This window comes from Hippopotamus amphibius, chromosome 14 (assembly GCF_030028045.1).
Source record: "Hippopotamus amphibius kiboko isolate mHipAmp2 chromosome 14, mHipAmp2.hap2, whole genome shotgun sequence".
Classification (NCBI taxonomy): domain Eukaryota; kingdom Metazoa; phylum Chordata; class Mammalia; order Artiodactyla; family Hippopotamidae; genus Hippopotamus; species Hippopotamus amphibius.
Genome location: NC_080199.1, coordinates 4008481 through 5161913, shown reverse-complemented (window position 1 = coordinate 5161913; position 1153433 = coordinate 4008481). Strand labels below are relative to the sequence as shown.

Sequence of the window (1153433 nt, the reverse complement as noted above, 5' to 3'; positions counted from 1 at the left end):
CATTTTCAAGCCTTTCTTGACTTAAACAATATCACAAGCCTACCTTTATTTTTACCCTGCTATGCTTTTATACTCAGATTCTAATTTTTTCCTTTAACAAGATACACAGACTTCTTGGAAAATAACTAGTAAATAATTACTAAATATATATTTGTATTGATAAATAGAGAGGATAACTAGTATATTTTATTAAGCAAATAGCAAAAGATTTCACGAACATCCATTTTCTGAGCATTTTCTTCTTAATGCCTATTTTCTACATTCACAATTTCAATGAAATATTTTACCCCAAACTATCAAGGTCTAAGTGGAAAATCCAACAGCATTTTGTGGGGTTTTCTCCCACTTACCTTCTTAGGCACACAGGTCTACTGATCAGTTGTAAACGAAAACCTCCTCTTCCTAGGATCACTCCATCGTGTTCTTGGTCTAACCCAGGGACTGGCAAACTTTTTCTGTCAAGGGCCAGATAGTAAATATTTTCAGCTTTGAGGACCATATGGTTACTGTCTCAACTACTCAATTTTGCCCTTGTAGCAGGAAAGCAGCCAGAGACGATGTGTAAACAAATTGGCATGGCTGTGCGCCCGTAAAACTTTGTTTACAGAAACTGGCACTGGCCTGCAGGCTGTAGTTTGCAGAGCCCTGGTCGAACAGAATTCTAGCACTTTTCTAGGAGCCCTGCTGCCACATCTACTTTACCATTTGCAGTAGACGGAACAAAGGTACCCAAGATATAGCCACATCCTAATCTCTAGATCCTGTGATGTTACCTTACATGGACAGAGAGAGGAGAAGGAGGAGGAGGAGGAGGTGGGGGGGAGGGGTCTTTGCAGATGTGATTAGAGATCTTGAGATGGTAAGATTATTCTGAATAATCCAGGTGGACCCCAAATGCAATCACATTTATCCTTATAAAGGAGAGGCAGAAGGGCATTTGATGACAGATCCAGAGAGAAAAAGAGAAGGTGATGTGACCACAGAGGTAGAGATTATAGTTAGGAGGCCACCAAACAAGGGATGCCAGTGGCCACCAGAAATGGGAAACAAGCTAGGGGAATCTGCCCTGGGGCCTCCAGGGGCCAAGCTCTGCCCACTCCTGGACCGTAGCCCCAAAGGCTTATTTTGAAATTCTGGCCTCCAGAACTGTAACGGAATAAATTTTTCTGTTGTTTGAAGCCACTAAATTTGCAGTGATTTGTTATAGCATCCCTAAAAAATGAACACAACGCCGTAACTATGTTGGCTGTTACCTCACTTTCAAAACATCTTCTTCCTTTGTGGTTCCTGCTCTCAGGTTTATACCTTCTGTACGTTTTCTTTTCGTTTTCGATGACCAAACTCTTGAACATGCCCTCGAATTATTATGGGCTTCAGCTCCTGACACATATTTTTTATCCCGAACCTAGTCATTGTCTTATCACTTTAATACCCATGAGAATATCCAGTCCAATACCCAGCATCCTAGGTCCTCAGCCCACTGGACTCCAACAATTTTTTTTTTCACTTTACTTCACCAATACCATATCCCTGCTTTATTGTCTGTTGTGAACCGAATGTCTGTGTCTCCCCCCAAATTCATATATTGAAGTCTTAACCCCAACGGCATGAGAAAGTGGGGCCTTTGGGAGCTGATTAGGTCATGAGGGTGGAGCCTTCATGCACAGGATTTGTGCCTTTATGAAAGAGACCCCAGGGAGCTCCCTGCCCCTTCCAGCCAGTGAGGGCACAGCAAGAAGACAGCCACCTACAAACCCAAAAGCAGGCTCTTACCAGACACTACATCTGCCGGCTCTTTGATCTTAGACCTTCCAGAACTGTGAGAAATACATTTCTGTTGCTTATGAGCCTCCCAGACTATGGCATTTCTGTTACAGCAGCACGCATGGACTAGGACAGACACAAGATATTCCACATGTGGAATCTTGAACTGGAGCAGAAATCTCACCCTTGCCCTGCCTCACCCCCTCCCTCCCCCTCCGTCCTCCCTCCCGTGATGCCTGGTCCTGGACTCAGCCAGGGGTCCATTGCCTGGGTTCTTCCCCCTCCTCCTGGCCTCGCTTCCTTCAAGATAAACCACAGAGGAAGCACTCTGGCCGGTTTTCTGTGAGTAGTCCGTATGTCCTCTTGTCCCCTTGTCCTTCCACAGCACTTGGAGTGAAAATTCCCAGCCTCAGGTCAGTGGGTGAGACACCTCCTTCATCCCCCAAACCCACCGCCCGCTGCCTCCAGTGCACGGGGGCCCCTCAGCAGTCCTCGTGCTGTTCCCGCTCAGGGCATCCCTTCCCCACCTCCTGCCGCCCTTGCCGCTCTTCTCCGGTTGAGTTCCAGCTGGTCCGAGTCCAAGGAAGAGTTTGGTGATTCCCCCGCCGCGTTCGGTACCCAGGCCTTCTCTTCTTACCTGTCAGCATTGCCTGTTGTCATTTTCTGTCTTGGCTTATTTTTTTGGCCACAGCACACTGCAGACCACCAATTCAGCTCACCGTCACTAAAATTTCCCTCTTCTTGTGTCTAGCTGTAAAGCTATACTTCTTTATTATTATTAATGTTATACTATTTGCTTTGCATCCAAGTATGGGGCTTCCAGCTGAACTTATTTATTCATATTTAGTTAATGATTTTATGTTAGTGTTTTCCCAAGTATAAGACACTAGTTCCCCAAGCAGTTATTAAGGTACCACAGGACAACAAGCTTCTGTATTAGATTTTTTTTTTACAACCATATTACACTTTTGAAAAAAATTGAATTAAAATGAAAATTTTTTTAAACCTAGTTACTATAGATTTAATTCATATTTCACTTGTCCCTTTCCTTTGTATCATATTCGTTTTCCCCAATCGTTATAAACTGCACAAATTATATTGTCTCTCATTATGACATAAAAAACCCTTTTTTTAAAAAATTGAAGTTTAGTTGATTTACAATGTTCTGCTAGCTTCAGGAGTACAGCAATGTGATTCAGATGTGTGTATATATATATATATATGTATTATTTTTCAGATTTTTTGCAGTATAGGTTATTACAATATATTGAATATAGTTCCCTGTGCTATACAGTAGGTGCTTGTTGTTTATCTATTTTATATATAGTAGTGTGTAATTGTTAATCCCAACCTCCTAATTTATCTCTCCCCTCCTTTCCCCTTTGTTAATCATGAGATTGCTTTCTATGTCTGTGAATCTCGTTCTCTTTTGTAAATAAATTCATTTATATCCCCTTTTTTTTTTAGATTCTACAAATAAGTGGTATCATATATTTGTCTTTCTGTGTCTGACTTACTTCACTGAGTATGATAATCTCTAGGTCCATCCGTGGTTTTGCAAATGGCATTGTTTCATTCTTTTTTATGGCTGAATAATATTCCTGTGTGTGTGTGTGTGTGTGTGTGTGTGTGTGTGTGTGTGTGTGTGTATACACATCTTCTTTGTCAATTCACCTGTCAGTGGACACTTAGGTTGCTTCCATGTCATGGCTATTGTAAATAGTGCTGCTGTGAACATTGAGGTGCGTGTGTCTTTTTGAATTAGAGTTTTTTCATGTTTTCTGGATATGTGCCCAGGAGTGGGATTATTGGATCATATGGTAGCTCCATTTTTAGTTTTTTAAGGAACCTCCATACTGTTCTGCATAGTGGCTGCACCAATTTACATTCCCACCAACAGCGCATGAGGGTTCCCTTTCTCCACACCCCCCTCAGTGTTTATTATTTGACGACTCTTTGATGCTGGCCATTCTGACTGGGGTGAGGCGATTCCTCGTTGTAGTTTTGATTTGTGTTTCTCAGATAATTAGCGATGTTGAGTATCTTTTCCTGTGCCTGTTGGCCGTCTGTATATCTTTTTCGGAGAAATGTCTATTTAGATCTTCTTTTGGATGGTTGTTTTTTGTTTGTTTTCTAATTTAGCTGTAGTAGCTGTTTGTATATTTGGAAATTAAACCCTTGTTGGTCACATTGTTTGCAACTATTTTCTCCCATTCCATAGGTTGTCTTTTTGTTTAGTTCATGGCTTCCTTTGCTGTGCAAAAGCCTGTGAGTTTGATTAGGTCCCATTTGTTTATTTTTGCTTTTATTTTTTTTGCCTGGGGAGACTGACCTAAGAAAACATTACTAAATACATCTTTCTATATGCTTAAAATGCATTTATAGATGGTTCATATTTCAAATGTTCTCTGCGTTGTTATGTGTACAATTTTCTAGCAAGTGCAATAATTTGAAATGAGGCAGCAAAATGTAAGCTAGTTAATTACAGGATTAAAATAATGCTATCTTCATTGCAATTGCACACTTTCAATGCTGTAGGCGGGCTTAAAGACATTTAGTGATACGTCCTAAAGGAAATTGCTGAGCACCTCTGCGGGTTCTAGTGGAGAATGCATCTGGCAAAAGTTAGAAGTCAGAAGCATCAGGAACTGAAATTCACCTTTGATTCGGCTTCCCAGCGAGGGGCGGTCCAGTAGGGGCGCCTATGCTTCGTGGAGCCATTGGCGGACAGTGGTACTGGTTTGGTTACTCTCCAGTCAGCATTGCCTCAGTGGAACAAAGAGAAATCTCTCCCAAGTAAAGTAAATGCTTTTATAAAAACTCTTGTACAAATATTTCAAGACACTTAACTTTATTTCTTTATTTGAGTGTTTAGAGGAGGGGACTGAACTCTCAGCAAATTGGGATGTGGGGAAAAAACATGTCATAGTTTGTTATTTATCCGCTGCTGACCCAAACTTCCATCCCTACTGGATAGTGAAGCGAAAACATGCAAAACAGCCAATGAAGGTGAACCTTGTCTCGATTTTGAATTAGCTTCGTCTTGGTCAGCTCAGTCCTTTTTGTCCAAATGCTTAGATCTGTCTTTCTAATTTAAAAATTTATTATTATTTTAGTGTATCTACATGATCCTTCTCACCAAGACAACATCTGGGTAGAGAGAGCATCTGTGTGTCCTCATGGGTGTGAAATGAGCCTCAGGTCCGGGCAGGAGCTCTCTGCATCCCTGAATATTCCATGCCACGCCCAGACTGTCCCCCGCCATGGCTGGTCACTCATAAGCCTGTTGCGCCCCTTCTGGTCAACCTGTTCCTCTCGGCATCCAGGCATCCACCGTGACCAGGGTTTTCAATCCCCACGTTGATTAGTCTCTTGCTCTTGCTGGTGGTTTTCATCTGTGGACCCTCCAACTGGCCTCAGGGTTGGGCATTCCATCCTTTGGCTTCTGGGGGCAACCTCATCCCTTCCTTATAGACCTTCTGACTCTGGACTCAGTTACTCTCCTGTCCCGCCTGGGAATGTCAGTCACCTCGAGGTCCCCGCAGGATGCTCTCCCCTTGTTGTGGTGCCAGTGCTGGACAGCGGGTACGACAGCCTCCCCCTGGAGTCCAGAATGGGAAGCAGGGCAGGAGACCTTGGCATTCAGCGGCCATCCGGACAGGCGTGGGGTTTCTACCTCACTCCCTCTGATTGTGGCTCCGCGAAGCCCTCACTCGGGCTTCTTGCTTCTTCCTCTGTTTCCCCTGCTCCTCTGCCTCTCACACGGCCCCCTGCCTGCCCCACCCTGTGTACTGTCTTGGTTTTAGGTGGTTCCTTTCCTTTTCTTTTCTTTCCTGGGGAACTAACCTTCGGAGATTCGCCTCAGTGGTTCAGGAAACGACTTAAAAGGAGAATGAAAATACACAGGTTTCATATTCTCCGACTCTAATCTGGGCCACACTCTGCAGCCACGGGTTTAGTGGCCTCTGTCCGTGCTCCTCACACCGGAGGATGAGCGAGCGCCTCTGGCCAGTCTGTGACGTTCGCGAACGCCTGCGTGCCCGGGTCCAGAGGGGACGTCTTCTTAGCACAGCCTTCCTGAGAGCATCCCGTGCTCTGCCTCCTTATTCGCTTTCCAGGCAAGCGCCTTCCCATTGTGGACTCACCTCTGTCACGTGATTGCGGGATGCAAAAGGAAAGACTGGGCTCGGAAAGAAAATCTCCTGGTATCAAGCTCTCATTCACGGCAGGAGCTAAAGCACACCATTCAGTGTCTCTGTGCCTCAGTTACCTTGTCTTTAATCGTGGGTGTAACACTAGTTGTTGTGACAGTGAACTGAGGTAGTACATGTAAAATGCTTAGGCCGGGCCATGGCAAGTGGTTAAAGCTCTGTATGTACGTTTTAGCTGTTATTATGGTAGAGTCAAAGAATCTCGGGTGTGAAAAATGCTAAATTCAACCTTGCAGCATTTGAAATCTCCTATAGTCTTCCTGTTAAATATTTATGCAACTTCTTGAATGCCTCCAAGTGAAAGGAGACTCAGTACCTTCTCAGGTCGTTCATTTTATCCCTGGAAAGTTCTGGGTATTGTACTGCTCTCCTTCATCTTAAGCACATACTCATCTCCCTGAAATATCTAATTATTATTCCTAGAAAGTCTTCTTGGGAGTAATAATTGAAATAGTCCAATTCCTCTTGCAGCAGAGCACCTTTTTAATATATATTTTTTTTATTTTATTTTTTGTGGATACACCAAGTTCAATCATCTGTTTTTATACACATATCCCCATATTCCCTCCCTCCTTCAACTCCCCCCCCTTGAGCCCCCCCCCCTCCCCGTCCCAGTCCTCTAAGGCATCTTCCCTCCTCGAGTTGGACTCCCTTTGTTATACAACAACTTCCCACTGGCTATCTATTTTACAGTTGGTACTATATATATGTCTGTGCTACTCTCTCACTTCGTCTCAGCTTCCCCTTCACCCCCCGCCCCCCCCAAACCTCGAGTTCTCCAGTCCATTCTCTGCACCTGCGTCCTTGTTCTTCTCACTGAGTTCATCAGTACCATTTTTAGATTCCGTACATGTCCTGCACTCTCCTTTTTCATATTTGAAGATGGCTAGGTTGCCTATTTCTTTTTCAGGTGATATTCTCCTATGAGCTCAGCAGCACTCTAACTGGTCCTTCTACAGCCTGGCCATCTGGCTGCACAACATCATAGAAACTGTCATCACTCCAGCAAGAGCCCGTTATCGTGACAACAAACGGATTAGGAACACCTATTGATGTTGCTTGAAATCTGAGAGTGGGAAACTTCTTTTTTAGCTCTTTGGAAATCACAGTCCACGTGTGAGAATGGTAATTCTCTCTTTGTCCATTGGTGTGCAGGAATGAGGTGTTTCACGTTTTTAGAATTTTCCAAATACCTCAAGATTAACCCTTTAAAGGGTACCATCATTTGGGGGGATAATCATTCATTTTGAAAGTGTGACCTGAATGCCTCCCAGGTTCTAAAATGTTACAGCAGGTGTTGCCAGTGCGTAAAAAGGTATAGGATACATAGTCCTTATCACCTGGCAATTTAAAAATAGGAAAGTCAGAGGTGATGCATCCGTATAAATCATCGTCGGGCTTGGCAGGAGTGATCTGGGCCAGTCGGAGCAACCCAGGGACGGCCCCACTCTGCAGAGGAGAGGAAGACCGCGCCAGGCTGGAGTGAACAGGGGGCACCTCGTGGTCAAGGTGGGGAGAGAGAGTGACCTTCCAATATGGCTAGGCTTTTAACAGGTGGAAATGTGAAGTGTCATATTACAGAAGAAATGGCACTGAAGTGATCAAGGGTGGGGTTTGCACAAGAAATGAGGGAGTCACAAAGTCAAGTCAGGAACCAGGGGGAGAGAATGTTTGCTTTGCATAATAAAGATTAAAGTGCATGTGTTACTGCCCAGGCCTTGTTGGTTCCAAGTATGTGGTGTTGAGTAACAGCAACATGCGTCAGGCCTGGTGGGGCTTAAGAATTATTGGGACAGAGAGGAAGAAAGCAATATTGCACAAATACATAAATTAGGTATAATTCTGATAGGACAATGAAGGAAAAATACAAGTTGCTGTGAGAATGTATAACAGCAAATCCTGGGGGACCAGGGAAGGCTTCTTGCTTAACCCAGGCAGCAGTAGGAGGAGTGAGCTGGCTGATACAGGAAGGTGGAGAGGAAGAAACTTTGTAAGCACTGGGGATGTCATGGATAACGGGCCAGGGGCGGAATGGAGTGGATCTTTTTGGGGAAACTGAGGTAGATGGAGTTCAGAGAGTGAAGAGGAGAAAAGCTGAGCTGGGGTGAGGCGATCGGATTTTGAAGATTCATCCCAGCAGCTTAGAGTACAGGCTCTGAGCAGGTACTGTCAGGATCAGATTCCCATCTTTTTAAATGTTGCATTGGGCAAAATTGGAGGAACATGATGGATTTTCCATCAGAGTAGATGAGCTTGCCCGGGGAATGAGTGTTACGCCAAGAAAAGACAGCCTAACACTGAACCCTTAAAAATGCCAATGTTTAAAAGTCAGAGAAGTGGAAGAGGGGCCAATTAAGGAGATCCTGAAAGACTGGGGGCCGTGGGGACTATGAACTTAATCAACAGAGTCAAGACATCTCTTTAGCATCTTCTTCCAACTCAACTACAACCTTCCTAACAATGACTTTTAGGTCTGTGAACCTACAGGTCACCTCTCCATCTGCTAAAACTCTCACAATACTTATTTTTTCCTTTTCCTTCCTAATCTCTTTCTAGCCTGAAGTATAGGCTATTTTTTTTTTTTTTACAAACCTGTCATTTCTATAGACTACAAGCGCCTAATGTCAAAATCTATTTCTTAATTCATCTTTGAGTCACCAAATCACCTAAATGAGAGATTTGCACATAATGAGTACTCAGTTTTTATTGAATAAAAGAACGATCTAATTTATGTAAGAGGAAGATAAATTGTATAATTATGAACAAGAAGGACTGCTAAGGAGAGAGACCACACACTGGGTGTAGAAGTACTGCAGTGGGGCTTCTGGGAAAAAAAGATTAATGGCAGTAGAAATAAGCGGAAGAGATTAATTTGAGGGACTTCCTAAGAGAAATTAATAGAGTCAGATGATCTCATGCCGTCACTTCTCTATGCTGAAGACTCCCTTATTTACATTTCTGGCCTTGGCTTCTCCTTTGAGCTCCAAATTCACACATTCAGCTGTGGACTCAGCATCTCCACGTGATTCTCCCACCCTCCCTCCACTCTTCCTTTAATGGCATGGCAACCATGACTTGCTTAGGAATCACATTTGATTCACCTGATCTCTCCTCACCTGGCCCACAAGCAAGTCTGGCTGTACATTAAAATGATGTTCTAAACTTGACTTTTCTCATCATCTCCCACTGCAGCTATCTTCGCCTTGTCATCTTTCACGTGGAATAAGTGCCTTTGCTCTTGACCTTCTGTAGTCCATTCTCCAAATAGCAGCCAGAGAGCTTTTACAAAAGGAAGTCAGGATGTACCATTCCATCGCTATTCCATACACAGAATAAAACCCAGAATCCTTACTTGGCCATCACCCACCTTGCTGACTCCATCTAAGTCTCTCCCCAACATCCCACCCTTCAGCCAGCCCTTCTCGATTGAGGTTCTATGAGAGAATTAGCCATAGTGCCTGAAGCATGCACCGTACATAGTGATTTCTCTCCTGTACATCTAGAATGGCCCCAAACTTGGGAGAACTGACAAGGTGTCTCTCAAGTCACTTCCTATAGGGCTTAATTCTCTTGGTGACCCTGGTTGAGAAAGGCTTCAGGCCTCATAGATGTAGAGATATTCTTCCTGTCACTTGAACACGAATACCTGCCCCTAGGCCTTTGCATTTGCTCTTTCCTTTGCCAAGATGTCACTTTCTCCAGAATCTCAAAGAGCTGACTCCCTTTCATCATCAGGAATCAGCTCAAAAATTTAAAAAGTGACAAACGGCCTTACAGAGCCACTCTTCATAAGGTAGCTCCATCTCCCTAGACTCCTCTCTCCTGTTGCCCTGTTGCTGTCCGCTTGTGATCTCTTACACTATGCGTGTGTACGCTTTTTGTTTCCTTTACTAAGTTTGAAAAATCATAGCACAAATCAGTGCACAAATGTAGCTTTCCACATTTCTCTTTGACATGACCATGAGCCTTAATTTTGCACCTATAGTAGAGAACAGCAATGGGTCTAATTCAAGGTAATATAGTCAATTGTAGTTTAACTCCAGCAATTCTGATTTTGGTGTAAATCCACAGTCTTTCTTGTTGCCTCCGTTCCTCCTTTTCTATTCTTTCTTCCAAGATGGCCCCTGGGTTCACACCTTCATGACACCAATAGGAAAGTGTCTCACCCATGTCTTTGGCATGGTTCTTTGGCATGGTTCTGCCATGCTTGGTCTTTTGAGACTCACATATATACATTAGCTGCAGTTACCTGTTATCCCTGCTTTGACCTATGGTCATTAGAACCACAATTTTTAAAATATTTGAATGTGAAATCTACCTCTTCCAGTTTACTTGTCTTCTCTGTTCATCTCCTGTCCTTTTTTTTTTCCTTGGGAAGCCCAAGGATACTCTATTTTATGTTGGTGATGACACTGTGCCTGAGATGTATGTAGCGGCATCAGCCACATTGGTGGGATGCTCTGAGAAGTAACACATGGTCTATGGACATCTTGCATCAACCAGGATAGGCCAGTTTATGTCATGGTAACAAGCAACTCCCAAAGATCAATGGATTAAAGAAGTAGTGGTTCATTTTTGTTCATGTAATACATCTTTCAAGGGTCAGCTGTGGCTTTGCTCCACATCACACCAGAACTCAGCCGATGTTACAGCTGTCATCTTGAACGGGAAACGCGGTATTCCATTCACATTTTATTGGCCGAAACAGATCACATGGCCACACCTAACTTTTAGGATAAAGTAAATATAATCCCACTGCAGGCCCAGGGAGAGAACAAGGAATATTTGGGAAACAGTGCTAATTACTGATGACATCTATAGCCATCTTTGTTATTGTACATCCACAATAGTGGAGCTGGAGCGGGTGTCGGACCCACCGACAAGGATTGTTAAACAGACTGCTGAGCCTCACCCCAGAGTTTCTGATTTGGGAGGCTCAGGTTGGGTCCCCAAATCTGTATTTCACAGGTGAAGATGATGCTGTTGGGGTGGGACCTCCCTTGGAGAGAGCCGCTACTCTAGAGCTCAGAAACTGTTGGTCGTGAGGTTTCTCTAAGAAGCTGCAGCCTCTTGAGACTCCACTGGGAAAAAGAGCATACACCCCTGCGTTCCCTTAGAGAAATCTGGGGTTTCCCTCGGAGCTTCCTCTCTCCTGGTGCTTCCACCATGGGCTGATGCTCCAGGGATGAAGCACTGGTTGCTTTTCTAAGTCCAGGCAATAGACCTTGGTTATATCCAATCTTCTTTTCAATATGCTTTGTTTCTTTAAAACACAAATATTGACAGTTAGTTTCTATCATATAAAGTACACATTCAGAGGCTTGGTTCCCTTCGCTGGTGATCTTTAAAGAGGGCTAGATAGCAACTGACATCTCTTTCAATCCTTTATATGGTCGTACTCTGATTCTAATGTGAAGGTTTTACATAAATTACTGACTATTAAAAATTATATTATGTTTGAATGGAAAAACACAGTTTATTACTGCAAAGTACATATAATTTAAGTCACATCAAGAAAGAATTCCATAAGGAATTTGCTTTAATAAATTAGAATGTGGTGTTTGAAAAGGTTTTCGTGAATTTTAAACACGAGCCCTGTAATTCATTCGTAACGTGGAGAAAGATTTCCTAAGGTGAAAATTTGGCTCGTTCTTTGTCCAAACTTTCACAAACGGCACATTATGGGAGTACTCATCAGTCATGTTCAGCTATAGCACAAGGCACATTGGATACATTTGAGTTTGGGTGTAGAGGCATAATTTTCGTGAGGGCAGCTCTATTTCATCAGAGTAAGTTTCCACCCAAATGATTCATCATACTCTAAAATGCCAGGCTATTTCTGCAACATTTGGTTTAGTAGGCTGATATTTTTAAACAGATGTTATCACCTCTCCTCTCTGTCAACATGAACATACTTGCCTCCACCCAGGCTGGAGGAGAGGTCTAGGGGATGAAAGGGTGCCCATTAGACTCATCATGTAGCGTTTTCTGCTCCACCATAGCATTTTCTTTTTGAGAATGTTAATCTGTTCCTCACCATTGAAACACAATGTTCTTTATTTTATTTTATTTTATTTTTTTGTTTTTTTTGTTTTTTTGTTTTTGTTTTTTTGGCACACGGGCTTAGTTGCTCCGTGGCATGTGGGATCTTCCTGGAGCAGGGATCAAACCTGTGTCCCCTGCATTGGCAGGCAGATTCTTAACCACTGCGCCACCTAGGAAGCCCTGTTCTTTATTTTTATAATAGATTTTGCTTCTCATTACAAAATAATACATGTTCATCATAGAAAGTTTAGAAACCACAAGAAAGAAAGAGAACAGGAAAGCCACCTTTAATTCTTTCACTGAGAAATTCTGCCAATATACTAGTTAATATTCTTTTATTCCTGTATTTTTCTTGTGCTTATAAATATGTCTTTGAAATTTTTTAAATAACTTACATAGTTAGTGATCTATTTTTTTTAAGACCAATATGTCACAAACTTTCCCCCAACCCATTAAATATTATTCTACACAATATTCATCACTGCATTGAATTCTATTTTAATAAACCTTTTATCTTAACAAAAGAAGACAATGAACTAGAGCTTTCTTGTTTAAGTTACTCATTGGGAAAGCACTTTCCGTGTAGTTCATGATTTATGGTGCAGGACATGTGATAAATTAATGGTTGTAATAGAATTTTTAGATAATTTTTCTATGGCTAGTCTCTGTGATATCCACCAAATTATTTTATAGTAGTGACTTCCTGCACAGAAAGTAGCTGTAAAACATAGCTGCAATACTTGACTTTGGAATCAGTTTCCTAAAATTTGCAGAAAGTTTGACATGTTTGACTTTCTCAATATTTGCATTTTTTAAATCTTTAAATAGTTGCAGTATATTAGGATAAAAACAATCTTAAAGAGTCCTAGTTCATCCAGTTCACCCTAATCTGTTCACTTTAATCCATATATCTTTTTAAAAATTATTTATTTATTTATTGGCTGCATTGGACCTCTGATGCTGCACACAGGCTTTCTGCAGTTGCAGGAGTAGGGGGGCTACTCTTCATTGTGGTGTGCAGGCTCCTCATTGTGGTGGCTTCTCTTGTTTGCAGAGCATGGGCTCTAGACACGTGGACTTCAGTAGTTGTGGCACACAGGCTCAATAGCTGTGGCTCACAGGCTCTAGAGCACAGGCTCAAAAGTTGTGGCGCACGGGCTTAGTTGCTCTGTGGCATGTGGGATCTTCCCGGACTAGGGCTCGAACCAGTGTCCCCTGCATTGGTAGGTGGATTCTTAAACACTGCACCACCTAGGAAGTCCCTAATCTGTATATCTTAATTTGAAGCACCAGTGTACCTGAAGCTGCCAAGATTATGTCTGTGATTTTTTAATATCTTTAAAGAAGATCCTACAATTGTCTTTGCTGGCACCTGCCTGTGTTTAATATCTCCCCTGTCCCTGAGTTCATTGTAGCTCCCGTACAATTTAAATCCCTCCCATTGCATTCTGGTTACATTTCTCCCTCTCATTTTAATGTAGAGGAAGGACAGCTGGTCACTAATTCTCTCTTTCCAGAACACTTCTCAACATGTCGATGAGGATAACCCGCTGGGTAGAATAGACACCCAGTTGGGTTTCCATGCATTCCAGCTGAGATGACTGTCAGCACCTCAGACACACGATCCCTTCGGTGTGGGTATCATTTCATTTAATATTTATTCTCTCCCACTGAGTGTATGGCACTCTAAACAAAGTGTTTACTGTGAAAGTGATCTTCAGATTCGGTGAGACCAGTGTCACCTAACGTGCTACTTAAGTCTTAATTGTAGTGTATCTGACACCACTGAAAGTGATAAAATGAAAAACCACTTAGAAGTGGCTACTTCCTCGTTTGTGTTTACTCAGCCAGTGAGGACTAATTGTTGTGTTGACAACCCATGGCTTCTACTTCATTGGCTAATTCTGTGGTCATTTGAAAAGTTAATTATAGTTTCCATGAGGCCATCGTTTCTCCTTCCTTAGTTTTACATGAGATGATGTCTACCTTAACTTTATCTTTTTTGAATGGCTTGACCATACTGAAAATAATTGTTTTTGGCTTATTTGCTTCCAGATTGTTTACCTCCAAGAGAGCAACCCTTTGTCTAGGACACATGCAAGGTTTCCCCCCCAAATCTCACAATACCGTTAGCTACTGTTATTGAAGCAGATAGAGCATAACTGACATTTCCATTCTTGGCATCTCACTACAGTTCTTCATTTCAACCATCCTGTTATTGGGCTTAGAATGACTTTTGTAAGTTTAGGAACTAACTATTTGTTTTTATCTTGGAAATTGAGTTTTTTCCTCCTATTGTTTTTCTTCCCCTCCCCATTCATGCTGTTAATAAGTTGATAACTGACATCAGAGTCTCACTATGTGCCAGGCATAGTTATAAATGTTTACACAGATAAGCTCAGCTAATTTAACTCCCCTTCTCTAAATCCTATGAAGTGGAAACTGTCTTTATCCCCTTTATAGGGAATAATGAGAACAGTCTTTATTTTTATTTTTTATTGGAGTATAATTGTTTTATAATGCTGTGTTAGTTTTCTGTCACACAGCGAAGGAAGACAGTCTTTAATTAGAATGAATAACCTGTCCAAAGTGACACAGCTATGCTGTCCACCTTGTGTTAATTGTCTTACACCGGGGATCTACCTGTAAAAAATCTTCAAGGAAACTTAGAAAAGTCAAGGCTTAGACAAAATGATTGGGAGCATACTCAAGACAGAGACCACCCCCCCCCCCAAAAAAAGGAAAGATTTTCCTGGGCTGAGTGGATTTGATGAAAAGTGCCCAGTCCTGGAAAGATAGGATAAAATAAGGAGTACTAGGTAAGTGTTGTAAACGGGGAGGAACTTAACGAGTCCCGTTCATTAGGATTCTTCTCTGTGTCCTTCCTTCTTGGAGACAGGATGCTCATTTCCTCTAGGTGTAGGGAGGGCACCTCTCACACGAAGGTCTTAGGTCTTGTTTCAGAGGGAAAGGGTCAGGGTGGGGGTGGGGGAGTCAGTGTCTCGGACTCTCCTTCACCTTGAAATAGTCAACATGTCCCGGTATCATATTTGGGGGTAGTGTGTTCTGAACCCTGTCGCTTCTCTCCCAGAGTAATTGCATAATAATTTTATGATAGCCTGATTTTAAAAACTCTACTGTGTATGTCACTGATTGCTAATCAGTGGACCCGGTTCAGAGACTCTTGAGCAAGTAGTAACATTTGGAACCCACCTTCAATAATCATATCACAGCGCAAAGAGTTGAGATGTATTATTAAATAAAGCTCAACAGGCAAATCTAGGCTGTCATAAGGTCAGAATAGTGGTCACCGGCCTGGGGGAGGAGGAGGGTTGGTGACTAGAAGGGAGGATGAGAGGGTGCCTGGAACAGAGATGCTTGTGGATTGAATAATGCCCACCCCCCAAAAAGTCATGTTGAAATCCCCACTCTGGTACCCATGAACGTGATCTAGTTTGGAAGTCGGGTCTTTGCAGTGGTCATCAGGCTATGGCCCATCATTAGACTCATATGCAGGGTAAGGCCACGTGAAGACAGAGGCAGCGGCTGGAGTCACACGTCCGCCAGCCCCAAGGATTGCTGGCCATCGCCTGGAGCGAGGGGAGGGGCCCAGAAGAGAGATTCCCTCCCAGCCCCCAGAAGGAACCAACCCCGCCAACACCTTGCTCTCTGACTTCTGGCCTCCGCACCTGTGAGAGAACCGATTTCTGCTGTGTGAATCCCCCAGTTTGTTTCGGCAGCCTTAGGAAACGGACGTGCCGGTCGTGTTGTTAGTCTGAGCGCTGGTTATCTGGGAGTTTTCAGTGTGTGACAATTCAGCTGTGCCCTTATGAATTGTGCACGTCTCCCTTGTATACAGTAGGCCAACAGAAAAGGAAAAAAAAAAAAAAACACGCAAAGCGTTATGCTTGGATGAAGGCAAGGAAAAGACCCTTTCTTGTGCTCAGGGACAGAAAGAATTTCCCTCTCTGTGGCCCCTTCCTTGATGTGCTTCAGAAGAAACCGTGTGGAAAAATGATATAAGAAAATGGTCAAAATAGAAGCATGCAGAGAAAGTGAGCGCAACTGAGAGGCTTCCCATCACAGCAGAGAAAGACCCCTTTTGAGAGGGTAAATAAAAGGAAACAATAGTTTGCAAATTTAAAGGAAATTTGATTTCTCCCTTAAGAGCTCATCTGCTCACGTGAGCATCCCTGTTAAGTCAGCTGTAATTACAGCTAGTTCTCGGCCAGGCCCTTCGCTAATGAGGCCGCGAACGCTTCTATCAGCGTGGGTTTTGTTTCCTAATAGGTGCCCCTGGTTTGTCATGGAAGCTTCCATAGATAAGAGAAAAAGGAGAGTGGAGGGGAAGGAATAGAGTCAGAGCTGCGGGGAGCCTCTCTGGGCGCTGGAGACTCTGGTAACTTTTCTTAGAACTGTCATTGGTATTAGCTTCTAACTCATTAAACTCGCTTACAGGAGAGCTTTAGTCAGTGAAGCAGGATATGGCCTTTTCTTGGCCTCTCCATTTCCAATTCCAGCAAAATGAATGAAACACAAAAAGTTCACAGGGGAAACGGCTGGGGAGGCCGGATTGGGAGCTGGTGTCGGAAAGAGCTTTTAACTTGTCTTAATATTACTGTCCTTTTCCATTTCAACTTTTATCTGCCCATTAACTCCTTAAAGTTTGCTCATCCATCCATCAAAAAGAAAAGAAAAAAAAAACACAACAACCAAATGATGTGTGAAAAGATCTTCTTGGTGTTGCTAGGTCTAGATGTCTTCTCCTGAATTTGTCTAAACACGATTTGCTTCTCATCAGGATATACGGGCTCCTTTTTAGAAATGGTTACATTGTCATTTGTGATTTTTAAAGGCACTTATCTTTGGAATGCCTTTAGAAGTATTTCAGATCATTTCTGTTTCTGACAGAAGGAAGAGGTAACTATGCCAAAATGTTACAGGGTCAGCTTTTTACAAAGGATGAAGCATGTTTAAGATTCGTTTTTAGTGATTTGCAGAGTAAAGATGTCACAAATCATGAAATATCACTTATCCAATTTCACATAGCTTTTCTATGGAAAAAATCCAGTTAATTATTTTATAGCCTGAGAACAAAATATTTCATAAAAGATCTGGAGCTTTGATTATAAAATAATGCAGGTTTCTTGGTCTTGGGAATATGTATCTACTAAATTTACATAAATCCTTTCTCAGACTTTTACAAACTTAATTCTGTTAACTTCCAAAAAGAAACTTAATTCTTCAGAGGGAAATGGGTCCTACTGATTGGATAGATTTTCTTCCATCTGACTAATAGGATCGAAGTAAAGAAAATGTTAGGACGAAGGCATTCAAGTAGAGCCGGCACTCAATCCAGATCAATGATATGAGTTACTGATTCATTCAGATAAGTCAATGAGGATACTCACGTGAGCCGTAAACGGTGAAGTCTGCACACCAAAATCTTCACAGTCTTGTAAAAGATAAGAACATAAGATTAAGGCAACTTAAATACACTTCAAGGCGGAACATGAAGCTGTTTGTAATCTGCAAATATTAATTGCTGGGATGGTGGGGGTGTAAATAAAATCCCCAAACACCTGAGCCAGATGCATTTACTCCATCATGACATGCAGACTACGTGGAACTCTCCAGCTTTGCCCTCATTAACCCTGCCCACCACCTGTCTGAGCTCAGTGTTACCTGGCATATAACATGGAGATCGGACGACTAGATCATCTCTTTCCATCTTTTATCTACTTTATGACTACGATTGTGATTATTTTTTGGAAACCGAGAACACATTCCAGTATGGAAACTGAACCACTGCTAGCTCACATATCTTCAGGGCAGCATGATTTATTAGAACGATGCTGATTTGTTTACATAGATCCTCTGTTTTCAGTGCTAGTAAATGGACCAGCCAGAGCAATGGCCACATATTACATGACCAGCAGGAAGTGGACAAGAGTCCGAATCTAAATTCTACTTTAGACACAAGCACTTTGTTCATTTCATTTAGTAAACGTAGTTCTTGCTACGTGCCAAGCTCCGTGCCGAGTGTTGGGACCACAGAGACAAAAAGCCCGGCTGCTTGACCTGTCCATGAAACCTGGTATCTCCCACACGTAATTCTACATCCCCAAGTTTGCTTATAATTGCTGCCGGTGTCTAGCTCACCGACTTAACCGCAGTCTCCTCATAGCAGAGCCGGTGACGCTGTTGGAATAAGTGAGTGAATAGGGAGTGATGCCGGGCCCCTGCCTGGAAGAGTCTCAGCCTTACAGGCGAGACCAGTGATACACACCTGTGATGGAGACAGAGTCCATGGATGGGTGTAAAACAACAGGTCCCTGGGGGCCAGAGACGGATTACCTCATTCTGACTCTAGGAGAAGGCTGGATGTGGAGGGGAAGGATCTTCAGTTTTTGTTTTTGTTTAATATTTATGTATTTATTTGGCTGCGCCAGGTCTTCCTTGCAGCACGTGGGATCTTCATTGCCATGTGTGGGATCTTTCGTTGCAGCAGGCATGTGGGATCTAGTTCCCAGACCAGGGATCGAACTCAGGCTCGCTGCATTGGGAGTGTGAAGTCTTAGCCACTGGACCATCAGGGAAGTGCCAGGATCTTCAGTTTTAAGTGGGGAAAAAAAAAAACCCTCTTGTGTAGAAAATTATGGTAAACAGATGCTTCCTGGCCCAAGTCATTACTTCAGCAGCTCTTGAAATTGTGCAGTCACCCACCCCCGTCCCAGCAACCCACATGTTCACGGCTGCCCTTTCAAGTAACAAAGTAACTTCGTGCTCCTGGTGAGGCAGTGGCAGGAAACTCTGAACCCTCTGTTCCAGAGTTTACAGAAGGCACAGTTCATCACTTGCTCCAAATGGTCTCTTCTGCTGGTTTGCAATGGCAGCATGCCTTTCTAGAAACAGGCGTCGCATTCCCCCTAGGGAACTCCTATCTCTGGATTGTACGCTAAGAGCTTGGTCCATAAGAACCCCCAGAAGGATTTTCCTTTTGCTGCCAACCTGCATGGGCTTATCTGCTGAGCTCACCTGGAGAGCATGCGGAGCCTGAGTTTGAGAGGAAAAGCAGAAGGAGATGCCAGCGTCCAATAGGAGCTTGAGGATGCTAAGGCAGGAAGTGGTCCAGGTGGATGACACCATTCCCGGAAGGGGAAAGCAGAGAAAGCCTCCCCTTGTGTAAAATGTTGTCTACAGCACAACCATATTGGATTGGAAGATCCTCATATAAAGCCAGGATCTGTTATTTAACTCCTAACCAGACAGATTTTTTTTTTTTAATTTAAATTGTTCAGAGAGACTCCTTTTCCCCTTACTCTGCTAATTCCTGGGAAATTGGTTGGCTCAGGATGGCTGATAACATCTACAGTAAGCAAGATCCTTTTTTGAAAAAAAAAGTTGAAATGTTATTTTGTGTCTTTTCTTTCCTGGGTGTTTTTGCCTTCCTGGGATTCCAGCAGGTGGCCATGGCTTAGGAGATTTTGCCTGAGGAATTTCTGCTGGGCTGGAAAGTAGAAACTGTTTCCCCTTGAGGATGGGTCTCCTTTGGCAGAAGAGAAAGCGCAGGCAGGAGGCTGCACCTGCTGTGCTGTGTGGGGTGCAGGTAGGGAAAGAGTGAGTTCAGGATTTAGAAGGGGAACGAGGCCTTGCGTCCCTCCCCCAGCAGGAACCTGAGCCCTGAAGAAGCCTGGCTGAACCTGCCACATGGGAACCAGGGTGGTGGCTTCCGGAAGGTTCCCCACAGACTCTGGGGACAGGGATGATCCTGTCACATCTGTGATTGCATTTCCCATCATAATGCTGGAACCAGGGGACAGGGAGAGACTGAGTGGCCTGGTTACAGGAAATAAAGCAACTTTCCTGCCCACTTCATTCCGTGGCTAAAAGGCATTCCTTCTACAATAATTATATTTATTGTTTTATATAAAACACACTGAGTTCAGTTGATCAATTTCCAGTTTGTCAATGTATCAAAATAAACACGCTTGTGAACTGATTTTAATTGAAACCTTGTTATTTTGGGAAGTAGAAAGATACACACATGCACCTAGATGTCTATTTCTCCCTTCATTATTTTATATATTTTGTATTTAACAATGTTAATTTATATTTCACAATAGAACAAGGGAGAAAAACCCAAACATTTTTTTAATACAGGAAGTCATAGTTTTAAATGTGAGAATCTTTTGAAAAAAATTTTCTTGTAATCTATTTTATATTTTGATAATAAAGCCTTCTATGACAAGAGCATGGTACATAGAAGGGCTTCTTTAAGTATTTTTGTTGAATGGCTGAGCTAGTTAACTAAAGGTCTTTCCAGACACTCTCCAAGTTAGTTTATTGGAATGTACAGTGGCACAAATTTTGGACAGTGGTTTGGCAACATGTGCAGACATCTTAAAATTATTCATAGCTTTTGACTCACCCCATTTCTAGGTATTTATGCTAAGGAAATAATTATAGACATTTGCAACAATTACTAGAAAGAATGCTTGGCTGAGTGAGGTTTATAAAAGTAACATTAAAAAATTGTAAAGAATGTTAATGTCTCAAAATAATGCACTGGCCAAATAAGAATGATCTATTACATAATGAAATGTGATGCAACAGTTACACATTACTTGTGTATTAATTGTCTGTTCTTTGTATATTTTCAAGATAAATTCAAGCATTCAAACTTACAAAGTATCCTTCACTACTAGATCTATCTCAATATGTATTTATGTGATTTTGATTTTCTCCTTTTTACCATCTTAATTTTCTACAGTGACCAATCATTTCTCTTAAATTAAGGGAGAAAAAACAATAAAATTAGTTAAGACCATACATTTAAAAAGAAAAAGGATGTGAATATAGATCATTGCTTTTTTCCTATTCTATGAAAAGAGAAACATTTTTAACGAATAATGATTAGCTTGTATCAAGTAAAGTTGTTTATCTTGCTTAAGCTTTAGTAACAGACTTTAATCTCAATAATTGTGTTTGTTAGTTTTAAATAGACTTTGTGTTTTAGAAAAATTCTGGATATACAGAAAAATTAGGAAGATAGCTCAGCGAGTTCCCACATGTCCCTTACCATCTCCCCCTGTTATTAGCATCTTATGACAATTATGAACCAGTCTTGATACACTAATTTATTGAGTCCATAGTTTATTTGGAGTTCTGTAGTTTTCACCTGGTGTCCCTTTTCTGTTCTGGAATCTCATCCGGGACACACCTGACATTCAGCCACCAGGACTTAGTCTCCCGGTGTGACAGTATCTCGGACCTTCCTTGTTGTGGTGCCCTCGACAATTTTGAGGAAGACAGGTTAGGAACCTGGTAGGCTGCCCCTCTATTGGAATTTGTCTGATGGTTTCTCATGATTAGACTAGGGTTTCAATGATACATTAAAAAAAAAAAAATCTTGGGACTTCCCTGGTGGCACAGTGGTTAAGAATCTTCCTGCCAATGCAGGGGACATGGGTTCGAGCCCTGGTCTGGGGAGATCTGACATGCCGTGGAGCAACAAAGCCCATGCACCACAACTACTGAGCCTGCGCTCTAGAGACTGTGAGCCACAACTATTGAGCCTGTGTGCCGCAACTACTGAAGCCCATGAATCTAGAGCCAGTGCTCCACAAACAAGAGGATCCACTGCAATGAGGAGCCCGCACACCACAATGAAGAGCAGCCCCCACTCGCCACAACTAGAGAAAGCCCGTGCTTGGCAGTGAAGACCCAACACAGCCAATAAATAAATATATAAATAAATGAATTTTTAAAAACTTTTTTTAAAAATTAAAAAAAATCTTTTCCTCCAGCTTCCCCTTCAAAAAAATAATTGGTACCCTCACACATCATAGAATCCCCAAGTCTAAGCCCTGAGTGATGTCTTGTGTCTTCTCATTCATTGACAAATATGCAAAATGACACTAAAACTCCAGCTGTGGGCCTCTCCACTAGTAACCTAACCCCTGGGTGCAAATAAACATCCCATTTAATGCAAGTCCCATCGGGGGAGGAGCCTGCTCTCTGGCCTCCTGTGTTAGAGGACACTCTTGTCATCTCGCTGCCCAGCTCCTCCAGGGTCTGAATTTTAACGAGGCTGTGAAACTGGCAGGTTCGAAGTGTATTGTTGCAGTTTCCTGTTTCCGTTTCAATTAGCCTCCCAGCTTTCTGATTTTGACAGGCGTTTCAGGCTTGAATGGAATGTAAACACTTGGAGACAAATACCTAATTATTTTTTTCTTCCTTAATATTGTCACTTGTAAAAGAAGGTACAGTTTTTTAAGTGGGAAATATTATCACATAATCAGGAAGAAAACTTTTCATGAAAGTTGTCCAGATCCCATGACTCTAGCGTGTTGGTGAACGCTCAGCGGGAAGCTCCTCTCGGGGACCTGCAAGCTCACCCTTTAGCAGATGAGAGTGGACTCCTTTTTCTGCTTCACAGATGTCTTGTGTCCTTTGGAAAACTCCTGATCTCTTAACAGAGATCCAGAACAACCTTTTAGTTAGAAGACAAAAAAAAAAAAGTTTTGCCATTTAAAATAGACATTGATGCTTTCTTTCTAGCAGCTTTGTCAGCCCTGTAGGCTGAGCTCAGAGGCATGCTTGAATCGCAGCTGCAGGCCAGTGGGGAGAAATCCTGGGATGGAGAGAAAATGAATAGAGCTGACTTCTAAACGAGGGTGTCTGTAACAGAATTTGTATGAGAAGGGAAACTAGACTGGGCCAGTCCTATTTCAAAAGATGGTTTGGGGAGACGGAGCCTGCACTCTGGGGGATGTGGTGGGGTCCAGGCTGGGGGAGGGGTATGGTAAGAATTCCATTGGGTATTAGGACCAAGGCCAGGCAGTTGAATGTTGCGGAGAAATTCCGAAATCATTATAATTCCTTGGGAGCACATCAGAACACTTAGGCGATGATTCAGACACAGGAAAAAAAGCAGCCAGTGCAAGACTGGTTATAACCTGATAGCAGGGTGAGCTTGCAAGAGGGCTCAGAGTCCTATAGAGTAGTAAGGGGAATTGTAGGTTGCTGACTTCGTATATTTATTTCAGATATTTTTCCTGATTTGTTATTTTAATATTTTGTCTCACACACGTATTAATGTTGAGTTAATATCATCCTACAATCTTCTTTAGTTTTTCCCTGAGCTTTTGCATTTGGAAAGTTCTACAATCAAATCAGAGAATTATTCACTTATAGTTTGTATTTGTTAGTTTTTACATTTAATTATTTGACATCTAAAATTGGATTTTAATATACGGTGCAAGGTGAGAATCTAGCTATATTCCCCATCCTTACATAGTTCACCAAGTTCCCCAGCATCAACCACTGAAGAAAGACTTTAATTCCAGGAAGTACCTGACCTCACCTAACTTTGACTCACAAACGCCTAGTGTGGGGTCTGGTCTGTAGTAGTTGCTCAGTTAAACATCTGTCGCGTGAGTGAACACTTCTGAACCTATCACTGTCCCCAGCGCCCTAGGAGCCCCTCCCCTCCTCAAGCTGTTTAGTCACATTTTACAGATAAAGCATTTGCTCTAATAACAATTTCTTTTGGAGTTGGACCTACAGGTTGATGGCGTGCAATGATTCTAATTAAGTAGGAGAGGAGAGCTAACATCTGAACAGTGATCAGATGCTGGGAATGAATGCCAACCATCTAGGCTGCTTCCCAGAGGCAAGAGCTTCTCAAGCACAGCTGCCTGAGCACCTGCGCGTCGGGGTCTGCCCTCCAAAGCCACTCCGTCGAGTGAGTCCCTGGCCTGCTTGCCTCGATGGCTGTGCGGAGGGGAGGATATTTCTACCCTTTTCTCTAACAACACTTGTCGGTCACCTCCGGTTGGTCTCTCTTCTGGGAATAACACATTTTTATATTCTATATTTTAGGGCATCCTTCCATACTGTTGAAGAATAACTTCGCATTCAACACCTGTGATGTGGATTCCCTAAACCTCAGTTTTCTCCTCTGCAAAATGAGGGCAATGCTAGCTAATGTTTACTTACCATCTACTCTGTGCCCGGCACTGTTACAAGTGCCTTATATTTAGTAATTATTTAGTGCTCATAAAAACCTCTATGAGGTAAGCGCTATTTTTATCCTTTTTTACAGTTGAGGAACTGGGGCCATACAGAGGGAATTGACTTACCTTAGGCTAAGCAGTTACTAATGGCAAAGCCACTATTTGGAGCCACTTCTGACTCCAAAGTTTGAAATCTTAACCAAGTGCTATACTGTTTCGCAGGCAGGACAAATAGTATGTACCTTAGAGAACTGACATCGGGCTTCCCTGGTGGTGCAGTGGTTAAGAATCCGCCTGCCAATGCAGGGGACACAGGTTCGATCCCTGCTCCGGAAAGATCCCACATGCTGCGGAGCAACTAAGCCCATGTGCCACAACTACTGAGCCTGCGCTCTAGAGCCCGTGAGTCACAACTACTGAAGCCTGTGTGCCACAACTACTGAAGCCCATGTGCCTAGAGCCCATGCTCCACAACAAGAGACGCCACTGCAGTGAGGAGCCCGTGCACCACAATGAAGAGTAGCCCCTGCTCACTGCAACTAGAGAAAGCCTGTGTGCAGCAACGAAGACCCAACCCAGCCAATCAATCAATCAATCAATCAATCAATAAAATCACGTGAGACACTGTATGCAAACTGCACAGTGAACACTGGATAAATGTTAGCCTTGTAACAGGAAAGCAAGCCACCTTGCATACTGCTCTTCCTTTCCGTGGGGAACACAGATGTTCAAATGGTCACTTCCCACACAATAGTGTTGGGAAAGACTGAAGCACAGGAGGCTGGGACCACATCATGGGGTCCCCAGTCAGATTTGGAGGACTAGGAAAGGCTTTCCAGGGGGCAGGGGGAACATTATTTGTATCTGCTATTATTTGAGGAGGGAAAAAAAAGCCAAAATAAAAATCTGCTTCTCTTTTCCCTCCCAAAACTCAGGGGTGATTTTCCCTCAAAAGCCTCTGGCTGTGCTGCTTTCTCTTCTCCCATCCTCTCTACCACCACCCTGCCTGTCATCTTCTTCAGAATTCTCTGGAAGGGACAGGACATACCCAGACACCCAACCTTTATATCCGTCTGTTCCACAGACATTGGCGGATGGGGGAGCTCCTGAGAGTTTAGCTGTGTTACATCATATGATGCAGAGAGAGGGAGAGATGACTGAAGGGGATGAAGATGATATGTTTTTAGGAACATTCAGACTTTTCACATTTTAAAGATGATAATATTTAAATAGTTATCTCTAGTATTAGACTGGGTGGGTCTCATCATGATTTTCCAAGAGAAACCCAACATGGGCATTGTTCCTGAAGTGAAATGAATCCCAGGTAAATACATACACACATATGAAATGATAACCTCTTGACTCACTCGTAATATTTGTAAAATGTAACATTATACCGAGACAGCCCTTATGAGCTCTTCAGTACAACTGCCAGCTCATAAGAACTTATCTTTTGCCAGAAAGATTTTTTCCCTTGGTTTTCTGTGTTCTCTTAAATAATTGCAGTGATCTGAAGCTTACCATGCCTCAGAGCAGCCAATGTGAATGTTCTGCAGCTATAATTTCAAATGTCTTGACTTACAGTGACCTAAAGTCTACCTGTGATTGTAATTTCCAACAAGTGGAGGTCCTTGTTCTGCCCTCCAGAGAGCAAAAGAAAGTATATGTTTGGTTTTTTTTTTTTTTTTGCTTGTAACTTTCGTGGTTTCTCTCTTTTCTTTGGATGAACTAAGGCTAATTGTTGAGGATCTTATTTACATTCCAGTAGGCAAGTTATGCTAAGTGTGATAACAAAGCACGCATTTTTATATTTCAATCTATTTTGCTTATTTTAGGCATGTTGTTATCTAGAAACTTTTGAGTAATCTTGAGAAAGGTGAGCAGGTGACATTACAAATTATTTTTTAAAAGCAGAGTTACACAGTAACATTGTTTTACTGTTGCTTCCCGATTTGTGTTCAACTTAACAATATAAGATGATATCCTAGAAAATAGTTTAAATAACAAGATCAAGTGTGACCTCACTAATGGAATTCAAAAGGAATCTTTTATAAACATATTTACTTTTCCAGTGCATTTATGAATATGTAAAAAATTGTATATCCTTTGGACCAAAAGGTGTCTCAGTTGCTTTCAAACTTATTATGTTAAGTATTAGAAATAGCAATAATAAATACATTTTCAAATAGCACTGACACTTTATCATAATTTTTATTTTACTCCTTTAGGTTAAATATTTTTTTAAATTTTATTTATTTATTTATTATTTTTTGGGGGGTACATCAACTTCAATCATCTGTTTTTATACACATATCCCCGTATTCCCTCCTTCCCTCGACTCCCCCCCACCATCCCCGTCCCAGTCCTCTAAGGCATCAACCATCCTTGAGTTGAACTCCCTTTGTTATACAGCAACTTCCCACTGGCTATCTATTTTACAGTTGGTAGTAAGATATACTTTTTAAAATTGCAGGTAAATTTAATAATCTTTTGTAAGAACTTTGTTTGCATAGTTCATAAAATATTTTTCCATGTTAACATTTCAGCTTAGGAAATGGAAATGAAAATTGCCATGAAGATAAGATCTTTCTCTTAGAAATATGAAAGGTACCGTGAAAACACTTTGTTGACTTTAGGAAAATTCTGACAACATTCTGGCAGTAATGCTCTCCCCTTGGAGACCTACCCAAGGGCTTGGATACCTACCTATCCAAACGACTGTGATGTTGCTTTTATTTGGTCTTCTTTACTTTGTTTTTAGATTTTCCCATTCCTTCAAATGGGACACATGGTGTAATTGTTGACAGTTTATGTGATATAGTCTCAGATCTAATTCGTAGGGCTTTTCATATAAGTGCTTAATGATACATGTGAAGAGATGCTATTGAATTCAAAGAACAGGGTTAGTTCTCGGAAACATTAATTTGATTTTAATGTAACTTTCCTCCTCAGGTTATAGTTGATTCCTTACCTTGGGAAAATCCTAAGTGAGTTTAATTCACTCACATTTTGAAAGTTTTTGCATTTAGCTTCACGAGGCTGAGATTTTGCAAATATATGCAAAGCAGAGCCATACTCTTAAATTTAACCCTTTTGGACATAACCTTATTTATCTGACTTTTTATGTCCGAGATAATAATGCAGAATCTGCAATTTTGAAACAAATGTTGAAAAGCACTTTCTTTAAGTGATCATTAATCACATGTGTAAATTTTATCTCAACCTTTGGAACATTAAAATAACAGCATTTCTTCTCTGTTTTTCAAAATAATGTTATTGTGCATCTGTTAAACATACAGTTTGGCTTTCAGGGACTTTTTGATCTTGGGTCAAATGCTGTGTCCTCTTAAGTATCTGTATTGTTGTACTCCTTTTGTTTTGTTGCTTGAGAAGAAAATGAAGATCTCTGACATCATTTATTCTGAAGACAAGTACCCAAGTGCGTTTAACAAGAAACATCAAGGACACACCTTCTGCCCCGCTGGTTTGAAAATCCAAAATCTTCTTTGCAAATAGAGTCATTCACTGGTTACAACTGGATCAAAAAGTAACAAGTCTTGTCTAAGTCTGTAGCCTAAACTCTCCCCCAGGGTCTCCCAGATTAACTCCCTTGAGGGATTAAGGTCTCAGAACCCCAGCATTGTTTCTGCTCATTACATTTACGCCAGTGTCTCCTATTGTCTTTGCTTTTCATTAGCAGGAATAATCAGAAGAGGGTTTAAGCCACCATAAGCTTCTCCAGCTTGGAGTATCTCTTTGAGCTTCATATTTGACACTTGTTTCCCATGTCAATGTAAACCTTCATTTGGCATCCAATAACCTTGTCCATAGACATCCTTAGCGTGGAGTGTGAGCCGGCTGTGTGAGTAAATACCAGTGAAGTCTCATTAGCTGTACAAAAACCTAAAGCCAGAGATGACAGGCTTGCAAGGGAATTAATGGTCCGCTGACCCATTTTGTTATAAACAAATTGCAAAGAGTATTAGCGTGTGAGGACCATATCCGTTTTCATACGATGAATTTAGAAAAGTACAGTATGTCCTGGGAGCCTGTCAACAGACAGTTATTCAGAATATATTCGAGTCTTTCATTTTATACCAAATCTTTTAAACAGATTGGGATATTACATGCATTTAACATAAATTTGTTGGCAGGGCACTGGATTGAAAAAGACAAAGTAAACATGACTTTCTGCTGGCTGTGGAGAGAAATCACTTCCTTCTGATCTCCAGTTACTGTTTCAGTTACGACAGCTCTTCCTAACCTTGTCCCAAAGGAAATTCGACATTGATTAGAAAGGCCATGAGCGTAGGTCTCTGGGCTAAATCCGGGGAAGGACGAGAGTGATGTTATTTTTCTTAGAAATGGCATGACCAGGAATCAATACTGGGAGACTTCTGTGATGTCATAATTTGATTTACTGGCTGGCCTGCCTGCTAGTCAGTGACTGGTTAAGATCCAAGGGAGCCTTGCTGCACTCATCCTACAAGCCTCGCTTCCTATTTACGTGTGAATTTAATCTTGACATAAACTTAGAACCTCCCAAAGATTAGTCACCTCGTCATGACGAAGGGAAAATACTTACAAAACCGAGAACTTGAGGTCATGGGTGATCTATGGTTTTCCCTTGTTTCATAGCTTTTTCTGTTCCCTTCTTTCGATAACAGTGCAGAGAGCCCGGGGTTTTTTTACTTCACCTCTGAAAATGATGCTCAAGTGCAAATTTATGGTTAGGTGCAAAAGGTAAGGACGCGTGAGGCTTTCTGGGAAAGGAAGTCGGCTCTTACTATTATTTGTATTAACAGGCAATCCAAAGGGAAAGCAATACTCCTGTGTTCTCTTCCCCAATATACGAGATGTGTTTATCTACATGTGAATTTTGACTTTGCCACTTTCATCAGGAAGAGCATCCAGGGTTTGGAGCTGGGGCTAGAACCAGCTCCATAATGTGTGGGGCCCAGCAAATAATTGCAGATTTCAAGGCTGGCAACAGCAGAGCATCAACCCCAGGCAGAGCCATTCTCAGGTTCGTGGTGCCAGTCCTGGTTGGGACAAACATCTTAATATTATTCAATGGCATTTGCTTAGGGGACTGAGGAATGCCTGACTCCTACTTCAAATCCCAGCCACCCCTGCTTTAGGAGGCTCTTGAGGGAGTTACAGGCATAAGTGACAAAGGGAGAAAAATAAAACTCAATATACCATCCTCTTACTTGCTGGGCTTTTGCACAAAATCTGCAGAGCGCTTTGGTAAACAGGGCTGGAGAATGCTGCCTAATTTAAAGCCACGCTCTCCTTGTCACGACATTCAGCCCAAACCCAGTTTTAGAATCTCACCGTTCTCCCCCCAGGCTGACTGATTCGGAGAGTGGAGATGAAAAAACCCAAACACGAACAACAGAGCAGGAGGACACAGAGAGAAAGCGAGCTGGCCTTAAGGCATGGGAGGCAGCCTTGGCTCAGGGGGCCATTTGGGCCCAAAAGAAGCAATAAGACACCACACTTATGAGCATGATCTTTGTTTTGTTTTGCCTTTTAATTTTTATTGGAGTACAGTTGATTTATAATGTGTTAGTTTCAGGTGTACAGCAAAGTGAATCAGTTGTACATATACATATATCCACTCTCTTTTGGATTCTTTTCCCATATAGGTCATTACAGAGTATTGAGTAGGGTCCCCTGTGCTATACTGTAGGTCCTTGCTGTTTACCTATTTTGTATATAGTAGTGTGTATATGTCCATCCCAATCTCCCAGTTTATCCCTCCCCCCTTTTCTCCCTGGTTACCATAGGTTTGTTTTTCACATATGTGACTCTGTTTTGTAAATAAGTTCATTTGTACTATTTTTTTTAGATTCCACATATAGGCAATATTGTATATTTGTCTTCTCTGACTAACTTCACTCAATATGATAATCTCTAGGTCCATCCATGTTGCTGCAAATGGCATTCTTTCTTTCTTTTTTTATGGCTGAGTAATATTCCATTGTATATATGTACCACATCTTCTTTATCCATTCCTCTGTTGATGGACATTTAGGTTGCTTCCATGTCCTGGTATTGTAAATAGTGCTGCAGTGAACATTGGGGTGCATGCGTCTTTCTGAATTATGGTTTTCTCTGGATATATGGCCAGGAGTGGGATTGCTGGATCATATGGTAGCTCTAATTTTAGTTTTTTAAGGAACCTCCATACTGTTCTCCATAGTGGCTGTTCCCATTTACATTCCCATGTACAGCATAGGAGGGTTCCCTCTCCTCCACACCCTCTCCAGCATTTTTTGTTTGTAGATTTTTTGATGATGGCCATTCTGACTGGTGTGAGGTGATACCTCATTGTAGTTTTGATTTGCGTTTCTCTAATAATTAATGATGTTGAGCATCTTTTCATGTGCCTCTTGGCCATGAGCATGATACTTGGATGTACAGCAGCCTCACCCATGATGCAGTTGGTCATGGAGTTTGACCAAGCAGATGTGCTAATACTTCTGGACAAGGTTGAGCAGGGTAGCAGGGAGGAGAGGATGAGAGAGAGCATCGTCCCTACCTCCTTGAAGCAGTCAGGAAAAAATGGAGAAAAAAATAAGTAATCTCTATTAGGCATTTTTCCAATGAAAGGCTATTAAACTCTCTTAACTCTTTGAAAATAACAGATGTTCTCTGAAGAAAATATAAAAAATAAATTATTAAAAGCAAAAGCCAAGGATAATAACAAAGAAAAACCATACTGAATCTCCTGTTGCCTCACAAGTCAAATATAAGTGATACTCGAATTTGGGGCTTATTCTCTTCTTACCTTTGTTTCATACCTTACTATCATACACATAAATTAATAACAATTGGCACTATGTTATATTTAGTCTGCTCCTTTTGCTTAACAATATATCATGAATGTCTTTATGCCAACGAATGTCTCCCCACACCTTTATTTTAAATGGCTACCTGGTATTCTTTCATAGATATTTCCTTAAATCCATTTTCGGAGTATTTATGCTGCTTAAAAACTTCAGTTATCGTAAAATGATTCAACATGAATGTCCTTGTACGTATGACCTCCACATTTCTGGGTATTTCCGTAAATTTGATTCCTAAAAATAAAATTACTACATCAGATGGTATGCATATTTTAAAGACTCTTCCAACATTAGTGAGAGCTTGGCGAGTGGCAGTTCCACCAGCTGGGTTAGAGAGGCATGCTTTGGCCAGTACTGGGCATAGTCATCCCTTTTCCATTTTTGCCAGTCTGTTAGGAGAACAATAATTTACCAGGCCCCACAAGTGTTATCTCTTCATTTTAATAGCATTTTCAAACATTCTTGGTGAGGTTGTTCCCCTTCTGCAATTCTTAAATAGACAATAATCACAAAAATATCAATTATCTTCCAATTTTTAAAATGAATTTTGTGACCATGATGCCTACATTTCAAAAGAAAATTTTCACCCACTGAGTTTCTGAAATAAAATGTTTTTATTTTAAGAAGTTCCGTTGTGTATGTCAACTTAAAAAAAGTGTTTAAAATACATCAGGGCTTCAATTACAAATATATCTGTTTTAGAAACTATGAAAGATCGAATAAAAGTATGGTATTAGGCTGAACGGAAGTTGGGGGTTTACTTTGACATGAAAGTGTAGCATGAAAGTAGAAATTAAGCCAAGCTAAATCAATGTCCGTAATACATATTGAAGACATATTCAAGTAAAATAGGTTAGGAGATACATTTAAAAGTTAATCAAATTAATAACTCCTGAATACTTACAGACATTCAATTAAATCTAAATTAAAGATAATGAATCCTTATGAACATACATTCTACAAATAAATATACTGAATGCAAATTTACCTGTCATATTCTTATTTAAACTCAAGAAAAGAGGTACTCAGTAGCCATGCAGTGGAGCTAACATGTCTTCTCATTAGTTTTAACCCCGTCGTAACCCTGAAAAAAGGAATTCTTTCTCTTTCCTCTTGAAAATACCATTTTTTTTCAATTACTCTTTCAATTTTTAGAATCTTTTGAAAGATCGATGCAGGGGAAAGATTGACACGTTGCAAGTGAAAAACCTTCCTTTTTAGACGCAGAGGGGTCTGATGAGTGTGTCTGTAACTTATTCACGGGGTGTCACTGAGACCCATTTTCAGGACTCGCAACCCTTTGAACAAGATCTATTAATACTTTTTTCCCCTCTGAGCATGAGCTTCTGCAGTCTGGGAGATGTGAAATGTTCATGGTTTTCTGCTCTCATTGTTATGATCTGGTGTTTGTATCTCCAAAGGCACTGATGAGTGAACCGTGAATCTGAAACAGAAGAAAGAAAGTGAGGAGTACACTGAGTACGCCGTGTGGATAAGTCGTCCTGTAACCTAAGAGTCTACCTCTGGACACAGGTCAGTTACCATCATTATATTTAGTGTTGAGTGTGTGCACTAGTCAGTGACTGCTGCTTTCAACACAGGGCTCTGTGAAGGGAACTGGCTAGGATGCAATCAGGAGGAAATTTGGGGGTGGGAAGGGACTAAAATAGGATTAAGAAATATTTAAAGCAACTTGGCAGTGCACTTTATAACCGGCTTCTCTCTCTCTCTCTCTGTGTGTGTGTGTGTGTGTGTGTGTGTGTGTGTGGCTGTAAGACTATTTTGTGTGTTATAGTGCATTGGTAGAAATAGAACGTGTTGATAATGTAATTAGGATGGTACACTTCACTCAGCAGGACACTTGGAGAGGCAGGAAGGATGCAGGTGTGCAAAGAAGGGTCTGTGCTGCTCTTGACTTCCTGTGACCACAGAATGCTCTAGAGTGGAACTGGGGAGCTTTGTGCATAGAACAGTGTTGCAAAGACCTTGTCATGTGAAGAGGAAACACCATTCCTGAGAAACCTTGGCCGTGGGTTGGCCTGTCATTTCTTTTTTCAGAATAACATTCAAAGGAAATTTTAGAATGTTTGTGAATACATGCTCCTTTCCTTTCCTTCAGCTCACCAGGGCTTCATAGAAATAAATCTGGAAGGAGTCAAGGAAGGGGAGACAACATTTAGGTTATTACCTCTCATCCCTCTTTAAACCCTGGGACATTTTCCATTTCTCTTTGGAAACGTTAAAATCTCCGCCTAGCATGTCAAAAGTGGTAGAAAGAGCAGTTTAACCTAATCAGCCTCATTTTGCACAATAAAGAAAGCTTAAAAGAGAATGTTTAATGTATTGCCTTTGTGGAAAACAAAGCTCTGAATTATAGATTATAATTATTTTTTATGTGATTCCTTTCTGAAAGTCTTAAAGATCTATTCTCTTTGTGGCTCCTTATCCAGAAAATAGTTAAAGATAAAATTAAGGTGTTTTTATTAAATTAAGTATAGAACTTTATAGCTTAGACAGGTATACAGAGAATGTTCTAGTGCGGTGTTGATATATTTACAAATTATATATTTTTGTATATAGAGACATCTACAGACAGTACATAATGCTTTGGAATTGGAATTATGAGGAATTACAGACCAGTTATAAATGCAAGGATACTAGTCCGAGAGACCCCTGATTGATGAGTTTCAAGGCCATCAAGGGTTGAGGTTTGGTTTGTACCACTAACTTGGAAAGCCTCCCCTTACACCAAACATAGCAAGGTGGCTACACAAAGCAGATCACACAGCTGTGACCATCAGAGATATACAGTCAGTCCCCCAAATTTGAAACTGCTTAAGGCAAACAAGGAACAAACACATTTCTACACTACTAACAGCTAAGATGAAAATCAGTTAATTTGGAAGAATCATTATAGAAAGTGCGCATTAAACTTTCCTTACCCACACTTAAAAATACTTATACCTCCATCATCTATATATCATCTATCTATCTACCTACATGTCTATATGTGTATAAATAGGTATATAGACATGTGTATCTGTACATCATTTCTATATATTACACATGTATGATATTTCTACATGCACAGGCATATTTCTATATATTTGTTTCTATCAACATGTAGAAAGAGATTTTGATTTTTGTTGTCAGGGATGAAATGACCACTGTATACATTGTCTCCTCTCAAACATGTGTCACTTTTGAATGTCTACAACTAAGGCCAACCTCTCTACGATGGATTTTTCCCTACAGAAAAAGAGAAAAGCTAAGTGGATAAACATAGAGATATAAATATATATCCTTCTTTCTCCTATTCCATCCTGAAACCTGAAGAAAGAAGGCAAAGAATCCCATGGGAGGGACTTCCCTGGTGGTCCAGTGGTTAAGACTCCACACTCCCAATGCAGGGGATGCGGGTTCAATCCCTGGTTGGGGAGCTAGATTCCCACATGCCACAACTAAGACCCAGTGCAGACAAATAAATAAATATTAAAAAAAGAAAAAGAAAAAAAAAAAAAGAATCCTGTGGGATATACAGATCTGGGAGAGGAATAGTCTCCCCAAGAAATTTCAGAAATAAAGCCAAAGCTGGTTAAGAGGTATATCACATGCTACTTAAAGTTCCACCCACACACAGAGGAAGTAGCCAGGTCCGGAAGTACACGTTTCATTCTGGGGACGGGACAGTGTTTTAGAGTTGACGTGAGTGTGACCTCAGGAATAGGTGTTGTCTGGATAGAACTGGATAGAATAGTCACTGGGATCTGGATGGAACTGAAGAGACAGTAACTGGCTGGAATCCCGCTCTACCAACTGCATGACCTTGGGCTACCTCCTAATCTGCCTCTGCCTCGGCTTCCTCATCTGTGAAATGCCAGTACTAAGTGGTTCCTGTAATAGGCTCAAGCAGCGTCTGGCACACAGTAGCCCTCAATAATGGTTAGCTGTTATTTACTAGGAGGTGAGAGTAGGGATGCTGTATTGTGTCCCTCCGCTGCTCCTCTTCTGGCTTCTAAATTAAATGGGAGCAGTGGGGAAGCGGGGAGTATGCCTGAGAATGTTTTGTTCACGTTTTAAAAATTTCTCCAAAATACTTATGTTCTCCCCCGTTTTTCTCATGGCATCTTGAAATCTAAAATTCTTTGTTTCTTGTCTAGGTCACTTGTTATTAGAGACATTTTAGAATATGTAACAATACCTGGAAAAATATTACGTATGTTCTTTATTTAACCCAATCCTGACCTTAAGACTTGTTTCTGTCGTGCTCTGCTCCAGCATTTTAGCAAGGCTCGCACAGGAAGGTCCCCGCTTATGGACCATGGAATCACACACTCACCAATTCTAACTTCTCTCCCTTACTCTTCAATTAAATAGATTTGGGCAGATAACAACTCCTAGACCTCAAGTATCATCAGTACAATATGGGGAAAATAATATCTACCTCATAAAATTATTAGGAGAATTTTTGTGCTGGTAGGAGAAAAAATACTTAACAGAGTGCCTAAAAAGGTGTTTACTAAGTGTTAGTGATTATTGAGAGTAGGGTTAGAAAATATCCATTTTCCTTTCTCTAAATTCAGCAGTAAGCTATTACACTGAAATTATTGAACTATAGCATATGCATTAACAACCTGAAATTACATTTGTAACTTGCAGTGGGCATCCTTAGGGAGAGGTGCCTTAGACTACTCTATCTTTATATGTGCTGAATTTTTTTATGACATCGTATTCTGTGTATTTTTTCGTTATCTTTGCATTGCCCCTGAACAAGGCAGAAAATTCCTTTAGAGTAGGACCTTCTTCATTTTCACACTGCCTCTTTAACTGTCTTTGATGGAAAACTCTCCAAGCTTAAGGGCTGCGGCTATGCCTCCTATAACTTCCTAGGGAGTCTATCTAGTGCCCTGTAGGCTGCAAACAATTGCTTTATTTTATTTGCGGACCGAATTAGAGGATTAGGCCGTGTATTTGAATGGTCCACACCAGATGGTTTACTATCCCAGCTGTACAGAGGTAATGTTAAATTCAAGAGAAACATGTATTTTCAGTGTTTATTTAACTGAGTCACGGCGATGTACGATGACCCACGCCAGGAAATCTTTGATTACTTAGGCAACTCTTAGGAGACATATAGCATTATACAGATTGATTATTCCTATATGTATGTTTCTGTTGCCTTTACATACAGATCATTAGGCAGAAATAGCTCTTGTTTCAGACCTATGTAAATCTTTCCATGGAAGGCTAAGGCACTCTGGTTTAAAATGTTACACTACTATATTTAATGGGATTACCTTCTAGAGTATGAAGTGAGAAATAAATTATTTGGGGAAATTTAATCAATGATGCTATAAAATTAATTGCAAAAGACTGGACTCATTTAACTTCTGTTCTATAAAAACGGTCAATGAAGAAAAATACGGTTAGTGCTAGTGTAGGGTAAATCTGTCAACAATTGTCAGGCACTATATAATACTGAGTTTCAAAGGACTAAAGGAAACTTGCTTAGGTTTACTTTTATGGAAAACATACAAGTGTGAAATGGTTTTGCATAATGATAATTTCAATATATATTTTTGTAAGACATCTTTTGTATTTTTCTCAATATTTCATTACGAAAATGTTCAGATACAGCAAAGTTGAAGGCATTTTTAGGTGAATATCAATGTGTTTGCCAGCCGGATTCTGCCATTAACATTTAACTAAGTTCTCTTATCACATGTCTGCCCATTTTTCCATTCCTCTATCCATCAATTAATCATCCTACATTTTGGATGCATTTCAAAGTAAATTACAGATATCATTGTATGTATTTGATACATTTAAAGTAAATTGCAGATAGGGCAATTCCTCCTAAGTACTTAAGAGTGCATATCGTAAATTAGAATTTAATATTCATTTATATTCTTTTGATGTAAGATTGACATAAAATCATAAATGCACAGATTCTAAGTGTACATTCTCTGACTTTTGGCAAGTGTTTACAGCTGTGTAACCCAATGACCAAGCCAATGCTGTCAGGATACAAAACATCACCTTCACCCCAGAACATCTCTCTGCCTCTTGCTAGTCAACCCTCACCCACTTTCCCTGAGGCAAGCATTCTTCTTGCTTCCTTCCATCACAGGTGATTTTTTTCCTCCTCTAGAATTTCATGTCAATACAGGCTGTTTTCCTTTGTGGAGCATGTCTTTCACTCAGCATAACACCTTTGAAACTCAACCTTGTTGTTGCTTGTATCCAGGGTTCCTTCCTCCCCATGGCTCGGTACTCATAGTATTCCAGTGTGTGGATGCAGCACGGCTGTGGATGGGCTCTCCTCCTGATGGGTATCTGGGGCTGTCGTGAGTAAAGCTGGTATGAATGTTTGGTACCAGTTTTTTTGTGAACTTAGGTTTTTATCTTTTTGGAAAATCCCTAGGGATGGATTTGCTAGATCACATTGTAGGTGATTATTGAGCTGTTTTTCTTTTTTTCCCTAGTTTTTTCAAAACACAGTCGATGAGGTGGACATTATTATTATCGCCGTTCTACAAAGGAAACAATGTGGAAATGTTATGGACACACAGGTCACGTGATAAAGCCCGGATTTGAACTGGGTAATTTAGCTCCAGAATTCACATTTCTAGCACCTGATGGGCAAAGTAGTAGGAAACAAACCTGGAGGTATACCCGGGAGGCAGGGCATCAAAAGCCTGGTAAACCAGTTTAAGGGATTTAGGTTTTATTTAGCCTTTATCTTATGTCGGGAACCTCCTAAGTTATTCATTTCTCTGTTTGCTGTTGAAGATTTTCAAACAAGGGAGTGACATGCTCACATCTGTGCCCTGGGAAGATGACCACATTCTCAGTTGTGTGGAGGGAGGCAGGAAAGCCCAAGCTTAGCGGAGCTTCATTCAATTATTCAGCAAATATTTCTTGAGAACCTACTATGTGTAAAAGGTATTCCAGGGCTCGAGTCTGCACTGAACAGAAGATTTCCTGTGGAGCTTACGTTTTACTGGGTAGAGAGAAACAATAAAGAAATAAAAATACATAGTCTGCCAGCTGGTGACAAATATTTGGAGAACAACAAAGTAGGTTAAGAGGGAGGGGTCTTTGCAGAAGGTGGGAACAGTTGTGACTTTATCGAGGGACTAAGGAAAGCTTCTCATCAGGGAGGCGAATGCAGGACCTGAGTTGCCGAGAAAGTGAGTTACACAGGTGTCTAGAGAGAGAGTGTTCTATTCAGAGGAAATAGCATGTGCAAAGGTCCTGTGTCGGGAGTTGCTTGGCATGTGGAAGGAACAGCCTGAGAAAGAGAAAGTAGGAGATAAAGACAGCCACTCTCAAAATGCAGTACCTTATCCATTTCAAAGCTTCAAACTAATTCGGAGCAGGTATTTGGTCATATCATATCATATTGCAGGTTTTGCCAGTACTATATTCAAATCACTGTATCTTCTCCACATTCGGCCTTTCCTTATGAAATCAACACTAAGCACTATTTCTGCACTCGAAGTTGCTTTTAAAATCCAATGAAATAGAAAATACTCTCTAGCCAGCTTCCATTCGTAAGGCTGGAGGATACCTCCTAAGATCTGGTGTACCAATGTAATTCTCAAATGTACTTCTTAGTGTTTGGTTGTGCCTTGCTTGTCCTGTGCCACCAGGTGGTGGGGAGAACGGTCTGGGAGAAATCAGTTCAGATTCCATAGTTGAATCCCGCCACACTCTACTTTGGAGAAGATGACCCTCATATGTAGTGGCTTTAAAAGGTAAACAGTGCTATTTTTCTCCTTGTGGACTGAAAATATTTGCAATACATCTTCTATAATTGTTGTTTCTTCCTATTAGCTGATCTCCAAATCAGCTAAACCTGCTTTCACTCCTATTTCATTCTGGGCTCTGGTGGTTTCTCTCACACCCTGCAGTTTTCCCCAGGCTCTCTTCCTCATTTGCTTTCCCATCTACCTTTCCACTGGAAGCGATGGCTCGAAACACCACCATCTGTTTTTTTTTTCCGTGAGAGAACTCCCACCGTAGGCGTGCAGAGGCAAAGACGTGGAAGCTGGGATGCCAGCCGGCTCCCTGGGCACGTTCCAGAATGGAAAGCACTGGAGTGAGGGACTCAGGTGTCAGGCTAGTGACAGTTTACAGGTGGGCAGGGACAGAGCTCCGTGTCTGTTAAATGTTTTTCTCCTGCTCTCTCCCAGAAGGCTGTGGATCACCCCCGAAGAAATTAGCTAAATGCCCCACCGGCCTCCAGGGGCCTCTTGTCTTGTCACAAAAGGCTGGGCTGGGAGGGGCATGATTTAGTGAGCACAGCAGCTCCGCGTCCTCATGTCCTTCCTGAGAGCCTTACCGAAGACGGTCTAAAGATGTTGACGTCATCCCCCCAGAGACAACTCTATCAGAGATAAGGAAAGTGTCCCCCAGAGATATAAGAGGGAACAGCCCGGAGCTCGCATAGCACAGGTGCCTTTGTCCCCTTTTGTCCTCATATGAAATCCTCTCTGGGAGTGAAAAAAAAGGATCCTCTATTTGTAAAGGTCCCTTTTGTTGCAATAATCAACACAGCCCAGAGGCCACGGAAAAATGTGTGATTTCATATTCCTTAATTCTCTGGCCTATTTTTCCCCCATTCTTAAGCTCCTTTTTCAGCAGACATCTCTCATCCAGCGTCAGGAGAAGCAAGACAGATTCTAGTTTCTGGTACATTATTTTTCCTCCCATAGAAGTCTTAACTCATATATATGCGTAAGGACACAAAGATGCAGACTTGTGAAGTGGCAGAGGAAGTGATTTAAAAATCTAAATTTTTGCCTTTCTAGACATTTTAAAGTTTAAATTTAACCCACGGTAATTTTTATTTTAAAAGTTTTATTTACTGTTACTAATGCATAATTGACTAAAGCTTGAGGCAGAGAATGCAGAAAGGATATTATTTCATTACATTTTAAACACCACATCCACAGTTTGTATCTAATTTCAATTAAGAAAACAGATGGCAATGTTTAGAAAGAAAAATAATTTGTTATGCTTTTCCCTGCTTTATTTCTAGATTTTGTTTCCCAATCTACATTTCGACCAGAGTGTATTAAAACAGTAATTAAAAAAATAAAGGGGTAATTCTCCCACTTTGCATCTTATTTGTAATCAATATAGGCTACAACATATCCTGTCATTGACTCTGTTCCTTAAACCAATATCTTTTTTTCTGTCTTTGAGAAGTTTTTTCTTTTTCTAGAAATGCTAGTCTGCTTTCCAGACAGATGTGATTCTGTCCTCTTCCTTCATCTGCTAATTTTAGCTGCATTACCTTCCACCTCTGAGCTCTTCTGGGTAACCTCCCACACCCAACCATTAATCATTCAACAACAAATATCTGGGGAATGCTGGTTGAAAAATGAGTTGGATCCTGGAGTTTTCTGCTTCGTGTTCTAAGCGAGCTTGAATAAAAAAACACTTTTTGATAATTTTTTTTTAAAAAAATCAAGCCCTACAAGAAAAAAATAAATTTGAAAGGGCAGCATTGAAAGAAGGAGGCTCTTTGCCTGCCCCTTTGAGCTCCAGCATCTTAGACTCTGAAAAAGCCTTCCCTCCATCCCACACTGGGCAGCAGCCTGCTGTCCCATTGGGGAAGCTTGAAGAACCTGATTCACTCGGGTCCTGGTCCAGGAGAAAAAGAACGCTCAAAGCAGGAAATGTGAGAAATTCATTTTTGTTTTTCTGACATATTTTCGTTGACCAACGTATGTTAATACTGCTGTAAATCTCTGAAGAAGGGCAGTGAACTCTTTAAAGAGAGAATCATGAAAGACCCTTCAGAAAAAGCTGTTCTGCTATTGTTTTAGAATGGGAAGCCATGATCATTTTCTTCTTTACATACTATGTGTGGATTCTTTGTTGTTGTTTTTATTGTTATGGAAATGAAGTGGAAGGATTTAAAGAGTTCTCACACTTGTAAGCATTTCGAAACATTTCTCTTCATTATGTTTTCACCAAAGCTATTCTAGGCCTTGGCTTATTCTTTAATTCTCACGTATTAGTATGCTAAGTTCTCCCAGCCAATCCAGGAGATGTTAATTTGCTCCTAAGATCAATAAAGTTACACAAAGAATATGAAAATGGAGAAAAAACAATTAATAGTGGTTCATGAAACACAGACCTAATGGTGTCATTTCCCTCCTCAAAGTCACCATTCCTCATCGCCTTCCACAGAGCCCAGGTTGGTTAGTCAGGCCTTCAGACTCCCCCCTCTGACTCCCACCCCAAATCTAGTCTCAGCCTAACTCAGGCCTCACCCCTCACCGTGTCTGCTTCATCCATGTCCCATCCCAGTCCTGTGGGCCCTTGCACTTTGTAAAGCTGATCTTGAACTCACAGTCGCATCCAAACCTTTTTCTCAATTTCTTCCCTTCACTTCAACTATCCTTCTCTCTCTTCTCCTCTTGAAAGAAAATGTTATTTATCTCACAAGATGGAGTTTTCCGAGAAATATCCCCATCCAATTGGTCGATATGAATATTACCCTGTCTCAGACTTTCATAGCACTTGATTAGTCCCTCTGCTATGAATGTGATGGTAATTAGCGTTGTATTACAGGCTGCTGCACATACTCCGTGAGACTGACTCTTTGAGGACGACATTCAACGTGTATGGAGTTGAAATAGCTGTTATCACGTGTGTATGCGTATTGCCCTGTTTATGGATGTTTCCAGTGTTCATGTTGATTGTAAATATGTTATAAAACACTGAACTCCAACTTCTGTCCTTCTGACTCATAAAAACAAGCACCTCTCAAATATCAAATTACCCAGTAATCCACCATGACTGTATCAAAAGAAATACTGTGTATTAACATAAGAATATGTGTGAAAATGCTCTGGAAATTACAAAAGACAATACTGAAAGTAGCGGGTATCCCACAGAAAACTTTAAGTATTGAGCCCATAAGACTGTACTTACTTCTGTCTCTTCTCCAGCCAGGGAAATGGTCTTATTTCCTGAGCATTTACAAACCATATTTCCTTCGTGGGTCAGCATACTATCTTAGTGCCTTCGAGATCAGGCCACTGGTCAGAGAAGCAAGCACCCTTGACTCCTCTGGGACAAGACACCGGCTCCGGTCAGTCTGCTGCGAGGCTGAGAGGCAAAACCCGGACCCTTGTCCAAATTTGCAGGCTGAACCTGCAAGCCCTTTCTCTACTGACTTGCTCTTTAGGTTAACTTGGACCTGAAATAGGCCCAATGCCTTCTTTTTTTCTAAGGATACTGGTCTTGTTCATCTTGAGGATGTTGGAGGACTTCTGGACAGTTCTGGAGGTATTTCTGATTTATTTGGGGTTTCAGAGGCTGCCTGTAGTTCTTATAAAATATGTCCACAGATTGCCATATATACATTACTAATAAGAAAAAAATATATAAAATTGTACACTTTGGATATGTGCAGTTTATTGCATGTCAATTGTATGTCAATAAAAGTTCTTAAAGAAAAAAAAAATATGTCTCCAAATCTTTGGCACTTCCCCTTTCAAAAGTGGAGATTAGCTCTTCTCCCCTCGAATACGGGCCTGAGTTAGTGCTTTGATCCTAATACACAGAATGTGGCAGAAGTGATGATGGGTAACTTCGGAAGCTGGGTCCTAAAAGACAGCATTGCTTCTGCCTTGACCTCTCTCTTTTGGGTCACCAGCCAGGTCACAAGGGTAACCTCTTAGCTCTTGGAGAGGTTATCACAGAATGGAACTGCAGTCTCTTGCTGATGACCAGCACCAACTTGCCATCCGTGCAAGTGAACCATCTTGGAAGTGGGTTCCCCAGCTGCAGTCAAGCCCCCAGAGGACTGCAGCCGCGGCCGACATCGTGTTGATGGCCACTTGAGAGACCCTGGCTGAGCAGAGCCAGAACCTCTGCACGGATCGTCTCTCCAATTCTTGATCCACAGAAAAGCTAAGACCATAGATGATCATTTTTATTTTTAAGCCACTAAGTTTGGGGATGGTTTATTATCTAGGCACAGTTAAAGTAACGCAGAATTTGGTGTCTGGAAGTGGGGTCCTGCCATAACACAAAACTAAAAATGTGGCCTTGGCTTTGGAGTTGCTCAGTCAGTAGAAGCTAGATGGACTTTGAGGAGAGTTTTCATGAAAGCTGCAAGTGCTTGGAAGAGATTATTAACAGAGGCCGGATGGTTTTTGACACGACTGCAAGTGAGGGCTTAAAGGAAAGCGAGGAGAATATTAGAAACTGGAAGTGACTATTCTTATTTTGTAGTAGCATAACATTTAGCAACACTGTTGAAAGAAACATGGAAAGTAAAAAATGGAGCTAATGAATTGGAGAATCTAGCTAATTTCTAGGCAGGTTATTAAAGGGGTTCCCTGTCTTCTACTTGCTGTTTACAGTAAAATGCAAGCAAAAAAGAGATAAACTAAAGGAAGGTCTATGAGACTGAAAGGAGACAGGAATTGTTCGTTTTAGAAGTCCCAGATGCTCTAGAAAGCCAATGATGCTAAAGTTGAAAATGGCTTTAGGGCTAAGATCAGATCCAGACCACTCTCAGGAAAACGTGATACGAAGTGGTAGCCAACGATGTGACTGTAAACTCCTTTGTTAAGACTGCAGAGATACCAAATACGTATCTCAGGACGGTTTGGAAAGCAAATTTCTGAGAAGCTTAGAATTGTTGTTTCTCATCAGTCTCAGAAGACGCCTGCGGTAGAGACAGGCTTCTCTCACAAGGCATCTGTGGTCATGGCTTTTTTCTAATGGAGTGCGTGCTAACAGGAATCATAGGAGACCCACAAAGTTTTTTGTTTTTTTGTTTTTTTAAGAACTTTTATTGAGATATAATTGACATACAATAAACTGCATATATTTAAAGTGTACAATTTGATATTTTTTTTCTTATTGGTAATGTATATATAGCAATCCCAATCTCCCATTTCATCCCTCCCGCACTTTCCCCGCTTGGTGTCCATAGGTTTCTTCTCTACATCTGTGTCTCTATTTCTACCTGGCAAACCGGTTGATCTGTACCATTTTTCTGGATTCCACATATATGCGTTAATATACAATATTTGTTTTTCTCTTTCTGACTCACTTCACTCTGTATGACAGTCTCTAGGTACATCCATGCCTCTACAAGTGTCCCAATTTCGTTCCTTTTTATGGGTGAGTAATACTCCATTGTCTATAAGTAGCACATCTTTTTATCCATTCATCTGTTGATGGACATCTAGGTTGCTTCCATGTCCTGGCTATTGTAAACAGTGCTGCAATGAACATTGGGGTGCATGTGTCTTTTTGAATTATGGTTTTCTTTGGGTATATGCCTGGGAGTGGGATTACTGGAAAGTTTTTAAAGGAATTTTATTAGCAAAAACATTGTTTGAACTATAAGGGACAGAAAGAGTAGAATTAAAAAGAGGCCTTTGGAACCCAAAGTTTCTACAAACAAAAAATAGAAAACAATTCTGTTGAAAACACAAGCTACCTTTTATGGAAAATAGAGAATTATTCAGAGGAAAAACCTAGAGGGCTGGAGGGCAGAGCCATGAGCTGTGGAGAGCCATTCCCAGGCCTCGACTCCTAATCAGGGAACTGTCAGCACGTGCTCCTCTAGACTTCAGAATTTCCATGGACCAGTGACTCCCGTGCATCCTCTGTTTTACCATTTTTTTATACTGAATACCCAATCTTGTCTCATGATTTTATGCAGGTGTGGGGCACAGATAATCGTCTCTTTAGTTGACAGGCTTCAGGTAGGGAAGAACTGTACTCAAGGAACCACATCTGGGGAGCTTCATTTGCAACAAGATTTGATTTAGCTGCCAATACTGGAGTCCAGTTGCTGCTGTAACAAATGAGATGTGTGGGCAGTTTTGGAAGGGGTGTGTGCATTTTGGGAGGACAGTTAATTCTTTGTTGCTGGAGGGTGGACTCTGGCGGTTTGATAATACATTTGGCGTTCCTCCTTTCAGATGGTAGAGCCCAAATTTTCACCCCTGGTATGTGGTTCAGACTTGGCAACTTCGTTCTTACAAATAGAATGTCACAGAAGTGATAACATGCGCCTTTTAGTGCTAGAACATAAAGGGCATTGTTACTTCCTCCTGGATCTCTTTCTCAGACCACTTGCTGTGGGAGAGGCCAGGCATTATGTGGGGAGGACACCCAGGCAGACAGGGTGGGAGGTCTGCAAGCAGAGAAACCGAGGCTTCTTCCCATCAGCCAGCCCCACCAGCTCGCCAGCCGGAGCCTTCCCAGAAGCAGATCCTTCAGACCTTTAAATAACTGCACCGCTGGCCAACACTTATCTTGTAACCTTGCAGGAAGCCCTGAGTCAGAACCACTCAGATAAGCCCCTCCCAGATTCCCAGCCCACAGAAGTAGTTATTTATTGAATTGCATAACCAGTTTCCCCCAAACTGAGTGGCCTTGAGAATTAAACATTTATTTTCTCAGTTTGCTTGAAGCAGGGATCCGTGAGGGGATTAACGGGATGCTTCTGGCCCAGGGTCTCTCAGAAGGTCACAGTCAAGGTGTTGACTGGGCTGGAAGGTTTGCTTCCAAGATGGTTCCCTCACGTGGCTGTTGGGGAGGCCTCACTGCCTCGCTGGCCATCGGCAAGAAGCCCCCAGGCTTCCTCCTATGGACCTCTCCACGGGCAGCTTGAGTGTCCTTGCAACATGGCAGCTGGCTTGCTTGAAATCGGGTGATTCATGAGAGAGGGCAGTGCAGGAACCACAGTGTCCTTTACGACCTGGCCTTGGATGTCACACACTGTCCTTTACACAATATCCTATTGGTTGCACAGGTAACCATCCAGGACTATACAAGGACATGAAAACCAAGATGTGGGAATCCCTGTGGAAGCAGGCTGCCACGGGGAGGTAGCAAGTGGTTGCTATTGATTTCACTGTGTTTTGGGGGTAATTTTTTATGCAGCAAGAGGCAAACATACAAACAGACCAATATGGAATGTGTTGGTTACTCATGGTGATTCTCAGAGAAGGGTGTCAGTGCTGCCTGTCTCCTCTGTCCGTGAAGTACAGGAGCTGTCACGGACCAGGAGACACACACGTGCTCCTGTCTTCATAAAGCTCTCTGGTTGGAGTGGTGTCCTAGAGACCTCAGAATCTCCGGAATCAGCTTGGCATCCCAGCAGCTGGTGCAGGGGCAATAAATCTTGGCAATTTCTTAGTCAGTTTTATCTACTTTCTAATTTTGTGAAAGTCAGATCTTACCTAAGTTCTGATCTTGGGTTCTAAAACCTTTGTATTCCTTCTGGTCAACAAATGTCATATGCCTTTAGAACAAGCTTTTTACCCCATGCCTTTTCAAATATAAAAGATCCTGAGTTTGTTTCCTAGCCAGGCTTTCTTTGGAACACTATAATATAAATCAGTCTCCCCAGATAGAATGCAGAAATAGAGAAGATCAGGGAAGTACAGCACGTGGTTTCCAACAAGGTGGAAAATTCATCTGAAATGACAGAAATCCTGGGTAATGATGAATCTCTGAGGATTCATGTGTCACAGCAAACTAGCTGATTGGTGTGTGCAATTGAACTATGGCTTAATATCAATACTTACACTCCCTTTTGAATTGAAAATGAGGCAATTAAAAGTTACTAAATCCCTTGTTTTGAAATGCTTCTGGTCCCTTCGGGTTTGCCATAGCCCAGTTTTGTGGCTTTTATTTTGAGAAGCCTTGTCTTGCAAATTTAAAAGTTCATAGACTCTATTTTGAAATGGGCTTCATTCCAGAAGTATGTTTTACTTTATTATTTTCCACTCCCTCTGGGGATGTCTTGACAAACATGGCAAAAACCAAAGACTTCCTGAAGGCTAATCTTTTTTCTGGGTCATATGATTCTTTTCAGTTTTCATCTGGAGAGGGTTTTCTGATAACAACAGGTTTGGCTGGCAGTGAACTGGAGAAAATCCTGTTGCCTTAGCATTGACAATGAGTGGAATTTCACTGCACTGTGGTTATTTGCTTAACACAATAGAAGTTGGTGCAGACTGAACTTGCAAGTGTCAAACAGACTGTGTGGGAAAATCTTTATTACTGCAACTGAATCAACAAACACTTCTGAATGCAGACCGCTGACAAGACTGTAGCAAACAATTTGGCCAACTTCAATTGGTATCCAGAGATTAAACTGGATGAAAAAGATCCCTATGAAGAAATGGTTAAATATTGAAAACAGCTGAGATCTGCAAACTAAGAAGTAGAAGAAGAAAAAAAAAAACAAACCAGAAGAATCAGTGAAATGAAACATTAGGAACACAAAACAATATGCAGTTAATAATACCTGTCTCAGAGGCAGGTTTGTTACAAGGTGGAAACCACAAAAGAACAAATGATCAAAGGAGATGCTCAAGTCCTCAAACTCATTACTCACACGCATCCTGAAGTGTAAAGCAAACAGTGATTAGATTACACAGGGATGCTCTGTCTTCCCATATTTTTAAGCTTTTGGCTCTGTTGGGTAAACAGTTTCCAAGTGGATATGAATTTTGTTGAGCCTGAACTGTCTGAGTTTATTGGGTAGACTTAGTTCTTCAGAGAAAACTTGACTAAATCACCACTTTACATCATGCCGGGTTCTGACCCAGGAAGGCTTATGAGGTTACGGAGTCAGGAGAAGCCAGGACGCATAGGGTCTGGGCTGCCCCACCGATGTGGGACCAGTCCATTTAATACCATGAGTTTCCATTTCCTTATTGATAAAACCCAAGTCTCAGTTCTTTATCTGGCTGCTTCACAAGGTTGTTGAGAGGTGTGGATGGTAATTAGACACCCACCCCACCCCACCCCCCCCACACAAGCACTTTAGAATCCATCTGATTTTTACTACTCCAGTCAACAAAGGGAAACTTTATGGAGCTCCCAGGGTCGTGGGGCTTGGGCAGGAGAAGGAGGAGTCGGTGGAAGGGACAGCACACTGTAATTGATCAAAATGAAAGCAGACAAAATAAATTCCAATACTTAAGATAAATACTATTATTGTCCTCATTACTGAAATGACATCATGATGTCATTATGTCCTATGATGTCACTTGCCTTCAGGCAAGCAGGGAGAAAGGCTGAATCCCAAGTCTACGAGTCATATTCCCAAGAACTCCTGAAAAACTCATTGATTCCTTACATCTTGATCAGGCCCATGTGAATCTTTATTTTGGCTAGTCCATCTGTGACCAGAGCGTAATGAATATTCTGCATGGAGAAGGGACAGAGTATTTTTTAAGCGTTAAGAAACAGAACTGTCTTCTAAACACAGGATGTCCTGGTTATTTTTGAAGATGGTGCTAGTATCTGCCGACTGCCATTGGAGCCACATGTTTGCATTGAAGACACGATAGGACAACCTTGTTGGGAAGGTCATATCTTTGACCTCAAGGGGTTTACTCTCTAGTTCAGTAGTTTTGGCTGACAGCGATGAAGAACAGAGAATCACCAAGCTCTCTGTGACGTGTTCTGCTCCAGACATGCAACACTAGTTAAGGGAAAATCAGTTCCCTGGGTTAAAATAGTTAGGGAAGCCTCAACCCGAAGGGAAGAAAGGTGTGCATTTGAAGTCCTGTAATGGAGGGACAGGTGAAAGACTGACCAAAGTAGCATGTGTTCAGTGGAAGACCTGGAAGTAAAGAAGAAAGGAGTGTATAAAAGACTCAGAACAGTTGGATTCAGAGTTGATCACAAGGTATCAGAGACTAGCAGGAAACTCGGGGTCTTTGGAGTCAGGTGGAGCTGCATTCAGACACTCTTCCTGATTCTTTGCTCTGGGTAGGAGACATCAGATCAGTAAGCCTTGGGTTTCACGTCTATAGCAAAGCATGCTGTGTGGGCTTTCTGTTTGACTTGGCATATGAGGGGCACTCCCACTGGAGGAGGCAAGGACTGTTGGGGTAGCTCCTGCTGCATGAGCTGCATGACAACATCCCCCCCCCCCCCCCATTTTGCAAGTGAGAGAAATAAATCCCAAAAAACATTTGTCATGAAATCCAGTGGCAATCTGTTCAACCAACTGTCTTTAAATTGATGGCTTGAAAGTCCCAGATGTGTGATGTGTGATAAGCTTTCTTCTGGTAATGCCAAGCTGACTTTGCATCAGAAAGAGCATTTATGAAAATCCCAGCTAGCTGTTTGTATTTTGAGAGACTCAATTTGGACTTAGAGAATAGGAGGAAAATGTCACAAATTTTTAGTTTATAAAGTAATATTCTCTTTGAAAGTATTTGTGATCTTTAGAAAATGAAATTTAATGCTTATGTGTTTATTCTTTTGACAACTGGCAGTAAACTCTAGTTAAAATAATGAAATTTGAAATCATGATTTATTGCCATTTTCTAGTGTCCAGAAATTGGAAGAAAATTCCAGAAGGATAAAAAGTAAAAACAAAAAAAAAGTAAAATAAATAAAAGGTCTTTTATTGCCCTGGTCCTTATTGATATTGAAGAGAGTTCAGCTACAAAGCAGAATCACCTTAACTTCTTATAAAAATGTAGATATATATATTTAAAGCTCTGACTTCAATAGAGCTACAGATAACCCAGCCAGCATTTTGAAACATGACAGATATAGTGCAAACATCAAAATACATTGGGTCAAATTAGATTAAATCCCATTATCTGATCTTTGTCGATAAAAATACATTAAAAAAAGACATTCAAAAATTTTACACGAGTAAAATACATTTACTAGCACTATCTAGTAAAAAAAAAAAAAAAAAACAGTGTTGTAGCAATGAAATGTTTTCGAATAAGAGACTCCCTGTCTCTTTGAAAACAGATTTTTTAAAAAACCAAATTGCTTATTTTTAGCGCAAAGTTTATTTTTGATGAGCACACTTGTCTTGAAACTAAAGGAAGGTCCTCAAGGAAGCAGAGATGCTGTTGCACTTCACAAGGGGAAAATCCAAGCTCATTTCTTTCCTCTTTCCCCCATTAAAAAAAAAAAAATTTTCTTAACTAGCTTATTTTTTGGCACACGGACAACAACCTCAGTTTCATCCCTTTTCGGTGTGTTGGTTAGTTGACAGGACCTCCAGGTAAAAGAAATGTTTTTAATAAAATGTATCCTCTCACCCGGTGTGGCGTGGAAGGTAGCTGAGCAAGAATAAAGACGTTCGTGCTGACTCCGGGGAGACATATAAGACGCTCCCTTTCATCTATCTGATAGTCCCTGAATTGCTGACTGCGTCTCTTTTCTCTCCCAGGCACAAAAGGGGAGCTTAATAGATATATATATATATATTTTTTTTGAGCTTAATATATTTATATATGTACATACGCGGAATACACAGCCTGTATTAGGCATGCTCATTTGCGCTCTTTTTTACCTCTCTCTGTTTCTGCCTTTCATCTCACTGTGAGCTGAAAAATGGAAGCAATTTGCCAAAGCTATTCCTAAAGCTCAGCTATCCAGCATCCTGAGTTTTATAATTGCTGTGATATTTTACCCGCACCAGCTGAGATGAGTGAAAACTGTTAGTGTGCTGTAGTGGGGGTGCTGATAGGCTGATATGTCTGGGGCAGCAACCTATAAATATTTGTGTCGCATTTTCCCTCGCACACAGAGCAGCTACTCCTGCGGTCACGAGGGAGCTCGTGGGTTTGATGATAGGATCCCCTGCCTCCTCTGAGACCTGAGACATGAGTGGTCACTGCTGAAATTCCTCTTGAGACAAAGCGAGCATCTTAGGGAAAAACCCCTCTCCCACTCCGTACAGAAATCCACACTGTATATGTGAAGATACTTGGCCCCAGTTATAAAAGTTACGGTCCAAATAGGCCATCGATTTTAGGATAACACGTTGGGGGGCGTGGTGTTTAATACTATAGTTTAAGTCCCTTCTCTCTTAGAGCAATGTCTGAATTGGTGGTTACATGGGAATTCCATGGTCTTTCTTGTGCCTGCCCCGACCGTGGTGGTTCCACAGCCCATGACATGCCTTTCCCAGGACAAATTTATTTCCTTCTAACTTCCAGATGGATGATTCCCTTCACTGTTTAATTAATACATTGACAACTTCCCCTCGACTGCATTTTACTCCATAGATCCATCACTGCCCCACTGTCACTCTGTCGTATGTAAATGTATTTAATCAAAAGAGATAGAATTACCTCTCCATCATTTATAGTGTTGATCACACAAAAGCTGGAATCAAAAGTGACAGAGCATGTGATGTTCATTTATCAGCCCCTAACCTAAATCAATCCCCAGGTCTCCCTTTCTGGCTCCTGGCCTTTTGTCGTACTTTGTGTCTCTAGGGCTCAAGAAAGTTGTGGATGCCTTCATCCACTGTTGTATGTTGCACATTCTTTGGTCAGGTAATGAAGAACTGACAGTAACTACAAAAGCATGAAGCCCGAGGTTCACCTGCACTTTCAAGTCATTTGTACCAGTGTGATGTCAGATAGTTCCATTCATCCACCTCTCCCAGCACAGGTGCCTTGTTGGGACAAAGAGGACAAGGCAGAGATGAGTAAGATATGGCTCCTGCTTCTAGAAGCTCAGAGTCTGAGAGAGAACCAGGAGACGCAACCCCTGTGCTGCTGGCTTATTGGACAGCAGTCTCCTCAGTTCTGCTAGGAGTTCCTGGGCTATCGCTGGGCTCGAGGGGATACTCCCATGCTCCCCTCCGCCCTGTGTTATCACAGCATCTTCTCTTCCTGGTCTCTGGTCTGCAGACCGGATGCTCAGGGCTCAGGTGTTAGTGGAAGCCCTGATGGAACAGACCTTAACAAAATGAGGTCATTCATTTCTGCATCGAAATGTGGGGGTGTAGGTGTGGTCATTTGTGCAACAAACAAAAAGGCCAAAAGAACAGCTCACATATGCAAGTGCCCTGCAGGAAAAGCTTATGCATTATTACACTTCAAACTGTGCTCAGAAGTGTAATAAATTTATAATAATACTAATAAGAGCTTGAAGAGACATTTTGTATATGTGTATATATAAAATGTGTATATCTATATTTGATCTTTATTACCATAAAATGTCAGTTCTTTGATATTTTTATAATCTAGGATAAAAGAGATACTATTTGAAAAGAATATTTTATGTCTTTTGTAATTTACATAATATAGGCAGCATAATGCATGAATTAGAAGACAGAGCAAAAGCCAAACAGCAGCAGATAAAAACTGGGACGTAACCAGTGGTAATTATTATTATCGTTGATTAACTGAGTACAGACTCTTTACTCTTTGGTCCAGAATGAAGTACAGATGTTGCTTACGGGCCTGGAATGAGAAGAATTGGAAGTATCTTAAATGGGAAGGATCTCCACCCCCACAAAGTGGGCCACACTCTGACCACTCTTAGATCTAAGCCTATTAGACATGCTTGAGATAAGGACACACATTTCTCTGATAAGTAGTGTGCTTCTTCCCTGTATATGGGATGACCTTAACCACGATTCAGGAGGGATTAGCGTCTACATGGTGGTGCAGAGAAGGAAGACGCGGGAGAAGAGAATCCCATTCAAAATGGAACCTATATAGGATGATGGAGTGAAAGAGACAGAAATTAGAAATGGACGATGTTATAACAGAGAGGTTCTTCGGCAAATGTCATACTTTTTATAGCTTTTATTTCGAGGGTTTTCTTCTAGCTCTAACTCTATTAGGAGGGGATTGCTGCCAATTTCTTTGCTTTGACTCAAAGTTAGAATAAAAAATATTTATTAATGAAATATTATGGGAGAGGATTGTGTGTCATGTAGAGGAGAAACATTTTCAGTGACGCCACTTTGGTACTGACTTACTGATTGTATTTCTCAGGACTGTGGTTTTTTTTAAATGGTATTTTTCTCTTCTAGAGTTGAAATATGGTAATAGTTCTTGTTGATTTTGTAAGTAATATATTCTCACTTAAAAACTATAAGCAATACAGAAGCCCATATATAAATAATAGCAAGTGGAAGTTCTATTCCCTGGTAATATTGCTAACAATTTGAGTTATATTTTCCTGCTTTTTTACACACATATTTATTATTGTCATAAAAGTGTATCATATATATTGCGATAGGACCAGATATTTATACTTAATATAGTGCAGACATCTCTCCACGTTTGTCCACAGAGCTTCACCTTACTCTTTCTACTAGCTTCACTGTGCTTCCCTGGATAGACATTGTAATCACAGATGACCCTTGAACTACGCTGGGGGGAGTATAATCTGTAATCACCTCTCCTTGTCTGCAATTTGTCTGCACCTGAGGACTCAACCAACCACAGATCATGTAGTTCTGTAGCACCTACTATTGAAAAATATCCTCGTAGAAGTGGACCCAAGCACTTCAAACCTGCCTTGTTCAAGGGTCAGCTGTATTTGCCCAAATCCGTTGGTGGACATTAAGGTAGTTTCTTCATTTTAGCGTTGGGGTCATTTCCAAGGACTGTCATCATAAGGTAACCGAACTGGGTGGCTCAAAACAACGGAAATTTATTGTATCTCAGTTCAGGAGGCCTGAGTCCAAAATCAAGGCGTTGGCAGGGCTGTGCTCTCTCTGAAGTCTTTAAAAAGGGATCCTTCCTTGCCTTTTCCTGTCTTCTGGTGGTTGTGGCAGTTCTTAGTGTTCCTTTGCTTGTGGACACCTCACTCCAATCTCTGTCTTCCTGTATCTCTATCTTTGTGTTTCTTCTGCTTTTCTTATACAGACACCAATTTTCCAGGATTAAGGGCCCACCCTACTCTCGATGACCTCATCTTAACTGATTGCATCTGTAATGGCCCTATTTCCATTCTCAGGTTCTGGAGGAGACATGAATGTGGGAGGAGCATGGGGAGGACAGTGTGAGTATTACAAATAAAGCTCCACGGACAGAGAATATACAAACTTATCTGATTAACTCCTAAACATGGAATTGATAACTTGAAGTGTATGACATTTTCAAGGCTTGTATTCCTTCTTTCCAGATTGTTCTCCTGAAAGTTTACATTCCCAGAGTGTTCTGCCTGGCTTTCCCACCAGGCAACACTGGGTGCTGTTACCTCTGCTAAGATATTAGGTTAAAAAAAGATGTTTTATTGCTTTATTTTGAATTCTCTTGATCGTTAGTAGGTTGAGTGTTAATACAAAACAAAACAGCTTTACGGTCACTTAAATCCTTTTACGACTGACTTACCATTTTGGTTCTTGGTCACTATTGGACTGTTTATTCATTGTTTTTTTAGTATTTTAAAAAACTTTTTCCTGTATTACAAGTGTCGAGCCTTTATCTGTCTTTTATGTTGCAAAAATAGTTCCCATTCATTATAATTATTGTTGTTTGTATTTGTAGTTTTTAATAACTTTATTTTGCGTCACAGTTTTTATGTTCTGTCCAGTCAAGTGTGCTGGTCTTTCCTTCCCAGCTCCCTTTCTCTAAAATTATAAGACCGCCCTCTCCACAAGACTTTATGGGAGATTCTCTGAGTTTCGTCGATAAAAACATCCAGCTCCCTTCAGGCCCTGCTTTCCCCACCTTGTTTTGATGCTCAAATGACTGGAACATTCCACACTGATTGAGCTTCTTTCTTTTAAATTCCAGATGCCCTGTATCAGAAATTCTTCAAAATTTCTGGCCCAACAATGGGCCTATACTCTGCTTTCAGGATGCTGAATTTTTTTCTTTCTTGTGTCCTTATGTCTTCTGTCATTGCCACGGAATTTGGGGAAAGATTTGAACCGTATCATAGGCTCAGTTTGCCATCTGATAAACTGAGGCCAGTACCCTTTAAATTATAGATATTTAAGAAAATGCTTGTTGACTAGGAAAATGGACACATATGGGAGTTGTAGATTTCACCCACGCCAAAGGAATTAAGTAAACGTATGTCTTTCCATTTGTATAGTTTTGGAATGGCTTGGTGAGGCTTTGCAAGTCTGGACTCATCTTTAAAAATAAATCATAAACTTAATAAACAAATGAGGGCACTATTACAGATTTTCCGTGGGGAAATAGAAGCACTCCTTTAGTACTTCACATAATAGTTGGTTTTTCATAAAGCATGCTAGTTCTGTCTGCACCAGCCTCTACTAAATTAGTTAGCTGTCTACCAAAATGCTGCTGTCATGTGCTTTCAACATTAACCAGCTTAACTGCTCTGCGGCTCCTAGTCAGAGGGTTCGTAGACTAAGCTAAGCAATTTCTGCTTTTACTTTTATTGTCAATCTGATTATGTCATACCCTGCTTTCCTGCCTATTTCTTCTGGCTTCCAAAGCTGCCAGGCCACTGAGCTTCCTTTGGTTCTCCTGAGTTCTTGGGCCTCAAAGCCTTCAAGCGTGTGGTTCCCTGCACTTGGAAATGGGCTTCATCCAGCTGACTCTTCTGCATCCTCTACATCTGAGGGCTCTTTCCAGGGAACCCTCCCAGGAAACCTTGCCGGATGCTCCCAGGCTATGCTAGATAGTTCATTACTCACCATCATGCATTTTCCTCTTTGCCTCCATAGCAATTATCAAACATGTGAAGAAATAAAAACTGGAATACCAGTATATGAGCTCCAGGAAAACAGAACATTCAGTACTATATTTTCAGCCTCTCAGAAAATGCCTAGTGGGTCATGGAAATACAGTAAATATTTTTTGAATGAGTGAGAGTAATCTAAGCAATCGAGAGGACAGCTGTAAGTTTCCTGTGTGTATGTTGCACTCGAGAGTGGAGGAGGTGAGCACGGTGACAGTCAAGTGTGTCTTCTGCCCGCTAAAGCTCACCTGGCCGACCAGGCCTCTGCCCAGTGCAGTGGCCGTCAGGATGTCTTCCTCTTCTCACACTCAAAGCACTCTTTTCCAACTCCAAGAAGACTTGGAATGTTCCATATATCCCAACACACATAATAAAAATAAACACTATGAAGCCAGTCCTTTTCCCCAACATCCATGCTGTGGTTTTCTCCAAGGATTCGTCGTCACTTCAGTATGAGTAACACAATTAAAACACTTTAAACAAATTGCAACTTCTTCAGAAAACCTTCAAGCCTATAGAGGGCATGTCTGGGAGACCCCCCAGCTGGAATTCCTCCTGTCTGTGCCCTGTGGCCGCTCTTCTTTCTGTATAAATGTGGACCATTTACCAGATGAGCAAGAAAAAAATCAAATTTCAAAACTGTCATGCGTGATTTAGTGCTCTAGAAAGCATTCACTGGTGACGTGTATCAACCCCACCACGAGGGGCTGCTCTTATGCATTTTCTCCTTTATTTTACTCAACTATCACATGCACGATTATAACGCCTGCTGGGAAACCTTCCCACCTAGTTTTTATTTTCTCACTTTAAAAAATAGGATGCCATGGTCATCGTAATGATAATTCCTTGGTGTCCTGGGGTCTGCTCAGACCTGTTCAAGAACCAATTGTTAATTTTTAATATATTTGAGAGCCTGCTGACATCGTGTTGGTTGCTCTACATCACCTGCAGCAAGAATCTCACCATGAAAATCGGCAAATGCTTCAGATCAAGGCTCCCCTAAGCCCCCTCGGGAAGCCAGTTATTAGGCTCCTACCAGCACCTCGCTGAATGAGGTACAAAAGCCTCCCCTCTTCAGAGAGCCACAGGCTCTTCCACGCTGTGTTCTCAAAAAGCCATGTCAGTGCCTGCGTTGCCTCTTGGCCCAAACTGCAGCTATTCTAGCTGAGTTTGCATCTCAACTGTGTCTTCCAATTTTTGGTGATCTGGGAACCTAAATTATCTCTTGAGCGTGTACCTTTAATACCCTGAAGGACCATAATTAACCTGATTCTTATTAAAAGTGAGAAAGAAACCTGGGGGGAGCTTCAGAAGACTCTTGAAGCTTGTGTCCTGACCCTGGTCCTGGCACTTTCCGGGTCTAGGGCCTGGAGCAAATCACAGACCTCTTGTGCCTCCGTTTCTTCATCTGTGCAATGAGGATAACATTCCTTGTCTTTCAGACTTTGCAAGGATTAAATTACAGGGGTGTGTGTGTGTGTATGGTTATAGGTATAGGCGAGTTAGAATAGTGTCGAGCATATAGTGATTACTAAAGAATAATTATTATTCTTTTTCTTTTGAAATAAGTTTAGACCTACAGAAAAGCTGCAAAAATAATATAGTCTCTGTGAACCTTTCAGTCAGCTTTCCCTAAGGTCAACAGCTTATATAACCAGAGCACATTTTTTAATACTGGGACACAAACATTGTTATATTGCTGGAAACTAATCTGCACACCTTTTCTAAATTTTGGCAGTTTTCCTGATCTAGTTCTTTGTCTGCTCCCTGAGCCCAAGCTGCATTTATTGTCCTACCGCCTTTGTCCCTTCTGACGTGTTAGACACAAAAGCCTAGAGAAAAGTTAGACAAACTCTGGCAGCCTTTTCCCACAGGGGCCGTGAGAGATGGATTACACACAAAGGGAGGGAGGGCAGAGGACCTCTCCTGAGCGTAGAAATGTGGATTTCCTCTGGCCTGAGTAAGTATGCTTATAAAGATCTAGATACCAGTGTGCCAAGCGGTTGATCAGAGATGGGGTCCGAGATGTTGGTGCCTGGAAATCCTAGCTGAGCTGCACCTTCCTTCAGAAACAGCCAAGGGAGGAGTGTTAGCAAGAGATTCTCAGCTGGATCAGACATCCGTGTCCAGGATTGAAGGAGAGCGTTTGTATCACCCTGGGGAGGTGAGTTTGGTGTGTTCCCTCCCGGCTCCCCCGGCCCGGGTGGGTGAGTTGGCCTTCTTCAGCGTTTCATGGCTGTGCGAACCTGCTTGTTAAGTAACCTCTGGTTTCTTGGGCCCAATGGGCGTAAGTAAAGCCACCAATAAAATCTTTAATGAATGGTTCATAAAATTCATGTGTGACATCTACAAAGGACAATGATGTGAGTGTTTGGGGCCAATGAGTGTGTAACATATATTACTGAAAATAATCATCTATGCATCTATTTATTGCTTACAATTTCTTTTTGACATAATCTAAATCCATCAGGCTCTACTTCAACTTTCTAGTTCACCTGAAAATAAACCAAGATGGCATCAGCTCAGTCAGTGGTCCTGCAATCCCCTGCTCCAATGGTTTGGTGAGTTCCACTGTCTTTCCCCCTGCAATTAGATAAGTGAAAAACACTCCCATTTAAATGCTAGTGGACAGATCCGTACATATTAGCTTCTGGACACCACAGTAATTAAGACACCATGTGTGTTTCTGTGTGATTTGTATACAGAAAACCCTGGAATTATCAGCTCTTCTTTTAGACATAAAGACTGGGTTCGATACATTTATGCCAAAACGAAACATCAATGTCCAAAAGGAACAAAATATTTTGCGAAAATATGAGCCATCCTATGTCCAGTTCAGGTTGAACTCTTACCCATTATACTTTTTCAAGGTAGGGGAAAGCAGTCTAGCTAATGCTGGGATAGCTTTAAATTCAAGGCCCTGGAAGAAGTGCTAGGAGTGAAGTGTTTACCAGAAGAACAGAAATAACCAGGGGATACACTCGCCATCGCATCGTGCTTCTAGCCTAGCATCTCAAGGCAATACTGAAACGGAACTAAGGAATCCTTTTCATCCTCTTTATTAATCATTTTCGTCCACAGGCAGGCATGCACACACGTACACACTGCAGGTGAATTCTGGCAAACGGAGGAGCAGGGTGAGGACTGAGCAGGTAAAGCAAGAATTCCCCAGCTTCAGTTCATCCTTATGTACGTCCAAGGTTTCCGGCCAAATTCTGCAGCTTGGAAGGGTTAGAATGTCTGGAGAAGACTCCAGAAAACACGTCAGATTGAATCTTTTATTTGTTCTGTACCTCCTAACTTCCTGTCCCTGACAGGCCCCCTCCATCGCTAAGCAGGACAGGGAGGTTTCCCTTCTGGCCCCGCAGTCTTCCCATTACCAGCTCCCCAATTAAAAGTGAAAAATTGTGCTTCAACTGTGAAAAGGTTCCAGCTTCTAAAGCAGATAAACTGGAACCAAAGGCCCTCTTTGTTCATTTTTCTTTTCTCTGGGAAAGCTACCTTTAAGAGTTGCAAGAATATAGCGAGCAATTATTCTAAAAGGATGTGCTTTGAGATTTTTAATTCATTTTAATCTTCCTTGTATTATGAAAGCTATACTTCTATTTAAGGCTTTCAGACAACCAGCTTAATTTTCATATTGATTCATTCGGGGACAAAACAAAACTTAGTAGAAACTGAATGGAAAATGACTCTTTTGTGGTGAAGAATCTGTGCTTGCATTTAATTATAATGCATAGAAGTGTTCCTTCCTAATTAAACATTTAAATGAAGGAGTATAAATAGAAATTTTAAAAAGCGAGTGAGCACGACATAGTTCATCCCAAGATGAAGCTTCTCATCAGTCCTTATTTTTCACTCTACCCAAAGCAGATATGATTGTCCAGAGTTTTAAGGGTGTGTTTGCACATTTTAGGGGGAAAGTTTTCAGTGCATGTGATGATTACTGAATTAGCAATATTCTTCACTTGCACAGACTTACCAAGGAGGGGCCTCGAAGTGCTTTATTATCTAATTAAACCTCACAACATGCTATGATTTTATTAATATAGAAAGTGAGATACAGTAGAGTTGAGTGTCTGACTTTCTTGTGTGAGATGGAAAAAGGGATGAGAATATAAAGGAGTTTGGAAATAAAACACATTTTAGCCACTGGGTCATCCAGACCTCTCAGGAAGACGCATTTCTGTTTATTAGAAAATTTGGGAAAACACAAGGCTGTTTACACAGGGATACTCAGTTTTCACACTGGTACCATTAAAAACTAACAGCCTATTTAGTCATTAGATTAGGTCCTTACTACAAGACCTGATGTTTCCCTTTTTCTTCTCCTGATACTTTTATTCCCCAGAGAGGGTGCTCCTCTGCCTCTGGTTATCAGAGTGATTTTTGCGTTGCTCTAGGACAGGTCATAAACATTAAAATTGTTTTTTTCTTTGGTACAAAGTTATCCAGTATGTGAAGCACTGTGAGGCCCTGCTATCCCAGGATGCCAGTGTCAGGCATGCCGAAGGTGTTGGATAGATACTTACAAAAGGAAAAGCCTTCCCCAGAGCACTTAGGGGATGTGGAAGAGTGTATGACATCCCAAACAGAAGATCGTTATTCGTTATATCTCACACTGGACGTGGCTGAGAACTTGGCAGAAAATCCCCAGTAGAACGGTGATATGGAAATACACACTCTAGGAACATGCCAGGAATCGATGGAAACGTCAAGTCCAGAAAAACTGCGTGTGTGGATAAGAACTGAGTGTGTGTATCCGTTAGCACTGCTGTTTAATAAAATCTCAGTGGTCTAAACTAAGAGGTGTTTGTTACTGTTCATGAGTCCACAAGCCAACTAGGCAGTTCTTCTGGGCTGGGCTGGGCTCTCCTGCTTGTTGGAAGGTTGGCTGGCTAGAAACTGGCTCCAAATCGCCTGGGCTGAGGAATGCGAGCTCTTCCCTCCGTGGCCCCTCAGCCTCTAACAGGCACATCCAGACTGTTGAGACAGAGAAAGAGAGAGCAGAAGCACGCATAGCCCTTTGGCACTGACACCTCATCACTTGGGCTACACCGCTCTGGCCAAAGCAGCAAGGCGGGCCCAGGTGAAAGGTGGAGAAAGAGAGTTCAGCTCTTTATAGGAGGTGAAGGGCCTGGTGCAGGGAAGCCATTAATTTAATTAGGGACACCGGTGGAATCACTTTCCCACAGCAAGTGACAGTCCAGCTGGCGTTTCAAGTCAGTGCAGAGAGACCTGTACGTGTAGTGGGAAAAACAACTAAATATCTAGACTTAAATAAATAAAAACTGGGAAAACAACAAAAAAAGGAATTCCCTGACAATCCAGTGGTTAGGACCCTGAGCTTCCACTGCAGGGGGCTCAGGTTCAATCCCTGGTCAGGAACTAAGATCCTGCATGCTGCAAAATGTGGAAAAAAAAACCTAAAAGAGAAAACAAACCAAAAAAAAACCCCACAAACTATAAGGAGAGCAGGAAAAAAAGAGAATATTATCTTTATAAACTTGAGATAGAGAAGCCCTTCTTAAGAAAGATACAAATCTTAGATTTTTTACCAGAGAAGATAGAATTGTTACATAGGAAGTTAAAGCTTCTGTAAAAAATACATGACAGGGACTTTCCTGGTGGCACAGTGGTTACAGATCTGCCTGCCAATGCAGGGGACACGGGTTCAATCCCTGGCCTGGGAAGATCCCACATGCTGTGGAGCAACAAAGCCCGTGTGCCACAACTACTGAGCCTGTGCTCTAGAGCCCGGGAGCCACAACTGCCAAGCCCACGTGCCACAACTACTGAAGCCAGCACGCCTAGAGCCCGTGCTCCGCAACAAGAGAAGCCACTGCATTGAGAAGCCCGTGCACTGCACCCCGCTTGCCACAACTAGAGAAAGACCCGCACAGCAACAAAGACCCAACACAGCCAAAAAAATAAATAAATAAATTTATTAAAAAATAATACACGACAGCATAAAAAAGTTAAAAGATAAACTTCAAAACTGGCAAAAATATACCCAAACTATAACCATAAAATATATTTAATATTTAAAGAACTTTTAAAATCAGGTTTGGTTTTTTTTTAGAGACTACCAGTATTATAGAAAAAAATTATAAGGGCTATCCAGAAGAAACATGTTGAAGAAGAAATAGAAATGGCCAGTTAACACCTGAAAAGAGAAGTGACAAAGAAAACAGTAATGAGACTCAAGATTTTAACCATTGCCCTGCCAAAACTTCAACATTTCCAAAGGTTATAGGATAGTCACTCTCAGGCACTATTGGTGGAAATGTAAAATGAAACAGACTTTTTCATCCTTAAATCATATAGATGGATTATTTAGTAATATAGTTCTATTCAGTAGTATAGTTACTCACGACTGGAATCTTGTAATTAATGAAATCTTATTACCCTTTTGTTCGTTTGCTCAACCATTGCATTATCCCTATATGCTACTTTGTAGATGGTAAAGTGAAAATAAATTAAATTTCTTCCAAAACGGTGGTTATAAGTTGTGCCTGTCAGTTATGTGCCTGCTCTTAGAGACTTGTATTGCCTTGTAAAAGGCACTTGAACTTTTTTAGCCTATTTTAATCGTGAAATAAGAAAATACAATTTTGCCATCTTTCTCCTCTAAAAGTTAAAGGTGGGTTAGTTTATTCGCATTAATGAAATCTGATTATCTTCTGGGCTTGGTGGTTGTTTACTAGTGGTGGATGTCCATGTATTGGTCCAAAAGTGATGGGGAAAAATTAATACATCCTTCTAATCATGGCTATTGTTATTTATTCTTTTTTCTTTTTTTTGAGAGTTATGTTTCAGACACAGCCTCTGGTAATTAGCAGTTACTCAATACCTTTTGATCGATAGATTGTTTCATTGACCGGTTACCTCGTTTGATTCCCATCAGCTACGTTTTATAAACGCTGCCTTTTCTGGGAGAGAACTGAAACTCAGAAGGTAAACAACTCGCTTGCGGTGTCTTACCTAGAAAATGGCAGGGTTCACACCAAGGCTCCCCTCCTCTGTGGCTTCTGCTTGTAGCCGTGTTCAAACCGAGTTCAAATGCTGATTTCATGTCTTGCGTCCATGCACACTTTGTCATACACATAGGAACTGAGAACTCTTTTCAAACAAAAATATAACTTTTTAATGAAACTACATGTAATAAAACTTCTGCGCTGTCCTCTAGAACTTCAGTGATTAAGTTGCACTAACTAAAAATTGGCACTAGCCATCTGTCTCTGCGAGGATGAAGTCCCTGGCCACTGTAGTCGCTGACCTTCCACACGCCCTGAGATTTGGGGGTGGGGGTGGATTGGGAGATTGGCGTTGACATATACACACTAATATGTGTAAAATAGATGAGTAATAAGAAACAAAATATCAAATTGTACACTTTAAAAAAACCCACAAAAAACCCTGAAAGGAGTTTGGGGTGGAGATCAGGAATGAGGCACTCTGTGCTCTGGGAAAAACTGGCCGAACAGGTCTTCCGCTAGTTAGATATTTTCAGGAGAAGACTTTATGAGCCCAGTGCTTGCATCTCCTCGTATCTAGAAAAGCACTAAACTTCTTCACAGTGACGTCTGCACCTCATGACTAGTCGTGATCTGCAGGAGACTAGCAGAAACCTCCTGCAAAAGATAGGTGCTCAACTGCATGTTTTCCCCCTTCACCAAAATCACATATATACTGACCTCCCCTCTGAAACCTCTTTGGAGTGGTTTCTCAGAGCTATCTAAAAGGCTCTCTCCCAGGCGATAGTCCTCATTTTGCCCCAAACAAAACTTAACTCACAGCTCTCAAGTTGTCCATTTTTTTCGGTCGAAATTTTGTACAAAGCTATTATGAATTTAGATAACTATGAAAGTCTTGGGGGTATTTTTCAAAGTGTGAAATGAAAGAAATTTGAGTATGAGAGTCAAGTAAACCTTTCCCTAGGCTTACCTGGAGCAACCTAGTCAAATGAAAAAAGTAGAAGTAAAATTATTTTCCCATCATTCATATATATTTAAATGATTACTTGAGATGCTACAAAACAACTTGTTCCTTGAATGATATTACATCTGCTTCTGACACTCTATGAAATTAGAAAACATATTTCTTGTGTTGTTGAGCTTAAGTCGGAAGTCATTATAATTTTTGATACTTCTTTGCTGGTTTTCTAGTCCATCTGGGGTTGGTTCTCCCCTGGTCTGCTTCCTCTGTGTTGGACAGGGTTCCAGCATCTTTTCCAACAAACTGGCGTCAGGAACTTTCAACAGTGAGAGGGATCTCCAGGTGCTAAACCTTTTCTGTGAGCAGAAACCTTTCCAGGGCTTTCTCCTGTTAATATTTCAAGTAAATGAATACTACAGCTGCATGAGCCTTTCTTTTTCTTTTTTTTCTTTTTTCCTTTTTACCTTCTTTCTTCCTTTCTTTCTCTCTTTCTTTCTCCCTTCCTTCCTTCCTTCTTTTTCTGAGATGTCCCTGCTTACTTTGAAGATAAATTTGGAAGAAACACTGAGGACCTGTAATTTTTAAATCCACTGAGTACTGTTAGGTGCATATAATAATTTTGAAATACCGGATTACACTCGGCTTCTTTGTTTGAGTGGAAGTGTGACTACTCTGAGGACTCAGTTCTACTACAGTCACAAATAATATAGTTATTTATTTTCCAAAGCTTGGTGTAGTAGGATATCAAAGTAGTTTATAATCATGCAAACAAATATCCTTTTGGAGACGTCCCCACTAGGAGGGCTGAAATGTTTTCATGCGGCGGAAGGGGTTCATTCATCGTTAAATCTGTTTCCAGATAGTGAAAAATCTGAGCATTTGCATAAATCACCAGTGAAGAAATGTAAATGACAGAGGAGGATTTCATTATCACAAACCTCTCAGACTACCTGAAGGGCTTGGAATGCCAGCAGGTCTGGTTTCAAGTACCTTCTTACTTTTAGAAGACAATTATCTTAGGCATTTCTGGAGAGTGCAAGAATGCTGCCATGTTTCTTGGCAACAGTCCTCACGTATTCACTAGCTGGATCCTCAAAATAAAACGCAGCTGAACAGCTTCTCTTGACTGTTTGTATGTTAAATATCTATCTGCGAAATCCTCCTGTGTTTCATCATGCACGTGGGAATTAGGTTGCGTTGAGAACATTTCCTGAATGACTCCTGGAAAACCAATGATTATAGCAGGACAAGGCTAATCAGAAAGCTCTCTCCGTAGCAGGGTACATTTTATTTTGCAAATCACTAGCACACAGATTTCAATTTGCTCCCATCATGGAAAAGGAAACTCCTGTGGATTGAAAAGGGAGGATGTCGGACCCATGATGGCAGCTCTGACTGATGCAGAACATCTGCCCCAGAAGGTTGAAAACGAGAGGCATTTGCTTTCCACGCTGTGTGTACAGGCACTAGGTGTTTAGCAAATACAGAATTTGCAAAGAGTAAGATCCTGCAGCTGATGAGCAGGCTAGGATTTCAGCCCTGGGCTCTGCCACTGGGCTGGCTCAAATTTCCAGGGCTGGGGGTCTGTGCTTCAGCCGACCTGCTTCAGGAGATGAGTTCATTTTAGAAAGGACCATGGAAATTCTCAGCCCGACGGCATAAGTGTGTGTAAGGGCGTGCACACGGGAGGATTCAAGTGCTGCATGTATGTTATTGTATTTACCTCCCAGGTCAGGCCTCTCTCTTCTATTAAATTTCCAAGAATCTCCCCCTCCCCCCACCAAACACTTCCATGGCTCTGCCCAATGCCTGCTGTGGTTTCTAAGCTCAGTCACCGATTTAATTCTCATCTCACTCCATGTACATGCCTTTCCCCCCTTCACTTCAATCTCAGCATCAGCACCGGGATGTCTAGGAAAAAATAATAAGGCCTTTCCATTCTGGTTGACGCAGAGAAAGCATACATGCACATTGTCTCCCCATGAGAAGTTGAAAGATAGAGTGAAATGTTCAAAAAGTCAGGTGTCGTTAAGCCAGAAAATTACTCAGCTCTGGAATTCTCATTTAATCACATTGCTTCTGGAATCTCATAAATGTTGGTCTTGTTTTTTCTCACTGCATGAGGTGTCAAGGGTTGGAAAGTTTTATAGTTTTGGATGGGGCAGCCACAAGCCTGCATTTCACTTTCTATTCCTTAAATCAAAAATCAGAAATGACACAATACAAATATTGAGAATTATGACATTATGGCAAGATTCATTATTTATCTGACTCATAATAAATAATAACAACACTAATAGATGACATTTTAGGGGTCTAAATACTAGATATTATACTAAGCTATATATATATATATATTATCTTATTAAATTCTCCACTCCACTCTTCGATGTAATTTGATGATTGTCCCTAATTTGTGGAAAAATATGAAGCCTACCTAAAAAGTTTGAACGATTTCCCCAAAGTCTCACATTAAATGGTGGAGCAGGTGAGCATCTATTTGATGCACATCCATCATTTGAAGGTACCAGATTACCTGATAGCTGCAAAAGTAAAGTAGTAGTAGAAGGCAGGATTGTATACCTAGCAAGTAGTCCAGGCATCTGTGAGTCTTACAAACTGGTGTGGGATGATTTGGGAGGAGATGGTATGATCTCAGGGGACAGGAATGTAAGAATGGTTAGAGGAGATCGTCTTATTAACAAACAGTATTGACAAGCTGTGTACCAGATGGCACAAGAAAGCCAGTATGTTTCTTCTCTGATTCTCCCCCAAGTAGTCCAAGGTCTGCCCTGGGAGAGGGACACTTACTGATGGGTATACTGCGATGTTGTTAGTGCTATGACAGGTGAACACACTGTGCCTGGCATTGGCTAAGCCACATCCTTGGACAAGGAGAAGGATGGGACAGACACTTCTCATTTCTGTCTTCAGCAGCCAGGCCACCATGTGTTACTCTCCTGAGACACAGTGGCCTATGTCACCCTGGGTAGGTCAGGTTGTCAGAGTTCTTGGATGTCTTTTTTGTTAGTCATACTTTTTGTCTGCACTCTATGTACACCTGTGTCCACTGTCCTAACTTCTCTTTTAAGACAGGTAGACTGGGCAATTTGGCCTAGGGAAATAAGCAAGACTTAAGAGTTACACAGATGTGAGATGGAATCCTGGCCCAAGCCCTTCATAGTTGTATAGTTTCAAGCAAATTACTCTAATTTCTTTGAGTCTCTGATTCATTCGCTAACAAGTATGGTTGACTTATTATGAAGCCTCGTTAGATAATGTATGTAAACTATGAAGGCTCAAATTACTTAATCCCTTTTGAGTCTCTGTTTCCTCAACTAATACATGGGGTGAAGCTATTTTAAGGACTGGATTAGATAATATATATAAATTGTAGGAACTCGATTAGATAATGTATGTAAATGGTCTTATACGATGCCTGGCATATAGGTGATACTTGATAAACACTGTCCCCTCTGCTTCACATCATTATTACTGTTGCTTATTTTGTTTTGTCAGGAAAAATTGTCAGAGAGTTGGAAATGGGCAGGGAGGTGACCGGGTACCCTTTCAGCTGAGTTCCAGTCATTGTGCAGCTCTGTTTGGTGGTACTTTCTATCATCACCTGAATGTTCTGCATCTGCCCTGGGCAGTATGGTAGCCACCAGCCACCTGTGGCTATTGAACACTTGACATGTGGTTCCTGCTTAAATTTTATGTCATTTTAATTAGTTTAATTTTAAATAGCCACAGGAGCCTAGTGGCAATGGTCCTGAACAGTGTAGGTCTAGCCAGTTCTCTGGGAACAGATTTTATAGGAGTTTAACCTTTAATTGCCTTTCTGTTGACTGGGCTGTTTTAAAAGTCTTTAGGGGTAGAAGTTAAGTTGTAGAAAACTGGTATGAATGCGAGCGATTCTTGTCTACAGCAAAGCAAATGAACTTGGTTTAGTCTATACAGCTGACTTCTTCCTTACAGAAAAGACGATCCAAAATATTGCATTTTATTTCCCTGTTGGATATTTAGCAGTCTTGAATCAATTAGTAAATTCATTTCAGCAGTCCTGTTTGCCTACACCTACATTTAATCTTTAAATTCTTTTTCAAACTGATTTTAATGCCTTACTCATTCCCTCTTTTATTAATGAGTTAAAATCTTTACGTGTGTTCATTTTATTTTTACATGAAAGTGGTGGTTTTACCTTGAAAAATCAAGTGTCCTCACCCATTTATTTCCAATAATGCTTTCACTTCAGAGAAGTTAAATGGGGAAATGGGAAAGATTTTCAACGTAACCTGTATTTGTGGTAGCTTATATTCTTGTATCTACTTTTTCACTGAGGGTGGAGATCGTAGGAAATTACTTAATGTAATTATTGCAGGGTTAAGGGATATATTGGGACATGAAAACAAAACAAAAAAACAACAACCAAAAGAAATCAATTCTAAACTTAGTGCATGAATTAGCTACTCGTACACCCTCTAGAAACCTGCCTTCATGGATTGCAGATTGCAGGGCTTAACTGCAATGTCACTGCTCATTTTGTTAGTTTATATTTCATGGCCATAAGAATGGAACAGCTTGTGTCTCGAGTTTATTCATAATATCAGCTGAAACTTGAGAGTATTATTAGATAGCGTGGCATGGCACTTGGAAACACAGGAAATATTGGTCCACGATGAGAGGAGAAAATAGAAGGCTTATCACAAGGCTCAGTTTCTTCTTCTTTGGCCTTCTGTTTCTAGGTAAGTTGTACAAATAAATATACAGTTGCACTCCACTGAGAAGATGACTTGAGAATTAGAAACAGAAGCATTCCGCAGATCAAGAAAAAGCTTGAGTTGAATTACGTTGGGAGAGTTCTGCAAGTGGAGCGAAAGTCTGAGTAAGGACAAAGGCTTTTAAGATAACTGACATAACACATACACAACCCACGTTTTATATATCAGACAAGGTATAATGAACCATAGCTTTTATCTGCCTCTGCCTGGAAATGTGTTGTCGAGGAGAAATAGTAACCTGCAGGCTCGCAAAGTGTTTCAGGTGGAGATAGTACCGGCTTTATGTTTGCCGGTACCGATGCTCCTTAAACGCTCTCCCAAAAGCTTGTGAATAGAAGTAGGTGAATTCGAAGTTGGTTAAAACCAGCTATAAAACACAACTATGTGAGCGTTACGCCAGCCTTTTCCACCACCTGATGCTGTGACCAATGTAATGCCCAGCTGTAACCGAGACGGTTAAAGCAGAGATTCTTGCGTGTGCAGGAAAGGAGGCAAGAAAAAAACAAGAGGCATAGTGACAGAACAGAATATCACCTAATTATTACATCTCTGTAATAACCTTATGGGAAAGGGAAAAGCAGTCACACAAGAATATTGAGTATAAAAGTTAGAAGGCAATCTTACGGAGAGTTTACAGACCCCGTGATGACTGAAGATGTAAAATGGGTGTATTTCTATGGCTTTAAAATCAGAAGAAACCCTAAAAGTCATATTTCTTTTAAGTTAAAGTGTTTTCTTTTATCATCCTTTAAACTTGATTTCACAATACATTATTTATGTTTGAAAACAAAGTGAGAAATGTGAAAAAAGGAAAAAGGGAGGAGGGAAAAGATGAAAAGGAGACACTCAAAGAATAAGGGAGACAAAAGTGAAAAGAAGAAAGCTTAAATTAGAAACAAAAGGCAGGCCATCCAGCAGGAAGGAGGCCCGGAGTCACAGAGCTGCGCTGCTTTCTTTGAAGGCTGGGGCTGCCACGTCGCCCAGTGTGTGACCGGGGAGGGTCCGGTCCTGTTTCCCTCCCCTGCTCACTTGAAACGCAGGCCTCCCGGACCTCGAGGGTCTGGCGGAGTTGCTGGGTTTTGTTTTCGCCTCTCCCAGCGGCGGTGACACAAAACCCTTTCGCCTGGAGCAGGGAAAGGGAGTTAGCGTTCCTCAGGTAACCTTTGTCTTAGTAAATTAAACTGTCCGAGCAGATGCCTGGAGCACTGTGCCCTGCGGGCGCGCTCTTTACAGGCCAAGCCATCAAAGGCGATGCGGAAACAGGCCCTGCTAAGGCAGGAGCTTAGACTCTTTTATACGGAGGAAGTTCCCATAAAACTGTGACTCTCTATCTGCAGTTGGGTGGCAAAGATCTCCCTTGTGAAGTTTCCAAGCACAGTTTTTAAAAAAAGTGTTAGACAAACTTAAGTCCAAAGGGAGATACTGATTGCAGGCTCCATCTGACAGGCAGCAGGCAGAGATGAGCAGGTACCTGCAGGAAGCTGGTGATGCACCCAGGCAGGCAGATGCCCGCATGCGCAGACGGAAATAGTCCGGCTCCCTCCAGAACCCTTGGAAAGAACATCAAATGATTTCTATGATAGTTTATAATGTAATGTTTTCGGTTCTTAAATACAACTGTCATACTACCGATTTGGATTACATCTTGGCAGAGCTAATTCTTCACTTTTTTGTGTTTCTTTAGGGCAGTAGTCAAAACTCCAATCCACGTAACACTTGTGATTTGCATGGAAATGTTTTTGCAAGTTGTAGATGCTCGGATGGGAAACCGCGTCATGGAATGATGTCTTTGGGGTTAGAAAAGCTCAGCTCTAGGGAATTCCCTGGTAGCGCAGTGGTTGAGAATCCTCCTGCCAATGAGCCCTGGTCCTGGAAGATCCCACATGCCAGTGGAGCAACTAGGCCATGAGTCACAACTACTGAGCCGGTGCTCCGCAACAAGAGAAGCCACCGCAAAAAAGCCCACCACTGCAATGAGGAGTAGCCCCAGCTCTCCACAACTACAGAACGTCCCCTCACAGCAACAAAGACCTAGCGCAGCCAATAAAAATAAATAAACAATAAAATTATCTTAAAAAAAAGAAAAATTCAGCTCTAAGCTCTGCCCCTCACCAGTTTATGACCTTGGATGAGTGACTTACTCTCTAACACTTGGTTTCTTCACCTGTAAATGGGAGATTTAGTGAAGATTCAGAGAGTGGACCTGCCAAGCTGGATGTCCAATCCATAGCAAGGACTGAGTTATCTTGTGAAGACATTTTAACAGTGGGGTGTTCGAGTGGGGCTTTTTCCTAACATTTTGTAGCCCAGGTTTTAAAGGTCATGTATCAGTTACATGTCTCTTTAACCTGGCATCAGTGCATAGAATGGAGTATAACAAGATTAGGCACTAATAGAAGAAATATGAATCTCTTTTTTACCTACATAAAAAAGAGAAAATAATATTTAACAAGGGTGTTGAGAGCCCAAACTTCAAGGAGGGTGAATTTTATAAAAAATAGGATAACATTGTAAAGAGCTTGGGCTAAGAAATTAACATGCATTATCTCATTTAATCCTCATATCAACTCTAGGAGAAAAAGTACCATTATCTTCTCCTTTTGCCTGAATTGAAACTGAATTAATGAGATAAATTGCCGAGATGACACACCACTGAGAAAGTGAAATGATTCTGGGACTAGGATTTCAACTGTCTGAGTATAGACGCCAAGGTTTCACCAATAATAGACTTTCTGGAATTGTAAAGGGAAGAGATATGAGGCATGTACATTAATCATGCACAGCCCCAAACTTGGAAATGGAGAAATAATGTTGTTCTAGAATTCATTAATGCAGAACATTGATAGTGGATCAGAGCCCATAAAGAGAGCACTCTTCAGCATGAAGAAAGGGGGTTGGAAAGAGGTAGAAAAGAGGACATTAGAAACAGAAAAGGGAGTGACCAGGAGGCCAACTTTGGCGGTGAACCTTCAGCAGCGTACCAGGGTACCAGGTTAGAGACTTGAATAAAGGCACTGTATGCGAAGATGTGCAAAGAGAACAGGAAGACCACAGAGGCAGTGCAGAGCCCCGGCAAGGAGGGCAGTCAGATGGGACAAAGGGAAGATCTCCAGGGACAGATCATGGAGAGCCTCCTAGAGGGTGTCAGGAGTTGGGATGCTGTCCTAGAGGCGACTGGAAGACATTTAAAGTTTGAGAGAGACTGCTCATCAGTGCCGTATGGGGATGCAGTGGGCACTTTCACCTGCTGTTTCCCCTAAAACAACAAAACCTGAAAACAGTTCAACCCTTTCTCCCACCCTCCTGCCCCCACCTCTGGCAAAGACCCAATTTTGTGACCACACAACCAGCTCCCCTCACTCTGATTCAGGGGACTGTGGTTTTGAAGAAGATGGAGTTAAGAGGGCAAAGTTGGAGATGACGGTGCAGTGAGAAAGCCAGTGCAGTGATCAACAGGATGAGAGCCCGAACAAGGGCAGTGTTGCTGGGCATGTAAAGGAGAGGATGGATTTAACAAATATTTTGATGGTAAGATGTGGAGGTTGAGGTGGAGAAGTCAAGGAGGAGGCTAAGTTTACTGCAGGAGAATAGGAGTTGATAGATGTACTGCCGATGAGATAGAGAATGGAGGCTTAGAAGGTGAGGGATGAAAATAGTCAATTTTATCAATTTAAATGTGTACAACACGATTATAAGAGTCTTACACAAACTTAAAGCCGTCTTGATCTTAATCAACATCGAGACTTATAATTGTTCTACTTCAAGATCATTCGTGATCTGATCTTTATCTTCCCCACTAGGAAGGTGTCTAAAATTATAGTCTTTGAAGAATATTGCAAGTATTATAACTTTTTTTGTTTCATGGCTTTTTTTCCCTCTAATTAACCCACATTCCATATTTTTATGGTTGGAGAGTAGTTCAAATTTGATTGCAAAGTTTTGGCTACAGATAATTTTAATTAAATCACAAAATAATATATATTAAGTTTATTGTAAATATTATCCAGATAAATTTAGAAAATTAATAGTCTAGCACTCCTGGAGTTTTGTTTCTGGAACTGTTATTATGAGTGCCTTAAGCAAGGTATTTCTCACTCAGTTTCAATAACCTATAGCTACTTGCAGTGTTAGAAGCAAGTTTTCACAAAACACTCCCTTATTGGCAAAATAGAAATAAAAATACTTCTCAAAATTGAGGTCATAAGTATTAATTATTTCATATCCTGAACAAGGATGCAGCAGACATTTTGTTTCTAGGATAGAATGGTAGTTTGCTGCAATGCTTTGTTCTCCTGTGTAATTATAGGTCACTTAAAAAGTATATTTAAAATATGACTTTATGTTTAAATCTTCCAAATAACATGTTCAAAAGATAACAATTTCATTATAGAGACATGCTTTCTTTATTATCTTTATTATCCTCTTGTATAAATACTGGATTGTGAGTGCCTTAAATTCTTACATGAATGTAACTATTCAACATTCATTCTTGCTTTGCTCTACTGGTGATTTTGTCATTTCATATAATAAGGTTTTATTTGCAAGGCATACCCTCTAGGAGGTGCTTATTTGTGTATTTATTTATTTACTTATTTTGAGCCCTATTTTAGTAATTGCAATAGCTTCCACATTAGTCATATCTATTAAAATAACTCTGTGCTTTCAATTAAGCTAACTCACCAGTCAGGGAGAGTTTACAGTATTTATTGGCTGAGTCATCTAATGTTATCTTAAATTTTTTAAACATATCTTTACTAACTAGTACTATTTGTGCAGAATCAATTTCTTAGCAACGTGATTTCTTTTTTTTACTATATAAAGGTAAATGCTTAAAACAAAAAGTACCTCGATGGATGTAAGGACCTTCTTGCTCTACAATCAGCCATTGTGGTCACGACTTTGGAAGAGGTGGTTGTTTAGCTTTTGCAAGCTCACTGTCTGCCTTCTCCTGAGACCTCTCCTTGTTACTGCCACTGCATTGGTTGTACACTGGGACTCGGAAAAATGCTCTGAAAGGCAATGACTCCTTTACCTCTGGAGAGAAATCCTTTAATTGGATGTTTAGCCCATTAACCCAAATAGAACTTAACATCGTCTTGGTAGTCGTACGGGTCTAAACCCCTCCTAGGGCCTGGCAAATCCTTCCACAATCTCTTGCTTCCTGTCCTATCTTATCTTGTCACTCAGTAAGTCCATGAGGAACAACACAGAGTCACACCAAGATCCTCCAAAGACGACTTTTCCCCTAATCAGCAAGGTTTTACATAGTTGCTCTGCTAATATGCCACCTTCAACATTTCTGCAGGTAGTTTGAGTTTTATGCAGGTAGTTGAAGAGTTAGGCTTTTGCCAAAGACCTTTAGAGAATGGCCGTCAGAATGGAAAAGGCTCTAGCATTTTTTTATCAATTGCATTTCTTAATTGAAGTATGGTTGATTTATGATGTGTTAGTTTCAGGTGTACACCTGAAATATTATATATTATATATATAATCTTTTTCAGATTCTTTTCCCTTGTAGGTTATTACGAAATATTGAGTATAGTTCCCAGTGCTGGCAATAGCATTTTGAATTGTTACTGTACTATCCAGATATTTTTCTGGCAAATAGTGTATTACATAAAAGTAGTACAGTGTTCTACATAAGAAAGTATAGAAGATAATACTTTCCTTATTGCCATGCTTTAGAGAGTACAGCCTAGTCACTGGAGGCATGTGTATGCCTGGCCAGTTTATATGCCTGACAAAATACAGCTATTTTCTTCTTGCAAGACTGCAGTTTGTGATTACAAGTGAGGCGGAACATAAGGAATTCTAGCTTCCAGACAATCCTATCTCTTGTGTGGAGGAATGATCTACAAAGGTATAATTAAGTCTACTTTTAATGAACTCTCCTAGGAAAAAAAATCAAAAGCCCAACAAACTCCTATTGAACGAGGCACAAGCTTGTCTTCAGAGTTTGGCTGGAAACAGAGTTGGAAGTCTCATTTATTAAAATAGCCCTTGATGTCTTATCTTTGGAGACACGGATCTGCTTAACCATAGTTTTACTAATAGCTAATTTAAAACGTGTTTCAGTAAATTGATTATGATTTTGGTTACGGACTGAATGTGTCCCCGCAAAATTCCTATGCTGAGGCCCTAAATGCCAGTGTGATGGTGTATGAAGGTGGGGGGTTGGGGAAATTAGGTTTAGATGAGGTCATGATGGCGAAGCCTCAGTGATGGGGCTTAATGTCCTTATAAGAAGAGGAAGAGCCACCAGAGAGCTCTCTCTCCATCTCATGGGTCTCCATCTACAGACCAGGAAGTGGGCCCTCTCCAAGAACCATGTCTGCCAGCACCTTGATCTTGGACTTCCAGCCTCCAGAACTGTGAGAAATAAACATCTGTTGTTTACACCGCCCAGACTTACAGCAGCCTGAGTTGATGAAGACAAGTTCTCTGTTTTATCTACTTGAAAAGAGACTTAAAAAATCCAGAACTGTGAGTGTGTTGAGTTGGATCTGTCCTCCATTGCCGTCTTCTGTTGTGATATAGTTTATTCCTAAACTGATTCAGTGGCAGGCACCTGCAAAAACTGAAATCAAACACACACTTTTTATGAAAAGTTTGGACAGTCTGAGGAGCAATCAGACAATATTACCATCGCAGCTCAGCTGATGTCTTTGGCAATGATTTCATCATCATTTGGTTTTGGAGGGAGTGAGAAAGTGGAAAAACGGTGAAATCTGATATACACATCTTCTGCATTACTCAGGTCAATTGATCTTTGCAGAAATATCCTGCATCTCCTTGCGTTTTGATTTTTTGCTTCAATAACTAAACTCAGAAGGGACTGGAAGGACATAAAAGAGCACAGGCAAGAGTCTTTGAATTAGGAGAAGCATGATGGGACACCAGAGCCACCAGGGCTCTCTACTCTCCTCGCCCAAAGGATAGTGACCTTGGACTGATACCTCTGGAATCCTTTCCTCCCCAGCCCTCAAACCAGGAGTCCCAGAAAGACAGAGCTGATTGGTCCAAGTTTCCACATCCTCCCACACCTCCCCTCCACCTCGCACTGTGCTCCCCATCCTCCCCCACCCACCAGCTCCAAATAAGAACAAGCCAGTCTGTAGACCTTCCATTCAAGAGATGCCAAAATTCCTTATCGAAGCTTAGTCTACACTTTTTCCCCAAGTACTGCAATTTTAAGCCTGACTGTTTTGGCGACACCCTTAGAAGAATCAGAGAACTGTGGAAGAACGATTTGGATCTGAGAGAGCAGTCCTTGAGCCTACTTCTAGTTTAAGGCATTTGGGGGACCAGGTTACTCCTTTCAGTGGAGGAATGGGGGAAAGGGGGTGATTGTTCTGCTCTGTTTACAGGGCCGTCTCTTTACTGCCTTAAAGGCCAATTAAAAACAGCCAGAGGAGGCTTCCAGTCATGCTGCTTTAATTTCAGGCTGTTTTTAATTTTAGGAGAATAAAAATTCTCTACTTGGTAATTTCCTTTCTTGCTCAAGGATTGTACTTTTACAAGGTTTCCCCTTCTTATCAGCTTGGCCACTGTTGCAGCTATTGTAACTCGAATGTTGACAAAGGGTAAAAAAAAAAAAAGAAAACAAATCTCCCTCCCCCAACCTCCATCAAAATAAAACCACAAAAACAAATTAAAAAATATATTTTTTGGCACGTTGCCTTCAAAGGGTGCAGTTCTGGGTAACAAAGAATACAAGTCTCAGGAGTATAAGTGAAAGGAGCGAACTTAATCTTTTGGAAAACAAATAATTTGAAGTTAACTCAAAATATTTTCAAAGGGACTACGGACGCCCTTAGGTCCTTAAATCCTGGAAGAGTGAGGTATTTACTCACCACTGTTTAAAACCTTTACTTCAAACGTTTTTAGATGTATTTCTTAGCCATCTATCAGTATGCCTCAAAGTGACCCGAGCGAGCACGGACTTACAGCACATACGACGTACATGACCACATCCCGTGGTCTCTGTTACAGATCAAGGTGTATCATTATAGAATCTGAAACAGATATGAGAAAAAACCTCAGTCAGAGATCCAGATGGCTTTTCCTGTGAAACACGATTCATTTTGCAGACGTATCACCTTTGCCTAATGGTAATTTCGTATCTTGCCATGTGTCAGGAACAAGGCTGGGCTGTGACAATACAGAAATGAATGGGACACAGCCTCTGTGCTTAGACTGTAGAGGAGAGACAGGGAAACGGGGTGACATCTTCGCTGAAAGACAGGGACACAAAATGAGTGCTTGATGTGTGCACGGAGAGTCACTCAGCTGGTCCGTGGGGAGGGTGTGGGTTTGGTCTGTATGTCTATCAAATTGCCCAAAGCCCAGGCTCTGAGACGTCTGGGGGGAATGGGGGTTTCTCCCTGAAACAACCTCAGTGGCTGTGAGGAGTGGATGCCGTCCCCAGGCTTTCCACGGCCCGCCCACAGCACCACCTGGCAAGCTCCAAGGAACCTGAATTCTCGTGTCTCACCCTGAAAATTGATGGAGAATTTCTATCCTCTTCTCTAATATTAGATCCTAGCAGATAAAACTGTTGATACTTCAAAACCACTTCCCCTTTTTTTAAACTTTTTATTTTATATCGGTGTATAGCGGATTTACAATGTTGTGTTAGTTTCAGGTGTACTGCAAAGTGATTCAGTGTTACATATACATATGTCTATTCTTTTTCAAATTCTTTTCCCAGTTAGGTTGTTACAGAATATTGAGCAGAGTTGCCTGTGCGGTACAGTAGGTCCCTGTAGGTTATCCATTTTAAATTTAGCAGCGTGTACGTGTGAATCCCAAACCCCCTAACTATCCCCCCCACCACTCCCCCCTGGAAACCATAAGTTCATTCTCTATGTCTGTGAGTCTGTTTCTGTTTTGTAAATAGTGGTTATTTCCTAGAGTGGGGACATATGAAAAGAGTGCTTTGCATGATTTGCCCTTTGTATCTTATCCTGCTGTTTCACGCCCGTGTGGCACTGCCGCTCTGGCGGACGGGCTTGTGTCAGCACCTGGGGGTACACAGGACCCACTGGGCGCTGCGATTATTTGGAAGGGCTGGGGCGAGTGTCCATGCAGGGGGGCTGCACCCCCAGGTAGACAGCTTAGCGTGGGGCAGAGCGCCGGGGGCAGAGTCTCCCCTGAGCTGTGCTAATAGCGTAGGTGAGAGGCAGCCCTGGAGGGTGGGGCGGGGATATGACCTAGTTATACCTAAATCAGGGGAGAACTGAAGATGGACTTGAAAGCCAGAGCCGGGGTAAAAGGAGCAGTTAGGAGATGAAAACTGACACAAGATGAGAGAGAGCGTAAAAAGGAGGGGAGATGTTTAGAGTTTTGTAAGGGTTGAAAGCAACAAGGCTTAGTAAGGATCAATAATTAGAAATGGGAGCTGAGCAGGAGGAAGAGTCCAGGATACAGAATAGCAGCTGGTTATCTTTACTGAGTGTTTGCGACCTGCCAGGCCTTGCATGATGCATTCTTCTTGGGTTTCCACCAAATCCATGTAGAAATCTCCGTAATGCTCATTTCCCAAATGAGAAAATTGAGGCTAAGAGGGTATGTCACTTGCCCAGAGTCACCAAGCTGGTAAGCGGTTGGTCCAAGAGTTGAATCCAGGTTTATGCTTAAATCACTGGGCAAATCCTGGTGCCATTCATTGAAACAGAGAAGGAGGAGGAGGAGGAGGGGAAGAAGACGTGTCAGGACAAGGGAATATGACATCTGTTGAGTTTTCACTATGTGTCAGATAGCATTCTAGGTCGTTTTCAGACATGGACTTAATTTTTAAATCACTCTCTGACAGCGATTATTTCCCCCATTTTACAGATGAAGAAAATAAGGCACACAGAGAGGACAGGTACTTTGAGCAAGGTCACACAGCTTGTAAAGCAGAAGAGTCAGGACTGGAATCCAGGCAGTCTGGCTCTGGAGTCTGTGCTTTTAAGGACTTCCTCACACAGTCGGCCCTCCGAATCCGCGGGTTCCACATCTGCGAATTCAACCACCATGACTCAAAAAGATTTATTAAAAAGTCCCAGAAAGTTCCAAAAAGCAAAACTGGAATTTGTCATGCTCCAGCAACTATTTACATAGCATTTACACTGTATTAGGTATTATAAGTCATCTAGAGCTGATTTAAAGTACACAGCAGGACATGTGTAGGTTACATGCAAATACCACACCATCTTATATAAGGGACTTGAGTATCCACAAATTTTGGTATCCGTGGAAGGAAAGGCTCCTGCTGAAACTGCCGCACTGCTGTACGAGACGTTTGGAAACGTGGCACAAGGTACCCGTCCACATCCAAGGAGCAAGGTCCTCCAGTGAGTCAGGTTCATTGGTTGGAGCTCAGAATAGTGATCTGGTCTAGGGACACAGATCTGGGGGTCATTGCCTTATAGGAGAAATTCAAAATCTTGGAAGTATACGAGACCACCCCCTGACCGCCGTAAGCTGCACGTGTTACACTGATGGAATGGTTGTATCCGTGATTACGGGGCTTCTTAAACCTCGTCAGGCAGACAGTGCACCATTTAAATATCTGTTCCAGGGCTTCCCTGGTGGCCCAGTGGTTAAGAATCCACCTGCCAATGCAGGGGACATAAGTTTGAGCCCTGGGCTGGGAAGATGCCACATGCAGCGGAGCAACTAAGCCCGTGCGCCACAACTACTGAAGCCCTCGCACCTAGAGCCTGTGCTCCACAACAAGAAAAAGCCCATGTGCAGCTACAAAGACCCAACACAGCCAGCAAATAAATAAATAAATTTATAAATAAATAAATACCTGTTCCACAGCGTGAAGCACTACGAACCACTCCGCCGTCTCGGAGAAGCTGTCACCGCCACCACTCGCGTGTTGGTCTCCTATACGTGGATGCTTGTTATGTCATCACAGATTTTATTTTATCTGCCTCCCTAGTTTTTGGTGGATGGAAAATCCCAGTGACTTACTTTCTGAGCCTGTGGTGCTCCACAGTGTTTCAGGGTGAAATGAAGCACCGAGGCAATTAATTACAGAGTGAAGAGAAAAGTATCATTTGAGATGGGGCAACAGTGGAGGGAAGAGTAATTACTTTTCATCTTGAATGATCTCTGAGTTGTCTCAATTCTCCAGTCTGTGTCACTATGCCCGTAGTATCTGTATAACCATTCGGGCCGAAACGTAACCATTTGCTGAACTGTGCCGCTAGAGCGGGGATGGAGTCCATGTAAATGCTTTCCAAAGTCAGTCTTTTTCTCAGAAGGGAACATTCAAGAACATGTTGAAAATAACGAAAATACTGTTAGAGGATGTTTCCGAAGTTTAAAGGGAAACACTTGTTTTGTTTTGTTTTTTAATTTATCTATTGGCTGTGTTGGTTCTTCGTTGCTGCGGGTGGGCTTTTCTCTAGTTGTGGTGAGCCGGGACGAGTCTTTGTTGTGGTGCGTGGGCTTCTCATTGCGGTGGCTTCCTCCTGTTTTGGAGCGCAGGGTTTAGGCACGCGGGCTTTAGTAGTTGTGGCACGTGGGCTCCGTACCTGTGGCTCGAGGGCTCTAGAGCGCAGGCTCCGTAGTTCTGGCACACGGGCTTAGATGCTTCTCAGCACGTGGGATCATCCCAGACAAGGGATCAAACCTGCATTGGCAGGTGGATTCTTAACCATTGCACCACCAAGGAAGTAAACACTTGTGCTTTGGGTTCTTCATGATTGTGTCTAAACAATGCCAGAATAATTAGTTAGGAAGATATGCATCCAGTGAAATAGTTATTTAGCTTGTGGGAAGTTGCATCTGGTAAGTCGACTGCATCCCATTCTGTCTTCTTTCTCTTGTGGGATCATTTAAATTGTTTGTAGTGTGTAGAAACTGTCCATGAAAGTGAGAATCTCAAAATTTGATGTAGGGCTTCCCTGACATTTTACAACAGCCATCCCCCCCCACCCCACCCCAGACTGTAATTTCTTTGTTTAAACTCACAGAATGTGTGGAGCCACCGGGTGGAAGAGACGTTATTATTATTCTCACTATGAAGAAGAGACACCAGGCTTCTGAATGTTGAGGTGACTTTTCCAAGATCAAGCAGCCCTCAGGGACACAGACCGGGTTTTCAGCAACGTCTTCCATAAGAAATCCAACTTTCTTTTCTATATCAGATGCTTCTAGGTAAACACTTTCTAAATCGTAGTCCACATCTGATAATATGTTTTCTACTTTTAGTTGTTGGTGATTTAGTGGCATAAGCGGGAAATTGTGAATTTGATGTCATTTGTTAACTGCTAAGATAAATGCCCTGTATTCACACCCAGGCAGCATGCAGTGCTTCTAAAAATAAGCACCACCCTCACTGAGAAGGATTCACCCTGTGCTCAGGCTGTAATAGAAGAAGAAAAATCTTTTTTGTTTTTGGTGGTTTTTTTTTTTCTTGGTCTGTCATTTAAATCGGAAAGCTTACCAACCTCCTTTTGAAGTAGGCTATTTAGAAAATAGTGATTCCTGAGATGGTAACACAGTAAATGGCACACCACATCTGTGGCAGTGTGAGGACCAGCCTTCAGGACTTCTGAGAAGCTCCTTGATGTAGCAGCCTGTATCCTCGGAGGACCTAGTCCTTTAAGTCTGTTTAGCTATCATCTGTGACAGGTGTCCACAATGTTGAAACCTGTGTTGATATTTCCTGTTGATTTTCCTTTTATTCCTCCCATTGAATGAGTATTTTTAAAAAGCAGAAAAAGATGTATCTCGGGTAAGCAAACAGCCTTAAACCAAGCTCAGTTTACATTTAGAATTGGTCTCATGAAATGATACTAATGAGAACTACACTGCTGATAATATAGACAGAAGCTTTTCCATCAATGAATTCACTGCCGCGTGTATACAGATCAACTCAGGGCACGTGATGAGGATGATACACCGTTTCCTCCACGCTCTGACATGTTCTGAAAAATCACAGAAGGAAAAATACAAACATGTCCAAGTTATGGTTGAAGACTTTGTTCTGATTGAGAAAAACAGATTGTCTTCCAAATTGTCTTTCAAATTCTTCCACACGGAATAATTTCTTTGTTGTTTTTTAAATTAATTAATCAATTAATTTATTGGCTGTGTTGGGTCTTCGTTGCTGCATGCGGGCTTTCTCTAGTTGTGGCGAGCAAGGGCTACTCTTCGTTGTGGTGCTCGGGCTCTAGGCATGCGGGCTTCAGTAGTTGTGGCACACAGGCTTAGTTGCTCCGCAGCATGTGGGATCTTCCTGGGCCAGGGATTGAACTCGTGTCCCCTGCATTGGCAGGCAGATTCTTAACCACTGAGCCACCAGGGAAGTCCCCCAAATAGATAATTGAAAATTATTCTATTTTCTGCTTAACGAAGTCCTCATTGCCTGAACTGTGATCCCTTTTCCTTCTTATTTCTGAATTCCTTTCTCCACCGGTTCTTGTCTCTAGGAGAGCGTCATGGGCTCTTCTGTCACAGATTTGCGCACACGCTGTCACAACTGGACAGGGACCGATGCTTGTTAATGTCTCTTCTTCAGTGGGAAAATGCATCAATGAATTAGCATTCAGGAAATTTTTTTTTAAAAGCGTGATTTTCCTGATTCTGTGACAATGACGTTTTTGCATCTCACTTGGCATAGACAGTATCGATTTTATTGTAGTCGGGGTTGTGGAAGTGAAGAACAGAAGCCAAGTCTCCTTCAGGACTCTCATGCCCTGTCTTGTCTGAAATACCAGGAGCTCTAGATTCTCATAATATGAAATATAATGTGAATGGTAAGAGACCCAAAGGTTTATGTTCATTTTTAAAAAATTGGGGGGTCGCTAACATATACACACATCTCACTAAACCCGGGCCACAGAATCCACATCTGCTTGAATGTGTGCAGACAGGTCATTTCCTAGATTCATTCTTATTCTTCCTCCATCAACTATATTATAAAATATGCCAGGAAAAAAAATCTAATTATGTTGGTTTTCAAATCAAAACTATTTAGGCTTTGCCATATCTCGAGATTGTTGAGAATATTTTAAGATCATATAAATAATCCCAAGGTTTCCAAGAATAAATGCTGGGAACTACTCAGCAAACCCAGCTATTTTAGTTCTCATCCATCCACACTTCTCTTTGTCTATTTCTGTTTCTATTTCCAAACCATGCTCTTTTTATTTCCTCTCTTATTAAAGATAGCTAGGATTATTCTTGAGTAGGCACACCTCGAAAAAAGGCTATGCTTTTTATTTGAAGAAGTTTATGACTCTGTAAATGAAGAAAAGAATGGGATGTGAGAACAGCGGTATTGCTATAGCCTATCCTAACATTGGCTACATTGAAGTTAAAGCTAAAACCTTGGCTCAAATCCTGGAGACCATTAGCAAGCACAAACAAGGGTGGCTTAGGAGTCCGTGTATTCACTCCAGTGCCAGTTGTCTGTTTACAAAACATACTTATTCCTTAAGACGACTTCCTGGAGCCTTTGCGCTGGTGTTGGGTTTCTAAGCCAGCGCACACAACGCCCTGGAATTTAAAGAGTCCAGGATTATGCAGTCAGCCAAGGAAAAGGGGACGAGGGAAAACAAAGCAGAAAGAAAAAGGATTTCTAGGAGGACCCGTTGGTTATCTCTGCCTCCACCATGCCTGAAGGACTGCACGATGGACTCCATTATTTGGAGAGGCCAAAGGTCACATGCTTGGTTTTTCAAGGCAATGCAAATACTGAAGACATGCCCTTGCCTCTGGTTTCAAAACTGGCTTTTAGTTTCAACCTCTGGTTTGCTGTCAAGGGGCTGCAGGTCCCAGCATGGCTCGGCTCTGACTTTCGTCAGCTTTCCCTCACCAGGTGGAAATCCGTAGATAATGCCTCACACTGATGATTCAAGGCAGCAACGTGGTCACATTGTTTAGTGATGCGAAGATAACCAGAAGAAAAGTAGAGACACCAAGGGTCTAATAGTGGTCCACGGCTCGGGGAGCGCGGCTCTGGGGAGCACGGCTCCGGGGGGCAGGACGGATCAAGGAACTCTTGCTTTTCTTTGTAAGCCCTGAAGTATCTGCTTTTTGTTTGTTTGTTTTCCTTATTAAAGACGTTGGAGGTGTTACTTCCACTAAAAACAAATCCAGTTTTGGGATTAGCAGATACACACTACTCCGTATAGAATACACAACAAGGACCTACTGTATAAGCACAGGGAACTGTATTCAATATCTTGTAATTACCTACAATGAAAAAGAATCTGAAAAAGAAAATATATACATAAAACCGGATCACTTCGCTGTACATCAAAAACCAGCACAACATTCTAAATTAACTCTACTTCCATTTGAAAACATCCATTTTAAATAAAAAGTTTGGGTTTGTTTCTAAAATAATTTCCATGAGACTCATTCCATTTTTTGAATGTAATATAAAAATACCCAGATTAAGGTATTTTTTTCCCATTAATAAATATTTAGTATCTGGGCCCCAGGGGAGGAAAAAACAGTCAAAAGCACTTTGTTATCATACATTTTGTAGCAAAATAATAGTTGAATGAAGGAGAAAAGGCAGTTTGTGATAAGAAACAAAACAGAGCTTTTTAAGCTTTTTCTGTTTGTTTTTGTTTTTTTCATGCTATAGAAAGATTTCAGAATACAGCTTAATAGAGTTATTGGGAGATATTCCCCATCCCACCTCCCCCTTTTATTGTTTCTTTAAAGCACTGCAATATTCTTTGGCTGCACCTAGGTTATATCGTAAACCTGATTAAGAGTATGCACTTTGAAGACCAACTTGGATTTAAACCCTGACTCTGCCACTCTGCTCTCTCCGTTCACGAGCCCCTCCCCCCCCATCAACCTTGCCTGAAATGCATCTCATCATAGCACCAAGCTTGCAGGGTTGGCACAAGAATGAATGCATGACCTATTTAAGGCGGTTGGCACATCATAAACAGGCAATACACTTTTTATTACTGATAAGGAAAGCAAATAATTCAGTAATGATGTGGCACAGCACAGAGCAAGGATCCAAAAGTCACGCGGCAGCACTGCTGTAACGTGAGTCAGATCCATTTCCGAGTATTGCCCGGTGTCCTGGAATCAAGCTCACATTTGATCCCTGCCGGATGGATGCCGTCCTCACAAATCCCAGGCTCGTATCAATAGTTGAAACCAGTAAAGCAAAATGGTTCAATAAAGGATGTTCGTTTCTATCCAAGGAACATCGTGAAAGAGTTCTCTCCTGCTTTCTAGTTTTACATGGCTGATTTTATTTTCTCACAAAATTGGGCATCATTGGTGGTTGTCCAAATAAATGCCCAGTAAATTGTTGAGCAATTATGTCCCTAAGGACAAAAAAAACTTCCAAAAATTAGGACCCAAGGGAAGATCATTTTCTCTCTCACTTACTTTTTTTATTCTTGTTTCTTGGGAAAGAGCCCTGGGTTCCCTGCAGCCAGAGAGACAGAAGGGGAAGGAAAACTGTTTCCCTTGGATCCTCGACACCTTCTGTTCAAACTCCTTCATGACTTGGCTGTCCGCTTGCCACCTCAGGGAAAGCCACATGATGCTTTCAGATGTGTTCGCTGCCCAGCTTCAGGGAACTGGGCTCAGTATGGGGCAGCGACTGTCTCTGTGCCCCTCCACCCCTCACACTTGTAACAGTAAAGTATACGTGTGTTGGTTCTCAACCCTGAAACGAGAAGTCTCATTTTGGCATTTTCTGATTTTGCCTTTAGCTTTTCAAGAAATAGATGTTTTATATGTTTATTTATTAGAAGAAAACGAAAGCAAATAGAAAAATCAGGGGAAAGAACAGTGGGTGTGTGTTCAAGGAAATGGAAACCATGCATCCATGCATTTCTTAGGTCTTCTTAGTATGTAAACAGTTATTTCCAGTAAGTCGGTGGTGGAAAGTGGATCGCATCTTTACCTGTTTACCTACCAATGATGCTTTAAGAATTTGAGCACCTAATCAGTAATAGAGATGATAACTTTCACATCTGAAGACAGGAAATACTACTATTATTTCCCCAAAGCTGATTTCAAATCCGGAGGTGTTCAGGAAGTTTTCGTGTCTTCTGGCCTCTTGTCTTCCGGCCCCTCTCTCTGCTGTGGCATGCCTCCCTCCATCCCCCTTGGCCTGGGCCCCCACACCCCCCATCATCCAGGCTCCCCCTCGCCCCCTCCACACCAGTCCTCAAGCCTAGATCACTCTCATGATCCACCCCCTATTTTTTGAAAGTCGAGAGTGAATATAAGAAGTTTTAATACTTTTCTGAATGAGGCCAGCTATGTTATTTGTGGGGTCCTAAAGCAAAATGAAAATCTGGGCCCTCGGGAGGGAGCGGAGAAGTCAATCTCCCCTTCCCTTAGGACTCCGAGGGTCCCAGAGAATGACTCAGGGCTCCTCAGCTGTCTTTATCCAAAGTGCTCTTGCACAGTTCTCTGCAAGGTCCCTCTGTCATCTACCCAAATGCTACTGAGAAACCTAAGGGGCTGAGAACCATGTAAGGGACTGTTTCCTTTTCATTGAATTGGGTTCAAGGCTGCCCATTAGCCTCCAGGTTTTCCACTGTAAAATGGTACCACATCTACATAGATACCAGTTACACAATCAACCTATAGTAACCTAAGCGGGAGCTTGAAGGCACTTGCAGGCAGGTTGGGATGTATCCTGCACTCCAGAGGTTATGCATCTGTGCTTCTCTGCCTTTACAGTTGCATGAACTGAAAGGCTGAGAAGCATAGTTACAGAGTCCCCTCAGGGGTCCTTACCTGGAAACCAACCCTGATGAGAAAGGCATCCAGAGCCCTGACACAGCCAAGATGGATGTTATCGTGAGATTTCTTCTGAATATGCAGACTTCGGGGGGTGGAAGTAGAACAGAGCCAAGAAGGGAAGAGAAGCATGGGTGCCAGGAGAGGTTGATGGACATGTTGTTGAAGGAGTAAGGCTGAGGGGAGATGTACACAGGCAGGGAAGCTGAGAGAGGAGTCAGCAACCGAAGTCTTCAAGTATGTTTTCAGGTGGCTGGATGCTCCTATTGTATAAGCCCTCTGCTTTGGGAGGGTTGGTTCCTTAGTGGAGCTGGGTGGGACGACACTCCATAAGGATGCACATTCTTTGCAGGAGAACAAAGAAGCTAAAACATCCCAAGGGAGTTAGGATAAGAAGCTCTTAACAACTGCAATTGGCTGTCCACGGGAAACCTCAACCCAACTGACTGAATCGCGATTCATTAATATTCTTTCAATTTACTGTATTTGTTTCATTAGAACTTTTTCCAAATGTACCATAAATGTTGAGACCGACGTATAGGCTAAATTTAAAAGTTTCAAATCTGACATTTCAACCCCTTTTCCCTTTCAGTTTGAGAATACATATTCTATATACATTACCTGTTATCTATTAAGAAACAGGTAAAGAACCATTTCCTGGAAACCACAGAGCTCCCCAACATTCATAAGCACAATCTCGGAAATCTTATCCCTGAAGAAAAAACTGTGACAACCTACAAGTATCTTAAAATTGAGACTTGAAACTGAAAGTGTTTTTGTGTCCTTAAATACAGCATTTTTCTGCCCTGCCTGCCTCCTGGGTAGGGTTAGTCTCTACACACATTGTTATGGAAATTTGTTTCTTCCCTCACATCTTGTTCTCAGTTATGTTCTTTTTGTTCAACCATCTAAATTTGAGCTAGATTGGGAAAGGAGAGAATTATTATTTCTGACAAATCTTATTTGGGAAGAATGATTTCTTTTTTTCCCCAAGTGTATGTAGGAAGTAAATTTATTTTTAAGAAAAGGCACAAAGGCACCCCTAGGCTTAGCAAATAGGAATATTTAAATATTTTTAACATCTATTTATAGTTTATTATTTAAACTTACTTCTCCTCTTAGTAGCCCAGAGGGATAAGGAATACGTATATGCCCAGGAGGAAATATCCACAGGTGATATATATATATTCACATCTGGATTTTAAAATGTTTCTCACAGAGTGACCGTAAGTCCTTTTGCTACAGTATCACCAGGATGGTTATTTCAGATGCAGATTCTTGGTCTTTGACACAGATTTACACCATCAGAACCCCGGAAACGGAGTCCCTGCTCAGCAACAATTTTTCAGTTGAGTATAATTTAGACTTTGTTTACCTGCTTATTTTGTAACAATTATTTTCACATAGATTATACCCATATCATTAATTCCACGTCAGAAATCACAGAAATTTTGTCAATTGTGAGTAGAGCGCTTGACTTCAATTATTGAAGAGAAAAAATAACATTTATGCAACAAGGCTTAGTAATATGGAAAGCAAGAATAAGCGATAGATTCTTACCTGCTTCTTACACTTCAGTGACACTGAGTACCACTATGAGGCACGACTGAGAAAAGGAAGAGTAAGTAATTGATGTTTAGTTGAGACAGTAGCCTCTCTGCAATGCAGATAGAGTATGAGATTACCGTCCACATGAAACACAGGTGAAGCTGACCAAATGGTAAATTATTTAAAAAGCAATTGGACCGCAGGAATCTTCTTCCATTTTGTTTGATCACATTGGCAGTCGCTCTGCCACATTTGCTCATGTTTGACTGTGGGGAAATGACATTTGATCTAGAGGGACCGGTAAGGGCAGGGTTGAGTTCGTTGGTGTGATAGATAAATTGTACTGATTGAGTTATTCCTGAGTCTTCTCCACAGAACATACCTTGAATTATAAGGTATAATAATTTACCACCTTCCTTTTCCACCTTCTGAAATATAAGGCCATGAAGAAGTCCAAACTGCCTTCCCATGAATTCGTAGCGTGTTCGTTGCGACAACACGAGAATGGGTTTGCAGGTACGCGGGCGAGGCGGATTCAGTCAGTAGATGATGCATGAGGGCTGGCGAGGGGTGCCCTGCAGGACCCTGGGCCCTCTACCGCTCAGCCGTGTTCCCCACATTCTAGACTTGGCTCCCCTCTTACTATCTGTGTGATCCTTAACACAACAGGGCATTGAATTTCTGAGTTTTCGCAGTATAATTTTAAGCTACACCAGTGGTTTCCAAATCTGGCTTTTGAAAGGAAGCTCTTAGAAAACACGGATTCTCTGTCTGAATCCCCCAGATTTGTATTCAGTGTGTAGTGAAGAATGAACTGTACCCGAAGAGAGGTCTGGCCTTTGCCCTTGGCGGCGAGGAGGTGCTCTCCAGCCTCCTGAAATGTCCTGCCTGATAAGAGTGTCTTTATTTGCCTGGGATTTTAGCCACTGGACAGTCTAACAAGGTGACTTATGATGGGGGCTTTGGGCGAATACTCAGGTTGATTTCAATCTTTGGAGTAGCCAGAGCGAAAGGGTATTAAGCCCAGACCTCCAGGAGGGGCTGGGAGTGCAGGTCAGCCGTCCGGGCGGGATGGGATGGAGCCCTTGAAGAATCCTGGGCACCAGAAATCTGGGCAGGCTTCCCCGGGGGGCGATGCTCTGTGCCCATCCTCCACGTGGATGCGGGGATGGCGACATGTCCCGACTCCACCTTGGGTGTCTCTTCCTCCACCTGGATCTCATTTGTACCTTTTGCCTGCGATAAACTTGACCATGAGTGTAAGCGCCTTCCGGGAGTTCTGTGAGTCTTTCTAGTGAAGCACTGAACCTGGGAGTGGGTGTGGAGACCCTCCAATTTGTAGTCAGCTGGTGTGAAGTGCAGGTGGTCCCTGAACCTGCAGCTGATATCTGAAGTCAGGACGGTCTTGTGGGGTTGTTTCTTCAGACTTTTCAATTCATGTAACTCATTCAATGTACAGTCATAGCGTGTGTTAGTGCAATGCGTTTTACTGCGTTTGTGGATATTGTATTTTTGACAAGTTGAAGGTCTGAGGCAACCCTGCCTCTAGCAAGTCGACCGGAGCCATTTTTCCAAGAGCATTTGCTCACTTTGTGTCTCTGCATCACATTTTGGTAATTCTTGTAATATTTCCAACCCTCCACCAGCAAAAAAGATTGTGACTCGCTGAAGTCCTGGATGATGGCTAGTAATCTTTAGCAATCAAGTATTTTTTAGTTAACGTATTTACGTTATTTTAGACATCATGCACACTTAATAGACTACCGGATAATGTAAACATCACTTTTATATATGCCCTGGGAAAGCAAAAGATTCATGTGACTCACTTTATTGCAATATTGCTACATTGCAATGGTCTGGAACGGAACCTGCAATATCTCTGAGGTCTGCCTCTATTTGCAAGACGCTGGAAACTGTTAAAAACAAGAACTGGAGAGGTACTGCCGGACTCTGTTATGTCGGAAGGTCGTCTCCAGGTCTCACTTTATTTCTTTACATATTTTGTCTTTTTGGCGTATGCATTTGTTTTTTATTTAGACTTCAAGTGCAGAAGGTTGAGTGATTCGTGTTCCTTCACTCGTGGAACATTATCATTCTTGGTTTTGTTGTAATTCTCTATTTCACTGATTTATCCTCATACCTACACGATTTCTTTTCATCTTGTTTCTTTGAATTTATTCTCTTGTTCTTTTTTTCAGCTTCTTAAGTTGAACGCTTAGCTGTTTTTTCCCCAACTTTCTTGTTCACCGAATAATTCATCATGCGCTACCTGCTGCCGGAGCTGCGGTGCACACATTTTGGCCAGTCGCACTTTATGCTCAGTTTAAATATTCCATAATGTCTCGTGGAATTTACTCTTTAACTCAAAATTCATTTAGTGATCACCCATTTAGTTTCTGAATAGCTGGCATTTTGGTTAGTTCTCCTTTTGTTATTGATTTCTAATTTTACTAAACAAAGTCAGAGGTCCTTGGGTCAGTGTTGCCTGCATTTATTATTTCATTAGAAATGGCAAAATAGTGATTTTAGAATTCTTTTATTCCTCCTGCATGTATTAGCCGGAATTCTTCCATAAAGAAGAAAGATCCCTCAGCAACCATCTTCTTACCCTGAAATAGGGTCGATGAAAGAACTTCAAGATGAATGTTTAATTATCTTGCCTGTATCAATTTTCACAATCATGGGCTGGTATCTTAGCAACCTCAGTGGCGACCCATGTGTGTATTTTAATATCGGGAACCTGTGAGCTTTCCTGTGCTTGAAGTGTTTCCATTTATCATGTATCATTATTCTTTTTCATGCTTATCCCCTCTACCCAACCCCCCCCCCCAATATTAGGCCAATGAATGTACCTTTAGGTGAGTCCCTGTGTCCTTTTAATAGGATTCTGTTAGTCTTTGGTAACTTCCTTACCTGCTGGCCAAACACGAAGTTTATGCCAGAAAGACTTACTTTATGAACTTCCTACCTCAGACCCAGCATCAGCTATATCTGTATGTGCCCAGGCTTTAATGGGAATTCTTTTTAGAGACCCCAGGTTAGGTGCTGTGTCTCTAAGCCCAGTGCGTCTAGCCTGCAAAATACATATAGTTTTTTAAAGCAAAACACATCATAAAATTGTCCTGATATTTCCAAGTCAAATTTAATATGACAAGACTTCTAACTTACCTACTTTCTTTTATTTGCTCGGAAAATGTGCTTTTCTCCTCCTCCTATGGAGAAGGATTTATTATTTATCCTTACATTGTCTCTTTTGAAAAAAATTTTCCCTTCCCCTTATTTACCCAAGAGTTTAAGTAACCACTATCTCTACTTTGCTTCTTTTTAAAAACCACAAAGGCCAGAGATCTATGTCGTGATACGGAGTCTCTCTTTAGTCATTTTATAGTCAGCTGTGTGCACCCCAGCTTGCGGATGGTACCAAAGATTTTCAACTGGTCTCCTGTTGGTGGTCATTTAGGTTGTTCCTGATCTTTTGCTGTTGGAAACAAATGGTGAAAAAGTACCCTGTGTAAATTTCATTTTGTATTTTTGTCCGCATATCTTTGAGATACATTTTAGGATGTAGAACTGCTGGGTCAAAAGAGTTAATTCATAGGGAACTTTTCTACATAGAACCAGACTCCTCTCCCGGAGTGCTGAATACCTTTGCCTTCCCACCAGCAGTGGTGAACCTATGCATTTCCCCATGGTCTCACCGATACGTTATGTTGTCAAATATTTGGATTTTTACTGGGCTTATAAATAATGCAAGTATCCCAATGAAGCTTAATATACTTTCCTTTCCTCATGAGCAGGACTAATTTTTTAAATCCTTTCCTTCTTCTTGTGGTTATGTCAGTTGGCCCCTTTTTGCTGTGAGGCAGTACTGTTAAGTCAGTAAATGTTTATAAAAATAAACTTCTAAGAGCTCCTGTTATTTCATTATATCATGTCAGCTACAGAATTTTCACCTTGAATTTTTATTTTGTGTGATATTAAAATCACTAACTTGGCTTTCTTTGGCTTACGTTTGTGTGGAGTATTTTTCTCAATCCCTTAATTTGCAAACTTCCTGGATCTTTTGGGTTTAATGGTGTCTCTTGTAGACAGCAATTCACTCAACTATTTCATTTGAAGATCACAAGTCTGAGACTGTCTTGATCATTCAACATAATCTATTTACATATTTCCGCAGTCAGATTTATTGTGCCATTATTTTACATTTTTTGAACCACGCATTTTAAGTTTTCTCCTTTTCTGCTTTTTAAAAAATAGATTAATATTTTCTTCTTTTGATTTAAAAATCATACCATTTATTTTTGTGCTTATGGTGAGTGTCCCAATTTTTTAAAATTTAAAGAAATAGGCCCATAATGTTTTATATTTTCTTCATTGATTTGTAAGCTTATCGGTATCTATATCTTCAACCCTAAACAAAACAAAACAGAACCAAACACGATTAAAAAACAAATGAACTAACCCAAGCCAGATTTTCTTCTTCACTTTCTCCCCCAAACAAGCTCACCCTTTCCCATGATGTCTGTTTCTGTCTTTTTCCAAAACAGCAAACAACAGTAAGTTACTTACTCTCCTGTGAGCATATATAGATTTCAGAGAACCTAAATCTATTTTTCTTACTTCTGAGCTGTTTTTTTAAGAGAGTTCTGTCTCCTAAAATGACTGCAGATGTATTTGAGACTATAACGAAGTGGGAAAATTCGTGTTTCAAAGTTATAATCAACGCTGGAAATAATGACTCCATTGTCTCCCAGCATCTTGCGTTGCTAATGACAAGTCTGATGTCTACCTGATTCTTACCCTCTGGTAGGTGATCTGCTCTTTCCTCCTGGAGGGCGGCATCATCTGCCCTGGATTATGTCTAAAAAAGAAAATATTGCAAAGAAAATGCTCTCCCTCAAGCCACCCCTGTTCACACTCCTGGCAACGTCTGCTCGGGGCCATCATTTTCCCACATTCCGCAGGAAACACCACCTTTTCTCTCCCCAGTGCCGTCAGATGGCTCTAATGTCAGTTTCTCACACCCATGGACGTCTCATTTCTCTGTATCTCCAGAGTGAAGTACTGGGGGAGAGCTGGCAGTCCCCCACTAGTTTGTCATCCTGACAGGAACTGGAACAGCCCCAATTTCATTTAAAACTAAAGCAAATCGTCCAGTTTGTGCACATGGCTTTCAACCCAAGTTATGCAACTTCCCAGTCATTTGCTGTTCTTGACACTGTTATTTGATTCTTTCATTATTCCCCCAAACCTGCTTCTGTTTCCTTGATACCTGATAATTGCATGATTGTAACAGATGACCATGTCTTTGTTATTATTAAAAGTATTTTCATCCGTTTGGCTGTTTTCTTTCTCATCGTGCTAGATAATAAGCTACATTCAGTATGATGAATCTGATTTTGAAGAAATTATACCTCTGGTTATCTGATCTGGATATAGAGTCCTGTTTTGTTTTCAATAAGCAGAGGAAAGCCTTTCGGAGGTTTCGGTGAAAGGAGAATTTATTTCCTCTTCATCCAGATCAGAATGGTTCTCCTCGAAGCTATGCATACACGCCCAAATATTTTCCCCCGGCGAGCCAAAGGCTGGAACATCACCCTCTATGATTTTCTTGGTAAAGTGCTGACAGAGATAGAGGTTTCGTAAGCTGAAATCCTAAAGAGAGGATCTGGTCTGAAATCCAGCCTGGGGTAGAAAATGTTGGAAGTCACAGACCTTCTACTCGCCCCCGCTATATGTAGGGAACTTAAATGTGGGAGGAAAGAGGGAGACTGTACTGATAGAAGATTATTGGGGTCAGTTGCTAGTTTTTGAAATTGATTTAAATTTCCCTTATTTTGAGCCCTCTTTCTTATACTTTCTGTCCAGCTGTTCATCTCTAATTAGAAACACAATTTTGGCAAAAGAGAACTTAAGATGAGAGAGCAAAGCCTCCTGACAGAGGGAGCCGTGGTCCCCTAAGGAGAATAGTAAATATAGTGAGAAAAATACTGGAATCAAAACATCTGCTTCGGAATAGGCAGATGATGCAACTGTGAGAACAGGGGTGTGTGTGAAGCAGGCAGGCTAAAATGATGAACTAATCGAGTTCTCTGCAAAAACAGAGCAAAATTCTTTCCTCTGTGACATCTTTACACCTTTTTAGTGCGTGTGTGTATGTGTGTGTGTATGCATGTGTGCCTTACCAAGACTTGAATACAGTCTTGGGTTTCCCACTAAATCGGATTGTACTGATAGATACAATCACAAAAAGACTGAGGGCACCAGAAGCCAGTCCAGAAGCATCCCGCATGGTCACGGCAGGCGCTGGCCAGTTCTGATCCACGGCAGGACCCATGGGCACGCGGGTCACCAGGGGCTCATCACAGAAAGTGTGCAGCTCCCATGCTCAATGCCGTGTGAGCTCCAGGGGGGTGGGGGGCATTCCACGACTTTAATATCAAAATATTGCCAGTATTTAACAGGCGAGGAATCACTAAAGCAATTGATTTCATTTTTCATAAATCATTTTCAGTGTACAAATAATACATCACAGCTGTAGAAATTTAGACAAAAATCCCCTATAACTCCACAACTTAGAGATAAATATCGTTTAGGATTTGTGGACGCTTTCCCCAATATTTTTCCTGTGTGTTTTATAAATCAGATACATATGGAATTCTCTATCCTGCTTTTATGGATTCTATATCATTTTTCCCATTCATTAATTACTTTAAAACATAATTTTCAGTGTCTGTATAATATTCCATTTTATGAATGTGTTATAATTTGCTTTTCCTGATCCCTTTTAATTTCGAGACATTATTGTTTGGGGAATTTTAACTAGGAATGCAGTTAGAACGTATAATTAATTTAACTGCTTTTTGATGTATCATTTAAAATATTTTGTTTTTTTCACTTTTTAAAAGGGGGTTAGTAACACACATATGACATCTGTTAAGATACCAAAGGCTACTCAGGAGAAATAGAGAAGATAATTATTACAACCAGGTGAAACGGCTTTAGTTATTGTATTCAACTTTGAACTAAATTATAGTTTATTTAAAAAATTTTTAATATTCCTAAGGCTTGTTGAGAGGTGGCCCCAATTCTTACATTTTGCTCTGCTCTGCGTGTTTATGCTTGTGTGCTCATGTGTGATTTTTGTGTAATGGATGGAGGAAATAAGGTATTAAGAATACAAGGCGTTAGGAGCCCTTTTTATGGGTCCATACTAAATGTCCTTGACTCTTTCCAAAACTTTGCTTTAACCCAAGGTATTCAAACATTTATTTTTAGGATCTAATGATTCATTATATTTGGAATTTCATTTGTAATCCAATTGAAAACCATTTGCAAGTTCCTCCATTTTGAGTAGTGATATCCTAAAAAACATTGGTAAATTATGTCATCTACAATGGTAGCAAAATTAAACAGCTGTTTTCCTTTATGCATTATGGTTTCAAAGTAAAACTATGTTATTTAGGATACATTCTTCTACCTATGAAAATCCAACAACCCACATGCATGTTTATTGAAAAATATAGTGTATTAGTCAGGGTTCGATCAGAGAAGCAGAATCAATAAGAGAGACAAAGAGAGAAACAGATATTTCCATCATTGCAGAGAATCAGCCCACGGCCTTGTGGGAGCTGCCTAAGCAAGCCCAAAGTCAGGAGTCAGAAGGGAGGACGGTGAGCAGACTGCTACCCATGAGAGGCAGAGTCTTCAGGCTCAGTGAAACCCTAAGCCCACCTTTAAGGGATTCACTGGATTAGGTCAGGCCCGTCCAGGATAATCTCCCTTTGATTAACTTAAAGTCAACTGATGAGGTGGGAATTCCCCACTGGTCCAGTGGCTAGGACTCCAAGATTTCACTGCCAAGGGCGAGGGTTCCATCCCTGGCTGGGGAGCCAAGATCCCACAGCCAAAAAAAAAAAAAAAAAAACAAAAGTCAACTGGTTAGGGATTCTAATCACACCCACAAACATCCCTAGATTCGTGTTTGATTGAACAACTGAGAACCGTGTTTTAGCCTAGCCAAGTTGCCACATCAAAAAGCCAGAACCTATGGAAATAAAGTAAATTGAGTTTAAGTCCAATTTTCAATGCTGATGGGAAAACATTTGACAACCCTGGTTTTTCACTTTAATTTTTTTGAGCCGAAAGAGTGAAAGATGAACAGCACGTCTCCGACAGTTCATCATCCGTCCTCCGTTTGTTGGCTTTGCGCGGTACGCATAGTTAGAAACACCCGAGCTTTGCGTACCTTTACTCCATGTATTATCGACGTCTACAGTTTTTCTTTAAAGCTCTTAGCCACCATTTGCATTAATATTAATATTTAATACAAGTTCGGCTAATATTATCCTCTGAATGCTTTTCTATAATAATAGCTTTGCATTTGCACGACACTGCTCTTCCAAGGGCTGTGAGTGCTTTGTGGACAGTGAGCCAGATTTCTTCTCCTGCGTAGGCTGTTCTCCATCCACCCCTGGAGGGATGTTAACACGTTAGAACAGGACCTCGATTTGTGCTTGTGGCAGAAATAAAGTCATCAGTGTTCTTACAGCATAAGATCCTTCCCCAGCCGGTCCTAGGAGGATTATACAGGTTTTAAGCACTTCACAAAGTCTCATATGGAATAAGTTATTCCTTACAAAGTTGTGAAACTGAACATAGGATATTGGACATTAAGAAAGTCGGTGTTTTTGAATAATGGATCAGTTGTGGCTAGAGCAATACATCGTTCAGGTCACTGGGGTCTTTCAGGGGTTTTAGGAAGGGAGCTGGTGGAGTTTGGTTAGGGCAGCAGCCTTCTTATTATGCAGGGGACGCTCATAACTGGAAAAGGGGTGTTCTCAGCTGTAAAGACTGGGGTAACGTAAATACTCTCTCTTTGTCTGGAAAAATAAGAACCGTCTACTGTGTTAGAACTAAGATACTATCAGTGATATGTCCCAGGGAACGACATCATCACATTAAACAATAAGCCAAGCTGATGACATGGGAGAGAAGACACTCAGCTGGGGGGTCATGCAATCTCTTGCTGGATTTAGACCTAAATAGCTTTGTCGTTTGAGCAAATCACTTAACTTCTCTGTTTCTGCTTCTTCATTGTTAGGGCTGGAAAATTGGCTTAAATGACATTTCTCAACACTTTTGTGTCTAAAACTCTTTAAAAAAGGGATGAAATGTGTGAGGGTAGCAAACGTTACCTAGAGAAAGGGTATGGGTGTTCCCATTTGATATTAGAATGCTTCAAATTTCTATCCTTAATGCCAAATATTTTCTATACTTTACAGTTGCCAAGACGTAGAGTGTAATATAGTACACATTGACAAATTTAATATTTATTATGAAAAATATGGTGGCTTTAGTTGGTTTTACATATTCTAATATTATTTTCAAACTTGGTAAAAATTATCTTTTCACTTTCAACTTAAAATTACAAGTCTACATCAATTACTTAATTACATTAAAAATTGTAATTCCATGGCTAATCTTCTGGACTCTCTAGGATGCTAAATTCTCTTAAACATTAATAAGCAGGCTATATATGAAATATACAAATTATTATCCTCAAACTTAACACAAAAGTCTTCATACAATGCATCTGATTTATGTCATCAATATACTTGATTCTAAACCTTTTCTGGGTTATTTATAGTCACCTATTTATCTTTTATGGAAACAATTTCCTATTCCAGGTAAGTTGGGTTACATCATGTACAGGCTGAGCCTGTGTATTCAGAGGTTTTGGCTGCAGTATGAGATCTGGAACGGAGGACATTCAGGGCAGTTTTTCTCAAAACGACAAGACAGATGGAACTTTCTTTTCCCGTCTTTTGATCAAACTGGGCTTCAAGTCCAAGCCCTGCAAGGGGATAGATTACCCTGGGATGTGAATCGGTAGCTCCTCTCGTTCTCAGCTCCCATCTGAGTCTGCAAACTCCGCCTGGGCTCTGTGGCTCCCAGTTTGAAATCAATTAATGACATGCTAAACAGCGTTTACTCTTTGGTATTATTCTGAATTTTCCCCCACACTCATCTTAGAGCTGTTTAAAATTTACGGAATAAGACTCTACCCAACTGTTGTGCGTGTGTCTGACTGTGGCATGGCCGTGGCTCCTTGGTCCATCTGATGACAGCACAGATTTTCACTTTCAAATTTCCTATCTCGTGTGAGCCTCCCGGTGGGGAGGACGGATGTGTTAATGCTATTACCATTTCTATTGTGATTATGCGTAACCGACTGTGCTGAGTTTAAAGGATATCCTTATAGACTAACAGAGTAGCTCTGAGGTACGTGGCGGGTCTGGTGCAACTTTTGTTAAATGAAGACCAGTTAGCTCTGAATTTTTATTATACGGTATGTGCACTGTATAACAAACAGCTTGATTTCTTTATTTCTATAACTCAAAAAAATCTGCTCCAGGGTCCTTCTGCGCTGGTAGAAATGTGAATTCTAACCACGTGAAGTGGAGTGTGGACCTCGAGGTGGTGAGTTCTGCTGCTCCGGTCACGGACTGGACAGGCGCCCCAGGCCCAGACTCGCAGGGGTCCCCTCACTGGCCTCCATCCTACAGGTCGGGCCTGTTCCTTGCAGGGTTGAGGCGTAACGTTGTGAACGCTGCTTCCAGACAGCCTTACACAAACCTGGGAGGAATTGTGTCACTACGCTGCCCTTCATCCAAACTTAAATCTCTTTTTGCTAATTCTGGGCACCTGGTTCTCAGCCCTCTTCCTCCCACGTCTGCGGAAATCACGTCTGAGTGTCCTCACTCCTGACTCCAGGCCCCCCAGGGGGCTCAGCTTTTCCAAATAGCGTGGGTTGGAAAAGCTTCTTCTTCCTGGAAACTTCTGTTTTGTCCCTAAAAAACACACACATGTGCACACAAAGCAGAGAGACACAAAGTCCTTACTCACTTGCTGAGATGGGCAGGAAAATAGCAACAGAATAAAGAATGGGCAGGAGTGAATAAGCCAACAAATAATCTTGAATTATTAATGATTATAAAATACTTTAAATTTAGTGATGTGTATTTTACAAAGTGCTTTCATATATATACCATATTTAATCTTCCTAGTACCTTGTCAAGTAAGAAATCACAAGCCCCCTTCTGCAAGTGGAAAACCAGAAACTCAAAGAAATTAAGCACTTGCCTTGAAGACTCACAGGTGTGTGTGTGTGTGTTCTCAGTGGTGGTGACACGTTAGAATAGTCAGGGAAGCCATTAAGTAACGCCTGTGCCCAGGACTCACCCGAGATGAACGAAGTTAAAAATCTCTGGAAGTCGCCTGGCACTGATATTCCTTTTTAGGTTTCCAGATGATGCTAACATGCCAGCAGGTTGAGTACCAGCACTGAATTTAAAATACAGGTTTTCTGATTTCAAACGCCATGTTTTCAGTGTCACATCAGAGTAACCGTTTGAATGGGGTTACTGAGGATGTCAATCTTGCCTGCTCTGGGAGGTGGAGGCGAGGTGGTTTCCTCGGGCATTTCCCAGAGCGCCCAGCCATCCAGGGAGAGGGTCTGCGGGAAATAGCTCTGCAGCCAGCCGAAGGGGGTGGTAGGCAGGGGATCGGGGTGGGGGTGGAGGAGGCAGGGGCCAAACTGAGTACCAGGCACTCCCGAGAGGCCCGCAGGTCCGCTTTCTTTTGACTGGAGTTAGCATTCCTAAGTGGTGTGATATCATTAAGTCCAGGACATTTAGAGTCCACGGGGCATAACCATCGCTCACAAAATTCCAGTGTTTTGGGACTGGGTCCTGGAGAAGGAGTAGAGGCCCTAAGAAGATGATAATAGAGGCCGTAGCTCTTTTGTGGCGGGAACTGGCATGCGTGCTCTCGTGATGGATAACGTCCTGTGACGACAGGCAGTTCCCTCTGCGCTTAGGCTGGTTTGTCATCATCGCCTTTGTGCCACCAGCATCTATTTTCTACATGGGGAGGGACAGAAGGAAAAAAAGATAAGCTGTGATTTCTTGCTGTGCTCTCGCTGCGTTATTTACGATGCAGATTCTTAGGCAAGACTGAGATCCCTGTTCCCGTGATGCACTAGCAGCTTTCTAATAAAAACAGCCTGCCCATCTTAGGGCTCTGGGCTCTTCACTTGAGTGATACTAACTTCCTGCTATCAGCTGGGAAACTATATTTAGAAATGCCGTTGAATTCATTTGAAATATATCTGCTTTATCGGGTGAAAGATGGGAATCTTATTTAGCAAAGAGAGAGGTCAGATGATTAGGAGAAAACCCCATGTAAGATATGTGTTTTCAGACCTTTGTTAGGTTTGGTTTTAAAAACTTAGGTTCTCTGTAAAATGACACAGTCCTTTTCACTGAGGATGTAAAAACTGAGGATTATAAGGGAGCTAATAAGAAAAGTCTTCGTTTGTAGAATAAAGACTTAATCAGAAAAGAATAAAACTCGGAGAGAGTGGTTTCAAAAACAAAAAGAAAGAAAGAAGCAGCAGTTAAAGAAAATCCCTGGAGGCAGTCAGGTGTGGAGGGTCTTCTAGGCTCAGAGGTAAAAAGCAGACAGCTTTCTTATTACCTTAACGCTTCCTGTCTGCTTGGGTCCTGGGTAAAGAGCGGAGTCGAGATCAGAGGGAAGAGAAAACATTTTCTAGAATGAGAAGGACAGGCACACTGTGAGACCTACATTTAATTAGCATAAGTGGCCTCAGTAGCTGTGTGGATGGAGATGGGTGATGTGGGCGAAACCTTGGCAGATGTAAGAAGCAGGAGTGGCCTGGGGTGACAGGTTGGCTTCATGTCCCATGGCTGAGGTTCCTGAAATGCACAGGGGCCCTAGAAAGGGTACGACCCAAAAATTCAACGTCACGACCAGCAAGGAAGACACTTTCTAAGAAAGGAATGGGGGAAGCAGCAATGATTACATTAAGCTGTATGATTAAGTCGAGGCTGAACAATCAACATTTTTCTTAAGCATCAAAATATATCTTCGTCCTTAAATGCATTTTATGTAGCATTCTTTGACTTACAGAGTATTTAAAGATTAAACTATGTACAAAAAATAACGAGTAGAGCTCTGTACTAGTTTATTTCTCTCATTCACTAGTTAAAAGCTTGGTCGTCAGGCCAAGCCAAGGAAGGACGCACCTGTGTGATGCTCTAGGGAAAGCCTGCCTTTTGAAGAGGGGACATTAAGTCCTGACAGTTAAAATCACCACCTGAGCTATAACATGGCCATTACAAGCGTCCTATTTACAGGGCTGAAAGGCCACTCAGACAAGATTCCTTCATTCATTCAACCAATAATTGAGTCTACTGTGTGTGGGCACTTGCTGAGACCTGGGGCCAAAAGATTCAGGACACCTCACCTTCAGAAGCTCGAGCCTAGAGGAGAAATGTGTGCAAACTCGGTTACATGTGCTGCAGAAAAGGTCAACTCAAGACACTGGGAAAAATGTAGTTTGTAGCCTGGTCTGAGACACCAGATGGAAGTTATGGGAAGACGCATGGCTACTTTCCTCACGGAGTAAATTTGTTTGCAGATTTTCAGGTTTATAGTTTTGCAGATTTTTAGGGAGAAAAATTCTCTTAAGCACACATGGTATTAAGAAGGTGAGTTTTGGAGCTGCTCTGGGGTAAAGACCCATAGGGGTCTGGCAGGTTGTTTACCTTTCCTGAGCTGCAGGGAGAATTCCACACCTGTAGCAGGGAGACATTTGAGGGTTACAAGGATTCAAGGAGAGGACTTTGCAGCGAAAGCCGCTGGCCCGCGGGAAGCGATGGGCAGTCTGTAGCTGCTCTTATGACAAGGTCGGGAGAGAGGAACTCTGAAAGAACTTCGTACTCCAGGTCTCCACCGTCCCCATCTGGTGACGGAAGCTTCGCCACCTTCCGTCTTGCCTCTGTCCGATCTGCCCACCATTCCACCACCAGAGCCAGCCCACTGAGACTCAGAGGGCCCCCAGTGCTTCCCAGTGCAACCCTGACTGACTGCACTGCCCGAAGACAAAGTCCCTTTGCCCTGCTTGACACACGAGGTCACCCAGGACCGCCCAGGACCTCCTCTTCCCATCTTATCTCCCCTCCACTCCTGCCCCTCTGAACCTGCTCCTCCGCCTGGACCAGACACCGAGCAGGACCCTGATCCCGGTATGTCATGCATCCCCCGACCCTCCTCCTTTGCACCTGCCCCTTCTTCCCTGTGATGCCTCGTCCCCTCATCTCTCCGTAAACATCTTGTAAAATCCCAAGCATTCATGGAACAGCTCCCCGCCATAACCCTCCCAGGATGACGTGTCCATGCTCCGGACGAGATGCACACAAGTGCTCGTGTATGAGGTAACGCAGCCTGGTCCTGGTTCCCTCTCCCTGTCTGTATACAAACTCCTCAGGGTCTCATATTTGCCTTTGAATTCCCAGCCCAGTGCCTGGCGCGTCTCTGGCCTTCAGTTATGTTTATTGAATTATATATGTAATTTTTTTTTACTGATTTGGTTTAATGTATATTACAGATTCTTGTTTTCCTTAAGATGAAGTCCTGACGAGCGCTACAGTTTGTTGTTAGCTTAGCCAATAATTACACAGTTTATCCCCATCACTGCGAAACTCGGAATCGATTCGCTCTGCGTCACAATTTGAGTCCCCTCTGCCCTGTGTCCTTGTATTGTCTGCAGTGACCTATGCGCGTCTCTGAAGCGGTGCTGTCATCCCTCTCTGCCCTGGTCCTGCTGAACCCACGCGCACCCCGTGCCCTCTGACACCTTGGACCATTCGCTTTAACTACACTCCATCTTTCTTCTGATTTTCTCTGTATCGCTTTGAGGTCCCGTCTCCAATGTCATCTGGTGTCCCCTGATGATATATTCTGGACCCAATTCAGCGTGTCTGGAATCTGCGTCTATTCATCAGAATAACCTGTGTTCATCGCCTCCACTGTCAGGCTCATAGCACTGGGGGATATTTATGGGGCTTTGCAGCTACCACAATGGCCTCTGTGCCTCTGCTGATTGTTTTTCTGATACTAATGTTTGGATGTTGGCTAATTTTCTTAAGCATAATGCTGATAAAATAGTGCTATTATAGTAGAGTTCTCTGCAGAGATACCTATTGGCAACTTCATCCTGCATGGTTTCTTGAGTCTGTTTTTTTTTTTTTTTTCCCCACAGACTTTCTAATCTTCGAATCACCTTTGACTTTGAGTTTCTTCGTAGGGCATATTTGAAACAAATCATTGTTTCCATGATTATCTTTATGTCCCTGTCTTAAATTTAAATCACTGATACCATTGGATGCGTATTGAAATGGAATAAACACCGTGGGCTAACGTTATCACCTCTCACACCCCCAAGCAGGAGGCGGGTTGATACTCTGATCGTTATCCTTGACTTTCCCGTTAGTTTTCTGCCCACATTTAAAGTAATAACATACTTCCTGCTCTCGGTTTAACAGGCAGCCTGTATTCTTCTCTTGAATACTAGAATTTTGATGTCACCCCTTTCCTTTTGCTTGGACAATTTGAATCACTAATTTCTTTGACTGACTGTTTTTTTTCCATGTGAGCCTTTTCTGTGTCCTTTTTCTCCATGACTATTTTACCTAATCTTGTATTATTATTATTTAACCCTCATGGGAGGGATAAATTAGGAGTGTGGGATTAACATATGCACACTACTGTATATAAAATAATCAACAAGGACCTACTGTGTAGCACAGGGAACTCTACTCAATATTCTCTAATAACCTGTTTGAGCAAAGAATCTGGAAAAGAATGGATATATGTAAATGTATAATCGAATCATTTTGCTGTACACCTGAAACTAACACAACACTGTAAATCAATGATACTATAATATAAAAAATAAAAATTAAATGAAAAAAATACATTACTTAGCACTCCACAAATTTGGAAGCTGTGCTAATTCAGAGCATTGTAGGTAGAAATATGTCTTTTATTTTTCTGTGACTTAAAGACACACTAAGCCCAGAATCCACTTCAATCAGAGTCTGTTGAGACAAAGCACTGTCCTCTCACGTGATGTCATCCGTCAGGCCTCAGGGGAAGGCTGGACCACCGTCCTTCTTCCCTAATAATCGCCACCTCCTTGGTGTCCAGCTTTCCCCCTCCCATCCCTCCCAAAGTTTTCTTTAAAGCAAACAGCCGGTGTCCGCAGACTCTTCCCGTGTTCCCTCTGGCTCCCTGCCTTATTACCTGGCTCTCATCTGGGACCACAATCTCCCCTGCAGCCCACCTGTTGTTTCTGTATATTTTCTCGCACTTCATGTGTTTCAAGGACAGCGCATGGCACTGGCTTTCTTCTGGCTTCTCATTGCTGCTCTCAGATGACAACTCCTCCCCTTCTCCATCTATAAAACGAAAACAAAGCAACAATGACAAACCCTGGATCTCTGAGACTCAAGACATTTCACACTAATCGCCGTTTCTTCCTCCCCATTGAGATTATCCGCCTTCTAAATCTCAAAAAAATCACAGATTTTGCACGTGGCTTAGTCTTTTTCTCCAAGGTCTGTCATCTGTGTGGGTGACTCCTGTACCTGTGGGCACCTGTGCACCTGTGACTTCCTCACCTCTGCAGACCGCCACTCACTTCAGCTTGTCACTCTCATAGCACACTGGCAGGCTTGTGAGGAAACCCAACTGGGAACACCCCCGAAGTCGTTATTCGAGCAGTGATGCGGGATCACAGATTTTCTCCATCTTCTGCTAACTTGTTAAGTGATTCCCACCAGGTCATCTCTTGCATCCGGCTAAGACCTCCACCCATTGGTCTTTCTATTTTTTTCTCCATCAGCCTCTTCCTTGGTCACCCAGCTTACCCTGAATGCTCCATCTTGTTAATAACTCTTGTCAGTGCTCGAAGCCCTCTTGCCTTTCGGTTGCTATTGTTGATGGCGTTTTTTTCCAACTCATCTGACAAAAACCCCACCTTTGTGCTTTCTCCAGGCAGCCAGCTCATTCTTCTCTGCCTGGAGAAAGTGCATTCAGGGGAAAGTGGCTTTACTGCAAATTCGTGGTCACTAACCTGCAATGCTGCCTGGAAATCCGACTGGATTTTTTTGGTCAACGTGACTCCATTCTGCACAAGAGTGATTTCAAACTCTTTCCAGTTTCCGTAAATCTCAAGGACTTACCTGGTCCCGCACTCCTGGTTGGTGACCTCATTTCTTATTTTACAAAGGAAAAACTAGCCATCAGAGAGAGATACCACCATCTTCTGAAAAACACAAAAGAACCACCTTCCGTTCTGCCCACCTTTCCTTACTGTCCTCATGCCATAATAAAGCAAAGGCATCCAATTTAATCTCTCAACTCTACCTTCTATCATCGTATTCTTTCTCTCTGGAATGCCTTTAATTCCTTTTTCTCCAGAATCATTTTCACTGGCTCTTTAATATATTTATATTCTATAGACATTATTATTTAGTGTAAGCACCTATAATATAGAGGCGTCATCTAGTTTAGAAAGGCAGTAGGAAGGTATGGTTAAGAGCATAAACTCTAGAGCCATATGGCCTGGGGCCAAGGCCCAGCCTTGCTACTCTTTAGCTCTGGGACTTGGCGAGTTACTTAAACTGTTTATGCTTCAGTCTATCTATAAAGTATGGGTGATGACCATATAGTTTGGAAAGATAAAGAATCAATAAAGCAAAAATGCTTAAAAATGTGTCTGACATATTGTAAGCTTTACACAAGTATTTTCTATTATTATTAATTTGTTTCCTAATTGGATCACAGATTTACTTAGAGTTTTTTGCTTGTCCTGTAGTTTATAATTACATGTCTTTCCCTTAATGGCCCACGCTGGACCAATTTCTTTCTAGATCTGCTCTACACCTGTTCTGCTCTCATCCTGGGACTTGACTTTACCTTCTCTTGGTTTGCATCCATTGTTTCCTGAATCCCACGGTTTATCCTTTGGTGTTTTTTTTCCCATTTGCTTTTGCTGGCTTATATTTTCGAGAAGTTTTGGAGAAGGGTCAACGAGAGGTACAATTCATGGATCTCTGAAGGTCTGGAAAGATGGTTAGTGGCCCACACTGGATTTGTAATTTGAGTCCCAAAGCATTTTCCGCCAGGTTTTAAAGGAATGTCTCCACTGTCTTCTTTCCCAGGTTTGCTGATAAGGTATCTGATAGCACTTTCATTCCTGCTCATTGATAGGTTACCCTCCCACCCCCTGTACAGAAGCATCTAAGGCTTGTAACTTGGCCCTTGTGAAAAGACACGAGGCTATTTTTTGCATCCATTTTGCTTTATATTCATCGAATTCTTTTGATCCAAAGATAGGTGACTTTTTCTAGGATTGGGATTCTTTTCCTATTATGTCTTCATAATCTCTCCTCCACTTCTTTTCCTTCTCTCAGTTTACGAGATGTAGTATTCACATGTTATGTCTCCTGGGTGTGTCCCCTCTGCCGCCTGAGTTCCTTCATATTTCCTATTTCTAGGAGATTGCCTAGATTTTATTTTCTGTCCCTTTTATTGATGTACTTTTAAAAATTTCATCAATCATACATAATTCCTCACCTGTTCTTGTAAATTTTTTTCATAGAATTCTGTTACTATTTTAAAATAGAACATTTTCCTGAAACCTTTCTCATCGGGAAGTTTTCGTTTCGTTTTTCTCTTTTATAAGGTCTCAATTGTCTGAATCATGTGTGTCTTTCTGGGTTCAGTTTAAAACCACTGTTAGCTTTTTCTCTGTCTCAGTTTTCCAAGCTGACCACGTTCCTCTCTGGTGGTCGGCTCCCTTTTAAGACGGAAGGGCTGGGAACAGGGTGGGGTTCTCTGCTGCTGTGCGAGGAAGTCCCCCTCCACGGACACATTCAGGCTTCTCCTCTTCATGGGGAGGACTAGCTGGGGCCCCTGGAACGTGGCTACAGCCTGTTTCCTGGCTTCTCTTTGGCCTGACGGGCAGAGAGCCAGCTGTCAGCTGCAAGCTCCTCCTTGCATCTCAGAGGAAACGTCAGAAGGAGCAGAGCCGCGCTCTGGTGGGCAGACAACCACATTATTTATCCTTTGGTTGCTGTTTTCCTGAGGATCACCCCTTGGTTCCCTATGCAGGTTGGATCTTCAGCGAAAGTACATATTCGTGTGGTTCTCTGTTGTTAGCCACACTGTTCTTGTTTTTGTTTTTTTTCTCATTCTCCCCTGTACCTGCCAATTTTCTCCTGTATCACATCCTCTTGGTGTAGATGCACAGAATCGTGCCACTTCCCGGGCCCTTCACTGAGGGGTGTATTCCCTGCTGCTCTCTCGTTTCTGTTCATGTGCCCAGAGGCTTGGCTTTCTCTTCTCCAGTGACTCGTTGGTAACGTATATCTGATGATGACTTCCCCTCCTTTTGTTTGCTTTTTTAAAAAATTGAAGTATAGTCGACTTACAACGTTGTGTTAATTTCTACTGTCCAGCAAAGTGATTCAATTATACATATACATTCTTTTTCATATTCTTTTCCATGGTTTATCAGAGGATATTGAATATAGTTCCTTGAGCTACACAGTAGGATCTTGTTATTTGCCCATTCTATATATAATAGTTTGCATTTATTAACCTCAATCTCCCCCCTCTTTTTTCTTTATAGCTACAGATTTATTTCTTTTTATACTTCCGATGGACTTTAAGACAAATGGGAAGTGATCCACGCACTTACTTCTGCCAGTTTGAACTTGACGCTCTCATAACTAGTTAAAAAATTCATGAATGAAGAATTATTTTTAAGGAATTATTAATTATTAAGCACAAGGCTTGAGTCTTTCCTTTGCATCAGCTCATTGACTTCTCATAATCACCCTAAGTAGCCCCGTTTACAAGTGAGGAACTTGAGGTTCAGAGAAGTCTGTTAATAGCCTGAAGCTGCACAGCTCTTAAGTGGCAGAGGCAGTATTGGAACTCAAGCCTTCTGATTCTAAGTCGAGTGTGCTTTTACTTACGGTAGAGCTGGAAACAAACTAGTCATTTTGGACTTGGGGGAAGGTTGGAGATGATGAAGAAGAATGGATATTTGTACTTAATCCTTGTGTGAAATGGATCTTTTTTTTAACAACTGGGAGCAGACATCAACTCTAAGCCTGTCCCTGGGAATTCACATAAATAGGGTGAGTAACTCGACGACCAGAAACAGGAGAATATTTTTGAGAAGTAAAAACTTTTGAGGACAGAATTAGGTCCAAAATAGTCACAAAGGGGGTGGCTAGAAAAAAAAAATCGAACCAGAGTAAGTTTCATAAGATTAGGGTTATCAGATTTAGTAAACAAAACTACAGGACACTCAGTTAAATTTGAATTTCAGATAGACAATGAATAATCTTTTAGTGTATATCCCAATAAGAAATGATTTGTTGTTTATCTGAAATTCAAACCTAACCAGGCTTCCTGTGTTTTATTTGGAACACTACATAGGGATAAATGCTTTTTTATGAATTGCAGCCTTAAAAAGTATACAGTTGTAGGGCAGGGACTCTGATAGGGGTTCTTATAGAAGACACTGTTTAGGTTGATTATAATATCAATATGAATCTGTAGTGTCCTTAAAAAAAAGAATAAGATCTGAGGCCAGATTTCTAAAAAGTATACCCCCTAAGGAAATATTTCTCAGTATATGGGCTGAAGAATACCTGCTCATCAAATGCCACTTTCTAGGCCCCTAGAAACCTGAATGTATAAGAAAAGGGCTTAGAAATGTCCATTTTTAACAAGTTCCCTAGGTAATGCTTGGACATACAAATTTGAAAATTACTGATAAAAAAAGAGATGTGTCATTAAGTGCTGGTCAGGCCACACCCAGCTGACTATGTTCAGTTCCCAGAGCTGCATGTTACAAACACAGAGCCTGAGAAATGAGACCGAGGGGCTGAAAAGCTTTGCTAGGATGCTCTGTGCAAAACATCAGAAGGAGCCAATGCTGTTTAGAATTTTCAAGAAACATGAGAGCTTTACTCAAATATCACTGCAGAAGAATATTTGCACTTTTTCCCAGTGTGTGCCAGAAGTTAGAATTAAGATCAATGAATAGAATTTATAAGCAAAATTGGGCTTAATATAAGGATGAATTATCACCCCATTATTCTACCTAAACATGGAATGGACCTCCTTTCAAGAGACTGCTTCTCCACCAGCGGAGTGTTTTGAAAATGAAGGATGAAGGCTTGCCAGAGCTTCTGTTGATGGGATTCTCTCAGAGGCTGGCCTTCGGGTCAGTTCTCTGAGTGCGCGTCAGACACTTCCCAAGGCCCCTGCCCAGACATCTCAGACTCGGTGTTGAGAACCAGCATGTCTTCACTGAGATGGATAAAAGTCATTAAAGGGCTGAAATTTCTTAAAAAATTAGAGTAACCAGCCTTCTGAATTTTGATCAGAGGAGAAACTGTTGATAATGATATATTGATTTTCAAAATCACGTTGGACTCAGGTGAACGTGAATTTAAAGCCCTTCATTGTTACGATGAGAGAAGCAATGCCACTGTCCACAGATAATTTTCTTTCAAAAGGTTGGGTTTCTTCGGCAGACTGCGGGATCTCCTTTTCCACAGTGAAATCTTTCAGGTAAGACTGAGTCAAGTTCAGCCGACTTGCGATGTGGACAACAGAATAGAGGGAAGTGTCGAGGTTCCGTATTACCCTTGGAAATCATACGATCCTTATTTAACTTATGAAAGTATTCCTTTAAAATTAAATGCAAATAACCCAGAAGTCAACACGTATTTCTTCGAAAACTATAAAACCCTATACCTTTTCTTTTCCAATCTGAAATATTTGAAAGTACTGGGTGTATTTCACGCCACTCAGCAAACTCATGTTCCATATTTGAAGTGAAATGTGAAATGTGATAGATTATCTTTGAGAGGGAAGGAAACACCTTTGTGTTAAGTGCTTAAGTTCATGTCGATGTCAGCTGGAGATGCAGCCGCTTAAGAACTATGCTTTTTGGTTTTGTTTTGTTTTTTCCTTTTTCATAATATGATGAATTTAAAAAAGGAGCCCACTCATTACTCAAATTATCAAGGTCTTAACTCAGCTAGGTGAGCTGACTAACCAGAGTTCTGGGGGTTCTCTAACCCCTGTGCTGACTTTGGTTCAGACCCTGAGTAGCCTGTTCATCTTTCTTATTGTTGTTATTTTAATAGTCAGCTTTTGTCTTGTTCTGCACTCTGCTTTCCTAAGGAAAAGACAAAAAAAAAAAAAAAAAAAGAGTTTAGCAATAAGAAGTTTGAATAGGAGAGTAAGCAGCTTGGGAGTGAGGGTTAGGTCACAGGAGAAGGTAGGAAACATCGGTGCCCAGGAGGCTACTACGATTATTAGTTCAACTCCAGGGTCTGCAGGCTGGGAAGGTGGAAGAGAGTGGGGGTAGTGGTGATGGTGGGGGTGAGGAGAGGTCGAAGGAAGGGTGGGGCCCGTGAGGGAGGGGAACCCAGAAACTCTGGCCTTGGCCCCAGCGGAGGAGACAGGAGAGCCAACGCCTGGGCTGTAAAGGAAAGCATGCTATTTTTAATTTCAATGACTCTATTAAAAGTTGTAGAAGACCCAGAGGACCAAACTGGAGATGCGGCTTTGTCTGAGGCTGGGGCTTTCCTTGGAAGCTCCGCCCACCACTCAGAATGGGAGAGATGCCGGGTCCAGGGATGGAGCTGTAAAACCTAAGATGGGGGGGAAGGATGAAGGTGGAGGGAAGAAGAGGAGGATGCGCACGGGGGCCGAGCTGGAGGGACCACCTGGACACCCATCCGGGAGCTTCCCGTGGGGGTGAGGCTGCGGGGCTGCGAGCCAGGCCCCTGCCCTCTTAACGTTCATTGAAGCCCCTCTGGGTTCTCTCCTGAACACAGTCCTGCACATTTTTTTGCTGCTCAGTGGGATTAAACTGAGCAAAACGCGGAGGCGAAGAAGTCAATGATTATTTTTGGCCTTGCACACAAAATGGAGCGGGGAGTGTGCTGGGCCTGCTTCGGGGGAGGCCGCCCAAACACAGCGGAGTTTCCCAGGAGCCTTCAGGGCTTCCGACTGCATTTTGGTATCTATTTGATGCCAGAGCGTTTGTTTCTTTGGTCCGAAACCACTCCATGTAAAACTGTATTTTTATGTCTTTTCTTGTGGTCTGTGGAACTAATAGGATTGACCTTCCAGATAAACAGACTGTTTCTGCTGTTATCTATTGCCCTCTGCTGGTCACTGCCTTTGTGTTTGACCAGCTGCTGAAGTCTGTGTTGAAGAGTGAGGTTGGATTAATTTAAACAGATAAATTTGACCTTTTTTTCTCCTCCTTCTGGGCAAACCTGAAAAAAGAGAGAGAACAAAAAAATACTAGGTTGTTATCACGTTTTTAAAATAATAAAGATATCGAAGGATGTTATTTCTTAATCTTCCTACATCCTCCTAAAATCATAATCCAACTTTTAAGGTGAAACAAGAGTCGGCGCTCTGATATTATCTTTCTGCTTTAACGTGCTGAAGAGTATGCTCAGGAGACTGGGAATTCGTGAGTTAGTTTTTCTTTATTAAAGACCAAATCATACAACTTTCCAAAATATTGCCCCCTATCAGCCATCCTTGGTGTGTAAAGAAACCATCTCGGTCCAAAACCCAAGGGTGAGACAAACAGTGCAGCAAAATATCTTCGAAACCCAAACCAGACTTTGTAAGACACGCTGGAGGTATGGCTTCTAAATATTAGGGGATGTGGAAGAGCTCACCGGCAACCGTCACCAGGCATTTCATGCTTTGTAATAACTTAAAACAAAAGTTCATAAACTATGGATTCAGGCTTAATTGTCAAACGGACTGAGATGGCGTGAGTTAGCCAAGCCTGGGTTAGAATTAATTGTCTCAAAATCCTCAGCCTATTGCTTTGTCTACTGAACAAAGCTCTGTCTTTAACAGTAATTAGGAGAAAGAATTTGGTGTGTCAAACACTTTCTTGCAAAACCAGGGTGAATTCTAATTAAAGTCATTTTCGTATTAAAAGAAAGCCAAACAAACTTTAAAGACATCTTTAAAGAGGGAAGCCACCGCGGCATGGAAGAGGATGGATCATTGTTTGTGGAGCTGAAGTCTGTTTTGGGGTTAGCTGTGTTCTGTTGTTTATCATTTTGGGGGGGTTTGGAGGAGTCCCGTGCGGCTTTTTCCCGGGTTCTTTAAGTTAAATAGCACAGTGGTGCCTCTCCATTCCGTTCTGGTTGAGTAAACTTCTTCAGGGTGTCGGGGTGTCACATCTCTTCCTGGATAAACAGTTGGTTGCTGAGAGCAGGTTTATTGAAAGCAAGAAACTCGATTAAATAAGTCTTTGGTCACGCTGTCGAGGGGGCTGTTGGGGCCCCGTGAGCCACGGCTGTACATGCAGGGGGACCTTCCTAAAAGAAGCTGCTTTTCTGACCGTGTAGGTCTTAACGAAACCTTTTCTGTACATCTCAGACTTTATGTTCATTTTATTGTACAGAGTCTTAATTTGAGTCTGAAAAGGGCAGCTCCAGGGCAGACATAAAATTAACTTCTCTTTCAACGTCCTAACCTTTGGGTTTTAATTTATTCACTTGTCAATCCTGTGAATGCCTCATGAACTTCAGCCATTGATTTCCGTGGCCGATGCTATTTTTCCTGTTTATTATAATATATTGTCCCATTGTTGCCGGCCGTTTGCACTCCGTTAGATTTCCCACACAGCGGACAGGAAACTGCTGTGCGGCCTCAGACTTCCTTGGATTGATTCTCACAGAGGCCGGGAGGGACCTGCCCACTTCTGGGTCCTTTGTGCCTGGCCTGCCTTGGCCCCTTCAGCCACCCTGGGGACACTTCCTTCCGTCCCACGCAGCCCCTGGGAAAAGCTCCCTTATCAGCACCGCGTGTTATGTCATTTCTTTTTACATACGATGTTTATTGTCTTTAGAGCCCGCTCTGTAGGAACGTTCTTTTCAAGGGCAACAATGAGGAACCGCAGAACAAACCTGGTGAAATCACTCAGGCCCGGTGCGTCAGGCCTTCCAGGGCCTCGTCATTAGAAAACAAAACCCTCAGCCACAATACCAGCGCCGTCTCTGTGCTCTCTGGCTGCCAAGTTACTTATTAATGAAGAGCTTTATCCCCTAAATGCAGCTTATGAAAAACACTGAAAAACTTCTGGGATGAACCAGGAAACCTAAAGGGCTCTTTTTTTTTTTTTAAAATAAGTTGACGTTGGGATTTCCCTGGTGGCGCAGTGGTTAAGAATCCGCCTGCCAATGCAGGGGACACAGGTTCAAGCCCTGGTCCGGGAAGATCCCGCATGTGGCGGAGCAACTAAGCCCATGTGCCACAACTACTGGGCCTGTGTGCTGCAACTACTGAAGCCTGTGCACCTAGAGCCCGTGCTCCACAACAAGAGAAGCCACTGCAATGAGAAGCCCATGCACGACAACAAAGAGTAGCTCCCGCTCACCATAACTAGAGAAAGACTGTGCACAGCAATGGAGACCCAACACAGCCAAATAAATAAATAACTAAATAAAATTTTTTTAAAAAGTCAACGTTGATGTTACTATTTTGGGTTTCACTAAACACTTTCCTAAGCTTTTCCAGGCAAAGTCAGCATCTATGAGTTGGGATTTAAGAGACACCTGCCCTACACATACTCTGACCTTAGTGTGAAATACTTTTAAACTCAACAAGTTGCCTTAGACAACACAGATGGTGTTTTGTATTTTTTAAAACGTAGGGTCACCACAATTGTTGATTTGCTTACTTATGTGTGTATCATCAAACTCAAAACATTTTCTTTTCTTTTTGTAAATTTGCCTTTTTAGGACAAGTTTATTAGAAACGATAACGCACGAGGTAGCAGATAACGTATTAGAAGTCAGATGCCATCCTTTGAAAATGATTATTAATTTACACTCTGAAGTCATGTTCCCCTAAGGAGCTCATTATCAATTAGAAAACCTCCTGCAGGAGGTGGGTGACAGATGAAGTCAGTTCCACAACCACAGCTACCATCCCACAGAGGCACCGGTATGTAAAGGACACTTTGGGATGTGGGGGTTCTTTTTTTCAAGTGTAAAAGATTTCAGGGGTTGTGGAGAAAGATGTAAATTTTATGGAGATTTTATAACTCAGTCATAGCTGTCAAACAGATGGATCTGTGAGGAGGAAACTCACTTTCTGTTTCAGAGTTGTGATGGTACAGTGTGAGTCATTCCCCCTGTGAAAATCAATGGCCAATTTATAGATTTAAGGAGGTAATTCATGAGTTTGATCAGTTGAATACTAAATCGTGTTCATTTGCATCAGCAATGGGCAGTATTCATAGAGTTTGACTGGGTTTCATTAAATCATTTCCAAGGTTTTGACTTGGTTGAATAGGCCAAATCACAAATAAGTTCTCAGACAGGGCATTACAGGACAAGGTTTTTTTTTTCCCGTCTCACTTTGAGGTCCTCCTCTGCATACCCTTAAAATTGGTGTTTCCTGGGGTTTTTTCCTTGGCCCCCAGATGCTCTCATCTCCCTGGGTGATCTGTTTTACTCTTCTGGAAACTGAAAGTCACAAGTATTAGGTCGGCATTTGAACCCTATTTCTATCCCTGGAACAAGTCACCTGGATGGGAGACAAACTCTTCATTTTACTCTCTAAAATTTTGTTCAACTGTACTCTTTTTTTGAGGGGAGAAAGGGGGGCCTTTTATAGTGAATATAGGTGAGGCATCAAAATGAGATGACCAGATAATTGAACTTGACATGTACGGATATTGGGAAATGTCCCAGATAGGTCTTCAGGTGACATATTGGTAAACGGAATAAATACTGGGAGTATTTTTGTCTCCCTAGTAAAGTGATTGATATTGTAGTTTACATATTTGATCAGATTAATAGTAGAGCCATGTAGAAGGCAAGCTACTATCTTCATTATGGATTTCAGCCTTCATTCTCTAATGGATGTTCTTGCTGTCATAATTCTCACTTGTCTTCTTAGGCCATAGTTTTAATATAAGTCTTGGCCAATATCAGCAGATTATGTGTATCAGATCCAAGGACTTTTGTTCACAAATTTCCTTACATAGTGACTGAAAATAATCCCAGATATAAGGGCACAAAAATGCTGTGTCAACTACCATTGAGAAAATGCGCACGGTTCTCCTGGGGGAGTGAACAGGACAGCGGTCTCAGGTGGTCATCTGGCCATCTGACTTTAGGCTGATCCAGAGGAGAGTGGAAATTTAAACTTCTGAGGAAGGAAGGCTACTGGGGAGCTGGACTAAGGATTCGAGTGCAGTCAACTGAGTGTTTATTTGGGGAGATGATCTAGGAATACTCTAGAATGTCTGGCATGAGTGACTGACTCCTTGATAGTACTATTATCTATGATTGGAAAAGTGTTGAGAGGCACCAGTCTTGGTTGGGAAGATGAGTAGCTCCAAGCTCGGCTGAGGACTTGTTGAGTGTGGGATGACAAGTCTGTGGTACATCCAGACTCCATGTCCCGAGGGCGATGGCTCTGAGCAGGGAGAAGGGATGGGGACCAGGCAGGATTGTGAATCTCCCATCCCTGATGTCATCAAAATGTTGAGGGCACAAGATCACCCAGGGAGATGAGAGAGAGGAAACTAGCAGGCCAAGGAAAAACCCAGGAAACACCAATTTTAAGGGTACGAAGAGGAGGACCTCACAGTGAGATGGGACAAAAATGATGCAGAAGAAGAGGATAGTGTCATAGAATCATAAGAGGATAGTGTCATAGAAATTGTGTCAGTCAGTCCTCATTACAACCTTTACTCAGAGCCATTGGTCATTGGACAATGTCTCTTTATCTGGAAACTTCATCAGGAGATGATAAACTCTGGCGAGGGGAGCATGGGGTTATAAGGCTTGATCCATTTTTTTCTCCATAGATAATTTATATAAATTGTATAGTAAGAAGGAGCTATAAACATAGGGATGTTCTTCACTTTGTACTTACAGGTCTGGTCTTGAGAATTTTTTGCATGCTTGTTTCTTCATACTGTTTTCGATAAAATATGGAAGAACAACACCCCCTCCCTTTTAGGGTCTCACAGGACACAAAAAAGAGTCCAACACCATCACATTATTGTCAGTCATCTCAAAAATGAAAGAGGGAGGCAGGTTACCCCATGAGGGGAGAGCATTTTTTAGGCTATGTTCCCGGAGATTGACTTTGGATGAATTTCTTTTCTTAGGTAGATTTTTCTCTGCCTAAATTATGAAACAGTTCAAGGAAATGGACATCACCAGCAAAGGGCAGGGAAGATGGTAGGTGTTTAAGTTTCTAGGAAATACATGAAATTTACTAAAAATCAATCAATCAAACAAAAACTCTTCTGATTAAGGTCTCTCTTTGTAGCTTTAACATCCATCCATCACTGTTTTAATTAAAAGATAAATACTAATTAATACATTTCCACTTTAGAAAACAGAAGGGACTCCCCCTTGACATTTGGCCCAGGAAAGTTTGACAATACTGAGTGATAAGAGAAATCCAGGAGGATAAATGCTGAACAGAGTCTAGGAGCTCTGATGATAAAGACATCTTTGCTACCCTTTGCCAGAGTCATTTCTGTGGAGTCCTGGAGGCAGAGAGCAGATGGCAGTCGGAAGAAAAATGCATGGGAGGTGAGGAAGGGAAGGAAGATGTCACTTTCATCGCTTTCAAGCAGCTTGGCTGAGATGAGAAAGAAAGCTCAAAGGGTGGGAGCTAGAAAGCAACATAGAGTCAGAGAGACTTCTGTTTATTTATTTCAGTTTGGGAAATAAATGGGGATGCTTGGAAGTTGAGAAGAGAGAGAGAGCACGGGAGGGGGAGGGAGGGAAAGGGAGAGAGAGAGGGAGATGGAGATGGAGAGAGGGAGGGAGAGAGAGAGACAGAGGAGGGGGAGAGAGAGGGAGGGACGGGGGGGAAGGGAGAGAGAGAGAGGGAGAGAAGGAGAGGCAGGGAGGGGGGATAGAAAAAGAGAGAGGGAGGGAGGGAGAGGGAAAGAGAGAGAGAGAGCAAGAGAGAGAACAGGAGCATGTACAAATGGGAGCAAAGAGGAGCCTCCTCTCCTCCCAGTCCTAAGTGATCTTAATAACCACAGCCACCAACCCTCCATGGAAACTATTCTGTTTCCTGCCCAGACCTCTCACCTGAGTTCCAAGTGGCACCAGGATGTCCCCACCTGAAGTTATGTCTCCCAGGTCCTCATTGACTCTACAAGGGAGATGACTGGGCTTGATTCCCCCGGACCTGCATCCTCTGGACTTCTCCATTGCAACTGCTCTCCAGTTTCTCACCCGCCTTTGATCCAATCTACGTGTGTTGCCAGAACAATCTTTCTAAAGCACATTTAATTCTTTTGGTTTAAAATTCTTTAATGGTTCTCCATCAGCTACATTTGGATAAACTCCAAATTCCTTAGCTTGGAAGATGAGACAGAGCATACAAGTCTCTTTATGAATCTGGTTGTACCCTTTCTCTGTACATAGCTAATTTCCAGGCATGCCAACTTGTAGCTCCTTAAACATATTGTATGGGCCCTGGAGAGTGTCAGCTTGTCTTTTCGAGATTCAGTCTAAATGTTAATGCTTGTATCAAACTTTCCCAAATGTTTTCAAGCAGTAAGCCTGGTCCATTTTTGTTTTCTATGTTCTACTTTTCTTCCTTGTTTTCTCTTGTTTATCTTTCAGCACATGCAGGGATCTCCCCGTGATAGCTTTGCTTCAGTAGCACTGCCCGATGTCATGTCTGCCTCCTCCAGGGTATTATAAAACCTTCACAAGAGCAAAGGTCAGGTAGTATTCACCATCATACACCCAGTACTTTATAAAAGTGATAGCTTCTCATTAAACTTAATAAAATGCAAATAATATCCTTCCATGGTTAATGTATGTGTGTTCCAGATACACAGTATTAGATAGACAAGTCAGATATCAGACTAACCAAGGAAATCATCTTAATTTTGCTGGGCAAAATTATAAAAATTTTTTATTTAATAATTAATTTAATAAAATTCTGTCTAAAGCAGAATTTTAGACACTTTGATGGAACCAAAACAAAACAAATAGTGAATTCTAAAGACCAATAGCATCGCTGATAAGAGAAAAAAAAATTGGGATCAGAGAGGTCCAAGACTGAGTCTTCAGTTAACTTCTATAAAGTAAAAGTGTCTCATCTTGAAACAGCATTGTGTCTGGAATGTGTAGAACATTTAATAATTAAGGTTATAACTAGATGTTTCTAACTCTCAGTGTCTAGCTGGGAGAAGTTGAGGTAACCAGCTCCTCATACTGATTTTTACTAACTTGTACTATAGGCATGTCACTAACCTGTTGCCTTTTAACAAGCTGATCTGACTCTATCATTTCCATCCAAACATTCAGACATTGCGGCCTCATTTTCCTTGCCTCAAAATATTAAGATTTTACCTTCACTCTTTGGTGTACAAATGAGACATTTTGTACATGGGGTAAAACTCAGCCAGCTGGGTGAGCCCTTGGGGGTGGCGTGTGTCAGACACGGTCAAGGTATTTGCAGCCCTGCGGCTGCTTTTCCTACTAGATTTGGTGAGGTGACAGACAACCTGCACTGTGCTTTAAATTAGTGCATAGAAACATGCTCTCACCCAGAGAAGATTCTGGAGCTTTTCCTTGCTCAGGGATTTTACACTCCTATTTTTCTCACAGGTGATTCTACTGTGGAGACAGTACTTCACTCTGCCACCTGGGGTCTCAATGTAACCTGCTTTACTCTCAGATATTTCAGTCCCAGAAAGGGATCTCACCACTGTGTTTTCCCTCCATCTTTTCTTCTCTCGCCTCTCACTCCTTGTCCTGCATTATTGGCAAGAGAAGAAAGGTTTCCTCCAAACATTTTTTTGCATTAAGGTATATAATAATATTATTTCTCTGTGGCTAACTTGGTCCTTCCAAATGTGTCCTGCAATCCACTTTTTCTTGCCATCCTCATATCTCCCAAAGAACTTAGAGAAAGTTCCCACAGGATTGAATGAGAAGGTTTGGAGTATAACCAACATTCTGTGCGTTCTTGGAATACACAGAATCAGTCTCCAAGGAGGGGTTCTACCCATCTCCGTTATCTTCGGGCTCATGGTCTATGTGGGGGCAGTCCACACATCCATTTGCTCACCCTTCTCTGGTCTCCTGTGCAGTTTTATGGCAGCTTCGTCCTACTCTCAGTTCTTGAGTCTAGAATTCTCAACTTCCATAATTCTGGGATATGTCATTTTCAAAGTGTGTTCTCTGTTTCTCTCAGGAAGTCAATGGAATCAGTTTGCAGATAGGACTCTGGCAACTTTTTCATGGATAATTTATCCCAGGAGGCTTTGCCACCCCAACACTTTTGCCTGCAACTGACTGTATGTCTGTGTCAGAGAGGATTGTAGGATATACTCATGTCATTATGTTTGCCTATGTTCTGTCCAGGGTAAAATTGTAGAAATATAGATTGAATCCGTTTCCCCTTATAGTTCTTTTTAATCTTTTGAGTTATTTGTGAATCTAATGAAAAAATTTTGCAGCAAATGTACATGAATTGCAGATTTTACCGTCCACTTTAGGGGCTCCAGAGACCCTGAAGTCCTCTGGTCCAGGTACCTTCTGCTTTAGAGATGTTATTCATGTAAACAGTGTGCCTCCTATTGTTGAAACATGGAAACTTTTTTTCTTCTGTCTCTCCCTGGATTCATTCAGAATTGTTCACAGTGAACTTCACCTTTCTGCCCAGGGATAACAGGTTTGAGGAAGTGAAGGGCTTCAATGGTGATGGCCACTCCAAATGTGTAACATATATATTCATATGGTTACCTGTTCAAAATTGGCCATTGTATTAAGAAAGGAATCATGGAGGGGCAGCATATTAGAAAACGGAGAGGAATAAACTGTAAGAAGTCAGACCCTGCATGGCTACAACTATAATTATAACTACAGAAACATCAAGGAAGAAAAATGAATAGAAAAGGTCAACAGGGGTGGTAATGACTAATTTCCAGCAAAATAAGTAAGTTTAGTAAATTTTACATTTACAATGAGGTGAACTTGTCTTACAGGAAAGTACTTCACTCAGTTTTAATTCAAAATACCTACTACCCAGCTTCAGTCTAGAAGCTTCGTTTCTCCCCCAAAGGGTTAGGCTTCTCACTTAAAAAAATAAGTTCCTTATGCTCTGTCCATAAAAGCATCTCTTATTTGGCTGAAGAGTAAGAGTCACAATAGCGTGCTGATCTATTTCATACTACACACCCAGGGAAGGTTGGAAAGGGAAATTCTATCAAGACACTATTCTTCAATCCATCACAAGATTGTTTCTTTTCCATCGCACACAGTAAGACACAGCTGTGCACTTAACTATTTAACAAGCCAAGGCTAAAACAATCAGGCTCCTCTTTTTTTTGATGTCCTAGAAGAGATGGCTGGATGAATCTCAGCTGCCCTGTGGTGATGGAAATGCAGTTCCAGCTGACTGCAGATGTTTTTACAGTTGGTCCCCACTTCGTTTGAAATTCTCCAAACAAATAAAGCTTGGTCTTGCAGCTTTTTTTTTTTTTTAATTTATCCTCAGACTAGAAATCGTGTTAGTTGGTTCTGTTTAATGCACTCTACTGATTAATCCATTTCCTTAACTCGATTTGAGCACTTTAAAACCACATTACAGATGCAATACCTATTTCTAAAGATTTCTTTTTTTTTAAATTACTTTCCAAGTCTTTAAATTTGCTTTTAAATCTCTTCAGTATCTAACTGATTAGTTTCCTTGAAGCAGACTCTCCTTTTTACCATAATTTCCTTTTCTTCCTGGAAGTGATTGAAGGAGTGAAGAGTCCTTGAGATGTTGTGAGGATATTAGCTACACAGGATGAGAAAATGGGAACTGAGCTATAAATTTAGAAAAGAATTCGTGATACGTGGAGATATGCCAGAATGAGACTGTCAGAGGAAGTCAGGTAATTGCAATGCTAAATTACATTTTCCCCTTTGCTATTGGTTTAAGAGAACTTTCCCTCTCATGAAGGGAACTTGCTACCAGTAGCTGTTTATTAGCTGAGTGGTGATTTCTTTCTTGGTGAAGGTCAAAGACTGAACCAAATGTTCATTGAGAAATATGTGTAAGGTGGGGAGGGGAGAGAGAGGAAGAGACAGAGACAGAGAGGAGGAGAGGGAGAGAAAGGGAGAGAGAGGAAGAGACAGGGACAGAGAGGAAGAGGGGGAGAGAAAGGGAGAGAGAGGAAGAGACAGAGACAAAGAGGAGGCGAGGGAGAGAAAGGGAGAGAGAGGAAGAAGAGAGAATACATTGTGTTGGTCTGATCGTTAGCATCAAGGATCTGTTGAAATTGGCAAAAATTGTTTCTTCATAATTTTTTTTGCCAGTAGCACTGAGTGCTATTTTTTGATGCAATAGAGAGAATTTTTTTTCTTCAGTTGAACAATGCAGAGATAGATGAAGTTACAGATAATGTAACTACCAATGCCAGACCATCTGTGAAAGTAACCACTGAATAAATGCGAAGGGAACTAGGCTAGCCATGGCTGGACAAATCAAGTGATGGAGAAGTACCCACATGCTCTTCTAAACATGGCCCTGTGCCTCTGTGCGGCTCCGTTTTACAGCACTGGGGGGCAAATCTATCCACTGGCATGTTATCCTTCTTGGCCACTCATTTTTAAATGCCTTTACCCATGGATCGTTTGCTGTTGGTTCCACAATTATTATGGGGTCAGATGTCATGAGTTTTGATGACTTTATTTGATTTTTGTGAATTTATCAAAAATGTTCTGAATCTCAGTAATTTACACAGAGTTCCACTTTAAAGAAGTCAAGCTAAAATATGAGAAGACATCAAAGGCAGGAAAACCAGGACAGTTTATAGTCTCTTAATTTTTTTTAATTAAAATTCCAGGATTTTGATGGCAATTTCTTGACATCTTTCCCCAAAAAACAGATCTATTCATTCACCTTCACGTCCTTAGCACCACTTTCCAGGAAAACGAAGGGGAGACTAAGAACACTTCATCTATCAACTCACCTTTTATGTATTTTTAAAAGGCCTCCATTTTTTTAATCTTTCAGAAACTTTTCTTCATAGTCAAGACATCTTGAAAATGATTATATTGAATAAGAAACATCATTTTTCTCTCAAGTCTCAAGTAAAAATTGGCAGAATGCCCTTTCTCATCAGTTCCTAAAGATGCTATTTAAGTAATTGAGTTTGTCTCATTCTTCATCTGTCTAAGAGTTCTCTACATTCCCACAGGCTCTTTTTTCTTAGGCCATTGTGAAAACCTCTTTACACAGTTTTGATTTCACCTTCACCTTTCCTGCTAATTGGCCATTACATACTCTTGAATCAAGGAAATCTGAAATCTGTTTCTGAGTTAAAAAAAAATAAAGCAAATTAAGGACATCAGACTATTGATCTTTCCAAAGGTTGAAAGTGGTCCTAACCATGTTGATCCGCACGTAGGGACTGCCGGAAGTGCCCTCCTTTAATTTCCCATCTTAAATAACTTCCTGTTTCCAAGAGACTCTTTCACCTCCCACATATGCTACTTTAAGACATACCATCCTAATCAAGTGTCAATCTGGGTACAGGAAACTTTCCCAGTTGTCTTTTGAAATATTTCCAGATTGTCCCCTTGGCTCCGTGAACATGTGGGTACCAGGGTCATCTTTAAGTCATCTCCTTGATTCCAGGAAGTCCTCACCATATAGAAACCACAAAACTAAAGGCTGAATGATCCCCCTCTCTGTCAGAACTTGAGTTCTTCTGGGTCAGCCAGTCTGATGTGGAGCAAGGAGACTCACATAAGGTGAGTGATTTGGAAGATCCCTCACTGCCTCGAAGGGTGAGAGAGGAAAGCTTTAGATACGACAGATTTCTGATAGGAGGTATTTCTTGAAGTGGAAAGTAAGTGAGAGGGATGAAGTGGAAATTGAGCATAAAAATAAAGGAATGTATGATCCAATTTTTATCTTCTGAGAAGCTCTAAATATAGCTTAAAAAGTGTTTTAAAGCCACATGGGCCATGCCAGTACATGACAGGGGATTGGAGCAAAGCTTGCTGGCTGGCTGGCATAGCTGAGACCTTCCCATGGCAACTTTCATGACCTGTTAAGAGAGCAAAAATATTTTATTTTTCACAGACATAACATAGAAAGTATGAGTGCTCTGAAAATCCACCTCAAAAGTATTTCTCTACCTGCTATGGAAAGTTAGCTTAGCAGTAGTAGATTCTTGCAGCATCTACAGAGAATCAGGTAGGAAGGAAGTTTACCTTCATCCCAACCTTCAAGCTAACTCAAGGACTAAAATAATTAGATCCACACACATAGGAAACAAAATTATGGTACCAAAGGGGAAAAGGGAGAAGTGATAAATTAGGAGATTGGCATTAACGTATACACACTACTATACATAAAATAGATAACCAACAAGGACCTACTGTATAGCACTGGGAACTCTACTCAATATTTAGTAATAACCTATAAGGGAAAAGAATCTGAAAGTGTGTGTGTATGTATATGTATATACACACTGAATCACTGTGCTACACACCTGAAAGTAACATGATATTGTAAGTCAACTATACTTCAATTAAAAAAAAAACTAAAATAATATTTTGCTTTATTGATGCATGACCTATTTCAGCATACTGACCCTGCTCCGTCTGTGTTCCCAGCACTGTCAGGCTGGATACAACAGGATACAAATTTACAGACACTTTCTACCCTCTTCTGTATCCTTCATGTTCATCTTCGGGGTGGTTAATTGTATGTGTCAACTTGGCTGGCCACTGCCCACCTGTACACTCAAACACTATTCTCATGTCTCTCTGAGGGTGTTTTTGGATGAGAGTAGCATTGACGTCAGCGGACTTTGAGTAAAGCAGATGAGCCTCCATAAAGTGGGAGGGCCTCGTGCAATCAGCTAAAGGCCTGAGTGGAATGAAAGACTGGCCTCCCCTGAGCCGGAGGGAAATTCTCCAGTGATGGCCTTTGAACCCGGATTACAACATTGGGTCTTCCAGGGTCTCCAGCCTGTGGGCAATCCTGCAGAATTTGGACAAGCCAGCCCTCATTGACTGTGAGCCAGTTCCTTAGAATAAATCTCTTTCTGTGCAGACACATATCATTAGTTCGTTTCTCTGGAGAAATCTGACCAATACACTGCTTTTTCCTCTTCGCTCTTTTCCCCAACTCACGTTGCAGCCCTAAACTGCTTTCCGTTGACCTCAGGTTGTGTTGATGGGAGAATCTGTCAGGTCAAATATTTTCTCATCCTACAAGGAGGGATGAAAACCTAGTACTGAACACAAAAATAGAATATGTCCCCAATTGACACTAAAATCAATGAAATCTTGTCAAGATATTTATGATATTTATGTGCCAATTATTATCAATTCATTTCCAAAGGGTATTTAAATAGAATAAAACATGTGCTTTGTTTTATTTCATCTTGTTTAAATAAAAGGTAGTTCTCGAAAAGTATATCATTGAAGGGATAATAGAAGAAAAAAAAATCAGGATTAAGTTTCAGAGCTATATGGCCTGAGGAAAGGGTGGGAAACCTTGCCGGGCATCTGGTATACCAGAAACAGTGTCACCACCCAGCAGCCCCCTTCTCTTACAGCACCAGTTCAGAGTGACCTTGTAATACCTCCTAATTTCAAAATCCTTCATGGGCCCCCTTTTGTCAGGTGGGTCAACTCCAGTGCCCGTAACTGAGCTGGCAAAGTTTTTCACCATCTGGATAGGAGGCCAGTTTCTGTCTTCCTCTTCCTTCCTGATTCCACTTTATTTCAGTCCCCACCAGGTCACTGAACTTCTCCCAAAGTTCATGTTGGTCTACACCTCTGCCTGTGTGGACACTTCCATCTACCTGGATGCCTGCTCCTCCCCCTATCACCCCCCCCCCAGATGCCTACTTACCTGAAACATCTCAGCACAGACATTTCATCTGACTGTAGACTTTCTCTGAAAGCTACATTCAATTTTTCTCTAATCCTGTATTACACATTTTAATAAAAATATTTTTGACAAAAGTGCATTTGTTTACATGTATGTCTATCTCTCCACCACTAGATTCTGAAACTTTTCAAGAAAGTGACCATTCCTTATACATCTTTGCACCCAGCAATGCCTGACAATAAGTAAGTGCTCTGTTAAAAGTAAAAAGGAACATGTACCCGGCTCTAACAGCATCAGCTTGATAATAGTATTAACAAGTAGTCCTTTTAGTACTTTCAAATGTCTCCCACTTGTATGAGGATAATGGAAGTCTTTTCAACAGAAATACCAAAAAAAAAGAAAGAAAGAAAAGTACAAACCAATAACAGAGTTCCTTATTGTGTAGAAAATGTGAAAACCTTTATACTCATTACCTTTTTAGAAGGAATTAGAACAAGCATTAGAAGAGACATTAAGAAATGAGAACTGAAATTATCACTAAGAATGGAGAAACACAGAGGGCTGATCTTTCCGCATCTCCGAAAAGAGGAAAGCAGGAAGAAATGAGAGAATGGGAGGCCTCCAGGAAAGAACCAATCCATCACGACCAACAGCAAAAGGTGAAGAGAATTTCAGGCAGGCAGATCCTCGAGTCTGAAACTCTTCTTAAATCACTCCTACAGACAAGGTTTGGAAGAACACACTCCAAGTCTGCTTCAGTGTTTGAATTCCAGGGTCGTTCTCTTTCTGTACCCAAACATGTTCTTAACATCTTATTTTGAGACTCAGTTAGTATCAGCTTTAAATTGTTAAACTGAATAAAATAATTAGATTGTGTTTTGAGATTCCTTTTTTCAGTTATTAACATAGAGTGCTTGATGTGGAATAAAGCTCGCAAGTGGTTAAAGTGAAAAGCTGACTTCTTAATCAGTGTAACAGTAAACACTCTCGCTTTCCGAGGTGTGAGCAAGAATTTGTGTTGGCATCCTCCCGTTTTACTCGGAGAGGAGATGCTTTGTGGGCTTTGGAATCTAGCAGATATGAAACATGGACCTACGGAGAGTTGCTGGGGAAACTTGCTTTACACCAGTACTCTAAGTGTTCTCTTTCTTAAAATATAAATTGACTGGCATGGAAGTTCTCACCTTCTGTACTTAGAGGAATATTATTTTTCTTACAAATGGAGTTGGACTGTACTGCTTTTGGAAAATGACCGTTTGTCCCAGGAAGGGTTGTGTGTGTGTATGTGTGCCCTCACACAGGTGCATGTGGTGGACTTTCTGTCCAGGAGATGATCACAGGAGAGCAGGAGAGTCTCTGAGCAGCAGGAAAGGATGAGGAAGCCATTTTTTACCACTGGCCACAAAGAAGACAAAGTACTGCCGGCTGTCCCGCCAACCTGCTGAAGACCTACGTGGCCTTGCTCCGCACCATGTCACTCACACTTGGCCAATCTTCCTTGGACGTGAGGATTGGATGAACAGTCACTCACCTGTTCACTTGGATGTCTGGTCTTGAACGTAATGACCTGACTGACTTCAAGTCTACTTCCTCTTTCTTCTTCCACATCACAGACAAAGGCAAATTCATCTTCTAGGCTGCTCAGGTCAGGGAAACCTTGGGTTCATCTTTAACTTTTCTCTTTCTCTCAGTCTGCATTCAATCCATCAGTAAAATTTGAATCTACCTTCAAAATACCGCTCCTCCACTGCAAATTTCAAGGGCTAATTTACTATCATCTCTTCCGTGCATTATTTCAAAGACTTTCTAGTAGGTCTCCCGCTTCTGTCATTGCCCCTACAGTATGTTTAGAACACAGCAGCCTAAGTTGTATCCCTTTAGTCAGATCCTTCAGTGTCTTCCCATTTCACTCTGAGTAAAAGGCAGTCTTGGCGGTGGTCTTAATGACCCTATAGGTCTACACCGTCTAACAGCATTTTGATCAAGATTCCCCCTCTCCTTCACTCTATTTCCAGATACTTCCACCTCAATGCTGTCCCCCCCACCCCCAAGGAAGCCCTACCTCAGGGCCTTTGCATATGCTGTGCTTTCTGCCTGAACACTCATTTCCTAATTAGCTGCATGTAAACTCTCCTCCATCTCAGAGGTCTTTGTTCAGTTCTGTGTGCTGAGTCCTTCCCTGACAAATTCTGTTGAAAACGGTAAACACTCCTAAATACCTATTCTCTGTCTTTGCTTTAGTTTAGTGATTTACTTGATATTTTAGTTGTGTATTTTTAATACACTACACTCCAAAAAATATATAAACCCTATAGGGGCACATATTTTTGGTCATTTAAAATTTATTACTATATCTCAGTGTCTAAATATTTTTCCTGGCACTAATACTTATTTGGTAAATAATTCTGAGCCAAAATAATGTTTTTATATTTTTGTCTTTCAGAGCTGTACTCACAGTAGGGAAACTTTAAGCTAGAATGATAGAAGAAATAAAAAAATTTCCCTCCATTTTAGCATGCATAATATGAGAGATTTATAGGTATGTTCTGGACTTTCTTGAAAAAGAGCAGAATGTCATGAACTATTGAAATTCTGCAGATTGGAATGTTGTATTCTAGAGCAGGCATAGAGGATTTGTCTTGGAAAATATGGGTGTTTAGGTGGGGGTGGGGGTGGGGAATGGTTAAAGCTGGCTGGGCTGTGTAGACCAGTGGTTAGATGCCCTACACCCTCAGACTTAGGGGTAAGCAAACCTTGTAGATGGTGATGGTATAGAAACAGGGAGGTTGGGGTTCCCTCTATAGACCCCAGAAAAGAGATCAGTTAAGACCCCCAAGCAAGCAAAACAAACCACAGCAATGGCATTTCATAATGTTTGATGTATTTTAAAGTAAGGAATACAGCCTGATACACCCTCTATTAAAACATGATAATGACACTTGCACTCTTATGAAATAGCAAGTAGTAAAAATTATATGAGGTTGAGTCAAAAAATTATCTGTACTCTGGCTGTAGAATTTATTTTAATTAACTTTTAGAAAAGACAAATACATCATTTTTTGACATAATCTCCTTGCTTTTCAATACACTTTGTCCATCTGTCAAAAAAGCTATCATATTCCCTCATTAAAAAATGTCTTAAGGGGAGGAAGGGAATACGGGGATATGTGTATAAAAACAGATGATTGAACTTGGTGTACCCCCCCAAAATAATAAATAAATAAATAAAATTAAAAAAAAAAAGTCTTAGGCTGAGCTGCAAGCCACAAACGCACCGCTGTCTTCACTTCTTCAACACAAGTGAATCTTCGTCCTTGTAGGGCTTTTTCAAGGGACTGAACAGGTGAACGTCTGATGGAGCAAGATCAGGACCATAGAAAGGATGCTTTAACACCTCAAAATGAAGTTTTTGCAGAGTGTGGACAGTGTGGGCAGACGTGTGCGGACGTGCACACCCTCAGACCACAAAACACAGCGCAATGCTGTTCTTTTGTGCAAATCACAAGTGGGGCACCCATTTTTGCTCGCACGGCAGCTACACATGAACTGATGTAACACATTCACGCCTGCACAGCAGCAGCTGGGGAGACAGTAGCCTTGAACGGAAAGCTCTGATAAGACAGTGCGGCCAACAGGCGTTTTAATAATAACCAGAGCGCGGATAATTTTTGACTCACCCTTGTGTGTGTGTGTGTGTGTGTGTGTGTGTGTGTGTGTGTGTGTAATAGTCAGCAATGTGGGGGAGGAAAGAGCCTGGGCAAAGAGGAGAGCAAATGGGTAGAAGGGGTTGGAAATTAAACAGAAGAGCCTCGAGGGGAACAGCCCCGCAGTTTCCGACCTCCTCGTGTCTGTGGACTGGCATCTCCCACAGCAGATTTGCAGCTCAGGAGCACCTAAATTCCAGGTAATTCTGGCTACATGCAGTCACCTTAGAAAACCATGTTGGGCTTTCAGATAAGTCACAAGAAATCCAGCATGTCCCAAACAGGACTTCACCCTCTTCTCCACTTACAGGTGCTAAAATTTCCCGTATCTTAATGTCACGTCCTTTCAGACATAGAACCTCAGGCTGATGTTTTACACCTCCCTCCGCACTGATTTAATTGTTGAATCTTGTTGAACTCACCATGAAAACTGGTTTTCTTTTCTAATCTTCAAGTTTGCCCTCCCCCTGCTAGAACTTCATAACTTCACTGGGTCTCTCACAGCTAACATCTTTGCTTCCTGTCTATTTCTTTTCTTCCTGGGTTCAGAGGTATCGTTCCACGCCAAAAGTTCTCCATCTTTCATGTGCTGTGACTTTCATGTAAAGCAACACACTCACATGGACAAAACCAAATAGTCACCCTCCCTCCCCACAATTATATGCAGAAGTAAAGCAAATATTGCTTTATTTTTTGGTGTGATAGTCTTTAAAATATTTTAAAAGCATGAAAGTAATGAAATCAGCCATTTAAAGATATAAAAAATGTCATTTAACTGGAAAAATAAATACATTGGCAATTTTGATTTTAAACATTTTTGTTTTTATAGCAAATAAGTCAAACATGCTGAAAAGCAATGAAAATAATATAACAGATATCCATGTATCGACCACCCAGATTTACCAGATGTTAACATTTTGTTACCCTGGCTCCAGAGTTCTCCTCCTTGTTTTAAAGAGGAAAAAAAAAGAGACACAGCTAAAACTGGGCTTCCTTCCATACTCTTCTCTTCCTCTCTAGAGTCTACAGTTTTGTATATCATTACTGTGCATATGTTTGTACCCCTATTATGTTTATATTACAAGCAATTTATGTGATTATCCTGCTTAAATTTTTACTTAAATTGTATCACACTATATTTACCCTTTTGCACCCTACTTTTTGCCATCAACATATGTTAGTACAGGTTGATACAGTTCATTTAATCATTGGCCTTATGGGATTCCAATATCTGAATAAACCCATCTATTTATGTATCCCCCTAGTGGGGGGATAGTAACTTTGTTCCAATTATCTCATGATTTCACTGCTACAAGCACTGCTGCAGCAAAAACTCTTGTGAATATCCTCCTGAGCATATGGTAGGCCTTCCAATCTATAGTAGAGAAAGTTTCCAATCCAGAGGAACTCCTTCCTTTAGTGAATACACCTCATCAGCCCTCCAGATAATACTGCTCTCCAGATGGTTGTATCAAACCACTCCCTAGCATTGTATCAGAGTTCCTTCCCTCCTCGTTGTCACATACAGAGTGATTAACAGTTTTTCCAGTCTGATGAATTGAAATCGAATTTCCTCATTGGTTTCATTGCATTTCCCTGATCCCCAGTAATGTTGCAGGAATATATTCATGTGTTTACCAGCTATTCTCATTTTCTTTTCTCTGCATGGCAGGATGTTCACAAGCTTTGCCCACTCTTTTATTGGGTTGTTTGTTTCGTTATCTTGTAACATATTCTACATCCTAAAGTCTTATAGGTGTATGTGTTATACAGATTACAAATATTCTCTTCCAGTCTATAGTTTGTTTTCACTTTATTTGTGTTGTTGGTTGATAGCAGTTTGTTTGAATTTCTAATTTTAATTAGGCTGACTTTATCAGTCTTTTCATTTTGTATGTGTATGAGCTTTACTTAATAAAAGCTGTTCAACAACGTCATATAATCCTATATTTTCTTCTATTCTTAAACTTTATTTAGTATTAAAAATCCTAATCCAAATGAAAGCTTGTGTATGTGTGTGTGCACATGTGGTTGAGATAAAGATCTAGTTTCATCATTAGCATTTGCACAACAATCTTTGTAGGTATTTTGAGGGGTTTATCATATTTCTACTGAGTTGAAATGCCACATTTATCACATATCATGTTCCCTTGTGAATGTGGGCCTGTCTTTTGATCAAATATATATTTTTAACAAAGTAATTTTATGTAAAAACTAATTCTAAAATATCCATTTATGCTTTATGTGCCTTTTTGTATTTATATTTTACAATAAAAAAGATTTAAAACACAGTTTTGAGCTTTTTCCAGATCTCAATAACATGTATTATACAGATTTTTAAAACTCGAGTTTATACTATTAAACAGTAACTCTACAAATCCTTATTTAATTTAAAAGATATATAATTAAATTTACACACTTTTACATGTGATCTGTAATATAAATACAATATTGCCAATTTCACATACATAATGACTTTGTTTACTTTTGACTTTGTTAAAGTGAATGATATAGAATTAATCTAACCCAGGTACAGTGCAGAAGTGAATGCCCTTTGAATGGACCCCTTTGTCTTCCTAAATTTTCTATAGTTTAAAATTAGAAGATAAGGTAAGAAATTAACCTTAGCATTAGTACTGTTAGATAATAGTCTTAGCCCTGGTCCCATAATAGTGAAGGTTTTTACTGTAGCTGCATCATGGCTAAGCTGACTATGACCAAGCCCAATTGTGTAAGAGCTCCCTGTAATTTCTTTTTCTTTGTTTTTCGTTTTCTTTTTGGCTGCACCCCGTGGCATGCTGAACTTCCCTGACTAGGGATCAAACCCTTGTCCCTTGCAGTGGAAGCAGAGTGTTAACTGCTGGACCACCAGGGAAGTCCCAAAGGATTCACTCTTTTTTTAAAAAAAATTAATTAATTTGTTTATTTATTGGCTGCCTTGGGTCTTCGCTGCTGCACATGGGCTCTCTAGCTGTGGCGAGTGGGGGCTAGTAGTCGTTGGGATGCCCGGGCTTCTCATTGCCGTGGCTTCTCTTGTTTCGGAGCACGCAGGCTCTAGGGGCCCGGGCATCAGTAGTTGCAGCGTGTGGGCTCAGTAGTTGTGGCACACGGGCTTAGTTGTTCCGTCACACGTGGGATCTTCCCGGAGCAGGGGTCGAGTCCATGTCCCCTACATTGGCAAGCGGATTCTTAACCACTGTGCCACCAGGGAAGTCCCTCCCCGCACTCCCTGCTGTTCCTCTCTCACATAAAATTATCTAAATGCAAGTAACTGAGAGAGCCACTGCTATAAGTTACTATTTTGGCAGAGGTATTTACTGCTCCCTTAATGTCCATGAGCTCCCCTCAAACTTCCCAGACTTCCTGCAGTTATGCGGGACCAGGTGGCTAGTTCTAGAAAGTACACAGGTTATGAGAGTTGCAGGTGGTACTGTACTGAGAAGTAAACCTGGCCCCCTGAGCTTGGGGAGCTGCTGTTGCAGAGAGACCATTGAGCATGCTTTAATTCAGAGGCAGTGGTCTTGGAGTGTAAAGGAAGTGCATTTGTATATGTTATGCACTGACATGCCAGAGTTACTGGCTAACACGGCATCACATACCCATCCCAACCAAGGCAAGTGTTACTACACACACATGGATGTATTTCTCAGGGTGATGTGAAAGCTGCATAAACCCACTAAAGGAGTTTTAAAATATTTCTATCGTGATATAAAAAAATTTAAAATAAGCACATTCCAGGTGGGTCAGATAGAACCCCCTTTTTTTTTTTTTTTTTTTTTTTTCTCCAAACCATGGTCCAGCAATGTTGGTTATCTAAGTGGGAACTTGCTAGGCTCTCGGACCCCACCCAGTCCTGTGAATCTGCATTTGAACAAGATACTTAGGGATTTGTTCCTGCATTCTGACATTTAAGCAGCCCTGAGTTAGATGATCACCTACAAATATTACTGACTTCCAACTTCAGTGCCCAAAATTGGCTTCTAGGTTTACCCTTTCGTTGTTGCCAATTGGTGCTATTAGAATTTCAAAGGCTAGGGAAAGAAGGACAAAGACAGACTATAAATATGAAAAATAATTAACCCAGTGAGTTTCTGTGAAGTTTTTCACTAGTTCAACTGGAGAAAATTGGTGGGAGATTTAAGTAAGCACATCGTACCTGGTAGTTTAGGCAGGTAAAGCTTAGAACTTGGACCGTGAATGTCAGAGCTGTATTCATGTTGCAAACGGTGGCTTAATTTTTGTAATCATCATACATGTTACAGTCCTGCTGTTATTGAGTTGTAGTAGTTATACAGCTTTCTTTCTATTTAATTTATAAATTAGTTGGGATTTTGCTGATGGAGTAGAGGCATAAGAATAAAGAATTTATAAATTTTTTTATGTTTGTACATCAATTTTTTTTCTTTAAGAACTTTTATTGAGATAGAATTGACATACAATAAACTACATATATTTAAAGTGTACAATTTGATTTTTTTTTCTTATTAGTAACGTATATATGGCAATCCCAATCTTGCAATTCATTCCCTCCCAACCCCCCCACCCCCGGCCTCGCTTTCCCCACTTGGTGTTCATATGTTTGTTCTCTACATCTGTGTCTCTATTTCTGCCTTGCAAACTGGTTGGTTTGTACCATTTTTCTATATTCTGCATATATGTGTTAATATATGATATTTGTTTTTCTCTTTCTGACTCACTTTGCTCTGTATGACAGTCTCTAAGTCCATCCATATCTCTACAAATGTCCCAATTTTGTTCCTTTTTATAGCTGAGTAATATTCCATTGTATATAATTTCATCAATTTTTAAATAAAATGATTGGTAACTGTATTAGTTTCCTAAGGCTGCTGTAACAAATTTCCATAAACTTGGTAATTTAGGACAAAAGGAATGAAATTGAGTTATTTGTAGTGAGGTGGATGGACCTAGAGATTGTCATACAGAGCAAAGTAAGCCAGAAAGAGAGAAACAAATACCGTATGCTAACTCATATATACGGAATCTAAAAAAAAAAAATGGTACTGATGAACCCAGTGACAGGGCAAGAATAAAAATGCAGATGTAGAGAACAGACTTGAGGACATGGGGTGGGTAGAGGGGCGAAGGAGAAGCTGGGACGAAGTGAGAGAGTAGCATTGACATATATACACTACCAAGTGTAAAAGAGAGAGCTACTGGGGAGCTGCTGCATAACACAGGGACATCAACTCGATGATGGGTGATGGCTTAGAGGGCTGGAATGGGGAAGGTGGGAGGGCGTCACGGGAGGGAGGAGATATGGGGATATATATATAAATACAGCTGATTCACTTTGGTATACAGCAAAAACTGGCACAACAGTGTAAAGCAATTGTATTCCAACAAAGAGCTTAAAAAAAAAAAAAAACACAAGAAATTTACTCTTTCATAGCTCTGGAGATCTGAAGTCCCAGATCAGTATCCCTGGACCTAAATCAAAACATCACCAGGGCCAGCCTCTCTTCAGAGACTCCAGGGGAGAACCTATTCCTTACCCCTTCCAGCTGCTGGTGGTGGCCAGTATGCCTTGGCTTGTGGTCATATCTTCAAGTCCTTCTGTTTTTCTGTCTTCACATCACATTTGTCTTCTGCATGTGGGTCACATCAGCCTGTGCCTCCTTCCTGTAAGGATACATGTGACTGCATTTAGGGCCCACGAAGATAATATAGGATGGTTACCTCCACCTAAAATCCTCAATGCAATCACATCTCCAAACCACCATCCCCCTTTTTTGTCATATAAAGTAACACTTACAGGTTCCAGGAAATAGAAAGTGGCTATCTTTGGTGGTGGTGCTGGTAGGGATTGTTAGGATGTAACATTTTTCAACCTGCTGTAGTAACTTGATAGTGAAAATGATTGGTCAACGCTGGAGAGTCCTTAGAAATTTGTTTGCTCTTTATAAAAAATTTCATTTCTACTCAAATTTGAGAAAGGCTATTATTATAGGAATAATATTGATTGCACTTTAACTTATATAGCAAATAATTACTTTGCAAAATCTGATACCTGTGACATTCTGCCACAGAAATGGGGGCAGGTATCAGAATGTTAGCAGTGTCTTGGAGTAATTGTTTTAAAAGGAAGATCTAATCAAATTATTCTTATTTGACATACAACGTCTTTTACAGCTTGTCTCTTAGCTAATTTTCTAGTTTCACTTTTTACTGCATTTCCCTATTTTCTCCTCCTTCCCCACCCAGGCAGACACGAAGGGGCCACATGCAGGTAGAAATAGTGGAGGATAATAGTCTGAAATTTAGTTCAAAGCAGGGCTCAACAAACCGATGCTGACCCAGTGGAGGATTTGGATGAGAGCAGGGGAGGTGATTCTGTTCGTCAGCCTCACCTTTGACTGCGTACGGCAATGTTGAAAGCACACCTGATTTAGGAGCGATTGCTGTACAGTGATTGACACCTAACCATTTAGTGGTTCCACAGAAAGAGTTAATCCTGATATGCACATCTCGAAGAGGTCTCAGAGGCGGGTCTATAGCTGGGGCAGAAGCTGACTTTATTTTGGATTTATTGATATGTATTTATCAACATACATACCTGTATAATTGGTGAAGTTTGATAAGATAAGGGATGGTATTTATTTTGCTTTTGTATCTAGAACCATGAAGACTATTTTGTATACAGTAGGAGCTCATTAAATGCATTGATTGTGAATACCTTTGTTTGGGTCAGAGGCCATTTCACACATCGAATGCTTTTCATCAGAAGATTAAAATTTTGCTAGAAAGAGAGGCTTCCAACAAAAGAAAAGATTAAATCTGAAAACTGACTAATTATAGGATCCAGAGGCCAAGATGTGATTCTTTTTTTTTTTTTTTTGGACAGGAAATCACGAGTTTTTTTTGGCTAAGTTCAAAGACAGCTATTGTAACAGCTTTGAGATGATTCTAGGTCAGTTGTGTTGGTGTCTCTATTGCACTGAAGTTATCCTTGAAATCTTCCGCTCATAAATGAAGTGTTATTTTATCCTTAGCGACAAATTGGAATAGAATATGGTCCAAAACTAGAAATTTACTATGGAGGAAAAAGAATGCTGCCTAAGGATTACGTGAACAACATTTTACAGGTAAAACAAATCCAATGCACTTTGTCTTGGGGGACCAACTCCAGTTTTCTATGTGTTCAGTTTTGGAGGCTCTTTCTGAATTGATGGTTTCTTGATGTAAAATATTCGCAGCTCGATTCCATTTTTTTACTGACAGTTGTGGGGAAATCTAATCAATAACTCCCTATATATTCAGTTGGATCTCAGATAAAGTATTGTGATGAATAGCATTCCATTCATAGTTGTTATATCATCATACATCACATGGTTCAGTACCAGACATGAGATGATTTGATCCCTGAGTTTAAATCTTCTTTCTGAATTTGAGTCTGTGGGCTGATTACAAAAGACCGTTTACTATGTCTTCTTTAGAGGGTCAATGAAAACTGTTCAGCATGTGGGCAGGGCAGGCAGTAAAGTAAAAAATGACAAAGATATGGAGATGCGCCTTCCGAGAGGGTAGGCTTGTGTATCAGTTTCCTAGGGTGGCTGTAGCACACATTGGGTAGATGAAAACAACAGGCACTTATCTTTTTTATAGCTCTGGAAGCTAGCAGTCCAAATCAAGGTGTTGGCAGAGTTGGTTTCTCCTGAAGGCTCTGAGTAGGATCCTTTGTTGCCTCTTCATAGCTTCTGGTGACTGCTGTCAATCCTTGGCCTTCTTCGACTTGCAGTCACGTCGCTCCAATCCCTGCTCTGTCCTCACGTGGCATCCTCCCTGAATATCTTTGTCTTCACGTGGACGCATCTCTCTGTGTCTTATAGGGACACTAGTCATGTGGGATTAGGGACTCACCGTACTGCAGTAGGACCTCATCAACTAATTCCACCTGCAATGACCCAACTTCCAAATCAGGTCACATTCTGAGGTACTGGGGGACATGTCTTTTTAGGGGGACACACTTCCACCCATAAGGACTTCTGATGGAACGTTCCTTTCTAGAAACAACTCTTGATTTTTAGAGCAGCACTTTTCACAAAGAATTTTTTTTTGATATATGCTAATATTGGAAAAGAAGGGAGATTAACTCATAGGCTACAGGAAACAAAATCACAGAAACAGAGCTGAAAGTTACCTTAGAAAGCCTTGTCTGGTGATTTCCTTTCATTTAAAATGACAAAAATAGCACATGTTTATGGTATAAAAAAAAATCACCTGTATTAAAGAATGAAATTCTTCATGCACTATTCCTGGTCTTTGGAGGAAATCAATGCTAATTTTTACATTTGTTCTTTCTGAAATATTCTATGAGCATTTAAGAATATACACACACACACACACATATGTATATATTCATGAGTGTGTATATATATATGCATAAATGCAGTTATACTAAATATACTCCTGTGCAATTTGCCTTTTTTATTTTATAATAAAGCTTGTAGCCCAAAGGTATAGCACACTAGCTTTCAAAATGAGTTCTATACAGCCCTGGGCTACACACAGGTGTTTCTGGGGCTATAAAAATTAAATATATATTTTTGCCAAACAATTAAGATGTATGCTGCCCGAGGGTCCTTTTTATTACTTTCATCTATTTTTTTTTTATATTGTGGGTTCCCTAATAAGATTTCATTGGAAAATAAGAGTTTTATGGCAAAAAGGGAGGATAGAGAGCGGTAGATAGAACAGATGAGGAAGGATTAATTTATTTCAATTCTCTGATTTCAATGCTGAGGACACAAAGGTGCAGAAAACGGTGTTACAGGGTACTGGGAAGCAGCGTGTGTCCTGCTTTTCCCACATTCTGCGCCGTAGCTGGTTCACTCGCAGTCAGTGAGCACCTCATGCCTTATTGGTGGGGTCGTCCTTGTTCTTGCTTTTGTGTCTCAACCCGTGGATCACTTACTTGGCTCTAGACTCCTTGCTTCAGGATTCTGGAATGAAGAGGATTGGCATTCTGTTGGAGGGTGGTGTGGATAGAAGTGGGTGTTCAAGGAAACTATTCTAAGCATTCTGGTGAAAGGTAGTTCCGGTGGTCACACAGAGAGACTAAACCAGGTGGAGAGAAGGTGAAGCCGTGAAGATGGAAATAATGAGGGGAAAATGCAGGAATGGAGAACGTGGAGTCTTAGGAGAAGACAGAGTGGGTACCCAGGGGTAGAAACTGCCATCTATTGATCAGAGATTGAAACACAGAGTTGAGAATATGATGGAGAGAAGTTCTGGGTGGTGAGATGCAGCAGTCTCTGGGTGTGAGTGAGTGAGAATGAGTGAACATTGAAGGTCGTTGTACGGGAGCCCGTGGAAATTCCACATGGGTATCGAAGACCGTCCTGATGCTGGTGGGGGTTGGCGTGTAGAGTAACAGTATCACCCTTAGGACAAAGCCCTCAATGAAGAGAGAGCCAACCAGGAGCTTTGGCAATGAAAATGACACGGCAGGACTCCAGGACGTTCAAGTGGGAAACGTTACATAAGGAGTGAGGAGGAGTATGGAGGCAACGGGAGGGAAAACACGTCATCGCTTGATTCCTTGGTGCTGAGGCTTTGGGAGACAGCTTCTGAAGAGGGCTCCGAGCTACACAGTTTCTGGATAGGGCCAGGAAGAGGAAGAAGATGGGGAAGTACATTTCAGAGAAGGTGAGGAAGACTCTAGGCGGGAGGTCGTCTGTGAGAGGGAACCAGCAAAGGGAGAGCACAGAGGAGCACAGAGGGACAGTTTAAGTGACTGTCCCCTGGAGAGAACTAATGAGCGGTGACATCACATTTTGGTAGGTGGGAAAGGATAAGAAGGATGCGAGACACAGTTTGTTGGCCTTCAGTTTCGTGATGGAATCCGGGATGGAGGGTGACCCCTCCCAGCCTGCTCCATCGGACGCATGTGGGCCCAGAGAGTAAGGAGCCTCAGCTCAGAAAGGCCCCTTATCAGCATCCCTGAGGGCCAGCTGAGCGCCTGCCTCTGTGACAACCTAGGGGCACCGTTCCAGGCTGCGCAGGAGCGGAGTCTGCTGTGGGGTCACGGAGGGGAACATGAAGTGAAAAACGCCTCAGAACCAGGGAAGCACAACATCATAGGCGTGTGTAGAAGGGACACTGACTCATCCCAGTCCCGCCCAGGAAGTCTGGTGATGGAGTCAGAGCCAAGGCATCCAGCAGGTTGGAGGGCGGAGAAGATTTCCGGCTCCTGGGTGGACTGGGGGCGGGGTGATTTGGATGTTACGGTCTTACAACCCCAGGGCCCTTGAATGCTGGGCTGCAGAGGTGGGTAAGTCTTCAGGTCGTGAGCCTTTGAGGTGGAATTGACTCACCCCCTCTGAAACAGTTGGGCAGGAGTCGAGCCCTCATGAAATGAGGTCTTGGCTTCTTGCTTAGGAGACGGTTCTGTTCTTTGCATGGTCAGAACTACATAATTGCTCTGTGGATGGTCCGTGAGAAACTCTCCAAGACTGGTCCTAACGGAGGAGAGGGGAAGTCTAAGAACAGAGCTATAAAGAAGGTCCAGCCATCCCCATGGTTGGCTTAGATTGGTAGGTGTATGTGCATTTCAATTAGCATTACCAGCATAGTTTCCACGTTCACTCACTATTGTTAATGCACCCCCTTGTCATTCCCTGAGAATGTCAAAGGACAGAGTGTAATGAAAATAGTAGATAGAAAAGATGAGATGAACTTCTACCCACCAGGCTATTACCCTTTGGATTTCTTTTTTTTCTTCATAGTTCTTCTTATTGTCTTTAGCATGTGGGAAACCTTCCCTTAGGTATTACTGATAAGTGCTCTATAGAAGATGTGGTTTTGATGAAAAGTGCCCCCTTGGTAGATAGAAGAGGATGCCCATCAGGCCTAAACCGAGAGAAATAGGTGTGAAGGATCACACGGGGCCCTCTGTCACATTCTTAACTGTGCTCCACAGTGGAGTGATGGGGGTGGAGATGGGGAAAATGAAGACACAGTCCATGTGGACTTAGGGCTTTTGATCACGGATGGCACCCAGCAACTGATGCTGCACTGACCTTACAAGGAAACAATGCGGTACCGGAACTGCTTGATAGTTTAATAAATAGTCTCTTCAAATGAAGAAGGAGAAAGGCATTATTAGCATGACCGCGGGCACTGAAATAAATATGCTTGCTTTAAGTGTTCTGGAAGAGAAGTCACTTTAAAATGATCCTGAAGGATTAGAAAGATTATATCACAAAGCAGAAAGATATTTAAAGAGACCATTTTACGACCATAGAGTTATAATTCACCGATTGGTCTTATTACTTACATATGAACCACATTCATAACCCTGAATCTTTTTGATATTTTTCCAAATATTGCAGTCTGTTTTCTGGAAATGGTCTTAAATAAACCAAGCCAGTGTTAAGATAATGAAAGAATGTACTTTTCCCCATTTTTCTATGTGCTGAACATCATTTTTTCTCAAACTACCTGTGGTGAGAAGCCAGATTTTTAAATTTTCAACTCATTGCAAAACCATATATTTGTAAAATACAAAAGAAGTAAAGTGCTAGGAAAATGACAAGAAAAGGTGTAAAAATCAAGCCTTAATTTTTAAAAATTTATTTTATTGAAGTGTAGTTGATTTACAACATTGTGTTAGTTTCTGCTGTACAGCAAAGTGACTCAATTACACACACACACACGCACATATATATATACACATATATATTATTTCTCATATTCTTTTCCATTATGGTTTATCACAGGGTATTTAATATAATTCCCTGTGTTACACAGTAGGACCTTGTTGTTTATCCATTCTGTATATAATAGTTGGCATGTGCTAATCCCAAACTCCCAATCTAGCTCTCTCCCACCCCTCTCTTCCTCTTGGCGACCACAAGTCTATTCTCTATGCCTGTGAGTCTGTTTCTGTTCTGTAAATAAAGCTCGTTTGTATCATAGTTTAGATTCCACATGCATATGTGGTATCTTGTGATATTTGTCTTTCTCTGTCTGACTTGCTTCACTTAGTATGATCATCACTAGGTCCATCCGTGTTGCTGCCAAAGGCATTATCTCATTCCTTTTTATGGCTGAGTAGTATTCCATTGTGTGTATGTACCACATCTTCTTTATCCATTCATCTGTCGTCGGACATTTAGGTTGTTTGCATGTCTTGACTATTGTGAGTAGTGCGGCTACGATCGTAGGGGTGCATGTATCTTTTTTGAATTAGAGTTTTGTTGGGATATATGCCCAGGAGTGGGATTGCTGTATCATATGGAAACTCTGTTTTTAGTTTTTTGAGGAACCTCTGTACTGTTTTACACAGTGGCTGCACCAACTTACATTCCCAACAACAGTGTAAGAAAGCCTCATTTTTTTTTTTTTTTTATTACTGGATTCAGCATACATAAAGTCACTCTGTCAAAATAGTTCCTCTCAGTTTCAGTACCTGTCTAGCCCAGGACAGGTAGCAGCTTTGGACCAGCATCTTTGTACTTTATCTGTAAGTGTAAATTTATCTGTTTCTACTTATCCGTATAAACTCTCTGAGCAAGGAGGCCTCCAGTCCAACCAAGCCACATCCACCCAGTTCCTGCTAAAAAAACAACCCATTGTCCCTGGTGTGGATTTCAAGATGAGTAAGTCCCACTTCCCATCCCTAAAGGGTTCACAGTTCAATGCTGAATTTCTGATGAATCAGACACTCTATAACTCAATCTTACATAATTTTGTTGGACTCTTTTGTTGAAAATTATTTTTAAATGTAAAATAATGAATTCAATCATTTAAGGCTGTCCTTTTCCCCCAAATCTATTTCTATAATGAATTTTTGTTATTAAATAATTATCCACAGTATTTCAGTGCATTTCAGTGCACATCCTATATATTTTTTCTTTTTAGTATATACTTGGAAATTCCATCATGGTCCTTTCTTTGCAGATTTCCTTTCCTGTTCAACAAGAAAAATATCCTTGTATCTTTTCCTAAGCTGCTAAACTTCATTCCATATATTATTTCAGTGTTATTTTGATTTCTAATACTATCGCTAAAGGTGATAATTGTATGTCTCAGATGATCCTTGCTTCATTTAATGAGTATAGTTTATTTTTTTTAATGTGGTAAAGTTGAAAATATCAAATAGTCCTAGATCCCCAGGGACGGCTTACAAAATCTCACTTTATTAAGCTATAAAATTGAAATGTAATTATTCATTGATGAATATTTCAGTGAAACCCCACCATTATGTCTGTGCTCAGGTCACCTTCTTTTGACCTCTAATCCTAGTTCACATATACTCAGATGATATGGGAATGTTACAAGGGACAATAAACTTTATTAGTGAAGAAATACGATGCCACTTCTGCCCTCTAATTTACCAGGCTATCACCGGCGTAGGAAGAAATTATAAAACTTTGACAGCCTTTTGCTTCACGACGGTCTGTGAATTATTATCCGGTACTATGCGCTCTCCTCAGTGCTTGCAAATTGATTTTTGGATGATTTGTTCCGGTTTTTCCAGGTAAGGAAAATAAGCTGACGCTTGTAAGTTCCAGGGTCATCGTTCATCCCATTTTTAAATCTAGACACTGCATTTGCCCTTTTCAAGTCCTCTAGTGCTTCGCCAGTGTCCTCCATGAGTCCTTAAAAATAATGGCCGGTCATCTGATGGCTGAATATTTTGGCCAAGTCCTCTGACATAATAAGCTGTTCATCCTATGCATGTGAACCAAAAAATGGGATGGGCCCAAATCAGTAAAATCAGACATGAAAAAGCAGAAGTTACAACTGACACCACAGAAATACAAAGCACCATAAGAAACTACTGCAAGCAACTATATGCCCATAAAATGGACAACCTAGAAGAAATGGACAAATTCTTCTAAAGGTACCATCTCCCAAGACTAAACCAGGAAGAAACAGAAAATAAGAACAGATCAATTACGAGTATTGAAATTGAATCTGCGATTAAAAAACTCCCAACAAACAAAAGTCAAGGACCAGAGGGCCTCACTGGCAAATTCTACCAAACATTTAGAAAGGCGATAATACCAATCCTTCTGAACAAATGTATTCTTTTAAAATGTTTTTTAAGCAGAAGGTAGCAGGAGAATGGCATCGCTAACGGGATAAAGGTAGAAAACCATTTACTCACAGGAGTCTATTTGGTTCTGATAAGAGAACACCTACCAAGTTTTAATAGCAAAGCTCTATTAGGTATGATTGCTATTTTTTCTCACATAAACCCTATGTTTTATTCATAGTGGCATGCTAATGGTGTGCCCCTCCCACAACAGATTAAAAAAGTGAGCAACCCTTGTCACTCTCACCAGGATTTTAACCAGAATTGTAAATCCATGTGGCCCGTAGGGAGGACCAGGCTCTTGGCAAAAATGGACTCAGTGCATCAGGAGAAAACGGATATTCAGATGCCGGGAAAGTGACCGTGTGCTCTGTGAGGGCAGAGACCCCGGTTTCCGTAAGAGCCCCAGGACATTCAGTAGATGCTGAATGAGTGACCATACAGCTCTGGAGGTCAGCTCTGCTCGGGGTCAACCCAGGTGACCTTATGGCCTGATCTGGACCCTGGGAGGTGCAGGTTCTTTTCCAGCTTTTGTGAGGATGCTCTCAGATGCTCCCTGCCCAAATCAGCACTGTGTCCTCACCCACTGAGGGGAGGGGATTTACTGCAGAGCTCTTCTTCCATCTCCATTCACCTCTCCGGATCAACCCAATGAACGGCTTGGACCTCCAGGGAGGCCTGTGTCTTCCCATGTCCTTTCTAGGGCGTTCACAACCACCACAGCGACAAGAACCTGAAGGATGGAGTCTTCACACCCATTTTCTGTGTCTGTGTCTTCTGGGACCCAGTCCTGAAAACTAGATGTTGAACTAGGCATCTGGCAAGCTCAGCTAATGGGTTAATTTGCTTATAAAATATTGAAGAAAAGGATATCTGCTTCCTGAAGCAGACAGACATTGACATACATAAATCTGGCTACTTGGAGCGGACACTGTTGCAAGACTCCTCCTAACTTTACATTTCTAGGAGAAATAAAATGCACGTTTCCTGGGCTTTCCAAACCATCCGGAGTGGGGAGGTGGGGTGGGGAAACGCATTTACTGAATGAAACTCTCAGTCTCTCTGCTGAAGCCAATCCCCCACCCCATCCCAGCAAAGAGTGGTAGATAGAGCAGAGGTGTAATCTCCATCTTTATCTTTAAATGCCAACACCACTAGAAGTACAATGCCTAGGTGAGTATATCATTGGCCATCTCCTTCCTATTCAGATCTCAAAGAGGGGCATTTAACACATGGGGACACAGCAGTCATACCTAATGATCAATGAACAGACACTCAGATGTTGAGCATACTTGGACCACAGCTCTATGTGGATAGTGTGAGAAAGTTAAGATAACTGTGGTTAATATGCTTTTTTCTTCACATGATCACCGGCCCCAAACTTCCTTCCATTAGCAGGAACAAGGAAGTACAGTTGGCCCCACGTGAAAAAAAAAAGTATTTATTTTGTCTATATTGATGGCCATTCAGTGTTTAACTTCAGGTATTATTGTTAAAATACTATATATACATTTTTGGTAAAACCTGTGTGTTATGGAAAGCATGTAATTACAATTGGCAGAACTTGTATTAAGAGTTTAGTTGCAGCTACTGGGGCATCTACAGTTACAAGTTTTGTGACATCAAGGGAATTGAAGTCTTGAACCAGAGAAAAAAGAGAAATGAAAGAAGAAAAGGAGAAGCAGGGAGAGAGAGAGAGAGACTTGTTTCATTTTTTACCTAATTGCGAGAAAAGAAATGGGCACTTGGCATGCCTTGAACTGGAGGTGACCTGGCAGGGCCCGTCGCAAGCAGCATTTTGTTATATAATTTAATGACCCTCACATACTTCTATCAAGGTGTCTGAGGCTTTTTCCCCCTTTCATACAAATCTCATGGTAACCTTTGCTCCCCAGTGGTTTAAATCACATTCTTAAGGGATTAAACTGTTATGACAAAAGAGGAATGTTTAGATACTGTGCTCTGCAGCTCAAAATTTGTCAGATTAGAAACTGTGTATTTTATAATCTTTAGATCAAAGAAGCTCTCCATCAAAGCTTTATGTCTACTACAATATTTTCCCAACCTTTGTTGAACCTGAATTGTTTTGGATTATCTCACATTGGGTTCACTGAGTACGCCTAGACTAATGTGCAGGGGAAAGCTTTCTTCCAAATATTTTAAACACTTCGCGTCCTAAGCTCCAGGTATTCACTGACGGAGCCGGGCAGCCTGCCTTGACCGTTTTTGTATCTCCAGTCTCATAGGGGATGCTTTTTGAGATTAGTATGACAGATAGAACCCTGTAGGGCAACCATTTACCTTGCATTTGGAACACAGCTCACTTTCTTTAACCAGCTGACCGGAGTGCTCCGTAAAGAGGCCTTTTTATAGAGTTTTTACATCTCGATGGATTAGGTATCATTACCCCGTTGGAAAAAGAACAGTTCAATTTTCTCAGAAGAATGGTTTGTCAGAGCAGGGCAGTTTGTCGTTATCCATCTCTAAATCCAGCAATCATGTTTCCCAAACAGGCACAAAGCAATGATCATTCAAAGTTCAAACTGCCAATTAATTTAGAATCTGCTCCCTGAATTCCTTTTTGATTGTACATCCATGAACCCAGAAAGGCAAGCATGAGGTCAGCTCGATGGTATCTGTTATAAATATCTTTGTACGTTAAAGGAACGAAAAAAATTGATGCCATCTTTCTTTCGACGGAAGATATTTTCAAAATCATATCTGTTGATGGATAGAATGTTTTGAAGGGGAACCAAAATCAAGATTAAGTGCTTTAAAAATCGCTTTTTTGGTATAATGAAAAGGACAATGCAAGGATGTAGCATGTGGTAGATATAAGTCGATTGCATTTATTTCTGCACGTACGATGTCTTTTATTCATTTATCATAGAGTGTAACATGCATTGTCGAAGAGATGAATGACTTATTATATTCCAGAAAAGCACCAGACTATAAATATGAATGCTGTTTTCTCTTTTAGACCGTCACCTTTATTGTAACATGCTGGTGTATTTCTCAAATGAGTTATGAGGACCAGTTTTGAAAGGGTGCCGTCCTGAAATTTATTGTTACTCCTAGAATTATGTTCATCATATAAAATCCACAGGAGAAATGTCTCCTGATTTTTGGTATTAGGAAGAGTTGTGGGGTTTTTTAAGTAACCGACTTGCTCATAACTTAGGAACACGACATCTCTTGCATCTGGTTGTTCCCTCCCAGCTTTCTGACTGCCGGAAAATTTCAATCTAGGTTGTGATCTGGCTTCAGCAGAGTGTAGAGAAGTTTGGGGCCTCCCTTTGCAACCTAACTTCACTCTTGATCCCATTTTACTTTTCAACCTTTCGCATTACCTATAGATTATTTTTATTACCTATCTTAATTTTGTTGTATGGTACACATCTTTGTAAGTGAACATGCTCTTGGGAACAAGGAAAGGGTAAAGCAGAGGAAAATAGGGCTTTTTTTTTTTTCAAATAATCATGTGAAATAAAAGGCAAAAGTTGAAAATGTGCAGATATATGACGTCAGTAGAATATGACATTGCTCTGATCTAGAGTGGCTCTCAGGAAACTCTCCTGTTTTAGCAGGAGCTGCTTACATCCATGTAAGCCTGCCCAGAGTCCCCCAGCAGTACTGAGGACCTTGCCTCGTCCTCCAAACCAGCCAGCTAGGCAGCCACAAAACTTCCCCTACAAAGGTCGGTACTATAAGAAGTGTCAGGAAATATCCTCCTTGTTCTCAAGGATGCAGTGCTTTGCTGAGGGAGACAGTGAATATACAAAAGTAGCATTTCTTTCGATACAACAACGCTGGTGTCACTCTAGACATAACTGACCGGTATTGCAGCGGTTTCTTTGTGTCTGCAGGAAAAGGAGCTTCTGGGATGGTTGAAGAGAAAGAAACTGGGGAATGCTGGGGAAACTGTTGGAGTCAACTCAGGGGTCAAGGAGAACGTAGGAAGCAGTCAATAGGGTACCGGCTACGGCTGGAGCCCAGACAACACAGTGAGATTTAGAATATCTGCCTTTTCCCCAAGTCAGCATGATTGGAAGGCTTAGCTGACTCAGTTTGGGAAAATGTTGTTGTTGTTTCCCGAATAAAAAATGGAAGAGAGGTTTACAGTTATGGCATATAGGAAATAACCACGGACTAATTTGAAAAGTAACATCCTTAACAGCTATGATTTATTAAATGGCATGCTGTTCTTGTTTTTCTTTTTGTAGCCCCCATTACACGTAACGCTTATGGCCATGGTGAGATGTAGTCATCAATATTCCCAATGTATAGATGAGACAAGCACACAGACGCACTGACGTATGGTCCTTCAGCAAAGCGCACGACAAGAGCAAGGCTGGAGCCCAGGTCTATCTGATTACAAAAACCAGCCTCTTAACCACCCTGAGACGTATTTCATGGGGTGTTTTATGTTGACTCCCGTGAATAAATGCCATCGTCACGTGGTAGCATCATATTTTCATGCTGTTTTTTAAGCTTTGTTGAAATTTGCCAATTCTGGATATTTCGCATAAATTAATCATATAATATATAGTCTTTTGTGACTGGTTCCTTCCATAATGATTTCACGGTTCATTCACAGAGTAATGTGTGTCAATACCTTATTCCTTTTTATTGACTAATAATGTTATAATGTGTGGATTTACCACATTTACTTATCCATCCATCAGTTGGTAGACGTTGCTTCTACTTTTTGGCTATTTTGAGTAAGGCTGCTCTGAACCTGTGCACAGATTTTTACGTGGATATACATTTTCATTTCTCTTGGCTAAATACCTAGGAGTGGAAAAGCTTGATAATGTGGAATTCTGTGTTTAATGTTTGGATGAGCTACCCCACTCTTTCTGGAATGGCTTCATCATTTTCTCCACAACCTTGTCATCGCCTGTCTTTTTGATCATAGCCATTCTAGCCTGTGTGAAGTGGCGTTTCATTGTGGTCTTGACTTGCATTTCCGTAATGGCTAATGATAGATGTCGAGCCTCTTTTCATGTGCTTATTGGCCATTTGTACATCTTTGCAGCCTGCCTCTCCCAAGAAGGTACCAGAGCCCTAGACTGGGGCGTGGGGAGAGGAGGCCTGCCTGCCCCCACCTGGAGGGGCACTTCCATGGCAGTGAGCAGAAAGTTGGGGAGGGAGTGGGTCATGGCTCAAATGCCACAGACTCCTGGTGCTCTTACTGAGATTTAGTAGATATTCTTGAGTAATGTTTCCCTCTTTTTTTTTTTTTTTTTTTTATGCTGTAGGTCCTTAGGACACTTCCCAGAATTTTGGTATGTGTGTGTGTCTATTAATTTCTCCCATTTATGATTATTTTACTAGGAAAATTATTCATTGAGCTCTTCACCCTGCCATCTAGGAAGTGTCACCTCTGATTTTTTTTTTTTAATGCTAGCTTTGTTGATGACTCATTTAGCTTGAGGCCAGTCATAACTGTTACTGGAGCCTTCTGCTGCATATTGGATTTCCTTGCTGTCTAACCGATTTTACATTTACGTTGCAATGACATGCACTTCTGATTTTCCTTTGTCATTCAGCCTCGAATTTACTCACATTGCTTTATAAAATCACATTTCCAATTGCTATGGTGATTTTTCATTTTACATCTGTATTTTATAAAGTATTAGGAATTCTGCCCAGCATAGTATGTAAGGAATCGTAACAAGTAATCCTTTCAGCAACCAACAGAATCTTGCAGTAGCTTCTAAATATATCTCGACATTTGATGGTCGGGTTCTCTGTTCTTTCACGTAGACCATTGATATATAAGTCTAACAGCTTGGGTTCTACAGTTATTTTTAGGGTACAATCCAAATTCACATTGGGCTCCTAGCTGACTGTCTTTAGAACAGGACACTTCAGAAAAAGGCTTAACTACACTATCTCAGTACATAGAAACCATCAACCAGCAAGCTCATCATGATAACACTGCAGAGGTCAGCCCCCAAAGCCTTATCAATGTTGACTGTCCACGACTATTGTTTTCCTTTTGCTGATGGGGCTCCCAGGCTATCAGAGAAAGAAAATGTACCATCCTGCCTCATTGGCTTTTTCAAAGCCGTTCTGAATGTTTCGTGGTGGCATGCCCCTGCGGTGCTTACAGACTAAGGATTTCCGTGCATATGTCCCCATGCGTGTGTGCTGAGGATGTGCCGCGGTGATCAGAGGGGAGAGAACTTCGGGGGGACCGTAGCCCCGCTACTAACCTGTGTCTGCGGCTACATTTTGTATCTGTGGCTCTTTTCATTTCTAGATGTGTCTAGAATGTGTAGGTATTCAGTATATTTGTGGAATAAGTTAATAGACCCTTACATCCAATTTTCAAAAATAGTTTATTCATACTTACATTATATCATTCCTATGTATATTATTAACTTACTTTCATCAAATTTATCATGTATTAGCATATTTTAAGCACTTGCTAAATTACATATACAGTATTGATCTTATAAGTTTCATTTCAATATTTCCTCTTTTGCCTTCTCCACCTTATAAGATTTTACTGCTGCCTGAGACATCCTTTTACAAGTTCCTTCCCTTTACACACACACACACACACATACACACACGCACACTGGTCTCTACTCTCCCCTTTTATTTAATGATAGTATGGGTATGTACATTGCCTACAAAGACCCTCAGCAAAGTAAACCTCCAGGGTCTTCCCTCTTCCCACTGCCAGCAGTGCTTCTGGTGCTTCTCCAGCTTTGATCTTGAATGTCAGTCCAGAGGTACAAAGCAATACCAATGAAGTTCACCTTCACAAGGAAGTAAAGGATGAATAAGAACACTGTAGATGGTCAAAAAAACCTCATAAAAGGCATTGAAATTTGTGTTTGTGGCAAAATTATGAATGGTGGGCTGTCTTGTGCCTTTAGAGCATTGGCTGGAAAGACTCAGTGGACCTCATTTGTAAGAAGTCTTGAATGCCATTGTCGGGGTTATGTATTTAATTTGTAAGGGGGCAATAGGGAAAGCCATTTTTGTAGCAGTTGGTGATGTTATCTCAGCCTGTTTTATATGGGTAACACTAACACCAAGCAAAGATGGGTAGCAGACCAGAGAGGGAAAAGCTGGGGACAGGAAAATAAACGAGAAGTTTGCTGCTGTAGATAATACGGATCCCTGATTAAGCAGTACCAGCAGAGATGGGGGTGAATTATTGGCCTGAAAGTTCCCCAGAGTTGGGGAAACTTAGAGGTACCTTATTGGGTTTCTGTGCAGCAGAGGAATTGAGGCTGGCCCTGCACTTTCTATTTTGGGTGACCAGGTTTGTGGTGACACCACTAACTGACACGTGGAAGGTATGAGCTCCTTTGACACGGAGTTTGAGATCTCTGTAGTGCAGCTGTGAGGAAGAGTCTAATGGGAACTTTAAAATATGATCCTCAAAGACCAAGAGAGAGTAAGTGGCTGGAGAAATAAATAGAGAATCAGCACAAAGTTGGAAATTGAAGACACAAGATGGAATCAGATTTACTTAGTCATCTGGTCTTCAGCTTTCTCATGTGAAAGGTGGGTTCTAGTTAAGATTTCATGTGTAATCTGTAAAGACATCTAACTCTTTATAGATCACTGGCAGTTGACTATGAACTAGATGCCCAAACTGTCCTTTTGTAAGCTCCCTATCGCGTGGAGTGAGAACTGGAGAAAGCTGGAGCTTGTTATCTACGGATGAATTGGGCATCAATGACCTTTTCCCTGATACACACCGCCAGCCCCCGGATCCCGGTTCTTCCACTGCTCCCCACCCCTTTGTTGGCAAGCTCGCTCTCGCCATGTCACCACCCCACTGAGGCTCTTTCTAACTCCTCTCAGCAACTGTCGACTGTCAAATGAAGCAGATACCAAGTCCTCTGAATGGCTTTTATCATCACCCACACCCAGATCCCAAACAACTTTCCCTAGTTTCTTTCTCCCCTTTTCCTCTACGTGTCCTATGGGATAGGTCAGTGCTCAAGCCCTTCCTATCTTTGCTCCATCTAAGTTCTCCTCCCCAAATTTTCACTGCAGAGCCCATCTCACCTGCTGCCTTCTTCACACCCAGGCTTCACTCACCCTTCACCCCCAGATACTCTGTCCTCCTCACTTGAACTCCCTGGATCTCACGGACATCTCTTCTGGCACTTATGGCCTGTATTCTAGGTGTTTGTTTATGATCCTTAATAGGCCACAAGGTCAAGAGCATTTTTCCCCCTTCTTTCCCATCATTGCCAAGCCCAGGACATTGGTCTGCCCAGAATGACTGCTTGGAAACAGGTTTAGTGAATTAAACAGGAGCAGAGTTCTCAGGCTTGTAAATTTGGTTCAGTAGGAGAACTGGGGTTCTAGGGGTGCTCAGGTCCACTGTCTCCCATGCCTAGATTTCCTAGTCTTCTCGAATATTGCTATTTCTCCTGCAAACACATCTCTTCCTGCTACCCTGGCATATTAACTTTAAAAAGGGAGAGCTTGGTCCCTTTGATCATTTTTCATTCCCATTTCTTTGAAAGCCTGCGATGGGATGATTTACATCTTCATTTCATAGCATTGCATGCCACATTTTATACCTGGAGATTCAATGTTTTGCTTGGCCTTTCATATTCAAACTATTATTTCTTAAACAAAAATAAAGTGGCTCACCATCTAAACGTATTTAGCCATGTAAATAGAAGAACTTAATCACATGAGCATTTTTAACCAAACTGTCTCTGTAGTCTGTGAACATTGGTTACACAAACAGGGCTACGAGAAAACCTATAGAAACCCTATATTATCAGAGAAATGCATTGTGTGCTTTTAAGTTTCATTTAGTAAGAAATAGCAATTACACCATCTGAACATTTCAATGGAGGGACTTCTTAAACATGAATCTAATATTAGGATTACTACTGCAATGATTCCATTTTTTATGGCTCTTTCTCTAGTTTTATGGTAGTTTTATTTCTTCCCTGGAAGCATTTTTAGGTCTAACAAATTTTTGCAAATATTGGAGCATTTATTTAATAAAATAAAGTAAGTTCCTTTGCTTTGATGTTACCTACAGAAGCATATCTTGACTTGTTGGACCATAAAACATATTAATGAGTTTGTGATTTGTCGTGAAATCTTTGGGACCCAAAGAAATGAGTTTTAAGAAACAAATATGTCTTAAACCTTCTAGAATACCTTCTCCTTCTTGGCTTTAGAAAAGAGAGTATTGTATTTATAATCGAGGGAATTTGGAGACCTCTCCTTGAGGGGAGCTGAAATAAGATTTCAGAACAGTGTTGGGCTCTTTATGCTTGAGTAGCACAAAGATAATTATTTGTGATAACTGTTGTTGCCTAAGGGAATGATAGAATTAGGGAACTGTGCTTTCAAATAGATATAGTTTATTACTTTCTGGATTATTTTAAGCTTACATCAGTGTATGAATATAGGGAAGTGTTTTGTTTTCTATTTAATTTTTTTTTTTTTTTTGAGTGAAGGTAACAGGTTAGCCACTATTCTACTTTTTGAACTTTCCAAATTTCACAGTAAGGTTAGCCGAAACACCTCTTAGTGTTAACAGGTATATCAGCACCTGGTAGCCTACTTCAGGCCTTTGTGGCTGACTGTCATCTCCTTGGTCATCTGTTCCGCTAACCAAATTTTCGTTGTGTATCCACATTCTTAAAGACACTGGGTCTGATAAGATTTGCAGCATTTTGGTGAGGACTCAGTCTGTCCTGGAGAAATTTACAAATTCTGGGAGAACTGACCATTGTTTAAATTTGTTATTTCCCCATCTGTCAAGGGTGAATGCCATGCCCATCAGGCTTTAGTTCGAGAGTATGTATGGAAAATTGGTTAGTGACTCCAATTGTGTTGGGGGACGTTTTGTCATCTCATTTTTGGTAAAAGTTTTCATTGTGTGTGAATTTCTCATCCTGCAGTTAGAATCCTCTGAGTGTTTCTCGTCTGGGTCACGTAAGTTTCCTTCTCATCCACCTGCTTGAGAGTTTCTGGGTCTGCAGCCAGTGTCTTCCCTGAGCGGCTCTACGTGGCCGTCGTATAGGCTTTGGGTAAAAACGAGCACATCATCTGCATGGCTTCTAATCTTGGTCGCATGTTGAGAGATGTGCTATCTATGAAATATGTATATTCACACATGCGCATTACAAGTACAGTCATACACATCTGTGTTCATTAGTCTTCATAGGCGTGATGCCTCTTTATAAACACTTAATGAAACATTTAATCAGACCTCTTCAAATGAACATATAATATATTGGAAAGGGGGACAACTACATTGTACATAAACAGTACTTATTTTTACATTTAGAACCTAAAAGAGAAAACTCAAAAAGAAATAAATGACCAAGGTTAATAGTATAAAGTTGATTTATATTTATTTCTTTATTTAAAAATCAAATACAGCACATGCTTATTTGATCCAAAACCTTAGACCATGCCAAAATTTTGAATAAATAAGAAGATATAAGAAACTGTGGATCTCAGCTAGGTGATAACTTTTTAATCAGATGATATCATTCTAATTTAATATCATTAGGATGCATGGAATATACATGTTAAGCCCGTGGATATGTAATTCCCTATTAATGTAATGAATATAAAATGGTGTCTAACCAAACTCTCCCAAAATGAAAACACTCTTAAGACTGTAGTTCACAGATCATTCGGAGCTTTAGAAGTTCTTTGTTACATTGTCTCTTTGTTTACATCTTGGATCCAAACTTCTCTGTGAAAAGCAAAAGCATTAGAGCCTGCATTTCACCCGGCAGCTTCAAAATGTTCATTACCTGATATTACTTAGAAACCATTATAAGGAATTGTTTAGATAAGGTGGCACTGTTATCTGCAGAATTGACCTTACCATGCAGCTGCTTTGATTAAACAGCCTTAGGTTGTAGTCAATAAATAATCTTGGTGCTAAGGAAACTATCTTAGGCCAGCCCTTGGAAGGAGGGCTGCATCAAATAACATGTCAAAACCTTACTCTCTCTTTGCCCCGCCCCCACCCCATAGCCACATCCTCACTGTCTAATTAAGAGAGGACGCAAACGCTCCACGTCTGTAATATAAAGTAAAACCAAAGCCAACAACTTTCAAAAGCCGGGTCCTTGAGCGTATAGGCGTGCTCTGGTTGGTTTTAGATGTGAATGCAAGTAGGACAGTCCCCTCGTCAGTGGATCTCAAACTTGCATGTGTATCAGAATCTGTGTTGAAACAGAGATTCAGCGTTTCTGACTCAGTGGTCTTGGGGGGACCCAAGAGTTTCCCGTTCTAACCACGTGCAGGCGACACGGGCGCTGCAGATCCCAGGCCCACGTTTGAGAACCGCTGCTCTGATTACTTGCTGCATCTGGGTTCTGCTTGGAAACAGTCAGTTTTGTCTACTGTTTTAAAAAGAGTAGCCCCAGGAGATACACTGATTGTCAGAGACCCTGAGCCAGAGGAACCAACGGAGCTGTACCTGGACTCCTGACCCAGAGAACTGTGAGATCATAAATGTTGTTCTAAGCCACTAAATCTCAGGGTAATGAGTTACTCAGCAGTAGAAACTAACACTCCATGATGAAGCGGTCAGATGCTTGCATCTGTTTCTAGGGAATCATTTGGATTTAAGAGAAGTCAGATCAGAAGTTGTTCTAAATAGAAAGTTCAGGGCAGAGATGTGAGTAGACACTGATTAAAAACCAATGTTAGATAGGGATTGCCATATATACATTACTAATAAGAAAAAAAATCAAACTGTATGCTTTAAATATGTGCAGTTTATTGTAAAAAAAAAATAATAACACACCAAACCAAAAAAACTGTAGTCGGGAACTATACTCAATATTATGTAATAACCTATAAGGGAGAGGACTCTGAAAAAGAAGGATCTGAACTGCTGTCCTATACACCTGAAACTTACACGATATGGTAAATCAACTATACTTCAATTAAAAAAATTTAAATAGAAAAAATTAAAAAATAGAAACAGTTGTGTTATCTTAAAGGAAGGTTTTTCCTTTCTTCATCTCAAAATGGAATCACATAAATGCTGTTCATGCATTTTGTTTACTTTTGAGGTGCTGGTCTAGGTTGCCAGGTAAAATACAGGAACACCCAGTTAAATTTGACTTGAAGATAAACAGCGAAGAGCTTTTCAGTGTAAGTATATCCCATGGGTAAATTTGCTAAATTTGGAAATCCTACACTGAATTATAAAAAGTTAGATCCTATCCTATCGTGTTGTCCTGAAATATAATCTTTCCAATTAAGCAGATTACCATCCGCACAGAAAAAATATGTATACTCTATGACGATATTCAAGTTGCCTTGATATCTGAAGCTGTGGATAAAATCTGAACTCATTTTATATGTTAAATAATAATGCTGCACATTTGAGATGATCACTTTCAGTTAAATTATGAGGTTTCATTTTATTCCTTTAATGCCTTTTAAAAATGGTCCTTCCCAAATTAAAGCAAGTGCTACAGTGGTAAATTAGCAAACTGATTCCACTTAAAGAGGTTTAGAAAACACTACAGCCTTGTAGAATGAGAAAAGCAGTAGCAACTGTGGAAAGTCACTGTGGGACTTCGAGGAAGCCAGTGGTCTCCGTTTTCTAACTCGTAAAGAGGATTGCAAGAGATCAAGGCTGCACATTTGGTAAATATTAGGCTTCAGAAACTCAATGTTGAATTGGGGCCCCTTGATCACCGTCGAGCTGATGGATGACAATCCAAGTACAAAGGTGCTGCCCATGTGGATTTCAAATGATGACTGAGTAGACGGCCCTGTTTCAGACGGATGCTTAACTTCTAACAACAGTGGCTGGCGTTTTAGGAGTTAACCAGCATCAGAGCTGTGATTTCTTAAACGTATCAAAATTCTCTGGCAAAGCTCATGTTTTCATCTTCCCTTCCGTGCAAAAGAACCTTTCTAGTAGTCAGAAATTGATTGCAGTACACTCTGGCAGGCACCCATGTGCTTCTTATTCATTGAAAAGAGAAAGAGTTATTATTAGAAAGCCAAGTGGTGGCCATGGATTTGAGAGATTTCATTAATATTTCTTACTGCAGTATGATTCCTTTAATTGTCTGACATGACAAAGACATGTCCTTCCATCTTTCCAGGAGAGAGTCCAAAGTATGTTATGTTCCTTTTGGCACAAAAGCTAATAGTTGAGCCCAGTATCCACTACTTTCAAATATATCTTCTGACTTTTTCCTCTATAGTGCTTAAGGTTGATATAGCTTTTATTTTTACAGAGTGCAAATTTGAGTTGCTCCCAGGTTGAGAAATATTTTCCACGAAGGGCGATGGAAACTAAAAGAAAAAAGATGTTGACTTTGGTATTTTGGTACTTATACATGAGAAAAAGGTTTTAGGAGATTAGTCCTTAAAAAAAAAAATGCCAGCTTTCCAGGATTTCTTAGTAATCATACTCTAGTCTGCAATTTTCAAGAAAAAAAATGCCTGTAGCTTTTTGGACTGAAAGCCAACTCGAGTGTGGTTTTGGAACATCCCTATTGAAGGAACTTTGCCACTAGGATTGCTGTAAATGAGGCAGCGTTTGCCAAGCTGCTCAAGTAACACCTCAGCTAAACAAGTGTTCCTGTGTCTTTCAAACATTTTTACAAGAAAACAACCATTTATTTCCTTGGTTAAAAAAAAAGGTTCTTATTGCCAATCCACTCAATAAAGAAAGCTTTGGAGGAAAGCTCCTGATACATGAAAAGCCAATTTCTTTCTTCCTTGTCTCCCTGAGTTCACTGCAATTTGGTCTCTGCCACTACCATCCACCCCAAAGTCATCACTGGCCTCCAGGTTGCAACTCCAGTGGCCTTTTGAGTCCTTGTGTTAATTTTCCCTCAGTAGCAGTTGACAGAGATGATACTCTGCTTTTTTTTTTTTTCTTTTAATATTTATTTATTTGGCTGCTCCGGGTCTTAGTTGCAGCACACGAGATCTTCATAGCAGCATGTGGGCTCTTAGTTACGGCATGCAGGATCCCTGACCAGGGATTGAACCCAGGCCCCCTGCGTTGGGAGCACAGAGTCTTAACCACTGGACCACGAGGGAAGTCCCCAGCTGATACTCTGCTTGAAGACGTTCTCTTTTCTTGGTTTCTGGGTTGCCATCTCGTCTGGGTTTCCTCCTGTCTTCCCAGCTGCCCCACCCCAGGCTCCTCTGCCAATTTCTCCGTCTCCCTGACCCCTGCAAGACTCAGAACATGTACCTTCCCCCTTCCTCTCCAAGCCCCAGGTGATCTTACGGCTTTAACTCTCATCTAGATTTGTTTCCCAGGTTTGTATCTCTAATCCAGACATCTCTCTCTAGACCCGAGAGTCCAGCTAACTTCTCGATATTCCCTCTTGACTCTCATATTGAATATAGGTAATAGGCCCCTGATATTACCGGATATTTGACGCCACTCTCAACCCAACCCCTTTCAGGTAATGGACCCTATTCCTCCAGTTACTCAGACCATATACCACGGCGTCATCCTTGACTCCCCTCTTCTTATTTTTCCTCAATCCTTTGTGCATCCTATCTAAAGGATCATCTCATCCCCCGTCCTGGTCTTTTCTATTCATTTTTATTCCTTAGCATTTAGGAGCACCTAGTATGTTACATATTTGCTTTTCATCTTATTGCCTGTCTCCCTCCAACCAAATAGTTCTGTCAAAGCAGAGACATTTGTTTAGGTCACTACTCTATCCCTAGACCAGGGACAGTGCCTGTTGCAGAGTAGTTGCCAAAGAAATTTTTTTTTGAAAGAAAACAAGTGATCGAACAATAAATTACTTTGAAGATAGCCTTTACTAAATGTAAGTGAGATTATCACAGTTAAATAGGTAAATCCCACTGAAGTAGCAGAATTATCTCTTTTAACCTCAGATGCTGCAGTGGGAGAAAGAGATTGTTAAAGTTGGCAGGGAGGCAGAAAACCACCATCACAAACATAGACTAAAATATTGATACTTCAGTTAGGAAATTCTAGGTCATCTCTACCCAGGAATTATTCTATCTTTACCCAAACCAGAGAATTCCACAAAATTTCTCTTACATGTTTTATTTTGTCACCATCTTTTTACAACAGGCATTTTTCCAGAGGGCATTAATATTAGAGAAGATTAGTTTTTCTGGCACTTCAAGGCTATGTGGAACAGCAATTAGGAGGAGAAAGTGCTGAAATGACAGAAATTCAGTAGACGAAATCAATAAAATTTAGAGACAACTTTGAAATGGAAGATGGATTGAGTACCATCTGCAATTAACACATCCACCCTTATTAAGAAATTTGGCCAAGTCACAAGACCACCAGGAGAACTAACAGAAGAACCAAAACAAGAAGAAGGACATTCTTAAGGCTGAGGATTTCTTTAGTGGCTGGTCATTCCTTATGGCTAATTCCCATGTAATTGTTCTTCAGTATTCTGCTTAATACCCTTCATCATAGTGTTCCAGTAGTCTCAACTTTCTTGTCATATAAAGAGGCTCAACTCAAAAGAGCATGTGAGGTATTATTAAAGAGAGGATCTTGAACTGGGTATGCAGTTACTATCCCACACACGTTTGGGAAAGAAGGGGAAAAGCACTTTATTACACAGAATGGCAACCCAATAAGATGCATGGCAAAATGCTCATCTTAATTGATAGCTAGATATGAGTACCAGAACTAGTGGCTGGAGCCATGATGTTCAATCTCACCTAATGCTCATCCCAGGACGTCGTAGGCAGTTGGCACCAGTGAGCATTGAAGGTAGAGATGCTGGCCGTGAGTGACTCTGAAGACTAACGATTAGCTTTAGTTAGCAGGAAGAATTTGTTTTTCAAAGCAAGGGAGATTAGGTTTGGAAAGGAAGGTGGGTTTACCATGGCAACAGGCACTGTCTACAACTCATATTTCCCTGATGCCCAGAAGATTATTTGGGTCTCCCTTCTACTTATATTTCCAAGGTCTCCTACATTATAAGATTTCTTTCCAGGAGCACTGTTCTTGAATAAGAGCATGGCAAATTGTTCCCGGGTTTCAGCAGTAGAGAAAGAGAAGCTACCAAAACACATCATAAGGGGAGGGGCATTTCGCCTGTGAAGGCAGGAGGTTAATTGCTGAACTGTGATTCTCTGTCATCATCCTCAGCTCCACCAACGTAATCAGGATAAACAATCTGGTCCAATGACTTGTACCCATTTGAACCTTGTTTGCATGAGAACGAATATCTTAGGACCAGATAACTCAATTTTTGGAATAGTTCTATAGAAGACCCAGGACTTTTTTCCTATCAGTAAAATAATGACATGCCTGTTTCTTCCAATGTTTTCATAAATTTACCAACAAATAGCTTACTTCTTCCCATGTTTCTGCCTTCTTTACTCCTCTTTAGCTCAGCCTTTCTGTTCTGACAGACTTAATGGGGGTTACTCCCCCCGATCCCCCCTCAAAAAACCTTCACTTCATTCAACAGTTTCTTTGAAAGAATCTGGCTCATGGAGATTATCAACAGTAGAAATTCTACTCTTAAACCAGACTTCTTTTCCTTCTCTTTCTTCTTTCTCCCACCACCATCCCAACCCTGCCACATTGCCTTGTGTAGACCTCTGCACACAGAAGGCACTTAACATATGCATTTTTTGAGTATTTAGTAGCATCCATGAGGTATGTGGTTGCTATTATTGCTGCCAACAGAGGGGGAAAAATGAGACAGTGTTTTACAGTAACGTAGAGGCATCACAAAGTTCACAGATACATTTTCCTGTTGAAATATTTTTAAATTAATGTGTGACACTTCACTAGATGTCAATGTGAACACAGCTATAACTTCTGAAGAAAATAAATCACCGAATCAGACAATGTTTATTAGCCAATGTGCTCTTATTTCCTAAAGCACTGCTTCCACTCGTGATAAAATTGGCAGCCAGGGAGAGTATTTGGAAGTGTTTTTGTCCCTGGGTCCCAGATGAATTGCAGAAATACAGGGTATGTTACATGAGAAATGCTGTTCTTTAATTTCACTGTGAAAAGTACTGTTTTAAAAATATTCATTATCTTTCCTCCAGCTCTGTTTAATTACAGCGTTTCATGATTAGGATAGTAGGAGGGAAAGCAGTGTTCATTCATTTATTCTCCTCCTTCCTTTCAACAACGGGCTCCTGGCATCTGCAAAGCATTCATTTGTTTCTCCTGTTTTCCTTTCTGTGTTCTATAATAATTATGCTACTGGTCACTCTGCCTTCTCCCCCATCATGGGCAGCATATCTAAGTTTTACGATAGCTTTCCTTGGCCCTTGGGGAAAGATAAAAGAGCCTAAGGTGGGGCTAAGGCGTCACCACGTAGCCGTGAAGCAGCTCGGAAAGGTGCTGTCCAGTGGGGATCTGCACATTCTCTGTGAGGCAGACCTCCTACCTCGCTGCCACGTTCCACCTGAACTTGCTCAAGACCCCATGGGGCTTTGGCTTTGCCGTGCGTGTTGGGCTTGGGAGATCCAACAGCACGTGTCTCAGAAGCATCAATAGGGAGCAAATAAGAGCTTTGCCTCGTGGCCTGTGCCTTTCCTGTTCACGCCTTTCCTCCTCCCAGAAGCCAACACGTCACTTCACCACAGGTCCCCGCAGCCCCTCAGACCCATCCTTGAGAATCGTGCAAGCATCCGATTTTCTGGTCCATTATTCCCCTTCTCCCTTTTTCCTCCCTACCGCATAAAACTGCTGGGATCAGCAAAGAGGAAGAAAAATACTCAGCGATGCAAGAGATGATCCATGGTTCAAGGTCGGAGGGCGAGAAGGTATCTGGTGAGTTTCGGGTTATCATGGGGGAGGGGAGCAGACCACTTTCTCCTCCAGTGACCACTCAAAGTGAGACTCTTAAATCACCCTTGAGAAGGAAAGTGTGAATACAGAACATTAAGTATTTACAAACACAATGCATTCATCTTCAACAAGAAAACATAAAATGCCGCAACGCCTAGCTCACATATGATCACATATCTCACGTCACAAAGGTGACGTGAATTTTGCACTTTCAAAGAGAAAGGGCGATGACTTCCCCGGAAAACTTGATCCGTCAACTCCTTTCCCCGCTCCTCTAGCCTCCCAGGTAGGACTTGCTCTTGCAACACCGTCAGTTTTTTGTGGGTTTCATTTCAAATTCAAAGCTCTCTCTCTTTTTTAAACTATTTCTCATGAGTATTGTTTGGTGCATCTTTTGTCAGAAACACGCGACTGAGTGAGGTGATCTCCTCGTGTGGGGTCTTCCGCACACCTCTACGGGGAGATGAGTTTCCCGCCCGCCAGTCTGCATGGGCTGGGTGGGGTGCTGGTGGCACCCGGGAAGCGCCATGAATGCCCCGCAACCCCCCTGGACAGAGGCTTTTCCTTTATTTATTATTCAGGGCTTCCTGCAAAGAGCACTTCCGCCATCTCCTAATCTCATCCACATGTAAGTTCGCAGTCACCATTCCACGTAAGGTGGACAAAGTGTCCTGTGCCGCAAGGAGTTGGCCTCTGGGGACGTTGTTATTGTCGGGATTGAGCTGAAGCTAAGATGGCTTAGAAGGAAAATTGGTGAATAACAACATTTCTCTACTTTCTTTTGCATCACAGCTGGGAGGAATCAGCTCGTGCTACAAGCCCAGGCTGCTGCCGGCCAGCTGGCAGGGAGCACCACGGAGCAAGAGTGCCAGACCCTTAACAGCTGTATTAGTGCTTTATCCATCTGTAGCGAAAACCATATGCCAGGCCCCAAAGTAAGTGGGGAGGGGACCCCTTGAAAAAGAGACTTTCCAAGCCGTGGAGAAAAAGCATTTTCTCCTATAGCGTACAGGCTTTGATCTCATATTCTCCTGCACCTTTCTCTCTTCTTCACCCACGCTGGACACCCCACGTCCTTTACAACTGATGCAAAATAGTAACGGGGCATTTTGCTTGGTCAGCTTCAGGAAATCATTTTTCAGGTAACTTGTAAAGAAGCTTAACACCTGTATGCATTTTCTTTTAAAGAATCATATAGTCATTTAATTTCGACAAAGCTCTCGTGATGTTTAAAACTCTTTATCTTAATGTTTCATTGTAACACCCCGTTTGGAACTGTCTTTGAAAAGCACAGAATAAGTACCTTTAGGAAATATTCCAAGATTGTCTCCATCATAGTAATTTTAGAAGCTCATAAGCAACAATTAAAGAACACCATATCCCAATAAGACCATCTAGTCCCTTTCTTCCCTTCCAAGGTCATGGGGGATCGTGAGAATTGAACTTCTGAGACAGCCTGATCAGATATTTCATTTTATAAAAGGAGAGCCCTGTCTAAGTAAATGTGAAGTCTAGAATGAGGCCTGTTTAGAGTAAGTCAATCACTTACAGAAGTTATTTTCTGCTGGAAATGAGAAGGAAATATTTTCCCACTCTTTTATGAACATCTCAAAGTACAGATGACAAGGGGCCAGTGGCCAGGAGAATACGGAAAGGCCCCCCCGGGGTCGCAGAGAGATGGCGGAGCTGCCCTCTGGCTCAGAACCCAGCTGCCTTTGGAGCCGGCGGTGGGTCTCCTGTGACGCCCTTGCTGTCCTCAGCTCTCGTGGCAGTCCTGGTGGAGGCCATGGAAGAGGTAAATCTTCATCCTAATTTTCCCTCTTCATCTACTTTCCACTTTGATTTTTCAGTTTTCCTCCACTACTCTTCAGAGCAGTATTTCACACCTATGTACTGCTTGACTGTTGAAAAAATGTCTATTCATAAAATAGTTCATTTAAAGAGACACCCGGTGCAGAAAACCATGATGCCCTTTGGGAAGTGACATGCACTGGGTGGACCTGGCCAGGTCAGCAATATTCGGTGAAGTAATTTTTTATTACCCTAAGTCTACGCCAAGGAGCCACATGGTACCAGCTTGTGTGGAGCGGCAGTCGAGAGAGAGGCCGGCTGTCACGCCGCAAATAAAGAAGAACCTAATGTTTACATTCATTTTCCAAATAACATCGAAGGGAATCCATTTTCCAATTTTCAGCAACACTTCTCAAGAGCTCTCTTTTCCAGTTCAAGTTGTTTATCCATTCTCAAGTCTGCAGATTCTGAATCACAAAGAATCTAGGTTGGCAGGATCTTTGGCTGACGTCATAGATGTTATGTGTGTGTACAGTGTATACAGCATGTGTTTATATATATACAATACACATAATACACATGCAGATATATTGCTCATAGGCATGTGTGATACACCCATGCAAATGTACATATCCACTACATACACAGATATAATACTCGTGAATATAGAACATACATACACACACACACGTAAACATATGCACATTAGTGCTTCATTTTAAGCATATATATGCATGTTATAAAGCCTAGAAGTAATCTTAGCAACACACACTTGTTATTTATCTTAGGGTTGGTGTCATTGTAGACAATATATTAATTTCCATTGCATTTGTTCTTCAAAAAGTCTATTAATGGGTATGCTAAAAACATGCCCCACATAGCATGATTCATATGGCAATCATCTTTGTGCTCTTCAGGAGTTGCCAGAATTTAGAGTCAAGAGGAACAGCTCAACATGGTCAGTCTGGTCAAGAGGGCCCCAGTGAAGGCGGGGCCCCAGCCATGTGTCTAGAAGAGGTTTATGGGGTGCACAGAGGGTCACCCATGAAAAATGTGCAACAAGGCTGTCTTGCTAATCTGCTGGGGATGCCACAAGAAAATATCAAGGATGACAGAGGCTCAGACCATCGAAACTGATTTTCTCACCGTCTGGGGACTGGAGGTACAAGATCAAGGTGGGGTTCTGGTGAAGGCTTGCTTCCTGGCTGACACACGGCTGCCTTCTTGCCATGTCCTCGCGATAGTGGAGATAGAGAGAAAGGGAGACAGAGCTCTGGTGCCTCTTCTTATGAGGATGCTAATCCGATGGTGAGGGCTCCACCCTCTGACCTCACCTCACCTTAGTGACTTCCCTGAGACCCCATCTCGTTGTGGGTAATTAAGGCTTGAAGGTATGAATCTGGGGGAGACATTCAGCCCACAGCAGTGGCCATCATCGTTCTACTTCAATAAGAATTCCAGGCTTCTGAAATAGCTCAGGGGGAGGTTTTCAGGGATGCACATCTTTGTTTCGGTCCCCTGACACCGAGGTGGCTGCATGGCAATGGCCACGTGTTCCGTGAAGAGGTAGCACAAGTTCCCTTTTGGAGTCCCCTGGGGTGAAAGGGAATATTATCCCAGAAATCGCCAAAAAACCTTTCAACTCAACATGCTATTTTCAATTGAGTGCAGTTGATAGGAAAAAGGCATACACAGAAATGAAAAGAAAAACAAATTCAAAACAGATGTCAGGAAATACTTTGCTCCCCAGAGGAGGAGAAAAAAAAATAGATGAGAAGAATATTTAAACAAGGCAGTTTACTGAGCTTGGAATCATCATTTAAAAATAGAGACTGGGTGCTGGGCAGCAGGAGAGGTAGTAGATGCTAAACTTAGGGTGAGAAGCGTGACCTCCCGCAGATGAAAACAAACCCGGTTGCGCGCCGGCGGGTGGACCATGCCCCGCTGCCCCACGCCTTGGTCTCTCCTTGGGTGTTTGGAAGGTGTATTCACATTGTGCTTATGAGACAGGAAATACATGTTTTAGCAGGAAATAAATCTGTCCCTCCACACACAGAGGGCTGTGTATTTCATTAAGTTGGGAGCCAATGGTGCTCCTTTCACCTGTGTTTCTACTTGTGATTCCAACACATTGACGAAACTTTCCAGACCAAGGCCTCATAGCTGGTTTTCTGAATAACTCCAGGTCACGTTTACAGACCAAAATTTCCTGAGCGATCATCGGTGGGTAACGTCCTCACTCAGCTGCGTGTTTAACACTCTCTCATTTCGAGGGTGAGAGTAATAGAGGCTGAGAAGCTGAGGGGGAGTTTGGGGCCAAGAACATTTCGGTTTATTTTAGAAATGGGAGTCCGAAGAAAGGCCAGACAATTTCAAGCTCCTCAGACACATCACTGTGGGTTTCTTCATCTCTACATCATTGAGTCCCTCCTCAAAGTGGCGCAAGAAATTAGACAGCCATAAAAAAGAAGGAAATAATGCCATTTGCAGCAACATGGATGGACCTAGAGATTGTCATACTAAGTGAAGTAAGTTGGACAGAGAAAGACATATATCCGATGATATCACTTACGTATGGAATCTAAAATATGACACAGATGAACTTATCTATGAAACAGACACAGACTCACAGACATAAAGAACAGATTTGTAGTTGCCAGTGGGGAGAGGAGTGAGGGAGGGATGGAGTGGGAGTCCGGGATGAGCAGATGCAAACTTTTATATAGGATGGATAAATAACAAGGTCCTACTGTAGAGCACAGGGAACTCTATTCACTACCCTGTAATACACCATAATGAAAAAGAATATATACATGTATAAATGAATCCCTTTGCTGTACACCGGAAACTAACACAACATTGTAAATCAACTCGACTTCAATAAAAAATAAATTAAAAAAAAAGAAAGAAATTAGGCTACCTGATAATGAAGTTTAAATAGAGGAAAATTCAGACAGGCAAGATTTTGATAAATTTCAGTATGAAACTAAAAGAAAAAAAGCGAGACAAGAAAATGTAGTCCCTGATGTCAAGAGCTTCACAGTGTAGTGGCAAGTCGGTGACGTCCTGATAAAATGTCACACAAGATGCTGTCTCCTTCACGGACCCGTTCCCAGAGCCTAGCAGAAAGCTTGCGGTGTCATACAAGCTCAGTAACTCATGTTGTAGGAATAAATAGTCCATGGTTTCCATCTTTGTTCAGATCACTCCCGCTTTTCTTTGTTTTTCACGCAGCACACTGTTACTGGATACATCTAGCATCAGTTTACACCCCTCTTCTGGAAGCATCCTGGGACAGATGCCTTGCTCCCACAGCCCCCATCACACAAAAATGTGTTTTTCCCTCCTCTGCGCTCTCATAAACTGCTGGGAATGCTGTTATTATAGCAATTATAATATTCTATTGTGATGACATGTCTACTTGCCTATTTCCCTCAGGAAAGGCTACCCGTCCTGGAGTCTGGAGAATGTGTGACTGTACCGTGTATCTTAAACCTGGCACATTTTCTAGCATAGAGTTCATGCCCAATAAAGGTTTATTAAACTGAATAATACATCATCTTAATCTGGATTCACTCCCTTCCCCCTCAAAAAAAGAGCTTGACGTGAGATCTTGGGTGCGGGTGGTCTATTTGGAGGATGATTCTAGGAGTGAAGGCATTGCGGGGAGTGGGGGGAGGTGAGATAGGGAAAGAAAAGGGCAAAGGAAAAATAATGCACTAACAAAGTGTGCGTCTGCTGTGAGCAACTGGGGCTCAAGCCCTCCTAGGACCCCCTGGAAAATGGCATCGTGTGTAGCACAGAACTCTTCTCCAAAGGGAGAGACACCGGGGCATTTATGTACCCATCTGTCCACCCATTGGTAATGCCTGCCCTGGGGACAGCAGTCCACCACTCCTTGGCTGCACTGGCCGTCCAGGTGGGGCTGCTCTCACTGGCAGTGGCCTCTTTAGACGGCTATAGCTTAAGAAAATGCAGAACTAGAAGCAGATTTACAACTGCAGATGCATGCATTATAGAGCGAGAAGGGAACAGACATCTTTCCTGTTGCCTCAAACCACGCATGCTGGCATGGTTTTACATTTTCACAGGCTTTTTTAAAATTGAAGTATAGTTGTTGTACAATACTATATGTTACAATATAGTGATGCACAATTTTTAAAAGTTATGCTCCATTTATAGTTATTATAAAATATTGGCTATACTCCCCTTGTTGTACAGTATGTCCTTGTAGATTGTTTTATACCTAATAATTTGTACCTCTTAATCCCCCACCCCTGTTTTTTTCCCCCACCTTCCCTCTCCCTTCTGGCAACCAGTTTGCTCTCTGTATCTGTGTGTCTGCTGCTTTTCTTGTTATTTTCACTAGTTTGTTGTAGTTTTTAGATTCCACTTGTAAGTGATATCCTACCGTATTTGTCTTTCTCTGTCTGACTTATTTCACTAAACATAATACCCTCCAACTCCATCCACGTTGTTGCAAATGGCAAAATTTCATTCTTTTCATGGCCGAGGAGTATTCCATTGTGTATAAATATATGTACCACATCTTCTTTATCCATTCAAGTGTTGATGAACACTTAGGTGGCTGCCATGTCTTGGCTGTTGTAAACAGTGCTGCAGTGAACATTGGGGTGCATGTGTCTTTTCGAATTAGTGTTCTTGTTTATTTCAGCTACATGCCCTGAAGTGGGATTGCTGGGTCATATGATAGTTCTATGTTTAGTTTCTTTGAGGAATCTCCACACTGTTTTCCACAGTGGCGGCACTGATTTACACTCTCACCTACAGCGCATGAGGGCTCCCTGCTCTCCACAGGCTTTTACCAGCTCCCACATTTATAACCATAGACCTTTAGGGCCTCGTGTTAAGTTGTAGAAGCTATATAAAAAAATCTGTGTCTCTCTAAATATATGCAGTTTATTGTATGTTAACTGTATCTCAGTAAAAACTCTTAAAAAAAAAATCTGTCTGATGTCTTTGAAAACCCTCACATATTTTTTGGCGAATCCTAATCATGTCCTCTCTTGGGCCAGAAAGTTCATTTTACAGGTAGGGAACATCAGATGCAGAAACGAAAGGATTCACAATTAGCGATGGCGAGAGAAACATATTTCCTGACTTTTAACTTCAGTGCCATCTCAACTCAGCAACAGTGTGGAAGCAGGCAGGCAGTCCTTTCCTATCAGACAAAGGGAAGGAACTTGCTGAAAAGGACCAATGGAAATGATCACAGCCATGGAACCCATCTAAAAAATGGATGATGCCCCTTTGCAGCAGACTTTTATCAGATTAGTTTATTTGTAGAAGTTTTTTTGCCCTCAAATTATATTTGACTTCGGAGTGAGATGAAACTTGGTATTTTACTTGGTAGAGAATTAACCTGATTTGAAATGTAAAGGTTGAGATAACATAAAAGAGCAGCGGTGATAGTTACACAAAAGAGAGGATTTCAAAGATTTGGAAAGTTGTCTAATTGGAGATACAATGTTAGATTTTAAAAATAAAAGAGCTCTGTGTTTTCTGTGAGAAATATTACGCCTAGTGCATGTTGGCCGTCTTCAGGTTGAAACGGAAACAAGTAAAAAGTTACATTTTAAGTAAGGACACATCATATTATTCTGGAGAAGAGGATACCGTATAATAGGGGCTCAATGATGCCATGACATTAAGTCACTTTGGGATCACAAGTGAATTGAATCTAATATTTGAGAAATAAGTGAATAAGAAGCCCCCATTTATGAATAGGTTGTCTCAAGAAATAAGGAATGCAAGTGCGAGAAGGCAGTTCTGGAAGTTTGTCTTTGAAGGTGTCTTCACAAGTCAGCTGAATCACAACCGCTTTCCTGGTGGGAAACGTCAGTCCTATCTAATCGCACTCCAAGTGGTGACCTTCTCGTGGATAAACCCAAGCTGCACAAATAATGATGTGGTAGGTAACAAAGATTAAAGCTCTTTAGGAAAGATAAATTCCATGGTATCGGGGCAGAATAGTCAATAAGTTATTTGGTCTGAGACACATTCTGCATATCTGCAGAAGCCAAGCAGGGGAAACCAGGAGGGGTTGATATTTATCCTGTTCTTAAGAGAGTAGGATCCCGGGAAGACGTCTGCAAAGCAGTATTGAGTTATTAGGGAGCACATGGAGTCTAAATAGAAGACGCAGGTCTGGTTCATCCTCCCCTGGAGGCTGGGAAGACCCATCTCCCCACCCTCCCAGTCCTGGTCTTAAATGGGCCAGAGAGAGAAAATGACATCATTTTTAAGGAATCACAGCCTCTCAGGATTAGAAGTGGCATCCGTAGTCAAGTTTAATTGCTCGTATGGAACTTGAGGCTTTTCTATACTATCCTTAGCAATGGGGTATATGCTTGAGTTTTAACATCACTGAAGCACCTCAGGCCTCCTCAGACAGTTTATTCTGTAGTGAGATGCATGATTTCCCCGATAGGTTACAATTCCTTGAGTGTTTCCCAGTACATACCTAGATATTCTTAAAATGTAGCCTCAGGACATTGCAAAAATGATCTTAAAGTACAGAACATGGAATTCATCGCTTAATAAGTTATGCAGCTCTTCATGCAGCTGAAGATCAAACTGGCTTTGTTTTGGCAGCTGTTCACACTACACTTGTTGATTTATAAAAAGCTTAATCCACCTGGGACCTCAGACAGCTCCTTTATACCGGCTACCACCAGGGCATACATTCTCGGTTGTCTCCTTGCAGAAGAGGTTTTGAAAATCAAAGGTGGCCTAATAATTTTGAATCCAGTGGATAATTTCATGAGATCCTACGTAGTCTCTCTGGCCTGTCCATACCGCTTCCTGACCTCCCTGGCCCAGGACACCAAGGTCGTACGGCAGGAGCGTGTTGGGGGCTGCATCCCTTTCCTGCTGCGGTTGCCTTTACAGCCCCTGCACCTGTATGTATGTGGAGTAGTGGTTTTCAAGCAGGGGCCGTTTTGAGCCCCCAGGGACACCGAGCAATATCCGAAGACATGTTTAGTTGCCACAAACGGGAGAAAGTGACCTGACATCAGGAGGACAGAGGCCGGGGATGCTGCTAACATCCTACAAAGCAGAGGACAACCTCAAAGAACCACTCAGCCCCAAGTGTCAGTGGTGCCGAGGTTAGAATTCCTGACGGTGACTGTCACCATTACCAACAGTGTCAGTGGAGTGCCCTCCTGTGCACATGGCTGTACACGAGAGTTAGATTTAGTTCTTGCGTTAGGCTCTAAGACAACCAGTCCCCATCGGTGGCGTGCAGAATGGACTGAGGAAAAACACCATAATAAATACAAACATGTTTTCGCTGCATTTCCAGACACATTTAGAAAGAAGAGCTGCTATAATTTCTTCTGAGAGATTAGGTGTCAGCAGTGCATTAGATTAGAGTCACAGTTAAACCCACACAAGTGAGAAAATGTGAGCCCAAAAGTGAGTCTTGAGTGTTGGTGTCTACAATGTGGACTAAAGGTATTAGGACCTAGATTATTCAAGTTGGTACCAGTTGTAATCCTTTCAGTCAGGTCCCATTAATTGCAATCCCAGGGAGATTAAGATTTTGTATGGCTCTGCTGCATCTTTTTTAATATATCTCAAATTTCAGACTGTGTGACTTAAACCTCAGGTAGCCCCTATAGAAATGTATGCTTTCTATGAAAATACTAGTTAATTATTCAATGCAGGAATGGATTGTCCTGATTGATTTGTAAATAACGTGATGTACTCTATCTTTTCCACGTGATAGCTGTTTTTATTGCAATGTGTCTTCCCTCCAATTTAAAATTTTGAGATAAATGCTTAGATTGACCCATCAGTCTCTGACCTGACACCTTTTAGAAGCCCTACCGCCCCGCGGGTCTCCGTAAGAATTCACGTCACGATTTTCCTACCTAGCATTTCCTACATTGTATTAAAGTGAGGGGGGCTGGGACATTGTGCTGTTGATCCTGTGTCCTCCACCTCTCACAGTCTACTTGAGTAAATATCAGTTAAGTTAAAAATATTAACACTCCCTATTTATAGGTTCTTGTCCATATAAGGGAATATTGAGCCAAGTTGAATCCTAGGGCTGGAAGTTCCTCTGATCAGAACAATTACTTGCCCTTTCATCACATCACGATCGCTAACTTTTACTGAGCATGGACTATGAGCCAGGGGCTATTCCAAGTGCATTCCAGGTAGGAGTTCACTCAATTCTCAGGACAGCCAAGGAGGTGGGTACCATGATATTCCCGTTTTAGAGTTCAGGCACATAATATATAACTTTCCCTTCCGCTAGGGGGTAAGCACTGAACCCAGCACTAAGAATATGCAGTTTATACAGTACAATCTTTGTCCTGTCCTCAAGGCATTCATAGTCTACAAATAAGCAAATAGGGAACACAGTACACTATGGTAATAAACATCAAGAAAGGCTGTAAAGGATGCTCTAGGGACGATGCTAACCAACTCAGGCTTCGGAGTTCATTGACAACTTGCTGCTAATCTGAGCCCCGAGGATATGGAAGCGCTCCTGAGAAGGGGCTGGGCAGCACAGGGAGTGACCTGGAGTGTCTCAGGCACATAAAGAGGTCAGCACGGCTGCACCACAATGTGGGGGAGAGTGATGGGGAGGGAGGCTGGGGAGGTGGTGGCAGGAGCGAGGCATTATTGCCTCATTAGACATGTTAAGTAGTTTGCACTTGACTCTAATAGCAATGGAGGGCTGTCGTAAGGTTTTGGTGTTGTCATTTCCCATTGTAAGATTTTAATCAGAAGAATGACATGATCATTCTTCAGTGCATTGAAGGGGGATTATAGTGCAATATGAAGAATGTATTAGAAGCAAACAATGCCAGGACCAGAGAGAGAAACTGGAATCGTTCAGGATACTGGGTGAGAGGTCACAGTGGGCAGTGGGGCAGTGACAGTGGACATGGGGAGAAAAGACAAGTTCAAAAAGTATTTAGGTGGTATGACTGATGGGAGTTTGATTAGATATGGGAAGCAAGGGAGGTGAGCAAAGCAGAAGGGTTCTTGCTTGAACATCTTGGTAGATGGTGATGACTGCCGTGAAAATTTGGGTTGGGGAGAAAGCGGGTTTGGTGGGAATGGAATTTATTTACAGGCATTGGTTTTAGGCCTTACTGGGAGATATTCAAGTGGCAGTCTCCACTAGTTAGAGGGATATATTCCTCTAAATCTTAGGATAAAGATCTTGGCAAAGAATCTGAATTTATGAATCAGAACCCATCATTGGTAATTAAAGCCAGGAATGATGGAGCGTATTATACGGAAAGGTGTATAAGGTTAAAAGAGCAGAGGAGCGGATCCGGGTGAAAAAAAAAAAAAGCTCACAAAATAGACTGAGAAAGAGGAATCAGAGAGTCAGGAGGAAAATCAGGTGTAAGGTGTCCCTTAGAAAGCCCACGTAACTGAGATGTCCGTTAACTGGGTAGGTGGTGACAAGAGCTATTTCAACTGAATATTGGAAATTCGGTAGAACGCTGATGTCTGGTGGCAGAGAACAAAGAGACAGCTGATGTAGGCGCTGCTTCAGGGAATCTGGAATTGAAGCGGTCGGGAGAACCAGTGAGGGCAGAATGGTTTCAATGGTGGAAAAGACAATCGGATGGTGGGATGTTGACATGAAAGTGTCTGTAGCGACGGTGATGCCGAACATTCAATAAAAAGAGAAGAAAGGACGGAATGGCATCCGGATCACGGGTGGACACATAAGGGCTGAGCTTGGATTCAGAGGAGGGCTTTCCTTGCATTGTAACAGGAATGAAAGATTAAAAATGGGTTCGGATGCCAGCAAGTTTATAGGCTTGGTCTTTTTGCCATGTGCGGGATCTTAGTTCTACAACCAGGGATCTGACCCATGCCCCCTGCACTGGGAGCACCAAGTCTTAACCAGTGGACAGCTAGGGAAGTCCCAGGCTTGGTCTTATGGATGTTTAAAGATGTTTTTCACCTCTTCCTTAATATTTCTTCATTTTCCTTCTTGGAGACGGGCAAGTTATCTGCTGAGATTCCAAAGCTAATTATAGTGGAAAACAGATTCGAGTAATTGAGGAGGGGGGGAACATAAGACAGCATTTGGCCTTGAAAAGCTCTGTATTTCTATCCAAATTCAGGAAACAGCCGAAAGGGCATTTGGTGAAGTCAAATAAGATTATGTTTTAAAGAATCAATCAACTTGATCATCACAGCCTAGACCCGTGTGAGATGCTGAGGACACAGAGATGGGAGTGAATTCAAGAGTCGTTGCTCAGGTAGAATCCATCATCCCCGGGGACTGATTGGAAAGGAGTGTAGTGAAAATAGAGGAGGCTGGAGTTGATTTCTCTGGGTCTGAGCTGAGTGACTGCATCACTGGAAGAGCCGTTCACTAGGTATTGAGGAGATGATCAGGACTCGGATTTGGATATTGCCGGCATGAAAAACCTGTGTGTGACTTTAAAAAGCTCCAATTGTATGGTTGGGTCTAGAACCCAGAGGAGAGGTCTGGGTGGAAAGCAGGTCAGGGAGTTTGTATGAGTCGTGGGATTAAGTCAGAACCTCCCTTTAAGACACACAAATTGAGGAAGTGAAGGCAGCCCAGAAGACAGACAGATGGAAATCCATGCAAGAGGGGGTGCGGACACGGAGACGAAAAGGACAGGCCGCCAAGTCGTGTGTGATAGAGCAGCCATGGAGACTGAGCTGCGGGGTGTCCGTGGGAGCAGCTTGCGTGACTCTCCGTAGGCTCTGATCTATGAACAGACTGAACTTGAGTCTCCCATAGAGAGACGGAGCTTCTGCACAGGGTTGCATTGAAGCCAGGACCCAACCAACCTCTCCTCGCACTGTGAGCTGTGCGAGTGGCCGGTGGGATCAGAACGCCAACACTGAAGGTGGATGGACTGGACCACGCCAGCTACACGTCCTTGACGACGAAGTGTCCCCGAGATGTGTTAATCACTGTGCAGCTCACGAGATGAAGCTTCTGGCTCTCTGTCTGGCACCGGACCTCTTCAGGGCCCTAGATGGGCCCTAGCAATAGATACTCGTTATTTTGTATTCTTTTTGTAAAATGAGGTATGAAAGATGGTTAAGCTTCAATCTCTACAAAACCTGGACCAGGCCTTGATCTTTACCGTTACTCATGTGAAAAGACATTGACAGAGGGATCCACTGGGAGTTTGGGATTAACGTAAACACAGCACTATATATAAATTAGATAAACAACAAGGACCTCCTATATAGCACAGGGAACCATGCTCAGTATTTTGTAATAACCTATAAAGGCAAAGAATCTGAGAAAAAAATAGATATATATGTTTGTATAACTGAATCACTTTGCTGTACACCTGGAACTAACATATTGTAAATTAACCACACTTCAATTAAAAAAAAAACAGATGGATGGATACTTTTGTTTACAGTTAAGGAAACTGCTACGGAGACCTTTGTTATGTAATAATATAGTGTACATTTAATTCTATCCAATGAATTGTTTTCTAATCTTTTCAAAAAATCAAATAAAAAAAAGCATGGGTTTTACATTTTAAGAAGAAGAAGCACTAGATAAATCCAACTGTCCTAATATTGCCACTCTCATGGGGTCAAGATTGTGAATGTAAGGTAAAACATTCATTCAATTTATCACAGAGGGATGTATCTGTTTCCCTTGGCCTCTCTCCTTTAGCTTAACACAAGCAATATGTTTGGATTGTGACTAGGTTAAAATGTAAACTTCTAAAAGTAAAGCTGCCTAGGTTGGCAGCAAAATATTGGAGGATAAAGACACGAGCTACATTTGTTTTTTGAGAATGGCACTTGGAAGTTAATCCTTAGAGCTACACATTCACAGATTAGAACACATGGTAAAAATGAAGATTGAATAGGGAGATTTGTTTGAGAGAAACTAATTACTACGTATTCCAAGTAGCAACACAGAATATGAAGAATGTTCACTGTATGGTTAGTTTCAGGACACCACTGCAAAGACTGGTAAACTAACAACCTATTGTTTGACATTTGCAGGAAGGATGTCGGATGGAATAGCTCTCCTCGGCCTCCTTGCCTTGGATCCGAGGCCTTATTTGGGCACGTTGCTCTGTGCTAGAAGAGCAGATGCACCACGAGTGTAAATAAAACTCACTCCTCCCGGTGTCTGGGTCCGGATACTCTGAGGTCAGGATGCGGCCCTTTTAACCTTCACACACACAGCACAGCAAGCGCTGAGCACAGTGGAGCAGGCCTTCAGGTAAGATTACAGGAGCGATTCGGAGTGCAAAGGGGCAGAGAAAAGTATCTTAGTCAACTCGGGCTGCCATAACAAAATACCATAGACTGGGGGGCTTAAACAGAGATGTTTATTTCTCACAGTCTGGAAGCTGGAAGTCTGAGATCAGGGTGCCACAGGTCAGGTTCCAGGGAGGGTCCTCTTGCAGGCTTTTAGATGGCCAGCTTTTCACCTTGGCTTGCACGGTGGAGAGAGAGCACTGGTCTCTGGTCCTCTTCTTATAAGGGCATGACTTCCTTCACGGGGGCCCCACCCTCATGACCTCACCTAAACCTCGTCTCCTCCCAAAGGTCCCACCTCCAAACACCATCATAGATAAAGCGGATAAAGCTTCAACAAATGGATGTGGGGGGGACACAGATATCCAGACCATAACAGCAAACAAGTTCAAAGCAAGAAACAAATACTACGGAACTTGGGACTATCTGTCCACCTACAGGATCACTGCATTTTGAGAGGAAAACGATGCTATTGTTTTGATTTCTTTTTTTTCTCTCTAGTTTTTTTCTTTCTTTCTAATTTTATTCTTTCTCTCCTCCCTCCCTCGCTCCCTCCCTCCCTTCCTTCTTTCCTTCCTTCCTGTTGCTGGCGTCAACAATTTGCAATTAATGGACTAAAAGTTGTTCTATTTTTGTTTTTCCTGAGGTCAAACCCATTAATGGCAAATGGGCTTTCGGCAGCCCTTCATCCAACTGTAACTTAATTTGTAATTTTCTATTTCTAATTTAGAAAAGAGCCCTATATGCAGAAAATTGAATAGGAATTACACAATCATTTCCTATTAAAAGATGAAAGTTTAAGGAATAAAAGAATCCAGTGTGTCAAATTAGAAATGAGAGTATATAATATTTTAAATGTGCTGTTTCAGCTGTTTAATAGAACCCACTTGAGGGTACATGAGACATAGGTGATAATAGTTACTATAGCACTAATAATTAAACTCTCCAAAATGTAAGTTTTAATTGCATCCTTTAAAAATTTGACCATCAAATATTGTAAAGATTTTTTTGAGAAAACACACGTGCACATTTTTCTTTATGTAAGTTTGACACTGGCCAAATAATAGATCAGTAATTAGATGGTTGGCCATTTATAAAATTGAAAAAAGGGCATTTCAAATCATTTCGTGTGCCTTAGCCCAGGAAGTATGATATAAGGTTTTGCTTCTCAGATTCCTACATATTCGGCCAATTATTTCACTTATTCTCAGTTATTGATATTGATGGGACACTCTTTATTATAATATGTCTGGTTATTAAATCTTAAGGCCACCCATCATAATTTATGTTGCCATAGTTTGAAATACCAGAATCAGAATCAGTACTTAAGATATTCTTGTGTGTGGGACAGAGAGGAATGAATAGCTTCTTTCTTCTCATTAAAAGGCCTCCTCCTTTCTTCTTCTGTTTAGGAGAGCTCTGGTGACACAGGAGCTTAACGGGGCATTTTGTCTCTTTCAACATCTTTGGAAACTCCTCTGATTGCTTTGGCTTTGTGGAATTACCTTAGCCTGGTTTGTCGAAATAATTTATCTTTACATATACACCCACCTCTGTTTCCTGTTTTAATCACGTCTATGTCCTGGTAAAGAGAAAACATCCAAAATAAAAGACAATAATTAACCCTGGCAATGTTGGGTTCTTTAAAGAACTAAAGCTCCTTAACTATCAGCTCCTGAAATAGTCTTATTTTGTAGGTTTGTGTGACTTTATCCCACTATAAAAAGCATAATTATTAAGCATAATAAATATGGATAAATAAGGAATTACTAATAAGAGCCAACTAGGCATTAAAATAGCTGTATTCCTGATCACTCCCCCCAGAAACCTGCTCCCCTTGTAGTCTTCCTACTGAGATGAATGACAATGTCTTCTTTTCAGTTGCTTAGGTCACAAATGGAGTTATCTTTGGTGTCTCTTCCTCTCACAGTGAATCCTGTTGACTTTACCTTCAAAGTATCCACAACCCAAGTCTTTTCACCACTTCTGTTCATCCAACACTGGTCCCAGCCACCATGACACTGGCTGGACATCCCGTAGCACCCAGGCTCTTCCCTTGCCTTCCCCCTTTGCCCCCTAGAATCCACACTCAGTAGATGAGCAAGTGCTTCTCTTATCTGGGCAGACTGATCCCCTCTGCTCAATCCTAAGACTTTTCACACCAATTCATGTAAAAGCCAGAGCCTCAAAATGGCAGCCTGACCTTTCGGACCACACCCCCTCCCCCTCCAGCTCTTGCTCTCTCCTCTCCAGCTACCCTGGTCCCCTCGCTGATCTTCCCAACTCAGGGCCTTTGCACATGCTGTTCTTTCCACTGGGAATGTCTTTCCCTCCTTTACCACTAGGGCTGCTACTTCACCTCTTGCTGGTTGGCTGTTACTCAAATACCACTTCAGCGAGGCCATCCTGACCACTTTAACTTCAGCCCTCCTATAACATGCTATGTACACATATAACATATTGATACCTTGTATATTTATTGGGTGCCTATGTCCCCCTCCCCCCACAACCACCATAGACTGTAAACTCTGTGAAGGCAAAGATGTGTTTGTGTTTTATCCAGTGTTGTACTACCAGTGGGGAGAAAAGGGACCGGCACATACATGGAACCCAACCCCCGCCCAAAAAAGATTGCTGGCAAAATGAATGATCCATGACAAATATTTCTAAAATCTGTTCTTTTTTTTTTTTTTTTTCAGCTTTAGTATTGTGGGGGGTTTTGTTTTTATTTAATTTTTATTGGAGTATAATTGTTTTACAATGTTGTGTTAGTTCTGCTGTACAATAAAGTGAATCAGCTATACGTATACTCCTCCCTCTTGGATCTCCTTCTCATCCCAGCCCCCATCCCACCCATCTAGGTCATCACAGAGCACCGAGATGAGCTCTCTGTGCTATACTGCAGGTTCCCACTAGCTGACCGGTTTATGCATGGAAGTGTACTTATGTCAAACTTAATCTCCCAGTTCGTCCCACCCTCCCCTTCCCATCCTATGTCCACATGTCCGTTCTCCACATCTACGTCTCTATTCCTGCCCTGTGTATATGTTCATCTCTACCATTTTTCTAGATTCCACATATATGCATTAATATACAATATTTGTTTTTCTCTTTCTGGCTTACTTCACTCTGTATAGCAGACTCTGGGTCCAACCACACCTCTACAAATGACTCAATTTCATTCCTTTTTATGACTGAGTAATATTCTGGTGTATAAACGTATGACATCTTCTTTATCCACTCAACTGTCATTGAACATTTAGGTTGTTTCCATGACCTGGCTATTGTAAATAGTGCTGCAATAAACATTATGGTATATGTTTCTTTTCAGATTATGGTTTTCTCTGGGTATATGCCCAGGAGTGGGATTACTGGATCATATGGTAGTTCTATGTTTAGTTTTATAAGGAACCTCCAAACTGTTTTCCATAGTGGCTGTACCAACTTACATTCCCACTAACAGTGCAGAAGAGTTCCCTTTTCTCCACACCCTCTCCAACATTTGTTGTTTCCAGATTTTGTGATGATGGCCATTCTGATTGGTGTGAGGTGATACTTCATTGTGGCTTTGACTTGCATTTCTCTGATAATTAGGGATGTTGAACATCTTTTCATGTGTTTGTTGGCCATCTGTATGTCTTCTTTGGAGGAATGTCTATTTAGGTCTTCTGCCCATATGTGGATTGGGTTATTTGCTTTTTTGGCATTAAGCTGCATGAGCTGTTTGTATATTTTGGAGGTTAACCCTTTGTCCGTTGTTTCGTTGGCAACTATTTTTTCCCATTCTGAGGGTTGCCTCCTTGTCTTGTTTATGGTTTCTTTCACTGTTCAAAGCTTTTAAATTTCATTAGGTCCCATTTATTTATTCTTGATTTTATTTCTGTGATTCTAGGAGGTGGGTCAAAAAGGATCTTGCTTTGATGGATGTCATAGAGTGTTCTGCCTATGTTTTCCTCTAGGAGTTTTATAGTGTCTGGCCTTCCATGTAGGTCTTTAATCCATTTGGAGTTTATTTTTGTGTATGGTGTTAGGAAGTGTTCTAATTTCATTCTTTTACATGTAGCTGTCCAATTTTTGCAGCACCACTTATTGAAGAGGCTGTCTTTTTTCCATTGTATATTCTTGCCTCCTTTGTCAAAGAGAAGTTGCCCATATGTGTTTGGGCTTACCTCTGAGTTCTCTATTCTATTCCATTGGTCTTCTTTTCTATTTTTATGCCAGTACCATACTGTCTTGATCACTATAGCCTTGTAGTATAGTTTGAAGTCAGAAAGGCTGATTCCACCAACTCCATTTTTCCTTCTCAAGATTGCTTTGGCTATTCAAGGTCTTTTGCGTTTCCATACAAATCGTAAGATTTCTTGTTCTAGTTCTGTGGAAAATGCCATTGGTAATTTGATAGGGATTGCGTTGAATCTAAATTGCTTTGGGTAGTACAGTCATTTTCCTTATGTTGATTCTTCCAGTCCAGGAATATGGTATGTCCCCCCATCTGTTTGTGTCGTCTTTGATTTCTTTCATCAGTGTCTTAAAGTTTTCTGCATACAGATCTTTTGTTTCCTTAGGCAGGTTTATTCCTAGATATTTTATTCTTTTTGCTGCAATGGTAAATGGGAGAGTTTCCTTAATTTCTCTTTCTGCTCTTTCATTGTTAGTGTATAGGAATGTAAGAGATTTCTGCACATTAATTTTGTATCCTGCTACTTTACTAAATTCATTGATTAGTGCTAGCAGTTTTCTGGTAGATTCTTTAGGGTTTTCTATGTATAATATCATGTTATCTGCAAAGAGCAACAATTATACTTCTTCTTTTCCAATTTGGATTCCTTTTATTTCTTTTTCTTCTCTGATTGCTGTGGCTAAAACTTCCAAAACTATGTTGAATAATAATGGTGAGAGTGGACACCCTTGTCTTGTTCCTGTTCTAAGAGGGAATTCTTTCAGTTTTTCCCCATTTAGAACGATGTTGGTTTTTGGTTTGTCATATATGGCTTTTATTATGTTGAGGTAATTTCCTTCTATGCCCATTTTCTGGAGAGCTTTTATCATAAATGGATGCTGAACTTTGTCAAAAGCTTTTTCTGAATCTATTGAGATGATCATACAGTTTTTATCCTTCAATTTGTTGATATGATGTATCACATTGATTGATTTGCATATATTGAAAAATCCTTGCGTCCCAGGGATAAACACCACTTGATCATGGTGGATGATTTTTTTAATGTGCTGTTGCAGTCTGTTAGCTAGTAGTTTGTTGAGGATTTTTGCATCTATATTCATCAGTAATATTGGTCTGTAATTTTCTTTTTTTGTGACATCTTTGCCTGGTTTTGGTATCAGGGTGATGTTGGCCTCGTAGAATTAATTTGGGAGTGTTCCTCCTACTGCTATATTTTGGAAGAGTTTGAGAAGGATAGGTGTTAGCTCTTCTCGAAATGTTTGATAGAATTCACCCGTGAATCCATCTGGCCCTGGGCTTTTGTTTGTTGGGAGATTTTTAATCACTTCCTCAATTTCTGTCCTTGTGATTGGTCTGTTCATAGTTTCTATTTCTTCCTGGTTCAGTCTTGGAAGATTGTATTTTTCTACGAATGTATCCATTTCTTCCAGGTTATCCAATTGATTGGCATATAGTTGCTTGTAGTAGTCTCTCATGATCTTTTGTATTTCTGAGGAGTCTGTTGTTACTTCTCCTTTTTCATTTCTAATTCTGTTGATCTGCATCTTCTCCCTTTTTTTCCTGATGAGTCTGGCTAATGGTTTATCAATTCTGTGTATCTTCTCAAAGAACCAGCTTTTAGTTTTATTAATTTTTGCTATTGCTTCCTTCCTTTCTTTTTCATTTATTTCTGCTCTGATCTTTATGATTTCTTTCCTTCTGCTCACTTTGGGATATCTTTGTTCTTCTTTTTCTAACTGTTTTAGGTGTAAGGTTAGGTAGTTTATTCAATATTTTTCTTGTTTCTTAAGGTAGGACTGTATTGCTATAATCTTCCCTCTTAGAACTGCTTTTGCTGCGTCCCATAGGTTTTGGGTTGTTGTGTTTTCATTGTCATTTGTTTCTAGATATGTTTTGATTTCCTCTTTGATTTCTTTAATGATTTCTTGGTTGTTTAATAGTGTATTGTTTAGCCTCCATGTGTTTGTATTTTTTGCAGCTTTCTTCCTGTAATTGATATCTAGTCTCATGGCATTGTGGTCTGAGAAGATGCTTGATATGATTTCAGTTTTCTTGAATTTGCCAAGGTTTGATTTGTGACCCAAGATGTGACCTATCCTGGAAAATGTTCCATGTGCACTTGAGAAGAGAGTGTATTCTGTTGTTTTTGGGTGGAATGTCCTATAAATATCAATTAAGTCGAGATGGTCTAATGTGTCATTTAAAGCTTGTGTGTCTTTATTTTCTGTTTGGATGATCTGTCCATTGATGTAAGTGGGGTGTTCAAGTCTCCCACTATTATTGTGTTACTGTCAATTTCCGCTTTGATGGCTGTTAGCATTTGCCTTATGTATTCAGGTGCTCCTATGTTGGGTGCATAGATATTTACCATTGTGATATGTTCTTCTTGGATGGATCTCTTCATCATTATGTAGTGTCCTTCCTTGTCTCTTGTAATAGTCTTTACTTTCAAGTCTAATTTGTCTGATATGAGTATTGCTACTCCAGCTTTCTTTTGACTTCCATTTGCATGGAATATCTTTTTCCATCCCTTCACTTTCAGTCTATATGTATCCTTTGGTCTGAAGTGGGTTTCTTGTAGGCAGCATATAGAAGGGTCTTGTTTTTGTATCCGTTCAGCCAGTCTGTGTCTTTTGGTTGGAGCATTGAATCCATTTACATTTAAGGTGATTATTGACATGTGTGTTCCAATTACCATTTTCTTAATTGTTTTGGGTTTGTATTTGTAGGTGTTTTCCTTTTCTTTTGTTTCCTACTTAGAGAAGTTCCTTTAGCATTTGTTGTAAGGCTGGTTTGGTGGTGCTGAATTCTCTTAACTTCTGCTTGTCTGTAAAGCTTTTGATTTCTCCCTCAAATCTGAATGAGATTCTTGCTGGGTAGAGTATTCTTGGCTGTAGGTTTCTCTCTTTCAGGACTTTCAGTATATCCTGCCATTCCCTTCTGGCCTGCAGAGTTTCTATAGAAAGATCAGCTGTTATCCTTATGGGCTTTCCCTTATATGTTATTTGTTGCTTTTCTCTTGCTGCTTTTCATATTTTTTCTTTGTGTTTAATTTTCATTAGTTTGATTAATATGTGTCTTGCTGTATTTCTCCTTGGGTTTATTCTGTATGGGACTCTCTGTGCTTCTTGGACTTGGTTAATTATTTCCTTTCCCATGTTGGGGAAGTTTTCCACTAGAACCTCTTCAAATATTTTCTCAGACCCTTTCTTGTTTTCTTCTTCTTCTGGGGTGCCTATAATTCAAATGTTTGTATGCTTAATGTTATCACTGAGGTCTCTGAGACTGTCCTCAATTCTTTTTATTCTTTTTTCTTTTTCCTGCCCTGTGGCAGTTATTTCCCCCATCCTATCTTCCAACTCACTTATTCTTTCTTCTACCTCAGTCATTCTGCTGGTGATACCATCTAGAGTATTTTTAATTTCACTTATTTTGTTATCCATTGCTGTTTGTTTGTTCTTTAGTTCTGAGTTCTTATGAACTGTTTCTTGTACTTTCTCTATTTTGTTATTGAGATTTAGTATCATTTTTACTATCATTACTCTGAATTCTTTTTCAGGCTTTTTTCCTATTTCCTCTTCATTTATTTGGTCTTGTGGGTTTTTTTCCTGCTTCTTTGCCAGCATGGTGTTTCTTTGTTTCCTCATGGTAGCCCAGACTTCTGGGGTTGCTTGTCCCAGCGATAGAGGGGTTTATAGAAGACTATCCAAGCCCCAGACTAATGTCCCAGTGTTGGGTTAAACAAATACTAAGTCTAGGAAACACATACATGTATAAGACACACAATTACTGAATCCATTAGAATGTAAGGCTCTGGAAAGACCTGACAGAAGAACCCCAGTATGCTATCAGATATTCAAAGAGAAATCCAACAGAAATTGAAAACCAAACCAAAACAAAACAAAACAGAAACAAAGCAAAAACAAACAAACAAACAAATAACACCTTACACATACAAACACTAATCCAGGGAGATATTGTAAGCTAGGATCAAATATAAAAAAGAGCTAGAGTACCACCAGACAGAATGGAGATTCTCAGAATGAAATTAGACAATTGTACTAAAAACTAAGATAAAGACAAAGACCTAATATTAAATACCAAGGCACTGTGTCATCTGGAGAATAGAGTAAGGAGTCTCAAGAGAACGTTAGTGTTGCTTATAAGCATGTTAAGATAAAATAAACCAAAAATGGATGGAAAACAGGGGAATGGAAGAGCGTAGTGTGACTGGACATGTGCAAATAAAAAGAAGGGAATAGAAATGTGTAAAAGATAGAGATGAAAGAGATATATAGTCCATATTACCAAAAACTTAGCTAGAAATAGAAGTATATAAAAGGGCTAAAAATAAAAATAGAATAAAAAATATGTTATAAAACTTGTAGATCCCTTAGGAGTAAGATCGCAATTAATAAAGAAAAGAAAAGAAAAAAAAAAAAAAAAAAAAACTAGAACTGATCCCAGAATGGACAAGTTCAATAGAATTGATACTAATATTTCTTTTTCCTTAGTCTCAGCTGTAAGTGTCCTTGTACTTGCCTTGGGTTTTTTATATTATTCTGTGACCAGCAGAGCTTCATTTATTGTTCATCTGTAAGTGTTAGTGTGTGGGGAGGGAGAGGGTACAATAGTGGCTCCTTCCCCTGGGAGTGAGTGAGCAGTGTCACACTGTGGTTTCAGTCGGGCTTGGAGGTGCCTATTGCAGAGGGACGCTGGTGGCTCAGGTGTAAACAGAATGTCTCAGAGTTGGGCCTCTCTCCGGGTTTTTCTTTTTTTTTTCTTCTTTTTTTTTCTCTCTCTTTTTTTTTCTCGGCAGCCTCCCTGCTGCCAGCTTCCAAGCCTGCTTTCAGCTGCCTGCTGGGTCTTTAAGCTGGCCCCGCCCGAGAGCCTGAGGGTACTTGTTATCCCTGAGCACCTTAGGTGGCCCACAGGGCATCTCTCCACTGCCTGTTGCAGAGGTGTGGAAAGAGAGAGAGAGGCTATGCCCGCGGCTCCTCCCTGCCGCCCGCGAGCCTGCAGCATCCAGCCACCATCATGGCCAGGCAGCTCTCAGGGGCAGGCACTCCTCGCTGCAGATCTCTTCCCTCCTGTCCTCTCCATCCATCACCTTACTGGCAACGATTTTTCTCACCCTGAACCAGCTCTCCAGTTCCCACGCTCCTGCTCCCGGACCCTCTGTTCAGCTGTGAATCGACATCTCGGTCCGGGAAGTTGAGCTGCGGTGTGGACCCTCCATGTGTTTCTCAATCCCTCCCGTCTGCCACAGCTCAGCCGCTTCACCCTCTTTGAGCCCTCGTAGATGCCTCCTTACCGGTTATGTCGGGATCCTTGCGGTCCTTTCTGGTGTCTGAGTTCATCTGCTGGTGCTCAGTTGGTTCTCTGTGGGAATTATTGTGTCTTTTGATGCATTCCCAATGCATCTGTGGAGAGGGATGCATTCCACATCCCTCTACTTCGCTGCCATCTTTTCTCTCCCTGAATCACATTTTAAAGATGAAATTTCTTCCTTCCCCCACCCCAATAATGATTCTTTTTTTCCTGTTGGAAGTTAACTTTTATTTATTACTTTTGATTTTATTATCTTTAATTATCTTCAGTCTAAGTAAACTAAACCTGAAGAAGATTTCTAAACAAAGCCCAAACTGTTGTCACATAGTTCTGAAGGGGAATATATTTTTTTACATGTTAATTCAGGTGCTTGTTACACATTTTATTTTTGATATAATTTAATGAAGGAAATTTATGTAACATAATTAGACTACTCCAAAAAATAGAATAACACTTAAGCTTTAATAATAGCAGAGTTTTTGTTCTTCAGTAAAGATTACTACACAAATTCCAACTGGGGAAACTCTTTCTAATGGATTTTTTTTTGAAGTTATGTGTATGTGAGTTTGTGTAAATTTATTGTGTGGGTGTGTTTGTCTATCTGTGTTTACACATAAAATATCTGTTTAAATGATATATTTATATGGAATCAGTCCATGTCAAAAAAAAAAAAGAAGCAGCTTGATGTGCTGGAATGAATTCTCCCCTAGAAGTCAATAGACATTAGTTCTTAAATAGTAACATTTACGTAACTGCAACTGTGTATTGAATGTCTGTTTTGTGCTCAGTACTCTGCATTCATACCTCATTAATCCTTCCAATAAATGTGTGAAACAAGTATTATTATCTTATTTTGAAGATTAGGAAATGGAGGCACAAAGAAAATAAGTGATGACTGTGATAGTGCAGGACCAAAGCCATTCAGCTGCGAAAGGCCTGTGTGAATCTAATGCCCACGTACTGAAGCTTTGCCAACAAGATCCAGCTCTCTCATCAACCAGCTTTGGTACCTTAAGAAGGTCAGTTGATGGGTACAATGTAAATAGTGCCCTTTAGAATTACCCAATAGAGCTGCCATGCTTCCATGAGCCTCAGTGTCTTTACCTGTAAAATGGGTACAGTAATAGCTGTTCTGTTATCTCGCAGTTGATTTATGGTAGCATTTTCACACCGTTCAATGAATAACACCAGTGTAAATGGTAGCACTATGGTTGCATTTTAAAGTTTATAAATAGGAGTTTCTGGGTTCTGTAGAGGTTCTGGGAGAGTGGAGTGCCTGCAGAGGACACGGCAGCTTTGCACCCTCACTCCATGCCTTGCCCTGTGCACCTCTTCCCTCTGGCTGTTCCCAAGTTATAGCCTTTTGTAATAAACCAGTAATCTGTTAAGAAGAAAAAAAGATATAAATATACTAATGCCAGTATTCAAATTTGAATTATCTCACATAACTATTAAGTATTAGTAGCACAGATACAATTATCTTCAGATCAAACAAGTGATGACTAATTTTTTTCTTTCCATTATATTACCTACGCACATTAGTTTTTCCCATCCTAGATTGTTTGCTTCTTTGAGGGAAGGAACTACATGTTTCTTCCGATTCCAAGTCTTCCTGGGATGTTCAGCTCTAAGATTCATCTAAGTAATTTATTTCCAGACCTGGAATAGATTGATCTCAAACGTTTCCTTGGTTTATGTTTTAGGAATTCGCTTAATTCCTTTGATTTTCAAGTTGACCCCGCTGCAGTCTTGTTACTTCAGACTCTTTCAGATTTCTTAGCTAAGTGCATACAGGGTCATAAACAAATCTTTTAATCATATACTTTTCCTGTTCCTGTTTTTATAAGACATGATTAAAAATTGTTTAAAAATACGGGATTTAGCTATTTTTATTTCAACTGACAAGGATTGAAGGTAAGATTTCATTTTTATTAAGTCAATATTTTTGACCTCTTTTAAATACATTCACAATATGTAGGCTTAAAAAAATTTATTTTGGAAGTAACATTGCATACCGTTGCGTGGAAGAATTCCTGGTGAAAAATGGATACTTTAGATGTACACGGGATGGTATTTGTTATGCAGCCACCTGGTGTGGAGGGAAGAGTTCAACCTCTGAAATTTGTTCCCAGCCTTCCCCTCACCTCACCCATGAGGAAGGGTAGGACTCAGCTCTGGATGGGTAGGAAGCCAGGTGCTTTCCCAGCTGTGGCCCAGCTGCATGTGTTCTCAGCCTGAGCCAATGGGGAAGTGATAGCCATCTTTTATTAATCACGCTTTTACCTTGTTGGAGGGACCTCCGCAGCTGCACTGACACTTGACCTTGGACTGAGTCCTTCTTAATGGCTGTCACGCATGGACAGAGATGGGGTATGCTAACGCAAAATTGCGGTGACAACGCTTATCCTCAGCTGCGACACAGGATGGAGAGGATGGGCTTTGTTAAGGTCTAACCAGGGATGGAAAGCAGAAACCAGCCTCACATTTGTTTTTTCTCTATTTCTCCACATTTAGTTTAGAACTGACAGTGGACTCTCAGACATGTCAGCTCATGAGATGTTAATGCTGTAGAGCCACTCACTGATTTTGTTTCTTGAGAAGCCATGACATCTTTGCTTTGGGTACCATCCACCCAGAGTACCATACAGCACCTACCTACCCTGTGCCTGGCATAAGTGTGACAGTTCTGGATCCTTTGTGGGATAAAAGTGACCTATTTTCTACCTCAGCCTCTGAGGTCTATGTTAGCTTAATTGGGTAATAGTTAATAAGTTATCAGGAAGAATTTACCCACATATATTTTAATGGTCTTTTATCATATCCCCACAAACTATAAAGCAATAAAGCACAATACAGTCATTCTAATCTTAGTTTAAATGATTTTAGAAACCATAGAATTCACTGGCCAACTGTGTCTGAAAACTTTTGGTAAAAGCCAAAGATACCCTTATCTTGACTTTTTTCAGTTCATCTTTTTTGAAGCTTAGGTGTTTTATGAATGTATATTGAAATGTAACTAAAGAATTCCGTTGCAATTAGAAGACTTACTTCGGTGGGTGCCCATATAAATAACCTGCAGTGAAGACATACTTTGCATTCTACATGGAATGCTAGGTACAGAAGTAACTTTATGGAAACACTAACTCCTGTGGCCAATATGAACTTACATCCTTTCTACGAAGGCCTGAAAAGTAGATACTAGCAAGTCAAACAAACATACCCATCCCAGTACGTTAGTTTATGGGCAAAATGTAAATTCTGTCCTATGAGGCTGATGCATTTGCTTTGACAAAAATGTGTACTCTCTCAGACCAAAAAACTAGGGAACAGATTTCTCAACACAGATTATATCACCAGGTAGAATTCTATAATAGGCACAACACATGAATCAGATGTAGAAAGAGTTAAACTAAACATAACAATTCAAAAGTATTTTTGCTTTAGATCTGGAAGAAAAAGAAATCAACCTGAATGATTTGTGTTTTAGAAAGTATATGCTTTCAGCAAACATGGAATACACACAGACACACGCACATACTTGCAAACAGACACACATATACAGGCACACGCACACGAAGACACATGCACACAACACGCATGTACACACCAACATAAATTACTATTACGTTCACTCTTGGTCAATAAGAAATTGCAAACCAATTGTTTCTTTCTCTTGAATCGCTTGTATGTTTGCTCCATAGGCCCAAGCATGTGCCCAGCTCACATGAGGGACACTCAGTAAATGTTTGTTAACTTTGACTTAACTGAATTGAATGGCTTCAGGACTGTGCAACAGAATCCATGATCTAGGGAAAGCCATTTACATTGCCAGGAGGGGACTGAACTAAGGAAACATTTTTAGTGTCAAATGCTCTCCGTGTTTTCCATGGTACGTGCAACACTTACATAGATGTGGGCACAGGGGTCAGAATATTCTAAGTTTCTACAAGTGTGTTGATCGTTGGCTTCTAAAGTAACACCTTTAAAAAAACAAAAACAAGTGACTATTTTGACTCCCTTTGTCTTGTTCTATTTTTAGCTTCTCTGACACAGTATCGGTTTCTCTAATAAATCTCCAGCACAGAGAGGAAACATGCCCAGCCTTCTGGAAGTGGGACAACTAAACGACGAAGTGAAGTGCCTCATTTTGCCAAACCTGGGGAAGAGTTAACATGAAAAGAGGACAAGCTAAAACACCTCTTATGATTTCGTTCTGTAAATTTCCAAATTTGGCCTTCATTTCCATATAAAGACCTTTGTAGAGTCTGAATCTCTTTCAAAGTGTTCTTTTTTTTTTCCTTCCCCCCGCCCCGCCATTGAAGAATAAACAAACTACAGAGAGGGCTTCCATTTTTGCTCTTTAGGTTACACTGGCAGAAGCAAAGGGTCTCTATTTTCCTGATGTGACACCTCCTGCATGGACATGCAGACGGGACATACTGGGGCATCTGAATTGACCTATTCCAGGTGGATGTGGAAGCGTGATTGGTCTCCTTAAGCAAGAACTTCCAAAGTGCCTAATCTATGGTAAATAATGTTCCAGTATCCTCAGGTGGAGAGCCCACATTCCTGAAAGCTTTCTTGGGCAAGGAGAAGGTCAGCAAAAATAACAAAAATAAAACAACAAACCAGATAAGATTATCACACGACAGACCTGAGAACTGCTGGGTGGTAACGGTCAGTCTCTGCAGAAATGTTGGGTCAACAAGGAAGCCATAAAGGAGCCAGGGGTGCACGTAGTTTATTGGTCTCGTGGAAACAAAATATTGATCGGAAAGGTTAGTGCCACTTGATAATTTTCAAACGCTGGTCAAATAATTGGTTACTGATTTGAAGAATACAGCAGATAATTTTAAAATAATTTCTTCAGTATGAAAAAAATCACCATTTCAGTATATTGAGCCCCGAACAATGAGAAGAATTGTGAACTCCTAATTCAAATGATTTTATGGTAGAGTCATAATTCCCTTTTAAGATCGAAACCTTTATCAGAAAGATGTTCAGTATTGGGTCTTTCTTTGCCTTTTGAAACTATAAAAACAGATGAAGAGCAGGGCAGCTGTAAAGTGAGTTACATGTACACAAATGCCCCCCAAAACAGATATATTCATGTAGTCTCACAGGCTTTTCCTGCAATTTTGCATTTATCATAAAAGAATGGGGAGTCTTGAGTTCTAACCATGTAGTAGATTTGACTCTACTTAGATTTCAGGCACAAAAACAAATTTTCCTGCACATGTAACACTTTCTCAAAGGGAAGTTCTTTTGAAGTCTAGGGGAAAAGAAGAGACTCGGGTGAATAGTTTTTCTCTGGGGACCGATCTTACAGTCTGGCTCATTGAATAATATGAGCCAGGTAAGGCATTTTCGTAAAACGGGGGGGTCATGATGACTTTCAGCTTGCTTTTTAGAATAAAGAAAATCAACAATGTTATTTTCTGACAAACCAAGACCATCTCTTTTCCCACCACTAAACTGTCTGATTTTAGAATCCATTCGGTATTTACCAGACACCAAAATGCCTTAAGACAGTCTCCTTCACTCTGTGTATCTCTAACCCACTCGCAGTTTACTTTGCGTCCAGAATTTGTGTAGAACTGCCAATTGCATGATAAAAAAAGAAAAAATGGAAAGAGTTTGTTTTTGCTTCTTTGGTTTCAATTAACATCTGCCATCTTCCTGACCTGAATTCTGACAACACAATTGCTATGAAATATTGGTTTGAACTTAAAACCAGAAATCCCGAGTGCAGGTTTCTGTTTCTGCCAAATAGGTGCTAGTTAGAACCAGCTGCCTGAAGCGGAACTACTAAATGCTTGAAGGTTGCCTCTGATCTGAGCTGGTCTCCGGCAGAGCCCTTTCAAAGGAGAAACTGCCAGTGCAGATACGTCCAGGATGGATGAAGACGTATCCATAGCCCAATCAGTGTGTCATTTCTCTTCTTGTTTAATTTATCATTGGTTAGATCCCAAACTTAAGCAGAAATAATGAACCATAGCTATATTTAGAAACTTAGAGCAATTATCTGGGGATTTAGATGGTGGTGGGAAGGTGTGTGAATTTGAGGGTGTGAAAGGGAAGAAGTGGAATATCGATAAATCCGCAGGCTATAGTCATGAAACACACATTTGGGAAAGTGGCCTTAATTGTGGATGTGTGATGGAAATTGCGAGTCAAAGCAGGCTCAAATCACTCCTCCACGTAAGTGGGCCACAGGTGACCCTGGATCATCAAAAACCGATCAAAAGCTTAACGAATAGAAAAGATTCTCTGTGGGTAGAATTGGCCATGGTCATCTCATTAAGCACACAGCTCTGTTTTCAGCGTAATTAGTCATCTAATTACTCATCCAAAACTAGTGCATTCATGTGCCTAATTAATTATAATTTCATTCAAAACACCCTGTTGGTGCTGCTTTTGTTCTCTATTCCAACAAATCAAATTACAGAGGCACAGATTTGATTTGGAAATTGGTTTGGGTTGAGTCTCATCATAAACATGTTAAAATATTAATGAATAAAACAGTGAGAGCATTAATTTCCATAATAAAGATCCCCCTCCCCAAATGTTAACCATTTCCAAGGAACACCGGTTTTAAACATTAGAGCAGCGGCCCCCAACCTTTTTGGCACCAGGGACCAGTTTCGTGGAAGATTGTTTTTCCACACACCAGGGGCGGGAGGGGAGATGCTTCAGGTGGTGATGGGAGCGACGGGGAGCCATGGGAGCAGCAGATGAAGCTTCACTCTCCTGCCGCTCACCTACCGCTGCGTGGCCCCGGGACTGGGGACCCCTGCATTGGAGCCGTGGACAAGAAAGAGCAAGATCTGAGTTCAGAGACACCTGTTACTAGGGATGGGGTTCTGTGTGCATGGGAATGAAAATCAGCGTATAGCGCAGAAAAGCTGGGGGTGGAAGGCTGTCGGGTTTCTTATGAAAAATACAGACTATTTACTATTGTTGGTCCATTGTTCATGGCTAACCAGGTAATTTTATTCTAAAAAGATCATCTAAAAGTTGTTTTATAGTTAATCTACAACTTTTCCCAGGAAAATAGTAAAGAGCTGTTTTGGGGGACCAGGGACTAACCTTAGGGTTTTGAATTTTGACTCATTTAAACCTCATGACTGGCCTTTGAGGTGGGGACTGTTGTTGGCCTCATTTCACAGAAGAGGAAACCGAGGCACAGAAAGATTAGATCATGTGCTTGAAGCCACCAAAGGGACTCAATAAAAGCTATTCTCTTAGAAAATCAACCTTGTGCAATCTTTTATGGGTTCTGTCAGGGAAGCATCACAGAAATAAAACACCTCTATGAAGATAGCTTATGAAGAATATTAATAAGGATTGGCTCTTCTTTCTTTTTCTGTTTTGACCATACTTGAGATTTGCATCTTTCATGCTGGACCATGGAAAAGGTATCAGACAGATGCCCATGGCCTGCCTCAAAGTCTGTGAGTCCTAAAGGGACAGTGGATGAGACTGGGATCTTATCTTTTAGAAAATATAAAGGATAATTATTGAGGTGCCCTCCTTTGAAGTAAATCCAAATTCTACTAGGGAGTGAGAGGATGAAATGAAGAAGAGAGTGCTAGTTGCATTCAGCTAGTTGCTGTCAGAAAGACAGGAGTGATGGGACCAACTTTGAGATCATTTACCCGTTATCTGTTACTAATTGCTATCATGACAAATTGTCCCAATTCCAGAAATACTGGGGTGCTGTCGTATGGCTTAGGGCTGGCCTTGAATTACCACCTCTACCTTACCCTTGTAATTTTTGATGTCTCTGGGATAGCCAACACCCTCCAAGTAACTGGTATACAAAAGTTTGCTGCTTCACGACCTAGTTAAAAAGAATGCAAACGTATAAAATCTCTGTGTTTCCATGCCGGTTGGATCACAGTGGGGCAGCGTGATCCAGTGGCCAGAGCGCTCTAGGGGGCTTGACTTCTAGTCCCAAATTTGCTCCCAGTTAGCAATGCGATCTGCGCGAGGCACGTCATTTCCCTGCACCTCTATTTGTCTTTTGTAAGATGAAGGGATTGATCTTTTCAGGGCTAAAAATACATGACATGAAAGACCTGGCAACAATGACTTAACTTCAACTGCTTTATGCACATAATAGGAATAAAAATAGAAATAATAATGAACACATCATCATCATAATGTATAATAATAACGAGCAACGGGGATTGCTGCAGGGCAATAGGTGGAATGATGGTCTTGATAACGCAAATGACGTGATGAACGAAATGGCTTTGAGGTGTAAGCATGTAGTTACCTTTTTCCTTCTTCTTTGAAAATTAGCTGTTAAATGCATTCCCTGGATGATTTATGCTGAAGAGAAGACCCTTCATTTCTAACTATACTGTAAACTATGTTAAAAAATCTACTTAAAAAACTGGGCCGCTGACTCCTCTTTGTATTATAGTTATAAACGGAAAAATTTTTAACTCCTCAAGGGAAAGAGACAAAGCCACAGAACCCAGCTGAAACTGTACAAATATCAGCTTGCACACGCAGCCTCAGAACAATAGGTATTGTGATGAATTACCTTTTTCCATGAAAGGCCTCTGTTTCTATCCGCTGGTTTGCTATTTTCTCCTAAGGTTGCCATCCCGTCTGAGCTATAAAGACATGATGCGTCGGTTCCTTTCCTCGCCTCCACCTTTTGAATTCGGTACAAAAATTAAACCATTCATTTTCATCTTTCTCATGAGTTTTCTTGCCTTAATGAATGTTTTTATGAGGAGGAAGGAAAGAAAAGAGTGAAGATGAAATATACAAAGAGACTAGAGAAAATCTTAAAGGGGACAAAAAATGTGAGAGAATAAAGGGGAGAAGAAAAGTAAAAACAAAGAGAACAAGAAAATTAAAAGAGAAGGGAGGAGGCTACGGCACAGGACTGTGTGCCCGTCTTTCTTCATTTGTTAGTTTTCCACCTCCCTCTCTTCCCCACTTTAATCTTCTTTTCCTCCTCTGTTTCTGCTTATGCCCTTCAGAACTCAACCGGACTAGAAAGGCTCCTGGTCTTTCTTCCCAGATCCTCTCTGAATGATGAAATAAAATCAAGTCTCTGCGTAATTGCTCTGTGCTGTTCAAAAAAAGCATTTTCCTGAAGGGAGCGTTATACTTTATTCATTTCAGCTATTAACATGTGTATAATATGCCTTCATTCCTAATTATTTTGTCACCAGTTTGTTAAGTGTCCGGGATCTGCATTTGAACTAAGACACTTTAATTATCAAATTAACACAATATCTTCGTTGATATGCTCAATTTCTCACCACTGGACTTCTTGATTTTCTTTTTTCTATTAACTGGCTCCTTTCCGGTCCTTTCCCTTAATCATACAAAGAGGGGAATAATACCCTTGTATTACATTCATGAAATACCCTTGTATTACACTCATGAACACGTCCCATAAATATCAAGACATTAAGGGTTGCTAAAGAGTGCCTGTTCTTGCAACAATGTTTTCCTTGTAGTCTGTCTTCATTGATTTCTAACCCATCAGTGACATTTATTTATTCACAGGTTAGGGTCTTCAGTTCAGCTGGAGACAGAAAAATGTTCATAGCTTTTTCTACAACTAATCGCTTAAACTCAGCAGTCTCAGGTACAAACAGAAAGGAACTTTGCGTTAACGAAAAGAAAAGGGACATCTAAAATTCTAGCTGACATTAAACTATGAAAAGAAGAAAGGTTATTTTTTTTAAGTTGTCAAACAGAAGTGATAGAAATGAAGGAGTAATGGTGGAATAAAAGAGAGAGTAATTACAAGATCCAGAATAACTAATTTCTTAAATTCTATGTAGAGCTTATTCATTGTGAAGTACTTTGCACAGTTTCTATCATGGGTTAAGGGCCCTGAACACATGTGTTCCTACACAGGAGGATGGCAATTTGCCTCCTGGGTTCAGTGCTGCCTCGGAGCAGATTCAGGGGCAACGTAACCATGATAATTCTCAAGTTTAGAAATTCACCTTGATGGCACCAAACTGGCTGAGTTGATCTACGTGCACTGCCATCTTGATAAGTGTCATTTCAAAAGCAGCTTCGTGGAGGTATAATTTACATACCATAAAATGTACCCTTTTAAGTATACGATTCAATGAATTTTCGTAAATTGACAGAATTATGAGAACTTTACCATAATCCAGATTTAGAACATTTCCATCAACCCCAAAAGATCCTCTATATTCATTTGCAGTCAAACCCCATTCTTGCCCCCTGGCCCCAGGCATCACTAATCTTTCTTTATATATTTGCCTTTACAGACACTTCATGTAAACAGAATCACGCACTGTGTGGTCTTCTGTGTCTGATTTCCGGCACTTACCCTCAATTTTACCGTTACGGCAGTTTTTCCAACAGGTTTGGGCTAAAGCATGGTTCCTCGTCCAATCAGTGGTGCCAGTTCTGCTCTGTTCTGTGGTACCTTCACTGGCTATAAAGATGAGTAAATACCACATCATGCTGTGGCGAAGGGATGACTTTTTAAATGATCCAAAGAATATTACCAAGAGGGGGAAGTGAGAAGGGGTACAACTGCAAGAATGGGTTGGGTATATGTATAAAATATTTATTTATTTACTTATTTATTAAATCTATCTAGGTGTTTTCTTTAATTAATTAATTTGTTTATTTATTGGCTGTGTTGGGTCTTTGTTGCTGTGTGTGGGTTTTCTCTAGTTGCGGCAAGCGGGGGCTACTCTTTGTTGCCGTGTGTGGGCTTCTCATTGCGGTAGCTTTTCTTGTGGAGCATGGGCTTTAGGTGCATGGGCTTCAGTAGTTGTGGTACGTGAGCTCAGTAGTTGTGGCTCGTGGGCTTAGTTGCTTCGAGGTGTGTGGGATGTTCCCAGACCAGGGATCGAACCCATTTCCCCTGTGTTGGCAGGTGAATTCTTTACCACCGCGCCACCAGGGAAGTCCTAAGATGTTTATTTAGAGGAGAAAAAAGGCATAGCATTTAAAAAAAAAAACTGCAAAGATGAACATTGATACATTTGACTTTTTCTGAAGATATTTTTAATAGTGTGTTATTATTTTTAATTTTTAAAATAAGATTACCAGCAATGTTTCCAAAGTGTTATTTTGTAGTTATTGAATCTAAAATTGGCACGTCTCTGTAAATGATGTTTGATCTTGTTTTTTAAACAAAGTTTTCATTTATTGAGGTGTTTTGACTGCTCAAAATCATAGAATACTGTAGTATTTTTACAGATTCAGGATTGTTTCTGGGGAAAAACCCTGCCTGAAATTCAGTGAAAACACATCTACAGTCTTGAAATAAATGTACAAAATGTTGGGACCTTCTGTTCAAATGAGGTGGGGACAGAGCCAGTGACAGCCGAGCATATTGGAGCCCAAAGGGAAAGGTAAAGTATGTGTCCTTGTACCCATGCTTTTATTGTTTTTTAAATAAATTTTATTTTATTTTGTTTTTAAAATAAATTTATTTATTTATTTATTGGCTGCATTGGGTCTTCGTTGCTGCATATGGGCTTTCTCTAGTTGTGGCGAGCCGGGGCTATTTTCATTGCAGTGCTCGGGCTTCTCATTGAGGTGGCTTCTCTTGTTGCAGAGCATGGGTTTTAGGCACGTGGACTTCAGTAGTTGTGGCACGTGGGCTCAATAGTTGTGGCTTGTAGGCTTAGTTGCTCTGCAGTATGTGGGATCTTCCAGGACCAGAGCTCGAACCTGTGTCCTCTGCAATGGCAGGCGGATTTTTAACCACTGAACCACCAGGGAAGTCTCTAAATTTTCTTTTTAAAAACAGTTTTAGAATTACAGGAAAACTGAAAATGTAGTCCAGAGAGTTCCCATATACCTCCTCACCCAGTCTCCTGTGTTATTCATATCTTATATTAGCATGGTACGTTTGTAAGAATTCATAAACCAAGCGTAGTACATTATTACTAACTAAAGTCCATAGCTTATTCAGATAGGCTTAGTTTTAACCAAATGTTTTTTTCCTAGTCAAGGATCCTGTCCAGAGAGCCACATAACACTTCATCCTCATGTCTCCCTGGGATCTTCTTGGTAGTTTCTTAGACTTGTTTTTGGTGCCTTTGACAGCCTTGAGAAGGACTGGTCAAAAATTGTGCAGGACTCCCCGCTGTTGGAATTTGCCCAGTAGTTCTTTCCCAAGATTTGACTGGGATAATGTGTTTTGGGGAGGAAGACTACAGAGGTAAAGTCCCTTTCCTGCATCATATCAAGGGTACATACCGGCAACATGAACTGTCACTGTTGAAGCCAACCTTGACCACGGGGCTGAGGTCAGGTCTATCAGGTTTCTCCACTGGAAAGTTACTTTTCCCCCTATATCCATACCATCCTTTTCGAGAGAAGTCACTCTTCACATCCCATATTTAAACACAGGGAGGTTACACTCCACCTCCTTGAGGGTAGAATATCCACATAAATTATCTGGACATTTGCCTATTCTCTCCTATTTATTTATTTACTTATTTAGTCATTTGTTTATATTAGCATGAGCTCATAGCTGTTTGGATGCTTATTTTATACTTTGGGTTACATCCAATCTACGTTGATGTTCGGATTGTTGCAGTTTGGGCCACTGAGAGCTCCTTTTGTTGGCTCCTGTGTCCCTCCGGCACCCCCATCGATGTGGGGTTTGGGGGTTTTTTGCACTTTTTTGTTTTCTGGCTCCTCGAGACACTACAGGCTCATCGTGCATATTTCCTGCCCCTGTCATACACTCAGCCAGTTCTCCTGGGGGCCTGATTCCTTTTCCTAGATGATGGTATTAGACACCAGGATCTGGGCATGAGACATGTTTGTTGTTTCTGGAGTGTCATGGCTTCTATCTTCTTCAGCTGTCAGAGCAGGGAAATATAGGTATGCCCCTGGTATTTTGAAATGAGAAAATATAATTTTTATAGGAGCTGAGGTAGCTGGTAATCTGAAAGTAAAATCTTCTACATGAATAATATACTCATTTCTGATTTGTTTTCATATTGAAATATATAAACATTTCAGATTAAACATTTTCCCAGGTAATTCCTTTAGGATACTTTCATTCAACAGATATTTTCATAAGATTCTTTTGAATATTTTTTAGGGGAATTAAATTTAGATGCTGCAAATTTATATCCCTTCTCAGTTTACTTTAATTTGCTACAAGGTATTCATTTACTCAATTAAACATAGGAGCTCCATCAAATAATATTTATGGTAAATCAATTTATTTCAAAATGTAATTATAGAATATCACATTTAAACCTTAAAAACCTTTCTACTTCTCACCATTTAATGTGTTTGGTTCATCCCTGCTGTTATAGGAACAATGTACAACATCTTCCAATTCAGAAGCATTGTTTTGAATTATCACGATTTGCTGAAAGCATCACAAGCTGACTTTCTCTGTGGGGGGGGAGGAGGTACTCGATTTATCAAATAATGTGATTAAAGATTTTCAAGTGATTCTGAACAAAATTGCAACCAAAATATAAAAGATCCTGTTACTAAAGTTCAATACCATTCTAGGTATTAAATTGGGATTCTTCAAAGGCTCAGACATTTCAAAACCTCAATGATGATGTGTAACAAATGAACTGCCATGCCAAAATATTTTTTGTGTTCCCATCAGCTTTCTTCAAAAATTTTGGAGTTGTGCTTCTAAGGATGAATATATCAAAATTGTTATCATTCTGTGTTCGAACTATTGAACTTATTTGGATGCCAATTATGAATTATTGTACATTACAACCTAGTTTACAGATGTCTTAGTTTAGTAAAAACATAGTTTTACCACAATGTTGTGCCTGACCAAAATTTATACAGTGTTATCATTGGAAGCAAAGAAAGAAAAAAACAAGATAAATGCATTATCTTATCTTCAATGTTGAACTTTTTTTTTGGATTACATAATTGTGTTTGCAATCATGTTCCACTTTTGACTGAATTAATTTCCAAAAGTCTTACTTTGATTCTGTGAACTGGATGAAAAATCGGAGCCCTTATTGAAATGAACTCTCTGTCCCTCTGCAACATCTGATGGCACTGACACGAAACCAGCACCATTTAACTCTTTGACCCATTCTTCTGCCAATGCAGCCAACGCAGATCCTGCTTCTTTCTTTGTAGGTGCAAACAGGAACTTGGAACTAAAGAAAAACGAGTGAGGACTCCCCTGGTGGTGCAGTGGTTAAGAATCCTCCCGCCAATGCAGGGGACACGGGTTCGAGCCCTGGTCCAGGAGGATCCCACATGCCACAAAGCAACTAAGCCCATGCACCACAACTACTGAGCCTGTGTGCCACAACTACTGACACTGTGCGCTAGAGCACTCAAGCCACAATTATGGAAGCCCACATGCCTAGAGCCTGTGCTCCGCAACAGGAGAAGCCACCGCAATGATGAGCCCGCACACCACAATGAAGAGTAGCCCCCACTCACCACAACTAGAGAAAAGCCCACCTGCAGCAACGAAGTCCCAATGCAGCCAATCAATCAATCAATCAATCAATCAATCAATGTTAAAAAAAGCAAAAGAAATTAGTGAAATTAACTGAAACAGGGGTCGCTGAACTAAATGAAACATTATGCTTCTCTGAATAATACAAAACGGACCTTCCCTAAAGCCTTTAAATAATATTTGGGTCAAGCCTCAAAAGCAGAAATAACGTTGGATGTAGACGCTGATGCTAGCCCGAGAGCTGCTGGGGGCAGCACAGAGCCCTGCGGCTCCTCTTCTGTGGGTGGTAAACGCGGAAGAAGAATCCAATCATGCAAGTGCGGCATCCACGTTCTTACAAAATGGAAACCCAGAGCCCTGTTTTCATTGAAAACGAACTTTTTTTTTTCAGTTGCCCAAAATACTTATTGAAAAATAAGAAACCAGGGACTTCTCTGGTGGTCCAGCAGTTAAGACTCTGAGCTCCCAATGCAGGGCAGGGGCCTGGGTTCCATGCCTGGTCAGGCAGGGATCTACATCCCGCATGCCACACCTAAGACCCAGAGCAGCCAAATAAATATAAATATTTTTTTAGAAAAAGAAAGAAAAGAAAAATAAGAAGCAGCATTGTAAGACAATTAAAAAAATAGTTTTTTCTTTTTTTTCCCGTACATTGAAGAGGGCACAGAGTCCTCTCTATCTGTTGGATGTCGTGACAGCTCAGCCCCTACCTCCCACCCATATTTTCACATCATCTCACCTAGAACTTTTCACATTTCCCATTGAGCCAGATCCCATGGGTTTCATGCCTCTCACAGCACAAGGCAGTGGCGGCTGTTTGGGGTTGGCGGGCTGACGCAGTAGTGCCAAATACTTCCCTACTGCTCTGGAGACTGGGAGGTGTTAGCTGACTCAATCTGCTGGAGTTTGAGTCCACTTGTTTGTAATGAACATCCTACATGCTGCCCTGAAAGGAAAACCAAGATATACGGTAGTCCTGGTGGTCTCACGCATGCGCTTCAGCCATAGAGCATCAGGACCAAGAGCTCCCACCTTTCGGGTCATGGACCACTGGGGACCTATGGGTGGGTTTCAGGGCGCTCATAAGCCTCCTGAAATAGTGAACATACTGCTGCGAGTGAGTGGCCCACAGCTTCCATCGAGGTCTCAGAGAGGATAACCAAGACTAAGGAAAACTATTTGAAACTTGGAAGTAAAGAAAAATGGCGAGTGGCGTACCCTTTCTATATCATAGTGGGTTATTGTTCATCAAGCCCACCCAGTGTTTATGTAACATGTTTGACTTGGTTGTTTGGTCCTCTTTGATTACAATGGAGGCACTGTGAAGTGGCACATTAACTATAGATTTCTGTTCAGTACTAACATTAACCCAGAAGACTGCTGTTTTATTGCCCCGTGGGACATTAATCATTTTGTACTTAACTTACCCATATCCCGTTCTAATATGCTGCTTTTTTCATGCATTTCCTGAGCATGTATTCAAACTCCTCTCCCTCAAATGGTTTTGAATCCAGTTTCACCATCTTCCTGGCTCCCTACTAATCAAGGAGTTGAATAAAATCCTTGAACATCTTCCTCTATGTGGGTACAGGTACATATTTTTAACTTTCTGGAAATTATACATTGACACTTCAAAGTACAGAGAACTTGTGATGCAGAGGGCCACGTGAGAGAAACGTGAGGTGAGCTTCTCCTGCAGCTTCTACCCCCGCCATGGAGATGATCACACAAGGATAAGGATTGTGGCCTAATGTAAATGTTGTTTAGGAAGGAAGGAAGGGAAACTGGCTTTTCTTCAAAAATCAGTGACAAGCAGGAACCTCTGTGTGCCGGTGGGCTGGCTCTGCAGCCCATGGTCCCCAAGGGCCTCGGACGACTCAGTCTGCACCATCCTCTGTTGTGAAACCAAAGTCACAGCTGCAAGAGCTTGTGCTCAAGAGGGATGTTTTTAAGGATGGGGCCCAACGAACAACTCTTCCTTCCATATGCAAAGCATGTCTACACGGAGAGGCACACACGCTGGGGCTGGCAGATCAATCCCAGTGGAGAGCGAAGTGCAGTAACATCCATGGTGGGCTCAGAGCTTCACTCATTTATAACTTTATCTGCTCACACATACATCAGTTCATTACAGCATTCTGCCGGGTGTTTGTGAGTGCTTTCTTTTTTCCATAAAATATTATTTTATGTAATAGTGTAGTTTATTTTCAAAAATTTTTTGTTTTATGCTGGAGCATAGTTGATTGACAATGCTGCGTTAGTTTCAGTGAGTGCTTTCTTCATGTCACGTGCCAGTCTGGGTTCTTGGGTTGCCAGGCAGATGTGGGTGGGGGATGAAGTAAGTACAGAGACAGGATACAGTGGATTCAGGGATAAAATGCAGGCCAGGTGAGGAGGATCCTTACCCACATTCTGGAGGAGGCAAGAGCCCTGGTGATTTGTCAAAAAGAATGAAGACATAGTTGGAGAATGTCTGAGGCAAAATGAAAAGTACATGAAAAGTGCATGCAAAGAGCACAAGTGGGGCCCCCGTGGTGCTGGAAGAGGCTGGGTGTGGGGGGAGCACAGCATGTCACAGAGCTGGTGGGAGAAAGGATGCTGAAGCACAGCGAGCAGGGCTACATCGCAAAAGGTCTTGAAAACTATCTTGAAAGCTTTGTTTTGATACCTTCTAAATAGCGCTGTTAGCTAGACTTCAGTGATTGTCACACCGTCTGGCAGTGCTCTGGGGAAAAACTTGGGCATGTTTTGCTCCGAAAGAGAGAGAAACCTTCCTCCATCTACCTTCCCCTTCATACGTGAACTTCAGACTTCAATTGCAAACAGAGGCATGACCTTGACCCTCAAGCCTGGGCAACCCTATCCACATCCCTGAAATAACTCTGTGGTGACAGACCCAGATATTGGTCAAACCACAGATTGCTTGGCATGGGAAGTAAGGCAGCCGGGAGATAATACCTCGAAGGAGAGGTTAGAGGTGCGCAGAAACCACGGACCACGTGTTTACCTGTTGAAGGGAAGAGGAGGATGTGTTCAGGGAAAGATTTTTAAAACATATTTTAAAGAGTTTTAAAAAGCAATTTCAAAAACATGTTAACATTTCAAAATGCCAGTGTTTTCATTTGTATCTAAGCAGCAGGAAACGAGTGATCGCAAACTAATTTACCACATGTATCGAGGTGCACTTGATCATTGGCCAAAAATGGTGCTTTACTTTAGAATATCTCTCCCCCAGAATAGAACCTTTATAAATATTTTCAGTGCAAACTTTTCAGGAACAAATATACTTCAAAGAAATGTAGAAAAGTACCAGAGGCTAATTTATCACATGTTTAATTATAAATGTGTAACTCTAAATGTGTTAGTTTTATGACATCATTTTTTCAGACTATATTTTAGGGTCATTCTCTATATATTTTTTAATTTTAGGTTTTTAAAAAAATTTTTGTACTTTTTTTTAGCAGTTGGATTAATTGCAATTGATTTCTTTGCACACTCTTTGGTTGTTAGGTCATCACTGAGCCTTTCTCAATATAAATCCCTTAGGCCTTTTAATCACAACATTTGTTATATTCTGCACACCCTAAGGAGAAATAATCTCCTTACCAGTGCTGCCTCCATCTGCCCAGCAGGCACTGTAAACGCAGCGAAATGAAGGAGAAAACGTTCTAGGTTTCCCTTAATTAATTCCCTAATCTACTGCTGTTTGTGTTGAGAAACATCAATGAGAAACTAGCTCTGGGGAAAAAAAAATATTTCAGTGTGGAATTTCGGTGAATTTAAAAACTGAGCTAACTACTACAGGAACCAGAGACCATCTTGATTCGGGAGTTGTAGATTTCTTTAGAGTCCTATCTGTTATGTGCACAGCTCAGCTATTGTGGTAGCATGTTGAAGACTATAGAAGCAAATCATTTTTACTTAGATCTTACAAGCAATTATTTACATGCAAACATGATACTGATGCTGAATCCAGTCTCTGTACCTGACACCGAATTAAATCTTAGAGACAGAGCTCTGGGTGACGTAGAAAAGAATAGCTTTATTGCTTTGCCAGGCAAAGGGGGCCACAGCGGGCTAATGTCCTCAACACTGTGTCCCAACCTGGAGCGGGCAGTGAGGAGTTTTATCCTCATGGATTGAAGAGGGTGTGGTCGGCTCGTGGACAATCTTCTGATTGGCTGGTGGTGAGGTAATCGGGCTTCAGCATCATCAACCTTCTGGCTCCAACCCTCCAACCCACATGCCTGTGGGCAACACATCATTGTTAACTTCTCCTACCTGGTAGGGGTTTCAGTATCTGCAAAACAGCTCAAAGGTATTGTTTTGTAGATTCCCTGAGGGGGAACCAGGACCCTGCCCCGAGGCTGCGCTATTGTTTCCTGACTGTTCCTCCCCTGTCTCCCGCATCCCCTCCCTTCCCTGATTAGCAGCCCTTTGAATCTGCCCATTAGAACTCAGGGAAGGTTAAGGAGGCTGAATGAAGCCTATTTCCTGCAAACAGGAAATGGGGGACACGGAAGAACTTTTGTGCCCAGGAGCCCCACAGGGTCCTGCTCAGCATCAATACTACATGATACAAAATTTCCAAATTATATTGTGCTTTTTATATAAGCAAGATGATGCTCTGAATTCCATCTTTCAGTACAAATTTATACATGCTTGGAGAGAGGGTGAGAGATGAAGAGGTGAAACATTGAACCATCTACTCAGAATTTTGCAGAGATGCTAAGGAAAATAACTGCTCTTCCAACTTTAAAACCTGCTAATTGATAAGTGAGAACATTCTGAGATGTTCTTCCCAAGAAATACAGGTTAGGAGAATGAGTGAGTGTTTCAGCCCCTGGCTAAGAATGCTCTATTAAGGCTTTAGAGAAAAGAAGGTAGTAGAGCTTGTTTTAAAGATGGGCAGTTTTTAGGAGTGGAGAAAAGGATGTTCCTCTATGATTTGGGAGTTGAGGGAAGAGATTTGAGCCAAAGAAAATGAATAAAAAAGCCCGTTGTGAACCAGGATAAGAGAGTTACAAAGATCTGTGTTGGAGACTGGAAAGGTGGTGTGGGGCCATGATAGAGGGCTAAGGAGTCTATGCCTACTGCTAGAGGAGAGGAAACATCTGGAAATTCTGTGCAAGGATGTGGCTGTGAGGTACCAGTCAGGCAGGAGTGTGGAGGATGCACTGAAATGTGGAAAAGCTTGATTTAACTACTGCTGCACTTGAGGGCTTGAGCTAGGGTGATGGCCAAGGAAGGTAAAAGGGAGGTTGAGCTGACAGAGGCAGAGTGGAGAAAACAGGGAAGAAGATGGGGTTTGAATGTCTGGGCTATTGGTTGCTGGGTGTCTCCTCTGTGCCAACATGGGCCTGACAGTGTGGAAAATCAGCAGGTGTGGACCGAAGGGCGAAGGAGGAAACTGAAGGTGACATCAGTGTTTTGACCTTAGGCAACTGCAAAGGATAATTCAATCATTAAGAGGAGAAGAAGCTGGTTTGGGGTAAATACAGTCATTTAAACAGACTGAGTGGGATGTGAGGGTATTCTACCCAAGAGAAAATAGTCAGCAAGCAAGGCAGCTCAGGAGAGAAGTCAGGACTGTCAGTAGAGGATTTCGTGGAAGACAATAGGTACAGTCCCAAGACTGGATGATACAGTCAAGAAACAGAAAACAGGAAGAACAAGTTCAGACTGAAATTTAAGGCAACGACCATTTACATTCATCTGCACACTGAGATTTACACGCTCTTGTGTAATCAGCACTATAATCTAGTGAGATGGGCACTAAAACCTCACACGGAGTGGAGGAGGGGCTTGAGGATGGGGAAGGTAAGGTGGCAGTTGAGGGTCACAGGGTTTGTGATGACCATGTGCAGGTCTCTGTCCCCTAGGGCACAGCAGCCTCAGAGCCCAGGCCCAACTGGGGAGATGTTGGAAACTGACACAGAATCTACAGTCGTCGAGAATTTCAAATGTAGTTTGGTTTGGCTGGTTTTGACTTTGAAAAGCAAGTAAAAAAGCAGACCATGCTTTGTACCTATTCTCATTGCTTGTTCATTTCCTGCTAGGTTTTCCAGTTCTGGTAGGAACTTTTTCTGTGTATTTTTAGTCACCAGTTTAGAGATCTCACATCTCAGTTCAAGCATGAGCCATTGAAATGACATAGAAGGGAAAACGTAAATCTTTTCCCAGAAAGAGGCCTATTTATAAAGTTTTTTTCCTTGAAAATAATTAAGGGCTTATTTATGCTTTTGGATTTCTTTCTTCTGATGTGCATTTTTATACCACTATTAGCAAATGGTATCAGAGGCCGGACAATCTCTTTCTCCAGCTGTCCCCAGGAGGAAAGCAAATAGGTACTGAATCACACTTGAAAGTTATCTACACCTTGGCTTTCTTAAGTCTTTTACTCATTACTATTATTTAACAATGAGGAGATGCGATAAACCCTCATCCAAGAGCGTAGCTGTGTGTGCGCACTAAGATTAACAGAGTGGACTTCTCAAGTTATCAAATCCTCAAACGCACAGAGCATCGCAGAGAAGAATCTCTAATTGTTCCTCCAGGGAGGCAAGACACTGAAACCAAGAAGGAGTCAGTGTTTTGCAGGAATCCTTGACTAGTTCAGGGGCAGGGAGAATAAAGTTAAGCTCAAATCACAAATGTAGTGCAACTACTGGGACTAGAGACTTATTTTTCTACCAGGTAGAATTTTAGATCTGTTACATTTCTTATAAGAGTTCATTGCACTGAGAGAGCAGTTTAACTCAAATCTGGAAACCTAGACAGTAGGTTGATTTTTTCGAAATAATTACTTTATAATTTTTCCCACATCTTCTTTGTTCCCAGATGATAAATGTGTTTACGGCAGAAACTTGTATTTCATCTTTGAATCTCCAATTGCCTGGTACAGAACTTGACAGACAGTAAGTACTACACAAGGTTTGCTGAGTGCATGCATGAAAGAGGCAAATATCAAGGTAAAATTCCGAGAATGTGAAGCCAGGTGACCCTAAAGTCTCATTTACCATCTATACTTCCCAAAGGTTATCTTTTATCCAAGACAAGCCTCATGTGGTCTATAGTCCTGCTTTTCTCTCCATCACTCCCCCTACAACACACACAGAACAAAATCAGAAGAAGTTGAAAGATAAAATTTACTAAGGCAAGATAAAAAATTCTTAAATTTAACTGAATTGATCAGCTAGATTAAATAAAATAGACAAAATAGAAAAAACTAATACAACAGGGAAACAGCAGTTTACTCTCTAGACTATAATTTTACTGCTTCCACAGTGTTGTAAAATGATGTTTCTCAAACTGTCACTGAGACCATCAATGACTAAAGACATCAGTGTAAGGGTTGCAGGGGGCTTTCAAAAAATTAATAGAGTAGAATAGCAGTGAAGTGAAGTCCAAAGGTAAAAGAAGATTGGGAGTTTGGAACTGACACAGACATACTGCTATATTTGAAATGGATAACCAACAAGGACCTACTGTACAGCACAGGGAACTCTGCTCAACATTCTGTAATAACCTAAATACAAAAAGAATTTGAAAAAGAGTAGATACATGTATATGTGTAACTGAATCGCTTTGCTGTACACCTGAAACTAACACAACATTGTTAATCAACTATGCTCCAATATAAAATAAAAATTTTTTAAAAAAGAGGTAAAGGGAAAATTCACGAAACTCGATACTTTTCTATACTTGGAAGTGACTAGGTCATGATCACATGGACGCATGTTAAAAAGGTTTGAAAAACTTGGATGTGGAGGAATGTTAAAATAAATGATGCTTTTACAGTTAGGAAACACACTTTTCTAGGAAAAAGGCACAGGAGCTTTCTGCCTCATCATCTCCGGCAGACCATAGCTCAGCTCTGACAAGTTACTAGCAGACCCATGCCGTGAAATCACTGACGTGGTGTGATTATTGGCAGAGCCTCACCGTATAAAAGTCACTGCCTTTCGGGTGGCATTTTCTTTTTTTTAAATACTGTAAAACATCACTAGTTGCAGGAAGGTCAGGCTGATTCAATCCTTTCATAGAAAAGCCTGTTCTATTAAAAGATCACACGAAAAGAAAAGCACCTTCCTTCTATTCTCACCCCGTGGCTCTCAGCTGACAGGGAGAGGCTTGGTGCATCTGTTAAGTGCTTCACAGAATCACTTGGAAACGACTGTGAGAAGCACGCTCCTGGTCTGAATGCAACTTGTGGCTGGAATGGTTTAACAAAAATTTACTGACCTTCGCTGCCAAAAATGTTCATTCATTACCCCTCATTTTCTTGGAAGACTCATTTTCACATAACTTGCTATTAAATATGCTCTTTCCATGCTTCCTTTATGATTCTGTTGTTTATATTAATAGCATTTAGTCAGTACACATGTACACACATGTACTTATTCATTCATTCACCTTCGCTGAATTTTTTTTTTTAATTTTATTGATTGATTGATTGGCTGCGTTGGGTCTTCGTTGCTGCACACGGGCTTTTCTGTAGCTATGTAGAGAGGGGGCTGCTCTTCATTTCAGTGTGCAGGCTTCTCATTGCAGTGGCTTCTCTTGTGGAGCACGGACTCTAGGGGCTTGGGCTTCAGCGGCGCGTGGACTCAGCAGTTGTGGCTTGTGGGCTCTAGGGCACAGGCTCAGTAGTTGTGGTGCACGGGCTAAGTTGCTCCGTGGCATGTGGGCTCTTCCTGGACCAGGGCTTGAAACCGTGTCCCCTGCATTGGTGGGCAGATTCTTAACCACTGCGCCATCAGGGTAGCCCCACCTTCACTGAATTTTGACAATGTTTCAAGTTATATGCTTAGATGCCAGGGAATAAGGAGGCATGGTTTCTGCCTGTTGGGAATTTTGCAGTTTAGCGGGGGAGAAAGACAAGTGGAGGAGTCGTCAGAGTAGAGTGTGATGAGTTTCTTGATAGGGTGCTACGACAATATTGAGGAGGGATGTTAAGATGAGACCAGGTGTCAGGGAAAGCTACCCTGAACAGATGATACCTGTGTTGAGAATTGAAGGATGAAGAGTTTCTAGCCATGTGAAGAAGGGGTTAATTGATGGGGTTGAAGGTGGTGGAGTGACGGAAGACCAGAGGGTCAGACCATTTAGAATATACCCCACCCACGAAGTCACCCTCACGCCACCTTCTGACAATGGCTGCTAACTCGTTTCCTTGGCTCTAGTTTCCCTACAGTTTATCCTGCACTCTACGAGCAATTTAAGATCCCAAAGGTTCTGTTTTCATCTAATCATTTCCCTCAGGGATGGAACATAAATGTTATTCTAGCAGCTAAGATCCCGCCTGACCGGCCCATGTCTCTTTCTAACCTGTCTCCTCCTATTCTCACATATGAATTTTAACTTCCCTTATTTCTAGTCTTTCCTCACATTCAATTAGTCTAACACCTGCATCGGAGAACGTAGAGATAATTAAATATGTCAATTCTTTACCCTCTTCCTAGCTAAAATTTTGGCTGTGTGTGTACTCATATTCTCTCCTTCACCTTCCTGACCTCCCTCTCTCTCTCTCTCTCTATGTGTGTGTGTGTGTTCTACTGTGTGATTTCATCTGCATGTGTGGCTTCAATTCGTACTACATGAGTGATGACCCCAGAAGCAATGTCTAGCTAAGACTTACCACCCAGGATCCTAATCTGCATGTCCAGTTTCCCACCAGACCCACAACCTTATTCTAGGAAACACTGAGACTGGAATTAGTCCTGCTCTTCAGCCTGAAGGAAATTGTTTTAATTACATGAGAATCCATTCATCGACTCTTACTCACGCAATAAGAAGTGGTCATCAATGCCAGTGGAGTCCTGAGACCCAGGGATACGTGTGAAACACGCTTTTCAATGTCAGATAATCCTGGTGTCATCTCTGCATGGTGATGCGCTTGTTACCTTCATCTGACAGGTAAGTCATTAGCACTTGAGAGGTTGAGTTATAATTTCCTCCAGGCCAAATACCTCCTATTTAACAAATCCGGTCACAAACAGAGGTCTAACTATACTTCAGCATCCTCGCTTTTAAACACCTCATATGCTGCTTTCAAGTGTATAGAAGTGCTTTCTTTTTCTTTTTTTTTTCTAAAGCATTCTGCGGTAGCCCGTGTTCATCTCATTAAAACTCCTGCGGGTAAATATGTTGTTTATCCTTCTGTTTTGCCAACTAGAAACTAGAAGGCAAGGAACATGAGGAGCAGCTCTCACATTAAATGCGTTCACACAGTGAATAGCAAACCCAGGAATTAACTTCAAATGTTGTAACACATGTTATAGCCCATAGTGAAACAGCACAGGTGACGAAAGTAAAATTGTAAAAGTTGGACTCTTGCTTCTTAATACGTACGTCAACTTTTAATAAAGCCTGAAGACTTTTTACAATACTGATATTAAAATATTATTTACTATAGTTTTTCTAAACTCATATAAAAGCAAGAACTAGTAATTCTCCAAGTCACTAATTAAGCTTGCCTTTCTCTTTTCAGTACTATTTTTAAATGAGCATCCTTAGGGATGACGGTCTTTTTGTACATTATGAAGCTACCACTCATTCGTGATCTGTTATCTGTGATGACAAAATGAAATATTACTGCCTGGTTTCTTTTTTGCCCTGAAATGAGAGCTAACTGCTAAGACAGCTCCCACGAACAGGCAGATAACACAGGCTTCAAATGACAGAAAAAGCAAAACCCAACATATCAAATGACTTACAAACTTAAGCAAAGAAAGATAATTTTGTTCCTGAATTCTCAGAAGGTCAGGAAAAGAAACAGTATTATGCTGATCGCTTAAGGTCAATCTAGAGAACTGGGATTTTGTTCTTGCGGACAGAGATCTCTACCCTGATCCCATGAACTCTCTCACTAAGTCATAGAGAAGAAAGGTCTTATTCCATGTTGTTGGCAAATTAGAAAGTCTCTAAAGAAGTAATGGTAAGTGACAAAGTAAACAGGAAGAAGATAAAGTGATAAATGTTAAAGTTGAATAAACTCTTGCAGTGATGGATGTTAAAATCATTTATGGAAAAGTTCCTAGTTATTTTCAAAGACCAGTGCGAAGTAGTATGGTTTCTCACAAATTTTCCCCCAGAAGTGATAGACTTAAGAAACATAGGTAGTAGCAAATATAAGCTTTCATCAGTATTTGTATCACTTTTGTTCCCAAAGAAAATACTATTCAAATTCCCTAATTTATACCCTCTCCTAGCCATTGTTTCCAGAACATTCCAGACAAGTCCTGGTTGACCCTCCTGTGCTTGTTTCTTGGATTTCAGCAAATGTCCCATTGCTGGTTGCTGCGGTCACAACATTGTAAGTTCGGACTGAGAGTCTCTGGGTGACTTCACCCTTGGCTGGCGATTCAGACTGCCACCGGCCAATCGCTCCTGACAGCCAACTTCTGCTCTTGAAGGAAAGACCCCTGGCACAGAGATGGACTTCTGATTGGTTCTCACGAACACATTTCAGTACAGCTTCTCTGGTTTTGTCTACATCGTGTAACCAAATTTTCCTTAGATAGGAGGTTCTGTGCTCCTGTCTTTCTCATTTAAAAGTCATGTCTCCCTGTCCTGACGGTTGATCACGGGGTCTCACTGTGCTGCATTCAATACCATGTTAGCAATTTGAAATGTGATTTAGAGAAAGGTGACAAAATCTTCCTTGAAAGCTGTTCTTGAGTCTCTTCCTGGAAATATTGAATTTAGATACTGATTGATAAATAAGAAAGTCCCAATGTCCTAGCTGAAGTAGTTTGAGACCTAGAATGAGCAGAAAGAAAATTTGTGAAAAATGTTATAGTATGAACTTAGGTTACAATTGATTGAAATATATCTTTCTAAAACTGTTATCACATCAAATTAAATGTGAAATGTAAGCATTCAATTTCACAAAAGCTTGTTTTTCCTTTTAAAAATTATATCTAATAATTTATTGTGACTTCATATCCAAAATGTCATTCTTGCTGATATGCCTTTGAAATCTCTAATACTTGCATTTAGAAAACAATTCGCTGCTCAACACTTACGGTCTTTAGAAAAAATGTGAGCCATCACATATAAAAAAATTATCCCACAATGCCAGTGTACCTTAGGTTAGTGAGTATTACTTTTTTAAGAAATGTAATTCATTGGGGAATCTGGTCATTGGGATGAACCTATCTTTAGAAAGATTCTCCTGTGTATTCCTACGTTATTCATTCTTAAGTCAAGTTCCATGGGCTAATCAGCAGTTTAAACCATTTTCTCCCCATCCTTTGGTCCTTCAGTTGTGGTTCTGCTAACCAGCTGTTGCTCTTACCAGCCATGGAGAGCCATCCTTTAAAAGGTGTCTCTTGAGTGCCTCAGAATGAAGGAAGCTGACTGAAGTCTGGAGCCTGTATGGCAACATTGCAACAAAAGTAACCTTAAAATATGGAGCACACAGTCAATTTCTAGCCAAGAAAGATGAATTCATTTGAGAAGTACAGACTAGATTTGCTGTTAGCTACTAGCACAGCTAGTAATAGGATTTATTCACGTTTCGTTCATCAAAGTAAAATGGTGGCTACTATTTATTGAGAACCATTTATGTTATGAGTGCCTTGTGTATATTATCTGGGATCTCTAAGACATTCCATTAGGGTAGTTGGTATTATACCTGTTTCATAGATGGGGAGCTCGTCTCTGAATGGTTTGAGTAACTTGCTCAAAAATCACAGTTAGTAACTTGTGAAGATAGGATTCAATACCAGGACCATGATGTTATAAAGGCCAATCTCACAAACCCTTCTGATCACTTGACAATATTTGAGAGGTGGCTAAATCATTGTATTAGGCAGGGTTTTCCATGCAGTTATGGAAGATGGCAAGTCCAAAATCTACAGAGTAGGCAACAGTCTGGAAACCCAAGGAAAAAATGTTTCAGTCTTGAATCCAAACGCAGTCCGGAGACAGAATTCCTTCTTCTCTAGGGGACCTCAGTCTCTCTTAAGACCTTTAACTGGATGAAGCCCACCCAAATTATAAAGAGTAATTTGCTTTATTCAAAATCAACCAATTTAAAGTTGATTTCAATTAAAAACTACCTTCATGGTAACATCTAGACTGGTGTTTAACAAAAAACTGGGCACTGTTGTCTATTCAAGTTACCATGTAAAATTCACCACCACAAGGATCATTAGACAGGAATGTGGTAAAGTATCAAGGGTCTGATAGGTGACTGACAGTCTCAGGGCCTTTCTGAGGTTCCATGATTTTGTTATTCTATCCATGAGGCAAAATACAGGTAGTGTGAATATTTACAACCAAGCCAGGAGATATGTCCTCCAGGAGTTCACCATCAAATAAGAGAATCAGCAGGAACATAGAAAAACCCCATTAAAGGTGAAGTTCATGAAATGGCTTTCTTGATTCTTATAAATAGATGATGGAAACTCGCCAATGTTTTTTGGTCTTGACCTCTTTCCTGAGCCGCAGTGGCTGACCAGTTCTCAGGATAAGGAAGCAGAGATCAGAAAGGTCAATATCATAAGTCAGCAGGACTGGGACTGCACTGAGGTGTGTTATCGCACTCCCAGTCCTCTTCCTGCTGTCTTGGCTTCTGCTTTATCAGTCCAGTGCAGTTAGGTTAACTGAATGATTCTGGGCACAAAATCAAAATCTGTGTATCAGTCTGCCCTGGACTTCGAGTGCGGTTGCAGAGCTATTTAAACATTCTTGACCAAGTAGCAACCCTCTTGTTTTAGGCCGTGTGCTTTTATTGCATGTTCAGTCTCAGGAGAATAGCATGGGGACTGGATAGTGAGGAGGGAAGACCTTGCGAAGAGGAGGTCGGCTGTATGGACTCTGGTGTGACAGATGCTTTAGTAGGATGACCTTCAAGTCCATGATCTAACCTTGACTTGTGATGCACCCATGGAAGAGGGTTTTGCTTGTTGCCAGGAACCCCTTGATGAAACCCAAATCTAGGAGTAACCCTGCATCCATTTCAAGTATCAAGTAAGTTTTCAGCAAATATGATTAATATGCTCCCCCATCCTTGCCTGATCCAAAATTATTCTTCCAAGAAAACTCAGCAATGGCTGGAAAATAAACGATCCTTTTATTCCACACCAGATTTATTGTGCCACCTGGTTTACAGTCCCTTCATCTTGCTAAAGGTCCCAAAGCATGACCTGAAGAACAGCAACAAAATTTTATTAGTTAGACTTTTAATAAGCATTTTAAATTTACTTTTGAAATGAATAAGACATTAAAAATCAAACCAGTCTTCTGAAAAATAAATCAGCCCCCAGCACCTTAGAATTTCCAATGTAAAGATAAGATTTCAAAAACCAACTTACTTAAAAATCTGAACAGAAACTTCACACCTGCAGATCATCTTAGAAATGTGCAAAATGCAGACACATTTTTAACAAATATAGAAATAACATCCACACATTAGAAATAGAAACTGAGAAACATGAAATCTTACAAACTTGCAATAAACTTTAGAGATGAAAAAAGTAAATGGCCCCCAAGAGAACAGATCGGTGACTTTTGATCATTCTAATGCTAAGATGAGAAGACATTTACTACATTTTCTAACACATTAATTTTTACACGAAGACATTTCAAAAATCGCTTGACTGAAAATACAAATTTAAAACACTAAAGATTTCTCTTAGAAGGGAGGTTTTGCTTTTGCAAAACTTGGATGCTGAGATTAATTGCATTAGTTTCATGCCATTATCCTATCTGACATTAACCCACTCCTAACCTTTCACCTCATAACCATCATGGCGATTATAAGAGAGTTGTTGGGTACCTAAGAGTAGCTAGCAAGAAATCATTAGAAAGCAATACATGATCAAGTATTAAGTAGTAAGTTAAAATCTCTGAATGCGGCAACTGTCTAGTTGAAGAGAGGCCAGTGGGAACAGCCAGGGGGAAATCATGTTAAATTCAAAGTCTCAACGAAGGGAATGAAGTGTGCATTGGGTTCAAGCGGCATGTGTAGATACAGCGACAAACTTCATCTTTATTAGACTTTTGGTAAATAACAAGCGAAAAAAATGCTTTTTCAGGTTCTCAACATGATACGTGTATTCTATGGTTTGATAATGCCAACCTAAGAATTAATACTGTGGTCACTCAAATGAAATTGAAGGGAAAGCTGTAAATAATTTTCAGTACTTCTTCATTAGCCAGAAACTTTAAAAAACCCAACAAGTCAGCAAGTCCAATCTGTTTTGATTACCCAGATATCTTTTATCTTGCTCCCATTTTTCTTGCCCGTTGTCCTTGCCATAAGTCACCCCAAGTCTGGCCTACTGCACAACTCCAGGGGGCACTGTTCACATGTGTCCCAGGGTATGGTTCCCTTGGACTCCCTTGAGTGGAGCCCCCGGAGAATGCTGGGGCTCTGATTTTCTTCCTAATCTTTCCCTTCCGGGGCTCTTGTTCCTTTTTTATCTGGTCACCTCCTTTCTGGTGTTTTTCCATTTAAGTCTACCTTCTAAACTGATGCAATAATTATTCTCTAAAATTCTGATCTGACTGTTCTAATCCCTTACATCATTCATTCCTTCCTTCATTTATTCATTCATCAAAAAACTACCAAATTTCCCAATACTCACAGTTTTTTAATAAGAACTTCCATAGCTCTCAAAATTTAAACTGCATGTCATAGCTTTTTTACTTCATTTCAACAAATATTTAATTATTATGTGTAGGAACCATGGCCAACCCAGGAACACTCAGAGCCTTCTTGATGGGTCTGCCCCATCCCTCCAGACACCCAGGTATTCCTCACTTGCTAAGTTACCTTCCAGCACTTTCTAAGAATTTGCAGCTATTTCTTTTAACCTTCTAGGCTGTTTTCTGACTCTCGGCTTTAGCATCTGCTATTACTTCTGCTTGAATTTTCTTTCCTGTTTTTTCATCCTTCATGACTCACTAGAATATCTATGAAGCCAAGCTGCAGGAAGGCAGGCGTTCTTTTTTTAATTTTTTTAATCAAAAATTTTTAATTAAAATTTTTTTTGTTTTTATTTTTTAAATTTTTTAGTTAAAATTTTTTTTAATTAAAAACAATTTTAAGGAGTTCTTGTTCTTTGTTCCCTGAGATAGTAAAAGCACCTAGAACAGTGCTCAGCATGTAGTAGACACTCAATAAATCTTTGTTAAAAGTGTGAATGAATGAATGAAGGTCTAGCTTATATAGCTTCTCCTGGGCAGCACTGGGAGTTTTTTTTAAAGCAAATACTCCAGCAACTAATGATGTCGGGGAGGTGTTTAGGGGACACTGGGGGCTTCCCGTGATGGACTTTCCCAGGAAATCTTGCCAGAGGAGTCACTCCCGACAGAAGAAGGAAGTGGCAAACGTTGGGAAATGGGGTCTGGAAAGTTGTGCCAATCCTGTAAGAATTTTCCCTTTTTATGTTCACTTGGTTTTACTCCTCTGTGACACAACTTCTGATGAATCACACAAGGCATGTTTATCTCCTGTAAGTGGGATGTACACATGCGAAATTAAATGGACACATGAGGAGAGCATAAGAGGAACCTGTAAGAACAATGTCAGGAAAGGCTCACACCCATGACAAATGAAATTCATGAGAAATGCTAGGAAAAAAATAGAGGTTTTTTTGTTTGAAGCTACAAGAACAAAGAAGTCATGGGCCTTTGGGAAATACAATGTCATGTTGACCAAAAGCAGAATGGTGCGATTCCCATGGGGCTTTGGTGCCTTCAACTCAGAGGGTGGTTCCAAAGTGCAAAGGGTGAGGCAGCTCTGATGGGGAAAAAACAAAGTGCAAGTCAGCTGCAAAGTATATTTAAACAAAACTGACCAGTTTCAACACATCCAAATCTCTCTGTGCACGAGCTTTACATCTGAATGGGTTCAATAAATGTGTGTAACTCAGAAAAACTTTATAATTTTAAAAAAACATATTGACTGACTTTTGTTGTTGTTGTTGTTGTTTTGTTTTTGACTGGAGAATGGCAATAGTGCAAATCTTCTGGAATTTCCAGAAACCATAGACTTTTGTGAATTGTGGCCAAAGCATACAATTAACTCTTTTCAGTGGATTGTCTGCTAGTATTTAGAAAAGAATCTGGTGATTGTGCGTTCACTAAAAACATGTCCCGCTAGACCAGAACAATTTCACATTTTTGGTAGGGTTACTAGGCATGTGTTTCAGATGTGCCAGATGCAGTCGACAATTACTCTCGGGTCATCGTGACTGTGAAACTGAAATGTTGAAGGAGCGGGAGATTTGGGGACTAACCCAGAGTTATAACATCAGGATGCCATCTGCTGTTTAATTATCTGAGGCCGCCACGGAGTTCAGAAGTTCAACATGCCCTTGTCTTGAGATCCATCTTTCTCAAGATGTTTATTAGTAACTAAAATGAAGGCATAAAAGACCAGCAAATCTATTTCAGGAAGACAAATATATTGGAGGGATATTTGATATACTGTCCTGCATGCACTGGGATGCTTATTGTTTCTTTTGGAGTGTCTGGGATGAGGACTAAAGACATGTTTTGGGGATTCCATACAATTAACCCTGCTAGGTGACATGTGACATCTAAGATTTCTGAGTATTTGAAATACTTCCATTATGATATAGCTCTTCAGCTATTAATCAGATTTTTCCTTATATCGTGACAGTTCATGGACTAGATTATGATCTATCAATGAGAGACCATCTTTATGGCCGTTGCAACCATGATAAGAACTGCTAAACCTTTGCACACCTGTCTCTCGGTGGGCTCCGCTAGATCTGTTAGATGCTATGTAAAATTGGTTTACTCACTCTTGCTCTCTGGGTCTTTATCCTGTGTCACAGTCAAGCTTTGGTAAGAATTTCATGAAAAGGAAACTTACCAGTACAGAAATAGTATTCAAATATTGACTCAGGGGAAACTTTTTCTTTTTTCTTTTTAGTGTTTACTTCCTATTAGTGAAAGACATGCTGTGGGACTCAGTAAGGATGCACGATGGGGGTTGCAGGTTTGGGAGAAATGAACCATCAAGATAGAAGGAAAAATAATTGACTCTAGGGGCTTCCCTGGTGACACAGTGGTTAAGAATCTGCCTGCCAGTGAAGGGGACATTGGTTCGATCCCTGCCCCAGGAAGATCCCACATGCCACAGAGCAACCAAGCCTGCGCACCACAACTACTGAGCCCACGTGCTGCAACAACTGAAGCCCGTGTGCCTAGAGCCCATGCTCCACAAGGAGAAGCCACGGCAATGAGGAGCCCGCGCACCGCAATGAGAAGCCCATGCACCACAACGAAGAATAGCCCCTGCTCACCACAACTAGAGAAAGCCTGCACACAGCAGTGAAGAGACAATGCAGCCAAAAATAAAATACACAAATAATAAAATAAATCTTTAAAAAAAAATTGACTCTACTCAGCAAGACAGGAATGTGATTTTGAAGTAAAATTTCAGCAGTAAGGAAAGCATATACACTGGAAATGAGACACAATTCTGGAATCACCTCCTGTTAATTCACAACCCTAGGCCCCAGCTTTCTCATCAGGTCCACAGAGAACACTGTGTAACATCATGGTAAGAATAATAACATAATTGGTTAGCATTTACATTGGTTTAGAAGGGGCCGCCACATGCATTACCAATTTGATACAATAAGCACATGAAAGATTATTATAAATCCTTGTTTTGCAGATGAGGAAATAGTTGCTCAGGGAATGTGAGGGCCTCACCAGGGACTGGCACCAAGCTGCTCTCATTGTTGGCATCAGGATTGAGGCCCAGGAGCGCTGAGAAGCCCAGGCCTCTCTCTCCAACCCTTGCTCGACCACCAGCAAATCAGGTGCTTGACAAGACAGGTGACTTCCCAAACCATCAAGCTCCTTCTTTCTGAAAAGAGGGTTTGAGGAGGTTGACATTCCTACAGTCAAGTCATGCAATCATTTTGTATCAAAAATTATGTTTATCTAAACGATTTCACTTATTCACGTTGGTACGAAGTGTTAATAATTCTGAAATATCATAGCATCACAGAAGATGAACTATCGGTGCTGACCCGTGTGCCTTCATTTTTCTACCTGAACCCAATTTAAAGGCAGTTTTCTAAGAACATTTTAAGAGGAATCCCTGGCAGCTGGTTGCTGTTCTCGTCCATTTCTATACGACCTAGCTCTTCTAATTTCTGACCCGCATCTAATTTCCATCTCAAAAAAAGTGAGCTCCGGTACATGATGGGTCCCTCATATTTTTTTTTCCACTTTAAAAATCTACTTCAGTTTCAGAAAAAAATGAGTGCAGGCTGTTCAATTTTATCTAAAGCAGCAAATGGGTCCCTAGGAAGTTCAAATAGAGGCTAGCCTCTACAGGAACAACTTTTAAATAAACTTAAAAACCGAACTATTTAGACTTTCCATTCTTGGCATATAATACTTTTATTTTAGCAAAGAAAGGAGGACGAGAGCGTTTCAGGGAGGTCAGAAGTTGCGTTCCCTACTCTAACTTGATTTGCCCCAACTGGAGGGCATTTCCAACACAACGTGAACAGTTTTCAGCAAACACATTCCTAAAGATCTTTTCAGCTCCCTGGTTTCAATGGACAGTGACTGGACACATAGGTTAATGAAGTGTGTTTACTACCAAAGCTGATGCTGAAATAAAACTATGGGCTAGTCTGCCACGTCCATGTCTACTTACGTTGTTGCTACAGCCGACTGATTTTCCTTGTAGGTTTTTCTATGTACTTTTCCCCTCCTCCTTTCTTTTTCTGCCCCAAGGAGGTAGTTCACACTGACATTACATTTGCCCAGCCTGGCTCTGCCTCCTGGGATGTACCTCATGCTCCAAATCACAGCTCATGTTGTAGAAATTTTCCCTTTCAGGTCCCACCCCCTCAGTTCCTAATTTCCAGTTTTTAAAAAAATGTATTTATTTGTTTATTTATTGGCTGCATTGGGTCTTTGTTGCTATGTGAGGGTTTTCTCTAGTTGCAGCGAGGGGGGTGGTATTCTTTGTTGCAGTTCCAGGGGCTTCTCATTGCAGTGGTTTCTCTTGTTGCGGAGCACAGGCTTCCAGACGCTCAGGCTTCAGTAGTTGCGGCACATGGGCTCAGTGGTTGTGGCACACAGGCTTAGTTGCTCTGCGGCATGTGATATCTTCCAGGACCAGGGCTCGAATCTGTGTCCCCTGCATGGGAGGCGGATTCTTAACCACTGCACCACCAAGGAAGCCCCTAATTTCCAAATTTCACATTTTGCCGCAGCATTCTTTGCCTGTGGTCTCAGTCAAATGTCCCTTAATGTTGCTAGGAAAATTGAAAAAGGTAATATCTTTCATTTTGTTTCTTTACTTATTCTAAAATTTCCTGCATCTAAAAATAAAACTTTTAGGGACAATCCTTTGGCCTCAATACGAGAACAGGTTTTTTAGCTTTAACTATTTTGGAGGAAGGGGAGGTGCCCTCGTTCCTCCCAATAGTTTTATCTCCACCCAAAAGGCTGAGGTCAGTTCAGTAGGAGTTTTGAGTAGGTCACATTTTGCTACATTTTGTGGTTGTATTCCATTGTTGGCAGAAACCTTGGGGGGAAAGCCAGGTTTTTTGTTTGTTTGTTTGTTTGTTTTGTTTTAAATAGAAAATTATACTAGTTTCATTGCAAGTGTGCATACAGTGTCCTTAAAACATGGAAAAGATTTTACCGTCCTTTCCTATATTTTATGGCCAATACGTGGGAGCAAAACTCCATCTCCAGCCAGTATTTTTCCATCAGACGGGAGCAGAGGGAATGCCCAGCAGGGCGCTGGTAAGAGGAGCGTTCTGCAGTGTGGTGGACACACACCTGAACTTCAAATTCATTGTTCAGGCAGGAAATCACCCAATTTCCCTGCATTTTGCATTTTCTCTCTTTAAATTGTATATTTAAAGTGTGCTTTTATAAACGGGTATCGCAGGATCTCACTTTCACAGATGACAAAGGCTTGGGGGAAGTTAATGCTTTCCTATTATTAACTTATCAAGCAGTCACAGTCCCCAGGCATTCTTTCAGGCAATAAACCATATGCCTTTTGTTGTTGGCTCACCCTTTATTTTTATGGTCCATTAATCGGTACTGAATTAAAATCAAATTTATATAAATGATCTAATGCCCATATAAATAGTTTTGCAAACTAGTCAGTCATCTGAATACCCAGCACATGGCAATGCCAGAATAAGGTTATGAATCTAGTCCAAGCATAGATTTTTAAATGATTAATGATTAAAATATTCCTTTCTAAAAACTGATAGCCAAAAATGGGAGAGAAAATGTTAAAAAAAAAAAAAAAAAGATAAATTTGGCACAAACTTTAGCAAACGTTCTGTTTGCAAACAGAGCGGGGTTTGTGACTGAAAGAAATCCATGCTTCGTGTTGGCGAAAGTGCAGGTTACAGCTTCCTACTTCCTGTTCTTTCCTGTCACTTCGTATTGGCGTTTGGAGGAGTGGAAGTTTTCTGGACTAATTTCTCCATTTCTCAACACTAATACCATCAAAGTGTACTAAAGCTTTACTTTGTGAATCCTTTTACCATCCTAGAAAAATAAGAATGAAACAGAAGTTTTAAATGGGAAAACTTTTGTGATTCTAATGAGAGGTCTGGAGTTCTCTGAACCTCTAATTATAATGATTTGATTCTAATTTTTCTTCCTGAAATAATAACCAGCTCTTATTTTCAGGAGAAGAATTTAACTAATAATTAACTTCTTCCTAAATAAAAGAGGTGAGTCTTTTGGAGCCTATGAGACTTTCCATGGAGATATCCCCTCTGGCCTGGCCCAACTGTGGCCATGTGACCCTTGGGCAAGGTGGGGAATGTCACTTGAGATCATGTATTCATGTGACAATGTCATCACTAAGCAGAGGACTTTCTCAGGGTGGTTGCTATGGTACTGTGATGCATTCTGCTTCCAAATGTTGCTCTCACGGTGCATAAAATATGTCATTTCACTGTGTGCTTCTGCAAGAAATTTTACCAAGCAGACATCGATTGGCATTGAGGTGCTACACCTTGAAAAGGGAAGAGGTTGTATGGTAGAAAGACAGGGCCTTTGAGTTGAATGAACTTGGCTTTAATACCGACTTCACCATTTAAGGTACAGGCTCACTGAACTTTCTTGTAAAATAAAGATGAAGCTACCTACCACTGGGGTTCCAATAGGGTGGGGATTAAATGAGATAATATGTGGAATGTACTTTGATGCTTGGACATCATTAGAAGCTCAAGGATAGAGATTACTATTAATAAAATAAAAACAATCTTTTGCCCAGAGAAGAGCAAAAGATTAAAGTAATCCAACTGAAGATTCAAATACCCAAGGCTCGACTAAGGCACACTACTGTAAAAAATTACTCGGATCCTCTCCCCTATGTGTAGACTCTCCATGACTGTGGTAGAGAGAAATGCAGACTAATTCAGATGTTTCCTGGTGGTGATGTAAATGCCAAGGACAGCATCATAGTTTTTTCTAAAATGATGAATAATCCTTGGGAAAGTTCAGGGGAAAAAATCCTCCCCCAATTGACATATAGTAGCATTCTTGGAAAAGACTGTTTATATTAAAATTGTACAAAAAATTGGCTTGCAAGCCTTTAGGAAGAAACATCATCAACAAGTTTCTCCTCTTCACATGAAAGTCCTCTGGGACACAGGAAGGTGTGAGGGACCAGGGACCATTCTACATTCTTCCTGGTGGAAGCCAGCCGCACTTTGCAGGAGGGAGCCTTCCAGTTTCCTATTTGCTAACTTGTAGTAGAGGAGCTAGTTTCTTAGAAACGGAAAAACCGGGTCCACGGGTTTTCAAAATCTCCCCTTGGGTCGGTTCTTCTCTCTCGAAGAGGACATTCCTTTGGGAGAAGAAGCTCTGTGGGGAGCAGCAGACCAGATGAAACTATCAGGAAGAGGCCAGAAGGTGGTCCCAGACATGGGGGCAGGGAAAAGCCTTGAGGGAAAGTGCTGACAAGAAAGGAGACGTCGTCAAAGGAAGCTATCTGAGCACTTGAGAACTGGCCCAGGAGCAGGGGAGCTGTAACTGGGAATAGATGACTCAGCACGCATGGGTCACTGCCCAAGGGACCAAGTGGGGCAGCGTTTCAGAAACCATCATTGAGTTGCATCTGACCAAGGAGCAGGTGGCCCCAGTGGGGGAAGCACAGACGGTCGCTATAGTCGCCTGCTGAGAAGACCACAGCCCGCGCTTCCCCTCTTCTACACCAATCCTGTGTCCTAGCCCAGCCCTATTCTCCACTGGCAACAAGAAATATCTCAACACCAACCACGAGACTCGTCCTCTATGCACACAACTTGGACGCGGAGGTGGGTAATCTCCCCAGTTCACCCACTTGCCAATGAGTCTACTTTGAAGACCCAGAAAAACAGCGAGATCGTTTTTGCCTTTCTTACCTAAATATCTTTGACTTTGCCGCTTTTAGTATTAGTCTATTAAGCCATTCTATCAATGGCTGAATTGGGAACCCAAGAGGTTACATTTGTTAGTATAATGTTTTATAAATAGCGTATAGTATTTTTTTCTATTGTTAAAGGAATAAACCAGAAAAACAGACCACAGAATATTGGTTTCTGCCGTTTAACATGCCTCCGTGACGACTATAACTGAGTTTTACATGAGAAGTTTCATAAGTGAAACATTTAAAACTCAAGTTTATTTCTTTATAACTAGGGCTTAATATCCTCTTATTATAAGATTAATGTCATTTACCATTATAGTTAAAAGAAAAGCCAGAAAGTTTATCCAGATTATGTGTTCTGTTTTGTCCAAAGGCCAGAACATTGGTCGTGTTTATCAGTAAGAATGTGCTTTCCAGTTCATCTCCACGCACCAGGAGTACAGTCAAATTCAGCCTTGACTGACCTCCGCTTTCTCACTTGTACTTTATCGTGTGTGGCCTCTTTATTTTGCATTTCTGTGTATCTTCACACCTTAATGGAAACTCTGGGAGGACGTATGTCAGGCACGTGTAATCTGCTACCATCCAGACCACGTGTTTTCTCCTGTTCGTGGCCTCAGGATTGCAGGGAACTTACCTGTCTTGTTCATCCCTGCATCCAGAGCATCTAGAATAGTTCCAGATACGGATTAAGCACCTATAAAATAGTTGTTAAATAAACGAAGGACAGGAATGAGTGGATGATAAGTTGCCCAGCCTTATGTTTTATATAAATGCATCAATTTTTTTCAAAAGTCTTGACCCACTAGATTCAGGCTGGCTAAGGGAGGCCATGATAAGTCTCACTTAACCACTCTTCCTATAGAACATGCCCATATAAACACACACACTACCCTAGCCTATGATTTATAAATCCTCATTAAATAATCAGTCTTCACCAACAACTCTACAATATGAATCTCCTTTTTTCCAAGCAAGGAAGATGATCACTGTGGAGAACATGGTGAAAATGGGACCAATCTGCAATGTCTATCAGAAGACAAAAAAAAAAAGTACTATGAGGTAGATCCAGAATTACGAGGTAACTAGGAAATTTACAATATCACAAATAACTGAGGTGTTGCCCTAGAGACTGGTGGACACATAAGATTTGACTTAAATATTAAACGCACTACCATTTTGGGTGCTGTTATTGGATATTTAGGTATATTTCCCCTATGGGTAAAGTTAGGACTCTGAAAGTATAAGGTAGCTGAGAAGTAGATAACTTGATGGTTAAATATTTACAAAGGTGTAAGAGGTAGTGAGTTCCTTATCACTGGCATGTTCAGTATGGACGGAGTATACACTTGGTGGAGATCTGTGGAGGAAGTGCATACCTCACACCAGGTCAGTATTTGAACCACTTGGCCTTCAGTATCCTTCCAAACCTTATGATTTTGTGGACAAAATCCCAAGCATTGTTAAGCTGTAAAACTGATCGTGGTACTGGGTCTAAGAAGCAAATTTCAAGGAAGCTGAGAAGCTTTAGGGCAACTCTGAGCTGAATATTTGTAGAGGACTTGGGCAGATATTTAGGATTGGGAGAATGTCCTGAGGAAATCTGCAGTGGAGGGAAAAATCGTCAAACACACTCAGAGGTCCGTTTGACTAAAATGAAGACTCATGTAGAATTGCATTAAAATCGGGCTCAGTGAGGTACAGAGTGATATCATCTGTGGGAAGAGACACAGTTTTGCTAATTGAGAAATACCGCACAAGTGTTACGTATTATTCTGTTTTCACTGAGAGACCTGAACTGCCAGGTCGAGTGTCAGGAAATGTGGCAGGAGATAATGCCCAGGTCCAAGTTTGGCCAAAAGTATGAGTCCCAGAGGAAGCAGAGAGCGGGGAAAACTATCTAAGATTCTCGGAAATAGGCAGCTGTGCAAGCAGTTGGCAGCAAGGGAAAAGACTGTCATCTGAAGAGACTATTAAGGGAAAGGGAACACCCAAATCCCAAAGAAAAGATGTATCCTCAGCAAGTGACCAAGATATAAACTCGGATATGGTGTCATATATAAAGGATCCCAAGGAATAAGTCAAAAGTCCAGTGATAGCACTAAGACGCAAGATCGGAGTGGTATCAGTAAAGAGGCTGGCTTGAGTCTGAGTCCCTAAAATACTAGCTTGAGGTTCCTTAAACTTTTATCCTTACGAGAAGCTTGACCTCAGAATCTGGGGTAAGCCTGAGCTAGAGATGGAAGTTAAGAGGTCTTAGCCACAAGCATTGGAAAATAAGGGGAGAAAGAAGCCACCAAGAACAGCACCATTTAAACCTGATGCCCACTCTGATCAATGGTCCAAGTCACTTCCTGGACACGGTACTGAGAAGGTTTCAGAAGATATGTTACTACATAGTCTGAAAAAAGATGCTACAACCAAGTGATGGTGCCTTCTATGGGCATAGGACAGAGGTCAACACAGGCATCACGTGTTCAGCATTCATGTCCAGGAACATTCCAAATTAGGGATAAGGCTTTGGAACGCATTAGAGTCAGAGGGTCGCAGACCTTGATTACCAGATTGAAGTACCGTGATTTTGTCTGAGAGCCGAGGGACTTCACTGAAAGATCATGGCCAACATCACTGTGCACTTCTCGTGTTGGATCAGAACAGGTGTGCAGAGAAGCTGTATTGATCAGGAGAGCAGAGACTTCAACATCGGTGTTTGTGGCTCTCAGTTTCCACGCTAGTGTGAGAAATGAAATTGTGTGCCCTCAAGTTAAATTTTCTGTGTGGTGAATTGTAAAAGCCATTGCCAATAAGAATTATTTCATGTACACGCAATCCCATGTGCAGTCTGCTGCAAACTTATTCACAATCTTCTCCAGCTAATATGAGGAAACTCAGCTCGGTGCCAAAATGACAGGATAATTTACATATAAAACTGAAATCCACATTCAAATTCTTCAACTTGATCTCCTGCTCTGGAATTTGAAGCGGAATACAAGGAATATTTGTTTTTAAAAAAAGCTTTCCTGGGTTCACAAATAATTTAGAGGATTATTCCACTGTTCTCTGATTCTTACCATGCTTTTAAAAAATAAAAATAAATAACCCTTCCTAAGGTGAGATGTGCAGGTAGAAGATTAGCATCATTGACCATATGAAGTAGAATTTATGTGTTGCTTATGAATGTATGGGATAAAGATACTGAAGAAATGACACAAAAACTAATGTGTAAACTAAGTAAAATTATAGAAGTTTAATCTGAAATGTTAAATATATCTGTGTATACGTATATATACATACATATATATGTAAACACACACACACACACACACACAAACACATATATACATATCTCCTACTGCAAACACTTTTTATAGGTGAGGAAAATGAGACCCAGAGATGCTAGAGCCTCACCAAAGGCTCCCTAACAGTTAGAGGCAGAAACAGGACTTGATTAGACCTGCCATGTGCAGAACCTTTGTGATTTCCTCCCCGTGACGATGTATTTTGAGTTGTCTGTTTGTTAGAGTACCATCGTTATCCTCCAGTTCTAGGATTAAAAATCTCAGTTTTCATTAATCGCACTCACTCCCATGCCCTCCTTCCTGACCCCTTGCTACCTTACTCTCAGGTGCCAGTACCTGCCCATCCTGCTGCTCTACCTTTGCATTTGCCTCTTCCTTCTTCATTTACTCCTGAATTTCTCAAAGGGACTTCCCTAAGAGCGCTCTCATTGGCTTGATGGCTTTTGAAATTATTTTTTTGTTATTTTTTTTACCATTTGTTACAGTCCGTAAACCACTGTCAGATGTAGATTTATTACACGTTTCCCATCATCTTTCCCAGGCACAAAAGCCTTCAATGGCATCAGTTTCCTACTGATTCAGGTCCAATATCTTTTTTTTTTTTTCCTTTTAAAAAGAGTTTTATGGAGACATGATTGACATACAATAAGGTCCAATGTTTTTAAAGCCTCCCATTTGATGACACCCCACATTCTTTTTTTAAAAATTATTTATTTATTTATTTATTATTTTATTGGCTGTGTTGGGTCTTTTTTTGCTGTGTGCCGGCTTTCTTTTTAGTTGCGGTTAGTGGGGGCTGCTCTTCCTTGTGGTGCGCGGGTTCCTCATTGCCGTGGCTTCTCTTGTTGTGGAGCACAGGCTCTAGGTGCGTGGGCTTCAGTAGTTGCAGCACATGGGCTCAATAGTTGTGGCTCACGGGCTCTAAAGCGCAGGCTCAATGGTTGTGGCACACAGGCTTAGTTGCTCCACAGCATGTGGGATCTTCCTGAAGCAGGGATCTAACCCTGTGTCCCCTGCATTGGCAGGCGGATTCTCAACCACTCCACCACCTAGGAAACCCCGACACCCCACATTCTAGCCCCAACTCCTAACCCACTCTTGCCAAGAAAATAACTCCTTTTATGCCCCATAAATATCTATAATTTAAATTTTATACATATACAAATGTGTATCAGTTTATAAACTTGTCCATGTTTATCAAATTTCATTTACTCCACTAAATTCCCCAGAAGCGTTGAAATCAGAGACCAAGTCCAGCCTGATTCCCCTGTGCTGGGTTTGCTGACTGTTTCATCACAGCTGCTCAGGCCTTTGGTGGGTAAGTGAAACTTGCCTCGCAATTTACACATCCTGTCAATTCCTGACACAAGAGCTTCCTTTCCAACTGCATCAGTCTGGTCTCTGCCCCCAAGAATACCTATGGCACTCTTCCTTGTCTACTCCCACTTCCCCACCAATCTCTTTCCCTTCCTCCCTTCCTGGCCATCCAGACTGGATTCTTTCTTTCCTACTGCTTCAACTCATGCTTATTCTACACAAATGCTCTGTTTTCCTTATGCAGTCTTTCTTGATTACTACAACTGGAAGAGATTTTTCTCACTTCAGACGTCCTATCACTTAAGAATTGCAGTACAAGACATTTAATGAGCAGTGTCCTAAAAGTCTTATACTGCAATTATTTGTTTGCATGTTTTATTTCCTTATGGATGAAGGTGGTCTTACCAATATTTGTGTTTGCTAAAGTAGTTAGCACCAAATGAAAGAGCAAATATGAAATGCTAGTTCAAGATGGGGCACTGACCGCATGACTCACTATTAATAATAACAGAGACAGAACTGATGGTAAAAAGGAAGGGATTTTTAGTAAATCAAAACTTGGAAGAATTTCTGAAAGGTAGAAAAACAACTTACATATAAGCATTTCAGAACTCTGCAGAGAAAGATTCTAAACCTTCTTTTAAAAAAATAGAAGCAAGTATTAAACAAGCATTAGACTTCTCATGAGCAAAATCTAATGTTTAACAACAACAGGGTAACAGTAGTATGAGGGAAACCACATTAACATTCAAGTGTGTGGGCAAAATTAGGTGCTTTCCAACACAGAAAGACTCAGAAAGTTTATTTGGTCATGTACCTTAAAAAGAAGAAAAACTATAAACAATCAAAACACATAAATTCAGAATACAAATCCAAAAAGAAATCTGAGAACAAAGAGGATATGAGTTTTAAGGTGGAACAAATGTATCTCTGGAAAGAAAAGATAAATCTCAGAATGACTCATTTACTGCTGGTATAGAAATAATCGTTCCAAATTAGAATATGAAGTCTGAGGGCTACATGAAAATGTCTTTAAGAAGAAAATAGATAATGCCATACAAAATGAATGATTATCTTTCCTGTCAAGAAAAAAGAAAGGCAATTACAAAGTGAGGTTAAAAAAAAAGAAAACAAGATGAAAATAAATCATGGTCCCCAAATGAAATTTTGACATAATTTTTTAGCAATTGATGGAGTTTCAATAACAGTGCCTTTTGAAATAACAAAGTCAAACAAACACTCTCCAAGTAATTGACAGGAAAAGACAAGGCTGACAGACATTCTCAACTCAGGTATAATCGCTGTGGACTTAGGATAGCCACAACCACAATTACTTTACCATGATTTTCTTTTCTAGAGAGTGATTTATTGCTTTTCATCTACTGACCCACTTTCTAAAGTTTTTGAAAAATTTTAAACTTTATCGGGATTTTTAAGAATTTATACATAGTGCTGAGAAGAAACTTCTAAGTTTAGCAAGTTCTTCAGTTTTGTTTCTTTTTCCCAATAAATTTTTAAAAATGAAGTATAGTACTTTGAAATATTAGTGCTTTTCTCATGATTATTCTTTTCTCTACTTTTCCAAATTTTATAGCACGAGTATGTATAACTTTTAAAACAAAAATGTAACATATCATTTTAAGCAAATTAGTGTATTAAAAGTACCAAAAATATTTTAATGATTATACTAATGATATTGTAACCCAATTCTAGAAGGAGCTCAGAACTGATGAGAGAGATGAAGTGGTTTTTCAGCCTATTGTGCTGTTTATTTTTTTCACTTTTTTTAAAATAAAAAATAAAATTGCCCTATTTACTTTGATTTTAGAATTGCAATTCTTCTAAGTGTAATTACTACTATTAATAATATTTAATCCAAAATTATTTTTCCTCTTATTTTAAGGAAAATAAATCTCAACACTTTTTAATGAAATTCATCATGATTCACTAGGAGAAAATCTTGTTCCAAAGGCAAGAAGACAATTATTTATTAGGCTTTTTTAATTTTATTGATCAAGCATAAAGATCAATGAAATAAAGATCAACTTACAGTGAAATGTTCTTATAATCATGAAGAAGAGACTCCAAGCTGTAAAAAGGTCAGAGGAGACTGGGCTGGTCAGTGGTGATAAGAATAGAAGATGGCATGTGGACCTGGCCCCTGTTATAACTCAGCTGGTGATGGGATGGGATCCAGGAACATCATCCAGTAGGAAGAAAGAGGCCGATGGAAGTGGCTGGAGCTGGGTGGGGCCAGGACGGCAGAAATGGCCCCTCTCAAGAGAAGTTAGATCCAAATTTGAGGAGACAGAGCTGCCTGTTAGTGGCTAAAAGGGTCAAAGGTAGACTTTGGAGTCAGACAAGACTTTGATGAAATCTAGCACTGCAATAACACGAGCAAATGATCGAACCTCTTCAAGCTTTCCTTTTCTTGTCTTCAATATGGTGATGATAATTCTCACCTTAATTCTCACCTCATTTTTGCCATGAGGATGGTCAAGTCTGGACAGGAGACGTCACCATGATTCTAGGGGATCCTTTCTATACAGCAGAGGAATTGGAAGTGAGGAGGGGTTCAGGGATGAGCTTTGGTCCTGATGGACAAGGCTGGAGTGCTGACAAGATGTTCCTACAGAAAACAATTTGTGCAAAATGGATGAGCACAGAAAGTGCTGGAGAAAGCCTGGAGCTGGTCGAGCCCCAGGGCCCCTGGTTCACTCTAGGCACACTGGCTCCTGGGTGCATGACATGGCCAACCTTCTTCAGCCCTTAGCCTGCTCACGGTGGGTCTGGGTACCCTAATGCCCTCCAAGCTTCACTGGGTTTCGGCTGAACTGAACATACAAACAATGTTTCACAACTGTACATTTGAATCATAGATAACACTTAAAAATATATTTATAGCTGGGTCCTACTTCCTACCATTTTTATTTAGTTGGTCCAATGAGTACCGGGATTGAGAAGCACTGATGAAAATTCGTTTGTGTCCACAACTAAATGGAGTTGAGAACCTTGGGATTGCAAATTGATTCCTCAGTTATAAAAAGATGCTACCACCCACCTGTTCTTGTCTCTAGTTCCAGAAAAGGCGATTGTCAAGTTCTGACTTAATTTAGGTACTGTGAATGCACTCCACACTTTAAAGGCTCTGAGATAGTGTTTTAAGGTACGTAACTCCCTGTAATAAGGCTTCTTGAATAAATCTTGGAGTAACAGTGTACAAGGCTGCTGGGAACGTGTCATTCCATGGGAACGTGTCATTCCTTGGGAACATGACATTAAGATCTCAGCCCTCCTGGCCAAGCGTTCAAGTGAACTTTATACATATTTAGATCAAAACATTCTCCCTCGGAGATTTGCCTGTCTGTATGAGGCTTCCCAAAACACAGGGAGACAGTATTCAAACCTTGTTCATGGATGTTTTGCCTTAGTTTTCAAACTGACAAATAAAGACGAAATTTTCCCTCCTGACCCCGTACTCCTGGGGCCAGTGTTTGTGACATCGGCAGATCTCTGTGTGTAGATTGTTTATAGTTCCATTCTAATGAATACACATTTATAAGTTAATTGATGGACTTCTTTACAGGTTTATTGACTTGTTTATTCCATTCACCTTTCCAGTAAAGTTTTTTTTTAATTTTAATTTTAAAAAAAATTTTATTGGCGTATAGTTGATTTACAATGTCGTGTTAGTTTCAGGTATACAGCAAAGTGAATGAGTTGTACATATACACGTAACCGCTCCTTTTTTTAGCTTCTTTCCCCATATAGGTCATATCAGAGTATTGAGTAGAGTTCCCTGTGCTGTCCAGTAGGTCCTTATTCATTATCTGTTTTATGTATAGTAGTGTGTATATGTCAATTCCAGTCTCCCAATTGTCCAGTAAAGATTTAAGACGAGATGGCTTCTAACGTGTAACCACAACCCCGCTTCCCTCATCTTCTCTTGTAGAACGAAATCTGATGGCTCCATCCTGGACTGGAGCGGCTAGGGAAAGGTTGGGTTGCCTGGGAAGCTCCCTGCGTCCGGGCTGTGGTCTGTCATTTCCCCATCATTCCATATGGCCATTGACAGCCGATAGCAATTTTGCCCATCACTGCAGTTGGGGGGTTGACAGATGACAGATGTCACTTGGAGATTGCTCTCTCACCCACGGCCAGCCAATCACCAGGCACCCCACCAAAGGTGGGGACAAGATCCCAGCCAACAGATGGCTTGGCCTGTCTTGATGAGGCGGTAATTAAACATTTTGGCTAGAGATCTCCTTTTTTAGGTTTCCCTTAAGAAGTTGTCACTCAGTCCCATATGCACTGATTTTCTCCTTCTGCAAACATTTTTTCACACTGTCATTCAGGCGCTTGACAGAAGTTCCCACAAGTACATTTTCAGAGATTCTGATCAAACCAACTCCAGAAAACTGAAAGATGAAACCCGTCATGTTTAATACATTGAGAAGAAACAATTGAATTACAGATAGTAGCTTTATGAAAGTCAGAGGTGGTTTTAGTAGAAGACTCATTGCTTCCTTTAAAAAAAGGATGTTCTCAAAGGCAACTATTTTTCTAACAGCTTTCTTCATATTCTTGTTGATGTTTATGTTGCAAGAAGATTGTTCTTTTTTCCAACTGGGATTCACCATCTGATAATTTGTGTAAAAAGTCCTGTGTATTTTGGCCAAAGGCATGCTATTTCAGATCATGTCCTACAAGCTCATGGCAGAGCACAGGCCTGTGATTGGAAACAAAAACTTCCTTCCTGGGAAGAGGAAGCAGCTCTGTCTGTGGTCCTGTTCATCTGAGCACTTCATTCAGACCCACTTCTGGGGATTCTCCGCTTTGTGATTCTTTTCTCCATTTCATAGTATTCTTCTTGTGAAAGATGCCTGTTTCGCCAATATAAAAAGTCCTTGAAAAATACCATATACGTATCTAATGAAGGAATATAATCCCCAGTTTAAAAGGCTACAAAATATTTTGACACAAAACTGTGAAAAGTGCTACTCGAGGGAAAAGTTGTTTTGTTTCGTTCCTGTTCACTTCAGGCAACAAACTTTTCCTTACAAATGGTAAGTTTTTTTTTAAAAAAGTCATGTAGAGTAGAGGCTTTCCTAAAAGAAAGAAAAATATCTCTTCCAAAATCTGAATATCTTTGTCTCAGTGAGGACTCTAGAGAAAAAAATATGTATTTAAAATAAACTCATATCCATGATTTATTGAAGGAAAACGCTGCTGCATATTAAATTATGATGATCAACATGCTTGATTTCATCAAACGCTGTGTCTTACAGAACTTTAATCCAATTTAAGTATTTTTTTTTCTTAAAGGAAAACACACGGAACCATGATCCACAGACACACACCGTTGGAATTGATTTGTATATTTGCTGTTTTTCCTTGCTATTATCACACTTCTCATATCTGCAGTGACTACAGTTCATTGATCACTGACACAGTGCAGCTTCGTGGCTTCCACACATCATCACCAAATGTGACAAAGGCGAGAAGCTCTCCAGCTGTGGACCAGGGATGGGACAAGCAGAGACACACCTTCAAAAACCCACATCATACCAAGCCAGAGAAGACTGCTAGGGCTTTTTGTGTTTTTTGTTTGTTTGTTTCTGTTTTTTTAAATAATTGTTTTATTAATGTATTGGCTGTGTTGGGTCTCCATTGCTGCACATGGGCTTTCTCTAGTTGCGGAGACTGCGGACTACTCTTCGTTGCGGTGCACGGGTGGCTTCTCTTGTTGCAGAGCACAGGTTCTAGGCGTGCAGGCTTCGGTAGTTGTGTCACACTGGCTCACTAGTTGTGGCTCACTGACTTAACTGCTCCACGGCATGTGGGATCCTCCCAGACCAGGGATCAAACCCATGTCCCCTGCATTGGCAGGCGGATTCTTAACCAATGTGCCATCAGGGAAGTCCCTGCTGGGGCTTTCTGGTTGTGCATTATTGGTACAATTTCTTATCCTATTCCATTTAGAGTTGCTCTCATTCCTCATTGAAGCTGACTTGAGTTCTTGCCTTTAGGCTAGTATTAGAAATGTTTGGGAGTTCATGCAACTTGTCTTAGTAATGGTCTATGTAATCTCCAAATCTGTAATCCACACACCTGCAAACCAAGTCATTAGAAATCATACTGAAAAATAATACACAATAACCCACGCTGTTAGTTTTCCCTCCCAATATTTTTATTTAATACCTTTCCCACTTGTGAGAGTCCAGAGAATTAGTGTGCCAACATGAAGCTATATGTCAATAATTCCTTTTTAGATGCTTTTCTTTACAGTTCTGTAGCTGTTGGCTATTGGGATGTAAGGAAGAGAGCAAAAGCTGATCAAACCCGGGCTCTGTGTCCTTTCAGTCCTGCCGCTGGTGTGACTGGCTAAGTCTGGGTTCTCCCAAGAGCAGAGCCTAAGCCAAGGATCCAGATGAGAGTAATTTATTAGCAAGTGCTCCATGGGGCTGGGAAAGCAGGACAGGGAAGGGGCGAAGCTGGGCCAAGGTGGGACTGGAGATGAAGACCAGACTCTGCAGGTTCTGCAGGAGCTCTGGAGGGGTGTCCAGGCTGCAGACCAAGTCCCGGGCGTTGGTCCTTCTGATACCGACTAGAGCGTTGGTCCTTCTGATACCAACTAGATAGAAATTGACTAGAGGCCAGACAGAAAATTCAGGCAAGGCTTTATTGGGGCCCCTGCGGCCGCAGGAGGCAGCGAGAACAAGTAACAGGTTCCCCTGCTCCCTCGCTCCCTGGCTGGGTGGGGAGGGGGCGGCGAGCTGGTTCTTCACATGCCACGAGGGTGGGGGTGTGTCCAGGCGGCAGGCAGAAGGTGGCTTAGGTGGTGGCATGCACAGTAACTGCTTTGCTGCTTCAAAAGTGGCAACTGGGTGTTTTGGTCTCTTTGTATCTTTTGTTCAGAATTTGCCCTAGCTGGTAATGAAGGCAGTTATTTTTAGTCCCATACAGTTTCTTTGTAGTTTGTAGCTCAAGGAGCCATTTGTCCAGGGGCAAGCACTGCAGCAAAGGGTCCCAGGTCCCAGCCTCTCTCACTTCCACACCAGCCATTGACCTTGAAGTTGTGGTGGTGGTCGGGGGAATTCCTGGCTCTCTTCGTTGGGCAGTGAACACACTGGCCGAGACCTGTCTCTGAAGGTGGCCGATATGAGTTCCAGCAGGCAGTTCATGGAAGCCGGGAGAGGGACTCACCCGGCAGTTGAGGGCACAGGGTCTACGTTACCTGGGGAGGGGGTGGCTGGGGGCAAACTCTGTCTGCGGTGCCACTGACCTTGGGAACATTACACCTGGTCTCAGGTGACCAGCTTCCTCACCTGTGAGAAAAAAGACAGGAAGTAGGGTTACATGAAAAGCAATGCTATTGGGAGGATTCAATAACATAATATTATGTGAAAGTGCCTGACACAGCTCCTCAGACACGATAATCAGTTAGCACTTGCTACTGTCTTTCTGTGCTTCTTAAAGTAAACTGATTTCCATGTCATTTCCAGCTTAGGAATGTTCAGTGTTTCTTGTTTCTTACAGAGAGCTCCCAACTTTGGCATTTGAAGTTATTTATCAGTGTGAATCCAGCATTTCCACCAGCCACCCCATAGATCAAAATTATTCAACCCAAGGTCACTGACAGTCGACCGTGAAGTCCACTGAACCTTCTGACATTGTTTGGAAGTGCGGAGCCCACCTTTTTCTAGGAAAAAAGCCTATTGCTTGGAGAGGCAGGGTGACATTGAGCCCAAATTCCAGGTCACCCATGTCTCACTGCGTGACCTCTGAACTGTTCACACTTCAGTTTTGTCATCTAGTAAGGGGAGAACTTGATCATGAGACCTCATGGGGCTGCGAGGGTTAAATTAGTAAAACTTGCTTATGTGAAAACCACTGAAGGCACATTGAAATTACGTGTGTGCTACCACTTATATTACTGCTAGCATTAATATAGCATTGTTACTCTTACTGTTATCAATATCATATCATGATATGCTTAAAGGGGCCTGCAGCCAAAAAATGTTTGGGAACTACTGCCCTGAGGTACTGTAACCTTGCTGTTCTCTAAAAGCCACCCCCCACATTCCTGCACCTGTGTCTCTGCTCCAGTGCTGACCTCCCCTGAAGGGTCCTCTCCTCGTAACACAATGGTACCCAGTCAAGAGCTGCCTCCTGCATCCAGCGACTGTGTCTCTGGCCCCAGCAGTCTGACTCTCTCTCCTCTGAATCCCTATCTTACTGACAGTTCACTCAGCCAGTCAGCTGCAATCCAACACTTCTGAGGCTACCATCAAAGTTCCCAATTGTTATGTCTCTTCCCAGTAAATCCTAAGCATGCAGAGTAGATGCTCCAATACTAGGTGTTCAATGCATCGTTTTATTTTATTTTTTATTGGAATATAGTTGATTTACAATGTTGTGTAAGTTTCCAGTGTACTGCAAAGTGACTCAGTGATACATATCTATGTAAATACATGTATTCTTTTCCATATTATCTTCCATTATAGGTTATTATAAGATATTGCATATAGTTCCCTGTGCTATACAGTAAGTGCTTGTTGGTTATATATTTTATACGTAGTAGCATGTATATTTTAATTCCATACTCCTAATTTATCCCTCCCCTCCTTGCCCATTTGATAACCATAAGTTTGTTTTCTATGTCTGTGAGTGTCTTTCTGTTTTGTAAATAAGTTCATTTGTATCAGTTTTTTTCAGATTCCATATATAAGTGATTATATTTGTCTTTCTCTCTCTGGCTTTTTCACTTAGTATGATAATCTCTAGGTCCATCCATGTTGCTGCAAATGGCATTATTTCATTCTTTTTATGATTGAGAACTATTCCATTGTATACATGTACCACATCTTCTTTTATCCATTCATCTGTCCATGGTTGCTTCCATGTCTTGGCTATTGTAAATAGGGTTGCAATGAACATTGGGGTGCATGTATCTTTTCGAATTACGGTTTTCTCTGGATATATGCCCAGGAGGAGGATTGCAGGATGGTGTGGATATAAATTGGCACAGCCGTTGGAGGTTCCTTAAAAAACTAAAAATAGAGCTATCCATGCATCATTTTAATGGAGCGCATGCCTGTTGCCAAGGTAAATATCAAAGAGGGAGTTAGCCCTTGAGGAAGGGATGTTAATGTTATGAGTGCCTCACGGAATGCCTGACACGTACTATGTGCTCAATAAATATTACTGAGTGGATAATAAAATAATCAATAGTCAGGTTTTACTTAAATGACTATACTTGGAGTAGGTACCAACACTGATGAATTTTATGCCATCCTTTCTTGTTAACATTTATTAAATAAGGGAGGGAAGATATTATTTCCATCACGGTCATGAGGAAGGTAAAGGATTACAGCAGAGCTGGAAGCAAGAGAGTAGACTTTTCCACACGCAACCATTTCTGAAGTAGAAGGTGTCACTAACCATAGCAAGCTATTGCCTGCCGCTAAAATAGCTGCTGCTGTGACGCTGGTTAATGATACCTCGTTAGTGATGGCAGATAATGAGATGATAAGGGCAAGATTCATTGACCTTTCAAAGGCTTTTGATTTACTAAATGACACTATTGGATAAGCTAATTAAATTTGGCTTTTCTCCTGCAGTGATGGCTGAGTTCTGATCTCATTTGATTAGTAAGAAAAATGCAGGGCTGTTTGAAGGCTATCAGCCTGATTTATTACGTTACGATTCCTATCTGATGGTGCCTCAGGGCTCAATAACTGATTGGCTTTATTTTATTTATTTTAAAATTATCTTTCTGATGCTACGGATAAGACAGGAATTCACTTATAGAGCAAGGATAATACCACTTCAAATACTGTTTCCCTTGTGTCCCAGCACTTAATACGCTTTGCCTTCTCAGTCACAACATGCGCCAACAAGGAAGCTTCTGAGAGATAAGCTTACTGATCTGATTGTGAAAACCTTGTTTGGTGAAACGCCCCTAATACTGAGGAAGGCAAACAAAACCAAATGAATCTAAGAAAAGCAGAAAGGCGAACAGTTTGGTATAATTTAGTAATTCGGCAAGTCTATGTAATTGTCAGTTCCAAGTAGTTTGCTGCCTGTTTACACAACTCTTAATGGTAAAAGCCTCAGTAAATATTGGTTTGGTTGGTTAAACCAAGTCCTACATTGAACCATAGACTACATAGTAATCGGAAAAAATAACTACACTTGTTTTTCAGACTGAGGCATATATTCAAAATGCTCAACACCTAATAAAGCTTGTAATTCTACTCTATTGAATTGAATTCTCTTCTTCACTGACTATAGTTAAAAGTAAGGCGTATAAAGCAACCCTCTTTTTAACTAAAATGAGGTTGTTTTTTAGAACTGAGAGCTGAGATTTATTTCTATTAGGCTTTCAAAGATACACCTGTAAATAGTCATTCAAAAAGTTGAGCTGAACTCTAGAATGAAATAAATCATAATTCATAGCTAGGATTTATAGGAGAATGACACATTGGGCTCTTGGCCTCTCTGCTATATAATAGAGAGCACCACAGAGTTAAAAGCCTATTAGCAGCATACAACTACCATGCGACCCCACAGCCATTCTGCCCCCTGAGACCTTTACCCAAGAGGAATGAAAGCATGTTTCCGTACAAAGACTTACACACACATGTTCATAGGAGTTTTTTTGTAAAAGCCCCAAACTGGAAACTGCTCCAACTTCCAGCAACAGGTGAATAGATAAAAAAAAATTTGGCATATCCATACTATGTTCCATGGCTCAGCAATAAAAAGATAAATTACCGCTATATGCCCCAACACCGGTGAATCTCAAAACAAGCGCGAAGAGTGAAAGAAGCCAGGCGATAAAACAGTACGTTACAGCATTATTTCATTTGTATACATTTCCCTAAAATCCAAACGAACCTATAGTGACAGGAAGCAGACCAGTGTTTGCCGGGGACTAGGGTAGAAAGTGGGGTGGGACTGGTAAGGGATTGGGGAGGATGCTATTAGTCAGGGTTCTTCAGAGAAACAGACCAACAGGATGTGCACAGACAGAGCTAGAGATAGCTTTATGTTAAGGAACCAGCTCCCCAGATCTGGAGGGGCCAACTGAGGTTGCGGCTCAAGTGCAAAGGGCATCTGTTGGCAGAACTCCTGTCCGCTTGGAGGGGCTCGTTCTCTTCTCTCAAGGCTGTCAACTGATTGGGCGAGGTCCACCCCCACTAAAGTGGGCCATCTTCTTTACTCAACGTTCACCAATTTAAGTGTTCCTCATCCAAAAAGCATCCTCACAGAAACATCCAGAATGATGTTTGATCAAATATCCGAGCACTGTGGCCCAGAGAAGTTGACACATAAAATTAACCATCACGGGGAGGGCCAGGAGTGAGGATTACGAAAGGCCGTGAGGGAATTTGGGGGGCTCCATATATATGCTGGTTGTCTTGATTGTGGTGATAGTCTTATGAGTGCTGACATCAGTTAAAGTTTATCTGTCTGTGCGCTTTACCTACACACAGTTTATGGTGTGTCCATTACAGTTCAATAAAGTGGTTAAAAAGACAAAGTCAGACTGACTCAAAAGATAACAGCTGGGCTGGCTGGCCGGAGCTGCGGAGGCAGAGCCCTGACCTGTGTGCCTTCAATGACTTTGGAAAAAATGCCCATCATCAGAGAAAGGAAATCTTAACACATGAAAATAATCTGCAGACAACAACAGCTGTACCACAGGTTCCACTTTTTAGAAATTAGATGCTGAAAAAAAATAGATATGGGATAAAGAGTACTTTTGACCCTCCTCTGGGCATAATTGAAGACTTCACATTTCTAGTATTAACTATTTGCTTCAAATAAAGTAGTTTTTTAAAAAAGGGCCCATGCTTTGGTATGCGGTTTTCTGGTGCGGTGGTACGGATACAGCACCAGATGGAGACCGGCGTGTCATGGCCTGGTATACAAATTCATGTTGACAGGGGCACTTTGTGCCAATGGCTTCTCGCAAGATAATTAAGTCTTAAATGGAATGCATGTTCATCTTTTCCTTCCTCCCCCACCGCACACCCACTGCCCCACTAGTAATTGGTAAATAATTATTTTAGTAGCAACACAAACCTTCAAATTTTACACTCTTTCTGGTGGAAAAAAAAAAATGAACTACATTCATTTCATGGTTGTAAATGCAAATGAGACTCTGAGAGATGTGTTAGTGAAAGTCCAAATAGCAAATTCATATTATTTAGGTCCAGGAGACTCAAGGCCTTCAGAAAGAAGGATGAGTCACTCTCAATAGTAAACGGAGACCTTAAAATAATAACTGAGTTGGATTTTTTAAAACTTTGTCATCTTTCTAATCTTCGACTTCCACACCTGAAGTTGCTACAAGTCCCTACCTGTGGAATCAATAGAAGGCTTCTTCTCATGGCCGCCTCTCTCATTGATCTTTCCCTCTTAAAATGGAGCCCCAGAGTTGCCCAGGTGAAAGTACCCCTCAGAATTTGCCTAGCCCAGCAGAACCAAGACTAGGAGTCTTTCAGAGCTCACTCGGACTCAGCATCCTCCCCAACACAGTGTCCCGGAAGTGCTGGCAATTCATTGTAGGATGCAAGGGAACTGAAACCAGTTGACCGTCATCACTACGGATGACACGGTAAAAGTGGAAGGATCGACTCTGAAGACGTACAGTCGAGTCAGAGATATAAAGTGTCATCATACAAAATGCTTCTCCTGCATCTTCCAATCACACCCCTGTCTTAGCCTACACGCACAGGAAGGCTCTATTCCAGCCATGGCTACCAAGCTGAGGTCGCAGGAGGGAGGACTGATTATGGGAGAGCGTTCTCATTTTTCTGAGTGGAGAACAAGATGATTTAGCCTAGACTTCTGCTCGAGGTGTGTGTATTTCCGGGAGATGCGCGGTGGGCGGAGATGCCTCATTAGTATTCGCCGTTGGACGGTGGCCTCACTTTCATTAGTAACTCCAAGGGGATAGTCACTTGTGAATCTTAAACACCTTTACAGTTGTTGAATAATGTATGTTTTTTCATAACACTCTTGTAGAAGAGTAAGGAGTGGTCAAGTTTATTACTCCCATTTTACCTGCAAGGGAGCCCAGCGAGAAAACAGGCCGTGACTGGGGGAGGTGCAGGCTAGTCTAGGCAGAGGGAGAGCCAAGCATTCCTTTTTATTGTTGCAAATTAGTTTATTTCTCCTGGGAAGTCTAATTCCCTTATACTCTCCCATACACCTTCTAGCTTCTTATTACATAAGAAAACCAATGCTTCTCCCATAAATATTTGTTTTCCCTCCTGTAGCACTGTAACTAGGATTTAGAGGAATGGTACGCAGCCTCTCTTTTTTTTTTCCTGAGGCAACCCATTTATCAACTGCTGTTTCTCCAGCAACACTAATAACCGCAGTAGGGCTGGACTGTCTTTTAAGTGTAGGCGTAGGTCTTCTGCGTTTTCCAACAGCTGGGAGGGGAGCCATCTGCATCATATCCACGTACTTTGCATCACGACAGGGCAGAGGGGTCCTTTCTAAAATGCTCATGTCTGGGCTTCCTAGGTGGCGCAGTGGTTGGGAATCTGCCTGCCAATGCAGAGGACATGAGTTCGATCCCTGCTCCAGGAAGATCCCACATGCCGCGGAGCAACTAAGCCCGTGTGCCAAAAAATAAAATAAAATAAAATAAAATAAAATACTCATGTCTGATGTCCCCCAAAGGACAACCTGTGTTTCTGAGCAAGCTTTCCCCCTTTCACCCCGTATATGTCTCCTGTGATCCCTTCATATCCAGGCGGGAGAAAGCAACCTCAGTAATTGCCGGCGTAATTGGCAAGCATGGACCTCCAGGCTGCACTTACGTGTCACGTCAGGCCGCGCCAGAATCACATTGTTCCCAGGATGGCACTGTGCACGCCTTGCCTTTTCCAGTCACCGTGTTAAAAATCCCACCGGCCACTCCCGGCGGATTTCAATGACCTAGACAGTGAGGTGGAAGAGAGGGGGGCACGCCTGCAACCACTTTGCTGTCACAAGGAGGCGTCTGGGTGTGTGTATGCGTGTTTATTTGCAAACCCTCTTGGTGGAATTCACCCACTGGTGGCCCTCAGCCGGCCGAGAGTGAGGCGTCCTTGGGGGTCTTCATAGCACACAGACCCCACAGTGTTGTTCAGGGGAACACGGCGTAGAATTTCTCAGCAGGCTGAGGCTGAAATCGCTTATTGAAACTGGAAATAAAAATAATGAAACCACAAGATCACAGAAATCCAAGGATTTGAGAGTTGAAAGGGACCCTAAAGAATATCTAACTTAATTCCCTCTTCGTGGATAAAACGCAGTCTGAGTCCCAGTGAGGTTAAAAGCTTTTAAAGAGGATAATTTCGTGTTCCTCTTTGTTTTCTTCCTTAAGGGCTTTCAATATTTTGTGTTTGTTTTGTCTGTATGATGTCTTCTTTGAGAATCAGCTCTTAATTACACTTGCTATTGGGATGGGAAAGGCAGAGAAAATGAAGGTCATTTTATCTTTACTTTTGGACTTTACATGTGACTGCTTCATGTCCAGGAAATTCACAGTGTTGAATGAGGATGTATCCCGAAGACCATTCTGCTGTCAGAATGTAAACTTATACTAGAAGAGGTCCAGATTTCTTGTTTAAATATGTCCAAATTTAAGTCCAATCTCCTATTTCCTATCCCCCTGCACCCTAACTTAGACTATGTCAAATTAAGCCATGAGGAATGAGTCAATTGTCTCCTTAACTTTCTGAAATAACTATACATGTCTGCTCATTTAAAAATTAGATATTTAAAAAAAAAAAAAAAAAAAAAAAAAAAAAAAAAAAAATTAGATATTTATATATTGTCACCAAAGCAGGACACGTCCATGAACACAGAAGGTAAAAAAGAAAATCAATAGAAAATTCAAAAATCTTGGACCTTTCCTGCTTCTGATCCTGGTTCAGCACCTATTTCTAGAGTATTCACGATTCTTTTGGAATCATAGACCTTTTGGATAATCTGATACAGATATGGTCCTTTAGCCAGAAAAATAATATATCTACACACACAGAATTCTATTTGCAACTTCTAGGGAATACAAAGATCTCAGGTCAAAAACCCCCATCATGGATCATCTATAAGAAACTTAGTCCATTTTTTAGAGTGATTTAACAGCTGAACTGGTGTTTGGAGTCAAGCTGAACTAACGGTAGGTCAACTGATTTTAAGAATAAGATTTTAGCCAGAACGGATGACTGAGTCTAGGGAAAAAGCCAGCCTAAGATATTTGTAATAACTGAGACTTCTTTCACATTGGCATATAGAGACTCTTCAGTGGAGGATTTTGAGAAATTTAAGGTGGATACACATAAAATTATGAATGGGATGAAAAGCTGTTAATGCAATGTTTTAATAAACTTTATTATTTCCATAGACCCAAAAGTATGGGATGCAGATGTGGTTAAAATAAAAAGAGTTTTCTGAAACAGCACTCCCATCAAAGGTGAACTGAAGGTCAAAATAAGATTATCCATGTAAAATGAGGCTATTTCAAGAAAGGCAGAATTATGTGATAAAGTTGCAATGCACACAGAGTTTAAAGAAAATAAATGTGGTGCACTGAACCTTGACAGTTCTTAAGTTTACTCTTTGATGTAATTCCAGAAAGAGTTTAGAGTTAGGATCCTGAAGAGGAGAATCTATCAGTCAGATGGATTTTAGGAATTCTAGAAATTTCACTTAGGAATTGACAAAAACATAGAGAATGCATATTTCATTGAAGGACACACATACTTTAGTAATTTTACAGCACAAGGACAAACTCTAAGTTATGCATTTAGAGTCATCACTTAACCCAATAATTTACTGAATAATTACCTTTTTTTGGCATAAGGCTAGACGAGATGGGGAGGACAGCAACCCAAGTTAAATATAAATCATGATTTGTACCATCCAGAGGATTACTGAGAAGAAATAATATGCATAAAACTGTTAAGTAATTACACAAGGCAGCATTTGAGTTTTGGCCCAAAGAGCAATTTTAAAAATAGAACAAGACATGTGAAGGAAGAAAGAGATCAATGAAGATGTATTTGGGGGACATTGTTTTGGAGGAGCTGGGAATTAACTTGGATTGGAGATGCGGAAAGAATTTGGAAAACGGGGTAGAGTCGGATGAAGGGCGTGCTGTTTTTAGTTTTACCTCGTGCTGTATTAAAATCATTTCCTGCACGTTCAGTTGAGGCTGAAGGAGATATTCTGCTCCGTTACCAGTTACTGAGCAGCCCTAGGGGATAGAGGATTTCACAGCCCACCTTCCAACGTGATAACCCTAAAGGGGGACCAGCCTGCCCACACCCACCTCCCTCAAGGCTGCATGCGGGGCTGTGTTGCAAAATCAGGGTGCGCCTGACATTTTGTAACAGGTGTGACCAATTAACTCAGCGAAACTATGAGCCAACAGGGCTGTTTGGTGTCATGTAGACAAAACAACAGCATGGAGGGGCCAGATCTGTCATTTTTATTGAGCTATTCTTTTGAGGACAAGTAAGTACGGGTCTCATTTCTTGAGGCAGACTTTGAGGTTGTCTCTTAATGAGAGTACAGGAGTCAGGTGTTCCCGGGGTGGGGGTGAGGGGGAAGATAATATATTCCTGCAGGGAAAACAATCGCCTTCTTCAGTGGAAATTCTTACATGGTAATTTCCAAGGAAGGAGACGTGAACTAGGAAAGGTTGATTATTTCTGAGAGGGGGGATTTACAAAGTGAGTGGTTTACAGGATGTATCCCAGAGTGTATAAGCTCTGGATTTACCCAAACAATGTCAAACAGAGAAATGCCATTGATTAGTGAGAACAGTGGAAGACAATCACCATGGGATGGGGTCCAGGATGTCAGTGACTTCAAGGGACGGAAAGGGGTCCTCCTGGCCCGTGTGACCTCTGTAGGTCTGCGTGAAAGATCGTGGTGTAATGTTGCCTTTGCTCTGATGAGAATACATCTGCATGTTCTAGGGAAGCCTGTGCCGTGATCCCCCAGTCTGTCCCGAGATGGAAAATCCTTGAACAAAGTGTGTTTCCTGGAAGGTGTCTAAGAGGCACACATCGTAGTCAAACAATTGTCCCCTGTCATTCATTTCCATTCCTCCTAACTCATCCACTTCCCTTGTCGCCCAGTCGCACCCTTCCTTGGTGTTCACATGTGTGTGTGCTTGGTTACTTGGAACTCAGAGCCCCTTGGTGTGCACACTCTCCATTTTCAAAATGTGCTCGTGTCGCCTGTGACAGTTGGTTTGTTCATGAATGTGGCTATGTTAATTTCCCAGGGTTGTTGAAATAAAGTGCCACAAACTGGGTGCCTTAAAATTCTTTGTCTCAGAAATTTATTGCCTCACAATTCTGGAGGCTAAAAGTATGAAATCAAGGTGTCAGCAGGGCCATGTTCCCTTGAGACTCTGGGTAGAATCTCTCCTTGCCTCTTCCTAGCGTCTGGGGCTGCCATGACATTAGTTGGGTATTTCTTGGCTTGTAGAATCACCACCTCCATCTCTGCCTTCATTTTCCTACGGCATTCTCCTTGTGTGCACATTTCCGTTCCAAAATTCCTCTTTTTATAAGGATACTGGTCATGTTAGGTTAGGGTCCACCCTAACGATCTCATTTGCCTCTGTCAAAACCCATCTCCAAATAAGGTTACATTCTGAGATACTGAGGGTTCTGACTCCAATCTATCTTTCTGGGGAACACAGTTCAATCTATAAACGGGTATTCAAGACCCTTGGATTGGCTCAAATATTTTTGAGTTATTCCTATTCTTGTATGAGTGGGTTCTAAGAATCCAGCAAAACCTCCACCCAATAACCTGAGGGGTGACATTCCAGACAGGAAACCTGGAACTGTCCTCTGTCCTGTCCCTGGTTAGAAGGTTCACTGTACCTGGACTCCAGCAGTTGGTCCAGCAGTTGGTCGTGTGAAGCCTGCTCCCACCTGTCTCCACTTGGCCATCTAAAGCCACTGAAACACTGTGGTGTTTGCCCAATGACTCTTTAGTGCCGGGTTTTTCAAATCACCAAAAGGAAAGAGCTGGGATAACACCACTCACCGAACAGGTTTTTGTCCATTTCATTTGCCTTCGAATGTGTGCGAGTGTGGCCAAGTTTTGCTGAGCTCAATTACCCTCATAAGGAGGGGGACCATAAGACCTGATTTACCTGTACAGTCTTGCTTGTCCAGGTGTAATGACTAAGAGCTCTCCCCTTCCAGTCCTCAAGGGACTTGACTTGGTAGAAATGTTCGAAAGACAACTCTAACCCCTGTCTACCTCTAAACCATTGGCAGATGTGAAGCTTGTGCTTCATCCAATTGTCTTAGGGGCATCAGGGTACCAGGAGGATTCTGGTGGATAGAATCCCCAGAGCAGGCATATTGAGCTTCAGCAGAACAATTCTGCATCCTTGCTACCTATGGAGAGACAGACGTTGCCAGTCTTGAAGGAAGACTCATGCTTGAACAGAGAATAGCTGGATTTACGTGCTGTCTTAAAGGCTAGAGGTGCCTTTCTCCAAGTTTCTGAGCCCAGCAGCGGCTCCTCATGATGACAGATATCGGGCATATATGTCTCAAGGCTTCAATCCAGATTCAATATAATATAGAAATTTCCGATGCTTCCGGTTCCCATATTCAGTGATGTCATTATGTCTATTACAGTACCCTTAAAAGGAAATAATTGCTGGAATCATCCTAGGTCGTTGATGTACAATAATATTGAATCAAAACGGAAAGACTCAGTTATCTTTGGCCTACTGTCAGGTTGCCCGACACAAATATCAGTTTAACCCAGTGTAGGCTCCCTGACTTACGAAAAAAAAAAAAAAAAGATGAAGATATTCTCAATCACTCTGCCCTTCAAGATATATTTTAACTAAGTTTTTTACTAACTTAATTATAATAAATAGTTACACAGTCTTTAATACTCCATGAGGCACACAATTATTCTGTTCCTTTTGTTGTTGTTGTTATGGAAACTTCAACATCATTTAGTTTACTTATTGACATGTAGTAGATATCAGATATTCGCTAGGTTAAATTTAAGCCTCAGTGTCTGTCGATGAACATTTAGGTTAAATGTTGGTATCTATTATCCTGTTAAATTACTAACGCCTAGTAGGTGTTGAACACCAGGCTAGTATAGGTTATCCGCTCTTAGGCAGGCTAAAGATTTCCTCTTGTGTTTCTCACTAACTGTCTCAGTACTAACATATAATCTTCGTGTGGATAACCTCTGAAGCCTAGGATAGTAACTACGTACTGCTGCATGACAAATTACCGCACACTCAGCACTTACACATCAGACAGTTATCTTCTCGCAGTTTCCATGGGTCTGACACGCGGACACGGTTACCTGGGTCCCCATCTCTAGTTCTCATCAGGGAGAGTGTCAGGGTGTTGGCTGAGCCTGCGATCTCATCAGAGGCTCACAGGCCTCACTCAAGCCCACTGGTTGTCAGAATTCCTGTGGTTGTGGGACTGTGGTCCTCAGCTCCTATAGGCTCCCTGACATTCTCTGCCTTGTGCCCTCTCCAGCTATGGCAGTTTCCTTCTGCTGAGGCCTTGAGTCTCTCTGACTTCTTCATTCTCTGATCTCTAGCCTCTCTTTTGCAGTGCTCACCTGATTTGGTCAGGTGCGTTCAAAATAATCTTTCCTTTGATTAACTTAAAGTCAACCGATTAGGGACCTAATGACATCTTGCAAATCTCTTCCCTTTTACCATATGTTGTAACCTAATAATGGGAGTGAGATTTCATCATATTCACAGGTCCTGGTCATGCTCAAGGGAATCAGATTACGTAGCGTGTGTACATGAGGGGGCAGGAATCCTGGAGCCTTCTTGGAATAGGGATGCCATCCCATGTTCCTTATAAGAGAGGCAGAACTATTGTACTCATCTATAAAATGGGCATTATGATACCTTAATGGATCTGATTAAGTGACATAAAGCATGCACTTATCAAAATACCTGGGAATGCGGTCATGATCATGCAGCCGCTTAATAAAACAGAAAAACACTGAGCCTATAGGGGCCTTGGTATTGCTTCACATTCCTGCTGCACCAAAGCTTAACGTGTTTAAGGTTTTGATGGTGCCCTGCCTTCCACTTTCCCTCCCGGCACTGTCTGGGTAGATGGGTGCCTACATAGAGAGTGAAAAGATGCCCTGGGGTTCCTGCAGCCCACAGATGGCACCTGCCCTCTACTATTGCAGGTAAAATTCAAGCATTTACATTTTGGGGATGAATTGAGGCAACCAGAAGTCATACTCCAAACATTTAACAGCCAGAAGTCACGAGAAATTTCTGATAAAAACAGAGGCCATGGACTCCCCTGGTGGCACAGTGGTTAAGAATCCATCTGCCAATGCAGGGCACACAGGTTTGAGCCGTGATCGGGGAAGATCCCACATGCTGCAGAGCAACTAAGCCTGTGAGCTACAACTACTGAGCCTGCGCTCTAGAGCCCACGGCCACAACTAATGAGCCCATGTGCTGCAACTACTGAAGCCTGCATGCCTAGAGCCCATGCTCCACAACAAGAGAAGCCACCTCAATGAGAAGCCTGTGCACTGCAATGAAGAGTAGCCTATGCTCACTGCAACTAGAGAAAGCCCAAGCACAGCAACGAAGACCCAACATAGCCAATGAATAAATTAATTAATTAAATTAAAAAAAACCAAAAAACAGAGGCCAGGGTGATATCTGGACCTAAAGACTCTTGGTGGACATTAACTGTTTAGTTACTTAGTAGTGATGAGCTTCCACGATCTAAGGGTAAGATGTAGGGTTTATGAGCAATTGCTGTTTACCAAAAGGTGTGGAGATGTTTGGATATTTTATCAATTGATATGCAGCATGTATAGAGTAGCCCTAGACTGGTCCTATTTTTAGTTTAAGAATATCTATCTCCCAAGAAAATCCCCAGGAGAGGTAACCTGTTAAACCACTGTCAGTAAATGCTAGAGATTAAATTATCAACCTTTGGGGGAAAGGCTGTTTTATGCAAATGAATCAACAGGATCCAGGTCTTTGTGACGGTGAAGGGAGAGGAGATACTCAGAGATAAAAAGGGGTTGAGACCAGCCAGCTCTCCTCCCTGTGGCTGTTCTTTTTTCAGGACTACCTCTACGATCTGTTCTGTGCACCAGTTACACGGACACAGAGCCCTGGTCCTCTCTCACACACAAGAAACCGTGGAAAACTGGCTTCATTAAGTAGGGCACTAGCCCAATAGAACTATTTGCATCCATTCATAGTTCCTTGACATCCTTGCAAAACAAATATTGGGGTATTCACGCATCCCAAGCAATTACCTAAACAAAGCTACATCCATCACAAGGGTTCATAAACTGGGAGACGAGTATAAAAAATTCTAATTAAAGGAAGCCTACTTTTAATAGCAAATGCCCCCATTCTCATTCATATGTGTTAAGTACTTACCAGCCTGGAAATGAGATGCCAGCTAACATGATACCTTAGGGTACAGCAGCAGGCCCTCTCTGCTGTGTGGGCATTACAGTGGAACATTCAGAAAGTTTCCTTCGCCCATTTGAAGTTCTGAGTGGTCACTCTGGGCACCTTCATCCGCCTGTTTGCACCAGGATTGGGGGAGAACAAGCCCGGGGCTCTGGGCCTCGGCCCTCTTGTCTGTGTTAGAGGTGAGTTCAAGGAGGCTGTGACCTGCTCATGCCACCTGGACATCCAGCAGATGCCAGGCTGCTCTCAACATTCAGTAAAAGTCAGGCAAAGTTGAAAATCAGAACCCACATGTGTTTCCTGATATCGGGGTCAGAGGGTCTTCATGGGAGATTTCTGCCTCCTTCCAGCTTTCAGTCTTGAAGGACCAGTGCCTGCCCCGTTCCATCTTTCTGTAATGCAAAATATACACACTCCTATATATAAAAGAGATAACCAACAAGGACCTACTGTATAGCACAGGGAACTCTCCTCAGTATCTTGTAATAACCTATAATGGAAAAGAATCTGAAAAAGAATATACCTATCTAAACAGACAGATACAGATAGATAGATGATAGATAGATAGATAGATGATAGATAGATATAACTGAGTCACTTTGCTGTACACCTGAAACTAACACAACATTGTAAATCAACTATATTTCAATAAAAATTTTAAAATCGATAAATACGTAAATGGCAAATCATTGCCTGGGCCTGTGTCAGCTCCTAAGTTAAATAAATCATGCATGGAAGCAAGCGTTTCCTGCTGCACTTAACCTTCTCACGTGATCACAGGAGCCTTCTCCTGTGAGGTAGGTGCCTTTTCCCATATTGTAACAAAATCCTCCTGTTGACTTTTTTTTTTAATTTTTATTTATTTATTTATTGGCTGGGTTGGGTCTTCGTTGCTGTGCATAGGCTTTCTCTAGTTGTGGCGAGTGGGGGCTACCCTTCGTTGTGGTGCGCGGGCTTCTCGTTGTTGCGGAGCACGGGCTCTAGGCACGTGGGCTTCAGTAATTGTGGCATGTGGGCGCAATAGTTGTGGCTCACGGGCTCTAGAGCACAGACTTAGTAGTTGTGGCACATGGGCTCAATTGCTCCAAGGCATGTGGGATCTTCCCGGACCAGGGATTGAACCCGTGTCCCCTGCATTGGCAGGTGGGTTCTTAACCACTGTGCCACCAGGGAAGCCCCCTCCTGTTGACTTTTGAGTTTGACATGGAGACTTGGGCAACCATTCAAATGGGTTCTTTCTTTGGCCCCATCTCTTCCCTGGCTTTCATCCCTATGGAAAACGGCCTCCTTAGCATTATCCTCAAAAACATTATTGCTGCTGCCACTGGGTTATGCACACCTATGGGTGCCACCGTCAGTTCGGGAAACTGCTTTAAAAACAGCTTCCCGCAGAAACGTCGTCACCTCTGGTTCCAGCATTCGTTCACTCGTGGAGTGATACAACATACACAGTTAAGTCCTGATGCCCCTGAAGACGCCTTGTGCCACCTACAGCCTCACCTTCTACCAAACATTCATGGTGGTGGGGAAATGAGGAATGATCATTTCATTTTCTTAAACATAGGATAAAACAGCAGTGCAGGATTTTGTTTTAAAGATTTCACAGAATGATACGCAACTGAAAGCAAGTTAACTTCTGTTTCCTAGTCCAAGTCTTTTTGAACTTTTGGGGGCCAGATCTTTCAGAGGCAGGGGACGATGCCTACGTTAGAAGTTTCTGAAAATAAATTTTAATAATGATGATTTAAAGAGGCAGAACCATTCTAAGGAAATTGTGTAAAGGGTTTTCAGAATAGAAGTTGACACGCAAGCACCAGGTGACTATCATTACTAGTCTATTATTAGCTCCATATCTGAAGGTCTCAGGCTTTTTGTTTCCCCGTCGTGAATAGTAATACAATATTGTCAGCCTGCCACCTGGTTGTAATGACTAATGCAAGAACACTTGCTCGGCATTTGGAGTTTTTTGTATCAGATTCATTCTAAGTATTTATGTATTTTATTTGTTTAAAATAATGTGGAATGGAAAACATCAGTTCTTGGGATTTTTTTTTTCCAACAGTTGCACCCTACGGTCTAGTGTCAGTCAAATTAATACTAGTTAAGAAATGATTATTGAATCTTTTCTGATACATTGCATTGTGTAGAACAGCAGTGTTGCATGTCTAAATGACAAAACAGCAATTCTCTTTTGTAAACATGAAGTATTATGCAATTACTCTTCATTCTGAGAGCAACTATCAAATCCTCCGAAGGCTTTTTCTATAGAAAATAGCAAATCAAGCCTGTGTAAAGGTCTCTGTCAGTTCCCAGAATTTCAAACGGCATCTTTCAAAGAAAGAAATATAACATATGATGATTTTTTTTTCAGAAGTGTAAATTTTTCAGAAAATATGTCTTTTAGATTTCCAAAGATGGCTTCTTGCTTTGTGAGGAGACATTGCAAGGTGTCAGTTGTTTGCATAACACGATTCAAGGCAATAGAAGCAAAATTAAATAATTATCATGGTACTTATATAATATTTATTCTGAAAATATGTATAGAATTATGTAATCTCATTTAGTTGTAAAACCTCTGAAAGTTAGCAGAATGTTGTATTCTTAAAGGCAGTGTTACAAAGAAATTCTATGTAATTCAAATTTGGTAGTAAGTTGAAGGTAGATCCATGCTTCCTATCTCCTATAAAATAATTTTATATTCATAATTGTTTATATAATACTTGGGGAAAATGACAAACAAGTTCTTGTGAGGCTGTCTTGGTTCTTTCTCTCCCTTCTTCCTTTTATTCTTTCTCTATCTTTCATTTCATTTCCACAGTCATTTATTCAGTCAACAAGCATTTGTTGAGAACCTACCGCATTTCTCTAGGTGTTAGAGACACAGCAGTAAAACAAAGAGAAGAAATTCCAACCATTATTGAGCTGGTATTGTGGTGGGTTATTTTTGTTTGTTTTTGTTGGTTAGTTTGTTTTTCTTTTGGGCTGCATTGGGTCTTCGCTGCTGCATAGACTTTCTCTAGTTCCAGCGAGCGGGGGCTCTTTATTTCAGTGCATGGGCTTCTCATTGTGGTGCCTTCTCTTGTTGTGAAGCACAGGCTCTAGGCGTGCGGGCTTCAGTAGTTGCAGCACTCAGGCTCAGTAGTTGTGGCTCATGGGCTCCAGAGCGCAGGCTCAATAACTGTGGCACACGGGCTTAGTTGCTCCACGGCATGCGGGATCTTGCCGGACCAGAGATTGAACCCATGTCCCCTGCACTGGATTCTTAACCACTGCACCACCAGGGAAGTCCCTTGAGCTGGTATTACAGTGGGTGTGGAAGATGAATTCTCTCTCTCTCTCTCTCTCTATATATATATATATAAAGATAAACAACATATATGTATGAAAAATAACCTTATTTTCCAACACGTAAGAAAATGAGAAGCGTGACGTTGTTATACAGGTTGCAAATCTCTTTAACATCAGGCTGAATAGAAGACAGCTGGAGTCCCACATCTGCTTTTCCATTCAGTCTACCGTGATCCAGTGTTTTGGTTTAAGTATAGGGGAAAAAAACCTGGCCTCACACAGAACCGAGGTTTAAGAAGAAAGGAGGACTGTGGTGGCCTTTTGAGATCATTCTGGATGTTCTTCTTTGACACTTCAACAAAACTCAACAGATGATTGTTCTGGAAAGGTCAGGTGAAACACGGAACCTGAAATCATACCACTAAACTCTCCATGTGCTGTTACTTTGAAAGCCTTTGGACTAGCTTGTACTTTGGCTGGATTTTTACCGGTGCACAATTTGATAACTTATGCATTTAACACATATTCCTTTTGATATTTAAAAAATCATATTTGTTAGTAATCACAGATCTAATCAGAAACTTTTCTGAGTATTGGAAAACTATTAAGCTCACGTGGGCAAACACCATATGTAAAAAGTTGTAATTTTTGTTCTCAACATTTGGCAGCAAATACTGTCAATTGTCTTTCTTGTGATGACCTCATTTTATCCATTTTGGAGAAAATGTCTGCCAGATACCCACATCTGAATAACCATGGTTTGTCTGTCAGTTCTTTTTTCAAGTAGAAATATTATTCCATGAAAAAAAGCTAGTAGTTCAGCTCACAACTTCTCCTTTGGACAACCATCCGACTTGGATTTGTAACAAAAGTGCTCCATGCATTCTTCCCATTTCATCACACAGAATAATAAAAAACACCTACTCAAGGGTCTTGTAATAAAATTATTTTTTTACTGTGTAATCAGCATATTTAAGTGAAATGAACATTTTTTAATTGCATGCTTGAGCTGCTGAAAAACATATTGACTACAAATACAGTTCAGTGTCACTGTCTTGCTAAAGAATCAGTCATTGATCCTTTTTTTTTAATACCAAGGTGGCAAATATTAACACAGCAGAAAAGGCATATAACATCTCAGCATTATTAAAAAAGTAGTTGACCTTGCAGCCCTAAAAGATCTCAGGGTCCCCCAGGATCCTGCAGCCATACTTTGAGAACCCTTGCTGTAGAACTGAGGTTCTCAAACTTCAGTGCGCACCAAAATCACCTGGAAGGTTTACTAAAAGTGCAAATTGCTAGGTCCCATCTCAAGAGTTTCTGATTCAATAGGTCTGGGTGAGCTCAAGAATTTGCATTTCTGACAAGTTCCCAGGTGCAGTGAATGCTGCTGATCTGGGGTCCACAATTTGAGAAGCACTGCTGTAGAAGAAGGTACATTCAGTTCTTTAATGTACTAGCCATCTCTTTTGTGAAAGCTAAGATCCATATCTGTGCAGTTATAAGCATGCCCTACGTCTTTGGACCACCTAGCATTGCATTTTGCACACTGTTTTCATTCTGTCAATAATTTGGTAGTCAGAATAACTTGAGTAGTCTTATTGCTATCGAAATGTCTTTTCAGACTGGCCAGTTGAAAGAAGACAGGTTAGTATAAACATAACATGGACAGGTCATGAAGATATTTTACCAGGTACCTGATGCTCCACTTCTAAACCAGTTTATCATGAGTAAGGTCACGTGTATTATTTCACGAAAGACATAGCTTTTGCTTCCTGTTTCCTAAAATGTTTCTGGAACCAGTCATGAGGCAACTTCTCAGTTATGTCTCTATGATCTATAAAAGTAGTGCCTTTGAGGACAGGCTCTTTTTTGCCTAGCCCAGATCTATCTCAGTGTCCTCAGTTTCCAGTGAAAATGAGTGAGCCCATGACCTTATTTTATTTGCAAGGAAATCTCACTGAAACAAACAAGGATTGTTTATCCAAGTTTTGGAACCGGTCTTCAAGGTGACTGTGTCTTAGTAACTTTAAGGTCACTTCAAGTTAAAAAAAGAAGTTTGATAGATGAGGAATGGTAAAGTAGACAAGCTCTCATTTCAAATATCCAAATAACTCAAAATGTCCACACTTTAATTACTTTTGTCAAACCACATATTTTAGATTCACTGAGTTCAGAAAAGGATGGTTAAAAGTCATGAAAAATTGAAACTGTATTTTTATTCCTGCTGTGATAAAGTGACATTGCATTTCTTGGCGCTCTGCTGTTAGCGGGTTCTTCAAAATTTATTGGCATGATATTCCAGTCAGCTCCAACGTCAATCAAATTTATTAAATATTTATTTTCTGCTAAGGAAAAACAACATGAAACTGAGATATACTAATAACCAAGTGTATGACTGAATATTGAAGAAGTAATTTTTAAGTGTCGCCTCCAAAGCGTAGCTCTTCATTTCACTTAGAAACAATATTTCTAGATCTTTAACACATTTTCTTTTCTCATAGATACAATTTATATTAGAATAGTCCAAATACATTTTTATTTATTGTGGTTCGGTGTTAAGACATTCATTACACACTTTTGAATTACAGAAGGATTTAAGTATAAAATTTAACAGTACGCCATCAAAGAAGGAGGATGAAATCCTAGTAGGAGAAGATGCTAAATCACCCATTTTGGCTGTACTGGGTCAATAATTCTTCGGAAAGAATAAAGTCTAAGTCCTTAGGACCAATGAAGATTTTATTTATCTAAAATTATCACCACCAGCATTGACTTTCAGAAAGTCACAGAACCGGAATAGGTCATTCTAGCTACCCTTACCTGTTTTCAGACCAAACTATTATACTTTAAATAACACTAACCCATTACACTGCCATGTCCAATGCAAAATTCACCAACTAGTAACAATAACACAATTCATTCACCTTCAATAGATTATTTGTTTGTGTTGCTTTTCGAATAAAATTTTGTGCTAAATCATCAGCACTCCTTCACTTTTCTTCAGTAGCATAACTGAGGCTTTGCAAGCAGAGAAAATCCTGGTTTTGCCTGAAATGGTCCTTTTATACGGAGCGGGCAATTCAAGTGTGTTGGACCTCTCAGCATCATTTTGATGCCGCATCCCCATGCAGACCTAGCCTGCTGCATCTATGATGCCTTCACAGTACTTGTTCATCTGAAAGGCAGCTCATTTAGGGGCACGTGGGAGAGTTCTAAAGAAGGTGAAACAACATATCAAAAGAGCCCCAAATAATTGCTCAGTGACAGCAGCCATGAACCAGGATGGACAAACCCAGGTGTGCCTCTTGGCCAAGCTCCCCTCCTCCTTCATTGTGCTGTTTTTCCTTCTGACACTTGAAGACTTTGGGCAGGAGGCTGAATGCAAGGGCACCATGTAATTGCTCGGTGACGCTGATTTCTCTGCGTTAGCTTTGTACTTTTCTATCTTTGAAAGATTGCTTTTAAAGCATATGGCTGTGAAGAGCAAAATGACAAAGAGTGTTTTCAGGAGGAAAATGCTTGAGAGCTACTGGATTAAAGAGTACTGTGTAAAGAGATGCTCTATGACTGTCCTTGGCTAATCCCCAACTTCTCAGAAATTAACACTCCACACTTATCGCTAGTTATTTTAGAATCACTCATATAGACTAGTGTTTCTAAACCTTGGCACCGTCAACATTTGGGACCAGACAATTCGTTGAAGTGGGGGGCTGTCCCGGACATGGTAAGATGTTTAGAAGCACCCTGGCTTCTACTCACTAGATGCAAGAAGCACTCCTGTCCAAATTGTCAAAACTAAAAATGTTTCAAACATGTGACAAAGTGCCACATGTCCTTGGGGGACAAAATCATCTCAGTGGGGAACCACTGATGTAGCTACATCAGTAGTTAGAAGCCTCTGTGAATCATTAAGAAGTACATGTTGAGGGCTTTAAAGAAGGTTTATCTAGCACCTGCAGCAGGATGGATTCTTTATTTAAACTTTATAACATGTATTTATATGATATTTTTAGGATGTTTTAAATGGGTGGTTTAAAAGAAATTTAGTAGAGGAAGCGCTGTCCTTTAGGAAGCTATTTCATTCTTCTTTTTGTTGTTCATTGAAAAAATATTTATTGACCACACAGTATTCTCCAGACACTGGGAACAGTAGGGTGATTGGAGGTGTGGTTTCTGCACATACGGTGCCTGACACAGGGCAGGCACTTGGACCAGCAATGGCAGTGAACTAGTGGTTCTTACGAGTTAGCAGATTCCATTTACCTGGAGAGCTTGTTAAACTCCTATCGCTGGGTCCCACTCCCAGAGCTACAGACTCAGTGGGTCTGGGGTGGGGCCAGAGAACATGCATTCTGACAAGGCCCAGGTGATGCCCCTGCCCTGGGAGCCAATTTTGAGGATGATGGCGGAGGAGGGAGCTGTGATGAGGCCATGGCCAGTTGCTATGGGAACGTAACTGCAAACCACCCTGGAGTATGTGTGAGTTTAGCTCGGTGAATTGGGGAGGGGTCCTTGGGGATGAGGTAGGATGGCTCCAGACACAGCCCTAGAGGTAAGAACCAACAAGGCAGAGCAAATATTTATGAACAGAAAGCTGTTCCTTGTGACACTGTTTCCGTCACAGTATGGACTTCCAGCTCAGCCAATAGAAAGCTGTGTTTTGTGGGCATGAAAGCACATACAGGAATATTAGGAAGAAACCTTTGTTTCACAGGGAGTTTATTTACCTGCCTTTCCAACTGGACTGAGCATGGAGATTGGGTCGGGTTGATTATTTCATGCCGGCCCCTGGGCCGATGCTGCCACGAGGAGGGGTCCTCTCCCCTGGACAGCACCAGAGGTTTATTGGTCACATTTTTTCCGTACGATTTTGTTTTCTAGTCTCCATACCCAATGCTTTTACATTCAGGGAGCAACTCTGAAAATACTGACAGCATCACGGTTTTCCGAAAATATGTTAATTCCTCCTCTTCCCAACATTTACACTTTGCAGGAATCTTTTTTTTAATTAATTAATTAATTAATTTATTTATTTTTAGCTGTGTTGGGTCTTCGTGGCTGCACGCGGGCTTTCTCTAGCTGTGGAGAGTGGGGGCTCCTTGGTGGTGGGCAGTCTTCTCATTGTGGTGGCTTCTCTTGTTGTGAAGCATGGGCTCTAGGCAGGCGGGCTTCAGTAGTTGCAGTTCACTAGGCACACAGGCTTCAGTAGTTGTGGCTCAAGGGCTCTAGAGCACAGGCTCAGTAGCTGTGGTGCACAGTCTTAGCTGCTCCGAGGCATGTGGGATCTTCCTGGACCAGGGCTCAAACCCATGTCCCCTGCCTTGGCAGGCAGATTCTTAACCACTGCACCACCAGGGAAGTCCCAACTTTGCAGGAATCTCGTCCACAGGGTTTGCTAAGTTGAAAAGGATGCCAAGATCAAAGATATAATGAGCTAAATCTTATGTATATTGACTTTTAAACATGGAGTCTTCCGAAGGGACTCAGTGATCTCGAATCATCTTGTCCAATGTCCTCCACATGACATCTGATAAGTGGTCTGGTAAGCGTCACTCATTTGACTCAGAGCACACGGTTAGGTATGGGAAGACCCCATCCTGTGTAGGATATTAATCCATACAGAATGGGGTTTTAAGCCCAATAAAGTGTTCTCATCTCTCTTTGTCAACTTGCTCATATCAGGTGATAAAATTAACTGGGTATAATTTGTTAAGATATGTTCATTACTACTGGCTGCTCTTTTTTTTTTTAAAGAACTTTTATTGAGATACAGTTAACATACAATAAACTGCATATATTTAAAGTGTAAATTTGGTATTTTTTTTCTTGTTAGTAATGTATATATGGCAATCCCAATCTCCCAGTTCATTCCCCCCGAACCCTCCCCGCTTTCCCCACTTGGTGTCCGTATGTTTGTTCTCTACATTTCTGTCTTTATTTCTGCTTTGCAAACCAGTTGATTTGTACCATTTTTCTATATTCCTCATATATGTGTTAATACACGATGTTTGTTTTTCTCTTTCTGACTCACTTCACTCTGTATGACAGTCTCTAGGTCCATCCATGTCTCTACAGATGTCCCAGTTTCATTGCTTTCTACAGCTGAGTAATATTCCATTGTATATATGTACCACATCTTCTTTATCCATTCATCTGTTGATGAACATTTAGGTTGCTTCCATGTTCTGGCTATTGTAAATAGTGCTGCAATGAATATTGGAGTGCATGTGTCTTTTTGAATTATGGTATTCTCTGGGTATATGCCCAGCAGTGGGATTGCTGGGTCATATGGTAACTCTGTTTTTAGTTTTGCAAGGAACTTCCATACTGTTTTCCATAGTGGCGGTATCAATTTATGTTCCCATCAACAGTGCAAGAGTGTTCCCTTTTCTCCACACCCTCTCCAGCATTTACTGTTTGTAGATTTTCTGATGATCCCCATTCTCACCTCATTGTAGTTTTGATTTGCATTTCTCTAATAATTAGTGATGTTGACCAGTTTTTCATGTGCCTCTTGGCCATCCGCATGTCTCCTTTGGAGAAAAGCCTATTTAGGTCTTCTGCCCATTTTTTGATTGGGTTGTTTGTTTTTGTGATATTGAGCTGGATGAACTGTTTAAATATTTTGGAGATTAATCCTTTGTCGATTCATTTGCAAATATTTTCTCCCATTCTGAGGGTTGTCTTTTTGTCTTGCTTATAGTTTCCTTTGCTGTGCAGAAGCTTTGAAGTTTCATTAGGTCCCATTTATTTATTTTTGTTTTTATTTCCATTACTCTGGAGGTGGATCAAAAAAGATCTTGCTGTGGTTTATGTTGAAGAGTGTTCTTCCTATGTTTTCCTCTAGAAGTTTTATAGTGTCTGGCCTTACATTTAGGTCTTTATACTGGCTACTAACTCAAAAAAAATTCTGCAGTTTCTAAACAGGGTTGGATCTACTCTAAGAGAGTTTATCCTCTTTCTCCTCTTCTGTTAAGGCCCCTGACATGTGCACTGAGATGTGTACGTGCAGGTAAGAGCAGAAGTCCCATCATCCCTGGAGAAGACAAAGCACAGACAAATCCATTCTCTGGAATGTTTGTTCCTGGGACGCACTTTACAATCGGTGAGATTTAATGCCCTGTTCCTTCCTCGGACACACAATCTTCACCAACCTTCTTCTCATTCAAATGTAGAGCTTCTGAAAACTCCCTTAAATTGTTCCCCATTCCAACTACAGTACTTTAGAATGGGCTTGCAATTCTCCCAAAGGTTAATTTTGTAATATTTTGGTCATGAAAGCCTTCTTGTAAATGACTGCAGTTAAGAACATCTTCAAGTGTCAAGATAACAACACTTTGTACTTATTAAGAGTTTTTCCTCCTCAGGGATCATGGCACTTTCCTGTGAGGTCTCAAAGACCCGCAGAATCACCTGACTGAACTCAAATTTCAGTTTACATGTCTGAAAGGGAATCCTTTACCCATAATCAGACCACTTTGCTTCTTCACTTTCTAAATTGGAAAGTGAAGCATTTCTGTTAAATCTATCCTGGCATCTTTTTTTTCATGGGAATATTCAAATCTGGTACTTTTGGAAATTAGGAAGGATGCTCTGTAACTTTCAATCATGTGCTCTGCTTTTGAAATTTAATAATTGAAATTTCCCCTTGCATCTTTGATTATCTTGTTCTCCCAAGCATTATGTGAATTTCTTAAAATGCACTTCCTTCAGATGAATCTCATAAAAAAGCTCTATCGGTGTGCTGTAAAACAATGTGGTTTCAGACAGTGGAAAAGGCACGTAGAGAACAAAGCTCTTCACTTCATTAAACAGTCTGAAGGGCTGATCTAAAGGGCAAAGCTTTGAACGGTTAAGTTATCACGAGGAAAACCTCAGTCCCGAGGAACCCACTTTAGCCAAGGGACCCCCTTGGTGCCTGTGTGTAGATGATAAAGGGGAACAAAAGCTCCGGCCCATTCAAAGAGGAAGCCAGGCTTCTTTGTGAAAGCAGAGTTTAGCATGTGCTCAAAGCACAACAGAATTGTGGAAATAATTGACTCCAGTGTTATTTCAAACTTAGGAAAAAAATATCACTTCCAGTTGGGGAAGACCGGTTTTGAGAGTAGACACGTCAGGTAATTAATCAACATGTATATCAGAATCCTGAAGGGGATCTACCCAACCTTGATTATAGATACAAATACAGATAGGGATAACCACGCAGGTCTTGGAAAAAGCTGCATGTGTTTTATTCTTGCCTGTAAGCGCCTTTGAATAAACAGTATGTATTTTATTCTTGGCTATATCCTTGTTATTAATAAAATAAACTGTAAGGTGACCAAAGACAGAATAATATTCATTAATAATAAATCCTGCTCAGAAAATATACTTTGATAAGTATTATGAGATTTTAGAATTCTACTGCTCTGAGCGGGCAGTAAAAAAGATAAGAGGAAATCTTTATAGTTCACTCTCACAGGTAGGCACTTGACTAGTTCTTTGCCAAGTTAGCATATGTGATAAAACCTTTTGATCTTCCCTCAGCATGATCGAAAGAAAATGAATTACAAATATATATGTAGAGTCTAATGTCCCAGGCAGAATGGTTGTAAAATGTGGAGACCTACATAGTAAATAGCAAAATAATGGGAATGGTTTGAATACGAAGGCTTGCTACCCATCTCAGCATCGTCCAGTGTCTACAGCAAATAAAATCCATGCTGGAAAAATGGTTTGATTATATACATAATGATTTTCCTACTCACGGGGAAGTTATCCTGTCCTCGATAGCTAGCATCAATTTAATTAATAATTACAACATTTAAGATAAATTTTAGAACATTTCCCTTTGTTTATATAATGATTAGAGGAAGACTGTGTGACTTTCTTTATTAATAGATCCTTCTAATTATTTTGTGTTTGGGGAAAGTGGCCCTGGTCAGCCTGTTGCTAGGTACCAAGTCTTCTCCCAATGGTATACTTGCTGTCTGGATATAGAATACTGCATTTGAGGGGAAAATAAAGTTGTTTCTGAGTCTTGCTTCTACATATACCTTTTTGAAAAAGTAAAACATCTTTATTATATTTTTTCTTGTGGGGAAAAGTGTGGCAAAAATAGGTGATATACAGATTGAAATACAAGAAAATAAGCAAGTATTATTTTTTTGTTTGATGTGAAAAAAAAATTGACACAGCGAAAGCATTCTACTTAGTGCTAAAAACTTCAGGGCACCCGCCTGAACACACGCAATTGTCTTTTATTCTTAAAGCTCTCCTGATCCCTTTATATCATCCCCACTTGAGATGCTCTACAGAGCTGAGAGCAAATTGAACTGAAATGGAATTCTTAGTAGGCATAATTTTCTCCACCTTTATAAAGAAGAATTCTAGGCCAGAATCTGATGAGCTGATCTCATTGCTTCTGCACCAGTTAGATAAGCTTAGAACTGATTCACCCATTGCTAGAATAGAAACGGCTTTAAAAGAAAATCAAGTCTTAGCCTGTATCAAATGCATTTACCCCCTGTTTACATATATTTCTGTCTTCTCGAAGTCAAAATCCAATTTATAGAAAACATCATTTTCAGTCTTATCTATGGTATGAGTCATTAGGAAGATTTGGCTCTAAGCTTGTTTAAAATCCTATCATTGGCCCAAAGGTCTGTCATGGGCTTTTGGCTCCATCCTGGATCTTTACGTGATGTTTATTCACTCCGAAGATCTGTGTGAGGCTTGTGGGAGCAGGGACGCACCTTCTGGCATCATCTCACTTTGGTAGTCCAGCCATTTGGGGACTGCTGGGCCGGACACCCTGGCACTCTGCAGTAAATACATCTAATCCCCTGTGAGCTCAGAAGCCCGGATGGGCTGGGCTGGGCTGGGCTTCTCCCAGGGTCTACCATATTGGTAACTTCACTAATACTGGTCATTCTGTGTAAAGCGAGTTGGGAAAAAAGTAGAAATGATGTTGAAATCCTGAGCAAACGAGTTCACGATGAGACAGTTTATCGGCACAGCATCCGGCACAGAGCTGGAGACAGATGAGCGCTTGCTGCATGGGACTGGCGACATTGCCATGTGGGAGTTTCATTTAGTTTGTAACTTCATGCTTCTCATAGAGCATGGGTCTGTGATTTCACCCCTTTTTTTCTTTCTCTCTGAGTTGTCGTGAAATCAATCAAAGTATTAGCTTTGGTTTACTCTACCCAATAACATTAAAGAAATTAATCAATCAATCAATTAACCAAGCCTGGCTCACAGAGAATGATCTATGACTTACCTCAACATAGATTCTGAAGAAAACTAAATTTGAAGTGAAAAAGAGTACAGAAGGTCCCTGAGATTACTTCAATAGGCTTTCGCTTTTTTTTTTTTTCCATTGGGCTCAGTGGCTGATTACCATTCATTCCACCCTGTTTTCTTTGAGGCCAAGGTCATGTGGAATCCTACTTATTTCTCTGTCTTATTGCAATACATTTAATTTTTGTATTTTGTTAACAAAATGGCAATAAAATCGACACCAAATGGATGCAGCCAGGCCGAGACCGAGTCTGAGATGTTTGATAGTTTTGTGTCAGCTGAATGAAATAGGACGTTTGACAAAACCCTGCTCATGATACATGATGCTTAGGTTTGCTGCCGTGCGTTTCATCATTACTAAAACATGATTTATATTGGACTCTTCATCATGGAAATAAAACCCTGAGCAAATCCCCCTTACCATAGATCTAGATCTTTCACCGTATTAATGATCTTTTATGGCTGAGAAGAGTGATTGCTAATAACAACTGTATGTGGATTATAATACAGTAATAAATAATTATCTCCTAAGGTTATGTACATGGTGATTTCCTCCCCACTCGAAATTACATGAGGATAAATGTAAGCGTGCACAGAGACAGGACTTCCAGCACTTACATCCAGACAACCGGGTGATTCTATCCAATGAAACATGCTGTTTAAATACCAGAGGCTGCAAAGCCTTTTACTACCCACTCCACACGACCTTTGAGGGTCCTACAACCCATCTTTCTTCCCCTCCTCCATGGGACCATCTCCACGCTGCTGTTTCCCACATTCCTTTACTCAATCATATTACTTGCTATTTGCAGCATCTTTCTGCCTGGATTCTGGCTGCCCTCGTGCCTGGGAGAGCTTCCTTGAGCTTCATGAGCTTCTGGCCAACTTGTCTTCTTCTCTCAAGCCTTGCTAGGTGATGTAAACAAAATCAAGCATTCCTTCCTGTGAACTCCTGTGAGATATATACATATACATATATAATATTATGTTTGTTTAATGCCTCATTCCTTGAAGGCAGACATTTGTCAAGTTAATCTTCGCACCTAGCAGTGTCAAGAGGTAGTTGGATGAATGAATGAACGAGTGAATGGAATGCAATGATTGTAAAAATACTTGACGGGAAGAAGCTAGGAATATTTGCATTCGTTTCTAAGATCGTTGCTTTTTAACACCCTTAAATGTGCCAGCTGTCTGACTGCTGCTGGCCACCTAATACAGCTAGAGCCGTGAATCAGGGGGGTTCGCTCTCCTATTGCTTGCTTGTTTTCTGTCTTCTGCATAAGCCTGGGGGTTCCTCAAGGCTTCCACTTAGGCCTCCCCTCATCCCCAGCTTACACCGGCCATGGCACGGGGCAGGGGCCCATAAAAACATGTTGAATGAATGAACACCCAGACCTGATTCAACGTGTCCTTCAAAAGCTCCCTCTACCATCTAAGCACTTCAGAGATTTCAGTAATGACAGCAGAATACTTTTTTCGTCAGACCTTCCAGCTCAGCCTTCCAGGAAGCCTGTGGCCATCCTGGTGGCCTTTTTCCTACAGGGCACAACACAAGGCCCAGTATATATCCAATAGGTAAAAATACTGAGTCATCTCATATTTACATAAAATACAAATGAAATAATTTTTTAAACAGCTGCTAACATTCCCAACAGACTTTCAGGTACTTGGGGTACAAGAAAACTAAAACCATAATTTTTGCCAGCCATCCCACCCCCCCACCCCCGGAAATACCCTTAATGGAATCTCTCAAAAATATGGATGGCTTTAGTCATTTATAGTATAAAAATCACAAAATTAGAAAACTCTGAGAAGTACTTGGAAAATGGTACTATTCTGATGCTCAACCTTAAAATTTTAATTTATGAATGCATTTGCTACCTTTCAGGAAATAGCTTGAAGGATTTCACTTTAAATCTCTAGGATATTTGATCCACTTGACTATATATTTGAGTGTCATGTGGACGTGACAAACTTCTAATTTTAGGTTTACCAGCTTCAGACAGATTTTAATCTTTCTTTTACATCCGAGGAAATGATACCGTGGATGTTTATTGTGTGACATGAACACACTAAAAACAACAAAATCGTTTTTCTTGATTTGAAGGAAGATATAATCCACTTGGACTTTCTTTTGAAGCATGCATGGTAATTTAGCTTTTGGACAGATGGAAAACATGAAAGTTTCAGAAATAGAGCTGATTTTTGAAAGTACACACCAAAATTGACTGTTTTGGATACAACATTTAAAGGCTACGTCTCCGTCCGTCTTGGCAAAGTCCCACCCAGCAGCAGATACTCCCCAGCCTGGAGGTCCGGTCCTCGATGGGTGGGATCTAGAGTTAGCCTCAGCCTGTGACCACCTGGCCCGGAGCTTGTGCAGAGCCCCTGCGCAATCCCTTCATCGAGCTATAAACTTACTCCTCCACCTCGCTGTGTTGTTTAGTCTGGGGTTGGGCGTCTGTCGTGGTTTCCTTGCTTACATTGTTATTCTCTCCTGAGGATGGACTCCTGCTCTGGGTTCCAGCTGACTTGGGCTGAGCTGGCCAAGACCTTTTCAGGGACTGGACGGTTGCCCATCTCCCCAGCCCCTCATGGCTTCAAACCACGTGGTTGCGTCTGGCGGAAAGACCCTGAAACAGAGTGACTGTGCCCTGTTCACCACCGTCTTCCCCGTGCCAAGCTCTTCATCTGCTGCAGAGCAGATGACAGTCATCCGATCAATGATGAAACCATGCAATAAGGCTTTTTCTGCCCCGAATAAAGACCCTCCCTCCATTGTATATCCGTCCCTTCACAGTCAACGTTCTCTGAGGTGTCATCCTCACCAACTCCCTCCACTTTCATGGTGTGAAAGTCCTCTGTCTCCTACAAGTCTAATGCTCAAGACTCCCCCTTGGGTGCTCACTGCTGATCAGTCGTCTCATACACAGGCAGAAATACAGATTGAAATCTCTTTTGTGTCATAACTTAGGAAATTGTCCTTTGGACTGTTAGTCTCCCACACTGGGTCTCAGCCATGACCCTTAACCCCACTTAGTTTATTCATAAATCTCAATCACCCCGGCCTCCCACTCTTGGGACGACAGACATTTATTCTTGAATCTGGATCTGCCATGAGTGAGGATGGAGATGCAGACCAGAGTCTCCACAGTGGTTTTCAGGCTTTATAGGGCTTTCTGGAGAAGCGGATATTTCTCCCTTGCAAGGAGAAACATTAGAGATGAGAGCGGGCAGGAAAAAGGCTGAGACTTTTTGTGATAGTTAATGAACCCTTGTAGGCTCAAGCTCTTCGTCGGAAATATAGGTGTTACAGAGTTCATCTTAAAAGTTTGGGGATTGATATTTCATAAAGTATTAAGAAAAATCACTGTAAAGTGCTATTCAAATTAGGCTAATAATATCAAAAGTCTACCAAGGTCTACATTGTGAAGGAGTTTACAAAATTCATTCATTTCAGTACAGATGATATGAAATATAATAATATTCTTATAAAATATCCTTATAAAAAATCTCTAAAAATGTAGCCTGTAGGATGAAATGATCTTAGTGCAACGGAAATAATTTTAACCATTAATTTTCTGAGTCTTTAAAAATTTCGTTTAAGTGCTTGACAATTAGGAAAAAGAGTTCCCAATTGTCTTATGTTCATTTTGACTTAATTATGGGATAGAATCCTTTCTCCTTATCTGTTAGAAATTTTGAAATAAGAGTCCTTTTTCTTCATCCAATACTAAAGGAAATTAACATTATTTTAAAAATTCCTGCTTTCTCCTTTACCATAAGTGCACCTAGAAAGAAAAGAAGAAAAACAAATCAGCGTTGTATTGATTCAACTAATTAAGCTGACATACAAGTCAGGTCTGGTTCTTGCTGGTATATTGCCTCACATGAGGAAAGGGACCATCTACTGGCCACAACTTAACCCTTTCATTTGTCCCGTGGACAAGAACTTTTGGTTGATTTAGACCAGGACATAATAGAGCGTCGACCAGATATTTTTTAAAAACTGAAATCTACATTCCAAGAGGGTTGGGAGGGGAGGGGAGGGACTATGGTGTCCCAGGCACCAGGCTACTCTGCGCATGAATCAGCCTCACTTCCGGTTTTTTTTTTTTTCACCATCCTGAAGGTGGATGTTAATTTCCTCACTTTGCAAATGACAGATTCAGTGTCAAAGAGATTAAACACCGGTAACGAGAAGAGCTAAGCAGCTAGGACGTACGCAAGTGCGGAGCAGAACCAAGGCCCACCGGGGGCTGCAGCCCGCGTTCTGCCTGCAGCGCTGAGCTGCGGCCACTCCCTCCCCGCCTCTCCATTTCTCAACCCCACAATATAAAGCTAAAATCCTAACAATTCTGCTCATACGTCTTCACTGAAATAGTGTCTCCGAGGACATCGACGCCTCTCGCGCTCCCCAGCAATTGGTCCCCTGTCAGCGTCTGTTGCCATGGTTGCCGAGCAGCAGGCATCCCCGTGAGGGGTGCTCCCTCTTCAACTCCTCTGAAAACAGTTTCCGCCCTCTCATCCTCTTGTTGGGTCACACCTGCGGTGACCTCCACGTTCTCCTCTTTGCTAAAGTGGCCCTGTTCCAGGGCTTAACACTGAAATCCATTCCCTTTCCTTCTGATTTCTCCCTTGACAGTTCAGTCTCATAGAATCAGTCATCAAGTTGGTACTGATGAGTCCATAATATCAACGCGTCATTTAAACTTCTGGGTGTCTCCTCCTGGAGGCCCTCCTCTCATGTCTGCCCTTTGTCTTGATTAGCTGATACAACTTTTTTTTTTTTTTTTTTTAGTGTTTTCAACCTAAATCTCATTGTGTGTAACGCTCTTCCTTTTGCTGCAGACCTCGTCACTCTTTATTACTTGCACGGAACTCCTTCACACATTTCTGTTTGTTACCTGGTAGACAGGGTGCGCATGTAAGTTTGTGATTTCTCAAAATTCAACTTTTCAAATGTCAACTCATTTAGCTTAGAGGTCAGCACAATATAGCCCACAGGCCAGATCTGGCCAACTGCCTGTTTTTATAAATAAAGTTTTATTGGAACTTAGCCATGACCGTTTGGTTACAGATTGTCTAGGGCTACTTTTGTGCTGTAACAGCAGGATTAAGTAGTGCTGACAGAGACAATATGGCCACAAAAAAATACTTACTATTTGGCCTTTTACAGGAAGGGTTTGGCAACCCCAGATCTTGCTCCTATGTCATATTTCTTTATTTTGAGTGATGGCATTATCTTTCTTGTTATAACTCAGTTAAAAACTATATGTCATTATGATTCTTCCTTATTTCACCTCTTCCATGTCTAATCACAAGAATATTTTGGAAATTTTTTTCTTTTTGATGTCTCTCACATTCTGTTCTTCTGTTTTCTCCTACTCACCACCCTGGTCCACATCATAGAGTTCCTTGGACTGATTTCCCTAGTTTTATACTTTTGCCCTGTTGCTCACCATGCGATGCCCTCCTTATTAATTTCCATAACTTCACAGAATCGGCTTTCCTTCAGAATTCTTAAGGAGTCACTCATTAGAATACGCCACGGATTCACCGAATTACAGAAAAAGCTTTCATCACAGAAAGCTTTACTAATCACCAGTCTACGCAGGCCTTGACACCCACCACATGCGTTAAATGAGGTCAGTGGAAGATAAATAACTGGTCTACAATCATATAACCTGGCCCTGGCAGAGCTGGGATTATAACTCTAGCCTCTTGGCTATCAGCACAGACCTCTGTTTACTCTCCAGCTTCTCAGGCACATCTGTGTGACCTCAGTGACATCTCTAAAAATTTGCTATTATCATCTTAAATGAACCCTATAGGTTCGTAAAATATTTCCATTTTCCACCTTTACATTTTAATTTTAGTCTTTGTTCCTGCAGACCCTCCCCCCTCAACTTTGTATTCTTTCATGGGCCCCCTCAAAACCCCATCCATCCTCTGAATCTGCTATGAGTTTCTTACTTTCTCTATTCTCTACTTCCCCTCTTGTGAGATTTATCGTTTGTAGCAATACTATAAACCTAACTGACTTTTATTATTATTTATAGTTTGCCAAATATATAATCTCCCTAACTGTATTAGAATCCTCCTTCTTCTTCAGGGTAAGAGCTCCGTTGTTATGACTGGGCTGAAATGAGTTTAGAGAGACGGTGGAACGTAGGAGCCCCAGTGCTGGTGGACAGGGAGGAGGATGTCAGGCCTAAGAGAACGAAGATGGTGCAGAGCACAGCTCACAAGTAGAGAAACCCTTGTGGAGTCCACTCCGTTTCCTTCTGGCCAGTGTTCCTATACATGGAGTTTCCATCTTGTTGGGAGACACCCAGCAGACACTGTGCTAGCAGGATGCCAGAGGCAAGTGGTACCCAGGAGGGCATCCAGCACCTCACTTCAGGATGCAGTGTGGGGTCACACATAGAAGACTGAGTGGATGAGACACAGGTGTGACAGCAGGGCACTAGCTCTGGGGGCCCAGAGTGACGTGAAGACCTTAACCCCAACACAGAAAAAGAGAGCAGAATGGAAAACAGAGCCAGAAGTCTAGTTATAAAGATGGTCTGGTGTGCTGGGGTGAAAGAGTCCTATGATTTTGTGAGCACATGGGTTTCTTTTTGTGTGGTGTGGTTCAGTTATACATATACATGTGTCTATTCTTTTCTTTATGTTTTATTTTTTTATAAATTTATTTATTTTTATTATTTATTTATTGACTATGTTGGGTCTTCATTGCTGCACGTGGGCTTTCTCTAGTTGCTGAAAGCAGGGGCTACTCTTCATTGTAGTGCATGGGCTCCTCATTGCAGTGGCTTCTCTTGTGGAGCACGGGCTCTAGGCACGTGGGCTTCATTAGTTGTGGCACACAGGCTCAATGGTTGTGGCTCATGGGCTCTAGAGCAATAGTTGTGGTGCATGGGCTTAGTTGCTCTGCGGCATGTGGGATCTTCCTGGAGCAGGGCTCGAACCCCTGCATTGGCAGGTGGATTCTCAACCACTGTGCCACCCAGGAAGTCCCTGTGTCTATTCTTTTTCAAATTCTTTTCCTGTTTAGGTTGTTACAGAATATTGAGCAGGGTTCCCTGTGCTATACAGTAGGTGCCTGTTAGTTATCCATTTTAAATATAGCAGTGTGTGAGGTTTCTAACCTTCACAAAACAGCAAGACCCATTGGCTGGTGGTTCTGAGAAGACTGACACACAGTTGCCTTGGTCAGTTTTGGCTGATGGATTGGTGGAGCTAAGCCTTTTTGTTGAGGCCGGGAATATCCACTGGTAAGAGGGTCTGGGGAGGGCAGGGACCGATAGGACATCCTTCTGCGATGCCTCTTTCAATCCCGAGCACTGATCACCATGCTTGTGTCACATCAGCCCCTCAGTGCACCTGTCGCTGCTACTGAAGAGAACCGCAAGTCCTCTTGTGTTTACTTAAGGCTCTTACAGGAGAAGAGGAGTGGCGTGGAGGCCAGGGGAGGCAGAGGGGGCTGGAGACGAAGCGACAGAGACTGATGAGGGGTGAAATGTTGGCGCTTTAAACTGCTTACATGAGGGCAGGCGCTGCGCGGCAGAGATGCAGCTCTTCACTATCCTGCGTTAAAAGGCAGACATTAAGCACGGTGAAAGTGAAATCAAGGAGGAGAAGAGAGGGCAAGGGGAGAACACAGTGAAAGCTCTTCAAGGCCGGGAACTGTCATTCAAACCTCTCCCACCCACGGTGGATGCCAGGGAAGACGGTGATTGACGGATGGAGAGAGAAAACCGCATTTTTGAGAGGGAAAGGGAGACTGGGGAGGAAGTGGTGGTATAGAAATTGATCACCATTGGAGACAAGGTGCCGGACGTCCTGCCGCATCAGTCACATCCAGTTAAAGACCGAGCAAGGGTGCTCTGTGTCGGGTGTGGCGACCTCTTCAATCTGATGGCATCTAGTTCAGTAGGCAAACGGTGTCACTAAGAGGCTCCCTGTCCTGACTACTGCCACCCACCAAGCCCTAGGCGGATCCAAGGACACGTTTCATCTTATTCTGCCTCCTAGTCACCTGTCACGTCACACCCCTCCCCGTGAGAGAGGCGAAGGGAAGCTATGGTCAGACGAGCAAGCCCCATCCCTCAGAAAGAAACGGGCAGCTTCTACATGGCTTCTGCTTCTCTAAATAATGGATTAACATTTAAGGGGAGGGAGAAAAAGTCCTGCTTGGCTTAGAATCCTATTTTAAGGTAATTTTAAGATCTGTTAATATTGACATTCCTCTGACATTTGGAGAGCAAAACGGATCCCAACTCAGGCTCCCTGGAATGTCCTGCCAGCCCTCCCACCCTGAAACCCTATTCCAAATAAAACCCACACAAGTGTTTATTTCAATGATATTCTTTTATAACAAACTGGGGTTGATTCTCAGAGCTGCTGAGTGAACGCTTTAATTTGCAAACGGGTTTCCCAAAGCTGCGTAAAGCCACCAGATGCAAAGAGAGTGGCCGCATCGCCTTGTTCAGCCTGTTTAATGCAGGCAATATTGTAAACAGCTCTCTGGGGGAAGCTTTCAGAAATGCATTTAATTGCATTTTCCACTTCTCGTAACAGCAAGGGATTAAGCCGAGATGGAGCGTAATGGAACCTGCTCCGTCCTGTCACCTTAAAGGGGGGCGGCGAGGAATCCACGATGGTGAGCTTGCAGGAAGAAACCCCATCATCTTTATTTGAATAAGTCCCTGAATGACCCGGAGCAAACACAGTAGTTCACATTTTACGTTTTCTGGTGGTCAGTTTGCAAGTGAAAACCGTCCACTGGTAACTCCTGTGTATGAAAAAGAACTTCCATCTTTTGTCATGGACTCGGTTTCAGAAATAAATTCTAATATGCATTTTCCATGCAGCATCATTTAAATTATTTACGTCATATTGAGCTATACAGTATATAATAAGGAATATATGGCCTGGAGAGGCAGATGGGTCCTATTTGCTGAACTTCGGTTGTTTGGGCTGCTGAAACACCATGAGGCGTAAGAAGAAACTCCAGCTAACTTAACAAAGGTGGGTTAGGGGTTAATCTGCAAGGTTCCTGCTGAGGTCAGATTTCCTCAAGGCTACACTTCCTACATCATTTCCATAGAGCCTGCCTACAAAGCCCTTTCCCCTGTGTGTCCACTGGTGTTACTTTACAGTCTCATGTTTAGTCTTATAACGTCTGGGCTACATCAGTAGATTAGGGCCTAGGTAGTTTTTCTCAAAATGGGGTTTGCCCTTCACCTTGCTTGTTTCAGAATCACTTGGATGGTTGTTACAAGTAAAAAATATGAGGCCTCAAACCTTGAGAATTAGAATTTGAATTCTCCCCAGGTGATTATTCCGCACACGCAGTTTGAGAGCTGGTGTTCTGCAAGAATACTAAAGGTCCTATTCAGTCTGTTCCTACAGGTTTTTATTAGGCCAGTAAGAAATTGTTCCAGCAAGACTTGGCAAGTAATCCCCAAATGGCATAAACGAGCACTTACTATTTAAATTGGAAGAACACCAGGACTTTCCTGTTTTTCTCCCATAATTTGTCTCAAGGGTCAGTTCACAAGGAAAAGCGGACACCCCAGAGTCATCTTCAAAACACAGTCTCTCTGTCTAAAACCAAACCAACCTCCAGTGTGTCTAGGGTAAGCTGGTGGCTGTAACTGTCTCCTGCCGTCAGGGGCTCAGGGCGGTGCAGGATCTGTCCTTCCTGCTCTTGTTCAGAAACCCAGGCTTTTTGCATTGGGCGGCTCTGTTGTGTCCTACAGCTCGGAGTCTGCATAGGACGCTGTGCTTCCAGCTGGCGGATGAAGGAGGGGAGTACATCATATAAGGGCACATACCATTGGCCAGAAATCAGTCCCAGGAGCTCACTTCACGCAAAGAAGCCTGGGAAATGCAGCCCGGCTGGGTGCCCACCAGGAAAAAGTCCTGGGCTTGGGGAACCCAGAGCCAACTTTGTCACACCAAGGATACGCTTAGCATCTGTCCACCAAGCCCGAGGCCTTTCTAATCTGTTCCTGGCCATCCCTACCACGGCTCCCCAGGTTTACTGTTCCTCTGCATCACTTGATGGGATGATAATCAATTGCTTAGAAATTCAATTCGATCATTAGATGCGATGCGTATGCAAAGTGCCCAAGACCCTGGAGGGGGCACACAGTAAGTACTTAGTGTAAGGGAATTCCTCTTTGCCTCTCCTAACACTAAATCATAGAATTTTGAAACTAATCATATAGTAATTCTTTTCTTAGTTGATGTGTCCTCCTCTAACTTGTTCTATGTTGCAGGAAATGTCTTTGATTTTTGCATTTCCAGTGCCGCAGCAAACTGCTTAGTAAAAGCACAGAGGTGAGGTTTCTGGGCTAAAAGTCTGACACCTGCCACTTAGTGGCTGTTTAATGAATCTCTGAATCAGTCTTCAACCTTTATACTAGAGATGGTTATCCTCCTTACTTCGTGAGGCTCTATGAGAAGTAACAAGCACAAATGCTTGGCAGAGTGTCTGGCAAATAATAGGCAATGATGCCACTTACCAGGAGTCTTAGCTCCACGACACGGTGGGTGAAAGTTTGGTGAAGGAACCTGTGACACGGAAGAGGCTGGGAAAATCTAGCGCGATTCAACGCAGCCATTCAGTTCAGAAAAAGCCTCCACGAAATAACTTTGTAGAAATAATTTTGTGGATTTTAGTAGTTTATTAAACAACCAACTAGAAAGTTGAGAAGTGGGTAAGGGAATAGAGACAAATGGCATTTAAAATTTCATTGACAAGTCTGTAAATGCTCCCAGGAAGGCCGTATGGGTTCTCAATTTAATTTTTTTTAAATAAAAATATTTCACATTCATTCATTTTTTAATATTGCAAAATGTAACTCCCATTTAGGAATTAACATATCTGAACTCTAATATGTTGAGGTGGGGTTGGGAATAGTGGAGGCAAAAAAAACCTACCACGTTCTCCAGGAAACCATAGCTTTGATTCATCTTTTGGAGCTAACGTCTAAATGCTGGTTAATATTACATTTAAAAGATCAGAAAAAAATATGTAGCATAACTGTCAACAAACTCATGCCCTTTTGTATCAGTAATTATTAATACTTCAAAGTATATTTGAATTTGCTTCAGACTGGTTAATAAGAAAACCGTCTCTTTCCGCTCTTTACAAAATTAAGCATTAACCAGGCATTTCTCGCAACAATATTGTGTCGTGAGCCATAATGCGGGCTTTCATGCCAACACAGGAAATATTTTTATGCCCGTGCATGCACAGCACCCAACAGATGAGAAGAATAAATTAACTCTGTGATTCGGTGACACGTTTCAGAGGTGAGGCTCAGTAACACGGACCTATTTCCTTTGCCACCTCCCCCAAATCCATCCCAAGTATGACTTCCAATACTGAAGGGGAAAAAACAGTAAACCCGTATCAGTAGTTAAGATATACGGTCTTTTAAAATGTCGCGCTGACCATCTTTCCTCTCTGAGAATGGATACTTCTGGGATACTCCTGTGTCCTTGCCCTGAAAGAGATAAGAGGTCCCCAGGGATAAACAATTCAATGGAAACGAGAAAAGACACACTGAGGACATCTCATGATGCTTCCTAAGAATATGAAAATTGGTCAGCTCTTAAATTGCCAGTCAGAGCAAAAGACTGGGCTCCGGTCTACCAGATAACCCAAAGTGCGTGGGGGTGGATTTAGCAGAGAAAGCTAGAGGTTCCCTCTGGTCTCAGGAGAATATAGCTGGGTAGGGTAAGTGCTGTCATAAAGAGAAGGTCTGACCTAAAGCAGGACCAGATGAGCAGTCACAGACTTAAAAGACAGAATTACCGCATGCCTTGAGCCTGTCCAGAACCACCCCGCAGGAAGCTACTGGATTTCCACACTGCTTCAGCTGTGCCCTAGAACTGTCTCTCAGAGCTCTCCCTCTTCTCTCTCATCTCTCTCCCTCTCTTACGTTGAGTCTCAAGCCTGCCCCTTCTGTTGAAACCATTCACCCGTCATGCTGAATGCTTCCGTAATGGGATTCTAGTCTTGTCCGCTTGCTCTGCATCTATTCCTCCCATATGCAATTCCAGCTCGACCTAGATGGCGGTGCAAACTCACGGCTGCCCTAAGAGGCCTCAGGCCAGCAGGCTGGCTGCTTGTTCTGAAAGTCGATGAGGTGCTAGAAGGCTGCCCTCCTGTTAAAATATAAGATTGGTGTCAGTATAGCCACATTACGTATTTTACAGATTAAGTCCCACCAACTACCACTTAAATCATAAACGAACTGTGTGAGTCAATTGTGTCTATTTTAAACCAGTCTACATAGGCTCAAGTATAATGTGGCCCAAAGCTGTCTGGTCAGTAGACTCAGAAACGTTGATTTGCAACCTGGCGTTTTTACCTGCAGAGCTTTACACGTGAACCTTGGGGAACGCTTTGAGACTTGATTTTTTTCATGTGTGACGGCTCATCCGGTCAGTGATGAGAAGGTAGACCTAAATGTGTTGGAAAAAATATATTTCTCCCCAACTTTGGTTTTTTCACACTACAGAGATGATGTAATCCTTGTAGTTAGTAATCGCTGGCCACGTGCTATGTTCCAAAGGGATACTGAAGTATTTTCCAGCATTTCCCCACTTCACCTCACAGTAACTCTAGGAGCTCAGTATTATCATTGAGTGTATACCTTCACTGACACCTGAAGAAATGAAGGTGAAAGAAGGTTGGTGGACTCACCTCAGGTCCCACAGCTGGGTGGGTGCATTGCTAGTTGAACACTTTGGTGTCATAACCTGTACTTTTTATCATTGTGCCAGATACCACTCCACAGCATATGGTAGCCTACCAGATGCACCATTTCTTGAGCGCATGTGATGTTCCTGGCACTGTTTTAGGCTCTAAAGAAACAAGACTGACCAAGAGTGACAGGAATGCCCATCCTGCGGAGCTCAATTCCGGTGACCCTGCAAATCATAAAAATAGCTAACATTTATTGAACACTTGCTACGTGCTGGTGCTGGGATAATCCTATACAAATTAGAAACTATTCTTAGGATTTTTAATTCCACTTTATAAATAAGGAAAGAGTCATTTCTCAGCTGCACTTTCTGTAACTGTACAGTAGAACAGTAGTAAGAACAGTAAGGGGAAAACATCATATCTCTGCTTTTTCAATCTGGGGGGCTGGACTCAGTGGAAATGTTGGTTTAGATCAGATTCCATTCTGATGACCTTTTATGCTTCTTTCAACAGTTTCCGTAAATTAAGCAAATTAAGCTTAGGCTAACTTGCTAGCTACTAAACATCTGGGTTCATAGACATATTGAGACGAGCTTCCCATTTGTGGTTCAGGGAACTTGGTGGGGGATGAGGTAGGTTTCGTGCCCAGGTCAAGTTTCCTGGTTGGGGTTCCTGATACCTATCACTAGCCAATCCTCACACGTAACTTCAGAGGGTTGTCGTCAGTATGACACGAACTCATTCACTTAGCGCCTGGCTTCCCTGGAGGCTGGTCCACATCACGTGCTCGGTGCACAGTGGCAGCTGAGCATCTGCTAGCAGAGCATCAAAAACGACGTTTGAAGGTCGTCTCAGGGTGTCTGGGCTGTACCCTGAAGCTGTGGGCACGGGGACTGAAATGGAGCTACTGAGCCCCCCTAAAGGCAGTGGGATCTCATGACGGGAGACCCGGGAGGCACTGACAGACAGAGAGAAGTCACTTTGGAAACCAGCCGTGTGCTGGGGACCCAGTGGAGCAGAGAGAGGAGGTGGAGAGGGACTCAATCCTGTGCCCCTAAAAGGAGGCTGCTATAATAGATAGTCTGGCTTTTCCTGCTCACGGCGAGGAGCTCGTGTGTCAGGAGAAGGCAGCTGTGCACATTTCCAGGGAGGGGGACCTTGTGGGAGCCCTGAGGGACACTGGGAAGTGGGGTGCAGCTCAGGGAGATTTCATTTGCCTATTTTGCATCTTGAATCAGCTTCTGCTGACACTGACTCACCAGCAGTCACCTGAGAAAGTGAAACAAAGATTGATCTAGTCTATGGAGAAAGAAGATGCGGTATGTCTATATGATGGAACACGAGTCAGCCATGAAAAAGAATGAAATTCTGCCATTTGCAGCAACATGGATGGACTTGGAAGGCATTATGCTAAGTGAAATAAGTCAGACGGAGAGACAAAGACTGTGTGACATCACTCATATGTAGACTAAAAAAATACAACAAACTAGTGAATATAACAAAAAAGAAGCAGACTCACAGAAATAGAGAACAGACTGGTGCTTACCAGCGGGGAGAGGAAAGGGGGGGGAGGGACAATAGAGGTGTAGGGGAGTAAGAGGTGCAAACTCTTAGCTATTAGCTATCAAATAAGCTACAAGGATGTATCCTACAACACGGGGAAGGAACGTAGTCAGTATTTTGTAATAACTGTAAACGGAGTACAACCTTTAAAAATTGTGACTCACTATATTGTATACCTGTAAATTATTTAATATTACTGTACATCAACTATACTCCTATAAAAATGTTTTAAAGAGGTTAATCTATTTTACACTTTCCTTTTTATAGCTGGTACCCATCTGTGAAGTTCAGAGAGCAGCAGCGTGCTCAGAACGATGGGCCAGTTAAGTTTGAAAGAAGAAAGAGAGGACATAGACGATCTCTTCAAACAGCGGCTCTGGGATGGCACCCGAGCAGGTTGGGGGCAGGATACGGGCACCAGGTTTCCCAGAGGCAGCCCCTGGTACATAGTAGATGCTCCACAAGCCAACGTTGACTTCATAGCATCTGGATTTGCAAACTGACTTCCAGACCACATGCTGGACCTTCATTGGCTACTCCAGTCTTCAATCACTAAGTGTCAGAGCCCTGTTTGAAGCTGGCTGGAAATTCATTTCTCATGGAAACCGTTATCGCGTTCGCTTGTTCTAATGGTTATGAAACTCTTGTTGGAGGTGACCCTCAATCTGCCTCGTTACAGTTTTCATCCACTGTTCTCGTTTCTGCTCAATTTGACTGGAATTAGGGGGTGTTGGTGCACAAAGGGATCAGACTGTCCCCCCGGCCCTGCCCCATGCATTGTTTACTTGAGAATTTTCCCTCAGTTCTCCCGCTCCTCGGGCTTAGTAAGAATGTTCCTTCTACCTCAGTATCTCCTCTCCTGATACATTTTATGCTCAAACTAACTGCACTGCATTTCCAAGACTGAGGACGGCAGGGTCCAAAAGCACACATGATCTCATTCGTCTCCTCAGCCAGGTGAGAACCTACGCCAAGTCCAGTATTTTGGGTTTTCTTGTATACATGAAACTGCAAAAAAATAAAAAAGTATCTGGTTTACAAAAAACACAAATATGCTGCTTTGTTTAGATTGATTTTATTGAAGTGTCCTTGGTGAGACATTCAGAAGGTACAAAAACAGAGTAATTTAATTTGAAGTGATTTAAATTATAGGCATAATAAAGAAAATATCTGCACTAAACCGCAATACATAGAATTTAATCCATGAAGGATATTGGGAGCCACTCTTTGTCTCTCCTATGGTATCTCATACAATTTAAAGATGAAGAAAAACCAGGAAGAAAGCAGCTCCAGAGCATACAATAGTAATTTTACATGTAATTAGAACTAACAATTTCTTTTCATTTATAGAACATACTCTGATGACCTTTGAGGCTGGTGGCAGGATAGAACATTAGCTTATAATTATGCTTTGATTTGCAATGAAAAATTGAAATGACTGTTCCTGTCCAATCTAAGAAGTAGCAGAACGTTGGAGTTAAATTATGAGGCGTTGCTCCCCTCCTCTGGTAAATTTTGGTATAACACTTCCAGAAAGGATTTTTAACAAGAAACCAAATTTTAAACATCAGTTTACACATTAGAAATGAACGTTTTCCTTTATGAATTTATACCTGATCTATTTAAACATCATTATTTCATGTGGTTTCTTTAAATTAAAAATGGTGGGTAAATCTTTTGAAATCCAGATATAAATTAATGAGCCTGAAAATGTAGGAAAAATAATGCTGGCTGTTAATATCATGCATTTATACGACATTTTCAAAGAGCACTTAATACATGTTTTCTCATTTAGTCTCACATTATCCCATGGAGGAAGCAAATAATTATATTTTATTTATTCAACTTCTTGGGTCTGTGGGTGCAGCTGGTAATTGATTTTTTTCAAGTGTAAGTTGTAGGCATTTAATTTGCATGCTTTTGTGATTCAGTTATGTGTTTCATCCCACAATACCAGCAAGCGACAGTGCCTACACAGCTGTACACAAACGACGAAGTCTCCTGGCGTAATACTGATCCTCACTCAGAACCAAAGGGACAACTGCACAGTTTAGGAATTTCCACCATTTCCTCTCATCTTGAAAATGAAAATTTGAGATCAAAAGACGAGACAAGGCACCGTTTGGTCTTGTCTCACCTTAATTTACGTAATTAAATCGTAATTTAATGACGACCTGTGATCCAGCAGCATTGACACCTGCTCCAACTCAGAGCTTACTTTTTATTTTCATACCCAGAAGACAGAATTGCTTGCATTTATGCTTTGCTCCAGGACTCGAGGGACTGCAGAGCGATTGCTGTTCTCTGGTTGATACTGTGGTTGCACAAGGAGAATCCAGAGGGGGGATACTGGCTTTGGATTTGCGCAAGAAATTTCCAGGGTTTGTTTATGTTTGTGTATTTCTCCTCTTCCGGAAACTTCACATTTTTAGGGTCTGCGGAAGGATATTCCTGACTATATATTTGGGTCATTTCCTTGAAAAGATTCACCTGGGTAATGTAGCCAGCAAATCATGAAGCCTCATTGTCCTGCAGGGATAAAAAACCCAGTTGCCTTTTACATGTCTTGTTTTTTAAAGCCCTAGAGTGTTCTCATGTTAAAGTGTTTTACAGCCTTTTGTTTTAGTGCTTAATAACTGAAGTCTAGGGTGAAAATCAAAGTGGACTGTCTTTTATCTCATGGTAGCCTATAGCAACTAACATTCTGCGCCTAACAGAGTGAGCTCCCTGAAGGAGGTCTTCATCCACTCATTCAATGAACCCAGAAATATGTAGTGAAAGCCTATTGTGGACCAGAGCATCCCGGGATGAGTCAACTAGATGTGGCTTTGCCTTCAAAGACCCCAGTTATGGAAATAGTCATACAGCAGATAAAGAGACAAACACATTTACAGTTGGGCTGAGCACCTGGAGGAGGAAGGAAGAGAATGCTTGTTCAGAGAGAGGTTGCCAGAGCTACCGGGCAATCGGTGAAGGCCTCCGTGCATGCGTGGTACCATATTTCACCACATCTCAGATGCACTGGTTATAAGATATATTGACATTCTCTGTCCCATCAAGAAAAAAATGTGGCTTATGAAACTCTAACCCAATGCTTCCTTTCAACTGGAGTCTCTAAACTTATCAGAAGAGATAATTCTTAACATATTTAGATATAGATTTTTTAAAAAATCATATATCATTTCTGGGTGAACATAAAAAGGAAAATGTGAGCAAAATAAATTGAGGTAATTTGCAAACTCTCCCACATTCAGAACTCAGTTGGGAGTGAGTGGAACAAGAAATATTAGGTCCTGGGCTAGATGGAGAGCAGTACGAAGGTTCCTTAAAAAACTAAAACTAGAACTACCATATGACCCAGCAATTCCACTCCTGGGCATATACCCAGAGAACACCATAATTCAAAAAGATACATGCACCCCAATGTTCATTGCAGCACTATTTACAATAGCCAGGACATGGAAGCAACCTAAAAGCCCATCAACAGATGAATGGATAAAGAAGATGTGGCACATGTACACGATGGAATATTACTCAGCCATAAAAAGGAACAAAATAGTGCTGTTTGCAGCAACATGGGTGGACCTAGAGATGTCATACTGAGTGAGGTAAGTCAGACACAGAAAGACAAATCTCATATGATACTACTTACATGTGGAAGCTAAAAATGGGTACAAATGAACTTATTTACACAACAGAAGAAGAGTGGCGGATGTAGAAAACAAACTTACGGTTACCAGGGGATAAGGGAGGTATAAACTGGGAGATTGGGATTGACACATACACACTACTATATATGAAATGGATAACTAACAAGGACCCACTGTGTAGCACAGGGAGCTCCACTCAACACTCTGTAATGGCCTGTATGGGAAGAGAGTTTTAAAAAGAGGGGATATGTGTATACGTATAACTGACTCACTTTGCTGTATCCCTGAAACTAACACAACATTGTAAATCAACTATACGCCAATAAAAATTTAAAAAAAAAAGAGCAACAAAACTTAAAAAACAAACAAACAAAAAAACCTGGGCTAGAACTCCTGAGGAGCCTGGGTGCGGGGAGAGCAGAGCGACAGGGCCACAGGTGTAGGGGACACGCTGAGAGGAGGTGCGTTGGCGGGGGGGGGGGGGGATGTTGGTGACATGACCTGGCAGAGCACCGAGCAGAAGGCAGCAGGAGAGGAGGAGCAAAGGGGCCACATCCCCGAGGAGGTCCTGGGGACGTGGCCCTGGGCCAGTGTGTATCCTTCTCTGATAAGAGAAGGCACATGCCCTTTGGAAGCACAGGAAGAAGAGGGGGCTGACCCAGGTAGGGCTCTAGATTTGAGATGAGGAGATCACAGGGTTTCCTTCTGAAGTTTTCCAGTCTCTCGATTGAACATGAGGCAAAGTCATCGGCCGAAAGGGAGCATTTGAGGGAAGGAGGTTACTGGAGGTTTGAGAATTGAGGAAAGCTATTAAATAATCTTTGCCAAAGAGCAAATGTTATCTGAGTAGAAAAGCTGTAGTTTTGTTGGACAGATCGCAGGCCCCCTGGAGTCCAGGGCTTATGTAATCTTGTGCACTGGGGAGAGCCGGCACTGCTTACCACATGGGGTCAAGCCAGAGGCGCACGCTTTTTCCTGTGTTAGAGTTTGCCCAGCAAAGACCTTCTGGCAAACATCAAGACAGGCTGAGTGATTGCAAGGAAATAATTGGAATAAATGCCGGGCCACACTTTCAGAGCACTTAGAGTCTGCCAAGCTCTGTCTTAACCACTTGGCATAAACTTATCAGCTCAGCCCTTACAACAGTACTCAGAGGGGAAAGTATATTATTATTATTATTATTATTATTATTATTATGTTATTTACTAATGAACCCATTTTACAGGTGAGGAAACTTAAGACACAGGCAGGTTAAAGACCTTGCCCAAGGTCACAACCAGTAAGTGAGAGAGCCTGGGACCAAAACATCGTGGTCAGGGTCTTGAGGCTTTGTTGGAAACCTCTGTGTGACAGTTCCTCTAATTATCACTCTTAATCTCGTGATTTCAACAAGATACAATGAGAAATAAGAAGAAGAGGAGACTGGTGGGTGGAAAAAAAGATTGTAGGGTGGATGAAGGAGAGGATTTGGTAAGGTCCTTATTATTATTACATGTTAAGGGTTTAGATTTTCACCTGTGAGAGACCCAAAACAAGGTAGAATCCACAGGACTTCAGGTTTGATTGAGAGAAGGAGGAGGAGTCAGCGAAGAGCTTCAACCTTCTGGAGAGTTTCATTGGCCATGGGAACCACCCATCAGGATAGACATCTGGAGACCGTAAGTGTGAACATGTTTTCAACTTTGGTCATTTTGAGTTTGAGATGCCAGAAGGATACCTAGACGGAGAGCTTTAGCTGAGATTCTGTCACATGACTATGAAATACAACGGAGAAGTTGGGCAGGATTTCACGACGGCTGATGGTCACATCATTCATTGGTTGTAGTTGAAGCTGTGGAGGGGAAGAGCTCCCCGAGGGGCGCAGTGATGGGAAGAGATTAGGGCGGGAACGTGAGAGGGGCTGAGGAGATGGAGGAAGAGGCGAGGAGGTGGAGGAGGACTGGGTGAGAGAAGCAGGAGAGCAATCAGAAGAGCTGGATGTCATGGAAACCAGGAGAGGAAACAGTGCAAGGAGAGGGAGGGGCCCAGGGCTGCAGAAAGGCTGGGAAAGATGAAGCTCAACGTGTCCACTGGGTTTATGGACAAGGAAGTCCTTGGTAACCTGGGCGAGAGATGTTACACTGAAGCCAAGGGGCAGCTGGTGGATTTCAGGGGCTGGAGAAGGGACAGGAAGTGAGGAGGCAGGGATGGTAAGTATGAACAAGGCTTTGAAAATGTTTAAAGTAGAGGAAAGAGACAGAGCTGGGGTTGGTGGGGTCAAGTGTTGGCTGTAGGATGGAGGATGAAGAAATCGGGCTTAGAAGAATTCACTAGAGAGGATAAAGCTAAAGATACAAGAAACAATAATCATGAGAGAAAAGTCCCTGGAGGGGCCGGGAGGGGGTGGTGTCCTGAGCACAGATGCAGAGATGGGACAGTTACATCTTCCATGGCAACCAGGGAAGACTCAGTGTGTGTTCAGGTATGAGTGGGCTGGACAGTCATAGCAGGTGATGGAAAGTGAAACCATTCCCCTGCAATGGCTTGTCTTCTCTCTGAGGAGTGGAAGTGAGCTCATTTGCTAAAGTTAAGTGGCTAATAAAAAAGTCAAGGGCGAGACATTCCGTATTTGCAGTGGTACCAAACAGCAGCATCGTATCCTGCTTTATTTATTTATTTATTTATTTTATTTATTTCTCATGCAGTCAGCATCCTGGGTAAAATGTGGAGAAACCTCCATCAGGGATGGACTTTTGACAGACAAGTGTAACGGAGAGAATCTGAGTTACGGATGTGGATAACACAAAGCGCACAGTGGTGGAAGTGACAGGTCACAGAATTAAAACTGGAGATGAAAGGAAGGAAATAAATTCCGAGGTGCCTGGTATGGACCTGCTTTCTCTGAATGCAGGTCCTACTGAAGTCAAAGAACATGTATGTAACTGATATGGTAAGAAAAAGGGTGCTTAGCTTGAAAATTGTGGTCATAGTGGAAATTCCTGCTTCCCCATCCATTTAAATGTTAGAATGCAGTCTTCTCTTGGCCCTGGGTGAAAATTCTTGCATGTTCCGTGCCTTTGTTTGCTTGCTCATAGGAAAGGGAGACCCTACAGTCTCCTCCTGTTCCAAACACAGTTTTGATTCAGTGTTTAGAGCACTCATTCTCATGTAATAACTGAAATTCCACATTCAAAGGATGTTATATCATTTTCCCTCCCCAGCTCCAGCCTGCTTAGGAAACATGACTACAGAGGGATGGGGGCGTGGGGCGGGGGGAGTCTTCTCCCTCCTCTCTCTGTCCTTCAACTTATTGTATATATACCCATCCCTGGTACTTCATCCATAATCCATTTGTTTTTTTCTATTGATCTCAAATGTATATTATTTTGACATTTTTCTACTCATCTACGTGTCTGCATTTTTTCTCTGTTAATGAGTAATAGATATGCAATGTGTAGTAGCAGAATGATTTATTTAAGTGGTAAAAAAATAGTTATTCTCTTATCGTTTCCCTTTTCCTTCCTTTCATGCAGATGGCCCAGGCTTTGCAATGCACCCTCTCAAGAAAAACGAAAGTAATTTGAATCCAACAGATTTTTCTGTGTTCTGTGGGAAAACTTTAGCCCCTTGTAGGGATCAACCTAGTTTTCCTGGATGGGAGGGCAGAGGAAGAGGGCTTTTGAACATGAAGATAAAGTGAAGGGGGAAGCTAGGAGGCTGGGAGAGGCTCAGAGTCTCCCCAGACAACAGGGGATCCAGAATAGAGATGTTTCCAGCCTGTCCTGTGTTGCTATGACAAAGCACCACAAACTGGGTGGATCAGAACCAGTGTCTAACAATCTCCCCAAATCTGGATATTTTCCATTTTTTCCTGCTGTACATCCATTACAACAACAACAAAGGGAGGAAGATTTATAATATTGATATATGTTATTGTGCCCACATCAAAGGACATCTTGCCTTACTTTCACCCAAGAAGATCTGGGTCTGTGAACAGACTCTATTCTGCCGTTTGGGGTGAGGACATACACTCTCATTGCAGGGATTCATATCGGATTTCAAGAGATTTTGCAGTTAGATAAATCAGTTCAGACTTTGGTACACCACCCATCCTTTTAATGCCTGTGTACAATCCAACCAATTAGCCACCTCCTCTGATGCCTTTGGAACAAAACACAGTGATGGACACCACCCTCCTGCTCCCCATTTCCAGAGTCACCGCATTGTCTGCAGCATCTCAGCACTTCCACGTGGCTGCATCACTCAGCTCATCACTTCTACAATCACGATGCCATTTCAGTGACACCCTTCCCACTGCTCTCCTCAGCTATAGATTGGTTGCAGGTCAGTTACCAAAGAGATTTCCAAGGATGCTGTTTCTCTCACCCACACCTTTCTAATGTCTTAGTAAACTGAGTGCTTTAGGGACCCTGCCAGTTGATGCAGTAAAGGAGAAAGTGAAATATTTGTGTATAATGATCTATCCCAACATTCTTATCCCCCGAGCTTTTAGATTTCCGTCTTTGTGTTATGGCAGTTCTAGAATTTCAGCCCCATTAAATCCAGTACGTCATTCAGTCCAATCACCCAAATGAACTGTTTCATCCACTTCCAGCTACTTGAACTAACACATTAAATTTCAACTCCCAGGAAAGTGTACCCCAAACAAAAAGCTTGACCTGATCCAGCGTTATATTGGTCTTGTGGGTCTAGCAATTTCAGAATCCCTTCCCACACATATTTGCTGCTTTCTTGCCAGTACAAATTGGCCTGAGTTAGCAAAGATTTGTGTGTACAAGTTGTCTCTTCCAAGAACAAACTTTGCACCACCCCACACAAAGCATGCTGAAGGATGCTCGTATTTACGAGTCTGGAGGAAGGAGCATTCGTGGTAAACCCATCAAGACTGCCTCCACTGAGATTTCACATGGGCTGTAGGCTCAGAGGCCGGGGGAGCCAGGGCCCATCTGATGGCCAAGGGGATGCTACAGGAGTTGGCATTCAAGACTCACGTTCATCCTCAACCAAAATCTCACAGTCCCACTCCTTACTCACACATCTCCCTGCCTCACGTAAGAAGTTCAGCAACTGTGCATTCTACTTGCTTTGTAATGTGCAGCCTGGATGACAATGTTCTCTCTGATTGGACTCTAGTGATGCTTCACTGTGGCTGTAAAAAAGACTTTTTTTTTTTTTTTTGCCTGTAAACGTATATTCTTTTTTTATTTCTTAAATTTTTTATTGGAGTAGAGTTGATGTACAATGTTGTGTCCGTTTCAGGTGTACAGCCAAGTGATTCAGTTATACATATGCATACATCCACTCTTGTTTAGATTCTTTTCCCATATAGGTCATTACAGAGTATTGAGTAGAGTTCCCTGTGCTATACAGTAGGTCCTTATTGGTTATCTATTTTATATACGGTAGTGTGTATATGTCAATCCCAGTCTCCCAGTTTATCCCTTCCCTCCCTTTACCCCCTTGTAACCATAAGTTTGTTTTCTACATCTGTGACTCTACTTCTGTTTTGTAAATAAGTTTTTTTTTGGGGGCGGTTCCACATATAAGTCATATCATATGATATTCATCTTTATTCATATTAAACCCAGGCCAGACTGTCAAGTTTCCATCTTATGTTACTGGTCCCTTCAGGAAAGACTGCAACTAGGTGTGACCCCATTGTAGCCAACTCAACAGACTGGGTTTTCTTATCTTTCTCTTTCTGCTGTTCCCATTACCAACTCTTTACCCTCAAGAAATTCCCTGCTTCAGCTCTAGATGCGAAAAGGCCCCAGGGAGGCATGGGAATCAGGACAGAGTCAAGTCCTGGATACAGAGGTGTCATGGGGAAATTTAGACCCAGGAAATTCTGCAACACTCCGCAAAAAGAACTCCCCAAGGGAACCCAGAAGACTTCCCCTTGTGGTCAAGCTGGTGCCCTCTCCACGTGGTAAATGTTGGCAGCTATCAATGTTCCTCCGTGTAAAAGTTATTTCCAGGAATCATCCACTCTGGTCTAACATGACAGCACATTTTAAAATTCAAGTTCTGCTTCTCTCAAGCTGTTTCTAAGTGACTCATCCGTGCCATGGTTTGTGAGTGCCCAGGACACATCATGTTTAATATTAAGTGAAGCAAATGTAACTGGAAAGGTGAATCAGGTGCACCAGACACGTACAACACATACCAAAGCCGAACAAAAATGACTTGGGGTGATTCACGCTTTTGTAATCTCTCTACTTCTTTTCTCCTCCATTAGCAAGGATACTTAACAACAGTTTATTGAAGTTTCAAAGCAGCATTTATACAAAAAGCCACCCAACTCATAAAACTCAATAGCACTCAGGGTGTTCCCTGCTTTGAAAATACCTTCTTAACTAATTTTCTTTATTATCTTTCCAAGAAACGTCCCTTCCGATTTGAGTAACTTGGAACCAAGTGGCCCATTTGGCTCAAGGGAGTATTTCCATTGGCTCATAATCTCATAATGTTGCAGCGCAGCTGACTCTACATGGAGAGTAAAAAATGACTCTGCCAACATTTGCTAATAACGTTCTCTCTCCCGGCCACTGGGCAGCTCTTTATTCTCTAGGTAGAATCGGGAACGTACAAAAAGATGTTCATTACTGTTCATTAACTTGTTTTTTAACTAGAACTGTTTTTTAAATATAGGAATTCTGGGACTTTTAGAAAGACAGTTGGTTGTGATTCAAAAGTTGATATTAGAGTAGGTTGGCTGGAGTATTTAGTGCATTTTCCCATCAATGCAATGATACACATTGTTGTGCAGTTGCTGGCATCATGATAATAACACCTGTCTATTGATGGTCTACTCTTTGCTAAGTGCCAGCTACGATTTGTCTACCTCATCAGTCTTGTACTGTCCCACTCTTCCCTTAAACATCTGTGTTTTATCTCTTCCAGAGGTTGGAAAACATGTTCTGTAAAGACACAGATGGTTGATACCTTAGGTATTGCAGGCCATCACTCACTCCAAGGAGTCATTAAGTGGAAGCAGTCGTAGACAACATGTGTACACATGTGGCCGTGTCCCAACAAAATTTCATCTATGGAAACTGAAATATGAATTTCATGTACTTTTCATATGTCACAAATGTGATCTTTTTTTCAACCATTTACAATTTTTTTAAATTGTTGTCAGAACACAACTTGAGAACTAAAAAATTTCAGCCATTAAACTGTGTGAAAATCATTCTTAGCTCACTGGCTATACAAAAACAGGGGGCAGCAGGTTTTGGTCCATGGGCCATTAATTGCTGATTTACATGGGTTTTCTTTCAGTTCCTTGATGACACCAAACGCCTTCCTGTATCCATACCCTTCCCTGTATCCATACCCTTCCCTCTTTTTACTGGATCGAGTGGTGATGAACCCTGAAAGCACCAATGTGTTTATTCCTAGGTTGTATTAAATCAGTGGTTGCACCCCAAGCCAGCTGCACGGCTCTGATTATGAAAGGGTCTCCAGCATTGAGTGATGGGATGAAACATGCACAACTGCCTTCATTAAGAATATTCTGAGCTCACTGTATACCACAGACCATTAGTGAAGTCAGTATACCTCCTTTCCAGGGAGAGGTATTCCATTTGATTTTAAGCATCTTTTAAAAAAAGTCACCATAATCATATTATTTAAAATTATTCTTCAGAAACATTTAATTTTAATTGAGAACCAAAACTTAGTTTCTAGCATCTGTGATTTTTTAGGTTAGGTGAAATATTTTTTCATACCATGGGGCAATTCACATAATAGTAGGCAGTTCATTTCGCAGCTCATAATTTTGTTCATGTTTTGGCCTAACCTCAGATTCACAAATGTCTTTATGGTTTCCTAACATCCTTGCTTTTTATTTTTTATTTCGTTTCCCTGAAATTCTTTTTTAAGGTGTAAATTGTTATGGTAATGCTTCCGTTTTGATAGTGCGTCCTGTTTGTTCTTTGCTAGTAGCTAACAATGCCTACTTGTGTTTATTAGAACTACAACTTCGTTTTTTCAAATAATGCTGTATTACCTAACCTCTTTGTGTAACTCAGAAGACATTCGCTTCAACTGCAGCCAGATATTTGTGATGACAAATATTGATGGACATAAGTATGGATTTCGGGGTATAGTCCTTGAAAACGGGCCATAACTTTAGGTCAGATTCTCTTAGGTTTTAGCTGAGTGGATATTTATGTAGAAAGCAGTCACCCCATGACGCAGAGTGGCATTGACTTGTTCTGTTAATGAATATGGACACTGGCTCCCTTGCACAATATATTTATTCTGAGGATTTCAGAGTTTTGTAACAGAATTTTTTATCAAGATATGAAGAGGTAAAAGTTTGTGCCTGTTGTATAAAAACAAAACAATAAATAATGGGCTGTCACAACTAGGCTAATCATTTTATTCCTTCCGAATTAGTTTCCTTACCTGAAGGAAAAGCAAAGGAAAAGTAAAGCAAAGCAAAACAATTTTTAAAAACATTTCAAAAGCATCTTCCATTTTAAAAGTCCTCATCTTCTTCCCATCGCTTGTGTATCTCACTTATAGCGACTGAGCAAATGGTTTTAATTAGGACACAACTATGGCTTCTTAAACTGTGTTCTTAACTTGGGCTTCAGATGCGAAAGAAAGGAGAGTCCAGATTTTAATCACAAGACACCTTCAAACAAAATTCCTTCAAAATAACTCCAAAATAAAATGCTTATCAATAAATCATGCCATGTCATCAATATGAGCAAAATTAATATTATTCTATTAACATCAATAATGCCAACACATTTACTGCATGTATTTTTAAATTTTTTTCTTGCAAAAATAAAGACATTAAAAGCTATAGCACATTTCCAACACTTGTGGCATTTCTATGTAAGAGAGAGAGCATTCAGTTTTTCTTTAATGGGATCATACTCCAGTCACGGGTGGTGGCTTTCTAAAAGGGATGATTTTTTTTCCCTGGGGGATACTTGGCAATATCTGAAGATGTTTTTAATTGTCACAACACAACAGTGGTGGGGAGGTGGGGGTACTACTGGCAACTAGTGGGTGGAGACTAGAGATATTGCTAGAACATCCCCCAATGCACCAGGCAGCCCTCACAACAAAGAATTATTGACCCCAGAAAGTCGGTAGCGCTAATATTGGGAAAAAGAGGCATTATCCAGGAAAGGGGGCTACAGGGACAATTTTATTTGTTATATGAGGCATTGAGAAACCTGGTGATGGTAAAAAACAAACAAACGAAAAAAACCCTCAAGAAGAGTCTGCAATACAAACCTAAAAAGAAAAAAACCGAAGAAAAACTGATGTTTAAAAGTCAATGTGAGCTTAGAGGAAAGAATTAGGACTTAAGTAACGATTCTCAGAAAATCAATTCATGCTCAGTTGATGGTCAAAACAGGACATTCTATGACAGATTCCATGATGACCTCTTGCCATGTGAAATCCAGTCGGGTGGCTGATACAATCCTTTTGGTTTGACAAAACAAAGACATCTGAGAGAATTATGATTATTCTTTGGGCAACATCTTACTGATATCAAATATTTGAGTAAATAACTGGTCCAATCAGTATTATGATACTAATGAGAGCTAGTTTTTAGACATTTTTCCTATAGATGAACAAGTGCTCTTTGTTGAATTCAACCAAAGTTACAATTAGGACTATAGATTAGGACAAAGAGGCTGGTCAGATAGTGTGCACATTAGCACAGGAGAATGAGGGGGAAATAGTGCAAATAAACTCATTTATTAGAAAATGAACACAAAAAACTTGATCCACTTACTAACAGTGATCAGCATTGATCTTGTGGGCAAATAATAATATTTGTTATGGGTTTAACTGTGTCCCCCTAAAAGATATGTTGAAATCTTAACCCTGGGTCCTCGTGGCAATTGGGTCTTTGCAGCTGTACTCAAGTTGAGATGGGGTCATTTGGTGGGTCCTAATCCAATGTGACTGGTGTCTTTATAAGTAGAGGAGAGACGCAGAGAGAACAGCATGTGAAGACACAGAGACAGGAGGAGGAAGAGGACCATGTGAAGACGGAGGCGGAGATTGGAGTGATGCTACCACAAGCCAAGGGGCACCTGGGGCCACCAGAAGCTGGAAGAGGTGAGGCAGGATCTTCCCATAGAGGTTTCAGAGGGACCCCAGCCTGCCCACATCTTCATTTTGGACTTCTAGCCTCCTGAACTGTGGAAGAATAAATTTCTGTTGTTTTAAACCACCCAGTTGGTGGTATTTCATTTCAGCAGCCCTAGGAAAAAAAATATAGATTTATTTAAGTGAGAGGTTCTTTTTTTATAAATTTATTTATTTATTTCTACTTATTGGCTGTGTTGCGTATTCATTGCTGCACATGGGCTTTCTCTAGTTGCAGAGAGCGGGGGCTACTCTTCATTGTGGTGTATTGGCTTCTCATTGCTGTGGCTTCTCTTGTTGTGGAGCATGGGCTCTAGGCCCATGGACTTCAGTGGTTGTGGCATGCGGGCTCAGTGGTTGTGGCTCGTGGGCTCCAGAGCGCAGGGTCAGTAGTTGTGGTGCATGAGCTGAGTTGCTCCGTGGCATGTGGGGTGGAACCCGTGTCCCCTGAATTGGCAGGTGGATTCTTAACCACTGGATCACCAGGGAAGACCTAAGTGAGAAGTTCTTTATGTGGGGATAAGGTAGGGGGATTTTCCTCTCCTGAAAAGTCAATCAAAATTGTGGAATTAAATAGTTTTCTCCCTATTGAAGTGTGATCTAAGCACACTACTTAGGGATTAGATTTCTGGGCAGCTGTCTTAATTTCTCAACTTGCTGAAAAGCTACTTTTCCTGCTTCTGATAATAAAAAAAAAAAACCTTATTGAGCACCTACTGTGTTAGATTTCCTGGGAAGATGGCTATATATCCAAATAACTATAATACGAAACAAAAGACTTACAAGCACCACAAACTAGGATAAAAAAGGGAGGAGCAATTACAGCTTTTATAAAATGAATTAAGAATTAATCTAGGGCATATTATTTTACTTTGCAAAGTATTGAAATAAATTCAAGGCTCAACTCTCAAAGTATTTCATTCAAATAATTCCAGGTTAATTTGCATCTCTGGGCAGTTATATTCTACAAAATGTATAGATAAATAGATTTTTATAGACACATTATATACAATTAGTTCTGTAATTAGTACCACTATGTGCCAAAGAAACAACATAAATTGGTGTTTACGGCTAGAAAGTCTATCTTACAATTTTATGAAATTGTACAGAAAATGAAAAGCAAAATACATAAGTATTTAAATGCTCTTCATACATATTTAATTTGATCAAGATACTTTACTCAATAAACACAAAAAGTACATGTATATGCACATATATTAAGGGTTACAGTATTCCACACAATTCTTTTTGGTTTATTTGGTCTTTTTTAGGGATGACCATATAAGGAAATATTGAGTGATGTTAACCTATTTAGCCATTATTATTCTATGGATTTTTAAAAAGGTATTTTGGGATGATTGCCCTTTATTTTTGATGTGTTTGGAGCTTTTTGAGTTAATGTGGTGCTCATTAAAATAGTGAAAACCCTCCAGGATTTTTACTTCATTTTCTGCTATTACAACACACAAAATCCCACGAGAACATAACTAAATGGATAAATTGTACATTGATATTGACTGCGTCAATAGAATTTCAAATTTTGATGAGAAATCAATTCAAGCAAATAAAAGAGATTAAACACTCTTGAAATTGTGGGCATCTTCTTGTTAGACTTTGCAAAGGAAAGGAGCTAGAAATGTATTGAGCTGCTGCAAAGTGTTCAACTCTCCTGACTGACAGGCCCATCGATTTTTCAGCCATGTTCATAAAGGATATAATTTTTGTAGTTTCTTTCCTTATAAAATTAAATCGTTTTGATAAGAAGGTAACGTTGTCCCTCTGAAATGAATTGGACAGTGTCCCCACCCCCACCCCACCCCAGTGTATTTTCTGAGGTTGTATAAGATTGGTCTTATTTTTTTCCCGAGTGTTGGAAAGATTCACAAATGAAGCCATCTTATACTAGAGTCTCCGTTTTTGGAAGGTTTTGAACTTTGAAGTCAGTTTTCTTTAATAGAGACGTGGCCACTTGAGTTATCCATTTCTTCTCGAGTGAGCTTTTGTAGTTTGTAAGCTCTAATCATGTCGTCAAAGTGAAGATCATTGTTAATAGGACAGGTTGAAGTCATATCTTACATGATAGGACGACTTTTCTGATATTTCATCCTAAAATATGTAACCTCAATCTAATAATGTGGAATAATCCAACAAATCCTAATCAAGAGACTTTCTAAAAAATAGCTGGCCTCTCACTTTCAGAAGTGTCAAGGTCATGAAAGTAAAGGACATACTGAGGAACTGTTTCAGATTGAAGGTGACAAAAGAGATGTGACAGCTTAGTGCAACATGGGATTCTGCATTGGTTCTTCTAGTCTAAAGGCCACTTTGGGGACAAAGGGTGAAACTTGAATAGAATCCAAGGATTAGATGGTATAAGTATCAATATTAGCTTCCTGATTTGGGGGAGTGTTTAGCGGTTATGAAGGAGGATATTTTTATTTACAGAAAATACAAAGTGTTCAGGAATGATGAGGCTGCAGGTGGCAATTTATTCTCAAATGGTTTGAAGAAAGTGGGAAAAAAAATTGATTGTACTTTTCTTACAACCGTTCTACAAATCTGTGATTGTTTCAGAGTAACACAAAAGACAGCAAAGTTTTCCATAATCAGAAATAAATTTTATTAGGATTATAAAAACTCTAAATTAAAAGGGTTAAAATGACTGAGAACACTCTCAAGATTATTATATTTAGAAATACCGGCTACAAATTTGGGCAAATTTGGAACAATTTGATAAGTGAACAAGTAACCTGGCTTATTGGCATTTTTATTTGATAAAAAAATAAGAACTTTAGTTCACTTGTTCAGTAGGTAACAAAAATCTACAATTTTAATTTTATTATCTCAAGTACTAGGCAATGTTTCATTTTCATTAAATTCTAATGTGTCCTTATTATTTTATAGTATTTTTATTATGTAATTATATTTAACGGTGGGTCAATGAGATTTGGGGGTCCCTTTAGGGCAGGTAAGTGAAAACTGTCTAAACACTGAGTCATACTCTTGAGTTACTGATGTGGGAGGTATCAGTAAGCTACTAATGTGGGAGGCAGGTAAGGTTACTTGAAATGATTAATTCTCTGATGCTAAGTTATGTCAAAATAAATTGCCATTAATTATTTTCAGATCTCACTATATATAATTAAATTACCATTGGCAAAGTTCCTGGTCTCTTCAGTGTACTCTTAAATGGAGACATTCCATCAAGTGGAAATGTATTACTATAAATCTGGGCATTGAGTTTTGACCTTTATAGAGATAATCCCAGATCATCTAAATATGGGTTTATTAGTTTACCATTTTCAGACGTAGTGTTCCTCAACCAGATTTATGTTGAACAACTTTGCTATCCTAACGACAATATATAGAGACTTTCATCTCTAGGGCGTTCTTGTTTAGTGTGTGAGCTCATAAATAAGCTTGGGATTTTCATGATAGTCCTGCTACCGTAATGACTAACACAAATAATTTGCAATTTTTGCACATAAAACCTAGCAGACGTTATTGAGATACTTAATTTTGGCTTATTCTCAGAATGTAGGCTAAGAACCAGGATAATCTATTATATCCAGAATCTTCTTTATGCCTACATGATGCAATTGTACTTATTAATATCATCTAATTGTAAGGGAGACCAGTGCATACTAATTCCCTTACAAATTGGTAAAACCAATTAATGGGGTTCCCAAACCTGCTTATTACAAATTATTTTGGAAAATAGAGGCAAATTTTAAAGAATTCACAAGTTAGAACAACCAAGTTTAAAACAATAAAATCCAGAATGTATCTTTTAAAAAATTATACATCCAGCTATCTTTGGCTCTGAAAATCAATTAAAAAAAAAAACCAGATTAAAGGGTCACTTAGAAAAATAATGTTTTCTTCAGGCTTCTCATTGCAGTGGCATCTTTTGTTGTGGAGCACAGGCTCTAGGCACGAAGGCTTCAGTAGTTGTGGCTCGCAGGCTCAGTAGTTGTGGCACATGGGCTTAGTTGCTCCACGGCATATGGGATCTTCCCGGACCAGGGATCGAACCCATGTCCCCTACATTGGCAGGTGGATTCTTAACCACTGTCCCACCAAGGAAGTCCCTAAATTTTTCTTAAAACATAGATATTTATGAAAGTGTGGGAATTTTCCTGGTTATCCCAAAATGGGTTGAGTTCATGGAGAATTTCCAACCGCATCCACAAGTGACTGATGTTGTCACTGAGCTGCATGTAATGTGCATTTATAATGAGACATTCTGCAAGTTTATGTGTCCTTAGTAATATCACGAGTGTTCTCTCTTAATATATTTCCTTCTGGAAAACAGTAATTTTCTCTATCAGTTTCGAGAGGATGAACCCCAATCACTACACCACCGGGCACAAAGATAATTTGGTCCCTTGCCAACAAAAGAACAAGAACATAAAGTGAGAAGTACAGTGTCTAATTCCCTTTCAGCCATGTGCCTGAACTTGTCAAAATAGGAGATAATATCTATTATTCATCCTGACCAGAGACCTAAACACTATGCTAGTCTATTTCAATTAATGTCAGCTGGTTTTCTTAGGAATTCCACGGCCATGTGGTATGATCATATTTAATCAGTACTGAACCCAAATTCTCATTCTAAAAGGATTGATGACTGTAAATCTGTGGTTAGAACACTTTATAAATTCTCTAACTTTGAGGACCAAAACCCGAGAATGGGAAAATAGAAACCTCTTTCATCAGACAACGTCACTGTATTCCTCTGATATTCTTAGCAATTAAAAATGCAATTTATTTTTATTATTTAAAGCTAAAATTGAATGTTAAATAATTTCATCTACCTGGGCTTCCTCCCTACTGAGAGCAGGATTATACTAAGTGCTCTGTAAGGAGAAGCAGAAGGGCCTGGTGTTAGAAAACTGGCACTTGAGTCTAAGCATGGGCGTCGACTGTTTGTGTGACCCTGAGCCATTTCCACACTCTCTCTGAGACTTTAACCACCTCCAAAAATTTAGGTTAAAAAGCGCCTCTTATGCAGGTGTGTTCTGAGAACCAGAAATGAATTATGAGAAACGCCTGACCCTGACAGATGCTTAAAGAAAAAGTGATATCTCCCTTTAAGCCGCCTTCTAGGCAATATGCCCCTAAATTACGCATCTTCCTCCAGAGATCTTCTTTTCCAAAGCTGTAATCACCGTTGTGTTTAGAAAGTGGATGTAACTTTCCCACACTTTTCCCTTCGCTGGGACTGAGTTGGCAGAAAGCAAAAAGCCTGGGCCTTGGAATTACCTACAGCAGAGGTGTCCACTGAATGTTAAAGGGAGCAAAAAGTAAAGTTCTGTTGAAATTTCGCTGTCTACTTTTTACAGCAGCTAATGTTATCTTAACGAGGCGCACACGTCATGCTGCCGGGAGACAGTTCCCCCAGGACGCCTGCTAACATCGCTAAATGTGCACAGGTTGGCCGTGGTCCCAAGTCTACTCTTCCTGGTTTCTTCATTTGATGAATGGCCACTCTGGAAAAGCGAGATTCCTTTCTGATTCTTTTTTCTTTTTCTTTTTGCCTTTCACCTGTCTTTGTCAGTCACACTCAGAAAAATGCTCAAATCCCATTCATTCTACATCATAATATTTCTCCAGTTCACCCCTTTCCTCTGTCTCATTTGCTGTTGAATTTGTTCAGATTCTCATTATATCTCATCAGTGTGACAGTCCCTTTCTGCCTTACATCCCTCAGTCTGTGCTCTCTACTGCTGCCAAGGGAAAAAATTTTAATGCATAAAGTTCACTATGCAATTTTTTTTTTTAATTCTCTAATGGCTTTCTCTTATTTTGAGGGTCAAATCCAAACTTTGAGGCTAGGTTATAAGACCAGCCTTTTGTCTCTCCTGTATCTTCCACACCCTGCGGGAAGTTTCCTTCAGCTTCTGTGTCTTTGCACATGACCACAAGCTCTGTCTGTCCTTTGATTGTTTAATGCCTACTTGATTACCAAGATGTGACTTTATCTGTGAAACTTTAATTTCCGTCAATCAGAGTTAAACGCTTCCAGAGTCTAGTTTGCCATGCTCTTGACTTGTCTCTGCATGATAATTGTATGTCCTTCTCCCACTCTGGTCTAAGAGCTGGAAAACCCAAAATAAGTCTTTTGTATCTGTTTCCCCAAAGCCTAGCTTAGTCCCAGTGACATGCAGGGTTCTCAGTTTTTTCCCCCAATATATGAATGAAAGTCAAGAATGTAGGCAGTTTATATGTCTGTTTCATATACATGAATGAATGGAAATGTAAAATACTGTTCTCAAAATAAAAAGCATTAGGTATTTTTAATCTTCAGGTTCTTTTCCCTTTCTGGAAACTTCTATAAAACATAAAAGAAGTCTCTGTAATGGCTTATATGGGAAAAGATTCTAAACAAGAGTGGATATATGTATATGTACAACTGATTCACTTTGCTGTACTCCTGAAACTAACACAATACTGTAAATCAACTATAGTCCAATAAAAATTAAAAAAAAAACATAAAAGAAAAGAAATGTATTTAGCGCTACATGCGACTACCGTAAGGGACATTTTATCACTCAGAAATTTTACTGGTGTTCACCACGTGATTTAAAAGCCAAACACCATCCTGCTCGCCCACGTCTTGTTCTGATTCGAGCTTGATTGCAGATCGGGATGGGGCCTCACTCCTCTCCGGTGGAGAGCAGCAGGGATCGGGAGCGCATCAGGGGAGATCCGGAGTGCTGCCTTCAGGATGAGGAGCGCTGAGCCTACTACTAACTTTGTGACAGGGATACAAATAACATTGTACCCAAGCTTCATCGCTTTTCCTCTAGTGTCACAAAAAATAAATTTTCACTTTCCACTTTTCCTTCTAGAAAAGCTTGAGGGAGAAATAGAAGATTAATTGATTGGCCAAGTTCACAGCAAGAGAAGGAAGCAAGCTGGTGTTGATGTGTTTCTAGGAGTGAAATCACATGCTGATGTGATACATTAAATAACTATTTTGCAGGATTTGGCTGTTATTTGTCATTGCACAGGGGTCTAAGATTCCAGACAGATTATACTTATAAGAAAGCTTTGCCTAATGTGTTTTATTTCACCGTAGATCTTTCAAAATGTACCTGCATGTTTAAAGCAGCAGTGCACTCACTGTGCAGTTTGTATTCAGATAAATGCAGAAACAGTGGTTTCGTGTGGCGTTGTGGGTGTTGTTAAAGAGGGCTAGATTCTTAGTAAGATGCTGGTTTTCCATAAAAATATAAAAATGAAAATTTCTCAAAAATTGTTTAAAAAGATGTGTAATGAAATTGGATTTCTGTGGAGGTTAAATTTTCATTTCAGTTGAAGCATATGAATTTTTTTTCCAAAATCAAATTTTGTAAGTGAATTTCCTATATATTATCACAATATATGTAAACCCTCTAACCCAAAAAAGTCAAAGTCACTGTTTTCATCTTTACATGTATTCTTATGAGTATTATTATGTTAGTGCTTTTCACATTCTCTGACAATTTCCCTAAGTCATTTTGAAAAGAATATTTCTTTGTGAATCATTGTAATAAATTAGTACATCAAAGTTTTTACTAGAAATGTAAAGGGTCTTGGTAGCTCCAAGAATGCAATATTTAATATATTTCACATTTTTAATAGTTTTTTTCTGATGAGATCATTTAATTCTCTTTTCAATTCTAAGAATCATAGCACAGTCTGCATGATTTAACAACAGAAACCCTGGCACTAGTATAGCTAATTTTAAAATACTGAAATTGGGAGAGAGAGAGCAAAAGACAGAGAGACACACACACAGAAATGGGGGTGTATGGGGGGTGCAGAGAAAGAGAGAAAGAGGAGCAGGGCAGAGAAATTAGGAAGGAGAAGGAAAAGGAGAAAGAGATCAGAATAAATGCAGGTAATTAAATCTATTTGTAACAACCTGAAAATGTTGTTTGACACATATTGGGCCTAACAGATGAGTAGGGAGATTTTAATTTCAAGTGTTTAGTTGAACATAATTATGACTGCAAAATTCCACGTGAAATTTGAAGAGATCTAGAGAGCTATAAAAAGAGTTTCTGGAAAACCACAGGAATTAAATAAAAAGGTATGTTGTCTTAAAGTGAAAGGAAAAAAATGGAAAAATACCAAACTTTAGATTCTAATTATGGTAAAGATACCTGAGAACATTTTACATATGTTTTATGTATTTATTCCTCACGCTGTGTATTTTGCACATCCAAAACCTTATTTCACTGTATCACATCTCAGAAAAAGAAAACTGCATTAAATCCAAACACTTTGGCTCTCATCTTGACTGTTGCTTAGAGCTGTAGAAAATGTTTCACCAGAAGTTTCATCAAAACTGAGTCACTATTTAAAGGCTTAGAAAAAAACTTTATTCCTATTAGATTTCCTTTACTGGTAAGTTTTGCATGCCCTTTAGATTAAGGGGAAGGAAAAAAATAAAGTATTATTTCTAGTGTTTCAAATAGTGAAATCCTTGGCAAGGGCCTTAACAACAGCCATGATTATAACACTGAGTTATCACATGGTGTATCCAGGGCCATTGTGAATGTGGAGGTTGAGCCAAGATGGCCTTCAGTCTGCAGCAGCGGTCCACCAGTCTTCTGGACAGATTGATAGAAGCAGCAGAAATTATCCCCTTAACTGTGTTCCTCCATTTTTTTCATGCCTTATATAGATATAGCCAAGAATAAAAAATAAAAATAAGACAGAAAAGAGAGAAAGAAGTATAGTACTGAAACCTTTATAGTTAACTAGAATGTTTTGAGACTCAATCAACAAAATGATCCAACCCCATATACATGTTTTCAAAAAGAAGTTCAGCCAATTCTATTTTGAGAGGGGTCAACGGAGTCAGCCATATAAAGATAGTGAGTGAACAAGCCAATTAATGTAAAGCGAGTAATGTAGTTAACCGGAGAAACAAGGCGTACGCAAACCTCAGCAGTGTCTTTTATCTTTTCAGTACTTGCGATATTCAATATTTTAATAATTTAAACATTTGCCATCTAAGAAAGAAAGCGTTTCTCTAGCTGCTAGCATACTACCTAAAGGTATAGTGAAACTTGCATGTTTTCACATCATTCTTAGTCTCTCAGAATTGAGTGGTATTAATACTTTGGCTACATTTCTATTTACTTAAAATTGTTTTTGAGTGAATTTAGAGTAAGAGTTTAAAAATAATATATGTGCTTATATAGTTGTCCCTGTTTTTAATATATCACACATCATCAACAAATCTAAGCAAATGGAAATACTAAGTATTGGTGCAAACACTGAGATGCTTACAATGATTTGGAAATGACAGTCACAAGGAGGAAAAGGAGGAAAGGTAATGAGAAAAAGTAAAAGAGCAACAAATTCAATTCAGAGTTTTTCTAATGTCTACAGAGAACTTTAACTTTTGCTTTGATTGTCACGTCTTGTTGTGTTATCTGCTTTGCAACGAAATGGCTGGTGGGAGATGGACATAGGTGGAAACTTGCTTTTCAGAACCAATGGCTTTCTCGTTAGCCAGAACTCAGACACCTGGAAACTTGCAGCAGCCAGGGTTGCCGTGAGCTGGCGGATTGAGGAGAGGCAGCCACTGTTTCCATATCTGTAGGTCAACAGCCTAGGTTCACAGATCAACGGCCACAGTCCGACTTCCAAATAAAGTTTTCAGTGTAAAAGTGTTTGAGGCTGTTAGTTATAGTCAGAAATATGGAGGGGTAAGATATGTGCTTAGACACCCACATATCTATCAGGGAGGTGGATGCAAGGGGAAGAGAGAGAAGAATTAGTAAAATAAGAAGGTTAATCAAGAGCTCTGCTTGATCCATTTGCTTAGACTTAATCAATAACTTCTCAGGCTTCCTAGTGTTTTTCACTGTGATTTCATTCCATGGAAATTGTAGTATTAAGACAACAGAGATATCAATTCAGTGTAGACATATATTCATTCAGAATAAGTTTAAATTTACTGTGGTGTTTTTGCTTAAGGAATCCAGAGGCATTAAATATGTATATATGTATTAAATTATATATATTAAATATGTATCTGTATACATTAAATATGTGTATATATATCACTATAAAATATGCCATAGATATATATTATAACCCTTTCTGCTTACATATACACGTGCATGCAAGTATAGTCAAATACCCACCGGCAGTTCTAGTGAAAACAGGATGGACTTTTCATTTCTTTGCAGATCACATGCTTCCAGCGGCAAGAAAGCTGTAAATTTAGCTGTTACCTAGAAAGAACTAAAACAATGCCTAAGACTGATCTATATTTTAATGTTGTCCAGATACCAAACATCATCTGTCAATTCAGGTATTTGGCATATGGAGCTGACACCCAACCACGTGTTTCATTTATTTTTTTTCCTGGTAAAAGCAAGGTTCTTAGTCATTCATACAAAAAAATCCATTTTTATTTCCCTTCCTTCCTGTTTGTTTTTTTCCTTGCTGCCTTCCCGCTTCTTTTATTTTAATGACTACCAGTTCTAGTAATTAACAGTACCAATTCATTGGAAAGGAACTAAATTTCTGTTTTTAATAATGGTGTCATTTAAAAGAACAACTTTTGCTTACTATTTGTGGCTGAAATACTATACCATCTTTTTAATGAAAGAAAAGTCAATATAATGTATCACCAAAGGTCAGTGCAATAGGAATAATATATAACTCCACTTAGGTTATTTGACATTTGGTTTTGCAGTATCAACATATTCTTCAAACTGGGATTTCTCTATTGCAGAAAAAGAAAAAAGGCAATGCGGAGAAGTCTGTTTCATACATTTGTGAAAAAATATTTTCTTGATTTTTCAACTTGTTTTCAGAAATAATTGTTCGAATATTCATTATCTAGAGTGCAGTGGCTGTCCACCATGAGGAAAATAGAACAAGACGATGATTACCAAGGTGCAGGGGCTGAATATTTTCCGTGCAGAACATCAAACATGTTATCAAGTAGGAAAACCACTGTCGATAATCCAAGGATGTAGTGAGATGTGTGTCACCAATGGTTGTTTCTTGACCTTGTAAGGGAGTCATTGCCTATTTGGATTCTTTAGCCGATCGCAGGAAAAGCTGCTTTAGTTCACTGTGTCAGTGGAAGCGTCACAGGGAGGTGGTTACACATTTACAATCATAAATACTAAGCACAGAGACCCTTCTCACAGCAGAGGAAATGTACACGGCAAGAAAAAATTCCAACCGGAATTACAGACGATTCCAAGGCTGGCTGACTTGACTGTCCTCTTCCCTCCCCATCCTCCCCTCCTTACCTAAAGGAGAGTTTCCTATTTACAATACTGTGTTTCTCCCAGCTCTTGAACTTGTCTTTGGGAGGGTTTACCTCTCATGTACAGTAGAGGTGGTTTTGGTTTCCCTCTTTCAGCCGCCATTCTCCCTAAACTAAAGCTAAAACATGGGCAACTGGAACCTTCCAGTCCGCTTATTCCGGAAAAGAACCTTCATCAGTTGCAAAAGATATTAATAGAAAATGAAACCCCATTGTTAAGGGATGCTATCTGTCATCATTTTGCCCAGTATCTAGAAATAGTAACTTCTTGTCATCCCAGTAAGAGTGGGTGCAACTTGCATCTGTTGCTGTGTCATTTTCCTGAAGGGATGGAAATGCCTCTGGCATGAACAGAAGCACGAGGAACACTGAAGAAACGGACAGTGGAGTGGCCTTTGCCGGGCAGAGGCAGATGAAGGTCAGGACAAACTTTGTTCTGGTTGTTTATCGTAAAGTCCGTAAGAGGTCAGTAGAAAAAGAGCTCAACCACCCCTCTCCCTGCAGTCAGGGCTTCCCTACCTTTCTCTCCCCACCCCCAACTCCACTGAAACTTAGAATCCACCACTTGTTAGGTTTTAGGAAAACTCCCTTCTGCAAGTGCCTCAAAATTCAATGCAGTTAATATGCCCCAGAGCCGCTCTCCACCCACTGTCCCCAGAAATAACACCATTATTTTCATAAATTACAAATACTGTGCCTGTGTGTGTGCACGTGTGAATGTGTGTTTGCATTTGCATAAAAAACAATTTTCAAAAAAGGAACAAAAACTGGAGAATTTTGCATTTTTGGTGGGTTTTTTTTTGTTTTTTGTCTTTGTGCACACCATTTTAGGATTTTCAGTCTCAACAAAACACTTTTAAAACAGAGAATCTAGTAAAATATTTGCACATGTAATGCTAAACAATTCTAGCAATTTTATTAAGCAATACCTTTATTATTTTGAATATTCTTAACAGACTGGAACAAAACAGTTTTTCTTTTTTATTCAAAACAAAATATGCATACTGTAACGCGTGTCGCAGAGTTAGGGTTGATGCAGAGATTAGAGTTTTGTTTCAACAAAAACAAATGCCTGGGGGAATTTCATAGCTAGAAGGTTAAGAACTAAATTTTGTTCGCTAAGAGGACCTTTTCCATGGGTTCCCTTCATCTCCCAGCTATACAGCAATCATCCCTGAAATACAGTTCCCGAGTGTAGTTAGAGAATAGTAAGGAATGTGAAGTGGTTCTTTTAAAATTATTTGTTTTGTTTGTTTTAAAAACAGCCCTTATTAACTCTTCCTTCCACTGATTCTACTGTAAACTCATAAAAGCCTTTTTTTTTTTTTTTTTTTTTTTTTTAGAAAGCAAATTCATAGACACTCAGCGGGTGAAATGTTCCCACAGAAAGAAAAAATACAAACAGAGCAATCCGATTTCTCCTCTCTTCTTCAACTATCTAGAGCATATGAGAGTCATAACGTGTTTTGCACTTGGATGAAAATGGCTAACCTAGTTTTCAAAAAGTTCTTTTTGACAGTGGAGAATTGCATACACTTTATACCTGGAATAATTAAAAGCCATATGTGGGGGAAATATTTGGGTGAAATGGTGTAGATTTTGTATGCTGCAGGTATCAGAGCATGTCTGGTAACCCCTCCGCAGCAGTGAAGGAGGAAAAAGCAGTCCAGATTTGGGTCCTCAGAATCCAGTTCTCGTGACAATGGCCAAAACGTGCTCGTGGATTCCTGCAACAGAACTTAAATCCCAAGGAACGCCCAGCCACCTGCGGCTTCAGGACAGGATTCCCTACCTCCTTACATCCCATCCCAGGTGCCTGCTCCAGCCGCATGGCCAGTGAGGAAGTCCTGGGCCCTTGGAAGGGGGAGCTGGACCAACAGAGTCCACGGTAGTTTGCTTTGCTTGTGTTTTATTTTCACCGTGAAGGTGTGTGAACTGTCTGATCCCACCTGTTACGGACAGCACTTGTTTGCTCAGCGGGAAAGGGCCCCCCGGTTCTGCTCCGTTGCAGGGTTGTGCAACAGCGGCTCCGAAGCCCGGCGGGGCGTGCGCTGCGCCCGCTCACGGCGACAAGGACAGAAGCAAGCGGATGTCGTCTGCTGGGGGTGGGGTGTGGGGGGCGGCCCGGGGCGGGGGGGCCGGGAGGGGGCGTCGGTTTCAGAGGCAGGAGGGAGAGTTAGGGAGTTTTTTTATTTTTATTTTTTTTGTTGTTTTGTTTTCTTTTTTTTGTCTTTTTTACTTTTATGATTTTTTTTGTGTGTTGTTTTTTTTTTGCTATACCGCGAGGTCATAGCTGTCATTCCGCTAATAGAAACGGACAGGACAGGAGACGACTATCTGAGGAACACACACGATGACTAGAAATAGAGACAGTGAAAAGACTTAGCTTACCTCTGAGAAACCATCCCCCCAAAGAAATCCTGTATTAACAAGTGCAAAAACAAAACAAACAGATAAACCCAAAAAGGAGAGCAAAGAAAACCTCCAAACATTAAAACACAGTGTATAAAATGGTGTGAGAAATCGAAGTCACTTTCCAGCCTTTCGGTCCATAAAAGGCTGTGTGTGTGTGTGTGTGTGTGTGTGTGTGTGTGTGTGTGTGTGTCCTTGTCTGGATTCAGGCCTCTCTTCCCCAGTCCTGCCCTCTGGGCGCTGCACGAAGGGATGCGCGGGTCTGAGCCCCTGGGCCGTGACGTCGCGGCCGGGCCGGCGGGGATGCTCCAGGCTCCGGGCGCCTACTCCTCGCTGGCCGAGCGCTCGTCCAGCGCGTGGACGCCCCCGAGGCCCAGGGCCGTGGCGTTGTGCGCCGCCGAGGCGGTGAGAACCGTGTGAAGAAGCATCAGCACGAGGACACAGAGTCTGAGTCTGCTGGGGCCCAGCCTGGGCGCCGCTGAGGCTGCGAGCGACGTCCCGGGACAGGGGCCGCCTCCGTCTACCGTCCCCTTGGAGGGCGAGCTGGGCTTTGCTTCTCTCCTGACGTCACAGCATTCTGGGTCATCGTTGGTTAGAAAGGTTTCGTAGAGCCCTGGGGGGGTGGGGGGGGGGGGGGAGAAAGGGCAAGGTTAACAGGAAAGGAAGATGGGTAGCAAGGCGCTCCGAGCAGAGGGGGCAGGTACTTTCCCATCTGATCCACAACATCTTAGGGCCATCGAACATTTTGTAAAGGAGAGTCAAGTCCATACGATCTGGGTCAATGGCTAACCGTGCTCTCAAACCAGAACTTTGAGGTTCCTCCCTGGGTTCTTTTTGTACACTTGGTGGTCACAACCTGCAAGTTCTGGGTTGTGATGAATACAGGATAAACGATTTCATTAGGTCAAAGTCAGAACCTGCGGTTCTGGATGGACTTGGTGACCAGGAACATTCAACCACCATTGTTTTCTTTCACAGGAAGGTGAGTAATTAATGCAGTGCATAAAGCGACACCAGTTAGTTATGCTTTAGCATATTCAGCAGTATTTCATTTATGAAACCACACACCAAGCACAACACCAGAGCTACAGGAACCCTGCTAGTAACCACTTCCTCTCGGGAACCCCACCACCTGTCACATCTCCCTTTCTTGGTGAGTGGGCTTAACCTGGTGGGTGACCATCTCCTTCTGCAAATACTTCTCATATTCTTCCATTCGCTATTCCATTGATGACTGCCTAAATGGAAGCCTTTATTGCCTTCTGCCTGGACCACTGTGGGAGGGGTCTCTGCCCTCCCGTCTGCCTCTCCCATCCTCCCGCATCGCCGTTTAGCGATTGTGGGTCTAGCGCACTCTCTCCGTCTTCTATTCTCTCTCCTCTTTTTCTTCCCTCGTCACAGAATCTCTTCTTTCTCCCTTTTCTTTTCCTGTCTTCCTCTAAAAATGTACTGCTTATTTTTAAATTGATAAATGGCTATTTTGGAAACTTTCAAAGTTTGAAGAGTAAAACAAAACTGGCTATCTATAACCTTTCCAGTCTCATTTCTTGCTAGATTATATATAATATTTTTATGTGGCTGCTTAAGTTATTTTGTATCTTTATTTTTTTTTACTTGACTGAAACATTTTTTCATGAGATTTAGCATGCAGTTTCTACACAAATTTTACTGTTACTCTTAAGCTTGAAAAACTTAAAAATGACAACAGAGGCTCTAAAAGGATTAAATATGATTTTGTATGTAAAGTGCTTGGCTCAGTGCCTGGCACAGAGAAATAGCTGGAGGAATCTGGCTACTGCGAATTAGAATCACTATTTAATAGTGTCCCGTTGGCTCTACCTAACTCACGAGATCTAGTCTCCTTTCCTCTCTCCCCAGGCTCACTGCTCAGGCCTCCAGACATCCCGAACTACTGGCCGTTCTCAGAACACGTGACACTTCCACCCACATCTGTACCACGGCCCAAGCTTTCTTTCTGGAATTTTCTCCACCAATTCATAGACCTAACTTTCATTGCTCCTTCAGGTTCAGCTCATGTGGCATTCCCTTCGTGAAGCCTACATTCATCCCCCTGGGCTCCTAGTGCATTTTGTGTGACCCTTCAATAGAGCAACTCATTTTTTCTTTTAATCACAACCGCTCACTTTCATGTCAGTTTCCTTCCTTATGTGTCACCATAAGAGCAAGAACTTTATCGTATCAGGTTCACGTTCCCAATATGCAGCAGAATGCCTGAATAAAATAGATACTTAACGAGATTTGTTATGTGAATAAACTCAATATATATTTAGCCAATAAAAGAGTCTATTAAATAACATATTATACACTGCAATCTTCAGTTTCTTTAAAAAAATGACCAAGATATCCTTATAATGATGCTTACAATATTCATTTCTTCTTAGGCATTCAAAGGTAAACTTCACCTTCGCCTAGGTAGAATACGGAAAAAAAACTGAATTAATGAGGTCTGCAGCGCCGACATTTTTATTGTACGATATTTTCTTTTTTCACATAAGATACCTCACTGGTAGACTAATCATTTATTGAAGTATACGTTTTCCAAAATTATATTCTACAAAGAAAAGAGTTTATAGTTAAGATTATAACAATAGAGATCTAAAGGTCATTTAGATCAACATTTTAGAATGTTAACAGTCAGAATATGGTTAACAATGTCATCCAAATAAGAAGCTCTTCCAAAGTTGCTCAGAAGCCAGCTTGCTCATGTACACCCAAGGTCATTTCAGAAAAAATCAAGTAATCCATTCAGGTCAATAAAGGTACTCTTTGACTAAAAAAAATTAATATTCTTTCTTTTAACCTTGTCCATCTTTTTAATAAGAATTTTTATTTAGAGTTATGCATGCATATTAATAATCAAATAATTCTACAAGACACTTTATAAAAAAAAAAATTCCTCCACCTCCCCCATCCCAAATTCTTTCTTCTCAGGGCCAAATATTGCACTTTTGTTTCTGTATTCGCTTCATTTCTAGAAATAACCTGTTTTATGCTTTTCTTGATTTTTCATTTTTTATCACTAGCCATAGATCCCCCACCCCCACCCCGGACACATGAGGATAAAACATTCATTCTGCACCTTCTCCAGCCCATAGGTAACCCCCATTGCCCTATGGTAGTAAGTTTAATACTCAGTGTTCATTTATTAGGATGTTGTAAAAACAATTCTCAACTCAGATGTGCAGTAAACTTTCATTTTCTGTGCCTGTTCCACTCTGTTTTTCCTAGAGCTAATCATCAACTTAGAGTTTTCCACATACTTACTAATTCAACACCCAATACTTTGCCAGCTCTTTCCTATCCATTGTATTTTCCTGAAGAACTGTCTCCTGGAGTCTTTTGCCATCTGGACTGGTGGCTTTCATGCCTAATGCATACATTCCAGCCTGAAAACTCCAATGACCCTTCCTTTTGGGGATGCTGGCTGTCTCTCTCCTGTGGGTTTCCTACCTCCTGTTACCTATAGGTCTTTGCTCATTTCAGTGGACCGGGCATCTAGTATTTTCATAAGGACAGACTCTTGGGAGTAAATTTCTGAGAAGCTATGTGCCTAAAAATGTTTATCTTATGTTTAATTGATTGTTTGGCTGAGTATGGAAGGCTGGTTTAGAAATTCTTATCCTTCAGATTTATTTGAGTGTCACTCCCATATTTAGTCGTTGAAACTCTGGGACCTGTCCTTTAATATTCTTACCTCCTCTCCCCTATTCATCACTTCATCCCTTGCTCTGCTTTCTGGAGGATTTGGTGAGCTTTACCATGTAATAATTTTATTGGGTTTTTCTTTTTTTTAAAAAAAATTACATTTTAATTTCCAAGAGCTCTTTTATATACTCTGAACTCTTTTTTGAAGTGACTGTTCTCATTTCACAGTTGCAATGTATTCTTTTATCGCTCTGAGATTTTTACAGCATTTTTATTTGTCATGTTTTATTTCTTCCCTGCATGCTTTCTGTTTTCTCCAGACCGCCTTTTTCCTCTTTCTTTGTCTCAATTTTTTACGTGGGAAGCCCTCCTCACGTCTGTCACCCAGTCCAACAACTTTCTCTAACCATCTCCAAAAAATAGTTCCCCTCCCACCACGAAATATGCCAGCACTTTTCTTGAGAGGGAGGCATGGGCCATGGAGACCTGATGCCTCATATACAGACTCCCACCTGGTCTCCCTTATGTTGTCACCTCCTCCAACGTATTTCGTGCTGTCAGTTCCTGTGTCTGGAGAGAGTCTCGGATGGAAATCTGGTTGACTCTTTGCTTCCTCTCTGCGGCTTTAGCGTTCACTTTTCTAGGTGTCAGCAAATCCTTTCACACGCGCCAATTTTCCTTCTCGTTTCTAAGAGGGTTTGGTTGCTGTCTCCTTATCCATTCTTCTGTCCTTGTGGATTTATGTCTAATAACAATTTCCTTTCTCTTGGGTCTGCCTGGAAGGCTTTACTGCACTTTTCTCTACATCAGTCTGCTCTGTCCTGATGCCTGACTCACTCCTGCAGCCAGGAAGGCAGGCTGCAGCTGGATCAGTCCTGCCTCAGTATCTCCTGAGAAACTGCCCGTGGCTGAAGACAGGCCCCTGAGCAGCCGCCTCCAATAATCAGGGCATCTGTGAAGGGCCAAACCAGCCTCAGATTTTTTCCCTCTGCTGAACCCTGTTCCCTTACACCCTCACACGTGTAGTTCTGAGTTCTCTCTAGTAAACCATCTGGATACAGATGCTTCCTGGGAAAGCCAACCTATAGCAGCCAACTCTTCCTCATCATTCAAAGGAACTATAAGAACCTATCACCAAATGAAAAGAAATGTTCTCAAACAATAATCTCATTGCACAAATACATAAGAGATTGGGATTAGGAAAGGAAAAGAGCAATTTTTCATTAATGAAATGTTGTTCTGATACATTTTGCTACAAACCGTTCTAATTGCAATCTCTAATGAAGCATTACCTATTTGACATTGAGAATAATAGTAGCAGCAATTATTCTATCTTACAGTACTAACCTCATGGATTTTTTGGCAGATTAAATACGCACAAACCGTCTAGAACAGTGCCTGACAGTAAAATCTCACGTAATATTAATTATTCCCCTTATAAGTTGGGATAAATTGTAGAGTGGGAATTTATTATCAGCGTTTTAAAGAACACCTAATTCAAATTATTTTTTTCTGTTTTCAATTAGTCTAAGCCACTCACACACACACAAAAACTTTATTTTTCACAGCTCAAAACAATTATTTTAGTATAGTCAGTATAAAATATCTAAGTACAGAAGATCTAATATTCTAAGGAAATCCTTAAAATAAAAAATATTATTTAAATATAAGCCCTCATTATCTCAGTAATTCACAATTTACCATCTTTAAATCCAGGAATATGAGACTAGTTTTTCAAATATTTGAACTAGTAATATACTTTACAATATCTTTCTGCATGCAGAAGTTTAGAAAGCAGTAAAGTAAAAAGAAGGGAGAAAATTACCCCAAATCTGACTTTGTTAGGATGAAAAAAGAAACCAGAAGAAATGGTTGGAATTTTTCTCAACCTTTTACTAACACAGACACACACATGCAGGCGGACCTCGTTCTACTGCACTTTGCTTTGCTGTGTTCCACAGATAGTGCATTTGTTACACATTGAAGCTTTGTGGTGACTCTGTGTCCAGCAACCTCGGATGCCCGTTTCTCAATAGCGTTTGCTCACTTTGTGTCTCCGTGTCACATATTGGTAGTTCGTGCAATATTTCAAATGGCATCACTATGACTGCATTTGTTCTGGTGACCTGCGGTCAGGGATCTTTGATGTGACTATTGCAATTGCTTGGAGGAGCCACAAACTACGTGCATATAAGATGGCAAACTTAATCAATAAATGTGTGTGTTCCGACTGCTCCACCGACTGGCCGTTCCCTGTCTCTCTCCCTCTCTTCAGGCCTCCTTATTCCCTGAGACACAACGGTACTGAAATCAGGCCAATTAATAACCCTACAATGGCCTCTAAGTGTTCAAATGAAAGGAAGAGTCACGTATCTCTCACTTTAAATCAAAAGGTAGAAATTATTAAGCTTAATGAGGAAGGCATGTTGAAAACTGAGATAGGCTGAAACCTAGGCCTCAGGTGCCAAACAGCTGGCCAGGTTGAGAAGGTAAAGGACAAGTTCTCTAAGGAAATTAAAAGCGCTGCTCCGTGAATGCACAAATGATAAGAAAGTTAAATAGCCTATTGCTGACGTGGAGAAAGTGGTTAAGATCAAACCAGCCATAACATTCCCTTAAGGCAAAGCCTAGTCTGGAGCAAGGCCTCAGCTCTCTTCCACTCTATGAAAGCTGTAAGAGGGGAGGAAGCTGCAGAAGAAAAGATGGAAGCTGGCAGAGGTTGGTTGCTGAGGTTGAAGGCAAGAAGCCGTTGCCACCATAACGTCAAAGTTCAAGGTGAAGCAGCAAGTGCTGATGTAGCAGCTGCAGCAAGGATTTCCAGAAGATCTTGCTAAGAGAACAAATGAAGGTGGTTACACTAAGCAACAGATTTTCAATGGAGACGAAACAGCCTTCCAGTAGAAGAAGATGCCACCTAGGACTTCCATAGCTAGAGAGAAGTCAGTGCCTGGCTTCAAAGCTTCAAAGGACAGGCTGTCTCTCTTGTTAGGGGCTAATGCAGCTGGTGACTTTGAATTAAAGCCAATGCTCATTTACCATTTCTAGAATCCTTAAGAATTGTGCTAAATCTACTCCGCTTATGCTATTATTGAAACAACAAAGCCTGGGTGACAGTACATCTGTTTACAACATGGGTTACTGAATATTTTAAGCCCTCTGTTGTGACCTACTGCTCAGAAAAATATTCCTTTCGAAATGTTACTGTTCATTGACAATGAACCTGGCCACCAAAGAGCTCTGATGGAGATCGACAGTGAGATTATTGTTTTTTCTGTGGCTGGTAACACGGCATCCATTCTGTAGCCCCTGGATCAAGGAGTAATTTTGACTTTCAAGGCTTGTAACTTAAAAAATTCATTTTGTAAGACTGTAGCTGCCATAGACAGTGATTCCTCTGATGGATCTGGGCCAGGTCAACTGAAAACCTGTAAAGGAGTCACCACTAGAGACGCCATCAAGAATATTCCTGATTCGTGGGAAGAAGTCAAACTATCAACACTAACAGGAGCTTGGAAGGAGTTCATTCCAGCTCTCATGGATGACTTTAAGGGGTTCAAGACTTCAGCGGAGGAAGTAACTGCAGATGTGGTAGAACTGGCAAGAGAACTAGAATTAGAGGTGGAGCCTGAAGATGGGACTGAATGGCTAGCATCTCATGATCAAACTTGAAAGGATGAGGAGTTGTTTCCTACGGATGTGCAGAGAAAGTGGTTTAATGTTACCTCCATGCATTTTAGCATCCTTGATATATCATTGTCCATTAATCTTTCTTGATTTTTTAATATTTTTCTCTGCACTATGTTCTACATCTAAGAGTGTTGAATGATTAGAAAGGAGAGTTCAGTCCATTTACACTTGTCAGATCTGTAGTGCTGGGTCTTGCCTTCATCCTCATATAAGAACATTTCCGAACATTTCCAAACATTTAAAAATGTTTCTTTACGATTCCGTTTGCTGTCTATCATTTGCTGTGTGAACGTAAGTGCGTATCTTTTCATAATTTGTTAAATATGGGCAGTTATTAATTCTACTAAAACTTAACATTTAAAAACTTCACACACACTTGGGCAAATTTGTCTAATTATCAGGATCATTGATGAGGAGCTTATCAAAATTTTACTTCCTTCAACTCCTAATCCCTCATCATTTTGGGGGCTATAATTAGATGTTTGAAACTTTTAACTGTCATATTACTGACATTTTATATCTTTCCTCCCAGGAATTATTAATATATTTGCATATAGTTTTATATGGACCTTATTCAGGGATTATTCGTTTATATTTCATAGAAACTTACTGGAGCTAATTTAGGCAACAAAACTAAACCAGGAACAGCTAATGGGAGGAATATGAGAAAAATTCAAGCCTATTCCATGAGTTACAAGACTGCGAGCACACGAGGCAGCAGGAAAAACTAAACTGAGAAATAGTGTGGCCATTGGAACTGGGTGTGCTCCCTACAGCCCTGGAATGTATCCCTCGTTTATCTTTGGGCTTTTTCATGGATCTAGGACTTCACTGTTTCATTCTCTTAATTCAGTGTCATAGGGGGCTGCCTGGAATCGCTGGGTTCCGATGACACGCTCCTGGGGGCGCAGACCCACTGGACTTACGTCACTGGTCCACGCCAGTCTCACCAGCCACACCAGACATGGATTCCCATAGAACACACATAGCTGTGCATGTTGGTTCACTCTCTTTGAAAGAAAAACGTGGTGTCAGTGTTTTTCTTTCTGGTCACATATGATATTTTCCACCTTGGAACTGGTAGGCTATTTCCTTCATTCTCAAAATTCAAGAATGTGTGGAATTTGATCTAATTTCTTTAATTTTGCCCGGATGGGAAGAACCACTTTAATGGGCCAATAAGAGTGTCTCGAAGCTCAGAAACGCTATCTCCCAGTCCTTCTTTGGTTGCTGTTTCTTTCATTTCATGTGCATTATGTGTTTTCAATTCATCACATCCCCTCTCAGCATTTTTATAGTCTTGGTCTCCACCTTGGACTTTGCCTCTACCTTCTTCAAGCTTATCCTCCACTGTGCTTACTTCAGTCTCTATGTGGTTGATACCATACATGTATAACATATTTGCAATTGCTTTTTGTTGCCCTGCAATATATATATATTATTCTAAATTAATTTTTATGTTTGCCTCCTTCCCAGCCAAATTTCCTTTTCACATTTCTCCCTTATTTTAAAGGGTCTTGAATTTTATTGAGAACAGATGCTGTCTAAAATTACCCTTATAGTAACTTTTTTTAAATATATGCCATCATTCTGCCTCTCAAACTCTGTCTTCCTCCTTTTATGTAAAGTGTATTTTATTATTAGGTTCCACATTTCATCTTCTCTGTGTTAAAAGTTGAACAGATTCCCCTCCAAATATATCTTAAATACCTAAATCCTAGTACCCCCAAACGTGGCCTTATTTGGAAATAAGGTTCTAAGAGACTTAAACAATTTAAGATGAGGCCATCAGCAGGGTGTGGGGGGTAGGTGTGCATATTCCAGTATGAATTTTGATGGTTTTTGTTTTGCTTTTTGTTTGCTTTTATGTTGGGAGTGATTGCCTTCATAATTGCATACAATGTATTCATACATTTATTTCTTAATCCAGTGATTTTAGATCATATCTATTCTCAACTGACAAAGCTAAGTAGATTCATGTCTCTACAGTTTTCTCCTATGCCATTAATCTCATATTTGGCCAGCCATTGCTTTCGTTCTAAACTATGGTTACATTTTCTTACATGTTTTCATTCTGTATATTAATTTTGAAAATTGAAAGTAAAAGAAAATAATTCTTACAGTTCATTTAATTCCACTTCATTACAGTAATATTATTCAAAGAATTTTAACTATCAGGCAAGATAGATGATTACTTTTTATATTTTATCAATTCATAAAAATCATAAAAATTTTAGATAGCTTTATGTTGGACCCAATTCTCTTGCACATTTTTTCTGAGATTCCAGTTGTCTGTCATTCTTCATATAATCAGGAAAATATTATATCCTCATCCCTATGTCATTAAGTCTGTTTCATAATCACAACAATTTCAATGTTCTGATATGACTAGGTTATATTTGATGCACAGATATCATCTTATGATTTATTTTACTCTACCATGAACATTGAGAGCCTACACTACCCTCTTTCTTGTGGTACTCTATTGTTCTTCTAGAGTAAAACTACAAATAATTTTTCAAATGGGATATATGGAAGGTGAACGTTCAAGAGTATATGTATTTAATTGAACCAAACTTTATTCTCCTGTTTGAAAGACATTTTGCCTGGGTATAGGAGGCCAGATTCACAGTCCTTTTCTTCTGATAACTTTGGAGGTGCTACTTCATTGTGTCCTGGTGTCCAGCGTTGTGGGTGAAAATTCTGATTGTATTTGTTTCCCATCAATGTAGCAAATTACCACACATTTAGTAGTTGGAAATGTCACTCAGTTATTTGCTCACAGTTCCACAGGTCACAATCTAGGAGGGTCGGCTGGTTTCTCTGCTCAGTGCCCACAAGGCCAAGATCAAGATGCTGGCAGGGCTGAAATCCTTTTCAGAGTGTCTAGGGGGGAATTCACTTCTAAGTGCATTTGGTTTGCTGGCAGAGTTTGGTCCTCTGCGTTTGTAGGTCTGAGGTCCTTGCTTGCTGTTGGCTGGGCTGCCCTCAGCTTCCAGAGGCCGCCCTCATCCCCTTGCTCATCCTTCTACACCTTCAAAGCCAACAGTGACAACGTGGGGTCTTCCTCATTCTTCTAATGTCTCTGATCGCTCCTTCAGTCCCATCTTGACCGACTCTGCCTTCTGTGCTTTTCAGAGCCTGTGTGATTAGATGGGACCCGCCTAGATAATCCAGGTTAATATCCACATCTCATAAACACAACGTTAATCACAGCTGCAAAGTCCCTTCTGCCATGAAACACACTCATGGACTCTGGACATTAGTTTATGGGCATCTTTTTGGGGGAACCATCATCCAGTCTAAGACACTCCACCTTCTGGCTCCCAAAGACTCACATCCACACCCAAAATATCTTCACCCTATCCAAAGGTCCCAAATCTCCACCCAATACAGCACTAATTCAAATTGATGCAGAAATCCCCCCTACGTCTCATCAGTTCAAAATCCTCAGATTCCATGATCTAAATCACCTAAATTAGGTATTGATGTGACTGACAGCACAACCCATCCTGGGATGAAATTCCTCTCCATCTGCGAAACCGGAAAGCAAGGTATCGCTCCCAACACACGACGGTGAGACAGGCATAGACAAACAGTTACAGACATTCTGCTTCCAAAAGGGAGAAGATGGAAGGAAAAGGGGGTCACCAACCCAAATCAGCCTTGAAATCCAGCTGCACAAACTCCAGGCCTGGGAGGGATCCTCTGTGATTCTCAGCTCCGCCTTCTGGGCTCACAGCTCGGTCTTCAGACTCAGCCCTCTTTTCTCATAAAAAGTCCCATCTGTGTGCAGCTGAGTAGTTTCACTAGCAAGTTTCCCACCAGCAGAATTTTGAGGGTCCAAAGCCTTCCTTCATTTCATCCTGTCTGCGTCCCTTTCCGTCCAAGCTGCAGGGTTTTTGCTAATATAAAATTCTCAATAACTTTGTGAGACTCCTGTTTATGTCACAAGGGTTCGCCCCATTAGACAAGGAGCTCCCCCACAGATTCTTCCTAGCTAATCCCTCTTTTACTTTTGGCTACAGCTCAAAGGGCTGAGGGGAATCTATGAGTCACACCTTTAATCTCTTCAAAAGCCTTTTGTGTAACTTAATACTCTGACCTTCCAAACTTTCTGAGGTCTTAGAATGGTCCTATAGCCATACTCTCAGTAGTTTTGTTTTGTTTTCTCTAGAGCATGATTTCCTGACAACAATTTTTTTTTTTTTTTTAATCTTTTGCCCTCTTGGTAGACTGAGATTTTCCCAAATCATCAAATCCAGGATTATTATTGTTTAATAATTCTCTCCGTGTCTCTCTCTCTTTTTGCATTTTAAGTAGCAAGAAAAAAACCAGGTCAAGCCTTAAACATTTGCTTGGAAACCTCAGCTACAGAGCCAGCTTCATCGCTTAGCATCTCTGCTTTCCGGATAACTGCAGCACGCAATTCTGCTAGGCTTTCTGATACTACTGAAGATGTTTCCAGTTTCCATGAACACGTTCCCCATTTCTTTCTGAGCCCTCACTGGCAGGCTTTAACGACCGTATTCCTACTAACATCCTGTTCAAGGCAATCTGGGCTTTTCCTATCGTGCTCCTCAAATGTCTACCAACCTGCCCCACTGCCTGGTTCTAAAGCCACCTCCGCATTTCTAGGTATTTGCGACAGCCACACTCCACTTCTACGTACCGAAATCTATATTCATTTTCTATCTATTGCTGCTATAAAAATTGTCACAGACGTCAGTGTGGCTTAAAGTGGCATCCATATATTATGTTAGTCATATAGGTTAGAGCCTGGGTTGTTTGACTCGTGTCAAAGTACGGTAGAGACGTGAGTCAAAACCAACCCAGGCTCTAACCTATAGAACTGTGAGGTAACACACAGATGCGATTTTAAGCCATGCTGACATCTGTGACAATTTTTTATCAGGCTGAAAGCAAGGTGCTGGCCTTGATTATCCAGACTGGGTCAGGAGGCGGGCAGAGTTCAGTTTCATGGGGCTGTAGCACTGAGCTCCCTGCTTTCTTGCTGCTGTCGCCTGGAGACTCTGAGCCTCCAGAGACCACACCCCTGGCTCACGGCCCCCTTTCTCCATCCTGAGATCTAACAATGTTGGGTGAGTCTCTCCCACACCTTCCATTTCTACCATCTCACCTTCTGCCTCATCTTCTGGCTGACCTGTCTGTATTCCGTGATCCCACCGGGTGGACCCAGATAACCCAGGATAATCTCCCCATTTTAAGGTCGGATGATTAAACATCTTAATTCTTTTGTGCCATGTATCATACCCCATTCACGGGCATATCAGGAAAGAAGATCATAGGCGCTAAAATCTTGGCTGCGACACAGATGTATCCTCATTTCCCTGGGGCTGGGATTTGTTATCCTCAATGCAACCTCTTTGGATAGTTCATATATTTGCTGTTTTCCAAAACTTCAAGAAGATATGTCTACATGTGGTGTCTTCATGGTTTCGTCTGCTGGGGCGTTTCAACCTGACCATGGTTTTCTTCCACTCTGGAGAAATTCCTTCTCTCATGGCTTTGATAATCAATCCCTTTCCCCACTTCTACCTTTTATCCAGAAAGCTCATATGGGGTGGGTCCTTGTCTTTCCATGTAATGTTTTTCTCTCTTGTCACCTTCAGCTGTCAAGTCTCTCCAAGAGGCAGACGTCTCCACAGGGTGAGTGAATGGAGATGAAATGGACCCAAAGTCATTAGTAAGAAGGCTTCCTCACATCCACCCAGGGAGCTCATTCAACGTCTAGAGAGTCGATGCCTGGATTTTGTGGGCAGACACCACACCGCACAGACAGGGCTGGGGGTAATCTGTTGGCTCAGATGTCTGCTCAGAGCCTTTAATCCATCAGGGAATTTCTGGTCTTTTTGTTCCGCTTTCTCTATGTCCCTAAACAACCCATGGTCATCAAAGGGTCCTACTGGAAGAATGGTTCCCATGTCTGCTGTGGTCTTTTTTCAGAGCCTGCTCTGAAGGCCCTCACAGTTCTGGCTGTATTCTAGAGGCCTGCATCTGCCTTTTCTCTTCTGTACATCTTTTAAAACAGTCCCCGTTTTAACTGTGTCCCACTTTCTAGGTTTTATAGCTTCTATGAATGTATCCCATTTTGTAGTTTTTACTTCAATTTCAGTGAGAGTTAGAGACAGGCGGGAAGTAAAGGCTTCAGCTTTCCACTGTGAACCGGAAGTCACACCCACACTTAAATGCAATAATACTCAGCATCAGGACCTTTTTTTTTTTTTTTGCCATCATGTAAATCCTTAGCGTTGTGAAAAATAGTTTTTGAAATTAGCGTTTCACTTTTAATATCCCCTCATGTTATATGTGCTACAATAGTGGTTTCACGTGCACATAACCTAGGAGTTATTCAGAAATAACTTACAAAAAATATAAGATTAGCCCCAGTATCCAAATTGTATCCATTTTTTTAAGTTAAAAATAAAATAAGTGACCTGTAGAGATCTTGCTAATTTTCTAGGATGATTTTATCATTGGGCTGGTAAAACAATATAAAATGAGAAGCCAATCTCAGAAATCTAGAAACAAATTTCCAAATCATATGACCATCTTCAGAAAGAATAAGACTTAGGAGCATCTATGTATTTATAATCTTTATAATGTCTTTTTTTAAGCAAGGGCAAGTTTTAAGTAATTAAGGTATACATTCAAAATAGATTAGTTTTGTTTGTTTTTTCTTTTTTTGAGAGGAGAAGTGGTAAATGTATCAGATTTATATGGTGAATTTTCAGGCTAACATCACTCCTACATCTAACCACTCCATCCTTACTGCAAACACCTAGCAAGCAGCTTATCTACCAGAGAACAATAAGTATTTGTTTAATGAGGGGGCAGAACCAAGGCATCGTGCAGTAACACCAGGAGCTGCAAGAGAACATTTTAGTGCATTGAATATATTAGCACACGGATATAACCCGACAGTAAAATATAAATACACATATCGGGAAGAAAACTGATACAGACTCTCAAGAACGGGCCACACAAGTACCTGCCTATGTCAAGGTCATTCAGAGCGGAAAGCTAAGCGCACATTAGATAGAATATAGATTGCTCTAAAAATGGAAAATCATTCACAACGAAATTAAAATCAAAGGCCCACATTAAGATGGCAAGGAAGTTCTACAAAGAGTTCACTCCTTTCTCAAGACCATAAGCTAAACTGAGGCATAAATCAGGCACTCGAAATGTTTTCAAGCTAAGCAGAGAATTCCCTCAACAATGGGCCCTAACTTTTTGTAGGATTTTACTAAAAGAACAAAGACTGTCTTCTGCAGTCAGAGAGAATACAGTCTCAACAGAGCTAGCACATGCTGTTAACTCTCACATTTTCATTGTTATCTCTTCCAAAATGATTACAGTGATATTTTTAGTTCTGCAAAATTTATTCTAAGAAAATAGAAAAGAAAAAAGGTTAATGGACAAAGAAAATAATTGCTCACCAAATATAGCATTTAATTTTCCATGCCATCCCTGATGATTCCTTTCAGGGTGGCCTTGATGTAGACCTTACAGGATGGTGTGGATCCCCAGAGGGGTGCAGATGTCTGCATCTGTGCAAACCACCAGAACACTCTAGGGCTCAAGGCAAGGGGTGCCGGTGAGACAGAAAGACTCGTGTTCCTCTTCCTATTCTGATAAGTTCCCAAGTACCAGGGACTTGTACCAAGTGCAGCTGGTAAAAGTCACCCGAGGAAGGAGTAAGAATCTTGATTCCTCTTCCATCCCTCTGAACCAGCCACGGTTGCTAAGTGCTTTCATTTTTCCATTTGCTTTCCTCTCATAGATGGGAAGAGTGTTTATGGGATTTCATGAAGTGAATTTCAAGGTTTCAGAGAAATGTGTTTAAGTGTGTCATGCAAATCTACTTTACAGGAGGACGTGAAAAAACTGGATCTCTCAAGGATGTTTCCGTGACTTCGTGTTGAGTACTAGCTAGTTCAGCGTCGTTGCCCAAGAAGAAAATTGTATGGTCCTTGTTAAGAACATTACCTATTATGCTCTATTTCTATTCATTTGTGATATTTTTCTCTGTGAAGTGACACGGTGGGGCTCACATAACTGTAAATCAGTGTCATGTTTTAGTAGATTACCCAGTCTTTTTTTAATTTGGAAATCTTTAGTAACTAAGACTCTGCAGAGGAAATATCCTTAAAAACAGGACACTACATAAATAAGTGCGTGGCTGCAGAATCTCAAACCATGACTTGTAATTGAAGAGACAGTTTTGCTAATGCTTTGATCCATCCACGAACGTATTTAGAGTACAAACAACATTTCCTGCTTTTCTTTCTGAAAAGAAAAACAGACTTTCTGTATAATCACAGAATACATACAAAGCTATCCCAACGTCTGTGTGCTCTCCTGCCTACACAGGCACTCATTAATGGCTTCAAGGTATGAAAACACCTCATAAATAGACCCTGACTTCAAAAGTATGCTTTTTTTTCAGTCAGTTAAAGGAAAATTATTTTCCTAATTTGATCACCAGTTTTTGAACTATTAAATGTGAACAAAAGTAGTTGTGACTTTCATCAAAATATTTTTACTCAAAGCAAATGTCAAAACTTAAGTTGGTAGTACTCTGACTCTAAAGAAAAACCAATATTCCAGAATCGTTTATGGACAAGATAAGAAAATTGTCTCAACATGTTAGAGTCGATATTAAATTTAACAAAAAGAATATTAACTAGAGAGATGAACTATCTTTATTTGTCAGATGTGACTTGATAACGAAGTTTAAAGTGATAGAGATATCATTCTTTGTTGGGTGGGGCGGGGTGGGGATAACAGGATTTAACACTCAGTTATGGCTCTTAATTGAGAGATGTAGAATATCTGTTCTTTTATAATAACTAAAGCATATGTTCATTTGATAGTTTTGATATCTGCTTGTTTTCTGCTGATTACATTTTAAAAACATATATAGGACTTCCTAGGTGGCGCAGTAGGTAAGAATTCGCCTGCCAATGCAGGGGACATGGGTTCAATCCCTGCCCCAGGAAGATCGCACATGCCATGGAGCAACTAAGCCTGTGCGCCACAACTATTGAGCCTGCACTCTAGAGCCCGTGAGCCACAACTATGGAGCCCATGTGCTGCAACTACTGAAGCCCATGTGCCTAGAGCCCATGCTCTACATCAAGAGAGGCCACCGCAATGAGAAGCCTGCAAGCCACAATGAAGAGTAACCCCCGCTTGCCGCAACTAGAGAAAGCCCGTGTGCAGCAATGAAGATCCAACACAGCCAATAAAATAAATAAATAAATAAATAATAAATAAATTTAAAAACATATATAGAATGACACATATATAGTACAATGAGAAAATATTAAGATGAGAAAAGATTAAACTGAGAAACTGAGAAAATATGAAGAATAACAAAAATGAGGTTTTGAAGTATGTATGTCTCAGAGGCAACATAGCACAAATTAATGTTCTGAGGAGCCAGGCTCCTTGTGCCCCTTGTTTCCTACAAGATAACAAAGATGCAAGAAAAGGAAAACGTGCGTGGGTGATGACAGACAGAAGAGAAGAAAGAAAGAAAGAAAGAAAGAAAGAAAGAAAGAAAGAAAGAAAGAAAGGAAGGAAGGAAGGAAGGAAGGAAGGAAGGAAGGAAGGAAGAAAAGAAAGAAAGAAAGAAAGAAAGAAAGAAAGAAAGAAAGAAAGAAAGAAAGAAAGAGAAAGAAAGAAAGAAAGAAAGAAAGAAAGAAAGAAAGAAAGAAAGAAAGAAAGAAAGGAAAGAAAGAAAGAAAGGAAAGAAAGAAAGAAAGGAAGGAAGGAAGAAAGAAAAGAGAGAAAGAGAGAAAGAGAGAAAGAAAGAAAGAAAGAAAGAAAGGAAAAAGATTATATATTAAACTAAGAATTAGACAGACACTGAGGCAATACAAAAGAGAAAAAAGATCAATGTAAAAAAGTTCAAATACTAGTATTTAGTGACTTGAAACAATAGATGTGTAATATTTTGCTTACAGCATTGAGAAATACTCATCATAATACCCTATGTCCACAAAGGAATGAGAGATGAGAAACAATACACTGCTGGCGAGACTCTATGCGTTAAATTTTTCTGTTTTCAGCAACAAATATCAAAAGCCTAAAGCTTTTGCATGCACTTTTACCTGCCAAGTCCAATTCAATAAGTTTAAGGAAATGAATCAGAAGTGTATGGAAATATTGCAGCAACATGGATGGACCTAGAGATTATCATTCTAAGTGAAGTAGGTCACAAAGAGAAAGACAAATACCATATGATGTCACTTATATGTGGAATCTAAAGTATGACACAAATGAACATATCCATGAAACTAAAACAGAGTCACAAATATAGAGAACAGGCTTGTGGTTGCCAAGGGGAAGAAGGGTGCGGGAGGGGTGGTTTGGGAATTTGGGATTAGCAGATACAAAGTATTATACATAGAATGGGCAAATAACAAGGTCCTACTGTATAGCACAGGGAACTGTATTCAATATTCTATGATAAAACATAACAGAAAAGAATATATACGTATAAGTGAGTCACTTTGCTGTACAGTGGAAATTAAACACAACATTGTAAATCAACTATACTTCTATAAAATTAAAAAAAAAGAAACATATGGAAATAAGTATGCATATATGTTCTTAGTAACATTTTTTTTTATCACAAAAGAAATGAACATGAAAAAAAGTCCAGTAGTTAGTAAAACACTCACGTAATTTACACCCTAATCATATACTGTATTATCATGTAAACATTAAATTATGCTATAGAAGCATATTTAATCATTGGAACCATTATTCATGGTATAAAATGTTTTCCTCTGGCTGGTAGATGATGGACTTTATCTTCTTTTTGCTGATGGACACTTACTGTTTTTAAATGATTAAGCTTGGATTTTCTAGCATAAATATAGTAATAGATATTACTTTGTAGAAAGGATGTTGTGAGTTTTTAAGATATTTGGCAAAAATGCTTAGATTTTCAAAGAGAAGCATCCTTTCTTTAAGCTGCTGGCGCTACAGGAACAGTGAGCCCAGTGCTTACCATGAGGCTGGCACCAGCTCTCGCCAGGCACTTAGCAGCACAGTCCGGCTGGGAAAGGCATGCAGGCTTCCTCGGTCTCTTTGGCGACGGGGTGTCTATGCGGTGGGCAGCTGTTGTTTAGTTCAGGTGACATCCGCGACCCCTCTGGCAACAGCACCCAGATTTTATCTTGGGGAATAGGCCTCGTGCACTCGCTGGTCCAGCCCCTCCCACGTGCAGGAGGCCCCGGACTCGCCTGATCGACGTGGACGTTCTGTCCTCCTGGCCACAGGGATTGCTCACGTGTGGACATGTGACCTAACCCAGCACTACTTGACTCCAAGGCAGAAACTGTGAGAATGAGGTGTCCTCTTCCTGATGCAGTTCCAAAACCGAGAGGTTCTAAATCTGTAGGTGCTGGTGAAATCAACTAACAGAGAGCTCAGAGGTGGGGCTGCAGGGCCAAAGCTAGGCTTGGAGCTGCAGCTAGAGAGAATTACTTCTGCATCTACATGGAATCTCTCCTGTATCTCTGTGCTTCAATCTCTCTCTTTATGTCAACATATTTCTATCACCTACGTATGTATGTATCTAATAAACAATATCTTCCCCGATGTTTACCTCTGGACCACGAATTCCCTCTTTGCTTCAGTCAGTTCTGGTTGGGTTTCTGCACTTGCAGGACCCCTCACCAACACACACATTCTCCTCATGGAGACACTGTGAAGGTTTAATGAGATGGTAGCTCTTAAGTGCTTGGCTGGATGTCTTGTGCTAAGTGCTCACTGTTAGTAGCCAGTACTAGTGCTGGGTGATTATAGCAGCAGCAGTGACACGTACACAGGAGGTGGCCTGGAAGCCAGGTCTTAAACCTTCACCAAGGACCTTACCCTTGTTTGGGAAATCGCCTGTTGAAATCTGGGGAAAAACAGTTTCTCTGCATTCCCTTCACACATCTGTAAATTTGTGATCATGGCACTCTCTCGACTTGCATGGCAGAGAAGGTATGGAGATTTGGTGAATGGTTCCCTTCCTCTTCGATATTTTAATACCTTACAGGCAACACCTCCAGTCTAGTATGTATTCGATTTGTCTACTTCTGCAGATAAACCTGTGTTTCTCAGGTTATGAACCACATCTATCAGTCCTCTTTCTATCCCCAGCATCTAGCCCAATAGCTGGTACCTAATACATGCAGGAGGCATAATTGTGCCCCTCACCCCCCAAGATGTCTGCATCCTAATCCCCAGAACCTGTGACTATCTTGTAAGGTGGCAAAAAGGAATTGAGGATGCAGGTAGAATTAAGGTTGCTAAACAGCTGACAAAATAAGAAGTTTATCCAGGTGAGACTAATGGAATCACACGAGCTCTTAAAAAGGGAGAGAGGCTGAACCCAGCGGGCAGGAGAGATGTGATGTGTGAAGAACTGGGTTCTCTGTTGCTGACTTTGAACCTGGAGCAGTAGAACTACAAACCAAGGAATGTGGGTGGCTTCTAGAAGCTGGCACTCTCCTTGGTGGACAGCCAGCAAGGGAACAGGGGACTTGGTCCTACAATAGCAAGGAGCTGAATCATGCCAACAATGTGAAAGACCAGGAAGCAGAGCTGCTCCTAGAGGCTGCAGAAGAAACCTCGATTCCAGCCTGGTGAGATCCAACTTCTGGCCTGCAGAACTGTGGACAACATGTTTGTGTTGTTTTGAGCCACTAAGCGTGTGGAATTTGTTAAAGCAGCAAGAGAAAACTGGTGCAATGGGTCTTGTGCAATTTATGTTGAGTGAGTGACAATGCAAGAGAAAATACTCAGGCGGAAAGCACAGAACACACTTCTTCGGGGGTGAAATGTGGAGGAGGGAATATAATTTCATGTACATCTACCACATTTCTCCCTAGACGTTTCTCTCTAGCCTAGCGGACATTTTACAATAAAAGTAGGAAGAGCTTATGACCTTCTGGAGTCGAGCTTGTAATGAGAAGGTCACGATTGAGAGAAGGTTGGCTACTCCAGCTACAAAATAAATTCTGGTGAAAAAGGAGAAAACAGAAGAGTAGTGAACTGTGATAGTCAGGGACTCAGATGCCTTAACTTCTGCTGATGGCTTTAGTGTGAACTTGGGAAAGACAGCTTCTCTATTCGTCAGTTTTCTTTTCTGCTAGATCTAACCGTTGCGCTACCATGTTGGACAAAGACGACTGAGGGAAGCCCCTGCCTGTTTCCTCACTTGTGCAGACCTTTCCAGGTGACACTGAATCCACTAACAGTCCAGACATCAATTCTCCTTACAGCCCAGACCCAACTGTCCACGGAGCCAACAGGAAGCCCACCCTCGAGAGCTGGACAACGGCTCACGTCCTTTCAGCTCTAAACCTCCAAGACTTTACATATGGAGTTTCCCTAATTATACATTCATGTTTGCATCTTTTGTGCTAATTGATGGAGCTCACGATTTTTAATACGATTCATACTTTTCCTGATGCTCCATGCGTTTAAATTTTGTCTCTTTGTGGAAAGAATGATAGACGCGAACAGGGATATAGACCATTCTTTTTGTAAGGATTAAGATTTGGAATTTGAAAGCGGTCCACAAATCTCGTAAAACTGTCACATAAAATTATGAGTCTGCGTTTCCTTCCGACAACACAAGGGTAGGCTGGAAATGATGAGAACAAACACATTTCCAAATGGAAGACAATTTATCTAGAGATAGAACGTTTATTTAGCTAGATTTTCCCTCCTTTTCACTGGGATTTATTTTTTAGAGCAGTTTTAGGTTTACAGCAACATTGAGCAGAAAGCACAGTGTGATTAGGTTTTCCAAAAGAAAATTTCACTAACTGTAGTTTTGTGAGATGAAAAGTCTGCAGGTTCAGGTCTAAAGTCTTCTAATTATGAAGCCATCAAAGTGTGGACACAGCACACACAGCAGCTTTGCAAACTGAATGTGGTTTTAAATTCCTTCAAAAGGCGACTTATGAAATTCATGAAAATCATTTTATTTTGCAATTAAAACCGATCTGCACTGGTTAATGCTCTTTCTTCTCCATCATTACTCTCTCAGCATAATTATTATCCTCTCAATCCTTTTGGCTGAGTTCTCTCTTTGCCTTTATAACTCCTTTTTATTGCTTTCTCTCCTCTCATCCTCCAGAACTTTTGAAGTACGCAGAAATTGTCTTCATAGAAGGGTTAGACATTATTCTTTTCTTGAACAAACAATAGTGAACGTATCTGTTCTATTCCAAAATTGCCAGGCATTGCTCAGAGCTGCCATAACGAAGTTTCACAGACTGGGCGGCTGAAACAACAGTGCTTTTCAGCCTCACAGTTTTGGAGGCCGGTACTCCGACCTCAGAGTGTTGGCAGGGGCGCAGGTGACGGAGTTCTCCTGTGTTTCTCCACGTTGTGTCCCCTCTGGGTATGTCTGTGGGTCCGAATGTCCCCTTTCTACAAGTCCACTGCTGTGAGATGAATGGAGATGTTAGCGCCCTAACTTCCAGCGCCTTAAAACGTGACCATATTTGGAGACAGGACCTTTAAAGAGAGGATTAAGTTAAAATGAGGTCTTTAGAGTGGGCCTAATTCAATGTGGTACCTTATGAAAAGAGGAAATCTCACACCCAGGAAGACCCCTGGGGGCACACACAAAGGGAAGACCTTGTGAAGACATAGCACAAAGGTGGCCCAAGGAGAGAGGCCTCTGGAGAAGTGACACCTCTGGAGAAGCGAAACCTGCCAACACCTTGAGCTTGGACTTCTGGCCTCCAGGACTGTGACTAATCCATTTCTGCTGTTTAAAGCATCCCGTCTGTGGCCTCTTATTACGGCAGCCCTAGCAGGTTCACACCCCCACCTGTCAGCACTGGACTAGGGCACATCCCGATGGCCTCACTTTAACCCGATGAGCTCCAGAAAGACCCTATTTCCACATGAGGTCACATTCTGAGATACTGGGGGTTAGGACTTGAATTGGGGAGCAGGGGACAACTTCACTGTGACCCTCAGTTTGGGGGGCTCATTTAAAATGTAAATTCCGTAAGTGAGATGTCCCAATCTTCATCCGGCTTAAAGTCCTAGCATCCCAGGTGAGTAAGCAATGTGCACGATGAGGTCTGAACAGAATTTGACCTGAGTCTTTACCTTGCCTGCGACAGGAGGATGGAACGCGAGGGACAAAGTGGCTTTTAAAGGAAATACTGATACTCTTTTTGACTCCAACGGGGGAATATTTTGTTAAAGTGCATCTACCTGTCAGCCCCCTTTCTGGGATCACCATAATATTGTCAGCAGACAGATGCAGGCAGGGGGCATCTAGTGGCCCTGTAGGGCACAACCTACACCCCCCATGCCTTCCTAGGGCTTCTCCCCACCTTGGACAGCCTCTTCTTCCTCATGACAGGGACTACCACAGACTGTTCCCCATTAATTCATTCATTCAATATTTGTTTATTGAGCACAAGCTGTGTCAAACGCCTTTCTGGGCACTGGATGTACAGCCATAAACAACACACACATTCAGATAAACTTCCCCCAAAGCATAAAGAGAATGCTGCAGGACATGAAAATTATTTCCAAAGAAGAAAAGAAAATTTTAAAAATTATTTTGAACAATGACTGCATCACGGGTAAAAAAAAAACTGACCTCCGAAATTTTACTAATTTGAAGGAAACTTCACATTGAACACAAAGAGTAAACATTGTGATGACTTGATACGTTAGAAGTTATGACTAACAATAACCATCGCATCTGGTCGTGTCAAGCCAAACTGCCAAGAAGACGAGATTTCAAAACTGAGACAATTTGGTTCACTTTCCATTTTAAAATGGATTGAATGCATTATTTCCTCACGCGACACAAACCTACCAAATACAAAGTAGAAGGTCATTTAGATTCACAATTATTTAGGCAAACATTTTAGAGACCTCGGTTCCTTGTCTTTACCCTTCATAGTAATATATCTGTAGGTTTGTGTGCGTGTAGTCTAAAAAACTTGCTAACTAATCTGATTGAAAAAGCTGGCCATCTAAGCACAAAGTCTTCCCGAGAATAGTGCCGGACAGTTTTTCTTGCTTTAAGCAGAAAGAATGGTCTAGGTAGAAAATACATGTGATGTCCATTTTTAATGTAATATGTGATGTTGTGAAATCAGGATATGTTTGTTGAACTATTGGAAATGGCATTGCACATACCACAAACTCTGTGTCCACCTTCTCTTTCCCTACAGGGGGACCTTCTCCAGCTGGACGGCAGAAAGGAGACATTTGCTTACAGGCTAATCTCAGGATGGACCGACTGGCCACTTCCTGTTCCACTGGTGATACAAACACTGGACTAATAGCCAGGAAATGTGGTCTGTCCTGGTTTCTGCAATAACAGGTTGCGGGCGGCGGGGGGCAGCTCTGTTTAATCCTGTATAAAAGCAACATCAGACTAGATGACGTCTGTAACTCAGGCTTGTTCTCAAACGGACCGAATCTATAATCACGTGAGATCATTGCAATGCCCACCAGCAGTTCAGTACCCAGACCAGCTACAAGGTGGGGATAAACGCTTCACAGAGAGGCTTGATTGCAGAGATGTTTATTTGCAGACAAAGTTAGTAAACACCTTCACTGAATAAGGTTTCGCCTCTTCTAAGAAATCCCTCTTTGCCCAAAGTTATCCTTCCTAAACTGAAATTCCAAAACTAAAATTCTTCCTTTGTCTTACTACTTTGCTAACCTGTCCGTCGTAAACACCTCTGAGTCTCATCAGTCATGTAGGTTTCTGGGGACGATGTGAATCTCTGTAGAACAGTGTGCATTTCACCCTCCGCCTTGCTCTAGGGAAGCTCTCTAAACATTTTGATTTAACCTCCATCAGAGCAAAGACCAACCAACTCATTGCCCAGAATGCTCTTATGGGAGCATCACTCAACAGTGCTGGCTTCAGCAAAGGGCAGTTGTCCATCCTAGGGAGCTCAGAGAGGTCGAGGCATACCTGCGAGGCAGGGAAGTTCCACAGCTGCTACAGGTGACCAGGCAATGGTGAGATGCTGTCACTAGCATCCTCTCCAGGTGGCATCGAGGAGGACAGCTTTGCGCTCAATGCTCCTGCGGGGCTCACTTACCTGGAAACAGTCCAGGAAGTGGCTGCAGACGCCACCCTTCCTGGCTCCTGGAGCGGCATGCTTGGGGCTCCCTGCCAGACACACTGGACACACCTCGGGGCTGATTCAACTCCAGGCCACGCAAAATTGCCAGGCACGGTTTCCTCAACTTTCCCTGGTCGAATCCCTTTCCACTCTCCTCTTAGATCAGGCCAGGTAGAGAGAGAAGATGCAGAAGCACCACTTGGAGTCTGTTGGAACTCTTCCAGGGTCTGTCTAGGTGTGCGGACTTGGGAGGATACTGTCAGCTGCATCAGCACACATGGAGGTAGATGAGTTTATGCCAGTCCTTCCTGGCTCTCTAGCAAGCGTCATCCAGGGCGCTTGGAGCCAGATGGCATCCTCCCCCAACACGGACAAGGATGGACTCTGTATTTTCTGGAGCTGGGCTGCTTTGCCCTCATTCTGGACCAAGGGGCACCTATCTGACTCATATTCTGCCCTCCACAACCAGGAGCGCCGAGTGTGCTGGTGATCCAGCCCCTGTCAGCCACTTGTAGAGATGAGGAAACCGAAAGCCAGTGAGTGCGACTTTCCAAAACTCATAGCTACAGGCAGAGTCCACCAACCTAATTTCTACTGCAGGGCTCTTTCCCTGTGTTAGTCCTCTTGCTGAGGCAAACCTGAACTGCTGGGAAGGCACCCAGAGGCGGGTATCAGGGAAGGCTAGCTTAAGTGTGAGGACCTGAACTCAGGGCTAAATATATGAATTCAATAAGCTCCGAAAGGGCAGTGTTTTAAAGGAAGACGATGTCCCAAACACATGAAGTTACTACATGCTACTTCAGTTTTTAAAAAATAACTTATTTTCATATTTATTGTTTATTCTGATCATACTATCTTCCTTTGCATTTCTGTTTTGGCCTTAATTTGTGTATATATATATATATATATATATATGGATTCTGTATATCTGTAAAGATTTTGTCTATATATTTTGTGTCTATATAAAGATTTGTAAATATTTATACATAAGATTTTGTATGGCATCACATGGTGCTATAACTAACTGGGTTTCAGAAAAAAAAAAACCTGAGTTTTAGAAAATAATCAAACATATTCACACACTGGAGAATGTACGGAAGTTAAAAATATCATAGACGTCCAAATGAAAATCTACGGGTAGCAGATTTTTCTACTAAAATACTACTTTGGTGAGAAAATCTTTTATCTTTCTAAAAATCTCTATCAGCTCCCCAGTCATGTCGGAGCGCGATTTAGGGAATTTTTTTTCATAGTTGTGAACTCTGTCCTGTGTCTGACATGCAACATTAAAAACTTCATTTCTGATTTGATCACTATGCATGTTGGTATTTCCCTCCATCCTTTGCTCTCAAAGGATCAGCGTAAGGAGTTTCCCAGCCTGCGGGCAATACCCGCTGCTGGTCCCCTGCAGTAGCAGCGCGGCGCCACCAGAGGGCGGCCGCCCTCCATCGCATCATAAGCGGACCTGTCACCCCAATCACCCGCAGCCCACCGTGCTTTCTCGGGGGGCAGAACCATAACGTCGCCCTTGTCACAGCTGAAATGTGAAATGCAGAATTTACACAGAATCCTCAAAATATGTTTCATCTCGATTGTCAGAAACCCCTAGCAGATCAGCTTTTACTTTTTTTCCTTTCAATAATTCATCTGTGAACAATATAGCAGCAGATCCTGTCGGGTCTCTTTTATCCATCAATCACGCGGCAATTTTCATAATGTTTGTTACCATAGCACCCGCAGCCTGCGATGCTCCGCTACTTCAGTGTTGTTAACGTTGGTTCACCATTCCAGGTAAGCAATCAAGGATTTCTCTAGGGGATTCTGGAAGGCGGCGAGGGAGTGTGCAGGGGGAAACCCGCGTAATTACCACGATGATGGGTTGACAGCGTAGAGCCCACGGACGACTCCACCCCCTCACTTTGAAGATGAAGAAACAGTTTCTAAAATAGCAGGGTATTGGGTGAACCCAGCTCGAGAACAGAACCCACCTTGGAAAGTTTTAACTCAATGAAGCCTGACATCCAATGACAGGCTTCACCTTGACAGCACCTCAGAATTTCTCCCTAATTAATTTCTCAAATGCTCCTTCTGCAACGTGTCAGTTTTCTTCTCTAACAGAAAAACCAAGAGAGATCGCAGGCAAAGTGTCTTTCTTCTCCTAAAACAGAAATGTCTTTCTTCCTCCTTAATGTATGAAGAAGCTCTTCCTCCTCTAGTTTTGTGGTTAGAACATTTGGTCTTGACCTTCAGTAACAGCCTCAGCCAAAGACACTGTACAGCAATGCATTCTCAGATATATCATTTTTTTAAAAATAAGCTACCAGCTTGCTATGGATCAAAGTGGCAGATGACCAAAAAATAGAAATTTAAAACATTCCCACGTAGGACGTGGGTGAGTAATGGAAGCCTCATAAAGAAATGAGGCACTAAAGATTGCATCTAATAATTTACCAAATTTTTAAATAATTCCTGATTATTTAAAGGAAGTTTGTCTTATGTTGAACCCTCTAACTGGTTCCCTGATCCCAAAGGCTGAGATGCACTTTTTTTGACAGATGACAGGAATTCTAAGCATCACTATATGTCTACATGACAGGAAGAACTGGAGTCCTGTAATTCCAATCTCTAGAAGACTGGATTCAGCGGATGCTAGGGGAAAAAAAGCCATCATCACACCATTGGTCAGTCACCATGGAGAAGCACTTTGAACAAAACTGACCCGCATTTGAGCAGCATCTAACAGTGAGCCTTTTGTAGTCACGTGCTCACTGAGTACTCTTGTGCAATTGATTCTTAGAGGGAATCTCTTTCCTTCTGGAAGCTTCTGAATTGGATGTATTTCCATTAAAAGGGAGACCATTAGAATTAAATATGTTGACTCTGAAGGGAACTCTATCTGTTCCTTCAACTCTTGATAAATGGTTATATTTTTCAGCATATAGAATGGAAATAAAACCATTTATTTTTTTTTTTTTTAAAGAGGAGTTACTGGAGGCAAGATGAAGACCAACCTACCTGACAAATTCTTTTCAGTGGGATTGGGTTTAGTGATAGTCATTTACCCATTTCATTGAGGGAGGGGCCCAGCAGACGTGCTGTCCCAGGGGGCCTCAGGGCTTCTGCAGACAATTGGGGAACTCGGAAAAATACTCTCATTTCTCGACTGGATTTAGTCTTGTTCTGAGTACAGAAGATGCTTCATTCAAAATGCGTGCGTTTACCTAACAGGTGAGTTCTTTGGATCTTCGTATTTATCTGGAAGAGGTGAACCTTCAAAGATTGTGTGACAACGTTTGGGAACAAATGCTTTATATGTAAAAGTCTTACTGGTTTCCCTACAAATGTGAGAGGCCACTGGGCTCCCGGGCGGGGTTTCACTGGTGGCCCCGGGAGCTCCGACCTCCCAGAAGGAGACGTTCGGGGGCCCTGGTGTCTGGGACCCTCATCAGTAGAGACAAGGCAGCGGACGGTCCCCCCACCCCACCCCCTGCCCCGCCCCGCAGAAATCTCCCCCTTGTTCAGGTCCAGCGGCAAAATTCAAGGGACCTCTGTGACCCGAGGGGGAAGGGCAGCTGCTCGTGATCAAGACACCGAAGGGTTCTTCCGGGAGGCCTGGGCCACAGCTTAGACAAGAGGATCAATCTGAAAATTAGTACTTTTCTCATCAAAAATTTTCACAGGACTCGGGGGCAAAATGACTTCAGAATTTATTCTGCACGTGTTTGAGAAGTAAGAAAAAGAACACAGGCCCAACTGACAGTGGGGAAGAAAACAGTCAGGTTCCCAAATATTCAGTGATGAGATTTTTCCCAGAAAGCTTCCAATTTCAGTGGCATCTCCCCCTGAATCTCACAAATGACAAATCTCTCTTTCCTGTCTGTTTTCCTTGATGATGTAGATGAAAAATATCTGACTTAAAAAAACTCAAAGGCAATTAAAAATATAAGATAGACTTTCTGCACATGTGCAGGAAGAGATGAATTTCCATGTTTAGCTTTCTGATGGCCTTGGACGTGTACGGGGAAGGCGATGAACGTTTAAACCTTATTTCAGGTTCACACATGCAGATAAGAGAACAGGAAGCAGGAGAAGATAAAGACAGATGCCTCCCCCTTTATCTGAGGTTCTTTCCTGCTCTAAGAAGCTGGTGAAGCTGCCGATCTTCTCCAGGAAAAAAGCTACATTCATGTGAATGAACAAGAATGCCACCTTTACATGAAATTCCAGAAGCTTCTCGGAAGCCCGAAAATCAGGGACCCCTCGGTGACCTTTGGAGAGCCGAAGGCGTGATCTTGATGACCATTTATTGAGAGTTCTATGTGGAAGATGAACAAAAAATTGCCTGTGATTGGTGAGTTTGGGCTCCGATTCAGAGGAAGATGTTAATATCTTCCCTCCTCCCTCCCTCCCTTCATTCCTTTTATCTCCGCTCCTCCCTCTGTCCCCCTCTCTCTCTCACTCTCTCACTGTCTTCCCAGCAGAGAGAAACTATACGAAAAATGATCTCAGCCTCAAATCAGTGGAATCACAAACATAATGGTAAGTCCCTTTACATCCCACACATCACGTCCTTACGTACAGAGGCGATTGCCTCTGGATGACGTATCTCGTGCGTCTCGTCTATCTGTAATCCTCAGGGCAGACGTGCCTGGGGGAGTTGCTATCACTGATGTACTAAGGAGAAGATGGTGGCTTAGAGAGACTGCATCACAGGACTAGGAGGAAAGCCCACGTCTCTCAACCTTCATCCAGATGTTTTCCCCATAAGATGGGGCAGCATAATAAAGGGTCGTCCCGTGTGCATGCAGGTCCTTAGGGGAGAGCTTTGCTGGACCGTCTCTTCAGAGCACATCACTCAGAACAGTCCAGCTGAGGGATGAGCATGGAAATAAGTGCTCTAGAAAGAATTCAATACATTCTCATGTTGAGCAGCTCAATGTGTCACTCTGCTTAGAAGGGTCTCACAAAGTCTGTTACAAGAAGAGGGTTTCCATGTTTCTTCATACTTATGTTGGCTTCTTGTCCTTAAAACTTGAAAACTAAATGCTACACCACGAGCCATCCAGTTACAAGGATGTCACGGGGCATGTTTTTACTGAGAGGAAAATGGAGCAACTACTTTGATGATCACGTCACTGGGGCAAAATGGATTGTTCTCCCTTGTCTACTCACCGTTTATTTAAAAAAAAAACAATCTACTCGTATCCTTACGTCTTATTCTATGTCTAAATTATGTAATGCTTATAAAAATCCAGAAATGGAATGCTGCTGTTGGTGTTTTGCCCAGTCTGAGTTATTTGTTGAAAGAAGTAGATGTTGTTGATGGGAAATAAGATACAATTTCTTCTGGCCCTTATTGTGTGACTCTAACACACACACACACACACACACACACACACACACACGTAACTTAAATGGGCATTTCTTTATACTCTCCATACTTATTTAAGATAAAGTAACATAACACTTCTCAGAAAATAGACTTGGGACCTAAACGTTACCAATGTGAAGAAGAAACATAATTTTATCACGCCATCTGTTCTTAGGTTAATACAAAGATAAGGCGGGTAGAACCCGACCGACTCTAAGTCTGATGTAAGCAAATCTAACGATTGCAGACATTTTGCCATGTTATCCTTCTACAGACTTAACGATGGTGGTCACAGGTAGAGGACCCATCGTGTGGCATCCTTAAGTCAGTTTCGGGGTCCTTTCAGGGCTTCTGTGAAGGAAAGCATGGAACAGTCCCCGCCGAATCTTCAGGGTTACATCAGTGGAAGGAAACACCCAACCACCCAAACACCCCATATGGAAGCAAACCCACCGCGAGAGGCTGGGTGCCAACACCCGGGCTGCACTCTACCTGTGCAGATGAAACTGGAGAGCCCCCCGTAGATGACGTCATCATTGTCGGGCAATATGAACGGACACCTCGTCTGAACCTCCAAACAGTATTGCTTGCAAGGAATTGTCTTTCTGCAGTTCAGCTGTGCGACTTCAAAGTACTGGGAACACAGCCAGGCTTTGTAGACAATCTGAAAAAGAGAAGAATCAAAAATAGGGTGGGATGACAACAGTTCTGACTAGTAAAGGACACGCTGTACTGCGGGAAGCATGCGGGGGGGGTTCTCGCCCTTGGAGAAAGTGTATTCACGCAAGGCCAGCTGCAAGTGACATCTTGGCAGCAGAGCAAAATGCATTTTGATGGCGTCCTCACGAGCATGCAGAGGCCAATGTGGCGTTTGAGTGGATGTAACTCATGTGAACAACAGGGGAGTTGCGTGGGACCTGAAGTTTTTAAAATCCAAGGATATACGGGAAAGGAGATAACTGCAGATGCGCTGTGGCTATTTACTGCAGGGTGCGGGGGGAGCGGTGCAGACGCTGGGCATCCCCCCCATGGGCACTAGATGGCGCCGAGTCCCCCACCACGATGCCCCCTGCGGGCCCTGCAGAGGCGCCCCGGCTAGAGCTTGAACTCCAGGGCGCAGAGCAAGCGGCCGTGGGCATTGAAATCGATGGCTCTCATCAGATGCATCGCATCTCTCGTCGTCCGGAAGCCCGGACACACCCAACCTAAAGCAGACACTTGATGTCGCGGTGTGGCATGGAGCCCTGGGAGGGGAAGCTCATCGGAGCCACAACCTGAACCTTTAGGTGTGGGATCCACAGGAATATGTGATAAGTATTTGCTTAATTTAATACAGTGTGAAAGGGCGATGACGTCACCTACCTCTCTGTTTTTGACAGGTGTTTAGCAAAACAGATATTGGGAAAAAATGCCTTTTTCTGATATAAGGGAACAAATTGCACCTAGGTCCAAATCAAACAATGACAAGGTATCCCCCATGCAGATGGCTGTGACTCAGGCATTTCCCAGGCCCTTTGATGTCTTCTGTTTATCTGTTTCTAGGGTTAGTACTATTCTGGTAAGATTTTGTCACCTATATTCTCCCTGGAAAAGAGGATGATGTACACTTAAATGGACACTAAGAGATCATAAACACCTGAGAGTAATAGCAAGAATAATAGAGAGTATTTACCAACTGCACACTCTGTCCTAAGTAAGTTGCACACATTTTCCCCATATAGTTCTCAGCACATGCATAGGAGGTAACTATTAGTCACGCTTTGCACAGGGACCATAATTAGCAATGGAAGTTAAGTAGACAACCCAGAATTCAAACAGAATCTAGATAACTCTTGCCAATATCCTGTGAGGAGGATTCTTGTGTCAGGAGAGGGAGGGAAATAAACGGCTCTGAGTTACTTTCCAATGCCGCCCTTTTAGAATTTTTTTGAGGGAGGGGGTGTTTTGTGGTGGCACCAAACCAAAGAAACAAGACGATTAATTTTTAAAAGCCCTAAAGGATTTTCAGACAAAACCACATGATGAAAAATGAATACACTTGTCGTCTTTCATAAGAACTCTGTCGTATAAGGAAGGTCAGAAATCTTCCTTATAATGGATTAGCCTTCTCCTATGGAGAGACGTATTAGGTCATCGCTTTCCTAGGTGTCACTGAATAGTGGAAATGATTATATGATGCTAAACAATAATCTGGGGAAGGAGCAAAATAGGTTTAAGTTCTCCAGTGATGAATGGATGGTTAAACTACTTCTGCCCCCTCCTCTCCTGGAGGGCTTGTACCTTCCTCTCTCCGGGGACGTCGTCACATTTTCCAGGCAACGGTGCACATCGAGGACATCTCCGCCCACCCCCACTGCGCTCCAGCCCTTGGAAATCACTGACCACTCTACAACTTGCTTGACAGCTGCCCATCCCACAGGCAACAGGAAATACTCTGAAGCTACAGTCTAGAAAAGGAACAGACTCAACTATTAAAATGGCCTGAGAAAGAATAACATATGTACTTAATAGTTGGATAACAATTTTCTCCTTTTCTCCCAGAGTGCTTTCGCATTTGTGACTTTTCCCCATGAAACAGGTTTGGGAAATATTCTGCCAATAAAGAAACTGAGTTACGGAGAGATTGTAGCAGCAAATGGACGGAACTCGGGCCAGCAGTTCTTTCACTGGGCCCTGGGGTGGCTGGACCTCTTCTGAGAGGAAGTGGAACGTGATGACAACATGAGGAAGGCTGGGTCTCTGCAGTCCCCGAGGGGAGGGGCGGCCGTTCAGAGTAGAAAGGTCCAATGGACCTTCCAGCTGAGACTCTCATTTTAAAGTGAGAACTTGGGCCCGGGAAGACCACAGTTGATGGCAACCCTGAACCCCTGCCTTCCTAGACATTGTTTTAATAATGCAGCACATTACAGGGACGGCGTCAGCTGAATCATTCCTGACGTATCCTTTTTGCTTTTTGCAAGTCACTTCGTCCCCAACCTTCCCCTGAAATCCTGCGCAGTGGCCGTAATGTGCCTCTCCCCGCCCCAACCCCCGTTGCTGGGCTGGCTTCTGGGTCTTCTCCGCACCTACATCACTTTCCAAATCCCCTGGGTTACGCGGGCCTATTGGAAGATGTGAGGAGAGGAGGGACGATCCCAGGGAGCTCTGGTCTACTTAACTCATATCCAGACTCCTGATGAAGGCTGATTTTTTTTTTAAGATAATTCTCAGTTTTCAGAAAAGTTCTGGTCATGATGGCACAAACATGGTTGAGAGGAACATCTCAGGAGACAGACTGAGTGAGGGGTCTCTGGTCCCTCCTTGTGAGAAGCGAGGTTAAGCCACTGGCACTCTGGAAGGGGATGCTTTATGTGGATAGAGATATTGTTCATTACGAGTTATACCCCGTGCCCTGAATAACCACGGTTTTCAGGCTCGTCTTACAAGTGACATCAGCGTACACCAGCGTGACGTCCGCACGCACCAGGTCTCAGGCCCTCTCTTGGTTATGGACATTCTACGTGACCACGGCTCATCTCCTGCAGAGCCTTTCAAAAAATGCCCAGGATTAGTATTTTTCCCATAGAGGCTTGGATTCTCATTTCTTTTAAGTATACTTGCCTCCCTCCCCCAAGATCTAAATCCACTTTTTATAGTAAGGGAACCAATTTGTATTGCAAATATATGTCAGCAGGCTGAAAAAATATGTCGGTTACATTTTTTTATTATTAAGAAAAGTATCAGGTATTGAAAATGGCTGTCATCTTCAAATTAGCAGGGTGCTTTCCCTTTTCCCCCAAGAATTACCAAGGGCGGACTCCTTTTACCGGTATCACGTGTGTGGATGGACTGTATGCGATCTTTTCCTGTCGGCTCTCGTGCGTGCGTGGCCTGTGTTTTGAGCGTGCGGGGGCGGGGATCGCTGGTTCCATAAGCAGGAGTCGGCGGTGATGACTGCCTCGGGCTGAGGCACGTTGATGCACGACGCGTGTTGTTGCAATTAGAAGCGCGGGAGGAAGTCAAAATAAATTTTCACATTCGTATATCTGAACGTCTCTCTTGTCGATCTGTGTCGGTGTCTGGTTAAAGCACACGCTGCACCCAGAAAAGTGGAAACGCTGACGTACTTTAAGAGGGAGGCAGGAAAACAATCCCTCCCTGGGAACGGGCCAAGGCATCTGGGGAAGAATGTTCGGAGACGGACAGTGTGAGGAGACAGGCTCCTTGGTGCGCCGCAGACTCACAACCTCAGCACACCTTGTCCTGAGGAGCTGCATCTTGGCTCCGTTTCTTGAATAAAGTGCAAATGCCTCCCTGTTTTCTCCTGGTGACCCACGTCGTGGCTCCTGTTATAACACCTGGTCGAATCCCCTGGACGTCAGAACTGGCCCTCGCTTGCTGGCGCTGCCCTGCGTTTTCAAGTCCACCCAGTCCGTTCTCACCATCACCTAGAGCCCCCGGCTCAGTCCCTTCAGGAGAGGGAACCAGTCTGAAAAAGGCAGGGCCAGCCCGGCCCCCGGCTGCTAGTCAGGTGTGACACCTGGAGGCCCACAGACACGTGACGGCAAAGATGACAAAAAGCAAATCGACTCTGTGAGCTTTCCCGCAGAGAGGCGGCTCCTGTCCAGGGAGGCTGTCAGTAAGGAAGGAACCAGAGGAGAACTGTCAGGGTGTTTCCAGCCCTGTCCGGGGACACAGAGCCTACTCAGCTTCTTCTTTCCCTTCTTCCTCAGTAAATACATCCTGTGTTGTCTGAGTCAATGACATCACTGCTTTCATCTTCTTCCCCTTCCTCATCTCACAATGGTTCTGAACCACTGCACAGAAGCTCGTTTTTTCTAACCAGCCTCTGTGATGATAAACCCAGCTCCTAAAATCAGCTATTTTCTCGTTTGACCTCTTGGCCGCAATGAGCAATGTTGATGAAACTCTTTCTTGAAACGCCGGCCCGGTGATTACGAGAATCCACTCGTCCTGGGCTTCTTCCTGTTCCGCCAGCCACTACCTCCTTGGTTGGTTTGTTGTCATTGTTTTTGTTTCCCCTGCCGCTCCCCCAAATGTCAGTGTCCCTCAGGCTTCTGTTCTAAACTTCCTTCTGCACAGTCTTTCAGGGTAATCGTCCACTCTCAGGATTCAATCATGGTCTTTGAAACAGTGAAGCTTAAATCTTTATTTCCAGGGCACCCATCTTTCTCTTTCTCATCTCATCTATCTATAAATTGTGTCCTCCATGTTTCTGGGTCAGTGCTCTTTAGCATCTCAACCTCTGCAACTCCAGGGTGGAATTCAGCATCTTCTCTTCAAGGAGCAGAAGGATGCGAGAAATCTGGGCGTCACCCCATGGTGCCGCCTTCTGCTCTCTCCCACAACCGCTTTATCCCCGGGTCTTATGAGCCTACGTCCTAAATATCAAGACTCCAGATCTCTTGATTTCTGTTGACACCACTGTCCCAGCCATTCCCATTGCTCACCTAGGTGAGCCATCCGCGGACGTGTCTCTGTGCATTCAGCCATGACCTCCTCCTCCGTGCAGGTATCCACTCAGCAGTGAGGGCACCTTCCGTGAAACTGATTGGATTCTGTCACCACTGCACGGTGCATCACCCGGGCCCTCTCCGCGGCACTCAGGGGAAAGTTCAAACTCCTTAACGCACTCGGAGCTTTGCTACCTTGCTCTGCCGAGCACTCCAGCCTCTGACCCTCCATCCCCATCCTCACTCGGTGCTTTGCAGCTGTGGGGGTGACGCACAGGGTCATTAAATGTGCCTCGTGCTCCGAGGCCCTGCACCCCTGCTCCCCCTCCCCCTCGCCCACACAGCCCTCGGCCTGGTGGATTCCTACCCATCCTGTGTGACCTGTGACCTCATCTGTAAACCTTCCTGCCCCTGATCTGTAAACCTGCCCCTCTAAAGCCTCTGGAATGTTCTCTGCCTATGGACTTTACACTAGAGGCGACACTCGTTGCTGTCTGCCTCTCTTTCTAGGCTCCTGTAAAGGGGCCCTGTGCACTTTTGTATTCCTGGTCCTCTGGGTGTACCTGGGGGAAACTGATGGTGCTTGGAATTCTCATTGGAAATTCACGCCATGGCCTTCAGGCGCACAGCTCTGTCTGGCGATTTGGTTCGGGTGAGCCAGTCCACTTGGCTCTGAGATTCTGCACAGAACAGACTCCACCCATGACCCCTGACGTGCTTCCAAGATATCAAATCCTATGGAACCCTTTTGAAGTCCCACCAAACTCCCTGACTGGAGGACAGATGAATCCTATAGAAATAAAATTTTAAAAGCCCACTTCATGAATTAAACCTCTCTGTCCAAGCAGACACCGTGGTTTAGGTGCTGAGACACAACACGTGGTGGAGGCGGGGGGGGTTGCAAGCAGGAAAGGATTTCCGCACAAATAGGAGGCCAGAGGTACCTCGATGGGTGGGAGTCAGGGAGGCCCGCAGAGTTGCCGAGGGCAAAATTTGCTCTGAACTTGTCGTCTGAAATGGACAAGCCGCTTTGGCCGCGATTATGGCAAAAGGTGTCTGGAAGACCGATTACACTACCTCATCCCTTTCCGAAATTGTTCCATTGTACTTCCCCAAGTGAATATTCATAATGATAGAAATAGGAGAATTAAAAGCTTGTGTTAGTGACCCAGCTGTCAGGAGCCCTGTGCGTGGGCATCAGGGAGGACGGAGGGTCAGCGAAGGCCCGGAGGAGTGACAGAGGCCAGCAGCAGAGGCAGCGCGAGGCCAGGAATTATTTGGAAAAACATTGGATCCTGGAGCTGCTGAACTATCACACCAGCACGCTCCTCTTTTTCCGGCTGGAAAAACCAAGAGAGTATTTACTATCTATATGGGAACGGCTGAGAATATCAGGCACAACTTTCCCTTCCTTTATGGATAACTCTGACACTGCGGCTGTGTTTGAGGTGATGGACTCCTTGAGTAAAGGCGCCGTATCATTCACGCAGTACAAAGAAGCCGTCAACACCTTGGGTCTGCGTACCGCAGATGCAGCTTTAAAGATGATGGGCATGGAATAACTTAGGGAAAACTCAGGCGTGAACAAGAGGACTCAGAAAATATGGTCAGCATTTTAATAACACTGTAAGTCCAAGATAATAAATGATTCTATTAAAAAAGGAAGGAAGGAAGTTCTTTCACAGAAACCATTTCGGTGTGCGGGCCATGAGTGGACATGAATGCTGTTTTCTCAACAGCCTTTTCTAGAATCTGGAAAGACAGCAATAAATGACAGCTTCTTCTGTAGACTGTCAGCCAATCGATACCTTGAAAATGCAGCAGGATTGCATAACACATGGCCCTCTAGATACACTATGTATTTAACGTGGTCTGCATAAACTATCATCAAAGTGCCAATGATCCTATTAGAATTTATAGCTTTAAAAAGACAGCGAAGGAAACACTTCGATATAAATTCAGTTTGGGGCTCCATGTGTTGAACAAGTTAAGAAGGTAGGAAGGGGTTGAAAAAGTGGGAAATCAACCTTTTGAAGAAGGAAATGGAAGTGAGTCTGTAGATAAATCTGAGACTGGTCTTAAGCATGTAAAGGCATAATGAATTCATCAAGGAAAGGGAGGAGTGAATGGTAGGCTTCCCTTATTCTGTAGGACTCATATGGGAATTCACGGAGCAGTTGATTAATAAATGAATGAGTGTTATAACCCAGAATCTAGAGTATGTTTAGAAAATACCAATGCATTCAGTAGAACTATAATAAGTAATCAGTACATTCACTAAAAAATGCAGATGTATTCATTTTTTTCATAAAACTAAATGGAGTGTGACTTACTTATAACTGCATCACTTAATAGAAGCATACAATAAAGGTCTAAAGAAAGTTACTGCATAACTTTTTCGTAGAACGCAAAGTAAAATATGGAAAACTTGCAATAATAAAGTAAAATTAGTTACATAACAATCTGATAATTTTACATAGCCTTATACATTATAGAACTAGAGCATAAAATGTTCTGGGCATTTATCTAACTTTTCTACCTCTTTGCAGCATAGTCAAGACATTTCTATATGAATAATATATGATAACACCCCACTTTACCATATCAGAGGCGTAAGACTTAAAGCAATAATAATGTCTTTGCTCAAAGCAGGTGCTGTTGCCCCTTGGTCGAGTGGACTCTTTGTGTTCTTTTTCTCCCAGATGTGAAGGAGCACTTCTGATTCTGCCATCACCAAGTCCAAGCTCAACAGCTATCATTACGGTTTCCTGCTTTATCCTGACATGTCCTGTCCTCGAGGAGCAGGGACAGGAGAGATGACAGCTCCTTATGGAGACTGCGCAAACCAGCATCTTGGGGATGCAGCAGTGTTATGTGTCACGTGGCCCTTGAAAGATGCTATTTGTTTACATCTGGTCTTTAGACAAATAGCATCACAGCCAGAAGAGTGCCAGCGAGCCTATTAGAATTTATAGCTTTAAAAAGTGACAGAGTGAACACTTCAAAATTCTCATTAGAACAGAGCTGTTGCCTGTTATCGTGATGCAGGAGGAGCTGACTGATTTCTACCTACTTTGGCTTCAAAGGTATCGTTCAATCCATCTGTTGATCCAAAGCTATTTATTGAGAACCAACTATTGGCCTGGCAGTAGTTACATACCCTGGGGAGCTGGAGGGGCGGGCATGGGAAAATTTCATTATAAGACGTTTTCCCTGTCAAGTTAAAGGAGACAAGGTGAGATGTGGCAGGCAGGTGTTACCACGGGGGTGCTTTGGTTTGGAGAAAGCAGAGATTGGTGATGACTGAGGGTGGCCGGGGGTTCCAGAGAAGAGAAGGGGACAGCCAGGACAGGGAGTGCCGTGGCGTGTCAGAGGGGGGACTGGAGTGGGGGTCAGTGTGCCTGTGACACAGGAAAGGGAAGGAAGAAGGGGAAAGGACAGCAGGGAGACAGCCAGGGAAGGAGCAGATAATCAGCACCGACTACATAGGCGGACCCCGGAGGTCCTGCGGGTTGGGTTCCAGACCTCCCCAATAAAGCGCATATCGTGATGAAATGAGCCCCGTGAAATGCTTGGTTTCCCAGCGCATATAAAGTTATCTTTATATGATACTGTAGTCTACTGTGTGTCGTTCCATTGTGTATAAAAAGATAATGTACATGCCTTAATTAAAAATACTTTATCACTAAAAAGCGTTATCCATTATCTGATGCGTCGGCTTCTTCTGCGGAGGGTCTTCCTTCCACGTTGGCTGTCGACTGATGAGGGCGGTGGGTGCTGGAGGCGGGGGTGGCCGTGGCCATTTCTTAAAATAAGACAGCAATAAAGTTTGCTGTTTCGACGGACTCTTCCCTTCACGAGCGACTTCTCTGTAGGATGCGATGCTGCTTGATAGGGTTTCACCCGCAGCAGAATTTCTTTCAAAACTGGAGGCAACCCTCTCCAACCCTGCCACTGCTTTATCAACTAAGTTGATGCAATATTTTTAATCTTCTGTTGTCATTTCAAATACAATCTTCACAGCATCTTCACCAGGAGTAGTTTATAGATCATGAAACCACTTTCCCTGCTCACCCATAGGAAGCAACCCCTCATCCTTTCAGTTTTGGTCATGAGATGTAAGCAATCTAGCCCCATCTTCAGGCTCTGCTTCTAATTCTAGCTCTGTTGCTGTTTCCACCACCTCTGCAGGTACTTCCTCCACTGAAGTCTGGAACCCCTCAAAGTCATCCATGAGGGTTGGAATCGACTTCTTCCAAATTCCTGTTGATGTTGATATTTTGATTCTTCCCATGAATCATGAATGTTCTTAATGACATCTAGAGAGGTGAATCCTTTCCAGGAGGTTTTCAACTGACTTGGCCCAGATCCATCAGAGGAATCACTATCTATGTCAGCTACAGCCTTACAAAATGTACGAGGGTGAGTCAAAAATTATCCACACGCTGGCTGTAGAATTTATAGAAGTTTTAATATAACCGGAGTGTGGACAATTTTTGACTCACCCTTGTATTTCTTGAATAATAGGACTTGAAAGTTGAGGTTTCTCCTTGGTCTATGGGCTGCAGAATGGATGTTGCGTTAGATAACATCAGTCTCATTGTCCATCTCCATCAGAGCTTGGGTGGCCAGGTGCATTATAAATGAGCAGTAATATTTTGAAAGGAATCTTTTTTCCTGAGCAGTAGGTCTCAACAGTGGGCTTAAAATAGTCAGTAAACCATGCTGTCAACAGATGCACTGTCATCTAGACTCCTTTTGTTCCATCAGTAGAGCACAGGCAGAGTAGTTTAGCATAATTCTTCGGGGCCTTGGGATTTCCAAGGTGATAAATGAGATTGGCTTCAATTCAAAGTCACCAGCTGCATTAGCCCCTAACAAGAGAGACAGCCTGTCCTTTGAAGCTTTGAAGCCAGGCACTGACTTCTCCTCTCCAGCTATGAAAGTCCAAGGTGGCATCTTCTTCCACTAGAAGGCTGTTTTGTCTCCATTGAAAATCTGTTGCTTAGTGTAACCACCTTCATTTGTTCTCTTAGCAAGATCTTCTGGAAATCCTTGCTGCAGCTGCTACATCAGCACTTGCTGCTTCACCTTGAACTTTTACGTTATGGTGGCAATGGCTTCTTGCCTTAAACCTCAGCAACCAACCTCTGCCAGCTTCCATCTTTTCTTCTTCAGCTTCCTCCCCTCTTACAGCTTTCATAGAGTTGAAGAGAGCTGCGGCCTTGCTCCGGACTAGGCTTTGCCTTATGGGAATGTTGTGGCTGGTTTGCTCTTCTGTCCAGACCACTAAAGCTTCCTCCACATCAGCAGTAAGGCTGTTTCACTTTCTTATCATTCCTGTGTTCACTGCAGCAGACTTTTACTGTCCTTCAAGAACGTCTGCTTTGCATTCACAGTCTGACTGTTTGGCACAAGGGGCCTGGCTTTTGGCCTTAGGTAGGCTTTCAGCATGCCTTCCTCACTAAGCTCGCTCATTTCGAGCTTTTGATTTAAAGTGAGAGACATGACTCTTCCTTTCACTTGAACACTTACAGGCCATTGCAGGGTTATTAATTGGCCTGACTTCAATATTGTTGTGTCTCAGGGAACAGGGAGGCTGGAGGAGAAGGAGAGAGAAGGGGACGGCCGGTTGGTGCAGCAGCTGGCACACACACATTTATCAGTTAATCTGGCCGTCGCATATGGGCACGGTCTGTGGGTCCCCGAGACAATTTTGATAATAGCACCAAAAATCATGGATCGCAAGTCACCATAAAAAATAATAATAATGAAAAATTATTAGAAGTACCAAAATGTGACAGAGACACCAAGTGAGCAAACGCTGTTGGAAAAATGGTGCCAATAGACTTCATGGATGCAGGGTTGCCACAAACGTTTAATTTGTAAAAAAACACCACACTAAAATGAAATGCAGTAAAACCGAGGTATGCCTGTACTCAGCTCTTCACCTAAGTATCAACACATCGTCTACATGAAGTGGGTGTGATTATTCCAGTTTTACTAAGGTGAAAACTAAGATTCAGAGAATTCCAGCAATTTGGCCAAAGTCCCACAGTAGAATACAGCAAAGGCAGGCTAGGATTTCAGGTCATTTTACCCAGCACTCCTACCCTGAACAACATGTGTTTTATTGTACCCCACAGACTTCAGGTATAAACAAACACTAACTTGTGATAGTTTATGTAAGCTGTTCCTGGGTCTTCCGGGGATAAGCTTTGGAGATTTGCACATATTCAACACTTCGTACTTGGTTTCATCTCGAGAAGATATTTCAGCAACTGCTCTGTGTTTTACTCTATAGTGAAAGATTTTAAATACGGCAAAGGAGCACTGTGCTTGTGATCTTAACACATGCTCGAAACTCCAAGCACTGATGACATGAGTAATACGATTGTTAATGAGAAAACAGCCAGAATTATTTTGGAAAACAACTGCCTGTCACTCGCATGAACAGCCACCACCAATCAGGAAGCTACTTCTCCTAGTCCTGGTCCTAAATCCTCACTGCTCTCTCTTTCTGTCTGTCTTTCTCTATTTCTCATGTGAAGATTTAGTGAACTAGGAAATTATACAGAACTGACACCAAATTGTTTATCTTAGAAACTGTACTTGCTAAACATTTTCACTCAACCATTTAAAATTTTAACATATTTCCTTTCCATAAATATTTATTTATAGTGTTCTGACACACACACTGACACACATTCACACACAGACAAACACAGACACACAGACAAATGCACACACACAGACACACAGAAATACACACAGACACACACACAGACACACACAGTCACACACACATTTTCTCTATTCCATTATCATATCAAGGAAAAAAATACCTTCTGCCTTTCCTCTTACAGTGGACTTGGAACAGAGCTATTTTTTACCAGTTAAAAATAAAAATACCTGATTACTTTCCACTGCCATGAACACTCCTTATGTTTTTTCCTCTGGGTAGAATTATGACTCCAGGAGCCTTTACGACATTTAGTTCCCTTCATAAAAGTTGTTTTCTTGAGGATCAGTGAGTGGGAAGGAGGATGATTTACCACAGCAAGAGCCCGAGTTTAAACACACACCAAGGCCAAAATAGCAGACTGCAGGGGACATGCCGGGTAGGAGAGATCAGAAAGCAGTGCTGTTTGCATGATATCAAGTCAAGAAATCAGAAGATCCTGGCAAAATTATAGTTTGATTTTATTCCTTAGAATTTAAGAAATTCTTTATTGTTTAAAATCGGTTTCAGCCAGAAAATGTCTGCTTTCTGTTATAAGAGCAAACAAGGTTAATTGCATATTTATTGGAATTTGTAAACACTTAGATGGAAATTGCTTCCTTGCAGTGAAAATCTAGCCAATAACCTGTTTCTTTCACATACTACATATGTGAGAGGTCATTCATTCCATAAGAGCCTGACACGTGAATTTCAAAGACCTACAGTCTGAAAAATGTTAACATCAGTTTCCTGACTTCTCTTAATTGCTATCAATCTGAAGGAATACAGCAAATAGGTGATGTCAGATCTTACAAATGCAGCATCTTAGGAAACGCAAAGATGATAACCGCTGACACATGGCACTTTCTATGTTCCAGAGACTGTTGATGAAAGTATCACACCTAGTAGCTCATTTGATTCTCGCAAGAAACTTCTGAAGTAAATAGTACTATTTTTCCTTTTTTTCTACCGATGTGAAAAAAATGAGGCCCAGAAGGTTTTAATCCCTGACTGAAGTGAGCAAGTAAGCTGAGGGGCCAGGATTTAAATGCAGGCTGCTATCTTCCCATCCCGTGCTCCCAGCCCTTCAGCCATTCAGCTCCGGGACCTCCATGAGGACTGCTAGATGTTTTACATTCACCGAGGCAGAACTTCGTTTATCATGTTGGGTGTAGACATGCTTGTGTTACATCATTTCAGGAGATTTCTTTTTGGCCAAATAAATTAAAAGTACAGACTGAGCAACTCAACATGCCGTCAGGGCTGCGTAGAACATCCTCTGAGGTTGTGGTTGCATATCGGTCATTGCCAGCTGTTCTCTTCCTGTTCGAGTCAAAGCTCCAATCCCTCTCTACATCTTCCATCTTAAAGAACACAGATGTTGTTGCCTTCTACATAGACTTTCGCTTGTGTGTAAAAGTTTCTCCAATTATCTTTTTGTAGAAAAAGAATGTGACTGTCTTACCCTCCGGCAAGCAATGCGGTTGCCTCCAAATCCTGCAGTTCTGACCGGTGGTGAATCCGGCCACGCCCGCTTTTGCCTTAATTTCTCCTTTGAAATCGGTAGTGTTGAGGCAGTCTGTCACACACTAGACTCTTCATTAGGCCTGAGCCTTATCTGAAACTTGTAGAGAGCTCTCCGTGTCTAGCACTCTGCCTTGATCTATGGAGAGTTATTGAGTGGGTTAGATGATTGCAGGCTAAAGATGTTTAAGACACAAGGTGTGTAAAACTCCTTCCAAGAAAAATGTCTGGTAAACACCATACCTGCTGAAAGCTTTTAAACATCATTATGCATGAACTCGGACCTTCTGATCAAATATTGTGGATGAGTTAAAATTCAACCACGCTGCTTTTCTGAGACATCTCCGTCATACCATTCAAGTTTGCGTAGTACTGGTGGTTTTCAAGTCTTGATAGACAAGAATGTAGGTATGATTGAAACAATCAGCACCCCCCCCCCCCCACTGCCAATACATGCATGTTTCACATGAGGAGGCTGACCATGAAATGGAAAGAATACATAATGGGGAGCTAAGAGCCCTTCAAGTGACAAGGACCCGAGGGAGGCCGTGAGCTATGTCCCTTATTACTTGTGATGCATTAAAGAAGTGCATTTGCTTGCACTCAGCTTATTTATTTGAGCTTCAGTTAGCAATACCAGACTTACAGGATTTTAGGAAGGACAAAATAACCAAATATATGTAAGGTGAGAGATGGAATATTTCCTGCTACATCAGTAAACAAAGGATGTCACAGTTATCAGTGCTTGCAGCCCTCCCGGTGAGCTGGTGAGCCCTGAGGGAACTCAGGATGTGAAAACACTGGATACTGGCCCCAGATAGCTGAGGTGCAGATCAAAGGACTGATTTCAGTGAGCCCAGACTCTTGCATCTTCCCATACATAGAAGAGCACTAAATTCCTTAACTTGGGATATCTGGTTTTCTTTAATTTACGATAATCTTTTGATGTTCCTGACTACCTGCCCTTTGTGACAAAACTTCTGTGTAACCTGGTTCCCCTCCTTGCCTTCTCAGAGAAGTTCCCTGAGGGTTACTTGAGATGCTGCCTCCCAGGCCTGAAGTCCTAAAAATTCCCGCCAAATAAAACATTACTCTCAGCTTCTAGGTCATGAATAATTCTTATTTATTTATTTATTTATGGGCTGTGTCGGGTCTTCATTGCTGCACACGGGCTTTCTCTAGTTGTGGCGAGGGGGGCTACTCTTCGTTGTGGTGCGTGGGCTCCTCATTGCTGTGGCTTCTCTTGTTGCAGACAGCACGGGCTCTAGGCACGTGGGCTTCAGTAGGTGCGGCACATGGGCTCCATAGTTATGGCTCATGGGCTCTAAAGCACAGGCTCAGTCATTGTGGCGCACGGGCTTCGTTGCTCCGCGGCAGGTAGGACCTTCCTAGAGCAGGGATCGAACCCCTGTCCCTTGCATTGGCAGGCGGATTCTTAACCCCTGTGCCACCTAGGAAGTCCCGAGGTCGTGAATAATTTTTTAAGTCAACAAAGGAAAAATAAAATATAATCAAATCTAATAAGACTTTGCTGATGGTGTGTGTGTTGGCAGAGTCCCTGTTCCCCAGTGTAAGCCCTTTGCGTCTAACATGCTGGTACCACTCACGAAATGCCTTTTCTATGAACCTGCTCATTCCACCAACATCTACTAAGGATTACGCGAAGGGCCTACGCCAGATACCCTGGTAAAAGGAGTGGTACCATTATTGATCCATCTGTATTTTTTGGTTAATTTAGCTAAACAGTGATATCAACGAAGGTTCATCTCAAAGAAGGTTAATGGCAGCTACAATCTATTGTAGACTGTTTGGAAAACACATAACACAAGGTAAGGAGGCAGCATGGAATTAGGAACATAGTTCCCATTCCTCTACTGAAAAAGGCTCCTTATTACCAAGATGACAGTAATTCAGTGAAATCGGCCCATCCAATGTCTCTCTTATGATCTTAGAAGATCCTGCATCTCCTAGAGGTAGAATGATGGGGGGAACTCAGGGGGAGGAGAGGGGGCAAGTGAGAGGAGGCAGACAAGAAAAGGCAACCCCAGCATCACAGGGGAAAGAGGCCTGTGAGTTAAATGTGTACCTCCGCCTGGTATACAGCCACGACACAAACTACTCATTGTGCTCTACTGTCACATTTAGGTCAAACATACAACAAAAAGAATTCAGTCCTTTTGAGTTGTTTATATTGTTCTTTGGAAATGCAAGTCAAAGCCACAATGAGGTATCACCTCACACTGGTCAGAATGGCCATCATCAAAAAACCTAGAAACAATAAATGCTGGAGAGGGTGTGGAGAAAAGGGAACCTTCCTGCACTGTTGGTGGGAATGTAAGTTGGTACAGCCATTATGGAAAACAGTTTGCAGGTTCCTTAAAAAACTAAAAATGGAACTACCATATGATCCAGCAATCGCACTACTGAGCATATACCCAGAGAAAACCATAATCCAAAAAGAAACATGTACCATAATGTTCACTGCAGCACTCTTTACAATAGCCAGGCCATGGAAGCAACCTAAATGCCCATCAACAGATGAATGGATAAAGAAGATGTGGCACATATATACAATGGAATATTACTCAGCCATAAAAAGGAATGAAATGGAGTTATTTGTAACGAGGTGGATGGACCTAGAGTCTTCATATAGAGTGAAGTAAGCCAGAAAGAGAAAAACAAACACCGTATGCTAACTCATATATATGGAATAAAAAAAAAAAAAAAAAGTGGTTCTGATGAACCCAGTGACAGGGCAAGAATAAAGATGCAGATGTAGAGAACGGACTTGAGGACGCGGGTGGGTCAAGGGGTGAAGGGGAAGCTGGGATGAAGTGAGAGAGTAGCACAGACATATATACACTACCAAGTGTAAAATAGACAGCTAGTGGGAAGTTGCTACGTAACATAGGGAGATCAACTCGATGATGGGTGATGACTTAGAGGCCGGGGTAGGGAGGGTGGGAGGGAGGCTCAAGAGGGAGGGGATATGGGGATATATGTATAAATACAGCTGATTCACTTTGGTGTACCTCAAAAACTGGCACAACAGTGTAAAGCAATTCTATTCCAATAAAGAGCTCAAAAAGAAAAGCACAGAGGGTAAAATACAAGTGGAAGGATTCTGGAGACTTGGGAGACAATGCCTCTGTCTGCCTTAAAACTCTCCATTTCAGTGAGTAAGGTTCTCTCCCGCCAATTGGTTACCTTGTATGGTTCAAGCCTACCTACTCCACAGAAGCTCTGTCATGTGACTATTTTATAGTGTTCTCTAATACTGTTTTGCCTTTAGCTAACAGCATGATACTATCTGAACCAGAGATACCTCAGATAAAACATAAACTGTATTTTAGACACATATACTCAAATATTGAGAAGTAACAGTAAACCTAGGTGGGCGTATTCATTTTGGATTTCACTTTTATATCATGGGAAGTACATGCTCATCTAAAATCAATACCAGTCATGAAGATGGGGTACCACGTGCTGCTGGAGAAGGCCCTCTCTCCCCAGGGACAGGGAATTTTCATCACGTCGGCCCTGTGATAAAGAGAGTGTCGGATCATTTCTCGTGCTGGGGGACGCACAACACCTGCAGCATAATTAGGTACTCGGGATCTGCTTGTATTTTAAAAGTGCTTTATATAACTGTCATTAAACACCCAGGGATGCCTTCAGCTCGGCTGCTAACCTTTTCATTGCACAGTTCAAGAGAGCAGGGCGAGAAGCCCACAGGAGCTTCAGAGTGCGTGAGAAATCCAGAGGAAAGCTTGTTTACCAAGAGAAAGCAAAACTTCCACAGAAAAAGCAGCAGACTGGACCCATGAACGTCTACCTTTTTATTCCTGGTGTTAAATCAATTCCCCTCTCAGCACACTGACTCGGGGAGCAGAGATCATTAAGAACACATTTAAGTGCTTAATTAGGTTTTGAAGGAGGTTTCTCCATTAACATTAATTACCATCTCCCTGGGCTCCAGAAAGCTCATTTGCCAGGTAGGGGTTTCCCAGGTTCACTCATCTTCCCATTGCTGCCTCAGCAAAACTTATCTTTTTGCCTTGGATTCCAAACTAAGCTTCAAGTACATGCAAGATAAAAGGAAAAGCAAAGGAGCACGGTTCCATTCCGTGATGGAAGATTTGACAAATTATAGAGCAGTCTTTCCTCTATGACTTTGCCCTTGAGAAGGAAGACAATGATGGCTACCCTGAAATAATGTGTTAGTTGCTGTTAATTGCCTGAGGCTAACTTGTCCTGGAGACTCCGTCTTCTATCTTTATGGTTAGAAACAGTTTTTCATGAGTATGTTAATTTCATTAAGTTGAGTCATAAATAACTCCTGATATTCAACTATTTTGATCTATAAAAATGGAAATTTCACATGGTTCAATCTAATAAACTAGAAAGTCTAGATTTTATATAAGAAGAAAAACTACACTCTACCACCAAATCTTTCTCTTTTTCCCTCCTTCATCTCTACTTACCAAACTTAGGAAGTCTTTCTTTTTGCTCTCCTTCATCTCTATACGCCCTTGAATTTCAAAAGCATTTCTATATGCATGTGGAATAGAAACACAGTATAAGGTCAGTGACTTTATCTTTGGTTGCCTGTCTTTCAGTCTTTTTTGTGTGAATATATTGACATTATTGCAATGACTTCCGTATGTCCGTGTATCTTCTCTTTAGGGTGTTATTTATTTATTTTTTGCCCTTCAATGTGGAAGGAACAGTAGAATCAAGTAGGAAAATTACAAACTTTAAGATGATAAACATTTATTGCTTGCCTAATAGGTATTGTGAGGAATACAAAGAAGACATGAGGAAGAAAAATGAAAGGGAATCAGAGAAAGAGATAAGAATGAGGTAAAAGAGGAAAATGGCCAGCCAGACTAAGGATGGAGAAGAATCACTGAGGGCACCTTAGACACTGAAACCCGGTGACAGCTGTGGGTGGTGCTAGATTCAACGGTTTGCAATTTACCAAGTGAAAGCTAAGTAGCATGTATTCTGGAATGGAAAATTGGCAGATATAGTTTTTTCAAAAATATTTGACCAGGGCAGGGTAAAGAAGGGATTAGAAGAAAGAATATGAGATCTAAGGCTGTCCATCCGACACAAAAATCTTTAAATAAAAAGCTCCACATTCCCTAGTTATTTGCATATTTTTGTCCGTTAGCTCAACTGTCTTCTACCATATGAATGGTTTTAAACATTCCAGAGGTATAATTTGGTGGTGAGTGGTCGTCCAGATTTCTGCTCTCAATGGTTCACGCACTCAGTGTTTTTGCCCCGCCGTGCCGTGAATAATTGTGCATATTTGAAGGTGCATTAATTTTAGACTTGACAAAATTGCCTTCACATGGGAGAGTTCCACATAAAAAAATCTATGCCCTATGTTTTTCACTTCTTTCTTCTCAACATTGCTACAACCAACTACAGTTTGGTCTTACCGGTAGTTGTTTGAGGCCTTCTGAGCACAATACACAAAAAAGCAGTTTTTGAGCTGTGCCAAAACGCCTCCCTCAAGAGAGAGCCGTTAATTTTTTCTGTGATTTTGAGTACCAAAACTGGGCTGTACATTTAAAAGCGCAACCCAGAACCACGTGCTATGGCCTCAAGGTAAAGGGGAAGGAGGACAGAAAATTCTAGGTGCTCTTGGAAAGCCTTTAACATTTTCTGCCTAACCGATGCCTGCAGACAGCACCCCTGGCAGCAGAGGGGTTCTGATGTTTCATCACACGTGCAAGCAGCCTAACATTTCAAAACAATTTTAATTTATTTCTTTGTATTTTCTAATAACAGAGTTCAAAATGGACGGGTGTTCATAGTGTGTGGGGACAACTGTGAAAGTTAGGGCACTTAGCATAAGCAAGTTTGGTCAAGCAATTTGATCTAAATTTAAACATTTGCAAATAAGATCTGGGAAGAATGGAGAGATCTGTACATCAGTCCTGCAAATCATGGCCATTTCCTCCTTGGCAGTCACCGTCTACATAAGCACTTGGAAATAACGCCAAGGTCATTAGATGGCTGAGGGCAGGCCCTGTTGTTCCTCCAGTGTGCCTGGCATCAACATCAGAGAATGGATGAATGGAGAGTTCAAAAGAAGGGGGAACAAGGAGTTCATCAGGATGGCTCTCTGACAATGGGAAGGCTGCCCTGAGTTTGGTCCTCGCCACATCCAGGTAGCATCTTCCACGTTATGGAGAGTTCTAGAGATCTCAGATGTGGGAGAACAGGCAAACAGTGATGCCCACAGACCCAGAAGTCAACTGCAAGCATCATCTTAATCACAAATGGTGATTCAAAAAGAATCTTTCAAAAAGAGAGACAAAAAGGGCTCTTCTCCAGAATACCTACCAAATTGATAAGCTCGAATTGTGAGATGTGGACTTGAAATTTAGGAAATGTCATTGATCTTAACCGTGTTTCTCACTCATCAGTGACCTAGGCTGAAAGGCCGATGGCACTGCTTGGGTTGGATATAGAGGAGCCAGAGAGCTAAAGCCCCAGGCAAAAGACTTTGTGCACAGTTCCCAGAAAACCAGTAAAATAGAGGATAAAAAGGACCTATATTTTTTGAGCACTTACAATTTTTTCCCGTTATTGTTCTAGAAACTTTATATACCGTGACTGACAGCATCCTCCATGTCATCCCATTTAGTAGACACTGTCCCATCCCTATCTTCAGAGCTGTAGGCACTGAGACTCAGAGAAGTTAAGTAACTTGCCTCAGATCACACAGGTAGTTGGTGGTGGATCCAGACTTTGAACCCAAACAGACCAGCTTCAGAACCCATGTTCTCCTCTGCCCTGATATGCTGCTTCTCTTTTGGAGAGTGTTGTAAGTTCACAGGGAAGCGTTTTAGTTAAGAACAGACATATAACAACTAAAATAGTTGAGAAAAGATCTGCTTTAATTCTGAATTTTGAAGAAGTATAAAGACAGAGATTCATCTCCAGGTCATATTTTGAAATCTCATAGCAGGAAGACTGCATTGACTGGGAAGAAACATGGAAATATAGGCACAGGGGAAGGTGAGACACAGTGACAAAGGCAGGACACAGCTAAAAACCAAGGCAAGAGGGTTTCACAGTCATCTACAACTAGTGTTATTGTCTTTTTCTAGTGAGAAAAAGATGACAAGTTAAAACAAGAAGTATTCGTAGCTTGCTGTATCTGAAAACAGTGAACCGTTTAGGAGAAGGTAGAAAGGTTACAGCATCCGCATTCCTTAGCGTGGGCCCACAAATTCTCAGTCCAGTTCAGCCTTCATCAAATCCTGAGTTAAAGGACCTTTTTGCGTATTCAAAGAGATAGCTGAGTGGAAAACATCCCCAACAGACAATTGCAGCCAAGATTTGGGGGCATAAAAAAGGACAAAAATACCCAGAAGTGGTTTGCTTACAGAGTTCCGAAGGCGTATTTCTGTCTGGCTCTGCTACGTGTTACATAAGCAGAGCTTAGGCAGGAAGAGCAGACCAGCAATCAATAAGAGCTAAATTGAATTCAGTGCCTAAACAACTGCATCTACCACACAAGGGCAGAGACGGAGTGAGGGAGAGAGAGGGGAAGGCCTCCAATAGCACAGTACAAAGTGAGGTCTACGCCCAATACAAACGATCAAACAATAAACTTATCTCCTTACATTTAAAAAATATTGTATTATGGAAATAGAATTGTAGGATAACAGCTTTCACTTTAGAAACTACTTTTGCATCCAACCCTCTACCCAATAAAAGTCATGTCTTCTGCATCCTTTTTTTTTTTAAGTCTTTGTCTAAAAATTATTTGTCGTCCAAAGATGCATACTTTTCACAGTCAAAGGAAGGTTGGCAGCATAGGTATTTCCAGGTGCAACAGTGAGTTACATAACCATAACTGGAAAGCGTACAATGCATCAAACATGTGTTAGACAAGTCACATCACTTTTAAAAGTTGTTCTTCAACCTCGCACTAAATGAAGAAAGATATCGTGATTAAGAATATCTGTAGTCTATTTGTAAAACGTCAAAGAGTAAGAGTTACAGATGATATAACGCTATTAGCTTATTGTACCACATGAGCTTTTCTTTATTAGTGCATTACTTTTTTTATATTATTATTTGAATTTGAAATTATTATACGAATTACACGAGAAATAGAACAGCAATAGAAATAAAGAAGTATGTCATTGACGAATCTTTAATCTTCCAGTGCTATGGACTAAAATATGGCATCCAGTATTTTGAGCCTCAAATGAGAAATTAGACATTAAGGCCATTGTTATATTTTAAATGAAGCAAGCACAATTCAATGGAACTTTTTGTGAGTTCCATTTCTAAACAGGCATTAATCGACATGCCCTTTCAAACAAACTCTAGCTTTCCTTCTTATCTTTTTAAATAAAGCAAATTTGCATCCGGTTGAAATCAAGTGGAAAAGGAGACTTTCCCCAGAGCTTGGGCAAGCCCCTTCTCTCATTAGGGAAACCTGGTGACTTTCCTGCATCTTTGGGCACAAGACATCACCACCTGCATAGCGGAGTCTGTGCCAAGCGTGACCTGATTATCCTTTCACAAGGGGGTAATGTGTCCTTGAGGTGGCAGGATTTTGTGTTCTCTGCTTTAATGAGGATGCCATTTTTATAAACATCAAAGACAGGCTGGACAGCCAGCCTGGCAGGGCTGAGAGGTTGGGACCGCCGGGCCTGTGCTCAGAAGCCATCGGGTCACACGGAAAAGCAGCAGAACCGGCTCCGCCAACATCATCTGTTCCCCTTCATCAAGGGCTACGTGGCCTTGCTAAGAGCAATCCCAAGTGACCTCCCCCAAGTCCAGCCAGCAGCTCAGCAGAAAAATAGAAGCCTTTAAGCTCTCTATTTGTCTGCTTTAAAATTTTAAGTGCTTTCCAACGTGGTTATTCTTAAGAACTGGCCGATGACCTCTTTGTTTTGGGTAATTACAGTTTGACTGACTGACACCCAGAAACCCTTCCTTAGACTCCAGACAGACCTGATGCCTTGATAATCCAGTTGCCTGGATGCCACCCCTCCTCTCCACTTCCTTCATCCCAATGATGCTCTTATCAAAGGAATTCCCACGCAGCCTTCCTCTGAATGTGGAAACCTGAAAATCTCCATGATTGATAGTATCATAGTGCATCAGTCAATTAAAGACAGAATTATACAGACAAAGAATGTGAACCAAAAAGGTACGTGTTAAAAATGGAACACACAAAAATCTCCATTGAATTGTGCTTTCTCCATTTAAAACATAACAGTGGCCCTCATGTCTTAACTTCTCATTTGAGACTCAAAATACTGGATAGCATGCTTTAGTCCAGAGCACTGGAAAATTAAAGATTTTTCAGCAGCATACTCTATTTCTATCGCTGTTCTAGTCGCATATAATTTGTATAGGAAGCTTACCAGAAATCAGTAAGCAGTATTCATTGTCAAAGTGCACTGCCTTCCTATTATTGAAATAATTCCTGAAAGTAGTTAATTAGTATATATTTACTAATAATTCCACCTTATTAAAAAGAGTAACATAAAAAATCCAAGTTTGTGAATACATACTTATAAAAAACCCATTGCATCCAGTGCAAAGCAATTAGTTGTGATGATTCAAAGAAACACCATTTTCATGAACACTTTTAATCAAATGTTTATCAAAAAATTCTGACAGAATTATATGAAATCATAAATGCTAGAGGTTGATAGTATTCTCTTCAGTTCAGTTAATACTAATGAAAGGCCTTGGTCAACACTATCACCTTTCATGTTTTGAAGACACAGGAAGGAGTTCCTCTCACTTGTAAATACCATCATGGAGAATGATGCCATTTTACAGAGAAAACATCCCCAGAGAAAAGCACACGCCTCCGATGACCTCAGCTGTTCGCGGTCTCCTGACAGCGCTCGCCAGCAGGGCACCTTGTCTCCTGCCTCCTCCTCCTCCACTGACCTCCGCCCGGGTCCGGTCTGCCCAAGGTGGCCAGAAAGGTGGCAAAGACGGAAGACGCTGCAGCCTGCGACTGCTGGGTGCTCTCCGCTTTGGGCTGGAGTTTGTATCAGGTCCCGGCATTCCGTCTGCTTTCAGGCCATCTGTCTAAGGACATGGAGAAGGGCGCAGGGTGGTGATAAAGGCCCACTGAAAGACTAGAACTTCTCAGCTTCCAAAGCAGGGATCCTCCATGTTCTCTGTAGAGGAGTCCGTTTCAAATGTTCCGGGCTGGCTGCATTTGGCCAGAAGTCAGTCTCTTCTGAGAACATGAAGGCTCTGGTCAGAATGAAGCAGAAGGGAAGCATGGTTCCTTTCCCTGGCACAGCCCTGAGGGGAGCAGAGCTGCAAACCCCCAGAGAGGAGAGCTCCGAACTCATAATACAGTCATTTAGGAAACAGAGACAAGACACAAAGTGGGGTGTTTGTCGATGCTACACGACAAATCATAGAAAAGTGAACTGTGAATTTCCTCGCTCCGTTCAGTAGTTTAATGATATTGGACCAACATAATTATATTTCTGGGACATAGTATGTATTATATGTTTTGTATTCCTGGGACATGTTATATATTATATGTAATACATTTTTCCTCTCCGTTATTTTTCTGTCCTTGATTATTTTATGAGACATTGTGATAAGCACACCCAAAATATGGAACTTATCCATCACAAATAATTTAGACCAGCAACTTGAATTAAAATTACAGAAATAGAATTTTTATTTAAAAAAAAAAAGCCTGGAGATAGGTATGGAGAAAGTAAAACTCTATGCATAGTGAATTCTAGAACACATTTAGATTATAAGTATATGAAATAGTAAATTAAATTCTAAGAAAAATATAAAAATATTGAGAAATAGTGTCCTAACTTTGTTGTAATAATCTCAATTATATCCTCTACTACATACATATATATATATGATCATATGGCTCTCTATCTATATGTCTTATACTGGGTGAAAAGAGTCAGTTAGTTGGACACACTGATCTAGCGCTCAGAAGACAGATTGGAGTTTAAGACATAAATCCAGGAAACATCAGCACACACACACACACACTCACATGTACACACACACGTGTGTCCCTCCCATAGGACACAGAAACATCATGAACAAATTCAATATCTGTAAAAGACAAATATCATACGATATCACTGATGGGTGGAATCTTAAAAAATGATACAAATGAATTATTTTCGAAACAGAAACAGACTCACAGACATAGAAAACAAACTTTTGGTTACCAAAGGGGGAGGGGGTGGAGAGATGAATTAGGAGATTGGGACTGACGTATACACACAACTATATATAGAATAGGAAAACCACAGGGACCTACTGGATTGTACAGGGAACTCTACTCAATACTCTCTAATAACCTGTATGGGAAAAGAATCTGAAAAAGAATGGATACATGTATATGTATAATTGAATCACTTTGCTGCACACTGGAAACTAACACAACATTGTAAATCAACTCTACTCCAATATAAAATAAAAATTACATTAAAAACATTTATTATCTCTAATTTGAAGGATGATAAAACAGATAGGTAACAGTGCAAGGCAGTCTTCTACATCAGGATGGCGCTGAACACTGTATGAGAGGGGCCCTGCCCGTTAAGTAGGTGTAATTTGTTGCAAGACTGAAAATCACACACAGTAGAATCAGAGCAACACGTCTAGGGTTTAAAATCTAAAACCGCGTGGCTTTAGACAAGTCATTTGACGCTTAGACCCTCATCTTCCTCTCAGAATTAGAGGAAGGGCACTCTGAATGTGTGTCCATTCGGTAAATTCTGTTTGAAAAATGAGAAGGACGTGGGTGCCCTCGTGTTTCCTAAAATGGGCAGCTGGCGTATTTGCACGCGAGCACGGCCGTGGCGAGCACGGCCAGCCTGCAGGCGCTCTGCTGGCTGAGGATGCTACTGTGGTCCAGGAGCTCTCCGCCCGCCGAGAGTGACACCACAGCGACCGTCTGAACAGAAGGAGCTGTGGGAGCACATGTGTCCGGGTGTGCACAAGTGCAAGGTGCCCGGTGGAGGAGATGGCTGACCGGAGGTGCGACCCAGAGAACTGAGAAGGAGAGGGCTTTCCAGACAGATGGTGCAGGAGCCACAGTAAAGAACCACGGAAAGAATGATGTGCTCCTGTGCAGCCGGACACCAAGCAATTTGTTGTTCTTACAAATTGCAGGGCAGGCGGGGGTTTGGTGCAACCCAACAATTAGACCGGGAAACAGGGCTTGTAAATCATTCCGGGAAACTTGGACTTCATCGTGTACTTAAAGGTAAGTCACAGAATAATACAGGACTTTGAGAAGCGGGGAGCCTTATGTGGAAATGTTTTAGTTACTGGTAGATTATCTTAACAGCTGTGTGGTGGATGGATTTACACGGGGCAGATTATAGAAAGAAAGAAAGAAAGAAAGAAGTAACATGCAGTATTGGAAAAGAAAAATGATGAAGGCCTGAACTAGGGTAGTGGCGTTGGGATGGAAAGTAGGAGATGGGTCTAAGAATGTGTGGGAAGGTAAATAAACACAGCACAAATGCTACTGAATGAGGAAGACAGGTAAAAAAGGATTTCAGATTGAGTATTGTACCAGTCTTCTAGGGCTTCTGTAATAAAGCACCGCGCACTGGGTGGCTTGAAACCACAGGAATCCATCCTCTCACTCTTCTGAAGACTTGAAGTCCAACCTTGAGGTGTTGGCAAGTCATACTCTCTCAAAGTCTCTAGGGGAGATGGTTTCACGCCTCTCCCCGAGCTTCTGGTGTCCCTGGCAGCTGCGTCACCCCAGCCTCTGCCTCCGCCGTCACCTGCCTTCTCCCGTAGGTCTGTGTCCTCATGTGACCCCTTCCTGTTCTTATAAGGACACTGATCATATTGGATCAGGGTCCACCTCAATAACTCATCTTAGCTTGACTATATCTGCAAAGACCCTACTTCCAAATAAGCTCACACTCACACATACTTAGGATTTCAACGTATCTTTTCTGGGGGAGACACAATTCAACCCACACTGGATATCAAATTTCTAGCTTGGATGTAAAAGAAACTAACCTTGCCCACACCTTGATCTTGGACTTTTGGCTCCCATAATTGTGAGAAAATAAATTTCTGTTGTTTAAACCACCTGATGGGTGGTGCTTTGTTACAGCAGCCCTGGCAAACCAGTACAAATGGTTTCTACCAAAAAACTAATAAAAATAATCCCCACGGTAGTTGGAAATTAAATAATGCATTAAAAGAACAATTTCAAGGATATGAAATTTCTGTTCGTTCTTGCAATCATTATTTCTTGAGTTCCTACTGTGTGCCACGTAGTGGCGCTATAGCTCCGCCTTCATGAAGTTAACGGCATAATAGGAAACTAGGCATGAAAGAAGTTATTTATATGTCGTAGTTGTCTAAAATGTTGGGATAAACAGTCTGGAATTCTGGTTACGTGTCCAGGCACATTGCTGGTGTTGTTTCATTTCATCCTCCCTACACAGAAAAGCTGTGGCTGTACTGTGCTTGAGAGGCCCTGACCTTCCGGGTTCACAGGTCAGCTCTGACACTGTGTGTATGATCTTGGACAGCTGACTTTACCTCTGTCGTAGTTTCCTAGCCTATAAAATGGACTTAATGATGGTGGGATTATTGTTATATTTAAAGAAGTTCCTGCCTTTAGAGCATGTATTTGGTGCTTGTCTATTACCATCTGTATTACAAAGGAGGCATAGAAAGATACGGCACTTAATTCAGACCACACAGACTGCATCATATGCTTTAGGAAATACTCAGAGAGAACCAGCTGCATCTGAGGTAGGGCTCTGTAGTACATTTCTGTGTCACAGCACATTTTTAAGAATTCTCTGAGAATATAAATTGGATTTTTTTTTTTTTTTGGTTAGTATGTTAGAATGTGGTTTCAAAGTTTAAAGTGTCTACAGTTAAAAGAGGAAATTCTAACTAAAGATATCCTTTGCTTCACTTATGTTTTTAGACTGAATTCCAGTGGAAAAGGAGTGTTTTGGAAGTAAAGGCATCATAACATAGGAAGAATGTATCAGAGCAGTTAAGAGAAACTCTTTCTCAAATCCTCCTCTGCTGATGAAGCCACCAGGAGACTATCCCTACCTGAATCACTCGCTCTTCCCGGCTCTGGGGTCGCTGCACATCGAGTTCTCACCCACCCCATCTTGCATCAGTTCATCATCTTCGTACCTACCTAGGAGTTTTATTCAACAGAGAAATTCCTTACAGATGGCCCTTTATCAGCTATAAAACTCTCTACCTAAATGTATTAAGTACGTAGTGTGAACACAGTATTACTATTTAAGAGTGGAGTTCAGATTTTAATCCTCTCAGTAAGGGATAAAATCCGCTTACACACGTAACCTGGATATTTACTTATGAACAATGGCATACGCATCCTTGCAGAGAAGACGCAAACCAGAATAATGCTTATTTGTTACGGCAAGAAAAGAAGAGCTGATATGCCTTTTATCTTGAAGCTTAAAAATAAACATAAAATGTAGCTAAATAAATTTTCAGGGCGTCTTTACGGGGCCAACCCGATTTCCTCAGAATTTAATTAGACGATGACGGTATTCCAATACCATTCCTCCTCTATACCATCTCGGTATTTTACTGAATGATCCTGATTTCGCTGTTGCTTTTGCTCTGGGAGTAGCACGGGTTACAGGAGTTGCGAGCTGGAAGGGGCTGCAGAGAAGGCGGGGTCGGGGCTCAGGACCCCTGGGTTTCCACCGCAATGTCCCTGTCGCTCTCCATTTGAGATTAAACGCAGGGATTCATCCCTTTGGACTTAAATTGCCTACACCAAAGAAGTTAACATTCCTCCTGCCGCCCTGAGGTTCTTCCCATTCTGATATCCTATGGTTGATGGGAGCACGCGGGCAGCAGAGCCAAAAGCGTAGTTTTCCTAAACTCGGTAATTCCCAGTGTTTTTGATATCGGATGTGAAGACCTGCCGAGTCCAGCGTGCCGGTGCAGTGCTCGCTGGTCACCGTCCAGTTACAGCATCTCCATCAGGTTGGTATGAGATGACAGGGGCCACGGGAATCCTTGATGTTGGCTGGAAATAATTACCTGCAGTTTTAACAAATGCAGCGGAGCCTCCTCCATAAGAGCAGGAAGCCTCCTCGGCCCCTGGCCTGGCCACTTTCTAGCTCTGTGACATTTGTTACTGAGTGTCCCTGTGCCTCGGTTTCTTCCCACGTGTAAAACGGGCTGTTAATGACACGTCGCTCATGGGTTGTGAGGATCTGATGAATAATACAAGAAAAGTCCTTAAAACAGGGTTTGGCATTCAATAGGCATCTGTTGTACTGTTCTCTGGAAAGCTGACACAAATCCAGGCTCTGTTACCGAACGCAGGATTCTATAAAAGTCACTTAATTATTCCGACACTTGACTTCTCTGCCTGCACCACGGGAATGTCTGTTTCCCGGGTTTTACTGCCACTGGTGATGGAAAGGCCGTGAGGCTGGGGAGCTGCCACGCGGCATGAGCAGCGCCCTCCCTTCCCCCGGAGACTCACCCCCCAGACCCTCCCCGAGGGCCCGACAGGGGCAGTCGGGCGTAGCCGCAAATAGCACCCTGGCTGGGACGTGTGGGAGTTCCTGCCCACTCTGGAAGACCTTGAGAAATCTTATTTTCCCATGAGCACTGCTCTTGCTATTGAAAAACCTCCAAATTCTTAAACCCTTGGATGAACAGAATACTCAGTCGCTCACCCTTACTTTTTAAGTCGGTTCACGTTGGCCTTTTGAGTCCATGTCCTCGTTTACATTCGCAGCTCAGAAAGTACAGAGATATTTCCTCCCAGAGGGCCTTGTGTGACCAGGGAATGATCCTTGATCAAAGACGTCTGGCTCTAAGCATGGAATTGCCTCCCCTCCCCTCCCCGCCCCCAATACATTCCTGCAGAAACCTGGTGTCCTCACCATGGCAGCCACGGAGGACCCTTGCTGGGAAGGTCCTTCCGTCGCCCTCTTCCAGGCCCTGCTCCAGGTGAGCGCCCAGCAGGAGCTGTCAGCCTCTGACAGCAAGGAGGAAAGACAGGCGAGTACAGAGGAACAGCCGGACACCTTCAATAAGTTTTCTTTTACTTATTTTACAGAATAAAGTAGCGTTTTGTTTTTGGCCAGCGATAAATTTCTTTCATAATGTTTGAACTGTTATGGATGATACGTTTTGAACAAATTTATATTTATTTCAATTTATTGATCAACATTAATTAATAAAGAATTCATAAAGAATTCAAAGTTAGAGCTGTGTGCACATTATGTGTGTCTCTTTGCTCTTTTAAAGATCCACTTTGCAGGGCAGCCCCACAGGAAGGAGACTGGGTGTACGGTTTCTGTCACTCTAGATGTGAGACTTGAGTGGGTTATGGAACTCCCTGGTTTCATCTCCTAAAAAAAACAAATGTGTTGGACAGATGATCTCTCAACTATCTTGCAACTTTTGCTCTGTTAGCAGAAAGACTAGTATTCCTACCTGTCACCCATCATACCTCAAAGAATACCTAAACTATCTCCAAGTTGTTCCTTCCCTCCAGCACCGCTGGCCAGCTTTAGGCTAAGCCACCCACTCACAGGCTGGCCCCAATGCAGACCATCTTCACACACGGGCAGGCGGCGGGATCCACATTCACTGCTGTCCGGCCTTTGCTGTCCTCTCACTGCACTGGGACTTACAACCCAAGTCCCGCTGCTGAGACCTTGGCCTCACCTGACCACTGCCTCGCTCGCCGCCATTTTTGAACTTGGGTCTCCCTCCCTTGAGTCTGCCGCTTGTGCTTTATTTCTCCAAACAGGCTGAGCTCTTCCTGCATCTTATTCACTTTGTGCGCTGTGTGTGTGCCTCTTCCTCCTCCTCCTTCAGATTTCAGTGCAAGTGCCATCTCCTGGGAGAGGGCTCCTGGGCCACTGGGGTGCTTTCAGCTTGGCCCCAACCCTCCCTCCCGTTGCATGCCATCCAGCCCCGGTTAGTTTCCTCGACGGCACATCACAATGTGTGCCGCTTTTATGCCTTCATGTACTTGATCACCTTACTGTGTATCCTCGTCCAGGCCCTGAGCCTCTACGACTCAGGTGTCAGCCTCTACGACTCAGGTATGACTCAGAAATCAGCCTGGACTGAACCTGTCTTCATCGACTGCCCACTATCCATCTTGGAGATGGAGGTGCTTGGAGGACAGTGGGCACTCACTAAACATTTTTTAAAGGAATGAATGGACAAATAAACATGCTGGGCATCTGGAAAGAGCTAGATATTAAATTTAAGTTTAAAGCTGACAAATATTAGGTTGAACCATATGAAATCATTATGTTTGTAGGAAAAAATGGTCAAATATTGAAAATTCCACATGGTTCAACCTAATAGCTCTGTCATGGATAGAGGTAGATAAAAATAACATCTTCCTACGGACCAGACCTACAAGGGAACACAAAGAGAAAAATGGTTGGAGGGTGGCAGTATCAAGGATTCACTTCTCAGCATCTGTTATTTTTCTTGTTCTTGTAATATGACTTATGAAATCCATTTTAATGTTAAAACATTGAAGACATGATTGCTATACAGATAAAGACATCTATGAAATAAGTTAAAGGATACAATTTTGTTATAAAAAAGAAAGAGTGAGAGAAGAGCTTTCCGATATTTAATGCTATCTTCCCTTCCAGTCTCCTTATTTGTTTTAAAGCTTTAGTTTTATCTCTTTTACCTACTGTAGTAGATGAACAGCCAGCGCTGTGTATGTAAGTGGGGCTGACAGTCAGGGATCAGGAAACTGAAGGATACTGTGTTGTGGTTCCAGGGGGGTAGCTGAAAGGGAGGCGAAGAGATGTGATATCCTCTTTGATTTCCATGCTGTGGGTTCTGGGAGGCACTCAGTTTTGCCAAAGACAGCCGTGTGGTTGAAGGGTATTTCCCACTGGTCTCCCCGCAACCCCGAATCCAATCACCAAGGAAAACTACTGGATAAAGCAGTGCCAGCAGCTTCAGAAGTCACAGAAATCAGGCTATCCTTGTAGACGACAGGAAAGTTGCCTTTTGTCGTGAACTCAATCAATTAAAAGGCATATCAAGGACTTTGCAACAAGCTGTGTCATCCTTTTGTGTCAAAGTTTGCTATATAATTTTCCCTCAACAGGAAGTCATTTCAAATCCTGCAGTAAATGATTCCACTGTTTGTACTGAGTCTTGCAATGACACTGCAAAAACCTGAGTCAGAACAAGGTTGTGATATTGATAAATATTAATCGCTAGGGTGATTGTGCTGGGGAAAAGAGGCTTCTTATAATTCCTGATGGTCAAAGACGAACACTGTCAATACAGTACAGTACATATTGTCACTTTCAAGAGCTATGTATTCATGCTACTATTTCTTTATTATGTAAATACTATGTGAGCTTTATCATGGTGACCTAGCATTTTATGAGAATGGATCCATTTTTTTCCTCTGAAAGACAAGAAGAGATGAACAGGAAGGTAGGCTGAGGAAGACTGATTTGTTCGTCTTCATGGGTAGATGTGTTTGTTCCGCCGACACGGGTTCTTCATGTCAAAGGGCAAATACAGCCAGTGTTTCGGGAACATCCACGACCTGGGTTTTACATGTCTTTTGAGGTTTCTCTCTCATTTCTCCATTCCTGTGGTCTGAGCAGTCTTATTTCCATAGTTGACTCAAGCAAAGTCCTCAAGGAAGAAAAGAATATCTCTCTGCTTGCCTCTTAGTGTCATGGTGAAAATACTGATATATGGTATACGGTAGTGTATGAGAAACCAATTAATACATTATACATCTATCAATATTTCCAATTGTATGTTATTATTAAAAAGCCACAAGAAAGACATCCTTGTCTTTGCCTACCAATTTTGTTTAGCGTCAGTACCTGCTAAGAGTTACCATCTGATCCCAACTGATAGCAGGTAATAAGTATGCTTTTCCTGTTCTTTCTTTAACTAAGGCCCAGGGCTTCACCAAGAGGAAAAGATGCTTCTTGTAATTTCTGATGGTCAAAGAAATACACCGTCAGCACTTTTTAATGTGTTAGCTGAGCAAGACCATGATCACTCTGCAATTTAACACTAACTTTAATTTATAAAAGCAGCTATTATAATAGCTGGAGATAGCTATTTAATTTTGAGGTACCAGAATCAAAGAAACTCATGGAAGATGTCAGCATGGGAAAATTTTGCTTTTCATTATGACTTTGTGGCACTAAAAGTCTGTTTCTAAAATTGGAAACAAATTAACAAGTGTCTGATAAATGAACAATAGCTATTTTTTTTTCACCTGAGTTGCTTAAGCCAAGAAAAACGTGGTTTTCATGTTGATCAGCAGCAAGTCATGAATTTGCTGAAATTTTAAAATTTACTTTCATTATGTTCCTAGTGCAGAGTGAGATCTAAAGTTTTATTTCATTTGCTTTTTTAAAAGTTAGACACAAGAAATGCTTGTGCCCTGGATCATAACTGCTGTCTGCAGGTAAGCCTCCTGTGACTGACATACTTGCTCAGACTTAAATCTCACCAGGTATAATTCTGATTTTCAAATCAATACCTAATAATAATAATTTTGTCTAAAAATATAGCCTTACTGTACAATAAATCCTAAGAAAACCAATTAAATTATTTTATGCACTTGATATACTCATTTTGCTGATTTTCTTCTTTGTATTTTTGCCTAGAAATGTTTCAGTACGAAGCTGAAATCACATCAAAGAGAAAAAAATATATACTGTTTGCCTATCAACCCATGCAGGAAGAAGTCATACTTTCAATACTTTTTCCGAAAGAATTCCCTCTCATACAACTTAAAATACGGGAATTCGTTCTTGGCTATTTAGCCCAAATTAAGTGCCTCCAATTCGGAGATTTTCGCTTCAGTGTGGATGCGTCCCAGATCATTACTTCTATGCGGGATGCTGCTTTTCTCTGGAGGCGCAGCCCCTCATCCTGAATGGAGCACAGGTATTGCCTCCTGGAGGAGCAATGATCCCCTCAAACCCGAACTCAGCATGGGGAAGACAGAACTCACCACCTTCCTCCCAAGCCAGCAACTCTCTCCTCCGTTCTACTGACGTGGCTGGTACCTGGAGGGGGTCTCTCGCTCTATCCACACGCCTTTATCTCATTCTGCACACACAGCAATATTCCACTTCACCGAAAGCCGGAGCATTTTGTACACTCGTCTTCTGTGCATTTAAAAAAAATTTATTTGAAGACACGCTTCAAGCAGTGTGAAATATTTTTTCTTGTAGATTTTCAGGTTGTAAGTATCCTTGCAACAACAAAGACAAAAATCATTTTCTTCACCCTTCAAGGCTCAGCTCTTTCCTGGCTTATCTTCAGCCCATACCACAGAACTGGTTTTCTACATTATACATTAAGTTGTGCTTTTACCATCAGCAATTTTTTTTTTTAAAGAGAGCAAAGCAGGCAGAGTTAGAATTCTGCTTGAATATCAAAAACTAAAGCTTGAAATCCTGTTAGAGAACGTAGGATACTTTGTGTTCTTTCATCTTCTTTGCTCTCTCTTTCAAAGATCAAGCTGTTTTTTTTTTTAAATCCTTGTTTTGTTTTTCAGACCAGGGTGAAAAGTCACATAGAACTGTCATGGGGTCAAAGGTATGACTTTCAAAAAGATTGTTCAAGTATATTTATTTATTTTGATTCCTCAGTATCTCAGAAGATTATAATATCTGATCAAAGAATATTTCTCCATTCAGAATGGTTTTGCCAGAATCTTTGGCCACTGAAAACCTACCAAGACAATTTAAACATAAGATAATTATGGCTTATGTTTTATCTGGAAGAAAATGCTACTTTGGAGGTTATTCTTTATGATAAATTAGCAAACATTATGCTTATGCTTGGATGGAGGAAGGAGGAGATGAGAAAGTTTCATCTTTCAATGATATTTTCCCAAATTATAATAAACAACTAATTAAATGGTAACTTTCTGGATTAAACAGTACATTTCTATGACAATCCTTGCACACATTTATGACATTTTTCACTGAGGTATTTTAAGAATTCTAGTGTTTCCATTATGAGACCTATTTGCAAGGATTTATTTCTCATCTGTAAAAATTTACTCAGAGCTGCAACTACACATTTCCTAGCCAGGGAATAAGTTCTTCTCACCCAATTTAATTTTTAATTAATTTGGCCTTTTTGCCTACCTTGGATTAACCTGAAGGAGAAACAGAAGACAGTTGGAAATGCTACAGTGAATCTAGATTAATGCTACCAATAATTTATTGGTTGAGACACGTAAGGGCAATAGATTATGTAAGTCACTTCGAAACATGTGATTCCTTTTTCTTCTTCAATATTGACAGAGGCAAACTTTAAGACTCAAGAATGAATAGTCCACTTATCTTCAATTTTTATCTAGTGTCAGCCATTTAAATATAATTCCTGGAAAGACGGTGACAGACAAATCTGCTTGCATGACCCTGACAGACATGAATAATCAATATTCTTCGTGAAATACCCCAAGATGAATTTGATTTGCATAAGTGATCAATACAAGTGAGAAAAAGATAGTACAATTAAAACAACTTTAAAAGAGGCCTTGGTAAAAAGATGTTTAATGGGAAAATAAAATGAAAGAGCTGCCTCATGGAGTAGGAAAGAAAAGAATATTATACACTAAGATCACAAGTTAAATGTACAATTGAATCACATGTGCTTGAAAGAGCTCTCTGCTTCTCCAGGGAGACATGAGGTTATCTGCTATTTTGACTGAAAGGGAATTGAATTTAATAAATTTAACGTAGGAAACAAAAAGTAATGATGATGGGATGAGATTAGAATAGATGGTAAAGCACGGATCTTAAGAAATGACTGTGGGATTTTGAATGCACAGAGGCAGAAACAAGTCAAAAAACAAAAACCCGTCCATTGGCTCAATCTGCCTGACTTCTGGAACAGAAACAGGCTGAATATAAACCAGTGTATCATTATGCAGTATCTGAAGAGGTCACACCTGGGCATTTTGCTCAAGTCCAGCACAAGACAGTAGCTTAGTGAAGAGGTCAAAAGGAACAGAAAAGATCACTAACAATTACCAGGCACCTGGGGGGATATTCACATTGACAGCAGAGCTTTAAGCACCTCAGATAACAAGGTACCCGACCACGTATCTTAACATTATTATTAATATTACCACCACTTTGCTGTAGCAACAATGAATGGGTGGGGAGAATTATTTAGAAGGATAAAGACAAAAAGAGCATAAGACAGAAGAATGTGGGCTCTTCACAAGGGAATGGCAGACAGGACTGTCAAAAAACAAAAAAAGCATGGATTAAAGGGAAAAAAGACCCAAGTATAAAGCGAAATCTGGAAAGAAATTTTATGCAAAGCTTTTACTGTACAATACACAGGTGCTCTCTGTAGCAAGAATACCCCATGCTCAGAATTCAGGCTACAACCTATCATTTCCTGCTGAGGTCTTGCTAGTTTAGTGATCCAACTGACTGTCTTACTCTTAGGTACTGTAGACAACCACTGAAAGTAATTTATTCACCAGCTTAGATTCTTGCAAAAATTTTGCAAGTCAGAATTTTCAAAATTCCCTGTAGCCTAAGGAAAAGCTAGCAATAAAACTTAAGTTAGTAAAATCTAACCTCTCTATTTTTTTCCCTGAAGCTGCACTGTCCAATATGGTCGCCACTGGCCACATATGGCTTTAAAATTGAAATTAATAAAACATTTTTAAAAATTAAAAATCCAGTCTTTTAGTTGCACTAGCTACATTTCAAGTCCTTGATAGCTACACGTGTTCATATTAGACAGCATAGATATAGCACATTTCCATGCCTGAAGAAAGTGCTACCAGACAAGTAATGTTCTAGAGTTTAATGGAATGTCTTGATAATATGAGAACTTTGAGGGTAGAGATTAATGTACAGTCTTTTATCCTCACAATATAGAATGCAGAAATAGGCAGTTTCTAAGTGAGTGACATGTACTTTGATGAATACGGATGGAGACATTGCAACAAACAGAAAAAAATGTTAACATCTTTTTGGAAGGTTGATTTAAGATGACAAATATAAAACACAGAAATGTGCCCTGTCTACACAGATTTATCAACATATGTTTTTAAGCTGAAACATACATTTTTAAAACAATAGTGGCATGTTGCAAGTTGAAACATGTCAGAAGACATCTCAGAATATTTCCTGATTTGAGAATTTGCATCTTCCCCATGGTCTTCAACTCACTCAGAGTAAGGGTTCTACCACATTTAACAACACCTGTAAAAAATGTCAGAAAACTACCCAGATTATTATCAAAGCAAAATTTACATTCTGGGATTTTAATGACAAAGATATGATAAGGAGATCATTTTATTTTCAGTCACAGGTTTACAGTCAGATATCACCATGATGATTTACAGCAGGGAAATCTCAATTAAATGGAGTTCATTGAGAATCTTATGTTCTCACTGAGGAATGGATCTAGAGGAATAAGAAAAAAAAATTACAACCCAAGTTGTCTCTAAAATTCAGACAAATTAAATTGCCCAGGAGAATGCTAGAGAATTGAGCCTATTCCAATTCATGCTCTTATTCCAATAAAAATGCCAATTTGGGGGAGCCAAAAGGTATTTGGTCTTGAAGGACTGTAGGTTGGAGAGCTTTGTATAAAATGAGCTCAGGGACTCAAGACACATCCTGAAGGGTAACTGGGCTCCCTCTCAAGTAGCTTTTCATGCACAAATGTTTTGCTTTTCCATTTAGATTCAGAAGAGGCAAACTATACCAGAAAAGGATACAGATGTAGGAACATGGCTAAAATTTTACTTTTTATTATGTCATAGATAAAGGATACTTTTATTTTGTATTCTAATCATCTTCCTTCTTTCTCTCCTTCCTCTCTCCCTTCCTTTCTTCCTTCCCTCCTTCTTTTTCTTCCTTCTTTCCTTCCTTCCTGCCTTCCTTCTAGCAAGTATCTTTTAAAAAACATATTGTTAGTAAATCATGTCACCCTTTAGTTTTTATCTAAAAGTTTTTGTTTCATAGAAGTTTTGCTTTTGGAATTACCTTTGTTAACATAATTAATCACTACACTTGATTTTCATACAGACTACATGTGTATCAATTAGTCACTTTATAAACACATACCTGGGTTTAAGGGATATTCCATCAGTTATAAATCACTGGTTCTCAACCCTGGACACTCACCAGCATCACTTGGAAAGTTTCAAGATAGAACAACACGTTGTCTCCTAATCAGAACAATTATGACAGATCCTCTAGGGGTTAACTGGGCTGTGGGATTTTTCCCCCAGATCCCTAGTTAGTATTACTGCGTAGCCAGGGTTGAGGAGCATGGATGAGATAAACTCTTCACTACTACTGGAACCCTGAGTTACGATTACATACATGCAATGCTGATTATACATCACAAAAAAAATTCATCTATTTATGTAAGAGACATTATCACCAAGAGGAAAATACCATAGGAAAGTTATAGTTGCATAATTGAAATCAGCTAAAGACTACTTTGTTGTTAATCAAACAAAAAAAGGTATTTAGTGTATTCATATAAAAAAAAGAATTCAAGATATGACCCTCAGCTATAGTTACAAGAATTTTGAAATACTTTTTTTTAGACAAGAGAGCTAGAGAGGAGAGCGCCACAAGAATGAGCACGGCCGTATCTTATCTCACGTGGGATCTTAATAGCAGTTTTGAGATTAGTGACATTAATCACTAACATTAATGTGACAGAAATATCACCTATTTGTATTTTCACTAACATCTTGTGCTATAGTTTTCAGAGAGGATAGGAGCATGGGAAGTACCACTGTTCATTAGTTCAGGCTCATCGTGCAGCTGAACTAGCTCTCCAGGAATGCCTCCACTTCAGCCTCATTAGATGGAGTAAGTTCAGGAAGCGGCAAACTCAAAAAACCCAAGAAAGTCCTATTTCTGACCGATCAAAAAGGAATTCACAGAATCAGAAGAACAATACAAGACACTGTTCTCCATTTTGTGTCAGTTTTAAAACACATGTGTTTGGTAAAAGTAGAACAGAAGATTTTGCTTCTGCTGCCAGCCGAGGTAGACCAGTAGCCTTCCCCAATTATGACTAAGTGCCCTCATTACAGACAAGCACCCGCGGGCAGCTACAGCCGATGGGAACAGCCTCAGGACCCAATCTGGAATAAGAGGCTGCAAACTGTGAAGTGGCTTCAAAGACCATTGCAAACTGCAGACAGGAGAGCACAGGCATTTAATTATGGGAAAGCTGAAGGAGGTAGAGAAACGGACGCAATGTAAGTTAAAAATACATTGGAAGATATATCGATTTATTTGTATCCTGATGCCAAGAGGGACTTTTTCTAGTCACAACTATTTGGGGATTACATAGTTGGGATTTTGAGAGGAAGGCAAGATTGTTTAGAATGTGTAGGTTTTGATTTCCTGGAAATATCCTAATTCTATTATTGTATGACTTTTCAAAATCAGTACACAGAAATTTTAAAAGAAGATTTGAGCCATATTTGCTAAGACCTTTGAAATCATGAGTCTTTTGTTCTTCTTTTGTACCAATCCCTTCTCCTCTTGTTTGGTATTTCTTTCTCAGATACTTTCAGCATCCGTTTTTTCCATTTATTAAGTGATAACTTGGTTTTTGGAGCACTGAAGCACACCTCTTTAGCAACAAGTTATGCGCCCAGCAGGTTGCTTCTAAATCCATTTGTCCATAAATCAAAAGAGACACTCAGTGACTGATGGCTAGTGTGTCTCCAGATGGCAGGCACAACTGGGACTGTTCTGCAGATGCTCACATTTTCTCCCCGGGAAAAGGCCCACGCCAGCAGAAAGCCACCTTGCTGCCTCCCGTAAGTTCCCAGGTTCCACCCTGAAGTAGGGGAAGTCATCTCATGCTACCCCGTTTTCACTCGGAGTCTGTGTTCTCAGCATCTCTAATGCGGGTTTACATGATATAATCAGAACAGGTCGCTCTAAAATACTAATTCTATAGCTTACCTGCTGACTTATGAAACACCAGGTCCTTAGCATGACTTCTGCCCATTTCTGTAACCTAACCTCCTGCCACTACCTTGACTATTTCTCTCCAGGCATATAGTTCTCTTTGCATCTCTCTGGATACACCCAGAACATTCCCGACTCAACACCTTGGGGCACGCGACTCCCTTCATGCCATCATTTCCTCTCCAAGGTCTTTGTCTGTCATTTAATGTTCTGCTCAAAAGACACCTCTTCAAGGAGCCTTCCCTCTCAACGCCCCTCACAGCGCCTCTATTCTTGCTACTTGTACCACCTGCCGGCATATCATATATTCACGTGCTTACCCGATTACTGTGTGTATCTCCACTAAGATAGGAGCCTGATGATGGCAAGGACTCTGTCCTGTTCACCACTGCATTCCCGGTGCCCCAGCAGTATCTGCGTGTGACAGGTGTTGCACCTATAAGGGCGGAGTGTTTTTATCTAAACTGTAAGCACACAGGAGCTTGGTATGAATACCAGGCCACGTGTCTGCGGGCAAGGCCTGAGACACTTCCTGTGTTCTGACCCCTCAATCCCCCCAGCAGTCTTCTGTGGAAGACGTGATGATCCTCATTGTACAGAACAGAGACAGGGAAAGCAGCCAGAGATGAACAGCGCCAGAATCTGAGCTCGGGTCGTGGAAAGCTCACACTACCTGCCTTCCGCTTATACTGAAAGGCATCACGTGAGAAGTCAGGCACGTCGGGTGCCGAAGACTAAGCAGAAGTTGACAGGCCGAGGAGCGGGAGGCGGGTTACGAGGTGGGGACGGGGGAAGAAGGAGGACAGGTGAGCAGTAGAAAAGGCTTCGTGAGAGTTTCTGACACCCGAGTCTAAAAATGATCACCAGAGTCGGGGGGGGAATTGTGATTTCTGCAGCCACTACTTCTGTTGATAAAAGACTTCTCCTGAAGTGAGGGAGTCATATGACATCACCTGCAGAATGAGACTTTTCCTTTCAGATGCTGGTCATCACCGACAAAGCTTTTTTCCTAATGATTCTTACTGATTTCAACCTCTGATGCATTAAGAATTTGGAGGAAATTATATTTCAGTCTTGTATCAGTCAAGCATATGCCATAATTCCAGTTGCCGTCATTAGCATGTTGGCTTATAACCATAAAATATCCAGTTTAATGATATTAACTCAAGGAAAACACACAGTAGTAGTTAATAAATGTCATCAGACCTATGGAAATCCATATTTACTTAACCTTTCCTTTTTTAAATTTGTATTTATATTCAAAAATATATTTAAAAACATATATTCAAAAAGATAAGATTACTAAACTCAGGACATGGTTTATACTCATCTTCTCATTCACAGATTTTGCAAAACACCCTTTCCAATCTTCTGCTCCACAGGGAAGAGGATTACAAGCCGTGTTTGGGAACTAACTGGCTATCTCATTCACAGACCTGCGATTCCTATTTTAAAGCAGGAAAAATAGACACATCTTTCAAAGACTGCACATTTGCTCCCTGCATGGGGGCGGGGGGAGTGGGGATACTGGCGGAAAACAATTCATCCTTTCATCCCTTCCTGCATCTTTGCTCTTCCATTGGCAAGAAGTTTTTGTCCTTCTTCATTCTCACCAAGAAAGATCTTTCATGTTTATGTTTCTGTTCAGCCCTTTATGTTTTATATCTCCAAATACTGAAGCACCTTTTAGGTAAGAGTGTGGGTTAGTGTTCAACTTCTCTGCAGCTGTGGTGGGGGAGGCACAAAATAAGACTCAAATCCCTGGCAGGCGGTGGGCTCACTTTCAATAACAGAGGAGTAATCACAGCCTTATCGAGTCATTGGCTGACATCCTTACAAAGTCTGGGAAAGACCAGAAGGATCAACTCTACTTACAGACAGAGAAATTCAATTGGTGCATACACGTAATTGGAAGGACTAATCCAAAATTTACAATAATTCACATTTTTCAAGTTCTTAATATCTGCCAAGCACATATATTAATACTCACAACACCCCATAATGTTACTACTATCATCATTTCATAATGGAAGCAACTTGGGTCATTTCTTCGGTTCTGCCCACCTAGTAAGTCATGGACCCAAGATTGAAACTTGGGTCTGCCTCTGAAGCTATTCTTTTAATCCCTTTTCTCTATTGCTTTTCTTTAAATAAAGTAGGATCTTATGACTTGATCAATGCACTTAGTGGCCACCTACTGTAGGAAGGTATTGTCAATATGTTGAGAAATTTGAGAAATCAGATATCGGCCCAGGCAATAATAAGCAACATTGTTTGACCGTGTATGCTCTGTGCCAACATGTGCTCCTCAGACACCAGGGACATTCAATGGCGGGTGGGGCCGATTTGCACTGGCTGGGGAAGCCCATCATGAAATTTAAAACCTTTTTGCAAACTAGTTGTCTAAGCAGACATAATTAAAAATTAAATTACATGTTTACAATTAAATAAATTATATTGGAAACAAAGTTAATATAGATTCAAAATGCATTACTTCTTCATTATCTTATCAAACTTGTGTTCTTGAGGTTGTTTGTATTGAGTATATTTGGATGGTGGAAGCACCACCTCCTGGGGCGCTGCATCCAGTGACGCGCTGGGTGGTGTCAGGCTGGTAGCTCGAGTTCAGCCATGATGGAAATAGGTAAACAGTGTAAGACACAGCTTGATTTATTGCTTGGTTGATTGTCTAGTCTTAAGAGAGTGATGGAGAAAATGTTAGGAAACCAAACGCAGCGTAACAGTGCTTCATGTACAGAACTGTCACATTGTGGGTAACACAGAAATGGAGGGAATATTCTTCCAGTGTTCAGCAACTATCACCCAATCTAGAAAAGAGGATGCTCTCACGTCACTGCACTGACACATGAGTGAGGTTTTAATATAGGTCTTCACTGTATCACTGTCTTCTTATCAGTTAATGTAACTAAAAATATCAGCCAGTATTCATGTTGGGTTATGCTCACTTGTCAGTCACTTCCATAGTTGGCCTACACATACGAGAGTTTGCAAAAACCAGCAAAAGTATTCTGCGCGAACTGGTTGGCTAAATAGAAGGTACAACAAAGAGTATTGTATGCTTCTATTTTTGTAAACTGTGTGCTACCCATCGTCTATATCAGTAAAATGTACGCCAAACGTAGCGACTTACACCCATGCATGCCCCTCGGATCTGCTGGGGACCGTCTACCGGAACACCCCAGGGTACAGCTGTCAATAAGGCCGTCATGATCTCACCTCTCCTGGAGCATAGAATCGTTCAGCTAATTATAGGAAATGTAAAACACTTGATCTAGCCTATGTTTAATGTTCAGAGAAAACAACAGTGTGTAAAAAAGCTATGAACGCTCATGAGACTCAAATCATTCTTTCCATTTTATTTTTTCTTGATTTAGATTTAATCTCCTGTAGGCTCCAGTAGAAACCACTGGGAGAAAGAGCCTCAGAGCATCCACTCTGATGGGTTTTTCTCTTTGATCTTGCGAAACTGCAGCAGGCAACTCGCCCGTCTGTGAAGAGGCCAGTGACCTATTTCCCACCGCCTGATGCCCTGAGGTGGCCAGAGGCGTGGGCGGCCAGCCCTGCAGATGGAACCTCTGCCGCTGAGTCACGTGACTGCAGAAAGGCCAGCTTTGGGGGGTCGCAGCGATGGAGGTGGAGGGGTGGGGAGGGATAACGCAACTCCACAAAGCGCTTCCGAGTCCTCCCCACGGCCTCTGAAAATCCTTCTCCTTCCAGGACTGGAATGAGGGGAGAACTCAAAGCAATTCAAGCTTTGCTGGAAGCATTTGGCAAGTTACAGAGCTCTTTTTAGAGGGAAAATACAGCTCTGTAGCAATCAGGACACAGTGAAGGGCACGTCTTATACATACAGTAAATGTATAAATGAGTCGAATCTAGTTCGTGTTGAACTGGAGTAGTTTGTGAGTGAAAATACTTAAGGATATACTTTTGTGAAACAATCTGACATATCATTTGGTAATAGCAAAAAATGCAAAGAAAATTTGGTTCTGATCTTAGGTAAAATCTACAGAAATTAAATACTAATTTAATAGCGTCTAATGAATTAAATGTGTGTTATTTTTTAATTTTATGTTTTTTTATTTTTTTATCATGATCATTTATTTATCTGCACTATGTCATGACACAGCAAAAAAAAAAAAAAGAGTACAGTGAGTGAAAAGTATGAGAAAATACTTCCCTCAACACAATATTTTCACTACATAGTAGACTTATTCCTCACAAATCAAAAAATACATTATTTACATTTTAACCTGACACCTACATAAATAGGATTTAATTTATAAATTACATTGCAACAGTTTGAAAACTATGACAAAATGTGATTTATTACAGATTTCATAAGAATGTAGTTGCTAAGCCTTGAGTAGTAGGAGCTAAACTGAGATGGATGAATGCCTACTGAGAGTATGTTTTTTAATTTTTATGGTTTGTTTAATTTAACATTTTAACATTTTTAAAAAATTTTTAGATTGCTAAATCAGTATTTCAAGCAAGAGGATCATTGTTTCTGTTTGTGTTTTTCAGTTTTACTATACAGAATCTCACTCCCATTGTCTTGCCAAATATTTGAAATCCAAGGTAAAGCAAAATGTTTTACGCTGCCATGTCTCACTCCTTTAGCTAAAGAGAAGGTTTATAGCTTCTGAGTCAAAAGATCATAATTAGCTTGAAAGAGTGATCAGGTCTATAGTGGCATCTAAGACCTACCTGTGTAGTTACTTGAGGTGTGGTTTACCCACAGCTAATTAACCTAAGCTTGAAAGGACGATAGGAACACCAGTGTGCCAGCCTGATCTCGGGGTTCCTGGAGGCAGGGGCATTGCCAGGATGGGAGAATAGCATGGGTTTGTTCTGCACTAGTGGATGACACACAAAGAGTATTGTGTTCAACTTTATCCTACATATTGACAAAGTGAAAGCCTCCACAAGTAAGGGGACCAGAATGGTGACTTGTGCGTAAAAGGAAATATGTTTATGGCTAGCTTGTGGAATCAAGGGTGTTTAGATGGCACAGACACAGAAAGAACTCTAAGCTACTTTCAATATTTGAAGGATGTTCTTGTGAATCCATGATACAAAGTTAAAATAAGCTCCATGAGGCGCTGAGGTCTCCATCTTTAAAGGAGTTAGGCGGAAACTAGATGATCATTTTTTAGAGGAACTTAGAGGCTCAAGGTTCAGAATAGAAAGCATTTAGTCTCTTTCCAAACATCAAGTCCATAATCCTGTAAAATCTTACACGTGAAGACCCAGAAATAACCAAAGCAAGAGCATTGGGTTATAGTCCATATTATAAAAAAAGTTGAGATCAGGAAGTCAGAAAAGGAAGTTTGCAAAACAAACACACAGAAAACAAACAACAGAAACAGAGACTGTGTAAAAAAGAAAAAAAAGGACAAAGCAATGATGAAACTAATGCGGTCAGATAATAAAAGTCAGTGTTGAGAACCAGCGCTGGAAGATACAAGGGAATAAGACGCGGGAAACTAGAATTAGAGGAAAACAAACGTCCCTGGGCTGCAGTCAAGAAAATGACAGAGAATCAGAGAATGCGATCAGGAGCCATGGGTTACGTTGACCCCAGAGACCGAACTACCTCAGTTAGTTGAGTACATAGATCTCTTAGTATTTAACAAAATGCTAATACACGTACTAGAGGAGAAAAAGTCCCAACTATTGCAGTTTCAAAATGTAAATTCCAAGGCCCAGTTTCACAGGCATAAGAATTTTCCTTTTTTTCTCTCCATTTCAACAAAGTATCCAGGCATGAAAATCTATCCAGGCCACATGCATCTTTCAAAAGCTTTTCTGGGATCATTTGTCTGCTGCTAGATCATTAACTTCTGAAATCTAGATTAATGCTCCCCAGAGTTCAACAGTATAGCCCACTTAACGCATTTTACACTCACTGTGTCAGACCTGGCTTTGCATTGTATACACTATTGCGGAATTTTAAAATAAAGCAGAAAGTAATATTTGTTTATTTCAGTGCACTAATAATGTGACCTAACGACAGATCACGTTTGTTATTTATTTATTTCCTTATTTGTTTACATGCTTAGGACTCACATAAAGGAATAAATAAATAAAATTGAGCAAGGCTTCTACCTGTCATTATCACAAATAAGGCAAGCTGTCACAAGGAACATATGAAAGCTCCAGGATTTCTTTAAGACTGCAGCTTACACTGTACATCAAACCAAAGCAGCAGTCCCTTCCGTGGGATCTATTTCCCCCAAAGGATGCATTCCCTCCAACAGGTACCTTATATAGGCACAGAAATCAACTGTTTACCCCCCCAAAACCAGAATTTTTCACATGCTGAAATTTTACATTATGATAGGAATTAAATGCTGTTTATAGAACCTATCGCTTAGGCTACCTGATCGGGTGGACGTTCCTGACTCACAAGTATTTCCAGTATTATCATGGGCAAAAAATACGCTATGGGCACAGCCCCACCCCTCCCACCATCACTCCCACTGTTGGGCAAGGTCACTTCATTGTACATGGGTGACCTCAGCATACCACGAGAATCAGAGTGACAAGTCGCTTTACAATACCTGCCATAACGGGGCTGTCTGCATGCAGTGCCCAATGCATGAGTATTTGGGCAAAATGAAGAGAAGCACAGACTTGATGTTCATATAAGGATCATGCAAGGCTCTTCTATCAAATGTTTAAGAGTAGAAGCAAAGGCCTTACGTGAGTAGCGAAGATGAGGAGAGACCAACTGTCCTGGTTTGCCAGGGCCTTTAGGAAAGTCCCACATCCCAGAAAACCATCCTAGCAGAGCAGGATGGCTGGTCACCCTCAGAGGACACTCTTTAGTCCAGCAGCTAAGTGCCGTATTCTGTGTGTAGACATACAGGCTCCCATCACCCCACAGAATAATAACAGCATACCCACATTCATATGTATGTCTACCTCATTGTATACGGGTATACGCACATACCTATATATGTGTGTGTGTGTACATATATGTGCTTATACACACACACACAACAATGGACTTACAGCAAATGTATGTAACTCTTTCCTTAATTATTAAAAAATCATCTCGATTCCTCTTTATACGGCTGCTATCCTGCATTTCTTTGCTGATCGTCCACAGAAACTATCCTATTATATCTCTCTACTGTGAAAATTATTCCAGGCCTTTCCTTAGACTGGAACCATGTGAACAGGGCTTAAAACCTCCTTTTCTGCCTGGCTGGTGTTCACAGCCACCTTGTGGCAGTAGCTGATGCAAAGCCTTTGGTTGAGTTAGGAACATGGTTGATCATTCCTTATGAAATTGTGGCCAAATTTCACTTGATTAAGGCTCAAAGAACATTTGGTTGATTCAGATCCAAAACAGGTTTAAGAGGAAATGTGTGTCTAAATTTTTTCTCCATTCATGACATTAAAACCCCTGAATGTGAGAAACATGCCATTGTTTTTTAATGTTGTAATCTTTATTTTCTGTAATGACTTAGTAGACTTTTCTTAGTTATGGTGAATTAATTTTTTTCAAGTATGTTGCCAATTTTTAAATAATTCTTGAGGTCATTTTAGATTAAAAAGCAATTCAAAAAACTGGTTTATAATCATTAGTCTACGCACACAAATGATTTGGTTCTCATCACATTTTAAAGATTGAATTCATTTAACTGGTTTCTATTAGAAACCCATTGGAAGAAGCATAGAGTTTCTGACTAAATTGAAATAATCATCTCAATTTTGTTTATAAACTAGTTAGCCAAATTAGGTACCACTAAGGGCCAATCTTGCCCAAGGGAGACAACTTACCTGGTGGAGAAATGGGAAGACACTTTGCTGTTTTGTTTTGCTTTTGACCATCACTAGTGCTGCTGCAGACCTCATCCGTCCTATCAGTCATCAAGTGGACCAGCGTAGCTTTCTATTTTTTAATTTCATAATTAGTACTTGAGGCCACCCTCATTTTAAATTTTTTTTATAAATATGGAAATGTATGTGATTTACAAAAAGAACAAAAATGCCCTTTGCATAACCTCTTCCAGGACCCAACATCCATTCCCACTTCCTGCTCTAAAGGGAACAGCTGTGAGGCGTTTGATGTTTGTTTTTCCTGTTTTTTTAATGCATTTATATTTACATACATCTGTACGGCTAGTGAAATATTTTGCAATTACAGTTTTTTGATATATAAATAGAATCACATTTGTGTTACTATCCTACTGTTCAATTCAATTTTTGGTTAACGTCTTCTTAGAGATTAATAGGATCATATAATGCTCATTGTAATGGCTGTATGGGTGCCATGTGATTTAATTAACCATTTCCCAACTGCTGGGAATTTAGTTTCTAACCTTTCACTCTTTCAAACGTTGCTGTACTGAGTAGTTGTGCATATAAGTTCTTGTGCACTTCAGGAAGTATTTCTGTAGGAGAGGGTCCTTAAAAATTACCTACCAGGTGAGAAGGCATTATTTTTCCTTCTGAGAAACGCTGGCAAACACACGTTTATGAAAGCTAGGTATCACCCACCTTTTTTATTTTGCGAATTTCTTGATTTAAAAAATGTGATTTGATTCTGGCTGTAGTATATATTTCTCTAATCATAGAGATAAACTATCTTATTTTTTGACCAATTATTTTTCTTCCATGAACTGTCTGCACTTTTTCTAGCTCTCTTTTGGGGTTGCTCGTTTTCTCCTCATTGATTTGCTGAATTTCTTTTATACTGTTCACCATCTAGCCACATTTCCGAATTTCATTATTATTAACATTCATTTACCACTTGATTCTCTTTAGTTCACTGTATTTTTAAAAACATTAATTCAACTACAAAATGTCAAAATCCATTTTAAACATTAATTTTAAGGCATACCATAGACCTTACATTTTCTAAAATGAACCGTATTTAGGGAAATTATCACAATTACTCTGGCCTATGAATACAAGATTATTTTTCCAATGGGATTAATATCTTAGAAATCTTGTCATTTTTTACAAAGAAATTATATAAGCACAGACTAACTTAAGAATTTCCAAAGTATATATTAAGAAAGAAATCAGCAGTGCAGCTTCAGTACAGGGATTTAGAAAAGTATAGAATGGATAATATTTGGGTTTTCTTAAAAATGCTGAGAGATCATTATTTCAGATTCTCTCTCATTTATGTTCTCAAGCTTCCTGGAAGCAGTATCTAGGGTTATAATCTCTATTCCTAAAACCAGCAAGTGAGACAAAGACACACTCTTGCAAAGCAATCCAGCAAAATTAAAGATTTGATGAGCTAGGCAAGGTAAGGTACACATTCCGTAAGCAAGCTGGAAATGTGGTCTACACCATCTTTCTTCCCATACAGTGTCTCCTTTCTATCACACTGACAGAGTTTTAGCCCCCTGGTTAGTGCCTGAGTGACTTTGCCATGTGTACAAAATACTCATGTGTGTTTTGTGGTTTTTAAGTGAATTACTTTATTCTCCTAAAATTAAAAGAAAAATCACACTTTCGTTGTACAAGTTTGCACCAATCCTGGTATATAGATGGCTACTTCTGTTGCTAATGAACAAGATTTCACACTCTTGTACAGACATCTGTTTTCTTTGTTGGCACTGATTTCTTCTTCTCATGTTGCCCTAAGTTTCCCGTTCTCTTGTTTTTGCCCTTCATCTGTGGAAGAGGAAGAATTCAATACCTATGGCTTTATATATCTATTTTTAAACTATAAGTACAGAAGTGTTGTGTCGTGGGGTAAGCACATCACAGAAGTTAACCAAAGTCACAACATATCACAATGCAATTTCTAACTGTCCCTCTTCCTGCCAAAAAAAACTAGAACATGAAACATGATTAAGCACAAGGTCAGCTATGTGAATTACTGACAAAACTCCCTTTTATTGCTCAATGATAAGACTTTTTTTTTCAGGTTAGATTCCAGCACCACAGTTAGACTCTGAACACTGTTTCCTGGAGAGATGATGGCAACAGAGTCAGGCTCCTGTTTCTGACTTGGTGTGTGCAGGACACCCAGCTGGTGGTGACCTTAGAGCCCAACTGATTCAACTCCCTGTATGACTGAATGAAGTGGGCTTCAAGCCCTCTTCCTCTTCCTTTTACACAAGGGTTAACTGAGGTCCACAAGTATTTCACTGAGGGGCCACTCCTAGAATCCAGGTTTCCCTGAAATCATTTGTCTCCTGGCCAAGGCTCCCTCCACTATGCTTTGTTTATTTCATTTTTCTTTAGAATCCATCAGTTGATCAATAAATTCTACTGATCACCTATCTGTGCCAAGCCATGTGATAGAAGCTGGAAATACATAGGTCAACACACAGCTTACAGTTTAGCTGGGAATGTGGATATGAAATAAAAGTTGATAATTAAGATGCAGTCATGGAAAGTGATACCAGAAGTACAAACTGATAAGGGAGGGAATAGAAAGGGGAACTGCATGAGTGGTTGCCAGGGCTGAAAGAGAGAGCAGGAGCGGGGAGGGCAGGGCTATGAAAAGGCCACGCTAAGACAGGGATTCTTACAGTGATGCAATTGTGTTTTGTTTGTGGTGGTGTATATACACGCTCACACATCCAATCAAATAATATACAAATAAACACACAAAGGCACACACAAATGAGTGTGCCTCTGTGTTTGTATGTATCCTGGTTGGGTTAGGATTGGGACTTGGGTAAGATTCCCTTTGGGACATCCTTAATGTTTTTATCAGCTTCTGACTAGTGTTGTAAGCCCAATGGCAGAACTTGGCGATCTCGGTTCTTCTGTTCACGGTTTTTTATTCACTGTGACCAAGAAGCTTCCTAATAAATCCTTGCCAGACGTGAAAAAGGAGAGACAGAAACAAGCTGGGTTGATGGGTTGCGTCACTGTCAATATCCTGGCTGTGATCTTGTACTTTACTTTTGCAAGATTGGGGGAACTGGGTAAAAGGTACATGCCATCTCTCTGTATTATTTTAACAACTGCATGTCAATCCACAGTTTTCTCAATAAAAAGTTAAATTAAAAAATGGAGGGAGGCATTTATTACTTTAGACTGGTGAATCAGGCAATCTTAATGAAGTCACGTCTAAACTAAGACCCAGAATACAAGTTAGGCAGATGAGGAGAAGCAGGGGCCACGAGGATGTTATTTCAGACAAAAGAAGCAGTGTGTCCAAAGGTCCAGAGGCAGGAAAGCTCCACTGGTTGAAGACATTATGAAAGGGCCAGTTGGGCTAAAGCTGTGAGAGCAAGAAGGCGATGTCTCAATGTGAGTCTCAAGAGTAAACAAGGGACTGGATTTTGGGGACATTAAAGTCATAATAAGTTTTGTTTTTGCTTTTGTTTTGTTTTTCACTTTTCTTCAAGGGTAAACTGTTTTAAGGAGAAGGGTGATATATTTAGATGAGAGTTTTTCTATTATCTCTCTGGCTGTGGAGTGGAATTGGATTAGAAATCAGGGGAATGGTGAGTGATGGAAGAGTACTTTATAATCTATCGCAATAGTGACAAAAGACCGTGAGTACCAAACAAATTAATGTCACCATGGCTGGAGAAAATGGATGGGCTCCAGAGGTATTTAGGAAGTAAAAGGAATGGACTTCGTAATTGATTGGATAAATTTATGTCTTGCTGAGTGGATAGTATGTTATTTACTAAAGTCAGAACAAGGTGTATGTATGACTGATTCATTTTGCTGTACACCTGAAACTAACAAAACATTGTAAATCAACTATACACCAATAAAAATGATAAAAAAAGAACCCCCCCCCCCAAAAAAAAGAAACATCTGGAAAAAGGCTGGGGTCCAGGGTTCAGATAGCAAAATCGATTTTGTAAAGGCTTTGGAGGTAATGATGCTTATAGTATTTTTCAACAGGTCTCTGTGTAAAAGTTTGAATTTATTTTTATTTCTGTAGGTGAATTTCTGTGTAGCAAATCATTCCATAGTTCTTTAACTAAGAGTGTCTCCTTCTCTTTTTTACTTATGTGGTGCACTACGGAGAGGTAATACATCTCAAAGACATAAGAGCAGGTGGAATATTGGTTTATGCCAGGCAATTTTATTTTTTTATATGAGGAAGAAATATGTTTCTTAAAATGTTACTTCTAATTGTGAATGATGTACGATTATTTGAAAAAGACCAACTATATGATGTCATAAAAAATTTGAAAGATCCTACTCTGTGAATAATTGAGCTTCTTTCAGAATATTAAAAATTTAATTTCTTTCTATCTCAAATTTTTGGTCATTCCTTCAACTGAATTATTAATGTTTTCCAAGAATGATTTTCCAAAGGTCAGTCTAATTGCGATTTTATTTCTTGAGGCAATACATGCACTATACACCAGGCTAATTTCTTAAGTGAGGCTCAAAACATTTTTAATACTTACAGGAAAATATTGCATATATTTTGATAAATGTTCACCCAAAGCTATCACTTCCATCATTGTGAACTTTTAAATACTAATCACTATATATGCAACTACCCATCCTTTATGCTTTATTAACTAGCCACAAAGAAATAAGCCATGATTTCTTATCACAATCAGAGAAGCCCACTGACACGGCCTCTGTATATTACTTCCAACTATTTCTTGCCACTTTCACCCTTGCTGAACACTTTTCAGGAACTCTGACCTTCTTTCAGTTCCTTAACAACTGAAGTCCTTCCTATACCTGATTCCTGCTCCTTCCAGAAGCAGAGCCAATTCCTCTTGATCCTTCAGGCCTCAAATTATAAGACTTTCCTGATCTAAATCAGATCTGAATCAGGTCTAATAAGTCAGCACACCAGTTGATTTTCTTTATTGCAATTACCAGTTCTATCTACCTATCTAATTATCATTGTTATCTTCCTTCCTTCCTTCCTTCCTTCCTTCCTTCTTTCTCTTCCTTTTTCTTTCTTTCTCTCTTTCTTCCTTCCTTCCTTTCTTTCTTTCTTTCTTTCTTTCTTTCTTTCTTTCTTTCTTTCTTTCTTTCTTTCTTTCTTTCTTTTTCTTTCTTTCTTTCTTTCTTTCTTTCTTTCTTTCTTTCTTTCTTTTTTTCTTTTTTTCTTTCTCTCTCTTTCTCTCTCTCTCTTTCTTTCTTTTTCTTTCTTTCTTTCCTTTCTTTCCCTCTCTCTATCATCTGTCTATCTATCTGTTGGTTTATTTTCTTCTACCTACGACAGCAGAGAAACCACCTTGTTTATCATCACTGTCTGGATTTAGTACTGATATGCAGAAGTTGATCAGTAAATAATTTATTGAACAGATCAATGAAAGAAGGAATAGTTTAGAGGCTTGATTTTTCAAGCAGCGTTGGTATGATTTTAAGTTTAAATATGGAAGTTTATATTTAAGTGTAAGTTTAAAGGTAAAATTGAATTATTTTAATGCAATGAATTTCTATGATGTTTTATTCAAGGAGAAAAATAAGGAAAACTGGAGATTTTGTTGACAGTTATGGTTTTATAAACATGGCCACAGAGCAAGAAATGTGAGAGGCCTCAAGGAACTGAGGGTAGCTCTTCGCTGACAGCCGAGGAGGAAAGAGCCATGAGGAACTGAATTTGTTCAACAACCTGCGTGAGTTTAGAAGAGGACTCACACTGTGGATGAGAACACAGCTTGGCTGACACCTAAGACCTTGGGAGACTGAGCAGGGCACCCATCCTGCTGTGCTCGGGGCCCAACCTACTCGAGCTGTAAGTCAGTGAGTGGTGTTGTTTACAATGGCGAAGTCTGTGATTTGTTAGTCAGCGACTGAAAATGAAGATATCATTCTAAAGATGATCTGACAGAGAACTCCATTCAGTATCCTGTAATTAACCATAATGGGAAAGCATATGAGGAAGAATGTATACATGTATCACGGAGTCACTTTGCTGTGCACCAGAAACAAACACAACATTGTAAACCAACTGTACTTCAATAAAAAAAGGAAAGGAAAGGAAAGAAAGGAAAAAGAAAAAAAAGATGATGCAGATGAGGAAGGGAGTAGCCCAGTGCCTGTCCGAGCAAGTGCTTAATAAATGCAGTTCCTGTCCCTCTCTTGCCGCTGGACCATTATTCTGCAATTTCATAAACCTTACAGACATCACACTTGAACATCAAACCTACGCTTCATGGCAAGTTATGCTTTGTCAACGAACTTTAAGAAATGAGGACTAATACGAACACAGAGGAGGACAGATGTATTTGTCTATATTTATGAATACGGATAGTAATGAGAGACTTCCAGACTCACATTTGGGCACATCTATCTCCTCATCCAGTGCTTGGGTTTCAGAGAGCATCTCCTTTACATCTGCTTACCCTTTGTAATGAAGTAGCTATGAAAGTACATGCAGCAACACAAATCTCTCAATATAATAATGTAATATTCATACATACATATAGCATACATATGCAGGCAAATGTGTACACATATATAGGCACACATACATATATGACAGGTTTTCTGACAAAAATAAGCCGACCCACTAATTTCCATGAAAAAAATTGTCCGTATTTTTTAGGGTAACTGTTCAGTCACATTTGATGACTCCCTATACAATTGTGTACTTTTTTTTTAACAACTGTAATGACGTTAGTTTGCTTAATGATTCTTGTTTTGGATAATATACTTTGTCCAATGATGTTGAAGGCTCAGGAAACTATAAATCAGTGTTAAAGTATATTTTCAGTCCTCCAGGAGTTTTATCCATTTCATAGACTATCAAAACCAACAGAAGCCCTTGAGAAAAATTTCAGGCAAAGAAACAAATGCTATGCTAGAACCGAGGAGGCTGGGGGCACTTGGCTACCTCAGCTAAGGAAATCCTCTCACAGCTGATAGAGAAAGACTGTCTCCTGTTCAGAGACAAACATTAACTCTGCTACTTAAGATATCTAAGTAGCACGTTTTAAAGTGTGTTGGCTACAATACAGAAATAAGAATAGGGAAGGCGTGTATGTGATTCTGTCAGTGAAAAAGTACATGGCACTGACATGCCTTCGCCATCATGCGAAGTTATGAGTTCATGGCTTCATGAAGCATTTTACCAAGAAGCTTTGGGTTTTCGTCCATATCACAATCTATGTTATAGCCTTTTATTAGTCATATTAATAAACATTAATAAATATCATTTTTATATTTAATAAATATCAAATTTAACTGCTTTTTAAATGATGGCCAAGGATTATCAGCAATGATGCCAAGAATCAGAAGGCCCCTTTCCCCAGAAGAGAGTCTCAGAACATGTGTTTATTGTTGTTCTTGGTAACTGAATAAACATTTTTTAACAGATAGAATGATTCACAGCATATGTAACAGAGACGTAGACGGGGAGAGAAACAGAATAGAAAAGGAGCTGTCTTTAGATCACGAGAAGGAATATTGTGTTTGCAGAAAAAGTGAACTGAAGACATGAGGACAATGAGAGACAGAAAAATACTGCATTTCTGCCGACTGTTCAGCTACGTAGCATTTTAAGGAACAAATTGGCAGGCAGTGACGAGAAACGGAAAGCTGCTGTTGAGAAGGGCACTGAGCATCCCCTGAGACAAACGTGGAGAAGTGAAAGTAGCAGTAGTCTCTGCCAGCAGTACTTATACCCAGAAGCCAGCAAACAGCAATAGACTCTAACAACACAATGCAATGCAACGCAACACAATGCAACACAACACGAGTTATTTTGAGCCATAACAATTCCTTTAGATGGCAGCATGTCTTGGAGGACTAACTTTGCAGACGTCCTCGGGCCACTCACAATAACCGCCCACGTGGTCTTGTGCTACCCGAGAATAACTGAGACACAAAGAAAGTAAGGTTGTGACTTTTTAGAGAGGTCCTTCATTCCTTCTTTTCATGTATTGATCTTCTGGATAACAAAATGGAACTTTCTGCCTTATCGGGCTTTTGAAATTACAGTCGTCTTGTAATTCTTCTAAACGAATTATATCCAAAGTTTCGATCAAATTTTCAACACATTGTACCAAGAGGCAGAAAGCGCTGCTTGTGTGGCTGGTGCTAATTTAGCTTTGTGATACATGATTAGGTATCAGGATGTTTTCTTAACTGACTGCAGTGTTAATAAAATGTCTCAGTGTTGTGATTAAAGCTTTAGTTTAGGATTTCATAGCATTCGTGTGTAAATTTTCTAAGAGCTTGTTTTTCTCATGAATAGGAAATATACCCTCATTTTATGTTAATCTAGGATTAAATTTAATTATCATCAACTCAGTGATGAGTTCAAATATTGTTTGCCTGGTCACTTGGCAGCCAGAGCTACTCTATTCTTGGGTGAGTTCCTGGTGTGTTGTGTCCCTTTGATTTTACTAAACCTTTTCTTGGCTAAGTTGTGTTTGTAAACGTTTTCTTCTGCAAAATATTTATGAATTTGTCAGACACACACACACACACACACACACACACACACACACACACCAGGAGCATCTCTTTCATTGCTTCAGCTGCATTCCTTTCCCCAGTCATAGAATATTTTTTTAAAAATCTATAATGAATTGATCTTAAGATAAAGATGTTGAATAAACAATCATTACGCTCATACACATACTATGTGGATGACATCGTCAAATTTTGACTGGGACATTCTCTTCCAGCTGCAAGGTCACATTCTCTGTCATTTTTTGCAGCCAGACATATCATGGATCTAAGCTTTACCCAATGAGAAATAGGTAGAAAAACCACAGTGTCCTTATAGGAACAGGATATGACTTTGCCTTTCCCTTCTGGCTGCTTTGCAGGTAGATGTAACAGCTGGAACTACTGATGCCATCTTGGAACGTGAGCATCTTGGAAACCACACATGTGGCAACTGTTGTATAGGGTAGGCGGAGTCTAATACCATCAAGCTGCCCTACCAGTTCTAATTGCCTATGCCTACTTTGTTTAATTGAGAGAGTAAGAAATTTCCATTTTGCTTAAGGCACTGTGGTTTAGCTCTCCGTCACTTGTTGCCAAATATAATTCTAATTCATAGAACATCAGGACCTGATGACTTGAAATAAAACGTTAATTAATGAGTGGAAATAACTTTGTGAATGAATATAATATTCTTATTCTCAATAGGTTTAAAGCGTCTTTTTATTTATGCAGATTTTTATTCGTGCAGGTTATTAAATTTACTGAAAACTTCTACCATTGGGCCAATAAGTCAGTCTTACAGCACCACACAAAGATCAAATGTGGACTGAACAGTATTATCCTTTGTATATTTTTAATCACTAAACAAAAAAAAAAAGCCACTGACGTTTACCTGCCCATCTAAGAAGGATTTATTTCCACAAAGGTTTTGTTTTCCACCTGAAAAATTAACATAATTAAGATATGTCATTAAGATAATATATTAAGATAATACATTATGATAGACATTCAATTTGGTTACAAAGTAGAATCGCAAATATTGAGTTGGGACACCTAATATGTTTACTGTCTTCTGGGATACAAAATGACAGATCCCAGAAGAAAGAAAAATGACATTATATAAGAAACAAGAATTATAAAAGAGAAGAATGATAAGAATATTTCCTAGGGAAATAACCTCCTTTTAGCTGGAATGCATGGTGTAGAACAGAGTTGGCTTGTCTGTGAAAGAACAGGACATTTCCCAAAGCAAAGATGCTGAGCGGACATCCTGTAACCTCCCAGAATCAGAGGTGGACTGAACCTTCTAAGAATACCCTCAACTGTCGGCAAGTTCCTGTGGGTGTGCGAGCGCCTCTGCGTTTCCTGGGGAGAGCAATCTTCATGCTCACTAGCTTCTCAACAGAGTCTGTGATTGCAAAAAAACTTAATTTCTTTCTAAATTTTAACCAATATTTCACTTTCATACAACCCTTTGTACTGGTGAAGCTGTAGTTTTATATAGACACCCACAAAGCCTGCCTCTGCTGCACATAGCGCGTATCCCCGCGGGGAGCGATGTGCGATGTGCTGCGTTTCACACACTCAGGTAACAACAGAGCCATTTCCTGGGGAACACCTCCACCTAGTGTATCCTGAATGACTTGGCCATGCCAATGCAATGGAACAAGACAATATGGAAGAACAAAACAAAACAAAAGGTTAGAGTCACATTTTCAGGAGACATTACTTTTGATCCAGATATTTTCTGCCCATTCTCTGGGTTATAGAAAAGAAATAAAGCTTTTAGACTGCGGACCTGGTTTGATGATCGTAATATTTTGGAAAGATGGACTCTGGCATGGTAGGGGAACACTGGGCGTGTAAGAGAACACTGGCAAAGAGTTCAGTTAGAAGACCACGGTGGTGGGACTTCCCTGGTGGTGCAGTGGTTAAGACTGCAGGGGGGTAGATCCCTGGTCAGGGAACTAGATCCCACACGCATGCAGCAACTAAGAGTTCAAATGCCACAACTAAGGAGACTGCCTGCTGCAACTAAGACCCAGAGCAACCAAATCAAGAAAATAATAAATCAATAAATATTTTTTTAAAAAGAAGACCATGGTGGTAGAACAGGTAGAACTGATAGAGGCCTTATCTGCTTGGAAGGGAAAAAATGAGACGAGAAGGAAGGGAAGGGTTTGAGAAATGTTGCAAAGAATGGCATGATAGTACTTAGTGACTGGTTAAATGCGGACGGAGAGAAAAGAGGAAATTCAAATCAGAGGCTCCTGATGTACCTGCATAACTGATGGAAAAAGTGCCTCATATGTAGTATGGTTACAGGTATACAACATGCATATGGTTTCAAAGTCATGCAAAAAACACTTCTTTGGGTTTCTTGTAGTTTTGTATTTTTTGTTGTTTTGTTTTATCAACAAATCCTCTCTAGGTATCATTCTATTAACTTTCGTTGACCATAGTATTTTAAAGAGGCAAATTATTTTAAAAATTAAAATTTCAAAATTATTTATATATTTTTTCCAAACATCTCTCTAATGGGGCTCTCTCAAAAGTTGTGTTTCAGTCAATAGTATTTAAATGAAAATAATATATCTTTCCTGTCTCCAACACAATAAGCCGTGCTCTGTCCCAGTGAGAGAGGCAAAGTAAAAGCACCATTATTGGTTCTGCACCTGTGAAACCAATCAAAACATGTCGACCAATTTGCAGGCTAGTCTGGACTCTCATCCAATCATTAGGTGATATATTAGGACTCTCATCCAATCATTAGGTGATTGTTGCAGAACAAATTATCCCCAAACCTCACACCTTAAAATGGCAAACGTTTTTAACTTCACAGTTTCTATAGGTCAGGAATCTGGTCATGGTTTAGCTACACCTCCAGCTCAAGGTATTTCATTTTTAGTGCTGCCAGACAAAATGCAGATTAAATCTGAATGCCAGATGAACAATAAATAATTTCTTAGTATAAATGTGTCAAAAACACGGCACGGGACATACTTACACTAAAAAAAATTATCATTGCTTATCTGAAATTCTGATTTATCAGAGCATCTTGTATTTTTATCTGCCGGATCTGAAGAGATTAACCATGAGTGTTACAGTGATGTGCTGGCTGGGTCTGCTGTGTCTCAAGACTCCACTGAGGCCAAAAGAGCCCCCTCTGAGCTCACGCACATGGCTGTCGGTGGGCTCCAGTGTCTTGTGAGCTGAGGACCTCACTTCTTTGGGAGAGATGTTGGACGGAGGATCTTCGTTTTTGGCCATACCACACGGACCTCTCCATAGGTCTGCTCACAGCATATGGTCTTGCCTCCCCCGGCGTGAGATCCAAGAGAGGGAGCCACTGTCAGTTCTATCCAAACCTCGTAAGTGACAGCCCATCCCTTCTACCATATTCTACTTATTAGAAAGGAGTCAGTAAATCCAGCTCATGTCCAGGGGAGGGGGGCATACAAGGGTATGAATACTAAGAGGCAAGATCAGTGGAGACATCACAGACACTGCCTACCGTGGGCGGATTCCCAATAAATTAAATTTTCTAAGCTCAGAACAGCCTTTAAACACACGGCTCATTTTCCTCCTTGGGTCCTTCCTCTCTCCCCTCAAAATATGTTCAAAATAAGAAATAACAGGCCCCATGACCGTAAGGGATTTAGCACATAATCAGCTATGTACATTTTGTAGAATTAGTTATAAAGAATAGCAAAAAAAAAAAAAAAAAAAAATGACGTTGAAACCCATACTTATCAACTCTGCATCTAATAAGAGTTATTTTAAGACTACCTTTCTGTAGGCCTAGTTCAATATGGAGAGATTTTTATATGCCTCCTCTTTAGACGAGTGTTAAGAAAACCAACAAACTCCATTCCATCTTTGCATAGATCATGGCAGAAAAATAAACTTTTTTTCCAAACTGCATCAAGAAATAAATACACAATTTATAAACTAAAAAGTCTAAAATTGTGCATTTATGTTTAAAATTAAAAGCATTCTATAATCTGAAAGCCATCTTTTAACTTAGCTAATCATATATATATATATATATATATATATATATATATATATGAATTAAAGGAATTAAAATTCCTAACATTTTTTTCTAAAAATGTTGACTCTGTATTGATGACCCTAACAAGTATATTTTAACCAAAAAAGCAATAAGGGGAGAAAAACTGTAAACGAAAACTCTTCAAGAGACATTTCAAAATTAAATTATTTTTCTCCTAAATAAGTTATGTAAGATACAGAACACTGTATTCACACTGCAGTTTTTCATTGGGTTCTAGGAAATTATGTGAACTTTCTGGTAATTTAAGATAATTGTTTTCTTCTGCTGTGATTTGAAAATAAGATAGAGGTGGTATCAGCCAGAAAACTTCCAATTTAGTTCTTTACAATTACGGAGGTATTTTTTCCTTCATGTCTTAGAGGCACTTTGAGTGCTGTCATTAAAAGACGTCTTAATTATTCGTGCCGGTCTCTTTCTTTACATAATAATTATCCTAGTTATTAATACCGCTATCATTTCAGTTAACAAATACCATCCACTTTAAGAGTTAGATAATAGGTATTATTCTTAGCTTTGCCTCAATTTCCTTCTTGCAGGAAAGGAAGAATGACAAATCCATCTCTACTTTAGGCAATTTCCTCTGAAAACTCAACTACCCAGAAGGGAAGCTTTCTACTCCTTCCCTTGGTCAAGACTGAGCTGCTCCGAGTTCTCTACAGGCCAAGAAGAGCCATTATCAGCATCTAAATTTGGATCTTGACTGTCAGGTTCTCATTAGCACCGCACTGGAAAATGGCTACTTGAAGTCACTCATCCCAGTAATGAAACTGGCTTTTAAAGCCAGTGCCTAAAAGATATAAGCACGTTTCCTGTTTCCGGTTCTCCCTTTCTCGGCGTCCCCACCCTCTGTTTTGGTCCCCACCCACATACTACCCACCAGTTCCTGGCCTTTCTTTTCCTCACCTACGGCTTAACAAAGCGTCCGTGAGAGAGTTGATGGGAATCTTTCAAAACTATACGCAGCAAATCAAAACGGCTTTAAAGGAACAAGCGGGCTGGGCACTGGGGAAGGGTTGGACCCACTGCCCCATGCCATCCTCACGCAGCCCTCACATCAGTCCCTTAAGGGGACGTTGGTGGTCCCACTCACAGTGTGTAACATTTTTACTATATATTCTGACTGTCTCTGTGCCTTTGACTTTGGTGATTTAGTAACCGAAGGGGAAAACTGGCCGAAAGCAGCCAACGTGTTTCCATTGTATACCATGATTTATGGGGAAGAACAACAGTTTTTGCACAACTTTTAAAAATGTGTCACAAAATACTGGTTACCCAGTTAATCACTGGTCCCATTAACGATCAACTCGCCATTCAGGCACGTGTGTGCTTTTGAGAGAATTTAGTAGCAGGAAGAGCCAGTCATTACCTGTATTATTTTATATATTTTTAGCCCCATTCATACTCAAAATAGATCTGGACCCACTGTTGATCCCTGCCTTTCCTAAACGCCTGGTCTAAAGTTCTTCTGTTTATCATCTGCCAAAGCAAGATTTTTTAAAAAAAGAAAGTCACTCCTAATAAGCCCATGTTGTTTGATATTTGTTTGTGCAGCACCCAGTAACCTCCCTGGAATCAGGGCTTGTGTGGGTTTTCGCCTCCTGTTTCTCTACGACACTCCCATCATGTGCCCTGACACTCAACAGCACCACCGATGTGCTGAGTAAATGGACAAATGAGTAAGTGACTGAGTGAGCGGATGAGTCTATCACATTTTCACAATCTAAGAGCTTGGAGCAAAAATGCAGGCCATATATTCTGACCAGATCGCTAATGTTGGATGCCTAATAAAGTAGTCTGTTGATGTAAGATGAAGCCACTTGCCGGCTAATTGCAAGACATGAGCTGTTGTTGTGTTGTTTTAAATCTGATAATGGCAGTACTTTTACCTGATCCTATTAAGCTACAAATGACTGGCGATGAAGCAAGAGAGGTAAGAGAAGACAAGTAGCTTTTGAACATTCTGAACAGTGTTTTCCACAGTACGCTGGAATTTTGTTATCTGCTTTAAAGATTGGGCTAAACTTCTCCTGTTACGCCAAGTTCTCCTTTCCACGTTGCAGCAAGGTTTCTAGAGCAAGTCAGGAAATAATGCTGATTGGATTCAAGGTAAATGAATGTCATCTATCCCCAACTGTTTACCTGCTTATTTGTTTTTTCAGGACATTTTTTACAAGTCAACTTCTCTCTCCTGGCCTCGAAATTTCCTCCTCAGCCTCTAACTCGACTGCGATCAAGGCCATCTTAATTTGAGTTGTCTCAGTTTTCTTCCTCTTTTTCTTTTTTTTTTCTTTTTTTATTTAATTTTATTTATTTATTTATTATTTTGGGGGGGGTACACCAAGTTCAATCATCTGTTTTTATATGCATATCCCCGTATTCCCTCCCTCCCTTGACTCCCCCCAACCCTCCCTCGAGTCCCCCCCACCCTCCCCGTCCCAGTCCTCTAAGGCATCTTCCATCCTTGAGTTGAACTCCCTTTGTTATACAACAACTTCCCACTGGCTATCTATTTTACAGTTGGTAGTATATATATGTCTGTGCTACTCTTTCGCTTTGTCTCAGCTTCCCCTTCACCCCCCATCCCCTTTTTCTTAAAATGGTCACCTGCTCTCTACTTCCCCAGACATGAGGAAGAAATGGCTGCCCCCTTCCTCCACCCTTTCTAAGGTAAAATCCCACAGACATTCTCTTGAAATCTCCTCTTCCCAGACCTCGCACCATCAATTATCCTGTTATCTCTCTGTCTTTAATCTCTCCATCTCTAACCACTCAACTCTGCCTACAAAATGCTTCCTTGCTCTAAAAAATCCTACCCTCAATCTCCCATCTTTGCAGCCTTATCTCTTTCCCCTTTTTATCATCCGTCTCCACAATCCCCCCTTGCTACCTTCACTTCCTCCCCACCGGCTCAGTAATGACTTGCAACCCACGCCAGCAGTCACCTTCCCAATGCCAGTTAAGATGGCAGTTTCTCAATTCTTGTTCTGCTGGATTCTGTAGCACCTCAACTGGTTTACCCCTCCATACACTCTTCATTCTCCATCAGACTGAACTATTACAGGATCAATATTGCACTTTATACACCTGAACCTTGGAATTCTGCCACTGACAACCTCCAACTATTAAATTTCCCTCTTTACCATCTAAGGTCTAGCTCAAATGCTTTTATTTCTATGAAAATGATCTCTTACTACTCTGAAATTTCAAGGCTTTTCTTTGTATGTGTCTTTAAAAACTTCAATTACCTTATTAATTATTGTGTAAATGCTACATCTCACTTTTGCAGTAAACTGAATGAGAGCTGGTAAGCTTTATAGATCTTTTTTATCTTTGTACCAATCGTAGGATAACTGGAGTTCCATCACCCAGGAGTGCCCCATGTTGAACCACAAAGAAGTTACTGACTTACTGACTGAACAAATGATACACACAAACATTTGTTGACTGATTAACTTCCAAAATATAATCACAGAAGGTACAACCCTTATGTAACCTATAGTTTAAATGCCTTTATGTTTGATGGCAAACTTTTTACTTAAAATTTGTTCAAACTAGCTCCAGTATGCCTTTGTTTTGATACAAACTAAAGAAACATAGGAGACTTTATACTCTGAATCACCACCTTTACGTAAATTGTGGCTATCTAGCTCAAACTAAAGGTCAAATACTAGGAAGAAATAAAAAAGCAATTTGTATGTTTGTCTTTTGTACCACTTGTCTATGGAGACCATGAAAACATGAATTTGTGCACCAAACTTGAAAGTCTCACAGCTAAAACCATGTCCCCAGTTTTTCTAATCGTCTAAGAGAAGGTATTCGTCAAAAGCAGTGCTATAGCCCTTCGTGTTTGACAGTTTGGCAGAGCTGTTTAAATTTGCTTAATTAATGTAATATTTTCTACGAAATGTTCGATGATGCATGTCCCTCTTTTATATCCTTTTACACATGCAAATATAGAGATCTATGTCTAGGTAGGGGCTGTACCCTTAAATACTCACTGGTGAATAATTTAATTTATTCCGAAAATACCTATTGATTGCCTGCTGCATGCAAGGTACTATTAGGTACTTTGGGGATATAAAGATAAATTAGACAAAAATCCTGCTCTTAAGAGACTCCTAATATAATAGGGAACACAGAAATATACACAAATAACTCTGGTACAGGGTTGATGGTGATATGTCCCATAAGAACATTACAGATGGAATGCCATGGGAGTCCTTGAAATGATGATGTTCTTTCTGCAGCAGGAAGGAGCAGGAAAGGCACCACAGAAAGTGTGGAACGCAAGCTGATCCTTTAGCAATTGATATAAGTTGGACGTAAGAGGAAAATATTTCAATTGGAGGAAATAAAATGAGAAAAGGATATTTCACTGTCTATGGTCCTGCTCTAAGCCTGATGGTGGAGAAAGAGACAGAACACAGACGGACAGCAGGATTGATGAAAGTGAGGGGAACTGAACACTCCAGTGGTGGTGAGGCCTCTCTCCCATCCTGGCTGTGTGAAGGCATTGGGCCCACAGTCCCAACTTCCTCTAACCCAGCTGTCACTCTGCACGGACGCCTTGTCAGCTGGGGTGCAGCCCTTCAACGGAAGACCCGGGAGGAATCAGGACAGTGCAGACTCTCTCTCAGCTGTAACCTTATCTGGTGCAATACCCACCTGCCACTGCCGACGCGAGCAACCCTGTCCCAGCTGCAAGTTGTCGGCATGACACCAATACTCCAACCCAGACAAGCCTTCTGAGGTCAGGCTGAAACCACATGGGAAACAACGGAGTGTCTAATCCTAGCGGTTACAGAGTGCTTGCTACCAACACCACCTGTGCTCGACGCTTTAAGTAAAATATATGATGCTGTCACGGAGGTAAGGCTTGGATTAGGGCTATCACAGAGAGGATGGACTGGAGAGGATGAATGGCCTGGGGAAGGCAGAACTGGTGAACTTGTGACTAGTCAGATACGTGATGCGGTAGCCAGCCTCCAAGCCCCCTAGTGATGCTGGCCTCTTGGAGGGTCAGTGTCCCTGTATGAAAGGAAACCAGAGCGTTCTCTCTCTCTTTTTCTCTCTATGTGGGCACAAAGAAGAGGCCATGTGACCCCTCAGAGAAAGAGCACCACCTACACGCCAAGACAAGAGGCTGAGAAATAAAACCTTCCTTTTTGCCACCTTGATCTTTGACTTGCCAGCCTCCAGAACCCCGAGAAATAAAATTGTGTTGTTTAAGTCACTCGGTCTATGGTTTTTTTTATGGTTGCCCGAGATAGCTAGGATAGCAACCAACTAGAAATTCTGGAGCTGAAAAGTACAATAACAGAAACAAAAAATAAAGAAGAGCTGCTAGTGATTAAAAACAAATGGTAACTGTAGTCTTCCTTCTTCTCTTCTACCATCCATCGACTTACACTGTTTGGAAGACTATTCTGGTGCAAGAAGATTCCGAGCTTGTCAGTGGAACATTGCATCAAACACAGCACCAGCTAGAAAGCAACCTGGGCCCCATCATCACGCGTGTGCCTGGGAGACACTTTGTACGTCAGACTTCTCCCATTCTGCCGGGACCTACACAAATCACGCACAGCGCAGGCCCATGTGTTACGACACCTCTCGGTCGCTGTCTTCAAAGTCTGGGCTGTTTTTATTTTGCTAGGGCCTCTCTCATGCTCTGAATAGGTCAAAGAGTAGTAAGCAATTCCGGTTTCTTCCAGAATTCTCAGGGCTCTTTCTGAAGAAAGGTTTGTTACATCACATGGAATTCTGACAACCTAATATGAGATTTGGGCAATAACCTAAATGATCTTCTGACATTCGCTTGAACTGTACAGGGTCATCATTAGTAAATTTAAGCTCCCGTGTGTTTCTGGTTCCGTGTTTTCACTGTGATCCACGGATACTTCAAAGGCATGATCCTTGCCTTCTAGGTCTTTCTCTATTAATATTGTATAATAAAATACCAAATATGAAATTTTAATAGCTTATTCTGTGCTTTTATCATAAAGTAATCCTGCCTAATCAAAATTCATGGCTGTCATTTCAAAGATTTGAAGTCATACCTCAACTGACCAGTATATAACAGACTAGTCTTATGTCTTGGTAGGAAATATATATGATCCGAAAACATTTTTTTTTTTAATGTGTGAATGAAATAAAACAGTGGCACAGCTGATAGTCTCTCTTATTGCTGGTACAAATTCTCTGTTAGCTACATTTTAAAGTTAAAACAATGACAAGCCCATCAGATAAGACAAGCGGTTAGCTCGAAAACCTCAAAAATATTAAAAGACTATGTGAAATACAGATATGCCCTCCTCCTCCTTAATGGAGCCTCATTAACTCTTAATAAATTCTGCTGATTTTATCTTCTCCCCCATTGCCACTGTCTCAAGGCATTGCACTTTTTTCCCATCTGTAACATCAAATAATTTCCCTCATTCCCTCTGATTATTGAGGCCTTTGCCCAGTGCTCCCGCACACCTTAGCTGAGATGATACTTCAGTTCCCATCACGCTCTGAATAACATACCATGCTTTTTCCTCAGAGTACCTCTCACTGGCACTGCGTTACATAGTTATGTATTTATTGTTTATCTACCCACTAAAATACACCCTCCATGAACGATCAACGTTTGTCCTGATCACTGCTGTACCCTCATCACTTAGGATAGGACCTGGCACAGAACAGGTGCTCAATAGCTACTCACTAAAGGAGGTGATAGATCATTACTTTTAAATACTCTATTTTTTGTTCTTTTTGTTTTGTAATGTAATACATTACTGAGGTCTACCACGGTATACCTTTATAACATATACATGTTATGCTATGCTATACTACACACACGTACACACACACACACACACACACCCCTACTGGGGAGGTGTGTTCAAAAGTGTTTACTGATGGTTAGAGTTCAGTGAATTAGAAGATAATCAGGTCCAAATCTGAGGATGCTTTCAGGGCATGTAGACATCCGAGGGCACACACGCAAACCCCTCAGCCCCATCTGCACTCATCCAGCTGAGAGCCATTTGGAAAGAAAACGAGCGATTTCCTGGATGAATTCGTCACCAAGACTCTACCAGAATAGCTTGGAATATAGATGTTTCAATGACTAAAAGAACATTAAAAAAAATACGGTCATTCCAATGAGTCACAAAGTGTAAATGAATAGATGAGTTCAGAGAATAAATGAATTCAAAAGACAAGCCGCTTCCTAGGACCAGCAGTCACAGTGAGGAGCCTTTTCAAACGTGGGGAAGTGTGGACTATGATAACCTGGTCCATGAACATCCAGGTGAACAAGCATGGCAGGTAACAGGATACTGGCATCTCCACGTTCTGGTAGGATGCCGGTAGAGTTATCCTGCACTCAGAGAATGTTTGGACTTCAGTAGACATCACTGGTAGAATTCATTACATTTTTGAATTTGTTAAGCATCTTCTACCTCAGAAACCTCACCCTCCCACTCTCCCAAGGAGGCAGGAAATCGAAATTCATTTTGCTACAAATTATGGTGAATGATTTCATATCAGGAAACTTATTTTAGTGATTTAAGGAACCAGTGTGACTCCCTCCTCCTTTAAAAAACACGAATAAAATGGAAAAAAAAGGTATTTCTTGAATTACCATTTTTTTTCAGGAAGAACTTACTGCAGTTTAGAAAAGCAAATTGATATTGAGACATACCTTTATGGACTACATATATATGTATGTATCTATGTACATATCATCTATAGCTTTGTACAGGCTGCCATAGATTTCGGAGTTTAACTTCAAATTTGTATCTCACTGAATTAAAGAAAAAATAGTGCCACTCCGAACTGACACATTCAGCACACAAGTTATTAATTGAAGGAGTAGAGGGTCCGGAGTCCTCACCGAAGATTGTGAGGCAAACTTGAGGAAAAATGCCGTTGCTCCCGCTCAGCTGATAAAGGCTGACTCTTAACTGACTGCCCTGTATCCTACCGCTCGTCTCTCCTTAGGTGCACGACCTAGGATGCCACGCTTTGTAGTTCCATTATGCTTAATGACGAGTTCAAACTACAGTCAAATACGTGGACTGTATATCCCGAATGTGTATCTTTATTCTGGAAGCCAGTTCCTTACCCATTTACTATAGTGATGTGAACAAAAATGAGAAATTGTGCTCTGATGATTTTAGGCACTAAATGATAAGAAGTAAAACTCTTCCCTTATGAGGTTTATATTGGTAATCTGAAGTTACCTCCGAAACCAAAGATTTAAAATTACTCAACTCTTGAGGTAGCTACAAATTATTTTTCATGAAAAGTAATGAAAATATTTTTCAAAGCAGTGTTTTATCTCAAAATATTTCAGATATTTTCCTTTAATAAATATTCTAAATTGATTTAATTTCCAAGTAGAACACAGTCATGAAACATGTTAACTTCTTATGTAATGCAGGAAGTAAAGATACTGAAGTGTATAAATGGGATGTAGTATCTCACCATAGATACCATGCTCCTACTGGAGTATGACTCTTTGAACAGTGTGCATTGGCTTTGTTATTTAATGCTGTTTCACCACAAACCAAAGGCCACAGAAAACTTTCCTGGGAGCCTCCAGGCCTCTCACTCACTAGGCTTTGACTAATCTCCACTGTAGCCTCCAGCAAAGGCTCAGGGAAGAAGAAACTCACCTTTACACATCCAGTGGTAATTAATATGGTAATTAATACCCAGTCATCCTTATTTAGGGCACACTTAGTATTCCCTTGGGCTCTTCTGAAAAATGTAAACTCCTGGGCCCGGCCCTCAGAATTTCTGGAACGGAGCCAGGAATATACATTTGTAAGATGCACCCAAGGTTATTTAGAGAAACAGGTTTCCCGGGAAACAAACTGAACGAAACCAGAAAATATAAAGCATCTTGCTGGAAATAAAATCTTCAGTTAAAGACTTAGAAAAATATATTATTATATAAATATATACAATATATAAGGATATGATTTTTTTCTAAAAATAAGCACTGATATTTTATGGCATAAGAAGCAAGTTTAGCAAACATTTTATTTTTTGGCACATGGGCTTAGTTGCTCCACAGCATGTGGGATCTTCCTAGAACAGGGATCGAACCCACGTCCTCTGCATTGGCAGGATTCTTAACCACTGCGCCACCTAGGAAGCCCTAGCAAACATTTTAAAGAGAAAAGAAGAGGATTTAAATTCCTGTTAGACTGTTTTAGCTGCACGCCTAGATGCCGAGAGAACCTGTTGAGATTTGTTTTACTGAGAGGTAAGCTCAGCGGACGTGTTTGGAACGTACTCTTGTGGTGTCGGCAGAAGGCTGCTCAGCTGTGCGTGCTGTCGAGTTACATCGAGGAAATTCTACTGCTAATCTCATCCCACTAGGGACCGTCTAGTCATAGAACGTAAGGGAGGAGGGGTCAAGAAAAGTCTCCCTGGGGATGTTACAAAGAGGGGAACTAGTGGGATCCCTGTCACTGTTTCTTTCTCTTTGAGGTTCATTATTTTATTTAATCCTTGTACTCTTTGAAGGGTAGTGCTGTTTTGCCCATGAACTTTACTGTGGGCAATCTGCCCATGGTCACACAGTTACAAAATATCAGACCCAACATTCAAACTGAGATCTTTATCACATACTGTCTGTGAAACTTTGGAGAAGCTTCTTAATGATAATAACAAGAAAAATAACCGCAAAATTTACTGGAAAATCCATTCATTTCACAAATATTTATTTAGTGCCTAATATGTGCCAGGTAATCTTCTGAACATTTTCCATGGCCTAACTCACAGGCTCCTGAGTGATGCTATCAGGATGGTGCTATCATCCCATTTGAAAGATGTGAAAACTGAGGCAAAGCGAGTTCAAGAATCATGTCTGCTTGGCTTCAAAACAGAAGCATCAAATTACTTTGATTTTGAACTACTGATTTTCTAAATTGAATTTTATTATCTTTAGAACCAAACCCTATGGGCATAAAATTCAGCTCATCTGTCAAAATCTGATTATTTTAAAGGTTCACAAAAACTACTGGTTATCTCAGTTCCCTTGAGAGTTGGCGTTTTGAACTGTCGATGCAAATTCTGAAACAGATTTTGATTGAATTCCTCTGCAATGCAAGAGCTTAAAGAAATCAAGAAAAAAGTTTGCCAAAATACATTCTGAAAATTGTTAAGCAAGATACAGGGAACATTCAAACATTTTTTTTAAAACAAACTATTGCCAATTTGGCTGTATTTCCAATTATATGTACATTTCCTTATCTAATTTAATAGGATATAAATTAATGAAAAAACAAAAAATGTGCACAATATCATCAAATTCATAGCAGTCCTGCAAACTGTATTTTCTCTGCCAAAAAAAAAAACTCTGCTAAACAAGTACTTGCACTGCATCCAATTCATTTTCAGTTGTAATCCATTATAGTGTTTATTTTTTTAATTTTCTTTGAATGTATCAGAAGAGTAACTGGAAGATACACTACCTGGTACTATAAAAAATAGCTACAGTTAAATTTGTTCATAGCTGATTTTGTGGGGCTGCCTAATTTTAAAAGAATATCTAGTGAATATCAGCAAAACCAAAAATCTATGAAAGTATAAGCTGCTGTCTCGAGGATGATCAGGAGGGAAGTAAGGACAAAGATGAAGGGTAACTTGGGAACTGGAAGTGCCCCTGAAAAATCACTTCATTAAAGCTCGATTTCAAGTTGTGGGTCTCAGCTCCACAGAGGAAGATTTTAAGACAATGTATTTCACTTTAAATTGACAAACAATGGGTATCAGCTGATACCCAGATTTCATTATTTTAATAAATATTTACTAAGCAATGACTAGTCAGGCCACCTTCAGGTTATAGCAGTGTACAAATGTCAAGGTCCTCACTGGGGCAGAGATCACTGCCAGGTAAAAAGTGAATAAAAATACAATCTTAGGGAGTGGCAAGAGCCGATCAAAACTAGGCAATGTGACTGAAAGTGTTTGCAGGGCAGTTTCCAAGGTAGGATGGGGTCCTTAGAGCCAGGGCTCTGCTCCAATGTCGGGGATGTCCCATTCACATAAGGAGGGCAGGCGTCACTTTAAGTTAGCATTCAGGCAACAGTTGTCTGGAAAAAGGTTAGAAAATTAATGCAGCCTTATTAGTCACCACTTGGACTCACACTGTTCAGAGTACTGTTTTTTTTTCCCATTGATTAATAGAGCTGTAACAGAAAATATAAATGAAATTCATGTTTCATTTCCTTGACCTGCTCAGTCTGCATAAAGGGCCTCTCCTGAAGGTTTTGATTGTGAATCTCCTTCTAGACTCTATTATAGCTGTTGCTTTTCTTCCCCTTCTCACTAAATGGGAGGCTCTGTGGGGAAAATATCATGGTTTTTCATTGTTTTTACCTTCAGTGTTGAGGACCAAATAAGAATATTTGCTGAATCTATTAATGGCCACCTCGATAATGAAAAGAAATAGTGTTTTTCTCAATTTACCAGTAAAATAATTATGATCTTATGCAGTTCATCTACCTGAGTCTCGTTGCTTTCCCTCTAAAATGAAGTATTTCACTGAAATTACCTCTATGTCTAAGACTTATAGGGATGGATAGCTGACCTCGGGAAGGTTGAAAAGAAGGGGGCAACTTTATCTTTACATTTTACTCAAGAAGGCAGCCAGTAACTTCCAAAAGGCTGGATTTCAGAAAATGTAACATACAGGACGAAAGAAAGAAAATCAAACGATCTCAGACTTCTGGAGAAAGGGATGACTGTCAGAGTAATTGATGAAAAATTGGAAGCAAGTCCAGCCTGGCAGTTATAATTCTAACTTGAGTTAAACTTATTTACAGCATCTTTTCCTACTTTAATAATGAGGCTTATTTTTAATATTTTAATGAAAAATTTTAAAGTTATTTAACAGATGGCAACATGGAGCAGACGATGAACTATGGTTGAGTAGAAAATGGCAACATGGATGTGAACTTTGTGTACATTAGGAGCCAAGTGAGGAACAGGACACATTTATAAGTATTCCCGTGGGTCTGCGCAGGTCAAATAATGCTATCCGATTCTATGAGGACTTTTTGAACAATCAAAGAGAGCGCTTATTACAGTAAAAGCCATCTGCTATCCACCCAAATATGTTCCAAACTGTAGTCAAAATCCTTCTATATTTATGCATTGAAGCTTAGGCAAGTTTGATAGATTAGTTTTGAATTATGATGAGTCAAGAAACATAAATTATATACAGATACACACACATCCACACACAACACATAAACATATTTTTTCCTTTGCAAGAACTTTAGGCTTATACCAAAAATTGCAAAATTAGTACAAGAGGTTTACTATTCACCCAGCTTTCCTTAGTGATAGAGTCTTACATAACTCTAGCACAGTTCTCAAAACCAAGTCATTAACTTCGTATGATATTCTTAAATAAATGTTAGCGTGCGTTCGAATTTTACCAGTGTTTTTCCTATCATCCTTTTCCTGCTCTAGGATTCAGTCCACAGTCCCACATTAATTGTTGTCTCTTCTTGTTCTCCTTCAACATATGATAGTTCCTGTTCTTTCTCATCCTTCATGATTCTGACACTTTTGAATACTGGCCAGTTATTTTGTATAATGTCTCTCGTTTTGGGTTTGCCTGATATTTTCTCATGCTTAGATTGATGCTGGAAAAGATGACCACAGAAATGTTGTTATGCCCAAAGTTTCAGGCTCTTGTATTCTCTCAAACCAAACCAAGACTCAGCCATTTCTCCAAAGAACCCTGGTTCCTATTCTGTTAGAAGGGTATTTAGAAAAAGACTACAATTAAGAATTGGAAATATGAGAATTTACATTTAAAAGCAACATACTTACCAAACCCTTCTAAAAGAAAATTTCTTTCAAATTAGATACCAACTGTGCTTTGAGTTAATATTAATTAAAATTGTTTAACAAGTATATTATTTGTATTTGAGAATCAAGAGATTTTTATATCTAGATAAATATGTAATGGAAGTCTCAGACTGAGCCTAAAAGATTTAGGCACATTGGGCAGATCAGACAAACTAATGTGAACCTCACACTGAAATGAAGTTTCATTGGGACTGGGAAGATTTCAGGGGCAATGATTTATCCATACGCTACAGGAGTTTAGACGGAACAATGTGTGTGTATGTGTGGAAGGGGCGGAGAGGCGGAGGAAAGAATAAAGATGCTATTTGCTGAGAGTCTACAGAGAGCACAGTAAATGCACGCCTTGGATTTGCATTGTACTTTAAAAAACTTTGTGTTCAGAATGTTGGACACATGTTATCTCAGTTGGTGGGGACAATGACCCTGAGAATTAACAAAGAAAAACTGAAATTGCCCATTTTATAGCTGAAGAAACTGCAGCTTGAGAGGGTTCGTGGTATCCACTATACATGTTGAAAATGTGGATCCAAGGCTACAATTCTTAGTTTCCCATTTCGAGTCTGCTGCTCCTTACAAACCTTGAATAATAATTACTTTTAAGAGCAGGAGGAGAATCCAATTAAAGAAGACAGAATGGGGTGAGAAAGGAGGCCCACAACATGCTGGGAAACCAAGGGGACCCAGTGTCACACGATGGCGGGGACAAGAATGTCAGTTGCCAGAGAGGGGTCTGGGCTTTGTCAGCTGTGCAGCCCTATGCAAATATCCTCTCGCTCTTATCACTGTGGCTGTTATTCCACGAATGCATTAAAGACCATTAGTTAATTATAAGTGCAGGCTAACTCCTGGAAACTAAATGCAGAAGGCTTGCAAGGTCTCATTGGAGCCCTTTTCTGAATACAGAATAATAAGAACTCAAAAGAGGTCCTTCAGCATACATGGTGATAATAAGCTATTAAAAGAAATGTGATCGGTAGTTTTCAATCTAAGTTGGTTGAACAAAACAACGCCCTCATTCAACCCTATGCCCACTACTCCAAGTCAGAGCCTTGCACTCAGCAATTAGCTGGTCATGACTCAGCAAGTCGTACCGTCTCTTATTGTCAGTTAAAAGCACTTACTGTGTCTGTAATGTGTCCAGCACTTTGCTTTAGGGACCAAAAAGAAGCATACAGAATTTTGTTTCTTTACTGTCTCTAGGTTGATTACATTAAGAAAAGGAACATAAAATCTCATATTTATCTGCTCATTATTTAGAAGGAACTTCAGAGTATCAATTGGGTATAAAATGAAATTAAAATGCTGATTGCCCATAGATTTCTAAGACAAATGACATTATTATATCCACATTCTTAATTTTTTTTTATTATCCAAATGCTAATTTAATTTGCGGGGGTTAAGTTTAAAAATTTCAGAGTCTTTTAAGCTTATGCCCTTCTTATGCTTTAGATGTTGTTGTGAAAGGGCAACATGTATGTCCATGGAAAATGACAACTCTGACATAGTGAGGCTGGCAGAAGGGAGCCTGGACCCTTGACAACATCACTGAGCTACCAAACCAACCTCACGCCGGCTCCTCGAATGCTACACAGCAACGGAAAGGAATGGAGTTCTGATCCATGGGGCAACACGTGTGCGATTTACAGACCTGACACTGAGTGAAAGAAGCCAGATGCAAAAGAATATACACTGCATACATATATATGTTACATCTGAAATTCCAGAAAATGCCAAAAATAATCACCGGGGAAAAATATAAGAAAGCGTGGTTGCCTCTGAAGAATGGGGACTGACTGGGAAGTAATGTGAGGGAAATATTCTGCATGAGAACATGTTCTATGCTGTGAAAAGGTATGGGTTACCCAGGCATGTCCACTTGTCAAACGTGTACTGCTAAGATGTATGCATTTTGCTGTTTTTAATTTTTACCTTAAAAATGGTAAAAGCCGTAATGGATGAAGCAGGGCTGTGGGGAGTGGGCAGAGGTATAGATGACATGAGAATAACAGAATGTTGATTACTGCGGAAGTTGGGTGATGTGTACCTGGGGATTCCTTAGTTCTATTCTTATTCTTTGTGTATGTCTAAAGTTTTCCAAAATTACAAATTAAAAAATTTAAAAGTATAAAATATTACACAATTAAAAATTAAATAAAATTTTAAAATTATAAATTATAAGTGATCGCAAAGTAAACTATTGTATCCCAACGTCCTCTTTTAACTTAACTTCTTTGAAAGTCAAGGAAAGCTAGACAGACCAAAGATAAGCAAAAAATCCATGGTGTGGCCTCTCACACTGACATAAGATCGATGTTGGGCCTTCGTTACAGGACTGAATCACAAAGCTGTTCTCCACCTCGCATCTGTAGCAAACAGACACACTTGTGCACCATATAGCCACAGTGGAGTCAAAGTCAAGGCTCACTGCTGCGGTCATGGTCACGTTTACGGTGAGTTCTGGCAATGGTTTTGTTGTTTAGCATCAATGATGACTGGGTGTCAGTGAGGAAATCTGGTATTCCAACAACCTGCGCACACTTGGTGTTGGCTGGATTATCATTTACAATTTTGGGGGCTGAGGGAAGAAGCTCTGATCAAGATGGGTCAGCAGAGTGGCCGCCACCTCCACTGCACAACAAAAATGAATGACATTTCATTTTCAATCAAGAACTGATTAGGAAAACCATCTCACCTTATGTTTTTACCATGAGAATTAAGGGCAACTTCTGTTTAAAAAATACTAAGTCTTTGTGATGTTGACACCTGAAAGCCCCGATAATATTTTTTCCCTTAATAAAATAAGGTGTTTTTCATATTATGTCTATTTCCTTCCAAAGCCCACTCCCCTGATCAAAGTTGTGTTACATCTGGGGTCTCAGTCACTTCAGTGGACAGAGTGCACGCCTGTGATGAGGTGAGGTGCTGCAGATCAGTTGTTCTCAACCTTCAGTGCCTTGGACTTCCCTGGTGGCACAGTGGTTAAGAATCTGCCTGCCAATGCAGGGGACAAGGGTTCGATCCCTGCTCCAGGAAGATACCGCATGCCACAGAGCAACTAAGCCTGTGCGCCACAACTATTGAGCCTGCGCGCTAGAGCCTGTGAGCCACAAGTATTGAGCCCATGTGCTGCAACTACTGAAGCCCACGTGCCTAGAGCCCGAGCTCTGCAACAAGAGAAACCACCGAAATGAGGAGCCCACCCACCACAATGAGGAGTAGCCTCCACTCACCTGCAACTAGAGAAAGCCTGGTGTGTAGCAACAAAGACCCAACACAGCCAATAAAAAATAATTAATTAAAAAACCCCTTCACTGCCCTTAGAATCGCCAGGGAACTGAGAAACCCCAGTGCCCAGGCTGCACCCCATTAAACCAGAACTGTGCAGTGGTGAGGAGACGAGGGGGGACGTTCCAAGATCACCTCAATCCACAGCCAGGCTGGAGAACCAGTGGGTTTGAGCTTCTGCTGTTTGTGCCCTCTTCTCCCCTTACTAGTAAGAAACAATGTTTTGCTTTCCCGTTCTGTTTGCCATGACAACAAAACTATTACCTTCATTAGGAAGCTGCACATTTCTTGGGACAGACATGAGAGGACAGAGAGAGGAAGTGGAAAGTCGTGGTTTAATCGATTCAGCTGGGCACCAACGTGAAGTGGGTAGAACATAGTCACTTCAAGGGAGAATCGTTGTTCCCAATTAGTGTGATTGATTCAGCCAGATCATATTTACGTGATACTTTGTTTTTAATACAAGAAGAAGTTGTGGGAGCTATAAAGACAGACATTTAATCTGATGTCAGAAAATGAAGCCAGTAACTAGAATCAGTCTTGGGGCCCCCGCTGCTCTCTACAGTTCTCTGTGGCGCTGTGGATGGTCTCTTCATCCTTGCACAATTGAGGGAATTAGGTATCCCTAAACACAAATAGAATGGTTTTCTGTCTAACGGCCAAAGGATGCTTAAGAGACATTTAGAGAAGAGAAATCTCCATCCACTTTATACTAATGTTTTGAATGAACATAATAAACTTGCTGTGATTAATGAGCGTAGGCAGTTAATTCCTTAGAAGTGATATATTAGACTGTAATCTATGATACAATTCATAACTATCATCAATGACATTATGATTATCTTCTGAGGAGAAACTAATATTATGAAATATGTCATGTTACACCCTTAGTATAATACTAACGTGTGGGGGGGATGGATGGGTGGGTGAGGGACTAAGCACAGTTTTTGTGATGCTAATACCACTGTATTCCTACATTATTTCTTACCCAGGGAATCACAGGGAATCATTAGATTTCTGCATCACTTTTCCTCTGTTTCTTCCTCTTCTTTGTATCTATGCTTTTATTCTTTTAATGTCCATAGCCATCATAAACAAAACTTTTTTAAAAACAGAGAAATATTTGTAACAATATGAAATATTACCAATAATTTCCCATGAATTACAAACAAAGAGACTCTCTAGGTTTCCAAAAGTTAGTGGGTACAAGACATGAAATGATAATTTGAAGCAAAGGAAATACAAGCATCCAGTCATCTACTAATGGAAAATATTCAACCTCACTCGCTTTAAAAATCAATCCTCATGTTATCTTTTCTCCTACAAAATGCTACAAAAATAAGCAGATGTATCCTAACAAGGTATTGGTGAAACCAGCACTCTCAGACATTGTGGGTTTGAGTGTGAACTGGCATACTCTTTCAAAAAGTAATTTGAGGGATTTCCCTGGTGGCGCAGTGGTTAAGAATCTGCCTGCCAATGCAGGCAACATGGGTTCGAGCCCTGGTCTGGGAAGATCCCACATGCCACGAAGCAACTAAGCCCGTGCACCACAACTACTGAGTCCATGTGCCACAACTACTAAGCTCGCATGCCAAGAAGCCTGTGCTCTGCAACAGGAGAAGCCACTGCAAAGAGAAGCCCATGCACCGCAATAAAGAGTAGCCCCCACTTGCTGCAACTAGAGAAACCCGCACAGCAATGAAGACCCAACTCAGCCAATAAATTAATTTAAAAAATTTAAAAAAAAACACATATTAGGGAATTTTTAATGCTCATACCTTCCATCCACTAATTCTACTTTCAGACGTCTCTTCTAAACAATCAACCTTAAATATTAAAAACATTTATGAACCAACATATTTATTGCAAAATGACACATATTAGCAAAAAAGTGATGTGCTAGAACAGGGATGGCCCAGAGGCTGTTTCACTTAAGCTGGTACCCGTTCACGGATGTTCATACCTCCCTTCTTTTCCCCACCTTAGCCACCAGCCTCTTCAGACTTGAATTCCATCTTACCTGCCCATTTTTTAATTCCTATAAATTTTTTGAAGTACTGAACTTATTTGACTTCTAATTCAATTTGAAGCTTTTAGGCTATAGACCAAGTATGTCTTGGCTGTCTTTTACAAGAGAAATTTTCCAGTAAAAATCTGTTTACTTAACTCTCCTCTTTAACCACGGAGTTATTAATGGTGAGGACATCAACTCATGCATTCTTATATCTGCCTGAAATCCTGTAGTTTCATCAAAATATTGATGAGTGAATACGCAATGCATGACGCGCTAAAGAAGCTCTTGTTTGTGTCTATGAATGCTTTCTCTGTGTACAGGAAAGGTTAAAAGCAACAGACTTGAACAAAGTGGTTTCAGAATGGTGTCATTCAACCCTTCTCATTTTCATCTCACATTCACGGGCATCTAGAGCTCCTGACCACTTGGATTCTGCCCAGAAACATCCCTGCTTCTAAATGCCAAAGAGCGTGACCGCCATCAGTTTACGTTTCTCAAAATTCTGAGAGAAATCCTGAGGCAAATAAGACTCAGACACAGGTGAGAGAAGGCAGAGCTTCTTTGACCCAGGAAAGCTTGAGCTGGCATTTGGTGAACCGGCATCACCCTGACAGGAGGTTGACACGCAGGTCCGCAGCAAGAACAGGTGCGGGAAAGCTGAATCCGGGGAAGACCGTCGTGGTGCCTCAGCGCTGCTTAAACTTAATGGGGCGGCTGGTGCTTGGTCGAAAGGATCAGCCCTTTATCGTGCGGTCATTCCCAGTTGTGAGTCTCATTTCACTTACCAGGACGCTGAGTATCATATAGTTGGAACAGCTAACACATGCCTCTTAGAAGCACATTGCTTATTTAATGGATTTGGTTTTTGTGGCTCAAATCTCAGCTGCATATTCATTGCGGTGCGGTACTTCTCTTCTACAATCATATTCATTCCCTGAGTCTTACAGTAGAGAGGATTCCTCTGAAGTAGACACTTCTAGCTGTTGGATTTCTTTATTTGAAGAGCAGGGTACCTGCCAGATTATCTCAAACATGCCAGATGTCAATTCCATATGGCCCTTTGGTTCGTGAGATAGGAGCATGGGATGCACATACAAGGCTAGGTATCTTGGTTTTGTTTTGTTTTTTAATGTGGTTTTGTGTGTGTGTGTGTGCTGTTTTTTTGTTTTGGTTTGCTTTGTCTTTTGCTTTTAATATCTTGGTACTTCAGTATCGATCAAGATGTGATTTCTTCTAAAATACTGAAAAAGGAAACCGTTTTTTCTCTTCTTACCAGTGATGTTTCTTTATAGCAAAGTATCATGATGAATTTCATTCCACCAAATTTAAAGGAGAATGGTAGCTCTCCTGACATGAAAATAATGCTGAAATAACAGCAACAACAAAACCCTGACTTTCTTTTTATATTGAATTATGTAACTATATCAAGTACCTAATCCTAAAACACAGTGAAATCATTTGTGATTATTAAAGACCGTATATGAGTGAAAAGACTGATGAGAAATTAGAAAATGTGGCCTGAGGGGAACAAAGGTATCAATCTGATAAGAAAGCAACTCCGAGGGAGCCAAATATCCTGAATGACGTTCTCACACTTTTTTTTCCCTATGAAATGAGCTCGATCTTCAGCTGTTCCCATCTCCGCTCTCAGTACTGTGTGTATTATTTTTGCTTGAAGATACTTCCTCTACAGTCTAAGTGAAAAAAGAAGTGGTAAAGAGGTCTAGTACAGAAAATAATTCCTGTTACCTCCTGTCATGCTTCCTTTAAAGATAAACATGTTTACCATCCAAGTTTAACTGTAATTGAAGTCGTATGTCAATTTTAAAAGAGCCATCTGAAAAGTAAAATGGTTGGTGCTGCTTCTCTAAACTGAAAACTGCCGGATCTTAAAACATATATCTCAGAACTTAGAAGCTTTCTAATTATTAAAACATCTGCCTTTGTGGTATTCATTAGGTTTACTGGTGTGGAAGTGAACACTGTAGCACATTAGTCAAAAAAGAGTTTTCTTAAGATTGAACTGTATTTAATTGTTCATTAAATTACATGATAATCATATGATAATCTCTGAGCAAATTCATTATAATTCAGTTCCCAAAAAGTGCTCAATAAAAACCTAAAAATAATTAAATGGCAGACTTCTGGTTTGAATATGGCAAAATTCAGACATTTCTAAAACTGCCTTCTGCACGTAGAAATCTTAAAAATAACATCAAGGAGAATCAGAACAGAAATCTAATCTTTCATGAAACCCAGAGACACCTGAATCTTGGAAACACCATCCATAGGAAAAGTGAGAGCTGGTGGAGAAGGGGTCGCAGAGCTCAGGTGCCCGCGCTGCAGAACTAGTACAGGCGACTCTGGGCCGCCTCCGAATTCCCTGCCCCCGATGAGAAATGATCCAGCTAGCTTGTTAAGTGTCCCGCTGCTAGCCTAACACACAAACGCACACCGAAAAGTATCACAGGATGTTTGAGAATGTTTCTTACTTGAGAAAACTGAAACCAAAACAAATCAAAAGAGACAACTTGGAAACACTGTCATGATACAAAGAGCAGGAGACGATATCAATACTACAAAAAATTATATTCTCATAGAAATAAGAGAAAAAAACTGCATTCATGACATACAAACTAAGTACCATGAATAGAAACTACAGAAGAAGAAAGTCTTCTTAGAAATTTAAAATATAATAGCTTGAATAAAAATATTAATAAAAATGTAAAATTTAAAAATCTCCGGAAAATAACAGAAAATAAAATAAATAAAAGAAGGGAAATAGAGAAATGCCAAGAACAGCCCTAAGAATAGGTATAAACAAGCATCCAGTGAAAGGCCCCAAAACGCAGACCATAGATATTAAGGGGCAGGGATTTTTTTTTCAACTACTCATGAGTAACACAAATGTATTTTCAAGGTCTCATGAGTATCCAGATTGAAAATACTAATCATAGCCACAACCTAAACGAACTCTAAGATAAAAACAGAGCAATGAAAGAAGAAAGAACTGCAAGTCACTGAGTACTCATCATTTAACAAGTCCGACCATCTTGTAAACAACTCTCAAACCTACTCACTTCCTCTTGAGCCCCACTGACTCTACCCCAACAAGGGCCACCATCCTTCCTGTCCAAGAACACCATGACTGCCTTCTAATTAGGCTTCAGCCTCCAGCTGGCCTCCTGGAATCCACTTTCCACCTGAAGGTCTGAATAATCTTCTATAAATACAAAACCTTTCATCTCCTCTTTGCCTCAGGATAATGTACTAATTCCTTAATGAGATTCTGCAGGATGTGACCCCTTTCAGCACTTTAAGCTTTTCTTTTTTTTTTTTTTTTTTTTTGGCACCACTCTCTACACACTCTCTACACTCCCTTACTCTCCTCCTCGTTCTACCCTCGTCTTAATTCTCCAGAAGCACTGGTTTGCCCTGAGTCTCATATTGAACAATTTCCCTCTGTGACACTCCCATCCCTTCAGCCGTGATCCTCCCTTTGCCTTGTCTTACCCCAGTTATCTCGGCATGAGTACCATTTCCTCTTGAAGACCTCCTCCCTGCCCAGTCTTGGTTGGTATACACGTCATCTGACATTGAACTCACCCCGTTGGATTTTTATTGTCTTTTACTTGTTTATATTTCCTAAGAGACTGTCCACCCCAGACAGAGCCCTGTTTATTTTTCCACTAACCTCTCCAGTGTATAGCACGATGAAAAACACTTCGCAAACACTCAAAAATATTAGTCGAATTAAGAAACGAATAAACGAAACAAAGCTCACGCAATTCAAGTAATGGAATCAAAGCAACACAACTGCCAGCTGATGCAGTGAGGTATCCAGTCTGAAAATACCTTCTCTGTCCTCCTTCATTTTTCCCTGACCGTGTCAACCCAAACACCCTTCGATGCGGTGATTCGTGGACTGCCACACGCTCTCCGACGGTTAAAGGGGCACTTCCCATGAGAACTCCCTGTCCTCATCTTAAAATCAACTTGAACAAAGTAAACGTATGACATTCTCCTCCAGGTTGGCCCCTTTCTCAATACCCTTTTTGTGCATCAAAAGAGAAATGTGGGACTTCCTAGGTGGCGCAGTGGTAAAGAATCTGCCTACCAATGCAGGGGATGTGGGTTCGAGCCCTGCCCTGGGAAGATGCCACATGCCACGGAGCAACTAAGCATGTGCGCCACAACTATTGAGCCTGCGCTCTAGAGCCCGTGAGCCACAACTACTGAGTCCATGTGCCACAACTACGGAATCCCACGTGCCTAGGGCCCGTGCTCCACAACAAGAGAAGCCACTACAATGAGGAGCCCGTGCACCACAATGAAGAGTAGCTCCCGCTCTCAGCAACTAGAGAAAGCCCGTGTGCAGCAATGAAGACCCAACACAGCCAATAAATAAATAAAATAAATTAATTAATTAATTAAAAAAAAAAAGAGAAAATGTGAAAGAATTCACATTGGTTTTCATTTGTTTCCTAGAAGATGCCTCAGATGTCATGACTGCTTCTACGCCAGGCTCTCTGCAGGCTTGTTCCTGCTGCCACTGCTTCATGTGCCCTCGCGGGACCGTGCTGACAAACTCACCTTGTCAGAACACCGCCTCTCCCTGAGCATTTTTCATACTCGGGGGTTAACAAGGTTTTCACGTTGCATGTGTACCTTCCTCTGTCTGACCTGAAAAGCCTTCTGCAGTCTTACCTCAACTGCCTTCTCTTGGTTTCTTACTTTGTCAAGTAATGTAAAAGAAAACATCACACGCAACTTCAAACTGGTATTGAGCAAATGTAATTTCCAGTGTACTTTTTTTTTCAGATTTACTTTTGAATAAGTGCTTTCTATTTTAGAAATTGAAATGTGATTCTTCTAGGTCTTCCAAACTTATCAAAAGTTGTGTATGAAATTTTTTGCAGCTCCTTCCTATGTTCAGGTTGAGTATCTTTGCTTAGTTTTCTTTTTTCTTTTTAAAGTCTACAGCATTTCTCCTCCCTTAAAATTATGTGTTTTTCTTTTGGCTTCTCCTTTCCAAAGTAGTACAAAGAAACATATTCGCTTGCTAATAAAAATGATAAATAAAATTGAAGTAAAAATTTTTTTAAATCTTACAACTTAAGCTGTAGTTCTCTGCTTTTGAAAAATGCACTTTCTTTGCATTTTGCTGATTTATCTGCAACTGACAGCCTCATTTTACATCCTCTGTTGCCAAAGAATAGCACCTAAATCTTTGATTAAGTCATCATTGTACTATCACAGCAAGCCGTAAGTGGGAAGTACTGAAACAATTACAAAAGTAAACACCTTCCTTTTTATTCTTAGAAACGTAAATAAAATATTTTCTAGGAAGAAGGACAACAGATTGTTTTGTAGATATGGAAGTCATCTAATATTATAGTAGAAACACTAGTAACCAAGACTGTAGTTCTGATTTTGCTATCAGAATAATACTCAGTTTTACATTAAATTTTTATTATTTATGACAAAACATTCAGCAAAATAAAAGATTTTGGAAGCAGAGTGTGATTATTTGGAGATAAGCTAGTAATGAAGATAATAGTACAACTATTTTCTAGAGGCAGCCGGCCCATGCACACACTCCTTCATCAAGACAGCAACACTTGCCTATTTAATATATCTTTTAATACATTTCTAATAAATATCATTAAACTGCATATGTACTTGGATGATAATCACTGTGTTTTAACAAAACCATTCTAAGATCCCAGTAAGAGAGAGACTGAGATTTTATCCATTTTATCTATTTTCTCAATGATGTTGATAATTTTACATATGTGAGGTTTAAACAAATTAGAGGTTTGAAAAAATTGTAGAATTTCTGGGAATAATTTTTAGGTTCACAAAATCAACCCAGCTCCTAAACTCTCTAATCAGACACACAAAGTTTAAAGTTTAATCTTAGTTGAGACAAGATAAGAAACAGTACGTCCAGAATAGACTGGATGTCTAGTTTCATTATCAATATTAAGAGAATACACTAGATGATTATATGAAATAGTAGCATACAACATGCATATGGATAATATGTTAAAATAACCAGCTTAAAAAAAGAAATAATGAATGTGTTTTTGGACTCTTAACCAATAATTATATTAGACTACAACCTCCATACTATAATCTAGAAAAATTAAACAGAGATAAAATTTAGATACAGTAAAGCATTCAAATATTAACTTTACAATTTTTTTAAAAAAATAAAAAGGTCAGAGAAATTCTTTAAGCTAATAAAAGAAAAGGAGCAAAGACTAACAAAAGAGTTGAATAGAGCATTAAAAAAATTTAATTTCTGGAATGAACAGTGTTTAGAAAGCATGCAAAGCCCAATAGCATAAGTTAATAGAACTACTTCTTCACCTTGACTCCTTAGTTATAGAGAATGAAGCCAAGGGACCAAAACAGAATTAAATTGTTAATCATGCAGGATCTGGGATGGATGAAAAGAAAAATCAATACTACAAAACGAATCTTGAGACAATCAGGAATTATATCTACAAGCCTTCCATTATAAATAAACAGTTGTTTAATGCTGCAAGAATAACAGTTCCTTCTAATAAAGAACCATGGCTTAATGAGCAGCTACTAAGTTCTTTATCCTGGACACTTGATCAGTGATGTGAGTGGCTTACTTGGCCTCCTTTGTTGATTACAAGTTCTCATCTTACAACAAAAAGTTAGGTTGTACAATCTCTGACTTTCCTTCTGGATGTGAATCTCTATTAATTTTCATTAATCAGATTGTCTTAGGAACTATTACATCTCTAAGAATATTATTTCCTATCAATATTTATAAAAATTTTTATGTGAGTTTATAAGTTAATGATGTTTAAAACTTGGAGAAATTTACAATATTACTGCACACTGAATTTTAAGGTAAACAGCAAAAGTTACAGTGGATGAAACATCTAGAGGATGTTCATTTGAAAGGATGGCAAATATTTTTATTTTTGTTGGTAATTATTCATTTTACTTTTTCCATCAATATTAAACATTCTAATTATAGGCCTTTAAATTTGAAAAGTGGCGTTTCTGAGATAAATTAATGAGTTGAAGGGAACAGGCTGGCTAGAAGAACAGAACAAGCAATTTTATTCTTCTGAATATGGAGACAAAAATATGAGATTGATAATGGGTATTCATCATTTTCCGTGTAGTTTGTGCAGTTTTCACTGCTAGAAGGACATCTCAAACCCCACGGGAAACATTAAATTGGTTTTGTAAGTTGAAGGAGAAGCTGCACTTAGCAGGTCTGTTCCGAGGGTCTAAGTGCTGATTTCAGGAGTAATTAGTGAGACGCCCTTCTGAGGATCAGGACTTTCGCCAACTTCTCTCTGGAAAAGCGGCCCATGGCGTTTTCAGACAGCTCTCTGTGCTAAAAAGCTTGCTCTTATCTGGAACTGAACTCTGTTTCCAGTACTTTCTGGGGGTTGTTCCTGGTCCTGCATCTGGAAACACACCGAATTCATCTATGATTTCATTAAAACGCCATTCGGGTGTTTCTGCAGATGTTCTACCAGTTCACACTTTCCTGATTCTACTTCTGTCATTCTCCCTGTTTCAAACGTGACTTCTACACCTGAAAAAAATACACATTTCAGATACAGTCTGTCAACTCAGGCGGCGTGCGGTCTCCCCTCCTTTCCTCTATGAATGCAGCCTGGGCTTTACTACTACTATTTTTCAGGAGCCATACCACCCGCTCTATTGGGTGGGTGTGCACTGAATTGTACACTGGATACAGAGGTTTTGTTAAAACAGGTCTCCTTGTCTTGTGTTTGCAAAGATTTTGTTTGAACGTTAGCAGGATCTCTGTATTTACCTCCACATAACCACTACTTCGTCGTCATGCTGATTTAATCTTCCTGTTTAAGCCCACTATGTATAGCACCTTACTGCCTTCAGACTGGTATTTCCCCCTTAAACAATATTCTCCAGAGTAAAACTTCAAACAGCTATAAACCTACTTCTGCATAATAAGAAAAAAACCCCTGCATTTCTCTATAGTATCTAAAAGGCTGTCATAAGATATTTTGTTAAACGCCTCATGGAAAACAATAAACGCTCCCTGGAAAATAAATGTGGCATCAGACTGGATAAACTACTCTTGGATACTTGCGATGACGTTTCTTACACAATCGCAAACCAACCATTCAATACAAGAAACCAGCTATGGATCACTATTATGCTACCTGTTTTCCTCCCTTTCGAATTTTGGAAAATTATTTCATCTGTAATTTTCCAGCAGCTCTACCCTAACATCTCGTTTCTGGATAAACACCAAGACTGGTTTTACCACCACTGACTTTACTTGCTCTTTTCAACTAACCTCAAAATGAGCTGTTTCTCTGTTTTCAGGGTTTTATCAATACATCAGATGAGTACTGACAAGCAAGGACCTGATGAGAGGTGACAGCGGAACTGGGGCTCCCTACTTTCCAAACTTCCAGCAGTAGGATTAAGATCTATCTCCCAACAAAACTGCAAACGCCTCTGTGCTACATAACCTCTGATTAGCTTTAAAATAGCTCCATTAAAGAATATTGTATCCATAAATCCCCAGTGTTGCTTGGACAGCTTTAAAAGCTCCATTCTGATTTTGGAACACTTAATCTTGCTTCATTTAGGGCTTTCATCTTCAGATCACCATTTAAAATTTTTGCGACGATTCATCTACATTGCTTCTACATTCTCAGATTATCATTTCCTGATGAAGGAAATTCATATTTCGGGGCCCACAAAATGGAGGCCACCCCCGTGGCCCAGCCTAGCTCACAGATCTACACCGAGGTCAGCCTGCACCTACTTGCAGGTCCTCATCGTCAAAGAAATCAGTCGTGAGCCTCCAAATCAGCTTTAGCTGACTTACCTGACCCCAGAAAACAGGGCCCGATACCTTATAAGGAAATCCATGACCTCCCAGCCAACCAGCCATTTCCAAGGTGCCTCTTCCAAGGCTCTGTAGACTCCCTCTTGCCCAAACTCACTCTTGCACAAGAAGTTTCCACTGTACTCCCCAATCCAAGGACTGCCTTCCCTTGAAAAAGGACATCAAACTCGTTAGTAAATTGCATTATTTGTATCATTGGACAAGTCTTACATCTCTGTTGCTCTTTTTCCAGGGGTCGGAGAAGTGTTACTTTAACAGCCTTTGAGTTGTCTTCTGATTTTTGCCCCTTCCAATTTTTTTTTCTACTTTGTCCCTGGAGGGATCATTTTCAACTGTAAATTTAATCATTACTTCCTCTACTTAAAATCTACCAGTGGCTCCTAATTACTTGCTTTTCTTTCATGTCAGATTTTAAGAGATGAAGGTCTGCTCTTCTTCAACAGTCCAAGAGCCTGCTATAGTGCTTGCTCGGCGGTGGGCCTGCGGTAAACACTCGTCGAATAAAATAAATGCCCGATCACTGGATCATGAAACACACTATTATGTTCCTCCTTGGTCTTTGGTTTATCTTTACTTTTCCCCCTAATTTTTTCTTTTAAATCTGAGCTTATCAGAGACACTGTTGGTGTGCATCTGCCCTTTCTATCCTGTATGGGTTTTGTCACCAGGAGGAGAGACAAAAGTAGTTTATAGCAGGTTCATTTTTACGATTGCCCCAACACTTTGACAGATGTTTTCCAAGACTGCCTATTATTTTTCTAACTCATAACATCTTACATTTTTCATCAAAGATTTATTTTAAAATATGTTGTCATTTTAAAACTCTTTGCTTTTTATCCATAAATAGCTTTTTAGAACCCATTTTAACTTTTCCTTCCTCTAGGTTTAATATGTTTACCAAAACTCAGCAGAGACTATTTCAAATTTGCATTTCTGAGGTCTCTTTTAAAGTGCTTGACCTTGGAGTTAACTTTCTGATTAGCAGACTAAAGCACTACATTTAAAAAAAAATCCCCCTGTTTTAAAGAGTCTTCAGGGCCCACTGTGCATATTCAGAGACACATTTCTTTAAGGAGATCCCTAAATTCCAAGAAAGTATCCTTATACTAGATGATAACATTACATAAAGTTATAACTGTTGGTTAATCAAAGCATTCCATTTCTTCATCACACATACACATTAACTCATACACAATAGTGTATGAGTTTGAGGGGGGTGTGTGTGTGTGTGCATTCAGTACATATAACCTCATGAAACTGCCCATATTTTCCATTTTTCAGTAGTTTATATCAATTCTAAAGAAATCGATATTTATTGCAGAAGGTATGGACACAGGATAGTTATGTCCAAAAATCTACTGTCAAATAACCCAAGGTATGTTATTCAATGCCATGTTTCTACACTACGATATAAACAAAACCCGGATAAGTCAATTTGCTCACTTCAACCATCTTAAATGACTTTGTCTGCTGCCACAAAATGGATTTGCTGAAGCAATTGAATCAGTTGTAAAGATGACTATTGAAAGCCCCTCCATCCTGCCAGATAGTCTGTCCAATCAAATACGATCTTGAAATTGTCAGTGGCCTCTTTAAAAACACGAAAGAGCTCTGTTAACGTGTGATTTACTTTCCACTTTCTAAATTTTTATGGCACTTAAGTACTGTATAATTTGAAAAGCATAGTGTGCATATTAGAATACACAATGTCATACTATGACACCATATAGGTAAAAATAAAACAATCCAAATACTGTAATGTAACATAATGGCCTAATAACAGAACGCATAATGAGTTAACATTTTCCAAGTATTTATGTTCCCAGTTCTTTCATGTCTATTTCCTATTTAATCGTCCAAAAAATTCTGTCAGACATATTTTACAGTCCTGATTTGACCAAGAAAGGGAAATTAATGGAAAATAATGACTTGTACAAAAAAATCTGTCAGTTTCAGAGCTGGGAGCAAAAAACAGGTGGGAAGTTAATTTCTTTCCTTTGAATTATAATATCGTATTCCATAGTAACTGCTAGTTTTTAAGAAAATTCTATTTCTCATCAAATCATTTCACTATCATCAAATCAGGAGAAAAAAGGAATATGCCAATTTTCAACCAATTTTTAAAAATTTGTGGTAGCAGAAATAATTTTGAAGACTGAAAAGCTAGAAAGTGGAAATCAGGAGGCTGGTGCTTGGTGAGAATCTAAGTCATCTAACATCTGGGAAAATTAGCATAAGTCATTTCTTAACAGCGCACCTGAAGCAGTTTAAGGTGGGTTAGCCCTGCTTACCCAACAAAAATACTTTCTTCCATTCTCCTTTAGATAAATCAGATTGTCCAAACTCGGCTGACCTGAACAGGCATCCTTGGTCCATGAGAACACTGCCAAACACAGGCGTTAGAACTCAAAGCTCTCTTGAACTTCTTTCAAGAGAGATCATTTTATGAAATAAATGCAATATGAATGAGATCGCCATGGCTGAACTATTCTATAATGGGTAATATTCTAATAGGCTGTCATTCACCTACTTAATACATTCTTTCCTATTATCAACCTTGTGGTATAATTACCACTTAATCAAATGTCACTGAGTGTCCTAGATATGGTAACATATCATTCAGGTTGATGAAACAGGACAATAGCAGTGCTTTTAGAACTTTCACTGACTTGAACCACCAGACAGCAAGTGCATCTCAGTGTGGGCGACCGTTTCACTTCTTCTCCTTACATATTTGGGGTTGCAATACCAGCATTCGAATGGGTAATCAATCCATCTTAAGTACTTGATAATTAGCCTCAACAGCCATCAGATATTTGGGTGTGATGGTTAATTTTATGTGACCAGTGACTGTACAGTTCACTGGGTACACACCTTTGTCCCTGTCACTCCTTCCTAATAGTGTGGTACCCATCCACCCAAATCCAGGTCATCCTTCAGATCTTAGCCTAAAGTGACTTTTCTCCCCATCCCCACCAACACACACACACACACACACACACACACACACACAATCTGCTTCTGCTGTCACTGCCATATTCTATATTCTCTCCCAGCAACTTGTGATTTTCCTCCCTAGACTTGTCACTCTTCACTCCCAGGACCTGGCAGGCTTTAGGTGCTTAAAGGAAACTTTTCTCGACATTCATTCAATTTTTTATAAGTATCTAATTTATCTCAACTTAAACTCAAGAGTCCAACCGGATATCAGAAGCCTGAGCACGGCGCATTTTCTCTCTGTCAATCAGTTCTTACAGGGCTCTTTAAAGGAATGGTTTTGACACCACCTTTGGTTTCTCTGCTGCCTCTCTCACGTCTACAGATGCACAAGTGTTTGGAGGAACAAAATGTATTTCTAAAGGAACAGTACAATGCCTCATAAATCTTTTTACCCATGTTCTGGGAAAACAATTTTCTAATCTCATTTTGAAAAGGAAGAAATAGAGGGATAAACTTGCAATCCACAGCCTAAGCCTCTACATCCACAGTAAGGAAATAAATGAGAAGCACTCATGCTTTCAGGCTCATCCACACTGGTTGTCTAAATCATCAGAAATTTACCTCTTTTTCAGAATCTCAAGCAAACAGAATGCCAGTGCCAACCAAGAAGCGTTTCGGGGACACACAGGCCAATATGTCTACAGAAAATATTGTTAACTAGGTTTGGAATTAGAGATGTAAATTAGAGCTGTTTCATCAGTATGATATTGTAACAGACTAGCTTTTATAAATGAAGGGGAGGGGTCTCAACAGAGCCAAATTATCAGGATCTTGAGCCATGAAATACAAACTGCCTGTATTTCCCTAAAATATTGTTTGAAATGTAAAGCTTCTTAGGAACTGATAATATGTCTTGAGGAATTTAGAAAAGCACAATTTAAGCATGAAATCCTAGTAGACGTTAAAGTTTGCTTTGATAAAAGAGTTTAAATTTTTAACGCAAGGAAGTCCAAAGTATTTTTCTGGAAATCTATGTAGCGATTTAATAACCAAATGGAGTGGGAAAAAGCATTTCACCTTAGTGAGTGGAATCGGATGTCAAGTATACTGGAAACATCATGCCCTGACCTAGGTAAATGTTTTCCAACAAACCTAATTTTCAACTATCTAATAGCTACTCTCCTAAGAAAATCTGGCTTGATTCTTTAAATTACTTTTTGAGAGAAATACGTCCCCTTGAGTTTTATCGCCTAACTTTACCCTTTAAAATCGTGGACCATTTCTCCCCACCACGTTTATTTCAGGTTTATTATGAACTGAATGTTTGTGTCTCCCCAAGATTCATATGTTGAGGCCCTAAGGTAGTATTCAGAGGAGGGGACTTTGGGAGGTGATTAGGTTTAGATGAGGCCATGGGGGGGGGGGGCCCTCATAAATGGGATGAGTGCCGTTTTAACAAGGGACACTAGAGAGCTTGCTTTCTCTCTTTTTCTTTCTCTCTCTCCTTTCCACATGAGGATGAAGCAAGAAGGTGGCTGTCTGTAAACCAGCAAGAGGAGCCTCAACAGAACCTGACCATGTTGGCACCCTGACCTCTGACGTCCAGCCTCCGGAAGCGTGAGAAACAAATATCTACTGCTTAAGCCATCCAGTCTGTGGTATTTCGTTATAGGAGCCTGAGCTGGCTAAGATAAGGTCCTAGGACTTGGAGAAGAGAAGTTTGGGGAACTCGACATATGCTTTCCACTTGAGAGGCATCTTTGGTTCTGGAGAACTCAAGGAGCAGAAGCTCAGTGAGAAAGTGCCAGGTACTCCTGCCAGCACAGGCTCTAAGGCTAAGGCTTGCCCGGGAGGGGATGAGGAGGGAGCTTGACATTGGCTGTGTCCATTACCTACACTGACCAAGATCACACGCAGGCATTTCAAGGCAGTGGCCCTTGTCAAAGCTATAGTCTCTCTAACTGCAATACACTGGAATACACGTCACAGGAGAAACCTTGGTGAATTTTGGCCCCCGGAGTGAGAGGAGCCGATCTGGTTATTTTGACTCTGATGATGAAGAATTCCTCTACTTGATGTCAAAAGGGAAATGATGTTGATAAATATATGGACACATTATCTCTATGATGCTTGATACTGAGTATCTATAAATATCAACATAATGATATTTCAGTTCTTATCTCTATCCTCCATATTATGATGGAACATATGAAATCGTAGGGAATAAAATTCATTAGCAAACAAATTATCATGTGATTCTCAATTGGGGTGAAAAGTACATGAAGGTAAGTATGAGAGGAGTCGTTTATATTTATAATCCCAAATGAGAAAGCCTAAAATAAAAGGTGCTGCATATTCTGGGGTTTCACTGCATCCTGCTTCTACCCTCGTCTCTCAACTGGTCTCTCACGTCCAGAATTACAGCGTGAGGCTTTTTCACAGACGCACGTCCTGTGCCATCTTCCAAGCCACGGGGCTGTGTCACCATGGTTACACAGGGATACTGGAATGAATGTGCTTCAAGCAATAATTGTTTCACATTTGCGTCCAAACAGCTGAAACGCACCTTTCCACTGTAAACGCGATCCACCTAAATTCAAGACTTTTCATGAAGAACGGCACAGAATGATTGATGTTTGCTGTGTGCATATGATCACATTTTTCCCCCTGATGACAGAAGTCACAGAGGAAACCCAGTCTCAACACCGCCTTTCATAAGTGGGGAAACTGAGGCCAAGAAAAATCTAGCAGTTTGCAGAAGGTTACATGGTGAACGAGTAGCAGAGTCAGCACTAAAGCTTATTTTCCTGCTGGTTGCTCCAGACTCTTCCTCTAAACTTCAGTATAGTACTACAATGACTTTTAGATAATTATTCATGAGAACAGGAAGCAATTTTTACATAACAGATACAATTTTCTTTCAACTAATAATTAGAGGAAATGACTGCGCATATTTGAAAGATTCCGAAGGGGTCAGACACTTAGAAAAGAATACCAAAATGTTTATAAATGTTTTCATAAGACATTTCAATTTTACGTATCCTAGAATATTAACTCTTAGGGAGGAAGAGCAATGCATGTTTCAAAGAACATCAAAATAGTCAATGAAAAGACAAGAATAAAACTCATAAAGTAGCCTATTTCTATTGTCTGTTTCAAAAGAGAATTACTTGGAAAATATTTCCTTTGCAAAGAAAATCACCAGTAAATTTAAATTTCAATAAAAGAACAATTGCTAAACATGGATATTAATGCTTAGTTCCTAGAATGGGTCCTTTGCAAATTATCACATTCTGTACATAAAACAATCTGCTTTTGAATATGTAGATTTTGTTAAAGTGGCAATAAACAGCCTGCTTTCAAAAATATGCATTTATTGTTTCCATAACAACTCTGGAATGATCCTTCCCACACCGTACAAGTTGCCTGGTTTGCAGAAGGGACAAAAACACTTACATTTAACCATAATGCCACCTGGTATTCAGCAAGAGAATTTAAACATGGAAGAGAATGAAATCAAAACTGTTTAAACAGTGAAAAAGATCTTTTACAGAGGTGCAGCAGGAGTAGAACGCCACCACCAGAGGGTATGTTTTTCAGCTACTGTGACAGATGGCCTTCCTCAGAGCTGCACACAGGAGTAAACTCCTTTTATTGCCAGAGGTTAAGGGCCAGATTCCCAGGATACAAATACGGAGTCCTCCATTCATGGTCAAACTGAAGAACAGCTACGATGTGAACATATTTCTATGGAAACCCACTGCTGAAATGGAATTCCTATCAGTATTCAAAAATGACTTTAAAACAATGAAAGATTACTACAATTCTATACCCGATAAAAATTTAAATAGTGAAAAATTAGATTCTCCTTACTCACGGCAGTTATGTTCTATTCAGACGCCACAAACACTGAGTTAGTGAATACTGACCACAGCTCTTAGGGGCAGCAGGGACTGGGTTTCCGCGAGCTTCTGGTCACAACATTTTCATCAAGCCATCAACACATAACCTTGTTTTATGTGTGTTTCTGTTTAAAGACACCTTGTTTAATATGTAATATGTCGATGCTTTAACAGTGAACTCTTGACCAGCAGCACTGTAACTTGTGCCTGGATGAAGCTTCTCTAATGGATATCCTTTCTCCGAAGGCACTTCACAGCCTCCTTGCACTGAGGAACACAAGACACCCCTTCAGCTCTAGGCTTGGGGCCATTTTAAATAGTAAAATCACCAACAAAAAGCATAAAAATGCTAGACGTGGCACTAAGCAGAACACAAAGAGAGGACTTGTTTACAGTACAAGAGCTGAAACGAGGAAGCAGAGTATCAGCTTCCGAGCTGGGAACATGCCCGTTGGGTGACAAACTTTTCACTGTTCCGCGTGTCTCCGAGTGACCGCTGAAGCACCCAAGGGTGGATCTGGGGAGTTACAAATTAACTTCAGCAAGTAGGTGAATTTGCAAATACAGGATCAACGGACAATTAAGATGGCAGAACCTGTACATTACATCCTCATGACTTATTTATTTTGTAGTTGGAAGTCTGTGTGCAGCCTAGGGAATGGAGTCACTATTATTACAATACTGAACCACTATGATGTACACGTGAAACTAATATGACATTTTCCTGTCAATTATACTTCAATTAAAAACAGATTGGCAGAAGCTGAGAAAGTACATGAACCATTCAAATACGTGAGATATTCCGAAAGATAGCCATACAGTGCTTACTAATACACCATGTGCTAAAATGCAGAGCAACTGAAAATAGAACTGGAAGTGATCACTGCTCCGGCCTTTTTTTCCCAAGAGGACAGTGAATGCTTCCCGGTCTGGAGGAGGGGCTGCTTCTCTTGGTTGATTTGGATTGTATTTTTGCTTGCTATTCAAGAACTTATTGTGATTTGCAAATCTCAGAATTTGCCACTGATGAATAATTCAGAGAAAAGGACGTATCTTTATGTTTGTATATTTATTTTCTTCTGAGTTTCCCTTAAGTAAAGGGAAAGTATTCTGTTCACTCACATCCCTGTTTCATTCATGAAGTTATGTTCAGAAGCTAAGAAACGGCAAATTTTAAAACCCACATTGGAAAGGAAGCTGAATATTAATCGAATATTCTTGTTATATTTCATTAATGTGACGGTGGATCAAGTTCAAGGAAATCCATCCTCCACAGTACTTTATTCCACACAGCAGCAATGTTCTCAGGTTTGCAGAGAGGGATATCAGTATTATCTGGGGAGATCTTTCCGAAATAGAAGCCTCAGAATATGTGACTTGGTGAACTGGTCATCTGATTTGCTCTTTCAGTTGAGATCACGTGGCCCACGGGACTAAGAACAGAGGTCGACACCTCAGCTCCAGGCTCATCACTCTATCTGGAGCCTTGTCCAATGCCTCCTACACAAGCACCCGGCCAAATGAGCTCTGATCCTCTAGAATGTTCCTTTAAAGCACCCTTGATTTACATGTTCTTCCAGAAGGCGCTGTCACCCCTTTAGTGAAAGACTTCAGGAGTTGACCAGAGGTAAGATTATGTTTTTAACCTTGAAAAGTAAAAGCAGTGAAAACAAATTGTAGTTAAAATTTGCAGTTCTTACTAGAAATGGAGCTTTTACTTACCTTTAGGGCTCTGTGTATTTGTAAAACTTTTTGAGTGGCTCTTTACACGAATTGAAAGCAATTGAAGGGGAAAAAAATAATGAAGTGACCTACACGCACTTAGGAACGGAATGCTAGGTTTGTTTACGAAGCTGTTGTTGAGCCTATCAGTTCTGTGGTGTTTTGTTTTGCTGGGCGAAACGAAAAGCCATATTGCTAGGCTCAGGCAGAATTCGCCACGGAGGCTTACATCGCTGCTCATTATTGGTGGTGATTATTTTTTGTGGTTCTGGTTTGGAGATTTGGAGAGTTGCTGTTAAAGACAGGGAGATGGGAAAATCTAAAGGGCTCACTCCCCGAGTCTTTATAAAGCTCCTCAGTGGCAGAGCCCGGGTGACGTCTGGAAGCAAGGGATTTGGAGAGAAAGCTGCTCTTCCCAAGTCGGCCTCAAAGCCACCATCAGTGCTCACCCAAACAGGCCAGAGAGACTGCTCTGCTAATGAGAAGGGACCCAGATGATCTCATCTTAAATCTCCTGGAAATGAAAAGCTGGGGCCTTGGCTGTCTGAGAACATTCAGTTCCTCAAGATTTGGCATTAAATGATACCTGACAACATCTATTGGGCACTGTCACTGAAACAGCAGCTCCTGAGTCTCCTCTATTATACGTACTACAAATAAAACTGGCAAGTGTTTTGAAGCGGTAACCCGTCTTCACAAGTCTTCAGAACGTGCTGGAGGAAGCACGTTTGAGACCCTCCTATTACATCTCACAGAGCAACGATCTTTTCCTATCTTTCAGTCTACAACTGAACATCTCCTTTTAATTTTCCATCACTTTAAAAGTAATTTTAAAATCCCAACCATGAGGCATGTTTGTGACTTCTTCATAGCTATCTCAAAATCTGTAGCCACTTAGAAATATTCAATATTATTGACTGCATTTCTTCTAACCTCAAGCAAGTTATACTTATCTTTTAATTTATTTTATTGACGTATAGCTGATCTACAATGTTGTGTTAATTTCTGCTGTACAGCAAAGTGATATATATATATATATACACACTTTCTTTTTCATATTCTTTTCCATTATGGTGTATCACAGGATATTGAATATAGTTCCCCATGTTATACAGTAGGACCTTATTGTTTATCCATTCTGTATATAATATTTTGCATCTGCTAATCCCAAACTCCCAATCTACCCCTCTCCCCCTGCCCCCCACTTGGCAACCACAAGTCTGTTCTCTCTGTCTGTGAGTCTGTTTCTTTTCCGTTGATAAGTTTGTGTCATATTTTAGATCCCATGAGTCATACTCATTTATTCCCACCAACTATAATTTACTTGTTTTTACTTAATTAATAAAGATATACTTCCAAAGTTTAACTAATTCTTTTTTCTTAGTTTTGTAAGTTGCATCTTTCCAAATTTTAACTATTTTTTTTTCAGTTTTAGGAAATGCATCTTTCAGTTAAACCAGTCCGCTAGTGTGGCAGAGAAGCCTGATGGAAAGGCTCCGCAGTGGTGATGGATTTTTCTTGTAGTCTTCCTCTTTCTTGCACTCTTAGCATCTTATTAGTACTTAAAATTTAATAAATTCATGAACAGGGACATTGTCTTCCTGAGCCTTCATGGCACAGATTGAATTCTTATATATATATATTTAATTTGCTGGTTGCCATTAGTACTGCAGCCACTGAGGTTGTCAAGTCATTTTTTAACATCACATAGAGGAGAGCACAGCCCCTGTTTCCTAACGTACCGCCAGGAAGCCCGGTCCAGCCACTCACTGCGCGCTCTCCGCCTACCAGGCCTCCTTCCCCTCGTCTGTATTCATGCCTTGAACATGCAGTCCACACAACACAAAACTGTGAGTAAAGCCCGTTATCAGTAGTATTTTTTTTTCTTATTATGAAACTACCTTAAAAGTTATCTATTACTGAACAGGTTTACATTTTTTTCCCCCAACCATCTAGTTCAAGCAAGACTCTTCTGAATGGAAAACATAACTTTAGGTGTGTAACTGAGCTTGATCTGAAGCGTCACCTAGTCATTTTCTTTCCCCTTACTCTGTTTGACAGTGACAACAGGATCAAGTTAGAAAAGTAAGAAGACCTTTTGGAGAGACTGTTTCTAAGCAATATGAATACATTCAGGCATAGTGACCAATTAAAAGAAACCGGTGTTGTTCTTTTTTAATACCAAATATTAGGTCATCCTGGAAAGAATTTCCTTTTGTTAACTATGAAAAACATGTTAGAAGAAAAGGCCAGCGACGGGCATGTCCCCTCTCACGATGTGGCCCCTTGGAAAATGACGTATCTGAACGGTCAGAAGTTTGTTCTGTTAGATCAGAAAGCCCAGGTCTGGTCCTTTAAAATGCGAGGTATCGGTGTCCCTCTCTCAGACCGCAGTGCTATATGGAAATCCAAAACTCTCTTATTTCTTTAAACTTAAAGATAGTGTGATTACTTGGCAGCAGAACAAAATGTGCTGTGTAAATGTTTGAAGGCTAAAACCCAGTGCTGTATCTGTATTGCTTACAAATGCAACCTCTTCCTTTTTAATTTCCTGCATATCTGAATCCTTGAGGGAGCTGAGATGTTTTGGGGACTCCTCCGTGGACTGCTGAGGTCTGTTGATGGGTAACGCATTTGCTGAGCAAGGTCAGTACTGAGAAAGGAGTAGAGGGGGCACCTTGCCCTTGCATCATGCCCGGGACTCCATCCCTCAACATTCGTGTCCTTTCTCTCCCTTGATCCTGCAGAAGCTCTTTGAGGCTATTGTCACAGCTATTTCCTCTGTGAAAAAGTCAAGGTCCCAGAGCTGAAAGACTCGCACAGAGAAAAGAGTTAAGAAAAGTATCCTGGGATTAGAGATGGTCGATGCATCACAGCGAAGTACAAAGACTTCGGGATCAGAGGCATCGAATATCCACCCTGACTCCACCACTTCATAGTTTGATTTTGAAAGAGTTGCTTAATTTCTCTAAGTCTCTATTGTCTTGCCTGTGCAATGAATACAAACAAGAAATAATACTAATCCCTTAGCAGATGCCTGAGAAATTTAAAAATAAGTGTACATACCTACCACCCTGCCACACACATCTTAACAACAGACTTGTTGCAGATATGGTTATTCTGGGACAATCCAACATTCAACACTGATTAGAAACCTAATATGCAGAGAGGGCCACATTTCATACAAAGACACACATACTTCCACCTTTCAGCGTCTCTGAGGTGGGGCTGCTTCTTAGCTCTAACAACATCTTAATTCTATGAATTAATCTTTGTCTACTTACTATAAGAATGAATAACCTTTGCTAAAGCTGAGCGCTCACTATGTGCTGAGCGCTGAACTCTTTGCATGAATTATTTCCCTAATTCTTCTAACAGCTCCTGTGGGGTAGAATCCCTTTATATGAGTCTAAATCCATTTGATGTTGTTGGTACTTAGGGAGGAGCTGGAATAGGGGACTGAGTACTCTGTTCCAGCTCCGGGGAGTGAGGTAGAACTGGGCTGCCAGTTAGTGACTCTAGGACCCTAAGAAAACATTGAACCTATCAGCTTTCTCACCAATAAAACAACATAAATATGTTTACAGTAAAGCCACCATCCTTAGTGGTTAAGACATGATGTCTGGAGCTGGGCCACCTGCCTTCCATTACTGGCTTTGCTACCTATGACATGTGTGACCTTGGCCATTGACCTATCCTCTCTGAGTCTTGATTTTCCTGTCGGTAAAATGGAACTAAAAATCAAACAACATATCAGGGGTATGTTGTCAGAATTAGTTAACATTTGCAAAGCTCCTCAAAAAATGCCCATCACCTATTAAGCACTAGTTCAGATTAGCTACTATTTTGATTATCTAATATGGTTGTAATGTTTAAAGGAGAGTTTGTGTAGAAATATCTGCTGCTATGCAATTTGGGGCCTATTTACCCCTTGTGTTTCCTGAAGATGTATATGTAGAACAGCCTAACAGATAGAAACTAACAATAAATTTACAAGATATCAAGTAACCATAATGAAATAACTCACAATTAATTCCACACTGATTTTTGATCCACTTAATTTTGCTTGTCTTTGGCGGCCTACAGACACGTAAACTGGGTTTGTTTAAAAGGTGGTAAACTCCACTAGGTGCTCGGGGGGAAGGCAAAGATGCTAGGTTACCAAATAACCATCTTTACCTCCTTTGATGGTGCTTCTCAAATTTAATGAGCGTGCAAGTCACTATAGAGTTTGTGAAAATATAGATTCCTGCCCCGCTCCACTCTGATTCGGTAGGTCTGAATTGGGGTCTTGGGGATCTGCATTTGTAACAAGTCCCAGGGGATACAGATGCTGCCAGACCATGGACCACTGTTTGAGAAGCACTAGCCCAGGATGCCTCAGAATTGCTGCATAAAAGTCAGACCCGGAAGAAAGGAATAGTATATGATGTCTATGGTAATGACACAGTCACACGTAAATTTGGGGGGAACTAGAGCGTGTAGCGGCATTGGACAAGCCACATCCCTTCTTCCCTCCAAATGAGGTATTTCATCCTTTACTTCCCAGCAACGGCAGAACACTTCTCAGCTACAGTAAACACCAATTTTAAAGGATAAGTCATTTTCTTTCTCCTCCACCTCCAATTACATCTGCACTCTAGTCAGAATATACTGTGTTTTCATCCTTTACAAGTAATGTAACAAACAGACATGCTGTTCTGTGGGTCTGGTTTGTTGTGTTTGCGTGTGTGTTTGCATGTGTGTCCACATGTGCATGTATCTCAATACAAGCATATGAATACACACACATTTTCCGTGTTCTATAGTTTTTGTCATCATTAAGAAAAATAGTTTCCTTTTCATTTCTTTCATTGTTTTTCCTATTCTTGAGGCTAACCCAACATTAAAACACAATTCTCAACTGACCGCGGGAACGCTGCCGAGAAAGGCAGCCCTGCCCCAGCTCCTTCAGAGATGTCGGGATGTCCTCAGACATCTTGTCTTCAGGGATGGGCATTACCACTCCGGTCGGTTAATGCCTCCCCCATGAGCATCTTGTCATGGGCCTCCCTTTAGATGTTTCCTGTATATGCTCTTCTTTCCCTTTTATTTATTAAGTTGGAAACCGAAGTGTGGAAGGGAGAGAGCATTTGCAGGAAGAGAGAAATTGTTTCACTGACAGCAGACTGCAGACAGATTCATTATGGGAACGGTGCCAAGGGCCACGTGACTGTGTGTAACTCGGACGTCTCTTTCCACGGCCACTGCGGCCCCTCGAGTCTACATTTTGTCCATTTTCAGTTTCCATGTTTTCATGCTTTCTTCATATTTCTGATTTATTTCCTTATCAATTTCATTTCAATAAAGTCTGCTGTTTTCAGCAGTCACTGCCTCGTCACTGTCTGCCAGGGGCAGCTCCCGAGCCATCGCAACTGCGTGACTTAGACAAGTGGCTCAGTCACTGTCCTGCAGATGAGGCACTCTGGTGACAGGTTTTGGCTCTAGTTGATGTACAGAACGAAAGTTATTTGCAAGGATTCAGGGAAAGTCTGTTACTGCCCACTTTTTCTTTCTCCTAATGTCGCCTTTCCCGGAACTCCCACACATTCTCCTTCCTGCCATCGCGCTGGATAACGGCATGATTTCTAACAGACACTTGGTGCTGAGGACAAGGAGGCCTAGACCACGTCACTGCCAAAAATAGGAAGTATCTTTCAACCTGACAAAGACAGTTCCTGAGAGCCTACCTTTGTATACACTCTTAAATATTTGGAGCAGGTCTCCTACACAGAGGATGCTTTCCATTTTGGGTGTCCTTGAGAATATGTGACACAATGCACGCACACAGTTAGCGTATGCAAGTTGACCTAAACACACGGAGCGTGTGTGTTTGTGTGGACGTGTGTGTAATATGTGTGTAATACAGATACGTACAGAGAGAGAGCCAGGAAACCAACCCATTAAATGTAAATAATATACGTGAGCACTATAGTCCTCACCACAACCCCTGGCTACCATGATTTCCTTCATTTTGCAAATAAATGTACTTGCACACACGTACATGTGACACAGAGGGAAGACACCCACATAGTGATGGAGTCAGAGACTGGAGGGATGCGGCTGGGAGCCAGCACGTGTCAGGGACTACAGGACCGAGGCTTGGAATAGGCTCTCCCCCTGAGCCCCCGAGAGGGAACCAACACTGAGACTTCAGGCCCCCTGACACTTCTGTTGTTTCAAGCCCCAGCTGCGGTCCTTCGGCACGGCAGTTCTAGGAGAGACGTACACCACCCACGAGGGAGGAACTGTTACTATGTCCCTCCTGCAGAGTGGAAACGGAGACACTGAGAGGTGGATGACCTCCCCAGGGTCTTACAACGGGCGAGCCGCAGAGCTGGAATTCAAACGCTGCAGAGCCCCTGCTTTTGCCTCCTCTGCTTTGCTGCCTACATGAAGGATATATCGGGGGGTGGGGAGGGTGTCCACTTATGATTCGGAATTTTGTCTTTTTTCACATAAAGTTTTGTTTTCTTGTTAGGACAGACAGAAGTCCATCTTCAGACATTGTTACGGGTAGATACTTGTAAGACTCGGTGTTCACAGTCCGAAATGCTTTGCAGACAATGCGCCTCCAGGAAAACAGTCCCCCTTAGAGCAGGCTGGCTGACGAGGTGTGACTCTGCACAGCAAGAGGATGCGCACGGGGGTGAACTGCTCACTTTGCAGGAAGCCCTCTCCCAGCAACTGCTCTTGCTGTTTCAGTTTAATGGGAGGTATTTCATAGGAGGCATTTAATGGGAAATATTCCTGCACGGCCTTTCATTGAGGTATGACATTCTATACTTTTCAAATTCCCTGTATGTTGTTCACTATGAAGTCATATAACTTAGATTTTGCTCATGTGACTGTGTATAATAAATACATCTCTTTAGGTGTTAGTTACAACCTATATGAGGATTATATTTTACTGCGATAAAAAACATATAACATATCCTCTTTTTATAAGGATACCAGCCATATTGGACTTACGGCTCATACTCTTCCAGTATGATTTGATATTAATTTAGGATTATATCTGCAAAGATCTTATTTCCAAATGAGGTTACATTCACAGGTTCTGGGGGTTAGGACTTCAACAAATCTCCTTGGGAGACTCGACTCAACCCACAAGGAATGGTTGAGAAGACTCACTAAGGATCAATTCTTGTGAAAGGCTTAGGCAGAGACGTCACCACAGAGCACATTTGCTAAATAGAATGACCTAGAAATGGTGTGCAGTAGGTACGTATTCAAGCTTTACAAATGACGGAAATTGACAGTGATATTCTTATTTTGCAATGATCTTTAAATGCTTGGGGAAAAAGTAAACCATACAGAAAGGAGGTTGTCAAAAAGTTGCTATATTAGGGCATAGTTAAAATATCTTATGTTGATGGTTTTTCTCTGAAATTGTTAATCTTGAGGAACGATCTCTGATTTTCTCACCATCACAGATTTAGGACTCTGACAAAATTTGAGAAGCAAGGTGGTCAACTCTGTGTCTCAGATTATGTCATTTGGGACAACGGCCTATTTTCTCCCTTTTGGAAATCTGGGGAAGGGATCACTATTTCCTAGTGGGGTCTTACACGCTATACTCAAGCTCAGGAGTTCAGCATTAGATTGTTTTCTTAATTCCTTTTCAATTAGAGGCACATAATTGAAAAAACAGATAAAGAAGTGCATTTAATTCACCCTGGATTCCATTCGCCATTCTGCTCATGCAGTCATAAAGCACCATTTTTCATATTTTTTTGTGGAGGAAAGGGTCCGCAAGAGCCATATGTGGACTTGGGACTGGGCACATTCCGTTCATTTCGCCAGACTCTTCCCCAAGGAGCCTCTCTGGGTGGCTGGGGTGCAGCCCTGCTCTCAGGCTTCAGGGCTGCGATGGCCCTGCCTTCGGGGGACAGCTGCTCCCCTTGCCTGTGGAGTCACCCCATCACACTGTGCTGCGCCTCAGGGGCTGCCTGTTCCCCTAGGGGACCACCAACCACCTGATGACCTTTCCTTCATGTACCCAGTTCTACCTGTTAAATCAAGCATCCTTTGGCATTTCACATTTCAAGTGGACACCACGTTTAAACTCTAAGCCCCCCCCCACCCCTAGCAGAGCAAATACATATTTTGAATTATGAAACAAGGCATGCGAAATAGTCTGTGTAATTATTATAAGCCTGTGACAGGCTCTGCTTATCCAGCTATAACACAATCTACTTTAAAATTCCATCATCTCTCTTTCAGGGGCAGACTACCTAGCCGTGGCAAATCATGAGGAGCATGAAATGCCCAGCCCTGAATCGACAGGCCCGTCTTTATTTCTGGACCCTTGTAACAATACAGAGTGCAAATAGAAAAGCCTGTGTTTGAGTCAAATGAAATGAAAAAGACTTTCTAATTACTAACCATACCTCTATCCGTGGCTGCAAATATTGTCCTTATGCTAATAACAACGTCTAAACTTAAACTTCAACAATGTCCTCTGAGCACGGTACCACGATGAGAGTTAATTGCTGGTTGTCCATGAAATGTTCCCAGCTTTTCCGATGCACGGCTGTTATGACGCAAATGCTGAGGGCAGTACACTTCCCAAACCAGCAGTTACTCTACGCGAGGCTGGATTTGGTCTTGTCTGTTACACCTCACAGCAGAAGGAAAAAAAGCGTCACCACCCCTTCTGATTCCAGGAAGTGTTGAACACCACTGACGATCTTCCTACGACACCTATATCAGAATATTCCAGAGATTCTATTGGTTCCATTTAATTACCTGGAAACATTTCTCAATTGTTTGTACACTGGAATTAGCTTTGAAGGTTGTTTATTTCACTTCCGCAAAAAACATAAAAGATCTTCTCAACATCTGGTTGGTTGATTGCTGTGCCTGGGCACTTTTAGAAGAAAGAGTAATACTACTTGTGTACTTTATGGGTCAAATAATTGAAGTTAATTCATACAAGTTATGAATGATCAGGTTTTTTAAAGAAGCATTTCATTGGCATTAAAAGGGTAAGTTTACTCAGAAGTAAATTTAACACTTGAGCAGATTTCAATAAATGTGTCAAATCATTTAGGGAAATTTAAAATGCATATAATAAACATCCTTTTCTTAATCATTAATGGAAAATGTGCACTTATTTCGTTTGGTGACAAGTCACATATTTTCAGAGGAAGCAGGCATTTAATATTTTACTGATTTCAGGGAGGGATGTGTGTGGGATGCTATTTTTAGCTCATTTAAAAATACAAGGACAAAAATCGATGAAATTAGCTACAATACACCCTTCAGATCTTGCTCATTTCCATTTTCTTCTTACTAAGCCTCTCTTTCATTTCAGATGCAAACTCTTTCCTTGTAAGAGATACAGAGCAAAGATGTCCAGACTGAGACCCCATCCATTCTTTAAGAGTGTGTTTGCTGTCCTTTGCCACATGAGATGGCAGGCTGTCTGTAGTATAAACGGCCATTGGAATACTGCCCGCGGAGCGTGGTGGTGGACACTGGTCGAATACAGGGCTCTCGGCATTCAGGGCTATCTGTGAATCACAAACCTGAAGCCGGAGTTCCTGGGGACGTTCCCATCAGCCTGATTCTATCTCATATTTTCTAGTCTAGGCGTTTTCAGGTATTTCAAAAGAGAACAATTGCTTCCTTCTTCATCTCTCCCTTCTCCTCCTCGTTTCCTCTGCTGAGCTAATCGGAAATTCACTAAATGGGTTCTGACTGCTCCACTCATGGCTTCTGGCCCTGGGGCCTGTCTCTCTGGCTCATAAATAGAAACAACGGATGTCTCTTGTTGAATCAAACTGCCCTGGATGCCCTGGCATGTCCCACAGGAGGGAACCCATTCTGTGCAGGACAAGCCAGAGAGAGGAGATAAGAAAACCGAGCTAGCTCATCTGTTTCCTTCCTCTCGCCAAACACCCGCAAGTAGACCCTCTGACCTCCCCGAGGTTCGAGGTTAGCGAGTGTTGCCTCACTTACGTTCTCCATTTTGTGATAACACAGAGAGTTGTAACATCAAGACGAATCCATTTACTAAAACCCAAGTGCGTTTTCACACACCTAAGCATGCAAAGCTATGCTATCTTTGAGTTGCTGTAAAAAATAGAGCTGATCCTCATGGGAAAATCCATGATGGGCATATTTTAAGTGGTTCCAGGAAAGCAATATCATTTTTAACAGTTAGGAGAACAGCCCCTCACACAAGTAACCTGTGCAGTAATCATCTTTTCATTCACAAACGAGAGACAACAATGTGTTGTCTCTGAGGGGAGGGTAAATCCTAGTTGGAAATCCCACAAATGGCAAACTGTGAAAGGATGGAAACTGGAGCACTCAGCTTTGACTTCTCCTGCGAGTCTACTACCTGATAAAGAAATGTGGTTCTGGATTTACTGGATTTAATGACTATTTCAGATGATTTAGATGACTTGCCTTATTTATTTTTGACAAAAAAGTTATTTTGCATGCAGTAAGCGGAATAATGCTTCCACAATACGTTCACGCCTTTGTCACGGATCCCGTGAGTAAGCAAAGGGCACCTCAGGTGCAAGTAAGGTGACACTGAACACAGGGAGATGCTTTTGGATCATCTAATTAGTCCCAATCTAATCACATATATCCTTAAAAGCAGAGAACTTTTCCCCACTGGAGGCAGAAAAATGCAGCAGAAGGAAAACTCAGAGGAACTCCAGGTGCGAGCAGAATTCAAGGTATCATTTCTGGCTCTGAGCTGTAGGGCCCACATGCAAGGATTGGAGAGAATCTGCTAGGAGCCTGCAACGGCTACGTCTGTGAGTACTTAAGGTGCCACCTCGTTAAGGTTTACATTGAGGGGCAGGTCTCAGAGAAAATAGTCCCTGTACAACCAGGTTTATAACCTTAAACCCATCAGTATGTCATCTGAGGGGATAGAGAGTAATCATGCACAAAAAAGAGAGTTTTTGAAGCAGAAGCAAGCAAACAAACAAATAAAAAATAAAGAACAAAACAAAACAAAAAGAAAGAAGGGAAGGGATAAATTTGGTTACAAGATGTTCCAAGCAAGCCTATGTATGGTAATCAGAGTCTAGCTTCAGCTTGAGAAACATTAGTCTTGGCAAGCATTAATTTTGGCAAAAGGATGACAAATTCTAGAATATACTTATTCTAGATTTGTCCAAAGAAATTGCCCGTGTATAAAGCGTTGACTAGAAATGGAGAAAGATGAAGGAGAGCATTGTAGGACATCTGTTTCTTAAGCAAGGTACGTTAGTGCATTTCATCAGTAAAACTCCTGGCCCTGAAAAAATTCAGTGAAAATCTAGGATTGGTGGCTACATACCCTCTGTCTAACCAAATGCCCTCTTTGCTGTGGCCAGTTCTGCCTTCCTGGAAGCCTGTGCTATGAGGTACCCGTGTGCGCCTTCCTGTAACAAACACACAGCCCCACGCTGTGCTCCTCAGACAGGTGCAGCTGCAGAGTCTAAAACCTCAGAAACTTCACGCATCTTCTGTGAAGCTCTGTAGGTGCGACGACTGCTCTGAAAGTTACTGCATTTTAGTACTGGTTCATGTCTGCAATGTAGTCCTCAAAGATAATCTACATTAGAGATTTCAGGCAGGCGTAGATTTAATGAAATGAACTCTACGACACCACAGGGATGCTCAGTTAATTAAGTTTTCAAAATGTCAAGAGTCTACAACAAAACAGGAATTTAGCTTGGCTCCAAAGTGGTTTCCCAAAACTTAGACTCTTTCAGGTTATTATATATCGACCAAGGAAATTTACATTGCTTGGAAAGCAAAATTACAGTGCGGGTACGCTTTATCGCTTCAAAGTTAACGGTCTGTCTACCCTATTCTCTCAACAGGATGAATCTGTCCTGAAGCCTGCCGACCTCTGTATTCATCCCTTATCTTCACTCATTGCCGAGCACTTGTGATCAGGAAAGGTGATGTAAACATGCAGATCATGTGACTGACTCCACCAGGGCAAAGCTTTCGAAACTAAATGACTCCCGATAACAACTGGCATCTGTGTTTTTAAAAGTTCACGATTAAACACTAAACAGCAGTAAATAAAACTCGTTAAAAGTAATTCTATTGTTGGAGAGAATTTAACGCCTGCTAAAATAAATTTATCTCTTGTTAGATCCTCTTGTTAGCAGCGCCGTATAGGGACAGTTCTGTGGTCAAATCAACGAGGGCCAAAACAAATTTCAAACAAACTGTCCGACTCACCAAGAGAATTTTTTGTTTGCCTTCGAAGAACAATTTGAAAAACCAATGCCAACCATGCCAGATTCACTGATTCTGCTTAACTCAAGCCTCTTCTATGTTACAATCCCTCTGTTTAAATAAATATTTGGTGACCCCCATAGTGCCCTGTGTCACACAGACACAGTGAGGGACAGGGTGATGAATCAAACATAAAGTGGCCTGAAATCTAATAAAGAAAATAAGAGATGTGCAAGAATATGAACAATACAGTGTGGAAAGTAGGTAGATGTGAAAAAGATGTTAGGGCTGGTCTTCTGAGAGGGACAGAGACAGAGACAGAGAGACAAAGACAGAGATGGAGACAGAAATTACTTCTGGTTGAGGGACCAGGGAAAACGTCCCAAAGGAAGTAGCTTTGGAGTATCTGAACAGATGGCTGCAGAGGAAGGGCGTTCCAGGTGGAGGACCCTTCTATGGAATATTTTCCCCATCACTCATTCCTATAAAAAATAAATGTTACGACCAAAGCGCGGAGACATAATCTGGAGATAACAATGGCAAACGAGTCCAGTTTCTTAAAGAGAGCAGCCCAGTAACATATGGGCGTAAATTAGAGAACTTAGTGTAATGGGTCATTTCTGGAGAAGCTTTCAAATAATACACGCAGCACAGCTCACTATAGTCGAGGAGTCACAGTGAGGCTCTCCACGGCCGGTTATTTGCATAGATAATGTCAAGTTCAGTTCATGATTTCAGCGGGCCATTTAGACTGTGTACTTACTCCATTTGCAATAAGGAAATAAATGAAGAAACAAATTATATACACAATGAATACATGTACACACATGAATATACATGTGTACATCTATGCACAGGTACATACATGTGTTTCTGTATATATATGTGTATATATATATATATACACACACATATACACATCTTTTTACCCATCTACCTATTTTATATAGTTAATATCATATATCATACAATTCAATCAAATTTATTAATGATTTAATACATTTATTAGTAATGTAATAAAATTATTAATTTAATAAAATTTTATTAAATTAATAATAATAATATTGGAATAATTTGATTCCTGGCATCATCACTCATGTGCTGTGTCACCATCAGAAAATTACCTAACTTTTCTGAGCCTTAGTTTCCCCAACTGCCAAAAGAAGTGCATAGTGGAAACTGCCACACAAAGCATTTGCGCTTCAGTGAGATAAAGACAAGAAAGGCTCTGCAGCCCACGGCACTTGGTAAATGCTGGGAAACGGACCGCCCCAGGATTTTTAACCCACATTAATGCCTATGCAGTTATCTCAACCACACTCCAAGAGATAAGGAAAGCTAATTCCGCTGTTTGAAACACCAGGCCTCCTTATTTGAGGCCTGAAGAAGATACTCCCAAAAGCATGTCTCTTGAAACTATCCAAAGAAACACAGTGTCGGAAATGAATACAATGTCTTCTGCCATCACCAGGAGAGTGAACTATATGCGTGGCCCCTGCACCATTGAACACAATATATTACGCAAGTGAATTTAGTCAACATCCCCAAAGAGGGATCCATGCTGATGTACGAGCTTGAAAACCATGACCGTGTGCTTAATTGAAATGTTGATTTTGATAACTGACATGTATTTTCTCTGTTTACATACAGGCTTCTTTGGGGCTGGATGCAAAGACCAGTAGCTGGGGAGAAAGCCCACAATTGCAGCTACTTTTTATCAGCATGTCAACCACAAAAGCTCCTTGTTCTTAAAGTGGCACTTACTGTTAATTCCTGGTTTTAAAAACTGCTTAAAGTCCTGGACATTATTGAAGACCCTGAACAATTTTGCTGACTCTCCCTAGAATCGCGCCCTCTCTGCTCTAGCCAGGCTGGTCCAGTAATGCCCCCAGACATGCCCTGAACACTCCCTTCCCTGGAATTGTGTTCACTGTCCTCTCATCCTTATAATTCTTTCTTCTTCCAGATCAAATGGTTCCCATTTTTCTCTCAGTCCCTTTCTCTTGCCAGGATTTCTCCCTCGACCCCCAAACCCACAGTGAACCTCTCCCACCTGAACATAACCACATCATTCCGATGATGGGCTGTGCGTTGCTAACAGATGTATTTTGTGATGGTCCTGCCTCTTCCACTGGACTTCAAAGGTCTGAGGTAGCCTGGTCTTCGCCCTCCTATCCCATGCTTAGAATGGAATACGCCATCCAGTTAGAATAACTCTGTTGTGGTGCTGCTTTATAAAGACACAGATAACATGCCTTTACAAGTGGCCGATTGTATAAATATTAAAGAAGCACTGAGTAGCAAGTTGATACAAGTTTTTAAGTTCTACTCCCTAAAAGGTTATTTTCTCCCTTCCTTCCTTCTTTCCGTCCTTTTTCCTTAGTGTCAATATCTCACCACTTTAGGAACCGTATTAAAAACGTAGCCGCCTCTAGCGTGTGGCGTTTTAATCACTTTTTAAGCAGGGTAGGAATCAACGTGCCCTGAAGGGCCCCAGAGATTCTGTCTTTGTCAGTCTCCTATCTGAATGGAGTGTGCGTTCCTGGACAACAGAGGCAGAAGGAAACTAGGCAACCACCTTCAATAATAATTTGTTCATTTGCACTTTAATGAACAAATTCATATGCCACAGCAGTTCTGCTCCACCGTCATGATAAAACTTGCATTTATATAACCTGTAATTATTTTCACTATGGGCACAGGGGAGAAATTGATTTTAAAGTTGACGACCACAAATGTGGTTATGCTATTGCATAGATGTGAGACTCTGCAGATGACTTGCAGCAACATGAGAAAGACAAGGTAACGTTAAATGCCTGGCAATAGAAATAATGACTCGGATGATGGCTGCTAGGGCACTAATAAAAAGACAATAGAAGTAGGCACTTGTATGCACTCACAAGTCAACAAATGGCGTTAGAAATAAAATGAATCACAGCCAAAGGAAGTCCCTGCAGAGTTCTCGTTATTTCTGACTCAGTACTATCAGAGCCTAAACCTGATTCGAACTGTAACACAACTTCCACTAAACCATGGTGCTCAGATCCCAGAAGAATTCAGGCCCCAGTGGTCTTTCCTCTTCACTCCCAGATCGAAACCCCGTTGGAATCATCAAATTCACTTGGAGCTGAACTGCTAATGAGATATCTCACCCTTCTCACATCATGAAAATTGGTGGAGGTTTCGTTGTTATTTGGCAAGTTCATTATGAAAATTTCCAAATAGAAAGAAAGAAAAGAGAATAATAAATGAACCCTCACACACCACCACCCAATTTTAACTCATACCAAATTATAATTGAACTATAATCCCCACCCACTTTTTCACACTCTGGATAATTTTGAAGTAAATATTAGACATTATATTGATACATTTTATTTTAAAAAACATATTTTAAACATATTTTTAAAAACATCAGTATCATCAATTATCAAACCAAGAAAATATAATAGCTTACTGAAATCAAATTTCTCTTATTACTTCATAATTTTTAGTAGTATGTTCAAATCAAAATGCAATAATTATAACAGTTGATTTTTGAAAGTCTTTTTCTAATATACAGCTATCTCTCTCTCTCTGTCTTCTCCTTCTCTCTCTCTCTTTTTTCTCTTACAATATTTTTGGTTAATAAGCCACATCTTTTTTCCTGTAGGGTCTCCTGTAGTCTCAGTTCACTGACTGCATATCAGGGGTGTTGTTGAACACGTTCTTTTTCTCACATTTCCTGGAAATTAGTAATTAAATCTATAGGCTCAATCAGTTTCAGGTTAATTGTTTTTTTTCAGCCACGTCTTACTTATATACACAGAAATATTTTACTTTGTAGATCAACAACCAAGAACTTCCTTTCCTTACTTACCAAGTCATGGTCCAGCCCTCTACTATCATGAGTATGTACTTAGCTAGGTAAACGAAAGGTACTAATTACTTAAATGTCATACATAAGAAGGCTAGAGGAATTCAGGGAATGTTCACAAAGAAAGTGACTTTTGATGGAAGCTTTGAAGCCTTCTGGTCAAGGCTGCTGCAAAAAGTCCATGGAAGAGCCAAGAATGTAACTGGTTCAGGCAATAAGTATCAGGTAGTTGGAAATCTGTTGCTCAGGGCAAGTTTAAGACCAGAGACATGGACATGAAGATAAAGGATGCAGCAGCAGATGAGGAGAAGACAATCCCAGGAGAAAGCACAGTGGGAACAAAGAAGACATTGGAAAGACCCAGGATGTAAGAATTTGTAAGAGGAAGATGAGTCAACAAAAAAGATAAGGGCTGAGGATGGGAACAGGTGAAGGAGAAGAAGAAGAAATAGGACTAGAGGAAAATGTTCAAATCAGAGGACGCTGCAGCAGAAGGCTAGTTTTATAAAGATAAAGGAATAAGGTAAAAAGGAAAGGAATTAATATTTGCAGATAAAGTCACTTTCATTGGTCCTGGGGTTAGGATTTCAAAGCGCCTTGCTTGGGGAACACAGTTCAACCCAAAACAACATTTTTTGAAGGGATGTGGGGCTCCTACACCCCTGGAAAGCACCACGTGTTCTGAGATGACTTCCCATGAGTGTCCACGTGCATGTCCACACGGGCACACACACATGAAACAACCATGTGGGGTGTGAGCCTGGTACACTTGCAGTAGGCGGAGGGTTTCTGTTATCTATACGTATCTTTATGCGCGTGATATGGGCCAAAATTCTATCTTATATTCTCTTTCATAGAATCATGACATTCCAAAAATTCAAAGTCCTATCATATATCACCTAGAATCATAAAGTGAAAAAAATAAATCTTTTTCGGAAAACACTAGATCACATGAACCTCTACTAGAATAAATTAAATCCTTTAATACTGTGCATGTTTCAAAATCCTCAAGCATTTTTATTCAGGTTTCCATTCCTATCTAAACCATCAGATAGTCAGATATTCGTCTAAAGATCTTAGTATTCCTACCAAGTACTAATCTTAGCATTTTACAAATGGTCAAAGAGGATTTTATACAGTCTTACTCCGAACACTGTTTATCCTGGATGAGGTTGATAAATACAGTTTATCTGATTTGCTCAGAATAATATCTGATTTTATTTGGGGCTTGCTTATGTTTAAGATCCACGAGAAATGAGAGAAGTTTTGATTTGTTCTAAAACTGGCTTCAGGATTATAAATAAATTAGGTCTAAATATTTCTTGGATCAGAATTTCCTCAATAGTGTTTATAAATAAAATTGTAAAACATGTCATTTTATTTCAAAGAGAGGGTGCAGTGAAATCTATTTTATGTTGCATTTCCCAGTCTTCTCAGGCCAACAGTGGGTAACCTGGAAATCCAATGACAGGTGGCTTCTTTTAGTGAGAAAGTGTCCTTGAGGAATAGTAGAAATGGGCATACATGAAATAAAATAGGCATAACTAGGCATAAATGAACACTTTCATCATTGTACTTTCTGAACAGTCTAATGAGTAAGTTACAAGTTATGTCTGAGTAGCAGTCATAACCTCATATTTGGAATGTATCTCTTTTTGCTGGGAAACAAACACTACTTAGTACTATGCTAAGGTTTCCAGGTTTATTATACAATTGTTATAGCTCACAGCACTTAAAAAATTATAAGGTGGGTCCCTTTAGGTACTTAAAGTAATTTTGACACTGACAGGTCAAATCTGTCTTTGATACAGGCATTTGTTACTAATCTTAGATGGAAAGCACCAACTACTTCATCTTTCAGAATCTTCAAAAAGCTCAGAGGATGGAGAGCCTTAGTGAGTGGATGTGAAATGCAGGGTATATTTCTGTACATCAAATCTAAGCCTGTCTACAGGTATAACATGATACAAAGTGTGAAAATGTTAGTAGTAACATAATTAACAGTGCTGACACACCAGTGGCAGTCACGTGGACTCTCATCTGCCCATCCTCACGTCCGTGTCCAGGCATCCAGACCAGAGGATCGGGCTCTGCCCTTCCTCTCTCTAAGGATGGAGATGCCAGGCTGCTCTAGTCTCAGTACCAGCACGGTACCTTTCGTACAGAGTCAATACGCTGTATGTTGTTGATCAAACGAACAAGTGATCAGGCAGTAAAATGAGGTATTAAGCAAAGGAGTCAATGTTCTTCTTCCACTTCATCTTCAAGGTAGTCAAGGACCTTAACATAAATGTGGAGATAGTGTCAGACACAAGCCTTGGTCACGAGTTCACGGACATCTGTTCCTAAAAGCCTGACAGCTTGACTCAGGACGATGTGCTCTTGACACTGAGATAGAAAGATGGTTCTTTTCATTATTCAGGTCTATGTCTGAATAGGCGAAGGGTTTAAATTTTTTCTTCATATCTTTCCCTCAAAAGAAAAAAAAAAACAATAGTAGCATATTCACTTCAGAACACTCATCAACATATATTATGATGGATATAACTTTATTGGAAAGTGATGAGACCAAGTTTTAAAAGGTGCAGAAAAATCCTAACTCCAAAAAACCCTTCGTTGCAGGCAACACGTACTTTACCAGGTGTGAGGGCAAACACGAATGAACATTTGGCTGCTCTCCTCTCGCCAGGGAACCTTAGTCATTCTCCAAAGCTTGAAATTATTCTCCGAAGTTCTCTTTGCTCTAAACGTCTCCTCTGGCGGCGGCACAATGGAGCTTCACACACAAACACACATCCCTCCGTTCAGTCTTCCACTTGAGGACTTTCTCTTTAGAGATGCTGACCCGAGGAAGTGCGGCGAACGTGGAGAAGCAGCGCAGCACAGCAGATGCGTGGACGCCACACGCAAGGTCTTCCGTTGTCTGCCGATGTGACGCCCGGGGCTGGAGAGGACATCCTCCTCCTGCAGAGGCATCCTGACTCACAAAGAGGAAGAAATATTCTCGTGGCCTCATTTGTGGACTGAATCAGATGGTAGATAGAGTGTTTAAATCCAAGCAGAGAGGTCCTCCTCTAAAATATCACTAATTTTATAGCTTCCCAGAGTGACAATCTCATTGGCTTAAAGAATAACCCCCAAGCTATGCATGTGTGTATATTTTTCCTACTCTTGTTGATCATTCAGCGTGAGCATCCCCCCCAGACGCTGTATGAGCTCCCTACGTGTCAGGAGCTGCTATTTTGCTCTAATGCAATAAATCTGGAAGTTCAATTACCAAGCAACAATGAGATTCTAAAGCCTATTGTGGGTCTGTTCTACATTTCCCTGCCTGCTGAATGCAACAAAATAAGTCACACAACAAACAGAGAAATCGCCCCACAGCACGTGGAGACACATGGAGTGACATTTCATCACGGTTTATTTTGAAGGAAACAACGGTCACCCTTAGCGTGGGCAGAGGGTCAGTGCAGAAAGGATCTGTCATTGTAACAGTCTTGTTCATGAAGATCTTCTCCGGGACAAATGATTTCTTTGAAATCTGGACTCAAGTCTACCAGAGAGTGAAGTAGAAAGTGCTCACTGTGCTATGATTTTAATGACAAAAAAAAGTTAAGTTATATGCAGAGATTCATTTCTCCTTATGAAAAAGGTTTCAAATATCTAAACTTGAAGTGGGAATTACAATCATTCTGACTTTCTGCAATATCCCCTTTCCTTTCTCTTTTAGTCTCTTCCTGCTACTAAGTTCTGTAATGCAATGCCTGCTCTAAATCTGTGATCGAGAAAGTCTATATATGTGTAACGGGTACGTTCATGATAAATATACCAACAGAAGGTCTCAGGCCAATGTATTTTTGATGCAAGAGATTCATATGCAGCCATTATCCCCGTTTGTTTTAGTCTCTCAACCACGGAGAGACTTTGCCAACCGACTTTCGCTTTCAAAGCGACATTGAACTGTCGCACAAAAAGTCCTAAATGACAGCGGCTTGAGCAGTATAGAAGTTTATACGTCTGTCAATTAATTGTAAGCAATCCAGGGCTGGTCAGAGGCCCCACATTCTTGGGGACCCCAGCTCTGTCTCCCTTGTCCATCTGTTACCCTCCATACCCAGTTTCCACATTGAGGCATCATGTCAATTCTGGAGCCCACAACATGGACAGAAACACGGACCTCCCTTTAAGACACTTCCTGGATATTCCATAAATCTCTCCTATTGATATCCCACTGGCCAGAACTTTGTTATGTGGGAAATGAAGTCTTTATTCTGATTGTCTCTGGGCACAAATAACCTCCAGGGGAAGAGAAGAAGGAATATTGGGGACGACTAGTCTCTTTTTCAAGGATGAAAGTGAAAAGGCAAGAGGGAAAGGGAAAGTGAAGGCAAGGAAAGAAGCACTACCATTACACTGTATGTGCTTAAATTTGGAAATTAATTTTTTAAAAACATGAGGGATACGCAGACATAGAGAATGGACTTGTAGACACAGCGGGGAAGGGGAGGTTGGGACGAATTGAGAGCATAGCATTGACAGATACACACTCCCGTGTGTAAAATAGATGGCTAGTGGGAAGCTGCTGCAGAGCACAGGGAGATCAGCTCAGCACTGCGTGACGACCTAGAGGGGTGGGGAGGGTAGGAGGGAGGCTCAAGAGGGAAGGCTCATATGTATCCATGTAGCTGATTCACTTTGTTGTACAGCAGAAACCAACACAACATTGTAAACCAATTAAAATCCAATAAAGATGTAAAAAGAAGAAGAAGAAGAGCTTCCTTCCGGCATGAGTTACAGCTCTGGTGGCTGTGAGATCCATGTTAAGGAATCAACGGTATCTATTACACAAGACGTCTTCAAACAGAAAAGAAACAACTGAGGGATACTTCCTCTTCCAGCCACCACACGTTCCACCACCACCGTAACAATGCAGTTCAGGAATGAATTATAATGAGAAGAGACTGAGCGGGAAAGCAAAGCTCTTAGAGGGAGCCGCCGGTCACTCTGCAGACACCCAGGTCTGTGTCTCATCAGCTGGCGCTTGATCAGTCTGCACAGGTAGCTCAGTCCTGAATTAGACTGACCTGAATAGCGGTCCGGAATTCACATTGTCCTGACGTCTTATTTCAGGCTGAGAGGATGGAGGACAAAGCCTCGCCCTCATTTCCTGTCTGGATGTATTGATCGAGAGTTTCCTATCTGATTAGCATCTCTCCTGGCTGATGGAAGAAAACCCAACGTGGGAAGAAAGTAATTACAAAGGTGGCCTGAATTTTGCTCCACCTGGAGAAGAACATACACCAGGCCTTGGCTTCAATGGGAGCCTTGTGGCCTGCAGGACGAGCTACCTAATACATTTCCACGCGCCACTTCACCATCATGGGCAGGGGAGTATCACAGCCACACAGTCTCACATCCAGTTACACATCCCCTTGTGCCAAATAATACCGTATTTCATCTTTACATTTATAACTATGCTGAGAGGCAAGGAGGGAAACAGCACTGTCCGTTGACAAACTGCGAGGCACACACTTGGACCGGCTAAAAACAAGTACCCAAATCAGGGCTGGGCTTACATAGTCAGATAGACTACTTCACTGTGCAAAACAAGAGATACATTTATATAAATCATCTTTCTTTTAAAAAGAATATCTTTCAGAAGATGCCATCTTTGATTTCAGTAGGGCCCTTATACTGAGCACTCTGATTCCCTATGAAAAGTGCTAAATTGTTGCGCACGTAAGCTTATGTATATAAAATACATGGGTCTGTGTACTTGAGGTACATTCGTAAACAGACATAAATTGCTTTTTTGTCTCATCATAATTCTTAGAAAAACTCACGAGTCCTTGCATCTGGAGCACAAACGGTGACTCCCCTCTACTCAGAGTTGTAAAACAAATATGGCGGCTCTACCTCCAGCTAAAATCCATATAAAACTCTTCACTATACGACATGCAATGCCCTTTGTGTTAGTTTCCTCTGGCTGCTGCAACAAATCACCACAGACCTGGTGCCTTAAAACAACAGGAATTTACTCTCTCGCAGTTCTGGAGGCAAGAAGTCTAACACTGAGGTGCTGGCAGGGCCATGCTCCCTCGAGGCTCTAAGAGAGGTTCTATTCCCTGACTTTTCTGAGGTCTGGTGGTGGAAGGAACTCCTGGGTCTCCCCTGGCTTGTAGCCACTTCACCCAAATCGCTGCTTCCATCTTCACTTGGCCTCTTCTTCTCTGTCTTCTCTTCTGCCTCGTGTCTCCTACAAGGATTGGGTTTAGGGCTCACCCAGATAATCCAGAATGATTTCTTCATCCTAAGGTCCTTAATTATACTGAGAAAGGTACTTTTTCCAAATAAGGTAACACCAACCTGGGGACCGGGTGTGGATATGTCTTTGGGGGCCCACCACACCCCCGATGCTACAGCTCACCATGTGCATTTTAACATCATCTCGTGTAGCACCTTATGTTCTGACCTATCTGCTTGCCCTTATCAAATACGGCAGTGGTTCACACAGCTTCTAGCATTTGCACATTCTCTTTCCTCTCCAAGAAATGTGGTTCTCTTTCTTGTCCAACTTGTGGTCTGTTACACATTGCTGCCAAAAATTCCCAGTTATTGCCTCCATGTCCCTTTCTTCCAAGGGAAGTTTAGAGCTCTTCCTCTGAAGCTCCGTAGCACTGAATGCAAAACTATAGTAGAGTCCTTATCAAAATGCATTCTAATTTTTTTTTACAAATGCCCTCATCTGATTGTGGTTCCTCCATCACAGAAGACAAAAATTCATCTGTGTTTCAATACCTGGAATATGATGGGTTTCCCCAGGTGCTCCATAATGTTTTTAATAACTTTTTTGTATTACAAGTAAATTTAGATTATTTAAATAAGCACAAAAGGAAAAAAATAGAATTTCCTGTAATCCTACCATTAAAAGTTAAAAACAGGAAACATTTAATTGATGTAGGTCCTTCCAATATCTACATATATTTCATATTTCATTGTGTGTACATACTTGTGGGTATGTAAAAAGTTACTAAACTCATTCTGTACGTATTTTGTCCTCTCAAAACTTAATACATATTTGTTGAATAAATTAATGAACTGATGAATCAAAGTATTGAAAACTACCACCTAAAGAGAGGCAACATGGTCACGGAATAAAAGGTGTGAAGAGGTAATTCCTGTGACTCAAACATAAGCCTCTGCCTGGGTTCCTAAAGATTTACTTTTAAAATCCTATCAAAAGGTGTTTAACTTCTATCCAAGTTGTATACAGTTTTTAAGAATAGAAATAGAAGAAATTTTTCTAGATAGTTTATTCTTCTAGATGGTGTATTCTTGAAGTCATGTCTTCTTTATGATGTTCTAAAATATAATAGATAAGTTTTCTCCGCTTGACGTCAGTGCCTCTCCAAAGACGGTCTTGAACAAATGTGAGAAGATAGTAATTGGGGCCTTGTGATAAACATCGAGTTCATTCATTTAATAAGCCAAAGAAAGAACAGAGAATAAACAAGCTGTCATGACTTTTTATACCTTATGAGTTGAAATTAACATGAACTGCCCTGCGAGCAACCGTGATCGTGAAAAGCCTGTAAGTAGAACGCCATCTTTCTCAAACATGTAAATTTACTTTTCAAAAGTTAAATGTCTCTTAGCCTGAGGCACAGAATGTACAAGTCTGTGAACTTGACAAAGAACAACCACCTCCCCAATTCTTCCTTCCACACTGTAGTTTGGCAGAAGGTTGGCTGTCCTGCATATCCTCGCTGGGAGGCGGTCACTGAGTTTGTCCCTGCTTGGGGTCCACCCCCTTAGTGAGACGAGCCTCAGGCACACGGCCCCCTCCCAAATCATCTTCTTCTGACTCTGGGAGACACTCCAGTCTCCTGAGTTCCTAAGGAGGATGCCACACGCTCTCGCGGAGGCCTGCTTATTATGCTGTGTTCTCAAAATGAGGACTCTCGAAGACTAACCAAGGCCACATCAGTACGTGAAGGGCCACTGGAGAGCCACAATCTACCCCCAGCCATGACGATGAACTCAGCTTGACAGAGACTTCCATCAGATATAGGCTGTTCTGCATGTCAGTCTAAAAGCAACTTCGTGCGAAGGAGAAGCGTGAAAGCTCAATCATTTAAATTTCTCATCCATTAAATGCCTTCCTCCTCACCCCTCACGCTGGGCTTTAGCTTTAAACGGAAACATGGCAGAGTGGACTGGAAAGCAAAACAGCGAACGTGGAATTAAGAGACCCAGATTTTAGCTATTTTATGGCCCTGAGCTTCCTCTGCTGCAAACATATGGGAAAGTGCAAAAACAAGAGCTTTGAGATGCTTTCACAGGAAAAAGCCAAAACATAAAACAACAAAGGGGGTGCTTCACTAGAATAAGCATATTTCATGAGCTTGTACTTTAACCTTTTATTATGATCAAGTCTGTCAGCCAGAACAAAGATGACATTTTGAAATTAGTAGCTATGACTGAGAATTGCGATTTTATATAGGTCTTCATATCCAATTTATTTTCTTGTGATTGTACTCACCCTGAGAAATTGTGATTTAAAAAAAAAATAGTAATTAACCCCAATCGAGGGTATTCTTTAGTCAGAAAGAGCAGAAGTTAAAAACTGGCAGCAGCAGTCAGAAAGAAGGAGGCATCTGAGGTGTTAAAATTTTATTGTTTTAGAAATAGTTAAACATATCTTGTGAAATAAAAATGTAATCAAATTTTCCCGGCCCTCCCCCATCCCAGGATCCTACACAGTTTGAAAATAACCTGGCAAGATGGCCTCTAAGAGTCCTTCCAGTCCAAAAAGTCAGTGACTGTGTATTTGTTCTTGGAGCTGAATAAGATACTGTTGACTGAACTCCTGCCTTGAAGCTCTGCAAAGCTCAGGGAAGTCTCAGCTGTATATGCAGCGACCGAGAAGGCGCGATGTTGGAAGGGTAAATTATTGCAGATGAACTAAGGTCCCTATTTCTTTCATCTTTCAGACGCGTATAATCCCTTCTAAGGCTAAGGTTTTAACAATGTGCATGTGATTTAAAGGGCCCTGAAATCTTTCCATCAAGTCCTTCTCTGACAGTGTCACGATGCCTGCAATTTCTATTTTAGACAACCTTCCGGGAAGGATATGCCAGGCCTCTTGAAACAGTAATAACTCATTAGGGATATATGACATTCCAGCCATGAACATCCCAGGCAAACTTAAATATAAGCAGCAATTTGCATAACCACATCATTTTATTCTCATATTCCACAATTATTTACTGAGGGCCTGTTCATTGAAAGGCACTACAGTCATCTCTAAACTAATTTCTGCCCTCTAGGAACTTGAAATTTAGCAGAGAAGAAATGTTTAATGAAATTACAACACTAAAATAAATCATATGACAGATGTCATTAAAGACAACCACGGACAGCCACACGAATGAGAACAAGAGCTCTTAGAGATGGATGAAATAATCAGGGAAGATCTTCGATTAGATAAGAGAAGGGAAAAGAATTGGTGGGCAGATCAGTGCTATCAAAATGTGCCCTACAGAGCAACGGTGTCTGTAAAGGTGTAACGGTGCATGACTGTCGACATGTAGATTTCAAAGGCCATGAGAAACTCAGAAGAAACCTGATTAATTTTGTTCAGTGCAGCATTTCTCAAGAATATGTGGCCGCTAATCTAACTCGTTCACTGTCAGAAGCAGGTGTTACGATAAGGTCAGATGCATCCGGATTGGATCCTAACTCCTCCACTGCTAACCTCCGTTAACCTAATACAGTCATTTAACCTCTCTGAGCCTCAGTTCCTTTACCTGTAAACTGGGGATAACACCGCACACTCTGGTTCCTCTGGGACGAGTTCCTGTAGTCGTCTGAGTTACATAATCAACACACGGATAGTAACGTCTTCCCATGAGGCATGAAGAGCACCTATCAGAGAACAAGGTTCTATCTGGGAGCTCAATCAATGCAGCTCCCCTTCTCCCTTCCTTTTAGTCTCTATTAAAGAGGAATAAGGCCTCAGAGGAAAGTGATTATGTAAGGATCATAAGTGCAACGCGGACCTGAGACCAGCACCCGGCACTCCTGGCAGCTGACTCAGGGTCCTCGGTTTCACTCTGAGTAACAGGTGATGGGGAGTTCGGGCAGGGAAGAAGACCCGAGGACAGGCTGCAGATCCCAGATGGAATGGATACGAGCGAATGAATTAAAATCCCAGTTCTTAATGGTGTCAACTTGAGAGGCCATTTAGTGATGTGTTCAAGATGACAGTGAGCCCTGGGACCCTGGTCAGCTCACTCTGTACCACGCTGCAGGTCCGACAGCTGCGGGAAGGTGGGACCTCGGCTGGATCTTAACATACGGCTCCAGTGGCATTCCTAAACCTGAACAGGTGAAAGGGGCTCTCCAGATTTCCAGGGCTACCTCATCTGTCTGTAAAAGATCCTCCTCATATCTGACCTCTCTAAGCATAGGTCTTTCAAACAGCCACAAGAGGGCAACCCCATCATCTTTTTTTTCATTTCCTTGCTTCCTTTTTTTTTTGTGAACCTGAGATTTAGTCTGATTCGTCACCCAAGTCTCACAGTTTCAAATGATAAAAGTCAAGGAAATCTCTGGCCGAGCGCGGTAAAAGGTTACGACTATCCATCCAAACAACCCACCTTGTTTACAGCGATTTTCATTTGTTTAAAAAATATTTATGAAAAATACATTGGCATGATGATCAATATTTTTAACATCAGACTTAATATTCCTTAAAAACGAAACCCTATTTTTCCCCTTACCACCTGAAAATGCATTTGGGATGTTTCTGACCTTTCCAACGTCTCTTCACTCAACATGTTTTCCAGGCTGTTTTACAATTATAAAGAATGTGTATTACAAAATTCGTCAATGTCCCCTGTTTCCTCCTGTTTTCCCATGCAAGTCCTTCTCTGCTTTAGTCAGTCTGGACCAGTTACGATCCCATAAACGCAACACGATTCCCCGACATACCTTTCCTTGAATCGACCCTCCACGCCACGCATATGTTCTGTGTGGAACAATGCACTATCAGGAACATGGAATTACTTTCAGAGAAAATTTTTTCTGCTCTGATTCTGATTTCTACTCTTATGTGGCACATGACTACCTCAGAGCACCTTTATTGGGCTGGTTTCCAATTCAATAGGAGATTAACAAGTAGACTGCCTCTCCAATTCTGGAATATAATTTATTTCTTAATGTTTCTGGTTTTATATTACAGGCTAAGCTGTATTTAAACATGACAACTTAAATATCATTAAGTTGAAAAAAGTATTTGGTAATCATCGTGGAATTGCTCGAAGAAATACTGGGTGAGATGCTAAGAATTACCTCAACCGCTGAGGTAAGAAAGAAGCTGAGACCCTGCCCCAGTTTCAGAAGGTCAACAGCAAACCAAGAAACAGAAGTCATCGCTAACTTATTCTTTCTGACTGACAACACATTTTTATGAGATGAGAAACATCATCTGACTATCTTTTATTTAGGTTTGGGACAGAGGTATACTTTTGTACCTTAAAATGGTGCCATCCACTGGTTTTTAGAAATTCACCTTCACATACCTTCTAACTATATAAATGGCTCAATTAGGTTTTCTCTAGTTTTACAGGAAAAACATATGTGCTTATACCCAATTGCATTAATTTTGATAAATGTAGCACATTTAGAATCTTAACAATTATGATTCAAGGAATAAAAGTGAGTAAAGCACATGACTGGAATGGGCTGTGATATCACGTCTGTGTGTGTATATGTGTATTTAGCTTTCAAGCGTGTAGTTTCAAAATACATTCTTCCTACCTAATCATGTTCCAGTTAACACGTGAAAGCTGCACTCGACATCTTCTATTCAACCAAGCCGACGAAGACAAATTGGAAATTCTTTTAATATTTTTCATGTTCTCTAAGAGTAACTCTCTGGGAAATGCTTGGTCACATTCCACAAAATACACTATTTATGAAAATGTACATTAAAGAAGAAAAAGCATTCCAGAAAATATCTACCACATGAATAGGAAATACCTCGCCTCTATGCTTTGTCCAATTTCAGTGATTAATGCTTCATACCGCATATTTTCATCATCAATCGAGAAAAAAATTATAGAAGTACATGCAAATTGATTTAAGCTTCAATTCTGAATTTTCAATAGCTTAATATTTTAATGATTTTAAAAAGTAACATAAGAACTCTGTAAAGAAAAGAAAGAATAGAATGACAAAGTAGCTCCAAGGTTGAGGAAAGGATTAACACAGAACATTACTCCCTTATCCTGATAAACATTCACAGCAAAAAGAAGAAAAGAATGTTCTAGGACATTCTTCTAAAAGAAGATTCGGAAAGCGTACACCAAACTGGAGTAGGGAGTGGAATTGGGAAGGTGGGAAAGAGTGTGGTGGCCAGGCTCCAAGAAGACCCCAATGATCGTCTCTCCTGAGCCCCCTTCCACACACACACACAGAGGAACTTCCACTTTCTCTTCTCAGCATCTTCTGGTTTTTTTAGACAATTAGCATGCATTCACATACGTATCACAAAAGCAGCAACTTTCTCTTTCCTGTTTTCCTCTGTGCCCCTGGGCCTGGTAAAGTACCTGGCACATAACAGGCTCTTAATAAATGTGGGTTGAATAAATTCAATATCCTTCAATTAAAAGGATGCTGCAGGTCCAATATGAAAATGACCGGAAGACCCTGCAAATATAATCTGTTAGCCACCTGTCTCTTCAGGGAGCTGCTCAAGACTGTAACGTAGCAGAGTCCACAAAGTATGCCCAATATTTCAAAAATACCTTAGCTTCTATCTGCAATAAGTTGGGCTATAAATAGATCAAATGTTTCAAAACTCTGAAAAAGAGTCCATTTACCAATGATAGGGCTGTAGCCCACACCTGCTACAGTGGCAAGGAGGATGAAAATTCACCTGCTTTATCACATATGGTCTAGACAAAAGTGGAGAGAGTCGCACCACGAAGAAGATTGATTGCTCTGGGAATTTGTGGTCACTGACCTCAGCCAGGCCCTCCAAATGCCCAGGAACTGCTCTGTTTCTCTTGTCAACCCCCTGCTGTGCAGCACAGTGAAGGTTGTAAAGCTTCTGTACTCTCCCAGCCACTTTATACCAGCCAGGCTCTCTGTTCCCACCTGACCCCCCCTTCTCCAACCCCCAGTCAATTAGGTCACTTTGGCTCCTCTTCAGCAGAGGAGACAAAAACCACAGAAGGCAACTTGACCTTCCCGCAGTAAGCTCATGTCTGGTCCCTCGCTGCCCTGATGGGGAAGCAGCCCTGCCTGGCACTGGTGTCCATCTGCTCTCACCTCCTTAGGACCCAGGGCTTAGTAGAAACCAGGACTGGTTACTGTCCCCTGACCTCGCAGGAAGTGTCCTTCTTCCTAGGAAAGCTGAGATGAGCCCTGGAACCAGGGAGGGACAGGGAGGTCATGGATTCAAGGACCACAGGAGACAGCTCTGTGTCCAGCCTCGGCCCTGTGCCCTGTGCCCTTGTCCTAAAAGGGGTGGTGGAGAATCTGAAGGGACCCGTTTTGCTTCGTCCCTTGACAGGGTCTCATCAATGGGTTGTAGAAATCGAAGGAATTTCAGAGGTTCACAAAGACAGGAAAGGAGGAGACAGAAGTAGACTGGGAGAATGCCAAGGTCATTTCCCTGATTCAAGGCCCTGGGGCCTGCCCTTATTCCCTTGTGTCTCAAGTTTACGCGACAAAGCACAAAATGGTCTGAGAAATAGGCATCCGTGTGTCTTCAAAATAGTCTAGCAGATTGGGCTGATTTTTTTAACAATAATAAATAAATCACTTCTAACTCCAAATTTAAGTGAGAACTAAATGCAGCTGAAAGACACAATTTAAGTATTAAATTCCTTTCCCAAGAAAACCTTTTTTTCCTGCTTGTTCTCCTTCCTCTTCTAGCTTTTATCAGATATCATCTCTTTACATTTCTTTACTTAAAATCCATCCCCTCATTCTGTTTTTTTGTTTTGTTTTGTTTTGTTTCTTTGTTTTTTTCTGGTGGCACCCTCAGAGTTTAAACAGAGCTGGACTTAAAACAAAATACACAGTAGATCCTGAGCTGCTGTGCACAGGAGTTGCCTGAAAGGTGAAAGTTACAACAGTTTTTGTTTTACATTCTCTACAATGCTACAGACAAAATAAAAACAAAATTTATACCAAGAGTAAACCAAGCAGTTCTTACAAGTTTGAATAATGCAGAAGAATTGGGTTTGTACACTTGAGATGCATATGAGCAGGGTATGGTGGTTATTATCCTGTTCTTGCTCCTCAGCAGCTCAGTAACTTGGAAATATACAAATATACAGATACACTTATATATCTATATATTTGTAATATGGTCAACTTTGATGGCTAGCTACACGTTCAGATTGAACACACATGCACATACCTCACCAAGTGTTTTTGAATAATCTGAAAGTAAAATTCATTTATAAATTGGCTCTGAGAATAAACTTTCTCTGAGGATTGTTTCACTTTTTCTAGCCATGGCTACTATGAGAAATTAGTAGGAACTCTGGTTCCACGTGATAGAACATGTAGCTGCATATCTGAAGGCCTGAAACTTCACCTGCACTACTGTCAGCACTCTTGCCGAAAATATAGGTAAGAAAGAGACAGAAAATATATAGCTGGCCCTGCAAAAAATGTTAGGTAAGAAAACAGGTTTTTCTAAAATTTTTAATATTATTTTTGAAAAATAAAATATGCAGGCATTTTTTTTAATGTAGGTTTTTGTACTGATTATCTGGAATCACAGGAAAATCAGGACTTGATATTTTAAATGAAAAATAAAATCAAGATCACATTAAATTAGGATGCTTTTATTCTTAGTAGCATTTTGACCAAAGTAATGGTCACCCCTGTGAGTTGATCAGTCATTGCTAAGACATCTCCTTATTGTATCGTGAAAAAGTAATTGCTTTCCTAGGTAATTTACAGGGCCTCTTCCAAGAAGGAATTATTTTATTTTCATAGACCAACTTGCAAGTTAGAAATTATTTAAAATAGAATTGGACTCTTCCATTTCTTATGTAGCTCAAAAAAAGTCACTTTATGTTCTGTTCAGTGATAACCCAAAAGTAACCAGAGTAGTGGGCTGTTAATTAATGACAGCTTCTCTTATCACCAAGGAGACTACCAAAAACCAATCCCAAGCACTTTACATGTCCTAGTCCCAACCCAGGCCTGATTTTGTTATTGCTATAGTAACTCTCCATTAGTTTCTCAAAACGATTAAAATTTGTTTCCACAAAGCTGAAATGATAACTAACAGATATGATGTTTCCCACTCCCAGTGCCATCTCAGAGTTCGAGGATGCTCTAAGGATTTCAGGTCTGAGAATCTCGCTGGGGAAAAAAAAACACAGGGCCTATGAACCGGAGGAAGGTAAGTTGCACGCCCACACCGGGGTCATCACGGACCACCTGCCCTTCTTAGGAAGAGGGCCCACCGCCAGCACATCTGTTAGTCAATCGCACTCCGGACTCACTGCAACCCACCTGGAGAAATCTCTCCCTCCTCTTCACCATCCCTCACACAAGAAAGCTCATCTGATTAACCGCACCCCAGCCTGAGCACTTCATTTAACACCTGCTCAGAACTAATTAAGCTCCAGACAAGTGACATGCCTTCAGACAGCCTATCAGAGAATATGCTTCTATTTAGAGAGAAATGAGCTACTGAGTAGATCATCTGGGGTTTAGACTCAAGGCTGAGCTGCTCTCTGTTAAATGGGTAGCACGTGGAGATGCCCGAAATGCCAAGAGAGATGTGAACATGTGCTCTGCTATAAAGACCCACACTCACTTGGTAATTATTATAAACTCCTTTTAAGTTTCAAGAAAATAAAGTCATACACATGTGAAGAATTTTTTTTAATGATAGATATGCCTTTTTTTCTTCTACGATGCTGAGAAAGTAACAGATTCTTTCATAATTATTATATCTGTACACTCAGTAATAATTTGTTGTCATTATTTGTGATATTTCTGAGTCATTAACTGAATATGCCTACTAAAATAACAATTTTTAAAAAGCACTAGTATTTTTAATGTTCCCACCTGAAAAATTTCAAATTTCCCAGCCTTTACCAGATTTCTGCATACTTGAATGCTGTCTCCTTTATAGTACTATTTTTTTTGTGAAAATGCTCTCCTCATTTTTGTATGTGATAGTAACTACAAAAACAAGAAAATGTAAAGTTATATAAACAAATTGTCTTAAGGAAAAGTCTTATATGAGGATGGAGTAAAGAGGAGTTTACATTGACAGCCTTAAGCAATGAAACAAAATTTAGGTGCAGATTTGTATAGCAAGGAGACATAAGAGTATTCATTTAAGGCAGTTCTGAGACATCAACATGATGACTGTTCTGATCTCCTCCCCTGAAATCCCCCCACACCCCTTTCAGTACAAGAGACCTGGGTTGTTATTTTCCTGAGGGAGTATTTTCTAGAAACAGAAGAAGAAAACAGAAAATATTGCATCTCTGAGAAAAAGAGGATTTTGTCAAAAGATGGAGATTAAAAAGTGAGCATGTGTTGGTAGTACTGGTTTGCTTCCGCCTCCTGTATATTCTTTTTGAAAATGTTTTGTCATAGCGGGGAGTGATGGTTGAAGAAGAAAAGAAGAAAGGGAATCTTAGTGCTTTTGGCCTTTCCAGGGCCAAGCTCTGAGTGGAAGGGCTGGCATTGATAGATATGGGGACCTCTGAGTGGTTTATGGGGTACCTGAGTGTAGGGGGCTTTCATAGGCTCTTCCCAGCCACATTCCTGCTGGCAATACCTGATCCAGCAGGTGCCAGGGGAATGGTCCCTCCTCTCTTCCCAGGCCTTAGTTCCTTTTGGTACCTCTGCTCCATGTCACCTATCGCCCTACACCATCTCCCGTGGATGAGAGCCCATCCTTGAACTCTGAGTAAGCAGCTGGCTGCTGCTCCTCCTCGTGCATTGTCCTCCTCAGTAAACGGCACCACCGTTCACCATATTGCACAGGCAAAAAAAGTAGGAGTCATCCGTGACATGAGTCTTTTCAATACCTCTCACCTAAGCCATTAGGAAATTATTTTGGCTTCTCAGAGTGCTGCTTCTGCAAGCGTTATCATCTCCTGCTGAGCTTCTGCAATAGCCTGTTCCCTCCACCATTCACTCAGTTCCCTCCACTCTACTCCATCTGGGGTATCTGCTTCCTGAAGCAGCTGGTCCAAAACCTATACACTCAGATCATGTTACACCTCCTCCCGATACCTGCCAAGGGCTTCTACTGCCTTCAGAATTAAGGGAACCTCCTCATCAAAGGTTACGAGGCCCTAGTAACCTAGACCCTTCCTGATTCTTCCACGTCATCTCCAACTTCTCTCTGCCTTGCCCATTCCCCTGGAGCCACACTGGTTTTCTCTCTGGTTCTCAAATATTCCAGCCTTCTCCTTCTTTTCTCAAGGCCGTTGCTCTTGCCTTTCTCACCACCTGAGATTATTTGCACATTTCGCTCTTTATGCAAACGTCATTTCCTCGGAGGCCGTCTTTGACCACCGTACTTAAGATGACCTGCCCCTCCTCACATCTAGCTTCTTACCTTACCTTTACTTCTCAGTTCTTATCACTCCTTGAAATTTCATTGGGTATATATTCATTTACTTTTAATTGTCTGTCTCTCCTATAGGAATATAGGATCAATAAGGGCAGGAACTGCATCCTTTTTTCCAAGTGTATGCTCAGCATCTAGAACACTGCCTGGGACAAAGTAGGAGTATCACAAATAGCTGTCGGGTGGATGAATAAAAATAAAATAGCAATGCGGTGCCTCTAGGCATGTGCAGAGCTTCTGACTCCCTCCCTGCCACACCCGCCCCCCCAAAAAAGAAACATTTTCTATCTGTCCAGTCACTGTTCATGATGCAGAAATAAAGAGTGTATGACTGTACAAATAATCTTAATTCAGAGTCTATCTGAATAATTAGACATTTAAAAATGGAACTCTGCCAAACGAGTTACATACAATTGGAATTTTATAATAATTAAAAATAATTTAATTATAAAACTGTAACTTAACAATTGTATTCATAAACTAATTTAGGAACTTTGGGGGGCTAAGAGATTAGTAAACTTGTGAGTGTTATGAAACAATAACATCAATACTACTTCATGCCACTAAAATAAATTCATGTAAAAACATTAATAGTCACTTTTTATAATTTGTAATTAATGGTTTATAACCTTGTGTTTTTGAAAAGATTAGCTAATTACATAAGAAATGGAGTAGTCATTAGGTATGTTAGATGAACTCAGAATTGTTGGTCTACTTAGCTGACTAGTATTCTAAAAGTTCTTTAAGCTGTATGTTCCCAGAAAAAGGAAGAGGATCATGAACTGGCTTAAAAGGAAAAATTGTGTTTGAACAGTTGTAATAACAACCCAGCACAAAAGAGGGGTTTGACCAAATATCCTTACTTAGTCCATTCAGATTACTATAACAAAATATCATACACTGGGTGGCTTATAAGCAACAGATATTTGTTTCTCAAAGTTCTGGAGGCTGGAAGTCCAAGATCAAGGCACTGGCAGTCTCTGTGTCCGGTGACAGCCCACTTCCTGGCCCACAGACCACCATCTCTCACTGTCCTCACATGGCAGAAAGGGTGAGAGATCTCTCTGGGGGTCTCTTCTATAAAGGCACTAATCCCACCATGAGGGCCCCACCCTCATGACCTCATCACCTCCCAAAGGCCCTACTTCCCAATACCATCACATTGGGGCTTAGAATTTTAACATATGAATTTTGAGGAGACAAACATTCAACCTATAGCACTTATTAATATTCTGGAATCATACGACCCTATCTCCTTTAATGTGTTTTACTTTTTTTTTTATAGTTTTTAGTTGGAAATAATTTTAGACTTACAGAAGAGTTGCAAAAATAGTACAAAGAATTCCCATGTAGCATTCACCCAGCTTCTCCTAATGTCAACATCTTACATAATGATGACATTTTCAGAACTAAGAAATTAACATCAGCACAATGCTATTGACTGAACTATGATCCTCCCTCCCCCTAATACCTTTGTTACATCAGGAAGGAATTCAAGATCCCACATTGTCTTCGTTGTCCCACTCCCTTAGTGTCCTCCAGTCTGTGACCATTCCTCTGTCTTTCCCTGTCTTGATGGCCTTGACACTTCTGCAGAGTACTGGTCAATTGTGTTGCAGGATGTCCCCCTGCTGGCCAGTGGGCACTGAGTAGTGTCATCTGTTGATGAGTTCAATCTTTTATTTCCCTGAACTGTTCTGCCTTTACATGATTCATCAGCTTTTGGATAAATTGCTAGTTTTAGCTCTGCTTTAGGGAATAAACACAGGTGTAAAGCTGACAGCAGAGAGCTGGGCAGCTTGAAGAAGTGATTACAAGATACGCAGAGAGCAGAGACGGCAGCCCAGAAGCTCCGGGCGGCAGCCACCAGGGAGGCGAGAGGCAACCCCGGGACCTTATATGGGATATCTGAGCTCTTTGTGCATTTCCTAAGTGTGTAAACACCACAACTTAGCAGCTGGGTACATTTTGAACATTCCGCGACCTCATAAAACTGTAAGGATTCTTTTCAGTATGTGTCTGCAAGAAGTCTGCAGCTTCAAAAAAGAATCTACTTCAATTAAGCAACTACTGTCAAGGATATTATGTAATTCCTGCTATTCAACACACAACTTTAGGAATCAAATGGCAAAATAATTTTGGGACCTTTTTGTTCTGAAAATATAGTTATTGCTTTTATTAACAGGTAACTGAGCTAGTCAAATTAAGCCTATTAATAGTAGCTATTATCTGATTTCACCTCATTTGCAAACAAAAACTCCATCTGGTGATGTTCTACTAACCTGGTTAGAATCTGACATGCTTATTGAAACTACATAAACATCAGTCTCTGCTTACATAGTCACTCTGTATACTTAACGTGTAAGATTAATTGACTTTTGATCTTTCTTCTTTTAATTCTCCTAAAACTATCAAACTTTGAAGTTTCATAAACTCAAAAGCGCTACACATTAAAAAAAAAAAAGGTCTCTGCTTCTTTGTGAGTAATAATTGATGTTTATGCCATTATTATGCTTAACATATATTTTGAGGGAATGAAGATCATATTTCGGGGATGATTCCCACTGCTCTAGGAAAACAATGCACCCGACAGCACTTGCTCTTCTACCCTGAGACAACAGCAATAGATGTATGATGTAAAAGTGCAGCCAAGTTTGTAAAGAAGAAAAAAAAAGACTGAAAAATAAGTAACTTGGAAAATTAAGAAGCAATTCTTAAAATGGCAAATCGATTATTTAGTTACCTGAACGGTAAATTGGTTGGTTCATTTTTAATGCACTCTTAGTGCAAATAGGTGTTATTTCCCTTATAAATTTAAGTTAGATGCAATGAAAAATTAAACTCAGTGTATTAAGCCAAGTGCATCTATAATTCTAAAGTCTGTGTGCCTCTACAGAAGACTAGGTTTAGCTTCTCACTTTACTTTCCAAGAAGTCTAGGAATTTAGTACCAGAACTATTATATAATTACTTAATTTCAGAGAGGCATGGAACTCTTCTGAAACTTTATTTTGGTGGGAGTAATTTTTTTCTATAATTTAATCCCTTTACAGTGACTAAAATGAAATATTGCTCCCCAAATAAGAAGTGAATCAATTATAATTTAAATAACTGAAACCAAGCAAGGCATATTTTTGTTTTTAAATCGGACACAGATAATAAAAGGCCCTTTATTTGTCAATGACCTATATTGACTTTTCAATTAACTGTCCTCCTTTTGAGTGGCAGCATACTAAAACCAAACTAGTTCAACAGAGTGGTGGAAGAAAAGGTTAAGAAAGACCTATCTTTTTCTGTATGATACAAAAGGGGGAATCAAATAAGTTAGTAAATAATTTCATTATGGAAAATGTGTTATTTAATTTTGCTTTCTAAGGTCTGAAGGAACAGGTGGTTTCTCTCCCAATTACTACACCTTTAAGATGAGGAGTTGGGCTGCCTAGGTTTGAATCTCAGCTCTGTACCTGCTGTGGGACTTTAGGCAAGTAAATTATTCCCTGTAAATCTGCTTCTCCATCTGTAGAAAGCAGATGATAATAGCCATACCTACCTTATATGGTCATAAAAGTTAAATTATATAATCAGAGTAAAGTGTTGAGCATAGTTCTGGCACATATTAAGGGGTAATTAAATGTTATTCCTGTCATTATTACTGAAAAAATCTCTAAAGTTAACAAGAATGCCGTATCTTTTCATGTTCAGTTGAAATAAAAAGAATCTCCCCCTCCCTTGTTTTCTTTTCTAAATAAGGAATTCCTTTATTTAACTGTATGAGGAGGAGAGGTAAAGCCAATGTTTTTAAGTTCTTGGAAATTAACTGCACTAAGAGTGTCTTAATATAACAGATTTTCATGTTGTCTGGAGGACAAGATACCGTTTTCTTCAATAGCTTGTAATCTGTATATGCTGATCCTTAGGAAATAGTGTCAAGGGAGCAAATTCCACATTTCCACACTCTAGTCCCATTTATAGAAAGTGATATTTCATAGTGCATTTTAAAATTTTGTTCTCATTCATTAATGATACTTAAGCTAAACATAAAAGACTTTTCTTAGTTCAATCCAGATACAGAATTAGAAAGAAATAATACCCCTTGGAATATGAGCAGACCACTAGCTCACAACTGCAGAATTAAAACAGTGTGTTCCAACATGGAGCCCGGAGATGGGTGAGGATGCCTTAAATTCTATTAAAACCAGACACTTTCCAATTTTTAACTCTGAAATAGAGAACAGCTTTCACCTTAAATGACATAAAATCACACTTTTTATTAAACACTATTGAACATGAGATTATGTCTTTAATGTGTCTTGTCAATGAGAAGTGGCTTAGGAAGCTTGGCATTGAGGCTGACGGAGTGTGGGACCAACATGTACACACTACTGTATTTAAAATGGATAACCAACAAAGACCTACTGTACAGCACAGGGAACTCTGCTCGATATTCTGTAATGACCTAAATGGGAAAAGAATTTGAAAAAGAGTAGATACATGTATATGTATAACTGAATCACTTTGCTGTACACCTGAAACCATCACAACATTGTTAATCAATCAGACTCCAATATAAAATAAAAATTAAAAAAAAAGAATGTGTGTGTGTGTGTATATATGAATAACTGATTCACTTTGCTTTACAGCAGTAATTAACACAACATTGTAAATCAACTATACTTCAATAAAAATAAATACTTTTAAAACACAATAAATTTTGACAAAATAAAATTTTAAAAAAAGATAGATATCTTCACTCAAGATACATTTTCTTCAAAATAATGTTAATGTAATTTCTAGACCCTTTATAAATTAAAGCATCTGAAGGCAATGTTTATAGACAAAGCCTCCTTGGTTGGCCTCTGTAAGTCAAATCGCTATCTTGGTTAGTGTTCAGCCACTGTGGTCTAAGAGTGAAATGACTGTGTCCCTGATATTTCTTAAACTTGTGAGCAATTTGCTCTCTCCTAACTGGGCTTTCATACTACTGTTCCACTACTTGGGAAGTCTTTGCATATTTTGTCTCTGTCTTAATTCACTGGGGCTCCTACAACAAAGTACCCCAGACTGGGTGGTTTATAAACAAGAGTCATTTATTTCTCCCAGTTCTGGAGGATTCAAGAGCGAGATCAGGGTACTAGGACAGTCAGGTTCTGGTGAGGGCCCCTTCCTGGTTGCAGAAGGCAGCCTCACAAGGTTGTCCTCACGTGGCGGGAGGGGAGAAGGATCTCTTTGAGGGCCCTTTCCTAAGGGCACTAATCCCACTCATGAGGGCTCCACCCTCATGAACTAATCACCTCCCAAAGGCCCCCACTCCTGATATCAATACATGGGGATTAGGACGTCAAAGTACACAGGGAACACAGGCATTCAGTCCAGGACATATCCTGATCACTGGCACCTTCTCTGGGCAAATCTTCCTGAATCCCCAACTCTAACTGGCTCTTGATTTTGAGATAAGTGCTCCAGTCCTCACCCTACTTTTTTCATAGTAGCTAACTGTGTGACCCTTGACAATCATCTGAATTCTATGAAAAGGGAAATGGCTTGCTGACCTCAAATCTTTAATATCCCAATGAAGTTCCAATGACTCTGTTGCAGATACAGCCACAAATTTTTCACTGGCCACTGAGATGTTATCAGAGATGTTCCATCCAAGGGCTGTCACCTGTACCTCAGAAAGCACTAAGGTTTCTGTGCAGAGGGCTTAGAGGTCAAAGGGAAGTGATATACGATGATGGCTCTTCCAGGGAAGGCATAAGAGCAAAGTTATCTTTAAGTAAAGGTGGCACATTAAGAAGAGCTGCAAACAGGCTCTTCATGTCAGAGCTGGCATCATAGACTAAAGAATGACACATCTTCTGAGTCTAGAAAGACTGTAGTTCATGTATGAGACTCTCTCCCCACTCCACCCCCTGAAAAAACACCTTTGACCACAGCAATGATAGCTGCTTAAAATAAAGAAGACATTGATAAACAGACACATCCTCGGGTACAGAGAAGAAAAAGCTTGATCAAGGGCATTTTGGCCATTTAAAATGTCTTAGAGATTTGGACAAAACTGACAGAAATTAAACTATTTTCTGGAAGTGATCCAGATGTGACTTTCAAAACTCAGAGACATTTCAGAAATCTGTACTCCTCCCTTGTAGGAATTACTTTGTCCAGTTCCATGACCATAGGCAGGATGATATTGACAGAGAGTTTCTGTCCCAGGTTCAACCCCACCAGGCAACGCCGAGCTGAGAGGCAGATCCCCCTTTACTCCACGGAGCTGAAGCCTCTGAGCAAGACGTGACTTATCTTCACACCTTTAATGGGCAACTGTCAACCCCGGCTGATTGGGGTTCTCTGCTTGCCTGTCTACTGCTGTCTTGTTCAATTGAAAGCACAGCACTAGATTAAAAGGAAGTTTCCAGGGATTGTACACAGGATCTGCTCAGTGCCAGGAAAATGAAGCCCTCCCCCACCTGAAGGTGATCCAATTCCAAAGATCAGTTCCAATCCGAGATGAGATTTTCATAACTGCAGTGTCATAAGAGACCTAGCCTTCCCCCAAACTGACAGCAGAATTATAAATTCAGAATGTGTGCAGGAGAAAAGGTGCCACATTTGCAAGCCTGGGAAGTTAACAGCTGCAAGTCTGGTTAGGCAACAGCCCAAATTTTGAATAAAGTTGGTTAAATTCATAGGTATTTGCACTTCTCCTTTTAAAGTTAAGTCATTCTTTGGCATGATTACGACAGATGTCTTGGTGCCCCTAATTAATGGTGGAGTAATCATCTCTGATCTCACCAGAGCTGTCTCTTCTGGTCCTTCTTTTTCTTTCCTCTCTGCATTAAAAAAGCATCTCTGGCTGGTCTGTGATGCACCCCTCACCACACCTTTTCTCTTGCTGGCCCTGTCCTTCTGTTAACGCCCATATGCACCAGCCTCTGTCCCTACCTACCTGCTCTCAGAAATAAACAGGTGGCTAATCTTTGGTCTAACAATTAAAGAATCAGAGATATAATGTAATGTTCCTGGAATTTCTCTTACTGTGTTTAATCATTCATAACATAGGCCATTTGAAATTGACTCAGAATAGGTTTTTCATCTCAAGCAAGAGAAAAGCCCTCATGCATATTTTATTACCCAGAATACTTTTGTCTAGGGTACTGTACCAAGATACAAAAGCGTAGATGTCTCTATGTTTCAAAAGCTCTATGCTAAAGGCTCTATTCTCAAATACTTCGAAAACTGTAAAACTACAAGGAACTAAGGCACAGTGCTCATGTGTAAATCTGTTACACTCTTATTCGCATATTTGTCCAAACACTATGTCTCTTCAAATACTTAAGACTTTGGAACGAATGACCTTATCATCTGAGAAATTCAGCATCTCACAAGAAACAAGACCTCGGTGCATACAAAACAAATCGGGTGTAGTTCGACACAAGGTTTTACAACCCAAGGGAGAAACTCTTGCCCTGGATAGAGACTCCGTAGGTTTTACAATGAACTCCTTTTCAATAAAAATACACTCCACCAAGTAAAAAGTATTAAGAGGGAATGGTGTCTGCTTTTCCACCCCTTCATCCCAGTGCACACAGCACGTTGTGGAGGAAGACAGGCATCAGCTGTGAAATGCTGCCACCCAGGAAACCACTGTGCAGGGACGGCAAGATCATCCCAGTCCACAGGAGATGACGTCTCCGGAACTGCCGTGTAGCAAAAAATGCAAGAATATACTCTACCCCAGGAAATAATCATGTTAGCTCTTCTTAACCCCTGACAACTGCAAATATCTTTCAAACCTCGCAGCTCCTGTGTTACAGGGACGTGTCAGCACGATGCACTCCCCCAGCTTCAGGGGATGAAGTCGTCCTAGAGCTGAGTCTTGGCCACACTTGGATTCTCCTGCCATCTTGTACTTTACCCGTGCTTGACATCCAGAGACAGGCTGCGGCAGTGGGGAGGTGTGACAATGTCGCTAATTCGCCATGTTTCCAGGCTGCTTCCTCGGCTGACAGCCTAGTGACTCACTTCCCCACTCCCGGCACTTGTCCAAAGTACTCACCACCTTCTAACACACCTTCTAACCCCTTCACCGCATGGTAGGGGTTGACTTGTGTTCCCCTGAAAAGACCAGGTGGAGTCTTAACTCCCAGGACCTCAGAATGGACCTTATTTGGAGATCGTCTCTACAGAGGCAATGGAGTTAAAATGAGGTCCTAATCCACTATGGTGGATGGCCTCATTAGAAAGGGGATATCTGGACACATGCAAAGAGGGAAGCACCGTATGAAGAGATACAGGGAGAAGATGGCCGTCTACAAGCCAAGGAGAGAGGCCTGGAGCAGACTCTCCCTCACAGCCTCAGAAGGAACCGACCTTGCTGACACCTTGATTTTAGACTTCCAGCTTCCACACTGTGGGATAACAAACTGTCATTGTGTAAGCCACCCAGATGGTGGCACTTGATTGTGGCAGCCCTACCAAATCAGCACACAGATTGTCTACCTTATTGAGCTATCCATTACCTTGTGATTTATTGAATGTCCACCCCCCACACAGGCTAGCATGTAAGTTCACGAAGGCCAAGTTGGTCTGTTTTGTTCATTAACCTGCGTACCGTAACTCCTTAGAACAGCACCTGGCATTCGGCACTGTTCAATGAACACTTATTGAATACATAAATCATTTCAAGTCACCAAATCTATCATATTCATATGCAATTCGATGTGACAGTTGGGGCTAAAAGTTAAGGAAAAGAACTAGGATTTAATAGCCCAATAATTGCCTAATATAGCCTCTAAAAATGTGCCTTGTCAGATGTTTAAACATGAACGTAAAACCTTCTAGGTTTGACTTTTTTCTAATCATATCCCCACTTATCTCACAATTTCTGGGTAGGGTTAGTGGCTGGACGACTTTGGTGGTCAAAATATATCCCTTAGTAGAAGATTCAAAATAACTCTTTCCTTTTGACCAGAAACATAATTTGACCCTGGAGAGCTTATAAGCTTTTAAATTCCTGAGTTAATTAAGCACCTCGAAGCATAAATAAGATGCAAAAAAAAAAAAAAACATCCATCAGAACAGTAATGAACAAGCAATAACATTTAAAAGCCAGTGCTTTAGGATTTACTTGAAAAAAGGTTGATTCATGGACATCATTGACTATCCAAGACCAACCTCGGGCAATGCTCTCACTGTATGGATGAGGAGCAAAAGCACAGAGAAATTAAGTAAGTGGTCAAATTTCATAAGAAAATGGCAGCCAGACTTTGAGTGGATTGCATGAAGCTAAAATAGCAGTAGCACACTTGGTACCATCCCTTTCTTAAATCCCCAAATCCAGAAGCCAAGATATATTTGGCCAGGTAGAGTGGGGCAGAAGAACCAGAAATCATAAAAATAGTAGAAGCAGTAGTAGTAGTAGGGGTTCTTTTTTAGAGAATGGAGGGAAAGACAGAGATTTCTCACTGCATTCAACACTTATGTTTTTAAGCAATTACTTAGCATTTAATATGTGCCAAGCACAACACAACACAGCACAACGCTACCCCTCTGGGTACAGAATGTGGAGGAAGGAACGTCGAAGCTGATGTAAGCACCACCCTGAACGAGTAGGATATTTGGGGGTGTCATCAGAAAGCAACCCTTTTCCTTCTCTTCCTGGTCCATTTCCATCTCCGTCATGTGGGTAGTTTCCTCCCACCTCTGTGGATGAAATCAGGACAGGTTCCAGGAATTCTCTCCTGGTTCTCAGATGATAACAAAGTCCTTGAGACACTTCGTCACTTCAAGTCATGGCCTCAGATCAGGAACCAAAGTACCCAGTTCAGTGTAATAATACAAGTTACCAAAACTTTGCTTGAAATCCACCGCTCCCCTGCCTCTCGTCATTGGCTTCTTCTCCCTTTCCTGTTTCCCGTCCTCCCTCTTTGTTAACTCTTGCTTCTGTGGAGTCTTCAGAGACTCTCCCCCTTCCGACTCCCTGCAGTGACTTAACACACTGAGGATTGGGCCCCAGAGGGTCTCACATCCAGGCTAGAGTGTTATCTGTCCAGCTGGCTGGCTGTGGGTCCTGCCTCCATCCTGGACCTCCAGCTCCTCGGCACTTTCCCCTTCGTCCCTTCAGCTGCTCTATTTGATGGGCTCTAAAGCGATCCCTTGCTTGCTGTCTTCTGTACAAGCCCCACGCTAAACACTCGTGCATCCTTTCTCCCGTCAAACTCTCATGATTAACAGGACGAATATCAGATAGAGTCATCCCCTCACGCAGAGATTTTTTTCTTGGCTGTTTCTGGCAGTGACTGGACAGGCTCTCCCTGTCCAGATTTTCCAGGGGGAGGAGACGGCAGTGTTTCTCTATGTCTCCATGTACCTGTGGTCTAGGTGTCAGTTTGGAGGGTGGCATCTATTGTCTCGGCCCTGGGCAGACTCCAGGATGAAACTGTTCCATTTTAACATCCTCTTATGCCAAGGCTGTGAGAAGGATTCAGCCAGAGTGGGCAGGTGACCAATCCACCGTGGAGTCACGGCCCCAGGAGTGGGGGCAGCAAAGTGCAGAGATGGCGCAAGGGGGGCAGTCCAACGGGCACATCCAATGATATTCTACTTCATTAAATTCAACAACATACTTTTGAGTTCCCGTACATGCTGGGCGCTAAGAAACACACAAAAATATAAGGCATAGATTCCACTCCCCCACTGCTAAATAAACTAATAGGTTATTGAGGAGCTCGATGAGAAACGAGAATGTTAATGCTTTCAAAGAAGACCAGGTTTTATACGACAAGGAAAACTAATCTAATTAGTCAAGTTGGTTGCCTTGATGTTCAAGGCAGCAGGCAGCTGAAAAGCCTTTTTTTTTTTTTTTTTAAGCTGAGATCATCTATTAACCACACCAAATGAGTTCATTCCACGGGCTACACTTTTAGCTTCTGTGGTGATGGATAAACTGACTGATGGCCATGCTCACTGGGTCAGCCCTGGGGTGATGCTGGGGAAGGTCTTGGAGGACGGTCAAGACCTTCCCAGCACTTAAGCCCGTAACAGCCTCACGGAAGGTCACAGACTGAAGGCCACGGTAAGCCTCCCAGGAGCTGCTCAGAGCCACCCAGGGAGGTGCAGGCAACTCAGTACCTCCTCCTGGTTCCCTGGGAGGCTCCAAGGACTACAGAGTCGAGCCTTTGAGGTCCGTCACCGTGAGCTCACGGGCATGTCTTTCTGAGGTGTTACCGCTTTACGTTGCTGCTGCTCCTGTTGGACAGCAAGGGTGTAATTTTCTCTGAAACGATGAATTCGCTAGGGCTGTCATAACACAGTATGGTAGACGGGGCAGGGGGTGGGGGGGAAGTACACAAGTGTGTTGCCTCACAGTTCTGGAGTCTAGAAATCAGAGATGAAGGTGTTGGCAAGGTTGGTTCCTTCTGAGGCCCCTCTCCAAGGCCCGTAGATGGTCACCTTCTCCCTGTGTCCTCACGTGGTGTTTCCTTTGGGTCTATATGTTTCCAAATTTCCTCTTCTTATAAGGATGCTAGTCATATTGGGTTAGGGCCTACCCTAATGACCCCATTTTAACTTAGTTACCTCTAAAGACCCTAGCTCCAAATGCAGTCACGTTCTGTTTAGGGACCTCGATGCCACAGCAAAATATCTCAGACCGCTCACTTAACAGACATTTACTTCCTCGCAGGGCACCAGCCCTGTCGGATTAGGGCTCCATCCTCACGACCTCGTTTACCCTTTGTCACTTCCCTAGAGGCCCTATAACGACAGTTAGGATTTCAACATATGACTACTGGGGGACACTATTCAGTCCATAGAGAACTTCAACACACAAACTGGGAGGCGGGATGCAGTTCAGTCTGTAACTGGAAACATTCTCTTACCGAAAGAACGCTCCTGTGGCCACTCCCACAGCTGGTTTTGGAGGAGTGCAAGAGAAAACCTCGGGGAAGATTCCCCAGTGTTAGTGCTCCAGTAGGCACAGCTGCGCTACCAAAGACAGCGTGCTCAGGGCTCTTGCCAATCAGGAGGAAATCTCAATACCCCGTTCCCACGCTTACCGCACCTAAGCAGACTGGGCTGTGGTGACTGGCTGTCAGAAGAGCAACGACAGAAAGCGGTCATTATGGTATCGAGTAGATACAAGGTATCATGGACACAAGCCTCTCAGGTAAGGCCAGGTAAGAATAGCAGAGGGCACTCAGGGAAAACACTCTAAAAGATTCCCATCCTTAGCACTTAATGAGAGAACTGGAATAAAACACTCCGGTGCCACCCTCCTTCATCTGAGTCGTGTAACATGACAGGAGGCAGGGCAGTTCTCCCACGCTGTCGTGCAGATGGGGCTCCAGCAGAGTCTGTCCTGTTTACACCCTCACTCCAGGACCACTGTGGAATCTGTGTGCCTGTGACTTCTGGGTGAAGATTATACAGTAGGGAATTATGAATATTAATGAGTCGATTGATATTAATCAGGCTGTGTGTTCATATAAATACACGTAAAGTCACTTAAGATAAGGGCAGACATGCAAGGAAGCAAGGTGGCCCCTGAGGCATATGTGCAGGATAGAACACTACCCCTTGTGGAAGGCTGACCACCTGGGACGACAGGTTGGGGTTCAGTTTGCATCTCCCTCTATACCACAAACATCTGCTGACTGCCTCTAAGCACCAGGCCAGCCATCCCAGTAGAGAAACTCGTTTGAGGACCACCATGAAGACTGTTCCTGAAGTCGGCTGCTCTGGAGTCCATCCACAGGTGTCCACTTCTCGTGCTGACTCCAGGCAGTGCCTGCAGCCCATTGCCTTCTTCCGGTCCCTTACGTTTCCCTTCGTTTCTCGACGTCTGAGAGATGACAAGAGGAGGGAAAATTGCTGAGAGATGCTCTGGGACTCTACCTGTGATCTGTGTGTTCCTAGCATGAAGGTGACGCTGTCTGCTGTGGGATGCCCAGGAGCTTTGATGAGGACTTTGCAAGGCTTTGCAAACACACTGCACCCACCTGATACTTCTAACTTAGGCTGACGTGTCCCTTCATTGCATGTACACATCAACTACGACAAAGGGTTCTCAGGCACTCCTGTCACCCAGGACAGTATTCTCATTGTGTGTGAGCTGTTCCCCAGTCTGGCCAACTTTCTGTTTGTATTTAAGCATTACTTGTTTCACATTTGGCTTCCCACACTTTGATTTTTAGGGTTCCCCAAAGACACAGCCTTGGCCTCATCTCTTTGCTTCATATTTGTCAAATAGAATAACCCATGACAGTGTCCAATTTTAGACCCTAGGAAGCTAATCCCTGGCTCTAGTCTATTTAAATCAGTGGTCGTGGAAAAGACAGCAATCAAAAAGTTACTTTGATGTTTCATATTAATATGTCGTCCTATATATAGAAAATTCCAACATCCTAAAAATAACCCAGGGCTGGGCACGGCAGGCTTACAATACTAATGACGGCCACCCTGAAAAGCAGTTACAATTGGAGTGGCTAATACTCTGTTACATAACTGATCCCTTTACAGAGGGACTGGACTGATACTTATTCATTCTCCCCCTCCGTCAGCCTGACAGTGTTCCTGAGGCAGAGAAATAACGGGAATGCCTATTTCACCCTGGTTGTCCCCTTCAAAAAAAGAATTTGGTAGTTTTTCTCTAAACTCCATGGTCAAGGTTACAATTCCCACCTTTAAAAATCCATTTTGAAGTAAGAGATGTGGAATGCATCTCCTTGCAAAATGATTATCTTTTTACATTTTTGCTTACTCTTTTGGCTCTCCAAAGCAACACGCACAAATGCTTAACATTGGTAAGATTCAGATTTCTCCCGGTCATCCAATGGATTCAGAAGAGAGAGATTAAACTCTCAACCCAGAAACAGGCACTTGGAATCTTAAATGTCAGCAACTGTGACGTAAACAAGCATCCAAAATAAATCCCCAACAACACAGATAAATGGACTTTGTGGACAGTTCTGCTGAATAGCTTGTACACCCTCTCATGGGTACTTCCTGAAGCCGAGTGGAAGTGTTTTAAAATGGTGGTTCTTACTGTTATTCTTCTTGTTTGGAATAAGTAAATATTGTAGCAGGTTGTGCTAGGTTGAAAATTAATTTTCCTTTGCTTATTGCTGTTCCCAATATAAACTATGTCCACCTGTTATGGACGGTAAGCGAACGTGACCTGCTAACGCAGTGTCAATGCTGTGATGCCCGTAAGCATCTTGATCACTGACACGGCTTCACCCCTAGTACAATACCCAGTATACAGTAGGCACTTCGACATTTGTTATATGAGTAAAAGAATGAATTAATGGTTAGGAAAACATAAGCAATGCACTCTTCCAACTTGAAGAGATGAGAGAAACAAAATCATTCTCTTCAAACTTTTTACCAGTTAGAAAACGGATGTCCTCGCTGTTGGCCCTGGGCACTTCTCTGCGGGAAGAAGGCTGAAGGATGGTGGAAAGCTTCCACGTTAGAGCAGAACGTCAGGGTGGTGCTGCCCACCTCCATGAGCGGCACGGTCACAGGTTATAGGAAGCACAGTGCTTTCAACCCTAATCCCCATAAGACTAACACATGTATCGTGTTCACTACAGAGGCTGCAGATTCAGTGATGTGGCGAAACACACAGGGCTCACGACGAAAATTTCAGAAGCAGCTCTCCGATTATTTGCTTAATGGGAAAAAAGTGGATGTGGAGGGTTATATACAACATTTATAGACCTAAGAGGGGTATGAATCACGTTATACTCAAGGAAGAAGAACAATTATGCTGCACCTTTTACGTAAACGTATATGGTATATATAATTGTATATGTTATCTATTTTAATGTATAATATAATCATATATACTTATATATGATACAAGTGCTCATCTGTATGGAGATATACATATGAAATACATGCACGAGTGTGTGTGTGTGTGTGTGTGTGTGTGTCTTCGTATAAATGAGCACTTTGGTACACACAACAGAACACCCACAACATAGTGAGATGCTTCACATTCATAATCACCTAACCTGCACTGTACTTCCCTAAAATAAAAAACTCACAATTGAAACAAAACAACACACACACACACACACACACACACACACAATGCCTAGGAGGGAAGAAATCGGTCCAGCTGATGAAAGAGAAAGGTCCCCTCTCCGCCTGCTCAGCCCCAGTGCTCCTCACAACTCCGTGGCCCCAGCCACGTCACCATCATAAAACATCCGCCCCAAGTCTTTTGCCTGCAAAACCTGCTTAATCGAATTCCCTGGCTTCCCACTTCCTGGAAGAGTTCAGAACTTCTTCACACCCACAAGCACCTTCAGAGTTTAAAGTCATAGGGAAATCCTGAGTTACCAAGAGGAAAAGAAGTAGCAGAATGCCCTAAATCCCAGCTTCAATTTCTATCAAAATTTCTATGTAACTGCTTTGACTTTCTTTGATAAATCTGTCATAAAAAGACAAAACAAAAGCAAACATCGAAAGCAGAAAAGAGCAGTAAGGTATGCAATAACTGTATCATTCTGGGTACCTTATTGTTGCAAAGGTGAATTATTTACATAAAATGATCTGTTAACTAAAGTCATTGCATAACGATGCCCCTTTTAAAAGACTATAACGTTTCATTTTAAACAATTTTACAAGACCATAATGTATAATGACACTAGAATTAAAATTTTGCTAATTGTCTGCAATGACATTCACTTAATACCACATTTACTTTATATCTCTACCTCAGAATTGCATACTAGGTTTCATGCATGTAATTGTATAATAACTGATTCACAAATCACCTAATTTTCTAGCTTTTCAAACATAATTAAGCATATCAACGTATGTGAATTTAGCCTATTATCAATTAGTTATGCAAATTGAGGCATGGATTATTCAATTTATTCAACTTAGAGTATCTAAGTTTTATTAATAATAAACAATTTACTCAGTTTTTAAATATATATAATTAGGCTTACCTTAGGTAAACTTAAAATAAAATATCAACAGAGAGAAGATGGCCTTCAAGTATGCTTTTTGGCAGTAGTTCTCAACCATAAAAAGCATCTGGAAGGCTTGTAATAATACGATCGTGAGACAGAAGGTTTGGGTGGGAGCCTGAGAAGCTATTCTCCTAACATGTTTCTGGTTGATACTGACACCACTGGGCTGGGACCCACACTTGGAGAACTGCTTTAGGACAAGGTTAAGCTCAGGGTAATTGCTGGTGCTGAAATTTCATGGTATAGAGCAACAGCAGTTAACACTGATAAATGTAGATAACCAGTACCATCAGATGTTTCAAATTAAAAATCGGTTATTTCCAGCAACAGTTTAAATTTTTTCAGCCAATTAATGAAATCAAAGTAAAGCATTTGGAAATTAATTCTGCTAATAGTGAAACATCTGTTATTCTTGTTCTTTTAAATTAAGTACATCCATTTTCAATTCCAATTTTAAGGTACTTTATGTAAAGTTAGCTAAAGATGAGATCTTAGAAATGTTTTAACTTTTGAAGAACTACTTTGTAAATTATTCCAAGTATAGTACTCTTATTGAACTGTTTTGAAAATAAAGCCTGTAAATTTTTTGCTATATTTGTTCAAAATAAAGTGGAATTTTTAATCAAAATATTTGATAAATAAAGCACCAAAACACTTCAGCTTTTGATTTTTTTGTTTGTTTTTATTTCTATTTTTTAAGAACTTTTATTGAGATACAGTTAACATACAATAAACTGCATATCAGCTTTTGTTTTTTTAATGCTTTTCTAGTTATTTTAGCAATTGAAAATAGTGTGTAAAAATATAGAACTGTATCTTTATAAATGCAAGGAAGGAACAGAATAAATTAACCTGAACACAATAATCTGATAAGAGTTCAAACCATGTTCAAGATTTAATTTAATTTTGATCTTCTAGTGGTGACCCTTGGAGTAGCCACTCATGGGAGTCTCTCTCCACTCATGGGAGTATCTTTGGAAGGAACTCCTGTATTAACTGGATAAATTTATAATCTATGCCAGAATTGCATGACATTTGGAAAGCCTGTGGTTTTGAAGTATCTGAAAGTGGCAAAATATTTACAATAATAATAAATAAAAACAAATTGTTAAGTTTTGTCACAAAATACTCTTCAAACAAAGGTAGTATGACTTTAACCAAAAAATGTGATAATGTTTGCATTCAAGTATTTATCCATTTAAATATAAACAAAGTTCTATTGAGAATAAGCTCCAATTACTAAATTGCTCTAAATTTTCCAGATACCTTAGCACTTGTAAAGACAATTTTTCCTCAGTTAAAAATAGTATAGCATGGTCAGAGTTAATTGAACATACTGATATTTTGTGAACATAAAACCAGAAAGTATAAAATGCATCTTTGATGACGACTGTAGGCAATTATATTCAAAAAAATTAAGACCATATTTTAAAAAGCATTCTTTAGGAAAATACTACAAGCATAGTATTTGGGAGAGAGGTGGCCAATATACCAATTAAAAGTATGTAAATTGTATCAAGAATAATCATCTTGTTTGTGTTAATATTTAATGTTCAAATAACTCATATTTTGGGGGGGTTAACATGCACAGTTTTTATTTTTTTATATTTGAAAAGAATTTCATTAAAAACAATTTTTGTATATAACTTTTTATGAGTTCACCAATATAATGAAACATTTTGTTGATTAATACGTACTTTTTAAAATTACATATTACTAACATCCTTTTTCCTTCTCAAAATTGTCTCCAGTTGGGAACAAATTATATGGCTGATCAAATTTCACTTTATCTGTCTGACTTTTCTAAAATGTGTTTTATCTTCTCCCTGTCTTTTATTGTCCTTTCTTAGAACTCTGGTAAAAAATAACAAAGACAAATTTTTGCTTCCATTAACATGCCTTAACATGACCGATTTGATTCGTCTTTAAGAATCTCTTACAGCCTTTTGTAATGACATAGTTTCTAAAGCAAACCTTGATATATCAGTGTGCTCAGAAGTAATTGAGTGGACCAGTTTAGATAAGACCCCACATAGACACTCCTTCCCTGATGAAGTTCTCTAGATACCTCTTTCACTCAATTCTAGGCTCTAAGAATAAATGAAGTCTTAATTATGTGTATATTCTGATTTGGCCAACATGTAAATCCTTGTTGAACATAGGACATCTAAAGTCAAACCAGCAATGGCAAAAGGATTTTGTTTTTTAGTCCAGCAATCAGTCTACCAATGACTATGCTGTCTCTTTTAAAATCAAATCTGAGATATCTTCATCACCACAAACACTGGAGATAAATTAAAGCAAATTATTATTTTGTCAACTGGTTTCTGTATGACAGGCTTTTTTCTGGAGTTGCTCATTTCCATGTCAAAGGGAAAAAAATATTGTGCATCTCTAAAATAAACAGACCATTTTTAAATTATCCTCACCCAACTGAAAGAATTGTCACTTTAAAAAACAATGTTGAGGTTTTTTCCTGCTGTAATAATTGCCAGTCTGCTCTAATGGCACATGACTGGAGATATACGACCGCATAAAGCATTTAGGATAGGGTACAGTCAGAACCAAACCCACAGTGGACAGCCTGGAATTAACAAGGACTTTTTACACAAGTAATTTGACTTTTTAATTGTTTCTGAATTATTTGTTTATTTTAACATTCAGCTGAATAGTGAAATCATACCCTTATCCTTTTTTATAAAAGGCATTTAGACCTCCATACATGTGGAGGGCAGACTCTCAGGTGGCCCCCAGTCATCCCCATCTCCTGGTACTCACACCCACATATAATCCCCTCCTCCTGAATGTGGGCTGACCTAGCAAAGCTGATGGGATGTCCCTTCCACCCACGGGTTCACAAGGCAGTGATCTCACCCTTACAAACAGATTCTTCTTTGCTGACCTTGATGAAGCAAGAAGCCACGCAATAGAGAGGCCGTATAGCTGGCAACTGAGCAGGGCCTCCAGCCAAGAAACAGCAGGAAGCTGCAGTCTTTAGTCTTAACGACTCTCAGAACCTGTGAACAATCTGCCAACAACCACGTGAGCTTGGACGTGGATCCTTCCACAGTCAAGGCTTCAGGTGAGGCCTCACCCCCACCCAACAATGAACAGTCCTGGAGAGACCCATCCAAGTAGAGGAGCCAGCTAAGCTGTGCCTGGACTCCTGATCCACAGACACTGTGGGATCATAAATGAGTGTTGTCTTAAGCCTCTCAGTATGTGGCAATTCATTACATAGTGATAGATACATAATACAATATACTTGGTACTCTACCCTGATTTTGGGGTGTTATATAAGTCATCAATATGTCAACTAGAGGTACCAGACTTCAACGACACTGTTTATTGAGAAACACAGAAGAATACAGGCTTTGAAGTCAGATGGAGTTGCACGTGTAATGTGTGCTTATGCAAAATATTTAAACTCTCTTGGCCTTGGTTTTCTCTCCTCTAAGAGGGGTTATATTATTCTTACTTCATAGGGTTGTAGGAAGTATAAGAAGTGTGTTCATTTAATAGGTCATCTGGAATTACTACTATTAAAATTCTAAAGAAAGCATTATAATCTATAACTTTTAGGATTTTTTTTCCTTATTTCTGGCCACTCTGCATTCTGCTTTGACAACTCATCCCCTTTTCAGCACAATTTATTGCCCCAACTGTCAGCCCTCCACAAAAATTTTGTAAGCAGTGTCCTACTGCAGGTCAGAGTTTCTCACCATTGAGACATCCAGGTGTGGGTGCCTGCAGGCCCTTAATCTCAGGGTTCACTGGCTGCAGCCTCTTGGCACACACAGGGCTGGTACCCCATGTCTGACCTCAGACTGAGCTCCCACCTTTGCTTTCTCCTCCTGCTCTGGCTTTGCCCCCTGTTCCCATAATCTCGCATAGTTTGGAAGCAAAGAAGGGTGATCATGGAAACGAGTAAAGTTTCTAATTCTTGCGCTTAAAATTCTCTCATGCCATATTTTTATTACCTGTGTAATGAATGTGCTTGCCGTGACACAGCACAAAGGCAACTGGTGGGAAGCCCGCCAATTAACGAGCTGCTCTGCAGACAAATCTGGGCTGGGAGAAAGTAGCATGTCTGGAGCGATTAGATGGTCAGGGTACTCCATTACTCTGTTTATTTGGTCTTTAAAATGCATAATGTAACATTTTAAATGTACTCTGAAGATGAAAAAGAATGCATTTTTCATAGCGTATATGACATACCCAATGTAATACTTAAGCAAGTTGCTAAATCAATCCTGCAAAGCAGGGGAAAAAGTGGTCAATAGTTTTAATAAATGCTAAGCACTGAAGGCGGGTTTTTCCATAAGGAAATCCAATACTTTCCCCACAAAGATCAAAGAGAAACAATGACTCACCTCTTTTGGGAACATTATATATACGATTGAAAGTATGTATATTTTGAGTCTTCTTTTTTAATCTGAACTAACAAAACCTTCTTTTTACTTCATACAACCATAGTCTTATGCTATGAAAAAGCATAAGAAAAAGTGGTCATAAGACTGTTTTGGTCCTTGGAAAGGATTAAAGGGGAAGAATTACTACCATGCCTAACCTCTTGAGTCGTATAACATTAAACAAGGCTAAAGATTCGTCAGTGTTTTTATTTGGATTTTCATGCATCAGGGTGAAATCAATAAAAACTTTAAAATGAAAAAGGTTTATTCACAGATCTTTCTGTAAGACACAGATATGAAAGTATCTTATTGTCATAATAAAGATAACCTTAAATCCACCCTAAATTCCACCTTTTTGAAAGAGATATGAAATCAACTAGTCCTCCCACCCTTACCTCACCCTACAGTGGAACATTTTTCTCTAAGATTTAATTCTTAAAAATTATTTGACTGAGATTCCGTCAGTGTGCAACTTGTAACGTGCAGGTAAAAAACAACTTCTGAGACCTGCATTAACTGTTTCAGAGTAGGGGCAATTTTAAAGTAAATGGTCACTCCAGTGCTCTCAGAAGCACCTTGATAACTTCTCTGAATTAATGATGGCTTCAGAGAATTTGTTCACTGGGAGCATATGGTTTATTTTTCAAAAAGAAAAATAAATATGTTACTAATTCTTGTAATGGTCAAGCAAAGCATTGACATATTTTACAATTAAACTGACCCTCAGAAAGCAAATTCTGAAAATGAAACAATTCAGTTCCTAGGAGGGCAATTATTTAAAAAGCATGCAATAAACACGCAAGAGAAGTTTAGGAATGAACTTCAGTACTAAATAATAGACAGGATGTCTGAGACGACATTATCAAGTCAACAAATATTCCTTTACTGCCCACCATGTATACTTCAGTAGGAGTTATAAGTGTACTACAAAATGAGTTTTGTGGGTGCTATAAAGAATAGCAAAATAGTATTAAACAGGGTCAACAGAAAGAGTTTAAAAAGATGAATCAACAAACAAAACTCAACACAAATAGGCTGTCAGGTTTATGTGGAAATGAGTTTCTACAAACAGGAGGGGTGGTTACTGACTGGACCCCAAGTTGTAGATGTCAGTCAGATCTCAGCTCAATTTAATAGATTCTTAAAAAAGACCCATCACCCAACCACCAATGCAGCAAAATAATGACCATATTCATTTGGCAAATACGGATGGAACGTCAGGCTCTGGAATAGACACTGGAGACACAATGATACACAGAACAGAAATGAACCCTCTTCGAGCTTGTGGTCTTGGGAGTAAATTAATCAAATCACCACATAAATAATGTAAAACTGCAACTGTGAGAAGGACAGGAAAGTAGAGGGAAATGCGGGAAAGAGTGAGTGCAGGATGCGAGGGCAGTCAGGGGAGCTTTCCCTGAAGAACCGCTGCTTGGGCTCCGAGCTGAGAGACGAAGGCATGTAGACCATGGGGAACCCTGAGGACTAAGGCAAGAACGTGTGCCAAGGTCTCAGCGTGAGAGAGGGCTTGGGGACAGTCAAGGACTAAAAGGACATCAATGGTGGTAAACTGAGTTAGGGAAGTGGGACCTACTCTATGAACTTTGCATATTGTCTCCTTTAACAATCAAAACAACCAGTGAAATTAGTTTCAATATGGTCCTCATGATATACACGTGGGAACCGAGGCTTATAGGAATCTCAAGCAATTTGTGTACAGTTACCCAGAAAGTAAATTACAGATCTTGCTCTGGTAACATCAATTGGTGTGCATTCTGTAAAGACACGCGTGGCTAGACCGGGGGTCCCGCAGTCCTGATGCCCAGGCAGCAGACCAGGGCCTGGCCCTCACCCCAAGGCCCCGCTACGCTCACGGAGCGCGTACAGCGCTCAGCACCAGGCACAGCGGCTGCTCTGCCGTCCTCGGAGCGTACCACACTCTCTCCTGTCCTCAGGGTTTCACACCTGCTCTTTCCTCTCCTCCCTACAGACCCTCGTGACTACGCCTCTGCTATCAGAGAGGCCTTTCCACACTGTTTGAAAGTAGCAACACCCCCCAACTTTTCCCTGTTTATCCTTTGGTCTTTTTTCTTCATATTTGCATCAAGACCTAATATCACAGTCTGATCTGTTTGATTGTTTCTATGACGTCTCTACCCATCAGAAGGCCAACCCTTTGAGAACAGGAACTTTGTATGTTTTAGTTACTGTTGTGCCCTGGTGTCTAGAGCAGAACAGGTGCTCACTAAATATTTATGGACTGAACGGATACATTTCAATTCAATCCTGATTGCAAAGCCTGAACTCTTAACTTATATAGCTTTTCCAAGAATCAGGAAGATTAGACTCAAACTGAAATTTGGTAAGAAAAAAAAAGGTTGAGAAGCAATTTATAATTAACCGTAAAAAGTTTAATAAAAGTTGAGAGAAGAGATACAGGAAGCTGAAATATTCGGTGTCGTTTTCATAGAGAGAAAGGAATTGAGGTAAGCCTGAAATGAGGGGTAGACCAAGAACGGCAGAGACTACAGCGCTCGGGGAGAGGGGAAAGATACAGATTAAATGATCACCATATCTGAGGAAAACCGTACAATATGCAAGGAGTCTCATTTTTAATGAATACTTTCAGTATTAGCATTGCTCTCAACATGCAGATTTTCCTGTTGTTATGTTCTGATTTCCAGCACTATCTTTTCTCTCCCTCCCCAAAGGATAAGAGTGAAAAATGGAAAAGCAATCTGAATAAAATCTACGAAAAGAAACACCTGACAAATATAACCCAAACTGAGACTGAAACGTGGACAGAGGTCTGCCAAGCCGACGGCATACGCTCCACTGGGAAAAAACGGGCAACGTCCAACCCCGCCCCTGCATGGCCATGTACGAGGACCTGGCCCTGATGAATTGAAACAGTTAATCTGGAAATGATCAAAGAATCTCACACACACACACACACACACACACACACCAATTAAACCTGCTAAAACACTCGAAATTTTTCCTGGGTACAGAGTAGGGAGAGAAAGACTGTAAATGTCTCAGAAAAGGCAGTAAGCCAGCCTCTGTATGACACTTGGGTGCAGACAACCTGGATTTTGTGTCATTCGGTTTCAGAACATACACTTCAGCTGTGTCCAATATTTCTTATTCAAAATCATAAAGAGGGGGAGTGTGAAAGGCACAGGGTACATCATAGCAATTTTGCAATTATTCTAAAAAATATCTATGCAGAGCTACAACTTCCTCCCGATTTAAGGCATTTGTTCTGGAAGAGACTTTAAAATACCCAGTCCAAAGGAGCTCCAAAGTGATCAGATTTTCACCTATAATAAGATTTGGAGGTGGGAGTTGGTACAGAAAATTAAGAATCAAAAAACTACCAACAGAAATGCTCGGAACTGGGCATCCAATTGGTTTAGGCTGGATTTTTAGAATGTGGAAGAAATATATTTCCTCTAACAGTAAAGTTACATCTCAGCTTCTAAGGCCCTAGGGATGGTTTGAGCTAAGTCTCGTGGACAAGGGATTGCTGGAAAGGTTGTGAAATTCAAGGAAATGTAAAGACATTTAAGGAAGGGTGTGGATTTTCCTCTGTTGCCGGGCTCATGACACACTTTTTCTGGGAACGCCTGGTTGCAATCCTGCCCACAGGCTGAAGGTAAAATAAAAACTGCGAAGTTGACTTGAACTCATGGATTTCTCCCTCATTCAGACATGCAGGTATTCCACTCTGACTGCAGGCCATGTGCTGTGCGAGGCCCTGCAGATGGAACAGTGGACGTGATCACAAGGATGGGGACAGTCACCAAGAAAAGCAGGACATCAGGGGATCAAAAGAAAGGAAGACCAGCTACGTTCACTGACCACTTAGGATGAGCTGTGAGTGCCCACCCTCAGTCCCCGCGTGACTGCCTTAAGCACGGCTCTACCCTGCATTGAGATGGGGTGGACGTCGGGGGTAGCTTTCCAGAAGCCACTTTTACAGGATAAAACAGCCAGCCAGGTAAATGGGACCGGAAAGGACAGCCTGGGAGAAGATCTGGGCAGAAAACAGCGGCGTGTGGGCAAGAACCTCCTTGGGACACCTCCGCAGACTTGGGTGGGGGTTCGTGTGGGGGCCTGTGGAAGGGGTGGGGGGATAGTGGTGTCGAGAAGGGAGCAGCTGGAGCTGAGGCCAGGGAGGCTGCCAAAGACCCACCTCTCTTTTCTATTTTATCCTAGGAATAATGGGAAGCCACTGACACGATCCGATTTGCGGCTTTGAGAAACCTGACAGTCCACAAGTCATCAGACTCTGTCCAGCTCACAGTTGCACAGCCAAATGAGCTGTGACACCGAGTGACAGAGACGGAAATGCCATAAGGTCCAGATTTCCACACACGTAAATGATAGTTTCTCAGGTGAACCTCAGTTTTCTCGGAAGCAGCAGCAACAAAAATAATACCTAATGCTTAATGAAGGTTTATTTCTTCTAAGCCCCGTGCTAAGCATGTCACAAAGCTCGTCTCGTTTACTCTGGCATGATGCTATGGGTCAGGTACTATCATATTTTTATTTCGTGGATAAAAACTTGAATATTAGTGATATTAAAAAAATTAGGAACTGATCAAGCTGTTTTGGTAAGTGCTACATCAGCTACCTCTAGGACGGCCATTCATATTACAATATCGACTTGTTGTGGCTGCCATTGCAGTATTATTATTGAACTCACAGACTGCTAAAATATACCGGCTTCTCCAGAGCCATGTATTTTCACAAAGGACAGCAGGCGGCTATGGCTTGCAGCAAGTCACAATTGCTGAGTTCATATTGTACTTAATGTGCTTTGCACGTCACTGTCACATAATGTTACGGCTGCAGCAAAGCATCAGATGATTGTTCAGTCACATGCTGCCTGGAGAATATTTACCAGGCTGTGATGACAAAAAAAAAAAAAAAAAGGGTAGATTCACCCATTACCTCATTAACTAACGCAGCACCGTTAGGACTGAAGTTCCAGCTTTACCATAAGACAGCATCTGGCATAATAGTGTCTTCACAAAAAGGAAGTAATGGATTTTATGCTATTTGAACTTGCAGAACCTTCATCTTTAATAGTAGAAGGAATATACTTCTGTCAGGGTAGAGGATGACTTTGTTTTCCAGAGAAAAACACCAATTTTTTTTATTAGGAAAATATTATGAGAAGAATTTTCTATCGTGTGTGACCTATGGAAGCCAAGTGAGATTTTAGAAAACTTAACCTGGATTTGTTGACTATATTAACAGTTGTCTTCTTGTCAAAAGGAGGAACATCTTTTCTAAAACCAGTCAGAAGGAAACACAGATTACTAAAAGAATAATCCCCACTGCTGTCAAATTGAAAATAAACCTTTTGCTTGTATGGGAAATGTGTAACATTTAGTAAAGTATATTTTATGTTTATGTATTAATATCACATTTTAGCCAATGAGTCTGAACAAATAAACTTGAAAAGAATAATTACCACATAATTCTAAGTGCATGTTCTTTGCTATGACAAAAAGGTTAACTGCTAATAGTCTTAAGTTATAATTTGAGTACAAGAAACAAAGTTTCTACATTTAAATCTCATCCATTAGCAAGGCCTATTTGCATATTACAGCCAAAAGATAAGTAAAGAGGAAAAGGGCAAAAGCAAACTCATCAATCTTCTTAAAACGACTCCATACAATTTTTAAATTATATATATTTAAAAAATAGGAATGATGTAATTGAATTGTGGATACTAATTAATCAAATTAAATTTACACAATGATAAAAAAGGTTATCTCATTTATTTATTGACCATTTATTTTTCTCCTTTTGTGAATCAATTCTGTGTATTTTAGTAATTTTTCCACTTTGAGTTTTTTTTCACATTGATCATATGTTAAGAATATATCTTAAAAATATAAAAATTGTGTCATATATATTGCAAAAACCATTTCCTCATGCCTCCATTCACCTTTCATTCATTTAAATAGAATATTGCTTTTAATATTTGAATATTTTAAATATATTTTAAATTTTATATAGTCAAAATTATACATTAAAATAATTTCATTAATAATCATATGCTTTAAAAAGTCTTTCCTTACTGAAAATTATATTTTAAAACCCAATATGTATATTTATTGTACTTTTATTATATTGCTTTTAATATTTAAATATGATTATTAATTTGGTACAAACTATGAGGTATAATCCAATTTTCTTCCTTCCATTCTTCCTTCTTTCTTTTTTCTTCCCTTTCTCTTTCTTCCTTTAAATTTTTATTTCAATGGCTACCCCATCATTCTAAGTGCATTTATTAAGCAAACAGTATTTCTTTATTTATGTGAAACTCCACTGTACGTGTACGGTTGCTTTTACGAGCGCTCCATTGAGTTCCACGGCCTTCCTGCTGTTCCCTGTGCCGATATTGCTATCATGCTAGACAGACAACCTGCTAAAGACACCACCACCAAAGGCCGACTCACTGAATAGCACGTTGGCTAAAGGACCGATTCACTGAACTGACAATGTACTAAAACCGAGTTTCTTGCAGAGGGGTGGGCTCTGTGGAACCAGGGCCCAGGGCATCAGGGCTACAGAAGGTCCTCACCTTCCTTTCTCAGACTCCTCCCGGTCTGGTTTAATGCTTATGTGGTAATAAACGTGTTTTCTTTCTTTACTACCTTGGTGGAGAGGTTTTCCAGGTCGGGAGAAGTTTTTGTTTTTAATTACATTTCCCCAATAACTGCCAGTGAATCATGTTTCTCCTCAAACCATTCACTCCTCTCTTTTTTAGAAATTTTTCTAATCATTTTCTTATGTGTATTCCCCACATACAATTCAGATCATTTTCTAAGAGTTGAAAACAAAAAGGGGTTGTAGGATTTATTTATTTATTTATTTATTTATTTATTTATTTATTGGATAAAATGTTTTACTTTAATAATGAAAGTTCAAATAAACTAAAACAACAATCAGTCACTGTAAAAATAATCTCCTAATAATTCTTATGTTCATGGTATGTCATCAGAACATTTTTCTGAGTATAAGAAACATTGTAAGGTATTTAGCCAAACCTAAAGTGTGGGAAAATTCATGTTTATGAATAAATATAGGAGAGTAAAAGCAAATGAACATATGATTCTATTCCAGAAATGAGAAAAGGGGTAGGGAGTGCTAAAAAAGAAAAGAGAGTTTTTAAAAAGAAAAAGAAATTACTGAGTAAAGAAAATGATACATTTGGTCATCGACTCTTTGATCGTCAGATAAAAGAAATGGATAAAAACTTTGAGCTATAAAGTGAGATTCAGAGAATATAATGGAGAATGAGATTTTGGCACCTTTGAGAAGTGGGAACAGAGATAAAGGCCCAAGAGAAAGAGAACAACAGATTCTGAAAAACTGATAAGCCAACGATGAAGAAAAGCAAAATAAACACCCTGGAAGAAGGAAAAGGCGGAATCATTTAGTACTGAAATCAAAGATAAATTTGGTAAGCGCTTGCTAACAAAATATTTTTTAAAGCATGTATATCCAGGAAGATAACTATTAATCAAACTACTTATTAATGTACTGATCTTAATAAGTAGATATTTAGCTAATATCTTAAACTAATTAAACTTATTTTAAACTATTCTATTAATCTATACATTAATTCTACTTATTTGTATCTTTTATTCATTGGACTAGAAATTTATTAGACTATCTCTGGTCAGCTGAAAAATAGTTGGTACCAGTTCTGCATCTTCTGCTATCAAGAAACTTACTTCCTAATGGTTTGTAGGATTTAGACTGAACTTAAATGTAGTATATATATTAGATTTAAGATCAATGTTTTCGTCAACTGAGCTTCACATCAAGAAGGTAGTGTTTCTGCATTTATTCTTTTTCTTTTGTTCACCTCAATAGCTAAATAGCTTTCCTTTTACAGATTCTGGGTATTCATTGTTAAATTTATACCTATGTATTTTACAAGTAATTACTATTGTTTTTGAATTAAATTTGTACCCCATTTTTCTTCCATTATATGTATTCATATATACAATTGATTGTCTGTATTAATTATTTAGTCAGTCCCCTCACGGACCACTCAATTTTTTTTCAACAAGATTTTTATTAAATTACCTTGAATTTTCCAAGGATAAAAATCATATCATTCCTGAATAATGATATTTTTTCTTGTTTCCAATGAAAAGGAATGGTACCAAATATTATCAAATGCATTGCTTGCTCCCAGTGAACTGTTTTTATTTATTTTTTTAATATACACATTATTACTTTAAATCTTACTTCTCAATCTTGACCATAAATTCTCTGTAAAATGGTGGTTGTATATATGTTATTTTTTTGATCAATTCTTAAGTGAAGATCACAAATAACCAGACTATTAAAATAATATTTTAAAAGTAGTCTTATTCTAAATTTTTCATTTTGATTAACAGTTGTAGATGTTCTTACCCTTGCCCAATACTCTAGAAGCAAGTGTTTCATAACTTCCGCATATATAAAGGTAAAATCAAAACTGTCACTGTCAGATAAAAATCCAAGTGATGAATTATAACAGCTAACTGAAGATACAACCCACATAAGGAAAATAATAGCCTAGTAATATTATCATTTTCAAAATAAACTTTCATAGAATGCTTTACTAAGTATAAATTGACATAATTCTTTAAACTTAATTTTGTAAGCTTATTTTGAAAACATATAGATTGGTAAACAAGATACACAAAGTTAACAGATTTTACTACAAATCTGTATACAGGAAATGTATCTATGAAATTCTCTCTGCCTAGCACATGTCCTGTCTTCATAAGCCACAACCGTCCTGTCTTTTTTATTATGAGAGTGAGGGATCAGTAAGACTAAAGAGATTAACCAAAGAATACATTAACTCTGAGATGGCAAAATTGTACTGGAGTTTATATCCACTGCCAAATACCCAACAGCCTAAGAAAAACAAATGAGGACCAAATGAGAGACTTTTTTCAGTGCAAAACAAAAGCTCATCTGGTTGGAAACAACAGTACACAATGTACTACCTAGATTGGAACAGATTTAGGATTAGTGGTGGGTGAAAACTGGCAAGTTTTCCATCACACGGATCTTGCTGACAACATTGCAGATTTCATTATCCTGAATAAAAAAAAAAGCCCCGAACTTTCCAAAGCAATAGAAAAATAATATATTTGTGACTCTTCACCCGCATTAATTATTGCTGCCACGACAAGCACTTCACTCTGAACCTGTGGAAATTTAAATTGTATGATAGCATCGTGTGGTATCATAGTTTACTTTTCCTCTAACTGTAAATGTGGAGAAAATTAGGTAATCCAATTTTGCCTTTTGTTTTCCACTCAGAATCATCTGTAACCTTTTTCCAAAAAAAGACATATCCAAATTATATGTTCCAATATGACCTGGCACCTTGGGTTTTCTAGTTTCTCGCTATAACATTGAGAAACCCTGCTGGGCACATAAACTCCAGAGCAAAGGAGAGATTTATTACCTGACATCCAAGACCCACCTGAAGGTAAGCCTGACTTTCCAGTGTTTTCTGCAGTCACTTTAGAGTTATCTATTCATTAGCCCAAATACATGTTCTTCATGTTTGCTTATTACCTTATACCATTTGTCTTGCTTGCGTTGTCCTGTCTCAACTTGACTCTATTCAACGCACCCTTGGAGGAAGAAATCACTCCTCACTCCCTGCCTCTGAGGACCTGTCGGTGACTGACCCCACCTTTCCAGGACCCTTGGGTCCCCGTCACACTGGTGTTCATGGGTGCAGCTTCCTCCAATGTTCACCCAGCCAACGTGGGGAAACTTTCCTCCCATCCCTGACACCTTCCATTATAGTTACTTGATTCACTCAATCTCTTGCACGGGGTCTATGATACAATGCTTCGCTTTATTTAACTCCTCTCAGAGCACTGGCCTCTCAGTCATCCTCCCTTACAATGTAGAATGTATCTCCTGGGACCAGCTGGAAGACATTCTGTGTAACCTGTCCATATTACACTCAAAATCATCCTGGTGTTGGACCTCTAACCATTGTCTGTGCTTTGAAACATTGATTCTAATTTCTCAGAGTGAGTTTTTTCCCTGTCTATCATGTCATTGATCTTGTTTAAGCCCCAGATATCAATCACATCTTCCCAAGAGGGATCTCAGAGCTTCATCACAGTAAATATCTATCATCTTCATCTAACACCCCCAAATTTATCTGTACAAGATCAGGTGCAATTTACCATTTAATTATATCTGGATTCCTATAACATTTAACATCTGTGCAATACAATTTTAATATTTAATTTAATACTTCTGTATACTTATTTATCCCTTTGTGTTTGTGCCTTCCTGACTTGACTGCGAGGTCTAGGAAGGAGTATTTTGCTCTTACTTCTATCCACTGCAGTGGTCGGTGCATGGACTTAATAACCCACTCCAGTCTTACTATGTCTTGTCCTTCCTACCTCCTCCCTAGTAATGTCACCAGGATGTCAAAAAGGCAGCAAAATTTTAAAGAATTCAAATATGGCCCTCTGGATCCACCTCTTCCCTATTAGTTTTAAGAATACATGGGCTTAAATAAACGAAAAAAAAATTTTCATTCAAGAGTGGTATTATACGTCCTCTACTTGCTTGGCCCAGTAAAGATAAGTTATGGTCTCCAGTCATCTGGCCTTTCTGTGTTCTTTAGAGAAGATTCCTGTGGTAGGCAGCCTCAAAGGTGGTCCCGGATGGTTCCTGCCTCCTGGTACCCATGCCCTGAGCACCCTCCTGCCCTGGGAAGTGGGCAGAGCTGACTGTCTAATTTCTATGAGGAGAACATGGCAGAAGTGATGAGATGCCAGTTCCAAGATTAGGTTATAAAAAGATCGAGACTTGTGGCTTGGGTCTCTCTCTCTCTCTCTGTCTCTCTTAGATCACTTAATTCTTGGGAAAGCCAGGAGCGGGCCACATGGAAAAGCACCTGTGAGGTTGGAAGCACATATTTTCTTAGTGGAGTCTTGACAGGACTGCAAACCCAGCCACACCACAAATCCACAGTGCCACCACCATGGAAACCCCGAGGCAGAACCACCCAGCTAAGCTACTGCTGAACTGCAGAGCCACAGAAACTGTGAGACAATATACCTTTGCTTTTCTTAGTTGTTAAGTTTGGGGATAATTTGTATGGGGAGATAACGAGTACATATACTTCTGATACCACTGAAATACAGATGGTTTATATCTACTCTAGAAATGAAAAATAAATGATCTAGTATCAGAATTCTTAGTTTTGTTCCAAGAACCTGTTTGACAGACACTAAATCTTATCTTCCACTGCCTAGGAAGGAGAAGAAAAGTCGATAGCAAGAGTGGCACTGAGGATCAAAAGTAATTCTGCCTAAATCCAGCAGATAAACAGCATGGCAGCACCAGTAAGCTTTGTTGTCTTTTGGAGGTGAGGTTAATTGGCCCCATATGCAAAGTGCATATTCATTAAACTGCATGTGTTCCAAGTAGGTTTTTTTTTCTTCACAGGCTTTTGTGATTGTTTACGATTCTGATTTTGGTTTGTAGATTTGTATATGATTTGTTTAAAAGCTGATTATCCAATTAAACATCAATCAAATAAAAACAAGGTTACATTATTTCTAAAAAATTCTAGAATTTTGAAGCTACATTTGACAATGAAAATACTCTAACATAATATCAGTTATTGGGTACATCACACATCCTCATGTCTAAAATCAGGCAGCTTTCTGCATATAGAGCAGGAGTAATACTGCTATAAAGCTTATCCTCAGGTACACGGAAAAAGAGCTCAAAGTTTGTATAAGAAAGGCTGGAGTTGAACACGAATAGAATTGGCTCTTGAAGGAAGTAAGTTTCACGTCCTTGAAGAGCTTCAAGCTTTGACTGGAAAACTACTGGTGAGCATGCTGAGGCAGAGGGGAGCCCTAATTGTGTGGCTGAACTCTGAGAATCCTTCCAACTTTAAAACTACAATTCTAGTGAAATAATTACATGGGGCAATACTCTTAATTTCGTCATTTCTCCTTCTAAATCCATTCTTTTCAAACTTAAGAAACACTATATGTGACATTTTTCCTTAAGAAAAAAGAGGCAACGCTATAAAACACTGTGGAGGTATCAATCACATTGGCAAATAAAATGAGCTAATGATTGAAGTATTCCTGATTTTTAGCGTCAGTAAAAATGTATAGCTTTTGTTGTTATATGCAAGTACAATTGCTCTTATTTAACTCTAAAAATATTTGAAAAAAATCAGAAGTCAATTTGCTATGGAGTGTTGGGATAATTACTAATTTACTGATATGTTACACGTCTGGTGCTTGTGAGGACCAGCCTCTATTTTACTTGCAAAACTGCAAAAATTGAAAAGACAAGTAAAACAATGGACATGCATTTGAGTTTATACTCTAGAAAGGCATTTTCTATATCCATTTTCAATTGTTCTAGTACACTATAGTTACAGAATTCAATTTTGCTCTTCCCCAAAGAGAATTAAAAGATGAAAAACATTTCAAAATTATACTGCTTTGAATTAATTGCTTGCACACTTTTATCATCAGAAAAAGTAAAAAAAAAAAAGATTTTTTCAATTTTGAATAAAACAAAAACAAAAACGCAATCATTGAACTATTTTAAAGCCATACTTTATTTAGAGGGTTTCCCTATTAAAGACTTTCATATGCTGATAACTTGGCATTATAAAAAATGTATTCCTTCTTTTCTTAAGGAAAATTAATCACTAAAATAGTAACTATGTCTAAGAGAAACATTGCATGTTTTAATTTTTTAATTAAATCAGATATTATCCATCTTTAGCTGACAAAATTCTTTTGAGGCTTATGGGTCTTTGAAGCAATTTCTAGAGAAGTTAGAGCTGAGAAACGAGAGCATGGTGGCAAGCGCCTAAAAGAGATGCTAGCTACATATATGGCTTCCATTTCAGAAATTATATTGTCTCCTTAGGGTTTCTAATGGAACCACTCAACATATTAATCTCGGGACAGCCAGCCTCACGTGCGGGCATACCAGGTACATTTGCATTTTTATGGCCCTTATTTATCATTGGCTAGAAACACTTTATAACGTCCCTTTTTGTGCATTTCTCCAGGCATGCCAGCCCATATCTCCCTGTTGTTGTTTCCTCATTTTTTATCATAGGGGCTGCCTTAACTGCTTTTACTAACAACACAAATAAGAGGTCATAAAGGGGAGATGTGATAGGTTTTTTATCTCATCAACATACAATATTAAACTGGCTTTAAACGTGGAAGGAGACGCCGTTCTTATCTCAAAACACTCACCTTTCAGTGGTGCATATTCTCCACTCTAAGCGTGGAAAAGAGAAATTTAATGTCGCAGAACCTCACAATTGGAGTTGAGATCTTAAACGGTAGTCTTCTTAGAGCTCTGATGATTTATAAGCACAGAATTGTTCTGCATGTTCTTTGGTGCGTCCTCTTCATTTATAGCCCGATTCTCAAGGAAGAGGAGAATTTTAACTGCTCCAGGATGTGTTACTTGCCAGATAGAGTTTTCTGTTTGTTTACTGGGGGTATATCGTGCTATTTAGGGATGTAAAGCAGCTCTTTAGTAAAACAGAGCATTGTCACTGATTCAGAAAACAGTAAGTTCTAAATGAGAGATAAAACAAATTGTGCCAGGTAGATTTTATTTCATTCCCTAAACATAAAAAGCCAGAAGGATAGACATGAGCTATCTTTGAGCTGTATCACCGTGATGGAGGTCACAGACACAGCAGGGGGTGCTCAACGCTGCCTTCTTCGCTGACTGCAAGTGGGGTTGCACTGGTGTCAGGAAGCACTTCCGGTGGCAAGCTTGCCCTGTTCATTCTGCAGCATCCTCCCTTTTCTGTAAACATTGAAAGAATAGTCCTGGGTGGTAGAAAAGGTCAGCGTGTTGCTGGTTTTCAGCCTAATCTTCACCAAAGCCCTGACTAATACACAACCAAGGAGAAGGCAAACGGACAATTTTGGAGATTTAGGAGCAGAGCAACAGGAATCATGTTTTCTGAAGGTGATGGTCCGTAAGGCATGAATTCATTCTCCTTTGGCCTCTTATTTCTCGGGAGGTGATGGTTCTCTCCATGTCACTGCTAGATCCCTACCCATAAAACATACTGTGTGTATTTTATAGATCACTTCTTGTGGGAAGAACCACAATCCTATCCATCATCATGGTTATAATCACTCTTAAGAAACACCTTTATCCAATTTCTCTCTATACATGACTGTACCAGGCATCATACCAAAAAATTAAACTCATATTTTTCTTCCCATTAGGAGTTTACTATTCAATACTGATGCTGTTGATGTGAAAATATATTCTGTTGTTTCTAAGCCTTAGGATCTCAACTACTGATATGCTTTTTACCTTAGCACATGAACATGACAAAGGAGAGCTTAAATAAACAGACCCTTCACTGACCACACTTTATTTTAAACTAGCTGGAGAGCTATTCCATGACACCTTAGCATCTCATGAAAGAAAGCCTAAAAACTACTGCACAAATAATAGCCACACTCAGCTCATCAATGGGCCCTGGTCAGGTAGACTGTGCTCCAGATTTCCAAAATCCTGCTTTTACGCTGTCCTTACTGCATAATGATGGCAAGCTGAGTGTAGCAGGCAGGGCACTGGCCTGAAAATGCCCACTTCCTCATCCTCAGAACCTGTTAATACATTCTTCTACGTGGCGGAAGGGACTTTGCAGGCACGGATAAGTCAGAGCTCTTGAGATGGAGATCATTCTGGACTCTCTGCATCGACCCAAGGGAATCACAAAGGTCCTTAAAAGGGAAAGAGAGAGGCTGGAGTGTGAGAGGGGCTGTGACTAGGAAAGCTGAGATCCGAGTGATGTGACTGTTGCCTGGGACCAGGAGCCAGGGGACACGGTCGGCCCCTAGGAGCCGGAAAGGGAATGAAAGCAACACTTCCCCAGAGCCTCAGGAGGGATGTATTCCTGTCAGCATCTAGTGAAGCCTATTTTGTTGTTTTGACAACCAGAACTGTAAGATAAAACTGTGTGGCTTTATAGGGTGATTTGTTACAGCATCGAGAAGCAGCTCATAAAGGTACTTTGTACTGACTCTGAAACACATCAGGTTTGTTCACATCCAGGATCTGAGTATTTCAGCTCCCGCCTTGGGAGGCAGCCACACTGATGCACTTCTTTTCACTCTTGGTTCATATGGGAAACCCAGTTTGGAACTAGTAACATAGTCGTTCAAGAGTGGACTCCAACCTGCAGAGTTCAGGAAAGATAGGGAAGATGAGAAGGAGCAGATCATTTGCAGCAAATGTCCCTTCGTCTGGGAAGTCCAAGACGCGGCTAATGGAGCAAAGACCCAGAAGCAGGAAAGGGAGCTCTGAGTGAAGGTGCTCATTGCGTGTCTTCTGCAGCTCTGGCTGCGGCCACTGGCCGTTTTCGTAGAATGTTCCATCTCCACTGGTTGGAAGAACAATGCTCCAAAAGAGAAGCCTCTTTAACAAACAGCAAATATTATTTCCGAAAGAGGAAAAACAACTTGAAGAAAATACATTTTTCTTTATTTTCTTCTCAAGGGGCAGAAGGGGAAAAACGCAAGAGAGAAAAATGTGCCAATAAATCCTGCATTAAGTGCTCCTGGTATACCTCACTACAGTTGCTTCTGACTGAAAAGTGGGTAATAGTCTCATATTAAATATTTGCAGCTCGTGTGAAAGATAAAATAAATCTTGGAGCCTTAATAGCATTTCTAGCTTGGGAGTAGCTCTGGAAAGGCAACGTGCTAGGATCACGAATCTAATTAAGACATATGGATATCCTTTTAGGTCCGCCACAAGCTCTAGAATAATTCCATGTGTGGAGTATAAATCTTCAAATTATTTACTTCCAAGATGTTTTTACTGCAAAGCAAGATTGTATTACCTGATCGAGATGATGTGTTTAAGTAGTCCTTAGAACAGTTATTTTTACTTTTAGAATGTCCCTCAATTTGGGGCACTAATTTAATCTTGACGTTTCATCAAGATTAAAATCAGGGTGTGCCTTTTTTGGCTAACAATGCCACAGAAATGGTGCCCTGCTCTTCGCATCACATCAGGGGACGCATGATGGTGACACATCTCATTACTGGTGATGTTCATTTTGATTACTTGGTTAATGTGATGTCTGCCAGGTTTCTCCACTGTAAAGTTATTATTTTATCCTTTGCAGTTAATAAATATCTTATGGAAAGATACTCTGGGGCTATGCAAATATCTCCTTCATCATTATACTGTAGGCTAGTAGATTTAACATTCATTGATGCTAATCGTCCGAAATAATTATTACTGGGGTGTTTGCTAAATGGTGATTTTCTATTTCAATCATTCCTTCTGTATGAATTAACTGTAATTCTACTGTAATGAAGAAGACACAGCTATCAATACCCCTTAAAAAGCCTGATGTCATGGGGCAGGGCTAGGGATACTGACATTTTCACTTCCAAACACAGCAGCCAGACGTACCTCCCTCTGCTGTTAGAAGCCATGACAACAGCGTACATAAGAACAAAAGAAGAAGATGACAGAAGATGATACAGGAGGAGGACAAGAAAGGGGAGGTGAAGAAAAAGGGAAAGAAGGAGAACAGTAGTGCCACGTGGAAAACGGACACGTCTCGACTTCCTAGTTGAGAAACCTGGCTAACTTCAAACCTGCTCTGGAGAAATACTGGGATTTATCATCTCAACTTGGGTCCATGCAGCATCGTTGATACTATTTATCTACCTCCTCCCATGCAATCTATCCATCCCCTTTCTTTCATCCTCCTCTGGTCCCTTCTTAATAGTTCAGACACAAAATATTAGCACAGATTAAACTTTCTTCTCTCACTACAGATAAACGAAAGGAAAATCCTCCTTAAAGGGAAAAACACATTGGACAGCACTGTTCTTTCCATGGATCCAGTCACCCCTGACAGGCTTACATTGCTGGGTTAATAGTTTTCCTTCCTCCCCACCCACACTCAGGAAGCAGCAGGCCTGGCTGCCTTTTCTCTCTTGTCTGACTGGTGCTCTTTCTTGCGGATAATAATAGCTAACGCCTACGGCTGCCCACTGCATATGTGGGTCCTCTCCTGGCTGTACACATGGTGTTTCACTTACACCTCCAACCACAGTATGAGGTGGGCACATGCCCACTGTGCAGACAAGCATGATGAGACAACACAATTTTAAGGAACCCCCGTAAGGTCTTAGAGGTTGTAAGAGTCAAAGCCAACTGAGTCCAGAAGCCACCTCCTACCACTGTCCACATGTCTCCCTGATAAGAACGCCAAACAGCAGGGGAGGCCATCTCTGCAGCCTGTCAGGTATCGCCGTCAATTATTTAAGAACTGTTTTTCACTCATCGCAATGTTAAAAACATTGCAAAAGGGCTAAAAAGAGCATTCTCACTTCTTCCTTTTTGATCATAAAAACAGTACCTGTTCATTGAGTGGTTATCAATCATAAACTTTGTTCGAGCATTGAACACTCACATCCAGCCAATGAAGAGTGTATTGTCTCTACTTTGCAAATAGGCTGTGGCTTAAAGCTCTAAGATAATCTCGTCAAAGTAATAGATATACTTAAGTGGTCAGGCCAGGACTTGATTGGTCCCAGATATACTTATTCCAAACTCTGTTTATAATCATTTTACTATACTGACTAATAAGCATTTTCTTTGGAGGTTTATCAGAATTAATCAAAGCAAAGCATTAATAAACTAGAGAAACACTTGATCTTCGCTGACTCCAAAACCAGAATTGGACTATCTCAATAACCAGGAAGCAAACACAAACAAACAAGTACACTGATGTCTCCAGAAGCTCACTGCAAACGTCTTTTGTTTGCCAATCTCCTGAGGCTGTCAATCTTAGAGGAATGAGTGTGTATGCCATGTGATTTAGCAAGTTATTTTAAAGGACAGCAAATTATTAATTGAACAGAATCAGTTCTATCTGCCAGCACTCATCTAGAGCATAAGAAATAGTTTCTAATTCTAATATATTCTTTCATTGCTTAGAATTTCAATTTTTTCAAATTTATTATCAGATCTCATCCAGTACTAGCCACACAGTAAGTGAACTGGTAGAGCTAACTCCTAGATAACTTTCCAAAGTGACCTGAGGTTCTTTGTACCAACTGGAAATAAGCTGCCTTCTCACATGAATATAGGCAGTTCTGACATACCATGTGCTTGTACACTGCTTTTGCATGTGACTAACAGAATAGTATTTTAATTCAAGCAACTGTTGATGGGCCTATAAAAGCTAATCTTTATCACTTAAATTTTTTTTTGTGTAAAGTAACTAATGCCATTGATGGGGAGAGACATTACAATGTTTCAGATTTTCCTCAGAGATGTACCATTGATAATATGTCATCTTTCTGTTCAAGACGTGTTGATCTCAACTTTCGTAACTTCTTTAAAAGGTCACTTGATTTCCAGAACTTCTTCAGGGAATTTTAAGATTTCCCAAGTAATAAGTCAGGAGTAGGTCATTAGAAGGTTCTTTTACAAGTGCCTTAGTATTCTATGTGAAGAAATGAGACTTTGCTGGATATACCTCTCTCCATTCTTTAAGATTTCCCTATAAATGACACCTATATCAGTTACAAAATTACATGTATATAGTACATATATATACCAATTACAAAGTTCCTCATTTTACCTGTTGGGTAAGAGAGAAGTATCTGATCTCAGAAGCTTGCTCTGTTAGGCAACCCAAAACTTTTCAAGCAAATGAAAGTTGCAGTTTGCTTCTAATTTCCTCTACCGGCAACATTAAAAAGTTGATTGGAACAAAGTCTAAATCGGCAGTCAGGAGTAAGCTTTGAGGAAGCAGTGCTTTTTACCGAAGGCCCGGCACTTTGGAGCTACACTGGCTGAAGCAACATGTACAACCACAAATCAAGTGTGGCTGAAAACGTGGATGCATGCTTGATCCACCATGCACCATAAAGCAGGTGCATTTCCACAGAGAAAAACCGCATCGGCAAATCTGACCTAAGATATTTATGTAAGCATTTCCAAAATAGCATAGAGAGAGCATATACTTGATATAAAAATGTAGACAGAGAAGAAAGAGAATGGCCAAGTTCAGCATAAGTTGTTTGGAAGAGTCTGACTTCCTACTAACTCAGATTCTTATTTATTAATTATTCTTTAAAAGAATATATTAAGTAACTCTGTGCCAGAAACTCTGCTAAACATTTTCTCATTCACTCTCTTGCTCAGTCCCATCAACCACACAACCTCCTCTTCTTCCCTGAAGAGGCAGACTCTCTCCCACTCCAAGAAGTGGGGGCCTTTGTTTCTCCTGCATGAAACACTTCCAATGGGTTGTTTCCATCCTCCACCCCAACTTTGCTCTTACCTTCGCTCACATTCTAACATGCTGCCCTCAGGGAAGACATCCTTGGCTTCTTGAGCCAGGTAAGGGTTTTTATCACCTGTGGTTGTAGAGCAGAATTTCTCTCCCTTTTTTTTTCTCTTCTTTCTTTTCCTTTTATATTTTTTTAAATTTTATTTTCTTTTTATTTTTTACTTTATATTGGAGCAGAGTTGATCAACAATGTTGTGTTAGTTTCCGGTGTAGAGCAAAGTGATTCAGTCACACACGTACATGTATCTATTCTTGTACCTTCCATGGTGTCAGTGACTGATTGGTATCGGTCCCCTGTGTTTGACGATAAGCTCCAAGAGACCAGGAATTGTTGAACAAATGAATAAATGTGGTGTAACATTTTAGAAAGTTGGGGAAATGCACAGACAGAACAGACACTTGAACCTTCACCTTAGTGACATTAGGACCCATGGGATTTTCATCACATATTCAGCCTCCTCCTCCTCCATCTTTGAAATCCAGAAGTGGGTTTGGGAATTTTCCCCCCTCATATTTTCACAAAAAATCATTGAATATACAAAAAAAAATGGGGAACTTGTAAATGGTCCAATCAAATATACTTTGGGAGATATTGCAGTGTTGCCAACATAGCTGCCTCTGTATAACCAGGTTCTACCTGGAAGTGGTAATGCAGCTTCAGAATTTCTCTTTTTTTCCAGCCAAATAAGCACTATCTTCAAACACACACACCAAAGTTTCATCAGATTGCTTCCAGAAACATTATTTCTCTTTCTTTACCCCACAGCTTCTTGCTCCTTGAAAAAAACTTTCTCAATGATATCACGCTACCTTGAGTCATAAAATAATTCAGATTTTAGGCTCTTGATAAAACAAAATGAAATATAATAGTTTCTAAAACTGATCACTGTAAAGACTATAAAACTAAAATAATACCTCTTATATAACACAAGTACCTAGCACATTATATAACATTATATATAATGTCAGACAATTACCCTAATTATTATTATATATTCATATTTACATATAGAGAAAATTAATATGCAAAACTAAAATTGTGCAATGATGTCAGGATGGTGTGTTAATGGGTAATTTTATTATAACTCAAAAAATGAGGATATTGATATTTCAAACAGAGAAACACAAATGACACAGCTGAAATTTCTTTTTTCACTAAATAAATATTTTATTCCATTTCATATACACAATTATACTATTTTCCACTGTTTTTAGAACACAACCTACATACTAATGTTTTTCTGTTCACTTTTTATACTCTTACTGCATTTTCTCCAAAATATTTTTTAACCCTAGAGTGTAACAGCAGACCATTTTATTTTAAATTTTAAAAAAGCAATCAACAGAATTTGAGAAAGGATTATCATAGTCATTTTGACTGGGGACTTTTATTTTTCCAAGAGACATACTACCAGAAGTATAAAAATATACATTTCTTTGAATTTCACTTCCAAAAAGATAAACTTCTTAAGAAACAGAAGGCATATTCAGAGAACTGGAGCAGAGCTGTCAGCTTTAGATAAGTTCTTAAATAATGCTTCAAATCAGTTAACTTCAGATGAGAAGAAAGAAAAAAAGAGATGAAAGAGAGAAATTTGAAGAACGTTTTGTGACATCTTTGTTCTTTTTTAATTAAAAACAAAAACAAAAACCCCTGCCTTGTGCTTTCTCTGGGGCTAACTAAGGACTCAGGCTATTAGACAAGGGAACGGATTTCCTTCTCAGATCCAATTATGAGCTTCCTCTGTGGAGTGGCCTAACAGGAGCTGTTCAGAAGCTGGCTGAGAGCTCTGTTCCAGGAATACAAATCCTCCATCTAAATACTATTAAGGATGGAAGAAAAAGATAAAGCTATCTCGAAAATTCAGTATCCTAAAGGAAAATGTACTTCAATTCAACAAGCGTGTATTTAATTTGAAATATTCTATAGACCTTATAGGACAAATAACCTTACCTGGGGAGAAAGACGTCCAGTTCTCTAAAGCAGAAGGAAGTAATTGCCAAAATAGAATTACTGGGGAGGAAACAGTGAAACTGGTTGGAAAGATTTCTTAGAAGAGGGGCTGCTTGAGCTGACCCTTGAAGGAGTGTGGCAGAATAATATTAAGGAAGAGAGCGATTCCAGCTAGCACACACTGCTTCCCGTGAGCCGGGCCATCTTCTCAGCCTTCACACCTGCTCACTCAGGCCGCTCGCAGCAGCCTGATGAGGTCCGGGATATTATCATCCCATTTTAGAGATGAGGAGACCGAGGTTCAGAAGTGAAAAGTAACTTGGCGGTGCTCATGGTTTCTGTAAATGACCTAGGGCTGGAACTCTGGTAATTTGGACCCAGAATCCGGGATCTTTACCACCATCTATGCTGCCTTCTGACCTGGAAATCAGGAAATTGGACTGCTGACAGCTTCATGTCAAAAGTCATTTTCTGGATCTCATTTTTTTTCTCTAAAATTTGAGAGGTATTTGAGGCTGAATTATTTTGAGGCTCCTTTCCAGCTCTGAAATTCTGAGGACAGAAGCTCCCAGAATCAGGAAATAGCCCAGCAAAAGGCACTGAGCAGCAAAACAACAGGAGATGTTAGATTGGAGACTGACAAGTAGTACATGGCTACATTTTGGATTCTCAAATATCTAAGCAAATATATTTTTAAAAAACATCGTTACCTTTAGCTACTTAGACTTCAGTGCTTTGGAGGAAGTTTTAAGTTAAACATTTCATTGTTAACTAATTGTTTATGGTGCCCTCTTGTTTTCTTATTTTAACAAACTGTGTACGTTCTGCTGCAACTTAACATGAGTTCTACTAATAACTCTCCAGCCTTTACACCATGAAAGAATCCTTCCAACAAGGCTTTAGGTAAATCCTTACACGTGTGAAGGTAAACTCTTCAGCATGGTTACTGAGTGCTTAATATGGACCCGGTGTTATATTGGGTCCTAATCATGTAACTATACCTTTGAAAAGCCTGCCACCTGGATGGCTCATATCTTTAAAGAAAAGGATTATAAAGTAGTCAAAATGTTTTCCATGAGTTAATTATGCTTATCTGCCAAATATAAATTAATATCATGTCTAGGTAGAGCACTGATTGCTAAAATAATTGCAGGAGAAAGTAGAGGGCACCTAATGCCACGCTAACATTCTGTTTAGATACAGCGATAAACTCAGTGTGGCGTGATAACACCATTGGGTTGATTTGTTACCAACCGGAGAACCATACTCATCAGTGTTCATAAACTAAATAATGTCAACGAGAGAAGCATCTACAGTGGGGCCACTGCATCCTTCTTCCCTTCTTATGCAATATTGTTGTTATCAATGATGCGAGACAACTTTTCAGTGCTTCCCAGCTGGTAAGAAACAGTAAGATGATAAAAACAGAATCAAAATTTAAAGCAAACAAATGAAGAGGACACACAGAACTGGAATACTTGAGATAAATATATCAGGGATAAATGTAAAAATCCTAAAATCAATCTATCAAATACACAATGCAGTTTTGCAGGCATTATTAAAACAGTTTGATGGACAAATACTTGATTTTTATATGCCTCAGGCTTATTAAGAACAACATTTGATAAAGCTGTTAGACAAATACATAAATATTAAAGTGCTTACTCTTTCTATATAAGAGAGGAAAGATCATATTTGGATTTAGGTGTTCAGTTCTGAGCTTTAATATTAAGAAAGATATCAATTTCTGCAGAATACATTCGCTGCAGGGAATCTCCAATGAAGAGAAATTTTGGAATATATATTATTCACCCACTTGTCCACTTTCAAATATACTTATTGAAAAGCTATCCTATAGTAGAAAGTTGGGATATAATACTAATCAAGACAGATCATTCAAGTAGCCAGCACCGGGCACAGCGACGCTGCAGAGCCAACAGACAGCAGAGTTCTGAGTCACACAAACTGGTGCGTGCCTCCGGAGCACACGCTTTAGCCACGCCCCCGCGTTGCTTTTCATCACTTGGCCCTCTTCCCGTCGGCCAGGTGAACCCCTCCCACCCCCACCCCCCATAACCCTGCGCGCTGTCTAGGGCGAGGATGAGCCTGCCCCTCGGCGTGCTGAGGAGGCCCCAGTCCACGGCCCCTGTTCAGCTCAACCACCAGCAGCGCTTCCTGAACACACACCTGCACACGCTGTCCCGGTCTGGACGGTGTGGATAATCCGGTCACGCTGACCGGCACTGTGATGCCCTTAGGCTCGGTATACAGCAGCTTAAACCGACTGGGTGTTTGCTGCTCATAGGGCCAAATGTGAATTGTTCGTGGGAGGAGAGCCTTGACTCAACTTGCAAAAGCGCCATGAATACTTAGCTGCGTCCCTAGTGAGCACAGGAGACACTGTCACAGGGCCATGTACTACACCGCCAAATATTTATGCCTCTGTCACGTCCCCACCTTCCGGGCATCCCCACCAGGTCTCCTTAAGGAGGGTTCTGTGAGAGAATTAAGTCCTCCTGGCCTAAGACAGCCATATGCCTTTAGGAACAGCAGTCGTTACAGGAATTCTAGGAGGATCTAAAAAATGTAGTTACTAAAATAATTTTGGATGTTCTGTGGTTCAGATGAGGAATATCATTCGAGAAGGTGGGCCACTCCCAGTCCCTGGCTTGCGTGAGATTTCCAGCATCACATACCCTGTTGTCACAAAGTGCAGTGCTTCCCTACCTCGGCTTCGTGCTAGAAGCATCTGAGGAACTTTAAAATTATTATGATGTTCAGGCTCCACCCAAGAAATTCAGACTCTCTGGGGTGGGGTCCAGGCATTAGCAGGTGTTCGAAGCCCCCTGAGGATCCAATATGCAGTCGAGGTTGAGATTTACTTCTGAGAATAAACGAATGTGTGAGGAAGCCAGCTGTCAGCTGCCCCCCGACCTTACACCTTTAGATAGGGTTGGCATGGACCCAAGATTCCCTCCCCATGGAAATTCAAAACCCACAACAAGGTACTTCAACTCCTGTGGGACCTTATGTTCTCGTAGGGACCTCTGTCCCCAGGGTCCGTCATCTGCTGGTGCTGTTTTCAGGCTGTCTTCGGGATTTCAGTAATTTGCCCAATTCAAATAATTTTAGATTATGATTGGTTTCACATATTATTTTGAGCTATAGAGGAGGAATTTACATTTATGGAGGCAAATACCTGTGATGCAAATTAGACAGTCATCTCCTACAATATCCTTAAGTTTTCCCACCACAAAGACAGTGCACTTACCCCAGGGAGCCCTCAAGCTTACACCCTCTCACTGACTCTTTCCCCCTCATTCACCTCTCGACCTCTTCTTTCATTCCCACCTCAAGGTACACTTTTATGTTTGGTATTACAGAGAAACCTATCATCTTATTGTTTGGGCCACAAGTAGATATCCATTCCCCAGTGTTCCACCTTCACTTTGAAGCAAATTATAGAAAGTATTTTCTCAAGAACAACCTGATCCTAAGTAGGACTCTAGTATCAGAAGCTAATGTGATACAATTCTCATTTGGTTATACCTATTAACTAAATGAAAAATTGAACAAACTTGCTTTATTATTATACATTGTAATAACTTTAGGCTGGAAAAGGTTCCAGCTGCTTCATAACGATGACTGAAAGTGTCCTACAGCTGGATGAATGATTTCTTCTAAAAATACAAATATCCGAAATCGTCTGAGCCATGTCTTCCTCACTGGTCAGAGACTTGGCTTTGAGGGTAATTGTCCATCCCATCCCAAATCACTCTGCCACTCGAATTACAGATTATGGAAAGGAGATTAAAGAGATAATTAGTTCTCTTTTATTCCTAGAAGAACACTTCTCATTTCTTCAGTTGAAAATGGTTCATTTTGTGTCATGATGGAAGCACTGTGATCACTGATTATATACCATCAAAAATTCTGAGAGAAGTGAAAGGAGATTTCCCTGGAGATCATTTTTCATTTAGTGTATAAGGTTAAATAGACTCCCAGATGCTCTGCTGAAATAGAGACACGCATCTCAAGAAACATGCAAGCAGCCAACCTGCCAGCCAATGTGGAAGCATGCACCCGGAAGCCGACAGCTCGCTCTGCACGAGGAAGACGTGATCACGCGGTTAACAAGGCTGTCCACGGAAGACTCCATGCCACCAGGAAATGTGAGCAAATGCACTGTCCACGGAATGGGGAGGGTGTGCCAGAACATCGAGAAATCGTCACGTGAAAACCAGGCGCCTGATATCCCTGCCCTACTAAACTACAGAAACGCGAAGTAAACTGACCAACTGCACATCCAAGTTTAGCATTTCAGAACTATGTCACTTTCTGAGTGAGAGGTCTGGTTTCAGTGTCATATAATCCCACTCTAAACTGAGCTGAAGATTATTTTGTTAACGTGAGAAGACATCTAGAGCAGTTAATGAACTCCACTGTTCTTATTTCTATATTTATGAAATTAGAAACTTTATAGCAATTTACTGTGGGCTGATTTTCGCTGACACAAAGTGAATGCTCATTTTTACTCCTTTCTCAGTAGGTAAAGAGAAAACGGATCTTCTCTCCACCTGTTCATAAAATCCATTATCATAAAGATGATGGAATTCACACTAACCAGAGTTGTAAAAGAAGACCATACAATTGACACGAGGGTCTTTAATTAGTTTTTTCTCTCTTTTCATTTTGCCAACCCAGCTCTCCTTTACTGTTCTGCCCGTTAACTCTGGAAGCCCCAACTGATTTATGCTTTTCTAAAAATAAACAACAATAAAAGCTCACAGACATAGCAGAACTTGGGAGTAGAGCTCCTCGGGAGAGCAGCATTCAGCATTTGAGAACTCGGGGCCAGGAGCCAGACGAACCTTACTCTGTTCCAGTTCTGCTGCTGGCTAGCATGACCTCAAGGACTGGGACATCCTCTCCAAGACACAGTTTCCCTACTTCGCAGATGCAGAGAATACTATGTCTCAGAGAATTCTTGTAGGATTTCAATATGATGGTGCGTATAAAGAGCTTAGCAGAGGACCTAAAATGTGGAGAGAGCTCAGTAAATGTAGTCACCGACACCAGTCTTCGCAGGGGAGCAGGTGCACAGACACACAGAGAGAGGCGTAGATACTGCCCGTGGTACCCTTTCCTCTGGGACAGCAAACATCTCCAAGTCAGCTTCAAACAGCTGCCAAACAACTGGAGGTTCCTGGAGACACCAGGTGTGTTTAAAAGAGGCTTTCCTCCCTAGGGTCCTTGCTTCCATGATGGGGTTAGTGAGATTTGTGGGGGTAACTCTGGCAACTTATTACCATGTATTACTTGGCTTCTGTGAGAAACGTGTGGACAAAAAGCCCAAGGTGACAAGGAGAATTCCAGCCGTGAGAGAACAACAAAACAGGCATGTCCCTCTAGTTCTGGCCCTGAAACACATCATTGAGATGCTCTAAGGGTTTCTGAAAATCTTTCCTAGCTGTGGAGCTGGGATGATATTAAAAGTAAAAGCACCTTAGAGGTTGATTTAAAAAAAATCAAAAGTCAACTCAAAATGTTATTAGCAGACCCATTTTAGGTGTTTTTCTTCATTAATATAAATGCAGGCAGCAGTTTTACCTGCTTTCCTGAGTGACGAATCTGTTAGTTTCTTAAATATGTCTTCTGCATGATTATATAGAGATAGAAAGGCTTATCTTCCATTCATGAAGTGATTACATTTTGTGTTCAATTGCTGACAGATCTAGTAGTTTCAACGCAGCTATTAACCTAGCCATTTGCTGCCTGAAGAAAACTGCAGAAGCACTTGGGTTTTTACCGTATCCAAACAGGCTGATGGGACAGTGTTCTTACTGATGAAAAGGAGTGACGGGAAATGGATATCAGTCTGATGTCTGAGATACAGGAGCCTTTCATAAATACTCACGTCTTTTTTTTTTTTTTAATTTTTTGTTTGGCTTAAACAACAGAAATTTATTGTCTCACCGTTCTGGAGGCTCGAAGTCTGAAATCACAGTGTCAGCAGGGTTGGTTCCTTCTGAGGGTGTGAGGAAAGGATCCGCTCTGGGCCTCCTTCCTTGGCTGGAAGGTAAGCCATCTTCATCTTCACATGCTTTCTTCTAGGTAATCCTGTCTGTCTCCAAATTTCCCAAATTGGATTAGGGCCCACTCTTCTGACCCAGTTTAACTAATATTCTCATCTTCACAATGTGACTGAAGAAAGAGTGAAAAAGAATGAGACTGAGAGTGATGGAGGGGTACGGAGAGAGGCAGAAAAGAGAGAGACAGAGAGCGAGATTGTGTAAACAGATCCGATGAGAAAATGGGCATCTCTTTTCCAAGAGGTCTGAGTAAGGAGCACTGGACCCATTTCTAAAATCAAAACCAGAGCAAAACCTTCTCTTAGAGAGCAAGAAACACCCACGATAACAGTCAATAAACCAATGTGGTTGGTGAACTTTGTGCATTTATTCATGTATTTGTCCTGTGATTTACAGTGTCCTCCTAATACATCTTTGAATAACTGCTTAAACCTGTTCTCGGAAATAACTCTTGCAGTTACAAGTATCTCAGCTAATTAGAATTAGCTCAGAACGTTATCCAAATAGAAAATTAACTTTGTTGGAAAAAAAAAAAGTAAGCAAATGATTAAAACACATCTCCTTGAATCTAGAAATTGAAATAAAAGGCAGAATCTAGCAATAAATAAGGAGGATAACACATTACGACCAAGTGAGGATTATCCCACACAGCACGACTGCTTCAGTATTTGAAAATAAATCCACGTCACTCACTGTATTAGCACAACAACAGGGGAAAAATAAAAGCCTGTGATCACTTTAAACAATGCAGGAAAAGCATTTGATGAAATTCAACGCCCCTTCCTGATAAAAACAGTCAACCAAGAATAAAAGAGAACTTCCTCTATGTGATAATGAACAGCTATGAGAAACTTACATCAGAATGAGACCTGGAAGGTTTTCCCCCTCGGATGGAGAACGGGGCAATGGTGTGTACTCTCATCACCTTTACTTAACACCGCACTAGAGGTCCTAACTGGCACAATACAGCAAGAAAATACAAGAGCGCGAACTTCAGAAGAGAAGAAGAAATGTCTTCCTTAGCAGATAATCAGATTGCTTACATAGAAGATCCTGTGGAATGTACAAGACAACTACTGGAATTAATACAGGACACGAGGTCAGTGGGCAAATCTGCTTTTATGCACTAACAGCAAACTCTGTGCATCAAAGAATCCATTAAGGATGGAAATAGCCAAGACACATCCTGGCAAAAGAATAGTTACAAACCATATATCTGACAAAGAGGTGATCGCCAAAGTACACAAAAAACTTCTACAACTCAGTGAAAAAAAGACAAGCAATCTGAGAATGTTTTGAAAAGGCAGAGATTCAGATATTTCACAAAGGAGGAGGTACAAGTGTCAAGCGAACACATGAAAAAGTTTCCAGCATCATTAGGTACCAGAATTGCCAGTTAAAAGAACAACGAAATACCATCACACACTCAGCAAAAAAGACTCTTATTTAAAAAAACCAAAACACTGAAAGCGCCAAACTTCGCGCTGTGTGCAGGGGCTGCCTGACTCTCTCGTACTGCTGCTAGGTGTACAGAACAAGCCAACCACTTTGCAAAGCAGCCTGTTGATTTCTTATGAAACCAAACACACACCTATCCTGTGATGAGGTCTTTCACACTTAAGTATGTCCCCAAGAGATAGAAAAGGACAACCGGAAAACTTGTACAACATGTTCACAGAGTAGCATTCATGGTACTGGTAATTGTCAGCCTGGAAACCACCCATGGCTGAATACGTTGTGGTGCGCTTACACAGAAATGCCACTCGGAAGGAAAAAAGAACAAACCTTCAATGCATGCAAGCACACAGGTGTGTCTTAAAGACGCTATGAGTGGAAAATTCTTATACAGAAGAGTACACAGTCTGTAATTCAACTTACATGAAGTTCTAGAACAGGCAGAGCTGACGTACGGTGGCCCATGGGGCAGTGGGAATGGTGATTGCCTAGAAAGAGCCATGAACAACTCTCCTGGGTGATGGGCGTACTCTAAAATTCGTAGGTGTTTGTGTCACACAGGTGTGTGCATTTGTCAGCACTCGTGGCATGGGAACTTAAGATCTGTGCAGGATGCCATTTCATGTAAATTCTACCACAGAAGAAAAAGAAAAGAAAATATTGACCTTTGGTTAATGATGTGTATACTGACGTGTTTCGTGGGGAAGTGTGATGACGTCTTCAACTTACTCTGAAATCCATCAAAATTGATATAAGAACAAATTGATGGGTACTTTTGTGACAAAGCAAATAGAGTAAAATACTAATTGTAGAATATAGGTGGTGGGTATACAGATGGCCAATGCATATTTTTTCAACTTTTGTATGTGTTTGAAAATGATCTGAATATATATATATTTATATATATATATACACACACACTTTGAAATGTGTTTTTAAATTGCATGAATTTATCATAGACATAGGATTCTAGAAATACTCACCAAGGTTAATATAAGTCAAATATTCCCTGGGAAAGAAAATTCATCTTTGAGAAGGAAATAAATTTCGGATTTCTTCCAGATATGACCTAGATATCATAGCTTGAAAGTTATAAAGTATACTTACTATTTTCTGGACAAGAACATTTACAAGTTTATATAATCTCACTGGTGTTGAGACTTGCTGGTTTTGTAAAATTAGGGATTAGAAACTTGGCTGGAATATAACTTCTACAATGCTTGCTAACTGTCTTAGAAACAGAAGTAGGCAAAAAAAGTATCTCTTAGGTTACAACCTAACTAGGGCTGTTGGAAATTTGCAGAGTAGAATTTAATAATAGTGTAATGAGTGTCTGTGTTTGTTTTATAAGAAAGACCTCTTAAATAATGTATACCAGCAACATAATCTTATACATACTGTGGTCATTCATTTTAAAACATATTGTTCGGTTTTTGGTATTTGTATTTAAATTCAGAAACGTCATCTATTATTAATAAGAGCTGAGGGAGAGTTCACAGCACCCAGGAGCTAAAATGCAAATGCCTTTTTCTAAATTCACAAATATTTGAATTCTTAATTAAGCATATTTAATGCTTGGCAACCACAGTGCTGGGGGATTGGTGCCCTTATTCTCATGTAGCATTATGTGTTGATTTAGTATCAAGAGCCTGGAGACAGAGATCACGTTTTTGGCATGATCTGTGATTCTCACCCTGAGCGCTTAGCCATCACGCCCATGTGGTGATGGGGGGTTACAGAACCTGAAGGGAAATCCGTGCCTGTCCATTTCTTGGAAGGATGACAATGAGAACACTCAGGGCCACCAGAACCAGCACTAACAAGCCTTCCTTTGATTCCCCTTCACAGCTGGTTTTTACCGGGACCCAGTTCACGGCCTTGTTTTCGTTCTTCTGTTGCTGTGTCTTCACGGTAGAGAATGACGATGTTTCTCTTGGGTCGTGATTTTAGAAAGAAAGACAACTACGTGCCTGAATAAGCTCTCCCCTCCCAGTTGCACTGTGGCCCTGGTCCTTTCCCACATTCCTTCCCCGCTGTATTATTTGTATTGTCTTCCTCTAATTATCCCATCCTCCACGTGCATTAATCCCCACAACTCTCAAACGTGGTGGGGAACTTTGATTTCAGCTGGATGCAGTTAAACCAGAGTTCCTCCACTCTGAGAATATACTTCGTGGTTTCCGTATTTCTTTGTCCCCTGAATCGAAGCGCAATAAGCTATCTTCATAGCGAAGCCAGATTTTTGCTGCCAAAGTAAATTAGTTTCCCTGGAAATGGTCTCCGATGATCCTGGGCAGGGGAGAGGAGAGGAATGTGGGGAGAAAGAAAGACCTCTCGCCCTGGACTGTTATCCTTCAACTGTGACTGAAATTGCAAAGCAAATTACAGATCACTGACCATTTAGGAGGACAAATTATATGTGCTTTAATTATATGTATGTTTTAATATTTGAACTTTCAAAACGAAAGGCTTCCACTTAGTTCAGAATAGCTGAGTCTATCCATTATCACTGCAGTTTAAGCAGAATCATAGAATCATGGAAAAAACGAGATTCAAGAGGTTTTGTAATTTAATAACCTTGGTTACAGATGAGGCCTGAGGAATATATTTTGAAACTCTAAGAAATGTTGAGTTAATTTCTGTCGCTCTGTGTTTCTGCATTAAAGCCCTGGCTTTTGTTGACTGCAGTGGATCACCCTAGCTACCTGAGTGGAGGAAAGGGCCTTGTGGGATATACAAACATGGGAGGGCGGGCAGTGGTGGGGGGTGGGAGGAACCTAAGAGTTGATACATCAGAAGGTCATCTCTGAGCAGTTGTTTAGGTGGGGTGTGTTACAGTCAGGAGAGTTGAGCCTGAAATGTTTATTTAACTCCTTCCACGCACACTGTTTCAAGGGCTGGAGAAATAGCAGAACACATCGTTCTCAAAGTCAGCGATAGAGTGTCTGGACTGAGTGTTAGAGGAAGAGAAGAGGGTGGTGTGTTCCAGGAGGTACGGGTAGGTCTGCTACTGAAGCAGAACGTGTGAAGGAAGAGCAAACACCCGAAATGGAGCCTTTGAGAGTCTGTATATTTACCGCAGTTTACTCTCATTTGTGAGCAAGATAACACAGCGTCTTGCTTTGGAACTGGATTTTAGTGCACTAACCGAATTCTGCACATTTAAAATCCAGGTGTCTAAGCCAGTCTCTGTCATCCGATGGCACCTGTTTCCTAATTCTGCCGCTGTTCCAGGAGCTCCTTCACAGGCGACCACATGTAAATCCCAGACGACCTTTCGCTGACAGCTTCCTTTTGGATGCTTCTGCATAAAATGAAGGAAAGGCTGCCGCTCTCTTCAACCAATGCGCTCAGGTCACCGGATCTGACCTCGGGTAGACCTGAAAGGTCCCTCCCCAATCCCCAAAGCAAAGAAAGTTCTTCAAAGCTGTGTTGGGGAGTCTGTTAGAGTATCTAGTTCTGTATAATTTGACCTTTTGACCAGGTCCCAGGAAATTCAGTCTGTTAAAATATATGAGACTCCTTGCACCTCTTGCTCCTGGCATCATTTCTGTCAGAGACAGAAAAGTGTGACAGTATTTTGTATCTGATAGTATTGATGTATTTTATCATTGGTTCAACAACAACAAAAAAAAACCCCGATTTGCCTGAAGTAAGTAAGTCAGTTGTTATGAAAGTGTTCTTCTTAACAGTTAGGTTATGTCTGGGGAGGAATTAAACTGCGGTAAAGTAAGGAGGAGACAGAAAAGGTTTTCTGGATTAACATCCGCCAGGTACACGGAAGGCTTTAGAAATAGATTTTGAAACACTAAGAAATGTTGACTAATTTCTCTCTACATATTTTTGCATTAAAACTCTACTACCCGTAGCTGACACCAATGGATACCCTAGCTATTTCAGATTTAGCTTGAGGTAAATTGAGTGAATCTACGTCCTAAATTTCATTCTAAAAATTGTTTAGATTAAGTAAGACAGTCAAATCTTTCCCAGGCTATGCCTTTGACCCTATCTACAAGTTATTCATTTTTCTTCAAAATGTGCTTATCTTTTCTTCTTAAGAGGATTCCTTGGGGGTGATTTGAAAATGAGTATTTATTTTGTTTAGAGTAATCACAATATACCTAATATTTAAAAAAGATAAAGGACTTGAGATTTTCAAATATAAATGTTTATTTCCCTTAGAATACATGACTAAAAAAAATCACTTAAAAAAAAAAAGTAACATAACTGACATTAATCAGTTTTCTCTCTTGATGCATGAGTGTAAGTTGTTTTTAAATGTCATAGAAAGGAAGTCCAACACTGGAATGAGCAGAAACACTACCAATTTATTAGCGTCTATAATTTCATTCTGAAAGCTAAACAAAAATAACTGTGGCAGAGTTCCACTATTTGCCAATACTTAGGTTCCAAATGCTGAGAAATCTCTTTCCCCTCACAGCACCACCCTGCATCTCTCACTTAAAAAGACAGTCGTCCTTAATCCGGCCAGGTTTGAGAATTCCAGCGGTGATGAGGCCCAGTGTCTACCCAAAGCAGCGAAGCAGCCAGGTGTAGAGTGTGGAGGCGTGGGCCCATCGAAGGCACACGCATCTAACGCTGATCCTGCCCCGTGGGTACTCAGGCCAGGCATTGCCACGGTTTCCACTTTTTCGAAAGACGCTAGGAATCTGAAATTTTACATAATTTTTTTTCATTTAAAAAAATATTGGCCACTAACTCGACTTTTTTTTTTAAACACCACGATGATCAAACATTACATAACCCATGGATCAGATTCAGCGTTTAGGATGCTATTTTGTAACCTCGACAATAAAGGCTCACTTCAGAGTAAGTGCACAGAACGGGTTAGGCACACTGGGTCTAGAAGCAGACTTTCCTGGTTTAAATCCCTCTTCTCCCAAGCTGTGTGACGTTGGGCAACTTAATCAGCCTCTCTGTGTCTCTGTTTTCTCATCTATAAAGTAAGGTTTTTAATGGGCCCTACTTTATAGAGGTGTTGGAAACATTAAATCAATTCAAATTGCTTGGAATATTGCATAAAAGAGTCACGAAACAAAAGTGTCAACTGTCATATCAGTACTATCGTTTTATTATTATTATTATTTACAAGACAGACACAATGGATGGAACTGGGCAGCAACTGGAGTTTGCAGTTTGGGATCAGGAGAGTAAGCATTATCCCAGAAAGAAATCAACATTTTTTAAATCTCTATTACTTTTAAGATATATGCTGCAATGTATTCAATCCTCGTCTCACTAGATGAGGTACGTGGTATTCTCATTTGACCCATGAGGAAAGCGAGACCCCAAGACTTTACGTAGCTTGTCCGTGCTCACAGTGCACGTCTTACAATCAGGCTTGTGTGAACACGGGACCCTTCCTCTACGTAGCATGCCTCGCTGCCTTTCTCAAAAAACGGGGATCTACGTAGACAGAAAGGCCTGGGGAGCTGCCAGAGGAGCCAGAGGTCACACCTGAAGATGGAAAGCTCAGGCTGGTCTCCTCAGGGCAGCGAGCTGAGCCCGGAGTGCGGAACCCAACATCTGGACAAGGCGTGAGGGCCCAGGGACGCCTGAAGCCCCGCGGCCACCATGTCCGAGCCAGCAGTCTGACAAACCTGGGTTCACTGACTTGATGCCAAGACAGAGGGCACGCGGGAAGCACCGCGGACTGGCGCTCCACGTGAGCACGGCAGGAAGCCTCTGCTGTGAGGTCCAGGCTGCAGGGGAAGGGGAAGGGGAAGGACTCAGAGGAGGCTCTCAGGGAAGCAGCATCAGTTCTGGATTGGTTTCCATTTCTCAGCCAGGACGGGGAGAAGCAGGACTGAGCAGGGACCGGGCCCCATAAAGGAGCCAGGGCAGGTCAGCAGCCACCGACGCCAGCAGCCCATGAGACAAGCACAGTGGACGTGGGCTTTCATGGGCAGGAAGGAGCATCACGGGTGGCACCTGCAGCCACGCGCAGGCCCTGGGAGATGGCACGTCCTGTTCACTTTGCTGCCTGAGCTCAGTCTGCCTTCCCAACCGGGAGTTCACAGCAGGGCTGTTTGCAGGTCTACAAACTAACCTTTCAGCAAATCAAAGGGAAATGGCTTTGAGGGATTCCATTAAGAAAGACTGATCATGTAAACCAAAATGTTGATGTAATATTTTACCATCACAGATAAAACTGTCAGTAACTAACATGACCTCTGCCGGCGGAACTACATGGTAAGGTTTATCGTAATTAGAAGATTGCACTTGGAACAAGTAAAGTTGTTGACAAGGGTGAGGCTATTTAGGGCCTCAGGTGAGGCTGCATCTGGTTTCCTCTCTTGAAATTCTGGCTCCAGTTTTAATGTGGTGTTACCTGGAATAACCAATTTAACTTCTCTGTGCCTCAGTTTTCCCATGCATGAAATGGGGAGAATAATCTACTTCACAGGTTTATCAGGAAGATTAAATGAGTTTGTACCTAGGACACATTCTGACACACAGTCATAATCTTAGTTGTTCTTGTTGCTCTTTTTACAGTGTTATGATTAAAGATGCATAATTCTGGTCAGCTTCTGTCCTGACCATGTTCTGATAGACACTGCCAATGTTTTTGTTTGTTTGTTTGTTTCTGTGACTCGTACTAAGCCTTCTGGCTGGCCAATCCTTCCCCTAATTAACATTTTCATTGTTTAAATATGCACTGTTTCAAATGTGGCAACGCTAAAGTCTCATCGGTCTAGAGGCCTTTTTTAAAGGCGATTTTGAAACTCTCGACTCTGACTAATTATGTACGGATGTTATCTGTAGCTTAACTACTAATGAGAGCTGTGTCCCCAGGTCCCCAGAGAGACATGATAAGGGAAGTGCTGGCTGGAGAAACTGGGGCAGTTCTGAGTCCAGGCCTGGGTTTAGGAAATCCATCTTCCCACCTATCTGACATTTTTTTTTTCTGTTTGAAATTACTGTTCTTTACACAGTTTCGTTTATACCTAAATCATTAGCTCTACTTTTTATCTGTTTCAGTTATTGGCCTTCAGTTTAAGGTTTATTTGAAGGAAGAAACCCACCAGTAAAAGACATTTGCAAACCACTGATCAAAACAGGTTCCCGTGATAGGTGTGCCCATGTGTGGAGATGTTACAGGGTGTGGTCCTGCCTCAAAATGGGTCAGTGCTCTGTTTTCTGGGCTTATTCTCTGTTTCTCTGGTTAGAGGAAGCTACCTATGCACTGGGCAATCCTAGAAGAGAGAAGGACATAAAACACTGGTCAGCACATACCGTGGTCACATAGCCTCGTCTCTTGTGCAAACTGCTTAATGCCAACAATGTCAGGCAAGAAGAAGAAAGGTGCACCTTGACTGAGAAAACCAGCCTCGGGCTGGGATTCAGCTCGTAGGACTGACATAAACCCTCCTGAGTCACGGGGCCACGCGAAGGGTGCTGCCTCGTACAAAAGCCGCGAGGCAGCTGCCAGAACACGAGGCACACTTGGGTTGCAAAACAGGAAGCAGAAATGAAGCGCGCAGAAACATAGCATTAAGTAATTTTTCCACTGCTCTCGGCACTAAGGAGTCCGTACCCACGATTTCCATCTCCCGTCTGCTGGCGCACTAGAAGAACTCTGCCCTCAGATTCTGCTGCTGTGGCCGCCTGCAAACCTCCATGGCCCCCAGCACCTCCTTTCCTCCTCCTGTTGCCGCAGCCACTTCTCGCTGACTCTGTTTCTTCCCCAAAGGAGCCTTAGGGCCTCCTAGTAAGTTTTGCTCAGTGTTGTATTTTGAGATTAAGGCATCAAGATACGTTCGCCTACGTAGTCGTCTCTCCCCAATCCAACTTAGCTTACTCGCACTCAGCCGCGGGTCAGCGTGGAATCACCTGGATCAGTGCAGTTCGTGAGCTCTGTGCCATCGTAAGACTCAGTTTTCTCCTCTGTAAGGGAGGGATCACACCCAATGCGCAGGCTGGCATGAACACTAGATGATATACGTCTGCCATACACACATTTTAATAAATACCCAACAAACGTATTGTTATCTACATTTTAGGAAAATGGCAAAATAAATACCCAAATCAAAAAAAAAATCGTTTTGGTGCATAAGATGTCAAACGACATATTTTATTTCATATCATGTGGAAAATTTTCATGGCTATCAACTGAGAGGTCTTTTATAGAAAAAAAGGTAAATTCATATCCTGTCATTCTTCTGACTGGGGATCACATGCAGTGCCGAGAACAGCACCTAACAAGAAGCTAAAATGTAGAGTAACGTAAGTAAGCTTTCCACATATGTACCACTGAAAATAGCACAGCCGTGGACCCAAACAGAAACGCTCAGAAAGTACGACTGGGCATGAACGCGTAGGCTCCAGGGGGAGGTCTTGGTCTCTGGTGTAAGGAGAGGGGAAGAGGGCAGTCCATGAGCACAGAACCAACCCAAACTATTTTAACTACGGAAGGAACCCTCAGTCGTGACGATAACCCTGGAGTCAAGCACCCACAGTGTTTATCTGGTGGTATTTTATTATGTCCCCACAGAGACAGAGCCGGTAAAACTAGTTTTCTGAAATACATCTTACGTGAAATCAGCAACATGCTTAAGCTTTTATTTCTTTCAGCTGGAAGGCTACTGCATACATAGTTTGGTTTTTTTCCGAGATCTTTAAAAGGTTAAGAGTGCTAGTGCTAATTAGTAACAAACTTTCCCCATAGTAAACTGCTATCGCGAGTCTCCGCGATGCTCCTTAATTTTTTCTTTTTTCTTTTTTTCACATTTCTAAAAGTTCTGTATGACTCTCACCATCTTTGCTTATTATTCATCCTGGTACTTTCAGTGCTGGATAAACAGGGAAAATGATGATTTGAGAATGAAAACAACAAAGGTATTATAGGAAGGCTTACTGTCTAATTATAGAAAATATAATCATAACAGAATGTAACAGTGTTTGCTGTAAGTTTATTTTCTAATTGAGATGATTTTTTCCCACCATCCTTACAATGTTAGTGAAAAAGGCTGAGAAATTATTCCACATAGTTTGTGCGCTACACTACCCAGCAAAACAAACAAAACACATTCAGAGGGATATTCATAATAAGTTTAAAATCTTCACTTGGGATAAAAGAAACCACATATTCTCTGATGCTCTCCTATGGGTGAATGGACATTAACTGCTTCTCCCAGTTGACATTTACCGAGTGCAAGGTGGAAACAAGAAGAGAACACGGCATCGCCTCTCGCGTGTGTCTCCGTGCAGGGTGCAGGGTGAGAGAGGGGCACCCGGCGCGTACGCTGGAAATCCATGACTGCCGTAAGGGAGGGTCTAAGCCTTCCAGCTGATGGCCAATCCACCCCCCCACCCCCCACCCCCAGGGCTGGGTAGAATGGTCAAAAGGAAACAGAAACCCACGGGCAGACCGTTTTCATCGTACAGGCGATAAGCGTCTGTCCCAGGCTTTTGGATAATATCATGGAGAGAAAGAGTCAGATGTGAGTGCTACTGAAGAAGCACGAACCATGGCCATGAGAGGACAACGGCGCAAGGGAAAGAGGTCAGAGACTCAGCCCGCGTGTGAGTGATTGGGAACCCAGCACTGCCAAGCACAAAAGTGGAAAGACTAGGCATTTCAGCAAGGGGACAAGAAGGAACCGTTGTGACTTTGCTTTTACGGAATGTGACGCCAACAGTGCATTCAGGAAGGAAGGGAGAAACAGAGGGAGTGACAGGAGAGAGGTTATTCCAGACAGTGCCCCCGGGAGGCAGGTGTATCCACACACAGAACAGATGTGATTTAAGGTGTCCACCCGCCACGGGTGCTAATCTGAGATGGCTCCAGCTGGCGGACATCAAATCAGTAGGTTTGATAATGTAAATTAACGTCTGAGAGGAAATATGCTAAGAAAGGAAGGCACGTAGAAGAAAGTGAGGAGATGAAGAAAAGTATAAGTACGGTGAGAAAAATACCAGCTAAAGTAAGAGCTCAAAGTTAAATTATTAAAGACCAAGAGATTATTTAGGAAAGCTGAAATAGGACGAACTCCGCCCAACGTGCTATTTTGGGATTATTTCTGGAAGGTGGGATTTGAAATGGTGCCGTTAAGTGAGTGGTGAGTACTGCAGAGAGGAAGGCAGGCAGGAAGAGAGTGGTGCCTAAACAAACGTTAGAGGTGGGGGGAGAGGGAGAGGGAGAGAGAGAGAGAAGGTGGAGAGAGAGAAAATACAAGCCTTATTCTCTTGGAGCCAAGAGCACCGGGAAGATTTGAGTTTGAGCAGAAACTAGAATGTAGACAGGAATCAGGAATTGTACCCATTTGGTTTACTACTATAGAACCAGCACCTAAATACATAGTTGTACTATAATTTTTTTTTTTTTTTTGCATAAAAGAGCTAAGAAAAGCAAAGCAAGAGAAAGGCCAGCCTCGCCAACGTGCTGGGTTCTCTAACAGCCTGCGTTCCCCCAGTCTGACTAACCTGCCTGCCTGTGACTATCTATAAATTTTTCACTGATCAAATGGGCTCTTGTGACTGCACAGGTAACTAGCCAGCCCCCCCAGGCCTGAGTGTGCCCCCTCCCTCCCTCCCTCACACAGGGTCCGTAAGCCCAGCCTGACCCTCCCTCCGCCTCCCACTCTCCCCGGGTCCCACAGTCACTCTGCGTCTTGGCCCCACGGTGCACATAACCAGCTCCATCTTGGCACCTGCCATCGGTCCACCAGTGCCCATTCACCATGTGACACCGATTTGAGCTAATTTGACCAAAAACACAAAAAATCATGCCGAGATAGTAAAGAAATAATTTGAATTTTTCACTTTAGTCGTCTGTTTCTAATACTTTAGGGAGAAATCCCAGGGATCAGGATTTCCGTCACATGGCAGGCAAGTGGAGGAGACCACGCCTGACTGCTGGCCTCATGGATCCTTTCACCCCATGTTACCACAGAGTTGGCCTTGTCCCTGGGAAGGGATAAATAGAATATTTACATAATATTTACATGGAAAAATGGGGGGATACTGCCCAAGACGGATCAGGTCCCAGATTGGTGGCTATACACATGCATGATATTTGTATTTTCTTTGTGTTGTCGTAAGCATGACGGGTTCATTCAATCATTGGAGAGACATACAATGAGCACCTGTTATGCGCCAGGAGTTGTTTTAGGTGACACGGTTTTAGGACTCAGTAATGGACTATATCTGTGTATATAAGCAGCCCTGGAATTGCTTTTGAAAGGTAAGTGTCTGAAAGTGGCAAAACAGATTTACACGTAGGAGTCCCAAGGAAATAATGATATCCCTGTACCCTAATTATGGTTCACGTTGGGCGTTGCCTTTTTCAAGCTGATGTGACGGGGCCGCAGGTGCTTTCTGGCTGTCCTCTGAACAAAGGCATGTTCCCACCTGCAGAGCAGAGCTGTGCTGTCAGAACACCACTCGGGCTGCTGTGGGCAGGACCCGGAGGCTGGGTTGTGTGGTGTGTAAAACTGGAACAAGAACTCCCTCATTGTCCAAACTGGGGAAGAAAGCCTGACCTAGATTATTGACAATGGGACACAAAGAATGAATTGTATGAAAACGGAAGCTGTAACGTTGCAGAGGGTGTAGAGGAGGGCAAAAGAGACAAAGGAATTAGAGTGACTGAGGAGTTTCAAGAAAGAGGACTGGTAAAACAGAATGGTGATTTTCTTAAGTCCAGGAAGATATTGTCAAGTGGGTTTGTAGAAGAAGTAGTTGAAGAGAAACTTAATTCAGGAGCTTGGGGAAGATGGAGGTCGAGACATCAACCTGGCCCCGCAGCTTGGAAGAGAGCTGGATGCTAGAAATGTAGGTTAGCCAACAAAGCAGTGTTTAATGATAACAGTCAACGGCCACACAGCTCTCCCGTGCCATTTTCAGTTCTTTAAGAACAGTAACTAATTTCACCATCGCAACAACCTAGGGGGCTCATTCATAGTCCAAAATTTAGAGATAAAGAAAGAGAATCTCATAGATGTTGGATGCCTTGCCTAGAACTCCTAGGCAGCTAGAAAAGTAGGCAGAGCAGACTCTCCCGTGACCACACTCTCATTCACTAAGGTACCGTGGCCAATTGTGGCATCAGCGGTTTTCTTCAAAGTGTTCGTCCAGGATGAGATGGGACTGAGAGACAGTGATGGAAGGTGGACATAAATGAGGCAGACAGAGCTTACAAGACAACCTAAGTAATGACCTGCCTTCTGCCATCTGTCCCCCTGGGAACCCATCCTGTATTCCAGTTAGTGCCCCGAATAGGAGCTAGAGTGTAGCCAAAAGATAAACTGTGAAGAACACCTGCATTTGAAGGACTGGGGGAAAGACAGAGGAGGGGTCTTCAGAAAGGATGTGGGGCAACAAGAAAGAGCAGTCACAGAGCCTGTGATGGAGAGGGCCCAGGAGGAGAAGGCGGCTTCTGGCCAGCGTGGGAGAGAGAAGCACAAGGGGTTGGGGAGGACCAAGGGGAGAAGTGAACACACGCACTTGAAAGAGCTGTTGAGCGTGGAGACAGGGATCCTGATGGAGAGCCTTTTTCTGCAGTGATTCGGGAAACTCGACTGCAAGGCGATGGAACACGAGGGTAAAATGAGAGGATGGAAGCGCTGAGTTTAGACTCGGTGCAGGCGGAGCACGCCGCACCCTGGGGAGTGGGAACGGAGAGCAGACGGAGTGTTTTTGACGCAGGGAGAGGGGACGGAAGGCGGACAGGCTGCCAGGTCTGAAGTGTCTCGGGGATGCGCTGCGTGAATTCCCCAGGCTCTGTGGCCTGAACTGGTCTAAACCCAGGAAGTGAGATGGAGAGAGTAGGGGAGAGGAGCCCTATTTATCGCCCGTCTCATCAGGCATCGCGAACAGTTATAAACAGATAATCTGCAAGAAGGTGAAAGACTCCAGATCCATTCTGCCAGTGCTAAATGTGTAGCTCATGCAAAATGCAGGCTTTGAATGGGCTGCGAAAATCTCCAGCGACGAGCTACACGTGAAGTGCTCTGTGCCCTGGAGATGATGCTTCAGTCCCCGGCTGTGCCAGACGGGGTGTGCGTCACACACAGGAAATAACGCTGGATCTCATATTATGTTGCGTCCACAAAGGATGTGGACCTTCCGAAACCAGTTGCCCTGTAGATGAAACCAAAACCCAGAGGGAGGCAATTAGGACGACCGTGCTGCTCTGAGCAGACCACGCGCATCCGACGCAGGCTGGGTCAGAGCTCCGCAGCAGGACACCGGGGATGGCAGGGTCCTGCCAGCGCATCGGCTGGTGGGGACGTCTGCTCCTCTCACACCGGAATTCAGATGTCAGAGAAGAAGACTCATCCGAGAGACAGAGACAGAGACAGAGACAGAGACAGAGAGGGAGAAAGAGAGAGACAGAGACAGAGAGAGGGAGGGAGGGAGGGAGGCTTACATAACTGCGCAGACGCGCTGGGGAGGGGGCCTGACGTGGCTGAGTTAATTAGCTCTCCTCATCTCCCCTCCTATTTATTACATTGTGGGTGTCTAAAGAGAGCATCTTTTGAAGCACACATGCTAGATTGGATGAACTTAAAGCGTTATAATAACCTACTGTGTCCTGATCACTTAGGGGTTACAGTCCTCAGAACAAACAGTGCCTACTAAGCCACGGGTGTGTGAAGTAACAGCAGCCTATGAAACGACAGGGCATAGTGTCAGTTTAAAAATAGGTACAACAAGGAACCTATGTGAATAAATCCTTGAGGTTTTTCAGCCCCCTTTCTCTTTTCCTCCAGCATTTTTATTCGCTGTCCTCCTTACTGCTCTTTTCACTTCTGCTTTACACTTGAACAGATCTCCTTTACCCAGAAAGATTATTTCTCTCCTGACTTCACTTTGTCACCCTGGTTTCCGATCAATCTCTTTCCTCTATCAGACTTCTTACATAAATAAATCGTGCACACCTCCTTCCAATTTTCCACCAGTTCTGTCTCTTCCCTCCTTAGATGGCATCTGTGGCCCCGATGCTCAGCGATCTTCATAGCGTCAAAGGCCAGAAGCAACCTTACTGGCTAAGCCGGCGGACTGTCTTCACCCGTGTGTTGGAATGCAACTTCCAGAGACCGGGGATGGCGTTCACCCCATCTGCTTGCCTGTCTTCTGCTTTATTGGTTTCCCAGCTTTCACACGTCCTTCCTTCTCCCTCTGTCTGTCCGTGTCTACCTTTCTGTCCGTCATGCATGGGTGTATTTTATTTCATTGACCTCCTTGCTGCCTCCCCCTCTTTCTCCTCTCACTCCTCTTGGGTCAGTTCTGTGCTCTCAGCCCAGGACACCTCAGCCCGGTCTCTTTCTCAAGCCCATTTCTCTTGCTCTAGGAGGTAAGGCACTGCTGACCTGCAGGCCATGCTGGTCGTGTACGTGTGCTTGTCTTGATCTGCCACGTTTTACGTAACACTGGGATATGATTTTCAAATTGGGTGGTTTTCGCACTCTGGTTTCTATTGAAAAGTTGAAAAATCTGGAAATACTTCTACCTGACAACCAGCTGAACCTGGAATACTTCTGCCTGACAACCTGGATGGTCTACGCTCACCCCAGAGGCTCCTCCTAGAGGCTTCGCACCATTCAGACCGTTTTCCTGGGTCCCACAGAACCTCTTTCATAACTACTGCTGCTATTTGCTAGGAGTTCAACCTTTTTTGCCATTAGCCAGATGAAAGACCCTTATGTATCACTGCTAACTTATGAGGTCTGGCTAGTAAAATTTTTTGTTAAAGCGTAATGAGAGTGTTTCTAATGACCCATTTTTTGTTTTACTCAGCAGCAGAACATACTGCATCCTCATTAAATTAAATGTTAATATGTATTAAGAATCACAAGTAACATGAAATGATCTCAAAATTCTATAACTGGACATAACTACTGCCTTGTTATGTAAGAAGGAGACTATTTTTAGAGGAGTTTTAGGTTCACAACAAAACTGAGCGGGAAGTACAGAGATTTCATGCTCACACATGCACAGCCTCCCTACTGTGACACCCCCACCAGAGCGGACAGTCGGTACAACCTGAGATCTGACACTGACACGTCGCCGTCACCCAAAGCCCGTGCTCTGCATTGACATGTCACCATCACCCAAAGCCAGTGAACCGAAGGGTTCACTCTTGATGCTGCACATCCCACGGGGCTGTGTCACGCCTGCAGCGGCACGTGCGCACCATCACAGGGTCACACAGAAGAGCCTCCCTGCCCTAGAACCCGCCCGTGCTCTGCCTGCTCATGCCTGCCTCCCTCCTAACCTCCGGCAACCACCAGTCCTTTCACTGTCTCCACAGTTTTGCCTTTTCCAGAGCGTCGCAGAGCTGGAATCCCACAGCACGCAGCCTTTACGGACTGACTTCTTTCATCTAGGAACACGCACGTGAGGTTCCTCCACGTCTTTTCGTGGACTCAGAGCTGATTTCTTTTTAACCCTGAAGAATATCGCATTGTCTTGGTGTTTATTTACCCACTCACGCCATGAATGACACTTTGGTTGCTTCCAAGTTTTGACAATTATTATGGATAAAGTTTTTATAAATATCTGTGGGTAGGTTTTTGTGTGGACGTGAGCTTTCAACTCATTTGCGTAAACCCCCAGGAGCACAACTGCTGGGCTTTTCCACCTTACTGCCTGCAGTGTTCTCCTGCTGACTGCAGGAATGTCAAAGGCAGCATGATGGAGTAGGAGAGCTGTGGGGACTTTCTTCATCGACACAGACAGTAAAAAAAAAACCATGTCAGAGTCTCTCTCCCCTGCCATTCAGTCCCTGTTTAGTTCAGAGCTGGAACACAAGATACTTTTCCAGTAAAGTGCAACCACATGAAAGGGAAAGCCACGGTGAACATTCAGAACACCCTGTTACCCAGATTTATGTTGCCCACGACATTTATCATTAATTTTCCAGAATTTTTTTCTTATTTGAGCAACAGCCTATCTAAAGACTCAAGGAACCCTTGCTTGGGACCAGTAGGAATCATCCAAATAAATCATACTCTCTACTTGGCCCATTATGTTCAATAAAATATATAGGAATTCTAAACAATATCTCCTGGCTCTGCGTCAACCTGTTAGTACTTAGTGTACAAGTGGGGAAACTCTTTCTACCATTTGTGGTTTTCACAGCAGGCATTTTATTTTCAGTGATGATATAAAATCTCTTGTGAGCTTTGATCTCCTTCTGTAGTCTCAGATTTCATACTGGTTTTATTTCAGAAAGATGAAACAACTTTTCTATGCTCAGTACTCATTTAACTCTAGGAAAAGTCTATACGGACCACATGTAAGAAGTCTACTCTCATGTGGACTTTTTCAGAAAATAATATTTAAAATCACAATAAGCTTCAGAAAAGGATATCATCTCATTAAAGAGATGAGATGTGATAGATGTGAACCTTTCCCCACAGATGCCATCAAAGGGGGGATTTGCCACTACTGAGAGCTGTATAAATTACTATGTTTAGTTAAGAAGTTTCAAATGACAGTATTTATATGATATCCATCGATCTGAGAGCCTAAGGCCACTATCAGAAGGAAGGTGACGCAGAAAAACTCAGTGATCAAGTCAATGAAAACAGTGTTTCCTTACTTAATTTTTCCATTAAAGTTGCCTAAGTCCTGCTTTAATGCGAAAGAAGTTTACATCCCAACCGTTTATGATGTGATTTAAAGTAAACCCGCTCTAAGAGGCACTGACGCATTAACGATATCCCTGGAAGATCAGTATTGGGAGAGACACTCAAGGCATTCGATTTAAATCCCTTGTTTTACTGGTGAGGAAGCTACAACTTGCAGTGGTTACCTCACTCACCCGTGGTGGCCCAGCGGACACGTGTGAAGCCCTGCTTAGGAGATCAGGAGACTGTGAAAGCACCTTGAGACGCTCAGATACCCAGAACTCATACTGGCATTGATCTAACTCATGAGATACTTTTTAAATCTTTTTTTTGGGGGGCGGGGGGATTTGCATCTATAAACACTGTGCTGAGACCCAAGAACCTGTGGCGGGTAGAAAACAGGAAGGGACTCTCTTCCTTAACTTGGAACAAAACCTTATTGTTTAGACTCTTAAAGGATGCTTCATACTACATCTGCTAAACTGGTAACTGCATCTTTACAGGCTAAGATCAAATAAGAGCATATACATGTTTCCGAGCACTCTACGATCTATTTATTGCTCAAAGCTAAATGGCCCATTGAAGAGGATAAGAACAGATGCCAACAGGAATCTAAGATAGTCTTTTAAACAAATGTTCTAACATTTGTTTGGGTTAAGAAAGCCCAACAAATAAATATTTTCCAAGCATGCTTCTATGGCTTTAGTTAGTTTTGGCAAAATGTTTTTGCATAAATGTAAAAATAGAAAACTTTTTTTAAAATCAAAGACCACAATAATACTGTCTATTACTATGGTATGTTGCACTCATTTTCACTGACAGAGGTCAAGAAATAGACATATTCTGAGACCACACTCTACAACTGCTGTCTGGGCCTTGCAAGCAGAATTTTTTTTCTGCTGAAGCCAAAGTAAGTAAAAGTCTCTTGTGTGTAAGAATATCATTTCTAAGCTTAACTTTTTTTTTTCACCATTTTTCTGACATCTCTTGTGTGCATGTGAACTGAAGCCTTGTATTTTGGAACCAACCCAAATGTTTAATTAAAAAGTAAATGAATATTCCTTTATATCTCACTTCTTTCATCTCAACCCCAAAGAGGCGAGAGTGGGAGGTGACAAGATGATAAATTAAAAAGCCAGAATCCCGAACATCTCCAGGGACTCACAACCTCCACATTCATTCCCAAGCAGCACAGCTGTGCATCCCCCAGACGAGACTGTGCACCCAGAGGGACTGGAGACGGGGGATGGGCTGCCAGGGTTATCGACTCTTTACATAACATCCAATTATTTTTCTAATTTAACACACGTCTCAAAATTTCTAAGACTTGGCACCTACCTCTAATATTATGAACTAACAACTGACATTCAGGGTATTATTCTATGCTAGGAGTAGGTGTGCTCTGTCCCAATATGCTTACTTTTTTTCCTAGACCTTTTGTTCTATAAAAGCTGTTCCTGGGCATCAAATTCAATTTCTGCAAAAGGTACACAGAATTCTGTGGTTAAGCAAAGCATTGATCTGTTTTGCACCTAGCAAAGCTCACTATAGATTTTCCTGTGGCGCTACCTTTTGCAAGGTGGTACACACTGTAGGCTGAAAACTTTACAGATATTAAAGTTGTATGTGGTATTATAGATATATAACTATGTATATTGATAATAACAAGTTACCTTAGGTTTCTAACTTTGATTTTGCTCTTCTCCCAACTCATATTTCTCGAGGTAAAATCATTCTAAAAATTACTTTTCTTCTAAAGATGCTTTACAGTGTATTAAATTTAGCCTTTAAATGTGAGAACACTTTGACTAATGACAGCATAATCTAATCATGGGTATTAGAAGGAAATATGCTATATTGAGGTTGCTGTCAATATAATCCTGTTTTTCTTAAAAAGAATCAGTTGGCACGTGAGGACACATCTTTTAATATTTAATGTGGGACTTAAAGCCAATATGGTGTAAAATCTGAATACACTGCCTTGATTTTAACTGACCACCCAAAAGACCAAAATTCAGAGAATTAGTCTGTTAAAAGGGACCATAACACAAAAACTTTAAGGTTCAATAAAGACCAAACCTATGGAGTAGGCCCCAAGGTCTCTGATTTGCCATTACCATTTTTTTTTTTTTTTTTTTTTTGGCTGCATCGCATGGCATGTGGACTCTTAGTTCCCTGACCAGGGATCGAACCCATACCCACTGCACTGGAGTCCTAACCACTGAACCACCAGGGAGGCCCCGTTAACACCTTTTAAAGTAGAAATAGTTTATGTTTCTTTTTAAAAAATTAGATCAAACCAAGTTATTTTTGAGAAAATTATAGTCTTCCAATTGGATATAAAAAATTAAATATAAATTGTAAATGTCCTTTTATTAAAACTATTATGGACATGAAGTAATTGAAATTGGGTCAAATCATGCTATAATTTGCTAAACATTCATAGGTAATGTCACTTATGAACTAAATTGCTGTAGAGAATATTGGACTCACTGTCCAGTGGAAGAAAATGAGATTTTAAAAATGCTCTAAGAAATATTCTTTTCTTTCTATATTGAACTTCCAAAACCTTGTATTCTACCTAAAACATCCTAAACAACCTCCTCTGTGCGGCAGGAAGAATAAGAAATGTATCCTTTTCTTGCATGAGTATTTTGTCTCCAACTAGGTCAGAGACATTTTTAAGATACTGTGTCTGCATTTTTTCTTTTCATTTACCCATAGCAGCGCCAGTGTCACTAAGTATGGTCTACGCTCTTTGAAAGATGCTTTTAAGATCCAGTGAAATACTCAGTTGCACTGAGTCAAGAGGCGTGGACCAGCTCTGCCTCCTTTTGCCCTGGCCTCGGCTCCCAGCCCTTTCCCGTCACCGCCAGGACCGCGCTAACAAAAGGCAGTAGGTTAGCCTTATTCCTGTCCTTAAACTGTGGCATATTTAACATCTAGATGTTTTCCTTGACTTTGCAAACATTGTTTCTCCCTTCTCTTTCTAGTATTTCTGTTGAAGTTAGACAGAAAACTTCCAAGGAAAGTTTTCTCTGCTTACCCATAAATGTGTGTCTTCTGTCATTTTGTGTACTCCAAGTTAGTAAAGATCCCCATGGAGTTTCTTTGTTTTCTGCTATCACTGCAAATCACTCAATAACTTGGAAAGGCTCTTGGATAATCCAAAGAAAAACAAACACAAAACTTGAAGCTTGAACAAATATAATGTTCATACTTTGGCTGGTTCCCTAAAACAAAACAGAAACTTATCTATGAATTATTACCATCAATTGTGAACCTATAAATATATATTGGATGCTGCATATAGGCCACGTTAGGAGATTCAGAAATGCATTTGTGTATGTATTCAACCACTCGACAAAGACTGCTTGAGTATAAGATGCTAAGTACTGGGAAGACAGAAAAAACAGGCACGTGGAATTATTGTAATAAAACATGGCGGGTGGTGAAGATTTGAATTCATCAGGGCCAGGAGGTCTGAGCCCTGCAGCTTCTAGAAAAAGGTCTATTTCAGGAAGTCTGGCCCTTAACAGGTGCCTGGGGGATAACGTCTCAGCCCTCGGAAGGTCCTGCCTGATAACAGTCGTCTGGGTATCCCTGAGGACCCAGGGCCACACTGTATCAGTGGTTTGACCTCTAGGGGGCTGCAGGCTGCATAGCTAAGGTCAGTCACTTCTGATTAGCCCCCAGTAAGACCCCGAGCCCAAGGCTGGGTGAGCTCCCCTCTCCGGCACCATTTGAAAGGTGCTGTGTCATCCTTGCTGAGGGAATAAAGGCTGTGTCTGCAGGACTTCCCTGGAGAAAAGGCCAGGAAGCTGGTGCCTGGTCTCTCCCGGGCCTCCCCCATTTGCTGATTTTAACCTGTATCCTTTCATTGTAAGACACCGTGACCGTGAGCACATCAGCTTCTCTGAGTTCTGCTGTGAATCACCAGATTTGAGGGTGATCTTGGGGACACCTGGCATGAATATGCATAGTGTGGACAAAAGCACAGAGAGAGAGAGAATTCTCCTTAGAGACTCAGGGATGACATCAGATAGAAGGAGACCTACGATCTGAATCTTGAAGAGGAAAGCAAGGGGACTCTCATTTCTGAGTATTCACTCATCCCAGAAACGATGCTTCATGATTTTACATAAATTATTTCATTCAATCTTGGTAGTGTCCCTTGATGTAGGAATTACCAGGCTCACGCTACTAAAGAGGAAAGCACACAGGAGGAGTGGATGTGAGGTTCCATGGCGGGTCTGTGAGACTCCGTGTTTTTCCGCAATCCTGGGGGCGCAGAGGCACATCCTACAAGATCTGCTCAGGAGGTTGTAAACACCTGGAGGAGGGCACAGAGCAGAGCGGGAGGTAAGGATGGTGCTGCACAAAAGAAGTGTGTGTCAAATTTTGGACTTTACTGTGTAGGGGATACAGATATACCGAATAAGGTTAAAGAGAAAGATTTTGTTTTTGTTTTTGCATTCAAACAGTTTATCCACTGAGAGGCATGCATGCAGCGTGAAACATGAACCGAATGTGCAGGTACCGCTGTGCTACAAGCTGAAAATAAGGTTCTCTCATACATGACAAAAGCAGTGGTCTAGAGCATGGACATGGAGGCAGGGTGGCTGTGGAGAGCAGAGCACTTTCATGGGGGGAGGGGCGTCCAGAAGAGCAAGGAAGAAGCATGTACCACAGTCCCACAGGCAACCGGGAAAGAAAAGGAAAAGGAATTCCAAAAAGAGCAGCAAAAGCAGTCAAGGAGCCCTCACATCAAACCAGAAGTGGTGTTGTTCCTGGCTTAGTCTTTTGCCCTTGGGATGCTCATAATCTAGCTGTGGGACACTGAGGTGTAAACAAATCATTTCAGTGATAGATCACTGTAAGAAAAGAGCTATGAACAAAGGGCTATAAACCTTGGAAACAGGGACTACTAGTTAGGCTTCGATGAGAAAGCCAGTCTTCCTATGTTCCATCCCACCTGTCTGACACCAAACCCCTATCCAGACAGGTGGCTTAGACTCCCAACTGTACAACTTATTAAGGTGTGGTACCTCAGACAGGTTACTAATGTCCTACACGGGTCTATTTTGCCCACCTGTAAAATATTCCTTTATTTACCAACTCGCACAAAACACTGACATACTAGAGTGGCTGATACACAACAGTCTCTAAGTGACAGCCGGCGAAGACTATCATTACACAAGAAAATGAATGGAATATAAATGAGAACTATTTGGCAATGGAATAGATGATATATACGTTGTTAGCAGGGGGAAAGTCAAAGTCACATGGAAGTGAGGAAACTAGGGGCCGGAAGAATGGACACACTGTGAGCTCTGACTTCTTAAGAGACTTGGTTTGCATTTTATGTCTGGAGAAACCATGCCACAGTTTGAAAGAGCAATATGAAATTTTAAATGAGTAAAATAATTCAAGAATTATCTGATCTTCTCTCTTTTCTAGTCATTATAAGGTGGCCTCTGGTGGCCTTATTTTTCACAAAGGATTGAGCCTACAGTCACACTTTGTTCTTTTTATTAAATTTACATTTTGGTGTATTACCTTTACGTTTAACTTTTTAGCATAAAAATCAGAAAGTCTGATTTATATATTTTTTAAATTTATAGCTTCTGTTTAAAAGTGTCTGGAACATTGGTAAGGTCATAGAAGTTTTAAATTTAAATACTCTTTTAATATAAAAGGAAATTACATGTGATATTTTGGTTTATTGAATTTTTCTTGGCTTTCTTAGTTTGGTAAACATTTCTATGTTGTTAGAAAATACTATTAATTGAATAGTACAGGTATCTAGACATCTTTCTGTTTACCGTTTTTTGCTCAGCATCCTTTGTAAACCTTGCGGTTGTCTCACCTTTCCTTTAACTCTTCCTGTACCCCCCGCCTCCCCAGGCCAGGCTCTCGTTACACATATCTTGGCCCCTGCCTGGCCCTTTGTGCTCTGCGGGAACCTCCAGTGCAGAAGATGGCGATGGACAAAGCAGCTCGGAGATGTGCCCGTTCTCCGCTTGCACGGGCTCATCCACTGGGCTGATGCATTCCTGACGAAAAGAGCTTCAGTGTGTCGTCAGCACCTGGAGCCTGGGATGGGATCCTGCCCCACCCTAAAACGGGGCCTTGGCTTTCGGCTCGATGGAGGATTGGGGAGCAAGTTCAGGAATGCAGCGAGCAAGGTCATAAGGGCAAGAACGGTCGCAGTAGAAGGATACGGAGACTCAAGACAGACAGACCTGAGGGGTGGCTGTCAAGCATCTCAGAACCAGGGTCTAGAGCAAATGGGCCCAGGAATTTCTTGCTTCCAGGAACCCAGCAGCTGCCTCCCTCTTGTGACCCAGAGCATATGGACAGCTTATAAAAATCCACATTTTGAGTTGTCTGGTCCAATCAATGACAGGCAGAACTGGGGGCTGAAACAGTTTATTTGATGGCTCAAAGGTATATTCCTTGAGATGATATAGGGGAAAAAACCCATTGGGTTAACCTGGAAAAGGAGCTTTGAGTTAGAGAAAACCTCTTTGTATCATGCGTTTTTGGAAGTTCCTGTAACATTTTTTTTTCCCTGCACTGTGTTTTTCTCCTATGTGGGGGCTGTTGAGCAATGTGCAGATAGAGTGAGGGTGTGGAATCTGCTTCTTTCTTCTCTCAAGTTGCTCTGTCAATTTCATTTATTCCAAGTTTCCCATTTCCTTATGTCCATGTTGTATTGCTCTTAATCGATGACGCTTCATAGGAATTCCTTACAGATTTGATTATCCCTCCCACCAAAACTTCACATGAAATTTGTGACCACTTCATTAGGAATTTTGATTATACGTTTTGTCTGTTACTGTATGTGCTCTTTGAACATATGTGCAAATCCTGTACGTATATGTTCTTGACCATCTGAATTTGCAGGGCAGGTCACATTGTTCCATGCTGACATGGAAGTAGGTGAACCCTGGAGACATTTCTATCACAAATAGAAATGGTAAATATTGAGTTAAAATGTGTATAAATTTGGCACCTGACATAGATGTATACTTTCACTTCTGAAAGACTAAGGATTGAACTATGCGTCCAGTTCTTTCAAAGAGCTATTACTACTCTGTGTTCTCTCATTTCTGTGTAAGACATAATAAAATTTTTCACAAACCACCTGTGAAGGAACAGCAGTGCATTCAGTCCTATTTATTTCATTCTTTAGTGTTGCTATAAATCAAGCTACTGAAATTCACCATAAAAATTCCATTACCATCTTCTCATTCTTATGGCATATTTTTTTATGATTAATAAAAGTACCAATTAAGAAGTTTACATTATTAATACTGCATTTAGCAGGAGAAATAGCCATATGAGAAGCAAATAAGATCTCTGAAAAGGCAAATACTTTAAACTATCAGTAAAATTTTTATATGATTTAGCAATCAAAATTCTGGAACTATTAAAATCAGTAACTGTCAGGCTTAGAAAAGTCATATGACTGTTCCTTACCTCTGTCTTGTACCAAGGAAATGCACTTGATTAATGCAAATAAGAAACAAATTGCTGATGTTTTACAATTCAAAGAAGAAAAGTGCTAAACACTCTGGTGAGCTGCAGCAATTTCTGTTTCAATTTAATCCAGCCCTAACTTATTAAAATTTACTTGTAATTACCTAAGGGAAATGGAGGCCACTATGCCAAAAAGTTTGATTCCATTCAACAAAATATTTACTGGTTCCAAGAAGAGCTGTCCACATCCCCGCCCTCATAAACCTTAACATCTGGAGAAGACAGAAACATTTAACTCTAGAACATGGCAGGATGAAATAAGTGCTGAGAATGTGCTGCTGTAGATATTTAGAATCCTGACCCATTATCGGCCACACTGGAGAGCGGTTAATCCACTTAAATTTTGTGCCTAAGTTTCGTCACTTTCATGCTAGCCACTATAAGAGAAATATGAGAATAAAATGAAAGAACATGTGAGTAGATGTTTATTTTCAGCAATAGAACTGACCAGATATATTCTTATAACTTCAGATACAGAACACTTAGTACTTCTGGACTACAAACAGTTATACGCCAATAAAATGGACAACCTAGAAGAGATTCCAAGAAATGTACGCTCTCCTAAAACTGAACAAGGAAGAAATAGAAAATATGAACAGACTAACTACTGTAATGAAATTGAATCAATAATAAAACAACTCCCCAAAACAAACCTCTAAGACCAGATGGCTTCAGAGGGGAATTCTACCAAACATTTAGAGAAGAGTTAATACCTATCCTTTTGAAATGTATGGAAATACCAAATCACTATGTCCCATAACAGAAAATAACACAGTCCTGTGGGTCAATGATACGTCAAAAACAAACAAGCAAACAAACATATAAACAAACTCAAAGATAAAGAGATCAGCTTTGTGTTCACCAGAGGTGGGGGTGGGGGAGGGGGACTGCGTGAAGGCCGTCAAGAGGTCCTACAGGCTTCCAATTTTATGAGGGTAAATAAGTACTAGGGATGCGAGGTACAACATGATAAGTGTAAGGAAAGCTGCTCTGTGTTACATATAAAAGTTAAGAGAGGGGCTTCCTAGGTGGCACAGTGGTTAAGAATCTGTCTGCCAATGCAGGGGACGCGAGTTCGATACCTGCTCTGGGGAGATCCCACATGGCGCAGAGTAACTAAGCTCGTGCACCACAACTGTTGAGCCTGCACTTTAGAGCCCGTGAGCCACAACTACCGAGCCCATGTGCTGCAACTACTGAAGCCCACGCACCTAGAGCCCGTGCTCCACAACAAGAGAAGCCACGGCAACAAGAAGCCTGCGCACCACAACGAAGAGTGGCCCCCGCTCACCACAACTAAAGAAAGCCCGCACACAGCAACAAAGACCCAACACAGCCAATAAAATAAATTAATTAATTTAAAAAAAAAAAGTTGAGAGTAAATCCTGAGTTCTCATCACAATTCTTTTTTCTTTAATTTTGTTTCTATATGAGATGATGGATGCTCACTAAACTTGTGATAAGCATTTCATGACATATGTATGTCATTATGCTGTGCACCCAAAACTTATACAGTGCCTAATGTCAACTATATTGCAATAAAACTGGGAGAAAAAACACCTTTTAATAAGTAACTGAGCTTATGAAATAGTAAGGGAGGAATCAAATGTGTAAACGTAATTATGATTGGTAAGTTTAAGAATGAAGATATGAACAAAATCTTCACCTTGGAAACAGAGACGAGAGGGAATACTAATAGTAAGAAGAAGGAATAATCTTACAGGTACATTTGTATGGTATTGGATCAAAACACACACTAACATGTGCAATTATTTAAATGAATTTATTTGATGATTCTTTAATAAACAAAAGTGTGCTTAGAATTAAAAGTATATAAAATATAGCATGTCTACTGAATTTTGACCTCAGTTCCTCAATAGAATATTACTGTAAAATATGAACCTTGATTTCTCCCAAAGTCTTTGAGGTTTTACTTTCACAGACATACCCATTTTTTAACATATGATTTTAAAATCTACTCTGTATTTAAAAATCACAGTGATGAAAAAGTCTTACAAGTTCCTCCTTTTCAACAAAATAGTCTATTTTAGAGTATATTATTTTCCAACCCGAGCTAAATAAAGTTATTGAATATATGCTTTGAATGAGAGATAAAAGATGATATTGTTCATAAATGATGCTTCTTGTAGGTGATGCTTCTTATAGGTGATGATTCTTATGGATAGTGTTTCTTATACATGATGCTTCAAGTCTTATTCTTTAAGCTTATAAAATGTCACATGTCTATAAGTCTAATCATGGTAGCAGAAAATGTTGGAAGTTTCTACTATGTAAATGTAAAGGATATCTTTTTAACTAAGATCCATTCATGGCATATTTCTTGGAGGATATAAATCAATACTTGTGGCTGTTTTGAGTCTCACAGTAATTAGCAAAAATAAAACAAATTATTGTAAAACAAGCCAGAATCATTGAGTCTTAGCTGGAAGAATCCAATAGTCCCTAACTCAACTTGTTTTACATGTAGCTATTCCAAAGCTATTTATTTCTTATTTCTTTATTGGTTTGACAGGTAGTTTAGAAAACTTTCAGGCTTTTAATGTTTTAAATCAACTGTTTTCACCAATTTGTGTACGAAAGGAAAATGAAGCTCTACCTTATCTCTTCAGAGGGACATGTCTCATTTTGGGCACTGCAGACAGTGCAGTAAAAGGCTATTCTGGGCTGGAGAATATATATATATATATATATATATATATATATATATATATAACATACGTATATATTCATGTACATGGATATATATGCATGTTATTGTGCCTCTCACCCAACTCATATGTTGCAGCCCTAACTCTCTAATATGATGGCATTTGGAGGTGGGGCCTTTGGGAGGTAATTAGGTTGAGGTGAGGTCGTGGGGGGGCCCTCATATGAGACTAGTGCTGCTATAGGAAGAGACCAGAGTGTGATCACTCTCTCTTTCTCTCTGTCTTTCTCTCCCCCGCCATGTGAAGACACAGCAAGAAGGTGGCTGTCTGCAAGCAAGGATGAGGGCCCTCACCAGGTACTGCACCTGCTGGCATCTTGATCGCCCAGCCTCCGGAACTGGAAGAATAAATACCTATTGGTTAAGCCACCCAGTGGATGGTATTTTGTTATAGCAGCCCGAGCTGACAAAGGCAACGTATAAATATATTTCCTGAACCATTAAGTATAAAACCAAGGAAGTTGGAAAAACCTAAATGCCCCTCAATGGTCAATAGCTAAATGGATTATTTTACACACACACACTGGAACCCGATGCAGACATGAACAACAGTAAGATGCTTCTACATGAATCACAGAGGGTGCCCATGAGACATCTTTGATGAAAAAATTAACATAATTATATCACTTATAAGGCTTATATATACACAACCATATTTATACACATAAAAGGGTTATATCAAATTATTAATAATAGTTATCCTGGATAATTTGAGGGGCAACTTCCATTCTATATTTTGTGCTGTTGTGCAGTCCTGTATCAATCAAGGTATTGCAGAGTACATATTGCTTTCGCGATATATTACCAAGAAGGAAAATTAATCCACAGAGCTGGAAAACTGTTCTTTAGGAACTGTATGATGCAAAGTGGATTATGATGTTTTGACATTAACCCACTCTTATCTAAACCCTGCTGACAAAGCTATCCATCCTGCTTAGAGATGCTGAGAGGCAAACCCATGGATCTCTAGGCATAGTACCTGAAGTTGCTCCCATTCAGAAAAATGGAACAAAGGTTCTCATTAGAGAACTAGGAGGGGCACTCGATTTTGAGCGAGGAGACTAGAAGAGCTGAAACACGAGAGGCGCACAAAAAAATGGGCTGCAATCCTTTGAATCTTACATTCAAATCCAGCTCTCGTTCACTGCATACATGTAGAAGACACTATGCTCCTTGGTTCCTTACACAGCATTTTGTTTGCATGCTTAAGATGTTAATTACCATACAGTGATCAAATGCCTGGTGTTCTCCACAAAGAATTTATTGTAGATTCTTAGGATGATAAAAATGTACTCCTTAAATCAATATTTTAAAGACGCCCTTGAGGAGCCAAGTAATAAACTTATGAAAGTAAGTCTAATTACACCCTAATTTTATTTTAGAAATTACTAAAGAAATTCTCAGGGAAATTATTGTCTCTTTCAGCTCAATGAAATGGACACAATTAAATCAAAAAGTAATAGAGCTTGAGGGAGAAATTATGGCCTCACAGAAGCTCTTTACTGGGAGTTGTTCAACACCACCATGCAGGAACTCACAGGCAGAGCAACACACACCCAAAGCCTTCGCCCAGTGCAAAAGTACACGTTTTTCTGTATTCTTTTTCATAGATGAAGGAGGAGAAATGCTAAGAGAAATGAGAAAGAAGGCAGTCCAGTACTCTACAAATCTCTCTCTGGCGACAGACTCACTGAGAAGATTCCAGGTCTGTAGAACCAGATTCTTTTGGGAGATGAATTAGCATTCAGTCTGTACACTAACTCTCTGAAAGAATTAAATATTTCAAAAATGAAAGCTTTTAGCATTAATACAATTATGCTAGGGAGTGGCATCCTGGAGTTACAAACAAAGCTCTGTCCTTGTAGGCAGCAGGCATCCTCACGCGGATCTGACATTTTACGGACACAAATTACTTGTCTTGCTCTGAATTTTGAAGCCGTGAACCACTCAGCCAAAAAAGTGGTTGCCAAATAAGATATTCTGAACGGGCAGGCAATGTGGTATAGAGTAAAGAGCTAAAATACACAGGTTTAGAATGTGTAATTACCCCCATCAACTATCTGACCATATCCTTAACCATTTGAGCATATTTTTTCTCATGCACAAAATGTAAGAGGAAACTAAGTTACATTAAATTAAAATTTGGCTACCAAAGCATATAATCCTGCTTTTGAAAAAGCAGTGATGATATTAAATTCATCTAATTATTTTGAATAGATTATAAGCAAATTGATGATCACTCTAAGAGTAAGAACTCTAAAGAATTTCTTTGATATTTGGACAGCATCAAACCATCCAAAACACTTAATCTTCCACATAGCAGTGAATGAAGTATAGATAGCTTTTGGTCATTTTATTTATTTTGTATATACGTACACCACAATTTAAGAGGTGTACTTCTAAACTTGGATTTTTGCATTCAACCTCATTGGGCTATGACCATAGACTTATGCTGGAATCCCTAAATGAACTCACCTGGTAGAAATTCCCTGGCAGTGGAGACAACCACAGAGACCCTCTGCTGGGTCAATTAACATAAGTGTTCCCATGATGAGCCAAGAGCTATTTAGGAACTCAGGGATCAATTAATTTGTAAGTCAACAAACAGTTTAAATTGTTTAGAGCCTTTAAATGGACAACTATTCCTTTAAAAATATAAATCTTATTAATGTAACCTTAAAAAGCATTTTCATATGATGTTTGAAACTCTTACTAATGGCATTTTCAGTCAGGGAAACTGAGCCAAGAAACAAATCCAATGAAATAAATGGAAATCATCTTTGTCTCCCATTTCAATTTCTAAAAAACAAACAAAAAAAGGTACAGCTGAATGTTCAAATAACTACTGAGAACTGAGACTACAAGGTTTCTGTAGTTTAATTACCAGGACCAGGATTTAGATCTCCTATATCAACATGACTTATCATTTGTTCCAGCAAATGCTCGCTCAAAGATAAGGATGTAAGCCAGTAAATAACTTCATTGTTTGCTTCAGGAACTTTCCCCAGACCAACAGACTGCTCAAACAGCCCCCTTCTCTAATGAAACAGCTGTTTATTTATAAATACTTGCTTCAAGACACCGGCCTGTCTGGGTCCACCAGTCCTTAACTATATTATCATGAACTTGGCCCATTCTCAATCAGATCCCTACACTGAAAGACTTACCTTAAATCCCTTGAGCCCAGACCTCAAAGCCCATAAATATCCATGCACGAGTCCCCCTTCTTATGCCACCGAAGGACTTTGCCATGTGCTCTCCCACGGGGAGGTAACAAACTGAGCTCTGTTTGGTCAGCGGTTGGTCTGGTGGTTGGCCAAGTTGGCCTTAATGTTCTCTTCATGTAACAAAACTTCAAATAGGCTTCTTCCTGATCCTGGATGCCTGACCTCCCTTTTCTTGGAACATTCACTTTAGAAAACTTGTAACTGAAATCCTTTCCCTGCTCCTTTGGGATGTAAAGCTTTGTCAAAGCCTCTTGCCACCTCTACAGCCCAGGACTGTCTTCCTCACAGACCTGGGAGCAATCCTTTCCAAGGGTAATCATCAGCAATCCTTTCCAAGGGTAATCATCAAACAGCATCCCCATTTCCCAGTCTCCGCGAGAGGGGAGGGGACCAACTCCAGCAGGGCCTACCCACACGTTGTAACAGTCTCTGCTGCCATGGAGAGCTTGCTTTTCTGGGGAAGGACAATTGGCACACTGAGCCTAAAAGCCCAGCCCTGTCTCCCACCACACAGAAACCCTTTATCCTTTTGTTTCAGCAGAGCTGAGCCCATGCTGCTTTCTGGCCTCTCTCCCCCCATTACAGAAGTCTTGAATAAAGTCACCCTGGCCTGTTTAACATTATCAGGTGCGATTTTTGCTTTGGCCTGGTCTTTCAGGTATTTGGTATTCAACATTCATTTTCTAACATGAAAAATGTACATTTTTAATTCACAACTCAAACACGATTGTTGAAACGAATGTTAAGATTCCTAAGTATGATTTTCATTTCCATTTGGACCTTATTTTTATCTCCTCAGAGATTTCAATAAAATCTAATTAGTTATTCAATCTAATTAATGAACATTTGGAAAGACTGAAAAGACAAATGCTTCAAATGATTTACATACGTAATATAATGTATCAAGCAAGGTGAAGGAGACCTATGTGAGACTATAGGTAATCATATTTTCCATTAGTTATTAAATATTTAATGAGTGGCAGACATTGTTCATTGCGTTAATTTATTTAATATGCACAAAACACTATGAGGTTGGTTAAATTATTATTTCCATAACACAGATTTTTTTTTTTTTTTAATCTCTTTCCTAACTTTTTTTTTTTTTTTTTTTTTTTTTTTTTTGGGGGTACACCAGGTTCAATCAACTGTTTTTATACACATATCCCCATATTCCCTCCCTTCCTTGATGCCCCCCCCCTCGAGTCCCCCCCACCCTCCCCACCCCAGTCCTCTAAGGCATCTTCCATCCTCGAGTTGGACTCCCTTCATAACACAGATTTTTTAAAAAAGGAGAGAGAGTGGTCATGGAACTTGCCCAAGTAATAGAGAAAAGCCCAACAAAGAAAGTCTGGTCTTTGAGTCTGTTTAAACCACTATGCTAATACTTACTCTCTTCCTTATAGTTAAATGTTTACGTTTATTTTCACTATTTTTTATTACACTTTATTTTGGCTTAACTGGAGAAATTAAAGAAACTTAGCCTTTTTTAGTTGTCACTAAAACCCTACATTTGTACCAATTCATCACAAAATACTCACTGTTATATAAAAATATTTTATAGTTGTATTAAGTATTAAGAATATATACGAGATTTTTAGAAAGAAATGTACTCATTCCAGATTCTAAAATAAAATAATTTCTGACTTCTCATGAAAGTTACAGTTCCAAAGTTTCTCTAGAGTTTCATCCTATGGAGTAAACCAGGAGGATTAAAAATTCTTCACATCAAAGTCACTTTTTTATTCAAATGAGTTCTGAGCGTCAAAGGAATCGCTGATGCTGGCAGTTGGAGACTTCTGTACAAGATGCCCTTCAAGTCAGTTCACTGAACCAGGTGCAGACCAACCACCCCACTGCCTTGTTCCTTCCCTCCCTCCTTGCCGAGGCTCACTAGTGTTTCAGAACATCTTAGGTATCTGATTATGTGAACTGACAATGCAAAATCCTCAAGATACCTAATATATAATCATGATCTGCCTTTCAGGAATTTCAAAACTGCTGGAACTATTAGCATCTTATGAAACTTTTGAATTAAAGTGCTAGATAGGGTTTTAAATGAGATCTGCTCCAGAAAAAAGAAACAAAAGAAAAAAAACTTGTAAAGAGGAGTAGCTTTTCTAATGCTTTTCTAATTAGGAACTTCACTAATTAACATCCTGACTTCAAGGAGGATATTACTATTATATTATATTTCTACAGTTTAAGCCTATTGTAAAGTAATATTTTAGATGTGAAATGTAATAGTTATGTATTTGAAACTTACTGGTAACTTTTAAGTCAAAGTGGATTTTTTTAAGAACTCAGGAGGAAATTAATATTGTGGAAAGAATGAATCATTTTTTGAAAGTCATGTAGAATTATTTCCATCCAATTTTTCTCTCTCTCTCCCCATTTCTTCCTCTAAGTTTTACCTCCATGAAAAGTGTTTGCAAGTATAAGTTGAGACTTGGGAAGATGAAGCATTTAAAGAATTTCTGTCATTATGTAGTGCAGGGGAAATATATATACATATATATATACACATATATGTATGTATATATGTGTATACATAATTCAAAGAGTCCAATTTTCATAAAAATACTAAGCCTACTAATCAGTGGAGGGGAATTACTTTACTCAAAACATGGAGACAAAACATCAAAGCCAAATCGGGTTTTGAAAGCTAACTTCTCTTAGCAGTGAGCATCCCAGCTGGTGTCGTCTCACCTCATCCTGGAGGACAGTGAGGCTCACTGAGGAGAAGCAGATGCAGCTGTGGCAGGGGAGTGCCCAAGCCGCACTGAACCCAAGCCCACGGACCGCAGAGCCCCTCTTCTCATAACAACACTAATCTTTCCTCTGTGGAGCTTAAGCTTACTCATTAGCTGAATCACTCATTTGCTAAGTCATTCATTTGCTAAATCATCCTTGCATATCTGCCTTGCAGTATTTTGACTCAAATTTGTTCTTCAGTAAAATTCCAAATTGGTACATGTCATGAGTCTTTGGGGTCTATATAGAGCAGTTAAATCTGTTTAGACGAAAGGCTTACTGTACTTTTCATTCTGGTCTAAAATGAAGCTTTTTAGAATCTGAATAGAGATTACATGAGATAAGGTAAACTTTGGAGTTCTAAGTATTCACTAACAATAGGGTTGCCCTTAAATCTCTAATTTTAAACAAAATATACTGAGGAAGGCATTCTCATATCCTTTGATTTAATATACCTACTAATTCTACTACCTTCTTTTTAAAAAATGAGGGGAAAAATCTTTGATCATTTGATGCTGAAACAAACCCTTGATGTTACTAAAGATCAAGACCTGAATCCTAGTCCCTTCCACCATCCACAGAGGTTCTGAGGTGGCACCTGGTGCTTTGAAAATGAAGATCTTCTCTTTTACCAATTGCATTTAAACTGATCTGACAAACATATTACAACTACATTGATTGCTAAAAGTTTGATGAGTGCAATTAGAAAGCAATTACATTTTCATTGATAGCAAGAGAAAGCCACTGGAAATGTATTCATTTCATGCACAGTTGAATGGATTTCCTACCATGAAACTTCTCCCTATGACTGAAAATTGCCCATACGTAAAATTCCTAATAAATGAAATACTATCCTGAAATGGTTTGCTGCAAATAAATCTTTGTCACAATGGTCTGTCCGAAATGATTTAATAGTCTAAAAGTCTTTTCTGCTGTCCTTTCAAACTCTAAAGGGAAAAAGAAAATTTAGTGATATATTTTCTATTAAAAATAGCTTATTATCACATAGAAAATCCTAAAGATGCCACCAGAAAACTACTTGAGCTAATTAATGAATTCGGTAAAGTTGCAGGATACAAAATTAATGCACAGAAATGTCTTGCATTTCTATACACTAACAGTGAAAGATCAGAAAGAGAAATTAAGGAAACAATCCCATTCACCATTGCAACAAAAGGAATAAAAATACCTAGCAATAAACCTAACCAAGGAAGTAAAAGACCTATACTCAGAAAACTATAAGACATTAATGAAAGAAATCAAAGACAACACAAAACAGATTGAGGGACATACCATGTTCTTGGATTGGAAGAATCAACATTGTGAAAATGACTATACTACCCAAAGCAATTTACAGAGTCAACGCAATCCCAATCAAATTACCAATGGCATTTTTCACAGAACTAGAACAAGAAACCTTACGATTTGTATGGAAAAGCAAAAGACCCCGAATAGCCAAAGCAATCTTGAGAAGGAAAGACGGAGTTGGCGGAATCAGGCTTCCCGACTTCAGGCTATACTATAAGGCTACAGTGATCAAGACAGTATGGTACTGGCACAAAAACAGAAATGTAGATCAATGGAACAGAATAGAAAGCCCAGAGATAAACTATGGTCAATCAATCTATGACAAAGGAGACAAGCATATACAATGGAGAAAAGGCAGCCTCTTCAATAAGTGGTGCTGGGAAAACTGGACAGCTACATGTAAAAGAATGAGATTGGAACACTCTTTAACACCATACACAAAAATAAACTCCAAATGGATTAAAGACCTAAATGTAAGGCCAGACACTATAAAATCCTAGAGGAAAAAGGAAGAACACTCTTCAACGTAAATAACAGCAAGATCTTTTCTGATCCACCCCCTAGGGGAATGGAAATAAAAACAAAAATAAATAAGTGGGACCTAATGAAACTTCAGAGCTTCTACACCGCAAAGGAAACGATCAGCAAGACGAAAAGACAATCCTTAGAATGGGAGAAAATATTTGCAAACGAATCAACAGACAAAGGATTAATCTCCAAAATATATAAACAGTTCGTCCAGCTCAATATCAAAAACACAAACAACCCAAGCAAAAAATGAGCAGAAGACCTAAATAGGCATTTCTCCAAAGAAGACATACAGATGGCCAAGAGGCACTTGAAAAGCTGTTCAACACCACTAATTATTAGAGAAATGCAAATCAAAATGACAGTGAGGTATCACCTCACACCGGTGAGAATGGACATTATCAGAAAATCGACAAACAGTAAATGCTGGAGAGGGTGTGGAGAAAAGGGAACACTCTTGCACTGTTGGTGGGAATGTAAATTGATACAGCCACTATGGAGAACAGCATGGAGGTTCCTTGCAAAACTAAAAATAGAACTACTATATGACCCAGCAATCCCACTGCTGGGCGTATACCCAGAGAACACCATAATTCAGAAAGACACATGCACTCCAATGTTCATTGCAGCACTATTTACAATAGCCAGGACATGGAAGCAACCTAAGTGTCCATCAACACATGAATGGATAAAGAAGATGTGGTACATATATGCAATGGAATATTACTCAGCTGTAAAAAGCAATGAAACTGGGACATTTGTAGAGACATGGATGGACCTAGAGACTGTCATACCGAGTGAAGTGAGTCAGAAAGAGAAAAACAAATATCGTATATTAACACATATATGCGGAATATGGAAAAATGGTACAAATCAACCAGTTTGCAAGGCAGAAATAGAGACACAGATGTAGAGAACAAACATGGACACCAAGTGGGGAAAGCGGGGAGGGTTGGGGGGGAATGAATTGGGAGATTGGGATTGCCATATATACATTACTAATAAGAAAAAAAATACCAAATTGTGTACTCTAAATATATGCAATTGATTGTCTGTTAACTGTATCTCAATAAAAGTTCTTAAAAAAAAGAAAAGCTAATATAAAAAAATTACAATGTACCACATAAAAAAAATAAAAAAATAAAAATAAAAAAAGAATGGTTAATACTTTCAAAAAAAATAGCTTATCATATGAAAGCAATCACACAGAATTAACTGTTATTTATGTTACTTCTCTCCAAAACACATAAACAGATACACTGAATTTGAGTTTTTAGGCGACTTTGTAATTCAGTTAAAATGACCTATTAAGCACCTATTAGGTGAAAGTTACTACTGGAGGATCATGGATGCAAATGGCACATCACCCTCAGCCTAAGCATCTCCAGTGCAGCAAGAAGAGCGAAGATCTGAGGCAAAGAATGTGTGAAGTGCTCTGGGGCTGACGGGAAGGATCGAGTGGATCTAAGTAACTGTACAAGCAACACCTATTGGCAAAGGAGATGCCTGATGGGGGCCTCGGAGGATCAGGAGCTTTGAGAGGAGTCCTCTGCTCCATGACAGTGTGATTTTTACATGGTCCTACCTGATCAGTCATAGAAATACCATGAGCTTTGGTGGAAGCAGAGGCTGTGGACTTAGGCCATGCAGAAAGTGTTCATTTATCCTTATTTCTGCCATCTGCATGAAATTGACGATCTCAGCCTGGTGGTTGATGTTATGTCTGCTTGGATAGGCTATAGGGCCCAGACAGTTGGCCAAACACTAGTCTGGATGTTCCTGTGAAGGTGTCTGTTACATGACATTAACCTCTGACTCAGCAGACTTTGGGCAAAGCAGATGACGTTCCATAACGTGGGTGGGTCTCAGCCCATTAACCGAAGATCTTAAGGAAAAAAGACTGAGGTTCCCCAAAGAAGAGAGACTTCTGCCAGGAGGCTGCCTGTGCATTCAAGACTGCAACATCAGCTCTTCCTCGGCCTGCTGCCTGCCAGCCTGTCCAGCAGACTTTGGACTTGCCAGCCTTCACAGCTGCAGGAACCAATTCCTTAAAAGACATCTATCTCTGTCTCTGTCTCTGTCACACACACACACACACACACACACACATTCTATTTGTTCTCTTTCTCTTGCTCAGAGAATCCTAAATAATACACTCAGGGACCCCAGTGAGGACGTTGCTTTTCAACAAAAGAAGTTTTATAATATTCTTCTATGTCTACCGTGTGGCAGACAATTCAAATATAGGACAGAGAACATCCAAGTAAGAAAAAGAGAATGGAGAAAGAGAGAACTGCGTCGTTTCATTTTAAGTAAAGTGGGCAGCTACCTTTTACAGAACAGGTGAGACATGCATAAGCCTTTTAAGCAGAATAATTAATAAAAAGTATATATTAAATGAATTTTCAGCAAGAGCTTAGCAAGTGGCCTAGGATAATTGTCCTGGGAAAACAGATGCATTTTGGCCCAGGACAACATGGGCGATGCATAGTGGTCCTACTTGGAAGAAAAAGAACACGAGCAGAACCAGGTCCAGGGCAGCTCCCTGCTCACGGTGGCCAAGCTCAGCATGAACAGTAATTTAGAACGTAACCCACCATCTCCTTCTCCTTCCCAGTGAACGTGTTGTCACCCTCCTGGCCCCAGCTCCAGGGACGCTCCAGAGAGCACTCCCCCATCCCATGCTGAGGGCGACCCCTGCTAAGTGGCTCTGAAGGGCTGGGCTTCACAGCTAGTGTCTGGATTACTGACTTAGGGCCTACCTGCCACACAGCACAGGGCTCCCGGCTACGCGTGTGCGGCACTCATGGTGTCCGTTGTCATTCACCTGGCATCATGTTTGCACACTGCAAGTTTACTCCATTTCTATCGGTTAACGAATGGATGGATGAACACTGTATAATCAGCATGATGAGTGCATTAAGCTAACTTAGGTAAACTGCATATGTCTCTAAATTCTCTGATGCTAAGACAACATCACCCATTGCAAGTTAACATTTCTGAAGTCCAGTTGTGTAATAAAATCAGTTGCTTGTCACATTTGTATCTGAGGTTTTCTCTTAGTCCTGTAATTGATGGTATATTTGATTTGATGAAATGCAATGTATACTTGGTTTTAATCTAATCAGATTTCCACCTGTAACACAGAACTCTGATTTATTAAAACAACTAAAACAACAATTATAAAGGGTATTTCTTCCCTTTTTAAGCTACAGATACAAATATAGGCCTCTAAAGGAGGAGGCCACAAGACAAAACAAACCAGATTATTTTTGGACTAGGATAATTTTTAATACATCTTTATTGGAATATAGTTGCTTTACAATGTTGTGCTAGTTTCCGCTGTACAACAAAGTGACTCAGCTATATGTATACATATAACCCCATATCTCCTACCTCCCACCCTCCCTATCCCACTCCTCTAGGTCGTCACCAAGCATCAAGCTGATCTCCCTGTGTTATGAAGCAGCTTCGACTAGCCATCTATTTTACCTTCGGTAGTGTATATATGTCATTGCTACTCTCTCACTATGTCCCAATTTCCCCTCCCCCACCCTGTGTTCTCTCGTCCATTCTCCACATCTGCATCTTTATAGAATAATTTTTTAAACTATGCAATTTTTGGTTGAAGAGCTTGGAACCAACGATTATTATTATATTAGATGAGAATGACATTTACATAGGAAGGAATTATAGCTTCACCTTGGAACTAACTTTTAAACTCCTGTACTTGTGACATTACAAAGCTGTAGCATTAAAAAGGACAGCACTTTTATAAATATAAATGTTACATAAATATAATAGGTAAAAAAATCTTTAGAGTTACAAAAGTTTTAAAAATATATATATAATATTGTAAGTCAAAACACCGTAAGAAATGGGTACTACTGGTATTCCTATTATTATCATTATTATTATTAAGATTCCCTATTTTCACAATTTTGGAGGTTAAATGCTTTACCCACAGTCCCACAAAAAAAAAAAAAAGGGAAAAGCCAACATTAAATGCAAATTTCCTAACTCAAATTTCATTCTTTTTCCCTCAAGCTGCTATAGCACAATGTATTGTAGAAGGCCAAAAAGGAATGAGAAATTCATCATTCATTACAGCTCCCTGACAGTAGAAAGGTAATTGAAATAAAGAAATATGTGTCCAATATTGCTATATACTACAGTACTACCAGAAAAAAATGAACTATCTATTTTTTCCTGCATATTCTATATTCAATATCAAATTGAACTAGTTTTGTGTCCATTTGTGACTCTCTTGCTTTATAAACACTTTCCAGAAGATTACTTTAGGGAATGGTCAGATTTTCGATCACAAGAACACATTAGATGTCTGAAACTCAAATTATTCTTCAGGACTGTGAAATCCCTGTAAGACCTTGGCAAGGAGAGCAGGTGTGGCAGGCGCGGAGCCCAAGCTCTGGATGAGAGGAGCTTCTTCTTTCTCCTTTTTCCTTCTACCTAACTGGGGTTACATGAAGAACAAGAAAGGCTCTAATAGGGTTCCTCAGTCCCACCTTGGATTCCCTGATGCCAGCCAATAAATAACTGTTGAACGAATGCCCCTGTGAACAAATGTTTCCTGACCACTGGCAGCTCTCGTCAACATCCTGCGCGAAATACAGCGCATGCAGCAGAAGGCAGGAAAAGATGAGGACAGAAGAAATGCCTGAGACATTCCGACGTTTGTACCAGGTTCCAAACGGTAGATGAAGGACTGGAGGAAGCCCTGAAAACAGCTCTCTTCTCTCCCAAGCAGCACAAGGCAACAGTTATTTTTCAAATCAGAACTCCACAGGCACGTAAGCAGAGTCTGTAGAAAAACTCGAGTTCACAGCTATAATAATCCATTTCTAGCCTGAAAGCCTTTCAGAGGGATCCCAGTTGTGGTGTATTTGTCTTTAGGGTATTTCCACTGATCAAAGTACTTGACCGGTGGTACATGATGGGATATCAAATTCTGCCTCTGTTTATACCCTCCCAGGACTTGCTAGCCTCATAAATGCTAGTTAGCTCACATAGGGCTGGGAAAAGACTGTATTTCTCAGCAAATCTCCTAAATGTGCAGCTACGCTGGAAGCACTAGGAAGGAGGGTGCCACGGGTAATTGCTACCCTCCCAATCGTGAGGCCTCCGCCAGTCACATTGTGTGTCTGTGCTCCTTTTGGAGATGGAGGCAGTGTGCTTCATTGCTGCCTCTCTTAGTGACTGCCAATTAGCAAAAATTAATGAGACACTTGACCGGCACTTCTGCTAGAGCTGCAGGAAGCTTGGTACTGGGATCCCTTCAGCTCCTTTCACGTTTCCCAGCATCTGAAGCCCGAGATGTCTGCAGTGACACTGGTCCCTCTGTTCGCCACCAGCACAGAGCAGTTCATCGCAGGACAAACATGTGAATGGGTCTCATCACGTTTTAAACAAGGACTCTGCCTTCCTCTACCTTAACTGTAGGACACGTCCCACATCTCCTTTACTGTCAGATATCCAACAATGAAGGTGTAAATACTTTAGGAATGAAACTGCTTGCGAGTGGGCAGTGGCTGGGCCTCAGTCACTTCTGTATTCCTAGTATCCAGCAGGGAGAGAAATTTGCAGAGAACTTTCAGGTACTATACGCTGAATGCACGAATGAACAACTGCTCTAATAGAAACACACACGTATCTGTATACAATGGCTGTAAACCACTGTGGGATGTTTACCCACAGCCCTGCGCGTGTGTTCAGGCTCTCTGGCTGTGCAGCCTCTTCCCAGCTCCCAGGGCTTTGCTTGTTCCAATGATCTGCCCCTCCTCACCTCCTCAGAGTTAACTCCCAGGTAACTACATCCTTGAGGAAACAGGCCCAAGTCCCTAGGCCACGGCAGGGGTCCCTGTTACATGCCCTCATAGCACTTAAAACAGTAATAATTTCCATGAATCTGTGAAATTGCTTGTCTGTCCTCCTCTACCCCCACCCTGCCAAATCCTGTGGCTCCCATGTTTTTACTTCCTAGTTTGTTTCGAGAATCCTGCTCAGTGTCAGGCATAAAGCTGAGTGCCAAAAAATTTGTATTAACTGTAAGAAGGCTCAGTTCCCTCTTGGCTAAAATTGCACACACGTGCAGGATGACCTCTACCGCCAGGGACTGTAAGGGAGCTAAACTGACTGGACAAATGGGCCTTGTCTTTAGGCCTTGGTCTGACATGTGCCAGTTAGCTAGACCCATCTAATAATTAGAAACTGATACAGGGAAAAGAACATTTAGTTTTTTCAGTTGCTAGACCGCAGAGTAAAGGTAATTGAAGTAGAGAGGAATTGTTAGGGGAAAGGACACAGGGAGAGCGATCAGTAGGAGAACAGGGATGTGAGGATCTAGGACGATAGGGCTTTTATATTAAGCTACAATCAGAATCTTGCAGTTGCCTGGATCCCTGAGTCTCTGAGTCAGGAGCAGGCCGGGCTCCCCGGAGAGAGAAGCCGGCTCCTTCCTGTGCTCGGGATGTTCCCAGCCTTTCGCTAGTGACCTGGGAAGAGCAACCCCGTGGTTGGCAGGGGAAGCCCAGGCACGGAAGGGAGTTTCTTTTCCACATTCTCATGTCCTGTTTCCAATTTGAATGTTCTTGATGAGGAAACAAGACAGCAAATGCAGTATTTCTTCACCCCTTCATTTCCTGCCCATCATATTTCAACTCGGCGTCTGGATACCCAAAGGGGTCAATTTTTTTCATCCTGTGTTCATGGAAGTAATTAAAGTTTTTGAGAAATATTGCCATTGTTTTCTCAATATGTTCTGTGTGAAGAGTAAACGTCACACTCACGGCCTAAAAAGGTTATCTATTCAAAAGGTTACTAAATCCTAATTACGAAAGATGATAAGGAAAGAGATGTGATTCTATGTAAAGCAGAAAATCGTGTAGAGAGAGAACGTAAATCCCTCAAGTGCAGTAACCTCCTCTGTGTGTTTCCAAGACCATCCTCAGCACCACTCCCCTGTGGGTGAAGTGTATCATCCTCCATCTACTCTCACACACACCCCAGCAGGTTCTGACAATTCAAAAAGTGACTATTTTTAAAAGCACAGGCTTTCCTCTCCAGATGGACAATACTAATAACGGGAAACCATCCTGGGTAACTAGGAGTGCACCACCCGCTGGTAATTTTCACACACAGTCAAGTACAGTTAGGCCTTGGGAGGCAAGCTTCCAGGTCTCTGTGTTTGTCTTGTTCTGGGACAGTTAGTATGCTGTTGGTAAGGCACTTCCACATAAACAGGAGGCCCTGGTGGGAAGATGGGGGAATGACGCCCAACGTGATGGAAAGTTTGGGTCCATAAAGAACAGTTTCGCTGGTTCAGCACCCGTGGGCGGGTGTGAGATGGGCCGGCAATGTTGAAAAGGGATACCCATTTGATGGTATACTCTGCGTGACATTTTGTCATCCCCTCACTAGCCGTCACATTCTGAAAAGGGGACTGTATCTACGTAAGCACCACCCTCTTGGGGTTTTCCATTCAAGTTTATTATGTAGAAACTCACTGCAGCATAACAACAGGCGTAACGATAACATAATGTACTTGAGGGACTGATAACGTTGAATCAATTCAACTCTGCAAAGAAAACTTGCAGTGCTGACGAGACACCAAAGTTTCCAGGAACAAGGACACCCAGGTCCTTATCCCAAGTTACCATTTTACCTCAGCAAGACAAAGCCACGGACCTTCCCTACTCAACTCAAAAAAGGCAACACAACCTTCTACCTCGAAGTCATGTATAGTGAATACCTCAGGTCTAACAAGCCAGTGGATTAGAGCCGGAGATATTTGTTTTAGGAACAAATCAGAAAGGAAATTATGGCAGAGAAAATGTCCTGAGTAGATTCACAGCACGGTGAACCCCTTGTCGGGATGGAACTAACCTAAAGGAGATTTTGTAGCATGGAGGTGGCAAACTAGGAGTTCTGATTCAGAACCTCTGATTCATTTCTCTGTTTCCCCCTCAAGGGTCACATACAAATGACTCTGTCAGTTATAAAGGAGTGACAGACAGTGCGAGAAATCCCTCTAGGTGATTGAGTCCAGGTCTGAGAATGACAACTAAGAAATGAGCACCTGCAGAGAAGCAGAGAGCGCTGCATGTGTGGGAGGATGTAAGCTCTGGGGGGTCCAGGGTGCCCTGCCAAGAGAGCAGGACGGTGGCCACCACCCAGGGCTGAGTCTACTAGGGGGGGCTCTTGACCCAGCTCCCGAAAGGTGCCATGTGAGTTAGGGTGGCCCTATGCGCCACCCCTGCAAAGGTTAAGTTAAAAAGGCACCAAGAGAAGGCAGAAATAATAACTGGATTTGAAATTCATCAAAATAGCCACATCAGAAACTACTGCAAATACATGTCATCTGTCTCCAGCTTACCTCCTATTTAACAGTTCCACTCACCTCCAACCCCTGGACACACAGACTCTCTCTCTACAGAACATTCCATAAGTTTTTAGTAAACACGAAATACTGTGAGAACTGTACTGCACATTTAACTCATTCTTATAAAGAGTACTGTAGAAAGGAAAAAAAAAAGGAAAAAGCTGAAGATAGGTCAAATGTGTCAAAGTGAAGAAATGATGGGATCAATCATTTTCAAGGATAATAATAGTTACAGTAATAGCCACTGCCATCATTAGCATACTGATAAATGACATCTGGGCACATAGACCCTTTAAGGCACTCTGGTAGGCTGCAAATGTATTTTTACCGGCTTGTTTTAGACTTACCCTGATATAGAGGGTTGATAGAACCAGAAATAGTACCTAAAAATTCACTTATCCCCTCTCACCCCTACAGGTTTTGTTGTGCTTTCCTCTGCACCACGGCCTCCTTAAATTTCTCATTTTATAAAACCTCACTTCGTGGGTCGCCTGCTCAAAGAAGCCTTCAGAGCCTTCTGCAGTGGCTTTTGTAATATCCCATCCATGACTCTAGGACTGCAATTCCACAGTATTTCTATAATTGTCTGTTTATTTCTCTTTCTCCTACTTTTCTGTCGGTTCCTTGCTGTGTGCAAGTAGGATGTTTTCTTAGATACCAAAAAATAAAGTATGTTGAAAAAGATTAACTTATAAGATTCTGCTAATGGATGTACTTCACTGATAGGCAACAATAGACATTTCTGTAGTTATTTAGATTCAAAACTGGTTCAATCAGAACTCCAGAAAAGAAAAGAAGTACACAATTTCATTTTCTTTGAGGGTAAAACATCTGCAACCAAAAAGAGACAGCTGTTGAAATGACTTCACAGTGATATTAATATGTAGAATAATTATGAAAAACGGAGCAATCTGTTATTAAGAACAAGTATGACTGAATCAGAATTTATTACTGGAATTTTATGTAACAGGACCATCTACCATTTTATAATCTTCAGAACTGTTCTGAGTGCTTTCATAACCATTATTTTATCTTTATGGTTTTATTCTCTCATGATAGCCCTGATATGCAGAAAAAGACATTATCATTTCTACTTTCTGTATGAGGAAAGTCGCTGGATGGGCTGGACAAGGCATTAACTGGGAAAATTTGCACCCAGAAATTAACCCTGGAAAGAAATGGTACCAAGTAAAATTTATTTTGAGCCTTTCACTTATCATGCAGAGTCTCAGAAACGGGTAAGCCAGCACCTCCTAGGTATCTGATTTGGAGTATCAATGGGTGAAAGGCCGCCACCTTGTTTGGACAGAAGGGACCAGTACATTTATTCCACCAGCACAAATACTGACTGCAGCAAAATGCACAGTTAGGGACATTTAGAAATAAAGTGATGTAAGTGTTCTGAAGGGTTGGGATTCAACAGGCAGGTGGGTGGAAGGGTTATAAAGCTATTATTCACCTTGGCATCTCCAGATAGAAATGGCTTGATGTGAAGAGGTGCCTGCTGACTTTCTTGACAAAGGGGAAAGGACACAGAATGGAGGGACACACCCAAAATTCCAACTAGCATAGAGGTCTTCCTCTGCCTCGCTGCCAGCCTCTCTGTGCACCATGTCCACTTTCTCCATCATTATTGCCACTCGCTGAAACAGTTTGCTGTGTCTCACCTCAGGGCCCTTGCACATACTGTTCTTTGCGCATAAACTGAATTCTCAGGCCTAAGCGATTCCTCATCTTTTCTTTAGATACCAGCTCAGTGGCCTTCTTCTCAGATAAGCCTTCTTTGCTCTCTTTGACCAGGTCAACTGCCCTTTATCATACCCTCAAAACTATACACTTCTCCCTGGAAACACTTATCACAGTTGGACTTTTAGATGCTGTGTGTATAGTTCTTTGACTAATATTTACTTTCCTATAGTGGACTGTACCCTTTAGGAGCCCAAGAACCAGATCTTAATTTTGGGCTTTGTGCTAGTTATCCTGACTAGTCCAGGACTAGAATTTGCTCTCATCTCCTAGTTGAGTAGACTTTGAACAGCTTCATTCCAATTCCTAAGGCCAGGTGCTTCTCTATGGGAGATCCCGTAGTCCTTTCTTTTATGCTAAGTTTTCCTTCTAAAAAATAAACAAAAAAACGAAAACATAGGCATTAAGGTCTCTTAGGAAGGAAGGAACCATAGGCAATATTTTGAGCTGGGGCAGTTTGTCTATAATACTGCCCGATCCCTGTCCTAAAGTTAGAGATAATCTGCTCAATCGACCCCATACACCAGTCCACTCCTGCAATATCATGCCTCATTCTCTGGCAAACTCATTCACAATAAGGATAAACAATTGGTAATCTTCATATTTCATATCTTTTGCAATATTTGCACTTTAACAGAGAGCAAAGACTTAAGCTTAAAAAAAAGTTTATTTGTGGGATTTCAAACAGTAAGTGTACCTTCTTACCCCGAAGCAATCAAGATGCACAAATTGTTAGGCTGACCAAGCCAAGCATCCTGCTCTGCCCGGGGGAGTTCCACATGCCCGGAAATGTCTCCGGGATACAAAGCTCAAGAAGCCAGCCTTTGGCAACACGTGCTGAAGCCTGGGGGAAAGTACGAGACTCCAAAGTCAGCCCACAAAACAGGGGCTGAAAGCAGTGCTGTTTTCAGGTTCAGGCGGGTATGGTGTAGATGATAGCACTACGAACAAGGTAGCACTAGTTTACTTTTTAGCACGATGACTACTGTGTCCATGTTTCCTAAGAATTCATGTGGTGGAAACGATGATGATTGCACCAAGCCAGCATGGCCCAGGCACCAGTGGAAAAGAGGGGTGGACAGCAGTGGTGCTCTAAGTGACGGATAGAAGAACACATTCAACTGGGTTAGGATATGACATAAACAACCAACAGACAGCACGCTTGACAATGGACTCTGAGTTTGGGCACGGTGGACAAAGGGATGTAATAGCCCATGTGGACACAGGATCTCCCAGGTCAGCATAAGACAGACAGGTGTTTCCTAAATCAATCCAAAGATCTTCTCTCCCCCAGAGGCACCACGCTCAGTGAGAACATAACGGCTACTGAATCTGTCTGAGATACTGCACAAATGAGCACACGTTACCGCACTGCACAAACACACAATATCCTGTCATTCAGACAACACAGTTATCAGACCACTCCCTTGATGGCTCAATGAAACCAAGTAAAGTTACATATTCTGAGTCAGAGGTCGCAACTGCAGTGTCCCATGGGCGGACAAAAGGGAGGGTGCTGACAGCAGACATGCGGGCCCTTCGAACGTAGAACTGATTTTGTCAGATTGTACGAACAACCATCAAAACACCATCAAAAACGATGTGTCCAGTCACAGCCACAAGATCAGAGACGGTCTTCCTAACTCTTAGGTGCTCTGAAAACTGGACTTTAAAATTGACATCTTGATTTCTACGGAGATTTTAATAAAAGCACAGAAAACAAAGCAAAAAAAAAATTGCCAATTGTTGATACCTTGTCCAACTGCAAACTGGACTTTGCTCACCCACCAGCCTGTGTGGCAGAAAGGACAGAGGCAAATTTTGGCAAATTCCATTTAGACTATAGACTCCACACTCCCACTCTGCTCCTTACAAATTACCTTCCAAACGCTCTGTATATCTTGTATACGATGCTACAAGACGGCACGTGATTCACTTCCCTGTGACGCTGAGGTTTTCAGAATGAAAGGTTTGTTCACTCTTCAGCTCCCTCAAAACATGCAAAGCACTGAACGAAGTCACAGCTACTGGAGGAGAGAGCACCCACAGGCAAGATGGTTAGTATTGTTGTTGGCCATAGAAAAGACGTCAAAATACTGACCTGCTGTAAGATTATACTCTCCAAGTGTGGGAAAAGAAGGATCTCCACTAATGTGGAGTGCACTGGACGAGAATGGAGGGCAGGATTACAGGAAAACAGAATCTACATGCTGTTCCTCCAAAAGTGTGATGACCTCTGAAGAAGCCAGAAGGACCCTAGAAAGGGATAAAGTTACTATACCTGAGTTGTTCAATGTCATGTGTAGGCTGTGACGAAAACTCAACAGCAAAAAAATGATTTTTTTTTGAAACCAAACTGCTTAAGAACTAAAATAAACAAAATGTTACCAGAAAAGGGCAAATTACACCGTCCTTTCACAATTTCTTTATTAAATTGTAATGTATTTGGAAACCAACTTGGACTTCACAAGTTCCAATTACCTTTGTGCTTTAAAAGCATGTTCCCTGAGAAAGAGCTGTTTAATTGGTGATGACATCCAATGTGCTTTAGATATTTTAGGCACAGATAGCCAGTATGATGAATTTAAAGGACCTAATTGACTAACAGCTGGTCTACCAAGACAAGCCTGTGGGTACAAAGTGCACGGGCATTTTTGGAAAGCTGGAAATTAACCCCTACACGTCTAAAACCTGCTGTTGCTGGCAAGTCAAATCCCAAGAATCCCGTGCTCTAACCCCACTGCTGAGAGGATGTCTAGCTCGGTGTCCTCACACAGGACTGACACCAGGAATCAGTGTCATGAGGGTCTGATGAGAGCAGACCTGCAAGCCAAAGTGATATTTATGTTTGACTGTATTCAATTTTAACACCACACCAAAGATAAGAGGGGTGTCCAGAGGGCTGTGGGCAGTCCAGCAAAGTGCTCCTGGGGAAAGGAGTAAAAATACCCTATACACCGTGGAACAGAAAGCAACATGTCAGTATCATTTTTTATTAAATATAGGTAATATTTGATTAGATTTATTATGTATTTTCCTTTCTAAAATCCCTGCATTTATGAATATTGAGGGTATACAATAATATAGCCCAATCATTTTAAATATCCAATACAGAGTTTAACAAAAAGTTAAAAGAAATTGCTATATCCAAGAATAGAAAGGTTACAAGAATATTGTTTTATATTTTCATTTATTAATTTTTTATGCAATTTTTAAAAGTTACTTTCCATTTAAAGTTATTACAAAATACTGGCTATATTCCATGCGTTGTACAATACATCCTTGAGCTTATCTCAATATTGTTATATTTGTATCATACATATTTGGTTAATCATTCTTACTGCTTAATTACTATTAATTGGCACTATTAATTAGTCCTATTGTTTTATTTAAATAATAGCATTTATATAATGGAAATGTAAATAATACAGAATAATGTATCATTCAAATAAACACCAGTTTCATAATTTTGTTAATGTATAATTATTTGTTATATATAATGCTGTCATTGTTCTTTTATTTTTATTGGAGTATAATTGCTTTACAATGTTGTGCTGCTTTCTGCTGCACAATGAAGTGAGTCAGCTATATGTATACATGTTTCCCCTCCCTCTCTGACCTCCCTCCCCACCTCCCACCCCCATGTCACCCATCTAGGTCATCACCGAGCACGGAGCTGAGCCTCCTGTGCTTTACAGCAGGTTCCCACTAGCTGTCTATTCTACACGTGGTAGTGGATACATGTCAATCCTAATCTCCCAGTTCGTCCCACTCTTCCCTTCCCCTCCCCACCAACCGGGTCTGCACGTCCGTTCTCTACAACTGTGTCTCTATTCCTGCCCTGGAAATAGGTTCACCTGTACCCTTTTCCTAGAGTCCACACATATGCGTTAATATACGCTGTCTGTTTTTCTCTTTCTGACCTACTTCATTCTGTTTTATCTGGTATAGTTACTTCCTGGGTTGTCTTCCTACAAAGGGGTTCACTCTGATCATGGGGCTATGTCAGGACAAGTCACTTCCTGCCCTGATGTGCACTTCCCTTCAACTGCAGTTTTCTAGATGATTTCAGATCCATACCCAACGCTACTTCATCAATAAAGGCTTTTGCAATCAAAGCAATCAAAATTAGTAGTCCTCAGCGTCCCCACAGCACTTTGGATATAGCTTTTCTATAATTTGATTGGTACTATAGATATTTGTGTGCATACAAATCTTCCTCATCCAATATAAACAGCTGAGGGTCAGGAGCCCAGCCTCGTGTATCTTCGTAGGCTTACAGCACCTCTCAGAGTTGCAGGCCTTTAATTAAAGATGATTAAATGTGTCTTTGTTGCATCTGAGAATTAAACAGAACAAAACAAGTGAATCATGAATCAACAGATGCCCCCATGCATGCAGATAAAGTCACTGTGAACTTTATCTGTTTCCTGGTCATCGGAACCTTTGCCCTTGTAGGAATTTTATGAAATGTAAACATCTTGACTGCCTCCCAAGTTCTGATTGTTATCCAAAAGAAATAAGATGAAGCCAATCAGATCTGATGTTTTGTTTTATTAATTTGATGTTAGACTACATGGGATATTGATTACCTAATTAAAGAGATATCACACAAAATAAATCCTGTACACAGAATCTATGAGTAAACCACAAAGAAGAATAAAAATGTTGTATCTGGTGATGGACTTATTCTTATATTAAAAAAAAAAAAAAAAAGCTGGGACCATATTAATCATGTGTCAAAAGGAGTCAGGCGGCTAAAACATGCCGGGCAGTATTAAGCTCAGAGAAAGACTCCTGTTGCTGGATCCACTAAAGAATAACCACAGGAAAAGAATTTGAAGGGCTTCAGAGTGAATTGTGGGAGAATAGGAACAATTTATGTTGGGGAAAATAAGAAAGCCCTGGAGATGTCTGTTTCCTGATCACTGTTAAAAATGGCTATGGGTTTCTAAACGCCAATTGGATTTGGGCAGTGATGTTGGAGGGTAAGCAAGTTTTGTGCAGAAAGAGATAAGGGAGGATGATGACTAATGATCAAAGAGTAGATTTATTGCTGCAATTTCATGAAGAGAAAATGGTAGGAAGAAGACATTAGAAGCACAATGTGGAACTGAAAACTGATTTCAGACCCAAGAGATGCTTTGCAAATGATACTGTCTCATTTATGAAGGGAAGGAAAACGAATGAATACACACAGATTATGGAAAAATTAAACAGGATCTTGATTTTTGTTCTTGTTGCTATTATTATTTTAACAATGAGTTCAAGATTCTTCAACAAGAGGAGAAAAACCAGCAATCCTGACAAATGTCATTACATTAAAAGGCTAGAAGGAATTCTTTCAGGTTAATCCAAAAAAAATCTCTGCGAAAACAGACACAGTTTCACTTCAGAACAAATGGATGAAAATGCATAAAAGTAGAAAGCATACTAGTAATGGATTTTTTAAGGTTACTAAGTATTCATCATATATGTGTGTATATATATGTACAGATCTATCGCACACAGACACACACAGGCAACTGTGATACAGTCTTAACCTAATGACAACTATACTTTAGCAAAGAAAAAAGGTCAACACACTTGCAGGCAAAATGGAAATCATGCCTGATTTTCTATTATTTTAATTATTTAGTCAATAAATGAATGCCAGAAGGAAAAAAAACTGGTATATGGTCACTTAATAAATATAGACCACTTTATTAATATAGACCACTTAAAAACAAATTCTTCAAAGACTGAAAGTATTTTTTCTCAAACATTTTAAGTGTTATAGAGCTACAGAATTCACAGACTGAATTAAATTCTGTCTTATATTTAAAGGTTATCAACAATAAAATCTTTGTAAATCACTTGGTCTCAGAAGAAGTGGAAATTCTACTTTCCAGTTGGAAATTCTAGGTTATGTGCCACATGCAATCTCTTAAGTCACTATTTCACACTATTTTATTAATGTGTGATTTTTTACAGGACCGTCCTAAAAATCGAGAACACTGAGATTTAGAGACCAAAGGAAAAAATAATCAACCAATGTTTTCTTTAAGCCTTGGTTTGTCTTTCCTGCTATTCTTAATGTGATATTTTCTTCTCTAATGATCCTAACTTCCTTTTATGGGTGTATATTTTCTCTTTTCCCTGAGGTATAAATGGTTTCGGGAATTCTCTTTACCTGATATCTATACCATCTAGTGCAATGTTTGTGTGTTTTCCTAATAATACACTGATGGACAACTCTGTTGTTTATCTGAGGCAACTTATTATCTTTAAAACTCATCCTAACGTTCCACTTCAAAGGTCATGTGTAAAAGTAGCATCAAAATTACCTATATCATCAAAACAGACCACACACAGTTTATAGGTCAACTATATGCATTACCGTGTATAAGTTTAGAAGTTTACAGTCAAGCTTGTCAGAAAGAATACTGGAACGCTTGACAGTCTTGCATATATTAATTCTACAGTGAACAGGGATACAAAAAAAAGAAAAAACCTACCATTTTGCTTTCGTGGTGGTAAAGAATTGTCTTAAAATTTTTTTTTTAATATTTATTTGCTTATTTATTTATTTGTTTATTTGTCACTGTCTTGGGTCTTCACTGCTGCATGCAGGCTTTCTCTAGTTGCAGCAACTGGGGATGACTCTTCGTTGCCATGCTCAGGTTTTTCAGTGTGGTGGCTTCTCTTGTTGCAGAGCATGGGCTCAAGGAGCGTGGGCTTCAGTAGTTGTAGCATGCGGCCTCAGTAGTTGTGGCACACGGGCTTAGTTGCTCTGAGGCGTGTGGGATCTTCCTGGACCAGGGATCGAATCCGTGTCCCCTGCACTGGCAGGCGGATTCTTAACCATCGCGTCACCAGGAAGTCCCAAGAATTACGTCTTAAGATATCATTTTGTGCCTAATATCACTCATTTTTTCCATCCCGTCAAATATTTTTTGTAACTTCCATTGTGTCATTTCCTATCTCCGCATGAAGATGTCTGCTAAGAACTAAGCTGCTGAAAACAGCAAATATTTTGTATAGCGACTCAATAAACTAAAGTATTTAAAGAGAAGCCCTGTTTTCAGAAGGTCAAACATATCAGGTAGACGTGACGTCACGCATTTATCAAGTCGGTTTCCTCATACAATTTTAAGCCTTGGTGTGTAATTATTTAAGCTAGCCACTGATGGGAACAGAGTTCTACTTTCTCTTGAATGTGGTGATTTAAAGAGGATAAATGAAATCATGGTTTACTAGAAAATACGCAAGGTATTTTTTTTTTCTTTCATTTTTCCATCTTGTGAAATACACGATTTCAGGCATTCCTTTTAATATGAATAAATCTTTTTGATGTATAATAGCAACAACCAATAATTTTCCTATCCAATTGAAAAGATGGAACTTTTGAAGGGCATTTTATTGTTTTTCACGTGAACATATGTAAACGAATTATGGTTTGGGGCTCTCTTTTGGAGGAGGCAGTAAGAAACACCTCAAAGTTAAAAGGCTTGACTACATCTTTCATCATCTGCAGACTATATTTTACTTAGAACAGGACAGATTATTTTTATGCTTAAACTGTTAGCAGAGTGATATATTTTATACTACTGAGTACCTGCTTCCCAAGGTCAAGAGTGCAAAGAATGTGTAATCTCAAGTGATAAATAAAGCTTCTCTATTTTCTTAAAAATATTTTGGAGAGTCTTATGAAAATGTAAATACGGTTAAAAAAACACTTTGAGAATGCTTCATATTGATAGGGTGAAAATTAGAAAAATACAGTTAACGTCAATTTTTGTTTTTCAAAAGAACTTAAAGATGTGTTTGTGCTCTGCCAGTTCCCCCGCATCTCTTCAGCACCTCATCCTTTAGAAAACACAGTACAATCTCCTTTAGACTTCTCCGAGTCAAATACCTTGGGAGATTTTTATTTAAAGAGATGTCTTATTACACAGCTAAGTTATTAATTTAGAAGAGTAAGTTGGCTAAAAGGTATTCATCTAAAATTATAAAATGAGAAATGCAATGGCTTTAATGAGAACCCAACTTTATGGGAACCCACCTGCTCTCACCTGATTCCATTACTGCAGGTCACCTCCCAAGGGGCCCAGAGCCCCTTAGCTCACCCCTTAGGACTCTGGATACACCTTCCTTTTTAAAATCTCCGTAAGGCAGTATGCTTCTTATAACCATTTAAATGATACATTCTAGAATGTCAAAATTTTTTTCAGACAATGAGATAAACATGAAAGCAGATACATGGTTAAATTTAAACCCCACCCTGCCCCCATATATGCTTTTTGTGTAATTTGATTTTCTAAAAGCTTTCAGAAAATGCAGCTGGATTAGTACAAGTATTGTTATTTAATGCATACTTTTTTTCTTTTCAAAAGAATCTATAAAAATGGAGATGCAGCTTGTTTATGTCTGTATTTGTGAAGATAAGCACTCAGCAGTTGACAGGTAGAGTTCCGCTGGACACAGCCCATGCCCTGACGTGCATGCAGCCCCTTGGGGGGGACGGGGAGGGGCCTGTGTTAGTTGATTGGAGCCTGGAGAACAGGCGGCAGGCTCAGAGGCGGCAGGCTCAGAGGCGTCAGGCTGAATCCTGCCAGCCTGCTGGCGTTGTCTGAGTCCACTTCAAAACAATAAAACAGAATGTAATGCCTGTAGGTGGGGCAAGCTCTCTCTCAGCCTCTTCCCCAGGAAAACCTCCAGCCAGCCCAGCTCACCCGTTTAGCTTTTCTGCATGGTCCCACCTTAGAGGCGCTTGAAATTGTGGCCTTTAACAACGGCTTTTAACAGAAGACAGATGTGATAAGACAAAACAGATAGTATTTATAAGAGACCTTCCAGTGGCTGAGACTGCTTATTGTATGATTTTAAAAAGACATCTAATTTATTATCAAAAAGGACTAATTACATCACTATTCAGTTTCACGTTCCTTAATGGGTTTACATATTGTTTGTAACCTAGTCCAAAGTTCTTGATACTAGTGTTGAAGTCCTCTTCAAAATCTGGCCCTACCTTAGTTTTTCAATTTCATACCATACATTAACCTCATCCCCAAACTCATATTTCTATTGAGTACAACATATCTTTTTACCCAGGTCTTTCTCCTTATTTTGTGTTCAACCACCATCACAGCATGGGGCACCATTCTGATCATCCCCCTCCGGTCATTCTCGGTGCCAAGGGGAAAAGGGCATCACAGGTAAAGCTGCTTTGAGCCCCAAGGTCTAGTGACACCCTCCCTATGCCTCTCTTTATTCGACAGCTACTTAGCAAATACCTACGTAAAACAGACAGAGGTCCCTGCGTGCAGAGAGGCTATGCTTTAGCAGGGGAAACAGAGGTACATAGACAAGCCAAATTTGACAGAACTGCAAGATGCAGTAAGGACTATGGAGAAGAATTATGTCGGCAAGGAGAGAGAGAGTGACTAGACTCAGAAAGAGCTCTGAGCCTGTGATAGCGAGGGAGCAGAGCAATGCCTGGGGTGAGGGTGGCAGCATGCAAACAGTGGAAGAATGTTCCAGGCAGACAGTACAGCAAGTTTGAAAGCTGTGCGGAGAGAACAGAGCATTTATGATAAATGTCCAGGGCACAGGGGAGGCTGAAGTGCAGCGAGGAGGGGAAGGCAGGCTTCAGGGCATGGCAAAGAAGAGTGGCTTTTATTCTAAAAGTGGAGGGAAGCTGAGGATGGTCGATATGGAAATGACATGATCTGATTTGTTGTTAAAAAGGATCCCTCCAGTTACTGTTGCAGGAGGCTCACAGCAGAAGCAGGGAGCTCAGAGACGACTCCTGCAAGTGGTCCAGATGAGACAGGACAGCAGGGAAGAAAGTAAGAGCTGGTCAGAGTCCCATTTCTGTGAAGGTAGGATGGCAGATATGCGGATGGACTGGATTGGATGTGAGAATGAAAGAGAAAGTCACAAATGACTTCCATGAGTGAGACCTGAGGACTAGGAACAGGGAAGCCCTGGAGAGCACTGAGTGAAGCGTGGGCAGCAGACCAAGAGTTCCACTGGGTAGATAAGAAACTTGAAGTGTCTCCTATGTATCCAGCTGGAGGGTTTAGTATATCACTGGATATGTGAGTCTTGAGTTTCCAGAGATGGGCATATAAATTTTAAAGTTATCGGCTTTGATACATTCATATCGTTGTGAAATTGCTTTGTCTTAATATCTCAGTTACATATGGACAAATTTGTTTCCCCACCATACTGAAAATTCACTGGGGAGAGAACACCATCTCCTGAATGGTTCCCATAGTGACATATAAATGCAACTGGATATCAAGTGAAGGTTCAATAGATATTGGTTGAATTTATGAAAACAAAGTTTTCTTTTTCGCTGCTTTGATATATTACAATTTTGTTCTTAAAACCAATTCTAAAGTCTTTCAAGCATGTTCAACATTGCTGTAGTGACAATATTTATTGACAGTTATGATGTAGAACATTTTCCCATGCTGACTCTCAAACCTGGAGAAACTTTCTGTTATTATTAATTTATGACATCAGAATATGTGAAAAATTAAATTTAGGCCAGAAATGCCTTTCAGTATCACTCATTTAAGAAAATGTAGTCATTTTAACTATATTTCCCTGAAGTCATACCACTCCATATCTATTCCTACTTTTTCCCTTCAATGACATGTTTTTTAAAAATACACTAGATTTTATCCCATTATAATAAAGTCCACATATGACAACCCATGTCTCAAGAGTGAAAAATGGAAAACTTTATCTCTAAGATCAGAGGCAAGGCAAGGATGTCCATTCTCATCACTTCTATTCAACACAGGACTGGAAATCCTAGAGAGAGCAATCAGGCAAGGAAAAAGAAAAAGGCACCCAAACCAAAAATTAAGAAGTAACACTGTCTCTGAAGATAACATGATCTTATATACAGAAAACAATGACTACACCAAAACCCTGCTAGAACTAATAAACAAATTCTGTAAAGTTGTAGGGTACAGAATCAACTTACAAAAGTCAGCTGCATTTCTATACACTAACAACAAACTATGTGAAAAAGAAATTAAGAACAGAATCCAATTTACATAGCATCAAAATAAGTTAAATGCTAGAAATAATTTAACCACAGAGATGAAAGATCTGTATACTGAAAAGTAAAAAACATTGATGAAAGAGATTTGAAGACACAAATAAATGGAAAGATATCTTATGTTCAAGAACTAGAAGAATTAATGTTGTTAAAATGTCCACAGAACCCGAAGTGATCTATCGATTCAGTTCAATCCTTAAAAAAATACCAATGACATTTTTCACAGAAATAAAACAATCCTAAAATTCATATGGAATCACAATAGACTCTGAATAGTCAAAGAAAACTTGAACAAGAAGAAAAAAGTTGGGGGCATAACACTTCCTGATTTGAAACTATGTTACAAACTTATAGTAATCAAAACAATATGGTACTGCCGTAAAAACAGACAGACCAATGGAACAGAAGAGAGAGCCCAGAAAAAAATGCACACATACAGTTATTTAACCTTTGACAAGGTGCCAAGATACAAAAGAGGAAAAAAGCAGTCTCCTTAATAAATGGTGTTGGGAAAACTGTATGCCCACATGCAAAAGAATGAAATTGGACTCATATATTACACCTTACACAAAAATCAATGCAACATGGATTAAAGCCTTAAATATAAGACCAGAAACTGGAAAACTCCAAGGACAAAACATAGAGGAAAAACTCCTTGACAAAGATTTTGGCAATGATTTTTTGGACAAGACACCAAACAGCATAGACAGCAAAAGCAAAAACAAGTGAGGTCATGAAGCTAAAATAATTCTGAACAACAAAGAAAAAAAATGAGCAAAATGATAAGGCAACCTACGAAATGGGAGAAAATATTTGCAAATCATACATCCGATAAAGGGTTAATAACCAAAACACATAAGGAACTCTTACAAATCAATAAGAGAAAAAAACAAATATAAAAACAAATAACCTGATTAAATCTTGAACAAAGGACCTGAAGAGACATTTTTCAAAAGAAGACACACAAATGGTTAACAGGTATATGAAAAGCTCTTCAACACCACTAGTCATCAGGGAAATGCAAGTCAAAACCACAGTGAGATATTATCTCATTGGGATAGCTCTTCTTAAAAAAACAAAAGTTTTGGCAAGGGTGTAGAGGAAAGGCAATCCTGGTGCACTGTTGGTGGGAATGTAAACTAGTACAGTCACTATGGAAAACAGTATGGAAGTTCCTCAAGGAATTAAAAATAGAACTACAATGTGATCCAGCAATCCCACTGTATTTATCAAAGGAATTGTAATCAGAATCTTGATGAGACACCTATACTCTTATGTTCACTGCAGCATTATTCACAATAGCCAAGATATGGAAATAAGTTAAAGTGTCCATCAATGGATGAATGGATAAATAAAAAGTGGTGTGTGTGTATATATATATATATATATATATATACACACACATACATATATAATGGATATTATTCAGCCTTAAGAAAGAAGGAATTCTGAAATATGTGACAACATAGATGGAGCTGGAGGCCATTACAATAAGTCAAATAAGCCAGACACAGAAAGACAAATACTAAATGATCTCATTTATATGCATAATCTAAAAACATCCATTTCAGAGAAGCAGAGAGTAGACACAGTTGCCACAGGCTGGGGGAAGGAGGAAACAAGCAGATGATGACCAAAGGGTCCAAAGTCTCTGTTATGTAAGACAGACAAATTCCGGAGATCTACCAACCAGCATACTGTCCATAGCCAACAATATTGTTCTGTATACCTAAGATTTGCTAAGTGGATAAATCTTATATTAGGTGTTCTTAACACACACACACACACACACACACACACACACACGCAAAATGATAACAAAAAAGGGGGTGAGAGGGAACTTTGGGAGGCAACAGATATCTCTATGGCCTTGACGGTGGTAATGCTCTCACGGGTGTATCCTTATCCCCAAACTGAGTTCTATAAGTCAAATACAATAGAGTGTTTTACAAATATACTAAATTTAAAAACAAAATAGTATATTTTTTTTAAAATTAAATAGCTTTATTGAGATATAATTTATATCTAATACAGCTCACCAATTTAAAGTGTACAATTCAATGATTTTAAGTAGTCACAAAGTTGTGCAACTATCACCCCAATCTAATTTAGAACATTCCTGTAACCTTCTCCCCCTCCCCTCAAATACTTGTACCGACAAGCAGTCACTATGTCAACACAAGGAACCACTACTCTACTTTCTGTCTCTCTCTATTTCCTATTTTGGAGATCTCATGTAAGTGGAATAACAAAACATGTTATTTCTTGTGACTGGTCTGTTCCAATAAGCGTAGTATTTCCAAGGGCCATCCATGTTGTAGCAGGTAACAAAACTTCAGTATCTTATTTTGCTGAATAAAATTTCATTTTACGTACACTCTTTATCCCTTCATCACTTGATGGACAGTTGGGTTTTTTCCACCTTCTGGCTCTTGTGAATAAAGCTGCTATGAACATTCATGTACAATTTTTTAAGTGGAAATATTTTTCATTTCTCTTAAATATAACATTAGGAGTATAACTGTTGGCTAATAGTAATTCTAAATCTATTTTTAAACTTCAATGTACTTAATAAATTATCTTTAACTTATCAGGAAAATCATCTTTTATTGGTCAAAGATAGAAGAGAAAGAATACTGGATTTCTGGGATACTGCTAATTTCTAGTTGAGTGGACAGTTCTTTAATAGGGCACAAACAAAATACATGTACTCCTCATTCAACATTCAAGATGCATATGAAAATTCCAAGCTATTTCTCCAGGGAGGAAATCATTATTCAGATTGTAATAGAGCTTCACAAATAGAATTTTATGTTAAGCTGACCTACTTCAAGCATTTTATTAGGGAGTTCCTAGTCAGCGGGTGACAGCAAAATGTAGGAGGAAGAGAAGTTTTCTTCAAATGTCCTCTCCTTCACTAGCTTAGAATATAGGACATTTGTTTGTCACTTGCCCCAGAGGAGCCTCAGGTACTTTGTGTGCTGGAAGTTTTGCTAAGGCTAAGGAGAATTACACAAGAAGCAGCTGAGGCAACCAAGGGCTAACGAGCCTGCTCGTGTACGTTTAAAAGTCTAAGTCACCTCTTTTTTTAAAAAAAAATGTTTAAAGGTGTCTCCACGTGTTCTCGTTTTCCATCCTCCACACAGAAAGCAAGGGCAGAAACACTCCACACAGTGAATTCATAGTAGCTGTCAATCAGCCACTGTTTCTAGTGTGGTGAAGTTGCCCTGAAATCAGGACTTTGCGTTCTAGGGATCTTAAACTCTCTTGCCCTCTTGATAGTGGGATTCCTTCAAATCATACCTGTTATAGTTATGAAATAGTAGAGAATAATTAGCACTCGTTACTGAAGAGGTGACTGAAGAGGCAAATGAAAAGTCTAAGTTGAAAGAATAAAAATGGCTAGCTGTGTTAACTAGGAGACCAACAACTGCTCAGTTAGCCGGATGCTCCCAGAACAGAACGGCTGCCCTGCCCTGTCCGAGCCTCCTCCCAAACCACACGTTCTTGCTGGCCCCTTCTCCTCTGAACCACCGCCTTACGCATAAAAACAGATTAGGCTCATTAAATAGAAAAAATAAATTATACTGCTCCATCCTATTTAAAAATGTATCTATCATGACTTCTGACAATTTGAAATACTCATAGGAATATTTGGGTCATAATATAAGCATGAAGAGTTATTTATTATTGTTGCTTTATAATGCTCAATGTGGTAAGTAAGCATTAGTGGAGTTTCTGCTTGAGTTATAAATCTTGAAACCTTGATCCTACTCTTTATTGTACTTTGTATAATACAAATATTTGAGTTTCTGAGGTCAGTCATAAATGCTTTCATTATATAAGTAACTAAGGAGCATACTAATATCTATAATACCAATATATATATAATTATATGGATATATTACTTAGATTAATATAATTTATCAATATTTTTATATAGGTATATTGGTTTTATTAGTAGATTACCCTATTACATGTTATATAACTAATAACATATAACTGTATGTTATATATTTTGATTGGTATGGTCATCGCAACTACTGACAAATAATGCTAATGAAGACAAGGAATTCTGATACAAAATGAGATCTGAACTGCTTGCCTGGTTGTGGCTGTATAACTAACCAGGTGTGAATCTTGAGCAAGTCATTCCGTCTTTCTTAAACTTTGCATTTTCATCTGTAACACAGACGGGAATAAATTAACTTTCAAACCTTGACAATAAAATGCAGTCCTAGCTATTTGGACTCCGTCATCATCTTTCGAACTCATTCTGTTTTTTCCTTGAGCAGGCTGCTGAAAAGCAACACCAACAATACACATCTGAAGGCAAAACCCAGCTGTGCATCATCACAGGTTTCAACCACACATAGACACCCCCCATCTCACAAGTGATCAGAATCAGGGGGAAGCAGCCAACCAGATCAGCCTCAGAATTGGAGAGCAGAGCTAAACAAACTTTTACCTGTTAAAAAGCAAACAAGCAAGCAAGAAAATAAGATGCTTTCCAAGCTAAATAAATATAATATTTGGGCTTGGGAAACTTTTATTTGTCTCTCTTTAGAGTATAGTATGATTATTTGTCATGAAAATAAGTCTAACATAAAATAAATTATTTGCAAACTATATTGTAACAAAGCTCCAGTAGTTAATGAATGCAATTAAAAATTTGATATATATATTATTTGGTTTTAATCAGATTCTGTTTCAAACAGAAATTGGTTGTAAATACACAAAATATACAAATTCAGCCTACTGTTTGTGCAGAACTGTCTTATGGGTCTTTACCACTGGCGTACATACTACACGCAGTAGTACCATATCTACATACTACATACTGCTTTATAACACTGTACAGAAACACAGACATATGCTCACACAAACATACCCATCACTCTTGGAGATCTTATTCCATATTTATCGATTGAATTGACTCTTCTACTTTCTACTATTTTAGTGCTTTAACTACAGGAAATGTAAATAACAATTAAAAAGCAAGTTAATAATTAGGGGACTGTTGACTAAGTTTATTGTAATCAAACCCTCACAATAAAGATTTCTGTAGGAAAGGATTTACAACAAACAGATTTAAAATGGATACATGGGATTAGAATCATGGGATACTCCTTCATTTTGGGAACATTCACGCTTCAAAGACAACACTTGTTGGGCTGTCCTGGAGCCCCATGCACTTTCCACGTCACTTTGACAATGATGCTTCATTTCTTTTTTCAAATTTCTACGTCTCTATTAGATGCAGATCCATCTCATCATTTTAGCTACTCTAAAAAAATGGAAGAACGTATTACATTGAGAAGTAAATTGTCAACAAGTAAGCATTAACCACTTTGAAATGTGTCCTTATAACCATCAGACAGAAATGGCTTTAAGTTGACTCTGTTTTGAAATTCTCAAAAGAACAATTTGTTTAACTAAAATTTAAGCTTGCTTAATAAAATCCATATCCCTGCATAACACAATCAAAGCTCAGATATGTTTGTGATGATGATAATGTTATTTAAGTGACACATTCAATTTCACTGATGTTTTCACACCTAATTTCCAGGTCTTGCTCTCATTAACTCTTGGGGAGAATCAGCAATTAAACCTGGTCTACACCACGGTTCTCAAGAGTAGCCACCCAGTAAGAGCTGTGAGCAAGAAGAAGAGGAATGCTTTCCCATCTGAACCTACAACAGAGGGCTTTATTTCAAATTCACTTAGTTCTTACTGTAATTCTGTAACCTCAATATTATTACACCCAACTTATAGATGATGAAATAGTTGAGAAAGAGAAAAGCCACCTCCAACATGCTGGAGTTTGTCCATTACTCAGCCAAGCCTTGGCATTCTGCTGTTGCACCCAAACAATTTCACAGACCATCAACATCAGACAAGGCCACTCTGTGACTGTGACAGACCAGAGCGCTCTGTGACCGTGTCTGAACACAGACAAAGCATGGACGTTGTGCAAACGACAGATGGCCACACTTTCCCTCTCCATGCTGGCTAAACTGTGTGGCTGCTACTTTCTTACAAGTTACAGCTTAGACTCACTCGTGTCTTCCCTGTTTCTAGATAAGATTTATTAAGATTTCCAGTCATAGAATCCCTCACCCTGTCCTGTGTCCTGCTTCTTGTCAGCAAAGCCCTAGTTCTCAAGCCCTTCCCAAATCACCTAAGACAAACCTGAAGGCTAAATTAAGTCCCTTCTAACACTCTCCTGCAGAGACGCCCCATGATGCCCTGGGGTGTGTTCCTCCTGCTACTGTAACAACTAATAATTCAAATTGTTTACACAAGTATCCTATCAGTGGTATCAAATGCCTCCAATGCTGGAGGGCAGTTACATAGTAAAACTCAGAGGTTTAAGTGGCTTCATCAAGTGATAAATATTTTAATTGGCAGAAGCAGGTCTCAAACCCTTATTTTCCATTGTCTGCACCTTGTGGTGATTAAGATTTATTACACACAACCTTGGAATAGTTGGCTTGTGATTGGAATCATAAGAAACTCAAATATGGATTTACAGGCGTCAGAGGAGAAAGAACATCACATAGAGCTGGTAGAAGGAGTGGGCAAACAGAATTCATAGAGGAAATGAAAGCATCTACAAATGTGCAGAGGTGGGAAAGGGTAGACGTTATAGTAATGTCATAAGTGCCCAAACACCCACCAACTCCAACAAAACAATGAGCTAACAAGTCTATGATACCGAACACTGTCTTAAGTGCCTTACATGGATTAATACATTTTCTCAAAACACCACCATGAGTCTGATAACTATTTTATTCAGATTTTGCAAATGGGAGAAATTGAGGTACCGAGAAATTAAATATCTTGGCTAAGGTCTTACGCAGCTGGTAACTCACCATGCCAGGATTCACATTTCAGGACAGCAGGCAAAATAAGTGCACATCTACTTATAAGATTTAATTTGTTAATGTTGTTCCTCATAGTGACAATTGGATAAAATAATACAGTCATTTTACAAGCATGGTAGTTTCTATCCACATTTCATGAAAACAGTTTACTCTTCCCTTTACATCCATGTAGTACCCTCATTGTTGATTAGTTTTCTGAATATCTGAAAGTAGTCACCCAAAGCACATCACCTTCACATCCCAAATGTCTGAAAAGCAGTGGTTTTTGAGTCTCCTTAATGACTTCCCCTAAAGCCAAGTGCCAAATCACAATAATTACTTGTACAAAGTTAGGACTTGTTTTTGTTCCCCTCTGGAGTTGTATATCTGAAGTATATACTGCACTGCTTTCCAAAGTGATCTGTAGAAAAAGCTTGTTTACTTCAATATCTAGAGCTCTCCACTGTAGGATCAAACTGCAGAGAAGCAAGTATTAGACTTGTATTAAATGTCTTTGGTTTTTAAATATCATTAGGTGACCTATTATAACAGGCGTCAAAACAGCATTGCTTGAATTTACTTCAAACCAATACGTCCTCCCATAATAGCAATTCCAAAATAAGTATTTTTAAAAATACATTATAGTATGAAGGATTTCATAAGGACTGAACATAAGACAACATCACTTTTTTTGAGGGAAAACTTTTGGGAAAATAAAGCTCCCTTTGAGACTTGGGCATAATAGTTACTGATTACTACACACTTACCATATATCTCTCTTCTAGGTGCTTTGTGGGAAACTAATTTATCAAAGTATTAATTTGGTTAAGAAAAAAACGATTAAGTTATTTGTTCAACTTTTCTTATTTTGAAACCATTAAAACCTACAGAAAAGTTGCCTGCATGATATTTTTTTGTGTTGTTTTTAGCCACAAATCGTCCTTCTCTTCCATTCCATGCTGTTTGTGAGATTTCTGCCCTGGAGGAGGTTTGCGTCTTAGGAAGAGGAGCAGCAGTTGCTTAAGACTAAAGCATCCTAACCTTTCTTTTCCTTATTCCTGAAGTCTGAGCTAATTAAGGGTCTATTCTATCATAAGATAGGAGAGAAGGGCCTTTGAAGGATGGTGGTAGAAGTACTAATGGAAAGCAAAACTACTGTCTCGAGCCTGGTAAACAGTGGTGGTGCCTGAGTAGAGGAGACCCACCTTCTCCTCCTCACAGTGACTCCTGGCCCCCGGAAGTGGCGGGTCATGTGGGGGAATGGCTGAAGGTCCATCAAGGGATGCTCAACCAGGAAGAGAATGCGGACCACAGCAGAAGGATGACCAAGACGTCAGACTCTATGGGGCGCACACACTTCAACAGACAATGAGTGTTTTGGTGGCTACCAGGCCATTGGTGACTGTTCATTCAGTATAAGAAATCTGAAGCCTCCAAGTAACTCCAGGTTTAGGCGGACCACTGGGCCAGCTATTTTAAGTTGAAGACCAAACTTATGCCTCTGATTTGATTTAAATAAATGTAAGGTAATTTTCTTGCACACACAAATTGTTTGAGAAAGATTTACAACTTCTGTGTGGCAGTGTGAAAAAAGGTAAAACATACTATTTTTATTCACTAAATCCTATCTTTGATTGCTCAAGGTCACACAACAAACAAACGGTTGAACCCACATTCAAACCTTGGCCTGTCTGATCTAAAGCCCACTTAGCAGTTCACCTCAGTGTGTCTGAATCATTAAATAGACAACAAGATATAAATATAAAGAAGCAGGCAGGCTAGGGGATTACAGTTTGTTGGGAGGCAGTGGACAGTGTGATCAGATCTGACCTTTGTTTATGTAACAGGCATTTATTATGTTTCCTGTGGCAAACAGGAATACACATTGTCCTCAAAGAGCTCCCGGAAGGTTAAGTAGGTTATATGACCTGCCAGCTGTGTGTCCATAAGCAAGTTACTTAACTTCTCTGAGTAACAGTTAACCCATTTACAGAACATGAGAAATAAATGTACCCCCTCTAAATGGAGGCTCTGAAGATCAAATGCACTGCTTTTGTGAAAGTGCCTGTGCTAATAAAAACTACTTCAAAATGAGAAAGTATGATTCCTATCAACAGCTTAAGTGGTACCCGGTGCTGGAAACTTTGTGTTCACAGTAAAAATGGAAAGGTTAGGGATGGGAAATGGCTTGGGAGAAAGAGAGAAAAGTTAAAGATTATCAGACTTTGTTGTTCGAAAATTCAGGCTTAGAGTATATTGAGCATTAAATATCAGCACACTGAGTGCTCACCGTGTGTCCCACAGCACACAGGGCCCTTTCATCCTCACATCAACAACAGCTTCGCACGGTCGGCACTGCCATCACCACACGGAACAGGAAATAAGGAACAGACGTATTAGCAAGTCAGAGGGGCTGGTCTCAAATCAGACAGCTTCATGACAACACACACTGGGGCTTGAAGACAACTCCGCTGAGCCCAGCCACAAAGCCCCAGTCCTGGTCAGTGACTGTTATTACAAACAATAACCAGGTACCGTTCCACGGCTGCGCTGTGACACCATCACTCACCCTGTGAACTTGAGATGCTCATTCCTCATTCTCCTCATCACCTCCCCCGCCACCTGAACTGCGTGCTTCCAGCATCTCAGGCGCTGGGGTAGCTCCTCTGGGGGGCTTATTTCTGGGGTTGGCCTGGAATGGAAATGACCCTATTTTGCTCACTGTATGAAGAGAGTCCAGGAAGAAGGAATAATTGCAGGTCGCTGAGGAGGGGAGAATAGGTAGCTCCACTGCTTTAGCAGGAAACTGTATCTCAGGCATTGAGTAGGGTGTGAAAGGAACTGAAAAGCCCTCACAAAGCAGAGGGTGAATTGACTAATTCAGGGCTAAGCAGGATGTGAGGAGAGAGTGACACCTTTCCAGGACGGCTTCACTCAGTGGTTCTGAAAGCAAAATGAAAACAGTCATTCCGCCAGTTGAAGCGACGGAGCATGACCTACAGGGCTGCAAGGAGAAAAGGCTGACGTCTGATCCACAAGCAACAAAGAGCCTCCACCCAACATGACAGAAGACAGAGAGGGGGATGGGCAGACCCTGGGCTTGAGCCCTCAGAAGTGGAGAAAGGAAGAGCAGACTCCAGAATAAAGACAATACACACTAACCCATCAATGGGGCCGGAAGCCGGGAAAGAAAAGAGCAAATGGTATCGCTCGCTGTTCCAAGCCTATTAAACACCCCACGTTAGAAAGTAACTGCCGTCACCATCAAGTATAGAGAAACTGTCTTTAAACATGAGCACTTGCCATGATATGAGCAAAAAGATTTTATTTAATTTGACAACTCAGTTTAATTAATTTTTTTTGTTTTATTAATGTATGTTGCTTTCTCAACTTCCTGTCAGCCTTCAGATCCTGCATAAAATAATGAAGCAATTGAAGCAATCTTGTAGGGGTTGGCAATTGCATTTAGGAAAAAAAAAAACCTTTTCTATGGTGATGGCTACTCTTTTACAGTCTCCATTACAAACATACAAATTGAATTTAGCATGTATGAAAAATGAGCACACACCTATTCCCATTTTTTAAGTGCACACCGCAGGGAACTTTTCTGAAGCACCATCCACTATGATTTCCGACCAGCTGATGAGAATTTTAGTAAATATTGGGATATTCACTGATATTTTCCAGAATAAACATTTACTTATGGGTCTTGTCACTTCGCAAAAATGGACACAGGTTCTTTAATAAACACCAGATTCTAAAGCTTCTAAATTTCACTATTTTGGATAATCTTAGATGAGATAAATAAAATTGTTACCACGCTGACATTCTTGGATAAAGATGCAGGATGGTGCCTAGCTGGACATGCTTTCTACTGTATGAAATAGAAAGGCATTCCTCACTGTTTCTCTACTGCTTCCTTACTCTTCATTATCTGCGTTCAAAGCTTTTGTGTGTGTGTGTGTGTGTATGAATGTGTATCTTGATTTCTACACCCATTAGTCTTTTTGAATGTTTAGGAAAAGATTCTGTCCTATTTATTTATTTGAAAAAATCAATTTTTTTAATAAAATGGAGAAAATATAATTGAAAAACTAACAGAAAAGAAGCAAACTATTAGCAATACCAGGGTTAACGTCTTCCCACATATTAATTGGGTTTGTTTTTTTAAGTAGAAAAAAAGGAAATTAAAATGATATAAGCTCAATAAAGTAGTCTGGAGTAAGACAGACCATAATACAGACAGAACCAACCCACAAACCCTGCACAGAATGTAGAATGAGAGACAGATAAAAGCTGAGAAGATTTGATACTTTGGAATAAGGGTCTTAATGTTAGGAAGAACTGAGAAATAAAATAATTTTGTCAAATATAAGAAAAACAGTTGCTTTATTTTCTCTCCCCTGCATAAACATGTTATTTTTATTGTTTATTTTCAGATTAAAAAATTAAATGTTGGCATTGAAAGAAGAGGAACATTACAGATAAAATCAAATATTCCCTCAAATAATTAAATATAAAGTAGGTCATTTTTATGGTGCTACTCACGGCTTTGCTTTCATTTAATTGTTTACATATTCTTTATGAAGCAAACATAAATGCTGGAATTTGGGAATATGTAGGAATTGGAGGAGTGAGAGCAGTTTTGGGGAAATTAGTGAAATGAAATTTGAGGTGTTCATATATGTACTTGGAAAGAAAGGAGTCCTTGAAATTACTGGCAAATGGCAAAAGGATTGTAGGTCTATAGTCTGACAGTCACAGGGAATGACCACGGCCCCGGGAGGACCCAAGCCAAGTCCATGGGGAATTAAAAACACGCATCGTATGTTCCAGCAAAACTCATACATACCACTTTGTTGGGACACTTCCATAAAAACTGAATAGTAACTTTGTTTCCCAATTAGAGAAAACGTTAGGCTATGCACACAATTTTCTCAGTTTTATGCTTTTCTCTCATACATAAATGTATATTGTTTTCGGTCTAGCATTCTTCTATTCATTGGACAAATATTTATTGGCTACATTGTGTGTCAATCACTTTTCTAGACACTAAGGATACTTCGGGTTACCTGTTCTTCTGGAGCTTATGTTCTAGTAGGGAAGGACAGAAGAAAATGCAAACATGACACATGAGTAACTATACAGTATCCTTGAGGTGATAACTGCTCTAGGAGAAAAAATTAAAAGTAACTGGTGAGGAGCTGGCAAGCGTCACGGCAGGGCTGGCTGAGAGCAGGTTTCGCTAAGCAGATCAGAGATGTGACTGGCTCCTGCTACCACTTTATGCTAAATGTGAATAAAAGCAGATATCTAAATTAGCCTGAAATTGTACATTTTCTTCTTTTGGGTATTCAAAAGCATGATGATTTTTGGATGGAACATCCTAAATGAATCTGAAAACATTTCAGCATCATGGTGATTTATTTATTTGGGAAAGTGGATTTGAAGTGGAACCATACAGGACAACACGGCCAGAGTGATTCACGGGAGAAAGGAAGGTAGGATTGGAATGCCAAGTGACAAGTAAGGCCACAGTGACCCTCATGGGAAAGTAAAACAACAAAGCAAGCACACAGGTGGACCAGCACTCAGATGCTCGCAGAGTTTACTTTCACGTGCAGAGTTTACAACGTGCATCTCAGAGAGCGTGGGTTAATGTCTGGTAAAGGTTATTAGGTAATAGTTGGTGAACTGTGTTTATAATGAACCACAAGTTACAGAGAAAATATAATTATTGTTCACCAAACTTCTAATTGGTCTCCAATTAGAATTTTAGATTTGAGATTTTCAAAAAGAGATGAAAACTTCCTCGAGCTTTCAATTTCAATTTATTGGGAGCTAAGGATAAAGTTGTACTATGTGCATGAGACAGATGAAGAGGATTCTTATTACGTGATAGTAAATCAGAAGATGTGGGTAAGAAAAGAGAACATTTCAAAGAATGCTCATTAAAGAGTCTAACAACTGAACTATAGATCTACAATCCTTTTGCCATTTGTGAGTCATAACTTAACATGAAGGGTACGTGTTAAGTTATGACTCACAAAGGACCTTGTGTTATAAGAACGGTGTTCCCCAGGGTGCTGGATCCCCAGGGACACTTTTAGAAGGATCACATCTAGTGTATGGTTTGCCAAGGAGTGGCCAATGGTGCAGTAAGAAGAAGGCAATCTAGGTTGTTAAATAATTGCTGCTTTTTGCTGGGACAGAGAAAAGATCCCATTTTAATTCCTTCCTAGGCACAGAAACTGAAGTCTCAAAATAGAAACATTTAACAGCAAAATATTAAATAAAACTAAATCCTCATGACCTAATAAAATGAACAATACTTTCCAGCCAAAGTAATGTTTTTTTTTTTTTTTTCCACTGCAATTGTGTCATAATATTATCAAGAGACATAGGTAGAGAGAGGAGTAGCTTCAGGAACAATATCCAGGTATTATTCAGTTAAAATTAGCTATCAGTTCATTCTAGAAAGAGTAACTATATTAACTCTAGTTAGACAACAGACATTTCAAAAAGTGGAGTACTCTGGTTAAAGTTGCCAGTAATATGCATAATTTACATACAAAAATTACATATACATCATATGCTAAAAAATAGAATTCAAGAAGCAAACACTATAACGATTAGGCTTTATTTTTCAATGACTGGGAATGTTATTCGGTATCTTATAGTAATTAGGGCCAGCACCATGAATATCAACTGCAGGTTGTACAGGAGGAAATGATGGGAAATTGACGTGCATTTGTACTGGCCCAAGTCATACCTCTGAAATTGCAATTTAGGGGTCAAATGAATATCACTGCTTTCATACATGTATAAGAGGTAATGTGTACGAAAACAAAAGCAATCAGTTGGTAAACTGTCAGTTTCACTGGTGTTCACTCAGATTAGGATTTCCTATTCAAAAATCATGATTAAAAGAGTGTAAATGAGTTTCAGGCCTCCCCATGTAATTTACACTTCTTCATTCAACAGATTTTCACATTGGATGTCCAAAAATAAAATGTGAAAGAAGAAAGATTATTACAATAGAAGGAGGGAGAGATCTGAAATAGACGGAGAAAATGAGCTCAGAGATGGTTAAAGGTCTTTTGACCTGAATCTGAAAGCAGGGAAACATGCTGTAATGTAGCAACCCTCCAAAGCACAGTGCCTAGCATGTATTAAAGAGTTACATGGTACCTGGCATCCAGGTAAGCATTTTACACCCAGTTCCCCACGAATGAACTTTATTCACTCAAGCGTTAATTAATTTACCAAACCCTTACTATGTGCAAGGCTTTGTACCCGATGAGTCTCAACAGGGCTGCTGTTGTCATTTGTGTGTGACTGCCCTGTGCACTGCAGAGTGACTGGCATCACTACCCACGAGTACCGGCAGGGTTCCCCTGTCCTGCTGACAACCAAAGAAGCCTCTTCGCATCTTTCTAAACTCATGGGAGAGGCAGTACCAACCCCAGCTGTAAAGCCCTGTCTGATGGAGCTGGAAGGACACGATCTCTGCCCTCCAGGAGCTGAGTTGGTACCATCTTGCCCATGTATTTAAAACTACTTGGGGAGGTGCATTAACTGCAGCAGGCAGTGAAGCCATCATCATCCTCATAGCTAACACTTACATGTTGTCTGAGGTAAAGATGCAGGAACCTTAGATATAGCACCCTTTCACAAACCTCCAGGAAAGACGCTACTATTTATCTCCATTTACAGATGAGGAAAGTGAGGCACAAAAACTTAAATAACTGCCCAGAATTCCACAACTAGAAAGCAGTCAAGCTGGGGTTCAAACAGTGGTCAGGTGGCAAAGTCAAGGTGTAATCCCCAGGGAGCAGATGTTCCAAAATTCCCTCCCAGAACAGCATTTCCAAACATGCTACATTAAAAAAACAAACAAAAACTTAAAATTAAAAAAAAAAAAACATTTAAAAACTTAAAATTAAATGCATGGCTGAGCTGCGGGCATATGTTGGAAACAAGGCCCTAAGTCCATACGGATATAAAAGCTGTGAAACTAACACTTTAGTTTTCATCAGGCCACAACATGAGTGCTGGGGTTCAAACCTGCACACTAAGCAGTGTGCAAGGTGACACTAGGAGACACCCCAAAAAAGCCATGCACAAATGAGCTGGGGATAAACCTGCCCAGCAGAGGGTGTAGGGGGTGTCTCTGCGGGTCCTTTCCTGCAGACGTCTCAGCAAGTGAGTGAGTCCCGTGCTGCATCAGATCACTGCTCAAATATCATCACCTGCTCCATGAGTTCCACCCTGACAACCCAATTTAAATTGTGTCTTGCTGCCATCCCAAATTTCATTACCTTGATATATTTTTATAGCACCTATCGTGTTTTCACATATTTAGTTTATAAGTAAACAGTAAATTAGTATTATTTTTAAAATCATTATTAGGCACTAATTAACTAAGCTTCACAGGACAGGGATTTTGTCTGTTTTGCTCACAGATGGGTTCCAGGAGCCTAGAACCAGGAGCCTAATGTTTCAACTTTGACTTAAGTGCAGTGGTAAGAAGGATGGGAGGCTTCTGTGAGAGTATTATTCACCCCAAGCTTGCTTTCACCAGCTGGTTGGCAGGCTGCCATCTCAGTGGCTCCAAAGTTTAAATTCACAGTAGCCAATGGTACAAATGGAGAATGCATACCCAGGAAGACAACAGAAAGTTTTACAAAATACATATGTGTATCAGAAAGACACATGCACTCCAATGTTCATTGCAGCACTATTTACAATAGCCAGGACATGGAAGCAATCTAAATGTCCATCAACAGACGAATGGAAAAAAGATGTGGTACATACATACAATGGAATATTACTTAGCTGTAAAAAGCAAGGACACTGGGACATTTCTAGAGACATGGATGGACTTGGAGACTGTCATACAGAGTGAAGTGAGTCAGAAAGAGAAAAACAAATACCGTATATTAACACATATATGCGGACTATAGAAAAATGGTACAAATCCGTCAGTTTGCAAGGCAGAAATAGAGACACAGATGTAGAGAACAAACATATGGACACCAAGGGGGGAAAGCGGGGAGGGTTGGGGGGGAATGAATTGGGAGATTGGGATACCAAATTGTATGCTCTAAATATATGCAGTTTATTGTATGTTAACTGTATCTCAATAAAAGTTCTAAAAAAAAAAAAAAAACGTGTAGACCGCTTCTAATTCTGCACCTTCCTGAAATTGATCTGTCCCAGAACTTACTAGAAATACAGGCTGGTTTTCCTTTCCACCTCTCTTTTCACAATCCTCCTCCTTCCAATTCATACATACAGAAAAAGGGCATTTCCCTCACACACCCTGTCTTACTATGTCCCTTTCTCAAGAGATATAATCTTCCAGCCTACAAGAGAAAGAGACAATTAGAAATACTGGTACAGATGAGAAGAAAGCAAATCCTTTACTGATTGCATCAGAAATCCTACAATTCAAGGAGAAAATAATAGATTTATCTGTTGACAAAATGAAAACCTAACTTCTAATAGCAGGATCTTATTTTCCTTCTTAATCTTATTGGATCTCTTTCTTGAACTTCATACCCTCCCTTACACATTGAAAAAGAAAAAAAAAAATCTTCACTTTCCCTCTTACTCCGTGAACTCTAGACCTTTCTTACAGACTCCTCATCCTATGCTGCCTCTTTAAGTCAGTTTCTCTTCATTCTAGCCCAGTTCTCTTATCTTCTCTCTCTTTATACACACTTTAAAAGATTCACCCATTCCTAAGGCTTCTGAGATAAAGATTTGTCTTTTATCTTTTACAGTATTTATTTGTTTATAGCATTTACTTGGGGTTCCTTTCTACAGAGCACTTTAGTTTTTGACAAAGTTTCTCTTTCAGTTCATATCTTCCTGTTAGGAGAATGCTGAGGTTCACCAAATTCTTTCAAAAGAAGTTCTAGGAAGATGACAAGTTGGAGAAATTTAGGAATATGAAGTCATAAGACCAGCATATCAAAAACTGAATGCATCTCTTGTTTCCCCATCTCAAACGATGGCTTGGTAACACTGATCACAGAGAAGTGGATAAATTGGATGGAGATTGGAAGAGAGCTTGATATTCAGAAAGACAAAAAGGAAAATCAATGAGGTTAATTCTTAAAACTCTGCAGGGAAAGGTGCAGAGTAGGAATGAAGAGGAAAGGACAGAATTCAGAGCTGCAGTCGGTCCTCAACATTTGTCATTGCCCTGGATCACTCACTGACGGCAAAATGCAGCTGTCAGTTACAGCCTTCAGTGCACAGAATGATTCTCAAGGTGGCACATGTGAGAAGTTCATGGATATTTCAGAATCTCAGGTGCAAATTTCTGATGTACACCATTCCACAGTGGAGCTTTTTATATACAGATCCATCCCAGCCCCTCTTGAGAATCACTGTGGCAGAGTTCCAGGTGGCAAGACTGGTCAACAGTGTGAAAGCTGGAGCAGGAAAGGGAGCAATCTGCGGGTCTCTGCTCTCAGTTCTCAAGTCTGGGTGTTGGGAGGACTGGTGGTTCCCATCAGTGGTATTAAGGCAAATCAGAATGATGGGTACGTTTAAGACGAAAGTAATAAATTACCTTTTGTTTAAATGTTTTCCCCTACCTGAGAGGAGACTTTTCTCTGATTATAAAAATAACATCTGATGAAACCAAGGAAAATCAATATTAAAAAAGAAGCAATTACATGTTATGTTATGACTTCATATTTTCATTTAATGATATAATTTGGGTGTATTTCATATCTATATATGTAAACACGCAAAGGCTATACAGAAGTGTATAATATGGAATTACCTTTAATTTATTTAGACATTTCCCTACTGATGAATACTGAAGTTTTTTCAATTATTTTGTATAAAATTCTGAACCTTACTTATACATCTCTGTACAAGGTTTTATTCCAGAAAGTAGTATTGCCAGGTGAAAGGGCATGTCATAGAAACTTTGGGTACCTCTTGACAACCTGCATGTCAAAATGTCTTCCAGTTTAAACTTCCACCAAAAATGCAAGAGAATTTCCATTCTGACTCTCAGCAATAATGGGATTTTTCAAGTACAGAGAGTTTAAGGTATTGTTGAAATGTCCAGTAGAGAAGACTCAATTGATTAAAGTTAAGAGGCCAGAGCAGAAAGTGTTGGTTTGGAAGCTATTTCCATGGTTAGAAGCCATGACAATTAATGTAATTTTTCAAAGAATAAAGTGTATGAGGGAAGAGAATTGATAGATCTAGTTTCTATCTTAGCAAAATGTCAACATGTGGAGGGTGGGAGAAGGGAGAAGATCCATAGAAAAAGTTAGAATGAAAAAAAAAAAGAATGATCAGTAAAGTAGGAGAAAAATAAGAAGAAAGCAGTGTAACAGAAGGCAAGGTAGAGGAGATTTTTTTTTTTTAAGAATACCACATAATAATAATTAGCACTTGAATCATTCTGTATCCCAAAGCCTCAAAGCACTTTGCAGCCTAATCATTTGAATTTTAGAATACCCTTGGCAGGGAGAGAGAAATTCAATAGGAAAACTTGGATAAAAAGAAATAAGATGGATGGCTTAAAAGTTTACTCAACCTTGGCAATTTCAGGAACTCAAAACCTTGTGTTAAGAAAGGAAATGTTGACTCTCCTCTAAATTACTGTATATATAATATTTACACATTCTCAGTTTCAGATGATTTCCAGAGCCATAGTTCAGCAGCTGCAGTTTAAAAGCTGTGAATTTAAACATTTCAGTATAACAGCTGAGGAACTTGTTCTCAGAAAACAAAAATCTCAGGAGACACAGAGAGCTTTCAGGCTTCCCAAGTTCACCCCACCATTTCTGACTTTGTTTTCCATGTGGGGTTTGGAGAGATTAACCGACAGTTGAGTCAGTAAATCTTGAATGTTTCAAGTGACTATGCAAATCCCCTGTATAAAAAGAGTTTACACTTAAAGCAACATAGAGTTAAATTGATTTTTTGTGTTAATTTTGACACATGTGATCACGTAATCACCACCAAGATCAGAATACAGAACAGTCCAATCACCCCTCAAAACTTCCTTCATGCTACTGCTTTCAAGTCATGCCACCCTCTCTCCCCACCACAAGCAAGCACTAGTATGTTCTCTATTGCTATAGCTTTGTCTTTTCCAAAATGTAATATAAAAGAAATCGTACAGTATGTAGTCTTTCAAGGCTGAGTTCTTCCATTTACCATAATGCCTCTAAAATTCACCTGTGGTGTTGCATGCATCAGTATTTTGTTGCTTTTAACTGCAGATGATTTTCCACAGCACGGAAGTACCACGGTTGGCTTATCAATTCACCACTGAAAGACGCTTGAGTCGATTCCAGCTTTGGACCATTGTGAATAGGGTCTCTGTAAACATGTATGTACAAACTTGTGTGAACATATGTTTATATTTTTGCCTGGGTAAACAGCCAGCATCCTTTCAAAAGGAAGGCGTAGGTATTGCAGGTTATTTGATAAGCATATAGTTAGTTTTATAGGAAACCGACAAAGTTTTCCAGAATGTCTCTACGATTTTGTACTTCTTCACACTATTTTGTTTCAGCAATGTACCGCTGCCCTGCATAATCACTAGCACTAAATATTGCCTGTTTAGATATATATTTAATGTTAGTTATTCTAATGGGATGTCATGTCTTATAGTGGTTTAATCTGAATTTCTGTAAGGGCTAATTATGTTGAACATCCTGTGTGCTTACTTAACTATCCAAATATCCTCCTTGGTAAAGTGTCCATACATGTTTTCTTCCCATGTTTAATTGGGTAGTTTGCTTTTTTTCTATTGGTTTTGAGTGTTTTTTGCACACTCTCCATACAAGTCCTTTGTCAGATATTCGTAAAGCAAATATCACCCTTCCACCCAGTTCATAGTTTTTTTCATTCACACTGTCATTCATAGAGCAAAGTTTTGTTTCCTTTTTTTATTCTGCCACTTTTCATTTAGTTTCTTTCTAGAACTACTTGCTCTTTGCTTCCATTTTTTTTCTTGAGCATCGTGTGTTCAGATAAACGGGAGGGCTCTTGCTCCCCTGACCTTTCAGCTGTACTCAGAGCCAGGCAGCCCATCTCTTTTGTGAAGCTTCCTCTGCTGAAAGCTTCTCCTGGCAACAGCTGATCTTCTGCTTTCTGATGCGTTCACCTCTTCACTCTGCTTCAACTGATTGTGTTCTGTTATCTGTGCATCCAGAGAAACGGAGTCCTTGTACAGAGTGGTTATTTGTGTGAATAATTTAATATTTATTATTCATCTCATGCATTATTCTCCAAGGCTTTATAGTAAACCTGACAATTTTTGAGGATTGAGTTGTATTCTAACTACAAATAAGGTTATCGTAGTAGGATAAACACTGGAAAATTATTGTTTAGCACGGGGATCCTAGAAAGGTGATACGGCTTGCTGTGTTAATCAATATGATTGATATGATTTAAAGGTCAAAACGAAAAAGGATAATCTGAAATTTCAGACCTGGGGTTGAACTTGTGAAGAGATGCAGCTCATGCCTGTGTTTAAAGAGCGTTAAACTTTAGGCATTCAAAAGCAACAGAAATCTGTCCAACTTGAAAGATCTTTTATGATTAAGAAACAACATCTGATACTTAGAAAAAAACGAGTCAAGGAAACAGTTTCAAACATGAGACAGTTTGGAAAGTGTATGTCTATTCAGTGACAAGATGAAATTAAATTGAAAACAAGTATAGTCTAACCTAGTTGTGACCCAGTTGATCTGCAGGAGATCTAACTGAGACTCTTGAACAGGACCATTAAAAAATTAGACAGGCATGATTCCTATAAGCCACAATACTTGCAGTGTGTCTTCTGGAGTTTTCTAATTAACCCCAGTGAAATTTCAAACATGATTTTTCTATTGCCTTAAGTGTTAAGGAAAAAAAAGTGTCAGGAAGGGCTATGATCTTTACTTGGGGAATTGTAGCTACTGACCCACTGTCCCTGGGGGATGACTTTGATGCGTGGAAAGATGAGCAGATTTGGGCTGATGCACCTCCATGCTTAACTTGGCTCCTCTGTGATAAATTGTTAACATTTACAAAAGGTTCAGAGAGCATCTGTGGGAATGTAAACAGAGGGGCTCCAATGGTCCAGGAAAAAAATAATGTCCTGAGAGCTGGCACACATACCTTCCACTTTGGAAGTAGAACATTCACTGTTACTTTTAATCTCTCACACACACACACACACACACACACACACACACACACACTATGGCAGCTAGTAATTACTGAATTTTGCCTCAATTTGAAAAAGTCTGGGCAATTTAAGCTTGCCTGGATTTTTCTTGTTTAAATAATAAGATGTTTTATATTTCAAATGTATTTAGTTTACTACAGAGGAACATAAATCGAACTGATACTTTAAAATGAATAAGGTCATTACTAACATAATTGAAAGAACATCCGCTAATTAAAAAATGCAAGCGTACATAAGCATAAGTATTCTCAAATTACCAGCAAATTATGTGATACAAGATAGCTCAAAAATATTCTCTGCAATTAATCTAGACAATAATACAATAACTTGCATGTTGATAATAGCAATTTAAAGAAATCAACATGTTTTACTGATTAGAATAGTTTTTCACAATGGGGCCAATTTGTTCATCTGCGTAATAAAGTAAATAGAAACTTTATGTTTATGTCATACTAACAAGTTAAAACCATACACTCTGGTTAAGAGAATTTATACAAATCTACTAAGCAGTGTAACATACCGGTTACTTACAGTCTTTAATACAGTCATATGTTTTTTTAAATTTAAAAAAGTCCAATTCAGCAGGGATTCATTACCCAAGTACCTGAAACTTCTATTTGTTATCTTTTGAAATTATTAGGATCACCTGACGTCCAAAATCTGCTCTTTAGAAGCCTCCAGGATAAGTGCCCCATTGTTTCTGGAGGCATCTGAGGGCAGGGTCCTGTTCTCCAGCTGTGTGAGCCAGAGCTGAGGATGAGTTGGCTCAAAACGGAGAACACTCTCGCCGGAGGAACTACCCCCACTGACAAAGACCACAGCTGCCTTCCTAACAAAAGCTGACGTCAGCAGTCACTGACTTACTTGGGAAAGTCATTTATAACACCCTTACAGAGCAGATGTGGTTCATGAGAATGTACAGCAAAGGATCAGGAATCTATCACCTGACATCAAACTGCTTTTGCTGTGTAGTTTGAAATTTGAGGATACAACTTAATAATTGAAGAAACCAAAGCACAGTTAAATATTTTAATGAATAAAAATGGCACAATGCCTTGAATCATGAGTTTCTGTGTACAGGTTGTGTGCAGTCCTTGCCCATCAAACCTCTCCCACTTGAATTATCTTTTAGTTAAAGTACAGATTCTATAACCCCTTCTTACAGGGTCGCTCAGCACCCCCTTTGTCCTCCGGCAGCATCTGATTCATTCACTCACATCCCACTTTATTCGCCCAACGAGGTCTCCCCACTAGACCATGAGCAGCCCAACATCAGGGTCTTGTCTTAATCACTTTTGTTGCCTTGATTCTTAGCACATGGCTGGCACACCCTCCACATTTCAAGGGACGAGTGAATAATCACGGAAGAGCAGAAGAATGAGAACACAGGTCTGGTATTAACAAGCTGTGTGGCTTTGAGAAGTCACTTAACCCATCTTAAAATGTTTGTAAAAAGGTGACTAGGAATTGAGTAGGCAGTCAGCAAAGAGAACATTTCAGATGGGAAATGAGAATTTGAAAAGAGGGACACAGAAGGGAGCAAGGTGCGCTCATGGAACTGCACGTGATTCAGCAAGTCTGGACGGCTCGCGAACTTCACGCTGTTGACTTTTCATACATGCCCAGATTTTCACACCACAGACACTGAAACCCCTAGAGATAGTTCATTGGTCTAATTCAGACTTTCAGATAAAAGGCGAGCAGTGCTGGCCTCCTGCTCCCCCAGGTGCCCCAGGTGCCCCAGCCAAACGCTTGCCAGCCTTGCCCGAGGTGCAATGATTGGAAGATTCACTTTATCCAGATGTGGGGTAGAGCACTGAAAGTGTGAAAGAGGAACAGGCGTCCCCTGAAGGAGGGTCGCTGTCTCAGCACATCCTGACAGGGACTGTGCTGAGAAGTTATCCACAGTGGTCCAGCTCCCTTCCTCTAGTGGCCGTGGGGCTCAGTGCAGTTTTCATTAGGAACCCATGCCAACCCCTAGCCTGCCTAACCCTGTTGCGTCATCTATTGAGGAGAAGAGAACGGTCAACAGGCAAGAGTAACAGGCCCCGTTCTACTGGGTTCCCAGCCATGGTCCCACAGCTCACTCTCGTGCAGACACACCGGCCCCAGTGGGTCCCTCCACCTCTCAAACTCGCAGCCCGGGGCCTTGGCCCTGCCTCTCCTCACCCTGGCCCACTCCTCCTGCACTCGGTACGTGGCTGGCATAGCCTCACGCTTCACAATGCAGCCACCTACTCACAGACTCCAGCAACTCTGTCCAGAGCAAAGCCCTCCACCTCACGAGGCACCCTCCCTTTGTCCACTGCATAGCATACATCCCACTCGGGAATAATTTCCATGTTTATTTTCCTACGTCCTGCCTGTTCCCCCACGAGCACGTAAACCATGAAGAATCTGGTGCATACCAAGTGCTCAGTTAAAAAAAAAGTAATGAAAAACACATCCACATAGCAAGAACCAAAGTCCAATAAATTCCTCTTATTTAAAATTGTAAATTGAAAGAAATGGCTTAAGGTTAAATGCCTTTGGTGTCATCATTTTAATATGTCCGTAGCATGTGCATGCAAGCACAAAACATTTATTCCACACAAAAGTGCCAGGGCGTAAACGCTGCCTGTTGGGGCAACTGAGCAGCTATGACAGGACAAACAGGAAGCAAAACAATACTGCAAATCACCAAAGCGATGGGGAAAGCATAATATCAATTAGATTATAATTATGTAAACTGGAATCCATCCAGAACACGGAGGCTAATCATCTCTGAAGAGCAGCTGACACTATACAAAGAAAACAAGCATTTCTAAGTAATATAGGGACTCTGATCTGGTTTCTCCATTCTGGCAGGAAAATTTCAGAGACAATACGGAAAACAGCATAAATAACAGAAATGTATCTGACCCTGTGTAAAGAATACTCCCTATTTTTATCACAAATTTTAGTGAAGCAATTTTTGTTGTAATAGAAAATTTGAAAGAGCTAGGACTCTGTCCCATGCACTCTACATAGATAACCCTTTCCTGAATGTTCTCATACACAAATATTTGTCAGCAACTGAGCTGTTATCTTAAGGTACATTCCTATAAGAGGAATTACTGAATCAAAGAATATGTATTTATATATATACATATAATTATGGTCCTCTAGAAAGAGAGAGCTCTTGATCACTGACCTTAATTATCAATTTTCTCCATTTATTCCAATTCAGTATTTAAACAATGGCCCTTTGGGTTAAATTCACATTGAACATTTCTTTTTTATGATTTGTCTGTTCAAATGCATTTTGCCATTATTCTATCAGCATGCTCATCTTGTTCTGAATTTGACATATTGTTCCAAATAGTTTTTCCATATTTTCACTTGCATTTTAATTTCATGGTGCTTTTGGACATGCCCAAGTTTTGTGTTTTGTAAAGACTTACCGATTGATATTCTCCTTTGAAAATTTTCATTACTTTTATAAAGCTTATGAAGTTCTCTGTCACTTTGCAATCAGATATCCATGTATGTGTTTTCTGGGTGATTAAGGCATCATTTTTCACAATTAAGTCTTTAATACAGCTAATTTCTTGCACTGATCTAATTGAATTTTTTCTCTCGGATAGTTAGCGAGTTATCCAAGAAGTGTTTGTTGAAAAATGCTTTATTCCCTAACTCATGATACGCGACTTCATCACGCACTAAAACTTTTTAAGTGCTCTGGTCTGAATCAAGTTTCTTGTAGTCAGCTGAAAATGAAAGAGAAATAGGAGAAACTGAACAGAATTAGAATCTGAAAAACTACAAGCTTTCAAGAACAAATTTTTAAGGTAAAAACTGCATCAGACCTTTTGAAATACTGTGAATTCCCCCAATATGATATGTTCTAATTCAAGGATATATCTTGAGGAATTCATCAAGAATTTTCAATTATTTTTATTTCTTTTGGATGAGCTGCCATCATGGCCTACTTTACTACTTACTTTTTTGGTGAATAAAAATCACTGCTAGTATTTTCTGTTACAATGTTTTTCCAAGAAGTGTTCATTCTAGTGGCATTGTGTCCTCATCAATAAACATGAAACTTATCTTATTAAATATTGATAGTTCAGGTTATGTTAAGTCTCAGGCTTTTGGTGAGACCTAGTCCAAGTCCACACTTCATAAACTACTAGCAAATTAATCAAAACGCATTATGTGTTTTTATACACCCATATCTTTTGACATCAGTTTTCTACAATATTTGATTATTTCTCATAGATATCATTCCAACTTCAATTTTTTCTGTCTCATACGCCTTGCCCATTTATATGAGTAGCCTTGGATACTACTGAAGTTCTCAAGATTTCAATTTAGAGAAAATATGAATCCCTGAAAAGACAGCAATTTAGCAATTAATTTAGAAATATAATCCTATTTCTGTGCTGGTTTCTAAGATAAAATCACAATTATTATTGACCAAAGACAAGATGCTGACCCCGAGATAGGTTTCAAAAATTATATTAATGATAGTAGCAGAACTAATAGGAAAACTCCATGAAAATGACAGCTATCAACATATTTTAAATCATATGAAAACAAATTAAGTATAAATACTAAGCTGAAACTTAAAATACAATTTTAAAAGCTGGACTGCTTCAACTAGGTTCAGTTGTTGCCTGTCCTTTTGAATTAAAACTTTAATCATTTTATCCAAACACAAATATTCCATAAAATATACAGTTATAATCATAACTTTTAAAGAGGCTTGGTTTTCCCAATCTCTTTTTTCTTTCTAGATATTTTTTGATTGTTTGTAAGTGACTGTTAGAAATCTTTATAGAAGTTTACACATCTGAAATGCCTAACAGTATTTATGATTATAACACAATTTCTCTAATGGGTTCAGATACCTTACAATAAGAACCTGAGAGAGTATTAGAAAGGCCTTCCTTTGGAAAACAAAACAAAACAAAGGCATCAAATAAAAGAAACACCCGAATCCCTCCTCTGCTGCATGTCTCCATGGTGCCAGGAAGGGCACAGCTGAAGATCCTGACTTTGGTTAAGGACTTACAAAAAATCTAATACCCCTAAAAGGGTGTCCTTACATGTCCTTGGCTGACGTAAGGTAAAATCCGTTCTTCAGATTGTCTGATGACTTAACAAGTTGATGTTATATGACAATGGAGAGGAGAAGGGATGAAGAGATCTATTGTGGTCTGAGAGGAACCAGGGAACTAAACATCTTGGGAGACAAAGGGTTGCAGAAGAAAACTCTTTGCACAACAGAGAAAGAATGAAAGTGGGTTCAGGGATTAATGTGAGTGCGAAATCTAAAGTATTGGCTTTAAAAGTGTGTTCCTTGGACCAGCAATGTCAGCAACGCTTGGACCTTTGTGAGAAATACAAGTTCTCGGGTTGGACCCAGTCACTGAATCAGACACTGCAGCAGGGCCCAGACGTGTGTGTTAACAGGCCCTCCAGGGGATTCTGAGGTACACTCAACTTGAAAAGCACAAATGTGTCTACTTCAGAATATCTGCCTCGTCTTCTGATCAGGAACAACGAAGTGAAATACTCTTTCTAAAAGGCATTTTTTCTTTATGGACATCTTAACATTCTTCCCTAGAAAAATGTAACATCCCACAGATGGTCCTCCGTATCCACAAGGTCCCCATCTGTGGATTCACACAATCCAAGGTTCCACCTCAACCCATGGGTGGCGAGGGCCGACTGCACGTCACCATTCTACACGAGGGACTCGAGCATCCTCGGATTCTGGAGTCTGAGGGGGCCCTGGAACCGATCCCCCATCGATGCTGACAGACAAGTATATTTACAATTTAGTAATTTAGTTGGAAGGAAGGAAGGAAGGTACGTGGGAAGGAAGGTAGGTGGGAGGGAGGGAAGAAAGAGGGAGGAAAAAAGGAGGAAAGAAGGGAGGGAGGGAGGGAGGGAGGGAGGGGAGAAAAGCTGAAATGGAATGTTAATTTTCTCACATAAGTTCAGCCAGTATTTCTCATATACTCTAACATGCCTAGAATTTCATCAGTGAATTTGTTAAAGACACAGACTTCAGGTCTTGCCTCTGGGATGTGGTCTAAGTACTAGAGCACAGACACGAGACTGTTCCAAACACACACTGGAGGTGACTCAGAGGAGACAGATGAGCCCATGTGACAGCGGCTGGCCTGAACACCAACAGGAAGATAAGGGCAGAGTAAGGACAGAGTATTCAGCATAAAGCATTTTTTCTTCTGACTTGAACATATCAACACACTAAAATTCCGGCAGGTGGTTGGGATATAATTATTCACCTCAGGGCCTTTAGGCATCCGAATGAGGATTTTTTAAAAATTGTATTTATTTATTTATTATTTTTTGGGGGGTACACCAAGTTCAATCCTCTGTTTTTATACACATATCCCCATATTCCCTCCCTCCCTTGACTCCCCCCCCACCCTCCCTCAAGTCCCCCCCACCCTCCCCGCCCCAGTCCTCTAAGGCATCTTCCATCCTCGAGTTGAACTCCCTTTGTGATACAACAACTTCCCACTGGCTATCTATTTTACAGTTGGTAGTATATATATGTCTGTGCTACTCTCTCACTTCATCTCAGCTTCCCCTTCACCCCCCGTCCCCCCCAAACCTCGAGTTCTCCAGTCCATTCTCTGCATCTGCATCCTTGTTCTTGTCTTGTCACTGAGTTCTAAAAATGGTACTGATGTAACCGAATGAGCATTTTGGAAGTGTGCTTTGTATGTAACTAGTTAAGCCAACTTGGAAACTAACCTCAATGTAATTTCCCTTACGCCTGGTTTGTTTTATAAGATGTGGCACTTGATGATTTTTTTAGCTTCATTATTGTCATTTGTTTGCCTAGGGACTGGGATACATTTTTCATCATTCCACTTGAGGATTTTGATGGAACTACATTCACTTAACATTTGATTTCTATCCTTGCCATCTCAACACTATTTTAACGACGCGCGTTAAAGATGACACGATTAGCATCCTCCGTGGGATGGCCAGCTCAAAAGCCCCCAAGGACCAACCGGGCAACGCGAATGAGTGACGCAGGCCAGGGTTATGCAAGAGAATGGAGAATTGCAGTGAGGTGGGCCTCCAGCCCCAGATGCGCTGAGCGTTGCGCATACAACACACAGGTGGGGACAGGTTTCCAACCTTTCTAAAGTAGCTCAGAATAGGAATTTATTTGTGAAATTTTCTGATGTTTTAAGAAATTTCAATCCCAATACAAATGTCTCGGGACCACAATTGACTCACAATCTATCTGTTTTGAACATCTGATTCACTTTATGCTTCAATTAAGCCGTCTAATAATTGCATCCCTTACTTTTTCTGTATATAGCCTATTTCCATTATTTGGGAAACTTCTTTTTATCCTCCATACAAAGATCTGTGAAGAAGCAGTAATCCTTGGTTTGCCTTTGAACCTCATACCCTGTACCCCTTCAGTGGATTTTAGGAAACGATTTCATATGCAAAGCATTTAATCTGCATAACCCTGGGAGATAGGGAACATTTTCCTCACGGTAAAGCCACTGGAGCTGAGTTAAACTCCTTTCCAAGGAACCAAGTTAGCAAAGCCTCTCTCTGGGGTCCTAATTGCGTGATCACAGCCATAGCTCCGATATGTGAGAGTGTATTTCAAGAATAGGTCGTTGGAGTCAGACTTTAGATAAAATCCTGATTTCACCTGAGAACTTGAACAAACTAGCTTGAGCCCTGTAAGTTACCATTCACTCATCAGTAAGAAGGGGATGATATTTATTCCACAAGATTGTTGTAATAATTGTAACAGATCCTGTTCACGAAAGGTCTACCACAGCATGTGGAAATGGTCAAAATAAGTTAGCTCCTATAACAATAATATAGAAACCACTGAATACATAGTATCTATCATGCTATTCACTCATTCATTTACTTTGCACTCAAACATGAAGTGTTTATCCCACTCAAGGCATTTAGCTAAGCTCTGTATACATTGATAAACACAGCTATGAACATACTATTTTTAATTCATCACTGAAGGTTGGATATTCGACCTTTCTCCTACTGTGCTGTACACTTCTTAAGGTAATTCCCTGTGCTTTATCTCTGCATTCCCTAAAGCACCTAAGTACTCTGTAAAGAGGGATGACACTCAATAAATGTTTGTTCAATTCAACTTAATTTTCCCAAACTTGTTTCTTCATCTGTAAAACAAGAGAAATAAGACATGTGTACCTAATGACTATCACAAAACAATGCATTAATATTCTAGAATAGGATAAAATACACAAAAGATTTTACATAGAGTCAATGGAATTACTGTGTTGACATTATTTAAACTATTTACTGATTTATAATGGCTCCTTGAAATATTCTCAGTCACGTGACATCTATGTTTATAATTGCAGTGGTTACGAGTTTGTTTCTACATCGTTATTGGTGAAGCTGAGACTTAAACCAAGTTCTGTCTACTCCAAAGCAGCTATTCTTAACAAGCTTGATGTACTGGTTTGTTCTATACTACTGAGATGTATAAATTCACAAAGTCTGTTTTTTTTTAAGCTACTAATGATAGCATAATTATAAGGATTGTTCCAGTTAATTCATAGTCTCTTAGGGACTTCCTAGGTGATACAGTGGTTAAGAATCCACCTGCCAATGCAGGGGACATGGGTTCGATCCCTGCTCCAGGAAGATCCCACATGCCACGGAGCAACGAGGCCTGTGCACCACAACTATTGAGCCCAAGTGCCGCAACTACTGAAGCCCGCAGGCCTAGAGCCTGTGCCCCGCAAGAAGAGAAGCCACACCACAATGAGGAGCCCGTGCACCACAATGAAGAGTAGCCCCTGCTCACAGCAACTAGAGAAAGCCCGTGTGCAGTAACGAAGACCCAATGCAGCCAATAAATAAATAAATAAATAAATAAATAAATTTATAAAAAAAATAGTCTCTTGAAATACCATTAAAATCCAGCAAAACACAAAGAAAATAAAATGAGAAGCCACCAGATTTTGTTAGCCCAATGAGAATTTAAAGCACTCCTAGGCTGTATGATAAGAATCATAGGGAAATTCTGAAAGCATTATGGTTCACAGGCAATTCCCACCAGAGGTAATGCTGCTAAGTCATTCCTGGCCGTGCCGAGGGGTGCCCTCTACATCCTGGGTAGGCACCAGTGGCATTACGTGCACGCCTGTTCCCCACAGGAAGGCTCTAGCCCACTGACAGGGAATATATTAAAACTCCTCACCCTCGGCTAAAGCTAGAATACCTAACATATAAAAATTATTGTTAAATTTGACAAACCTAAAGAAACTGCCTCTGAGTTTTGATTTAACCACTTTTCAGTATACTTCTACATAGATAACATCTGAAATTCTGATTTCTCCATCATGATCAAAAGAGAGCACGATGTCTTCTAAAGCTGCATTCTTGGTTTTGTAAAATGAGTGTTTTATACCTGTGTATACCTGCTGACCTGGAGGCAGAAAATACAGACCATTCTGGAGAAGTGAAGGGTTTGCTTTTGTAATGTATGATTGATTGAAAGCTCTGGTGTCAACTTCCACAGTGACTGCTGGTTGCTGAATTTTAAGATGCAGAATTCATTAGGGATAAAAATCATTTGATCTGCTACACTCAGAACATCTTATATAAATTAAAGTCATCCAATTTCCAAACTCCTGACAGCATAGCAACCACTAATGTCTGGGAGATATACCTACGCGGCGACAGATACAATATATACCAAGAATGCTTTGAGATATGCTCAGACAATAAAAATCTAAAAACAAACAAGTCTGAATACATTACCCAATTTGATGATAGAAGATTCTGATTAAGAATCCATGAAAGCCCGTGGCATTCTTTTTATAAAGACGATTCCAATAACACTCCATTAGGATTTCCCCCTGTTAAATTAACTCTACTGACTTCTGATGGATTTCTTAATTAGACTTGTTATTATCAAGAATATTAAATAAATTAAAAACAGCCCTGACAGCCACTTGTAATAAACAAAAAGTGAAAAGCAAGATTTATGCTCCTTACTTTTCTCCACCCAATCCAAGGCTTTTCATAATCTTACAAATTGATCACAATTAATTATTCAACCGCCGAAGAATAAAGAGCTAGGATCACTATGTGCCTGTTTGAAGAAGACCTTCGTGTTATTTCAGAGACAGGCTGGTTCCTGGGGCTGCTGTCCTGGACTTGCTCATGAAGAGGGTGCTTCAGCTGGGATGGCCTTTGTCCTATCACTCTGTTACGGCTTCAGGATATTAAGTTCGTATGTCTGCATCTGCGGAAGTAACCTTCCACCTCCTTCATCTTCTAGAGGCAAAAGAAGCCTTTAAGCAGAAGAAAGGTATAGCTTTTTTTTTTTTAAGAAAGGTATAGCTTTAATTACAAACTCAAGACATCTGAATGACCCATCTCTTGGCAGAGAGAGAGGGAGGGAAGGAGGGAGAGAGAAAAAGAGAGAGAGAGAGAGAGAGAAGAGTATTTATCCTCTCTGTGGACCACATCAAAGCTCTGCATTTTCATTATACATAGCTTTAAAACTGCGCTATGCACTATGCCACTTTATTTCAGGGATGTGTATGTGTAATTTCGAGCAGTAGATGTGAATGTCACAGATAAAGACTACGGGATCTCATTAAAATGAATGGCCTGATGGTGAAGAGTTCTTTAGATGGTGTCTCCGAATTCCAGCCAACAGCCCTTAACAGTAGTAACATGACAGCCTCCCAATACAAACACGGAACAGAAGATAAAGAAAGGGAAAGGTGTTAAATGTTTTCCCAGGATGAAGGAAAGCAGTACACTCGGCTGTACTCATTCGCAGACCCTCTATCCCTGGAAGGCTGCCCTCTTTGAGAGCATTGCAGCTCAAAGAACCAAGTGCGTGCCCAGCCTGCAGTGGTCCTTCTACCCCAGCAAGAAATCAGAAGGAGCCCTTGACAATTAAGAATAAGGACACTCCGGAAAGTGGCTATAAAATAAATTTCTATATATCAAATGCTTTTTATCCTTGGCACATACACACGTTTGAATGAAGAGGGGACAAAACAAATTCAAATTCATGTGAAGGCAGAGTTTGGGGATGGCCTTTTACCACCAAACCAATGTCATTTATCAGACCTTTGGGACCAAGTAGCATACATCAGCGTGAACTCAGTTCCTGCCCCCGTCAGCATGAGACAGAAGTTTCACCTGTCACCTTTACGGCTGTGATGCATGAAATTCTGCCACCACCTTGGGGATGAACTGGGAACCCTACTGCATCAGCAGCTAGCATACTATTCAAAACCCAAAGGTTCTGAATTTTTAGGAAATACTTCATACTGGTTTATTAACTCTATATAGCTAAACTGCAAGTATTTACTGGAGTGCAATGACAGACATTAGTGGACACACAGCTGTGCCATGACCGAGACATACAGAGTCCAGGCAAGTCTGTTCATTCATTCAACAAGCACCGCTGTGGGACGTACTGCAGGCACACAGTTTACTCCTTCTTGTAGTGTCCGCTCCCAAGGAGTGTATTGTGAGAGTCAACGAGTTAAAATACAGCGCGAGGAATGGTATGGGTTAGAGTGTCCCTCCATACTCACCAGGGCACATGATCTGGTTTTGGAGGGTCAGCCTCCACAGGAGATTATGACTGATCTGTGTTTTGAAAGATGAACAAGAGCAAGTGAAGCAAAGCAAGTGAGGGGTAGAGGCAATTCTGCCTTCCGGGAGAGAAGGCATCACTGGCACCTGTGACAGGGTTCGGGATACCATGATATCTACTTTCCTGAGTCTCCAGCACCGAGGGTTACATGAAGCTGATTACTTACGAGAATTAAATATGGCAAAAAGGAGTGAGATGAACCAGTACAGATGAAGAGATTGAGTTCTGGGATCAGATATCAGGCTTTAAATCCTGGATAACCCACTTGATAGATGTGAGTTCTTGGGAAAGTACCTTACTCTTATTAGGGTTGAAAAAGAAAGTGCGGTAGAGCAGCTGGGGACGTGTCTGACCTAGAGTGGTGAGTGAGTGTCAGCTGCTCCAGTCCTTTAAAGACAAGCACGCCCTTCCCTGGGAGCGTATGGCGGGGCTACCCACCCCAGTCTGGAGGAATGGGGACAGGTAGTTTCTCTGAGGAGGTGATGTGTGAGCTGAGACCTGAGGATGTGAACAGAAGAGTGCGCGTGGAGGCTGTGAGAAAGAAGAGCACCAGAAGGGGAAGCAAAATGAAAGGCAGTTTGCTTTACTTTTTTTTGATCAAAAAAGTCTTGCTTTTAGGATTTGAAGTTACACAAGAGTTAAAATCATCAAACTTAAAAATAAGTTGAATTAATGACAATAATTGTGCAAAGAATCTGAATGGATACTTCTCCAAGAAATGTAAACAAATGACTAGTCAACAAGCTGATGAAAAGATGCTTGCCACTGTATTATCAGGGAACCGCAAGTCAAACCCACCGTGGGACACCACCTCACGCTCCCCGGATGGCCGGAAGAGCTGAAAAGCCGGAGGACCACTGTTGGCGAGGCTGCGGAGGAATCGGAAGCTCAGGCACGGCTGCTGGGAATGAAAAACGGCACAGCCCCTTAGAAAATGGTTGTGCAGTTCCTCAGTTGTTTAAACACAAAGTTACCATCTCAGCCAGCATTTCTTCTCCTAGGTACATATGCTGGGGAATTTTAAACAGGTGCGTAAAAACCTGAAGACAAATATTCACAACTGCATTAATTACAGTAGCCAAAAGAGAGAAACAATCCAAATATCCATCAAAAGATGATCAGTGAAGCAAATTGTCCTTTATCCGTATAATGGAATATTATTCAGCAGTGAAAAGAAATGAAGTACTGATACAAACCATAATAGAGGTGAACCTTGGAAACATTATGCTACATAAAAGAAGCCAGTCAAAGACCACGTGTTTTATGATTCCATTTATATAAACTGTCTAGAATAGACAAATCTATAGACACAGAAAGTAATTTACTGGCTACTTAAGGCTGGGTGGAGTAGTTTGAAATGTTGTGACAAAGGAATAATAGCTACAGGGCATGGGTTTCCCTTTGCAGTGAAGGAAATGTGCTAAAATTAACTGTGGTTGTGACTGCATGTCTGACAACAGGCTAAAACCCATTGAACTGTACACTTTAAATGGGTGTATTGTATGGTATGTGAGCTGGTTTCTTAAAAAAATAGATAATAGTTGAATTAGGTTTGGTCCAAAAATGATTTAAAACACTTTTAAAAGACACAAACTTCATTGTCATTATTTCAACTCAATCAAATTTATTTATTTATTGTACATATGGTTTAGTACGAAGTCCAAGGCCATAGGTTTTCATCAATATACCATATTAATTGAAAATAAAATTAAAACAAAATTTTTTCCACACATATTGTTAGAATATATACTGATAATTCTATGTGGCTCTTCAAAAAATTAAAAGTCAAATTATTAACTTAAATTTTTTCTTGGACAATTGCTAAGTATTACAATTTTGGATCATTAAAATGATGCTAAATTTTATCATTTTAATTCATGTTTAGAAAACATCAGAAGCCATGGCATTCAGATAGCTTATATCCCATGATAATTTATATAAGCTCTCTCCCTACATCTGTCATAACCCCCTTTCTCCTCACAATTTTTAGTAATCTCTGGTCTAACCTATCACTTTGGTAAACATTATTATTGCTAAGTTTCTCACCTCTGTTTCCTAAAAACCCATGAAAACTCACGCAGTTATAGGTATCAGTTGAAGTCACACCACATACACTCTGAGCAAAAACTATTTAACAGACTTCTTGACTATTAGTTTAAAAGTCAAATTATTGTCTTTTGTTAAAGTGAACTGCATACTAGAAATATGTTGAATTACTGTATAGCTACAGCATTCACGTTTAACAGGGCTATCACTAAGCTTGTATACTTTGAAACAAGTGACAGATACTGTTATCTCTCAGGGCAAATTCTGTTCTTAAATTCAGAATAAATAGTTCCTAGATCAGATACCAAACTGCATAAATGAAACTCAAGGTGCATTTAGCATTAAAACCTGAAATTAATGCTACATTGTATGTTATGATTCCATTCCAGCTCACTTTATTTAAAATAGCAACAAGCACAAAATTAAAACCATGTATCATGGATTCAAGTGTAATTACTAAGATAGTATGCAGGCCTACTCATGGGGAAAACCACCCAGGTATGCCCTGAACCTTTCATATGAAAAGGCAGGTATAATTCAGTCAACTATCAGAGAACTTTGCTTACTATATATCTTCCTAAAGAAACAAAAATCTTGCATACACACACACACACACACACAGACACATATAAAAAACAAGTTTTAAAGTTTTCAACCAGAATAGCATTTGAGAGTTAGAAGTGAAATATAGTATAGAAATACAGTGGCAATTTAAAGTGTTAAATATCTATAGATGATAAAATGTTTTTATTGTCAATACATATGGCCAAAAGTGTTTTGTTTATGTTTTTTTTTTTCTTAAAAATCTAACAGTGGGTGGTGTTTCCAGTCAGGGAATAATCTAAAAGTCAAAATAAAAACAAAGTCTCTTGATACTCAAGTATATCAGAATGCACCCTTCTGCTAGAATTAGTCATACAATCAAAATGTACAAACATGATAACAGCAAGCTATATGTAGAGCAAATAAAATTATGAAAAATCATTCCGAGCAAATCATCTAACAACAAGTCGCTAACGTAAAGGAGGTGAGCTGATACATGCTTCGAGATAAGTGCCCTCGAATCTTCACATACAGCTTCTGAGACATCTAGAGGATTTGATTTTACCAAATCCTTAGTTAGAAAGGCTTGGCATTCATGATGTTATTTTAATATGCTCTATATTCCCAGTTCAGAGACTTTTTTACTTCAAATGAGTCTAGCTGTAAGTGAGAATAGATGTCTTAACTATCCAAAATGAAGAAAAACAGCAATTTTCCTCAAAATTTTTCCACTATAATAAACAAAAATGTCTCAAAGGCAAAACAGAAACATGAGCAATTTCCAAAGTCAGAATTCCAGTTTTTTTCTAAGCCATTTTGCTGCTAATCTAAGACACATCTAGAGTCTAACAGTATGCATTTTGGTCAAACTGGCCAGAATGCCAACACGGGCTTCAACTGCAGTGACCAATACATGAAATCTGCTCCTATAATTGCCTCTCTGTAGAAGCTTTGTTTTCAGATTCACAGAGGAGCCTGCTATTGACTTGCCCTGGGGGAGGAGATGGGGAACATTTTGCACATGACGTGAGGAGCAGGAAGGAGATTCATTCATAAAAGTTCTTGAGCATTAACTGCATGCCAGTCACTTCATGTGGAGCTGAACAGAGCTAGAGGTGAACAAATGGAGGTCACAGTCCACTCTAGGGGACAGACCTGGAACAATCAGCCATCACACAATAAGCATACAATGGCAGACTGAGCTGGGTAACTCTCAGGTTGCTCTGTGTTACAGGTCAAACTGCGTCCGCCCAAAAGACATGCTGACGTTCTATCCCCCGAGTACCATAAGTGCGCCCTTATTTGGAAATAGGATCTTTGCAGATGGAGTCAAGTTAAGAGGAGGTCATTAGGGTAGACCCTAATCCAGTAAGACTGGTCTCCTTGTAAGAAGAGAAGAGATGCAGCGGCAGATTCGCATGGAGGGAAGAAGATGTGATGAGACACCGGGAGAATGGCCTGCGATGGGAGAAGGTGAGATGAGAGTGACGCGTCCATCAGCCAAGGGATGCCAAGACTTGCCAGCAACACCAGAAGCCAGGAGAGAGGCAGGGAGCAGATTCTTCCCTGGAGCCTTCAGCGAGAACGTGGCCCTGCCAACAGTGTGGTTTCAAACTTTTAGCCTCCAGAATTGAAAGAATACACTTCTGCTGTTGTAGGCAACACAATTGGTGGCACGTGGTTACAGCAGAGCCAGGAAACTAACACGCTCTGGGACAGCACAGCAGGGACCTCCAAGCTTATCTCAGACGGAGGGAGGGAAGAGGTCAGGAAAGACTTCCCTGAAAAAGTGAAGATGGAGCTTGAGGCTTGAAGGAAGACGAGGGTCAGAGCAGATTACAGAGCGGGGTCGTAAAGTGTATTTCCAGGCGTGGGCCAGCGTGGTGCGAAGGCTGTGGAAGCGAGGTGTCTGATGCATTGTAACTGGAAGGAGGGGGGTGAGGATGACACCCAGAGACAGTAGAGACATCCTGGGTACTGAGTAGGTAGGCAGGGCAAGAACGTAAAGGCCTCATGGGCTGAGGAAAAAGCCCTTCTAGCATGCTCGTGTCTGAGAAGGAGACAGATTTACATACAAGTCTCTCTTCCTGTGAGTTCTACCACCCCGGAACATGTCTCACATTGGGACCTGAAAACATCCCTGATAACTAGTGTGCCTCGATAGCGTGCCTTCTTTTCAATAGCAAACACTTTCTGGAAAGAATGACATTGCATTTTTGCAGGCTTCTATTCAGCAAATAAAAACAAGCACGTCCATGACATTAAGGAGTTCACAGTCTCCAGGTCAAGCACCTGAGAACAATTTTTAGCTTTCCCCAGAGTTGCCCACAGGTAGCTGGAAGCTGCTGGGTCTTCCTCCCTCCTGGGGAAAGACAGCCGACAGCGCAGGAACACTCGTAAACCCCCACTTGGCTTCGGGTCGTGGGGCCCTGTGCCCACGAAGGCCATTGTGATGTCAGGCCGTTGTGATTTATCCATCCTGCTGTTCTGCAGGCTGGTCTTGCAGAAAGGGGGAAAGTTGACACTTGAACTTAGGGCTCTTCACAGACCCCCGCCGCGTTTGTCCGCAAGCAGGAGTATTCAGCGGAGAGCACAAATCTACCCTGCTATGGTTTTTCTGCCTTCCCTAACACGTTCTCCTGGAAACATCTCTCACACATTTCTTTTCAATTGACCCCAAGGGTGTTAAGTGGCTGGAGTATAATGGCCTGAATTATTTCATTTTAAACTAGGATCAGCTCTCCTAACTACTGTATACGTTTGTGCATTCATGCTCTATACTGACCTTTTTATGTGCACCTCCAGGGGGCAAAAAAACTCCAGCTGCAATCTTGAATACTGCAAATACAAATCAATAATGCTTTGCTATGAGGCAAGTTTAATTATTTTGTTATTGGTTCTCTCTTTCTCATTCTCTTGGCTAGCTGTTTGCAACCTAGCCATCTAGCCTTGCTATGCCTAAAAAAACTCTGAAGAGCAATACTGAACTCAAAAAAACTAGATAAGCAAAATCCCACTGGCATAGTGTATAAATAAAGTTATCTAATAGTAAAAAATAGAATTTTTTCAAATATATCAATACTAGTGTAAGAAAAATAAATGTCATGATAGATGATATCGAAGCTACAGACAATATATAAAACATACATACTAAAATTGACATATATATACCTCTGTCTCTTCCAAGAAGCACCTCCCTCAGTATAACTGGGTACCTAATATAATATTTGCTACTTGATTGTATAGGAAGGAAATATGGTAGAAGGATTTGCAGAAAAAATATTGGCGGGCCTTATTTTCTAAATCCAACTCAGATATTAGCTGTGTGACTGTCACTAAGTCACTTCATCTTTCTTATTATCTTAGGCTTCTCATTTGCAAGTAGGGATAATAATACCTACCAAATTTTTGTTAAGAAAATTAAATGATAAAATGTACTTTTTTAAATCTCTTTGCTCTTTGCTTGGTGCCTGAGTGTCCAATAATAATCATAATTGATAATAATACTTGATAAACAAGTAATAATCATAACTGATAAACAAAAGGTACATTGTAAATTGTACTTTTATGACACCAGAAAAGTAACTTACACATATAATAGTTTGGTTTACCATATTAATGTGACTCCAAAGGGCACAGGTAGTGAAGGGGTTATTCTACTGTTTTCCTTAAAGAGAAATGCTCTATTGAAACTGAAATCTTTTTTTTTTAATTTTTAAAAACTTTAAACTTTTTATTAATTTTTTCTTGGAGTATACTTGCTTTACAATGTTGTGTTAGTTTCTACTGCACAGCAAAGTGAATCAGCTACATGTATACACATATATCCCCTCTTTTTAGGATTTCCTTCCCATTTAGGTCACCACAGAGCATTTAGTAGAGTTTCCTGTGCAGCAGGTTCTCATTAGCTATCCATTTGATACATAGTATCAATATATATAGGTCAATCACAATCTCCCAATTCATTCCCCCACTCCCCCTTTTCCCCTTGGTATCCATATGTTTGTTCTCTAGGTCTGTGTCTCTATTTCTGCTTTGCAAATAAGATCATCTACTAATGCATATATGTGGAATCAAGAAAGGGGGATTCTATTATGGAATCCCACACTTTTCTATTTTATAATACTTACTAGAATAACGTAAGTTTCAATAATTTTGTAATTTAAGAGAGTCTGTCATAGATGCCTTCTGTGGGTTACCAAATTAATTTTTCAACAGTTGTTGAATAATACTGCAGCTATGACTATTACCATCGGCCAGGCAATCTCCAAAGTATTTTACATAGATTCACGTAATTAATCCTCATTACAGCTCTACGAGGTGGCAACCATCATTATCCCCCTTTTGCAGATGAGGTAACTGAGGTGTGACTGGCCAGTATGACACAGGTCGCGAATGGCAGACCTAGACTTAAAGTGCAGGCTGGTGACTCCATGGTCCGTATTCCAGACCCACACATACTGTCCCTCCCTACAGTTTATCCTAAGCATTCAACACTGGAGACCACATTAGAGCAATCCCATCTAGGGTTGACAGAGATTTAAACAAAGTGGTAAAGACATGCTTGTATTAAATTGAAATTACTGATCAAGTCTAAAATCCAATGAGACCATTAGTGAAAGGAAATAATATTTAGAAAATCTAGGTAGAAGAGCTGTGCCTGCAAGACCATGTGCAGTAGCACAAGTGATCACAGAACAGAAAAAGCTCTTTCCGTTAAGAAGCAGGGGATGGACCATCCTTGTTGTTGCTGGCGCTGTCTAGAAACCCCTCCCCCATCTTGACAGCCGACCTAAGGCTTCCTCCTCCTCCACCATCTCCCTTTCAGGTGTCTCCTAACACCCCTCCTGACTGTTTAGTACCCTTTTTCTGTTCTGCTTTTAGTTCCACAACATACTACATGTAGCACTAAGTGTGCTGTGTTGAAACTACTGATGCTCTTCTTGACCATCTACCTACAGCGTGTGAACTGACAGAGATTTAGCCACATTCTCTCCACAGACACATTTAATATATATAACTACACATGATATACATATATTCATATATTGCATATTATTATTTATGTATTATAAATAGTATATATAATATGTATAATGTGTGCATGTATGTGCTACACATGCTATGATATGCAATATGTGATAGATATATTTTATGCTTATACCCTGACTGAAGCAGTTCAAGTTTTCACATTGTACTTTAATCTTAGGGTACTGAGAATATGTTTACTATGTTACATTTTTAGGAATTAACAGACTCCCGTTTGGTATTATGTGACTAGGAGTAAGTCACTCCTAAAACGGGAGTCTGTTAATTCCTAAAAATGTAACATAGTAAACATATTCTCAGTACCCTAAGATTAAAGTACAATGTGAAAACTTGAACTGCTTCATGCAGTCTGTAATATAATTAACAATCATTCTCATATGTTCTTTCCTTTTGTAGGACAACTAGGGTATAAGCCATGAAATCATCTCCACTTAGATGCTCTGAACTGTTCTCTCCCAAATCTATGATGTAAAACTAAATATCACTCTCATTTAATTGTATACATTTTAAGAGGCTCAGCTTTCATAAATATAAATAGATGAATCTTCAACAGCATTGATACTTAGTAAATGAAAAGTCACACAGACAAGGTATAAGGACATAAATGGTTCTGAGAGAAAATACTACTTAACGTTTAAAGACAAGATATGTTCCCTGGCCTAGAAAAGCTAGGAACTCATTACTACATCTTTTCATAAAACTGCTTTATAGCATGTAAAAATTCCCACTGTAATTAATGTACTTCTATTTTCAAAATAAATAGCATTCTTGTCATCGTGCCTTGGGCAAGCATCAATAACCATGTCACATGACGAGAGCTCATAGCTCACAGCCTTCCTTCCTCTTACCACCACTCTTGATAGATGTGTTGGGAGCTGTGCTGTACTAAAAACGCAGCTACATTTTTAAAGCTAACATTTATAGAGTATTTATTATGTTTCAGGAATTATAAGAAAGCCTTTATATGCATAGTCTTCTCTTTGAAAAAACCTGCAATTGCTTCTGAAGTTAACATTATGGTTTACTATAGATTACTCTTTTTTGAAATTTACCTACAAATTATGACAATGTCACATTCTTAAGGTTCTAGTTGAATTGTCATTTCAATATAACCTATCAAAATGGTTGTTGATTTATTTGACATTTAATTAACATGAATGAGTTAATTAGGCTTTGTTAATTTATACATACTTTACTGATATACTTGGAGCAGATGATGTCACCAAGTTATGCCACATAGAGGTTTTTTCAATTCTGCTTTGTTTATAAGAAAGAAGGCAGAACCTGTGGATCTCACAGCCTTAGAGAGTCAACATTCTTCCCGCTCTGTTATTCACGTTCTGGTTAGTCCGAATACTAGACCCGACTCTGCCTCAGTTACGCACGTGCCGGTGGAGTCCACGCCTACGTAAAGGGCACGTTCATGACCTGACAGAGGCAGGAAGTCATCAGCTCTGATCTCAGCATCCCTACTCACTCCGTGATCGTGTGCTACACGCCTCAGTTTTCTCATCTGCAATTGGAGATGGTCCTGGACCTCATACAGTCATGCACATGGATGGCAGATGTGATGGATAGCACCTGGCACCCTGTAGGGTCTCCTGATGTATGGCAGGGGGTCTGGGTCGAGCCCAGAGCAGAATTCAGTGCCGGCTCCAGAAGCTGTGTTTCCAGCTTTCTGGAGATTTCTTGAGAACAGAACTGTCTGTTCTCCTGCCCAGTTCCATGATCTAGGCCAGAGGTCCTGGGGAAAAGGCTACAAGAGAAAACTATAAATATCCTTTGGGGATGGATTTTGGGAGTCATGAGTCAGAGGCTTTGCTGCTTCACAGAGTGAGTGGGAAGGTCACAGCAGAGTTGCTCAGTCTCCCTGCACTGAACGGCCAGTGCCTGCAGCCAAGGGAGGGCTGAGGGAAGGCAGGGCAATGAGTGACCAGAGCCTCTGCAGCCTGAGGACCCTGGAGGCCTCCCCCTTGGCAGGGACGGCACCTGGTGCATCCCCATGCAGCACCTGGTGGCAGCGGAGGTGAGGCCCAGAGACGCTGAGAGAGAGGAGAAGCCGGAGCTGGGGAGGGAGCCAGCAGAGCAGGCCAGGGCCACGTCACACTGGATATATTATTTACACATGTTCTGACTCCGAAGCTTGAAATGCAGTCTTCCTTCCTAATAGCCTCGGGTGCTGGCTCACCATCCACACGTGCTGTCCACAGCTTTATATTGTGTCCGTGTGATTCTCTCTCCCTCTCCAGCTGCCACCAAGGCATAATGATAAATGCTGCCATTCCTTCGGTGGAGGGAAGGTCTTCCCCCCTGCAGAATGCACAGTCAGGCTGGCTCGGGGCTGGGATGCACGCACGACGGAGAGTGTGAAGAATGCTAAGTAGGGAGGAACGAAGGCGCAAAGGTGAAGGCAGAGGGATGCCAAGCAGCCTCCGACTCTGCAGTGAGCCCTCCAAAGGCTGGGCTCCAGGGCAGCATAGAAAGGGCTGTGAGCCCACGCTACCCAGGGAGGCTGCTGCTGAGAGATGCTTTCTCTCTCCTAAATATTACAGGTGAAAAAGACAAAGTGGAGAAGTAAGACAATCGCTGCAAGTTGAGTGATCATCGCCAACTCTCTCATTATTCTGGTTGGCAGCAACCAACACAATGCAATTGATCATTTCGCTGGCTGTTTAATTATATTGTGATTCACACCCCCTAACATTAGAATAGGGCTCTGGAACAGGATAATACAAACGTCTTCATGCAAATTATCCCTCAAAGTTTACTTTGTGAGAGGAGAAAATGTTTGATTGTAGTAAAACAAATTTGGGAAGCTCCGTAGAAACCCAAATTCTCTTTGGATAAAAATCATTAATTTTTCTCTGCATATTCCAATTGCCTTACTGTTAATTAGCGCATCATTCATCAGGTATCCTCCCTAAGAATAGTGAAAAAGAATTATGAATAATTGGGGGAAACCTATTTAAATTAGAAAAACAGTAGGCTTTATAGGATAAATTTAGAAGAAATTCTGTTTTACTACGTACAAGCATATAAGGTTATATAACGGTTAGTAGCTAGCAAAACATACTGTCAGTTACAATCAATGTAGATTTCTTTGTGTTTGTTTCACTGTGGCAAAACAAACAAAACAAACAAAAACAAACAAACAAAAAACAACGTATAGCATGAGATCTAGCCTCTTAACAAATTTTTAAGTGTGCACTACCATATTGTTAACCATAGATGCAATGTTGTACAGTGGATCTCTAGAACTTTTTCATCTTGCATAACTTTAAACCCACTGAACAGCAACTCCCCACATGCCCCTCCTCCCTGACCCTGGCAACCACCTTCTACTTTCTGCTTCAATGCATCTGACTGCTTTAGACACAGCATATGAGTGGTAGAATCATGCAGTTTGTCCTCCTGTGATGGCTTATCTCCCTTTACTTATGTCCTCAAAGTCCATCCATGTTGTAGCACATAGCAGGATATCCTATTTTTTAAGGCTGAATAATGCTCCAACGTACGTATGTACCAATTTTCTGTCAAGGGAAACCTGGGTTGTTCACACATGCTGGCTATTGTGAGTTACGCCACAATAAACATGGAGGTGCAGGTATCCCTTCCAGATCCTGATTCCAATTCCTTTGAATATATAGTGAGAAGTGGGATCCTATGGTAGTTCTAGTTTTAATTTTTTGAGGAATTTCTGTACTGTTGCATAGTGTCTATACCAGTTTACATTCCCACCAACAGTTACGCAGGTCCCTTTTAATGACTGGGTAAGAATAATGTGTGTTTAGAATGTTGTTGGAATGAAAACAAGTATCACAAATTTACTTAAAATAGCTCAGGAATATTTTTAAATTACTTTTTAAAACATTATATTTCAGATATACAGCATAGTGATTCAATTTTTAAATTAATTAATTGATTAATTAATTGGCTACATTGGGTCTTCATTGCTGTGCACAGGCCTTCTCTAGTTGCGGCGAGCGGGGGCTACTCTTTGTTGTAGTGCACAGGCTTCTCATGACCATGGCTTCTCTTGTTGTGGAGCACAGGCTCTAGGTGCATGGGCTTCAGTAGTTGTGGCATGTGGGCTCAATACTTGTGGCTCACAGGCTCAGTAGTTGTGGCTCACAGGCTTAGTTGCTCCATGGCATGTGGGATCTTCTTAGCCCAGGGATCAAACCCGTGTCCCCTGAATTGGCAGGCAGATTCTCAGCTGCTGCGCCACCCAGGGAAGTCCCTTAAGTGACTTCTTTATACAAATTATTATTGAATCTTCTCAAATTCTAAATCAATAAAGTTTTAAGTTTAGTCTAAAAGTATATTATAACTTCAAAAAAAGTAGAATATATTCTTGTTTTGAAGGTTATTCTGGCTCTATATTTAAGCTAAAGTTGTTTAAGCTGAAGAGAATTCAACCAAATTATTATACATGTAATAATAAGGTCTGTTGGAGACATACCGATTAATAAAAGAGAGACAGGAGAGACAGAGGGGGAAGAAAATATTATATTGGCCACAGATGTGACTGGTAATAGTTCTTTTTGTTTATTTTCAAAAATATGCCAAAATTTTTTTTGCATCTACATGGAGAAGGCTTGGGAAATGATAATTGGACTAGAACTTTTTTCATTTTTCCTTTAACTTTAAAACTCAAGAGGGCGTATAGAAAATGCTGAATTTATATCTGTTTTATCATTCAACAGTTTCTTCAGATTAGGTTTGTTTGTCTGTCAGTGTGTGACAGAAGAAAGGAGAGGAGGGGGAAAGACAGGAGGGGGAGGATGAAGCAGAGAAGCGGGAGGGGGAGGCAAAGAAGCAAGTGGGAGGGGGAAAGAGTTCTCTGCTGACACAAGGAAGAGAAGCAAGTGCATTCAGTGCTGCCCCATTTGCATACTGCAACTGTCCAGCCTCAGTGCCACACGCATTGGGTTTTGGTTTAGTGTACAGCGGTCTGCCTTCTCCACACGGTGAAAAGTTGAATTAGATTTTCAAATACTGCAAAAACAGTCATATCTGTTCTTTAATCTCTTTATGGCCAGAAGCTGGCTTCTTAACATGAATATTGTTTTGTTAGTATTTTTTACAGAACATTCATTCATTTACCTACATGGAGTGCTGACTATGGCTTGGAACTCTTCTCAGCCGAGGGGCAACTGCTGCAAATACACAAACATGTGAACGAGCCCAGTGTACAGAGTTCTCACTTAACTCTTCCAGAGGCATATTGGTGGGTGTAGCTAGATCAGGTTCAGGAAAAGATGGAAACTTTGGGGAGGGTGCGGCGGGGAGGGGTGTTGAAGGTTTCTGTGCAGCTGGTGGAAGAGGAGAGCCTGACCTTTACAGGTTATAGCTCATCCTAACTGCCCTGCTCTGGGGTGTGCAATAAACACTCCCTGCTTGAAGCTTAATTTGGGGTATTTTCTTTTTCTTTCACCCTTCCTGAGACCTTTTAATATTCTATAATTCAGACAAAGGACCTTGATAGGTTGCTCCTGTTTATTTTACCAAAATTTTTATTTGACACATTTCTTGGATTGCCTTTAATTGCACACCACTATTTATTGATTTTACCACTCTATTAAAAGTATTTGTTCTTTTCAATATCAAAGAGAAGTTACTGAAATCAGCCTAGATGGCCAGCTACTCTTTGTACCAAAAAGTGACTGTAGATGCCCTTCCTCCCAGTGGGAAAATCCACAAAGCTCACGCTGGTGGCTGTGACTGAGCTACTGTCTCTGTTCAACATGGTCCCTTTGACTTAAACATCAACACACTGGTAGCTTCACAACCCAATTAATTAGGACTGGGAAACTGAAGGATTTGCCAAGGGGCACGCTTATCACTAAGTCGAGGCTAATTCCAGGAGACACAGAGGTTATCGCTTCAATCAACAGTTATTTGAATTCTGTCTTTCCTCATGAACGTGACTTACTTGGAGTTGGGTTATTGCCAGTAGCATCAATAGGACTTGGGACACTTCAAACAGACTCAGTAGTTCATGGCTTTGACCCTAACTGTGGTTCTCCTCACTCCAAACCTTGTCATCATCCTCAACCACTAAACTGCAGCCTTGTCTGTCCATCTGGCTCATTTTCACTAGGTTTGAATCCCTAAATCTTCCATGAATGATAGGAAATACTGCATAAAAGGCTTATTAATTCAGCTCCTAATATATGATAAGCTCTCGATAAAGCTGTTTATATTAGCAGTAGTGATGTTATCATTCACAGACCCTGAGGTTTGCTGCAGCTTCGAACATTAAATGTTCAATCATCCTTGGTCTAATTTCCTTCTAAATCTTCTTGTTGGCCATAGACATTGACCGCATCAGGCAGAGTTCTAACTTTCACAAACAACAGAAATGGGTTTTGGCTGATTTTAGCAGAAATCGAAATTGCCTAAAATCTTGGAGGACCAGCCTTGGGAAATGGGATGCAGTATGACCCAAATCACTGTCAAACACACCCAAATCATACTGCAGGACTAACTGAGGCCACTGCTGCCAGCATATGAGCCTCTAGATGATCTGTATGCACTGCTGACACCAGATGATGGGCCCCTCCTGGCTCCACTTCCCCTGCTGCCCCGGAAAAAGGATGGTGGTTATTCCTCCTTTAATTATTTTGGTTTCTCAGAAGCACGGCCTTTTTGAGATGGAAGAAAACACATTTTGTAGAAAGAACACTCAGGCACAGAAAATTTAAGTCTTCTTCCTCAGGCACAAAATCTGTGGTTCCCAAATCCCATTTCAGTATGCTTTCTACCAGACACACTGCTTAAGAAAATACAAACAAAAAGCAAACCACTGAAACACATATGTTTGATGAATAGTAAAGAGGCTCTACAGTGACTCTGATTTTCTTTATTTAAAAAAGTTAAAATTTTATTGAAAGTGCCTGCTGCCAATGTTGTGTCTGTGCCCCATTGTTGTGGGCTGGCATTTTTGTGGGATGTGTCATTGTCACAGTGGCCATCCCTACTTGAAAGGCTCTGGCCATCAGAAAGGTGGAATAGATGAAACAGAACCCAAACCCAAACCATATCCCTGTGGATACACTCAGGTCACTGGCCCAATGACTCTCAGAGCTTCCCCTGTGAATCATCCACAAACAACAAAGGTTTTCAAATGCTGATACAGATGGAGGAAGAGATGAACTGCTCCCAAATAGTGCAGGAAGTGAGTGATACGTCTGTGAATAAAACTTTGGTCTTTTCTTTCCTAGTACAGCATTCCAATCAGGCTAAATTTATCTCTAAATACAATAGTGTACATTTCTTGAAAGAAAGTACTAATGTGATCACATAAATAAACTACTAAGAACAACTGTGGCTGCTTATGGTTATTTTCACGGTAAGAGTGTAACTAAATCATTCCCTACTCTTGCTATTGGTTTAAGGTATGGCTTGAACTGGAACTTGACTTGGAAAGGTGGGGGGGGGGGAGATACCCCATGTGGAGGGGATGTCTCATGGGGAGGAAACCGCAGAAGCAAATGCAGACAAGCAGAGAGGGCAGACTCTTCAAGCAGCAGCCCACGTCGCTGAAGAAAGGGTGGTAGAGAAGGCTTTGGTAAGCAGCCCCAAATCCTGCAGAGCATGAATGGGACTGGACAGAGAGAGGCCGTCAGGTAAGAAATAATTCTTTAATTGCTTAGGGGCTGCCTCACAAAAAGAGAATGAGCTAAGGCAGTTGACAAAGATACAAGGAGCAAGATAAAATGTAAGAATAATTGCAAAAGCACTGAAGAAAATACGTACGAGAGAAGTAAAATGAAATCGAGGAAATAAATATCTCATGATATGTTATTTGTTTTCACCTAAGCGTCCTATATCCAAAGTAAAGAAGGAAACATCAGCAGACTTGGGAGTCACGGGGACTGTAGAGGTCACATACACTGTCCCTGTGCACTAAGTTGTTCGGGGAAGGAACAGCTACTCCTCAGGATGGAGAGTCTCCTCAAGGGTCACACAGAGGTCATGCAATGAACCAGACGTTAGATCTGTGCAAAAAAGAATACCAAACGCTATAGGGCTGCTATTTGCATCCTTCTTCAATGGTCACTAATGGTAAGAATTTAAATTAAAACTAAAATTGACACAAACTTTTTACACAAGGGGAAAGGGTAACAATGATTGGAGATAGAGCAACGTGGTGGGAGAAAAGGAGAGGAAAAGGAGAGACGCTGTGGCCCTGGAATCAGTGGGGATGAACGTGGACTTGGCTGAGGAAGGTGAGAAAGCAGTTCGTCCCCAGGTCTCCCCCTGTAACAATGAATCCTGAGACCCCACCAATCGAGGTAAGGAGCCCCAGGAAGGGATCGCCTCACGTGGGGTTCAGAGCAAGTGGGGAGTGGACATGCTGAGTTTGAGAAGCCGGTAGAATTTCCCAGCAGAGGGGATCAAATCTGCAGGCTTCTAGGAGAGACATTTGGAGCTGGCAAAGGAATGTGCTGGATACGATAAGGTCAAAAGTGAACTCCATTATTCAGCCATAGAATAGAAGGAAATCTTGCCGTTTGTGACAATATGGATGGACCTGGAAGGCACTAGGCTAAATGAAACAAGTCAGACAAAGAAAGACAAAGAGCTGCCTTATACGTGAAATTTAAAAAAACCAAAAAGACAAAAAAACCCTCATTATACATGCAGAGAACAGATTGGTGATTGCTGGTGCGTAAAAAGGGTCAAAAAAGAAAAAGGAAATAAAGCGGACTGCAGACAGGAAAGGAGGGGAGAAGGGGTCTACTGTCTACTGCAGGGTAGACACGGCGATTGAAAGAGAAAAAAGAGAAATCTCTGAGAACTAATACTCAAGGATTTGTCTATGATTTTTCTTTCAAGGACACTGCAAATAAAAAAGCAAATAGATACTGGCATTACATCCTATATTAATTACAAAGGCCCCTTTCACTCCCAGATTAAATATATTTTATGTTTTCTTTCAGAACTTTTTTTACTCTTTAAATTTAATCTTTGAAAGGGTCTGAAATATAGATTTTAATATGGTATGAAGTAGGGTTATGCTTTATGTTATTATGAATAGAGAGCAATATCCCAAAGCTACACGTTTATTGGCACGTGCTTTCTGCTAATGTCTTCATAATACAGCAGATTCACATGTGTACACTCACTCCACACAGGCAGGCACACTCACGCACAGAGGTGTAGGAGCTCTGTGTTTCCCCTCAACAGTGATCTACTGGTGCTCTTGTCAAGACCAGTCTTTTTAAAATATTCGCATCTTTATACTAACTAAGGCAGAGAAACAACCTTCTGAACAACAGAACCTGAAAGTCTTCATCATGGGCATCCTGCAAGCAGGATAAACTCCCCATCGAGGCTGAGAAGTTAATTACTTGTTCTCAATGCACTTTTTCCAGGCTTATTTCCTAACACCACCCACCATAAACCCCACCATTTTTTAAACATTCTTTTGTCATTCCATTATTTTGTGTCGTTGCATGTGTGCTCTAAGTGTTGAATGACCTTGCCAGCCAGCTGCTTTTTTCTGAACCATTTGAGAGAAGGATATATATATAAATACACACACACATTATATATATATATACATCCCTTTACTTTTTTACTGTTTAATACTCATGTAAGTCTTATATCCAAAGAACAAGGGTATTGTTTTATGTTTAACAGTGCACAGTGCAGCTAGGAAAGTTAGTAAATGTGATGTTACATACATAGTTTCATGTAATACACATCCCATAGTGCAATTTTGATAAAGCTAATGATGCCTAATAACACCTTTTATAACATTCCCCAGTTCTGACACAGAATTCAGTCCAAGAGTACACAATACTTAGCTGCCATGTCTCCTGAGTCTCCTTTTAATCTGGAACAGTTCCTCAGCTTTACTGACTCTTGTGACATTGACATCATGAAGACCAAAGGCAGGTTATTTTATAGAATGTTCCTCTCTTGGTTTGTCTGATACATCCCACCAGAATGACACATAACGGTGATTCTCTGGGTATCATATTTAAAGGTGCCCAATGTCTTTCTGCTCCATGGGTGATGTTAATTTTGAATTCTTGGTCAAGGTGTTGTCTAATATTTCCATGGCAGTTGCCGCTTTCCCCTTTAACTCATAAGCAACATGTAGAGAGAAACTTTGAGAACATGCAAGTGTTCTGCTTCTTGGGCAGAGTTTTAGTTTGTCAATTCCTACCCATTATTACTTGAGACTATTTTTAAGGTTTTAAGATTGCCCATCATTTTTTATATTTTTGGTGTGAAACGTTCACCAGTCCCAGAGCATAGCTAATTCCTCCTCCCCCCGTGGAGGCCCCTGCTCCAGGGCGCACTCTAAGTAAGTGTTGGTGTAAAAAGGCAGGGACGACATTGGCCAGCATTGAACATTTCTCATGCTTGTGAGTTAGTTACATTATTATTCACAAACCTCCATTATGTTGAAAGAAGTTCTCCAAAGTTTGCCGTTTCAGATTAACAGAACAAGATGCAAAATGGAGCCAATGTGTAATCCCTTGAATTTAAGCATATTGAATAAAATCGTATTCGTAAAATCTAACGACTGCCTAATAGTCTATGAGAACGTAAAGAAGAGATTTTGCTATTTTGACTTTGCCTTGAGATCTTGGAAACAAAAAAATGTCTTCTGCTCCAGGGTCCACTGCACTTGAAGATATGTCTACACTTCCTGGGAATGGTGTATATATATAAGCTATGAAATTAGTATATTTGGGCATGGATTTAACCTTCATGGCCATTCTGCAGCACATGTTGTTTTGAAGGAATCCTATGCTAGCATCTGTGCAGTTTATTTCTAAGAGAAATGACAGGCAGAGGTGTATTTGTAATTTGTGTATTCTGTCCTTATCTGCCACTCAATTTCTGGCCACATGACTATTCCAGAAGTTAGGAGACTATAAACCTTGCAGGCCCTGTACTTGCACAGACTCACCCCTGCTGTCCCTCTTCTGTTTTGTATGCGACCCACAGCAGCTGCAGCACCGGGTGTTGTGAGGCTATCTGATATAAATACAAAAGTTTCCATTTTATTTAGCTCTGAAAAAATCAGTTGATAAGTGCTACGGATCTCGTAGATCTTGAAAACCATAATCTCCTTTGTAGCATCTCCAGGCACTGCCTACAAACGTGAACCTCAGAATCTCAATGCCGTTTGTTGCCAAGACCATCTAAACTCATTCTTCGGACATTTTTGGACCATCCAGTGCACTCCAGGCTGAAGGAGGCTACAAGGAGAGGTTAAATTGGTCCCTGGCCTGAAGGAGGCCTGTGCAAAATCAGGTAGAATAGGAGTGGCTGCATTGAGCTCTCTTTCATTTTAAAGAAAATTCTACCTCCCAGCCAACTAGAGCTTTCACAGTTTCCATGTGTACTTTCCTTTCTGTTTCAGCTCAGAACTGCCAATGCTGACGTCTGAAATTATGGAGCTGGTCCTACTGAGAACTCAGGTGGATTCCTTCGAACAAACAGGCAAATATGAGTGAATACGTTTAATGAGTTTTAACAACTGTTTCTTCAAATCTGAGTTAAAAAAAAAACTACTGAGCACAAAGTCAGTGTAAGGCACATTAGTTGGTACTTGAGGAGTACAAACACTGAATGTGACAAAGCCCGTGCCTCGAGGTGACCCTGGGATACTGAGGAGGGTGCCAACTTTATGTGAACTGCGGCTGCTGATTAAAATCATAAGCCCCACCTCAAAAACCAGAATCTCCTAGGGAAGCTCCTAGATCTGCAGACTTAAGGACAGGCCCGACCGCATGGGTCAGTTTTGACAAACCCAGTCAGTGGTGTGGACTCCTGAGTCTGGAAGAGCAGTTCTGGGACCATCCATCAGCGTCATTGAGAGCTGGTGAGAAAGACAGAGTCTCAGCGCAACTCACCGCCCGGAATCCGAATCTGCGTTTTAACATGTTTTGTAGGTGCTCTGGCTACACATCAATATTTGAGAAGCATGGTTTTGCAATGCTGCTCTTTTCATTCCATTTAAAAGTGACATAACTTTGCAAAATTGAATTCAGATGAGGCGATTGCACTTTATACGGCACCATATTTATACATAAATAACATATTATTTGCTTATCCCTATCAAGCCTTAATGTCCCTTCGCTCTGCCTCATGTTGCCAAAAGTCTTTGAAGACCTTGCAGCTCAATAGCCCTGTGCAGTTGCAGGGGAATCAAAAGAGAACATTACCATTCTGGTCACTGGAGGCAGCAGCAGCTGTTATGTAATTTTGTTATAAAGCTATTTCCTGTTACTGGAGGGTTTGAAATAACATTTACTTGTATAATTCTAATTCTATTTACTTTATCCATCCGGGGCCAAATAAAAAGCATAAATTAATCCACTATGAATATGTCAGGCAGATAACCATTTTAGAATATGAGAGAATTAAACGTTATTTACGAATTCTTTATAACCTTATCAAAATACCTTTCCAAAGATCTCTAAGCATCTGTTGTATGTCTCATACTTGACCCATTATTGGTCACCAGAACAGCATCTTCCAAACTTTCACAGTTCCTAGCATGCTTTGGAATATATGGGGTACAGTGGGAAAGACAGCCCAGAAAGAAGGAGCTTTTGAGAGAATGGAGATAATGTCCCATCCTCATGGAGGTTGGGGGAACAATACTTCCTCTATTTCTGCAGTCTAAAGGCTCATCTCTCAGATATAAATATGAAACTAATCCATTATAAGCTCTTATTGGTCTAAAATCTAATGATTCTAAATTTAATTTTTGATTTCAAAGGCTTTGGAAATGCATATTGCAACAGAAGGCAGCTGTGAACACATGGACATGTGTGTGCCTGTGAGAGGGAGAGAAAGAGAGAATCATTGAAACAGTCTTACTTCCTCAAACGGGGTTCTTCATGAAAGAAAGAGATCAGTCACCTTTTCAGTTCCCACTCTGCCTTCTGACCATGTCCTGGAGTAAATATTAAATCACGTCCTTCCAACATGAGGCAGTTCTATGTGGCAGGTCTTCCTAAGTTCACCTGGTTGCTCTTTCTCATCCCCAGAGGAATACAGACTAACCTTATTCCTAGAGGCTGCACCCTGCTCCTCTTCAGAGTAGCTCAGGTAAACACCTACATCTGAAACCATCTGAGCACTGCAAATTGCTACTCTATCTAGAGGGCACCACTGGCTCTGATGCAGCCTAAAGCTTTTTCTGCTCCGGGAACAGAGGGGTCTCAAGGGCAAGGGCACTGGGCTTCTTTTTTGGTCAGTCTTACTAATCCACAGTCCAACTAGAGGCAGCAAGGCCTCTTCATCCTTTGCACCTAAGACAGGGCCATTAGAATTCTGAGCCTAAGTTCCTCACACAGGTAAGGATGCTACAAGGCTTGGAAGGCAGGAAGTTGATGTTGCTTCTGTTGGGACCATGTGTCAACTCCCCACACGAATTCCCACCTGTTTCCAAATCTAACGGAACGTTACAGATATATTTTGGGAGCATGGTTATATATGAAAGCAAGAATATGATTTTTACCTTTTACATTGACCAATGCAATTAAACAGGAATGCAAATGCCTACAGGAAAGACATTTTCCTTTGGTTTTTATTTCACATGGGGTCATGTCCAAATCAGGAAAGAACAGAAAGATGAAACTGGTTATATTGAGAGAGAAAAAAGTACAGGGAAATGTGTCTTTTGGTGAAGTAGGAGAAAAAATGGAAGAGGAAGAGGAGGAAATAGAACATATGAAAGAGAATCAAGGGGAAAATACAGATGAATCACGGTAACTTGAAATGTGGGCAGAGGGAGGCGAGAGTAGGAACAAAGGATGGTGTACAATTACAGAAACATAGGAAAAGCAGGGATGATAACTGGAGGAAGTAGCATGCCTCAGAGGGAAAGAAAAAGTGCACAATCAAAGACAAACAACCATTTGAAATGAAAACAGTCACCTAAGAAGAAAGAGAAACACAGAGATTACCAGAGGAAACAGGAAAGTGGCCCAGAATAAAGAATCATTGAAATGAAGTGGCATGATATGAGAGAAACTCTAGGAATGTGGTCAAGAAAATACACTGGACTACCCTGGTGGCTCACTGGTTAAGAATCTGCCCGCCAATGCAGGGGACATGGGTTCGATCCCTGGTCCGGGAAGATCCCACATGCCACGGAGCAACTAAGCCCACGAGCCACAACTACTGAGCCTACGCTCTAGAGCCCGTGCTTCGCAGCAAAAGAAGCCACCACAATGAGCAGCCCGTGGACCACAATGGAGAGTAGACCCTGCAAGTGGCAATGAGAGGAAGCCCGTGCACAGTAACAAAGACCCAATGCAGGCAAAAATATGTAAATTAATTAACTTATTTATTATTTATTTATTTATTTATTAAAAAATAAAGAAAATATGCCAACAGGGAAAAGATGATCAAGTAAAAATAAAACAAGATGGAATCCCTAGTTAAAATGGACTAGAGAAGAGGTGCTAAGATATTTTGTAAAGAAAATATTTCTGGGAGTTGGAAACCCTCATTTCTGTGCCTAAATCTGCCACAAAGTCACCCTCAAACAAGTAATTATTCTCAGTGGGCTTCAATTTTCTCATCTGTAAAACAAGACAGTTATCACGACGCTAAATAACGTACGTGTATGTGTGTATCAGTATCAGGATGCGGCCTGGGTTTTTTCTTCCAGTCTGAGAATAGTTGGACTTTTCTCCTTAATCTAATTGTTCTTGAAATGGATAAGCCCGTAATACTTTGCCCAGGCAAAAATCTGAATTTCCCCATGAAACTTCACAATTGATTTCACTAGTGACCTACAGCAGCATCTTATAGGAATAGATTTCAAACATTCAAATTTTTTAAATGGAAAGAAATTTTTCTCAATCTCAAAAATAACCTAACATATGACTAGAGCCTAGCTCTTCAGGTAAAAGATAATTCTATTTTTCCAGGTACGGTAAAAGATATACTTATATCCTAACATACATGAATTGCAATTTACTTGGATGGAGGCCAAAAGAGTCTTTCATACTGACAGGCAGTTGTTACAGGAGAACGTCTACGTGACAGGGAAATATTTCTCAGCGACGTTCCGCTGGGAAGATATTCTTTTCTCACCTAAAGTCAAGAATTGCTATAAAAACATTCACCCTATTCATGGCAATAGGGAGGATTTTACGAGAGGGCATTTCACAAAAGATATCCACACTTTTAAAGGCAAGGAGGGATTTTACAGAAAGCTTGAGCGGAGCACATGCTATTGGAAATGAGGCACACTTTCAGCATTTCCCACACTCTGCAGATTTGTGTAATAACAAATGTGAACATAAACAGCCCCATCCTGAAGTGGAGGTGAGGAAGTCTCTGTAGTCACAGCCAAATCCCTGTGAACCTTAAGGACTACACTGAGAGCACCTGCAGAGGTGCAAGGCCTCTGGAGTTTGAGCTGAGATGGCCAGAGGCACCGAGCCCTCACTGGGTCCAAAGGCAGGAGTCCTTCAGACGCTCTGCAGCCTGAAGTGATGGGAGATGGAGACAGACAGAAATGCACTGCACAGCCCACCCTCACATCTCACCACCTCTCCCAAACAGGGTCAGGCACCAACTGCAGCCCATGTGGTGTCTGTCCAAGAAGTCGCCAGAGTTTGCTCTCCACGTAAGCTGTTTCTTCCATTTGTCTACATTTGTATAATTTAAGATAATTTGATTTGTATTAACATGAGTGTTGTTGGTCCTTTCTAATAAATTATTATGGTGTATTTTTTACAATTTCCAATTTAATAGGTCGCCGTTAGGTGATCTAAAAGAGAGCTAGTTATGTGAACACAAGGAAACTGCCATTTGCAGGAAAGAGCTCCAAGGCAGTGCTCTTTGGCAGTTGCTGGCTGGGCTGGCTGACCTAGCCTGGGTATGTGAGTACCTTTTGAATCTTTTAAAAAGGGGAGTGAATCAACAGAGCAAAGCTCTTTAACTTACTGCACTATAACTTGTTTCTCATCCAAGCCTTTTGAGTTTCCTATTTAGCACTTAATTATTATATACAATAATTGGTCAGTTACCGTACACCATTTTTCTCTTATCACTTATCACCTAAAGATAAAGACTCAGCTAGTGTCTTTATCATTTATTGTCTGTTTGTTGTCTGTTTCTTCTGTCCTCACCCCAACCAGAATATAAGCTCCACAAAAACAGTCTCTTTTTAGACAACAGACCAATTCCTAGTACCAAAAATGCAAGCAATCGATAAATATTTGTTGGATACGTGAGTAAATGAATCAGTGATTGGATTTTTACAATTGATCTTGTGCTACATAGTTCTGCATTAGAATCACTTACTGGAGATCAAACTTCACTCTTTCCTGTTAAGCGAAGCTCGTAGACAAAATTTAGTGACCTGTTAGTAGCAGATCAAAGTCTCACAATGTAAAAGGCTCTACGGCCCTATTATTCTGCAGTCCTGTGGTTGATTCCACAGCTTGAAACTCCTAAAGGACACCCCATTCTTCAATCTGCATATCAATGAGCAGCTCTTCTTTAGCAAAGATGTTATCTTTGAATTACAAAGGGAAACTTGCACTCGAAGTAGAACAGGGGGCTGGGAATGAAAGTCAGTACAATCTAGGGCAGGCAGAGAAAAGTCCTTGACAACTCAGAGACAGTAAAGTGATCAATAGTTATTCTTATTCTGGGAGTATCCTGCACTTATACCTTATTTAAGCTCCCTCGGCTAATAAAATTCCTGGATGCCTGCCATAAAGTTTTTCTTGAGACTTAGAAAAGGAGTCTAGCCCTTTTTGCTGTATTAGGAGTAAGGGAAAATTTGAGACCTAAAGTGCACAAGGCCCACTGTGAAATTCTATTTTCTGCTAACAATAGAAAATTACTTGGATATAGAATATAAAATTATTTGTACTAGAATGAAGCCATAGAACTTTGATGAATTTTTCAGGTTAACAAAATTAGTAGAGTTGAGGGGGAAAATAAGCCAAAATCTTATACTCAAAGGGACTTCAAAGCCATCTGGTGGAATGCACTCATTTTGCATTTGAAAAAATTGAGGTGCAAAGAGATGGAGGGAGTAGACCAAGAGCTACCAGGTCAGGGAGAAATCAGGACCAGCAGCGGGTCCCGGGTGGACTTGCCTCCCCGTGACAACATCATCCCACGAGCTCCAATCTATAATGCAAGTTCAGCATGGATTCCCTGGTTCTTCTACACATCCAGAGGAGCAAAATCACCTCACAATACTAAAGCCAACAGCAGTGAGACAACAATCACAGTTGATGATGCTGAAACGTGGTAAGCAGTGATTTATATTTCTTGATAGAAACAATTTGCTGTTGACATCCACACTGTGCCATTTTCTCTCCTGGGTCTGGCCTGCTTCCTCCACCCGCCTCTGCACGCCTCAGCATTCCTGCTCTCTCTTTCCGCTGGTTAAAGATGGACACCTGACTGTCGCTTTCTGCCCTCTGACTGTCGTTGGGGAGGATTTGTGAAAATACCAGATTTTGCAATGTTACCAAAATTATAGCATTTAGGTAATTATTTTTTCCATCTGTAAGACAAGTCTTGGACTCTGAATTCAAGCTTGAGATTGAACACAGTCTAGGCATAAAGCAAAGCTCGTGAAGGTATGTTGGGGAAGGGGTGTGTGTGTGCGTGCACGCCCGCGTGCGCACACGCACCGTGCATGCAGGTTTGTACATTCAGTGTCTGGCTTGTCATCAAGAGCAAGGGCATAAGGAAAACAGTGACAAGATCAAACCTGATTAACTTCTCTCTCCTACTTGAATCAGGAAATGAGAGCCAATCTACCATCCTCTTCAACTTTTTATTTAATGATGAACGGGAATCTCTCCGACAGGTCTTATCATGGTAGATAATGACTCAGCTCTTGTTAGACCAGATTTAAAAGCACTACAAAGTTCCATCTCAGAGAATCAGTAGTTTGTACATCTTCACTGACATCTTTCTTTCCTGGGTCTAAACTTCCTAACAGTGAAAGAATAATTACCCGAAAGGAAGGAACTTTTTTTTTTTCTCTATTCTCCTGAGAATTCTTTGCTCAGACTAAGTTTAGAGCCTTTCTATGTGTCAGAAAAGCTAAAGGACGAGGGCCGGAAAAGAAAGATGAATAAACTATGCTACCTACTCAGGAAGGAGTTCATAGCCTAGTAGAGAAGCCTAATGTAAAAAGATAATCACCCCACAGTGTGATACACTGTAGTAAGATTACTTACACAGTCTTGCATATGGGTCACCTATATATAGGTCAGAGAAGGGAATGATTAATGTAGGGAAGGTTCTTTGGTTTGGATCTTACAGAACTGGGTGGAGTAATAAGCCAGGCGAAGAACGAGAAAGACCATTCTGTGAAGAGAGGGCAGCCTACACAGCAGCAGGGAGGTAAGAAATGGTATGTTGTGTATTAAAAATGACAAGCAGTTTGGAAGGACAGAAGTGTAGAAAATAAATATTTCCTAGTCTCATTTGGGGACTGACTTCATAACTGTCCATACTTGTTTAAATCTTCCACAGATGAGTGTTCTCATGACAGTGAGGATATAGTAGCCAGCCCTACATGGTCAGGACTTACATAAATTAGAGCGCAGGCAAAGCTTACATAACAAAAAAAGGACCTAATATACTACTCCCTAAATAGTATAAAAGTTTGTTTCTCTCTCACATAAGAGGCTGGGAGTTGGCAAACTAGGCTGGCAAACCATATGGCCACACGTAGCTGCAAGGAGAGAGGGATGTATATTTTACCTGGGCAGCCAGGGATTCAGGAAGAAAGGGGAAATGGCTTTGGGGGAGAAAACCAGCCATTTGCAATACCCCATATTACTAAAGTCACAACACTTCCAAACTAGGTAATCTGTGATCTGGGAAATATGTATTCATAATACTTTTGCAAAGTCAAGGGATGTACCACATTGTTCCCTCACTCAATTTATTAGCTCTGTGATTTAAATAATTTACTTAAATCTTCTTGGCTCTATTGCAAAAATCTTCTCATCAGTTGAATGGATGGATTTTTTTTTTTTCGGTCACATTTTGTCTCCCTCAACTTTTCTGTGGTCTCTGATGTTGTAAAAACTACTATGATCTTGAAAATCTCCCAACCCCACCCCATGAACTTCTTGAATGTTGGATTGACCCAAATCTCTTCAAGTTCAGCCCTAACCTCTCTGTGTGTCTTGTCAGGTTCCTCCTCTCCTTCTGGCTTTGAGTTTGGCTTTTGTCCTTGAACATCTTATTAGAAGGCATCTGTCTTTCCTTTAGTATCCTCCCTTTTTTCATCGTCAAGCATCACTTCTAGTACTTTGTTTTTAGATGTATGACCCCAGCCTGAAACCCTTTGAATCACCATTCATTTAAAAATATCTCCTGCAGATTTCACCAAGACTTAAAACTCCAGGGGTGCAACTGAACTGATGTTATCATCTCCCCCAATTATTTCTCCTTTTCCCCACTGGGTGACCATTCTGTAGTCACTGGAACTTAAAATCTGAGTTTCTGACTCCCTCCACTTGTTTGCTCCCATCATCCAACTTGTTTACAAGTTCCACCGTCTTTTCTTTTCGAATAAGTCCTAAACCGATCAACTCATATCTCTTCTGACTGTTTCCACCCTTGACCAGTGCCCTGTTCCCCATCAAATGTCAGCCTCCTAACTGGTTTCTTTGACATCAGTCAGGCCTTGTTTAGTTAAACTTGCTGATTTCAGACGAGTGTCTTTAATTCCCATCAATCCTCAATCCATTCCATTTAGCGTTCTAACAGAGTAATTTAACATCCCTCCTTGTAATTCTTTTGTCTGGGGGATGAAGCCATATGTGCAGATATTCAGATATACACTGGCAGTGACTAGCCTTATTTTTGGCTCAGCGGATTTTTATTTCATTTCTTAATTAGGCTGCTTTGTTTGTACACATTAAGGCCTCATGTCACAACTGGCCCCATCTTGGGTTCTTCCCTTTCTCCCATCTTCCACATCTAATCCATCAGCAATCCCTGCTACTTCTACCGCACCCCTTCTCAATTACTAACACTTTGATCCAAGCCATCTTTATAGTTTGCCTAAAAGACTACAATAAACTACTAATTGGCTCACCATGCTGAGATCCCTACAATCTATATCCTGTCACATTTTTGTCTCAATATTCATCCTCCTAATCAACACCCATCCAGCGTTTGCTTTTCCTTTAGAAGACCATGTTGCAGTGTGCCTTCCTCTGCTCTAACACCTCTGCTTGGTTCCCACCCAGAGCTTGTGCACCTGTTTCTCTTCTTTCCTGGAATGCTCTCCTCCACCCTGTGCGCACTGGCTCCTTTCTGTCACTCCTGTCTCAGCTGCAATGGTATCTCTCCAAGAGCTCCACCCCGATGACCTTGCGGCAGTAGCCCCTCCTCCTCCCAGGCACTCTTCATGACACGACCTCTCTCCTTTTCTTTACAGTCCCGTTCACTCTCTCAAACTGTATTATTTGTTTATTTGTTCAGTGTTTATGAGCCTTTCCTTAGGAATATGTTCGTGGCAGAAGGGACTGATTCTTGCTCGTGGCTCTCTTCCTTGGTCCTGGAACTGCGTCTGGCACAGAGAAGACGATCAATTAACAGGTCCTAATAAATAAAACTATAAGCATATACTCTTTCTGAGTTTGAAGGAAGAAGCTGAAAACTCTGGGGGATCCTGTTTGATGCCCAGATTTTCTCTTCTTTCTGAATTATAACTAAATGTTTTAACAGCAGGGGGAAAGGGTGCCAGATTTGACCAGAGAGGACTAGCGGCTTGTTGGCGATTCAGAAATCAAAGGAAAAGCAGCTGAGGAACAAAAGGAAAGAGAGAGTCACTGTAACAATAGAAGAAAAACTGCCTTTCACTGTGCCTGTCTGAACAGGAGCCAAGAGAGGCATTAAATGAGCTGGAGACCAAATAAAAACAGTCAAAACACAGTAAACCCAGATAGGAGCTAAGTAAAAGGCTCTGGCAGTGAAAACCAAGACTTGGAAATGACTTTTTTCAAGAAAAATAGAGTTACTTCTCCTGCTTCTTTCGCATTGTTTGTTCCTTGGAGGCATTTCAATTAGGCTACAGCACTGATTCAGGACAGCATTTGTCAAAGGCTGGGTAACTGCTGTGTTATTGTTCCTTCTTAGTATTACTCGAATGCAAATGTGGCATTTTTCATATAAAAAAGGTGACCCCATTAAGGGCCAAAAAAGGGGAGCAGAATCAACAGAGCAAAGCTCGTAAACTTGCTGCATGCACTATGCCTTGTTTCTGATTCAAGCCTTTTGAGTTTCCTACTTAGTCTTTATCTTATTATATATGCCTCCAAAGTTCAATATAGTGTGCATTTTGTCTAAACCAAAGCAATCACAGGGTATCAATGAGCCTTCAAAACCAATGATGTTGCTAATTTCACTAAAAACACATAAAACCTTGCAAAGTACAAGAAAATTGTATAATGCGAGAGGTAACTGAACTATGAACAAAATAAACAGATCATTCTAGTTCTCCTTTGAGCAAAGTTTTCGTAAGACGAAATGAAAACATATTGCAATAAATGTCTAGATAATAAAGGGGACCTTGCAAGTAAGTGCTTGAGTCCTGTTATCTCTTCCTTCACAAGCACATTGCATCTTTCTACTCCCACACCCACTCTGACCCCCATCAGCGCATATTCGTTTCCTGCTTTCCATGGCTGTTTTCACCTGACATCACATGTAAATCCATAATAATGGTAACTGTTCTTATTCCTAACAATTCCATCCCATGGTGCTTATCCCCTCATCAGATCCTTTTGGGCACTTACTTCTCATAAGACTAATTTGCTGTAAAATTATAGGCTTTCTTCTAGTAGTTTCTATATTTCATTCTACATTGTCGCTGAGGTCGCCTATGCATCAGGTTATTTAGCACAAAACCCAGGACACAGCATAAAAAAAAAAATCTATATTTCACACAAAACTCTAAGCACATGATGGGAAAGGTAATTTTGTTGACTGGATGTTGTCTAGAAATTAACATAATGACATGAACGCCAAAGAAATAGATTCTTTTTTAAAATTTATTTTATAATTTTTAATTTTTTGGCTGCACAGGGCATCATGCGGGACCCTTGTTCCCTGACCAGGGATCGAACCTGTGCCCCTCACATTGGAAGGGCAGAGCCCTAACCACTGGACCGCCAGGGAAGTCCCCTAGATTCTTGTTTTTTTTAAACAGTCATTCAGAACGTGCTGTGAATAAGCACTAACAAAGAAACCAGGGATACAAGCCTGAAGGAGACATGGATTCTTCTCTATGGATACGTTAAGACTAATGTGAAAGCACCTACATTCTGTAGAGACTAAATAACATGATGATAATGGTGTAAATACCAGTGTTACAGGAGAGATGATAAAGGATAAATCCCCTGCATCCTCAGTGAAGCAGGAAAGCTTTCACAGGTAACAATCGAACCTGGTCTCAAAGACTGAAAACATTCCGGCCAAAAAGAGAAGCCTTGCCAAGCCATTTTGGACCAAGAAAAAATAAGCGAAGTCAAAGGTCCAGCATGAAGTTTCAGTTGAACTTGGAGCAGGAAGCATAACTACTTATCCGGCCAGAATTTATAGAAGATTCTTCCAACTTCAACCTATAGTTATAAATTGTTTCTTTTCTTAAATTTTCATCTAAGGAAAGACGTAAAGTAAATTTGAAGTTACATATATATAAAATTTCTATTATAGATGAGCAAATGTATGTACCCCAAACACAAAGTTCATATTTAAGAGCAAAGAATTCTAAGAACAATACTTTAAAGATGATTTTCTTCCCTGAAAAGGAAAAAATAAGTTTGTGTACAATCCAGACAGATCCAAATGTTTTCATCTGTAATCATCCGGCCTGAGATGTGTCTACACCTGTACATTCATGCATTGTTTTCTCACTTTGGTTTTGCTTCTGAGAAGACCAAAGCCTCGCTGATTCCTGATTCTTTGTATGTCATTTCCCCCCACCCCCATCTGGAAGACTTTAGAATCTTCCTTTCATCATTAATGGTTTGAAATTTCCCAATAAAACATCTAGGATTAGGGCTATTTTCATCATTTCTAGAAACATTTCTTGAACTGTTTCGTTGTGATTTCCTCCCTCTTTTCCCTGCCTCTTTCTCTGAGTTATCCATTCTTGTCATATAGAAGGAAATAAAGATTCTGAATTTGACAGATAAAACATTTATATATATACTAATATAATATTTACAAAATATAATATAAATGTTCACAATATGTAATTTATAAAATGTAATATTTATAATGTACATATATTTTTGCAAAAATCACTTTTGTGATATACTTCTTAATCTTTAGGATTTATACCTATATTTTACCAGGTGAATATAATTTCAAATAATATTACTCGTATTTTTTAGATCCTCAAATGAGTAAAACTTTTTCCCTATGATATTTTACTTCAGATCAAGTATAAATCATGAAGTATAATTTTGTAAAGCTTTAAATGACCTCAGTTTCCATATAATAAATATTTTCTGTCTATTGGTTGTGTGGTCCGTGATAAAATACAGCAACAGTGACGCATTAAACTGATCATTTTGAAATGACCACTGTGATTTTAAGTCTAGTTTTAAAAACACGCACCTTTGGGAACAAGTTGGTTCAGTCTTCAGTTAAAATCGCACGAGTTAACATGTGTGACTCTTGACATTCTCTTACCTAAAGAGACTCAGGGTTTTTAATCTGACATTAATGGTGAACTTTTTAGGAAATACTCAAATGTCCAGAAATCGTACACAGCATTTTGTGTGTATATACATTTAACAGGCCTGCAAATACCTGGCTTTCATCATACTTCAAAGCAGTGCGCCTCCAAGAGTTACTGTCCAGGGAAATACCCCGGGACCTTCCTTCCACCTGCTTGCTAATGAGGCCCTTTCCTCGCCTCTGGGGGTTTCTCTCATCCCCTCACTCTCTCCTCCTCTGACTCTCAGTGAAGAAGAGAGGTTTACTCGACCCCAATCCTAAACAAAAAATTCCTTTAATTTTTTCCATTACCTGTCATGAGAATGCATAGCAATGCAGACTAAAGACCATACAGGACATAGGTCCCATTCTGAAAGCTCCTGGTACCTGAACATATAGAACCTATGGTTTAATTTACCAAAAAAAAAAAATTGTTTACAGATGTGTAATGACCTACGGGCTCTCCAATGAACAACTCTCCCTCTCCTGCTTCTAAGACGAATACATATATTTTCTTAAATGAATGACACATAGGGATAAGGGAGTTAGTCAGATAAACACAAGATTAGTATGAATCACATACATAAGAAAATTAGACACATACCGGAGTTATTTCAGAGATTGAAGAGGAACTGTGATTTGGAATGTCAGATAGTCTAAAGCTAATGCTTATAAGTAAGATATTTACAGAGTAGAATCACTGGGAGTATTTTAATGCATGGCTGTTTAAGGAAATGAGCTGTTTTCTTCAAAGTCTTGAACGTGAAGAACTCATTTTTTATGCAAACATTTACCAGTTCATACCTGCAGTTTAACGTCATAAATTAAACCTCAAAGAAGCAGTGATCATTACGTCAAATAAGAACAGCGGTTAGAAGAGGCTTTTAAAATGACTGCTTCTTGAAGGAATGTCAAGTATCAAAATGGTTCTCACTCTTTATCACTGTGCTAGATGACATGAAACCAAACAGAAATATGAAGGGAACGGCCACGGGTTTTTAGTGTGCACTCTGTGCTTGTGATAAACGGAGAGGTTCCTTCCTGAGAGCACACAGGTCTCACCTTGGAGTGTCTCTGCATCCCGCCTGGATCCACTGAGGCCCACGGGCTGGGTGTTTCCCACATTCCTCCTGGTTTGCTGCCTTCTTCTTCTACTACTTTGCATTATTTATATTATTATTATCACCACCACCATCGTCGTTATTATAGCTATCGCTGCTACTTAACTGTCAGGCTACTTTTTCTTAAATGCCTGTTACCTATTACACCCTTAAATAAATAAAAATAACTTATTCTTACAGTAGCTTTGGGATTGATTTTCTTTTGCAGATAACTAACAGAGGCCCAGAAAGGTAGTTATTGACTATGGACACACAGAGAGAATGTGATAAAATTGCAATTTAGACTTATTCTGATTTCAGAGACTTGACTTTTCTGTTATATTAGGCACCAGTCTCCTCCCAAAATAGACTCCATAATCAGTTGCTTAAACAAATCAAATAAAGAATCTCTTCCATTCCTTCACCTGAAAATCGATACAAATAAATTTGCAACAAATCAATCCTGGCTGGCATGGCTTAGGTGGGCAAACAGGAAGCCTTCGGTAAACCCAAGTGCTTATAGAGGGGAAGAAAAATCCCATCTAATCTCGCAAGAAATATGAGGTTTCACCTCTTAGATAAGGCTGATAATGCTCTTTCAGGAGCAAACAAATTATTGTGTTTTCTGAAGATTTCATAAAGACAAAGAAGAAGACTTCTGCATTTTCTTAAAGAAAAAATGAAGGATTGGACAAGATTCCGTAGATGATGTTTTAGCCCAGCATCTATTCTTTCCGGCAGAGCCTTCTGGAGATTTGCTCCACTAAGGGAAATTACCAACCATTTATCATCACCTACTTCCTGCTTGCCGGGGCCTCACAACTCAGCTGACAGCCTCTGCCATCTGTTCTCAGATCATAGTCGGGGACAATAAATACCTCGGAACAACAAAGCAATGCTCTTTATGTTTATGTATTTATTTATTTGCCATTACCACATACCAACCTCATAAACACACTGTACGGTATTTCATTAATTTAATCACTCATTTCACAAAATCCTTTCTGTTGGGGAAAAATATCAATTCTCTGAAATCTCACACAAAGTACGTATTTAATTACTTTTGACCATATGTTTAGCCCTGGAACATTTGCATATGCTAGAGATAGGATTCAAAGTTAGTACTCCGCACAGCTAATGTGAAAACTTGAGCTCTGGAGGAATGCCTGTCACCTCAGCAGGTGACAAAATGTAGTCAAGCAATAACATTCATTTTACACTTACTGAGTGGAGAAGGCTAGGTGTGAAGAAAGGAAGAAGGGACAGGGAAGGAAATTCCAGAGACCTGGTGAAACTGTCCTGCCCTGGAGCAAGCACTGCAGGGAAGAGCTGGCTTGAATTTGCAGCTACATGGAATCTTAACTTCACTTTCCTCATTAATAAAGCGGGGTCAACAAGCATCCTGCCAACTTCCCGGAGCGGTTATTAAGAGGGTAAAGCACCAAGAGATGCAGTCTTATTATCTTTTATCAGTGAGCATCCCAGTGGTCTATGTGGTGAAAGAGTTAAGCATATGAAGTCTGAATGTCATGGGGGCCTTCGATTTCCTGTGGCTCCAAACACTGAATGCAATCACTCCAACATGTTCCTAGAATACCAGTATGTTATGGGTACATTTCCAAATATTTTCTTGGTTACTTAAATAACTGAATTTATCTAGTTATGTAAGGTAGGTAATTTAAGTTGTATTTTGAGATTAAGTTGTATTTTAAGAATGTACTTTCAGGAAGGAATCACTGAGAGATCCTGTCTTCATCCAGGTGTGATCCAGAATCGATTTTTGCCAGAATTGAGTTTATAAGATGTGTTAGTGCAAACAGCATAGACCAATGTAAGGAACATTGTTCCAGGGGACAACCACAGCCCTCAAATGCTGCCATTTTTACATTTTGCTATTCTCAACATTCTGCCTGTGGGTTCTCAGATTTAGGTACAGAAAAGTGAAATGGATGAGAAATAAACAGAAAGAACTAAGGTGTCATGGTAGAAGGAGAAACATACTGCTTCTTACATCTGCCATGATTCATCTATTATCCTAAGACACTTCTATAAAGCCATGAATTAGTGGTAGAATGGATAAATCTCATGAAACTCTTAACTGAAAAGAGAAGTCTAAAACATGTCCCTTGTTTCGGGACCTGTGCTCCTGAGTATTCTTTTCTTGCTCCTGGATCTGAATAATAGCACTACCAGGGTGTCACTCAGTGACTAGATAATGAGAACCATGGGAAGTTATTATGCTTCCCCAATGGACCTGAGGTTCGAGAGGAAACAGTGCGTCTGAAATTCATGGGTCCCATGAATTTCAAGGATCGAGGTGCTTTTCTCAGCCATGTGTGGATGCTTTAGAAGCAAAGGTCTCAAAAACCATGCAGTGTAAGAATCCGTAGTCAGTCTCTTAGGAATATCAGTTTACCAATTTACAAAGTAAATGTACTTCTGAGTTATATCTTTCAGGGTAATTCTTCCCTATTCCAATTGTGTTTTGTCTTTTAATCCCTGTTTCTCTGTGGAGAAAATAAGATTTCAAATATAAATGTCACTTTTGAGATGGTAATTGTTCCCAAAGGCTCAATTCTATCTGTTGCACCTGAGCAGAGGCAGGGATGAGACGAGAGGAGAGAGTAAGAATGGATAAAAAAGCAGGCAGTTTCATAAATGTAAGGCCAGACACTGTAAAACTCCTAGAGGAATACATAGGAAGAACACTCTTCAATGTAAATAACAGCAAGATCTTTTTTGATCCACCCCCTAGAGGAATGGAAATAAAAACAAAAATAAATAAGTGGGACCTAATGAAACTTCAAAGCTTCTGCACAGCAAAGGAAACTATAAGCAAGACGAAAAGACAACCCTCAGAATGGGAGAAAATATTTGCAAACGAATCAACAGACAAAGGATTCATCTCCAAAATATATAAACAGTTCATCCAGCTCAATATCAGAAAACCAAACAACCCAATAAAAAAATGGGCAGAAGACCTAAATAGGCATTTCTCCAAAGAAGACATACGGATGGCCAAGAGGCACATGAAAAGATGCTCAACATCACTAATTATTAGAGAAATGCAAATCAAAGCTACAATGAGGTATCACCTCACATTGGTTAGAATGGGCATCATCAGAAAATCGACAAACAGTAAATACTGGAGAGGGTGTGGAGAAAAGGGAACGCTCTTGCACTGTTGGTGGGAATGTAAATTGATACAGCCACTATGGAGAACAGCATGGAGCTTCCTTGCAAAACTAAAGACAGAGTTACCATATGACCCAGCAGTCCCAGTACTGGGCATATACCCAGAGAACACCATAATTCAAACAGACACATGCACCCCAATGTTCACTGCAGCACTATTTACAACAGCCAGGTCATGGAAGCAACCTAAATGCCCATCAACAGATGAATGGATAAAGAAGATGTGGTACATACATACAATGGAATATTACTCAGCTGTAAAAAGGAGTGAAACTGGAACATTTGTAGAGACACGGATGGACCTAGAGACTGTCATACAGAGTGAAGTGAGTCAGAAAGAGAAAGACTAATATCGTATATTAACACATATATGTGGAATATAGAAAAATGGTACAAATCAACCGGCTTGTAAGGCAGAAACAGAGACACAGATGTAGAGAACAAACATATGGACACCAAGTGGGGAAAGCAGGGAGGGTTGGGGGGGAATGAATTGGGAGATTGGGATTGCCATATATACATTACTAATAAGAAAAAAAATACCAAATCGTGCACTCTAAATATATGCAGTTTATTGTATGTTAACTGTATCTCAATAAAAGTTCTTAAAAAAAAAAAAGCCGGCAGTCTCATAAGTGGATCTGAAAAAGGGATGCATTTGCATCTGATATGAGGGGAAAGGGACTGCCCAGGTGATAAAATGTGAATAAAATGGCAGTCTGAGATTCAGAATTCTTCACAACTGTGTCTGGGCATCGGGGAGAGGCGTGTGCAGGGCTTCTACTCCACACTCACTCATCATGAACTGATTGTTGGCCCTACTTTTTACTTTGAATTGGGCTGGGGGTGAGTGGAACGGACACCAGGCATAGATTTCTGTCATCCAGCGCATCCCTGCTACGTTGTAAACCACATGAGGAGATGCAAGGTCTATACTCCTCTCTTCTCTGTCTTCAGGGCCTGCACAGTAAGATGTGTTGAATACATGACTGAGTGGCCTATAAAGAGTTTTCTTGCTTGCTTTCATGAGAGACTTCATTCCCAGAGACTGACCTGGTGAAGCCAGCACAGTCCACCTTTCCCGGGCTGTTTCCCCAGCGCCCGCGTGCAGTGTGTGAGCCACAACGCCCTCCTCTCTTCCCGCAGAGTGGTGTCACCCAGGAGCTTCCCAAAGCGCCGAGTGAGTGGTGGGCCGCTAGCAGCACACACACATTTTAGCTGAGGAATAAGGTCACAGAGCCTTCACAGAAATTAGTTCATCAGGTAAATTTGCCGCCCATATCACTGTAGGCAAGTCTGAGTCTCTGACAGGATGCAGTGTGACAAAGGATAACACGGAAATGGTGCAGGGTCTGAAAAGAGGGAGCTGGGAAACACGGCCATGACAGCCTTAGATGTCTGGGGCCATAAGCAAAGCCCTACATAACGGAACCAAGTGAGCACACCTGGAAAAAGAGGAGAGGCCCCCAAAAATTGGGCATGAAAGAGGGTCCCCAGATAGGATGGTTTGGGCACAAGTGGAGGAGAGAATGGAGTCATCAGAGCACAACTTTGCCCATTACATTGATTTGCTGAAGGTTGTTTTGGTATTTATAAATCCATTATTTGTGAGTAGAAAGGGAAAACAGCACAAGTAAATTTTCCTTGTACCATTTCTGGCAATCAGTCTTAGGATTTATAATTTCTACATCTGCATAATTTTAGTTGCTGCATAAAAAGAAATGTCCTTTCAATTTTTGCTTTTTTCTGAGTGGAGCACACTTGGCACCATGTCCATGGCATCCTGCGTGTGTATAAAAGTGAATCAATCACATTTCCCAGGAGTAATGAAAAAAGAAAAAGAGAGCTAAATCTTTAAATGCATTGAGAGCACATGAACCTCCATAAATGGCAATGTCACAACGATGTCATTTTAAGAAATAGATTAAGCACTTAAAAATGCTGAAATGATCAACTTAATCAAAGGCTAAGGCACTTTTCTGCCCAAAATAATTTAATTGCAATCCATTTTAATTGAAAATTTGCCTAAAATATTCAGGACAGAAAATAGCAAACAGGTTACTGCCAAGATACTTTGGACGATGATTTTTGTTCATGGTTTTTCTTATTGTTTTGTAGTCGTGTATAGTGAATTCTCAAAAAGTCAAGCATCAAATGTCAATGTGTGAATTATTAAAATTGTTGTTCTTCTGGAGTCTTTCCTTTTTCTGCCTTTTAGCATTTGTATGACTACTGGCTCACTAGGAGCGGTTAGAAAAATCAAGAGGAAGATGAATTTACATACCCTATTTTCATCACCATGACAATTTTGGTTACATTTCAAAGGTTACGAGAGAAGCCATAAACAAATTCCAGCTGTCTGAATTTTGGTAGCTTTTTACTAAGTAGCGATTAAAATATTTCTACTATAATAAATTCATTTAGGGAAATAATTCCTGAAACATTCTGTGATTTCACAAGTGCATTGAGTCCATGGCATACTTAGTTCAGTCTTTGGAAGTTTTAAATTTCATTTTATGAATTTGCTTTAATATTCAAATAATTATGAATGGCTCTTGAGGGTGAATGATCTCTCCAAGATTTTTTCCTGTAAGGTAGAAAATAACTGGTATTTGCCCCTAAACATTAAATTAATGTTATCAGAGTACACTGACTATTGCTTAGTCCATAACATTTAATATAAATTTCTCTGCATTCTGTGTAATTAGGCTGCAATTGTGAAATGAAACGTTAAAGTATAATATTTCCAAAACACAACAATTCATGTATAATTAGATACTGATTAAGAGAGTAGATTATCTGGTAAACTAGTTTTTTCTTTGATTGCCTGATTTTTGGAAATTCCAGAGGCAGTGATTACATGCTGTGATTGGGCTTTCAATATTTGCTAAAACTTGTAGCATCAGGCAGGATGACCAAACAGACTGCATGTTTAGACTAGCTGGATCATCCACATCTCAGCTGAAAGAGGTAATAGGAGGCTCTGAGGTACTTCTACTACTGCTCTTTAGTTAGCAGGCTAATTAATAAATCTTAGTTTTTCCTCGAATGGAATTAAATTTCCTTTCTAGTCCTGTTCTCTATTGGCAAAAAAGACACTAGAGACACAGCAAGGGTGTAATTATAGTAGTTGCAAGCAGTGTTTTGACAAATATTCTTGTTTGTCATGAAAAATACCAATCATCAGATAGTTACAAAATATTTAATCTTTATTTGTCGTGAAAAGATAAATGAGATGATTCAAACATTTTAAATGAATAGTAACAATTCCACAAAATTTATACCAGTCAACATCTGGCTTTTAAGGTGATATTTTTATTTGTACGATTTCTTGTAAGAAACAGAAATGAATTCATTAACTTTTCAATTTCAAAATATTTCAGAGTTGTTTAGGAAAAAACAGTGTAGTGTATGACATTCAGGAAAATTAGTGTATTATGTGGCATTTTATTGACAAATAAAATGTAGTGAATAAGTTTGTTCATTGGTTGAAAGAAAAAGTTGCTTGAATGACAGACTATTAATTCTATAATGAACGAATTACAGACTATTAATTCTATAATGAATAAACCAACTTCACCTCTATTAATCATAAGAACAAAAAATGTCTTTCTGGTTTACAACTGAATATTGCGTATATTTGGTGACATCAAGAAAGATTTTGAACAAAGGGAAAAATATTATTTAAAATAGGTGGAGTCCTTCTCACAGGTTAGGAACAAGCCTCAACCATCCCTAACGCCTATCTTTATCCATTTACACACCTATCGCTTGTGAGTTTTTGTAAACTTCTTTCAGTAGCAGTGAATGGGTATCACTTTTAACTGGCATATGAGTAAAAAGCTGGGCTGTGTTTGACATGCCACAGTGAGTCCTTAGATAAGCCAAGCAGCTTCTTCATGTGCAGTTTTGATGAGTCCCCTGCTCCAGCACTGTCCCCACCTTCTGCTGCTCCCATCTGTAATGTGCCTTTACCTTACAGACACTCGGAAACCCCTATACATTAGCTGTAGTTGACAGATAAACTAGGAAGTCAAAGCGCTTGGGTGACTATTTTCCAAGCACAGTATTATAATAAAACTATTATAAACTCAATGATACAGTTTATAAAGACTATTACAAAACTTAAGGACAGAAAGAACATGTAAATGTGAAACTGAGAGGCAGTAAAGAGAAAAGAGAAAGCAGTGGGTCAAATGTCTAATGAGAGGAATAAGAATGAAAATAACAACAGAATTCCCATCAGGATAATTCAATATTTCAGTGGCTCCCAAGTATTTTTTTATATAACCAAAATGTATTTACAAAGACGTCTTCATAAAGTTACACTTAGCACTGAACAGGAAAAGGAAACTGTCAAGTGGGTATCAGGTGGAAGTGAATGAGGTGGACTGTGGCGGAAATATTCCCGAGACCTCTCCCCACCCACCACCTGAGTAAACGGAGTGACATGGGCAGTAACTCCCAGTTGAGTGACCAAGCCTACTGCCTAGTCTGTAATGTCACAGGCTGAGAGCAACAAGCATCGTTGCAGACGTCTTCAGCCTGCTGGAAGTATCTGAAAATACATCAGAATCCACCTTTAGGATGAGTGACCATATGCAAACGCTACGTTTGATTGGAGCATTTTTACTTACTATATCACACATTTAACTAACTGTTACATGCAACGTAAGAAGTTATTCATATTCATTTTAGTTTTAACTTTTATAATATGGGTGACTTTACTTCCAAGTGAGTGACGTGTAAGTGGATTTAGATTTAGGTTTGTTTGATTTTCTCTCTCTTCCCACTAGTTTAATGGAAATAAGAGAGCCATTTTTTCTTCTCTTCAACCTTTTGGATTTGTAGATATCACCTGCTTCATTCTCAGAGAAATCAAGTATGAAAAAAACTTCCTGAATGACTCTCAGTATCTTTTTTTTCAAATATGCAGGTAAACAAACAAATTAAAACATTTGATAAAATAGTTCCCAAAAATTAAACCTGGTCTGAATATTCTTCCCCAACAGTAAACCTCCATAAAGAATTACTGTTATTTCTGATACCTCTAAAGATGCATGGAGACTCTACACCCTTGGGACACTCAAGTATAGATAATATACAACATTTGCCCTACAATTTCAAGTATTTACCTAATCAAATGCAAATAGTTCACCTCCTAGATTTCACTGTTATTCAACGTTTTTTGCAAATCTGCTATATTATGATCCCATTTCTTTCTGGCAAAAAAAAAAGAAAATTTTGTGTACCCGTGTGTGTGTGTGTGTGTCCAAGCAACTAAAACATTCTTTTTGGAAAAAGCCAAAACAAAGTATTTTAACTATTTCCAAGCACTCTCTCTCTGTCTCAAATATTTTCCAATTATTTTTATGATTACTTTTTAATCTCAATTCATTGTAATGCTTGAGATGTAGCATGTATTTGAAAATGTTTGCCGAATTCAGTTTAAGATAGAATCAGGTCATTATCCTCTAGGCACTGCAACATTCCATAGAAATAAAAGGTTTTTTTATAAATTCAATTAGTAGATGATAACTGTAAATGAGAAGTTATAAACACACAGAATTTCAAAACTGGGAGAGACCTAAGACCACCTCCCATCACTCTGTCCTTTATGCCAACGCTGAAATCCAACGTTAAGTGACATATTTGGGGAACATACATCATTAGGTTGAGATCACACACATCATGAAACCTTGAATAACAGCAAAATGACTGCTCAATATCATCACTATAGATCAAGAAAAAAATTCAGTTAAGATCAAAGAGCAAACTCAGATTGCCTCTGGTTTGTTTCTACCAGGAAAAAACAGAATTTGGAAATTGCATTGGTTTAGAGACTATCACAGCCAAGTTTTATATAAGGTCTTTTTAAACATATTTAACTCATGACAATATTTGAAGAGTACATGGCAGACAATAGAAGCTCACGAACACTGAGCTTCGGGCCCTCAGATAACAGGACAAATTTACATTTAAAGAAAACTTTCTCATTATAAAAAATGACTGCTATAGTCTGCATGTTTGTGTGTTCCCCAAATTCATATGTTGAAATCCTAACCCCTAAAGGTGATGGTATTAGGAGGTGGGGCTTTTGGGAGGTGATTGGATCATGAGGGTGGAGCCCTTATTATAAAAAGGACCCCAGAAACCTCCCTCGCCCCTCTGCCATGTGAGGATGCCACAAGCAGTCTGCAACCTGGAAGAGACCTCTCATCTAACAATTCTGGCACCTTGATCTTGGACTTCCAGCCTCCAGAACTGTGAGAAGTACATTTCTGTTGTCTATAGGACACCCCATCTGTGGCATGTTGCTACGGCAGCCTGAACAGACTAAGGCACTGACTTCACCTCGACCTCCTGGATAGTGATCCACTCATCCATCTCAGTCTTCATTTCCAAATTTCTCAAAACTGTCAATCTGAGTCCTCCCCTTTCCTCTCCAATTCATTGAAATTGGGCTGAAAGTGGTCTCTTGGGCCTGCTACCCTGAAACAGACACTACAGTTTTGATTTTAAGTAACCTCCCTTCTACATTTAATATTGTCAGTCTTGAAACTTGCTACCTACTTGGCTTTCATGACCACACATTAGCCTTCAACTCATATGATTCTGCTTTTATGTCCCTCCATGGTTGACCCTTCCACTGTGTTCTGCCACTAACGCGAGTTCCATTTTCTCATCCTTCCCCCTATACCAGAGGCAATACCAGTCTGTCCTCTGCTCAGTCCTGATTTGTCCCGCCTGGATTCACAGTGCTGACTCCTCCTCCACACACTCGCTAAACACTGGTTTTCTGTAGGGACCCATTCTTGCACCACTCTGCTTACTCTCCATTTTCCCTGGAGATCCCATGTACTCTCTTCATTTCAGCTCTCACTTGCAAGTTGATATCCCCAGGTCACTATCTTCAGACCAGCCCTCTGAGGTTCTGAGGCTTTGATGTCATATCTAACTACCAAGTGCACACCTCATGCACAATATGGCAATCAAACACTCAGCATCTGTTCTTCTGGAACTTTCTCTCCTTAGCGGCATCACAAAGTCAATTATTCTAGAAATACGAGTCAATCTTGACTGCTTTCCTACCCTCCTTCAATATGAAATTAATTGCTTATTCCTAAATGTTTCTATAAGCTATCCCTTCCTCACCATCCTGAATCCCATGAACCTTCTTCATCTCTCACTGCATCTGAGCAGTCTCCGGATTCTGGTTCTCTGCCGTCTTCCACATGGCTGTCAGCACAACAGAGCAAAAGTGCCAAGTCTTACTATGTCAGTTCTCCTCTGAACACTCTATCCTTCACTTTATTGCTTGGGAAATTAGACATTCCATAAACATTTGATGAGTTAATTCATGAATAATGGATTATTTTCATGAATTTGAGTAGTGAAATATATAGTCAGTCACTTTGTGGAATTAATAATACCAGTCTCTTTACCTGTCCTTTCCCCTCTTCCAATTTCTTTTTTCCTTCTTGGTGTGTGTGTGTATGTGTACCTGTGCCTGCATGTTTTCTGCTAAACTGATCACTTTGGCATATTATCAAAGAATCCTAAATTTACTGCCTATAAAATAATCTGAAAAAAATGTTCTACTGATTAGAATTTAATTTATGAGAGCAGGAAATGATGAAGAACAGTGAGCCAAAATTCAACCATGACAATTATCCCTATAAATCAAAAAATAAAAGTCAATTAATATTGTTGTTTTTCCCTTTAAAGAATATGTTGAAATGGTGCTGTCCCAATGACAACTCTGTTAAAAGTTAAAAAAATCTTGTCCAAAAAAATAATATGCACTGAACTGTCCATACATTCTCAGGGCAATATTTCATTATCTTTTACAATTATATCTTATCAAATGTTAGATGTTACAGCAACTCATTAGCCTTTTATCATTTTAACACACACACACACACACACACACACACACACACACACACACGCGCACACACAAAACATTCCAGGAACACTGGAGCCACCAAGACAGCCACCCATGCATATCACAGTTTTGTATTTCTGAAGGAACAGAAATCCTTCAGCCTTTTAAATCAAAACTGCATAGTAATAGTTTTTAAGTTGTCTCACTGTTCATAACCAGGGAACATTTTTTCCTTTTAGTTGGAGTACATTGAATCTAGGACATAATGAGAACACACTGTGGCCCTAAGAAAAATTACTCTTGCACAGAACATTCTACACAACGAGAACAGATTCAAGACATTTCTTCTCTCTTGTCCACAAAGGTTAGCACATGAAATTGCTGGAAGGGGGTCTCTCACATTCTCTGCTGACTGCACTAGGCAGCCCCTGTGCAGATCTCTAAGGAAGTTCTCCTCTTAGTGCCTGGAGTTTAAGCTTCCCAGGGCCCATCATCTCCCCTGGCTCCACTGCATGACAATCCAAGATAGCTGGTCCTGAACAGGTGCAGAAGCATGGCCAGTTTTATTTTTATACAAGAAAGAATAGACATATGTCTAATGCATGCTTTGTAGTTGTCATTTTCCAGATAATCACTATTTAAGGAGACAGATGCAAAACTCTGATTAACATGTCCAGTCTGAGACAGCTATCACGAGTCACTCGTGACCATGAGTGGTGTATGAGAGCAAGCTCAAAACAACTCCAAAGAGCTGGAAAATTACGGCTCAAAGAACTAAACCTGTTTTAACACGAAGAGTAGGAAGTGCAGGCAGTCATGTGATCTGTCTGCCACCACTGTCTGAAGTTCTCCCTTTATTGGCTCAGTGCACCATCTGGCTTCCTGCTTATATTTTGGATATTGCTGGGACTTCAATTTAGATATTTAGGCATTAGCTACTTAGATAATAAATAAAAAGAGTAACCTTAAAGACTGTGGGGTGGAAACTGCTAATTGTCAGCCTGTGGGTGTGCTTGCATGTGCATGTGTGTGTGTGTGGGGGGGGTTGAGCATGTGGCGCACGTATGTTTAAGGGGTCAGGCTCTGAAGGCAATAAGGGAAGTCTTCACAGAGGAGGAGCCACCAAAGGGAGAAAACGTCCAGGTGAACATAAGGTAGCAGATGTCTTGTGACAGTAAGGTCTCCGTCAGTCTCATCGGGAGGACAACCAAACTATGTCAAATTCTCTAAAGAAGTGTAAGTGCCTCTCACAGGAAAAGGCAATCTTCTTTCCTATTTATTTCTTTTCCCCAATTGGCAACATGCTCACTGTCACATTTATCTCAGGGGAAAACATTGCGCCTGTTTTTCTAAGCAGCTGAACTTCTTTTTCTAATTAAAGTATAGTTGGTTTGCAATGGTTTGTCAGTTTCAGGTGTACAGCACAGTGATTCAGTTATACATACATATACACACATACATATATATTCTTTTTCACATTCTTTTCCATTATAGGTTAAGACATTGACTATAGTTCCCTGTACTATAGAGTAGGTCCTTGCTGTTTGTATTATATACAGTAATGCGTATCTGTTAATCCCATACTCCTCACTTATCCCTCCCCTCCTTCCCCCTTTGGTAGCCTTAACTTTGTCGTCTATGTCTGTGAGTCTATTTCTGTTTTGTAAATAAGTTCCTTTGTATCATTTTTTTTATTTTAATTTTATTTTTTAGGACTTTTATTGAGATATAATTGACATACAATAAACTGCATGTACTTAAAGTGTACAATTTGATATTTTTTTTCTTATGAGTAATGTACATATGGCAATCCCAATCTCCCAGTTCATCCCCCTCCTCTCTCACACACACACACATACACACACACACACACTTTCCCTGCTTGGTGTCCCTATGTTTGTTCTCTACATCTGTGTCTCTATTTCTGCCTTCCACATGTAAGATATCATATATTTGTCTTTGACTTATTTCACTTAGTATGATAATCCCTAGGTCCATCCATGTTGCTGCAAGTGGCATTATTTCATTCTTTTTTATGGCTGAGTGATATTCCATTATATAAATGTACCACATCTTCTTTACCCATTCATCTGTCACTGGACATTTGGGTTGCTTCCATGTCTTGGTTATTATAAATAGTGAGCAGTTGAACTTTCTGAAGTCGACTCATGTCACTTAAAATCACAATGGTGATTTGCTTTTCTGGATATGTACCTCTATTTGTCCTGCTTCAATTTGGCATTTGCTTGAGATATTTTGATCTATATTTAAATTGAGATAAACCTTAAATGATATTTTGCATATATTGAGGGGGATACTTCTCATATTTGTTCTCTGAGAATATCAGAAGTGCTCTTGTGAACAAATACTGTGAACAGATTCCTCAAGTCAGTCCTTGAAAAAGTCTACTTATGGTCAAACATGCTAGCACAAGCAGCATGTTGGTGTGCCTCAGTGCCTGGAGACTTGGTTACTAATGCTCACACGTGCACACGCGCTCACACATGCACACGCGCTCACACGTGCACATGCGCTCACACATGCACACATACGCAGGGCACTCCCGCACATGCGGACAAGGAGAAGGAAGGCAGAGATGGTTACATTACGCTTTCAGCACAAGAACTGGGAAACGTGTACAGTGCATTCTCCTATCTAGCACATCATCTCCCACAGCATTCATGCCAAACCTTCCCTTACATAAAAAAGATAGTGAAAATGCATGAGTTTTAGTGTATACATTAAGGTCCAGCTGAGACTATCAGTCCCACACTCATGAAAATTCTTTCTTTCCAGGGCTTTTGTTCTTATAAATAATAGAGGTAACATAAAGGGTTTTGAACTGTGGAAATGGCTTGCTTCTAGGGAAAAAAATAAAAAAGCTTACAAAAGAAAATTGTCAACGTTAGGTAATTCAGTACAGTGAGAAACAAGAGTAGAAACGGATCCTGAGACTGAGTCTATGAGAAAACTGCCTGATTTTTTTTTTTTTAATGAAAGGAGCTTTTGCACTAATTGTAAAAACAGTGTACAGTTATTTTTTTTTAATCAATCAAGGTGGTAATGAATAAAAGATAAAGTAAAATGTAACCAAAACTCTATGTTCTATCACCTACATAGTGGTAACTATTGTTAACATTTTGTTATCTTTCCAGATTGCTTTATGAGGACACACACACACACACACACAATCAAAATTTTTCGTAGATGCATGATTTCCTTTTTTGTCTAAATTTATATTATGGGCACCAATCACTCTTGGTTTTGTGCCTTCATCATTGCAATAATTTCATACTCTCTTTTAGCTGAATTCTCTTATCTTCCAATGTCTAAATATTTAGGTAACCCAAGGCTTAGTCCTTAAATGTCTGTACTGACCTTACCGATAATAACAGTCTCATAGTTTTAAATCAATTTATAGGCCAAAGTTTCCCAAATATATACCTCTAGTTTAAACTTTGCCCTTGAACACCAGCTTCATATATTCAGTTGCCAAGACAACGTTATTTATTGGGTGCCTGATGTGCATATGAAATTTAACCTGTCATCCTCTCCCCAGAACGCACGGGCTCCCTCCCGAGCTCGTCCCTACTTCCTCAAGACTGAGAAGATCCATGAGGAGGTTAACACACTATTCCAGGCTAGAGATAACGGTGAGAGGATCTGGGAAGGTGCCAACCAGGATGGGGAGAGGGAAGATGGATTCTAATGGAGGCGTTCCCTCTATGATACAGAAATGCAAGTTTGGGAACTTGAAATAATGTTATAAAATATCCACTTTTTTTCATTTTCAGTTGAGTCAGTGAGGCCTAGAGACATGAAATGTGACTTTGAAAATTTATACATCCAACCTCCTTTCCACCACTGTCTTTGTCCCCTTCGGGAAAGAATTATTTTAACTAGCCTCTGGAGCGATTTCCTAGATTAACTCAAATGCAATTAGCACTCACATTTTAACTAAGAAACCATAATGATCTATAATATAGGTGTTTATATCATAATGGCATGACTGATACTTTCCTATTTTCCTTAAATGTTACACAACATACTTCAGACTGTACTCTAGTTTACCTTTAAGTAGTTGAGGAATATTTAAAGATTTCACTTAATATTTAGTTTGATTCTATAAAAGGTTTAATTCATTAAATTATTCCCTGGTATCTAGCTTTGCAGTTCAGGCACTTATAGCAGCAAGTTTTCTCTGGCATCCATCCATCTCACGGATGCTCCTGATAGCCTAGCAGGACTAGAACACATAAACACATGAGAACCACATGATTCTCTGTGCTCATATTTCATTACAAGTTTAACAATATATACAAGTTTCATAACTCATCCTCTTTAAATTCTGTGGCAAATCTCATTCCATGAAAATGACTTGGCCAAGAGACCTAGTAAGAGAATGAAGGGACAGGATGGTTTTAGTGGTTCACCTAATACACATCCTTGGTCACAGCCCTGTCTGCGAAGAGAAATTTTGGTAAGTTCAAAATTATTCCTTAATGAGATTTCTTAAAAAGGAAAATAAAAAAAAAACACCTCCTTAATTTTTCTATAAAGCAATGATAAAATTAATCCAAATGATCGTTTTCCTTTTTTCCTGCACATACTTGCAACTTAATAATTAGTTATGAAATATAAATGCTATTGAAATGGTATTGCCAAAGCATTTCTAATTAAAGTGCACTTCCTATTCACATTTACTTATGGGCCCATGACTCCATTCTCTGTTTGTCAAAAACCTATAGAGGCACCAGTTCATTTCTCAAGAAGAAAGATTACCATGTTCTATCCAAAACTGTTCAAACCTAAGCATTTACTTTCAGGTTGATCAGAAAAAACTGGCCAAACATGAGGGGTTCTTTTTATAATTTTGAATCAGTAATGAATTACTATTGCTGATTTAAAAGACTAAAGTCACAACCATGCAAATATCACACTCTGAAATCAATGATACAGGGTTATTTTTAAATATGCCAACATGCATCAAAGATTAAAAAATGGATTGAAAAATGGATTAAAGATGGATATAAAAAGTATACTCCTCTCCTTTTAATAACATATCAGTAAGGGACACATTAACAAAGAGTCAATTTAAAATCTGACCATGAAAACTAGATTGAAGAAGAAAGCAAGGATGAACATAGGAATCCTTGACTGTGGTGGGCCTGCCCAGTGAGCCACGGTATCTGTGGGTGAGGCCCCGTTTTCTGTGTTTCCATCTGTTGCTCCAAATGCCAGCGGGGTTCTGGGGGATAGTCATCTATTTTGAAAATGCCATGCTTTTTTGCACATTTTGACACTTTGATGACTTACACTTTGTCAAATGAGCACTGGAAGATTGTTCCATTTGACTGCCCTGGAGCAGGAGGAGGAGAGCTAAAGGTGACATACCGGGGCCACATGCAGGAGGCTGTGTTTTAACTCAAAGATTTTAGTTTTCACTGAGGAATAAGTCATTCTCAATTGCAAATCTTCCAGAAATAATTTGTTCTCTAACCATATTTGAAGACAAAAATGAATCATGTAGCTAAAATGTCTAAGCCATCATAAAAGCATCCAAGCAGGCAGAAGTGAAAATACTAATATCACTCCTCCCCCAAAACATCCTAAAACAGTGACCTTTAGATCAGAAAGGACTGTGCTCCAGATAATTGCATTCTTCCCAATCCTCCTCCCTTTCCTCCTCCTCCTCCTCCTCCTCTTCATCCAAATGCAAGCACATTAAAATTGCTTTTTGCTATTTAGGGGAATTGAGAGGCTACATTTTAACTTGTTGTTCCCTAATCCAAATAATTATCTGCTCATCTTTTCTACCCACATTTAGATTTCAGTAGTTTCTTTTATCTTTCTAAGGAATTAAGAAAAAGATTTTTCTCATTTGTATGATTAGACATTTTAGAAGACTCAAAATGAAAATGAAAATACTCAAAGCAATGCAATTCCAACCTGAATTAGTGGATTTTTCATTTCTTGGGAAACATATCTGAACAAAACATTGCTGATTTCATAAAAGTCTAGGGTGTGTGCTCGTTTACATGTTTGACATTCTTTTGGAAGATTTCTGAAAAGACAAATAGGAAAATTATTGTCTCTAATTAAGACAAGGGATGGGAGTAAAACAAGGGATGAGAAAAGAGGCAGAATATGACAAGTTGCCTCATTAATATTCCATAATAAGTTGATTTAAAAAATTTAAGTCGGCATGAAATTTATCTAAGAAAAATATCTGTGCTACTCCCCAGTTACCTGGTGATGGTAAGCTATGGTATGATTGTCTTGAAACTCTGCTGCGTCCTTAATATCATGGCTGAGTCCGGGTACCGCTCAGACACCGGCGTCTCCCCCTTCAATGGTCCCGTCAGCCACGAGATAATATAACTCTACACATAGTAATGATGATGGCCTTCTGTTTCTGAGTGCTTCTTATGTGCCAGATCTTACGCTAAACACTTTACACGCATACTATCATTTTTAAAATGGTGTACTCTAAAGCAGATACAGTTTTGTCTCTGTTTACAGATGAGAAAACTAAAAATTAGAAGTTTCGTAATTTGCCCCAGGTCACAGGACAACTGGGTCGCAGAGTCTGATCACGGGTTGGCTGCAGAGTCGGGCTCTAACTTGCTTTGTTCTGCTGCCCACAAAAGGATGATTTAAAGAAAGTGTTGGTCAAAGCATGACTTCCATTTAGACAAGGACTTGGGTTCGTATAATCACATCTAATAACATCCTGTGTTTTCTTTAAATCAAAATTCGAAGACCTTGACGTGCTTCTCTTCCAACAAAACAGTTTAACCTCTTTCTGCTCATGGCATTAAGGATGTAACACATCCTCCTGCTCCCTTTCCAGCCTAACTGAGCGTCACAGCCAACTGTCCCTAAGGAAGGAAAGACATCTCCCACCTCTCTGTTAACTGATTCAGGACTTGGCTGTGTAGATTTATAACAAGTTCAACAATAATTAATTAGGCCTATCTACCTAATTGTACATTATGACACTTTTGTTTTTAATATTTCTTTCTATTAGCTTTGCTACGGGTGTTATTTATGGGTTTCCTAAAAAATGATTTGTTAAAGAAAATAAGACTCTTCCTAAGAAGGGAAGAATTCTAACTTGGTCTCTCTTAGACATTTCCATCTATGTGCATATGACACTGTAATGTTCTACGGGTTGAAAATATGGCTTGTTTTCCCATATGGTGTGTTTCTAGAGAGCCAGACAGGGGTGCTTCTGATTAAGCAGAGCAGGATGGAGTCATTGCTGCTGGGAAACATCCCCTCCACACAGTGAAACACATTAGCTGAAGAAAACATTTGTTGAAACATTATCTAGCAAACAACCTGTTCCCATGCTGAGAAGCTAATGCTACCTCTTATGCACCAGTTAATTCCTTCCAAAAACACATGTAGTCCAAGCCAGGCTGTACCATTCAAATAGCAGTCCATCATGGGACACAAACCTGGAGACGTTTGAATTTCAGTATTCAACAGTCAGACCTCTGACAGACTTTCTGACGTCCCCCTAAAGAACATAATTCTTCATTCACATCTATGCTGCAGGCAAAAGGCACAATTTGAGAAGATATGTGTTTCCTAATACTTAAACTCACACGTACAATAAAAAGCACCAGGATGAGGATTTCGTAAGCCTTGCTATCACTGTAACTGAGACAAACAGCACGCGTGTTCGTGATGACCACTTTTAGCAGTACACTTGGATCTACTAGTCCCCGAGAAAAAGTTCTCTAGCTTCCTATCCATTTTATATTTCTTAGCATCCTTTGAGAATAAACACTTAAAGTATATTTAGTGGTAAAGAAAAACAAAATTCAACTTAAAACTGTTAATTTCTTAACACAAATTTCTTTCTCGAGTTGAATAGTCGGTTGGTCAGTTCATATTTTCTGTTAGGACGTTTCTCTGAGGCACTAGTGATTTGTATTTCCTTAAAATAAAACTTGTCCATCCTGAAAGTGAAATACCTTAATAGGCTTGATTTGTTTTTATTTCATAACAATCTAACTTTGCTGAATTAACGAGGGCACTATTTGAACTTTGCTTTGCCCCAGTCCATTTGTAACCCGAGGTAACTCCCTCTCTGTTATTCTGGAGGCTAATTCTTATTATATGTAGTCTACGGTACCTGGGGAGTTTCTCTAGGGCCCATAATGTGGAGGTTTTTGAGGTGTATCAACAAAAAAGAGAGCCAAGAGAAAACCAGAATGTACTTATGAACTATTTAGATGTGAACAGCAGCAAGAATACTGCAGCTTAGATCATTAGGAATTCAACCACACTGGTCTTAGAAATTTGTAAGCTTGAATGGATTTGTGGAATGTACGAAAGGTTATGAATAAATAAGGTGAGCATTTGATTCGAAAAGCTGGAAAATAATCATACAGATAACTCAAGGGAAAAAGAAAAAAATGAATAATGAAAAGAGTATAGACTTAATGAATTAAACCGCAGAAGTAGAAGAGATTTGCAATGAAATCAGAACTAGTAGTAAAAAGGAAAAGCCTCAGACCACGATAATTTGTTTTTATAGAGAAAGAAGTCCAAATTTTAAAAATCAACAGAGGTGGTTCATTTGGTTGCGCTGACCTACCAAGGACAATCATGTAGCCCTCCTACCCCTTCTCTGACCCAGTCTGCCTCTATTGCAGAGGCAAAATAAAGATGTTATTAATAAAACCTAGAACCTGGAGTCAAACCTTACAGGTTTGAGTCCCAGTTCTCACACTTACTAGCTGTGTAACCCTAACAATTTACTTAACCACCCTTGCCTCACTTTCCATATCTTTAAAATGGGAATAATCATAGAACCTAACTTAAGGTTTTATGAAGATTTGTTGAACAAAATTTGTAAAGCACTTAGAACCATACCTGTAAACAGAAAAAAATATTTAATTAATAATAATAAAATCCCCTAATTTCTCTCTACAGAAGGATGGGAGTTTTCCATGGACCTCATTGTCTACACTGAAATATCCGATTACTGCTTTTTGTGCAACTTTGTACTCTCCTTAATGTCCATTTCACACTGTTTAAAAATGAGTCTACATGTTCTTTGACAAGGTCCCCCAACCAAAAGGGTAAGTGCAATCTGTCTCCCTCTAAGTACAGACTGACCATAGCACTTTCTTTTGATGAATAGAATGTGTTGGGAGTGAGGCTGCATGGCTTCTGAGATCAGGCATTAAAAGGTGGCACAGCTTCCAGGGGCTTGTTCTCTCCTGAGATTCTTGCCCTGAGAATCCATCTACCATATTGCAAAGAAGCCCAGGCTACATGGAGAGGCCACAGCCTTCCACAGAGTGTTCTGGCCGACAGCTTCAGCGGAGGTCCCTAGAAACAGTCAGGATCCATCACCAGATGTGTGATCAGGAAAAGATCCAGATGACACCAGGCTCCCTTCAAGCCACTTCAGCTAATGCCAAGTGGAGCAGAGATGAACCAAAACTACAGACTGCTGCCGAATTTGCTGATTTAGGATAAAATAAATCTATAAACAGATTAAGCTCTAGGTGGCTCAGTACACAGCAATATGTTACCAGAGAAGATTTTGTTTCTAAAAGTGGGGTGTTGCCATGTCAGGAAACATGAAACATGTATGAGTAGTGTTGTGACTGGGTGGTGGGTGGAAACTGTACTTGGTGATATACATCTAATTCTAGAAATGCAAGCAAGGGATATACTGTTTAATATATATAAAATGAAATCAACCACATTTATAAATTAAAGGAGAAAAACCATATGATCATGTCAATTAATTTGGAAAAAAGCATTCAATAAAATTTCCATTGCTTAAAAAAAATTCTTAGAAAACTGTTTTCAAAGAACATCATAGACTTAAAAGCCAAGTAACACACTTGGAGAAAATATTTGCTATCTATAACAGATAAACAATTATCCCAAATATATCTATATTTATCTAAATTGATAGATACATACACAACTGTGTGTGTGTATGTGTGTGTGTGTGTGTGTGTGTGTAAGTATTCCTAAAAGTCAATTTTTGAAAAAGGAAAATAAATTTTTAAACAGAAGAGGAAATCAAAATATCAAAAAGAAGATAGACAACGATGATGATGGAGAAAGATGAGATAGAGAGATAATCGCCTCGCAAGTAATGAAGGAAATGCAAATTAAAGCTACAATAAAATTATCTTTCTGCTCTCAGATTTGCACAGATGTAAATGGTCTGAAAAATTAAATGTTGGTGACGCTATGTAGAATGGGGAAATCACAGGCAGTGTCAGTGGAGAACAAATTGGTGCAGCTACTTTGGCAACTTGGCACTATCGAGTATAACTGAAGGTGTACAAACTCTACATGACTCATCAGTACTCCTTGAAGGAGGATATACTAGAGAAACACTCATATTGTATAAGGAGATTGGAGATTTATATGAGTGCCCACTGCACCATTATTTATAAACATAAAAAAATCAAAAACAGCCTAAATATCTATTCATCTAAGTGAATGAATGATGATAACACTCAAAAGAAATACATATATATATGAAAAGATCTCAAAAACAATTTAAGTGAAAAAACACAGTGTGACATACAGTATTTTGTCATTTATAAACTTTAAACTTTACATGCTGCTTCTGAGTAGAATATATATGCAAATATTTGAAAACTGTACTGGAATGATATATGTCAAACTCATGACCGTAGCTGTCTCTGGGTGGTCCACAGTGATTTATGACGTGACGTTTATCTGCATTATTACATTTAAGTCGTACTAAAATACTTGGAAACAAATGTTATTTCTTTTAAGTGTGAATGAAGCAAAAGGGTCTCTGGGAAGTAGGAGAGGGGCCCGTGAGCCTGTGTACGGGAGATGCCAACCATTACATCCAACCACTGATGCCCCTAATTCTGCAAATAACATCTGAGGAGGGAAGGGCTCACCGTGGAGGATGGACCTTCAGCAGTCGGGGAGCAGGAGCTGAGCTGACAAGAGGCAGCCTTTAGAATTGTGTCTGTGATGAGGCGAGGTGTCTAGAAAAGCTTTCTCTGTGTCTACCATGCAGGGCTTCCTGCATGAGCAGCGAGAGAACCAAAACAGACGGCATGAGGCGTTGAGTCCATCTGGGCTAGAATGTAGACTTAAGAGTAGAAACTGCCATTTTAGGTTTAACTACTATTTTTCTGTTGCAGTTTGTATAATTATTTCCACTTTATCTTCTCCCATGGTATTTAGTAGTTCCTTCTAAAAATGTCAGTCTGTCTCAGCTGTGCTAAGCAGAAACAAGGAAAGATGTCTCAGTCTGAGCTTTAAAAAGAGTGAGGCCTCTGATGGGGGGATTATAAACAGTGTAGCCACTAAGGAAAACAGTAAGGAGGTTCCTCAAAAAATTTTAAAACTAGAACTGCCATGGGATCTAGCAATCCCACCTCTGGGTGTATATCCAAAAGGTGAAAACCAGATGTTGAAGAGATATTTGCACCCCCATGTTCACTGCAGCATTATTCACAATAGCCAAGATGTGGAAGCAACCAAAGTATTGATTTGTGGATGAACAGATAAAGAAGTTGCGGTATATGCATACAATGGAATATCATTCAGCCTTAAAAAAGAAGGAAATCCTGTCATGTGACAACATGGACGAATCTTGAGGACATTATGCTAAATGAAATAAGCCAATCACAAAACGATAAATAATGCCTCGTCCCGCTTGTATGAGGTATGTGAAGTAGTCAGACTCAGAAAAAGTAGAATGGAGGCTGGGCAGAGGGGGAAACTGGGAGTTATTGTTCAATAGGTATAGACTCTGCATCATGCAAGATGGAAAAGTTGTAGCAATCTGCTGTGTAACAATCTCCGTATAGTTTACAACACTGTGATGTATAGTTTATAGCTGTTAAGAGGGTGTGATAATTCACTTTAAGTGCCAGCTTGGCTGGACCACGGATGCACAGAGATTCGGTCCAACAGCATTCTGGGTGTGTTTGTGAGGGTGTCTGGATGAGGTTAAGATTGGAACCAGCAGACTGGATAAAGCAGATTACCCTCCCTGATGTGTGTGTGGGGGGGGGGGGGGGGGCACTTCGTCCAATCTATTGAAGGTCTGAGAGGAACAAAAGGACTGAGTAAGATGGAGCTCTGCCTGCCTGCTGAGCTGGGAAACTTGTCTTTTTTGGCCTTTGTACTCAGGCTGAAATAGAGGTTCGTTTTCGGTCTGTAGTCTGCTAGCTTTCAGACTGGAACTCATCCCATTGTGTCTCCTGGTTCTTAGGCCTTTGGACTCAAACTGGAACTACGTCATCCATCAGCTCTCCTGGGTCCTCACCCCGCTAAACGTGACCTTGGGACTTAGCGGCCTCCACTACTGTGTGAGCCAATTCCTCATAATCAATCTCTCTCTCCCGCTCTCTCTCTCTCTCTCTCCATGTATATGTATGAATGTGTCTATACATAACCTATTGGTTCTGCTTCTTTAGAGAACCTGAGTCACATAGAGGGTATATTTATCTTTTATATATACATATGCAATAAAAACTCTCCTGGAGGAAGTTATAAGGATGTGAGGAATCAATATTGACAAAGCACTTAAAACAATGCCTGGAAAATAGAAAACTAGTATTTGAATGTTCATTAAATAAACAAACTTACCCTATGTTCTCTGGAGAAAGATTTGAGTTTGTCTACCGATCACATAGGCCTTCTTTTTCTACTCTAACATACTGGAGTGCAGGCTCTTCTTTTCAAAACTTTCATTATTTTCAATCCCGTGTCCCTTTTTTGTTTTTAACCTCTAAAACCTAAATGTGAAGCCACCATTTCAAAAATCAGTCTGCATATATTTGACTTCCTCACCTTCCTCCCTCAATTCAACTAACACTCATATTTATTCTTTCTGCTATCAAGGGATAAAAACATATCTCTGGATGTATCTATTCTCTCTATAAAGCACAGTGCTTTGTCTTCAGTAAGTACTCAGTACAGCCACCCTCCTTTTCCTATTCTTTGTACTGTGGGCACATCATCTCCAGGTTTACCAACCTACTCCTCCTGCCTAATTATTCTCTCCACGATGGTCCTCTTGTCCAAATTCCATTGTTATTTTCTAAACCCCACCTGCATCATAAAAACACCTGTTCCTTCCAGGCTTCCTTCCTTCAATTCCTATGGTCTACAATACAAAATTTTCAGCCATCAGTCAGGATACATGTCCTAAAGGGCCAATGCATTGATCACCTCTCCTTCAGGGAGGTGGGGAGTAGCACAGGCCAGTCACTTCCTTCTGAACCAGCCTCACTGATTCTCTATGTGCCCCAATAGTAAAAAGTTAGGGAGCTATGGTTTATACTAGCCACCTACGTTTAGAAATTAGCATCCTGAACTGTTTCTCTTTTAACGCGGATATTTATTCTGCTTAGTTAAATTGTAAACCTGGCCCCAAACCAATGAACATTATCACTTACACCCTCTTTGTCTAACAGAGAGCCATGCAAATGGTAGCTGCTTAGTGGAACGTACTTCTTAGATCAGGTATCGTGTGGCCTGGGTTTAAAATCCCAGCCTTGCCATTTTAAAGCCCTGCGGTCCCTCAGATTTCATAACGCTGGGGCTAAGTCCTAATCTGTAAAGTGGGGAGACATACACTCCACAGAGGCTGCAGTGAGGATTAAAGGAGCAAATATATCTAAAGTGCTTGTCACACAGAAGATGCTCCGTAAGTGACAGCTGCTTTCTCACGTGATTTATACGCTGCCGATGAAGAGAAAGGAGGAGATGTGAAAGTCAATGCCTGCATCAACAGATACACACTTCCTGGAAAATGAAAAATCTATCTGAAAAATAAAAGTTTACAAGACTAGACGATGAAAATTTGAATATTAAGATTAAAATTCCAGAAACACACACACATGCATATACTGTGGTTAGGTCTGAAGTGGGCACCTGATCTCTCGTAACTGATTTTTGTCCCTCTGCCTGATGATCTGCATGTTCTTTGGAAGTCGTCTCCCAGTCAAATTGCTGCCATCACACATAGTTATAATCCAGGAGCATTTGCCAGTTTTAGTTCAACAAGTGCTAAGCATTTTGTTGCCATATATGTATGCTGTAACCAGATACATTTTAAAAAGTATCTTTCAAACCACTGATCTCCTTATCTCTTCTGATGGAAAAACGTTAAAACCGAAAGCAAACTGCAAATTTGGTTTTGAAACAGAATTCAGGGAAACCTTCTGAAAACCTACCTGCTACCCAGAGAACAAGATGCTTACGTTTCCCTCCTTTAGTCCAGAGCAAATGTCAGTAGCTGCTATTTCGTCCTCCTTTGTAGAATAAATGCCAGACAGGCTGACATATGAGCAGACAGCCAGTGCTCTGGGGTCATCAGGAATAGTGACAGAAGTAAAAGGACAAGCCAGTACCCATGCTGCCAGGAACTCTCCCACTGCAGCAGGTAGAGGGTGAATGGCGAATATAATTCCGAAAGCACTTTGCTGTGTCCACCTCTCCCTGGACTGCAAAAAAACAAACTGGATTTTAAGTCAGATTATACCCGAGGATAGAAATACAGGAATGCAACCTCTAGGTGTGGAAGAGCAAAAAGCTCTTACAGAGCAATTTCTGTTTTTCCCATGTATAGCATGAAGCTTAGTTATTCTGAAAAATTATTTTTAACATAAAAAAGCCAGGGTATGTACGAAACGGGATTTCTGCAGCACATATAAATAAGTGCACATTTAGCTCAATTCATGACAGACACATTCTGTTTGTTACAGGACTCAATAACCCAAATAAAAGACATTAGGTGTTTTACATTTTAAGTTTGCTTCCTTAAATTTGAACGCATTCCTGTCCCTCTAAATTTAACCATGAAAACCTGAGAATACTTGGCCTCCACCTGAGGAAGTGACCCAGGTGTACTCTACGATATGCAGCCTTTTTTTTTTAATGCCTGATGAAAGGAATCACTTAATTTACAATCTGTTGACTGCATTCAACTGTCCTGCCAGACAACCACTGGTTATAAGCATTCTGTGAAAGAATTCTATAGTTTTCCTTTTCACATCAACAAGGAAGAACATAATGCTTCCTATAACAAGTTGTTTGAAGAGCAACTTTTTAGAAACTGAGTGAACGTTTTGGCTTTATGTACCTGAACATGAGATAGAAAAATCAGTTCTCAAGAATTAACAATAGCCTGACTGTCACCCCAGTGGATGGTAAACAAGCCAGTCAAAAACAGCTCCAGTAAAGATGGGCCACCACAAAGGAGCGTGTGGACATCCCTGGGTTAGAGAAGGCAGAAGAAAATAAGAAAAGGGCCACAAACTGAATGAGAAAAGAAGTCGAGGCAGGAAGATTCAAGTAGCACGAAAACGACAGATGGAAAGAAGGTCACTGGAGACGCAGAAGCGCGGAAGGGAGCGTGTTGCACGTGTCCCTATGTTATTTCCACCTTCCTCTTCCTTCTTGCATTCCAACCGTTGTCTGGTAGCCAGTGTTTCCATGCTGCACGCCCCTCACCACCCCCAGTCCATAATCAGCCACCGGCAGTAACCTAAATGCTCCAGCGTTCTTGTGATCACCTTTTCTTACTGAAATTTTGCTGTAGGTCATTCCTGAAAGTGCTCAGTGCAGGTCACGAAACTGATAAGTGAATTGTGTTCATCTATTGATTCACTCATTCAACAAATATGCATTAGAATATCCCACAACACATAATACAAGCACGATCCCTGCTCTCATCAAGCAGACAATAAAAAAAGAAACACAAATACATTAAAAGCTACTTACAGGTTGTGATAAGTGTTATGGAGCATATAAACAGGGTGCGGAGACGCAAATACAGGAGGACCAAAAGTAAGAAGGTCAGGCAAAGCCTCTTTGAAGAAAGGCGATTTCAGCTGACATTGGATGAAGTCAGCAGAAACCAGCCATTCACAGTGTAGGCAGAACATCCCGGAGAAGGAGAAGGAAGGCAGGGGTGGAGTGTTGTGGGCCATGGTGTTATAGGGCCACAGGTCATGTTATGTCATAGTGCAAAGGAAAGACCCTTGAGTTTTAAATGGAAGTGTGACATGTTCTAACTTACACTTTTAAAAAGATCATTTTGCGACTGTGAGGGAAATGAATTAGCGTTCGGGACGGGTGTGGAAACCAGGAGACCGCCTTGAACACTTCCGCCGCCATCCAGGTGAGAATGCCGATGGGGGCCAGTCCGGGATCCTGGCAGTGGGGACAGAGGAGTGGCTGAGAGGCAGTGTGCAGGACTGGCTGGTGGGTTGCACACGTGTCAGCGTCGTGAGGGAGAAGTTTGAGGATTAGAACACAGGGGTGGGAAGGAAACCAGATGGACTGTTTGGACATGGACTAAGATGTGGCAATAGTGTCAAGTCTGGCTGATTTGTTTCTAAGTATTTTCTGCACCCAGCGCCTCCTCTTTATTCCGACCGTTGCTGCCCTAGAGGATCCTCCTCACCTGTGGTCTCACCTGACACGAGGAGCAGGAAGTATCCCGTCCGAGTATCCTATTGCTCTACGGCAAACCCACCTCCCTCCTGAACCCCGGTCATTGACAAGGATTTGGGAAGGAATAGAGCTCGATGAGAGAAAGTTCAGATCGGCTTGCCTCAAAATATAAAATTAATCTTTTAGATATTGCACTTTTCTTTATTAGATCAGAGCCAAATACACAATCTTTTACTAAAGTCAAATTTATAAAGCTAAGAAAATATATTAAGCATTTAATTAATTCCAATTTTAGAGCAAACCACGGACTATTTGAACTGGAAGTTTCTTGGGCATCATGCAGTCTGGCCACCTGACTTAGATGAATGAGGGAACTGTTTCCAGGAACACAAGGAGCTGGGACAGGAATACAGGCCTCCTAATTCTTCATGTGTATCATTTACACGTCTAATGTAACCACATTATAAGATAAGGTTTAACCAAAACAACAGTAGTCAAAGCTATTTTTTTCCAGAGGAAGCAAATATGGAAATTTCAGAAGCTCTAATGCCTGGACACTCTGTTTTCTTGTCAAATTTCCCAGATCATAAGTAGATGAGGGAGTTGGAAAGAAACAGGTGTCTTCCTTTTTGTGTGTTCATTATTAACTAATCTGGCATGGATCAATGGAACATTTTTTTCCTGGCATTTTCCAATTGGCTTTTAGCATGGACTAATTCTTAATTGTGATGTTTGAAACCTGTTACAAAAAAAAAAAGCCTCCTCTAGGACAGGGAAGAAAAAAAGAAAAGAAAAGAAAAGAAAACCTGCCAATCCTTAGCCAGAAAGCTTATCATTAAAGTCCAAAGTACACACTGGAACCACACTTTGATGGTGAGCCAAAGGGATTTTAAAAGGAATTTTAAAGAATGGTGACGATTTGGTCAAGTGGGAAATAACTCTGATATTTAAAGCTTCAGTACCTGAGCCCTTGTACACTAACAGAGATGATCTATGCGGGGAATAATGTGCTGTTGTTTGAATGAGACAGGATAATCTCTAATGGTATGTGGCATTCTGGAAATACGAAGAGGAACAGAAAAATCTCTGCAGTTCTACAATTGAATGTTCACAAATCTTTAACAGGATTCTTTACCAGCTGGACTCTTTATCTGCATCATATTTCTCACCCATCCACCACAGGATGCCCTCAGCATCCACGGGGTCCTTGGTGGATGAGCAGCAATTTCTGATATTTTTGTACTAAATGACTTTCACGCAGCAGTGAGAACCCTGCTTTCTTGTCCACCATCCACTCTTTGGAATTTAGGGTATACAATGGTGATCAATGTACATTTTTAGTACAGCACAACATCTAGCTAACAAATTATACCAGATGCAGCCTCCTAAATATTGAGTGTATTTCCAACTCGATCATATTCTTCCTTTGATATTCTGTTCCCATAGGACCACGTAGAAGAGAAATCTGGAACTGTCTGTGATGAGAGGGCATGATAGAAATTTGACCATCACAGTCACTCAACGCTTCCCCTCATCCCAACTAATCACCATCCCTGTGTCTTTCTAAGTATTCCAAAATGTCTTTGGTTTCTTGGAAGAGAAACATTAGTCCCCAGTACTAGACGTAATCCTTTCTTTCTCCTTCAAGCTTTTTCCTTTCTATTTCTCTCTCCCTCCTTCTTTCTCCTTCTCTGTTTCAAGTTCAGTAGGAAGGACTTATGCCATTCACCTCGTCATAGCTTTCATGGTACCAAGCTTACCGAGAGCTCAAATACAGTGCACATCTGACTCATAACCCCAGGGAGCACCATTCTCTCGAGTAGAATACGTGATTAAGATCAGACCAACTCCGGATCCTGAAAGTCTTGCTGCTCACCCATCCCAACACGGGAGGGATGCAGTGTTCTGGTTGATCTTCAGGTGAGTAATTACATCTGAGAGCCTCAGCTCCCCCTGCTATTTCATCCGTTCTTCCTGTCCCAAATTACAGTGTTGACACAGCAGTCCACTGTTGGGTAGTTTGCATATTTCCAGGTAAATAATAATATTTTCTTACTATAGTTTTGATTTGATACATACTTTCTATTATGATTAAGTTTCCTTAAGGTTAAAAGAACCGTAGAAACACAAAGGAACAGAATTTTTATTAGTGGCAATGTTAACCATTCTAATCTCTATCAAGAAGCTGTGAACTGTGAGAAACAAGGCAGTCAAGTAATCCTGTTTGGTGAACTTCTAAACTAAACAAGACTGATGCAAAATTACAGAGGGAGGGCTGTTGAGTCATCAGAAGCACAGTCCCAGCAAAACTCGTGTTTTGCATGCCTGCGGTTCCCATTCCTATAATGTGCTACTGTAAGCGGCTCTCATTTTAAAGTGGTGGTACTGTTTTCTCCTTTATTATAGTTGCTAGGGTACTACTTTATGCTTCTAGGTATTCTTGTTCCTCAGGGACCATATACATTTCACTCAGGCCTGCCTGAATGCAATGCCGCCTATCTGACTTGTCACCCCTACTCTAATACTGAACACTCAAAACCCATGAGAAAAATTGACGTGCTACTACTCCACTGAGGCTAGGATGAAGGCCCAGACGAGGCTCTGACTTCCCGAGCAGACACCAAGCTGAAGTTCAATCGCTTGCATTCTGATCCGAGTATGATCGCGAGTGACTGAGTCAACCGAGCCTCAGTCTCCCTCTCGGCTCCCAGACTCAGTTCCGGCATGTGGCACTGGGAGTGAGATTGTCTCTTCCGTAGGAGATGTCGCTGTGATTCACAGAATGATATCTGAAATACACCCATGAGAGAGTTTTTCCAAGAATGATTATTCTATTCCACCGATCTTCTTTCTCTGATGAATTCTCCTGCTTACCTCAGAGGTAAGCTACTGAAAAAAGAACAGTATTCTATACAAAACTCTGGGGTTGCTTTCACCCCAGGGATTTACAAATCCATCTGCCCAGGTGGAATGTCAATGATTACTCAATGAACAAATCACTATTCACCAGCAAAAACTATTCCACTTCACATATAGCTCGGGTATTTTTATTTTTATTTTTTTGTGTGTGTTTTTGCACCCTATAGACAGTGTACCCTACAGGGGATGGTTTTCAGAAGCTATTACAGAAACTAGTCCTGGCAATGAAATTGGGAATGATGGAGACAATCTACAGCAGTTTTCTGTCAAAGTGAAAAAATTACACTGATATGAGACCACATACATCTGGGAAACAGATTCACTGCACCACGCGAAATTGTAGAGGTCGTCAGATAACCCTGATTTGGCGAGCAAAATCTACAGTACACCAGCGTACCAAAAACAAACGCTGTATAATATCATTTACATGTGGAATCTGAGAAAGCTGAACTCAAGAGAAAGAGAGAGTAGAATGGTGGCTGTCAGGGTAGCGGAAAAAGGGAGATGTTGATCAAAAGCTACACACTCCCAGTTATACAAGCAGTAAGTTCTGAGGATTAAATGTACAGTGTAGTGACTATAGTTATCAATACTGTATTACATACTTGGAAGTTGCTGGAGAATTGACCTGAAATGTCCTCACCACAAAAAAGAAATGGTAATTACGTGACAGGATGGAGGTGTTAGCTGAGACTATGGTGGTAATCACTTCACAGTACTTAAGGGATTCAAATCCACAACTCGGATACCTTAAACTTATACAGTGCTACATGTCGATTATAGCTCCATAAAGCTGGGAAAAATTAAAACAGAAATAACTGTTTTTAAATGAAAAAAGAAAAAGAATTTTTGTAAGAGGTCCCACAGTTGCCAAGGACTTGCTCTTAAGAAGGCAGCTCCACTGGACCACAAGGGCTAGAGTCACCTGGGCTATGGCTCCCACGAGAAAGCGTGGAGGGCGTAAATGATAAAACATACACAGTCAACTCTACTATCTGTAATCCGTCTTTCAAGTCTGACTAATATAATTAAGTTAGAGGGTTTATAAATCTACTGTTTTAATGTCTCCTACCATGACTTTTCTTTTGTTGAATCTGTATTCAAAGAAACAACCATACAGCAGTTTCTCTTTATATGCATTTTTTTCAGGAAAACATTGTTTTTCATGCACTGTCACATTGTTTAGGTTGAAGGTCTACATCACTGAGAAAGGAAATATTTCTGATCTTTGGAACAGGGTAAAAAAAATTAGAAAATGTTAACTCCTCTTGTGCCGTATCTCTAAATCTACTCTTGGAAATGTTTTGAATGCTTAAGAATTTTAGATGCAAAAACATCCCAATGTCTTACGTGAAATAGAGGTAAATATACTATCTATCTGCACCATTGTTTCTTTCCGCTGTATGCATGGCTCAAGTCAACTACACAAAACCTCTGCAGAAATGCAGAAATAGGGCACACTGGCTGGGAAGTAAGGGGAGTGAGGTGCCGTGGACTCTCTGTGCTTCCCCAACATTCCTGAGCATTCTAAAACATAGTAAATGGTCATGCATATCTATTCATTAATTAAGCAAATAAAATGGCCACATATAGAAGACAATATGAATTAGAAACAACTTTTTGGACTATATACTATTTAATTAAAGAACAGAAGGGAAGAAATTATTTTGGCCCAAAAGATGAGGAAGGATATGCTACATGGAGTGAGAATGATAGGCACAGCATTTTAAACCATGACAATGGATGAAAATGTACACAGGAATGTGTATATTATGTCAACATACGAACTTGGTTGATTCAAGCATAACTACCATCCAGCTGTGTAACAAAATAACAATATCAATTTGCATTTGCATAGGACTTTAACATTTTGTCAAAGGTTTCTGAATATTATAGCATTAAGTCTTGATGGAGAGTAAGTGATGGAGGAATAACTACCCTCACTTTACAAAGAAATATAGGCTCAGAAATGTCAGTGAATCATCTAAAGGTACTTACAAGAGGTAGGTGTGCAAAGTTCTGATTTACTGTGGAATGTACTTCTACTAAACCAATGTGTGGTTTACACAAATGTAAGTACATATTTTGTGTGGCCAATGGGGAGGAAGGATGGGAAAAACATAGGAGACAACTATTGGAGCTCTTAAAATTCAAATTATTTATCATAACTCTTGCCTTTCATAGTAATTGGAGTTTCTTGGTAAAAATTTTTAAGAAATCAAAGACTTCAATTTGTAGTTCTGGGAAAAACCACAGATGCCATCTTGTATAATACTTCTTTCAAGCAAGTTGTTGTTCACTTTTAGATAATATAATTTTTTAAAGATAGTGCAAAGCTTCTCTTCTTTAAAGTGAACATCATTTTCAATAGTAATTTATCCATATGACAAAAATCAAAATGATTTAATAGATCATAGATTAAAAAGTCTTGCTCTAATTTCCGTTGTCCTCAATTTTCACACTCACCAAGCCATTTTCATCTTACTGTGTATATCCCTGTTTTATACACTCAGATGCACACACACAGACACACACACACACATACTCATATTTCCCTCTGTCTTACAGAAAGGGGAGCATAATAGACACTTCACTCTACACTGTTTTAAAATTTTACCCATCCTGAGATATTTTATGATTAATACAATCTAATCATTTTCTTTTTTCTTTTTTTTTAACAGCTGCAGAGTATCTAAATGTTGCGGATGTTTATGGGTAAGTGCTTGGGTTCTTTCTAATATTTGCTGTAAAACCTCTGAATAGTGAATTGTGGAACAGACATAATTAAACTGCAGTTGGATATGCTCATATCCGTGGCCTTTGACCTTTAGCTCCCAATCTTCCCTCAGTTCTGCTTCTGACGCTCATGTCCTCTGACCACTTGCTCACCATCACCAATACCCCTCTTCCCGCCTCAGTAAAGGAGGAGCGACAAGGAAGGCAGGTTGGGGAAAGGATGCTCTGGTTCCACATTTTCTGGGTAAATGCTGGGCTATATTTTCAAGCCAAAGTTAAAAGTAACACATTCAAATGCTAAACCATAGACAATCACGAGTTTTTAACACACAGGTTTCCTGTGCATGACCCCCAGCTTTTTCCAACACCCACTAATCTAACCACATGCATATGATTCCTTTTGCCCTTCAGGGCCCCAGACGCTAACTCTGAGGCGTGATCAACCACCACAATGCAGACACGGAGCTCCCACATAGAATATCGCTTTTTTTGCCTTTAAAGATTAATTTTCCACTAGCGCCTGATAATTTGATCCTAACCTATCTCTGCTTGCAGCTTTATGTAGGTTTTGCATTAGATTCATCTCCACTCAGGGGCAATGTAACTTTGAAAAAACCTTGGTTCAATGTTTTTGATTTAAAAAGGGCTAAATGGGGAGCATCCTAGTGATTCAGAAAAGATGTCAACTTTCTGGCACTGAGCAGAAAACAGCAGGCAGATATGAACCACCCACTCCAAATTATTAGCTACATCTTAAGTGATTAAATAATTTTTAATGCAAAAATTGTTATTTAAGGTGTTGCACATCAGAACCTTCTTAAAAGTACCTTAGGGATATTGTGAAATACCACAACTTCCCATCTTTCATTTCTCCATATCTTACTGCTGCATTTTATGTTTGGCACTGGTTGTCTATACAAAATGTGTCTGGAAAATCAAAGGTTATTAATGATGTGCTGAAAAAAATAACCAGGTCTCTTTCATTCCATTTAATCCCAGTGTTCATTTCCTCTTCTTCACTCCCTCAAATGACCTTTCATTGGTGTTCCAGGCCAGGTGAATGGTACAGTTTTCCAGGAAGGGTAATATTTCTGGAGTAAATATTCTTTCTAGTCTGAGCTACACGACACCAACAAAACCTGTTGCAAAGAGAAAATTCACTCCTACCTGACACCAAATAACTGTTTTGAGTGATTATTTTCCCTGAACTGACAGGCTGTGTTGGCGATGTAGACACAGCTTAGTCAATTTGGTGCATGAATGATACATGAGGGATTCCATATTCAAAGCGGAAACACTTTACACTTGTTCACTCAACATCCAGAGTATTTATTTAGTTCAATAACACCTATTTTAAAAGATTGACTACGTAGATTATAAAAAATTTTTTGCCAACTTGTTAATCTTACCTACTACATAAAACTGGAAAATAATGACAATGGATGTTTAATAGTTCTGTTAATAACTGATGAGGTGACAGATATGTCAAAATCTTAAAAAAATGTCATGAGCTCCCACTTTTATAAATCTGTCACGATCACAGACACTGTAAAAACGTTATATACAAAGTTGCTCCTTGAATTATTGTTTATAACTAGAAACTGGAAACAATCAAGAAGATCTACAATAAGAAAGCGGTTAACTATGCAAAGGCACATTTTACTTCTCACTCTTCTCTGCCACATAGTGCAAGAGTGATTTCCCAAAAGCTGAGTCCACTTCGGAGTGGCATAGTGTTCCTCATTCTTCCCCACAACATCCTACAGGAGCAATTCCAGGAGGTGAGTCAATTTCAAGATGGCACACACACTAAGAACGGAATCAAAACATAAAAACGTGATCTTTGTCCCCTGTTGAAATAGTTCTCAACCAATTGATTTAGTCCTGGCTCTATGCACCAGTGAACATGGGAAAGTTTTAATTACCTAGAAAATATATTATCATTTCCCCTGGGATATGGGAATTAGAGAGAGATTTAAAAGAAAACTTATGAAATGAGTACCTTGTGAGATTAAGCACTGCACCAGGTTGATTCCATCATACTAATTTACCAGACCCTGTATTATTAAAATGAACAGATTTCTTGAGGCTTTTTCCTCCTTATGATTATTATTAGAAAAGCCCATAATAGAGTTCATGATTTCACAGAAAGTCTTATTCTTTTCCGCGTTATCTACCGTGGGTGAGGGGGTGGCTGTCTTTTCTTACGTGCCAGTGAAACCTTAATGAAGGAGTCCCTTTTGTGCCTCTACTTTCTCTACAGGAAAGCGGCCTGAATGTGCACAGTGGGGGCACATTCTTCCCTCTATGCCTACGAGTGTAATTTCCTGTAAAACTGATATTTTAAAGCCTACACATGAAGCTTAAAGAAAAATGCCACTCAGAAAGCAGCTTGGAACAAAGGATCAAATAAATACCGCTACGGAGAAAGCATGGTAACTGTGGACTCTATGTTTTCTTCCCCCTCTATTATTACTAATTCTCAGCTTGGTTCTAAAAGCATCCTGCTTTCCAGAGAGAAAGTACAGATTTGTGTGCACTCAATATGAATGCCTTCCGCACGTTCGCTTATTCTGCCTTAAACTTGAGGGTAGTTTTCACCTTGGAGTTGTTCTGGAATCCAGCTCGTTTAAACAACAGGAATGCAACGTCAAAGGCTTTTTTTCTGCCTCAAAAGTAGGAACAAGAAAAAAACAAAAAAACAAAGACGGTAGTTCTATTTTCATTTTTAAATAATGTCCACATGGAATCTATACATGTTATGAAGGTGAAATTATTCTCTCATAAATCTGCAAATGTACCAGCTATCACACAAATCAGACACATCTCTTAGGTGGCATGGACCCCTTTCTTACCCATATGATTGGTCTTTTATGCTTGTTGGCTTGTTTTTAATAAACCATCATGAAGGCCTGCTACCCTTGTAACAGACACTTGATATCGTTTCAAAGAAAGCCATTTCATTTAAAAAGACAGTCAAGATTCATGCTCTGGTCATTTGGTATATAAATCAACAGACAGCACTGCTGCTTCTTAGTTTGCATTTGTACAGTGCATTTTAGCTGATTTAAGGCAAAGTCCAAAGCCCTTTCTTTCCATGTAATGGACATTATACCTCCCCAGTCTCCACTTTCCTTCCACTGGGAAACCCCTCCCGTCACTGTTTTTTTCAAGCAAAATGTCAAGTGAGAACACTACTTGATCTCCTGCAGTTTTGTGAACCTCAGTTAGACTCTGAGGCCACGGGTGAGATTTTTAGAGTGAACACACGTTTCATCAAGGCAGTTCACCCTTTACTTCAGCTCCTTTTGTGTCACAGAGACATCTGAGGGAGGCTTTACTGTTTCTACATTTCATAAAATATGTTTCACATTATTAAAAGGTGTATTGATTCAACGTGCTCACAACTATATAGCAAATGGAAAAGATAATTAGGTGAAATAAGTTTGCTAAAGTATTTTGCATATCAAAAGGTAACATGGGCTTTTTAGTTGCTTGCGGTAATTCTCATGCTCTTTTAAAATGAGAGACTAAACGAGTTTTAAGCAATATCTTGAACAATTCTCTCAGTCACACATTGATTTTTTTCTTCTTGAGGAAAGAAACCGTTGTTTAAACTGATCCAGTCAATTTGCAAATGTTGCTTAAAAAAAATTAAACAAACAAACCCTGATTAGCTTTCACATGGAATGCCAATGGATTTTTTTAGAATTATTATTGATGTTTTCATTTCAAAATAATTTATAGAAACTTGGGCAGTTTTTAACAATCAGAGCACTAAGGCTCTGGGTTAAGAAGTGATGTTAATGTGTTCTTTCTCTGTGAATCCTTCCCTACAGGCTCCCCCGTTAATTTTTTTTTAATTTAATTTATTTATTTATTATTTTTGGGGGGGTACACCAAGTTCAATCATCTGTTTTTATACACATATCCCCATATTCCCTCCCTCCCTTGACTCCCCTCCCACCCTCCCTCGAGTCCCCCCCACCCTTCCCGTCCCCGTCCTCTAAGGCATCTTCCATCCTCAAGTTGAACTCCCTTTGTGATACAACAACTTCCCACTGGCTATCTATTTTACAGTTGGTAGTACATATATGTCTGTGCTACTCTCTCGCTTCGTCTCAGACCCACCTCCTAGAATCATGGAAATAAAATCAAGAATAAACAAATGGGACCTCATGAAACTTAAAAGCTTTTGCACAGCGAAAGAAACCATAAACAAGACTAGAAGGCAACCCTTAGAATGGGAAAAAATAGTTGCCTACGAAACAACGGACAAAGGATTAACCTCCAAAATATACAAGCAGCTCATGAAGCTTAATACCAAAAAAGCAAATAACCCAATCCACAAATGGGCAGAAGACCTAAACAGACATTTCACCAGTTAAATTTCATACCACTTAGGACATTCTTTTTAACTTTCACCTGTTATTATAAGCAACAGGGTGCTTATAGGCTGTCCTTTGCTTCATAAAAATTTACTTGAGAGGAGTGGTATTTTCCAGTTTCTTATCCATCTCTCATCCACTCAGCATGGAGATGAATTAAATCCCTTACGGCTAATGTGCCCTGCTTTTTGCAAGGTGGCTTCTGAGTGACCATCAGTTGGCCAACATAAGCAGTGAGATAAAACAATATAGTGCACACTGTCAGAAGCACTCACTTTTAATCCCAGCACTGACTGAACAAATTACTTTGGGCCTCTATGTCTCTGTTCTAAAGAGAATCGGATGAGTTGCATTATAGCTCTTTCAAGTCCAAATTTTGAATGATTCCAATATGCAATCCAAGTCCAAAGCACCTCAGGAAGCACCTCTGATGTGAAGCTAAGAAATCACCCAGTTCACAAACAACCAGTGACACTTATAACCCACGGACAAAGGGAACTGCCGTTATGAAGAACTCGAGGAACGACTGTTGACCATCACATGTGGCCAATTCTAGTCTACATGTTTAAAATGCATTTGTCAACTGGGCACTGAGATATCCCTCCACAAAGTCCAAGTCTACTAACACTTTATGAAATTCCACAACAAAATGCTTTTAAAACGTAAAAAATATTAAAAAGGGACTAATATGCACTAAAGGTAAATTTCTAGACATTTAGTCAAAGGCCAAGTCAGCTTTATGAAATGCTCATTGCTATTTCAATGATCACAATTGGTTTTCATTTTCTACTGGTTTTGAAAGTAATACTAATATAGTTATTTAATTATTAAAATATTCTACTGTTATTCATTATACATATTCAGATCAATATAAACAAACAAAATCTTTGAAATATGTTTTTACAATTATCAATAAGAAATTTATAAGATAGTTCTCTAAGGCGTGAAGTTGTATCACTGAAAACTGTGATTGAAATTTTTGGCAATTATGTAATTACAACCAAAATACTCTTTTGATTCGTATATACACAGCAGGCTTCAACTCTGATCTTTCTCTTGAGCTTCAGGTCCATACATTTTCATTGTCTACTAGAAACCACCTATTTTAATGGACCTGCTTTGTCAAAATTAGTCCAAAACTCAAAATATCCCCTCATCCTCCCAGTTGTTCTATCTTCCCATCTTGATTAGCGATGGCCTTGTTCCTCTCCTCACTCAGCTACAAAGTTTGAAGTCTTTCTCAACAACTCTTTTCCTCTTACTGCATACATTTCCAATTGACCATCAACTGCAATGAATTCTACTTCAGAGACAGACAGTTACACAGAAAGATACACTGATGTTAGACAGGTAGGTAGGTAGGTAGGCAGATAGATAGGTAGATAGATGATAGATAGATAGATAGATAGATAGATAGATAGATAGATAGATAGATAATTTCAGAAAAGATATCTTGAATGGTTGCAGTGAGAAGATCTTGGACGCAAACATACTATGGGCATACCTTGTTTTCTTGCACTTTGCTTTATGCTTGGCAGATATTACATTTTTTACAAAGCAAAGACGTGGGGCAACCCTGGATGGAGCAGGTGTATCAGCATCATCTTTCCAACAGCATTTCCTCACGTCATGTCTCTGTGTTGCATTTTGGTAATTCTCACAATACTTCAAGCATTTTCACTGTTGTTGTATTTGGTGCCGTGATCGTTAGTCAGTGATCTCTGACACTACTAACGCAACGGTCTGGGGCGTCACAAACCGCACCCGAGTAAGACAGCAAACAATCGACCGATGTTGTGTGTGCTCTGACTGCCTCACTGACCAGCAGCTCCCACTCCTCGGGCCTCTGTGTTCCCTGAGACACAACAGTGCTGAAATTAGGCCAATTAATCACCCTGAAATGGTCTCTACGTGTTCAAGTGAAAGGAAAGGTCTCACACCTCTCACTTTAAATCAAAAGCTCGACATGATTAGCTTACTAAGGAGGCAGCTACATACCGACCAGGCTGACAGCTAGGCCTCTGGCACCAAACAGTCAGACTGAGAATGCATAGGGAAAGTTCTCGAAGGACGCTGAAAGTCTGCTCCAGTGAACACAGGAACGGTAAGAAAGTGAAACAGCCTTACTGCTGATCTGGAGGAAGCTTTAGTGGTCTGGGCAGAAGATCAAACCAGCCACGACATTCCCTTAAGGCAAAGCCTCGTCCAGAGCAAGGCCCCAGCGCTCCTCAACTCTGTGAAAGCTGTGAGGGGGAGGAGGCTGCAGAAGAAAAAAAAAACCTCTGAAGCTAGCAGAGGTTGTTGGTTCATGAGGTTGAAGGAAAGAAGCCATTGCCGTAATGTAAAAGTACAAGGTGAAGCAGCAAGTGCTGATACAGAAGCTGCAACAAGTTATCCAAAAGATGTAGCTAAAATAATGAATGAAGGTGGCTGCACTAAACACAGATTTTCAATGTAGACAAAACAGGCTTCAATTGGAAGAAGATGCCACGAAGACTTTCATAGCTGGAGAGGAGAAGTCAATGCCTGGCTTCAAAGCGTCGAAGGACAGGTTGACTCTCTTGTTAGGGACTAATGCAGCTGGTGACTTTAAGTTGAAAGCAATGCTCATTTACCATTCTGAAAATCCTAGGCCCTTATGAATTATGCTAAATCTACTCTGCCTATGCTCCCTAAATGAAGCACCAAAGTCTGCACGACAGCACATCTGTTTACGACATGGTTTACTGACTATTTCAAACCCACTGTTGAGACCTACTGCTCAGAAAAGATTCCTTGCAAAACATTACTGCTGGGGAGATAGGGTTAAGATGGCGGAGTAGGAGGACGTGCGCTCACTCCCTCTTGCAAGAGCACCAGAATTACAACTAACTACTGAACAATCATCGACAGAAAGACACTGGAACTCACCAAAAAAGACACCCCACATCCAGAGACAAAGGAGAAGCTGTGATGAGATGGTAGGAGGGGCACAATCGCGTTAAAATCAAATCCCATAAATACTGGGTGGGTGACTCACAAACTGGAGAACAGTTATACTGCAGAAGTCCACCCACTAAAGTGAGGGTTCTGATCCCCACATCAGGCTTCCCAACCTGGGAGTCCAGCAACAGGAGGAGGAATCCCCAGAGAATCAGACTCTGAAAGTCAGCGAGATTTGATTGCAGGACCTCCATAGGACTTGTGGAAACAGAGACTCCACTCTTAGAGGGCACACACAAAAAATGTGCTCACCAGGACCCAGGAGGAAGGAGCATTGACCCCATAGGAGACTGAACCAGACCTACCTGCTGGTGTTGGAGGGTTGCCTGCCGAGGTGGGGGGGCAGCTGTGGCTCACCAAGGAGGCAGGGGCACTGGCAACAGGGGTTTTGGGAAGTGCTTATTGGTGTGAGCCCTCCCAGAGTCCACCATTAGCCCCACCAAAGAGCCTGTGGGCTCCAGCACTAGGTGGCCTCAGGCCAAACAACCAACAAGGTGTGAACACAGCCCCACCCATGAGCAGACAAGCAGATTAAAGTCTTACTGAGCTCCGCCCACCAAATCTGCCCACCAAATCAGATTAAAGCTTTACTAAGCTCCACCCACCCAGCCCTACCCACCATCAGTCCCTTTCATCAGGAAGCACACAGGAGGCTCCTAGATAGCTTCCTCCACAAGAGGGCGGACAGCAGTATAAAGCAGTATCAGCAGTATTTTGTCTTGTGGAACTGAAAACCACAGCCACAGAAAGATAGAGAAAATGAAAAAGCAGAGGACTTTGTACCAGATGAAGGGACAGGATAGAGCCCCAGAGAAACAACTAAATGAAGAGGAGATAGGCACCCTTCCAGAAAAAGAATTCAGAATAATGATAGTGAAGATGATCCAGGACTTTGAAAAAAGACTGGATGCAAAGATCATAAAGTTTACCAAAGACCTAGAAGAATTAAAGAGCCAACAAAGAGAGATATGCAACACAATAACTGAAATGAAAAATACACTAGAAGGAACCAATAGCAGATTAACTGAGGCAGAAGGGCAAATAAGTGACCTGGAAGACAGAATGGTGATCATCACTGATGCAGAAAAGAATAAAGAAAAAAGGATGAAAAGAACTGAAGACAGCCTAAGACACCTCTGGGACAATGTTAAATGCACCAACATTCGCATTGTAGGGGTCCCAGAAGGAGACGAGAGAGAGAAAGGACCTGAGAAAATACTGGAAGAGATTATAGTTGAAAACTTCCCTAACATGGGAAAGGAAATAGCTACCCAAGTCCAGGAAGCGCAGAGAGTCCCAGGCAGGATAAATCCAAGGAGAAACACGCCAAGACATCTATTAGTCAAGTTGACAAAAATTAAAGACAGAGAAATGTTATTAAAAGCAACAAGGGAAAAACAAAAATAACATACAAGGGAACTCCCATAAGGTTAACAGCTGATTTCTCAGCAGAAACTCTGCAAGCCAGAAGGGAGTGGCATGATATATTTAAAGTGATGAAAGGGAAGAACCTACAACCAAGAATACTCTACCCAGCAAGGATCTCATTCAGATTCGATGGAGAAATCAAAAGCTTTACAGACAAACAACAGCTAAGAGAATTCAGCACCACCAAACCTGCCCTACAACAAATGCTAAAGGAACTTCTCTAAGCGGGAAACATAAGAGAAGAAAAGGACCTACAAAAACAACAAAACAATTAAGAAAATGATAATAGGAACATACATATCGACAATTACCTTGAATGTAAATGGACTAAATGCACCAACCAGAAGACACAGACTGGCTGAATGGATACAAAAACAAGACCCATATATATGCTGTCTACAAGAGACCCACTTCAGACCTAGGGACACATACAGACGGAAAGTGAGGGAATGGAAAAAGATATTCCATGCAAATGAAAATCAAAAGAAAGCTGGAGTAGCAATACTCATATCAGATAAAATAGACTTTAAAATAAAAAATGTTACAAGAGACAAGAAAGGACATTACATAAAGATCAAGGGATCCATCCAAGAAGAGGAGATAACAATTATAAATATATATGCACGCAGTATAGGAGCACCTCAATACACAAGGCAAATGCTAACAACTATGAAAGAGGAAATGCAAGGCAGAAATAGAGACACAGATGTAGAGAACAAACACATGGACACCAAGTGGGGAAAGTGGGGAGGGTTGGGGGGGGGATGAATCGGCAGATTGGGACACCAAATTGTACACTCTAAATATATGCTGTTTATTGTCTGTTAACTGTATCTCAATAAAAGTTCTTAATAAAGTAAATAAATAAATAATTACTGCTCCTTGACAATGAAATTGGTCACCCAAGAGCTCTGATGGAAATGTACCATGAAATTAACATTGTTTTCACGCCTACTAATGCAACATCCGTTCAACAGCCCATGGATCAAAAAATAATTTCCACTTTCAAGTCTTATTATTTAAGAAACACATTTTGTAAGGCTATAGCTGCCATAGATAGTGGTTCCTCTGAAGGATCTGGGCGGAGTCAACTGAAAACCTTCTGGAAAGGATTCACCCCTCTAGATGTCATTAAATACCCTTGTGATTAATGGGAAGAGGTCAAAATAGCAACATTAACAGGAGTTTGGAAGAAGTTGATTCCAACCCTCATGGGTGACTTTCAGGGGTTCAAGACTTCAGTGAAGGAAGTAACTGCAGATGTGGTAAAAACAGCAAGAGAACTAGAATTAGAAGTAGAACCTGAATATATGGCTGAATTGTTGCAATCTCATGATAAAACTTTTAATGGGTGAGAAGTTGCTTCTTATGGATGAGCAAGTAAAGTGGCATCTTGAGATGGAATCTACTCCTGGTGAAGATGCTGTGAAGACTGTTGAAATGAAAACAAAGGATTTATAGAATATAAAGAAATTCTACTGTGGGTAAAATGCTGTCAAACAACACTGCATCCTACAGAGAAATCATTCATGAAAGGACCAGTCAGTTGATACGGCAAACTTCACTGCTGTCTCATTTTAAGAAATTGCCGCAGCCTCCCCCTGGGTTACCTCATACAACCACCACCTTGTTCACCCAGCAACCATCAACGTGGAGGCAAGACTCTCTACCAGCAAAAAGGTTATTTTAAGACTCACTGAAGGCTCAGATGATGGTCAGCACTTTTTAGCAATAAAGTATTTTTTAATCAAGATACGTACATTGTTTTTAGACATAATGTTATTGCACACCTAATAGACTACAGCATAATATAAACATAACTTTTATACTCACTGGGAACCAAATAAATTTATCTGATTCCCTTTATTGCTATATTTGCTTTATTGTGGTATTCTGGAACTGAAGCCACGATATCTCCAATGTATGCCTCTAGTTAGGAAGCTGTTAGAGTAATCCAGAAAGTAATGGTGTAATTTTCATTCAAAGCAAAAAAAATAAGATGGGAATGAATACACAAAGACACACACACACACACTGAAATATAGATATAGATATAGATATAGATATAGATATAGATATAGATATAGATATGTATATCTGTCTATCTAATCCATCATCTGTCTATATATCTATGCCTTTGATGAATTCCCTTTGCCCAATCAGATTAAGTCCATTCTCTTACACAAGAAGTGCTTTAAAGTTTGCTAAGCTGTCTGTCCACTCTCACCTCTATCCATCCCCTCTGAGTTTACTGCACAACCCCAGGCAGTCATTCTGGTTCATTGATACCCCTCTATATACCATGAGTTCTCTAACTTAGAGCTTTTCCTTGAGTTCATTATTCTTCCCGAAATCCTTGAACATCCACATATGAATGAAAAGAACCTCAAATAGAATCCTCTGTCCCCAAAATAGCATTAAACTACAGGCATTTCTGAGAGTACTAGAAAGTCAACACTGAACAGAACCAATGTATCACTCTCATCCACTGGAGCCCAAAAGCAGGGATACTGTTTTTATCACCTTTCTATCTGCCATCCCTGCCATAGAGTAAGCTCTTGGTATGTATCCGTTGAATAAATAATTGGGACAAAATTATATTTTTGTTATAATTATTAATAGCTAGTTTAGATTTTATTTTGCATACACAGGTCTGATCTAAGTGTCGCATAAAACAGGCAAATGTTTCAAGACAAAAAGGAATTCTGAGACACGGTTTATAAAACATGTATGGTTTATGTTATGACATATTCTTAATATTCTCAACTCTGGGGTGATTGACAGATCAGTTATTTAACAGAAAAGATGAGACGTCATGCTCATTCAACAGGCAGCTGAGGCAATTACCTTGGTAACTCAACTCAGAACTCCCAGCTTTTGAATCCATAGACTTGAATGTTTAAATATAATGGTGTTCTATAAATATTATCTTATGTTGGCAAAATGGCTTATCTTTTCTTATGCTGTACTTTCACATATTCTTTAATAATTGTGTAATAATAAAACCTGCCAACGTATGGTGCCTGCTCTGTGTTCCGCTGTGTAGGGGGCTTATGCATGCCCCTTCCTCCCCCTTCCATGTAGGTGGTGCTCCTACTATCTTACTAATGAGGACCAGAATTTGCAAATATAATACTTCATTTGCAAGAAAAAATGTTAATGGCGAAACATTTTGATTTTCGCCAAACTTTTTGGTGAAAATTTTTTATTCTTATTTAGTTAAAATATGAGAAAATTACTTTTGAAAATTGGCAAACCTAACAGAAACGATGCCACTGAGGTTACCTAACACCCAGGATCTGGGCCGGAGGGCATCTTCAGAGCTTTCCATCCCGGAAAGTAGGTGGGCTACAAACTAGCAGAAGGCACAGCAGGACTCGCCTGGAATCGCTGGGCTGGGGATCACACACACACTCACCGGGACCTCAAGTAGCAAACGATCTGTGTCCTTTATCATGAGCCTCTCATATCCTTGCTGACGTCAAATTCAGGGACAGCTCACCTCCTCTGACACCGATGACATAAAGCCAGAAATATGAGAAACGGTTCACGTGAGTTACTTCTCGTCTTTCAAAAGCAACCTGGGAAAATAGCAGTTCAGCCACATAACATTCTCCTCTCGCTCTTTCTTTCTGTCTCCTCTTCAATTTCCCCTTCAAAGATTTAGAAAAGATAATGCTCCCAGAGGCCTCAAAAATGACGATAACCTATGTGTACTCCTCCACATTTCATATTCTGGGTATAAAATTTTAAATGTGTATGTTACTATATTAATAACAATAAATGACAGCTATCACTGGCATAGCATGTGTAGTTGACAGAACATCTCTGCACATGCAACTTAATTTAACTTAAAACGAGTCTACTGTACCACACGGGGGTATTATAAATGTCTGTAATAGGGTATACATATTTTCAGTGTTCTGGTGACAAATGCTATATCCATCTCTGTATCTATGCATCTTTTTCTACATATCTATGTATCTATATATTTATCTGTCTCCATCTATCCCCCCTGGCTGACACACACACACTCGAGCACACACAGACACATTTCATTGGTTTCTGTCTTCACCTCCTTATGTTATTCCCATCTCTATGTGGCCCTTCTGGACTCCGGTCTCCGGGAAAGGAAGTATAAATAAGGTAGGCTGGAAAGGCCTGGCCTTGGCTGACATAGGCAGAAGACCTTCTTCTGTGTCACCTTCACTCTCCTCTGTCCTCTCCTCTCTCTCCCCTTCCTTAGGAACCACCCATCCTAATAAAACTCCAGCTTCTGCAGTTTTCCATACATGGGCACGCTCCAAGGCCATCAGTCCTCTAACTCCCTCTCTCTGTCTTCCATCTTTCAATGACTTCTTCTCCATGGCTTCAACTGCCTCTCCAGGCTGACGCTCTACTCCCTCACTAAACCCAATAACAGAGGGTGAAAAAAAATTCCCACTTTTAGCTACTTCCATCCAGATGTGTCTTAAAGGCTAAATTTGATAGCAGTTTACATTTAAGTAGATTTAAGGAGATTATAATGCAAATATGTGTATATAAAATCAGTGACTTTAAGACAAAATGAGCATTAAACATTATATTCAAAATTTCTAAGTGAATGAAGGAATAAATGGAATATGATTATTGGATCATGTGCTCTCTAGAAAAGAAAAGCCCAGGAAAATGCAAATGAAAGCCAAAACTTTAATAACAAGCCTCACCAAAAAACCCCCATGAAAGTGCAGGTGTGTAGATTTCATTGACAGATTTCAATTAGTGCAGCTCTTTTTAAAATTAACAGCTGTCTCCATTGAGGACTGGCATGCAAAATAAGACATGCAGGTATTTTTAGAAAGGAAGAATAATCGATCTGGTGATTCCAAAATTGTATCTCATTTTTAATTTTTTGTTTTGGAAATAAGCTTTGCTTATAATCAAAAGAATGGCTGAACAGCACATTCAGATGTATATAGTTTGACATAAAGACAATTTCCAAAGTCAGTGACATTTCAAAAAATAAATGTCTAAAGCTCTCCACTTACATTAAACACATATATAAAATATAGGTACAAGAAATTCTGAAAAAAAAATAATGTAAATTATAAATAAAGTTTGGTCAGGACATCCAAGAACTCATAAGAACTATATTGACACTGAGCAAATCAGTCAACACATCTAGAATATGAACAGCTGGACTAGATGATTTCTGAGGTCATTTCAAGCTTCATCATTGTACCATAATGTGCCATCTCATCAGTCATCTTTGTGAGTGACCATTCTATATCACTGATGCTGAAACATTAGCCTATCATGAATTTGACGGCCATTCAATCCATCTACTCCTTCCCCTGATCTTTGGGAATCTTTATGGCCTGCACCTCATAAATGTCACATTACCACCTTCCTAAACCTCTTTTCTCATTTATTTCCTCCTTAATAAGACTTTGAATAACAGTATAAACAAAGCCAGACTACTTTAAGTCTAATTTACATCTGCCCCATGTTTTATTTTTATATACATGTATGCTACATAATATATATGTACATAAAAATAAAATTGGTCTCATATTATTGTTTTACATGGTATAAAGCTCAGAGAGTTACACGCATTTTTAACAATTTTTTAAAAATCAAGATATACTAAGTACCAGCTCTTTAGTCCTTCATAAAATTGTGTAGAATTATAGAACTGACTACAAGTAGGAGACATTAACTGGTTAATGAACAGGCATTTACTATCCACACAAGGGATATTTAGTGAATACCCACTGGGAAAGGAGGTAAGGATGGTGGGAGGCATTAACTAAAGTGCTAATCTACTTTCTCTCCTGTTATACATATTTATATTCCACTTGGAAAAATGTCATTAATACATGTGAACAAATCAGACACCAAATTTGTTTCTAAAACATGCGGTGTTGCAACAGAAGTTTAAAAAAAAAGAGAAAACTCTAGAGCTTGGAGCGATGTAAAAGGCTTATTTTTGGAGGTGGGACTTCAGCTAAATTGTGAAAGATTTAGATAAGTAAAGAGGAGGAGAAAGAACACAGAGGTGAGAAAATGATATGAAAAGAGACTCAGAGGCAGTTATTTCCTTCTTTCCTCTCCTTCCCTCCCTCCTTCCCTCCCTCCTTCCCTCCCTCTCTCTCTCCCTTCCTATCTTCCTTTCTTCCCTCCTTCCTCCCTCCCTCCCTCTCGCTCTCCCTTCCTATCTTCCTTTCTTCCCTCCTTCCTTCCTCCCTCCCTCCCTCTCTCTCTCCCTTCCTCCCTTCCTTCCTTCCTCCCTTCCTTTCCCAGTGAGGGAAGGATGGTAGAGGGCAGGGGCAGAATCAAGGAGAAGAACGTTGAGAGAATCAAAAAAGTCACTGATTCTCATCAAGGCAGAAGAGAAAGAAACCAAAGGGGGGATGCTCAGTGTCTTACTGTGACTGTTTCAAACGCTTCAGTAGCATCTTGGGGCAAAGGTTAACAACGGACCTGAGATAGAGCAAAGAGAGTCACAATTAACTCTAAAGAGAACTGTTTCAGTGAAGTGCTGGAAAGAAGCCTTAGAAGGAATACAAGATTATGGTTGTACCAAGAAAAGAGTAACTAGCATATCTGTAAAGTATCTTCTGTTGTCTACTTCCTATTTATCCAACTCATGATGATTAGTACATATAAGCAATAATTAAAATGTTTTGACCAAATTTGAGTATGTGAACGTCTTCACAACCAGAGCTGCCCCTATAAACTGCGGAGCCCCAGCTGACTTCCACACCCACAAACCCTAACTCCTTCATGCCGTGATCAGGACCGTCTGAGGCTAATGCGTGTTTCTAATGAGTTCTCTGTCTTTCCGAATTCTCAGAAAATTCACCTAGCTTTTCTAAATGTCAGTCCCCCATCTGTAAGTTGAGAATGGTAATAACAGTAATGAACTAGTAGGTTAGTTTGAAGACTCGAATATAATAATGCTTGGAGAGCACGATCCCTGGACTAGCCCCCGACTATTATTTAAAGTTAGCTGTAAATATTAGTAGCAGCCCCAATCAAAACAAAACCTATTAGTCACACAGGTAAATGGTTGGCTTGGGTAGGAAACAAAAGCCTATTCACAAATTTACAGTACAATTTGATCTCCCACTCCAGCTTACTCAGTTATTAAACTGGAAAAAACAAACAAACAACAAACAAAAAGCCCTGAATCAGACTGAGAGATGTTTAGGAAGAAAAAAACACAAATGAGATGTAAACAAAAGCATTTTTTTGAAGGTATGGAAGGGAAGATAAGTAGGGGACTCTCCCCATTCAGAGAATGAGTGCTCTCATGGGCGCAGCTTGAATCTGTACCAACGGAGGCATGATGCCAAAGGTCCGTTGAGCTCCTCCTCCATGGCTGAGATGCACAAACCATCACGACCTCAAACAGCTGAACTACTGAATTCATTAACCAGCACAGCTGGATCCAAAAATCAAAGTTGCCAACAAGAAATAACCTGGAATAAAAGATGGAGGACTCTGCTCATGCATCATCCACTGAAAGCTTGTAAATAAACACATGATTGTTTACAACTTTCTGGTGCCAATTCTATGGAACTTACAAGATGAACCAAAACATTTCTTCACTGCATGTTATTTAAAAGATTGATCTATGGTTCCTCAAGATGGAGACGGATCAAGAGGACAAACAATTTACTTGCAGGAAAACATGCTAAGGGATAAACCCTCTATTTCTGACGCTAACAGAATGAAATGCCTTCATAACTTAGTAAGTTTTTTATCATGCATCATTTTATCTTGATTTTTGATTGATTTTAAAGTAACGGTGGCTTTTTTATTATTATTTATACACAATTTTATATGGTAAGAGGAAATATGTTTTACAATATGAAATTACAGTAGTCTTCAAATCAGACTTAATTTTATAGTTAATAGCCTCTCTGTGTCTTTTTTTCATTATACCAAAGTTACTTTTGATTTTTTAAATATTTCCCACTATTGATGAATCTCACTTTCTCTCCTACTCATAAATACATAATGTATGAGGTAAGCCTGACCTATTGATTTGATTTTGTTGTATTCTAATGAGACTTCTCTCTTTCTCATTCACTCATTCATCAAGTATTTACTGAAGGCTTGCTATGTCAAAGTTGCTGCTCACAGTGCTGGGTGGTAGCAGTGAATGAGGCAGAAGAGGCCCTGCTTTAATGAGCCTTACAATCTGCAACAGGGCCCAGGAAGAGGAGCATGCTAGGTTAAGACAAAGGGGAGTCGTCACTGAGTGAGACAATTTCAGAAAGTGATACAAGCTTTAAGGAAGAGAAAGGAAAAGAGAGTAATGGAATAGGGGTCACTGAGGGAGCCTCTAGCGCACAGTCTGGGGAGACCTCTCTGAACAGCTGGATCCTGAGTAAGTCAGAAGGCTGCCATCTGAAGATTGTGGAAAGAGCTCTCCTGGCAGAGAGACTGGGCAAGGGCCCTGGGGCAGGAGAGAGACCAACTTGACAGCAGCACCACCAAAAGCAGGGGAGGCTGCAGAAGCGAGAGCTAAGGGCAAAGGATGGGTGATGAAATCACAGATACCAGAGGGGCCAGGCCCACAGGGAGGGAAGAGCGAGGGACACTCACATGGCTGGCATCTGGCTGCCACACACACACATAACGTGGAGTGCTTTTCATTAACAGGAGGAGCCCAATAAACAGCTGCTGATTGATTATTGTTGGAACAGCTGATCGATCGCAGTGCATTCCCAGTAAAAGCAAATTGTTCTCATGAGGGAAATAATGAAAGAGATAGCTGTCCCCATGGAAGACAGAACTGACCTAATGTAAGCGATTTATTTTGCTGGAGGCCAAATGGATTCCTTCTCATCCATCCCACAGACAAACTGCCTTGCTAGGCAAAGTCTAACGCCACCTCCCTCTGCTCTTCTGACCACCTTGACCTGGAACCCAAGACCTTGAGTGATCTGACCCTTGCCTGCCTGTCAAACATACCTCTCCACAAGGGCACCTTCCTTTCTCTCCGAGTGGTGCAGACAAATTTTGCAGACACACCGTGTCATCTCTGCATTTGCTCCTAGTATTTACTCTGTGTCCTTATCCTCTGCTTCCAAAACATCAGCTCAGGCGATATTTTATCTAAGAAACTTCCCTAACTACCCAGCCCATACTACTCATCCTCCCTCCTTCTCCCTCCCCACCACGTCCTCATTGTAGCCTACACATACTTTTACATCATTGTTTGTTCAGAATGTAGGTTCTCCTCATCAGATCACAGGCTTTCTCCGGATGCAGATTTTGAGCATAGAAATCTTTGCATCCCTAGGACCTAGGAACAAATCTTGACATAGAGGAGGTATTAAACAGTTAAAGTAAATAAATGTTCTTGACTCAGATCAAAGGTATCTACTTTTTGACACTATGCTTCACACCACAAGTGGAAATAAACCTGCTCAGCTATATGTCCTCATTGTGCTTTTATTTCTATATCTACAGCAACCTATAAAGATTATTATCAGTGGACTGTGCTCTACTTATGTTGGTATTCCCAGTACCTGAGAAAGGTGGCTGGTGCAGAATAAATGTCTGTTCAATATATAAATATTTGAGAACTATCATTCAATTTATTTTATATTATGGTGGTTTTAAACCAATCATTATAATCAAACATCATTCAAGCAAATGCATAAGAGAATGGAAAATCTCACATTCAAAAGGATTACAATCATTTGATGCTTTAAATATTTATAATTTACCTTGCCTTCTTATTATTATGGCATGGCTTTGCTGAGTGAAAAGGAAATCATTTAAAATTATAAGCAGAAGATTCCTCTGCCAAAGAAGAAAACAAGTTTACACAGTGTTGAAGGTTATAAACAAATTCTATGTCTCCATCACTAAGAACCATGGCATTAGAGGACAAAATAAAAATTATAACCTGTCCTAGATGACACAGCCTACAGCTAAACTGATGAGAGCATGACTTTATGCAGTAGCGCAAATATTTTTTAGTATTTAAAAAGTCAAGGCAGGGAATTTTAAAATATAATTTTAAATGAAATATTCCTGGTTCTATCAGCTTACTTGGTTTTATTTAATTTTAATATAATATTCTTTTTTTTAATGTTGCTTTTTTTTTCACATTTTAAAGCTCTTTATTGGAATATAATTGCTTTACACTGTTGTGCCAGTTTTTGCTGTACAACAAAGTGAATCACCCGTATTTATCCCCTCCCTCCCACGACTCCCTCCCATCCTCCCTATCCCATCCCTCTAAGTCATCGCCCATCATCAGGTTGATCTCCCCGTTTTACGCAGCAGTTTCCTACTAGCTATCTGTTTTACATTTGGTAGTATATATATGTCAATATTTTTCTCTCGCTTTGTCCCAGCTTCCCCTTCGCCCCCCACCCCATGTCCTCATTAGATTTCAAGTTGTTTTAAAATGCCATGGGGGAAAATAAGGTTTATCATATATGCATACAAATGCCATATATAAAGGGCTTTTACTGGTAACTCTTTTGAAGGCAAGCTGATATTCCATGGCAAGGAAAATATTCTCCCCCCAACCAATCCAAAGATTGCCAATGAAATGTAAATATTTGAAAGCCAAGACGAAGTGCAGACCAGTATAAACATCTATTTTGTCTATAAGACTTCCTAGGTGGCACAGCAGTTAAGAATCTGCCTGCCAGTGCAGGGGACACACATTTGATCCCTAGTCCAGGAAGATCCCACATGCCATGGAACAACTAACATAATATTCTTATGACAAATTAAGAAGGCATTCAAACTATTTTAATCATTTTTTTCCTGGCAACATTCACATAACCTTTAATTAATTTCACATTGGTTTTACATTATTTATTGATTTGAGATTAATAAATATGAAACTGAAATAATAATCTATAGATCAAGTGTTGTTCAGAGTTGGGTTTACTTGTTCATGGAAACATTTATCAGCAAGAAAACTGCATATGAGAAAATATTCCTTTAAATTTTTCCCCTGAAGACTTCATTCGTGTGAATATTTTTCTCAGAACAATGCTTTAGTGAAATACATTTGACATGTGTTTCAACATTCTGTGAGGCCTAAGAGCAATAATGATGAGTGAACCCTTAAAAGCAAAGGAATTAACAACATATACTATGCTACTTCTAGACCCTGAGGCCAGTACGAGACTCTGTGATAATATGTGAAATATTAAAAGGTATAAAACCTGTCTTTAAAGAATCAGCATTCTGGCTGAAGAAGACAATTACAGATTTGGAGATAAAAATAACAGTGAAAGCAACAATAGTAATAATAGCTAAAAAGTACGGTTTACTTCCCACATAAAAGACTATTCCGAGCCCTTGATTTGAAATCATTTAATCCCGTCAGTAAACATTGAAGGTGGACACATTATTCCCATTCCACAGACACAGAAATGAAGGCCAGACTCACACAACAGAAAGTGGCAGAGCTGTAATCTGAAAGGGGACACCTAGGCTACAAATCCTGAGGTCCTGTCCATTATAACTGCCCCCTGAAGGCAGGAAGCATGAAAACATAGACTTTTTGCCTCTGCAAATTATATACCATTGTGCTAAGAGCATAGTAAGTACACAGTTGTTTAAAGATTCGTTCATGGAACCAAACTGCATGGAGCACAGTTTAAATTTTCCAGGAATCTCCAGCTACTGGGGCTATGAACAGACTTCCTGAAGGAAATCTGTTCATGCAATTCTCCTAGTATAAGAAGGAAGAGGACCAAATTAGTTGAAATATGGGTTTTATAAACTCCTCCCTTGCTCCTCATATAATTTTTACCTACACTTGTATGTTCTTTGGTGAGGTTCCAACAAAAGCTGAGAATTGTCCACTACAGCTGCAGGATAATAATGGCCAGGTACCACCAGGAAATATGTGGTGCCCCTCTTCTTAGCATCCTTCCTTCAGCATTCACTTCCCTATTTTTTTAGCAAAGATGCTATTTTGGCAGTATATTTCTATAAAGAACACGTGAACATGTGTATTCATTTATAATTTAAAAATCAGTGGGACTTTTAAGTCCTGTTGCTTAAATGGATCAGTTATTATCTTAGCCAAGAATCATTTGATAGCAGCTAAATAACTCCCAAAAGGAGAGTCTCTTTCAAAGATGCAGAAACAGTCCATAGAGGCTAAAGACAGTAAGTGTAGCTGGATCTCAAAAGAGAGGAACGAAAACCCAGTGTCCTGAGATCTCCTCAACTCTTATTTGTTTGGTTTCATTCTTCAGTCTCTACGCAGAAAGATGCTTGTACTTCTCAAGTGTCAGAAAATAGCCAGCCACCCAGACATACCTCACTCTCCATTCTCCATTAGGCAGTAATCATAGTCCTAGCTTTAAAAGTGCGTGGATGACATATAGCTCCATATACGGAATCTAAAAATGGTACTGATGAACTCAGGGACAAGAACAAGGACGCAGGTGCAGAGAATAGACTGGAGAACTCGAGGTTTGGGAGGGGGCAGGGGGTGAAGGGGAAGCTGAGACGAAGCAAGAGAGTAGCACAGACATATATATACTACCAACTGTAAAATAGATAGCCAGTGGGAAGTTGTTGTATAACAAAGGGAGTTCAACTCGAGGATGGAAGATGCCTTAGAGGACTGGGACAGGGAGGGTGGGGGGGACTCGAGGGAGGGTGGGGGGGGAGTCAAGGGAGGGAGGGAATATGGGGAGATGTGTATAAAAACAGATGCTTGAACTCGGTGTACCCCCCAAAAATAATAAATAAATAAAAAAAAAACCAAAAAAAAAATAAAATAAAATGATCATATCAAAAAAAAAAAAGTGCGTGGATGATAGGACTTCATCAGCGATCACGTCCCAGGCTGTGGCTGGGGCCGACTCACCAGGGCTAAGGGCGCGAACACCCTAGGAGGCGACTATCTCCTCATGCCACACCAATCCAGTCCCAGTATCTCGGGAGTAGGATTCAGAATCACCTTTTCTAGCTTCTTGGGTGATTCCAACATGCAGCCAGGTGTGACAAACACAGGTTGAGGCCAAGTGAGGTCCTCAGACCAGTGGAACCAATGTTGCCCTGGGAGCTTCTTAGAAATGCAGCATCCCCCAGAACCAATGGATCAGAACCTTAGCAGAATCCCCAGGTGATTTTTATGCACAGGGAAAGCTGAGAAGCATGGCATTAAACACATATCAGAGCTGGTGGGAAGTGCCTGTCAAAACTCATGGAGTTGTATTTTCACTAAAACCAAAGGTTGGGTTTCACTTATTTATTTCTCTATGATGTAGTTAACTGAACTAAAACATTGGCTTATGTCTGCACACAAAAAAATTATTTTTACTTTGAAGTCAGCTTTTATGCATTTATCCAACATAGATTTATTAAGTCAATACCATGTATCTGAAACTGTACCAGACACTGAAATTTTCAGTTTCCAATAGATGAAAAAAAAAAAACGCTTTATATGTCCAGGATACAAGGCAGTGATCATTACGCACATGGCATATTGCTGAACTGAAATTCATCTATTTTGTTCCTTCATAACAATCAATTCCTAATATTTATCTATGAATATCAACATATGCCTCCTGAAAATACGCATGTGATTTGTCCTAGGTAAATTCCTATTTATTTACGTATTTCTCACATGTGTGTCGTTTCTGTGAAAGGACAAACCAGCACATCAAGGAGGGGCGTGTGGGTAAACAGATGACAAAGACCAACGTGAGAAGATGTCTCAGCAAAGGGGACATGAGGATACACAAGTCAGCACCTGACACTCAACGCAGCCCTGTTAACCACGGCGTGTATCACCAAGGCTGCCCTCGTTCACCATTCTCATTAGGTTTCACTTGAACTCAGAAGCCCCTTTACCTTGACTTAAGCATAGCAACTGCGTCCTGCTCTTGAATTACAGGTGTCTCAGGAAAAGGAGCTGATGTGGAGACCTCATGGTGGGATTTCTGCCTCATCTTGATGTCACGTGTATGAGAGTCACAGCATGTGGAAACACACTGTGTGTCTCAGAGCACAGAGCGGAATGCATGTATCACAGCACACTGCTGGCTGAAGAGCACGCTTATGCCGGGGCAGCTAACTGCATGGCATTAGAGATGAAAACTTTATAGACAATGTATTAGCATAACTAGAAAAAAGAAAGAGGGTTAGCAAACCCGCAGGTTGTGGTTTAATAAACTATTCCCATCAAAAACGCCATACGATACAGCTATCATGCTTATGGTTTGAAAGAATCTGTAAGTTATAGGAAAGACTTCCAATACAATGAGATAAGAAGAAGTCAGGATATAGAAATTCTCATATATAATTTTTGTGGAGCTGGAGAAAATGGAGGGTAAGTGATGACAATTTAAAATATGGTGATTATAGTTAATAATAATGTATACTTGAAATGTGTCAAGAGAGTAGATCTTGTGTTCTCACCACATACACACAAAAAGGTAATTCTCTGAGGTGATGGGTATGTTAACGGGCTTGACTGTGGTAATCATTTCATAATGTCTACCTACATCAAACCATCACATTGTACACCTTAAATGTATATATAATCTTTTTGTGTCAACTATACCTCCATAAAGCTCTGTGTTACCTACACATTTACAATTGTTACATTTTTCTGTGAAATAACTTTTCTGTCAGTATAAAATATTTTTCTTTATCTATACACTCTATCTTGATTTATGTTAGTCAAACTAAACCAGTTTTGTTGAGTTTTATTATATAATTTTCCATATCTTTACTTTCAATTTTTCTGTCTTTTTACCTTTTAGTTGTTTTTCTTTGAATGTTATACAGTTGCATATTTTACCTAATCTGGTATTTTTTGTCAAGTGGAATATCTGACTATATATGTTTTACTGGATTTAATTGGTTTTATTGATATGTTTGGGTTTATGTCTACCATAAAACTATTTACAGCCTATCTGTCCTATCCATTTAATGCTTATTCTTCTCTGTTTCATTGCCTTCGTTTGACAACAGAGAGTCTACGTTGTTTTCTACAATTTCTCCTTTGCAAGCTCTGAACTCTCATTTCTCTGTTCGTAGCACAATGAAAAAGCTAGAGGGCAAAAAAATACTGTTTTACTTTTCAGCTGTTTTATGCTTTGCTTCTTAGACTTTTGCCCTGAGCAGCTTCATTAGCAAATAATTTGAGAAACTGATACTGAATATTGGGCTCATTCCTCTGTACGCCTCTTCTGGGTTTCCGTTTCCTGGGTCTCACAGCAAAATTCAGCTCTAAGTTCAGTCTCCCAAGCCTCAAGAAATTACAGAAAGCACTAGTGCTTTCTCTGCCTCTCGGCAGCTGCTCTCAGCCTGTGTGCTCTGCCTCCTGCCCTGTATCAGCTCCCAGAGAGTGAAATGCAGCAAATGTGGCTCACGTTGTTGCCTTCCATTCTTTCTTGGCAACGACCCTTCTGGTTTTAGCTGCTTCTGCAGCTGTCTGATCCTCTCAAACATATTTCACAAATTTTATCTGACTTTTCTAGTTGTTCTCAGTAGGAGCATTGGTCAACTACAAGCTATTCCATCACAACTGGAAGAGAAGTTTTATTTTAAATGAAAAGCATCAACATTCCCTATCTTGTTCTCCTTCACACATACTCCCTGGGTAACTGCCAGCTATGTAGGAAAAAAAAAAGTAACAAAAGTGTAGATGGATAAGAACCTTTTCAATTTCTAAAATAATAGCAGGAATATTTTCCTAATGATGTAGTTAAAATAAAACAGCATGACATAGAATTGTGTCTTTCCCACCATCGAAAAGCTATCCCCTTAAAATAAATTATTTGAAGAGACCTTTACCTCTTCTATTGCTTTTCATCTTGTACTATATTCTCCATAGGTAAAGTGTCCAATGATTTGCTGATCAGATGACCTAGATTATTTCCTTATAGTTAATTACTGAGTAAAATGTTTTTTCTTTTTATGTGAATTATTTGTCTATTAATGTAATGTTCATTTGATTTCCAACATAAATTAATTTTCCCCGCCCTTCTCTCTCTCCATACATTACACATAGTTATAACCTGTGTTTTCTACATTTAGCTTTATTTAACCATCACATAAGTAGAGTATAAATCTTTTCACATTGACATTAAGACTATCTTTAAGCTCTTGTTAGTAAAATTCATGATGTCCATTCATGAATGCATTAGTTTGAACCTGAATGGCTTTAGTGGTTAAAAAATGGATAGAGAATTTTTTTTCACAGAAATATGAAACAATTTGTGCTATTTTAATTTTTTTTAAACAGACAATAAACTGCATATATTTAGAGTGTACAATTTGGTACTTTTTTTCTTATTAGTAATGTATATATGGCAATCCCAATCTCCCAATTCATTCCCCCCCCCAACCCTCCCCACTTTCCCCACTTGGTGTCCATATGTTTGTTCTAAAAAATGTATAGAGAATTTTTATTCTTCTAAGGCCAAAGATATACATAATCTCTTTAATGATTTGGCAACATCGATCAAAAATATAAATGCACTCAAATGTTGACCAAGCAATTCCACTTATAGGAATTTACTGTGCAGATATATTTGCTCATGTGGACAAAGATATATATACTGGAGAATAATTATGGCAACTTATTGGGACTTACCTGGTAGGTGAGTGGTTAAGAATCCACCTGCCAATGCAGGGGACATGGGTTTGATCCCTGGGCCAGGAAGATTCCACATACTGCGGAGCAACTAAGCCCCTGCGCCACAACTACTGACCCTGTGCTCTAGAGCCCTCGAGCCACAACTATTGAGCCCACGTGCTACAACTACTGAAGCCCACGCACTCCTAGAGCCCATGCTCTGCAACAAGAAAAGCCACTGTACTGAGAAGCCCTCACACGGCAATGAAGAGTAGCCCCACTTGCCACAACTAGAGAAAGCCTGTGCACAGCAATGAAGACCCAACACAGCCAATAAATAAGTAAATAAAAAATAAATTAATTAATTTTAAAAATTATTGCAACTTATTAATAAATCAAAAGTTTGAAAATATTTTAAAGACCCATCACAAGGGACAAATTAAATTACATTAAGTGTATTCAGTGAATTGCTGTGAATACTGAGGTAACTTGCTATGTGATAATAAGAATAATCACTAAAACACAGTGGTAAATAAAAATATAACAAAGGAAAGCAATGAAAGGATTGTGATGCTCCCTGAAAAGTACACAAGAAACTGTGAACAAACCCCTACCTCCCACCCAACTTGAGAGAATTACTTTTTTAATTGTGTTCTTCAATACTATTTTTTCCCCTTTTAAACTGCTCGTTACTTTTCTACTAAAAATATTCTACTTAATTAAAATAGAATGCATGTATCTCTTGTTCATTCCTTCAAATTGCTGCATAGCACTCTATGGTATTTTTTTAAGCTTATTAAACATCCTCCTACTAATGGACACAGAGATTGTTTCTACAAGAGCAGAACTGCAAACTTAATACACCCCAATGAAAGCCTTAATAACTTAACAACATAAGCGAGATACTGTTTAAAACAAATTACCGGGACTTCCTCGGTGGCGCAGTGGTTAAGGATCTTCCTGCCAACACAGGGGACTCAGGTTCAATCCCTGGTCCCAGAAGATCCCATATGTCTCGGAACAACTTAAGCCCACGTACCACAACTACTGACCCTGCGCTCTAGAGCCCTCGAGCCACAACTATTGAGCCCACGTGCCTCAACTACTGAAGCCTGTGTGCCTAGAGCCCGTGCTCCACAACAAGAGAATCCATCACAATGAGAAGCCCATGCACCACAATGAAGAGTAGCCCCCGCTCACCACAACTAGAGAAAGCCCGTGCACAGCAATGAAGACCTAACGTAGCCAATAAAGAAATAAAAAAATAAATTTATTTTAAAAAAGAAAATTTACCTACTAAAAAAATAAATAAAATAAATAAAAATAAAAATAAACTACCTTTTACTATAGCATAAACATGGGATTCAAGGTCATAAGACTCCATCAGTGATGACTTACCTGTCCTGAGCAACTTACTGCTAGCTCTGAGTTAAATTTGCCAAAAGTGAGAAAAAACATAGAAAGGAAATACTTTAAATATAACCAAGGGATATTTATATTACAAGTGTGTAGCAAGTATTACATAATGTAAGCAATGACATTAAATATCCTCTAAATTTTAAGTCATGAAACTTTATTGCATGTTAAAAAATGTTATTTAAAAACAGCTACTTAGAAATTAAATTTTAAAACAGCTTTGCAAATTAAAAAAGCTACTGTAAATTTACTTGAGGCTTATGGAATATAATAATTTTTCTAAATTTTGTGTATTGTACCAAAATATTAATGATACAAGTGGCTAGCATTGTTTTTTTTTTAATTAATAGACTACTTTTTAGACTTTTAGGTTTACTGAAAATTTGAGGAGAATATACAGAGTCCCATTTGCCTCCTCCCCCAAGTGTCCCCTTTTATTAACATATTGCTTTAGGATATTTGTAGCAGCTGATGAACCAACATGGCATATTATAATCACCTAAAGTCTGAAGTTTACAGTAGGGTTTACTCTCTGTACTTTCTATGGGTTTCTATAAATGCATAATGCCATATATCCACTATTCTCCTTGCAACCACAGAAAAAGCAAAAATCAAAACAAAACCTCAGCAACCACTGATCTTTGTACTGTCTCCATAGTTTTGCCTTTTCCAGAACGTCAAATAGTTGGAATCTTACAGTATGTAGTATTTTCAGACTGACTTCTTTCACTTAGCAATATGTATTTAATGTTCATCTATGTCATTTTTGTGGTTTGATAGCTCATGTCTTTTTAGTACTAAACAATATTCCATTGCATGGATGTACCCAAGATTTTTTTATCCACTTACCTATTGTTGGACATCTTGGTTGCTTCCAACTTTGGGCAATTATGGATAAGTCTGCTATAAACATTCATGTGCAGGTTTTTGTGTGGATATGTTTTCAACTCATTTGGGTAAATACCAGGGAGAGTGATTGCTGGATCATATGGTAAATGTATGTTTAGTTTTGTAAGACTGCCAAACTATCTTCCAAAGTAGCTCTCCCATTTTCCCTTTCCACCAGCAATGAATGAAAGTTCCTGTTTTCCACATCCGGGCCAGCATCTGGCACTGTCAGTGTTTTGGATTATAGCCATTCTAGCAGGTATGTATCGGTATCTTGTTTTAATTTGCAATTCCCTAATGACATATGATACTGAGCTTCTTTTTGTGTGCTTATTTGCCCTCCGAATATCTTCTTTGCTGAGGAGTCTGCTCAGAATTTTTGTCCATTTTTAAAATTGGGCTATTGGTTTTCTTAGAGTTCTTTATATATTTTGGGTACAAGTTCTTTATCTCTTATATGTTTTATTAATATTTCCCCAAGTCTATGCCTTTTCTTTATTCTCTTAATAGCACTCTTTTAAAATATCAAAAAATGGTATCAGCTATACTATGAATTAATTTTGTTACTTTCCTCTTTATCATACTACATGTGGGAACTTTCAATTTTCATTGTTTACATAGACACACAGATTTTCATATAAGAGCATGATAGCTTGAATCAGGATATTAAATTATAAAGAGATACGAATATATAGAGTTGTGTTCTGTTTACACCAAAAACATTCTTAAAGATTACTCTTTAGTTTTGTCATACAATAAAAAAAAAATTACAAAAATAGTTTAATTATTGATGATGCAGTTATTATTGTGTTTTTTCCTGTTATATTTTTGTTAAATATGATTAAATCAGATGTTTCCTTTGCCAAGCATTTACATTTAAGTCCTGGATTACAGAGTTAATTTTTTCATGTGAATTACTTTTCCCACAAGGCATATCGACCGGACAATGTATATATTTACCTTTATCCAGCCCTAAGTGCAAATAAAACTTTTAACGTAAGATGTTGATCAGTCACAGAAAAAAAAAGTCCTAGAGAATTATTTTCAAAATCCATGTCTGTTAAACAGTTAAAAGGAAAACTATTAGGTAACTGAGATAGCACAGGAGATTCAACTTTTTATAAAACAAACTATCTTTTAGGAAACTTTCTATTTTGTGATGTGATGGGCCTGGAGTCCATACTGAAAAGATGATCCTAAGCACAGGACACAGGCACAGGACAGGCTCTAGCTCTTAAAGTCAGCTGGTCATTTAAAAATATAATTCTACAGAGACTATTGCTGATACGTGTGAGTTACTCTGGCCTATAAATTATAGAACTCAGAGGAAAAGAACCACTAATTTAAAAGTATCCTTGATACTGACTCTAAATTTTAAAGACTAAATTTGCTCTGCTGATCACTCCATTTTTAAAATAAGTATTTAAATGTTGTCTGTTAGGTCTAGAATTGGAGGAGTTTGTGCCGCTTGGGGGCACACCCTGCACAGTTATTAATAATATAATCTTGATCTATCTGATAAGATGAAGCCGACACAGATGGCTCCCAAGTTAATAACAGCAAATGCAAAGCAAGGTCACTTCAGTTTCAAAGAAGTCAGCAAAGTCTCCCATCCTAAAGGCCCAACTGTCTGGCATGGAGAACTGACCCCGGTGGGGAGCTCAATGAGGCTGTGCCACCTAGTGGTCGTAATTTAGTTTCCATCAAATCACCTAACTCCTTTGGCAGACACTGCGTTTGAATAGTAATATCTGCTTATTGAAATAATTATAAATCCATTCCCTTATTTGACTCAAAAAACTTATGAGAGAAGAGGAAAATGAGTTGTTATCCCTATTTTATACATGGAGAGAGAGTGTCAGGGACTTGCCCAGGATCCCACAGAACACTGCCTATGGCTTTGGACACTGGGTCCAGGGCCCCTCCCATTCTCATTCTTTATTTGCACCCAGCAAAAATTGGGAAGCAGGGACAATAGGTCACATCAGGGATGCTTTAAAGCATTTCACTATTCCAGCTGTTCAATGACAACATGTTGAGTCACCAGCTCAGTTCTGTCTTACCTCATTCGAGTGAATCTATTTTCATCAGTATTTTGATGTCTTATGGGTTTGATTTGCTTCTGTGTGTGGGGTGAGGGAAACCCCTGAAAGAAAACCTGCAAGTGAAAGTGCTGAGATTATACCTGCAGTAACAACTGAAAATTCAATACAAGCACTAAACAGACTTTAAAACTAGCCTGCTCAGTGGAACAGCACATTAATTACCTTTGAAATGGAGCAGACATTTCAGGCTTGCTTTTCTCTTTTCAGAGAGGAAACCCAAACCCCACCCACACCTTCATCTTCCAGCACTTCTAACAGTCTGTGAACACAGCTGAAGCATCGGCTTATTACAGGAGACTCTTAAAGAACTTCCACATGCTGTGTTCTCAATAACACACCCTTGAAGATTACTACATCTCAAGTGCTAAGATCTAGTCTAACCAAAATAAGATTCAGAGTAGAATGAAAGATGGAAGGGAGGGAGGATGCATCTTTCCACCCAAATGTTCAGATGTTCAACCAGGACCATGGAGACTGCCCTCTGTGAATATATCAAAGCTAATTTTAAACTTGAAAGTTTTCCATCTTAATGAATGTGAAATCATAAACAAGATAGTGTGATTAAAAATTTTTTTATAGATATAGGTATGATCAACTCTATAAATAGCTTTCTTATGCTTTGTTGAAAAAACTTTGAGTTACGATGCAGAATACTGTATTACTTTTTATTTACTTCATCTTCAGTCTGGGAAATCTACAAGTGAAAAACGAGCTCTTACTTGGGTTCAAATTATTTTGCAACCTAATGCCATCTTGCAGATAAAAGTGAAAATAGAAAACCAAATAAGAAACAAAGTATCAAATATGAACAAAAATAACCCTTATTTTCCTATCATTAAATTAATGCATTTGGGTTTTTAAGCTCTCCCCAAAAGAATCTGTGTGGGCAGGGAGCATAACATTTACAAAAACACTTTTCTCCTTTTTATCGTTGTTTCAGTGTTGGAACTTTGAGGCTATTTTCTGTGAAACATTCCAGAAGCATTATCCTACTTCAATTTTTCTTCCTGTCCCTGTCTTGATAAATGTATCATCCTTACGTCCTCAGTAAAGGACTTTATCCTTGGGATCACTTTATAAATGATTTCCTCTTCACAACATGGAAAACGCCAATGATTAGAAGCAGTGTTGGATGCCTCCGATCACTGCATCCTGAATTTATCCACAGGTTGCTCTATGTCCACTGGGTTCACTTTTTTGCCTTCCTTCATGACTTCTGCCAAATATGTTTCAAGGGAGATAAATGACGATTGAAGGAAACTTTATTCTCTAAGGATTCCAGATTGGAAATAACTATGATAGCCCACCTACTTTTCAGGAAATAAAATTTCAATACAAAAGCATTTCTTGGTGATACAAAGCTTGCTGAAACAATCGCTGAAAAAAAAAGGTAAAAATTTCTTGGATTGTTTCTAGAAGCATTTCTAGCCTTGAGAATAAAGTTCACCTGTACTGTGGGCCTCCAGGAGATTATTCAATAGAATCACTGTATTGCATTTCTTTTTGCTGCTGTAGAAACTCAAAAAATAAGCAGCTGTAATGGATACGCTTAGGCAATGATTAAGAATTCTATGTTCCCATCTGAATCTTAGACACCTTTGCTACTGTTGAAAGAATTAAATGAAAGAAAAAAATTTCAACTAAGACAATCTCACAGTGGGAAACGGAACATTAAAATATAGCAGTCAAGCCTGGTAACCCTCTAACTATGTTCTAGAAAATCCAATTAAAATTACACAGTGATTTTGTTAAAAAAAAAAAAACCTTAAGTCCTACCAGGAAATTCCTAAAACTCAGTTTCTTATGATGGTGTAAATCCCTCCATTACGTTTTTTATTCTTACTTAGATTTTTATACTATAATTTTTCTATATTGTTAAAGATTATTCTGTGTAATTTCTAGAAGCAAACACTGGATGAGATTCAATCTCTTTAAAACAAAGGCCTTTCCTTGAAAAAAGAGCATCAGAAAATTCCATTGATTCTTTTTTTTTTTTTATTGAGATACAGTTAACATACAATAAACTGCATATATTTAGAGTGTACGATTTGGTATCCTAATCACCCAATTCATTCCCTCCCAACCCTCCCCACTTTTCCCACTTGGTGTCCATATGTTTGTTATCTACTTCTGTGTCTCTATTTCCACCTTGCAAACCGGTTAATTTGTACCATTTTTCTATGGTCCGCATATATGTGTTAATATACGGTATTCGTTTTTCTCTTTCTGACTCACTTCACTCGGTATGACAGTCTCCAAGTCCATCCATGTCTCTAGAAAAGTCCCAGTTTCCTTGCTTTTTACAGCTGAGTAATATTCCATTGTATATATGTACCACATCTTTTTTATCCATTCATCTGTTGATGGACATTTAGGTTGCTTCCATGTCCTGGCTACTGCAAATAGTGCTGCAATGAACATTGGAGTGCATGTGTCTTTTTGAATTATGGTGTTCTCTGGGTATATGCTCACCAGTGGGATTGCAGGGTCATATGGTAGTTCTATTTTTAGTTTTGCAAGGAAGCTCCATACTGTTCTCCACAGTGGCTGTATCAATTTACATTCCCACCAACAGTGCAAGAGCGTTCCCTTTTCTCCACACCCTCTCCAGCATTTACTATTTGTAGATTTTCTGATGATGCCCATCCTGACCGGTGTGAGGTGATACCTCATTGTCGTTTTGATTTTCCTTTTTCTAATAATTAGTGATGTTGAGCAGCTTTTCATGTGCCTCTTGGCCATCCGTATGTCGTCTTTGGAGAAATGCCTATTTAGGTCTTCTGCCCATTTTTTGATTGGGTTGCTTGCTTTTTTGATATTGAGCTGCATTAACTGTTTATATATTTTGGAGATTAGTCCTTTGTCTGTTGATTCATTTGCAAATATTTTCTCCCATTCTGAGGGTTGTCTTTTCGTCTTGCTTATAGTTTCCTTTGCTGTGCAGAAGCTTTGAAGTTTCATTAGGTCCCAATTATTTATTTTTGCTTTTATTTCCATTATTCTAGGGGGTGGATCAAAAAAGATCTTGCTGTTATTTACATTGAAGAGTGTTCTTCCTATGTTTTCCTCTAGCAGTTTTATAGTGTCTGGCCTTACATTTAGGTCTTTAATCCATTTGGAGTTTATTTTTGTGTATGGTGTTAGGGAGTGTTCTAATCTCATTCTTTTACACGTAGCTGACCAGTTTTCCCAGCACCACTTATTGAAGAGGCTGCCTTTTCTCCATTGTATATCCTTGCCTCCTTTGTCATAGATTAGTTGACCATAGTTTATCTCTGGGCTTTCTATTCTGTTCCATTGATCTATATTTCTATTTTTGTGCCAGTACCATACTGTCTTGATCACTGTAGCCTTGTAACATAGCCTGAAGTCAGGAAGCCTGATTCCACCAACTCCATCTTTCCTTCTCAAGATTGTTTTGGCTATTCAGGGTCTTTTGCGTTTCCACACAAATCATAAAATTTCTTGTTCTAGTTCTGTGAAAAATGCCATTGGTAATTTGATTGGGATTGCGCTGAATCTGTAAATTGCTTTGGGTAGTACAGTCATTTTCACAATGTTGATTCTCCCAACCCAGGAACATGGTATGTCCCTCCATCTGTTTGTGTCGTCTTTGATTTCTTTCATTAGTGTCTTATAGTTTTCTGAGTACAGGTCTTTTACCTCCTTGGTTAGGTTTATTCCTAGGTATTTTATTCTTTTTGTTGCAATGGTGAATGGGATTGTTTCCTTAATTTCTCTTTCTGATCTTTCACTGTTAGTGTATAGAAATGCAAGAGATTTCTGTGCATTAATTTTGTATCCTGCAACTTTACCGAATTCATTGATTAGCTCAAGTAGTTTTCTGGCAGCATCTTTAGGATTTTCTATGTATAATATCATGTCATCTGCAAACAGTGACAGTTTTACTTCTTTTCCAATCTGGATTCCTTTTATTTCTTTTTCTTCTCTGATTGCTGTGGCAAGGACTTCCAAAACTATGTTGAATAGTAGTGGCAAGAGTGGACATCCTTGTCTTGTTCCTGATCTTAGAGGGAATGCTTCCAGTTGTTCACCATTGAGAATGATGTTTGCTGTGGGTTTGTCATATATGGCCTTTATTATGTTGAGGTAGGTTCCCTCTATGCCCACCTTCTGGAGAGTTTTTATCATAAATGGGTGTTGAATTTTGTCAAAAGCTTTTTCTGCATCTATTGAGATGATCATGTGGTTTTTATCCTTCGATTTATTAATATGGTGTATCACATTGATTGATTTGCATATATTGAAGAATCCTTGCATTCCAGGGATAAACCCCACTTGATCATGGTGTATGATCCTTTGAATGTGTTGTTGGATTCTGTTGGCTGGTATTTTGTTGAGGATTTTTGCATCTAAATTCATTAGTGATATTGGTCTGTAGTTTTCTTTTTTTGTAGTATCTTTGTCTGGTTTTGGTATCAGAGTGATGGTGGCCTCATAAAATGAGTTTGGGAGTGTTCCTTCCTCTGTAATGTTTTGGAAGAGTTTGAGAAGGATAGGTGTTAGCTCTTCTCTAAATGTTTGATAAAATTCACCTGTGAATCCATCTGGTCCTGGACTCTTGTTTGTTGGGAGATTTTTAATCACAGTTTCAATTTCATTACTTGTGATTGGTCTGTTCATATTTTCTATGTCTTCCTGATTCAGTCTTGGAAGGTTATACCTTTCTAAGAATCTGTCCATTTCACCCAGGTTGTCCATTTTATTGGCATATATTTACTTGTAGTAATCTCTTATGGTGCTTTTTATTTCTGCAGTGTCTGTTGTAACTTCTCCTGTTTCATTTCTGATTTTATTGATTTGAGTCCTCTCCCTCTTTTTCTTGATAAGTCTTGCTAGAGGTTTATCGATTTTATTTATCTTCTCAAAGAACCAACTTTTAGTTTTATTGACTTTTGCTATTGTTTTCTTTGTTTCTATTTCATTTATTTCTGCTCTGATCTTTATGATTTCTCTGCGTCTACTAATTTTGGGTTTTATTTGCTCTTCTTTCTCTAGTTTCTTTAGGTTAGATTGTTTATTTGGGATTTTTCTTGTTTCTTGAGGTAGGATTGTATCGCTATAAACTTCCCTCTTAGAACTGCCTTTGCTGCATCCCATAGGTTTTGGATTGTTGTGTTTTCATTGTCATTTGTCTCTAGGTATTTTTTGATTTCCTCTTGGATTTCTTCAGTGATCTCTTGGTTATTCAGTAGCATATTGTTTAGCCTCCATGTGTTTATGTTTTTTACATTTTTTTCCCTGTAATTGATTTCTAATCTCATAACATTGTGGTCGGAAAAGATGCTTGATATGATTTCAATTTTCTTGAATTTACCAAGGCTTAATTTATGACCCAAAATGTGATCTATCCTGGAGAATGTTCCATGTGCACTTGAGAAGAATGTGTAATCTGCTGTTTTTGGATGTAATGTCCTTTAGATACCTATTAAATCAAGCTGATTTATTGTGTCCTTTAAAACTTGTGTTTCCTTATTAATTTTCTGTGTGGATGATGTGTCCATTGGTGTAAGTGGGGTGTTAAAGTCCCCCACTGTGATTGTGTTACTGTCAATTTCCTCTTTCATAGTTGTTAGCATTTGCCTTACGTATTGAGGTGTTCCTATATTGGGTGCATATATATTTATAATTGTTATCTCTTCTTCTTGGATTGATCCCTCGATCTTTATGTAGTGTCCTTTCTTGTCTCTTGTAACATTTTTTATTTTAAAGTCTATTTTATCTGATATGAGTATTGCTACTCCAGCTTTCTTTTTATTTCCATTTGCATGGAATATCTTTTTCCATCCCATTCATTCTTAATAATAAAAGGCTCTCTGTTATTTGAGAGAAAATAGATTGATATAAACCAATTGGACCTACTTGAGTTGTAAATGTAGCCTCACTGGCTTTGATTTCATCACCCCCATGTCATCACCTAATACTCTAGCAATAGCCAATCAATCCCATGAATTATAAGAAGTTAGAAAAAAAAAAAAAAAACAGAACAATTTACCATTTTTTTAAATGTTTTGTGAGTTTCATTTTGCGACTTTTTCCCCCTGAAGCTAATGTAAGATATTATAAAATGTGTCTACTCTCCTGACTGTGCTGGATAAGAAAAGTAAAGAAAAAAATCAGTGCTTCTCTGAATTCAGTACTAACACCATTATTGTTGGTAACCTTTGCCTTCCTAATTTTCAGTTGCTGCCTCTGAAAATCAGACTGCTGGATAAAATAAGTACTTTTTTAATGTACAGAAAACGACATATATTTTAAAGCTCTCTTGGCATAGGCTAGGTGTTTATTCTGCTCTTAGTGTGTACACGTGTGTGGGAGTCTGATATGTGATAGGGACCAGAGTAACAAGAGAAAGGTATAGGTAATGAAAAATAAACGCAAGATTCTTCTCTGTAAATACCTCAACACGAAGATGCAATGGTTAAATTACTGAAAGACAATCTCAAACCTCAAATGTTTTCAAAAGATATGCTGACTAAGGGAATAAGATAAATGTAACAAAATGGAAATAAGAACGAAGAAGACTGGTGAAAATCAAAAAGACAACTTTTAATATAATTGAAATATCATCGCTTGGTCAAAGCTAATTTTGCTCATGTTAAAATGAAAAATAAGGTATTGACTAGGATTTAAAGATAAGTTTCAGAAATTATAGTACTAAATATGTAAGTACTTAATAATGTCAAGGTGCAAAGGCCTTAAAGCATTAAGTACAATATGTTCCTATTTCATTTATTTTATTAAATTCTTCCATCAGAATATCTTAATGTCAACCATTAATTTTTTGAAATATAATAATTAGAAAAATACAGATATGTTTGCATGAGTCTTTTAAATAAATGGAGCTTGCTAAGATATATTGTGCAATTTGAATATCTACTCAGAGGACTGATGTTCCAAAATAGCATTTCATTTGCACAGTATCTCTTAGATTACACCAGTTAAATGTATTTAAATTGCAAAATTATTGCATATATATATATATATATATATATATATATAACAACCCTATAGCTTTCTGTTTTCATTTCCACTTCTACTACAAATATGAGAAGGATGCTAGTGGCAGTGTGATATTCGGAGACACACAGATCTTGGAGTTAGTAAACACATGTCAAAAGGAATAAGTACTGCTATATAGAAACAATAATACCGATGAATTTATGATTAGAGTTTGTTCTATACAATACGTATTCTGCTATAAAAGAAGTATTAAAATTTAAATAGATATCAGAAAATACACTTTATCTAACAGAAAGTGAACATCCCAAATCTCTTCCTTTCTGGGTTTTGTAATATACCTATCTATTGTTTATATTATGCAACTTAAAACTTGTCCACACAGAATTAAATTAAGGATGGAGACATGCACACGTGCACCCTCAGCACGCAGCAGGTGTCCACCCTCAACCACGCTAGGCTGCTTCTGTCATAACGCAGACGCTTCTCTATACTGCTGCCTACTTAAGGATTTACTTTGCCACAGACTAACCATTGGTGAGGGGAAGACTCTATCCACTTCTTCACTGCTGTATCCCCAACTTCTAGAACATCAATGGCAGACAGTCAGTCCTCAAAATGTATTTGTTGGAAGGATGCATGAATGGATAACATAAATCAGATATATGGGGGAAGAAATATACTAGGGATTTTGCGGTATAGAAAATGAATCTTGATTTGCAAAAAAAAAAGTAAAAAAGAAAAGAAAGCACCATGGCTTTAAGGAGCAAATGTCCTCTGTAAGATTAAAATGCAGTACTATAAATGAAAATAGACATTTTTAATCATTTGTAAGAATATATCATTTCAAGAAAAATGTTTTATTTCACCACATTTCAATTAAATGTATACATTTTGTATATTGAGTTAGATATTTGAATGTTTGCCCAATAACTAACTAATACACCCTCTCTTTCCATACATTTTTTTGTGTGTGGGGGGGGAGATAATTGGGAATTACCCAATTGGGAAGCCATGCACTGAAAGTTTCCTCACTGCTGAAAGAGAAAATTAAGTGAATTAGGTGGTGGGAGGAATTATCTACTAATTGTCTACCTATTTTTACATTGGGGCATCATTTATTTTAGTCCCTAGTCATCTAACACTGACAAATATAATCAAGCCACTGTGTTCTTAGCATAAAGCCTTTTTTTTAAACTACAAATGAAGGTCTAGAAGTGTTGGAATCTATCAACTAAGTCTTTAATTCAATTTTTTATTTCCAATGCATTTTGAGCTTTTCATATAGATAGACCAACTCCAAGCACAATCCATTCTCTCGAATTCTATCAACAGTAAGACAGAGACAGCAATATTTGAGAGATGGCCTGCACGATTTAGATTCCTAGAGACCACCACAACTGCCCAGCTGGAAACAGTCCTGGAGGTATTTACAAGGTCACACTTACCAGCCTCTTATTCTCTACCCCTCACGCACATGCACACACAAGTGTGCACACACTGAAGAAGGGAAATTGTAAATAAAACTTAAAGCAAGTAAAAATATGAGTGCCCATTTAAAACACAGTGAGCCCACTATCTTTCCCCCTTCAGGTACCAGGTACTCTGCCTGGTACTGACTGGTCTGCAGACAGCAGCTACCTAGTTTAGTGGGCTGTCTGTGGCAGGAAAGGAGGGCAGTCCCTGGGCAGGACAGCAGGGAAAATAAGGTAATTCCACATTCTGGGGTTCTGCAAGTCACGTCTGATGGGCATCCTGTGCCTTGACCTAGACTCTGGGCATGTGTATTTCAGTGTTTGCAAAGGGAATGAAAATCATGGCTGACAGCCTCCAGGGACAACGCAGTGAGCAATTAGTAGGTTCTTTGGACAAGGAGGAGGTACTCTGGGATCCCAAATGAAGGAGAAAAATTCCTATGTAACAAGCATGAGGAAGGAAGTACATGTTAACAAGGACTTCAAAGATCTCTTCCTTCATTTGCTTTTGCATTATTATCCCTTCTGAGCTCGGAGTTAAAAATGAAACTAAACATATAACATTAGTCTGAAACCTAAACAGCATCTCTTTCGCTCTCTGTAGATGGTTGGCAGAACTCGCACAGAGCAAGCCTGGTACTGGGAGGTTACGCAGGGCCTTTCTCAGAACAGGCTCCCACCGCAGACATCCAAACACAGGGTTCATTTCTTTCTCTGCGTTTGGCAAAGCCCTATGAGACAGAGCATCTCTCCCCGGGTGTCGTTAAATGGCTGTGTCTACATGCTGGCTACATGTACAACTGAAAAGATGAACAGCCTCTTGGACTGATGTTTACACGGCACTAACACTTGCACTTGGGGAAATATTTCTGAGGTCTACATACTAACAATACAACTAATATTTATTAAATCTTTTCATGAATTTTCTGTAACCAAAGCTTTCTCTCCCCAAAATGGTAGCACTTTTAGGCAGTTCCTTTCATTAATTGTTCACTGTGTATCAACGTTGACAAAGCACAGCAACCAAACCATTTCAATATACTTTTCCCCACCAAATTCCCCGTTTTGTAGAAATGGCATGGTTTATTTATAGAATTAGTGTAAACTGAATATACTGATTTTTCTATTTATGTGAATTGTGAGCCGTGAAAAAGGAAGTAGCACGTCTTGGTCATCGCTGGGTCCGTCACAGCTTCTAGCAGAATGCCTAGCGTCTGGCCATGGTAGGACATCCACTAGCAATGCATATACCTTTTATAAACTAGACAGGTGGGAAACAACTTTGAAGAGGAACACCAAAGCAGTTCTACAGATAAAGGGAGTAAAAATAATTAATGAAATAGTAGATGATTGACAATCAAGTGGCATTCTGCTTTGACTTCTATACCATATCTCCAAAGACTAAAGAAGAAGAAGGATGAGGAGGAGTAAAAGAAAAAAGCAAGTAGAAGAAAGGCTATGCTAAACTCAATTATCACCACCACTGTTTTGGTGTCTTTGTAAATGTCAAAACACATGCTTATTTTTTACCTTTAAACTTCAACCTATCCTTTGGTTTATTTTTACAAGTAAACTTAGAATAATACCAAATAAATAGTTGCCAGCAAACTCATCCATTCCTTTCTCTCAATAGAAAACACACAGTGCTGATGCTTAGCAGGTTAATTGTACATGTGGATCTGTTGATGCACCACATTAATTTTGTGTGTTTATCTATAATTAATTACATAAAATGTCTTCATCAATTTACACCTTCATGTTGTCCTGGGCGCCAGAAAATGTATCCAGCCCTTCTATGTGAGTCCACATAGTGAAGTCTGCAAGTACTATAAATATTCTCTCAAATTAAGGCAACCACTCCTTTTCCCAGTCACGCATCACCGCCACTAACCACCACCACATCACACTTCTTTAGGAGGGAATCCACCTAACTTTGTTTTTTCCTGGTGTTGTGTGTGTGCACACGCGTTGTGTGGAACGTGTCTGTGTGTCCTTGAGAGGCAAAAGGACGGATGCGTGGTTCTGGTAAGGAGAGAAATACTGCCCAGAGGGTTGGAGTTAAGAGACAGTTCATTGGCTGTGATTTTATTGCTATGGGTACATAGTTTTTACGACTCTTTGTGTTTTTTTAAAGATTTATTTTATTGTTTATTTATTTATTTATTTTTGGCTGCTTTGGGTCTTCGTTGCTGTGTGTGGGCTTTCTCTAGTTGTGACGAGCAGGGGATACTCTTTGTTGGGGTGCACGGGCTTCTCACTGTGGTAGCTTCTCTTGTTGCGGAGCACGGGCTCTAGGTGTGTGGGCTTCAGTAGTTGCAGCACGTGGGCTCAGTACTTGAGGCTCACAGGATCTAGAGCGCAGGCTCTGTAGTTGTGGCACACGGGCTTAGCTGCTCCGCAGCATGAGGGATCTTCCTGGCCAAGGGATCGAACCCGTGTTCCCTGCGTTGGCAGGCAGATTCTTAACCACTGCACCACCAGGGAAGCCCTTCACGACTCCCTGTGACTGTGTGTCCTTCCATTGCTACCCAGTGACTGTGACTAATACTCTGAGGTATGTGCTTTACACAAGAACCTGTTATGCACTCTGGCTCCGACTAAGGATGTCTATTCATTTTGTTTTTCTAAAGTGCACATTTACACCAACACCTGAAGTATCAACACCAGGCATAACTTTGTGCTGACTCCCTACCTGTTGAGCAATGGCTGACTACTCCCCCTGCCGTCTGACACTTCACACCTGTGTGAATGCCATGTTTTAGCATTTTGTTCCTTTAGAGGGGGCTGTGGCAGTAAATTCTGTTTTCATTTGAAGGAAAATATTGTTACTGTGCCCTCCTTCTTGAAAGAGATTTTGACAGGGTTTTACAAGTTTAAGATGTTAGTTATTTTTCCTGAGCACTTTTTCTCCTGGTTTCCACTGATGCTTTAAGATGAGAATTGTTAGCTGGATATTATAAGTTACCTTTAAGACTTTTCTCTTCATTTTGCAGTTTTATTATGATGTCTCCAGGTGTGAATTCTTTTTCACTTGTCTTTGTTGGGATCTGGTGATCCTCCTGAATACAAGGATTGGTGGAGTTTACTGGCTCTGCACCATCTTTCTATCTTTGAATTTGTCTCCTACCAAATATCTCTTCTCTCTTGAGCAGCTTCCATTAGCTTATGTGAGGCCTTATGTTCTACCATCCATGCCTCTTGACCCCTTCTTCATATTCTTCCTCTCTTTGTCTGCTTTTTAATCTCTATGGCCCTCTATCACCTTCCCTAATAGTATCTACAATTTTCAGATCATTTCATGTCATTTATCAAAACTCTGTTCTTCAAACTGTACTTCATGTTGAATATTGAATTTGCAATTTAACCTCTAAAAGACTGGGCTGGCTCCTTTACCTCAATCACTGTGACTTTGCAAACACCTAGCACCGTTTTCAAACCCTGCTTCTTGTCATCACTTGAAATTGCTCTATTTCTGAAAAATCAAACTTCAAATTCTCACCCTGCCCACAGCCTTGGGTTATGCTAGACTTGGATCCCCTTAATGCAACTGTACCAGCCCTGCAACCTCATGGAAGCCTTCTTACCCTTGACCCACGTTTATCATTTCTTAAAGTATTACTAAAACAACACCCCCCCCAGAATCTCAAGTCTAGTTCCTCTACCTTAATACCACTATAATGATATTTCTGTAACAAAATGTGATTGGCATTCCCTCCTCAAACTGTTTATTCTTTCATTACTCCATCATGAGATGCGAGGAGGCCCTCACATAAAACCGGACGACGTCGCCAGCTCGTCTCGCCACCTGCCCCACAGTGCTCCTGTCTGTGAAAACTGAACTCTCTGTAGTTACTCACATGCACCACAGCTCTCCCATTTCTGTGTTCTTTCACGTTGAGTATTCTATTTGGGATACCCCCTCAACTAGCCACAGCTCACCATGCACGTGCATATGTGCCCGCGTGCACGCGCGCACACACACTCACACACAATTTTCCTCCTCATTAACTCCTACTCATCACTTAAGAACCTGCAGAAATGTCACTTCCCCCTGGGAAGCCAACCACACCTCCTAGGGTGAATCAAGAGTCATTTCTCTGTGCTGCATACCATCCCATTTATACTTCTAGCCTATAATCTGCACATAACCTACTGTATTTATCTTTTTCCCCACTGGATTGCAGGTGCCTTATCAATAGAGAGCATCTTTTATCTTCATGTCTTTGGTATCCAGTGGAGTGTCTTCCACGTTGTCGGCATTAAAAGGAAAAGGTCAAATGGATGAAGACCTAGAAAGACCATTACCACCCTTCAAACTGTCAACATTTAACATATACCAAGAAAGTCTCTCCCCCTCTTCTCTCCTGTAGCATTTAGTTGGCATCTTATCAGGAGGGGGGTTGGAGCACCGTCAAACAAAACTGGTTCAATACAGAGAGCCTCTAAATTTTGTGAACTTTAAAGAAAAGCCTGCATTCATCATCAGAAGACATTTATTAAGCAGCTTGGGTGGATTTGATTTCCAGGACTTCTCATCTGTCTGCAGTCCCACCCGACACCCTCCTCCCTCCACATCGTACCAGTATGTGGTAAAATCCTTTTCAACGTAAGCAGTAAGTACTAGCAAGTGTATTCAATCTGGCTGCAGCAGATATTTTCAATTTAATCTGCAATACATTTTTTTGTTGGCTTGGGAAATCAGTTTTGATTTGTTTTCACATTGGGGTCTGCTACTCAACATATATTTAAGGAAGGAGAGTGAACCATATCATGCTCCCAAACCACCTGCAGTCACGTCTCTCACACATGACCAAGTGAACCAGGACAACAGATTACACGTGAAATGCGCGATGGAGAAGCTTCCTAACAAACAAAAGGACTAGGCGTATAATACCTTCAACAAGACATGTCACATAGCCAAGGATTAATTCAGTTAGCATTACATGAATGTTCTCTGAAAACTGAATTACCTCCCATCTCACAGTTTGAGATAATATCCTGTCATCCATCAACAATGGGAAAATCATGGGTTCCCAGCCCAATTCACATTGAGGTAATTATGCCTAGCTAATAAGAAATGTCAAGAATAAACATATTCTACAACACTAATTTTATACATATTTTAAGTCTGAAACTTAAAACCTGTTACAATCTTATCCAGAAGGGGAAAAAAAAAAGACAATGAAGCAAAGATAAACAGGGAATTTGCTTAGATTCCTTAAATTTTAGATCAGTGCTTCAACCTAATCTATAATACTATGACTTTGTGGAGTATTTACATAGCTACAATCTTTTGAAAAACTGTATGAAGAAATCAACATTTATTTCTTCCCAAGAAGAGTTAAATTCAAAAATCTGAATTAGGTACAAAATGGATTGTGTGGGCTTACAGAACAAAAGCTCCTATCACTCCATTAAAACAAAACCCTTTCTCTTGATCTTTCTGGGCATGGCAGTCTTCTGATATGTCTCCTCTCCACCCTACTTTGGCAACCACTCTTTCACTGGCTGTGTGTCCTACAGCCTGGTCATTCCAGCCTGGCCAGGACTGGTGATCAATGTGCTGCAAGCAACCACAGTCACAGGTTATACCAGAAAACATCCACGTGGTATCCTGGGCACCAGATTCAACCAGCTGGCACTGAAACTTATTTCCAGGATATGTGTCTGTGACAGAAAAGAACAACAAATGAAGTCTATTGCCTAACTAAAGCCCCACATTTCATTTAGTAGACTTTTAACATTATTGAAAGCATTAATAATTTTTCCTTAAATAGGGAAAATTAACTCTGATAGCAATCATGTGAAAAAAGACAGCATAGGAAATATATGGGAATAATCTTTCTTTAAAATTGGGGTTGTTTTTAGCCACCGTCATGTGAGTCCCTACAAATGTTTCATGCAGTTCTCAAGTGCCATGTCTATCAAAAATAATTTGAAAACAGAATTAATATCACTTAACTCTCCTTTTCATTACGTTCCATGATTTTAAAGATTCTAAAATTTTAAATTAGAAAATTAACAATAAATTGTTATGTAAAATATACTTTTGTAAGCTTTTGTATTTAAGAAATAAAAGGGAATCTGTATTTCTGAACATATTCTAATTAAATAATAATAAATACTATTATGAGTTGTAAAGAGATACTCTCATTTTTCAGGGGCTCAATGACCAAGTATAAAATTGAAAGAAGATGTAGTTCAACTAAATAAAGACTATGGTTTTTTAAAATAAGTATATTTTAAAGATTTTGAAAGTTAAAATGACCTTAGCCATTTGAAATTAATTCAGAACTCAAATTCAATTGTTAATTTTTTTATATTTATACATTATTCACTTAAATATGTTTAACTATGTAAACTAATAAATTAATTCATCTAAATTAACAAAATAGATATTCTCCCCCCCCCCCACTTACTGTGAAACTAAATATTCAATTTGAATGATTCCCTTTCACTGAAAAACAAAATTATTTGGTACTATATAAGTGTCATCTCATAGTCTCATGGTAATAAGCCTCTACACTAAAATCTACTATGTTATTTCATCCTTGAAAAAGAATGTTCAACTGTGTTTGGAGGTGACAAATTCTAGTGATTCTTTTCATAACTTAACACATAAAATTCATTCATCAGTTCCTTAGGGAACACATTTTCCCTTCTATGTCCAAAGGTAATAGCCCTGAATAGAAAACGGATGAAGTAAAATTGTTTTATCCTACAGCCAAAAAAGACCTTCAGAAAGTATGTGGTCAATACCACTACTGCAGGAAAAACACACAAGTAAACTATTTTCAGCAGTTGAGAACCTCATTGTTTTTTTTTTATCATTATTACTGCAGTATAGCTGACGTGCAATATTATGTTAGTTTCAGATATATAATATAGTGATCCAGCTTTTAAAAACATTCTGCAACGATCACCATAATAAGTCCAGTAACCACCCGGCACCTCACAAAGCTGTAACAGGGTTATTGACCGTATTCCTTATGCAGCATGCTACCTCCCTGTGAATTATTTATCTTATAACTGGAGGTTAGTACCGCTTATTCCCGCTCACCTCTTTTCACCAGTGCTCCTACACCCTTCCCCTCTGGCAACCACCAGTTTGGAGAACCTAGTTAATTTTTGATGAACTTCAAAGCACAAAACTCCAAAGGAACCTAACTATCAACATAACAGTCTTTTTTTAAATGTAGAACTTAATACCTCATACCACAGTTTAACTGCAGCTATACATGTCAAATTCTTGGTATCATTAGCTTGGGAATTATATCACAGTTTTTTTTCCAGACATTTAAAAGACAATACAATATTTTATTCTAGAAAATCTAAAAGCTTTTTAAAGAAACTTAACATTCTATAAGACTTTCTAGTCAGCCTTTCGCCCTCATCCCTCTGTAAAAACTACTCTTGCAAGGTCATCAATAATTTCCCATTATCAAATTTAATAACAAATTCCCAGTTATCTCACTGGAGCGCAACTGAGCCCACCTTCCCTTGAACACAATCACACTTTCCTCCGGGACACACGCTATCCAGCTCTCCTGCTCCTTCTACACTGCCCTTTCGCCTCAGCTCCAGACTTCTCAGGGCTGCAGTGGCCCAGGGCTCTGTCCTTGGACCTCTTCTTTCTCCACACTCACTCCCTCGTGATCCCACCCAATGCCATGGCTGTCAGTGTCCTCTGTATGCTGAAGGCCCCCACGTCCAAAATCTCTGCTGAAGCCTAAGTCCACATGTGCAGCTGCCTACTTCCTGCCGCACAGATGTCTGAGAAAAGCACATCCATGGCTGAGTCCTGACCTGCGAATTCTTCCCTGTAGACACTGGGGACTCAGCTCTTCCTCCATCTCCTCCTTCCTCTCACACACATCCCATCTGCCCGCATATCTGTTCTGACGGTTCTACCTTCCGATCACACTCAGGACCCAGCTGGTTCTTACCCCTTCCCCATCTTGCCCGAGCCCCTCCCAGGTCTCACTGGGGTCAGCACATCAGGCTCCCAGCTGATCCGCACCTGCGCTCTCCCCCACACAGTAGCCAATTCAAGTCAGATCACAACCCACCTCCAAACAAAACCCTCTGTCCCTTCCCACTTGATTCAGAGGAAAAGCCAACACCCTCTTGAGGACCTGCAAGGCCCTATCTGATCTGCATTCCCACCACTCCCAACCCCAAGTCTACGAACGTCTTTCCTTTTACTCTTCCCTGAACCCTTCTCTCCTACGCCATTCACCTCTAACTCATGGCTGGCTTTGCATTTTTGCCACAAATATAAACACAAGAATATAGTTTCCCTGAATGTATTAGCTGAAGTTATTTTCTGCACTGTGTCCTTTTGATCCAGTGTTATTCATTATTCATCCTTATTGAACTTGGCCCTGGCATGGGGTTTTTTCTGTATGCACTGCTGGAATCTCCCAAAGATGCCTTGAATTTGAGGTGATTTTGACCCCCTTTTTCACGCCCTACACTGGCACTTCAGTTTCAACAGCTGACCACACAGACAGCTCAGGACAAAGTGGGACAGTGGGCAAGTGAAACAGTGAAACAGAAGGTGAAAAGAGACGTGACGACTTCCAAGGAGAAACATGTGCTTAGAACCTGACATGGCTGCTGTAATGAGATAATAATTTCAGCTCAGAATTCCCCGATATTTGTAAAGGAGAAATTTGACTGCTTTTACAAACCTAATTATCTGTGCAGAAGACACATCTGTGCTCCGGGCTTCCCCCCTCCATACTTCGTACTAATTTTCTGCACAAAATATAAAAAGATAATTATCAAAAAAAGCAACCAGCAATAGCTATCATTGGGTTTACTCCAAGATTGTGGAGGATATTTCTAAAGAAGACATACATTGTTAGTATCATGATAGTTTTTCTCTTGAGCAAGAGTTTTCTTTCTACGACATGGGCACTGCAAGTATTGTAACTGACAGGCTTCTATATCAACTTTACCTAAAATAAAACCTATAGACAAGCTTGTAGATCATCTCTAACAAGTATAAAGCCATTCTTGGCATGCTAATTCTTCAGAAAACATGCTTTCCTTTCCCTGCCCTGGTTCTAAGTTCTAAGCATAATCTACAGTTAAATACCTTACTGCTATTGGTGGGAATATTTTGCTTTCCTACATTATTTTTCATATTTATTTGTATTTCATCTCATCTTGTCATATTGTTTGTGTTCTAAAAATTGCCTTAAATACTTTTGAAAATACTGAGAATACATTAAGAAAAATATGTAAGGAGCCAGAGAATAAGAGAAACTAACCATTTTAAATAGATAACCAAATGTACTTGAGATTTTTTTCATATTTCTAAGTAGCATCTTAATCTCAATTCTTCCTCCACCTATATTAATTGCTCAAAAAATGCAATTTCAGCTAAAAAATATATTTTTGAGTCATGTACATATATATATGAATCCCCTCCTCCCCCCACACACAAATTAAACATTAATAAGCTCTGAAAATATCGGTATCCTTTAATTCACAAAATCATGCCATAGGATCCTATCACATCCATTTTCCCCAAAAAACATACTTCAAATTATTGAAAGATTTTTTTCCCTCCAATGTTAAATGTGAGCCAAGGGAAGAGAAGCCCCAAGATCGGTTATTTAAAATGAGGGAAACAAAGATTTGTTTTTTGTTTCATTATTCATATCACCCAATAACTTGGGCTTCAGTTTCCTCATTAATTATACAAGGACTTAAACTAGAAGATTCCTAAGATTCTTAAAGTCTATATGAAGGTAGAGAAGTGGCAAAAAGGAAAGTGAAAGATTAATAAGCTTGGTTGAACATATAAGTTTTCAAGCAAAATTTAATGCTCAAAGTCAATTTTTAAAAAGTTAATTCTTGTAATTTTTCTTTTAGAAAAAAGCCAAATGTCTATCCATTTGAAACAAATTTAACTTGTGTAACTTCTATGGGTATCAGACATAGGATATCAGAAATAAGATCTTTAGGGAAAATGTGGGGTACTATAATTATTTGATGACAAGAGAGTCACCTAATCAAATACTATAAAATCATAAGAGAGAACATGACCTTTCAAAATACCTCCTCTCTATATAATGGAAAATATTTTCTTATTTTTTGTGAGGGCAAGATGAATCTACTTTTTTTACTTGTGAATGTATCTTTATATCATATATCCAATTTAGTTAACATCTTTAAAATTATAAAAATACATGGCCATACAGAAATGTGGGTCAATGACTATTTTTTAAGAAGAAATGGTGAATCATTTAACTGAAAATTTATACTGGTAGTTCAAATAGTTTCCAATATATTTTGAAATTGCCCTTTCAAACGTTACTGGAGGATGGCACAGCATGTACTGCTGAAGCACCCACCAAATAAAAACAGAGATTTCACTTTGTTTACCCAAAGAACAAGCAAACAAGCATGCAAACTTTAAAGGAAAGAAAATAATAGGTCATCCTCTGTTTACTTGTGCTCCCGTCTCAACTACAAAGTCTGCTCTAAGATTTGGCAAGTCCCTGACTCTTTCCTCCCTTTCATACCTTAGTGAGGCCCAACTCCCAGGCAGTCTCACTGCTGTTGTCAGCTGAGGTGGAGGGGGTGCAGAGAAGCTTAGGCTGCTGTGAGGTGGGACCCCAACTTCCCTAGGGACCCCCTTGGCTGTATCTCACACTTAGATAACTAAATCTACTTTTGTTGGTTTGTTTCCATTTGCAAATTGTGGTTGCAACATTCATGGGGAGTGATTCCATTTGCTAGGGGTTCTGGGGTTAACAGTGGCAATTATTCCTCTCTTTCCCTCCTAGGACTCACACAATGGAGGCTCCAGAATCAGAAGCAGACTTGCCTGTGATGTCTGAGATGTGCTCACGGAGAGTCCAGGCCTCTGTGCCCTATGAGACTCTGCGCATGAAATACTCTGTTATCAATCTAACAGCTTTTCATTCATAATTTAGCCAGAGCTCATCACCTACCTCAGAGGGATAGTATGAAATTTAATGAGATTGAGTCTAGAGGATACTCGGAGCTTCTTGGAAGACAGACAGCCCATAAACAGTGTACTAAATATTGGAATGATCGCCTGAGTTTTTCACTTTCATATAACAAATTTTTTAAGAAAGCTCTAATAGCTTCAAAATCAGGAATGACTAAATACTTGCTTTTATACTTTCTGTTTTGTATTTATGCAATAAAATGCTTTTTGGAAAACTTAATGGTGTGGCATTGATGTTAAGTTTGTATTTTTCTCATGTGCATAGTTACATATATGAAACTATAGTCAATAAGCACTTTGTAAGACCCTATTGTATGCTAGCGTTCTCCCAGGCCTGAGACCCAGAAGAAAGGAAGGGCAAGATCTGACCCTAGTTTAAGGAGATGCTCAGTAGACATGGGAAAGGCTAGTGATACCTTTTCTTCTGAATAATTCTTACATGTTTATGTGCTTTTATTACTTTTTTGAGTAATAACCAGTAATAATACTCACTGTTTAAAAGACTGTGCAGAAAAGATTCTATCACAGAAAATGCTTGAAAATTACAAAATGTCCAACTTTGAATGTCCTTTAAAAGCGCTTTATACATATGTACCCAAGTCCCAACTTTCATCTAGAGGAATACGAACGGGCACATGAAGCAAGCAGAGGGCATTCGAGGAGCACACCAAGCCAGCCCCCACGCGTGAGTCGACGCCGGGGCTGCTGAAAGCACGCGACGCCCGGAAGGAGCCCAGAGCCTCGGCCGCACCCTAACCCTAACCCTAACCCTAACCCTAACCATCGGGCACGTGCCGCTTCCACGAGGCTCACACCCGCGCTGCTGGGCGCCCTCGCGGAGGTTCGCCCGCAGTCGCGGGGCTGGGGGCTGAGCCGCGCACAGCGTTTCGTTCCCCTGGTTTCAACAGCGTTTTCTGTTAATGTTCGCAAACGATGCGGGAACAAAGACAGCCGTTATCGGTTCTTCTTTGCAGAAAAGCTAGCTAGGAAAAGCTGGAGTGCTTCGGGACATGATGCAAGTCGGAACAGACGCAGGTACAGTTCGGGAGCCGCATTTCAGCGTCCATCCGCCGCTGGCTGCCCCGCACTGGGGATGCTTCTCTCCCGGCTGTGAAAGCTGTGGGTGACGGTGCCGCACATCCTCAGAGACCGGAGCGCGATTCCACGTAAATGATGTTTGCAATTATTTGCTCTCACCCTATGATTTTTAATGATTCACAGGAAATGCAAAAGGGTTACTTTTTAATTCTCTTTTAGGAAATGAATGCCCTGAACTTCACCAGATGTTCAAGCCCAGGGATGAGTTTATGCTTCCAGTTTGGAAGTCACTTATTAAATGCTCAGAAATCTAAGAGCATCTGAAGATCATTAGCTGGTTTGCATACAGGTGAATCCATTAGATACAAGGATGGGCTGAGACAGGCATCAACGAGGTGAATTTAAATAAAATTCTCAAGTGCACCTAAAGAGAGCACGGTCGAAATGACTAGTAAAATAGTCATGTCCCTAAAAACAGTCTCATACGCGCGCGCGCACACACACGCTCACACGCACACAGGAGGGGGGAGAGTCTCTCATTCACCCCATCACTTCTAAGACACCGAAAGTCGACATGAGGAATGGTCTCTAAGAAAGAGGCTCAGCCTCTTCTGTCTTCTCATGTAAACTGGAGCAATGGTACCTTTCTGGTGGGGCTGCTGTACATATTAAACGAGATCATGTAGATCAAGTGCCTGGCATTGCTCCTGCTACACAGATGGTGATACCAGTGACTAGTTACAACCTTGCTGCTCTGTTGCTGGTGGTGGTATAAGACGATTTTACCAGCCACTAAGACCATGCTCTCTTTACGTGTGTTTCAGAATTTTATTTAAACTCACCTCGTTGATGTCTGTCTCAGCCCATTCTTCTATATAATGGATTCACCTTTACATAAACCAGCTGGTTATACTGAAATGGTCGTACATTTACTAAGAAAATTCCACAAAAATTCACCAATGATCAATAGTTACATGAAAAGTGTGCACAAATTCTCCAATAGTCAAAGAATAGTGGTTAGTATAATGACATATTTCCTGTCTAGGATATAGTCATATGCTTGGAATGTTAATAGAGTTCATTACTGTGATGGAAAATGTATTGTGGGTTGTTTAAAATGAGTCTCTGAGCTTTAATTTTTAAAAAATGTAGATGATTTTTAAAAAATAAAATGTACCCGACTTCTGTTTTTAAAGTAAAACTGCCTTGAAAATATTGATCCCATGTTTCGTAAGACTTAAAATCAGTCCAGCCCGTGGAGCCCGACAGAGTATGCATTTGGACAAGGACAACGTCGACTGTCCTCCTCCCACATCGTCAGGGCCCCCGTCTCTACTGGCCAGACATCACCCATCAGCGAACACTTGGGTCTGCTAATCGGCTGTGAATCATCATTAAAAACACCCTCCAGTCCTTCCTCCAATACGTCCATAAGGTTGTCATGAGACTTTCCCAAATAACTTGCTAAAATAGAGGACAATTTATTATACAGTTATGATACTTTCAGCCTAAGCTCACCTTTTAGGAAATAATTTGACATGCATTCTCCTAGAAGGTAGCCTCAGGGCTTACCCACAGTGTCCAGCATAGGCTATGGTGAGGACTAGACGCTCAAGACACACACAGAGAGTGAAATCGTGGTATCTGTGGTTCTTCAGATTAGTGGCCCAGGGACAGGAGGCAACACCCATCAGTCACTGTATTTTCACTCCCAGTTCCAACCTGGAGCTGCGTATCTCATGTGGTTTCCTGCCACTGCCCACGCCTGGGTCCTGGTGTGACCAATGGGAAGATTGAAAAACAAAGAACAGAAACAAACACTTGAACAGAGTCCTTATCTCCGTTCTCTGCTATTCCCCTGCCCTGCACTGTTATCTGAAAGTGACCTACAAACAAAAGAGGGCATGCACTTTCCTTTCCCCAAATCTGCATTATAGCCAATGCTCTCCCCAGACACATAAGCATGCTATCAACCATCTCCATGGATGCAAACATCCCAGCCTCATTTTCCATTTCATCCTTGAGCCCTTGCTATTATTTCTGTTGTATTTTCATAACTAGAAGCTTTTGTTCACGCTGTTCCTTGTGAACTTTATGCCCTTCTTTCCAATTTCTTTCTATTGAAATAATCAGAATTTACTCCTGCCTCCTTGTTTTTTGTTTTCTTTTTGTTTTCAAGCAGCATTTATTTGGTCCACACTATGCGTCTTGCAATGTGGTGGGCCCTGTGCCTGCCCGCAAGGGGCTAAGACACGAGACGGGGAGAGGCTACCAAGTTCCATTTCTATGCTGTGTGCCACCTGCATGCGTTAACAACTAGGGCAGAGGCCTGAGCGCATAAGGCAAATCTTAGCTTTAAATACACACAAGACCACAAAACAAGACGTTCAAAAACATAGGAGAGTGAGGGCTTTGGAGATTTAGGGACCAGGGGAACGTTCAGTCTGGCAGGAGGGACAGCCAAGGGGTGGGAGAGGATGTTGTCCATGTAGCAGATGACCCTCCTACCCTCCATCCCAGCTACTCAACAGTAAGGATCCTACTGGGAGCTTGGGGCTCAATTCTGAGAACTGTTTTCCACCAGATGGAGAGGGAGGGGGGCAAGAGGGATCCAGGAGGTGTGATAGGGTTTGTTACAAAGTGCGGAGGCTGTTCCCAGTGAGGAGGTCCTCTGCAGTGTGGGCAGGAGAGAGAGGACCAGACCAGCAGCGACCAATGGGCTGGGAGTTGGGACCAGAGAGATATTTCGACACATTTTTAAAAAGGCTCAATTCAAGTATCACTACTGTTCATGCTAAACTTTCCCTTAAAGAAGATAACTGGCATTCTGTGTTCTCCCTGCCTGGGAATGTGCGTCTCCTTCTGCGCTCAAGTTCACATGGCTGTCTCTGCACATCACGAGTAGAGTGGAGTTAGCTGTCCCCACCAGGGTACAGGCTCCCGCGGCCCCACAGCCCTCAGAGCACCTGCTCGTAGACGGTGTCATCACCCAACATGCACTTCTTGAGCAAATGTGATTAGAGCTGTTCCAATGACTTTTCTGTGGTGGAAAATCTATCTTTATGTATCTGTTAAAAATGTTAAAAGTATCTTTATCACATTGCATTACTTCTTCCTCCCCTGTTTCTTTCTCAGGAGTCCCTAGAACTGTGAAAGTGCATCATTAATCATACTGAAGTCCTAAAACAAATGTTGACCACAGTGTTTTCTGCCCAAGCCAACAAGGACTTTCAAAGTTACAATAATACTACGGGAAAATTTACCAAACTGAAAGAAAGGTTCCTACACGTGTAGCCACCACTCTCTATGTGTATATGCAGAGTCCTTCCCTTCCATGTCCCTCAAAATGTAACCTTATATGACGAATGATCTAACCCAGATAATGTGTCTAGAGTGTGTCATATGTTTAAGAATAAAGCTCTCTGGACAAAGGGCTCATGTACAGGCTGGAGACAGTTACACGACCACTGAGTTATTGGTGCACAAACGCAGTAGCAGCAGCAAGAAAGCTCAACGCCATCATCAGTCGTGTAACCCAGAGACCACAGAAGAGACAAACTCTGGACCACAAGGCCGGTGACCTGGGAAGTGACCCTAACAACTGCCCTCAGGGCTCCCTTTCTGGAGGCAGCATGGGGACTTAGGTGGGCAGAGCACGTCTCTCTGAGCCAGGCCTCTTATCTGCAGGCGTATTTTTAACCCCCACTCCCCACCCAAGTTCACTCTTCAAAAGGATTTCAGCTGGCTGTTGGTCCAGTGCCAGAATCCTTACAAGTGGAAACGTACCACTCACCACCCCACACTCGCAGGGCGGTATCATTATCAAACTATGGTCTTAGGTATACATCCTTCCAGGCAAAAAGATTTCACATAAGAAAATGTTTTTAAAAGCAGTCCCATGTACATAAGAAAATGCCCTTGATGACTTTAGAACAATACGTTGATTTGAAAAAAATAAAACATCAATTACTATTAATTGGATATTACATTTTCAACTGAACTTTTGTCTGGCATTGTCTGAGCAACACGAACGTTTCTTAATGAACACTTTTGTCTCATTAATGGTTTCCTGGGTATCACGTGGAGATTAGATGTGCTGAGTCTACTATACAAACAAAAAATATGTTTTTATAGCCCTTTGTCTGGCTTTTCAATCTCTCTGGCTTCTGCTACTTGGTTTCCATCACCAGCCTTTTAAATAGTTATTTCCAAGGATTCCAGCTTCTATTTCCATTTTGTGTCATTCTTCCCACACCATGAGATCATCATGCCTACTTCTATGGCTTCATACTGAACTGTACGTTGGTGTCTCCTAACCATCTACCTCCAGGCCTAGCCTCTCGGAGCCCCTTCTCTTCTCTCACCGTATCTCCACCACCGCCTCACTCTGCGTGCGCTCCATGCCGTGCAGGGGAGAGATCTGTGCTTTCTCCCTACACCGAATAGCAACTGTTGATGACACAAAACAATACCATACATCTTTTAAGCCCTTGTTTTTGTGGTAAAGGCAACAGTGCTTTCATGTAATCCTCACAATCCAAAGAAGTAGCTTCTATTGCTTTCTAGCAAGTGAAGAAAATGAGATCTGCAGTTTTAAGGTGTTTTCCCAAGGTTACAGGACAGAGAATGGGGAAGTGAGGACCCTGGCCACCTGCACTGTCTGCATGGGTGACCACCTCACTGAATCCATCTCGCTGGTCTGGTATAGGAGAAAGTCAGGACTTACCTTCCCAGAATGAGCAACTGCTTGCTATCAGATTTCTAGAAGGTCTGATTAGAAACTTCCAGTCATAGGTAGACCTTCAGAACCTGTGAAGCTACAAGTGCACCACTCCCATCCTGCACCCCTCCCTCCCCAGAGGTACCAAGGCCTTCACGGAACTTCGCCCACTAACACAAGGGCCCTGGAAGAACACAGGCTTGCTCAGGGGCACCAGTGTTATCTGTTCCTGCCCCCACCTTGAAAGCGTGTAATCACATTAAACAGATCCCCAATAAGATCAAATGACCATTCCAGACCTTATAACTCTTCCAGTAGATGTGCCTTAAAAATGCTACTTATTCAACCAACAGAGTCAGAGAGACTGAGTGGGATCCAGTGTCTGAAGACAGATACAGGCTGTCCGTATTCTGGGAATTCTTGCTTGAAGATTCTAGCTTTGCGCTATCTTAGATATTCCAGTGAGGAATGATGGAATAAAAAAATCCAGGGCATGCTTTCTTTGGGCACAGTGAACAATGTAAAAATATGTGGAATATGTGGAAAGTGCAAAATGATACGTGGCTAGCTGGGCTCCCTTAGAAGGGCTGCCATGCCAGGTTAAAGACCCTGCACTTTGTCCTCTAGACAAGATGTGCTGTGACAACATTTTTAAATGAGGGGAGTCATATGTTTATTCACATTTTATCAATGCAATTATAACTACAGTTTAGAGAAAGGATTACAGGGAAAAATATTTTTACATATATGTACAAATACTGTATACATAAATCAAAGTATGTACCATTCTAATATATTTCAAAGGTATATATTCCAAATGTAAATATATATATACTATTCTAACATGTTAAATATATACACATATACATGTATATATATCTCACATTCAAATGCACACACATATGCCCATAAATCTTTAAAAACTTGTGTACATAGTGCTTATGTTTATTTTTGGTTATAAGACTATAAAATTACTTGAATTTTAAAATCAAGTAAATTACCTTAATAAAGCAAAAAGGATGAGGGGAGAGGAATAATAAAATAGCAAAATGGTTTAAAAAATTGCTATAAGATACAAAATATCTACCTGTTAAAACACCCTACAGATGTACAACAGTGCCTCCATCTGTGGGTCAGAATCACATCTGAGGCCAGGGATGTGTAAGTTGGTATAAATATAAGAGAGGAAAATATAGCGATATTGATCAAGAGCTTTAAAAAGTTTAAACACTATTTTCTAACTCCCCTCCTAAAATGGTGTCATAGGAAATAATCAGACTTGGATACAAAGATGTATAGTTAATTATGTTAAAAACAGTATTGTTTATAAATGCTGTTATAAATTATATCACATTACACAAGAAATTAAATAACATAAATTATAAATTTAATGTTTAATACCAGAGAGAGGAATAGTAAAATATTTCATGGCAAAATCATAGAAAGGAATATTATATAGACCTTAAAATAATTTCTAGGACTTCCCTGGTGATCCAGTGGCTAAGACTCCGAGCTTCCACGGTGGAGGGCATGGGTTCTATCCCTGGTCAGGGAACTAGAATCCCACATGCCATGCAGTGGGGCCAAAAAGTTTAAAAAAAAGAAAAAAAATTTCTTACAAGAACATGTAAAGATATAATATTAAACTGTCAGGTGAAAAATGCTTAAAGCAATATAAAATATGATCAAAATATTGTTTAAAGGGCTTTTTAAGTCATGTTACTCAGCTTCGGTGTTTAATCATGTGAGTCAACATACCCACAGTCTATGACTGATTATATGGTAAATAATTAAGATGTGAAATGTGAGATAACGAAAGCAAAACAAGCAAACCAAACCAAACAGTAGATGCCTTTGATTCCGATGCCTTACAGAAGTCTGAATTGAACTTTCTGGAATACTTTACATGGGTAGATTCAGAGTGACAGCTTCTCTTCTTATGTTGTAACCTTTCATGTGTCTATCTGAAGATAAACTGTGAAAAATGTGTATACACAACTGCTTGATCATTTTTTTCAGTGGAATTAGGAATTTTTGATTTCTTAATCAACAGCCACAAACAATTACAGAACCACAAAGTCCATTTTTGTATGTATGTGTCAAAATGAAAAATAAACCTGGTTAGACTATTTTTGAAACCTGTGACCTTCTCTGAAGCACTCACAGAGCCATAGGTTTACAATTCAGCTTGCACCTAATTTCTATTTCCTTCCAAAGAACATGATCACTAGACTGCATTTTAAAAAATTAATTAGTTAATTAATTGACTGCTTTGGGTCTTCGTTGCTGCACGCAGGCTTTCTCTAGTTGTGGTGAGTAGGGGCTACTCTTTGTTGCAGTGTACGGGCTTCTCATTGCTGTGGCTTCTCTTGTTGCAGATCACAGGCTTCAATAGTTGTGGCTCTCGAGCTCTAGGGCACAGACTCAGTAGTTGTGGTGCAAGGGCTTAATCGCTCTGCGGCATATGGGATCTTCCCGGACCAGGGATTGAACCCGTGTCCCCTGCGTTGGCAGGCAGATTCTTAACCACTGCACCACCAGGGAAGTCCCTAGGCCACATTCTTAATGTGAGGGATGACCTGTGTGCTCAGCATCCAGCCTCAGCACCTCGCACATAACTGTGCTCCCTCTGACACACTGCCTCTGCCTGTGCCTCTCAGTGCTCAGCTCAAATCCTGCAGCCCCCTGACGCCCAGGGCCTCTCAGAACCAGGCTGCACTCTCATGCTGTCTGGCAGCTCCTACTCTTTTCTTTTTCAATAGTTTTTTCTTTAAAAATGTGTTATCAATTAAGTAAAGATGTGTTGATTTTATGAGTATCTGCCACTCACAGGGGACTGTAAGCTCTGGGAGGGCCAGACGGTGTCTGCCCTGTGCATTCTGAGCCCCCATCTAATAGACCCCCCTTTCCCCCCTCCCCCACCCCCACAGGGATGAGCATGCCCTACGTTAGAGCAGGGATAATAAAGTCTGAGACTCGCGTGGAAGATCCAAGTCTCAGTCCAGGTTCAGTGTGCTTTCCAATTCACCACTGCTGCGGGTGTGACCCCAAGCTATTCCAAAAGTCTTAACTTTTTTTTCTCAGTTATAAGTTTAAGACTAAATTATGTTTAGGTTTAATTTAGTAACAAGTACCTTTCCTACTCAAAATTTTTCCCCCATGGGGTAGGTTTTTAATTGTCTTATCTATAGATTCCACCCTGAAAGGAAGCCAAGATATTCATAGTCACAGTTACTAAGGACTTTACTAAGTCACAGTTACTAAGTACCTTGGGTCCACTCATACAGGGTTCTCTGCGTTAGAGTTAATTTCACCTCAAAACGTTTTTTAAATTGGTACCACACATAAACAGTAAGGTGAATCGACATAAGCAGGGCTGTGAGAAAGCACAGTTTTATTTTGATTTTCTACCATCCTTTGAAATACGCTTGGTGGAGAGACCTTCCCTTTCCACTGGTAAAACCTCTAGCAGAGCCTCTGTGCCATTTCTGCATGTGCAGAGTCAGACAGCCTTACAGCTGCAAAATACTCTTAATTCTGCATTTAGAACCTATAGTGAAAGGGGCTGTTTCGAAGTCCAAAATGAACTCAGCACTAGGTCTGCCCTTTGCGCACTGCTCAGGCAGGAGGCCTGCAGAGGGGATGCAGTCCTCCTGCTCCACGAGGCTGTGGTCTGTGCTTTTGCAGCTGCGGCAGTGTGGATGCTGGGTTCCTGAGCAGGACTGGGGATGCAGGGAGCCCTCTCTGAGGTTTCCTGCTGGCCCCTCCCTCCTTGCCTCTCATCCTGCACAGCTGCCTTTCTGTTCTGCGGGCTCACTTGTGACTCTTCCTCAGCCTCTGGGGCTCCCAGAGGAAGGCGTCCTGTGGGGTCTCCTGGGCCCCTGGGTGACGGGACCACCTTGCCTCTACGAGCACATCACCTGCATGGAAAACACCCAAGTATCCTCACCCCAAAGATTTTGGCAACCGGCCAATCCTGGTGCCACCCCTAAAGCATCCTCTCAGCCCTCAGCTCATGTCTGGCTACCCAGGGCACTCGGGCCTGGCCACAGCCCTCCTCAATCTTCCCAGTCAACCACAAGCTCCACCCCACCCCAGCTCTCTGAGCCTCCCAAGTGCGGGGATCACAGCTCACAGCTCTCTGCTTGTATCACCAAACCCTTCTCTGTCCCAGAATGGTTATGGGGTGGAAGATAGTAACCCCTCCCCGCGACCTCACTTCAGGTCTGAGTTTCAGAGCCATTTCCTGTGGAAACCCGCAGAGGGGAGGACGTGCCTCGGTCACCTCCCTTCGATGTTCGCTCCCCCTACATTGATGGCTTAGGGATCCAAAGGAAGATGACTCCCGTTCGAACACTGCTACAATGCTTTGAAGACAGGATGTAGCACTAACAGTCTGGAACTCAACCATTCTAGATGCAGACTGTGACAGGGAGGGGATAAGTCCCAAGTGGTATCAGGGGGTATTTGAGAAGAAAGACGTCACGGGGACTCCTGGGGAGGGGTGGGACCAGGAAAGTGGACATTGCTCTGTCCGGTGCTCCTTCCATCCCAAACTTAACTGTGAATCATAGGTTTCAAAGATAGAAAACTGTCAACATCTCAGCATCTCAGACTGGTGTAATGCTTTTACTTTGCAAGGTAGGAAAAAAAAACATGTCACTTCCATTTTGTTATCTCTAGTGAATTATTTAGCTACCAATAATAAGGGATTTCAGGATATTTAATACTTATCAATGAGCACAGCTGTGAATAGATATCTTCAATTTGGTGCTAAGTTTCTAAATAAAATAATGCCTAGCTTGTCAACCTCTCTTCGACTAGCTGGCGTGAGTGGACGTTAATCCTGCGGGTCCCTGAAGGTCCACGGACTCATCTGTCACCTCTATGCGTTCTTTCTTACCACTGCCAATCAGGCCGCCACCCCCGGGCTCCTGGGATCTGGGGAACATGCCCTCTACTGTGTGCACAACTCGTCTTCCCTCCTGGTCAAAAATACTTTGTAAAGACACAAACTCTCTTACTTTAGCATTTTTGTTTCCCTAATATTACTAAAGGTAGGGAAGGTGCCTGACGAATCTTGTTGAATATTAAAGTATGTTTAAAAATAGATCAGAATTGATTATATAGAAAAACAAGTATTAGAATTCAAACACAGAATAACAGCAGCTTGAAATAAAGAATGGTCTAATATTCTTTAAAAAAAAAACGCCTTTGTATATATTCACTTAGATTCTTCGTGGGTATGTTTAGATGCAAAGTTTAGGGTAAGAAAGAGGGATAAGACAGGACACTATATTATTTTCCAAACATTCATATTTTAAGTGGGGGTTAATAAAAAATTGCATAAATTACTTTAATCCTGTTTCTATTATTTTGACATGGAATATATTATTTTTAAAGGGAAAATTTTTGTCTTCACTGAAGCAAAATTCAGTTTCAACAGTGTCCTTCTACATCTTTAATGGGTCAGTGGATTTCTCTAGAAACCCAGATTCAAACCAAATAAGGCAGAACAGCACTGAGGGGAGAGGGATGATGCTGAAAGCAAAGTGCAGAAATGCAAGGAATTAAGTCGTCCTGCAGATTCATTTAACTAGCACACGGAGCACCTTGTCTCTGCCAGCTCTACTCTGAGCTGTGGAGATTCAATAGTGAATAAGTGAGATCAGCTTCCTCTCTCATAAGACTTACATTCTAGTTAGGATGGGGGAGCAGATAACAAATACCATTAGTGATAGTGCTGGGCGTGACAAAGTGGGTAGGGGGCACTCTTTCAAGGTGTGATATTTGATCTGAGCACTTTACGAAAGGCCATGGGAATGTCTGGCTATAGAACATTCCAGAACAGTCTGTCCTAAGATTGCATGGCAAAGGCAGTGTTGGTATGTAGGACAGAGAGCTAGAGGGTCAGCAGGACCAGGCAGGAGTGGGGAGAGTGGAGAGTAGTAGCAGATGGGGTGGGATCGGGGAGAGGGTCCTCCCTGGAGGCCAGGTGGAGCTTTAATTTAACCACAACGGGGTCACAAGAGCAGGGTCTAAGCAGAGGTGCGTCTACAAGGCTTGTTCTGTCTCATGCAGAATGCACTTGAAGATCCTAATGATGAAAGCAGAGCAAACACAGCGGCCTTGCAGGGACCCAGGTAGGGTACAGCAAAGGCTGCGACAGGTGTGGAGGCAGAAAGAAGACGAGCTTTGAAAGGCTGGCTGCCTGACTGGGAGTAAGGGACAAAGAAACAGGAGGTGTGAACCACACATACTAGGATCACAGTATTTATGCCATCAGCATCATCGTTAAGTACCTCTTACATCTGTGTGAGGTCTGAACATTTACAAAATACATCTACTCCTTTAGTTCTCAAGACCATCCCATAAGGTAGGTTTCATTATTCCTATTCCTCTGTCAACCCCCTGGAGTTTGCCTGTTCCATGATCAGGCAAACTTCGCTTGTCTTAACAACAGTCTTAATAACTTAGCAAGAAAAAGCATTTGACCAGTTTTGCAGTCTCATAAAGTGTATTTGACTTAATACACAATCTCTTCCCCCCTTTAGGATTATGTCAAGTCACTACTGCTATCTCTGTTGAGAGTAAATGTTTCTTCATATTTTAAATTCCTTATGCTTGGGACTTACATTTGTGGATGACTAAGGAATTAAAATTACTGTATTTAAATATATAACCCTTGCTTCTTCAGTCTCTACCCCATAGCCCAGCTTTTCCTATGTTGTGTTCCATGTTATCTACGTTACTTAAGAATCGTATAATATTCTTCTTGACTCAAAAAAACACGTAATTTCCTGAAGTTAACCATTATTCATTTATTTGGCTTCTCTTTTACAATACATTAAAGATATCGTTCAATTTAACATTGCTTAAAGTCTTTGAAACGTCCTATCATATCACTAAGAAACTATGATTTTGATTTTAGATAACAGGTCACAAAGTGAAGTGGGAAATTAATTATAGTGATACATTTTATATGTTCTTGTTGAATGTATATGGTACTTCTATCCACTTAAAAAGAGTTGCCTAGAGCCAGACTGTCCAATACTGTAAACACTCGTCATATGTAGCTATTTTATATTTGCAGATAAAATACTTAGTATAAGTATAACCCATGCAACATTTGGGACATACTTACACTAAGAATGTATTTTTTGTTTGGCTGAAGTTAAAATTGAACTAGATGTCCCTTATTTTTACTTGCTAAATCTGGCCACCTTAGGCTATTAAAACTATTTAAAATTAAATATAATTGGAAATTCAGTTTGTCAATTGCACTAGCTACATGTCAAGTGCCCAGAAGTCACATGTAGCGTGTGGTTCTGTAGAACTAGCCCGGTTCCATCATTGTAGAGAGGACTACGGACTGAGAAGTATACCTGAAATCCCCAGACCAAAGACTGAGAAAGAAATACAACTTTAAAAATAACAATCTTTTCTAAAGATCTCTGGTGTAGCACTTTAACATTTTTGAAATAAAATATACTCACATGACAATTCTAGACCCTACTGACAACAGCAATAATGGCTGACAATTTTGGATTGCTTTCTCCGTGGCTGATGCTGTGCTCAACGTCTTAACCACATTCCCATCATTTTGATTAAAATCTGATGATACGGGCATGGTTGTAATAACAGTGCATCTTATGGCTGTGAAAACAGAGGCTCCCAGAAGTTTGCTCACTCCCCAAGTCTGCTGGGATGTGATGCGGTGGCAGCAAGCATCAAGGTGCCTGACTCCAGACGCCCGCTCTACAGCCACGCCCCCGAGCTGATACTGCTGCGCTGCTGAAACCCTTTCACGCAGGCATAACGTAGGATCTTACCCCAAGTACTGACCAGCTTAACCTTGGTGAATGTACAGTACATGCCGTTTCTGTTAACTTAGATGGATGGTAATCCTTACAGAAATAAGAATCAACAGGAAATATGTAACTATGTTCCGAACAGTATAAAATGCTCTAGACATGGGCAAAGCTCTAGTCAACTGTTTTTAGAGTTTAAAGGGGAAACAATGATGAAGGGTGACAAGCCTAAGGCTATTCAAATAAAATGAAATGAGACCTCTTCTTTGCTGCCTAAGAAAGATTTTCCAGGGAAAAACCCGGAGGCAGTGTCAAAGGCCGCATTTCTCTGTCATTCTATAGCTCCTGTCCAAGCGACCCTAACTCCAGTGTCTGAGACCTGCTGCCTGCGAAGCTGGTTAGAAATATCAACCCAAAGGATGACTCTGCCTGGAGAATTCAGAGGTCAGGGACAGAAGTCAGCAGAATGCGGCTCCCAGGTCTGGTGACACAAATGCATTACCTAATGAAAATGCCACCAAAGTGAGGCAGACAAGAATCTCAAAATGGAGGTGGTGGGAGAGGAGGATGGCACTGAGAAGAAGCAGGAAGGCAAGTCTAAATGCAGTAGGAGGACCAAATGACAGAATAAAAAGACACAGCCTGAAGAGCCTAGAATTTTGTTCTGTCACTAGAATGGCCAGCAAGGTGGGTAAGACAGCTTGCTTCCCTGGAGATACTTTCTCTGTAGTCCCCTTGAAAGCATCTAAAGAGAAGTCACCCTGCCAAGATCACAGCAGAGCCGGACATCTGCATGTGCTCCCCTGGAGTCTGATTTCCAATCCCCGCCCCCACCTCCCAGCCAGCACTGTCTCACCTTTTCTGTCTCTATCCTTGAGTGGTCTGCCCTCCCCTTCTGGCTAGCTTCCCTTCTTTTTCTCCTTTCTCTTCCCTCTCTGCCTTACTTGGTCCTAATGTTTACTTTTCATGATGACAATTTTTTATAACTGATATAATCCACAATTTTTGACCATTCTTCGTTTTAGGGTCCAAGAAAATGAAGAATCACACTGGAGTTGAACTGTCACCGCAGATTTCTAATAAATGAAATTAAAACTACCTTGATGCTGGTTAACAATTAAAAGACATATACCTTAGTCCTATGGGCTTTTGCCCAAATGGAAATCCAAGGGATGGTCATTTGAGCCTAAACCGGAACTCTAAAAATAATAACATTGAAAGATTTAATTTTAAAATGACATCAAAAAGTCACCACAGATATATACAAAACTGGATTTATTTTTTGTGATTTTTGGATTTTCCATGTAAGTCTGGGAATGCAATTGTGGTGGAGGAAAAAATATCTTTTCTTCTAGAAAAAGTCTTCAGATTCTTAATATGTATAAGTGACGAAGTTATGGCAACTCTGAAAACATTCCAGGCCTGCCTCCTAACTGGGATTTCTTTATTTGCCTCCATTCCCTTCTGTAAATTAAAGACACCATTAAAGGTCACATCTCATGAAGAACTGTACATATTTTATCATTTTGGTAATCAAACAATATAGCTCCCCATAGACATAACTAAATCTTGATTTGTACCTTTTCGGAAGAAATTGTTATTTAAATTTAGCATTTGAGTAGGTAAAAGTAAGTAAAAAATATGCAAAGGAAAGTTTAAGAAAGGAACTAAACATAGTATTAATTGCCTGTCACTGATGTGTTAGCTGATTTAGTGTAGCAAGTCTTAAAAGTAAATCTTACTATCCTGAGTTTACAGATAAGGTGAGTGTAGGAGAGTTTAGGGATTGTTTCGGAGATAACAACAAAGGAAAAACTAAACTGACATTCAAATTCAGTTCTGCAGTGAACTCAAGTCCGTGTTTGGCCCAGCCTACTATGCTTTAATGCTTAATGCAATCAAAGTTTCCATGAGAAAGCTCACAAGGCAAGAACAAGAGATACAGTGTTTCACCAAGAGGGGAAGGATGTAAGTTAGGGAACATCATATTCTTAATAGCACTTCACATGTTCAGCAGCATCTGCAAGCTTCCAGGATTTGACTTCCCCAGGGAGAATTCAATGTAGGACATGTGTGTTCTGAAATGCTGAAGTGGTTTCTGCATTGTCTCCTGGGGAATTAGCGAGTGATTTGAACTGAAGGAAGCTTTCAAAATTAAAGATACTTTGATTAAGTGGAGCAGATCAACTGTTTACACTGACTACTCAACTTCAAATTTAGGAAACAAAAACTACATAGTAATGGTACAGCCTCCGAGCAAGGTGCAGTAGTCATGAGGAAAAAAACCTTTTGGACTAGTCTACTAAACACGATCAGAACAAACACTTTGAAGGAACACGGGAGGATTGGTGACTGATGCCACTCAGGATGGCATCCTAAGCAAAGGATCAAATGCTGCAGTGGAGAGGATGAAGAAACAAGGGGAGGTAGAAGTTTAATTATTCATGCTATAAACAATTGTGGAAAATTTCTAACAGTCACAAAGAAGGTATACAAAATGATGATGGTAAGAATATAGGTCACTCACACATTCTTGCAGAGACTTGGAAAATCAACTTAGTTTTATGTAAATGTGAGCCAAGAATTTATTATCTGTTGTGGGTTGAATAGCGTTCCCCCAGATTCATAGGTTGACGTCCTTATCCCAAGTGCCTCAGAATGTCCCGTATGTGGAAACGGGACCATTGCAAATGCGGTTAGTCAAGTTAGAATGAGATCATTAGGGTGGGTCCCTGATCCAACATGACTGTGTCCTTATCAAAAAGGGACATTTGCACATACACACATGCACACACACAGAGAACACCACAAGAAGATGAAGGCAGAGACTGGGTGATACAGAGACCAAGGAATGCCAAGCACTGCCAGCAACCACCAGGAACAGAGAGAGACCTGGAGCAGATTCTCCCTCCCAGCCTCAGAACCAACCTTGACCTTGGACTTCTAGGCTCCAGGCTATGAGACAGCTTCTGCTCTTTAAGCAGCCCCATTTGTGGTACTTTGTTATGGCTGCCCTAACAGACCAATAAAGTATGCAAGGATGATGTATTTCTTGTTTGATTTTCTATACAAACTGTATCTTATCATAAGATACACTTTGCTTTTGAGATCAGAATCAAAGTAAAATGAAGAGCTCATTTTCTGTCTCACATGAATCAGGTCCTTTTTCTTAACGTGATTTTTTCAAAGTCAAAAAGTGCAGCAACAAATTAACAATGGAATATTAGAAAAGGCAAGTATCTGAAATCCATTTATACTGTATAATTCTCAAATATTTCCTATGAATGTTATGCCTTGTTAGATGATTTGTGATATATTTTACAAATTTGAAAATAACAAAAATGGTATATGAATAAAGCAAACATAGGGAAAGAAAGTCTGAACAAGATTTGGTCAAAATGTATGCTTCTTAAAAAAATTTTAAGCCAAAGTACTCTAAGCCCTCCTTTTATTTTGTGGATAAATTGAGGACAGGACTATGTCATATCTTTTTTATCTTCACCTCCAGGCATAGTTTTTAGCATATTGTACATGGACAGTAAATGTTTCTCAAGTCTGTAGATAAACAAATGAGGTAAAATAAAATCTTATGGACAACTGAGTATATTTGTGTAAAAAAGAGATGGGGGAGATTTATTGAGATTTATAGGTAATTCGCATTGTTTAAAATCATTCACCTGATGATTTTGAATTAGGAAAAATTTAAAAACAGATAAAAGGCTCAATTCATTCCCCTTCAAATTAGATTCTAGTGAGAAGGGGTTGCAGTCAATGCCAATATTGTTCTACCTCCCTTTGGTACCTGAATTCATTACATATAAAATGTAATAATTTTATGAATACTGATTTTGTATAAAAAGTGAATTTGGCAAAGCAATATATTGGATATTTGATACAAATATAAAATGCAACCAAACACAAACCTTATTTTTCATTTAAAATCTCAATTTTCTTGAGGAATCAAATCTTACTTGGTTTCGTATGATGCAAATCTGGCCCAGTTTGAAGTAATCAAGAAATTACTTTAATTCAGCTATTTATGGGTTAAAGCATTATATTAGCTGCTAAAGAAATCCAGGCCATATGATTCTTTGTAGTTACTTCTTGAGTCTCAAACAAAATCACATAAAAATGTGGTAAGTCTAAAGCCAAACTACCTACTACAACTAAAAATTTCCTCACAAACCTTAACAAAGAACTGCGCATCAATATATTTGAAAATAACCTTCTCAATTTAACATATATTTATGGCTATGTCAAACTAACAATGTCTACCTAATACAGAAGCATGTCAAGAAATCTACCCTTTTACTATGTGTCTAAATAACTAAAAAAAAGTAACAATTCTTAAATGAATTTTAATTAAATTTCTGAGTTTACATGGAAAAGGACAATACATATTTAGAATAAATACAATAGGAGAAACATTTTTCAGTGAGAGTTGCAATAGAAATCACCATTATTTTATCAGTTAGGCAAAGTTCTTTTAGAAAGTTATTTTTCTTCTTTTTCTTTACAACGGGGGTAAAAGGAGAATTAGTTGTACCTAGACCATCTGTTAAGTAATTATTGCTTATTGAGTACTTTCTGCTGTATTGCCACTCTAATTGCCACCAACTTTGACCTGAGGAAGGTAATATAATATGTTTTCCAGAAAAAAAGATGTCATAAACACACACATCAGATGTAAGACACAATTCAGTTTGGGAAATGCTAAAATGTGATTCTCAGATGCAAGAGCCATGGTCTTTTCTAAGTACTGGGCTAGTTGTTTTGCACACTTTCCTCAAGGATACTTGCAAGATCTCATTAGGTGAAAATTAACACCTTCATTAACATACAGATGAAGAAACTGAAAGAGGAGAGTGATTAAACTACACACAAGAGGTCACAAAAGCAGTGGTGATGTTACAAACCACCACTTTACGCCACTGTCTGTCTTTGTACTTCACCATGAAAAGACAGGACTAGATGGAGAAAGACATTTTGCTGTGGTTGAAATTACTCTACATGATAACCTGCAGCAGGAACCAGTACTTGCTCAAAACATGGACAAGGGATTTTTCAAATAGATATTGAAGCTAGAAAGGATTAGGAGACTGGAGATACCATTTGAAATCCCATGAGCTCAGGAATTGAACCTCTCAGCCTCAATCTCCTTTTAAAATCAATGGAACAAGTTACTTTTCACTTTTCACTTCCTCCACATGTTGCTTACTGTTCTACCCATTTCACTTTTAACTTGATGGTTTGATAAGAAAAGGAAGACTGCATTTGCTTCCAGTCTGTCTGTCTTTGTATCTATCTCATTAAAAAGTCAAAATCAATTGTAAAAGCAATGATTGGTTTGCATGGGAATGAATTCCTGAGAATTCTGATACATTTCATTTTCTTTTGTTGGGGCTGGGAGGACCTGCACATAGCAGAGACTGAGCCCCACCAACAAAGTACTCCCATGCCAACAAATTGCTAACGGTTTATTCATGTTTGTGATGCAGTCATTTTGTTAGTTTTTGCAATTTTCTTGTTCAAATTTCAGACTCTATTTCAATTGCATCAATATATTTCTGATTTCTTCAGCAAAAATAAATGCTATATAATCAAACCTTATTTATAAAAATAGTTATTTTCCCTGCTATACAAATTCTCTGCTTCTATGATATTATTTTGGAACTGGTTCTGGTTATAGATCCTAGCTCCCCAACTTACTTGAACTTAAGAAGCTCTTCACCCTCCAAGTCTCAGTTTTCTCACATGTGATATAGGACCAATAGCAACTACTTTTAAGATAAAGGGGAATAAAAATACAAAAGCGCCTACCATGTCTTACAGTCAGAGAAAAACACGTATCTATAAATAGTTGGCAAGAGACCATACCATGAATCCGGATGTGTAAGTAAGGTTAGGACACTTTTTACAACCTAACTTTAACTTTGTAGAAATCATAGCCATTAAAATAAACAAACCTAATAGGCGAGGGTCACTTTGGCACAAGGCAACATTCAGTAATTCTCTCACATATTTTCTCAACAAGTTAAAATATCACTTTAGGGGCAGATTCATGGTTTTGTACCTAAATAGTTTTGCTTATTCCTTCCTACTAATACTGCTGTCTAATTTAATTTGTTTGTGCTTACTCAGAATAAGCTCTTAATCCAAATACAGAGATTTTAGTCCATTTCATTTTATAGATGAAAGAACTGGGTTCTTAGAGACTGAAGATAACACAGGTAGCCAGTGAATGAACAAATAATATAGTTCTCCTAGTTTCTGGTTGAGTTCTCTTTCTATTACACTGTGTACTCTTGGTTTATTATTCAGTGCCCTCCTGATATACTGTGTTATTTAAGAAGCCTGTACAATGAAGCCCATCTTTATCAAAAGCATAAATAAGATGCAATTTTCAACACAATGCCTGGTTCAATCAATTTTGGTTGAATGAATTACTGCAGTTTTATGGTGGAAAATATGACCTATGTTTTTTGCTCATCCATAATTCTCAGTAAGAGCCTTTATTAGTTAGTCATCTTTGAGTCTGTGAGACTTAAAATAGCAGGAAGCACAAGAGTGGCTCTGGTGGAAGCTATGCAATATATAATCTACATTTCAAACCTGCCAGTGCCTTGCAAATGTTAACCATGGTGGACATCCATTTGATAATGGATGATTCAAGATCTGATTTCCATTTCACCGCTGAGAACCTCACTCAGAAAGAAAGTAGAATGAACACAGACACAAAAAAAGGGTAGAATAAAGGACCTGGGAGTCAGACACTCAACTTAAATACCAGCTCCACTACCGACTTACTAGCAAGAGTACATGGGCAAAGTGCTCCACCCCAGCAGGTCCTCAAGCACGTGTGTACGCAGGTGTGTGTGTGTTCACATGCGTGTATACACAGAATTTGTGTGTAAATTTCTGGTACATATGCAGCTATATACATATACACACACATATATACAACTGAGATATCGGAACTGATACTACTTCATAGAAATGTTTGGGAATTTAGATTAGATGATGTATGTATAAAATAACCCGTAACGTTTGTTATACAAAACCGCTCAACAACGCACAGCTTTTATGTAATTTTTTTAAATTACATGGCGTTTACATTCAGAACCATCTTGCCTCTGGAGGGTTCACCTTCCTCACTGGCCTGGCTTTTAGATCTTGTGCGCTGTGTCGCTGCCTGTGTCCCACCTCCTCTTGCTTGCTCGGCCAGGCACACGCTCTCTCTTCCTTAGCTTCCCTCTTCCATGACTTGCTTCCTTCCCCCACCTCTGATCTTTTATTTTCTTCATCTGTACGGGCAAGAAGCTAGGGTGAAGCTAGTATGATCATGATTAATCAATGATCGATAATAAGGGAGAGAGAAGGGATCAACAGTTTGGTATACTGAGACAATCTTGGTGAGTTTTAGAGAATGTCTAAATAACGATTACATAGAATGTAAGTTACTTGTCTAAAGCCACATATCATGGCTATAAAAACTAAAATTGTAAATAAAAGGAACCAATATGCCTAATTTTTAAGTATCTAACATTTTAATAGAATTACTAGCCCCACGACAACTATAACACTTCTGGAATGTTTTATTTGAGACTACTAAATAATTCTTTTGTAGCAATGGATTTGTGAAGAATACCTTGTGTGAAGATACTAATATACCAAGTATCTCATTTAAATGAAAAAAACATTCCAAGAGCTAGAATTAATGACTTGTAATGAACTTCAGACAGTAATATTAATTTTTAGTCTTGCATTCATAGATTAAGATGGATAATTTCACTTTGAACTCTATGCCTTACTGCAGTGAAGGTTTATTTGTATTTTCTGGTATTTGGCCATGTATCTCACCTATAATTACTTTCCTACCTTGACTATATCTATGTTTTCAGGCTTTAGTTAAATATTTTCAATTAAAAATTGGCTGCTTCTGTTCTGTACTGAACACTTTATTGGTTTTAAATGCCTTTTATTCATCAAGAAAGCTCTCATCAAAATGTCTATTGAGGAGGAAGGAGGGAATTTCAATTTTTTCACAATATTTATACACAAATATTAAAGTAAAAAGAATCATTATCATTAGCTACAAATTATTATAAATTGAAGTAGTGTTTGATCTGAAAACCTATTTTCCTTTGGTTGCATTTTATTCTTGACTCTAACACTTTGTGACTTACACTATCTCAATCTTCTCAGCAAACAACTCCACTCTTCCCTACACCATCTTCTGCATAGCCACAAATTCAAAATCTCAAAGTAAAACAACTGGGAAAACGTATTCTCCATTCTTATCCCATCCACTCATGTTTCCAGTGCATAATATGCATGCCATTTATATTTATAAAATATAAAATATAAAAATCTCCATCCTTTTATACCAATAGTATCAACACTATACACACTGTTCCACATTTTGGCTTTTGGTTTTGTCTGTTTAGTTTTCTAACATTTTTTTTTGAAATCTCTACAAGTCAATTCATAAAGGCTATCTTCATTATTTTTTTAATAGCAATTACTTACCATTCCATTGTATGTGTGCCATAATTTATTTAACCACTCTCCTGATGACAGAAGTTTAGGTTATTTCCTATTTTTCCTTACTACAAAAAAATAACGTAGTAAATATCCTTGGACACATACAATTTCTCAAGTGTGCTGCTATATGCAAACACTGGTCAACGGATACACAGCATTTAAATTCAGGAGATAACTGCCAAATTACCCTCCAAAGGGGCTGTGCCAGTTCACACATGCAGCAGCAATTACAACCTGCTTTTCAGGAGTCTACCTCCTATCCTGTGGTCTCTGGTTCCACCAGGAAAAGTTCTACAGCCACTCACTATAGTACTAACTAAGGTCACTTTATTATTTTCAGAGGCTGTTTCCTCAGAGGCTGAATGTTGATTAGGAGAGGAGAATTTCACAGTATAAAACTCAGTTATCCTGAATCACCTTGGGTATTAGTCTGTTCATAGATCCCCTTTCTAAAACAGGCAACTGAAAGGTCATGATCCTCTCTGGGCACATCCATGCTAAGCAAGAACTCCCGTGGACTATGTAGTATCTCGTCAGGGATGAGGGAGAGAAAACAGGGTGGAGGTACATTTGGAAAATCATCATTGTTTTCTTCTGTCTAATTAAAAGAGGTGTTTGTTTCAATGGGTTTGCATTGGCTGAGGAGGGGAGGGTTCCTAAAACTCTGCAGCCATCTGGAGCAAATACATAAGAAAATCACAACAGGCTGTGAACTGTAATGAACACACACACTGACCAATTCAACTGGTCACATGTATCTTCGTTTGAAAGGAAATCACACCGCATTATTTACTAAAGCAGGGAAAGAGTGAATGAGTATGTATATATCATATATATTATATAATACATTATCATTGTTGATGACACTATGTCAATGTTGAGAGTATAAAATTTTGGAGTTGCCAGATTTGATGTAAATTTGGTTCTTTCACTTACTATCCAAATGATGTTAGCTAACTTACTAAATTTTCCTGACTTTCAATTTCATTCTACAGAAGTAATGATGTGAGCTGCAAGTACTATAATTAATATAGACAACAGAAAGTTTAAACTATCAATTTCTGTTACAAAGCTTATAATGACAAGTGTCCTCTCTCTACCTGCTTCTGACTCATCAGTCCTGCTTCTCAGAAGCAACCACTATCACCCATTTTAGTTGTTTCTTTTAATATTTAGTCATATTTCTAAAAAAAGAGCTCTTAAAATTAATTCTTGAATTATACATTTTAGAAATTTTCTACTTATTTTCCATTATGGTGGATGAATATTATGCCCTCTCAAGAAATATCTTACTTAAATTAAAAATTCGCTTGTACAATTTATAGATATTTAAATATTGTTCCCTGCTGGACCCAAACATTGTAATATGTATTTATTACAATGTACAAATTGCACAATGTAAAATGTACAAATTTTGTTTTTCTTAGAATTAACAATTGGCTTGAATTTCTTCATTTGCTTAATTTTTTTTTACATATCCGTTGTGAAAATTTCCCAAAGACACCTGTAAAAGTCCTATCATCTAATCCACTTCTTTTCAAATCCATCAGATAACCCATAAATTCTATTCTCTGTTTGTTTGGTTTTGTTTTTTTGGAGTCCTTCATCCTGGAGCTTTCCTAGCCCTGCCCCGAAAAAAGCCTCTTTTTCTTCTCTATTAAATTCCTGTTTGCTAGATCTCCTGCTTTTTCTTTCATGATTTTTCATTGTTTTGGTGGAGCACAGCTTCTGAAGCTTCATGGTAAATACTGAAAAAGAGGCAAAAATTTCTTTGAGAATTTTACATGTCCAAAAATATCTTTATTTTTCTCTCACTCATATTGATAGTCTGGCTGACTATATAATTCCACTAAAAAATATTTTTCCTTCAGAAATTGCAATGCATTTGTTCTGTCTCCTAGCTTCCAGTGTTGCTCTTAAGACATTTAATTAAATCTGATGCATCTGCATGAAACTTTTTCTTTTTTAGATGTTGCTGGGTCTCAGTACTATGTTTGACAGTGTGGAATTGTGTTATCTTTTCAATCAGAAGATTTGTGTCTTCCAGTTCTGGAACATAGTATTGAATTATTTCTTTCTTTGATAATATTTCATTTATTTTCCTCTGGTTTCCCTTTCTGAGATTCCAAATAATTAGATTTAAGACTTCCTGGATTGTTTTACCTCATTTAGTAATCTTTTCTGTACTGTTGTCTACCCCTTTCATTTGCATGGTATTTTTGTGAAATTCCCTGAACTTCACAATTTCTGTTAATTTTTTTAAGTGATTATACTTCCAGTTTCCAAGAGTTCTTTTTCAGTTGTCTGACAATCTATTTTACATCCTATCCTATCCTTATCTTTTAATGCAACAGCATTTATCTTGAATCCATTGTGTTTGTTGTGTGCTCCCAGGTTTTAGCATCACTAGGTCTTTTGTTTGGGGTTATTGGGTTTATTCAAAGAAGAGTTTTACAACCTCTAGCTCTGGGGAATATTTGCATAGCCATAGGTATTCTCAGGTAAAATGATAAGAGGACAAGGAACCCCGCCCCTGTGTAGAATGTGATACAATCTTTGTGTTTTTATTTCTAAACTTGACCCTCGAATTGAGACTCAGTTTCTGTGGATCACTTAATTACTCCAGAGAATAAACTGGGGGAGGGGAGGGATGAAGGAAGAACGCTCCCTTGGTTTTTAGGTCCCAACCTGTGTGTCTAACTAATGCGCAGTCTTCCTATTATCAGTCCCACACCTGGCCTGCATAATTCACAGAAACTGATTCTTCCATATTCTGACCTCTTTGTTGATGTTATGTGCTAGGCTTTACAGACATTCTCTCTTTTAAATTTTATATAAGGCGTATGAAAGAGGCACACATTTTACTCCCTTTTATAGACAAATGAAAGAGAGGTATTCTCAAGGTCAAGACACTGTACATGGTGGCAGTGAGACCCAAACCTAGCTTTGTCCAATCAGAAAGTTTATACCATTAACTCTATGTGGAACCACCTGCCTCACAAGGCTGTCAAGCAGATATGCTGTAATGTGCTCCCAACCCACGGCGCAGTCACTGCTGCTGTTTTCTGCTTTGGTTTGTTTTTCATTTTTTTGAAAAGAAACTTGAATTTAAATAAATTCAAACCATTTACTGCAGCTAGCCCCAGGAAAGTACTTGTGAGATGGGCACGCACTATGGGAGAAGGTGCTTGCTTTTGCAGGACTAGCAGATCATGCAGCCTGAGGCAGTGGCGCACTGCACGCAGTCTAGGAGATGACAGTGTGTGTGTGTGCGCGCTTGTGTACCTACATATTTACAGCCGCAATCCAAACTGAGCCGTGTTTACACAGTCAGGCTCAAGTATAAACCACAGAATCTGGCGTTGACCATAATATGAGTGAGCGTTTCCAAACAGAAGCAAAACACTGGCTTAGAAAGAAAGAAAGTGAGAAGAGATCTGACTGTCCGCACAATTTACTCCAAAGCCAAGGCGTTCACTGAGGACAAACGAAAACAAGGATGCCTTTCAGCATAAGAAAACATAAACAGATGCTTCAGTGAAAACGCTAGCGCAAGTCTTGCGAGGCTTTGCTTTTATTTTTACTTTTTCCATTGAAAGCTTATATTTGGTGACAGGTTTGCCGTGGTGATAAAGGAGCTGGCTAGTTACTGTTCCAGCTGATATGTACTGCGGATGTGTAAGGAGGGGAGGGAAGGAGGGGTGGGGGGAAGGGGGCGCTTATTGCTGCAGAGGCAAAACCACTGAGGAGGGGTCAGACGCTTAACTCAGCAGGGAGTCTGAGCTTTAACTCCAGTGACACAAGTGACTATAACATAGACATCTGGATAAATGACAAGTTATTCCCTTTAAGGACACATTCTCAGTATCCTGCTAAACTGCAAAGAAAGAGAAAGCTGGAGGTCTGCGGTATTCTGGAACAATAGGATTCAATCTTTACTGGCAATAAAATGCCTGAAAAACAGTCTCCCCGATTGTCTACGTGGGAGGGTAAGTCAAATTATTAGTCAGGAATGTAACCAGAATTCTGCTCTCTTCCAGACATTATACATTTCTTCCTTCACCCTGTATTTCTTTGGCTAGGAATACATGATGTGTACAGTATAAGGACACGCAGCTCTGCAAGACAGATTATACTGGCAGTTACTTCATCAAGCCTAATAAGGGTTTGTATTATACTTGGATTTCTCACTTGAATTTCTTTGAAGTGGACGAGTTCTATCCTGCAAAGATTTCACTGTCACATTTATTTCTTTATGCCTCCTGCTCCCCCACAACCCCCCACAAGAGCTTTTCTCAATGCAAATTTAAATGTAGCATTTGATGCAGTCTTTTTCATTTGATAACTTGAAAGCAGGATTAGTCCTGAGCAAAAAACAGTGTCATCCAGAAAAACAAAAGAATGGATTTTTTAAATGAGAAAATACAGCTGCAGCCCCAGTTCATACAGAACAGGCTGTGCTAGGACGCGTGGGTGTCCTCAGCACACTTCAAGGATTGGCTGCACTGATGGTCTTTCATTCTTTGACCTTCCTATCTTCTAACCTAAAACATCAACCAGAAAACGTTTCTCTCTTAATAGCTTTAACCTCATTCATATCTGAATGCAACTGCTTAACTGTCTGACTTACATGGGGAGAGAATTTTGCCCCGTGCTTTTCAGATTAAGTACACCCATACGAATATTCTGTCACTTGGCCATTCAAGTAGGCTAACATAAACCCAAAAATCTGGCAAAATTTAATTTCCTTACTTTCGTGAGTCACACAAATGATGCATCTGATGTCAGTGATAAAGAGATTGAGCTGGATTTTATGTATAAGTAGGGCTTTTTCATTAATCGTGGTTATTTCATTTCGGAATCCCCTCCCTCTTGAAGCAGAGCCCAAGTCTCACCACCCAACTGAAAATTCTAGCACTCTCTTTCCCCCCATGCCCCAAAGTGAGGGCGCTAGGGCTCAGCCGAAGGACTCTGGCTCTGTCAGCCACAAGCACTCACTTCCTGCCCTGAACAGGAAATGAATGAGGTGAAGCAGGAGGGAAGCCACGAACCTTTCTGGTGAACGTTTGCAGTGACAGCAGTGTCCACTGTCCCAGAGATGATGATGGCCACACCTTCATACGGTTAGATATTTTGAGACAGCTTGCAGTGCTCACAGCTGCATCGCTTTCAAACTGGGTTAGCTGCCTTTCTTAGAGTTTCTGTTAGCTACCTAAGAGCCTTATGCTTAAATTACCCACACAACTGGCTAATATATGTTGCTTGCAAATAAGAACTCTGACTGATATTCTGCATTTTCTGCTTGCTCTTATATTTCAGTTTTGGGACTTCTAGACCAAGAAAACACAAGATGATCCCTGATTTTGGAAATGCATGTTATTCTAATACAAATAAAGATAAGCTCCCCCAATTGCTTTCATGGATAGGTGTGTTTTCTGGATGGCAGCAAAGAAAGGATGAACAGAGTCAATTTTCTGCCATCTAGAAAATGCTCACATAAATTTTTTACACAAAGATAATGATGGGGACCTTTGAAAGTCATGATAGAATTTGCTTCTAGAGAATAGTCTACCCTTAGGAAAAGATATATGGCTTCCATTTTTCTCCATTACATCTGGAATCAGGGTGTTCTTGCTGGGGGAAAAGAGCAATTCTTATTGGAGACCACAACTACCCTTTAAAGTCCCTGTCTTTGTTTATGGTTACTTCTACCTGATCTCCTGAAATGGCCGCACCCCTAACACAGGCAGGAGCTCCGCTACAGTGGACACCACAGAAGCTGGTGAGGGAGGGAAGACGACCCATGAGAGTCTTCGTCTTCACGAGGCTCACGGTGTCATCTCGAGGGTAGATTAGTATTAAATCATATTAATAAAAGACGAGCCTTATTATCTTACGAGCTATAAGCCCGTGCCTTCCCAGTTGCCAGGCGAGCTGTGCTCTGCAGTGAGAATGGGGATAAGTCACCACACTGTCTCTGGATCAAAGCCTTTAACCTGACTGCCTGCTAACCGAGCAGCTGTCTGAGCACAAACGTGCTTCACAACTTACATGAGAAAAGAGACAAGAAGACAGTCTCCACTGCAAACATATCACTGTGTCCTCTGAGAAAATGTTTCCCAGAGGAAAACCCTCTTGAAAATTCTCACCGTTCTCTGGTGAAATTGGTTTCCCTTAGTTAGCAGCTAGAATGGGGTCAACAGTCTTAACTTGGATGCAGCTTTCAGAGAGTCTTCTAAGCCGTTTCATCTTTTAAGAAGCTTGGACTGAACATCCAACAACCTTTTTTCTACACCATTTAAAATCCTTACAGCATATCACAACCCCAAACAGATACTGGTGGTACAGCATTCAAGGTCTATTCCATAAGGACTTAGTGCCAAACACAGAACATCTCTAACAAGTTTTCACCAGACCTCAGATATGAGTGAAAAGGACTTCATGTAAGTAAAAGCACCTGTATCCACATCATGGACATACCGAACTTTTAGGTATCCGTCCCCTGTTCAAAGACTTGACAACAACGGTTCATTAGATAACAAACAAAAATTCAGCCAGCAGGTCAGCTTACTCCTGGTAAACATTCTTACCTGATACTCACCACCCTCAGGCCCATCCTCATGATCTTTTGGTCATTATCACCACCATCATCAGAGTAGTTATAGCTTAGCGTTTACGTGTAACCAAAGACAGGGATTTTCAAAGCTCCCTCCCCCCCCACCCCTGAAAAAATATCTCCAGGAGACCAAAAGTTCTAGATTAGAGCTCTCTTTCAATTAATTGTTCAAAAATATTTCTTTAGTCCCCTAAGCAACAAAAAATTATTGCTCTGCTCTCAAAGGAACTTAAGTGTCGTGCTGTCCAATACAAGTTTGTGTAACAATGGAAATGTTCTATACCTGCAGTGTCCAGTACGGACGCCACAACCCACATGTGGCTTCTGAGTGCTTGAACTGTGGTTAGTTAACGTAACTGAGAAAATGAATCTTTATTTCATTAACGCTACTTAATTTAAATTTAACACAGACATATATATACTACCAACTGTAAAATAGTCAGTGGGAAGTTGTATAACAAAGGGAGTCCAACTCGAGGATGGAAGATGCCTTAGAGGACTGGGGCAGGGAGGGTGGGGGGGACTCGATGGGGGGAAGTCAAGGAAGGGAGGGAATACGGGGATATGTGTATAAAAACAGATGATTGAACCTGGTGTACCCCCCAAAAAAAAATAAAATAATAAAATAAAAAAAAAAAGCAAGCACGGTTACTGGCTGCTCTATCAGACGATGCAGGCTTAGTGGACTACTGCTAAGAAGGTAATTGTGACCCCTAGAGAGGGTGGGTCACAAAATGTTTGTTGTTATATTATTCACCACTCTTTTAACGTGTTGTTTAGGAAAAAAACAAAATGGTTATTTTGTAATTTCCCTTTCATGATGAAACAATTGAAACGTTACCATGAGTAAACGAACATATTGTGAGTTTTATCCCAATTAATTAATTCTTTTTGGTTTTATATGTAAACATATAGAAGGGACTTTATACTCATATATTTATAAATTTATATGTATATTCACATCATTTATAAAAATATGATGTAAATGCACATTATTACTCATTTGTTGCCTATTCCTGTGATGATAGCTTCATTGGGATTTAATAATTTGGTCAAATTTGGACGTTACTGGCGTGCAATGATAAGGGTATGGGTAGGATATCAGTTATCCCAAGATGCCGTGTAGACAACCCACTTGCAATTTTTTTACATAAAGTTAAGCTTTATGGAATCAATGCAGTTCTGTAAAAATCAGCATGGGTACTTCCCTCTGGCTTCTATTTCATGTGGAACACTAGCATATAAAAATGCTTTTCCCAGCTGTTATATCTCTGTGGGTTTTATTTGCTTGGGAATGACTGAATCTAGGTACTAGAAATTATTTTATGAGAGACTACCTCAAATGACAATTACTTTTCCATACTTTCTTCATCCCTTCAAATAATGTGATTCTCCTTCTGAAATGCTCAGTAACTTACCACTCACAGACATACGTTGTAGTAATATGTTTACCGTATTTCTCGACTACACTATAACCAACCTGAGAGAAGAGGTTGTAACTTGCACATCATTGTGTTATCCACAGGGACTAAGAGAGTGCCCTGCTAGCAGCAGATATGCCAGAAGCATTTACAGAATTGAATTATGTATGATACTGTGATACTGTACCAAACTCATAATCCTTCTTTTACAGCACTCCCTTTAACCTACTGTGAAGCCTATGCATTCAAGAAGGGCAAAGTACCCAGTTGTATAATGACCCAGGACAATGTCCATGAACATATCAAATGCTTTCCTCATCCTCTTGGGCGTATCTAGGTTCCAGGAGGTTTGCATGGAGGATTTTGTAAAAAGAAGAAATACCTTATTAATCTGTGACAAACCCCAGGTGTTCAACAGAAGTTTCAAACAGCATTCTCAAGAGTACTTCTAAATACTACTTCCTATGGAAACAGGCAGGGATATAGGCTAAAAAAAGCAAGCTTTTGCTATAACTATTGATCATTTTTTTATCCCCAGTTAGCTAATAAGAGACATGTTTGGAAACAACATTTTTATTGAAAACAATATTTTATATGAGACAATTTTAGATGGATTTAAAAGCAAGAGAAGCAGGTTTTTATATGGACTAATTACATAAAAAGTCCTCAGCCAGAATAAACAAATAAGACCCTAATTTTGTTAATCCCATCCATACCAAAAAATTGAAAGCTATTTGAATTTTACCTCAGTTAAAGCACCTTAATCCATACATACCTTAAGTCATATTTTAATTGTATAATAAACTCACATGCTGTAACTCACACACCTTGATTTGTTAATAAGGATCTAAAAAAAACAAATGTCCAAATGGACTGATGACCGCATTAAACCCAGCCATTTACATTTGGATTTGGAGAATTTTTGATGCCTGTATTCTCCCTTTTTCTGCTCTCCCCTGGAAGAGATATTAATAAGCTGTGACATTCCCAAAAAGGATTAAAAAACCAAAAGGAATGGACCCTAAAAACCAAGCAGGTGGTAATAACAGCAATAAAACAGAGGCTGGGGCAACACGCAGCCCCAAAAATACTTCAGATGCGAGCCATAACCGCAGGTAAGTTCTGAGATCCTGAATTAAGCTGAGACCCAAGATGAAGGGCTGAGGCCTTGAGAGCCTTAGAAATTAATTTTGAAGGTTCTTTTTCAAGATTTGATTAACAAGTAGGAGAGACAACACCGAGTGGTACAGATGTAGGGAAGCAAAAACGTAAAATACAAAGCATCTTGCACAGCCCCAGCTTCGTTTCGGGGAGAATGAGTTTTGCCAGATGGTGGACTGCTACTTGTGATTTTACTGTGGCATGTGCTAGAAGGATAAAAAAAAATGAAAGCACTGAAAATGTCACCCAGTGTGAAAGGCTTGTATGAAAAGGTACAGAGCTTTCTTTCAGCAAAAAGTCTTCAAAAGCTTTTCAAATTGTTGCCTCATAACAGCTGCAGTGGTTTGATTCCTTAAATTCAAAAGACTTTCTCTTGTTTGCGATCAAAGACAGGAGCTGACTTGCTAACCCACAAACCAAACAGACATGGAGGCTTGAGGTCCACCCAGGCCTCATTTCCATCCGGAGATGGGCTGCGTCCAGCATGTTAACCTGAAGCTGAGACGGAGGCCCTTGCCCTCTGCTTCCGAGCGGGGCAGGAAGAGCCGCAACATCCCTGTGGCTGCAGGAGCGCCTTCCTGACCCAGATCTGCTGGGCAGACCATGGCCACATCAGGGACAGCCACTGCACCGCAGTATCCAATGTTGCCTAGAACGGCACTCTTACATGTATTTTTAAATTTAATTATATTCTAATTCCCTTGTTCCTTCAGAAAGCAGAACATTTCGAATATTGATTATCCTTGGAGGGAAATGAACACAAACAAATGCTTTTCACTCTCTCAGAGCACAACAGTATAACTGGACATTGTTCCTTTCTTAATTCATTACATGTTTTTTTTCCTTCTCTACTGTCTTTTCAAGACTCCAATATTTTTACTGAATATAATGATATAAGCTAATAATGATATGAGGGATGTTTACTGTCTATGTCTTGCTAGGCCCGGTGGCAGTGCCTTAATGAATGGCCCCGTATAATCCTCACGAGGGGACTGCATGGTAGACACTGTTGTTATCTACTTTCTATAGATGCGGCAACTGAGGGGCACAGAGATTAAATACATCACCTGAAGTCACACACTAGATTTAAGAACGGGTTGTATAAGCCAGTGTTCATATTGCTGTGCTATCATAATCTTACCTCAGTTTGTCACCTTAGTCCCCGACTACTTAGTAAACAACATAGTATGGAGGTAGAGCATGATAAAATGGAGAGTTTAAATTAACCAGCATATACAATATGTGTGTCATATGTTTACCAGTAATTTTTCTATATCTACATTTTTAATGACCCAGTACCCTAAATCTTCCTGCATGGGAAGAAACAAGATACCTGAAATTTTTTAAAAAATAATATAAAGAATAGTATGCTGTATAGACTAAAGGAGAGAAGTGTTTTTGAATAACTAAGTGATAAGAATAAAAATCAAAATGGAGAGAGAGAGAGAACAGGATATAGGAAAAGATCTCATATGTGGATCAGAAGCCCTAGATAAGGGACCTTTTTTTAGCTTTTACACCCAGTGGGGCCTGAAACAAGTTACTTCAACTCTGCAAATTTAAGTTGACTTCATGTAAGAAATAATCACTAAAGCTTTTAATTTGCAACTTTTAACTCTGCGATTACAAATTTTAATGCAAAGAACCTACCTGGTGGCCCGCAGCCCATTTATCACGGCCCACGATGAGCGAAACTGCGGAAAGCGCGGCGTCAGCCAGGCCCGGAGCTGCGCTTCAGGACTCTGCCCACTCCTCCTCCCGCTTCTTCCCACCGTGATGGCCGATCCCCTGAAACCGCCCTAGGTATTCCTTCCGCGCAACGTTGGGCGGCTCCCTAACCTGAACACGTTTTCCTCTCTTGTGTGTGTGCTCTGCTTTGATATTCCCACTTTACCTCCTATGAGTCTGACATAAAACTGTATCAATATTATTTCCTACTTTGAATTCCAAGATTTCAGGGATGGGATGGTGTCCATGGCAACAGTCATTGCCTATGGTGTTTGTGCCTGAAAGAGTTTCATTTTATAAAATGTCTCAAAAATTACTCAGGTTCTTCGACAAAGAGGAATGTTCCTCCAAGTGTGGCCACTGACAATTAGTTATGGTCCATAGAAAGGTAAGTACGGAAAGTGAGTGTTTTGGAACTTTTATAACGATTCGATAACTCATGGCATTCCTGTGTCTGATCAAGGGAGTCACCTGTTGAACAAGAGTATCACCCACTCGGTGTGTTTTAGAGCTTGGTGACGATCTGTGAGTGGCCTGCATGAGCTCTGTATAGTCATGTGTGCAGGACCACCATGGGTTATGATGCACTAGAAAAAAAGGGAGGCCATCAGCACAGACAGTTTGCGAAGCACTGCTCTACAGCACACATTCCTGCCATGGAGACCGCTAGCGACTCTGGCTCCCCACTGTGGTTGGCCATATTGGCTGAATTAAAAGCCTCCTCTGAAGTTTCTAAATGAAAACAATAGCTCAAAAGAATGCCATGCAGGGCTTCCTGCAGGGGGACAGAATTTTTTCCTGCAATTACAAGTATTACTCTAAAGAAAAGGAAGTGAGTCAATCAGTGTAAAGGATATGGCATGCTAGCTGTTTTTTCTTTTCTTTTTTAAAGAATATTTATTTGACTGCACTGGGTCTTAGTTGCGGCCCATGGGATCTTTTAGTTGCAGTGTGCAGGACCTAGTTCCCTTACCAGGGATTGAACCCAGGCCCCCTGCATTGGCAGCACCGAGTCTTAACCACTGGACCACCACGGAAGTCCCGGCATGCTGGCTGTCTCTTCTGATGTTGCTTTTCAAAGTTTGCTAAGTTCAATGCCTGGAACACAGTTAACTTTGGGAAGACTGATGTTATCTGTAGAAATTAGCGTGTCCATCTCAGGCTGTAACTGAAACTCATTTATGTCACCCTTCAAGGCAACATTAATTTCCCGCTTTGCCCTATCAATGCTTCCATCAAGACCATTCAAATGTTCTCAAAGGCATCAGATTCATTTGCACTTCTTAGCTGGAGTTATTACCAAGGAATAGACACTGTTGAAAGGTTCAAAATTCACTGGAGTCTTTGCATTTGGAAAAGAGAACTTTCAATCACTTCCAAACAGTGCTACCTGATTTCAGTCAGGTGTAAATTTCACCCTGGAGGAAAGCACTGTAGCATAGTCTATTTCACTGCACCATATTTTCCTCCTTTCCCTCCCCACCTCCTCCTCAGTACATCCAGGGTCACAGCTTGATATGGAGGAGAAACTCTGCACTTAAGGTACAGAGCAGGTGTTTGGTCACCCACTTTCTCTTCACTTCCTGGTCAGGTAGGTGATACATTTTGAAAATACCTCCTTCTCAAAAGCGGATATGCAGTGGCCTGCTTGGCTGAAGACAGGAGTTGTGACTACATTTACACACAGATTTGCTTTCACATGAAATCTCTTTAATGGCTGATAAGCCCTCACATGGGCCACAGGCCTCATCAAAGAGCATGGTGAGCACTGAGTCTGGTAGGAAGAGAGTTCAGCTACCAACTCTGTGACTGATGGTGGTGGTGGAGGAATGGAGTTGGAAAGAGAAACACATTTCTACACCTTTATAATTGTTTTAATGTTGGGAGAAGGGAGTGGTTCTGGAAAAGTAAGAGGGCCCGGGCCACGCTGAATAAAAATGTTGAACTTGGGAGAATCAAAATCACTGGAATCTCAGAGTTGGGAGGAAGCATAAAGACCATCTGCTAAACTATACATCTGTGCTGGAAACTGCTACAGCATCCTCAGCAGTGTCCTTGAAGCTCACCTATGTCACCCACGTTATCTTCTTTGAGCTCAGTTCTTCCTTATGTGCCAGTAAGATTTCCCTGTACCCTCCACTCATTAATTCTGGTTGTATCCACTGGAACCAAACATCAACACAATCCCTCTTCCAGCTGACAACCATACAGCTATTAGAGGCAGTCTACCATGCTCTCCAGAGTCCATCCAATACATTCTTTTCTTTTTTTTTTTTTCAATTTATTTATTTATTGGCTGTGTTGGGTCTCCATGGCTGCACCCGGGCTTTCTCTAGTTACAGCAAGTGGGGGCTACTCTTCGTTGCAGTGCACAGGCTTCTCATTGCAGTGGCTCCTCTTGTTGCAGAGCACAGGCTCTAGGCGTGCGGTCTTCAGTAGTTGCAGCACGTGGGCTTAACAGTTGTGGCTCACGGGCTCTAGAGCACAGGCTCAATAGTTGTGGCACATGGGCTTAGTTACTCCGCGGGACTTAGTTACTCCGCGGCATGTGGAATCTTCCTGGAGCAGGGATTGAACCCGTGTCCCCTGCATTGGCAGGCAGATTCTTAACCACTGCGCTACCTAGGAAGTCCCTATCCAATACGTTCTTAATCTACAGAATTCCCCAAGTGCAGTGCCCTGACCAGCAGTATAAGCGTCACTTTCGAACTTACTAGAAAGGCAAAACCTCAGGTCTCACTATAAACCTACTGAGTCAGAAATGCTGGAGCCAGAGTTCGGCCTGCGCTGTTTCACAAACTCTTCAGAGGATTCCAATGCACACAAAGGCTTGAAAACTAAGCTAGAAAATCCTCAAAAGGAAGAAGAGGAGAAGCCAGGAAAGAGGAATGTGTTCAGCAAGGTAGCTGGAGGACGCTGAGTAGGAAGCTGTGTCCAGGGCCCAGGGCACTGCAGTTATAACCAAGAAGTGACAAGGACAGGAGGAGGGGCTACATCCAGACAGAAAAGGACTGAGTCTCAAATGGAAAAAAGGACTCTTCTGCCTTCATCATCTTTCAAACTGCTGATCTCAGGGAGTGGGACGGTGGAGGGATGCCCTCATGCCTTCATCTTCTTCTCTTGATCCCAAATCTCCAATCATGACTGCTGGCATCCAAATTAAATGAGATAAATTACACACAGTGCCCAGCCCCCAGTAAGGACTCAGTAAATATTATCACAATCACTTTTCAAGCTACCAATTTTCTTTCCTTTTTTTTCCCATCAAAAATATTTCGAAGGAGCCATCTATTTCTATTTCCTCACACCTACTCTTTTTACTACTTGAAATCTGGTGACTACCTACAGACTTACCAGTAACGTCTTCATTTTCACATTGGCAGGGTTCCTTGACATTTCCAACAGGAATCCACTGAGCACTTCCATCTCTGTGAACATCCTCTTAGCTGTTTCAGCACAGCCTTGTTCTGTTTGCCCACTGCTCCCGTGATTGCCCCAAGACACTACACTGCAGTCTCCTTTTCTTCATTTCCCATAAACGTAAACATTCACCCTTCTTCCCTCTTTAACCACCTCTTTTTTGGTGATAGGATCATGCTTACCACTTTGACCATCACTTTTTAAAGAAATTTCTAAATTTCTATGTGTCCTATCCAGATCTTTTTCCAAGTCCACAATGCTACCTGCCTGCTAGACATTTGCACTGGATGACCCAGCAAAAGCAACTAAAGTTGATTAAGATCCAGCTCCTCACATTTTCCTCTCTCCTCTGATGAAATTCCTCCCTTCTGAATATTCCCTCGCTGGCAATGGAATGCTTTCTGGGGATCTAGGCTTGAAAGACCACAGTTATATTTTGCTCTTTTTTAATCTTTTCCCAGCATTTACTCATGTGCTTCTGCCCCACTCAGCCCTTCATTATCTTTGACCCGGACTCCAGGAATGGCTCTCTTAAACCCAAACCCCCTCCCCCAGACCCACTGCCAATATGGCTGCACGGCTGATCTTCCTCAACACAGTGGCTCCGTGCTGCTCTCCTCTTCCCCAGGGACTGCCATCTACCTCCACCCCTTTGCTCATGTCTCTCTGCGTTTGAAATGCCCTGCCCATCCCCACCCACAACGTCCCCACCCCAAACTCATCCCACCTTTGTGTCGTCTCTCCTTTGTTACCACCTCCCTGGAGCATCTCCTAGTCACCTCCAACTACACATTGTCTGGACCATGTAGCACTCAGGTGGCCTCCACTCTACAAACTTGCCCCTCATTAGGCCTGCACACGACCTTACTAACTCTCCTTGAAGATAATCATGTTCCCTGTTCAATTTCCTAACAGCCACAGCTCCAGGCATAATACCTATGAGTGATAAGAGTCCAGTAATGCCTGTTGAATTGAATTTTTAAGTTCTGCATTTGACCACCTTAAAGACTGCAGCAGCAAATTAGCCAAATCAAATGATGGAAGGAACTCCGCCGGGGAGGCAGAGAGTCTGTTGTTTTCCCAAGCTTTACCCATCTGCCTGCACTGCAGTTCTAATCCATGTCCTTTTAATGACTGATCACTTTAGAGCAAAATCACGCTGTGCTGAGGGTAGTGATTCCTCCCACCTTCTGGGTAAACACAGGTTGAAACACATCTGTTTACACCAAAGGTTGCATATTTGCTTTTTTTTTCCATTCTGGGAGAATAATTCAGCACAATTCTATTTGTGTACCGTCAAATCCAAACTGAACACGGAGGTTACAGGAGGCATTATTTTCTAAATCCATTTGTATCCACATGAATTTGTATCCTGGTAGGTATCTCATCATGTATATAATGTGAATGTTACCTTGGAGTCTGAGAACTGCATTATTTACTCTGAAACAACATTAATTTAAAACTGGTTTGTCACTGGATCTCAACATATATAAAAGAATCTGTAATGAAATAATCATAACATTCATTTCTGGAATAGATATCAAGGACAGGATTGTGAACGCTCTGGATACCATGTGCCAAACTGTATGAAACAAAGTTAACACATGCAAAAATGATGTAGCTTCCTGGGGGATACTGTATACAACACAAGTGGCTTTGCTGACACTTTTGTCTCTGCCTGCCTCCTGCTGCCACCCTGACAAGTGAGCTGGTCCTCATCAGCCTCCACCAGCACCCAGGACTAAGGGGAAACACAGTCCTTCTCAGCCCAGCCCGGAGGCCCCACGGCACACGCGGAGAAGTGAGCAGCGCAGGCAAGCTGAGTGCACACCACAGACTTCCGCATTTTCAACGCTAGACTGCATTTCAAATAGAGAAGGTTCAATCTTTCCAATTCTGTGTCTTCTTGCAAAGATATACAGAACTCAGCTTTTCGCAGTGTGGCATAAATTTGACTTTCTCTCTCTCTACAGTACAGAAGAAACCACAGCCAGGTCTCTGCATGGCCCCACGCTGCAGGAAAGTACAGGCAGGCTCATCCAGGGATTTCCTAGTTCTGGGCTCTGCCCACAATGTCCGCAGACTGCCTCTCTGGCAGAATCCAAACACCTAACTCCTGGGGAGTAATGGACGTCAGGGATAGCCTCTGCATTTTTCCTTCTCATTATACTAATCTTACTGCCTAGTGGTGGCAAGCAGAATACATAAAACCCTCTCCATTCTCTCCTGTGAGAGAGGGAGCCGCAGCAGGAGACCAGCTACTGACTGCAGATCTGTCAGAAACATTCCTACCCTCCTTTCCCGAATATTTTAAAACTTTCTCAAACTACATATGCATTCACAGGCTTTCAGCATGCTTTGTTTATCCACACACCCTAATGATAAATGAAAGAAGTCATCATTAAGGACTTTTTTTCAACCTTTGAGATTTAAGGCCACCATAAAGTCAAACTGAAGCATTCAGCAGATTAAGAAATAAAGACATTCTAGTGGAATCATAGGTACACCATGACCTAAACACACACACACAGAGAGAGAGAGAGAGAGAGAGAGAGAGAGAAACAGAGACAGAGACAGAGACCAAGACAGAGACAGTAGAGCAACTGAAGGAGAAGAAGGGAAAGGAAGCGAAGGAGTCGAGGAGAGGAAGAAGAAGAGAGAAAAAACATTAAAGAACTCATTACATGGTCTTATCATAAAGTGAAGTGTGGCACCCATATTCTTTTTGTGGTCAGAGGGCCCAGACTGAAGAAAACAAGGATAAACAGTCTCTCTCTGAAAGTGGATGATTTGATGGTTCACGTCATAGGAGTTTAGGAGGAAACCCAGCACAGCCTTTCCTGCTCTGGCTGCCTGACGTCAGTGTTCCAGAATCCAGGGTTGCAGCAGCATCGCCCTCTGACTCAGGAGTGAGGCTGTAAGGCTGCTCCTCAATAGAGTCTTTTCCATGGAGCCTTCCCGCAGGCCCCTCTCAACATGGATACCTCCCTTCCTCAAATGTCTGCCCATGGCCCTAACAGCAGAGTGCGGGGAAGAGGCTTTGCATCCAGACAGACCTGAAATCACACCTGGTATGTCTAGCCACATCCACATGGGCAGGCCACAAAACCTCCCTGATTCTTATTTTCATTCGTAAAATGGAAGAAATAAAATTCCACTCCAGGGTTGCTGTAACAATCTCAAACATTGCATTTAAAGCATTCAGCCTAGCTAGGGCAGATGGTTACAACCTGGGATGGATTCCAGACTGTATTTCCTTCTTGGAAAACTGAGTTACTATACATGGTTGCTCTGAACACACGCCTGATCCCAAAGGGTGGCTATTAAAATGATCATGCTATTTAGGACTTTCTATGCATGTATTTATCATAGATTTTCAATATTAAAAAAAACTTATAAGCCACCTAGTTAGAATTCACACACAAAGCTGTAATTCCTTGTGCAATAACCCGGATTAATTATTGCATTCATTCACTCAATTTGTTGGGGACCCAAGAAGATGATAAGTGTGAAATGAGGCATGTGATTCCTGGGTTACTCGTTTACGCAAGTCCCAGAAAAAGAATGCCTGACTGTTTCTGCGGGCCTGGACTCTTCAATACATCTTCTGTCCTGCAATTCCTATTGCTAGCTGTGTAGATCGCCTCCGGACCCTGAAAACTCACAGCCTAGTGTACTAGCTCAAGAAGGCCATTTGTTGTAATCCCTTAAAATATATTAAATTCCCTAGATATGACTTCAAAGATGGAAAGGATGTAGCTGGGAAATTTTGAAAGATGGAAACACAAAACTTAAGCGATCCTGTATGTCTCCTATGTGCAAGGCATTTTGCTGGCAGCTGTAGGGGAGCACAGGCAACAGGAACATCCTCCCTGCTCTACGAGATAAAGCAGATGTGGTATATACATACATACCTGTACACAATGGAATATTATTTAGCCATTAAAAAATGAAATCTTGCCTTTTGTGACAACACAGATGGAAATAATGGGTGTTATGGCAAGTGAAAAAAGTCAGAGAAAGACAAATACCATATGATTTCACTTATCCATGGAATCTAAAAAACAAAACAAATGAACAAACGTAAAAAAAAAACAATCTCATAAACACAGAGAACAAACAGATGGTTGCCAGAGGGATGGGAGTAGGGGATGTGTGAAATAGGTTAATGGGATTAAGAGGCACTAACTTCCTGTTACAAAATAAATAAGTCACAGGGATATAATGTACAGCATAATGAACACAGTCAGTAGTACTGGAATACTCTGCAGAGGAACGGATGGTAATTATACTTATCGTGGTGAACACACATAATGTATAAAAATACTGATCACTATGTTGTACACCTGAAGCTAATACGACACTTACAATTACACTTCAATTAAAAAATAAAGTTCCTACCAACCCTTCCAGCATCGCATCCTTCATTACCCTCCGCCACACTCAGCTAACGGCTTCGTATTCATCCCAAATGATGCCTTGGACTGTGATGCTCTCTCTTAACAAGCTTCTGTCTCACCTTCTTTCTCATCCCTTTACGCCCCCAAGTTCAGTATGGTAATCTCTTACGCGTGGTCTGAAACACTCCTGTGCTTTCATTCATTCAGCAAATAATTACTGGATGTCTAATATTGAACAGGGAGAAGAGAGACAACCTTTGTTATCATTAACCTGTGTGGACACACACACGCACATGCACACACATGTGGTAAGAATAAAGGGTGACACAAGAAAATTTTAAGAATATTTGACTGGATTGGTCAACCTTTGAGCTTCTCAGGTCTAAACTGCATGATAACAGATAGGTCAAATATACAAATATATGAGGAAGGAAATGCATTTCCTTGAGTTACTGAGTAACAATCAAAACAAAAAGCATATTTTCGATGTTTTCCAAATGAAAAACTCTAGAATTTTCTCTAGGGATCATATATGACAGTCAGCATTATAGGTGGGATTGTGAGTTGAAAGCAAAATAGCCCTAATGAAAGCATAGAAGGAAATCACATCTGAAAGCTAGAGGTTCATACTGCAATTCCTTCAGTATAGTGCCTGTTTCCATTTTGAATCCTACAAAACATTTCAACTCTTCTTACTTAAAAAAAAGAAACTTTCAGGTATCAAAGCTTAAGGTCTCACCTGTGAAGTGCATTTCTGAATTCAAGTACCATCTTTAATCATTTAATTGGTTCCTGTCATGAAATACCACTCCAACTGTCTCTTCCCTACAGCTCATGCACGTATCAGAAACAGTCAATTAATTAATTAATTAAAATGAGTAAGTATCACCTGCTTTGGAATTAAATTTGGCCATTTAGGACAATCTTTCTTATCCCACCTGTCCTTACCAAAGTGCTCTCTCCCCAAATTCTTGTAGGGGATATCTCTAATTTTTAGAAAACTGGGTAACCACCAGCTAAACACTGGAGAATTAGAGAATTACTTCCTACCTGTAAGGTAGAGCTTGGGTTAGTCAGGTATAGAAGCCACAGGTTTATCAAATATGATTTCAAACAGAGAATAAAATTTCTAGCAGTATATATCACCCAAAGCAATAGAATAGCTGGCCTGCAATATTCTTCTGATATCTAATCTTAGGGCTTTAAAACAAGAACTTATCATTATTAGCTCTAGATCACTGACTCATTAAAGACAAAACTAAAAAGGTTCTCAATTACTCCGTGTTCTAATTGCATGATAATATCCATTAAATACAGAAGATATAGGCAATGATGCTAAAGTTACATTTCTCTCTTCCCACCATACTTACCCTGACATCCCCAAAATTCATTTTAAATTGTGTAATGTCAATATATTTCTGACATAATGTGTTTTCTTGGTCATTAGTGAAAGGAGCAATCAAGAATTTTACACATACAGTTGGCCCTCCTTACCCTAAGGATGCAGAACCCACAGGTACGCAGGGCCCACTGCAAAGGACTTGACCACCTGTGGATTTTGGTATCCCTGGAGGGTTCTGGAACCAATTACCATATATTGTGAAGGGATGCCTATATACATATATTAAAATTTGACATTAGGCGTTTAAAGCAGAGCAGAATATCTCTTATAATGCTGGCTAGACCATTATGCACACAGTCAAGTGCAATTAACTTATACTTAATATATTGGTTCAGTTTCCATAGTTATATGCTAAATGTATCCTGTGTGAATTTTTTTTGGGGGGAGGGGGGCTTGGTATTATTTTACTTTTGTTAAACAAGCCCTAATTTGGTGTGATGAAATTACAGAAAACAGAATGGCATACATAAAGTTTTATATATTTTTTAAAAATAAAACCATGACCAAAAATGTATCTAATTTGCATTTGTATCAAGTTAAATTCTCCTCCATAGAATCAAATTATATGAAAAAGTTTCTTTGTTGTTTGGAAAATATAAAGTTATCAATTAAATGGAGTTTTACTTTTTGCTACAGATAAGACTGAAACACGTTGCCTTTGATGTCCCCTACCTCTGACTGTGGAGTCCACAGCCACATCTCTCTCTGACCTGCTGGAGAAGTGGGCAAGTCCATCTGTCCAGAACTGCCAGTCTTATGATTACCTGTTTAATCTGTGTGGGTGTTGAGAGGAGTCTATTGTAATAGAAATAACCAAGTGTTAAAACTTCCCAGCCAACTCCTGGAAAATAACACCCAGCTGATGGTCAGAAAAGAGATCTGGGTCAGGCAGTGAGCAAGCGAGAACAGAATGGCAGCAAAGACGCACAGTGTCTACTGTATAGGGTGCTCGTCAGCAAACCCAGGAAGCTTTGCAAATTGAGTTTTGCACATATCACTGTAAAGGCTGCATAGACACACTGGATCACTGAAGTCGAGTGCATCATTTTAAAAAATTTAAATAATTAGTACCTAGTAAGTTATTACTAATTTAAATTGCTATAGTTAAATATGTATTACATATAGTATATGTATAAAATAATACATAATCTATGCTATATTGTGATATATGATACATATGATATATACTGTATATGATACATGACTTTAGTTTACAAACATTAAATACTATACTATATGAGAACACATTATACTATAAATATATACTATATACTACATATTAACATACTATATTAATATTTACCATATAAAATATTTATAATATAATATAAGTTTCTTGATAGCTTTTTGTGGGTTGTCCAAAAGTTGAGGCTTTTCATTATCTATTAGAAATACATGTTTTAATTACACATTACCTACAAATGCAAGGGGGGGTAAATACAAACTTCAAAATCAACAGGATCTAATGAAATTATTTTTTAAATGGCTCCTTGTAGCTCACATACAATCAGAAGAGACTTGCTGAGAAGGAAGAAAAAAATTGGTCCAACATAAGTATAAGAAGTTTGGTTAAATAAGCAGAGCGAAACTGAAAAGAATGTCAATCTTGTAATTCAAGACAAAAATTCCACCTGAAGCAATTAAGCATTAAAGTAGAATTAATTTAATGGCTTGATTTATTAAATTACCTATAAAACATTTCCAAATATCCAACTGGGCTTCACAGAAAGTTGTTTAAAATAAAGCAGACCCACATGTGGGTTGTGATTTTCCTTTTGTTTCCTTGAGCCCAGTCCAATTTTATTGGGCTTCAGAGAGGCATAGATATTTGTTATCCAGATCAGAAATTCATGTGTCTTTTCTTTTTTATATTTTTTCCTTGATACATTTCCCTAGTCATAACTTTTTACTGTTTCATCTAACTTTCATATGAAAACCTGTATAGTCAAAATGCCCTTATATATTGTTGTATTTATCAATATTCCTTACCTGTCCATTTGAATTTTATATCAATAATGATATACTTAAAGTCAAATTTTAAGCTGAATAGCTTAAGTTGAAAAACAAGAGACTCTTTTTCATAGAACAGATGGTTGCAAATTAATTTGAAAAGACATACTATTGCTTACGAAGAAAACACTCACAGAAAATTAAAGATGAAAATGTGAGATTGTGTCATGCATCTTTTTAAAGGAGAAACTCAAGGCTATTTTTTACTTCCAATTTCCAAAGAGTTAAGCCTCAGTTGGTTTGCTTTCCTAAGAGCTGTTTTTATCAAGATTGGCATTTTATGATTTTAGCAATTCTTCATTTTTTCTCCAAGTTTGGAATTCACACCTGCTTTATGGTGTAAACTGCATATTCCTAAAATTTCAGCATGGCAGAACAGAAAATTGACTAAATAAATAGATACTTAAATGACACAAGAGACTGCCCATGAGAGCAAAGGAAATGGCTTGTTTTGAGGCACAGACTTGAGACCAGTATGTCTTTTGCTAAAAGACAGACACACAGCTTGCCATGCAAAATAAATAAATACATACATAAATAAATAATGATAATATACATAAAGGAACAAACTGAAACAACCTTGTAGGAAATTTCATTTAAAGAGATTTAAATGGGTAGAGGTATTATATCCCTAGCTCTGTGTGACTTCCTATGAGTTGTTCCAAAAACTCTTCATTAGAATATTCTGAGTCTTGTGGCACTTCTCATGAGAGTTCCAGGCTAAGGGTTTTCTGAACTTGGGGAATGTTATCCATCCCTTTAGGACCTGCATGATACCCAGAACTCTGTGGGTTTAGGAGCATCCCTGAGGACAACAGGGAAAGACAAAAACTCTCATGAGTCCACCAGTAGGCATCTACTGCAGTCCCTCTTCTGGCACCACTTCCTGCAATTCCTTAAGCTTCTGCACCTGAAGAGGAAGAAGAATCCAGCTGTGAGGAAATGGCAGAAGACTGTTTCCTCTTTGAACTGCACAACCTGGTTTGAAAGTGGGAAACCGGTCTCCTCTTCAGGAGTGGGCAGAGCAGAGAAGTCAGGTCCAAAGGCAAGGAAAGGGTTATAGCCAAAAGGCCAAAAGAACATCCACTGACAGGCTACAAGAAGAAGACACAAGGACATGCGCTAGTTCAAAGATATTCTGACTAATTTCTTGAGATTAATAAATGATCTATATATGCTGTATTTGTTCATTATGGCAGAGAATGCCAATTTAATTGATTCCTCTTAGGGGATGCACCAAGTAATACTTTTGAAAAAAAGAAATTTACTCTTTGAGCCACCAAGTGTACACTGATTTGGTTGAGCTGGCAAACTAAAGTCTCTTATCCAAATGCATCTGTTTTGTATTGCAATAATCTAAGAATATTTTTACATTTTTTTAAATAAATTTATTTATTTATTTTTCTTTATTGGCTGCGTTGGGTCTTCGTTGCTGCACACGGTCTTTCTCTAGTTGCTGCGAGTGGGGCTACTCTTCACTGTGGTGCGAGGGCTCTTTGTAGTGGCTTCTCTTGTTGTAGAGCACAGGCTCCAGGCACGTGGGCTTCAACAGCTGCAGCACACGGGCTCGACAGTTGTGACTCACGAGCTCTAGGGCACAGCCTCAATAGTTGTGGCGCACGGGCTTCACTGCTCCGCGGCATGTGGAATCTTCCCAGAGCAGGGCTCGGACTCGTGCCCCCTGCATTGGCAGGCAGATTCTTAACCACTGTGCCACCCAGGAAGTCCTATTTTTACATTTTTAAATGGTTGTTAAAAAGTAACACAAGAAGGAATATGTCAAAGAGACTATACGTTGACTGCAAAGCCTAAAACCGGACATTTACGGTCTTGCCCTTTGCAGAAGATTTTGCCAGTCCTTGACCTAAATATCTTACTTGGCCAACCCCGAGTCTCCTTTTCTGCCTCATCATTATAGGATGTTATTTGTGATACATTACATTGCTGCTGAGAAAAAATAAACGTGGAAATGTAATGTATAATGATACCATTGAATTGTAAGGCATCAAAGTACTTTTAATTTTACAAATTAGTTTAAAATGAATCAGACTAACAAACTGTGCAGCTCCTTTGGCCACATACAGTTATACAAGGGATGGACTTTGGGGACATACGCCTAGAAGAACCGACTCAATCCCCCACAAGTATTGAGTATCTACTCTGTGCAATACAGTCAAAATATATTGTTTCCTTGATCCTTGAAACTCTTGGTAAATATGATAAAAGCCATTCCTGTTAATTATCAGGCATAATCTCTACAGCATCCATTTTCTAAGTCTGCTACTAAAGTTGCTCCAGGAAAGATCAAACCCCTGTCCGTTCCAGGAAAATTGAGAGAGAATGCTCGTAAAGTAGGATTCTACATACAGACGTACTGTCAAGAATCTTCTTCTCACTCTTATTTTGCTTTAAGTAAAGTGATTTGTTTTCACAGAAGTCAGCACAAATGAGTTACTGAAAATATTGTTGACACACGCTCACCCATTTAGTAGAAATTTGGTTTTCTCCAAGATTTTTAGAGTTCAGAGAAAGGTAGGGGATGGGGAATGAGGACAATATTGCTTTGAAAAAAAAAAAAAAAACATTGTGTTAATTGAATGGGTTAATATGGAAATTCCTAAAGCAAGACAGCTCCCTGGAGAAGAGAAGGGATTCCTGGATCAAAAGCACCTTCACTCAAATCCTCTAGAAACACTGGGCATTTCTTTGGGTTCATAAGTTCTTCTATTAGGATAAAACAATGCCTGGGATGTTAATCCATTAGTCATTATGCTAATTTCTTAAATTAGACCAATGTCTAGTCTTTCAGCCTAAGCTAGCAGGGTACATTGCGGAAGTTATAGCAGCATGTTCAAAGCCAGTTTCCCATCACCCACCTCCCAGAACACACCTATGGTTTACTGCAGATGCTGCTGCAGGACAGTAAATTTCTTCTATAACAACTTTGAACTCTTTTTTCTTTTTTTTCAGAATGGCTTAAATCTCAGTTATTTTGTCCTCTTGTTGAATTTTCAAAGGCAGTTCCAGAATTTTGGTCACATACAAGATTCCAACAGCTTATGATTTTACCTTTTAGTTCACGTAGATGTGTCTTGAAAAAGCAAAACAGCACGAATAGCCAAAGACAGTGATGCATCTTAGATCTACTACTTTTGTAAAAAGCAAAGGCATACATTAGTATTAGCCCAAAAGAGGGTATATCAGTTTTAGCTTAAGACTAAGAAAAGAATTTTAACTAATTCCTAACCCACATAAAAAAAATAAATCAATGACATAAAAAAAAAAAAAACCTAGTAGAAATATCATGACATTAAAAGCCATTGGGGTCATGAGTGAAGATTAACTTATATATCAATAGTTACCTTTATATTTTGTGTGACATCAAAAGTTGTTCCTAGGATACAATTTGCATTTACCTCCCAGAAGAGGGAAGCAAAAGAATAGAAGCTATATAACAAGGAGCTTGGTCTTGCCATCGCACCACTTAATTACGCTGGAACATACACTAGTATCAGCCACTGCTGACTCCTACAATTGAATTTGGGGAAAGGTCATCACTAGGGAGCATCTATAATGTTGCGCTGTGAGACAAGGGGAAACCCATGGATCTTTTCCATGCCTTGAAAAGCATCATAATTGAATGAAGGAAGATCCGAGAGCTAGATACAGGATACTGAAAATATATTTACTTTCTGCCGCAGTCCCAGGGGTCTCGCGAAATCCTTCTAAGCGTTGTTGCTGTTGCTTGGAGTCTGTGTATGCGTGCGTGTGTTCACGCTGTGGTGCAAAGTGAATCTGCAGCATAATGGAAACAAGCGTTGGATCCAGAAAGATGCAGTTTTAGCTCTTCCTGCCCGTGGGTGGGGGACTTGGATAAGATGCTGATCTCTTTGAGCCTCAGTTTTCTTACACATATAATGAGGATACCAATGCTTATCTCATAAGAATATCATTAGGATAAAATAAAATAAGATGTGTGATGTGCTCGCGTTGCTAACGATGATGAGAACCGCCACTGACAGGACTCACCCTGTGTCTGTGATTTGTATACATAACACTACAATGGAGCCTCCAAATGATACTTTCCTTCTGCTCCCCCTCCCCAACTACACTCCAGGCACCATTACAAGCCAAAGTTTAGCCATGGCTATAAACACTCTACATGGGGGAAGTAAGTCAGTAGTTGACTGGTGAGCTAAACCCCACCCGGATATCTCTGGAGTCAAAAGCTATCAGTCCTGGAAGCAAAAGTCCAGGTGCAGAGGGGAGACCCTGCTGCCCGTCATGAAAACAATTGTCCATCAGAAAACCTGGTAGGCTAGGAGCTCAGAAACACTGGTACAGACCCGATCTACTTGCACGGACCCTGGTGGAAAACAGGAACACAGACTACATATTTTCATGAGTCCCAGAGAATAAGGATTACAATAACACATTTTGGTTTAATAAGTTCTAGCTCCACCTTTGACAACTAGACGTATGCAGTACAGGCATACTGAAGCCAAGGTGCCTTTGTGGCAGGCTACATAGTGGGGCACTTCTAGATTCCAGTTGATCAGAAATATAACATGGTTGGATGAATAAAATAATTTGCAGAGAACAGCCAAACATTTTCAGCCAATGTTTGCACATGGCAGCTTGCCTTTTTCTCCTGGCTCCAGAACACCGACTAGCATGCTTCATTCAGGAAGATACCATGAAGTCAGAAAAGCTCCCCTCTCCAAATTCCCATCTAAATATACATATTTTATGATTAATTTTTCTTTACTCACAGATTAAGCTGAGAAAGGGTTAAGTGGCAAAGAAGGAAATTAAAAAATGCATTACCTGTCCTGCCTCAAACAGACCTTTTTAAAAGCCATGCTCATAAAAATCTTTCTTTTTTCACTAAAATATCTACTCATGTTAGTAAAAACAGTAGATATTGTACAAATAGCTGTAGCCTTCTAGATTTGAATTTACATCATTAACAGATTATTGTCAAAAGGAGACAGGCTTCTCTTCCAGCACCCCCTTACTCACAAGCTGTTTCTGGTATGAGGATAATGTAGAAACAAGCCCTGGAATCTAAAATTACATCATCACAGCTCATAGATGAGTATTTAACACAGTCTTGCCTAAGACGGACAACTCTGTGTTACTGAACTACTAACTCTTTTCAGTGATTTTTCTCTGCTCTGACTCATATGCTCCTCTCATGGCATTTATCTCATTTTATCTTGTGTTGAGGTTGTATTTTATATTAATCTTATGTTCCCTACTGGACTATAAAGACCCTGAGGGCAGAAGCAATCCAAGCATCTTGACAATAACCACATGCTGATTGGTTAAATGATGTGACTTACAGCCCAACAGATTACAAAGAGCAAAGATGATATTTAATGGCTTCTTTCACAATCGCACCAAGACACACACACACACACGCACAAACAAGCTATATTTAACCAGTTGCACTCTGTTTATAAGAAATTTGGACACTTTCCTTAGAGTGCAACAAAAATGTCAGCAGCAGCACATTTCTTAGATTGTGTAATGTTTCCTTGTTGGAGTTCCCTTGTTGACTTGTTCACACAGGTTGATTACACCCCTGGCTACTGCTGCTGTCAGTAGGTTTCCCTGAAAATAAGATGCTGCAATTCACAGGCGGGAACAAATCTGCACAAATAAGCAGCAAACCTACTCATTCTTTTGTACTTAGTTATGAGTCTCCTTAAAATGCTCCTTCTGTTAGTTCTCTAAATAACCACCAAGTACTGAGCGGAGCCCATGTTAAATTTTACACCCCCACTGTTCAATTTGGGTATCAGATCACCTTCAAATGTTAGGGGTCTTAAATGGTCTCTCTTTTTTCTTTACCTCAGTTCTGCTGTCTATAAACTCTAGTCTATTAAGTCACTGCTTTCAGTTAACAAGTTATGAGAAAAGCCAGAGTGAATCAAAGACGCGTAGCTAATTTCGGGTGTGATGAGGCACTGACAGACAAGCAAAATATAGGCTAAGGAGGGAGTGCCAGAGTAGAAATTGGAAACTTCCTTCTCCAAAATTTAAAACAAAACAAAATGAAAGGCACTCCACCATATTAAGATAATTCTTCCTAGATGCACTTGGCAGTGGGTTCCCAGGCAGTGGGGAATCCTAATGACCTGCCAGCCGTGGGAGCAGGTCTGCATTTCTAATCTCACAGATTTCCATGAATTACAACTCTATGTTTGGTCTGTTCCACCAGTTTGGAAGCCAGCTGAGAACCACATCGACTTCTTCATGATCTTCTTTTATTCTGAACATGAAAACATTACTGTTAAATGTTTGTAAACAACACTGCATAAAGAAGCACCAGTAACCTCTTTACTAGCCATTATGTAATTTCCCGTTTTTGAGATTATTATTAACGATTTCATAAAAACAATCCTCAGGAGTTTGTTGTAGTTGCTGTTTCTTACCAATAGCTAACAATAAATGAAATTCCTAGCTTAAAAATGATGAATATTTATAAGCTTACTGAGCCAAATTATTTTTGAAATAGGTTTTGTCAACATTCCAGTGTGATGCAGAGTTCCCATTCATTGAATCCTTAACAGCATCAGATATTTTCATTTTAAAACCAATTGATTTTTTAAAAACTATTGATGGGGGAAATCAGAAGAATGCTATTGCTATTATTAAAATTTACATAACTTTGATAATGATAGGTGATCATTTTCCATGTTTATTAACCATTCACATTTTTTATGTTATAATCACTATTTTTCTTGATCCTAAAAATTGACTTCTAGAAAAAGGATTCAAAGTAGAAAGCTAAATTTTACTTAGTTTCACAGTATACTCTTGCACATATACTCTTGCAAATAACGACCAGAGATGCTGAAGGAACGAGAGAAGAAATAAATTTCCTAATTATCTGTAGATTTCTTTTTGCATCTTGTCTGAGATGCAAAAAGTTATCTATAAAAGTGTTGCAAATAATCCACCATCCTGTAGACTACACTGCTGTCTGGGAGTCTGTACGCCTAATGGACACAATTTCCTTCTTCTTCTAATGTAGAGGTTATAATATTCTTTCTGAAGAATACAAGATGTGTCCATGTATGATTCAGACAGAGGGATACTAAAATATGCTAAGTCATTTGGAAAATACAGAATTTCTGCACGGTCATAAATACACACCTACAAGAAGCAGTAAAAATGGTTCTAGTTCAGTCACTTTGATCCTAAGGCACAAGATTAAAACATGTAAAAATATAGGTCTCTGCACTCAGTACTATTTTACTGTGGAAAAGCAACAGAATGAAAATGTAAGTCACTCCTACCTGCTTATCATTCAAATCATTCAAGTGTTGGTTTCTAGGAGTAACTTGAAAGTTTTCAGAATTCTCATTAAAATTGTTAATAGCATATACATTTTATTTATGTCCAGACACAAAAAAGGATAGTGTGACACCTTCTAGAATGTTCCCAAAGTTTCTACCTCTGAGACATTTGCTTTGGATAGGAGGTCACCACTTTTTTAAACTGCGGTGCCGTTGATTATGATATGTAAGTTGAGGATGTACAACATAGTGAGTCACAGCTTTTAGAAGTTATACTGCATTTATAGTTATCATAAAATATTGGCTATATTCCCGATATTGTACAATATATCCTTGCAGCTTATTTTATCCATAACAGTTTGTACTTATTAATCCCCTACCCTTATACTGCCCCTCTCTCCTCCCCCTCTCCACAAGCAACCACTACTTTGTTCTCTGTATCTGTGAGTGTGCTTCTTTTTTGTTGTATTCACTACTTTGCTTTATTTTTTAGGTTCCGCATATAGGTGATGTCATACAGTATTTTTTCTCTGTCTGACTTATTTCATTTAGCATAATGCCCTCCAAGCCCAACTATGTTGCTGCAAATGGCAAAATTTCATTATTTTTTATGGCTGAGGAGTAGTCCGTTGTATATATTTACCATATCTTCTTTATCCTTCTATTGATGGACACAGGTTGTTTCCTTATCTTGGCAATTGTAAATAATACTGCTATGAAATTGGGATGCATATTTTTTCTGAATTAGTGTTTTTGTTTTTTCAGATATATACCCAGGAGTGACACTGCTGGGTCATATGATGTTTCTATTTTTAGTATTTTTGAGAAATCTCCATACTATTCTCCATAGTGGCGACACCAATTACATTCCCACCAATAGTGTATGAGGGTTCCCTTTTCTCCACATCCACACCAACATTTGTTATCTGTGGTTTTTCTGATGGCAGCCATTCTGACAGGTGGGAGGTTTTGATCTCGTGTTTTGATTTGCATTTCCCTCATGCTTAGTGATGTTGAACATTTTTATGTGCCTGTTGGACATCTGCATTTGCTCCTTGGAAAAATGTCTATTCAGTTCTTCAGTCCATTTTTCGTTTTTTTGATACTGAGTTGTATGAGCTGTTTATATATTTTGAATATTAACCCCTTATCAATCATACCATTTGCAAATATTTTCTCCCATTTAGTAGGTTTCCTTTTCATTTTATGGATGGTTTCCTTTGCTGTGCAAAAGCATTTAAGTTTAATTAGGTCCCATTTGCTTATCTTTGCTTACATTTCCTTTGCTTTAGGAGACAGATCCAAAAAGAACATAGCTACAATTTACGTCAAAGAGTTTTTGCCTATGTTTTCCTGTAGGATTTTTATGGTTTGCAATCTTACATTCAGGTCTTTAATCCATTTTGAGTTTATTTTTGTATATAGTGTTAGAGAATGTCCTAATTTCATACTTTTACACGTGGCTGTCCAGTTTTCCCAGCACCACTTATTGACGAAACTGTCTTTTCTCCATTGTATATTCTTGCTGACTTTGTCATAGATTAATTGACCATAGGTGTGTGGGTTTATTCCTGGGCTCTCTATTCTGTTTCACTTATCTGTGTGTCTGTTTTGAAGAGGTCACCGCTTTTTGTTCTGGTTGGCTTTTATAAGTTATACAGACTCACGACCTTGACAGATGGCCTCCATCTGACCAATTGCACAGTAACTGTGTAAGTATTACATGATTCTAACCACAGCCCATGGTCAATTTCCATGCTTCTCCCCATTTCCTTGTCCCAAAACCCATTTCCATCCTCCTAAATGGTCAACTTGAGTCAAATAATTAGTAACTTGAGAGTGCACAAGGAGATAACAACACCACTTAGCTCAATAACAATAAATTATTAAGAGCTTTTCCCCTACAATTTCAGAATGGGTAAATAAAGAGGCAGTTGGAAATGAAGTAGATACATTTTCAAAAGAGCTGTGTGTAATTTGCAAAGAGAAAACTGCAGTTACATTTGATAATCAAAAAGCATGTTTGCTCAAAAATCTGACTGCAGGGGGTTTCTGGTCATACACGGGACAAGCTCTCACATGCTGATACTGACCTCACTGACTCATCAGGAACATATGGTGACAAATATATATCTAATGTATTATTGGAATAATGCCATACTGATCGTACAAGGTAAACTGTGTTATTTATTAGGACCTAGAGGAACTGAACTCTACAGTGTATTCAAATCAATATGACTTGATATATACTTTGCAAAATTTATATACCAGAAATAATAATTTTTATAAGTCTCAGGTAAAAAAAATTTATGAATATAGAAAATGATGTATTTTCTCATTGGAAATGATAGATGCAGAATGAGAATATCTCATTAAGAATAGAAACAAAACCATAGAATAGAATCAGAATAGAAACAATCTATGTGGTATCTATTGACAACATTATAACCATTCTCCTTATCTTTGGAGAATAAAGGATGGAGACTTCAAATGATTATTTTTGGTTTGGGGAACTAAGTGTAGAAATGCTTAAAAATCAATTAAATGTAACTTACACTGAATTTCTTGAACTTACATAGCATCTATCATTGGATTATTAATCACTATTGATCTTTCAGATTCATGTGCAAACTATAATAAAATTAATACATGTAATTATAAAGTTAAAAATGTATATTAGTTTCACCTATTTTTCATAAATCAAATTACAGTAACCTAGGTAACTCCCAGATATTAGTGAATATCTAATATCATCATTATATAAATCATTTTATAAACAGCCAATGTTTTACATGCATCACCTGTCCAAGAATGGTTTGCCACATGTGTGGAGTGCCCTGCCAATTCCTGCAAGTCTTCCTGAGGGTCAGAAAAACAAAATCACACAGGACCCTTCACAGCCATGAATAAAGTATATTCTTTGTAACGTAAACAGAAGGTAAACTATTCTGTGGGTTACAGAGCGGGAGTAGGAGGGATGGACGTGAAGGCAGCAGAGAGCATCTTCAGGTATCATTACACTCAAGAGCTAGACTGGCGGCGAGCATGGTGCTCGTTCACTCACTCCAATTCACACTAACACGCTCCTACTACAATCCACGCGTTAACACGCATCCTTCTGTCTCAGCAGCACTTTGTTAATTAAAATACAACAAAATCAAATTAATATTATGACAATTCATTCACGACAATACACATGGACTCATCAATGGCATATTGACATACAATTCCAAGATCTATTATTTACATTCGATTATGGTGCTAATTGGAAGATGGAAATCCACTATTGTGACTTTCTCTGACTGTTGACTTCCCAAATAACAAATATGGCAAAGAGTATTTTTTACCCATTTCACAGGGAAACCTTACTAAGTAGTAATTATATATTTGGAAATGTTTTAACCTATCCTAGGAGAAACGTTTGCCAAAGCATACATTTGTCAAGAAAATGATGAATTTATTATTCAGATTATTTTATGGATAAAATGAAGGTATGAAAAAAGACAAACGCGTTCATTATTAACAAGAAACAACTTTTGAGCACCTATCTTAACTGCTTTTATACAGTCTTTTTGAGAGAGAATCTTATTGGTTTTACATAACTAAAACATTATATAATAACTGAAAAATGCCTTAAGTAAATAACCCAGGATAAGTTTTGTTTCGTTTCATTTTGTTTTTTAATATAAGAAGATTGTTATATTAAATCAGGCCCACTGGTACATTTCTCAATACTGAAGCCATACTACCTGGATTTTTTTTTTTTTTTAACATTCGTGTTGTAGTTTTTGCTTAACTTAGCTGGAAGCAAACAAAAGTTTGCTCACAGGTGCCCCTTAAGCAGTGTGCGCAGAAGCTGTCCCTCTGTTAATTTCCTTCCTTGTTCACTAACCTGTCCTCACTCTGTTGTAAACTCTAAGTGAGCAGCACTGACATGCGCCCGCCACGTTCAGGGGTGCATCCACAGCCCCTCATACTGCACTTGACATCCAGCAGACACTAGATAGATAGCTGTAAATGAAGGAGCAAATGAATGAACGCCACCATGCTAAGACTTCCGGACACTGCGGAGAACGTAGAGATAAACCCACAAGGTTTCACCCTGGAGGTGAACTGCAGACACTTATCCTACCCACATCGTGCACTTGAGTGCTTTCTCTGCCTGCTTCACTGGCTTGGTCTTTCCTGGTCAGGCTGGGAGAGCTGAGTGTACTTCACCTGGGTGTTACCAGCAGGGAATGCAGCATATGAATACCTCAGCTTTTCCCTCCTTAGTGGGGACACACTAGCGAACCTCACTGTTCCCCAGAGGACTGAACTGGCAGCTTCTCAGAGCCTTACCCCGCTCTTTAGTACACATCCTCCCCTTCCCTGTCTCACTTTTCCCCTTCTCCTATAAGTGATTCCCAATATCAACTCCAAAATTACTTGTACTCAAATCCTTGTTTCGGTCTTCACTTTGGGGACGAGCAACTTACATTCTCATAGGAAATGGCAAACTTAAATCACAGTAGTATAATATTAAAAGTAACAAAGGTCGTATGGAAGAGCAGATTGCGTGCTCTGGAAGCTCACGGGAGGGGCTGTACCTGGAAGAATCAATCGAGATGCATTTACAGAGCAAAGAACCAAGGATTATATACCAAATCCATTACTGTAGGTCAAATCTTGTTTGGGTTAAGTCGAGAGTGATGATTAGGGTCCAAATGTGAAGAAACTGAGAACATTCCTAACAGAGTAAAAGGAATAAGAAACACATGGAGTCCATACAGCAGATCTGTATGGAGAACATGGTAAATGTTTCCATTTGGCTGGACCACACACTGTGTGAAGGGGGTTATTGGGAGGATGAGTTTGAAAGGGACTCTGAAGTGTACGTTTGACCAAGAATTGTGATTGTTTTGTGTAGGCGATGGAGAGCCTTAATTTTTTTTTTTTTTTTTTTTAGAACGTAAGTGACATGATCAGAATGTACCTTAGCAAAACTGATCTTTAATTGTGTAAAATAGATTAGAAGAGGGAAAGGGAGTTGTGAAATCCTTGTAGAAGGCTGGTCCAGTAGTCCAGGTAGCAAATAATGATGCCCAGAATTAAGGTTACAACAAAGGGAAAGAAAAAGAAAATAGAGGTATATATTAGCCACAGCCTGACCAGCTATAAGGCAAGGACGTGACCATAAAAATGAAACACAGAAAGTAGAGCAGGCAAAGAAAGCTTTGAGTCAGACAGACTTGGGTTTAATCCAGTGTGAGATCTTGCAGGCTCTTTAAGCCCTGTGAGACATGAACATTTTCATTTGCAAGAAAGAGAAGAAGACATATCCCATTGGCTTGTGAGGCATAAAACAGATAATGGATTTGAGGTCCAGCAGAGTGCCTGGAGAATATTAAGCATGTGATTAATCGATGGCAGTTATCATCACTGTTGTTAAAGCATTAATAAGTAAACAAAGTCTTTAAAAAATGATAGCCCCAAAGCTAAAATTTAGCCAAAGAGATTATTTTATATTAAAGAATTTACCATACAATGGATAAACAACAAGGTCCTACTGTACAGCACAGGAAACTATATTCAATATCCTGTGATAACCATAATGGAAAAGACTATGAAAAAGAATATGTACATGTATAACTGAATCACTTTGCTGTACAGCAGGAATTGACACATTGTAAATCAACTATACTTCAATAAAATAAATGAAAAAAAATAATTTACAGATCAGAGGAGGGGTGGGGTTTATCAGCCTAGAATTAATCATTAAAAAAAGGAGGGCAGTCTTTGTTTTTTTGGTATTAAGCTGTATGAGCTGCTTGTATATTTTGGAAATTAATCCTTTGCAGTTGCTTCGTTGGCAAATATTTTCTCCCATTCTGAGTGTTGTCCTCTTGTCTCGTTTATGATTTCTTTTGCTGTGCAAAAGCTTTTATGTTTCATTAGGTCCCATTTGTTTATTTTTTATTTTATTTCCATTATTCCAGGAGGTGGGTCAAAAAGGATCTTGCTTTTATTCATGTCATAGAGTGTTCTGTCTATGTTTTCCTCTAAGAGTTTTATAGTGTCTGGCCTAACTTTTAGGTTTTTAATCCATTTTGAGTTTATTATTGTGTATGATACAGCTATTATGGAAAACAGTAAGAAGGTTCCTTAAAAAACTAAAAATGGAACTACCCTATGACCCAGCAATCCCACTACTGGGCATATACCCTGAGAAAACCATAATCCAAAAAGAAACATGTACCACAATATTCACTGCAGCACTATTTACAATAGCCAGGACATGGAAGCAGCCTAAATGTCCATCAACAGATGAATGGATAAAGAAGATGTGGCACATATACATGATGGAATATTACTCAGCCATAAAAAAAGAATGCAATTGAGTTATTTATAGTGAGATATGGACCTAGAGACTGTCATACAGAACGAAGTAAGCCAGAAAGAGAAAGACAAATACTGTATGCTAACTCATATATATGGAATCTAAAAAAATGGTACTGATGAACCCAGTGACAGGACAAGAATAAAGATGCAGATGTAGAGAATGGACTTGAGGACACGGGGTTGGGGGGGTGGGGCAAAGGGGAAGCTGGGAGGAAGTGAGAGAGTAGCACTGACATATATACACTACCAAATGTAAAACAGATAGCTAGTGGGAAGCTGCTGCATAACACAGGGAGATCAATTCGATGAATGATGCCTTGGAGGGCCAGGATAGGGAGGGAGGGGATATGGGGATATATGTATAAATACAGCTGATTCACTTTGGTGTACGTCAAAAACTGGCACAACAGTGGAAAGCAATTATATTCCAATAAAGAGCTTTAAAAAAAAAAGGAAGGAAAGAAGGCAAAAGATGGACAGGCACATACCTACAACAGAATCCAGCGCATTCGTCCTTGTGAATCACACAACTTACACTTCTTCCTCTGCTTCCTTGAAACCTTGAGATTGTGATTTGGTTTCACTTGTAGGTCTGACTACTATAAAAGAAAATGCTGGCCATGCCAACTCGAGAAATCTGTTTTCTGTGAAAGTGGTATTTTTACTGAAGGGTAATGAATACTCACTTGAAATTTATCTATAGTCTCTTGTTACATGGTTTAACACGATTATGCTCTCAACTAAAGACAAATTCAAGTTTCTAAGACTATCACTATCAACCTTGAGATTACATGAAGAAGAATTTAGTAAGAAGATGTTTGTTTATTTTCCTTCTCTCACAGTGCCTGGCACACGGTGGCCCACCACACTCCTGAGGGAATGATTCAACTGTACAGCTTTGCTCATTCTACTTCGTTTATGTTCATAATCAGCTGCAGTAAGTTGGAACCATGACCAACTTCAGCAAAGTCTCTTAACAATTATGACACTATTGATCTTCCAATCCAAGATGGGGTAGTTCTGTAGCATGAATTACCACAGTCAAAGGGATACCAACATTGGCTTTCATCGCAACTAAAACTCAAATAAAATAGAAACATTATAACCCATGATTTTATCATTTTTATATAACTTTGAAGCAAGGTTTTCTTCCCACCTATGGAGAAAGTTACACAGAACAAGACTAAAGGTAGGATGTATTCTGATACAGTAGGAAGAGTACTTGATTGAGAGTTAAGAAACCAGGAGAGAAATCTGCTCTCACCTCTGTCATATACTAGCTGTGTGATATTACTCAGACTGCAGATGCTCGCTAGGACTCAGTTTCAATAAATGTTCATGAGATTGTCGGGTTAGGTGATTATGAAAGTCTCCTAGAGTTCTAAAATCCCCCCTGAACCTGCTATTTCTCCTTAGCCAATAGAGATCTGATCTTATTTCTCACTCCTTTTCTATTTCATAATGGTGTTTGCATAGATAAATAATAAAAAGTAATGAAATATGCATCATAACCTATGTCTATTTTTCTGATTTAAAAACCCCTCAAATCAGGGAATTCCTGTTCTTGAACATAGCACCAGTATCCATTATTTATTATAGTCGGCAAGGCAGAGCAGTAATTCAGATCCTGAGCAGCTCACCCCAAGGTGCTTAATAAATATTGATGACCCAATCTGTGTCTAAAGGAAATAGATATTCAGTTGGGGGGGGAAATCAAGTTTCCTTTCAAGTCATTATGGGAAACATTGTTACAGAACTTGATTTTTTACTGCCTAGCACTTTGTTTCAGCATAGACTTTTTGAGATCAACTGTTCTTTAATTCATCCAGGGCTGCATATTAGCAGTTATTCTCCATTTACCTAGGAATTTTACTATCAAAAAGCCTGGATTCTTCAAGAGTTGTTTTCTACATGTTTGCTGCAGATGCACTAAAATTTTGAAGCTTATTCTCGATGTTAATTGGAAAGGAACACTTGGTGTAATAACTCTTTAAACAGGGCCTTTCAAGTAAGCATTCATATGTTCCCCAAAAATCAGACTGAATGAAAATTAAATGTTCTGTTCTTTATGCAGGCGTTTGGCTATCATTCTCAGATAGAACAAGTTGCTATTGTAAGAGACATAGCTAAAAGACCACTGTGACTTCTACATTTTATCAACATGTTTGTGAACATATACACCAGGATCCAACCCAAAGGCACAACATTTGGCCTTCACAGTAAATCAGAAGTGAAATTAAAATTGCCTATGAATATACAATGCAGAGCTATTGTTAATAGTGTACAAATTGTGGAAGCTCCATTGCTGGTCCTCTGTTCCAATGTCTATAAAAACGTCTATAATCACAGAGTAAAGTCGAGGCTCACAACCTATGACATGGTAATAAGAGAGGCTATTGAGATGACTGTGCCAGTATCCCCCAAAGCACCACCACCTAGGATTTGTAAAGACATTTCCAGAGTCACCAAGGACAAAACCAGGGCCAACAACATGGCTGAGCCAATGTCCAAGAATCACTGCTATTATCCAAGACACTCAACTCAAAACAGAGGAGATTTTTTTTTCATCCTCACTTTCCCAATCCCTCCCTCCTCCCAGTTACCAAGCTCCCTTTTGCCCTGTATCTTACATACTCCCTTATTCCTTACCCCTATTCTGGATCTCTATCCAGACACCCTGGGAAAATACTGCCTTGCTCTGAAAAGACTATTTCCTTCCCCATTGTTCCTGTACTATAAAAAACTCTTATTTCAATAGTAGCAATTCTTAGATCATTTTACTATGTTCCAGGTACTTTTCCAAGTACTTTCCATACATTAACTTATTGAAGACTTACAATGAATCTATAAATCAGTACTATTATTACCTCTATTAGTAGCTGAGGAAACAGACAGAAAAAGAATAAAAATCCTCTTAGAGCCTTTAATATGCGAAGAACCTGAGATTTGAAATCATGCAGTGGGGGCCCAATCACGCTCTTCACTAGACCCTATTGTTTTATAGTATCATTGTGTGATATGAATTATTTAAAATTTATTAAAATTTGTTGAGATTTGCTCTATGTATGACTTAGTAGATGGTTTTAAGTGAACAATGCATAATTAAAAAGCGTGTACATTTTATAAGACATACACACACTAGTTTTATGCACAGGTTTTAGCAAATCAAACTTGTTCCTTGTGGTGTTCACATTTTCCTTATCTTTGCTCACTTTCCATTTGCTTGACCTACCAGTGATTGACAGGTATATGTGAAATCTTCCATTACCACAGTAGAGTACTATAGTTCTATCAATCTTGTTTTGTTACTATGGTAGGCTCTTTTGTTAGTTGCACACAATTCTAGAGTTATTATAGCTTTCTGGTGAATTTCAGTGAACTCAGATGGGAAGAAAAACATTGATTAAACTGATTCATACTCAAGTGTAAAGAAATCCCACTTAAACTTTCCAAAATCATTTACATTTTAAATAAAAAGTAATCTTTTATTTAATAATTGGAATAGATATTTTACTTGTAAATGTTTTTAAAATTTGTGGACAGAAACATTTTTGTGCAGAGTTGTTTCCTGAAATGCTTGAATCTCATCAGGACTCTGATCTCAAACAAAGCTGGCTTCAGGCTCACAAAGTTTGCCTTCATCCAAACCAATACTTCTCCAAACTCTATACGGTCTAAGCCATTTTACTGAAAGATTAACATTCCTACAGTTTATTCATGAATTTTATTTTTTCATTGTCCATTGAACACAAGAGGTGTCATGATCATCAATGCTTTTACAATTTGACTTCAATTTCCATCGTAAGTCCTTCTGCATACACCTATCTCATGCCATAATCGAAGCATTATTTGCTGCACTCTGATGTTGACTTGCATTCTCCCTTGCATCCACATGGTTCTTTCTGTTTGCAAGGCTCTTTTTTTTCCCATCTCTGTCTGTAAAAATTTGCTATCCTGTGCAGCTAATTTCAAATGCTGCTTATTTTGTGAAGCTCAAACCTTCCACCAGATGGGATCTTCTACTCTACTGAAAGGCTGTCTTTCAGCTGTTAGTAAAAGAACATCCAACTTTTGGTTTGGTTAATTGTATGTTTTTTTCCCTCCCTCTGCCCCTTTAAACCCTAGGCATTCTGAGTGCAGAGTATTTTACTTATTTCTCTATTGCCTCAAACACCTAGCTCTACAAATATTTTCTCAAAAGGCTCATACTTTTCCAAGATGGCCAAACTCTAGTATAAATCTAACATTTGAAAAGCACCCTTGGGAGCTAGTGGAGAGTCTTATATGCCCATATTGTATAATCTATACTCATTATATCTTTCAATTTTGTTAGACACAGATGACTACAATTCTGTCATGTAACGATCCCCTATTCTGGAAAATAACTATTTAGGACAGAATGGTGTATCTTCAAGAAGAGTTCTGGACTTTTTTTTTTTTTATTTATTAAAATGACTCTGTTAAAATGTATATATGACTCTACTGAGATTGTAAAAAATAATTTTTTTGAACTTTAAGATTAAAATATTTAATTCTAAATTTAAATATTTCTTGTCTCCTGCATACAATGACTAAGTACATTCCATAGAATTATTTTATGTCTCACCACATATTTTCCCTGTTCTGATTAGTAATGAGAAACATCTTAAGTTAATCAGTTATTGAAAGAGCTTATGTTATTTCTGTAAGTAATGGATTCAATTCTAACAAAATGACAAAGTTGAGTTCAGCTATAATAATTAAACTGCTCTTCCCTGCATTGGTGAAAAACACCCCCAGTTTCCCTACTTCTTGAGGGAATCAAACTGAACTTTTTTATGTTAAATCACTCTGAAAGAGGAAAAAGCAGGAGAAAATGAAAGGCGGGAAATTCTATAAAGTAATGGTCCTTCTGCTCTCTTAATTGGTAATTTTACATCCTTTGTTAATATGAAGTGTATAAAAATATTTCAGTTGCAGCTTGTGGTTTATAAGACACAAGATTCACTTTTCTGTAACATTTATTACGTACAAATGTATACTTTGCAGTTCCAGATAACTTTTTTCACAAATTCCACATCTTGTTTAACATAAGGAGCAAACAGGAAATCTCAAAGTAATAAATGAGCAAGCCTTCATACTACACCTGCACTGGCTGTTTGTGTTAAATATATGGCACTTATTTGCTGATACAGTTATTCTCCATGAGGTCAGATCATTAAATTCCATGTGTGTCTATTACCACTGGCTCTCCAGTGTCTACAGCACAGTCTCTTGCAGAATGTAAACTTCTAATAAACATTTGTTAACTGACCTGACATTTAATTAACACTCACTAGTCAGGAACAGTTTTGACCAGTAGCACTGAATGCCCTTTGGTATTTAACTTAATGTCATAGATGTTGAATTGAAGCTAATGATAAGAATTAGAAAGGCTTAGCATGAAATATGAAATATGAAAATATCTCTGCTAAAACTGGGGTACACATTGTACACACGTTATTTGATTTACTTACATTGTTTGTAACCAGCTGGAAAAGGCCACATAGTCATTGGGGAAAGTGCAAAATAACATAAAACGTATGTGTAATATGCACGTGGGACTCAATGTGAGGCATGGCCATTTGTCACATGAGGAAAAAAGATGACCAAATAGTGAGCTGCACTTCACTATTACACTTCCCAATACCTGATCATCTGATCTATAGAATGCTATTGTTGAGAGATGCTCCTTGGAAATCAATTTGGGAAATGCTTCAGGGTATAATGTGTATATATACGTATGTGTATACATATACATATATGGCATATGGTATTTTAAAACCCTAAGAAAGCTTTTTAACATTGTCAATAACATATTTTGGGAAATCTGTGTTTTAAGATGATTTTCTCTTTATAAATTAAAAAGGAAAGAATCTGTAATGATGGAGAAAATATTGACTTGTGTAGGAATTCACTGTCAATTTACCTCTACATAGAGAACTATCGCTGTCTCATCTGAACCATCAGAGCTGCATAACAGAAATACCTGCCACTTAACAATTTTAACTATTCTAGTAACCATGTTAAAAAAGTATAAAAAGAAACAGATGAAATTAATTTTAACAGTACATTTTATTTAACATAATATATCTACAATACACCTCACACAGAGTGGCCTCATCAGAAAATCTACAAACAATAAATACTGAAGAGGGTGTGGAGAAAAAGGAACCCTCTTGCACTGTTGGTGGGAATGTAAATTGATACAGCCACTATGGAGAACAGCATGGAGATTGCTTGCAAAACTAAAAACAGAATTACCACATGACCCAGCAATCCCACAACTGGACGTATACCCAAAGAAAACCATAATTCAAAAAGACACATGTACCCCAATGTTCCTTGCAGCACTAACTATTTACAATAACCAGGTCACGGAAGCAACCTAGATGTCCATCGACAGATGAATGTATAAAGAAGATGTGGTACATATAGACAATGGAATATTACTCAGCCATAAAAAGGAATGAAATTGGGACATTTGTAGAGACATGGATGGACCTAGAGACTGTCATACAGGGTGAACTAAGTCAGAAAGAAAAAAACAAATGTATATTAATGCATGTATGCAGAATCTAGAAAAATGGTACAGATCAACCAGTCTGCAAGGCAGAAATAGAGACACAGATGTAGAGAACAAACATATGGACACCAAGGGGGGAAAGTGGGGTAGGGGAGGCTGTTGGCGTGGGATGAATTGGAAGATTGGGATTGCCATATATACATTACTAATAAGAAAAAAAATATCAAATTGTACACTTTAAATACATGTAGTTTATTGTATGTCAATTATACCTCAATAAAAGTTCTTTTAAAAATGTATATCTACAATAAAATCTTATCATCTCAGCATGTAATAAAAATAGAAATTTTTCCTGAGATATTCTACTTCCTCTTTTTTATATACTATCTTTTAAATCTTGTATTTTATGTTAAATCTTAATCATATGCTAAAATTTCAAAGGTCAAGTACAGACCTCGCAAAACAAGGAAGATATGTTTAATGTAAGTTTATTTTACACCGCATCGGTTTTTAAATTTAAATTGGTTACAATTAAATGAAACTGGAAAAGAGCATTCCCTCCATCTCGCCCCATTTCATGTGCTCAGTAGCCACAAGTGGCCAATGCCTTCCCTATTGGAGAGTGGAGGTGTGCAAACTCAACACATCATCTGCACAAAAACAGAGCCCACTTACCATAATGCCATCGTCCAATGAGACTAGAAAATATGGTAAGAACTTTAAGCTGTCCAACAGGAGGGTCTACCTACGTCCTGTATAAAGTAACCATGGGAACCAAATTTCTCAAGGAAGAGATACAGGAAATTATTTAGCCAATATTTAATTCATACTAAATTGAGCTACATCACATTTTCAAAAGTCATCATAAATTTCATCCATTTAACTGTTTATATCTGGATGTGTTTTAGAATGAAACTGGATAACATGAATTTTTACCTTTGTGGAGAAGAAAAGGAAAGGAAAAGAGGGAAAAGGGAAATAAAAGTTATTGTTTGGTGGCAAATCCCTAGCCAGTACAATATTATTTTGGATTTCTGTAACATGAAAAATAAAAGAAAGCAAAGAAAAGCAACAAACAAAATAAATTCACAAATAATGATGTTATAGTACCAGGTAACAATACTTTTAAGAAGATATAGCTTTCCACTAAAATAATAATTATGCTGTACTCAGTTGACAATTCTAGGAGAGAATCTTAGGTCTTAAATGATATTTTCTCGGGAATATTAGCATGGAAATCCTTTCCAATAAAAGATCACAAAATAAAATATTAGAAATTAGAAAGCAAACTTCCTTAAGGATTTTTTTATTCAAAAAGCTAAGAGGTGTTATATCTGAAATAAATTATTTTTTAAATCTGATTTATAAGGCAGGAAACAAACAAACAAAAAATTCCAAGATAGCCTCCTCTAAAGACTACATCTTGGAGTGCATAGGTGAAAGACCAACAGGTGCCAACCTTAATTTGGAAGCCTCTTAATGATGATAAAACAGAGCAGAAATTGATTAATCGCTGAATGAGCTACAACGCTGGTGCTATTAAGCATTCTAAAGTGGCAACTTCATTTCCTCCAGGGCAAAGCATACTTAGAAAGGAAAAGCTGCTTTACCATAAAATAATCTATTTTGTAGGCTTAGGAGGTTCCAGCTAGATGACATGCCTTAACCCTCTGGAGTGGGTAAATTATCATAAGGTTCATACCAAAACCGCAGAGTATGTATGCTCCAATAACATTTCACATTGCTTTGCCCAAGGTAGAGGTAAAAGAGAAGCTGCATTTGTATGCTTATGGAAGCCTTCTTTCAGGTTAAAATTAATGGGAAACTGACCTTGAAGAACATCTCTGTTTTGTAAAGAGTTGGAGAACATTATTTAGATTAAAAAATAATAGCTATATGGTGCCAAACAACTGGTCTTTGGATTAAGCACACACAAGAAAATAATTGGTTTGACTATTTTAGGTTAAAAATATCTATTTATATATTAATTACAAAATTAGATCAACTCATACATGCACAGTTTACTGAACTAAAAAATAATTATTATTTAAAACAGACCTAATTAATTTCAACAGACTTTTCTGCCATATATATCACCTGGTGAATGGTATTGAATACGTACAATTTCTAGTCTTATTAAGATACTACCCTGTAAAATATTAATGTCTCAAATGCTAAACCATGATGAGGAATATCATGCACAAATTCATAGATATAAACTCTATAAGTGACTGCCTATCCCAGCGCAGGCTTAAAAGATACCCCAACTTAATCAAAGTTTTATTACTGAATATAAGGATATTATATATATATATAACACATATACTTATATATAATATAAATATATTTATATACATTTATAATTTATAATGATATAGAATGAAAATCATCTAATCAAAGCACTTAGAATTTTTGCATATAAAAATATAGATTTTGAATTCTGCAAAGGATATTCATATTTAATATTGTATCGAATGTCAAATTTTTTCAAAACACCAATAAATGTAAGAAAAATTCAATCAGTTTTCTTTAACACACAGTGAAAAAAAATTAAATGAATTAAATTTAGTAATTAATGGCATGTCAGATGTTTTGACTACCTGTCCAAAGCTAAATGTATTACACACATTACACAACACTATGTGTAATGTTTTTCCTTTTTTCTACAATAGATTGCCCATCTACTGGTTTCCTAATTGTCTTTCACCATTATATTAGCCAACATTTACACTTTGACCATAACGTAATTACTATGTTAATAAGATGAAAACAGATTTTTATGAGACTTACAGTTTCTTTTTAAGTCACTGGGTTATGTTCTAAACTCTTCCAAGTTGTTCATGGCCAACTCATCACCTTTTAAATAAAGAGTCAGCGAAAGAACAAAACTGCTTTCTTCTGTAAAGCAAAGCTCAGAGTAGCCATGGTTTTCTCTTTGGCCATCCACCCTTTGATTTGGACTTTTTCCTCTCTTCCAAAGGCCATTTCTAGTATCTTGATACATTTCTAACTTTTTTGTCATTAATTTTCTGTTTTTATAGCCATTTTTCATGTTTTTAACTGCTTTATGCTTATAGATTCTTTCATTCATTTTGCGATACAGCTTCAATCCATTCAGATTTTCTGAGATCAGCAGTGAACTTTAGCCTTTGGTTCTTTCAGACCCCAAATTTGTTGCCGAATTTCTTGGCAGCAAAATAATAAATGTTTGCTCTAGTTACGGTTTTAATTTAAATAATGCATTTGATAATGACAAAAGCAACGCAGCCATTTCTTGAGGATGTTGAACAAATGGAAATACAGAGCAGCATTTGCCAAAACTTCAAAAATGCACATATTTATGGTGATTGAGCTTCCACAAAGGTGCCAAGAACACACAATGAGAGAAGGACAGTTTCTTCAATAGGTAGTAATGGGAAAACTGGCTTCCCACATGCAGAAGAATGAAATTGGACCCTTATTTCACTCCACATACAAAAATCAACTCAAAATGGGCTGGAGACTTAAATGTAAGACCTGACACCATTAAACTATTGAAAAGAAACACAGGGGAAAACTGTCTTGACATTGGTCTAGGCAATTATTTTTTGGATATAACCCCAAAAACACAAGCAACAAAACAAAAACAGACAAAAGGTATTTCATTAAACTAAAAAGCTTCTGCACAGCAAAGGAAAAAAATCAACAGAGCGAAGAGACAACCTACAGAATGGGAGAAAATATTTGCAAACTATATATCTGATGAGTTGATATCCAAAATACATAAGAAACTCAAACAACTAAATAGCAAGAAAACAAAAATGGGCGAATGACCTGAATAGACATTTTCCCAAAGAAGACATACAAACAGCCAACAGGCATATGAAAAAGTGCTCAATATCATCAGGGAATGCAAATCAAAACCACAATGACATATCCCCTCATACCTGTTAAAAATAGCTATTATCAAAAAGACAAGAGATAGCAAGTACTGGGGAGGATGTGTGAACACTGGAACCCTGGTGAACTGTGGTGGAATGAATACACATTGGTAGAGCCATTATGGAAATCAGTATAGGGATTCCTCAAAAAATTAAAAATAGAACTACCATACGATCCAGCAATCTCACTTCTAGGTATATATCCAAAGGAAATGAAATCAGTATCTCAAAGAGATGTCTTTACCTCCTGTTCATTACAGCATTATTTACAATAACCAAGATATGGAAATCACTTGTGTCCATCAACAGATGAATGGATAAAGAAAATGTGATATCTATATCTCTATCTATCTTTCATCCATGAGAAAAAAGTAAATACTGTCATTTACAACAACATGGATGAACGTGGAGTATATTATGCTAAGTGAAATGTCAGAAAGAGAAACGCAAATACTGTGTGATCTCACTTATATGTGGAATTTTTTAAAAAAGGTCAAACTCATAGGTACAGGGTGTAGTACAGCGGTTACCAGGGGCTGGGCTGAGAGAGGAGAATGAGGAGATGTTGGTGAAAGGGTACAAGTCTGCAGTTATGTAGGATTAGCAAGACTGAAGTACAAGCATGAAAACTATACCTAACAATACTGTACTGAACACTGGAAATATGATAAGAGAATAGATTTCAGGTGCATTCTTCACACATACACAAAATGGTAACTATATGAGGTATTTTATGTAATTTTTCTGCTCAAATTTTTGACAGTCTGAAAACATTGGCAATAAATTTTATAATGGATGAAGGAGGTCAAAAAGTTCAAACTCCCAGCTATAAAATAAATAAGTCAAGGGGATGTAACGTACAGCACCATGACTATAGTTAATACTTTAACGTACATTTGAAAGTTACTAAGATAGTAGGTCTTAAAAGATTTCCTCACACACACAAAAATCTGTAACTATGTATGGTGCTGGATGTTAGCTAGATTTATTGTGCTGCTGATTTTGCAATATATACAAACATTTTAACGTACAACATAATGAAATTAATAGTTGTACGTCAAATATATCTAAATAAAAAACCTAAAAAGAAACTGTAGATATATATTACCATTATTTTGACAGTTCTCAACAGAATGCAATACTGATATAGTTGAAAAGGATAAATATAAAGGGTTGCCTTTAGGTTCAAAAAGTTAATTGCACAGATAAAGATGTGGAGCGGCAGGGCTGAGAGTTTCTCCTGAGCGCAAGATAAGCAAACAGAATGATTGCGCTGAGAAGAGCACCTAACGCAGTACTCGGCGGCATCGCCCCAGGGAGCGGGTCCAACCAGAAGACGACGCTTGACAGTGCTGGGTTCAATTCTGATATAACATTTTATAAAGAGATATTGACAAAACAGAGGACACAGAGAAGACGGCTTTCAAAATTTTGGTCTGCTGACCATGAAAAGATTTTTCTCTAGTCCACGGAAAAAAATGAAAAAAAAAAAAAAAAAAAAAGGACTATATTGTGCACAGCTTTGCTATGTATGATAACATTAAGTTGCTGTCAGATAAGCGCTGTTTTATTCGAGATTATTGTCTTCCTACTTTTGAAGTGAAATTTATATTTTTATTTATGCAATAACAGTGAAATTAGATAGATGATAGTGATTTTTTAATGCAATTATTTGAGAAGTCTTTGATCTAAATTTGTATTTACTGGTCCTTTCCCAGGGACTTATCCGAAAAAGGGATATCAGAGTACTTAGAAATTTTATACAAACACAAACACACACACAAACATATTATACCATGTATGGAACATTTGAAGCTTCTGAGTTTAGAAAAATACCAGAGTTCTAAGAAGAAGGAAAAAATGTGTTCCCAATTTTCTAATTTGGGGTCACAGATGGACAAACAAGTAGACCACTGAATGATTCTCCTCTGATTTCCAATCAGTTCAAGATAAAAGAGCTTTCCAGATCCTATTTTGAAAATTTCGATGAAGAAAACTGTCAATAAATGAATTTAAACAAAACCTGGATGTAAACCAGAAAGGAGATAGAAGATTTCTGTCCTTGATACTAAAGTTGAAGGTGGTTCTTAATGATGTTTTCTTTCTAAGACTACACAATTTTGTAGTTAACTATTTTCAGAAGTGTCTTTTCACATTTGTCTTCTAAATTCACTTGAGTATTTTCAGCCTACCAATATTTATAAAAATAATGCCTTTATGTACCTAGGCTATTAGAAAGGTGAGAAGATGTTAAGTACTACGGAGTGATGGCAGGTAGAGTTTTCTTCCTTCAATTTTTGGTATTATCAACTTTTCAAATTTTCTTCTGGGATTTTTCATGAAGAAGTTGAGGTCTCCTGGTCAATTGATATGTAGTATCAATCCTCTGTGTCTCCTTTGGTCATTGTTGAATATAATTTCAAACCTCAGCTCTAAAATTGATAAATTGAAATAAAATATAAGGACAGAGAGTTAAATGCGTTATACATGTCAGCTTTATAATGAAAACAAAATATCTAGTTACTTGTAAGAACCCTGAGGCTATAGAAATTTTCCAGTAGCTGTTATCTTATGTGGGATCTAATGCTCAAGAGATAGAATTTTTCAAATATTTCCTGACTAAATCAACTCCCCAAACCAAAAAGAAAGAACAAAGTCTTTAAAAATAACAAAAACATTTTCTGTGTATGCGGCCAGATCCCTCTGCCACAGGCTCTGACCGTCCACACACAGCCTTACCTTTCACTTTCACTTTCTAAACAAAATGCAGAGTTTTTAGTTTAGCCTCTGACACTTGCAGGAGCTAGCTTCAAACTGTCTTCTCTCCATCATTTTCCTCAGTGGAACTATTTCCTCTCCAGGCCTCATCATTTTTGGTTTCCTTGTCTTTGTTCACGCCATTGCTTCCAATTAAGATGTTCCTGCTTTTTTCTACCTGTTGGACTGCTGCGTATCTTTCAAGATTCAATTAAATACCAGTTTATCAAAAAAAATGTCTTTTGGATTACCCCATCCAAAGAATCAGGGGCTCTTTTGTTACATTTCATATGCGGACGATTTCTGTTTGATTTATCTTGCACACTAGATTACAAATTCCCAGAAGGCAAGAACTGCTCTCTATTTCTCTTTCTAACTGCCACAGCTCCTATAATGAACTTAGGTTAATAGACAAAACTATCAGAGCTGCTCAAAACTGACTGTAAGTATGCTGGAGTGCTCATGTGTTTGCGCACATATGTATACACACAGGGAAAAGTCACAGTCTGCTGCAGACTTAGAACAGAAAGTTTCAGCTGGTAGAATTTATCCCAGAACGTAAAACCTTCAGCAGTGCCACGTGGAGCCCTTTTACTTAGGGAGCAATGGAAATCAGATCCAGCAACTTCACTTGGCCAGAATTTTTATTCATGTGCAATTCTACGCCTGTCCTGTAGATTTCTACGTAAAATACAGATGTGACAACTAAGGACAAAAGGGTCTCTAATGAGGAAGAACCTACTTTCAGTGATACTTAGGCCTGTTACACATAGAATATCTAATGAAATCTTGCCTTCTAGGTGACTAAAGACATTGTGTTTAATGTTTCTTTGTAATATTTCATCTGCATGACTCTGGAGTAAAATTTCCATCCACCAGGTAGAAGGCAGAAGACTTCGTTACACAAAATATTAAATTATTTTTTCCAGGGGCTCTAACTTCCCCAAAACAATGGCAATGTTTCAAAACCAAATAATAATTCACATCCACAAATGGTACATTTCACAGAGATGTAGAGCAACCCTCAAGCTTCAATATGCATTAGGGTGGGGGTTCTCATTAAAACTCAGTCTTGACTAAGTAGTTCAGGGCAGCACCTGGATTCAGCATTTTTAACAAGTTCCCCTGGGTGATGCCAGTGTTGCTGGTCTATGGACTGAACTCTGCACAGCACAGATGTAGAGTATTAGAATCAATCATAACTAAATATTAAATCAGTTTAATGTCAATGCATGCAAAGCATTAATACAAATACATATAAAGCATAAGTACCTAAAATCATGATGGAGGCTCCACCCTTAGCAGAAAATAAAATAAAGGTTAGCCTGAGCAGGCCTGACACAGCTTCTGTATCCTCACAATTGTCATTTAAAAATGTTTAGCCCTTATTCAACATTCATGCTTAACTATATTGAACACCTTCAGGGATTAGTCATCATTTAAATCATTCCTTGTGGCCCATAAACCATGAATATCAATTTTCACAAGTACGTCATGGGTCAGAGGCAATCCTGAAGGAGTGCAAGGAAAGAGGGTGTGTGAGCAGTGAAAGCAACAATTAACCTCAAAAAGAAGATCTGCACTTTCTCTTTCACACAATAAACAAGGACAGAAGACTCAGTGCTTTGTAAAATTAATTGGTCACATACGAAGGTTTAAGGATTTGATTTTGCTGTAATGACATTAGATGCACTTGTCACACAAATCTTCACAATTAGTCTCATGAATTCTTTGATGCATTGCTGTCATAAGTTTCATTTAATAAGTTCATATGAAAAGCTACAAATTGATGTGTGCCTTAACTTCCAGTTGTCCCTCATCAATATTCATTCAACAGTACTTTGTAAAAGAAAAAAATTATACGCAGATGTGATTCCAGACTACAGACTCATGTTAACACAAAAGCCTTGCCCTATTCAAGATCTGAGGAGACTGGAGACACAGTCCACACCTTTACAAAAGGAGCAAGGCCAGAAGGCAGTGCTTGCCAGGGTGGAGCGATAAGAGAGAAACTCAGGAAGGTACGACACCTGCACAATCCAGCTGATAAGGTGAGATCACCACTGTGGCAGCAGGAGGGAAGGAAGGCCTTCCATGAATGCCACTACAAGGGGAGGAAGACTGGGAGATTTGTGGAGAGGATGAACATGACATGACCTTAACGGAGGCTTCATTTGGAGAGATGAAGAGAAACATCACGCACAGCTTCACACTCCAGGTAAAACTTGGGCCTTGGTTGTTGTTCATTCAACAGATACTATTGAAAGTCTATCTAAACAGTAAGAAAGCAGAGATCTGTAAAAACGCAGTTCCTAACTATAAAAAACTTTGAGTTTTGTTTAATAGATAGTAAAGGGTCGTTACAGATATAAAGAGTTGAACGTATCATTACTCCCAAAGTATATCTTTTATTTTAAAAACTTAGGTTTATGTATGTTTACATGTGTACACACACACACACGTACACACACACACACGTACACACACAGGTACATGCACATTTTCCCCTTATGTAACTGATTAAGGTATTGGCTCCTGTTGCTGAGGTGTAGGCCTGTTCTAAGATTTTAAGACGACCTTCTGTTCTTATTCTCTGACATGTAAAATAAAGTGTCTGCCAAGTCGATCACTTGACTGTTTTGAAGGTTTTTTGTTTTGTTTTTTTTCAAACTGGGTGCTGAAAGGATTTAAACAGTTTGAAAAAGTCTGTAAAACCACCTTGAGTTTTGTGATATGTCATCCTTAATAATAATAGCTCATGCGTAATCTCTTTTTTGAATATTATGAATGGTATTAAATCATTTTCCACTATCAGTTGCTCAGGGACTGATCAAAGGGATAAATCAATTATCTCTGTGATTTAGTTTATATATGCAACTAATAGTAGCATCTCCCCATCACCATCCTGCAAAATGACAAGAGGAAGTAACACCAAAATGCAGTCACTCTCTTATGTTATTTAGGCAATACAAGCAAGATATCCAGTGAGAAAAGGGTTAAAAACATCAAAAGAACTCTGACTGGAGTTTGATTTCAACCATACCTGCTTATCTATGTTATTCCTTCCTACATGACTATTAATAAATACAGGTGGATTTTATGCCAACAAAACTGATAATGTCCAAAATAGTTTTTCCATTGCCATATTGACATCATCCTATTCATAAATCTCAAACCATCAAAGCTATCAAATAATTCAGTTTTAAGTTCTATATAAAAGCACATTCATTATTTTATATAACTCGTTTGCTAAATCAATAAAAAGCATGTTACACTTGCCATACTTCTGGCAAAAGGCATGCTTAAAATAATGTCTTATGCATAATGGAAAAAAAGGTTAGGTATGGACTTGTTTTATTCATGGTCTCAATACAGATTTCAAAAGAAAACAAAACCCCAAACACTACCTCCAAACTGCAAGACTCTAGGAAGCCACACTAGATTATCTAGTCTGAGAGAGGATTAGGATGACCTTTACAAATGATGTCAGTTTCCAAGTGGGGGAACTGTGGAGGTCTCAGAGCAGGGATATAAAAGGTGCTTGTGGGTTTTGTAAGAGACTGTCCTCTTGTGTTGAGGAGTCAATTGCTTAAAAAGAGATGGCAAACTGCAAGGTTGGGAGAGTTACTTGTAGCTGTCTTTGAAGGATACCGCTTTATCTTGGTAGAAATTGGTAGAGGGAATGGATCCATGCCTGTCTCTCATTCTTGCACATGAACCCGGTGCTCATGAGTTCAGACCCATTTTTTCAACTAGTCCAGGAGGACTAGATGGTTTAGACGGTGCCTGCCAGACAAGGTGCTAATCCCAGCTCTTCAACTCTCACAGAATCCATTAGCCAATACTCTACCTGTGTTTTCTCTGCCCTACCTGCTCAGCACCTCTTTCATCCTCTCTATCTGGAGCCTCAATGAGCTATCTTCAAATGGTATTTACTTTGCCTGTGTCTTTGGGACTTAATTGCTTGGCATTATGACTGTCTTCCCAGAGGACCTGTCATTCTGCCTGGGGTGCTGTTCTCAATCCTATTGGTTCTTTCCTCCAGGTGTGTTCTGCCGGGAATGAGGAGTCATCCATTCAGACACCACGACACTGTTTAGTTTACGTGAAACCAGAGCAAGTTACAATAATGACTTCTTTGTCACACTGTCTAGACTGTGAAGTATCTATCTAGTAATGAGCTATAATTCCACTAACATGCCAAATTATTCCCATTTCAATCAACAACTATGCATGACGAAAACAGAAATATAAAATGAATACAATCAACATAAAATCATCAATAAAATGCTAGTAAAGTTTTATAATTTAAAGGGAAATAATTAGTATATCTTTTAAACACAGCAAATGGAGAAAATAATTTAAGCAAAATATTCATTTTGTAGTAACTCTGCTTATAATTCCTGTCTGTAAAATTTTAATCCCATCACCACCTTTCATTCAATGAAAAGGGAGGGTCACTATGAGTTTATATCTTCAGTAGACTCAATTAATTCTTATATTTTCTTTCTTTACTAAAACAAATTAACAAAAAGATTTGTGCAGACTGTGCAACAATGGCAAATTCTTCTACAGCATGATGGCATTGGCTGTTGTTACTATTTATTATGGGTTGAATTGTGCCCCTTTTCCCCCAAATATGTTGAATTTCTAAACCCTAGTACTTCAGAATGTGACCTTCTTTGGAAAAAGGGTCGTTGTAAATGTAAAGTCAAGATGAGGTCGTTGTAAATGTAATGTTAAGAGTAGGATGGGTCCCTAATCCAATACGACCATAGAAGGGCATATAAAGACACAGACCCTCAGGGGAAATGCCATGTGAAGACGTGTGAGATGGAGGACTGGAGTGATGCATCTGTAAGGCAAGGGACATGTGCGGCTGCCAGAAGCCAGGAGAGAGACTGCACGGATTCTCCCTCAGAGCCTTCACAAAGAGTCAACCCTGCAAACAGCTTGATTTTGGACTTCAAGCCTTCAGCACTGTGAAACAATACATTTCTGTTGTTTTAATCCACCCAGTTGGTGGTACTTTATTATAGCAGCACTAGGAAACTAACATATGAGTCACTACGGTTGCTAAAAGGAAGTTCAATAGAGCAAAGGATAGTTCAGTTGCAGAAGGAAACCATATCAAGTATACCAGCCTCTCAGTCTTTGTCAAATATATGTGACATATCTGACCTTTACACACACACACACACAAACACATATACGTCAAAGTAAATTTCTCATTTTTTCTATTAGATACATTTGATTTCCACACATACACATGTGCATAATATATGGAACTATGGAAGCCGTCAGGAGGAGAAATAACTCCTTCTCTGGGGATCAAGGATGAGGAATATTTTAAATCAATGTGATGCTTGCTTGTTGGGCAAAAGAAAAGGAAAGGTGAACAAGATAAGGAAGAATATGAGTAGCAGTAAGGGAACCATACCTCCTGGCTGGCGCTGGGCACTCTCAGTTTATGTCTGTTGTACTAACTTAATTGTTAAGATTCTCCTTCCACTTTCAAAAAGTCCCGTTTTGATGATGAATTATATTTTTACAGAACAAGTATTCTAGAAATACAATTTCTAGTTCGTCTTTGTACCCTAACTATTCTTATCTTCAGCAAATCACTTTGTAAAATGTGAATCGTAATATTCTATCCTTTCTCTCAAGGTCAACTATGAAATAAAAATGATACGAAAAATGTAAACACGTTCAAAGTTATAAGCATTATCTAAATGTCGGACATTTTTATCACAACCCCAGGAAAGTACTAGTACTCAGTTACAGGATGCTGTTTTCCCTCTTAAATTTGTGCTGTTCTTCTACAGCTTGTACCAATTACATTTCATTTTCTTGGCGGCCACTGCAACATGCTCCTGACCTAATTCTATTGCACTAGTAGTCGCCTCTGACTTGCTCTAATTAAGGGAGAAGAGAGAGAAGACAGAAGCTAACATTTATTGAAAGCCTCCATCATTAGAAGCACTGAGCAAGGCACTTGACATATATTATGACAGTAGTTGCTGTCATTTATTGAATTTTCACTACATACCAGGCATTGCACTAAGCAGCTTTCACAGCTTAGAGCATTCAGTGCTCATCATCCATATGTGAAATGGTTACAATAATCATTATTATATAAGGAAGTAGGGCCCCAACACTTGAAGCAATATTTTTGAACATGACTTCAGATTTAAAATGCCTGATGCTTGGAGCAGTTCTGTTCTTTTGAACCTTGCGGCCTTGGACAAGTCACTTAATATCCCCATTCTCTTTCCTCATCTGACAATGGGCATAACCATAATATCTACTGCACAGAGTTACTATGAAGATTAAATGAGTTAATATAAGCAAGTGCTCTGAAATGTCAGGGATGGCATCTTGCTACCACTATCACTAGTGTTGCACTTATTATTGCTGTCATCACAATTATCTTAACATACTCAAGGGCATACAACCAACGGGTGGCAAAGGAAAATTCAAATTGAGGCATTTTGAGCACTGACCCATTTATTCAATCAACAAGTATTTATTTAGTGTGTGCTGTGGTGCCAGGAATAAAATTATGGGAAAGAATGGATGTTCTTATTTGTGTAGCACGTGTTTAGTTTCAAAGGCTCATATTCTGTTAGAAGAAAATTAAAGCTATTTTTGTGATAGTTGGAAATGTAAGCACATATAAGAACACATAGTTAGGTGTACATCTCCCATTCTAGGAGAGCCACAGTAGTCTGTATGTGAAAGTTGAGTCAGGAGTTAATACAAGAGGTGGGAGAAGAGTGTCCTAATCAATGGAAAGCACATGGACCAAAGTCCTGAAATGGGAGTTTGAATGGGGAATGGAAAGACTGTATGTTTGCCTGGAGAGCAGGTTTTGAGATGGTTTATAGAAAAACCAGACAGCACAGGCAGGAGCAAAACCAAGAAAGTCTCATAGGATAATGGCAGTCGGAGGCTGGAGGGGAGGGGGAATGAGGAGCTGTTGTCTCATGGGTACAGAGTTTCAGTTTTGCAAGGAACTTTTGAAAACGTTCTGGAGATCGGTTGCACGACAATGTGAATATACTTGATGCTATGAACTGTACACTTACAAATGACTAATAAGAAGGTAAATTTTATGTTCTAAGTTTTTTAAATACAATTTTTAAAATTATTAAAAAAAGAAAGTTATCAGTTTTCTTAAGGAGTTTTGATTGTATCTGAGGGGTGATGAGAAGCTATGAGGAAGCTTTCAGAGAGGGAATTGAGACAAGAAAAATAACTACAGATTTTCCAGCCTCTGGATATCAGCCTTTGTGGAAGCTGAAAAGAACAGCAATGAGCACATCTGTTTTGATACTTTTTTCTTCTTCTAATAGGCCTCAAATTTTAGCTTAAAGAAAGAAAAATGAATTCATCATTTATTCTGGCATCCAACAAATCATTTGAAACCATTTCATATATTTCGTAAAATCTTTTCAACATCAACAGAGACAAAAAATGAGAAAACATCCACACAAATAAGAGATATCCACTTAAAGTGCTCTTAAACCCACCTCCTCCTCTCACAAGAATTAGTCACCAATGGGAGTTCAATGGATAAAAACAACAACTCTGGTAAATTAAGTACCACTAGATGCCATCCTCCATGTAATGTCCACTTACAGTCTTAAAATAGTTATTTAGTTGCCCTGTTATTATTTTCTTCAGACTAAATCACTGGTTCTCAGATTATGTACTTTTAGAACATCTGGGATCTATACTGAAGTTTTCCATACTGAAAAAAAAAAAAAAAAAAATGGCAGGCCTTTTCAGTTCATCAGGGAGAAAAATAGTAGATGGGGTTGTTTCCTACAAAAGTATTTCATAATGCTCTGAGGTCTGTTTCTACTTGTCTTAAACAAACATCATTAATTAAAACGCAACAAATTGATATTACTAGAAAATTTAGAAATAGCTGATGATTTCTGTCACTGACTTGTGCATTTGTGGTTATATGCAGAAATATAATATATACATTCTACCAGTAAAATATTTACTATTTTGTGTCATTGAATTAATAAATCAATATTATACAAAGTTATGTAAAGATAGGACTACCTACCAGGTATCCAGCCATTTGGGTGAGTTTTCCCAACACGGGCCAAGAAATCTACCTTACTTGATCAAAAGCTGTCCCACCCCACTGGCACCCTGCTGTAAATGTGTTACCTCACGTTGTCTTCCTCCTGTTTTGCACTATACATTTAAATAAATATAATAGTCCCAGTAATTCAATCGTCTTAGCTTGGTCTTCAAATCTTTCTGTTCCATGAGCTCTGGGAGAGCCTGCCAAGCAACATACTTTGAATTACCATAACATCAAGGAAATTTCCCTGCTGCGGTGACCACTTTGTTTGATTTCTCATTTCTTTCAGCTGAGGTAGAAATATTGTGAAACCTGGGTGTGATTGGAAAGGAAACAGATGGCAAGATACTACAACACCAAGGCAAAGCTTTACTATATAATAAAATTTATAAATATGTCTATATCTGTGTATCTCTATATTGATGTCTATATCTATATCTGTAGCTATATTTGTATCTGTATCCATATCCATACCTGTATCTATCTATCTATCACAGAGAGAAAGACTGAGAGACCTTGACATCAATATCTGGGAAAATATCCTAATGAAGAGACTTTGTCTCATCTATGTGACAGTAATGTAAAAAACAAAACAAAACAAAAAACAAGAAACAGAAAGTCAAGTACATCTGACTTCTTAAAAACAGCACCTAAAAATTATTGTGACTATGTCAAAATGGTCATTTTGTGTTGTCAAACATATAAAACATAATAGCTAGAAGTCTTTTCTATCAGAGAAATATTCATCAGATGACTAAGATCAGTAAAATTAGTGGGAACAGCGCAAAATACCCAGTGATGTATTGGGACATACTTTAATGGAGTTTACCATTTCTCTCACAAAATATTCTCTATGCTGAGGTCAACTATGTGATCTCAACTATGAGAACTATTTTGATTAGTAATTTTCCAGCCATTGGACTGAAAGAACTGAGACAGATTATGAAGTGATTTATCTTACAACTTGGGAGTAGCTTATGCACTGAGGACACCAGTCACTGCTTTTCAAGTCAGTGCAAATTACTGCATCTTTAATCTGTTAAACAAGAGCTCCTCACCCACTGAAAGAGATATCTAGTAGGTATATTTGCTACTTCTCCGAATGAGAGTTATCACTGAATGGAAAGAAAATATGTTGCTAGGATTAGAATACTACAGAAGTCCTCACTATCACGTGCCCAAGCAGCTCAGCAGAGGAGATACTGAAATCTCACAACTTCCTTCATTTTTCAACTTTGTTGTGTTAATTGCAATTTACATATTTTCATTGCACCACAAATGTTCAACAAACCATAAATACCCGTTTCCAAAGAGCTGGGTATCATCAGAATCTGTTCTGAATGAATCCAGTCCAGCAGGGTTTCTAAATTTCTCCCTAAAATATTTATCCAACAACAAAATTTCAAGGCTCAGTATCAGGTTAATGTGGGTGGGATAGTATAGTTCCCTTATATAAGTGATGGCATACAAAAGTGTCATCTTATCTTGAACAGCTATTAGAGCTTAATTATATAAACTTGCAAGCCCACTTACATAATACTTAGCTATTTAGTTCCAACTATGTGTATGCATATAAATGTATATAGTGTAGAACACAGTTAACACTATTTAAGGATAAATTTTAAAATAAAGATAGGTTTAAAAAATGAAGACAAGATTTAAAAAGAAATTAAATGGTCTCTCATTAATACCATTTAGTAAATAGAATTCCTGCCCATTCATGCTTTATATTCACAATAAATGAAAAGAGATACCTTGCTTGTATCATTTATAAAATCTGTTCTCACCAAATTGTCCCGAAACATCCTCTTTGTTTATTTAAGCCTACTAAATTGATAAATATTTAAATTAATAAATATTACCTAGATTTGGGTGATTTTAAAAGGAGTGAAATATTTAGAGAGTAGCTATTATTAACCTTTATAAATATTTGAGGAACATATTATGTCTATGACAAATCACATTCCTTTAGGGTCTAATCAACTAGCTGTTTTAAATTCCTCTTTATATAGGTCATATTACTCTCTTTTATAAAAATAGCCATATTCTAGCTGAGTTTTTTCCTTTGCTCATTGTAAAAATTAAAAAAAAACAAAACATAAAGAAGAGAAAGATCACCCATAATAGCTCCATCAGCGGCCACCACTGTTTACACTCCATGGTTATTCTTCACGTCGAGTTGGGAGGTGGGTGTAATTGCAGACACAGGTGCAGCTATAATAAGCCTTTTCTCAGTGCCATTCTCTTTCTAGCACAGGGGCGCTGTGGCTAATGGCTACCTGAGAACCTTAATAAGTCTCAGAGAGGGCAGTGTTAGTAAGATGAATCTGTATCATCCCTAGCAATCAAGTAAATAAAATAGACATCTTTCATATCAGACAGCAACCTAAAGCACACAATGGCTTAGCAGATGTGCTAGAAATTCTGTCTCACAAAGGAGTATAAGTTGCAGATCACAATGTGTTCACCAAAACATTTACTTTTTAAATCAAGTGAAAGTCAGACAAAATCTATGACTAGGTCACTAAAAATTAATTTTCTTTCAAGTGAAATTATACTACAAAACAGACTGAAATGCAGGCCTATTAACATTAATAATGATAGGAGAAATACATATTGAAATCTGTAGTGAATCTGCTGTCTCAAACACTGTCTGGGTTAATGACATATATGCTCAATACAAATTTAAGCTGATGGGTAAGGTGTCATACAGGGCATTTTAGAATTGCTGTCAACCTATGAAAGAATCTATATCTGTGTATGTAAAATGTAAGAAAAATTTCCTCACATGTTATGAACATAGTGATACCTTTGTGTTAAAGCAACATTCAAAGAGCGCTGATTCAATTTAAAATAGATGACAAATTTCACTAAAATAAATTGAATGTAAAACTTTTAAATTACAAATTACCATATATTTATTTCATATATTGGATTCAAAACAGTTCACGGAAAGGCAGAGAATGTAGACTCAGGCCCCATTCTTTGCTTTAACGGCATCTGATCCGTAAAAAGAATCATCCAAAAGCTACAGAAGTAAAAACAAATCCGTTTTGATCTTCATGTTACAGAAAAAGCTGCAAAGCAACTCAGAAGTTGTGTTTTGTTTATAATTTTATTTTATGTTATCAATAAAAGAAGCAGGTAACTGACAAGAGAACGAATTAGAACTGGTGGGGGTTGGGAGACAAAAGCATAAGAGAGTTAGAGGGAAAATGCAACCGAAGAGGAAGAAATACAGATAAAGAAAGAGATTCACATGCAGAAAGTGAAGAGGAATACCCCACACTGTGCTTCTCTCACATACAAAGAAAACAAATGACACAAGTAAGCAGAAACAGAGAAAAGAATTCACAAGCTAGAAACCCATACCACGTGACCTCTCATGGTAGCTTTTCTAAAGTCACACTGTGCTTTGTGACCGGATGTGGATGCACAAGTGTCTTGTCACTCCCTGTTACTCACCCCCAGGGTCAGATGAAATGAAGTCAAAGGCCCAGAATTCCCTCTCCCTGCTGTACATGCACGTGTAGTAGCAATGACTGGTTATTACATGCTATTGCATTGTCCTAAAATGCTCTATAAAGGCTTGCAAGATTTAGTTTCGCGGTCCGCATCAGAATATTAAAGTATGTTCGGTATCTATATGTCAATTAGGAGACAGTGGTGCTCCTTCTGAAAAGTATCCTAGAATTGCATTAGTACCTTAAAGTTAGAGAGAATGTTAACTGTACCATGTACTTTCATGTAATAGTGTAAGAGTTATATGGGTGCTGCTAAAGGTCATTTCATGTAAATCATATTATATGCATTATGTGGGTGTGTGGGAGTTATATAACCCTATAATGCCATTTATGATAGAATTTTTCTGTTTACATATGATATCATACCCTGCTGTAGTATATATTTTGAGGCAGTGCTAGATCTTCACAGAGTATTTTTCTCATTTACTTTTTATGTAAGAAGAAATACGTTTAAAGAGTGGGGAGACGGGTATAATGGAGACAGACACTGAGAAAGCAAAACTCCCAGGAACCATCACTGGGCTGTCATTCCCACAAACACTCCTGGGGACCAGAATGGGTGGGGGACAGATGAACCTGAATGCATATCTCAGCTCTGTCACTGAAGAGTCCTGTGTCCTTGAACAAATTATTTCACTTACTTGAGCCTCGGTTTTCATAACTGAGAATGGGGTCAATGATACATACCTTATAAAATTCTTTGCAGAATAAAATTAGACATTACATCTACAGCGTTTTGAACAGTATATGGCCTATATAGTAAGAACTAAATAAATGGATAAAAGTTTATTTCTAAAACTGTGGCTCTGACAGACTAAATACTGTGCACTTGTGGCAAGTTATTCTACTACTGTGATTCTTGGCTTTTCTTCTATGAAGTAAAAATAAACATACCCACCTATGACTGGGTCTCCTTTTCGGGACTTAAGATAATCTATGGAAATACCCTGACACTAAGGGGCACAATGAATTAACATGACATGGTAGTCTCAAAAACATTTAGGAGGTAGACAAAATTATTGAGACTAATTTTTTTCCTACTTATTGAGATCTCTATAAACATTTATTAAGAATGAGGATGGACAGTATGAACCATTCTCTGAATAAATTTCCCTCCATCTTTAACACCTGATAAACAAGTAGAAGAAAATGAAATCAAATCTTTTTGGGAAACAGGAGTGTAAATTTTAAAAATTCATACTACCAACAAAATTGATAAACAATAGTAACTGATTGGCAGATATAGAAAATCCCTCAGAATTTAGAAATAAAAACAGTGCTTAACCTTAAGAACTGTTCGTTAACCTTAATTAAACCAGCCAGTCCCCCATTAGATCAACGGCAGTGTATGGACACAGCTGAAGTTCTGCCCCTGAACCTAACTGCAGTAGGCTACGGTCACTACTTGGAAAACTGCACCAGTGCAGACTCTCCTATTATCTCAAACTTCCAAATCTACTTTAGCTTTTCTATTATTTTGATCATCTTCGACAGTAGCCAGAGTTACCCAGGACGTTCTTGTCATTATGCCTGTTGTTGGGAGCTGCCTAAATCTCAGGGGCAGTTGTGTATGTCTCATAATCCACTTAGTCTTGCACTGTAAGTACTGATGAGGGGTCAAGGTCAACTTTATATATGACATACACTTTTGATGCCTCAAGTTTTCAATGTGAAAGCATTATTCAATATTGTTTACGCACAGTAAATCTCCATAGATATATATCAACTTTACATGTGACACAGGCTTTTTATGCATCAAATTTGCAATATGAAAGTTTTATTCAATAGTATCTATGTATAGTAAATCTCCATAGATATATAGAATAGTAACTTCAGTTTGTTTTTCAAGAATAACATTACTTCTTAAGGAAAGATATTTTCCATAAGTATCTACAACTGGGCTTTAACTTCTGAACTAGATTTCAAAGTTCTATAGTTTCTCAAGTAAATAATACAGACTGTCTTATCCAATGATCCTTCTAATCGCTTCCAAGCCATTATCCAACTATGTTTCTCAAAAGGGCAGGGTTTACCAACAGCCTGTCTGAGAGTTGCCTCGTGTAATTCGGGAGATATGTTAATAAGCAGGGTGAAATCTCCATGGGGCCACTGTAAAAGTTCATTTGATGGCTTTGCTCTTGCTGACTTTGACTAGTCAATTAAATCTTTAATGACCTAAACTTTCATTTTTCTCTTCCTTTTTTAAAGAACTTGCTGATGTCTTTTTCCAGTGTCTTCTTCGCTTCTGGCAATTCTTTTGTTGCGTTCTTGGTTCTGGCCTAAATTTTCTCTGACCTTTAGCAGTCCTTGCAGTTACTCGCCTTCTTCCTTCTGAGGAATTAGGAAATTTGGGTTTCACACCTTAAATAAAATCACTTGAAGTGTTGTTTTTTTCGAAATGGCATAAAACAATTTCATTCGAAAATGTACTTAGAGTACATGTACTTATATATAAAATTTTACCTTGTGGTTTAGACTTGCATGTGAGTGATTAAAGTTGAAAAATTTAACAAAAATATAAAATTAACAAAACCTTTAGCTTTACTTTCTGGATGTTTCCAAATCTCTAGGTTGGTATGAGATTGTATTTTTATATAAAGTTTTTATTAGTATATGATAAGTACTTGGATTTTGATTTTTAAAATGTTTTGCAATTGAACATATATTTTAAAAAGTTAATTATGAACATTATTATAACATTTAATAGTAATCAAGTAAACTGAATTCAATTATACATAAAAATGAAAATTAAAAAATATGTGTATAAATATATACATACACATATAACTATATGCATTCTGGAGAGTTTACAAATGATGTGGGGGAAAAAATCCTGTCCTGGCACAAATAATACAGTCACTATGCCTCCATTTTCTAAGATAAATTCAACTTGAAACATAAGTTCAGTGAGGCCTTTAAGGAGTTGTATGAAATGTTATGTGGGGAAAAAAAATCCCTTATTAAAAAATGTAGAAAATATATCAGCAAAAAGTAAACTAATCTGAAATTTGCAGCATCATTTACAGCAAACCTTCCTAAAATACATTCAATGAAAAAAATTCAGCAGTGAAATAATCATGGGGAACACAGTAATTATATTTCTTGAGTCATGACCTTGCATATCAGCCTATTATAAGAAAACCTTTGAGAGCTTGGGTTCTTATGTGATAAAACCACGTTACACTCTGAAAGCAGTGTTCTATGGAATACATCTTTTAAAATTCGATATTTTTTTAATTATGTAGAAAAATCTCAATTGATTTGTGATTGTTCCTAGTTAAAAATTAATGTTTAAATTTTATGAAATAGAACATTTCAGGATAGATCTTTATTACCTATTACATTGTAAAAAAAAGTTTCTTAAATCTTATATTTGCATTATTTAATGAGCATTAAATGAGTATCTAGAATATACTTTGCTAAACACAAGTCATTTAGGATGAATAATTCACAGTTCTTACTTTTAAAGAGCTGACTTACATCAAAGGATAAAACGAAAGTACTGGTCCTTAATTAAGGTAAACAGTATATCGGCCATGTGTGTAGAAACTATTTGACTTGTGACCTATATTTTATTCACTTTTTGACATATTCCAGTCTGGTCATACTCTACCTTGATGAATTATTTTCAATTTTCTCATCAGAAACGTGAGCTAAAACAAAGATAGCTCTAGAAAATGTGAAACTATCTTGATATATATGATAAATCACAGCTCAGGGTTATAAATCATACTCATAGAATAAGCCAGGTTAAAAATAATGCTGAATACAGACTAATGTCTTTGTTTAAAGCTACTGTAGGGCTATACCTTGAAGTTATTAGTAGATTAACCTTGTGATTACTTTGCCATGGGGTGAGCAAACTATGAACTCTATAAAATAATATCAGGGGTTTTAATTTTTTTGTTCTTATTCTAATTATACCCCTCCATTTCTCAATAAGTTTTCTGAAACCAAACCAAACAAAAATTATCCAACAAGAGATTTCTCTTACATTTAGTTTTATATGCTTGTTTTTTGTTTTGATTTCCTTATTATTTAAAAATAACAGTAAGTATCACTATTTTGTACAAGTTCAAGATCAACAAGGTTGTAAAGGTTATTTTATATTTACAATTCTGCTAAAGACAGTTTTTTTCTCTTAAAAGATCAATTTCAAGTATTTCAAAGAGTTCATTATTAAATTATTACCTAAGTAATTAAGTCAGCCTGTTACGCTTCTATTCATGAACTATTAGCTGTGGGTCTACTATGCTATGGATACCGAGCTAGAATATTTACCCCTTAATGAATGCAAGAAGAGCAGTCATTTTACTCATTTCTTTTGGCATTTCCCATGTATTTAAGATGGCTTATTATGGTAGCAGTAATTCTGAGTCAATTTTAATGTGTGTGTTTATGTGTATGTGCATACGTGTTACAGAGCTCCAATTCTGGATGTGATGCCATACATTTTTCTGGACAGTTTGCAAGTCTTAGTGGCAGTACTTTATTAGGGAGCTGTCAGCAGCTCCAACGAACTTTTACATCAACTAGAAAAATGAAGTCCTTGTGCAATCACCACTGGATTCCAAAAATAGTTTAAACATGATTTTATTTTGGCATTTCTTTACAAATTAGGAAGACAAACCTAAGAAAACACAATCAGAGATTTCACAGTCAGAAAGTCTATGTTCCTTTCTCTCTTCCTGACTAGATGAACTGTTTTTGACAAATTACAACCTCTCTGGGTCTAAATTTTTCATCAGTAGAATGGAATTAAAAAATACTTCTGACCTAACACAGTATATCACTGTGGTTATTACATTCTCTGTTACTTACTAATTCATCCAACAGATATTTGTTAAAATGGTACGTAAGGTTTGCTGCTAGACAGTGGGGCTGGAGGACTGGGAAAACAATCCTTCTCTGCCCTCATGGAGTCGATGGGAACAAATTGCTATTAAATTAGACATGTTCCTAAGAAGCTGAAGATTTTCTTCAAGGATCAGCCAGAAATCCTGTTTTTTATGGACCCTCCTCCCTCTTTCCAGAATCAGGAGGGACCTTTCCTCCCTAGCATCTCTATATTCTATACGTGTCTAGTACAATATATCTCACAGACCATCATGCTACAGTTATTCATGTAAATTCCTCTGTCTCCCATCAGATTATCAACCTCGTTTGGGCAAGAAACACAAAGTTCTACCCTGAGATAGACAATACTTTAGGTGCACTCACATGTTAGTTCACTTACTCATCACAACCATATGGAAAAGTATCATGTCCACCTTTTCAAAGATAAGGGAACTGAATGTGGGGGAGGCTGTACGATCTCTCTGAGGTTAGCTGGGAAATGACCCAGCTAGGCTGTCATAACTGGTTGGCTATTATGCACCTGACCTATAACAGCTCAGTGGTGATATCTCAGGAACACTCACACAGAATAGTTGCCCTAAAGTGACCGTCAACCCTGTTTTTCTCACATGTCAACTGTAAGACCTGTAAGGCTTCCTGGCCTCTGAAGCCACGGCGAAGAAGGAAGTGCCATGGTCCATCAGCTGTGGCTTCTGAAAGCAGCCAGGAAAGCACAAAATAAATGTACAAACTGACCTAAGTCTGGGCAAACTCTTTTGTTTTATTTTTTATTTTTTTAAAGCTCTTTATTGGAATATAATTGCTTTCCACTGTTGTGCCAGTTTTTGACGTACACCAAAGTGAATCAGCTGTATTTATACATATATCCCCATATCCCCTCCCTCTCTCCCTCCCTCCCTCCCTATCCTGGCCCTCTAAGGCATCATTCATTGAGCTGATCTCCCTGTGTTATGCAGCAGCTTCCCACTAGCTATCTGTTTTACATTTGGTAGTGTATATATGTCAATGCTACTCTGTCACTTCATCCCAGTTTCCCCTTTGCCCCACCCCCAACCCCGTGTCCTCAAGTCCATTCTCTACATCTGCATCTTTATTCTTGCCCTGTCATTGGGTTCATCAGTACCATTTTTTTAGATTCCATATATATGAGTTAGCACACGGTATTTGTCTTTCTCTTCCTGGCTTACTTCATTCTCTATGACAGTCTCTAGGTCCATACCTCACTACAGATAACTCATTTTCATTCCTTTTAATGGCTGAGTAATATTCCATCATGTATATGTGCCACATCTTCTTTATCTATTCATCTGTTGATGGGCATTTAGGTTGCTTCCATGTCCTGGCTATTGTAAATAGTGCTGCAGTGAACACTGCGGTACATGTCTCTTTTTGGATTATAGTTTTCTCTGGGTATATGCCCAGGAGTGGGATAGCTGGGTCATATGGTAGTTCCATTTTTAGTTTTTTAAGGAACCTCCAAACTGTTTTCCATAGTGGCTGTACCAGCTTACATTCCCACCAACAGTGCAGGAGGATTCCCTTTTCTCCACATTTCTCCAAAGAAGACATGCAGATGGCCAACAAACACATGAAAAGACGCTCAACATCACTAATCATTAGAGACATGCAAGTCAAAGCCACAATGAGGTATCACCTCACACCGGTCAGAATGGCCATCATCAAAAAATCTAGAGACAATACACGCTGGAGAGGATGCACAGGAAAGTCTTTTGCTTTAAACTATTATTATCATTAAAAAGATTGAACTTAGCAGCTCAGCAGGTGGGAGGCAACAGAGGGCAGGGATGGGCGATCTTGGCCCTGGAGCCAGACAGGTTGGGCTGTGATCCCTTCTCCATCCCCCTACCAGCTGAGTGACTTGGGTCAGTCTTATCCTCTCTGTTCCTCAGGTTCCTCAGCTATAAAAAGAGGCAAATGACTGAACCTATCTCACAGGGTTGTGGCGAGAATTCAATGAGAAAGTGTATATAAACAGCTCTGGCACGCAGTGAGCTTGCAGTAATAACAGTAATACAGTGGTTCACACATTAAGGACAGGTCTTGGGATTATACCAGCATTACATTCTGATGAGCACTGTCACTAAACAGCAGTCTAGCAGGATTCATGAGCTCTTAGAGTGCATCATAACTTCACTGATTAATCCATTTATTACATTAATTTCACAATCACTTATTATCGAGTACGTACTATGTGCCATGAATCATCACAAAGTTAAGTAAGAAACAGTTCCCTTAAGGACATGACAGATTTTAGGACAGACAAAAATGTAAACACATACTTGAAATATGCTCAAAATGTGCTTCAATGTAAGTGCTGAACTATTAAAAAAAAATCCAGATTCAGTGGGGGCCCAATAAAAACTGCTAATATTTACAGATGCCTTTTCTGTATCTGGCAGTTTGCCTAATACTTCACATAATGTATCACATATGACTGTGACAGCATCCCTGCGAGGATGATATTGTTATTGTTCCCACTTTACAGGTAACAAAATTAAGGTTAAGAGAAAATTTTAAATTCACCCTAGACACACAGCTAGCAAGTGGTCAGCCACAGTCTGCCCCTTAAACTCTATTACTCTATGGAGAATGGATACAAAGAAAAGGAAATGCACCCAACAATGCCTTTCAAAAATAAAATTTAACTGTATGCAAATTATAGGAAAGGAAGCAAAAAAGAGATATTAAAGAAATTAGCAAAAATAAACTTCAAAAAGCCCTTAAAATATTATACAGATTTTATGTGATATACATGTTTAAAAATTTTGATAAACATATTTTCACAACATATTCTTAGAAATGTGCTTCCTATGACTCTGTGACATGACACTGTGCTTACTTTTTGTCTTGTTCAAATTATCTGCTGATTTATTTGCTGATGAGTTAAAAATAAAATTTAATAAGATAGATTTAAACTGCATGAGTTAAGTTTTAAAAAATTGATTCCAAATCCCAAGAAGACCAGGATTAATTTTTTTAAAACTTGTTAAAGACACCCAGGGCTTGTAGAGTGGCTGCACATTTAACAGGAGGGAAGAGAGAGACTTGGCTGCCAACGCTTCCCTGCAAACTTGCACTATGTGAACAGAACACAGGATTCACAACAAAGGAAACATGTGTCTCCCTCTACTCCTTGATGTGTGGAATGTATTTGGAGCATCATGTTTAAATCTGCACACCACATTTTAAGAAGGAACTTAATTAGAGTGCACCCAGAGGAGGAAAATCAGGAGAGTGGAAAGTTAAAGTGATACCACATGGGGACTGGTTAAAGGAACTGGGAATATAGGAGCTGTTGCACTGAATGCTTAAAGAGGGGCATGACTGCTGAATTCACATCTTAAAGATCTGAATGTAGTAAAGGAATTGGAACTGAAGGCAGACCAGAATCCATGACTGGATCTTTGAAGAAGGCAGATTTCAAGCCAGGGCTAAGACAGGAATGGGATATTTTAGTGGAGGGGTGGACTCCCTATTTCTCAAAAGTCAAAGCACAAGTTTCCTGTACAGACAGAATATAGAGGCCATAAGCTTTTAAATCCCTCCCAGAAGAGGGTGCAGAGAAAAGGGAACCCTGCTGCACTGTTGGTGGGAATGTAAGTTGGTACAGCCACTACGGAGAACAGATTGGAGGTTCCTTAAAAAACTGAAAATGGAACTACCATATGACCCAGCTATCCCGCTCCTGGGCATATACCCAGAGAAAACCATAATCCAAAAAGAAACATGTACCGTAATGTTCACTGCAGCACTATTTATAATAGCCAGGACACGGAAGCAACCTAAATGCCCATCAACAGATGAATGGATAAAGAAGATGTGGCACGTATATACGATGGAGTATTACTCAGCCACTAAAAGGAATGAAAATGAGTTACTTGTAGTGAGGTGGATGGACCTAGAGACTGTCATAGAGAATGAAGTAAGCCAGGAAGAGAAAGACAAATACCGTGTGCTAACTCATATATATGGAATCTAAAAAAAAATGGTACTGATGAACCCAATGACAGGGCAAGAATAAAGATACAGATGTAGAGAACAGATTTGAGGGCAAGGGGTGGGGAGTGCAAAGGGGAAGCTGGGATGAAGTGAGAGAGTAGCACTGACATATACACGCTACCAAGTGTAAAAGAGAGAGCTAGTGGGAAGCTGCTGCATAACACAGGGAGATCAACTCGATGAATGATGCCTTAGAGGGCCAGGATAGGGAGGGAGGGAGGGGATATGGGGATATATGTATAAATACAGCTGATTCACTTTGGTGTACGTCAAAAACTGGCACACCAGTGGAAAGCAATTATATTCCAATAAAGAGCTTAAAAATAAATAAATAAATAAATAAATTCCTCCCAGGTCTGTTGCTGACTCCTCCTCCTTCTCTTATGTCTCATTCTTCAAGATCAGCAAGGTCTCGAAAAAGATGGCGGCGAAGTAGAGAGACGTGGAGTGCATCCCTCTCCACAGATGCATTGGGAATGCACGGAAGGACGCAGTCATTCCCACAGAGAACCAGCTGAACACCAGCAGACGGCCTCGGACACCAGAAAGGGCTGCGGGGAGCCTGACATAGCCGGTAGGGAGACATCTACGAGGGCTCAAAGAGGGTGAAGCGGCGGAGCTGTGGCAGACGGGAGGGAGTGAGAAACATACGGAGGGTCCGCAGCGCAGCTCAGCGTTCCCGGACCGAGACATCGATCCGCGGCTGAACGGAGGGTCCAGGAGCGGGAGCGTGGGAACCGGAGAGCTGGTTCAGGGGGAGAAACATTGTTGCCGGTAGGGTGACGGACCGAGAGGACAGGAGGGAGGAGGTCCGCGGAGAGGAGTGCCGGTCCCTGAGAGCTGCCCGGCCATGATGGCGGCTGGAGGCTGCAGGCTCCCGGGCGGGGGGGAGGAGCCGCGCACATAGCCTCTCCCTCTCTTTCGGTGCCTCTGCAACAGGCAGCGGAGAGACGCCCTGCGGGCCACCTAAGGCGCTCAGGGATAACAACCACCCTCAGGCGCTCGGGCGGGGCTAGATTAAAACTCCTTGCAACGCCAGCAGCAGGGAGGCTGCCGAGAGAAAAAAAAAAAAAAACCAGCATCAAAAAGAAAAAACCCCGAGAGAGGCCCAACTCTAAGACTTTCTGTGTACGCCTGAGCCACCAGCGCCCTCTGCAACAGGCACCTCCAAGCCTGACTGAAGCAACAGTGCGCCACTGCTCACTCCCTCCCAGGAGAAGGAGCCACTATTGCACCCTCTCCCTCCCCACACACCGAGGCTTACAGACGAACAATAAAGGAACCTCTGCCGGTCACAGAATAACGCAAAAAAAAAAAAAAACCCAAGGCAAGGAGAAGGACACTTACAGCTGAGACGCTAAGGAAACAGAAATAGTAGTATCAATACCTATTGAACTGGTCCATTCGGGGGTCAGTTCTGGATTTTTTTTTTTTTTTTTTCCTTTCTCTCTTTTTTTTTTTTTTTTTGATTTATTAAATATGATCTTAGCCCTAAGGGATCTACAAGTTTTACAACATAATTTTTTAAGGATATTTTTTACTCTTTTTTTTTTTTTTTTTTTTTTGCCTTTTTGTATACTTCTATATCTAGCTAAGTTTTTGGTAGTACGGACAAAATATCTTTCATACTTTCCTTTCATCCCTTTCTTTTATACACTTCTATTCCTTTCTTTTTCTTTGCATATTCCCAACCACATTACGCTCTTCTGTTCCCCTTTCTTCCAGCCATTTTAAGTGTATTTTATCTTAACATACTTATAAGCAACACTATCGGTCTGCTCAGACTCCTTGCTCTATTCTTCAGATGATGCACTGCCTTGGTATTAATATTAGGCTTTTGTCTTTATCTTAGTTCTTAGTACAGTTGTCTAATTACATTCTGAGAATCTCCATTCTCTCTGGTGGTACTCCAGCTCATTTCTATAGTTGATCCTAGCTTACAGAATCTCCCTGGATTGATGTTTGTATGTGTAGGGTGTTATTTGTTGTTTGTTTGCTTTTGCTTTTGTCTCTGATTTGTTCTGTTTCAGTTGTCAATTTCTGCTGGGTTTCTCTTGGAATATCTGATAGCACACTGGGGTTCTGTCAGGTCTTTCTAGAGCCTTATGTCCTAACAGATTCAATAATTGTGTGTCTTATACATGTATGTGTTTCCTAGACTGAATATTCATCTAATCCAATACTTGGACATTAGTCTGAGGCTTGGACAGTCTTCTATAAACACCTCTATCACCAGGACAAGCAACCCCAAAAGCTTGGACAACCATGAGAAAACAAAGAAACACCATGCAGGCAAAGGAGCAGGAAAAAAACCCACAAGACCAAATAAATGAGGAGGAAATAGGAAAAATGCCTGAAAAAGAATTTAGAGTAATGATAGTAAAAATGATACAAAATCTCGATAACAAAATAGAGAAAGTACAAGAAACAGTTCATAAGAACTCAGAAAAACAAACAGCAATGGATAACAAAATAACTGAAATTAAAAATACTCTAGATGCTCTAACCAGCAGAATGACGGAGGCAGAAGAACGAATAAGTGAGTTGGAAGATAGAATGGGAGAAATAAACGCCACAGAGCAGGAAAAAGATAAAAAAATAAAAAGACTAGAAGACAGCCTCAGAGACCTCGGTGATAACTTTAAACGTACCAACATTCGAATTATAGGCAACCCAGAAGAAGAAGAAAACAAGAAAGGGTCTGAGAAAATCTTTGAAGAGGTTCTAGTGGAAAACTTCCCCAACATGGGAAAGGAAATAATGAACCAAGTCCAAGAAGCACAGAGAGTCCCATACAGAATAAACCCAAGGAGAAATACACCAAGACACATATTAATCAAACTAACGACAATTCAACACAAAGAAAAAATATTAAAAGCAGCAAGAGAAAAGCAACAAACAACATATAAGGGAAAACCCATCAGGATAACAGCTGACCTTTCTACAGAAACTCTGCAGGCCAGAAGGGAATGGCAGGATATACTGAAAGTCCTGAAAGAGAGAAACCTACAGCCAAGAATACTCTACCCAGCAAGAATCTCATTCAGATTTGAGGGAGAAATCAAAAGCTTTCCAGACAAGCAAAAGTTAAGAGAATTCAGCACCACCAAACCAGCCTTACAACAAGTGCTAAAGGAACTTCTCTAAGTAGGAAACACAAGAAAAGGAAAACACCTACAAATACAAACCCAAAACAATTAAGAAAATGGTAATTGGAACACACATGTCAATAATCACTTTAAATGTAAATGGACTAAATGCTCCAACCAAAAGACACAGACTGGCTGAATGGATACAAAAACAAGACCCTTCTATATGCTGCCTACAAGAAACCCACTTCAGACCAAGGGATACATATAGACTGAAAGTGAAGGGATGGAAAAAGATATTCCATGCAAATGGAAGTCAAAAGAAAGCTGGAGTAGCAATACTCATATCAGACAAATTAGACTTGAAAGTAAAGACTATTAAAAGAGACAAGGAAGGGCACTACATAATGATCAAGGGATCCATTCAAGAAGAACATATCACAATGGTAAATATCTATGCCCCCAATATAGGAGCACCTCAATACATAAGGCAAATGCTAACAGCTATAAAAGGGGACATCGACAGGAACACAATTATAGTGGGAGACTTGAACACCCCACTTACATCAATGGACAGATCATCCAAACAGAAAATAAATAAAGACACACAAGCTTTAAATGACACATTAGACCATCTTGACTTAACTGATATTTATAGGACATTCCATCCAAAAATGACAGACTACACTTTCTTCTCAAGTGCACACGGAACATTTTCCAGGATAGATCACATCTTGGGTCACAAATCAAACCTCAGCAAATTCAAGAAAATTGAAATCATATCAAGCATCTTCTCAGACCACAACGCCATGAGACTAGATATCAATTACAGGAAAAAAACTGCAAAAAATACAAACACATGGAGGCTAAACAATTCACTCCTAAACAACCAAGGAATCACTACAGAAATCAAAGAGGAAATCAAAAAATATCTAGAAACAAATGACAACGAAAACACAACAACCCAAAACCTATGGGACGCAGCAAAAGCAGTTCTAAGAGGGAAGTTTATAGCAATACAGTCCTACCTTAAGAAACAAGAAAATGATCGAATAAACAACCTAACCTTACACCTCAAACAACTAGAGAAAGAAGAACAAAGAAACCCCAAAGCGAGCAGAAGGAAAGAAATCATAAAGATCAGAGCAGAAATAAATGAAAAAGAAAGGAAAGAAACCATAAGAAAAATAAATAAAACTAAAAGCTGGTTCTTTGAGAAGATTAACAAAATTGATAAACCATTAGCCAGACTCATCAAGAAAAAAAGGGAGAAGATGCAAATCAACAGAATTAGAAATGAAAAAGGAGAAGTCACAACGGACACCTCAGAAATACAAAACATCATGAGAGACTACTACAAGCAACTATATGCCAATCAATTGGATAACCTGGAAGAAATGGATACATTCTTAGAAAAATACAATCTTCCAAGACTGAACCAGGAAGAAATAGAAACCATGAACAGACCAATCACAAGTACAGAAATTGAGGCAGTGATTAAAAATCTCCCAACACACAAAAGCCCAGGACCAGATGGATTCACAGGCGAATTCTATCAAACATTTCGAGAAGAGTTAACACCTATCCTTCTCAAACTCTTCCAAAATATTGCAGAAGGCGGAGCACTCCCAAACTCATTCTACGAGGCTACCATCACCCTGATACCAAAACCAGGCAAAGATGTCACAAAAAAAGAAAACTACAGACCAATATCACTGATGAATATAGATGCAAAAATCCTCAACAAAATACTAGCTAACAGACTGCAACAGCACATTAAAAAAATCATACACCACGATCAAGTGGGGTTTATCCCTGGGATGCAAGGATTCTTCAATATACGCAAATCAATCAACGTGATACATCATATCAACAAATTGAAGGATAAAAACCATATGATCATTTCAATAGATGCAGAAAAAGCTTTTGACAAAGTTCAACATCCATTTATGATAAAAGCTCTCCAGAAAATGGGCATAGAAGGAAATTACCTCAACATCATAAAAGCCATATATGACAAACCAAAAGCCAACATTGTTCTCAATGGAGAAAAACTGGAAGAATTCCCTCTAAGAACAGGAACAAGACAAGGGTGTCCACTCTCACCACTGTTATTCAACATAGTTTTGGAAGTGTTAGCCACAGCAATCAGAGAAGAAAAAGAAATTAAAGGAATCCAAATTGGAAAAGAAGAAGTAAAATTGTCACTCTTTGCAGATGACATGATACTATATATAGAAAACCCTAAAGACTCTACCAGAAAACTGCTAGCACTCATTGATGAGTTTAGTAAAGTAGCAGGATACAAAATTAATGCACAGAAATCTCTTGCATTCCTATACACTAACAACGGAAGAGCAGAAAGAGAAATTAAGGAAACTCTCCCATTCACCATTGCAACAAAAAGAATCAAATACCTAGGAATAAACCTGCCTAAGGAGGCAAAAGATCTGTATGCAGAAAACTTTAAGACATTGATGAAAGAAATCAAAGATGACACAAACAGATGGAGGGACATACCATGTTCCTGGATTGGAAGAATCAACATCGTGAAAATGACTGTACTACCCAAAGCAATTTACAGATTTAATGCAATCCCGATCAGATTACCAATGGCATTTTTCACAGAACTAGAGCAAGAAATCTTACGATTTGTATGGAAACGCAAAAGACCCCGAATAGCCAAAGCAATCTTGAGAAGGAAAAATGGAGTTGGTGGAATCAGGCTTCCTGACTTCAAACTATACTACAAGGCCATAGTGATCAAGACAGTATGGTACTGGCACAAAAATAGAAAGGAAGATCAATGGAATAGAATAGAGAACTCAGAAGTAAGCCCAAACACATATGGGCACCTTATCTTTGACAAAGGAGGCACGAGTATACAATGGAAAAAAGACAGCCTCTTCAATAAGTGGTGCTGGGAAAATTGGACAGCAACATGTAAAAGAATGAAATTAGAACACTTCCTAACACCATACACAAAAATAAACTCAAAATGGATTAAAGACCTACATGTAAGGCCAGACACTATAAAACTCCTAGAGGAAAACATAGGCAGAACACTCTGACATACATCAAAGCAACATCCTTTTTGACCCACCTCCTAGAATCATGGAAATAAAATCAAGAATAAATGAATGGGACCTCATGAAACTTAAAAGCTTTTGCACAGCAAAAGAAACCATAAACAAGACTAAAAGGCAACCCTCAGAATGGGAAAAAATAATTGCCTATGAAACAACGGACAAAGGATTAACCTCCAAAATATACAAGCAGCTCATGCAGCTTCATACCAAAAAAGCAAATAACCCAATCCACAAATGGGCAGAAGACCTAAATAGACATTTCTCCAAAGAAGACATACAGATGGCCAACAAACACATGAAAAGATGCTCAACATCATTAATCATCAGAGAAATGCAAGTTAAAGCCACAATGAGGTATCACCTCACACCAATCAGAATGGCCATCATCACAAAGTCTGGAAACAACAAATGTTGGAGAGGGTGTGGAGAAAAGGGAACTCTCCTGCACTGTTGGTGGGACTGTAAGTTGGTACAGCCACTATGGAAAACAATTTGGAGGTTCCTTAAAAAACTACAAATAGAACTACCATATGATCCAGTCATCCCACTCCTGGGCATATACCCAAAGAAAACCATAATCCCAAAAGAAACTTGTACCGTAATGTTTATTGCAGCACTCTTTACAATAGCCAGGACATGGAAGCAACCGAAATGCCCATCAACAAATGAATGGATACAGAAGATGTGGCATATATATACAATGGAATATTACTCAGCTATAAAAAGGGATGAGATGGAGCTATATGTAATGAGGTGGATAGAACTACAATCTGTCATACAGAGTGAAGTAAGTCAGAAAGAGAAGGACAAATATTGTATGCTAACTCACATATACGGAATCTAAAAATGGTACTGATGAACTCAGTGACAAGAACAAGGAAGCAGATACAGAGAATGGACTGGAGAACTCGAGGTATGGGAGGGGGCGGGGGGTGAAGGGGAAACTGAGACGAAGCGAGAGAGTAGCACAGACATATATATACTACCAACTGTAAAACAGTCAGTGGGAAGTTGTTATATAACAAAGGGAGTCCAACTCGAGGATGGAAGATGCCTTAGAGGACTGGGGCAGGGAGGGTGGGGGGGACTCGAGGGGGGGGGCGTCAAGAAAGGGAGGGAATATGGGGATATGTGTATAAAAACAGTTGATTGAACCTGGTGTACCCCCAAAAAAATTAAAAAAATTTAAAAAAAAAAAAAAAAAAAAAAAGATCAGCAAGGGTTCAGGCCAGCATTCAGTTCTCAGGGACTCTTTCTTAATAGTCAATGGCTCTCACTAGCCAACTATCACCACCTAAATATACATTTGTAGCCACAAACTCTCACATTTTTCTGGTACCAATTATTTTCATTAAAAATGTATTACTATTTAATTGTTCCTAATCTTACATTCTCTACAGTCAATATACCATCAAGTTCTGCTTTTTCTTTCTTTTTCAGGTCAATAAAATTTATACAAATGTCATTTCATATTCAGAATATTTTGGCTGAATTACTGCAGAAAGATGCAATATTTTCATTGCTCTGTGCTTTTTCATACATAAAGCTCACTGACCTTCCTTCATTTTTCTGCTGTATATTTCATCATCTTATCATATTGACCTAAATGAGGACAAACTCCTTTATCATTATAGAATTAACTCAAGTTGCCAATGAAACAACAGACAAAGGATTAACCTCCAAAATATACAAGCAGCTCATGCAGCTTCATACCAAAAAAGCAAATAACCCAATCCACAAATGGGCAGAAGACCTAGACATTTCTCCAAAGAAGACATGCAGATGGCTAACACACACATGAAAAGATGCTCAACATCACTACTCATCAGAGAAATGCAAGTCAAAGCCACAATGAGGTATCACCTCACACCAATCAGAATGGCCATCATCACAAAATCTGGAAACAACAAATGTTGGAGAGGGTGTGGAGAAAAGGGAACTCTCCTGCACTGTTGGTGGGAATGTAAGTTGGTACAGCCACTACGGAGAACAGATTGGAGGTTCCTTAAAAAACTGAAAATGGAACTACATATGACCCAGCTATCCCACTCCTGGGCATATACCCAGAGAAAACCATAATCCAAAAAGAAACATGTACCGTAATACTGCAGCACTATTTACAATAGCCAGGACATGGAAGCAACATAAATGCCCACCAACAAATGAATGGATAAAGATGTGGCATATATATACAATGGAATATTACTCAGCTATAAAAAGGAATGAGATGGAGCTATATGTAATGAGGTGGATGGACCTAGAGTCTGTCATACAGAGTGAAGTAAGTCAGAAAGAGAAAGACAAATATTGTATGCTGACTCATATATACGGAATCTAAAAATGGTACTGATGAACTCAGTGACAAGACAAGAACAAGGACGCAGATACAGAGAATGGACTGGAGAACTCGAGGTTTTGGGGGGGCGGGGGTGAAGGGGAAGCTGGGACGAAGTGAGAGAGTAGCATAGACATATACATACTACCAACTGTAAAATAGATAGCCAGTGGGAAGCTGCTGTATAACAAAAGGAGTTCAACTCAAGGATGGATGATACCTTAGAGGACTGGGACGGGGAGGGATGGGGGGAGTCGAGGGAGGGAGGCAATACGGGGATATGTGTATAAATACAGATGATTGAACTTGGTGTACCTCAAAAAAAAATAAAAAAATAAAAAAATGACATTTAACCCCCCCCCCCAAAAAAAAGAATTAACTCAAATATCTGAGTTCATGATGTCCTCTTAGGCTACTTCAACCTTCCAACATTTGCTCAGAACCAGAAAGTCTGTCTCTAATACTACCTTCAGAACCACGTGTTGAGTGGTATCATATCATTAAGTAATTTTTCTTTCCCTATTTCACTGAGGGAATATACAATTACAAATCAGATACTTCATAATCTCTGATTGACATATATGATGATACTGTTTCCAAAAATCAGATCTAGTGACTTTCAAACATGATATTTTTCCATGTGTTCTTCGTTTATAACAAGTAGGGTGAAGGAGCCTCCTCTACTTCCTTCCCTTGAAACGCTCTTCCCTCCTCACATCTGCTCTCAGCCAAACCATTCACAGCTGGAGAAAGAACGCTGATTGCCAGCCCACCTCAGGCTAGTTCTTTACTTTTCAGCCTTTTAGACCAAGTTCTAAATTGACATTTTCATTCCTTACCTGAGATCTCTCCACACTTGGATGATTTGATTAATCCTTTCAATCTGCCTTTTGAAATTCCTTCACAGTACTCTCTTTCTACTTTCTCCTAAAATCTCAAGTAACTTCCTTTTACTTATGAAGAAGATACTAACATTTCAATACTTCTTTTCCTTTTCACGCTGAGACCTTCAAGTTTGACACCCTCTGCTATAAAATTTAAAGCATGACTCATGGTCTTAAGCCCTTTGTAAAACAAGTTGTACTCATAAAAGTTGAAAGAGAATTATTTTTTTATTTTTACATGTACTATTATTACTTTGATCTCTATACACAAAAGATACATTTTCTCTTGTTACTGTTTTGTTAGAACAACTCAATAGCAAAAAAAAAAAGACACACAAATGGCCAAAGCATACATGAAAAAGTGTTCAACATCATCAGAAAAATTCAAACAAAACTGTTAGAATAGCTAAAAGTTAAGAGATAGCAAGTACTGGTGAGGATGTGGAGAAATGGGAACGCTGGTGCACTGTCGGTGGGAACGTAAATTGGTACAGTCACTATGGAAAACAGCATGCAGTCTTCTCAAAAAGTTAGAAACAGAACTACCATGGAATCCAGCAAACTCACTTCTGAATATTTATCCAAAGGAAATAAAATCACTATCTTGTAGAGATATTGCGCCCCAATGTTAATTGCAGCAGTATTCACAATAGCCAAGACATGGAAACAACTTAATTGTCCATCAACAGATGAATGGATAAAGAAATTGTGATCTCTGTACGTGTGTGTGTGTGTGTGTGTCTAATGCAATAATAGTCAGATATGAAAAAGAAGGAAATAGTGCCATTTGAGAAAACATGGATGAACCTTGAGAGCATTATACTAATGTGTCAGGTTAGACAAAGAAAGACACTCTATGACTCCACTTAACATGTGGAATCTAAGAAGAAACAAAACAAAAAATGAACTTAGATACAGAGAGCCAACTGGTAGTTGCCAGGGGCTGGGGGTGGGGGAAATAAAGAAATGTTGGTCAAAGGGTAAAAACTTCCAGGTATAAGAAGAATAAATTCTGGAAACCTAATGTGCAGAATGGTAATTATAGTTAACAACACTGTATTGTATACTTGAAAATTACTGTGAGAGTAGATCTTAAATGTTCTCACCATAAAAAATCTACCACCAATACCAACAAAATGTTAATTATGTGAGGTAAAGAATGTCAACTAGCCTTATTGCGGTAATCATTTCACAACATATATGTGTATCAGATCACAATACTGTACACCTTGAACTTACACAACAGTATATGTCAATTATATCTCAATAAACCTGTGGGGGGGGAAGCTCTTTCGCAATGCCTTCAATGATAGGATGCAAGCTTTGCAGGATGGAAACCAGGTTTTTATTTATCTTTATATTCCTAGCATTAGTATATTGCCTGTCAGATACTAGATGCTCAAATATTGAATTAGTTAATTAATACCTGCTAAGAATTTTATCAGTTGCATAAACCAGAACACAGCAGAAATGTCAAATATTTGTCAAATTTATGGTGGATTTGCAGCTTGCTTTTTGCTTGTGATAATGCTGCAAATTTCTTCTTATGCAAGGAGAAAAGTAACCAATATTGTCTATGCTAATATTATTATGCAAAAGATCTAATTTCATTTGTATATTTTTGGAACCAGAGATGTCTCTTCAAAAAAGAGAGCTTTTTTTAATTCAGTGAATCTTTCCCACATTAATCACTCTAAGGCAAAACAAGGCTCTATAGGAACACATATCTCCCTGGATCAGAGGCTATATTACATAAGCCTCAAGAGATTTAAAAATCAACACCCAGGTGAAGAAACAGCCTGAGTAATTTATTGACGCTTTTTTAAATCTGATCTACATTTTGGATCTGTAAGAAACTTTAATTCAGCTTGCCCCCCAAGCACCACATGTAAATTCTATTCCTTTTGTAACTCCAGGTGCTGCTTGAGTCTATCCACATCTGCTCCACCATCACTAATAATAATACATGTTTGAATTGTATTTTAAGAGTGTAATGTTTGGTATGATCTTAAAATTTATTAGTAACTCCCACTAATTGACAAAGGCCCAAAATTTCCAGTTGACTAAACCAAGTCAGAAGCATATCTCATCCTTAAGTTCTTCTTTATAGCACTTCATCTAGGGCTCTAATTTTGAATTAGATGCCTCTCTTACATGCCTCTAAAAGCTCTGCTTTTTGATTTTAATTATTTATTTAATTGAATGCTGTATGTACGTACTGTAATCATTATGTGGAGAATAAGTACATATGTTTTAATTATAATTATATCCTCATTGCCTAGCTCAGTAAAATTTGTTGAATGAATAAATGAAGCAAACAACTGACTAATCTACGGTCATATCTGTGGTTATTTTTCTGTATGAAACTGACTTACTATGTCTCAAACACCGTTTTTTGTTTGTTAGGTATTGTCTCCCTAGCAGATGATAAAAATTGTAAAGAAGGCCAAGTTACATTTCTGTGGACCAATTTTTTAAAGAAATTGTATGAAAACATCTTAACTCTTAGAGGTGCACTCCCTCCTGCTCTACGCAGAACCCTGACAGAGCTGAGCCCCTGGGAGGCCAGCAGGTCTAGTCTGGGTTATGGAGAGCCAAGTCCACACCACAGCTCCCTTCAATCGGGGGAGCAACTCAGAGAACGAACTCTCCTTTCCGAGAGTCACAAACAGGTGCAGATGGCATATGCAGATGGCATATGAAATGACAAGTTACATGGGATATCAGGAAAACTTGTACACTTTAGGGTCTACACATATTTGTTTGTTTTAGAAAAGCAGATTCCCGTGAAGACACAGCCTAAATAACCCTTCCCCTGCTTAATCTGAGCGATGCATCTCAAATAGAAATTGTGATTTTAAGCAACCAAAACACGAGGTGAAGACATGGAAACTGCATGTTGCTGGTAATCACTGAAACAGCAGCTGTCCTGTGTGGTTACACAAAAGCATGCACACATACCAGAATAGCTGTTCCTACCACTCAGTTCAGGAAGACTTTTCCCAGTAAATCAGTGACTGTTTTTCCCTTTATATACAAAACTTCTCAGACTGTCTAAAAGTATCACAGGTAAACTAGTCTATGGCCTGCTTTGATCAATATTTAAAATGAAATTGGTAAAAGGTGTCACTCCATTGAGATACAAAGAAGTGTCTATGATAACTGTTCTTTTGAAGAGACTTACTAATGGTTTTACTTTGATGACAGTGGTTCTCAAAACCTATGGAAGAAATGAATAACTTTCCTGGATGAAATTCTATAGACTACAGATGGTATTAATCAGGATCTGACAGGGCATAGATGGCATTCAAATTGGGATAAGGTGGGGAGGCTTCATTTACAAAAGGAGAACTGTGGGCAAGATGTAAGGATACAGTGAAGGGTAGTATAAAAGCAAGGGGCTAGCTCTTCCCACAACCAACACCTAAAAAGACAAAAGGAAGGAAAGAAAATTCCACAGAGGGTCTCCTTGGAAGATCAAAGGCCTGTTGAGAACCCAGCTGCCAGGACAAGGCAACAACATAGGAAGGGAATCTAGGAATGAGTAACCAAACCACCAGCTCCTCCCTCCCTCTCATCATCTCCTGAGGCAGCCGCCTGACTAACTCCAGTGGCTAAGGAACTCACTGAGATAAAGCTTAGAGGTGATGTCACAGGTTCCGCTTCCCTCAGCAGAGGGGACAGTGGTGGAAAGTGAATGTGGTGAGACAAACACGTATTCACCATCTTCACTTTAGACATAAGAGCACTGGATTCTAGACAGGTTAACAAACCTCCTTGGGAGAGAGATACCCTGGAACCTTAATATAATCATTTCACACAATTGTTCTGTCTCCCAGTCTGTGCTTACTACCAACCAACACCGAAAATATATCGTTTTAGACTATTATGAACAGCTAATGGTATTTCTTTATTATTATATTCAACTGTCATCACTATTCATTACTGAGGATTTTAAAAATTCTTTTTACCAATTCTGTGTACAGACATAGTAGAAAATATTCTTACACTGCTGAGAAATCTGTACATATGTATGTACACCACTTATTTTGACCAATCTGAAATTCTAGCCTTAAATTTTTCCAATAATAGCTGCAGATGGCAGAAAATATTATCACAATTATAAGAACGTGAATGTCTATATAAGTGGACTTTTCAAAAGTACAAACTTCCTTAGAGGCTCAAAGGCATTGCAAGTTCACGTAAGCAAGTTCTGATCATGCCCTTTGCTCTCCTTATGAGTCACAGTTTATGTGTTTAATTTTACAACCAATATTACCAGATCTATGTCATGTGGCTCCTACTAAAGCCAACTGAAAACTACTGCCAATGTTTGTATGTCTTCTTAGGAGTTTTGGGAACGGAATTCAGAGCTATCTAGCTCTGGCTGCTATAACCAGTGCATCATTTATTCTAATAAGTTGGTAAGTAAAATAAAGTATTTACAAAGTTATTTCTTTAGAAGAAAATTACTACCAGTCTGAACTCTCTCACAACCTAATATATATAGCTTATGGGTTAAGCAATAAAGCCACTCTTTTCAGAAAACTACACTGCATGTGCTTAAGTTACTAATAAACGTCACCTAATCAAATCTTCCAAGGTGACATAATTCCTGTTTTTTTTTAGACCTGGTGGCTTCATCCATTACTGTGATTCATGAAACCTTAACTCATATTTCTATCCTTATCTTCCGATTAGAGTAGGATTTTGCTTCTGCAAAATGTTATCCTGAATGTTTTACTTAATCCATTTTCATAATTTTCCCCAAGCCACGTTTTTTGACATCAAGCAGAGAGCAAGTAATACTTCATTCTGTTTCTACTAAGAAGCAGATTTGTGTCAAAATTTTAGTATTTGTATTTTTAATCTCAGCTTCAAAGTTTCTGTCATTAACCAGTCATAAGTTTGAATCAGACTTTGTTATTCTGAATCAATTTCTACTGAATTTTAGGTTATAAAGTCTGTCCCACCTACATAGCCTATTATAAATTCTGGTATCCAGACACAAATAAACCCACTTCAGCTCAACTACTTTCTTTACCCTCTAAATTGACAATGAATCATTACAGGCTTTTTAAAAATTTCAGTCTTTAAAAGTTGCTTGAAATTATCTGAAAAAAATGATGAGCTTGAATATGAATTTCATTAACTCATCCTACTCATCCTTGTTTTTAAGCACAGTGACTAATAACCGCGCCATTCCACGCAGGCGCAAGAACCTTCACTGCTTTAAAATATATCTGGGAAAGAGAGTTTATGTAATTTACCTAATCTTTAGGTAAATTATTCTCACAGCCATTTTATATTTAACCTACAGCCAACTTACATTTAACTTGAATCCACTGTACAGCAGCATACCTCTTATTTCTTGTTCTGCGCCCTTGGAAATGAAGAACAGCCGCCTGTTAACCTTTCATTGGATCTGAAAGCTCTTGGATATGTCACTCTTTTGGCTTTTCTTCCCCCCAGTCTAAGCCATGGTTGTTTTCCTGTGAGCTTTTGACCTCTCCCCTCTTGAACAACTGCTGTGCCCTTCTTTTCCCAGTTTAACTGCTGGACTGCTGAACTGGACAGAGATGCACAAGTTCTGAAAATGCTGATTATAATAGGGAAAGTCCTTTGTTCTCTATTTAGACTAGCATGTGGGTTTTTTGTTTGTTTGCTTTTCATTGCGAGTGTTAAATAACTGACACAAAATATGTCAATATATTGAAAGTATTTTTTTTAAACTTCCCTCATCCACCAAAAAAAATTTCTATTTCTATTAAAATCTGACTTGTGTTGCCAGTTTCTATAAGTATTCTTGGAATCTACATAATTAGGTTAAAAAATTCTCCCTAGCACTATTTTCTATCTATGGAATATTAGAAATAATGGGGACTCCATTAGAGGATCATTTAAGGATTTAAGATACTGTAAGGCAAACTTCTGTCACAAAGGAAGTACTGAATAATTATTTTTACTTATGTTCTTTGAGTTATATTTTGAATGTTCGTACAATATATTCATATCTAAAGCTATATTTAAATTGAACCAAATAAAGAGTTTAAGTTCTTAAACAACAGGAAAAAAAATCTGTCCAAACACATTCTTTTAGCATTGAAGAGATAGGAAAATCTTCGCATTCACTTATTCCCAGTCACCTTATTGATTGAGAGCATGGCAATGAGAACAAAAAGAAAAAACAAAATAAAACAAAAGAGGTGAAGTGAACATGCACATTAATTTCACAAAGTGTTTATCTGCATATACAAATAATTATATTAAAAAAAAAGGAATGCACATTGAGCAAGGCAGGCAAAATAAGCTAAGGTGATGTTAGAGTCCTGTATTTGCAATTTTTATTCAGAACACAAGGGTAGTTATAAAGCATGCCAGTGTTTCTGGATAAAATAAACTACAGTCAAGTAATATTTAGGTCAATCTAATTTTTTCATTCTCAGGAAAAAAAATCAGTACACATCTTGTGGAACAGGAGGAAAAAGCCACTGATGCAGGAAAGAATAGAAAAGCTTTAATAAGGCTCATTGTTCACAGGCAATGTATCCAGCTAAGCATTCTTTTGTAGAAGCCATAGGTCAACAAAGGGATGGAAAGTCTCACAAAACAGAGCAGTCCACCCTTCCTAGTCTAAGGTTTTCTTCTAGTGCCACTTATCTCTAGCCTTTTACCAAGCTGAGGTTTAAAATGCTAGAAGAAAAGACCTTTACATTTTTCCGTATGAAGCCTTTCTCCTCAAATAAACTCCATGTTTAGAAGGTAGAATGCTCTGTTCTTTTGTGATTTCAACATTCTCCCTTTATCTCAGCATAATGCTGTACACATAATAATAATTTGATTATGTCTAATAATGCTGTAGTTCATAAAGCACTTTGCACTTTGTAAGCCCAAATTATCTGAAGTTAATGGATGAGGACTTAATATACATTCCCAGTATTCCACTGACTATATCATCCTCAAACACAAAAGCCATTTCTCTTCTGTACTTTTCATCTGAGTTGTCTTGTGCTATGTCAGTACAAGTACGAAAAAATTCTCCAAACAGGATTCTCCTACACCGTAGAACCTCTTTTCTTCCTTCTCCCTACTCTTCGTCTCCTTTCGCTCGCCTCCTCTCTTCCTTCCTCTTCTTCTGTAGTTTTAAAAACTTTTTTTTACCTGTTAAATTTCATACCAGATTGATGACTACCAGATTCAACAGTACATCAGTGTCTCTTGGTGAATGTCTTACTGTCTTCCTATGCTACTAATCTTTTAAAACATAAACTGTAAATAATTTTTTACATCAAAACATGTTTTAGGACTAATGTAAGGTAATCTTTGTGTGTGGTAATTATGTAGACTAATAATTCTCCTTAAATATATTTCCCTCAAAATTTAAAATCATGATTATTGGAATTCCTTTTATTATCTTATGTACCTTGTTTCTTTCAACTTACTGAGCACTATAATAAATCCAGTGTAGTTTTTAGTCATATCAAATAGCATCCAATTTGTCAACAATTCATCTTTCCCTGGTCTGGGATTGCACAGTTATATTTCTTAAACTGACTTTTTTCTGGCCTAATATAATATTTTTTAGTTTTTGCCTGTATTTAACTTAAGGATTCTCTTTGACAGTATTATTTTCCAAATCTTCTCTTACTTTGATATGAACACATGCTTGAGGTGTGTTTAACCGTAATTTTCACCAATGTTGCTATTCCAAATTCACTAAAATTTTCTGTGAAACCCATATTTCTCCCAATAATTCTTAATAATCTCTGGAAGTTTTAAGCTCCATATTTTTCATTGATTTTTGTTGTTCTTTGACCTTCTCTAAGCGCTTGTGTTGCTTCTCTATGCTCTTAGTGCAGTCCCACCAATTATAAAGTATTCTCCCTGTCTTCCCAATGTTTCCAATCCTGATTTATTCTCTAAGATGCTATCAAAGTTATCATTCTAAAATACCATTCTGATTTATCATTTAGACTTACTTGAATATAATCTTTCAATATCACATCTCTAATTAAAGAATGAAGAAAAACTCCTTAAGAGGAAATGCAAACCTCTGACACCTGGGTACTACTCTTTCAGCAAGACCATTCACCATATTCCCTATGTTCTCTTCCAATTCTGCACATAAAAGTATTTTCAACAGACCAAATGAAATACATTTTAATAGAAATGGCCCAAGATAGCTATTCTTTTCTATATTTAAAAAGTTTGAAAGCAACCTGCAAGTATTTAAATCGCATTTCTGCTTTTCCTCAGCTTGGATTATAGCAGATTCTGTGAGAGTCTTTCAAAAGCAAGGCATACCACTATGCACTGAAGAACAGAATTCTTGGCCTCAGAGACATGTGGATGTGTAAGAAAGGATATACAGTTTTCCCCATGACTTATGCTTTCTGCTTTTACCCTATGAATATGGGACACAGTGGCATCTGTCTGTTCACTAACAATTAGTACAGATTATCAATCGTTGATGACAGTCGACTTCAGCTATGTGTATCTTCTTGTCCTTTGCTTGCAGAATTATTTTTCAAAGAGCAAAATTTATAAAACAAAATGCACATTAAATATATGTTGCCAGTTAAGTATGCAGACTTCTTGTCTCTAGAGATTAAGATATTTTTATTCAGAATTGAGACACTACTATTAGTCCTATAGTCCTAACAGTAGGACTTTCTTTTGTCCTGTCTTTTCTTTTGAATTTTGAAATATACTCACAAGCAGATGAGCCAAGTGACAGAGCAATTTAATTCATTAGAAACAGTGTATTCAGGGTGGGAATTCTTTCAGTTTGGAATGGTTTTACAGTTTCATTTTCAAAATTTCTAAATAAAGTTTGCTAGTGTCGGATGAAACAATACTTCTTGTCTGAACTGTGTCTTTCTGGCTCATCAGACTTTGAATGCAGCCCCTTGTCTATAAAGTCCTGGCAAGAAAGATGAACAATCTGCCCCCAAATACTGTACAATAAAATGCAACATTTGCCAAATTAGTAGTAATAGTAAATATATACATTATGGCCTTTTAAACACTTATATATGCCAGGAACTATATGTTTTCTCTTTTAAGTTCACAATTCTCTCATAATTTTCCTCTTTTTTTTTAAATAGAAAAAGCCAGCCTCAGAGAGCCTAATGTATTTGAAGCCCCACAACCAAGAAAGGGCAGACTTTAGTCCCCTTGGTCTTGTTTATTCCTAAAGCCTGTTCCTAACCATGGTATCCACCTCTACTTAGTACAGAACCTCTGCACACCCATTAGGGGAAACCTTGCAAAAATCTGGCCCTAGACACTCACTGCAGTGACTGAAACGCCTTCTGTTGGGATATGAAAACATACACTGCGAAATCAGGAGCAAATTATTTTGGTGCCGCCACCAGTCTCCTCTCATTATGCCCTATTTTCAGCCTCTTTCCTGGGGCTGGCTCTGCAAAGAAACCTCGATGGTGCTGATGTGAACGGGATCTGCCTCTGAGTGAGGTACTAATGTGTGTGTGATGCTCAGCACAGGGTCAGGGGCCAGAGGGACACTCCATAAAAACTGGTTTGCCTGAACCTCTTTTAAATCTTACTTTCCCTCACAAGTGCAAACCTGAGAATGATGACAGCAATGGAAGGAGTTCCGTGTTCACCAGCTTTTCTACAACCACAACCACCATCATGGTAAAAGGCTACACGTGTGGAGACATTATGTACATTCACAAGTAAATCTTACAATTAACAGGGCTTGTTTTGCTTATAATCATAAACCTCAGGGTAGAAGGATCTATGGACTGATTCTTAGCTACTTTTTAAAGTAAAATTAACACACATTAAAAATTTTATACAAAAGACCATCAAAAGAATGCTGAAATTTTGAAAACGGAATCATAATTAGTAGATGAAAGCAAAGTGGCAAGGCTGAGGATACAAACGTTGCTCAGATTCCTTGTACTTTACAGAGAAAGGAAAAACAACAACAGCAACAGGTTAAGACTCTGGAATTTGAGTTACATCTTTTTTGACTATTAGAGACAGGAGAAAGCAATGTAAATTGAAGAATGTCAGAAAAAGTAAAATTAAGTGAGAGAGGAAATAAAAGAGAGAGAAAAGAAAGGAAAAAAGAGAGAGATGTAAAGGAAGATAAGGGAAGGAGGGAAGCAAGGAAGGAAGACAGGGAGGGAGGGAGACTCAATCATTGTTTTGAAGAACCAAACTATGCCTAATACATCTTTCGCAAACTGTACACTCCAAGAGATTCCTGTTAATATTTGTTGGTTGACTGAAGTACAGAACTAAGAAAGGGGGAGCAAGATAAAAAGAAAAAGAAAAAGAAAAAGGTTGTACAGTCTAAAGTTTTCTCTTAGGAGTCATTCAGAGTTATTCATTGCCTAAGTTTTGTGGGCAAGGAAATGAGTGATTAAGTGTAGAAAGTTCAAGATACTTGACTTTCAAATTTGATATTTTGTAGAAAATCCTCTTGAATTAGTTTATTGTGTTATTATTACTCTTCATATTATTTTTCCAGAAGCTTTCTCCTGGCTTGCATTCATACAATTAAATAAAATGAATTAAAAAATAGTCAAACTAATTTGTAAATTACAAATGATGTAACATTCAACTCTTCCTCTTAGCATCACTTAGACTGAGTTAGAATAGTATAGTTTCTTTTCTAAAATAATAAATTGTAGACATTTGGAACAAAGCCTTGTGGTTGCTCTAGAATTATCTTTTATTCAACAGAAGATCACCAATACCAACAAACTATCTTGTACTAACTCCAGTTCCTTACTCACACTTCAAGGAAATTGGTTTGCATAATTATCTTGCTACAAGTTCTATACAATTTGTCAGTTAAACTATTTAAATGCCTTAAATATTACACTTGCTCTCATTTGCCTTTAGTCCTGCGTCCTTTCTACACATGAAAGCAAAAATTAAAAGGAACACTACATAGCATAATATTAAGATATTTGTTAGAAAAGCATTTAGAACTGTAATAGTGTCACTGCTCTCACAGAAACCTAGGATTCTAGATGACTGAATGTGATTCTTTCATTAAAAACTCTCCACTGCCTCCATAGCTAATTTTCCTTCCGAGCTACCCAGCGCATACAAAGCACAGCAGTAAGACATCTCCCAGGTATCTCACGAGAGTGGATTGACTGGTGTACTAGGATGATGTCAATTTGTTTTAAAATATTTGCAAGAAAGGTTTTAAATAGATGAGCAATTACGGAGGGGGTGGGTGGGTGGTGCAATTATAACATGGTCATAGGTAATACTCAAGTACTGTTCTCTTTATGTACAAGGAATTCCAAGGAAATCCAGTAAAAGGTACTAATAAGAAGACAGATGGATTTGGCAGAACCTCGGCAGCTGTCAATAGAAAATATAGATCAGTACATTCCAATCCTTACAAGGTTTTTCTAGAAACTGACGGCAGAAAATTAAAATCTTGTCAGGGGCCAACTAAAAATGTGCCCTGTATTTCTGACATAATACTCAGTTGGATGTGAACAGATTTTTATTTCATATCCTAATTAATGCTGATAGAGAGCAATTTCAAAAATGTCTCACAAGGATGAGCCAGGTCCAGTCAGTCAGCTCTGGAAAATTGGCCGTGAAGACCTGCATAAACTTCACCCCCCTGGTGCCTGCCTGTTTTCTCTCCTCGTCACATACCCTTCCCTGTGCTGCTGAGTGAAATGACTGTGAGTCACGTCTGCCTTCTGCCAACTTCACTGGCTCCGGTCTGTAACTCTGTGTGAGCGGCTTGAGGAGCCATCCCATTTGCCCACGTTGTTAGGTGGGAATATGCTTCAGAAATTTTTTAAAATAGAAATTTGTATGAAATCTGTCTTATGCAAATATCTCAATATGAAAAACTTCTCACTAGAAATATCTTTAGCTACATTATCAAGAAGTTGGTTGGGACTTCCCTGGTGGTGCAGCAGTTAAGAATCCGTCTGCCAATGCAGGGGACAAGGGTTCGAGCCCTGGTCCTAGAAGATCCCATGTGTTGCGGAGCAACTAAGCCCGTCCGCCACAACTACGGAGCCTGCACTGTGAGCCACAACTATTGAGCCTGCGTGCTACAACTACTGAAGTCCACTCACGCCTAGAGCCCGTGCCCTGCAACAAGCCACAAGAAGCCCGCACATCACAACAAAGGGTAGCCTCCACTCGCCACAACTAGAAAAAGCCTGTGTGCGGCAACGAAGACCCAATGCAGCCAATAAATAAATAAATAATAGATAAATATTAAAATAAAAATAAGTTGATTGCTAGATGTCTCTTCTCGCAGATATACAAAAGATAAGTGTATCAAAGTTCCATATAGGTCGCAAGTCTTTTATGTTATAATTTTTTTGTTTCAACTTGTAACCTTTTCCTTTTTTTCCACTTGGGTAAATTTATTATTCACATAGCATATTATAAATGCGTACGCTGTGTAGACATACCTAGAAAAATATTTTATTACTGCAAATAGAAATGACAAAATTAGTCTTCCCCAAATATGTCTTTGGTACATTTTCACTTTTCCTTTTACAGCCTACAGCTAATTTATCTGTGTGTGTGTGTGTATAAAATATCTGTAAATATATTTGTATATACTACAGATTGTTAAAATAAAAACTTTTACAAACAATATCAAAATCATACTATTTGTGAAACAGATCCTTATAAATATATCTTGCATGTAAGTTTTCCAATCACAATCTGTGAATGATTCTACAAATCTTAAAACCAGTAAAATATATAACATTTTGTATCTGTTTCTATAACCCTTTTCTTACTTTCTTTTTTCTACAGTCATTTAAAATTTACTCAAGTGCATAACATACATAGCCATGCATTTCCCAGAATAAAAAAGAGACGCACAGACATGGGTTCCTTGAGGAAAGGGACCATGATTTTTGTATATCAATTGTGGTACCTAACACAATGCTTAGCAGAGAGTATACACTTCATAAATTGTTAGGGTGTAGATGGATGAATGAATAAAAGGAAGGCTGCTGAATGTGCTGGACAGAATAAAGAGGGGAGAAGCCATTTTTATACCACCCCCATTGCTAGAAATTTTATTAGTTCAAATGCTTGATTTTAAGATTGAGAATGATCATTTGTCTGACAGAGCAAAAGGAAAAGTCTTAGTGGAAAGTTGGGTTCAAATGAATTCAATGGCCAATAAACTCAATTGTGCTAGATATTGAAACCTTCACCACACCCTTCATGTAGAAATGGAAAGACCTCTTCATGGAGTAAAAGGAAAAACTACCTAGAAAATCTTCAATTTGGTATCGTTCTATCATGCATACAGCTATTAAAAAGTACTTACTAAGCCCCTTTTAAATGTCAGCATTGTGCTGTACTACAGAATAACCCTTGCGGACATGAAAGCAGTGGGCCTTGCCCTCTCAGATTACAAAAAGATACATGGGCTGTCCCTATTATTTGAAATAATCAAATGAACAGCTCAGAAAACCAGAGGAGACTGGATTCAATTTGTAAATTATGCTGGTAGGAATTCAAAGGGAAATGACAATTTAATGACACCAAATTTCTAAATTTAACATTGCTACGATTAACATAACTTGGTCAATATTTCTCTCAGAATTCAAGTTGGTTTCCAGGAAATAATAACGAGGATTAACTGGCAAACTTATTCAAAAGTAGGTAATAAAATCAAATTATTATTTTGTGGTCTAATCTAGACGAAGACCTTGGAAAATAGCTTTCTATTATTCAGAACAAAAACCCTTAAATATTTGCATTATATGAATATTCATTTTCAAAATACTACATATGAACTTTGCTATCTTTTTCTGTACATATTTTTATAATGACGTACAGTGCAGAGTGATGCATTCTCCTAGACAAGCGCTAAACTCTTTGAACTAAAATTTCCCTTAGAAAAGTTATCTCAAAAATATGGAGTTTTTATTTGTGTTTATGGTTTTAGTTTGTTAAACTAACTAGAAATAAAAAGACTTCCAAACAACAAATTTAGCAAGGCTTTAATAAGGGACATTATATGCTAGGCACTTTCTTCTGCATTAATTAATTTAACCCCCACAGTAAATATGGCAGATGCGAGGGGGCAGCTTCTTGCCCAAGTACATGCAGGTGAAAACGGCAGAGCCTGATCAAAACGCTGGCCCTGATGTCAGGGCTCTTTCCATGTATCATGGACTGATTCTGTAATTCAGCTCAACTCAACTTCCTACATCCCCAGCACCAAGTGTTCACTGCAGAATCGGTGCACTCTGCCTAATCCACACGGTCACTGTCATCATGCAGACCTTTCTAGAAGTTTATGGTTTGGGTCCTAACAGTTGAGGGAGGGTGTTTTGATGTGTCTTGTATATTCTCTAAAGCAACGGTAATGTTGGGAATAATTTATGCATGGAATTGACCATTTTCAACTTCTGGGGTATGTGATATAACAGGATTTGAAGTAAGGTGAGGCAAAATAGGGGAAGAGGATTTGATAGAAATGGCCAGGGAGGAGTGAAAGAGCTTGACACTTCAAGCCTTGTTGCTTTGGAGAGCAGTGGTGAAAGATGGTACTCAGCTCTGTTTCAACTGAATGTAAGAATTCCCCAGAACTAAATATTTCAAATACATCATAGTTGTACCTCAAACTGAAAATGAATCTCAGGCTGTTGTGCCTTTGGACATAGCAGAGAGGGAGACAGAGCCAGGGGTACTAGATAGAGGGACCTGGAATGTCATGGTCTGTGCAGACATAACTAAAGTTTGCTTCATTTTTTTCCTCACCAAACCTAAATGTTTCTTGACCTCTACCCTTCATTTTTTTGTGTGAGTCCTGCAGGACTGCTTCTCTCCTTGTGCACGCCATCACTACACAGCTCAGGAGTGCACTGCCATGAGGATCAGCTAGACAGATCCAGTAACTTTGTTCCTGTTTTCTAAGTGACAGTGGAGACACAGACAATATGTAGGTGGAAGTATTTGGGCAGGAAATTAACTGCTTTGCTTTAAGGAAGGGTTCACCTGCTGGTTTATCTTTTTGACATCATGTACCAGAGCTTACTGATACTGAGTAATGGTCTTTCTTGGCTTTGGGAGCTCACTTTAGAGGATAGTTAAGCTTTTCTAGACCCAGAATGGCACTAAACTTTCCTAAATTGATTGGGTTTTGTTACCCAGGCCATCGTCCTTTGACCTCCTTTACCTTTAAATATAGAGAGGTTACTCTAGGTGCATGTGTAGGACCACAGATCCCAATGAAAACCTCAAACTAACACTTCAGGAGCCACTGACCCCAGCATAGCAAGCTAGACAAGTTGCCTATACTAAGTAATGGGATCTGCTTTAGAATTTCCAGAATTGCTTTTCTGCAAAGCAAACTTAGCACACCCCCCATGGTGAATATCTTGCTCCTAAATCACTGATTCAGATATAGGGCACTATGCAATATTTTCCTCTCCTTCCACTATTCTGAAGTGAGCTGGTCCATTTTCTGTAGTGCCAATCTCACTGAGTTGCCAAAGTCAGACAAGAGGTAGTTTTATTGACTTTTCCCTCATCACAATGAATCTGCAAGTCCTGTTTGTTCTGCCAACCCAGTATGTCACCACTGTGTCCTCTCCTGTACTTTCCCTGGATTTTCTTTCCTAAACAGAAATTCAGTCACACAAATCCCATCCTATAAGCCCCTGCTCTGCCACTAAACATAGCACAGACTAAAATACAGCCCTGAGTTCCTGTCTCCCATCGCACGGCTCTTCCCTCACCTTCCCACCTTGGGGCCAGCAAGTGCTCCTCCAGAAATGCTCTGAGCACTCTCTGTCTTCAAGACCTCACACACGCCCATCTTTTGTCTGGAATGTTCCTTCGTCAACCACTTTAAAATGCCTTCAGCATCCGTTAAGCCTAAGACACCTCTCTACTGCTGGGAGGCAGGAGAAAAAAGATGCACAGGTTTGATTCTCAACACTTTCCACTCCTCTGTCCTTCAGGTGGACCTTAAAGGCCATTTTCTTTCTCTGAGAAGCCTTCTCGGGTCCCTGCCCCAGTATAAACCCATTAAATATCCTCCCCGTGCACAGCCTTCAGCATCTGTGGTGCAGTGTGCCCCACTAGCAGGTGAGTTCCCCAAAGAAAGGGACCATCTACTTCAGCCCCTGAGAAAGCCCGCTCTGCTGGGGCCACTCAGTGTGTACGTGTTGAACCGAACAGATTCTCCTCCCACCACGAAGAAGAGCAGTGCTGCACCGTTGTGCTGTTCTCAGTGTGAGGTCACGTTGAATGTCTATACATATTGGTCATTTTTAAAGATAATATATGTTTATTAAAATTTCAAGCATTAAATTTACAAAGAAAAATTAAGGTATAATGAACTGTATCACAGTATCTCAAATGTGTTCAGTCAATTGTCAAAAAAATATGTGCATGTGGGATTTATTGCCTTGAACAAGAAATAGAAATCAAAATATTTACTTGTCAATATAAACAAATAAATATGACGTTGTGCCTTACATATTTAATCTTCTGCTTCAAATTACGTTTTAAGGGACCTAAGGAATTAAGTACAGTAACATAGAAGGGTAAAATTTATATCATAATTTATGTACCATAAAAAATAGATTGAAATGTATTAAATTTGAGTAATTTAAATCATTGAATATATCACTGACTTGGACAACTGACATCAAACAATCATTCTTGAGTCAGGCAGCTGAAGACAGGAACCGAAATATATTCAGAGAAATGTCATGATCCCTGGTTTGTGCTTTTATGGGTCCAACTGTGTAACATTTGACATGGCATTAACTATATCAGACTGTCAGTAAATTCTACAGGTCACTGCACCATTTTTAATGACTTCTAAGAGCTTACTTACATGTTATATGCGGTCTTTTTAAATGTACATATGTCACCATCGATTATCCCCTCAAGTGAATCGAATCCTATCAGAGTCATTAGCACTGGCAGTTTCAACCATGTTTCTCTTTGCAATGTTTCACTTGTACGCTCTACGCCATAGGTATAGGTAATATTTTAGTATGTCCAAGATATGTTTACTCCTCTATAATGATAAAATAAAGAGGTTTATTCTCCACCCTCACAGGGGCTCTTTTATTCTTACAGAGGGAAGGGAGGGAGGTAGGAGAAGCTCTAACAGACTGCAGAGTCTATCTAACCTTCTTCTGACCCTTTATTTCCATGCAGGGGGAAAAATGCATGGTTTCAAAATTTCTAAATTACAATCCATGAGTAAATATACATTTAGTTGAGAAACAGAACATTATTTAATCCTATGTGCAATTAACCCTCCAGATCAGTCACCACAAGAGTAAATTTATATACAAATAAAGCATTTCTTATAGTCTTAGAAGTCTTAGATAAACATTTTGGAAATATCTTCTTAATGAACTGGTAACAATTCTAACTCCTTTCAGTACAGACTTTGAGTGTAACTAGCTTCTGACATGACACTTCTCTGAATATATTTCAGAAGTCTGTGGCTTCTTCTGGCCCAGATCCCTGACATGGATAGGGCTTCCAGTCGTGCACCAAATTAAAAGGGCCAGTCCAAACACCTGTAGGTTTAAAATAATATGGTGAAAACAGATTGATTGTCTGAAAATACACTGTTACTAATATTCAATGTTATAAATAGATTTTGTAGAATTATATAGAAAGAAACATGGAGAAACATTCAGAAAGCTCACCCATTTTGTAACAATTTCAGATTGCAAGTATTCTGAACTAAGCATATAAACCTCAAAGTGACCTAGAGAGAAAAGGAAGGTACATGCATTTGTGCAGGGATGACCTACTTTCTAATACTAAATATTCTTCTGTGCTCCGGGTTCTGTTACTGACAGCTTTAAAATTCTCTATGCCTTTAGGTGTTTCCTTAATGCAGTCACTGATGATGTGGCTTCATACTGACCTTTTTCTTTAGGGCACATACAATAGAATATATTGTGTTTTACTAAGTGTACAAATGTTAAACATTCTAGATAAAATTAAAGAGATTATCTCAGAGGAGAACTATAGGAAAGGAACGAACCTTGAGGCACCACCATTTTTTAAAAAGTCAGTCATGTATTGATTGTGTCCATCTCTTGATATCATTTCATAAAATTTCTACATGATAAAAACATGATTTTATGAGTTTTACAAAGCAACGAATTATTCACTTATTATTAAATATGGTATCAAAATATAACATCAGTAAAGCAAAAATGTTTTTATTTAGGGTTGATTCAATATACCAAATAGATGAAAAAATTTGAAATCCACTTTAAGAACATTTCTTATAAAAGTCATTTTGTAATCTCTGACCTGCAGTTATGATAGTTTCCAGTGACACTGAAAGGTCTGCACTTTATTTTCTGTATGTCTCCAACCAACCACAAGTAATTGAAAACAAAGACTTTTTTTAATCCCAAGAGTTTAAATGTAAGAAATCAATAACATGTGCTTAAAACTCCTGACTTATAGGTACTATGCTCTGTTTTTTTTCTTTCAAAATCATTCTTTAAAATTATATTACTTTGCTGGTAGACATTCTATAATCCTTCCTCAAAGTTAAAATAGTTTGGGGTAAGTCCTCTTATTTTCTATTTTGCTGAATTCTAACTTGTTTAAAACTCTAAATATCAAGCCAAGTCAGTAGACACTTACTAAAATACCTAATACTGACATGTACTTGCAAAAGAACAGAGCAGTGTATTTAGTTTCTTTTAGTATTAATCCTTTCATGACTTCTTCTTTGTAAATTCAGCTATAAAATATTCAGTATGTAAGTATGATTTCATTGGTATGAGAGTCTGCTTACTCAGCTTCATAAAACACTTAGAATTATTGCAAAATACTAGTCTCAACATGTAACATACACTATGTGCACCCAGAACACAAACTGTCACCATCATAAATGTTCATTGCGATAAACTATTGAATAGTAGTACTGCACCTGAGTCTGCAAAGGCTGACAAAACCAAATAAGTAAAAACAAAAGGTTTATCTAGCATATCAAATAAATGAGCCACAAATATCTAAAATGTTTCACAAAACTATGAAACTTTCTTAAACTGATGCCTATTGATTTTCACCAAAAAGAAAAATCACTAAGAGCCAACAGACAGTTCCCACTGAAGCAGCACTTGTAGCTTTTATATTATTCTTTCCACACTGTGTTACCTACATACTGTGATAAAACAGTACATGCATAAATGATAAATGAACTCACCAGATTTCAGTGTGGTTCCTTCTACAATAATTTACACAGGAAGCAAATTTAGTGAGTTGTAGGCCTCTTTCATTAACAGGCAGTCTGGTTTAGAAAATTACTTTTTTCTCTTTATTTATCAAAGGGAACCACAATAACTGCTTAATTTGCAAGGGTACTGTGGGACCCAAGTGCTTCTGCAGCCTCGACGTATACCCCACAGGGAACACCTTATGAGGACCACCATGTAAATGATGGTAACAACATCTGTTCACAATGAAATGCTTATAATATTCATTTAAATTTTTCCACATTAAAGGAATCTCTCCCATACATTTCTCTTATTTGAATCCTTTCACTTCTTCTTTGTTTTTAGAAATTTCTTCCAAGATTGTTCCTACTTTGAGCTTTTTTAAGCTCTTTCTCTTTCTCCTGACTTCCTGTCCAACAACATTGTTTTAGCTTCAACAGATCCCTGTACTATGAACGTCAAACATGGACAGAGGCTCTTAGAGAAAGAAAAACACAGGTGACTCAGGAGGAAAGAAAGTTTGGCTGACAGAGGGAGTGGTTTTTCCTATTTCCATGTTCACTTCTAGTTGTGACAGAAATCCCACTATGCGGTAAAAAATACTCCTTGGATAGATTATGCGAAAAACGTAGAAAATTACGTAGTAATAGAAAAGGCATTTGGAAGATATGCCTGAAATCTCTCAACATTTATCCCCCTGCTTCTGCTCACAACATGATACATACCTGGGAGTATGGTCGAGAAATCTCAAAAGATAAAGTGACCCTGGTCAAAGTGCTTTGTGACCAGACTGTCCAACTCAGGACTGACTCCCAGAGCTGGAAATAGCTCTGTGAACGTGTAAGCCTATTTTTATTGATTAACATCAAATACAAGGTTAAGAAACCTTGTTTTCTGAAACCACAGAACATGCAGAATTTGCAGTGAAAATCATACTGGTGAAAAAGAAACAATCTACTCTGTGAATCTGCTCCCTGACAATGGGAAGCAGCCTTGTTGTCAAAACAAGATGCAGAGACTCAAATTGGGAGCTTTTGGATTCAACATTCCACACTTCTCTTAATCAGGTAGTTTACAAAGAAACAGAACCCCAACCTCAAGTCTACTTCTCAACTCTACTGTTAATCAAAATCATGAATTTCCTAACGGAACAGAAAATGATGTCCTTACCTACATATGGGCAGGGCCATGTAGATAATTTTTCTTCCAAGCCACATATCCCCTCTTCTTGTGCAATCACTGCTTTCTTTCCAAAGATAACCCTCTCAGTCCCCTCAGCCTCCTGTACAGTTACTGAGATCAGCAATGGACTCTGTCTCATGATAAATGCTGTTTAAAGTCACTCCCTGATTCCCTCACAACATTCTTACAGTTATTCAGCAAAATTTCAAGCCCTAAAAAAGCCCTCTCCGTTGCCTTTGACTGAGACCCCACAGTTACCCTTTCTGCAACAAATGAAAAGAGCTAATCTTGTCTTTGGTGGTCTTTGGGGGGTAAGCGTTATCATCTTAGAGAAGCATGGGATGTGCCTTCAATATTTGGAAGACTTGCTTTTGCTGTGCTCACCCCTCTGGTACTGGACCTGGATATTAAGCCTACTGATACCCCCATAGTACATTTCCCAGGCAGGATCTTCACTCCACAAATGTGAAAACCCTACGTTCCTTTCTACAACTGCCTCTCAGCCTATATTCACTTGCACACTTCTCTGGGAAAACAGAGTTCATATTCATATAAATGCTTCCATATATCTCAGCTACACCCCTAAGTTTTCTTTTATCCTCAGTCATCATCTTCATTTTCTCTCAAGAAGGAAATCGTTCTCATCCTTCTCAAGACAAATTGCTCCGTCACACTTTTGATCTTTCCTGTCCCTCTCCTCTCACACCACACTGCTCCCTCCCCTTGTCAGGCCTATTTCTGCCTCCTCTGTCCACCAGGTCCACCCGGGCCAGCTAACGCTCTCCACTGACAAAGTTTTCTAGAAACTAACTTACATTCATTACATTTACTATCTCTATTTCCTCTTCCCTGTAAATGATCAAACTGGTTTATCCTCCATTGCCGCAGAAATTTTCTCCAAGGTCAACAACCACTTCCCAACGGCAAATCCACAGTCTAAACATCAGTCAAGATCTCCACAGCGTTTGATATTTTTGACCTATCATAGAATTATGCCCTTCCTTGTCCTTTTCCGATGCTTCAGGACTGCTTTCCTTTCTATGTCAGTGACAATTCATCTCAGAGTTGCTTTATTCCTCACTCTGTACTCAGCCGTATTAAAGATTCTCTCTCCTACATTTCTGAAATCATTTCTCTCCTCTGCATGTTTTATATATTCACTCCCATAGCCTCAGATAATCCCCAATCTGTATCTTGGCCCTGATCGCTTCACTGAATTCTATATACATTTTTGCAATAGCATCTTGTACGTTTAATGCGTGGATATCCTGATAACACTGCAAACCACATAGGGATGAAACAAATTTATCGTTTTTCAAAAACAACAACTTCTTCCATCATCTTGGTCACTGCCATGATCATTCTTTTAATAATCTGAGCCAAACCTTTATGTTTGTCTAAGATTGCTTTCTCTCCTGCATTCATTGCATTTTGTCAGCCACCAATTCCTGAGAGTTCTTACTTCAAAATCTCTCCCATCCTCTCTTTCCTTTTGCATCTGAATGCCATTCTGTAATCTGTATCTTCAGTGTCTCTCTGTTAGGGATGCTGCTTTAGCATCTCGACCAAAATTTCCTCAACCTCCTGCCTCTCCATTCTATTCACTATACAACCAGAATAATGTGTGTACAACTCTCCATACACATTATTTATGTTAATCATATATTATTCATATATCATGTATACGTAATCTAACATATAAATCAATGAGCAAATATATCCTCTGATGTATGGTGACACATTATACACTTACTTAGAAATATTTACCTATAGAGTAGGAACCAAAATCCTCCTTATAGAATTCAGGCCTTCTGTTAGATGAGCTTTTCAGACTGCTCCTTCTCCTAAATCAACACCCATCCCCCTAGACAACACTATCTAAGCCCCAAGCCCACTGGAAAATTAATTGCTACTGAAACATAGCGTGCAATTTCATACTCGCTTTTACTCATGCTGTTTCCTCAGGAGGAATGCTATTTCCCCTTTGTGCACTGAAGAAGTTCTACTAACCCATCAAACCCCAACTGAAATACCACGGCCTGTAACTGTCCCTGATTCCTGAATCAGAAATAAATGTTCCTCTCACTCTGACTATATACCTTTTAGTCCCTGTGTTACACTTTCTATATTTTATGTTGATTGACATCATATACATCAGGCACATAGATCTCCTCTATTAAATTATGAGTTCACAGAGGACAGGAAATATATCTTATCAATCTTTACGCTCCCTAAGGGCTAAAATACGCTTTCTGATTAGGCTAAACATAAATCCCTTAGCATTTTTGCATATTTACACTTTAAGTTGTTTTCACTGACATTTAGGGAAATTAATCATAGCAATTGAAAATTTTTTCTATTCAATATTTTCATAAGGCCTGAGAAAGAGAATTTAAGAAATAGAAAATATTTTAATGTTGGATATTACATAGTATTTAATATGTAAACATAATTATTAATAGCAGAATTTTAAAACTGATAAACTTCACTCATTTCCGCTAGATATACACTAAATTAATGAAAAGTGTGTATGTAGAATAGATGTTATAATACCCAGTGTAAATGCAGTTTTATTAACAATTAGGTAAACATAGCTGCCAACCAAATTTTGCCAACCTAAACATCACTGACCTGCTTCAATGAATTAAATGTTTTTACTATAATATTTGTTGACCACTCCAGTGAACACTGCTAAGATATATGAAGATAGTTTGTTCGCTTAGATTAGTGAAAAAGATCACCTGAAATGGGTTCATCTGATGAAGGTGCATAGAATATGCAACACCGACATAACCTCATCCTAGATCTGCTGAGAAATGTGATTTTTTTTGTAGCCATGGCAGTGAAAGAGCATTTCTGATAATGGCTGCAAAGCTTGTGTTATAATACTAACATTCAGACTTCTCCTTACTGACTATTATTTTCACCCATGGGTCCATGTACAGCTTTATACAACTTATCTAATATCTAGCATGTAAAACTTCTCATCATTATAAGTAGTATTTATTTTTATTTTTCCCTAGCCAAAGCTTCTGCCCTCAAGGAGTATAACTTTATGGAAATTTCTAAATAACGTTACATTATTTCTAGCCCCAATATTATAAAATTTTAGCAAGTTTAGCCTGTCTTGACCTTACTGGGATAAGATTAGCAACTGTCTTAAGTAATTATTGTAGCATAGGCTTGGTCAAATTTTGATAAACTGTGAATTGTGAGCATTGAATAAATACGCTTATTTGCATGTGTCATTTGCCCACAGAAAATTATCAAAATGAACAAAGAAACCAAAGCTATAATTAAGTTGATAAAAAATGACTATTATATTCTACAACAGCATTACAGGTCTTAAAGGTGGCTAATTTAGAAGCATAAGCTTACTATATAAATAAACAACACATGAAACATACAAACCTAGCTGGAAAAACTAAAGTATTTAATTCCTCCTATAGCAATTTCATCTTTGAAAACTCATAAAAAAATTTTGGGACACTCAAACTTGTTTTAATGTTTTCTTATGATTTTTTAAAAATTTATTTTATTTGTTTATTTGTTGTGTTGGATCTTTGTTGCTGCACACAGGCTTTCTCTAGCTGTGGCGAGCAGGGGCAACTCTTTGTTGTGGCGCATGGGCTTCTCATTGCCGTGGCTTCTCTTGTTGCGGAGCACGGGCTCTAGGCGCATGGGCTTCAGTAGTTGTGGCACGTAGTTGTGGCACATATTTGTGACTCACGAGCTCTAAAGCGCAGGCTCAATAGTTGTGGCGCACGGGCTTAGTTGCTCCACAGCATATGGGAATCTTCCTGGAGCAGGGATTGAACCCATGTGCCCTGCACTGGCAGGCGGATTCTTAACCACTGCGCCACCAGGGAAGTCCCTGCTTATGTGATTGTACATTTTCTTATGAGGTTGGCTATATATTAGATACTGGTTATTACACATTATTATTACATATAATACAAACTATATATTTTTTAATTTCTATAATTGTTGTGTAAACATCCCAAATCTCCATCATCTGGTGAATGGATAGAAAAATGTATAGCATATCCATACCATGGAACATTACTCAGCAATAAAAATATAGTACTGATACAAACTAGGATACGATGGACCTTGAAAACATATGCTAAAGAATCTAGTGAAACATATTTAAAAGAATCCAGTCACAAAACACCACATAGTGTCTGATTTCATTTACACAGAAAACTCAAAACAGGCAAGTCTATGGAGATAGAGTAGATTAGTAGTTGTCTAAGGCTGGGGGTATTGAGGGGAAATAGGAAGTGCCTGCTAATAGATATAGGGCTTCACTGGGGAGTGAGGACTATGTTTTAAAATTAATTGCAGTGACAGTTGCACAACTTTGTGAACACAGTATTCACCATTGGAATGTACACCTTAAAAGTATAAATTGGATGATACATGAATTATACAGCAATAAAGCTGTTACAAAAAAGATTTTTATTGACAATGAAGCATATGTGATTGTCTATGTGACAGGAAGTGTTGATTTATTTAGTGTTAATTTCTCATCTAGCATATGGAAGCAGCTAGGGCCGTTGAAAAGCAAAACCTGGGGGTCCACTAATCAAGCAAGTACAGTCATGAGTGACACTTCCAAGCTCAGTTTGTTACCTCACCTTTCCCCTATCCTGTTATACATATGGACTTCTCCTCAGGGAATTTAATACAAATGTTTTTGTAATTTTTTAATTTCTTTAAGACTTTATTCCTGGGTTGGCGGGAGAAAGAGAGAGTGTTATATGAAATATGAATGCCAACATCAATAAATGAAAAAGTAAATATGTGAGGTAAATGTAAGTAAATAGGTTAATAAAAAATAAATAAGATCTTCATACAAGAATTATCTAAAATATATCTCACAAAATAAAAATGGAAAATGTTATTTAACAGATTGTCGAGGAATGCAATGCATTTGAAATTGTGATTTGTGCAAAATGACACGTTATAGGTACGGAAACAACAATATATAACAGCTATGTTATCTTTGTAAATGTTATTTAGAATGATGTTTCTAAAACTATAGGTAGAGCTAAACCAAGATCTGTGATATAAGAAGTACAAACAGGTTAATGACACACATCAAAGTTATACAAAGAAACACATTATGATATCTTAAGAAATGTTATTTTTAAAGCATGCATCTTGAGGAGTATAGAACTAGTTTTTCTATAATTTCTCCTATCTTCTCTCCCAATTCTCTCCTTTTAAAGAAATCTTTCTTCCTTTTATAGGTAACTCATCCATCTGTGCCACTTCTCCTCATTTAAGATTTGTTTTCAACATCTCACCAATCAGAGAGGACATCCCATCAGCCTGCAGTCATTCTCAAGTCTCCTAAATGGCTTCTCACACTCCTAGAACTTCACAGTACCTCTGTTGTACACGGTCCTTCTTCACATCACTGACAAACTTCCTGTAGGGGCACTGCCCTTGTGAGTCCTACACTTCCTCAACACAGCATCCATGTAATCTAGCTTTCGTTTGCTTTTTTTGCACTGTAGTAGCACAAAGGCTTTTGCTTTCTCCATCCATCCATCCATCCATCCATCCATCCATCCATCCATCCATCCACCATTTGACAAATATTTGTTGATTGTCATGTAGTCCAAATGGTGTGAATATAAAGATATATAAAGCAAGCTCCTTGCTCTCAAGTTGCTGTAGAGACAGACATGCAATAAAAGATCAATGCCTACCCTGCTTGGATTTTCCCTGTAAGTCGTATGGTGTCTTTCATATAAAGATCTCTTCTCTGGTATATGATGACCTCTGAGGACTATCAACAAGCATTCCCTGGCCAGAGTCAGGGGTGCTTGAACCTCCTGGAGGCATTTTGGGACGAGTTAAGCTGGCTCTTATTCAGCTGGACACACTGAGGGGCAGCAATCAGAAGGAAGACTCAGCCCACCAGTTGCTCTCTCTTTCTAGGGGGTACGGGGCATGGAAGTGGAGAGAGAGTGCGAAGCACTCTGAGCCTGTGTGTCAAATAACCGTAGCTCAAAGCCACCCACTCACAGGGGTTGCTGGGAACAGCAAGTGCTCAGTGTATCTTGGCTGCATGAATGATGGCCCTGGCAACACTGGAGGAAGTAGTCCCAGTCCCAGAGAGTCCCTCATCAGGCAACACAGATCACTTGGTGCTGAGCTGTAGACTGCAGTTAGAGTTGCCTGTGTCTTTCACTCGATGTCAGAATTTGTCCTAAAAATCCAACTGAGCAGGCTTGAGAATTCCAGTGTTAAGTGTGAAAATATCCAGCTATGTTCTTGCAGGAAGAGAATGCTGAGAAATTGCGGAGGATGACAGCATGCTCCTGAAAGTAACACAATTATTTTCCTTCTGCCTCCCTTGGAACAGGTGCACAAACTGATGCGTATGCACTTTTGTAACACTGATCATGACCGCGTGGTTCATTGCTCTGTCTCCTGAGCTTGGCATCATGCAGATACTTAGGTTCCCAATGAATATCTGCTGAACAAATGAATGAATGATTTGTAATCACTTAACTGAATAAATCTTTTTTCCCACTTGAGTGTGAGTAATATGAGGTCATATGTACCTTGTTCACTCTGTATTTCCAATGTTAACACAGTGACTAGCACATAAAGAATAAGCACTTGATAAACACCTCTAAACATGAATCACTCTATAATAACTATAATCTGTCAGATTCCACCACCACAGTATTCCTTGTCTGTGTGTCCTCTCTTTTCCAAACCTAGGATGTCATTATCTTCTGCACATACTACTAAGAAAGTATACTCAGCGCTCTACCCATCTAAAATCTACTTTATAAACTGCTAAATCTTCCTTAAGTACAATTCTGTTATTTTAGTACTTATAAATATTAATCACTTCCCACTGACCACTGAGTAAGGTCTGGACTTAAATTACTTGAGGAGTATGCTACTTGTTCTCTGAGGCTACATTCCCACAAAATGAATCCACAGTCTCCACCTGGAAATTCTCTGTCTCCCTCTCCTCCTTCCTTCTACCTTCCCTCCTTCTCTTCCTTCTCTCAAACATATTCCATCATCTATAACCTCTTGTGTATAGATTAATCTATATCTTGCCACTTTCTATTTTGTAGGGTTTCTGATTTGCAGTCACCTGTTTATATATAGTTGTCTAAACTGGTTCTAGCTTATTATCAGTTTCCTCTCCAATAACAGATGCATTCAGAGGGAATTTAGAGGCTAAATTCTCGAAGTGTGGATTGCAGACTTCCTGCTCAGATCTCAAAGTCAAAGCTTTCTACTCCATAACCTAGCACTGTTTCATGCACAACAACCCTATGCCCCCTTCTCAGTCCAGAAAGACAAGACATTCAGACAGCTGTGCTCTAACTTACACTCTTCTTAGGAGTAGATTCTTTATCCCATATATCATTTGCATCATCTCTAGCGCCTCACACAGTGTTCTGCACAAGGTAAGAGCTCAATAAACACATAGTTCATGAATGATGTGTGATCCTTTGTGAATGCAAGAACTTCCTATTCTTCCAAAGATATTTTATAGTCAACTGAACTCATTGCTAATCACATAGTTTCATGAGTACCACTGACTCCAGTGGCCTGAATCACACTCATATTTTTTAAATTGAACGTGCATAGAGATCTGACATGTGCTTTGAATGGACTGTTCCAGACTCTTCCTGGTGCAGCACACAAGCTGGCTAAAACTGCCCTCTGCCTTGTTACCTGCAGCTCCCTATCTACCTTGTAAAGGTGCTGCCACGCAAACTTATTTTTTTAAAACCTGCCAGGCAGAAGCTTATGGTATTCAGTGAGTCCAAAAGCCTAAATGACAATTTCCAAATGAATATTGGAAGAGTTAATCTATTTCTGCTTATCTACCATATAAATCTTTCCCTCCATGCTCAAGGGCTTCACATTTTAATAGAAAATATCTGTTTCCCTGTTCTCACTACATTGGTATTTCTGTCACAGTGACTGCTGCTGACAGAGATTTTCCAGTTCTAGTCTGTAGCTTAATAACCACAGGAGACACTGATTTGGCAAAATATGATATTATTCCATGATGTTCATTACCAATGTTCGAAACCTGGCAGCCAGATGCTCCTGCCAAATATCCACTGCAGGTGTTAGTAAACACTGTCCTGTGTTACTTGCACTCTCATGTATGTGGATAAAATGCATAGCTATCTATTTTGCATTTTCACTCCCCTTAGAATTTCATTAAAAACAGGAATATAAGCATAAACCACAGTCATTATATGCACATGTGCATCACTGCCTGTGTTCTCCAATGTAAACTATGTCTCTAGAGCTGAAAATAAATGTTTCTTTAGGGACAAAAATATGTCTGTGCTTAAATATGACTTTTTTACTTATGTGAAGTTTTGTTAATGAAGTTTATGAAATTTTGCCCTATATATTATAGCAATATTTATGAGAGAGAATTTTCTACCTGATGGCTTACACAGTGATATGCTTCAGCTATTGAAATAACAATCTGCTCAATTGTTTACTATTGTGCAGTCATTAGCACCTAGATTCAGTAATTATGCCTGTAGTTATGTAAACACAGACATAAATCTGCACTGTCCTGCGGATATCAGGCATCCTCTGATATGATAGGATGAGGGCATTTCTTCTCATGGTACTTTTTTCAAAACCTATAACCCCAGTCTTATCTTGAGAAAAACAAAGACATAATCTAGCTTGGGGACATTCTACTGGATGCATGGTCAGTATTCTTCAAACTCCCATGGTCAGAAAAAGTAAAGGAATATTGAGAAACTGTCAGAGAGGAGACTGGGGAGACAAGACAACTGAATCAATGTAGTGTCTTGGATTGGATTTGGTCCTGGAACAGGAATAGGACATTAGTGGGGTAATTGGTGAAATCCAAATAAACCCACATCATTAACCTTGTTAACAAAAAAGGAAATAAGAATTTAAATTAGTTGTTTAATTTATTTGTGAAAATACTGTTATTTACTTTCCTTACCCTTTTCTAAAACTTTAAACAATTTGTCTTTATCATATCATGACTCATCTTTACACTGGAGCATGTTTTCAAAGGACTCTAATGAATCAGTGGCCATGATACAATATAATCTTCAAAATAACTCCCGCATCTCAATAGGTGTGGACAGTGGGGATGCGTGAACCCACTTCCTTGTGTTCCATCATTTAAGCTCTCTCGTGGATGTAAAGATGAACTGCAGACACGGCTCTCTTTCAGGAAGTGCCCATTTGTATCTCTCCGAGAGGCCTGCACACCCCTAGGAGGCAGGCAGGCCTTTTTACTGTCAGCAAAGATTCTTGCTGTGAAAGCGCTGGTGCACCTGGAGACCGGCCCTTGTGCTCACCTTCTGCAACAACAATAAGGCCCAGATTGCCTTCTATTCGACGTCAAGGCAATGCATTTGTGTGCAGGACACAAAGGATGGCCTCTGTACTAGCAGTATCAGCATCACCTGCGCAGCCCTTCAAAACACAGACTTAAGAACTACTGAATCCAAAACTCCCAGGCTAAGCGCAGCAACCTGTGTTCTTACCAACCCTACAGCTGATTCCAAAGCATGACCGAAAGTGAGACCCAGTGCTGCATCATTAAAGCAACTCAAGGTCAAAATGAGCTTATGCCATCAACATAGTCAGCGATGCAGGTTTATCACCGCAGCTGACAAATCACAAATATTGCTACAGTCCTGAGCTCCTTCTGTTTACAGCCTTTCTCATTTGTTCCCTTTCATTTTAGCACTGAGGTGACTGAAAATGTTCCCTGTTCTGGCACTACAGTGAAAGGGATAGATGGCAAAGACATTCTGGGAAGATATTAAGACTTAGGGACACTGTTAAATATAAAAAGAACAATGAAAATTTCTGGCTTAAAAACAGTAACCCAAAGATTGAAACAGTCAGTTACACTGCTGTAGGTAAGCCAAAAACTTATGATGTGTGAATATTAGTTCATCTTTCTGAGGAAGTCTGCTCTCTCTTCAAATTGGGTTTTAGTAAAGCATTTGTCACTGGCCATAACAAATAAACCAGCACTATTGCAGTTTGCTGAGAATGAGAATCTGTGTAAAAGTGCTGGACACAGCTGACCAAGGGAGACACTGCTGTCAGGAGCATTTGTTTGGTTTTACTGTGACAGTTCAATTACCCAAATTTCTTCCATCAATATCTATCTCTCTCTTCTACTTAGAATGGCCAGTCACCCTCCCTGTCTGTCTGGCAAAGTCCTGCCTTTCAGGCCCAGTATGGCTGTTACTTTTCTATTGGGTCTTCCTCTCACAGAGACTTGGATAAAATTAAAAACTCCTTAGGCAGTTAGCAAACTGTGGACTTCACCACCATCACTCTTGTCTGCACTGCTATCGTCTCTCACCTGGGTAAGTGAGATGCTCTCCTAATTTACTTTCCACGAGAGTCTCTGCCCTGCTCCACTTGTTCTCCAGGCATAATCATGGGAACGCATTGGTTTCCCACTGTTCTGAGCTTCAAAACAAACCTCCTCACCAAGGCCCAGAAGCCCACACCTCCTGCCTCACCTCCCTCTGTGTTCGAGGCCCCTGGCTCTTGTTGCCACCTGCTAGAGCCCGTGCACCCACTCCAGGGGGCCTCTGCACGTCTGCCTGGAGTGCTCTTTCTCCCCCTCTGCTAACTGATGTCCTGCATGTCCTTCAAAGCTTAAGTCTTCAGAGATGCCTTCAATGATCTTACAGAGACCTTCTATGTTCTTCCTTCCATGCAACTTTATGTAAGTTTGTGTAATAAGTTTATAGATTCTGGAGCTGGAAAACCTGGCTCTGAATCTTAGTTATGCTATTTACCAGCTGTGTGATACTGGGCACATTACTTAACCTCCTTGCTCTCAATTCTCTCATCTATAAAATAGGAATAATAATATTTCATAAGGCTGTTGTGAGGCATCAATGAGTTAATACATGAAAAGTGCTCCTTGCAAGGCCGGCATCTAGAAAATGCTCAGTGTTGTCACTATGAGTATTGCTCTTATCCTTGCCCCCATCAGAATGTACACTCCTTAAACGGAAGGATGGTTTCTGTCTTCTCATCTTGTGTAACACATTAACAGCACATGACTGGCTTTCAGAAAATGTTTCTTGACTAACCAATGGCTATAGCTGTTATTATATCTAGCACATATTAAAATAATTACTGTGAGTACATAGTTCTGTTTTTTCATTACATTGTCTGAATGTTAACAGTGGGGACTCTGTCAAAGTCATCTGTGTTGAGTCCAGACCCAACAGTGAAAGACATACAGCAAATATTTATCGAATGAGTGAACAAATTAGGAAATAAATGAAAATAAAATGCAAACCGATTAAATGTTTTAAAGCCTTTTTCTCCCATAGATTCCTTAACTGCTTGCTTTTGGGGTGATGCTTCACTGGACTGAAAATGCTGCAATGGAATTCATTTTCCATTCATACAAAGCCTGGGGAAACATTCCTGAGATTTGAGAACACAAGGAAGATAAAGGGCAGAACGGAAGTCATGGGTCAGATAGTCTAAACACGAAATTCTGGCCTAAACTAATCCAGATTAAAGGATTAAAATAACTGATTCAAACTGAAAATTGCTTGCCTCTCACCTCCGTTTTTCACATGTGGATTCCTCCATTTTTCATACATAAATATAGGAAACCACAGAGTTCTGGGGAAAGAAGCCAGGAGCAGAGCTGCAGTTCATTTCTGATGAGAACCTGATAAGCGCGCGAGTACACACGTTTCCCAGCGTGTGTGTCAGGCCTCTCCGTCGCTCTGTAGTCTGCAACCGCGCTCGCTTTGCACCACTGCCCTTATGACTTTCGGTTTCCCACTTCAGTGGCCAATGTCAGAAACGTGAAAGTAGAGAGAAAGTAATACATTGCTTTCCACCTCTCCTGAACACTAGCACATAATCCAAAACCACGAATCTAGTGGTTACACTGCTGTTATTTATTTTCTTGTTTGTTTAGATTCCAATATTACTTGGCTGTTTAGAAAGGAAAGGCAACACTGAGAACAGCAAACTCATGACTCTCAAAAGCAAAATGCAACTGTTAGTTCCCAGGGCATATTCCTGGGTTGGGGAGAGTTAGAATTTCTGTCCTTGGTTCCAATTAGCTTTGCTGTTTTTTGATAAGTAACCTAAAATCTACCTTCTAGACACCCCCTCAACTGTAAAATGAGAATATTGGTCTACTTTGGATGATCGCCAATGATTAAAAGGCTTTATAACTATAATTTCTTGTTTCTCTCACTATATATAATTTCTTGTCTCTAATCTAACCTAAAAGAATCATGTTACATAATTGGTGAGATGCCACTTTTCAATATCAAATGTCTTATGACATCAAAAAAAGCTGATGCTCCTTAATTTTTAAAAAACCTATAAGCTTTCATTAGAATCTTTTCTCCTTTATTTGAACTCGTGCTTCAATCCATAATGAGGCCTCAATCCTTATGCTCCATGTTAAAAATACAATTCACAATGAGTATTAACTCCTGAAAATATTATTTAATAATCAAGGCTACAGAGGTAATTAAAAAATAAATTCACATACTTGTAGAAAATAAATGACTTCCCTTATTACTCATATAAACAGTTCTTCACCCATGCAAAACTATAAAAAGAAGAGAAACTTCATAAACCTTTTAAGTGAGCAGTTACCATTCCAACAAAGTCCAATAATATAGCTGTATTTTGACTACAGCTAGTATAACCCATTAAGGAGCAAAAGCATGCAGCTAGTGGTCTTTTAAATGTAGCCACTTTACTGGAGAATAGAGTAAAATTTTAGACTGAGAAAATGAGAGGGAGGGAGAGAAAAAAAGAGAGAGAGAAAGACTCATTTGAGGTCCTAGAAAAGTGGCCTTTCTGAACTATTCCATTCCTGTATAGGCATCAGATTTCTCCTGTGTGTGTGTGTGTGTGTGTGTGTGTAGCCCCTACTATGGTGCAAAGCCACTCAACCAACAACACGAGCTGGCAGAGTGTGCCTCAGGGAACGCCAGCAGTTGAAAAGCTGTCAATGAGGACCATGCACAATAGGGAAAGCAGGAATCATATCTGCATGCTTAAAACAGGAGAGCATGCCCTAGAAAGAGTGGAAAAGAAGCATCATCTATAATGGTCCAGTGTGAAAAGAAAGATGCCAAGGGGCTCCAGGCTGAAAGTATGAAACAGAAAAAAAAATTCATAAAAAGAGAAGGCAGCTTATAAACAATTTTCAGCAAGAGTAGCAAAGTCTTTCTAGTGTTATAATTGTTAATATCAGAGCAATTTCCTCCATAAAATATAAAGGACACTAGTGGAGAAGACCACAGTCAACTCACAGACAAGAGGACATTTCCCTCTGGACAGAAGGTGGCCTTTGGATGAAGAAACATTTCAATTAAAATTCTGTTACCTTATTCTTTATGTGACCTTGAGAAAACACACAACACTCCTAGCCTCAATTTTCTCACTGGAATAACTGGCATCAAAGGTCTCAGAGGGTTGTTGAAAAAAGATGTAGTGGGCTTTGTGCCTTGCCTGACACATAGCAGGTGTTCAATCTTTATAAATTTATGAGAAAAACAAGACCTTACACACATGGAAATAAAATTATAAGAGAAAGCAAGTTAGCCTATCAAATTATGTCAGAATGCCTCAGGCTACTAATCCATGTAAATCTATTTATTTACAAGATTTAGCATCTACCACATTCTGGAATAAACCTGCTGAGCACAATCTCTCACATTGCCTTAGGATTTATGATGTGCTCCTAAAACTACAAATATTGTAATACACCTGTTTTAACCAATCAAATCTAATATTATTTGACTCATAGAAATAGCAATAAATATTTGTGGAGTATCTATTCAAGAATTAAAGTATTTTCCTAATGAATAAAGGGCCAATCTTAACAGTCTTCTTAACTGCATTAGACTTTGCATTTTTTCTTCTCTTCTACTTGCTTTTCAGCTGGCTGACATTTTTTCTGAGCTAAAGGAGCATAAGGATTCCTTGTTAAATGAGTTAAGTCTTTCTGTTAGAAGGATTCCACCCAGGCACCTAGGAATAATATTTGTCAGGGTCAGAGTTTGCTGCGGAATCACTGAGAACAGACCTATTCCTAGGAACTAAATCCAGTGTCCTCCCATAGGGATCCCTGCTCATAAGGAAGCTTTAGAATTCAACCACCAAAACCCACTTCCCCAGGCCAGTAAGGGCTATGCACCTCTAGGCCAATTCATTCCATTTACTTTTAATTAACTGTTATCCACATTTTTATTTGTTTTTATATTTGTTTGCCTATATAATCTTTGCCCTGTGTCATCATCATTAAAGCTACTAGAGCAAACTACCACAGACTGGGTGGCTAACAAACAACAATAGTTTATTTCCCACAGTTCTGGAGCCTGGGAAGTCCAAGATCAAAGCACGGCAGAGCTAGTGTCAGCAGGAGCCCACTTCCTGATTCACCTGCCATCTCTCCCTGTGTCTTCACGCTGCAGAAGGGGCGAGAGAGTTCTCTGAGGTCTTTTTCATACAGACACTAATCACACTCATGAGGGCTCTGACCTCATACTGCAATCGGCTCCCAAAGGCAGCTCCTCCAAATACCATCACCTTGGGGGTTAGGTTTCAACATATGAATTCTGAAGAAACACAAACATTCAATGTATGGTACCCTGCATATCAACAGTTTAATTTTTTTCAACACACATGCTTTTAAAAATATTCTATTTATAAACACTCTATTTTATTTTCCACAGATACATAAAAATGGAATAAATCAAATGTTTCTTTCTCTATCAGTATAGTACTGAAATGAAAAAAAAAAAAAAAAACAATGTAATAAACCCTGGTTATAGGTTTAAGAAAACTGAACTTGAGTACATTTTGGAAAGGGCGGTTAAAACATTTCTTTTAGCACAGAGAAGATAAACTCTCCTGGGCATATCCATGCTCACATATTTATTTGAACAAAGCTGCAGCAGACGAGGAAGCATTTTGTCCCTCAGTCAGAATCTCCTTGCTGCTGTTTGGGCCGCCATGCTAATGTGCATGCCTATCACTGGGCACTCAGCAGATGCCAGTGATCTTACATTGCCCCAGCAAACCGAAGGGATCTGTGAATTAGATTTCACACTATTTCTCATTTGGGCAATTTTCAGCTTAGTCTTAAAATGAAAATAGCACTTTTATTAAACTACACAATCTTATCTTTCTTTTTGAAAAGGTTTTTATGAATGATTAGAATTAAGGCTCCCCTTAGTATCATTTGCACTCCAAATTTTGTTATCATTATCCAACCCATGTTCATGTCTTTGTGTGTGATTCTCTTCTGCAATCACAGCGGGGAACACAGGGAGCGGAAGGCCTCAGGTCAGGCTCCGTGCAGCAACTGTACCTGCAGACGTCATTGTGCACTAAATATTTGTCTACAGCCCATCTTATCTAATTTAATTAAATCAAATTACTCAGAAAATAGTGTTTTTTTTGAGAGTTGAACCACAGAGAACTTTTTTCCCCAAAGAGAAGAATACTATGAGGAAATTCAGAATATGTAGTGATCCACATTAAATTCAATCAGAACACACACACACACACGCACACATACACACAATCTCCCCTAACAACAAACATGATTTCCATGTTTGGTTCATTCCAATTCAATACCTATTTTCAGAGGTTTATTTCTGCTTGAAGAAGCAGATAAAAGAATGATGGCTTAACAACTGGTCACCTATTCAAAAACCATATAAAACAGATATGAATTCATATTTCACTTGGTAACTAGCGATTCAGTCTATATGAATAAGGATGTGGCTTCAGATCTGCTTGGAGGGATGGTACCAATTTTACCATTTTGGTTATAAGTGTGTCATCACTTAGACAAAGACATTTCTCTAAGCAGTTAGATTATGTGCACTGGTTTTTTCCGGCCCAAGGTTCAGTATACCTGTATCCATGGTTTCAAATTAGAAGAGTTTCAGAGGTGGCTGGAGCATGACAATGTGCACACTTTCTCTGCAGGTGAGTCTGCAGCTGGCCAAACAAGCAAAAACGGAGAGGCCAATCTGAGGATGTAAGACATATACACAGAGAGACTTCGCATCACCGCTTATGCAAAGCAAAGATGAGAAAGGTCTTTGGGAGGTGTCAGGATGACATGGAGGTGAAATAAAAACACCTCCCGCATATCCAGCTTCCACCTTTGCTCCACACTCTAGTAAGGAAACACAATATTAAGCAGTGACTGACCTGCTTCTAACAGTGTTGGTTAGTCAAAGCCTAGCCTGTGGCTCTGATAAAAAATATCATATCACACGCACATTTCAGAAATTTGCTAGACCAAAAATACTGCAGTGAAGCTGACATTTCAATGTTGACATAATACGTGCCTACAATAGAAAGGAAATAACTTTTAGAACTCAAATAATTTGTCTTCTTAGCAGTGGTTTCACACAGCCAGGTCTCCAAATACTTTCAGACAAAAGCATTGACATTTATGAGGTCATGTTATGAACAGAATCTCCTTTTTTGCAACTTGATATTATAATTAAAACAGAATCTAAGATAACCATATTAATTTTGACCTTAAAGTATTATCATTGTGTCAGAATGAGTTATGAAGAAAAATCATGAGCTGACTAATTTCTGAACATTTGCTGGCAGGATACACACTAATAGACTTACACGCTTTTCTCCATCAGTGACGTTTACATGTAGATAGTTCTCAAAATCATTGATTCACTATACTCTATAAGGCTTGTGTTGTAACAGAAGGGTACGTGGGATCAAAAGTATGAACTGTCTCTCTTTATGCAACTGTCTTCTGTAACAAAGATGGCATATAATTTCAGCCCACAGTGACACTGTGCTGAGAAGGGCGTGAAGTCACCGTGAGGCTTCGCAGGAGGCAACGTGATAGTTTGACAACCTAGTCCCAACCCCATCCCACGGAAGACTCCATTTGCAAGAGTCCAAGAATGGTATCACTAGCCTTGGCAACCCTCATCAAACAAGCAGGAGAACGACAGTGACACCGCTTTGATTCACCTGCCCGTGGCCCATTCCCCTTTCTACTTCCTCCTTTAGTGTGTTCCAAGCAGTCTGACTCACTGTATGGTCTGCAAACGGGTATGATGGATCGTTTGCATATGCACACCAAACTGCTGTCTTCCCAAACTGAAACTCTAGACACATTAAACAGAAAGTCCCAATTTCCCCTTCCTTCAAGCCCCTGGCAAAGACCACTGTATTTTCCGTCTATGTGAATTTGAAAGTTTTGGCCTTAGGAAGATAGATATGTTTTTAAGTACAAACTATAAATGTTACTGGTATAATTTTCTATCAGGTTCAAAATAAGCACTCTGCTGAACACTGGGTATTATTAGTTGAATGTAGAGTCACCTTTTCCTTTTTTCTCCACTTACAGAATTTATGCGTCTGTTTGTATGTGAAACTAGTCTTGCTGGTTCTCTTATTACACTGGTAGCTTTTATCATTAAAACTAATCTTCTACATCCCAATCTTCCAATCATGATGAAGTATCAAATTTATTTAGCTTTTCTTGTGTGCCACATTTAACTCCATTTTTCCTCATATCCAATGGTCACTGCTCCCCTCATAATCCTCTCAAATGGAAAGATGTTAAAAGTAAGATATTTTACATAGCAAAGCAATGGAGGATCGCAAGATTAAATAATAAGCTAAAATTTTTTCAACCAATTAGTGAAAGCGTCAAAATGAAAGCCAAGATTTCTGTAACTAACTATCCACTGATGGATGAATGGATGAAGCAAACATAGCATATAATATTATAGAAAATCTTGTGTATATATACAATGGAATATTATTCAGCCTTAAAAGGACAAAACTTCCACTTAATAAGGTATACAAAATAGTCGGGCTCAGACAAACAGAGTAGAACAGTGGTTACCAGGCGCTGGGGAAGGGAAAAACGGGGAGTGGTTAGTCAAGGGACACAGTTTCAGTTACACAAGACGAGTAAGTTCTGGAGATCATCAGTACAACACACTGCTCACATTTACCACCACTGGTGGGTGCTTCACATTTCAGGAGGGTATATCTCTCGTCAAGTGTTTCTACCACAATTAAAAAAAAATAAGAAAAACGAAAACTAAGAGTTCTGACCCCCTTATCTGCCATCATAACGCTTCCCATGAAAAGGTATTATTCCATGAAACCATTTTACGTTCTCCTCATAATAACATTTAAAATTTCACTAGGAAGAAAGATGGCGGTGAAGTACAAGGACGGGGAATGCATCCCTCTCCACAGATGCATTAGGAATACACCAAAAGACGCAATCATTCCCACAGAGAACTAGCTGAACACCAGCAGACGACCGCGGACACCAGAAAGGACCGCAAGGAGCCCGACATAGCCGGTAGGGAGGCATTTGCGACTTTCAAAGAGGGTGAAGCGGCGGAGCCGTGGCAGACGGGAGGGAGGGAGAAACACACAGAGGGTCCGCACTGCAGCTCAGTGTTCCCGGACCCAGACATCGATTCACAGCTGAACAGGGGGCCTGGGAGCGGGAGCGTGGGAACCGGAGAGCTGGTTCAGAGTGAGAAACATTGTTGGCGGTGGGGAGACGGACCGAGGGGACAGGAGGGAAGAGGTCCGCAGCGGGGAGTGCCTTCCGCAGAGAGCTGCGAGACCATAGTGGCGGCTGGATACTGCTGACTCTCAAGCAGGGGGGAGGAGCCACAGGCGTAGCCTCTCTGTCAGCACCTGTCATGGACAGAGGAAGGACCCCCTGTGGGCCAAGCTAAGGCACTCAGGGATAACAAAGGCCCCCCGGGCGGGGCTGGCTTATAGAGTGCCTGCAGCTGAGAGCAAAGAGCCCACAGGGTAGCCCAGCTTTGGAGACATTCTGTTTACACCGGAGCCACTGGCGTCCTGTCCCTCTGCAACAGGCACCGCCACACCCGACTGAACCTCCCTGACCCAGACAGTGCACCACTGCTCACTCACTCGCAGGGGAAGGAACCACTATTGTACCCTCTCTCCCCACACACCAGCACTTACAGATGAACAATAAAGGAAGCTCTGCTGGTCACAGAACAATACAAAAAACCCAAGGCAGGTAGAAGGACACTTACAGCTGACACCCCAAGGAAACAGAAATATTAGTATTGATTCTATTGAACTGGTCCATTCTGGGGTCAGTGCTAGTTTTTGTTTTTTGTTTGTTTGTTTGTTTTTAATTAATTACGAGCTCAGTCCTAAGGGATCTACAAGTTTTATAACATATTTTTATTCCATTTTTTATTCTATTTTTATTTTTAGTCTTTTTATATGTTTCTATTTCTAGCTAATTTTTTTGTAGTGCTGACTGTATCTCTCCTACCTTCTTTTCATCTATCTTTTATACATTTCTATTTCTTTTTTTTTATTTTCATATTTCCAGTCATACTATGCTCTTCTGTTGCACTGTCTTCTATTCTTCTTTAGTTTATTTTATCTTAATATACTTATAAGCAATATTATTGGTCTGCTCTGTCTCCTTGCTTTATCCTCCAGATGACACAGTGCTTTGGTTTTTATTACTAGGTTTTTGACTGTATCTTAGTTCTAAGTATAATTGTCTGATTTCATTCTGAGAATCTTCAGTCTGTCTGGTGGTACTCTAGCTCTTTATTATATTTGATCCTTGCTTTTAATATCTCCCTGGATTTGTGTTTGTGTCTGTGTGGTGTTATTTCTTTGTTTGTTTGTTTTTGCTTTTGTTTCTGTTTTGGTTTTGAATTTCTGTTGGTTTTCTCTTTGAATGTCTGATAGCATACTGGGGTTCCTATATCAGGTCTTTCTAGTGCCTTATGTTCTATTGGATTCAGTATTTGTGTGTCTCATACATGTATTTTTTTCCTCGACTTAGTTTAACTCAACACTCTGCCATTAGTCGGGGCTTGGACAGTCTTCTTTAAACCCCTTTATTGCTGGGACAAGCAACCTCTGAAGTTTGAACTACAATGAGAAAACAAAGAAACACCATGCAGGCAAAGGAGCAGGAAAAAAGAACCACAAGACCCAATAAATGAAGAGGAAATAGGAAATATGCCTGAAAAAGAATTCAGGGTAATGACAGTAAAAATGATACAAAATCTCAATAAAAAATACATAAAATACAAGAAACAGTTAATAAGGACTCAGAAGAACTAAAGAGAAAACAAACAACAAAGGACAACAAAATAACTGAAATTAAAAATACTCTAGATGGTATAAACAGCAGAATAACTGAGGCAGAAGAATGAATAAGTGAGTTGGAAGATAGAATGGGGGAAATAACTGCCTCAGAGCAAGAAAAAGAATAAAGAATAAAAAGAATGAAAGACACTCTCAGAGACCTTAGTGATAATATTAAGTGCATCAACATTCAAATCATAGGCATCCCAGAAGAAGAAGAAAACAAGAAAGGGTCTGAGAAAATATTTGAAGAGGTTATAGTGGAAAACTTCCCCAACATGGGAAAGGAAATAATAAACCAAGTCCAAGAAGCGCAAGAGTCCCATACAGAATAAACACAAGGAAAAATACACCTAGGCACATATTAATCAAACTAACAACAATTAAACACAAAGGAAAAATATTACAAGCAGCAAGAGAAAAGCAACAAAGAACATATAAGGGAAAACCCATAAGGATAACAGCTGATCTTTCTGCAGAAACTCTGCAGGCCAGGGGGAGTGGCAGGATATACTGAAAGTCCTGAAAGAGAAAAACCTACAGCCAAGAATACTCTACCCAGCAAGAATCTCATTCAGATTCAATGGAGAAATCCAAAGCTTTCCAGACAAGCAACAGTTAAGAGAATTCAGCACCACCAAACCGGCCTTATAACAATTGCTAAAGGATCTTTTATAAGTAGGAAACACAAGAGAAGGATAAGACCTACAAAAGCAAACCCAAAACAATTAAGAAAATGGTAATAGAAACACACATGTCAATAATCACCTTAAATGTAAGTGGATTAAATGTTCCAACCAAAAGACACAGACTGGCTGAATGGATACAAAGACAAGACCCTTCTATATGCTGCCTACAAGAAATCCACTTCAGAACAAGGGATATATATAGAGACTGAAAGTAAAGGGATGGAAAAAGATATTCCATGCAAATGGAAGTCAAAAGAAAGCTGGAGTAGCAATACTCATATCAGAAACATTAGACTTTAAAGTAAAGACTATTACAAGAGACAAGGAAGGTCACTATATAATGATCAAGGGATCTATCCAAGAAGAACATATCACAGTGGTAAATATCTATGCCCCCAACATAGGAGCACCTCATTACATAAGACAAATGCTAACAGCCATAAAAGGGGAAATCGACAGTAACACAATAATTGTAGGAGACTTGAACACCCCACTTACATCAACAGATTATCCAAACAGAAAATAAATAAGGACACACAGGCTTTAAATGACACATTAGACCATCCCAACTTAATTGATATTTATAGGACATTCCATCCAAAAACTTTCTTCTCAAGTGCACATGGAACATTTTCCAGGATAGATCACATCTTGGGTCACAAATCAAGCCTCGGTAAATTCAAGAAAATTGAAATCATATCAAACATCTTCTCTGACCACAATGCCATGAGACTAGATATCAATTACAGGGAAAAAAAACTGCAAAAAATATAAACATGGAGGCTAAAAAATACACTATTAAACAACCAAGAAATCATTAAAGAAATCAAAGAGGAAATCAAAAAATATCTAGAAACAAATGACAATGAAAACACAACAACCCAAAACCTATGGGACGCAGCAAAAGCAGTTCTAAGAGCGAAGTTTATAGCAATACAGTCCTACCTTAAGAAACAAGAAAAATATCAAATAAACAACCTAACCTTACACCTAAAACAATTAGAGAAAGAAGAACAAAGAAACCCCAAAGTGAGCAGAAGGAAAGAAATCATAAAGATCAGAGCAGAAATAAATGAAAAAGAAAGGAAGGAAGCAATAGCAAAAATTAATAAAACTAAAAGCTGGTTCTTTGAGAAGATAAACAAAATTGATAAACCATTAGCCAGACTCATCAGGAAAAACAGGGAGAAGATGCAGATCAACAGAATTAGTAATGAAAAAGGAGAAATAACAACGGACACCACAGAAATACAAAAGATCATGAGAGACTATTACAAGCAACTATATGCCAATAAATTGGATAACCTGGAAGAAATGGATAAATTCTTAGAAAAGTACTATCTTCCAAGACTGAACCAGGAAGAAATAGAAACTATGAACAGACCAATCACAAGTAGAGAAATTGAGGCTGTGATTAAACATCGCCCAACAAACAAAAGCCCAGGGCCAGCTTCACAAGCAAATTCTACCAAACATTTAGAGAAGAGCTAACACCTATCCTTCTCAAACTCTTCCAAAATATAGCAGTAGGAGGAACACTCCCAAACTCTTTCTATGAGGCCACCATCACCCTGATACCAAAACCAGGCAAAGATGTCACACACACAAAAAGAAAATTACAGACCAATATCACTGATGAATATAGATGCAAAAATCCTCAACAAAATACTACCTAACAGAATCCAACAGCACATTAAAAAAATCATACACCATGATCAAGTGGGGTTTATCCCTGGGATGCAAGGATTCTTCAATATACGCAAATCAATCAACGTGATACATCATATCAACAAATTGAAGGATAAAAACCATATGATAATCTCAATAGATGCAGAAAAAGCTTTTGACAAAGTTCAACATCCATTTATGATAAAAGCTCTCCAGAAAATGGGCATAGAAAGAAATTACCTCAACATAATAAAAGCCATATATGAGAAACCAAAAGCCAACATCATTCTAAATGGGGAAAAACTGAAAGAATTCCCTCTAAGAACAGGAACAAGACAAGGGTGTCCACTCTCACCACTATTATTCAACATAGTTTTGGAAGTTTTAGCCACAGCAATCAGAGAAGAAAAAGAAATCAAAGGAATCCAAATTGCAAAAGAAGTCAAATTGTCACTCTTTGCAGATGACATGATATTATATACAGAAAACCCTAAAGACTCTACCAGAAAACTGCTAGCACTAATCGATGAATTTAGTAAAGTAGCAGGATACAAAATTAATGTGCAGAAATCTCTTGCATTCCTATACACTAACAACAAAAGAGCAGAAAGAGAAATTAAGGAAACTCTTCCATTTACCACTGCAACAAAAAGTATAAAATACCTAGGAATAAACCTGCCTAAGGAGGCAAAAGATCTGTATGCAGAAAACTATAAGACACTGATGAAAGAAATCAAAGATGATACAAACAGATGGAGGGACATACCATGTTCTTGGATTGGAAGAATCAGCATTGTGAAAATGACTGTACTACCCAAAGCAATTTACAGATTCAATGCAATCCCTATCAAATTACCAATGGCATTTTTCACAGAACTAGAGCCAGAAATCTTACGATTTGTATGGAAACACAAAAGACCCCGAATAGTCAAAGCAATCTTGAGAAGGAAAGATGGAGTTGGTGGAATTAGGCTTCCTGACTTCAAACTATACTACAAGGCCACAGTGATCAAGACAGTATGGTACTGGCACAAAAATAAAAAGGAAGATCAATGGAACAGAATAGAGAACTCTGAGGTAAGCCCAAGCACATATGGGCACCTTATCTTTGACAAAGGAGGCAAGAATATACAATGGAAAAAAGACAGCCTCTTCAATGAGTGGTACTGGGAAAATTGGACAGCAACATGTAAAAGAATGAAATTAGAACACTTTCTAACACCATACACAAACATAAACTCAAAATGGATTAAAGACCTACATGTAAGGCCAGACACTATAAAACTCCTAGAGGAAAACCTAGGTAGAACACTATATGACATACATCAAAGCAAGATCCTTTTTGATCCAACTCCTAGAATATTGGAAATAAAATCAAGAAGAAACAAATGGGACCTCATGAAACTTAAAAGCTTTTGCACAGCAAAAGAAACCATAAACAAGACAAGAAGACGACCCTCAGAATGGGAGAAAATACTTGCCAAAGAAGCAATGGACAAAGGATTAATCTCCAAAATATACAAGCAGCTCATGCAGCTTCATACCAAAAAAGCAAATAACCCAATCCACAAATGGGCAGAAGACCTAAATAGACATTTCTCCAAAGAAGACATGCAGATGGCCAACAAACACATGAAAAGATGCTCCACATCACTAATCATCAGAGAAATGCAAGTCAAAGCCACAATGAGGTATCACCTCACACTGGTCAGAATGGCCATCATCAAAACATCTAGAAACAACAAATGTTGGAGAGGGTGTGGAGAAAAGGGAACTCTCCTGCACTGTTGGTTGGAATGTAAGTTGGTACAGCCACTATGGAAAACAGATTGGAGGTTCCTTAAAAAACTAAACATAGACCTACCATATGATCCAGTAATCCCACTACTGGCATATACCCAGAGAAAACCATAATCCTAAAAGAAACATGTGCCGTAATGTTCACTGCAGCACTATTTACAATAGCCAGGACATGGAAGCAACATAAATACCCATCAACAAATGAATGGATAAAGAAGATGTGGCATATATATACAATGGAATATTACTCAGCTATAAAAAGGAATGAAATGGAGCTATATGTAATGAGGTGGATAGACCTAGAGTCTGTCATACAAAGTGAAGTAAGCCAGAAAGAGAAAAACAAATATTGTATGCTAACTCATATATACGGAATCTAAAAAAAAAAAAAAAAATGGTACTGATGAACCCAGTGACAAGACAAGAATAAAGATGGAGATGCAGAGAATGGACTGGAGGATATGAGGTTGGGGGGGTTGGGGGCGAAGGGAAAGCTGAGACGAAGTGAGAGAGTAGCATAGACATATATATACTACCACCTGTAAAATAGCCAGTGGGAAGTTGCTGTACAACAAAGGGAGATCAACTTGATGATGGGTCATGCCTTAGAGGGCCAGGACGAGGAGGGTGGTGGGGGAGTTGCAGGAGGGAGGGAATATGGGGATATGTGTATAAATACAGCTGATTGACTTTGGTGTACCTCAAAAACTGGTACAAGAGTGTAAAGCAATTATATTCCAATAAAGAGCCAAAAAAGAAAGAATAATATAATACTAAAAAATAAAAAAATAAAAAAAATTTCAGTTTTTTTGCATAGTTAAGATAGCTGTCTTTTATTTTTCATAATGCTATTCACTAACATACGTATTAACTCTGGCAACTGTTAGAAATTTCAAACATAATACTAAATTAGACCATTTTTATTTCGTATTTGAGTCAGAGAACATGAGACTAAATTTGTTAGCTTTTTTTTTAATAACAGTAAAACTCTCACCATTATGTCAAGAGAGTGGAGGGAAATGCCATGAATCATCCCCTACTTACCAGCCACGCTGTGAGATGGTAGTCATCAGGGTACAGGCCCAACAAGGGTGGCAATTAATGATGCACTAACTGGGTAAACAATTAACGAGTGTAACTAAAAAGATTCTGAATCTCATGTCTAAATGTTACCCCAGACAGCTGGATCACTTGCCTGGAGAAGGCTCTGCTCTCCAATTTTTGATAAGAAAAGTGGAATCATTTCTCATTCTCATTTTCCCTAGGCAGATGATAAAGATAACTCCTCAAGAACATATACATTAAGATATTTCAACTCTGCTAAGGTCTGGTATGCAATTTAATTTTGAAAATTCTGTCAAGACATTATTCATCTGTAAGGTTTCTTTCCTAACTGTGGAATGATAATTTCCTATATAACGAATCACTCAGAAAGGTCCCTAAGGAAACGAGACAAGAACACCAAACTAATTCCAGGTTTAATATGACAGCAAGTGGCACTGAGGAAGAAACGGAAGAAACTTTACAGATGTGCTATAAATGATAGGCTTTAAGGACTGATTTTGGAACACACAGCAGTCATATATATGTTAGCATCTTCCTTTCCTTCTGTTTCTTCATGGAAATATATGATCCTATATCATCCCTGATGTCTGATACAGAGTTAATTACTACTTAATTACTTATTTTTCCCTTTGATGTAGCATGGTACTTATTTACAAGATAGTTGTCAAGATATAGTGTCAGGTTAGAAATGGAGGACACAGAAGTACATGAGAGAGAGCATAAGTTCATATATAAAATGGCTCATGGAAACATCTTTCTATTCTTAGATACACAGAAAATAAAAATCCTCACAAATTTCCTCACACAAGTCATCAATTTCTCCCCCCCCCCCACTCCCGAATGATGGAAAGATTGATTAACCTCTCTTTTCCCCTCCTGTCTGCACTGTGAAAGCTCTTACAAGTGAGCATGATTTATATTCATTTTAAAAAAGGACCATTTCATCCAACCACTCATCCTCCCCAAAACTGGGGGAATAAATCTGACCTTGGGAGTGTCCCTTCCATCAGCCAATTCTGCCCTGAGAGTGAGGGATCCAGGGACATCTGTCTTTCGTGACACCGATTTTGAGACAGTGGGAAGCATAAACTCTATAGTTAGCCCATTCGAGAAAACTTGAGAGCAGGTACAAGACCAACAGGCAGACCAGAGGCTGAGGACTTTGCTCATTATTAACAACATTTTAAAGTGTATAAATAATATGACATAAAATACGTGAAATGACAGTATTAATTAAGAGCGAGCATTCAGCGATGCTTGCTCTCCACTAGGCTATGTACTGTACATTCTCATTTTAATCACCACCACGACTGGAATCCAGGCAGTGGCACAGAGAGCCAGCCCGACTTTAAGCACAACACAGAAGCAATTTTATGTAAATTTTAGGAAAACTTTTGCTTGCAAAACTATCAAATTATTTGTGTTTGATACAAAAAAAGCACTTAGAAAAGTACAATATACCTTGAAATCAGGGTAGTAAATATTTCATAGGTTTTTTCTGTTAAATATGCCAACAAAGGCATCATCAAGAATGAGAAATTTCTCTCTGAAAAATGAATTAGCACATTTGCTCATGAAGTGGGGTTCTTAATCTTTTTAATTGTAGTTTTAATTAAGAAAATAGTAGAAATAGATCATAACATTAAAACAGAAGAAAAATAGGATTCCATAATATCCTGGGTTAAATACTACTCTATATTTGAAGTGTAATTAACTGCATTTTTCTAGCAGTGAAACTTCTGACCTGGCTTCAGAATTCTTTTAAAATCCTCAGGCGACAATACAGCCAAGTGACCTCAGGTGAGTTGTCCTATATTCGTTGTTGAGACAATTTATATGAAAAGCTTTGTAAATGGTAAAGAACACTATGAATGCTGCTAACACTAGGAGATGTTATTCACAACCCTTTTTATAAGGTCATCAATCTCAAAGTGCATCTACCACGTGGAAACACTGGGGGGATTGGTGCCCAGAGAGGATAAGACAGAGCAACAGACAACACTCTCAAAGCTACAAGTTCTGATTTACTGAACGAAGAAATATGTGGGCACAATGATAACTCTTTGTAGCAATAAAGAGCCTTTTCCTCCCGACATCAAATGCACCTCCACAAGTTTCCTCAGGCATCTACACTGTAGAGGGATTTGGGATGAGTTCTGTAAGTACAGAGGATGTTGCAGAGAATGGGTCCTGAAAATAGAGGGGAGACGCTGAGAATGCAGAGAGAGATCAAAGCTTGAGCAACACAAATGACCTGAAACAATCTGGGGAAGGCTTTGGGACCCTGAATGCCCCACCAGCTGCACAGACTCTCCCAAGAGTCAGCATGACATCTGCTTTCACTTTCTAGATATAGCACTTTACAGCACCACCCGGGTTTCAGAAAAGACATTTGATGAGGATGATGAACGGAAATGATACTTTGCCGGTTCTTTCTGCAAAAAAGATACCCTGAAAACCTCAAAGATCATTTCACAGAGACTTCTCTGAGAGAAAGCAGTCATAACTGACTTACAGGGGCGCATCCATCATCGGATTATGCAGCTTTTTTTAAACACAGGTCCAAAATCTCATCTTAGACCCATGATGCTTCAGAAAAGTGCTCTGGTTTGGTATTTAGATTAGGTGCTCAGAATGTGAGTAGGAAGTGCTGTAACTTCTGTTTAGACAACTTCCAAACACTGGAAGCCCAGTAAAACAAGTACAAGCACAACTCATGACAGAGTAGGGCTCTGCAGAGCTTGTCCTCGCCCCTTTCCAACGTTTACTAACACATTATGCCTTTATGCCATAGATGCCTGCTACCCTGAGTGCAACCAAGAAGCCAGGGTCATCAGCAAATCACCTGGTGGCTGGATAGAAAGGCACTCTCAGAACCCATCCCATTTACAGAATCAGAATCTTCACTTTAACAGACCCCTGCGTGATTCAATATACCACCATGGATTACTCTTTCCTTAAGCAATAAAATAAAATCACATTGAATGTTTTTATTTTTCCTTTCCAGCTCCAGTATTTTTTTTCCTGTGGCTGCTTACACTGTACAGAGCATCCTACACTTGGAAATTATTTTGTTCTCCCTATTCAAAGTGGGCTTGGGGACACATTTCTTAAAGGCGTTGCATATAACAGCTAATTGCTGGGAGGCATGTTTGCGTGAATATGCATCCAGACTACATCACTGATTAAAGAGGTCTTAGCAGAAACAATAAACACAGCAGAAGTGTAAAAAGGCTTTAGAGATGTTTTATTCAAGCTATCATTTAAATTCATGCAAACACACCTCCACTCTAGTCCTCCCCCCTTGTGATCTCACTTGGCTTAAAAAGATACAGGCTGTTAGAGGTTCCAGTTATTCTTGAGCAGGTGGGAGGGTGACGTGGAGCTCTTCAATCACTCATCTGCAAGGAGTTTGGGGATGTTTTGAGTATGAAAGGCATTACACGAAAACAAATCCTCTTCTATCACATTTTACTGGTGAGTAATTATTACGTTCTAGCAAGTGAAGAATTATAGCACTGCCTTGCAGAAAGAGAGCACATAGAAGCTTCCCCCACACGAATCTGCAGGTGCTTTATTTTTGACTGCAAAGTTCAGATTCTGATTCTGGGTCTTAGTTACCCTCCAAAAGGCAGGGATTCATGATGACCTCCAACACCCCAAGTATGTGAATAACTGCCATCCTCCTGGGAGAAAAATTCCTGACTTGTAATAAGAAGGCGTGTAAAGAAGAGATATTTAGTTTGCCTGGCTACTTCAGTGCTTAGAGCAATCCTCAGGCCGTGAAGAGGAAAGCGGTCTTAGCGCTCTTATTCTGGTCTCCCAGTCTCCGTGTGTAAGCTCGGCTGTCATTTAAGTCGTCATCTAGCTCTGCTTCATCCTCATTTTAATTCATCCTCCAGACTCCAGTCTCTTTCACCTAAAATCCCAGTTTCCTCATTAATATGCTTCCGCTTCCAATTTAAATTGTTTCCTGTTTTATACATGGATAAAGCCTAAACTCTATGGCTTATTGTGAAAAGATCACTAGAATAATTGCTGCTCATTTGATAGTGTTTACTGGCGCCAAGTACCATACAAACACTTTCCATATATTAACTCAATTCACTCTCTGAGGTTAATTTTATTATTCCTCATTTTACCCATAAGGAAACTAAAGGAGAGAACATTTAAGAAACTTGCCCAAGGTCATGCAGCTAGAAAGCAGCAGATTTGGAGTCCCAGCTCTAGACCCATAATGTAAAAATGTGTGCATGTTTAAGACAAGAATATCACTTACATTTTAGATAACGAATACTCATTACCCATTAAAAATTGTAAGGTAAGGAGTAAATTTTGAAGACAAGGAATAAATGGAGAAAGTAAAGATGGAAAAAGGCCATTGTTTTTAATGTCTTATGTGTATTTTAAGAATATTCGGTGCTTAATTTGAAGTGGTGACATGGTATAGCATATTATATTCAGTTCACATTTAAATTTGTATCTCCCTCCATTTAACAGACAAAGACACAAACACAAACACTCTAAAATACATATATACTGTGGACTTCCTATGTTCTTTGTGTAGATAAAATGGGATCTACAAATTGATCTTATACATCTCCTAAGACTTAAGTATGTATAAACTAAAAGAAATGAGCACAGTTGATAAAGCTCTTCAGCAATGTTACTGCCATATATATTTTTTCAGACATGTAACAGTAAAATCCCAAATAACAGTGGTTTCAAGAAGGTAGTTGTAGGTTTTTTTCCTCGCTTTAAAACAGAAAAATTTTGGCATCAGGTGGTCCACTTGGGTATAGTAACTCCAAATACTCATCAGACCCCATGATTAAACTGCACCATCTTAGGATAACAAGCTTTCCTTGTTCAGGTTCAGAATGCCTGCTGGAGCTGGAGAAGATCACACTTGCCTTCCCAGGAGCAAAGTGGAGAGATAAAAGGTAAAGAAATGTCCTTTCCCTCTAAGATGACCCTATTGAAAGACTACACTGAATTCCTCACACATTTTATTGGCTACTACTTGGTCACATGGCCCCATATAAATGCAATTGAGTTCAGGATATTGGGTTTCTATTAGGAAAGAGTAAAGAAAAAAAAATGACTATTTCTATGTATTTATGACCCTACTCGTCCTTATGGTTTAATTTTAAAACTACTTCCTAAATAAAATTTTTCCTAATCTTTTCTTTTTGAACTTGACCTTTTCCTAGTGATTCATACCATCCTGATTTGGAATACAAATGGCTTTTTAGCAATTCTGTTTCTCCTATTAAATGATCTGCTACTGGGAGACAGGGGCCATATTCACGCATTCAGCAAACATGAATGGAGGGACTATTAGGGGCACCTCCCTGGGTGTTACACATGTAGAAGATGTTCAATAAATATTTGTTAAATTATGCAATTATACTTAAGCAGATTTCAAACACAATTTTAACAGCACTTGAGGTTTCACAACCCAATGAGGGGTCAAGGCAGTCTGGCAGTGTCTGTGCCTCCATCTGTCACTGCCAAAACTACTGCCCAAGGAGCTTGCCATGGAATGAGAGCCCCAACTATGTGTGCCCTCAAGGGACCATCACAAAGGGGAAAGAGCTAGTCAAAAGCAACACCCCATTTAGCACAGTTGATACCATTAGGATGTGCCGTTCATGAGTATTTTCACTTAATAGGAAAATAATACAATATTAAAATGCTTGAGGGGGGAAATGGTAACGTCCCAGCACTGAAATAATCTGTGTAAGTATTGTGGTTCATAGATATTCTCTCTTTTATTAGTTCTTAGTCCTTCTCTGAGAAGGACTCGAGGCACACAAACAGAAATGCAAAAGAAAAGCTGGAATCTCTGTTAAATTTTTTTAAAAGACCAAGCTAGAAAAAATAAAAATGTTTTCGATTTCTTGTTTAACTTTGTTTTGCTTTGTTTTGTTTTTACACAACACATTTCACAAAGACTGCTTCTACACTGCCATGGAGGAAGCATATTGTTTGAATAAGTTCCGGAAAAGAAGTTGATTATGTGCCTGTTTTACTTTTCACATTATTTCTTGCATGCCTGAAGTGTCATCGAAATCTCAAATATTCCTGCAAAAGAATGCTTTTCATAAACCACACATAGAAATGTGCATCTATATTTAAATTTCTATCATTTTAGAAGCACACAAAAATAATGAAGTTATCTATTAAAAATAAAAATACATTTTTTGCTTATACCTATGAAATAATTCTTACATATAGCTTGGTGAAATATCATACTCTTTTCACATACACAAGACAAAAAAATTTTTTATCTAATTTTGAAACATTTTAACCAATTTGGTTTCTAAATATAAGGTAAAAGAAGTGATAGAAATACTCAACATAACATTAAAGCAAATATGATCCAAAATTCATCTACTCATAGATATCAGAATTAAAAGAAACATAAAAAGATGTATTTCATGGTTTACTTGTATGCAAATGAGGTAAGCCTAGTTTATAGATAAGAAAGTCAAAGCCAAGAGAGATCAAATTACTTGTGCAAAGTCATGAAAAAACAATGTGTCTACTACAGATGTTTGGTACATTGGCATTTCAAAATTCACTAAGTGTTGCCAACCATTATGATGCAAAAATCAGAACTGTTTTCAAAATCAAATATGTAGATTAAAAGTATATTACACATAAAGAGTAAAGGTAGAAATTTGTACATTTACCAAGCTTGGAGATTCACAAAGCATGTAGATATATGAAAGACTCTGAGTAGACCTACCGTAAAGAAATATAATTAACTTTCTTTTTTAAAGCTTTCAGACATACTAGAGGTCAAAATTCTTTATCTTTCAACATCTTTTAACCTCCTCTGTAATTAGTGATTCTCCAGCACACTCTCTGGGAAAACTTGACAGTGATTTAATTCAATCTTGGCAAATCTCTGGGAAGAAGACATCTGCCAGTGTGATATTTATGCCCAGCTTTCGATTTAGATATCACTGGGACCCTTCCCCTACGCCCTAATCAGCTTTTGCATGTTCTCTTCAATAAAGGCATCACCCAGATATTCTTGGACAAGCCAGGGAAGCGCTCAGGCTCCATGGGTCATGTGCGTGTTATCCAGGCCACTGACACTTCCCCGGGTAGTAGAAATACATGTAACATTTAACCACATTTAGCAGAACATCAATGGTGACTAACAGCTGGCTGCGTGTTTTACATGCCAAGCATATTTTATTTATCTAGCAAATACTTCTATGGCACTGACAGTGTGCCAGACACTATTTTAAGTACTTTAGTAATCTGGATTTATTGAATCTTTATAATAACCCCAGGAGTTAGGTGCCACTATTATCCCCTTATTACAGATGAAGAAATAGAGTCATGAAAGGTAAGCACTGTAAATGGCTCTAAGCCACACCACTGGTAAACTGCGTGGAAAAAGTCTGAATAAAGACAATCTGACTACCGAGCGCAAGCAACACCAAGAGAATTTTCCCTGTGGTCCACTGATCTCTCCACCAAAGGGGATGCTGTTAGATGGCAGGAGCCCTTCAAAGCTCCCCTTACCAACAGTCACATCTTCCCATTCACGGCATGCAACACAATCACATAAGAGTGGATCTTATAATACTGATCTTATAAGTACTGGCACAAACTCATTTGACTTTATCAAAGAACTGACAATCACTGAGTTTCTTATTGAAGGTTACATATTCTGACTTTCATGTGGATAAAATGACTTTTTAGTAACGGCCGGCATAATGAATTTTAATAACCCCTCACCTTATTCATCATTAACTGAGTACAGGATACATACAACTTATCCTGATACTGCCTTGGAGATACAAAAAGCCATTCAGATATTTATAAGATAGTTACTATATTCTAGAATTGTGCTGTTCACTATGGCAGCCACTAGCCACATGTGGACATTTAAATTACATTTTAAACTAATTAAGTTTAAATAAAACTAAAGGTTCAGTCCCGCAGTTATACTAGTCACAGCTCAGATACTCAATAGCCACAGGTGGCTAGTGGCTCCTGTGTTGACAGTGAAGACACCAAACACTTCTATTACCATGGAAGTTTTTTTTTTTTTTTTTTTTAAGTATAACAGATTTTGTGGAAGGTTATTTTGAACAGCACTGCTCTTGAATAATCTCAGCTAAGGTATAGTTAAGTACCTGTAACTTCCTCTGCAAAATAAGGGACAGGGTAACCTCACTGTAAATAAGTCTTGGTATCTGTATATAACTTTTAAGGGATTATATATTTAAGATAAAAATATAATAATATTTTAAGACCATAAAAGTGTTTTTTGTGAAATTATTTAAATTCCAAAAATTTAAAAATGAAAGCTTTGATATTTTTTCAACTTCTACTTGGTGTTTTTTTTAACGCCTGAATAATTGCCCATATGCATGTAATTTTCTAATTTTGTAACTGTTATTCTGAACCTCATTTGACTGATTTCACTGTCCTTTTCTCCCATAATAACTCAGAATTGTATTAGTAATCTCAACACGTGAAACTAATACTCTACAAGCAGGAAGCTGTGGCCAGGCCTGCTCATGGAGAGACCCAAGGTGGATGGAAATGGAAATAGAAATCTCTGGCCAAAGAACAGGGTAGGTAAAGAGAGGTGGCCTAGCACTTGCACAAGGGGCACTTTAAAGTCCAGAATAGTCTACCTATATGGAAGTAGAAATGATCACTGTGCTCATGTGGCTAATGGTAGAAAAGGTAGCAAACACATAGGTGAGTGGATGTGTCTCCATATACCTTTCTGGTAAATACACGGGGCTTACAAGAAATCAGCTGTCTTGACAACCCATGTGCTTCTACCTTATTTATACCTTTGCATTGCTTGTTTTCTGATACAGAAGAGTAAAAGCTACCTTGATCCAAGTCCAGGTGAAAAGTTCTCACCAGACATCATGGGCTGGCCCAGTACCATATCAGACCCATGATTCATCATCAATGGTCAGATTTCTACACTGGAAATTAAACACTTTATGTTCAACAGGCCTAAAATACTCCATCATACGAAGTGGCCGAATTAAGGAAGACTATGTCTGTTTTGTGCTTTTCCATACTGACTTATATTCCTGAGATCCCAGTCTGTTTTGTTTGACATCTGAAATTAAATGGGGAGCATCTGTTAGACAGGGCCACAGTTTAATCTGCATCATGGAAATGGATCCTCACATGAAGTATGACATGTTGCATATTAGTGAGTGTCTTTAAGAAAAACACCTTTCTTAGAGTAGATTGGCATAAGCTATTGCTGGCAAAACAATATAAGGTTTTTCAGGCAGAGATTGCTCCCTGAATTATCTAGTATGGAGACTTTAGTAAAGCACTTGAAGCCAGAGAGGACCAACTCCCATAATTAGAAGCCACATCTCAGGTGGTGGTAGAGCTCCCAGAAAACAATGGACTTTGTACCTAGCATTTCCAGACATTTTTATCAGTTTATTAAAAATAATGAAAAGAATGTATACTCTGTGATAAACTGACTTAGAAGCTCAAGAATAACCTCTTTCACCTCCTGGCCTTCAAGGTACCAGCTCATTGATGTTTGCTCAACTGTCTCCTCCAATGAAATAAATTTCTTGTAGTCTGTTGAAAATTGCTGTCTCTCACCTACAGTCAGTGTTTCCTTGACTGAGGATCTTGCTAATGTGCACAGGCTTCACCTGGAGATCTTATGAAATGCAGATTCTAATTCAGGAATGCAGCAGTGGATGCACGGCCCAAGCAGGGCTCCATTTCTAACAAGCTCCCCAGGAAGGGCTATGCTGTTGATCTATGGAACACACTTCGGGCAGCAGGGAATCCAGAATGTCTCTCTATCCTTCTACACACATACTCTTGCTGGCTTCAGGTTCCAGTTTACACACTGGTTCCTCTAAGTAGGCTTTCCAAAGCCTCACATAGTACCTGGACATCCCTCACAGCAGCAATAATTACACTATATTGCAATTATCCATTTGCTTGTCTGAGTCTTGTTTGCCTTTGTCACCCAGCAGCTAAGAGAATGCTTAGCATACATACAACAGGATATCAATACATATATACTTAATTGATAAATGACTTATCATAATGTGGAATTCAAAATTGTACCTCAGTAATATTATAAATTAAACCTACAAGTAATGGACTTTCAAACTCTGAATGATAAATTATAAATGCCAAGGGTATGCTAAAACAAAGGCAGGTGGGGTGTGAGCAAGACTCACTGGTACAACTATCTCAAATCCCACACAACTGCAATACAAAACATGCTTCATTTCATGTTCCTGAATCTTGGTAATGACTTGGAAATTTACTGGAAATGCAGAAGTTCAGGCCCAGACCTACTAATCAGACTTGGTATTTTAATAAGATTCCCCAAGAGGTTCACCTGGGTAAAATGAAACCCAGAAGTGAGCAAACCTAATCACTATAATTCCTTGTTTCAGCTTTGCTTCCCATCAGATACATCCTACAACTTCTAATGCACACATAGAAGACCTCTGTGCTGTCTTCCCTGGGATAGAGGCCAAACTGACCAAAAACCCATTAAGAAGAACCAGTAGAAACAGAACCCATCTGTGAATGGAATCAAGCCGAAAATAAATTGAGAATAAACTTAAAAGCACTTTAAAGACATTTGGAGAGAAACTGTATATTAACTGATGATCAAAAATCCTATTTTATAAAACAGGCATTGCCTCTTGGTCTTTACTTCCTGCAAAATTAAATCTGATGTAAATTAGTAAATAAAGAATATTAATATTCACTCTCCTCTTATCAAATTTCTAAAGGAACCTACTTTTTGAAGGGTTAAAAAATAGTTAATTAGAATATAACTGAACATTTCCTCCTCCAATATTTATCATTAGAAATAAGTACAATCTGTCGAGTAGCAAGTTGTAAGTAGCAACTAATAAAATACATATTTAAAGAAAATCTAGAAAATCAATAACTATACAAGAGACTCTTATGAAATGACCAGAAGAAAACTTAAAATGAGTTTGGGCATGAATTTAAACTTAAAAAGCCAAGTAATTATGCCAGAGTTCTTTTTTTTTTTTTTTGCAGGATGTTAATAAGAATTTGAAAATTCATTACTATGTAGGTCATTCTTAAAATATACCTCAATGGGTTTTTTTAAGGAACAAAATGTCTTGCCTCTGGATTCAATCTTATTAAAAGAATATTCAACAGTAAGTGAATTCAACATTCAGTGGTTCTCACTGCAGACTAGGCCTTCAAACTTCATCTTCTTTTCATTCGTCACAAACCATTAAAATACCTTCAGTCCTTTAACAAAGCTAATCATAATACAGTAATTATATGAATCATGCTTTGATATGAAGAAATCCAACAACCACTGATAGTTTGACAATAGAATGAATATACTTGGAAATGAAGACACGGGCTTGCTTAACTTCTTTTTTTCCTAATTCAAACAAGATTTTGACATTGTGATCCTGCATGACTTCATCTAAAAACTACACAGAAGAAGACCACAGCTAAAGTCTGCCTGATTTTAAGAGTGCAGCATGAGGATAAGTGTCTCTGGGAGTCACAGCAGATTTGGCTACCCCACTTTTTTATGATTATGAAATTAAAACTAGATTTTCTCCAAATAGATATATCCATTCAGCAAATACGTAATGAACAATTATGTACCAACTGTCCTGCAAGGATACATAACAAAGACCTGGAGCTAATTTTACATAGCACGTTAATTCTAAGTCAGTATTATGCATAGGAAAAATGAACAACATATACATAGTTTAATAGTTCAGAATGTCCAGGAAGATGATTCCACTTACGGCAAAAGAAAAATCCAGAAATAATTTTTTTACATTCTTAGTTTTGCACTAGTTTCTTTTATCACTTTGGCATGACCCAAGTCCAGGTGAAGGACTGTTAACTCCGTTCTCTCTCCTTTAAATACCAAGATGATGCTATCGAGCGGCGTATGCTTCGACTCATTTTTCAAATAGTGACCCACTTCAACTTAAACAACCAAAAGGTCTGGTCTGTGCTGTGGAATAGAGATACCTGATGACAAAGAATGGGTGGAAGCTGCTTCCTAGGTGGTGCAGTGGTTAAGAACCCGCCTGCCAATGCAAGGGACACGGGTTCGATATGTGCTCCAAGAAGATCCCACATGCCGCAGAGCAACTAAGCATGTGCGCCACAACTATTGAGCCTGCGCTTTAGAGCCTGTGAGCCACAACTATTGAGCCCATGTGCTGCAACTACTGAAGCCCACACGCCTAGAGCCCGTGCTCTGCAACAAGAGAAGCCATGGCAACAAAAAGCCCCCGCACCCCAACGAAGAGTAGCCCTCACTCACCACAACAAAAGAAAGCCCACACACAGCAAAAATGACCCAACACAGCCAATAAAATAAATAAATAACTAAATTAAAAAATAAAATAAAATTAAGGGGAAATAAATAATTGAATTAAAGGTTTTTTTTTTTTTTTTTTTTAAAAAGATGGGTGGAAGCTGAGGCAGGCAGAACAGTGGTAAACCTAACCTTACCCTGTTTGCCCAAACTCCAATCTAATTACTCCTCCACACAGAACCACACCAGCTCCTCGCTGAGTTTAAATCCAGAAATCAGAGCATTATCTCCAAACTGTGTTTTCTCATTTCAATACTAAGCATTCTTCAATACTAAGCATATCTATTTAGATACATTAAATTCATAAAACCATAGTAATAAAATGTGGAAATGTAATTGAGAATACCCTTTTAAATCTTGGGATTCTTTTAATTCCTGTGCTTTTGGGGAGAGGATTCCAAAACATTGCTATACACATATCCCCACCCTACTTCTCCCACTCCCCAGAAAGTTAGAATTTGCTTTCAAACTACTTATGTTTTAAAATTACATGTGGAAAAAGTCTCATCTATCAGTTATATCAATTTTATCTCCATTATCATACCATCCAAAAGGATGCCACTAATAAAGTAATCTTTGGAACAATTTCCTGAAAGACTCACCTCTTTAAACTTGGAAGATAATGGCAGAGTTGGATTTAATATGTAATTTTTAAAAAATACACTAAAAAGTACCAACCATAAGCAAAGCCCTGAAATATAAAAATATATTGTCTTTGAGCCCAGATTCTCTGCATTTTATCCTTACTATCTCTGGTAGAGTGTATCACTGCTTGACAAACATCCTAGTTTCCTCTCTACTCTGTTGAACACAGGAGTGATAGTGTGATTTGCTTCTGTCAGTGAAACGTAGCTATAAGTGGTATGTTTCCCTTTTGAGCTAAACTTTTATGAGCAAGAGTATGGTACCCTGTCTCCTTTCCTTCTGCCGCAAGACTGACAATGTTCTAAACAATGACTGTTCTGTCAGACTGAATTCTGGATTGAAAATATATAACAGAGGCACTGCCAATCCACAACGACATATGTTGTTAGCAAGAAAGAAATCTTTTGTAGATGTTACTGTTGTAAGTCACTGACATTTGGGGATGTTTTTTAATTCAGCATAACCTGACCTATCCCGATTGATACAGCCTTCTTATCTCCCAAGTCTGACTCAATACTCTCAATCCCACCCCAAGTATATTTTTCCTCTCCCTAAAAAAAATCATACAGTAAGCAAGAAATCGGAAAACCATTTTACTCAAGTAAATGCATAGCAGTGTTAGGCATGCAGAATTTGAACTTTAATGAGGATCAAGGACTAAAGACAAAAGAAGCAGCGCCTGGAAGAATATCTGCCTTTCCAGAATGGGAAAAAGGAAGAGGTATTCTAGTCAGGTCAGAATAGCTGAAGAGAGAGAGTTTCTAGACCTCTATAAAAGCAGTTGCCCTAAAGTGCCTTCATATTTATTTCAAATCCCATTGCTGGAAACTTTAATCTGAATTTAGCATTATGGGCAGCATTCCAGACAAATGAGATTTATATGGATGACTAAATAGGCATATGCGATTACTCTATTGGTCTAAACAAGTCAATCTTATTATGGAATTATAGGTCACCATTTAGAAACTACAGGTTCTAAAATTTATTAATTTACCCTAAAAATACATTTTACAAAACAGACTGTATTCTTCTAAAGTAATCATGTGACATTTATCATTCTATGATTATAGCAAATTTCTTAAATTAAAAAAAAATATTACAAGGCAAGCTTTAGAATTTAATTTTACACAGAAACAATTTTAGAAGAAATAAGAAGGCTTGAAAATGACCACTTTCAATTTCTTTAATTAAAATTCCATTTTCTCTATGCAGAATCACACCTAATAAAATTTTACTTATGTCCCTGCAATAAAACACATTTATACTTAATAATGCTGCTGATCTCCTACACTAATATTTATCAAATATTGATTTAGTGACAAAACAAAAATGAAAATGTATCTTGCCTGAGATGATTTAAAAATACATGAAATTGTCGCTGCTTATCTAAAGAATAATATCTTTGAAGGACCTTCAAAAGTAATGGATGTACAAACAGTCTGTAATGTGCCCACAACTCACTGTCTTGATCTTCACGTCCTTGGGCACCCTCCTCCCCTTGAGTCTGGCTGAGACTTCCTTCCAAAGAACAGAACAGGGCAAAGGTGATGGCTGTCATTTTCATGATGACATTACATAAGACCGTAACATCTGTCTTGTTGAGAAACCTTGCGCCTTGCTGTCTTTCAAGAAGCAAAATGCCAGGTTGTGAGCTACCTTAGGGAGGGCCATCTGGCAAAGAGCCAAGGGCAGCCAGCAACCAGCCAATGGGCAGTAAGTATCCCAGGTCCTCAGTTCCACAGTCTGCAAGGCATGAATTCCACCAACAATCACAGGGGTTTGGAATCTGATCTTTCCCTAGGAAAGTCTCAGCGGAGACCCCAGCCCTGGCCCACACGTTGACTGTAGCCTTGCTGAGAACATATCAACGCCATGCCAGACTCTACCCACAGATATTGTGAGAAAACAAACACACATTGTTTTAAATCTCTAAGTTTGTGGTCATTTGTTACAGAGCAATAGATAATTAATAAAATGGAATTCTCTAATTTGGGTGTTGTTTTTTGTTTGCAAAGCAAAAAGAAAATAAACTCAAGCTGCTTCACTTCAATCTAAACTTTAAAAAGAAGTCGAACATAATGTCATCTCATTTTTGAAATTACCCATGAGAACTGGCAACCGCTCTCCTGAAGAAAAACTGATTGGTTCTTTCCTTTGTGATGATCGTTTGCCTCTTCCTATTGTACCCAACGTTTAGATAATGCCACTTGCTCTTGATTATACCGTGCCTACTTTCTTTCTTGATTTCTGGCCTTTAAATTCTTCCCAAAGTATTCCAGAAAAATTGAATGTGAAAATTTGTGCAAATGATGTTTAGAATATTCCAAATATATGGCTAGTAGGTGCGTGATACAAGAGGTGATGATTTTAACACTTGAGTGAAAATGTAACTACTTTCTCCTAAAGAATAGTAAAAACTCTGTGGCTAAGAGAGAATATCATAATAATCCCCCACTTGAAAACAATTAAAATTATAAATGCACAGTAAATTATTCAATTTCAAGTGGACTAGTTCACTATAGTTTCTTAATTTTAAAAAATCAAAACATGAGGATTTCAACTGAATATTCCAGATAACGCAGCCTTAAAATTACTCTTCCCTAAAATTTCAGCATATACATTTTGATACTTTAATTATTTGGACAGTTATACTAATCTCCACTTTACCTGCCACATACGGACACACAGTGAAACACACTAGTAAAACCCAAAGAAAGAAGTAAGTAGTAAGAAGCTCTTTGGAGAGGACTTTGCTATATCTCTCCATGACACTGTTCATATGCAGCCTGGAACCGAGTCTTTTCAGCTGTACTGTACACAACCTGCTCATCGGCACTATATCTTAACATCACACACATCAAAACTTCTCAGATGATGAACTGGGCACAAGAGTCAATGCACGAAATGAATTAAATGAACTGGCAGGAGAACATGTCAAACGCACAGCTTGAAGCAACTACTTACCAGCAATGGTAATCACAGAGGGAAAGAATTCAATAAGGTATATGAGGCCACATAGGTTACTTTTATTTCAATTTTCATTAGTTTTACTCAATGGAACCTCTCACCTGATGGAGAATCAATTGTTCAACAAACTACTGTTGAACACTGTCCTATTATCTATTGCTGCATAACAAACCACTAAAATGAGTAAGAAACAGCAACTATTTTATTACAGTCTAGGAGTCTGTGGATCAGGAAATCAGACATCACATAACAGGGGCAGCTTTTCTGTCCTCTAAAGTATCTGGTGCTTTGAGAAATCTGAAAGGCTTATGGTGACTTAAAAGGCTGGGCCCTGGGCTCGTCTGCAGGCTTTACTCATAGGTGTGGCACTGGCCTGGGACGATTCAAAGGCTGGAGTCAATTGAGACTGTCTATGAGAAAGCCCACCCGTGGCCTTTCTATGTGGCTTGGGCTTCCTTATTGCATGGTGGTCTTGGGTTCACTTACTATCTTATATGACAGCCCAAAGCTTCAAGAATACATGTCCCAGCAAACAAGGGAGAAACCACATAACCTTTTATCACCTACCTTGGAAGTCACAGAGCATCACTTCTGCCCTGGTCTTTTTAATGAACAGTCACAAGTATGCCCAGATTCAGAGGGAGGGCATGCTTGCACCTCTCATTTGGAGAAGCATCAGTGAATCCATGACAATGTTTTATAACCATCACAAGTTCATTTTCTCTTTTTTTCCTTCTTCACAAGTGATTAGACAAAAAATATATGTAAGACAGAAGAATACTCCTAGCTTTAAGAGTACTCTCAAAATCTAACAGGAGAAGCAAATGGACTAGTACATAGGTACAAAGTCAGTTTTATGGATTTGTCATGTAAATCATGTTGCTAGAAACTGTCTTCAGGCTAGTATTTTCAGTGATTTCCTACTTTCCAAAAATCTGTAATCTTTGAAAATCAGGATTGCTTCTATACCATAGCAATATATAGAAAACAAATACAATTGTTAAGAGTTTCAATTAGAAGTCTTGTGCCCTTTATGTACTTTTCTGCAAAATGGGGATAATTATCAGATCTACTTCAGAGAATTAAATAAACTGACCTAGCACCAATACTAGGTGCTAATCGTTAAGTATTATGATCTTAACAGAGAAGGAAACTGTCCTCCAATTTTGGGCATGGCTTTGCTGCCTACCCACAAATCAAATTAAAATTAAAAAGTAAAATGTATATTTACAAAGACAGAGAAATAGATTTTCATCAATTATTTTCCCTATACTTGGGTTGCTGACTGATTAACAAACTTTCTTCAAACCAGATGACAAAGGCAGTCACTGTACTTATTTACATTTGTTTCTATATGAGTAATACACTTTCCACAAAAATTCCCTGAATATCCGTTAGGAATTCAGCTTCTTTCTTGTTGTATTGATAACACTCTAGCTCATTCCATACTGTGAAATAATGCAGAAATGTTTGGAAAGTGATTTTTTAAAGCCACAGTGCCAGTTTATGATATTATGGTAAATACACAACTTACACAGGCTGGAATAGTCACAATGGCATAACTAGTGAACATTTTCCTCCCTACAGGCCACTGAGTATTTAAAAAATTTTAAAAAAATTTACTTATGAAAAATTTAAACATATAGAAAAGTTGAAAGACTAATAACTAAACTCTCATATAACCATAACCTATATTTGTTGCCATAATTACATTTATATGTTCTGCCAAACCTTATCAAAGTAAGCTGCAGATGTCACAACACTCTCCTTAAGCAGAAAGTGATATTTTAAAACATTTCTCTGTGGGCTATTTGAATTTTTGGAACTATCTGACCTGTCCCGGTGATTTCTCAGATGAAATCACCATTGTAAAGTTATAACATCTTTCCAGTCTCTTAAAATTCATAAACTAATCAACAGAACCAAACAGTGATATGTTTTTCTAAAGTCTTCTAAATTTCAAAAAAGAAATTGAATTTTTTTTTAAATTGCTTTTCTGGAAAGGTTCAGAGATGAATAGTTATTTCTTCCTTTAAGTGGCCAGATTAAGGAAACACACATCCCCACCACAAGCTATGGAATAATTACACTGCTGTTTATTACTTTTCAGACCCATAATTACCCATAAAGAAGTATGTACAAATAAAACACTGTGTATATATTTGCCATATAAAAAGTTCTGTTGTACAACAACAAAGATATCAAACACCATATTGTATAAAATTGGTATTCTGTAATCATTTGACTTTGGGCCAACTGTATTTTTAAGAGGGAAACAATGAACTTCTCATAAGCAAGTTAGAAGCAACACTTTCAGGTTGAAATTGCAGCAATGTCCTGATTTCAAAGCTCTGAGTGAAATCTAATTTCCATTTACAGATTGAAAGTGAGACCACTTGAAAAGAAAAATTTGTTACCAGTTTTTTTTTTCAGTAGCAGATTATGAAAACAACAGCTTTTAGATTAAGAGATTTATATGTCTTTTAATCTTGCTCTCATTAACATGTACCTAGAAAAAGAAGATCAAATATTCTCCTGGATTTTCCCTCATATTCCTTCCTTCTCTTGCTTTAGTAAACACCCTGTTTATATATAAATTTCTTACATTTTTATGTCCATATATGAGTCACACACGATGAAGCGTCTGATTATTTATTCTTTTTTTAACTAACTGCACTGTGGGATATCTTTTAGCTCAGTGCCTAAATTACTATTGCCTTATAATAATAGTGCTCAAATTATCTAAGGACAGTTTCCACTAAAGATCTATTTTTAACAAGGAATATTCATTTATCCTTAAACTATGTTTTTTTCCTATAGAGTACACAAAAATTGTATGACAAAGTACATTTCCAGAGGCAATGATTACAAATTAAGTTATTAAGAGGTTTTTTTACGCAGCTTCCTTTAATACATCTGTATGGCAATAATCATAACCGTGGCAAATAATCACTGTGATCATTCTGAGAAAATGCATGTGTTCTCTTCAGTGCTGACACTTTGGTCCCTCTGATTCACGAGCTCGTTCCACAACAAGCATCAGCCAGCATCCCTGGGAACAGCCCTTCACCGTTAACTGGAGAAGTAAGAGGAACTGAGTTGAACAGCCCCTGGGGGAACTCTCTTTAATAATTTACCATATTAAATGCATCATATATTGTCACGGTAGGAAAAAAAAAAAAAAAAAAAAAAAAACAGCAGAATAGGCTCAGGGCCATACAAAATAGCCCAGAATGGAGACAGCACTACACAGACAAAAGTAAATTCTGATGATCGTTCACAGGCAGGAAATGGGGACTCTCATTAATCATTGTGCATTTCCCTTGTCTATCTGCAGCACCTTCATTTGGTCCCATGTATGTCAAATGTCAGGCCCATTAAGATACATTGATATATTTGGATGAAGATATAATGTTTTTCCCTAAACCATATCTATCATGAGTTAACCTTTCTACAGTTCATCTACTACACTATCTAGCCTTGATTTGGAAAAAAAAAAAAAAAGTAAATTGTTAGGTGCCTTTAGCTATATTGTTTTCATATTATTAATATAATCAAGTTCTTCAAGAAATGCAAATTTGCACCGCTTGGCTTTTGCACTTATCTGTTTAAAGTGGATACTGTGAGAAACAAACACCCATCCAATTAGAGTGTAATACTGGAGAAGCTGTAGTACTGAACCAAATGGTCAGTGAACTCTTAGTTGTGCACACAGCGCAACTGAGGCAAAGCCCGACCTCTTGGTCCACATTAAGAATTACTCCAGGATCATGAGAGACTACTGCAAGCAGCTATATGCCAATAAAATGGACAACCTGGAAGAAATGGGCAAATTCTTAGAACAGTAAAACCTTCTAAGACTGAACCGGGAAGAAATAGAAAATATGAACAGACCAATCACAAGCACTGAAATTGAAACTATGATTAAAAATCTTCCAACAAACAAATGCCCAGGGCCAGATGGCTTCACAGGCGAATTCTATCAAACATTTAGAGAAGAGCTAACACCCTTCTTTCTCATACTCTTCCAAAATACAGCACAAGGAGGGACAGTCCCAAACTCATTCTACGAGGACACCACCACCCTGATACCAAAACCAAAGATGTCACAAAAAAAAGAAAACTACAGGACAAAATCACTGATGAACATAGATATAAAAATCCTCAACAAAATACTAGCTAACAGAATCCAACAGCACGTTAAAAGGATCATACATCATGAACAAGTGGGGTTTATCCTAGGAATGCAAGGATTCATTAATATAAGCAAATCAATCAATATGATACACCATATTAACAAACTGAAAGACGAAAATCATATGATAATCTCAATTGATGCAGAAAAAGCTTCTGACAAAATTCAATACCCATTTATGACAAAAAGTCTCCAGAAAGTGGGCACAGAAGGAACTTACCTCAACATAATAAAAGCCATAAATGACAAACCCACAGCCAACATCATTCTCAGTGGTGAAAAACTGAAAGCATTTCCTCTAAGAACAGGAACAAAACAAGGGTGCCCACTCTCCCCACTATTATTCAACATAGTTTTGGAAGTTTTAACCACCACAATCAGAGAAGAAAAAGAAATAAAAGGAATCCAAATTGGAAAAGAAGAAGTAAAACTGTTACTGTTTGCAGATGACATGATACTATACACAGAAAATCCTAAAGATGCCACCAGAAAACTACTGGAGCTAATCAATGAGTTTAATAAAGTAGCAGGATACAAAATTAATGCACAGAAATCTCTTGCATTCTTATACACTAATAATGAAAAATTAGAAAGAGAAATTAAGGAAACTCTCCCATTTACCATTGCAACAAACAGAATAAAATACCTAGGAATAAACCTACCTAAGGAGGCAAAAGATCTGCATGCAGAAATCTATAAGACACAGATGAAAGAAATCAAAGATGATACAAACAGATGGAGAGATATAACATACTCTTGGATTGGGAGAATTAGCATTGTGAAAATGATTATACTATTCAAAGTAATCTACAGATTCAATGCAATTCCTGTCAAATTACTAAATGCCATTTTTCACAGAACTAGTGCCAGAAATTTCAAAATTTGTATGGAAACACAGAAGACCCCACATAGCCAAAGCTATCTTGAGAAAGAAAAATGGAGCTGGAGGAACCAGGCTCCCTGACTTCAGACTATACTACAAAGCTACAGTAATCAAGACAGTGTGGTACTGGCACAAAAACAGAAATATAGGTCAATGGAACAGAAAGCCCAGAGATAAACCCACACACATATGGTCTACCTTATCTTTGACAAAGGAAGCAAGAATATACAATGGAGAAAAGACAGCCTCTTCAATAAGTAGTGCTGGAAAAATCTGACAGCCACATGTAAAAGAATAAAATTAGAACACTCCCTAATATCATACAGAAAAATAAACTCAAAATGGATTAAAGAGCTAAATGTAAGGCCAGACACTATAAAACTTTTAGAGGAAAACACAGGCAGAACACTCTGACATAAATCAAAGCAAGATCCTTTTTGACCCACCTCCTAGAATAATGGAAATAAAAATAAAAATAAACAAATGGGACCCAATGAAACTTAAAAGCTTTTGCATAGCAAAAGAAACCATAAACAAAACAAGAAGACAACCCTCAGAATGCAAGAAAATATGTCAATGAAGCAACTGACAAACAATTAATCCCCAAAATATATAAGCCACTCAATATCAAAAAGACAAGCAATCCAATCCCCAAAATTGGCAGAAGACCTAAATAGACATTTCTCCGAAGGAGACATACAGATGACCAACAAACACATGAAAAGATGCTCAACATCACTAATCATTAGGGAAATGCAAATCAACACCACAGTGAGGTATCACCTCACACCAGTGAGAATAGCCACCATCAAAAAATCTGGAAAAATAAATGCTGCAGAGGCTGTGGAGAAAAGGGAACCCTCTTGCACTGCTGGGGAGAATGTAAATTGACACAGCCACTATGGAGAACAGTACAGAGGTTCCTTAAAAAACTAAAAATAGAACTACCATATGACCCAGCAATCCCACTCCTGGGCATATACCCTGAGAAAACCATAATTCAAAAAGATACATGTACCACAAAGTTAACTGCAGCACTATTTACAGTAGCCAGGACATGGAAGCAACCTAAATGCTCATGGACAGTTGAATGGATAAAGAAGATGTGGCACATATATACAATGGAATATTACTCAGCCATAAAAAAGGAACGAAACTGAGTTATTTGTAGTGAGGTGGATGGACCTAGAGTCTGTCATACAGAAGTGTGTAAGTCAGAAAGAGAAAAACAAATACCGTATGCTAACGCATATATATGGAACCTAAAAAACCAGCACTGATGAACCTAGTGGCAGGGCAAGAATAAAGACGCAGATGTAGAGAACAGACTTTAGGACTCAATGAGGGAAGAGGAAGCTAGGAAGTAGTGAGAGAGTAGCATTGACGTATATACACTACCAAATGTAAAATGGATGGCTAGTGGGAAGCTGCTGCAGAGCAGAGGGAGATCAACTTGAAGCTTGGTGATGACCTAGAGGGGTTGGATAGGGAGGGTGGGAGGGAGGCTCAAGAGGGAGGGGATATGGGGATATATGTATACATATAGCTGATTCACTTTGTTGTACAGCAGAAACTAACAAACATTGTAAAGCAATTATATGCCAATAAAGATCTGAAGAAAAAAAAAAAAAAGAATTACTCCAGCATGTAGGACCTTTTAAAATCTCCACCTTTATGAAATAATTGAGGACCATCAACCCCACTATCTATCTTGGGGAACCACTTTAGACTTTTGTTATGAAAAGTTCAAGCACTTAATACAATGTATGCAATGTAAAATTACAGATTTAAGACATAAATATTCATGGATTTTGTTAACTTTCACCAGATTCTAAAGTTTTTTGGAAATGAGAAATTATTTCTCAAAGACTAAATAAACAAATAAAAGAGTTTGGGTTTTCTTTTAATATGCTTGCTTTTGCCAAAATAAAATAAATAGCTGCTTTGACTCCCTGTGAAACAGCATATACAAAGTTGGTCTGTTTTATCCATTAAGTTATAAGAACAAAAAATATCAAGTACCTAGAGACTGAATCAATTATTTTAATAATGTTAAAGAGCCAATTAATCCAATAGAGAAATCCAGTCCATGGCTGATGAGCAGTTGAAAACTATGACAGTTGAAAATAATCTATATTCATCAGTGAAGCGAAACTAAGCTCACAAGGATTTTGTTTACTCAGACTTGAATTCCATCCTACAGGAATTTTCAGACACATTGAATAAAAATAAACATTTAATTTAAAAAGTCTAAACTGAAATGATAGGAAAGGATTCGTTTTTTTCATTAGTGACTTTTAAAATTTCAGTATATATTTAGAAATCTATGGGACAAATACAACACATCTGAAACTTGTCATAATTTGCCAACCCTCTACAAAGCAGTCAGATGTAAAGCCTCACAGCTCTACTGACAGCAAGATCATTTGCATTTGCATGTGGTCTTTTCTTTTCCCATTATTTCACCTGGACTTTGGCATGAAGACATTGCCTCAGGAAGCATGGATGCCACAACTCCTCGCCTAATGGCCCACAGTGACCAGTCCAGTCTTCACGACAGGGAAGGAGAAATTCTGTTTTTAAATGGTTTAAGATTCATATTTACCCTTTTAAAAACACTTGCTTCTCTTCAGACAGACTCTCACTGTTTATCCAGGGTCACTGTGACTCCCAAGATTAAATATGTCACCAACGCCACTTTAAATGCCTCTGTGGAAACTAAGTCCAAGATCTCTATCAGGGAATTGATCTACACTAGGACAGCTCTGATCAGAAACCAATGACTAGATCAGGACAAACTTGTCAATGTTTTCTACCAGCTCAGTGTCTAACAGTAGGGACAGCAGAGCATGCCTCATCACGTGATATCATTCTCTCTTCTCAGAGTAGCTTGGACTGAACAGATGACAACTCTACCCACCAGCTACATTTCCTTTTCGGCTTGCGGGATCTGTTTCCTGACCAGGGATTGACCCAAGCCACTGCAGTGAAAGCCCGGACTCCTAACCACTAGGTTACCAGGGAACCCTCTCGCCAGCTACATTTTAGTACACATCTGTTCTGTTCCTTCTCTCAGTGACTCCTCAACCTGGATATAAAAGTACCTCCATCTTATAGGAATTGATGGAACAGCCATTTGAATCTAGGTGTTTCTGACTTTCAGGCCCATGCTCTTTTCCTACACCAAGCTGCTGCAACAGAAAAACTGGATGAAGTGAGTTATATTTTCTTTTATGTGCCAAAGAACTTTATATTCTATCCACTCCTGCTGTCACCCACCCACATTCTCCCCTAAAAATTAAAAAAAAAAAAAAAAAAACTAGACATGAGCAATGATCTGTGACAAAGTGAACAGGCTATTATAATAGTTAAGTCATGGCCATGAGATTAAAAGCCATGTATTACTGGTTTGTGTTCTGTCTGTGCCACCCTTGCCTGTGAGAACGTCAGCACATTTCTTACCTTTTCTAAGCTTTCGTTAACCCACTTGTTGAAGAAAGCTAATTCTGCCCATAATGGTAGATTGTTGTGGCCAACCTGCAACACACACGTAAGATGCCCTCGCGGGCCATGGCATAGCTCCCGTCCTGTTTGTACATCTTCTGTAGCAACGTGCACCTGATTTCTCCAGACAGGTTGTTCCCTTTTATCCGTTCATAGAACATTCTTCCTTATGTAGAGATATTCCTAAAACACCTGAATATAGAGCTTTATTCTTATCGTAGACCAAAACTAAGTACTAGATAATAAGACGCCCCTTCCACATGACAGTTTTTATCAAATTAAAGAACCTTGCTGTGACTCCCTATGTCTTCTCTTCCTCAGTGCCGTCATGTTCCCATCCGTGGAGCACAGCTTACAGTCTTTTATTCTAGCCCATTCCGTCTTGCATATCTTGGCACCTGCCATGTGTGCCTTGTCTGCTAGCTCTACTTCCAATGCCCAGGTAAGCTTTTACTCTAATTCCTCTCCCTCCTCAACCAATACAAATACTAAGTATGGCAGAGTGTGTAAACGTGGGGCAGAGCAGAAAATAACAGGAACAACCAAAACAAAATACAAAGCCAAGTAGCTGGAGGGTAGAGAAAAGGGCCTCAACTTTTAAAATGGAACGTGGAGGCATGAGACTTTGCAATGCCTGACAAACGACATAACTAAGACTTTCCCCCAAGATTATTTTCACCCAGAGGTTTCCAGGAGATGGAGGGTCATTACAATGGTTTCTTCACTTATCATCCCGCAAAAGGTTTGCACAAAAAAAGGGCTCAAGTCCCTTTGCAGCAATCTGAGAGGATCCACTCAGTCTACAACCAAGCACATGTTAATTTTTAATCTGAAATAACAGGGGGAAAAGTCAAGCTTTAGGAATGAAACATTTTCACCCTAACTGAATTTTTGTTTTGTTTCATTCTAAAGAATCACCTTTAGTCACCTTTCTAGAGAAGCAGAAGGAATGCAGATGTAGTAAAACCAAGAATTTTACCATGCAAAATGCAGTCTGCTTATAAAACTCTTGTAAATGAGTGGTGTTTACCAGAAAATTTATATGCGATCTCAAGTGAAGTAATTTTACTAATTTTCCCATGGCTTTTTCCTCGTGGATTTTAATGAATTGCTACCATTTATTGGGCATCAGCAAGCCCTAGGTTAGGTACTTTTATATGCACAGGAGTCTCCTGATTTCTTCCCATAACTGTCTTATGAAAGAGATGCTAGAATGCCTATTTTAAGGAATCTGGATGATGTTATATAACTAATAAGTGATGAAACTGGGAGTTGAACCCAATCTATCCTCAATACTTCTTTTAATCATTTTACTATACTTCTCTATTAGGTTTAAAATTAATTTCTATTTTTAGAACTTTCTATCAAACATATTTAATTCCATGGACTCTTTAAATATGTCATTGAACCCCAGGGCAGCACATTCCTAAAAAAAATAATTTACAGTAACACAGATGATGTAATTATTTATGATCTCATATTTACAGCCAATAATTATTTTATATTATTTGAAAATGAATATGCTACTTTATTTAAGCATATTCACGATAATAATTGTGCTTATTGTCTGAAATCCTGAAATTGAAGCATTGTTCCTGTTTAAAATACAAACAACAAAACAAAGGGTGTTAGATGCACAGCACAATGTACAAGATAAAACCTCCCTCCTCCCCTAGAGTAAGCAACAGATTAGAGTCTATCATCTCTTCCTTGGGATCTGGTGCCTTCACTAATTTTTTCTGAACGTGGCACTTTCATTATCATACTCCCATCTGGATCCTAGATCAAAAGCTACAAATACTCTAATATTTATTTCATCATAAAATATGCATTTCTCTAAACTCACATCTTCCTACCTATTTCATTTTCTTTTTCTTTTCACTGCGGAACTTAATGAAGAATAGTTTGGACTGGTTTTTATTTCCTCAACTCCAACTCATTCCTTAATCATTGCAATTTGACATCTCTTCCATCATTCTATTGAAACTACTCTTGTAAGGTCAACAAGACAATTGCCAAATGCAGTGACCGATTCCTAGGCTTCATCCTACATGTTCTTTCTGCAATGTAAGACACTCTTGACTGACTCTGCATCTTTCTTAAAATTCTTCCCTATATTGTTCAGATCATCACATTCTAATGATTCTCTCTCTCCTTTCCTTCTGCCTCTGCCTCTCTCCCTCCCTCTTCTCCTCCTCTCTCCCCACCCTCCCCACAGTCTGTCCTCTGTTCTCATGCCTCCATTTTCACCCTCATTCCTTGTTCCTTCTCAGTCTCTATTCCTGGTCCCTTTCCTGCCCAAACCCTTCAATGTTGTTCTTCCTCAGAATTCATCTTTGACATTCTCTCCACGTAACCTTTTTTTGTTAAATCATCTGATCTCTGCCCACAGCTTCCTGAATCAAACTACACTACATGTAGAGAATAAACTTCATACCCAAAGCCGCTACTTACATGGTATACTATCTACTGAACATCTCCTGATGGCATTGTCTCCAAAAATGTACTCCTGTTTCTTTCACCAGTCTCCTGTTTTCCTTCCTGTATTTCCTATCTATTAAATGTATCCACATCCAGAGTCCCACCTTTTACAAAGTTTGAATCAAATCCTCCCCCTACCTAGCAACTGGTAAATCTGAACTCAGGAGAGTCTCCTGAATCTTGCCTTCTTCTCCACTTCCATAGCTACCACAGTCATTTAGAATTTTCTGTCCATTACAGTAGCCACTAGCCAAATGAGGCTACTTAAATTTAGACTAATTGAAATTAAATATAATTTAAAATTTACTTTCTGATATCCCTTCATCCTCTTCCAACCAGATATCACACTGCTGCCAGGGCTAAGTTTTGAGAAAAACAAATCACCCCAAGTAAATCACTGGATTGAAATTCCTCTCTGATATTTTTTCACACAGAGAATGAAATTCAAAGGCCTTAGCATGGGATCCATGGTTCTTCACAATTGAGCACTCATATCTCTCCAGAAGTATTTCCTACATCTCTTGCCATACACCTCACTCAGTGTATGAGTGGAACTATGTCCCCCCAAATTCATACATTGAAGCCTTGACCCCCGCTATGTGACTATATTTGGAGATAGGGCCTATAAGGAGGTAGTAAAGGTTAGATAAATATTAAGATTCCTAAGTGTTACAGGTGTCAGGCAATATGTACACAATTCTCAACTAATAAACTAAACACCTGCTAAAACAATATGGTAAAAATTGGACTGTTGTTTAAAAATTATAAACAAAACGTGATTGTATCTTACCTAACTTATGAGTTCAGTGTAAGACCTACCACAGATTTCCAAAGTTTACTTCCCTCCCTCCGAAACTGTATATCTACCTTCTCTCTCTGCTCCACCCTAAAAAGGAAATCAGAAACCTAAGTGTTCTGCTGATTGTTGTTATCATTTATTCATTTCCAAATCTCCCCCTAAGACTCTGAAATGATAAACCTGTAATTTCTGGTCATTCATTCTAGCTGTCTAGGAATCCAAAATTTCTGTTATCTTAGCTCGCTATATCATCTATAAAATGTTTTAATGATAAATTAAAAACAGAAAGAAGTAAATATGGCAATATTTTTAACAAGTGTTAAATCTATTTGTGGGTTTATTATACTAATCTCTTTACTCTTTGGTATGATTGTAGTGATCATAACAAAGGGGAAGAAGAAAATACAATAAAGTGAGGACGTGAACTTGATCTTTACCACCACCAGCTGTTTGAGCTTGGAACAGTTAACTTTTGTCCTCTCTTCACTCATCTGCATAATATGTGACAGTACTTACCTCATAAAGATGATGTGTCAATTAAATTAATTAGACTAGTTTCTGACTTCTAATAAACTCTAAAGCTTGTTAGCTACTACTGAAGCTCGTTCCGGCACTTAAATTTCTGAGTGATTCAAATCATTTTCTGAGAAAACTAACACATTTTCAGGATCTTTCATTTAAATCTTAGTTCAATTTTCTTTTCAAATAAATTAAGTCAGTGCTAGTTCAGTAGGAAAGACACTGATCATTTCTGATAGCAGTGGAGATGCAGAGAAGTAAGACTTCTGAACTTTGGGTTTCCACAGGGACACAGGCCCTGAAAGTGAAGCTTCCAGACTCCAGGAGAGGATTCAGCCAGATGAGAGCAAGAAGGCACGCTGACAAGAAGAAAAGGAAACCGAAAGGTGAAGACATACTTTTGAGGAGAGCCCAATTTCCTTCTCAAGTAGGCAGAGCAGCAGACATACAAAATTCCCATGTATTTCCAAAGAAGTAATTACTGCATTCACCCATCACACATACATGTCGGTATACCACTGCTACCGCTAAGATCAATAACAGTATTTAAACACATAGCAAACTTTTACTTTTTGCAGGGTTTTTTTTTTTTACCCTCTGTGGCAGCATCTACAACTTTCTTTTTCTTTTTTTAAATATATGACTGTGTGTAGCAACACTACCAAGGGAGGGAAAAATCAACTATTAACTTTTAACACTCTAAACACCCAAGAAGTAAATATTTTTATGCCTTCTACTACAATACACAGTATAAATTATGAACTATTTATTACCAAAGAAAGGCAAATGTTAACTCTTGTTTCCAGTTTTAAAGAATCAGAGTAAATTAAAACATTTTATTAATGAAATTTCATTATTTGGATTGTAATGTTTAATTGCTTCTTAATTTAAGGTAAAACTTAAATTTAGTGTTTCACAGCATCTTGTAATCTAAACTTTTAAAAAACAAAAAATGATGATATTACAATCACTTCAAAACAGAACAATGATAAGACCCCTCTAAAAAGAATTCCTAGGTTAAGTGTGGTAGCATTCTGTACCTACTTAGCAACTTGTATCTTCAAAACATTGTATGAATGTCAACTAATTATTCTAGTATGATAGACATAAGTGAAAAAGGAAACGTGGCTCATAATTACAATGGAAAAACAAAAGTAAAAAAGAATTAGTAATTTCCTAGGTTTAATAAAGTGAATAGGTGAAAAGTCAAAATGTTTTCTCTTAAAACTAACCCATACTTTTGAAAAAGTCTACATTTTAGCCATTTATATAAGCTAAAACTAGAGATAAAAATAAGGAGGCTGAGGCTCCTCTAACCAAATAGTTGATCCGTCTCACATCCAGTTTCTGCACTCGTGTCCAGCCCGTTAGTAAACACCAGTATAATGACTCGGTTCTGGCTAAAGACAGAAAATCACAGCCAATAGGCTCGTCCTCGAATGTTCAACACTCTGGTCCTGTGTGCATCCTTCTCCTTTTCTCTGTGTTCTCTCCTGGCACATTCCCTAAACCTGAGCCCAGTGGGTTCAATTCTCATCTACTCCCTCGGCCCAGTCACTACATATTTGCTCCCCTGGCCTCTGCCTATGTCCTATTGCCTTTACCACCTAAAAAAATCTAAGTTACTTTCTCATCAGTTGAGCAAAATGAGGTTATTATGTATTACTGAAGCACAGGAGCTAAAAGGTCTTTCCACTTTGGTTTTCACTCAACTAGAACAGTGGTTCTCAACCTGGGCTGCACATCACCAGGAAAACTGGAAGATTCCAAGCTCATGACACAAGCCAGACCAATGAAATCAGAATCTCTTGGGGCTGGGGGTGTTTTCAACGATTCCCAGGATAGTCTAATGTCACCCCAAGAACCACTGATCTAGAGAAAATGTTTACTGCTTTTCAGTGTAAATCAATAGAAAGTAAACAATGACATGTTTGGTGCCTAGTCAATGTGAAGTTGACACAGAAGATTAAGATTAAAAAGGAAACTGGGAATTGAAATGAAAGCAACAGGTTAGATAATTCAAACCAAAATAGTATTCTGTTTCAAACAGTTATCTGTATATTGGTTCTTATATATTCAACCTAGTATGAAAATATATCTCAATGGATTATGATTTATTTGTGGGAAGCAGAAGACTGAGAATATTATCTGATTTCCTCTCCTCCACATTTTAATTCACCTTGCATATGTAGACACCAATTTCATCTAATTAAAGTGACTAAAACCAATGCATAACAGCAATTATTAAAACTGTGGTTATGACCTATATAGCTACTAATTTGACCCAGTTACAAATCCAAAGTTAAAAAATAAATCATTCTTTGGTCTATAAAGCAACAGCATACAATGTTAAGATAAAATTGGGGAATTTTCCTATAAAAATAAAACACAGATCATAAATCAGTAGTTATATAAGGAGCAAAAATATGAAAATTAAAATCTGGGTTATAAAGAAGGTTATGATAGTGGCTTTGACCCTATAAATGGCCTTATTAATGGTTAATGTGATCATCTGAAGGTTAGACTGTTCGATTTTGCAGAGAAGCATTTCAACTATAAAAATATGATTTGAAAATAATACAGTGGTAGAATATAAAAGTGATATATTTGCAGATGTATTTCACACTCTAGACAGTGTCATAATATGTACAGTAGCACTTAATCGATCAACAGCAAAATAAATATTTTAGGTTCAATATTTAAGTGAAAAGAATTGTTACATTTTTTATTCCCTTAGAAAACTATATTTAAGAATCTACAGCGTATGACATCAAAATAGAGAAGAACTTAAAAATGCCTTTTCTGTTTTAATTGCACATTATGTAACCCAAGTTCTGTGTCATCAAACTGGTTAATGTTTCTGAGTGGTTTCTGCAAAAAATACAGAAAGCCCTGAGTATCACGATTGTTGTATATGCCTAACATTGGCAAAGTATTCTTTTGGTCATTGTCTGTTAAAAAAAATAGGCAATATAGTTTGCTTTAATATAAAATTATAATATAAAAATATAAGAATGCATACACTCTTGAGAGTATAAAGATTAAAACCTATTCTGAGAGAACTAAAATACAGATGATGCAATAATTTACGTTAGCATCTAATCTTAAACCCACTTTCCCTGACCATCTGTCTTAAGGAACAGTGATTCAATAAAACTGTCATTAACAAAAGTTTACCTGTAACACAGAAATTTATATTCCTTAAATATCCCAGTTTTACAGTATGTGATCTCAAGAATGCTTAGAAGCTAAAGAATGGAGTGTTTAAGAAAAAAAAATTATTTAAGTAAAAATTCAGGCATGTTAATAACATACATATGTAATTTTGTAGATTTGAATAGCATGTTTTTTAATATTACTAGCCAATTTGAAGACTTTCACAGATTTGTCAGATTCTTATTGGATATTAAAAACATTATTCTGAATAACACTGAAAAATCCAGAGAAGAATTACTGTCATAATTTTTGTGACTTGATTTATGTAATAGAGCAGGTTGAATGTTATAGTCCAAATGATATATGCAGAAGTTCCTGTTCTTTATTTTACTATAAATTACTTCCCCAATAAAGGCGTATATTTACTTAAAAAATTAAACCAGCTATTTCTATGAATATTAAAAAATATTCTTGGGTGCAAATGATTTCTATTATATGTTGCAAACAAAGGTTTACTAAAGTAAATCCAAGCTATATTTGATCTCCAGTTACTACGGGCAATAGTAATATGAAAGGTTTTTGGGTGTTTTTTTTTTTTTTCAGTATCATGGGCCAAAGGCCCTTTAAATAAAGTTAAATACAAATTAAATTTAATCCACTTTGATTTTATAAATATATATGGAATGTGGCATTTTTTATATGTGGGAGATTATCAAACTAGAGGGTAATAACATGTCCTAACTTTTAAAAGTTAGAAATCACTGTATTAATCACTTAACTATATACAGTTATAATAAAGTTAATATATTTTTCCTAAAATATGAATTATAATAATTTGTATAATATTATTGCATATGTTCTCCTACCTATAAATGTATAAGTATATTAAGAAATTATTAAATTGGATTTTTCATGAATATATTACTAATTCTGGAAATATAATGTATTTACTTTTAATGTAGCCTAAGACTTTGTCATTAACCTTAAAATATGGGAAATTTTACATAGACTATATGTCTCAAACATTGCCCTGAAGACAGTCATCATTTCATAAGTATGTTCGAAATAAGTAAAATTATTCAAAAAAGAAACTCAGACACATTCTTCAAAGACTACAAGTAGCATTTTAAGCCATGTAATATACTTGGCATGTGGATGTTGTTTTGTGGTTTTGCGGAATCATAAAGAAATTGTATATTAAGCTAAGGAGCTAATCAACAGATTTGTGAGTTATCAACCAAGAATAGTGAACAACCCCCCCAACCCACCCCCGGAACCTAAAATTTGAAACTGTGTGAAACCAGTTATTGTGGAATAAATGTTTCAAGTGTTTCCAACTGACAAACAAATAAGCAAGAAATAGCTACAAGGCATCACAAGAAATAAAACCTGCGTTGTGGAGATGAAAAATTCAAATGTCTGTTCTACTTTTCAGTGGGAAGAAATGTTTCTAAAAAGGAGTTAAGATTTTTACAATGTGCTTTTGTGTATACAGATAATAGCTACTACTTTATATGCAAACACAATCCAGAAGTAGTTCCTAACATTACAAATTAACTTAACCTACACTATACCTTATAGCTAGGATGATATAAGTACAAAGTTGATAATTATTTCAGCACAAGAGAAAAATACACACTTGTACATATTTAAAATTTGAATATTTAAACAAAAATATATTTGACAGGCTTATTTGAAAATGTGTTGTAGTCTACTGACAATATAGACTATCTTTTAAATACTGAAACTATGCAAATTAGAATTACTAGAAATTTCTATGAGAGTTTACATTCAAGGAAGCAAGCAAATTCAAATTATTACAAGGGATCACTTTTAAACATAAATATACTGAAACCTCTGCAAGCTTTTTATTAGTAGTAGAATTAGCAGACACATCAGTTTCTTTGCAATTCTGATGCAACGTATCTTGTCAAAATAAATTACTATGCAATAAACACACAAGTCTTTCATTATTAACTTCTACCATTAAGATTAAGTTTAATTCCCAGGCATGACTTACAGGGGTATGGTTAAGAAAAATATGTAAAAAACTTTTAAAATCCATTTAGCTAATGAAGTAGCCTTCTGAATTAATACTGTAAAGGCAATATCATTATTTTCAAGGAAGATATGTTTCTGATCTTAAAGAACATTGGCAAAGCAAGTTTAGTTTCAGTTTAGCTTAGTTGTCAAAAGCACAACTAATCCATCCAAACTAAAATACAGCCCTTGAACTATGTTCCTATGAAGTAGGTATCCCTTAGGCCAGTTCTCTTGTGAAAGCATCACAAAATATTTTGATCCATACTGCCCTTGATTACACTTTCCCAGCACAAAGCAAGTGAGGGAAAGAGGGACAGCTGTGTTCCTGTGAGGAGGCTGGGGGAGTGATGAAGAGAAAGGTAAAGAGAGAATGTGGTGTATTATTTCTTTTGAAAAGCAATACTATTTTATTGCATTAAGAAATATACCTTTGGAACAAAACATTAAGGCTTATTGAGATTCTGTCATCATTTCTTCCCTACTAAAAGGTCACTGCAGTGTGTACATCTTCAGCAGAGCTCGTGAGCAGACCTCATTTCAGCACCACGGACAGCAGCACTTCTAGTAGGACAGGCACTCGTGGTTAAATTAGCCATTTCCTAAGAAACTTGCATACACGTCCTCGTGAATCAGCAAGGAAAAGGTTCAATAGGAAGGGGCTGAAGATAACACATATTATTAATAAGTTCAGTATTTTTCATTCACAGATAAAGCATTTGCCAATTAGTACTTCTGGAGAGCGTCCTGAAAATTCAAGCTAATTACATAAGGCGGCTGATAAATAATTTAACACTGATCAGTCATCATCAGACAATTAAAACTTTCTACTCCTAGTGAGTCTCCGATCAATAACTATACACGTTTCTAAGAGAAAACAGGAAACTTATGTGAGTAAATACGCTTAGACAGGCCCCCAGACTTTCCAAACAGCCAAAACTACCACTGTAAAACAAGTAAAACACTTTTTAGCTCTTCCTACATAAACAGCCACAAACACTTTCTCTTGTCCCTTTGGCCAACCAGCTTAATGATGTCACCATCAGAGAGTTCATGTGTAAGGTCCGTAAGCCAGACCATACATGCGTGTCTCAGACTATTCTGATTTTAGCTGCTGTTATCTGTATGCAGTCTCATCACTGTCTTCCTAATAAACTTCACTCACATTCCTTTTTTTTTTTTAAAGGTGACAGAGTTTGAACCAACTCCATAGCTTTAAGAGATAGTTAAAGCACTGGCTTTGTTATCTGAGAAGACCAGGGTCTTCCTGATCTTCCAAGGATTCCCAGAAGAAGGCACCAGTCCACCAGCAATCCTTCCAAAGATGGCACACAGTCCCAAATCAAGCAGCAAGTCAAGCTCTTACAACCACAAAAACAATGGTTGAAGTAACAAAAGCAGAGTCAAAAAACTCTTTTAAAACTCTAGAAGACATCTCCACCAAACACACAGATACACAAGCGCAAGAATGGGGAAAATCCACTGTTCCTACCTTACAGTCCTCAGGACACGACTTCACCGAGTACTCCTCCGACTGTAAGTATTTATGGAGCACGCTTTCAAACTCTTCGTATTTCTCCTGAGCGTGGTGGTCGTAGTCCTGGTAAGCCTCGACGCACTGCCTGCAAGTGGTCATCTCACCGCCCTCCTTGAGCACCACATCCAGACTACAGTTCAAAGTGTTGGGGCTGGACAACCCCGAGAACAACTCCCAAAGTGTGTAGGAATTACAAAACGAAAGGTAAAAATCCGACAAGTTCCAGAGCGGAGCTGGATGCGTCCCCGCCCCCCGCCGCCCCTCCCCCCCGGCCGCCACCCCCCGACTCCAGTTCCTGGCGCACACGGCGTCCGCGCTCTCCACCGTGAAGCACTGGCCCGAGGATGCGCCCTGGGGGTAACAGGTCTCCAGGCGCCACACGGGCTTGACAGAGTCTCCTGCAACGAGAGCCTTGCCCCGGCTGCTTCTGCCTCGGCTGCCCCTGCCGCCGCCGCCGTCTCCCGGGGAGGGGGGCAGGGTGGGGGACGGGGAGGCGGAGAGGAGTCTGTGCGCCTGGGCGGCGGGCGAGGACTCCCCCATGCTCGCCAGGAGCGCGGGCCAGGAGGGCTCCTGCTGCCGCTGCCGCTGCTGCCGCTGCCGCTGCTGCTGCTGCTGCTGCCGCTGCTGCTGCTCCTTGTCCCGGGTGCGGGTCAGCTTGGCCTCGGCGCAGAACCACAAGTGATCAGAGAGCAGGACTGTGAGAAACAAGAGAGATGCCAGAGACAGTCGCCATTTCTGAGCCCTCTCTGAATCGATGAACGGTTTCTCGTTCTCCCGGGGTGCTGCCAACCAGATTTTTAATCCGTCGTCATACTGCCGACACATCCAAGCACCCCTGGTCATATTTTGGGAACGCACAGCCCTGGCCGACTCCACCGTGAGGGCTCCTGTGCCGGTGTCACCACAATATGCATTGACTTAAAGGGTTTAATTTCCTTATCCCCTCCTCCCGTTTCTTCTCTCCCTCTCCCTCTCTCCCTCTCTCTCCCTCTCTCCCTCTTTTCTCTCTCTCTCTCTCTTTGCCTACATAAATATTACCAGGCCTTGGAGGAAGATATGACTTGCTTCCGACCTAATCATCAGCCGACCCCATCCTCTGTAGAGCGGGAAACAATAATGCAGAGAGAGAGAGAGAGAGAGAGAGAGAGAGAGACAGTCGGAGGCTGGGGCTGGTGGCCGGTGGTGAGCTGAGTGCAGGAGGTGGTGGTGGAGGTGGCAGAGTGGCAGGCGCTGCTCCTCTCACCCAGGCACTGTCAGAGCGCGGGTCCCCATGGCCCCGCTGGGGACAGCCCGCTCTCCCCTGCCAGGGACATGCCGAGTCTCCGCTGCCCACTGACTGCGACCAGAGCGCCTCCCCAGCGCCTCTCCTCCTCCTCCTCTTCCTCCTCCTTCCTTTCCTTCTCCTTTCTCTCCTCCTCCTCCTGCTCCTACTTCTCGCTCTCTCTCCCCGAGTCCGGAGCCTGGGCCGCCGCTGCCGGCAGGGCTCTCCCGCCCCCCCACCCCCCACCCCGCGCTCCAGCTGCCGCCGCCGCCGCCGCTGCCGCAGGTCTGCCCGCGGGCGCCGCCGCCGCCGGGCTCCGACTGCTGACGCCGCCTCCCCCGGACCTCGGGGCCGAATCGCCTGGGCTGGGCCTCCCGAGAGCCACAGTCATCTTCAGTCCCCCGCTAAGTTGCCGCCATCTTCGTCCTGGAGAAACACTTTTTTTTTTGGGGGGGGGGGGGGGCTGGGTTTTGCGTCATCTCCTCCCGCGCCGAGATCTCTCCATCCTGGCGCATTGGCACGGGGCTCGGCCAGCGCGGAGGAGGAGGGCGAGGACGCAAGGGGTCCGGCGAGAGTGGGGGATGGCTGTGCCCGCAGACCAGCCTGGGCTACTGCGCTCTGACACTCGCTCTTTCCTTTCTGTACCCCCTCCCCACCTTTGCTTTTTTTCCTTTCTGTTATCACTGATAAAAGTCAGAATGCGGACTGCAAGGCTGAGAATGCTTGCTAATTTCTTAAGCATTTCCCGCTCCCTGACTCCAGAAAAAGTCCGAGTTGCTGGCGGGTGGTTAGAGGCTTCTAGCGGGGCGAGGGTCTGGGTATTACCTCCTTAGCTAAAGAATGATCGATTTCAAATGAAAGACTGAGGGCATGGGAGCAAACGTGAATTGGCTGGCGTGGGTAGATGAGGTGACATTTGATCTCTTTGCATGAGCCTCTAGATCCCTAGACAACGAGAGATCAACAGCTTCCAGTGCATGAAATTATGCTGTTAAATGATTTCAGTATATGGAAGGGATGTGTGTGCGCATCTATATCTTTAACTGTACATAGGACAGCGACATTTCTCACAAAGTAAAAGGAGATTAGGAGTGGCCCCAGAGAGTCTTAGGGGAAAATAGTAAGACCCCTGCTACTAGGGTTTCGAATTCGACCTCCTGACCTTGGAGGAGGATTCCTCCTCCGATCTGGAGCATCCCAAGCTCCCCTGACCCCAACTCCGAAAGCCTGCGCCCCAGCCCCCACCAAGTTGGGCTTTGCTGTCGCCCAGGACTTCCGCAGCACCAGGCCATCAGGCTGCCCGGGTGGCAGCTGTAGCAACCCGAGCCTCTGGTGCCCCTTAGCGTCGGCTCTCGGAGTTCCAAGAAGGAAAAGGGTCAGCTGCGCTGGGAAAATCAAGGGTCCTCTGGACCCGCCTCATGTGGGTCAATGCTGTAGGCAAACATTAGCCTCCTTCCATCGGAAGACCCTGCCCACCCTGCCACTCACTCCTACCAGAGCTGCGAGGACAGGAGACTGCGCCGGTGCCAGCGCCTCCCCCTGCACGCACGCGGGGCGCAGCACTGTCCTGAGCTCTTTCTGGCTGTCGCAGAAGACGGCGTTTGTTCCACCTGCTTTCTAATGACTCTACTATTCTGTAGGGTGCATATTCATGAGTAGCATTAGGGTGCCATCATTCTAAGTAACTATGCTGACAAACCAAAAGGATGGATCGTCCGTATTCACAATCCTTTTAGAGGCGCTGTGAGTGTTGGCAGGTGGAAGAAGTGGATATTTTTTAAACAGGCAAGTTGCAAAAGATAATGGGCAGGATTCAACCAACCAGTCGTTTGCGCAGCATAGTATATACTAAATTTTACCCATGCAAATTTTAAGTTTCTAAAAACTATATGCAGTGACCATCAAAGCTCAGTGCAGTTTGACAGCTAGTTGATCTATAACCGTCATGTAGTGTTTTACAAGAAAACCTGTGTAAGTATACCATCTGGCACTTTGGCTTTTAATGTGTTGAATTTTAACTACATAAAAGAAACTAAAAGATGTACCTTCTGTGGCAGATTTATCCTTACCTTATAGCATCTTTAAATAACCAAATTTCCAGGTTCTGTTGAAATTTAAACATGAAATAACATTTTATCTGAGCTTTGTATAGGAAGCCAGCATAAGTTGAGGAACTAGCCTTTGCAGTTCTTCTCTCTTTTGAGAGTTTAAATTATTTTGACATTGAATAAAATATTCTTCTCTCAACCAGTGATGTGGATAAAGATATCCTTTGGAAAAATCCCTTTAAATTTTAAGCATTTTGTTTTGTCTTCTACTCTCTTATCATGATTACTTTTTTCTTAAAATTAAAACTTCAACCCTCTTAAACCAAATCAGATTTAAATACAACATAAAGTCTGCTTATAGACATAAGTGAGTATATACATGTGGCATTTTCTATTGTATAAATAAATACATGTGAAAGATAAACATCAGACATCTCCATTTCTACTTTTTGATAAAAGATTTTGCAGAACATGAAAGTGAACATGCCACATTCTAAATCCTGAAATGATTCTCCCTCCCCTTTGTTTTGAACTTGTTGGCCCTTTGTGATAAAATACAGATGAAGTGTAATAACCTAAGGCCTTTCTTTCTATAAACACAGGGTAAGGATTTTTTTTAAATAAAAAAATTTTAAGGATTTTTTTTGCTTATCTATCTATCTATCTACCTATTTATCTTTATCTCTATCTAGATGCAGTTGTTTAATTCCTGGGTTACAGGATTTAATTTCATACTTTTTTCTCTTACCTACCCCTTCCTGATTGGAAGATGCTGCCAGGACAAATTTATATTTTTCTTGATCTCTAGTGTGCAAGATAGAAAGCTCAGAAAATCCTTGGCTAAGGAAGTTCACATGGTGCCCTTGAGTAGGGAAGCTCACACAGAAAGTTCACAAGCAAACTAAACTGAGTTTCAGAACACAAACATGATCTGAGGGTGACTGGCTTTTTAACGTGAGAAAGAAAATCCACCAGAGCCCTCCTGCTATTGCAAATGGAGAGAGGTGGGCAAAGCAGCTGTCAGGGTGCCAGGGCTGAAGTAGCTAAACAGTCCAACACTCCCCAGCTGTGCACCACCCGGCCACCACCCAGCCCTGCTCCCTCCAACCCTGTCTGCCTCCAACCCGAACAGTTTGGACTTACTGCTCAGGTCAGACCTGCTCATGTTCACAGTGATTAATAGCACCTCAGCTGAATATAAGGAAAACCTTAAGTTACACTTCCAAGAAAAAAGTGGCAGATGTTCTGCTGAAATGAATTATCATATTTGTTCTCTTTTTCTTAAAATATACATTCTGTCCTTCATGTCCCAAGTCCAGCACACTACAGTTCATGCTCTCTTCCCCAACCCCACCACTCCATGTTCACTTTCAGCTTCAAATTTCACGTCCACTAGCCTGCAGTTGTGCTCTTTGTTGAGTGGTCCTGCTATTGGCAGACTCATTAATTAGGGGATGGACTTTAAAGCTAAGGACCAACAGAGCTATTGCAACCAAACTATTCACAATTACCCTAGACAGTGTTTCTCAGCCTCGCCTTACTGACATGTGGGGTCAGGTCATTCTTTATTGTGGGGGCTGTGCTATACTTTGTACCAGGTTCAGCAGCCTCTCTAGCCGCTACTCTCAACACACCAGTAGCACACGCACCTTTCCCCAGTTTTGGCAACTAAAAATGTCTCCAAGCATTGCCAAATGTCCCCTGGGAGCAAATCGCCCTAGTTGAGAACCACTGCTCTAGAAATATCTCAAAGTAGTAGTTACTTAACTCATATCTGCACAGGAGAAGTTCTGGCATCATGGATAAAGCTGTTACTTTTTCATTATATACAGGGAACTTAAAATCTTCAACCAGAATCACCACCTCATCACATATCTCGTTATAAAATACTTTTAAAAGACTAATATTGAAACTCCCTTAACCTCTAACTCTCTTCTCTATAAAAAGTTAAGGGGATAATTGACAATTACTTAAATCTGATAAATGTCAGAATTTTTCTCCATAATTCAGATAAAATATTATTAACCAGATTCTTTATTAATCAGGCAACCGTCTCACTTTATACATGGACCCTCAACCACAACATATCATAAACTAAACTAATGTGTGTATTTGCATAAATGTAATTATTGTTATTAAATGCACATTAAATACTATATGCACACTATAGAAAATGACAAAATGCAAACAGTTTTAAAAAGTCTTAAGTAATCCCAACACCCAGATACAGTCACTATTTCCAGTATCTGCAGTACCTCTCTAATATTTATTTTTTATTATAAATCCACTGTTTTGTGACATTTACTAAACCAGATTTTTTAAGAACTAAAGTAGGAAGTCTGATAGCATATGTATTCACATTTACTAGATAATAATGCAATCTTCCCCCCCCCCCATTGCATTGTTAATTTTAATCAGAGACACAAATTGTAATGGTGTCTCAAAAAATTAGCATCTCTCTCTTTCTCTGAGTGTGTGATTAAATCAGAAAGAGAACTAGGAATGGGAAAATAAATGAACAATATATAAAATTAAAGTTTCATTAGTCTCAAACAAGGGGAAGAAGCAAAGTCAGGCTCTGTTATTTTTATCTTATTATTCATATCTAGTCAAGCTATGTCTCACAGAATATTTCAATGATGCTTAGTAAAAGTCTGATATACTGCAACAGCATTTTACTAGTATTTTAAATAACTGGAATAAAAAGTTTCTACAATAGACTATAGTTATTCTTCATTTTTAGGTAATCTGGACTTTGCCTTCTTCTTACAGTTCCCATGAAGTAGGATGTTTTAAAATAAGACAACTTTAAGGGTACATGCCCTCTAAAAGTAAAATGTCACCAATCCCACTTTTGCTTTCGATACGTTGGTCCTGGAATGAACCATGAGGAGACTAAGATGAAAGACCATGTCTGGCCTCTTAAGCTTAGTCAAGGGGGTGAGGAAAGGACTGGGCCAGCAACCACAACATGGTGGGGAATGCAAAAAGATTCGAGATATGGGAGACTTCAGAGGAGGAGGGATGAACTCCAATCCCATTTTGAGAGGGACCAGGATAGGAAGGCATTAGGGGCACTGAGTAACATTAGGAAGGATTCTTGAAGAAGACCTCCAATGTTTAAGGACTCTGGTGCCTGAAGGACCCCAGAGCACTGGAGAATCTATGGATGAGTAGGCTGGGCTGGAATGTGGGGGGTACATGGCAAAGTTACGAGAAAGAGACTAGAGAAAAGGGCTGGGGCTCCCTCCTGAATGATACTGTATCGTAAGCAAAGAAACTGGCTCTTCTCCTGAAGGCGGCTGGGAGTCATTGCAGAAATTTAGGTCGTGATTTAAAAGTTGGTTTTCATGATCATCACTGCTCACTAAAATCAAAATGAGAAACATGTGCAGGGAAGGTGTTAACCAGAGGAGTAAATATGTTGACTCCTGTTGCTTATCTGCTCAAATGCAGCACAGTGGAAAAGAAGAGCAAACAGCCTGGCTGGTATGTAGGTTTCATTTATCAGAAAAAGTAGGCTGTGGAGTCTAGAAACTCCCACACAGGTTTTACCTAAGCGTGTGACTAATGGCCCAGAGTAGCTTAACAGTACATTTCAGAAGGCAGCAGAAAAGTCCCAGCTGCAAACACATTATATTGAGGCATCTGGTGATTAAATGTGCTTTTTACAAGAGAACACTGCAGAAATAATCTATATATATGGCACAGCTTTATGCTTACCATTCAGGGTGTCTTTTGTGCTTATATCTTTCAAAGAATTCAAAGTTCTTAGGTGATTTGATTATACTTATTTTTGTCAGAATGTGTACTTTTATTCCTATTTAAATGGCTAAATTATTATGCATTTGAGGAGAGATATTTCTTTTACTTTGGTTTTATATTATAAAAATAATTAAAATAAAATGTTTTGTCCTCGTCTCAAAAATTTACCCTTATTCCTCAGAGTTAATTACCTGCCAAATAATTTTACCATAGAAAAGTCAAAGTGAGAAGAAATATTTTATTTTCTAGTGCAAACCATTACTTGAATACGTCCACTCCATACATCAAATATATAACAGTTCTGAGCTATTTTCTGTTTTCACTTTGAATGTGTTCTGGATGCACAAAAATTGGCACATCCTCTTTATTATTATGTGCCACATATAAGTGAAAATAGATCATGTTCTTATATACCTATTGTTCTAGAAGGGGCTTTTGTACTTTCAGAATTCACAGATAATGTGCACATTCTTGACCAATATATCTACCTTTTTAAAAACAAATTATGAATAAAGAGTTAATGAAGAGTTTAAGTTTATTTATAAAGAAAATAAGATTAAAACCTTAGATTTAGGCCCACTATAGTTTGTTAATACAACCTCTCTTTAAAGAATAGGACAGATTCTAGTACCATCAAGTAGCTGAGGACTCTGGTTAATTGCCAACAATGGTAAATGTCCAGAGTCTCTCTGAACCTCAACTGACCTTGACCTGACTGGGTTGGTTGAGCAGAACTAGAACTTGCTCTCCATCTGTACGCTTCCAGTGTGCTCTGGCTCAGTGGTTTTCAAACACTGGTGGGCAAAAAAATCAAGTTGGGGCTTAGTTAAATCTGCGCCGCTCCCCAGAGACCTGCTTCAGTAGGACTAGGATGAGGTCCAGAGAAATTGCATTTTTAACAATTCTCTCTTGGTAATTTTGTATGACCAATTAATCCTGGTATTCATGGTGATGGCCCTGCTGGATAGAGCGGCCAGTGTTAGTCAAATCAGAGCACACACTCTAAATTCTAAACCAATATCAAGATTCATCTATTAGAGGATGTAGTATAAAATAACAGTATTTGTGATCAAGAGTTAGCACATGTAGGCTTAGTTCATGAATGCTTTCCATAGAATGCAAATACGGTACACTAACACATAACATTAAAATGTCTACATCATCATCACAGAAATTACATATTATTTGCCAAATACTGTTCTGCATATGTCTGTAAACACACACACCCAGTTTTGCAAGTAAAAAGTCACAAAGGGAAAACACTTCCTTCAAGATACACAGAGCAAGGTCCATATGGAGAAATGAACAGAAGTTACTGAGAAATATAAGAGAAGATTTGAACAGCGGGAAAAATCTACCTGTGTGTAAACAGGAAGATGATTATTATAAAGATGGAAATTCTCCCCAAATTAATCATATGCCTAAAAATAAGGTGAGATTATTTTTCCTGAAAGAAATTATCCCTCATAAAAGAGGGAGCCATTTTATATTCAAATCCTTACAAAATATTCCATACTATGGGGGCCTATCTCTATTTTATTTCAAACTTCTTCTGGGGAAGACACATTCCCCTAAAATAATATACACCAATGTTAGTTTTACATGCTTATAGAGAGGGTACCCAATGGAGCTGTTAACATAACAAAGGAAACATTTTTAAAATGAAGTAAATTTAGTAATTATTTCTGGGGTAATGATTCCACAAGTATCAGATGTCATTTTAAATAAGGATTTCAAAGATCACAGTAGAAAACAATATAATAAATGTTCATGTGGCAGTGGTTAAGAATACATTTTCAGGGATTTTTTTAAAAGAGAAAAGAACATTATCACTATTATACAAATGGATTCTCTGGTCTGGCACTAAATTTCCCAGTGGCATCCTCATAGGACCATCTAAGTGCTGCTCATCAACCAGAGATAGAGTTGATGGTGGCAGTCAGTGTCTCTAGCAGTGACACAAGTTCAGATATCAAATATGTGGGTGGAGAACTTGAGTAATATTGTTTTTTGGCATGTGAGAGTATAAAAAGGTGTTTCAAAATTAATGCATTACTTTATGTACAAATTAAAATAAGTGTGTATCTAAACCTATACATAAAATAGTATGAGTAGACACCTGCTATTTAATTTCATTTTCATCCTTAAATTTGATAAGCAAAAGCTTATAGAAGCCTTTTTGGAGTAAGCTTCTGATTCACCAAAACGGATGGGCTTTAGGCATATTCTATTTAGGTCTCCCTTATATTCAGGCACAAATACGTTTGTTTAATACAATTTCAATTAAAGCAGGAATTTTTCTGTAGAAACTGACAGCAAGTTATAAAGGTCATCTGGAATCATAAGTAGATATTAGAATGCATCCTCCCTGAATGTGCTCCTGCACACGAATGTCTGCTTCCACTTCAGCTGCTCTTGTGACAAGACCTCTCCATGGCTCTCCCTTCATTACTGGCCTCTCCATCACAAGACCCAATAGGCTATTATGGAAAGCACACTAGGCGAGGGATATAAATGGTGACTTACTCATTCCATGAACAACTGATGCAGAATCCAGCCTCTGCCCCTCCATCTCTCTCCAGTGTTCAGAGAATCTCTAGCCAGAGCTTGGTAAGGCCAGTTGGACAGATCTGAGAGTGCCATGCCCAGGTCATTATTCCCAGATACTATAGTGCTATTCCCACAATACCATACAAAGAATGGTTCTGTGAGACTAGCTACAGATTTAACTGAAATCAGATACATCCACCAAAGAGTAGACAGTGATATATTTCTCTCACTGGTTCTCAGACTTTAAAATCAACAGGGATGGTAGTGACAGAGGGCAGGAGAAAATCAACTATAAATAGAGAGGAGGGAGAACACACCTAAGAGATCTCCATCCAAAGGGAGTGGCCACCCAGTTTGGGAGCTTTTCATTGCAGGCGAATTGTAAAGTGAATAAATAAATAAAAGTAAAGAGGATGATAACCCTACCTTGTGCTAAAACATATTTTAATTATCTAATAATTAAATCAATGTGTATGTGGCCTAAAAAACAAAGAATGGGGAAAAATAGAAACCACAAAAATAAGACCTATAAAGAATGTAGCATATAATAAAGGATTAGGGAAATAGTACACAATAAATGGTTCTGGGACAATGGATTAGATATTCAAATATGAGTTCATTTATATATTTACTTCTTTAGCATAGTCTCCAGACATGATAAATATCTAAATATGAAAACTTAAAAAGTGGGAAAAATATGGAGGAAGGCTTAAACCAATGAAAAAATTCACGTGATAAATTACAGGATTTAACTAAAAAGATTAACATGTAAACGTGTTTCTTTGACTTCATGGTGCTTACAGTCTTGAAATATAGGTAGATACTTTTATAGTGTGCTTTTAAAGGCTTTTACTTTTAAGGGCTTTAAATTTATGTAATCTAATCCTCTCAAAAGAGCAAGTGTGTCACCAATCCAGTCTACTTTGTGAATTCCTACTACTATTAAGACTTGGCTCAGACATGACTTTTTCTCTGCCACCTTCCTCGACCATTCCAGACAGAGCTAAATTTATTCATTAGCCTATTTAGCCAATATATATTGTGTATCTGCTATTTGTCTTTCTAGGAATATAAATGAATATGAAGGCGAGTCAAAAATTATCCTCACTCCGGTTATATTAAAACTTCTGTTGGCCACACTGTCTTATCAGTGCTTTCCGTTCAAGGCTACTGTTTCCCCAGTCACTGCTCTGCAGGTGTGAATGTGTTACATCAGTTCATTCGTAACTGCGATGCGAGCAAAAATGGATGCCCCACTTGTGACCTGCACAAAAGAAGAGCAGCGTGCAGTGATTTGTTTTTTGTGGTCTGAGGGTGTACCTGGTGCCGTTATTTATCTGAGACTGTGTGCGCAGTATAGAGAAGGTGTTCTGTCTCAAAGAAATGTGTATGAATGAATAGAGATGCCTATTGAAGAGCTGAAGCCTAAACTTCGGATTAAATGCAGAGGACTGCTTTCCAAGGATGTTGTGCTCTTGCATGACAATGCACATACACACACTTCTACTCACACTGTCCACACTCTGCAAAAACTTCATTTTGACGTGTTAAAGCATCCTTCCTATAGTCCTGATCTTGCTCCATCGGACTTTCACCTGTTTGGTCCCCTGAAAGCAGCCCTACAAGGAAGAAGATTCACTTCTGATGAATATGAAAGCTTGTTGACAGATGGACAAAGTATATTGAAAAGCAAGGAGATTATGTTGAAAATGATGTATTTGTCTTTTCTAAAAGTTAATTAAAATAAATTCTAAAGCCAGAGTGGGAATAATTTTTGACTCACCCTGGTAAATATGTCCTCAGCATGTTCTGAATGTGGTTGCAATTTTACTACTATTTCCCTCTTTAGTTTTTCCACAATATTCTATACAGCAGCAACTCCTAACCATTTTTGGAATGAAATATTTCTTTGAAACTCTAATGAAAGCTCTGCACACTCTCCCCAAAAGAAGTTTATTGCCCATACACTCAAAATTTTGCCTACAGTTTTGCAGTATTCAGAGGCTTCCTGAAACTCTATCATAGGCCACATCCGGTCAAAAATACCTGTTGTAGACCCTTCTATCCTGGCATGTGCCCATAAGCATCACCTGAGTTTGCTTATACATCTTCCCTTAAAAATAACAACAAACTAATAAACACCTTGTTGTAAGCTCCTCTCAGGCAGAACGTCTTTTTGCTTTTACTGCAGCTAACAGACTAATAGCACATATCAATATTTACTGAGTGAAAGTGAATATGGGTGAAGAAATAATTCAATAGGACCTCACAGAACTCTTCTTCGAATACATGCTCCATGAAAGAAGCTTATGCCCATGCAGGGCAATTATACCAGAGACAACTGACTGCATACAGCATCAGTTAGGATTCCTTCTGTTCAAAGTGACAGGAAAAAAATTCTAAACAGGTCTAAATAAGGATCACTTTATTGGCTCATGGAAATGAAAAGTCCAGGGATAAGCCTTCGTTCAAGCATAGATAGATTCTTACAGTTGAACACTGTCTTCTTGGCCAGTTTTACTGTCCAGCTTTCTGCTCTGACTTCTGATTTATTGGCTATATTCACATGCAAGTGCTTCACTTATGAGGAAGGATTGTATCAGCAGCCACTATCTCACAGGCTTCAAAGTTCAAGACATCAGAAATGACTGATCCTCTTCCAGCAGCTCCCACCAAAGTCCTGAGATTCACTGCAGTTGGAGACTATTAAACCATGTGCTCACGTCTGACCCAATCGCTATGGTTTAGGGCTACCTCACGTGACCCACACCTGAACTAGGGTTGATCCCCCCATCCGAACCATATGCACTGGACCTAAAAGCGGCTCATCTGCACTTGAAAATCTTGAGGCTGTTACGTGGTCAAGGGTGAGCGGATGCAAACACTCCAGGAATGGCACGGAGTCTGTACTGTTGTTCCCAAACATCCATGTATCCTCCTTCCCATCCATACCCTTCAAGATACACAGGTTCACATACGCTGCTCTCCCTGCTCTCCAAACAGAGACAGCCTTCGTCAGTGACATCTTTTATTTGCAAGTCATAGAAAATCTGCTTAAAACTATTTTGAGAAAAGAAAAAGGAAATATTGGTTTTTATTACCAAAATGTCCAGGCACAGAGCTTTACATTCATCCATATTCAGTCAACCAATGTCAGTAAGACTTGGCTTCTCTGTTTTCTGGGCTCTTCCTTCCCCTGTGCTGGCTTCATTCTTAGCATCCACACTGTGATCTCTGGGAGCCCCAAGATTAAACTAATGTCCCCTTAAATCTCAATTTTGAAATTTCTTGCTCCCGCTCTGCCCATCTTGGTCCTGGATTCCACCCTTGAACCAGTCACTATGGCTAAGAGGATATAACGTGCTGAAGGACTTAGTCCGGAGCATGTGTCATACTCAGGGACTCAAAAGTGAAGTTTGTTTTGCAGAAATCATATGAGCTAAGGAGAGATTCCCCAAATAAAGTGAGGGTATTGTGACCACAAGAAGAAAGTCAATACTGAGCAGAAAAAAGCCCATAATTATTCAAATACTAGGACCTACTTTCCCATCTATTTCCAACATCTGACTCCAAGTCCAGGATCTCTAACTGAAACACCATAATCTCACATACAGATGTGGCTTCTCAAGGCCTGGAAATTGTGGATATATAACTGAATATGCCTGACCACTCACACATAAATAAAACATGTCTTAACTCCCCCCAAAACAGTATCATGGTAAGTGAAATACCATTTCTTTTAATAAATGAGGAGAGACTTCCACTTCCATTTTTTAAGACAAGCTTGTTTTGGCTAGGAAAGCTGAAGAAAATACATAACACATCTGTGTGGAAGGTGATGATGAACTACAGAAAGTCAAACATTCTATGTGGTTCTTCAGGAATTTTTAAATTCAAAAGCAACAGTGAAGAGGCTTTAAAACTAAACTGAAAGGAGTAACTAAGAGGTTGAGAGACTGGGCAGGCTTTCATCTCACTCTCTTTTGGGAGTGAGGGTAAGAGACATCATTCAGCATCTACTAAAGAGGACAGACCCTGGTAGATATCTCCAGCTTTCAAATGGGAGCCCAAATATGTACACACTGTAAGTAAGAAAGAGAACTAGAAAAAAGCAAACCTTCATAGAGTCTGATATCCAAATTTGAAGTACCTCAAGTCCTGATTAGATTGAAGAGTCCTGTGTCTACCCTAACTGGCTACCTGCAAAAGCAAACCTATCCTGAGAAATCAAACATCAACCAGAGTTTCAAATTATGTCTACAATGGTTCATATCAATATTTAAAATGTAATAAAAATGACCAAGAATATAATAACACTTCATGACAGAAATTCAGGAGAAAAGTTTAAAAACATGACTAGATATGTTAGAGATCCAGAAATTAGAGTACTGGGCATAAAATTTAAAGTAATTTTTAATTAATACATTAAAGATTAGATAACACAACGAACAATTCTGTCAGAAAACTAGAAACTCTAAAATTAAACAGAAAGTCTATAACTAAAATTATAAAGGTAGAATAGATACATGTTGTAACATCTAGAGTGCTAAATAATAGTAAATGAATATACTAAAAACAAGCTGATCTTTTTCTGGTCATTACGGAAATGAAGGGATACTGGTCATGTGATACTGACCAAAGCCAGAAATCTTGCTCAGTTATAATCTGTGAATTTAGAATCTGGTCTGTGAATGTCCATTTCTTTACTCATAAGCGTCTATACTCAGGCCTTTGAATTACGGGTTTCTAATTTAGCCTGTGCCTTCAGGCAGTTTGAATCAATGGCTTGGGGGTAAGAAAATCTTCCTCTGGCTGTTGAGCTGCATTCCAGCACCATCCTGACAGGAAGGGTATGGCTCCTTGTCTGGCAGAAATGAGTAACAAGAGGTGTGAGGACAGGCCTGGGGAATCAGGATTCTCTCAGGTTCCAGGATACATCTAAATGTCTACCTCCATGCCTGTGTTTAGCTTAGGCTAAAAAGCTTAGGACTGGAGATTTGACTTTTCTAACCACACAAGGTCCCAACTATTAGATGTCTAAGTCTTTTCAATCACAGGCTAAAAGCAGATGTTACTGTTGTCAGGAGAGTGTCAACCTCAGTCTGGCACTCCCTCCCTCCTGTAGGCAGTAACAACCTGAATTTCTCCTACTGAGTTTTCAGTGCTTGCCTTCCCAGTGTGTGTCCTAAGTCTCAATATTCACAAGGTGTGTTTAACTATCTATTTTACCTATTTTATCTGTATTTCTAGTCTGTTGGAATTCTGAGGATTTTTCCCCTTTGCCAGTGCTTTACCATGAACTAGAATTAGTTACTAGAGGTCAGAAACATAACAGTTGATCAAGACATGAATTGAAGAAAAGTTTAGAACAACTGACTGTATATTTGATACAATATTACTATTCTAATTTAAATAACACCTCAGGCTGCATCTAAATACAAAATTATTTGGCACTGTATATCTCTGATTAATTGAATTCAATAGTAGAGACAATGCATGAAGTCTTCTCCGGTAAATTCACTGTTAGTGAGAACATCAATTGATATAACTGTTTTGCAAAGCAATTTAACAGTATTGATTACATTTTAAAATTCTCACATTCTTTAGTAATCTCTATACGTCTGTATTTTAAAAGTAGATTTTTTTTTTTGTAAAAAAAGGGCATGTACGTGATTGAATAAAGTAAGAACACGAATATGGTAATGTATTCATCAGCTCGGGCTCCCATAACAAAACACCATAGACTGGGGGCCTTAAAGAACAGGAATTTATTTCGCACAGTTCCAGAGGCTGAAAAGTCCAAGATCAAGGTGTCAATTCAGTTCTCTGGTGACGGCTCTCTTCCTGGCTCACAGACAGTGCTCTCTTCACTCTGCCCACACATGGCAGAGAGAGAGAGAAGAAACAATCTCTCTGGTGTCTCTTGTTATAAAGACACTAATCTCATCACGAGGACCCCTCCATCATGACCTCATCTAACCCTAATTACCTCCCAAAAGCCCCACCTAGTAATACTATCACATTGGTGGTTTGGGCTTGAACATATGAATTTTGAGGTGACACAATTTAGTCATAGAAATGAGTATATATCTGTTTAAATTTATAAAACATATGAAAAATCCAATCAAAGTTTAATAATGGTTATCTCTGGGGAAGTGGGATTGAAAGACAAATTAGGAACTTCTACTTCATATCATTTGGTTAAAATTCATGAGTAATTATAGTGATGTGATCATTTTGGCAGCATAATTTTTGAATACCCAAAATATTCTTCCTGAAAACAAACAAATAAATAAATTAGGATAGTGAAAGGAAAAATGATGATGGCATAGTCTACAAAAGCAGATAACAAAGAATTTCCAAGGAAATGTTTGGGTGAGGCCAAACCAGTAAGAATCAGTATCTGTGAGATGGGACTGGCAGGCCTGAAAGGGGCCAATCCACCAACCTATAAACCCTGTGGAATCCAATGAAATTTCCACTTCTTGTCCTCCCCAAAGAGAGGATTGACACTTGAGTTTAGAAGCCTGAGAGGGCTAAGAGCCACAGGTATAGCTGGAAACCATCACAGCCTCCACGTTCCTGGCAAGCATAAGAAGTCAGGAGACAATAGGACTTCAAACACTGCCATGGTAGAATAAGCCCCTAACAGCCTCAGAAATACCTGCAGATACTATCCTCCAGAAGATGAGAGGCTCCTCCTGAGGGATCCAAACTGAGCACAGAAGGAACATCAAGAGTGAGAAGGTTCAGGTGGCTGGAAGGGGAGACACACCCAGGAGCAGGTCTAAGAAGTACCAGGAAGCAAGAGAATGCCTCAGGCGCAGCCTGTGGCAGGGGGCAAAAGGGAAAAAATCATCCCAAGAAGACCTCATTTAGAGAGATGGAGGAATGGCTACCTGAGTGAGTTGGAGCCGCATTCTGAATCCCTGAGGAAAACAACAAAGGGTGGAGCCCACAAGCCGGTCGGGAAAGAGAGAAAGCCTCCCTAGCCTGTCCCCATCCCATCATCTCATGCAACTTGGGAGGACAAAAAGGGAATACGTTCTAATCCATAAAAAGGTTACTAGAAAAGAATTACAAGGAGAAAGATAAAAATAATCCTATTAGCATTTTGACAAACAGGGAAAACACATCAGAAACATGTGGCCACAAAGCAGATGGAACTGTAGTCTCACACTTAATATTGATCTAGAAGAATTAATAACCAATCAAAGCTTCGAAATAACCAATCAAAACCAGCAAAGTTCAGAAATGATGTAGCTAAATCAAACATATAATGTATTATTGAATTATTTTGTAAATGAGTTCTTGAAAAATTGGTCCTAATTTGCACAAAATTGGTTCGAAACCTCTATCCAAGTATTCAATGAATAGCAATTTCAGCTTTTGAATAACTGGGTGAACTGCAATTATTGAAAATAGACCTTGCAAACTAGAAGACATTGAAAATTATCCTGACAAAAGCAAAAGAGGAAGTGAACAAATCAAAGAGTGAGAGCTCAGATGGTGTACAGAATTTAATTTTTAACTTCTACAAGTGTGATTTGGAATATCTTGGATTGTGAGAAGAATTTTTGATGAAGTTCCTACTTTAATTGGATAAATTTATGCTCTGACTGGGACAGAACGAAACAAGAAGGCCTATGATTTTCCAGCATATAAATTTGCTAAAACATTCCAAAGAATCATAAATAGAATCAAGTGATTTAAAGAGATTTTTCTCATAAAAAAATTTTTTAAAGACTGATGATCTGAATAGAGGCTTAAAAAAGACAATACCTGAAAACTATTTTGGTAAAATATACACAATATTTTTAAATATTAAAAACATATACCTGAAAGGAAGAGTTTCTCAAAAATATTTGGGCATACAGAGAAAAGTCAATGAAGTTCTCAAGAAATATACAATTATTAACCCTCAATTAAAATTTTGAAGATTTTAGTAAATTTTATAACCAATTATGTGATATCATATTGAAAAATAACATTTCTTTAAAATACCAATGACAGACTATTATAAACAGATGCAAATAAGACATGGTTTTGTGATTATTACCAAGATGAACTATTCTGTCTGTGATATCTTTTAATGCTGATAGTCAATAAAAGATTTTAAAGATTTGCTTTAATATGCGTAATGTTGCCACGGACTTAAGGTCTGCATCCTCCCAAAATTCATATGTTGAAATCTAATCCCTAGTGTGATGGTCTTAGATGGGGCCTTTGGGGAGTGCTTAAATCTTGAGCGGGAGCCCACATGATGATCTGGGCATACAGAGAAAAGGCAATAAAGTTCTCAAGAAATATACAATTATTAACCCTCAATTAAAATGTGGGATTGATGCTCTTATAAAAGGGCCCCCAGAGAGCTCCCTCACATCTTTCACCCTGCGAGGACACAGTGAGAAGCACCATCTACGAACCAGAAGCTCACCTCGCCAGACTCCAAATCTTTCGGCAAGCAATCTTGGATTTCCCTAGCCTCTAGAACGAAGAAAAATAAATTTTTGTTGTTTATAAACCTAGTTTATGGCATTTTAAAATAGCAGCTAGAACAAAGATGATATGTACATTGTATAAATGTTATTTTATTTTTCAGAAATAATTTTATTTAAAAAAATCATTTTGAATAGACCTTTCTATAGGTTCACCAATACAATAAAATTGAGTTAAACATGAATAAATATTTTTAAAAATCACATAATTTTATTTTTTGATACCTTCTTTCACTTTCACATTGTCCCAGTTTGGAAAGTAAATTATATGGTCACCTTTAAGTTGCAGTAAGTAATATGGCGTAGTACTAGATGATGGATATTCATAAAGACCAATGGACAGAATGGAAGGTGCAGAAGCAGAAAGAGACCCTTTTCATATGGATGCCTGGTTTATGAGAGACATAGCATGTAAGATGGTGGAAAATTTTTCAATAAATATTTTGATAATTGATATCAATAAATGATTATGGGATAACTGTATTAACATATGGTAAGAGTAAAGGTTAGCTCTAACCTTACAAAAAATAAACTCCAAATTGATTAAAATCAAGTGTAAAAGGGAAAATTATAAAACTAAGAACATAGGGAAATATCTTCTTTACTTAAAGCTAGGAAGTAATTGTTTAAGCAAGACACAGGAAACACTACCCATAACTTACATTTTTCAGGCATTAAGGAATTAGTACCATAATACATGAAGACTACTTACATCTGTAAAGAGAGAGGCAGCATATAGATCATAAATACAAAAAACAACAAAAATATGCAAAAGAGTAGAGATGCTTCAGAATAAAGGAAATTCACATAATTAATAAATATGTGATAGATGCTTAACTCCACTAATCAGAGAAACACCAAGAACAATCACAATTTGATACAATTATATGTCAACAGATTGACAATTTTTTCCTGTTAATCTGACAATATTAAGTGGAATGAAGATGTAAAACAATAGGAATTCTCACACATTTCTGGTAGGAATGTACAACACAAATATTTTGGATAGCAGTCTGGCCTTATCTTCTAAATGGAAAAACATGTATATCCTATGAGCCAGACATTCAGTTCCAGGTATATGTCTGAGAGAAATGTGTGTTCTTCATATGGATTTAGATATGTGATCACCACACTGTTTTTTCTTTTTTGGTAGTTGCCTCAGATTGGAAAGCACAAAAAAATGTTCCACCCACATCATAACGGATAAAGTCTGGTCTGTTCATAAACTGGAGTCTAATACATAAACGGCAACGAATCAGCCACGACGACGAGCAGTGCTGGGCACGAGCCTCACACGTGTAATACTGAGCCAATGAAGCCAGTTAGAGTACTGCCTGCTGTCTGATTACACTTACATAAACTTTAAAATCAGAGATGGATACAGATGGTAAAGCTATGAAGAAACCTAACAACTAGAGGGTGGTTCTCTCCAGATGGAAAAGGAGGAAGGAGGCCACTCGCCCCTCATCCTCAGCTCCACATGAATTCTCACACCATCCAGAGGTGAGCTTGGAAACCAAGCCTTCTCAGTCAATACCATACCTGATTCTAGGGAGTAACTGTTTAATAGACAGGCCTGAGCCAAAAGAACCACTGAGATTCAATCTTAGGATTTTTATAACTTCTGGGAAGAGAGAAGAGTACTTAAGCATGGATCTGCTGGTAGCCACAGCAAGAAGAAGGTGTGTCACAGGAGCCCCAAAGAGAGTAAAGTAGAGCTAAGAAGTGGAAGATGTGGGACTCTGTGTTCAGGAGATCATACCAAGTTTTGAATCTGTACTGGACAAAATAAAACCATTTCTTAGAACTGACTATTATTTGAGCCAGTAAGCTGACTTTTTTGCTTAGAACAGTTTGGATCAACTTTTCTGTCCCTTGCAGCTAAGAGATCTGACGTTCTGTAAGTCATCAAAATGTCATACCCCACAATTTCACCTTGAGGTATATGCACCTGATTGCCTCTCACACTTGCATGTGTTACACAACTAATTAAATAAAATCCAAATACAGTTGACCCTTGAACAACACAGGTTTGAACTGTGCAGGTCCATTTATAGGTGGATCTTTTTCAATAGTAAATACTACGGTGCTGCATTAGTTCTTTTTCCTTTCTAGAATTTATCCCACTGTTACTAGAAGTCTTTCAAGAGTCAGAGGGTAATTTCAAACAGGTTCAAGCCTGCCTTTTTGTGACCAGCTCCACACATCAGAAACAAATCACTTGCCGCCAGCCAGAGTCTGAGAAGGGCCAACAGCAGCAGAGAGCCTTCCATTACCTCCAGGATTTCCACCGGGGCTGAGTCACCTATGTCAACTCCAGCTTCTGGATCCCAGGCTGGTGCAACTGATGTCAAAAACATGGTTGAATCTTATTTTCTACCATTCAATGCTGCCTTCCACCATTGTTTCTCTGGAAGTAGTTTCAATAATCACAAGAAAGTCTCATGGAAGTCTCTTTTGTTTTTTGAGTTTTTAAAATGCTTTATCCAATATATAGAGTTTGCTTCCACAACAGTTCTACCTAACCAGGGCTGATTTTCTAAATTCTCTTTACAGCAGAAGTATTTTCCACAGTGTTTGCTAAAGAAGAAAATTGACACCAAAATTCTGGGAATCTATACATTACTTCATACTAGTTCAAGTGCAGCGTGCAACAGTTTTGAAATGGAGTTTGAGAGTGTGTGACATATAATTCTTAATGCCAGGCCCTGCAAACTTTCCATTTATAGCTGTCACTTCTCCTGTCTGAGGCCTGTCATTTCTCTAAAAGTCCAGTGGCATACTGTAATGCCAACTCAAAATTCTCCACTCCTGTTTCTGGCACTGTATATCCTACTAGTGTCTCTAGATTCTGGTAACAACAGGAGTCCAGAACCACACTTGAGAGCCAATCCCACAGCAGCTAATCAGCCTTGAGAGTCTCCTGAATCAAGAAAAGGGCTTTCATCACACTACATGCATCTTCCACAGACAATTTTTTCATGGCTAGATATCTAAATCCAATTTCTTGAAAAAAGCTTTCATTTTCAAAGCTGGTTACGCTCCAATTTTCACATTTTTCCTATCACCACCTGGCTTCTTAGCCTTTCCCTATCTAGCAAACTCACACAGGGCTCCAGGGCCTGGTTCTCCACCTGAAACACCAAGTCTTAAAATGTACAACTCACATAAGTTCCAGTTAAGATCTCTCGGAGAAGCTTTCATAATGTCACTGACTCTGAGGTGGTACAAGGATCATCACAGGTCCTGCCTGATCTGTCTGAATTTCTGATCATCCCACATGCAAGGATTTAACAGGCACACAGACAGTCCATTCTCAATTCAATTCTAAGGTATGGTTTAATCTGAAACATGCTAGGTACTTCATCTTAGTACAAAAATCCTATGTGGAAAAGTACATGTCACTGAAGACCCCCAGGCACTTCAAGAGTGGACAGATTTAGCTCTAAGCACCTCTTCCATAGCTTTGAAAAATCCAAGCTGTCTCTAGAGTTTCTCTGAACCCCTTAATTTTTTTTATTTTATTAAGAAAATTTAACCTTATTTTTGTATCTGTTCTGCTTCTATTCATGTGCCCTGGCTGCATTTCTTTCTTTCCTTTTTAATTAATAACTTAACTAATTATTTTTGGGCATGCTGTGCAGCTTGCAGGATCTTAGTTCCTTGACCAGGGATCAAACCCAGGCTCTGGCAGTGAAATCGCCGAGTCCTAACCGCTGGACGGCCAGGGAATTCCCCCAGTGCATTTCTGCTCAGCCTACCCGAGGCTCAATCAGTGTGTCCTTCCACAATCATACTTTGGATACTGTATGTTCCTGAACAAGTGAAAGTTTACAGGGAGGGGATCAGTGAAGCAGGAAACAGCCTTCCACCATCTCCCTGGTTCCTTCCTCCTGCTACACCTCCATTCCTAAGGCTTTCACCACCCTCTCTTCTGGGGTAAAAACCCTGAGTGTGTTTGTTTGCCTTGCTCTCTTTCAGGTGTCTGTCTCACACTGTTGGTCATCCTTCTAGAATTTTCTTGAAAAAGATATTATTTACACTTGTTGAGCACTGAATATGCAAGATGTTTTGAATAGTGGGGACTGTGTAGGATTCACTTAGGAATGTGCATTCTAGGAAAAAGAAAGCGTGCCTAATGCTTCATCTTCCTCTGACTTTCCCAGTCTGGTCATCACATTATTAATTGCACTGCCGACTATCTTAGATGTTCTGATCTTATTCAATGGCTCTTTCTCCAGTATCCCAGATGCCTAAATACCTGTGCTCAGCTCTCGATGAGCTCAGAACCCAGTGGCCAACTCAAGACCCTACACTCTCACCCCACCTGCAATTCATTTTTTTTCTTTAGCGTTTGCAGTTCCTAAAGAGGCAGGATCACGCTCTACTACAGAGTTATGCTTTCTAAATTTAAATTTGACTTTTCTACCATTTTAATCAGTTTATTCATCCTGATTCACTTCCAATCACAATTCTCAAAGCAGTTATTCTATATTCTAATTTTTCTATTTAATCTTCTCATTCTTCCAACTCCAATTTCTTAGTAGAGGGACCACACTCTATAAAGAACCCCAATGTAAACAGTAATAATCCCAGTCACATACCAACCTCTCTTCTTGAGTTTTCACTGCTCTCATACCATCTTTGAATAGCACCCTCTCTTGCCAAAGTGTTATTAACAGTGAGTAAAAATGTTTTCCCTCAAAAGTTATGGGTGGTTGTATAAATTTAAAGAACCTTTCTGAAGACCAGTTTGGCAATATATGTCACAATGTAAAATGAGTACATGTTGTTCAAAGATGGTCTTTTCCATGAAACAGTCTGAAGGAAATATTCTTAGAAGAAAAAAAAGTTATGCATATGGATCTTACTGGAATTTTTAGAAAATAGTAAATAGTAAAGAGCATGATCTGATCATCTATCAAAAAGAGACTATGTAAATTAGTGTGTATACATATGTAGCAGAACCAGCTTTGATCAATTTATTGATGTGCTTTCAAGTCTTACAGTTCTTATGATCCCGTGTAATGGATATTTCTCTTATTTTGGATAATCAGTATCTAGTCTCCTGGATACTTCTGAGTGATAATGGCTGCCCTTCTCTACAGAAATCAAAGAGGCTTGATCCTCATCTTCCCAATGGTATAAGCAAGAGGCACACATAAAGACAACCTTGGCCAGCTGAGTGCTGTCTCACAGGATTTTGGAATTTGAGGTAATAATAACGGATGGTTGGTGAGCACATTCATTATGGTTTAGTGTAGAACGTGACACTGTCCTGCACTTCGCTCTAGTTACTGCTGCCTGACGTTCACAGAGTCCTTGTTTCCATGCCTGGATATCTAGCTCCCATTAAATGCATATTTTCATGAATGCACACAGTAGATGATCAAATGATTTGATGATTTAATAGAAAGACAACCAACACATCTCTGTTCTACTTGTGTCCATTCATTCCTGAAAACTTTTCCTGAATGAGTCTAGTTAAATGTATACTTCCTCTTTTGTTTTATTTCAAACTGCTATCTGTCAGCTGACATGCCCCATTACATTTTGATCTATAAAATACTTTTCACACATTTTTTCCTGCTTCAGGCACAAATGAAGATATTCTCAAGCATGACACCTTTCCATGAATATACCTAGATTTTCTATATTCAACCTTGCTAATTTTGTTGGGAAATCAATCTACATTTTTTTCTTGCCACAAATCCTAAAGAACAGCAGTATTCATCCAAAGCAACTGACTACATATTTCAGTTATTTTTGTTATGTACATATTTCTGTATGCAGTGTAAACCACTTCTTTCTCTCCAACTCAAAAGGACAGCTTCAAATGCAAGTTAGTGAGAATCTTGTTATTTGATGGAAAATTTGCATCTGTTTTAATGTATACATTTATTGAAAAGCAAATAATTTACAATATTCAGTAGTGATTTTTTTATCCACATATGTGACAGTGAGAATGTTTTGATTTTATTTTCTCTCTTCCTTTGTGTACATTTGTATGAGTGATTCCTCACTCATTAACTGAGGACAGGAGTATGGCAGGACAGGAGACAGGCATAAGCCTTTAGGGTAGGAATTTGCAGCAACACGGGTAGACCAATGAATAAGACATATAAGAAACATATCCTATCCATACCTGCTCTCCACATTCCACCTGGTCCCAGTTGTTTGCAATGTTTATAACTATATGACTATGTTCCAATGCGAGAGGGGACATGTGTCTGAGCAGAAGAAAAGCTTTGAATTAAACATTAAGTTAAATAATAGAAAAAGTTATGTCTTTTGCACACCTGAAATTATATACTGAGATATTTATCGTCTCCATCAAGACACAGGTATATCCTGACTCACTGCTAGGAAAAGCTGTTCTAGTAGGAAATGAGAGCAGTCAACACCTGATGCTCTTTTAGCAAAACATGTTTCACCTGCTATGTTTTGCCATTCTTAGTAGAGTTTTCCAATTAAAATGTCTTATGGTTAGCTTTCAGTGACAAAAATATAAATGAATTTGGGTCATGTCTGCACTCACACATACTGATTTAGGAGGGTTTCCTTTCTTAATTAGATTCAATGACTGTAACATATTTTACCATCAGGACTCTGGATAAGTGCCTTGATCAAACTTAATTTTAAAGGGCTCTTAGGTCATGTCTACATAATGAGTAAGATCAATTACTGAGTCAGAAAGAACAAGTGATGCCCTGGAAAGAGATGAATCATTAGTAAATGATAAATAATGTTTTTACAGACATTTTGAGGGTAGCCCAGATGATGGGGTAGGACTTAAAGCAGAGCTACAATGTGTCGTTCATTAAAAAGCATGTAGGTGAACACAACTACTGAAATAGAAGGCAGAATAGACTGGAATCTATTTTAACAAAGTGTTTATGTAATAGGATATGTGGGTATATACTATTTATTAGAGAAATAATTATGGAATAGATCACTCTGGGTCAATTTTATTCAGTTAGTCAATATTTGAACATCTACTTTAGGCAAGCAGCTGTAATTTTCCTGGAGATGAAAAGGTTAATATGATTTTGTACTTAATGTCAAGAAGTTCCCACCCTGGTAAGAAATACAGACACAAAAATAACTAATAATAAGTATCTTTATATATCCACAATATCGAAGGAGTTCTTCAAAATCACAGGTACTAGAGAAAGGATGCAATGGCAAAGTATATGGGCAAATAGAAATGGCCTTCAAAGATGAAGTTACTAGTAAAGATGAAATTCATTGGTAAACAAGAAAATTAAATACTAAAAGAAAGGAGTGTGGGAAGAAATTTGCCCCCATGAAATTGGCAGAAATTTAAAAGAATGAGATACACAGTGGTGACAAGGAGAGGGGTTAAGAATTCATAAAATTTTGCAGCATTTCTTGGTAATACTTATTTGTAAATATAATCCATTGATATTTATGACCAATCAAAATTAATGTTCCTTTTGAGTCAATAATTCCAACCTAGTAATGTACCGAAGTGAAACAATCACATGAAGGTATGAGACAAATACATATCTCATACATGCAAGGTTGTTCATGGCATGGTTATTTGAAGCATTGATAGTAATGGCCATCAACGGGAGATACACATAGATACATTCTGGTATCATCATAATGTGATACATCATTCAGCTTTGGAAATAATGAAACAGAGTTACATGCACTAATCTAGAGAGCTGTCCACAACAGGAAGACAGGTGAAATGTATACTGTTAAAGATCAAGGAAAAAGCAAACTGCAAAATAAAAATAGTAACTGAGTTCATGTGAAAGTCCCTTGCTCCTGCTGAAACAAGAAAACACTGGATAAAATAAAAGCATGCTTGTCTTTAATGCCATCAAAGAGCAATGCCTGCAAACAAATCTAAATTAAGTAAATTTTGCAAAGGATAAGCCCTTCATCGGTGAGCAAAGAGAGTGAGTTGCTGTTGTATATGGACCAGTTGCTTAACCTAGGTATGGTAACTAGAAGGATATGACCGTTGAAACTGGAGAGACCTTTCTAAGAAAAGGAGAAAGTAGCCCAATTTTTATTAACATTGCTGCTTGGAAAATCTGGTTGGTAACTGGAAGGGTCTCCAACAACAACAAAAATGAGTATCTTGACTTCACAGTTATCCTCCCCTGGCCTGTTGCTAAGTTAACTGAGACAGAGCAAACCTAGAAACAGAGCACAACTGCAGCTGAATTCAGCTAAGCTGAATATAACTAAAGCTACAAACAGACGCAGTCCTAAGTAATTTATGAAAGATCAAAGAGTACAGTCCCTTAGTCAATTTAAGAAGTTGATGGTTGGGGAAAAAAGGCGAAGACATTTGCTGTTATGTCATTTAAAACCAGAGAGAAAGTAGAACTAATTAAATCTGCAGTTGTCCAACCACAGTTCAGTTCCACTCATGGTGTTAGCCACTTCATCAGGCTCCTAACAAAGGAAAATATGTAAAAGGAGCAAAACAAAACAAAACAAAATGATCTATTTGAGTCTCTGCTGAATCTTTATATAAATGCCTAGCATTTTATACTGATTAGAGACATACAATATACAGGGAAATGTCACCTATAATCAAGAAAAACCACCCTTCAACAGTCAGAACAAAGCATGTCCTAGATGTTGGAATTAGGAAGCAATAATTAAAGGCTAAGATAAAATCATTAACAATTAAATAACTAAATAAAAGGACTAATGGAGAAAGAATTATTAATTTATAGGACAAGATGGTTAGAATGTGTGAAGAGATGGGGAACTCCAACAGAGAAACAAAGTCTCTAAACTAAAACTAAACAGACACTGCAGTATTTACTGAATGATATTAACAGCACAATTGACACAGCCAAAAAAAATGATTAGTGAACTTAAAGGTAAATAGGAAATATCCAAATCGCAAAACATTAAAATAAAGAAATCAGCCACAGTATCAGAGACCTGAAGGAAATCAAATAAACTTTCATACATGAAATTGGATTTACAGAAGGAATTCCTTTGGAAAATACCCAGAAATGAAATTTCTAGGTAATATAAGTATATCTTTAAAGAAAATGTAATGAAATTCACCAAATTACCATTTATCTCTACTATTAGCAAAATATGAGAGTTCTAGTTTTTTCATATTCTAGCCAACACTTTTCATCATATTCATTCTAGTGGCTGTTTTTGTACAGTGTCGAAGTAGAACAGGACTTATAGCCAGAATACACAACCAATTCTTAACACTCTATAGTAAAGATAAAACCTCCATAAAAACAATGGGCAAAAGACCTGTTTCGTCTCCTGAATATTGTTATAGCTACAGAAGTTAAAAAAAGAAACGCCAACTCACAGACTGAAGAGAAAGGCAAAGAATGGGTTATCTGAAATGGTGAAAGAATTTCACTGTCCAGATAGAACTCTGTATTTATTTCAACAGGTGTTGTAATCAATAATACACCTTTTGTGTGTTGAATTACCATGTGACAATACTAAAATTAAATGTTTGTCTGGGGCCTAACAGTTCACAAGCCTTTTAGGACACATTACATTATTCACTACTAAAATAATTCTGTAAGGACAAAAAATATTAGTTTTCTTTTTTTTTTCTTTTTCTTTTTTTCCTTTTTGTAGATTAAGAAAATGAAATTTACGAATTTATAAATTTCCCTGGGTCAAACAGGAGGTAATAATTTCAGGAGGGCTGACCGAAACCTAGTTCCTCCATCCCCATAAAAAAATTATTTTCTCACTACAACCAAATTTTAAACCCATTCTCAAAATAAAGTACAATTTAAAACTTTACCTGTATTCAAAACTGAATTTGCAAAGAGGAGAAAATGGGCAACCCTTATCCCCCTGTCTTCAGGCACAATTACATGCTTCTCTGCATGTCTGAGAGGAGGTGATGACTCTTACATTTAAACTTTCCTGCTTTAAAGGATGATGGCTGTTAGTTTATTTCATATATATTAGCATTCGTTTTCTAGTTTCTATCTGACTAGAAATACTGCTTCAACTCCATTCACCATGGCAACAAAACAGCTGAAGATTCTTACAGCTTGCCTAGTGAAGAAAAATACTTGAAAATATCCTTTGATGCTAAAATTGGTTTTGTTTTCACAGTACCACATGAAGCAACAAAGCATGAGGGATATCACCATACATTTCAGATGGATTTACCCAGCAGAAGCACCGAGGGTATACAAGAAAGGGAGGGAGGGAAGGAGGGAAGGAGAGAGAGAGGGAGGGAGGAAAGGAAGGCAATACCATGTTTATATACTTGAAGACATATTTGTATACACATGTACCCCCACAAACCAAGCTTCATTTATATCACTGCACTCACTTTGTTGTTGGATATTTCCTGTTTATCTGGCTTTCTCCTCTAACTAGATTATAAATACCTTGAGGGCAGAGACCATTCCTCATTCATCCTTGAGCCTCCATCATTTTTTGAAGTATGTGTTGAATAAAGAATTAAGATTTTTTTATAAAAGAATCAAAAACATAGACATTAAAGAGTAGTTAACTTCAAACAACTTTAGAATTTTGACATGAAAGGAATTGCAAGAATATAATTTTTCTTTAATGTATTATTTGTGGCAAAACATGTTAATCCAGCTATTTTCCTCTTTCTCCTAGGATAAGCTGCAGAGCCCTTCTGTAAAAGGGTATTTGCTCAGACGGTTAATACCTAATTGAGTTAAACTAAACACACTTGGAAAGGTAAATGCCTTGCCAAATACAGGTAATGGATTACAAAGCTACATTGAAATGATTACATTTTTTCCTTCTGGTTAATTTTTATGTATGTAACTGAGATTGGATTACATATCTTGAAGAATGGTTCAGCTGCAGTTCCATAGTGAAAAAGCTTGCTTTGTTTCCTGTGCAGGAGCCTTTCCTGGGAGCTTAGTTTTTAGAATCTGATGGCCATGTTGATAGTTCTCTGCTCTTGCACCCTAGCCATCAGCAGACGATGGACTCCATTTGGGGAGAGTTATATCAGTCTTGTGCTGTCAAATGTTTAACAACAGTAATCCAATGCAAGAGAAAAAAATAATGCCTGTGTTTGTAGTGCTTACCTATTTCTTTTTTTTTAATTTTTAAAAAATTTTTAAATTAACTTTTATTGGAGTATGTTGTGTTATTTCTGCTGTACAGCAAAGTGAATCAGCTACATGTATGCATATATCCCCTCGTTTTTGGATTTTCCTCCCTTTTAGGTCACCACAGAGTATTGAGTAGAGTTCCCTGTGCTGTACAGTAGGTTCTCATTAGTTATCTATTTTATACATAGTAGTGTATACATGTCAATCCTCATCTCCCAATTCATTCCACCACCACCCCCATTTCCCCCGGTATCCACATGTCTGTTCTCTCTCTGTCTCTATTTCTGCTTTGCAAATAACTTAATCTGTATCATTTTTCTAGATTCCACATATAAGCGATACTATATGATATTTATTTTTCTCTTTCTGACATTTCACTCTGTATGACAGTCTCTAGGTCTATATGCATCTCTGCATATCGCACAGTGTTGTTACTTTTATGACTGAGTAATATTCCATTGTATATATGTACCACATCTTCTTTATCCATTCTTCTGCTGATGGACATTTAGGTTTCTTCCAAGTCCTGGCTACTGTAAATAGTTCTGCAGTGAACATTGAGGTGCATGTATCTTTTTGAATTATGGTTTTCTCCAGGCATATGCCCAGGAGTGGGATTGCTGGGTTACATGGTAGCTCTATTTTTAGTTTTTTAAGGAACCATACTGTTCTCCATAGTGGCTGTATCAATTTACTTTCCCACCAACAGTGCAGGAAGGTTCCCTTTTCTCTACACCCTCTCCAGCATTTATTGTTTGCAGATTTTTTGACGGTGGCTATTCTGATCGGTGTGAGGTGATTCCTCATTGTAGTTTTGATTTGCATTTCTCTAATAATTAGCGATGTTGAGCATATCTTCATGTGTTTGTTGGCCATCCATATGTCTTCTTTGGAGAAATGTCTTTGCCAATTCCTATGGTGTAAATACACTTATCATGTCCAATTTGGAGCTGACAACACTGTTGCTGAATGCAGAGTTGGGAGGAAATGTGCAGTAGTAATACATGGTGATGTAGTAGCTCCACAATAAAAGTATAATAGACGAAAATAATCTCAAAGCATAGAGAGTAGTAAAATAGTTAATCAATTTGAGCATTCAGCTTTTGTTTTAATAAAATTTATTTAATTATAAGCTTATATAATTTAATTTGTAATAAAGGCTGTGTTAAAACATTCACAGTCCTCTGTCACGTGTGGGCAGGAATCGCTCCAGCACATCACTGGACACTGGCTCTGTACTTCTGCCTTAAATTACAATGAGCCAGGGGTATGCTGCCTGATTCCCTAAAATGGCAGCGCTTAGCCTAAGTAAGGAGGTATGCAATCTTCCCCTTATTGTACAAGTGTGGCACAGACACACAGAAATGAGAGTGCTGTGCACTTTACCTGTAGAACTAGGATTCTTGAGAAAAAGTAAAGGCAGAGAAGTAGTACCATGCAATGTTCCCATATTCTCTCGCTAATCACAGAGGCAGCTTGTGTTGGGCAGAGCTGACCACATCAAGGAAGTGCACCATAAAAGATCTAACCCTCAGCATCAGTCCGTGTATTATAGAGAAAGGAGAGCAGAGCACATGCAGTGTCTTATATAACAATCAAGCTTCCTGCTGAGAAAATAACTTTGTTTGAAAATAAGAGTTTCTGGAGTTGTTCTTCCATTGAATCAACTTATACATACTGAGTCAGATTCTTGCAGACTGCTGAACGGGAGAAGGAAATGAGTCTCTAGAGCACTTTGGATGTGCTTTTTCCCTCACCCCACACCAACTTAGGAGATTCCCCCCAAAAAAGCAGACTTGGCTATACAATGTAATTATTTCTTCTCTTTAGCTTCTCCAAGTCATCTAATTTTCCTGAATGGTGTAGACAAATCCCAGAAGTTCTCAAGTTTCATTACGCAGCAGGTAGTAGGGTTAACATCTGCTTCTAGGGCCTAAACTGTTGAAGGGAACGATGATTTCACAGTCAAATCTGCGCCACTGATAGCCCAGCCAGAAGATGGAAGGTGGAAGTAACTGAGAGGTAACTGAGAGAGCGTATGCCAAATCAGAAGTACCTAGATGTGTAACATCAGCTTTGGAAGGTGATCAGGCTTTTATCAAAGCTAAAAGGAAATGGGCTACACATTTTACTAGGTACCATCTTTAGCAGAAACTTCAGCAGAATATTCCGGGAGTGACTTTATCCGACTGCTCTACAGAGACGAGTGGTGAAAAACCATAGAACACAACTGTGAATGGAAAATCCCTACTCTTCTGCTGCCATGTGATGAAACAAGTTCCTCATACATCTTGGTGTCATCTTAAGTGGAGGAATGAGGATGAGGTAATATTAGAAACTGAGCATGTTTCCCTAAGAGCATTGAGTGATTTCTCTAAGGACTGTTTGAATTATCCCATGGGACCGAGTTTAATAATTGGGGTTAAATTATATTTCCCCACTTCCCAGTGGGTAGGGAGCTCTAAGGGAAAGGGAAGTATGAAAGACAGAAAGAAGTTAAGTTTACTTTGCACATCTGAGTATGATATTGGTAAGTCCAAGATTTTTCTCTTTTCCATAAAATATTCTTAGCAATCCAAGGCAAGATTCCCACATGGGGGTGGTACCAATCTCAGTCCACCCACTCTGGTGTGCAAGACATTAAATTTTCTCTATTCTTTTAATATTCCAACTTATCACTATTTCAGCATCCTTCAAACACTGGGGGGAAACCTATTAATATATCAAAGACCCCCTTCTAAAAAAAAAGGAAAACATACCTTCCATTTGTACAAACCAAAAAATAAATACATAAATTCACACAAATTTACATGACTTGGTCAAGGTCAAATGGTCATTGGTTAATGGAACTAGCATATAGTCCAAGTCTCCTGATGCCTACTATGATGCTATTTCCATTTAAATGTGCCAACCCCATTTATTAAAAAACATTTACTGGGTTTCTACTCATTTATTCCAAGCCCAGGAATCCTATTCTTTTAGAGAAATCAATGGAGACTTCCACCTCTCACCAGCAACCCGTTTATTTAATTGGTACTTTTCATAAGGCTTTGAATGTAAGATTTAGAATGACCAGAATCAGATGTTGGGGGGTGGCAGGTGAGGAGAGGCTTTTTCATCAAAGTCCCTTTCATTTCTACACAAGAAAATACTAATAAATCATCCAGATATTTTACCTGAACTGATTTCACAGCTCTCTGCTGGTGAAAGCACCTGGGACCAAAATATCTTTCAAGTTTTTGCTGCTTGATAACTTTCCCTAATTCATCTAAGGTCTGCTTAGAATTTCTGCATGTTCATTGATTAGTTCTGGTTAGTTCTAGTTTTCTAGAAAATAATGTATCTCACCCATGTTTTTAAAATTATTTGCTTAGTATTGAACAAAAAAGTCTCATGAGTAAATTTCCTGTCTGTGATTAGTTCTCCTTATCATGTCTGCATTTGGATAGTTGGGCTTTGTTTCTCTTCCCCCCCTCCCCCCACCATGGAAAGAGTTAGCTAATGATTTATGTACTTTATTGTGCCTTTTTTGCTATAAAAGATCAAACTGTAACATTTTATTACAATTATTTTGAAGATATTCTGCAATAATTTTTCTTCTCTCTTCCCCCACCCCACCCACTCCAGAGTCTTAGCCAAAAGTCTTCAAGGAGAGTGTTCAAAATTCTAGAAAGCAGGATATTTTATTTTCCCATTTTTCTTCATTCATTGTTATTGCATTTTGATCATAATAGCTCTCATTTCTTCTTTTTGGAATTGTTGAGGTTTTCTTTGTCTATTTTTGTGACTATTTAAAGATGAATGGCCACTTTGTTGACAAGAGTCAATAGTAGGTAAGGTAAGGGCAAATCAACCAGTGTTGAATGATCTAAAGGATACAGGTCTATCAGCACACTACTGGCAGGTAGCCAGGAGATCAGCAATATTTTTACAAACAGGGAAAATTTGGCCCTAAAATCCTTCACTGAAAAATATAAAGCTGCAAACGACTGATGTGTGAATAAATGAAGGTCACTCTAGAACTTCTTGAAGCTTAAGAATTTCTCCTAGCTCCAACCTAGTATATGAAGCTGTAGAAATCCTACTACAAGTCAAATCTGAATCCATGCCAGAGAACATCTCACCTGGGCCAGGTGTGCTTCATCAATCTCTGAGCTATCCTGTTCAATGCATCACTGCAGGGCAACACTGCCCTCAGACCTGAAGTCCTCATCCATCACTCACAGACTCAGGCTGTGCAATCTGGCCTGAGTTGATTCATCAATTTAGTGTCTGAGAACCACGACAAAGGACGAGTTTCCAGACAGCTATAAGATCATGTTTAAAATGCCTTCCACGACCTGTAGTTTCTTTGGGTTTGTGGATGGGCATATGGTCACTTGACAAAAAGGCAAATTCTCGGTTTTCAATGTACTAATTTCATTATATCAAGTAGATCTTTTATTCATCAAATTATCTAGGTCACCTTTATCATTGTTTTGTCCACATACTGTGCCACAAGAAAGGTATGCATCAAATTACCTACTATATTGTTTCTATTTCTCCTTCAATTGCCTGTTGGTTTTGTTTTATGAATGTTTATGATGTTTTATTACATGCATGATAACTGTTAGATTTTTGTTGTGGATTTCACACTTAATCAATACAAATGGGCCCTTCGTGCCCTTTAATGCTTAATAACTTTAAATTTAACACTGACTGATATCATGGCTCCTGTTTTCGATTTGTGCCTGGCATGCTTAAAACATCTGATTATTCTCAGTGTTTTTGAGTCACTTTGTTTTAATGACTTACATACAGTATACATTTGCATTTTATTCCATAATTCCATTTGGGAATTACATAATTTCAATAGATGAGTAGACACAAAGTTCCTTGATATGATCAATGTTGTTCTTGGTTTCACATTAATATTTTATGTAATGCTTTCTGTTTCTATTGTTTTTCATTCTTTGAACATATTGTCTGTGTTGTCTGGGTGTACTAGTATGTGTATTTTTATGATTGTTTCAAATTTTTCTAATTTTGTCCTGTTGGTCAACTTTATAACTAAAACTTTATCTTATGTACATCCTCTAGTTTACTTTTCTCTTACTTTTATCAATATGTAAGTCCAAAATGGATACAGAACTATCTTGTAAATAAATGTAGATTTAATAAATGATGATAATTAATAGTAATTATGTAGAAATATTAAGTTATTTTAGTTATAAATATTTCTTCCTACAAAGTATTATCTCTATTACAAATATTGCTGGTATCTCAGCACAGCTGTGTATTTTTCTATCATCAGTTCTGAAGCTTGATAAACTGGATAGGACTGGGGGTGGGGCTGAAAGTCATGAATGAGGCTTCACTGAATTTTCATGCCATTAAACACAAAGGTCTGAATAAAACTAACTTACAACTGTGATTATTGTGATTTGGCTTTACTAGTTTTGCTGACTACTGTTCTTTCTATACCCATTTCTTTCTTCCATTGATCACTCCTCACTTTCCCTCACATTGTTTTTCTTGTTTATCTAGGTGAATCTAGGGTTTATATAGCCTGTTTTGGCTTTTCTTCTTGCCTCCTTTCTCCGGACACTTTCCATAAATTAATGAGTCACATAGTGTCCATCACAGTTACAAATCCCATTTTATAAAGATAGTGTAATAAAAATTGTAGTAACTGAAGAGAGACTAGAGCATCATAAATAGTCTGTGCTTAGAATCAAATTTTGGTTTTCAAACAATCAATTAATATTGCTAAAGCCGTCAATCCTAAAGAATCACCAGAGGACCATCAGATTTTTCTAAAATTTTATGCATATAAATGCAAGGAGAAAGCTAAGCACAACCACAATCAATATTTTTTAAAATATCTAAGCAAAGTGCAACAGATGACTACTCAGAATTTAAATTATTACTTTTGAATACTTCGTATAGTGTTGCTTAATTAGAATACCAAATAATGTATTTATTTCTGAGCAATAATTTTTTAGAATAATAAAATTTTTATTAATTCTTTTATCCATCCAAGGATTCACTAAATATAAACTGAATGCTAACAATATTCCAGAAAATGTGAGTGCCATAAATCTAAATATGACATAGCCTTCAAATACTTAAAAATTTTTTAATTTAAAAAGTATTCCATGTACTTACAGAAAACATAGAAAAATGACACAGAAGAAGAATGCAAAAATACAGGAGAGAGCTAGATACATACATACACCCATAGAATTAAAATTGTATTATATAACCTTCCATTTTTTGACTCGTGAAAGTATAAATATACATTAAACATTTATATTTATATATGCTTTCTTAAGCTTTTTTCACTGCTATGAAACATAATTCTTTTTCCATATAATTGAGTGGTTAACTTAGTGGCTTTATAGTTATCTATTAAATAGACACATTACATTTCTTTAAGTAGACAGCCCACTATTACTGGACCTTTAGGCTGAATTCTACTCTTCTACATTATTATTGGTCTACAGCTTTTCACACTGCACAGTCTTTCTAATAAAATTTTGAGCATGTATGCAATACATAAATATCTACCTATAAATTACATATCACTGTGTGTATATATATATATATCTTTTTAATTTATGAAGGTCATTTTAATTATTTTTTTCCAAAACTGTATAAAAAACTGAACGGAAAATTTTTTAAAAACCCATTTACTGTGAAAAATTTCTGCAGAAATAAATCCCGAGTTCCCTTTACAGTCTGCTTTCATACTTTGCTGGTATGGGTATGGAGTAGACATCACTCCAGAGAAAGATCTGCCCTTCTACAAGACGTTACTGTTCTGGGTTTTCTGCTAAATGCCTCGGCAAATCAGTGAGAATTCTCAGATCAGTCTGGTCATAGTTTGAATGTGTTTTTACCTTGTGTGAGCTCTGGGAAGTGTCCAGCTTATCCCTTGGTCATTTGTTACCTATCCTTTTTAAGATGCCCCCTTTGTATGCAAGGCCTAGTACTCAGCAATGCCTCCACAAAATTCTCGTGTTGATCTCTAATGCTTTCACCACGAGGCTCCTTCCTCTGCAGCTCTGACCCACAACTTCCTGCCCCCTCCGCCTCTCCAACTTCCCATCTCCCCAGTCCAAGGAGAATGCTGGCCTCTACCTCCGTGACCCCACTTCATGCTCCTGGTCCAAAAACTGCCTTCAGGCAAAAAGCTGGATAACAATCCTAGGACTCACTACCTTTACTTGCTTTCTCTCAAAGTTCACAGTCAGAGCTACTTGATATCCACTGTCTGAAAACAGTTGTTTTGTGTACTTTTCCACTTTTCTAATTAGTTATGACAGTAGGTTAAGTCCAGTCCTTATCATTTCAACACAGCTAGGAGCAAATATCTATCCATTTAAATTTAGCAAAGATTATAAAACTCATTGGACACATTTTTTTCTTACATATGTCTGTTTTTATCTTTTAGTCTTGCTTTGATGCCATTTCCTTTTGTTCAGAGATTGTACTTGGTCAATTCCTTCAGAATGATACCCTGGATGGTACACCTACTAAGCACCTACTATATCAGATTTTATCCTTCTTTTGCCCTCACATATGATTGCTATCTTGGGTGTGTAAATGATCTTAGATGGCAGTTCTGTACCTTAATAATCTGTAAATATTGTTCCACTGCCGTCTAGCTTCCAGGATTGCAAATAAGAATTTTCATGATGTGATTCATGATCAATTTGTTGAAGCACAGTCAATATTAATAGCTCAACACTACTGCAAGATAGGTACCTGGCATGAACAGACCTCTCAGGTAAACTGGTCTAGATCCTGACATTTCTGTTTAGTGGCTGAGTGATCTTGGGTAAGTTACTCATTTATACACATGTGCCTCATTTTCCTCACTGATAAAATAAGTATACACAGTAGTACCTGCCAGAGAGTTAACTTGATGATCAAATAAATGTTTCAATATAAAGAGCTTAGGGCTTCCCTGGTGGTACAGTGGTTAAGAATCCGCCTGCCAATGCAGTGGGCATGGGTTCAAGCCCTGGTCCAGGAAGATCCCACATGCCTCAGAGGAACTAAGCCCATGTGCCACAACTACTGAGCCTGCGCTCTAAAGCCCACGAGCCACAACTATTGAGCCCAAGTGCCACAACTATTGAAGTCCACATGCCTAGAGCCCATGCTCCACAATAAGAGAAGCCACCGCAGTGAGAAGCCTGCATACCAAGGGTAGCTGCCGCTCTCTGCAATTAGAGAAAGCCTGTACACAGCAATGAAGACCCAATAAATTAATTTTTTAAAAAAGAGCCTAGAATATTGGCTGGCACACATTTATTACTCAACTAATGTTAAGTAATAATATTATGTAAAACATCACTGCAAAATCTCTTTGCAATAACCCAGACTAGTTCATTCTTCTTTATGAATAGATTTCCTTTACCCACTACCTTCTTGGAGAAAAGGAGCAACCACACATTCTGCTTCCCTTTGCAAACTGAGACCCACAAAAGGGAATTCAATCTTTTGTGTTTTCTGTTATTTAAAAAAGTGCTTTTGGTAGTTTAGCACATCCATTTAAAAGTTTGATTAATTGTTTTTGGAACAAATATGTTTGTATGAGATATTGTTTATAATAGTTAAAATTTAGAAGCAATCATAATGTCAAAGTACCAAGAAATAGCTGATAAAGGCTCTCAAGAGAATATCATGAAGCCACTATAAAAAAATTTTTTTATAAAACAGATACTAATATCTTGTTTTTCGGGTGATATAATGTTAAATTATAAAGGTAGAATTACATACATATATTATATATAATTTATATGCTATTATTTTTTGAATCTATAATGTATTCAAAGAAAATAGACACATCACAATATTGCACAGTAACTATCTTTGAGTAATAGCTTGCTTTTTTAGTTAACAATTTTTCTTTAATTTTTAAAAAATGTATTACTTTTAAATTCAGATAAAAAGTTGTTTAGGCCATGTAATTCTAGGAAGTTGTTATTTATTATCCTTCTATGCCTTTGATACTATTTAATCCTCTGTCCTAAGTATGGACTCAAGGTTTTTCAATCTTCCTGTACAATCATGTATATCCATGTGCATACATGTATATGTCCGTATGTGTGTATGTACATGGTTGTTCAGGAATACTGCAAAAACATAGTTTGCTATATACATATATTGTTGTTTGATATATATCAGAGAATATGTTTTATTTTATGAATCTATATCTATAAATTTACATTTTCATTCTTTTACATAATTCTACATATGGTTTCAAAGTTACTTTGCTCTTTTTACTGCTTTCTTCTCTCCTTTTGTAAGCCTTTGGGAACATCTCAAGGAAGAAGTGGAAGAGATAATTTGTTTTTTATTGTGTGAAAATACTGACAAAATAAGACAGCTTAAAAACAATCTTCTCTCTTTCAATAGTTTAAACTTGATATACTTCATAATCAAAGACCAATCTTATTTGCAAAGAAAGGACAGAATTCCCCTGGTAATGACTTCCTGAATTCTGATTATCCATTTGATGCATGGCCAAAATGTCTTCAGAATGTTTCTTGTCAGGATCACGGAATTTCCCCAGGAGTCCCAAAGTTCATTTTGAGCATCAATACAAACCTGCAATCCCCATGTACAGAATTTTTTGGCCTCAAATTTTCCATGAGGAAGAACTGGCAAGGCAAAATGCATGGGATATTAAGGTTTTTTAATTGGTCATTTATGAAATTATCATGGCCTCTCTATTCTACCAATAATTTTCAATGAAAAACAAGTTTCGAGGTGATTTGCCACAATTTGGCGATTGCCATTAATTTTAAAGAATCATTTCCTGTTGGGGGTACAATCATACATGCAGGATACTTAAGAGTTCTTTTCTTCCCCTGCTTATCCTCACCACTAACACTCTATGGCACATTTTTTCCTGCCAGGATACTTTGATAGACAGAACCCCAGATGGCTGATTGATACAGACAGATAGAAATAGTAATTATTGGGACTATACGCTCAGATATTTTACAACCTTCATCTTATTGTTTGCTTATATGAACTTTTGTGAAATAGATATTCTCCCTTCCCTTTACAGACATTAAAAATTAAAGAATGAGACCAGCTAAGAAATTTGGCCAAAGTCACAGAATTTACAAGTCAGGGAGCCACCTGTAGTTCCATCCTCTACCCTTCCTCACAGTTCAGTCAACCCCTCACCTCTAACCACTTAAATTCACCCCAAACCTTGATCGTGGATTAATGTTTCTAAGGCCTAGTGCTGAGGATACTAACCCCTGGCTCAAAGTCATCATGCATCCCATACTGCCTTCAAAGCTTTCTAAAACATGGTCCCCAAGCTAGCTCTGCAAACTCTTCTTTCAGAATACATGCCATATTTTCCAACCAAGTCAAACTATTATACCTGTTCATATTTTAGTGTGTCTTGCCTTCATATTTTTCTAATGCATTGGCTATGGTAAAGCTCTCCTATTCTCCAAAATTCTGAGGTCATACTAGTAAGTATGTTTGTAAATGTTTACGGGCGCTATAAGGCTCGGCTGCACTCTTCCTGTACTTCCTTCTTTTCCTCCATGTACACAATCCAAAGCATCCCACAGTTCCAGAGAGACATGCATCGGTGTTCTCTCACCAAACCTTTGCACCCATCTTGCTGCGGATCTATCTCATGCCACCTCATTCCCTCCTGCAGCAACCTCACCAACTAGAGTTTCAACCCTATGCCCACTCTTTCCCTGGAATGAGGAAGAGGAAAGGGACATCAGCAGCTTGTCAAGGATGCCTGAGTCACTGGGCTGCATCCAGAAGGGATCAGCCCATTGCCTAGAGCTGCAATACACCTTGCCCAAAGTCAAGCCCCTTCCTCTGAGGCCCACATCCAAAGACTAGTTGATGCCAGGCCTGGCTCTCTTGGTCCGACTCAAAACAATTATGAGAGACTATTCTGTTTCCAGAGGCTAATTTCCTGTGTGTTGCAGTCTGAGTTTCTTGGGAAGCATAATCTGTGAGAGAGTTTAGCATGAAAAATGTTTATAAAGACACGTCCTTGAGACCAAAACCTGTGGAAGGAAAGCTGAGGACAGAATGAAAAGACACTCAATACCCTGAGTGTTTATTCCTGGATACAGATACTACGTGTGTATGTGCCTGGTGATTAAAAAACTTTCCCTCAAAGTTTAACAGTAAAAAAAGATTTTTTTTAAAAAGAGGCTTGATTATATCAAATTGACAATATTTCCATTTTTACATAACATTCTGAAGTTGCCTAATGTTGGGCATATCTTGTGGTCCTCAGGATGTGTTTAGGGGATAGAGGTCATATCCTAAGGGGGCATTATTCATACATAGATGGTCCTGACTTACAATGGTTCAACTCACAATTTTTTGACTTTACAATGTTGCGAGAAAGTGACAGCATTCAGTAACAACTGTACTTCGAAGTCTGAACTTTGATCTTTTCTAAGGCTAGCAATATGCAGTACTACACCCTTGTGGAGCTGGGTAGCGGCAGCAAGCCACAGCTCCCAGTCAGCCACCGGATCACGAGAAGTAAACAACCCATACATTAGCAGACATTCTGCACCCAGACAACCATTCTGTTTTTCACTTTCAGTAGAGTATTCATTAAATTCCACGATATTCAACACTTTATTATAAAATAGGCTTTGTGTGAGATGATTTTGCCCAAACTGTAGGCTAATATAAATGTTCTAAGCACATTTTAAGATAGGCTAGGCTAAACTATGATGTTTGGCAGGTTAAGTATATTAAATGCATTTTCAACTTAAATATTTTCAATTTACGATGGTTTTATTGGAGGTAACCTCATCGTAAATCAAGAAAGATCTGTAATTATGACTGAGGATGCCTGTTTGCACACTTGCTTGCTATCTGCCTCTGCCCTTAGGATGTTAGCTCTGCAAGGCCAGGGACATTTTATGATGGTCCAGCATCTAAAAGTTTGTGTCACATAAAATTATTAACAATTAATTTTTAAATTGTTGAATGAATTACCAAATTGTTTTTTATGTGATGGTACGAATCGTGTGTATACCCACTCTATTGTCTGGTGTTCATTTTTCATGGCTGTCTGCTCGCAGTTTAAACAAATTAGGCAGCACATTGCCCTGAGACATTCTTGTTACATGATTATTTCCAGAATGGTGAGTACTTGAAATTTAGAGTCATGTCTGCAGGAAAAGGTGCTAAACTGAATGCCAAGAACGTCAAAACCCAGTCTCTTGGCACTGGAGCACCAGCAAAAGAACAGATCAAAGTTTGGGTTATACAGACCACGTACCATAAATGGCCTGGTACCATGGTCTACTAACTACATGGCCCTTTCACAATGGTACATCCCCCCTCTGTCTTTCCTTCCAGTATTATAAATTAACATCCATATTATCAATATAGTTCATTTGGACCCTGGCCTTAACAGGAGAAAAAATATTAAATCCAGCAGAAGTCATGGCAGGCTTTTTCTGAGACCTTTGTAGGAAAGCAGAAAGAATTATAGGCTAGTTTATATTATTATCATTATGTTAAAAATAGTATTTTCAATAACAAATGTAGTAATTATTGTAGAAAATGCATAAAAGTATGAAAAAATAATTGCTTTCCTTATTTCCACTAATATGAGAGAAGCATTTTGTGAACATTTTGGTATTCTTGGTATTTTTTTGTTATGGTCTTTTAGTGTGTGTGTGTCTGTGTCTGTGTACACAGGTGCATTAGGTCTGGATTTCTCTACAGCATTTAAAGAATAATAAGTGCCCCTTTTTAATTTATGTAATCAAACCAACTCTAGCTTGAGAGCCTTCACCTCACTGATGGAGAGAAGTGCAGTTTTCAGGGATCCCCATCAAATCCTTTTATCAGAGGTACCTCAGTGTTTTTATCAGTCCAGAAAGCCTGGAAGGCCTCTGGCCTCTGGTCTTTCTACTGGTCTCCTTATCACTGAGCCTCTGACCTAAAGATGTGAAATCTGTTTCAGGGTGGACAGCTTCTCTAGAAACGCAACATCCTCTGAGGCAAGATGAGTCACCTGGGAACTTCAGGTCAGCTCTAGGATGTCCTCGGCTGGTTCCCAGACTCACTCGTCGTTACCCTATATATCAGGCAAATTCACCATTCCTCCGAGAACAAATGTTGGAGCATTCAGCGGCGCTTTCGGGACAATACCATCTTTCTCTTCTTCGAAGACACGAGTTTATGAATCTCTTGTCGGAGTTATCTGTTAATTATCCTTAGAAATAAAAGAACCTCCCTATACCAAATGCAAGCCGGCGGCTGCCTCTGCACCTGCTTCCAGGCACCCCCCTCTCAGGTGTCTCTCGGGACAGCTAGGCGCAGGCTCCCCGCGGGACCTCCCTGCGGCGCCGCGGCCTCGTCACCTCCCGCCCGGACTGTCTGTGTCTCGCACGCCGACGGAGCGGCCTGCAGACACGTCTCGCTGCCGACACAGGACAAGAAGTGTTTCTGAAGGAGAGAGCGCCCGGGCACCACCCACCTACCCCCTCCCCCGCCCCGCACCATCAGCCCCTGAAACGCGCGAGTCAGCATCACAAAGTCACTCAAGGCCAGCAATCGGTGGGCTGGGCGTTTCTGCGGAGGAGCCAGAGGAAGCCCCGGGGCCCGCCGCACCCACGCCAGGAGCTGCAAGGAGCTGGGCGATCGGCCAACCCATGGGAGGCGCCCCCAAAAACGGCTGGGTGCAGAATCTTCTAGAAGGGGGAAGGTGGGAAGGTGGGGACGGGGTGCGGGCTCCGGGGGAAAGAGTAGAGGGCGACCAAAGACTTCTCTCTCAGCAGCGTCGACAGGGATGAAGGAACGGCGCACAGGACGGCGGTGGCGCTGCCTCCAGCCCACGCCTCCCCACCCGCGAGGCAAGATGGCGGCAGCCGGGCGCAAGCGCGCGGAGCGGGAGGCCCAGCACGTGCGCCCGCCCGCGGCCCAGCCCCGACGAGGGGGCCCACGCCCAGGGCACAGCCGCGGGCCTCCCCCAGCCCCTCCCCCGCGGGGCGCGTCCCCACGAGCTCTCACCTGCGTAGTCCCCGCGCGTCTTCCTCGCCGAGGCCTCCCCCATGGCTGCCCCAACGCCACCGATGGGGAGGGAGGAGGCCCACCTCGGGCCCCAGGGCTCGAGAGGCCTCGTTGGGGATCCGGAAAGCCCTGGAAGCCGTCGCCCCTCCTCTCCGCTCCTTCGGGAGGCAGTGGGCGCTCGCGGCCTTCGCTGAGGTGGAGCCCGCGCCTCAGGGCGGCGGCCTCCGGCGTTTCCCGCCACTTCCTGAGGCCGCGCTGCATTCTGGGAGCTGCGTGAAGAGACGCGAGGGGCCGGGCTGAGGCGCTGCTAAGACCGCCGTCGCCGCGGGCCTGCGGGCCGGACCTCCGCAGCAGCGGGAGTCGTGTTCTGGAGAAAAGCAGAGGCCGGCCTCGGAGGGTCTGCTCCGAACCGCTCAGGAGGCCGGCGCTGAGGTGAGGGCCCTGGCGGACGGGCGCCAGAGACGGGGAGCGGCGAGATTTAGGGACAAGCGGGCGCCTGAGGGACTCCTAATACCAGGACCGGCGGGGCATCCCTTTCTGACTTTATGGCTTTTAAGACTCTCGCGAAGCTCCTCGGGTTGGTGCAGAGCTGATGTTTACGCGACGGCGGGGATGCTCGTGTCCGAGGGGCCTGCGCCTCCTCGGGACATGGGTGCTGGCTTGTCGCCGCTGCGGCTGGACGGCGATCACCCGGGCTCGGGACGGGGGTTGCGTTTGCAACATGTTTCCCAGAAAGCAGGCCCGGGGGGCTTGAGACGGGAAGTTTCAGAGGACGTGGCCTCTAGACCTGCTCTGGGCAGACGTGATGTTGATGCCCAGGAATAAGGATGCCCCCGGGCGGGTCCCTCGTGGGGAGATCGTTTAGATTCACCCCTGTGCTCAGACCACAGCGTTCCCAAGAGCTGACCCCGGAAAGCTGGTGTCAACGCAAAGGCAGACCCTGGAGGCCTCTCATTTTCTCACCATTTATGTGAATGGCAAGGGGACAGGTGTTGCCCCAGAGAGTGTTTTCTGACTTCTGACTGGGTTCCAAGAAAGGCCTGTCGTGGCCGGTGTCCTCCTTCCACCATCCTTCCGGTTCTTCCCAAGAAGGATCCCAAAGTGGTGGAAGGAAGTATTACCCACGTAAAAATCAAGGTTCGGAAGAGTTTAAATTTCTCCTAGCAGATGAAAGCGTTTTTTGTTGATTTCCATTCATTGTTTTTAGTATATACACACACTGTTTTAAGTACAGTTGTGAGTTTTTCATAAATGTATGGTTATACCACCATCGAGATGGAGAACTCCTTATCACAGGAGAGGAACGGTCTTATACTGCCCATTTTTATTGACCCTCTCCACCCTTAACCACTGATCTGTGTTAGGTCCCTATTCTTTTGCGTTTTCCAGAGTATCATAGAAATGGGGCAATGCGGTGCTGTATGACTCCAGTTTGTAAACTTTTGATGCCACATTCGTATTTAAAAGTACATAATTATACAGATCTTACAGTGTTCTTCTAAGTTCAAAATCTTTGACTTAGAGGGGAACGCATTATGCCTTCAAAACCAAAATATTCCACTGTTATGAGCCATGTGATTTTTGGGTAAGACCCTGTACTTAGTTTTCTTCATTTGCTTGTTGGGAGTAATGATGGCGGCGCAGGATCAAATGAGAAACTAATAACTATAAAAATCACATAATCTCTATACCACTAAGAGAACATAAATTAGCACTAAGAAATGGGGGGTAAAAAAGAGCACAGCTAAATGAAAGAAAGATGAACAGAATCACTTATACCAGGCAAAGTGAAATTAATGGAACACATAATTGAAGAATTTTATTTAGTCCCATTAAGTATTCTTAAAGAGATAAGGAAATATAAGCAATTTTAAGGAGAACCAAGGGTCAGATTTGTATTAATTTATTTTTATTATTTATTAATTAATATTGAGGAATAAATAACAGATTGGGAAGAGTAGAATAAATTTAAAGACAGATTAATGAACTCAAAGTTCAGATCTTGATATTTTACTAGAAGGTGTCAGAAAGAGATAAAGAAATAGATAATGGAAAAGAAAAGTCTGGGAATATTGGGAGCAGAAAAAAATACATCAATATCAACATGAAACGAGTACTCAAGGATAGAAAAAAATTTTTAAAGGATTGTTATCTTAAAATTTCCAAGAATAAGAGAAAAATCATTGCTAGCTGATTGAAAAGCTTCAGAATACTCCAAACATCACACCTAGAAATATTTTTGTGAAATTTAAGCAAATGAAAGACAAAGAAGTGTATTTCAAAACCTCCAGAGATGAAAGAACTCTTCCCTGGACAGAAAACAAAGTCTGTCAGATCTACCTCAAACTTCAATGGCAGTTTTCATGGAGGAAGAAAATGATTAATATTTTCAAGTGTTCAAGTAAATAATTTTAAAACTGTATTTTTGTATTCAATTCAGTTATCACTGGATTAATAGTTAAAGAAAATTTCAGCCTTTCAAGGCATCAGATGGTATATGCCATACCAAGATCTATTTATAAATACTCTTGGGGAAAGTACTCAAGTAAGAAGAAAGCAGAATGATGGAGGATTTGTAGGCACTGATGGAAGTAATGGTTTCACATAACTTAGTAAAATGAAATGTTTTCTCACCAAGGAAGGAACAGAATAAAACAAAAAAGCAAGCACCAGATGTATATTCTTAACAGTTTAGATCTAAAATTCTAGATGTTTTTTCAAATGTTGGCTGAGGAGGGGTGGAGCCGTCAAGAATGGAGAAAGAGACCATGAGTCTGAGTACTGGCAAGCATGCTCATTTTGCTGGGGGAGGATGTGGACAATGGTAAACTGAAATCAGCAGGGGAAAAAAATTTTACTATTTAGTAGGGAGGGAAGAAAAAAGAATCCTGAGACCAAAAGTTTCAAGAATTTCTACTTTTGAGCAGTGAAAATGATTGAAATAAAGCTACCTAAATCATCTTGGGTGACTCTGAAAACAGTGCTGAAAGATAAAAAGCATGGTCAGAGATGAATTAACACAATATCAGTCCTTTTTTATAAATCTGATAAGCAAAATTAAAACATGTACATATTATTCAAGGATATCTATTATTGTGATAATTCTACAAAGACATATGAGGAAATGATTATCACCAAATTAAGAAGAGTGATATTTCCAGGGATCGATGGGGACAAGATTGGGGAATGACGCACAAGATGCTCAATCTAAAGTGCTAACGTATTTAGTAAAGCTTTGATTAATGGGGTTCGTTTTTTTATTATTCTTTAACTTCACCTGTTTGCCATAGACATGTTTTTGTGCACAATATATTTCCCAACATATTTTAAAAACGAAATATTGATTACAATTGCTGAATTTTCTCTTCTTAGTGGACACCAACATACACAAGTTGTCATTAATAACAAGCTACAATTGACCCTTAAACAGCACAGGTTTGAACTGCGCTGGTCCACTTATATGTGGATTTTTTTCAGTAAATACAGTACTACATGATCTGCTGTTGATTGAATGTGCAATACAGAACTGCAGGCACAGGGAGCTGACTATGGGACTTGAGCATCCTGGGATCTTGGTATTCATGTTGGCTGCTGGAACCAGTCTCCCTCAGACAGTGAGGCAGGACTGTACACAGATTTTCAACTGACTGCTCAGGGCATTGGCACCCCTAACCTCTGCATTGTTCAAGGGTCAGCTGTACTTGCTAGAGAAAATTTTTCATCATTGTTAATAATAAAAAAACTACATGAGTGGAGGTGCATTGTTATGTCGTTCTGAGACATTGCGCAATTCTTTATGATGGGTTTGGAGAGTTTGTGCCAGGTTTTTGCTGTTTTAAATATACTAACAAAAATTGTATAAGGTTGCCAAAGTGGTGATAGTGTGATAATGCTAGTAAGCAGAGGCACACAATTATTTTAGAAACCAGAGGAGTATACACAATAAAAATATTGTGATGGTGAAAAAAATGACAAACATCACTTGTTTGGTTTCTCTTTGAATTTTAAATAGTCCTGTGCAAACTAATGTGTTCTTAGCTAAAAAGATTGTTTCATATACTAATAAAGTTGTTCTTTTATTTAAGAATAATTTTCGTATTTAATTAATGCTATTCAGGCTATTCATTTACTTAACGAATATGTATCAAATCCCCTACAATGTCCCATGCATGACATTGAGGTAGTAAATTCCTAGTTCACTATAGGTTGTTTTAAATAGTTGTTGAATAAATGATTTGTGAATGAAAATGAATGAATAAGTTATAAATTTACCAAAATTCTTCCAGTGAATAAGCATCAAAACTGGGAGTTGAGCCCACCGTTCTGTTAGCAGGTACGTGAATTGTACCCTAATCTCCAGTTCTGGCTGCTGTCTTCAGAACATACCACTACTATTTGTTTGTTTCTTCTGTTTGCATTCAGGCTGACCTATGCCTCAAAAGATTAGTTTAAATGAATCAGCATATTTATTGATCTACTGTAAGATTCCAAGTGACATCATTCCTCATGGTTAGAAACAGATATTTGAGTCAGGTAAAAGTTGCTATCAGCAAACACATGGAATGGTTGGAGGTGGTGGATGGGGTGTCTAAGGAAGGAGTGCGTGACTAAGTCTCATCACAGCGTTTTAAAAATTATACTTGAGATGTAGATTTAACCAAGAGCCTAAATTTTTAACTGACATGTGAACATTGCCTGAATAATATTCTGCCTTCTTCTACAAACCACATTAGTGAATCACTGGAGAGATATTTTCATGTCAAGAAATGTACTGAGGGAATATGAGGGCAAACTGCCTACCTTCATTTATGCCAAAGATACTGAATGTTAAAAATGCAAATAGACCCTCTTTTCTCTGCATGCCTAACACTATGCAAATATAAACTTAGGAAAAGGCCCAATATAATCTGCAACAGAAAAGTAAATAAGCACACTCTCTTGACATATTTTGTGGTTCAGTAATACAAGTCTTTCTGTTTACAAAGGAATTTTAAAGTGTTGATCTTTGTGTTTATACTCTGCTGCAAGATTCTGAGTAGGAGGCTTTTGTTTTTTTGATCTGGCATATTTTTACACAAAACTCACATGAGATTACTGACCTAAAATAAATATAAATATTTGTGAGATCGTGCATGTATCGGTAATCTTTCTTTATGTAAAGAGTAGCACTGCTGGCTAATGTTTAATGCACACTAAAGGAAATAAAAATAATCAAGATATTAAATTTAAAAAGTGTTGTTAGAGCATGTTGAGTTGTAATGAATATTCACTGTTTTTCTGGTTGATTTTACTGTTGTCTAAATCATATTATTTCAGAAGGCTATTGCTTTGACTATTCAAAATATCTTCCTTAGAACATATATTGCTTACATAAAAAGTGTGTATACCAAAATAGTACAGTTTTCATTATATATGCATAAACACATGGACGTGTACAGGAAATAATGTTCTAGAGACAGACATATTTCAGAAGCAAAGCATTAGCATTTTTCTAAAATGCAGCATCTCAGAACAAAGCCAGTCTTATATAATATTATATATGTAATAAATATTTTGTATTTTATTTACATTTCACAGTTGAATCATATTTGAATAGCTGGCCAACATTTTTGTGGCATGTCCCAAGGTCTCTGAAGAATATGAAAAATATTAGGGAAAATGCATCCAGGTAAGAAAGAAGCTCTGTATTTTCATTAGGTAGGCCCACCCTACCTAATGACCTCATCTGAAGTTAATTACTTATGTAAAAACCATATTTCCAAATAAAGTCACATTACAGGTTTTTCAGGGGCAGACACATTTCATCCAATGATAATGGCTTTCTTAAATGCATACAGGAATAATAGAAAATCTACATTAACAGGCATACAACATATGAGGATGTAATATGTGGCAATAACAACATAAAGAAGGAGGGATATACAGCTGTACGGGGCAGAAATCTTATAAATTATAGAAGCTAAGTTGGTATTTATTCAAACTAGTTTGTTTTAAATTTAAGATATTAGTTGTAACCCCCAGGGTAACCATTAAGAAAAATAACTAAAAACAAAACCAGAAAAGGAAATGAGAAAGAAATCAAAATATTACAATAAAAGTCAAGTAAATACAAAAGAAGACAATAATGGAGAAAATACAGAACAAAAAGATTAAAGTATAGAAAACAAGTAATGAAGTGACAGTAGTAAGTTCTTCATTGTTAGTAATTGCATTAAATGTAAATGGATTAAACTCTCTAATTTAAAAGCAGAGATTGGCAAAATGGATGAAAAAAAAATGATCCAAATATATGCTGTCTATAAGAGACTCACTTTGTATCCAGAAACACAAATCAATTGAAAGTGATAGGATAGGAAAATATATACTATTTAATTAGTAACCAGTAGAGAGCTGGGTTGGCTCTATTAATATCATATAAAAGTTCAAGTCAAAAATTGTTACAGGAGACAATGAAAGATATTATACATTGATAAAGGTGTCAGTTCCTCAGGAATATATAAGTGTAAACGTGTGCATCAAACGACAGAGACCAAAAGTATATGAAGCAAACATTGACAAAATTGAAGAGACAAATAGATAATTCAGTATTGAGGTATCCAACTATTATCTTTCAATAATGAATTATCTGTCTTTCAAAAATGAATAGAACAATGAAATGAAAGAATAACAAGAAACTAGAGGACTTCGCCACACTGTAAATCTACTAGACCTAACAGATATAAGAACACTTCCTAACAACAACAAAATACACATTTTCCTCAATTTCACATGCAACATTTTCTAAGAGAAGTCATGTGTTAGGTTGCAAAACAAATCTCAGTAAATGTAAAAATATTGAAATCACACAGTGTATTCTCCACCCACAATTAAATGAAGTTAGAAATCAATAACATAAGGAAATATGGAAATTTCACAAGTATGTTAAAATCAGTCAATCAGTAGGGGGTCTCAGGAAGGTGTGGAAGAAAAAATGTGAGAAGATTGATTTTCCACAGAGATTATGAGTAATGTAACCAGGATGTGGCAGGACAGCAAAGCAAGTAGAGTGGCAGGCAGCCTACGTTCTAGGTTCTGGAAGGATGTAGAGATTGAAGGATCCCAATCATACAAGGGTTCTTTTGTTTGTGTTTTTAATTTTTTACTGTATCTAGACACATGTTTGATTTTGCAATTGTCCTGACGGGAATTTTATTTTTAAGTCTTTATTGGAATTTAATTGCTTTACACTATTGTGCCAGTTTTTGCTGTACAACAGAGTGAATCAGCTATATTTATACATGTATCCCCATATCCCCTCCCTCCCGCAATTCCTTCCCACCCTCCCTATCCCAGCCCTTAAAGTCATCACCCATCATCGAGTTGATCTCCCTGTGTTATGCAGCAACTTCCCACTAGCTGTCTATATTACATTAGGTAGTGTATATATGTCAGTGCTGCTCTCTCACTTTGTCTCAGCTTCCCCTTCGCCCTCCACCCCGTGTCCTCAAGTCTGTTCTCTACATCTGCATCTTTATTCTTGCCCTGTCACTGGGTTCATCAGTACCATGTTTTTTAGATTCCATGTATATGAGTTAGCACACAGTATTTGTTTTTCTCTTTCTGGCTTACTTCGCTCTGTATGACACTCTCTAGGTCCATCCACCTCACCACAAAAAACTCAATTTCTTTCCTTTTTATGGCTGAGGAATATTCCACTGTATATATGTGCCACATCTTTATCCATTCATCTGTTGATGGGCATTTAGTTTGCTTCCATGTCCTGGCTATTGTAAACAGTGCTGCAGTGAACATTGTGGTAGATATTTCTTTTTGGATTATGGGTATATGCCCAGTAGTGGGATTGATGGGTCATATGGTAGTTCTTTTTTTAGTTTTTTAAGGAACCTCCATACCGTTTTCCATAGTGGCTGTACCAACTTACATTCCCACAAACAGTGCAGGAGAGTTCTGATGGGAATTTTTTTTTATTTGGATGAAGATAGTTCTAGAAAAATTTGTGGTTAGTTTAGTTGATTTCTCATTTCCCATCCAACCCTCAGATTTGCTAGCAGGAGCCATGGGAAAAAGAGAGGTAGAATAAAACCCCAAACGTGAAAAAGTTTTACATTCTGTACCTCATGTAAAATTTGTTTATAAAACCTTTGATAGAAGTTGAGTTTTTAATTTTTCTTTCAGAATTAGGGCAACATAACTAAAAAGCAATCATGATTTCTGTTATGGTTGATAGTCACAGGCTGGCTAAATTTCACCATCCATGCTATCTCATTGATCAGTCATATGTCAACGTGAGCATTGCCACAAATGTTGTTCTGTCTGTACTTAGTTTCCTTTAAATCATGTTCACCAATTAAGTAAAGCCCTAGGTGAAAAATATATCATCTGGAGAAAAGAGTACAGTAAGTCCCGTACATACAAATGAGTTCCATTCAGAGAGCACATTCGTAAGTCCAATTTGTTCATAAGCCCAACAAAGTTAGCGTAGGTACCCAACTAACATAATCGGCTATATAGTACTGTACTGTAACAGGTTTATAATACTTTTAACATATATAATGTATAAAAAATGAACAAAAAAAACCATTTTTAATCTTACAGTACAGTACCTTGAAAAGTACAACAGCTGATGTAGAGGGACGGGCCTTGAGTGAACAGATAAGAAGAGTTACTGACTGGAAGAGGGAGAGAGGTGGGAGATGGTAGAGCTGAAGGATCCTCAGCAATAGGAGACAGAGGACAAGCTGCAGTTTCACTCACACCTGATGTTGATGGAACGCACGTTCGCATCTTTGAAAGTTCGCAACTTGAAGTTTCATATGTAGGGAACTTAACTGTAGTTTGAAAATTTAGAAAGAAGAGTGTCTCTTTGTTACAAGGCAAGACACCAATAAGATACAATACAAATGAAAAACATCAGTAACTTCCATTTCTACTCCTTAGGTAAATTTTAGAGTACTGTCAGATCTCTTTTGATAGTATACTAACAGATTAAACATAAGTGTAAATGTGGCCAGTTATATTCTTTTCTTCAGCACACAGTTACCTATGAATAAAACATACACATATGCACCTTGAGATGAAGGATCTCTTCCCCTATATCCAGACGTTCATCTCTTTGAAAAATGAGACAAATAGAACAGAAGTTTTTAAAACAATGTCTTACTATGAATGAAGATTATTCTCTTACTAGCTCCTTTAAGTCTGTTAACTCTATTATGTAACAGTCAGCTAAAAATGGGAGAGATAATTCAGTGAAAAACTAGCTAATATTGTAGCTTTGTGATATCTAGAAGACTAACACCAACCAAAATCCTGTCTATTTCAGAATATAGGAAACTAGATTTTGCATGTAGTCATCAGTTCCTCAGTACTCCACTGGAAGAAAAAGATGCACCATTACTTAAAATTGTCAGGTAAAATTCAGAAATGTTAATTACTAGAAGCATTCTTCATCACTTATGGCCATAAATACAGTGTGCAATATTAACAAGTCCTGATGCATCTAATGCTGCTTATGCATAAAAGACACACACGAAATCTGGGTTTTAGCTGGTATTAAGGCAGTTGACATTAGAATAAACCTAAAGGACAATTTAAATTGGGTGTATGAGATTTGGTTAGTGAATTAAGGTAAATCAGTCCTTACACACGCATATGGATGGCTAGGTTATATCTTATAAGATATTTCTCTTGTAAGAGATATTTCTCTCCTTTTCTAAAGGTTGGCCATTTACTGGCAAGTGAACTCAGAGGGCCAGATGGCCAAAGCCATACGAGATCATTAGACAGTTCCTGTTAAGATTTTGGACAACAATTAACAGAAACCCAGCAGGAGTTCCCCACTGTTGACCCCTAAAGGGTGGCTAATCAGCAGCATATGTGTTTATTTATACCAGCAGGCCCTTTTAATTAACAGCTCTGAGGTGTGTACTTTTTGGAATTTAGTACAGTGTATTAGGAAAAAGTTCTGACAAGGCCCAGTTAATTCACATTAAAATCGAAGGGAGAAGACAACCAAATGTCAAGAGGTCTAGTCATGGCACGGGTGGGCCAAGTATTTACAGGATCCCAACAAGAAAGTCTTTTAGCTGGTTCCAAGGGTCACTCCTGGTTTCACTGTCTCACCCCAGTCTTGACAAGTTTCTGTCATCTGAGATCACAGTGCTGCCCTGACACTTGGAAGGCTACTGCAGGTCCTGAATCCGTATTCCCCTCCATGCTCCTTGCAATTAGATTCCTTACCAACATGATCCAGGTACCACTGTAGATACCAAGTGGACCCCATGGTATATGCACAGCAGTGGAGTGCTGAAGGTATGACAGCAATATTACTTTATCAAAAAGATGGACTTATAATTAATGCACTTTTCGTGATTTGGAAAAGTATACATATTCAATATTGAAAGATTATGTAATTTTTCTTTCATGGTCTTAACCTAATGTATGCTCTTTAAGCATGTGAGATATGGTTGAAGACTGATACATGAAGAAGTAAAAATACCATCTTCAATAGCAGATTTACTCCTGCGTGAGTTGTTGAATTATGATTATCATAAACAAGGTGGCCCCATGCTAAGAACTCCATCAATCCTGACCACATGAGTTTCTGAAAAGCGTTGGACTTACTTTCAAGGTCTCCAAAGGTAAAAATAACTAGTAATATTAATAATACAAATACAGTAATATAAACCAATATTCTAATTATTCACTTTTATTTTTGAATGTTTGCTTAATTTCATCCTCAGTAAAATAATTTTTATTCTGAAATTACCTCTGAAAATTATATTGATATCTGATCTTTACTCCGTATATCTGTCCTTGAGCTTTGAACATGCATCTCATTTCCATATTTTTCAAATTTATTTAATATGTAATATTTCATTTCATTTTGGCAGTACCTGTGGGAAATGGTCAAAGCAGATATTATTGTCCTTATAGGTAAGAAAGGAAGAGTGAGTCCTACAAGGCTCACAGGATATGAAGGGATTTCAACCCAGGATCTTGTTTCTGTGAGGAATGTTTTCCTCACAGGAGAAGGTGTTGTCTCTTGAGCCTCCGTAGGAAATTGCAGAATGTCCCAGACTTCTGAGATACTTACAGATTTACTTGAGGTACTAATTATTTCCACATTCCTAAATCATGAAGAAGTTGTGTACAATGACTTTTTTAAATGTAATAATAATATTTTTAAGATCCCAAAGGCATTCTACAGCTATTCATTGTTAAATTGAACTTGATGTTATATTTGAGGGAAGATGATAATTTAATGAACCATTAATACAAAACAAAGCAGTAAATTTTGAATGCTAAAAGATGATTTTTGATGATTTTATTTCATACTGAATTTCTTTAAAAATAAAACAATTTTAAATCTTCTCCTTTCTAGTGACCTCACCAAATCACTAAATAAGCTGTAATTACATGAATCATTTATAAAATGCTTCAGTTGAGAAAGAGTATTAGTGATGGGAAGAAAGTAGGTATGCATCATAATGGCGTGTGATACCTAAAGGAAAAGACAGGGTTACTTGGGGTGTTACTGTGACTGATTAGATCTAGATTTTAAATTGCATTTGAGCAAGTCACTATTTTTACTTCAAATGAAATGAATACTAAGACATTGCCAAGATGTTCTGAACAGGAACTCCCTGTTAACACACCTGCTATATATTATATAGCAATACCTTACATTCTGCAGAGACTGAACTGTATATATTATTGTATTTAAAAGGAATAGACATGAAGAACGATACCATAATATGTCTACGGCAACTGTGTCACACATCACAGCAGACAACTCGAAAATCTTATGAGGCTCATTAAAACCATACTTGTATCAAAGAACGATGATGAGACTTTGTATTTTAATCTGTGATTACGTTTTAAATCCATCACCTTACGTTTTTATAGATTGATTAGTAATGTTTGCTTGGATAATGGAGCATTAAATCCTAGTCAAATACTAAACTATTAAAGTGAGAATACTATTTTCTATGTTATAATAGACCAGTTTATACCCTAGAATCAGAGGCTTTAAATAACATTAGGAATTTTAGCAATAATCTAATCAAAGTTGTTTAACATCTCTGGGACTTCAGGTTCATTTTAATTTAGCAACTTACCCAAAAACCTGCAATTAATCTTGGTAGAGCAAAAGTTGGAATCCAGGTCAAATGACCTGTTCAATATATTTTCAACCACTATACCATATGCCCTAAATATTGGGTGACCAATTAATTGCTCACGGCCCAGGAATTAGGTAAGTCAAATAGTGCCATTTTAGAGTATAAACTTAATGGGAAGGTAATCCCCTTGCTAGTGATGGGATGCTTGAGATGACCTTGTGTAGAAAGTATGTATCAAAAACTCTCAATTCGTGAAGACAGTATTTACATGTGAAAGACAAAATTTTGATAAGATATAATTTTAAGTGGAAGTAAAACGTTCCCAAATAGATTCTGAACTTACTCTTCTTATAATTACTCAATTATTCATTTGTAGTTAAATGTTTATTTAGAAATGGACATGTTCTTTTCAGAATGTAACTTTTCCAACCTGTGTTGGAACTTTTAAACACAGAAATTGTGGTGGGTGAAGTTAAATGGAAACATGGAAATTAGGAAAATACTTTTATGCAGACTTCTTGGAATTCACCTTCCCTAGTCAAAAAGAATTTGCTATACCAATGTGAGTAACAATGGTGAGATGCTGTAACTGCCTTAAATAGTACCATCAGGTATCAATTTTAAAGACCAGAGATGTGCTGAACTTCGGTTGATAGAGTCTATTTTAAGGCCACATGAAGAATAAATAGAAGATAGGAAACTGGTTTAATAGCAGCGTAGACAAGCCTCAGTTAAACCAAATTGCTCTGTATGCAATGCATGTGTGGCCATGGTGGGGAAAAGATGTGTTTCACCTCAGCAGAAGTGGTCTTCTGCTTCCAGCAATAGTGCCCTGCCATAATATTGAGCCTATTATTCTATTTGCTTTTATTAGCTGTAGTCTTCCGGCCGCCAGTGTTTCCATTTCCTCCAAAGTAAAACTGTCTTCTGAGGATGAGCCTTTGATTGGATCAGTCAGCCTCCACTGAGTATTGAATACCTTCATGAGCACAGGTTTTCTGGGGTACCTTGTAGGGCAGCAATTGGCTTGTAACTGGTGTATTTGGGTAGTTGATTATCTTTCATCCAACCCTCTGTGGCCAGATTTGTATGAAACAAAGCATAGTAACAGGAAGAGGATTTGCTTGCATTCAGTAGCATTTGAAATAGAAGTGATGAAACTTTCAGGTACTGGTCTTGAATCACTAACACTGGAAGCCACCAGTTGTTAGCTCTCAGCATTGTCACCATACGTAAAATTTGATAATAATGGTTACTACAGGTCTTTCAATTCAGAGCCTGAAGCGCTCTAATCCATAATAACATATGCTAATAAAAACACCCTTCAAGCAAACTTCATCCACTGCCTTGAAGTACTGTTTATGAAAAGGATGGTAATTCATTCTTAAATGTGGGGCTCAGTTTACACTTCCCATTTTGTTTCTCTACTAATGAATGTGCTAGCACAAAGGATGTACCCAGGTATAAGAATGTATCACAGTCACACCTGCTTCCATGGTTAGAGTTGGCTTCTCTACTCTTAAAGTACAACTCACACTTTTTCCCTACATGAAGCTCTCGGAATTGCACAGGTGCTGTACCCTGTGGGACAGTTTGACTGTCTGATTGTTCCTTTTTGTCTCAGTCAGAGAATGACTGGCACACCATCGTCAGCCCTTCCATTGATTTTTAGCTTCATCGATTGCCAACATGGCTGTCAATTGAAGCAGCAGTCAAGCTGTTGTGATCCAGGTATTTTGCTGATGAGTGCTTTTTGAGTTTCAGCGTTCCTTGTACCTAAAACTCCTGCAAAAATAATGTAAAACAAACCGTTTTCTACTAGAATTTTGTTCAGAAAAATGCTATAAATGTAGGCAAAATGTGAAGTAGAAAACTGAAGTAATTATTTAGATAATATAAGCAAAGAAATGCTATATGCAAATGATTGAAATATGACTTATAAGTAGATGTTAAACTATTCATTTTTATTTTATTAACAGCTTATGCAATATTTCATTGTTTTCTTCATTATGTGATGGTTAAATGTTTACCCAAACTAAATCTGCTAGTGACATCGGCAAAGCTGGTTTTATTTTATAAGGGACTTTACTCAGAAAGAATTGAAAACATTTGTAATCATTGAAATGTACACTAAATTATTCTAATGTGTAAACATGCATATTACATTTGTTACCTTAGTCAAGTCCAGCTATGTTTTAAAATCAGGGAAAAAATAAAATGAAAATTTCTGTAATTAACTCATATGATCAAGTTAGAGGTTTTTAATCAATATTAAAAATCTTCAGTTTGGTATTTAAGGCATTATCATTGCTGCAATTAGGAAGTATTTTAGAAATATTATGTGTAGGTTAATATAAATGAATTCACTGGGAAATAAGTCAGTTATGGGTTAAATTGTGTCCTCACCAAAATATGTTGAAGTCCTAACCTCCACTACTTCAGAATGTGTCCTTATTTGGAAATAGGGTTTTGCAGATGTAATTAATTACAGTAAAATGAGGTCATACTGGAGTAGAGGGGGTCCCTCATCCAGTATGAGTGTGTTCTTATAAGAAGCCGGCATGTTAAGATGGAGGATTGGCGAGATATATCTACAAGACAAGGAGCAGGAGAGATTGCCCGCAAACCACCAGAAGGTAGGAAGAGATAAGAGAGGATTATCCCCTATAGGTTTCAGAGGGAAACCGGCCCTGCTGACGCCTTGATTTTGGACCTCTAGCCACTGGAATTGTTAGACAATATGTTTCTGTTATGCTGAGCCATCCATTTTATGGTACTTGTTACAGGAAATTAATGCCAGGTCCTTCAGAAATGATTAGTAACATCTGTCAAACTGAAGACATCATGTGATATGTTAGAGGAGGTAAATCAAGAGCAGTATCGATGGGTCTAAGTATTTCTCTCAGTCTCAGCTGCATATTACTGATGATTTAACACTTCTTGTTAATGACCTGTTATATGTAAGGTAAAGTCATATTGATAACAATATAGAAAAGCCTTTGGGTTTCATGTTGAGAGGCCAAATTGCAGGCCCATCTCTAACAGGTCTTTTGAAAAGAATGTCTTCTCAAACCTTGTTTAGATCCCTCAGGGAGGCTCACCACTCAGAAGAGAAGCCAGTCTTGAAAATAAGCACATTATTATTGGCAGTAAAAAGAGCAAAAACAAAACATAGGTAAGAGAGCAGTGACCTCTGTTGGAAAAAGCAGGACAACTCAGCTACGCTTTAAGAATGAATACAGCTATTCCACGAACAAGGGCATTCCAGGAGTAGAAAAACGTTGGGAGAAAATTACGGAGGCCTTAGTATTCATCCAGTTGACTTAATGCTTCAGTCACTGTCTGCACCACTCCAGGTTTCAGTCCAGGTTCCGGCTTTATTTCCAGCTTTCACACTTTGTAACGTCAAACAAGTTGTAAGTGAATATAAAATAGGGTATTTCTTAAATGAGTGTTTCTCAAATACAAGCGTCTGCAAAAATGAAAAGGAATTGCAAACGTCAGGGCCCTTAGCTGATTGGTAGCAGAACAGATCCTTCTTTAAGATCAGCAAATCTATAACATGCCCCTTCCCTAAACCTCCCTTCTCTGTGTCCCCACTCACATCTCAGCATCTTCCCTATAGTGAGACAGCACTAAGCAATCACAAGTCACTTTCCCGCTGACAAGAGTGCAGCTAACAGTACTCATCTCAGCAATGAGGGGGCCACTGTCAGTTAGTGATGGGTGATGTGTGAGTATGAGTGTGTGTGTGTGTGTGTGTGTGTGTGTGTGTTAGTATAAAGAGGATGTGTGCCGAGACCAGCTCAGCAACTCGAGGTGAGTGACGGGTGCCGCAAGCTTGAAGAAGACACACACACAGACTGAAGAGAAAAGGGGGGGGGGGGGGGCTCAAGACCTCTCGCATCAAGAGCCCTGCTGACTTATCCCAGGTTGCTTTTATTGAGTTCTGAGGCTAACATTCTCAGGTTACACCCATAAACAATCAAAGGCCTCACATGACTGAGGCAATTATCTTTGTTTGCTTCCTGGGTCCGAGTTGAGGAGGTGTGGATTTGAGCTGGGCGTGGAAAGCAAAACAGCTCTGGGGTCAGTGCCCCACCCCTGTTGGCCCCTCTGCGGACTGTGCCTGTCTTAGGTTGTTCCTCCCTTGAGGAATCTTACCCGTCTCTGGCTAACCAGTCATCCTCCAGGGCCAACCAGGGTGATATAAGGAAGGCTCTATGCACCACCCCTGTTGGCCCCTCTGCAGCTGTGCCTGTCTTAGGTTGCTCCTCCTCTGAGGAATCTTACCCGTCTTTGGCTAACCAGCCATCCTTCAGGGCCAAACAGGATGATATTAGTCTCCACGCCCCGCACCCTTAGCTCCTCCACTGCTCAAGCAGGACATTCTGAATCCCATCGCTCGGCCCACATACTTTAACATTTTCAAGGTTTCAGAAAGGCTCCTGAATGTCTTCCCACAGATGTGAAGGTCTCACAACTGCAGATTCCTTCAGAAGGGGTGAACAATGGAGTGGGTAAGGATTTCAATGATGAGAAAAGAGAAAAAGAGGGAATTCCCTGGTGGTCCAGTGGTTAGGACTCGGTGCTTTCACTGCCAAGGGCCTGGGTTCAGTCCCTGGTCGGGAACTAAGATCCCGCAAGCTGCGCAGCAGCACAGCCAGAGAGAGCAAGAGAGAGAGGGAGAAAAGAGCATTGTTTTATATGAAGCTGGCAAAATACATTTTTACTTTCTAGAAAATATATGCTGTCCGGAAAATGTTTTACTCATTTATAAAAAGCTTTAGATAGACTTCTTATAATCCTATAGCAGCTAAACCATCATTAGCAGATGACACCAGCTTGCTTTCACAAGTGTGTTTAATATAGCATAATTTATGGATTTTAGTTTCAAAATAAGTACCATTTATTTGTCTGGCACCTCTTCCTCCTTCGTCTTCCCTATCACAGTGTCAACTGTGAGTGGAGTAGCCTCCGGGGGTGGGCCCTCTGGACGGCTGTTCTCCTCTCCATCAACAAAGATATTGGTGGCATGTCAAGCCTGTGAGCTTGCTCGCAAAACAGATGTGCTGCTGGGTGGGTACCAGTCCAACCTCCTCTAAATCTTTTAACAAGAAACTGGTTATATACGGGAATATCTGTAGAGAATTAAGTAAATTGAACAAAATGATGATTCTGGGTTGGAAGCTTCCATGAATTCTTTCAGCTGTTCAACTACAATCACAGAAAGGCACACATTTTTATCCCTATTTATCTAACTCTAAGCATACAGAGGGGAAACATTTCAATATATGAGGACAATTAAAGTACAACTAATATGGGAAAGTGCCACCTTTCTTCAGATACTGTTTTCTGCACACAATATTGGCGGCCTAATTTCCTGGGCCCAGTGCAAAGTAAAAAAGTGGGGCCCAGGGAAAGCAGGGCGGGTTGAGGGGGAATGAATTGGGAGATTGGGATTGCCATATATACATTACTAATAAGAAAAATATCAAATTTTGCACTTTAAATATATGCAGTTTATTGTTAAAAATAAATGGGGCCCCTCGCTAGAAAACTATTAAGAATATCAAGATGGCAACAGACAAGCATTAAAGCAAGTTTGGGCCCTTTTGAGGTGGGCCTGTGTGACTGCATAGGTCCTGTACCCGTGAAGCCAGCTCTGTCCGTGTGGTTTGAGTCGCCATATTCAATGTTTATTTCATCACTACTGGATCTAGTATTTTCATTTACTGATGATCGTTTCTCTTTTTTACCATATGATGGATGAATTCTTTTTCCCTTAATTCACAGTCTTACTTGAAAGTGAGAAAACAAATGTCAAACACAGTTTTTAATCTATTTGCTATTGACAAATTACCAGTTTCTTCCTAGGCAGAAAGGACGTCTAAAATAAATTTAGAATTCCATGGATTAAAAGAAAAAGAGGACATAAAAGACTTGAAAATTAATTATAAACATTTTAGACGTATTTAATATATAATAAACAGTAATTCAGAAATGACTGTAAATGACATTTTTTCATGTTATTTTTCACTTATTTACCATTCTGATATCAGCATTGCTGAATATAAAAACACTATCACCAGTTATTAAAAATATTAAAAACAAAGGATGTGAAACCAAATGTATTCCATATATAGGTTTTCTGCTGATTGATAATTCAGATACGGACTTCACTATTTCATCTAAAAAATCCAGTTGCATGCCAAACCTATTGATTTCAATTTCTTTATCAAGAGAGAACAATTAATACCCAAATTACTTAAGCTGACGTGCATATGTTATTTTTCTTGCCAACATTTTTGAAGTATGTTTTATATACCATAGAATTCGCCCACTTCAAGTATATAATTCAGATTTTAGTAACTGTAGCGAGTGGTGCCGCCATTGTCACAAATCAGTGTTAGATGCTTTCATCCTTCTGGTAGCGTCCCTCATACCTGTTCACAGTAAAGCCCCATCCCTACCCTGAGCCCAGACAGCCGCTAGTCTAGATGTTCTGTCTACAGATTTACCTTTCCTGCACATTTCATGGAAATGAGATCATACAACATATATTCTCTTTTATATGGTTTCTTTTACTTAGCATAATGTTTTTGAGGTTCATCCATGATGTAGCATATGTCAGTAGTTTGTTTTTTTATTGGTGAATATTATTCCAGTGTGTGTGTATCACATTTCATCTGTCCATTCCCAGCAGATGAACATTTGGTTTCTTTCTAGTTTGAGCTATCAAAAATAATACTGCTATGAGCATTCACATGTAAGTCTTTTTTTAAAAAAAATTTAATTGAAGTATAGTTGTTACAATGTTGTGTTAGTACAGCAAAGTGATTCAGTTTTGCATATATATATACACACATATACATTTTTCATATTCTTTTCAATTAAAAGTTATTACAGGATATTGAATATAGTTTCCTGTGCTATATAGTAAGACCTTGTTGTTTATCTATTTTATATATAGTAGTTTGTATCTGCTAATCCCAAACTCCTAATTTATCCCTTCCCACCCCCTTTCCCCTCTGGTAACCATAGGTTTGTTTTCTATGTCTGTGAGTCTACTTCTATTTTGTAAATAATTTCATTTGTATCAAATTTTAGATTCCATATATAAGTGATTATATATTTGTCTTTCTTTGTCTAACTTACTTCATTTAGTATTATAGCCTCTAGGTCCATCCATGTTGCTGCAAATGGCATTATTTCATTCTTTTTATGGCTGAGTACTATTCTGTTGTATTTATATATATACCACATCATCTTTATCCATTCATCTGTAGATGGACATTTAGGTTGCTTCCATGTCTTGGCTATTGTAAGTGTGCTACTATAAACACTGGAGTGCATGTATCTTTTCTAATTAGAGTTTTCTCTGGATATATGCCTGGGAGTGGGATTGCTGGATCATGTGGTAACTCTATTTTTAGTTTTTTGAGGAACCTCCATACTGTTTTCCATAGTGGCTGCACCAATTTACATTTCCGCCAACAGTGTAGGAGGGTTCCCTCCACACCCTCTCCAGTATTTGTTATTTGTAGGCTTTTTAATGATGGCCATTCTGGCTGGTGTGAGATGATACTTCACTGTATTGTTCTGATGTGCATTTCTCTGATAATTAGCGATGTTGAACATCTTTTCATGTGCCTATTGGCCATCTGCATGTCTTATTTGAAGAAATGTCTATTTAGGTCTTCTGCCCATTTTTTGATTGGGTTGTTTGGGGTTTTTGTTGTTGTTGTTGTTGTTGTTGTTATTGAGTTGTATGAGTTCTTTGTATATTTTGGAAAGTAAGTCCCTGTTGACCTTATTGTTCTCAAATATTTTCTCCCAGTCCATAGGTTGTCTTTTCATTTTGTTTATGGTTTCTTTTCCTGTGCGAAAGCTTATAAGTTTAATCAGGCCCCATTGTTTATTTTTGCTTTTATTTCAATTGCCATGGGATACTGACCTAAGAAAATATCTCTGTGATTTATGTCAGAGAATGTTTTGCCTGTGTTCTCTTCTAGGAGTTTTATGATGTCCTGTCTTATATTTGTCTTAAGCCATTTTGAGTTTACTTTTGTGTATGGTGTGAAGGAGTGCTCTAACTTCATTGATTTACATGCAGCTGTCCAGCTTTCCCAATACCAGTTGCTGAAGAGACTGTCTTTCTCCATTGTATATTCTTACCTCCTTTATTGAAAGTTAATTGACCATAGGTGTGTGGGGTTATTTCCGGGCTATCTATTCTGTTCCATTGATCTGTATGTCTGTGTTTGTGCCAATACCACACTGTTTTGATTACTGTCACTTTGTAGTATGCAAGTCTTATGTGGACATATATTTTTACTTTTATTGGGTAGATACCTAACAGTGGAATTGTTGGGTCATATGATAGTTTATATTTATCTTCTTGAAAAATTGCTTAATAAATTTTCCAAAGTAGCTTCACTATTTTACACTCATTTCTCCATATCTCTGCCAACATTTATTCTTGGCTGTCTTACTTAATATAGTCATTCCTGCAAGTTTGAAATTATATCACATTGTGGTTTCAGTTTGCATTTTCCTAATGATTAATGATGTTGAACATCTTTTCATGTGCTTACTAGCTGTTTGTATACCTTCTTCAGCATGTCTGATCATATCTTTTTTCCATTTTTGATTAGGTTGTTTATCTGTTTATTGAGTTGTAAGCAATCTTTGTAATTTCTGCTGTAAGTCCTTTATCAGATAAATATTTTGCAAATATTCTCTGCCAGTCAGTTGTTTGTCTTCTTATTTTCTTAATGGTGATTTTCGATAATGAATTTACTTTTTTAGAGCAGTTTTAGGTTCACAGCAAGATTGAGAAGAAGGTACAAAAATATCCTGTATACCCTCTGCCCCCACACGTGCACAGCCTCCCCCATTTTAAGCATTTGCCACCAGAGTGGTACATATGTTACAATTGATAGACCTATATTGACACATTATAATCACCCAAAGTCCATAGTTTACATCGGAATTCACTCTTGGTGTTGTACATTATATGGGTTTGAACAAATATAAATTTGGTATGAAGACATGTATCCACCATTATAGTATCATGCAGAGTATTTTCACTCTTCTAAAAATCCTCTGTTGTCTGCTGATTTATCCCTCCCTTCCCTGTAACCCCCCTGACAGCCACTGATTTTTTTACGGCCTTAATAGTTCTGCCTTTTCCAAAATGGCATGTAGTTGGAATCATATAGTATGTGGCCTTTTCAGACTGGCTTCTTTCACTTAGTAATATGCATTTAAGGTTCCTCCATGTCTTCTCATGTCTTGATAACTCATTTCTTCTTTTCTTTTCTTTTTTTTTTTTTTTTTGAATAATATTCCATTGTCTGGATGTACCACAGTTTATTTATCCTTTCAATCACTGAGGCACATCTTGGTTGCTACCAAATTTTGAAAATTATGAATAGAGCTAATATAAACATTCCTGTGCAAGTTTTTATGTGGACATAAGTTTTCAGATCCTTTGGGTAAATATCAAGGAGCATGATTGTGTGATCATATGATAAGAATATGTTTAGTTTGGTAAGAAACCACCAAATTGTCTTCCAAAGTGGCGTACCATTTTGCATTCCCACTAGCAATGAATGAGAATTTCTGTTGCTCCACATCCTCTTCAGCATTTGGTATTGTCAGTGTTCTGGATTTGGCCATTCTAATAGGTATGTATTAATGATGATTCTTGAAATGAAAATTTTGAATTTCGAACTTTGGTGAGTTCCAACTGGTCATTGTTTTATTATATGGAATGTGTTTCTAGTGTCATATCTAAGAAATGTTTGCCTCACCCATGGACTCAATGATTTTCCTCTATGTTTTCTATGTGTTTCATCATTTTAGTTATTTCATTTAGATCTGTGATCCATTTTGAGTTAATTTTGTGGGTAGTATGAGGTGTAGATCTAAGTTCACCTTTTTGCATATGGATATCCTGTTGTCTCAGTATCATTTGTTGAACAGATTGTCCCTTCCTTAATGAATATTCTTGGCACCTTTGTCAAAAATATATTGACTATAAATGTAATTATTTCTTTCTGGATTCTCAATTCTTTAACCTTCATCCATATGTCTATCTTTACCATCTTGATAACTGGAGCTTTACACTATGTTCTGAAATTGGTAAATGAAAGTCTTCCAACTTTATCTTTTTCCAAATTGTTTTGGCTATTCTGTATGTTTTGTATCTTTATATAAATTTTTGAATTTGCCTGTTAACTTCTGCAAAAAATGAAATAAAAATAAAAACCTCGCAGTTTGATAGGGAATAAATTGAAACTACAGTTCAGTTTGAAGAGAATGCCCTCTTAATAGCATTAAGTCTTTCAATCTGTGAACGTGGAATGTACCTTCATTTATTTTTAAAAAGTGTTCTTTTGCATGCTGTTGTGAATGGAACTTTATTTTTAATTTTATTTTGGGATCACTCATTGCTTATAAGCACGTATTACTTTTGTTACAAACCTGACAAGGGGGAACAAAATATCCTGGCTCCACATAGGAGAAAAGGAGGAAAAAACTCAGAAAAAAATCACAGGTTAATACCCAGAGGAATTCATGTGCCACACATGTATGGCTTTAAAACAAAACCCATTTATTTTTCTTACTTTCTTGAGTAATAAATACTCATTGTAGAAAATATGGTTATAACACAAGTCACTGGAAGCTGCAGCATCAGGAAGTTGAGTCACATCTGCATCACCCTTGGTGCTCTGCTCCCATCTCTCCATATCTACCTACACACACACCAGCCAAGACGGTGCACTCACTGATTTCCAGGTTCCTTTCTTGCCATCCTTTCTACAAAGTATTTTCTTAACAAGTCCGGAAGCTTAGTGGTGAAGCACATGAGTTCTAGATTCAATCCCGGTTCACCACACAACAGTAGTGAGACCCTGAGGAGAGTGCTCACTCTCGCAGTACTCCCATTTCCTCATTTGTGAGCTGGGGTAGTAAGCATCCTTACATTCCTTCCTTAGGTTCCCCTCCTCTGCCTCCCTCCCTCCTTCCCTTACTTTCTTCCTTCCTTCCTACTGGATTCCATCTCTCTAGTAAGCCTACATCAGACTCTCTGCCTGAAATAACTGCTCTTAAACTGCTCTCAGAAAGCGTGATGCCAACCTTACGTCTGATTTGGGGATAGCATCCAGGTTCAGTCTGGGGCAGCCTGCCCTGGAGTGTTAGCTAAATGCTCAATGTTCCAGCCTTTGTGACTTCAGCAGCCTTCTCCCATGCTTCCTCTGGAATCTTGGACTTCATTTTCACTTTTGCATCTGTGTGCAATGTTTTATTTATTGCATCTTTATCCTGATTGATATATAGATCTGGATTACTCTAGTATTTTCATGCTAAAAGTCCAATCACACTCATATTTTCATGAATTTAATAACTTCATGAAGACACAGGGAGACACACAGAAAGCTGGCCTCATGGATCACAGGTCATCTGCAGTTTTGCTGCCTAATTGTCCCACGCAGGAAACACCTGCGGTGTTCCCACATGCACCAATACGGAGAAGGACCTCTTCCCCCCCTCACCCCTCCTCATCTTCCTCCCCCAGCAACACTCTTCCGAGCACAAGCTCTACCTTCTCTAGCCCCTATGAAATTCTGAAAAATGACAGTAGGGTACTTTTAAAAGACAGAAAAAAAAAAAAAAAAAGAACAAGAAGAAAAGCACCTGTATTTCTATTACCCAGAATTCAACATCATTATTAGAGTATTGCAAGCACTTCCCTTTTCATATGGCTTTCGAATTTTCAGATATAACCTACTACGTGTGATGATTGAGACAAAGCACTTTCTTTACTTTGGGAGTTTCATTGTTTTATAAACTCTAAGGTTCCAACTTTCCACTAATCTACAGATACAATAAACATGTGTGCTTGTACTAATTACCTTCAAACCTAAGATGAAAATATCTTCATTTTGAAATCTGTATATTCATTTCTATTATTTAGTCCAAGTTGAATTCTGTAACCATGAGTAAAGATAATTTTATCATAGTATTTTGTGACCCTTATATATTAAAAAAAAATTTTAGGTAATGTAATTTTAAAAGTTAACTCAAAAACTAAACTGTTGTAAAAATTTCAAGTTTCATAATTTCCACTGAAGATTAAAAGAAGACCTGTGAGGTACTCTAGAACATTGGCCCTTGTTTTTGAATCGGGACAGAGGATTTCATGAATTTACACCACCATTTCACTATCTTTTTCAATAGAAGAGTAATTGCTAGTTATTTCTCACAGGATGTTTCATATGTTTGGTGATTTTAAATGATTTTAGAACCCAAATGACAATAACTCATCAAGGACAAACATCCTAGCACCACTTAAAGTAAAAATGAGGGCCTACTTTGTTCAGAAGGCTTAGAATTGTAAAATGTGAGGGTTTAAAGTAAATGTTTTTTAGTGACATAAATCTTGACTTTCAGTCCTCAGAGACCAAGAGTGTACATATGCCATGGTTCTGTATAGTAAACAGGAAGCAGAACTTAGTAAAAAAAAAAAAAACTTGCTTACTGGTAATAAGACACCATATTCCTTGCAAAATGTCTATTAGGACCAGCCATTTTTGCTGAAACAAACAACCTAATTTTGCCCTTTTTGGAGTGGCTTCCATTCTGTAGCTCCTGAGTTAAGAGCTGTTATTAAGCTTGCCCATAAAACTCTTACACCCACGTTTTTACATTTACTGGCTTTAACTGTCGATGTGCCTGACAGTAATTCAGAGGACAGAGTAGGTGTTGTTATACCATTTAGTCCTCAAAAGCAGCTATGTGGCCATTATAAAAGAGATTGCTAGTACTGAAACTGAGGTCCATATGGTATGAAAACAGCCTAGGGATCTATTGTCTCAACAGTGCAAGTGGCGAAGAGAACATAAACGTCTTGTAAGTTAATGCAGCCATAGGAACAGACTGGCTATTGAAAAATCTTCCCCATGTACAAGCAGTTCAATCAGCAATGTGTTACAAACTGAGTGGGAGGATATACCTGGCGAAACCAAAATTAGACCTGGCAGGGTGAAGCTTAGAAACTTAGGTCTAGAAGCTTAGGACCTGCTATCAACCATCCCCCATCTCTCCCTCCCACCCCCACCTAATGTAACAAAGCAATCCTTTGTGCAAGTGTGACCTAAGATAATTCCCTTATTTCAAGTTTCTATGAAATCAAGATACAATTTCCAAGTCCCTTCCGGCTCTGCATCCTGTGGTTTTATGATGGGGATGTGCAGGGTTGCCAGCGCTAGCTTCATGGGCATGTGCCCTGGGTAATGGCACAAGCCCTGTACTCAGAAGAGCCCCAGGCTTATGTAATGCTCTGCTGTTGTCATCCTAAAATTGCTAATTATTTTATTTTATTTTATTTTATTTATAAATTTATTTATTTATTTATTTATTTATTTATTGGCTGCATTGGGTCCTCATTGCTGCACATGGCCTCTCTCCAGTTGCTGAGAGCGGGGGCCAGTCTCCACCGTGGTGCGCAGGCTCCTCACTGTAGTGGCCTCTCCCGTTGCGGAGCATGGGCCCTAGGCACGTGGGCTTCAATAGTTGCAGCACACGGGCTCTAGAGCACAGGCTCAACAGCTGCGGCGCACGGGCTTAGCTGCTCTGTGGCATGTGGAATCCTCCCAGGGCAGAGCTCAAACCCGTGTCCCCTGCATTGGCAGGTGGACTCTCCACCACTGCGCCACCTAGGAAGTCTGCTAATAATTTTAGAATGAGGAGCCTGGCATTTTTATTTTGCACTGGGTCTTACAAACTTTGTAGGCAATCCTGGGCGTGCTACTTTTATTGAAAGTTTTAGATCAAATTATGTCACTAACTATGTGATCTGGAAAAACAACATGAACTTTTCTTAACCATAAGATAGATGAGTGTGACCCTAATGCAACCAAAGGATTTTAATGAAGCATGGCTTAAGAGAGGTAGACAGCACTCTTCTGGATTATGTGAGAATGGAAGCTGCTAATCTATTTGAAGAAAAATAAAAACTATGAATATTGATCCAAAAAGATATTTTCAGACAAATTTCTTTATAAATAGTAAACAAAAGTCCCAAACATTAGCACATAGAATCTTACAACATCTTAAAAGAATAATAGAATTTGACTAACTTGGGGTAAATCTAAGAATGCAAGATATTTGAGAATTAAGAAATGTGTTAATAGAATTCACCATATCCGTAGGTCTGAATTGGAAAATGAAAGATATACTTTAACACTGGAATAGGTTTTAAGATTCAAAATCTGTTCTTGGTAAAAATATGTAATGATAAAACAAAAATAGTATTGTTTTAATGCATTAAAAACAAAAACAAAAGAATCATTTAAACTGGAACACTAAACACATGAGGAAAAGGCTAAGTGCGTAATATTTACCATTGTACACAGTAGATTTAAGATTGTTTGCTCACTACCCATGTGATCTGATGCTTTGTATTTAAGTAAGGTGTTGAAATTTTCTTCTCTTTATTTTACTATCATTGGGCTGTTTATATTTTCCATCATTTCTGCAGTCATTGTTGAAAGTTATACTTTCCCAATAAAGTATTTATTTTACCGGATTAAAACATATATTAGTAACAGGTTAAGGAAGTCATTATATTATGATTCTTTTAATTTATTTTGTGTTTTTTTCTTATCCTTACCTTTTTACTTCCTTCATTCTTTTTTCAAATCTTGAGCTTTTAAATATTTCCTTATTTATATTAGATAGAAACGTATATTTTGTATATCAATTTTTCAAAAACCCAGCTTTTGGTTTTATTTATTACTCTCCTCAATCCCTATTTTCTAACTCTATTTTCTAACTCTAACTCTTGTATCCTGATACCGTTTGCTTTCTTTTCTTGCTCTTTCTCTAATCAACATAGCACATCAACAGGGATCCTTTAACCCTGCCTTTGGTGTGGAAAATATTCTTTTTTTTTTCCTGCTAACTTTGCAAGGAACTACTGAAGCAGCCATAATTTAGTCTGTGACAAATTTTTAATACAGAATGTCTCGATGCTCTGCTTCATTGATGATGTGCTGATTGAATCCGTGGGGCAGGAAGTAGTGAAAACTAAGATGTCTTAACAGCAAACATGAATGCCAGAGCATATGGGATAACCCCATGAAAGTTCAGAGGCCACTCACACAAGGAAATTTGAATGTGTTCACCTGCCCCTCCAAAGGGGAAGATAAGATGCTGCACGTTGCACCTCAGTCAGTACAATATGGTACATCATGTATGTGGGCTGTTTTTGTATTTGTAGTCAATATACAACATATTTAGTCTGGTCTGTTTGCTATGTACCCCATTAAGCTGCTATTTTGAGTAAGGCATAGAATAAGACAAGGCTCTGCATCAGGTCCAGGCTGGTGAAGCTTCTCTAATATTTGGGCTTTAGAATATCTAATGATAATTGAAGTGTTTATGACAAATGAACTTGACTCTGGCAAGCTCAAACAGGATCATACCAGCACAGATTCATAAATGTTGGAGAAAAGGTATCTCCTATTGCACACATACCTTATACTCCCTTAAAGGAACTGTGTCTGGCTTTCTCCTGAGATCCAGTAGAGACTGAATGCCTGTCTCATCAGACTGTACCTAACTATTGCCCATAATGAACTGATGATAATCTGACCCCTATACCATAAGGCTGGGTGTTCTCCACAGCAATCCGTAACCACGTAGAAATGGTATTTCAGAGATCAGGCGTGAGCAGGTTTGAAAGGTCCAAATGTAAGCTGGAGCTTGAATGCTGACCAGTGGCCTCATGGAGGCTTCCAGAAGAACACTTGACTGAGGAATAAAAACATGAAACTCTGCAGACCGTGAGCACCCAGTGGGAAGTGAACTGCTGCACAGTTACAACCTCTCAGAACAGCCTGAAAGGTGGTGGTGAAGGCAGACCTTCCCAGTGGGCAGAATTTCTAGCTGTCGTATTCAGTTGTTCACTGTGTGTGGATTACAAGATGTAAAGATTAGGGACACATCATGAAATATCTGATCTGAGGTACTAGAGAAGAGGAAAGGAAAAAAGTGAACAGTCATAGAAATTATAAACACAATACATCTTATTGTAAAAGAATAGTAATTTAACATCTTGTGAATCACACACACTTTTATGTTTGTCCCATTTGTATGCTAATTTGTGAAGAAACATTATCTCTACATTCTGAAAATGAACAGAATCTAATTTTTAAAGTTTTACTTTGACAAAGGCTGTACATCTTGCTATTTAATTTTATTTCAAGCATTTAAAGAACAGACTGCTGTAGATGTGTGGCAGCAATATTGAGTCAGCCTAGACCTAGAAAGGCTTCTTCTAAGGTCTTAATGTAGGAGCCAGTATAAGGCAAATTGCTCAAAGGACTATATTTCCATCTAAATGAAATCCCTTTCACAATAACAATAACAACAAAGCTTAACTTACTGCAAGGGGGACCATAGCTGATTACAAAGTCTTTGGGAGAACTATTTTGGAAGTAGAGCCAGTATTTGACATGCAGAGTCCACCCCTGATTCAGCTGTGCAGTACTGTCCCAGGGAGGAAGTGAACCTTGCAGCACTCTTTATCAGTGTACTGCCAAGCCTGACTTTTTTCATGTTAATATTCTAACCACGGAGCATTGATGCAATTAAGATATAGAACATTTCCAGCAACGCATGGATTCTTCATGTTGCTCTTTTATAACCACACCCAATTGCCACTGGCCCCCACCCCTTCATTAAGCCATGACAACCACTAATCTTTTCCCACTTTCTATAATTCTGTCATTTCAAGAATGTTACACGAATGGAATGATGCAGTTTGTGGATTTTCTGGAATGTAGTCCACTATGATGCCACAAGAAATTATTCTGAAATCTTTCTCTTCTAATCAAAAAAGTTTAACAGTTGTGATTGAGGATACTTAAATTGTCTGCTTTTAGTGTCCCCCACCCACCCAGATCAAAAACCTTTACTGGGTGAAATAATATGAAGTCTGGGGTGTGCTTCAAAATTATCTGGGAGAGGGAGAAGTGGTAGAGTGGCGAGAGAAGCAGAGAGCCCATGAGATAATTGTTGATGGGGTTTCCTCATGCTATCCTTTCTCCTTTTTGAAATAAACTTGAAAATTTCCATAATAATCAGTTATAAATAACATAACTCTTTTGAAATCCTACAAGTCCATGCTTTGGAATACGTGAAATTGAATCCCTTTTGAATTTGATATAAAATGAATCACCTTTAGGCAATTCCTTGACTAACAGAGTACATGGCAGACTACTTAGTAAATGTCTATTGATAAAGAGTTTTCTGAACAGCTGAAAACAACGGAACCAAAATGGACTTTCATGTACAAATTAGAAAAGTCCTTGAATTTAAAACAGATAAGAAAAGAAAACGAGTTATGATTATGTAACTGAGCAGGACCCTATGGGGCCTTCCCAGGACAGAGCCCTCCCCTGTATCCTCTGCTGTAACTCCTCTGTAAAGTACCTAGATAACAGTATCTGATGCACATTTCCCGAGTTGTTTTATAGATGCTGAAAGCACCACCAAATGGAAGAAATTATCTACTTGATGAGCATGAGCAGGTAGCCCCCAGACCCACTGGTGCTTAAGGACTGAAAATGTGAACCCCTGTGACACCGCCCGGTCACCTCACCATCAACTCATCAGAGACTTGTGCATGAGCTGATCACACACCCTGCAACCCCCCCTCCCTCACCTGGCCTTGAAAAATGCTTCGCAGAAACCCTTTGGGGAGTTTGGGGGGGGATTGAGCACCAGCAACCCATCCTTCTTGTTTGGCGCCGTACAGTAAACACTGCACTTTCTTTTACCACAGCCCAGCGTCCGTAGATTGGCTTTACTGCATGACCCAAGTTTGGTTCACTTACAATTATCCAATCTTAATCTCGAAAAAACAGAGCTGAACTGTGCTTCTTAACTTGTTTAGTCTTTTGTTTTCATACTCAAAGAATTAGGAGATAATGATGTCATTACTAATTAGATACAGCTTTTTTAATGGAAATATCATTTATGCAACTTAGAAAAAAGACTAGAACCATCTTGTCTCCTAGGGAAACAAGTATCTTTAAACTTAGTAGAAGTCTAGAAGGAGAAGCAGATTTCCAAGCCGTATTCTGAATGCCATATTCGCTGCAGAGGATGTTCTGTTCTAAGCAGGCAAATGAAGAGTCTTTCTGGGCATGAGTTGAGTTGCTAAGGGATGGAGAGAAGTGTATCTTAATAAAGCTCAGTCAGTGGTTCTGCACTGCATTATTTCCTGAGTGTATTTTTTTTTTTTTGTTATCTTTTTCCTGGGTGTATTTTGACTAGTAACAGTATTCTATAGAAACTATCATACTCAATTTGCTATAATTATATTTTCTTTCATGTCTTGCTATTAGTGCTTAAATGGGTTTTTTGTTATTGTTGTTGTTTAAACTTGCAGAGTAGGGCATGTTGCCACACAGTTATTGTTTTTGTTTTGTGTTATAGCTCCTGTGTTTCCTTCAGCAGCGTTCAAATATTCGTATGATAATGATTATTTCATTAAATCATTCATTCCTTTATCCATTTGTTAAAGTCAAAACTTAACTCTCATTACAAAATGGATAGACAGAATGATTAATTTAAATTTTTATTTAAGTAATCTGGCCTTTCTTCTGAGCAGGTCAAAAATTAATTAAATGTCACATCTTTAAAGCATAGTCTCATATGGTGTTTATGCAGTTATCATTCTCTGTTGAATAAGCACCCTTAGTCCTCCGAGTGTCTCCCCTAAGATGTGTCTGGTTGGGAAATCTGACTCATGGCCCTGGGTTTTATGACTGTTTCCTCACTACCATGGAACTCTGGTTGTTCTCTGTTTATGCTTTTGTTGGGCTTTGATCACTTGGCAAAGCCGTCACCTCCAACCACTCTGTCTCCAGCTGTAGCCCGCTCAGCCGTCACTGGTGACTGACATCTACATTCAGTGCAGCTCATCCCGGGCGCCTCTCAACTTGGAGAAGAGTGCAGGCCCACATCACCCAACACGGTGCTGTGCATTTCCCTGAGTTCCCAGCCCAAGCAGCACGTGCTCCAGCCCTCCCCTTGGTCACCTTACTCTTTCTGGCAAGCATCTTCTCAGTTGCCTGCGAGGCTGACCCCAGGAATACCACATGGACCCAGGGGCAGTGTGGAAAGGCACACCCCAGGTCTCCTGCTGCACGCCCTTGTCTCAGGGCCTCTTACTCCTTACAGACATTCGTCCCCACATCAGTATATGGTGGCCTGGGAGGAAGCTGCTATCCAGAATCCTAAACAGGGGAGATCTTGACCTTGTCCTCAATTGTTGATCTTATCCCCCTACTGCTTCCCCCTCCTCCATCAGGATGTGGGGCTACCTCTACCTCCCCCTTCTCCTATTCCTTTCCAAGGCCCCCAGGCGGTTCTTTTATCCTATCCATGTCATACCCCCTACCTCTGTACTGTCATAGGCAGAAGAACTAGCCTCCCTACACTTGGGAGGATTCCAAGGACAGGTAGCACTAGGCTTGGTTGTTGACATATAAGGCTGATGAAAAGGAAAAAAAAACAGCAGTCTTTAACCACACAATAAATGGGCTAGCGCAGAGAATTGTTTTCCTGCAAAATTCTATTTTTCACAGCAGAATCTATGTATTTGTATTCCTTCTGTAACATTACTAATCTCTGCAGGCAAATGAACCGCCCTGGGGCAACGAGGCCTCAAGTTGTGCATTAGTAAAGACATTTCACAAAGACATGTTAATACTTCTCAGCTTTTTTTCTCTGTTGAATAACTTGTATTGAAAATTAGCTGTGGATCAGTATCAGGTTAGGAAAGATCATATTCAAGGTGAAGGGAAAGTAACAGTGGAATAAAAATAAATAAATCCAGAGTGGGTTTAACACTAAAACATGGGAGAAAGTCTGTACAACTTGAGTGCTGAGATGCCTGCAGGCCAAAAATGGAAGCAAAACTTCTCAAACAGGGCTCATCAAAACCCAGTCTTTATTACCACAGAATCGTGAGGTGAGCCTCTTTTTTTTTAAACCAGTGGATGGGCTCTCATCTCTCAATTGGAAATTCTGAATCCATGAATCTAGGTTGACGTTAAACTTCTGCAATTTAAGAAAGGAAATGTGTGTAGATGATGGTGATGAATTGCTTCAAGAAGAAAGTTCAGGGTCTATAAGAAACACACACACACACACACATTTCTCCACTGCACCCCTACTTCTAAAATGACCATTTGTGTGAGAGAAGAGCAGCTTTTGCAGGCACCAAGGAAGAATGTCCTCACGGATCCTTATAAAAGAAGTCATTTCACGACATGACGACTATGGTTAACACTGCTGTGTGGTGTATGTGAAAGTTAAGAGAGTAGATCCCAAGAGTCCCCACCTTGGGGAAAGAAGCATTTTTTCTTTCCTTTTGTAATATCTACATGAGGTGATGGATGGGCTTATTGTGGTAATTATTTCACAATACATGTAAGTCAGATCATTATGCTGCGTGCCTTAAACTTACACTGTGCTGCATGTCAGTATATCTCAATAAAACTTTGGGGTGCAGAGAAACCATTTGTGAAACATCGGACAACATTTTTATTGTGGAAATGCTATATATTATATGTGGCAGGCCAAGGGACAGATAAAAAAAATAGAAAGTTCTGAATTCCTCTATATCGTGAGCAAAATTTTTACTACTGCAACATTTTTTGATCAGTTCCCTCCTCTTTTTCCAGTTGTCTAGTTCTACCCTGGCCACTCCAGCAGCTGTGGAGCACTAGAAGGTGGCCAAGCTGACCGAGCAGTGCTGAGAGTGTAATATATACCCAGGGTTTTCAAAGGCTTAATTTGAGAAAGTAATGAAAAGTATTTCAATAATTTTTACATGAACTACTTGCTGACATGATAATATTTTTGATACTTGGAGTTAAAAAGAATATATTACTAACATTGATTTCACCTGTTTCCTCTCACTTTTTTAATGTGGCAATCAGAAAATTTAAAATTACACATTGGCTCTCATTTACAACGTTCCTTAAATTTCTATTCGATGGTATCACTATAGTATCTTAATCCTTCTAATTATGGTTACTTGAACAAAATTATGCTTTTCCTGGAATGTATTAGATACATCTTTATGTAAACAAGAAAAAGCATAACTGACACCTAAATAAAACAATTAAACAATATGCTGTGAGAAAAATCTTATTTGGTATTTTGGAAAAAAAAAATGTGCATTGAAATTCAATCTGGATATTAAATGCAGAGAATTAAAATTTCCCCTAGATTTAGGAAGCATGAATTTTAAATTATTTTAAGGTCTTTACACAGATACAGATGTATATAATTGTATGTGGTTACAGTAATAATTAAATCCTGTATCTTTTCAAGTGTTTTCATGCTTAACTGTCCCTTTTGTCATATTGGATTCTCCATCTTCATCTCCACAGCATGTTAGTAAAATGAGCACTCTAACTTGTAGCCTTCATACACTTCTGTGCTCAGGTCATCATACATGGCCGTCCATGTATTGGCATATATATGTGAGTGCCTGCATAAATGTATCTGTCATTTTTGCTTTGCAAAAAAATAAGTTCATATCATGCACATTTTTCTAAATCTTTCCTTTTTCACTTATAGCTCTTTGTGGGCATCACTCCAAGTCAGCTTGTAATGTTTTAACTTATTGTTTTAGTGTCTGCAAAGTATTCCAAGATGTGAGTACAATGTAATATATTCAGCTGCTTTTCTATTAACAGGCAATTCTTTGTTTTGGTTTCATTTCTATTTATTTGCTTGTTTTTGGTCTACAAGCAAGACTTTCATAAACACCCTCATACATATTTCATTTGTACTTGGACTTTTATTTCTGTGGGAGAGATTGCCAGGAATGATACTGCTGTCAAGAGATTTATACAGAACACACACACACATATTATAAAATGTTATTAAATGTTGTTGTTTTGCTTCTAAAAGTGATATGCTGCACTGTAGTTCTATGGTAATGGTAAGAATAAATTAATCCCAGACAAGGAGGATATTCTTGCTCTTTTCTTATTTTGCCAGTGTGGTGAGTATAAACTAATACTCTCCGACTTCCATCACTGTTGCCATATACTAGTGATTTTTGCCATTTTTTGTTGTTGTTTGCAAGTTGCCCGTTTGTATCTGCTATTCTATCAACAGACAACTTAAAGCAGCACTCTTCCATAGAATTTTCCAACATAGTAGAAATATCCCCTTGAAATGTAGCAATGTGGCTGAGAAACTGAATTTTAACTTTTGTTTAACTTTAATTAGTTTAAATTTAAATGACCACACTTGTCCACTGGTTATCATAGTGGACTGTGAAGATCCTTGTCGAATTTTCTATCTATTTTTTCTTCATCTTATAATTATCAAATAGCACTTTCCATATAGAAATTAACACGTTGCTTATCATCTATATTATATTTCTTTACATTTAGCTTTTGGTTATATATTATATCTTACCTTTTGAAAGAAGTTGGAGTGATATTGCCAAATTTTGTGCATAGATATGTCTTTTAAAATTTTCTCGATAAACTTTGGTATGTATTCATGCTTTTATACTGTTTAATAAGTAGAGGGAGAAAAAGAGAAAGTATCTTATATAATGCTTTAGTATATTTTCTTAACCATATAAAGTATATTCTAAAACTTTGCTCTTTTATATTTTAATATTGACTACTTAACAAATGTAACAGTTTTCAGATGGCTTCTTGCTTTGTCTTTTTATTACTAAAAATGGACCTTATTTGCTCACTTTGATACTTTGCACTTGTGTCTTTTTACTACAGCTATTACTAACCTATTAGGGTTTTAGTTGAAGCAACATAACTATGATATAGATATTCAATGTTTATTAACTCTTTATAATTACTCATTTATTAGAATATATTGGATACCAAAAACAACCTATGGTTTTATTGTTCTAAAAATGAAACTACCGTATAAGCTAGAAACTCACATGTACCAGATTGCTGAGTACTAAATTGAGGTTATATGGTGTAAAAAGGAAAAGAAAAGAAAAGAAAATCTCAAACTTACACAATTGATTAGAAATCTTTCCTGTGGGAGCATGACAACTGGATGAAAGTATAAAAGATGAAAGCTAAATGGATTCTGATTTAATCTCTTTCCTAACATATAGTAAAGTATGTGTGTCAGTCAGTTTAGGAAGAGTTATATTTTTATTGCATAGAAGAAGCAATAAAAATAGGGCAGTTGTAGTTTTTTTCACACCAAGAAAATTGTGAATGTTTTCACATATGTCACCAAGATTTTACTTGTGCAGAAAACACAATATTGCAAATTTCCTTGAGGGTGCAATGCACTGTTGATTCCACAGACTTTCCACTTATACCATTTCACCAGAATGATGTTTCTTCATTTATATTGAATTAATGGATTGACACATCTCACATTTCACTGTTGTTTCGGTGTTAAATTTTTTTTTTATTTTTATAAAATAAAAATGTTGCTTATTGAAGAAAATTTAGAAAATCTAAAAAATAATAAAGAACTGAAAACTAAAGACAAAATATGCAGAAAAGACTGGCATATGCTCTAAAACTAAACTACAACTTCAAATTACAGAGATACTTTTTTATTTATTGAAATTATACCATGTAACTCATCTTGAAAACATCAGTAAATCATGTAACATATCGTTAGCAACATTGGTTTGTTTTCTACATGGTATTTCATCCTGTGACAAACCAGAAATGTCCAATCATCATTCTACTGGTGGCGTCATCCACAGGTGACAAATTGGAGAGTCTGCTCAGGTCAGCAGGGCAGCAGGGCAGCAATTACCTCAGTTCATTAAAGCTGAGTGTTAGGTATCCTGGAGGAACATGGATTGCAGACAAAAGTAGGTAAAAAGTGCCATTTAACCTTGAGAAGCTGGTTGTTTCTAGGGCCTTTACTACTAAGTTCACTATTGAAACTTTTAGAAGTTCCTTTTAGAACAAAACATAACCTCAAATATTTTCATGTGTGTCTAAGTCAGAAATTAATGTATTTAAACTTCAAGATCCCACTTAGATAAGTTCTTCCAAGTCCCTGTACCTGTGTTTTTATGTCAACTTTGTGGTGTTTTTTTTCTCCCTTGGCGTTGGCTATCCAAATTATATAAGCTTCAAGGTTCATAAAACTTGGATCCAACTCTAGTATCAGTTAAATATGTTTTTATCCAAGTGTTATCCTTAGAAAAAAATGTTATCAACCAAAAGTATCTTGTAAAGTATGAAGATATTAATCTTCTCTGATACAAGCTGTCTAAAGTATGTCAAGTTGCTAATTTATAGTATTCTCTTACTCTACTTAATTTGCTTCTCCTGTCCAAACTCCCTTTTTTCACCTTTCAATACTCTCTTGGTCAATAACAAAGCAATTGTCTCAGGCATCTGACTTCATGGCTCATTTGCATATTTTTTAATTTGATAGATTTAATGCTTCGTAGTTTTTTAGGTCAATACATGATAGATTCAGGGAGTGGGCAAAGATTTTCGCAAAGAAATGGAAAGTTCATAATGAAAGAAAATCCTACATTAGTTAAAATGAATTGTAAGTGGATATAGTTCTCTGACTTCATAAAATTGTTTCCTATCTCTTTGGTTGCAGGCAAGAAGATGAAATAAACACCTACTTCCTGCAATAAAGTTTTGGCACTGGGGCTGTTTCCTCATCCACAGATTTAAACACGTGCACTTGTACACAATAGTGGAAAATTTCCTGAGGAATGAACAGACGTGATGACATACACAGCTTTGCTTTTCCCTAAACGCAACTTAAAGAATATTGCAGGAGATTTTGATAAATGCACGTATATTATCCTCCAGTTCTGGAAACAGACGGAATACTGATATTTCGTTGCTTCCTTGTGGAAGGTCATCCTTCTCCAACCACATTTCTCCATTTACTGATTTTATCATCAGTGCCATCTCTAATTCTCTAGTGTAGTTTTGATGGTTTCAGTAATCCTGGTTCTTTGGACATCTGTTATCTATTTTGTCAGATTATAAACTCTTACCTTCTGTTACTTTTAGGAGTGAGAGGCAGTAGGATGCCTATTAATGACATTGATTTATTGGTCCCATAATCCTTGGAGCTTAAAATAGATCTTATTAGCCAAATAATATATGCAAAGTTAATTCTTGGGAGGTCATTTGGTATAATAGGAAAAATCTACATTGTAAATAGATTAAATCCTTGCTCTGCTATTTACTTAACCCTGAGCAAGTTACTTACTTTTCATGACTTCAGTTTCTCATCCGTAAAACGGGAATGATACTGTCAGCCTCCATTGGCTCCTTCGCCTTCATTCCCTTTTTGGAGACCAGGTAGGAAGTGACAGTGTCTTCTCCAGTGTCACCTCCTTGGGTCTACTGCTCTGTCTTCTAGGAGTTATGACTCTGGATTACAGAGGATTGTTCCCCAAATCACTGCCTCCTACCCCTCCATTCCCCACCTCTTGGAACCCCTACCCTCTAATCCACACACACTCCCGCCCTGTTTATCCAGACTATTGGGGAAGACATATTTTTGGTAATCTTGCCAAATGCATGGCATTTATTAAACTAGCAATAATAATATTGTGATGCTATCAGTATTTGTTATTCTTTCAGTAGATACTTCCTCATATTAGTTGGGTTAAAACCACATATTATTTCCAAATTTGAAGAGGAAATGGTGCTATGGTTTTAAGATTGTGTGCAAATCACAGATTCTCTTTGCTGTCCAAGAATTACTGTAGTTCTGACAAGACATGGGAATGGTGCTTTCATCTGCACCACTGAGAAGAGGTCTGAAGTGAGTCCCTTCACCCTACACCCTCCTCCCACACCCTGTCTTAGCATCTACAGAAGCCAGTCATACTGGAAAATGGCGAAAATAATCCCAACCTGTCACCAAGGGCCAGATGTTTAGATAACTATTCACTATAAATGTCAGTTCTTCTAGAGAAAAGTATTGATGCGTAGAAATTGAATAATAAATGTAAATACCTTAAATATTTAACTTTAAATATCCTTTTCTCAAGGGAAATTTTAAGCAAAAAGGAGCAAAGTAGGCATCAAAGCCAAATATTACATTTTAGTGAATTACTGATTTTATATAACATCTCCTACAAAATTTTACTTATTTTATAATGATCACATACCCCTAGGTATTACAAACGTGCACCATTTTATTTCATTTTTATTCATTTATTAACGACAGGCATCTATACTATGTAACGCTCAATGTTTGTCAGTCTGTCTGTTAGATAATGTATTTGAGGGATCAGAAAATATGATATTTTTACCTATGTTGCATCTATATAGATTTACCGAACTTTGTACTTGATTCTTACCTCTATTTAATGACCCCCATATGCCCTCACTCATTTTTTTTCTCCCTAGGCCTGAGTTCATCCTCATGAAAAAATAATGAATAAATAACAAATGGCATTAAACTGTTTGGTAAGTTACAACCAGTTTACTACATACTATGAGACAGTTTGAAAAAAAAGTGAAGTAAAAACTTGATTTGTGGCAATTAGAAATGGCCATTTTATGCATTCATTCATTTTGTCAACCCACAGGTGAGCAGGATATTATAAGGTTTAAGAGTTCGAGCTTTAAATTTAGATGGGGGTCAAAATCCTGGCTTTATTGATTACTTAAAATTTAACTCAAAGCAAGTTAACTTCTGTAAGTTAAGTTGCCTCATCTGAAAAATAACACAGGAGATGAGTGGTGTTATGAGAAAAAATGTTTGTGTTTCTACGCAGTTAGGGCTTTCTTAGCAAATGTAACTGCAACCAGGACCTGAAATGAAAGCAGTGCCCAGAAGTTGATTTGATGCTGTGTAGACGGTGAGAGCTCCAGAGACTCGCCAGACACTCGAGTCCACACTGGCACTGCAGGGCAGGGAGATCCAGGACTGCGGGAACACCTTTACATCGTAGAACTGGAGACCACAGGCTTTTCACTGCTCTGGGGAGATTTACTTACATCATGAAGGGTTCAAGTAAGATGTCCCAAAGTGACTCTGTACAAAGAGGGGAGAGAGACAGCAGTCTCCTCCCCCATCCTAAGGAGATAGCATTTGTTTTCTCTCTTCCTTGCCTGCAGGACAGGCTTCCTGTGTGTAGGCCACTTGCCCTGGCTTTCCTCTCAGAGGCCCAGAAATAAGAACCAGGATGCAGGGAAGCCGCGTGCTTGCGGTTTGCTATGAGGTGAGTAATAAGAAATCTCCCTCTAATCTAAAATCCTTGTGAGGGCATTTAGGACAGAATTAATAAAGGGAGTGTTAAAGATGTAAGTTTATTTTGAATATTAAATATTTTGATTCGTGAAAATGCTTATCGCAGTATCTGGTATGGACTAAGTCCTCAGTTATTGTTATGATTATAACCTACTACTTTTCAGCTCTTATGTGTGAAAGGATATACCTTATGTCATGGTATATCCCATAGGAAATTGAGATTATTAAAAGTTGGCTTCACACATTATATAAGTCCAGAACGAAATATCCATGAGGATTCATAGAAAAAAGTCCATGTTTCACTGATCTAAAGAGTTGTCTCTATACACTTCTTCTTACAGGTCTGGCCACATCTCTGTGAGACTGTAGAATAGCTCATTCAATTGTCATTTTCAGTATTTACACGTATAGGAACATTGACACCACATTAACTTAATTTCAGGCCTTCATGTTACCATTGTTTTTATCAATACCATAATGCAGCAATAATAGTACTGCCATTTTCTTAAGATGTAGCTCAAACCATTAAAACACAAAAGGAAAATATGGGACAGTAGGTGCACAGCTGTTGTTTAAACAGAGCAAGAAATCACATTAGCAATCAGAACATTTTAACATCTAAAAATGGTTCCAAGATATATTTAAGCACTTCTTTAAATACTCCATGACTTTGAAAGTGATGAAAGATAACTTAAACAAAAGAAGAATTAAAAGAACATGGGGTCCGAATATAGACAATCACAGGGACAAACACACACACACCCCTCAATTTTCATTTGTAAATAAAATATTCAGTGAAATTTTAACTTAAGCACATAAAGTGAAATAAAACTCAGTCTGCAGTTCTACAACTAAATATCTAAATGAATTTTAGTCAGTGGGAATTAACAACTGTTTCTCTCAAAGGAATGAATCTAAACTGTTGGTGGGGTGGTACCCAGAGCAAGTCCAAGACACAGGAAGAAGTGGAAATGGTTTCTTTTCTTTGACGTCTTGTGACTCAGCTGGCATCTGTTGAGTTACCCATTGGCTTCTTTTAGTCTTTGGTTGTTTATCTTTCAAGATTTGTCTGCCGGGTGCCTAGGGGACTTTGACCCATTTTTCTTTTGAGGAAAAGGGGATGATTTAATACTTCTGTGCCACACTGCAACCCAGGGAATTCCATCCACCCTCCTAGGACCCTTACCTGACTCAGTTCTTCTTTAGAACTATGAAAATTATTGTGTTTCTCTTTCCCACTGGCATGAGGAGGAAGGCTGTAGGACTGCTTTAGGTCCGTCCTTCTAGACACACCCTACAGTTGTTCCTCTGTGTACTTGCTGCCTCCCGAGGCTCCACCTGGGGCATTGGATACACATGCCCTCCGCTCTCAAAGCCCAGACCTTTCTGTCCATCCTAGCTCCCCTTGCCCCCACCTCAAGGCTCCCTTCCTCCCAGCCCCACCAGGTCTACACACCCCACTGACCCCTGATTTTCTCTTTCATTAGCCCAGAGAATCATCGAATAGTTTGGAGATGGGATGGTAAGGAAAATTTGAAATATTTTCTTAAAGTTATAGATAGACATTGTTTTCTTGCTTTTTCCTATTTCAAACATTCCTCCACAAAAAGCATATGCATCTGCTTGAAAGCTCAAAGGACAAAGGAGGAGAGATAAATTCCAGGGAAAATAAAACCATAGAGATTTGGCATAATCTAATAAACCTCAGCATGATGCCTGATGCTATCCAGCCTTCAGAATATGACACCAGAAAGATAGCTATCATTTCCAGAGTTCAGTTTGTTAAACAAGGGGAAATAACCCCGTATTTTAAAGAAAACTTACATAAATATTTAATGTACTATACAAAGCATGTTTCAAAAATAACTATCTGGTTAAAATAATATTAATAATTAGTAACTTAATTATAATCACAGGTCAATATTGATTCGTTGTCACTAATATATCATACTCATGCAGGAAGTTAGTAATGGGTGAAATTGTGTACAATACATGGGAACTCTTGGTGCTGTCTTTGTGACTTTTCTGAAAATCTAAAACAATTATAAATTGAAAGGATTTTTAAATAGTATTTTTTTTCCAAGGGAAAGGTGATGTTGCACCTAACTGAAAATTATTTATTTCAAGTTCAAAGCTTATAAATTGTGTACTAGATAATATTCAAGCTAACCCTTTTCCATAATTGAATCAGTAAATAGGAACAAATCCACCAACATATACAAGCTTGCTTTCATGCAAATTTAAGTTATCATTTCAAATCACAATCACACATAACTGACGTAGTCAACAGGTGTCCCTTTTCTTTCTTTTTTTTTTTATTTTTTTTTAAGCTCTTTATTGGAATATAATTGCTTTACACTCTTGTACCAGCTTTTGAGGTCAGGTGTCCCTTTTAAATCTCAGTAGGCAACCATTTATAATATTTTATTTCTCACACATTAAAGAAAGAAAAGAAATCTCCTCAGAACAGATAACCTAAGACTATTATCCTGCATTAAAAGTTTAGTCTTTGTCAACAAATTAGAGTAGTGAATCAAGACGAAAATAATTACTGTCAGTTTTATATTATAGATGACAAGAAAATGTGCTTGTTACTCATGTATATTTACAATGGGTTCATTTTATGATATGTAAATTATACCTTAAAAAAACTCTTTAAATAAAAAAAAAGAGAATCCCATTGCTTACCTTGTTTATATTAATCTACACATACCTTTATAAAATCTTTTTACATGCATTAAGTTATAGGGGCTTTGAAACACGAATATCAGTTGAGAGAAATATCCGTGATGTAAAAACAGAGCCTTTTAAATTTTATGCCAAATATAAGATGCCTGCTACCAACCCTGGACCCAAGGCGCTCTTCTCTTGAAGTGTTTCTAGTTTTTCTGTGATATTTTCCCAGAAAATATTCATCTATTTTCCCCATCTCCTAAAATCACTAGAGTTTTATGTATGTGAGTTAAACATAACTGATCTTTCTTTTCAGAAAAGATAAAACTATGCAGACTGTTCTGCTGTGTTTTATCCATTGGACGTTAACAGGATCATATCCAAGAGCAATTGAATTAATTTACTAAAAGCAATTTATTTTAAAGACCTTTTGATGTGGATCATTTTTAAAATCTTTATTGAGTTTGTTACAATATTACTTCTGTTTGATGTTTTGGTTTTTTGACTGTGGGGCATGTGGGGTCTTATCTCCCCTACCAGGGACTGAACCCACACTTCCTGCATTGGAAGGCAAAGTCTTAACCACTGGACCACCAGGAAAGTCCCAAAATGCCATTTCTTTTAAAGTCTCTAACTGACTTCAGTTGATGGTGAGTATTTTCCCCTAATTTAATAAACTAAAAAAAAAAAACCACCCCTAGATATTTTAAATGTATTTTCAAAGTTGTGTGCTTTCGAGAAATTTGAAAATAAAATAGTTGCCCGCAACTTTTGGTTTTACTAAGGAAAATTAATCCATGTAACTGGGTTTCTTTTCAGTTCCAAAAATTGTTGTTTGATTATCCATTAATTTTTCTTATTAATAAAATAAGTAATAAATTCAACCTTGCTATTATTCTAAAGGATTTTTGAAAAGTAACCAGGAACTTTAATACCTACCTTACTTAAAAATGTGTATTGACGTCTCAAAAAGACAACTTGACATTGCAATTTCCTATTACTGTTAGCTTGACAGCATTTGTATTTTCCAGAGAGTTATTTTCAGGGAGTATTTTGTGATGCAGAATCTTGAGTTGTGTAGAAGTATTTGGTATGTCCAACCTTGGCTGATATTAACTAATGAAAGAAAAGAAGAAAGCATAAATAAATAACTTTTAAGAAATAGTGGCTGGAAATCTGGTGGTTCTGCTATATATTAAAGCACTTAAAAAAGGAACTTATCAAGATGTCCACTTCAGGTCAAGAGAGAGTAATAGTTTTCTACACATTGGACAGCAGGTGGAAAAGGACATCAACCCTGAGAGACAGGGTACAAAACAAAGAGTCTTATGATTCCCTGAGATTACTGTTTGGAGGAAGTTTCCGCGCTAGGTCTGGGGTTCAGAGAAAAGAATACCAAAGAAGAAAGAGCTAAACAGTGAGAATTCCAGAGCCCCGCAGAGGGTCACTCTCCAGTATCCAGGGATCAGCATATGGTAAGAAAATACATGTGGTCAGAGGAAAAACCACGGAAAGAGTTTCATGGTAACAGTGTCCTGTGCTTGCCCGGGGCCATGAGTAGTGCTGTTCACACTGGCCATCATGCAAATCCTCTTGCTTCGCTGGGCACCAGGGAGAGTGTGCAGAGAGAGGGTGTCCCTCATCAGTGGCAGCAACTGCCCTGGTTCTGCCTGACACACACTAACACCAGTATCTGAAAGGATACAATTGTTTTCAAGTAACTCAACTATGTCTCAGAACACGGGTCAATAGTACTTTCAGAGATATAAAATTATCCAGCAATGAACAAGGTAAAATTCGTAATATCTGGAATCCAATAAAAAATTACCAGGGATGCAAAGAAGCAGTAAAATGTGGCCCAAAATGGGCAGAAAATCTTTCAATTGATAGATATAAAAATTAACAGACCTTAAAACAATTATTATAACTCTATTTCCTGTTACAAAAGTTAAGTAGAGACAGAAAAGATATGAAAAGAACTAAATCAAAATTTCTACAAACTACGAGGTCTGAGATATAAAACACACCACATTAACAGTGGGTTAGACAAGAAGATTAGAGAAATTAACTAGCAATTGAAACGATCCAAAATGAAACACAAAGAGAAATTGTTTTACCAGTTTAGCTGTATTTAAGAGTGTGGTTCAGTGACGTTAAGAGCATTCACCTTGTTTACATGGTGTGGCCATCGCCACCATCCATCTCTGTCACCTTCTCATCATCCCAAACTGAGATGCTGTGCCCATTAAGTAATAACTCTCCATTTCTCCCTCCTCCCAGCCCCCAGCAGCCACCATTGTACTTTCTGTCTGTACGAAGTTGACTGTTCTAAGTACCTCTTATAAGTGTAATTGTGCAATAGTTACCCTTTTGTGTCTAGCTTGTTTCACTTAGCAAAATGCCCTTAAGGTTCATCTGTACTATAGCATGTATCCGAATGTCATTCATTTTTAAAGCTGAATAATTCTCCAACGTACGTACCTACCGCACTGTGTGTATCTGCTCATCTGTTGAGGGACACTTGTTTCGCCTTCATGGGTATACAAGGATCTGCACATGGGGATGCTATATATGTAGCATCTGCATATGTACCTGTTCTCATTTCTTTTAGGTGTAGACCAGAAGTGGTAATGCTGGATCCTATGGTAATTTTATGTTTAATTTTTTGAGAGCTACCATATTGTTTCCCACAGTGCCTGAACCTTTTTACATTCTCATCAACGAGGCACACTTTTAGAATTTCTCCACATCTTAACCAGCACTTCTTTTTGTCCATCTATTTGATGCCTTTTCAATAAATGATATTGGATATTGGAACCACTCAATATCCATATCAAACAAACCTAATTATTCCTAGCATCTCTCTTTTTTCAAGGTAAAATTTTTAAAAAAACTTTGTGATTTTTCCGAGATTCACTGGAAAAATCTCAAAGATAATTTTATGTGTGAAAGATACATAGAAAACATTTTCCTAAATGTATGCCATGATATGATATAGGAAAGACAATTAATTCCCTAGGCTAAGGTAGGGTTATGTGTGCCCGAGAAACAGTACCTGATTGCCTATTTCATCAATCTGACAATCACATATTTTAAAGCAAATATATTAGATGACATGATTATCAGGTGCCTTAGCTCATTCAAAATTACACGATAGTTTTTCTTTTTAATAGAAAGACAACACTAAGATAAATTACTCAAGTGAGATGGAATCTCTGCTGCTTAGGAAGATGACATAGAAGGTGACTAATAATCTTTTTATCCATTGTTAAGAACACTAAGCCCAGCTTATAGTGTTAACAGAGAAAAAGATAAAGTCTAGTTTTGCATTACTAAATATTTGTAAAGTTTCACAAGCTCTTCATTTCTTATGAATAATAGACGATTTTGGCAAAATTTTAACACATTTTATTTCTTCTGTTCAGAATCATTATTTACAGTTATTATAAATGAAAAAAATTTAAAATTTCCTTTATGTATATCTTCTACAATTTTATCCATCAGTTTTCATCTGTCACTATCCTCTTTTATTCAGGGAAACAACACTGTATGACCAAAGTATGCCTTTTCTCTCTTGAAAAACAAAAACTCATCTTACTAGTTTGTATACACAGTGTTTTGGTGTTTTCTTCCCTGTGGGGTCACATCCAAACTTTCTTTAGTTTATAACCTCTGTTGCATACTAATCTTACAGAAATTAGAAAAACTTGGAAATTGATCTGAAAGGAAGAATGTAATAATTAAAACAGAAATAAACCAGTCCTAAAGAAAAAACCATAGCCGCGGGGTAACTAAGCCCGCATGCCAGAACTACTGAGCCCGCATGCCTCAACTAGAGAAGAGAAAACCCACATGCCACACCTAGGGAGAAACCCACATGCCGCAACGAAAGATCCCACATGCCTCGATGAAGATCCCGCGTGCCGCAACCAAGACCCAACACAGCCAAAAATTAAAAAAAAAAGAAGAAATAAAAACAACCATTAACAATACTTAATTTCGGAAATGTAATTTTCTCTAATATAATTAAGTGATGTTTGTGATTCATGAACTGATCCGTATTTTCTTGCTGTACCTTTGTACCATGTGTGTAACAAGTAGGAAAGCTCCTAGCTGTGGCTGTGTGCACACAGGAATTTTCTCTAAATGTTTCTGTTATAAGACCAAGTGTATAAGTCATCCAAGGATCTTTATTATGTTCAAGCTGACATACTACAAAACATAATTACTATTGATATTAAAAAATTGCCAAATGATTCAATATAGTTGAATAAAAAATATATATTTTTGTAATCAAATATTATATAGGGGTAATGTTAGCTTATTTAATCAGTAAACAAGAAAAGTCTAGAAATTTCAGATCATTAGGGTTTTTTTTTATGATAAAACAAACCAGGAACTTATTTTTAAAATCAAATGTATATCTGCATTATACTTGACATTGATAAATCAAAGATATTTCTTTTTCTTAAACAAAAATTATTATGCCAGTCTTATTTACTAAAAGATTCACCTAATTATTTATTTTGGATTCTTAAAATATTTCTGAGCCAGCAGGGTTTGTTTTTTGGGTTTTTTTTTTTGTTTGTTTGTTTGTTTCTTAAAAGAATCAGAAGTTTCTTATTTTCAGTGAATTTTGGAGCTATTAGATTTATAAAAGCACTTTAAAAATCGTGTAACCAATTGAAGAGTACCTTTAATTCAAGACATGTTACATCATATTTATTCTGGAGTTAGCAAAATACCTCACACTCTTCTGAGACCTATTTCTGAAATACAGACATGTCGATCCACAGATCTATAGAGAGTGTGTAACTACAGTTCCACAACTTCAGCAGGGGTGAAAAGAAAGTACAGAAAGACAATTTTACCGAATCAAAAAGAGTCATTCTCCTTCCAGTGGACATAAGAGTCTTAAGTGACTTCAGCAAGCTCACAATTATACAAAACCCCAAAGACTGACAAACTTACTTCTCTCACCCAAAAGAAAGTAGCTCTTCAAAATTTATCCAGTATAGATCACCAAATGATCATTAGATCATTAGACCATTAGAACAAATTCTCTATCATTGCTACCACCAAAGCAGAATAATTTATCGTCCACGCACAAGTAAGAAACAAAACTCCAGGAGAGAAGGAAAAGGAGGGTTAAATTCCACTGCTGCTGGTAATTCACTCAGGGGTGGGAAAAAAGCTGTACTTGGCCTTAACAGTCAGGAGGGGCACTTCCTGAACTAACCGTTTGTTTTGCACCATCGTGTGAGTCCAGTTGGGCTTCTTGGTCAAACATCCAAAACTTTTAGTGTGTAATTTTCAAATATGCTTTCAAAATGAAGTGCATAAAAACAAGATGAAATATGTCAACTATTTATTTAACTCATCAATCAAGGTAACTAGTAAGATATTATGACCAGTTAAAAAAGCCCTTGAGAGGTAGGTATAAATAGGCAATGACAGGATAATATTGTTGGGTTGAATAGAAAACTGATTAACGCTAAAACAGCCCTATATAGAACCATCAAGTATATCTAGAAAGAAATCATTTGCATCTCTACCAGACAAAAATCTGCAAGTTAACATGTAACTTTACTTAGTCTAGGACTTTTAATCAGTAATAAGTACTGAACTGAACCATGCATGCTCCTCTGGCTCTCAACCCCATATGACATTAAAAGAATGTACCACCCACGTTTTTGTTGTATTTCCACATTTTGGATAACTCTTCTGTGTGTCTTGCTATTGCAGCTTCAGCAGCTGCCCCAAATTTACTTACTTTGGAATCCTAAAAGAATTTCTAATTATTTAACTAATACAATCAACAAACACTTGAACCTGTGAATCAGCCCAGCTTCTTCTCAGATCTCTGCCCCATTCCATACCCAGACTGCAAAGTCTAACTTTTATACCAGCCTCAAAATTTCTTCCCTTCCAGGAAAATATGTCCTGCTACAGCAATAGGCACTGAATTGGGAGACAAAAGAACTGAATTCAAGCCCTAGACTGACTACCAACTAATCTTATGGTCCTTAGTAAATTATTTACCCTCTGAATTCCAGTTTTTTCCTTTGTAACATGAAGACAATCCGCATCACATAGAGACTGCATGAGAATAAATAAAATGCACAGCAGCTGGTCTTCCAGCACCTTAGGCTCCTCCCCGTCTCTGCATGGCTGACCTCTCTTCGAGCTGCCCTCAGGTCACATCATCTTTTGGAGAGGCTACTTAAGGGTTGTCCAGTGGAACTTCCTGAGATGATGGAAATATGTCATATCTGTATCATCCTGTGCAATAGCCCTACATACACATGCCCGTGAGCACTTGAAACGGGGCTAGCACAACAGAGAAACTGATTTTTTATTATTTATTTCATTTTTATTGAAGTAAATGTAAGTAGCTACACGTGGTTAGTAGGTAATGTGTTGTACAGTGTAGGGTTGGAAAACAACAGCAAAATCAGAGCAGGAGGGTCCAATGCCTTAGATGTCAGCCTATAAAGTGAACAGTTAATTCTTGAAGGTCATAGTTGAAAATTTGAGATAGGAAAAAAACAGGAGTTCAGTTACCGGAAGTACATACTTGACTGTATATTAAGTGTCAGATCAGTAAGGTCACTTTCACTTGTTGAATTAAAAAAAAAAAAAAAAAAATCAAGCCTCAAGTCAAGCTTCAGAGTTGGAGAGGAGATGCTTCTGGTTCCTGAGAATTTAATGAATTCAGTCTCTCAAAAAACTTGTCCATATTTATGATATTATTTGCTTTTTTTTTTCTCCTTTGCCTGATTGCCTTTTTTAAATGTTTAGTCCTAAAATAACTTAAATTCTTTGGGCTTTTTTTGTTTTGACATGCTCATTTTGCAGCTGCTGAGTATTGAATTGTCTCAGGCAGCTGAGGGTGTATAAACTGCATGTTCTACACAGCTTCACTTAACTAGACTTTGTTAACGGTTCTGCTAAAATATTAAATTTGCATGAGGTAATAATTAACACTACTGCAAAAGAGAAACCACTTTTAAGTGTGACAGAAAAAATCTTGGTTTTCAGGAGTAGCCATTGTTTCAAATATTGTTTTACCACCAAGAACATATGAACGTCAGGTCAGATATTTTAAATGTTGATGCTTGGTTTGAAAAGAGGCCACTTATCCATAGGTGTTGTATGTTTGTATGTTAATTTACCCTAGGAAGGCATATAATTTAAAATTCATTTTATTCCAGTCATTTACATATAAAAATAAAATACGAAAACTCAATTACCAAAGTCCAAACATTCCAGGGAAACATACTTAGGCTTCTTTTCAGAAATCTAAGAGCCTGGATAAAAACAAGAAAATCCAGTTCCCTGCCCATCTGAAAAATTATGAAATGATACAGACACAGCCTAGACTGTGTTTCTTTAAAGTGGTGCCACGGCCATTTCTTTCTTCATGTTTATCTACTGGGAGCTCAGCACATGTCAGAGACCTGATTAAATGCTGGGGATACAGAGTACTCAGTACAGAAGACATAACAGTATGGATCCCTACTCCCACAGAATTTACTCATTCAGATTCTCCATAGCATCTTAGGTAACATTTCTGTAACATCGTACAAAAAACCACTAAGGAACTTTTTGGCCAACCCGATATTTTTAAACCCCAGAATTAATTACAGGATTCCTGCTACTTGGAAAGTACCTACAGAGAGAGCCCTTTTGCAAACTTTGGCTGGTGAAGCTCTTGCTAGTTTGCATCAGTGTGACAGCAATCTAGAGAACATTACATCATAATGTACTCTAGCTTAGCTAACAAGGGAGACAGGAACTCGAAAAATTATGAATATTTGTTACAATGTTGGCCTGGGATTCTCTTTGCAACTTATGCTAATTCATCAAAATCACAAAAGTCATGATTATTTCATTTTCTCTGATAATTCAATCACAAAACTTCCAGATTTTCAAGATTTCAGTTTGATCATTCTGAATAAAACTTGCTTTTCTCCCCCAAGAATTTTACCCTTTTATCTTCTGCTCAAGTAATAGGCATGTCTGCCTACCAAGGGTATCCAGCTTTTGAGGGAGCAATTAGTGACCGGTTTTGTCTGAAATGAAACAAGGAAAGAAACCAAAAGAACTAATAAGGATTTAAAAAAAACAGCAATCAAATATGACCTTTCCGAAGACTAATGTAATAAATGGTTTTGCAAATGTACAATGTAGGAGAAGAATAACTGATCACTGATGACAAGGTGAGCTTTGCCTTTCTATTTGCAGACATCACCGTATGAGCTGTGCATATCCACTAGCCTGAGTGAGTGCTAGGTAGCATTGATGATTTATTTTTCTTGGAGAGTTAAAAATTATTACCTGAAACTTTATTCCGAATAATTAAAATATACACCTTTTTTTTTCCAGCTAATTCTATGATGAACCAGAAACCTTCATATTCTCCCCGATGTTGTTATATTTACTCACACGCAAATCATAATTATCAAATGGTTGGTGAAGAAGAAAGCTGGAACTTTTGTAGTTATGTAAGGAGGCTGACATCCCTAAGTCACTGGTAAGCACCAAGGAAATGAAAAATATTTCTGTATCATTCTAAATTCCTGACGATACAAAAGTAGGGTTAAATAGTCTGCCTCTATGTTAGGAACACATATCCACTGCTCATGGAAGAAAAAACAAACATCTTTCTCCTTGTAAACTTGGAAAGATAACAAAAAGAATAAATTAACCTCACCCTAATTTCATTATTCAGATAGAACCACTTTTAACCTTTTTGTTGTCTCCCTGTTATGTGTGAGGGGTGGGGTGTGGGTGGAAGAATATGTGTTTATCTTTGTGATTTGTTTTTACAGAACTGGAAACAGAGGTTGTATACAGTTGAAAATATTAATCTTTAGTAACATATTCTGAATTATTTTCCAAGTCCTTAACCATTCTTCAAAAATATGATAATGTCCACATGATATTCCATCACATAACTATATCATTGTTTAATTAATCTCATTTTTGACATATAGGCTACTCATGAGGTTTCATCACTATAAACAATAGTGTCCTAAATACCTGTTACTAAAAATTCCTACACATGAGCTTACTAGCTAAATAATGGGAACTTAAAAATTACCATTTTCCCTGATTAAGATTAAAAGTAATATCTTTTGCTTGTGTATTACATAATAAATGCACAGAAAGCAAACTAAAATAATCAACATCATTCACAATCCTATCCTCTTCTCAGTTTTTAAATTTATGTATATTTTCATTTTTTAAAACATGGGATCCAACTTTACCTAAGATAGGAAGTCTTATTTTTGTTCCAGGTTCATACAGCCACATTGCTTTCTAAAAAGATTTCACCTCTGTACACTGTTCACAACTATTGTCATATTCTTAGCTGAAGATAAATCTGTTATTATTACAAAATTAGAACATGTTCGTTTTAGAAACATTTGAAAATGCACATAAGCAAAATATAGAAAATTTAAAGTAACCATCATCCCATTACAATGAAATGGTCATTGTTATGTCTGCTTCCAGGCAGAGAAGAAATAGGTGCTAAGAGGGAGAACTCTGGAGTCAGGCTGTTGGGATGCAAATTCTGGCTCTGTTTGTAAAAACAGCAGGGCCTTCTTATTTGTGCCTTCATTTCCTTGTTGTTGACAGGGGGATAATAGCAGTGTCTAACTCGTAGCTGTTTTGAGGGTACAGTGGTCATTACATGTGACGTGCTTCAAACACTTCAAGGCCCAGAATAAGCGTCAATCAATGCTAAGTGCCATACGTCACAATGTCTTCAGAGGAAAGGAGGTGAGCCTTTGTCATGAGCATACTAGCCTGGACCAAGAGCAGCCCTTATTAAGGAATGTGGAATGAATACCCCCAGGGTCAGCAGGGTTTCTTCACTCTGGTCCTTCAGGGCAAGGGCTGAACCACAGTAATCGCTCCTCTCCCAGCCTCATGGAGCTTCAGTGACACGGGGACAGCTGAATATTTAGTCCAAGACTTAAAAGAAATCCTGTGTAAGTTTCCAGCACTCTTTTCCTGTGTATCCCTCCTCTCTGGTACTCTCTCCCTCTCTCTTACTACCTGCAGCTGTTTATCCTCCCAAATCATCCCTGCCTCCCCAATCCAAGGAGCCCACTGTGCTCTGCTTGGTTTTCCCTCTTGCCTTGGTCTGGGAATGTGCCTCCAGACACAAAGGCAGGGCACTGTGGGGTTCCCCTCATCTGTCTCCTCTTTGCCTGCTTCCCAATGTCTGGAAAAAAAAAATGTGTGTTTCACATCTTGCCCAGTTTTCCAGCTGTTTACAGTGAGAAAGCAAATCTGCTACCACCGTGGAATAGAATGGAAATCTCACATACGGTTTTGCATATTAAAAAAAATGGCAAGAATATATCACAAATACATCAGCACCTGTACTCCCATTTTCATGCCTAACTAATAGTCAAATTCATGAGGATTACGGGCTTCATCTCTCTTAAAACACAAGTATCAGTGTGGTTCATTATAATAATATTCAGTGTATTTATCACTGGGACAGTGTTCATTACTCCTCACATTCAGTCATGGTCCCACCTGAATATTCTTAACTTAAAAGACTAAATTATAAACTTACCTACCACATGCAAGTCTTATGTAAATTAATAAGGGGAAAGAAGAGAGGAAAGTATTAGTATATAGATGACAGGTAGGTTGATAAATAGGTATAGATGATAGATAGATAGATAGATAGATAGATAGATAGATGACAGATAGATAGACAGATAGACAGACAGATAGACAATAAGCACCCTTATACACACACATACACATAAAGAGATACCAAGCAAGAACACGGTACACACACAAGCACGTATGTATCAAACACGCGAGAAAGAAAGAATCCTCAGTAGCTGCCACAGCCCTCATTCCTGTAAGTGAGGACTCACTTCCTTCTTTCATGTCCCCTTTGCCCCCTCCTGGAAGCTTAGCTAGATGGTTTCTTTAACTATTGGAATAACTAGAGCTTTTATTCCTGAAGGTTCATTTCATTCTTTCCTAAAACTTCCGAGGCCCTGACTTGCTTCGATTGCTGTAGTTTTCCATTAACTTCTCCTCTCCAATGCAGTAGTTTCCGAGATGTCCCAAAGAATCGCTGGACCCTAGACGGGTTCCTCCCCGCCCCCCACTATGGAGCAGCTACCAATACCCCATGACTTCTTTTCACATAACTCTTCAAAGGATACAGACTTCACAGCATCCCATTTTGTTTTGTCTCCCACTTGTTTTTGGAGAGAGGGCAAGAGGTCATTTGTGTAAAGGATGCTTTCACTTTATTAGGCCAAATGGTCCAATTGTCTTTGCTGTGTGGAGTTGCAAATGTGTGTGGACAGTTGTGCGTGGACGCTGAGTGTCCAGCCTGGTGTCTTGTGCTGGTGCTATGTTGTTGTGCTTCCCTCCGAATCACCCCTCTGTTCTGGAGCTGCTGGAGATGAACTGCAAATTGCACTTCTTTGCTGGCTAGCTTTCTGTTAGTTTATGCCAGCAGCGTCCCTAGAGGGAAGAGGGGAGGCAGGAGGAGGCGGGGCTTCTACTCCCTAGGTGCTGTTTGTCTGCCAGTTTCCCCAGTAATGACCCTTCCCTCTGGCAGCAGCTGCGGGTTCCAACAGCAGCTGGTTCTACTTCCAGATATTTTCCTCACTGTCAGACCAGCTTCATCCTGCTCTTGAGAAACACTAGACCCAGCCTACAGGTACCTCCTTCTCCGGCATCTGGGCTCCAGGCCTGTGAGCCTTTGTCTGAGATCCTGAGGTTCTGAAAGCTGTCTGTCCATCAGCACCATTCCTTAGGGGGCTGGGTCCCAACTTGGCAAAGTCTTCCCCGAGCCCATGAAGTGCCAGCACCAGCTGGGCGACCTCCCTGCCCAGACGTCCAGCCCCAGTTCACAGGCCTCTTCCACCGAGTTCCAGGTCCTGATAACCCCTAGCCTCTGCTGCTTCCATCACCAGCTCGTGGAGTGTGTGTCACAGTGACACCTCCCCTGTTCCTTTTTGTCTTCCAGTCCTCCAGTTCCTGTTTAGCCGATACTCTGTATTAAAATCTCTCTGGTTAAAAAAAGACAGTTGGGGTTTTGTTTTCCCCAATCGATTCTGCCTGATACAGATGTCAAGCCCCATAATTTGAAAGCATATTATTTAGAGCAATCTTTGAACAGAAACATATCACAGCTATACTGTTTTCCTTTTTTAAGCTAAAAATGCTTCATAATTTTTCCCAGTAGTCTCTTTGGAAGCAAAACTGGGCCCTATGACACCCCCTGTTCCATAGGCAATTGTGTCAGTAGATATTATAAGCATCAGCAGATGGACTTTTTCTCTGATTGTGGACAGCAGACGGATTACTAACTTTTTTTTCTTATACCAAATACATTTCCAGCAATAATATAATTGGGTTTTTAAGAGGGAAAAAGCCATGAGATGTTACCTAAAATCAATACTATCTGAATTATACCTTTACCCTAAGGAGTAGTGAAAGCTAGGACTCTGAACTCAGGGATCTAGAGGAACAGAATCATGAGATGATTCATGTCTATTTTCCTAGACATAAGTGAGTATATTCTAAGGTACTAGCTCATGCAAATAGTTGATGTTACTCCAGTGGGCAGCCCATCCACCCAAACTCCTTTCTATTCTAAGGAGAATATTTAGGTGGCTCTATGTTAATAAGTACCATGTCTATGGCATGCAAAAGTTTCTTTTCTATACTTTGAGTTAACTTCTGACTCTAGCTTTAGTTGTTCCTGGTCCCTGCCCCACAGGATTGGGCCATGGTCCAAAGGTTTCATGCCAGGAGGGGACCGTCAGACCATGTGGTCCTCAGTCATTGGTCTGTAGGTATGAGCCAAGAGCTGTCCGTAGGGTCTAGCTCTCCGTGATGCTCTTACACTACAGAAAAATTCGGTGGGGCAGCCTGGGAGGGTCCATGGACAATACCACGTGGACTTTTCTTCCTGGCATCCTGTTTCCTCTCCACGGCTCTGTGATGATCAGGAAACAGTTTCCCTTTGCTCTTAGGGCGTGCAGGGATGCCTCTCCTATCTGCCCCTAGCCTGGGAGAATGCCTTTCATTTTTGTGTGGCCAGTGCTCAAAATGTTATTATTTGTATAAAAGTCCTCAAAAATATATCTATTCTCTGTATCCTAGACTGTCAGAGTTAAAAGAGCCAGTAAAAATGGGTTCCTTCATCATCCATCGCGATCTTCAATTGCAAATATTACACAGATGCAAGCATTGAAAAAGAAATCTCTCATGTGGGAACCAAGTGATATCTTTTCCATGAAGGTCTCTCTAACTGGATTCCTTCTACAACATCAGTTGCTTATGACACGTTATTTTTACTATAATTTAATGATCATTAAAAAAATCTTCATCTAGATTTGTCACGTGTTTCTGAGAGCCACATGAGTTTTAAAGCCCGTGCTTGTCCTTGATTTCGTCACAGTGTTTGTCATCATTGCTTTATTTTAACCTCAGTAAAAATTTGCTATTAATGTTGTTTACTTTCGAAGCACTTATAAAGGAGAAAAGTTTATAAAGGAAGTTCATGAAGGGAGAAAAATCCCTTGGTTGTTCCTCATATTGAAATGAATAAGAAATGATGTTTCAGATGTCTTACTTAACAATGTACAACATTTTAGCCAAATAATCCCCCTTCCTTGTGAACCAAAACTTAGATTTTACAGCATTTACGATCATATAGCGCTGGCATTCTTGAAAACCCACCAACTGATTTCCATCACAGTTCTTTAGAGGATTGATTTTTTTTGTTTGTTTTTGAGGATGGATTTTTAAATCATGGCTCATGTAACAAAAGCAATGATGGAGCAATCCCCAAGGGTTTCACGGGATTCTATGAATTCCACAGCCAAGGACGGCATTAAGGAAAGACCCTCTCCCTCTAACTTCTCTGGGACTTATCCAGGTCTGCAGGGCTGTGAGTGAGTGGAAGTGAAGCCAGCAATTCCATGAATCCATTCTCTACGTCTAGAACACTCTCTGCCTCAGGTTTTGTGCCCAAAGCCACACTGTATCTCCTGGCTGTATATAGAGAGGGGGGTGCACACAGAATGTCAGGTCAAAGTCAGCTCTTACTGCCGAACTGTCAGCCCAGCGAGGAGGATAACTGGGAGAGGCTAAAGATCAGGTTCACGGAGGGCAAGGGTAGCAAATGGTACTGAAGTTTGCATCCATGGCAAAGAATAGCTCATGGGAACTGGGGTAATTGGTAAAAACATTCTTTTGGCAAAAACTGCTACACTAAAAAGGATAAACATCCCATTAAGTTATTTTTCTTCCATGTTGATACATCTCTAATCCCACTTCTGGACTCTGGCAGTCAAATTTTCTTTGGCACAAATATGTGGAGGTTTACCTCAACTTTGCTTCGTTCCTGAAACTGGTTTCATGGCATTTTATTCCTAACTCCTGTAATCAGACGGCTTCTTAGATCGCCTCTTCCAATATGATCAATTTTCTCTCTTACTTTTACTAATGTTTTAATTATTTTATTTTCTCCAACAATGTGCTTCAACTTCCTCCTCTCCTCTCTCTTTATCTTCTGAAGCAATAAATCTCCATTTCCTCCTGTGTAAAATAGTAGTATTTGGGGGAGAATGGATACATGTGTATGTGTGGCTGAGTCACTTTGCTGTGCGCCTGAAACTATCACAACATTGTTAACTGGCTACACTCCAGCATAAAATTAGAAGTTTAAAAAAAAATACTATGGATTTCTGGATTTTATGCCTTCGTCAATGACAAGAAAACATTTGATGGAAATTTGTTTTATAATTGCCTTTAAGATACTGGATTTAAACATTATGGAAATAAAGCACGTGAAAATATTTTTTATGTTCACTGCAGAAAACGTCCCAGCACTTAAGGGTCCTCGTATCCATGTTCTTTAATCGGCTAAGTCAGTATGAAATTTTGGCCTCAGAAAATATATTATCGATTTTACTTCTCGAAATACGACTACAGATAGTCTCTAATTAGTGTCTCAGTGTATGCCACGTACCTTTTAGGATGGGTTACATCCATAAGGTCAGGAGAACAGCTGAGCAAGTTGAAGAAACATATGTTTACCAGATTTGAAACTGCTTTCAGGTTTCTAGACTCATTAATTTTCCTTGTTCCAGAAGCACTCTTTTAGAATTCCACTTTTACCGTGACAACCCTGTGACTCCCTGCGCAAGCATGGGGTTTTCTTAGGTTAGTTTATGCTTAAATAGGTAACTGGAAATGGCACTGTGGGCAGCTTGTCTGTTTCACATCTTTCCCGCACTCTGCCTGGGGCCCGGCTGCCTGTCTGCTCCCTGGCACCTGTCTCCCTTTGAAAGCAGGTCACCCCTGACTGCCCACCTTCATGCGGAGGGTAGGCAGGTGGATGGCCCCCAAGGTCCTGTCTCTGTTTTCTAGAATCAATGCGGCTTAAAGTTGTTTTCTTTTTTTCCTCTTAAGCCCTTTTCACCTTCTGTAGGCAAAGACTTCATTCCATTCTGTATCACCCCTGCCAGACTCTGTCATGAAATTTTACCGAACAGATAGACTTTCCATGTCACGGAACCACGGCAGGCCGCTGCCACTGCCTCCTCCAGGGTGTTCCTGCCCAGCGATTTAACAGACCTGTTCTGACAGGGTGTGAACCTAACAAGGCCAGGCTATTGCTCTCTGAAAAGCTGTTGATTTCCTCCTAGACAGAGCTCAGAAGTGTCATACAAATTAAAGACAAACGCCTTCTTCCTAAGAACCCAATATATGGATTGAGATACTATCCCTTTACATGCAAACACAAAAGTCGCTTTATTACTTAACGTAACGTCTGAGCCATAGTGATTGTGGGTGTGTAACTAAAAGGCAGCTGCCAGTGCATTGGGGAAAAGGACGATGAGGCTTGGTCTCCAAGTGTACACATTTTGAACTAAATTTCAATAATGTAACCAAAATACAAAGAGGGCTTCTTAATATCAACCAGTTTGTAAGCTAATAGCCTAATTCTCAATATAACCTGAGCTAAAATATTCCTATTCTAAATGCCAGGGAATACAACACGTGATCACGGTTCTATAACGACCTTGCATTATGCTAGGGGAATGATTAGTGCCGTTTCTATGCATATCGAAATCACAACAGTGCACACAATGAGAGACAAAAGCCAGAACCTTAATGTGCAAAGTAAAGTGACTAGTTTAATATTCGTAAACTACAAGGGCCTTTGCCAGGCAGTATTTCTGAATGTTTTATGTTAAGACGATGCTTGCTTACATCTTAGTAAATACCACATCATCATTTTAAATATTTAACTTTACAGCAGGTAAGTGGAGTGTTTCTTCATGATGTATTATATGGAAATGATATACAATAAAAGCCCTAGTATCTGCTCTCATTTCAGGATATCTAAAATAAGTTATTTTTCTCAAATGGTCAAGCCAATTTCAAAGTCATTTTTCGTAGGTCAGTAGCAATAATAAATATTGCTATCATCCTGCCAAAAGGATACACTATATTGTCTATATAGAAAATGCTCCAATGAAATTTTTCCTGGTTGAATGGACATCCAACTAAAAAGAATGCGATGGCCTTAGTGTGAGGTTTTCTAAATTTCAAAGACATGTCTTCAAAAATATCAGTAAAGCAGAAAATAGCATTAATATTCTTAACAACAATCACTTGGTAACAAATACCCTTGTAGATGAGTCGATGCAGCTTTTTGCCCATCTCCTCCAAATACACGTGTCAAATTACACACATCAGTCAAGAGGAAATTAGAAGCATTTCAATCTTTTATGCAATTTCCCTACAAAAGGCTAGCGAGGTGGGAGGAGTATATTGAAACCGTCTCTCATTATTGCCACCCAGCTCCCCGTCTTCCCAGGGACGGCAGCTGCTCCTGAGGCTCTTGCTTCCACACTCACCTCTCAAACCTCCAACGTTCAGACTTTCACCATCGCTACCTAACCCCCTGTTAGCCTTCCATCTTTGTGTATTCCATCTGTAGCCTCTCAGCATGTCCCTCCACATCCACGTAGAGTTCCCAGTGGAGGAAGGCCTCTTCCTCCCTGTTAGCGCGAGATAAGGGAGGGATGTGAGAACGCTTTATGTCCTATTTGTACGTTTCCTATGATATGCGCACATCAGCAATTTGACCACAGGTCATTGGAACATATATTGCCTCCTCGCAGCACTGCGTTTCCCACCCACACGGCTCACCCACTCCTCAGACCCCCAGGATGGCATGCGTGCGCGCACACACGTAACAACCTCTCCTTGAGTTAGGAGGTGACACTGCCAGATTAAACTAATTTTGATACATTTCACCACAGTAATTCTCCCCTGGGAATGGTATTGAGTCCAAAGGGCACGTGGAAACCTTTGCGTCTGTGTTTTTAATGGTATCAGTGGCTCAAGAGCATGACTGGCATCTAGTGGCTCCACAGATGCAAAGAATTGTGACGCCCAAGTGCCAACCACAGCCCTGTGAGAAGCACTGAGTCAGAACACTGAACATGTCATTCGTTGGAACATTCTACCGAAGGGCTGGAAGGGATTGAAGAATATTTGGTTCTTCAATTTGCATTTGTTCAGGAATGAACATAATCTTACAGAATCAGGGAGCCCAGAAGAGAAAATGTTGAGAGGATTGGAATTTCAGAGCAGGAGGAGGACCTGAGAGGACAGAGAAGGACACCAACTGGCTACCATGCAGGGTGGGGAAGCTTCTGAGGAAGGAAAGTGAAAGGATTTAACACCTCATCGCCAGGCTGGTTCAACTAATATTGCTTATTCTGGAGCCGTGGCTCTTCCTGCAACTACATCCCTATCTTGTACAGTTGCTAAAAAGAGTAAAAGTAGTATCTGGAATAGATATCTGCACTCCCACATTAAATTGCAGCATTATTCACAAAAGCCAAGGCATGGAAACAACCTCAGTGTCCACTGACTAAAGAAGATGTGGCATGTGTATGTACAATGGAATATTATTCAGCCAGGAGAAAGCAGGAGATCCTGCTATTTGCAACAATACACATAAACCTAGAGGACATTATGCTAAATGAAATTAGCCAGACAGAGAAAGACAAATATTGTATGATCTCACATATATAGGGAATCTTTAAAAAAAAACAAAAAAAAAGGTCAAACTCAGAGACACAGAGAGTAGAATGGTAGATATCCGGGCTGGAGTCAGGGGCTGGGATGGGGAGGAACTGGAATGGGAGATGTCGGTTAAAGCGTCTAAGCCTTCATTTATGAGATGAATGAGCTCTGGTCATCTAATAGAAGGCATGGCAACTATAGTTAATAGTGCTGTGCTGTGTACTGGAAATTTGCTGAGAGAGTAAACACTGAGTGATTCACTACAAGGGAGAAAGGGAACCATGTGAGGTGATGGGTGTGTGAATTAACCTGATCACTAACTGCGGTGCTCATTTCACAGTGTGTACGTGCATCATCACATGTACTCTTTAAGTACATACAGTTTTGTCAATTAGATCTCAATACACCTGGAAAAAAAGAATAAAAGTACATCTAAACTCTGTTCTGATCATCTGATAACACTGGATTAGGGTCTACGCTAATGATGGATTTGATCTGATGACCTCTGTAAAGACCACATTTCCAAATAAGATCGCACTCTCATGTGATAGTAGGGGTCAGTACAGTACGCCAACACATCTTCTGGGGGATGTAATCAACCTATAATAACACGTTTCTGCTTCTTTCCTCTTGAGTATTTTTAAACGGAAAACTCCATATATTTTAAAATTACATTTAAATTATTTTACCTGTTACTAGAAGGTCAGTCATTTTTACGTAATCTCAGGAGCCAAATGTTCTGAAATATTATTTTGTCCTATTCTAACTTTACTATGTACACAGATGGAGGGTATCCTTGTAAAATAAAGACCAAAAATAACCAAGCCAAAACAAATAAGATCATATTTCAAGTATTCCAATATTTTAGTTGTGGGTGGAGAGGGAGATGAGGAGGCATCTCTAGAAGTATAAGAAACAGGTCATTTTTAAAAAGTGATTAAATGGAAAAAAATAAAAGATTATCTTAACAAAGTGTTGGGTTTTATTTGCATGTATGAAACATGTTACTGAATAATAAACAGGAATCAAAACAAAACAAATTAAAAAGAGTTAATGCACTAGAGAATGGATCTGAACAAATTGCCCAGAATACAGAACAGATGGACAAAAAGAGAGAAAATATAAAAAGAGGTTTACCTAAAACACTTGTTTAGAATAGAAGGCTGAATAAATATTGTGATTGCTAAGAAAAAAGTTTAGGAGACATGGAGGAAGGAGTGAGAACATCAAAAAATATATATATCTCAAACCAGAATTCCAGAAGAACTTAAAAAAGAAAATGTCAAATGGGTCAGTGGAAATATTTGAAGAGATTAAAAACTGAGAATTTTTCAGAACTGTGAAAGAAGCAAACCCACAGTTTCAAGAAGCCCAATGAATCACAGGCAAGATAATAAAAACACACACACGAAGACAAAGAACTTACATAAGCTATCTTGCTTTATCTGTCTGTTTCATATTTTCTTGATATATTCTAATTGATTTTTTGTTAGATATAGTATATTTTGTTTGCTAGTTAAAGGTCTGCAGCATGTTTGTGCCTCTACTAATGTGACTTTTATTTACATATTAACAAATTTTTAAATAAAATTTATATGCCATCAAATTGAATATTTCTCTTTCATAGAAAATAAATGAACCCAATGACTGGGCAAGACTAAAGATACAGATGTAGAGATGTAGAGAACGGACTTGAGGACACGGGGCGGGGGGCAGGAGGGGTGGGCTGGGACGAAGTGAGAGAGTAGCATTGACGTATATACACTACCTAATGTAAAATAGATAGCTAGTGGGAAGCTGCTGCATAACACAGGGAGATCAACTCCATGATGGGTGATGCCTTAAGAGGGCTGGGATAGGGAGGGTGGGGAGGAGTCGCGGGAGGGAGGGGATATGGGGATATGTGTATAAATACAGCTGATTCACTTTGCTATACGGCAGACACTGGCACAACAGTGTAAAAAGTGGGCACCTGATTATGACCAGGTATGAATCTTTTCTTTATTTAGTCTTCAACCTTGGTGAGTCTTCCTCTACAAAATCAGATGATAATCCTACTTATAGCACAGGGTACTCAATATCTTATAATAACCTATAACGGAAGAGAATGTAGAAAAAGAATATATATATTCATATATTTAAAAAATCAGATGATAATACTTCTTTCATCATGCAATCATTTTATCCTTCTCTATGTTTAATTACATTTTTTTCTTCAGTTGTTCTATTTTTTTCTTATAAATTATATAGGATATGTCATATATCCAATATCTTATATCCTATCTTATGACTTTCATCTATTTATCTTCTTTCTCTCCTTTCTGTGATTGGTCCAGAAACGTGTTTTATAATTCAGCAATTCAATTTCTGTTACATAAAACCTGTTCTTTAAAATATCTCATTTATATTCTTGCCTGTTTTTAACTTTTGCTAACATTTTCCATTCCAGCTATACTCAGGTTTGATTTTATTATCTCTATAATGACCTGTACTTTTAGTGTGAGTAATTTTTCTTATTGAGAATACGGAGATACTATGTTGTCATTTTGGTTTTGTAAAAAAAAAAATCTGTTTCAGAAATATGCATGTCTCCTATGTTCTTGGCATATGCTTTAATTTCCTTTTGTGGCAATATTTTTCCATACGTCCCAACTGGGTTTCTCTCTGCTTACTCAACAATACAAAAAGAAATCTATTTCGATGGTCAACGCTCCTACCCTGCTCCCTAGAGCGTCTTTCCAGGCAAGAGCAGCCTGTAGCAGAGAGAACAGCACAGCAAAGTGATGCACAGATATTTAGCTCTTTTCACTGCTCTCTTGGCTCAGACCACATAGCAAGAGGAATGACCAGCAAGAGCAGTGCCCGCGAAGATCTTGAGAAATCTCCCAGTTCAGTATAATCCCATTTGTCCGCCATACAAACCACTTCCTCATTATTTCAGGGATTTTCCTCGGTATGAATCTTCCCAAACTGCTCCTCAACTTTTTTCTTCTCTTGTGGCTGCAGAAACATAAAAACTGCACAATTCATTCCTTTTTATTTTTATTTTTTTCTCTCTCTTTTTTTTAAATTTTATTTATTGATTTATTATTTTTTGGGGGGTACACCAAGTTCAATCATCTGTTTTTATACACATATCCCCGTATTCCCTCCCTCTCTTGACTCCCCCCCCACCCTCCCCTTTTTATTATTACTATTTCATTCTTGTATCTAAAAGTATCTTGCCGAATAAGTCTTTTTATACACTTCTAATGACACGGCATATTCTATTTTTACAAACAAAGCATAATATGTATTTATATTTCCAAACATGCAAGTGTGTAATTGAAGTGGGGGGAGGACAAGAAAGTAAGAGACTGGAATGTTACACAGATAATCTACACGGACACTGAAAACATCAAAATGAATATAGGAAAGAACAACAAGTGAAGTGCTAAAATCTTCATGTGCTGAGAAGTAAACCAGAAGTCTGTGGGTGACTATTACTGACCTGGTTTTCCACAAGCAGGTATTAAAGCACAGAGACTTTAGTACCTGCCCTAAAAGAGGCAGAGCCTGGATTGGAACCCAGTAGTCCAGTTCCAGCGCCCACACTCTTAACCCTCATCTCTCCAGGTATGAGGACAAAGTTCAGTACAACCCTGGCCATCCCCTTCTATCAAGTGTAGATCTTATCAAAGTAGGAAAAGCACCATCATGACTGATACATCTATAATATGGTTTTTGCACCTGATCCCATGAAGACCCAATTTCTTTCAATTCATTTTTTTCTGATGTTAAGACAACATCTTTACATTCTAAAATATTAAACGGCATGCAGACACTTAGTTAACAGACTGTCCACCATTGTAAGTAAAATCTATTCACACACAGCCATATACGTTGATGGTATCAAAGAGGGCGTGGCATAAATGATTGCCCACCCATTTACATAGAAATATCTGGGTTTACATTATAAGTGTCTTTATATCCATACACACACAGTGAAAATGTTGGGCTTGCCTCTGTGACCTCGATCGGGACTAACCAGAGGGCAGGGGGCACTAGCCAGGGGGCTGAGCACACTCCTGGCCGCCTCCAGCAAAGGCAACAAGTCCCAGGTTGTCTTCCATCCATTATGGGATTCTATTTTCTCATCTTAAGTCAGACTCTTCTTACATGTGTTTGCTTCCTAGTGCTGGGTAGACACTCAAACACACAAATATAAACATGGTAAAGTAAAACATGACAGCAAGTGTCATTTATTATTATGGACCTGTGTGTAAATTTCTATGAGTATTTATAATTAGGTTCAGTCCAAAGAGCAAGAACCCTTCCCTTATAGTGAGAGAGTAGCACAGACATATATATACTACCAACTGTAAAATAGATAGTCAGTGGGAAGTTGTTGTATAACAAAGGGAGTCCAACTGGAGGACAGAAGATGCCTTAGAGGACTGGGGCGGGGAGGGTGGGGGGGACTCAAGGTGGGGGGAGTCAAGGAAGGGAGGGAATACGGGGATATGTGTATAAAAACATGATTGAACTTGGTGTACCCCCACAAAAAAAATAAAAATAAAAATAAATAAATAAATATAACAAAGTCCTGTCACGTCTCTCGTGCACATTGCTGAGAATAAGAAGTGTGTGTTTGATGAATGCCGTAGGAAATAGGTCAAAGATAGACTAAATCACAGAAACCAGCTTACCTCACAGACTGTTCTGGTTTTCCCCAGGAAAACTGTATGAAAATACCAAGTCATTGTGCATAATGTTTTTCTAGTAGTTGAAACCAAAGATTGCAAGACCTCATGTCTGCCCGCAGTTTTAGAGCATGTAGGTCAAGTGGACTTGATTTTATACGAGACTCCAAAAGCTTATGTTGTTCTTTTAAAAAATATTTATTTTCCTTTCTTCCAACTCAACGAAAAAGCCTTTTGCCTTCTCCACAATAATCAGAACATGAAATATTAGCTGGTATTCCAAATGTAACCCATGGGGTTTCTTAATATCTCTCTATAAGACTCTCAGGAATTCTGCACAAATGGTGGAAAATCACATGCTGGCAAAGTCATTAAAAAGGAAGAAAACAGATGGTTCTTTGGCTTGAATTTATGCAGGCAATTTTGTCTGCTCAGGACAAGTTCAATTAAGTAAAAATTTCAATAGGATTTGTAAGTAGCAACTAACTGGGCTGCCACTTTCCGTTTTAGAGAAGGTCTGGCTTTTACTCCAGTTGCCTTTACCCTCCTCGCCCTGGGGAGAATATTTGGCATTTTTCATGTTAAGATTCCAAAACTTGAGAACAGTTTACTTTGCTCTGTCATAATGCCTTAAATTCTCATCATTGCTGACGGGGGAAGGCAGCGTAGCCTGGTGGTTAGGAGTTTGAGCTCTGGGGTAGACAGAGTTCAAGTCCTTGACGATGAACCATTCTGTGCCTGATTCCCTACTGTTTAGCATGGGCCATAATGACAGTATTTAAATACTTTACAAACCTTTTGTGAGGAAATGGTACTTGGAAAATAGTGCCTGGTACCTAGAAAGCAATCAGTCATATTCCCACGTCTCTATGAATTTCGGCGTGTTTGTACACACAGGCACGGGACAATGATGTTTTCCCCTAGGTTTATTGTTCTGTAATAATGTGGTTTAAAATAAATAGAAGACTAGTTTAACCTCATCTATTTGAATTGTTCCCTTGAATGGTTCTTCACTCTGAGAGCCAGTGTCTTGTTTATAACTTCGAGCAAATGTGTCCAAAGAACACGTTTGTTGAACTTTGCCCTCAGGAATGAGCCACTTAAGATTCCTTGGTGCTTTTTAGCACACTGGGGACTGGATACATCTTTTGCCTCACCATAGTGTCATTGTTTGGAGGGAGAAAAATAAAAGAGTTTATAACTCATTCATCATGAATAAGGTGACGTTTCCATATAAAATCATGTTTTTCCTATCCTCACACAGTATCAGCAATGACAAGCTATGTAAGTGTATGTTAGAAATTAGAGTTGCACTGATTTGCTATATCAAAAACTACTGATAAAACAGGAGTAATAACAGAGATAAGCTATCTTCCCCTATTTTTCAAACACCAAATAGAAAACCATCCTGAAAAACTAGATCCTACAGAAAAGGTGACTGAACCTCCCATGTTCACACCTGGCTAATTAGGAGGACCATGAAGTGATGCTATTGTAGTCAAAGAGGTAGCTCTTTAAGGGTCTTTCGTGGACTAGGTTTGAAGACAAACTTTTTTAGCAGTCCACTCAAGAAACAAACAAATACCCACAGGTCAAAGGAGACTCTATTTTCTATCATCTGTAGAAATTATAGTGGAAATTTCGTACTTCATGTTTCCATTGTCTAAAGAATGAGGAGGATTTGGAGCAGCTAACAAGTGAAAAGCAGATTGATTTTAGTAGTACATCAAGACCACTAAACATGAAGCCCATTTCCAGAGCTTAATTTCATCTTTGGTACTTACTGTTTTGAAATGGAAACATACAATCACAAATTCTAGCTTCAATATAATAAAATAAGAGTTACAATGGAAGATTTTGCTGAAAAGTTTAAGCCCTAAATACCTTTTAACCACCATCATGCCTGCCAGAATTCTAAGTAACACTGCCAAGCACTCTTGTGGGTGTGACTCACAGCTCCCTCACACTTTTCCTGTACACAAGGACCAGAAGGATGCAAAGAATTTATATTGCTTGGAAACGCGGTAGGGTGGAGGAGGAGGAATCTGTATTTTCCTCATGAGGTCATCCAAGGTTGAATCATACACATTTCTAGTAATATTTCTAAAACTCAAAGCTGCTTCAAAAGTCAGTTTTAAAATTCTAATAAAATAAGCCATCATAGCCAATTTTCACTCACATGTAAAATGCAGATAGTAAGTCATTTCTTCATACATCTCCCCATATTTGCAGTGCTTCCCAGTTTTCAAATGTTCTCAATCATAATGCAATAGAAAAAGACATTTCTTGGAATAGCTTCTATCTAAGTATCTGAATAAGCCATTACATTAAACTATGTTATTAAAAATTGTGTAAGACTAACATATTCAGAGACATGGCTAGAAATGTAGTAACAAAACCAACGAAATAGTGCAATGATTGAAGCCAGATCTTGGCTCCAACAGGCTTTACTCCAGGTAAGCTGATCTCAGCTCTGATCCTCTGTATTTGCCCCTCACTGTGAGCTCAGTGCTCTGATGGGGCCCAAGTATATAATATTGACAAGGCATTTATGAACGTTTAAATGCCTAATGTCTACAGAACAGTATGCTTGAGACTCTGCTGTCTCAAACGTTGCTAAAATATGTTATAAAATCATACAAATAACTTAAAATGCTAAGACTATAGACATTAAGAGACATATGTGCATGCTGTTTAGTAACCCTACATCCTGTAATAAATTCGAAAGAGTTATTAAATATGAAAAAATATTTAATAACATTTTAAACATAATTAGACATCAGGAAAAATGATTGTTCAATAATATAAAGTAGTTAAGGAAATTATTAAGTAGGATGTTATTTAAAATGACAGTTCTAAGTTACGATGGTTAAGAAGATATAATCATGATATAAGAATAAGCAAAATGTTTACATAAGAGCAAATCAACAAAAATAAGCATATTTGTTCCTACAATTAAAGACATGTTAACAGTGTTTGTGCAATGGTGATCAAATTATGTCTTTTTTTCTATTTTGTCTCATTTCAAAATTATATTAAAATCATAGTAAAAATTATGCTTAAAAGCAAGACAGAATTACCTGTCATTAATACATTGATGAGTGAAAACATAATTTATATCTAAGAGTCTTATTATAGTTGCCACAGATCACCATTACTTAATATTTTTCAGCAGAGGAACTAGAGAAAAAGATTAGCTACCAAGACATTTAGAGAAAAGAAAAAAAAAAGAATCTTTTTTCTCTTCCTGTAAACTTGTGATAATGTTTCCATGTGAACTTATTTTTGTAAATGTGCTAAATAAATGCAGAGTTAAAATAAACCATATAAATCTTTGCTTTAAAAAAATTTTTTTTTATCATTGATCTCTCTAGTAGTACATGCATTCTACTAATGTCTATTCTATGAACCTGATACTGCAGGGAAAAAGAGAGAGAAGGAAGGGGGGACAGAAGTAAAGAATATAGATTTATTAGTTTATTAATTTTTTTTTTGGCCATGCTGCATGGCTTGCAGGATCTTAGTTCTGTGACCAGGGATTGAACTCTGGCTGATGGCAGTGAAAGCACTGAGTCCTAACCACTGGACCACCAGGGAATTCCCTACATTTTTAAATGTCTTCCGTAGAGTGTCTCCATAATTCTCCAAAAAATATGTAACCATCAAGCCTGCAGATACATTTTATTCTATGTTCATTCATAAATATTTATACCAATCAAGACTAGCAAATTTTTCACTATTTCCAAGCCACAATAAACGTTTTTATTATTTTTAAAAGAGGGGTTTATTATTTAAATAATACATAACCTTCAAGAGGCAAAAATGTTATTTAATGTTTTACTAAAATCTTAAATGGTAAGGAATATTATATAACCATTCCTTTCCATTTAATTGGCTTGTGGACAAAGAATGTTGCCTACCATTTCAGTAAACAAAGGATGTTGTCCCCATAAAGCCATCAACCATTGCAGCCTCCCCCGCGTCCCACCGCTCTCCAGGGAAACAGGATAGAGAAAAGCAGGACATGGCCCTAGATAGTTAAAATGCACATCAAAGGAATGATTTCAATAAGCCCAGACTCCTGCACCTTCCCATACTTAGAAAAGTACTAAAATCAGTCACTTGAGATGTCTGTTTTCGTGGTTAGCAGAAGATTATTGAGATTATTTTTTTCAGATCTTTATTGGAGTATAATTGCTTTACACTGTTGTGCCAGTGTCTGCTGTACAGCAAAGTGAATCAGCTGTGTGTATACACATAACCCCATATCCCCTCCCTCTTGAGCCTCCCACACACCCTCCCTGGCCCACCCCTCTAGGTTGTCACCCATCATCAATTTGATCTCCCTGTGCTATGCAGTAGCTTCCCACTAGCTATCTATTATACATTTGGTAGTGTATATATGTCAATGCTACTCTCTCACTTTTGTCCCAGCTTTCCTTGCCCCCCCCCACCCCTGGCCCCCCACCCCCATTCTCAAATCCATTCTCTACGTCTGCGTCTTTATTCTTGCCCTGCCACTGGGTTCATCAGTACCATGTTCATTGCAGCACTATTTACAATAGCCAGGACATGGAAGCAGCCTAAATGCCCATCAACAGATGAATGGATAAAGAAGATGTGGCACCCATATACAATGGAATATTACTCAGCCATTAAAAGGAATGAAATTGCGTTATTTATAGTGAGGTGGATGGACCTACACAGTCTGTCATACAGAGTGAAGTAAGCCAGAAAGAGAGAAACAAATACCATATGCTAGCAGTAGTCTTTGGATGTTTGACTACATGGGTTTTTTTCAGCAAAAACTCCTATGTATCCTAGCTCCTCCCTTACCTCTTTGGAACAGTCCCTCAGAGCTATCTGAGAGGCTGTATCCCAGGCTTACATCCCCAGAAAGTCCACTGAATAAAACACAATTCTCAACTTTTAGGTCGTGCATTTTTTTCAGGCAACAGGCTCATAAACTTAACAAATGAGTAGGTGATAAAGATATTTACAGAGACCTTCCTTCTTTCTCAAATGAATATTTAAAAGAATATCACAAATATTGTCTCCTGAGATAATTCTTAAGTTTATTCCATGATAGGCAAAAGGAAGTTTCTTCCGGAAAGAAGGATAATACTACATGAGATACGTAAAGAAGGAAAACAACTAGATGCACACATTTGAGTAGGGAATTCAGTGTTGTGGTAAATGGAAAATCAGGACGGTGGAAAAGAAGCAAGGTCACTTAGAGGAAATACAGTGAGTGTCATAAATAAAGCAGGCAAAGTGCCACTGTTTGTGTTCGGCTAACACACAGCCAGTAGCAATGTTCTTTAACAATCGCTTTTGAATTTGTCGGCGGATAATAGGAAATGTGAAAATACGAAGCAGATTTCACATGATGAAGTGCCATCATAATCCTAAACTACATTCTCTGAAGAATAACATTAAGACATACAAAAATATTCCCAGGCTCATGTGTGCTCAACTCATTCTAAACAAACGTGTTTTTGGAGTTTTATGATATATGTATTTTAAGGGGGGTGTGTGTGTGTGTGTGTCCGTGTGTGTGTCCCCACGCGCGTGTGTGTCTCTGTGTGTGTTCTTTACAATACGAGCTCCTAAAGGATAGGCACCTCTCTTTGTTTTGTACATTTTTGACAGTGGCTTCTTAAAATAGTTGTGTGTATAAAATCTGGATGTATAAAATTGCATAAGTTAAAAAAAAAAGGATAGTAATTCCAATTGTGCTCATGGTTGTAGAGAGGAGCGAGAGGAAGCACACTTCCTTTGTTAGAAAGAGCTTAGCAGGAATACATCCTCACCTGCAAATACATCCTCACCAGCAAATATGCCCTCACCTACAAGTACATCCTCACCTGCAAATACACCCTCACCTGCAATCTGACTTCAGTTGCACCCCAGGGAAGCTCTGGAGTTTGGCTTGCTCCTTGGGGTTATCCTACAAGCCATCCAGTCTCCAGAACCCCTCAGTCTTTTAGCTGTTGGCCAACTGGTTGCCTGAGAGAAGGCTTGAGGGCATAACCTTCTCGGCAAGGTGAGCCCTGTTTTAGTGCGTGGCGCTGTGCCTGGCAATGAGTAAGTTCTGAATAAATATTTGCTAAATATTAACTATCTGCCTAGATGTTCCCCAGTTTACTCATGTTCGACACAGTCTGAAGTGAATTCAGTTTTTCTTCTCAAAGTCTGTTTCTACACTTCACTCCATCTTCATCTTATCATTATCCTCCCAGACACTGGAGCAAGAGATGTCTAAGTCAAATTTATTTCTTACTTGCCTTTATTCACTCATAAATAATTCATTAATTCTACAAATATTGCTGCTAGGAACTAAAATAAGTGCTGATGACACAGAGTCAAGTAAAACACAGCCTCTGCTTTCAAAGATAATTGTATCTAGTGAGAAAGAGAGACACGTAAATCAAGATTTAAAGGACAAAATGCCAAGTGCAATGGCAGGACAAAGAAGGCTTGAGGCTGAGAGGGAGGGAAGTCCTCAAGGAGGAGGGATGCGCACTCTTGTAAAGAAAATAAATGTCTCCCACCATCTCATTTCTACTAAGATCAAGCCATTAGCCACTGCAGTTGCCCATGAAGAGTGCATCTGGGGGGAGCTCGGTATGGAGAAAAACAGAAAGCATCCGGTGCTTTGGTTACCAGCTCCTAGATAGTCAATATACACATCTAGGTTAAAATTTCAATGACTCCAGATTCTTGCATCTCCTTGTACATAGAAAAGCACTAAAATCACTAACTTGAGAGGTCTGTTCTTTGGGATTAGCCGTAATCTTTCGATGTTCATGTTTGTTTTCCAACCAAAAACATCATATATATCCAGGCTCCTCCCTTACTTCTTTGGAACAGCTCCTCAGAGCTCCCTAAGAGGTCATCTCCTGGGCTATCGTCCTCAGTAAGATACTGAATAAACTCAACCCACAGCCTTATGTTGTGCGTTTTCTTTCAGTGGACAGTCAGAATACAGAAGAATGACGGAAGGGAGCCTGGAGGATTGAGGACAGGGCAGAGGAGACAGGGTATACACACGCAGAGAGGGTTCCGTGTTGAGTGTGAGTAACAGAGGGGCTGGCGTGGAACCCAAGCCTGTGAGGGGGAGGCAGGCTAGAGGCGCAGGAAGGCCAGACACCCTGTGGATGCAGGGAGCACGAACCAGACGGGCACGGCTTGCAGGAAGGTCCTTTTGTCCTTATCTTTGAACCCTCTGGAGAGTGGTAGAGAGATGTGGGTTTAACGTTGCGCACGTGTGTGTGTGTGTCTGTGTGTGTGTGTACTATTATAAGGAGTATATCTCCCATTATGCCACAGTGAAAAACCTTGTCTAATTTTTGATATAGTTTGCATATACTATGTTTACAGGAATTCTTTTATGTTCCAAACTGGCTCCAAAGGGAAATGCAAGGATTATCTGCTCTGTTCTAGGCACCGAGGACCCAGAAGCACACAGGAAGCCCCTACCCTGGGGCTCACAATGCACAGGTAATAAAAGCACGTAGCATATCATGAGATAGATATCAGCATAGAGATGTGCCCCGGCTGCTGTGTCATTGCCCAGGAGATAAAGACAAACAGCCTGAAACTTCACTCTCCACTGGGCCCTGTTGCTGCTGGTCTAAGTCCCCCCACACACCCCTATGGTAACGCATTCAAAGCTCTCTTCCACGACTGAGGACAAGCTCCTCTGTGTGTGGACGGTGAACTCTCTTCTGACTTTCCAGTTCAAATGAAAACTCGTTTTTATTTCATTTCCAACTTAACAAAAATGTTTGCAGATGTCAGCGGTGCACGTCATATTTTAACGCATGCCAGTTGAAAAGGCATATAATAAAATTGTATTATTTGTACAATAATATTTTAAATAAGTATTTATTACTATAGTTACAACAGCAACTATATCGATTAGAAAAACGCGGTCTGTGTGTCCATCTGTGGGTTTGCATTTGTGTGTGTTGTGGGTGTGCGTGAGAGAGGTATTTGCAAGAACTACTTAAATGCGAACGAGGCAGTCTGTGGCTGGGGGAAAGGAAATGACCACAATGACTTCTAAACATAAAAGAGGAGTGAATTCAACAAGAAAGTGAAAAAATGCAGTGAAAAGGATACCCACGTTCACATTTCTCCCAACAATTTTTCATGATGACACTTTTTTTTGGCCGCACGGCGCCGCATGTGAGATCCTAGTTTCCAACCAGAAATTGAAACCACGTCCCCTGCGTTGGGAGTGCAGAGTCTCAACCACTGGACCACCAGGGAAGTGCCAGTGCACACCCTTCAGCTACTGCTGAGCAAGTACCAAGCGCTGGGCAAAGAGATTTTCTCATTCGTTATCTCATTTAATAAGGCGAAAGGGTTAGAAAAATAATACAAGAAAAATAAACACTACTTTTGAATGCATAAGAGGCCTATTGCATGGTGGAAAGAGTGAACTAGTAGTGGGGATTTAAAGGAGTCTGATTTCAGTGTCAAAAAAGAAAGAGTTTTCTAACTACATGACAGACAAAAGTAAAAAGGCATACCAAAAATTAAAGTGTCTATAAATGTCTAACTACATAAAATGTCTAAAATACATAATTATTACCATTTTCAAAAAATGTGTCTTACATCTGATTTTAAGAACACACGTATATTTTATTGAGAAATCATCTTGATACAGAAGGTACAATGATTTTGAGATTTAATATACAAAATATAACAAGAATACCAGGTGAAGAGATTCAAAAAGCCTGGAGTAGGACCCACACTGGTATTTTTATAAAACTCCATGTGTAAGTCTGCTATGCATCAGTAATTGAGAATGTTTGGCCTAGAGGACGCTAGGCTCAAAATATATCAGTAAGTGGCAAAGCAAGAACTTTAAATGATAACCAAACATGTGACTGATAACATGTTACGGATATCTCACATCATTGGGCAAAAGATCAACCATGATAAGCACAAAACCTATCACAGACAGTGAGAGAACTGAAATATACGATTTCTGAAATATTTATAGGAACGGCATTTTTCCTCTACAAGGCTCCACATCTCTTCGAATTTGATGTCTTCCCATGCAATTTTAATAGTAACACATTAAATAAACCTAATTATTTCCAGCACCTCCCTTTTTTTTATAAGAGAATAAACAAATCTCTGTGATTACCCAGGGCCCCTCTGGGAAACCTCAAGCTACTATTGGTTTAAAAGATAACCTGAAAATTATAATTTTTCTGTATTTAAGACTCAATTTGGGGATTCAAAAATCAAAACGGTTGTCACAGGGAAATTGGACCTTGGATTATGACGGACCATGGGTGCCTGAGAGGCAATACCTGGTCAGCTATTTAATCAAAGTGACAGTGCAACACTTTAAACACAGCCATTTATTCAATAACAAAAAAATAAAAACAAACAAACAAACGAAAAACCAAAAAAATACCTCAGAGGTGTACACAGCTGAAAATGGATGTCAGTCACATTCCACAGGAAGAACAAAGCAGGACACACTGAAGATTAATGACTTTTCTTGAGCCCATCCGAGAACGGAGGCCACAGGGCAGATAACAGTCCTGATTCTGAAAGACCCAGGAGGTACAGAGAGAAATAGAGCCTGAGCATTTGCTTAGAGGCAGACGCGTCTGGGTACCATATAATCCAGTAGGAAGTTTAGCAAGATTGAATGAGCTGCTGAAGCTGAATGTGGGCTAGTGTGAGGCTGGAAAGCCTTGGCGGCTCTGATACAGAGGGGTCCTCACTCTCCTTCCTTCAGGCCTTTGCTCCAGGACATCCACCAGGTTCTCAAGGAAAACTAGAAAGAGCCCACTGCTCCCCTTCTCTCCCCACCACCCAGACCGCCCTCTTTCTCCACTAGACAAAAAAAAAAGCAGACTGAGTCTGCAGGGGAGGCATCCACGGCAGTGGAGAGGGAACGCAGCCAGGGCTGAGAGGGCACAGCCTCCTTCCTTCCACCTTCCCTAAACAGGAGAGGCTCGTGTGCAGAAGTCCAGGGACAGAGCCATACCTTGAGGACACTGCAGCTGGTACAGGAGAAAGGGGTTCAGGAGGGGCAGGAACTGTCATGAAGGCCACACCCCGAAGTTCAGGTTCCCAGGACTTCCCTGAGTCTGAAACCTAATCAGAATACAGTAACGAACCTACCGGTCTCCGCCCCTATCCTGTAGCCACACTAACAAGCCTCTACCGAAAAATAAGCAGAAAGAGCTGGCAAGATGCAAAAAGGGAGAAGCACAAACCGAAGATGCAACACCAACAAGGGAGACAAAAGCAAGATTCACTAGAGAAAAGGACAATTCCTGGTGCCCAGAACAACAACACACTTCAACCCAGGAAACCAGAGCAACAACAAACTTCAAACCCAGCCGCAGCCCTGACCAGGCACCAAAGGCATGGCAGACGGAAGACAACAAAAAGAGCACATCGAAAGTAGAGAAAAATGCAACCTGAAGACTCCAAGTGAGCCTTACAACCAAAATCAGCTGTGAAACAGATGCTGAAATGATCAGACAGGGAATATGAAATAATTCCGATTAATATGTTCAAAGCTATAAATAGAAAGAGTAGACAGCACGCAAGATCAGAAGGTAATTTCAGCAGAGAGATGGACACTATAAGAAGTAGATAAAAATATTAGAAATAAAAAACAGCCAAACTGTACAGGTCTCATCAGTAGATACAACCCAGTCAAGGAAACAATTGGTGAATTTCAAAATAGTTCAAATTAAGTTCCCCCAAAGAAATGCAAAAGCAAAAAAAAAGCTATTGTAGGGGAGCAAAATTTTCCACCCCAAAATTTATTTCTTCAGCAGGAGGATTGATTTAGGCTGATTATTTTTAATGATTATTTTTAAGAAGACTCAGGAAGTTTGTCTTCTTACCTTTCCCTTATCTGCCTAAAAGAATTTAGACAGAGGGCCTGTTCCCAGAATAGAGCCATCCCAAGAGACATCTGCAAAGAATATGGGCTGGGTGTGGTGGGGCAGACTCTGGCAGAGCTTAGCAACCAGAGTCCACTCTGGGTCCCGCTGTCTCTGGTGGCCCAGCAACCACTTGTTTACCAAACTTTTGTTTTTCTGTCTGCACGCAAATTGCCTTCCTCCTCTTTGTATCCCAAACCACTACCTGTGAAACTGATCTGATAGTTTTTCTTCCCAACCTGGTTTCCTCTCCTTCCCAGGTGGTCTGACTTGCCGCATCAGCTGAAGACTTCCCTGCTGTTTACATCTTCCTGATCCTTCCCCTTCATTCAGCACGAGCATTTCCCTCCATAAATCTTTTGCCCACCTAATCCCATCATGGCATCTGCTTTTTGGAGAACTGAAAGTGACTCACCATCATGGGTTAAACACTTGGCATTTATTAAAGCTAATCTTCACAAGTAAGTATTACCATCACAACTCGACAGTGATAAAATTACTTCTAGGTAATTTGAATTTGGTTCTGCTTGGTTCCAAATTTCATACTCTTTCTACTATACAACACAGCCTCTATTAACAAGCATGGTCCCTGTCAAATGTCTCAAATATTGCTTGGAGCCTTAAGCATATTTTTCAGCAAATAAATGCCATGTATATTTGTATATCTCCCAAATGAAGTCCTGTACCAAATCTAATTTGATTGATTACAGATGTATGCTCTGTCTCAAGATCTGTTAATTCTATAATCACTTTGAGGAAAGCTTTCAGAAGCATAGAAATATGAACAATTCCATGAAATCTAAGTATAGTCTATGTACATGTCTAAAATATATTTAAATCCCTGCTCTATCGCTTCTTAGAGATTTTCAATTTTATTGACTATGTCACATATCAAAAATACTAACACATTTTGGTACCTAAGCAAAAAAAAAAAAAAAAAAATGAGAGACTTTTAACAATAACTTAAAGCCTGAAATTAAATTCCTAATCAAAAGGACCCTGTAATCCAAAAGATGAGATTTCAGATTTAAGGAGAAAAGAGCTCTATAAATATAAGTTATGATTAAGAAGTGACATTTTTAGGGACTTCCTAGGTGGCACAGTGGTTAAGAATCTGCCTGCCAATGCAGGGGACAAGGGTTCAATCCCTGCCCCAGGAAGATCCCACATGTTGCGGAGCAACTAAGCCCATGTGCCACAACTATGGATCCTGCACTCTAGAGCCCGTGAGCCACAACTATCGAGCCCGTGTGCCACAACTACTGAAGCCTACACACCTAGAGTCTGTGCTCTGCAATAAGAGAAGCCACCGTAATGAGGAGCCCGTGCACCACGACGAAGAGTAGCCCCCACTCACTGCAACTAGAGAAAGCCTGTGTGCAGCAACAAAGACCCAACTCAGCCAATAAATAAATAAATAAATATTTATACCTGGAATCACTGTGCAGGAACAGAGCAAGCTTTTCCATCCTATGAAAACAATTGGCAAATTTCTTTCAAGACCAAAAACAGCACCCTTGCCTCCAAACACAGCTGAGCTGGTGGCAGGGAAATGTACCACGCTGTCCACCATTAATTACTCTTGACAAATTAGCAGACTCAGCTGCCTCAAGTGTCAGGCCGGGGGTGTGTGTTTAGCTGTTTCTTTTTATAAATGAGAGGCTGCTCTCTATTTGTCATATAACAGTTTAAAAAGCCATGATTAATATGGATCCCATGTAAGAATGCTAATGCCTTCTAGAAAAAGAGTCTCGATGCAATGCCTTGCACAAAGGGACCATTTGTGTTTGCAGACGTCCGTTTGGCAAAGACAAAAAGAAACCTCCAAAAAAATACCATTTTGCACCTTTACCCTCTTTCTAAGATTTCTAATCATGGCAGAGTCTTAAAAAAGCCATGAAGGTCTCACATAGATTCACCATAAATATTACCCCAAATTAATGAGCTATAAATTCTGCTCAGCGATGGCTCTAGGTAAAGACTAGGACAGTGACTAGGAATAATTATGGCACAGGGCATCGTGATCGACAAATGATTTGTTGCAAACCTATGGTAGAATAAGCCAGAGGAAATTGCTGCCACGTAGCTCATCAGCCAGGCTTCATCAATTGGCTTGGGTTAATTCAGTTTCCCGACACCTAGTTCCTCCAAGAGGTTATGTTTGACATTGGTGGCTTTGTTCTACACTATATCATATCTCTAACAAGGCTGTGTCATCATCTGTTATTTAATGTTTCTAAAATGAGAAAACATTTAACCAATCCTGAAATGAAAAATAAGCTTGTATTCTCATTGTCTTACATGTTGATTATTACAGTCATCTGTTTGAAGCTATTCCTGCCTTTTCCTCTACCTTTTTTTTTCTGTGCACTTATATTGCTTTGTTTTAAAACATGTTTTCAGTAGTTCGAAGCTGTGGAAGGTTGTTATTTTCTGCTTACACAGCATTCCTGCAATTCATTGTGCTTTCATAAAATGATGTGAGGATACTCCCTTGATTTTTCTTCTTGCTAATGTTATTAATTAATGACACACTTATACACTCTTGCATAAAGGGAGCTCACAAGTATAAATGCCGTGTGTATGCCATGTCGTCACAGTAAGTACAAGTAACCACTTCTGAGAGTGATCATATAGTGATCACATAGATTTCTCCACTTCGTAGATTGATCAGCTGGCATCGTACAGTATTAGTCCACTTCCCTTCATTAAGAAAACTCAAGACACTTGATACACAGATTTAGATATAAAATATAGGACAGGGTCAATAGTCACGTCATAGCCAGGCAATAGGAGCAAAGTAGAAATCTGTCATTAAAAACTATAACAAACTATTTTGAGAAGAGAAAGCTGCACACAATTTAGGAGGCGAAAGTGAATATCAAGGTTATGGAGCCATTGTGCTCAGTTGCTCTTAATTTCTGAGTTAGGGCTCCTTTAGTCTCAAGCGACATAAACCCGAAACGGACGAGCTTACACAATCGTGAAGGAAACGCACTGGCACGCAGCTGGGCGGCCCTGGGGCTCTGCTGTACCCAGAGGCTGAAACAGCCTCACGCGCTGGCAGGCTGCCTTCATGTGGTGGCCAGGATTGAAACAGGAAGTTCCTGTCGGCATCATCCTCCCGGCGAACACGCCCAGGGAAAGCAACACCACATCGCTCCCGACACTTCCAGCAGATGCCCTTGGAAGATTCTCATCAGCCTGCTTGGGTCAAGTGCCAATCCGTTTGAAAAGTACTGGACACTAGGTGAATACGGGACAATGGTAAACAGGTCCCGGTTATGCCCCGTTAACTCCAGCGCGAGGCTGGCAGAAGAGTCAGAGCTGTCTAAGCTGGGTGAAGTGAGTTCTGCACCGGAAGGATTGGTTTATTACCCGAAGAGGAATGGGATGGGTGGAGGAGAGTACCCGTGGTCTACCTGCTCTGTAGCCATCACTGGCCACTCCAACCTCAGCTCCGAGGAGCTGCTGGGAAACTCAGCCTTCAACACGGACCCTGGAAGAACAGTGACCATCAGGAACGGGGGGTTATGTTGAGTGTTCGAGCCCTTTATTTTAGCTGCTAGATCCTCTCTGCTCCTGTCCTCATTTTATATCTGGTCTGTTTCTTTTTACCAATCTCTGTCATTCCAATGCCAGCCTTACAGTCTGATCTTAATTATCCCTGTTCTAGGGTCTTAGCAAGAACTGCCAGAGATGCTTGTATGCACGTGTTTTGACAACTTCTTTTAAGGTTTATTATTTTTATATATTCTCATCAGTTAATATTGCCATTTAAGGGTCTTAGAGACAAGTGTACTATCTTACACTAGCTTGAATCCCCTGGACTTCCCTGGAGCATCCTGAACCACTGTTCTGGTCTATAAAGCAGACTGACAGCTTTTAACTGAAGTAGCAGAGCACTTCCTGTTTCATCTGGATGCTAACTCTGGTCCCAGGCTGGCCGTCTGCCAGAAGGGTTTCAGGCCTGAGCTTCCATAGGCTGGTGACCTCAGAAGACACTCAAGAATATCTCAGTGGCATTTCTGCTTTTCTTGGAAGCACAAGATAACCAACGGTGACTGGTTTTAAGTTGTATAGCTTTTCTGACTCCTGATGGAATCACAAAGCACTGTTAACATTTCCCAGAGCTACACTGCAATGAGATCTTCTCAGTGAGATGGCATCTTGGAAGTTTGTCTTGACTTCTGGGCATAGTCCAGTTCAGAGCCCGTGCAGTGCAGGGAGCAGAATGTCTAAACCCAGCAGAATGTCTGGGTGATCACTCAGGGTGCCGGGCTCGAGCTAGAGCATCTTTAGGATATTCTGCATATAAATTCCGTAAGGAACATACAGTGAACCAATGTCTATTTTTTCCAAGTTAGTAAAGAAAAGCTTTAAGTTCAGTAATTTGTATGATACGGCATGATTAAAGGAAGGCCTCGATCATTTTTATAAATAGGCACATAATTTTTTTAAACCTGGACACATTTAAAGTCTCTTAAGGGGCAAGCAAAATAGAGGGGACATGTACCAAGGTGTCTTGATAGGAGAACGCACGCTAGGGGGACACCCACTCAGCTGCGTCCTTAAAACATAGCCACACTGCCCTTGAATCATCTCTCTGAACCTAATGAGTTCTGTCCATAAGACATTCCACATTTTCTATGGATACATCATAAGTGAGTTAGTTAAGAGCATTTCGAGTTCTGAGTAAGAAGAATTATATAAATTTTTTTGTTGGCACAAACAAGGAATAATTATCTTTGCGCTAAAGGCATGTGGCTTTTTATGGATGAAGTAGTAAATTGTCAAAAGAGAGACTCTCATGTTCTCTATACTGACCTGCAAGTAAAGAAAAATACACAGGCTTCACTACATCAGCAACTTTCACCAGCACTAAATTCACTTAAAGTGGTTTTAAATCTGAAATGCATAGTGTCCTACGGAGTGGGACAGTATCTTATGAATTTATACATTCTTTCCTCATTGTTTCAACTCTAGAAAAGATGCACTACAGCTTAAGGTTGACTCCACTCTGCTGAGAAATGACGGAAGGGAAAAGGTATCATTATAATAACCCACACATACCTCCAGGACTGCATTCACCTACATGCTGGAAGGCAATCCCAATCGCTAGAAAGAACCTGACTTCAGCATCTTTTCAAACTCCATATCTCATTCTCTCATTTTGCTCTCCTCAGGAAACTGAATCTTTGTAGTTGTTTTTAACACAAATCTTCCAGCAAATGCAACGTCTTAACCTTTTTAGAAAGAAAGACCTGTGGAATTAATTTAGTCATCAGAAAGAAGCATGAAAGTAGTTGGCTAAGAGTCAAAATTGCAAATTTTCAAAATATGTTGATTGAACGTGAGGATTTAGCAACAAGATCCATTCTATATCTGGAAGCGTGTAATTGATAGGAGAGGATTTTATTTATATGTTTAAATTTTATTTCATTCTAGTTATACACAGATAAAAATGACAACTACATTCCAGTGTTAATGGAAATGAAGGCACACTGTGTATTAGCCATCAGCAATCAACTATTCTTTGGGTAATTATTACCAAGAGGCTAGACTGATTCATAGTATCTTTAAATTTAAGTCAAGTTTAATCCAAGTTGGATCATTTCTCTCACATGTAAAGTTGTGGGATTTTTGTTTGAAGATTGAACGTTCTCTTCGCTTAAATAAACTGGATTTTCATCAGTTCTAACACTTTTTTCATATTTTAACAACTCTGATAATCAGATGTATCTTATCATTGATGCATATCATGTTTTAATTGGCAGTGCATTTTATTCCCTAGTGGTATAAAACATAGTAGTGTAACTTTTAATTGAGGCCATCTTATTTTCCCTGAAACAAGGAAAATCCTCCACTAACTCACAAAATTTAGAAGGAAACAGAAAAATATGGTGATTAGAATATCACAGGGGCAGACATCATAGATTCAAATCTTGTCATTAGCACTTGATTACTTTTTTGTAGCTAAAACTTGTCTAAACCTTCATTTCTCAAAATATAGATGGGTTAAAAGGAAAATCAATTGAGATAAAGTATTTTGTCTTTAGTAGGTATCAAACCATAGTGGTTCCCTTTCTCCCGTGATCTGAGAAAGAATACACTTCTCACACGATCCATTTTAATGCTGGTAAGATAGGAATGATGACAGTTATTGTTCTAGTGCTTGCTGACTTCCCTCTGACTGGTTTCCAGGTGGAAATATTTCCCCTAAGACTTCTGGGCCTCTAGTCCCACTGCCCGCTTCTCCAGGTAGGTTGAGTGAGTCATCCGATTGAACAAGGACCATCTTTGTTCCTTGTTTGCGTAGCGCTGGCTCTCTAAAAGACAACTTTGGCCCCACCTTATTCTTGGGCCCCCTGTAGGCCACTGGGGAAGGGATACATCAGTGAGGGAGTAGGAGTCTTGGCTCTGAGACAGTGCTACTTTGGCTCATCTACGTGGGTCTTATCTTAGTGTTGTCCCTCTCCTCAGCGCCCTTGAACTAAACCCCAGTTAGGAGAGCCTGTTCTCGTAGTTAAGCTTTGCCTTCAGGTGAATCCCTCATTTTCTTGGAATGCGTTTTTGCTTAAGTTTTCCGAGATTAGATATTGGATACCACGGTCCTGTTTCTGCCATCTCTGTTCTTCTTTTAATCCCCTTCCATGTGGCTTCTACCCAATCTTAGCTGCTTTTTAGCAGCTCTTCACCATGTTTTGAAATCTGTGGTTTTGATGGAAATGGAAGTCTGTTTTGTTTCGTTTGGTTTTCACTGTGCTTTTTGCTTTTGTATTGTTTTCGGGAAAGGGCAAGTTCCAATCTGTGCGACCACCTTTCTTCTTGAAGTCACCGTTTTCCACACAGCCATTTAAGGTTCCACGTTCACATGAATCTTCCAAGGCCGTTCCCTAGGAGATTTTCTGATTATGAAAAAAAATCTCTCAGTCTCTATTAGATGGGCTTCTCAGAGAAACAGAACCAGTAGGATCTATAGAGGAGATTTACTATGAGGACGGGCCCACGTGACTGTGGAGGCTGAGAAGCCCCGTGACTTCACGTCCAGCCCACCAGCTGGAAACCCGGAAAGACAGTGGTATGATTCCATCTGAGCCTGAAGGCCTGAGAACCAGGGAGCCAGTGGTGAAAATCCCAGTGGGACGGCCAGAGACGATGAGAAGAGGTGTCCCAACCCAAGAGGCAGATGGGAGGCAAGAGGGGTGAGCTCCTCCTTCCTTCACCTTTTGTCCTATTCAGGCCCTCAATGGACTGGGTGATGCCCATGCACATTGTGGAGGGGGGTGAGCGGCATCTATTTTACTGAGTCCACAGACGCAAATGCGTATCTCGTCTGAAAACACCCTCACGGACACCCAGAAGTGATGTTTACTCTGGGCATCCTGTGATAGGTAAAGCTGACACATAAACATCACAGAGTCCTCCAAAAATTCTAGTCTCAGTGAAGACGTACCCGAAACAATGACACAGCAATTTTGTACTAGACGATGAAATGCTGACCATAGCGAGAAGGACTTCAGTAAAGCAAGAAGCTGCTTTGGGCTTGGGAAGTCAGGGATCGCTTTATGGAGAACACTGACATCAAGATTGTCTTGAAGAAGAAAAAATTAAAAAGGCATAGAGAGGAATGGGTTAATGGGAAGATGACACTACTTTAAAAGTGCACCTTGAAAGGAAACCTGGAAAGCACAAGCCTTTACTGTGATTCCAGAAGGTTTCAAATAACTTTCCTGTATAATATTCAATATTTGAGCAGCCCTATTGGATTCCCATTGGGAATATAGATACAAAATTTGGAGGTTTGTTTTCAATGAGCAAAATCTTAGTAAATATTCCCCAAAACTCTTTGAGAGATTAAACAAGCAAAATTCGTGTGCCTAACACAATGTTTTGACTATGTGTTGAGGAAATTAATTGAAGTCAGTTTCCATGGGCTGGGAAAGGTTGGTTATATATGAAATGTTGATGTAATTTCTTCATAATCTGATATCTACCTTAGTGAGTAAGCATATTTTTCTTAAATATACAAGTCTATAGTAGCTGTCCCTCTGTTGGGCAATCAATTGCCAAATTTCCTTCCTTTTCAGTGCAGGAAAGTTGGGCTGTGTGTGTCCGGTGAGATCTTGTAATCACCCAGCCTGTCAGCCTACCCCATAAGCTTCTTGCCCATCTCTTAGCTTCTAACTGAACCTCGCCCCAAGCTTGGCTTGTTTGCTATGAGTCTAAGTAAATCGTGTTCCTGGATCCACTTTGTGCATCTAGTCAATTCTATCAGCAGGTGACTTTTCCGACTCGGACTCCAGCCTGCATCTTAGTATCCAGTCTCACTTCTCCCTCTGACCTGGCCTCCCATCCACACGTGGGTCACTGAGTGGCAGTGCTCTAGGCGTCCCCAGAACCCCCACAGAGATCTTCCCTGCAGGAGCCCCTATGTGGAACAAAGTTTTCAGTGCTTTAAGCACGAAGAATTTGGAAGCCTCTAATCCACAGTTTTCACGGGTCATGAAGGATTTGGACCTTTAGAAAAAAAACAATCAGAGACTATTTTTTGTAGGCTTATTTCCTATTTTCTGCTTTTTATATAAACCTATGTCTGTCTTATATTTTCAGTAAGTAATTCTGAGACCCTTCACAGTGGGAACTGCGGTTTGATGTTCGCTGACTTGATCCATGATCCTGGAAAGAGTGGTTTCTGAACAGCTTCGGTACAGACTAGCCACACCTCACTCTCTCTCCTTACTGCTATTACACACAGCAAAGTCGCTTACAAAAGAATGTTTAAAGGAGTAAACATTGTTACATTTTTAACATCCAACTGTGCTTTTTAAATTAAAAATTTCCAATTTACAACATGATTGGATTTTCAAGTGCCAAAAATCTTCGACTGACCTAGGAAGTTTAATAGATCACTGTCTTTCTTCAGATAAGCGGCCAGGATCACTGATGTTGAGAAATTAATCTGTTCTTTGTCCCCCGAAATTCACAGAAGTTCATTAGGGCACAGAGAAAAATGACCCCAAGTCAACTACCTTCAATATGTTACAATGATACAAAAAGAATTCATCATGTAATCAAAGTTCAAGTATATTGTTTTATTTTAATGTTGGGGGAAACTCCATGAACAGCCCTTGTTTGTACTGGCTCATATCAGACTGCCTGATTCTCACAGATCACAAATGACAGGCTCATTCTGACCTCTGGCCTTACAATGAGGTACAAGTTCACGATTAAGGCTACCGTCAATTCCTCACGAACTACCACAGTGAAGCTTGTTTCCAGAGTACCCTTGTATTTGAGGTTTTTAGACTTTAACATTTCAGTCATGGGAAGAAAATCTAGGAATATTTAAAAAGCATGATAAAGCGTAAACGTAAAATGGGTTCTTTGGTGCCATTCTTTAATTTCCATGTCATCTTCCAATTGTTACTACCTTTTCCAACCTGCCTAATTCTGAAACTGCCAATGTTAGGCTTGTTTTATCAGGGAACATGTTTGCCTTTAAGTTTAAAGGATACTTTTGATGTTTTTATAGCCTGAACAAATACATTCCTCCCTCACAGCTCTTATTAACTGATTTCACGGATGTTTACGGAAGGCACGTGTGACCTGGAAAATGGGACAACGGAAATGAGTCCTAGAGCTTGTTAAAATAAATGTCAGCCATTAGGGGTTAGACTGTCCTCAAAACGTTGGTTTTTGCTTTCTTTATGTCACCGATCGGTCATCTGTTAGGTGGACTTGCCACTGATGTTCTGGAATATCTAAACCAAGGCGACACGTTGCACATCCCTTGTATGGACACAAGAAGGAAGCACAGAGATCTTCAGGTTGGACAAAAAGTGAGAACTGAATCAACATTTGGATACTAAAATACAAATCATTAAGAAAAAGTAACCTATCTCTCTGAAGATTTGGATTCTATTCTATGTGAATAGAATTTGCCTAGAGTAAAGGGTAGATTTGGAAGGAAAATCCTAATCAGGACAATTTCTGTCTTAAAATGGACTTTAAAGGTTAAGTTTGTAGGTGGGAAATCTTATAAATCTTCTTTAAAAAACTTCTGGGGACTTCCCTGGCGGTCCAGTGGTTAAAACTGCGCGCTTCCACTGCAGGGGGCGCGGGTTTGACCCCTGGTTAGGGAACTAAGATCCCACATGCCACACAACGTGGCCAAAATTAAAAAAAAATTAAAACCTTCTGTATGTGTTCATGCATACTGAGAAATATTTTATTTATTAGTACTTGTTGGGATAAATTATGTGAATCAATAGTACTAAACAAAATGACTTACTCCTTAAGGAAAATGTATCCTGGTTAGTAAGATTTTTGGACATCTGGAACAAAACGAAAATGATAAAGGCCGTAATTGTACAATTTTGACAATCTTGCACCCTCAAGGGAGAGGGAGGGCTGACCCTGGATCAGTAGAAAGTGTGTGTTGAGCCAGTGTGCATCCCTCTTGGGTGGGGCGCCTGCCTTCTGTCAGGCTCCTGGAAGGCCTCCACGAAGAACCAAACCAAGGCTGCATCATCCCATGGAGACTTTTCCTGTCTTTTAGTTCATCATTCCTGCTGGGAGGGAAAATCTAGAGAATTCCAGGAATTTCAGATACATTGCTCCAGGACTGACTTTTCAGGTATGCTTCTGAAATTCATTTCCTAATTTTAATAAACTTGAACTCAAACAAGAACAGCAACACACACACACACACACAGAGTCACACACACACTGCTGTCTATGCTGTTTTCTGAGAGTCAGTATACAGAGGCTGAGATGTCGATGTCGTTTGCTCAAAACAAGGCCAGACACAAAACCAGTGCTTTGGTGCTCTTCGTATTGTGAATATTATTACTGACGTTAGGGAGCACGTGGAAAATGTAAGAAATTCCCACTTGGAAATGAAACACAATGACCCAGGTTTGTATTAAACAACGCATTTGTCCGCGGTGCATTATGTTGGTAGGGAACAGCCTATTTCATGGAGGCTATATTTAGAAATCTAATGCATTTAAAGAGAAACCGTCTAAGCCAAGGTTTCAAATGTGTCAACAGAATGCGTGTATTTTTAATTACACTTTCATTCTGTGTATAATTACATGTAATCTAGTCTTTTTATAAGAGAAAAACATACTTCAAGATCAATTTTCTCCCTGTCAAGATGAAGTAAGAATTGTTAGGATAAACGTGGCATTATCATGTAAATCAGATTTCACATCATGAGCAGCAGTGCAGGAGAGCAGTCCAGAGCATGAGGTTTCGTTTCACACAGAACCAAGTTCAAGCCTGTTTCCACCAGTTGGTAAATGATGAGTCGGAGCATGTTCTTAACATCCTTAAGATTCATTTTCTTTTCTGTCAAACAGAGATGGTGACAATAATGATACTTACCTTGTAAGGCACTCGTGAGCCAAATAACGTCTTCAAACTGGTTGGCCAGTGCAAGGAGCATTTTAAAAGTGTTAATACAGGATACTTACTGCACGGTTACTGCTTCCCTTTCTCCTCCCAGTCTAGCAAGCCGGGGCCTGATTACTTTCTCCCATGGGGAAATTGCTGGAAAAATGAAATATCAATGAGCCTGAGGTCTGACGCCTGAGTGTGCAGAAAGAGTCTGTTGGAGAACTCCCAGGCGATTCCAGTATAGAGCCAGGGGTAGAAGTGACTTCTGGCATTGTCGTCAGAGTGGAAATCTCCCAAAGCCTTAACTCCTTCTGGGTCTTCACACAGACTCGCATTCCTACGTGAGAGGATCTTCTACGATAGTGTGGGCGATGACTCCTTTGACTGCGTCGGGGAGAGAGAGATACTGGACAGACCAAAACCCAGAAGGATGCTGTGGTACCCAGGAATGATCAGAGTACAGCATTCGGGGATTCCCCCCTCCAGCGGGACTTCATAGGATAACGAAAGTGTTCTTCACCTTGTTTTGGGTGATGGTTACGCAGTCAAAACACCAATCTGAATGCTTAAGGTCTGTGTATTTTGTTACAAATAAATGCCAAATGCATAATTTATAAATAAACCACTTCATAGAAATACCTTAGTGACTCGATTAAGTTGTCTGATACAGTAAGATACAATGTACAATTCATCTACCAATAGTGTTCCATATCCCGATCTACCATTTGATAAAATGAAAGAGGAAATTCAGAAGGAAGAGACACACACAGTAGTTTCTTTTGGTATTTTTTATTTCTAAATTTCAAGGTAATAAATAAAAGATGAAGAATCTCATACACACAGGCATTTTATATATCAAATAATGAGTCTGCAATATTTAGGTAGTCTCTTCCCTTTTTAATTCATTGTAAGTGTGTACACTGTTGCTAGGTGCCTTATAAAAATGGCTTTAATATTAATAAGCTTAAAATATTATATAGCTCCTTTTTAAAAAAAATTCTAGTCTCATGCATCATTAAAATTAAAATTAAAAATTAAATTAAAAAACATCTGGCCTCATGTATCATTAAAAATATTGTTCCTTAGAATAGCATTTTTAGAATTATTCCCAGTCAAAAAAGCAAAATGAGTAACATTTTAAATGGTTTAATAAAAAAATATATAACTCCAAAGGTTTTGTTCTGCTATTACTTGAGGCATAAAACACATATATTTCTGTAAGCACAATGTTCAAGAAAACTTATGAATACCATTTCTTCCTGTTTTGAATTAAAAAAGAAAAACATTAAAGGTAATATATATCAAAAAGCCTATATTTGCTTGTATACTATTCCTTCATTTCCTTTATGCAAGAGTCCTATGTAGTTTGCATACCCGGTGGTAACTCAGAAATCCATGTTTATGGGTGCAACATTATTTTTATAGTTGAATTCATCCACGTAGACACTCACATCACTGTACATCTATATCTGTGTCCATATATTTTGTAATCTGTAAACTGAAAATAATTATGTGATTGACTAATTTATATACTCTTCTATCCACAAATATTTACTGAGCACCTGCTGTGAGCTGAGCACTGTTTGAATAAAGAAAACATAACCTCACAGAGATCCTAGTCTAGAAGGTTTATTACTTGTTTTGAGAAACTGATGGAAAAAAATATGTAAGGCAAAAACGTAGTGATGGCAATTGTGAGGGAAACGATGAAAGAGACTTGGAGGAAAGATACTGGAGAGAGATCTCACGAGGGACAAGGATCCTAGAAGGGTGGAAAAAAAGACCAAAGAACAATTTATATATATATGTACGTATATATATATATATGTTTATATAATATGTTTACGCCCAAAGGTGAACAAACACCTTGAATCTGTAACTTGAAAGGCATCCCCAAATCCCAGGATAATTTTATAATCCCTGAATTCGAGGAATAAAGAAAATCTAATGCACACTTTGTGATGGATGAAAGAAATAAAAATGAAATCCAGTTTTATGTGGAAAAACCTGTTAGAAAGATGGCAGTGGAGCAATATTACAAACTTCAGAGACGCCAAGACAGGAACGCAGAGTAACGTGGGGAGCCAAGACAGTATCCGCCTGCTGGTGCAAAGTAAAGATAGTCTCGGATCGGCGACGATCGGGGAGGAGTCTGCTGGTCTTGGCTGGTGGCTCTAAACCCATGCCCTGCCCATCCCCAGAGTCTGTGTCCTCAAACCAAGTGTCCCAGATCCCCTTGCCAGCTGGATTCTCCATAGCTTCCAATAATAGGAGGCCTGACGGGAGACTGGCAAGTAGGAGGGAGGGAGAAGCCGGGATCCTTCCTCGTCGTCCTCCTCTGCGTCAGGTTGCATCCTTGGCTGGCAACCACTCTCTCTACTCTGGTTCCAGCTCCCACCGCCATGCTGGCAGCTCCACCTGGGCCCCAGCTTTTTCCTACTGCTGATCAATGGGCTGCCTCCTCTCTTCCCACACCTTTGTCACTAGTCTCCTGTCACTGGTCTCTCACCTACTGAACTGTCTCCCATGGACCCTATTTCACCGGCAAGACTGGGATGCGTCGTCCATGACGTCATCTCTCAATACCGTAAGTATTCCAAGAAACACCATGGAATCGGATCGGGTATCTCAGGGAACACTGAAGAAGAAGGAGTGGGGAAACAATGGTTCTTTCATTGTTAAACCCTAATGAATGATGGTAGTGAAAATGGAAATTTGAAAAATTATTATGCAAAGCTTCTTAAAGGAAAAGAGATGTGTAATAAGAGTGAGTTTAATAGCATTTTGGAAATAAATAATTTTAGACTCTCTCAGAGAAAAGAGAGGAGATGGGAAAATTCAAAGTATTCTCAAGATTTCATCTTGAAGCAGGGAGGCAATGGGCAGTAAATATTTGGGGTAGGGGGCATGCAAACACTATTTAACGTTGATATGTTCTTATAAAATAGGAAGAAGGTTTGGAAAGCATACTGAAAACTCCAATGTCACAGGAAAAAAAATGATCCAAACCATGAAAATAAATGGCAAAAGATGAGAAAATAATAAAATAAACACTTAAGTATAAGTGCAACTTAAAGATTTAGAGTAGGTTAATCAAAATGTCAATGGGTTAAAATGTATCACAGACAGTGAGTGTCTGACTCTATCAGAAATAAAAATGGCTCTTTATCATTTCTGAAATCACCACAAAACAAGGTGACACAAAGGGTTTACTGTGAGTGAATGGCAAGGGGACATGAAGCAATGAAAACGGAAAGAAAGCTCCAGAGGTAATGTTTTCATCAAACAAAATCGAGCGTGAGGCTGAAAGCATAAAATAGGGCAAAGAGAGGTAGTAGTGATTTTAACATTTTTGAGTCTTGGAAGAATAAACCTTTATGCACACAAAGAGGAGACAGTAAAGCAGAGATTTTATCATATTTTCGTGGCAGGCCTGACTTCGCCAAGCTGCTGATGCATGAGGGAGAATGGCTCTTAGAACCAGGCAGCAGCTGTGCTAATAAAGATGGCTTTCTGAGCTGAGGGATGAGAGTACTGAGCAGATTTCTCTCCATCTTCTGTCTCTGCAAACTCACTAAGTGAACATCAAAGTTGTTCCTGCATCACCAGGCCCCTGGAGTCACTGCCTGGACATGGGGACAAAGCAGCGTGCTATGCCCAGATCTCAGAGCACGTCTTCAAGGTGTGCATGTTTGCCTGCATTGGTGGTGCTGGCACCCATGTAAAGAAAGGGCGGACCTCTGCCTCCAAGAGGAAGTTCAAATGGTTTCTAGAGACTTGTTACGAGTAACAGCTAATTCATAGCAAAGTATCCCCAAAAAGCATTTATTGATTTATTTACTTTTTATTGAAGTAGAGTTGCTTTATGTCGTGTTAATTTCAGGTGTACAGCACAGTGATTCAGCTTCATATCTATATCTATATATCTATATCTATCTATATATGTATGTGTATATATATATATATATATATATATATATATATGATTCTTTTCCCTTATAGGTTGTTACAAAATATTGAGTATAGTTCCCTGTGCTATACAGTAGGTCCTTGTTGGTTATTTTATACATAGTAGGATATATCGCATCCTCCTAATTGATCCCAAACACATTTATATATTTGTAACTTCAAAAATATTTTCCAGAAGATCAAATAAAAGCTGGTTAAGTTTCCAGCCTAGGCCTTAAAATCATAACCAAGGTAAAACATGCAAAATATTTTCACGTACAAGTCATCCCAACCCAAATCTTTCCCTGTGGTGTTTCCCATATATGTCTCTCCACCTGCCTGTCCCTTCTTAAAAAAAGCACTGTAAATTTACTTTCTGATTTGTTTTCCAAATCAGGGTGAAGGATAGCAAAGAAAGAACCAGAAGTGTCTGGTGACTGAGTGGATGTAAGAAGTGGCAGTGCAAGATGAGTTAAAGTGACTTTTAAAGTTCCCAAACCTGAGCGACTGAAATTACGCTCTAGTACAGATAGAAACGAAGAAGCCAGGGCAGTTGATGTTTCAGAAAACAGTCCAAGGGTTAGGATCTGGAAGTAGAAATTATTTGCATAAATGGCTGGTTGGAGTCACAGAGATTTCAAGGAATACTAAAGCACAGATTTGGGGACAACTTGGCTAGAAGTTAAGAGAGGAAATCAACCAAGCCATCAGGTTCCTGTGTGTAGAGTTTAATGTGTACTAAAGAAGGTATTACAATCAGAAAGCTGCATTTTACTAAAAGCCCCTGTGCTTAAACATAAAGCGCCCACAAGCTTAGAAAAACTGGGGAATATTTTCATATGAAAAACTGAAAAGGTAAAAACCTCATAAAATACAAAGTGAGTAGAATCGGTGGGTAAATCATGCTCTAGATTAGAGTGAAAAATGTCAGGAAGGATAAGAAAGCGTCAGCTCTCCCCCCGCCAACCCCATAGTCGGCACAAGCAGTCCCACAATAATCTTCAGGACTTGATAAGTACTCGTATGGAAATATTCATAGGAAGTCACCCAAACAAATATAATTTTCTTCAAATTCCCAAGACCTTTATTAAAAAAATGCACAATTTTTGTTATCCTGTGTCCCTCTCCACAGTCTCTCCTTCAATCACACACACACACACACACACACACACACACACACACACACACGTGAGCACAAAAGTCTGCAACATCTAAGCCACATCCACTTCTGAACTGGTGTCTGCTTTTTCTTCTTGTTTTGATGGAAATCACCTCCTCTGAACTATAATTTCTGAGGGCGTGAATTTCATCTGTTTCTGCATGGTACTCCTTATGCCTAGAATGGTGCCTTGCACATTGACGGTTATATATGCACACTTGCCTGCAAACATACATGCACATAAAACATAGATACATGTATATACAGCACATGTACACAGACATGCTACACACATAAACGTATATACATATATATATGTAAAACAAATTTGGAACAAATGCATTTAGTGGCTCAATAGTACTATGTTACTTATGATTAAAAACATTGTCACTAACCCAACAAATTTTAAAGAAATAAGCTGTAAAAAATCTAATGTTCATGATTATTGATTGCTAGTATATAGAAATAGAATAGAATCTTTGGGTATTGATCATACAGCCTGAAATCTTGCTAAATTCACATATATGTTCTAGAGTAGACAATGTATGATCTATTTCTTTGGTGAAAAAAATAAAATAAAATAAAATAAATAAAATAAAAAAGTAAAGTGACAGAGCCCTTTATCATCAGTCGTGCAGACATCAAGGTTCTGGACGAGTAGGTGTCACCAGAAAGACATCATTCACTGGGGAAGACAAACCTGAGAAGAACCCTAAAATTGTCCTGAGAGTGAGAGGTTGGAATGAGACTCTGACTCTCCCACCTTCTAGAGCCAGGGACGTCATTTCTCTGGACTTTAATTTTTTTCAATAAAACTAAAAATAGGAATAAAAAGAATCCAAAGATCCCTTCCAAATCTAAAGCTGTTTCTATCGCTAGAACTCACCTGCAGTAATTAACATGAAGCTTTGCCCAAAGTCATGATCAAAATGTTGCCTGAGTAGGTCCCAGAAGAGGACACAGTGAATTGAGTTCCATCCAGTGTTGGAATTTCACAATAATCATCAGGAAATTTTAGAGCTTATGGAAGGGGTTTTGCCTAAAATTCCCATACAAATCATTCCCTTAGCAATTTTTCCTAATCATTTACAAAACCCTGACAAACATCTCATCCTAAGACATTACATAGCCCTAATGACAGACCGAAAGGCATCTAACCTGGAATTCCTACTGGCAAGATCTCATAGTCTGCACTTGCTGCACTTAGTGTAGTAAAAGCAAAGCACCTAACAATACCGAATTCTTTAAGTGAAATCATTTGACTCCTGAATTAATCATGATTGTCATGCACTAATGAATCTTTTTCATCCTGGAATCAAACATCTTGTCTTAAATATACTTTGAGAATTGGAAACTTCCAAACTTTCACTCTAATTATTAATTATTAGGTAGTGTAAGGCCCACCTGGGGTGTGGGGATGCTCACATCTCCTTTTGTGGGAAACAGCTCCTCGGGCTCTACGTGCAGTTAGGAGGAGCTCTGATCTCAGGGGCCTGGGGCACAGATACCACGTATACTAAGTAGTCAGATTCTCTCACCGGGAAATTGGAATCTTGTGTGAAGACATTCATAAGAGGAAAAGGCCATTGGAGACTTTTTATTCTTTTTTATTGTGGATTTTCATATTCTGTTCAATGGTTATTTTTACCTCACATTGTAATTACCTGGGAGTTCTCCAAAAATAGGTAGAGAGAGAGGGAGGGTGGAGGGAGAGGGAGAAATTGTGCTGGGGTGAAGCACAGCCATTTGTTTGTTTTGTTTTGTTTTGTTTTTTTAGGCTTTTTATTGGAATATAATTGCTTTACACTGTTGTGCCAGTTTTTGCTGTACAACAAAGTGTATCAGCTGTATTTATACATATATCGCCATATCCCCTTCCCACCCTCCCTATCCCAGCCCTCTAAGTCGTCACCCATCAAGTTGATCTCCCTGCTTTTATTTTATATATTTTAATTTTTACATTATAGCCTAATTATCTTCTAGTACCTGGTAGTAGATAGACGGACGTTTAATGTATCCTTGAAAAAACTGTGTATTTTTATTTGGTGTACATGTGGTTTAAAGTCCCTTAATAGTATTGTGCTAGATGTGTTATATTGTTTCTTTCTTCATAAGGAAATGCTTTTAAGATCCATCCAAGTTGCCATGTATGTATTTAATTCATGGCCTCTAACTGCTGCTTCTAACTGCTGCATAATACTCCTTGGTGTATATCTATCAACTTTAACTTTCTTTTCTCCCAGAGACAGACAGCCAACTTGAAACCAACTCTGTAACACAAATAACACTGAGATGAACATTTTTGAGTATGTTCCTATAGGGACCTATGTGAGAATTTCTTTGGGGTATAGAGCTAAGAATGGAATTACTGTGCTATGTGCGTAATTTGGCTACATGACAGGTTGCTCTTACAAATGGCTATACCAGTCCACACTCCCAAAGCAAGGCATGAATTTTATATATATGCTCAGAACTGCACTAATCCTTGGCAACATCCAGTTTGTTAATTTTTTCATTCCAAAATTTCCAAGGGGATATTTTTGTTTTATTTTTCATTTCTATATTTATCAGTGATTCTGAGTATCTCTTCATGAGTTTGTTAGCTTTAGTTTTTTCCCCCTACAGAGATCACCCTTTCATGTCCTTTACTCATTTTTACGAGTTACTTTTGATTTGTTGTTAATTTCCAAGCAGTCTTTGCATGATTAAATATTAGTTTCCAAGTGTAGACTTGAGAAAATTTTCCTTATATCATTACCCGTCAATTAGTTTCATCCAAGGGGTCCTTAATTTGATGCCCCCAGTTTTTTACCTTATTTTTTGCATAAGTGCTTCTTAAAAGTCCTGCAGGTGAGGAATTCCCTGGCGGGCCAGTGGTTAAGACTTGATGCTTTCACTGCCATGGACCTGGGTTCGATCCCCCAGTCAGGGAATGAAGATTCCACAAGCCCCTAAGCGTGGCCAAAAAAGAAAGAAAAGAAAGAAAGTTCTGCAGGCGAGCTACTGAGTGGCCAGGGTTCATTCACGGTTCCAAACCAAGGGACTAGAGAGATGGGCAGATGTTCTGTGGCTCATACATGAGCTGCTTTTGTTCTAATCCTTGTCCTCTGCAACCTCCCTCGTTGTTCAACTCTTCAAACTGCTCATCATCCTTCCAATGAGAAAAGGCACCAGGCCCTTTCTTCCTTAAGTTAATCAGAGTTGTTTCTGTAGATTTCACTCAGAGAAGCTGCTATGGCATTTTATACAAGAGAGTGAACTGCAGGTTCAGATCCTCAAGGGATCACGAAGATCCATCCTACCCCAACCTTGGAGGAAGGAGAATTGGAAATGTTTGGTGCACAGTATTAAGGGCAGCTATGAAAGACCTTCCTCAATGTATCCAACCGGTAACCATAACTCTTCCCCTGATCTTCACACTGACTCAGAGCCCCTCGAATGAAAGTTAAGCTGCATATTCTTCAGAAAAGCCGCACCATAACATGACACACATGGACTCTGAACTTTCTATTTATTGAGTTAACCATGAAATAGGGAAAAGGAAATACCCAACATTTTCAAGGCCACTTGGACCCAGGTCCTAGGGACTTAGGATTATACTGGTGCTACATGAGTGAGAATAAAGTTTAGAGAGAGCTACGGGTAAATGCAGTTTGGTATTTGTATCAAACGCCCTACGACACAACAAGCTCACCTGGTAATTATTTTCCCAGTGACTGAGCCAATCAACAACACAGATATTCTCAATAATTTGCAAAATTTCCACATTAATTTGTCCCTTGTTGTCACAGCTGGAAAGACAATGGGTGGTAATGAAACCCTGTCTCCTTATCAAGATAATGACACGTGGTCTTTGATTAAGAAAAGGCCAGGGTTGACTCTGTACGGCTAGCCTGAGGTCACATACATATTTTTTTAACTTATTCCCTGGCTTCTCTTTCTTTATAGCTGAGACGAAAATCTCTACCTTTTCAACTAAATTCAAAATGAGTTTTGATGGTAATGGAAGCAGAACGCAGAATGGAAGAAGCCACAGTGGCTTGTTCGATTCTTGCTTAGGACGCAGGCTTCATGCTGTGCAGACTCAGGGGATCCGTGGAGAAACAAGAACAGACTGGACTTGGCCGTAAAAGCTGTAGTTTCTCGGTGGGGCTCTGCGATTAACCTCATGTGTACATTATATTCTTAGCACCCAGGAGTATTCATTTCTTGACTGAATGACTTCACTTTCTACATGCTCTTAGAGGAGGGTTCTAATTACCTGAGTCCATGTTTTGCCTAAACAAAGGAACTAGAGTAAATGATACCTAAGCTCTCTTCCAGTTCTGTAATTCCAATATATTGAAAAATCTCTACCAAGTGTTTACCATTTACAGAGCGTATCACAGTATATTCTCAGATTTTTACAGTGTCTCGTCTCCCTTTACAGGACATAAAAATTTCCTGGTGCAGTATTTTTTATCACATAGTGATTTAAATCTGCACAACCTAATGTAAATTCCTTACTCTTAATAGTCCTATGTATCTATAAGACCAAATGGAATTATAAAATAAATTAAAAAACAAACTAAAAAAGTAAATTTATTTCAAATCAATGTTTATTCAACTAGATTATTTTCTTAAAATTGATTTACAAAGGATGACTTCAATAGTAAAGAATTTGTATGCAATACAACAGATTTTGCCCTGACTTTCTTTCTGTTTTAACATTTTCTCCCATGTTGACTTAAATATATTAATATGCAAAATGCATAAGATTTGCATTGGTGGGTTTTATAGAATATTAATAACTTTAAGACTGGACTACTTGAGCTAACATGGCTCCTTACTGTAATGAAATGCTGCCCTAAGAAGTTCTCTAAAGCCGTCGCTTGTTAATTCTGTACTACGGTCTGCATATATAACATAAAGTTTGCATAAATATAAACGTGAAGTCTGAGTAGTTGTATTACCAAATCCTTCACTGCGTGAGTATATACTGTAATCACTGCCACTACCCAGAGCTGAAGGCATCTTGACAACGGACTATTGGAAATTGACAAATAAGTCAACTCACAACATGGACACGCGAGCTGTGTGATGCAGAGGTGGTTCTGACTTACCCAGCCTCTGCCAGGGAGACGTGTCACAGCTCAATTCCTTTACTGCTCTTCTCCAGTGATTGTAAAACCCTCCTTCCTACAACGTACTGCAAAGGTTTACTTGTGGTCTTTACCCGGAGTGAAGTGAAAACAAAAGTAATTATGGTAGCAGTAACAAAGAGCTGGGACTCAGTTCCAGGCAGTCATGCAGAGAACTCAAAATGTACGCATGCTGGATGTTGCATTAAGGATAATCACTTAATGTGAAAATATAGAAGACCTCAAGGCCTCTAAGAATGTTTTCTGGGCTCATATGGGATTTTTCCTGGGCTCATAGGGGATCACAGTTTAAGAAATACGATTCTGAGCATTATAGCTAATAAAAACATTAAGATTCTCTTATAAATATTCAGAATGCATTTTTCTAACTGAGAAATTTAAAATCCAGAAGCCAGTGGAAGAAGCTTGACACTTTCTCAAGGTTCTAAATAATCCTATTATCTATTGCCATGCTCTGGTTTTCTTACAGAAAATAGAGCCTGCAGAAGATAAAGCTAAATTTTCAACTAGTGATTTCCAGTATTGATGTAGATGAGAAAGAGTGAAAATACCTAGAAACATCAGATGCCCTTTCAGATCCTTGTTTTGCTTAGCTTATTTATCTACTCCGCTGCTTTGAAGAAGGCATAACCTCTCAAGCCTGCCTCTCCTCAGCGTGCAATGATGGTTCTAATGAGTACAAGGTTTTCAAAGAGAACAGGACAAGGAGGAGAGGAACCCCAGGGCACAGAAAATGAGCTAACTGGATAACCTGTTCCCCTGCAAAGAGTTCTGGCTGTCCCTCTAAAATAATAAGAAGACAGAATATTTTTTAAAATTATACATTTCTGGTATTTTGGAGAAGATCAATGTTTGTCAGCATGAGACTTGTATGGTTTAAAAGGAAAATCGTAGGTGTAGCATCCTTTCAATTAAAAACAGGTAAAAATGTTAATGGACAAACGATCTGGGTTCACCTTGCAGGCCATTCCCATTAGAGCAGCCCTCTGTTCTCTGTGTGACCCCTGCAAAGATTTCTTTATACCTCGGAGCCCTGAGATCAGTTCACTGTAGTCTGGGGGGGCGGGGGGGGGGGGTAAGTGACCTTTTAAAAACACTGAATTCTCAGTATCTTTCACTTAGAGTTTCTTAACGATTGTTTTTTAAGACACAAACTTCCATGATTGTACCTGGAATCAAACTGTTGATTATTGAAGTAGGAAGGACAGATGTGGGCTAACCTGATCTCTTTCTTTCAAAGCTAAGCTTGACTCACCGAGTATAGCTTAGTTGTCAGGGACGTGGGAATTTTTGTTAGATAAAATCCTGCTTAGGGCTCTGGTTTCATAATTAACTGTAGCATGGCCATAGGTAAAGGTATTACCTTTCCTAAAGGTCACTGTCCTTACTCATAAACTAATATGAATGATAATATCTATCATATGAGGTTGCCATGAAGGCGTTAGGCCAGATATAAGTGTAAAGTTCTCTTTGTAAGAAAAGTGTCTAATAAATGGCAACTTAATTATTAATGCTTACAGTCACGTGATTAACTGCTACTCTATGAAGGTACATGCCATGGAAAACATGTTCTCCAGGTCGCTATCCCCATATAACACTAACCATTGTAAACTATTGCAGAAAGAACCCTGGATAACAAGATACCTGTGTTCTTGCCTTAACTTTGATATCAACTTGATCTGTGATTTGGGGCACGTTGCTATAACTTCTCTCAATCTTTGTTTCTCCTAATTAAAACATAATGTAAGCCTACATATCCTTTAAGTGCCTTTCTAGAGGTAAAATGACATCATTACTTATTTGTGTCTGCATTCCCAGTCTCTGAATGAGATGCAGATGGCTTACACCTTTTATGTGAGGTAGGTGAAGAGGTTGCTCTTGAATTGACACAATGCTATAGCCACTAACAGGAGATTCTTTCCTTTACTGTTACGTACACATCTTCTATTGACCTGTAATGGAATCAATCAATAAAAAATTCGTGTATGACAATTATGACGAGGTAAGGTGATGGGTCCTGGTGGAGATCCAAATTTGGGAAGGCAGGCTCACATTTAAGAAGAAAACTGCTTTCTTTCAATCCTAAGCATAATTTACATCAAATATCAAGTGCTAAATTCTTGCTTAGTAGATAAATAAAAGGAGACTGAACATTAACTGTTTCAAAGATGGGTAAGACTCAGAAAACAAGGAGAAAGTGACAAGCAGATACTTCCTGTCTCTCTGTCCTATACTATGTTCATTTAAACATGTTATTCTTGGACTTCCTAGGTGGCATAGTGGGTAAGAATCCACCTACCAATGCAGGGGACACAGGTTCAATCCCTGCCTCAGGAAGATCCCACATGCCACGGAGCAACTAAGCCCGTGCGCCACAACTACTGAGCCTATGTGCCGCAACTACTGAAGCCCACGTGCCTGGAGCCCATGCTCTGCAACAAGAGGCCACCATAATGAGAAGCCCACGCACCACAAGGAAGAGTAGCCCCCGCTCACTGCAACTAGAGAAAGCTCGTGTGTAGCAACGAAGACCCAGCACAGCCAATAAAATAAATAAATACATTTATTAAAAAACAAAACAAAAACATTATTCTTTTATTTTATAGCCTCAGTCATTGTGAGTGCTTATGTATTCCACACCTCAGACAAATATATATATTTAATACACAGTGAAATACAAGAAGAAGGAAAGAATGAGAAACACAAGTAGTAGAAAGTCACTTTTTCCTAAAACCTTTCAAAAGTTTTAAACTTGTGTTTGAACTTCAAATTAGTTGATGGATTTAGACATTTCTCTCCCTGGAATGCTAGTCCTCTGAGTCTCTGACACTGAATATTTCAAGATCAGGTTTTGGAGACGATTCAGGCTCCACGACATACCAGTCTGACACAAACCTGTTAGAATCTCATATCACTTTCATAATTCCATACTTGACTCCTCTCCAACTGCTGCCGAAGATGCATTGTGGTTCAATGAGACCGTTCTGTTTGTTTCTTTCGTTCATTTAATACATGTTATTGAATGTGCGCTAGTTTCCAGGCCTATGACAGCTCTTTGTGATTCAACAGTGAGCAAGATACCGCCTACGTTCAGCCCTTACTTACAGAAAACACGCCCTTGTGTAGGCTCCAAAGAACACAGGAAGAAAGCTGGGATCATCTTGAGACTCTTACAAAGTTAAGAAAATGTTCAACCCAATCTCTCCCATGCTCCAAAAATAAGTTTGAAAATGCAATTTCAGCTGCTGCCCATCAAACTGCTACTTGTAGCTGAACTTGGAATGTAAGTATGGATGTGGGAAATACTCAAGTAGACGTAGGGGATAAAAACTGCCTAGAACTTGTCCACCGTACACACTGTGATTCTCAGCATATTCAAGAGTTGCCCAGCAGCCACTGTGGTGGGCTTAAGTGCTTTCTGAAAACAGTTGTTTCAATCCATCTAGCCTATAAAAGTGAAATACTGGCATTACCCCAAATTAACTACAATATCTTAGAAGGTTTTTTTTTTTCAAGAACATGGATTTTAGCCTTTCCTTGTGGAAGACCCTCATATGGATCTTACTGTATGCGAGGCATACTCTAGCAGGAAAACACATGCTTCGTTGTCTTGCTACCACTGTCTTTCTAATCCCTCCCCTGTCCTACAGCATCTTTCAGCCATAACGATGACTTCCCTGTTCCCTGGACGCATATGATCTTTCACACAACAGGGCTTTTACATATGCTGCCCTATTTGTCAGAAATGCTCCATTCTTCTGTACTTTGCAAATTCCTACTTTTTAAAACCTCTGCAGATTGCCCTGTTCTATCCTCTGTGCCCTCACATAGTGCAAAGACCACTAAGTAGAGCCCTTCTCAATTCATACTGCGAGGCATTGTCTCACGTTGCCTGTGAACCTAACTGGACTTGAATCTTCAGAGGCACAGTGTTTTTTTCACTTTTGTATCAACAGCAATTTTGGTTGAATGAAATGGATTAAAAGACTCAGGGTCTCAAAGAGCAAATGTGATCCCAAAAGCAGGAGATTTTAAAAGGGAGAATGGCGCAGGAATGATGGGGGTCTCATGATAAAATTGTGACCATTTACTAACACTCAACCTTACTAAAGAAAAATGATCTATTTGAAGAGGCTTGTGTAGTTGCCTGAGCTGTTCTCTAACCAGTTAAGATATCAATGGCTATGTATATAAAAAGGAAAAATAACTAGGTGCAGAGAAAAGATGAGAACTCGGGAGTGAGGTGGTTCATTCTGGGGCACTAGAATATCCACACAGCTTTATTCTCCTGCAGCAAAGCAGGCTTACCTCATGAGGAATCAAGACGGGAAAAATAATGGCCGTGTCCACCAGACCACAGAAGATGTGCCCTGGGACGGCGTCACTATCCAAAGAGGCTGATTAAAGTGATGAGGGGTATTGATCAAACAGATAAGATCTCCTAGTTTCGTGGGCTCCCAGTGGTATTAACTAGCATCCTTACAAGATCTACAATTCATGTCGTACTTCAGTCCACATGGAGAAAAGGTTCGCAAAGGGTAGACAGGTTATTGGAGCCACAACCAAATGAGTTCATGGAGGTCCCATCTCCAGAGAGGTACAGAGTGCAAATCAGGGCCTGGGGAGGTCAGTTATTGGGCTGGGAAAGTATAGAATGGGATAAGAGCATGAGTGACTGTTGGGTGCTCACAGATACAGGGGAGTGGAGAACAGAGGAAAAATCCCCTCTAAGAACAAGAGATGCCAAACAAACAGCAAAATTATCTTCTTGTAGATGGAAGTAATTACTCTAGAGTATTAGTACCTGTGTTGGCTAGGTCCTCTAGAAGAGCGAGGTTAAGGAAGAAAAAAAACAAAAACAAAACATAGGATCAACAATGCAAATGGCCACTATAGGCTAATCCTCAACCCCAGTCTTCATGCATAAGAGTAAATTAATAGACATGTATTATCTAGAATAAAATGTGTGATTAATACTCTACTTTTGAACTGTCACGTGCACACCAAGAATGTCACGTTATGTTTTCAGCATGAAAGTTAAGATGGAACAAGACACATGAACATATTGAATGGAGATTAATAGCCAGAATTCAAGACAACCATAAACTATGCTATATGAATGCAGGTTTATTTTTAGCCAGAAAAGAGAAAAACATGAATCACTATAGCACTGTTTAAATATAGGAGAGGGACAAAACCTAGAATTTGTGAAGTTGAAACGAGTACCAATAATTTGAAGTTGGAGAGAGTGTACACTCTGTCTAAATGCAAAGATCTTTTTCCTTTTCTCCAGTAGCAGAGCTGCCCAAACAAGAATAGAAAGGTCTGCCTTGTACAAAATGTGCTATTTAATAAAACATGCCTGTTGGTGAAATATTTTGTTCCGTGTACTGATAGATAAGAAAAAGATTAGAATTTTCAACTCAGGGATATCTATGACTTTTAAAATCAATTCTGTGTCATTGCAGGCAGTACTGTATAAATATTAGGAAGCATGAAGGAGGATTTCTCAGGGGATAAGAGAAGATGTGCGCTGAGGCAACAGCAGGTATTTCCAATTTGTGCTCCTACCAGCAGCATGTGCATTTTCTTTTTTTTTCCTAAATTTTCTTTCTTGTCTTTCTCCATTCTTTACAGTGAATAGAAGCAGTAAGCGCAGTCATGTTTGTTGCCTCCTTTCTTATTTTAAGGGAATTCTTCTAACATTTCTTCATTAAAAATTGTGCCAGTAAAGATTCAGTTATGGGAAACAGAACCACTCTCGCTATTTTAAGTATAAAATTAGTTAACACAGAGTGCTGAGTACTGGTAAAATTTTTGAAAATGATGGAGAAGTGGACTCAAGTGTTCATCCAGGAAAAAAAATATGTGTATTTATATTTATAGTATATGTATAATATAAATATGTATATTCTATATTATTTTACATAATAGTATCTTCTATTTATATAATAGTATACTATATTTACAAAATATTATTTATATTATATATGCATTCGGACTTGCCTTTCCAAAACTTCCAGAAGTGTAGCTTCCACCTAACTTCCACCTTCTAGACCTCATGTAAGTTCATCCAATTGAAGGAACTTACTCACCTGCAGGAACCCATCAGTGAGAACGGCTGCGAAATGCATCTTTTCCCTTTCAAACAGCATCATCCTTGTTTATACTCCCCCACTCCCTTAAAAGGGAAACCCGTAGTCCCGTCAGTCACCGGATATGTCTCTGGATGACGTCCTTTATTTTTCCAGGTCAGTCGTAATCACATTTTACTGTCCTGTAACCTAAGGAATTAAATGGCTAACCTCCATCCAAAGTCCTTTCATTCATGCTGTAAAAAAGGGAAAAGGAAATTGTTTAATTTTTACAAATACAGGCTTAGGAAAGCAAAGATGAAAATAGAAGTAGTTATTTAGATTCTGCAATATATCAAGACATCCAGACTGACATGTAAAATGTGTTCTGTCTCCACCCGCTTCATGTATCCATTGCCTCAGGCAGCATCTTGACTGGATGAATTCTTTATCTGGGGGAAGAGTTGAGGCGGGGGACCCACATCTTTATTTCACGGAGTCTGAGCCCCTAATGCCCTGTGTGGATTTGCTGAAGTTTTCCATGCATTTGTACCACTGGACATGGCAAGAGAATCACTCTCCAGGATTCTAACACTTTCATCCTGTCCCAGCACAGGCTGGTCCGGATTAACAAGCCCAGCTGGTCCAATGTTCCAGCTGTGGTGGAGACAGACTTATTTCTTCCATGGTCTTTCGATGCACACACTATCCTATGGCGCAACACCCGACACTCACAAGATATTCTTTCCAGATCGATGCCGTCACGGAATTGTCAGTGAGCCAGTTCGTCTAATAACTGAATACATAACATGGGCGAATGCCACAGTATGTCTATTGCCTCGTTTATTTTGCCATTAAAAAAAAAAAAGGAGGGGGCGGATTGATCAGAAATAATGTCGTCTGGGATACTGTGAAAGAGACTAAGGCATCAGTGAGTTTACAGTGCTGGTCCTGGACGAGACATAGCGGGCATGGAAGTCAAATCCGTACTCAAAGTAAGTCTGTGGCTCCGCAGACAGGAGTTACAGCCCCACTGAAGTGGAGATGCGGCAACAAAGTGACCCTGTCACCAGGCAGCTGGTGTCCCCCAGGGGATGGAGCCTGTCAGGGGCTCAGAGTCAGGCTCTGCTTTGGCCGAGTGGCCCTTCACAGTTTTAGCAATCAGGTCAGCTTTGCTAAATGTAACTCCCTGTTATTGAGGGCTGTGTTTCAGCTTATAAACTTGAGACCTTCTTTTGGTTATCTGCTATTTATTCTAAAACAATTGCATTGAGGTCAGAGAATATATGGTACCAGTTACTTTATTTGGTTGGTTAACACTTGCTTTCTGACTCCACCACAATTTTTATAAATGCTTTATGCTGCACTTGAGAAGAGTTTGTTTTGTGTATACATGTGTGTGTGTGTATACATACATTTTAAAACCAGGTTGTGTATACATGCTGCTTTTAACTTTAAAAAAAGTAAATACAAAAAAAAAAACAGTAAATACATTACGAACATTACCTGTAAAAACTCCAAGGCATGTTACTGAAAAGAAACCTTTTAAACTTTAACACAGAACTTGTCCACAGACGTTTTCATCAGTCCTGGAATCCTTTGAAACTTGCTGCTCTGGGACTTATGGACATCAGACACAGAAAGAAGCTGCGTGTGGTCTGAATGTGTACAGTGTTGCAACTGTCCCATGTTGTGTTTGTTTTCTCTGTCTCTGTCCAGAGAGTTTGGCAGAGAAATCTTTGCAAAAGAAAGAGCTCCCCGTGCTTACTTTTTAGAGCATCCACGCGAACTGGGAAGACAGGGATCCACTCTACACCAGGCAGGGAGGAGACTGAACAGCAGAGAGTAGAGACACGGTGCTGGCTTTTGAAGGCGGGCAAAGGGGCTGAGCTGCCCTGAATGCAAGGCAGGAAGAAAAGAGAAACACGGGGAGACCATTTACAGACCATCGACAGAATGAGACAGCCCGGGACTCAGTGCTTTTCGGCTCTGTCTTGTCTCTGCCAGAGTCTCTAGGACAGAGAAACACATTCCAGGGCTGCCAGGGTGTCTGCACAGGTTAACCATCGATTAACCCTCTTGCAAGGGACCAAGCCCCAGAATCCTGCAACTCCCCACCCAGACTGCATTAAAAAAGCCCTTGAGCCTCCTGACCAGCTTCAGGAACATCCCCTTCAAATTTCCTAAAAGTCCAATGATTGATGCGATGTAGAGGACGGTGAGGCACGCCCTCATGGCCTTAGAGGGCCCTTGGTCTGAGGGAAGGTCGGTCTTTCTAGGGCTTCACTAAGCGTTTCACGGTGAAATCTCGACGGCATCTCTAGACCAGCTTTCCTGCCAGTGCTCTGGATGAGATGCTCACTCAGAAGCCATTTTTAATTTTAGCATCTGGAGAGCTGGGAGCCTTCCAAGCCAGCAAGTCATGCTGTATCTTTGTTGAGAGTCTTTCCTTTACTTATTCCTGTCCTCACGCATATTTTATTAAAGTCGTGAAAGCAATCAGGTAAGGCTCGACACACACTGGTCAAACCCCTGGGATAAATCAGCTGGTAAATTAGGTATATTCTACCTTCCAGGTACCTACAGGCGATGGTGTCACCCTTTGTATCTCTAAAATAACAAACCCAAGCCTTGTCATTTCAGACCATATCTCCGTTTATTGCATATGAGAGATTTTTGTCTCTAAAACCCCATATTCAGTTTCCAGGCTTATCTCTTCAGCCGGTACCTCAATCCTCAATTAATCCTGCCATTTTCAGCCAAGGGCCATATAAGAAGAGGAAATGGGGATGAGGAGGGAGGAGATGTGGGGCAAGGGGGTCATACCAGGTAGGTGGACGATAACGGGAGGAAAAAAAAATCATTTAAAAACTCCAGAAAACTTATACTGATGAACCTAGTGGCAGGGCAGGAATAGAGATGCAGCCGAAGAGAATGGACTTGAGGACCTGGGGGCGGGGGAGGGGGGGAAGCTGGGACGTAGTGAGAGAGTAGCACTGACATATATACACTACCAAATGTAAGAGAGATAGCTAGTGGGAAGCTGCTAAAGAGCACAGGGAGGTCAGCTTGATGCTTTGTGAAGACCTAAAGGGATGGGATGGGAGGGGGGAGGCTCAAGAGGGAGGGGATATGGGGATATATGTATACATACAGCTGATTCACTTTGCTGTACAGCAGAAAGTAACACAACATTGTAAAGCAATTATACTCCAATAAAGATAAAAAAATAATAATAATAGTAAAAACATGCTGTGCCTGGCATAACATTTACAAGGGCCAGTGCAGAACCAAGACTAAACGGATGATTTTCAACATTCAGATCCTGTTTTATGCTCCGCTCCATCCAGATCTGGCATTACCTCAGCATACGGCTTGCATCACATCTGTTTACCTCTCTGAGTCTCAAGTTTCCCTTCTGAGAAATGAGGATCGATCATGTTCCTTTGGTCTAAAATTCTGAGTTTGTGCTGCCTTTGGAAAACTTGTGCAAAGAATAAACTCGGCCTTCCTCATTACCCTCAAAATCCAGGATGATGAATCACCTGTCAGAAAACCCATCCTTGACTCCCCTCCCAGCCCAAGGCATGGACAACAAAACCTTGCTCTCTGTGTCAGACATATCAGGGAGACTTGACCTGCCGGGGCTGCCAGTTTTTGCCCTGTTTGTTTAGCTTTTCCATCAGTACTGTTGCTCAAATTGACCCTCACTGACTTCTCTCCTTGTTGCCAGATTCTCATCTGCTTCCTTTATTGTCCCCTCTAATTGAGAATTCACTCTGTCCTCCCTGTCTTTGGGTTCCCCGTCCGCAGGATTCAAACAAGCACAGACTGAAAATATTTAAAACAATTTCCAGAAGGTTCCAAAATGCAAAACTTGAATTTGCTGCCCCAGCAACTGTTTACATAGGATTTACATTATATTAGATGTTATAAGTCATCTAGAGATGATTTAACATATACAAGAGAGTGTGTGTAGGTTATATGCGAATACTGTACCATTTTATATGAGGGACTTGAGCAACTGCGGATTTTGGTATCCATGGTGTGTCCTGGAACCAATACCCTGTGGATACTGAAGGATGGCTGTAGGTCGCTTAGTATTGACATAGATTGTTTAGTACTAAACGCACGTGTCCAATACTCAGACAAGAGGAAGTTCTGTTCCACTCCATGTGTCACGTATCCTGAAGCCTAATATCACTGAATATTTTCTAAAGAAGAAAGTTTTAAAATGGGTGTATTTAAGGGCTATTATCAACACAATTTTCATCTCTGTGGAGAAGGAAACACTGACGATGCCATAAGACAATGAAAACCATCCTGGAAAAACCTACCAGAAGAAAAGTCCATGCAATGAATTGCAGCGTCTGGAAATGGAAAGAAGAAAACACATATTGAGGTAAGTTACCTTCTATAGAAACCTGTTATTATTAAATATGCATGCAAGGGATTGTCTCTGAGCTTCTAAGAACATTTTTAAAGTCTCATTCGATTGGCATTTATACCATATTCACTTATACCATTAGTTTCATCCTGAAGCAGAATATTTATCCAATACATTTTAAGTTTCTGAAGGACAAAAGTTTACTTTAGGTACTCAATCCACTCGTGTTCCTTCAATGACTATTAGTAATTATAGTTCATAAATTATTATATGATGTGTAGTGTAGAAGTAAAAAAAAGAAAAAGGTTTCTAGTTTCAAGTCTCTTACAGCCAAATGAGGGAGGAGGTCATGTTCATGTAGGAAGTGAGAAGTCATGTGATTTCCTCCACTGAACTTGGTCCTGGAGAAGTATTATCCTCTTGGTCAGTGGTTCCATCATCTGTAGAAAGGGGCTTACATCACCTGCCTCGGCTGTGAGGATGACATAAAAATAAAGCACATCTTGTGCACCTAGAACGTGCTTAGCCATCAACAGCCACGGGGTTCCATTTGTCTTCACTGAAAACATGAGAATTTCTGTTTAACAAGCATTGACGTAACATACAACCTACTCTGTGCCAGTCAGTGTTACGAAAGCTTCCTAAATATCAATTCACGTAATCCTCACAACTACCCTGTGAAGGAAGTACAATCTCCAACCCATTTTACAGATGAGGATGTGGAGGCCCAGACATGTTAACAGCAAGTTGCAGAGCTGGCACCTGACACCCGTCAACCCGGCTTCGGATTCTGTATTCTTAACCCCTCAGGTGTGCTACCTTGGTTTACAAAGCTTGGCATTTGTGAGAGTGAAGCCTCTCAGTGCAGACAGACGTCTAATTTGTAAGTAAAAATTGAAAATTGATGTTTTAATTTATGACAGCTGAACATTTTTGACAATTTTCATGTCATTTCTTTTGAAAATCTTTAAACGTCCTTCTCCACTTAATCATCATTATAGATTTGTTGTATGCATGTATTCTCCATCTATTAAAAGTAATAAATTTTGGTGGCCATAATTTGCAAATGTGTATTTCCATTCACTCATTCCACAAATACCTACCAAAAAATCATTTCTTGCGAAGAATTGCGCTGAGCCTTCAAGACACAAGGATAAAGCATCTCTTGCCCTCTGAGGGATTAAAGTCTACCAAAAGGTCCAGATATTTACACACATAACATGTGTCAAAGGGACTATTTGTCTGACCTTTTGAATCTTCTTTTCTTCATTTACTAGCTGTGAGGCATTGACAAAATACTTGACATCTATTCCCTTCAGTTTCCCCATTTATAAAATTAAAATACTAATGCTAACTACTTCATGGGGTCATGTAGAGAACTCCGTGAGTAATGCATGTAAAGTGTGTAGCAAAAGTAAGTGGCAATAAATTTTACCTATGGATTGCAAGGCAATGTTGACAAGTAAATGTGAGATACGGTAAACAATAAAAAGGCTATAGAGCTCTAAATAAGTATACAAGAGTAAACGAATAGATTTATTATGATTACTCAGGCCAGAGGAGGTTTAATGAAGGCTATGCCATGAGGCTTGTAGGTTGGGTAAGCGTGTATCCCCTGAAATTCATGTGAGGAAGGGACTTCCAGGCTGGAAAAGAACAAGGATGAGAAATAGTAACTTCACTAAGTTATCTGAAACACAGGCCATTTGAAATGGAGGGAGGACAGGGCAAAACGTTAACTGAATTGTGATATTAGATTGAGAAATAGAAAAAATAAATACATTTCCTATTTATACTTATATTTGCTTTTCTTTTGCAAACTGAAGTATTAATGGCTGAGAAATAAAGATTTTTCTGTTGGTGAATCTGTTCATATGAGTTCAAAACTGACACATTCTTTCATGTCTTTTATAATGGTAATTGTTTACTTGAAGAGAATAAGAGCGACGGAAGTATAACTTCATGGAGGTCAACGCCTGAAGACATTAGATTCTTAAAATGTGTCACTAGCTGTAGTATTCATGTCACTGCATGGGTATACCTCCCACCTGTTGCCATGAAGGCAGGAGGTGATGAAATTGCAAACACTTTGACAGCACCTCTATGTCAAGGTCAGAAATTCTCATGGAATTTGGTTGATTTTATGATTACTTCTGATAGTAAAAGTAACATCATTTGAACCCCTCAGAATATGGGATGTTAAGGTTTCTTTTTTTAAATTTCATTAAAGTAAGTGATTTGTTCAAGGTCGCACAGCTAGTAAGTGATAGAACTGGAACCCTCATTTTAATGTTTTTTCCACTACACAATGCTTGGGTGTGCGCACATGTGAACACACACACACACCCCATGATTGATTGAGTGAATCAAGCAATACAATAAGCAAAGCTTTGAAAGTCAGTAACCCCAGAGGGCAGTGCAGTAATAATGCCATCAACTCTTATCCCAGAACATGAAGCAGGAAACGTAGTATTTCCCACTTCCTTGGTCTAGTCTGTGCCCCATCTTCAGTTACTTAATCTAGAAACTGATTTTATTTTGGCCCCATTGTAGCCCATAATATTGCCTGCAAGAGAGTGAGAAACAGTTGAATTTTCTAAATTTCTTGGGAACATGACTCTGAAACATAAGAAAATTGCAGCAATGATTTAGAAGAGTCACAGGTTATAATGCACTCAACTTAGTCAATTTTATCAGCTTTTTCCAAGTATGGGTCACCTACCATGAAAATGACCAGTTTTAAATGCACAATCTGATGAATTTTCCAAATGTGTAGAGTCATTTAACCACCATCACAATCATGATAATGGACTTTTCCATCACCTTGAAAGGTTCCTTCATACTCTTTTGCAGCTAGTCCCCTCTGCTGGGCACCACTGCTCTGCTTTCTCTCACTCAAGTTTTGCTTCTTCTAGAATGATGTATAATTGTATTGTATGTCAATTATATGTCAGTAAAAGTCCTCAAGAAAAACAGAATGGGGGTAACCTGTTTATCCGAAAGTCTTCAGTGTTGAAAGATTATTTCTTTATCCTTGAAATTAAAATATTTTATCCAAAAATAAAAAAAAAAAACCAGAATGACACATAACTGGAATCATAGAGAAAGTCTTTTGTTTCTGACCGATCAAGAACATTTGGATATTTATTAAATTTAAGACCTGGTTAAGTGCAAATTCCTAGCGGCTTATTTAATGGAACAGATAACCTTAGCAGCACAAAGAAGCAGTTCACGCAGAGACTGTCTTTTTTGTGTGTGCATTTTCAATGCTCTATGTGAAATACAGCCTGTCTTTAAAAAGTAATTTTCTGCAGCCCTGGAAGTTTGCGAGATGAAGGGAAACTAACTGTGATTGGAACACACTGTTGGTTTCGGCAAAATCTCATTTAAGCCTTAAAAGATCACGCAAACATGTTAACACAAAGGAAGCCAAAGGTGGTTGTGTGGACAAATAACAAAAGCCTTTTGCTCTTGTTTGAGAAATCGTGGGAGAAAAATAGTACAGAAATAGCTATAGGGCTGTGCCAATCTTCTTACATACTGAGATGTTATCAATTATTGTTTAAAATTTGCTCTTTGTTTTACCCAGTATTTGGTGTCATTTGCTGTCTGTGTTTCATTTGTGGTTCTTATTCTGTATTCGTAATTGAGCCAACATCTGTTTTATGACCTCCTGCCTTGGGCTGTGATCATAACCGTTCAGACAGTCTTTCTGGCAGAGGTCAGCAAAACCGGAAGGGCTCATCTGAGCAAAGAGATGACGAGGGAACAGATTCAAATAAAGAGTGCATTTTCTCCGTGCTAAATCCACCCCCCCACAACTAAGGACAACCCAACATCTCTCCATGCACTGCCCCCTCCACAAGGCCTGCGTTTCTGAGCCCAAACGTCAGTTTTCCTTCTCTCAGACCCTGGGAACTTAGGGGAAAGCAGGATGAACCTTAGGACTCAGCAGACCCGTCGGCAGACAAGCGAGAGTCACAAAACGAAGCTGACCCTCTGTGGCCCTGGCGTAAGGCCCCTCTGGTGTCCAAGACCGTGACTTTTTCACCTTTATGTTCCTCGCGTATTTCTTAAGTTTATTTATGCACCGTACTGACCCCTGAGAAGTCAAAACAACTGCAGAACATCATCCCTACCCTGAAGGGCCTCACAGAAAGAGCAATGTAAGTGACTACCTCCGGTGTTAGACGACCAGGACAACAATGGAGGCACCTGTGTGCCTGTGAACACGAAGCGTACGGACAGGAAGAGCCAGCTACTACGGGACTCTGTGCGGATCAAGAATGATCCAGAAGAGAGGAGACATTTCAACGGACACTTAGAGGAAAGACGTGGCAGGAAGGAGCGCAGAAGCACGAAAGCTTATCGTGTGCTTAGGGAAAGTAGTGAGTAATTCACTTCACCATTATGATACTCCTAAAACATGAAGCTACGTGTTCGTTATATTCCCAAAGTAAAAGATGTGAGGCGGTTAAAAGTGATTCAGCCCGTGCACCTGAAAAATGAAACAAATTCTTAACCTACTGAACATTCTTATTCATTCCTTAACTATCTCCAGTTAAATGTGCTTTAATTTACATTGGCCTCCGTTTTGTGAAACCAGAAGCATGTGAAATTAACCAGGACACGTGGGGAGGCAGCAGAAATCAAGGCGCTTTCTGTGTTCTGCTAGCGCTGGTCCTGCCAGGGGCCTCGAGTGTGTGCCCTCCAGCTTCAGTTTCATGAGCTTTCTCATCCTGCATCCCGCAGGCTACTGACATCATTTCCTCTTGCTCTTATTCTCTAATGAGGTCGAGGTCTGTCTTTTGCATTCTTTGTTCCATCCACTTAATGTTAACATGCAGTGAAGGTAAGGTTCTGATGAAGGGCCATTCATGATTAGGATAAAAATTTCCTTCTTATTTTGCCCTAACTATCTTTTAAACACATAACACCATTAAAATATAGCTGAACTGTGTCCCAGTCCCTTACAGCTCAAACCGGAGGATAAGTTCACGTGTGTTCTCAGGTATTCTTAATTTCAAGGACAAGTCCTTGTTGAAGACAATTCAAAAGAGGTCTAAGATGAACAGGAAAACAATTCTAGGCACCTGAAATGATAAATAAGGCAAAGCAAGACGCTTGCTCACAAATCATCACCATGCCCAAAGATTTACAGAGTATGACCAGCATCTCTGCATATGGCAAAGACATGGATATAAAACAAGGCTCTTGAATGCGAGGAAGTTACAACCACAGTTAGAAATAAGACATGAAAATGTAAGCCCTGATCATGAAGTATGTAAACTGCTGACTTTAATAGTACAGATAGGATTAGTCGCTTAATGAATTTTAAAAATAAAAATTATTTCAGTCCTCTGTGAAAAGAAAAGAATTCCTTCAGGCTGACATGGAATACACTACATTTCTACACCCTTCCCTAAAACCTAGACTACCAAATACACAGTTTGTTTGTGCCTTGGAGTCACTGTCATTTTCGTTTGCCCCTAGTAAGTGTTCTTTTCTCCAACCATGACACGGTGGAGTATGAGGGAAAATTAACCCTGATTGAGACCGTTCTTTTTTTTTTTTTTTTTTTGTTGACTGCATTGGGTCTTCATTACTGTGCTAAGGCTTTCTCTAGTTGCGGTGAGCAGGGGTTACTCTTTGTTGTGGTGTGCGGGCTTCTCAGTGCGGTGGCTTTTCTTGTTGCGGAGCACTGGTTCTAGGCACATGGGCTTCTGTAGTTGTGGCACATGGGCTCAGTAGTTGTGGCTCATGGGCTCTAGAGCACAGGCTCAGTAGTTGTGGTGCACAGGCTTAGCTGCTCCGCGGCATGTGGGATCTTCCCGGACCAGGGATTGAACCTGTGTCCCCTGAATTGGCAGGCGGGTTCTTAACCACTGTGCCACCAGGGAAATCCCAAGACTGCTCTTCAAGTCTGGAATTGTGTTAATAGTAACCCAGACGTCCCTGAAATTCAGCTTAAGTTGACTTAAAATCCATCGAAATGTCCTAGGGAGTTGTACCTGTGATCCCACTGATATTAGGCGGGCTTGGAGAGGCAAAAGGGAGTGATTCAAAGCTTTATAAGCCTTCTCCCTGCTACCCCTTGTGATAGTCTTGGGAACTGGTCTCTCCTCTGGTCCAGTGTGGGGTTCCGTCTGTGTGTCTTGGACAACGTGCTCTGCCACAAGGATGTCTCCGTTAGAAAAGCGATCTCTTCCTCAAGGTCCTATGTTCTGGTGTCTATCCTTTGTGCTGTAAACCTGGAACGGCAGTGAGATGTTCTGTCTTCTGTAACGATGCTGGTGATTTGCCACAGTATCTAGCAGACTTTACCTGATCGAGAAATTAGCTCGTAGTAGGTCAAGTGACTGATATTTGGAACTGTTACCACCACAAAGTCCAGTTAAATTCAATGAATGCACATAAGGTCATCCTCAGATAGCTGTCCTCATCTGCAACGTTTTACCCTCCTTCTATACCAAGCAATTAGGGTTCTGCATCCATGCACATGCTATATCCACCCTGCTCACGGGGCGTTGTTCCCAGGAAGTCTCCCAAGCTTTCATTCTTTATACAAACTCACGATACAGATATAGCGTCACTTGGTCAGTGATGTCTTCCTGAACTTTCGAAAGGATTGAGTGCCATTCCACATCACCTGAGCAGGTCACCTACTGAGAAAAAAACTATACAATATTAAAAGTATGTCTTTGTACATCTTTCTCCTCTATCAGGTTGTAAACTCTTTATATTATGTCAGATTCTTGCAATATGTGATTATAATATCTCAAGGGGTAGTCTTTGGGCTACTATATAGGGCTACATTTAAAACCCCAAAGAGTGTGACATTTCATCTTTTGCTTCTAAATTTGTGTCTCTAAGCACCTTGCATAGTTCCAATGGAAAATGGGTGCTTAATATATATTAGTAGACTTGACTTGAATGATGAGCTACGTTATAATAGGGTTGTATTATATCAATAATTAAAGTTTTAGTCAAATCCTGTGATAAAGAACAAGGCTTAATTCACCCTAGAAAGGGCACCAAGCCCTTGAAAATGACAAGATTAAAGGCTTATTAATATTGCAGGAAATGTGCAATCATTAACATTTATCTGTGATGCCTCCTATTTTTAATGCTCTGTCACTTTAGGACTCGACATGTCAGCCCCACGAAATTCAATTTTCCACTTTTTGGATGCTCATTTGTTGGGTGACCACTGGAGATAAATGACAGCAAAGATGGAAGTTTGGGAATGTTTGACCCCTTCTCTAAAATAGTATAATTTTGTAGCTAAAGAACAAGGAATAACTACAGAACATCTATACATCACATAAAATGTATGTGTACTTGAGGGAAGAAACCTGAGTTAAAGGATGATACGTAAAGTGCATTTAACAGAAACAGTCAAATAGGGAAATAATCTCTTAAAAAGAAATATCTAAAATCGTGATAATCCTGGCTGAAATGATGGATGGGACCATAAAAATAACAACAGTTAGAAACAGCTTTCATATGGAATTCCCTGGCGATGCAGTGATTAGGACTCTGCGCTCTCACTGCCCAGGGCCTGGGTTCAATCCCTGGTTGGGGATCCCACAAGCCAAGCGGCCAAAAAAAAAAAAAAAAAAAAAAGGAAAAGAAAAAAAAAAAAGCAATAGGTTTTATATAATGGGAAAAAGACCTAAAAAAGAATATGTAAATGTATAACTGAATCACTTTGCTGTACACCTAGCAAACACAATGTTTGCTAGCACAACACTGAATATTGTAAATAAACTATATGTCAATAAAAAGTTTAAAAAAAAAAGAAAGAAATAGGTATTCCCCTGTTGCCTGTTGTTTCCATGCAGTATGATACTATCTGCTTTCTTGTGAGTAAAGTGTAATTTATAGAACTCAAAATTCCTTTGCAGGGGCTCCACTATGAGGAGATACTTTTACCAAGAGTAGGTGGTTATTAGACGGTTACTCAGGCGCAGGACTGATTCCACTCCCGGTGTCTCTTGCTCTACAATTTCTACTCATTTTGCTTTTCAAGGAGACTATTTCCTGAGAGCTGCCAATTGACAGACCCCACACGCAAATGCAGCTTTACCTTAGGTCTCCCATAAGCTTGTCAAGGAAACTACTTACCGCTTAAAGGGAAAATACATTATAGAGCGTACAATTCTACTAAAATCCCTCATTTGATATCCCATCTACAAAGGCATGTATTAAATTGCAAGTCCAAAAACCTGTGGTGTTTGGGTAAAGATTTGTTTAGATCTTGGTCCTCAGAAGTTATTTAACTCTTTACTCAAGGCTTTCGGTAGAATCTTTATATAATACTGAGCGTTCTTGGACAGTAGCCTGTGTGTGTTCATTGCACAATTAATATCTGTAATTTCTAGCTCAGGAAAGTAAACATTCTCAGGTATCTACAATACTTCGTCCAGGTTGGTTCGGTGTTTGACGTCTGCACATATTTTAGTGGGTCGGTTTGAAATATCACCACAATCAAGAGAAAGGAGCAGTGCCCAGCAGGCTGGCCGGCAACTGGTCATTTAGTAAAAGTCATTATCATGATTTCTCAGACTTTTCTCTGTGTGGCTCTGAGCTACATGCTCTGTGTCTGTCTTCCCAGGCAAATTCCTTTATGAGACTTTAGCAATAGCCTCACAGACAGGTCCCCACACAGTTAAAGAGAATCAACATTAAAATACCAAATTAACCAGGCCAAGCTAGAACACCTCGTAAAAGATCTGTGGAATAGGCATTTCCACATCAACATAAACTCACTGAGACAGTAAATATACATAAACAATTCATATACGTGCAGTGAGCTAAATCATAAAATTAAAATATGAGAGTAGTATTTAAACTACATATTTTAGATGCATTCTTGTTAATTTAATATCACTCTAATATTTCAACAGAGCAAGTACCCTAAAAATAACTGCCCACTGATGCTTTTGTGACCAGTTTTCACATGACATGACTCCATTCTTTTTTTAGATAGTCTATTATTGAAGTATTATGCTAATTCAAATGGAACTTCCCTTGGTTTCCTAGTAATTTATGAAGTTTTATTCTTCAAATAGAATGGTTCCTAGAGAGTGGGGTTATTAAGAGAGCATGATTTAGAATCAGAAGACCTGGATAAGAGTACATTCTCCACTACTGTGTGAGTCTTGGAATACGTATTCACACTCTCTGAGCCTCTCTCTCTCCTCATCTGTTAAATGGGCCTCATGATAAGATTTGTAGGGCTGCTGAAAAGATCAGATGAAATTCTATGTGTAAAACTTCACAGGACAGAAATGGCTATTGTTACTATAGACCATTTTTCAAATCCAACTGTTAAAATATAAGGTAATTATATTGTAGTTTTATACCCTGCAGTGGCTCTGAGCACTTTTGTCTAATTGCTATGAAAGGAAGGAAGGAAGGAAGGAAGGAAGAAAGAAAAAGAAAGAAAGAAAGAAAGAAAGAAAGAAAGAAAGAAAGAAAGAAAGAAAGAAAGAAAGAAAGAAAGAAAGGAAAGAAAGAAGGAAAAAGGAAGGAAGGAAGGAGAAGAATGATTACACTGTCCACAAACAACACTGAAAGGCAGTGACCTCTCTACTCCCACACAGTGCCCGCTGCTCTTCCTTTCAGGAGATGGCAGCTCTGCCCGGCCCCCTCCACCAGCCACCCGGTGCTGTCCAGCTACACTGCATCCTTCTTCCTCACACACTCAGCTAGATCCTCTCCCTTTTCCTAATCTATAATGAATTTCCTGACCCTACTAACTTAATACTTCCAGATATGATCCTGAAACAGGAAAAAGTGAATAAGCAGAGAGAAAAAATTAAGAAGAAAGTTCAACACAGGAGAAGGAATAAAATAAGACATTTAAGTAGCGTAAAGGAATCAAGAATTGCAGAAAATCGTGAGTTATTTACATATTTATAAAGGTGACAGGTGTGCATTCACACCAAGAGGGCACATGCAACACGTATGTACCACGTGTGTACACAGCAGTGTCCGCTGCACATCTGTTCCATTAAATTGAGAAACATATGGCTCTTCTGAATAAGTGAATGATTTATAAATTCCCTTTGACCTCAGAAATTTATCAGTCTATCCAAAGATATCAATAGGCAATTATATTGGAGGTTTTAAAGCTTCTTTAAGATGAAGTCAGAAAGAACTCACGAGTGTTCAAATTGTCATTCTGACAATTTTTTCAGAGGAAGGTTTATTATGGGAAAAGTATGCCAGTTATTAAAAGGCAATTCTGAGCTAATAGCATTATTCAGAAGAAATGATTGCCCCCCAAAGAAGAATTGTTACTTTTGTTTTCTTTTAGAATAATCTTACTGATATATATTTTCCTAAATGTCTTTTTATTCCAAAGACATAAAAATGATTTTATCTGAGAAAGTTTCCTTTAATGCCTAGGGTTAGAGAAGAAATTAAAAATAATTATCACAGATTCCCTCTTGAAAAGTGTGGAGAAGTTGCTGGTCAGAATGATTTTTGATTTTTCCAATAGTGTGGGAATGAAAGAGTGCAAATAACATAATTCAGTTATGAAAACAAGACCTGGCCTATTTAGCCAAAATCTGAAACAAAATAAATTGGATTGGGCTTACATGAGTGAGTACAGTGAAAATCATGGTGCAGACCTCGAGGAGCTGTGGCAGGAGAAGACGGGATACAGGAAGACTGTGAGAATGTACAACAATTTGCCCCCCAAAAAAGCCTTCTTGGATCCTCACTTAAGCATCATGCCAAAACAGATCCCAGACAAACTCCAGACTCCACAAATCAGAACTCTAAGTTATTAGTTAATGCATAGAATACTTCGAGGAAAATGTAAGTCTTTGATAAACCTATTGGAGGAGGATCCAAATAACTTCAAAGTAATACGGAAAGAAATCCCCGCAAATAGATTTTTTTTGGTCAAACTGGTTGAATTTAAGTGTGGATGTTTCCAAGCCAACTACAAACGTGGTTTACAATGAGATTCATCGGCTTCCGGGCACGGTTACCCATCCTTTGGGGACCACGGGGCCCATGTGGATGGGGCAGGACTGAGCCAACCTCAGCTGTGGGAGTCGGGGACGGTCCAATCACCTTACACCTGTCAATGAAGCCCGTTGCCTGGTCACAGCGGTTGGCTCAGGGAAAATCCAGTAGCCAAAGGAGAGCAATGGGGTATGAGGAGATCCTTGCTAAAGTCTTCTGGGAAGGGGACATTTCCTCTTCTTTCCACAGAAGACAGTAGGAGCAATCCCATCTCCTCTTATGAACTACGTGATGTGAGAATGGAGGTCTGGCACTGTTGAGGCCCTTCTGCTGTTACATGAGATGTGACTGGAGGGGGGACACAGTGCAGCCCCTACAGGGTGAGGATGAAACCAACACTGAGTGAGGCAGAGGGAGAGTCTGCGTGAATCATGGCGCTGGGTGTGTTGCTTGAGTTATTACATAGAGCTTCTCTTGATGCCAGATTTTTAGTTGCAAACCCAGTAAATTAACGTCATTTGAAATATTTTGAGTGGGGTTTTCTATAACGTACAGCACAAAATATTCCAAATGATGCACATTTAAATAGACATTTTCTCAAGGCAATTTTGGGGGTTTCAAGGAGGGTTTTTGAGTCATCCATGGAGAGCCTTAAACATATGAAAAACTACAGGAATACAACAGGAAATAATTTCTCACTTTATAAAGAATTCGTGATGGGTCTCTGATGAATGTAATCCACCCTAGTGCTCTTAATGTGGAAACTGACTTAGAAACGTTTTACGTTCTTCCAAGATGAAAGTGATAGCCTTCGTCTCGGGATTTTACAGTTTCTACAGCTGTTTCATGTGTATTATCTCATTCAGTCTAGAAAACCCCAAGAAGCTTATGTTGGCCAAGATCCCAGGAGTGTACTTTTAAGAAGAGTTGACTTCCATCTCAATCCATCTGACATGGATGCTGGTCCACTCTGCGGTTCTCCCTCATCACGCAAGTACCACCCATCCAGAATCATTGCACCCCATCATTCACTGGTCTCTCATCTATCACAAAGCAGACCCACAGCATTTTCTGTTTGAAGGTCACTGACTCAGTAGCCCTATTGCCAAGCGGGAGGTTCTTGGGTTTATTGGGAGATAGACTGTGTTTGAAGCTGCCCACATGTACTAAGTACACAACATTGGGAAAAATCTCTTAAACACTTCGATCCTCTGCTTTCTCACCTGAAAGTGGAAATAATAAGCACCCACATCACAGACTTTTGAGCACTGAGCAAGATTATGCCTCCTACAGTCTTTTTTCCTTCCTGTGTCTTCCCCTCTTCAACTCTCTGTCCATAAAATTTCGAATATTTCCCTCCTTTTAAAATATATTAGCTTAATCATTTTATTCCCAAGCTTAATATCATTCAATGATTTCTTGTTCCTAAGGAATGAAGCCTAAACTCCACATCAGGACTCCCAAGAAGGCGGCCCTGGACCACCTTTTCACTTTCTGTCCCTTAGTCGCTCCAGGGTCTCTGGGCTCTAGGGTCTAGCTGCTGCCCTGGATGGCCTGAATCCTGAATGTTCCCCTCTGCGTCACCAAAGTTCAATCAGGCTTCTCCCTACTCTAGACCCTGACATCCCTTTTCTTAGAGCATTTACTTTAGAAAACTTATAAATTCTTTCTCTGCCTCTTTGTGATGTATGCAACTCTTTTTTTAAAGACTCTTGCAAGTTTTACAGCTCAGGACTGTTTTTGTCAAAGGCCTGGAGCCATCTCTTTGAAGTGTAAACACCCAGGGAGATAGCACCCCATCTTCCAGTTTCTGTTGGAGGGTTGGAGCCCACTGGTGGGCTTTGCTCCAAGTTGGAAAACTACCTCCTGTCACAAAGATACGAGAAGGTTTGCTTTTTCTCTGGGTGAAGCTGGCAAATCCAGACCTTGAAAATCCCCCTGCCCTGTTTCAGTGACATTACGCTCAGACTGAGTGCCGGCCTCTCTCCCCTATTGCAATAGCCTAGAATAAAGTCCACCTTTGTCTGATGCCATTTTTGCTTTGACCACCCCCAGACGCAACATGTGATACGTTCATGCCTACCTCAGTCCTAGCTTACTCAGCTTGGGACCACTGTCTCTCCCACCCACAGCTCTTCACGCATTCCTATGCCAAAGGATTCACCACACAATTCATTGTACCTGCTTCAGCCTACTCCCAACTTGGACTAGGAGCCTCTTGAAGACAGAAACTGTTTCAAATTTTTCTTTTTACAAGTTAACCCAGCATTAAGCACTCAGCAGACCATCCACAAAATGCTTGGTGTCTATTGAGCAGAATAAACAGCCTCTCGTCTCACCAGACTGACTTTCAGCCTCTTATGTTATAGAGTCTGAACAAGCAAAGGAAAAAAGGAAGTTGGAATTCAAAAGGAAAACCCTACAGATAAACTGGGAACAAAATACTAGCATCGCTGCTCAGCAAAGACAATGAAAAAGCTTTTTGTCCAGGAAATAAACTACCCTGGGCACGGGAAGTGGTGGTATCAACAAAGGCAGATACTTCTCATGCCTCAGAAGTGTAGTTCCTTCCAAATAAAATGGAAATATCTCTTTGATATTTCCATATAGGTTATGACTTTAACACTTTTCCCAAGTATATTTTAGACATTAACAAAGCAGATGTAGAAACAAGATTTTGAGTTGTGTATAGACAAAAATCCCATCTTAGTTTGGTGACCACGCTTAGCCTGGGGAACATAGATGCTGAAGGAAAAACAGAAGTGGAGTGTACACACATGGAGCCAAAGTTATCAGCACTTCATTTTCCTGTGCCCTAAAATGTCTCAAAACTGAATAAATATGGATGAACATTAATTTTCTAGACAAACCACCTGTAATTTTTAGCAACAATGTTTTCAGATAAGCCCAAAGAGAATTTTTCTCCTCCAATTGAATGTAAGTACATAGAATATTAACAGCAAAGTCATATTTTTCCAAGGAAAGGACAATTCTACGTGCACAGACTTCAACCCGGTTTGAGAATGATGAACTCTGCATAGGAAATAATTGTGTTCCTGTGGGGTGCTCTGACATCTCAGACTGCCTGGCACCTTGGTACTAAATTACGCAGAGGTCCCATTGGTCACTGTTAACACACATGGAGCCAGTGGGGGGACTGCCAATTGAAAAATACTTTCCGAGAAAAAGCAAAGATATTCATGTCGAGTTTTAATAAGAAAGCCCAGGAAAGCTCAATGAGAAAACAGTTAAATTAACTTCAGTTTTTATCATGTTTAATCTTTTTCCAAGGTAGACAGGAAAGAAGCTCAGATGGAAAATAAATTAATTTTATACTGTTTTCAAGAGATCATATGGATATTAGCCATGACCTTTAGAAGGCACATTGGTTTTATCTGTTTTGGAATGAGAGTAGCTAAGACGTTAAAAGCTAAAACTAATAGTGGGACAGGTGAACTGAACTACATCCAATCACTTAAAATTTTGGACTGAGGCTTATACTACTGAGTCTAAGATTACATAACTAGCCTCTTTCACGTTACCTGAGTAATTTTCTGAGTAGAGAGTAGTCAGCTTACTTTTCAGCAAATTGTCCCCTGAATAGTACACTTCTGGATAAATATTTTGAACTTTTTCCATGGCTATGTGTTTGTGTTTTAAAATAGTGTTGACTTTGGCAAGGAGCTTGTACATCCCATTTACTGCACTGTGCATTTGTTAAATTGAATGGTTAGTTTTGATCTTATATTATCAGACTTTTCTATGGAATTTGACACTTTAATGTTCTCTTTAAAATGCTGTCTTCCAAACATTCGTATGTATATCATATATATTATATATGTATATTATATGCTATATATAAATGCTATATATAAATGCTTACTCAATGAATCCAAACATCTGTTTCTCAATCAACTCAACCTCCTGTTCTACCGAATTTTCTTCTTTTGCTCTTGTTTCTCTTGCCAGGTTGAGTCTGTGGTTCCGAATCCCAAGTCTGGAGTCATTGTCCAGCCTCCATCTCTTTTCTCGCCCACATCTAAGTTTTCTTGCAGATTTTTCATTGTACATCTCACGTCTATTTTCATCCCTCCATCCCCTTGTCACACGCTGCTGCCTTGGGTCAGGCTCCCATTACATGTTTGTTCAAGGGCTCCCTGACATCGTTCCTTATCATCCATCCTTCTGCAATCCTCTGCCTGATTAAACCTAAAATGCTATTCTGGTTGTGTTACTATTCCATGTAAAACCCTTCAATAGCTTCCCGCAACTTATACAATAAAATCTAAGTTCCTTGCAAGATTTTTTCTCATATTCTTTTTCATTATTGTTTATTACAGGATATTGAGTATAGTTGCCTGTGCTGTACAGTAGGACTTTGTTGTGAGACCTTTAAAAATATAGTATTGCCCAATTTTTAATATGCATTTACTTTCTCTCCTCCACCTGCAATTTATGTAATGGTAATACTGAGCTACTTATTTTGCAAATTCACCTTTACAGACTTGACATTTTTATACATTTAAAATCAATATGTTGAAGCCCTCATTCCTCATGACTGTATTTGGGTGGGGGCTTTAGAAGGTAATTATGTTTATATGAGGCCAGGAGGGTGGAGTCCCCGTGATGGGATTAGTGCCCTTATAAGAAGAGGAAGAAGCTGTGCCCACACACCAAGGAGAGGCCACATGAACTCAAAGGGAGAAGGCAGCTGTCTCAGCCAGGAGGCAGGTGCTCACTCTGGTGTTGTCCATTTTATGGACAGCAACCATCCTAATAGGTGTGTAGTGAGATCACATTGTCTTTCAGCGTGTCATTTTAGCTGTGACTTTTGGGTAACTGTTCTTTGTCAAATTGAGGAAGCTCCTTGCATTCCTAATTTGCTGAGAGTATTTTTTTTTTTTTTATCATGGATCAACTTGGGTGTTTTTCAAAGACTCTTTTCCTGCTTGTTCACAGAAAAATTGACAGGATCATAGGATTTTTCTTCCTTAGTCTGCTGATGTGGTGGATTATATTAATTAAACTATAAATTATACTGATTAAACTATATCTTTTCACTAATGACATTATCACAGAGCTAAAAAAATCCAAAACTCTAGTATGAAACAACTAGAATTAATAAGAACTTGAGAATGTGGCTATATACAAGATAACAACAAAAATCAAATGATTTTATATATTTCATTGATAACCTAGAAATGGACACAAGCAGAAAAAATTGACAGTATGGAAAGAAATTATAAAAAGTCTTAGGAATAAATTTAATAAATTTAAAGAAAGTTATTAGACCCATATAATAAATATTCTAAACTATTTTTGAAAAACAAAACATTATTGGTTTTAGCTCTTCTGTATATCTTGCTTTTTCAAAGAATTTTAGAATCAACTTGTCTATTTCTGCAAAAAAGGCAGCTGGAATTTTGATAGGAATTAGATTGAATCTGTTAAGAAGCAGAGGAAAGGAGAAACGAACAATAGAACCAGAACTACAGGTGATCCAGACACTGGACTTATTGATAGAGTCCTTGCAGTAACTTCTTAAATAGAGGACTTGTTAGGTTCAAGAAAAAAAATGACAACATGCAGAATTTCACCAGAGAATTACGGATTTAATGTTGGATAGTTAGCATAAATAATTGTAGAGTATCTGTGTGAACACTGAGCTTTTGACAAGCAGTTGGAATAGAGAAAGATCTTCCTAATCCAACCTGGAATTAGGTTTTGCAACATATGCATCTATGTGTCCCCCCTGAGTATGATTTTATTTTCTCTCCAATCTATGGCTGCGAGAGTATACCTCCTGGTTTTGAGGCAGGTTTGGGGCTTCAGATTTTAAAAGTCATGGGTGATTTCTGGTTTGCACTTTCCTGAGGATGCAGTCCTTCAGGTTTTCCAGCATCCAAGCTGAAAGTCTGGGATGTCTGCCAGGTGCCTCCTCCTTGCAGGCCTGAAACCCAAATTTGTGTCTCTAGGCTAGTGAAACTTACAAAAGCCCTGCTTACTCCTCAGCCCCTGAGGAATTGGCCTCCTAAATCCTAGCTGGTTTGGTAGCCTGAATTTCTCTGGTGCTGTGACACAGCCAAAGCTCTGCACAGTCGCTGCTCTCTGCTGAGATTTCTCCTTGGTTTCTCAGCTACTGTCCAACTTAGTTTAAATATCAGCCAATACCTCAGGGGAAATGCAACAAGGAATGTCAGGGTCGACTTTCTCTTCTCCCACTGATTTTGGACCCTCAATTTTAGCTGCCTTGGCTGCTTTCTCGTGTCTCTGAACAGATTTTCTTTTGGGGGATTGGGGAGGTAGATGAGAAGTATTGTTTTGGTTGCTTTTCTAATTTTGGAGGATACAGAAGGCTTGTTTTGCTGGACTCTAGTCCCTCATAGCTGGAAACAGAAGTATCTGCTAGAATATTTTAAAGCAATTCCCAGTTACAGTATCATTTTGTCTGTAACTGCTTCAATATGTATTATTAGTAGACATGATATGTTTAATTAGTTTAATGTAAGTCTGTTATAAAAATAACAGTAACATATAATCGAAACATCAAGTCTATGTTCAAATGTCTTAAAAAAGAAGTCTCCCGAATTTGGTTGCAAATAAGGTCCAAGCTTTGTATTTTGTTGATGTCTCTTTTAATCTATAACAGTCTCCTCTCTATTTTATCTCACGCTCATTTATAATAAAAAAGTAGTCATTTTTTCATGTAAAACTTCCTATATTCTCAATTTTGCTGTTTCTATTCTTGTGATATAACTTATTCTCCATTCCCTGCATTTTCTGTAAATTGAAAGTTAGATACAGAGGTTTGATTATGATCAACTTTTTAACAAAATTACTTCAGAGTATTCAGATATGTTTTTATGTGCCTACTCTTAATGATATTTCACATTGATCAGCGGGCCCACGTGTTACCAGCACAAAATATTTTTAGGTGAAAAAAGACATTGCCAAGACATACCGTATATATCAGTTTTGTAACTCCCATGTAATCACTGTGGCTCTCTTTAGGTGATATTATCAGTGGCTTCATTTTGTTTAGTGTATTTCACTTTTAGTTATAAGTGCAATTTTATCCAGTTTTAAAGGACATATAAATTTATCTCAGAATATTCGAGCGCTGTTAGAGAAACAGTACCTGCCCTGAAAGAACTCTCAAGTAGAAAGAAAAAAAAAAAAAGACACCATTTAACAAGGTAGAGTAAAGGAAGCATCCTCCAGAAGTCTCACCCTGACATAAGAAGTGTAAAGCAATGATTCTCCAAGGGGTGGGACCACCCTTGGTGAGCACTGTGGATGGAATGTCACGTACCCCCCAAATGCATATGCTCTGATCCCAGTTCCCAGGGCCATGGCACTAAGAGGAGGTCTTAGCTAATAGGTGGGTTCTCCTGAGTCCTGCCTAGCTTCTGACAGCCTTCCTCCAAGAGGCCCATCTTCCCACTCAACCTCCTCTTCCAGCCCCAACACAGACTACGCTTCACGTGGACAGATCCCTCATGCCCGGGGTGCTTTAATTTCCCTTCCAGCCTGGGAGTGAAAGAGTGCACCCCCTGACTTTGATGGGGGCCTGCAGAGCATTCCTGCACGTATTCATTTTGTCAGCTGTGACTTTGACCATCCAGCTATTCTCTTTGTGGCCATATTTTGTAGCTGTTTTTTCTCTTTCCCAAATTAGATTGATTTCAGCTCCCTGTTGGCCCAGGCCTGCTAAGAGATCTGGGTAAGAGGTGCTTGAGTCCAGCCAAGATAAGACAGGTGCCGTGCAAGCTGGACTTCGCACCACCCCACCCTCTAGGACCAGTCACTGATTCCTACTGGGTGCAACGTCTGGTGTGAGGTGCTAGCAAATGAGGTTGGGAGGACCTCGAAGGTAAACAAAATGTGGCTTCACCTCTGAAAGGAATTTACCGTCCACTTGGAGAACTCACAGTGACACCAGACCTGACAATGCCAGGGGAAGGCTTCTCATCCCACTGCTTTTGAAACGCCAGCCACTAGCTACCCCAGCTCTCTGGCAATCCCCTGCCTGTGTTTCTGACCCAACCATTCTGCCTCTCCTTCTGTCAATATTGACATTAGTCCAGTAACCATTATTGAAAGGGGCCTGGGAGATGGGGCTCCTCCGGCTTTGGAAAAACAAGATAAACAAACACACACACAGAAGGATAAAAGTGCGGGATATATTCAGAGAATAGCTGGTACCCCACGGTGAGAGCAAGGTTCCGGGGGGAGAGAGACCTTAGTAGACAGGGCAGTGATTAACTAAATACAAACATTAAGTCAAAGGTTGTCTGTAAATCCCCTTACCCATCATAATGTTCACGCAAAGGAAAAAGTATGGGTAAATACACATATTCTGTAAGCTCTGTCCTGTTCCCCCCACTGCAGGGTTATGTAATCTGGCCACCGCACAGATGTAGGTGACGGAGACCTCTCCTTGGAATTAGATGGAGTGAGTGAAGCACAGGACAGCGTCAAGAATGATTCCCTTGGTAACGCTCCATCCGGATCCGGAGGCTTCTCCATGGCCCCGTGTGCCCCTCTGACATTTTCTGTGCCCACACGAATTTCTCTTCTTTCTCCTGCCCTTATGTGCCAGCTCTTTGCCCTACCTCAGGCCGCTCTGATCCATTAACCATTAACTGCAGGGCTCCTTGGAACCTCGTTTTCCCTCCTGCTTGAACGACTTCCTGTTTTATTCATCCATTTCTTTATTTCTTACTGAATCACTCCTTAATGGCCTAGCAATTTCTCCATCTTTTAACAATTACCTTTAATACTCAGCTCTCTTTTCTGAAAGCTCATTGTATTTTTCCTAGTACTTTGAATTTTCATCAGGTATTGCATTTCACACAATGAAGCAACAGGATATAGTGATTTAAAGACTGGGCATTAGAGCCAAACTGCCTGGTTTAAAACCCTACCTCCTCCACTTAGCATCTGTGAAAGCTTGGGCCAAGTCCCCGCCTCAGTTTTGTGGTCTGTAAAATGGACACAACAATAATACCAGCAGAGAGGTTGGTGTGAGTAATAAATAAATGATAACTATTAAGTGCTTAGAACCATGGGAAGCATAGATTTAGCCTTGCATATATTGTAGCTATTTTTATTATGATTATCTTTAGTATGATATGTTATCTCCATACTGAAAAGTTATTTTCATTGTCATCATGTAGGAGCAGGCTACTTTCACATTAAAAGTGGGCGGGGGAGGGGGGCGGCGGTCGAGGTAAAAAGAACTGCATGTTGGTGCTTAGATTTTTTGAGGCGATTCTGCCCTTTTGCGATATTCTGTGCTACCACCTGCTGGAACTCTCAGGAATTGTTCCCCTCACAAGAGGAGATGATGAACCTTGCCACGTTGTTTGATATAATTTCACATTTACACAAAATAAAGTGAAATATATTACTGGGAGCATTCAGTCATCTAATATTCATCTGAGCAATTGCTCTCACTGGGTGGCTCTGTGAATAGCTAAATGTGATCCTAAAACACTCAGCAAGGCCTTGTAGTCTGTGAAAAGAAGACACCGGTGTGATGTTGAGCATCTTCGTATGGTGATAATGACAGTGGAAGCTCTCTTAGCTATGAAATCCACGCTTCAGGGGACATTTTAATGAAAAGTGGAATGTGAGAGAAATGTGACATTTCAAAGATTGTATTTTTTAAATTAGGTGAATTTAAATTATTGATATCACAAAACCGTTTTCCTCTTGTTATTTAGAAATACTTTAGTATAAAATGAGGAAAATAATTGAACAAATGGGAGGCGCTGAGATAAAGCATCAATAATCCCTATTCAGAATGTTAAGGAAAATATAAAATATATTAAAAAATTTTTTTCCATTAATTCTAGTAGTTATCAGATTCTTGTTTCACAGAGTCCAGGGTTCTGTAGTGGGAACCGTATTTTTGCTATGTGCTATGGCTATGCTCTGAGCCAAAGCAAGAGATAAATCGATATGGAAGCCCAGAAAATAATACTGGAGAATTTCATACATAAAGCTGTTGTAGCTGGGCCTCTCCAATCCACTGGAGGCCTGAATACAACAAAGAGGCTGAGTGAGGGGGAACTTGACCCTGACTGCTCTCTTCCAGCCGCAACAACATTGGTCCCCAATTGCTTTAGGGCTCGACTAGGACTGGAACTTACATCATCAGCATTCCTGCTGTTATAAATAAAAAGTTTCTACTTGTTAACAAAATCCTGCTTGGTGGAATAGGATAGAAAGCCCAGAGATAAACTATGGTCAACTAATCTATGACGAAGGAGGCAAGGATATACAAGGGAGAAAAGGCAGACTCTTCAATAAGTGGTGCTGGGAAAACTGGACAGCTACATGTAAAAGAATGAAATTAGAACTCTCCCTAACACTATACACAAAAATAAACTCAAAATGGATTAAGGACCTAAATGTAAGGCCAGTCACTATAAAACTCCTAGAGGAAAACATAGGAAGAACACTCTTCGATGTGAATAACAGCAAGATCTTTTTTGATCCACCCCCTAGAGTAATGGAAATACAAACAAAAATAAATAAGTGGGACCTAATGAAACTTCAAAGCTTCTGCACAGCAAAGGAAACTATAAGCAAGATGAAAAGACAACCCTCAGAATAGGAGAAAACATTTACAAACGAATCAACAAAGGATTAATCTCCAAAATATATAAACAGTTCATGCAGCTCAATAGCAAAAAAACAAACAACCCAATCAAAAAATGGGCAGAAGACCTAAATAGGCATTTCTCTAAAGAAGACATACAGATGGCCAAGAGGCACATGAAAAGATGCTCAACATCACTAATTATTAAAGAAATGCAAATCAAAATGACAATGAGGTATCACCTCATACCGGTCAGAATGGCCATCATCAGAAAATCTACAAACAGTAAATGCTGGAGAGGGTGTGGAGAAAAGGGAACGCTCTTGCACTATTGGTGGGAATGTAAATTGATACAGTCACTATGGAGAACAGTATGGAGGGTCCTTGCAAAACTAAAAATAGAACTACCATATGACCCAGCAATCCCACTGCTGGGCATATACCCAGAGAACACCATCATTCCAAAAGACACAGGCACTCCAATGTTCATTGCAGCACTATTTACAATAGCCAGGACATGGAAGCAACCTAGATGTTCATCAACAGATGAATGGATAAAAAAGATGTGGCACATATATACAATGGAATATTACTCAGCTGTAAAAAGCAAGGAAACTGGGACTTTTGTAGAGACATGGATGGACCTAGAGACTGTCATACAGAGTGAAGTGAGTCAGAAAGAGAAAAACAAATATTGTATATTAACACATATATGCGGAATATAGAAAAATGGTACAAATCAACTGGTTTGCAAGGCAGAAATAGAGACACAGATGTAGAGAACAAACATATGGACACCAAGTGGGGAAAGTGGGGAGGGTTGAGGGGGAATGAACTGGGAGATTGGGATTGCCATATCTACATTACTAATAAGAAAAAAATACCAAATCATGCACTCTAAATATATGCAGTTTATTGTATGTTAACTGTATCTCAATAAAAGTTCTTTAAGAAAAAATCCTGCTTTGAATTGGTTACATGAGCTTTAATAGTGTCATTTTTCCAAGCCAGAAGATAAGAAGCATAGCAACTGATGGTTTTCTAATCAGTCTTAACTCACAGGGTGTTACAAAGATGTTACTATGATCTCTCCAGAGGTTCAGCAAGCTTTGTGCTCTTCTTTTACTGAGTCATTCTCTACCATGATCAAGAAATCACTCCTCCCTTTCTGGAGACTCACAGCCCTTGGCAATAATAGCTTCACAATGTTATCTTGTTTCCCACCAGAAAAAAAATAGATCTTTTTGCCAGCAAAGGCTCCAAACAAAAAAAAATAAGTTTTTTTTCTGTCACTCAAAAGTATTCTTCTCCGTGACAGACAAAGCATGTAATAATAACAATTAATAACAACATGGAAATAGGTAAATATATGTAATATTCCACTTTAGAGTCAAGAAGATACTTGATAAGTGAAATACATGTTGCTTAACTTCTACCTTAAAATTGGAGACATAACTCAAACAGTAAAAAGCTGTGAGTTCAAGTTCCAGTCTTGATGAAAATTACTGTGTGGCCTTGGACAAATCGTTTATCTTTTCTGGGTTTCACTTTTTAGGTAAAACTTTTCTCTTTCCATCCCCCAAATGTTGGTGAGCCTGCAGGCCCAATCCCTGAACACTCTCTGCCTTTGGAATTATATCCATGTCATAATTTTGAGTACCGTATTATCTTTTGTATGTAGGTGTTGACCCCAAAATTCACATCTCTCACTCCAATTTTTCCCCCAACTCCAAGTTCATATGATCACCTCCTTAGTAGACAGCATATCTTTTTAAGTTTCCAATAACCAACTAAAACTTAATAGGTCTAAAGCAAAACATTTGATTCCCATGAATCACGGAAACTATTTTTCTGTTCACCACTGAATGGATATTGGATAATATTTTACTCTGTGCACGATGCAAAGCCACTGGACAATTTCAATTAGAGGAGGAAAATGATCAGATTTACCTTTGACAAACACGACAGATGTTTAGACAGTAAAGTTACAAAGATAATAGAAGTAGCATGCTAATAAAAGCCATGACACCTGAGAAAAAGAACTTTCTTTCTGTGCACGTGTGTTATTCACTTGCCTTACTTCTGTTGGCCGGTCATGGAGAGAAACCCCACGACATGGGTCTACCCTGCTTCAGTGTCCTGTTTAAGTCATTAATGTGTACACAATCGAGTCTCACTGCCTTCTGTACCATCTGTTTTCTAACTTCCAATTTGTAAACTATTTCCAAATATTTTAAGCTAAGGATTTTAACTTTATCCACCTGTTACAATTATTTTTAATTTTTATTGCTTGGTAAAAATATCCGCAGTCACAAAACTATCTGATTGATTCGTTCTGCTGCTGAAATCCAGCCGTTGGTGAACGGTTTCTGTTACCTGCAGGTAAACCAGGGCTTCTTAGCCTTTCCAGGTACCCTGGACCTGTTTGCACCGCAGCACTTAAACGGTGTTCTCTTGTGTAAAACCCCATCCCTCTTCCCTCCAACACCTTTGGCCCAAACCTCGATCTTGAGAGCCTGGTGGGTGTCAGGCAGGGGAGATTCCCCCTCTACCGCTCTTGAATTCTTGTGGCGGGACTCATAATAAAATTTACACAAGACAGACAAACAGGAGAAAAAGAAACAACATTTAATTCATGTACGTGGACGTCTCAGAGAAATGGAGCCTAAGACGTGGCCAAAGCAGGCAGCGTTTATAGACAAGGAAACAATACATCCCTGAGGAATTGAAAACACAAAAACACTCAGGTTAGGGGCGTTCCAAGAGTGAAGAATCTAAGCAGAGTTTGGGCTCGGGAGGGGGCGTAAATTAAGAAGTAACAAAGTTTGTGTATACAGGCTTCTCAGCCGGAACTCCCTATCTCTGTAGATAAGGGTGTCCTTTAGTCCACATGCAGGGAGGGTGCCTTTCACATGAGAGATTTACTTCCTGCTCTCGGGAAACAGAAAGGAGGGTCAGAGTGTCCCTCTTGTGTTGGGCCCATCTCTTAAATAACTTTAATTCCAAATAATCAATAGGCCATCGGGCATATCTGGGGGAGGGCCGCCCTGCACCCAGCATGGTCTAGAGGCTGGTCTTTCCTTGCTGCCCGTTCCCCCAGCATCTACTGATGTGGCATAGAGCTAGCACTCAGTAAATATTTTATTACTGAATGAATGGATGGACAGCACATTTATGTACTATTTACATTTTGGACCAAAAAAATATGTTTTGGCATAATGTCAAACTTTCTGAAAGCGGGGACCAGCCTCAGATAAATGTGTGGATTAGGGGGACCCCATCTCTGGTACCCTCACTTGCCCTTCTTTCCCTCCAAGTAGTATCACGCACCTGTGCTTTCCATCCTCTCCAGTTTGTTCTCTCCGTTTCAGCAGAGACTAAACTGTGATCAAAACAATCTCCCAAGGATAACGGCTCAGCACAGTGAAATTTTATCCCTCAATCAGGAAAAACAGGCTAAATATGAGCGTTCCAGTCTCCAGGGGTCTTCCCTCCTGTGTTCACTGGGGACCGGGTGCCTTCCCTCTGGGGCCCCCCCAGGCAGCAGGAGGGCAGGGCAAGTGAAGGGCGAATGTCTGCTTCTAAAGGCGGGAACCACTGCGCAGCTGGTTCTAGCGGAGAAACAGGGACAAGGCCATATCTTCATGCCAGGGGCTGGCAGTGTAGACGACATGTAGGCAGCTGCCTCCCAGCTGCAACCTTGAACTCTGGATGGAGGACAGGAAGGCCGAGCAGCGGACCAACCCGGCCACGCATGCGCAGTTGCCCTGACTCCTACCCAGACACCTCACCTCCCGTAAGCCACACGTGCTTTTCCTGCCTAGAGTGGTATCATTTACATCCGAAATCAGGGCATAGACCCCCAAATGGAACGAGATTTCTTACTTAGCAGGTGGGAAGGGATGGTGCTGGGAATGTCAGAAAACCGTCTGCAATTCTGCAAGACAAGCGGCTACCAGTTGTGCATCAAATCAGCTCATCTCGGCTGGAATATCAGATCCTCCAAACTGTGTGTGAAGCATTCCAAAAGGATATCCAAGTATGAATGACATGCGGATGAAACCTAACACCGCGCTCATCTAAGTAACTCCTTGCAATACAACTGCCTTACCGTCTTGTGTGAAAAGCTAGTTTTAATTCTAGTTAAACTAGTATCGTCCACAGCATAATTCTAAAGCTTAGAATATTAGCACAGACACTTCAGATATCAAAGAAAATACCTCTTTTATTACCGCTGTGGCTCAGTTCTAATGACCAGGTAATTGTCTGCGATGCAGGTGGGAGGTGAGTAGCATGTGGCCTCCGGGAAGGCCATCCCCCCCGCACAGGGGCCAACCTCCCAGCACAGGGACTCCAGCATCCCTGCCCATAGTATGCAAAAGGCAACAAGATAATGATCCCATCTTCAAACATTCAGCTTTGAGGCTAATAAACAGGAGCACGTTTCATTTGGTTTTGTGCAGTTTTTGCTTTCGGTTATTGACCTGAAAAAGCTCAAGTGTGATGGTTTAATAGAAATGGAAACTTTCAAAACACCACATTTCCCACAACTTGAATTTAGTATCTGCACATGACGAAACTCCACAATGAAATACCTTAAAAAGTCAGGCACACTGTGAATTCGAATGGGCAACAGAGCTTTCTCTGGTTTTTGTATGAATAGCTACAAGTTCCGAAGACCAAGTAAATAGTCTGAAAACAGATATTGTAGATAAAAGAACCTGTACAATATACTTTCCTGGGGGAATTTTAGAATGTTCTTAAATACAAGATATCCTTAGTGTCATATTTAATGACACTTAAGTGTATTCAGAAATAAAATGAAACCTCATTTTGTGACGTTTTCTCCACATGTGCTGTGAGAAGGACAGTTTTGTTGGTGCATGAATAGTAAGATAGAAACTAGAGCAGACATTGGAGTTTCCCCTTTCCCTATATCAGGAGTCAGAATATGACTGTGCAGCCAAATTGCATGGAAAACTTTTCAAAAGACAGAATCCAGGTCCTATGTCCAGAGTTTCTCATTCAGTATGTTTTTTTTTTTTCTGGAGACTGAGGATTTGCATTTTATTTAACTAGCATGTCAGCTGATTGTGATGTAGCTGGGCCACAGATTTGTGGATCACTGATAAGGCTTTTGAAAAATTCAGAAAATTGCTTTTCAAATGTTATTGCACATGCAAATCGCCTGCTTCAAAGTCTTGTTGCAAATATCAAATAAGAACACACAGCATTGTACGCATTGTGGGGATTAACCACTATTAGATATGGTCATCTTCATTAAAGGCCATTGAAGAGTTAGAAAAAAGGGAAAAATTTTTCAATTACTGGAACCAAATCGAAAGAAACCTGCCTGTCAATGTACGAGGAAAACAGACACAAATTAGAAGACAGTAGATGCCACATACCGCGGCTTCCAGCTCCTGGGGCATCGCTCACTTAAATTCCTGAAACGCAAACAAGGAACAGCTTTAAAAAAGGTAACCCTACTCCATCCTTACTCCTTTTCAATATGTCCTCCATGGTCGAGCCAGAAAGAATTTTCTAGCAAGCCAGGGTATCACTTCCCTTTTAAAATCTCTCATCAACTTGCCATTGCCCTTAGGACAAAGGAAGCCCCTCAACAGGGTCTGTTGATCCTGTTCTCTTTGCCTGGGACCCTCTATCTCCATTCACAAGCCCCACCCCCATCAATCACCATCCCCTGACTTAGACAGCACTTCCTTGAGGAAGGAAGCCTCTCTCCAACCCTTCTGTTCCCCCAATCCAAAGACTTTCACAATTTATTGAGATTGCTTTTCTTATTTCCCCCGATTCTCCCCTAAATCTGCCAGAGCCGTGAAGGCAAGCGTCTCATTGTCCTGATCCCTCTGTAACCCTCAGCAGCCACACCAGCCTTGTACACAGTTGGTGCTTAATATTTGTTGAAGGCTATAGAGTGCTCATCTTTAATTAACTCTTGCGAAGAAAAACCTCTTTTTAAAAAATCCTTTCTGTTATCCACACTGAAACCACCTCTTCCGTGTGTTTTCTACAAACTGTAATATGGCTCGATCGACAGACTTCTTCCTCAAATTAAACAGTTTAATTAGCATCTAGATTTTGGTTCTTTTTCCTCCCTGAGTTTCTTTTCACATACTTCACAGGCTTTATGACACTAGGATCCCTCATTTGAACCATTTCTTTGTACTTCTTTCTAGAAGTCTTCCCTGATCTCCAAGACAGGATTAGATGCCCCTCACGTGTTCCTTTGCACCCTTGTCTCTCCATGTACCCCCTTGATATCGAGGCCTCATTTTATCTTTCTATTGAACAAAACCATGAACTCTTTGAGACCATGACAATGTCTTATTGTTGTAACATCAGTGCCTATCACATAATAGGCCCATAATTTATATCTGCTGAATTACTTAAAGACAAACATAGAAATCAATGAATATCAAAACAGCAAGACCAACAGAAGAAAACTCATTCGTGACCAGTAGGTGGCAACAGTGGAAAATGTCAAAAGAATGACCCCTGGGATGTGACCTGGAAGTCTTTGGTGTGGGGTGTGCAGTTGGGCTACCGGTTTTGCCAGAGGGAGTCGCCTTATATATTAACTTTATTACTATAAATTTAGTTACTCTTGTCTAGATGCCTTCCACATTTGCTGTACCTTTTTACAGCTCCAGAACCCTGAACTGGCTTAATTACTCCATTTGTAATAGTATTTTTGTTGGATCTAGTTTCCCACTAGCATAACTTGTTAAATATTTCTTTTCAAAGAACTGATAAAGGGTTTATATACTTTTCTTATCTAATTAAGCTATAATTTGAATACATATATGATACATGCATCAATTTGAAAATATACTTTCCTATTCCTGAATATTTGTGGATTTGGAGGTATTCTGCCTTTAACAACAACCCAATATTGGAGGGAAATGAAGTTACCCAAAACGAGAAACCATTATCACAGAACAAGAAAGCAGAAAATGAATGTGAACAATTTTCCCTTTAGATTTAACCACACTCCAAACATTCTAGAAGAAGGGGCACTCTGCAATAAAAGGAAGAAAGAATGTTCCTCTCACATTTATTTACATAAATTCCCATCCTTCTAATAAAACTATTTAGATTAGTGCTTCTCAATGTTTACAGTGCAAGTGAATCACCCGGAGATTTTGTTAAAATGATGCAGGGAGTCTGGGGTGGAGCGAGAGGTCCTGCATTTCTAACAGGCTCCCCGGTCAGGTTGATAGTCCTGGACCATGGACCATAATCTCAACAGCCAGGACCTAGAGAACAATTATTTCCAGCACTTTCAGGACAAGCATAACTTGTGCTTGTGTGTATTAAGGGTATCTGATGACCTTAGGTTGAATGTTAAAGGTGTGAATATCTCTTGGTTATACTTGACTCATTTTAATACACTTAGCTCTTACATTGATCATTTTTTGCAAAAACGGTCATTCCCTGAAATTAATGTTAGGTCTCTTCCTAAATTAATCCAACCTGCAATATTCTATTTATCTACTATTGCATAACAAACTCTCCCCAAACTCAGAGGCTTTAAACAACAGTAATTTCATTGTATCTCACAATTTTGTGCGCCAGGAATTCAGGCAGGCATTGCCTGAGCATTCAGTTAGTCTGGTCTCCAGGGCCCCAGGTGTCTTTATATATGAACCTGGTGCCTTCAGAGCCATGGCTGGAAGGCTGAGCTCCTCTGGGTCCCTCTCCTACTCCCCAGTTTCAGGGCATCTCTAGGTGGGCTCTGCAGCGGGGCAACTGGACATCTTACACGATGGTTCAAGCTTCAGGATCAAGGTGGAAACCGCCAGTCCTCTCAAAAGCAAGTCACAGACTGTCAGGGCATCATTTCCACCGTGCTCTGTTAGTCAAGGCCATCACAGGCCAGTCAAGGTTCCAGAGAAGGAGAAGCAGGTTTTCGTCGGGACAGGATGAGCATCAAGGAATGTGCATCCATCTGGCATCGCCCACAGCTGCCTGATCTCAGGGAACAGATCGACCTCATGCAGGCAGTGCGTGTCGGTATATTTGTGTCCAGTGGTGGGAAGGACTGGAATATTTATACTGATTTTTTCCTGCTTAAAATGGGTCATATATTCAAACTGAATTTCCTGGCATCTCTCTTCGTTTCGCTTGACGGTTATACGCATAAGATGGAACACACTTAGGAGTGCAGACACATTTGCTAGTGTTGAGATGTGTATCTCTCTTGGTCTCCGTTTTCTTCTTATTAAATTGAGTGAGAATTTACGGGATTGCCAAGCCTCCTTAGAACTCCATGATTCCAAGATATTTAATCTGTTTTGTCGTCTCGTGTAATACACTTGTAGTAGTTTTTAAAAATATTTAATGCCTCAAAAGTATACCAATCCAAACAAAAAAGTCTGTATAAGTACTTATATAAAATTATATATAATATATATTAATTATATATATACATATATATAATTACCTATTTATACCCTAACTCTCTGCCTCATCTTTATTTCTGGCAAGTTCTTCAAGAGCTTCTGCATAATTTAAGTACTGCTTACTTAAAGATTTACCACTTTAATTATAGACATCCTCCCTCTTTGAAAATCCTTTAGATGTTTAGGGAAATCTTACAGCTCATTCAAGCCCATATCGTTTATTTATATAACATAATTTTAAAGCTTAACTAAAACCTTCCTCAGTTCAAATTATGATTGATTGACTGTTTTAAATCTTTTGGCCTTTTTCTATTTCGTATAAAACATTCTCTTGCAGCTACGCTTTCCAAAAAGTTAGAACATTAAAAAAAATTGCACCCATTTACTACAACCTCTAGCTTCCTCTAAAACTGAGTGATAGTGAATCTCTGGATTGACATTCAAACTAGAAAAGGCAAGAAAAAGAAGGTTACATTATCATAAAAATGTCAAGGAATTTTCTAGATATTTCCTTAAAACTGCTGGTGTATATTGACTTTTAAAGAGAATGGGGGAACTCTTACTTGACGCACTGTGGTGCCCTAAATGAGAGGGAAATCCCAAAGGGAGGAGATATGTACGGCTGATTCATTTTTCTGTACAGTAGAAGCTAACCCAACACTGTAAAGCAACTACACTCGGATAGAAATTAATTTTAAAAGAATAAATAAAGAGAACGAAAAAACATATTTGTACCTCCAGCCACAACAAGAAAAGGGCTGGGAGTAGGAGGACCGACCATCTTCTGAGGCATCAGGTTCAGGCAAAGAGCGAGATGCCTGGTGAGAATAAATACAAGCTGAGAGGAAAAGGCGAGACGGGAAAGCCCAGGTACAGAAGGAAAGGAGGAAATATGGGGTCTGGAGACTCGGGGCTGTTTCCAGCCAGGGACTGCAGGTGCTTTTCAGGAAATGCAAACGCTCAGGAAAAGCCAGGACTTGCCGTTGATATGCAGAAAGCATGGTCCATCCCATCTTAGATGTGAAATGGAAACACTTTAACGATAATTCTTAAATATACTTGGTTTCATCTCTACATTTGGAAAGTACGTGCTATAGGCTGAACTGTGTCCCTGCCACCCCGTTTCTATGTGGAAGCTACCTTAGGATGTAACTATTGGAGAAGGCGATTAAGTCAAAACAAGGCCCTTAGGGTCTAACCATACTGCGTTCTCATCGGAGAGGACACACGGAGACAGGAAGGATGCAGGCACCGGGAAAGCCCACGGGAGGACCTTGATCATCTGGCTGAGGTAGTGTGTGCCAGGTGTCTCTACCATAACATTCCTCTTTTACCCTGTTCACACGGTAAGGCAAGGTTGCAACCTCCCTGAACCTCCGTTTCTTACTGTTGTAAAAGATGGACAAAACTGCCTCCAATTGTTTTGGAAGCAATTCTGTGAAATGATGTTTTCATTCTGTTGATGGACCGGGGCTGCTTCTACACTTGCCGTGAGCAGGACAGGGAAGCCACAGGCGCACACAGATTTCACCCCTCCACCCCCCATCCAGTTCCAAAGCCAACAAGTATCTCTCTTCCAGCCCATTCTCCACGAGCTGCTGCCTCCAGTTTCGGATTCCACCCCTTCAATACCTCCTCTCGTTCTCTTAAAGTAATGTTGAGTCATAACACCCATCACTTAATACAGTCGTCAAGAATACAGAGGTCTACCACACCCTCCCCAGTGAATCCTGTGGCCACTTCTATTCAAAAATCTGGAAAATCATAAGAGGCAAGTAATTTTTTTTATCATCCCTTGTTTCCTCTTCCACTGGTATCAGTTCCATCAGTTACTCATCAGCAAATGTTATGGAACATTTACTTAGCACCTTTTGGACAATGTTACTGTATTTCATTCTAACACTACCATGATAAAAATACACGTTTAAGAGTATATAACATCTAATCAATTAATGATAGGAGTTTACTATATAAATTATAACTGAAGTGGGAAAAATCCCCCTAAAATAATAAATTTCCCTGAAAGAACTATTAAGACTGCTATAGCTCTAGATAAAACAGAGTGCTTAAGTACCAAATTTGGCTTTTTTTTTGGGGGGGGGGGGGGTGGGTTTTTTTTGTTGTTCGTTTGTTTTTTGTTTTTTTTTTTTTTGGTTAGAAACACAGTAAGAGGTCAGAGAAAAGGAAAGATTAGAGAAGGCTGTTGTGAATGAAAAATTTCACTTTCTATATCAGTAAACAAAGGAAGTTGCAGCCATCAGGCCACCACAGCAGCCCCTATGGTGAGCCCTGAGGGGATTTAGGATGAGAAAACACAGGATACTGGCCCCAGAGAGCTGAGGTGCCTATCAAAGGGATGATTTCAGTGAGCCCACACTCTTGTATCTTCCCATACGTAGAAAAGCGCTAAATTCCTTTGCTTGACATATCTGGTTTTCTTTAATTAACAGTAATCTTTTGATGTTCCAACTACCTGGTCTTTGTTGCAAAAACTGCTATATACCCTGGCCCCGCCCTTACCTCTTGGGAGCAGTCCCTCAGAGCCATCTGAGACGCTGCCTCCCAAGCTTAAGTTCTCAGAAAGTCCACTGAATAAAACATAATTCTCAACTTTTAGGCTGTGCTGTTTTTTCTTCAGTCAACAACGTATGGAGCAGGTAAAGGCAGGAGTAAGCCACATAAGACACGATGGGCTTTTACAGAAAGAGAGGAGGGTCAAGGGCGCTCTAAAATCTCTGTGAACACAAGGAAGGATGTACCTAATAATGAGATGTATATCTTTCCAGGTTTTCTACAGAAATGGTTTCTTATAGACTGAAGGGCCGCAGGGAAGCCTGTTGATTAGAACAATGATTTCATGTTGAGAAACTGAAGCATAATTTGAGTGTTAAAGGGGAGGCAATGGTGGACAGATGACGGAGGTTATGATAAATAAAGAATGAAGCTTCCAATGACAGTTCTCTCTTCTGTAGAATGACAGGAAATGGTGTTCTATGGTTTCTCAGTCTCAGGGCATTATTTTTTCTAATTGCTCTCTCCCTTCTGATTTTTATTTGTTGTCCTTAATAGGCACAAGCTTAAAGATAGATTTTTGATTAACACAGAAATGCTAAACTGTACTTGTCATTAAGTTCATCCAAAAGGCTCCTGAGAGAGAATCTTATAAATCAGGTACAATTCATTTGATATGTTTCTAGCTTCATAGTTTATACTTCCTATTATTTACACGAAGGACACCTGGTGACTTTTTAATTCTTACTTTATTCTGATATACTGTACTACAAAATCAGCTCTTTGCTTAAAGAACATAGAACCATGTGTATGTAAGTCTCATTCTCATAATATTCTAGTAATTCTATTTTATTCAATTCTAATCTATCCTATAGTCTGGGCCCAGTCACTCTTTCCACATTAGCAGAAGGGCTGGAGCGCAGGTCTGTGATAACAGGCCCTATTTGGTATCAGCAAGACCACCAATGAATGAGAAGCAGATTATACCTAACAACTTATAATCACTATAGAATAAAATACAACTCCTGCTTTCCCATTAGTAAAAACTTGTGAAATAATGAAGGAATCACTAGAAAGGAATCTGAAGAGTTAAATCAGCCAAAAGGGAAAAGAAAGGACATATCTTATGAATTCCACCAGGAGAGAAAAATAAGATTTCTGATTTCAGGATTCAGTGTCTCATTTTTTTAAAGTTCATACCAATGTCATTTTCCTGAAATTTTTCTCTCAGTGCAAAAGTACTAAAAAATTCAGGAAAACACAAAGAAAAGCACTCATGATTACTGCCTTTCCATATAATTGGTGTTGCTAGTTTGATGTGTAGTTGTATTTTTTTCTCTGCATCTAAGTATTTTCTAATTGCATGCTGTTTATATCATTTTGCATACATTATATGCTAAGAAATCTTCTTCCTCAATAATTTAATGGTTGTCTAGGGACTCCCCTGGTGGCGCAGTGGTTAAGAACCCACCTGCCCAATGCAGGGGACATGGGTTCGAGCCCCGGGCCGGGAAGATCCCACATGCTACAGAGCAACTAAGTCCGTGCACCACAACTACTGAGTCTGTGTGCCACAACTGCTGAAGCCCGCACGCCTAGAGCCTATGTTCCACAGCAAGAGAAGCCACCGCACTGAGAAGCTTGTGCATGGAAATAAAGAGTAGCCCCAGCTCACTGCAACTAGAGAAAGCCCAAGTGCAGCAATGAAGACCCAACACAGCCAAGTAAATAAATAGAATATTGATTTTTAAAAAAATGATGTAACGGTTGTCTATCATATCATCATAGGAAGTAGTTCATTTTGCTTATCCATTTAGATGGTTCCTCACCTTTTTCTTTTGCAAGTAGTATTGCAATAAGCCTCCTTGCATCTCCATACACAGGGAATTTCACTTTGAAGAGTGACGCTAACCAAGAACTAGATCGTGAAAAATGTCACCCCCTCATTCTCATTGTGTTCAGGTAAATGCGTGTGATGCAGATGGTGCGTCTCGGGTCCACCTCGCCCATCAGGGATTTGATGATAACTGATCATTAGCAACTGCTCCTACAGTGATCTCATTTACACTAATTAACAAAATCAAATAAGGTTGAAATTCGTTGTCCCGTTCAGTGAGTGACGAGTCTGTCATCTGCTCCTACCAAGGCTGGCATTTGAGCCTGGTTGTTAGCAGATTGTCTGGAAAAGTATTTTGCGGGTTATCTTCCAATGAACTGATTCTTAGGAGACAATCATGTAAGAACTACATCACCAGGTTTCTCTACTGAAGAAAAGTGTAAGCTGATTTTACATGAGGATTTCCTACACGAAATGGGAAACTCCTTCAATCAATAAGTTTACATTGAAGGAAAACCAGGAAACTCTGGGGAACAGCTCTTTTGAGATATCTTTTGGGGGAGAAAACTGTACCTTCTCGAAGTATTTCCTCTGGTGATGCTGGTCAGAGGAAAACGACACTGCTGAGTGGAGACTAAATCCGTTTGGTGATTACTGTGCCCTTTAATTTTCCATCTCATCATTAATCTAGAGGATCCGTCTTGAAGAAGTCAGATCTTATTTTTTTTATCTTTATTTACAATTCAAGGACCAATATCCATTGTCAGTGCAATAAAGCAAGGAAAGAAGGCAGTGGGTCTCTGTTGTAATTAGGCAAGTCCCTTAAAATTAGCACTTATTCTTGAAAAACAAACACGAAATACAGTTTGAATGTAGCTTGACTCTCATGCCAAACATAAATGCCAGGTAGATTTAACCTTTATAACAATGTGTCAGGAAAATAGTTGAGACTTCTTCATCTAGGCTGTTTTAATGAAATGGCATCCTTAACTCCAACAAAAATTTCCCCATGATTAAACTGGTATCATTCATTGCATTTTTTCAATAAACAAAAACATTTTTATTTTAAAACATTTTATCTCTATGTATCTAATAACCAAAAATATGATATAGTTTTTCAATGCCAAAATCAATATAAAAATAATGTTTGTTTTCCTACGAGGAAGATGGTTACCACACAGTCACATAGACAAGGCAATAACATACCCTGCATTCCTGAGCGGTCAGGGCACAAGTATTGGAAAATGCAAAGGACTATGGTAATTCTTAGCAGGTGTTGGTATGAACAGGTATTTCGTCTGTTGGTCCCTCCTTGTTTTCAATAGTTAATACGTAAACCTAGTACAAAGTTTAGGCCCTCACTTTCCTTCTCAGGAGGAGACACTTTGACAGTTTCTGTGCAATCTGGAGGAGATGTGATAGCACGTATGCGCATACTAGTATGCATTGCCCTTTAAAAAAATGAATGGTAAAAGAATCTCCACGGTGTCCTGCAGATTTCTTTTCTTATTCTACTTCATATATCTCAAAGATACTTCCTTATTGGTAAATGCAGAAATGCCTTTTTTTTTAACATAGCTTTTATGTTATCATGGGCTGATATACCATCATATATGTAACCAAACATCTGTTACATTTAACTTAGTTTTCTCCCTCATCATAGTGTAATTTTACAGTAACTATGCTTGTACATGTATGTTTTTGTACACGTGTAACAACCTCAGAAAGATAAATCTCTAAAAATTCACTAATTTGCCCAGAGTATAAATGCATTTTAAATTCTGATAGAGATTGTCCTTTCCCTCATAGAAAAATCAATATAAACATGATATAAATATTTGCATCAAAAAAGCATGAGAATATCTTTCTCACATTCTTATCAACACAAAATATTATCAAAATTTTGTTTTGCATATTTGATAGCACAAAGAAAAATACAACTTTAGTTTGTCTTTGTTATGAATGAGGAAGATATCTTTTTATATGTTTAATAGCTGTGTGTTTTCTTTTCATGTTCTTGAACAGTTTTACATACAGTTGTATTTATTGTTTATTACATAGTTGATAGCCTTTATGGGATCTCCTCATATAGTAAAGAAAAAAAGTCATTTTTCTGCTATTTTGTTACAAATATTTTTCCTGCATCACTTCCTTTGACTTAATGGCATTTACTGCAGAATATTTTTATGAATTATATAAATTAAATTTAGCAATCTTTACTTCTCTGGCTCCTGTTTTTGTTTTTGTTTTCTATACTTAAAATACCCTTCTCCTAAATTTACATTGTTTGTATGGCTTTATCTTCTTCCTTTTAAATTTCTGGTATATCTGAGATGTATTTAAGCAATGAGAGAGGGTTTGTTGTCTAGATGATTACACAGCTGTCTCCAAACTACTTCTTAAATAATGCATGTTTTCCCCCATTGGCATGAAATGTCATTTCTTTTAAAACTGAAGTTCACATATGTGTGCATCAGAATTTAGCAAAGCCAAATCTCACAGCTTAGAATTATTTACCCCAGTATGTCACCACAGATACTTTATCCAGACTAAGTTAAAGATAACATTGTTATTTAAATCTAGAGGTTAGATTCTATCTCTTAACAGGAAAAATGGTCACATTCGGTAAAATCAAGAGCTATATTGAAATTTAAAGACAATTTATACTGTCGAAAGATAAAATTATATTTATGGGACATAATGTACGCTTCATAGCTAGAGAAAAAAACGTATTGTATCATCCTCAGTTTCTCGGTTTCCTTAGACTTTTGCAAATCATTTTATTGTCTTTATTTTATCAGACCCAGGCCAAATTACACAGTGACTCCTGGGCCAGAGAAAACCAGTTTATAAATATAAATAGTAGAATTTTTCTATAAATTAATTGTTTTTTTATAATTATTAAAGTTGTATGATAGATTCTTGCTACCCTTGCCCCAACACACACAGTGTCATGAAACTGGAAGAAATTTACTCCTAGTTAGCAAACATATCCCAAAGCAAAGCCTATAGTTTTCTTGATCTTAATGAGCCAATTTATATACAGTCATATCCCAGCCATCGAAAACTGGCTTAGGTCCCAATACCTATCTTTCTCATCATAAATGTTCCTACTTATCAAAAATCACACAGCGTCTCTCAGGCCTTTGAGGCTTGGCTGTGGTCGTGAACAAGGAGGGTCACAGCACGGTCTTCCAGAATGGTAATTAATAATAAATAGCATTTACATAGGACTTCACATCTTCAAAGGACTTTGCAAACACTAATTAACCCACATACAAACCCTTTTAAAGGGAGAGGCAGGAAATAGCTTTCAATTTATGAATGAAAAACTGGCTTGCAATAAAGCTGTGATTAGGCATGGTCTTTTGGAGTCACTCACAAGTAACATGAGGTCTTCTTTCGTTACATTTCAGGTGAATCTTTCTCATCCTCACCATTATGGACATTCCGGTCTGCATCATAATTTGTGGGGAGATTTTCTGTTCATCGTAGGATTTAACAGTATCCTTGGCCTCTGCCCGCTAGATGTCAATCATAACCCCAGCCCAGTCTTGACAATCAAAAAGTTTCCAGATGTCGCCAAATCCCTGAAGGGCAAAAATCATTCCCGGTTGTGGCCACTTTGCAGGAGAAAGGGCCAAAAAAGATTGGTAACACCCATTCAGGGTTTTCCCTCCCAAACGAAGTTCTTTTCTCCGGTTCATATTCTCTTATTACGTGTATCACAGAACCTCTGGACCTATTATTTTTCCTTTTCATATTCTGTACAAAAATAACAAGTGATAAGATAGAGTGTTCTAACTATAATTTTAATGTGTCCTCAGATGTGTGTGTGCACACACACACACACACTCACACGGAGTCCTCACAACTTGATAAAGCAGGTACCACTATTACCCTATTTTATGCAAGAGGAAACTTGGACACAGAAAGGCTGCAAACTTGCCCAAGTAGAGAAGTCTGGGTTCAAACGCAGGCACTTTGTTTCTGGGTAATGTGCTCTCAATGACTGAGCTATACCTGTAACTTTCCCCGGCAAGGAGTTTTGCAGCAGTGGAAAGTGTTCATTTTACATATGTCGCATAAAGTCTCTAAAAAACAACGGCGATACTAGGGATAAGGAAAGCAGAAAGTCTCAAGAAAAGCAGTGAGGCAACTGGGTGGGTGTTCACCAGGTATATTTGTGAATCACTCAGTACACACAAGACACACGGAAGCATAAAAGACCCACAAAGCATGATTCATATTCTCAAGCAGCTGATTTAAAAGATAATATCAGATAAATAGACCGGGAGGCAGAAAATTATAAGGAATACCCCCAATTCTAAATTCCTGGGCAGAAGGGAGAAGGAGATTCGTCACGCCTGGGCCACCAGCGTAGATCACCCCATAAAAACAGCACATGAGCCGTGACTTTACCAATGAATAGGATTTGAAATCTGAGGACTGTCACAGTGAGGCTCGTGGAGGGCATTTCATGTAGAAGAGACAGGATGTTCATGACAGTTGAATGGGTGACGCGTAGTAAGTCAGTTTGGCTGGAATTGGCTGAGCAGAGAGAGATAACATTGAAAACTTAGTTTGAAGTCAGGTAATAAATGTACTGCCACCCATATGGATTTTTCCTACTACAGAGCAAATGAAGGAGAAGGAGGAAGTATTTCTTTTGTGCCTTGTGTGCTCTAAACACTGGTGAGCACTTTCACATACATTCCTGTATTTAATCAAGGAAGGGTTTCAAAGAGAGCAGAGCATGATGAGACTCGTGTATTTGTTGTCAATTGCTGAGTTTTCAACTGGAGACTCAACTGGGAAAGCATCTGCTTCCCTGCTCTCAGGGTTGCTGGCAACCTTCAGGTTTTTGCAGCTAACTGATCTGTCGCGAGAGAGAGAAGGAGGGAGACAGAGACAGAGACAGAGAGACAGAGACAGAGGGAGAGAGAGAGAGGCTGGGGCACGTCTGCTACCAAGATGGAGACGTATACAATGCAGTACAATTACGGAACGCCATCTGTCACCTTTGTGTTATTCTACTGATAAAGGAGCAAATCACAGGTCCTGCCTTCAATCAAGTGGAGGGGATTCTGCCATGAGGCAGGGATCATGGGGACCACCTTGCAATCTGCCCCCCATAGTCCATCCTCTGACCTTCAATGATTCACTTCCCTCCCACGTGCAAAATACATTTGCCCCCTGCCTCCGCCCCCCCCCCCCCCCCAAGGTTTGCAAGAGTCTCATCCCATTATAATATCAGCAAAGAACAAAACTCATTGTCTAAATCAGGTTCAGGTGCAGACGAGGTGTCTGGTGTAAAGCGTCAAGCACAGCTCTCCATCTATGGACCAGCAAAACAGAAGACACAAATCATCTGCATGCAGTACACCCAGCACGCGGTGGTGGGAGAGACCAGGGGCGAGAGCTGTAGACATTCCCCTTCAGAAGGGAGGGGAAACGCAAGATAGGTGTCTCTGTCCACAGCAGTTCTGAAATCCAGCCAGGTGTGTGTGGGAGTTCCTGGATCTGTCTTCAAAGCTTGGGGAAAATTCTCTACCGCTCTTGGCTCCACGCTCTGGGCTCAAGTTTCTGCCCTCTGAGTCATCCCTTTTTCATGAAAGAAAAAAGGCGTATGTTTGCATCTGAGTCGTCTTCTGAGACTGCTTCCTGCCAGCAGAACTTTGGTGGTTTTCCCTCTGTCGCTTTTCATTTTATCCTCTCTCTGTCTCTTTCTAGCGAAGCTGGCAGTGTTTCTGCTGAAATAATTTTCTCAAGAACCACGTGGGTCTCCCGAGGATTTCAGTGGGGTTCACTCCTCTGGGCAAAAGTCACACGTGGATTTGTGCAAGATGAGACCTTCTCTCCTCTGGCCTCCTGCTGAGTCGGCTCAGGGACAAACACTGTGTCTAACCCACTACGGGTCCTGTTGCCGAGAAAAACCTGGCCTCGGTTCACCGATGCCGAATAGAAATACGGAGACAGAGCTTTGGAGGAGTAGAAAGGAACAGCTTTATTACTTTGCCAGGCAAAAGGGGAACGCAGTGGCTAGTGCCTCAAGAACTGTGCCCCCCTCTAGGGAGAGGTCTCATAGTCGGGCTCATGGTCAGGGGTAGGCAATAAGGGTCAAGGCAGCAGCAGTCCCTCATTCTTCTGAGGGGCTGGTGGTGAGCTAAGCAGGAGTCAGCGTCATCCACCTTCAGGTCCAGCTGGTCTGGGGTCTGCATGCTTGTGGGCAGCACACCATCGTTCATCATTAACTTCTCGCACCTGGAGGGCGTTTCAACTTCTGCAAAATAGCTCAAAGATATTGTGGTGTGTATTGTTGCTGGGGAGACAGGACCTGCCCCAAGGCTGCTCTTGCCTGTTTCTCCCAGGTCTCCTGCAATGCCCGCCTTCATGAATTAACAACTGCTTGGATCTGCCCACTGGAACTCAGGGAAGGTCATGGAGGCTGCATGAAGGCTGTTGTCCTATCATCAAAGACATAGGGGACACAGAAAGGCTTTGTGCCCAGGAGCCCCACAGGGCCCTGCTCGGTATCAGTCCTGGGTATAGTCTGCTTGAGAGGATCTGAGAGGATGTCTTGAAACAACCCTTTGTGAAGCTGCACATCTGATCTTTACATATTTCTGTGGTTAGAGCAAAGTTTGCACACTGAAACCTTCAGCTTTTACTGTATGTGACATGTGAAGCAATGTCTTCATTTCAGCAGCTTTGCTATCTGGAGAGACTGAGAATGTTCAAAATCATGAAATTGTGGTTTCTTTTTGTTCAACAGACAAAAACAGATTTTTGTTTGAATCCTTTTGCATTTTCCTATAAGCAGCAAGAAACCAGGTGGCATTACAGGCACTTTGCCTGTAAATCTCCTTAGCTAAGGAACCAAGGTCATCACCTACACATTCTTCTTTTTGCGTAATTGCAGGAGACAAATTCACTAAGCTTCTGCCACACCCACAGCTGATGGCCTCACCCCTTCCTCCAGCTTCCAGTGACGTTTTCCTCACTTCCTTTTGTGTCCTCATTGGCAGTGTCCTTGAAATCCAGCTTCCTACCACCAGTCGGCTTGCAATTTAGGCTTTCTCTTCCTGCAAAACAGCTCCTCAGATTTCTTCCAGACTCTGCCCAAGGCCCATTTCCAAGACCACTTTTAAAGAAAGTTTTAAGCAGTACCCCACTTCCAGAACCAAAAATAAGTATCAGTTTTCTATTGCTACTTTCTCCTCTGGAGAATAACCTGAGCAGCTAACACATCCCCATTCCTGGGGGTGTTTCCACCATTCAGTTTCCGGAGGCTGTGTGATCCATGGCCGCTTGACGTCTTCAAGGCCAGGTAGGGGAGGGACAAAGCCTATTCCAGCTGAGTCTCCAGACACAACCCAACCAAGACGAGGCACTCCAGTTGGGTCCAATCTAAACACAGGCGCATAATTCAGGTGCTTGCTCTGTACCGCCAAGATTTGGGTTGACTTGCTTTGTAGCAACAGTAACTAAAGCAATATTCATAGTATTTAAGTTCAATTTTTGTCCTTTTTGTAAGTAAATTCGTTTTAATTTTTTTTCAGTGAATTATCAAAGTAATTGGCAGATATTTTAAAATAGCATGTTATACCACATTTGGGAACCTATGCTAAAAACTGTTTCAGCATCAAGAATATACAAAAATACTTTTAACAGAAACATACTACTATATATAAAATAAACAACAAGAATCTACTGTATAGCACAGGGAACTGTATTCAATATCTTATAATAACCTAAAATGGAAAAGAAACTGGAAAAGAATAAATATGTATATATATGACATAACTGAATCACTTTGCCATGCACCTGAAACATTGTAAACCAACTAGACTTCAATAAAAAAAGACAAAAATATCTATAAAAATACTTTCATTTCCTGCTATCTGATTTTTGTAAATTATCCTTAAAAAATCAGGTGGATTTTTAAAAAATTGTTTTTCTCTAAGTGGTGAGAGATAAAGAATGGTTGGAGTTCTTATCTGCAAGCACTATGCTATAAATAATTATACTGGGTTATGAATAGGGCTCCACTACCAGTAAATAAAAGGCAAGCTGGATACAAGTGTGCGTATGGCTTCTCTTCAGTTCAACACTGTTTTGAACAGCTAGAAAAAACTCCATATGATATGATCCCCAAGAACTTTACCAGATGAATGCAATTTATTAATCTGGTGACAAAGTTATTACTTGTATGCTCATCATTAACTTGTTTCATTTTACTTAATGTACCTTATTTTTCCTTTTTTAGCTAAAGATACATTATGGGGAAAATGAAGTTACCTGCTGCTGAGAATAAAAGCAACTGGAAACTGAATAACGGCCCTCCCTTGCATGTCAGTGGGGGGCGTTCGGCTTAACACTGCTTCATTCTCACTCGGAGGCTTTCAAATTACTCCGTTTCCAAAGGAACATTAATTATCTTATTTATCGATTCATAGAAAAAGCCAAAGTTGTTAAAACAATGACTCATATTAGATGGGAACATCTTTGTAAACCCTGGAGGTCCTCACACTATCTGCTGGAAAAGTGATGCTCTCCACATACAGCGGAACATTGCAGACGGCCTGTTGTCACTTCAGAGGAGACTTGTGTGACTCACGGCACCGTCTCCAGCTATTAACAACACCCAATTTCCAGGGCAAAGGAAGGGATTTACAGGGGAAATGGAGGGAAAACGGGAGCACAGTTACTCCTACTTTTCTTGTGGGACTGTAACGACCACCCCCCACACCTCCAAACTCTTGTTCCAATAATTGTAAAAGCCATTATTAGAGTCATAAGGAAAAGGATGTACCTAACTCAGATTACCTAAAGCATAGAGATTAGGGAATGCATAGCGCCGGACGGTATTTTTGCCCTTACGTACTGTGACACACGTTTTGTCAGCGTTTGAAGGCCTGTATTAGGCACGGAATGCAATTTCCTTCTGTTTCTTGAAAGGGTACACCTTCAGTTCAGCAGTAGCTGCCCGCTTCCTTAATCCGCAAGCTGAAACATCTAGGAAACAGCGGCAATGAGCACGAAGGCTACCAGGAGCTTTGGCGATTTTACAATCATTAATTGAAACTGATGTAAGGCCTGATTATTCTTGAGAACTCATGAGTTTCAGTTCATCTGTTTGTCTTATCCCCTAAAAGGAAGTATACTAGCTCTGAGGGAAAACCACACCTAGTATTATTTCAGCAATAACCCTGTGCCAGGGAATGCTAGGTGTGGGTTTTAATCACTGTTTTGTACCTTCAGCCTCAACACTTTTTAGTTGCCCATAGTTAAGTGAGATTAACTTCCCAGAATGTTTAGAAGAAAATGTAGTCCAGGATAACTTTTCTAATTTCACAGAACTCTCACTACTGTTACTTTTCCAAAATACGGTGGCTCGCTTTCTGAAAATGTTGGCTTTGTGTCGCTCCCACCTTGATCTGGCCCTATGATTTCCTTTGTCTCTATTACCCCTATTTTCCTCACTTCCTATCGCATTCCCGAGGAGTTTATCTCCAGTCCTGGAGGGATTGACGGTGCCTTAGTTGTGAGAATTGGTCTAGATTGTGCACTCAGGTTCGGGGGGGGCTGCTTTTCCTCACCTGCTACTGTGTTGGACAACACCCCTCCCAGTTTCAGGATGTTCCGTCTGCCCCTCTGTGCTCTCCAGTGAACACCTGCTGGCTATTTGTGTAGTTTCTGGTTTTCTCAGGGCCCTCAGAGGCCCACACCATCCCTCTGTCTTCTTCACACAAATACTAATCCCATGCAAGTCTTGTAGCTTACCTGTTTACCCTCACTTCTTGCATATTTGGGTTCTTGGGGATACCTCATTACCTGGTCCTGTTGTAAATGTTGTCCTTGGGTGTTTTCTTACTATCCAGTTGTTCTGTCTGGTTTTATGTGCGAGTTTGTAGAGATACAAAAACTATTGTCACTGCCACCTTAATCCCCAAATTTCCAAAGCTACTGGCTTTTTAAAAAACATTCGTATTTAAGAAGTCTCTACTTTTTATTTTACATATTTTCCTTTCCTTAAGGAAGAACGCTATTGAATTTTATATACCAATTTTCTTGACATACAATAAACTGCATATATTTAAAGTGTACAATTTGATTTTTTTTCTTATTAGTAATTTATATATGGCATTCCCAATCTCCCAATTCATTCCCCCTCAACCCCCCCTGTTTTCCCCACTGGGTGTCCACATGTTTGTTCTCTACATCTCTGTCTCTATTTCTGCCTTGCAAACCGGTTGATTTGTACCATTTTTCTAGTCCGCATGTATGTGTTAATATACAATATTTGTTTTTCTCTTTCTGACTCACTTCACTCTGTATGACAGTCTCTAGGTCCATCCATGTCTCTACAAAAGTCCCAGTTTCATTCATTTTTACAACTGAGTAATATTCCATTGTATATATGTACCACATCTTTTTTATCCATTCATCTGTTGATGGACATTTAGGTTGCATCCATATCCTGGCTATTGTAAATAGTGCTGCAGTGAACACTGGAGTGCATGTGTCTTTTTGAATTATGGTGCTCTCCGGGTATATGCCTAGCAGTGGGATTGCTGGGTCATATGGTAGTTCTATTTTTAGCTTTGCAAGGACCCTCCATACTGTTCTCCATAGTGGCTGTATCAATTTACATTCCCACCAACAGTGCAAGAGCGTTCCCTTTTCTCCACACCCTCTCCAGCATTTACTGTTTGTAGATTTTCTAATGATGGCCATTCTAACCGGTGTGAGGTGATACCTCGTTGTAGTTTTGATTTGCATTTCTCTAATAATTAGTGATGTTGAGCAGCTTTTCATGTGCCTCTTGGCCATCCGTATGTCTTCTTTGGAGAAATGCCTATTTAGGTCTTCTGCCCATTTTTTGATTGGTTTTTTTTTTTTTTAATATTGAGGGGCATGAACTGTTTATATATTTCGGAGATTAATCCTTTGTCTGTTGATTCGTTTGTAAATGTTTTCTCCTATTCTGAGGGCTGTCTTTCCATCTTGCTTATAGTTTCCTTTGCTGTGCAGAAGCTTATGTTTCATTAGGTCCCACTTTTTTATTTTTGTTTTTATTTCCATTACTCTAGGGGGTGTACCACTTTTTTATTGTTGCCTTTAATCTATTAATGTTTAAATGACCTGATATATTTTTAATATTGGATCATACGCATATTGATGGGAATTGGACATTACTTGGAAATATTTCATTGCTGTTCTCCTTGCAATGTTTAATTCAATTCACTGAGAGTAGAATGTGCAAATCTTAAGTTTAAGGGCTTTGGCAGATATATGCATTTATATAACCACACCCCAATCAAAACATGTATTTCCATCACTCTAGAAAGCTCCCTTTTCTCATTTCCAATTAATCTCCCTACTTCAGAGGATTTTGTCCACACAAAGCCAGGGAATGTAGGACCGCAGGCCATCTTAGAGTCATCGCACATTATGAGCGATGGTGACTCAGTGGCTTTGACCAGGGGAGTGACATGATCTGCCTTGCGTCTTTAAAAGTAAAAATTTTGTTTAGGAGAACAGATAGTAGTGGAGTTATCTGTTCAATGAGGAAGGTCAATTAAGTAGCTATTGTAGTGCAGTAAGTCATACAGGTATAGGCTACAGTTATTGTAAGCAGTGAGGGGTCATCTTCTGAATGTATGTGGAGGCTCTGTCTAACAACATGTGCTATGTATTGAAGTTATGAGAACAGATGGAGTCAGGCCTGAATCTACGCTTTTTAGGTTGAGCAACCAGGTGAGCTGAAGTACAATTTAGTGAGGTGGGAACTTTGGATAAGATTTTGTTTAACTTATTTACAAAACAGAAACGGACTCACAGACTTAAGAGAAAGAACTTTCAGTTGCCAGGGGGAAGGCTGGGGGAAGGGATAGTTAGGGGGTTTGGTATTAACAAACTACTATATATAAAATAGATAACCAAAAAGGACCTACTGTATAGCATACGGAACTCTGCTCAATACTCTGTAATAATCTAAATGGGAAGATAATTTGAAAAATAGATACATGTACATTTAACTGAATCACCGTGCTGTGTATCTGAAACTAACACATTTTTATCAACCTAGTCCAATATAAAATAAAAATGAAAAACAAAACACATCATGTTTGTTTGGGAAATCAGGGATTCTACTATAAAATATCTTTAGATGAAATTATGTGATCTGACTTCAGAATAATTCAGGTCTATAAATATGAAAAAAAGATTGATCATTGATGATTGTGGAGTAGGTGACGTGCACATACAGGTGCATTATGCTGTCCGTGTTCTTGCATTTAAAAATTCTTCTATGATAAAAAACTATAAGAATAGTTATGGTTGGACACGTTAAGTTTGAGAGCCCATGTGACTTCACGTGGAGAGGCTATGTAAACGGTTAGATATGTGAACTATATTTAAGCAAAGAAATCAGGGCTAAAGAAATGTGTGCGTTATCAGCATATTTAAAGCCACTGGCCAGGATGAGAATACCTATGGACTGAAAGGAGAGAGAACAGGTCTAGGACTAAGAAACTGAACTCACCCACATTTAAAGATGAGACTCTAGAAAGGCATTCTTGCCAGAATTTTGCAATGTGTCTCAAGTCACCGGAAGATACATAACTTTGAATCAGCAACTCCATTTCTAGTAATGTAAACAATTTATTACAATGCTCAGTAGGAAAAGAAGTGGAGGTGACATGGTGAAGTAACCTAAAAGCCAGACAATACGGGCCAGATGGATACATTCAGGACCAGTCACTAGAATATTGTGCAACAATTAAAAATGACGTAGGCATAGTTCAGTGACCCGCAAATATTCTCACAACTTATTGAGAAAAGCTAATCATATAAAGAATTAAAGCTTATTTTATACTTATTTGTTACACTGTAAATATGCATTTTGTACTTTCCTTACCATCAGTAACCTAAAACAGTAGATTATCTTTGGTGGTAAAATTATGTACTTTTCTCCTCACTACACATACTTATATTTTGTAATTTTTCTCAATAGACATTATATAAAAATGTGTAAAATTTTTAATAAAGCTCATTCAGTAATATGAAATATGAAGGACCTTAAATAAGAACTGACTTGAATCAGTCAAACATGATGTTGATACCATAATGTCTATTTGACTGAAGTAACTATTACGAATTGTTTAATAATAAATATAAGAAATTATTTTAATAGTATATTAAATATTTTATTTAAATTAAGAAATATAACAAAATAACATACATTTGTTCCACTGCTTGGCTAAAATTTTTAATTACAGGTGAATAATCTACACAGGGTTTCTCAGGTACCAAATTCCAAGTATTTAACTGATGTCATGAAAATATATTTTTCAAAATGTATATACTGCAAATTTGGTATATTTCGGTATTTATATATTTGGTATATAAATCCAGACATTACATATATATATAAATAAATAGATACACATACTATACACACTTTAAATAACCTAAGGATAAATAAGTCATTTTAAAAAGTCAAAGCAATTTACTTCTCTGTAAAGAAAGTTACAACACATGCCACTTTGACACCTACTCAATGGGTTACACGTAGGAAAACCACTCTTTATGAATACTATCTACACTGAAGTACAGATCCATATAAAATATTTTCTTTAAAACATGCTCTATTTTAGAAAAAAAGTTAAGTGTGGGCTAAGCACTTTTAAAACTTCAAGAGATTTTAAAAATCAAACTGATCTAACTTGAAGTTTTTAGACGATTAAATCTCACTCAACTTCCCCTGATTTAGCTAATGACCTCATTAACAAGGTATTTACTCATGAGCTTAACCTTAACCTTAAAAAATAAATTTGTTTACATTTCACATTTAAAAGAGGAATTCTAGCCTTCAACTTAAAAAGACATATATTTACAAGTCCAATTTCAACAATTCTGATTTTTTTCTTGCAATGCTTTTATTAGACAAAAACTATTATTAAATTTTGATTTGACTTCAGAAAATCCTGTTTAGGCCACTACTTTTAATGACTCTAAAAGCTTCTAAATCTATTTTATTAATATCTGAATCAAAATTGTAGATATCTGTAAGATTGTAACATTAAACTTTTCATATCATCTTGGTTATAAAAACAAATACTACAGTGCTAAAAATTTTTCTTTCTTGACATTAGGCCACTGGGTGTCATTTCTATATCAAAAGTTATGATTAGTGTGTCTCTGTATCTAACAATATTGTTTAAGCAAAGATTTTAAGAGATTAAAATAAAACGTAGTTTAATATTTCATCATGATAACCTGTTGTGATGAGTCGGCCAGATCAGAGGCTTTCCTCACTAGGAAAGCTAGTCTCAAACCAAATATTGATTTTCCTCCTGTAATTCACTCTTGTCTATTGATTCAGTTACCCAACATTCTTGTAGGATTTTAAACTTTCTCTTAAGATTCCTTCGAAAAGCTTTAAAGTCTGCAACCCGACTCTGATCCTCCCCAATGATGACGTGAGACACTCCCTCGGCTAAATGAGAAACTACTTTTGCTCCATGAAATCGAAGCTCCAAGGCTGTGACAGCCAATCTTGCTCCCTCGATTTTGGTACTTAGGTCATTAATAACAGTATACAAGTCCAAATAAACAGTGTGGTGTCGAAACATGCTAAGAGGAGCACTATCCCAGCAATACCGGTGCTCCAAATCGGCAAGCACGGGACCCATTTCCCCAGGAGTCTGCTCACCAGGGTTCTTAATTCCTGAGAACACTTCTTTCAGTTGGGCCAAATCTGTATCCACAAAGTAACTGTCCCCGTAGCAGTCGTATTCCCGGGCGAAGTGCTGTTTTGTTGACGGACACATGTGGATCATGAAACGAGGCTGCCACGGCACACAGCTTTTGGTCTTAAAACACTCTAAGAGCCACTCGGGCTTGACGACATCGTGTTTATCTGACGAGATGATGTTCTTCACGCGAATGTTCTCAGAGCCCGCAATCACACAGTACGTGTCTGGGCCTGTATTCTGGACTACGTAACCACCCAATTCTGCGATTCTGTTCTCCAGATCAGGCTTTGGGTGGCTGTTTGTTCCACTCATGACACAAAACTCCACATCTTCAAATATATTCGAAACTCTGTTTATGTTCGAGAGGTTGGGTGCTTTTAGGTGCTCGATAATTCCAATAACTTTCCTCCTCCTCGGGGCAGCTTTCCTCTTTTTCTCCAGTGGTTCGTCGTCATCGCCACCCATGCACAGGTGCTTAGACGCGAGCTTTCCGGAGGCTTTCCCTCGAAGTTGTTCTAAGTCCTCCAGAGACGTGCACTCATGCCATTCTTTGTCTTCTCTTATCTTCTCAATTCTTGGAAAACGCAACGTGCAGCCAGTTTTATACATATCACTGGGGACGATCTCTGTGGCCTTAACCTGAACAATAACTGAATTGCATGGTTCGATGTACACCTCTGGCTTCTCTATTCCACATAAAATGCTACCTGGTGGAGCTTTCTTATGAAAAGGCTTCCAGTGTTTGGCCAATTTCAAACCCAGGTCATACAGTTCTTTCATGGTGTAACCTGAGCCGATGCGACAGAGAGTATGAAACACTGATGGCTTTTCTCCAGAAGGGGGCTTCTCTGCCACTGCGCACAAAAAATGAGACATCATTCCACCCCGGGCACCTTTCCCCCAGTAGCCCCCGACAATTAGGATGTCCAGCTCATCCATCAGACCATTTACATACTCTGGTTTAATTTTTAACCATCCTTCACCTCTTTTACCTGGCTTGTAAATGGACAGAGGCTGTTTTACCATGATCCCCTCTTCCCTTTTATCTATTGCTTCATTCAAAGCATCAATTACTTCTTTCTTGGTATGAGCCTGTGTTTTCTGCACTATTTCTATTCTACCTGGCACTGGTGTAAACACACTATTAAGGATTTCATACCTCTTTCTCAGGGTCTCCTGTCCTAGCTTTTTATTATTAACCATCAATACATCAAAAACACAGTAACATGTCTGCAGATCTGAATCTTCTACCATTCTTTTAATATCAAAATTATTCCCTTTCTGCAAAAAAGTTTGTGTGTTAGGGTTGTAGGCCACCATCTCGCCGTCGAGGATACAGTTTTGTACATCTGTTTTGAATATACTGTGGATGAACGGTGTAAGGGAACCTTCCTGTGGGGAAGCACCAAACTGGTCCTCATAGTTGTACCCATTGCGGGAGAAGTACCGGTACACGTCCCCATCCTTGTGCATTTGCATACGCTCACCGTCTAGCTTGGTTTCGATGTAGAAACTTTGGTGTTTCATGTCCTTCTCAATTCGCTCGATATCTGCTATAGCGGCCAGCATGGGTTTAAAGGCAGAGAATAAAGTGATAGAAATGTCACTGAGTCCGACCGCAGGATCGTGCAGTTGCCTGCAGACCTTTTCCAGATCTGTGGTGACACTATGCAACTCAGCAGCGTCGTTATGAAAAATAGAAAATATAGTCTGCTGACTAAAACCAAGCTTTAAGTCCTTTATAATCATCCGTATCAGCCACTTTTGTTCGAGTGCTGAACTCTGAGTTATAAGCTGAAGAACACTCTTCTTTACTTGGTCCTTCCTTTTGGCAGAATTATTGAAGGCAATGGAGTCTAAAATGTCATTTACTTGCTGTATGGATAAACTACCTTTCTGTAAACACCTGGGTTTCAACACAAAGTATGCAATCAACGCAAAGTCCCCAGCATCTCCAAGAGTTCTGGTAGGCGTTCTGTAGTTTAGAAGTTTAAGGGCATCTTTTCCTTCTCGAGGTAAGTTAAGCAATTCAATATAAAGCTTAGCAAGCATAGTCTCTTTGATGCCATAGGCCATTCTCTCTCTTTCCAGATGAGGAAGAATAAGTCTCATGGCTGGATAAAAAGAGTCTGTGACATCTTTTTGGTTCTTATGAAGGGCATCATGAAATTCTCTCCAAGAATCTAAAAAGTCTTTGAAGTATCTGATTTTTTCTGCACGCCCTTTACTCTTCTGTATTCGTTCTAAAGTTGAACATAAATCTGCAAAAGGAACGTGAGATGCAACAGTTTGTGAAGTTTGTGAGGCAGCCATGAAAGCGACGGTGAATCTTCTGGTTTATCTGATAAAACAAAAAGAGAATCACTTTAAAAGATAAAATTCAACTAAATATTTAATGTAAAGACCTTACAGAGTACCTGGTTCATAATAAACGTTTAGTAAGGTTCATTAAATGAAAACAGAGCAATGCTATAAATGATATCTCTTTTCAACCTCTACATTGAATGATTAACAACTACTTTGCTTCAATTCCATCTCATTCTGGGCTTCTGAGGTCTTTTCTTATATTTCTCCTCTTTGTCTTTCAGACCACCACCACATAGCACTAGAAACAAACTTTTTTTTTTAATTTACTATTTTTCCTATTTTATTATTTTATTTTTTGTTGATGTATAGTTGATTTACAATGTTGTGTTAATTTCTGCTGTAGAGCAAAGTGACTCAGCTATACATATTTATACATTCTTTTTCATATTCTTTTCCATTACGGTTATCACAGGCTACTGAATATAGTTCCCTGGGCTGTACAGTGGGACCTTGTTGTTTATCTGTTATATGCAGAAAAAATTTCCTAAAATCATGTTTTTAACAAATCGCTAGCTCGCTGAGTTGAAATTTGGCTGAACTGAGCTTCTACGCAGATAGGGCCCTTTCCCCCCAAATAGGGATCCTTCTTCCAGACAAAGCTGATGACTACGTTTACTGTCGCTTCTTCACGGCTGTGACAAATCACTCTGGCATTCGAAACCCAAATCAAAATACCCTCCCCATTAAATTCTTACTCTCCCTACCTCTTAACTCTGTTATCGTAGTCACTTCCAGTTTTATAAACTTAAATTCATCTGTGCACTCTTCTGGCTGATATCCCCATGCCAGTAATGCCCAGACCAGCTGCTGACTCTGTGTGGGCCAGGCACTGTGCTACGGGCAAACACAGTGTGTCTCTGCCTTTAGGAGAGCATTCTGTAATGAAAATGGGATGTGATGGGGACAATGATAAAATGCTAAGTGCTTCAACAAAAATATAATAAAAGTAAAATGTCATGAGACAGAACTTTTCAATGGAACATCTAAAAGTCAGAGAGGAAATAACAGGAACTTTGCTGGACTAGGGTCTAGAATATTTGCTAAAGTGGTCACCAGAGTGAGAAGCATCCTTCAAGCTTTAAATATGTACGCAAGTTCTATTAGAATCTATAAGATATCAGAACTAATTTAATATGGTTTAAACTACGTCATACTAAAATACACTAACTTTTCCAAAACAGATTTAAGTAAAGTGTCTATGCTAGGAATTTAAACCATGTTTTATCTTGTGGCTTCAGACACCTCCTGGTACATCCCCATGTAGCCCAGAGAGCAGAGAGTCACAGTAGCTTCCAGGGAGGGAGGGATTTCTTGTGGAGCAGAGTCCATGAGGTTCCCCACCTCAACCAACAAAAGAGAATCACACAGTATCAGCACAAAGCTACCTCATCTAACACGAGAAATCAAATGGTGAAGTACAGTAGCACATGTACTAAACTGTCAGTCTCTGGAGGTCAGAAATCATGGTGTAATGTCTGCCACTAGCTTCTGGTGCACAGTAGCTTGGTCTGTTGAATGAATTACTGAAAGTTAGAGTTGAGTCTGGAAAGCACAGTAGGGAAGGCCAGGAGCTGATCTCTCTCTCTCTCTCTCTCTCTCTCTCTCTCACACACACACACACACACACACACACACACGCGCGCGCACACACACACACACACACACACACACACACACACACACACACACACACGGTAGGGTAGTTTGGTTAAAAACATTTAGGAGCTATGACTGCTCTGGGAAAGGTTAACAACATCCATTTGGGGGCCTATAGGGAAAAAGGCCTCACTTCTCAGTCTAATTCCTGACAAAGGAAACCCAACTTCTACTGAGTCAGTTAGGCCAAGAGAGAAACCCAAGAGAAACCGCAATCCTGAGTCTTTTATCTCTGAATATAGGAACTGCTTCCCCTCCCTGTGTCTTATTTGCATAACTGACTGCACCACCTGGTTAGGTCTGTTCACTGTCCCATCTATCAAAACATGCTCCCTCAACCCAGCACATTATGGTATATAATGCCATTTACAATTCATATATAATATATACAAAATGAAGTACGTTAAGAAATACTTCTTTGAATGTTCAAGATTAGTATACAGTTTCTGGTCTACCGGTAAATTCTATTATGGTCTCAAAGTCAAAATTTCCCTGAGCAAGTCCCAGGCAAAGACTCAAATTACACTAATGTTGAAAACTCCCCGATGATGTAAATATACATGCATCGTAAGACTGCAACAGAGAAAACAAGGACTCCAACATCAGTATAAAATGAAATGACTTAAAATATTTTTACTTGTTAAAATTATACAAAAAAAGTCACATTATGATTTCCACTGCCTTTTACATACTCTTCTATTTTCTGGATTCTGAGGATTTTAGCTGATGTTTTCGATTTGTGAAAAAGCAAAAAAGCCTGTGGTTAGGGCTCAGGTTCTGGAGTCCAAAAAATCTGAGTTTAAATGTGGAGTCTAACACTTAATTGCTGTGTGATACTATTTAATTTCTCTAAGTTTCAGTTTCCTGAAGTGTTACATCGGGTGGATAACCATGTAGAAACTAGGATGACATCTGACAATTTACGTTAGATGCTTAACACAGCGCTTGGCATTTAATAAGCTCCTGATCGAACTGTAGCGCTATAGTGCTTGCTGACCCAAACAACGCTGAAAACATAAACATTACAAAATATCAAGCCGATAGGAAGAGCGTGTGACGCTTCATCCTGACAGTGATAAGCTAAACTCTGAAGAGGATGAATACACGTCATCAGCACAGCAATGACTCATCATCTACTCAGCTGCTGCCTGTATCGTCCTGAAGTGACAACAAAACAAACTAGTAAGGTTTTACTCGGTGAACATGGGAGGTGATTAGATGCTATCTTATTGCAGAGAAAGGGACGGTACAACTGAAGCTTCCTTCGCGCAACCCTCGGCAAGACAGCAGGGAGCCCGCCTCCCACAGCGCTACGGGATGTTCCGGGAGAACCTCGGGGACAGGGAAGGAACCGCGAGCAAACGCCGGAAGGCCGCGGGCGGCAGGCAGGCAGGCAGGCAGGCAGGCAGTCCGTGACGGACGAGGGGCACGGAGGGAAGGACCGCACTCCCTCCAAGCCCGCGCTCAGCCAGACACAACCGCAAAGCCGCGGGCGGGTCCAGCCGCTGGCACCGGCGGACGCCGGGGGCTGCGCGGTGCCGGCCACACCGTCCCCTCTCCAAGGCCCAGGGGCCCCCGCGGGCGGGTGGGCGCCGGGATCCGGCGTGTCCGGCAGCCACCGCGGTTCCCGAGAGTCAAAGGCAGGGGACCCGCCAGTCCCCTCGCCCCCCGCCCCCGGGGCGGGGTCCGGAGCCAGAGCCACGAGCCGGAGGCCGGGCTCCCCACGCAGAGGGTCGCCGGGGTGTCGGAGCCCCCCACCCGCGCATCCTCCGGGAGGGCCACCCGAAGGACGAGGAAGAGCCCTGACCTCTTGAGACCGCGGCAGCTGGGAAACTGAGCAGACGCGACACGGCCCCCTCCTCTCTGGCCACCCCTGCCCAGCCCCCGCCTGCCCACGCGCCACCTGGGGCTCCTCCGTGGAATCCGAGGCCCCTCCACGTCCACCACACACACCCCCAACCGGACCTGTAGCCACGGGCGCCGCCACCACACCGGAAGCAGAAGCCTCGAAAGCCGCTTCCGCCAGCTGCTGCCTGCGCAGGCGTAGTCGCTTCCAGCGGACGGGGTGGTCCGGACTCCGTGGGGATGATGTACGCAGGCGCCGTCGCCACCGGCGCAGAGGCTGTGACGTCAGAGAGATGATCTGCGCAGGCGCGGCAACGTCCCGGAGGCCGCTGGGGAGGCCGCTGGGGAGGCCGCTGGGGAGGCCGCTGGGGAGACCGCCCGCCACGCCGCCCCGAGGGAGCCGCGGTTGCGGTGTGGTTGCGAGCGCGTCTCTCGCTGGCCTCAGCAGCAGGTGCTGCTTGAGAGTGGATTTCGTCGCTGACAGAGATCCCCAAACACTTTGTCCACTGGCTCGTTCCTGGGACTTTAGACCTGAGCCTCTCTGCTTAGGTTACTTAGCAAGTGACCACCTCTCCCTGTGTGTAAAGAGTGGTACCAACGCCTATCTCCACGGTTGTGAAAGCGCCCAGGGGAGGAGAGGGCATCTCCCCTCCCCGGACGTCTGCCGTTTTATTTAGGTGGAAAAATATGCTTTTGCAAAATTGTCTAAGGCTGTTCTTTCCTATTTGTTTTTCATGATGGTGCAACTATGATGTGAGTTCTTGTCCCCTAGTAGGGAAATAATACATAATTCGGAATAATACATAATGTACAGTTCATAATACAGATATAAACAGTTGCATGCTCAGAAATCAGCTATGGACTCCTAGTTTCTATTGAAGGATTCAAAATAAAACTATTCCAGGAATCTTTATTGAGCACCTACAATGATACTGTAATTGTGCTACATACCCAGTATTGAGAAATTAAAACAAACCCAAGCCTTATATTCCAGGATTTTTACAGTATCTTGTTATGGTTTGTCCTCTTCCACCGTGGAAATGCAGAAATTATTCATAAAGTGTAGGAGGAAACAACTTCTAGAATTATTTAATTTAACCATAAAATATTGTTGCTTTAACGTGAAAGTGAAATTTTGCTGCAACAGGCTCTGAGAACACATTTTGGAACCGTTGAGTGCCCTTAGGAGTTGTCTAATATACAAAAGCCTCTTTTTTCAAACTGACACATTTAATGCACAGGACTAGTTTGTAGTAAAGCTAGACTTAGGGCTCCTTCTAGCCCAACAACAATTAATTTTTAATGTGTCTAATTCACCTGTTATTTGAATATTTCTCTGAAATCACCTATGGAGTTGTAAAGTCATATGACACTGTTTTGTGGGTAATTTTTCTACCTACTATTCAACTTAATTATCAACTTACTTTTGAGGAACACCCAACAGTGTGAAGTTAGAGGACCCTCCACGTGCCCATCTTACGAAAAGGCACTCGTCTGTGTACATTTTTGTACCGTGTTCCATATCTAACGAGCGCCTGCAATGTCGGAGACTGCACTTAGTAACATAAGAGGGGAACAACGAATTACGAAACCAGACAAACTTTAAGTGGATTCAAACCCCAGTCTCCAACTTACCATGTTATTTTAGCCTCCCAATGCTTGGTTCAAAGAGGTTCAAGAGTTTTTCATCCGCCGAGTTGCTTTGTAACTTCATCCGCTAAGTGAAGCTAAGTAAGGCATCCGCTAAGTTGCTTTGATCATTCGTTTACTTTTGTAGGTGGTCGGTCTACCTTGGTGGGTGGTACTTATCAGGAGATGGACGACGGGAATTATTATCAGGAGCTTCTTTGACCTGGAGCTCTCAATCTGGCACTAGGTTCCAAGTTTTAGAAAGCATCGTGAGATCTCCTTTGTATGTATAACAGGGCGCAGAGGACAGGGAATGACCGGGGTGGGGGCAGACATCTGTAATAAAAACTGAGTACATCTTGGTGCGTAGGTTGAAGGTAACGACCACTCGGGTTCAGGAGCCCATTTGTGTGGTCACTTCCAAGGCCCTGGGAGGGGCCCTCGCAATGTTCTCACGGTCTTGTGCTTTTGTAACATTTGCAAAAGTAAGGTAATTTTGCATTCTTTTTCTGTACAAGGGCCGTCTAAACGGTACCCGTTTTGGGCCTCATACAACATGCCTCCGCCCGTGACGGTCCGCCCTGACAAAGGTAGGAGCGGGCTGGGATGGGAGAAGAGAAAAAGAGAAGTAGAGTTAAGCAGGCGATGTCGGAGCCATCACCCACTCCCATGCCCCCAAGAACCCTCCGGGGCAGACGCCGTTTTTTCGGGAAGAAGTGCGTCCCGCAGGCAGCAGGCAGCCTGCGTAAAGCCTCCGAGCTCTCCCCGAGGAGGCTTCAGGGGCGGGCGGGAGACCTCTCGGTGCCCGGAGGGAAGAGAGGCTGCGGGACGCCCCACCGCGGGGTACCCGGCCCACCGCGAGCACGTGCGCGCGTGCCGCCGGCGCGACCCACGGGTATCTTGTCCGTCCGGGCCGCCGTCGCGGGGGACTCCCCCTCCCCGCCCCGCCCCCCGGCCGCGGGCTCTGCGCATGCCCGGAAGGGCGGGCCGAGGTCCCAGCCCCGGGAGGAAGGCGAGCGCAGGTGATGTGGGAGCCGGCGGGGGTATTTGCCGGCTGCACCGAGCGGGAGCCGGAAGTGGGGGCGCCGAGAGCGGCGCCCGCGGGAGCTCCGGGCTAGACCGCGGCGACGGCGGCGGCGGCCCCTCGGCTGGAGGAGGACGATGAGGAGCGACGGAAGCGGCGCGGGAGCACGCTGCTGCGCGGCGCCGGGTTCCGGGTCCGCGGCCGACTGCGCAGTCTGCGAGCGCGTCTGAGTAAGTGCGGGGCGGGCCGCGGGGGGCGGCGGCGGCGGGGGGCGCGGGGCCGAGGGCGAGGCCGCCAGGCGGGCGCGGGCGCGGGCGCGGGCGCGGCGGCCGAGGCGCGCAGCCGCCCGACGGGCTCCGGGGGCGCGGGGCCGGGAGCCCGCCGTCGGGGGTGTCTGCGGGGCCGGGCAGGGACCGGCCCCCGGCAGCCTGCCGCGGCCAGCCCGGCCCGGACCCCGCCGCACGGGGCAGGGGCGGCCCGACCCCCGGCCCCGGGCGCCAGGCCTGGGGTCCCCACCTGCTCCGCCGCGGACGGGCTCAGACCCGCGGGTCCCACGGCGGCGACGCTGGGGCGCTCCAGAAACAGCGCGCGGGCCCCCGACGTGGAGCGGAGGCCAGCCTCGCCGCAGGTGCGTGTCCGCGCGGGTTCCCTGCAACGCGCGTCGCCAGAGCTGTTGCCCAGGGTGTCCCCGGGACCCCGCGCGGAGCCTTCCATCCCGCCGCCCTCGGGCTTCTGTCCACTTGCCGCAGGAACGGAGGAGAGGGACGCGAAGCTCGAGGCGTCCGGCCGCGGTGCTCGATGCCCCTGGACTCTCTCCCGGGGGCTCTCGGCGGCGTCCGTGCTCGTGTGCACCCTCAGGATCACCACGCATCTGCTGCTGAGAGCTCAGGTCTCATCCCCTTAAAGAAGAGCTCGTGGTCGCCCGTCCAGTGTGCCGTCGTCACTGTCCCGCGGAGAGCGGGGCCGCTCCACTCCGCAGCTGGTGGTGGAGACTTGCTGCGTGCCGGGCCTCTCTCTGTCGCCGAAAGTACGGATTTGCATAGGATGATGTCACTGTCATCAAGGAACTCACAGTCCGTGTAAAGCAGACAGATGACACTTCAGCAGCGAGTGCCGCCGCGTGAACTTGTGCAAACTACTAGGTGTGGCAATTTCGGCAGTGGGGCGCAGAGGTCCCGGCAAGCCTTTCTGAAGGAGCTGCCAGCCCATCTGGGGTTTGACAGAAGAAAAGATAAGGCATCGCCCTAATTGCTTCCCGTGGGCAACTACTCAGGTATTCTGCAGTGAGTCCTACCATTATTTAATTCGTTGTGCTTACTTTCACTTACTCTGCTCTAGCAGACAATAAAGTGCTTTAAATTTCGTCTCATACAAGTAGCTGCATTTATTAACACGCTATTATATTTGATCTCAGCCTTGTTTCAGTAAAGTGTTTGATCCCTTTTTATACAGGAGGAGACGTCTATTTTGAGAGGTTGAATGAGTTGGCCAAAGCCAGGTAGCTATTAACATACCGAGCCTGAAAACACACTCCTTCCCCCTGCACGCCACTGCCTGCCATTGGTAGGTCCTGTGCAATGATGAAAGTAAGCCGGTTTATGAGTGTCTGTACACACGGATCTTGGCACGCCTCCTGCCTTCCCAGACACACCTCAGGCCTGAAAGAGAGCATTTACTCACCAAGTTGTCCTGGGTTAACAATATGACTTTAGTGGTGGGTACAGGAAACCATCCAGCCCAACATTTTTCTGTGATGTCTCCTCCCTTATCACTTACCTCGGGAATCTACTTCTATTTCTCTGTTTTTCTTTAATTTAGAACTCAGTTGTTACTCAGAGATTCTAAAATCTTTCTAGTACTTGTTTAGTCACTTCAGGAATGTTTGAGGCCCGTAGATACTCTTTTTAGAATAGACCTAAAAAAAAAAAAAAAGAGTTCTCGTTTTTCTAATTAAGACTTTTTTCCTTCAAATGATAGACTGCATAATAAACTTACATTTTACGTTACTGTTTCATGTAGGTCGTAACTTTTACAGCAGTGCATTGTACTGGAATCGCAAAGCTGTAGTATTTTCAGGATGTGAACTGTGTACATTTATGAGCTAGCCTGAGAATCTTACTTCTTCTGTAACATTGATTTTATAAGAAAATAAATTCTAGCTTTCATCCATTTAGTTAATATTAAAGTATTTAGAACACTGTCCCTTCATAAGTTGGAAACTTCTTGAATTTCATTATCAGTTTTAATTCTAACATCATTTTTAGCCTTGTGGATCTGTTTTTTTTTTTTAACCATTTTCTTTCTTTGATATTTATAATCGAAAAAGTCAGAACAAGTTGTGATTGACTTCCATAGTGATAGGAACCTGTTACCTTTGTCCTCTCGGAGTGGACTCCATCTGCCAAGTCTTCTGTGCTTCAGGTGGAATGGAGAGCACAGAAATGCTGCTAAGTTGCTGCCTAGCATGACGTTGCACGTGTCTGCTCACGCCGACTTAAATCCCAGTTTAAAATGTTCTCTGAACTATTCAGTTACTGTCCAGCATCTCCATAGGCAGTTACTGTTCATTTGTCCCATAGGACTATTAATACACACTCTTTCATTATTGATGACGTGTGGGTAACCATTAGGGAAATAGATAATTCACTCTGTGGTGTCTCCAGCACACTGATAGCTGCTGTTTGTGTTTCCATTTCAGCTGTGCAGCTGGCATGGTTTTTAAGTTTCCAGTGCTTAGCAGAAAAGGAGGTACATTGATGCAAGAAGGCTGAATCTGCCTTCGCTGTTACTTGAAATGTGATTGAAAGCTGTGAATTCCCCCAGAGGATACCATTCTGCCCTTGTGATGTCGCGCTTAGGAGTGACACATGAATTCACTTTCCACTTTTTAGGCTTCCTTTGAACCTACACATGGTTTTGTCACTTGGTATTTTTTTTAATGTATGAGCAGTTTTTATTTTTAAACATTTTATTTTTAAAATTATCAATTGAGATGGGTACAAAGGTCTTTAAAATAATAGTACATTTATGACTTTTAAAAAATTGTATTTACAGTTGCTTACTCTTTAGTCAGATTGTTTGGGGGGAATTAATATTTAATTCATGTGTAGGGAAAACATCTTTTATAGTTTTCAAAGACTGTCTTTTACTGTTGACAGAATCAGTAAGTGACTATGTATACTGTGCAATACCATGTAAACTTTCACAATTAAAAAATAAGAATAATTAGCGTTTACTTTTGTGTGTGAGACAGTTGCAACCTTCATTAAAATATAATTTTATCTGTGATTGAAAGAGTAATGTATTCGTCAAATTTACTCTGCTGGTATTGGGGCAGTCATAATTAAATGTATCCATTCCCATAGTTTGAGTCTTAGTTCTTGATATATCTAAGTTGTTGATCTGTATTTTAAATTTTTGGATGAAACATTGCTGGGTAAAGGACTGACCTGACGAGACTGCCAGCTTCAGCTTAAGAGGGAGAGCGATAGTAGTGTTTGGTGAGGAGGAGGTTGAGGGTGGTTGTTACTCTAGACTTGGAATTCATCTTTAATGTACTGTTTGCATCATTTACATTACATTTTTACTGGAGGGAATAACCTGAGTTCCATTAACAAAGGAAAGCAAAAACACTGCACAGTTCATGGAAACTCCTCAGGGTTCCCTGGGTGTTTGTTTCCTGGCCTTTCTTCCTCCCCTCCCATTAATTACACACTCCTGAAACACACTGTGTCTGTTGTTCAACCTGAAGACTGTTTAGCCAAAGTTATTTTCTACAACTTTGACTCTGTGCTCTTTAAAAATATGTTACTTTGACATCCTGGGTCTGGGAAGGAGACTGAGAATGTTTGATGAGTAAAATATTTTACAAACCTCAACTGAAACATGAAATCACTATGTCTGTGCACATCTGTGGTTTCTAGAGCCCTATATCTCTCAGTAACTTTTCAGTTACTCTTAAAAGTCACATAACCAGGACCTCCAACTTTCCACTATAGCAGTTAGTAAAGACAATATTATTTATAATCCAGTGCCTGTTTTCCAATTCTAAGCTTTAATTTTTCTCTGTCAGCTGTACAGTGGAATTTGTGAGACCCTAGGGATTATTCAGGTAACTGCTTCCTTTCACACATGTAGGAGCTTGGAAAGTGGTATAAAGGATACCCATTCAGAGTGGTTCCCCATGTTTAAACGTGGACATGGCTAGTCACCTGAGAATGTGTGAGGCAGCCCTGAAGAGGTGAAAGCCCCCTTCGGGGGGATGCAGAGCCCTAGCCCAGGCTGAAAGGTCGTCTCCCCAGAGCTTCTCATCTGTCTTATGTTCATGATCCTGGGGAACCTGAAGAAAGTTACGTGTTTTTATTGAAGATATTTCTCTTCCAGCATCTAGCAAGCTTTAGTAACCTGTATGTACTATAATACACAAAAGATTTAAATTAATGTAGTACATCATTCTTAATTTGAAGGTGGCAAGTCTCTGCAGAAAAAAAGGCAATCAGGTTATATAGTTAGGCAGTACAGAACAGTGGTTCTCAAACTTTTTTTGTCTCAGAGCCCCTTTACATTTTAAAAAATTCTTGAGGACTCCAAAGAGGTTTTGTATATGTAGACTATTTAGAAAGATATTTATTGTCTTCTAAATTGACTGGAAGTTTATAAAATATATAATTTTATCACTTAAAAATAACAGCAAAAAATCTTTTACATATTAACATAATAACCTCTTTATGCAAAACAGCTGTCTTTGCCAAAAAAATTAGCAAGGAGTATGGCATTGTTTTACATTTTTGTAAATATCTTTAATGTCTGTTTAATAGAAGACAGGCAGATTATTATGTTTCTGCATTCATTCTCATATGGTAGGTTGTTTTAGGTGAAATATATGGAGAAATCAGGTTCACCCAAATTTAGAGTTGTAAAGGAGTATTTTCATAGTCACTTCAGATAATTGTGGAGGTACTCAATGGATGGTAGTTTCTTAAAGGTCAGTTACATTGTGGAATCTGAAACCTATATCAAAGAACTTTTCGTCTCTTAAGTAAAATACATTGGTTTACCTTTTAATGAATTTTTTACCCATGCTTGATCTTTGTGACATCAATCATTGGTCATTTGGAAATATTAGTTTGTCATGCTGGGCAGATTCTTCCAAATAGTGACATGTTTAGTAGGTTATCAAAAATCACATTTGTTAGTATCATTACCATTGCAGTGCCATCAAAAAGTCTCTAAGTTGTGGGAAGCTATTGGCAACTTCATTCATTTTCCAGAAAGATGTCTGCCAAACACATAAGTCTGAGTAACCACAGTTTGTCAGTTGTCTTTTTAAGTAAAAATGGTGCCACTTAAGTAAAGCAGTCAGTTCAGCCCACAGCTCATGTGTATTCAGTACACAGCATTAGTGCTTCACGTGTCCCCCTTGTTTCGTCACCCATTGTCACACAAAATGCTAAAAAGAAGTGTGCTCGTTGGTTGACATATGGTAGGGAATACAGTGAGTCCTACATTTGGTGCCGCTGTCTCGGTTCTTGCTAAGGCACCAGCACTTCTACCCATCATTGGTTTTGTGCCATTAGTGCAAATGTCAAACAGTGAAGCGGCAAATAGTGTCTTAGTATACTTGTACTATTGATCTCAAAGACCCTTTGCGAGGACCTCGGAGACCCTCAGGAATCCACAGCCACATTTTGAAAACCACTGGCCTAGAAAGATCTCAGGTTTAGTAGGGACCTTAAAGTTCATCCAGTTCAACTACTTTAATTTACACTGTCCTTGCCAAGTATTTATTTAGATTTTGTTTGAATACTTTCAGTTCCTGTGAATAAGTGTGCTAAATGAATAAAAATAAGAGGCATAGACAGCTGCTTGATGGAAAAGTTAGAGAAATTCTTAACCCTGGAGTTGTGCTTTGTCCTGTTTTTTAAAAATTTGCGAAAATTCCCACATGGTTTCTTTAAATATTTAAGCATGATGAAATCCAGAGATTACTAAAATTATGTTGTGAAGGACACATAGTTAAAGTTTTGCTTTTCTTTTGCTGTATTTAAGGACAGTGTGATCTTCCTCTGGTTTTCCTTGTCTCCTCTATAATTAAATTTACGTTAGACATGTACAGTTATATATGTCCATGCATGTTTCCTGAGTAGATGGAGGGTTACTGAGTAGATCATGAACTACTTAAGAGCAAAACTGCATATTTATAAATTTTAAATAGTCTGTATTGTCTAAGCACTATGATTCAGATGTCTGCAAGTATTGGTGGCATTGTCTTTAATCTTTAAATAGTATGATGGGATGCATTGGAATCTGATGAGTCTGGGAAGCCTACCCTGGGACCATTTTGTGGTCTGGGCTCGGTTTGAGAACTCCCCTGGGGACGTGTAGTTGTGGTCTGAGGACTCATGTCATTGAGGGTAGGCATAAATTTGGTATTGATCTCTCTCTTTTTTAAGTCTCAGCTTATAGAACAGTTGTGTAAATATTTTTCCTTAGGAATGGAGCCATTTGCAGTCCTCCAGCTACATAGATGAGGGAGCACATGAGGTGGTTAGTGGAGGTCAGGTGAGCATGTCCATCACTCACTCAGTTGACTTGTCACTCAGCTAACACTGTAACCAACGTGGTGGTGGTTCTGACAGCTTCACAGCTATAAATAGTTTATATTTTTGCCTTAAATTGGTTACTGTATGCATATATGGGCTAATAGTTAAAGATAGGAAGCATATAGAGCAATAAAGGTGAACAAAAGTTCATGATGACCATGAAATTCTCAAGGTGATCATCCCCAGATCTGTGCATTTCATTCATGTGATCATAGTGCTTACAGAGTGTAAAAAGATATTACTCATACTTCAAAACCATTCTTTTAAGAAGAAAACAATCATGATTAGGTTTACTTTGTCTATACATTATAATAAAAAATGTTGTGTTTTTACTGGATTATTTCTTGAGAAATGCTCACTCATATCAATATGACAGCTCTAACCACTTCATCTAAATAAAAAGCACAAAAATTACTTTTAAGGTTGACTTTTTTTCATTCACATATAAGACCTGTACATGTTATAATAATGTGCCTATTTTTGATTCTGTAACATAATTAAATTTAGTTTGCATGTTATTTTATATTAAGCCCTAGAATCAATTGTTTTAAAAAAATGTATTTGTCTACACATCATGCTTTTTTGTTCATAATGAACATAAATCATGTAAAACATTAGATGAGGAGGATTTGTTTAGTTTTGGAGAAGTTTGAGTTGTTAGTGAAGCATCAGGTACTCAAGGAACAGATAAATTGAGATTACAGATGGAGTAGACATGGAGAATGGAAATAATTCACAAGTACGATGGTTGGAGGCATGAGAAGGAATGAAATCCCTGAGGGGAAGAAGAGTGGGTATACAGGACCTTGGAAAATGCCTATGTTTAGGGGAGGGTTAGAGGGAGAAGCAAGGAGTTTGATTATACTGAACATTGAGGAAGATTCCAGGTTAGGTGCCAGTTAGGAGTACAGTGTTGCATTGTGGATTGAGAAAAATCCATTGGATTTACTAGCAAGTGAGGTTTGCTTTTTATGAGAGATCATCACGAGAGCTCACGCATCAGATTCTCTAATAGTGAGTAGTTAGCAGTTACTGGGGTGGTTGAAGCCACAGATAGATGGGCTTTAAAGACATTTGATACCTGAGAGCTGGCGTGATAACTTGGCAAAGGCAGAATTGAGAAATGAGAATAAGTTAGGTATTTATTTAAGACGTAGGCATAAGTTCGAAAACATAGTAATAATGTAGAAGCAGCATGGAAGATGAGGGATATTGGTTAACCAAGCTTCTGTGTGCTGCAGGTCTAATGTTCTTTCCCTCTAAGCAACTTTTCTAATTAGTATAAACTCTGATTTCACTTTTAGTGTATGAAACTCACCATCTCTCTTGATTGTTTATGATGCAAAAATGTAATCAGCAGATGCATTGCAGCATGCAAAAGAATCGGGCAAATAATCCGTCTCTTCTGACAACACATTTCATAAATGTTTGCCTCATAGGACGTGCTCTTTAAGGGGTAACTAACTGCTCTGCTTATTCCACGCGACCAGCAGCAATGATCTTGGATTCAGCTGGACATTCTCAAAAGACCCAATACTATACCTGGCCCCAGCCTCCCTCTGCTTTGTTGAAAGACGCATTTAGAAACCCTGGCCTGGCAGCATCAGGAGTGTTGTTCCAAGTGCCAGCTGAGGCTGGTGGAAAGATGACACATGGGTGGGAGCAGGCGCCACTGTGATTAGCTACTTCACTCTACAGGAAGCAGCATCTTCTGTTGCAGCACATGGGCATGGCGTCCAGGCCTCAGCAGAGGGTACGCCAGTTACAAATCTTATCGCACTCAGAGAAGCCCCTCTTTGTATTCCCAGTGGGCACGTGCAGACCTGCTCGCTGTCCTTGCAGTCCAGATTCCGCTCACCAATAGGGGTCAGGTTTATCACACAAAATGTTGCTTAGAAACATAGCTGATATCCCACCTGTATGAGGTTTCCAGGGAAACAGTGCTGGAAGGTTAACTAGAGGTCATTTTTTCATGAAGAAAGGTTTTGTTCACCCTTTTATTTACACGAATTTTTTGGAGAACTTTCTGCTAGCTCTAGAATCTGTGCACGGGACTGTATTGGAGGCAGTGTTCATTCCTATTGACCATCATCGCGTCTGGCTTTATGTGAGGTTTTGACATCTCAGCAGATGGCTCCAGTAATTGTACCTTGCTGATAGTTTCAGCAAATTCATCAAATAAAACATCCTTCCTGTATTGTTTGCTAGATACAGTTCCTTTAAGAGCATGGAGGTGTGATACAGAAGGGGGAGCAGAAATTCTTGGCAAATTGGGTTAGGAAAAATAAGGCAGTAATGAGTGGAGGTCTCTTTGTAAACCACAAATATGTTGTAATATATTAAAGAGAACACACACACACACTAGAACAGTTTTTAGTCACCTGTCCTTAAAATTGACTTTCATTTGATATTCCTCAAAATGAATTGACTTTTATTGACTTTCACAGTGTAACAATCCATTGCAAGATTACATTTGTTTATCACAAAGTTCTTAAATTAAGGTGACTTTTCAGGCTTGGTGGAAAACTGCAAGGTTAATTCCTATTGTTCCTAACCAATAATGGACTCATATATGCCATTTTTTCTAATGTCCGGTCTCATATATGTTCCAGTGCTCAGAATGCAGTTGTGTTTTCTCAGAAATCTAATAATTTAGATACATTACTGGATTGTTCATTTAAAAACGTTTTAGTTTTGAGTATATGTAAACTGGTGTACTACCCATAGGGATACAATAGTGAAAAACACAGTTCCTGGCCTTACACAGTTCAATTTAGTATTGTGTGTCAAAATTAGAAATTAAGAGGCTACTTTTATAACGAGATATTTTTTCAAAGTTTGAAAATTGAAAAATTTAACTAATCTATATAGGTGGTTTGAATTTCAAAATATGCCCTGTCCATGTAGTAGGAGCTTTATATTTTTTTGGTGTTGTATTAGTTTTTTATGAGAACTTTGATTGGAAAACTGAGTCTGTTCACTCCTGATTATCCAGGTTGTAGAAGTGCTTTGCCATGCCCATATCAAATTTCTAGATTTTTTTTCTTACAGGTGCTTGGTAAGTTCTGATTTTGATGTTAATTCAAGCAGAACATGGTTAAGAAGGTAGTAGTACAGCCAGAAATACTAGTCGCAAAAGCAAATAAAGTTAATATATCTATAGCATTTGTAAATGCTTTTTTGTTAGTTTTATTTGATAATGCAGACCAGCTTGATAAGTAGGCGTTTTTAAAATTCTCATTCTACTGAAAAGGAATTCAAACTAGAAATAAGCACTACACCCAAGATTGTTTAACAAATATATGGTAGAGCAGACTTTAAGGGTGATGGAATTTTAGTGTTTTTTCTACTATATCACCAAATAAATGATATTTGAGTTACTCATCTGTCTGATACTCTTGTCATAAATGATTGGCTTGACTATGAAAAAAAGTGTATTTTTTCACTTAAGAAATATTTTAAATGGTGTCTTATTTTCTACATGATACAGTGCTCTAGTGTATTTGTATGTTATATTCCAAACCTTGCTAATCCTAATCATTATACAAATTCACTTTTTTTTTTTTTATTTTGGTGTTAAAGTAAATCCCAGTCTGTTTTCAGATTTTCCTAATACAGCTTCTGGATACAAATGAAAATCATTCCTCTTTTACTTAAATAAATAAAAATAAAATTAAGCATTACATGAAAAACTGAAGTGGTCAGATGTATAGTTGAGACTTAACCCACTACAGTGAAGGATCATAGATTGCCCTGTCTCATGTAAGCTGTTGATGAATAGTAGTCATAGATGGTAAACGGCATTGATTATTGACCTGGAACGGTTTCTCAGTATTCAGTATAATTGGCTTATTTGCTGCTGTAGTGTCGCCTCTTTCAGTCTGGTTCTTATCCAGGTCTGGCACCTAGTGCTCAGGTATTGCTTCTGTAGTTTTTAAGCTGGGATTTTTGTTTTACCTCACATACCTGCTTTTCTCTGGCCTAACATAGTGCTTATTGTAATAAAACTTGTTACAACTGGGTGGCAGTGTTGATTTCAGAGAAGCTTTAGTAAAATGCTGTGCTGTTGGTGTGTGTTCAGAGAGTCATTTGAACAAGAATTCAAATTTGAAAGTACGTGTTTAGCAAAATAGTAATATATTTTGGGTGAGATAATAGTGAAAAATTGAATCTGTTAAATCATCATCTAACTCATCTTTATAGCCAGTCTAATTTAACTTGATTTTCAGTGATTAAATCTAATTTGATGAACTAAAATGCCACATTTGTTAGCTTTTGGCATACAGTAAAATTTAAAAAATAAGTCATTAACAATTATTTATTAAATTTAAGAATAACTTTATGGTAGTTTTGTTAGTGAATAAAAGAATAATTTTTTTAAAAAAATTGGTAAATAAGTAGATGTTTACTGTTGTACATAAGAATAATTATAACTTTTCACCTCTTTTGCCTTTATAAGACAACGTACATAAACTTTATTTGATAACAGTGATTTCTGAAAGCTTTTCTTTTGTATTTTCTTTACATCAGTTATATTTTTCAACAAACTTTAAAAAGACTTTTCCTGCAGTAAGTCATTTTCTTCATTTATCTCTGGTTCTCAAATAGAATTTCTGTGTTTTTGTTTCACACTTATCCCCCAGCTGTTTATGGCCTTATCAGTATACCGTAGCAATCTTTGTTGATTCACTGGTATGAAACTGCAGTAAGGACTGTATAAAAGACTGAACATACTTCACGATACTAGCAATCTAAAGTTTCTTTTTAATCAGATGTGAAAGACAAATTGTTAGACTTTTTCTTAAAGTTGATACAATATTAGAAACTAGTGTTTAAGTTATTTTTTAAATTTAGCTGTGAGAACCTCCAAATAGGGAAAATATTTTTCACTCTAGTTTAATTTTTTTTTCTATAATGTAAAAACATTGAGAATAAATTCTGTTGGCTTGGTCTTGATAGGTTAGAATCTGTTAACTACCTTTTTAATAATATTTGCCCTCAGTCTACTACCTAACTCAGTAAGGTTGTAGGATACAAAATCAATATTCAAAAATCTGTCGTGTTTCTATATGCTAATAATGAACTATCAGAGCAGTTAAAACAATCCCATTTACAGTTCCACAAAGAAGAATAAAATAGCTAGGGAGAACACTCTTTGACATAAATTGCAGCAATATTTTTTTGGATCCGTCTCCTAGAGTAATGGAAACAAAAGCAAAAATAAACAAACGGGACCTAATTAAATTTAAAAGCTTTTGCTCAGCAAAGGAAATCATAAACAAAACGAAAAGACAACCTGTGGACTGGGAGAAAATATTTACAAACTATGAGACCAACAAGGGCTTAATTTCCAAAATGTACAAACAGCTTATACAGCTCAATATATAAATAAATAAATAAATAAATAAATAAATAATTTTAAAAACTCAACCCAATCAAAAAATGGGCAGATGATGTAAACAGGCATTTCTCCAGAGAAGATATAGAGCTGGCCAATGGCACATGAAAGGATGCTCATCACTAATTATTAGAGAAATGCATATCAAAACTACAGTGAGATACCACATACCCTGATCAGTCAGAATGGCCATCATCAAAAAGTCTACAAATAATAAATGCTGAAGAGGTTGTGGAGAAAAGGAAAATTGCATACGCTGTTGGTGGGAATGTAAATTGGTGCAACCACTTTGGAGAACAGTATGGAGGTTCCTTAAAACCTGAATAGAATTACCATATGAGCCAGCAATCTCATTCCTGGTCATATATCCAGAAGAGACAAGAATTCTAATTCAAAAAGATGCATGCACTCCAGTGTTCATAGCAGCACTATTTACAATAGCCAAGACTTGGGAGCAACCTGCATGCGTGCGCGCATGTGCGTGCACACACACACAGATGCACGTGTGCACTGTGGAATATTACTCAACCCTAAAAAAGAATGAAATAATGCCATTTGCAACAACATGAATGGACCTAAAGCTTATCATGTTAATTGAAGTAAGTCAGAGAAAGACAAATATCATATGGTATCACTTATATGTGGAATATTTAAAAAATGATACAAATGAATTTATTTACAAAACAGAAATAGACTCACATAGAAAACAAACTTATGGTTACCAAAGTGGAATGAGGCAGGGAGAAACTGGGAATTTGGGATTAACAGGTACACACTACTATATATAAAATAAACAGCAAGGACCTACTATATAGCCCAAGATATATTCAGTATCTTCTAATAACATAATGGAAAAGAATCTGAAAAACTTTATAATATATATGTAAAATGGAATCACTTTGCTGTACACCTAAAACATTGTAAGTCAGCTATACTTCAATTTAAAAAAAGAATAAAATACCTAGGAATAAATTTAACCAAGAAAGTAAAAGAATTGAACACTGAAGACTATAAGACATTAATGAAGAAATGAGGAATACACAAAAAAGTAGAAAGGTATTTGGTGCTCATGGATTGGAAGAATTAATATTGTTCATACTGCCCAAAGCAATCTACAGATTCAGTGCAATCCCTATCAAAACTCCAGTAATATTTATCTCAGAAATAAAACAAATAATCCTAAAGTTTGTATGGGACCACAAAAGACCCTAAATAGTCAAAGCATTCTTGAGAAAGGAAAACAAAGCTGGAGACTTCTGCTCCCTGATTTCAAACTATATTACAAAGCTATAGTAATCAAAACAGTATGGTATTGGCAGAAAAACTCATAGATCAGTGGAACAGCATGTACAGCCCAGAAATCAACCCACACATGTATGGTCAATTTAATTTATGACAAAGGAGCCAGGAATATACAATGGGGAATGGACAGTCTCTTCAATAAATGGTGTTGGGTAAATTGGGTAGCCATGTGCAAAAGAATGAAACTGGACTACTGTTTTACACAATACAGAAAAGTTAACTCAAAATGGATTAAAGACTTGAAATTTAGCACTAACTCAAAAAGATACATATAGCACTGTGTTCATTGCAGCATTATTTACAGTAGCCAAGATATGGAGACAACATAGGTGTTCACTGATGGATGAATGAACAAAGAAAATGTGGGGTGTGTGTGCACACACAGTGGAATATTACTCCATAGAAAAGGAGGACATTTTGCCATTTACAACAACACAGATAGATCTTGAGGGCATTATACTAAGTAAAGTGAGTCAGAGAAGGACAAATACTCTGATCTCACACGTGGTTTCTAAAAACAAATAAAACAACCCCATACTCATAGATACAGAGAGCAGATTGGTTGTTGCCACAAGCTGGGGCTAGGCAGCAAAATAAGAGAAGGGGGTCAAAAGGTATAAACTTACAGTTGTAAAATATATGTTATGGGAATGTTATATACAAGGTAGTGACTATAGTTAATAATACTGTATTGCATGCTTGAAAGTTGCTAAGAATAGATCTTAAAAGTTCTCCTCACAAGAAACAATTTTGTAACTATGTATGGTGACGGATGTTAACTAGACTTATTGTGGTGATCATTTTGCAATATATACAAATACTGAATCATGATGTTGTACACCTGAAGCTAATGTAATGTTGTCAGTTTTACCTCAAATTAAAAAATTGCCCTCACGCTACCTAGCTGAGCAGTGGGTGCACCAGGAGCCTTAGAAGCACGCTCGCTGGTCTCGGGGCTCTTCTGCCTGCCAAACTGGGGCACGGCCAGTCTGCTTATGCTCCAGAACCTTCGTTCCCTCGTGTAAAATATTGGCAGCATGGCATCAGCTTATTTTTCTGTCAAATCAAGGAGAGTACCTGAATGGAAGTACCTGCATTTTCTTAGAAAATGAATATAATTTGGTGAATATTTGTCTTTCATAAATACAGCAGTGGAGGGAGAAGGGAGACCTTGAGAACTGAAGGGACGAGAAGGATTAGAACAGTCACTTTTATGGATGGATTGATGTAGGTTTCCAAGGATTCACCTAGTACCATGATTTATTACATCATGGATCTAACTTTCAAAATAATAGACATATGTTGAATTACTGATTCTCCCCCTCTCTCTCTCTCTCTCTAGGGCACTTACGGAGAGCCACAATGGAAAAGTCCTGGATGCTGTGGAACTTTGTGGAAAGATGGCTAATAGCTCTGGCTTCATGGTCTTGGGCTCTCTGCCGTATTTCTCTTTTACCTTTAATAGTGACTTTCCATCTGTATGGAGGCATTATCTTACTTTTGTTGATATTTGTATCAATAGCTGGTATTCTGTATAAATTCCAGGATGTATTGCTTTATTTCCCAGAGCAGCCATCTTCCTCTCGCCTTTATGTCCCCATGCCGACTGGTATTCCACATGAAAACATTTTCATCAGAACCAAAGATGGAGTGCGTCTAAATCTTATTTTGATAAGATACACTGGAGACAATTCACCCTATTCCCCAACTATAATTTATTTTCATGGAAATGCAGGCAACATAGGTCACAGGTTACCGAATGCATTGCTTATGTTGGTTAACCTCAAAGTTAATCTTTTGCTTGTTGATTATCGAGGATATGGAAAAAGTGAAGGAGAAGCAAGTGAAGAGGGACTCTACTTAGATTCTGAGGCTGTGCTTGACTATGTGATGACCAGACCTGACCTTGACAAAACAAAAATTTTTCTTTTTGGCCGTTCCTTGGGAGGAGCAGTAGCTATTCATCTGGCTTCTGAAAATTCACATAGGATTTCAGCCATCATGGTGGAGAACACATTTTTAAGCATACCGCATATGGCCAGCACTTTATTTTCATTCTTTCCAATGCGTTACCTTCCTTTATGGTGCTACAAAAATAAATTTTTGTCCTACAGAAAAATCTCTCAGTGCAGAATGCCTTCTCTTTTCATCTCTGGACTCTCTGACCAATTAATCCCACCAGTAATGATGAAGCAACTTTATGAACTCTCCCCATCTCGGACTAAGAGATTAGCCATTTTTCCTGATGGAACACATAACGACACATGGCAGTGCCAGGGTTACTTCACTGCCCTTGAACAGTTCATCAGAGAAGTAATAAAGAGTCATTCTCCTGAAGAAATGGCGAAAACTTCATCTAATGTAACAATTATATAATGCTTTTCTTTTTGATTAATGCACTGTATTTTAATTCATGCAGAATGATAAAGAATGTTCCTTTCTAGAAGTGTGTTATGTCTGTACTTGTCTGAAGAGTGACATTAAACTTTGAAAGGACTTCAGTGCTCCCTTAAAATGATCCAAATAGTTTTTTACATTTGAAGAACTGTAATTATTGGGATTATTTCGTACATTCTCATCGAACCTTTCATTGTGGTTATGTATCCATATCTTTAGTTTAATATGCTATTATAATAGCGTATTATATTCAAAAGTTTCTTCTTGCTAAAGTTGTATAATCTGTGTGACACTTAGATGAATGACTAAGTGTAGAAGGAGACATGTAAACGAGAAACCTTTGGGTATTATTCCTTTAGTAACTATTGGGACAATCATGGTACAAACTTAGTTCTGTAATTGCATTTTTCACCTTAAAGTTAAAATGAAATGCATGATGGTATTTTATTCCTTGACTTATGCAATGCAGTGTTTTTAATGTAAATAGTACTGGTCATATACCAATGTATATGGTAACCTGGGTTATATCTATTTTTATGTAAACTCTATTTTGTTTTTAGCAAGAAATGAAATTAAGGCCTGTGTGCAGGTTGCCATTGAATTTTGCTCTGGTGAATGCTGAGATCCAGCTTTTTCTTACAAATAAATGGGACCCCATTTTCCAATATAAATAAATGTACCGTGTTTTGTTAGGTACAGTCTGGATCATGGCATGTAAAAATAGCAGTTGAGAATTTTACTGCCGCTTTGATGTGCATATTTGAACTTTTTAACATTTGTAATTTTGGTGGCGAAGAGAATTTTAGCTTCTGTCAATTTTGTAAGTCTACAGCTGAACCACTAGTAGCAGTCATAGTGAAGATTAGAATCTGTTTAAGAATTAATTAGGAAGTCTTATCATTACATTGTTGTACATACTATTTTGCAAGAATTCCCACATTTGATCTTTAAGTCCAGGTATCTAGGTATATCTGTCCCACTAAAGCCAAGATATCATTTATTGGACTTGCTGAAAATAAAAGAAAAACAAAAGTAAGTGAAAACCATATTCTTTGGTTTAATGTTTCAGCTATGAAATAGAAGAACTGCATCAGGGGACAGCTTTAGGGAGTGTTATTCATTTATTTCCTACATGTGAGATCATAGAACCTGTTACCACATTTAACAGTTAAATGGCTGTAAGTGGGAGGTAGTATCTAGACATAGAGAAGAGTAAGAAAAATCTTACTTAAAAAAAAGAGCCCCTTAAAACTTATAGGATTTACCTTAAAAAATATAACCTAAGTTGTTTCAAACAGTCCTTAAAAGTTAGATGTAATTGAGCTCTGTACATTGTTATGTCAGCTTTAACATATGATATTTTGAATATTTCAGCTATATTTATTGGCTTTGTGCAAGCAGCTAGGGTAAAGAAATAATGGGTCAATAATCTTGACCTTAATTTAAAACTCTTTCCATGGAGATAGGGCTAGAAATACTTTTGCCAAATAACATTCTTATTTTATGTTAGTATTTAGAAAAGAATAAACTATAGCAAGTATGATTTCTAAAGGATAATGTTTTCTATAAATTGTAAAAAAAAGTCATGCTTTTTTAAAAAAGTTGGAAACGCATATCATGGAAGGTGTATTTTGTATGTACAAATTCACTACAATTAAAGGCTACTTTTCATCTTGTCAATCATTGCTATGTAGAATGACTATCCTAAATAGTAATGTATTAAAAAGAAAAAAGTTAATGCAACAAAATGTAGTGTATTTAGACATGAGCTTACATGTCACACCTTGGACTGGTATCGTTCTTTAAAGTTTACAAAGTACCCTATGTTTCATGTGATCATTTAGTCTAGTACACTGTGGAGGAATTTATCAGTGTTAGTTATAAATATTATGCTGCTGAAGTGTAAAAAGCTTTTTCTTCATCACTGTTTTGTTTTATGCTGCTTTTTCTTTTTCTTCTTTTTAGTACTCCAGGTGTATTAGCAATCCTCCTCTCCTTCTTTTGAGCCAGGACTTCACATGGCAGTACGTGTGTCCCATCCTTACCTTCATTCTCCTCTTTGGGCTGAGAAGCCTTTCTTTGTGCAGCAAGGGGAAGAGGTTGTGTCTAGGGTTGTAGCACATCTTTCCTTCCTAGCTTCTGTGTTTGAGACTCTTTCCTTAGAAGGGAAGGGTGTAGAAGACAAACTCCTATTATCAGGGGTCCCTGAAGCCCATGGCATCATTTTTTAAAACATGTCTAATTTTGTGGCCAAAGCAATTGGTCTTTATAAAACGTGAATTGTTCATGAGTCACACCTTCATTTTGGACTCATTTTAGTGGGAATACGTGTGTGTCCATCTTGTTTATTAATTTCTGGCTGACTTATGCAAGAGCGCCTGTAGGAGTTTCGGAATGAGTTTTTAAGTTATCAAGCTACTGTAATTTGGAAATCCTAGAATGATTTTAAACATGGCAAGATAAAATTCATTGAGATCAAGATCCGTTATTTTAAAAGGGATTATTGGGGGTAAAATGGCAAAAAGGATCCTAAAAAAAGATACTGCAAAATATGGGAAGAAATCATTTGTAACAGATAAAATAATACTAATAGGATGGAAACAATTGGAGAGGGAAATGTGAACTAGTTCTTAAAGGTAGAGCTAGGGAATAATTAACTGGTGAGGCTGGTGAAAAGGAAGCATAACATACAAAACAGAACATTTGAATGCAAGGCATTTCTAACAAGTGCCTGATACTGCATCCACCTTGTGTTTTTGCAAATACTTTGACTGTAAAATTGGTGTTTTCATTAAAATGGTATCCTGAATTTTGTTATGGGGCAGCTTAAGTTTATTTTTTCGTGACTGTAGACAGTTGATAATAACCCAAGTTCTATCTTTGGTAATGTGTCAACAGATTAATGATATTGTAATATTTATTGAGAATTCATACCACCTGACGCTTTCATACTCATTTCTTATATTTATAAGATTTGGTTTGAGGTGAGTATGGGCTTGGGTGGAATTAAAGGTTAAGGCCATATTCAATTTTATATAAACTATCCTGCACACCCAGCCAAAGTGTAGCTTTTGTCTGAGTTGCATCCTCGAGGTTAGGAATAAATACTGTAAACCTTAAAAGAGGATGTTGCAGAAGTCACTTTTTTTTTTTTTTTTTTTTGGCACACGGTCTTAGTTGCTCCGTGGCATGTGGGATCTTCCTGGACCTGGGATCAAACCCATGACCTCTGCATTGTCAGGCGGTTTCTTAACCACTGTGCCACCTAGGAAGCCCAGAAGTCACTTTTTAAATTAGGTCATGATTGAGATATACTGAAAACCTCCACTGGCCCCCTGTCCTTTTTTCTTATTGTGTTTGACAGCAATTACGGAGAAAGAAATGTGAAAAGAATTAGTCATAGTCCTTTTTGATTATCCGCTTAAATTTATGTATTTTCATACTCAGGTAAAGTTGGAAAATGACACAGCACAGACATCTATTTTTTAAATCAGAGTAGAAAATGAAAAGCACTTCTGTTAACTTATATTGCCATATATGCACATCATCTTAGCTAATTGGAAATAGTATATTCATTTGTATGACTAAATAGATGCATTCATCCTAATAGTAGTCAACACATTTTTGCCAGATGGCACAAATATACCTCCATTTATATTTTGTATCTTAAAAAATGTAGTTTAACAATAGGACTATGTATAGGACACCTTTTACAAAAAGTGTCACGTAAACATATGTAACAGGGATGAGTGTGTGTTGTCTAGCATAATTTATAACAGAATTTCTGTCAGTACTCCATATACTGAAAATTCAAGTTGTTTTCAACCTATTCAAATACGTTCAGGATAAAATAATCCAGTTTCATAATGTAAATCATATTTTTGTTATTTGCCATATTTTATTTGAAGCAGTAATGAAATTTTATAACTCAAATTTTAATGTTATAGTACATTATGTGCTAGTCATGGCAAGTAAACATTTACATTTGTTTTTTTACAATAAATTTCTTTTAAAATATACTTTCTATTTTTCTGTACTGACATATGCAATAAATTGATACATTAAAAGTTTGATTAATGTCTTAAGATAGTTTGTATTCAGTCTTTTCTATTAACCTAAATTATACGGTAGGACATTAAAGCTTCCTTAATGGTCAAATAAACTCCTGAATTTGTAATGAAATTAATGAATTTTTATTGTACTAATGGTGTGAATAAAAAATAGAAGTTAGATTTATTCTCCCTTTCCTCATATTACTCTCCCACGTACATTTCATTAGGCTAATATTAAATATTTTCTATATGTGAACTGTTGGTGAATGAATAGACACAAAGCATTTGATTAGTTACATTAATCTAGGAATGAATAGATTTTAACTGTTCATGTTGCCTTGAGATTTCATGAAGTGCCTTTCCATGAAATTCTGCCCTTTTTTTTCGTTTAGTATTGAGTTAATGATTTAGGATGATTACAGAAATGGCTTACTATTCATTTGACCTTTAGGGACCTGTAGTTTGCTTTCCCTAACCAGAAATTTGCGTGATTCAATAGTGTCAGAACCAGCCTGATGATAGGAAACGTATGACAACCCTTAAGTGGGCCCCTGCAAGTGGAGGTGAAGAATTCGCCTGGGGAAGACTGTTTTTCCCATGGGTAGATCTGGTGGGAAGTAGAATCCCTTATGTGCTTCACTGAGAGATCACCAACCTGAATCCCAAGGTGACACAGTTTTGGGGTTACTAGTTCTCATTTTCAGAGGATAACTTTTTCACATTCTTGTTTCACTCTCCAACTGTTGCTTTACATCTTGAAGATTAAGAGCAGTTGGATCTGGTTAGAGTGTAACTCCTGTCTTATTAAGGGGAAGGGAGGGAAAAGGTACTTTTTAAATACCTGCAAGTGTAGAATGTGTTAATGTCATTGAACCCTCACAGCAAACTGTGGAGTAATTTGCATATAAAAGTCGCACTTTATAATAAACAGGCTCAGAGTGGTTCAGTAAGCTGCTCAAAGGTACCCAGAATGGAGCCAGGATTTGAATGTCTCTAGTTCTAAATCTAGGACAACTACATGTTGACTCGTTTACTCAAGGAAACAACTGGAGAGTTTTTATTCATATTGGAATTGATTTAAGACATTGAAAAGAAATTAAAAGTGGCTATGTATAGAAAATTAGGAATATACAATAAACTACACTTTTTTCAAAGTAGCTAAATGTATGTTCCTGCAGGAAGATGTAGACGTTAATTAACCTCACAAGGCTTCTCATCCTCTTCCCTCATCCTCTTATAGGAATCATGTAACTCGTGAAGCGAAATTGGTACATTTGATCTCACTGTTTCTTTTTCCAGTAAGATTTATTTTCTCAGCCTTTCAACTATTACCGTACCAGTCTCTGAAATTATTTTATAATAGCTGACATTTTTATTGAATGCTTGTTACGTACCAAGTATTGTTCTTGGTACCTGAGTAGTCTACGACCTGGTGTCCAGCTCCACTGACCCCACTCTTCTGTGTTTGTTCTAATTGTCAGAAAAAAATCTCCATGCCTTACCCTGCAGGCTTTTAGTGACTTCATTTCTCATTAGAGCAAAATCAAGACTTCTTGGTCTGTAGGGTCCTTCACACACTAAACAACCTTGTTGTGAAAGAAGTCCTCTCTTGCTGTTTCGTGACCCAAACTGATTCTTCTTCTATGCGTTTGCCCGTGTCCGGTGCTTTAACCGCTAGATGAAATGCCCTCTCACCTGGCTAGGCTCCCAAGCTCATCACCCGAATTCAGCATTGTTCCGGGGGCGGTCCATGCAGGACAGTTAGGCAGGAAAGTAAAAAGCATCCAGATCAGAAAGAGAGAAGTAAAAGTATATGTACAGGTGACGTGAACTTGCGTATAGGAAATCCTAAGGAATCCGCTGAAAATATGAGAACCAATAGATGATTTGAGCAAGGTTGTAGGGTTCAAGAGCAGTATACAAACCTGTTTCATTTGCGTACACCATCAGTACACAGTCCCCAAATGAGAGTGTTGTAGGTCGGATTGTGAACCCCAGAAAGGTCTGTTGAAGTCCTAACCCTTGGTACCTATGAAGGTGACCTTAGTGAAAAGTAGGATTTTTGCAGATGTCATTAAGATGTCATTCAGATGAGATCCTTCTGGAGTAGGGTGTGTCTTTTATATAATATGAGTGATGTCCTTATCATAAAGAGAGAAAAGACAGACACACACACAGAGGAGAATATCATGTGAGGACACAGACAGAGGAAAGATGGTCGTGTGACAATGAAGACAGACATTGGATTTATGCAGCACCAAGCCAAGGAATGACAAGGATTTCTCTCGGCCATCAGGGACTAGGAGACAGAGTATGGTCCTGCTGACACTTTGACTTCAGGTTTCTCTTATTCAGAGCTGTGAGAGAGTGAATTTTTGTTGTTTAAGTCAGTTTGTGGTTCTTTGTTACGGCAGCCCTAATATATTTTTTAAAATTCCATTTACAATAGCACAAAAAATAACGAAATACTTAGGAATAGCAGTAAAGGCAAAATGTCTTCTCTGCAAACATGTTTGAAAGAAATAAAAGAAGACGTAAATAAATGGAAAGTAATCACATATTTGCAGATTGCAAGGTTTATTATTGGGAAGATGGCAGTACTTCCCACTTTGATCAGTGGGTCAACACATTCCCTATCAAATGTCTTTCTTCTTTTTTTTCCTTTAGAAGTTGATAAGCTGATCTGAAAACTCATGCCTAAATGTAGGGGCTCTAGAATAGCTGGAACAATATTTAAAAAGAAGGACAAAGTCAGAGGTCTCACGTATCCTGATCTGAAAACTTGCTGCAGAGCTGCAGTACTCAAGACATACAGTCATAAGGATAGACATATAAACCAATGGCCTAGAATTGAAAGTCCATAAATAAACATATTTACAGTTAACTGATTTTTGACAGAAGTGCCAAGATGATTCATTGTTGAAAGAACAGTCTTTTCAACAAATGGTGTTGTGTCAACTGGATATCCACATGCATGTAAATGAATTTGGAGTCCTACATCATACCGCATCAAACATTCATTCAAAAGGGAGGAAGGATCTATGTGTAAGAGCTACAACTGTAAAACTCTTAGAAGGAAACACAGTCACAATCTTTGTGACCTTAGATTAGACAATGGTCTCTTGGTATGACGCCAAAAGCGCAAAGGACAAAAGAAAAAAATAAATTGGGCTTGATTAAAAAAAAGCATGCCTCAAAGGACATTATACATTATCAAGAGAGTGAAAGGCAGCTTACAAAACGGGAGAAAATATTTGCAAATCATATATCTGATAAGGGACTTGTTTCCAGAATATGAAGGACACTTACAACTCAACGATGTAAAGACAGCCCAATTTAAACATGGGCAAAGGATCTGAATAGACGTTCTCCAAGGAAGACATACAGGTGACCAATAAGCACATAAAGAGATGTTCACTCTCATTAATACTAAGGGAAATGCAACTCAAAACTACAATGAGACACTACTTCATAGCCAGTAAGACACTACTTCATAGCCAGTAAGACAGGTATAATCAAAGAGACAGAAAACTGTGTTCGCGAGTGTCAGCAAGGATGTGGAGAGATTTTGCACACTCACATTGCTGGTGGAAATGAAAAATGGAGTAGTCACTTTGGAAAACATCTAGCAGTTCTTAAAATGTCAAAAATGGAATTAGCATATGACCAGGATATGCACTCCTAGGTGTGTATATCTAAGAGAATTGAAAATATATGTTCATACAAAATCCTCTACATGAATGTTCATAGCAGCATTCTTCATAATAGCAAACGAGTGGAAACAATCCAAGTGTTCAATAATGATTGAATACATAAAATGTGATACAGCCATATGAGGAAATGTTACATAGCAATGAAAGGAAAGGAAATTCTGATAGATGGGACAACATGGACCAACCTTGAAAACATGCAAAGTGAAAGAAGCCAGTCACAAAGGACTATATAGTGTATGATTCCATTCATTTGCAGTGTCCAAAATAGGTACCTCCATTGATATAGAAAGTAGATTAGTGGTTAGTGTATGGGTATTGGGGGGGACCTTTGGGGAAGATGTTAATGTTCTAAAATAGATTGTTGTGATCAATCTGTATCACAACCCCATGAGAATACTGAAAATCATCAAATTGTACCTTTGAATGCGTGAATAGTGTTGCACGTAAATTATATTCAATAAAGCTGTTATAATGGGTGAGACTACTTAGGAATATTCTAAGTAAAAACTCTTGGATTTAAATGATAGCAGTGGATCTCCGAGAGGAGTGGATAGATTCAAGATATACTTGGGATGTAACTGATGGGGGGGATGTAACTGAATAGTGGATCTCGAGAGAAGTGGGTAGATTCAAGAGACACTTGGGATGCAGGAGACTATAGAAGGAATACTTCTATATCTCTGCCTTTCATACCTGGATGATTAAGAGAACACAGGAATGTTTGGGGGGAAATATCAGGAGTCAAGTTAAGTTCATAATGAGTTTGAAGTGCCCATTAAAGAAAGAAATGAGCATTCATCCTTTTCAGCTGTCCAGCACCTGCCTTTGCTTTGGCAAATGTTCCATCTGTTGTGTCAGAGCTGGTCTCCCAGTATGGGATGCTCCTCTCACAGCTATGATGACCCAGACTTTGTCAACCAGATACACTTGATCCAGACTCTGAGGAGGAGGCTGGTGACGTGGAAAAGGAAGGCCATTATAAAATCCCCGCTAACATGGCCGTAGTAGTGAGCACCAGCAGCGGCAGCCAGACATAGATTTCAGAGCCTCCAGCACCTGTGCTTCTAGCAGTGGTACCCACAGCTAGGACTGCAAGTGGTGGTCTGGGCCCAGTTGTAACAGCAGTGGTATTTTTATGGGCTCACTTCTACACTGTGATTGCAAGAGGTATATATATATCCATCCTTTAAACATGATTAAGCATGGTTCTCTAATTCTTTCCAAAGATTCTGGGAGTTACCCTAAATCCTTTTGATAGAATTCTTTTCTATCTGATTAGCTAGAGATGCTTTGTGTTGTTTGCACCTAAGAGAAACCTCAGTGGTATAATATCCAAAAGAAGATGCCGAAAAGGCCGTTAGGTTTGGGGAAACAGATCTGGGCTAAAGATGCACATTTGAGTAGCCATCAGTGATACTACTGATACAAGAATGGGTGGTGCAGAGCAGTGTGGTTGTCCTTAATGCACTGGACTGTTTATCAAAAAATGGATGAAATGGTAAATTTTTTATTGTGTGTATTTGTCCACAATAAAAAAAAAAAAAGAGGAAAGAATGGATGAGAATGTTTAAGGCAAGAGACCTAGAAGGAAAGGAGAATGTAGGACCTAGCCTGAGGCATTAGAACGTTTAAAGGATAGGAGAGAGAGAGAAGATGTCCCTGGAGGAGAAAGAGAATGAGATGTTTTATTCAGCTCTGCAAAGTAGCTGGCATTTTGGAACAAGCTGGTAGTTTGGAACAAGGTTTGTTGCCTTGTTAAAAATCTGAATACATGAATGAGTTTGTTCCTCAACTGGGGAGCTCCTGAGCTTGTTGAGTGTTAATTGCATACGTAATTACACATGGGTTATAAAATTTGGTACATAATATCATCGTGAACAAGATTAGCAGATTGGGGTCATAGCATAGAACGGCTCCTTTTATTGTAGAGCAGAGTCCACAGGAATCGAATGGGGAAGGGGAGGCAGCCCAGCACTCTTTACTCTGCACGTAATCAGAAGCAAGGCACCATGGCCTGAGAACACTTTTATTCAGTCTTCACCTACAGTCGTGTTCCCGACATACACTCTAATTCAGTGTATTGTTTCTCCGCCAAGTGAGATTTCTTCATGCATTCGGGTCATGTTCTGCAGCTACTATCAACAACCTTCACTGCGATTGGATTGCCACACCTTTCTTTACTTAGTAACGTCCACTCCATGAAGGCGACAATAAAAATGATGACAAAGTTAAGGCTTGTATTTTCTTTTCATCCTTAGCTGGCTACGTAGAGGTGGCAGAAATGAACATATGTATGATTAAGATAAAAAGCAAGAAAGAGAGATGATGGCATTTACGCTTAGACTTACTGTTACTGTGAAATTTTAAGTTTGGAATTATAACCACTCATTGGCCAAGAGCAGATGATCAAGGCACTTTTTGACAGTATCGGCTCTGCTGCTTTAGTAGCGGCTGAGAGAGACAGAGACAGACAGACAGATGGACAGAGTTTCTGACCTTTTTATTCTGTCCCATTGACTTGCCTGCCTTTATTTCAGTACAACTCGCTTACTTATTGAAGCTTTCTAGAACGATTTAAATCGTTTCGTGTAAATCTGCAACATTTATTCTTTTTCAAGATTTTTTTCACAATTTTAAATCATGTGCATTTCCATACAAATATTGAAATGTTTTTTCTTAAAAAAAAAGCTTCAAATTGATGAGCTATTTGTTTGGGTCAAATTAACATCTTAAAAATATTAATCTTGAGTCTTTTTTTTGGACATAATATTTAATCTTTTTTTTAAGAACTTTGATTGAGATACAGTTGACATACAATAAACTGCACATATTTAAAATGTACAATTTGATATTTTTTCTTATTAGTAATGTAGATATGGCAATCTCAATCTCCCAATTCATCCCACCCCAACCCCCCAACTCCCCCCCCCGCCGCTTTTCCCACTTGGTGTCCATATGTTTGTTCTCTACATCTGTGTCTCTATTTCTGCCTTGCAAACCGGTTGATTTGTACCATTTTTCTATATTCCGCATGTGTGTTAACATACGATATTTCTTTTTCTCTTTCTGACTCACTTCACTCTGTATGACATTCTCTAGGTCCATCCATGTCTCTGCAAATGTCCCAATTTCCTTCCTTTTTACAACTGAGTATAATATTCCATTGTATATATGTACCACATCTTTATCCATTCATCTGTTGTTGGACATTTAGATTGCTTCCATGTCCTGGCTATTGTAAATAGTGCTGCAGTGAACATTGGAGTACATGTGTCTTTTGGAATGATGGTGTTCTCTGGGTATATGCCCAGCAGTGGGGTTGCTGGGTCATATGGTAACACTATTTTTAGTTTTTCAAGGAACCTCCATACTGTTCTCCATAGTGACTGTATCAGTTTACATTCCCACCAATAGTGCAAGAGCATTCCCTTTTCTCCACACCCTCTCCAGCATTTACTGTTTGTAGATTTTCTGATGATGGCCATTCTAACCGTTGTGAGGTGATACCTCATTGTAGTTTTGATTTGCATTTCTCTAATAATTAGTGATGTTGAGCATCTTTTCATGTGCCCCTTGGCCATCTGTATGTCTTCTTTGGAGAAATGCCTATTTAGGTCTTCTGCCCATTTTTTAATTGGATTGTTTGCTTTTTTGATATTGAGCTGCATGAACTGTTTATATATTTTGGAGATTAATCCTTTGTTGATTCGTTTGCAAATGTTTTCTCCTATTCTGAGGGTTGTCTTTTCGTCTTGCTTATAGTTTCCTTTGCTGTACAGAAGCTTTGAAGTTTCATTAGGTCCCACTTATTTATTTTTGTTTTTATTTCCATTAGTCTAGGAGGTGAGTCAAAAAAGATCTTGCTGTAATTTACGTCAAAGAGTGCTCTTCCTATGTTTTCCTCTAGAAGTTTTATAGTGACTGGCCTTACATTTAGGTCTTTAATCCATTTGGAGTTTATTTTTGTGTATGGTGTTAGGGAGTGTTCTAATTTCATTCTTTTACATGTAGCTGTCCAGTTTTCCCAGCACCACTTATTGAAGAGGCTGTCTTTTCTCCATCGTATATCCTTGCCTCCTTTGTCATAGATTAGTTGACCATAGTTTATCTCTGGGCTTTCTGTCCTGTTCAATTGATTTATATTTCTGTTTCTGTGCCAGTGCCATACTGTCTTGATTACTGTAGCTCTTCAGTATAGTCTGAAGTCAGGGAGTCTGATTCCTCCAGCTCCATTTTTTCCCCTCAAGATTGCTTTGGCTATTTGGGGTCTTTTCTGTCTCCATACAAATTTTAGGATTTTTTTGTTCTAGTTCTGTAAAAAATGGCATTGGTAATTTGATAGGGATTGCACTGAATCTGTAGATTGCTTTGGGTAGTATAGCCATTTTCACAATGTTGATTCCTCCAATCCAAGAACATGGTATATCTCTCCATCTGTTTGTGTCATGTTTGATTTCTTTCATTAGTGTCTTATAGTTTTCTGAGTACAGGTTTTCTACCTCCTTAATTAGATTTATTTCTAGGTATTTTATTCCTTTTGTTGCAATGGTGAATGGGATTGTTTCCTTAATTTCTCTTTCTGATCTTTCATTGTTAGTGTATAGAAATGCGAGAGGTTTCTGTGTGTTAGTTTTGCATCCTGCTAAATTCATTGATTAGCTCAAGTAGTTTTCTGGTGGCATCTTTAGGATTTCCTGTGAATAGTTTCATTTCATCTTCAAACAGTGACAGTTTTACTTCTTTTCCAATTTGGATTCCTTTTATTTCTTTTTCTTCTCTGATTGCTGTGGCAAGGACTTCCAAAACTATGCTGAATAGTAGTGGCAAGAGTGGACATCCTTGTCTTGTTCCTGATCTTAGAGGGAATGCTTTCAGTTTTTCACCATTGAGAAGGATGTTTGCCGTGGGTTTGTTGTATATGGCCTTTATTATGTTGAGGTAGCTTCCCTCTGTGCCCACCTTCTGGAAAGTTTTTATCATAAATGGGTGTTGAATTGTGTCAAAAGATTTTTTTGCATCTATTGAGATGATCATGTGGTTTTTGTCCTTCAATTTGTTAATATGGTGTATCACATTCATTGATTTGCATATATTGAAGAATCCTTGCATTCCAGGGAGAAACCCCACTTGATCATGGTGTATGGTCCTTTTGATGTGTTGTTGATTTCTGTTTGCTAGTATTTTGTCGAAGATTTTTGCATCTAAATTCATCAGTGATATTGGTCTGTAATTTTCTTTATTTGCAGTATCTTTGTCTGGTTTTGGTATGAGTGTGATGGTGGCCTCGTAGAATGAGTTTGGAAGTGTTCCTTCCTCTGCAATGTTTTGGAAGAGTTTGAGAAGGATGGGTGTTAGCTCTTCTCTAAATGTTTGATAAAATTCACATGTGAATCCATCTGGTCCTGGACTTTTGTTTGTTGGGAGATTTTTAATCACAGTTTCAATTTCATTACTTGTGATTGGTCTACTCATATTTTCTATGTCTTCCTGATTCAGTCTTGGAAGGTTATACCTTTCTAAGAATCTGTCCATTTCATCCAGGTTGTCCATTTTATTGGCATATAGTTGCCTGTAGTAATCTCTTATGGTGCTTTTTATTTCTGCAGTGTCCGTTGTTATTTCTCCTGTTTCCTTTCTAATTTTATTGATTTGAGTCCTCTCCCTCTTTTCCTTGATGAGTCTTGCTAGAGGTTTATCGATTTTATTTATCTTCTCAAAGAACCAGCTTTTAGTTTTATTGATTTTTGCTATTGTTTTCTTTGGTTTTATTTCATTTATTTCTGCTCTGATCTTTATGATTTCTCTCCTTCTGCTAACTTTGGGTTCTATTTGCTCTTCTTTCTCTAGTTTCTTAGGTATAAGTTTAGATTGTTTATTTGGGATTTTTCTTGTTTCTTGAGGTAGGATTGTATTGCTATAAATTTCACTCTTAGAACTGCTTTTGCTACATCCCATAGGCTTTGGATTGTTGTGTTTTTGTTGTCATTTGTCTCTAGATATTTTTTGACTTCCTCTTTGATTTCTTCAGTGATCTGTTGGTTATTTAGTAGTGTATTGTTTAGCGTCCATGTGTTTGTGTTTTTTACAGTTTTTTTTCCTGTAATTGATTTCTAATCTCATAGCATTATGGTCAGGAAAGATGCTTGATATGATTTCAGTTTTCTTAAATTTACCAATGTTTGATTTGTGACCCAAAATGCGATCTATCCTGGAGAATGTTCTGTGTGCACTTAAGAAGAAAGTATAATCTGCTGTATTTGGATGTAATGTCCTATAGCTATCTATTAAATCAAGCTGGTTTATTGTGTCATTTAAAGCTTGTGCTTCCTTATTAATTTTCTGTCTGGATGATCTGTCCATTGGTATAAGTGGGATGTTAAAGTCCCCCACTATTATTGTGTTACTGTCGACTTCCCCTTTTATGTCTGTTAGCATTTGCCTTATGTATTGAGGTGTTCCTATATTGGGTGTATATACATTTATAATTGTTATCTTCTTTTCTTGGATTGATCCCGTGATCATTATGTAGTGTCCTATCTTGTCTCCTGTAACATTTTTTATTTTAAAGTCTATTTTATCTGATATGAGTATCATTACTCCAGCTTTCTTTTGATCTCCATTTGTATGGAATATCTTTTTCCATCCCTTCACTTTCAGTCTGTATGTGTCCCTAGGTCTGAAGTGGGTCTCTTGTAGGCAGTATATATATGGGTCTTGTTTTTGTACCCATTCAGCTTGTCTGTGTCTTTTGGTTGGAGCATTTAGTCCATTTACATTCAACGTAATTATCGATATGTATGTTCCTATTGCCATTTTCTTAAGTTTTTTGTTTTTCTTTTTGTAGGTCCTTTTCTTCTCTTATGTTTCCCACTTAGAGAAGTTCCTTTAGCATTTGTTGTAGGGCTGGTTTGATGGTGCTGAATTCTCTTAGCTGTTGCTTGTCTGTAAAGGTTTTGATTTCTCCATTGAATTTGAATGAGATCCTTGCTGGGTAGAGTATTCTTGGTTGTAGGTTCTTCCCTTTCATCACTTTAAATATATCGTGCCACTCCCTTCTGGCTTGCAGAGTTTCTGCTGAGAAATCAGCTGTCAACCTTATGGGAGTTCCCTTGTATGTTATTTGTCATTTTTCCCTTGTTGATTTTAATAATTTTTCTTTGTTTTTAATTTTTGTCAATTTGACTACTGTGTGTCTTGGTGTGTTTCTCCTTGGGTTTATCCTCCCTGGGACTCTCTGTGCTTCCTGGACTTGGGTAGCTATTTCCTTTTCCATGTTAGGGAAGTTTTCAACTATAATCCCTTCCAGTATTTTCTCAGGCCCTTTCTCTCTCTCTTCTCCTTCTGGGACCCCTATAATGCAAATGTTGGTGCATTTAACATTGTCCCAGAGGTCTCTTAGGCTGTCTTCAGTTCTTTTCATTCTTTTTTCTTTATTCTTTTCTGCATCCATGATTATCACCATTCTGTCTTCCAGGTCACTTATTCGTCCTTCTGCCTCAGTTAATCTGCTGTTGGTTCCTTGTAGTGTATTTTTCACTTCAGTTATTGTGTTGCATATCTCTGTTTGTTTGTTCTTTAATTCTTCTAGGTCTTTGGTAAACTTTTCTTGCATCTTTTCGATCTTTGCATCCAGTCTTTTTTCAAAGTCCTAGATCATCTTCACCATCATTATTTTGAATTCTTTTTCTGGAAGTGTTCCTATCTCCACTTCACTTAGTTGTTTTTCTGGGGTTTCATCTTGTCCCTTTATCTGGTATAAAGTCCTCTGCTTTTTCATTTTCTCTATCTTTCTGTGGCTGTGATTTTCACTTCCACAGAATGAAATGCTGCTGATACTGCTCGATACTACTGTCTGCCTTCTTGTGGAGGAAGCTATTTAAGAGGCTTGTGCATGCTTCCTGGTGGGAGGGACTGATGGAGGGTAGGGCTGGGTGGATGGTGCTCAGTAAAACTTTAATTTGCTTTGGTGGGCGGAGCTCAGTAAAACTTTAATCCACTTGTCTGCCAATGGGTGGGGCTGCGTTCCCACCCTGTTGGTTGTTTGGCCTGAGGCGACCCAGCACTGGAGCTTACAGGCTCTTTGGTGGGGCTAATGGTGGACTCTGGGAGGGCTCTCACCAATGAGCACTTCCCAGAACCCCTGCTGCCAGTGTCCCTGTCCCCATGGCGAGCCATAGCTGCCCCCCACCTTTGTAGGCAACCCTCCAACACCAGCAGGTAGGTCTGGTTCAGTCTCCTGTGGGGTCACTGCTCCTTCCCCCTGGGTCCTGGTGAGCACACTATTTTTTGTGTGCCCTCCAAGAGTGGAGCATCCATTTCCTCCAGTCCTGTGGAGGTCCTGCAGTCAAATCCCACTGGCTTTCAAAGTCTGATTCTCTGGGGATTCCTCCTCCTGTTGCTGGACCCCCAGGTTGGGAAGTCTGACATGGGGCTCAGAACCCTCACTTCAGTGGGTGGACTTCTGTGGTATAACGGTTCTCCAGTTTGTGAGTCACCCACTCAGCGTTTATGGGATTTGATTTTATTGCGATTGTGCCCCTCCTGCCATCTCAGTGCGGCTTCTCCTTTGTCTCTGGATGTGGGGTGTCTTTTTTGGTGAGTTCCAGTGTCCTTCTGTTGATGATTGTTCAGCAGTTAGTTGTAATTCCAGTGCTCTTGCAAGAGGGAGTGTCGAGGCTTTCTTTAAGTCTCTCAGCATTCTTTTTAAATTTACAGCTTATCTTCAAATAATTTTATACCTCTTCACATGAAATTCAAGAACCTGTAAATAGTATACTTATGTTTTTCCTGCTCTTCTCTTTGTGCTGTTTTTGCCATATATTTTGCTTCTATGTATGTTATAAACATCACAATGTCACAACTGTCATTTTTTCACTAGTCAGTTATCCTTTTTTATTGTGATAAAAGTCACAACATAAAATTTATCATCTTAATCATTGTTGAGTATACAGTGCATTAGTATTAACTATATGCACTGTGCAACAGATCTCTACAATTTTTTCATCTTACAAAACTGAAACTCTGTACCCTTTGAACAACTTCCATTTTCCTGTTTCCCAAGCCCTTGCCAATTATTGTCCTTCTTTCTGTTTCTTTGAATTTGACTACTTTAGATACTCAATGTAAATGGAATCATCTAATATTTGTCTTTTTGTGAATGACTTATTTCACTTAGCATAATGTCCTCAAAGTTTATCCATGTTATAGCATATAACAGGGTTTCCTTCTGTTTTAAGGCTGACTAGTATTCCATTGTATGTATACACCACATTTTCTTTATCCAGTCATCAGATGGGTTGCTTTCACCTCTTGGCTACTGTGAATAATGCTGCAGTAGACATAAGTGTACAAATATCTCTTTGAGATCTTGTTTCCAATTCTCTTGGTGTATACTAGGAAGTGAGATTTGCTGGATCATGTAGTAATTCTATTTTTAATTTTTTGAGGAAATTTCATATTGTTTTCCGTAGTACCTTCACCCTTTTACATTCCCACCAACAGAGCACAAGGGTGCCAGTTTCTCCATATCCTTGCCAACACTTTATTTTCTTTCTTTCTTTTTTCTTAATAGTGACCATCCTAACAGGTGTGAGGTGATATCTCATTGTGGTTTTGATTTGCATTTCCCTGATGATTATTGATGTTGAGCATCTTTTCATGTGCTTGTTGACCATTTACAAATTATCTTCTTTGGAGAAAGGTCTATTCAAGTCCTCTGTCGATTATTAAAGCAGATTATTGGGGGATTTTTGTTGTTGTTGAGTTGTAGTTTTTATATATCCTGGATATTAATTCCTTGTCAGATCTCTGGTTTGCAATATTTTCTTCCATTCTGTAGATTGCTTTTTTATTTTGTTCGTCATTTCCTCTGCTATGCATAAGTTTTTAAGTTTGATGTAGTCCCGTTTGTCCATTTTTGCTTTTTATGCCTATTCTTTTGGTGTCGTATCTAAGAAATCATTGCCAAATGCAATGTCGTAAAGTTTCTTCTGTATGATTTCTTCTAGGAGTTTATAGTTTCAGGTCTTACATTTAAGTATCTAATCAATTTTGAGTAGATTTTTGTATATGGTGTAATATAAGGGTCCCATTTCATTTCCATGCATGTGAATGTTCAGTTTTCCCAGCACCATTTGTTGAAGAGACTATCTCTTCCCCATTGTGTAGCCCTGACAAGTTTGTCAGATCATTTGACCATGTAAGTGAGCATTTTTTTTTCTGTGTTCTCTCTTAAATACTGTTCCATTGGCCCATATGTCAGTTTCCATGCCAGTACTATACTGTAACTTTGTACTATGTTTTAAAATCAAGAATTGTGAAGACTCTAGTTTTGTTTTTTGTTTTTCTGTGAGGACTCTAGTTTTATTTTTTGTTTTTCTTAAGATTGTTTTAGCTATTTGGAGTCCTTTGATATTCAATATGAATTTTAGGATGATTATTTCTATTTCTGTGAAAAATGACACTGATATTTTGACACAGACTGCATTGAATCTGTAGATCACTTTGAGTATTACAAGGGTGAGTCAAAAATTATCTGCACCCCAGTTATATTAAAATTTCTGTTGGCCGCACTGTCTTATCAGTACTTTCCGTTCAAGGATACTGTCTCCCCAGTTGCTGCTGTGCAGGTGTGAATGTGTTACATCAGTTCATTTTTAACTGCAGTGTGAGCAAAAGTGGATGCCCCACTTGTGATTTCATGAAAAAAGAGCAGTGTGCAGTGATTCGGGTTTTTTTTTTTTTTTGTGGTCTGAGGGTGTGCACGTCCGCACACTTCTGCCCACACTGTTGACACTTTGCAAAAACTTTATTTTGAGTTGTTAAAGCATCCTCCCTATAGTCCTGATCTTGCTTCATTGGACTTTCACCTGTTTGGGCCCCTGAAAGCAGCCCTACAAGAATGAAGATTCACTTCTGATGAAGTTAAGATGGTGGTGCAGCTCAGCCTAAACCATTTTTTAATGAGGGAATATGAAAGCTTGTTGACGGATGACGTGTATTGAAAAGCAATGAGATTCTGTTGAAAAATGATATATTTGTCTTTTCTAAAAGTAAGTTAAAATAAATTCTACCGCAAGAGTGTGGATAATTTTTGACTCACCCTCATACAAATATTTTAATAATATTAACTCCTTTAATCCATGAACATGGAGTGTTTTTCTATTTATTGTGTCTTGTTTAATTACTTTCAGCAATGTTTTATAGTTTTCAGTGTACATGTCATTTACCTACTTGGTTAAGTTTATTCCTAATCATTTTATTCTTTTTAATGTTATTGTAGATGGGAGTTAATTCTTAATTTCCTTTTTAGATTGTTCATTATTAATGTACAGAAACACAACTGATTTTCATATGTTAATTTTATATTCTGAAACTTTGCTGAATTTATTTATTAGTCTTAAGAGCAGTTAGGCAAATAAAAGAAATAAAAGTCTTCCAAATTAGAAGGGAACATAGGGGTGCACGTATCTTCTGTTTACAGAGGACATGATCTTATATGGAGAAAACCCTAAGATTCCACAAAAATATTGTGAAGACTAATAAATAAATGCTCTTGTTAGGACTTCCAGTACTGTTTTGAATAGAAGTGTCAACGTGGGTGTTCTGGGATTGTTGCTAAGAGGGAAGAAAGCTTTCAGTTTTTCACCATTGAGTATGATGTTAGCTGTGGCCTTTTAAAATAATTTTTATTGAAGTATAGCTGATTTACAATATTGTGTTAATTTATGCTATAGAGCAAAGTGATTCAGATATATTCAATGAAATGTATATATATATATTTCATTGTATTTTCCATTATGATTTGCCAAAGGATATTGAATATAGTTCCCTGTGCTACACAGGGACCTTGTTGTTTATCCATCCTGTATATAATAGTTTGCATCTGCTAATCCCACACTCCTGTTCCTTCCCTCCCCTCCCCTCTCCCCTTTGGAAACTGCAAGTCTGTTCTTTGTCTGTGTGCCTATTTCTGTTTTGTGTATAAGTTCATTTTATCATTTTTTTTTTTAGATTACACATATAAGTGACATCATATGACATTTGTCTTTCTCTGACTTACTTCACTTAGTATGATAATCTCTAGGTCCATCCATGTTGCTGCAAACGGCATTATTTCATTCTTTTCTATGGCCGAGTAATATTCCATTGTGTATGTGTATGACATCTTTATTCATTCACCTGTCAATGGACTTTAAATTGTTTCCATGTCTTGGCTATTGTAAATAGTGCTGCTATGAACATAGGGGTGCATGTATCTTTTTGAATTAGAGTTTTGTCTGGATATATTCCCAGGAGTGGGATTGCTGGATCATATGGCAACTCTATTTTTAGTTTTCCCTTTTCTCCACACCTTCTCTCCAGCATTTATTATTTGTAGACTTTTTTTTTTTTTTTTTTTTTTGGCTACACTGCATGGCTTGTGGGATTTTAGTTCCCAGACCAGGGTTCAAACCTGGGCCCTTGGCAGTGAGAGCATGGAGTCCTAACCAGTGGACCACCAGGGAATTCCCTATTTGTAGACTTTTTAATGATGGCCATTCTGACCAGTGTGAGATGGTACTTTATTATGGTTTTGATTTGCATTTCTCTAATAATTAGCTGTGGGCTTTTTATAAATGGCTTTCATTACATTGAGGTAATTTCCTACCGTTTCTAGTTTGTTGAATGTTTGTAATCATGAAAGAGTGTTGAATTTTGTAAAATGACAGCAGAAGCAGACCCTGCCATGACCGGTTCAGCAAAGAATCAGTGAATTAAAGTTCTCCCTGGCTGTGCTGGAGTCACATGGTCTCATATCTCTGCTTTCTTTTAGCAGATCGACTTCTGCTCTGCTTGGAGTTAGCCTGTGATTGATGTCACCAAAGATGCCCGCAACTCCCAGCACAGTTATTGGGCTATGCATGGGGCAGGTTGTCCAAGAAGGGGATGTGAGAAAGGGAGGAGGACCGAGGAGCATCTTTAGTACTAGTTTATTTCTTCAGAATGTATGAGTTATGGGAGGATTTGTTGGCAATTATATTTAAAAATTGTAAGAATTTAATTTTTAGTAAAATTAGCATAGAATTAAGACATTCTACTCTGGAGATAGCCGGAATAACAATTTAATTTGGTGTCAGTGTATAAACAATGCACTGTTTTGTTTTTCAAGCTTAACAGGAACAAAATTTAAATAATTGATAAAATCTCATGCTGGCAAGAATACAAGGAAGTGTTTCTGGCAGGATTGTGAATTGTTACATTTTGGAAACCAGATCGCATATATCTGTGAAACATTAAATTTTGTTTTATCGCTTTTAACACAGTTTTCACTTTGGGAAATTTATCCTAAAAATATAATTAGGTGAGAGCATGTGTAAAATTATCTTTTAATGTAGCATTTTTTTTGTAGGAGCCAAAACAAATAAGCAAACAAACAAATCCTGCAAAATAGCTTGAAAATCCATCAGTGGGAAATCATAAAATAATTTATAAAAGGAATTAAAATCTATATTTTTGATCTGGAAAAATACCCATGATATATTTTATTGAAGCAAATCTGTTGCAGTGCAATGTGAACAGTATTAGTCCATTAGGAAGCATATATATAAATATAATAATACGTGTGTGTGTGTATATATGTATAAAGAGAGAGGTGTTAGTATAAAATTTGTATATGCTATCTGACTGTTTATATAATATACACAGTACATACACTAAACTGTTGGTATTAATTACATATTCGGGAAAGATTGCTGGGGGGGAGAAGGGAGGAAGAGATCGTTAGTTGGTGTAGAACTCAAAATTGTTTTTGTTGTGTTTTTTTTGTTGTGTTTTTTTGGTCACACATTGTGGCATGTGGAATCTCCACCAGGGATGGAACCCACGCCCCCTACATTGGAAGTACGAAGTCTTAACCAGTGGACCACCAGGGAAGTCCCAGAACTCAAAATTGTTTGACTTATCAGCATGCATTATATTGACAAAGTGTAAGTGGAATAATCCTTAATACAAAGAAACCTTGGATAAAAATGTGGGTTTTCTTGTACTTAACATTGAAAAGATAAAGGAGAGGTTTTTTAGGTATGATTCTTTAATAATTTTTCCCTCCCCTAGTTCATAGAAAAAATCTTTTCTAGTGATATGTCTGGTATTAGAAGTCAGAGCATTGTGGATCAGCTTGTAAATTTGCCTGAGATAAAGAAATGTTATTTAAAACATTTCAGTTGTAAACTGTGAAACAACAGTCACTATATGTACACGTAACATATATATCTATAAAATATTCCATACATCCCCCATCAAGCTACCTCCCTCTCTCCCTCTCTCTCTCTCTCTCTATCCATCTATCTCCACTGACTTCATCCTAGGGGTGTAGTAACATTAGATACAAAATTTTCTCCACCATGTATTTTCCACATAATATATTTAGGGGTATTTTAAAAATGTAAGAGAAATATTTTCATATTGTTGAAATCTGAAGGATCTAAACTTAATGGGAAAACACAAAAGCTTATATTGAACTTCAAATTTCACATCCCCTTAACAGATAAAGTTTATTTGCTAGATCGTGAGCTGTAGCTGATATGCTTATATTTGTGAATATCTCCATTCTCTACGTTAGAGACAGAAACCTATGAGCCCCACCCCCTCCACTGAGCACCCAGACAGATGTTACGACGGGAGCAAGGCTCAGACTGAATTCCCCTACGTGCACAGACTCTAATTAGCAACCAGCATGGCACCTCGGATAGAGGGGAAGAGGCTCTTTTCTCTGCCCTTGGTACTTCCAACACCTGTATCAGTGGGTCACTCCCGCGTTATTTGAGGGTGTTTGTGTGACCGTGCTTCGTGGACCCGCAGCACAGGCAGCAGGAGGTCTCAGCACTGGGAAGATGCGGGGTTAGCTGGGTGCAGGCGGCAGGCACCGGGGATGGCTGGACCTGCAGCTTCCTATCCGTGTGTGTGCAGAGGCTGGGGCCCTGCCGTACCACTCCTCACTATGCGTATCTTGTAGTCCACTGATTTTGCCAAGTAAAGATCACTGCTGACAATCTTTATGTTTCTTACAAAACCTAAGGTGTAATATGGACACGCTAACGCTTTATAATATAGCCCGTCTTAAGTAATAAATTTTGATTAATTCACATCCAGCACCCTTGCCACACTGAAGTGTAACAAATTAAATGACCAGAAATCCAAATATATTGTCAACCGAAGACATGCTGATGAGATTTGGATATGGAAGAATGCTGAAATAATGGGAAATATGATAAAATATTTGAAATGTGTATATATAATATAATCCATAAATAGGCAAATGTGCATTTAGATAAAATCACTTAAATTCTTAATTCTTGATTATATATACACATAATTATATATAATAGTATAATATATGATATGTAATATAATATATGATATGTAATATAATACAACATAATGGATTTTACTTATTTCACGAATTCTTTAAATGAATGGGGCATCTACAGTGTGTCTGTCACTGTGCTGTATTCTGATTCTATAAAGGCAAGCGAAACAGACACAGCTTCTGCCTTCATGGAATTTGGGGAGATGAACAATTACCAGGTAAATAAATAAACATACGCACATGCACTACAAATAGCATGTGTGATAATTAGAAAGAATAGATTGCTCTGAAAAGAGAATGACGCCCTTATACTTGGGAGCAGGAAAGATCGTGTTTCCTTGTTTTTCTAAATCAAATTAAATATGACTGAGCCCTCATGGATCTTCCTGGCTGGACTGTTAATCTTGGTGATCAAGTGAAGGAAGCGTCTGATGTCAGGGTGTCCTAATCTCTTTCTTGGGAAGGTTTGGGAGCCATTGACTTACGGGATCTAAGACACCTGGAGCAGTGCCTCTGGTTTGCAGCATACTGTGATCACTGCTGAGATGCTTGCTGTTTAAGCCTTGCTGGGTCTTTCTAGTCCAGAGAGACATCCTTCCTTCCATAGCAGGCTCAACCATGAGTTCATTTTCCATGGCTTTTGGGGACACCATTTGTCTCTGGTACCCACACAGACACCCCCATCAGAGGCCCTACATGATGGCAGATACAGGTTTCCCTCCCTGGCAGAAGCAGCCCTTGCCTTTCCAGTCTCTGTTCTGAGTGCCGTTCTGTTGGAAACTGACAGAGATGCTGATGATTTAAAGGTCCAGGCAGAGCCCTCGCCTGCCCGCTTGCATCTCTTACAAGCGTCCTGTATTAATAAATCTACTTCTTGCCTATCAAAATAAATAAGTAAAAAATAAAAGTCCAGAATTCACAGAGCATGTGACGGGCATAGATTCTGAAGGGTGAGCGTAGAAAGAAGCCAAGCTGGCTTCTGGAAAAAAGGGCAGAAACAAAAGAAAGTATCATTAAAGCTCACACATCTTACTTTTTAGAAAAAGGATTGTTAAGTACTTGGACAAAAGTCTGAGGTGCCACGTCCAATGTTTGCTTTTCACAGAACTTAGAGATAGAAAAAAGTGATTGACCTTTTGTTCCATTTGGGGGGGGGGGGCGTATAAAATTTTCATGTATACGGAGATATTGAAATAATAGTAAAACGGATAACCATTCACTTGTCAGTTAGATTCAGAATTTGCTTAAGTTTTTCTCCATATTTGCTTCACCTGTCAATCTGTTATATCCATCATATATCTATTCTTTTATGCTGAACTATTTCAAAGTAAGTTGCAGGTATGACGACACTTTACCCATAAATACTTCGGGGTATGTCACCTAAGAATAAGGGTGTTTTCAGTGACAGGGCAAGAATAAGGATGCAGATGCAGAGAATGGACTGGAGGACATGGGGTTGGGGGGGGCAGGAGGTGAAGGGGAAGCTGGGACGAAGTGAAAGAGTAGCATTGACATATATACACTACCAAATGTAAAATAGCCAGTGGGAAGTTGGCAAAAGGAGATCAACACGATGATAGGTGATGCCTTAGAGGGCAGGGACAGGGAGGGTGGGGGGGAAGCACGGGAGGGAGGGGATATGGGGATATATGTATAAATACATCTCATTCACTTTGGTGTACCTCAAAAGTTGGTACAAGAGTGCAAAGCAATTATATTCCAATAAAGAGCTTAAAAAAGAAAGAATAAGGGTGTTTTCCTATATAAGCACATTACCCCGGTTACAGCTAAGATACTTAACAGTAAAGCAGCCAATCCGTATTCAGCCCTCCTCAATCTCTCCCCAGATGTCTTTGAAGCTGTTTTTTTTTTTTTTTTGATCCAGAATTTTCATCTGGTTGTATATTGTGTTTGGATTTTATGTTTTATATTATAGAACAAACGATAATAGATTAAACATATGCAAAGTCACATTAAAAAAGTAGAATGGTTCATGGCACAAGACTAAGAAATCTAAGGGAAAAACAGTGTCTCAATGAGAGAGGAGTGGGGTGTGGAAAATGGTGGTCAGCTCGGCAGTCAGTCTCCCACGTGACGCAGGAGATCACGGCCTAGAGAACAGGGGTGTTAGGGCAGGTGTGTCCTTGTAGACTGTGTAGGTCTGTGTTGCTAACATGGGTTAGTAACAGTCACTGTGAAATTAATCCAGGAAATCCCCTGCTCAGTTCCAAAACCTGTGCTTCTGACGTTCCCTCACTAGTGTATTTACACGATGAATATCTGAGCATATTTGAGAAAATTCCCTATCAGTAAACAAGAACTGTATCTATAGTTTTTTTTTTACATTGTTAATAAGTTAGCTTCTAAGTGATTTTTGTAAATGACTTAGAAAATATTTACATTGGTCTTTGATCCCGGTTCCTGAGCAACCAAGTTGAGCACCTTCCATCATCAGAGGAATGGATGTGTGGAGGAAACGCGGTGTTGTATCACTCAGTTTTTCTCCAGGGCCAGCGGGGTGTGTCCGTGTGTGCATTCCAGCACGCGTGTGTGTGTGTATGCACACATACGTACGTACATCCTCCAGTACAGGTCTGAAGTCCTGAGACCCAGGGGATCCGATGGTGTAGGTCGCACTATGAAAGTTAGCAGACTCAAGACCCCAGAAAAGCCAATGTTTCAGCTCACGTCTGAAGGCAGGAAAAGACCCATGTCCCCGCTCAGCAGGCCGGAGGAGTTCATTCTCACTCCAGGGAAAGTCTTCTTCTTTGTTTTGTTCAGGCCTTCGATGGGCTGCGTGAGGGCTCCCTACGTGCCTGTCACAGGCATACGTGTGTATGATGGAATGTTCCTGGGCACTGAAAGGAGGGGGCTCTGACACATGCTGTCAACGTGGAGGAACCTTGAGGACATCATGCTCAGTGAATAAGCCAGTCACAAAAGACAAATATTGTAGGGTTCCACTTCTGTGAGTGTCTAGAGGAGTCAAAATTATTGCGATAGAAAGTGGAATAAAAAGGGATGAGATGGAGCTTTATGTCATGAGGTGGACGGACCTAGAGTCTGTCACACAGAGTGAAGTAAGTCAGAAAGAGAAAGACAAATATTGTATGCTAACTCACATATACGGAATCTAAAAATGGTACTGATGAACTCAGTGACAAGACAAGAGCAAGGATGCAGATGCAGAGAATGGACTGGAGAACTCGAGGTTTGGCGGGGCGGGGGGTGAAGGGGAAGCTGAGACGAAGTGAGAGAGTAGCACAGACATATATATACTACCAACTGTTAAATAGATAGCCAGTGAGAAGTTGCCGTATAACAAAGGGAGTTCAACTCGAGGATGGATGATGCCTTAGAGGACTGGGACGGGGAGGGTGGGGGGGAGTCGAGGGAGGGAGGGAATACAGGGACAAGTGTATAAAAACAGATGATTGAATTTGGTGTACCCCCCAAAAAAAATAATAAATAAATAAAATAAAATAAAATAAAAAGAAAGTGGAATGGTGGTGACCAGGGCCCAGGGGACGGGGAGGGGAGTTCTTAGTTCAGTGGGTGTGCACCTTCAGTTTTGTGAGATGAAGAAGTTCTGGAGAAAGATGGTGGTGATGGTTGCACAACAGTGGGAACGCACATAACACTACTGAACTGTACTCTGTAAGTGGTTACGATGGTAAATTTTATGGCATGTGTTTTTAAGCCACAGGTAAAAAAAAGAAATCTAGGGCTATAAGGAGGCATTGTAGGTAAAGGACAGTCCTGGGAATCAAATGCCTTTCTCTGTACTGGTTAGAGTGGAAGAGACCTGAAAGAGGAGTTCGTATCTTTCCACAGAGGAGTGAGGTGAAACCCAAGGGTGAAGGGACCAAACCTAGTCACACAACTGTAACCCAGGTTTTCTGAGTGCTGGCCAGGGCTTTGTCCTGCATGCACACTGGTCCTCTTCATGTTGCAAATCCATGAAATCCATGGCATGCAGAGGTTTCCCCGCATGAAGTTTCCTTATCTGGGATGGGGTGAGAATTATAACTTCAAAAGTCAACCATATTAAAGAGAAATTGAAAAGTGACTTCAAAAGAGTAAGGTGGATACAAACTACTATATATAAAATAGATAAAAGAACAAGGTCCTACTATATAGCACAAGGAACTATATTCAATATCCTGTAATAAACCATAATGGAAAAGAATCTGAAAAAGAATATGTATATATGTATAACTGGATCACTGTGCTGTACACCAGAAACTAACACAACACTGTAAGTCAGCTATACTTCAATTTAAGAAAAAAGGGTAAAGTGTTAACTTTTATGTTACATGTATTTTAACACAGTTTTTTTAAAAAAATCAGAAAAATGTGGTATATACACAGTAGAATACTACTCACCTATGAAAAAGGAGGAAATCTTGCTGTTTGTCACAACATGGATGGATCTTGAGGGTATTATGCTAAGTGAAAGAAGTCAGACCGAGAAAGATAAATGCTGTATGATTTCACTTACATGTGGAATACAAAAAAACAAACAGACAAACAAAACAAAACAAAACTCAGATACAGAGAGCAGATTGGTGGTCATCAGAGGGGCGGGTGGGTGAAATGGGTGAAGGGGATCAGTTGTACAGTAACAGGTGGTAACTAGACTTACTGTGGTGGCCACTTTACTGTACGCAAAGAGAGAATTATGTTATACACCTGAAACTAATATAATGTCATGCCAATTTTACCTCAAAAAAACAAAAAATGTCTAGTTAATGATTTAAGATTAGTGTTCTTAAATGCTGAAGGATTTTAATCGTCACCAGCAGAGTCCAGTTTATACTTTATTTTATTTGACTTATCCTTGGTTAATTATTACTAGTACTGCTGGCTGATAAGTGATAGTGAAAATTTCATGTGAATTTTGTACTGCGCTGTGATCACCTCTCTTGAATGTGGAGACACCAGCATGGGTCTGGATGGTGTTTAATTTTTGAAACTAATAGAAACTCATTATTTAGTTTAAACTATATAAACAGCTGTAGCTGTGAGATAACAGATTATGCTTTTGGTTAAAATTCTGGAAATCACCCTCTTTTCTTTTTCATACTAGTCGTAGAACAAAGAGGCTTATATTTAAAAGGAATAGACAAAATTCAGCAAATTCATTTTAAATGCAGTACATTCAAACATAACTAACAATAAATGCAATTTATGAATTCTGACATATTAGACACGTTTATGACTCTTCACGATTACCTAATACAGCTTTTAAAAATTTTCCTATAAAATTATATTTCTGTTGGGCAATCAGACTTGGTAATAAAAACAACTTGAGCTTAAGAGAGTCTTTAAATTTTGAGTAACAGGAAAACACAAGAAGAGGACTAAACATAATACACTTTAATTTTACCTGAGGCTTTATATATATGCAATTTTCTGCTGTTTTCTCCTCTCATGGATAGAGTCTCAGCAGTAAGATTGTTGAATTTAAGTGTTTATGTGTTTTCACTGTTACTATGTATTGCCAGATTGGTTTCCAAAACAACTTTATTATGTTCTGTTTTTGAAAGAGTACCCTTTACTCACATTCTAACTAGCAGTACATAATTAACAATCATCAAAGGTTATTATCTTTACTAGTTTTCACTTCCTGGATTATTTTGTCTTATTTTATTCCTTTTCTAATTGCTTGAGATGAGCATTTGATTCCTTTGACTATCATATGGTTTGACCATAGCTTTGTTTTCAGTGCTGTAATTTTATTAATGAGTATTGCCTTTGCTGTTTTAGTATATACAATTGCTTTCCTTCTCTTAGCTTTCTGGGGAGTTTCTAACTTCGGTTTTGCATACCTCTTTACTTCAGAGTTTTTGAATGTATTTTTACCTTTTCAAGTAAACAACTCTTTGATTGGCATTTTGCAATGATTTCTATTTTTATTAACAAATAAAATAACTGCATGTGTTATTTCAGTTATCTGTTGCTAAGTAACAAACCACCCTACCTTAGTGGCTTATAAAAGTGATGATTTGCTATTTTTATGATTCTGTGGGCTTCCTGGCCATTCTTCTGCTGGTCCCACCTCAGTTTTCTCTTGTGGCTGCAGGCCCCTGGCAGCCAGGCTGGGCTGGGATGTCCAAGATGGCTTCCCTCCCTCACGGGGCAGCAGGTGCTGGCTCTGGGCCTGCACAGGTTGGTGCTCCTCCACGTGTCTGCTTGTCCCCCAAGTAGGCAAGACTGACTTTCTTACATGGTGGTCTCAGGAAAGCAGTTCAGGAAGAGTGGGAACTGGAACTTGGTCATGTCTGCCATATCCTACTGGTCAAAGCAACTGACAAGCTCAGCCCAGATTCAGGGGAAAGAACGTAGAGAAGCTTTTGATAGGCTACAACATCGCATTGCAGATGGGCTTCCTCCAGAGGGTTTGTTCTCACAGTCTGCAAACTCTCCATCACAGCAGCCTCTACTTTTTTGAGTCATTCATTACATTTTGTAACTGTTCCTTGTACGTTTGGGGAAACAAATCTCTTTGTCATAGACATGAGTAAGCATCTTCCCCTCTTCTGAATATCCTAAGTAATGTAATAAATAACATAACATCAATAATTGTAAAGTTAAAACCAAAGGATCAACAATGGGAAATACGTAGGAAAAACATGGGTTGTAGGAGACTTTCATTGATCTGCATTAGTCTGTGACAGACCATATTAAAAAGAAAAAAAAAGGATATTGAAGACTTAAATAATAAAATTAATAAGGTGCCTTATTTTCAAGTGCCTGTGTTGTTTTCACACAAATGATTATTATTAATTTCACACAAATGACTAGTATTATTAATCCACAAAGAAACTCTAAATTTTATAAATAGAAATAGTAGAAGAAAATTATAATGCAATGAGTAGAAATCAGTAAGACAATGGAAAAGTGCTTGAAAAATTAAAACAAATTAATAAATATTCCTTAAAATGACTTTTGAGTCAAAGTAGAAATCCAAGCCAAATTGTCAGGTTTTCTTTAAAATATTAATGATAAAAACGGTGTTTGTCAAATAGGATTGAATTTCACTAAGCAACGCTCATAGGAAATTTAATAGCCTATATATTGAGATTAAATAAGAAACGATATGAATGGTTAAGCATTCCAGTGAAGGAGTTAGAACAAAGAACAACAAAATAAACTTAAGCAGAATGAGGCAAATCATAAAGATATTGAGTAAAACCATCTGCTGATTACTTAGACGACAATAACAAAACAAGTTCTGGCCATCCTCCCATGAAATAAAGGGAGAAAGCACAAGTAGATGATGTTTTTTTAAAGAGAGAGCGAGAGCCACAGATTAAAATTGAAATGGAAAACCAGAGAAGAGACTATTTTGCACAAATCTGTCAAATGAAATTTGAAATTGTTCAGGATGGTTGGTTTTATACAGTAGAATTTAAGCTCCACAAAGCAGGAGTTTTCGATTTTTCTTTCCTTCCAGCACCTAGAATGTTTATGAAGAACCAAATGGTGACAACCGTTCATCTGTCAACCGCCTCTCCTGCTTTGTAATTTCATTTTCCTTGTACACAGTGGAAATGTATGGAAACTCCCATTTTCCTTTATTATTACTGCAAAAATCTGTTCCTTTGTTATTATCTTCTTAGCATCTGTAATAGCTCTAGAAATGTCCCCTTTTTCATCTGTTAATGCAACTTTGTACTTTCTTTTTTTCTTCAGTTTGTCTTCCCCCAAATTATTCGTTTTATTTATGGTTTCAAATAACCTATTTTCTGTATCCTCTCTATTGCTTGCTATTTTTATTAATTTCCTCTTCTTACATTTCTTTATCTTTAAGCTTAATTTTGCTTCTTTAATTTTTTAAGGCCATGTGAACTATATTCACTGTTTTCCATTCTTCTTTTCTAAAATATGCAGTTGAAGGTGTCGTTTTCCCCATAAAAACAGATTTAAGTGCATCTCACAAATTTTGAATTTCCCACACATTTTGCCATACCCAGGAATTTCGTCAGGTCTTGCATAGGTCTATTTTTCTGAGTTCCCACTTGGTGAGCACTTTCAAACTGCAGTTTGAGGTCCTTTATAGATTAAGAAAGCTGTGTTCTTTCTACAGGCTGTTAAAGCATTGTCTTATAATCTATCCCCCAGCCCCTGCCCCTGACATCTCCTATGTTGTACATGTTGGGTCTTCACTCCTAAGTGAGGTTTTACTTCCACTTAAGCCAACAGGCCAGTCAATCAGAGCTCAAGAGTGACCATCCTTTCCTTTTTAATTCATCTATCAAACTGTTTCATTGGACATTTATGGGGATCATTTCTAGTTTCTAAGAAAATTTCCTGCAGTTGAATTTTCTATTAATTTTTAAATCTCAAGTTGTCCCCGTCGCCTTTGTTTTGTGTGTGTGCAGGAGGATTCCTGTGTTCTCTTTCCTTCTGTGCCTGTTCACCTCTCCCAAGCATCTCATCAGTTTTCTTACCTGCCTCAGCTTGTGGGAATCAAGTCCTCTCCATCCGGATAAGCTGGCCTGGTGCAGGCACGGAAGCCTGCAGTCTGCTGATGAGGCATTGACATTGAAAGGCTTTCATTTCCTCTCACCCTCTACGTTCTCCCAGCCCCAGGGACGGGAGGGCTGCCTCCTCTCACCTGGTTCCTCTGTGTCCTCTCAAGGTCAAGGACACCTGGCACACATCAGCCCCCACTGTCTGGGCCCACAGATTTCTGCTCTGCCGTTTATTCTAAGATCCACTGAGATCCCGGTCCCAGATCCGATACTACCAAGCCTTGCTTTAGGGGAAGAAGCCTCACATCATTTTTCTCTGTGTAAGGCTGGTTAGAGCCCAAGGTCTCACTAACATCCAG

General features: G+C 39.8%; 3 protein-coding genes across 16 annotated transcripts; 1 reads left to right on the top strand and 2 right to left on the bottom strand.

Annotated features, from left to right (window-relative positions):
* Positions 1-302988: 302988 nt before the first annotated feature.
* NALF1 (NALCN channel auxiliary factor 1) lies at positions 302989-898368 on the bottom strand. 2 transcript variants are annotated; one of them, XM_057707793.1, is made up of 4 exons: positions 896893-898368; positions 333041-333212; positions 305049-305094; positions 303250-303278 (listed from the first exon to the last, which is right to left on the bottom strand). In XM_057707793.1, the coding sequence occupies exons 1-3, from the start codon at positions 897778-897780 to the stop codon at positions 305072-305074; spliced, it is 1083 nt and encodes a 360-aa protein (XP_057563776.1). In that variant the 5' UTR covers positions 897781-898368; the 3' UTR covers positions 303250-303278; positions 305049-305071. The 2 variants fall into 2 exon arrangements, with proteins under 2 accessions (XP_057563777.1, XP_057563776.1); XM_057707794.1 differs by lacking the exon at positions 305049-305094 and having other exon boundaries at positions 302989-303278.
* Positions 898369-1095693: 197325 nt separating this feature from the next.
* LIG4 (DNA ligase 4) lies at positions 1095694-1104928 on the bottom strand. Of its 3 annotated transcripts, XM_057707394.1 has the most exons (3): positions 1103091-1103223; positions 1100332-1100503; positions 1095694-1099601 (listed from the first exon to the last, which is right to left on the bottom strand). In XM_057707394.1, the coding sequence occupies exon 3, from the start codon at positions 1099571-1099573 to the stop codon at positions 1096835-1096837; it is 2739 nt and encodes a 912-aa protein (XP_057563377.1). In that variant the 5' UTR covers positions 1099574-1099601; positions 1100332-1100503; positions 1103091-1103223; the 3' UTR covers positions 1095694-1096834. The 3 variants fall into 3 exon arrangements, with proteins under 3 accessions (XP_057563377.1, XP_057563379.1, XP_057563378.1); XM_057707396.1 differs by lacking the exons at positions 1100332-1100503; positions 1103091-1103223 and adding an exon at positions 1104764-1104928; XM_057707395.1 differs by lacking the exons at positions 1100332-1100503; positions 1103091-1103223 and adding an exon at positions 1103249-1103292.
* Positions 1104929-1105154: 226 nt separating this feature from the next.
* ABHD13 (abhydrolase domain containing 13) lies at positions 1105155-1122702 on the top strand. Of its 11 annotated transcripts, none has more exons than XM_057707398.1 (4): positions 1105720-1106011; positions 1106531-1107064; positions 1107234-1107279; positions 1120426-1122702. In XM_057707398.1, the coding sequence occupies exons 3-4, from the start codon at positions 1107261-1107263 to the stop codon at positions 1121457-1121459; spliced, it is 1053 nt and encodes a 350-aa protein (XP_057563381.1). In that variant the 5' UTR covers positions 1105720-1106011; positions 1106531-1107064; positions 1107234-1107260; the 3' UTR covers positions 1121460-1122702. The 11 variants fall into 11 exon arrangements, 9 of the variants coding, with proteins under 9 accessions (XP_057563388.1, XP_057563389.1, XP_057563387.1 ...); XM_057707397.1 differs by having other exon boundaries at positions 1105721-1106011; positions 1106531-1107054; XR_009049008.1 differs by lacking the exon at positions 1120426-1122702 and adding an exon at positions 1108480-1109076 and having other exon boundaries at positions 1105728-1106011; positions 1106531-1107054.
* Positions 1122703-1153433: the final 30731 nt, after the last annotated feature.

What these genes read in the sequence shown, in the direction of transcription:
- LIG4 (XM_057707396.1), bottom strand. Translation starts at nt 1,099,573, where the DNA reads ATGGCTGCCTCACAAACTTCACAAACTGTTGCATCTCACGTTCCTTTT.
- NALF1 (XM_057707794.1), bottom strand. Translation starts at nt 897,780, where the DNA reads ATGACCAGGGGTGCTTGGATGTGTCGGCAGTATGACGACGGATTAAAA. An exon ending in CGTGTCCTGAGGACTGTAAG is followed by an intron (nt 333,213 to 896,892) that starts GTAGGAACAGTG and finishes TCTCTTTTTCAG; the next exon opens with ATTGTCTACAAAGCCTGGCT. An exon ending in CTCCAGTTTCATCTGCACAG is followed by an intron (nt 303,279 to 333,040) that starts GTAGAGTGCAGC and finishes CCACCCCCCCAG; the next exon opens with GGCTCTACGAAACCTTTCTA.